Genomic DNA, 1,142,268 nt, shown 5'->3' on the forward strand with positions numbered 1-1,142,268 from the left:
TTTTCCACATAAATATCCCTCCCATTACTGTCAACGTCTTAATTATACTATAATTAGTTTTAATTAAGCCTATGTAATGTATTTTAAATGCTACGATCTGTTTAATTCTTGATTTAATCAATCATTACGAAATTTAAATTATTTGATAGCTAGCTAGGGAATAACTTTTTGACCCTCCAACTCAAATTTAGTGCTCTTCCAAAACATTAGAAGAAATTGGTTTCTAGCCTAACCATATATATATATATTGAGATGATGAGGCTGCATGTCAAATCCTATCCAATTCTATTTTTTTTATTTTTATTTTTAGTTAAATTATTTTTCTTTGGAAAATAAGTAATATTATCCTATATGTCCACTTATATTTGGATGGTATATAGTGCCCAAATCTTTCTTTCTTATCCAAAATCTCTTTTTGGCGCAAAGTTTTGCCATTGATTATCCTTTAGCATTATCATCATTATAGTTTTATTTTTAGTCTTAGTTTTTTAGGGTATCATTTTCTATAATAAAAGCTATGTGAATATATTATATAGTATTATTATTATTATTATTATTATTATTATTATTATTATTATTATTATTATTATTATTATTATTATTATTATTATTAAATTTAACCCACATATTTTTAATAAATTACATAAGTAAATAAAGAAATTTAAAGACCGTGCGACGAATGACTCGGACCCAGAACCTCAGATTTTAACCATTAACCTCCTACCGCTAGGCCAACACACGCACACATTAAACCCATATTATTATATTGTAAATGATATGTACTGGTTAAATAAAACACAAAATTGAATGTAAAATAAGCCGAGATATTTTTAAATTTTTTTTTTCTATTTAAACTTTGCAGGATGTTAGAGAAATAGAGAATGATGAGGAGGTGATTGTGAGCTTGTTGGAGAGAAGAATGAACATTGAACTTACAGACTATCCAGGGACAGGAGCAAACAATAATCATGATCCAAAACCTCCTGGCAAATTTTAATCATCACTAAATAAATATTTCATGATTATTGAATAATCAATCAAATTAATGTAATATTTCAAGCATATTAAACATGCATGGTTGCATTTCCATCTTGTCTGGTTCATGAAGCTCTTCTGATTAACCATTTCTGTTTCCTAATTTCAAGTCACTTCAACTTTGTCTCTGTAATTGTGAAGGTTATTATATAGTTTTGGGATTTATGGAATTAAGTATTTGAGTTTGTAAATGTTCGTTTGTATATTATCCAGTATTCATTTACGTGATTTTTTTAGGGTAAAGAAAAACATTTATTGATCAAGTAATATCATCGAAAAACATTTATGCGCATAATCGTGTGTTTGTGCGTGTGCGCGCGCGACTTAAAAAAAATTACGTATGTAAAAGTACAGTCACTTATTTAAAAGTTAATAAAAATATTATTAGAAATATGATTTATTCACGTAATTGAAGAACTGAAGTAAATGAAATCATGCTTGATCAATGTATAGAATTAAAGAATTACAAAAAAAGAAAAAAAAAAGAAAGAGTTAATAACAGATTGGGTCCAAATGTTAGTTTACGGTTAGTGGGCTTTAATTCAGCCCATTAACAATCCACACTGTTAGCCTGAGTTAAATCGAGTTGTGGGCTTGAGGCACTTACTTCTTTGGGCCAGTCTAGTTTTATTAGGCACAACTAGCAATTTTTTTAAGGAAGTAGCCTTCATTTTATTCTTTACATTCACTATCTAAAATAATAATTAAAAAATTATCTTATATTTTATCTTATATTTAAATATGAAGCTATAAAGAGTAAAATGTGAGCCATGAATATAATCACCTTTGATTATTAATATGTGGTTAATGCAATATGATTGTTGTTGATATATATAATTAATGTTTAATTGGATTCCATCACATGTCACAATCGTAAAATGTTACCCACCCACCATATTTCATTTTTTTAGATACAAAATACATATCATGTCATGAAATTTTATATTTTCAATTAATAACAATCAATCTAGTATAGACTAAATCAAAATTTCAAACAATTAATGAAAATGTAATCCACACGAAATTAATTAGACTTGAACATGATCTTTTACAAAAGAGAGACTTTAATGCTTCAACTTTATCATCATATATAATTCGAATTTAGAAAATAATTTAGAGTAGAATCCATCGTATACAATATTTCGTACATAAATATTATTACATGCATAAGAATTAACTCACGTAACACTACAATGTTATACTTCCTCCATCCTATAACAAATATCTCATTACGTTTAAGCATTGAGATTAAGAAATGTATAATTAGTAGATAAAGTGGATTGATGAAAATTATTTGATTATTATTTTAAAAGTAGGTATAGAGAGAGAGTCGGATGGGTGAGCCCATTAAATTCTCTTAATTATTTATAAAAAATAAATGAGACATTTGTAATGAGACATTCCATTATAAAAACTGAGATATTTGTAATGGGACAGATGGAGTAATTTAGCATTTTATAATCACGAAAACTTGGGTACAATCGGGTATACCGTACCATCAGATTGACCCGCACTCAGACACTGACCCACAGCCTGATTCGAACCCACATCCTGACCCAAATAGTGTAAATGACACTATTATGTTATATAAATCATACTATAACATTTTAAAATGTTACTAGTGTCATTTAAAATATTATAGTGTCGTTTACAATCTCATAGTGTCAATTATAAGAAGTGTCATTTATATTTCTTAATAGTATCAATAATACACAGTGTCATTTAGAATGTTATAGTGTCATATGGATAACATAATAGTGTCAATTACAGGCAATGTCATCTGTATAATCGAATAGTGTTATTTACATGATTTAGATCAGGATGCAGGTTCGAATCAGAATGTGAATTATGATTTGAGTGCAGATCAATCTGATTTCAATCTAATTATACGGTACACCCGATTGTACGCAAGACCACCTCTTTTATAATTGAGGCATTCTTGGAAGTTTGGGCGTTAAATTTTGCCATTTCTTGCTAAAGTACAAGTGGCTAAGTTCCTTGTGAAGTTGACAAAAGTGGAAACCTACCAACCCTAAATAAATTAAATACTAGTATATAATAGTAGTAGTATTAATTAATTAATTAAGTGATTATAATAGTAAATGAATGGACAGCAACCGAACATTTAGGGTTGAGCTTTTGGGACACATTACATGCCCCTCTCCCACTTTCCAATCCTACCACTTTAAACACTCACTGGCCCCACACAACGTCTGCCTTCTTCTAATCACATCATCTTAATACTCTTATAATTAATTAATTAATCACCTCACTTATTTATATTTAAACATATATTCCAACATCTTCATACTTAGCCCTTCACGTAATTAAACAAAATAATTACAAATTAAACTACATTTTTTCTTCTGATGCATTCTCATTCACTTCTGAAGATATACAACCAGCTGCTTAATTTGTCAACAAAATGAGACGTTATTAATATTTTAAAAGTATATATACTGATCATGTCTTATTTTTTTTGGACAAAATATTTTATATAAAAGTAATCAGAAAACAACAATTTCGGAAAGGTTTTTGCTCCCTGCCAAATTCAATACCTGCTGCCAGCCAAACTTTCTAGTTCTTGGGATCTAGCACCATTCTTAATTATCTCGTGTATTTAATTTGTTTCATTAGCATATATCATAACAATTAAAAAAAAAAATTGTATCATAACAAAAACTTTCAATTTCATCCACTTAAAAATAAAGAATTAAAAAAATACTATCGTAACTTTGTGCATCTTCAAGCGAGCAAAGTTAGAATTTCACCGTCGTCACCAAAAATTAAGCCCGTGATCCATATTTAATTTTTTTTTTAAATGTAATTTTATATCTCATATATATATATATATAGGGTAGGGTTAATATAGAAACCCCCCTTAAGATGAAAACTAGGAATCAATTTAAAGCCATTGATTTAAATAAAATAGAGGGCTGAGATTAAACTACAGATGCACAATTTCGATTGCATAGATGCACAGTTTCAATTGCATAGATGCACAATTTCGATTTGCTTGAGTATTTTGCATTGTTGGTTTCAATTGCATAAATTGCATATTTTTTAAGTGCACAATAAAATATAATAGATGCACAGTTTCTTTTGTTGACTAAATCCTAACCATTAGATCTAATATTTAAAAGGCCAAGATTAGGTTCCTAGATCTCATTTTAACAGAGGTTTTTATTAGAACTTCTTCCTATATATATATATATATATATATATATTGAGACCCCCTATTTTTCGTGAAACACTGAAGACAATGAATAAGACATATAATCCTAATGAACAAGACGTAAATCTAACGAACAAGATGTATATACTGATGAAAAATAAAATTTAAAAAATTGGTAATGAATAAGACATATATACTGATGAACAAGGCAATATATATATACTGATGAACAATGCAGTATATACTCATGAATAACAAAATTTAAAATATTCTGTTTCCTTCAGGATTCGAATCCTGCGAAAAAAAAATCTCCCTCCAAATACAATATCAGTCATAAAAATGATAAAATAAACGCACTAAATTATGCCCTAAATTTCACTAAAATTAGAGGGTCTCGTTGGAGCTGCCCCTGTTATATATATAAAGTGTGATATATGTAAGATAGAGCAAGCCGCCGAAGGGTGGGCTCAAATCGATCAATGCAAGCACTTAACTTAATTAATTAATTAGGACTAAAAGACAAAATAGGGAAAATCTAATCTAATAAAATATAGTGTGATTCTATGTTAAGCGACGTGGGCATTTATGTGCCCGAGTTGGTGTGTTAATTATAAATTTATAGGATTAAATTTTCATTTTAAAATTCCACAAGACAAGGGAAATCAGCATGTAGTATGGCTTTTAATTTCTTTTTATTTTCAAATGTGTGATCATAAAAATATTCTTTACATACTAATGATTGGACATGCACTCACACGTATATTGGATTTTGAAACTATGTTCTTCTTTTTAGTTCATTAATGCAGTTTTTAGCAAAATTACAAGAAATCTTTATTTTTTTCCCCGCCAGTAGTAAGTTTTCGTTTTACTACAATCAACATAAGACATGTGTCGATAATCACATTGTCAATAATCAATATGTGTGTGTGTATTTAATTAATATTTCAAATTAAACTTGAACGGATGAAATCACGTTTATATGAACAACTAAATTAATAGTGTATTATGCCTCTTTGAATAATACAGTATAATATATTTGTTGATCATGCACCAAAAGTAAATGTTTTTGAAAGATTACTATTGTAATATGTGAAAAATGTTTTATAAGTAATAATAATAATAATAATAATAATAATAATAATAATAATAATAATAATAATAATAATAATAATAATAATATCACAAATTACCAAATAATTAAATATTTTTGATATAATATATATATATATATATATATAAAATGATTTAATTTGTTAATAATAGATTAATTAGTTATGTCATCATATCAATAGCAAATTAGCAATCAATCTCCGGAATCAATAGCAAACTAGGGTGTTTGGCCAAGTTTATTTTAAAAAGCTTATAAGATGTTTGAACAGCTTATAAGATATACTATAGTTTTATAAGATATATATCTTATAAGAGTTTATAAGTTGTCAAAGTGGATTATTTAAGTTATAAGGTAGAGAGAGAACTTTTAGTTAAAGAGAGAAAATTAGAGATGAAAATAGAATGACGAAATCTTAAATAGCGTATAAGCTTAGCCGAACACTCTCTAATTTGTCTCTCGAAAGACGACGAAATCTTGAATCTTGATCAAACCAAGTAATTCAAAATTTTATTTTAATTTTAGAGAGAAGTCTCAAATTAAACTTGCAAGTTTGGTATGTTGAGGTTTCAAAACATGGAGTCATCAACCTAGTATTCACCCCATTAATACGTAGATGCATATACTATATATGGAAAAAGAAAAACTACTACTCTACTTTAATTTGTTGGTTCCGAACCCAATTATTAAACGTAATTTCCCTAACAAGCACAAAACAACAGCAAAAACAAGAAGGATAATGGGGATGTGTTGGTCTAGTTATAGAGTGATAGATTCGAATGTAAATTTTACCGTAATACTAATTTTAAATTATTTATTTCGCATGATGCATATTAATATATATAGGATTGAGTTTCAATACAAAATTATTTAATATAAACACTAAGAACCTTACACTTAACCTATAAAGTTGCTCATTGGCGGATCCATGGGCTTCTCAATTTTTGAGTCTATATATATAATACTACAAGAGAGAACATAATACATTAATTGTTTTAATAATCGTAGTATGTTAATTAGTGATTTGTTATATTAGTTTGTTAAATTTGTGTTATTGTTGTCCTTTTTTTCTTTTATTAGTTAATTTTCAATGTTGAATGTGAGTCAATCCTCAAGTTAATTAAAGTAAAGCAACGAATTACTAATTATGAAATTTAGTGTATTTTTTTAAAAAAAGATTAAATATTTAAAAAAATGCATATGTCGGTCTTTATATGATTTCAACTATTTATTATAATTTATAAGTGACTGAGTTTTAACTATAAATCCGTTAAAATTCTACTTAGACATAAAAATAAACTACACTGAATGCTCAACAAAATTTGGCTCGAGGGCGGGTAAATACTTCCGGACGCCGTACTTCAACAAATTAATTCAGCCCCCTAACGAAGTAGGTTAACTTGCAAGAGATTTGCATTTCATACATTAAAATAGATTTTCATATGATCCAATCTCTCTCTCTCTATATATATATATATATATTCTTGTTGGTTTTTAATTATCTCATAACAAAACGAAGCTTGAAAAGAGCAAAACTAGGACAGCAAAAACTGCGTCTCACGTAGGTACAAGCCGAAGTCGGTTTCACATTTGTAATAATTTGTTGTTTGCTTTCTACTATTCTCTCTCTCTCTCTCTACAAATATGTTTGGACAAAATTTAAAGTTGTTCGAAGTTTAAGCCAACCTTTGTGAGCCTCTCCATATATCTTTAATATTTAAGAATATGTGAGAAACTGAGAGTTCGTCTCTGCCTAAAGCCACAAGAATTACAACTGTTTGCGCAGATTTTTTGGAATTTTCTTTCCTTTTCCATTTATTTATTACATATAGTTTTGTATTTCCCCAGTTTCCATGCATTCCTGCTTCCTTCTTCACATGGCCCAAACCCTAGAACTTTCATATTCTTTACTTTCTTTCACATATTTCTTTCACATATTCACAGTTTTAACCTTGATTCTTATTATGTAGAAATTGGACCCTTTTTTAAGAAATTAAATGGAATTAACTCTATATTTCAATTAGTGATCTCGAGTTGGAATTTTGTGGTATATAATTCAAGATGTATATTTAAGAAATAAATATAAATTAAATATAAATGGGGGTCTGGGGATAGGGGGACAGGCGTTAATTTAAAGTTTCAAAATAACATGTCATGTGTATATATATATATATATATGTTATAAACTAGAGAGAAGCGAGAGAATATAGTAGAGAATACAAATATCGTTCTAATGAAGTTCACAATACACCCATATTTATAGGTGTTAAACCAAGTGTGAACGTCCGGTGTGAACGTTCACACACGTCCGGTGTGAACGTCCGGTGTGAACGGAGGACAGTCAACTCCGGCGGCTTGAAGATGTCAAGTGTTATTCTCCCTCTAGGTTTCTTGGTCAACACACATAAGATATATCTAGAAGATATATTTACAACACTTCCCCTTGATTGACCAATCCCTAAAATAAAAGATGTTGCCTCATTAAAACCTTGCTAGGAAAACCCAATGGGACAAAACCTAGTCGAAGGAAAAAGAGTACAACTGCTTCCCCTGAACTTGAAATCATTGAATATCTTTGAGTCGACGCATGCCGATCTCGTGTACCAACTTTCTGAATGTCGATGCTGGTAATGCCTTGGTGAATAAGTCCGCCAGATTTTCACTTGAGCAAATTTGTTGCACGTCGATATCGCCACCCTTTTGAAGGTCGTGTGTGTAGAAGAATTTGGGAGAAATATGCTTCGTCCTATCTCCTTTGATGTATCCTTCCTTGAGTTGCGCGATGCAAGCAGCATTATCTTCATATAAAACAGTTGGTTTGGCCTTTGACTCTTGGATATGACTCGTCACATTTCTCAACCATACACATTCTCGACTTGTTTCGTGGATTGCAATGATTTCAGAATGATTTGAGGATGTTGCAGTCAATGTTTGTTTCACAGACTTCCATGATATAGCAGTTCCACCATATGTGAAAATATATCCAGTTTGTGACTTAGCTTCATGTGGATCGGATAAAAATCCTGCATCCGAATACCCCACTAGAGTATTATCAGAATTTTCTTGATAATATAATCCAAGGTCAATGGTACCCTTTAGATAACGTAGAATATGCTTAACACCATTCCAATGTCTCAAAGTGGGTGCAGAGCTAAATCTTGTTAGAAGATTAACAGAAAAAGCTATATCTGGTCTAGTATTATTAGCCAGATAAGTCAATGCTCCAATTGCACTTATATATGGTACTTCAGGACCAAGTATCGTTTCACCCTCTTCAATTGGTCGAAATGGATCTTTTTTAGTATCAAGAGATCTAACGACCATTGGTGATGCTAATGGATGTGCATTATCCATATAGAAGCGTTTTAACACTTTTTCTGTATATGTGGATTGATGGATAAACGTTCCTCCACGGATACGTTCCATTTGCAAACCAAGACAAAACTTCGTCTTTCCCAAATCTTTCATCTCAAATTCTTTCTGCAAATATTCAGCAGTTTTATTGAGCTCTTCAGGAGTCCCAATTAAATTTAAATCATCAACATAAACTGCTATGATTGCAAATCCACTTTCGGTTTTCTTAATGAAAACACAAGGGCATATTTCATCATTCTTGTATCCTTCTTTCAAAAGATACTTGCTCAGTCTATTGTACCACATACGACCAGACTGTTTCAACCCATACAACGATTTTTGCAGTTTAATTGAATACATGCTTTTGGGTTTTGACTGAAATCCTTCAGGCACTTTAAATCCTTCAGGAATTTTCATATATATGTCAGTATCTAATGACCCATATAGATAAGCAGTCACTACATCCATAAGGCGCATATCAAGCCTTTGTGACACAACCAGACTAATCAAAAATCTAAAAGTAATAGCGTCCATTACTGGAGAGTATGTTTCCTCATAATCAATTCCTGGTTTTTGTGAGAAACCTTGTGCTACGAGTCTTGCTCTATATCTCGTAACTTCATTTTTCTCGTTTCTTTTTCTAACAAAAATCCATCTATATCCAACAGGGATTTTAGATTCCGGAGTTAAGGCTATAGGCCCAAATACTTTCCGGTTATCACAGGAATTTAATTCCCTTTCTATAGCTTCTTTCCACTTTGGCCAATCAAGTCTATGTTTGCATTCTGCAACAGACTTTAGTTGAGGATCCTCATTTAAAACATGAAGAGCTATATGAAAGGCAAATATATCATCAACAATGATATTTTCTCTCTCTAGTATCTGATGTAAATAATTTATTGAGATCTCATGATTTTCAGATACTTGTAATTCTTCAGGAATTACATCACTTTCATTTGATTGATTAGTCGTTTTCGTCATTGTTTGGTTTCCATCTTGCCCCTTTCTTTTTCTAGGCATAGAATCTTTGGAACCAACTGGTCGACCACGTTTTTGACGAATTTTGGACTCATTTGCTGCCAAAGCTATTTGTCCTTCAGGGACATCAATTTTAGCTGGAGTATTTGCAGCATGTATGTGAGATTGTGTCACTTTTCTTGTATCTACAAAAGCATCAGGAATTTGATTTGCAATATTTTGCAAATGAATGATTTTTTTTTTCAATTTCTTGTTCACATTGATTTGTTCTAGAATCAAAATGTGATAAGTTTTTCTCATTCCAAGAGATTTCCTTGTGCTTTTCTGGATGTAGATTTATTCCTCCTAATGTTGGAAATGTCATTTCATCAAAATGACAATCTGCAAAACGTGCAGTAAATAAATCACCTGTTAAAGGTTCTAGATACCTTATAATCGATGGTGAATCAAATCCAACATATATCCCAAGTCTTCGTTGGGGACCCATTTTTGTTCGTTGTGGGGGTTGCAATTGGGACTTGAACCGCGCAACCAAAAGTTCGTAAGTGAGAAACATCGGGTTCTCGGCCAAAGATAATTTGCATTGGGGAGTATTCATGATTAGCTGATGGCCTTAGTCGAACTAATGTTGCAGCATGTAATATGGCATGACCCCAAGCAGTAGTTGGGAGTTTTGATTTCATAAGTAATGGTCTAGCAATAATTTGAAGACGTTTAATAAATTATTCCGCTAAACCATTTTGAATATGGACATGAGCTACTGGATGTTCAATCTCAATTCCAATAGCCATACAATAGTTATCAAATGCCTGAGATGTAAACTCACCAGCATTATCAAGACGAATTCTTTTAATTGAATTGTCTGGGAATTGAGCTCTTAATTTTATGATTTGAGCAAGTAGTCTAGCAAATGTTGCATTTCTAGTAGAAAGCAAGCATACATGAGACCATCTATAAAATGCATTAATTAATACCATAAATTATTGAAAAGGTCCACAAGGTGGATGTATAGGTCCATAAATGTCTCCTTCAATTCTTTCTAAGAAATATGGAGATTCAGTATTATCCTCCGTATATGAAGGTCTAATGACTAACTTGCCTTGCGCACAAGCATCACATGAGAATTCATTTGTAGAAAGAACCTTTTGATTCTTTATGTTGTGCCCATATGAATTATTGATTATTCGGCGCATCATAGTCGCTCCAGGATGTCCAAACCTATCATGACAAAGCTTAAAGCTTTTTGTATCATTGAACTTTACGTTCATGAAATGGTTTGTCTCAACTGCTTTTATGAATGTGTAATACATTCCAGAAGGTAGTGTTGCTAATTTTTCTTTTGTCAGCTTATAGCCTGAAACAAAAGAATTTATGCAAAGATATTCATTTCTACCTTTCACATAATTGTCTCGATGTGGTATCCATTATTTCGGATATCCTTGAAACTTAGTAAGTTACTTACTAAAGTGCAGGGCATTTTCAATATCTAATTTAGTATCATTTGGCAAAATGATACAAGCTCTTTCGGAGCCTTCAATGATTTTTGATGCACCTGATATTATGTTAACATTATTCTCATCTAATGTCAACTCAAGGAAATACTTCTTCTTTTGAAGAATAATATGTGTATTTATTTTCCAAGACAAATATCACAAGATTTCATATGATATTAATGTATATATATTCATGCCTTGTTAAAAACCTCTCCGTAAAAACCCCATGGGAAAAATTTGGTAGAGGAAAATAGTACAAGACATATATATTTACTCATATATTACACTAGTTGTCTCGTTAAAAACCTTAACTAAGAAAACCTCGTAGGAAAAAACTTAGTAAGGGAAAAAGAGTACAACCATTCGACCTTTAGGGCCGTTTGACCTTCAAGGTCTAATTTTCAAGAGCATGTAATATGGATTGCTCTTGAAGAGTATGTAATATTCTTCATGGAATATTGATTGTGCTACATCGGGAGCAACAATATGAATCAAATAGATAAAGATTCAAGGATATGTTATCCAAATATTTAATTTACTTGCTCTTAGAGCATGTAATATTCTTCAGGAATATTACTTGTGCTACTTTAATAGCATCAATTTAAGATCTTGAATGTAATATTCTTCAGGAATACTACTTGTGCTATTTGAATAGCATCAATGAGTTTTTCAAGATTATTTAAAAAAAATACGTTGTATATATATAATATACAAAGTATATATCCACTATGAATTAAAAAATTTCCCAATACATGATAATATCAATAGTGATTCAAGTAGTAGAACATTGAAGTTTACTGATTATATAAAATAATACGAAACAAGAATTGCCACGTAGTAGTAAATCATATTCAAGATTTTGTAGAATAAGATCCAATCAAATATTGCACTCTTAACAAACAAAATAAATTAAAATCCAATTATATATGTTTGTCATCTCACCGAAAGGGTGCACAAAAATATTGAGATTAAATCTATTGGCATCATATCTTTTTAACATAATCGGGCGAATCTATTATGTCTCCAATTATCAAAATAGTCTTCTATTTTGCGTGAACTTTTCATATTTTTCTTTATTATTTTTCTAAAATCTACTATTTCACATTGACTTTTTATACCACATCAAATACAAGTTTACATAAAATGACATATTCCGTCTAAGTACAGATCAAAAATTTACTTTATATCCTCCAAATTCCAATCAAAATTCACTTTTGTTTGGTGGAATGATTAAGATCAATATCATTCGAAATGCATCACTAATTTAATATGATCAAACAAATGCTATTTTAATAGCATCAAAATATAACTTTTAGGATTATTTGTATTTCTTCAAAAATAACGAAAATTATATCATTCGTAATAAACAAATATAACATATTTGCATCAAACCACAAATATAAGGGGAATTTGCACAAATTTCAATAACAATCTCTTTTATGCAAAGCATATATGTTACCATGATTCCGTTTTCTGGTTATTTCCAAGCCAATTTATTGATATAAACATATTAAACAGTATAATATTCTAATACTTCAAAGTTTCTTTCGTCTGGATTTAGATGATTACTAAAATTATACGGATTGAAATTCAGATGAAAAGAAAATTAGTCGTACCTTATTGGAAAGACACAATTCTTTCCTAGGGCATACCTCCAATCCTTTTACGATCGAAGGAAGATGAGAGGACTAGAACTATCGTGCTGATAACGTGTTATAAACTAGAGAGAAGCGAGAGAATATAGTAGAGAATACAAATATCGTTCTAATGAAGTTCACAATACACCCATATTTATAGGTGTTAAACCAAGTGTGAACGTCCGGTGTGAACGTTCACACACGTCCGGTGTGAACGTCCGGTGTGAACGGAGGACAGTCAACTCCGGCGGCTTGAAGATGTCAAGTGTTATTCTCCCTCTAGGTTTCTTGGTCAACACACATAAGATATATCTAGAAGATATATTTACAACAATATATAGATAGATGTGACTATATATATCAACATTGGTATTTAATTTTTTAAATGATTGTTATTCTAATGTCTCAAAAGTTATTATTGAGATCATCATATTAATTAACGGTTAATATTAAAATAACTAAGTAAAAAGTTAATAATATAGCCACAATATATTCATTATGAATATAGTTACTAATTAAAGTGGGCTTTTATTATTTTATTTTATCAATATTAGTTTAAAATCTGAAATAACAGAATTTATTTTTATAATCTGAAAGCTTCAAAAAAAATATTAGAAAAAATTAAACACCCCTGTCCCAATTAATTGAAAGCATCGCCGGCACGGCCGACGCCACCGCATGCATCGTCAATTTTTGAAATCTCAGATAGAATTAAATAAAAAGTATATATTAAAACTACAAAATTATATACAAATCAAAGTAGAATGTATTATTTTGTTCATCTCTTTGAATATATGTCTAAATCAAGATTTGATTTTTGTGCAATTTGTATATTTGATGACCCAATAGTAATTTATGTGGTATAGATTGTAATAATAAAAAAATAATATTAAAAAAATATTTACACGGACTATATATCAATGATACTTATGACTGATGAACCAATCATGTGTACTGTGTACAACCTCCAAATTTATATGAACTTTTTCTTTAATGTTTTTTGAGAATTATAAAATGTATCTATTATATAATCAAATTAATAACGAAGACAAACACCACACAAAGGTGAGAAAAATTAATCGTATGTAGGCGAAATTAAATCAAAAATCTCTCACAAAGAAGAATCCTTGAGTGTCCCAACTTTCTCATTTGAATTAGGTCTATATATAGACTTAAATAAACCAAAGAGACTATCGAGCTTAATTTAAATATTTAAATTATCAAGAATAGAAAAACGAAGGAGAATATTATTAGCTAGCATTGCTTCATATGTTGAGACAATTGAATGCCAAATATTCTTCATGCATTAATTAATATTATAATGGATTAGTTTCCAAATTTTACTGTCCAAATGTAGGGAAATATAAGTCAAAGAAAAAAAAAAAGTTGTCGGAAAATACAAGCGTGCAACTGTCCACTAGGATGTACTAAAAGCACCGGCAGTCATCATGCTATGTTTTTTATTAATCCTCAAATTCCCTATTTCATCTCATGTTTTATTGTTTGCTCAAAAAAATAAATAAAAAAATCTCATGTTTTATTGTTATTTTTACGCAGGGCCGACCTGACATTTCGGGGGCCCTAGGCGAAAATAAAAAAAAGGGGCCCTAGTTAAATACCCCCTACGTTCCGTGAAGCTTGAGCAGTTTCTTTTCGGCATGAGTTTTAAAGTGTCAATATTTTGTGCGTTAAGTGCGGTAGGTCAAAAAATGAAAAGGTGAATATAGAGAAAAAAAATTCCTACAAAGAAAGTGCTGAAGTTTCGCGGAACAACTCAAAAAGAAATACTGCTCAAACTTCGTGGGACAAAGGAAGTATGATTTTATCAATTTTAACTTTGAAAAACTTATTTCAGCTGAAGCTACAGTAATCGATGTAGTCAACAATATCCTATATGCAATAGAATCATTAGAAAAACAATATGAAAGTTTAACAAACTCAAGAACTTCGAACTTCATTTGTGGTAAACATATTTGTAACACTTGTAATTCAGAAAATAAATCTTGAGCATCAATGTCAAATTTATCATTATGTTTCAAGGCATCTTAAAGTTAACACAACATTTATGCAACGTTTCTCATCCAATAAAATTAGTATCTTATGATTAGTAATATAAATTTATGCAATAGAGAGTCATTTTATGTTCTGTTACCATTTAAGATTAGGAATTTGGAATATAATTTTTTTTTAATCTTGTTGTTGATCGTTGACCTATAGGTAGTGAAAGATTTTTTTTTTTTTAATTAAGGTATAACATTAGTATTGGATCTATATTTTGGGGCCCCCAAAAATTTGGGGCCCTAGGCCATTGCCCCACTTGATACACACAAGGGCCGGCCCTGTTTTTACGTTAGCTATTGTTAAACCACAAAAACTCTTGTGCAACCGGTTGCACCGTACAACTGAATTTCTCGAATGACACTACTTCAATATACAAATGACACTTGAAGATTCAGTGTCGTTTGTATATTGAAGTAATGTCATTCACAAATCGGTTGCACGGGAGACCACCTCTTGTTAAAATAGTTATACTTTGGTTGCTCACAAATAAATTAGTTAGAAAAAATTAATTAATTTAATTTATGTTTTAAATAGAAAAAGAATTTAGTTATTTTATTATATTATTCACATTGTAGTTATTTTATGTAATTTTTATCTTTTTAAAAAATATATAAATAAAACCTACCAAAAAACAAGGAAAAAATAACTACATAGTAAAATAAAAAAAAATTATTTAAAAAATAAATTAAATATTTTAATATTTTTTCTATATAAATAATGTGTGAATAGTCATATAGTAGCGGCATAAAAATATGACTGTATAGATTTATTGTTAATTAAAAATACATATGCACACCTAGCTAAAAGATATGAAGTTGAAATTAGATGTGTGAGAGTGTGTTTTTAATTTGTAGCTCTGTCAATGAACCCATTAGGGCGACAAAGGATAAGCCTATCAAGAAGTGGAGAAATTCTTTAATGATTAATGGCGAATATCAACGTGCATGCACCTGAAAATGTAAAAGAATTACTTTATGTTTGGCTTTAATCTTAAAATGAGTGGCTGCAGCTTAATTAACTAAGCTTATTTTAAATAATTTACAAGTTCAATTCATACTGATAAGATGTTTCAATAATTTATGGAGTAAGTTATAATAATTGTTAAAAGTTTATAATTAAGCTGTTATAGTGTGAGCTACTAAATTATTGAGAGAATTTTGAGTTATAAAAAAATAAACTCTAGTTTAAAGACAAAATTAAGGATATATGAAATATGCTGAAAATAATAAATTATAGTAAAAAAAAATTAAAAAAAGGTTTTTTATAATTAAAATCACAAAAAGTATATATATTAAAAAATGTATTTAATAATTTATAAAGTGAACTTATTTTACCAAGCGCTTAATAATTCGTAACTTAAACATTTTTAAGTGTAATAGATACATCATGTAATTTTCAATTAAACAAATTAACTAAATTATGGTTTTATTGGATCAACTTCACATGTGTATGTATTATACTCCCTCCGTACGTTTCATTACAAATGTCTCACTTTCTAGAATGAGATATCTCATTACAAATGTCACATTCTTTTTTGGCAATATATTTTCTCTCTACACGATTACACCTAATATTTAAATAATTTTTACCAATTCACTTTATCTACTTTTTACATATTTCTCAATCTATGTGCCCAAAGGTAATGAGATATTTGTAATGAGACCGAAGAAGTAGTAAATTAACTAATATTCTTAATACTGCTTCATTAATTAATTAATTAATTAATCTCCCTAGGCATGGGAAGGCAAAAAATTCAGGACTAATAATTAAAAAGTGTTTTTTTTTTTTGGTGTTGGCTTGATTAAAAAAGGCATGGTTTAATTTTATTAGGTTGATGAAACTTCAATGTTTGCGGCTAGTCAGAACCTGCAAATGTTTCAAAAGAAGGCTTCAAAATGGTGTGTTTTCAGACAAAATTATAAAAATTTAGGCAAACAATATTGAAATCTGGACCTCTCGTGTGCACTCAAACTAAAAGCTGCCACACACGTTAGCTTAATTAATCGTTATCAATTTATATCATTCAACTCAAAATAAGTCAAATTTTGATTAAATTTAGAGTTGACTTAATTCGTGTTCACATTAGATTTATTTGAGTTCTGGAGATTATATATTGGTACGCACTACAAGAAAATCGCACATACACAACACATCATATATAACGATTTTTTTTAATTAATCGTTATGTATGAACGCCTCTTTCACTATACATAACGGTTAGAGAAATTTCCGTTATGTTTGTATTGTTATCTGTGTACATACATAAATGTATAAAGTAATGCGTAATGTATAAGTGTTATCTATTAGTCATATAGATAACGGTAACCTTGAACTGTTAGATCTGAACGATCATTCGTGTCTGAGGGCGATAAAACTCTTTATTGATCCCATAATTATATATTTAAGGAATATTTATTTAAAATTTTCTATTAGGGCTGATGATTTTAATTCTTCAGGTGAAAATCACATGAAAATGTGATTTCAATCGTGGCCATATTGCTAGAAATTCCAAAATTTTCCTTCACTGAAAAGACTAGAATAGTGAAACGGGATAAAATTAAACAGATTTAAATCACACGATTTATGAAGTTCCTAAGACAATAATCGACTTCTCCAAATTAATCACGGCACTAAAATGTTACCACTTTATATAAGTTACGAAAAATATGCGAATTATAAAATTGTTTTAGGGTATGATAGTATATGGTTTTTACATGAAGATCTAAATGATGTAATTAATAACGTCACTAATTATTTTAAATTAATTGGGAAAAAGCAAGTTGGCCTTGGTCTTATACCTCAACTGATCTTAGGACTCTAAATAATTGGTTTAATTTCTAGGCTGCTTTTCAGTATCGATATCTTTAATTTGGTGTATACTAATACAACAAATGTTTACAAATTTCATACCATTCGTGATGCGCATATGCATGAAGGATTCACACTGTTTTAAGAATGACAAATATTGTTACGGATGAAAAAAAAAATTGTAGGAATTCACTCTCCATTTTCTTATATTTGAATTTGCATTTCATAACTCTCGTAGATCTAGAACTCCTTGAACTTATATTTCACCGAATTCTGCATAAAATGATAATGTTGACGGTTGCCGCCGGAGATAAAGAGAGAGAATATCTCGCTAGAGAGAGAGAGCATCTCAACGACGTAGCGGGAGAATTAAGGCTTCAGAACTATAGAGGCGCGGTGGAGAAAGGTATGGTTTGAGAGAGAGCGTACAGGAACAAAAATAATAAAGCTCGTATTTCTTTTATACATAAAATAAAAAAAGACGATACTGATTATACCATCTTCGTCTACGAAAGAATTTTCTACCTTTTTTTTATGACGTTCATAAAAGAACTTCCTCTCTATTTTGAACTATACTCCATCATTTATAAATATATCATTTACACTTACTTTTCAGATTTTCACCACTTACAATTAATACTAACTAAAACACATTTTCACTATTTCTAATACACCCAGCAATATTTTCGCCGTTTTCAATAAACTCAATAACTTTTTTCTTAAAACTCGTGTCATTCTCTCCTAAAAAGTTCTTTCGTGAACGAAGAATGTGTATAGATACCTTAAATTATAGTTAAATTCAAATACCTCGACTCATCTCATCATGAGACGATCTCCCTAGTTTCTACCAATTTAGATTATAAAAATAGGAATTCTTACTAAGCAACTTAATGATGAAGGCAATGGCAAAACGGACATTTCACCCCCACACAATTCCTTCCTCCACCTTTAAATTCACTATGTACCACCATTGATGTCGACACTAGTGAAGCTAGCTTACTTCAAATTCAACCCCTCTCCAATTTCTCCAAATCCAAACAAAACAAAAAACCTCCACCAAAAATCATGGAGGATCCGGCCCGCGCCACCGGCGGCTCCCGGCAGCAGCACCACGGCGGCGGAGGCGGCGACGCCTCGGAGCAGCCGGTGCGGTCGCGGTGGACGCCGAAGCCGGAGCAAATCCTGATCCTCGAGACCATCTTCAACAGCGGCATGGTCAACCCCCCCAAAGACGAGACCGTCCGAATCCGGAAGCTTCTAGAGAAGTTCGGCTCCGTCGCCGACGCCAACGTCTTCTACTGGTTCCAGAACCGCCGCTCCCGCTCCCGCCGCCGCCAGCGCCAGGTCCAGGCCACCCTCGCCGCCGACCAGCCGCCGCCCAGCCGCCGCCTCCCCGCCCACCACTACGATCAACACGGCTTCGCGCCACCCGCCGCTGCTAATTTCCCGCCTAATTCCTTCTCCTACGCTATGATCAATTCCGCTTCTTCTTCTTCTTCATCTTCCTCATCCTTCGGGCTCGAGGCAGACGACGGCGGCGCCGATAACTCCGGCTGCGGCGGCTTCGGATTCTCGCCCTATCCGGGCCTTATGCATGAGCTCGAGCAAAACCCCATTTTCGGCGCAGCCGAAGCTCCCACCTCCCAAATTCAACCCCGTAAATTACTTGATCAATACTTTGCATGTCTGATTAATTAGTCGCAAGTAATCAAATACTCCTCCCTCCGCCCCACTTCTAAGTGTTTGATCGTGTAGAGTTGAAAAGGTGACGCGGGCGGCGGGTCCCAATAATTCTCACTTTTTGAAACTAATGTTTTCCGAAACAAAGGAAAACAAGACAGTTGAAGTGGGACGGAGGGAGTACTATTTTTTTTTTTTTTTCTCACATTCAAAACCCTAAAATTTTGAAGCATTCATTCTTCTTCTTCTTCTTCACATGCATAGCTGAAAAATATGCAGAGATGATGACGGTGTTCTTCAACGGAGTGGCGACGGAGGTCGGGAGAGGGCCGGTGGACATAAAGTCGATGTTCGGCGGCGACTTCGCCGTGTTTCACTCGTCGGGGATGGCGATGGAGGCGAACGAATACGGATTTCTCGTGCATGGATTGCAGCACGGCGAGAGCTACTTTCTGGTAAATAAAAATTAAAAATTTCAGTCCATCGTTTTCATCTGTCAGGGATAAAATTAGGTGACGTAATTAGCCATCTCTTTCACCAGAATTAGAAGAAGATGCAAACACGATACATACATACATATATACATATATATATAGTCGTGTGAAGATTCTGTGTGCGGCCCAAATTTATGGAATTCTTACATTGGAAATTGGTGGTCTGAAAACGTCAGCCCTCATTTTAAAATCCATATGTGCACTGAATTCCATTCTGATTTCCATCGGTTGCTCATTTTCTTGAGCCTCAGAATATATATATATATATATATATATATATATATTATATATATATATATATATATATATATTTCATTTTACAGTTTTCAACTATTTTAGATGCAACCCATCTTGATTTGATTTGGCTCGACACCAGATCATGCCTAGCTTATCCTAGTCCAGTTTTAGATAATGGATGGAAATTTTCTTGTTAAAAAGTTTTTAATTAAATCATACAGTTTACAATTGTGTGCATCTATGTGTTTAAATAAAAAAATGTATACTCCCTCCAAATTAAAAATATTTATTTTTTATTTTCAACACATCTTATATCTGGTTTCACTTTTTTGTTAATACAGTTTAGTTAATTTCTTTCCAATTAATTTGTGTGTGGCTTCACTTAATTCACTCTCATGATTAACAATGTTGTGTGTTAATTTTTGGGATTATTTTCAGGTTCCAAAGCTTCCTTGAATTTGAATGTGGAAGATTCCATCCTATATATGAAGCAAAACTGCTATGGCCTTAGAATTATATATACCTTGATATTGTACTTTCCTTTTCCCTTTTCATTACTATATTTCTCATCTTCCTTTATGAAGATAAATATTTCTTAAGCAGTACTCATCTCTCTCTGTCTCTCAATCACTACAATTTTTTTTTTTTACAAATATATGTGTGTCATAAAAATTAATGATATTCGCAGTGCACGAATATTAGCTACCAAACCCCATGTCACTAATAAAAAAAAATTGTAGTGAATATATATATATAACATGAGTTCGATTATTTCTAGTGTTTGAAATTAATTAGCAGCTAAACCCTTTAATTGTTCTATTTCTTGTAGTATTAAGTAGAGTATTTTATACCCCAAAGCCAGCAAATATTATATGAACTTTTAATGCATAATTAATATGTTATGATTGTATAATGTTTGTAAATATATATGTGAAAGTTATAACCTTAAAGAGATGCATTTCAGTTGCGTATCTACGAGTGCTTGCTGCAGTGTATCACCATTTTTTTTTGAGAATATGTATCACCAAATTAAAAGAATATACTGCAGCAGGCTTACTGTATTTTGAAGTTTATTATAATCTTGAAAATTGAAGTTCAAGCAAATTTATGCAGTAGTAGCCAGTAGAGGCATATACCATTAACTTAGTCACCTAAAAAGTACTTTCAAGCTAGATCAATAATATGATTATTTAAATATTTAAGGGTTAATTACATCAAAATTATACATGAACGTTAAGTCACTTTTTTATTTTACACACGTACGAACTTCAAAAATTATATTTTAAATCACAAACTTCGTAATTTGTTCAATTTTTTCATAAAATTCAATTTCTACGTCCTAAAATTCGATGTGTTATTTAACATGCCACATGTGTATATGCATGTGTCTTAGTAGAAACGACATCATTTGAACATTGGGTAATTAATTAAATTACATCATATTGCAGTTAAACAATGTTGTTTGACGTTTATACTTAACTTAATCTTCTAATTAGGGCATTATATTAAGGGAGAAGCAGAATTATGGAAAAATAGAACGAGATACAAAGTTCATGATTTAAAATATATTTTTGAAAGTTCGTGTACAAAATAAGCAAACTCAAATATAAAATTATAAACATGTATAATATTTATTTCATCATTACGCTAATAAGTTTCCAAACAAGTTGAATTTCTATCCAGATTTTTTTTTTCTCCCAAAAAGTAAGTGTGTCGCCATATATATTAAGCTGCACACATTATCTTAAATAATAACAATCTAATTAATTATATTCCACTAATAAGAGAAAAACAATTAAAACTACAAATTATAATTAGATGATTGTTAAGCACGAATTTGAATAAAAGAACTCACAACCATTTCTTGTTTAGGACACATGAATTTTCTTACAATAATCTTATTATAAAATCGGTTTATAATCGAAATCAGTTGCATTTTTCTTGTAATGACCTTGTATTAATCAATTAAGTTCTTAATTAAAACTGTTTAAATAATGCAAAAACGAATATTAAATACTCCAACATATATCAAATTATAATCAGGCATTTGAGGTTTAATTATTACTCTATAAATGATTAAAATCTTCAAAATTAAATTTATTACTCACGATCAGATACAATTTTTGTAAAGTGTGGCTGAGATTATTTAAAAGTTGTACGATCTATATGATTTTGTACGTGCAATATTGTTTTGTCTCTGCATAAAGTCAGAATAATTAATAAATAAAATGGTAGTAAAAAAATAAAATGATTATATATGAAGTCCAGAATTCAATGGAAAGATTCCAAACATGGCTCTCAGCACCGACAACTATAACCAATCTATAAAGCTGGCAAAATATTTTATTTTGTTCGACTCTGATTAAGGAAACATAAGTTTTGTCTGCATAATTAATCTAATATAATTACCAATGTTTTCACTTTTCACAGTCCAATTGAATATTTTGTTCGAATTTTAATTTATATATAATAGGAAAATGGCCAACAATCTTAAATTTTATCAAAATTTCTCAACTCTTGCTCTCATATTATATAAATTCTTAAACTATATGTTTTATTTTTTATTTATAGTGATCAATAATACATTCAAAACACCGTATTAATTCATATACTTAAATAACATTATCTTTATTTCTCGTTTCTATTTATCTTAAGTTCTCATTATATACATTCTTAATTTATATATTTAATTTTTTTTATTTATGAACAGAGGGTGTTAGAGACACATTGGCGTGCAAGTTTTATGAGAGTCGAATTTGATCAGTCTGAATTTAATATTGTCAATGAGGCCTAGTTCAAATATCTTAAGTGACAAAAGCATTCAATGATTTTGATCTTTCTTTATGAGAGGTGTTAATTAGTTCAATCTCGTCTGCATACGGTGATATTTTCTCACCTTTATGTGGGTAATCATTTATTTATGAGAGATATTTGGGAGGCAGACTTTTTCAATTATCTGTGTATAAATGATAGGTTTAATTTACTCTAAGAATTTACAATCAACTTATAATTGATTGCTTTTCCTTGATTATGAGACCTGAACGTAAATAAATGTTTCACACCCACCACTACAAATCATGTGAAATAACAATAATTTCTCATAAATTAAGTTTTTACAATATACAAGCTGGTGTAAATCATATTTTTCATTATACAAATCCTAACATGGTCTCTGGCCCAAATTCCTGCATTTTCAAGCAATTTGGGGCTTTTTGTTCAATATTTATTTTTATTAGTATTCAATACTTTTATTTTATTTCGTTTTCATAGCAGAGTTTATCTCTAAACTTTTAATTAAATACATTATCTTGATCACATATTATTTAAGATGTAGGCTTTGATATTATATTATAACAATAAATATTTGAATCCTCTCTCTCCCTCTCTCTCTCACACACACGTGTGTGTATAAATGTACATATATATATATATATACATATGGAGAAAATCAAACGAAAATGAACAAATGTGATGAGAAATGATAATGAATTTGTAATGTTAGATTTTTTAAGTCCTATAACTGATATTTACCTAGACGTGAACGAAAATTTACCTGGATTCGAATCCAGGATGGAGCGAAAATTTTAATTAATTAATTGAATACTGTGATTCAATCATTACAAGCAACTTATGCAACATTAATTATATACTGACTTATTCATTATTTTCATTTCTCACGAAAAATAGCATTCTCCCTATAACATATTCGGTGAATTGTGTTTGTCTTCTACATATATCGCCCCATGCTAATGATGTCATTCGAAACATATCTTTATTCGTGCCACCGACAGATACAAATAATTGCATTCACGGTTATTTTCTCCCGGAAGATGTGGCAGAAATTATTGCCGTTGCGTGCTAGAGGATATCTGCTGCTTAGTGTCTATCATATGTATCGGGAAGTTAATAGAACGACTCATCATTTAGCGCAATTTGCGCGAACGTGTTTCTACGCCGTCTGTTTGGATTGTAGATTTCCCTAACTGGATTAGGGAAGCTGCGTCCGATGATTCTGCTCGAGTTAGAATATTACGTTTCTTCGGTTACAAAAAAATACAAAAAAAAAAGAGGAAGATTAATCGAGCTTATCCTCATTTTGGTGAAAGTATATATTGTCTATAAAGAAAACCAAGAGCCACTAAACATTTTATACCAAATTAATCCTACGTTATTAAAAAGGCTGGGCTATTACAATGATGCAAGTTCCATTAATTGGGCATGTTAATTAAGATAAATTACATGTGTAATAAATATGTTACCCTAAGTTTTCGGCTTTAGTAAGCACATAATTAATTTCAGATTAAATTAATTATTGATTGAGAAATGAGGAATCTCTATAATGAGAGGTGCGGAAAGGTAAGCTATTTGCACATGCACTACTCATAATATATCTTTTTCCTAGACATAATATTAAAGTTTTTTTTTCCGACATTAATTTTTTGTTTTTGTTAACCATAGATTTTAGGAATATTTATATGCGTTTAATTAGCAAATGCCTGAAATTGTTCAAAGAATCAAGGGAGTATGTTTGTTGTTGAGATGCCATTCCTAGGTTTTATTGGCTTTTATTTAAGTCATAAAAAAATTGTGTTATTTTTTGTTATATTTTAGAATTTTATGTAATTATTTCATTCATATTTGTTGCTACGCTTTTAAATCAAGTGGGAATTTAATTTGGATGCCTTTATATTGTACTATGGCTTTTAATTTTATATTTTGTGTTATCAAGATCATGTAAAAATTGAAATATAGCGATGCAATATTATGTAATTTATCTTCTATGAAAGAAGAGGGAGTTGCAAGTTGAGAAAATCGTAATGATTTAATCATTAATATCTAGTCGTTTAATATGTCGAAAATGTTGTATAGTACTAAAGCTTTTTGAATATAATGTAGCTACGTCGTTTATTTATTTATTTATTTATTACTATTATTATTATTATGATTAAATTAGTAATTAAATATTATGTGAATGATGATCTTGTTATATTTTATACGTAGTGCAGAAAAATCATAACACGATGAAAATATTGGATTCAAAGGTTTTTTTAAATAATGGGCTCAAAGTACATAATCTTGAGATTGAGTTAAAAAGAAATAAAATATTTAATCACATTTCTTCAATAGATTGGGCTTCATTAGTTAAGAAGTCCATAAAAATTGGCTCAAACAAATTATTGGGCCTAAGATTTTAATTTTTTTTTTTTTGTTTTTGAGGAAATTCTTTTGAGTTTTTCACTAATCTTCTAAAGTTTCAATTTGCTCACTACGTAACCTCAAAAAAAAAAAAAAAATGCTCACTACGTTTGTTTTGTTGTTGCATCGTGTCATACTCCCTCCATCTACAAAAACATATTTTTAAGGAAATGAATATGCATTTAAAAAAAAATTATTGTATATTTAGTGAACAAAAAATAGTATAATAATAATATAATAAAAGACTATTAAGATAATGATTATTTGGTTCATTTCATTTCTAGACTGCTAGTAAACACTAATAGTATGAATTCTATATATTCATTTCAAATTATCATCATCATCATTTGATTCATTAATTTATCACCTAATTTTATCCATTATGGATTTAAGTGTTCAAAATCCATTTGGTTAAAAATAAAATTTGAAACTAATTGGGCCAAACCACCCATAAACACCTCTACATTATTGAACTTACATTAATGAAGTAACCACACTAGTAATAATCTTAGATTACAAATCATTTTTAAAGATTTTCTACTAATTCAAACAACGCCGCCGCATCCTCATCCGCCCGCCGCCACCAACGGCGGCGATCGGGAGCTCCCCCGCCGCAGCTTTTCAGCCGGCACGGGCCTCCCACCTACAAGCGACGGTATCGAAGCCGGTCCCTCCGCCGCAGTCGCCCCACCGTCGACACTCTTTCTCCTTCCCCGGCCGCCCCCCGCCTCCTCCTGCGTCGGCCTCGACGCGGCCGCATTTTCTTCCAATTCCCCATCGCAGCCGGCCGCGGTGGCGGCGCTCAGCCGGCTGCGGTGGACGTTGCTCGGCGGCGTGAATTTTCTCTCCGCGTGGGAATCACACAGGCAGTGGATCGGACAAGACGACAACGACGACGGCGTTTGAGCAGAGAACGTTTCAATCTCGAATAGGTCCGAGCTGGCGTCGCTGCCGGCGTCGTCCTCCCTCGCGGCGGAGCTGAGGATGGGAAAAGTGAATCCGACGGCGGCGGCGGCGCTGATGAACGGCCTCCCCGTCGCCGATATCCGCTGCTGACGTGGCGCATCCGAAGCCCTAATTTGACGGATCTCAACGACGTCGTCGGCGTCGGCGTCGGCATCCGCATCCGCATCTGCATGCGAGGCTTTCGATTTCACGGTATCCATCAACACGATCGGCCTCGCGATCACCTCCTTCACTCGAATCGATTCCCCATTGCTGCAGCAGCAGTTTCTTCTCCTCCTCCTCAAAAACCACCTCTTAGCGGCGGACCACCTCCGGCTTGCGGTGAGGAGAGCGATTTGGCTGCTCCAGCTGGCCTCCGACAGCGCCGAGGATTTCTTCCGCCCTAATTCCGCCGGAGAAGAAACCGATGGCTGAAGAAGATGATGATGATTCGTCACCTTCTTCTCATCTACTTGTCTCTTCACGTCGTTCAATCCTTCGTTGAAATACTTGGCAGCGTCAAAAATGCTGATTTCGACATCGTCAATGGCGCTCACTGTGGCATTGGACATAGATTGAAATTGATTATCGTTTGCTTTGACAGTAGATAATGAATCCATAACTCTCTCTCTCTCTGTGAAAAAGATGGATGTGAAGAAGATGTGTTGATTAAGCAGAGTATTAATTTGAAAAGAGAATATATGTTTATTTATGTGCACCAAATTAAAGTTTTCATGTACCAAAAAAGAACATCAATAATGGTATGATCTATTTCGAAAGTCATGTTAAATTGTTTTTGGGGGCCCTACTAATCTAACAAGATGTACAAGTTTGGTGCCTAATGCATGAATCTTTGTTCTCTACAAAATGGCCAATATTTTATGCAATTTTTCATGATTTCATTTTACACATTTATTCCAACAACCTGCACGTACGTTTTACAATTTTTATTTATTATATATTTTTTAATTATATATTTTAATATCTTAAAATGAAAACTATATATATATATAGGGATGAGTTATACTGAGAATGTTATCTTTGCTGAGAAATGAGAATGATTGCATTAGACGGTATATAATGTTGCATAAGCTGCAGTATAATACTGCACAAAATTTTTAACTGGTTTTATCTAATTAATTGAATTTCGTTATGCAGTCGTTACAAGCAACTTATGCAAATTACAAGCATTTTATGCAATATACATAGTGACTTATGAAATTATTCTCATTCTTATCACATTTGTTCATTCTCATTTGATCTTCTCCTTATATATATATATATATATATATATATATATATATATATATATGGTGTTTTTCTAGTGACAACTATAATTTTCGTAAGAATGTGAAAACCATTAAAATTATTGCATCTGCTGTAAAAATTAATTCTTCCACTGCTAAATTTAAAATTTCTCCTTCTTTAAAATTCGAATTAAGGTGTTGCATTCATCGTAAATTTTGATGATCAAAGTACTAACATTCTTATTTAATTTAGTGATTATTACTTGAACGGTCGAAACCCCCCCCCCCCCCCCCATCTATATATAGTCAAGATTAATTATTTCTCAATGATAGCAAAAGGCTAGCATACACTTATGAGTTCATATCCCTACATAATGGAGGACAATAATTTTGACAAAAGGGACCATATTGTTAAATCAAAAGGCTGCAGGTATGGAAAAGTGGTTGTCTGGGTTAGGATCTAATTAGGATTGAGGGATAAATTGCTATTTAAATCATAAATTTTGACCTAATTTTTCATATTAAGTAGAAAACTAAAAATACATGATGAGAGGGATGAATATTAGTTGTAGCTCATGGATCAACTTCCAATCATTGTTGACACCCACAAATTTCGCTTAGACCACTTCTCATCAATATATACACGTAAAATCTTTCATTTCCTTGAGCTCGTAATATCAATGCATTAATTTCTCAAGTTAGAGATATTTAGACTAATGTTCTTGTTTGCTAAGATTTTAAATTCGTGTTACAATTACAAATGAGACACTTCAAGTGTCATTTGTATATTGAAGTAGTGTCGTTCAAAAATGTTCAAGTGTCATTCTGAAAATCAGTTGCACGGTGCAACCGGTTGCACGGGAGTATTTGTGATTACCAAATTGTGTCATAATTTATGTATTTGAATGATAATTAGGTGTAACTAATCAAAGTAATTAGATGTGGGAGATAATACTTGAGTTTGATTCGATTGTTCAACTAACAAACATCAATCTCAATCAACTTTTCATCATCTCTTCTATGTCGTTACTTTGCACTTCATTTCATCATATACAGATCAAGCATGTGCACTTAAAACTTCTCTCTCTCTCTCTGCAGACAAATAGTTGGCTGAGCAGTGTGATAATGTTATCAGGTGGGAAAGAGAGAGATGATGAGCAAGAAAACCTAATTTAATTTTTTGTTTTATAAAGATGGGACCCATATGATATGAAGTGAGAATGTGAGTTGGAAAAGTACAGAGATTGTTTCTTGGATAATATAGGCCATTGAAGATGATTGGAATGCAATTTTATATATATATATATATATATATATATATATATATATATATATATATATATATATTTTGTGAAAAGCAAAAGGAATCACCATTCCGTACTTTAGGTTTTTGTCTCTAATTCATGTGCCGACGATGCTATTTTCCACCACCATGCATGTTCAGCTTGACCTTTTTAAGATGGAGATAATGTGATCAAATTCAATACTTTTTTAATGTTTTATTTATAAATATATTAATGGAAGCACATGTTTCAATTTATCAATTATTTTTAGTTAATTATAGAGCATTCACATCCGTTGAGTCGGTTGGAAGCTCATCCACGAATGAGTTTGTTATGAGTCAATGCCCTGTATTTGGGAGACTCATCAAACTGACTCATATCCATTAGACATTAGACTTCAAAAAAAGAAAAGAATTACACGTGTATTGCACGCCCGTGCACAAAATAACGGATGAGCTCGGCTCATCCATATGAGTCGAGCTTGAGTCGCCCCCACCCTGCATTGGTCGACTCATCCACTAAATCGACTCGAGTCGGGCGGATGAGTCAACTAATATGGGTGCTCTTAGTACTTGAGAGTTAAAAATAGGGAGGGGAAGGGGGTTTAAGTGAAATTGATATATAATATTCTCTCCATCCATAAAATATCTCTATAAGGAGAGGAGAGGAGACACGAGGTTTAAGAAAAAATTGTTATATAAAAGTATTTGATAAGTCGAGAAGAGATCCCCACAATTTTTTTTTTTTTTAAATGATGATAGTCAATTGAGTTATTTTTAAAAGTGGTAAATCTATTAATAGCATTTTGTATAATACGTGGGAATTATAAGGATAATTAATTTAATAATTAAGGATAATTAATTTAATAATTTTTAAAAATAGACTAAAAAGATATTTTATGGATGGACAAAAATAAAAAATAGAAAAAATATTTCGTGAACCAAGAGAATATGGTCCCTCTATCATCCAAAAATAGTCTATTCTCATTATCACACGTGTTAAGAAATATTGTATTAATGTGCTTAGAAAAAAATATTTCACAAAATTTCCTACCACACCCTCAATCATCCAAAATAAAAAGATTGCTTAACGTAAAAAACATTTAGTGGTTGTGGTACAGGGGGAGCAACGCAATATAAGTATACTAACAAAATTATAAATATATCAACTCAAAGAAAATCTACATAGATATTCAAAGAAATAAAACTATTTTTCAATAAAAGTAGTAAAACATATATTAAAAGTGTTTTGGGATTATAGCCACCCTTCTATATAGACACACCCAATACCCATTCTACCTCAAAAATTTCCTTCGGAATGCAACTAGAATTTGAACAAAACTCTACCTGGGAATAAGAGAATGACTGTTTGAAAGAGGTCAGGACGAGAACATCAAGCCGTCAAGGCCGACATCGTCTAAATATCATTTCCTGTCAAAAATTTCAGTTTTTCTTGAGTTATGGATTATACAAGTGTATCAGTAATACATTTTCACAGCTCAGAAACATGGAATTCTAAAGATGAAATTGCAGTAACGGCCTACAGGCAGCCTGTCCGATTCCAACAATTAAAGATAAGACGTATTTTCATGTGGGATTTGACAAATATGATCAGAGTTCAGCAATGAGAGTGACTGTGATTACAAGCTGAAGCATGTGATAACGGCTATCTTGATCTAACGACTAAATTCTATCCCATTTCTGAACATTTATAAAGGTTTTGGGATTCAAGAAATACCAGATTCAATAATCTAAACTGTAAGGAAGCAAGCATATTGGTTTTAGGAGGAAACAATGCGTACCTTCTTATGGTAAGCTCTGCTAAGATGTAATTTCCACTGTCATATGCCTTCCCATAGCTTGTGCAGGACGAACCTTAAGACCATGACATGAACTTTGTAGATCATAATGGATGTATGTGATGTAAGACCTCATCGGTCATCACAAATCTATAATAGGCATCATGGCACCATATGCGAGTAAAAACTATGGACTCAAAATAGATCCACATACTACTCCAGTTTGGAAATGAAAATTTGGGGATCTTATAAACTTCATCACAAGATAAAGAGATATTGACTGATCTAAGTATCTTGATCAACAAGCATCCGTGTAGTTATAAATGATAGTCTACCATCTCGAAAAACCAATTTTTAAAGCATTTGTTCAAAACAAAACAGGAGAAAAAATTAAGGCACAAAAACAATACTGCATAGGAGAAGTAGACCATCTTAACGCGATGAGGGTTAGAGGAAATGATACAAAATGTCGCTAGACATGAAACATAAAATGAAGGAAATATTAACAACCAATATTTAGGAGAAAAAAGAAAAATTTTACAAAATAAATCACGACAATGACCAAAGTACTTTATAAACCATTACCCACTTTCAAATATTTGAATATGAAAATGATAAAGCTGTCTCTGAGGAGATATATTTATAGGGAATTGAGTGGAAAAAATTTAAGCACTGCCAAATCTGAACTGCGTAAGCAAACGAAAATTCCCGGGTTGAATGTCAGAAAATGTGAGCGGGAAGTGCTGCCCAGGTTTGTGAAGATTGATTGAAGCAAAACTTCGTTCAGATTTCACTGCGAGAAGAGGAAACCAATTGTCAAGGAAATGGTAATGAAGCAAGAATTAGTTGAAGAGGGTAGGAAACACAACAATTAAAGTAAAAAAGTGAAATGAAAGGGGGAGGCCAAACAAATTGGGCATGAAGTGTATAATATCCAGTTTATATGTGCATTAGTAGTTACCAGATTTTTAGCATCCGATAAGACTGATAGACTGATAGCCATTTTGTTGTTGCTCTATTTAGTAGTGACAAACTGACAATATCATTTTGAGATGGAATTGTGTGGCTCTCCTAATAATATCCATATTAGATTCTTGGGGTATTCCATTCACAGACACATATTTCACTCGCAAGTATAACAAAAATAAAACACTTCCCGACAACCACAGCACTCACATCTTCGGTTTGTTATTTGAAATCAATTTTCAGACAATTAGCATCAATCAGAAATTAAATACCCGACCTAGGTTAAATTTGATATCTGTTTGACAAGACAACATAACAATAACATCTATATTATTGATAGGGAAAATAAAATTGCCAAATTCTATCAACTAACATCAGGCCTTCCCAATCATTTCCTATGTAAGAGTTCATGATGAGATAACACAACCCCGAATGATAACTTGCAAATCAAGCTCTCAAAGCTCTCACACTGACCTGAGAATTAAGATACATCACTAGCAGTTCTCTTAAGAACTTGAATACTAAAATGGGGCTAATGCATCACACATTTAAAGGAAAAACAATAAGTTAACACAATTGTGTAAAGCATTCCTAATGGAAACCTATCATGAGTTTCATTTCCAATTCAGATCACAAGGCAGGCCACCAAAAAACTAAATAAAAGACAGCATTGAAGAACAGAACAGCCAAATAAGCTCAAGTATGTCTGAAGTATACCTGTTCCACATCTACTGACCCATCCGCGGCCTCCTAGGACCATGCTTTCCTCTGCCACGACCTCGCCATCTCATCTGGTTGGCCGGGCGTCCGCGTCCCCCTTGATTCCAACCCCCTTCCATCCCATTTGATCCCATGTTCACCCCACCACCCATCCCATAGCCACCCTGCACCACCGGGCCTCCGAAACCAGGCACCACTGCAGAGTTGTTATACATCCCTGTGGCCGCTCCAAGCACCCCGAGAAGGTTCAACCCGCCTCCCTGTGCTGCTAATAGGGTCGTCAATGCCTGTCCAAATGCAGCAGGGTCCATATTCACCGGCGGGGGCTGCTGCACCATATGAGGCTGGGGCAACTGCATATAGGGAGGCACCATAGCCGAATCAACCATATTGGACGCCACATTGTCGACATATTGCAGATTCTTAGCCGCTCCCTTATGAGGCTTCGGTCCATCAATGGCATGCTGGCAATGCAATGTAACCCCTTCAAACTGCTTATGGGGCTCGCTCAACGCTAATTTCGCGCTCTCCACAGTCTTATACGTAAACAAGCAGAAGCCCTTTGGCTTGCCCGTCTCTCTATCAAGCCCCAAAGGGCCTTCCTCGATCTCCCCATACTTGGAGAAGAAATCCTTCAACTTCTCCGGATCCAGCTCCTCCCCCACATTAGTCACAAAAATCTTCCTCTGTGTATACCCCGGCATCGGCTGCTGCAGTTTCCGCGGCAACGGCGATCCCGCAGCAATAGGCCCCACGGATGCCAGCTGGGACGACGTCATTCGTCTGTCGATCAACTTCTGAGGCTCCTTCAGCGCCTGGCGAGCTGCGCGGCAGGTCTTGAAGAGAACGAATCCGTAACCCTTCGATTGACCGGTGATCTTGTCGGTGACGAGGCGACAATCCTCGATTTCGCCGTATTTCGCGAACTCCTCGAACAGCGTCTCCTCGGCGGTGTCCCAATTCAGGCTGTGCACGAATATCTTCCGATTGGAGGGGTCCGCATCCGCATCTGCCCGAACCCTAGCCGCCACGTCGGCGTGGCGATGCGCGGCCTCCGCGAGCAATTCGACCAATTTTTCTTTACTGAATGCAGCTAGGACGCTATGAATCGGCTCCTCCTCCACCTCGTCGCCGTTATTGTTGCTCTGAACTGGCGTCTTGCCGCGTCCGTCGTTGTTGCTTGGAATTGTCGACGCGTCGACACCAACATCGTTGCTCAGGATTGGCTTCTCCCCAACGCTGCTGCTGTTGTGTGGATCGTCTACTTCAGCGTCCGCTTCTTCTTCCTCTTCCTCTTCGTATTCTTCCTCCTCTTCTTCTTCTTCATACTCAACTTCTTCGTACTCAATTTCGTCTTCGTCATCGTCGCCGATGTCTTCTTCTTCGGCGACGATTTCCTCTTCCTCTTCAATTTGTGAGGGTCCCGCTTTGAGCTTCCGCTTCTTCGCCATGTGAGGTGAATTGACTGTGCAGGATTTGTGCACTGAGTTGAGAATCACTGGTTATAACGACGGCGACGAGGGTTTCTCATCAAATTATTTTCTTTTTCTGAATATATTAGTCAATGTATAAAACTATTTATTTTTATATATTACAAATAAAAATTATTCATTAATTTTTTAAAAAAATTTAACTAATTTTTAATATATATATATAAACTATTCATTTTCATATACTAAAAATAAAAAATATTTACTAAAATAAAAAAATTAAAAATTAACTAATTTTTGTGTAAAAATATAATTTTACCTCTATCATTAATTTTTCAGCACACTGTCTTTCTTTTATAGATTAATTGTATTAAATTATGAAATTTAAAAATCGCACCACATGAGACTCGAGTTCAAGGTATGTGGCCTTGGACATTAACCCCTTATCCTTGACCAACGTATGCGCACTTTTTCTTTCTTTTTTCTCTACAGAAGGTGTGTTCTGTCACTGCACAATATTCTTTGTCACAAAGCTCGAATCTACCATGATCCGCGACCATGATTTTCCAATCACTCATCGTTGCCGCGAAAAAAAAAATTCTTGATCGACAAAAATCGGCATTGATGAGAATTAGATACTGATGATAAACGAGGAATTTCATCGTCTAATCTATTACATGAGAAATGTTTTTTTTTTTTTTTTTTTTTTTTGGTGAAGTATCTCATCATAGAGAGTTGTAGGTGTGAATTTATCTCTAATACTACTATCTTTTTAAAGTTGAGATAATGTATACACCCCTCAAAAATACAAAATGAGATCCTTTATGCTTTATTTTTAATTAAATTTATTATATTTTAGTATAATTTTAAGATAATTAATTAAGATTGACTCATCTAATTAGAATTTTATATTTATTTGAATTAATTGGTTATTAGGGTTAATTAATTCAATGTTAGGGTGTATAATTTTTTAAATTTTAACTTTTAGTGAAAAATATTAAGACAATTTCTAATAGTGATTGCAATCATCTAATTAATTTTTTTATCTTTCACATCACCAATATTCTATGCAATCCAACCACATCCACTTTTAATGGTTTATCAATGATCATTTCAATCACTCAACCACAATATTTATATTACTTCCCATGTCCTCGAAAAAGAGTTCTGTTTGATGGTGGACATGATACAGGTTTTAATAAAGTTGTTAAATTTGTTGTAAGTAGAGTACAATTTGTAAGGGTAGTTTTAGTACAAAAAGGTAGAATAAAAGTACAATTTACAGTTAAATATATGAAAAAATGTATGATGTAATGGTTCAAAACGTTAAGACTCCTTTTCGTTGACAAAAAAGAGGTAAGTAGGACTCGTTTTAGTAGATGTCGGGAGTATTATTATTATTATTATTATTATTATTATTATTATTATTATTATTATTATTATTATTATTATTAAACATAAAACAAAATAATAAAAAATTGCAAAGTTTCAAAAAAGAAAAAATACAAAAATCTAAAATAAACTACATATGACTCTACAAAAAAGAAAAAGTCAAAAAACACTTGTATAACAAGACATTTTATGGAAAACGTTGAAAGTTGGGGACACAAAATATTATAAACCATTACATGTATAGAAAAGTTTTACTTGTTAGTTGTGGCTTTCAATATTTTCAAGGCAGATACAAATTCTTCAATATTTTTATCCGAAGTACCTCCCTCGTCCACAGCCGCTCTAGCTATCTCCTTCCATTTGGTCGCATTCGAACTAATGAATTTCCCCTCCATAACGCTCTCCACACACCCAATTATCTCCTCTCGTCTCACCAATCCCTTCTCGTTAGGCCGAGCCCTAACGCCGCTCCCCCAGACATCAACAACAAACTTAGCATTACAACTCTGGTCGGTCCACTGCGGCATCGCCACAATCGGCACTCCCAAGCTCAACGCCTCTAGTGTCGAGTTCCATCCACAATGTGTAACGAAGCAACCTACGGCCTCGTGCGCCAGCACCTCGAGCTGGTCGCACCACGACACCACCAATCCCATCGGCGCCAATAACTTGGCGGGAAACTTCGATTCCTCCGATTTTCGTATCACCCACAAGAAGTGCTTGCCGCATGTTGTCAGAGCACACGCCAGCTCTTCGATTTGATCTACGGTTAGCTCCGCCAAACTTCCGAACGACACGTAGACGACCGATCTAGGTTGTCGTTGATTGAGCCATTCCATGCATATATTGCTCATTGGTTTGAAGATGGTGAGGCCATATTCTTTGTCATCTTGCAAACGTTTGTCTAAGTAGATTGATGGTATGGTTGGCCCTACCGCCCTCACTCTCCCAATCCTTGTCATCCAGTATTGCAGCACCTAGCAATTGTATCATTTCTTTGATTATAGTTGATAATGAAATCCCAAACTTTACTTTTGGGAACTGTTGTAAATTCTACATAATCTTTGAATTGTTATATATTTAAGATTTTATCTTTTAATTAATTTGTAGCAAATTATACCCCGGCCCTAGCTAATATTTCGATTGTAAGTTGAATCTTAATTTCAAGAGTTCAAAAATTAAATCGAATTTGCAACAATGATAAAGTTTTTGGATTTAATTAGGAATTATCACTACAAAGTAACCACTTCAAAATCTTATTAATGTATTAGCTAAACAACTAAAGCTTTAATTATACTAAAGTAAAATTATCATCCAAAAATTCATGTATATAGGGTTTGTATAGTAAAAGAAATCGTGAACTATATAATTATTTTTCTTTGCATAATTTGTTAAAATTTCAATACGATCATAAGCACTAATTAATAAGAATAAATTATAAGAATGAGAAAGTTTGAATTGATCACCTCTTCTTCCAACTCACGGAAAGTGTTGATGAAGATCCAATCCGCCCGGCCCAGATTCCGAAACTGGTCCAGGATCATGCGAAACGGACCCGGGTACGACCCGTGGACGTAGATAAACGACGGCATCTCGTCGGGCTTCATCGCCGGCAGCCCGGGCACCTCGACCTCGCCGCCGGAGAGCGGCAGCCTCAGCTCCCCGGCATACGCCTGGTGATATATGTTGTCGACCGCGCACGACTGCGTGAAAAACGCCGCCGCCTGCAGCCCGGCCCCCTTCGCCACGTCCAGCACCCAAGGTATGAACGGGTCGTAGACGACGCAGTCCACGACCCGACCCGAACCCGAGAGCTCCCGGATCAGCTCCGAGAGCGTCTGCCGCCCGGTTTCCTGGAAGCGGGCGAAGTACTCGTCGGAGGTCTTGGCATGGGCGCGGCCTCCGTCGTCGAAGCCGTCGGAGATGGGGCGGAGAGAGACGGAGGCGGCGGAGAAGGTGGTGGTTTTGAGGAGGAATTCGGTTAGAGCTAGGGTGACCCGGACCCGTTTGTGGGATAAGCGTTTGGCGAATTGGAGCATCGGGTTTATGTGGCCAGTAATCGGGTAGGGCACGATTAGGCAGTGAGCTCCATTTTCTCGCTCCTCTTCCATGTTGGAAAACTGGAATGGAGTTTGGTTTGGATTTAGCTTTGGATTTGGATTTGGATTGTGCTACTACGACTCACGTTAATTATATACATGCTAAAGCATTTGAAATTATTAATTATTATAACTATATGATTTCACATGCAGAAAATGATACGTACTTTTTAGATTTTATTGATATATACTGATTATTTAAAGATACAACAAGTCAACAACATATGTCATATATATATATATATATATACACAGTGATATAAAGATGGATATTTAACTTGCAAATGGTTCGTGTCATGCAACTATGTACATTTTTTACCCTTATTTAACTTGGATATCTCGTCTTTTTTTGTTGTTTTTTGCAGTTGTGTTTTTCCCAAACGAAGAGGTTTTTAAATTGATGAAATTCGATTTTATTTAAGTGTATATGTATTTAAAAATGAAATTTAATTTAATATATATAATAATACTTGCGTAAATCTGTTTTCTTCTACTTTGAAGAAAATAAACGCCATCTCTTACGTCATTGTAATAAAAACAAGAGGATATGCTTTGGTCAGAAAACTACAAAATCATTAAACATAAATTGACTGGAAATTAATTTGATAAAATAAATTGATCTGTATATATACAAGAAAAGGGAAGAGAAAGAGAGAAGAGAAGAAGGAGAAGCAAATTTTATGTTGTGAAAGGAAGAAAGGAAAGTTTTCCATCACAAGGAATGGGAATGTATATATTTTTTGATGATGTGTACATTGAAAAGCTCTATTTTTCACAAGGCATGCATGCATTATTATGATATTAAATTTATTTACTTTGTTCCTTTTGTCTCTTGTTGTCTCATAATTATATGGTCTTGTAAAATCTTATAAGAGATGGAACTGACACAATAATTTAGAAAATTAAAAAGAAAATATTAAAGAAAAAGAAGGAAAAAAAAACAATAATAATATGGAATATCTTGATTTTGTGTATATTTTTTTATAAGTTACTTAAGTAAATAAGTTTAAAGACCGTGAACAACCAGGACTTCAGTTCTTCGGCATTAATCACATAGCGCTAAACCAACACACGCACACGATCTTCTGTATTAAAATTGGTGCGAATGTCAAGCGTAAAATTCAACTGCCGAGTGAATTTTTAAAAGTTGAATAACACAAACTGACAAAAACTATCGCTAAGTTATTTATAATTTTTTTTTGAAGGAAGCTATTTATAAATTTTGAATAATGTGTTATTGAAATTTAGGTTGAAACAGTAACTTAGTCATTTTATGAAGAGATGGTCTCCTGTACATCCGGGTTGTACCTGATCCGGATCTTGACCCAGTTGAACTATCCAAACCCATTTTTTCTTAAAATGACACTAACATTAACACGATTTTGGAATGGCGCTAACACTGTTTTGTTTTACAAATGACACTATTTCGAAAATAACACTAACGCTATTTTGTTTTACAAATGACACTATTTCAAAAATGACACTAACACTACGCGTAAAATGACACTAACACTATATCGAAATGACATTAACACTTGACATTCGGGTAGGATAGTCTAATTGAATTAGATTCTGGTCAGAATCTAGGTCGGGTACGACCCGGGTGTACCGGAGATTTTGTGTTTTATGAAACTAAACGAATGTATTTTTTGATAAATATACCATATATTTAAAAGAATCAAATTACTCAAATAAAATATAATTGGGCCACACACAGCTGAAGCCCATTTAGGCCCAGACTTACTTTATCTTTTTAAGGGCTAAAACCGCTAAACCCCTAAGCTCGTTTATCAGCCCAATTATCTGTATATAAACCCTTCCTTTATCCTAGGGTTTCACCTTCTGCCACATACACACACAGGCGTTCAGCTGTCTCTCTCATCACCCCTTCCTCCCTATCTCCCAGCTACAATCATGGCGGATAGAGGCGCAGGCGACCGCGGCGGCTTCGGCCGTGGATTCGGGGGCCGGGGTCGCGGCGGAGACAGAGGCGGCCGAGGGCGTGGCCGCCGTCCCCGCCGCGAGGCGGAGGAGGAGAAATGGGTCCCCGTCACCAAGCTCGGCCGGCTGGTGAGGGACGGCAAGATCAAATCCCTCGAGCAAATCTACCTCCACTCCCTCCCAATCAAGGAGTACCAAATCATCGATGCCCTAGTTGGCCCGTCGCTCAAGGACGAGGTGATGAAGATCATGCCGGTCCAGAAGCAGACCCGCGCCGGGCAGCGGACGCGGTTCAAGGCGTTCGTCGTCGTCGGCGACGGCAACGGCCACGTCGGCCTCGGCGTGAAGTGCTCGAAGGAGGTGGCGACGGCGATACGCGGCGCGATCATATTGGCGAAGTTGTCGGTGATCCCCGTGAGGAGGGGATACTGGGGTAATAAGATCGGGAAGCCGCACACCGTGCCGTGCAAGGTCACCGGAAAGTGCGGGTCCGTCTTGGTGAGGATGGTGCCGGCGCCGCGTGGTTCGGGGATTGTGGCGGCGCGTGTGCCGAAGAAGGTGCTTCAGTTTGCCGGTATCGATGATGTCTTTACCTGCTCCCGTGGATCGACTAAAACCCTCGGCAACTTCGTCAAGGTCTAATTCTTCACTTCTTCGTTTTAAATTACTTTTGAGTTAGTCATTCATGTGCTATTGGATTTAGATATACCTCTGATTTGCTGTAATGTTTGGTTTGAAGTAATTTTGTGCAATTTTGTGGTTTATGTTTCTTTTGTTTAGCTCGATACTATTTAGGATTGTGCTTTGGCAAGAACTTGTGTACATACGGATGTATGGTGCATACACCCTAATTTAACTAGGGTTCATCAATCCTCAATTAGGATTATTAATCATACTTAGCATTTAATTAAGGCGGATGCTATGTACTGGAGTGTGCCTCTCTTATTAGTTAGTATATAGTTTCTTCGTCTCCATATGGGCGATTGTTGCTGTGTTAGTTTTGAACTTATGGTGTGTAGTTATACTGTTAATGTCGATAAGATGATAAAAAAATTCTGAGCTTGATCTCACTTGGACATGAGATTATCTGTAAATGTAATATTGTTTATATCAACAATGGAATTGCATCAATATAGTGAAGATTAGGGTTTATTTGAGAGTGAAAATCTGGTGTTAATGATGTATTTAGGAATCTTGTCGAGACCTGCGTCGACTGCGGATAATTCTATGACAATCTTGAGCTTATATCTAACTGTTACAATTACAAATTAGACCATTACTAAATTCTATATAAGATTGAGTTGCTCTTTCTGTTTGCTGAAGAAGTTGTTTACTTGTTTGTGTTACATGTATTGTATTGCCGGTTTTGATATTTTATTGCTTCTATGATACAATTACTCTAAGCTTAATCATCTTTCGTGCTTTCTTGAATTGCTTTGCGGTGAATTCCCACATCGTTGTAGTCTTTTGACACAATTGTTTGGTTGGAGAAAGTTTTGTTTTCAGGGTCCTGTAATAATAGCTTGGTTTATGTTAGTGACGAGCTACACTAGTAACATCGTTTAGTTGCTTATGCCATTGAACCAAAAGAGTCTATTACAGCTGTGATCGAGTAATATGGTGACTGATTTTGAACTTGTTCTGTGCAGGCGACTTTCGATTGCTTGTTGAAGACTTATGGCTTCCTAACTCCAGACTTCTGGAGGGAGACTCGTTTTTCAAAATCGCCTTTCCAGGAATATACAGATTTGTTGGCAAAGCCGACCGGGAAGATTCTACATGTTGTGGACGAGGCCTAAGCTTAAGAAATGAGGTGTTTCTTTCTTTTGTTAGAATGTTTCATTATAGATTGAGAGTTTGAATTTTGTATTTTTTGATCGTTTTATTTTATTTAAGTCGAAAACGGGTCTCCTCCATCCAGATTTGGTTTGGGATACTTCTGTTGCCAAAGTTTTGTTTCCAATGCAGAGGATTTCAACTATATTTTTTTTCCATTATATTTCTTGATTTTGAGCTTGCAATTTTCAATTTTTGGGAGTGTAGAGTCATGTATGAAAATTGGGTTGTGCATATTATTTGTACCATATTGGTACAAATGAAAATAAAAAGAGCATACTCGTGTTAGTAAGATGAAGTTTTGTTTTTATTCTCTCTAGTACTTAATGGAATGTTATAGTAAAAGGGGAAATTGTACTTTAATTATAATTTAGATTAGATACTTCTTCCGTTTCATGAATCTTGATGCATACTTTTTTTTGGGTGTTCCATGAATTTTGATGCATGTATTTTTAAATATAGTAACAATTAGCTAAAAAATAAGAGTTCTTAATTATACTTAATTATCATTTTTCTATTTTATTATTTTTCTATTTTATTACCTATATATTTAAAGTACTAATTTATAACTCTTTAATTTTTGTGCCAAAAACAAATGCATCAAGGTTTTTGAGATAGTATTATTTTTAAAAATAAAAATGAATTAGCAATTACTCTCTTCGTTCCACGAAGCATGACACAGTTTTCTTTTTGGTCAGTTCCACGAAGCATGACACGTTTCTAAAAATGACAAAAAATTTACCCTTTATTCACATTTTCACTTTTTCACCTATCATACTTAACATACAAAATATCAATTTCTTAATTCTCGTGCCAAAAAGAAGTGTGTCATACTTCATGGATTCACATTTTCACTTTTTCACCTATCATACTTAACACACAAAATATCAATTTTTTAATTCTCGTGCCAAAAAGAAGTGTGTCATACTTCATGGGACAGAGGGAGTATAAACAACTCCATCTGTCCCATTATTTTCCTAACTAATAAATCTTACTCTAATTAAGATTATCTTACTATAATTACAATTGTCACATCAGTGGTGGGCACGTTATGCTTGCCCACCATTGATGTGACAATTTTAATTAGGAAATATAACTAATAAATCTTACTCTAATTAAAATTATCTTATTATAATTACAATTATCACATCATGGTGGGCACGTTATGCATGCCCACGGTGGGTAGGTGATCGGTTCTGTAAAAACAAAATAAATTGGGCTTAAGTTTGAAGACACTTAAATGGGCCGTACAATGTCAGACACTCACTGGGTCACTGCGGTTTGCAATTTTTCTTCAGCCCATGAAAGTTTCTCTCTCTCTCTCACACACACACACACATTCCTTTTTAGTTGTATTCCCACTTTAATCAAATATAGAAGTAGGCCAAAAAGTATTAATGTAGTATAAAGTTAAAGCTCAAGATCTGATCTTGATATATTCCACTCCCCTTGGAGTTGAGACCTTTTCCTCAATTCATTAATTCAATATTATTGTTTCACGTGTTCATCCATGAAATCATATCATATCAAACATTCTTATATTATTTGTTAAACTAATATATGTAGGAGTTGATTATTATTCTATAAATCTCCACTATAAAATACCAATTATTATATCATGATAAATTCATATTAATTCTATTCAGTGTCTCATACCCATAACCATAAGGTTAAGAGAGTTTGGTGAGATATAACATGCTGAAAAATAATAATTTTGTTGTGGAAAATGATGAATTCATACATTATCATACATCTTTACAGTATAAGAGTTAAGAATAATTCTTAATTTTATAAATTAAAATTATGTTTATTTGAACCAAACACTATATACATTAGTATAAAATTATGAATCATAGAGTATGTTACGTTATGTTATTGATATACACGTTATAACAAATAAGTTCTTTTTCTTTTTAAGAACACTCAAGGGGTGAGAGGTTAGGCAGACCCCCCAACCTGTAGATAAATCATCAACCAATGTTCCATATAAGATGATGTCCAAAAGTGACAACGCCCAATGAAAGCAACAAGGAGAAACAGAAGACAGATGGAACAAAAACATAAAGAGACGTAACTCAAAAGTGGCTACATCCACAAGATAAAAGCAACAAAATTAATCAGAAAGGAAATAAGCCAAAGCAAACTAGCCATCAACATGAAAATTAAATATGAAATTAGGGTAATCAAGCTGATTCATCCTAACCAGAGCAATAAACTATCGAAGAGCAGGAGAGCAGTCAAAAGTAATCAACATCTGAACATGATGCCCTCTCTTCGCCATAAAATCAGTAGATTGATTTCCCTCGTAGGAGATGTGAGTGAAACGGACTCGTCGAAGCTGAGTAAACAATCAGATCCAAGCAACAGTATGACAAATATTAGCATAACGTGACGCTCAACAAACATCAGCTTTATAACAAAGTAGTTTTACGAAATTCGATTTAGTTATCAAATTTCAAATCGAAATTGACAATATGCAATGAGAAGATAACGAATCAGACTCCCTATATAAGTACGTGTAAGTGACTAGTTTTCAATTAAGGGCAACCACTTATAATTATTCTCTTTTGAAATTTGAGCCAACATAAGCATCTAGCAACTGTCATCTTTGTTCACAAAAGAACTTTCTATAAGAAAATGACACGAATTTAAAAAAATATATATTTTTTTAGACGAAAGAAAAATATTGTTTAGTGTATTGAAAATAGAAAAAAAAAATTATTGAGTGTATTGAGAATGATGAAAATATATTTTAAGTAGTACTCCATTGAAAATGATGAAAAATAAGGGTAAATGGGAAATTTATAAATGATGGAATATAGTTAAAAAATAATTAAAAAATTCTTTTGTGAACGTCTCTAAAAGAAAAAATAAGAAGTTCTTTGTGGATGGAGGAAGTATTTCGCACAAGTCCACCGTTTCATTCTTTACATTTTTATAACTCATCAAAAGAAAATGAAAAAAAGAAAACTAGTACCGAAATTGAAAGAAGTTAAACCCTAATATTACTTTCAATAAACATAGGAGAAATATTAATTATTAATATTATTTATGTCAACATATATTCATTTTGCTATTATTAGTATGTTTAATATTATTTTTATTTATTATTAATATTGTAATATATTATTACTATATAGCTATCGTCACTATGTTGTATGTGTATTTTTTTATGTTGCGTATTCTTGTGGTTTCATGCATAAATATGACGTGTTTGTGGTTATTTTCCATATTTTAATGCAAATGAAACAATTTGCAGCCAAAAAATAAAATAAAAGTATTCATTTCGTCTCATTGTTCTTGTCCTATTTTTTGTTATTAAATTATCTTATTATTTTTTGTCTCATTTTCTAAAATACAGTCAAATTAATAGATAATATCTTAATCTTCGTGTTCACGCAATTTAACTTCACTAATTATAATTTTTTTTATAAATTATACAAATAAAAAAAATTAAAGATCGAATTATAATAGATTCAAATTCAGAACCTCAGGCTTTAAATATTAATTATTTAATATTTGGTTAATACACGCACACGATAATATCTTAATTTTCATGCTCAAAAGAATTGGGACAAGAATAATGGGATTGGGGCAGTATTAAAATATTCAAAACAACATAATAATTCTATTCTTATATTAATGTGAAATTCATCTTGAAACCCACAAAAAAGGCGAAAAATAAAAATAAAAAAAGAATACCAGCTTTGCAATGGCGAAGTGGAGCACAAGTACCGGTAGAAAATAACCATTTTTAATTGCTTAAAGTGACAATTTATTTATTGAATTAAATATGGTAAAATACCAAAAAATAGTCCTATGTTTTCGTATCTATACGAACCATACTTTTCAAAATTAGCAATACTCATTTAATGTAATTTCCATGTAAAAAGTTACTAATAGAAACTCTCCTCTTCATGTATTTATATTTGTCCACATGTGAATTTTGATTTCTTAGCAGTCAGATTTTGAGCTCAGGTTTTTGCAGCATGGCGTCTGGGTTTTTGGTTCTCTTCTAGAGAATGTTGGAAGCAGCTCTGGAATCATGCCACCTCGATTCTTGCTTTCGGAGCTACACTCCCTCTCTTGGATTCTGGGATCTTTTCTGGTAAGATTTCTGCTCAGTTTCTCGTTTTCTTTGATGGGATTCATGCATTTTGTTCGATTTGATTTTGGGAGACCAAAAAGATGTGATCTTTTTGTGCATTTCGACGATTGATGTGATGCTTTCTTGAATTTGATGGGCGTTTCTGTTTTCTCTTTTGGTAGATTGAGTGGTTTCAATTCTTGCAAGTCGAGGGCTTTAGGAATTTGTTTGGTACTGCTAATTAAGGGGGTTTTTAGGGCTTGTGTTTTGAGGTAGCTAAATTAAGAGAGAGAGAGAGAGAGAGAGAGAGAGGGCGATATAGACGAGGCTATTTGATGGTAGCTCAGAGAATGGGATCTCAAGGGGTTGATGGTAACAGCACTGTTGGAACCCGAATCCAAAACCCGGACCCGAAATCGAACCAATTGGCTAGGCAGGGCTCTTTGTACAGCCTTACTCTTGATGAGGTGCAGAATCATTTGGGGGATTTGGGGAAACCCCTTAGTAGCATGAATCTTGATGAGTTTCTCAAGAATGTGTTGACAGCTGAGGGGAATAATCAGACAGCAGAAGGCATTGAGTATGGGCAATCTGCGGCTTGCCAGCCTGCATCGGGGTCATCTTTGAATCGGCAGTCTAGTGTTTCAATCTCTAGGGATCTAAGCAGAAAAACTGTTGATGAGGTGTGGAAAGATATCCAGCTGGAGCAGAAAAGGAGCAGTCTTGATAGGAATGTCACTCTCGGGGAAATGACGTTGGAGGATTTCTTGGTTAAGGCCGGGGTGGTTGCTGAGCCGTCACCAGGGAAGAAGAACCCGGGGTCGGTTGTAGGAGGGGTTGATATGATGGGGTTGCCTCAGCAAGCTCAATGGATGAGTTACCCGATCTCTGCAGTTGCTCCTCAGCAGCAGCAGCAACAACAAAGTATGATGCCTGTTTACATGCCGGGCCATGCAATCCAGCAACCGATTCCTCTCGGGGGAAACTCTGTTTTGGACACTGGTTACCCGGAAGCCCAGATAGTGTCGTCTTCCCCACTGATGGGCACGTTGTCTGACACCCAAACGACGAGACGGAAGAGGGTTCCCCCGGATAATATAGCTGAGAAGGGTGTTGAAAGGCGGCAGAAGAGGATGATAAAGAACAGGGAATCTGCAGCACGTTCACGAGCAAGGAAGCAGGTGCTTTTTTGTTGCAGTCAGCTTTTGGCTGATTTTCTATTAATTGGCTTTTGGCATATTTTAACTATTTATTGATGTGCAGGCCTACACTCATGAACTCGAGAACAAGGTTTCACGCCTTGAGGAGGAGAATGAAATGCTCAAGAGACAACAGGTTGGCTTTGCCCCTCTGCACTCGACACCCTTTTTTTTGTGTAATTACTATAATCCATTACGGTTTATTTCTTGCTAATTACACAGCTTCTGAGCTCTCACTGCTATTACTATTTGTGATTAGTAAATTTCAGATGACTATGGTCATCTGAAATAATGTAGATTTTAACTATCATTTAAAATTTAATTCTATTTATGTACTTTTAGTTTTTCTGGTTTGATGGGCGAAAGACGAGCAAAACTGACATATACAGAATCTGATAAGAGAGCACTGATATTTTTGCTGTTGAACCTGAAGTGCATAGCCTGAAACGTATTATAATTAATTGCTGATAGATATATGTCACAGATCAGATGTAATTGTTTAAAAAAATTCCTTCAAATAATATAATTTACAGGTTACAAAATGATAGTATATTTTTACATTGCCTCTCCATTGATAGCTGAGCTGTTTTAGGAATAAAAGAAAATGATCGACTTTGGTAAAAGTGTTCTTTGTTCGACAGGAAGTTAGTAGTTTCGATGATTTGCCATGTTGAGTTTACTTTACTAGTGTTGCCTGCGTCAGAATGTAAATATGAATCCAGGTCCTGAAGAAAGTGCCTCTATTGTTGGTCGTGTTATATTACTTCTTATCGTATGAAAAGCCTTATTACACTTGATCAAATTGTCTAATCTTGATCTTAAAACTTCGTTTGTGCTCGGCATGAATATTCACCCTTTGAGCTAAACATTTTGAGATTATTTTGTTCCCGAGATTGAAAATAGGCGCAGAGATCAGTAATTTAGTTCCTCGATCTTTAACACGTAAAAGAAGACAACTTTCAACAGAAGTACTGGATTCAGTTTGGTAATTCTCAGTTTTTTATATCAAGTACACACTGCTGTGCAGCGATAGATAGTCGATGCACTTTTCTTTTTCGACTAGCTTCAAATACTTCTATGATAGAAAAATAATCTTCAACTGTCACATGCATTTCAGCATTTCCTCTTTGACATCCCTAATTGTATTTGCTCCGTCTCCGTGAACTGCAACGAGCTGCTAGTAGTGCAAACGTAGGGCATGACCAAATGTATTCGCGTATTCTCTCATTATACTACGTTTTTAGACTATGTGAGCACTCTACCTATCTTTCGTGCGTTCATTGCCGCCGCTACCTTGCAGGAATGGGAGAAGGTGCTGCCGAGCATACCACCACCACAGCCAAAGTTTCAACTGCGTCGAACGAGCTCAGCTCCCATGTGAGGATAATGTAGATTGGTTGTTGGCTTTTTTCCTTCTTTTTCTTATAGTTAAGATTAGCTAGCGTTAGTTTCTTTTGTCTTTTTCGACTTTACTGCTCGATCTCCCTCCTTTTCTAGATTACAGACAGCCCGAGGATACAGCCTCGACCTCGATTATCGGTGGCTTGAACATCCTCCGGCTGCCTTTCTTGTATGTACATTTTTATAGTATCAAGCAACCTGGGATTGTATGAAAACCTTGTTGTCATGATTTGAGTCATAGTTGTTCTTGATTCATGTTTTCATCAAACTTCAGTATTTTATGATTTTATCCATCATTTTCCCCTTTTCTGAAGTGTGATTCACTTATTTCTGAAGTTGTAACAATGTTTAGCTATCTTTTTTTTACATGTACATATATTTAGAAATTACTTTTGTCTTTTGGAATGGGGATTTGGAGAAGAAAATAAAACAAAATCTTCAATTTCTTCTTGTTTCCTTAATTTTACATAAACAATCAGATTGTTGAGAGGGAGATTATTCTTGGAAGTTAAAGACCTCTTTATTTATTCTATCAAACCTCAAAGAAACCTTAATTGTGTTGCTAATTAGAGCCAAAACAAACTCACCTACTGTCTAAATATAGCTTCAAAGAAACCTAAATTGTGTTGCTAATTAGAGCCAAAACAAACTCACCTACTGTCTAAATATAGCTTTCAAGTTACTTCAGCAGGAAATATGGTTGCTTTCACATAATTTAATTTCCTTACTCACAAGCAACATTTGCTCAAACACCACAAGCAACATTTTGCATAAATAGTGTCTTTATTCACTCAACATGATTCACTCACTTCCTAAAAGGCTAAAACATTCTACATTCTAAATCTTGCAACTGATCTGCAAGAACACTGCAATATGGAGAAAGGCAACAAGAGGGCTCTTCTAGTGGGGTGCAACTATCCCAACACGCCTAACGAGCTGCACGGCTGCCACAACGACGTTCTAGCCATGCATGAGGTGCTCATAACTAGGTTCGGGTTCGACCCAGATCATGTTGAGATTCTCACAGATAAGCCTGACAGCCCTGTCATGCCCACCGGTGCCAACATCAAGAAGGCACTGAACGGTATGGTTGATCGGGCTGAAGAAGGCGACATCTTGTTCTTTCACTACTCGGGCCACGGGACTTTGATCAAACAACCTCACTATTCATCCAAGAAAGAGGAAGCTATTGTACCCTGTGACTTCAATCTCATCACCAGTTAGTTTTCTCATACAAATTTGAAACACTAACATTTTTCAGATGATACTTATTACCTTAAAGATTCTTGATACTGTTTGGTAGGTATGGACTTCAGGCAGCTCGTGAATCGCATTCCAAAAGGAGCAACTTTCACCATCCTCTCCGATTCTTGCCATAGCGGCGGCCTAATCGACAAAGAGACGGAACAGATAGGCCCTTCTGCCTCCTCAGATGGCACCGTTGCATCAGAATACCACAAGCTGAAAGAGATCCCTTTCCAATCAATACTGCAGTATTTCATATCTTTAACCTGCAAAATCAGCACAGACATAGGCACACATTTGGTGGAGGTGTTTGGAGCTGATGCCAGCCTCATGTTTCACCACGAGGGCGAGCCGCCCATCAGCAAGCCACTAAAGCCGGATGAAGGGATCCTGCTCAGTGGCTGTCAAACAAACGAGACGTCTGCAGACGTGGAGATAATGGAAAATGGAAGGAAACCCTGTGGAGCATTTACAAATGCTGTTCAAATGGTGTTGAATGAGAATCCTGGCCCTTTAAGCAACAGAGAAATCGTGGTGCTAGCTAGAAGGATTCTGGTGCAGCAGCATTTCACCAAACAGCATCCATGCCTATACTGCAGCGATGAAAATGCCGATAAAATTTTCTTGAGCTCACCACAGAAACCATGTCCAAAATAAAGCACGTAAAATCATACCGTGAAGTCTTCATTCCATAGCGGAAAGATAATAAAATCCCTGCGCAAGAAGTGATTTCAAGAGCACATTCTCCTCATAAAGAATCAATTCCTAAAAGTTATATGTAATGAGTGGCATGAAACAGAGCATAAATGTGAAAAAAGAAAAAAGGGCAAAAGGAATGCTGCAACATATTATCTTATTTGAATACTCTCACCTTGATAATCGAATCTTATTTGAATGCACAAAGAAATTCAATTGTATTCTATAGTGTGAAATGAACAAGAAGTGTATTGACAAAAAACTGTGTATTCATGCAGAGAATCGTAATGTTATCTTTCTACAAGGGTGCGTTGCTCCCTGAAGGAATGACTACAGGAGGAAGCAGCGGCTCATCAAAACTAGATAAAGAAACTAACTCAGATCTTTCCAAACATGAAAATCAGTAGCTGAACCATTATAATTTACAACAACGTCCTGGCACCCCATGAAAAAGGTGCTCCGAATAGTATCTACATTCATCAAAGCATGTGCAGAGCCACTAGGACTAGCTACAACCGCAACTTCATCAGTGCCAACTGTCACCTCAGAGTATCCTATTGCCAGTTCTTTATTTTCCAGCTGCGAATCAAACATCGAAGTTATTGCTACCAACTAGTCAAGCCGAAATTAGAGAAACATCATCAAGCGACATTTCACATAATTGGAAGCAAAGCCTCTCAAAAGAAATAGTAAATGAAGCCATATTTGTAAAACATATATAACCGGAAAGAGGAACGTATGGAAATAGAATGCCATGCTAACTTACATTAATACCCTTTTCCTGGTCAAGACCATAATTTTTAACTAGTGTTTTTTCAATCCTCCCTATAAATTCATCCTAAAAATTTGGGCGACATATTAAAACTCACATTAGTTGGATTCAAGACTAATCACGACATAAAACGAACTTTTAATGAGGTTAATAGGGCACTACTCTACTACTTGAAGTTCACACCATCTACAATCTCAAAGTCTAGAACTAATATGGCCACTCAGTAAATCTTATGTAGATAGAATGTAACACGGGAATACATACCCTGAGCACCGTTTTAGCTCCCCATATCACAAACGTCTCATTACAAGTGTGGTGTCTATGGTTTCCCCTCAAAGTTCCAGGTCTGATCTCACCCACATGAACCGAAGCACAAGAAACCGCTCCACCTGCAAGTTACAGTCGACCTCATTGAGAAACTATACAATGTACAGGTGCATTAAGAAGATAGATCACAGAGCAGCATTCAAATCCCAAGTATCGATTTCAATATTTCATGACACTGATTTACAAATCATTTGAACTTTCACAAATTACATATTAAATATTTTTAACGAATGTCCAGAGCATTTACCTATTTACCTACAATATGTTGCAATGGCAAGGAAAAAAAAAATCAAAGTATCATAGCTGCTGTCCAAATTAGAGTGAGCTAGATTCAATAGCAAACACAAATCGATCTGATTTGCTTTTTCCCAAGAAAAATGCTAAACACAAATTAACATAAGTAGTGCTTCAATCAAACAGGCCCATAACAAAACTCAAGAAGAATTAACGGAAAATTACCTGAAACGCCATAATCCAGAGCAGCTGAAATGGGATCAATCAACCAGCCACGCTTATCCTTCGTCACGGGAGACGAAACCGAGGAGAATTTCACAAGATTTCCACTAGAATCCTTCGAGTAACCGCCGTTCTTGTCGTTTAAAACAGTATACGGCGATTGGCGAAACGGCTGATGACTGTGACGATGCTGCAATCTGAGCGAAACCCATGCGAGAAGACAGAAGATTGAGAGCAGAAACGGGAATGCGTGAGGCTTCTTGAGGAAAATCTTGAGCGAATTCAAAACAGTCGACGCTGCTTGTGGGGTTTGAGGCTGGAACTGCGGAATCGAGTTCGGAATCGGGTCGGATATCGGGAGCGGGTACGAGGAATAGGATGGTCTTCTAGGGTTCGCCATTGACGTCGATTCCGAGAATTTGAGGAGCTAAAATTTTCACTGGATTTTCATGATTTTTCTGCGGTAGTGTTTTGCTTAATTTTGATTTTGGTTTGTTTTGAGGGATGGGGGCGTAATGGCAGATGTTCTCCTTTTTTAGGGGCTCTAAACGAAATAGTGAAATTTACGGGGCCAAAATGCAATTATCTATTTTCAGTTCTATTCTCCATAGAACTGACTATATTCAACATTAAATAAAAATAGAGGTAATGTAGTTAATATTTGGAACCAAAAGTTTTAGCCTTTTAGGTATCGTTATATAATCTTTTAAATTATTTATTTCTCCTATAAAAAAATATTCCCTCCGTCCCACTAGACTTGACACACTTGCCTTTTTTGTTTGTCCCACTAGAATTGACACTTTCCTAAAATAGTATGTGGTCCCTACTTTCTCTACTCACATAAAATAAGTGGACCCTACCTACTTTACACTCTTAACCATTTATTCTTAATCTCCGTGCCCAATTCAAAAGTGCCAAGTCTAGTGGGACGGAGGGAGTATGATAGTTGTGCGAATAAAATAAAATAAAAACAAAAATATGTCTTAGTGTGCATGTTCTATTAACAAAATAATTGATATAAAGAGATCTTAAGTTCAATCTCGTCTGCATGCGGTGTAGTTTTCTTACTTATGCGTGGTGAGGTTTTGGATTCAATTCCGCCCGCGTACGATATAGTTTTCTCAATTATGTGTGGTGTAGTAATTTCGTCTCTGTACGATTACTTTTTCACTTTTGTGTGATGCATGCGATGTAATTTTCTCACCCATGAGTAGTGAGGTTTCGGATTCAAATCCATTCGCGTGTGGTGTAGTTTTCTCAATTATGTATGGTGTAGTAATTCCGCCTCCAAACGATTATTTTCTCATCTTCGTGTGATGTAAAAGTTTCGTTTGCGTACGGGTGATTTATTTGAATATATAATTTTGATTCAAAAATATAAAATAATTAATTTTTAAAATCAAAAGTTTCAAATCCGAGTTCTCCTCGTTTGATTGGCTAACAATTTGACAAATAGGCATTTTTTTCAACACACAATAATTGTACAATGTGACAAAATTTATTGCTTTTATATTGTTGCAAATCTGCAACAAAATAATATATGAGATTGAAACATTTCTATTGATATACCTTTTTTCTACAAAGTTGGATTATTATGAAGTACAATTGTAGAACACTATAAACTACTCCATGGAAACCATACGGTTTCCGATCAGCTCAACAGAGTTTCACGGTCACCGGCCGAACTCGAAAGCGAGTCGTCTTCGGGGACGACTAGAAACGGACGGAAGGTCATGACGAGGCCGACGAACTCGACCGCGTTTAACGTGAAGAAAACTAGGTGCACACCTGCATTGCAACAACATAATTTGCTGTCAAATGCTAAAAGTGGATGATTCCTGAGAACCCTAGATTTATTACATAAACATATGAATAAGCACGAGAATCTCATGTAAGACGATCTGACGGATCAAACATCCGATTCAAGTAGTGTTTGGAATCCGTCCGATAGATTTTGACCCGTTAGACTATCTTACACGGGACTCCCCCCGTAAGTACCTGGTAAGAAGTCTGCATCCAGACGGCCTTGAGCGTAGGAGAGTCTGGAGACGTTGAAGACGAGAGAGTGGTGTTAGAACGTGTAAATTAAAGAGGAAGCGTGCGAAAAATTATGCCCACTGTATCGAGAAAATGGCGATAAACACAAAAACAATTCGTAGGGAAGATATGAATGCGAGCGAGAAACGAAAACTGCTCGAGTGAAACTCACAGGGAGCCTCCGACTGCAGGGCCAATTGCTTTACAGAGAGACATGGCCGTCATGGATATGCCGTTTGCAGCTCCTCTTCGCTCTTTTGTCTGAAAAAAGGAGATGTCAGACAGATTCGTAACAGTCTTGATTCGTGCACGTGTCTGAAACTGAAATTTGATACGGAGGGGCCGGGACTAACCACGGCTCTATTTTGAAGAACTAAGAGGCCCGTCGTGATGGAAATCTGTTTATGTTCGTCGTGAATCAGTAGAGAAATAGAGCAAAAATCAAGTGTAGTGTGCATTGAACATAAGGAGGACTCACAGCGAGTATGTTCTTCAACATCGAAGCACAATTAAGCAGCCATAAGAGAACGAGACCCGATAAATTGGCTAAAAACGGGTAGGTTGTTAGCAACGGTATAGTAATGACCTGCAAAGAGACGGGCAGGCAAGATGTTAGGAGGCGAAAGAAATGGAGTAGAGATACGGGTTTTACAGAGACGTACGGCTCCTATACGAGAGACCATGACAGGTCCAAGTATCCTCTCGACCCAGGTATACACGGAGAGCTGAAAGACGAGCATACCAACCCCTGAATGATCAAAGAAACATCAAATGAGATACGTCACAATTCAGTGTGATTTACAGGTGGAACCACTTAAACGAGAAAAACAAGGATATTTCGCCATGATAAGCTGCATAAAATCATTTCATTTCAAGACACAGTCGTCAAAATGAAAAGCTATACGGCAGAGGGCGACAGACAAAGGAGTGACTGTATACCTGTGATGGAAAGAACTGAGCCAACATCTGCCGAGTCAAAATGCAATCCTCCGAGCCTCCTTGAGCTGACGGCCCACAACGAGAATATCTGGAGAAAGTAGAAAATATTAGTACTAAATATATGAGCAGCAATAGATGACAGTTTATAGTTAGACAAACTAATATGTTTGGTGTTTACTTTCAGATTCCAGAAACCATTAAGAAAATTAGCATAATGGGCGTTGCTTATTCTTGAGAAATTATACGTTATTGAAGTAATAGTTGTCTAGTTAACGATCTAATTAGGAGTAATATTGAAGGTAGTATATGATGTTACAAGCCATGGAACGGGACAGAACGGATCTAATACTAAGAATTTGTGCAATATCTACACGACATACATATGCAGTATTTACGAACAAAAATAAGAAATTCAGAACTGAGTGCATTAGATTATCATAAAAAAGATTCTTTGTAGAAAGGAAGAGAACACAACCAAGTAAAAAAAATTACCTCACTATAGGCCATATCGTGGAGCTGGAAAATGCAGTACACCATAATAGCAGACATCAAGGGCCAATTTCTTAAGAGGCTTTTTTGAGAGACGGGGCGTCTAAGCTCAGAAACTTCCACTTTATACGACTGAATGGACTCATAAATGTCGTCTTCCATTGCAGCTTTCTCTGCTATGTTTTCTTTGTCATGGGCATGAATAGTTTCCTGCAATTATTCATATTTGAGGGGGGTGAACTATATTCAGTTGTCAGACGCATGGCACTAATTTTAGTTTAAATGTATGGTGTAGGAGAGAAACATACGGGAAGCCAGAGGCAGAGGATAGACGCCACCAAAGCAAAGGCTGAGATCACGAGACAAGGTAAAAAGTATGGAAACCTGCCATCGACATTGATAACAGTGTAGAGTCGGTCTGCGCTTTAAAATCACGTGGGCAAAATGAAAGGAATGGGTAAAATAGGCTTACCTTCCAAATATAGATTTTTCGGAGAACATTTGTGGATATTTTTCTGCAGGCTGAAGTCATGCAAGTCAAAACAAGTGTTGCGTAAGTGATTCTTTCCCGTATATAGTCTATAGACCTTGAAGAATGTTAAGTGACAAAGCAGAAAAGAGAAATTTGGGATCTTCAGCACCCGAAACTAAGAGGATGTTTCGCTGAGCTCAAGAAAGATTTTATATTTGCTAGATATTTATGTTTGTTATTATTTACATTATGCAGCATGTGAGTCAAACTTGGACTAAAAACTCAGAAATAAGCACAAATATAATACTAGTTTTTTGTAAGTTATTTTTTTATGCACCAATCCTGTTAATCATCGGCGGTTTCTTGGAGTGTCGTGCGAGAAATTACCTGTGCAAGAAAACCTCCAACAGCAGGACCGATGACCAATCCTATGCCCCAGGATGTGCTAATCTATAATGAATCGAGTAAAACAAAACAAATCGACATTTTACATATCAGAATAAAATGATAAGATCAAGCAACGAGTTAAGGAAAAAAAGAAGATCAAAAGACTCACGACTGACATCCCCAAAGCTTGGTGCTCTTTACGACAAATTTCTGAAGCATATGCCTATGTCAATTGGAAATTCGAAAATGAACAATTACTAGTTATTAAGAATTTATTTAAATGCCAAGAAACATACTTCTGCATTGATGTGCATATAAAAAGGAACGGAAAATATAGCTAAATCACTAAGAATGTTTTGCATCGACATACCCTTAAAGGTCCGAGCGTTCCACATAAACTTCCAAGAAGAAACCTTGTAATAATGGCCATCCAAAAGTTTACACTAACACCAAAAAGTGTATTGAATATAACCCTGAAAAATTTAACCAAAATAAAGATAAAGAGAAAATGTGAAAAGAGTACTTAAGGCCAATTGACACAAATATGAATCGGTATGTAAATGAAAAATATTATATATATATATATATATATATATATTATGGACACTCACACTATAAGTGTGCCAAACATTATGACTGGTTTCCGACCATATTTATCAGCTACGAGCCCCCAGAGAAGAGAAGTCAAAGCTCTCCCAAGCATGAAAGACGATCCTTCAAGAAATATCAGCTCCATGTTAAATATCAACTATAACAATTGTCGCGTATACTAAAAAGAGAAAAAGAGACCAACCAACATATCCAGCATAGTAACTTATGTCTTCCTCCTTGTCTGCAATATGGAGATCCCTTACCTGCAGTAGGTAGGTAAAATACTATTTCATTTCCGATGCAAACCACAAAAATGAGATGACGGGAACACGTTGTATGATACCCACACTTGAATGTTGAAAAGTTACAATACAGAAATTTCAAGGTTGAGGCGTGTCATTACCATAAAATATAGGAAAGGGAAAAGAGACGATATTGGCAGAGCTGTTAATGACACCATAAGATATCATTAGAATACAGTAGATGAATGTAACATCAACAAGATAAACGCGCATAAACTGTAAAATAACAGATAAGTAAAGATCAATCTAAACAAATTGGTAAATAAGCTCCTCCTATCAGACAAGCCAAATTTAACTCATGAAAATTTAAGCTACAGGTAATGCACATATTTCTCTACTTCACATTATACCGGCCAAGGCCATCTCCACCCGATCACAATAAATTTTCTGTGATTCTTGCAGCAAAAGTCAGTGCTTTGTGAAAAATCAACTTCAACCAAAATGCAAAACCATCTCCCAATCCATTTTACACTAAATAAATATTTAGTTCCTACTTTTCCTTTGCTGATAATACTGTTCAACAATACTGTAGTAACAGCTTTCTCTAAGTATTAATCTAAATTATTTCAAATTAATACTAAAAAATAGAAATTCATACTAAAATTTTGCTAATAATGCTAGAACAGATTTGAGGTACTATTCAAGGAATTAAAAAGAGGTGGTTGGGGATAGCACTAACAACCATGTCCCCTTTTCAAACACAACTCAAAATTAGAAAACATTACACAAATTGCAGACAACAAATATCACTTTCTTGACTTCCAAAAAAGAGACAGCTTGCCTTGCATATATCATTGTTATTTATGATCAACACTTCACCCATATTAACTTAAGGAAATAAATATTAAGACCCACATCAATAAACCCAATTATTATAATGTGGAGGAATGAACACAAACTGATTAATTTAGTTCACCAAATATCTGCACGTGACTTAAATCAAACTTGAAAACAGTGGACTAGTCAAATCCCCATCCAACTTTACCAATAAGGGCTGCTAACAAAACCAGTCAATTCAATTATTCAATTTCGAGATAACCCCACAAATCAAAGATCCTAAAAATTCAATCTTTTTCTCCACACCAAACCCCAACATCAGATTAAGGCAAAGCCCAGAGAAACCCAGCAACATTCAAGAACAGCAAAAGTAGAAAAAAAAAATCCCCATTGCTACAAAATTCAAGAAAAATACGTACCTGCAGCGAGAGTGATGAGCCAGACCAAAATCAAAAGCTTGAAGGGAATCCCGGCGTCGGAATCCTTCATCTGTTCAACCTTGCACGCCGCGCAGCTCTCGTGGTACTCTTGTTTCTCGATCAGCGGCGCAGCATTCTCTGCCATTTTCTGCAACGGAGCAAAACTCAAGATTACATTTGCAATAGGAATTTGTAGAGGCTGCTTTGTTTGCTTCTTTACCCGTGTAGTGGAGTTAGACAAAATGAGGTGAAGGAGCTGGCACAGCTTACGTGGCTTTTGTCTGTGTGTGTAGATGGAATGTTTCTCCACCATAGAAAACTGAGATTTGCAGTCACTTATATTGAATTTTCGCAACCCCTATGATATGATATGAGCACATTCCTCGTTGTATTTTAGTTACCTACTTGTGTGTGCTGCTTCGTGTATTCTACCGACGTAGTAAATGCGTTTTTTGGGTACACAATGAAAGCATTGTACTCACTCCACTTCAAAAAATATACATCTTGCCATTTAATCATCAACAACAAATATTATTAGGGGCGTTTGCTTTGATGGAAAAGAGAAAAAAAAAATACATTTTTTACTTATTTTTCAGGATTTTTATATATTTATTATGATGGAAATTTTTCTTCTGACAAAGTGAAATATTTTCTCGAACATCTAAACTTATATAGGGTGTTTGGCTAAGCTTATTTTAAAGAGCTTATAAGATGTTTCAAGAGCTTCTAAGTTGTAGTTTTTTAAGAGCTTATAAGTTGTCAAAGTGTTTGGATAATTTAGCTTATAAGGTAGAGAGATAATTTTTTTGTTAGAAAGAGAAAATCGAAGAGAAATGAACTTGAGTGATTTATGATGAAAAAAATAAATTAGAGTTGAAAAATATTTGAAAAATAATTGTTGCATATAAGATTATAAAAAATTAGTTGGGGGTAGAGGAACTTATTTTTTGGGAGCTTATAAGCACTTGGAGCTTATTTTTGAAAAAAATTATCGGGAGCAAAAAATTTAATTTTTGAATTCATATATTTTCACAACAAATTCATATATAATTCATAGATTCGTAATTTGTATTTAAAAAGTGATTTGTATGTATAGTATAATGCATTTTTCATGATAATGCATTTTATATATTACAGTCAAACACCTACATATCATACAAAGATCATGATTTGTGATTACTATAGGAAGAAAGTTCTTATTTTATCAATTTAATCATCTTACGATGGGTTATAATCATATCATATCTATATCTAATAGATATAATCGTTGCGAAAATAATTTTGGAAACATGTGGTGCTCTTTAATTTTGTACAAATCGGCCACGTCGTCTCGACAGATAAGACTTTTAGAGAGAGATTATAGTATACGTATTTCTAGTTTTTAAAAAAAAACAAAAAAAAATCTTGTCATTCTTTCCTTTGTCTCTTGTTCTTTTTTCTATTATTAATTAACAAAAAGAGAAGGAAAAGTTGGTATTGTGGAGCAGTTGAAAACTACTTTCATTAATTTTTTAGTTCAAAATCCTTTATAATTTATAAACGTGACATAAGTATTGAAGGCTATTATTATATACAGAAATGCTAATTTTAATTAGAGTAAGATAATTTTAATTAGAATAAAATAAGTTAATTATCTTTTTTAATTAAAATTGTCACATGAGTGATGCACACGTTATGCTTGTCCACGGTAAATAGGTGATTGATTCTGTTACTCTATATTTGATATGAAAAAGGGTAGTCGTGAAGCTTCATTTTATTTCACTTTCATAATTGTTATTTGGATATAAATACTAAAACCCCACTAATTTTCATGCTATCTTTTGATGTATAGAGATGGGGAAACCATGTCGATGTTCTACTTTAAACTAGATAATGGTTTATTCGAATGATTACGATTTACGCGAAGTTAAATTCCTAAAGCTAACATAAGAAATATTCTAACTTGAACATTACGATGTGTTATGTTATGGGTGAAGACCAAGTCCAAAAAGTGGCTACTTCCCTTAACTATTTTCACTTATTACGAGTACATATATAAAATTATATTCAATCTCCTCCGATATACGTCCATCTCCTAATTCTCCACGGATCGGACATTCGTCGGAGACCACTTACAAACATGGTTTTCGTACTTTAATTTCATATAATTTATTGTAATTTTTCTTCATATTTGCTTGTGAATACGTATATGTGCCTTAGTGTTGAGATTTACAAAGGCTTGATGTTTGATAATAGTTTCGGTGTGATTTTAGAAAAAATCAAGGAAAATTGGAAAAATGTGAAAGCATGGGATCGAATTACTATTCGATAGGAATCCGTAAACACAAATAATGGTCAAATCGGTGCTCAGACGAGGGTAAACGAAGCCGAGCAAGTTGGTTGCGCAGAGAGCAGCAGTGTCTGCGGTCACTAATATTCATAACTCGAATATTAGTTGATTGTGAATTCGAGTTTTAAAGTTAAAGTTCACAATTATGAATAATCTTAATTGTGAGTTCGAGTTTTAAGTTTAGAATTCACAACTCAAATATACGTGGGTTGTGAATTCTAGTTTTTTGAGCTAGAACTCACAATTCGAATACATGGTTGGTTGTAAATTCGAGTTTTAAAACTAAAATTTACAACTAAAAAAATTATTGTTTATGAATTCATGTTTTAAAGTTAGAATTCACAATGAGAAATACTATTGGTTATGAATTCGAATTTTAAAACTAAAATTAACGACTCAAAAAATTAGTGAAAGAGTAATTTTTAAGTTTTTTTTATCTGAAGGGTAAAATAGTAAATGTAATTAATTTTTAATCTTTTTATCTTAATAAATTATTTTTTATTTTTACTATTTCAATTTGAATAGTTTTGAAGTCCAATCTAAATAAAATGCATTGATATTAATTTCCATTAAATTTAAATCTCGACAAAATAAACGTAATTTGAATAATTTCGACTCAAAATTGGGTAGTATAATAAGGTGCATATATTTAGTTTAAAATTCGACCCGCAAAATTTCAAATATATCAATTGTTGCACAGTTTTATAACTGCTATTTTCAGTTAAGCCCCACTTATTTTCACTCTCTCTCTCCGTCGCCCTATTTTCCCTCAGACAACCCTCGGGCTCTCATTGTTGAGGGTTTTCTCTCTCTTCACCGTCTCAAAGTAAAATCCCTACTGATTTTTCTATAATTAATTTATGTTACTTCTTTGATTTTTTGCTTTCTCCATTGTTTCTCAGGTTTTTTTGCTGGATTGAGCCCGCTGGCTGTAAGAGTTTCAAGCGTACGGGTACGAATTTCGTTATTTCAAACCTAAATTCAACAACTCTTCTCCCCCGCTTGATATAGTTTTTTGGGATTTTTTGGGTCTTGAGTTGAAATTCTTGATTTACCTGCGCGTTGATATTCATCTTGAATGTTTTTCTGGCCGGGGCTTATTCTTGAGTCGGGGTAGCAGCTCGAGGTAGTGAATTCGTGGAACTGAATGCGTTTATTGTTGAGATTTTTAGCTGGGCATTTATCAATGTATCTTGAGGTTTTAGCTGGGCATTTATCTGTTGATGTTTTTTCGTGCAGTTGTCATGATGCTTATTATGACTTATTTCTATAGTTTCTGTGCGTGTGTGTGTGTCTCCCTAGCTTGTATGAGTGAACTATTTCGATGGATAAACTGAAGCAATAGGTAATATCAAACAAAACGGAGTTTTGAAAGTGATATGTCAAATGTGGAAAATAATCTCTTCTCCATCTTGTGACAATACGAAACAGGCATGTGGATCTTCGGTCCTTCCCTTTTGCCTTACAGCGTTCCTAAGAAAAATCTCGGTCATGCCCCTGTTCCAGACCCTCAGTCATACCAAATAGACTCTAACCCTTGGTGTCACAATTTCAGCTCTGTCATTTTCCTTACGTCGAACTAAGTTTCTGCTTCAATGCACTGGTTGGACTATGTTTCTCAAAGTTTCAGCTGTTTGGCCTTTTCCTTCAGTTGTACTAAGTTTCTGCATCTATGTATAATTGGAAACAGGAGCAGTAATTGTCATAACAGGATGATGATGTCTTTCTTACCCACTAGAACTCAGTAGTATTTTGGTTTTGAATTATCATGTGCCTAACCATTGAAATTACATGACAGTTCATCGTAAAATACAGTTTTTATGTTTAAGAACCAATCATTTTAGTGTTTTAGTACTTTTAGTACCATAAACTAGTTACATATGCCAACAGACCTACATTTAAAATCGTATATTAGCCACCTCCCACCATAGAAAAAGACAGGACAGGTTACGGAGGTGTATAACTGTAGTAGCTTTAACATGGTCATATCTTTTGGCATTCAGATTCCTAATTATGGGACCTTTGCAGTAAGCTAATGAAAATTGCAACTTGACTTTTTCCATGAGCTTGATTTTTCTCAATAGACCCTGGAAAAAAAACTTGCATACTTTGCACTTTGGAGTATCTAAAAGTGCTTTTTTAGTAGTTTATAATTGATCTTTTTCTTCTTCTTCTTCTATTTCCCCAGGGTTCTCTTGGAATTACTAGGCAACTTGAACTACAATTTTATGGGAATAATCCAGTGTAAGTTTTGAAAGGGTTCTTTATTTATTCACATGCACTCAATTCCCCTTGTTTTGCAGTTACTATGGGTTCTATAAGAAATCAACGATCCCCTCTCCCCAGACTCATTACTGCCCATCACCTGCGGTTTGCCTTCTTAATATTTCCGGGATTTTAATCTGTTTAAATTTTGTTGCAGGCACTTTAGCGCATAAGTAGTTCTGGAAAAAAATGGGTGATGAAAATTTTAATGAGACGATCCTGACTGAGAAACTGTCTAAACTAAACAGTTCTCAGCAAAGCATTGAGTGTATCCTTTTCTTACCAAAATTCATAAGTTGGTTTAGTTAAGTTATTGTAGCATTACTGGATGGATGATTTACTCTCTGTTTTGGTTTGTAAACTTCCATTTCTGTGTGATTTAAGATGTTATAGTCATATGTAATGGGATGAATATATGTTCGTCCGCATGTAGCAATACTTGGCCTCTAAGGATATGTTATTTGGTTTACTTGTAGAATATCATGGGAGTTAACCGATGTACCAATTTCTTTTGCCTTATTTGAGATTTATGTTTTCAATATCCGCATGTGTGCAAGCTTGGCGTGGTTCATTTTTTATGCTTGTAACATGACAGTTGTTTCACAGTAACTGTATGTAGGCTCATCACATTTCACTCACCAGAAACCTTCATATGAGCCAGTGTTTTCGATATAGTTTTTCTTGACTGAGTTTTAATGTGCATATATTTCTTACTTAACATGTAGTTTGCCTGATGAGTTCCCTTGGAGGGCACCCGCCTGTTCAAGAAACACAATCAACTTCAATAATTTATCCACTCATAACTCGTGATAAAATCTTGTAAGATAAGTAATGGATATTCATACTTTGTTGACTTGAAGTTGAATAAAATGTCTGCTTTTTCAGAAGGAACTCAAAGATATGAAGCATCAGATGCTTGATAGTGGGACCTGTTTTTTAATTGATGAACTTGAAAAAAATAAATAAAAGAAAAGTAAAACTTACTTCAGTAATTCCTTATTCCCCTCACGCTGACAAGATCAATCCATTTACGGTTGTTTTTGTTTCTTTTTGTCTGTTTTTTTTTTGTTTGAAGGGAGGGAGGGGGTTCATCATTTTTCTTTCTATTTTGTTAGTGGATGTTTATTTGTCTTGGTTTTTGAGGAAATTGACATAGGGTTTGTTTGTTGGGATTTTAGCAATCTATGCAAGACCTGAATGCATGATTAAGCTCTTGCAATCTGGGGTTTTCATAAAAATATTGTAGAACTTAGTTGGCAGGATTTTCTTTATCCCTTACCTTATCATGTTAGAATCTCTTTCTCTTCTCTGTGCCTGAGTCGAAGATGGATGTCATAATAAGATTTATAAGGATAATAACTGATTTTGATGCTTTATTTAAGTCCATTATAGTTTGTTCTTGACTTGCAAGGACCATGCACTTACAACGAATGCATTTTTTCTGAAGTGATCCTTGTTGCAGCTTGATGTTTATAGCTATCATAATGCGTAGCTTGTTTATCTAGATCTCTTGCTATAATATCTTTGGATGTCTATTTTTTTTATTATGATAGGTTTGGCTGCAAATCCTGAGATTTTTGGATTGATAGTCTTCTAATGACGGGTGTAGCTCTACATAAGATTTCTATGATGTTCTATGTTAATTTTTTGAACCTAACTTCCTTCAGGAATTTACTTTTTTCAAGATACAACCGATGATGTTTGGCTTAAAAACTATTACTCTTGCTTATGGCTTAAGATTTTGTCTTTTATATTGTTTGGATGGGGTTCTTTGTGTGAACTTTGGTGTTACATTTGCTTGTTCAGATTTGTACTATTGAGAGGTTCTCTTTTAACATTTCATCAGCTTTGTCTCGGTGGTGCATTTCTCATCGTAAAAAAGCTAAGCAAGTTGTTGAAACGTGGGAGAAATTATTCAAAGCAGCACCAAATGAACAACGCGTTTCCTTTTTATACTTGTCCAATGACATCCTGCAAAATAGCAGGCGCAAAGGCAGTGAATTTGTCAATGAATTCTGGAAGGTTCTTCCAACAGCTCTTAAGATTGTTTATGACAGCGGCAATGAAAGTTGCAGAAAAGTTGCCTTCAGACTGGTAATTCTCCAGCCTTGTCCATTTTCTGCATTCTATCTACTTCAACATATTTACGATAAATGTATGTGGCTTGCATTGGCATAAAAATTTGCATTTTGCTCTAGCCAGCATTAATCACAATGTATAAATTTTACTTCTACATCTCTCCTTTTGCAAGCTTGGTCTTGAAAGGTTACTTTTTAATAACAAGAGTGCTTGTGAGTCATGATTCTTGTTGGTTCTTGGTTTAAATTTTTGACGAGTCATCCCTGCCACAATTCAGATTACTAGTGTTCTAATGATTATGATGGGTGCCTTTGTGCAGCCGGATGAAGAGCCTCATTGAGAACACGTCTCTAATTCTGCTCTTTTTCCATCGGAACATAATATTTGAGGGTAAAAGAAGAATAATATGTTGTAGTTCAAGCAAAGTAAACAAATGAATAAAATATGCTTGAGGTTGATTTTGATCCTTGAGTAATTAACATAGCTTCAGCTTCTATTGTAACACGAGTTCCCCAGTTTTGACCCCATTGGATAGGTATGATCTGTAGCATTTCTTAACCGTGGTTCTGTTTGTCAGCTCTTCATTCAAACATTTGATCCTCTTTTAGGTTCAAGTTTAAGCTCGGTCAAAGTCCAGTCGGATGTCCCTCTGTTCAGCGATATGACAGAGCACAGCTTCCATTAATGATATATATTCAAACAAGATTTGTCACTTTTTTTTACTTCCCATCCTTTTAAATCATTGCAGCCTTTCTTATAATACACTCATAAAAGCATAGTTATCCATCAACCATATTTCTTTACAAAAATACTATCACACTCCATTTAGAAGCTTCATAGTCTTGTTACTTTCCACATTAGAGTGTCCTTTCTTTAATATGTTCTTGTGGCCTCAGGAGTTTAAACTTTTCTCTGAAGTTTGTAGATGTTCCTTTCCGTATTGCCAATTTCTCAGTTGATCTCATCTTTTCGATTATCAGCTGATACTTCTCCTATGATCCTATCTTCTCTCTTTTTTTGTTGGATTTTGGGGTGGGGGCTGGGGTTTGGGTTGGCTCTTTTTATCAGGTTGACATCTGGGAAGAAAGAAAGGTTTTTGGATCTAGGGGACAAAATCTGAAAAATGAAATGCTGGGGAAGAATCCTTCTCCAGTCAACAATGGGAAAACCTCTATTCCTAATCCTATTAAGGTGGTGAAGAGAGATGCTACATCTGTCAGAATCGTAAGTGCAAATCCACACCTGTTGTGTGCTAGATGTTTCTGGATGATGTTTGTCATCTATTGGTAGAACAGTACTTATCTTTCAATTTTTATTTTTTATTTAAAATTCAGAAATTAGCTGTTGGAGGTTTGCCAGAAAAGATTTTAACTGCGTTGCAGTTGGTACATGATGAAGCCGTCAACGAGGAAACAACCTTAGGCAAATTTCAAAAAGCAATTTCTTCTGTACAAGAAATAGAGAAAGATGTTCTATATGCTTCATCTCAAGGTTTGACATGACTACATGAGTTGTTTTCCTCTGGATTTACTTCCTTGTGCGAGAGTGACTATCTCTTGGTTGAAGTTTTACATATAGATAGTTATCTGACATGAGCAGGCCAGCACACAATGAGAAGTTTGTAGCTTCAGAAGAGCATCATGATGGAATTACTATGTTTTGCGAGACCATAATGCCTATTCCATTTTTACATATCGATTGACTATTAAAAAGTTAATCCATCATTTGTTTTACTTCAATTGTCTGATGCCCTCTGATTTTCATCTTTCATTTTGCCTTCAGGAAACCTCAATGGTTCTGATGTTGTTGATAATTTAGAGAGACAGGAGAGTACTATTAAGCAATGCATTGACGAACTTGAAAAGTCTGAAGCAGTTAGAGTTTCCCTTGTTTCACAGCTTAGAGAAGCACTTCAGGATCAAGTATGGTTCAATTTGTGCAAATTTTCGTCCTCTATAATTTATAAGCCACTTCTAGGTAGTGTTTAGCTGATGGGAATTGGTCAAACTCAACTTCTAGTTCATGGTGGTTTTGAATGATAATCAGAAAATGTAATCAGAAAGTTTGAATTGAAAATTGTGATCTCTTTAGATAATTAATGGCTAGATGAAGTAATATATTAGATATACTTAAGTTTGTAGTTATTGCAAATATTGGGAAAGTTTTAAAGTGACAGCCTGCATGTACGGCTGAATACTCAAATTCTGACAGTTCAAAGTTTTCCAGGAAACAAAGCTGGAGCAGGTTCGAAGTGAGATATCTGTAGGTTCTCTCTCTCACTCTACATATATATATATATATATATATTATATGTGTTTGTGTTTATATGCCTGTTGTCTCTCACATGCCTCTGAAAAAAAAGAAAAAAAATTATGTGCAGACACCATTTTTGGTTTTATACAAGCTTTTACTTCTTTGACACTGGCACTAGGACATTGGTTCAACATGGTGCCTAGAGTATCCCCTTTGTTTTACTGGTGGTTATTTTGTTGTTTCTAAAGAGACCAAATCTTAAACTTCCAGCTAAGCTTGGGTAGAATTTTTCTAAGTAGATGAAATTTAAAATCTCATGTTTGGACTTAATCACAAGTTTACAGCTGAAAAATCAGCCATGTAGTCTTTGCATAAAGATGAAAGAAAAATGCGTTAATTTGGGCTAGCAAAGATTTGTTAGATTGTTTTCTGATTGTAAGAGTTTGAGGATTAGATTTGGAACCTGTGGGTGGTATGTTTAATATGGATTTGAAACCCATCAGTCATTTTGGACTAGTCATTGAATGATTCGGGTGGATCGAAACGATCCAGTTCAAAACCCTCGATCAAAACACAGTTTTTACATAAAGTTTAACTTTTTGCAAAAACCTTCCAAGCTAATGGCCTTAAAATTTCCCATTGTCCTCAGGCCCACAATTCATCCTTTCTTTTCTGTTTCAGTGCCGTTCTCAATTTGAAATACAATATCTCCTGCAGTTTTTTTCGTTACTCCTAATTACACGTTATTTTGCCTGCAGGTTGCTCGTAGCCAGATTGAGCAAGCAGCTAATATCAGACTCCAGCTAACACCGAACTCTTCCGTACCACAACCTGTAAATCAAGTGGTGATTGAACCATCTTTTCCTCCTGCGATTCCAACAACCAACGTCTCTGTGCCGCCTCCTACCAATCCTCTGACTTCATTTGTGAACTCCACCGTGGAGGAGAGTAAGAAGGCTGCAGCTGCAGCTGTTGCTGCAAAACTAGCCGCTTCAACATCTTCTGCCCAGATGCTCACATCTATTCTTTCATCTCTCGTAGCCGAAGAGGCTGCATCAATGAGCACTGGCTTGAAACGGCAGAAGCTGGAGCCACCAATGTCATTTTCTGATGGGAAGAACCCTGAAGGAGCCAACTCAACCTATTTTCCGACTTCACAGCAGGCAATGACCAGTATGCCACCTGTTCAGTCCAGCACCGCGCAGGCTGTTTCTCAGGTGAACCAACTGCAGGCATCATTTCTTCCGCCGCCTCCGCCTCCACCACCACTTGCACCACCAGGTAATTCTCCTTCGAATCAAATGATCCAGTCTAATATGATGGGGCTGCCCTATGGTTACGGTGGAAACAACCTACTCCCTCCCCCGCTCTCAAATGCACCAACGGGGTTTGTTAGGCCGAACCCTCCGCCCCAGCAGACACAGCAGCAGCCACAATCACAGCAACTGCAGCAGCTGCAGCAGCCAGCAAGTGGTGGATACTACAGGCCCGTCGGTATCGGATTCTACGGGCAAACCCACCAGCCGCCAACCCCTCCCATACATCGACAGTGAGGTTTTATTGGTAAACACCGGACCTTGTGTTATTTTTGTATATTAATAGGACAGTAAACCATGGCTAAGGACCTTTTTGACAGCTATATCATAGTGTAATATCCTCCGGTCCGTGCCCTGCCGCGTCGTTGCGATCGGGTTCCATCGGATTCTTTACGCGGCATGCGTCGTGGTACTTGTAGCTCATGTAAACTAAATGTAGAATTTAAGTAATTTAGTCACAGATAGACTATAAGTACAAGGCTCTTCACCCTTTTTGTTGGCCTAAGTCTTCAATTTTCTGCACCTCTTTGCTCATATTACTATGTATTTTATCTGTGTATGTGCAGGGAATGGTGGATTTATCATCTAGTATAGCTTTCTATTTTCTTGAAGCTATATAATAGCATTTCTACTTTCATCTAGTATGTGTCCCAATTCTATTTTTTGCCACTAGATTGTAACCATGGGTTCGATGCGAACATTGTTTCTTGTATATTGTAAACGTAGTATTCCCTCCGTCCCAAAAAATGAGACACGCAAATTAAGAAAATGTAAATAAAGTAAGAGAGATATAAAGTAAATGATGATAGATATATAGAGAGGCGAAAAAGTAAAAGACAGATAAAGTAAATGAGGAGAGATAGAAAAAATAGATAAAGTATTTTTTTTTAAGATTGAGACATTATAAATGGGATGCCTGAAAAAAAAATTGAGATGGAGAGAGTAATATTTTGCATCTGTTAATCTTTAATGGAATAAAAAGACCTAATCTTGAACCCTAGGTTAATACAAATTTTAGGGTGAGACCTATAACCAAAAAAAAAAGTGAAACCTAGTTATTTTGGCCTTTGTTATCATTTTTATTGTAAATAAATAACTTTTCCACTTTACACAAATAACTAAAATCGGACAAATTTAAAATGTACATTTTAAAATAAATTTGTCATTTTATATTAGGGAGATTCATTGTAACTGTGAAATGCACAATATATTCACCAAAATATCTCTAGTGAAAAGATTTTTGGCTTTGGCAGTGCTTCCAAACGTAGTATTGTAGAGACGAATTGAGTAACCAATTCTCGTATATCTTTTTTTACTTTTCATAATTGTTCTGCTCGTTATTTCATAACAACTTAATCAATACATATATTATAATTCCATTATTTTATATATAACTAATAATGGACCCATGAAATACAATATGATGAATACAAAATATAAGAGAGGATCGTAAATTTTTTGTGCATATCTTAGATTAAATTGACTGTCCAGCCTTTTCCCTATGTTTTATGCAAAATCTTTCATTTTTTTATTGTATTATAGTGTGTTGAATAAATTAAGTTTCACTATTTCAGCATCTAATACAATAACATGCTGCTCAAAACCGCCCGTTTGGAATCTTCGTTTTCTTTTTCTTTCTTTTTTTGAGGGGAAAGAAAACATATATTACGATAAATCTGAAAGAGCAATATCCGACAACAAAGGAGGAAACCCCGACTTCCAGATCATTACATCATTAACAAAGAAAGCAAAACGAGCCAACGCGTGCGCCGCTCTATTAGCCTCACGCCAAGCATGACAAAAATCGAGAACCACGTGCTTCCGGGCATGAGCAAAAACCTCTCACAAATCATCACAAAGGAAGACTGAACTATTGAATGAATAGCTAACAAAGAGTCCGAGTAGAAAACCACCGGACCGAGATCGTTGGCTAAGCAGAAACCGATCGTTTTCTATTTGCTCGTTTTTTGTACTGGGATTTTGGCTCTATTTACTTTTCCTTAAAATAATCAAGATCTTAATATGCAAACAAAATAATACGATCCATTTCTTTTTAAAAAAAACTATATATACAGTCAGCTATGGGATTTTTGGTAGAATATGCCGTCTGATTTTCAACCAAGGAATCATTCAATTACATTTTCATGTTACATCTACTATTTCACATTAAACAATTACATATATATATCTATACTATATTAAAAATGGAGTTTTCAATTTTAAAATTGAGTGGCAATTTTATAGTTATAGTAAAATTAAAGGTTTATATTTTTCTTTTTATTTGCATTTTCTTTAATTAACTTTTTATTTGTTGTTATATTTCTTTCCAAAATTGTGAAATCTGATTAATTATAAAATATTTAATATGCGTATCAAATTAAAAGGAAACATTATTAGAAGTAAACATAAAGGCAGAGAAAAGGACAAGAAATACCGTCGTACATCGACAAATAAAATTAATTTATATTTTCTTTATAGTGACTTTCTATTTTATTTTCTTTATTTATTTGTTTGTGCATGTATTGATAAGCTAAAAACGATTAAACAATATTGCATTATAATGATATCATGATCAAACAATATTGAATTTTTCCACAAATACTGAAAGGTACTTCACCATATATATAATTCATTAATTGATCAAAATATTTTCTATAAACTCTATATAAACCCACAGAAACTGCATGATTTTGTGTAATTAATTTCAAGAAAACACCACTCCAAAGAAAAGAGAAAACAAATTAGGGTTTTGTAGCAATTACTCAAGCATGTCTAGAGCTACCAAACTGCCAATATTGTTTGCAATATTTCTTATGGGATTTGCGCTGTGGTGCTACGTTAGTAGCCCTCATTCCGACGTCGTCGTTTCATGGGCTTCTTCCTCAAAAGATGATCTTCCTCTTCCACTTCCAGATTCTGTTATACATAGGAAGATGTATGGATGCTGCGGCTGTAATAATGCAGGAAGGGCTTGTTGGGCTTGCTGCGGAAAAAATGGGACAGCATGAATGCATGGTTCACAAAAAATCGTTTTTTTTTAAAAATCGGTTTCACAAGAGACCACCTCACGATGGTTTCCTTAATCCGATATATATGTTTTGTTGAAGTAAAGTCTGTTTGTCGTAGTTGATGGTGTGATTGTATTATCCTAAATAAACTATGTTGTCGTAGCTAGTTAATGGCGTCAATTCGATTAATCCCATGAATTAGTTGAATTAATACGTATGTAGCTAGTTGTGTTCTAGTGTGTGAAATGTATCAGTGGATGATAAGTGGATGTGTCTCATGCTTTCTGATGAAATTTACACTACAAAAAAAATTGAAATTAACTACGGAAAATTCCGTAGCTAAATCGTAGCAAAAAATGATTAACTACGGAAATTTCAAAATTTACCACGGAATGACAAGCGTCGCGATATGCTTGGTCGTACTGTTCACCTGTTACGGAATATTCCGTCGTTAAATTTAACAACGGTTTAATAACGGAATATACCGTCGTTATTTTACTTTTTCATTTTTGTAATTTTTTTACATTCCGTCATAAAACCGTAACCATAAACGCATTTTATTTTCATTTTTTTTTAATAATCCGTAGCTATATACAGGTATTTTTTCTATTTTTTTACTTTCCGTAGTAAAACCGTAGCTATATATAGATTTCTTTTTATATTTTTTTAATAATCCGTAGCAAAACCGTAGCTACATATAGGTATTTTTTTTATTTTTTTTAACTTTCCGTAGTAAAACCGTAGCTATATATAGATTTCTTTTATATTTTTTTAATAATCCGTAGCAAAACCGTAGCTACATATAGGTATTTTTTATATTTTTTTTAACCATCCGTAGTAAAACCGTAGCTATATATAGATTTCTTTTATATTTTTTTAATAATCCGTAGCAAAACCGTAGCTACATATAGGTATTTTTTTATTTTTTTTAAACTTCCGTAGTAAAACCGTAGCTATATATAGATTTCTTTTATATTTTTTTAATAATCCGTAGCAAAACCGTAGCTACATATAGGTATTTTTTTATTTTTTTTAACCTTCCGTAGTAAAATCGTAGCTATATATAGTATTTTTTTTTATTTTTTTTAATATTCCGTAGCAAAACCGTAGCTACATACCGACATTGTTTTTAGTATTCAGTAGTAAAACCGTAGCAATATATATACTTTTTATTTTTATTTTTTTAATATTTCACAGTAAAACCTGTTTCTAATAAATACAAAATCAATGCAATATTTAAATTAATAATCATCTCAAAATCAAACTAATAAAATATCATAAAGGATACCTGTTAGTGTAATAAATTCATAAACATCTAAATAAAAATCTAATAACAATATATAATAAGTACAAAACATGTATTTAGGGTGGAGACGAGGAACGGGGGAACGACCCTGAGGATGATTGGAAGAATTTCATAAGTTGAGAAATTTGTTGTTGCATTTCCAACTGCCTAGTCTCCATTTCTGCTTCTTTTCGTCGTCGCTCCTGCACCTCAGCCTCCATTTCTGCTTCTTTTCGTCGTCGCTCCTGCACCTCAGCCTGTAGAGTAGCTTGTAGAGTAGCCTCTCTCTGTTGTGTCTGCTCTAACTCTGTCTGGAGCTGTGCAATCTGAGCTGAGACTGCTGCTGAAGGAAATTGAGACGAGCACGTCGAATGAGTGCTCGTCGAACCAGTGGAACGCATCTGAGACATAATGCCCAATCCGAGTCTACGCCCCTTCGGATCTGGTGTCACCACCTCCCTATAGATCTGACTGACCTCATCTGGAGTGACATCTCGTCCAAGAGTAGAGCGTAACTCCTCGACTCGACTATGTATCTCAAGCTACATTTAGATGCATTACAAACAACTTAAAATGTGATAAAATAGAATTAAATGCTTAGAATAATTAAAATGTTCATATTACTTACACCCTGAGTCTGTGCCCGTCCATCGAACTGTCCTTTCTTAAAGTGCATCCTCATGAAAGTATCATAATGTGCATCTGCGATAGAAATGTTCTTCTCTCGAGCCTGTAATAAAGAAAGATGATTCAAAATTAAATTATTGAATTATTGAATTTTTTACAAAGATAAAAACACGTTTGCAATAACTTACCACATGCTCAGCATGACTAATAGCACTGCGAGAGCCTCCATAGTGGATAGATAATCCTGTACCTGGACCAGCAGGCTCAGATCGACGATTCTTGCTCGCCTGCTGCGACTTAACTTGGAATTCAGGTGTCGCCCAATATTCCTTCCACTTTGTAACAATGTCTTTATGAAGAAATTGAGGTCTGCTCCCTTCATCGATAATAACCTTACATCCATGGACAAAATCTTTATAAGCATGCCTAGCTTGTGAGATCCATGTCAAACTCTTATTACAAGCATATAACGATATCTACTTGCAGCAACATAAAGTTACAGAATCAAAGTTTCACTTCAACTATAACAAACATAATTTAGAGCAGATCATCTAATTGAAGTAAATTTGGTCCAAAATTAAAATCAAAACACAGATATTCCGACCAAATAAGCAAATACAACACAAACCATTCTTGTAGATAACAGTTCCCCTAGACCTCCATAGAAACTCAACAAGCAATCTATAACTAATTCAAATTGACAATTCTTTGAAGTACATATTATAATATCTATAAAGAGGAAGACATGATCACAAATACCAAAATATATTCTTAACAGTTCAATGTGTATATTTTCAACAATGATAATAACCGATAATTTCATTCACCTCTTTATTTGTAGCATTTTTTTCCTGTAAAGTTTACTACTGAAAAATTGGTCAAAGATCATGATTTGTCTGGCAATTAACCCTTATAGAAAGCTTATAAGAATGATTTATCCATTAAAGATCATCATATGTGTATATGTAATGTGCTATCTATCTATATAACCACAAGTTCCACATCATAAAATCAAAAAGACAGCAAGCCATATTCTATGGGAACTCGCTGTCTATGATTAGTTTGTCCCATGACTTGCCAGTCACAGCTGCAGCTGCAAAGTGAGAAAACAAGCGCTTAGAACTTAGAAGAACACCACATGCCGGAAATGAGAAACCATTATTGATCCTCTATTTTATAAAGAAAAAAAAAAAAGAAACTTAGAAGAAAGTTGATAGTATTCAGAAAAAGGGAGATCTGCACCAATCAGTTTAATTTCTGCATTATCATTCCAACTATACCACCAGTAACATAGATGCATTTATACCATGTTAACTTCATTTCAGTTTTCATCATTCACTTTGAAGTTGGCTACATGTCAGTATCAAACAGGGTAAAAAGAATTAGCCACAGTAAACTTACAAAGCAAACTAAGGCAATGAGAATGATGCTGCAACACTTGATCAGATTTGTACACCTCATATTTATATTTCAGATTTTTCAACTACAGTAAGTCCTAATAAGCACTAATCCCACCAAATCAAATGCTCTAAGAAAAGAGAGTTCATAACAGCAATATCCAAAAGTGACAAGACATAAAGCAACACGAATCAGCTGACCATAATAGCCTCTAGGTTTCAACCTGAAGCCGCTAAAGTAGAGAACCTGATACATGAATTAGTCAGTTGCTTATAACCTCCAAAATGGCATGACCTGAGAGTTAGACCGTAATTTTTAATTCCAGTATCATTTACATTTTTACTGTTCTTCGACTAATCTGAAATTCTTAACATTCATAATTAAGCCAAACACAAAAGCAGAAAGCTTCATGTAGCAACACTACTGCCTGTATTAGTCGCCTAATCTATATAATACAAGTCCAAAACTATGGCAGCTGCCTAACAGAAACATCATAACGAAACGAAGGACATTCAGACAAAACAAACTATGCCCACCAGTCAAGAAAATCAAATGAACCGATAGACTAAATATTCTAAAAGAGAGTTGATGTAATTTCTTTATAATATTACAGCAAATGAACCGATTAGATAATGCTATCATCTAATCTGTAGGGAAAAATAGAGACAGCAAATCCTTTATGATATGTATGCAGCTCATATATGGGGTTTACTTGAGCTATACTATCATGTACAAACTTGTACTGCAGAAGTGCAGTTTCATGGGAGAAGAACAAGGTCTTCAAATTCACAAATTTATGTCAAAGTCACAAACCTCAAAAATATATATCCTGCTGTCTCTGTAGAAGTTTTTCTGCTTTGAGCTGTAATAAAGCCAGCAGATTTGCAGTGGATATGGCAATGCTCCAAAAGGGCAGTGCTGTTGCCAAAAATGAAGTCCACACTTCCTTCAACGTAGCAATCCCTCAAATATTGCTTCCCATAGTGCAAATACAGAGTATCCTGCATAAGTTTGTACGCACCAATTTAAGCCAAGAGATTAAACTACACCTCAGGCAAGACCTCTTGTTACATAAACCAAACCACGAAGAGAAAACGCTATGCTATTTTACACGAAGAAGGCATTCGATCAAGACAAAAGCCATATATCTACTCTTACTATGTTCATCCATTGTAACTGAACTACCACCTACTTAGCTCTTGCTCTGTGTCATCAAATCTCATTCGTGGTTTGTATACGAACAATCTATCAATCTAAATTCCTCAAATTCAGAGCCAATGACACAAAATCAAACAATTCAGGAAACTTTATAACTTTCTGTTAACAGATACAGATTTCTTCTCCTATGCCTCAATCTAGATTTATAATGAATATTGGAGGGGGAGAGAGAGAAAGAATATACCTGCCAACCAAGAAATCTGCAATTATAGAATGCACAACGATCAGCCGTCACTCTAAGCGCCACAGCTTGCCCTGAACCCTAACTAATCCCCATTATGGTGAGATTCTCATTTCAGTTATAATCATTATAGAATCAATTGGAGATACAGGAGCATAAAAGTCGCACACAATTTCATAATGAAGGACTAATTTATGCTCCTGTGTTTAGAGATAGATCAGCTTGGAACTTATTGTAGGGCTAGTTGATTACAGATGAAACGACGGGGATAGACGGCGCATCTGTTTGATCAGATACAGATTGAAATGAGGAAATCCAGACCTTCAGCAGCAACTGAAGGCGACGATGGGGAGAAGATGCAGAGATAGACGGCGGATATCGGAGCGGGCGGCGGGGAAGACGGCGGAGATCGAAGCGCGCGGCGGGGAGAACGACGGCGCGGGAGCTTATTTCAGAGATAGACGGCAAAGGGGGCGTGAGAAGATGCAGAGAACTATTTAGATAAATATTAACGACTCTTTAACAACGGAAATCTAATTTAGAAAATAAAACAAAAAATTCAACATATTTTAACTACTTATTTAGCTACGGAATATTAATTTTCATAAATAAAATTAAAAATTCAGTATATTTTAACGACTATTTAGATACGAAATATAAATTTTAAAAAATAAAATGAAAAAATCAGTATATTTTAACGACTATTTAACTACGGATTATTAATTTAATAAATAAAATGAAAAAATCAGTATATTTTAACGACTATTTAACTACGGAATATTAATTTTCATAAATAAAATAAAAAATTCAGTATATTTTAACGACTATTTAACTACGGATAAGTAATTTAATAAATAAAATAAAAAATTCAATATATTTTAACGACTATTTAACTACGGAATATTAATTTTCATAAATAAAATAAAAAATTCAGTATATTTTAACGACTATTTAACTACGGATAATTAATTTAATAAATAAAATAAAAAATTCAATATATTTTAACGACTATTTAGCTACGGTTTAATAACTAAATATTTAAAATTAATTAAAAAATCAAAATTAATATGTTTCCGTTGGTAATCCGTAGTTAATTAACTACGGAATAAATTCCGTAGTTAAATTCCGTAGCTAATCTGGCGTTTTCTTGTAGTGTTACATGTACTCAATCCCTGATATATATTTTTGTATTTATTAAATTAAACTAGCATTTGCACCCCGTTTTATATAAAATTGAAACTAACTCGATTATCATATTTATAAATATATTAAAGAAATTGATTTTAACTGAATATATTTGAGCTTAATATTGAAGAAATAAGAAATAAATAAAGAAGAGTTAACAATAATAAAAATTAGTATTATGTAAATATTTCATATATTTATATGAAATATATCAATTAAAGCTCTTATCGTGATCTTTAATTTGATACGCATGTTAAACATTTTATAATTAGTCGAATTTCACGATTTTAGAAATAAACAAAACAAGAAATAAGATAAAGAAAAAGAAAAAGAATATAGTTTACAAATTTAATTCTTCAATTTTATTGTAATTACAATTACAATATCACTCAATTTTAAAATTAATTGATTTAAAAGTTGTCTTTTAATATATTATAGATGTACTATTTGATTATACTCTCTCTCTGTGTCTCACACACACAGTGACACAGACGCGCGCGCATAATTAACTTGATGGTGTTCATTGGTTGATGAGAGTTCATTTGGATTTCAAAAATTATATTTGGATAGTTAATTTGAATTTAAATTGAGATCGATTGAATATTTTGATGTTCTTATGCATTTTTCAACTATAGGAATCTAATTATATTGGAATGAGGTTTATGTCTAATATTAAGATGTTGCACTCTTGTGGAATCGATTGTATATAAAGAAGTTGAGTTTATAAACTCTTTTACTAATAGACGCATGGCAATCAAATTAAGCCGAAAAGAATGAAAAAGTAATAAAAAACAAAAAATGAAAACTATGAAATCAATTAGTGCTCTATATTTATTCTTGCTATAATTTTCTTTGGATTAACTGGTCTAGATTCATGTTTAATGTTATCAATTTAACAAAAGAAAGAAAGAAAGAAAGATCACTACTCACTAGTACTCCCTCCGTCCACGAAAAAGTGCCCCATTTGGGTGCTGACACGGGTTTTAAGAAAGCTGAAAAAGGTGGTGTAAAGGTGGTGTAAAAGACTAAAAGGGTAGTGTTAATGTATTGTGGTTACTTTTACTCTTGCACTAACTATTTGGCATTATTTTATTAGGTGAATTAAATGAAAGCATTTAAATGAGAAAACATTAAACAAAAGTGACGATTCAATAAATAAATGAACTTGAAATTCAGAAAATAAATAAATAAATAAATACATAAAAAAAATGGAAAATAAATAAATTGGAAATAAAATTTTCAGAAAATAAATAAATTGAAAATAAATAAACTGAAAATTCAAAAATAAATAAATAACTAAACTTGAAATTCAGAAAATAAATCAATAAAATGGAAATAAATAAACTGGAAATAAATTAACTGAAAATTCAGAAAAAAATAAATAAATAAACTGGAAAATAAATAAACTGAAAATTCGAAAATAAATAAATAAATAAATAAACTGAAAATTCAAAAATAAATAAACTTGAAATTCAGAAAATAAATAAATAAATAAATAAATACATAAAAAATGGAAAATAAATAAATTGGAAATAAAATTTTCAGAAAATAAATAAATTGAAAATTCGAAAATAAATAAATAAATAAACTGAAAATTGAGAAAATAAATAAATAAACTGGAAATAAATAAATAAATAAGTAAATAAACTGGAAAATAAATAAACTGAAAATTCAAAAATAAATAAATAAGTAAACTTGAAATTCAGAAAATAAATAAATAAAATGGAAATAAATAAATAAATAAATAAACTGGAAATAAATTAACTGAAAATTCAGAAAAAATAAATAAATAAATAAACAGGAAAATAAATAAACTGAAAATTCGAAAATAAATAAATAAACTGAAAATTCAAAAATAAATAAACTTGAAATTCAGAAAATAAATAAATAAATAAACTGAAAATTCAGAAAATAAATAAATAAATAAACTGGAAATAAATAAATAAATAAGTAAATAAACTGGAAATAAATAAACTGGAAAATAAATAAACTGAAAATTCAAAAATAAATAAATAAATAAATAAACTTGAAATTCAGAAAATAAATAAATAAATAAACTGAAAATTCAGAAAATAAATATATAAATAAAATGGAAAATAAATAAACTGGAAATAAATAAATAAACTGAAAATTCAGAAAATAAATAAATAAACTGGAAATAAATAAATAAATAAATAAATAAACTGGAAATAAATAAACTAAAAATTCAAAAATAAATAAATAAATAAACTTGAAATTCAGAAAATAAATAAATAAATAAACTGAAAATTAAGAAAATAAATAAATAAACTGAAAATTAAGAAAATAAATAAATAAATGGGATTGATTAGGCGTGGGGGAGTTGGTTTCGTAGTTTTAATTAGTGAGTTAATTGTGTGGGTTAATTGCATAGATTAAATAAAAGTGTGGATTTATTAATGACATAAGTTGTAAATAAATTGAAAAGTAAAGGGTATGAATGTACAAAAAGGTAAAAAGGGCACTTTTTTGAGGATATAATCAATAATGTTTGACATCTATAACTAAAATAGTAGTATAAAATATATGGTTTAAACCAAACTTTAATTACTAAGAGAAAAACAAATTAAAACGAATTGAGAAAACCATTCACAAATCACAATTCACAAATTCGAATGCCCATTGATCGGTAGCTAAGATCTTTGTCCCACCAAAGTACTTCATTAAGAAACTAATAAAACTTTTAATTTGATTTGGTCATATTAATTTATTTGATAAATGTAAAATCTTTTAGTATTATTTTAAGTGGAATCGTTGTGTCATAGAACCAATCAGTAGCCTTCAAAAGAATCATTCAATTATTGACACTTTTAAAAGATTGAACATTAATTCCTAACATTGTATCTGATCTGATCGATCAGCCCTATTTTATATAGTGAGGAAAAAGTCATATATTGGAGTAAGTGGTTTATTCGATGCATGAAAAATATTTTTATGAAAAGGCAATGTACAATGTATGAAAAAAGATGTATAATGTATTAAAAATATTTTTATATTTATATAAAATTAATATCAATTTAATTTTTGTTCACCTTCTCTTTTGCAAGTACTTCATCCGTCCACAAAAAATAGTTTCATTATGTGTTGTACACGAATTTTAATAAAGTTGTTGAAAGTGGAATAAATATATAATTTGTATGGATAATATTAGAACAAAAGGGGAATAAAAGTATATTATTAAATAAAAATTACTCCCTCTGTCCCGCTATAAGTGAGACCTTTTTTTAGTACGAGAATTAAGAAAGATGTATTTTGTGTATAGATGAAAAAGTGAAAATGTGTTTAAAGGATAAAATTTTTACCTGAAAAGAAAAGAATTTCACTTATGATGGGACACCCAAAATAGAAAGATTCTCACTTATAGTGGGACGGAGAGAATAAAATAAATGTATAATTTATAGATAAATATAGAAGATAAGATAAAATATACAGTTTAAAAAGGGAAATGAGAATTTTTTTTCATGAATTAATAAAAATGGTTAAATATAATTTTTTCTAGACGGGGAAAGTATAAAAAAAAGTCAACATTCATCCTACAAATCACCTAGTTGTGTATGCCTCAACATAGTTTTCTTATTTCTAATTCCTTTCTCATATTAAAATTTAAAGTTTAGGCAACAAATTTGTACCAAAAAGTTTGAGAATTTTTTTATTTTAGCTAAAAAAAACCCATCCAAAAAATAAATAAATAATAACTATAGAGAGATTGTATAAAAGTTGTCAACGCTCTTCGAATAAAATATTTAAGGATTTTAATTTCTTTCTTAGCTCCGAAGGTAGCAAGTAGAGTGCAATACGCAACACACCGAAAAACCCTTTACTAAAATTGGTTAAATATTGAATTAGGGTTTCAGTGAATCACTATTTATCCAAGCTTTTCCCCTAATTCGTTGATCACTCCATTTCTCCTCTGCTCCAATTCTGCTCGTACGTGTACTCAGTTTTCTTGGACTTCATGATTTTGTAGTTTCCCCCCTTTCTGTAGATATAGGGTTTTGTTCCCTTGCAAATTGATCGCAATTTCTCGAGCTTGAGCAGGGACGCCGCCGTTTTGATGAGTTCCCGTACACTGAGAAGACGGCTGCACCACGGAGATATTGATGGCGGAAGACACGATCGTTGCGAGACTTCGGCATTGGATGCGTTGAGCGAACCGTTGCTGGCAGATGGAGATTATGATTATAATAAACACAATGAGGTACTTGCCGTTAGATTTTTTTGGATTGAAGTTGAGTTTTTGAAATTGGTTTTAGTGCTGATGTTTTTCTTTGAAAATAAATTAGTTATTTTTCACTTAATTGAAGGGGACCTCGCTTGTGGATATTTTGGATGAACAGCGACGTAAAGAGGATCTGCATTGGACACTAGTATTCTCGAACGTGATTGCGCAGTGGGCTCAATGGTTAGGTCGGCATTCACTTGAAATTTCGTTGCTTGATTTTGTGATTTTGAGTGTGTTTGTGCTAGTATGATTTGAGCTATAGTTTCTTACAGAATTACGACTTAATCACTAATTCTTTGTCCTTCAGCAAATATTGTTCTTGGTTCTGGGTCTCTACTAGCACGGATCGTACCATTCATTTCGGGCAATCAAAATGGAGCTAACAACCTCCTTCCACCTGTTTTACTTAGTCCTTTGCAGGTATAAAGCAACTTTGTCGAATGAGTTGCTGTCTTATCCTTTCGTTTTATTTATTTCGGCAGGCATAATTTTTATTTACTTGATAAATGTAGTTGGGTAGGCTGCAATTTATTTACTTGGTGAAAGGATTTTTGGAAATGAAATTCTTTGCTATACTTAAAAGACCTGGGTTTTGTTGCTGCTGCTGAAGTTTATACCTCGTATAGTCGTATAACACTACATTCATGGGGCAGGTTGACATTAGTTAAATGCTCTGCTTGTGTGCCTATGAAATGGTTTTTTAAATAGGATGATGTCTTGTAATGCTCAAGTAATTCTTAGCTATGTGACGTTATTTTCTTGATTGTATTCTCATATACATGATCCTATTATTGTTTTAAAACCTTTTCTGTGTATCATTGATAATAAAGTTCAATTCCTATTATGGATTACTTTTGTGCAGTGGATTGAAATAGGCAAATGGTCTGGTGGGAAGAATGTTATCTTTGCACTTTTCATTTGCTTTTTACTACATATTTATCCATAGTGTTGAGCATATAAACAAAGGTTAGTTTCTGATTCTTGATTTGTTTCATAACAGGAAGCAAGGCTAAAATATCTAAAGCAAAGGCTTTCAGTTCCTTTTGATGGCACTTGTTCAGATCATCAAGTATGTAGTTGCCTCTTTATCTATTTTTTCCCAAAAAAATATATATGTACTTGCACCATTTAATTTGTTTGTGGTGCTATTTGATTCCCTTTAGTAAATAGAACAGGTAATGTCATTTAGAACATTGGCCATACATGAATTAAGTGAGAATTCTGATTGTTTGGTCTATGATCATGTATCAATAGCTTGATATTCTGTTTGCAGGATGCACTTAGGCAACTTTGGAGGTTAGCTTATCCTGATAGACAGCTCCCAGCTCTTAAATCAGTGCTCTGGAAAGATATGGGCTGGCAGGGATCAGACCCTTCAACAGATTTCAGGTTTGTGGTGATAGGTGAATAGTTCAATGAGATGCATTTGTATGAATTCCTATTTTGGTGGAAGCTCATGAACAATATATATTTAGGGGTGGAGGCTTCATATCGTTGGAGAATTTGATCTTCTTTGCCAAGACGTATCCGGTTTGTATTTTTCTTTGACATGAATTTTAATAGGTTATTCCTTTTTGTTTTATTTTTCCTTAACTGGTAACTATTGCCAGATCTTAAGAGAACATATTCTAGTTTAAAGAATAGATGAACAGTAGGTGGAATTTATGGTGGAATCTTGCTTTACATTTCCATCTCTGCTCTCTTTTGCCAAAAATTGAAGGGAATTAATCTTTCCATATGTTTATGCTAAGTGCTGTAAAAAGTTATGATGAAGTTGAGAGTCTTATAGACTCTCCATGTTTCGATGATGGGACAGAATGATGAGCAGCAGAAAGATATTTCCCTTCGTGTTCATGTATGGTGTATGTGGTCTGTAAGAGTCCTATGTACTGTGACTGCTGTGGGTCCCATTTTCTTTGAAATGGGTACTGGAGTTGTATGCCTTGGATAAATATTAGGGAGCTAATTTCTACATTGAAAATTATCCCAATTTTGAGATGTGAATTTGATATGGATTTCTATATTCATGTTACTACTCTTTACCATGACAGGAAGCATTTCAAAACTTGTTGCACAAGAGAGATGGAGACAGGTCAGAGTGGGAGTATCCGTTCGCTGTGGCTGGCATCAATATTTCGTTTATGCTGGTTCAAATGTTAGATCTCCAATCAGGTGCTTAAGGGTTCTGTGGTGTTTATTTTTATCTACAATCTCCATCGCCTTTGCCTGGTTTGTTTGATGTCAACTATGCAACTTGATTGAACAGAACTCATTCTAGTTATTATGTTTGCCGGACTCTCCTAATGACGGCAAGCCTTCATTCATCTGAAGATCACCATAGATAATGAGTTTAATGGACTATTGAAATTTTGTTTAAGAATCTGTCTAGAGTTGCAATTTATGATTTATCCATGTGTGGAATATTTCTGCAGGTAATCCTAGCAAGTTGGCTGGGCAACGCTTTCTGCAGATGCTCAGCTATGATGATATGGCCTTTGACAACCTCTTTTGTGTCGCTTTCAAGATGCTGGACGTGCAGTGGCTTGCCAAGCGCGCCTCATATATGGAATTCAACGTAATAACAAATCTATCTGGTGTGATTGTTTTCATACCACCTTAATCAGTGATTGATCCTACTTATTTTTGTATGCAGGAAGTTCTTAAATCTACGAGATCACAACTAGAGCGAGAGATGGCGCTGGACGATGTATCGAGCGTGAAGGATTTGCCAGCGTATAATCTACTGAGAATATAATCGCATGCGTAATAACATTTTCTTGTGAGCTGTGTTTGCAAATTTTAGACCACTTCACTGAAATCTCCTTTTATACAGAAAAAATTGTATATTTCATGTATGATTATACACTGATGTATTATTCTCTTCACCGTTGTATAGCGGAGGTGTACAGAGTGACTATTGGCTTATATCTATTTTCGTTGAATAATTTGTGTTATATTATTGTGAGCTTGATTTGACAACCATTTATTTAGCTCGTTTAGCAATTTGCAGTTGCTAGTTTTATCTGTCACATATTATTTCTATATTGTACTTTTAATTAACTTATTATAGAAACATCTAATCAGACTTATATACAGAGAAATTAAAAGTCTTGCACAAATGTATAGTACTATAATTTTGTTGAGTGAGCTTTGAATTGTAAGTTATAAAATTAAAGGCTTGAGTGAGCTTAAATATTTTATTTATTTACATGAATTAGTCTAACTCAAGCTCAACTCAATTATAACCTTTAAATAACAAAACTCAAATTAAGAAACCTCCCTAATCACTATCCATAACAAGTCAACAACAAATAAAGTAGCAAATATGAAATATTTTCTACCTCGACACATGGTTTGAAATAGAAAATGAAATAGCATCATCAACACTATAGCATCTTGCATGACAACAAGTTGTTGATAGCCTTAATTATTGCTAGTTATTTCTGCCTTGGATGCCTAAGAATGATCACAAATCTGTTGTTGATTTTCTTCCCCAGATTTTAAGTACCATCTCCTGAGACGCGCCGAAGCTATCAAAACCTGCAACAACAACAACAATAATCTAATAAATAAAAATTTAGAACGACTTTGTATAGTTTTATTGAGCTCAAATCTACACCCTTGGATCACAAAATATTTTACCTCTTGATCCCAATTTATTTTCCAGATCATGTAACTAAGTGCGACAGTTTGCGTGACGATGCCACTCATCATTCCAATCCATATCCCCTGCCATTCTCATAACACTAAGTTCAGAGTTTGTGTATTTTACGACAAATATCCCAAAGATTCAAACGGTAAAATGATTTCACCTTTGCTTGGAGATGAATGACATATCCAAGCACAGCTCCAATAGGCAATCCAATAGCATAAAAACAAACTAAATTGATAATCGCAACTCTGCCCTGCAGCCCTGCTCCAACTGCAACACCTGCACAAAAAACATTTCTTCAAAAAAAAAAAAAAGAGGAAAAAGAAAAAACTCAGGTCTTTCTCTACAAAAGTAGAAAAATGAGAAGAACCTGAAAGCACAGGATATATGCCGTTGAGCAAGATGGAGAAGGCAAGCAGAAGAGAGAGGTCGGCAACGGCCAGTGCAACCTCCTCGTCACCGGTGAACAAGTAGCCGAGTTTCCGGCCAAAAATCAAGCAGAGGATCCAGAAAACCGCCCCTATCGCCACCGATGTGGCCATCACCACCTTGATGGCGAACCTCGTTGCGGCCGCGTCGCCTCTGCCGAGCTCGTTCGCCACCCTCACACTGCATGCCCTCACAACACATGAGAAGACCAAAAAAAATTAAAGAGATGGTTGATTGCATATAAATTACTGAACTTTCAATAAATTCTCATTTTGCATACGAACTTTGAAATCTTTATTAAAATTTACTCAACTACTAATTTTTTCTCATTTTTCATATTTGCCCATTTTTCATTGTGATGACATGGCATAAATATTTGCATAGCATAAATATGATCATGTGAAAAAATAGAACTATTGTTGTAATGTATAGTTGGATGAAAACGACGTCATTTCAGACCCAAAGTTTGGCCGGAAAATGGACAAATATGCAAAATAAAAATAAATTAATAGTTGAGTAATTTTGATAAAAAATTTAAAGTTTATGTGTAAAATGAGAATTTGTTGAAAGTTCAGTAATTTATATGCAATTAACCCAAAATTTAAATACTTACATTGCAGCACCCATCATGCCCAGGCAGATCATGAACTCCCACGCGCCCACGTTCAGGCTGAAATTTGTTTTTTTTTTTTTTTTTTTTTTTTTTTTTTTTTTTTTTTTTAGCACTAAGTTAGCAACATATTTGTGTTGATTGTGCTGTAAAAATTTTGATAATTGAAAAAATAGATTTTTTTTTAATTACTAATTACCATATAGAGAAGGCAGAGATTGCAACTCTGGCGTTTTTCATGTAGCCGGCTAGCAAGACCAGAATGGCGTAGTACCATAGCTCCAAACTGTCAAAAATCATATCTAGGTTAGGCCAATACTAAATGCTTCAATTTGGATAAAAAATAAAATAAAAAATCAATTCACAAATTATTAAAAATGCAGTGCATTTCAATAAATAACCATACGACTTTTGAGACAATGCAACTATAACATCAGGCTAATGTTGTAATCCGTTAGTGTGTATTCCTAATTAATATCTTTACTTATTTAAAATTTTAAGGATAATTTAATAATTTAAATATATATATATATATATATATATATATATATATATATATATATATATAGGGAATGGATCAATAAAGAATGCTAAATGTAGAAGGAAACAACGAAGGCTGAATAACTCAATACATTTACTGAATAAATCACGCGAGCGCATGAACGAAAAATGTACGTGTTTATTCAGTAAAATAACTATTCGTGCGGTCGCGTGATTTATTCGGTAAATTTATTGACTTATTCAGAACGAAATATAGTTACTTCTTCATAGATCCCAACCCTATATATATATAGGGAGAGGTTCTATATATATATACACACACATGTATATTTAGATTTTATTTGTTTTGATATAAGACAATAAACATTTTCAATCTAAAATTCTTTTAAAAATACGGTAAAATACAATTTTGAGACATGTATTACTCCCTCCGTCAATGAAAATTGTAGTACGGTTTGAGGACACAAATTAATAGTAAATGATTTGGAGATAAGTGAAAAAACGACTCATCATAATTGAGCGGAGAAAGAGACTCACCAAAGTTGATATTAGTTAGGTCATTCGTAAAATATTAGGTGTTAATAGGTTTTAAATATAAAAGATAGTTTTTTCAGAAAAAGTAAATAAAGACTATCATTTTCGTGGACGGAGGAAATAATATTTTTAATATTCCGCCATCAATTTGTTGTTAAATATTTATTTTTATTTTACTTGTTCGTTGTTAATCCATCATTAAATATTAACGCGTTAACACTATTTTTTTAGGTCGGTTCGATTTTGGTCGATTTTTCATTTTTCACTACAAAAAAATTCGCAATTCTCGACGGAAATTCCCGTCGACAAATATAAAAAAGCCGTCGTTATTTTATTTCTCGGATTGTCGACGGAAATCGGGAGTCATTAATTTAATTGTGGGTAAATTAATCAACGACGGGAAATTCTGTCGAGAATTCTCGACGGGAAATATCCGTCGAGAAAATATATTAGGCCTTCGTAAAATTCCGCCACTGTTCACGTGATTTTTTGTAGTGTTTTTATCGATTGGTTCAGTTTCGATTTTTATAAATTGGGTCGGTTCGGTTCGGTTTTGAACCGATGCAGACCCCTACATAACTAGTAAAAAATAAAATAATTTTTAGTAAGTAAAAGACATTAGCAAACGAGGTTAATAACTTAATTAATTTATTACCAGACCATGATGCCGGATGAGATAGAGAGCTTGACGACGGGAAGAATGTCGTGAAACGCAGCCATGGTGAATCCTCTCCACGACTCCTCGCACCAGCCTCCAAACACGTAGACGAACTCCCCCGCCACCACCACCCACGCCGACACACACAGCGCACACATCGCGCCGCCCACCCCGAACCCCATCACGCTCACCAGCACCCACGACACCGGCACGTGCACCGCCAGCTGCGCCGCCGACAGCCACGCCACCACGGCGTTCCGCTGCTGCGCCTGCAGGAACATCTGGATGGTGGCGGCGAAGACGATGCTGTAGAGGAACGGGATGAACCACAGGGAGATGTACCCCGCCGAAGCCGCGATGGCGGGCTCCTCCCCCACCGCCCGGAAAATGGGCGCCGCCGAGACGAAGACGGGGAGGAGCAGGGTCAGTGTCGCGAGATCCACGAGCCACGAGCGTTGCAGGAACACGCCCATCATGTGGTGCTGCTTCGCGCCGTAGGCTTGCCCGCATAGGGTTTCCGTCGCGCTCGACATCCCGATCTTCCAGATATACGGAAAAACTTGTGTCAGACTGTTTAAAATTTATCATGAGAAAACGAGAAATAAGAAAAATTCTCTCTAATTTTCCGCTCATTTTATATAAAAGAGAATTTATTATTTCTCATTCCTCCTTTTCACTTCAAAGAAGGGTAATATTAGAGTTCTGTTTTTGGTGTGATAATATTATCACTCTTAGGTTGTTTTTCGACCAGAAAGAGCTAACTATCGAGACTTTGGACTATCCGGACATATACTTCGTGAAATGATTCGTACGTTTTCTTTGGTTGTAAATTTATCATGAAAAAATGAGGGATAATAAGAGATGGAACCTCCCTATCTTTTTTATCTCATGTTCTTTAAGATCTAAAACATAGTTTATCACATCAATATTCCAAGAAAAATATTATCAAATCAATTCCTTATGATAGTATTATCGTATATTGGAGTGAAAATGAGGAAAAATAGGCTGTTCGATTTTTTTTCCATCCTACCCGAAGAATGGAAAAGGAGTATCATTCATACAGAACATGCGAAAATGGTGCAAAAAAAAGGTGAAGGTATACGTTTTTCACCATTTTTCATCAAAGAGAACGCACTCTTAGAGTGAGAATGAGGGATGAGAACGGTGAAATTTTATGACCATTTGTAAAAAATAAGGGAAAAAGGGGCTCATTTTCTCATGATAAGTTTACAACGAAAGAAAACAAGTACCACTATTCCGTTGACGAATCGGACGGTTAGGGTTTGGACAAGAGCATAACCGGCAAGATCGGTGGAGTTGATGTGTCCGATGAAAGATTGCGTGACAACGAGGCTCCCAAATGAAGTGACTCTTGAGATAATGCTAGGCAATGCCACTCGCCATATTTTCTTCGATTCTTGAATGATTTCTTCCTTCAAATCCACGTCTGATTCTGCTCTTGGATTCAGCAGATTCTCTTGCAAGTTTCCATCCATGGCCTGCAAATGAGGAAGGAGAAATTAGCTATATATGGAGATTGAAGAGATTTTTGTTTAATTAACCCTATATTATATATGCATGTTTCTGCTATAATAATATGATCACCTCCATGAAGAAAATATGCCTCTTGTCGACTTTTGATTTTTGTTTCTGTTAATTTTGCAAAAAAATAAAAGTGATAGCAAAATTCCAACTTTGACACACTTGTAGATTTGTGTGAATCAAATGATGTGATGAGAAACAGAAGGTGAAACTGCTCCATGTGAGATTGTTTTGAGAGCAGTTGGAATAATAAAGAAAATAAAAGTGAAATTCGAGTTTTCGCAGTAAAGTTGAAATAGGATTAATTAATATAAGAATAAAGCATCAATAACTTTAAACACTAAATCAAAAGTGCATAGACTTGAGCAATTTATTCTCAATTATATTCCACTTTTGATAAATAGCCTAATTAATTAATCATGTTGGAAACACGTACATAAAAAGGGGATAGATTTTTGAGAGGAAAACATAATTCTTCTTGAAGGTTGAAGCAAGCATCTTTGCATGTGTAACAAATTTAACAAAGTTAGAGAATCTTTTTTCATAGAATATGTACCAAATTCACTCTTTCACTAACTAATATAAGCATAGGTAAATTGTTCAATGGTGGATATGATCAAGTTTGGAGTAATGCACGTCATTTTATTTTAAGGTGAAGTAGCAAAAATATCTTAATTAATGTCTGTCTGTCTAACATTATATTTTTTGGTTTTTTATGTTTATAAATTGGGACAAATAAGTCTCTTTATCTGATGTTAACTCTATCTACGTGATACAAAGGGACTTAGTTATCCAACTACGATGTGGAGTAATTAAGTTGCATAAAATATAATGTTAGGGAGTTATTTATTTTTCGTTGTAAACATTAAAGGTGTTTTTTATATTTAACCTAGGGTTGAGATGATCTGTGAGAATTACAAATGAATAAATCCAAGAACCCGACATAAATAAATCAATGTAAAACGTGAACAATCACATTAATTAGTTGAATGCATGCATTGTTTATATGTAACATTAATTTGTTCATGTCGGGTTCATGAATTTTATTGTTTTATTAATGTATTCTCGTTTCTCATGAATGATATTTTTTTATTACTGAATACATTATCTCTTTCTTTCTTTGTATATATGTCGAGGTGAAAATATATTAGAAAAACAACACGTGGCAAAACCTTCCACTAAAAAAGTGTGGAGGGGTTGTCCCTTAATTATTTGATGGTTGGAAATTTTTTGCATTTTTTAAGTTTTAATTTAATGCATTTTTAGTTTGTATAAAGTTGAACATAAATAACCACACTTTAGGGCCCTCGATCGGACTCTCATCAGACAACATTAAAAAAAATAATAACAAATAAATAAATAAATAAAACAGAACACTAGTCCTTACATTGAACATTTGAATTTTCATAAAGATAAATTCTAGCCACAAAAATTAAAATATTCACAATATAGCTGCTTTTTGTGTGATAAAACAAATTTCCCTTCAATGAAAATTCGTGTGAAATTGGAGGCTTTGGTTGTATAATACGCGGATTAAGTCGTGACGTCATCATTTGTTTGGTCTGTCGTAGAGCTCCGCTTGTTGATTCGTATCTGAGCAAGAGCTACCTGCAACAAGATACACGATACGCTCAAGCGATAGAGTGATTAATGTTTAAGTTCGAGAAATTTTGAGTTCAAGTTTACTGTGACGCGACCTGTTCATCCCAGTTAGTCGTGCAAGTCATGATAATCAGCACACAAGTTTGGAACACGATTCCTATTATCATCCCGATCCAAACACCCTTGCAAAACAAACAACCATTCATCATCATTTTCAACCAACAATCACAAAATGTACATAAAAATTTGAAAAAGTATAGACTCACTTTAACTTGCAAATCGAAGACATGACCAAGAACAACTCCTAAAGGAACTCCAATCAAGTAATACGAGCCAAGATTCACATAAGCCACCACGCCTTGTCGTCCGGCCCCGCTCGCAACGCCTAACGTCGTGAGAAAAATCGCGTAAGATTACGCGTTCAAGCAGACGACTAATTAAAGAGGCCTCACCGGAAAGGGCTGGTTGGAGTCCACCGAGGAGAATGGTGACGGCAAGGAGAGGCGAGAGGCGAGCAACGGCCTTGGCCACAGCCGGGCTCTTCGTGAACATGTAAGCCGCGCTCTCCTTGAACACGAGAAACAACGTAAACAACACCAATCCAATGACGAAAGATGTCAGCACGGACACCACAATCGCGAGCTTTGCAGCTTTCGCGTCCCTCCGGCCAAGCTCGTTAGAGACGCGAACGCTGAGAAATGCCATGAAGGGATACATGACTCATATCATATCATATCATATATGTCTAATTAAGGCAATGGCTACAATGAGAGTACCTTGCTGAAGCCAAGAAACCGAAGGAGATCATAAGAGCCCACCCACTGATGTTTAGGCTAAAATCGAAAAGAAATTAGTCAAATAATGTATATTACTCCCTCCGTCCCAGCTAGCTCAATCACATTCTTTTCGGCACAAGTTTGTTAAGGTAAAAAAGTGAAAATATGAATAAGGGGAATAACTTTTGCCATATAAGGAAAGTGATCGATCAAGTTAGTTGGGACAGCCCAAAAAGGAATACTGATAAAGTTAGTTGGGAGGGAGAAAGTATTATTACCAGATAGAAAGAGCATCAACTGTGACTTCAGCATCTCCCATGTTGCCAGTTAAGAGAATCAGCACAGTAGTGTAACAGAATTCAAGGCTGCAAATAGCAAATACAGAGTAATTAACAAGCATCATTGAAACAGAATCTTGAATCTTGAGAAATCTAGTAGACTAAGACAAGGCCTAACCAGATCATCACTCCAGAGGAGAAAGAGAGCTTGATGATGAGCCCGAGATCCTCAAAACACGCGGTTGTGAAGCCTCTCCACGTCTCCCGGCACCCTCCACACATGATGTACGCGAGCTGGCCTACATTCGGGACCAAATAGGCCAGCACAGTAGACACCATGACACCACCAACACCAAACTCGAACTTCACAGCTAGAAGCCACGAGACGAGGATGTGCTGCAAGAAGGAAAGAACTGCAAAACACGAGAGAATGAAGTTCTTGCTCTGTGCCTGCAGATACGTGTTGCAGCTATAGCAAATGGCATAGAGAAAAATCACGGGGATGAACCAGAGGGCGAGGGTCCGGGCCCCTTCAGCGATATGTTCATCCTGGCCTAAAGCTTTCAAAATAGGAGCAGCGAAGACAAACAGAGGCGATAAGAGAGCTGTGATCACGAGCAGAATAAGCCACTGCTGCTGCAGATATGTGCCTAGTTTGTGATACTGCTTGGCGCCGTATGCTTGGCCACAGAGCGTTCCCAGCCCACCATTTACGCCCATCTGCATATCCGTTGCAGACCATGAGCTCACGCGTTTTTGTATGAGCAACACATGATTTTTGCTACTATATATAATGTACCAGTGTGCCAAGGTAGAATCTGAAGAGGATAGTGAAGACGAGGGCATAGGCAGCGAGCTCTGAGGAGCTGAAATGGCCTATGAACGCTTGGCTGACGACATGAACACCAAATGTCGAGACTCGGCTCAAGATGGCTGGGCCAGAAACAATCCACATTTTCTTGTTCTCATCCCATATCTTCTTCTTCAGACTCTCCTGTTTCTCGTGGATCTCGCCTTCCATTGGATTGAGATGGAGCTCTCACCTAATTTGATCTATCTCGTGCCACAAAACGAAGAAAAATCAATGATGTTTCAATACTAGTGAAATGAAAAAATTGATGCAAAATGGAGAGAGGGGGCAGAATTCATCAAGCCATGATCACTGCACTCGCCTTTTATCAGATAAACGAAACGACTTAAGTGATGTTGAGTTCATACGAAATGCAAGCAAACTACATACAGTAGAGTTTAAATGCAAACAAACTACATAGTAGAATTCATCAAAACATGGTCTAATTTGGAACTACAAACACTATTAGGCTCTACTATGTGTATACAATGCCAAAGAAAATATGTGAATCTTCACTCAATTTTCGAGTTAAAAAACTCTGCATCACAAACTTTCTGCTTTCTGTTTCATTTTTACAATGTGGAATACAAGTCTAGTGCCAAAGACTAAATCTTTCATAGCTTTAACACCAAAATTAAGCTTCCAATGTTGGAGAAACACAACAAACAATATGATGCTTCTGCTAAACTACTAAGTTTTTTTTTTTTTTTTTTGACTAGAAACTACCAAGTTTTTTTACATAATGGATTCTTGCTGCTTCAAATCAATGTGCAATTATACAAAGTATTCAACAAATTCCAATAACTTCATAAATTTTTCATTGCTCAAAGAGTAATTAATAACAAATTTTGAATCATCAAAACACAATGTAGATTGAGGATTAAATATCTGCTATGATCCATCCCACACATCGGTTAAGTATAAGCTAGGTGATGTGGTTTACTAACCTTAAGCACCTTCTTCTCTATAGCTTGGCTTTTGATAATGAATGTTGTAACAATATCACACACACACACAGCATAAAGGCTGAAGCTTTGAGAGAGACAAAAAACTTATTACATGCATTTACAATGTACTTGAAATTCAAGATTCAGTCATTCAGACAAGATGCATTTACAATGTACTTGAAATTCAAGATTCTTGTAAAATTGAAATGGTTTCAAAGGGTTCTTACCTCCTGCTCCTCCCTCTCTCTCTCTCACTCTTGTCAACTATATATTGTAGGAGAGAGAAAAATGAAGAGTTGAAATCCCAGTTTTTATATAAACGTGATGCATATATGGAATCTCCATGTAAGATTTTAATTTGTTTTCTATTCTTAGGGGAAAAAAATAATGCATTTTCTTGCAAATTCATCGCTGACGCCTTGTTACAAAATATGGTCCAACTTGGGATCTACCATATACTGATCTTATATATATAAGAAAATTTGTATATATAATTATATAAAGTGATTTATTGTGTCTATTTACATCAAATAATATGAATCCAAAAAAATTATAATAAAAAAAATCGTTTTAGATAAAATATAGAGACCAAAATGAAAAGAAAGGGAGATGTTTGAGGGACGGGGGAGTATTATTAATTGATCTGCCTCATGATATATGGTGGTATTTTGATATTTTTATATAATTTAAAAATTATAAAATATATCTTGACCCGTGCATCGTATGGAAGGATGTACTAGTTATGATATAATAAACACTTACATTTGAATAATTGTGCTAAAAAAAATTAGGCCAAGGATGAGGTAAAATGGAAGGAGTGGTAATTTGTAAAATTAATTATGTAGGAAAGTTTGGAAAAACTCCAACACAACCGAGAAATGGATATAATAAAAGAAAAGTTTTACTTGTTTCTAGAGTTGTAAAGGAGCCAGGCTATTCGTGAGCTATTCGATACTCGATTCGATAAAAGTTCGATCGGTAATTTAATGATCAGTTCGTTTAGCTAAATAAGTCAAGGTTGAGCATGACGATACTCGACTCGTTAGCTCGTGAACAAGCTCGTTAATTAAGTGATTTATCTTAAAAATATATACTCCCTCGGTCCCTGAAATAACTTCCTCTTTTTCGTTTTTGGGACGTCCCCCAAATAACTTCATCTTTCCTTCTTTCCATTTTTGGACAACTTTACCACCCCATCACTAATAATACTTTATTTATTCTTACTTTTCACTTTTCACCACTCTTAATACTAGCTATAACATCTTTTCACAGCTTTCAATAATAATTATAACACTTTTTCTCCACTATCAATACACTTTATATAATTTTTCCTTAAAACTCGTGTCATCTCCAAAGAGGAAGTTGTTTCATTCTAAGGGGCCGTTTGATTTGCAGTTTAGGATTGATTAGGATTAAAATTATCTTGAGAAATTACTGTGGATTAGTGTGGATTTATATTATTTCATGGGTGTTTGAAATCATGGCTATTTAATCCTATATTATGTTTGATATCCATATGATTATGTTGGATTATTTTATCTAATACCAAAACTATCCTCACATAATTTTAAAATCATGTATGTCCACCATTACTTGGGCATTTGCATCGATATGCGTGAGGAAGGGTAGCAGAATTTTTATCCAACTTCTCAGTATTAAATTTATCCGAGGGGGTGGGCGGATTATTAGTATGGGTTAATCCCACAAAATAGCATGGAGTAGTAGGATTAAGTAGGAGTTGACCATATTAACTGCACATGATATCAAACATCACACTAATCTGTATTAATTTAATTTATCCTACCTATAAACTCATATCAAACAGGCCCTAAAGATAATAACACATTGTATAAAAATAAATGATACAATATAAATAATATTTTTAATACTAATAAAAAGTGATAGTCGAGGCAAGGCGAGCACGACCGCACAGTACGACCGCCCCGACATGAGAATTGTGCATTTATTTTAGTAGCACTCGGTGCGATGATATACTCATATGGCCTGTATAATAATTAATTTAAATGGGATAACTTTCCACATAAAGGTGGAAAAATAAAACTATCCGCATGTAGACGGAATTAAATTCAAAACGTCTCATAAAATAAAGTCTTTTGAATATTTTAATTTTGCTACTTGAACTAAGTCTCACGGGCGAATTGTTATTATTCCTCAATACACAGATTATGCACGCAGAATCACAAATATGATTCAGCGGGGTTTATTATTAATTGTTGTTATTATTTTAGTTGATATCAAATCTTATAAAATAATGGAGTATAAGAATTAAAAAACATGATTCTTCTCGAAGGTTGAAAGTATAGTATATCTATATCAAAGTTAGAGCATCTTTGCTACATCTTCACTCTAACCCAACAAGCCACAATCGAGTCAAACGCAATCAAACTTTGATTTTTTTTTATATAAAATAAACAAATTATTTAAATATCTTAATTCAAACCTAAAATATTTAACCTTAAACATTAATTATAAATTGATATCTATAAAAGAGGAATTTCAACTCCAAATTTTTAACCTTAAACATTAATCACAAATTATTTAAATATCTTAATTCAAACTTTGAATTTTCTCTCGTCTCAATTTTTTCCTCCAAAATTTATCTCTTCTTTACTCTTTTTCTATTTTAATTCTTTTCAAAAATATTAATTTCGATTTATGAAAAAATATATTCAATATAATATTAAATTGAAGATTACAATAAGATCTTCAATTCTATGTAAAAATTATAGAAAATAAATATGAAATGAATAAGTTGTGATCGTTTAAGTGTTAAAATTAATTTCTATTCGCTCTCATTTATCTATAATGTTGGACATCATACTTTTTTTTTCATTTTATTTTCGTTTATGGGTGAAAAATACGTGGATACCATCTTTTAAAAATCACTTTTTATTTAAGTTTGTGACAACTACGTGTATATAGATAAACTTTTTAAACATATAAGTTAAAAAAGTTCGAAGAAACACGAGGTTTAACTGATTTTTTTCTATTATATTTTTATTTTATTTCCAACACTTCTTCCATTGAACTGTCGATACTATCACACTGAAACAAAATAACTATAAGATCGAAAATATTCACAATATAGCTAATTTTGTGTGATTAATACAAATTTTCTTTTAAGGTGCATTTAGTTTGGTGGTAAAATTTTCATTAAAAAATGATGGAATAAAAAAAATAAAAAAATCTCCTTTTTTATTATATGTTTAGTAGAGATGAAAAAATAAGAAAATATTGAAATCACACCACTACCTAAAAATAATATTATCCAATATTATAGAGAAAATAAGTAAAAATGAGCTGCCTTGATAAAAATATTTTATTTTGACCAAAGAAAATTTTCAATCATAATAAAATACTATGTGAAAATGATGAAAAATTATGAAAAATATACTTTTTTTTCCCCATCAAATTAAATGCACCCTTAATGAAAATACATGTGTGAAATTGGAGGGTTTGGTTGTATAATACGAAGATTAAGTTGCAATGTCATCATTTGTTTGGTCTGTCGTAGAGCTCCGCTTGTTGATTCGTATCTGAGCAAGAGCTACCTGCAACAACACATGTTCAAACGTTAAAGTAATTAATGTTTAAGGTCAAAGGTCTTGAGTTCGAATTCACCGTGACGAAGCATTTAAATTTATTTATTTAATATTGTTAATCTATCAAAAAAATGAAAAGAAAAAAGACAAAAGCTTACCTGTTCATCCCAATTAGTCGTGCAAGTCATGATAATCAACACACAAGTTTGGAACACAATTCCTATTATCATCCCAATCCAAACACCCTTCAAAACAAACAACCATTCATCATTTTCAACTAACAATGACAAAATATAAAAATATGAAAAGTATAGATTCACCTCAACTTGAAAATCGAAGACATAACCAAGAACAACTCCTAAAGGAACTCCAATCAAGTAATACGAGCCAAGGTTCACATACGCCACAAAGCCCTGTCGTCCGGCCCCGCTCGCAACGCCTGACGTCGTGAGAAAAGTCGCGTAAGATTTACGCGCTCAAGCAGACGACTAATTAAAGAGGCCTCACCGGAAAGTGCTGGTTGGAGTCCATTGAGGAGAATGGTGAAGGCGAGGAGAGGCGAGAGACGAGCAACGGCCTTGGCCACATCCGGGCTCTGCGTGAACATGTAAGCCGAGCTCTCCTTAAACACGAGAAAGAACGTAAACAACACCAATCCAATGACGAAAGATGTCAGCACGGACACCACAATCGCGAGCTTTGCAGCTTTCGCGTCCCTCCGGCCAAGCTCGTTAGAGACGCGAACGCTGAGAAATGCCATATCATATCATATCATATCATATCATATATGGCTAATTGAGGCAATGACTATAGTGAGAGTACCTTGCTGAAGCCAAGAAACCGAAGGAGATCATAAGAGCCCAACCACTGATGTTTAGGCTAAATTCGAAAAGAAATTAGTCGAATAATGCAGCTAGCTAGCAAACTCGTTAAAAAAAGTGAAAGTGTGAATAAAGGAAAAAAACTTTTGCCATATAAGGAAAGTGATCGAGTTAGTTGGGACAGCCCAAAAAGGAATACTGATCGAGTTAGTTGGGACGGAGAAAAGTATTATTACCAGATAGAAAGAGCATCAACTGTGACTTCAGCATTTCCCATGTTGCCAGTTAAGAGAATTAGCACAGTAGTGTAACAGAATTCAAGGCTGCAAATAGCAAATACAGACTAATTAACAATATCATTTTGAAACAGAATCTTGAATCTTGAGAAATCCAGTAGACTAAAACAAGGCCTAACCAGATCATCACTCCAGAGGAAATGGAGAGCTTGACGGTGAGCCCGAGATCCTTAAAACACGCGGTTGTGAAGCCTCTCCACGTCTCCCGGCACCCTCCACACATGATGTACGCGAGCTGGCCCACATTCGGGACCAAATAGGCCAGCACAGTAGACACCATGACGCCACCAACACCAAACTCGAACCTAATAGCTAGAAGCCACGAGACGAAGATATGCTGCAAGAAGGAAAGAACTGCAAAGCACGAAAGAATGAAGTTCTTGCTCTGTGCCTGCAGATACGTGTTGCAGCTAAAGCAAACGGCATAGAGAAAAATCATGGGAATGAACCAGAGGGCGAGACTCCCGGCCCCTTCGGCAATATGTTCATCCTGGCCTAAAGCTTTTAAAATAGGAGCAGCGAAAACAAACAGAGGCGATAAGAGAGCTGTGATCACGAACAGAATAAGCCACTGCTGCTGAAGATATATGCCTAGTTTGTGATACTGCTTGGCACCGTATGCTTGGCCACAGAGCGTTCCCAGCCCGCCATTTATGCCCATCTGCATATCCGTTGCAGACCATGAGTTCACGCGTTTTTGTTTTAAGTAACACATTTTTTGCTAGTATATATAATGTACCAATATGCCAAGGTAGAATCTGAAGAGGACAGTGAAGACGAGGGCATAGGCAGCGAGCACTGAGGAGCTGAACTGGCCTATAAACGCTTGGCTGACGACATGAACACCAAATGTCGAGCATCGGATCAAGATGGCCGGGCCAGAAACAATCCACATTTGCTTGTTCTCTTCCCATATCTTCTTCATCAGAGTCTCCTTGTTTTTAGCTTCTAAAAGCAGCTTCTCGTGGATCTCGCCTTCCATTGGATTGAGATTGAGCCCTTCCCTAATTTTATCTATCTCGTGCCACAAAACGAAGAAAAGTTGATCAGGTTTCAATACTAATGAAATGAAGCTCAACAAAATATGATGCAAAATGGAGTGAGGGGACAGAATTCTTCAAGCCATGACCCCTGCACTCGCCTTTATCAGATAAACGAAACGACTTAACTGATGTTGAGTTCATACGAGACCTCATGTCACAAAACGAAGAAAAATTGATGATTTTTCAATACTAATGAAATGAACCTAAACAAAATATGATGCAAAATGGACTGAGGAGGCAGAATTCATCAAACCATGATCACTGCACTCACCCTTTTATCAGATAAATGAAACGACTTAACTGATGTTGAGTTCATACAAAATCTCATGCCACAAAAAGAAAAATTGATGATGTTTCAATACTAATGAAATGAAGCTCAACCAAATATGATGCAAAATGGAGTGAGGGGGCAGAATTACCAAACCATGATCACTGCACTCGCCTTTTATCAGATAAATGAAATGAATTAACTGATGTTGAGTTCATACGAAATCTCGTGCCACAAAACAAAGAAAAATTTGATGATGTTTCAATACTAATGAAATGAAGCTCAACCAAATATAGTGCAAAATGGACTGAGGGGGCAGAATTCATCGAACCATGACCCCTGCACTCGCCATTTATAAGATAAACGAAACGACTTAAGTGATGTTGACTTCATACGAGATCTCGTGCCACAAAACAAAGAAAAATTGATGATGTTTCAATAATGAAATGAAGCTCAACCAAATATGATGCAAAATGGACTGAGGAGGCAGAATTCATCAAGCCATCATCACTGCACTCGCCTTTTATCAGATAAACGAAACGACTTAACTGATGTTGAGTTCATACGAAATGCAAACAAACTACACAGGCATAGTCTAATTTGGAACTACAAACACTATTAGGATCTACTATATGTATGCAATGCCAAAGAAAATATTTGAATCTTCACTCAATTTTCAAGTTAAAAAACTTTGCATCACAAACTTTCTGCTTTCTGCTTCACTTTTACACAGTGGAATACAAGTCTAGTACCAAAGACTAAATCTTTCATAGCTTTAACCCCAAAATTAAGCTTCCAATGTTGGAGAAACACAACAAACAAGATGATGCTTCTGCTAAACTACTAAGTTTTTTTACATAATGGATTCTCTCTGCTTCAAATCAATGTGTAATTATACAAACTATTCAACAAATTCCAATAACTTCCCCAAAATTTTCATTGCTCAAAGACTAACTAATAACAAATTTTGAGTGTTGTAACAATATCATACACACAATTAGCATAAAGGCTGAAGCTTTGAGAGAGCACAATTAATGTTACTGAAATTCAAGAAACTTGTAAAATTGAAATGGTTTCAAAGGGTTCTTACCTCCTGCTCCTCCCTCTCTCTCACTCCTGTCAACTATATAATGTAGGAGAGAGAAAAATGAAGAGTTAGAATCCCAATTATTATATAATTAAACGTGATGCATATGGAATCTCAGTGTATGATTTTAATTTGTTTTGTTTTTTTTAGGGAAAAAAATAATGCATGTTTTGCCCATTCATTGCTGACGCCTTGTTACAATCAAATGTCAGCTTCCAACTTTACTTTAATAATGTATTTTCTTGAGAACTGAAAAAAAACATGTGATCATCATATATGGCGGCCATGACACGCTGCAAATAATTATTGGATTTGGTTGGTGTGATTGGTTTGTGTATGTATAATGTATTAAAATAGAAGTAGTAGTTTAGACAACATGGAAGAAAGGAAGAATGCATGATGATGAATAAGTTTTCTTCCATAGTTTTTATAAAAAAGAAAAGAAACTTTCTTCCATAGTTTTTGGCCACCAGCCTATTACTTCTTTCACTGAGTCATCGCTGTGAGTGAAAACGCCTGTTTTCATAGTTATGAAAGATAAAATTATATATAGATTTTTAATTATTTTTAAGGGGTACTGGCATATAAATACCCGAACTTTTTGCATTTTCTGATTTTGCACCTTAACTTTAAAATCAGCCGATAAATACTTGAATTTTTACCTTCAAATCGTTGATGAGATGACAACCAGATTGAGAGGAAAGTTTGAAGTTCATAACGAAATAGATAAGTTTGTTGTCAATGTGGAATTTAGAACATATAATTGCAGATCTGGGATGTCAATCTGGCTACCATGTTAGCAACGATTTGGGAGTTAAAATTCGTTGGGTGCAAAATCAGAAAGAATGCAAAGTTCGAGTATTTATACGTTGATTTTAAAGTTGGGGTGCAAAACCAGAAAATGGTAAAAGTTCGATTATTTACAGGCCAATACCCCTATTTTTAATGAATTAATATATTGTTATATATTTATGAGATTTAAAAAAATAAAATAAAAAGTGAAGCGAAAATGCAAATATATTTTTTAACGTAGGCATAGAAGATAGAATCATTATTTTTAGATAAATCTAATATAGTGATATATTCATGTAGATTTTTATAAAAAAATTATAAATTAATATTATTGCAATGTTCCCAAAATCATACTAAAATTGTAAAATGTATAAAAGTTCACATATTTTTAGGGATATTTGCCGTAAAACGCACAAACTTTCAATAAATTCTGATTTTTTTTCTATGAACTTTACAATTTGAAAAAAAAAATACATCATCTTTCAATTTTTCTGATTTTTCCCACAAGTATGAAATACCCTCAAATAGAAGCTGATTTTACGGTGTTTGAATTAGATTTTTTGATAGCGTGAGGGATAATAATGGTGACATAACAAAGTCGATGTATCTGTGAATTGAAAATCCCTCACGCTTGAGTATAAAAAATTCTAAGTTAAAAGCCCTAAAATCAGCTTTTATTTTGGTATTTGTTGAAATTTCATGTATTTTACAATAAATGTTCTTATTTTTTATGGTCCTGAAACGAGCATTGTCGGATGTATGAAAGAGAGGGATACACCGAACTGAAACTTGTTTAATTGGAGTCTCTATTTAATTCAGATCTTAAAGATCTTAATGATTAAAGTGAAGTTTTGGTTTTGGGTATCAAATCTATCTCCTAGTGTTGCTTGTTATAGTTTGAGTGATTAGATTTATAATCCATCTTTTAAGTTGTTGTAATTTGGCTCTTTTTATTCGTATATAACTCCGAATCTCGCTTTTAGGTTGCACTCTTCGTGCGTGAATAAAACTTTCATTTACAAAAAAAAAAAAAAAAAAAAAAAAAACAGAGGTAATGATCCTCTGTCATGAGCATGTGACTCCTAATTAAGGTTGTTTTAAAGCTTTATGCATTAGTCGCAAATCAAATGATGATGTTGGTTAGATGCATAAGCATAACTTGAGTTGAAAATAAAGTAGGAAAGAAAACTGAACATTTAACGTGGTTGGATTCACATTTGAGCATCGATTATGCAATTAGCCTTCACATTTGACCATTCCATTTTTTTTATTTTATTTATTATTTTTTTTTTTTTTTGGGAAGAATACATAACACGACTAAAAACGACATATTGTCGTGTAGGCATTGAAGACAGGTGAGTAGTCCCATCTCCCACAAAGTTGGGCCTTAAAGGATCACCTACACACAAACAAGAATACTAGTATCTCTGTCCTGCTTGAAATGATCCTAAATTTTTCGACACGGAGATTAAAAAATATGTGATAAAGGTGTAAAGTGGTGGTGAGATCATTTAAAAAATAATGTTAAATATTTCTAAATTTGGATTGAGTCATTTGAAGTGGGACAACCCAAAATAGAAATAGGATCATTTGAAGCGGAACGGAGAGAGTAGTATATAGACTCATCTAAGATCACAAATATACACAATCTTTTCAGTGGCGTTTACTTAATATAATTGATAAAATGTATGATTCAATATTTTTAACCTTAAGAATATGATTTTTTTTAATCCCACTGTTTCAATGGGATATGAATCAAGCAAAACTAGCTTGAATTAATGATAGAAATAATCCAGTCTTGGGATATTCCAAAGTTTTAATCCATCAAAGTAAACAAGGGATTAGTCTTACTTTATTTATCTGTCAAGGTTAATCCTTCAAAATAAACGCCCACTTGATCTGACCTCTTTATCCCAATCAGTGTTGCAAATCATGAAAGCTAGTATAGCTGTTTGGACAGCAATCCCCATTATCATCCCCATCCAAACACCCTACCAAACATGCTTTCATCAAACTCAAACACAGTTTAATTTGTTAAGGCCAAACAAAATAAACCTTAGCTTCATCAACCCACCTCAACTTCAACTTGGAGCTTCAACACATAACCAAGGACTCCCAAAGGTAGCATGTGCTCGAAAAGGGAGACGAGTGCATAGCATGAGAGGACGTAGTTCTTGCTCTGCGACTGCAGATACGCGATGCATCTGTACATTGCACCGTACAAGAAGGTGACAACAATGAAGAAGATAAAACTTAGAGGATTTATTCGAAAAATTGAATATAGAGTTAAACTTAAAAATTAGCCTTAATGTCTATATTATTTTTGGGGTACTTAAAAAACAAGTCTAACATCATTTTACACATTTATACTCTTTTAGCAAAATCAATGAAAAATGATTATATTTTGCGTTAATTGCTTGTAATATCACGAATTTTGCCCAAAATTCATTTTCCCCACGTTCTTTAAAATATCGAATGGACGCGGTGGATCCACATGCCGTGTCTGTGGCCAAAGGCCGTGGATCGTAAAAACTCCACTACGGTCATCCCACTGGATACATAATATCAAGTGGTACTGGCACACAAGTAACTGGCGCGCGTGTGGGAATCGAGGGATGGGAAGCACAGGTCGTGGAGGCCGTGGATGTCATGGACGTGGGCGTCGCACCATATCTTGAGGAACTGGCGAGAGGCAGGCGGCGACTGTTCCCGCAGCCGGTAGGGTTTGACCGACGGTGATCTCTTGAGGAACCGGCAAGAGGTAGGCAGCGGCTGTTCCCGCAGCCAGTAGGGTTTTGCCTTAATAAAGAGCGTTCTTGAGCTTGTAAGAACGCCTTGAAGAGCTTGAACTTGGTTTGATTCGATTTGATTTGATTTGATGAAGAACATCCTTAGAACTAGTAAGAACGACTTGAAGATCTTCGAGAACTTGATTTGATATGATGAAGAATGTCCTTATAACTTGTAAGAACGACTTGAAGATCTTTGAGAACTTGGTTTGATTTGATGAAGAACGTTCTTAGAACTTGTAAGAACGCTTTGAAATGTGGAAGATTTTCACCTTATTTTCGAATTGAATGCCATTCTTGATATAATTTTTTGAGGCTTCTTGCGGAGAATTCCTGCAACTACTTGAGCTCTTCAATTTTTGCACCCTTTTCACTTATGTCTTATCCTCATCCCAACACCCTTATTTATAGATGTAAAAAAGTGGGCTCATGGACATTGGACCACCATGTCATGGGGATCTAGGGTTTAGGTGACAATTACACTTGTCTTTCTCATTCGCTTGTATTTCTATTTAATTTTGGAATAAAATTCTATTAACAAAATAGGAAATATAATTAAATACTTGATTCATAAATTTACACATAGAGCGTGATTTGCTACAAATTTGGCTGTCTACAATATCTAAATCAAAATATTAAACGAAATCAAAGTCAAAATCGTTTGTGTTATGTCGTATTAAGGTTTCAATTTTGAGGAAACTCTAATTCATTATGAGGTAAGTGGGCGACTGATTCGTTTGTGAGCTAGGAAAATCTGCAGATGAAGATAAATAATAGGTAGGTCAAATTAAATCACCTAAGAAAAATCATATGATAAAATGAAGAGAAAAAATGAATCAGAACTATATGTTTACCTGTTCATTCCAATCAGTTGTGCAAGTCATGACGACAAGTATCCCCGTTTGGACTGTTGACCCGATTATCATCCCTATCCAGACACCCTATTAAAAATGCATTGTCTAGTCAGTACTCCTACATGGCTTAAGTGATCAAATACTCTCTCCGACCATAAAAAAAAATAGTTCTAGAAGGGAACAACATGAGTTTTAATAAAAATAGTTAGTGTATTATAAATGGAGAAGATGTCTCACTTAAAAAGAGTGTTAATAATGATAATTTTTTTTTTCATAAATTAACATTATTAAATAAAGAAATTTAGCAGAGGACTGGAATCCAAGACCTTTGACCTTAGGTATTAACCTCTTACCGCTTGGCCAACACACAAACACAATTAATAATGATAATTAATTGTGTGTGTTGGAAAAGAGGCACACCATATGATAGAAAGTTCCTAAAAATGAAAATATATTAACTTTTATCGACGTCCCAAAATGACAAAAATGGACTATTTTTTGTGGACGGATGAAGTATGTTAACGGATATTTAGCACATCTACACAACATAGGAATATCGATTGAAGTTGTTAATGAAAGAATAGGCAAAGACCATACTCACTTGAACTTGGAAATTGAGGGGAAAACCAAGTATAACTGCGAGAGGTATTCCTATCAAGTAGTAGGAAGCGAGGTTGACATACGTGACCGTGCTTTGACGTCCCGCCCCGGCCGCCACGCCGGAAAGTATAGGCTGAAGGCCATTGAGAAGCAAGCTATACGCAAGAAGAGGCGAGAGATTAGCCACGACGGCCGCCACATCCTCACTAGTGGTGAACGCGTATGCTAGTTGCTCCCTAAAGACGAGAAACAAGGCGAACACGAGTAGTGCAATGGAGAATAACGTGACGAGTATCATCGCAATCGCAAACTTTGCAGCTCTGGCGTTCCCCCTCCCGAGCTCGTTAGCCACGCGAACGCTGGAGACCAGATGAATTAATAATATTCTTTGCAAAATGTTACAACACCCGAGGTAGAACTCATTCTAAAAAATTAGGCTATTAAGGAGAAGGTGCCTAAGGTGTTATGAACCACATCAATCAACTCATACTTAACCGATGTGGGACAGATCATAACACAAAACAAATGTATACCTTGTTGTAGCCATCAAACCTGTGGATATCATCTGAGCCCACCCACTCATGTTGAGGCTGAAACAACCACATATAATCATTCAATAGAATTGATGATAAAATTAGACATATATATACATAAGAGAAACTTATTACCAGATAGAAAGAGCATCAACTGAAACCTCAGCATTTTCCATGTTTCCACTCAATACAATCAACACTGCATTGTACCATAATTCAAGGCTGCCATTGCAAGACCAAAAGATATCACCATAACCAAAACCTAGAGCAAGTTTTTGTACCAAAACAAACCAACAAAACGAACCTAAACATTAGGCACGACGACGCAGCAATCTTGATTGTGTGGCCAAGATCCTTGAACGCCAAGGCCGTAAAGCCTCCCCACGTCTCCCGGCAACCTCCACAGAAAATGTAGATGATCTGGCCTACATTGGGGATCCAATAGGCCAACGTAGTGGAAACCATGGCACCGGTCATCCCAAACTCGAACCTCACCGTGAGAAGCCATGAGATGAAGATGTGCAGTAACAGAGAAAGAGTGGATAAGCAGGAGAGCACGACGATCTTGCTCTGCGACTGCAGAAACATGTTGCTAGCGCACAAAACAGCAAAGGAAAACGTTAAGGGAATGAACCAGAGAGCTACAACCCCTGCCGTTTCTGCAACGAGTTCGTCTTGGCCTAATGCTTTCAGGATGGGAGCAGCAAAAACCAGCAGGGGACAAAGAATAGCCGCGACAGTAGGCAAAACAATCCACCCTTGCTGCAGATACATCCCGAGATTTTGATACTGCTTCGCGCCATATGCTTGCCCGTGCAACGTTCCAAATCCACTATTCATGCCGATCTGCATAACATAACATAACGTAACATAACATAACATAACATAACATAACATAACATAACGTAACATAGAAAAGTTAGGCCAAACTTTGAGCTGCACGAAGTTAGACCAGTATGCCGTTGGAGAATCTCAGCAGCACGGTGTAGACGAGCGCGTACGCAGCAAGCTCCGTGGCGCCAATGTGGCCCACAAAAGCTTGGCTCACAACATTTATCCCAAAAGTTGAGAATCTGATCAAGATGGCAGGGCCAGCAATGATCCACATTTTCTTGGTCTCATTCCATATCTTTTTCTTGAGATTTTCTTCGTTGTTTTCGGCTACCTGCAGCAGCTTCTCCTTCATCTCAGGCTCCATTTATGACCAGTGAAATCTGTTCAAGGGTAACAACTTTAATTGCAAGTATAAATCAGAACTGCAAGTAGCATTACTACTTAAAATGTATATATATAGAATTTGTGACCAAATTTCAACTATGAAAACACACACACACACTGACTCACACTGTGTGACTTAGAAACAGCAAGATTATACTAATTTCAGACAAGAACCCATGAATCCACTTACAAGAAAAAATACAACTTCTTCTTCTTCTTCTTTTGTGAAATATATATATATATAATGCCAAAAAAAGTAGAAAAAAGAAGAAGAAGAAGAAAGAAATAGAGCAGGTTTTGTAAGTTTGTAAGTGTGTATTTGCTGCATACGGCAAATTATGCACAATGCCAAACAGAGCATGTTAATGGACGGCAGTGATGTGTAGGAAATCAATATTTAATAATTCTCCAGTTCTTGGAAAATGTTTTGAAATTAATGTGCAATTAACAAATTAAGCAACAGTAATTCAACAAAAAAAAAAACAACAACAGCTCATTCAGACAAGAAACATTAATTCATGCTGTTGTTGAAAAAAAAATGTAATTGAAAATTAAATGAAGATTGAAATGGATTCACCTGTATTCTCTTCTTTTTCTTCTTTTCTGGCTTTTGCTGTTGCAAGCTAATATAGGAAATGGTTAAGGAAAAAAAAAAAAAAAAAAAAAAAAAAAAAAAAAAAAACAGATTTGTTTTAATTTTGTAAATCCCATCTGCAATGGGTGGTTTATTTTTTTATATATGAAGTGTGAGTTCGCTTTGACTTTTTATGTCCCATTTGATTGCTTTCAAAGTTATTGCCTTCTCACTTTCAAAGGAAACAACAATGTAAATCACATCATCAAACAATTTTAAAAAAGAAAAGCTGGCCAACTTTTCTAATACTCCGATGGGTGTGTTAACAATGCAAATCACATCATGAAGCAATTTAAAAAAAGAAAATGTTGCAAATTCTATCTCTATTCAATAAAATATATTTAGAAGAATATATATTTTGATTCATTAGATATACATTAAAATTCTATCTTATTTCATCACTTATACTGCTACATATTTAAAAGGGATATTTGTTGTAAAATACAAGAACTTTCAGCAATTTCTGATTTTTCCTATGACCTTTAAAATTTGAAAAAACAAATGCACCACCTTTCAATTTTTTCTGTTTTTTCCCATGTGTATGAAAAACCCCCAAATAGAAGCTGATTTTAGAGCTTTTGACTCAGATTATACATAAGTCGATGCACCACTTTATTATGTCACCTTTATTATCCGTCACGCTTAGGTATCAAAAAATCTAAGTCAACAGTCCTAAATCCAGCTTCTATTTGTGGATATTTCATATCCGTGGGAAAAATCAGAAAAAATCGAAAGGTGGTGTATTTTTTTTCAAATTTTAACGGTTAGGGGAAAAACTAGAATTTGCTGAAAGTTCGTGTATTTTACGACAAATATCCCTATTTAAAACAATATGTTAATTCATAATTTTTTTAACAAAAAATCTACATGAATATATCAATTATTAGATTTACACAAATATATATATATATATATATATATATATATATATAGGGAGAGGTTCAAGAAATAACCATAAATAAAAGAAGACCGGAGAACCATTTTCAGTCATTCGATCATCAAGATCTACGGTGGATGCATCATCTTGTTGGATGAATGCAGATCTTGGGTTCGAATCCTGAAGGGAGCATTTTTTTTTTAATTTTTTTAGTGCATTAATTTTAACAGCGAATGCATTAATTTTTACAGTGGATGCATTAGATTTGATGGTTCTCCCGTTCTCACAAATAATGTAGTTCTTTCTAGAACTACACCCTATATATATATTTGTGGTTTCGCTTCACTTTTCTACTAAAAGAATAACCAAATTAAAATACTATACCAATAACAATTCGTTAAATATACATTAAAAATTTATATGATTTTATCTTATACATCGCTACATTATTATTAATGTGAAGTTCATGAATTATATGCAACGAACACACTCTCTATTCATAAATTTAAAAATTATAGAAAAAGAACGTGTTTATGTATAGGATTTGGGTTCTTTTTTTTCTTTTTCTTTTTTTTAATAGAGTAATAGGACTTGGGTTTTTAAATAGTAATCTAACAATTTAGTATTTCATTTCTAGGTATATACATGCCACTAATTTTTGCACAATGTATCGAGTTGCTCTGACTTTTAATAAAATAAATAAAAGGAAGTAACGTAGAAGAAATTTTCATCATTATGGAGAAGAGTAACACATGTACAAAACAATACCTAAGATAAATCAGACTTCTCAATTTAATTAGCATTCGAGAGATGGATGCAATCATGCAATAGCATGTGCTCTAGCTTTTATACTTTGTATTATTTTTTTTATTATTTCAACATTCTAAAAAAATTGTGATTTAAACTCTCCTCGAACTAATTTTCTGCATCCGGCCCTGAACACATGCCCGAACAATAACGATAAACGGTGTCACCCGCCGAGATAACAATGGTGGAATTCCTCTTGCACTCATTCTCTTTCGCGAGCTGCTTGACCAGTGTATTGAAGAAGCAAACCTCCTCGTATTTTTTGCAAAATTCAATACAACATGCATCGGATATTGCATCCATCACTGAAACATCGGGGTACTCACATGACATGAATTTCGTAATTCTATTTTTGCAATCCGCGCTAAGATTTGGGGGACACGTGGCAGCACTTGATACGTGCATCAGTGCTGCCATGATTAAGAGCACTGATGAAATCTTCCTCATTGTGGAGATCATAATTTCTGTATGTTTTTTGGTTTGAGTAATTTTTGAATATATATTGTGTAGTTAATTTTGTAGTATGAGACAATAGGGTATATATACTGGTTAATTAGGTGGTGTTGTTACGAACTTTGTTTTGAGCCTTTAAGGATTATTTATTGCAGGTCAACTTTTCTTGTATTGAATTAATTAAAAAGCATCGAGATATTGCAGTTACAACTTTTGGAATATCTCAACTTTATTGAGAAAAAATATAAATATTATTTTACATTTAGAAAATCAACAGCAAAGACTTGAGATGTCCAATATGTTTCAAGTTGAAAGTATTTTTTTTTTCTTTTCCTTTTGTTGTTATTGTAAAGTGGGTTTACTCTACATAATTAATACTCCCTTCGTCGAGAATTAAGAAATTGGTATTTTGTGTGTTAAGTGTGGTAGGTGGAAAAATGAAAATGTGAATAAAAGGATTCTGCATATTATACCATTGTGTGTTTAGGCTCAATTCTGGGACATGAGCTCGTTGCAAGCAGCTCTTCCGAGTAATCAGGCACCGGCTACCTATGTTAATGATGTGAATGAATCCTGGTTTCCCCAGAATTCTGTTGCATCATACGTCCCCGGTGCCGCTGCATTTGATCCTCTAAATGGTATTTTCATTTCATTTATATGATTGTCTTTAAAACTCTCCCACTGTACATCACACCAAATCTCTGCTTTTTCAGCAGGCTCTTTCGGGTATATAGTCGGGCAAGTGCCAACCACCCAAATACAGTAAGTTGTCTTGAATTTCATATTCGGCTTTTACTAAATCAATGTTTTCGCGTAGGTAAGTTCTCTTTCATTGCTTCATCGGCTCTTATAGGACGTTTTTTTGTTTTTTCCTTTCATTTTCTTTGTCAAGAAACACTGGCTTTCAGCTCACCCTCGGTTCTAACTAATCAGTTGGTGCTTTCTTGCAGGAGCAGCCCTGCTCAAGGCCCCGTTGCATCCATCGGGGGCAATCCTTTTGCATAGCGTTCGACTCGTTCTGTTTTGTTAGTACCATGTATCAAGAGTCTCTTTTTGTCCACTGTAATTAAGTCTAGTTCCTGAGAAACGTTCTGTTTTGTTAGTACCATGTATCAAGAGTCTCTTTTTGTCCACTGTAATTAAGTCTAGTTCCTCTTTTCTCAGACACCAGCATTCCTTGTTTCCAGTTTTTCATATTTGTATTCTTTGAGGAATAAGATGTAAGAAAGTGTCTCGTTTTTTCGACACCGGACCCGCCCAGAGGCCGAGACGCCGGTGGTTGTGTAGGTATATGTATGAAGCAAGTGCCTCATCTTGGTGCTTTATGGTTGTAACTTGTAAATATCGTTGAAGCTGAAATTGGATCAAAATATGTTTTTTCTATGCAGAGTGATTCATTTTTGTGAAAAATCGCGTGCATTCACAACTAACGTTTGTTAATTTTTCTAAATAAAGTTTAATTAGGATGGATGCATTGTGTGTACTTTACAATTAGAATGATCAAATATATACAAATTCTATAAATTCAAAGCCGTAAATTGTAAATTTGATGATTTTGATCATAATTTATGAGATGAAAAAAAAGAAACGAAAGAGAAATTGATATGTTGAGGTATCTATTGGAAAAATTCATATGTTCTTTCTTTATTAGATACCAAAACCCCTAATGATGATGGTCAACTAATGTAATTTGGATTGCAATTCGTTTGTTAGAGAACTTGCTTTATTTCTAAAGAAAATCAACAAGAAAGAATCAGTAGCCAAAGATTGTGAGCCTCTCAGTTTCTATGTATGGTTTCAGCTTACAATCAAAAATTTAAAATTTACAGATTCTACAAGAAGAGAAGTCTATTAATCAACAAGCCTACTGATAGAGAAAAGCTACCTAAAATAATGGAGATTAGTTTGTGAAGAATAAACAAAGGATGTTATCAGTCAACCTCATCAGCCGAGAGAGTCAATTACCCAGATACCAGCTATAGTCAGCAAATCCAAATCGAACCCGTCGAATCCACTCGGACCGACGGGTTCTGTCCGGACCGAACCGACCCACTATGTATGTACAGTTCGGGTCGGGTCAAATTTATAGGACCGAATTTTTTTCGGGTTGGTCAGGGTCAAACCCGTTAAATCCGGACCGACCCATATATTTATAAATTAATTATTTATTTTATATATTTAATATTTGTAATAATATTAATAAAATTTAAATTCAAATTTCTACTGTTCTACATTGAGTAAATCTGGAGACTGAAATAATAACTCCATATTTTTGTAACTTATATTTATGTATGTTGTATATATGAATCTTGATTTGCTATGATTTCGAAGCTTCTTAATTAGCCACTGTTATGCAAAGAATTGATTGATTGGTGAATTAGCTAGAATTGATAGAATTGATTGTATTTCACAAACTCTAGCTCGATTATTTACGTATGTCATGTATATACGAATATGAAATTATGTGTATCAGAATATTTGTGTATCAGAAAAATTAAGAACAAAACAAAAAAAGAAAAAAAAATTACATTGTCGGTGGATCGGAATCCGAACCGAACCGGACCCGTTGCTCGAATTCGGTCCGGTCCAGTCCCGAGTCGATCCACACTCAGGATTCGGTCTGAGTCGGTCCAACATTTCAAAAAATTCGGTCCATCAAATTCGACGGATCAGTTTGGGTCCGACCCGCTGCTCATCCCTAACCAGCTGAAGTAGCCGTAAACATATTTGGACATATAGGATTTCATACGGTCACTTCAACATTTATTATTGTCGAGAAATGAGAGAGATAGCAAAATGAAAAAAAAAAAAATTAATACAGATTTAATTGGAGTGAAAAATGAGAAAAACGATTTATATGCAAATATGCAATTAATTGACCCCTTTTCAACCCCATTTATGCATTGTCGTAAAAAATTAGACTCCCAGCCTTCATATTTTAACTTATAGAAACATAATTTATTCACAATTTAAAATTGTAAAATAAAAATTATAAGAAATTCATATTTTTTTTCCTAGAAAACTTAAGTAGAAATTAAGGACACAAAACTATAGAAGTTATGTATAACAAACCCATACAGAAAAATTCAAGAAATATTTTATGAAAAAGAACTGCAAAGAAATTTGACAATAAAAAACATAAAATATATGGACTATTACTTATATAATGAATCACATTCAATACCTCCTGTTTAGTTTTTAGAAAAAATGGATGCCTCCATTTAGTTACTATATTACTAACTATCAACTGTAATTTTAAAAATATAAACCAATGAATTATTCCATTCATGGATATATAAAATTCTATATACATATTTTTACTGTTCAATCCATACGCATTCTCCTTCTTCTTCTTTGCGTTGCAATCAAGACAAAAATGTAAACAGAAAGGAATTACGTAAAGTTATCACTAGTTGTGATGATGCATGTGATTTTCTGGTTGATGTTCCATGGTGAAATCATTGGCTTGTTTACTACAAAAATGAATAATATATCTATAACATTGTAGCATCTTTCTTACTTCAAAATATAATGGATTGTATTGTGACAATACATGAATTGATTTTGAAACGTCCAACCTTGCCACCAATAGAGCAGAATAGTCCCACGAGGGCCACGACTTGCTATTTTTCACTGTGACATCATATTAAATTTGGGCGAAATGGTCAATCGTGGGACAATTCATAATTATTTTTAAATTCATATTTTTGGCAAAAAATAAAAGTCATGATATACACAAGATAATTGACAAACTTAAACGTATTTTCCAGCAATAAACCCTAACTAGTTTTGCTCCCGTGCGATGCACGGTAATAGTTATTTAACTAAATTATTTAAAAGTATAAGTAATCTATACTTTTTAATGTTGAATGTCTTTTTATATTATACTAATATTTTTATAGCTTAAAAGATAATATTGATAATTTTTTAAATTTATATAAGAGAGATCTCACTAATACTATAATTGTTTAAATAAAGGTGACTTTTTATAGTTGTATGTAAGTTAAATCAATGACCAATATCAATTAACAACATATTTTTATCAACTATCATTATTAGCTAGTTAAAATGTCCATCAAAATATTCATCTGTTTTTATTTTAGGTTTCTATTATGAAATAATTTTTTTCTAAAACTTTATTTATGCATAGTAGTAAAAAAGATTTTCTAGAATTTTTATTATTTGATGCATAATATACAACTCTGAATTTTTTCAAAATACTTCATTCGTCCCAGTTATATAGGCTGATTGAATCATGCAAAATGATTAAGAAAATCATTGTAAAAGAAAATTATACAAGTATATTCCTAACCTGTCCATATTTATTATTTGATAATACATTAATGCTAGAGTGAATCAAAGAATTAAATTAACGCGTATCAGGACAATAAAGATGAGAAGAAGTTTGATGATTGTTTTGAGCACACTAAAATTTATACTCTTTTGTCGTGTGAATTTATGATTTAAAAAATAAATAAATTTGAAGCTAAAATGAATTAATTTTTTAATGGAATATATAAATTGAATGGGAAAAAAATGACATAAGATAACATAAAAGTTTAAGATTTTTTTAAGAAAGTAAATGATTTATTTTTTAAAAAAATTCAATGAAGTGAAATCATTTTGAATTGACATTTTCACATTTTTGCTTTCTTTTTATATAAAAATAGATGCTTCATGAAAAAAATTGATCATTTTCATAAGTTTAAATTGTAATAACGAATTTGATTTTATTCTAATTTTTTTTAATCCTACTCACATCTTAGTTAGTGTTTTTCATTGAAAAATTATAAAGTTGATAACAAATGTAGCAGATCACTTGTCTTGATTAAGAGCTACTACTCTATAAAGTCCTCAAATTTTTAAAGGTGAAAATTTATTCCTTTTATGTTTGTGTATGTGAGTGACAAATTACTTTTAATGAACTACTTTGATTACATATATATAATATTGATATTATGAGTTATTTTGTTTAAACAATTATAATTTAGAATATTTGCATGTTTTTGCCCCTTCTATAGTATTATTTTATAGATATATATTAGATTAAATTAATGAACATTCATAGACTATAATATCTTATCTATTATAGATTAAAATCGATAAATATATATATATATATATACACATATATTGTATGGAATATACCATTTATATAACATAATATATTATTAATTGTGTATAAGTAAATCTTCTTAAGTTTATTACATGTCACTATAGAAATAACATTCAGTTAAAATATTAAAATTAATGTGTTGTCATGAGTTATGTCATTGTAACATTAATTATTAATTGTTGATCCAAAATTATCAATACATAAATATGATATGCCATTTAAAATTAAAAAAAATATAATTATTTCTAAAAATAGTAAAGTGATTTTTGGCGGGAAAAAATAATTTACTATTTTTGAAAATGGTTGTGTTTATATATAGATATATATATATATATATATATATAGGGTTGGGTTCCGGTGGATCCCTATGCTTATAATAGATCCGTAGATCCAAATCTAGACCACACATTTATGCATGTGGCGCATCAAGATGGTGACACGTGGCAAGGCATTTCAAGGCAAAATCTGGAGAGGGGTAAAATTGGAATGTAATTTTTGAAATTCAAAAAAAAAAAAAAAATTATATTTTCTCAAAATATGTATATTTTAGATACATAAAGTTTCATACGAGAATGCATGAACTTTCATATAAAAATGCATAAAGTTTCATATAAATATGCATAAGATTTCACCCCACCCCAACCCCACCCCCCACACCCCAGAACCCCACCCCACCCCAGAACCCCACCCCCACCCACCCCCTACCCCCCCACCCCCCACCCCACCCCCCCACCCCCAAAAAAAAAAATTTTTTTTTTATTTTTTTAAAAACTGATTTTCTGACCACTGACCCACCCCCACCCCCCACCCACCCCTCCCCCACCCAAAATTTTTTTTTTTTTAATTTTTTTATTTTCTCAAAAACTGATTTTCTGACCACTGACCCCCCCCACCCACCCACCCACCCCCCCACCCCCCCCCAAAAAAATTTTTTTTTTTTTGAAAATCAGTTTTTAAAAAAATAAAAAAATAAAATTTTTTTGGGGGGGGTGGGGGGTGGGGGGGTGGGTCGGTGGGGGGGTGGGGGGGTGGGTCGGTGGGGGGTGGGGGGTGGGGGGGGTGGGGGGTGGGTGGGGGTGGGCCAGCAATTAGAAAATCAGTTTTTGAAAAAAAAAAAAAAATTTTTTGGGGGGGGGGTGGGGGTGGGGGGGTGGGGTGGGGTGGGGGGGGCAGGGGGCAGGGGCAGGGGTGGGGTGGCGAAACTACCAGATTTATTAAAATGAAATGCATTTTTTGTATAATTTAATGCATTTTTATGTGAAAACTTTATGCATTTTTGTTTGATTTTATATGCATGTGAAACATGCATATTTTTGGGGGTGGTAATGGGGAGGGTTGGGGGGTGGTGTGGGCTGGATTGGGGGGTGGTATGGGGTGGGGTGGTGAAAATACCAAAACTGGAAAAATTAAATGCATTTTTCTGTTCAAAGTTATGCATTTCATGTGAAAACTTTATGCATCTTTGTGTGAAACTATATGCATCTAAAATATATCTATTTTGAGAAAATCTAAAAAAAAATATATTTTTTTTAATTATTAAATCCGAAAATTACATTCCAATTTTACCCCTCCAGATTTTGCCTTGGAATCCTTGCCACGTGTCACCATCTTGATGCGCCACATGTCATAAATGTGTGGTCAAGATTTGGATCTAGGGATCTATTATAAGCATTGAGATCTATATGATCCCATTCCTATATATATATATATATATAGATAGATATAGATATGAAAATACAAATATGTCATGTGTATTGCACGGGGTGCGATGATAGTTCATTTGCAGTAAAAGTGATGAATTTGGGGGGGGGGGGAGGGGGCTTATAGGGGATTGGAACACAGAACCATCCAATAAAATGATGAATTCACTGTAGATCTTTATGATCTAAATGCAAAAAATGGTTCATGGTTTATATCTTAAAGAGACTTTTGATTTATTTTAGCCAATCTATATAACTAATATATTTACCAATATGATTTGGAGTAGACGAAATGAAGATAAACTAAAAAATAAAAAATAAAAAAGAATCTAAAATTAGTAAGTTAATTTTAGTAGAAAAAATATAACTTATTATTTATGAGAATAGTTTTCTTTCACATACAATAAGAATATTAGTAGAAAAATTAACGAATAAAATAAGAAGATTAGCGTTGACATCTATTATATAATAGGATTAAGCCTTAACCTATGTGGCATATCTAGAATCTCACCATTTCAAAATTTACCATATATAATCTTCATCATTTATTAATTAATAACTATTATATTTTATCTAAAGATTCATTAATCTTAATAAATATAATTAATAATAAATGTATATATATATAATAATAATAATAATAATAATAATAATAATAATAATAATAATAATAATAATAATAATAATATTAGCTTACACATAATCTAAATTAATAAATTTTATTATTTATTTTATCTCGATAAAAATTAGATTCATATAAAGATTTACCATATATAATCTTCATCATTTATTAATTAATTAACTATTACATTCCATATAAAGATTCATTAATCTTAATAAATATAATTAATAATATATATATATATGTAATAATATTAACTTACATCTAATCTAAATTAATAAATTTTATTATTTATTTTATCTAGATAAAAATTAATCTTAATAAATATAATTAATAATAATAATAATATCTATTCTATTATACGATCAGGCCTTAGCCTACGTGACAGGCCTCAAATTCTTTCTTTTCAATCTCAATCTCCAACGTGGCATTTGAGAATCCAATCTATAGATTCTCATTCTCACTTTTAAAACAAAAGTCGCGCCTCCCTCTTCCTCACCCCATCGCCGCCGTCCCTTAATCCGATCGGCGTCGTCTCCCCCTTCACTGTCTCTCTCTTATCTCAATCATTTTCTCTCTCTAAAGTTGATTATTGCACACTCAAATCGAGCTCTAATTCCTCCCTTAAACTGTCCGCCTCTCTCTCTCTCCCTCTAAAAACTCCATGAGAGTTCTCCATTCGAAGCAATTAATACAAGAGCCCTAAGATTTCTTTTTCCTATAACCCGTTGTCGTTCCTTCTTCTAGACTCCGGCGAAATAATCGCCGCTGAGCTTGCGGTTCGTCCGCCGCCGAGTCACCGCTGAGCCCTGGAGTTCGCCCACCGTGCCGTCGACCCCCACCCCATCGACGACTTCTCTGTTTTGATACCTCCATTTTCGGATCTGCCGTGATTCTTCCTACACACCTATGGTAAGTATTAAATTAGTTTTCTAATATATTCTCATTCTTACTTTTAAAACAAAAGTCACGCCTCCCTCTTCCTCACCCCATCGCCGCCGTCCCTGAATCCGGTCAGCGTCGTCTCCCCCTTTACTGTCTCTCTCTTCTCTCAATATTTCTCTCTCTCTAAAGTTGATTGCACACTCAAATCGAGCCCTGATTCCTCCCTTAAACTGCCCGCCTCTCTCTCCCTCTAAATTCCGAAGTCGCCGCCGTCCTAAGGGCGGCGTTGCTCCACCTCATCTCTGACTCCCTCTTCCATTCCTTAATTAGTTCAATTATATTTCCACTTCTTAAACCCATGAGAATTCTCCATTTGAAGCAATTAATACAAGAGCCCTAAGATTTCTTTTTCCTATAACCCGTTGTCGTTCCTTCTTCTAGACTCCGGCGAAATAGTTGCCGCTGAGCTTGCGGTTCGTCCGCCGCCGAGTCACCGCTGAGCCCTGGAGTTCGCCCACCGTGCCGTCGACCCCCACCACACCGACGACTTCTCTGTTTTGATACCTCTATTTCCGGATCTGCCGTGATTCTTCCTACACACCTATGGTAAGTATTAAATTAGTTTCCTAATTTAATAACGTGTTTCACTATTTTAAATATAGAATGATTATTATTTTAGAAAGAACAAATTTTGGAAAGAATTTTAACAATGGAAACTTATAACCTAGATTTTTAGCTATAAATTCCTTAGTTAATAATGATTTACGCTGCATCGTGTTTTTTCAGCCAACACAAGGTACTTTTGTTCTTCTTTTGCTGTGTTTAGGGAGCAAAGCAAACCTTTTGCTGTGTAATTTTAGTGTTTCGTATTTGAATAAAATTTGTTTCTGACTTGTGAAAGATATGTTATAAGCCTTTCGACGGAATATGTAAATTACATTTGATTGGGTCCATATATTTCATAGTGATTTATTCTTCTTTTGCTGTGTTTAGGGAGCAGAGCAAACCTTGCAGAAAGAAGGTCCGAGTTTTGGCAAGTCCATTCATCATCATCATCATCACCATCACGTTCATGCTCTTAATCTTAATTAATTAAATTTGATTCATAACACATCTGATGAGGGGTGAAATATGCAAGGTCCTAAGATCACGACACGTGGCTTTGCTTGGAATACCAAAGTGGAATACCAAAGATGAGTAGCAAGGAGCAAAGAAGCTGTGAGAAATAGGCAGAGGGAAAAGTCCAGAGCAGAGCTAACCAGGGCAGAGTTGCCAGAGCAGAGCTTCCAGAGCAGAGCTTCCAGAGCAGAGCTTCCAGAGCAGAGCTGCCAGAGCCAGAGCTAACCAGAGCAGAGCTTCCAGAGCAGAGGGCCAGAGCCAAGTTGCCAGAGCAGAGATGCCAGAGCCAGAGCTAACCAGAGCAGAGTTGCCAGAGCAAAGCATTTAGAGCACAGCTGCCAGAGTAGAGCTTCCAGAGCAGAGCTGCCGGAGCCAGAGCTAAGTTATTAAAGTCAGAGCCAGAGCCAATTCGCCAGATCCAGAGTCAGAGCTAAGTCATTAGAGTCAGAGCCAGAGCCAAATCGCCAGATCCAGAGTCAGAGCTAAGCTATTGGAGCCAGAGCGCGGAGCCACACGCAAGAGACAATTCGCCAGAAGGCAGAGCTACTTAGCAGAGCGGAGCCAAAGAGTAGAAGTCTGTCCCAAGGAAGGAAATCCAGAGCTACTAGACAGAGCGGGATGATGATGACATAATCCAGCTCTGTAATTAGGGGACAACGACCTGACAAGTTATAATCTAATAATATCCTTAATTAGTTTAATGGCGAGCATGCGAAATAGATGATCAGACGAATTTACTACTTTACCCCGACTGTAATGCCTATAAATATCTACGATGATGAAATAAAGCACACGCTCTCTCTTTTACTACTTTAAGAACTCTTCTATTTCATTTCACTCTAGAGTTTGAACTAATAAAATTACATATATAAATAAAATATCTAAATTGTTAGAGTTATGTTTGTTAGATAGTTGACAATTGGAGTCATGGTTGAATATAATTTCATATTTGATGATGCTCTCTCAAACTTTAGATGAGATGATGCTCAAAACTCCAGACGAGATGATGCTCTTTCAAGTTTTAGATGAGATGATTCTCTTTCAAGTTTCAGACAAGATGATGCTCAAAAGTTAGAGGTGATCTGTCAAGTTTACGACGAGATGATGCCCACAACTTGGTTGGTCTTAAAATTCCAAATGATACGATGTTTGATAAATCAGTTATGGTCTTTTAAATATCATGCAAGATTATTTTCATAATTAGTAATGTTTTAGAAGCTCGGAATTATATGATACTCTCAATTCAATTATGATTTTTCAAACTCCATATAAAATTATGGTCAAAAGGCAAAATAAAAAAAAATTGAACAAAATTAATAAATCTTGTAACAACAAATGCAACAAATCAATCCTTCATCATACCTATGTCAAATTTATATGTATTTCTACTCTTTTTTTTTTTTTCTTACGCGTCAACTTTTATAAAATTTCATATGAAAACTAATGGGTATTTTATGATCTCAACAAAATTAATAATTTAATTGCTAAAAGTTGTTGAGATTAATATAATTTAAAATGTATTACTAATTTAATTTAATTTAATTTAATTAATTATATAAATAATTTACATAAAAACTTATTTTATATAATTATCATAAGAATAAAATAAAATATATAAATTACAAGAAAATATGTACCCGTCGAAATTCGACGGGTAATACACTAGTAAAGATAAAGAGATTAGTAGAAAAGTTATTTATTGCTTGAGAAAGAAAACTATTCTTTTAGACTCTATAGATCAAATATAATTGGTATAAATATTTCAAAAAAAAAATTAGAATTTTAATGGAATAATTGAAAATTTGAAATTATGTGAGAAATTATCATATTTCATGTTATAATGTAATTCATTATTCTTACATTATATATAATGGATATATTTGAAGGAATCATTAATTACTATACTATAATATTTGTAGGTGTGAACTAATTACCATAAACAAAATATATATATAAATCATCATAAATATACATATGTTATGTACTAATTCTAATCTATCTATATTATATGAAATAAATCACAAAAAATAAGTACATTGATATGTACATACATATGTTATGTACTATATTAGATTATATACATGTGCATACATATAACCGACTATTAATATGTGAATGAATTAGTCAATATTGACATATTTATGATATCAACTAATTATCATATTTAATGCTTTAATTAATTGTTAATTACCAAATTTAAGATAGGACTAAATAGTGATTGGTATAGAAATCACTCTAGTTTTGGATGAGCTTTTATATAGATATAGATTCAACGTTTTATTTCATACTACATATATACCTTGTAAATAGATTGGAAAAGAGCCTTAATCAACCAAATCAACAAAACAATCAACAAAATCAAAATTAGCAACAGCTTCCACGATTACTTGAGCTGTGAACCTGATGCAATGCAAACACAAACAAACAAATAATTCTATCAAGTAAAGTAGTATACTGCATATTATTCGCAAACATGAAATGTGATAACCAGCAGAAAAGTTTGAAGGAATGAATGTTTCTTACTTCAAAAATCCCACGCAAACGCGTCTTAGAAATCTCAAGGCGGCGGCGGCGCGGCGTTTTCGACGAGACTGAGACGATTTTGTGTAGCCGCCGCGATTAGATTGACCGGCATTCGACTGCTTCTGCGGTTCACGCTGACGAGGCTCACTTTCATTAGATCTGATGATCAGATCGTAGGCTGCGCGCTTACGGTCGTCGACGAGAATCTCGTAAGCATTCGTGATCCGCTTGAACTCTTCGACGGCGGCGCCTGTCGTCTGCGGATGGGATTGCACGGCGAGTTTCCGATAGGCTTGTCTGATTTCGATCTCGCTTGCGGTCTTTGCGACGCCCAATATGTTGTAAAGGCAACTCATTGGTGTTTTAGGTTTTGGAGAATGGCCATTGATGGTGATGATGCGTAGTACATAGAGATGTCCATGTCGATCGGGTCAATCCACCGGGCTTTGGGCCGGCCTATCGAGTTATCGAATTATTTGAGTGTGGATTGTAACTCTAAATATTCGGATTTCGAACTAATCCATTGAGCTAGTTGGACTCGAAAAGTTACTTTTAAGAAAATGATTAATATATTCTTATTGACAATATTATATTTATAATAAACAAATACTACATGTATAAATATATGACATATCAACAAAGACTTACACAATAATATGCAACTCTTACATATATAAAGATGCAATATTTTGTTAAATAATTATAATTTTTTAATTTGTACATCTAAAATGAATCACATTAAAACCTCCATTAATTAGTTACACTATCAATTGTAATTTTAAAATAAATCAATGAATTATTCCATTCATGCCGCATTATTCGTGTGGACACAAAATTAATTTTTTGAGGTGGTTTTGGATACAATAGGGTGTACCACACAATTGTACTACACCCATACTTAAATCCTTATTGGCATTCTGACTCGAAAACCCACATCTTAGTTCCTTATCAACATTCCTTATCAACATTCTGACCCCAACCCATATCTTGATCTGAATCGTATAAATAAAATAACACTATTATGAGTATGGATCAACCCGATCGTACAACACACTCGGTTGTAGACAAGTTTTTGTGAATTCTTTATACATATTTTGGCCGTTCAATTTCTATACTTATTCAATTTACAAATGAGATATTACAAGGAACCAAACATCAAAGAGGTGATCTTGGGTACACCCGGGTGTACCGTACAACCGGGTTATACCTTCACTAAAATTTTGACCCATACCCTGATTTGAATCCATATCCTGATTCAACCCATATAAATAATACTATTATGGATATGGGTCAACCCGATTGTACGGTACACCCAGGTGTATCCAAGATTTTGTGAACATCAAATGACTTTTATTTTTTTTACAAATTATATAAGTAAATAAAAAAAATTAACTCAAACCCAGAACCTCAATTCTCCAACACCTAAAGCATCAAATAATTTTAGTTAGTAATGGATTCATGTACACGAACAATAAAAATCTAATGTCATTCAAAACCAATTAAGGAAATTCATCCAACAGTTTATATACACTCCGTTAGCTTAAAAAACTTTTAAACGAGATTAGCACTTCATCTGAGTTCTTTCAAAGGATTACTTCTTCTTCTTCTCATCGTTGTGCTGCAGTCACAGGAAAAAATGTATACAAAAATGTATACAAAAAGGAGATTAGTTGTGATGGTGGGATTTTCCGATTGATTGTATACTAAAAAAATGAATAATTAATATATCACGTTTTATTTCATGCATAAATACCTTGGAACTAGGTTGGAAAATAGCCTTGATCAACTGTATCAAAATTTCCAGCATGAGGCGTATCAGCATTTCTACGGCGGCGCGTACAACAGTTTCCACGATTACTTGAACTGTGAATCTGATGCAAACACAAACAAGTTTAATTTGTTTTTATTTTCTAGCAAGTATTTTCAATTTAATTTCATTCATAAAGATCTGCATTACAACATTCATATACATTGGCTCCTTATCTGCCCTAATTAAGTTATTCGCAAACATGAATGTTATGTGATAACCAGAAAAAAAATTGAAGGAATGAATGTTTCTCACCTCAAAAACTCCACGCACACGCGCCTTAGATGTCTCAAGGCGGCGGCGGCGCGGAGTTTCAGATGATGTCTCTGACGAGACTGAGCGGCGTTCGGAGATTTCGCCTCGCCTCCGCCGTCCGGGGATGATTTTGTGTAGCCGCCGCGAGATTGAGCGCCCTCCGCGGATGATTTTGTGTCGCCGCCGCGATTATTCTGACGAGATTGACCGGCATTCGAGCGCTCCTGCCGGTTATGCTGACGAGACTCGCTTTGATTAGATCTGAGATCGTAGGCGGCGCGCTTGCGGTCGTCGACGAGAATCTCGTAAGCGTTGGTGATCTGCTTGAACTTTTCGACGGCGGCGGCTCTCGTTCGCGGAGGGGATTGGGTGTGTTTGTCGGGGTGGAGTTGCACGGCGAGTTTCCGATAGGCTTGCTTGATTTCGATCTTGTTTGCGGTCTTTGCGACGCCCAATATTTTGTAAAGGCAGCTCATTGGTGTGTGTGTGTGTGTTTTAGGTTTGGGAGAATTGCCATTGATGGGTAGATGCGTAGTAGTAACAGTGTTGTCTTGAAAAACAAGATAGCCGCGAAAGAGTTCATCAAAATTGGGGGACCCATTAAAAATTATTTTATTGTTTTTCTATTTTGAATAATTATAAACATACAATGATTTAATTCAAAAAAAACATACAATAATTGACATTGACATATCTATATACTTAAAACCTAAACCAATTGTCTAATATTTTTCCGTCAAAACTTTATCAATATCACCATTAATAGCTATTAATTTAATTATTAATTACATTAAAATATATCTAAATATAGATATATGTATATGCAATTAATTTGTTTAAAGAATTTTTATAATTAAATTAATTAACCAACTTAATTTAGTGTTAATCAATAAATTTTCAATTTTAATTTTAATAATCTATGTAGATATTCGCATATTTCTTTATTTAAAATTAATTAACATAGATATAAAAACTAGCACACGTCTTATAGTAATAATTATGAATTGAAAATTATAATATTAAATTTTCTCATCCATTATTAGAATTTAGAATTTGATTTTATCTATATAATAGCATAATGATAGCAAAACTATTTTCCCATCTAAACTCCAATTGTAAATTCTCTTTTTTTTTTGCAAAATCACTTATTATTTCGAATTTTCGATTGGAAAGTTGAGTTGTTTGTTGACATAGATATGTTTGCATATTAAGAGACACAAGCTTGTTGATATGAGATGAACGAGTCCTACATGAAGAAGGTGTTCATCGAGTTGCATCTATATACAGGGACGGAGCCAGGAATTAAGTTCGGGGGGACTGAACTTGTACGGGCCCCCGATAATTTTTTTTTGGGCATTATGTATATTTAAGGTATTTTTTTTATTAAAATACGAGTATAATACTAATAATAACGAACAATATTTTCATAGATTATATAGTTTCAATATATCACAAAACTTTTTTTGGACATTCCGTATATTTAAGACATTTTTTATTAAAAGGCAAGCATAATAATAATAATAACAAACAACATGTTCATAGATTATATATTTTCTATATATTACAAATTAGTTTCCATACATTATAATTTTTTTTAGCATTTCATACATATTAGGCATTTTTTATTAAAAGACAAGTATAATAGTAATAATAACAAACAATATTTCATAGATTATATAGTTTTAAATAACAAAATTATCCTTAAATTAAGTATATATGAAAGAATATAATAACCAAATACTCTTTTATAAAATAAAATTATTTTATACTATAGGTATAAATATATATATCTATATATATTTAAAAAAAAAACTCAAAATTTGGGAGGGGGCTCTAGCCCCCCCCCCCCCCCGGCTCCGTCCCTGTCTATATATGAGATGGATACGTTTGCATATCAAGAGAAGCTTCTTGTGAATGCTCTAAGTATGCTTACATGGATCACTGATTTCACTTTCCATTTTACACCAGGATATGAATCTCATACCCATACCCCTTACTATATATAATCTACATTACAATATGCACATGAAATATCAACATAAGTCGATCCAAACTCCAATTCGTTTTCTGTGTGTATGTGTGTGTGTCCTACAATGAAGTAGGATGAATTATTTCAATGATGCTCAAGGATGAATACATACAGAATGAAATTTAGTGTAACATAGTTTGCATCTGCACACCATACTCAGACTTGGCCCATGCACCGGGCTCGCTTCATCAGACCGGAGTGCATCGCCTTGAGATATCAGCATTGACGACGCTCATTCAGAGCTATCCTTGCTAGCTTTAGCTTTTTCTATGGACTCCATCGTCTCTTCGAAAGATTTCTGCAATTAAAGAATCTTCCATTGATTACTAAGCTCTGGTACATTCAGATATCTTCCATTGATGTTATTTAAGGTAGAGTGAGAACTGGAGAGAGAAGCACGAAAGCATGGGATAAAAGTCGAGAGGATACCCCCGTATTATGCATCTTCCATAGTGCCTTGCCGCTAGCATCAATGATAAACATCCCACCTAACAAGATACTGGTGCAGAGATTATGTGAGTAGAGAGAGCGCCAAATAAAGGATCGCGTCTATATTTTTAATCTTTTATTTGTCGAATACATGAGCACATGTTCATATATGAGTTTATCCAAGAAATTTGAACTGAATATGATCACAAATTTACAGCATAAAAGTGACTGAATATAACCATCTCTGAAATATTTGAACAAGAAGCACAACATAGGGCACGAAAGTAACATGCACTACTGAATTCTATACACATACCTAACGTAAGAGAGAAAATTAGGAATAATACTAAAAACGCCACTGAAATGAGACTCAAGGAACACAGTACTACCTAAGCAAAGTACTGTGGTCGTTGATTTGAGCTTTATTTAGGCGCATATTGATAAATAAATCAATCTCCAAAGTTTTACACTCGCCTTTCTTAAATTAAGGGCGTCATTGTCATCATCATCATCATTCTTGCTTCATTAATTAAGCCGAACAGGTTCTAGTTTGAGAACAGAAAATTAGTAGCTCATGACTTATTAGATGTTGAAAAGTCCTTGGAAAGTGATTTATAATCTCAAGAATTTTACAATGTAGCTTCTTTAGGTTGTTTAGGGTTCCAAAAATGCACCATTTGCAACTTCGAATGCAATTTCAAAGTCGATTCTAAGATAAACAGAATACTTATCCGTTATCAACACACCAAAAAGCACTTTGATTACATATGCATAGACAGTATACTTAATGAAACTAAGTATGAACTCTACACTGATGCTCATCCAAACCTTGAAACAGACACGAAATGCAGCAAGCAAAACCCGAGGTTTGAGATGTTTATTACTTTACTTGACCAAATGCATCACACCATACTTATTCAAGTTTAGAGTATCCTTCTTTAATCCAAAGTCAATATCTACATCAACGGTTCACGGACACTACTCAGCACTCCATAAATTTTATTCTAAACTGTCGAGTTAGGCCTCTAACACTCTCGGGTGTTTTCAATTTGCTCAATAGGACTCTCACATAAACAGAAAGGTGATGATCATTCTGATCTACCACTATAGCTCTTTCGTCGTCTCATATAGCTAAATGTGACATTTCAATCCAAAAACCAAGCATCTAGAATGTCATCTAAAGAATTAATCTGAAGAAATACATCTGTGATCCGGCTTTGAACTTGCCAAGTTTGGTCATTATTGCTTCAAAAAAACTTCTAAAGCAACCATTTTACTCCAATATATAAATACATCTATCTCCATTGGCAAACTTGGTATCAAATTTTAAACATCAATCCAAATTTCAGACTTTCAATAAGACATGCACTTCCAACAATCATCACAATCACTTCAATCATCATTGACAATGAAGCTATGAAGATATTACAAACAATTAATCCAAACTAATAAAAAATTAAAAGAAGAAAAAAACAAAAATCAAGCTTGAAAAGGAAATTTAATTTAATTACCTGATAAGAGTGGCATTGAGAAGAAAACTTTTTGTGGTGAGATACCGAAGGCCCATCTCAAATCTCACGAAACCCCCGCCGCCGCCGCCTCTTCTCGCCGATCCACTATACCTATTAGCATAAGGATCTCTATAACCATAGCCTCCGCCGCCGCCGCCGTCGCCGCCGTAGTGGTAATTATATCGATTATTTTGATTTTGATGAGGCCCGTTCCCGTATGTATTTCTTCTGAGATTGTAATCGGCGCGCTTGCGGTCATCGATGAGAGTCTCGTAGGCCTCCGACAGCTGCTTGAATTTTACGGTGGCGGAATCTTTCAAGCTTTTGGGAGATTGGGAGTGTTTATCGGGGTGAAATTCCATCGCCAATTTGCGGAAAGCTTGCTTGATCTCTTCCTTGCTCGCGCTCTTATGAATCCCCAATATCTTGTAATGATCCATTGTTGCAACAATTTTTTTCAGCTCTCTTGATTTTGTTGTTTGTGGGAGTTGAAATCCGCCGCCGTTTAATGCTGCCGGTGGAAAAGGGGCGCGGGCGGGAGCTGCCCTGCTGCTGCCGTGGCGCGAAGACAGCCGTGAGTCATAGTTTCGTTTTTAATGTTTTTTTTTTTTCTTTTCTTTTAATTTGATCTTTATAAGGTTGGAGAGATCAAATACCTCTTTTTCAGACCGAGAGATCAAATATTAATTGATAAATAATTGATTATAACTAAATTATTAGGAAAGGATATAATTAGTCCTTCCACTATTTGCACCTAAATATACAAATTCTAAAATTATCACTACAAAAAAAAAAAAAAAATTGCTAGTGACATGAGGTTGAGTAGTTATTACGTGTGTCATAAAAATTAGTGGTATTTGATGGTGTAGCTAATCACCAATACATATATACATATATATAGATGAGTTATACTGAGAAATGAAAATGTTATCTTTCGTGAGAAACGAGAATGATTGCATATGCCAGTATATAATGTTGCATAAGTTGCAGTATAATACTGCATAATTTTTTACCTGGTTTCGAATCCTGAAGGGAGCGAAAATTTTATCTAATTAATTAAAAATTGTTATGTAGTCATTACAAGCAACTTATGCAAATTACAAGCATTTTATGCAACATATATACTAGCTTATGCAATTCACCGTAAATCTTCATAATTCAAGTGTTTAGAATTACTTTCCATTCACATTTTCAAATAAAAATTATATATGTATGCGAACGCGGGTGTAAAATCTTTAATCCTCCAAATACAGTTGTAATTTTTGTTTAGTGTCATTTTTGTGAGGGACCAAATTCAAATGTCTCATTTTTTATTTTTATTTTAAAAATTATAAAATGTATCTAATATATAATTAAATAATCAAATCCGCACGCAAACAAAACCTTTACACCACATAGGGGTGGAAAAATAACCGCCTGCGTGCATAACATTCACACCACACAGAGATGGAACACTACCCACACGTTTGGGATTGAATCCAAAACTTCTCACAAAGAAGAAACTTTTGGTGCCTTAGCTTTTCCACTTGAACTAGACCGCATTGACAAAATATCTCATTTTCTTTTTAACATATTTCAGAGATAAAAGACAAATTCTTTTTGTTTAGCTCGAAGTCGCTTAAATAAAATAGATTAACGCGTTTAAAGATAATTAAAAACATCATAACAGACACTATAATACGACGATCACGGCAAAATGTCTCGAGGTTAAAACCGCGTTTTCGATTTTAATTATATCGGATTTCCACGAAAGTTTACTGGATGTGATGTTTAAGTAAATCGCCTTAATTTAATTGTATCTAACATTTTCTTGAAATCACCCAAGACAATATATGACTTGAATTTAACCAAGTGGAAATACAAGGTAAAAGACCCATGAGCCCTCCTAATAAACCTCAAATTTCTAAGCACAGCCTCACCAAAACAACCTTGGAAAATTTTTAAAAAAAATCTTGAAAAATAATACTACATCTTGAGGATGACCTAGTTTAATTTTGAACTATTATTGCCTCAAGTAATGTACGGTTGAAAGCATATTATATCATTTATTTTTAGGTATTCGCCTGTAAATTAAATATACACTTTCTGAAATTTAATATGACTTTTACTTTCTGCTCACAAATATATGAACTTAGCATATTATCTAATTTTTGACACCGACAAAGAAAAACTCTAATTTATTCATTTTTGTTTACACAGTTAATTATGCTATATTTGAGCATTGTCTAGCTCTTTCATAGTTTTTAATTGTTTCAAATTGAACTTATCTAGATTGAAATATGAATTCGGCCTCCACGTTAATAGTAAATTAGGGTTTTTCCTTGTCGATGTCAAAAATCAGAAAAATGAATCATGCATGTATTTTGTGAGCAGAAAATAAAAGTCAAGTTAAATTTCAGAAAATAATAGATTAAAGTTTATGTATATATCATGCGAATACCACCCCTTTTATCTTTTAATAAATGACTTCGTTTTAACGCTGTTAAAATTGAAAATGTTTAATTTGACAAATTAAAAGGTATTGGTATATATTACTGAATATTTGAAAAATCGTGCTGGATTTGTAAATAGGGCAGAGAATCATGCATGATACGGGTGTGTTTGATATAAAAATTGAGATAAAGGGTGATAAATAAAACTTAGATAAATAAAACCTAGATAAATAATACCAGGCGGAGGAGATATTAAATTTTTCAGTGGAACAGTGATATAAGAGCGAGCCTCTCGCTTAATGTGGGCCTTCTTGTTAATCAATATTGCTATCAAACGCTTAGATAAGACATGATTATTTATCTATTTTGCTTTATCTAGGGCTATCAAACATGCCCAAAGATAAGACATATGATGGGGTTTGGAAAAAAAACTAACTTAATTATGACTAAAAGTCCATATATGGTTATAAAGAAAGGCATCTATCTATATATACATTAGTCTATAAATATATCCAATATACACAGCTCAAATACATTAAGAGACCAAAATAATTTTTAATAGAAGCTTGGCCTGCAGTTTCACTCTAAACAAGAAAAATCTTGTTCAAGGTTGAAATGAGGTATGTTGTTTCATCTTTTCTACACATTATGACAATATAGATTACATTTTTGTAATAAAAGTTTAAAGATAAAAATTCTGCAGTTGAAGTTTTTGATTCAGTATATATGTCATGTTTCATGCAAAACAGAATAAAAAAATTAATTAGGATATATAGAAACATATAAGCTATATATAGAGACTAGAGAGGATTCAAAATTAAATTGAACAACTATCTTTGTTTTGAATTAATTAATTAATTTGATGATAAACAGCGGAGGAGGGATTGATTCAGGCGCCGCCATAGCACTCGTGATCTTTGGCGGAATTGTACTTTTGGTCGTAGCTTGCGCGATCAGCGCTTGTTGCGGCGGCGGCGGCGGCGACGCTCAGCAGCGAGGCGATAAGGACGGAAACATGGTCGTTGTGGACGGCCTACAGGTTGCTCAAACGGTGTCCGCAGTCAACCCAGGTGGCTGCTGTGGCGGCGGCGATGGTGGTGCCTGCGGAGGATGCGGCGGAGGAGATTAACAGGTTATATATATATACCGGTTTGATGCATGTGTGGTTTTTTGGCTTTTAAGGAGCACTCCTTTGTAAATATTTTCACTTGGGAAAATTATTTTTTTTATATTTATATAAAATAAGAATGAAATAATTGCCTATAGATTTATTATATTAAGTAAAGTTTGTTGCCAATTTTAATTTACTACTTGATTAAAAGATGCATATATAATATAATGAGGCAATTTTTGAGGTAGACACTAAAAATAGTGAAAATTAATAGTTGTCCACCGACGTTATTTCACTAAATTTTACTAGTTAATTTTTGGATGAGAATGGCTCCGAACCCATTTCAAAATTTAAATCTCTATTTTAAAACTCATTTATCATTTCTATCTTTATGCTTCCTCATCTCTCTCGGTCCTCTCTTTATTCTCACCGGACGTCTTTTGAAAGAAAGGCAATGTCGCCGTCATCACCTGCGGCAAGTCATCATCGAAAAAGTAAAATAAGAAGATGAGAGCTTTTAGCAAAATAAACACCTGATAATATGTACTCCTTCCGTCTCACTTCAATTGGCACACTTGCCTTTTTTGTTTGTCTCACTTCAATTGACACTTTCCTAAAATAGTACGTGGTCCATATTTTCTCTACTCACATAAAATAAGTAGACCCTACCTACTTTACACTATTAACCATTTATTCTTAATCTATGTGCCCAACTCAAAAGTGCCAATTGAAGTGGGATGGAGGGGGTATATTATTGCCTAAGAGAGAGAGAGAGAGAGAGAGAGAAGAGAGAGCGTGAGAGAGAAGAGAAAAAGAGTTGTAGTATAAAAATAAGAGTAATTTCATCTATTTAGCACAAAGTTGACTAAAATTTACTGAAATTAAGTTGATGAACAACTATTTATTTCTACTATCCAAAAAGACACTCGCACCATTTTTTTTTTTTTCGCACCATTAACTCTAATAGAATTCATAATAGAGTTTATTGCATATAAATAACTGAACTTTCAACAAATTCTCATTTTGTACAATAGCTTTAAAATCAACTATTATTATTTTCTCATTATTTGCCCATTTTTTGTCGTGATGACATAGCTTAAATATACTCACTTTGGTATGCATATCAAACGCAGGTTGTGCATCCCCTATATCTAGATCAATAATGACATTTGAACACCAGGTGTACTGAACACCTGGTAAAAAACCGATTTTTTTAGTGGATAGAGAGCGGGCCGGTTTTAGGGGTTTATTATTTTTACTGTTTTATCCCTTGATTTTTTCTATGTATATATATCCGAAATTAGTCTCTCTCCCTTGATTTTTTCGTCCATTTTCTTTCCTTTTTTTTTCGGCTAATTTGTTTCCAATTTTCACAAAATCTTTTGTTTTGTTTCCTTATTTTTCGAAGACTTTGTTTCCTTATTTTTATGTTTTTATTTCAGAAAATTTTATAAATTATATAATTCGAATATTTTTTTTTTCGGTTTTGGTTTTTGATTTATTTGTTTTTTAATTTTATTACTGATTTGTTACCAATAATTTAGTGTTTCTTGTTATAATAATTCTAGATTTGTTTCCAGCTATTTTTTTTCTAAATTAATATTATTTATTTTTTTCCCGAAAATTATTACTCCTAAATTTTGTGTTTATTTGTTTTTTATTAATTTGTTTCAACTAATTTTGTGTTTCTCCTTAAAATAATACTAGATTTGTTTTCGGATATTATTTTTAAATTTTTTCAAAAATTAGATTTTTTTTATAAGATGAAAATAAATAATATTAAATTATGTTATTATTTCGGATATTTATATTGCTAATTTTTTTTTGTTTCCACTAATTTGTGTATTCCGCTAAAACTAATCTTAAATTTGTTTCCACTAATTTAGAGATTCTAATTCTGCTATAATTAATCCTAGATTTGTTTCCACTAATTTAGGGATTCTAATTCTCCCAAAACTAATCCTAGATTTGATTACCTAATTTGGAGATTATCCTAGAAATAATCCTTTCAACATATATTTTATTTTTCGATAATTATTTTGTATTTTTTGAATTGTATGTACAAATATACATTTGTTCAGTTTGGAAACAATATAATGGGGCATCAGTCGAAAAAATAAATAACATATACTTGGATTAAATGTACTATAATAATGCAGTAAACGCGATATAATAATAGGAAATAAATTTTAATTAATTAATAGAAATAAATTAGTGAAGGTTGGAAAAAAATGTGAATACGATGTGATTTTGGTTGGAAAACTATATACATTTTAGACAATGTATTATAATATAGTATTAAACGCGATATAATAATAACAAATAATTATACTCAATGAAATAGAGTTGAATTAATTAATTGGAATAAATTAGTGAATTTGAAAAAAAAATAAAATTTAAAAATATATTACATATACTTTATTTTAATATATTATAATAAAGTATTGTAATCGATATGATGATAACAAATTGAACCACGATCGTGTGAGTAACGAAGTCGAAATAGTTATACTCAATGAAAAAAAATTAATTAATTAGTTGAAATTATATAACAATATACTTGAAGACCATATATTATAATATAATATTAAAGTCGAAATAATTAAACTCAACATTCATCAAATTTAATTATATAATTGAAATATTATTAAAGTTGGAATCAAAAATAAAGTATAGTCAATCGTATGCAAAGATTTTTATTGGAATCTATATAACATATAGTTGAATACAATGAATTATAATATAGTATTAAACGAGATAAAATAATAAGAAATAACTATAGTAAATGAAATTTTTTTGTATTAATTAATTGAAATAAATTAGTGAATTTGAAAAAATAAAAATAAAAATCAAAATGAATCATACGGTGGTATTTTGGTCGGAGAACTATATAACAAATATTTGAAGACAATGTATTATAATATAGTATTAAGCACGATATAATAATAATTTTCGCAATGTAATAAAGTTGAATAATATAATTGAAATAAAGTTTTGATTTTTTTTAAAATAAAGTATACGCAATGAAATAAAGTTTAAAGAATTAGTAATTTTGAAAGAAAAGAAAAAATAGGGAGGTTGCGCGGTAAACTTTATAACATACACTTGAAGGCAAATTAGTATGTTATAGTATTGTAATTGATACAATAACAAGAAAATTGACTACCATAGTGACAGTGTGAATAGAAAAGTCCAAATAGTTAATCTCAAAGAATCATATACTTGAATTATAATTTAGTATGAAACGCGATATAATAATAATGAATAATTATACTCAATATAATAAAGTTGAATTAATTAATTGAAATAAATTAGTTAATTTGGAAATTAAAAATTAAATAAAATCAACCATGAATCATAAAAAAATAAGCTTATATGTCTTGCTTAATCGTAAAAAAAAAGGGTTAAGTACCAAATACCCTATATCGCGTATAGGACCCTATAGTCAGGGGGGGATTTGCTTAGGTTTAGCCACGTTGAGGTAGTAAACAGCGCGGACCCTGACTATAGGGTCCTATACGCGATAGGGGCCCCAACGTTGGGGGGGTATTTGGTACTTAACCCAAAAAAAAAAAAAAAAATGAACTACGATTGTGTGAGTAACGAAGTCAAAATAATTAAACTCAATGCAAACAAGTTTAATTGATAGTTGAAATTAATTAGTGAATTTGTAATAAAAAGGAATGAATCATATGATGGGATTTTGCTCGAAAAAAGTATATATAACGTATACTTTATTAAAAGCGATATAATAATAAGAAAATGAAATACTATAGGGTGAGTAATGAGAAAAAATTAAATAAGATGAATCATATGCAGGGATTTTGGTCGTAAACCTATATAGCATATTCTTTATTTGAATATAATATAAGCAAGTATTGTAATCGATGTGGTAATAGCAAAATGAACCACAATTGTCTGAGTAACGAAGTCGAAATTATTATATTCAATGAAATCAAATTTAATTGATTAGTTGAAATTATATAACAATATAACAATATACTTAAAGACCATATATTATAATATAGTATTATAGTCGAAATAATTAAACTCAACATTCATCAAGTTTAATTATATAATTGAAATAATAAAAAATTATATTATTAATTAAACCCGATATAATAATAAGAAATAATTAAAACTCAATGAAATAAAGTTGAATTAATTAAATGAAATAATTTAGTGACTTTGAAATAAAAATTAATATTCATGAATCATACGATGGAATTTTGCTCGGAGAACTACTATAGTGTGTCTAATGAACTCGTATAACTATACTCAATGTAATCAAGTTGCATAATATAATTGAAATAAATTAGTGTGAATAGCAAAGTAGAAATACAATTACTCAGTGATTCATACATAAGGGAAATCGCGTGAAAAAACTGTATAACATATAGTATATTTTTTGAATGTGTTACATTTTTTTGTGGAGAATGAGAATATCTAAATTAGTGAAAATAAATCTATGATTATTTTTAGAAGAATCACCAAATATATTGGAAACAATATATTGAGTATATTTATCAACGGATAATTAGTGGAAACAAATAAAAATAACAAAATTTTAGCAATATAAATATCCGAAATAATAACATAATTTAATATTAGATAAAATTTTGTTTTTACCTTATAAAAAAATCTAATTTTCAAAAAATTAAAAAATAATATCCGAAAACAAATCTAGTACTACTTATTTTTTTTAAGGAGAAACACAAAATCAGTTGAAACAAATTAATAAAAAACAAATAAACACAAAATTTAGGAGTAATAATTTTCAAAAAATAAATAAATAATATTAATTTAGAAAAAAAATATTCGGAAACAAATCTAGAATTATTATAACAAGAAACACTAAATTATTGGTAACAAATCAATAATAAAATTTAAAAACAAATAAATCAATAACAAAGCCGAAAAAAAAATATATATTCGAATTATATAATTTATAAAATTTTCTGAAATAAAAACAAAAAAATAAGGAAACAAAGTCTTCAAAAATTAAGGAAACAAAATGGAAGATTTTGTGAAAATTAGAAAAAAATTAGCCGGAAACAAAATGGAAGATTTTGTGAAAATTAGAAACAAATTAGCCGGAAAAAAAAGGAAAGAAAATGGACGAAAAATAAGGAAAGAGAATGGACGAAAAAATCGAGGGAGAGAGACTAATTTCAGATATATATACATGGAAAAAATCAAGGGATAAAACAGTAAAACCAATAAACCCCTAAAACCGGCTCACTCTCTACCCACCAAAAAAACCGATTTTTTACCAGGTGTTCAGTACACCTGGTGTCCGTTTATCACTACTCTATCTAGATAACCTCACATTATTGTAGTAATCGCATTCTTGTGGAATTTTTAGATCTCATATTGTTGTAATAATCACATTCTTGTGGAATTTTTAGTTTCTGGCCCATCACAGAAAAATGCAACATAAAAAAAGCTCAATAAACGATAACTAGTTTACAACACTAAGCATCTTATGCCAAACACACACCAACAAGAAAATAAGTAATACACATAATTTTAAGAGAAAAGGCAATCAAGACTAGAAGGAGCTTTCTTTTTTGTGAAGCATTTCATCTACCATCCATTTCTTCATGAGCAGTTTGTATCATAACTAGCAAGCCCCTGCAGCTCTGGCCCTTCCAGACGAGGGTTGTTCTCAAAGCTGCAAAATTCAAACGCCGAGCCGCTTAGAGAGAGAGAGAGAGAGAGAGAGAGAGAGAGAGAGAGAGAGAGAGAGAGAGATCTAATTTGAAGCAAAAACTCATCAAGAATCTTACTTGTTTAAGGGGATGTGCTCAAACGAGCCAGTAGTAGGAATAGTGCCACACAAATTGTTATTTGAAACATCACTGTACAAATGCAAATAGATACTTAAAAAGTAAGCATTTCCCATCACATAACATGCTAGGAGGTAAGGTGCTAGTCAAACTCAGAGGCACTTACACTACTTTCAAGGTAGATATACCAGTAAGAACCCTTGGGATCGGCCCATTTAGTCGATTATCATTGAGACGCCTGCAAAATCGACCACAAGCTTACTCCATTTGTAGTTTTGCTCAAGCAATTTGCACATTTGCATCAAGTGTTTATGGAAAACCGAGAAGAAAAAAGGAGGGGTAGGCAGAAGCGCGTTGAAGGTGGAAAAAACAAAAGCAGCATACAAACAAACCAATTCACATGAAGAAACTTACAAAAAGACGAGAGACTTCAAGTTTCCAAGTGATGGAGGTATTATCCCGGATATGTTGTTGTTGTATAGATCCAAGCTAATTAGGCTCTTCAATTTACCAAGCTCAGCCGGAATCGCCCCTTGAATGTTGTTTTTGTAAAGCTCCCTGCACGATGAAGTGTCCGTTTAGTATACTCTATGCTAAGATACACTAATGATGTGTAGCGGTGGGAAACTCAAGTGTCACAAACAAGATCTCAATGGTGAGTGAAGTCATGAAGAAAGAAACTTTTCTTTAAAAACAAAACTCGTTATCAAACAATGCCAGTCTGAACAAAATCGAACATTTACATAATACTTACAGATACTGAAGATGTTCAAGTTTCCCAAGCTCAGGCACTAGATGACCAGACAAATTCGAGTTGCCAAGGTCCCTATTGAAACAACAAACAAGAAGACAAGATTATGAGTTTGAGATATACGAGCATCGCAAAGCAATCAGAAAAATTACAAATCAAATAATAATACTGAGAAAACTCCATCAGAGGAAAGTTGTTCTACATTGTGAAACATCTAATCGCCTATGAATCAACAATGCACCAGAAAAGCATCTCCAAGTATATCATTTCTCCCACAAAAGAGAAAGATTCTTTCAATCTTTAATAACATGGTAAATCTGCCAATCTATGTAGCTAACACATGTACCATTTCTAAATCAGAAAAATATACCTATTCTCATCCAAAACTGCAATTCAAATGATGATCATTTCAATACAGCATCACTAGCCCCACCAGCTTTGTGCCAAAATCGAAACAGAAAATTGGTGTTTCAAATGCATTCAAGGAACAAAACAGTACCACATCTACCTCCTCCATCCAAAGAGGGAACTTTTTTATCAACCACATCAAAATAATATGAAAAAGTAGTTAACTGGCACAATTTGATTCAAGCATCAAAAGCTCACAACTAATCATTCAAAAAATCTCTATCACAACTGTAGCAATTAACTGAAATCACTGAAGCTGGTAGAATAACCGCTACTTAGGCACTAAATCACAAAAAAAAAAAATATATGCAACTGTATACGAGAAAATCAACAGAGAATTGCGTAATTCATTAGCCACAGCATCACTAGAGATCGATAGATACAGATATATGTATATATACATACACGCGGGTGACGCGGTTATCTTGATTGCAGGTGACATGGAACCAGGTGCAAGGGCTCACGAGGTTCGGATCCCAGCTCTGGAGCACCTTCCTCGGGTCGATCAAGCTCCGGCGAAGCGCGTAGAGCGCGTCGACCTCGGAATTCCCACGCGCCGCCGGCACCGACGAAGCGACGGTTAGGGCTATGATTAGGAGCAAACCAATGGCAGCCATAAGCTCTTCGTTAGCGGAATTGATTGGTGCAATGTTGCAGAAGAAGAAGAAGAAGAAGAAGAGGAATTGGATTCTTGAAGAATCGCAAACAATCAGTAGAAATCGAATCTTTTTCCTAGTTTGATCGGTTTTTGAGGAATGGCAATCATTCCGAAAAAGTAAGGTTTTTTTTTTTCTATATTTTTTGTGTGGAAAGTAAATACTGATTTATATCTTTTTATTAAAGAAAATTAGATATTTAGTCCTTTTTACTCCGACTAGCTTATATTAGGATAAATAAATTTAATTTTACTTTTCGAATTTAGGCGTTATTGGTTAACGTGGAATATAAAGATCAAATTAAAGTGTGACGGTCAAAGTTATTTATCTTTTTTCTTTGAATTCAATACTTGGATGTCATCATTTGATCAACCAAGTCATAACTGGCGGCTGCAACTATTCCTTAACCAATTCAATAGTTATAGTAAGTATATTGGGATTTTTATTTTTAATAATAAGATTTTTTCGGTTACATTTTTCTATTGAGTATGAATTAAATAAAATTAGTTTAAATCATATAAATAATCAAAAGTATTATGATATTTTAAAGTTTTAATTCATTTAATAAATAAGAAATTAATTTTACTATTTTTCCAAAACATAAACGCCCTCGAATAGATTCTTTTCAATGATAAGGAGAAATGAGCCGACGTTAGGTAATACTCCCTCCGTCCCAATTTTTAGTATCCAACTTTTCTTTTTTGGCTGTCCCATATTTTAGTATTCATTTCTATTTTTGGTAAAAGTATGTGAGGCCCTTACTCCATTTTAATTATTTTAACTCTTACATAAAATATGTGACCTTTATTCCACTCACAACACATCAATCACTTTTTTAAACCACATGCCATTCTCAACTGGATATCAAAAGTCGAGACGGAGGGAGTATATTCAACCTCTTAACAACTAAGTTGTACGAATACGGATTTCTTTTTTGTATGTGTATTATAAAATATTTTTGTAACTATTATGAGTACGTTTTCTTTTATTGTAAAAAAAATAAGAGATATTTTTTTAAAAATCTTATTTTTATAAAAAATAATTTCACAAAATTTTCTTCATTGCCTTCAATTTAACGAGGAATAATATTATCACGCCAATACCTCATAATAATATTATCTCTTATTGAAGTAAAAAATAGGAAGATGAATGAAATATTGTCTATACAGAGTGAATGGAGAAAAAGGAATATAAACAATATATATATATATATATATATATATATATATATATATAGGGTGTGGTTCTAGAGAGAACTACATTATTTGTGAGAACGGGAGAACCATCAAATCTAATGCATCCACTGTAAAAATTAATGCATTCGCTGTTAAAATTAATGCACTAAAAAAATTAAAAAAAAATGCTCCCTTCAGGATTCGAACCCAGGATCTGCATTCATTCAACAAGATGCATTCACCGTAGATCTTGATGATCGAATGGCTGAAAATGGTTCTGCGGTCTTCTTTTATTTATGTTTCTTTCTTGAACATCTCCCTATATATATATATATATATATATATATATATATATATATATATATATATATATATATCGTTAACTCATGATGAATTTATAATAAAAAAGAACACCACAAAATGTTATTGAAAAATGTGCTTTAACATACACCATTCATATGAAAAATAACATATAACTATAAAGTGTTGTATTTTAAGTTTAAAATAACTATATAACTTATCTATTATAGATTGAGGCTATAAATTTTATGTTTTTATAAAAGTGGGCTGTAATACGATTTTTTCCATTAATTATTGGGCTGAAATTTTTATAAAAGTGGGCTGTAATACGATTTTTCCCATTAATTATTGGGCTGCATATGTAAAGCCCACTGCATATGTAAAGCCCAATACTGATGAATTGGGCCTACGTCAAAATCAGTGGGCCGATAACCCTTACATAACGTGGCATGTGAAGACGCACCGCGTAAGATACGCGTTTCTAATTATTATTATTGGATGGAGAGAGATGGAGAGAAAAAAGAGATACTAATACTTTTCCTATGCTTTTATTAAAGTCAATAATTGGACAGCGACAAAAGATATTAATCATCTTACTTAACAAATATATGCTTCCACATAATTGGAATTTTTTTGGCAGTTCAAACATTTGCTTTGTGTTTAATATTACCACTATGCCCCCAATATCTTACTAAGATATCTTCAATTTATTTGTAGTATTATATTTACTATCACTTTATCGACGAGACATATATTTCTTTTTTATTTGAGGAAGTTGGGAAGGGGAGCATTGTGGTTTGAACCCGAGACCTCACTATGGACAACACATATTTTTAAAAAGTGATAATAATACTCTCTCCATCCACGAAATATTGTCCCATTTACTGTTCATCACAAATTTTAAAAAAACTGATAAAGTGATTGCGAGTGGAGTAAAAGTTAAATTGTAGGAGTATTGTGAGTGGTGTAAAAGCTTAAATGAGTAATGGTAAATAAATGAGAGAAAAAAGGATATAATGATATAAAAATCAGAATAGTGCATTATTTTGTGGACAAGAAAAAATGAATAAATAGGGCAATATTTCATGGACGAATGGAGTAGTAATAATTAATATTATTATGAATGAAGTTTATGGACCTTATTAATATAAATGAAAGTAACAAGAATATTGTAGATGTACTAAAACGATAAAAGTGACAACGATATTATGAACGAATAAAATAGTTTTTTTTAAAGGATTTGTATTATTATAATAATTTAATGGGTTTATGATTAAAGATCACATCACTCAACTCCATCGTACGATTTTTTTGGGTACATATTTATATGGATTAATGTTAAAGAAAAACAATCCTATATCAAAATGATTAATTAGAAAAACCTAACGATTTATTAAATTAAAATTCCGCACAACAAACGAAAAGATTGGCATTTACCACATGAAAATCTATTGTCATTTATAGCTTGGTATATTTTTAAAAAAAATTATATAAATTATTACTAATATATTGAAAATAAGAGGTGAAACAGTAAGGTAGCAAGAAATTTCGACGAAGGAAAAATGAAATGAGAAAAGTCGAAGGGCAAAGCGGGAAAGGCGGGAGGAAAACGATGAAACGCAAAAGGATTAAAAGCGGAAGAGGAAGAAAATGGCGGATTTCTCAGATTAGATTATTACTAAATTTATCTCTCGCCATTGAATAAGCTGTCCTTTTCCTCTCCACGCACACACCTTTTGTTTGATAGTTTGTGTAGCTGATATATAACGCTGACTTAGTCGCAGCGCTACAAATACCCAAAAATAAACTAAGCGGAGTGCTTATCTCGTTCTTCCAGAATCATCTGCTCTCAAACACAATCCCAACCCAGAATTTCTTGATCCACAAAAAGCTTACGGAATCAGCTTTGTTGAGAAGAAATGGCGGATCAGTTGACGGACGATCAGATCTCTGAGTTCAAGGAGGCCTTCAGCCTCTTCGATAAGGATGGCGATGGTTCTCTCTCTCTCTCTCTCACTAAATATGGATCGAATTTGCATGTATCTATTATGTTTGTTTACATGCTTGTATTTCGTCATGAGTTTCTCTGTTTCTATGCAGGATCTGAACCTTTGTTTTTTTGTTGTTAAAATAATTGATTCTCGACCTTTAGATGTATCTGGGACTAGGTTTACGTTGATTGGATTTTGGGGCCAATTGAGATATTTTTGTTCCTTCTCTAAATTACAAACAAAATAAAAATCGTTTCTTGATGCAAAATAGTTTTGGGCTATCGTGAAATTTTTGCTGTGTGAAAAAAAAAAGAACTAGGAAAAACGTTTCTTGATGCTCAGGTGTAGCTGGGATTAAATTTTTATTGCTCGAATCTTCGCTCCATCGAGGTCTGTTTTTGGGGATTTTATTGTGTGTGATGCGAGGTTGTGTTAGTTCGTAGTGCCTATTTTTCTGCTTTGGTATCATAATCTGATCAAAAAGCTAAACATGAGAAGAAAATGATCTAATGTGAACAATAGCTGTGGCTTTGGTGAATGATCCCTAACTGACTGTGGCTGTAGTGTTCGTAGTAGAATTGAGTATGCTGGTGTTTGGTATTAGGCTGATGGTTCCTTCCTGAACGTGTCCGACTTCTGCAGAATGGGCGTGGTGGTGTTTGAGTCGGGTTGATGGTTCCGGTTTGAACTATTCCCTCGTTAGGAAAATGGGCGTAGTGTAGCTGTTTCGATCTGATGGTCTTGTGTCCTCCTTAGTATGGTTGCTGTGGAGCTTCTTTCATGGTGGATGGTTCCTTTTCTCGACATTTTTTATGGGAAACGAGCAGTGGTGTTTGATTTCGGGCTGGTGGTTCATTTGTGAACGTTTGGACTCTTCTTAGGTGAATGAGAGGGGTGGTGAATATAAGTAAATATGAAGATCAAATCAAATTAGTTAGCCTAAATAGGGAGGGAGAGTATGAACATATTCACTATGATTATGCTTCTTAACTCTAATAATTTTGCTGCAATTAGTAGAACCCTAATACAATCCGAGTTACAATTGGAATTTGGGGGTGAAGGGAGGAAGGTTTTCTGATATGTAAACCGTAAACGCCTCTTATATCTCGTGAAAGATAGTAAAGCTAACACATGTTGAGTATGCTTCACAACAAAGAAGGTGTAGTGAGTTTTTTGTTATGATTCTCTTATTTTATTTCTTGATTTGCATTTAGTGATGATTCTTTCTTTTTGGGAAGATCCATGGGCTTATAATATGCTTATTAAACTCTCGACTTGATGCGGTTGAACCTCGTTTTGACGAACTCGTCTCATCTCTAGGTTGCATCACGACGAAGGAGCTGGGTACTGTGATGAGATCCCTAGGTCAGAACCCGACCGAGGCTGAGCTTCAGGATATGATCAACGAGGTCGATGCTGACGGGAATGGGACCATCGACTTCCCGGAGTTCTTGAACCTCATGGCTAGGAAGATGAAGGACACCGACTCTGAGGAGGAGCTTAAAGAGGCGTTCCGTGTGTTCGACAAGGACCAGAACGGCTTCATCTCTGCTGCTGAGCTGCGCCACGTGATGACGAATCTGGGCGAGAAGCTGACCGACGAGGAGGTAGATGAGATGATCAGGGAGGCGGACGTCGACGGCGACGGCCAAATCAACTACGAAGAGTTTGTTAAGGTTATGATGGCCAAGTAATCCCCCCCTATCTGCAATAAAATCTAGAAATATATAAAATTGTCAAGAGTATATCTTCTGAAGAAGATGAATCATGTGTTGGTTGGTTGGATAGTGTAATGCGATTAGTTGGTTTAACATTACTGCATTTGTGGTTTAGAAAGATTTTGAATGGTGTTGTAATGGTGATGGATTATTCACTATTCCCTTTCTTGTGAGGCTTGTGGCTCTTATTTGCATTAATTTTTATTATTTATGTCAAATATTGAATGATTATGGTTTGCAGATTCACACTCATGTTTTGTATCTATCCATTAAGAAAATACATTCATTGTAAATTTTAGTGATCAAAAGGATGAAAATGATTTTGTTAGTGAAGTAATTAAGGCATATATAGGAAAATTACAACCTAATTATGTGTGTGACCTTGTTTGGCTTTATTCTTGAGCTAGTCGCCTTCCCATGCATTTATCTGTTCACGAAGATTGTTGTTCAGTTTGGAGGTCATGGATTTTAATAAATAATTAAAAAATACGTATAAAGTGAAAAAAAATATATAAAAATTAGTGTGTTAATCATTTTTTTTTAATAATTGTGTTCAAAAGTAAGTGATCTTATTTAGTGGGACAAAGAGAGTATTCAATTTGCTTTTTATACTAATATTAAAATTAAATTTGAGGATATGCGTGGCACAAAAATCGTGTGATAAGACTACCACAATTTCTGGGCTTTCCACCCTTGTTGAGCTGGCCCAAACAGAAATATATTAGGAGGGGATTTGACAATATACTCCTCTTATATATGATTGGTAATAGAAAAAGAAATCAAATAGTTTCGAAAAATTAGTGCAGTTTATATACAAAGAAAATATATCCATATCACACATTCACTAGTGTTCTGTCAAGTGGAACCGTCCAAAATGATAAAATTATCATATTAAATGGGATAGAGAGGGTATATTTATAAAATACTCCATTCGTCTCATCTCATATATATTTTCATTTTATTAGTTCGTCCACATTTTGATATTCATTTTTATTTTTAGTAAAAATAAGTGGGATTCTTACTCCATTTTAGTTACTCTAAGAGCATCCACAACAGATCTCTCAAAAGTAATCATAACTTTAAATTTGAGCTAAAATAATAATAAGTTAGATAAAATGATCATCCAACAGATCACCTATACTAAATTGGTCCCACAAAAAAATTTACACCACCTCAAATTTAATCCTAAATTTACACCCCCGTTAAATCTAATCCTAAATTTATAAAATAGATAATGAAAAATAGGAGCTAGTTGTTGTGTGCAATTGTAAAATATGAGTGTAAAATAATTTAGAGAAGACTTTAGGAGTATTTTTATGAGTAAAATTTTGAGAGATTTGCTGTGGATGCTCTAACATTCACATAGAGGGTGAGAACGTTATTTCAGTCACAACATACTCAACTACTTTATTAAAACTTGTGTCACTCTTAAATGAATATTAAAAATTGAGACGAATGGTGTATTTTTTTTCTTCTTTGCCTCACATGCATTCTTATGTAAACCCAAAACAATTAAGCTAGTATTGCATCATCAACAATAAAAGGAAGGATCAAAATCAATTAGAAATATAAATTTGATTTGATCTTCTCCATTAAGTTGTGAATACAAAAATCCAAATAAAAGGAGGTGCATGCATGTTTGCTTATTCATACAAATATACATATACATATAGTCTAGATAATGAAATTGGAGAAGAAGCACTACACTAGGATTTGAAATGTCGATTACACCCCTATGTGCACATACGCATTGACGGAGGCGACCTGAACGAGCCCCAGCACGGCGTTAACCGCCGTGCCGACGACGTGGAGGGTGGCGACAAGGATGCCGGTGGCGGTGGAGAGCACGGGGCAGACGGCGGCGTCGAGGGGAAGGCGGATGTTGACGTTGCATGGAAGGGGCCCGCCGAGAACGAGGGACGGTGATGGTATATGCTCCGGTGGGGTCGGTGGTGCCGACGCCCACGACGGTGGTGGCGCTCAGCCCGAGGAGGGTGCAGTTCAGGCGGACCCCGACTCCGGCGAGGCCCTGCCCGGGGCAGTTGCCGCTGCCTGTGCAGCAAAGTCGGCCGCTCACGGTCAGGCCGTTGAGGATGAATTGCCCGGCGACGTGGCCGGATGGGCTCGTGGAGGCCGAGAGGAGGAGGGCGGCGGCGAAGAGGAGGATGGAGGTGGGCTTGTAGGCCATTGATGGTGGTTTTCTAGTGATGGAGCTTTGCTGCTGATTTTTTCTGTGTATAATGTGGGAAGGAAGTCTTATTTATAGTCGTTTGTGTTTATTCAAGTTAATTATGAGCTATATATATATATTGTGTGTGTTTGTTTACGCAAATTCTCCTATGCGGTCAATCGCATACGATGCGGACGGTTTGAAAGTTTACATTTCTTCACAATAATGTTTATTATTCATAAGAACTTTTATTTTTAGTTATTTTCACTCATTAATACTTTTGTTCTTAACTATTTGATCGAATAATCATTGTCGTAATAAAAAAGCAATTATTGTTACTATGAAATGTAATATTTCTAAATTATTACATTTACTCACGATAATTGTTACATTTATTCATGAGAACTTGTACTATTACATAAGTATACATCTGTACGAATAAATGTATATCGTTATTAAAAGTAACCCACCGCATGGGATGCGGTCAACCGCACAGGAGACCAACCCGTTTGTTTATTATGAGCTATATGTTGTGTGTGTGTGTTTCTGTTAAAGGATAGTTTATGATTTCAATTTTGGAATTGGTTTTGAAAAAAAAAAATTCAACTTTTTGTTATGGTCTGGAAAGAACGAGTTTTGCAGAAAGTTTTAATTTTGGCTCACGATCGAAAATTCGATGTTAAAAAATTATAAGTAGGGATATCAACAACACCGAAACCCATGAGTTGATCCTAATAGATATAACAAAAAAAAAAATGAATTAGGATTGAATATTTCTAATTTGAATAAAATTCAATGAGAATAACCTATACCGAATAGCCTAATATATAACCATATATGATTGATATGAAAATAACTCAAACCTGACAAGGTTGCCTAAAAAATTGAGTGGATTAATCCGATATAGTAAAAAAGTTCTTATTATTTGATTTTCAAACTTCATTACCTTTGCGTTTAAAGTAATTTATTTGATATCAAAAAGTTATATATACTCATAATTTCTTTGTCTTTCTACTCTGAAGCTCAATACAAAACGAGTCAATTTGAAAGCTAAAAAGAAAAAGATAATCATTTAGGAAAAATGTGTGTTAAGTCCTTATATTTCTTGAAGAGTTATTTATTAGTTATCGTGTTTGAGGTTGACATGAAATTTATTTTTGTGTATTTATTTGTAACAAATATAGGGCCGTCAAAAAAAACATATACGAGCATATAACTTGTGCTTTTTTCTTTGTCTGGTTGGTCCAACAAATTAGCCCAAAACCTAAGAGTTTAGGGTTCGGCTTAAATATTTCTAACTCGAAAAAGGATTGATCTAATTTGTTTTCACATCATTTATTGTATATTCCACGCGAGAATCTGACAATCTAATTTAGCTTTTTCAACGCATATTCTGGACAGCGGATCAATATTGAAACTTTTCGTAAAGTTTGAGGTTTTCAAAAATAAATGAAATTTCATATCATCTTTGAAAAAACTCTAAAGTTCGAGGCACAAATTATACACAACCCTATATTTTGTATTTATTTATTATTTTGCAAATTAATATATTAAAATTATGAAAACAAAAGTCTAGAGAGGACTCTTGTAGATTATGTGAACATCCCCAACTAACAAACTCGGAATAAATCTAACCTAAAGTAGGAAAAAGGGGCAATAAAATAAAATAGAATATATTGTAAAAATTGGTTAAATATGATAATATAAAATAAAAAGGTGATGTAAGTAGATAAAGCATTGAGAAGCCCACCATATTTTATGGGCTCGGCCCGTAAATGGTTAACGGTTTTCGGCCCTTAGCAGCTCAATGTGGGCCCATAGCGCCATTCCTTTCGTCAGCATCTAACAAAATTTCATGAATCCCAATGTGCATAAATGAAAGTGAATGCAAAAAAAAGGCAATTTTCTAAGATTGCGAATTTCATAATGTTTTTTTAGATAAATAAAAAATTGGAACGTTCTGATTATTTTTCATTTAATAAATTATTTTATCTGTTTTTTCTACAACGAGTTCCTAATACGTGCAAGGCAACGTAAATGTATTTGGCCAAATGCAATTAATATTGTTTTGTTTCCATATCGTGTAAAATGTTGTAATTATCCAGTCATTGCATGTATTTATAGTATGCATATTTAATTAGGAATGTGAATAAATTATAGAAATTTAATTACAAAGTCCCATTAGTAACATCTCAATTACTATATTGATAAGACGTCCCACTAGTAATGTCTCATACCACTTTTGTTCATAGCTCGCAAAGATGACAATTCAATTATTGTCTAAACGAGTTGATCTCTTGTGCGAAAGTTCTCATTCAGTTATACTTCATCTGTCCACAAAAAATAGTCATTTTTTGTTATTTTGGAATGTTCACAAAAATTAGTCATTTTTCTTTTTAAGAAAATTAATCACAAGGTGAGTCATATTCTCTACTCACAATACAATTAATTATCATTATAAACACCACTTTTAAGTGGGACCCTTTCTCCACTAACAATACAATAACTATTTTTATTAAAACTCGTGCCGTCTCTTACTAGGACTATTTTTTGTGGACGGAGAGAGTATTATATAAATGATCCCTTTTACACACAATAAATAATACTTTTATTAAAAAATAATGTTATTTTTATAAATCAATTGCGAAGTATACATTTTTTTAAAAAGAATTAATGGTTGAAAAGAGTATACCATTTTAGTATCATTATTGATGCGTATGATTTATATTGTTATTGATAGAAATATCATTTATTGTTAGTAAAAATGTCATTTATATAGCATTTAAAATTTAGATATATATATATATATATATATAATAAATACGAGAGATATATAATATAATACATTATTTTAATAATAGTAGCATTTAAGCTAATTGATTAATATTTTACGGTGGTTTGTTAAATTTTTGTTACTTTTATTTTCTTTTCATTTCTTAGTTAATTTTCAATGTTGAATTTGAGGCAATCCTCTAATTAAGTAAAATTACGAACTATTAATAATGAAAATTAGTTTATTTTTGTAAAAAATGAAACAAAGTTTATTAAAAACCGCATAGATGTGATTGTTTTTTGTGCTTTCAATGTACTTGTTGTTGGATCAATTGAATGAGAGCCCATTAAAATTTATTTGAACACAGAAACAAACTATACAGACTGTCCAAAAAAATTTGGTTCCCAGGCTACACTTCCGAACTCTCGTACAAATATTTTCAGGCTTCATGCTTAACAAATTCGCCCCTCTAACCACTACAAGAAAACTGGTCGGACACCGACGGAATTACCGACGGAATGCGTTCCGTCTCTATTTAACGACGGAAATAACGACGGAACACCGATGGAAACTACTCTTTCGGTTTAACGTCGGTTTTAACGACGGAATCAACGACGAACCTTGGCGGGTTTATTTCGCGGTAATTTAACGACGAAAATAACGACGGATTATCGACTGAAAATAACTCCGACGGAACTGAATCCGTCGATAATTAGAAAATCTTGCAATGGATGTTGTTTGCAGTTACAATATTCTATGCTATTTAATTGATTATTTTTAACAGCATTGCAGTGAAATTCCCTTACTTGGTTCAAAAAAAGCTAAAGCCTGGCCAGGAAGTTAGACGTGTAGCACAACTTGAGTGGAAAAATATAGAGAGCGATTTAACAAAGCCATTTGTGGCATCTGGATTGCAGTTTGTTCCTCTCGCAGTTAGTTTTATCTTGTTCCTTTTTTTTGGTCCGAGTAGAATATTGTTTTATCTGAAGATATTTCTAATGCCTGACTTGTATATTCAATTGTTGTGCCCTTTCTGGTGATCAGCTATCGATCCACAGCGACTTGTGGACATGGAGCAGCAGTTGCAGGATGCCTTAGCAGAGATAGCACGTCAGAAGGAGGAGATGAGGCAGAAAGAAGAGCAGACAAATGCTCGATTTGAGGCTCAGCAGCGTATGTTCGAGGACGCTCAGCAGCGTATGCTCGACCAGATATTGGCTAGGCTTCCATCTGGATCTATGGGACCCACTCCACCCACCGGACCATCATCTTGATTATTATATTGTATTTCTGTATTTTGAATACTTGACTATTTCTATTATGTTTCTTAACACTTGAATATTTTGTTATGTATGACTATATATATGATATAGAATTTTAATATTTTATTGATTTTGTGTTTTTGGTGATTGGTGTATTGATAATATAGTAGAATAAAAGTGTATAACAGGGCGTCGATAACTGGGGTAGAGCAAATTTTTTTTTTTTTTTATTTTTTTTTTTAAATCAGCGACGGAATCGAAATCCGTCGCTAAAGTTGAACAGGCGAATACCGACGGAATTTCTGTCCGTCGCTAAATAGCGACGAAAAATTCCGTCGCTATTTCCGTCGCTAACGACTGACGACCATTTCGACGTCGTTTTTCGCCGACGGTGGAGACGTCGTTATTTCCGTCGTAGAATTACCGACGGACGATAATTTCGTCGGTATTTAGTTTAACGACCAGCTTTCCGGCGACAGACGGCATCCGTCGGCCGTCCGTCGTTGATCAAAAATAGCGACGGAAATTTTAGGATCAGCGACGGAAAATTCCGTCGCTGATCGCGCAGTTTCTTGTAGTGAACGATAAATCATAGATCCGCCCCCGCCGGCGGAGATATATTGCAATTATACGCATTAATATGCGCATGACCGGAAGATCTAGTGCAAAAGTAGAAATTGTATATATATAATAATATCTACACCAATTCAAATTGTAAATGACACACGAATAAATACTACTACTATTTGAGTTATACCAAATTAAACTCAAACATGCACAAGAGAAAATAATGCATGCATGCAATATATATAATTACACTCCCAAATGGTTAAATCCAGTGATGGTGGCGTTCTGAAGCAGCCCCAACACGCTCGTAACCACCGTGCCGACGGACTTCACGCCGGAGGAGAGGACGCCGGTGGCAGTCGAGAGCACGGGGCAGACGGCGGCCTCCAGCGGAAGCTGAACGCCCACGGTGCACGGAATAATGTTGCCAAGGATCAGCCCTAGAAGTGGAACAGTAATATTGAATGCTCCGGCTGCATTGGTGGTGGTTTGACCGGCGGCGGTGGTGCCGCCGCCGAAAAGATTGTTGCAGTTCAATAGAATTGGCGCGCCGCCGACGCCTTGGCCGGGGCAGTTTCCGGTGGATGTGCAGCAAAGTTGGCCGCTAACCGTGAGGCCGTTCAAGAAGATGCCGGCGCTGCGGGCGGGGCTCGCGGCGGCGGAGAGGAGGAGAGCGGCGAGGAAGAAGGCGGAGGCGTGCTTGGTCGCCATCTTTGGAGATTTGAATATTAGTTTTCTTTTTTTCTTTTTTGTAGAAAAAAGAGATTTGAATATTAGTTGTTGTGTGATATGTGAAGAGAGAGAGCCTATTTATACATTCTTGAAATTTATCAAAATGTTAGTAATATACTATATTTTTTGAAATTAGGGCCGGTATGGGATTTAGCTTGTGATTAATTTATGTGTGTTGTGAGTCATTATTTAAAGTGCAACTTGAGGACTAGTTTTGTTGAATATTGTAAGCTCAAAAGCAAAATATAATACTAAGATGTGCTAAAATAAAATGTTATTTTAACATATAAATTAGGAATTATATTTCGTCTTTAGAGTATGAAGATTTACACTAAATACATCACTTTGTTGGATTGATTAATGATTTTTTATTCAAATTTTATAGGGAGTGAAAATAAAATAAAATTCGTATTTTTTTAATAATGAATATATGCATATTCTACATAAAATTTATAAATTTACAATTTATATTTTAAAATAAATTTGTAGCTGGCTGAGTCCTTCCTTAATATTAAAATATTTACCGCCACAGGTGAAGTGCATTGCATGGGCCGGAATGTTTTGAACGATTATGATCTCCGTTCTCTAATATTTTGTGTTTCAAAATTAGATTCACTATCTCTACTTATTATATAAATAAAAAATACAATATAATTGACCCTAATTAAAAATATTTTTTTAAAAAACTTATGCTCTATTTGTGGAAATGTTAATTATTAGGGCTTACTTATATAGTTATATTATATTGGCAACATATGATTTATTAAACAAAATCTTGAAAAGACACAAATACCGTTCTATGTTATATACTCCCTCCGTCCACCAAAAATATGTCACTTTACTTTCGGCACGTGTTTTAATAAAATGTGAGTGAAGTTGGTAGTGGAGTAAGGGTCCCACTTTAAATGTGAGTGGAATGGTGTGGACCCTACTACTAAAAATGGATGTGGCATATTTTTTGTGGACGGACGAAAAAGGAAATTGTGGCATATCTTTGGTGGATGGAGGGAGTACATATTAATTTACAGAGAATAGATATATAGTGAGAATGGATAAATATAATGAGAATTGATAATACATGAATAAATCAATGAAATCCATGAATTCGAGACGAACAAATCCTTGAAATCCACGAACAATGCATTCGACTAATATGATCGTTCATATCGTATTAGTGAATTTCATAGATTTATTAATCGATTTCATGTAACTAATAACATAAAAATCACTTTAAATATAATTAGAAACTATTTTCAATCACTTAATTATAAAGATTCACTATAAATCCATCCCTTTACTTATAGGATGAGTATGGTATTGTGTTCGAGATCTCGTAGAAAAAGCAAAATTAAATTTACTAGTTTTTATATATATAAAACTAAATATTGCAGTTAATTAATTTCCTGCATATAGTATGATGGTACACCTATATAAAGCTAATATAGTATGATGGTACACCTATATAAAGCTATCTCTTGAATTTATACATCCTACAAAATCTAAGTTGAAGGGTAGACACGTACGGCAACAATCCTAACCAACCAATCTAACAAACCTCCAAAAGCTAGTTGACTCTGAGAAGCCATTCTTGCTCTTGAAAACACACACTCACACACACATACTCTCTTTCTCTCTCTCATTACTTCGTCAAAAATGGAAGCTGCAAACTTTGCAAAGATGAAAATTCTGTGTTTGCATGGATTCAGAACCAGTGGGAGCTACCTCAAAATGCAAATCAGCCAATGGGATCCTTCCATTTTTGCTCATTTTGACTTGGTATATATGTTGGACAATTTTTATTTATTTTTCATCAAATCTCAGTCTTTTCATAGTAGTGAATCATTCTACGCAGTTAAACTATGATATTTCAACACAGTTAGTAATTCACTACATATCTTTACTACTTACACACATATACATACTTATGTGTAGAAGTTGGTTTCATGTTTCTGCATTTTGAGCAAGTCTTGACATTAAATCTGTCTATTGATGTAATAGGCCAAAATTTTGAGCAAGTCTTGACATTAAATCTGTTGAGATTTTCCATTTCATGTGAAACTCACAAGCCAACACTTTTGTAAGACACTTGCAGCAACAAATTGTTGCATGCCTTCTCTTGTTAGCAATTGTGGCTGCAGCAAGAAAATTGCAGCTCAGCTCAAATCTCTCCATAAATTGAGCTCAATTGTGCAGAGAAAGACTGTGTAAGAGTGAAAGAAGAGCAAGAGGACAAGAGTTGTGAGGCAAAACAAGAGAGAGTTTGATTAGTGCATTTTGAGAGGAGAATTGTGTTTCCCCTATTTTATGTAGAAAGAATTTTGTAAGCCTAGTAGAAGTTTTTTAGACTATGGTCTCGTGATTTTTTTCGATTTGGATTTTTCACGTAAAAATTCTTATCTCGCACTTTCTTACACTCTACACCAAATTCGTTTTCTTGGTTTGATCCCATTTTGTAATCCAGCAAAAGGGAAAAAAAATTATCCTGTTACGATGTGCAAGTGTCATTTATTTGGATAATCTTGGATTTATCCACCATTTTCCCCAACAATAATCACTTTTCCCAACAAGTGGTATCAGTGCCACTTTGATTATGAGGCAGGTAGTTGCCAGTTGCCACCCTTCAAGTGGTATCGGTGCCACGTGGAGATGTGCTAAACCAATGGATATGAGTGATGATGAATGACTCATTATGCACAGGAAAACAGTTGGTTATGCCCGATGCTTCATTAAACACAGTTAGGTTGTAAACGGGCCGAGTCGAGCCGAATACTAGAAGCTCGAGATTGGCTCGTTTAAATATTTGGTTGTTCCAAGTTCAATTCGAGCTTTTGTCTTGTTGATCGAGCTCGACTTGTCACCCACTTAACAAGCTCGAGCTCGGCTCGTGTGATACTCGATAATGTCAAATTCTAGCTTGACTCGTTAGATGTTAGTATACATGATGTTAAAAACTTAGGAAAAACTTGATAAATGTTTAAAAATGTGCTATTGATCTTAATTCATATGTTACTCGAGCTCGAAGGCTCGTGTACTAACTCGATTGAAGGCTTGATTAAAAATTCGTGAATAGTCTTGCAAACAATTGAATCCGAACATCTTCGCGAGCTCAACGAGTCAAGGGTTCTCAGGCTCGAGCTCGATCAAGCTCGGATATTTATCCCATTCTATAATCCAACAAGAGAGAAAAGAAGTACATCATGATTCTGTTGTGTAAGTATCATTTATTTAAACACTCTTCTATATTTATCTACCATTTTTTTCAATAGAATCTTAACCATATTAAATCTAAGGGTGCATTTGCCTTTTGTCCCTCTAAATAGAAGGATAATATAATGATGTATAAATTTATCATTTAAAGTGGGGATGATATTTTTTGTATTTTGTTTGATTGGAATGATAATATATTTATCCACTCTTTATAAGGTAGTATAAAATTATACCACCTTCCTTAGGGAGTAATATTCTTTCTCCTGCGCTGCACGAAAATTTATACCATATGTCCGGATTTTTTTATTACGAGCAAAGCAAACAAAGGTATAAAGTGATAAATGGAGCTTATGCCTTCTTTATAGCTCAAAGCATAATAGTATATGAACAAATTATCCACCACTTTTTCCATTCGATTGTATGTTGTCTCAACCAATTATCCAAACCCAGTTCTACAATCTATGTAAAAACGATTGATGTTCGAATTTTGTGCAGGATTTCCCAGATGGGATTTACCCTGCAGGAGGGAAATCTGACATCGAGGGCATATTTCCACCCCCTTATTTTGAGTGGTTTCAATTCACTAAGGTGACCTCAAAAAGTTTGTACATTTTGTGGTAGAATCAAGAATTCAAGATACAATAGTGTCACTGATATTGCTAAAAACCACCTTTTTTGGTTAGGATTTTATGGGGCAGACCAACTTGGAAGCATGCATAGACTACTTGTGCAACTACATCACAACAAATGGTCCATTTCATGGCCTTTTAGGCTTTTCTCAGGTGAAAAACTCTTCTTTTTTCATGGAAAATCTCAAGGCTCATTGCATTGCATTGTTTTCCACAGGGGGCTGCATTATCAGCACTTCTACTTGGGTATCAAGCACAGGTGCTTCAGTAATGAGCAGATGAAAAATGAGAAAAATTTGATCTTTATCTGCAATGATGATCAAGATTGTGTGTGGATGCAGGGAAAGATATTGAAGGAGCATCCACCTATGAATCTGTTTGTATCCATATCCGGCTCGAAATTTAGGGATCCAGCCATATCTGCTATTGCTTACAAAGAGCTCATCAAGGTTAGGTCCATTCATTTTGTTGGTGAGAAAGATTGGCAAAAGGTGGCTTCCGAGGAGATGGCTGCGGCGTTCGAGCACCCTTTGATCATACGGCACCCTCAAGGCCACACCGTGCCTCGCCTAGGTACTCTGTCCGTTTACTCTGATGGAAAATGAGAGAATACATATGATAAAAGTGGAGAAAAAGATTATATAGTTTCTCATATTTTTTCTTATTCATCATTTTCCAATGAAAATTTTACGACGCACCACCCTCATCAACATCCTAGATTGTGCTGTGTGTTGTTCATGATGAAGAGGTGATGTGTTGTATTTGGCTTTGAAAGCAGATGAAGAGGCTGTTGAGAAAGTTTGTGGGTGGATAAGGCATGGTGTTGTGTTGCAGAGGAGCATCAATGGCGCTTATGCAGAAATCAAGCACCAAAGCAAGAAGCAGTATGGAAAAGGGACTAAGCTCAAGGAGAAACTGTGAGGTGAAAGAAAATAGTTTGGTAGAATCGGATTAGATTCCTCGTTTACTCCTTCGGTGACTTGAACGCTCGACCTATTGGTCGAAGTAAACGCTTCTCATCAATTAAGTTGCGCTTCGATATCCATCTAATTATGAATTTAATACATTGCATAGTCACTTGGACTCAATCAACATCTTATTCTTGATTACATAACAAGTCTTTATTTTCATGGATTTTATTGATTTATTCGTTATTTTCATTTCTCACAAAAGATAGTCATTTGAAATATTTAGAATTGAAATAGATAGTACTATTGTATTATTGTCTCTTGAATTTACACCAACAAAATTTCATTTGAAGGGTGGGTACCCTCGTGGCAACAATCCTAACCAACCGATCTACCAAACTCCAAAAGTTAGTTGCTTCTTAGAAGCACTTCTTGTTCTTGAAAACACTCACTCTCTCTCTCTCTCTCTCTCTCTCTCTCTCTCTCTCTCTAATCATTTTGGGTTAAAAATGGAAGCTGTGAGCGTAGCAAAGAAGAGAATCCTGTGTCTGCATGGATTCAGAACCAGTGGGAGCTTTCTCAAGAAGCAAATCAGCAAATGGGATCCTTCAATTTTTGCTCATTTTGAGTTGGTATGTGCTAAACAAGAGCTACATTTTCATCAAATGTCAAAGTTTCAATCTTTTCCAAACACTTTATGCAGTTGGACTATGATATGTCATCACAGTTAAAAACTACTTATTAATAATATAGGCAAACAATTTTGAGCAAGTTTCTTGGAAGTTATGACAATATTGAATCTTAAGCATTGATCCTAATAGTAGAATCTGTGTGTAAACTAATGATATTCGAATTTTGTGCAGGATTTCCCAGATGGGATTTACCCTGCAGGAGGGAAATCTGAGATTGAGGGCATATTTCCACCACCTTATTTTGAGTGGTTTCAATTCAACAAGGTATACATAAGTTGAACATTGTGCTAGAATCAAGATACCGTAGCAGGAACTGTTATAAAACCGCGTTTTTTGGTCAGGATTTTACGGAGTACACGAACTTGGAAGCATGTATTGACTACTTATGCAACTACATCACAACAAATGGTCCATTTCATGGCTTTTTAGGCTTCTCTCAGGTGAAAAATCATGTCTTTTTAGTATGTTTTTCCTTAAAATCATAGACAAAATCTCAAGGGTTCTTGTTGCACTGTTTTCCGCAGGGGGCTTCATTATCAGCACTTCTACTTGGATATCAAGCACAGGTGCTTCAGCAATGAGCAGGGGAAAATGAGAAAAAAGTAAAAATAAAAAAATTGATCTTTATTTGAAATCTTGATATAGAATGTGTGTTGGTGATGCAGGGAAAGATATTGAAGGAGCATCCACCTATAACTCTGTTTGTATCGATATCCGGGTCGAAATTTAGGGATCCAACCATATGTGAGGCTGCTTACAGAGATGTGATCAAGGTTAGGTCAGTTCATTTTGTTGGAGAGAAGGATTGGCTAAAGCTGCCCTCTGAGGAGCTGGCTGCAGCGTTCGAGGACCCTTTGATCATACGGCACCCTCAGGGCCACACCGTGCCTCGCCTAGGTACCACGAGCCCGCCTAGATTATGGTCTCATGTGTCGTTTCAAAGTGTTTTTTTTTTTTTTTGATCGGGCAAAGTCATGTTAGATGTTAGTAATTAGTTCCCCATCCACTCCAAGAACCACCTTATCTCTCCATTCACCAAATCCACCTTATATCTCCAATCTCCAATTCGCTCCCAAGAGGGATCGAACCCGGGTCACTTCACTTAAGTGAGGACCCGGTGGCCAGTGGGCTAAGCCCCCTGGTTGTTTCAAAGTGTTGGATCATCAAGATTTTCAACTTTTTTCTCTTGCAGATGAAGAGGCTGTTGGGAAGGTTTGCAGTTGGATTAGGCATGGTGTTGTGTTGCAGAGCGGCATCAATGGCGCTTCTGCAGAAATCGAGCACGAAAACACGAGTGAAGGAGAGACTAAGCAGAAGGAGAGTGAGGTTAAAGAAGCTGTTGCAATGGAGAAAATGGAAGCTGAAGCAGTGGCAATGCCTAGCTAGAGTTGATCAAGAATGACAAAGGGCCTTTTTAGTTATGTAATTTAATTTGGAGTTTGTTTGTGATGCAAGTGTAACCACCATTATGTTTTGAGGGGGAAGTTTTCTAAATTAAATCAAAGGCCCAATATCATTATATATATTTTCAATATATTAAAAATATATACCCCCTCCGTCCGCGATATCGTTTCCACGTTTGCTATTTCGGTCTGTCTGCGATATCGTTTCTACTTACATTTATAGTTGTAGGGTCTACACAACACTTTATTCTCTTAATCTTATATTTTCATCAAAAACTACTTTTATTGTGGAGCCCAAACTCCACTCACTACAATATCCACTATTATTTACTATATAATTAATCATTTTTTTTAAAAAACCCGCATCGTTCATAATGTGAAAACGATATTGCAGACGAAAGAGAGTAATATTAAAGAAAAGTAGTATGAGTTCAAAAGGAATGGTAATTATTATTCAAGTCAAAGAACATCAAGTGTGACATTTAAGGCATCATCATTATATATGCATGAAGATCAACCCCTTTTCATAAATAATCTCGAGTTGAAAATTCTTATTTATTGTATCAATAAAGTTCCTAAAAATACTACAGTTAATTACTTCTCAACACTAAACAAATACTCCAAAAAAATTAACACAATTTTTTAATAGAAGAGCTACAATAGTCAAACAAAATTGTTCCAATAGAAAAATTAAGAGTCAGCAAAATCATACAATACTCCTAAATAAATATTAAAAGAGGGAGAATTTCTTAATTGAATCAAAATTACTGGTGATGCATTAAATATTAGTAATTTTCTTTTGTATTCTTTAATTTATTTGAATATTGAGTAGAATCAATTAGTAGGAGTTAAAGAAGTTGCGACAAAAAAAGTAGATAAAATATTACACGCTTCTGTTTAACCGAGGCATCTTTTAGCACTCTCAGAAGCATTGTTTAGAGAGAGAGAGAGAAGCGCGTGTTGGAGTTGTAGAGAGAGAAGGAAAATGCACCTTCCTTCCGTAGAGAGAGAAAGTGAGTCAGACTCGTCTACGACTGCTGCTTACTGATGTCAACGATCTAGAGCCAAATTTCACTCCATATTTTTTTAATCGGTTTCTCGTCTCTACTTACTATGGCAGGTAAGCAAGAATTTCGATTCGTTTCTGTCAGAGCCCTAATTCTGTTTTGTTTTTTTTGGGTTTCATTTTCCCGTTTTTACTTCGGATGCTTTTTCAGTTTGCTGAATTGTGGCCTAATCCTGCCGTTTTGGGGGCTCATTTGCTCCGAGTTTCTCGAGAATTTAAGTAGTTTGTGCGTGATTGGGGGTGATCCAAATCAGCATTAATTGAAGTTTTTCATTTATGATCTGTGCCGTCATTTGAGTTTGTGCAGTTTCTGGTGCTAAAGGGCGTCCTAGTTTAGTAATTTGGGATTTTCTTGAATATTTGCGTGTTTCTGCAGGTGTTGTCGTTCTGGATAAATTACCAGCCAAATTTTTGTTGAATTTGATAGTTTTTGTTGAATTTAGGAGAGCTCTAAAGCAGCATAGTTTTTCTTGTGAATATTAATATAAATTGTATTGGTATTAGTATTAGGTGATATTGCTGCCTGTCCCTTTATTGTAATGTGGTTGAGTTATTCGCAGTTTGCAAGTAGAGGAAGAGAAATTATAATATAGTTTTAGAAATTATGTTTGGGACACTACCGCGTATTTATGTGTTATTGCTGAATGTATGTGCAATAAAAACAAAAATGTAGTTAATCGGCTCTGCTTGGTCCTCTGAACATTGAAAGATGATGCTCGTCCCTATATCCATAAAACGTACCCCAACTGGAGCGGGTCACTCTACAGGTAGTTCATTTGTAGAAGGACAAAGCTGAGAGCTTGGGAGTAATAAGTTTCTTGCACTTGAATTTTGTAGTATCTTACTTATTTCACGTATAAGTTGATCGATTGATATTTGGTAATTTCCTAAAATGACTGAGCGTGTTATGTGAATGACATTATCCTATCAGGTATATCACCGGATCAGGAATCAGTAGATTCTGCAACCAAAAAGTCCAGTATCTCCTCAGGTGGTAGGGCTCAGGATAGGAAGGAGTTTCTTCGTAGATTTGTGGACAGTGAAATCCTGAAAGCAAATCTTGAGGATTGGCTTGAGGATATAGTTGTAGATAATCCGGGATCTGCCTTTGATCTTCCTTTTGAGTTGATAGATCTTCAGAAGTTCGATTATGCCCTAGAAGGTGTTCCCTTTCAGCAGCTAATTCGGATGCCTAGTGCTATTTATGCTTCAACGTCCAGTGATGTGGAGGCGACAGCTTATCTTGCTCTTGAGGATTTTCTACATGCAAGTGTGAATGGCATGTGGGAAGCTTTCTGGGGGCCTGAAGATGAAATGATGCCTTTCTACGTTTCCTCTCTATATGAAGGAAACTTGAGATTTTACCAAGCTGAGCAGGCCATTGCTAAAGGCAAAATCGGAGGCCTTTGTGCGTCTGCTATAATGCTAAGGAACCCAAGACATCCACAAGGGAAGTGGGATGATATCATTGAGTTGGCACTGCTGAGACCTGATATTGGAAATCATGCTTCAGCAGAGAACTCTAATCCTCCAGTCTCGACTATTTGTGAAGCTTTATTTCTTGCTTTTCGTGTGTTACTTGCCAGAAGCATCAGCAGATCAAATATCCCTCTGAGTTTGAATTATGTGTTCGTACTTCTAGTTGACTCTCATTGTGGTGGCGTCGTTAAAGTTGAAGGTGATTTGAGTAAGCTGGACTGTGATCTGAATAATGTCTATGAATCTGCTGCTGCATGGATTAAAAACCATTCGAAAATTGCAATCTCACCAGTTGATAGGATCTGGAACAAGCTTGGAAATGCTAACTGGGGTGATATTGGGGCTTTACAGGTACTTTATGCTACATTTCAATCTATAACACAATACGCCGGAGTGCCTAAGAACACTATAGAAGATTTAGCTGCTGACCACAGTTCCCGTCTTCAAGCCAGGAGGATTGAGAGGCAGTTGGAGGATACAAGGGTGAATGGTAATGGTTTGTTTCGCTTCCAACATCGCAATGCTTCACCTGAGATTGTAGAGGTACAAGAAGAATCCGTTAAAGTGGATTCTGCAAAGACACTGAACCTTGAAGTAGGATCTGTATTGATGGTGGAGGATTCAAACTGGCAGAAAGGTTATCAGATAGATGAAGTTCTGAATGATGGGGAGATTCTATATTACGTTACATCTCCCGTTCAAGATTCAGGAAAGTCTCACTTTCTGTATGTTGGTTCGCATCCGTCACAGTTGGAGCCGGCCTGGGAGGATATGAAGCTATGGTATCAAGTTCAGAGGCAAAGTAAAGTACTCGGTATTATGAAACAAAAAGGATTGTCCAGTAAGTATCTTCCCGAAGTGATTGCATCGGGCCGGGTGATTCATCCTGGCCAGTGTCGGAAAACAAGCGCAGGTGGCAATTGTGATCAGCCATGGTGTGGGACTCCTGTCCTAGTGACCAGTCCAGTTGGTAGGACTGTATCCGACATGGTGAGAGCTGGCCAGTTTGGTACAGACGAGGCTATCAAGTGCTGCCATGATTGTTTGTCTGCTCTCTCTACTTCTGCTTCATCTGGGATTCGGCATGGGGATATCAGGCCAGAAAACATTATCTGTGTGAATCCTGGTCTCAGGCAGCCTTATTTCGTCCTTATCGGTTGGGGGCATGCCATTTTGGAAGAAAGGGATCGTCCGGCATTAAATCTTCATTTCTCTTCTACTTCTGCTCTTCAAGAAGGGAAGTTGTGCTCTGCTTCTGATGCGGAAAGCCTAGTATATATGCTCTACTTCTGCTCCGGTGGAGATTTACCCGTTCTGGATTCAGTCGAAGGAGCACTACAATGGAGGGAAACATCTTGGTCGAGGAGGCTGATTCAGCAGAAGCTCGGAGACATCTCTGCTGTCCTGAAAGCATTTGCAGATTACGTTGACAGTCTATGTGGTACGCCGTACCCTGTTGACTACGAAATCTGGTTAAGAAGGTTGAAAAGACAGATTAACGAAGAAGGTAGTGGAAAGGAAGTGGAAACGTCGAGCTAGGATCGAGCCATTTTGATAGTCGAGAGATATATCCCAATTCGCCTGTTCCAGTTTGAGTTCCTCGTTCCAAAGCGACTTTTGTGTGTTCTCCGAAGATAGACCATGCCCCTCGTTGTAATATTCGGGGTCGTTTATCTGGTGAAAACACGGTCTTATGGCAAGGGCGGAGCAGAGTTTCTGCCGCTTGGTTTGGTGATGGAGCTCTTCCTGTGTACAGCAAGCCGACACGAGCTGAGGAGCTCAAGATCGCTTTGAGAACCTGAGACATGAACAGGTGATCCTTTGATGAGATCGAAAAAAAATATTTGTTTCTGCTTCTTGTTAACAATTGTCGTTTCATCTGCTTTTGCTATAGAGATGTTATATCTTGTGTTATTGTGTCATTAATTCTTGTAAAAAAAATGAGGTGTTCATCTTATTTAATTGTGTGTGATAAGAGACTAGAGCATACTATTGCAACGCGATTAGCCAATTGTTGTGTATTAATTTCAAGAATAGTGTTTCCTTTTCTTTTTTGCTAATGACATGATTGTTTTTCGACGCCATATTGGTATTGTAGAAACCCCTTTCAAGTTTTGCTTTCGAACTGCACATTTCGAATCCAAACACTATAAAATACTCACTTCGTCTCGCCAAACTTAATCACTTTCTTTTTAGTACGAGTTTTAAATAACTAGTATTTCGTGTGTTAAATGTGGTAGGTGAAAAAGTGAATAAAAAAAATGATCAAGCTTCGAGGACAACCCAAAAAAAAATACTGATCAAGCTTCGCAGGAACGAAGGGAGTAATAGAGAAGACTATATAAGACATAGATTTTTTGAAACCAACATTTGACATGTCTAACAAATCCATCACACAAAGTTTTGTGTAAGATCTCTACCCAAAGTTAAATTATCATCCAAGAACAATAGCAACAATTTCAACCTCAAGTTTGCATCACTAAATTAACGAGACAATTACGAAAAATGGAAATGCAATGTAGTCTACTAAATGATCATAAAGGTTTAATACAGCCTAACAATAATGTTATATTGTTTTCGTCTTGATTTTTTTTTCATGTTTAAAAATCACAACCAGTGTAACCGGTGGGAAGCAGAAAAACATATGAGAAAAAGGCTGGATAAGGATCTCAGCAAAACCAACAACTTAATCTGCATCCATTTCTTCGAGGGCGGCTTTAGCTGCTGTCTTGGCTTCCTCTAGTAGATTGTCCGGAACCTGGTCGGTTTACGAAATATAAACGTTAAGTGGAGAGAGCGACAAAAGAAACGCGTAGAAATCAAGACAAAGATCAAAATTAGTTGGAGATACTAAATCCATTAGTTACCTTTTGATGCTGGCGGTTTGACTCATCACAGACCCAGCTCATTTCCAGTTCAAAGGCCTTGTCCTTGGCCTCGTCGTGCACCCCATAGATACTGCTCATGGAAAAGACAGGAGAATGAAAGATGAATTAACGAGACCACCCACACGTACACATAACTTGTATATATATCTAAAGTATATGCCAAACATCATTTAGAAGATATGACTCACATCTTGGCCACCTCAATGACACCTTGTCGGCAAGTCATCTCTGAAAGCTTTAATTTTTCGATCTCTCTGTCAATATAGAAAATGGTTCAGCATCAGCAGATCGGGCTTACCATTAAATAGAAAGAAAAATGCATGACAAAGATGATGACAGTTCAGCAGAAGTTGAAAAAGCTGTTCACCACACTAGAAAATGATATGAAATCAATAGCATCAACCAAGGAGGCTGAATGGCCTCAGGAGCCAAACCAGTAGCGCCCTAGCAACAGTAACGCAACATAACAAGAAAAAGTACAAAGAGAAAGTTTTGAGTATTAAATTGCAGAGATGGGAGGCTTGGAGCAGGTTTTATTTCCTTCCTTTAAGATTTCATTAATCCATCATTTACAAAAAATTGGTGAATCTAAAACTTGAAACAGAATACTTACGTTTTAGCAGCCTGCCTTCCCTTTCCAATGGCTGCACCGAAGTATCTCTGCAGCAGTAATTATACAGATCACAGATGGGCACATAAAAGAAGGAAGCTTAAATGATTATATAAGTGCAAGGAAATTCAAATGTCAGAACATAAATTAAATAATTCAAAATATACTGAAGACTGAATAGAAATTAGATGCTATAAGCATCATTTGCAAGTAACGAGAAAAAGAAAACTCACATATGATATTCCAGAAGGTTCGATCATGTACAACTGTGGCCCATCCCTATCATAACCTCCCACAATCACTCCACAACCAAAAGGCCTGCAAAAGTAGTATAAGACTTAAATTGAGAAATTAGGTCAAGGGAATCAAGTTGATAAATAGAACAAATGCAGTATCAACCTGAGCCACCAATAGAGTGTGCACAAATGCACGTAACTAGCCACTCGTTCAGCAAGTTCTTTAACAGGAATTGCTTCACCATAAACCCTAGAAATGAAAGATACAGCAATATATAAGGACATATGCCAAGCAATATACAGCAGCATAAGCAGTACAAGTTTAGTCATAGGGAAGTAGCCAAAAATACATGAAGCTAAGCTGCTTTCTGAACCATCATGCCTCAAAAAGAGAAATTTTGAGTAGATAAAATGCAGGCGACAACTTTTAGTGATATGTGACTTGTCTGCGGTAAAAGATTTTGTTGACATAACATATGCCATATGCAAGTTAAAAATGTCCAGCCTGATTTTTGTACCACTAATTCTCATTTATTTCAAGCTCATAAATTGCAGTTTCAGTTTCAGTTCATACTATTACTCATTTAGTTATCCTACCTAAAGAATGTTGTATCCCCCCCCCCCCCAAGTTGAGGAAAAATGAGCTGAATCTTGAACCAGGGATCTGAACTCATCCTCTAGACATTCACATCTCCATGAGTTCGAAAAAGGTGTACCCAGATCTTATTATTTATCAGATTTCTATTTCACCTGCCTCAGCAGCATCAACAGAAACTAAGAATACTTTGCCTTTATTTAGGAGAAAAGGATGGAGCAACAAATCAATCTAGATCTTATATCTAAAGTTTAAAAATAAGAGTGCCAGTTCTCATCAGAATTATTTCCAAGTAGGAGTATGCTTAGAAGGAATGTTGCAAGTCTTGAAAATCAGACAAGCGTCTAAGAAACAAACCTCTCATAATTAGTTGCTTCAGACTTCGCTCGTGTAACAATCTGCCTGCCATCTGCAGCTAATCCGGCAACAGCCTGATAATGGTCAAACAAAATTAGCACAGACAATAAAACCTGAAGGCCAGGAGCCTAAAAACGGCGCCCAAACCAATTTTGAATAACAAATACCTAGAGAAAACTCTACATAAACTTAAAATCTGGTCAAATACCTAGAGAAAACTCTACATAAACTTAAAATTTGGTCAAATTCTTTCTTATTTTCATTAGCTTTAGCATGAATTACAGCTTCAGCACATAACAGATCAACGCCACATGATGAAGACGACGAGATATCATGTAGGAAATTAATACTAGTTATCAAAATTCAAATCAAAACATATACATATATAGAAAGAGAGAGATTAAGGGGAAAAAAATAGAGTACCATGCCGGAGTGGCGATGAACGGCGTGGATTCTTCGATTGGAGCCCGGCAGCAGCATCTTGGAAGCAATCAGCTTCTCCACTCCCTTCAACAACGTCAAAGAATTGAGAAACCCAGCAAAAACCCTAGCAATCTAAAACTCAATCGAAAATGCTTAGCTGAAAATTTCGTTACCATGACGATGCCGTCTTTGCATCTGATAGCAACGACGGTGCCGCTGTTGTCGACGGCTTTGGCGGCATATTCGATCTGGAAAACGCGGCCGTCCGGTGAGAATGTCGTCACCGATAGATCGTACCCAGTGCCTATGCTGCTCATATTTCCCCTCTCTCTTTCTCTACTGCTGTGGTATTTTTTACTCTCTTTCTGTTGTCAATTTTCTTTTTTATATATATAATTTTAGAAACAAAAATGGAGAGGTTTCTTTGTTGGCAAGACAGTGTAGACGAAGACGAAGAGGGGCCGAATTGGGAGAAATTGAAAATACTGTAATTACGAAAAAGCCCCTGCTCTGAAAAAAAAATACTAAAGTCTTTTTCGAATACTAGCAGACTCGAGCTCGGCTCGTTTAAATATTCGGGTGTTCGAGCTCAGCTCGAGCTCGATTTGACCTTTTATCTTATTGATCGAGCTCGGTTCATCACCACTTACCAAGCTCGAGCTCGGCTCGGGTGATACTCGATAATGTCGAACTCGAGCTCGGCTTGTTAGATGTTTCGCATATATGATGTTCGAGCTCGAATTCGTTATAAACTTAGGAAAAACTTCTTAATTGATATGTTACTTGAGCTCGAGTTCGATTCCTTTAAGGCTCGTTCACTGACTCGATTGAAGGTTCGACTGAAAGTTCGTGAACAGGCTCGCAAACATGTTCGCGAGCTCAACGAATCGAGTATTGTCAGGTTTAAGCTCTGTTTGTTTACTATCGAATCGAGCTCCGAACGAACTTTTTTCGAGCCGAATCTCGAATGGTTTTCGAGTAGCTCTATTTATTTACAGCCCTAGTCTTTTATGCCTTAATTTTGCCGTTAAATTAATTTTTTTTTAAATAATAATTATTTATTAGGATGCGTTCTCTTTGATTGTAAATTTATTATGGGGATGAGAGAGAGAAAAGATGAACAATATATCATTTCATATGTATTCTAATTATAACAATAATCAATATACAATACCAAATATACATATTATTGATCTTGTCAAATGCATACAACCTACATAGCTCGAGAGGATCGTCTCACAATAGCCAAAGCAGCAACAAAATTACATTACATATTTGATGAGAAAAAACAAATCTTCAAATGCTAAATATGAAAATATACACACATCAACATACTACACCGATCTTCATCCAACACACTTCAAGAAGCTTACTTACACAAACCGGGGGCATGGAATCCGACTACGACATGGAGGCGCTCTCGCCCTGAAGGAGGCCGTTGCGGATCTGCGTCGCGATATCCTTGACGGCCCCAGGTCCGTGAGGGATGAAGACGGCGGAGGACTTGGACGAAGCGCCGATTTCCTTCATCGTGTCGAAGTACTGAGTGACGAGGACCATGTCCATGACATCCTTAGAGCTCGTCCCGGGCACGTTCTCCGAGAAGGCGAGCACGCTCTCCCTCAGTCCGTCCACGATGGCCTGACGCTGACGAGCTATACCCAACCCCGACAGGTACTTGGACTCAGCCTCTCCCTCGGCTCTCTTTATCTGCAGGATCTTCTCAGCTTCGGCTTTCTCAGTCGCAGCGAGCCTGAGTCGAGCAGCTGTTGTGACAGCGATAGGCTCTCAGATAAACGCGGTAAAATCATCCAAAAGAAGCAAATCACATAATAACACGTTCAAATCGTCCGGGAGGAGCAATCCGGAGATGCTCGCTATCTTTCTAATAAGGGTTTTCCAAACCATTGCAAACTAATACCCAAACACGCCCAACTTTTCCGGTAATCGGAGATCTCGACCGTTATTTAAATGACTATCAACCCTTATAATGAAGAATCAGAACTGAATTATAAACATTTCTCAAAGATGCAAAAGAATATGCCGTTGGCTATAATTCGTTATAGATTGAGTCTATAATGTTGGAAACTTACCTGCATTTATCTCGTTCATGGCCCTCTTGACTTGAGCATCCGGTTCGATGTCAACAATCAGAGTCTGCACTATCTCAAATCCATAAGCAGACATAGCCTGCAAAGACAAGAGATAATCAATATCCACTAATAGGGGCGATCATTTTTTAGAATTACCCTAGATAGATAAAAATAGTAAGGTTAATATCTTGTTTATTAAGATTTAAGATGGATTGGAACTTCGGGATACTCCAAGGCCCTCGATAATTTCTATCATATGAGCTAGTTTTGTTTGATTCATATCTCATTGGAAGGGTAGGATTGGAGAAACTCAGTCTCGAGGATAAAAGTATTCAATCATGTATTTTATCAATCATGCAAAATAAACCCCTTCGCATAGCAAACATACGCGACCAGCATTACACATGAACCGGCATCATCTGTCAAGAGCAAACATTACCTTTTCAAGTTCGTTTTCCACAGCTCTAGCTATATCGTCCTTCTGCTCAAAAGTGGAATCCAGATCCAGTTTTGGTACACTTGCCCTGATGACTGTCACAAAATTCAGATATCACCGCAATATTATTTCGTTTCTGGTATAAAAGGATGGGTGAAATCAATGCACTTGAGAGGTAAATTAGTCATGAGACTCCAAAAACACGATATCTAGATAAGAAACTTCTTCTCCAGTTACATAGTTCTAAAAAAGTACATGGGAAAATACAGCATTCTATAGTCAAAGGGAGGAACCTTAAAGCAAATAGAGGGAGTTTTCCTTCATCTATTACGATTTGTGTGCTCAATCGGGAAAAAACAGTGTACGATGGAAACCATAAGCAAGTCAAACGGCAATATGCTGTATTTTGATGCGTTCTGCCATACAAGAAACTGGTGACCATGCATTCATAAACGTACCATCAAAAACGTATGCTTGGATCTGCTCTTTCGTGTTAGATAGCTTATAAAACGCATCAGATGCTTTGTCAGCCAATGCTCGGTACTGGATTGAAGCAACCACATTGACGAACACATTGTCCTGGATAACAAGAAACTCATATACTTGTTAAAACCGTCGAGCTATTACTGAAAATGTAAAAGAGCATTCTTGATTTGCAAACTGACTAAGACTTCACACATCTATTTTATATCTCATGAAAACGGATACTCGAGCAGAATGGTACAAAATAAAACCAACAAACATACTAACACTGCATGTGAAAAGCCCAATTAGATAGAGAAATCAAAAGTTCAAGCAGCAAGTAAACGGCGAAGAACCTTAGTTTTTGTTTCGCAACGAACATCGAGCTGCTGTAGACGTAATGATAAGGTACCAGCCAATTGGTAGCCAAAACACCATGGCAGGCAATGGCAGCCAGGCTCAAGCACCTCTTCAAACTTGCCAAATTGTTCCTTCACAGCAACAGTAGACTGATCCACTTGAACGCAACCAAGCATTTGACCCATTTTTCAGTATAGACAACTGATCTGGAACAGTGTGAAGAAAAAGTTAAAGTCACACCAAACAAACATATACTCCCTCCGTCCACTAATTGTTGTCCTAGGTGAAGTGTAAATTTACACTTCACCTAGGACAACAATTAGTGGACGGAGGGAGTATTTAGTTACATAACATGTTATCTGTCTCTTGATGCACTAAAGTGGAAAATCGAATTGAACGAGTCCTTTAGCAGATCGGTTTTCAAAGGGAACAGCAACATTTGTTCAGCTCAACTAATTTTCTTTTAGATCAAGATCTGCCATAAAGTGGGCTTCACAATAAAGCGTGCACCAAATCACATGGAACTCAAATGTGCTAAAACTTTTAGCTATATAGATCATGTAATTTCAATAAGATCAAAAATATGACATCAATTCTAGAATCTAGCACAACATGAAATCATGCTCTGAAAAAGATTGCATCTTTACAAGAAGAACTGCAATGAAAAAAACAAAAAAATGTAGAATTCCAAGAAAATCCATCTTGGGTTTTCTAAGCTATGATAGAGATCGTCATTTTTTTTTGTTCTACAAAATTCATTTCAGAATTTTTGTGAGAAGAATTTACCTGAAAATAGTTTCATCAATTTCCAAGAGCAACCAGAATTTATCTTTATTTTGTATACTACTTTTGGAAACCATTTCCTTCTTTGCATACCAAACACACACACATAACAACAAAGCCATAGAAGAGATATCACATACACGATTCAAATTCAACACTATTCGACAAATTTCTTCCACAAATGCAAAATCCCCACAACTTTCATTCAAGTCCGAGATGGGGAAAATAACACAGTACAGCTAGGAGAGGAGACTTACCGTTGACAGAGCAAAAAGAGGTAGCTCGGGAATTTTCAACTGGGTTTTACAATTCCTGATGAAAAATAGTAGCGAGTGTTATTATGGGAAGCTATTTATAAATACTAATTATCTGTAAATATTGAGGAGAGAAACAGCGGAAGTTTGCACGACCACCATTTTGTATCTTCTCTCTGTCAACGCATAAATGTGGTTATCCCACTATGTCTCCATATAAAATTTTCAAAATTACATTTTAGTACCTATATTATTGTTATTTTTACAATTATATCCTGATTTAAAGGAGATAAGATAACAATTTTATTTTTTAGACTTACGAGAGGTGGGAGAGGTTCAAATAAGAACCACTAAATAAAATTAGAACAGAGAACTATTTTAAGCGATTCGATCATCAAGATCTACGGTGGATGCATCATCTTGGTGCATGAATGCGGATCCTGGGTTCGAATCCTGAAGGGAGCAAAAATTTTATTACTTTCGGATGCATTAAATTTAATAGCGAATGCATTAATTTATATGGTAGATGCATTGATTTTAATGGTTCTTATGTTCTCACGATAAGTGTGGTTCTCACTATAACCGCACCCTACGAGAGGTATCTAATATATAATCAAATGAGCAACTCACACGCAAACGAGACCTCTACACCACACCAAGATGAAAAAATAACTACACGCAGACGGAACTAAACTACCCACATGATAAAAGTGGGATAACTACGTTATTGCATGCAGCAAGATTGAAACCAAGATCTCTTACAAAGGAGAGTCTTTGATTGCCTCAACTTTGCTACTTAAATTAAATACTCAAATGATCACCTTCTTAGCAATTCCATATCCAAGTCAAATTTTTGGTGAAGAAAATTCTACATAGCAAGTGGGAAATTGAGCTGAATTTTAACAAAGGGTGTGCGAAATCAAACTCCAACACGTTTCATGAAAAATATTGAAAAATCGGAGGTTTTTAGGGAAAATGAAAATTTAGAATATTTTATGAAAAACATTGAAAATTTGAGACATAAACACTATTAACTCTAGTTAAAAATGCTACCATTCATTTCGTGATTAATAGTTGTAACTTACGTACTCCATCCTAAAACTATCTATCTCAAGTGTCAAATTTAGACTTTTTTTTTTGAGTTGCAAAATTAGTCATTACTTAAGGTAGTACAATTTGCAATTAGCATCCTCTCTCTCTCTCTGAATGTCAAGCATGGGTTTGTATTATTTTTTTAGATGAAGGAAGCATGGGTTTGTAATTAAGAAGAAAATATTTACATTCCTGTCAAGCATGGGTTTGTATTATTTTTTTAGATGAAGGAAGCATGGGTTTGTAATTAAGAAGAAAATATTTACATTCTTGTGGACAGGGGCGGAGCAGGCTCCTAAAAATTAGTTTTTTTTCAAAATTTTGGTGGGGCAAGAATTTTTTTTTATATATATATATAATTATATACATATATATGAATATATTAGCTATATTAAAAAAAAAATTGAGGGGGGACAATTACCCCACGTGCTTAAGCTGTAGCTCCGCCAATGCTTGTGGATGAAGACCTCCATGATAAATGCTCGTAGAAATATTGCATTTTCGCATTCACAAAGTCATTCAAAAAGCATATTTCTCTATCCACACACTCATTGACTTTTCAGAGAATATAGAGTCACTCTCGCGTGCAACCGGTTGCACCTTGCAACTGATTTCTGAATAACACTACTTCAACATACAAATGACACTTGAAGATCATCAAGTGTCATATATATATTGAAGTAGTGTCATTCGAAAATGTTCAAGTGTCATTTGTCGAATGAAGTAGTGTCATTCTGAAAACCAGTTATACGGTTAGTATTTGTGATACTTCTTTCGTCTTAAAAAAAAATAGCCTCAATTTTTATTTTGAGACTTTCGTAAAAAAATAATTTTATTTTATTTATAAACACTACCTCACGTCGTATTACAATCGGTATTATTTACCTATTCTATGAGCTAGTATTAATTTAGGTCTTCGCGTGTAAAATTCTTTATCCTTATCCGTATTAAATTTATGAGCCTATGATTCATGAATCATGCTATACTGTTTAGAGAGGTTAATTTCATCTTTTCAAATATTAATTGTTAATTCCTCTATGAACGTAACTTCATCCGTATCTCAACTTTCTTAACCTCGTAAGCCACCAAAACAAGAAGGAAAACAAGAGAAAATCTTAAAAAACATCGATCTTGAAATACAAAATTACATCTGAAGGTGATGGGATATATCGATGCTAATATCTTATACTCCTTTCGTCCCAACGAAGTTGAGTCGTATTTCTTTTTGGATCATCCCAACGAAATTGAGTCGTTTTTCTTTTTGAAATAAATTAAAGCTACTTTTCATTCACTTTCTCTTTCATTCACTTTCTCTTTCATTTCACTTTTTCACTAAAAAAGTAGTAGCTCTTTAAATCCCATGTCCAAAAGAAACGTCTCACCTTCGCTGGAGCGGAGGGAGTGGTATAAGATATTAGCAGAAGTTGTTGCTCAAAATCATAATTATATTAGCAGTCAGTGCTAAGTCGATCTAATCGAAAAATAATAAGACAACAATTAAAAATTCTACAAGCATATCATTGTCAATGAGCTGGTGTTATTACTCCAAATGTTGACAACTTGTTCTGCTCAATATATAAAACATTGAACGGCAAACAAGAAGTTGACAGCAACATAAGCCAAAATCAAGACAGTTAAACAAACAACATAAGCCAAAATCAAGACAGTTGGACACCAAGAACGCGTTTATATCTGCAGAAAAAAAAGATGGTGTGATGATCCACACAAATCAAGTACGTCTTATTTGATTGGAATTCGAACTACGGAAGCTCTCTTGTGATTCGAGAAACTATTGGTGGGAATAACAATTTGATCGAGAATTTGTTACAGAAAATATCTATTCTTCTGCAGCAACCACAGTGATTTCACCTTTATCTAGCATGTCGTAGAAAGCCCTAACCTTTCGCTGCTCATTCCAGTGGTGCATCTTCCACACACTGCCAGCAGCGATGCCAAGTGCAGTGGCAATGAGTATCTCCTTGACAACGCTTGGTCCCTTCAAAGTGGCGTGGGCAACTCTATGACCAGCCATTTTAAGTTCTTCCTTGGATGCTTAGATCCTGCATTTAACGCCCGATTCATTTAAATCATAGAAGAAAAAGATAGAATACAAGCAACTGATGGATCGTTCAACCGTGGGGGAATAAGGGTGTAAAGCTGCCTAGTCAACAAGTTGCCAATTGGAGGAAAAGTTATGCAATACTACCTCATCAAGCAAATTAAATCCACATATCTTACTTAAGCAAGACACCAAGGTGAGATGTTCTTGATGGTAAATGACAGTCAAATTGACACTAGAAAACTTGCAGGCCTATTCTAAAGATTGGAATAAAAATGAGTTTGCTGAAGATCGGAAATATAAGATTTTCCAACATGTAGCAATATAAAATATTTCTCCGGCTTCATTTCGAGATTATCTCTAGTCTACCACACAGGACCAAACCAGCTCTCAAAGATCACAGTTTCGTACATTGAAAAATTGATTCGAGCCAAGCAAACAAGTTGAAACAAAATGCCTATTAAATACTGTATTTTGTTATCTACATCTTTGTGTCCTCACTCATACTCAACATACAACCATAGACTGGAAGAGTGTAATTAATGATTGCACTGACCAAGAACTGGATATATGTAATTTCTAATTGGAGAATTAGTTCAATAAGTTACACATATTCAATCCTCATTTCATAATTCTTCAATTTCCCGCAAGTAAGATTATCTTTTTCTTTTTTGCAAAGAGCATCTAAGGAATATAACTACTACTTCTACTAACATTTTTATATTTCTCAGCATTCCCAAACAGCATAATTAGAGAATCACATCGGTAAAATGCCATGAAACGAGTCAAGAACCAAAACACCAAAAAAAATAGCATAAAATGATATTAAAAACTACATTCTCTGCCTATTCAATCGTTCCAACAATCAAGAACAAACAAACGAATTAAAAAAGGTCGTTATTTCAACGTGAACGCAGCTTTAGTTAAACACCAATCACCAATCTCCATTCGCATCGAATTCCACACAAATCCTAAACTCCAATCACCAAAAAAACGGGACATGAGAAGAGAAATCGGCACCCATAACCTATTTCAACATAACCAAATCAGAAAGTGAAAACGCAACAACGTACCACAAAATCAAACACCAGAATCGAAATCTGCGGCGCTTTCGTTCCGTAGAATCTGCACAAGACAGAATTGAAAATGAGAATCGTCAGAAGAAAATTGGAGTAGGATTGAATTGTATGAGTTTGTGGCCGAAGTGCGAGATCCTACCCTAGAATTAATTCTCCGATTGCGAGATTGGGGAATAGGTCTGAATTCTTATTTCAGAATATAGGGCTGAATAAAAGTGGAGAGAAGGTTGTATCGAGGAGCAACGGCGTCGTATCATCACTATACCTTGTACTATCAAATTAGCAATACAAATTGTTACAACAATAAATTCAAACATTTTATTAAATCAGCTAACATGATTAATAATTATCATGTTTTCAGCATATAATATATGATTGAAAAAATAAAAAATATATTGTCTATTAATGTTTCACTTTATTTCAATTACAATATGACTTTACTAAGGTTACGATTAACAGTACAAGTACAACCATTAAAACATGTACAAATAAAACTCTATTCCAAAAAAAAAATTGTGCCCCAAGAATTTTTTTTTAGCCAACTATGCTCTATGAGTTTTTTCTGAATTAATTATCAAGAGTTATCTGAATATAATTAATTATGCAACCTCGATATTACACAATAATAAAAAAATCACACTAGGAAATTACAAATTGCATACAGATGAGAATACAACATCGCACTAAGGTGAAAAAACATCATCACATCCAAATGGAATTAAGCATAAGACCTCTCACAAAACATATTCACCGCACAAATGAAAATACAAAATCACACTAAAGTGAAAAAACATCACCGCACACATGTGAAATTAAACCTAAGACCTCTCATAAAATATATTCCATTTTACTATTTAATAAATTTCAATACAAACATATTCATTGAGAACCAAATTCAGTTTTTCTTTTTTTTGTGCGTGTTGGTCAAGCGATAAAGGACTAATGTGGGTTCGAGTCTCCTATATCGCGACCTTTAAATTTTTTTATTTAATATTATTAAAGTCATATATAAAAAAAATTAAAGAAAGGAACAGACAGCACCACACAACACGACACTACACTACAGATTAATTAAAGAATCCGACAATTGCACAAAGGTTTCGACCCTCACTTCGTTGTAGATTCTCCGAAAAACACCACAAGATTCCCATTCCAACTCAACTAAACTCAACTCGTCCTTTATTGGTCAACTCTCTCTCTCTCTCTCTCTCTCGCTCGCTCTGACGTTTCTTGTAGATTAGAGAGCGAGAGAGCGTCAGCAATGGCGGGAGGGTGGCGGCTGCTAGCTGCGGATTTCGCGATGTCTTTTATGTGGGTGTGGTCGAGCGTCCTAAACAAGATTTTGGTGCACAGAATATTGGGCTATGGAGCTCACGATCTCGACGGCCAAATCGTCAGATACGCTCTCTCCATTCTCAACATGTTCTTCTTCGCTCTCATGGTCAAGCTCACCAAAGGTGGGGCCTACAACCCCCTCTCCCTCCTCTCCGCCGCCTTCACCGGCGATTTCTCCAATTTCCTCTTCACTCTTGGCGCCAGGGTCCCTGCCCAGGTGTTAACTCTCTCTCTCTCTCTCTTGAAATTTTAAGCTGAAGTTTGGGTGTGTTTTGTGCTTGGATTCTCCAATCCTTGTGATGTGGCAGAATTTGGTTCACAATTTGTGTGTGTGTGTGTGTGTGTGTTTCTTTTGTGAGTTGAGTCGACTATTCTGTTGAGAGGGGAATATTATGATGGTGCCTTTTGAGTTTTTTTGGATTAGAAATTATGAGGAATTGACATTTTCAATTTTTGAGAAGCTGAGTTGAAAATCTGGGTTTGTGCTTATTTTTGAACAAGAACTCCTCTATGTATTCAAGAATGGAACTTTGATGAGGATAGAGGTGCTAAGATGTATTTTCTATATAAAATTGAGTTCGTAAATTACTAAAGATCGAAAATTTAACTCTTCAAGAGATATGAGACGCCCTAGCTCTGCTTGCCATGATCTTGGACTGTGTTTGGCCACGAAAATCGGGCAGCATGTGCTCTTCATTTGCCTAGTTATGCTCATTAGGACTGTCTGCTCTCTTTAGGGTTCATTGAGTTTTCAAAGATTGTTATGACATTTAGTAGATTCTCTTAAATTAGATGGTGAAGGGTCGGGTGATCCAAGCGTGGTTGGTATCTTAAAGTGGCGTTAACATTAGTAACGAAGTGATGTGGAACGCGTCTAGAAACTTTCACTACGGTCAAAACTCAGACCTTAGTATAACTCATCAATGCTTATATTGTTTCTGCATTTTCGTATTTTGTGTAAATGAGCTTGTTGTTTAGCAAGGCTTTTTTTTTTCTCATTTCTCTTGGAATAGGTCGTTGGGGCAATTTATGGTGTTAGGCTCATCTTGGATACGTTTCCTGGGATAGGACGAGGGCCAGTCTTGAATGTCAGCATTGCTAAGGGTGCATTGACAGAAGGTCTGCTAACATTTTGCATCGTGTTTATCTCCATCGGGCTAGCTAGAAAGGTCAAGGATAGTTTCTTCAGGAAAACATGGATTTCCAGCTTATCTAAGCTGACTCTTCACACCCTAGGCGCTGACCTAACCGGTGGCTGCATGAATCCAGCCTCTGTAAGTATCCTCGGATTTTCTTCATCGATTATGCAACTGTTGGAACGAATGTAACTGGAAATCTATGTTTGCTCATTAGGTGATGGGGTGGGCTTTTGCTAATGGGGAGCATATCACTAAGGAGCATTTGGTCGTTTACTGGCTTGCTCCGGTTCAGGCCACTTTCGCAGCAGTTTGGGTGTTTGGCCTACTGGCTCGGGGTAAAAACAACGAGGAGAAATCCGTGGCTGCTAAGAAGGATGCCACCACAAAACTGAAGTCTGCAGATTAGAGATGATAGCATTCTTGATTCTTTTGATGTGTGTTAGAATCTAGCAAGAATCTTAGTGCTGTGTTGAACATATGAATTTGTGTTTATAAATAAATTTATTGCTAATTTTATTCATCTCATAACTTTGCAATTTGTATTTTAGCCATTTTTTATGCTTGAAACAGATGGCTGCAGACCAAACTATTCTAGCATTTCAGGCACTGGAAAGTAAGTGTTTGATTCATATTATCTTTTCTCCTATAACTGAAAGCTGTGTTTTTATGCAGCAAGATCAGTAAACGAGCTGCGGTTCGAACTCAGCCAAGTCGACAGAGCCAGAATCGACAGGTTTCATGAGGTACGCAGACTTCAGCTCAGAAGCAAGAGCTGCAATGAGAGGGATCCTCTTCAAGTTCTTCACCAACGGGGCGTGATCAGTATCTCCAACGGCGATCAGCTTCTCGTTGATTGCCATCATCCTATCCAGCTTCCTCGTGAACTCCGGGTTCTCAACGTCTAGAACGGTTGGGACACTAAAAATGGCAAAAAATTGGTGAAGATTTTTATGTAGTGGAGAAAGAGTCTCACCATTTTATGAGATGTTTGATTGAGATTGAATTTGAGATAGTTTTTTTTTTTTTTTTAAATAAGGAGTATTTGTAAGGATAAAAGTTAAGGAAAAGATATAGGGTCAGGAAAGTGTCATACTTTTGACGGACACTAAAAATGGCAAAAATGCGATATTTTTCGTGGACGGAGGTAGTATTATCAAAGAGATGCTGATATATCTAAGATCTGCATTATTCTCAACACTATCATCCTATGATCATGAACTTGTTGCTGCAAATTTTGATTCCCAGAAACGCAACAAAAATCTCGATTTTCGAAATCAAAACGCCTGTGCATAATTCCCCCAATTTAGTAATACAAGATAGATTACTACAAGATGAAAATGGTACATATCTGTTGCCACAGCTTATAAAACGGTCGACTCAGAACTGGTACGTACAGAGAGAAACACTCAGAATAACGTTTTTTTATGATCAGTCCGATGCTGTGGTGGTCTGTTGAGATTTCATGTCATCGCGTTCCTCCTCTGCCTCGGCCCCAACTTCAACTCTGGAAGTAGCCGCGGATTCCTCGACTTGTAGATCAACAGGAACGACGAAGTTGTCTGAATAGGCGGCTGTTTCTCTCTCAGTTACCTTGTGTTTAAGGTTGTCATGAATGCCACCATATTCTATGCTTAGCAGAATCTCAGGAAGTGTTATGGCCTTTTCCTCATTTCCCATTTCAATGTCGATTTTCTCCTTTGAGCTCGTGATATCTTCAGCAGGATCGTCGTCTGTGGGTTCTGCAGTCGTGATCTCTTCGTCTTCCACAAATGCTCGAAAATCAAGCATTGGAGGTGGAATTCTGGAGAAGAACACTTCTTGGAAATTTTTGATAATCCCTTTGTTGTATGGATTCTCCTTCTTGTCATAACGATACCTGAAGTTCTCATACGTCGTCTGCACCAAAACGACCAAGGAGCTAAGCGCGATCCACCAAGAAATTTTAGCTACTCGAGTTCAAAAGTTTGGATTAGGTCACCTGGTTTGTGCTGATGAGGTAGAAGTGGAAAGCTGTGAGGCCACCTACAAACCAGACAGCGACGAAGCAGTAGACTGTCAGAAACACTGACGGAACATCACCCGACATTGCTTTCAAGATACGTTCATCTGCTCGGACAATGTTCATCAATGACACCACAAACACGAGCAAGCATAGCACGGTTGATGTTGAGACGAACATGTAGAAGTACCTGTAGTTTCGCTGTTTCAAGAACACGAGTGTGGGTGAGGAGAAGTTGGGAATGTGTATGGTGAATGTGTTTAGAAACGTGCACGAATACTCACTAAGCCGATGCATTGTCCAACCCAGGGGCAGTGGTGATCGAACCTCTGGACACAGTTGTTGCAGATGGAGCAATGTGATGCACGAGGGGGGCGATACAGCAGGCACGTGTCGCAGAACTTCACCTTCACCGCGTGTCCATTGACAATGACATCCTTTGTTCGGGGAAGTTTGAGGTGAGGTGTTCTGCCATTCACCCACTCCATTGAAGGGGTGTTCATCTCGAATGAATCATCACATTCGGGTGGCCTCGTGTTCCTTGGCACAATCCCGGGATCTCTGCTGGATGTGAGCAGAAGGAAGACTACATCCTGCAAAACACATCCATGTGTTGAGACTACAAAAAAAGCTCGATTCTAACACGAGACTTGAGAGAGTTTGGATGGATTGCTCACCAAAATGGTGAGTGCAAGAGCTACTATAAGCACAGGATACCAAGATATGGCAGGTTTGTCTTCTTTAACGCGATCTCTGATGATAAATACGACCTTTACACAAAATGCAAGCGCAGGGGCAGCGATCAACAAAGCCGACAAAAGCAAAGAAGATACATCCGGGCCAAAAACCAATCTCCCTCCAAAGAAGAACCTCTGTATGATTCAAACAGCAATAACTGTCAATGCTTGATCTTAAACAAGAAAGGGGAGTTTCAAATTCCATCTTGCAAGCATGAAAAGTTCATCATATTTAAAACTCAACATCTAAGATGATCAATTTGGTGAAGATATAGTATGATTAGCTGTCTGTTTTGATCTTAGTAGATGAAATGTTAGTGCAACAGAAACAAAATTCCAATTCCACCTCAGCCAGAGAAATTCTTGGATTCAAAATCAAGAAATTTTCATTTGGACAAATCATCAAACACAATGAATACGATCAGCCAAAAACAGAACTTGTGAAAAGGGGGGCTTACATTGCTTCCTCTCCAAACTTGATAAAGCCTCTGCGGCTCGTGTTTCTCCGGTTCCATATATTCTTCAGTTCAGCGAAGTAAACAGAGAATTAATCTCAATTTTCTAAATTCTTGTTTGGATTACAAACGGTTTATGTTTCTTGCAAACGGCCAACATAGAATAAAATTTACATGAAGTATCTAAAAAATCTCATGATTTTTCAACTATCTTGATCATTTCTGCAAAACCACGGATCACAAACTTAGTGAGCTGTAAATGGTGAAATGGGGTTTGTGTAGAGAGAGAGATGAGAGTGAGATGATCGAGAAACAGCTGCCGTTTGGCTCTCTGTCGGAATTTCTTAGGAATAATGTTTTTGCTATTTTCTCTAACTAGAATTTCAGTTATTTTCCCTCTCTAGAAGAGCTCTCTCTCTCTTCTGAGCTGCTGGGGCGGTTATTCCAACTATTTGATTCTCTAATTTTCACACGGTTAGATTTTGATCAAAATATGACCAGAATTAACTGTTTTATTTTCCTCGTAACGGAAATATTTGTGTCGTGTTACATATATGTGATTTTTATTTTATTTTTATTTTTATTTTGTCTTACCAAATAAAATAAATTACTATTATTATTATTAATTGTCATTACAATTCGTGGTTGAATGGTCTTTAATCAACGTGCAGGCACAACGCTTTTTGCCTTGATATTTAGATGGATATTTTACAGATTTGAAATAAATCAAAACATGTTGCTTATTTTAATTTATATAATTTTTAGTAAGCAAAATGGTTTCTTCCGAAACGTGCTAGGATTAAATGTGACATTGCAATTCACTGCATCTTTGTTTGAAAACAAATTTTTCTTAGTTCATTTGACATTTAATTCATTTATCCTTTTCTTATTGCAAGTGTTCTTATAATTTTCATATTTATATGAAAATCTCATCAATACTTTTTTGATCGAGGTTATTGTGAAATAAATTATTTTGTAATTACGGTATATTCTTTCTCTCGAAATATTAATATTTTTTTATTTAACACTAGTACTTTTACAATTGAGTCACAATCATAGATTGAATCAATACAATCATTAAATGTTTCTAGATATTCTCATACAAAATGATAGTACGAAGATTAATTATTGTTTACTAAATCTTATAACATATGGACCATTTGCTTTTGTTTTTATTGTGTATAATCTAGATCAACCAAACAAAGACTCGCTTAATTTATTAAGATAAAGTAATTGATTATACCAAGAAAATAGAAATCGAGAATAGACTCTTGTATCGATTAAAGATTGACACGACTACGAGCATCCACAGTCGCGAACTAAGCTTGATTGAAGATTAACATGATTAAGAACATCCACAGTTGCGAGCTACGCTTTCGGACTTACAGGTGAACCCTATCCGTTCGAGCCACTGGCTCTGCAGCGGCGAGCCCCATCTTTCGTTGCCCAAAATTTTGGCGAATTTTTTTAATTGGGCCGTGAAGAGGACGCGCCTCTCTCTCTCTCTCTCGGACATTCCAACAAGGACTTGTTAGTCACTAAAAAAAGTTGTCTTCATCAAATTTTAGCTTTTTCATTCCATGCAAAAACATCATACACAAAAAAGGCAAAGTTGATGAGACTAGCTAGATAGCTAGATTGCAACCATATCTCTATTTTCATCAGCACATCATGTCTCAATCTACACAGACTAGACTTCAGTTCACAATCCACAAAATCAAAAACAAAAAAACAAAGAAAATGAAGTAAAAAAAAAAGATACATGGATTTTCTACCTCATCTTGGAGATACGGCCATTGATGAACTTCGCGAGCTGTCATCATCAGAGGCGTGAGCGTGATCATGGGTCTCGTTTCTTTGATCCTCGTCGAAGGGAAGGAAGAAAGGATCAGTGGCTGATTTACCTCCTCTGCCCTCCTTCAAACTTTCCTCAAATCTGTCATAGTCCTGCACAAATTGTGGGAGTGGTTTCCCATCCTTGCCATAAAAGTTGAGCTCCATGTCTCCCTTTCTGTTGATGTCGCCACCGTATCTCTTGGTTATGGATTCTGCAAACCTAGCTTCTTCTTCGCTCACCCATTCGCGGAAGTTCACAAGAGACGGGGCCGTCTTGGAGCAGAGGATCTCCTTGAGATTCTTCATCACTCCTAGGTTGTATGGATTCTCCCTCTTGCCATATATGCTTCTGAAATTCTCATATGTTGTCTGAAAATTACCATACATATGTATCATGATCAAATATCAGAATATAACAATGTTGATTCATCTAAGTCCTGATCATCTTGATCACAATGATCCAATAATTTGATCAAATCCCAATTGTTGAACCTTATTGCAAATTTAGGCCTAACTTTTGAGATGTTTCAACAATGGCTAACCTGATTGGTGAAGATGAGATAGTAATGGAAGACGCTGAGCCCTCCAACGAACCAGACTGCGATGAAGCTGTAGATGATGAGGGAAACCAACATCATGTCGTCCGACAGCACCCTCCACGCCCACCCGGATTCTTTGAGGAGGTTCACCAATGAGAATGTGAAGACATACACACACAAGATTGTTGAGGTTGTTATGAACAAGATGAACGTGGCGTAGTTCCTCTGCACACGAGCAACGAGTGTTAGTCCGTCCACGAGCAAGATTATACAAAGGGAGAGATATTAGCAGAAAATTATTATGATCATAAGCTTACAGCTCCAATGCACTGGTTGAGCCAGGGGCAGTGGTGGTCGAACCTCTGGATGCAGTTGTTGCAAGTCGAGCAATGTGAAGCACGTGGTGGACGGTACAGCAAACAAGTGTCGCAGTACTTGACCTTAACCACGTAGCCATTGACAACGACATCCTTTGTTCTTGGCGGTTTCACCTCCGGATTCACACCAGCGATCCACTCTATGGACGGGAAGGAGTCTAATGACACGTTATCTAAGACAGGCGGCTTCGTGTTCCTGGGAATTATCCCGGGATTCCTCATAGATGTCATGAAGAGGAAGCTCAAATCCTGCAAGTTTATGCAATGATAACACAGGTTAAGCCATCCCATCAACAACAATGGAAGAGTTGTTTTTTACACACCAAAAGTGTTAGGACAAGTCCCACAATCGAGACAGCATGACCCCAAGACACGTCTCCTGCTGTCGAAATCCTCAGATACATCTTGATACAGAATGCCAATGCAGGTCCCCCTATCATCAAGGTAGTTAGCAGGGCTGACCGCGTATCGGGGCCTAAGATCAATCTCCCACCACACAAAAAATTCTGAAAAAAAATGAGCAAAACTTAGATTGTTCAATTTTGCAGTTTTGTGGAAAGATGCAACATTTGAAATGAAAAATGCAGATATTGTTGTGGATGCTAAATTCTGCAAAAGGCCTAGTTCTGTAACCAAGTTTGAGGGTGCAGCAGAAAATATATAAGTCATAGACAATAAGAAAAGAATTAAATTCTCTATAGTTTGTGATCCTTTTTTCCCTCCAATAAGAAGACTACACTAGCTCATCTGCAAAAGGAAGAAGATATCTTGAGCTCATGTAGTAGATTTTAACAATGCAAATTATTTAAAGAGCTCAAAATGGAATTCTTTTTCCAAGTATGAACTTGCACTTGTACTAATATTACTCATCCAAATTTGGAGTTATATAAGTTTAAATGCTTCCATCAACTAGAAAACTCAAATAACTTTGCAAGATAATTTAAATAGTTAAGAACAAACTAAGCTATAACTCAATCTCAATTAGTATAATTATCTACTATAGATTACTTCTGTAATTTGAATGCTTCCATCAGCTAGAAAAGAGAAAACAAGTTATTTTAAATAATTAAGCACATACTAAGCTACAATTCAACCACAATTAACTTCATTGTGTTTCCCTAAACACATTCCTCCATCAAAGATTTCAAGAAGCTAAATTTCAGTAACCCTATTTCAACATTGACTCAAAATTGCAACAACAAATTAAAGGGTGGAAGAAAAAGGGGTTGCAAGAAAGTGTTTTTACATTTCTACCCTTCCAAACTTGATAGAGCCTCTTCTTCGTCACGGTTGGAGGATCCATCCATTTTGGGGGCGCAGCAACAAAATCTTGATTTCCCATCCCTCCCAAATCAGACAAATAACATAAAATTTTCGTATAGTTTCCTCCTTTTTCCTTTTCTGGGTTAAATTTTTTGGTGTATTTAAGGAAAAAGAAGAAAAAAAAATTGTATGCAAATCAAGATTTTGTGGAAGGGGGCTGCATGAAATGGGTAGAGGAAGAAACAATTGTGTGTTTATTCCTCTAAAAGCAGGCTCCCCAGCTGCCTTGTTCTACATTCTCTCTAACACAACATTTTTCCGACAATCTCTTGTCTTTTTTTTTTACGCGGACAGACTATTGTTGGAAGTTGGAAGTTGGAACGGTTGGTTTTTGAGGATTTCCGAATTCATGCGGATTTCGCGCTTATTTACGAATTCGAATAAATATTAAGGCAAATGGAACAAGAAAAAAAGGGTTAATTGTATAGAAATTATTGAACCTTCAATAAATTCTCATTTTGTATATGAATTTTAAAATCTTTATTAAAATTACCCAATTATTAATTTTTTCTCATTTTGCATATTTGTCATTTTTCGTCGTAGTGACATGACATATATATACTCGTTTGGCATGCATATTTTTGCGTGACATAAATATGACTGCGTTAAAATAATAGAACCAACGTCGTATTGTATACTTAGATGAAAACAACGTCGTTTTGATGCCTAAAGTTTTGCCGGAAAATGGGCAAATATACAAAATGAGAAAAAAAAATAATTGAGTAATTTTAATAAATATTTTAAAATTCATGTACAAAATGAAAATTTGTTGAAAGTTCAATAATTTATATACAATTAACCCTAGAAAAAAATATTATCATCATTTAAAATCTAACATTTTAGTATGTGAAGTTTAAATAAAGTCACAAAGATGTCACGCTGATACAAGCTATTAGTGGATGTAGGCGAGGTCTAAGGCACGATGTGGAAATAAAGAATCGCGACATCAATTTTTCAAAATTTGATTTACCAATTATAGTACTCCTATTTTTATACGCTAAAAATAGTCTTAAAAGAGAATGATACAAATTTTTAAAACATATAGTTAAGAATATTATAAGTAAACAAAAAATAAGATAATAATAATAATAATGATAATTAATTGTATTATTATGAGTGGAAAAATGAACCACTATATAGTAGAAAGGTAAATAAGTTGAAAGCTTACTTTTAAAGTTATAAATTGAATAACTCTTTGAAGTAGTGGCTTGAATAATTCTTACCATGATAGAATCACTAATAGATTATTAGAGAACATAAATATCAAATAATTTGCTTGAAATTTTCGTCACTCCAAATAAATATCAATCATAGAATTTTGAACATCTCACGTATCAAATTTATTCTTATTTCTCATCACATTTGACAATTCTCACTAAATCATTTATCTTTCTATATAAATATACAGTATATATTAATCCTTTTGCCTATAAAAGTCTTCAAAATTATACTTCTTACGTCCCACTCTAATAGTACTATTTTCTTTTCTGAACGTCCCACTATAATAATCTTGTTTCTATTTTTGATAATGATTCTACACTACAAACAATATGTCCTCACATACCTTTACACACTTTCACACTAAAAAAACAAGTTTCTTAATCTCTGTGCTGAAAAGAAACAAAACAGGAACGGAGGGAGTATTACAGTTCATCTATTTTTACATGAATATTTTATTATTTAAATTAAATACTACGTTTCTAAGAAAATCAATATTTTGTCTACACCCTCCTAGCTGCTATCCTAAATGCTGCAAACACCAAAACATACAAATATTTAAATGTCGATTAACATCCCACAAGAACACCAAAAAGTCAAAAACTAATACCGATTAATCCTTGAGAAACCTGAGGAACATAATAACAATTCTAATTTAAGGGTAGCCAGAAAAATGATGAAACAGAGCTAATGTTCAAGAACTCTGAGTTCAAACTACACAATCCTACCACAGTAGCACATAGCAAAATAGACAGATTTTACAACTACAACAACTTGAGAGGCCACCTCCTTCCTCTCATCTTCTTCCAACTACATTGCAAAATTTTGCAAGCTTACACAGTAACCTGTAAACCATCACAGCCATAAACTAGATTAGTCTAAAGAATGATTCATCATCACTGAGCAATGTGCTCAGCTCCCCAAACGAGCAAGGGAAATACGCGGTTTTGGGGCAGAAGATCTGGAAAATTGAAAGACGCGTACATGTCAAGAGATTGGAGAATACGTTGCTCGTATCTAATGGAGAAAAGACAAATCACAACCTCAAGATTTGAGAACATGTGTTATCTAGCTTGTTTAAGGCTGTGTGTATCTATGAGGCATAAGCATCGGCATTAAAGAGTCATCTGAAAGAAACTAAGGAGTGGCCCGACACCCGTTTTAAGCACACAGAGACGATGGAAAGCGCATACAGAAAAGCCACAACAGCATAGAGGTAACGAGTAACGAATTAAATGCATTAACTAAGGGTGATTACGAAGAATAGACAGCAGCTCACCTTTATTTGGAAGCATCAAGCACTGAGAAATTCATCGGTTGTCAATAGAAGTAGCCTCTGCACTTGACTGATCCACACAAGCACTTCTTCTTCCCCCTGTCTGCTTTCGCGGGTATCCCATAGTCGTACACCAGCTCCTGCATCGGAGGAATGTGTCGCATGGCGAAGAAAGCAATGTGGAGACAAACCCCATTGTTACTTTCGCGCAGAACGGGCTGCCAGAACACATTCGCAGAGCAACTATGGTTCATGAAACGGGACACGTTCCCGTTGTTCTTAGCACTTATAACAAGAGGGAACGGGGCCTTCTTGGAGCTATTGAAGTCGTGAACGCGTCCCAGCGGCTCATAGTAGCGACCAGCATCAAAGATGTAACCGTCATCATTTGCATTCTCAAAGTCGCCTGCAGTGGTCTTGACGATGTCCCCAGCATACTCGCAGATAAAACTCCCCGAACGAATAGGGTCCCACGACCTAAGCCCCCAACCCCGGTTCTTCGTCTTGAAAACCTCCAGACGGAATTTTACACCTGCCTGAGATATACGATTTCGACAGTTTGGAGGAGACTGACAAGTCTGCCCACATTCATGTATCACTGGTTTAGTAGTTAAGAGAACTCCTGTAGACGAATAGGGGAGCAAGCCGTCGTTTTTCTGGATACAGGGACAACTGCTATCGCCTGGTTGGCATCCACCTAAGCAAGGACAACCCGAAAACTGCTTGGAAGCCGGAAACGGTTGAGAGTATTTGAGACTAGCGATGTAGGAGAAATGAGCAGGTCCTTTCTCCCCATCAACATCGTTCACAAGAGCCACCGGCTGAGTCTCAGCACCCGAAGTTAGGTCTGGGATAATAAGGCCGGGTCGAGCAGAAGTCCCATCCCTCCACTGCTGAATTGATTTCCATAGTGAGAAAGCTTCCAGCTGCCCCGGTTGCCTTATCAACTTATACTTGAACACGTTGCAACCAGACTTATTCTTTTCTGCCCACGACTCGTGAATCTTGTAAACACCGTCGTACACATAAATCTTACCGGGTGCATTAGAAATATCCTTGATACCCCTTGCAACTCTTACCTCATTACCACGATGCAGACTCTTTTCTAGGGCAAGATTTCCCCTCTCAAGTTTCTGATCGAACATTTGGCCGTCTCGCCTCTGCACTCCACCCTGACCACTGTAGATCAACACATTAGTATCATCCCCATCATCATCATCGTAGCCTCCAGAGGCAACTATGCTGACGGCCACAGGCTCTTCATTTACGGTGACCTTAACGCTCATATAATCTATCCCGGCCATGCTCGGAGCATGTAAGCCCACCAAGCAGAGCTCCATTCTGAAGAAAAAGATATCTCCGACATCAACCCCGGGCACATGGCCAATCCTCTTCGAGTTGTTTGTCCGCACCCCTTTGGTCATCATAAGATTGGAAGCTTTGAGGTCTGGACGTCGGGCAACTCCGGGAGCATTATCCCTTGCTTCTTCGAGTTGAGTAAGCCTTCTCCTGATCAAATCATAGACCAAGAGCACGGTTGCAGTCGTATCCTTGTCACCACTAGATCTTCTGAAGTCATCCATCTCTTTAACCTTAAACAAGGTGAAGATGCTATCAGCGAGTGATTCAAGTTCAACAATCCCAACCCCATTCCCAGTCCCATTCCCAGCTGCTCTCCTCTTCGGCCGACCCCTTGTTCGTTTCCCTGAATTGCTAGCATCATCTGCATCAGCGGCATGCATGCTAAATCCACTCATATACTGGTCACTTTGATTATGTGAATCACTATATCCATCATCCTCTATAACTATGGATGCTGAACCACGAGTCTTGGAAGCCCTCTTAGCCCGACTACTCTCCCCATTCGCCTGTGGAGTGGGGGTCCTAAACGAGTTCAATGGAACCGGAGCTGGTATACTGCTATCAAAACCTGTCTGGTTTCGAGCAACACCACCAGTTGGGGTGGGCTGAGAATCTTTTGAAACCATAAACGGGTAAAATGGTTGGACTCCAGCCGGGAAAGGGCCAGAAGGTGGAACACACACAAAAGGAGACGGATTCGGGGTTGAAACAGAAGACATGCCCGGGGGGTTCGGGAAAACTGGGACCAGGCTTCTTAAAGGCTTCACATCATACACTCTGGACTTATCAATTGGCCCAGGAGGGGCATTTGGATCAGAGTTCAAACCTTGCTCCATCTAACCACAATGCTAAACTTTCAGCTACAACTTATAATTAACTCAAAAATCATGAACTATTCAATACCTAATGCTCTATAATTTAGCACAAGCCATTCTCCAACACACAGATTATGCCAAATCCGAAACTAACAAGAAATAAAATCAGCAAATCTATTTCCATAAATAAACCATGTCTCAGAATGGCTACCACTACAGAAATTCACTACAGCAAGGGCCGGCGTCCTGCATGCATAAGCATTTAATCAGAAATTAGACTTGAAAAAATCAAATCTTTGTCGGAATGAACAGTAAATCCCTAAATTTGCATAAACCCTTGAAAACCCATTAAACAAAATTAGCAAATTTGGAGTATCAACGCACCAATGAACATGCACAGCTGCAAAAATGTGGTCTTTATGCCTAATACAAGATTAAAAAGCTAAACTTTGACATCTGCGAATGGAACAAAAACTTACAGAAGAAAAGAAAAAGAAAAGAAAAATTGAAGTGCGAAAGAACACTTCCGATTCGAAAAAATAAAACGATTTTGATGTGTTTTAACCAAACCCTAGATCAGATTCTTCGGTTAAAAAACAAACAAGGAAGAGATCTTGAAAGGGAGAAATTACCTCAGAGATGGAGAGTAACTTTTTTTCAGTGTGTTTTTCTATTTTCCCTTTTTCTATTTAGAAAGTGATGAATGCGTTTTGCGGGTCAGTGTCTGTGTGCTCCGGCAATTTTTTTTTTTTTTTTAATACGAATTTAGAACTATTTCTAGTGATTATAGATGTTAATCGAATCAGTCTTCTACTCGATTTTGAACTAATTCACTTTATTTTGGATTTATTTGAGTTTGAGTTATTCAGAAATTTTATATCGTACTAAAAAAATTTATTTTGGATTTATTTGAGTTTGAGTTATTCAGAAATTTTATATCGTACTAAAAAAAATTAATTTAATCCTAATCATGGATTTTCGATTTTTGAGTTAGCCCATCAAATCAAAAAAAAAATTATAAAATATATATCCATCCATGAAAAGTATGGTATTTTTGTTATTTTAAGACATGACCCCATGGTCCCCATCTCTTTTTTTTCTTATCTTTTATCCTTACAAAACATATCTTATTTATAAAAAAAATATTTTTAATTCAATTTTAACTACTCATTTTGAATTTTGATGGAATTCTTTATCTACTACATAAAAATCATCACCATTTGGTGAAACAAAAATTATCATCCTAAACAAAACGATGAAAGACACGAAAATTTACATTATTCGATCATGAAGATCTACATCCACGGGTGAGTTTTTAGGGTTTTCACTATATTTGAAGAGTTTACAATTTACGTGATGAGGAAATGAAAGAGAAATCCCTAATTTAATAATGAAACTCCTATTACATTAAAGTAATTTAATAATTTAATAATGAAGTATCAAAGTAAACTTGACTCACTTGATCCTAAAGCCCATTAATTCAAGTAGTTGGGCCTAAGCCCATATTACATTAGTCTAAGCCTTTATTACATTAGTCTTTGTCTTTAAGCTGAATCATCGAGGCTGGGAACCAAGGATGGACTATCAAAGTCGAAAAAGAGTCGAGTTGTCGAGGTTGGGAGCCAAGACTGAATTTTTTCCTTTCGAAAGAATATTTGAATCCCAACGCCCTATAAGACCAGACATGTAGAAGTTAACGTTGCACGGAATGTTTATAATAATAATAATAGTAATAAATATTTCAACTTGTTATAACATAGCGCTGGTGTATATTTTACTCCTGATTACAAACTAAAAAAATAGAGAGGGTTGGTGAAAGAAAGGGCCTAACAAATTAAATAATAGTGGTTTTATGAATGACAAAAAAAAAGTTACTCCCTCCGTCCCTGAAATGACTTCCTCTTTGGGGACGACACGGGTTTTAATAAAAAGTTGTAAAGTGTATTGATAATGGAGAAAAAGTGATATAATTATTATTGGAAGTTGTGAAAAGTGTTATAATTAGTATTGGGAGTGGTGAAAAGTGAAAAGTAAGAATAAATAAAGTATTATTAGTGGTGGGGTAGGTTTCCAAAAATGGAAAGAAAGAAAGAGGAAGTTATTTGGGGGACGTCCCAAAATGGAAAAAGAGGAAGTTATTTTAGGGACGGAGGGAGTATGATATATTTTTATGAAGGGGGAAAAATATCAAATTATAATATATTTTTGTCAGCAGGGATAAAGTAATAGATACATTCATACATAGATTAAATTCATATTATCACCTTGCAATTTGAAAAAAAACATATATGTAAAATGATATTGGAAAAATTCTTGCAGATTACAAAACACATAATTTCTATCCCAGTCAGTCATACTATTATATTGATAAATACTTTAAGATCATAAACATATAATAAATGTGGATATATTGTGTGGGGCCAAGAAATAGTCATCACTGTTGGAACAAAACGATAAGTGGGCCCAGAATGAAACTTCAAAGGAATTGTTTCCAAACTACTGCTGCTTCAAGCAAAGATAACTAAGATCAAGCTGCCATTATTTATATTCTTAACAATCAAAACACACACTAGAAGACACTGAAATATCTGAGGAAACAGTTATAACCGAAATGACATTCCAACTTTGATACAGTTTTCTACTCCATGAACAGAACCCACAAATAAAGATTTAATTTTTCTGGATGATCAGGTAATTTGGAGTAATCTCATCTTACTTTGATACAGTTTTCTACTCCATGAAAATAGCCCACAAATCAAGATTTAATTTTTCTGGATGATCAGGTAAATTTGGAGTAATCTCATCTTATGAAGCAAAAAAAATCTTACGTTTTGCTTATCTTGGGCTTTTCTGTTCAGATTCTTGATTCTTGATACACATTTTTCACACTGAAAAAGTCAACGCTCATTGTTATGAACAATTGAACATGTATGATCTCTTACACGAAACTTTGGTTATGAAAATGATAAAAAAAAAAAAAGTAATAATAACAAATTATTACTGTAACTGTTTTCGACTCTTGTCTCAGTGGGGATATGATATGTTGTCTAAGACTGTCTGTTTTTGATGATGAAATGGTGTGTCCTAGGTAGTTATTCTGTTTTGATTGCTTCTGCTTTTATTCAACAGAAAAAGTCCTTGTTTTCTTGTAAATTTAGTCGATTTTTGCATAGCCTCGTGCAGGGATAAGCCACAGAATCCATCGAGCAAGAGACATGGAGCCAAAATATGCAGCTTGTGTAGTACTGGCTTTCTCTCTCATGATCATCACCATCCACTACCTCCAGCCTAATGGAGCTGTAACCGATGCAACGCAGACAGCATCGTTGTCTCTAAATGCTTCTCAGTATCCCGCGAAGAAGATTTCTCAGAGTATGTTTGGAATATCGTTTGAGGTCAGTTTTTGCACTGTATTTCAACAAAGGCTTTATTTTTGCTATCTATGCTCAGTGAAATACTCAACATGCCTTAATGGAACAGAATCGATCTTTTATGTTCATGCAAATGTGTATTAGTGCACCAAGTCATTAGAAAATGAGCTGTTGTGAATGAATGGGAAGTCTTTAGTTTTAACTGTTTGAGGATGTTGTGTAGGAGATCAACCATTCGGGGGCCGGAGGGCTGTGGGCAGAGCTTGTCAGTAACCGAGGTCAGTTGATCCTAATGAAGAAAGTGAGAGAGACAGAGAGAGAGGGCAAGATTCTATGGTGACAGAAACTGATGTGATGTACATTTGCAGGTTTTGAAGCTGGAGGTCCGAATACTCCATCAAACATTAGTCCATGGACCATCATTGGCAATGAAACGTCGATTCTAGTATCTACGGACAGATCATCCTGCTTCGACAGAAATAAGGTTGCTCTTCAAATGGAGGTGCTCTGTGACATTGATGGTGAAAATATCTGTCCAGCAGGAGGAGTCGGAGTCTACAATCCGGGATATTGGGGCATGGTATGAAAAACATTTATCTTGTTATTGAATCTTTGCATCAAAGCTATCAGCAAACTTTCTCTGATAAAAATTGTGACATGTTATACTAATGTCTGATCTCCTCTTTATGTTTTCTTGCAGAATATTGAGCAAGGAAAGAGTTATAGAGTGGTGTTCTTTATCCGTTCGTTGCAACCGGTTGAAATGTCTGTGTCATTCATTGGCTCAAAGCAGCAGAAGCTAGCCACATCTGATATAAAGTGAGAAAGACCAACTGATTTTTTTATTTTATTTTCTGCTGATTTTTAGTATCTCGAGCTCTGAGCTGCTCGTGCAGGGATGACGGCGTTGAAAATTGGAAGAAGGTGGAGATGGTGTTGGAAGCATATGGATCAGATGCTAACTCAAGATTGCAGCTGACAACATCAAAAAGGTCTACAATATGGCTTGATCAAGTCTCAGCACTACCTTTGGACACTCACAATGTGTGTGTGATTTCACATTTCTTTCTCTAACTTTTAGTTGAAGGAAATAGTGAAGTTTGTTGTGACTGAGATTGTTGTACTTGTTCCTAACTCCCATTTGCAGGGACATGGATTTCGACAAGATCTTTTCGACATGCTTGCTGCTTTGAAGCCGGGATTTATCAGATTTCCAGGTACTTGATGTGTAACAGATGTCCTATTCCCATTCTTTCATGGAATTCAGCTACAAGAGAATGTGAGTTTGGTGTGTTTTCTTGAAAGGCGGCTCGTTTGTCGAAGGAGACAGACTGATGAATGCATTTAGATGGAGAGAAACTATAGGTTCATGGGAAGAGAGACCGGGTCGATTCAACGATGTTTGGCAGTACTGGATTGATGATGGGCTTGGTTATTTTGAGTACTTACAAGTACTTCCTCTCTCTCTCTCTCTCTCATTTGATGAACTTCTGATGTAAGTGGAAAGTCTGCAGCTTGCAGAGGATTTAGGCGCGTTGCCTGTTTGGGTAGTCAACATAGGAATCAGCAGGAATGATCAAGTTGACACTTCACTCATTCTGCCCTTTGTACAAGTAAGTGTACCAAACAAACGTCGTTTCAAGTCTTCTAGGTCGACAAGTTATGCATTGCTGCTGGTGCAGGACACTCTTGACGCGATTGAGTTTGCTAGAGGAGACGCGTCTTCCACAATGGGGTCTGCCCGGGCAGCCATGGGCCATCTTGAGCCTTTTGATCTGCAGTATGTTGCTGCTGGGAATCAGGACTGTTGGAAAAAGAATTATCGCGGTGTGCCTGCTTGAACTCTAACTCGCCTTCGTGCATCATTACGTTTAGACTCTTATTACGTCGTTGCAACGTGTTAGGGAACTACATGAAGTTTTACAATGCAATAAAAGGGGCCTATCCAGATATCAAGATCATCACAAACTGTGATGCTTCAGCTGCAGTGTTGGATCATCCAGCAGATTTGTATGATTATCATGTAAGAAAAAATTCAATCGCTGCATAATAATCTTTGCACAATACAATAATCTTGATTTTTTTTCTTCTTCTTTCCTTTTGGCCATGGTGAAGGTCTACACGAATGCAAACTCCATGTTTTCAATGGCTCACAACTTTGATCACACCTCAAGAAATGGACCAAAGGTGTTTTGAGGAGTCTCTTCGCTGTCTATTTCCTCGTCTGCAGAGGTTTCTCACCCGTGTTCCCGGCCATATTTCAGGCTTTTGTGAGCGAGTACGCTGTGACAGGAGGCGAAGCTGGCAGGGGAAATCTGCTGAAAGCACTAGCTGAGGCCGGTTTCCTTATAGGCCTAGAGAGAAACAGGTAACCACGCACCTCTTCTTCGTCTGCCTCTGCTGGTCTGATTCATTTTCTTGCAGCGACGCTGTTGAGATGGCGAGCAGTGCGCCTTTGTTTGTGAATGAAAACAATCAGAGGTTCAATCCAGATGCAATAGTTTTCGACTCTTCAAAAGTGTACGGCACGCCTACCTACTGGATGCAGCTCTTGTTCAAGGACTCAAACGGCGCCACCCTTCTTGATTCCACGCTGCAATCGCCTTCCTCCTCCCTCACCGCGTCCGCCATTTCTTGGACTGATGCAGACAGCAGCAGAAGCTACATCAGAGTGAAGGTGAGACCAGTTTCCCCACACTCCAAATTGAGTAAATGATGTTTCTCATCTCGTGAGACTTTGTTGTGCAGGTTGTCAACTTTGGAGGCAACACAGTGAATCTGGATCTTTCTGTTGAAGGATTGGACATTAATTCTATAGAAGCAGCAGGGTCTACATTGACTACACTAACATCCACTAATGTCAAGGATGAAAATTCCTTCAATGAGCCCAAAAAGGTAATTTTTTTTTATTATGATTCCATTCGATAATATATACGGCTCCCTCCGTCCCAACCAAAGCGGTGCATATTTCTTTTTTGGTAATAATTTTACACCACAAACAATGTAGCCCCACACACTTTTACCCTACAATCTTATTCTCCTTAAATCTCGTGTCGAAAAGAAGCGCATCGCTTTCGTTAGAACGGAGGGAGTAGTATTTTTTAAACTGATTTTAATAATGATAGTTATTGCCAGTAACAAGTGTTCTCTTATTTTTGCAGGTTGCTCCAGTTGTAAAAGCACTAAAAAATGCTAGCAACAAAATGAGAGTTATTATACCTCCATCTTCTTTAATTTCAATTGATTTGCAGCTAAAATCAAATGTTATTCAGGTTGCAGGATCTATTGGTGCACATGCATCACTGTAACTTGTAGCATTCAATATAATAGTATCACGAATTATTTGAGAGTATAAATTACAAAGAAGTCTATGAATATCTGGAAAAAGGAATCAATTTTATTTCCTATATAGCAGTAATTTCTTACCTGATTACTGAATGTAGCAAAGCGCACAAAAGAGGAATTACAACAAATTACTAAGTTTTGTACAAATTCAGAGTGTAGATGATCTCAGTTGACAAAAACTTAGTACACTTAAAGGGAGTTTTTTTTTTTTTTCCATTAATAGTGTATCAGAAAATAAAGAAAACTGTAAATATGTTCTATCAAGTTCATAGACTGCTACATTTCAGTTCCTTGGCGACGAACTCACAAGATCGCTGCATGCAGATTATCGACAAGACTTCAAAAGACAAAAATCTCTGCATAACCTGAAATCAGAAGCCAAACTTCAGAACTTCTACAGGAAAAACTGGAGCAACAAAATCATCAATTTTGAATAGCTATACTAACCGTAATTTTGCTTGGGCACAGCCACTCAGTTCTGGTAATTTACATTTTGACTTCTCTGGTTCGTCTATACAGTTTGGATCAAAAGTTGAAGAGATTGATGAATCAGATTTCGACTTTGCAATAGCAAAAGAATTCGTACACCTACCATCTTTTCAAGAGAAGCAGAAATACTACAGCTGGAAATTAGTATAAACTCATACCTTAACTATGGTAGAATATTTGAACGGAATATGAGAGGGTAGGTGCAGCAAAATCCACTGCTCCAGCACTGCAAAATAAATATAGTGAATTGAGATGGTTTCATGTGATGGAATTAAGAAAATGTAGCTATACCGTCACCGGAATAAAAGCAACACTGTATTGTATAGGTTCAAGATCAAATTCAGCTTTAATATACACTTTCAGAACATATATCATGCAGTTTGGTTCTCCTGTAATACATTCACATAAACCTTATGCGATGCAATCTAAAAACAGCCCAATACCGTATAACACGTTACATGCAGAAAAAGATGAAGGTGAAGGCAAATGACAAACCACAGAAAGCAATGGCCCTTGTTTAAATTTGTCGTGGAATGAAAATGCTACTGGCTTCGGATTGTCAGCAGGACCTCGGATGAATCCACTGGATTAGCCAAAATACACAAAAAGAATATGTTTAGGAACAAAACACATGCATCAAGAAAGTTTGAAACAGAAAACTATTGCAGCCACCATAACATGTGTGTTCAAAATTTTGGTTTTATGAGTAATGAAGAAAATATACATAAATATATACTGAAAAGGGAACTATAAAAGAGATAAGACTGTCATCAAACCCAAAGATTTCCACTTACACCAACGATGTTGAAATTAAGGGATTTCTTTTAACATCAAATACAGCAACGAGACCTTTGTATTGCTCATCACCATCTTTATATGACACCGCCAATCTCTCTCCTGAAGCATCCCATGCTATCTTCTCAATGACCTGGCTGCAGAATAATGATATAAAGTTAGTAAACAATCAGTCAAATATAGTGACTGCATGACCTTCAGGCTTCAAGTATACATGTACAAATATAAAGCCAAATTCCTTGAAGCAATATCTCAGTACAAATATAACCAGAGAATATGCTAAGTACATCTTACAGCTAAGTTAAAAGATTTCTCTACCTGTCGGTCAACAATTTTATCTCTGGCAATTCAACTGGTATAAGATGTGCATCTGAAGATCAACATGAGGTTAAAAGTCAAACTCTCAGAAAAAAGTAATATACTCAAACAAATACCATTTCAAAAAATTTGAAGACATTCAATCAAATATGATAAAAATGTCATCTCCAAAATATATCTTGGAAAGTTAGAGAAGCTACCCAACAAGAAACCAAGAGACCACATTTGCGTGGCTGTCAGAAAAATGTCCAAAGATTTATAATATTATAAAAAAGAATCTTCAGATTGAGGAACAGAGAGCATTCTGGAAGCTCATTCATAATATCTGTTTGCATTGGTGAAACTCAAAATAATAAATTTTATGCCAAAGTTTATTATTAATTTATCTTAGAGATGGTAACATCACATAATCACAGATATGTATGAGACACCTTATCTAAAAACATTTGTTAGGTACTCAATGTTACCAATGCACAGAACCATGAACCTTTAGACAAAAAAGAAAAGAGGGAGAACGAAACACCCATTATCTGGTGCTGATATGTAATTGAAAAGCCACATACCCGTGAATTTTATTCAATCAGAATAATAGGACAAACATTAACAAAACAGAACAAAAGCAGGATATGTTACATACCTAGCGATGGAGGTTTGGATGTAAAGTGAATGGAACCTAATGATGACAACTCCGAAAAAGAAAGAAGTACCATACAGCCATCTGGATCCCATGTTGCTCCCTATCATCAACAATTAGATGAAGAATCAGACAATAATTTACAAGCCAAAATTTTCCAGCAAAAAGAAATATGAGTAATTAAGATCATAAACAAGACAAAATAATGTATATGTAGGTGCACTGCTCCATTATCTTAATTAATCACATAAAAGCATAGATGCAGAAAAGCGGCCCAAGGCAACACAGTCATTTTTATTTTTGTTTGTCAGCTGAAAACTAAAACTAAAACCAAAACACTATATTCATCTGAAATTTTCTAATCTAGAGCGTGTAAATAACTCTTTTCATGAGCCCAGACTTTGAACATAGTCACCTGAGTACAAGGCTTTCCATAAAAGAAAATGATGCTTAAGAGGAGGGCAAAGTGGAGGTGGGGGCAGACAGAAGCTGCGCAGTTTATCATTTTTACACTAAACCGTGAATTCTATGTATAGATAAAACTGATAAGTTATCACTACTTTAGAAAACAGGTTATCCACGAACCGTGACAAACCCATTCTTTGAGGACCATGGTTCCGATGTCCATGTGCTTGTCTCCCAGAGATAAAACGTTCCATCACTGCATCATAAAAGGCCACTCTAAATGGTTATTTAATGATTCCATAATGTGTATTCTCAGAAAGTAATAAGATGCAAATCAATTTAGATGGCAAATGGTAATATACAGTACAATTTTGCAGAAAAGAAATAATCTCCCGAGGGAGACCACTTTAACAATGATATGCCTCCTAGGCCCCTTCGAATAGGAGTGCCCAGCCCTGTCATTAAAAGAATAGATCCGACATAAGAAGAAGAATATAACATAGCATGCATGAAGTTTATAAGAGTGGCTATATGATGCTTTTGAATGTTTTGCATTTTGCAAATTGTTTTGTAATAGAGATTGATAAGGAGACACATACCTTGTGAAACATCCCAAATGGTGAAAGATGAACTCTCATATGAAGCTGAAGCTAAATATGTAAAACCAAGTCAAGGAAAATACAGAATGTTGGATTCACATAATCTTTTCCCTTGAGAAGATAGAATGACAGACAAAAAAGGTTCAACTAATCCTACACAAAGTCTTTGATGGGTCAAAATGAGTCACAAACTGAAATTTCAGCCAACAAATAGACTGCTAGTGGAACAACTATAAAATAAGAATATAACAGGTCTTTGAGTACAACAGAAAATATAAGTATATACAGTTCATATGGATATCTTCCATCAGGACTCCATGAAAGTGCAGTAATCTGTTCAGAATCAGAACTCTGAAGGAAATCCACCAGAGTCCATCGTGTCACAGAGCCCCTTGAAAGTGGGTTCGAAGTCACCCCAGATCTCACGGGTGGAATATTACCAGGAGAAGAAGCAGCCCAGATGCAAATGCCACCCCTATCATAAACCACAATAAGATTTTAACTAAAAACAAAGTTCAAAGAAATAAACAGATATACATTAAACAGATTCTTTTGTGGGACTAACTTGCATGCAACAGAAAGAGTTTTCCCTCCATTTGGTCTCCACTCAAGAATCTTTACATCTTTTTGGGACTCATGGGACAAGATGCAAGGAGACTTTCCATCTGATTGTCGACAAAAGTAAAGAGGAAATACATCATTTATGATAGGATCAAAGTGCATCAACAATCTTGAAGCACCAGAGGGGTAACCAAAAATCACCATCAAGAAATTTCATGGCATTTACCGGAATCATTGTAGTCACAAATCGTCACCTGATGCGGTGCAGAAACAAATGCTAAAATCTGTTTGTGGTCGTGCCAACTTACACTGTGAAGATCAATACCATTTAAAAGTTTTACCTGCAAACAATCATAGATAGCAGATACATTAATACTTCTTGCATCTAACCATTGCCCTCCTCTCAATAACTACAAAGAGCTATAGCATGCAATCTCAAAACAAACACTAAAAACATTAGAACCGGATAGCAAGCAGATGTATGCACAACAAAATGCAAGTCAAGGATGATAATTACATCGGCAGGCTGCAAAAGAGGCCTGAGGGAGCCACTCAACAGAGCCTCTAGTGCCGCAGATAGAATATCTAAACTACCCTTCCTCCGTTCAACTGATTCCTGCTCAGTCCCCGTCCCTAATAAGCTGTCTGATTCGAAAGGGATCGGACTGAATACAGTCCCCTGCAATTGTACCAATCAATGAGCCGTACACATCAAATTATTTAACAAACAAATATCACAGCCCCAAAAAACACTACTTTACGACAACAAAAAAGTAAGAACGATTAGAGTGGAGTACGAGGATTTTAGCGTAAGTATCCTTCGCTTGATCATCGCCGAGGTGGTCTGCCGTAACTGCGTGGAAATTAAGCAAAATTTAAGGACAAATGAGGAACCGAAATGAGGTAAAAAGGGGTTTCCGATGAGAAACTGTTACCTAGTTCTCTGTTGATTTCGCAAATGGTGACCGTGCCTGGCTGAGGGAAAGAAGGCATCGTGTCTGGAGGTGTGGAGTTGGCGTAACTGAGAGAGAGAGAGAGAGAGAGTAGGGTTTATAGTGATTTTTGGTTTAGTTCCCGCCAGGGTGCTCTGTGTTTTCCAGTATCTGAGGGTCTAATTTATAAATTCGGGATTTTAGAGGGGGGGGGGAAGCATAATAATACAGTATTTGAGGGTTCGAATGACTAAAAAAGAATTATCAAAATTGCCCCTCCATTTTTCTTATATATTCAGCCCTAACCACTGACACTGTATCTCCTCTTAGCTCAGTCGCAGCCTACGCGCCTCCAGTTTTCGACCTTCTCATCATCTACACACCTATACTGTATTTCCATATACGTATCGCAATGGCGGCGGAGGAAGTAGAGAAGGCGCGAGATTCGATTTTCCGAGACATCAGGAGATATTACTGTGAGTTCTGTGGAATTTGCCGATCGAAGAAAGTCCTAATCGCCGCTCACATCCGTACTCACCATGAGGTGTGTGTTTGATTATGCTCTGAATTAGGGTGGTGGCGTTGCGGATTGTGTTCTGAATTTTCTTCTTTTGTTATGCGGTTTACTGTCGAATTCTGTTAATTGACGAGGGATTTTGACCATTTTGTGAATTGCAGGAAGAAATTGAGGAGAATGAGCTGAATGAAGAAAAGGAGCATGGCGAGAAACTGAATTTGTGCGAAGAATGTGGCGCGAGCTTTCGGAAGCCTGCCCATCTGAAGCAGCATATGCAGAGCCATTCTCTCGAGGTCAGTGTTTCCGATTGAGTTATGCGTATAATTGTTTCATTCCAGTATAACTTCACCTCGTGTATTATTTATTGTGTTTTTGAATTCGTTATTGGTCGAGAATTAAGATTGAGTGTTTACTCGGAGCAACTGGTTGATTGATTGTTTACTTTATGCATGGCTTTCAGCATGTGAATTTTGCTTTCCATATTAAATATGATCTGGCATTTTGTTCGCATGGTCGCCTGAATTATGTTTTGATAAAAGAGTGTTGCAAGTTAATTAATTGCTTCGTTCGGCTTAAAGTTCAATATCGAGTATGTTACTGTATCGAGTATGTAATTCATATTAGCAGTTTTCTATTTTTTTGTTATAATTTTGAGATTGAGTTTGGGAAATGATGCGAATCGATATATCGCTATTTTCAGAGGCTCGGTGAAAATCTGTTGCTCTGCTGAACATATCATATTTGCACGTCAGTCTGATCCCATTCTCCTCTCTTTAAAAAAAAAAAAAAACTGTATCGAGTATGTTACTGGATTCAGGATTCAGGATTCAAGAATCGTCTCTATTTTTCATTTATGTGCAATCGTAAATGGTTGGTTTTGCGGAGAATGGTTTGGTTTGTATATGTGTTTCTGTGTATCTGGGCCATTAAACAAATAACCTTTTGCAGATTGAAGTATGGCTGAACAACATTGACATGATATATTGCTGGGCGTGAAGCATTGGATCCCAAATAAAAGAACTCCAAAATGCGAGAGGCAGCAAATGTTACCTTGAATGGATCAGTACCAGGCGGGGGACCGCCTGAGAAGCTCCATCAAGTGTGCCTCAGTCACGCTTGCTATTCATTGAGGTTTGGGGATTCTTTAGTTATGTGTTGGTAGGTCACGAGTAGCTCCTACGAAAGTTCTGCACTATAATCTCCTGATAATAAGTGTGTTTCATTGCAGAGGCCTTTCGTTTGTTCAGTGGATGACTGCCACTCCAGTTACAGAAGGAAAGACCACTTGACAAGACACATGCTTCAGCATCAAGGGAAATTGTTTGAATGTACTTTTGAGGGCTGCAAGGTGACGTTTACAATACAGGGTAATATGACAAGGCATGTCAAGGAGTTCCATGATGGATCTGCTTCTGCTGAAGTTAAGCAACACGTATGTTCGGAGCACGGGTGTGGGAAGGTCTTTAAATATCTCTCCAAATTGAAAAAACATGAGGATTCTCATGGTAAATTTACTTTATTTTGATTCCTGTGCAAACAAGTTATATTATAATGGAAACGCGAGTTATTCATTAGTTAAGTTTTGGTTTAATGCAGTTAAGCTGGATTCGGTGGAGGCATTCTGCGCAGACTCAGGCTGTATGAAATACTTTTCAAATGAACAGTGCCTTAAGGAGCATATTCGGTCTTGCCATCAACACATTACATGTGATCAGTGTGGCACGAGGCAGCTAAAGAAAAACATCAAGCGTCACATGTGCATGCATGAAGAAGGGCCTTCCTCGGAGAGGATCAAATGTAGTTTCAAGGGATGCACGCTAACATTTTCAAATGTAAGCCCCTTCCCTTCCAAAGCCCATTTACTCGAAATGTTACCCCTCCTCGTTAAGCTCATCTTGTACACAACAATTTTCTTCAGTATTAAGCATGTTTCACTTGGACATTTGACTTTGTAAACTGCAATTATCTATCACCGTACTTGTTGGAGAGTTTCTCAGCAGACTCCCTTCTCTTTTACAGACATCAAATCTCAATCAACATATTAATTCTGTGCATCTGGAATTAAAACCATTTGTCTGTGGCATGCCCGGTTGTCACGAGAGATTTGCATTCAAACATGTGAGGAACAGGCACGAACAAACTGGGTGCCACATCTATACTCCTGTAAGATCTCTTGCTTCTTGAGCCAATCAATAATCTTCATCACAAAGCCAATGTTAGCATTTCTGCAGCAGCATACGAAACAATACCTTATAGCTGGATTATGACCTGTCGTGTTCAGGGAAATTTCGAAGAATCTGATTTGCAATTCCGGTCAAGGCCAAGAGGTGGCAGGAAAAGGAAGTACCCGGTCATTGAGACACTGTTGCGGAAAAGGATTGTTCCGCCCAGTGAATCTGAGATTATCAGCAACGATGAATATGAGAACTCATCATGGTAATCCGTTTAGATGTATCTCCACGGTAGCTGACTCTCAATTATGATGTGTACAATCCTATAGTTCGTATGTAGGAGTATATAAAATGTCAAATAGTATAGCTTTGGGAAGAAAACACTTGTATTGCTAAAGTTTTGTCTAACTGGTGCAGTGGGTTTGTTTTTGTATATGGTTTTTGTTGGTGCAGATATAATTAGTCTTTATTTATATATCTATCTATTTTGCCCTGGAGATTATGGGCTCTTCTGCTTTATTTGTACTCTTTTTCCATTTTTACGACCCATTTCTTCAATTTTAGTATTCTGTGAAGTCTCAAAGGAACAAAAAAGAGAGAGTATTCTGGTGTAGGCCCATCAATGCCACTTTAGGGCGTATGATACAAAAAGTATCTTTTTTATTTATGATTATTTCCTCATGATCTTTAAGATAAAAAAAATTACATTTAAAAGATTTAATAACTTATCTTTATAACCATGTGAATAGTTTGGATTTTTTGTCATAAATACATGTACATCCTTCTATTATTATTATTATTATTATTATTATTATTATTATTATTATTATTATTATTATAGTAAGTCCTATTAAATCTTTTAAGAATTTATATATATTGTTCACTCCTAAAATAGTCCATCAATTCCACTCTAGTCTTTAGCAGAAATCTCAAAATTATGCTCCTATATTTCTCCCTAAAGTTTCCCTATTTAATTTTAGGATCTCGATTTTATAAATGCATACATCAGATCTCTTATTTTCTACATAAAAACAATAATTATGTGTGAGCCCTACTAATTATAAGCTTAAAATAAATTTAGGGTGGGTGTAAATTTAAGATTGAATCTAGGTAAGTGTAAAAAATTTTGTGGGCCTCATTCAATTTAGGGAATCTGCTGGATGCATTTTTTATCTCATTTTCAATTATTTTAGCCTAAATTTAGAGTTAGTGATGCATTTAGGTGATCTGCTGGGAGTGCTCTTAGGGCATATGTCCAAAAAATTTAGTTTTTCTTTATTTATATGTTTATTTTCATTATGATCCTTGAGATAAATATTTACATTTAAATCATCAAATTAAAGATCTTATCATGATCTTTAATTTAACATTCATATTGAGCATTTCTTTCATGAATCGAAATTAATGCTTTTTTGAAAAATAAAAAAATTAGAAAAGAAAAAATAAGATAAAAAATTTGGAGGGAAAAATTATGGGGAGAGAGAAAAATACAATAAAATTTTGAAATGCCTGATTTATTTATAGAATTGCGAAGTTGTCGACCCGAACCGGAAACCGTATCCGTAAACCCATACCCATATATCCGAATTGGTCACATCCATAATACTGTACAGTTTTCCCTCCAATACTGAATAGTCAAAAATGGAGCTGGAGCCCTGGGAAGCTTTAGATCTCGACGATTCCGACCTTCCTTCTCTCCTCCGCCCCTGCAAACGACGACGTTCCTCCTCTCCTGCCGCCTCCGACAACCCTCCTTTGCAGCCAGCGCTCGAGCAACTACCAGCTTCCTCCTCGCGCCGCCCCGCTATTCCCGGCCCCGCCGGAGCTGTCCACGCCGCGATGCTCCGCAAAAATCACGACCGCGAGAATCACAATGTCTCCGACCATGATAATGGTAACGACGGCCTACTTTCTACCCAAGACTACATACGGAAGGCCATGGACGATACTGCGGAATTCGATGATGACTTCTCTCGCCATCCTTGGCTTTCTGCCCTCCAGTTTCTCGGTAATTGTGACTTCGTCCACGCTAATTTCATCGATTTGTCTAGCTCTTGTTACCGCTAATTGGCCGATTGATTCTTTGTTGAGAAGTTTAGGTCCATTGTTTGCAAATGTAAATATTTCTATTCAGTTTAGCTTGTTTGGTTTTTCTAGGTGCGATGGATTCTGATGATTGTAATAGAACCGTTGTTTCTAACTTTCAGGTACTGCAGATGGTCTGATTCCGAGCACACCTATCAGCTCTATCAAGAAATGTTTCAATGGCGACAAGGTTGATCAGGTATTGAATAAGTTCTGAAGAGAGATTTTGGGGATAATAGTAAGTCTAGATGATTAATTCATGAGGCGATTCTTCTGTTAATGTAACATTTCTGGTGTGGTGATTGACCAAAATCATGGTATGTGGCTTCAAACTCAATAATCTGAGTGAAGGGAAGCAATGTCGACTCACAAATTGATCACAAAATATACTTGCTTATTTGCTTAATCTATAAAGCATCCATTTGTTTGGTTTGAGCTCGGAACACTTTTAATTTATTCTTGACATGCTTGATATTCTTGTGTCAGGTTGTAGCTGTTGTCAAGTCATGCACTCCTAATGGTCTTGGGGGTTTGTTAGTTTCATTGAAGGTATAAAAGGGGTAATAGGGATTAAGGATAAGAACAATAACAATAATAGTAACTAATAAGATCGCGTAGTTTATGTTACTGACTTGATGGTCTTCAAACTTAGGACCCAACTGGTACAATTGGTGCTAGTATTCACCACAAGGTCCTCTCCCAAACTGAGTTTGGCAAGGAGTTAACTACTGGTGCAGTTCTAATACTTCAGAAGGTATGGTCCGACTGTAGTTTCCTGTTCGTGTGAATGTTATTTATACCTTACTTGGGATATGTCAGCAGGATCATATTTTTCTTTACTGCTGGTTTTCGTTTCGTTGACTGACTAGAAGTAGTCTCAGGTTGCCATCTTTGCCCCTGTGAGGTCAGCACGTTATCTCAATGTAACAACGAGGAATTTAGTGAAGGTAATTTTCCCCCTAGTTTGAGTTCCTTTTCCATATTAACTTATATGGATTAGGATCGTTGTCTGCAACTGAAGCAGTTTCTCATTTCAACATTCAGCTTCCTTTTCTTGGATTACTAATTCATGACATTTATCTACGTTGCATTGGCCTCAGCTTAAAATAATAAAGTTCATTTAATGGATTGTTTTGGTCAAACAGAATTGTCACAGATGTGGGAAACCTGAGTGCGTGTCTGATCCTGTAATTTGGAAATTGACAATATCCTAGATGCTAATGTCATGAAGTATGCTCACTATATACTTCTTATCTGTATGATAGTTGAAGCATTTTGATATGCTTGTTTAGCATCTTTTGAGAGGACATTAACATGAACACTGTTAATAGTCTCAAGGTTACATCTATTCATATCTAGATGTATATTTGATCTGTCTGTCTTATTGCTCCCATGGCTTTCATCTGCAGGTATTCTGCCGAAACAAGGGATCCACTTCAGAACTTCATAAATCTGTTCAGCCAGTCCAGTACGCTGATCCTGATATCGGTCTGCAGGAGAAATTTAATTTTAATTTACTTGTTTTAAAGCTAACTGAAAGCTAAACATTCAAGGGGTCTTTCTTCCTTTTAATCTTTCCAACACTTGATGCACAGAATCTAGTCGAAAAGCCAGAGCTGTGGAGAAGGTGTCCTCCATGCAAAAGGTGGTACGCGAAGACACTGAGATGAGACACTGCACAAGAACTGAGGATTCCCAAAATGATAATGTAATCCAGAAGCAGAACATTTTTGCTGGAAGCAGTCAATCCAATAACAGAGACAGCTCAAACGTAACTGCAGCCGAGAGAGGAGGGTACATTAATCTAAGCCAGCACACTAGGATTGCTGAAGACGAACAGGAGACTGTTAACGGCACCAAAAGAGGCACAAAGGGAGGTAACTTGGAAGGTAGCCTCCTCAAGGACACTGATAATATGGCCAGCCCTGTTGCAGAAACTACAGGTGAGAAAGGTCGAGAGACCAATCCAGTGCAAATGCAAAGGCAGCCTCTAATGTCGACAGCCACTCTGCCACAGTGGACAGACGAACAGTTGGATGAACTTTTCGCTGGCGATGAGGATGATGGCTCTTTATTCTAACAAGGAATAAGGTTTGCAAAAGGTTTTTTTGTCGAATACTACAAGACATTACCAATCTTGACATCTTGAAGCTGCCAAGATTCAATGGAGAAAAAGAATCATAGACATCCAATGATGAATATCAGAGAAGTATCTTGATCCACATGCTTGCTTAGGCCAGTAGGATTACTGCCACTGTATAGCCTAAACATAGGAATTGAAGGAATTTAACAAATGAAACTATCATGCTTCCTTAGCACACATATATAGAAGGAAAGAAACGACAGCAATTTTTTTTGTTTACTATGTATGTTTGCTGCTTCATTCTTTAATATTAGTCGAATGTTTTAAACTGCCAACTATAAAAATGTCGTGCATTGCACGAATGGTTATACTAGTTATTATTCCCACCATCTCACTCTAATATGCTCACTTCTTTTGAGCACGAAGATTAAGAACTTATTTTTTAAGAGGAAAGTAGTGTGATCCACAATAATAAAATATATATTTTTTACTTAAAATGGAAAACGAGTCTATTCTAATGGGACGTTTCAAAAAAGAAAACAAGCCTATTAGAATGAGACGGAGAGAGTATTAATTAAAAGATCCAGCAAATATAAATTCAGCGCACAAATTGTCAGGCCCAATGGCACTTCAATTTTCATGTTTGTATACCCTGAGACTTGAATTGAAACGAGAGACATCTAAATAAAAATAATTTTAAAAATCGAATTATTGTTAATTCAAACTCAAAATCTTTGGTCTCGAGCATTAATCACCATACTTGAATTGAAACGAGAGACATCTAAATAAAAATGATTTTAAAGATCGGACTATTGTGAATTCAAACTCAGAATCTTTAGTCTCGAGCATTAATCACCATGATTTTTTACCTCAAATATTAATCACCTACCGACTACTGCTAGTCAACACACACAAGAATCACCTTGTCACTTTTTTTTTGTTTGATAATTTAGCGGTATTAAATAAAAAAATTAAAAGTCGCGTCACAGACAACTCGAACCTAAGACTTTGACCTTAGACATTAATCATTTACCGTTTTGGCCAACACACGCACGTGTCACCTTGTCACCTTATTATTGAGTTTAGTCGTCGAAGTGGTTGGGAAATGGTCTAAAGAGTAGCTACCTTGACAAGTGGAATTAATAATCAAACCTCTCCCTGTTTTCTCATAGAACTCTCCAACTCCTAATTTCTCTGTTGCAGAATCCAAATTCTTCGCAATCTCGATTGAAGAATTTGTATTCACGACAACGAGTTCCTTATCCTTAATCCTCTACACACACTCTCACCAATAGTTGAATCAATTTGACCAAAGAAATTCAAGTTTGGAATTGTTGCGATGGCAGAAGCAGTGGTGTCGACTGCTCTGGAAACCCTGCGCGATTTGTTGTTGGAAGAAGCAAGGTTTTTATCTGGCGTGGGCGACGAAGTGAAGGAGCTCGAGTGGCAGCTGAAAGAGATGAAGTGTCTTCTCAAAGACGCCGACAAAAGGCGACATGAAAGCAAAACCATTCTCAATTGGATCTCAGAGATCAGAGATCTTGTATACAAAGCCGAAGCTGCCATTGAAAGACACGCAGCTTATCAAGTGTCTTCGAGGAGAAGACGAGGCCTCCGCAGATGCAGTTGTAGTTTGGGAGAATACAAGTCGATCCACCGATTAGGCTCCGAGATTTCACCAATCAAATCCCGTCTTGAAAGGATAAACAAGGAAATGATGGAAAATGGCATAAAGAAGAGCATCATCAACAGTAGAGATGGAGGGGCCAACAACATGTCAAGGAAGACTTTCCCCGAATTCGAGATCGGAGATTGCTTCGTGGGGATGGAGGATGAGCTGAAGCAGCTTGGTAATCTCCTAAGGCGAGACAACGAGGATAGAGTTGTATCAGTGTGGGGGATGGGGGGATCAGGCAAGACCACCATTGCCAAGAAGCTCTACAACGAGACCGGCTTCGATCGTTGCGCGTGGGTTTGCATCACTCAGCAATGCCAGAGTTTTCAATCAGTTTGGGAGGATGTTCTGAAGCAGCTAGAGCCACAAGTAAGGGAGGAAGTTGTTCCAAGCCTGAGCGAGTCGGAGTTGAATGAGCGACTGTGCAAGGCGCAAAGAGGGAAACGATGCCTCGTTGTTTTGGACGATCTCTGGAAAGTTTCTGATTGGAATGAGTTGAAGCATCCCTTCCTCGTCCATGATTTGCAAAGCAAAATCTTGATCACCACGCGCGAACAGGAAGTTGCCGAGATTGGATCTCCTGTAAAACTTGGGCTTCTAAATATGGAAGATGCTTTGGAACTGCTCAAGAAGAAAGCATTTCCACATACCAACATTCCAGGTTAGTTGTGTGTGTATGCATAATATGGTGCTTTAGTTTCTTTTCTAGCTAAGTTATAAGTTGTGTAGTACTATTCAATTAATTGTCAAGTGTTATTTCAATACAGACTTTGCATTGGAAGAAAATTTTGAGAAAATTGGGAAAGAAATGGTGCAGAAATGTGGGTATTTGCCATTGGCAATTTCTCTACTTGGTGGGGTGTTGAGAATGAAAAATTCGATGAAGGAGTGGGAGTTAGTAAATGAGGATATCAAAGCATTCATATATAGAGACGAAGGTGAGATTGATGGAGTGCTAAACTTAAGCTATGAAAGTCTACCCTATTATTTGAAGCCTTGCTTTCTCTATATGGGTATATTTGAAGAGGACGAAGATATAGATGTTGACGATCTATATAGTAGATGGATAGCACAAGACATGATTTCATATGAGAATATTCGAGACAAGGACACAACTTTGTTTGAAATCGCGGAGCTCTACTTGGGTGAGTTGGACTCCAGGTCCATCGTCCAAGTTCAAATTCACGATGGTGTCACACCTGGAAGAAAATATAGGAGCTGCAAACTTCATGATGTAGTAAGAGAAGTATGTTTGAAAATGGGAAAAAGGGAGGATTTTGGTGTGCTGAGTTTGGAGTATCAAACTGGGAAACTAATTAGTACCTTACTACGACAAGCTTCTTCTGATATGAAAATACGACATTTGGTTATCCATTTTAGGAAAAAAGTCGAATTGGAACCTGACGAGCTTGGAGAAGATAGTAGCAAACGTTTAAGGACTCTTCAAATGTTCAACCACAGTAATTCTGTTGAGCTTCCCCAACAAAGTATAGTTGATTTTCAGAGATTCAAATTGCTGAGAGATCTATTTATGGTGGGATTCAAATTTGCAGGAAGAAAGTTATCGAAAGGAATCACTAATCTTGTGCACCTTAGACGTTTGCGTTTAGAAGAATGTGCATTTGATAAGCTACCATCATCCATAAGGAATTTGGTATACATGGATACCCTTGATTTAACTGACTCGATGAATGTTGAAGTTCCAAATGTTTTTAAGGAGATGCTACGTTTAAAGCACTTGCTTCTTCCGGAGTATGAGGAAAATATTGGTAGTTATCGATTAACATTGGACGAGGGAGTGGTTGAATTGGAGACCCTATGGGGGTTGGATAGTAGAGTGCATGAATTAAAATGTATGAACGGAATGAAGAATCTGCGAAATTTCTCAACAAAAATACACGACAACAAAAGCTTGTCAACCATGATCGATGCCATTGCTATCATGATCAAGTTAGTATTTTGTATGGTTGAAATCAAAGAGTGTTGCGAGTTAGGAACAAATGAGGGAGTGTTGAACAAGGCACTCACATGTCCCAATATTCATTACTTGTCGATTGAAGTTAAGTTAGGGAAGGCCCTGGCAGAGTGCGGGCGTGACTTCATCAGCTCTAAACTTACAGATTTGGAGCTACGAGAATGTGAGATTGAGGATGATCCAATGGGGATACTGGGGAAGCTTCCTTGCTTGACAGATTTGTATTTAGGGAGGAAATCATTTGTCGGGAAGGAGATGACGTGTCCATCAAACAGTTTTCCACGCCTCAAGACGCTTTTCCTATGTCAATTACCAAAGTTGAGGGAGTGGAGGGTGGAGGCGGGAGCCATGCCCCTTCTCTCTCAATTACAGATCTGGAATTGTGATAGTCTAAAGACGGTTCCAGATGGATTGAGTGGCATTTCTACTCTTCAGGAACTGAAGATCAATGGAGAATTGGGAAAGAGGGTATCGGCATCAGGAGAGGATTTCCACAAAGTCAGTCATGTCTCTTCAATTATCATCTGAAACTAGTAATAAACATATAAAGGAGTATTTACTTTGAATGATTAGTCTTGATAGATAAAAATAGTAAGGTTAATCCCTTATTTACTTTGTTGGATTGAAACTTTGGGATATCTTAAGGCCCTTAATTATTTTTAGCATTTAAGTAAGTTTTATTTGATTCTGATTCCACCAAAAAAATTGAAGTGGAGTAATCCTACTCTTAAGGCTAAAAATATTTAATTATCCATTTTATCAATCATGTAAAGTAAATACTCCTAATAGAACAAAGATTTGGAATCAACATAGACAGCGTAGTGTTAGTGTTACTCAAAAAACATGAGAGGGCGCATGCCAAAAGACAACTTATAATTATCATATGACTATTTGAAGGTGACTGATTATAATTATTACTCCCTCCATCTATGAAAGAACTTCCTAGGAGGGAGTGGCACGAATTTTAAGAAAAAATGTTGTTGAGTATATTGAGAGTAGTGAAAATGTGTTACTATAATTAATATTGAAAGTTGTGATAAAGTGAAAAGTAAGTAATTCTAAGTGGTGAGGTATAATCCAAAAATAGGTAGGAAGTTTTTTTATGGACGTCCCAAAAATAAAAGATAGGAAGTTCTTTCGTGGACGGAGGGAGTATTATCTAAAATCATATTCGCAATAAAATCAGCACATTGTATCTCTTGGAGTTTTTGTTGATGCTATGTAAAATTCACAGCTAGAAAAACGAACAAAGCAAGCATTTTGGTAGATGCTACCAACTCCATGGCTTTCATAAGACATCCAGAGCAACAATATCTATTTTGAGATAAGTGATCATATTTTAACCATATTCTCTACTTAACAAACCAGAGACATGACTTATTTTTTATTTTTATTTTTAAGAGGGAAAAGAGACATGATGCTGCTATAAAAGAATCCAAGCTTTTATTGTTGGCTGGCACAGCAAAATTTCAACCAACAGAAAAATAATATAACATGGTTTGGATTATAGCCTGAACACAGCCCATATATCTCAGATCAATAAACAAATAAATGGCGTATACTACAGCTAAAGAGTGTGGACTGTGTCCGAGTATCTCTCATCCGGTCCTCTCCTCTCGCTTGCACGACAAAAAGGCGGCTACCATCAAAGACTTTGGTTTTTCGTAGTAAATTGGTAACTGGAAGTTGCTTAGATGAAACGAACTACTGAGTGATGCGTGCCGTTTTCACAAAACATCTATGGGGAATTGAGGTATATCCGGATGCTTCATCTACTACTGAAATAACTTCCTCAGCCTGTCCAGAGATTGAGACGCTCTTTTGTTGTTTGGCTCAAGAACGAGGGCGTATCCAAAATCTGCAAGGTGAGAAAAGATTGAAGCAAAATAACAACCTAGTTTCTTCAGTTAAATGACTTCATTCTGGACGACAAGTCTGAATACATTTTGGAGTTTTTTTCAAGTAGGAAGCATTTTTTAACGTAATCGTGCAAATATTACCAGTCCCCATGCTCGAGTTCGACCATAGATATTAAGTTTTGGTTTGCCAAATAATTGAAGTAGACTCACCTTCCATTGCTTCTTTATAGTAGCCCAACATTTCCCGCGCTGTTCCTCTCCTCAAATAGGACTTCACATTCTGCAAGCACGTCGAGAATGAATTATCAGGCATATTGCAACCAAAAGGGATGTGTTTGAAAGTGGTATCGAAATTCATGACTTGTTTAGCGAACAATACAGCTATCAGTTAATCAAAATACACCATTGTGCTAATGATGTGACAAAAGGACAATCTCATCTTTAAATCATATATAGGTATAAAAAGAAGAGGCTCAATTAATAGTCGCGTCAGATTTGTTATGTAGAGAATGCAGAAACAAGTTGAGATCACAAAGGATACTGGAACATGAGAAACAATATTCCAGTTTGATACATAATAGGAAGGTCAAATTAGTTGGGCAAAAGGGTCCATTGCTGTAATAAACCACATGATGTTCAACTGAATATACTCCCTCTGTCCACGATACATCCTATTTTTCCATTTTCGTCCGTCCACGAAACATCTTCCTAGTCCATTTTTGGAAATAATTCACTAACTATCACCCTTACGATTATGGTTTTCCTGATTCGAAATATCATGGGTGCACGATAGTACATAAGAATCTAAGATGATGTCCAAAAAAAAAATTCCTTGTCCAAAAAGAGCAAATAATATTATGTTATATGCATCACCAACGACCAACTCAAGAAGGGGATTGGGAAGTTCAAAAAGGCAGACAGCTGACCTTCTTATCGAGATCAATCGCTTGGCTACAATCTGCTTCAGCTTGGATGTAACTGGAAAAAAAAAATTAACATAAACCTCTAAGAAGAATAAATAAATCAAAATGCCCAGTTCCACTCAACTACCTTCCAATCTCCAAGTAAGCTGCGGCTCTGTTACTAAAATAAGTTGCATTAGTACTATTGAGCTTGATGGCTTCTGTATAAAATCCAATAGCCCTCTGCCATTGTTTATCTTTAAATGCTTGGTTGCCCTAAGATAAGAGAAAAATAACATGATGTCAGATTGCTTTTGAAAATAAGCCAGATGTATAAGCAAGACATTTTAATTTTATTCTTTGCCAACCTACAGAAACCAAACGGAACCGGAAGAGAATAAAAGAAGACTCCCAATCCACTTTGACAAGAGAGCAAATTTATGGATGACCATTCGCCACAGTTGGGTTCCAGTTGGAACCAACACCAGCTAGGACTCATTCAGTAAACCAGAGAAACATCTGTAGTTTAAATAAATACAGAAACTGTCCCTTCAGGGACATCCAAGCGGTGTGAAGTCCCTCTGTGTTAACAGAGAGGTATAGGGTGCGAACACCACCATCCCCCCCCCCTTCCCCCAACTCCAAAAATAAAGAAATAAAGAAAAGAGAACTATCTTCTCAAGACTTTGGAAGGTCAGATAAGAAAAGTCTCATCAACTTATAAAAATACCCAAGGAGGACCTCAAATTCATAAACAATCTGTAGAGGCAGTTAACGCCAGCATCGGAAAACATATGCCTATTTAGAATCTACCTTTTCTTTGGCGACATCAGCAGACTCTTCATTTGTCATAGCTTTAGAAGATACTTTAGGCTTTGAAGCTGTATCAAGCTGTTCCTGTAAAGATGTATACATAGACTGCAGTGTATCTAGCAGAAACCTATCACCCCCATGTCTGGCAAGAAGTGACAAAGAAAACGGACACTTTTCGTGGACTCCCAGTGGTACTGCAACCTAAAATGACAACAGAAACTCAATGCGACAAGATTTATATGCATGCCAAATTTACAAGTGCCTATGCAAGAGATAGGAATATTAACCTGACAACAGCCTGACATACTAGCTAAACTTGACAGGGTAGTCGCCTGAATCAAATATTCCTTAGAAAAGTTCTCCTTGGCTTCAAGTTTTGGAGGAGGACCAGGGGCAGTAGGAATAACTAATATTCCGTCATCCTGTTTAGACAGTATTTTTTCAGGCAACAAGCACCAGTCGGACAGTGACGCAAGCAGAGATGTGATAAGTATCAATATGACAACACTTATCTTGGAAAGTTATTGACTAGCAAAAGGATCTCTAGATTGTATCATAACAGCAAGATACTTGTCATTTGAAATAAGCAAACATAGTGGCAAAAACGGTTTCGTAGTTACATTTTTATTATCCTAAAGCAAGCTCCCGAAACTTCAATCTAGTAACAGATGAACAAACTTAAGCAATGGAACAAAGTATGCCAAAACTGAAATAAATGGGATCCTAATATCATACATATATTATCTTTGGGATTAACCAAATAAAATGACCAAATCCACCAGCAGCAAAGGTTCGACGACGTACAGTTTTATAAGTAGGTGAAGCATGTGTCAGTCCTAAAGAATAACATCTTTCAACCAAATGCAATATGACATCACATATCAAAATAACTATGCATAAAAAGGTTAGCTAGCATTATAGGGCAGCGGCAAATAGAAATTTGATGGGACAAAAATTCGATATGTTCTAATAGAGAGCTAGTGCGTTTTTACAGAGTATGAAGACGTAAAAATTAGTTTTTGTGCTGACTGCTGATACATTTTTGTTTATTTGTAACAACTTAATATTGTATTATTGACTATATCTACAGACATGTGTAAGAGATTAGTTCAAATAGCCACATAAAGCAGCAAACAAAGGAAGAGAAACAAAAGAGTATTAAGGAATTGTTCTGCAGTATTCAAGTTGCAGCTAGAAATATTAACTGATGATCACCACTAAAGTTATACAATTTGAGACTAGAAATATCTTAACTCAGTACCTTTAAAAGGGCGTTTATAGCAGAACGCAATTCACTCCTGATTGTGCGACATTTTTCAATGTCTGCATCAGTTAAATCCAATGTTTCTCGTAATTGTGCTGAGATAACAGGATCTAGTGTAGGCTTTACCGAGTTGATCCATTCGTGGTGATTTTGCCTGAACTCATAACTGCATATAAACAGGAAATAAGTATTTTATTCAAGCCAAATGGAGGATTTCCAGAATTGGTCCCTGTAGTATCAAACATATGTAAACCAAATAATGCAAACTTCACGACTTCCATAATAATTAAGGAGAATATGGAGCATAGCAGCAACAAGGCCAACAAATTAAAGACTTTCTGACTTTTCAGTGATAATAAATTAAAACGCACAAAAACTACAGAAATTAGAGCACAGAAAAGGCAAAAGGTGAGAATAAAAGGACATAAAGCACAGAAAAACACACTAAAATAAAAAACCTTGATTATCTTAAAGCATTCTTTTCAATTTTAACCTGCAATCGCTACAATGGGGAAAGGCAGTAACTGTCCCTTTAATGGAAACCAAAGTCTACGTTAGTTCCCCAGTTTGACAACCTTCACTTTTCCTTTCTCATCACACAGTTGTTACCAGCTCATATTCACATAATCACTATCTCACTTTTCTTCAGTTCTCTGTGTTATCTTGCCTACACTGTCTTTGGCATTATATAGAAACTTTTGGAATGCATGATGCATCAATCAAATACCAACCTAACTGCTTCATGTACTAATAATCCCAACACCTAGAACAAGGACACCATGGAGTAAATTATAAGCATCCATTTGAAAAGAAGATCTTACAGATTATAGCATAAAAGATGTACTACATAATCTTAGCGTAGTGCACCAAGCCAGGTTGCCAAAAAATCTCTTTGTAAGTTTGACAATGTCAACACCCATCCACCTACCATACCCTGTAGAGTAACTATGTGACCAAGGCTCCACAAACTATAAACCTTGCAAATAAGATTTCTGAGAAAAGCTTAAAGCCTTAAACTAGAAAAAACATCATACAAAACTGGTACAGACAAGTCAACTCCATTTGTCCATGCATTCAAATGATGTTATCGAACCCATATCCAAAGCTAGGTAAAAATATTTAAATTTAAAGGAACTTTATTAGAAAACAAAAGCAATATATGCATCATGGACCAAAAGGTCTACGTGAAACAAAACTGAAATAAATAATCTAAAAGAAGAAATATTTTCAGTGGTAATAACTGAAACATATTAATTCAAGGTAATACTATCTCTTTGCTACCTATAACCTCACCTCTTAATTATCTGCATGGCATTTGCTAGCATTCTTAATGGAGAAGATTTCCCATCGCCATTTGCTTGAATGACACTGAATGTTTTTAAGCTTGGAACCTTCGATTTTATATAATCACTTAGCTTTTCATGCCTCAGAACTTGTCCTGAAAGGTGAGCCTAATAAGTAATCTAGGATAACCAACAAAAACTAATTACTGAAAGAATTTGAATGAAAAATCTTTACAACGATTGTTAAGAGGAAAAGAACATACTTCCATAAAGTTTCTCGATGGATTTTATCACCACCTGAGTCCGGTCTGCAGGAACCTTTGTTAACTGAAAACAGTCATCAGCAATGACAAAAGTCCTTGGATTGCGTTGTGCAGCATATGGGACCTGCAGCAGCACATGACCAACACGACGAAGTACGCTAGGATCCTTTGCAAACCATCCTACACGAAATAAATTGAGACACTTAAGAGGCTAGACAATCTCTTTCCTTATGTTCTAAATTTGCAGATACATGAGAAGAACTCTCATGTCAGAATGCAAACTCTGTCCTGAATTAAATCCCAGGCTTGCAGTCCATGTGTTTTACCATATCAACAATAATAGAAGTCAAAATTTTATAACATGAGCCCCGCAGAAGTAATGCTTTTCAAAGAAAGAAACTCTAATGCTCACAACTCAAACTCTCCGTCCTTAAGTAAGTCCTATACTTTCAACCATGTATCTTACCATATTGACAATAATAGAAGTCAAAATTTTGTATGAGATTCCAGAAGTAATGCTCTTCAATGAAAGAACCAATAATATTATCAATATATTTTATTCAGAAATCGACACTTTCCAGCAATATGAACGATAAACATTTAGCACACCACTACATTCAAAGTGCAAACAACTTCACCAGCAGGAAATAGTTCTCACAAACTTCACATCATATGCCAATGCCACTACATTAAAGTGTTGGAGAAGAATAACAAAGTGCAGTTTTACATATCATGTCAATTACACCAACCCCATAAGAGAAGTCGCTTCCAAGAATTTTGCTACCAGCCTAGCATTCAAACTAAGTCACTTAAATACTCAAAAGAGAAGGACAAGGACATCACTTCAAAGATGTATAAAAGGAAAACTTTCAAAATAGCTAAACTCTAAATGCTTGGTGTCTGGGTAAGACAATGAATACATACCTACTGTGTCAAGACTTTCTGAAACAGTAATAACCCCAGAAAGGGAGACAGTCCCATGAGATGGTCGAAAGCCAAGTACAGCACAGTTTCCAGCAGGTAACCGCACACCACCATCAGTATCTATGCCTGTTATATTTCGAAAGTTAAATATGCATATGATTCTGACAGAGACATTTTTACACAACATTCAAACAGTACGTGAGGAGTCAAGCTTACCACAAGAATAATATATGACATCGAAATCATATGTATTTGTGATAGACTATCATACACAAACAGTAATGAGCCACAACAAAACACATCTAATCTCACTGCTCGAAGAATTAGCCCATCAAAACTTTTTTACGGCATCCCGATTCCCGAGAAATGACAGCATAATTACACCTCTCACAGAAGAAAAGCAACAGTGTAGTGCTGAAATCCAAAGTTCAAATTTAAATTATCCATACATAATAACCTTTTGTGCTTAGCAAGGGATCTTAATCCCACTCACAGAACGAATTCCTGATAATTTCTTGAAAATACTCGGATTTTAATTAATTTTTATGGTACTGAATGAAGTTACTGATATATTTAATACAAATTCCATACAAGCAAAAACTTCTTATTCTATTAGCGGGGATTGTGTCAAACTTTAGATGGCCAAGGAACAAAATCCAATATCATTAATCATAAAACGAATTTCAACCTGTCTGGTTTCAAGAGAAAAACCATGCTAGCAGCATTTTAGTCTAATGAAAAATTTCATGGACACAAAAATCAAGGAAAGGTCAATTTTAATACTGGGACTACAAAAAGCACTCAAACAAGACGTGACTAAACTTTCATCTCTAAATGGTATATTTCAACAATATATATAAACAAGACTAACGTACATGTCCACCTGCATACTAAAGGGGAAGCCAAGAAAGAACTTTTAATGGAATGAACTATCATCTCACCCAATGAAAACTCAACAAGTTTAGCAGCAACAGCGACAGCAGCACCACTCGAAGCTCCACCTGGTACTCGTGCAGGTGCAGCAGGATTTGTTGGTGTATCATAATGCTTGTTTTCCCCACTTACACTATTGAACAGAAGAGGAAACAAGATATCAAAGGAAATAAAAGTAGTAATAAATTGTAGTACTATCTTAATAGAATAAGGGTGACGAACAAACCCTAACGCCATGTCATCCACGACAGTTTTCCCAACACATGTAGCACCTCCATCAACAAGGGCTGCAACCACAGGACATGTCCGAGTTGCAGGTTCATGAGCGCTGGACCAGTCTGGGTTGCCAAACCCAGTAACAAATCCTTCAATGTTAAATCTGAAAATCAAGATAAAAAATTTTAACTTCTGGGCTTACTATATCATATTCAATCCAAATAATTCTTAGGTTATCATCAGCCACCAAACTCTTCTGAAATAAGCTCACGCATTAAATAATCAAATCCCCATGCACATGTCTTACATTCAAGCTCCCACCTAAAATTTTGCAAGAGAAAGGAAACAAACCACAAACAACATTCAAACTATAATCGCGGTAATCTTCAAACGAAACGACACCCTCTTTACAATGCATTTATTTCCAAATACACACTAGTTTTGCTAGTTATAAATTCCCTATTATTTCAAGTCACTTCCCACTAACAACCTTAAACCAAATGACCAAAACAACGCCATTCAAACAGAAGCAACATAGACATATATGTTCCTATGTGTGTGAGTACTTCAGAGAGCTCACCAACACCAAAAAGGTAAGTTGCAGTATTACCCAAATCATCATCAACTAAACACCACAAATCATCCCAACTTCTGCAAATAAAAAATACAAAACAAAACCACGGTGAACTAAACTAAAGATGCTCACACATCAGAAACCGCAAAAGATAGGCCAGTGAGAGGGTGAGGAGCTTTGGGAGGGGCGGGCTGCGGCGGCGGCAACAGCTGCAACCGCTCTATAAACGCTCCGAAATCAGCCCTCACCGCCCGCTTCAGCTTCTTCGTCATAATCAATATCCCCGCAATCCCAAGCCCTAATAAAACCCACAAATTCGCTGATGAAGACGCCATTTTTGCAGGATTTTCAAGAATTCAGCCGTTCAGCTGATCAATTGCTATTGTATGTTGTGAATAAATAAATTAGATTAGATAGTTGAGCGAGGATATAGGAGAAAACCTAGGCGAGAGTGCGAATTTTGGGGTGTTTGAGACTTTGAGGTGAGAATTTTGCATTGGGGTTTATCAAGATTTTTATGTTTTTATAATTTTAGGGAAAATAACTCTTCACTCCCATTTTATCTTTTTAGCTATTCACCCCAGAATACCATATTCGCGTTATAACTTTTTAAATTCCCGGTTTATAATATACCATATCCGATAATAAAAATCCTACGATTTTAAACTTATTTATTTACCAAAAATTGTGATATCAAACTATTTGAATTATGTAGAAGTGAAAATTTATGTCAACATAATTTATTTTGGACAAATTCTATCAACATTCTTCCTCGTCGAATTCTGACACTGCTTCTATGTTCCTCAAGTGGTTGGTCAAGTGTTTTATGTAAACATGTCTTCTTCTTTTTTTTCTTTTTTTGAGAAGTTATGTAAACATGTCTAAAAACTATGGGTGTCGCTCGTTGTGATATCTATTTCATTGTTTGAGGTCATGTTTGTTAATCTTCCTTGTCTTGAGAAGTTGATCTAACAGTTGAGTTGATAAATTTATTATGAGAAAATGAGGGACAACATCAAATATGTATCTCTTTTATATATTTTCAACAAATCTTCTTATCAGGTGGATGGGATCCTTTGTTCTATAATTTATTACGTTCCACCGTGTTTCATTTCTAATTTGTTAGTTTTTACTTTTTTTTCTTCAATTTTAGTCTATTACTCCCTTCGTCCATATAGTAATGTCCCATTTTTCTTAATGGGACGTCTCAATACAAATGTCTCATTCATTTTTTGCAATATATTATCTCTCTACATCTAATATTTAAATAATTTCGATCAATTCACTTTTTCTACTTTTTACACATTTCTTAATCTCCGTGCCCAAAAGTTATGAGACACTACTATTGGGACGGAGGGAGTATATTTTTAAGATAATTTACTAAAGTTCACTCATCCAATTAGTGCTTATAATTTTTTTTTTTTTTAATTTGGTTTGATAATTGATTATTTGGGTTAACTCCCTCCGTCTCAGCGAAGGTGAGGCGTTTCCTTTAATTTATTCCAAAGGAAAACAATTCAACTTCGTTAGGACGGCTCGAAAAGGAATACGACTCAACTTCGTTGGGACCTGTCCTCATAAAAAGTATCCACTTTTAAATCGCACGAGTTTTAATAAAGTGATTAAATGTGTTGTAAGTGAAGTAAGGGGTCACACTTTATTGTGAGTGAACATTTTATAAAAAATAGGTTAGATACATTTTATGAGGACAGATGAAAATATTAAATTGAATATATTTTATGAGAACGAAAGAAATAATAATTTATGTTATTAAAAATAAAATATGATAAAATATAATAAGTTGTGGAAATTATGAGACATGTGTTACAACGGGGTACACGATCGAGTAAACTTTTACAACTCAAACTAAAACAATCGAAGCTAGAAACTGAACTAAGAAAATAAACAAATTAGAAGTAACAAGGAAGCTAGAACGGAATTACAACGAAATAAAACAAACGTGATAAAAGGCGTCGAGTCGAGGTGAAACTCTTCCCGCAAGAAGATTATCGCCCCGGTAGTGCTCACGGTGTTGGCGAATCTTCCCCAAAGGTAAAACGACGACGTCTCGTTGGATGTAGCACCACAATCCGGCGAGCTCCGGCGAACAGAATAGGATCAAGAACTGAGCAATATGAAGTGAGAGTAAGTGAGGAAGTGCAGATTTTCGTAGAGGTGCAATGTCATGCTTCTAGTCTTCTATTTATAGGCATCTCACCACTCATGAGGGAGATTAAATCCTCCATGAAGAGGATTAAAACCAAGAAACTGTTATGCATGTTACAAATTCAAAACCATTTGAATTTGTTGTTACAAATTGATTATGCATCAATGGCAAAAATCAAATCTATGCAGTTTTCGAAAATTGCTAGAAACTGTTATGCTTCACTGCAGACATAAGGCTGGAAGATTGGGCTTCGCAGGTTGGGCTGTTACAAAATACAAACGGGCCAAAAATAATAAGTACAACAAGCCCAAAGGTATTTTGTCCAAAAAATTATATAGTTTAGACCCAAACACCAATTGCCAAGATCCAAGTCCTTGGCCGTGGCCCGGACCGCGGCGACGTCATCGTCCATCCGATCGATCGTCGCCGGCGGCGCGCTTGTGCGCGCGCGAGGCCAAGGCCTTCATCCAAGCCCACTAGCAAGCCCACAAGTTATTAGCTCCATTAGCATTGCTATTCTTATACAAGAGTATTCTTCCCTTGTTTTCCAATGTGGGACAATAGCACTTCACAAGTGTTATTTCCCTTCTCAACATCCAAACTTTGATATACAATATCTCACTCACCGGAAATCGGTTTTGAGACTTCAAGTATACCACGTTCATCTACTCGAGACGTAGATTAACATCCAATAATTATTTCAATTAAATAATAAATATTTAATTAAATAATTAATTTCAAAAATAGTCTAAAAACCATATTTCCAACAACATGTGATCTCAATCCGTTCACCCGGATCACCCCGGTTACATTCTCTAACTAAACTCCATTTTGTTTTGGATGTTCATGTTAATGCCCATTAGCTCAATGTAATTAATTTGTTGCCAGTTTTCATAATATTATAATATTGCTAAAAGTTATTCATGTGGTGTGATGCATGGGTTTTTAATCAGGCTTTATTAATATTAATATGGGATCCTTGTTTAGAAAAATATTTCAATTATAATAATCTGAAAAAAGGTTCGCGAGCAATGAAAGATGAATCTAACTAACTAATATAACGTAAAAATTAACATCAATTCTTTTTCTCTTTTTCTTCATATTGGATATTGCCCCTAAACAGATATAGTAGGGAATATAATATATAGGATGACAATATACATGAATGCAGCCCACTTATTAATTAGAAATGGAAAAGAAAGAAAGGAAAACAACAACAATATCGAAGAGAAGTAGAATTACTACTCAAAGTAAGTGATATTGTTGAATTATTGGAGAAGATAAAGGATAGTCTTATTAGTTGATTGTAGGGCAAGGTCATATAGGCTGGGCTAAAGCAACCAACGGGCACTTCATCTCGCAGGAGAGCTTGAGAAGCTCGTCGAGATTGACCGGATTGGTCTTGTCCTCTGCCCACTCGAACCGCTGAACCAGCTTGGCCACCCAGAGCTCCACCGTAGCCATCCCTAAATTCTTCCCCGGGCAAACCCTTCGCCCGGCACCGAACGGCGCAAGCCTCAAATCACGGCCGCGGACGTCCACATCCTCTCCGCCCATCTCCGTAACGAACCTCTCCGGCTTAAACTCGAGCGGCTCGGCCCACACGGCCGGGTCGTGGGTGATGGCCCACATGTTGACCATAGCGGTAGTTTGGGCGGGGACCACCATCCCGTTGGTGAGAGTGACGTCAGACGTAGAGAGACGGGCCCACGACAAGAGCGGGCCCGGTGGATGCAACCTGAGCGTCTCCTTGACCACGGCCTGTAAGTAGGGCAGCCTTGCCATGTCAGCATCCGTGACGTTGCGGGTCCCAACGACGTGGTCTAGTTCTTGACGCATCTTGGATTGTACCTCGGGGTGCAACACCAGCTCAGCCATAATCCACTCAGTCAGCAACGCGGTTGTGTCCGTTCCTCTGAATATCATTTCCTGCATGCAAGTATGTACGTGAGAATAAGAAAAGATGGAATACATAAACTTTCACACTTTTTGGAATTTCTCACAAAAGTCAACTCCGATGAAATTGAATCTGACGTGGCATTGGATTCTCATGACTTGGATGATATATGTGGTGTTAAATACTCTAAAACTTGGATATAGTTCAATTATTGTGAAATAAATTGTACCAAAATAAATCTTTAAGATATTCCACGTCAGCAGAATCTGGCACCACGTCACGTCTGATTCAATTTCATCTGAGTTGACTTTAATTCCAGAAAGTATGGAAGTTTGTGTATTTAGAAAGAAAAAAAATTATTTTGGAAAAAACCAGAAATTGTGTAAAGTTTGTGGATTTAAAACAAATTAACCCTAAAATTTATAATCTACATAAACAACATACCCACAAAACCGCGATCATGTCATCCTGGTTGAGCTTCTCCTCACCGTCCAAAGAGAGCAAAACATCGACGAAATCAGCAGCATCGTCAGAAACTCCATTTTTCTGATTCTTGAGCTGGTGCTCGTGGATGATGCCAGAGACAAGCTTCCTCACTCGGGGCACGAGGGCTTGGCAGCGAGCAACGATACGAGAAGGATCGTAAAAGTATGACAACCATGGGAGATAATCAGACCAGTTGAAGGCACCCAGAAGATTGAACCCTTCTTCCACCATTTGTTTAAGCTCCCTCAACTCCTCACCCTCTTCCGTGGGGTCGTATCGTTTCCCAAATACACTGCCCATGATGTTGTTCAAAGCCGCAGCTTGCAGGTGCTTCCTCAAACTCACGGCTCCCTTAAGCTTCTGCTCTTTCTCTATGTTATGTAGCATCGTGTCGCAATCCTGCTGGCGGCCCTGTTCGTGCGCCGCAACGCGTCGAGGTGCAAACAGGTGGGATGCGGCGATGCGGCGAAGGAGGCGCCAGTAGGTGCCGTTGGGAGCGAAGCCGATGGCGCGGCTGAACATGAGGCTGCGAGCCGACTGCTTGATCGGGCGGTCCGCGAAGTTGGGAGATGTTAGGATCTCTTTAGCCACCTGAGGCAGGAACAGACCCAGGAATTTAATAATGACCGGGCGAGATTTCACCAAATGATTCTAATAAAATTTTAGTAAAGAAAACGAGTTGAATTTTGGAATAATTATTTGAAACTACACAATCATGACCAGGCGAGATTAACATATATAGATAAAAAGAAAATTATATCATATATATATATATATATATATATATATATATATATATAAATATATAGGTAATAAAAAAAATTGACCAGGCGACGGCCGAGGGTGCCTGGCCTTTAAATCTGTCCCTTACCTGAGGGTCGGACGCCACCACAACCGGTGTGGAGCCTAAGCTGAAAGCCATGAGCTGCTTGGCATTGTGGACCTTAGCCATAGCGGCTAAGGAGCGGTGAGCCAAGCCGCGACTAAGAGTGAAGAGGCTCCCGAAAATAGGGAGCCCCCGTGGGCCACGGATGGCGATGCTGCCGTTACTATTCCGGCCATTCTTCCATGCAGTTCCGCCTTGGGAGAAAAACCATGTGAAGAGAGCAATAGAGGTGAAAGATAAGAGAATTGCGACGATTGCATATTCATCAAGGAGAGTCTTGGCCCCAAGGAAAGCTGGAAGGGTGAAAACCCACCAACTTGAATCCTTGCTAGCTATGCTCATATCCATTTTATATATGGCAAAGGAGAGAGATCGAGAGAGAATTGATGATGAATAACACCACTAACTTGGGATGTTTATATAGGAGGAGGAAGAGGCAAAAACCTATAATTCCAAATATATTTTCACACAATCTTTGTTTTTTCTTTATTAACAATATTAGAGTTTGATTTATTAATATAATGTTGTTAATTGAATGAGATACATTAGTTACATATATCCAATAAAAAATACACAAAATCTTAATTTCATATTGTGTATTTCACCTTCTTTTCTTGTATTATATATTCATGTACACACATCATGTACTATGTCTATTTTAATGAATATATATGATAGCATGAAATATGAAATATAAGCTCGAGGTATAATGCATGATAGTACTCCTAATATGGTAACTAAAAAGATTTGAGTGTATCACACTTTGTGTAGTACTACAACTAAAAATTAGTAATCCAAATACATTAAGTAAGTGAAATTATATACATGGTGAGTTGTTATAACAATCTATCATAAGGTAAGTGGAATGATTCTAATAAGATTGTTGGTGCATGGGCTTTAGTTTAAATGAGAATAAAGACCAAATAATTATTTTATATAAAAATAACGAAATAATGTGTCAAGCTTAAGCTAATATTTATGCAATGAAGCCTAGCTGATACAGTAAGTGAAATTATTTAAGTTATGCCACAAATCTATATACACATGGTGAGTTGTTATAACAACCTATCATTTAATTTGCAAATTTTGGGTCTAAAATGATTATTTGATTTGCAATTAATCATTTAAAATTATAGCATATAAATATGAAATGATCCATATATTAATGATGTACAATAGTACGCAACAATATATAAATTATAAATTAAAAACATAGTGACTCTACAATATACATGCCCATAACCATTTATATTATTAATATAATATGACACTATGCTATAATTAATATATATAGGGTTGAATTTCAATAGTATATATACCTTAGTTAGTATACATAGTACCCAATTTTTCAGGGCCGCACCTATGTCTCACGAGACCCTAAGTGAGAATTTTAAAATAGGCCTCTATATATAATATAACTTTTTTCAATATAAATATAATATTTGATATTTAACAAAACATAAAAATCACCAACTTTTAAGAATTGTAAGAAACACAATATAAAACGTTGATATCATATCAAAAGAACCACTCCAAAATTGATAAATGTTTCTTACTTTTAAAACAAATGCAACACGTCTGTAATTTTAAAGGCAAAGATTTTTTACTTTTATCCAATTCATTTACCGTTTTTTTAGCTTGATCCATAGCACGATAAATTTAGGGCCAACCCTTTAGTTAGGCCCAAGGGACAATGTCCTAGGGCCCCCAAATTTTAGGGGCCTAAAAAACTGTAAAGCCCAATACTATTATCAACCCTTTCATAAAAAAATAATAATTATATACTCCCTCCGTCCCCAAAACATCTTCCCAATGGAGAGTGACACGAGTTTTAATAAAAATTAGTTGTGTATTTGATGAGTGGAGAATGAGTCCCACAAAAGTGAAGATTGTAAGAATAATAGTGAGTGCAATTATTTTCAAAAATAGGTTATGAAGATGTTGGACGGACCAAAATGGAAAGAAATGAAGATGTTTGAGAGACGGATGGAGTATCTACTTTCAGCAGCCCAACTAATGTCTATTTCTCTCTCATTTTTTTTCTTCAAAGCAAGTAACGTCTCTCTCTCAATTCCTTGTTTCCCAACGCCTTTCTCTCTCCTTATCGTCTGCTCTGCTCTCTCTCAAATCTCAAGACTCTCATCTCTCTCTCATTCTAGGGCCCTCTGAATGTTAGGGCCGGCTCAACGATGAAATATATATAAGATGAATCCTTGTAAAAATATAATACTACATATAGAATAATATATACTCCACAATAAAAAAAAAATAGGCCTCTCAAAATTTGGGCTCCTACGCAATGACTTATTATGCATATGCCTAGGTATGGCCCTGCATTGTTTGACCATTTGTGTTTATGTATGTTTAGGGGTTTGCTGGGGCCCGAGGCGGCGGAGGGCGGCAGAGCCGTTGGAGAGAGGTCAAGGCGGCGGCGGCGCTGGTCCGTAGAGGGATAGAACGAGAAGGTCTCTGGAAGAGGGCGGTAAGGCGAGGGTTTTCTGATTTGAGTAATGAAACAAAAACGTCGTTTTTTATTTTCATGACACGCGTATTGCTAGATCATTAAAAATGTCACGCGTATTGCCACCTACATTAAATAATGGGTTAAGTACCAAATACCCCCCCCCCAACGTTGGGGCCCCTATCGCGTATAGGACCCTATAGTCAGGGTAGGCGCTGTTTACTACCTCAACGTGGCTAAACCTAAGCAAACCCCCTCCCCCCTGCGTTTTAACACCGTTAAGTCACCGTTAAAAAATTAATTTTTTTAAAATTTTTAATTAAGATGGTCTCTCTTTCTCTCTCCCCCCTCCCCCCATCGAGCATCCTTTCCCGGCGAGAGAACATCGCCCCTCCGCCGTGGTCTCCACCTTCCTAGACGACGCTAACCCCGTGGAGCCCGCCGCAACCGGTCCGGCCTCCCCAACAGCACGTAGCCCCGCACCCTAACCAGGGCCAACTCCAGCGATCCACGACGGAGCTCCACCGCCAGATGGTGGGCCAGGTTCCCGCTGGAGGAATCACCCACCACGAACACTCTCCCGAAATCAATTCCCTCCCGCAGCCACTCATCACCGCTGCCGTCAGCCAGCAGAGCCTGCTGCTGCAGCCACTTGAGAGAGCTGAACACATCTTCTACGGCGGGGAGCCTGTGCTCCAGCGCTAGCCGGTAGTCAGGCGCCACCACCATGACCTGCAGGGCGGAGGCAAGGCGGAGGCAACAAGTGTGGTGGTGGGGCAACCACCCCCATGGAAGAAGTAGAGAATGGGGAGGGCGGCGGCGGGGGTGGAGCGGGGCTTGTAGAGGCGGAGGTGGAGGTTGCGTTGGTTGTCATAAGCAGTCTTTCCAGATAGCGGTGCCATCATCCTCCACTTTGGTGGGGAATTGAATATCGTGGGTGCGGGAAATGGCGCCGCCAGGGAGGCCAGACCGGCTGCGGCGGGCTCCACGGGGTTAGCGTCGTCTAGGAAGGTGGAGACCACGACGGAGGGGCGATGTTCTCTCGCCGGGAAAGGATGCTCGATGGGGGGGAGAGAGAGAGAGACCATCTTAATTAAAAATATAATTTTTTTTTTTAACGGTGTTAAAACGTAGGGGGATTTGCTTAGGTTTAGCCACGTTGAGGTAGTAAACAGCGCCTACTCTGACTATAGGGTCCTATACGCGATAGGGACCCCAACGTTTGGGGGTATTTGGTACTTAACCCTTAAATAATAGTCCACGTCGTTGCCGGTAAACTTTAATCATAAATCGAAATTCTCGTTGTGTGCAAATTTCAATTAACTCAAAAGTTTATGTATTATGAAGTTATTTTTTAAGGTTATGTAGAAAATGCAAATTTGGTGAAATTCGTGTATTTTCCTGCTACTAACCGTTGTTTTTTTTATGTATATATATTTTAATTTTTGTAATTTTTTTTTATAAATTAATTTTTGTAATGTTAAGAAGAAGCAGCTTTGTCCGCAGGAGTGCCGGTGAGAAACTGAGTGAGGGTCGAATATTCCGGCAAGAGTCATGTCAGTTGAGATCAAACTCTCTCGATTCAACCGTATCTATCGCCACGATGTCAGTCCCTCTCTCTCTCCAATATGCATATGTGTGTGTATATAAACTATTTGTCAATTCATGTATGATTTTCCTTATCAAAAAAAAAAAAAAAAATTCATGTATGATTTTTTCAATAATTTGTTTGTGAGCTGAATAACTGTTGATATATGAAGGAACTCCTTGAAGGAAAGGTAATCACGACGCTGAATTCTTCAATCTCCTACCAATCCATTCGCCTAACACTTAATGGCGCTGTCAATTTGCAGGTTTTCATTTTTCTCTTTTCCTTAATGCTATGGGTTTCAGCTCTCTACTTTTTTTGTGCTAAATTCCTTATTGTTAATAAACTAATCCTTTAGTTAGGTTTTTCCAAGGAATTACGTTGAGATTATTGGTGAATTTTAGGTACGTGGCGGATCAGCTGGAGTTATTGAGTCCCTGTACGGTGTCATTAAGCCAATTCCAATTGTGTAAGCCTCCTCTTCTTATGTCTGCAACTCAATTTAGGTGTGTAAAAGTTGATTGTTAAATTATAAATCTCGAGGTACATGGTTTGGACATTGATTACTATGCACTTCAAACAAGCACTTTCTCATTTTTTGGGTTTTACGTATATATATGTAATGACTTCTTGGGTCACTGAATTATGAAATGGAACTTTATTTCTATGACGAGAAGTAATTTCCACTAAATTGATCGGTTTATATTATTTTTCCCCCAGTGCTTTGCTTTCACTATTGATTTTGATCATGCCTGAGCAGGAAGAAGGTTGTTGATATCCGATCATCTGGAAAGATAGGATCAGGTACGACTGAGGTATGATGAGGGGTGTATCACATCATATTTGGTCTTGCATAATTTTGAAAGCTCTATCTAAATGTATACCTGGTGAGCCACTTCTAGTTGTGCCTACTGCTCCAAGTCTGTAAAAGTTTATAGAAATTTCTTGTATATGATATTTAGACAAGTAAGATATACTCTGTGCACCGTCTTGAGTCAATATTCAACTATGATGAGCCAAAAAGGAGGATGACAATAAAAAAAAGACGAAACTCGGAAGTCAGTTAAACTATAGTAAATCAATTTACAAGGGTGTCAATCCAGGACGACAGACATATCTCTAAATGGAAAGGGAATATCTTCTTGCTTTCATGTTGTTATTGGTTCTGAGAATTTAGAGGGTTAAACGTTTGCTATATTTGCAAGGTCAAGGGTATTTTTAGAATGACATTTCGAAAATAGATTGAAGGATTTGCAATGAGATCAATCTAGTAATGATGTTACAAGTACATTTCTAATCTTGTAGAAGGATGTTTTACTTCTTGCTCATGTGCTTAAATATATTATACTTCATAGCTTCAACGGTTTTTTCTTTTCTTTTCTTTTTGTAAGTATTTTGTAGACAACATGTCAGCATATATGATTTGTCACCAATGTTCACTAATACACGTAGCATTAGTTGCTGCTGATGGCCCTTTCTAAGATTATACATGCAACACATAAAAGGTGATATACTTAATAATGCTCCAGATGCCTCTGTTAAAATCTTCGAGGCAAAGAGTCCTGAAAAGTAGTGTTTCAGTACTGATGATGGATTTGTTGATCAGATCATATGAGCATAGCGCTTGTTAGGAATCTTGTTGTGATTTGGCTAGTATTTTTAAATGAATTTTTACATTACAGTTAATTTTGTAGAAGTACAATATATGCACATGGTGCTCCCAACATACTCTTGATAATGATTTGTTGATTCCCTCACATAATGTTTTGATGTTCATTTATAAAATATTTAATTTTGTTTTCATCTTCTAGATACCATTTTCTGTGATCTTGAAAGATCCTAAAGAAAAGAATCTTGGGAGGTTTTATGAAACCTTTCATGGAGGCAATATCAGCATCCAGGTAATAATACTAAATCTTTTTATGTAATTACTTTTTACTTCATGGGCTATTTTAGTTAATTTCTCTTAATGGTAAAGAGTTATTCACATGCTTATGTTTAACAAATGCCATCACAGTATCTGGTAACTGTTGACATAGTGAGAGGATACTTACACAAGCCTTTGTCAGCCACAATAGAATACATTGTTGAGAGTGCTAAAGGTTCGCATTTATCCCAATGCCCATGTGTTTTTAACCTACACTTGCCCGTACGTGAAGATGTTGATTTATCTTTTAATTCCTTGTCTCAGATAATCTTCCGCAGAAACCGATTTCCCCAGATATGGTCATCTTCTATATTACGCAGGATACACAAAGGCACACATTACTTCCTGAACTGAAATCAGGTTCCATCTTTGCATAGTTTCCCATAGTTTAAGTATTAATCAGTCAAAGTCGATAGTTCAGGATAAATATAGAAAAATAAAAAATACTGATAGTTTGGGATAGATTTGACTATTTAGCCTTTTTTTTTTTTTTTTTTTAAAAATTTGATTTTTAAATAAGGCTATCCAATGGGCCATAGAAGCAAATTACTTATAAAAGTTGGTTGTGTTAATTGATTTTGAAGAACAGCGTTTTAGCTGTGGCAGGATTAATTCATGTGAACCTCCTTTTGTGCGGTGTTTTTTCAATTCCAGTTTATTCAGTTATTCGCATGTGCTTTCACTCTTAACATTATTCAGTTATTCGTGCGTGCCTTCTTCAACATTCCTTCTTTGTGTTTAAACTAGAAAGGAAGGTGCTTGATAATGTCACTCAGATATACTTTTTCATCCTTATGATACTTAACTCTACCTTTTGCTTTGTTTGGATGAATGACCTCATCTGAAAGATATTAATCTTACATAAGAATTTCAGGTACTTACCGTAGTTGACTTGAGAAACTTTTGTGATTGTCTTCTAAGTTACCTGTTATTTTCTGTTTCGTGATTTATTGTCAAGCTTCGGATTTCTAGAGTCCTCAGTTTAATCTAAAAACTATTAAAAATTTACTTCACCAGTGATAACTTATTTTATTAAGTCAGATATGAATATGAATGGAATTTTAAAGAATTTGAGAAGGAATTTTTGAACATATAAGTTCTTGTAAAACAATGTGGTGTACTCTATACCTCAGCCTTTACAGAAACATGCATTAACTTAAATGCTGGGAACTAAAAATAGCTGGAGAAACCAGTTATAATACTTGCGTTTATGATGCTTGCCTGCCAATGAAGAAATAGCTCTAATGAGTTCTCTCTAGTTTCTACTGAAATATACACCTCTCTATGTCAATATTGAAATTGAACATCAATCCAGGGATTCCACTTTCTCCTTCTTATCTTTTTCATTAGGTAAAGCTGCATTGAAACATATGTTCTAGAAGCAGTTGACACTCACATGCGCGTGTGCGCGCACACACACACACTCACATTGTTTCTCTAAGATGTGACTGAGCAATATTATGCATCTCGGTTTTGTTAGAAGTTCCCCATATTTTGAACCCTTAATCACATACACTAATCAAAATAGGTGGTTTTCGGATTACTGGAAGAATATGCACTCAGTGCTCTTTATCAGATCCTATTGATGGAGAGCTAACTGTTGAAACTTCTGCTGTTCCTATTCGATCCATTGACATTCACTTGCTTAGAGTGGAGTCAATTTTGGTTGGAGAAAAGATAGCGACTGAGTCATCTGTGATACAAGAAACTCAGGCATTCCCGCTTTTCCTTGATTACTCAATTGTAGTTAACTGGTGACGCGCTCTTATCAATGGTCCTTTCCCTTGTTAGATAGCAGACGGGGATGTTTGTCGTGGCATGACTTTGCCCATTTACATCATTCTTCCTCGTCTTTTGACATGTCCGACCACTTTTGCTGGGTAAGCATTTGAATGCAGAAATTTCCTTTGAATTGATGTTTGATATCTTATTGCTAACTCAAGAGTGCTAATCACTTGCTGTTGATTGCTTGGGGTTTTTGAAAATTAGTTTGTTCAATATAGAATAATACTATGTTTTACTCCCTCTGTCCCACAAAAACATTGCCCAATTTGCCATTTTGGTACGTTCCTAAAAAATACACTTTCCACTTTTGGCACTACCCCACCAAAAACCCCTTATTTTTTAATCTCTATTTTCTCAACTTATTCACAAAAAAACCACTCATGACCCACCACTCCACTCACAACTCACTCATCTTAAAACCCATGCCACCAAAAGTGCTGCATGTTTTTGTGGGACGGAGGGAGTATTATACTTGAAATCTGAAAAGTGGTCATAATTTAACATCCTTATGCTGATTGCTGACACAGTCAATCAAGGCTCAGAAAGAGTTCTCAATTCATAAAACTGTGAACTTTAAGGAACGCCATTTTTCTTATGATCTGAAAGCGTGTTTGCTTATGTGTGTATATATATATATATCTTTTTTACTCCATTGTCGATTCTTCTGATGAGCAGTTGAATTCTGCAGTGCACTCTTGGCTTAGAATATATGTTGGCGTTCACTAGTTCAATCTTAAAAGTTCTAGGATTTTGCTCCTGTAAACTCCATAATAACAGGCAATATCCTGGTTTTCACGCCATAGGTTTCTCTTTTTTTTCATACTCCCTCCACCCTCTCGCAGAAGTTATAAATCAATCTTTAGGCTGTTTATAATTCAAACCATGAATAAATATGGCAATTTGTAGTTACTAATGGAAGTTCTCTTTTCAGTCCATTTTCAATAGAGTTCAAGCTGAGCATCGTGATAACTTTCGCATCAGATCTATATAAGAAGCATGCAAAAGCTGACCCGATATCTTCTAAACCATGGGTATGCACCTAATTGCTCAGTGTAATTTCCGTAACTGCATGCTTCGTTCTTACTCAGAATGTTCGTCTTTTCCGCCCTCAACTTATTTCCTTTTACATTTGTTTAAATTTAGCTGGCAATCGAAAGCGTGCCACTGGAATTGGTTCGCACAGCATGAGATTGGTTTAACAAGGTGAAGTGAACTCAAACCGATTCCCTCAACTGTTTCTTCTGTTTCTGATCAATACACTAACTTATTTATCATTTTCGTGAAAAAGATTGGGCGTGTGGAACATGGCTTCTTCAAATGTATTGAGCAACATAGGAGGTTAAGAGTTGTTAAAGCATTTGTATAGATATTTGCATTAGGCTGATCTTCCAATATTGCTCTCATGTAGATTTCACGTATGGGAAACTCGGTTGTCCCCTTTTACGATGGATGATTGATGTTTGATGGAATATGTGATTAGTATTGAGTTTATAAAAATGTTATTTAAATTAGTACTATTTCATGAAAGCATTTTTTATCTACGGTAGATAATTCTCGTATCTTTGCTTGTGAAAATGTATATATAGATGGATAATGCATTTTTTTATCTACGGTAGATAATTCTCGTATCTTTGCTTGTGAAAATGTATATATAGATGGATAATTGCCAGAAAAATCTCACCATTTTACCGTAATTATAATTTCAAAATTAGGACACGATGTGTTAATATGTAGCAATTTAAAATATCCCTAATTGTTCTGGTTATTTGTGCATGTGTCTATAACGACGTCAATTTATCAAAAAAATCTAGTATTTTTTGGCCTAAATGTGTTTTCAATATTAAGTAAGTGCTGTATAATTTATTATGAGTAGCCAATTGTAGAAAAAAAATGATGGATTAATAATAATAATTGATGGATTTTTCCCTTCAAAAAAATGATGGATTAATAATAATAATAATAATAATAATAATAATAATAATAATAATAATAATAATAATAATAATAATACTCTCAATAAGACAAAAGATTTGATAAAAAAGAAAGATAAAATAATTTATTATGAGTAGCCAATTGTAGAAAAAAGATGTTGTCCAACTTATCCAATAACCTATTTTATCAAATAGAATAATTTCACTTGTTATTTTATTATTAAAAATACAACAATAAATAATGAAAAAAGAAATATATTTAGATTATAGTGGGTCATTGATAAAGGATAAAATTTATAGAATTGAATTAAATTATAAGTTATGTACGTGAAGAATAGAGAAATTATTTTTTTTATTAAATAATTGAATTGATGAAAGTCATTGATAAACATAGTGAAAACAGCTCTAGCGGTAGAGTGAAAAACTCGTAGCTAAAGATCAGATCTTTACCTACGTCTTCTAATTTGGGCTCAACTTCTTCCTCTCTTTTCTTTTCTTTTTTGACATGGGAAACGAAACCATGGAGTTTGAACCCCGAACCTCACTATGTTAGATCATCACTGTTTGGATGTCACTGAAATGACAAATTTACTAATGTTTTGCAAGCTATACAAAAATCACCCTATATACAAAATGAATATATAAGGGGGCTTAGCAAAATCTGCAGTTCAAATGTCAAATTTGATCACTCAGTCCCAAATAAAAAGTAGAGGCCATATGTACTGATGTACTTATTTTTAGCACAATTCTGATACTGTTAAGATTAAAACAAACTGATAGTTGTTATATATGGATACACTTGAAAATACATGGCTTACCCTACTCGGTTGAGAACTCAAACAGCATGCTATGGCTGTACTTCTCTCCTGGTTGGACGACGACGGAAGGGAAGTTCGGCTGGTTGATGGCGTTCGGAAATCCCTGCGTCTCGAGACACGCAGCCGAATGCTTTCCATAAACAGCACCACCTTTACCAACAACGCCGTTCACATAATTCGCAGTGTAAAACTGCATACCAGGAGCATTGGTCCATAGATCAAGAGTCCTTGAGCTAGCAGGATCCTTCAACTTTGCAGCGTGCTTCAAGCCCGATTTTTGCTCCCCGCAGTCGAGAACATAATTGTGGTCGTAGCCTATACCAACCTCGTTGATACGGGTGCCAATCTTATTTCCAGTAGTGAAGTCAAAGGGTGTGCCCTTGACGGGCATGATCTCACCGGTTGGAACGGTGTTCTGGTCCACGGGAGTGATGTGATCCGCCCATATCTGAATAGTATGATCTAGAACTGTTCCAGATTCGTGACCGGCTAGGTTCCAATAGGTGTGCTGTGCTAAGCTGATTGGTGTTGCCTTATTCTCCGGCACACCTTCCATGTCGAGCCTCATTGTAGTCTTGGATGTGAGCGTATACGTCGCGCTGAAAGAAACATCACCTGGATAGCCTGTATTGCAGATGATAAAATAAGTGAAAATGTATGTGTGGGTAATAAGGTGAAGGGGTTTAACGCAGTCGACTCTAATGCATTCGTTACCTTCTTCCCCATCGGGACTGCGATACTTAAAGGTAATTGATGGAGTATCACCCTGCTTATATTCAGCCACTTCCCAGATGACCTTGTCAAATCCCTTGTTCCCACCTTCAAGGAAAATGACACAGAAATATAAAATCAAGTCAAAATTTGAAATTTCTAGTTGGACTAAAGCAGACCCCAGTTTTTAATTAATTTATAAAATTCCGTTCAACCAGTAAAAAATACAAACGCGACCTGTCCTCTCGTTATATATTTGAAGGGCCTATATATGAAGGAGGGAAAGGAATGGGTTTCAAGTCTTGATTTTGTTTGGACATTTATGCTATATCTTCTTGGAGATGGTGGTGTTCATGTAATCCATATAATTTGGAGGCATTTGAAACTTCTTTTCTTTTATCAAACTTCTCCTCAACTCTAAATCTTTTTGTCCAAGAACACCCTCGGAAAATAACAACATTGATATCCTACAATGCGAAAATGGCACCTGACATCAAAATTTACGACCGCCCACCCCCTCACACCCTTCTAGCAAACTTTTTTACAACCATGAAATATTACAAAGGAGCACGACAAAGATAAAGAAAACATTGAACTTTGTATTCATTGTAGAAACGGCACAAGGGTCCTGCACAGAGGAGGAACCACTGCTGTAGACCATTTACTCATGTAGGAAATTCGCAGGGAGGAATGACTTTTACCAAATTAGAGGGCCAAGGAAGAATTAAAATGATAGGTAACAACAATTCCTATGATTTTGGGAAAGAAAAGAATTTGCAGGCTATAAACTAGATCAAATAAGTGAACAATAGTATACTAAACTGATCATTTACTCCTTATTTCTGAACTCTTCTTACCCTTAGTTCGTTCTTGATCACAAGCTAAATTACGATCACTATGGTTTCTCCATTATTATTCTCACAAAACAAACTACACCAATCAATAGATGAGGTCCATAGAAATTATGTTCCATTTTTTTAAGGGATAAGTCGAGTAACCAAGAATACCAACTACGAGTTCCAAACCAACCAAACCAAACCTTGTTCATCTTTTGCACTATAACTCTTCTCACTTCCAAAACTAGTACCGATAACATATAGAAGCAAAATGATATAGAATCAAATTTCCGATTGAATTGCATAAAAGGCGAGACGCGGTAAGCAACATATATATGTGAAGAAGTGAAAATAAATGGTGAGGATACCATGGAGACTGTTGGGTGGCTTGTTAATAGGCAATGAGTACTCAACTCCATTGAGTGTAAACTTCCCATCTCTGATCCTATTCGCCACCCGACCCACGATACATCCAAAGTAAGGAGCAGCACCTTTCTGCACATAAACCAACAATAAGAAGAAGAGGCACACTCCATCCATCCTAATTAAATCCTAATTGTGATTAATAAATCCTAATTGGGATTAAAAACTCTAATTAGAGATTAATAAACCCTAACTGGATTTAAGTAGGGCAGATGCACACAAATTTTTGCCTAACAAGAATCATAATAATAACTAAATGAATAAAGCATATACAATAAAGAAAAAAGTTCAAGGAGAAGCACCTTTCAAGACAAAAGCAATTTAAAGTCAATCACAAAACTCACACACACACACACATAGATTCTCAACAGAGAACAAGGTATCTTCAAATCCATGATGACATGCAATCATTCAAAAACCCATATGACAATAGTTAAAATGGAATTTGAATAATACTATATTAACTTGAATAAAAAATTCAGTGACCTGATATGGCTCAATTGTGTCAAATCCAAGAACGACATCGGCCAATTTCCCTTCAGCAATCCAAAACCAAAACATCAATACAAAAATACTTGAAAAAGAGAAAAAAGATTGGATTTTTATTCGAACTAAATGCAGAAAATACCATCTTGGTCTGGTACAAAGACTGAGGTGATGGTGCATCCGTAATTGGAGACGATTACACGCATAGTGCCATTGTTAAGTTCAAAAAGCTTGGCCTCCGCCATTAGAATGCTGAAAAATTATTCTTTTTTGGTTGTGTTGTTTTGGCTACAGAAAATAAGAGTCGGAGAAGTAATATTCGATCAGATTCGGCAGTGAAGTAGAAGGTTGGTGGGCCAATATAATCAATTTTATATACGTTTATTCAATCATTAAATCTATAGAAATCACATGTTGATTTTTTATATATAAACTAAATTATTATTATATAAAAAAATTATAAATATTATAAAAATATATAATTTGAGTGGAATATACAAAAAGATAAAAAAGAAGAAGAAGAAGAATTCATAATATAAAAATAGATATTATGAAAAAGCAACAGAAATTAAGAAAATAAAATAAGTAATTTTTTTTGAGAAATAGAGTTATTCAATAGAAGAGGAGAGGGAAGAAATAATTTTTTTTAAGTTTTAATTTTTGAATACATATGACTTTTATATTTTACATTTAATATTTATATAAATTATATAAAATTATACCTCTTGTTGTGATCGTTAATTTGATAAGCATATCAAATATTTTATAATTAGCCAAATCTCACAATTTTAGAGGGAAAAAAAATTAATTAGGAAGATGAAGAAAGAAACAAAAAAAAAATATAATATACAAATAAACCTTCAATTTTATTAAAATAAAAAAATTATACCTCAATTATGAAATTAATTTCAAATCAAAAGTTGTTATATAAAATAGATTTAAATAATATTTTTTTTATTTTTAATTTAAATATTAATTAAAATAATATTTTATATTAATTTTTATAAAACTTAACAAAATTCAAAAAATTTAAATATAATATACAACTTGAAAATCAATTTTTGGTAAGTCTTTGACAACTCAAAATCTAAATAAAAGAATATATATAGTACAACTGTTTAAACAAATAAAATTTGAATCTCACCTTGATTTTTTATAAGACTCCATCAATTCAAAATTTAAATAAAATAATACATTCTTTTATGTTTAACTAATTTTGAACTCCACATCAATCTCAGTAGACTTTGACAACTCAGAATATAAATGAAGTAATACAATTTAAATTATACATCGATTTTTATGAGACTTCACAAATTTAAAATTTAAATTTAAATAAAATATAATTTTTATAATTATTTTTTAAACAATAATTTGGAATTAAATTAATGGGCATTTCTATATTAATAATTAACGAGTATTTACATTATTTATTATTAATGCATGAATATTTAAATACTTCCCCCGTTCCACTTACAAGAGCACACTTTTATTTTTAGTTTGTCCATTTATAATAACACTTGCTAAAAATAATATGTAATCTCTACTGACTCTACACACATTAAAGAAGTGGTTCTTATTCACTTTGCACTCTAAACACGTTATTCTTAATCTCCATGTCAATTTTTATTGTGTCATTATAAGTGGGACATATGAAATATATAAGAACGTATGTTTAATTATTTAATAAATATTTAAAACTAACTTCTTCTAGTAATGATTTTTTTAAAAAACAACTTTCCTTTTCTACTCATCATTTTGTTTTCTTCTACTTCTCTAACCAACAACACAAGAAGATGAATGAATGGTTAAAAAAAATGAATGAAGTTTCAATTGACTAAATTCAAAGTCAGCTACTATAATCCCTAGAATAAATACTTAGATAGTCATGTTCATAAGCACAAAATAACTAGAATCAAATAAAATCGTAATTGAAAGCAAGAATCCAAAGGAGGATTCTTTAATCTTGGCCTTCAATGTTGAATCTTCTCTTCATTACTCCTCCAATAGCTTTCAATTCCTCACTTTCTCTCTCTAACTCTCAAAAAACGTTTGAAATCTAGAAAAGTAACTGTGATGAGAAGGTTAGAAATGAAGTTGGGAGGGCTATTTATAATTTAGGTGGTGTATGGGTTTTAAAGTGAGATGAGATGAAGCCAAAAATAGAAGAGAAATGCCCAAAATAAAGAAAGAAAGAAGGCCACACATTTGAGAGATTGTGGGCCACATGCAAAATATGGCCCTATGACGCGGCTACATTTGACGTCGTCAAGCCCTTATTCTTAATGAAATTAGGATACAAATTTGTTCCGAGCATGTGCAAAACGAGAATTTGTTGAACATACGATAATTTATATATGCAATTAATCTTTATATAGGATTTGTCAAAACACAAATCATCATCGAAATATATGTTCTACTATGTCCCGAAAAAGTTTGATGAGCTAGCAATTTTATTAATTGAAAAAAATAATATATTGAAAACCTTTGATCTTGAAAAACATTATTGATAATTTTACTTCTCAAAATATTAAAAGATCTAAATTATTTCAATAATTATTTAATCATTATTTTTTGATTTATTACACTTTATAATTAACTAATATTGAAATTACATAACCACGCAAACATGTAAAACGATCATATACTATTGCGAATTGATACAAAATTATTGAAGTTTCATTTGTGAAGAGACCCATTTTTTCATTTTCACCTAGAGCCCTCAAAATGTAAGGAGACCCTGCCCTTAGCTCTATATATAAATTTATGAGGTAGTCTTGGATACAATCAAGTGTATTGTACAATCGGATTACATCCTCACTCAGATCCTGACCCGTACCCTGATTCGAACCCGCAACCTGACCCAAACCGTGTACTATTTTGGATGCAGTGCAACTCAGTTGTACGGTACACTTGGTTGTACCTAAGTTTTTGTGTAAATTTACATATCAATTCATATACATTAATAATTGCAATAAGTTGACACCAACAACAGAAAACAAAACATCATTGAAGTAGAATACCAACACGAAGAGAAGAGAAGGAAGCAGCTGTGGAAACTAACTAGCTAGCCTCCTAAAATACTAGAGCCAGGGATGAATAACGCAATTCAATCTTGACATTTTATTTTCTTTTCTAGGAAAAAATGAAATGTTTTGACAATCATATAGAGAAACTGGACTTTATCATCACCTAGTGCTGTCATCATACTCATACAACGTTATAGGATCCGATACATGACACAGTAAAAGATCAAGAATCTTACAAATTTCGCCTGCCTGAGGATGCAACACATCACCAGCAACAAACTCTCTCACAATTCCATCAACTTCTACGGCGCTGCAGCCCGGTTTTTTCCTCATTCGTTTCGTCTCAATCTGTCTCCTAACGCTCTTTGCTTCACGTTCCCAACCAGCTTCCCGGTACATATTATAAGCCAGCACGTGAATCCCGTGATCAGCAACTCCCTTATCAGCTAGCTTTCTCCACAGTCTATTCCCAATATCGACCTTCCCATGAATCCTACATGCCCCCAGCAGAGCTCCCCATACATTGGCATCCCCCTCGCCAATTCCATGGATGTTATCTTCAATAAATTTCTCGGCTTTCTCTATCCCACCCGATCTGGCCAAGAGGTCTACGACACAGGCATAGTGCTCGATTTTAGGCTCAACCTTGTAGACGCTACTCATACTCTCAAACAGAGAAAGGCCCTCTTGGACCATCCTAGCATGAGTACAAGCAGTGAGGACAGCAACAAATGTAGCATCAGTTGGTCGGGTCCCACTCAGAACCATGTCATTAAATAGTTCAAGTGATTTCATCGCGTCCCCATGTAGTGCCACTCCAGATATGATAGAATTCCAGGCTCGGCAATCCTTGTCCGTAATCTCTTCAAAAACTGTTAAAGCTAGTTTCACACAACCACATTTTGAGTACATGTCAACCAATGCGGTAGCTAGAATAGGATTGGAGATATACCTGCATTTCTTAGCATATGAATGTATCCATAAGCCCTGCGCTAATGCACCGAGATGAGCACATGCAGTAAGTGCACTCACAAGAACCGACTCATTAGGCTTCAAACCCGAACCTTCCATTCTTTTATACAAGCATAACACTTCTCTGAAATCACTTTTTCGTGAATATGCTGCAATTATTGCACTCCAGGAGATCACGTTCCTCTCTGGCATCTTATCAAACAATGCTCTTGCTTTCTTGATGTCTCCCGTTTTACCATAACCATCAATCATTGCAGTCCATAGCACCACATCTCTCACCGGAATTTCGCCAAACAGCTCTTCTGCTGTCCCCATGTCAAGATTTAATGCATAGAACTCAATCAAAGCGCTTGCAATAAATAGGTCAGAACCAAATCCCATTTTAAAAACATTAGCATGTACTGACAGACCTATACGACTAGACTCCTGTGAAACCATGGAACAAGCTTTGACTAGAGGTGTAAAAGTGTAGTTATTTTTAATAAGTCCATCTTTCATCATATCTTTGTAGCACAAGATGGCCTTAACAGGTTGCTTGGATTGCACATATCCTCTAATTATAGTATTGTACTGAAAGGTAGTACGTGACCGAAGGTTTTGGAAGATAACACAAGCATATGAGAACAAGGTAAGGTTAGAGGAGGTTGCAGCATCTGATAGGAGAGAAGTAAAAGAGGCCGTGTCGGCTGAGAAGGGGAGTTTCACAAGGTTGGCATGGAATATTTTGAGCTGATTCAGAACTTTGCATTGTTGAGTGAGGAATTTTGTGTCTGTTGGGAGTCTAAACTTAATTCCTTTTTCAATCATTTGAAAGTGTGTTTAACCATACTGGATGGAGGGACAACTTAACTATTTGGAAATAAGGTCAGAAGCAATTCTGCTACAGTTTTATCTTAAGAGGGATTCTAAAGTTTCTCACAGGTCTAACAGGATTTATGATCTTGCTCTTCATTATCAACTCTTGTTTCTTTCAAGATTGTTGTCGTGATTTGCTCCATTACTCCATCTACATCAACCTGAAAAATATTTATTAAGACTAGCATAAGTCAATCTGTAACAACACCGCTGACAATCTCTCTCAAAAATTTCAGAACATCACAAGGACTTGAAAAACAGTCATTATTTTGTCTAACCACTGTAAGTATTATACAACATATTAGAAGATTGTCCCATTGATAAGATAATTTGCTAATTAATTCAAAACATGAACACTACCATTTAAATGACACTAATAAATTCAAAGTTCCAAAAGAAGAAGGTGGAAAAGTTTAAATATGAATCACTCCAAGCAAATATAAACTGAAGAGTGATTTAACAGAGAAATTCACATATAAATTGTAGTTATACTCCTGAAGTATTAGCTCCAATACCCCAGAGAAAAGGGTTCAAAAGGTATGATTCAAGAAACATTGGCAAATCTCATTTGGTGACTGAGATTATAGCTTATGCAACCACCACCAACAAATGAACAAAAACAAATATATGCAAACAGAAATTTGCAAGCAAAGGTCTTAAAATTAGGTTATATATACATGCACATATATATAGCAAAAAAGAAAATTAAGCGGCAAGAAACAATATATCCATCCAATTGAGACTAATAGAAAAATCAAGACAGTATAATGCAAGACTTTTGAATTCAAGAAATAATTGGAAAATTTTAAAACACAGGAACTCAAATGAAAGATAAATTAGGAGAAAGAACAGTGAGAACTGAATTAACAGAATATTAGGATAATAAAGGGAAATTACTTTTACAGCTGAAAATATAACCTGAAAGACAAGCATATAGAAAACATGAGTTACCTTAATCGTGATGGCGGCGGCGGCGGTGACGGCCGAAGTCAGGCAGCACTGTGGCGGAGCCGCGGAGGCGGAGTATTAAATAATGCTTCCCGTCTAGAGTTTGGGTATTTAGCTACATGTATTAATTTGGGGCCCTGAACAAATGTTCGCAGATTTTGTAGTATCTTCAAGTTTGTTTAAATTTTTTTTTTAATAAATTAACAAACCAAAATTGAACTTAGTAATGTTTGGCTCGTTAAGTTTGTGAACAAGCTCGTTAAATAATTCAACTTGAAAAAGTATAAATTATTAGTATGTAGAATATATATTTATCTTTAGTCCAAAAAAAGAGAGTAAATATTTATCTACTAAAATTAATAATAATTGTATTAAATCTCTAATTAACTCTGTTTGTTATAAGAAAATAATTAATATATTTATTATTTTGAATGAAATAATTTATTTTTAAAAAAATAATTATTAATATTTTGAATATAAATATAAATTTAGAAAGTTCATATAAACTCGATTTTAACTGATCATGAACTTCAAAGTATTTGATAAATAAAATTTAGGATTCGACTCGATACTAAATAAATCAAATTTGAGCACATCATTATTCGATTCGACTTGATTTGATTATACCCTTATGTATTATTACTATATAAGTTTATGATGAGAATGAATACTAAAGTTTATTTTTAAAATAGATCCAAACATTTAATTGATATGTCTACGCGAACTATTTTTTTAATGTTTAATATCTTATGTTATTTCTTCTATTCATTATTTATATTTACTTTGTAATGGCTCCAGATTGTTATTGTGACATATATTCAATTATCTTAATAAATTATATTTATATAATTAAGTGGATTCTTGATTGAATTTTTAATCTCACATGTGACGAGTATATATATGGAATTTTAGAAGATTTACACTTTAGTTTACATTTTTGTGATTTGGAAAATGATTGTGTTGTATACAATGAATAATCAAGTTAAAAATTAAAAGTTTTATAACTTTTTAGTTCAATTATATTTATAAATTTAAACATCTTCAAGTAATTAGCAAGGTGTTTGAGACTTGATACGTGTATATAAATTTTAGTCGACTTTGGGAGGTTGAACTATACTAGTTTTATCATTTTGATTCATTGTCATGCTCCACCACAACCAACGATTCTAGAATTTTGAACTCTAACCAAGTATAAAATTATTTTTAGAATTTATATCTCTGTCGTCAAAACTCGACGAGTTACACACTTACACTATAGTATGCATAACAACAATAGTGTCCATAAACTACTATTAATCCTTATAAGACGGACATAATATTGAAATACATGGGATTAAGCAAGTCGGGTAAGTTATTTCAGCATGCATGTTTCTTAGGTTAAACATACTTATTACTTTCTTCGTCCCATTTGTATTGACCCCTTTACTCTCACTGAATGGGCCAATACAAAACGGGACGGAGGGAGTAATATAGTTTATTATGCGGGTGTAGGTAGCTAGACAGAAGGGTGGAACAAGAAGGCATCCATCTGTTGGTGTATGATAGAGTGTTGGATGCCATGCCCATCTCCATAGTGGTACATATACTGCGCCATTCTTCCCATATCCAATGCACATTTTATAAAATCTTGGGAAAATGGAGAGTCCCTCACCACCCTCTCCTTGTTCATCTCCTTCCACGTCTCCCCTATCAACCATTTCACGTGCTCACGCGCCGCTGCTTCCGATGCATTGTTGTCGTTCATGTAGCACTGGATTGATTTCGGCACGTCGCCTCTGCTCGCCTCATCCTGTCCATAGCTTCATCAATATATATAATTCATGTGGGAAGAAGCTAGAAATTAATGACAATGCTTGAATATATTCCAACCATAGAGGTTCCTAAATCATCAGCAAGCCGAGAAATCATTGATGACAAACGAACTATCTCGTGGTATCCGTAAAAACTTTGGATAGTCTCCTTTGTAAGAGAAGTTGTTCCTCCGAAAAATGCATGGGTTAGGACAATAGTGCTTCCGACCGTTATCCATGCGTTGTCTAAATACTCTTTCAGGTTTGGTTTGTATCCGCTGTGGTACCACTTCGCCTCCACCAGATACGCCTCCACCAAATCCCTCCACTGCAATTCATTCATTGGTATCAATTCATTTCCTAGTTTGTCAAATCACTAAAGGGCGTTTACTTTGCGTGATTGATAATATGCATGATTAGTATTTTCATACTCAAGAGTATGATTTCTCCAATTCCGTCATTTCCATGGGATAAGAATCAAGTAAATTAAAATAAATAAGAAGATTAGTCTTACTATTTTTATCTATCAAGACTAATCCTCCAGAACAGACGTCCCCTAAATAAATGAGTGAGTACGTACCGATTTTCGCAGATACGGAATAATGTTGATTCCTTGCTCTTTCATAACATCATAGGCCGTGTCGTTAATGAAGTTGTTCAACCCAAGAAAACATAGTTGCATGTAACTAGGCAGTTGTTCCATTGAACTCATATCCCACCTGAGATATATATTATCAGCATATAACACTCACACTTTTCGGTCCAAGATATTTTAAGAAGTGTTTTTATTTTAGCCATCTCCTATATATATATATATATATAGGAAAGAGCTAAAATAAGAGCATTTCTTAAGATATAAAATAAGAATCATTTTCAGCCCTTAGATCATCAAGATCTACGATTGATTCATAATCCTGTTGGATGGATTTATGGTCCTGAGTTCGAATCCCAAAGGTAGCAAAAATTTATTTTTCACAATTCATATCTTTATACAGAAAATTCATACGTGTTCTACATAAAATTCATACATTAAAAATTGCTCTTATTTTTTATTTTAAGATGTGCTCTCAAGGTAGCCCACCCCTATATATATATATATATATATATATATATAATCGCATTTTACAAGAAATTAAGAAACATTGAACATGTCAGTAATACAGTTGAACACACCAATAATTTTATTGAACGCTTGGGGTTTTTGCAGTTTGAAACCTGCATACGTTCAACACAATTACCGATATGTTCATCAAAAATTTGGATGCGAAATTTAATCTTAATTATCGACCGTTCGATGGATCATGATCAATGGTTGAAATTGTTTCTCTTTTCTTTGCAAACATTTATTTTCCTATTGAGCTTTCTCATATATATATATATATATATATATATATATATATATATATATGATTGATTGATTGGTTGATTACACACAATGACACAAATAGAGAGAGACGACGATGACTGATGTACTAATTAATTAACCTTCGAATGATGTCTGTGAATTGTTCGAGTTCTTCTAAGGTTCCATACACATCATAAACGTCGTCTATAACTGTTATAAAAGCGATGGATCTGTCCACAACCATCCTTGCAGTTCCATGTTGACGAGGCTGCACCACCCCAACACCCCAGAAGTAGCTTTCCACAAGCCTATCCCTCACGAAAGGGAGTTTCTCCGCAAGGCTCGTATTTCTCCACCACCTACGTACAACGGTACAGATATATATGCATCATGCAAGATTCATTAATCCAAAGATTTAATATAGATAGATAGATAGATATAATGCATGCACTTCACTGTAAGTCTTGTTTGAGTTCTTCTTGATATAGTGCTTGAACAATGTTGGAGTCCAAGATGGCAAGCTCCAACACTATTGGGTTCATGTCGTCTCTTCTCTTATATGCATCAATCCACACACTTGTATTTACCCTTTCAATGCTCCAATGAATTGGGATCTCCAAAGAATGGCGTGTCCATGTTATGAGGTTACTGTCATCAATTTCATCATTCACTAGTTTTTCCTGCAGAATCTTGGTGGCGAACTCTCTAGCTAAGTCGAGTGTGTTTTCGCCTTCCGTCGACAAGAAAGAAGCTTCGTAGAGTTGCAACAATCCTCTGGTATCGTCCCTGAGGCTTGCTTTGAACTCACCCTCCTCGTTTTTGAAACACTCAAACACCTCTGCCAATAACAAGGAAAGATGAAACCAACTTTATTGTGTCAACTGTGAACAATATAAAAAAAAAAAGGAGTACTGGTATGTAAATACTCGATCTTTTTCTATTTTCTGTTTTTTGCACTCCAACTTTAAAATCTGCCTATAAATACCTGAACTTTGTATTCTTTCTGATTTGGCACTCAACGAATTATTACTCTTAAAATCGTTGCGGACATGGCAGCCTGATTGACATCCCAAACTATACAATTACATGTTTTAGATCCCACGTTGACAATAAAATTATTTTCTTTATTATACACTTCAAACTTCCTCTCGATTCGGCTGCCATGTCAGCAACGATTTGAGGGTAAAAATTCGTCGGGTGCAAAATCAGAACGAACACAAAATTCAGGTAATTATAGACAGAAAATGGAAAAAGTTCGAGTATTTATTGGCCAATGCCCCTTAAAAAAACATTATTTATCACATATAGAAAAAAAAAAACATTTGTTAATTAGAACCTTGAGCAACTTGAAAGCCATATTGTCTGAGGAGTCTGAATGCAAGAGCTGTAGAGTACAAATCTCCATCCTCTTGCTCGATGATCTCGCCATTCTTGTAATATTTATTGTCCAAATATACAGAGCTTAAGATTTCTTTGAATTCATCGTGGAAATGTTCAGAAAGAGCCAGCCTCTGCAACTCATCAATCAACTCCAGTTGTGGAGTGGGATCCGCTTTTTTCTCCAACATCTTCTTCACTTGCATAATTAGCTCACTGGCCCTTCTCGCATGCCTTTTTTCCTGCACAATTATTAAATATATACACGCAGATGACTTAATTTGGAGTTAATAAATTTGTATTGATTAATCAGATGATGCATTTATATATGACTAGCAGAGATGACGTGCGTTTGCACGTAAAAAAGAATTATTTTAATGAATAAATTTTTATGAGTGTAAATTTATATTTTATTTTATTTTATAGCAATATTTATCATTTTAATTTATTTTTTCTCTTAAACCAATTATTGGTTAATTTTTTTAAAGTATAATGTTATAGAACTCATAAAATTAAATTTAGTATTTAAAAAAATTAATTAATTAAACATCACCTAATTTTGTCGTCATATTTATATTATAGGTTTCATCTTTACATAATTAATTCTAATTCCAAAGATTCTAGTAAAATTATACTTCTCAAAAAGTATATTACGTAATCCTTTGTATTTTAATTCTAAATTGTTAAAATTATATAATAAGAAATATTAACTTATATGATGAAAATAGTAATTGATATGATGAAGAGTCCAAATTGATACTACTACTTAAATAAGTATTAAAATATAAAAGATAAACCACAATTAATATATTTATAGATATATTATATGTATAATATATTAAATTACATAATTGACCTTAAATTAAGCATATACGAAGGATATAATAGGCAAATCAAATTTTGTAAAACAAGGCTCTTTTTTTTTTTTGAAGAGGAACATGAGCTATATTAATTCAAATCGGAAAGAGCAATATTCGAAAGCCAGATAGGAAAATCTGACTTCCAAATCATTACATCAGAAAAAGACAGAGCTAGTCTAGCAAGTTCATGAGTAGCTCTATTAGCCTCACGACGAACATGTAAAAACTCCAACACCACCGTCTCACGAGCATGAACAAAAGCCTCATGCAAATCATCACACAAAGAGTCAGAACCATGGTAAGTATCATGAAGCAAATGGATCGCCAAGAGAGAGTCCGAAAACAAGGCTCTTTTTATAATAGGTATAGATATAGATATAGATAAGTACCTTATAATCACTTTGAAGTGATTGAATATAGTCGACATCCCAACGGGAAGGACTGTAGTTTCCAGATCGACGTTCAGTTGTGAGATGATCAACATTTAGCTGAGAGGAGCAGCGCAGGGCATTACTAACTTTGCAGCTACTAGAAAGTTTTGAAGACTTGCTGCTGTGTGATTTATGGAGATGATCACTATAAGCTGGCTTGTTAGGAATTGCCATTTGCATTATAGAGAGAGACATTTTGATCGAGATCAACCTTAGTATTTCTTCTTTGGCTTACTTGAACTGCTTTGTTTGTGTTGGTTTACATATCTATTTATTTATAGACTGCATGTTTTTATGCATGCATTAATTTCCTTTTTCGTTAGGTACTTCCGACAATTTTAGACATATTGTTTGTATGCCACTAATGGAAGGGTCAATTCTAGAAAATAATATTTTTTCTTAGTGTGTAAATAGTAATATTAAAAACAACATGTAAATAGTAATCAAAACATGAAAATGTATAAATTATACTCCCTCCGTCTCACAAAAATAAGAACAAAGAGAAATGGCACGGGTCTTAAGAAATGTTAGTTGAGAGTTAAAGTAAATGAAAATGGGATTCCACTTTAAAAAGTGTTGTGAGAGTAATGAATTAATTAAGAAAAGATAGTGGTGGGCCACCAAATGGATATGTAGGATTTATAATTAAATGAATATGTTGGATTTATCTAATAGTTTTATACGATTATTTAATAGTACAGACTTTATCTAATAGTTTTATACGATTATTTAATAGTATAGAATTTATCTATAAATTTATATGATTATTTAATAGTTTTTAAATATAAAAATTGATTAGAAATGTATTAATAAATAAGAATGTATGAGAATTGAAGGAAATGAGAATGAAGTGATTATACGGCGTCACGTAGGATATGATTTATTTTGTTATAATGTAAAAATTGATTAGAAATGTATAAATAAATAAGAATGAATGAAAATTGAGGAAAATTAGAATGGAATGATTATACGGTGCCACGTAGGATAAGATTTATTTATTTTGTTATAAGGTAAAAATTGATTAGAAATGTATAAATAAATAAGAATGAATGAAAATTGAGGAAAATTAGAATGAAATGATTATACGGTGCCACATAGGATAAGATTTATTTTGCTATTATATGTAGATTTTACAGGACGAAGAGAGAATATCAGACTAAATCAAATTACTAATAGCTCATAATTAACCACCCTAAATCAATTTAATCTAGCGGTTACGGTTAATAATTGAATCTTGATTTTTCATAAATTTTAAATTAATCATGCGGAATTCTTGCATAACCGATAGATTTTTTTAAATTAAAAAAAAAACCCTAAAAAAAAATTAATCATGCGGAATTCTTACATAACCGATAGATTTCTTATTTACAGTATACTAGTACATCCATTCGTGCGATGCACGACGAACATTGAAATTAAACGACATATTTTAAATAAAAAAAATAAAAATAAATATTAAATAGAATTAAAAGATAAATAAATACAAAATATATTTTAAAAATAAAATAAACACCTAAGTGAATTGTGTAACTGAAGACGTGTGTAATTTAAATAAATTGGCTGCTTTATTTATTTATAGATACTATCTTTTTATAGATACTATCTTTTAAGATGGTCAATATTGTGGGTTAGTGGGATACATATTTGAGTTAAAACTACCATTCAATGATGTGAATTAAATTTGCCGTTAAATATTTAATAAGATTCTGTTAAAATTTAGTAGATTCTGTTAAAAATTTGACGATAAATATTTTCCGTCAAACTGCTTCTTTATATATTATATAGATATAGATGTGAAAAATATTGAGATCCTTTGTCTCACCACGTTCCATTCTTAAGTCCTCTATTATATAATTATTTATTATAAAAATAAAAAAATATATTTATTATAAAAATAAAAATATCTTTTATTATAATTATTTATTCTTAATGAACTCTAATTAATATTATTAATATTTATCAATAAAAATTAAAATTTTAAAAAATTACACTATCATAACTTTGAATTTATTAACCCAAATAATTCATTATTAACTCAAATAAATATAAATAAATAAATATAAATCTTAATGGGATGAGTGCACTCTTGTTAATTATCTTTTTATCATATATATTATAATAAATTAAGAATGAAATACGATAAAACACACTGAATTGAGAGACTGAGGATCTCATCCGAAAAAATATAATTTCTACAATATTATCAAAGGGAAGGTTTCTACTTGATGGACGCACTCAAGCTAACAATATTAACTGAGAAGATAAGATCGTGTTCCCAAAATTGAATGACTGAAAAAATGCATGATATATTTTCAAAATCTAATTATTTTTTCTCCTAATTTCGTGCCAACATAGGAAAAAAAAAGTCTATTTTGCTACATTAAAATTTAAATGTGAGATAATCAATGAAAACACTCAGGGCCCCAGGCTCTAGCTATGGTCCAAGAATGTGCTTAGAGCCTCTCTTGCTATTCCTGATTAATTAATTGATTGTGTCTAAAACCTAAAATCCTAAAATCACACGTCTAAAATGTTTTGGCAACTAACTAAAAATTTTCTTGATATAACTTTAATTAATAGGTCTGCAAGAGTGTCAATTTTGACTATAGAGATAACACTCATACATAGGATTTTGGTTAAAGTTCTTGTCCACACAAAAATGCAAAGCGCTTTATTTATGATTAAAAAATAAGGCTAATATTGAGACGACAATTATACGAGTTGGCCACATTCCATTATAAAAATTCCTTCAACTCATAGGATTTAAATTGCATGAGCTAATTTAAATATATAAATTTTGGCCACTTATATTAAATTGCATGTACTAATTTAAAATGTAAAAATAATTCATGATTCTTTTTTATGCAAAAATTGAAGGTTCATACAATTAAATTGAATGATTAGTGCAAATTGCTATCATGTAAAATCGTTCAAGTCGCACGATCACGTAAATAATTTTCGCATGATCAGGAGTTCATAGCGACATCTCCGATTCTCAACGCTAATAACGAGTTGTGCTTGCCAATAACTCATCCACAACGATGACGTAGTCACTATCGAGCATGGAGGGGATGAGTTTTATTGTTTATGTTTCATGAAAAATTATGGGCATCTAAATCTATGTTCGTGCGAAAATCAAAGGTTCACATTATGACATGATCGCAATAATATTTAATTTTTACTTATATTTGCACAATCATATGAAATCTTTCAATTTGCGTAATTAGATGAATATTTAATTTTCACATGAACATAAGAACCCGACCTAATGTGAGGACGTCATTCACGTAATTCTTTCTATTTAAAATGCATGTATACTAACAATTTAGGAGACGTTTGGTATGAGTAATAACATATGATTAATAAAATAATTGAACTTAATCGGATATTTTATTTACATAATTTGATTCATTAATTATGAATATAATTTGACTCACATTCTAACTTATCACCTTAAATTTAGGTAGATTATTTAATCATTTTTAATTCTATCAATCTAATATCTCACAATACAATTTAATTAGAAACAATAGGGCCGAATGGCCCTATTCAACATACAACATCAAATTTTGTTCACCATTTGAAAAAACATAACTTTTGGCCATTTTTTGTATGTCATGACTATTCTACCCTTCTCTCTCTCATCTCTCTTTCTCATCTCCCTCTCTCTCTCTCCAGCGGCTCCTCTCTCTTTCTCATCTCCCTCTCTCTATCTCTCTCCAGCGGCGTCGAGCTTGGAGAATTCGTCGGAGCTCTCGCGGCGGTGGTGGAGGAGATCCTCCATCTCTCTCTCTCTTTCCAGCGGCTGCCGCTCTCTCCTCTCTCTTTCTCATCTCTCTCTCTCTCTCCAGCGCGCGGCGGCGGCAGATCTGGTCTGATGAGGCGGCTGTGGTGGATCTGATCTGATCGTTGCGCCGCCTCCTCCATCAGCAGATCTGATCTCCGCCTCCTTCAATTTCAGCCATGGCAGATCTGATCTGATCTATTTGCTGCACGTATGGCACTTATGGCACTATTAGTGCCATAAGTGCACACTTCCCCCTAGGGTTTAGATATTTCATTTAGGGTTTAGATTATCCATTTGAGGTTTAGATTATCCATTTAGGGTTTAGATGTTTCATTTAGGATTTAAATGATGTTGTTTCTGTATTTGTGCTGCACGTATGGCACTTATGACACTATTAGTGCCATAAGTGCCCAAAATGATTATTTTACTTGGTTTTATTTTGGATTTCCGTTGACACTTAGTGCCATAAGTGCCAACGGAAATTCAAAATAAAACCAAAGTAAAATCTTGGCACTAATAGTGTCATAAGTGCCTAACCCGACCCTGCACGCGACCCGCGTGCTTGATCCTACCCGGTCCGCCTCATTAAGGGTAAAAACGTCCAAATCAATAAAAATGATCAAAATTTGTGTTTTTTCAATGTGTAGCCATAAATTGTGTTTTATGCTTCATTTTGGCTACTTCAAAATTTTACTCATTTAATTATATAATTATAATGATCAAATTGGTAATGGAAAATCTGTATTTCCAGTGTTTTAATGGGAAAGTGTGCAAAGAAAGCCCTCAGATATGGACCATGTAATGGTATCATTTTGCAGCAGCAGCAGGAAACACATCATTTGATTATTGCACCAAAGTTTTCTTTTTATTTTTCTTTTCCTTTTCTTGAAGGGTAAAAAAATTACAAATATTGGATTCCCCCTCCTAATTATAAACCATCTCCATCTATACCTAAAAGAGTAAAGTCTTCAACAATAAATTTCATTCACACACTTCTCGTCCAGACCAAATTTGACGCTTTTTCCACACACTTTGGCGCACACACAATTCACCCTCCAAAAACATCTCTCTCTTCTCTCTTCTTCTCTCTCACACTTACACACACTCTCTCTGTGAGTCTGTGTGATGTTAAATCCAGCAAATGATCTGGCGCCACAACCTTCCTCACCAACTAATTCTTCCCTCTCCTCTTCTGATCTCGACACTGAGGTACTAATTTTCACTGCAATTTATTATAACTTGGTGTATTTAATGGTATTTCTGCTGTTATAATCAATTGATTGTGAAAATGGAAATGGCAGTCAACAGGCTCATTCTTCCACGACAGAAGCACGACGCTAGGGACGCTGATGGGCGTGACGGTCCAAGCGATAACCTTCAGGGCGGCCTCCCAGCACCGCCAGCAGGAAAGTCCTGGATCCGCCGTCGGCGGCGGCCGGAGGAACAGGACCGCCGCGGCCAGGCAGAGGCGGCGGTGGTGGCGCCTCTGCAGGGACGAATGCGATGCCAGAAGAGCCTCTCTCGGAGAGTATCTGGAGGTGGAGCGGAGGTTCGGGGCCGCGGCGGAGCTCGAAGAAGGTGTTGTTCAGGAGCTGCCGAGAAATGGCCGGGCTCTGTTTGCCGACGGCATGGTTCTGCCCCCGGCGGAAGCTGTGGAGGATTTAGATTCATCGCCGGCGACCGCGGCGGGGATTTGTAGATTCTCCGTGGTAGAGCGGTGGTGTAATTTAGTGTAGTGCAGTACAGTTTGTTTAGTAACTTTCTATTTTTCTTTTTCTTTTTTTCCTTTGCTTTTTTTGTGGTGTTTTGCAGATTTGCTTTTTCTTTCTTCTTTTTTTTTTCAATTGTTTATTTCTAGATGTGGCACCACTAATTGAACATCATATGATTCGCTTTATAAAGTTCTTTTTAGTTGATGGACGCTTATTAATCAATGCATATTAACTAAGTCGAACAAGTTAATAATTTTGATGAATAAGTTGATAATTTTGATGAAAAAAATATTTTTGTATGAGTTTGAATTCTAAAGAGAGTATGATTTTCATCATATTTAAATAGATACGAATGTTCATCAATTTTATTGGTTTATTCAAACAATTTATTACTCCCTTCGTCCCACTGTAAGTGAGACCTTTTTTCTGGACAAGAGAATTAAAAAATATGTATTTTGTGTGTAAGTGAAAAAGTGAAAATGTGTTTAAAGGGGAAAACTTTTATCAAAAAGGAAAGAGTCTCACTTACAATGAAACGTCCAAAATAAAAAGAGTCTCAGATACAATGGCACGGATGGAGTAATTTGTTCATTACTCTCAATTCTTAACATATTTAGCATTCTCAATAGAACCACACCCTATAGTAAATTATATTTTTCGTCAAAATTATTTTATTATTTTTGGAATTTTTTGTTTTCATATATATATTTTTTTCATCACGTCTATTTCGGATTATGCGTATATTTTTTATTATAATTTTTTCTGTTTGAATCAATATTTTGCATTTCACTTCACAAAATTCTAACGAATAGAAGAAAATGCAAACTACAATGAAGAATCAAGTGGAGCATCATTTTACTTCATAGATAAAATGATGTTCAAAACAAGGTTTGAAATAGAGGATTCTAGCTTTCCCTTAACCAAGCCACTGCCTATGAGTCGCCGGCTCATTCTTCAACAGGCACGCGGTCAGAGCCCTGGCCCCTCCCACTGCTTGGGAGCTTACGGTTTCATGTTCTATTTCACTCCCCGATGGGGGTTCTTTTCACCCTTCCCTCACGGTACTACTTCGCTATCGGTCACCCAGGAGTATTTAGCCTTGCAAGGTGGTCCTTGCTGATTCACACGGGATTCCACGTGTCCCATGCTACTCGGGTCAGAGCGTAAGCTAGTGATATCACCATATGGATCATTCATGATCTGGGTAATTCTGAAAAATGATTTTAATCATGTTAGGTGATCCATAGCCCTATCAATGACACACAGATAACTAACTGAAAATAAGTGAATAAAACAATCATCAAAATACAAATAAGAAATCACCTCACCTTCCCATGAGGAATGAACACCAACATTTCCTAGCTGCATTTGATAATCCGGCATTTGCTTCAGTGCCGAGGGATAGCAGTCGACTAGCTCAACCTCTTGAACGGAGGTCAGGCGTCGCCACGGCACCTCCTCCAATCCGTAGCAGTGGCGAAGGATGACGCGGTCAAGGCAAGGGAAGCAAGGATCCTCAGCTCTCCATCGCACCAGATCACTATCCTCGAGCAGCAGAAACTTGAGCTTCAAGAACTCCCCTCGGCGCACCTCCCACTCCGGCCCTTGAAAGGCGTAGCATCGCAGTTTAAGCACTTCGAGGTTAGGCATCAGAGCAATTTCTCTCAAGCATTCCCACGGATATCCGCAGCCACTCAAGCTCAGCTTTTTGAGGCGTTTGGGGAAGCTCGGGAGAGGGGATGGGGTGGGAATCTCATACGACAGCTCCGGATTCACGACAACACATTTAAGGGAGTTCAGAGAGTAGAGATGGGAGATGTGATCAAAGCAGGAGAATGGATCAGCAGCATCAGCATCCGGCTCCAACTCAATCTGAATTCCTAACTTTCTTAGACGAGGAACGCCTTCAAGAACCTCTTTCGTGCAACTCTGAGAGCTTACGTCTGAGAGTGTCAAGAGGTTTTCCAAGACAGCACCATTGGGATTAGGTAGGTTGCCTCCCATGATCTGAAGATGCACCAGTTCTTGCATATCCCATATCTCCTCTGGTAGATAAGGCGGCTCCCCGGGTGATTTCAAGCTCAAGTGACGACGGACTATAAGGAAGCAGATGCTCCGAAGCAGGGATATTGATGCAGGGAGGTCTCCATTGCAAGTGAGGGCAAGGTACCTCAGATGAACCAATCTCAGTGCTTCAATTGGGAACTCGTAGAAACGGATTGCAAGAGCATCGAGCACCCTCAGCAGCCTCAGCTCAAAGCACACAGGAACCGGATACGGATGAGGTGGGCCAGTACATAGGAGGGAACGCGAAGCTGAGGCAGAAGCCATAGAGTCATGGACCTCTTTGATTCCGAATAAGATGCCATTGTGGATGCACAGCCGGCGCTGATCTTCTATACCTTCTGTGAAACCATGGGAGTAAGTGTTGATGATGTGGAGAAACTTGGCCTTCTCAGATTCTCTAACACACAGATGCCAAAATGCAGAATGGAGCTTGCAGGTTTTGAATTTGTAACTAGACCCCCTCTGAGGGATTATGATGATACTTCTTGAAACAAGCTCTTCCAACCATTCCACAGTTAGGATTTGGTTTATCTTTGCCTGAGATATGCTGATAAACCCCTCAGCAACCCACAGTTGGAAAAGCTTAGAAATCAAGATATGGTGATTTTCAGGGAAGACTCCCATATAAAGGAAGTACACTTTCAAATGATGAGGTAACTGCTTGTAGCTTGGATACAGCAGCTCATACATTTCACCATACGCATCCGTGAAAACTGAATTCTTTCTTTCTGCCACTTCGTTCCAATACTTCACAGTCTTCTCCCCTCTGGATAAGATGTCGGCAACCATCACAACTGCAAGAGGAAGGCCTTCACAAATGGCTGCAATCCTCCTCCCAACTCTCTCAAGTGGAGGAGGACACCACTCATCACCAAAAACCTTGTGACGAAGAAGAGACCAACTTTCTTCTTTGTTCAAGAAACGCACTCTATGAATCGAAGTCACATAGGATAGAGATCTAGATACTTCGTGCAGCCTAGTCGTTAGCAAGACACGGCTTCCATTACTCTCCTCTGGAAGAACCTTATTCACAAAATCGCGAATCTCCAAATCCCACACATCATCCAGCACAATGAGATACCTCCTACCCTTCAAACTCTCATTCAAGCACTCAATCAACTCCTCATCTCCTTCCCTAACATCTCTATCAATGCAAAGATCTATTTGAGCTAGGATGCTTAGTATGATTCTTTTTAACTGATATTTTTCGCCTACGCTAATCCACACACGTATATCAAAATATTGGCAAACAAATGGATCATCAAAAGCTTCTTTAGCAAGAGTAGTCTTACCAACGCCAGCCATTCCCTCGAGCGAGGCAACGCAGAGCTGATCCGTCATCCAAGTTGTGAGAGAGCTCCTGATTCTCCTGAGTTCATCAGCTAATCCAACCATCTCTGACTTAACTACCTCTGAAGCAGCTGCAGCATACTCATCCTCTTCGTGGGAGACGAATTCTTCACTGTAATTCTTCACAATCTTGACCATTTCAGTGAAGGATTCCATCTCCAGATGCACTGCCTCCGAGTCTAGGGAGAGCATCAAAGGGCAACCTTCATCTCCGCGGCTTTCAAATTGATCTGATGCATAGAATTCGAGTGCATCCTCTAGTTTGAACACTGCCTCTCTGATCCTTCTCTCCACATCTTCTTCATCATCACCACCATTCTCTCTCCCAATGCTGCTTCTGCTATCTAATCTTTTCACAACTCCTTCCAAGAAGCGCAATTCACGGTAGGCAGATCTTATCATTCCTAAACCAGGGGAAACAATCGAAATGGCAGAAGAATACAGCAGGCGGTTGATAGTATGTTTAAGAGAAATCAAAGCAGCATAAGCCATTTTTCTCTTTCTGATAATCCACACAACAAATCCAACAATCAACTATTTGGCATAAGCATCTCTTGATAACTTCAGAGCAAGTCAACCTCATAAATTAATGCAGAAAGTGATAATTAAATTGAAACATGTTGCAGAAATTAATTAAATGAGCGGTGAAATAGTCAAAGCAAAACGAAGAGGACAGTTCGAAGTCTTCATCATTTGCCCCTATGAATTGGTGGGAGCATAAAATAATAAAGAATCTGAGTGGAATTCCACTTGCTTAGCTGTTGGGGAAAAAGGGGGAACGATCAAATTCACTTCTGCAACATGCCAAAATCGGAACTGTAAAGAACTGATTTTTATTTCTAGAAATTGAAAATGTGGAAGAGATGGTGACAGTGTTTTGGTGGAGGGATTTGGTTGTTTGTAGCGGTTGGTGCTCTAGAAATATCCAAATGGGAGTAATAAACTTTATTTTTATAAAAACAAATATTATTAAAATAATAGATATAATTGTGAGATTAAGTGATAAATACATAAAATTTTGGAACACTAATCCCATTTAAGAAGGGAGGAGACGATTACATAAGTGGACTATTATGGACATAAAGAGTTTCAATTACATTGATTTTACGGCGTAATAGTGTCTAAATAAACGAACTTTCACATATTTATGTTTTTACACATGAATTATAAATCTTGTCTTTAAATATACGAATTTTAATTTTTTATTTTTAATTTCTCACATGTTAAATATTTTTTGCGAACGAATGCTGACATGAAAGTCATGAATTATTTACGTGGCTACGACGAAAGTCTTCGTTAACAACATGGTTGGACTAGTAATGAAATATTATCGTTTCATCATAAAATAAAAGACCTAAATTTTCAAAAAGCCGCCATTTCACTATTCATGGAAATATTTTTTCCAAAGAATTGTGAAATGTATTTTTATTCAATATTCGAAAATCATACTCATCATTTCACTTCTTTATGTTTTTAATCGAATACTTAACATAAAACATTTATATATAAAAATCTAAAAATGATAATCATTTAAGAAAAATATGTGCATCAATATCCCTCTAAGATTTGCATATTAGTTATTATGTAAGTCTATGTCAAAATATTATTTATTTACGTTTTTATTTGTTTGTTACAAGTATAAAATTGTCAAGAGAAATATATTAACTAAATTTCTTTTGTAAATTTTTCGAGCCCGATTAGTTCGATGGGTTAACCCGATAGTTTAGAATTAGAATTGAGAGTTTAGAGCTCAAAAAAATTTCAATCAGAATAACCCACAACCCGCATAGCTCGTAACTTGGTGGATTGACCCGATTGACAATCTACCTCCATTGCTTTATGTATTTATTTTAAATATTTTCTTTCTCACTTTCTAATTCTTAAGTGGTGAACATGAGTCTTTCAAATATATTTCAGGGTGTGTTTGGCTAAATTTATTTTATAGTATTTATAAATTTCAATAACTTATAAAATACAGTATAATATTTCAAAAAGTATCAAGGTGCTTGTATAATTGAGCTTATAATTAGAGAAAAAATTGTAAGCTAGAAAGATAAAATTCTAACTATAGAATTGAAGATAATCAACTAATAAAGAAATATGATATAAATAGTAAATCATAACAGATGGTTTTTTGCAAAATAATAGTTGCTTATATGATTATGAAAAAATAATTTGAAATTGAAGATCTTACTTCTTGAAAAACTGATAAATTGTCAAAATTTATTTTTACAACTTATAAATTATTAAAAAAAATATTTTATTAAACACCTTTCATAAAATTATAAACTCTTAAATTATTTATAAATTATTTGAAAGAACTTATAAACGCAGCCAAACACCCACCTTCTTACACTATTTTCAGAACCTCTATTTCAAACCTTGTTTTGACCTTATTTTTCATTTCATTAGGATTCCTAGGTACACAATTTGAACATCATTTTATCAATGAAATAAAATGATACTCCTGTTTACTATACATTGTACATTGCATTTTCTTCTATTCATTAGAATTTTCTCAAGTGAAATGCAAAATATTGATTCAAACAAAATACATAACAAAATATACCAAACAACATAGCAACAAATGTTCATTATTTGAAGGCTGAATTTCTTCCCAGCATCCCATGAGCATGCAAGTGACTTGTTTCTTGTAAGCTTCTCTTTCATTTCCTCTGCCCAATTCATAACCACAGAGTTGCACTCATCTACTTCATCCATTTAAACAGAGGATAAAGTGACAATTAGAGAAAGCTCTTCAAAATTATTCCAGTGCTCAATGATTACAAGCTCAAACAAGATCAATACCTTCAATTGAATATAGTAAGTCAAGTAGAGGAAAATATAGAATTTAATACCTTTTTTAAGCAAGGAGGTTCCCATCATCCCATGAAGAATGGACATCAGTTGTTAGCTTTTCTATTCTGTAATCCCAATCATTCTGTTTCATTTTTTCTGCCCATTTCACAACTGAAGGGCTGCAGTCAGCCACTTGAAGCATTTGAACACAACAGGGCAAATAAAGAGGGAGCTCTTCTAGCATGTAGCAGTGTTTGATTCTAAGATGCTTAACAGAGAAGAAGCTTGGGTTTCTGGTTCGCCACCGCACTAGATCAGTATCCTCGATTGACAGAAGCTTGAGTTCGCAGAAACTGACATAATCTGTTTCCCATACCGGTCCTTGAAAGGCATAGCATCGCAACTTGAGCACTTCAAGATTCGGTAGCCTGCCAATTATGTCCATGTAACTCCAAGGATATCCAAGCCCACTCAAGCTCAACTTCTTAAGACCTTGTGGGAACATGGAATGAGGAGCAGGTGGAGTGATGGCGCCGTGACATAGGTCAGGATTCACAACGACACATTTAAGTGATTCCAGTTTGCTGAGACTGGAAATGTGATTCAAGTAGTGGAAGGACTTCCCATCCTCACCCGGCTCGAGTTGGATTTGAACTCCTAACCTCTTTAGATTTGGGACACCTCTAAGAACCTCTTCACTGCAACTATCAATGCTCACATCTAATAATGTTGAGAGGTTGGGTAAAACCTCATCATCACTACCAGGGTTAGGTAGCTTGCATCCTGTAACTCGAAGATACCTCAGTTCCTTCATACTCCAAATTTCCATGGGCATAATTGAAGAATCTTCAAATGATTTGGTGCTCAGATGCCTTCTCACATTCAAGCTCTCAAGGTTGCGAAGTTTGGATATAGAAGCAGGAAGCCTCCCATCACAAGTGAGGGTGAGGTACCTTAGATGGATGAGTTCCACTACTTCACTTGGGAACTCGTATAAACGGATTGACAGAGCATCTACTATCCTGAGCAACGGCCTCGACCTAAAAGGTATTGGTACAGGATACTGATGGTGTGGACCAGTACATAAGAGAGAACGCGTGCATGAAACAGATGATGGCATTGAGTTACAATGCTCGTGTTTGATGCCTAACAAAATGTTGTTACGAATGCAGACTCTCCTCTGCTCCTTCAAACCTCCTACAGAATCACCAGTATAAGCATTGAAAAACATGCTCTTCTCAGCTTCACTGCTGCACATATGCCAAAACACAGAATGAAGTCTGCATGTTTTACTAGATTTGGGATCAGAGTCCCTCAGTTGGACCATAACTAGACTTCTATTCACAATCTCCTTCAAACATTTTAGAGCAAAATCTTCTAAAGTCTGAGAAGGATCTGGCTCAAGAAATCCCTCTGTAACCCACATATCAATGAGCTTCGACACGGGGATCTCATGATTTCGCGCGAAAACTCCCATGTAGAGAAAACAGGCTTTTAATTGTTGAGGCAAGTACTGATAGCTAGGGTATAACACCTTATGCATTTGATCATACGCATCCTTAAAGACTGTATTTTTCTCCTCTGCTACCATGCTCCAATACTCTGTGGTTTTCTCAGCTTTTAAGAGGAGATTGGCAATTGTGAGGATTAAGAGAGGAAGACCTTCACAATTGTTGGCAATTTTCTTTCCAACTTTCTCTAGCTGAGGAGGACATGACCCATCAACAAACACCTTGTGGTGAAGAAGATCCCAACTTTCTTCTTTATTTAGTAATCTCACTCTGTAAAACCTGTCATCTGGCCCAAGTGATAGTCCCACTACAAGTTGCCTAGTTGTCACAAAGATTTTAGCTCTAATGTTTGGGAATAAAATTTTCAAGTGGTGTATGGGGTCTGGCTTCCACATATCATCCAACACAATGAAGCATTTCTTTTCTGATAATTCCGCACATAAATCTGCAGCTAATTTGGCATCTTCCTTAACTTGTTGTCTATCAATGTCTGGATATATCTGAGCTAGAATATCTATCAAGATTTCTTCTGGTTTATATTTAGGGCCAAGAGCGATCCACACTCGGTGGTGATAATGATGTGAAATTGAGGAATCTTGAAAAATATTCTTGATAAAAGCAGTCTTACCAATACCTGGCATTCCAGAGAACAACATTATTGCTGATTTGGGAAAGTATGTTTGGGGAAAAAGATACTCCTTGTTTAGTTTAAGAGCATAAGACAAGTCAAGTGCAGCTGTGGCAGAAATCTCATAGTCGGCTTCATCTTCTTTGATTTTACAAACCTGGATGGAAAAAGACGAAATGCAACACAAAATTACTGTTTACTTCTATCATCATTCCGCCTCAAAAATTAAGGATTGAGGCACCTTTTTTTAATTCAATTGCTGTTATGATTAAAGACGTTTGTTTTATTCATTTTCATTTTTACCAACAACTTTTTGTCATCCTCCTGCGAAGTTTTAGCAATTTTTGTTTGACACGAGTTTTAAGGAATTACTCTCTCCGTCTCACCAAATATGATCAAGTTTTCTTTTTGGTCTGTCTTACGAATCTTGAGCAGTTTCCTTATATGGCAAAAAATTTACTCTTTATTCATTTTTTCATTTTTACGCCTACCATACTTAACACACAAAATACCAATTTCTTAAAATTCGTGCCGAAAAGAACTTTAGTCATGCTTCATGAGACATAGGAAGTAATATTTTGTGTGTTAAATATGGTAGGTGAAATATGCGCCACAGAAGACTCGAACTAAGAGCTTTGTCCTTTAATGGTCTCTACTCTTTTTATCTCATGTTTTTTTTAGTAAAAAAATATATAAAAATAATATAAAGAGAGAGAGAGTATAGAGAAAGATACAAAGATGAGTTAATTAGTTAAATTCTATCTCATATTCTCCAAGATAGAAAACTATATAAAAACATTATGATGAAGAGAGAAAGAATTAAGAAAATGGAGGAAAAGAACGATAAAGATACATATATGAGTTAAATTGTATATATACTTTGAGTGGAAAATTGAAAAATTATAAAAATATAACATATAAAAAAAATATTATTTCACCTATAACTTGTAATAATATTATTATGGATTAAAATTATGGATTGGTTTGTAAATGAGGAATAAATTTCAAATAAGAGAACATGGGGGAAAAAAAAGAAAAAAAGAGGAAAAATATAGTACTATTTGAAATAATATCTAAAAATTAAATATGTATAAATTTAGAAAACGTACGAAAAAAAAAAAAAACATGCATAATATTGGTGAAGTGTACCTCGGAAATTTCATCTTGGACGACGAATATGGAATGCTGTGGGTCCGCCGCTAGCTGGGTCCACCACTCCGCCGTCTTCCCAGTTTTGTAGAGGAAGGGGATCACTCTAGCCACTGCAATCAGACTTCCTCCGCAATTCTCTGCAATCTTCTTCCCCGCTTTCTCCATTTCTGGATCGATCTCCTTCTCGCACCCAAACATCATCAGTCGAAGATAATCCCAAACGTTCTCATTAAAAAAAGTCGGCATTTCGTGAATATAAAAACTTTTGGCAAATTGAGCTACTTCAATGAGCTGCGTAGTGAGCACGATTAGGCTCCCATTGTGTTGCTCTGGTAATGACTTCCTCAGCTCATCCCAAACCTCCACCTCGTCTACATCGTCTACCACAATCATGTATCTCCGATCCTTCAAGCTCGCGTACAGATCTTCCTTCAATTTCCCCAAATCATCGTCATCGTTGCGAGCGCGATCATCTACCTGGGCAAGGATGCTCGCGAGAATTTCTGTAAATTGGGGGTTTCTGCCTATGGTGACCCACGCGCCGCAATCGAAGGGCTCTTCTTTTGCGACGAATGTTTCGTCGAAGAGTGCTTTTGCAGCGATGCTTCTGAGAGAACCTATCTTCCCCACGTAGGAGAAAACCCCAAAATCGTACGGCCTCAATGTTTTGAGCAGATGCTCTTTGATTTCGGCTAACTCCTCGGATAATCCGACCATTTCAGCGCCGAAATCATTATTTGATGAAACGGCTGCGCCATCGTCTTCGTCTTCATCGTCATGTTTGGGGTTTTGTAATTCTGCAATGTAATCGTCCTTCATTTTCGTGATGGTTTCGAGCAAGGAATGTACCTCTCGCCTCGCTGCTTCTTCGAGATCCAGAGCTCCATCATCGGGTAGAGAGAGAGAGTACTGATGTGAGACGCTGGATTCGAGCGCATCTTCTGCTTTGTGTACGGCGTCTCTGATTTTTACGTCGAGAGCATTCCATCTGTTGCTGTTGGTGTGGTAGAATTCTTTGAGAAATTCCTGCAAGGATGTCATCTGTTTGTAAGCGAATTCGAGGATTTCTCGACTTGAAGAGGCGATGGGAGTGTGAGAAGAATTAAGAAGGCGATGTATTGTTTGCTTCAGAGAAATCACAGCTGCGTATGCCATCTCTCTCTCTCTCTAGTTGAACCTTGAAAAAATTACTTGAAGAGGCAATGGGAGTTGTGGGAAGAATTAAGAAGACGATGTTTGTTTGCTTCACAGAAATCAGCTGTGTTGTGTATGCCATATCTCTCTCTATAGTTGACCTTGAACCAATAAATTTAGATTGGATTTGGATTATTTCTAATATTTTTGGATTTGAATTTGGAATAAAAGTTTTGACTTTTGAGAACCGATCACCTATTCATCATGGGCAAGCATAATATGTCTACCACTGATGTGGCAATTTTAATTAGAAAAGAAAATTAATAAATCTTCTTCTAATTAAAATTATCTTACTATAATTACAATTGTCACATCATGGTGGACACGTTATGCATGCCCACGGTGGGTAGGCGATCGTTTCTGTCCAATTATATATGCAAGTGAACAATTTTCTTCTTTTTATCCTTAATTACCTAGGGGTGGATCGGTACGGTATGCTGAAAATTTTTCGTCATACCGTATACCATACCGTAAATTGCGGTATGAGAATTTTCATACCGTTGCCGTACCGTACTTTTCGGTATACCGATCTTCGGTATACCGAAAATTTCGGTATGAGAATTTTCATACCGTTGTCGTACCGATAGTGCGGTATACCATACCGAAAGTCGGTATACCATACCTTACGGTATTACCAAAAGTATTGTTATATCGTTTCATGTCTAAATTGCCAAACCATTAAGATATACCGTATATTTGTACATATCGAAATTTCATTAAACAAATACAAATAACTTTCTAACAATTAAACTCCACATCTTCAATATTAAAAAAAATCACTATAACTCCAAAACAAGAAAAATAAACATATATAAAATCTTCAAAGTATTTAGAAAGTAAATATGTTTAAATTCGCATGAACTCATCAGTAAATAATTGCTTAAAATGAATAGAATTGGAAATCATCAAAATACGAAAAAGAGAATATGAGAAAGAGAGAGAGTAGAAAATTGAAGAATGCGTATGATGAAAGAGAGTAGAGAGGAGAGAGGAGAGAGAAAATATATAGGATATGAGATTTGTTGATTTTTATAAATATCATTTGATTGATTATTTAATTACAATTTTGCCACAAACTATGTTTTCATATAATAAATAGATTAGAATTGACTAATACTCTAATTTCTTCAATAACCAGTAAATCTTGTAATTATTATTTGAATTTTATATTTATTCCATTTATTTACTTTTTAAAATGTACTTATTACTTATTATTATCTTTAGTTAATTTTTTATATAGATGCAACTTATTTTAGAGAAATAGTTATTCTAAAATTAGAATTATAGTATGTAGACAGTAGATACATAAATATAGCTATATATTTAGCTCATACTTGTATAGTTATATAATTTTTTGTGTTCACTTTTCAAAGTCGTTTAGTTAAATAAAAGTGAGAATTGACATTTGTAGCCTAAAGCACATAGTTTATGACTTGTTTAGCCACCTCTTTTAAAGAATGACTTTTCTAGCCAAAATCCCCTTGAAAGACAACTGCGCCCCTAGGTCAACTGTGCACGGTATAATTCAACTGTGTACAATCAATGAAAAAAGGCTTAATTATAGTGCTGATCCCCCGCTTCTCAAAATGGTATCAGAGCAGGTTTTTATAGAGGAATTATATAATTTTTAGTTTATTTTAATGATTAACCCATGTGGGAGGAGACTCCATTAAAAGTTTATGGATCCGGACGAATGTCTGAGATGTGTACACTACAGGAACTCTCTCCAAAATTTGGAGATAGAAACCAGTCACTTTTTAAGTGATCTCAGGTGGAACAATCGAGTCCTCGTTACCAATATACGACGAGGAAGAGACATCGAGTTTATTCGCGAGGTCATTGCGAGTATCCAATTTTATCATGAACATCTCATGATAATGGCCACGGCCCGAGCAAGGATTGAACGATCCATGGAGGAGGCCCATCAATCCCACGATTGATGGAACAAAAAGACTAAAGAATGGGAGGGTCTCATCGACGAATGGGCTTCATCATTAAAGGTCGTGATTGCCACAATTGATTACGACAAAAAGGAATTTGCCAGAGTCTTCGAAGCCAGTTTGGCAGGCATGGCAAAAATATACTGGGAAGGACTTAAAATTCCAACCAGGGAGGAGATGTTTAGTAGTACGTCCTTATATGACATCATTAAGGAAATTACTAAACAAATTAAAATCCATTTCTTGGGAATGGGTTTTTTCGAAGGATCCGCAGAGGAGAAGCGCAAGAAATATCAACAGGTACTTTACAATCTAAGGTTGATAGTGCTCGAGCCAAAAGCTCTCAATGAATTTCTGCGCCTGTACACCCTATATGTCCATATGGGAGAAGTCGAAGATCAGACGGCCATGGACCTTTTCTTTCCAAAGCTTCCAAGTCCATGGAGAGAAATGCTCATCAATGAGTATGTTTCACCAGGAGGATACCCACTTGACAGTGTTTCAAGGAGGATGTCTTATGTTCACAAGAAGCTGTCCGAATGGTGCCAGAAGGCGGCGGACCAGAGAAATCTCAAGAGATTGAGAAGACTCAAGAAGAAATCTCCGTTGATGTGCGACAACATTGATCTTCCAACAGAGATTGGTGCTGAGTTGCTGTATCAAAAGAGGAGGCGAAAGAAACATAGGTATCAACCCTATGAAAGAAAGTCCAGAAGGAGTTCTTGGAAGCCAAGAACTATGTGGACCAGACAAAAGGCGCGCTCCTATAAGTCAGGTCAACGGAGCGGACCATCAAGAAACCGATTTTCAAATCAAAAGAGAATCCCGGCAAGGAAAACTTTCAGGCGTACTCAGGCCAAAGCAAATGAAAGTTTCAAGGATTGCAACTGTTGGACGTGCGGTGCAAAGGGGCATATCTCTACAAATTGCCCAGACAACAAGATGAGGAAATTCGAATCCACACCGGATATCGAAGACGCCATCTACCACCAGGATTTGATACCCGTGTATCAATTCGAAAATATATCCTCTGATGAGAGTATATATGAGCAAGAGGAAATCTTTAGTTCTGAAGATTCGGAGATGACAGATGGATCAACCGGAGCCGAGTCAGACTAAAGAAGAACACGAGGTTTACCACACCCAGCAGGAGGATCAGAATGGATTTACTAGCCATTTCCTGATTCCACAAAAGGAAGTGGTAAAGCAACTCGTGAAAAAACTCAAGAAGGAAACCGATGAGGTTCAAACCTACCAAGGGTTTTCTAATGGAAGATTGAATCGGGTTTTAAATAGCTTGATTCCAACCAAGAGGAAGCATCATGTCTATTTTGGCGTCACAAGCCAAGAAACGGCGCTTCCAATTGAGATCACAAGCAACCGGGTGGAAATCCAGCTGGTTCCGGCCGAAGATATTAGGAAGGATCTCAGGAAAATGAAACCAGAAGTCGCAAGTACGATGAAATGGATTCATATTGGAGCAATTCAATTGGTGCTCAAATCTTCCCTTCTCCCAGGGACAGACCAGCCAATTGACGTCGCACTTTGCGATAAAAGGGTCAGAGATGCCAGAGAATCAGTTATTGGAGCTTTTTCAGGCAATCTCTATGCCAAGAAGATTATAACCGAGTTTTATCCACAGATCGCTTATAATCTTAGGCCGATGACTGGCCAACTTAAGGTTGATACTAATTTTATTGATATTTCTCCTTCTTGGCAGATTTATCAAAACAGATGGGAAAAACTCATCACGAGAAAGGGCATTAATCCGGGAAATTGCCGGGTTGATGTTGCAGGGAAATACCCTAGGATCTGGACAACTCCAGGAGCTAATCCAGACCACATCAAAGAATGGTATGAGTTTGGGGCTTTGGCCTCAGTTTATACCACTGCTCCAGCCTTCAACGAAATCAAGGGTCTACCCAAGTGGATCCAAAGAACGGTGTTTGAAGCCTGGGAGAACAACGAGTCCCTTAAACGGGGAGACGTTCTGGAACTGTACTTCTTCAGCGCAGCACCAGAACCTGTCGGAAAAGGAGTCTATGAAGCTTTCCATTTCATCAAGCTTCGGAGACCAGATACAGGAGCCTTGAATCGGATCAAAGTTCCTGATTTTCAAGTCCCGATCGCCTCAACATTTACGGAGGATCAAATCTCCACGAGACGAGCATGGGGACTATGGGTCTGTCTTACAGAGATGGACAAAATGAAGTCCAGATTCAAGTTCTTTCAAAGTTCTGATCTGGGAACGTTCCTGGTAAACACAATGACAGGGACAACAACCGAGTTTGCCGAAAAATCTTTCGAGAAAAAGAGGCAAACGATATGGGACAACAAGATGGCGGGGAGCAAAGAGACTCGTCGCAAATTCTGCAACATGGCTCATTTGGGCCAATGGATCGAGAAAATCTGCGATCAATGTTCGTCGCAGAAGGAGCCAGAATTCGGAAAAGGTTTCTTCCCGAAACCTGACAGAAGGAGGTTCCGGTCTGATGAACACGACAAACATCAGACTCCAAAGGGGAGGACCCCTCGGGCACCAAAAAAGTAAGGTGGCCGACAGAGCAAAGTGAATCATGTGATTCACAGCAGGGATCGCACCCACAAAAGAAACGACAAAAGTGGGTGGAAGAACAGGAGAACCACTCACCAAAAGCTTCAGGACAAAAGTGAGTGGAGGGAAAAGCAGCCGGCCCCTACCAAGCATTATCACAAGAAGATAAAGCAGGGGTCCAGCACCATGTGATGCCACTAACAAAGTGTCGGCAATCAAGGCCGACAAAAGAAGGTGGATGTCATTTTCAAGCAAGCTGGCCACAAGGATGGAATCCGAGGCCAACAACCAAGCAATGATAGAGGGTATCAGACCTCTATAAAATCACAAGTGCTGGAGAGAAGAAGAGCATCCGAAAATCACCACATTTTCACACACCACTTCCTCTCTCTAGAAATTATCTTTTGTAATTTTAAATTCTTGTTTTCAAAGTTTTTCGTTTTAGTTTTAGTTTCCTTTTTTATTTTATGTACACAAGAATCGGCTACTATGAGTAGCTGAACAAGTTGTCTCCTCCCTTGGGGGATTATTTTTGAAATAAATTAATTATTATATAAATCCTCTATAAACACTTTGTTTTTGTCCAACTATTCCGGGTTGAGTAAAAATATTTTCTTTTCATTTTTCAACAAAAATATTTGACGTCGAGACACAGTGAAGGAGGGAAACTGATTCCTGAAGGTGACCATTCGGCGAAAGCCGGAACACAGTGAAGGGAGAAGGTTGCAACCATCACTTGCGAGTGTGTGGTTGGACGAAGGCCGAGGAGGCAAGAAGTCCGTAAAACGCGATAAAAGCTCCTGAAGGTGACCAGTCGACGAAAGGTATACTGTTGATTTATGATTTGAATTATTTTGAAGTGTTACGGAAGCATGTTGGGCCTGATTAAATGTTAAACTGTTAGAATGATTTGCTAAATGAGCTTGAATGGTATATCGGCTGGAAACTTTCCTCGTGCCCGATAGATTACTTTGTGATCTGGGTCTGGACTGTGAGACAACGCCACGTACCTTTGAGCAAAACAGTTTAATAAAATTTGGTTTAATCGTGATTTGCATGTATTAATTAAGCATGATTCTTGACGAAGGGCTGTTTGGTCAATTGATTGGCTTTTGGTTACTGAAGTCTCACTTTAAACCTTGTGGCTATATAAGTCTCTAACTATGTGAGTTTGGCTAAATGTGTCTTTTCCTCTAAATAAAATAGATGCAACTTATTTTATATTTATTCTATTTATTTACATGTTTTTAGTTATTAATAAATATATATTTTATAAGTTGTCATTAATTTTTTAGTAATTACAAAAAAAAATAATTTACCACTAATATATATATATATATATATATATATATATATAATTGATTCCGACGGTATACGAGTTTTTTCGGTATATACTATCGGTATATACCGATTTTTCGGTATATACCGGTGTTTCGGTATATACCGTTGTTACGGTATATATCGGTATACCGCGGTATGAGAAAAATGATACCGTTGCCGTACCGAAAATCTTCGGTACGGTACATACCGTACCGAAATTTCGGTATTTTCGGTATTTTTTCGGTACGGTAAGTGCGGTATACCGATTTTTCGGTATTTTGCTCCACCCCTATAATTACCGTATGAAATTTTGAAAACGTAAAGAATTTGTTATTAATAAAAGAGAAAAATGAAAAATTATGCATCATTTGATCATGACTCATGACACTTATTCAAGGATACAATTTATTTTTTAATAGGACAATTTGAAAAATGGAGGGAGTAAAATAAAAAGTTGGTCTTGAGTGACGAGTTCATTTCATTCAATTAATACAACTTGGTAGAGATTAAGTCAATCCTATGTACCTTGATATTCGTGTAGTTTGACATTAATATGTGTGAGAAAACGATTCAAAATATATTAAAGCCAAAATTAAATAATTGAGACAACTAGATTTATTCTTTTGGTTAATTCCCAACTAGATATAATTTTTTCTGAGGAATTTATAATTGGGAATTAAGAAACAATTTCTTACTATGATAATTAAAACACTTTTCAAGAATGTCTAAGCCCTTAAATAATTTATAAACTATTTGAAGGAACTTATTATTGCAGCCAAAACATCCTCTTAAACTATTTCAGAAAAAAAAAAAATAGATGATGCTATTTATAGCTCCCATTTTACTCTTTATAACCTCATATTTAAATAAGAAACAATCCACCCAAATGGCCATAATGAAGAATGAAAATCAAATTTTGTCCACCATTTGAAAAAACACAAATTTTGGCCATTTTTATTGATTTGGACGCTTTTGCCCTTAATGAGGCGGACTGGGTAGGATCAGACACGCGGGTCGCGTGCCGGGTCCGGTTAGGCACTTATGGCACTATTAGTGCCATAAGTGCCAAGATGGCACTTATGGCACTAATAGTGCCATAAGTGCCATAAGTGCACACTTCCCCCTAGGGTTTAGATATTCCATTTAGGGTTTAGATTATTCATTTGGGGTTTAAATGTTCCATTTAGGGTTTAGATTATCGATTTAGGGTTTAGATGTTCCATTTAGGGTTTAAATGATGTTGTTGTTTCTGTATTTGTGCTGATGACCATTTTACTTAGTTTTATTTTGAATTTCGTTGGCACTTATGAGTTATGACACTAATAGTGCCATAAGTGCCAAAATGACTATTTTACTTGGTTTTATTTTGGATTTTCGATGGCACTTATGGCACTATTAGCCATCTTGGCACTTATGGCACTAATAGTGCCATAAGTGTCTAACCCGACCCGGCACGCGACCCGCGTGTCTGACCCTACCCAGTCCGCCCAATTAAGGGCAAAAGCGTCCCAAAGCTATAAAAATGGCCAAAATTTGTGTTTTTTCAATGTGTGGCCATAAATTGTGTTTTATGCTTCATTTTGGCTACTTCAAAATTTTACTCTTTAAATAATAATCCCTCTGTCCACCAATTCGTGACCTAGGGGAGAAAACACGAATTAAAAAAAATGTATTATTTATTAATTGAGTGAAGAAAAAATATATTGTTAGGACACGAATTGGTGAACGAGAGAGTATAAGGTAAAATATAAGATAAATTTCTAATTATTATTTTGAATAATGGCTATAAAGAGTAAATTTGGGTCATGAATAGAATCACTTTACATAAAAAAAAGTGTTTTAGCCTAACAGTCACATGGCCCAAGTTCTCGTCCACATTAAGCGTTGAAGATAAGATCCAATTTCAACTCCTTTGTGGTAATGAGCTTTATCACATTTTCGTATTAAAATTGGGCTTGGCCCATGTCTTATTATACAATACGGGTCAAGCTTAGCCCACTTGGCTCTTATATGACTTGATCCATAAAGGTTAAAAATTATACATCACTATTATTTTTGATTGATGAATAAATAAGATCTTGTATTGGTGAAAGATTTTTGATCTTAGATTTTTTGATCACTATTACTTTACCATTAGATCAACACACGCGTACAAGAATTTCACTTTTTATTTGTTGCAATTGTCACTTTTATCTATAATTGTTAATTTTATTTAAAATATTTTTTGTTTATAAAAGTCATTAATTTCTCTGAATGTACAATGAGAAAGCGCCCATACAAATTTTTGTCTTAATACAATACGTGGGATTATTCTTAATTCGGATGAGTCTCGAATTGAAAACCTTTTGTTATCTAGATAACAATTTTTAATTGCAATATCCTTCATTCCACTTGAACGTTATAATTTATTTTCAATGCAGCTCACAATTTGCAACAAAGAAAATTAATATCGTGGCCCCCTCGTAATGAGAGAAACACCGAGATTAATTACATGCACTTCATAAAGCTTTTTTTTTTTTTTTTGAGAGAACATTTCATAAAGCTTTTGATTAGTCGTTTACAACTATTTTTAATTATCACTCTTTTAGTTTTAGCTACGGACACCACTAATTAATATTACGACCCTATGGGAGTGAAAATGCATTTTTCCATCACAATTTTCTCATCTCTCTTTAATTATAGTCATCCTTAGAGCTGTAAACGAGCCGAGGCAAGTCGAATACTAACATGCTCGAGCTTGGCTCGTTTAAATATTTGAGTATTCGAGCTCGATTCGAATTTTTATCTTGTTGTTCGAACTCGACTCGTCACCCACTTATCGAGCTCGGATCCTGTGATACTCGATAATGTCTAATTCAAGTTTGAGCTCGAGCTCGGCTCGTTAAATATATATTCATATACATGATGCTCGAGCTCAAAATCATTAGAATTTTTGGATAAACTTCATAATTAATATGTTACTCGAGCTCGTCTCGTTTAAGGCTCGTGTACTAACTTAATTGAAGGTTCGTGAACATGCTCGCGAACATGTCCGCGAACAATCGAATTCGAACATGTTCGCGAGCTTAACGAGCCGAGTGCTGTCAGGCTCGAGCTCGGCTCAGTAAAATTATCGAGCTCGAACTCGGCTCGTTTACTATCGAATCGAGCTCCGAACGAGCTTTTTTCGAGCTGAATCTCGAATAACTTGCGAGCAGCTCTGTTCATTTACGGTCCTAGTCATCCTTAATCGATCCTTCCATCATCTGCTTTCATTGCCTAGATTATCAAAATTCAAATTTCATGGGATAGACAGAGATTAATTTCGAAGATTATCAGCACACAAGAAATGCTATATAATTCTGTGGGCACAAAGGAGTAGCTAGCTAGCCTTATAGAAAAAGATTGATGATTGATTAAACAATTAATTTTCGAAGTTTATCAGCACACAGGAATTGTATAATTCTGTGGACACAAGTGGCCTTACGATATTAGATAGGATTAATGCTGTCTTTCCCTTCGTATTCACAAATATATTGAAAGAGCTGCCTTGACCGACACATCATATGGAACACAGAAAAATAATTGATTATCATTTGAAAAAATCAGCAAAAGGCTGTTTTGTTGCTTCAATTTTGCTGTGATATCTAATAATTGCACTGACCATATTCAATCATAATAATGTGCATGTATATATTTATAAGTCTTGAAACCAGCAGTTAACTTGAAATATATAAAGTGAACCAAGTGGTCTAATATCATTAATTAATTTAATCAATCCAACCTGATCACTGGACCTGATTAATTATTAAAACGTAATGAGATCGATAAAATATAGTAATATTCTTCATTATCGAGATTATATACTCCCTTCGTTCCACTTATAACGATGTACTTCCTCTGTTCCGTTTCACTTAACATAGTTCTTTTCGACACATGTTATTTAAAAAAGTAAAATTATACTTAGTATAAAAGTGAAATGGTACACAACTCAAAAAGAAAAGCAGGTCAAATTAATTAAGTGGTACGAAGGGAATAATTTTTCTGGGGATGGAGTTACGAAAAAGTGTTAAAAGTAGTATAAAGTGAGTATAAGAACCACTTATTTAATGAGTGTAAAGTGAATAAGGATTATATTCTATTTTTAAAAAGTATCGATCGTCATAAATAAGATAAACTAAAGAAAAAAAATTGTGTCGTTATAAATGGGACGAAAAGAGTAATAAATTAACAAATTTCTCTCCTAAACTCCACATCCTCAATAGAGAAAATCAAGTAAAATGGTATCCTCTCATAATTAAATAAACTCTCAATTGATCAATTCCGCTATAATTACATAATTTCATCATCCTAATTAGGTAATACCCATACCAAAAGAAAAGGGCAACAAAAAAAAAGTTATTTAAATACAAAAACCCCCAAAAAAGAAAAAGAAAATATTTTTTTAGAGAGGGGAGAGAGAATCAAGAATGAGGGGGAGTTTCAACAATGGTTTCCAACGCAGGCTGCCACGATCTTTGCCTCGCAAACCTCCCAACTTGCTGCAGCGAATCAGCATCACCACCATCTTCCTCCACACCACTGGCGTCTGAGCCATTCGGAAACAGGCAATTAAACTCGGGAAAAATCTTGGAGAAATTCAAGCTCGCTGCTGCTGCTGCTGCTGCATGCTTCATCCCTTTGGCCGTCTTGTGCGTGAGGAACTTGAGCTCTTCGTCTGTGAGCACGGAGTAGAGCATCTCCATGGGCAGGAGGAAGTACACCTGCCCGCTCTCCAGCTCCTCCTCGGCGCGGACGCCGGGGACTCGCTGCCCGACCTTCAGCTGACCGGATTCGCACAGGAACTGCCCGGGAAACTCCAGCATGATCTCTGCTGCTTTCATGGCCGATGACCTCGTGTACACCAGCAATCTGCCGTCGCTGCACAGGATCTTTACTTCATTGCTCGAGATGATTGAAGGAGCACACATTGCTACATTGCCCATTTTGTTGTTTTTTTTTGGGAGTGAGGGGTTGGAGAAGAGAGGGAAGGAGGGGGAGAGGAGGAAGGGGTGTTTATATATAAGGGTTTTTGATAGTTATGATGATTTTGTATTGGATTTTACATGTATTTGCTATTTATTGTATTGGGGTTGAGTTCAATAGAGAATTATTTTTTTTATTCATTATGAACAAATCTATTCATTTTACGAACAGATCAACATAAGTAATGGACAGTCGTATTTAGTAAAAATAAAGAAAAACTCGCCACCAGCAGGATTCGAACCCTTGGCAAATTGCTGTTCATTTGGTACATTGATCTGTTCATTAAAATTATAGATATGTTCGTTTTTATTTTACGAATTCTCTGTTCTCCACAATATTTAGCTTATCTGTTGAACCCTCCTCTATTGTATTATATTGTGTATGGTGATTTTTGATCAAGTGTAGAGCATGTGTCTCAAAATATGAAGTTTAGAATATATATATCTTGAAGGATTATGATTTAGTTTGTGTGTGAAGGGAGGGAAAAGACAAAAGGATGGATTATTATTAAACTATATTGTTTGGTTATGTTTTGTATATATGTTTCAAGAGTATGTTTCATAAATTAGGATAGTATTTTGGCAAAGTTGCATTAGATGAAATCATCAATAGCTATTGACAGGGAGGTTTAGGGCATATAAAATGGAGAACATTATTAATTAGGTAGGTTTTGTACAAACTATTGGTGCAATGTATGTAGATGGTTAGGGGTAGCTAGGTATAGACAAATTAGCATTAGCTAGTGTCCTCAATTCTAGTAATTAAATTGAACTTAGAAGTCATATGCAGTACTCCATATATTCACGAAAACTTATCATAATTTGTCATTTTCGTCAATTCACAAAAACTTATCCTAATTCTTTTTAGAAAATAATCTCATTAATTATTACCCTTAAAATTTTCACAATTTATATATATTGCCTTTAATTTGTGGGGCTCTTTTCTTCATGCACTAAATACACGACTACTTTTTTTTACACTGTTGACCTCTCCTAGCTAGACAGGTTTTCGTGGACGAAGGAAGTATCTTTTTTCAATGTAAATACAAATGTGACGACTCTACTTATTTAATTTGCTAAAGATGCATGTTAGTATGTCCATATGTTTGAGTATTTTTAGCAAAATCAATGTTTTCATACTAAGGAATTGGTTGTGCTATCTGGTCCCGTTATGGCATATATGAGGCATTTCAATTTGGACCCTTTTGAAAATAATTTGTGTTTGTCCGCTTCTATTTGTATAAGTTGTGTTGTGTCACTAAATATACCGTTTGCTTTGTGAAGACTCTTCCAAGTTCCAACAATCAATTAACCATCAAAATCACGTTGCATGCTGTTACAATTAGAAGTCGGTATAAGTTGAGGCAATCAAAAATTCTCCTTTATGAGAGATCTTGGGTTCAATTCCATATATGTATGGGTAGTTTTTTCACATTTTTGTAGGTAGTGGTTCCACTTCCACTTGCGTGCGGGTAATTTTTCCACCTTTGTATGGTGCGTGTGGATTGCTTATTTGATTATATAATAGATACCTCTTATAATTTAAGAAAAAAACGGATAGAATTCGGTATGCGATGGTAATTTTGTTTTTTAAAATCTCATTTATATTGTATATTCCACGTAAGAATCTAACAAGCATATTTAACTTTTTGATGTTATATCGTGATCGCGGGTCAAATTAAATTTTTTAGGAAAATTCAAAAAAAAAGAAAGAATATCATTCTTGAAAAAAAAAAGCTCTAAAAACTATACTTAATCCTAATTGTAACAATAGTTTGAATGTGGAAAAAATAGTTCTTTTTGTGTTACTAATTATATTATTATTAATATTCTAATTAACTAGTGGATTTTAGTGTGTGAGGAGGCATATGAGATATGATCCTAAATTGAAATCACTTCTTTTGGCTTAAAGTGGTTAGATTAATTTTATATTGCTGCAAGCACATGGTAAGGCATGGAGCTACACATTTGCTCTATATCACAAGTCACATAAAGACAACACCAAACCCAATTATAGGTGATGGTATCACTTTTATTTATTTGTTACTTTTCTATTTGTCTACTCACCAAACTTGATTGCCCTAATTAACTATCACCTGCTGCATTCATAAGAAATTGAAAGGAAGTCATGATCATGAAAATATTGAAGAGAAAATTGATGAGCTGTTGAAGAGGGAATCTGAATTCTTATAATTAGGAACTTAGGTTAACTGTTAATGAATTTGTCAATTTCATACCATCCACAGGTAGGAAGTCACAATCAAGTTCAAATCTCAACAAATTCACCTGTATATCACACACACACACACACACACAGTTGAGGACATTTTTTTTTCATTATAGGAAAATGGATATTAAGTTTTCCATTATTGAGATAGCAAAATAAATATTTATAAAATTGCCTCTATAAATATACACAAGCTTGTGTGCTTATTGAACTTTTTTTTTTTAATAATTACAAGAGGTATCTATTATAAAATCAAATAAGCAACTCACACACTGACGGAACCTCTACACTGCACAAAGGTGAGATAATAATCGCGCGCGACGAAGGAATCGAATTCAGGAACTTAGGTCTTGGTCTTGGATATTAACCTCCTAGGCCAACACACACGCGTTATTCTTGTTTTCTTTAAGCTTGATCTCTTATTCATTATTCATTTTATCTAATGTTTTGTTAAAATACATAATTGAAAAAAAAAATCAATTCTATAATTTAATTGCAGTTTCCTTTCTTAGTCAAAATTGAGTATAAGTTTAACAATAGACTTCTACTTAAACTTGTTTTTACTTTGTGTATAATTTATATTTTTCTTCTTTCATTTTTTCTCTATTGCCAACCTCAAGTATTGTTTTCGTTCATTGCATTTTGGTTTAAGGTTGATTCTAGCTCTCATCAAAGAATTAAACATCTTTCGATTTTAAGTTCAATTTAATTAACTTAATTTTTGGGAGAGAAAGAATTCTTCCGGCGCTGGGTGGTGGTTGAGGATAACTAAAGTTGCACTAGCTAATTAAACTTATTATACAAATATTTATTTAATAAGATTCCTATGTGTTTCAATCAACTTTAATTAATGGAAATATGAGGTCTAATTTAAATGATTATTCATTTGGTGCCGGAAAAAACGACAAATAACAAAAAACTCAATAGAAAAGTCAAGACTCAATTGATGTTGAATGAGGTTGTTGGATAATTAATTAAGATGAAGAGGAAACTGTAAAGTGCGACATTAATGAACATATTTTATTTAATGGAAATGGCCAAATTCGAAGTTAATTATATGAGGTGTCACTAGCTACTAGTCTTCTTGACCTATACTTGATATCTCCATTCAATAATTCATTCACAAACGCAAATAATTTACAGTTTAATTTCCATCCATATACTACTTTAATCTGTGCTAAAATCCAGATGCTATTAATCTGCTAGAAATCTAATCGAGAACCTTTTATGCTGGAAATTTAAAGTAGTGCTAATGACCATCTTTGAACAAATCAATTGATTATATATGTTTCTTTTCTAAATTTAACTATTTGTTGATTAGTAATCTGTGAAGTATACATGATCAAGTGGCATGTTAACCTCTCAAAATAAAAAATAAAAAATGGGGTTATGGCAAAAAAATACACGAATTTCGAAAAAAATTTTAATTTTCACCTGAACTTTCAATCAAGTAATATATATATGACTTTCGGCGAAATCAAAGTTTAGTTGACAGTCGGAATTTCACTTGATGTTGGTCTAACTTCTGATGATGAGTATTTAGAAATTCGGAGGTCCAAGAAGGAAAAAATTAATATATACGTACTTGACTTAATTTCGACTATCAATTAAGCTCTAATTTTGCTGAAAGTCATTAAGTTAAACTTAGGTGAAAATTACAATAAAAATATAAATTCGTGTATTTTTTTGGCTTAATTGAAACTTCAAGTGAGAATTGCAACTTTTTTCAAAGTTCGTGTATTTTTTTCCACAACTCCAATAAAAATTGGTATGTTAACCTATGTTATATTTATTTATTACATCTCTCCTATTTTCTTAAATTATAAAATAATGTATATATAATATTTAATTACTCACGTCAAATAAGAAGTTGCACATGCATTGTTCGTTTCTTCAAGTTAATTACCTTAATAAAGTCGACAACTTGAACATGAATAGGAAAATGATATTTGACGTCGAAAAAATATTGTAATTGGTGAAATAGCTTTAATAGTGATTGCACACATGAAGGAATAATATTAAATGTGCTCCTATGTGGTGTAATCATGTTGTTGTCTTTGTTAGCTTTTTGGGCTAACTCAAGTAGCTACAAGGACGAAGCAAACTACCATATTTTTTTATTGGTTGATTGTAAAATATAAGATACTTAAATAAATAAGTAATTTCAATATGATTTTAAAAACATTTCAATATTGATACGACGAGAAAAATGTATTTTCTTATTATATTCGGTCTCCAAATACTATGCAATAAAACTGTAAAAGACCATATCGGTATTGAGCGAGTGTATATTGGTGTATGAGAATAATACACTAATTACAACATTTCCATTTCTTGAAGCAGGGGGAACATATAAGTGAGCATGTATCAGTTGACTTTTCATGTGACTATGTATGAACTATGATTAAGACACTAGTTGTGAGCTGATTTAGTCCAGATACAATTATATCAGAAAAAAAGATATGTATTTAGTAGAGTCGTGATTGGTTAGATATCCTATTGACACCTTGAGAGCTTATCAGTTGGATAGATAATTGATTTGGTGCAGATTGTGATGACTTCAGTTACTCATTTTTATTTTGAAAACCTTACTGAAAACTTATCGTCTCATGCAAATTAATCAGGTTAGTTTTGAGTCAGTTGAGAAATGCATTTGACTTGGTATGCAGATAGATGTAGTGTATAATTGTGCAAGTTATATGATAGTTCAATAACATGTTGTAAGATACTGAAACGTAAAGCACACATAAGAGTTTTACGTGGTTAAGAGTAAACTGCTCCTAGGTCCACGGTCCTAATTTAACAGGAGAACCCAGTTAACTTTAGAATATCTTGTGGTTGCAAGTCAGCCATTCAATTCACACCAGAACTAAACTACAGTTTTCCAATCATGAACAAAATTTAACCTTTGCTTCCATGTAGACAACTAAACACTTTGTCACTTAATAACTTGCGTTATACTTTCTAACACAAATCTAACTGTTACATATTGATAGGTGTTTGAAAAGTTTTTTCCAAATTGTTACAATGAGAACCATTGAATATGATAATTTGCTCGATGAACTAAGCTTGAGATTATAGAGATTATTGCCTATCTAAGGGAATGCGACTGAGATTTCTAGTAGGAAATAACTTGATGAACTTGGAGATCTTCTAAACATAATAAGGATTCCTTTCTTCAAAAATTCACTCCGAAGTGTTCTTGAGATAGAGAGCTTACGCTTGCTTTGACTAAGTATTTTCTTCTTAATTGGATTGATTAGCAGCTATCTTTCTTCATTGACATTATCTGATATTTGGTCTTAAGTTTTTTCTTGACTCAATATTTGATATTTAGTGTATTTTAGTGCTTATTATCTTCTTAACCATATCATGTGAAGATAATTATAGATTAATGGATTATTTTGATGGTTTTGACACATTTTGATGAATAAATGGATTTTTGAAGATATTTGAAGTAATTGGATTGCATCAAGGTGATTGGTGAATGAAACAAGTTTGATTATGAAGAATTGGGCCACGAGCTCATGCTTTAGTTTGGATTTATATCTTTATTTATTTTAGCTCAAATTTGGGGCTCAGTCCAGCTTTCGGCCTTCAGTTATTAGGATATGAATAGGATTTAAATATTTTTTTTCAGCTTAAAGGGATTTTTTTAAGGGATCAATAATGGTTCTCTATTTTCTCTCTTAGTGACTCGAACTCTCAACCTATTAATTAGAGGGGAAGCGTCTTATCAACTGAGCTGCGTTTCGTTGTCAAACTTAAAGGAATTGTTCCCTTTATTATTCTTTCAGTCACGCAGTCATCAGACGATAAATTTGGGAGAAAATCGATAACTTAGGGATGACAATAGATTTTGGACCAGTCTAAATCTATGACTTTTTTAGATACAAACCTTTTTAACCACACATAATCATTTATCTTCATTATATGTCTAGAAGTGAAAAATAAAAATTCTTCATTTTGTCTAGAAGTGAAGAGAGTAGAAAAATGAGTTGCTTAAGAGCATCTACATCAGTGTAAGTGTGTTGGTCTAACGATAGGTGGTTAATGCATAAGGCCTGAGATTCTAGGTTCGAGTTTCTTTATTTACTTATACTCCATCCGTCCACGAAAGAACTTTCTAGGAGGTCTTTAAACTAAATTTCTTTATTTAGAAGTAAAGGTAAATGAAATACTTATAAGTGGTAGAGTATAATAAAAAAATAGGTAAGAAGTTCTTTTGTGGATGTCTCAAAAACGAGAAGTATAAAGTTATTTCATGTACGTAAAAAGTATAGTTTATGGAAAAAAAAAAAAAAAAGCATCTATGACAGTAGAGCCTCTTTGAAGGACAGCATCGAGTCACCGGGCGCAGCAATGGGAGGACAGTGCGAACGCCGGGGCTCGAGGCAGCGATAGAGCCACGCTGCTCTGCTTCCAATAGATGAAGTTAAAGAGCTGTTTAACAAAGTAAACGAGGCAAGCAGTCCCACATCGAAACTGGAAGAGTGATAGAGTGAGACGGCCTAATATAAAAGGGGTAAATAGGTGATTTTCATAGAGTATGATCCTTCAGGCAAGTTTAAAGGGGATGTGATGAGTGGTAATTGCTCGCAACTAAATATGCGAGATGGGTGCCCGCTCCGCCTGCTTACGACATTGAGGCGCTCCCATTTCACTAATCTGATCCTTTATCGCTTGCTCAACTACACTACCAAATTTATTTTTCATACAGTCTTCAAATCCACACAAGATTTTGAATTAATATAGAGCTTGTTAAATGTATACTGTCACGCCTGGGCATTAATTAAAACCATATTGAGAAAGATGCAACAAATAACGGGTATTTTGATAAAATAAATATTAGGTTGTAAATAAAAATTTCAACAATTAATAAACTTATAAAAATGAGTTCTTTAACTTTTATTTATTTTCTTTTAATATTAGCAATAATTTATTTTACAAAAAATAGTTATTTTGTAGTTTGTCTTTTTCATTATATATCTTTTTTTTTAGTTCACAATTCTCTTTTTAGCTTATAAGATTAATCATTCAAATTCTTTGATAATTTCTAAATTCTTGAATACATTTTATAAATTATTAGTACTATAATTTATAAACTATAACTCTACCAAATGTAGGCAATCCAGTTACTATGCAGGCCAATTTACCTGACTCGTGATCATTGTTGTCGAGCAAAAAAAACATGAAAAATTTGAGGTCAAGACGCAACGGTATGCCACCGTAAAGAAGAGGACATCATAAGATCAAACACGAACACGACCTATTAAAAATCTATCTAGAATAAACATGATGATGATGTATGATTTATTTAAACATGGACACAAACATGTTAGCGACATAACACTAAAGAATAAATTCATACCATAACTTAAATTAGTAATAAAAACATAAATGCAGGAAAATAATAATTTTTAAATAAATATATACAAATGTGCTATACGAACACGATATGATCCTACACGAAAATAATACGAGGTTTATCACAAGGGCAACAATAGGGGAAAGTTGGTCACCTCTGTTTTGTCTAAACCAACATGTTTATCAACTACTCCAATTTTTTTAGTATGAGTAATTCGAAAATACAAGTATAATCCCACTTCATAACAAAATATACCAACTTATAGAAATTATTGTTTAGAGCAAGAGCATAAAGAGATTGATTACTCCTACTTGGCTCAAATCCCTTTCAACCAATTTAAACCACTCATTTGTTAAATAAACACTAGCAAAAATGGGTCCTAAATCTTATGATAAGACAATCCAAAAACTAAGTCACTTTTTTCAGTTTCATAAAAGCATTTACAGTTCACCGTTCATAAATAAAACTGCATTTTTTTTCTACTAAGATGCAGGATTGTTGGTTCTAGATGTTAGGATAAAACATTCCAAAAACTCAGAGAATATAATCAAATTAATCAATAGTAGATATTTCGGAATTCTTGGACATATTGATTGATTTGCCGTGATATTTCTTTTTCAGTCCCTACTTCTATGTTATATACAAGAATAGTTAAAAAAAAAACAATAAAAAAGTATTTCTATTCATGTTTGAATATTTCTATAAAATTGTATAAGAATCAATACACCATAGTCAAACTAGTATAAATTTATCTTTGGGACTATCACCAAAATAGACAATTAACCTTTCGTGTTGTTTTATTTGCAAAATTGTCATAAAACAATTCAATGCGTGTTTATGTCATCTACGTTGTTAGACACTGATCTATACTCAAGCTCCCCATACGTTAATAAATTATTATATCGAAATAAAAAAAATTATATAAATTTTTATGGGACGAATCAAAATAGTAAATAAATTAGTAGTAGTATTTTTTATGGATTGAAAGAGTGTGTAAAAAACAAATTCTTCAATATTTTTTTTTCCATACAATTAAATTGATTGAAATATAAATACTCCGTATTTAATTAACTCAATCATTAATAATATTATTAAAGAATAAATATAAATATATTAAAATATTATTTATATAATTTTTCTTTTTTCTAATAATTTTCTCAATTCTTATTCAAAATTCAATAAATTTATATTAATGGGACCAAAAAAAATACTCATAATTTTTTCTTAATTTCTAAAACCGACATGAGGTCAATTTGGCTATGGCAATAATATCAAATTTGAATAACATAAATACGCAATCAATATCAGCATCGTAATAATCTCAAATTTGAATAATCTAAGAAAATCAATCATCCATATAAATAAATTAATAGTACAATAAAACCTGGAGTTTTATCAAATGGAATTCCAAGCTGCCAGATGTGTTGTGTGAGCCACGTGTCCCTTTCATCTTCCCCATTAGTCTACTCTAACTCCAATCATTAACCCCTTACCCCCGTCTCCACCACCCCCCCACAAAATCAATCAATCATGAAACCCCCCATTTTCACACACAACACACAGTAGCCATGGCTCTCTCCTCTATTCCGTCGATCCCGCCCAAACCCCCCTTCCCGCACCCAATTTAACATTCCAAAATTCTCTAACCCTAGTTAAACGCCATGGCGATCGTTACCGGCGATAGGTATCTCGAATCACTCGTGAAATTCGTCGAAAATCAGGCGGAGAAATTGATAGAAGGCACTCTGGTGTTGAAATTGAATCCGGTGGGTTTGCGTTACGTGCAATCGAGGCTTGAGGCACTGGGGGAGCTGGAGAGCTTGTTGGCCGGAGCTCCCGTCGATTATCTGCGCGCGTATGTGTCGGATTTGGGCGACCACCGCGCGCTCGAGCAGTTGCGGAGAATTCTTCGCCTGCTTCCGTCGTTAAAGGTGGTTTCTCTGCTGCCGCCGCTCCGCAGGGATCCGACGCCTCTGTTCCTTCTTCCATTCGGCAGTTTGAAGGTTTTGGAGCTCCGTGGATGTGATTTGTCCAAGTCTGCAGCGAAAGGGTTGCTTGAGTTGAGGTTCACGCTTGAGAAATTGATATGCCATAACTCAACTGTGAGTGCTGATTTTCATATAGAGATTGCCTAATATTGTTGTGCTTGCAACACTGATCACCTTGATTTCTTGTTTGATTATCGAAGAATTTGCTTTTAGTGTTGTGTATGAGAACAACTTTAATGAATTTATTCTTTCTTCTTCTGTCGGCCATGTTTCGCTGTGGGATATGAAGTTCTTGTTTAAGAATGTCAAGAGATATATGCTGTATATCTTTTGCATTTTACAATGGGGGGAATTAGATATTTATTGATGCACGGAGACTGTGTTGACATTTAATAGCTCTTAGGTCAATTTCCAATGAAGTCATTGTTTATCATTCAACACTGTGCACACCAATCAAGTATTCATCAGTTCTGCTAGATACAATGATCGATCTTTTATCTCGTTGACCTTTTGTATTTTGTTCATGGAAATTTTCTTAGGATGCATTGCGGCACATATTTGCGAGTAGAATTGCAGACATAAAGGATTCACCCCAATGGAACCGGTTGTCTTTTGTTTCATGTGCGTGTAATGACTTGATTCTCATGGATGAGTCTTTGCAGCTTCTTCCTCTGGTTGAAACCCTTGATCTGAGTAGGAACAAGTTCACAAAGGTGGATAATCTCAGGAAGTGCAACAAATTGAAGCATGTGGATTTGGGATTTAATAACCTAAGAAGTATTGCATCATTAAGTGAGGTAATTTCTGAAATCCTCTAGATGCCTAGTAGCGGAGCCAAAGAAGATGTTTGTAGTGTTGATTTGATGAATAATTTCTTAGTGATAATAATAGTTCCTAATTCAAAGTACAAACCTACTTTCAACTATACACCTTAGATTATCTAGGTGTATAGCTTCAATTCTGGAAAAAGGGTCTATATTTTAAAAGATCCTTTGTGCTTTATACAGTAAAGTAAACAAATCCAGTATCTTATTGCAATTCCATTTTGAAGAAATATAAGAATCTTACAGAAATGGTTTCACAGTATGTTTTATAGTATTATCTACAAGTGGCTCCAAAAACTACCGTGTGTATATGATTCTAGTCCATGGGTTTCTTGAGACTGCCACACCTGCTGCTGGAGTGTGGATGTTTTGTATTTCCTTATTTTTTTACCTGAAAAGGGGGTTCTCACCTTTCTCTAGACTCAAGTTGTATTTTTCTTTTCTTTTCTTTTTTACTAGTTCATTTCTCTTTCAAATTCCCTTCTTGATTGTATTAATCATAAGCCTTGTTATGTTTAATTCTTGGGCACGAGCGTCGCGAGTTATGTAAGATTTACTAATGACATCTTAATTTCTTTTTTTCGCCACAAATTTGTGAATATGCTATTAGACACTTCAACTCTTACATTTCTTTGCTTGAACTAGAAGAAAGGAAATCTGAAAATCATAAAATGCCCTCTATTATCTGATTTATACGCTTTCCCCAGACAATTTTTAGATGCTCTAAGGCGAACCATATGCTGTATGATTTAACATATCATCCTCCAACAGTATCATTATTTTTATTTAAGGAATTGGTAGCAGAGCCACTTTAAATGCTGATTTGTGCAGGTCCGTTGTCAGATTGTTAAGCTTGTGCTGAGGAACAATGCTTTAACTTCATTGCATGGCATTGAAAATCTCAAATCACTTCAAGGGCTTGATGTTTCATACAATATTATTTCTAACTTCTCTGAGATAGAGGTTCTTGCTGGTATCCCATCTCTTCAAAGCTTATGGTTAGAAGGAAATCCTCTTTGCTATGCCCGATGGTTTCGAGCTAAAGTTTTCAGTCTTTTTTCATACCCATACCTAGTAAGTTGTTAGTTACCATTTCCAGGTTGTTATTACTCAGTAACATATTTATGAAGTTGACTTTCTTCTGACATATTGGAGCACTTATTTCAACTATTCTTGCACTTTTGTTTATTTGCATATATGATATGTTGGCATGTACTTTAGCTTAAGCTGGATGAGAAGAAAATATCTGCTTTTGAGGATTGGAAGCGCAAAATAATAATTTCGGGCAGGCAGAAGCAGCCTGCCAGCTTTGGATTTTATTCACCAATCCGTTACGATGCTGAAATAGAAGAAGGTGCACATACAAAGAAGGTAAGAAACTAGTAGATGATATCATTATTAATGTCATGAAAACATTATTTAGCAACTATTTACAGAGCTGTGAAATTTGGTAACAACAAAAATTATTTTGTTTTGATGATTTCCAGAGGCGTTCACGTCTTGCATATATTGAGAATGATGAGCGGAGCATATATATTGCTGACCGAGATTCAGTGTCGTGTGGTCATGAGATTGAAAGCAAAGGAGAAACTGTGCATTCAGAAGAAGAAACTGAAATTGAAGATTTGATCCAAAGAATTGAAAATTTGAAGAAGGATCGTTCTGCTCTATGGTTGGAGGAATTTCAAGAATGGATGAATCAAACATCAGAAACTGTTGCTGATGGTAATAGATTTAGGAGTACTATATCACATGGTAAAAAAGAGATGCGTATGAAGAGTGAGACAGAAGACATTGAGCATGCCGAGCCCTCAAGATACATCTCCGACTCTTTTCAGCTTTCTGGAGATGAGAGCAGCACAATTATTCTAGGATCCGAGACATCCTTTGCAGATACATCGGTTGTCAGTGCTCAACAATATTTTGATCGAATTGGTGAAGCATCTTCAAGGTTGTTCATGGGGCATGCTGGAGGGGACAGATCTGTTTTCAAGAATTTTAGTGAGAGTCAGGAAGAGCTGAGATACATGAACAATGAAGCGAGTATGCCTGTAGATGCTGTATACTTGCGGTTTAATTCCCTTGAAATGCCCAGAGGGGATAGTTTGAGTGCAGAAAACATGTATGTCCCTTCAACAACTGCAATACATAATATAATGGGGACCCATTCGTCTGCAGCTTGCCCGGCATCTCCACCTCATTACCAAGAGGATATTTTACATCGACGACACAACTTAGAAGAAGAGTTTCTACAGCTGTCTGCTGAATCGTTGTCAGTGGCATCATCTGATAGTACAAGTTGTAGTGACCCCGATTCTGCTCAATTTGGCCCTTCAGTGTCTCATGTTGATCATTCTGTTATCGCGAGTTCATCTGAGAGGAGTAATGAGAAGTTAATTATAGCTTCATTTGAAGATGACGCGAGTGATGCAAAGCAAAATGGGACTGATATGCCAATTTCTCGTACTCAAGGGAATTCTGCTTACACCAATGGTAGAGAGTTGGAAATTGCCCTTCCTGGCAGTGATAGATCTGTAGAAGATTTACAGGATGATGAAAATTTAGGATATATTAAGGAGAAAAGTGGTTTATTGGAGAAGAATAGACACAGAAGGAAAATCAGTAGAAGGATGATTTCCTTACCCGAGGAGGATGATATACATGGTGATACCGACTCATCAAAAAAGTCAGATGATCATGTAGAAACCTGCTGAAGTGATGGTTCATGAACCAAAAAATCTGTTGGGCTCTGAGCTGTGGAAATCCAGTCTGGCTAGAAGCAATGGGGACGGCACTACCTCCACTGTATTTGACTAGTATAACTAGGGAGCTAGATCTTGAGTTTAACGGATTAAATTAACGTAAAGATAGTTTTACTTGGATCTATATTAATCTGAATTTCGCTTCTAATGGGGGGTGAGTGAACTTCTGCACAGTACGTGCAATGTCTGATCTCTGTTCTTGCTGAACTTCTGGACAGTACGTGCAATGTAACCATCTGAACTTCTGAACCTATTTTTAACAAAAATGGTTACTTGTCACAGACTCACAGGCTTAGTGATGAGAAGAGAAATGACGATTCTCTGGAACTAGGGCTTCTAGTTCTTAATTTGTTACGTCAGATTTGCAGTCTCGTCGCTGGGTGTCCATGCAACAGTCCTGTTGTATTTCTGTCGGTCAAATGCTTGCTTTCTGACAAGGTATCTTAACTAGTTATACCCCTCTCAACTTTAACTGTTAATATAGTATGAGATTGGTGAGGCCTTTTCTTTTATTTATTTGTGGAAATGTATTGTGGGGCATACTGCAATTTTCTTGACTCCGACATGTAGGTTCAAAGATTAAATCATTGTGCTCTTCGTTAGAATCTTATAATGTGATACTAATTCAATTCGAAATTGCATGAAGTAGCCATATACGTACAAGTTACTGAAGGGTTGAGTAAGCCAAATAAGAAATAAAGTGAATTTTGAATTATCATGCTGTAGTTCCTATATTAGCCAGTTGTTTGCTGGTAGTCCTTATCCTAGGGGAGGAATGATAACATCGAAGTATTCGGTTTTTTTAAAGCTGGTCATATTGGTCTATTATTTTGGAACTCCATCAGTCTAGTATGACAGTAGATGATAAGTCGATTCTTGGAAACAACATAGCAGACCTACCACAACTGTAAAATTTCAAAGGTGGTTCATTTGGAGTAATCCAACATGGATTATTCTGATGCTTGCATTGGTGCAAGAACGATATTGCTCAGAGATATGCATTAATTAGAACTAAAGCACTTCAATGGTGAAAAATACTTTTCAACCTCAACAGTCAACACAACTAGGCTGCAAAGACAAAGAGTGGCACAGAACAATTGTATTCACTTGTGATACAGTTTACTAATACTTCAATCTAGTGCCCTATAGGATTCTGTAGAAACTTACTCATAAGATGCTATTCTGTTCAATTCTAAACTTGGTGTATCCTTGTGTGCTTTAGACGTGAACTATTTGCTAAAGTATAGATTGTCCTTGATGGTATCCTGCACCAGTAACTTAATATGTGCTTATCAAACTTGGAATGTTATCGAATTAGTTTATGCTGGGGTTTGGAGACTGACCTGCACTATGCCATACAAGATGCTTACCAAATTAGTTTAAACTTAAGTATTTCTCACCTTATGCTCTTGAATGTTTTAACATGGCTTTTACTTTGTTCATTTGCATACTACCTGTCTTTCTCATTACTTTTATTGTTGGCTGGGTGTTGATGGCAGAATGTTATGTTCACCTGCTTTGTTAGAAAATTATTGTAGAAGTTTTTAAATAATCGAAGTACCATATTTCCTTACATCTGCTGTGTAGGTGACTTCTTCTGGTCCTTCTAGTTTTCCTTCTCATCAGCCTTGTCGCTGGAGTATCCCTTCCAAGATTGCTCGTCATGCTTGAAGGGCATCCGCTTGTGTACACTGAAGATCTCATGCTATTTTTATTCCTCTGGGCAGGCATTTACCACTTACTATGTTTTGGTAGATTCATCTTTTATGCATCTGAGATGGTAAATATTTTTTTTTATTTCCCTTGCTCTTTAAACTTTCCTTAAGCTCAAAGCTTTATAGCCTAACTCTTCTTTTTTCTTTTCTTAACCTTGTGATTTCTAGTGAGTTCCCTTGAGCAAATGTCATTTTATCCCCTGTAAGATGGCGCGTATGGGAAACGTGATGTGAAGGTGAAACTTGCTTCCGATCTCAAAGCATGGAGGTATGAGCGGTTCTCCAATTTTCTGGCCTTGCTGAATACAATCCACGCCGAGTCTCAGTCTTTATAGCTTCTTCTAAGATAAGATTTTCGTTGTTGCTTGAAATTCTTTGCCCGTTTTATGATTTCGTCTATTTTCTTTTGGTGTGCGTCGTGTCATGGTATCAGCTGATCTTGCCTTGATTTTGTTGTAAATGAAACAATTTTGTGGTTTGTATTTGATTGATTCATTCATTCACTTTAAAGAGCGTTAGATTGTACAGTGTAGATAAATTGGTGTGGATATGAAACATTCTTGAATTGTACATATATATATGATGACTTTACATTGTATAATACAATTATTTTCAGTTTCAAATGCGAAAATGATACTGTGATATAATACAAATACTTTCAGAACTTCTTGAAGCTTGGATAATCGATAGAAATATGCACTCACTGAATCAACGATCTTATAATACATTATAAGACTCCATTTATCTTAAGACTCGCACTGATTAATAAATTGTTAGAGTTGAATAATTGCAAAATCGATCTTCACGTAATATATATATATATATATATTTATCAATAATACAATTGTGTAAATGACAGTCAAATTTATATTTATTTGAATTAATTCTCATAAATAGAGGATGACAAAAATGATTTCAATTAAATGATCACAACTTCACAAGCCTCCCAATTAGGGAGCTTAGTTGAAATTAGGCGCATTAATTAGCTGAAAAGTCAGACAAGTGCATTCATCCGTAAATGATATATTTAAATAAATAAATATAAATATTAAATATAATAAAAATATAAACAAATACAATATTTTAATAAAAAGTCAGACAAGTGCATTCATCGGAAGGAGGGGCACGAGTTTTAAGACGGAACTGTTTAGTGTATTAGAAGTGGTGAAAAAAAATATTATAATTAGTATTGGAATTTGGAAGTAGTGAAAAAATGTTAGTATTGGAAGTGATGAAAATGTGAAAACTAATAATAAATGAGGTATGATTAGTGGTGAGGTAATGTTTATTTTTATTATATTTTTTTATGCCATTTGTTTTCCTTTGCTATGATGCCCAATAGTCATTTTCAAGAATTATTATATTTGTAAATTTTTATTAATTTGTGTATATAAATTAGGAATATATTTACAATATTGATATATTTATAATCTAATAGTTGATATTTAACTATTGTGCAATCATGTGTAAATATCTGAACTCTATATATAATATGTCTAAATTCGTTGTGTAAATATTTGAATTTCGAAAATTAAAATTTTCGGTCCTAATGAGATTCGAACCCAGTACATTGAATTCATCCAACAAAGTAATGAATCAATCGTAAATTTTAATGATTTAAGGGCTGAAAATTGTTCATATTTTATATTCACAAATTCTCTTGTGCACTCGGGTGCACGGTGCACTCGGGTGTACAGTGTCATTTCAATAACATGATAGTGTCATTAATGTTAGTGTCATTTCGCGACAATATATTATTTATATAACATGATAGTGTCATTTGTAAAATAAAATAATGTTAGTGTCATTTCAAGATAGTCTTAGTGTTAGTGTCATTGAGCGTAAGTGTTAGTGTCATTTACACCCGGGTACACGGTGCACCCGGATGCACAGGAGACCACCTCCTTTATATTTTGAAATGAGTTTTTAGTTTAGCTAAATTCGTTTTTTTAAAAAATAAAAATAATATATATATATATATATATATATATATATATATATATATATAAAATGTAACGATAAATATGGTGTACATTTATATATTTAAATGGGCCGAACAGTAAAGCCGGTTACAAATACTCACAAATAAAAGCCCACTACAAAATTAGGTTACAAAATTTTCAATTACGCTTCAGATCTCAACCATATAAACACACCCCTCCGTATTTCATCTACGCATCTCGAATTTTCAGTCCTCACCTCACCAGCACAAGCGGAGTTGCAGATATGCTGATTTCATCGGGAAATTATGTTTGCACTTTCGTTTAATTCCTTTTCGATCGCTCTGTCTCTCGCTTTTTACCAATCCGTTTGCGTAAGTTATGCTAGAATGAAAAAGGCAACCGTATCTTTCACTGATGCGTTTAATAACGATGAATTCATCAGCTCTTACTGTTGCCGAGAAATATGGAGCATCATATGCTTGCGCGTGCCGCTCATGCTGTTCGTGCACTAATGTGCTCCTAAATCTTCAATCTCATTCCACTTTCTTAATTTTGTTGTTCTACTGTTATTTTGTTTTTTATTTATTTTCCTATACTGTGATGTCCGATGGTATATTTTCATGATATTTTTTGTATTTATTTTACTAATTTGTATACATATCAATTTGGATTTTCGTAAATGATTTTACAAGCTATATTTTTTTTCAGATCGTTGAAATGGATAATTGTAGTGCGATGAGCTAAAAAATACGTTCATGTAATTAAATTTTCTGGAAAGTTTTGAAAAGACTAATTTTTTATTTTTTAAATCACAAATGGGTTTGTTTCACCGTGCAATTTTTTGAAGCAGCAAAGTGGTCTTGACAAGTAGGTTATACAGCAAATCTTAGATATGGAATTTACCTATATTTTATCGTTTTGGATAAAAATCTCAGCCAATCTCGCAATAATTAAAAACTGTTGTGTGAGCTCAAATCAAAACTTTTAAATTTGTCTAATTTGTTTAATATTCATGAGTGCTCAAATATGAAAATATGAGTATTGATTTTGTGGACGGGGAATTACCTTTTTTTGATAGAAACACTAATTTGATACTAACATTTTGAGAACTTAATCCAAAATTGCCACTCATTTTCATTAAATTGACAATTGATTTCAATCAAAGCCCTAAGAATCGATTGCGGTTGCAACTTGCAAGCAAATTTAAACATACAAAAGATTGCCATTGCAAGCAAAAGTTTAACATTAAAAAAGAAGACAAATGAAGCAAATACAAATAGATTATCAAAGTTTAACAACATACAAAAGATTGCCAAAGTTTAAGTCTAACAACATAAATAAAAAAAAATGAGAAAAATGAAGAAAATAAAAATAGATTACCATTGCAAGAAAGAGTTTAAACAACACACCAAAACAACCAAAGAGAAAGACGAAGAAAATAAAAATCGCAGCATTTTAGTCACTCTTTGTTCTCCGCTTTTGCCTTCATTTTTTTATACCCTGCATAATATGCAGAAAACAGAATCATGAGCATATTATTTTGGCTACGAAAACGAAAATCCTAGAAACTGATAATAATAATTAAAAATACCTATTGGATTAGTTTGTGTTTGATGATGATGATGCATCCCCTGGAGAAATCTTGAGCTTAAATCCACCCCTTCTACCTCTCACATCCCCACCTTGCCTCTGTTGCTTTTCCTCCTCGATTTTCTTCGCAGATTGAACCAGCGTCGGCGACACGCGTTCAATATCCACGAGCTGAAGGCTTTTCCCCTCCCCCACCACACACGGGATCTCTTGAAGCCTCTCGCAGTTCTTGAGTATCAGATTCTTGAGCTTCGGGAACGGCTCAGCCGCAGCCGCGGTCCATATCTCCAGCTCGGTGCGCTCGATGTGCAGCGTCTCCAGCTCCGGGAAGCCGCCGCCCTGAGCCTGCCACAGCGTCCCTTTAAACGCCATCTCCTTGAGCTTCAGCACCTGCAGGTTGAGCAGCCTCCCCAGCGCCGCCATGTGCGGCCACCCCAGGTAGGTGCAGGAGAGCGTCAGCATCCTCAGATTCGGCGGGAAGCCGTGCGCGTGCGGCACGCGATGCAGCGCCTTGTCGGCGGTGGAGGGGAACACGTCGTGCACCAGCTTCAGCTTCTCGAGCCGCTCCAGTTTTCCCAGGTAGGTCGCGTCGACGAGCGCGTTGAGGTCGCCTCGGATGCCGAGGTTCTTGAGGTTCGAGGCCCGGTTGAAGAGCTCCTCCTTGCAGCACTCCGCCATCAGCCGGCTCAGCGTTTGGAGATTCTCCCCGCCGCCGCCCCTCACCTCCTTGAGCTTGATCGCCGCCTTGGTCTTCAGGTGCCGCAGCTGCATCATCTTCGAGATGTCGACCTTGATCTCGAACTCGCGCGAGGCGGTGTCGATCTTCACGGTCTGCAGGTTCCAGAGCTTCGACACCGCCTCGGGCAGGGCCTTGAATTCGTTGCCGGAGAGGGCAATGTACCTCAGATGAATCAGCTTGGTGAGCTTGGGGGGGAATTTGGTGAATTTCAGGGGCGTGGCGTCGACGACGCGGAGCAAGTCGAACGCGTCGGGGATCGACGGGGTGTGCTCCGGCGGGAGGGGGATCGCCTCCTTGGAGAAACACACGAAGGAGCGGACCCCGGGCCCCTTGGGCTTCTTGCGGAGGAACTCCGGCACGTTGGAGTGGATGCAGAGGCGGCGGCGCTTGACGATCTCGGTGATCGCCGGGTCGAACACGCCGTGCCGCGTCTTCCGCACCTCCTGGAACAGGTTCTTGTGCGCGAAGGAGGCCTCGTTCTGGCAGAACTCCCGGATCATGTCGTGGACGCGGCACGTCTTGACGTCGCCGTTGGCCCTGGCGCGCTCGACCATGACGAGGTTCCGGGCCACGAGGTCGTCGAGGTTGTCCTCGGCGACCTCCTCCAGGCTCCGGCCCCGCCTCTGCTGTATGAATCCTTCCGCGATCCACAGGCGCGTGAGCTTCCACGCGCTGATCTCTGTATCCTCGGGAAACATCCCGAGGTACAGAAAGCAGTCCCTCAGGTGATGAGGGAGTTTGTTATAACTGAGAGATATAATATTTTCGGTACGCCGATCTTCCTGGACGTAGCTGCTCACGCTATCGGAGATCTTCTCCCAGTCTCTTCTGTCGCCGCATTTCTCGACGAGAGTACCTCCGATCACAACTACCGCCAGCGGCACGCCGCCGCACTGTCTGGCGATATGCATTCCCAGCCCCTCCAACTCCTTGGGGCAGGTATTGTTCTTACCAAACACCTCCAACTGCAGGAGCTCCCAGCTCTCCTCGAAGGTCAGGAACCGCAGCTTGTGGGGCTCCCTGCTGCGGTTCGTCTGCGTCGCGACGCCGACGTGGTGGCTGGTTATCAACACCTTGCCTAGTTTGTTGTTCTTCGGCAGCGCCGCATCGATCCGCCGCCAGTCCTCGACGGTCCACACGTCGTCCATGAACAGCAGGAATCTGCCCTTGTCGAGATGGTAGCGGACGAGGCGGGTCAGCTCCCATTCCTCCCTGCCGGACATGTCGTCGCGGGTGAATTTCTTGAGGATGGTGAGGAACACCTCTCTCTCGTTCAGCTCCTGAGAGACGTAAACCCAGATCAGGGTGGGGAACTCGAATTGGATCTTGGGGTCTCTGTAAATTTTCCAAGCGAGAGTGGTCTTGCCGAGGCCGGGCATGCCCACGATGGAGATGACGTCGAGTTGCTCTGTTTTTTCGTTCAAGTATTTGATCAGAGTGGCTTCCTCGTCTGCGAAGCCCACTACATTGTCAGCCCTCAGCAATTGTGTCTGCATATGTATATATATACACAAATAACCATCACGTTACAAAGTCTCGAATAATGGATTCTAGCCAACAATTATATAATAATGAAATCAGTTGAGCATACTTTTAAGATCTCAAAAATAAGATTGGTCTCAAGCCCAATCAGTGGCATTTAGTTTCAATCGGTGGCAGAGCCACATCCACATGGAGGCTAGCCTAGGGTGGGTTTAACAACACACCAAAAAAGCTAAAGAGAAAAATTGAAGAAAATAAGCATAGAAAAACGAAGAAGATAGAAATTGCAGCATTTTAGTCATCTGTTGCAGGAGAAAGGCTTTGTTCTTCATGTTTTTTATTCCCTGCATAATTAGCAGAAAAATGAATTATGCGCATATTATTTTGGCTACGCAATGAAAATCCAAGAAACTGATAATAATAATTAAAGCTACCTCTTGGATTAGTTTGTGGTTGATGATGATGCATACGCTGGAGAAATTTTGAGCTTAAATCGACCCCTTGTAGCTCTGACTTCCCCACCTTGCATTTGTTGTTTTTCCACCTCGATTTTCTTTGCTGACCGAACTAGTGTCTGCGACACACTTTCAATATCCACGAGCTGAAGGCTCTCCCCCTTCCCCACTACATATGGGATCTGTTGAAGTTTCTCGCAGTTCTTGAGTATCAGATTCTTGAGCTTCGGGAACGGCTCAGCCGAAGCAGTCCATATCTCCAACTCGGTGCGCTCAATGTGCAATGTTTCCAGTTGCGGAAAGCCGCCGCCTTGAGCTTGCCACAACGTCCCCTTGAACGCCATCTCCTTGAGCTTCAGCACCTGCAGATTGTGCAGGTTTCCCAGCCTAGTCATATTATCCCACCCCAAGTAGGTGGAGGAGAGCGTCAGCATCCTCAGATTCGGCGGGAAGCTAGGCGGATCAGGCACGCGATGCAGCGCGTTGTCGGCCGTGGAGGGGAGCACGTCGTGCACCAGCTTCAGCTTCTCGAGATATTCCAATTTCCCCAAGTAGGTCGCGTTCACGAGCGCGTTTAGGTTCCCACGAATCCCGAGGTTCTTGAGGTTCGACGCCCTGTTGAAGAGCTCCTCTTTGCAGCACTCCGCCATTAACCTGCTCAGCGTCTGAAGATTCTCTCCGCCTCCGCCTCTCACTTCCTTGAGTTTGATAGCTGCCTTCGTCTTCAGATGCCGCAGCTGCTTCATCTTCGAGATGTCGACCTTGATCTCGAACTCGCGCAAGGCAGTGTCGATTTTCACTGTCTGGAGGTTCCAGAGCTTCGACACTGCCTCGGGCAGAGCCTTGAATTCGCTCCCCGAGAGAGCAATGTACCGCAGATGAATCAGCTTGGTGAGCTTCGGGGGGAATTTGGTGAATTTGAGAGGAGTGGCGTCGACAACGCGGAGCAAATCAAAGGTGTCGGGGATCGACAGGGTGTAGTCCGGCGGGAGGTCGATCGTTTCCTTGGAGAAACAAACAAACGAACGGACTTTGGGGCCCTTGGGCTTCTTGAGGAGGAACTCCGTCACGTTGGAATGGATGCAGAGGCGGCGGCGTTTCTCGATCTCCGTGATGGCCGGGTGGAACACGCCCTGGGTCTTCTTCACCTCCTGGAAAAGATTCTTCTTCGCGAAGGAGGCCTCGTTCAGGCAGAACTCCCGGATCATGTCATGGACGCGGCACGTCTTGATGTCGCCGTTGGCCTTGGTTCTCCCGACCATGACCAAGTTCCTGGAGACGAGGTCGTCGAGGTTGTCCTCCGCCACCTCCTCCACACTCTTCCCCTCCTTCTGCTGTATGAATCCCTCTGCAATCCACAAGTGCTTGAGCTTCAACGCGGGGATCTCTGTGTCCTCGGGAAACATCCCGAGGTACAGGAAGCAATCCCTCAGGTGATGAGGCAGTTGGTCATAGCTGAGCGAGATGATGCTTTCGGTGCGTTTATCGCCATGCACAGAGCTACTTACACTATTCGAGATCTTCTCCCAATCACTTTTCTCATGATGATCACCAGATTTTTCGACGAGAGTTCCTCCTATCACCACCACTGGAAGAGGCACTCCCCCACACTGCCGGGCTATCTGCATTCCCAGCCCCTCCAACTCCTTGGGACCAGTATTGTTCTTACCAAACACCTCCAGCTGCAGCAGCTCCCAGCTTTCCTCGAAGGTCAGGAACCGCAGCGCGTGGGGCTTTCTAGTGCTGTTTGTTTGCGCGGCTACTCCCATATGACGGCTGGTTATCAACACTTTACCTAATTTGTTATTCTTCGGCAGCGCGGCTTCGATTAGTTTCCAGTCTTCGATGGTCCACAGATCATCCACGAACAACAAGAATCTCTCCTTGTCGAGATGGGAGCGGACTAGTTCCTTTAGCACCAAATCTTCCTTGCTGGACATGTCGTCGTGAGTGAACTTCTGGAGAATGGTAAGGAACACCTCTCTCACCTTCAGCTTTTGAGAAACATACACCCAAATCAACGTGGGGAACTCCAATTGGATTTTGGGGTTGCGGTAGATTTTCCTGGCGAGAGTGGTCTTGCCGAGACCGGGCATGCCGACGATGGAGATGACATCGAGTTGATCTGTTTCTTCGTTCAAGTATTTGATGAGAGTGGCTTCCTCGTCCGCGAAGCCCACTACATTGTCTTCTCTCTGTGTCTGCATATCCATATATATATATATATATATACCAATAACCACCACGTTACAAACTCTCAAGTAATTAAATCACTTGAGCATACATTTAACGAATTTTGATGCACTAAATTTAGTGTTGAACTATTCACTTGCATTGGATTAATGTAGAATGTAGTGCACCATTGAAGTGATTTAGAGCATCTCCAATGTATGGTGTCTTAGGGGGTGTCTTAGATGGTGGTCCCCACCTAAAACACACCCCTCTCAAATGCATTGGTGTTTAGAGGGTGTCTTAGATCCTCATTTCAACAAAATTCACATTTCTACACTTTTATTTTTAAATTTCAAATTTATTAAAATTAAAATTCTACATTACAATAATTAAAATAAAATGAAAGACATAATTAAAATACGATAATAAAATAAAAATTACAATAATTTCCTAGGACTCAATCGAACCAAAATGAGACCAAATGTGCTCCTTCAAGTCCAAACGGTACAATTTTTTAAGAAAAAAAATAGAATTTTTGATTTTTTTTAATAGGGCGCATCCGGAGGACGCGCCATATATCAACTCGCTTTACCCCGATTCTCCCCTTCGTCCCGACTTCAAACCTGGCCAGGTCTCCAACGTTGCGCACACTTCGGCTACACGTTTCGCCGCGGCCTTCGAACCGTGCGTTGGAGATGCTCTTAGAGCGTCTCCGAAGTATAGCATGATTTTGCATACAAACGTGCAATTCTAGCACAATCTCTTTTTTCATAGCAACTCAAATAATTGAGTTATTAGCGTCTAAATACACCATCTTTTGGGATAATTTGGTTTTGCATACAAACGTGCAATTCTAGCCCAATATTTTTTTTATAGCAACCTAAATAATTGGGTTATTAACGCCACATATACACACATCGGTTGTATATAATATGACTTTCAATTATTCAGACATTGAACATTTTTACAGAAATTTCAATTTTTTTAGACCGACACCATTTATCTTTTCAGAAACTATCATATCTATCTATTATATGAAAACATAGTCTGTGTCAAAATGGCAATTAAAGAATCATATTAAAGGTATTTACAAAATTCAACAAATCTCATAAAATAGGGATACTCAATAAATCTCATATATTTTCTCTGTCCTCTCTCCTCTCTTCTATTTCATCGCACGGTTTCTTTCACTTTTCTATACTGTACATACTCTCTCTCTCTCTGTCATATTCTCTTTTTCATATTTTTGTGATTTTTTTTCAAAAAAATCAAATTTTATTCTAAAAAAATATTCAATATATATATATATATATATATATATATCTTAAATTAATGCCTATCTTTAATTTGGTATAAAAAATTATCAAATATGAATTTAAAATAAATAAATTATTAAATGCAAGATCTTTAATTTGGTATAAAAATTATCAAATATGAATTTAAAATAAATAAATTATTATATGAAAACATAGTCTGTGTCAAAATGGCAATTAAAGAATCATATTAATGGTATTTACAAAATTCAACAAATCTCATAAAATAGGGATACTCAACAAATCTCATAAATTATTATACTTTAAAATTTTAAGATGTTTATTTTTTCTCTCACCTCTTTTTTTTCTTTTTTATTTATTTATCAAATTTTCATATTTTTTTGTATTTTCTTATTTATATGGTTGTTTTAAGGTTGTCGTTATTATTAATATTTTTTCTCTCTCCTTCTCTACTACAAAATTTTGTTTCTACTCTCTTCTCTTTTGATAAAAAAAAAAAAATATCATTGAAACATTATATTTATATGTTGAATTATTTTATGAAGCACAATATAAAGATACCTTTGCACAAATGTTTACTTTTTTCCCTTTGGTTTACTAATGTATATAAATTTAGTGGCCTTTGCACATCAATTTTAAAATATATACTCCCTTCGTCCACGAATCTTGACCCATTTGGTTTCGGCATGTGAATTAAGGAGTTGTAGATTATTGTTTTAAGTGTGTAGGTAATAAAGTATGAAAATGATAAAGTAGTAGAGAGAAGGTAATAAAGTGATAAACTAGGAGGGAGAATGTAATTAAGACCCCTTATTTTTGGACTAATTATTACCTTATTTGGAAATGTGTCAAGATAAGTGGGACGACCCAAAAAGGAATACATGTTAAGATTCGTGGGATGAAGGGGGTATTAAAATTATCCAATTATTATATTTTTTTTATTTTGCATACTCACTTATTTTTTGGTCAAATTTTGTGCTGAAATACTATATGAAATCCTGCGCACCATATTTGTCGATTACTAATACAATGTTAATTTGGGCATATTAAAACAATGTTATTTACGTTTAAAATTAGCATCTAACTAAATAATTAAGAATCGAAGTATTAAATTGAGAGAAAGTGAGATGAATGAAACTGATGAGAGAAAATGACAAGAAGTAATCCAAGAAATCAAAGTAATAGATAGAAACTCTTTTTGCTGCAACAAATTTGATTCGATATAAGGATTAGGAGAGAACGAAAATAGGAATGAAAATAATTTTAGGGTTTTTAATTGTCTAACAACATGAAACGACGTTGTTTCCATCCAACTGACGTTATATCTATTTTATCACACGATCATATTTATGTCAAGCTGGGATTATATGAAAAATAGAATTTCAAAAGTATTTTTTTTTATGATTATGAATGAAGGTATTTAATTACTGTATAATAATAATATGTGATTTCAATTGCCATTATAAGGAATTTAAATAGTTTACAAATAATTATAAATATACGTTTATATACCATGTTCAAAATTATAATCAATAAAATTTTATAAACTTTGAAATTATACCTTTTTATAAAAAAAAATTGATTTTAAAATGTATTTAAATATGTTTGAAGGAGAAAGATAAAGCAAAATGATATATTCATTTTTATTGGAATTTGTTTTTTGGCATCAAATAATTATTCAATTCTTTTATTAGTATTCTAAAAAATTCTAATAATATAATTTATGTTCCTACTGATCAATTGAAGCTTTTATAATAAGATGACATGTACATAGGTAATGAGCTAACTTAGAAAAAATAATTTTATGCATGATTAACTCATGTTTTAAAAATATATATTGTGATGTGAATACTTTTTATTATTATTATTTCTTTGTTTCTTTTAATTTGAATGATGTGTTTATTCTATAATTTTAGGGAAGAAAACAAAGTTTTCCATCAAATAGGTGGAAAATTAAAAATGATACTTTTAAAAATTATAAAATAAAATTAAGGATCGTTATTGAGTAATTGAAGAATATTATTTTATTTTTTAAGAAAAAATAATTTATATTTACTTATATTCTAACTATATTTAATATTTATTTTTTTATTTATTTGATACATCATTTTTTTTTTATAAATTAACATGATTAAATAAAGAAATTTAAAGGCCGCGTCACAGGCGGCTCGAACCCAAGACCTTCGGTTTTAGATATTAACCCCTAATCGTTTAGCCGATACACACACTACATCGTTTAATTTTAATGCAAAGCTATATTCGCCGTGCATGGACGAGGGTACTAGTTACTATATACGAGAGTACATATGGTCAAACACACAACATCTATATGAGAGTCATATAAATCTTTTCACTCATGTAGGTTTTAACCAAGAACCCATGTGAACCGTTAATTTTTGTATGATATATACAATCATATGATCATACACAACAAATACATTATTAATATAAAGGTTGCATTTTTATATATATGAAGACGATAGTGCACATACATAACATGACATTATAATGGAAAAAGCGGAAAGCACTGGTGTCGGCAGATAGAGATATATGACAGAGACGTATAGTTACGAAGGAGGCAGTGGTGGAGCTACTCACTACTCACTGCATCTAATGACAGAGTTATGAAGGAGGCAGTTGGAAAAGGGTTATTATATATTACACCATCTTTTGGGATAGTTTGATTTTGCACATGATTGTAGCAATTTTACCATAAAAATTAATTTTTAGATATTCGAACTCTATAAAAATCCTTCGATTTTTAGGAATTTAAAGATGTTTTATATGATACTCCCCTTGTCCCATTCTAATAGGCTCGTTTTGTTTTTGGGACGTCCCACTTAGGGATGTCAATCGGGCCACTCAGTTTCGGGCTAGTCGATTTTTTTATTTTTTGGGCTAAAATTTTTCGACCCTAACCTAACCCTAACCCACTCGGTTTCAGGCTAGCCCGTTCGGGCCTGCAAGTTTTCGATTTTTTTATGTTTAATTTTTTATATACATAATCATATTCTTGTAATAAAAATATGTTGTATTTTTTAATCAAGATATTAGGCCTTGTTTTAGATATTAAAACGTAGTATTATTTTAACATAAGTTTACATAATATCTAACTTTAACTTCGTTTTCGATTAAAATTATATATAGATTTAACATACATGACTATCTTTATTTGACTTTTATATCATAGATGTTTGTTATTAACAGTTGGAAAGAATCAAAACATATTCTACAAGCATCAAAATGTTGTTATCGAATTAAAAAGTAAAGTATTAAAATTTAAAAATCAATTATTAAGAAAGTGTTCGGTTAATCGGGTCAATCCACTCGGTTTTCGGGCCAAAACCCTATCGGGCTCGGGCTAAAAATTTTCAGCTCTAACCCTCATTTTTTATCGGTCTATTCGGGTTGACCCGTCGGTTTCGGGCTTTTCTGACATCCCTAGTCCCACTAGAATAGGCTCGTTTTTCATTTTGAGTAAAAAAATATAATTATCCATAGCTAATTATCAATAAATGCAAGTCTTCAAAAATATTTTATTCACACTCCATAGCCAAATTTGGTGATTCTGAGCAAAATTCGACACATGATTGGAATGAAAAATGGTGTAAAAACTACACCAATATAGTGTTTAAATGCGGTAACGAAGTTGCTTTATTACTAAGAATATTCAATAATATAGAAAAAGACGATGGATGAAAAGTAGAAATGATTAGTACCTTTTTGAATTTATCGTCATCGGAGGTTCCGAGGGTTGCAGCAGATGGATCCGCGATGGGTGGCAGTAACTCCTCCCTAAGCCTAATGGCACGATCAAATATAGACTGGAGCTGCGGCCGGAGCTCCTTGGCCTTCTTGGCCAAGTCAAGATGCTTGAGGTTGAAAATACAGCCGCCGTATTTGGCCTTGTGGGTGAGGCAGGCGTCGAGGATGTCCTCGGCCTCGTACACGGCCTCTCTGATGTGCCTCTCGAACTGTGTGAATACCTGACCCTTCTTCCGCGTCTCTTCGTAGTCCATCAAGAAGGCTTTCAGGAGCCCCAGCTCGTCCTGCAAATCGTTCAGCTCCTTCTCCGCCCCCGATATCAGATCCGCCTGCTCCACCAGCAGCTTCTGCACGTTCTCCAGTAGGAATGTCACCGCAGCCTCCGCCATTTAGTTTCCACCCTTCTTAATTTACATCTTCACCTCAATTCATATAACCTCAAATTAAGCAAACAATTAATGACTGCACATGAATGTACTATCCTGCCTGCCCACTATTGAACCTGTGATGCTTCAACGAAATTTCTTGAAACAAGTTGCCAACTACAATTGTCTTCGTTCACATGTACTATCCCGCACATGTACTATCCTGCACATGAATATATATATTGTGTATATATATATATATATATATATATATATAGGGATGGGTGTATAAAATAGGAATAAATACACACCATAGATCTAATAAATTGGACGGTCCAGATTAGGATTTTAGTAATTAGTCCGTTCAAATTAAATCCAATACTAAATCATACATAAAAATTGCTTGAGGCTATTTTGGTAAAAAAAAAAAAAGGCTGTTGATATACACGGGGATGTCAATGCAGCCCGAAACCCGTGGGCCGACCCGAATAACCCGACAAAATTAGAGGGTTAGGGTTGAAAAATCGCAACCCGAAAAAACCTTCAGCCCGATTAGCCCGCATCCGACTAACCCGGAACCCGATAGGGCTAGCCCGAAAATCCGATGGGCTGGCCCGGTGGACTGACGAAATTGTGACTGATGCATCCAGTTACAACTTCTGCTATGTTTAGATCTATGATATTTGCTTAAATATATATATGTAGCATCATTAAAAAAAGTGAAATTAATTAGTTAGAATATATGTGTGTGTGTGTGTGCAATCTCATTAAGAAAAGTGAAATTAATTACGGATTTTTTGTAAAAATTGATTATTAGTATCTCATTAGTTAGAAATTAATTATTAGTATCTCATTTTAAAGTGATACCAATTTTTTTTTTTTTCTGTCAATGAGACGTGCATGGCAAATCCACCAATTATTCAGTAATAATCCAGATTGATTCTAGTGCATTGATACATGTTAAATTTTACTATCTCATTTTAATATAATTTTGTTTATGTAATCTTGAATATATTATATTTTTGCATTTCATGCTTTGCTATATAATTTATATCTTTAATATCTATGTATATTTTATACATTATACATTAGATCATTAGGAATAATAAAATACAAATGATAATTTTATTTTTACGCCTTTAACCTGATTAGCCCGATGGGCTAGCCCGAAACCCGAAAGTTTAGGGTTAGGGTTGAAGATTTACAACCCGAAAAAATCTCCAACCCGATTAGCCCGCACCCGACTAACCCGGAACCCGATAGGGCTAGCCCGAAAACCCGATGGGCTGGCCCGATTGACATCCCTATATACACCAACCTATCTCTGAGAATAGTGACCCATTTGTCCCATTTAATAGGAAAGTAAATTATGCTATCATTGACTTTAGAATTGAAAGGATTTGATTATATCAAACGAATCTTTGATAATTAATGCCTAACTAATCTACTGTGTGAAGAAATAATAAATTATATTTTATTAGTGTATGAATTAGAAGTTGTAGGGTTTATTTTTCCAATTATCTAACTTCATCACTTTTGGCGGAGAGACCTTATTTGTTTTTTGCAGTTCGTGCACTAATGTGCTCCTAAATTTTCAATCTCTTTCCACTTTCTTAATTTTGTTGTTCTATTGTAAATTTGTTTTTTATTTATTTTCCTGTACTCTGAAGTCCAATGGTATATTTTCATGATATTTTTTGTACATATTTTACTAATTTGTATACATCAATTCGGATTTTCGTAAATGATTTTGGAAGCTATATTTTATTCAGATCGTTAAAATGGATTATTGCAGTGTGATAAGCTAAAAAATACGTTCATTTAACGAAATTGCTTTAAAAATTAATTTCTGGATAATAAGTTTTGAAAAAACTAATTTCTTGTTTTTTTTAATCACAGACCATTTGGATTTGGGTTTGTTTCACCGTGCAATTTTTTGAAGCAGCAAAGGTTGACCACTAGGTCATCTAGCAAATCTTAGATATGGAATTTACCAGAACCGATCACCTATCCATCGTGGGCATGCATAACGTGTCCATCATGATGTGGCAATTGCAATTATAGTAAGATAACTTTAATTAGAGTAAGATTTAATAATTCTCTTTTTTCCTAATTAAAATTGTCACGTCATTGGTGGGCACGTTATACTTGCCCACGGTGGGTAGGTGATCGGTTCTGTGGAATTTACCTATATTTTATCGTTGCTTAATATACATTTGGATTAAAATTTCAGCAAATATCGCAATAATTAATATCGTTAAAAAGTTCTAGTTCGTTTAGGTTGTGTGAGCTCAAATCAAAGCTTGTAAATCATTATCTAATTGGTTTACTACCCTTTTTGATACAAACACTAGTTTGATAACATTTTGAGAAATTAACCCAAAAGTACCATTCATTTCATTTTCATTAGAATTTTAATTTTCATATTAATGTTTCTTTACTTATGTTACCTGTAATTGGACATGAAAATTAAGCGTGACTGTGAACTGGCTTATGTTACCTGTAATTGGACATGAAAATTAAGCGTGACTGTGAACTGGCTTACAGTTGAATATTTTAAGCAAAGCCATAAGATTACATTTAATATTTTAAGCAAAGCCACTGTGCCCACATCAGTCACTGTTTAACAGCACCCAAAAAACTGAAAAAAATAAACAGAGCAAGGAAGAGTTTTAACAACACGCCAAAACAAATAAGGTTGCGCTTATTTTGATGGATAAATTTATTCATGAAAAAGTATGAATGACAAAAATTTATGCTTTTAAATTTTTTCTTTTTTTCTAACATTTTACCCTTCATTTTTGGTTGTAAAAGAAATAAGACTTTTAAAAGCATAAATTTTTATGGCAGCATTTTAGTGGATAAATTTATCCATCAAAATAAACACAGCTTAAAGACAAAAACGAAGACAAGAAAATAAACATAGATTGCCACTTGCAAGGAAGAGTTTTAACAACACACCAAAACAACTGAAGAAAAAAACGAAGACAATAAAAATGGCAGCATTTTAGTCACTCTGTTCCAGGAGAGAGCTTAGCCTGTAACTCCAGGCAAATTGATTATTTGTTCTCTGCTTTTACCTTCATTTTTTATACCCTGCATAATAAGCAGAAAACAGAATTATGGGTATAGTATTATTTTGGGTACGAAAACGAAATTCCTAGAAACTGATAATAATAATAATTAAAGCTACCCATTGGATTAGTTTTTGGTTGATGATGCATCCCCTGGAGAAATTTTGAGCTTAAATCCACCCTTTCTACCTCTTACTTCCCCACCTTGCAATTGGATTTGTTGTTTCTCAACCTCGATTTTCTTTGCTGATTGAACCAGTGTCTGCGACACACGTTCAATATCCACGAGCTGAAGGCTTTCCCCCTTCCCCACTGCAGACGGGATCTCTTGAAGCGGCTCGCAGTTCTTGAGTATCAGATTCTTGAGCTTCGGGAACGGCTCAGCCGAAGCCGCCGTCCATATCTCCAACACAGTGCGCTCAATGTACAGCGTCTCCAGCTGCGGGAAGCCGCCGCCCTGAGCTTCCCACAGCGTCCCCTTGAACGCCATCTCCTTGAGCTTCAGCACCTGCAGAAAGCGCAGGTCTCCCAGCGTAGTCATCTGCGCCCAACCCAAGTAGGTGGAGGAGAGCGTCAGCATCCTCAGATTCGGCGGGAAGCTATGCGCATGAGGCACGCGATGCAGCGCGTTGTCGGCCGTGGAGGGGAACACGTCGTGCACCAGCTTCAGCTTCTCGAGACGCTCCAGTTTCCCCAAGTAGGTTGCGTCGACGAGAGCCGTTAGGTTCCCTCGAATCCCGAGGTTCTTGAGGTTCGAGGCCCTGTTGAAGAGCTCCTCTTTGCAGCACTCCGCCTTTAACCTGCTCAGCGTCTGCAGATTCTCCCCGCCGCCGCCTCTCACCTCCTTGAGCTTGATCATCGCCTTCGTCTTCAGATGCCTCAGCTGCATCATCTTCGAGATGTCCACTTTGATCTCGAACTCGCGCGAGGCAGTGTCGATTTTCACTGTCTGGAGGTTCCAGAGCTTCGACACTGCCTCGGGCAGAGCCTTGAATTCGTTCCCCGAGAGAGCGATGTACCTCAGATGAATCAGCTTGGTGAGCTTCGGGGGGAATTTGGTGAATTTGAGCGGAGTGGCGTCGACAACGCGGAGCAAATCGAAGGCGTCGGGGATCGACGGGGTGTACTCCGGCGGGAGGGCGATCGTTTCCTTGGAGAAACAGACAAACGAGCGGACACCGGGGCCCTTGGGCTTCTTGCGGAGGAACTCCGTCACGTTGGAGTGGATGCAGAGGCGGCGGCGCTTGACGATCTCCGTGATGGCCGGGTCGAACACGCCGTGGCGCGTCTTCCTCACCTCCTGGAACAGGTTCTTGTTCGCGAACGACGCCTCGTTCTGGCAGAACTCCCGGATCATGTCGTGGACGCGGCACGTCTTGACGTCGCCGTTGGCCTTGGCCCTCTCGACCATGACCAAGTTCCTGGCGACGAGGTCGTCGAGGTTGTCCTCGGCGACCTCCTCCAGGCTCCGCCCACGCTTCTGCTGTATGAATCCCTCCGCGATCCACAGGCGCGTGAGCTTCCACGCGTTGATCTCTGTATCCTCGGGAAACATCCCGAGATAGAGGAAGCAATCCCTCAGGTGATGAGGCAGTTTGTTGTAGCTGAGAGAGATGATGCTTTCGGTGCGTTTATCATCCTGCACATAGCTACTTACACTATCCGAGATGATCTCCCAATCTCTTTTAACCCCACGTTTTTCAACAAGAGTTCCTCCTATCACCACCACTGCTAGAGGCACTCCCCCACACTGCTTGGCTATCTGCATTCCCAGCCCCTCCAACTCCTTGGGACTAGCATTGTTCTTACCAAACACCTCCAACTGCAGCAGCTCCCAGCTCTCCTCGAAGGTCAAGAACCGCAGCTGGTGGGGCTCCCTGATGCAGTTCGTATGCGTCGCTACTCCCATATGACGGGTCGTTATCAACACCTTACCTAACTTGTTTTTCTTCGGCAGTGCAGCTTCGATTCGTGTCCAGTCTTCGACGGTCCACACGTCATCCATGAACAACAAGAATCTTCCCTTGTTGAGATGGTAGCGGACGAGCTGCTTCAGCTCCGAATCATCCTTGCCGGACATGTCGTCGCGGGTGAACTTCTTGAGGATGGTGAGGAACACCTCTCTCTCGTTCAGCTCCTGAGAGACGTACACCCAAATCAGGGTGGGGAACTCGAATTGGATCTTGGGGTCTCGGTAGATTTTCCAGGCGAGAGTGGTCTTGCCGAGGCCGGGCATGCCGACGATGGAGATGACGTCGAGTTGCTCTGTTTTTTCGTTCAAGTATTTGATGAGAGTGGCTTCCTCGTCTGCGAAGCCCACTACATTGTCTTCCCTCAACAACTGTGTCTGCATATGTAAATATATACACGAATAATCATCACGTTGCAAACTCTCGAGTAATGGATATTAGCCAACAATTATAATATGAAATCAATTTAGCATACTTTTAAGGTCCCAAAAATAAGATTGGTCTCAAGCCCAATCACCACATGGAGGCTAGCCTAGGGTGGGTGGGTTTACTTTGTCACCACATTTTTCAACATTTCTCATCTTTCATTTATTATATGTTTACTAGAAACGAAAAGATGAGAAAATGTTGAAAATATTATTACATCATTACTCAAAAGATAATATTACTCAACATTGAAGAGAAAATGAGTGAAAATCAATTGTCTGATAAAATATTTCACCATATTTGAAAAAACATTCTATCATAGTAAATATGTGAAAATGATGGAAAAATAGTGAAAATGTATATTTTTCTTTCATTTTCTTATCAAAGTAACCGCACCCTAAGAGTTATAAACTTTTAAAATTTACAGCAAAAAATAGAGGAGTCACATTTAAAAATACCAGCAGAAATGAGGTGCATTTGCATTCACACGTAAAAAGGAACTATTACAAAACTAGTACTACTTAAATAACTACTACTCCCTCCGTCCCAATAAAAGTGGCCACATTTTCTTTTTGGGTGTCCCATTAAAAGTGGCTACTTTCTAAAAATGGCAAAAGTTTACTTTAATTAAGTCAACAATTACTCACTAATTTGGTCAACAATTGTAGGCCACTTTCTAAAAATGTCAAAGTTACTCACTAATTTGGTCAACAATTGTAGGCTACTTTCTAAAAATTACTCACTAATTTTGGTGGGTCACACTCAATTAAAACATAACAATCCCCTTCTTAATCTCCGTGCCCAAAAAAAAGTGGCCACTTTTATTGGGACGGAGGGAGTATTAAGATATAAAACATAAATCATAATATATTTTTAGTTTCATTATACATATAATATATCAAATTACTCAATTAACCTTAAATTAAATATATATATACAAAGGACGCAGGGACGGATCTAAAGGCCAGGCACCCAGACCGTCGCCCGGTCAATTTTTTTTTTTGTTACCTATAAATGTATGATTTTTTTTTTATCTATATATGTTAATCTCGCCCGGTCATAATTATGTCATTTCAAATAATTATTCAAGATTCAACTCATTTTCTTTATTAAAACTTTATTAGAATCATCCGGTGAAATCTCGCCCGATCATTATTAAATTTCTAGATCCGTCCATGGAAGGACGTAACAAACAAATTAAATTTTATAAAACAAAGCTGTTCTATAGACCTATTAACACTATTTTCATTTACTAGAGAAAGCAGTAATAATTACTTGATGATCGATGAAAAGTAGAAAATAATACACTACCTTTTTGAATTTATTGTCGTCGAATGTTCCGAGGGTTGCAGCGGATGGATGGGCGAAGGGCAGCGCGTTCAAGCCCTTGATGGCTCGGTCGAATATGGGCTGGAGCTGCAGGCGGAGCTCCTTCACCTTCTTGGCCAAGTCAAGATGCTTGATGCTGAGGATGCCGGCGCCGGCCGCCCTGGCCTTGTGGGTGAGGCAGGCGTCGAGGGTGTCCTCGGCCTCGTACACGGCCTCCCTGATCTGGCGCTCGAACTGGATGAACACCTGCCCCTTCTCCCGCTTGTCGGCGTACTCCATCAGGAACGCGTTCATCAGCTCCAGCTCGCACTGCAGCTGCTTCAGCTCCTTCTCCGCCCCCGATATCAGATGCATCTGCTCCACCAGCAGCTTCTGCACGTTCTCCAGCAGGAACGTCACTGCCGCCTCCGCCATTTTCAAGCTTCTTAATTACCTCTTCAACCTCAAAGTTATATAACCGATCAAATTAAGTAAACGAGAAATGCGCATGAATTTACTCGATCTCCTGCGTGTTTATAGCGCGTCGACACTCTGCGTTGATGAAACTATATATGATGCTTCGACGAAATTTCTCGATCTGAAAGGCGGAGACGACGACCCTACAAGCAAAGTCTTTGTCGAGAGTAATATTGGGATTTGCGAGTTTATTCTTGGTGGGTCCACGCGGACACCATTATTGGTTCTTGGTTAAGAAATGAACAAAGTTGCCAACTACTTGAATTTGTTTTTTATTTTTTATTTTTTATTTTTTAGTCGATGTTTTAATATGAGGTGAATACAATTATAAAAGTGGACAAACATAACTAGAATAGATAAAGATAGTTAATTAAGAAGGGGAAGTTGACTTAAGATCTAATTTACTACACTTGGCTTACTATATTCAATTTTTATTTTTTATTTTTTCATATTATATATTTCTTCAATTTTAATTTTATATTATTATATTTTAATTTTATTACTATTAACCAAGGTTTATTTCATCCGGTTAGGGTGTATAATTAATTTTTATTATTTAGTTTTAGTTTGGAGTACATGATAATTCATTATCTTGGTTGATAATTCCAAAGCTAGTGTATTTTTTTATAAAAAAAAATCAATTTTTGCAAATAAAAGGTAAGTATAATTCATGATATTATAATAAAACTTATCTATACTAATATAAAAAGAGCCTTAGGCATAACATGTTGATTGCCTATTTTACTCCTATTGCACGTTTTATTTTAAGGATATTTTACATATTATATATTTATAAGAATATATTAATTCATTAGATATTACACTTAATCTATGTGATATAGATCTATAGCTATTAATAAGGCTTATAAATAAATATATCTATCCAATAAATTATATTTGGTAGAAATAATGAACTAATAGATTTTCTTAAAAAAATGTCGTAAGAGATAATCTATACCTATTATAAAAGAGCCTTGTTTTACAAAATTTGATTTGCCTAATATGTCCCTATTTCTTAATCTATTTTAAGGACAATAGTGTAATATCATATTATTATTATTATTCTAATCTTTTTTATTTAGTTGATTATTGTCATAATAATGAACATAAAAGAATTCAACTACAATCACAATTCTAAACAAGTTCGATTTTATCTATATTTATCACATATAAATCTATTATTTAAATCCAAGACTTATTAATTTTTTTAAACAAATTTACTATATAAATTCAATAAATTTATAAAGAAAAACTCAACGAAGAATCTAAATCTATATACACAAAAAGATTCGAAAAATGCATAAACAGATTGAGGAAATATTTTTTAGTTAGATAAATAATAGTATTGTTATCCTTCTACGAAAATAAAATTAGCAAAGTTAAATTACATAAATAATTTGATTGGATAAAAAGGCAAAAACATGGGTGAGACTGATCGAGTGTATGGATGAGAGGGTCGGGGAAGGGTCGGGGCGCGGGTCAGCGGGGTCTGGGCGCAGGTCGCGAGTCTCAGGCCAGTTGAAAATTACGGATAATTCAAAGTAATTATTGTTGTGATGAAAAAATATTTTTTTTTCCGCGATGATTGTCATTTTTACCCACGAGAACTTGTACTTTTCATTTATTTGGTCAAATAATTATATATATATAAAAAAAGCAAAAAAATATTGTTGCAACTAAAAATTGAACCAACGAGAGATGATAGATGAAGGAGCGTACCACTGAGCTAACAAATGTTATTTGTAGAGTAGCAGATACTTTTTATTTATTCGCTCCTGGTGAGAACCAGTCTCATGTAAGACCAACTCATATAGAAAAGTTACACATCAATATAAAGGATATTTCATTTAATTCTATTCATCTAATTAATTCGCAATTTGGATTTGAAGTTTTTATACTGACTTCTAGGGTGTTAATTTAAGTTCTATTTTTATTCCTACAAATATTCTATTATTATTACTATAGATATTATTTTAATTTAATACATTAGTATATATTAAAAGTTTTGAATATGATTACATTACTATATATTAAAAGAAAAAATAATTTAAACCCTCAAAATAAAGATTTAAAAAAATGTAAATACTTAAGGATATGATTATTAATATATAGGATAACATTTCTTCAGAATGTGCACTTAAAAAATTATCATGGATAAATAATATAACACACAACTTTATGCGATATTTCTCTAATTTTGACGTAGATGCTAATTAGTAATTACCATGGGAAGAAGATATGGAAAATAATGCATTAGTTTGACATAAAATAATGCACGACTATTATGATATATTCAAAAATTACTTTAAGCAACATTAATTTGTACATTAATTCATCAAGTAATCGTACTAATTTTTTGTTCAACTTTCAATTTTCAAATTAAATTAATTCATTAGTTTGACAATCTTTTATGTGAAGTTATGTATTCATTTATAGCCTACATACCTAATTCTTTCAAAATAATGAAGAGCTTCTATAAATCTTACTCTTAGGAGGCCCTTGCTACCTTATAGATCCATCAAATTATAAAAATATGCATGGTATAAGTTAGGAATGAGACTTTGGGAAGAAGACATATAATTTTGATAGTGTAAGGGGGCGTTTACTATTGAGGGTTAACTTAATAGGGAAAGATAGCATATACACCCTCCGTTCCAGCCAAGACGATACATTTATTTTTCGGCACGAAATTTAAGGAGTTGTAGATTAGTGTTTTAAGTGTGTAATAATAAAGTGATAAAGTAGGAGAGATAATATAATAAAGTGATAAAGTAGGAGAGAGAAGGTAATAATAGAATACCTAATTAGTGTTAATTAAGTGTTTAAAATTCCTTATGTTTGCCAAATATAGAAACGTATTATCTTCGTTGGGATGACCCGAAAAGGAATATGTAGCATCTTGGGCGGGACAAATGGAGTATATGTTAACTCATTATTTATTAAGATGAATTCAAATTTTAAGATATCTCAATACCCTTGATAATTTCTATAGTTTAAGATAACCGGCTTGAGTCTTATCCAATTGAAAAGGGATTGGAGAAATCCCATTAATAAGGATAAAAATTCTCAATTATGTATATTTTAAATCATGAAAAATAAATGCATCTTAAATTATCTACAAATATTAAAATAACCATTTTACTTAAGCAAATATTGATTCTAATAACAAAAATAAAAATATAATAATGCTAACCACTACTACCCAAAATGCTCTTTTATAAATATATATTTTTTGAACTTTTACAAGACAAATTTTGAAAATTTGATAGATTTTATAAAATTAGTTTTTACAAAGTTATATTTGTAAAAACAAATCAAAAACCTTCCATCACGTTTAATCAAGTGTTAATGGTGTGAAACGTACAAAATTTGGATAGTATGGCTACAACTTAATTTGTTCACATTTACTCTATGGACAATTTTGTCTAAAGTGTTAAGCAAAATGATTATTTAAAGGTATTGACACAAAAGAAAAATGGGACATTCCTTATTACTGATCTTCAAATTTCAAGTATGAGTATCATATAGTGAACTCTCTTTTTGTATGCCATGTAACTATAGTAATTATAGCTAGCCATAATAACAATTAGTTTTATGATTTAGAAATATTTAATTGGATTAGTGGGACTATATAAGATGATAGCAAAACAACTTTTTTTGTCTTGTAATTAGAAAAATATAATATGTGCATTTTCTTCGTCTAATCTTACTCAATTATATTACTCCCTCCGTCCCTAAAATAACTTCATCTTTTTCCATTTTGGGACGTCCCTCAAATAACTTCCTCTTTCTTTCTTTCCATTTTTGGAAACCTACCCCACCACTAATAATACTTTATTTATTCTTACTTTTCACTTTTCACCACTCCCAATACTAATTATAACACTTTTCACAACTTCCAATAATAATTATATCACTTTTTCTCCATTATCAATACACTTTACAATTTTTTATTAAAACCCGTGCCGTCCCCAAAGAGGAAGCCATTTCAGGGACGGAGGGAGTATAATATACTCCCTCCGTCCCACCCAAGATGCAACATTTTCCTTTTTGGGCCGTCCCAACCAAGATGCTACATTCTTTATTTGGCAAAAACTAACACTAATTAAATATTTTCTTATTACATTCTCTCTCCTACTTTATCAATTTTTTATTTTCTCTTTCTTACTTTATCACTAATTAAATATTTTCTTATTACATTCTCTCTCCTACTTTATCACTTTATTACTTCTTATCTCCTACTTTATCACTCCTTAATATATGACTCCTTAAATCTTGTGCCCAAAAGCAATGTTGCGTCTTGAGTGGGACGGAGGGAGTATTATCATTATAACTACAATACAATTTTGATGGTCAAAATTCTACACACGTATATGATTTTATTTTATTTTTTATTTATTTCTTTCTACCTTTTTGCAAGTATTTATTAAAGTTAATAATCAATAATTAATAGTATTATAATATTTTTATCTTTAAATATATTATTTTTTTTAATAAAGAGGTAATACGTGCAACGCACGTAAACTCTGCTAGTACATTCATAAATAGACCAAATTGTTAATTGAAAAATTAAATATAATAAATAATATATTTATATTTTTTTATTTCATCGAATAAAATAACATTAGTTATGCGTACAACGTACACTCATTCTGCTAGTTTTTATAAAAAATAACATTAATATAGTAGATATAATAGTTAAACACACTGGCACACACAAAATTGTGGAACACTGAATCTCATCCGGAAAAAATTGGTAATTTCTTTTAGAGGAAAAAGGAAACGATTTTATTGCAAACCACGACGAGCAATACCATCAAGACAAACTGAAAAATTCAATTTCTAGATCATTACATCATTATATTAAACAGACAAAATTCGCCAAACAAAGAGCTATTAGATTGACCTCATTACACAATATGCTCAAATCTAACACAATATGCTCCTTCGCCTGCATAAAGGCTTCGAATAACTCAAATCATGTAGTGATTCTGTACCTTTACAAGCATCATCGTAGATGACATAGATAGCTAGAAGAGAATCCGAGAGCACCTCGATCAGCCCGAGATCATTCTCGAGACAAAAGCCAATACCAAGCAACATAGCGTGGAGTTCTCCCATCAAAGTATATATATATATAAATGTAGTTCATTGATCATCACTCTAGTATAATCTCAAGCAGTTTGAACAAAATGAAAAAGCAACTTATGATATTCATGTTGCAAAGTCGAAACGACAAGATGAGATACTTACAAGAGCAGTTTGGGTTCGATCAACGGGTTAACGTCCATCTCCAGGAGCAATAATGAGCTTAAATGCACCTGTTTTCCCTCTTTGTTGATCTGGGATCTGTTGTTTTCTCTTCTCCATTTCCCTGGCAAATTGAACAAAGGATCTCGTGACACGTTCGATGTCCAAAATTTGGAGGCTTTTCTCCAGCTGAGGTGGGATTTCTTCAAGCTTCTCGCAGTTCCTAAGCACGAGACATTGGAGTTTAGGGAACGGAGGGGAAGGAACCTCCGAGGCAGTCCAGAACTCTAAGTCCGTGCGTGCAATGTGCAAGACTTCAAGAGAAGGAAAGTTGCCACCAACGGCACTCCAGAACTTCCCCATGAAAGCATTTTCTTTAAGTTTGAGGACCTCAAGAGAAGGGAGTGATCCCAAAGTGGCCATATGCTTCCAATCGAGGAACGTGCACGACAATTTCAAGATCTTTAGATTTGGTGGGAATCTGTCTGGAGAAGGGAGACCGCGCAATGGAAGATGAGATATCACATCAGGAAATACATCATAGACTAGCTTCAGCTTTTGAAGACGATCCAATCCCGCCAAGCACCTAGCCTGCAAGAGAGTGCTTAGTTTCCCTCGAATCCCTAAGTTCTTCAGGTTTGAGGCCTTGTTGAAAACTTCATCCCAACAACAGTCGGCCGACAACCTACTGAGCGTTTGAAGGTTCTCCCCGGCTTTACCTCTTGCTTCCTTGCTAATAACAATAGCTGCTTTTGTCTTCAGATGCCTCAGCTGCAACATCTTCCATATATCTGTTTTGATCTCAAATGTACGCGACAATGTGTCGATTCTAATAGTCTGTAGATTCCAGAGCTTCAAGATAGCATCAGGAAGACTGTTGAATTGATCACCAGACAAAGCAATGTACCTCAAATGAATTAGTTGGGTGATCTTAGAGGGAAATTTAGTGAATTTGATGGGATTCGCATCTAAAACTCTGAGCAAACTGAAGGCATCAGGGATCAACGAAGTGCAGTCTGGTTCGAAAATAATTGGTTCTTTGGAGAAGCACACGAAAGAACGTACAAGCGGACCCTTGGGCTTCTTGCGCAGGAAATCCACTACGTACGAATGAATACAAAGTCTACGATAGTTTGGCACATCAGAGATAGGAGGAAAAAAGGTTCCTTCGGCTGTTTTTTTCACCTCTTGATACAGATTCTGTTTTGCAAACGCAGCCTGACTCTTGCAGAATTCGCGGATCATGTCGTGAACACGACATGTCTTGACATCACCTTTAGCCTTAGTTTTATCAACCATGACTAAGTTTCTGGCAATGAGCTCCCCCAGATATTCCTCCGCCACTTCCTCCAAGCTCTTATCGAACTCTTGTTGTATGAATCCTTCTGCGATCCACAGATGAATCAATCTCCAAGCGGAGATCTCAGAATCTTCAGGAAACATCCCCAGATAGAGAAAGCAGTCTCTCAAGTTATAAGACAACTTGTTGTAACTCAATAGGATGATATTTTCAGTGCGCTTCTGCTTGTCCGAGTTCAGATGCGAACTCACACTAGCCGATACCTTTTCCCATTCTGCTTTCATATCACTGCTTGAAAATTTCTCAACCAGAATTCCTCCTATCACCACTATTGCCAGAGGCACTCCTCCACACTGTTTGGCTATATGTTTCCCAAGCAGTTCCACATTTTTAGGACATGCATCGAGCCGTGAAAATACTTCTAACTGGAGAAGCTCCCAGCTTTCCTTGAGCTCCAGGAAACCCAACCTGTGAGGCTCTCGTTTGCAGGCGTGCCAAGCCACTTTTTCATCACGGGTCGTTATCAAGACTCTTCCGAACTTATTAGACTTTGGCAAGGCAGCCTGAATATGATTCCAGGCTTCATCAGTCCATACATCATCCATGAATAACAAGAATTTCGGTTTCTCAAGATAGGATCGAACTTTTCTGGCCAACTCACTTTGGTCATAACAAGACATGTCTTGCTGAGTAAACTTTTTCAGAATGCTGAGGAAAACCTCTTTTATGTTGTAATCTTGAGAAACATAGACCCAAATAAGAGTAGGGAACTCGTATTGGATTTGAGGATCGCGATAAATCTTCCATGCCAGAGTCGTCTTCCCGAGGCCAGGCATGCCAATGATGGAAATAACTTCAAGTTCAGCTGATTCTTCAGTGAGTTTTTTAATTACAGTTTCGGCCTCACCATCGAAACCCACAACATTGTCTTCTCTCAACAAAGGAACCTATGCATATAGGAATCATAATGTTAGACATTTTCCCATACCCTATTTCCATTAGAGTGAAATGAAAGTGCTAACTTTGCAAACCTAAGCTAGGATAAATTTCAATATAGCTTTCTAGCATTGCATGTGTCCTTTCACATTTAAACTCCAAGATTTATCAACTACAAACTATGAATCATGTCATAATACACCCAAATTAGTGAACTTCACATCCAGAAAAATACTCTAATTAGTCAATGCAAGAAAATTAAGTACATCCAATTTACAATTTCTAATCAATCCTATAAATTTGTGTCAAACATGAAAGGGGTGTTTACTTTGAAGGATTAGCCTTGATAGATAAAAGTAGTAAGGCTAATCGGCTAATCCCTTATTTATTTTGATGGATTGAAATTTTAGAATATCTCAAGTTCTTGATTATTTTCATTATTTGAGCTAGTTTTGCTTGATTCTTATCCAATTAAAAGAGTGAGATTGAAGAAATTCGAGGATAAAAGTACTCAATCATGCAAAATAAACGACCTAAATAGTAGTAGAGGCAAATTGGAGAAATTTATGCTACCCCATTATTCTCTGCCCTAAATGAGATAGTGTGATAGGTAGCATATAAATCCCAAAATTGGAGTAGAAAAATAGAGGAATATTAATAGAAACCTTCTTATCTTCAGTCTTGGGCCTTTCAGGTCCGGCGGTGGCGGGATCGGCCATGGGCAGGGTGGCGAAGCCTAAGCGGGCGCGGTCGAAGATGGGTTGGACCTCTTGCTCGCGGAGGGCCTTGACCTTCTTGGCGAGGTCGTAGCGCTTGTGGTTGAGAGTCTTGAAGCTGAAGGACTTGGATTTCTCGGCGGCGGCCTGCGTGAGGCAGGCGTCGAGGGTGTCCTCGGCTTTGTAGACGACCTCTCTGATTTGGCGCTCGTGCTGCCGGAAAACTTCCCCTTTCTCTCTCTTGTTCGCCGATTCGATCAGGAAGGCCTTCATCAGCTCCAGCTCATTCTGCAGGTGCCGCAGCTCCGCCTCGGCGCCGGAGATCAGGTTGATGTGGTCCACCAGCAGCTTCTGCACGTTCTCCAGCAGGAATGTCACCGCCGGCTCCGCCATTTTCGCTTCTCTCTCCCTCTCCCACTGTGTGTGTGTGTGAATAATGCACTGCCGCGACGACTTTCAGCTGGACAAACAAAATGGCTGGCTGCTCGTGCTTCAGAATTTAACCAAAAGTCTTGGCTAGATATTTGGTTTAGTTTTTTTTTTTTTTTTTTTTTTTGATCGAAGATATTTGGTTAAGTTTGTAATAACATGATTGTTACCTAACTTAGATCATTTATTTTTTCATGAATTTTAAGAAATTAATGTTTAGCGTGTTAAGTATAAGAGGTAATAAAAAAAATGAAAAGTTGGTCACTTTTTTTTAACATAAATTTTAAAAAGCTAGTGTTAAGTGCAAGAAGTAAAAAAGTGAAAACTTGTTCACTTTCTTTTCAATATGAATTTTAAGAAGTTAGTGTTTAATGTATGATGTGGAGTAAAATATGCACTAGTGTTGTGCAATTAACAAGGTTGGAATATTTCTTTATATTATTATTATTATTGTTGTTGTTATTTTAGTGTAGCGCTGACTTGACAGGACTGATTGTATCAATCGGAGATTATCTTGACAGTTTAACCCTATTCTCGTCGTGACAGCTCAGCTCTATCTTGGCCCGAAAATTTCAACTATGTCAAGCGTCACCTCTTCTGACAACTTGATTCCAATTTTCAAGACGTAGATCAATGTAATAGGGCTTGGGCCTAATTATCTAAATTAAAGGGCCCAAGTGTTAGATTTACTTTGATGTAGATCTTATGGTCGTACGTAAATCTTTGTGTTCCTTATCGTTTTATTTATTGTGTTGATTTTTGTTACATCAGTGTGTTAAATGTAAATGGTGAAAAAGCGAAAATGTAAATATGATCGTACACTACTATGATTACATAAATTATAAATTCTTTAAAGTTTATGTAGTCCTTCCAACGCGTCGAAGATGCCAAGAAGCTGCTCACCCAGTAGGGCATAGGAACCTAACTTTTTTGTAAATGGAGATGAAATTTCATCTGCATCTACTAAGCAAGCAACAACTTTATCAACAACAAAGGCACAGACCAAGACTCAAGGTTCTATTTATTTATTAACTTTTTTGGATAAACTGACAAAAGCATTTATTTTAAAATAGTGATCTGAAATTTGCTATCATCGGTACAACGTTTTACAGTAACTATTGTGATTATAATTGTTGGGTTTTATACATATAATTAAACTTAATTTATCTATGAAATAAAAGAAAATGAAATTTTATGTTTGTTGGGTGTTTATACATCCGATGAGACTTGAACAAATTATAACTCACACATTGCTTATGAAACTTGAATCAATAAGCTCTCCAAAAAGAAAGTTTTTCATGTCTTGCCGCTTGGATTAGACCTCCTTGACATTACTCATTGTTAATGTGTACTATGTAGTGTGAATATAAGTGTATTTTAAAAAATTATACCAACATGTCAGATAAAAATTATAAAACCTTAATTTTAAAATATACTCTCTCTTGGTAGTTAGATGATCTGTCAGCAAAGCGTCGGAACATAATTAATGTGGAAATACAGTTTCCCTTTGGTTTATGTCTCCCAAATTATTCCTTTTCCCCTTCATTCTACATCCGGGGACAAAATTAAAGAGTTAATAGTGTTTTATGTCTTGAACTTTTAGTATTTTTCATAAAATATTTGAAACTTTCATTTTCTCCTAAAAGACCTCGAACTTTTAGTTTTTTTCATAAAATATCCCGCTATACAAAATTCGATGATGGAAAGATGATAAAAAAAACCCCGAACTTTCAATATTTTCCAACAATAGTGGTTCCTAATAGGATTTTTCAACAATGACAGTCCCCAAAATATTTCTTTCGGCGAGATAATTCATCTTTTTATCACTGAATTTTGTATAGCGGGACATTTTATGAAAAAAAACTGAAAGTTCGAGGTTTTTTAAGAGAAAATAAGAATTCAGAACATTTTCTTGAAAACGTTGAAAGTTCGAGACATAAAACACTATTAACCCCTAAATTAAATACTTGAGTTTCCAATAATATCCTTCTAACAACAAAAATTTTCAAACAACTTCCAAGTGGACAAACACAACACATGCGAACCAAAAAACTCGATTTGATTGGAATAATAGTAGCTTAATCTAGTCAGCTGGTGGAGGTGGTTACACATTAAAGTTGAGGTCAACGCCAATATAGTACTAATAAATAAATATACTACATAAATATTGCAAGTAGGTTTTGCCGTAAAACAATTAGATTGACAACCATCAACACACATGGGACAGCTATTCAGATAGTTACTATATTAATAGACTTCCTCTGTTTTGCAGAAGGCTACCACGACCTAAAAATGAAGAGCTCCAACAGAATTTCTGGTAAATTCAATTCATCAAATCTTCGAGTTCTTACCTTAATCTGGCATTGATATTACATTATATGACTGATCTATATTTATGCTGCAGCTCTACTGTGGGCAGACATATTGGTGGCTTTCGCGTTGTTTGTGATGCAGGATTATTTGACAGATGTTTGGAATCTAAGCTTCACTCATGCTGCTGCCATTCTGAATCTCTGGAATGGAATGTCTATGGTGTTACAACCTTTCTTCGTCGTCCTCGTCGACGCCCTTCTTGGAAATTTCACGATGCTGCTCATTTCCAGCACGGCCTACAGTCTCGTGTGTTATTCAAAACTTACAACAACAACAACAACAACAACAAAAAAAAAAAAAAAAAAAAACCTCTGTAGCTTAAACTCCCCCTTTAATTTTTCTGCAGGGGATTGGTTTCGTAGCGATGTCGACTCCACCGGTTCTCGGCACGTGCAACAGATACGAGCAAGAATGCATCGGTCCAACGCAGAAACCTCTCTTCTACGCAGGCATGGCGTTGATAGCTGTGGGGGTAGCCGGCAACAACGTCTCGTTGAAACCTTTTCTTCAAGAGCAGGAAGATAGAAACCTCGACGCTGCGCCAAACTTCTGCCTGAAAATTGCCGGTGCTGTTTTTGTGGCGATTGTGGCATTAGTCGGCGCCATTGCGCTTCCATACGTCAAACCGTGGAGCCTCCGGTTCGGAATCCCGGCAATCTGTACAGTTGTAGCGACCGCGCTTTTCCTCACCGGTCTCTGCTGCTACAGATACGACAGGAGAGGAGCAGAAGGGAGCCAGGTAACCACTGTCAATACACTCAACAATCTTTTTTTAAAAACTCGTGTCACTTTTCCTTAAGAATTTTTTGAATGGACAGAGAGAATATTACTCCTTCCGTCCCACGAAGTATGACACAGTTTCCTTTTTGGTCTGTCCCACGAAACATGACACGTTTCTAAAAATGACAAAAAATTTATCCTTTATTCATATTTTCACTTTTTCACCTACCACACTTAACACACAAAATACCAATTTTTTAATTCTCGTGCCGAAAATAAGTGTGTCATGCTTCATGGAACGGATGGAGTATTTAATTAATTTTATTACTTATATGCTTTTGTTTCTAATAATTATACGGACCGATTAAAAATTTGGCTCGAAAGCTACTGCTCTCGAACTTCATACAAGTTCAGCCCCCTAATGGAAATTTCTGGACTCCGCCGCTGTAGGTGAAGAGCCTATGCAGAGCGCGCATGATACCGATGCTGACGACCTTCGTATTCTGCGGCGTCGTCTCCTCGGTCGGAAACACGTACTTCGTGGAGCAAGCCAGTAATCTGAACCGCAACCTCGGCAAATGGAAGGTTCCTCCGCAGGTGCTGCTGCTGGCGCAGAAGGCGGCGGCCACCGTGGTGAGCGAGGCGCTGAAAAGCCAAGGCGTGGCGGCCGGTAAAGGGGTCGTGACGGCGATATCGTTTGCAGTTCTGTGCTGCATAACCGCCGCGAGAATGGAGCTGAGGAGGCTTCGGATCGTGCGGAGGCACGGCCTGCTGGAGAAGCCCGACGAGGAGGTGCCGATGAGCATCTTCTGGCTGATCTTCCAGTTCGTGCTGCTGGCGTGCCTCGAGAAGTTCTTGGAGAAGAGCGTGGAGAAGATGAACGAGGCGGAGTTCCCCGACGACGAGGGCGAGAGGAGGTATCCGGACAACCTGGCGAAGGGGGTGTCGGGACTGGGATTCATGTGCGGCGTGCTGTCGGTGTATGTGGTCGGAGAAGTGAGCGGGCGAGGAGGGAACGCCAGCTGGTTTCAGGACACGTTGAACACGAGCCGGTTGGATCGGTATTATTGGGTGCTGGCGGCGTTGGGCGCCGTCAATCTATTCGTCTACGCCGTCGTCGGCTTGTGCTGCAGATGCTTCAATCGGTAGCGCTTCTTTGCTGCTGTTGAATTCACCTCCTTCTGTTTGAGGGAAAATGGAAGTTGTTTTTATTGAGAAGAGAAGAGATTTTTCGGAAAATTATCTTATTGTTGATTTATGTTAGTGTAAATTTTGACACTAGTCTTCTTTATTTATTTAGATATATATAGTCTATGGACTATGATATACTCCCTCCGTTTTTTTTAAGTGTCCCATGGAAAAAAAAAGTACATATATCAAGGAAGTTGGAGTATTACTTTTGTGCTCATATTTATTATTTTCAAAGTGTAATAAATTTATTCTCAAATTTTGAAATAGGACACTTAAAAAGGGGTAAAGTAGGAACTTTGTCATTTTTTATTCTCAAATTTTCAAATAGGACACTTAAAAAGGAACAATAAATTTATCTTAATAGGACACTTAAAAAAAACGGAGGGAGTATTGTACTAGGTTTTAATGTATTTAAAGGAAAAGAAAATATTTAAGATATGGGAAGTGGTTGAAGGGCTTGGTCATAAAAGTTTACTTAAGTTATTCTCCTCACATTCCAAGTAATATAATCTTCCTCTCCAAGCAACAACTTTCACTTTTTTTTTTATAAATTACGTAAGTAAAATAAAGAAATTTAAAGATCGTGCGAGGGAGGACTCGAATTCAGGACCTCAAGTTTTAGGCATTATCTATTTATCTTATAGTTGGGCCAACACTCTAAATTATTTAAAGTATAGTAACTACTTTCACATTGTACTCAAATTTAAAGTATAGTAATAAAATCATGAAAAAATTTAAAATGTTGTTAAAATTTATATAGTTGTATCGATAATGCGAAAACGCTAAGAAGGTAGGTAGGGCATAAGAGAAGCAAACCAAACTTTATGGAAAGGGAGAGGAAGTTTCATTTACATCTACTTTGTCAGCAGCTGCAACTGCAAGTACGTTACAAACCGAGGCAAAGACCAAGACTCGAGTCTTTATTTATTTTGTTTACATTGTTCATAAAAAGACATAAGACTTCACTTTTAATTTCATCATTGATTGTTTTCTACATGCTTAGTTGGAGGTTCATTTAAATATACATCATACACTATTAAAAAAAAGCATCGTTCCGTGCATGTGTTAGTCTAACGATAAGTGATTAATACTTAAGGCCTGAGGTCCTTGGTTCGAGTCTGTCGTGACGCGATTTTTAAATTTCTTTATTTACTTGTGTAATTTATATATGTATAAAAAACGTTAAAAATATTTCATATTTCATTTTAAAGACCGCTATTAATATTACAATTGTTATTTTTTAAAAGAATAATTAAATAAATATTAGTATTAATGACCGATAATTCTTGATTGTTAATAAATCAATAAAATCAAAAATGGAGATGGCTCAAGGAGATGGATTTTACACATGGTTGGATGGAGTCCGATTGTAAGAAAGCTTGCGAGACGATCAGTTCGTGCAAGAGGAACATAATGTAGATGGGTGCTATTGCCTCCTATAGTCGAAGAGAACTGTCGTTGTTTCTGGGTATTCATCGCTCATTATTTAGCAAAAGCCGCGTGAGATATATATTTCTACACTTCATATTTAGAATGAACCCCTGTCCTTTGCAGTGGGTCGATCTCCATATTCCATGTTCGTGCGCCTAATAATACTCTCTTCTTTCCCTCAAGAAAAAAACTAGACGAACCACAAGGAAATAAAAAGTTCTAAAGTAACATAAATAAAACGTAAACAAATTATTTCTTGTGCTTCACCATAGATCGAACTTGTCTACCTTTGCCACAATCTCCATCATCTCTTTAATTTGAGATATAACCTACTCCTATATGTTTGCTAGAAGAAAATCACATTTTTCCGTTAAAGAAAAAGTATATATAATGCACTTTCTTGATTAATTGAAATTGTCAATAAATTAATTTTAAAAATGTATAATTATATATGTAAAGTTCAATTAAAGTCGAATAATTGAGAGAGAGAGAATAGGTATACATCTCTATATTTTCGTGCACTGCAGTTCCAAAACAAGCATGCCGAAAGAGAAAATATCACAACAGATATGTTCCCATCAAAGAAGCGCATTTACGAACTAACCAATTCTCCATTAATTAAATTTAAATATCTCTAAAATAGATAAACAATAATACTGAAAATGGCGGCCGCCAACACAGAGCCTCCAACATGTGACGCCTTGCTGCCCGCATTTTTCTTCGGCTCCGAACCTACACATACAATTTTACACAAATTTATGGCTTACTTTTTTTTTTTTTTTCACTTTGTACTTAATAAATTTAAGCATCTATTTTTCCATATATAGAGCTAATTATATATCGCCATCAATTTGCTATTTTGATCAGAAATATTTAATTCTTAGAAAAAACTTACTATTTGAAGAAGGAGCAGCTGGAACAGAAGGTGGTGAAGCCTCTGGCAGATGGCAATAAAAAAAATCTAATTAGTAAACTCAACTCGACAGGATAATGAGATAATCAATCATTTAATGAGATCAACAATTGTTAAAAGTTTACTATATATATGTCACATTAAATATTAATTATTCACATTTATAGGTGATTGACTGCAGTTTCATTTCCAAATTTCGCCCATTCCCCAACTGTAAAAGTATCTTTTTTTTCTAAGATAAAAAATAAACAGTATCTAAACATACCTAAGTCGTTGGTAAATCGTAAATGGATGTAATTTTTATTTGTGACGTGATAAATGACCAATCTCCCTAATATTTCGCAATAAACTCAATTTGTTTTGACACATATTTCTTATATGGAGATATATGACGAAATTGAAAGAATTGGGATGAACATAAATATTCACAAATTAAATGCCAAAAAGCTCGAGAAAAAAAAATGAAAAATAAAATAAAAATGGGAAGAAAAAAAAACCTTTTGAGCAAATGGATATATCAGCAGTGGCACCACAAGTTTTGGCAAGATTGAGAGCATCTTCCTGCGTGACGTTGAGAGTTTTCAAGAAGGCCTTATTGTTGAAGACGGCGCAGAGGCAATGGGTGTCGCCGGCCGCCATCTCTTTCAGCGGCACGCAGCACGCCGACGCCGGCGACGGCGGCGCCGATCCCTTCAGATATGCCTGGCACGGCATCAGTTTCTGAATGCATGGCAGCGGCTCCCCGGCGCCGCCGCATACTTGAGAATAGCCTAACCAACAGATCACCAAAAAGTTCAAGAATAATGATTTGGAAATTGCCATGGAAATTAAAATATATTTGGTTGATTGTTTTTTTTTTTTTTTATGATTTGAAGAGTTAAGATTTTGGGGAGTTCTCGATAATATGTGAGGGTTGAGAGAATTTGGGGTCTAGATATATATAGAGGATATAGTATAAATACTACGTTAATTAGTTAATTATATTACATGTGATTTTGTATTCGAAAAACCTACTTAATTAATTTGATCATTTGATGTCGTATTGCGGCCAAAATGATTATAACCTAATTGATTATAATTTGAGTCTTTGACAAGTAAAATACAATAAGAAAAGCAATAGAATCAATTTTTTTGATGGTTAATGGCATATAAAAACATCAATATTAGCTCAAATTCATTTTTGATGCGTACTTAGAAAAAGTTCAATAAAATGCACGAACTTTATTAGTTGTTCAATTTTGACTCTGATGAGCCACGTAGACGCCATATAGATGTCATGTAGATGCCACATAGATTCCACGTAAACACCATGTAGACGCCATATCATTTTCAATGAACTACGCTGACGTCGTGTCATTGAAAGAATTAACATTTTGAATTATTTGTGGGCAACAACAATAGTATAATAAAACAAGCATATATAGTTTAAGTTGGGTGCAGTGGATGTATTTTCCCTAACCTCAATATATTATACGTTTACACACAATTGTAATTCGTTTGTTAGCCATGTAGACGCTATGTCATTTCTAGTGAGTAAGTAGACACCATGTCATTAAAAAAATTAACATTTTGGATTATTTGTGGGCAACAACAATAGTATAATAAAACAAGCACATCTAGTTTAAGTTGGGTGGATGTATTTTCCCTACACACAATTGTAATTAATTTGTTTGCGTGTATATAAGTGTAGGGTGCATAAATGGATGGTTGTTATAATAGTGCAAATATTTGTTATGAAATTGCAGATGGGTAAACTGCAAATTAAGAGTTGAGAAGTAATGGGTGATTGATCGCACACGTAATTAGAAACCTTGTTTGAGTTAGTAGTTACGAGTCTTTTTTTGGAGGGTTTCTTCTTCACAGGAAGTGGATAAAATTAACTACTTTTCTCGTAGCCCAACTTTCTTTCTTTCCCTTCTTTTTCTCTAGGAATTTGATGTTGATTCTAAGGGTGCAGATAGGCTTAATTAGCGATAGGTTTTGTACATTTCGTTTTGATTTCATGATTTGCTTTGGGTGCGCTTACTTTGAAGGATTAGTTTTGATAAATAAAAATAGATTAATTCCTTACTTATTTTGCTAGATTAAAATTTTAGGATATCGCAATATTCTTGATTATTTTATCATTTAAGCTTATTTTGTTTGATTCTTATCCCATCAAAATAGTGAGATTTGAGTAATCCTACTATTGGGGATAAAAATACTCAATTATCCATTTTATCAATCATGCAAAATAAACGCTTAGGATGAAATGGATTAAATAGATGATTGAGTATTTTTATCCTGAAGAATATGATTACTCTAATCCCACCATTTTGATGGGATAAGAATTAAGTAAAATAAGCTTAAATGATATTGGGATATTCTAAAATTTTAATCTAGCAAAATAAGTAAGGGATTAACCTTACTATTTTTATCTATCAAGACTAATCCTTCAAAGTAAACGTCCCCTTAGAGAATAATCTAAATAAATCTCAACCCCACAAATTATATAATAATATCCTTTTCTTTAGAGGATAAATATTTATACTCTATCATTGAAATGCTTAATTTCAAATAAAATAGCAATACAATGCGTGCGAATATGCGCGAATAAATCACTGTAACACCCGAATATGCATTCTCGTTTGAGTATGAACTCTGGAGGGGATAATATTTTCACCAAATTAATTGAATGTGACTATTCATGAGTTATATTGATTTATTCGTAGTGATTTATTAGTATTCTCATTTGTCACGAAAAATAGAAATTTCACTAGATACACACCCTATATATAGAAATTGTTCCATCGAGGATGCTATATATTGGAGAATGAAGAATGCGTGCAAATAAAGGGGACAATAAATAGGTCTCTAACATTCACAAATTGGGGCAGATAAGTCTCTCCTTCTAACGAGGAGTTAACAACCCGTTAGATGAAGAGACGTACGTATTTGCCTCAATTTGTGAACATTAAATCAAATTTGCCTCGACATGTGAATGTTAGAATCTATTTACACAAATTATAATATAATAAACCTATTTATTTTTCGATTTAAACTTCAAAGATGTATTTGTTACTTTATCCGATAAATAAAAACCTTCGGTCTACTCAATCTCAATCTCAGGTTAACTCGTCGGGCTAGAGAAATTACAAATAATAATAATAATAATAATAATAATAATAATAATAATAATAATAATAATAATAATAATAATAATAATAATAATAATAGATCCAAAATCTACTTTTGGAAACTATTTTTTAGTGAATAGAATGGAAGTATGGAACACAATGAACTATGCAAATATGCAATGTAAGCTATTGTAACAGGTCCTAAAACTCTTGTTAATAAGTTTAGGGGTGTTTAGCTATTCAATCTAATTCTTTCAATAAAATATAATATATCAAGTAAAATCAATCTAAATAATTTAAATAATCAAGAATTTGAGATATTTCAAAATTTTAATTCATTTAAATAAATTAAAAATTAATTTTAATATTTTTATCTATTAAAATTAATCCTTAAAAATAAATGTCCCGTAATATTGCGAGGGCTTCTTTCCAGCTAAAGTTTGTTAATTTTTCCAAAAAATAATATTCCCTCCGTCATGAAAGAACTTCCTATGAGAGAGTGGCATGAGTTTTAAGAAAAAGTTAGTTGAGTGTATTGAGAGTAGAGAAAAAAGTTGTTGAGTGTATTGAGAGTGGTGAAAATGTGTTATAATTAATGTTCAGAGTTGTGAAAAAATGAAAAGTAAGTAATTGTAAGTGGTGGGGTATAGTCCAAAAATAGGTAGGAAGTTTTTTTGTGGACGTCCCAAAAATGAAAGATAGGAAATTCTTTCGTGGACAGATGAAGTATTTAAGTATGACTAAAGCTAATGGGCAGACTGAGTCCACACGTTCGTTGATGAAAATGCTATCCAGATAGACATACAACAATTCACTTGCGCCACAGTGATCTCAAAGCTCTCAGAATCCGGTGATGGCTGCTTACGCAGCTTTAGTTTCTCTCACTCACACCCTACACCAAATTCTGCATCCACACCCTCTCACTCAGATTATCATCCCTAGAGAACAGATAGAGTCTCTACACCACAAAGTCTGTTTCTTGTTAGACTTTCTTGAAACTCATTCGAGTCTACAAAGGGAAGAAATGGATGATTTGGAGAAGAAGATTGCAGAGGCAGCTTATGCAGCAGAAGATACTATTGAATCTCATGTGGTGAGCCAAATTCAAGACAAGTATCCTATCCATGTAGCAGAGAGTTCCGCGCTTTCACATCAAAGCTTTCGATTGAATGGAGTGAGAGGTCTTGGTGCCATGGTGAAGAAGTTGGGGAAGATCAAATACAAGAATGGGATACCAAGGGTGATAAAGAAGTTTCAATCTGTGGAGAAAGAGGTGGCCATGATCAGAAACAAGAAAGGCATTGAAGATCTGCATTCGACTATAGCTACTTCATCCCCACGCCCTCCCTTGAGCAGGGAGGATACAATGGTTGGATTCAACGAGCAGTTGCTGCAAGTCATGAGTGCACTCGCCACGAATGAATTGAATCGCCTCATCATCCCGATTGTTGGAATGGGAGGCATTGGTAAGACCACTCTGGCTACAAATGTATTCAACAATCCTACTATCAGAGAATACTTTCCTGTTCGTGCTTGGATAACAGTATCCCAGGTTTATACCGCGAGAGAGATTCTTCGAGGCCTTCTGCATCACATTAGTAGTAATATTTATGCAGATGAGCAGAAGAGTGATGAGCAGCTAGGAGAGTTGTTGTATAAGGAGCTATTTGGGAGGAAGCATTTGATAGTAATGGATGATGTGTGGGATATCGAGGCGTGGGACAGCGTAAGGAGGTTCCTCCCACCGAGCAACGATGGAAGTCGAGTCTTGATAACTACGAGGCTGTCAAACTTGGCACTAGATTTGGGAAGTTGCAGTAGCCCTTATGCAATGAAGTTTCTAGATGATGCACAGAGCTGGGATTTGCTTTGTGAGAAGGTTTTTGGAAAATATGGCTGCCCTGTTGAAATGGAGGAAGTTGGGAAAAGTATTGCTAAAAAATGTGGAGGGCTGCCTCTAGCCATTGTTGTCATTGGTGGGCTTCTTGCAAGCTCCAAAATGACTAGAGAGTATTGGGAATCTGTTGATGCAAATGTGACTTCTGCCATAAACTATGGAAATGATGACAAATGCATGAAGATATTATCATTGAGTTATAGTCACTTGCCAATACATATAAAGCCATGCTTTCTTTATTTATCTGTATTTCCAGCTGATTTCACAGTTAGAGTATCCAAGCTTGTCAAATTGTGGGTTGCTGAAGGATTCATTAAAGCTGTTAGCAATAAAACCTTAGAAGAGACTGCAGAGGAGTATTTGGAGGAGCTAATCCACAGAAATCTTGTTCTGGTTTGTCAGCAAGGAAGCAGTGGGAAGTTGAAGAGCTGCAGCATTCATCATGTGATATGGGACCTCTGCAGAAGGGAAGCTCACAGACACAACTTTCTGCACATTGAAAAGTTTGAGAACCCGAAAATCTCACCACGTGTTGAGAGAGAGCGCCGCATCAGCATTCAGCCCTGCAGAAGGAAAGAGAAGCTGAGTAACCCTTTGCTGCTGGCGCGTCGTAACAGAACCTTGTTAAGCAGCTTATATTGGGATTCCAGAAGCATTACGCGGAAGTTTAGCTTGCTACGGATACTTGATGTGGTGGACTTCTACACCGTTGAGGAGCTTCTGCACCTGATCAACACAAGATACGTTGCTTGTGCCATGGATTTGTCGTTGAGGAATTCTTCGCTCTGGAAATCTATATCCCGGCTTTGGAATCTAGAAACTTTAGTTCTTGACAGGGAAGTCTCCCTACCTCCTCAAATCTGGCAGATGCCACAGCTTAGACACCTGAAGATGGAGAGGATCATCCTCCAAGACCCTCCAAATGCCCAGAATTTGGTAGTTCTTGAGAACCTACAAACTCTTTCAACAATCCTAAACTTCAGATGCACTGACCAGATAATTCAAAGAATTCCTAATTTGAAGAAACTGAGGATTACTTATGGTTATAGTGTCAATGGCTTTGGGAAAAACTACCTGTGCAACCTTGTCCAGCTTGATAAACTCGAATCACTTGGAATCAGAGGTGATGAGAAGTTATATGGGAATATTGAATTCCCAGGTTCACTTAGGAAGTTGGCTCTGGAAAACTGCTTCATTCCATGGGAAGATATGTCCATGATTGGTTTGCTGCCTAATCTTGAAGTTCTCAAGCTGAGGACTAATGCTGCCAAGGGCCGAGAGTGGAATCCGGTCGAAGGAGAGTTTTGTCGACTGCAGTTCCTACTGATTCATGGATGTGAGTTGGAGATTTGGGAAGCAGACTATTTCCATTTTCCAGTTCTTCGGCACCTGCATCTTAGACACTTGAAGCTGAAGGAGATTCCAATGGGCTTTGCTGAGATATTAACTCTTCAAATTATTGATCTGAAATACTGCAGTAGCTCTCTGGAGAAATCAGCTGAAACAATATCAGAGGAAAGGGAGAGCCTTGGATATGATGACTTTCAACTTAGATTAAATCCTTCTGAGGTGAGACAGATGAGAACATAAATTTGAATACAGCTTTTGGCAATATCAATTACATTAGTTTCTGACATATGATTCTGCTCTCTTGCACAGATTTCGTGGAACGAAGAAAATGTAGTTGGTTTTGAAGATGAGGCAGATACTCTCATCAAATATCTGAATGAAGAATCTGATGAGCTTGAAGTTATCTCCATCACCGGCATGCCTGGCTTTGGGAAGACGACTCTCGCGTGGAAGATTTATCAGGATCCGAGAATCCAGTACAACTTCTCAACTCTGATTTGGGTTAACGTCTCCCAAGAGCTCAACATGAAGAAAGTGTTTCTTACCATCCTAGAAAGGTTCACTGAGCTAGACATGTCTGTTTTGTCTGAAGCTGAGTTAGCTCAGAAGGTTCGATTCTATCTTGAGAAGAAAAAATTCTTGCTGTTCATGGATGATGTCTGGACTTCTGAGACATGGAAAACTATTGAAGATTCCTTGCCGAAGAGTAATAGAATGGGCAAAGTCGTGATAACGAGCCGCGATGAGAGAGTAGCTCGTCAAGTAAATCACTTGAGAGAGCCACACAGGCTGCGAGTTCAAGATTCTAAAGAAAGTTGGGAGCTTCTCCAACTGAAAGTGTTTGGTAAGCTTGATGAATGCCCACCGGAGTTGGAGGAGATTGGGAGTGTTATAGCAAAGCAATGTGAAGGAATCCCACTTGCAATGGTCGTGATGGCAGGAATCCTTGTTGAAAAACACCCCAAAACTAGTGACATGAAAACTCAATGGGAAAGCATATCAGCTAGTTTGAGCATGTACATCAAGTATGACAATGTTGTGGAGAACATCATTGCATTGAGCTACGATCAGCTGCCTCGTGGCTCGAGAGATTGCTTTCTGTATCTAGGCGTGTTCCCTGAGAACGCGGAGATCCCAGCTTGGAAGCTCATTCGTCTGTGGGTTGCAGAAGGATTCATACAGAGGAACAAGGAGAAGGCCTTGGAGGAAGTTGCAGAGGACATTCTGAGGGACCTTGTGAGGAGAAACTTAGTCGTGGTGGATAAGACAACGGCCCGTGGTGATGCCAGAACGTGCCGTGTTCATGACATGATACGCGAGTTCTGCAGAAACGAGGCTGCAGTGACGAGACACAACCTGTTTCAAGAGGTTGAGAGGTCCAGTGAAGGAGTGTTCCATCCCTCTGCTTCTGGGATAAGGAGCTGTCGTCGTCTGTGCATCCATTCCAACGTGGTGGATTTCCTCCGTAGGAAGACGAAGGGGCCGTGGATCGTGTCGTTCCTGTGCTTCTCCAAGGAAGCCATGGATTTACCAGCAGAGCACACTTCATCAATTCCTGATTCCTTCAATCTGCTGAGGGTGTTGGATGTGAACCCCATCAAGTTCACCAAATTCCCCTTGAAGCTCACTCAACTCACTCATTTGAGGTACATTTCTCTATCCGGTGACAGCCTCACGTCGCTTCCTAAAGCCGCGTTCGAGCTCTGGAATCTGCAGACCATAAGAGTCGACACAGCGTCGCGTACATTTGAGATCGAGGCAGACATATGGAACATGATGCAGCTGAGGCATTTGAAGACGAAAGCAGCCATTGTTATCAACAAGGAGGTGAGAGGTGAAGCTGGCAAGAATCTGCAAACACTCAGTCTGTTATCAGCCCATTGCTGCAGCGAGGATGTCTTCAACAGGGCATTAAACCTCAGGGATTTGGGGATTCGCGGGCAACTAAGCATCGTTTTAGACACAAATCTGAGACAGTTGGTCTGTCTTCAAAAGCTGAGGCTAGTGCACGACGTTCATCCCGAGACGAGCTGCTCGAGAAAGCCGTTGCCTCGGCTTCCTCGAGCAGACAGATTCCCTCCTAATCTGAGGGTCTTGAAACTGTCGTCCACGTTTCTGGATTGGAAGCACATGTCTACTCTGGGAATGCTTCGGAATCTTGAGGTGCTCAAGCTGAAGGAGGATGCCTTCTCCGGCGAGACGTGGAACGCCGTCGGCGGCGGCTTCCCGTGTCTTGAATTCTTGCTGATTCAAGGCGCGGATTTGAGGTATTGGACGGCGTCGGGGGATCCTCTTCCGAAGCTGAAACGGCTGGTGCTTAGGAGGTGCAGGGAGCTTGAAGAATTTCCGTTTGTGTTGGGGAAAAGCCTGAAGCTGCTGGAGATTGATCGCGTTTCTGAATCTGTGGTGGCGATTGCCAGAAAAATGGAGGTGGAGAAGCAACAACGGGCCAAAAGGGATCGATTTAAGCTCGTAATTACTGCCGGTGAAGAATGATAGCTGTGGAATGTGCCTTCTGCTTTTCTTGATTTCCTTCGCTTACATGCTCGCCCCCCCCCCCCCCCCCCCATTTTTTTTAATAATAAACATATATAAGAAATACTACTACAAAAGGGAATATAATAAATTGTTTTAATAATCATAATATTCACGCTTAACGTTAAATATTTGAGTTTTTTTATATATAAATATATATAAGAAATACTACAATAGAAAATATAATATATTATATTCATATTAATTCTTAACATTTTTCAATGATTTTATATTAATTTGTTAAATTTATACTTTCTCCGTCCCTAAAAATTGTGACCTTATTATTATTTCGGGACGTCCCTGAAAATTGTGACATTTCCTTATTTAAAAATGATCCCACAAACTTTTGGGTCACAATTGTGACATTTCCTTATTTGAAAATGATCCCTCCGTCCCAAAAACTCGTGTCCTTCCCTTTGGGTCACAATTTTTTAGGAATGGATGAAGTATTAGTTTTGACTCATTTTCCTTTCTTAATTAATTTTCAATGTTAAATTTGAGTCAATTCTCAAGTAAAAGTTAAGTCGTGAACTATTACTAATGAAAATTAATTTATTTTTTTTATAAGATGAAATATTTTTTGAAAAAACACATAATTATATACTTTCATTATACTTGTTGAATAATGAAATACAAAAAACTATTTATTATATTAAGCGACAGAATTATAATCCTAAGTTGTTTAAAATTCTAATTGAACATAAAAATGAACCATTCAGAATGCTAAACTAAAGATCTTTGGACGAGTCCGAATATGTTATGCTTCGATGAGCCAATTTATTACATAAACAAGGCATCTCAATAACAATTACAGAAGAAATATGTATATGTATTTGACAAATAAAAGCACCTAGGAAAAGACATCATATTCCTCCATTACAAAATCATGTTTCATCTTAGTCTAACATCCATACAAGCCATGTGCAGTATCCCTCCTTTCCATTCCCTTGTCTGTGAAAAGGTGGAAAGACCATTAAAATTTAGAACAAGTAATTAGTTAGTTGCAAAGATAGAAACTCATGCATCTCACATACATGAAAACAACTTCACAAAACTGTGCTTTAAAAAAAGAAGCTTCACAAGAGCAACCAGAACAACATTGTGATTCACATATATTGATATTTATGACAAGAAAATTCAGAAACTTCAAAAGAAAATGTGGTCATGGCTATTATGAACTCCCCAATAAACACAATATTCAGGTGAACTCAACCATATGGTACAAGAAGTTAGATGTAAGTAACCTTAGATAGAGGGCTTCCCATTTGAAGTACTAGTTGATGGGGTTTCTGCTGAAGAACTTGACCCTTTGCTTATCATTTCATCGAAAGTCGCTGGATCTAGATAGGATTGGTATGGTGGCAACCTACACCATAGACAGTAAACTTAGCACATAATCGACGCAAATGAAGGTATTGGAATGGAATAGATGGTCTACCTGCTAGCAGTAATAGTTTGTCCATCTATATTCATCTTCACATCGAATATATTGCCTGCAAGAGTAACAAACTGATTAATTAGAAAACTAATAACCATGTCAAACTTCAAAAGGGTCCTAAAAAAAGATCAAGTCTCTAAGAGCAGACCATTGTTACAAAGAGTGCAAAATGGCATCCTCTCATGCATACTATCATTCACAATCAAGTCCTCTATCTATTATTAGTTCCATCAATATTTACCTCCAAATATAGTCTTGTCTGAGAAGTATTTTGACATCAAATATTGTTTAAATTCAGCCTCATACTTCTTGAACTTCTCAATATGCTCTCTGCTATCCATGAATCTGCAGCAAAACATGAAAAACAGTTATAAAGCATGTCAACTCCACATATGAAACTTAAGCATAAAGCATAGATAATAAATTCATAAAATAAGCAACTTAGTAAACCTTAATAAAGAAGTAGACAAAAATACAGCATAGAACTCAGTACAACTTTACAGCCTTAGGTCAGCTATATAGATTCACTGCACAAATGTAACTAAAGAATAAGTAACATAATCACTAATCAATAAACTTATAAAATAATCAACTTTGTAAAGCATGACAAAGAAGTAGAGTAAAATAAAGCATAGAACTCGTCTTAACTGCAGAATATAAGAAAATAATCTTCCTTATGCAAATCAATCAATGATAGAATGCAAAATAAAGTGTGAATTCTAGCTCCAAAATTGAATAGCAACTCAAGACGTAGTCATTTCCAAGTGTAAATTGAGTTTATCCTTGAAATTTTAAACTTTTAGCTCAAAGAAGTTAAACGACATGATAGAACTTCTTTGTATATATATCTCCGACAAAACTATTTCAGATTTTAACCAAGAAATTCTCTAAATATACTCATGGCCAAGTACCAATTTTGCATGCAGAAAAGAAACCGAATCAATTAAAAAACAACTTTCTAAACTAAAAATTACTACAATTCAATCATTTTTAGTGAAATTTCGGAATTTCCTTTTGGAGAAACCAGACATGAAACCAAATAATGACCAGCAGGCAGAGGTGAGAGGAGACCATGGTCCAGTAAAACTAGCTCCAAACACATGAAGCCAAAATAGCTAGACGTCGATCTCCCTATACGAATACGTTTAAATACGTGAGAAATACATATGCAATACGTATTTCTATTTTTATTTTAATTATTCTAGGGTTTGTAAATGCGTATTTAATACGTTTAGAAATTAGAATTCGATACTTACGCTCAAGCAATATCTTCCACTTCTTTTCTTCTAATTTCTATCCCATTCTTCCTGTTACCCTAACCGCGCCTCCACGCCGCCCCCGCCGGCGCCGCTCGCTTCCTCGCTTTCTCGCTTCTGCGCCGTAAGTGGGCAAACCCTAATTTGTGGCAGCGTGTGGGCTAAGGCTTGAATAAATTTTGGGCTTGAATATAGTTATATTATTATAAATGTGGGCTTATTTATTGGCTGCCAATTAGGATCTCTTATGAATGTGCTTATATAATTTAAACTCCATTATTAAGAAAAGGGGAAAATTGAGAGTATCATGTATATATATATATATAGGGTTAGGTTCAATGAAAAAGGCCTAAATGTAAGAAAGAAGAGAGAAGTAATCTCATCCGTTGATCTTATCTAATCTAACGGACATGATTTATTCACGCCATGTTCAACGGATTTTTTCGTTGAACATTCGTGAACATATACAATATTTTTGGGGGTTCTGGGTTTCGACCCCCCATATGTTCAACGAAAAAATCCGTTGAACATGGCGTGAATAAATCATGTCCGTTAGATTAGATAAGATCAACGGATTAGCTTACTTCTTTCTTCTTTCTTACATTTAGGCCTTCTTTATTGAACTTTAGCCTATATATATATATATATATATTACATGCATATATTATATTTTTCTAATAATTCCATTGTATATAGAATGTTGTCGACTTCGCTTCCTAATATTTTTATTGCATATAGAATATTGTTGACTAGACGATTATTGTAGCTTCGGTAGAAAGAATTTTTTCAAAATTAAAATTGATAAAATCATATTTGCGTTCTACTATGTCGTAAGAAAGGTTAAATGGGTTAACATTTTTTATGCATTGCACATGAGGTTTCTTGATGATGCTATTGATGATTTTGCTTCTCAAAATATAAGAAGATGGAGTATCATTTATTTCTATAATTATTTGATCATTGTTTTATGATTTATTGCAGTTTATAATTAAAGTTATAGTTGTCCAGCTACCTCAAGTTTACTACAAAATTCACAAAGCTTCATTTCTAGTTAGGGGAGCCTTTCTTTCTAAAAAAAAGGTTAGGGGAGATTTTTTTTTTTTTTGTCTAGGGTCTCCGAAATATCAGGACCGACCCTTGCGTTTGGTGTCGAATGGAGACTTGTTGATATGGTTGAATATGACAATGTAGACTATTTTTGCTAGGCTAACATCTTTTTTTATCTTGTCCAATTAAAATTGTACATAATATATCGCTTTCATTTTAAGCTAGTGATTGATTAGCTAGTAATGCTTCTCTAGACACATAACTCTCTACCCATGGCCAACCAAACCAAAACAAATTTACAAAACAGGATATACAAATAACCAATGGTTTCTTTCACCTTCCTCTAAAATAACAATACAAGATAATTAGATAAACGTGGAGTCCTTAATATTATTAAAAAGAAAGAATTTTTTTTAATATTATTAGAAATAGAAAAATTCTTTAAAATAATAATACAAGATAAACGTTGTACTGCCCAAAACCTGATGTCTTGGGTTCAAGCTCTCTATCGCATGGTCTTTAAATTTTTTTTATCTACTTATGTAATTTATCGAAGAAGAAGAAGAAGCACCACTAGCATGATTAGTATGTGTTTAAATGACTAAAGAAAAGCTTATCATTCCTCCAGCGTGTTGGCTTAGATGATGTTTTGTACATTGAATGATATAAAAGTACAAAACAAAAACTTCGATAATTCCATCTCTGCTACATATGTAATTTTTAAATTTTTAGTTTTTATTCACCGGTTGGTGTTTCATTGAAATCTCAAGCTTTCAAAATAATAACAGGAACATCGCTTATAAAAATAACATAAAACATAGTTTTTAAAAGCACCATTTGAAATTTAGCAATAATCCTTTAATTTCAATATACTAGGATTTGCATCCCGTGCAAATGCACGGGAAAATATTTTTTATTTTTTATATTTATATAAAAATTAATACTAATTCAATTATCATACTCATAAATATAATAAAAATTAATTTTAACTAAATATATTTCAATTGAATATTACAATTATAAAATTTGATAATATGAAAAAGATAAAAATAAAAAATAAAGAAAGATTCACAATAGTAAAAATTGATATTATGAAAAGGCAAAAAAATAAGTAACAAAGTAAAAATAAAAATAAAAATAATTGAAAATTTATTCGAAAAAAAAGATGAGTGGGGAGAAAGAATTTTTAAAATTTAATCTTTAAATACATATAATTTTTATATTTTAAATTAAATATTTATTTAAAATATATCAAATTAAAGCTCTTATCATGACCTTTAATTTGATATTCATGTTAAATATTTTATAAGTAGTCAAATTTCACAATTTTAGAATGAAATAAAATAAACGAAATAAAAGATAAAGAAAAGGGAAATAAAAGGAAAAATATAGTTTACAAATAAACCTTAAATTATATTATGACTAAAAACAATTCACTCAGTTTTAAAATCGATTTCAAATATAAATTTTAGCTTTTTTTTAATTTAATTTGGACTAAAGAAAATAAATTTAAAATCTATTAGTTTGCTGCACAAATCTATTTGCTATTTTTTTCTTCTTCTTAAATTCAATTGCAGTTTCTCAACACATTTGCACGTAAAAGCAGTTGTTAGTGCATACTCCATTTTTTTCATGTGGGATTTGTAATTTGTAATTTAAGTTTAAACTACTTTTTGTGTATATATAATAAGACCTTATCTTTGGAAGAAATCACAAAATCGCCATTGAAATCAATTTGAAATTGATTTCAAATTGGAAACTCCCTTTTTAATATAGTATAGATTTATTATTTTTAATTATTCTTATTTTAAGGAAGAGCTTATGGCAAGGGGAGGTTCACATGAGTTTTTGTCAAAAGAGAAAAAAATGTATCCGACAAACTTTGTAAATTTCACATAAACTTTGTAATAAATAACTCATAAACTTTCAGAATAATAGGAAATGTGCTTGTAAGAAATTTCTCTTAAGAAAAAAGTAAATAAAAACCTATTTTCCAAAGTATCATTCCGAAAAGTAGCTATTTGCCTATTTTAATTTGATATGATGAGAACAAAAATATGCATTTGCCAAGTTCAAAACAGTATTGATGGACCCAATCCCAAAATTGGAAGATTGCTATGGAAAGAATGCGATAAATATAAAGAGGCCTAGTCCGATTATAACTCCAACAAGAGTTCTATTCCTATTAGAATTCGTCGTTATTACTTATAAATACATGTAAAACTCTAATATAAAACCGATCGACAATCAGTGTTTACTTGTTCTCATAGCCTTACACACAAATTAATACTCCCTCCGTCCACGAAATGAGTACCCATTTGTGGACGGCACAGGTTTTAAGAAATGTATGGAGTGTAGTGTGAATAGTTTAAGGGCCCCACTTTTTGAGTGTATTAATTAAATAAATGTGTGGGGTACACTTGCCAAAAAGGGAAATGGGTACTCATTTCGTGGACGGACGAAAAAGGAAATATGAGTACTCATTTTGTGGACGGAGGGAGTACAATGTTATACATTTCAATATTATTTCTTGTGTTTTTATTGCCTTCTTCGCAAGGTGTTATTTTTGGACATAACACAATATATAGAATTAAAATAAAATAAAATAAGAGAGAGTAACAATTAATGTGTCACAAACTTTGCAAAGAACTCATAAACCTCTAATCTTCTAAATTTTAGATAAATCTAGTGTATTTTCTTATACCCAGAAACCCAGAAAAGTAAAAAGATTATTCCTCATTCACACACATATCCATAGCCTATATGTGTAGAGAGAGAAAAAAAAGTGGCAGTTTGCGTCTCTCCTCCATTCAGCTCTGTCCCCAGTCAGTAAATACTGGACTCCACACACACACTATAATTCCCTTTCACACACATTCTCACTCGGTTTTCAACCTTTTGGAGCAATACAGCAGTAAAAGTGGAGCAACAGCCATTTGATCTAGGGTTTCGTTTGGGTTTGACATGCGGACGGGCCACCATGGCTGAATCACCATCATCAACCTCTGAAAAACCCCCAATTGTGAAGGTAGGGTTAGGGTTTTTGGTCGAGGACACGCCACCGTCCGATCCGATCAAGCCTGAGCCCGAAATTGTTGAGATCCAGCAGCCCGAGGCTCCCGAAAATGCCCCTGGTGAGGGGAGTGATCCGCCGACGGCGGTGATGGAGGAGGTGGTCGGCGAAACCGCCGCCCCCGATGAAGAGGCGGAATTTCTTAATGCTATTGAGAGAGACTTGTGTGAGCTTACCATCCAGCAGGCCCACATCGAGAGATTGGTGTGCATTGATGAGGAAAAAGGGGATCATTTGGGAACACAAAAGGATGGCAAAGATTCGGAGAGCGGCGAATATGAAAATGAGATTGATGAAGGTGATGAGGATAAGGAGGGTAGTGTAGCTATTAATTTTGGTGATGGAGCGTCGAAGTTAGGGAGATTTAATCAGAACAATAGTCGAAGGAAGGTTAACTATCCCATGAGACCTGACGCAGAGGATTGCGCTTTTTACATGAAATTCGGGTCGTGTAAATTTGGGTTGAATTGCAAGTTTAATCACCCTCCTAGGAGAAAGAATCAGGTCTGTTTAAGTTGCCTAGTTGAGTTAGATTATGCCAATAATGTTTTATGTACAGTTCATCATCATATTGTTCATTGTCACTAGTTTTTAATCATAATTTTTTTTTGCTTTTTGGTTTTTGCAGAATGTTAAGGAGAGAACAAATCACAAGGAAGAGAATTCAGAGAGGGGAGGGCAGACTGAATGCAAGGTTATTACAGTTTTTCTTTTTCTTTTTCTTTTTTCTCTTTGTGGGAAACGTAGATATATTTGCTTTACAAGTGGATGCCTGGCTCCTGATAACTTCTTGCTAATTGGACACTAGATATAGTGTGATAGTCTAAGTCTTTTCATCTTGCTACCATGACAAAGCCCTCTTACGAATAAAATCCTGCATCAGGTTTTGTTGATTTATTATTGGAACATAGATTTTTCTCCTTTGTCATTCTCTATCTATTTCCTTTCCCGACGCATGAAGCATAACATTCTGCTGATATATTGTTTTTTCGTCCATTATACGTACAGGTTGAGTTTTCCTGTAAACTTCTTATCTGATGCAGCAATTTACTTGTATGTAATGCAGTATTATCTGACATCAGGGGGGTGCAAATATGGAAAGGACTGTAAATACTCTCATGGTTCAGACAGAAGCTCCTCAAGCCAAATGCCAGAGTTCAACTTCTTAGGGTTACCACTTCGAATTGTATGGCTCTTCTGCAGAATTTGAAGTTTTCTTCATGTATATTTGGATTTTGTTCCCTTGATCTAGGCTTTGGTTTGATTTATGTGTTAATCCTTTACTCCTTAATTTAACGAATTAGTGGCATTTGAACGGCTCCAAACATATATTCAGAATCAATAGGGAATGCAGCTAATTAAAGCTGCAAATGTTGAGTTTCATTAAATTAGACACTTAAAAATGTGGAATGCCTATGCAACTAGCTACTAGTTTCAAGTAGCTACACTTGGTTAAAAAAGCGATTGTCATTTCTAGCTGTGATACTATGGTGAACTATAATGAATATCCAAAGCCAAGTTTGACTAGTTTCTTTTGGCTCAACTCAATCTGTTGGTAATAATAATCTTCATCACAGGGAGAAAAAGAGTGTCCCTACTACATGCGCACTGGGTCCTGCAAATATGGATTGAATTGCAGATATCATCATCCTGAACCTGTCACTGTTGGTGGTGATTCCACTTCTGGATATGGAAATGGGGGTTCTTTTCCACCACAATTTGTTTCCTCGTCATCTCCCTCTTCATGGTCTTCACCAAGAGCATTTAATGAGACTTCTCCATTCATACCAGTTATGTTTCCACCATCCCAAGGTGCTCCTACTTCAAACCAAGATTGGAACGGCTATCAGGTATCTTTTGCTTATCATCCTACTGTATGGTTCAGTATTTTGGTATAAGTCTTCTATTTTCTTCAAACCTTGTGCAGAGGTACTGTTTTCAGATATCTACCTAGTACTACTTCTGTTTCAATTGTTTTTGGTAGTCTAAATTGCCTTTCTTGTCAAGGTTTAGGGAGTGTAAAACTCTCTGTTTTTGCATTTGTTGTGGATGTGTTCTTTAATCTCAGTAATTGATCCTTCTTTTCATCAAACAAGTGTTTCTGGGTTCTTAACTGACCTCATTGATTTCTGAAACAATCTCTTGCTTGGATAGTGGAAGTCACATATGGAATATTATTGTTCCCCTCTGGAAAATTGCTGGAAACATTTGAGGTAGGTGGGACAGATAACACCACCTCTGTTTGATCTTCCCAGATGCTGCCTAGTTCCACCAGCTAGGGGTTTAGTAAATAGTGTATTCAGTATTCTTCCTTTTCACCCAAGTTAAGTTTTATTTTTGTAACGGGGGAACAGGAATGGGGCAGATTAAGGAGTTAGGAATATTATCCGAATGTCCAAAATCTTCTGATTTTCTTTTGTAAGCTATAGACTATAGTTTATGTAAAACTTTGGATTTTATTATGTTGCCTGCATTCCTCATTGGTTATGGATATTCTGGTTGTTTTATTTTTGTATCTGTTGTCGTGTCGTAATGCTCTAGCAAATGAGAAGCTTCACTTAGCTCCTAAAAGGGCCAAGTTGCTGTATTTAGCAATGAAGAGATCATCAAGAATAAAAAGTCTGATCTATGTTATTTGTAATAATTTTTTGTTAACTTTTAAAGTCTCTGCCATGCTGGGCCATTTGTCAAATCTAGAAATTATACTAGCTAACATGGAAACGAAAAAGAGTTTCAGTTTGGCTTGATCTTGTTTATTTAGTTGGTTTCATAATTTGTCCCAATGTTTTAATTTTTAAGAATTAAGTGTATAAAAGTAACTTATTGTGCTCAAAGTCAAATTAATAAATAACCTCAATGTTTTCTGGAAAGTACACTTGGTGGAAATACTGTTCTCGTGGTGGATTAGAACTCTGAAGTTCTCATTGGTGAAGTGTCTTTCATGTTCTCAGTAAATGCTGAGCTCGTGCCTATTGTAAAGGTTAATGAATGAGTTTGAAACTTAAACAATGGTCTCAACTTTCTTTATTTTAGTTACTTTTGTGTTACCTGGATTTCGGTGAAAAATCCTTCTCAGTTAGATGTAAAAATGGTCTTAACTGAAAAGTTTACTCAACACTTACGTAAAAGATTAAAGTAGTGTGTTTTGATGTGAAACAGAGGGCCATTTGTTAGATGAAATGTGAACCATTGATTCTTTATTAAATTCTATGCATGTAGGCAAGTAATACTAATATGGTGAATCATACATTACGATTCGATGGTGATGCTATATGTTGTCTCCTAATCTCTGCTTTGAAGGCAATAGGATCATTGACCAATTGATAATTTTCATGTGTTGTCTGTGATTGTGTGTGGTGGCCGGTGGGTTTTAATTTGAAGTTTAATGGGTTATCCTTATGATGTCCTCTTTAGCTGTCTTATCTGCTTCCTTTTCATTTTTGACTTGGTTGAGGCTGCAACCTACTCTGCATCTGAGGGCCTACCAACGCCCCCAGCCTTTGCCATGAACAATCTACCAGCTGAGATAAACTTCCCCATGCGTCGTCAGCCTGATATTCTAGTCGAAGAATATCCAGAACGTCCCGGTGAACCAGAATGCAGTTTCTTCCTAAAAACTGGCGACTGCAAATACAGGTCAAATTGCAAATTTCATCATCCAAAAAGCCGTATGTTCAAGGGAAAACCAAACACATACACTCTCAGCGACAAAGGCTTGCCTCTTAGACCTGTAAGATTTTTTTGTTTTATTTCTCAATGCACGCATGCACACACACACACACACACACACACTCATATGACATGTTGCCTTTACATTGTTAGAAAACGTTCTTTCTTGAGTGGACTCTTGTATGTTCAACTGAATTTTCCATTTAATGCTCACACTAAGCAAAGCTATCTTGTGCCTTTAACAACCATCATCCAAAACGGAAAATAGAAGCTGGGTTTTGTTGGAAGCATCTTTCTCATAGTCTCCAAACGATGGACGTGCAATTGAGAAAACTTATCTTACTGATAAATCTATCTGTATCTGTTGCAATTCTTAACAATGCAGGATCAGCCCATCTGCACGCATTATCACCGCTACGGCATTTGCAAGTACGGACCAGCTTGTAAATATGATCACCCATCAAACTTTGCCATCTTGCCGACCCCCTTTGATCAGCCACCGTTTGGGAATCCAAAGACAATGGACGGGGCTGTAATGCTGGGGAAAGGAAATGAAAGCTGATTTATAAGCTTAGAAGCTTGAGCCTAACTTAGAAAATTATCCAGTCTTTTTTGCCAGGTCTCATTTATTTACTCGTTTCATGTTAAACTAGAGTTTAAACTTTGGACATGCAACTTCTGCTTGACTTTTGTTAGTACCTAAATACAGTTTTGTAGTGACCACCAACACTTTATATTTGATCTTGGCTCTGACTTTTACTATGAAATCATATAAGGGCTAAAAAAAATCATAATTATTGAAATCCTAATTACTATGATGCTCGTCATTTATTTGGCATCAAAGACACATTAGCATGATGTACTCCTCGTGTTCCAACCGGAAAAACGAAAAATAAATAAAAGGGGCGATAAAAAAAAAAAAAAGACAAGTCCTAAGGGGGAGTTTATGCTTTTGATGGTTCAAACTCATTTTTATTTTGAGTTTATTCTTGTTGAGCTAGGGTTCTGTGGCAGTCGACGTCTATATAAAGCGAAGAGAAGAACGAGTTGTGGCTGTTGCTTTTATATTCTCTTGAGTTCATAGAGTATATTTCGTGTGTTGTTTAAATCATATTTTGCGTTTCGCTTTTCGTTGAGTTTGTGAGCGATTATTCAAGTTGTGCATTTCTGAAATTGATTGTTTCACTTAGCACTTGGTGAAATTATTGTGCGTTGAGTTCACGCCTAGGGATTTAGTCGTTATCTTGCTTCCAATTATTCATTGTTAGTGAGGTTTTGAGAAGATATAGTGGCTTAGTGAGATCAAGTCTTCTTGTGTAAGTCTATTTGTATCTTAACTTCATATAGTTGATCGTTTTTCATGGACGAGATCCCTAAACGTAGGTGTTTTATTACCTAACTGATTAATCATTCATTGCGTACTGTTCTTTATAGTTTTGATATATTCCGTGATAGTGATATCATTAACATAAATTTTTTACTTGTTGCGAGTTATGTGTGACAACCTTAAGTATAAGCTTGATTAAACCTATAAAATGGGAAATTTTTTATTTAATTAGTGATTAATTCTTTGATATTTACTCAAATATTAAAGACTCGTAAAGAAAGAGATACAATAAGAACGTTGTGATTGTCGTTACTGATAAGTGATAAGGTTTTCCTACAAGTTAATAAATAAAATTCTTTCCTAAATTAACAGTATTAAAATCCTTTCATCTGACTATCTTCATGTTGAACAATTCTAGTTACCGTTTAATTGTGCTCTCATTTCCTAAATTTTTTTTTCTTAAGGAAGATGTTATTATTATAAGGTACTTGAAATCATTTATAAAATATTTAAGAAATTTATAAAATACTTTTTTGACAAAAAAAAAATTATAAGCAACTTATAATATCTAAAAATATAAGTTCCAACGACTTGTAACCACCACCCCCTTTCCTAAAAAAAAGTTCATCCATATCTTATTTTGTCACGATGATGATCATATAAGGAACAATCAATTTATAGATACAGTTCTATTTTGTTATGTTATTTTCAATATATATCCTTCTTGATTCATATTAAAGATTTTTTATTTCAATTCAAATTTCTCTTTCTAACTGATAAGCTCAATAATTCAAATATTTTAACAACTTAATTACAAATTCTTGAAACATGCATAGAATGTTGAAGCTTATAAAATATCTAAAATAAGTTTAGCCAAAATGTTACTGTAACTTTCACTTATCCAAAAACATTAAATCTCGCACACCCAGAAGTTATAACACGCAGAGAGACTGATGCAACAATCGTGCATAAAACATAAAGAACAAGAACACCAAAATTGGTTAACCAATACGGTGATAAAACACCTACATCTAGAAAGTCACGCCCAAGGTAAAGTCACGCGAAGACTCATTCTTCCTAGCCCCTATATCTTCTCAAACCTCCACCAAGATGAATAATTGAGAGCAAGACAACGACTTACCCTCTAAGTGTGAATGCTACACATTCACCATTTAAACCCAACAATATAAACAACCTTACACCAACAGGGTGGTGTAAAGGAACAAAAGAATAAACCAATTCCAACACCCAACGCTTACAAGATGAAATAAGCAAAATATAAGAACACACTCACACGTATTGTATGCTCTGAACAAAAACCACGAAACTTCTCTTAAAATACAGTAGGGTAACACCAAAAAATAGCAGCACACTCTGGTCCTTATCATCGCATATAGGAAGCATGCTTTGAATAGGACTCTCTGAACTAGTTGGAGTCTATCTGATAATATGGATCGAAATAACTCTCCTCAATCTGCAGAATCGGATCCATGTTTATCCACAAATATGTAATGAATATCTCCAAGTTTATCTCAAAAATCCGCAAGTATAGAGCTATTAGCTAGAAGTCTTCAGCGAACTTAGAACATAGGAAGCAACTCGTGAAGCAACTGTTTTAAACAGCAAAGTAGAATATTGAAAGACACTTGTGTTATCTACAAAATGACAATATTAATGAGTATAAAAATACTCTATTTATCCATCTCCTCTTTATTTATCTATTTTTTTTTTTTGTATTTGTATTTGAATGAGAGAGAGGGAGAGAGAGGGAGAGAGAGAGAGAGGTGTTAGTTGGGACAGCTCATTTCTAATTCAATTTATCCGCAGTGTACAGATTTTCATTCATTGTTTAGTTGAGCTCTACGTACGGTCTCTACCCGATATAAATATTTAATATAAATCTGTTGAAGTTGAAATTGAAAAACCGATAACATAAATATTGTGTTTTAGTCTTAAATTGATAATTAAATATGCAATCTTCATAAAACACTTAAGTGCAAGATCATGTGCACTAGTCTTTTGTAAGTTACTCGATCTATATATAGGTTCCTACTTTAATAGTTTAATATACTTCATCCGTTTCACTGTATGTAAGATCTTTTTTTTTTAACACGAAAATTAAGAAAAGTGTATTTTGTTTGTAGATGAAAAAGTGAAAATGTGTTTAAAGGGTAAAATCTTTACCAAAAAAAGAAAGAGTCTTACTTATAGTGGGACGCCTTAAATAGAAAGAGTCTCAGATACAGTGGGACGAAAGTAATATATATTTTGTCATGGAAGTAAAGTTCTTTTTTTTTATATATATGTATGAGAATATGGGAGTAGAGTTGGGCCAAATAAGTATATAAGTTGATCATAATTAATTATCTTCAACACTTTCTTGTGAGGTCTATGATCCATATAGATGATTATTTTCTTGTGAAATCTATTTCCGGTAGCTATAGGTCAGCTCCCGGTATTCTGTTGCTGTTCATTAATGTCACAAAAGAAAGTCACATTAGTATTTGCATGATGAAGATTTTAATACAACTTTTTATTAAATCGATGCACCTTCAGTAGATATAAAAGAAACAGAAGAAAAATAACAATTATTCCTTTTTGGACCGTCCCACAAATCTTGACACGTTTCTAAATATAGTAACAATTATTACCTCATCTCTCCTATTTTATCACTTTCTCTCTGTTACTTTATCACTTTATTACATTCTCTCTCCTACTTTATCACATTCTCTCTCCTAATTTATCACTTTTATACTTTATTACATACACACTTAAAACATTAATTTACAACTCCTTAATTCTCGTGCCGAAATCAAACATGTCAAGATTCGTGGGAATGAGGGAGTAGTCATTAAACAAAAATGTGTGTATGCATATCTCTAAAAAATGTGTGCATTGAGTATTTGTTTGTTACAAATATAAAATTATCTTTTTTTTTTTTTTGTAATTAGAATGAATTTTATTACCAAGTGAAGAGTGTAAGCAAAACTTTACAACCAACAAACTAACAAACTACTGAAATCTATCATCTACACTAACCTTTATGACTTCAAATACTGCATCACTTTGCCATATTGATCCCCTACTGTGGCAATGGATAATTGACATTCCCTTACCAGTTACCACTCTTTCCAATGTACTAGTCTCATCACAAAACTTCCTTCTATTTCTCTCTTTCCAAAGCCAATACACCACTGTGGACACAACCAATCTGTACAGGATCTGTTTACCAGATTTGGTTGTGCATTGGGATTTCATATATTCCAGCTCATTCTGCCAATCATATACATGAGTATGCAACCCACACCAATCAGCAACCTGCCTCCACACCATCGAAGAGAAAGAACACTTAAAAAATAAATGGTTATGGGATTCATTTTCTTGTAGGCAAAGACAACATTCTTGCTCACATTGAACCCCAAACTTCTCCATACGATCACATGTAGACAATCTTTTCTTAATTGCCAACCAAGTTATAAACAAGAACTTGGGATGAGCAATGTTTCTTGTAATCATCATGTGCCATGCCACTCTTGGAGCTTCTCCCTGCATGTCCAGATATAGTTTCCTGATGGAGAATTTAGCCTGAAACAAAGTATTAGTTCCAATAGTAGTGTTAGAGAAATGAGCTCTGGAACTAAAGATTTTTTGAATTATCCATGAAGCTTGAGTTGGAATCTGCATTGAATTGATGTTCTGGCCTTTGATATAATATTCATGGACCCATTTTATCCACATACAATCCTTCTTCTTAGCTAGGTTCCAAAGAAGCTTACTCACTGCAGCTTTATTCCATATTCTGATATCGGGGAGTAAAAATTAGTTGATTTTTTTTAGAATTTTTTTAGCCCAACTAGCTCAATGATTAGCTCGAAATAGAAAAGTTTAGGATTAGAGTTGAAAATTTATAGTCCAAAAAATATTTCAATCTGTATAATCTGCAATCCAATAAGATTGTCCTGAAATTTGATGGGTTGACCTGATTGATATCCCTATTCATAATTTTATTTAGTAAAGTCGTCCATATTATTGCTATATGGCATAATTCGTACAATAGTATGATTATGTAATCCAATTTATGTGTCTATTTAGTAAATTCGTCTAGATTAATTGCTATAATTATTCATAATTATGTTAGATGATAGTATTTTCACTAGTTTATTTCCAAAGAGGTCCATTCTAGTTTCCTCCAAGCAACAATTTTATAATAAACATGATGACACAGGGAATCACACACAAATGTGTTGTATTCTATTATTTAATTCTATCATGTATATCCTTTACCAACATCAAAAGTTTATGTTTTTGGCAATACAAAATTCAATCCCATATATACCCGTATATTTGTTCAACCCTTATCTATGTATAACATGATCGGTTAATTTACGTAGATGTAGTATCTATCTGGGTAATTCTATTCATAGCCACCGTTTTTCATAGCCCCTGTTTAAAATAATAATAATAAATGATTATAAATTTACTATTTTATCCTATAGGCCATAGCCCCAAATTAAAAACCCTCTAATTCATAAAAGATTAAAATATTTATTGATTTGAACGTCTAAGATCATCATCTTCTGCACCAAACCAAATCTGAGTGCATTTATGTATACTGTCATAATTCTTCAACATAAGCATTCAAGTCGAACAATTCTTCACGCTGTGAAACAAACCAACACAATTTCTTTTCTTCTTTTTTCCTTTAAATTTCTTGTGTCAAGGTTGAATCTTGGCCAATCGGTGCCTCCACAATCTATCGTCACCTTCAATTCCAAAACCAAGACAGCAAAAAGTAAATTAAATTTGCTTAACACACTTTTTCTTTTGTCTTTCGCGCCGCAACAATTGGAACCAATCAACCTCAAAAACAGTAAAACGACAGCAATCCTCAAACATAATCATCGTTATCTCAATGCTGATCTCCAAACGGCGTGTCAAGTGAGCCAGCTTTGGAATGGCGGCAAGATGACGGCGCCGCGGGCGGAAGCCTTTCTCCGGTGAGAGTCGGAGGTGCAAAGTTGAACAAACAACAAATAATGCACACAACAATGTAGAGCTCATTCTGAAAACTCTGACGTTGAGGAGGAAATCAAGAATGGAGAGCTCTCTGGAAGAAAGGAAAGGAAACGTGAAGTCGAGGAATGGTTGGGAAAAGTCAGATCCATTGAAAAACCAAGTTGTTGAGTTGGGGAGTCAAGTAAAATTAGGTTGATTGATGGAGGATCACCGGAAAAATTAAATGGTTGGCCAAGCATTAATTTAATGAAAATCTGGAAACAATTTTAAAACTTTTGGAAACTATACAAGTGCCGAATATTGGTGTTTATGGTATGGGGGTGTGGGCAAAACGGAATTGGCAAATCGACTCCCGCAACAATCTTAGGGAGTCTTTCTCAAGAATTTACTGTTATGAGTTGACGAGATAAAATTGCTGCACAAATTGAAAAATTTTGGTAAATTAATTTAATTTGGAGGGAGGCTATAAAGTATATAGGGTAAATTAGTAAAATTCTAATTATTTTTAATTATTATTTAAATTGGGGGCTATAAAGAGTAAAATAGAGGCTATGAATAGAATCACCCATTATTTAATGATGTGATAATAGAAGAAAAGATGGGATATATATGTGAGTAATATCACTCAACCGGCAGTAAAGCAGCAAACTCGATTGTATAATGTTGCAAACCGTAAGGCTCAAAGAATTCGGAGAAAAAGCCCTTCGTTCTTCTGGGATTAATTCCAATATGTGATCTGCAAGTGTATTAATTGATTGTCTCAATATAAATGTGTGTGTTCATTTTGTTAGGTTTTTGGCGTATAAGAAGGCGCTGTATGTGATGAATGGTCTTAATCATATGAATGCAGGTTGAGAAGACAAACATGGTGATACTGAAAGTAAGCTATAATGGATACCCTTTTCAAAAAACAAGACAGGCGGAAGAGAAGCTGAGCGCACATGATATATAGTAATAAACAAGGCAGGCAGTAGAAGATGCTGAATGTACGTACCTACCAAAAATGAAAAGCAAACTTTTAAATTAATTAGATGCCAACTTCATTCTTCAAGGCATATAATATATATCAGAGTAAAAACTAGGGGTGAACATAGGTTCGGTTCGGTGCAAAATCGAACCAAAAATTCAAAACCGAAAATCGAACCGATGGTTAAAATTGAAACCGAACCGCACCAATTGGGGGTCCGGAACCGAACCAAAACCGAACCGATAAAACCATCGGTTTCGGTTCGGTGAACGATGCAATTTTTTTTATTTTATTTTTTTCGAAAATACGAATTAAAAATTGTAAAATAATGTAAAATACACAAATTTCAAATGTCAAATCTCCACAACATGAACATGATAAATAATTATATATTATAATTGTGAATTAGGGTTTTAGTTTTAGGTTAAAAAATTAGAAAAATAATTATATACTATAAAATAATTATATATAATAAAATATTTTTATGTATCGGTTCGGTTCGGTTTAAAACTGAACCAAAAAATGAAAACCGACACCAAATCGAAAATTTTCTGTTTTTACTTTTCAAAACCGAACCGAAAATCGAACCAATAGAATTGGGACCGAACCGCACCAATCTAGTTCGGTTCGATTCGGTTTTCAGTGTCGGTTCGGTTTCTGCTCACCCCTAGTAAAAACTTCAGTACTACAAAAGTGACAAAGTAACCAACATCATCATGGCATTTTCATTCTATTTTTGTTGGGTTAAAAAATGTTTAAAAGAGGGCAAAGATTTAATAAACTCTGGGACAAGCCATTGCATTTTCTCGTTTACTTAGTTCATTGATATGTGTCAATGGGTCTACAAATCCCTTAATAATTAAGATTGTGTAAACGCATACCTTAATAACTCAAGTTCAAGTCTACAAATCCCTCTATTTATAGTAGCAAAAAGACAAATACCTTGTTGTAAGTACAAGTATTCTCTGTATTGCATCTCTAAAAAGACATAACAAACCACGACGAAAGATAGTTTTCCAACCTTTTTATATGTTCAGGTTAATCGGGGTTAGTTTTATGGGCTGAAAACTTTCGACCTTAGGGCTATTGGATTGGGATTATGTAGGAGTTTAAAGGACTTTAAAAAGTTCATGGAATTTAAAGGACTTTCGAAATTCATACGTGTGGAGTTTAGAGGAATCCATTGAAATTTCAAGTCTAAAGCTCGGATTTCATCCTTTGTATTTTTTTTTTGACAAATCCATCAGAATCCATGAATTATTAAAATCCATGAAATGTTGAATAGCATCTGATTTTAAAAGACTTTAAAAAGTTTGGTTTGAATACCTCTGGATTTTAAAAGACTTTAAAAAATTTGGATTGAATACCTCTGGATTTTAAAGGATTTTTAAAAGTCTGGATTGAATACACCCAGACTTTCAAAGTCCTTTAAAATCCTACATAATCTCAATTCAATACGCCCCTATAAAATAATTGGTTTTCAGGTCCCGCCAAATTTATATAGAAAATTTGAGATGTATATTTTCCTTGATAATTAATCATATTATTGTGACAAAAATTAATAGGTTGTTTTTAACTCTAACAAATCACCAACCTCATATTAGATGCAAAAACGAATGTGATCTCAATTTCATTTTACATAATAACCAAAAAACAACTCTATGAGAGATCAAAATGGACAACTTTTTTTGCGTGTGTGTTGGTCAAACAATAAGGGGTTAATGTCTAAGGTCAAAGGTTTTGGGTTCAAGTCCATGGCCTGACGTACGTGGCCTTTAAATTTCTTTATTTAATATAGACTCCATGCATGACTCCCATCTTGTAATTGAGAGTAGGAAATGAGGTAAAATTTCTTCTTTTAAGTCCATTCTTAATAAATACTTCATCCGTCTCAACTAACTTATTAAGTATTTATTTTTGGGCCGTCTCAATTAAGTTGATCAATTTCCTTATATGAAATCAATATAAGCAATGAAACATCTAATCACGTATTCATTTTATTACCACACATACTTAAAACACTAGCTAATTTCTTAAATTTCATGCCAAAAAGAAGTTGATCAATTTAGATGGAGCGAAGGGAGTATTGTTCTAAGCATTGCTATGCATGTACAATAAAAATTGGTTGTGAGTGTGTTGGAATATCATACTAGTATATTATATATTGGGGATGAGAGCAGGTGTAGAATTTTTTTGTACTTAAAAATTAAGAATTATATTTTTTTTATTTCTTCGGAGATATACCCTCAAATTAATTATAATAAATAATTTATATTTTGTATCCGATACACTTTCTAATTATATTAATATAGATTAATTGTATATGTGTGGTTTGGGACATTCCCAATAAAATAATTCAGGTATTAAGCCGTAAATAATTTCCTAAATGGAGATTAAATCCTAATGCTGAATGGGTCAAGACACAATATGCATGAAATATCGATGGATAGATCATAAGAATAAAGAGTACATCTACAAATACAATTAAAAGTAATAATAACTAAGTCAATGAGACCTTGCTCTAATGGTAAAGATGAGGCACTTATCTTTGATTCAATATTTCGTCTGCGTGCGGTGATATTTTCTCACTTTTAGGTGGTGTTGTATTCTTCGTATTGTATTTTCATCTGCGTGCAGTGTAGCTTTCTCACAGTTGTGTGGTATTTGAGGTCGCGCGTACTTAAATAAAAAAATAACAATAATGAATAATTATAGCTAATAATAGTAATTAATGATTATAGCTACAAACCAACAAGATCGTTATAATAACAGCAATTAATGACTATAGCTACAAACCAACAAGATCGTTATACAACTCCTACAATTCAGATAATAGCATCATGATATGTATGTGGGTAGTGATGCATGCTCAGCATGGAGCTAGAGGGGCCATGTCGAGGCATTAATTTTAGAGTTATCCTTAAATATTTTAATTCGGACTTTGATTCCATAGTCAATTTTAGATATAGTGTTAATATTTTTGATCAATTGTCAAACTAACATGTATCATTGGGAACTTTAAATCCCTCAGCCCAAAAATATTGGTAGATAGTCTCCAGTAAAATCGATTTCATGGTAAAATCAACTTCATAATGACACTACTTCAACATACAAATGACATTTTATCATGAAGTGTCATTTGTATGTTGAAGTAGTGTAATTGTGAAGTCAATTTCACAGGAGTTTTTGTGAAATATTGGTCGGTAAAAAGAGTCTCTTTTATACGTAATTTGATACTAAAATTAAATTAAATTGTATTAACATCAAAATTAAATAAAATCAAACTGTACTATAATAAAATTTTGTGCGATTTACAAATATTTTTCATTTTATAAATGGATAAGATTATTAAGATATATTCGACAAAATGTGTAGGATTCGTCCCAGCTTGGGTGATCATATATATTTCTCGAAGCCAAATGCAACCTAATAGCTACGCTAGCTTGAACTTAAAAATGCTATTTATTATATTTCTAAACAAAGGGTAAAGTTTACTACTTTAGTCAATCAAGAATATGGTACATTTACCGTATGTGTCAATATGTCATGTTATTCAAAATCATCTAATTAAGGTCTACTATAAAAATATCGAAAACTCATGAACTTCAATTCACTTTTCAATTAATGTCTTAATATACTCCCTAGCTAGTTTCGTCCGCCGAAAGTATTTTTCTTTCATATATATAAATCAAATTGTACATGAAAATATATACTTTTGACGGACGGATGGAGCATTATTTTTATTACTCTCTCCGTCCCACGAATCTTGACACGCTTGGATTTGGCACGAGAATTAAAGAGTTGTAGATTAGTGTTTTACATGTGTAGTTAATAAAATATAAAAGTGATAAAGTAAGAGAGAGAAGGTAATAAAAGTGGTAAAGTAGGAGAGAGAAAATAATAAAAGTGATAAAGTAGGTGAGAGAATGCAATAATTATTACCCAAAATAGAAACATGCCAAGATTCGTGGGACGGCACAAAAAGGAAAACGTGTCAAGATTCGTGGGACGAAGAGAATAATATTTAAAATTAATTTATATTACAATTTGCGACTTAATTTGATTTCTATTTTTAAAAAAAATCAAACTTGAACCATAAACGATATCTCTTTTTATATGTAAACGAAACTAAATATATTTTTCAAACTATCAAATCAAACTGCATACTGCATATATACGATTTGATTTAAGATGTAAATCACCTCTACTTTTATACGTACCTATAATTTTGAGCGCAGTTTTCATTTCAAAAGTATATAAAAACAATTTGAGGGTTCAAATTAAGGATTATATATCTAGGTCTATTATATTGTTCATGGAAACATAGACACAAACAATTAAATGAAAATGATAAATGCCGATCAAATAATATTTCAAAAACCTATTTATTTATTGACAACTGTATATGGGAGTCTGATAAGTCAAAAATTGAATTTAATCACAATTCACACATCAACCAATCCATGACCTAGAACTATAATTACACAACACCCTACCATGCTAAATGTCTCTACTTTAACAAACAAGAAACAATGCAACTTGCATGTAACATATATATGCATCTAATCCCATTAATTTCCTGTTTTTCTATATAAACCATACACATCATCCCATTTCTTCCACTCCAAAACAACAAAACACAAAAACCAAAAAAAAAATTATGCCTACTCCCAAAATCTTGTTCCCAATTTTGACTTCTCAAATGAGCCTCATCACCCTAATTATTTTCTTCCTCCTCCTCTCCTCCTCCCATGCCTCCTCCTCCCCTTCCCGGCCGCCTTTCAAGAGAATCTACGCCTTCGGCGACTCCTACACCGACACCGGCAACACCAAGACCTCCACCGGCCCCACCGCCTTCAACTACGTCTCGAACCCTCCCTACGGCGTCACCTTCTTCCACCACCCCACCAATAGATACTCCGACGGCCGCATCGTCCTCGACTTCGTGGCCGAAGCCCTATCCCTGCCCTTCGTGCCGCCCTATCGCAACCCTAGGGCCGACCGCTCCCACGGCGTCAACTTCGCCGTGGCCGGCGCCACCGCCATCCGGCACGGCTTCTTCTCGAAGCACAACATCACATTCAACCTCGTACCTCAATCCCTCCAAACCCAACTTGCTTGGTTCGACAAGATCTTGGAAAGTGAAGGGTGCAAGGATTCCCATACTACCCCTAGAGAGTGCGAGGCTGTTCTAGGCGATGCCTTGATTTGGGTGGGCGAAATTGGCGCCAATGATTATACCAGTAGCCTTGGATCTTCTCTCTCGAGAAAGACTATTCAAGCTCTTGCCATAAATAGCGTTGCTGGCTTCTTACAGGTGAGAACGACTTGAAATGGTTCAACATTTAATTCATTGACTTCAATCTTCCCTAGCTATTATATATTCTGTGAATAGGCAAAGTGGGTACTTTAAATTCCATCCCTTATATATTCATGCAATTTAATTATTATTTTAATAGTAATAGATACTTCCTCGATCCATGGAAAAAAAAAACTGGCTTGTATACTTTTCTTTTTCTTTTTTTTTTCCACAAAAAAGAGTCTTATTTCACCCTTTAAACTATGATCATATCTTATACTATTTTCTTTTAGGGTTGGTCTTGTATGCGGCCGGTTACTTTTAATAGCATAAGATATACATTTGTTCGCACAAATGTATACTTATGTAATAGTACAAGTTCTCATGAATAAAAGTAATACTTATCGTGAATAAATGTAATACTTTAGAAATATTACATTTCATTGTAACAATAATTACTTTTTATTATGACAATAATTACTTGACCAAATAGTTAAGAATATAAGTATTAATGAGTGAAAATAACTAAAAATATAAGTTCTTATGAATAAAAGTAAACATTATTGTGAAGTTTTTGCGTTTCTTTTATGTTTAACTATAAATTATTTACTTATACTTTTATTTCATTTTTTAACTAATGTATATTTATTCTAATTTTTTGTACAAATATTGTTCCTAGCTACAAATTGTACTTTTATTCTACTCATAATAATTTTAAAAACTTTATTAAAATTTGTATCCGGCATAATATATGACTATCTTTCGTAGACGAAGAGAATATGATTTTCATCACAAAACTACGTATATACTTGGATCATTCTGATCCGAAGCGGCCCCAAACAGTCATTCTAACTTTGAATAAGGAAGCTAAGAATGTTCTTTTACTATTAATAACAAACGCCAAAATCTACTCTTTCAAATAGCTAGCAACACTTCACAATAAATATCCTTTTTTTTAGGTTCATGAACTATTTTTATTTGCAATAGTCTACAAATCACATATGAAGATAAATTTCATTTGAAAAGTAAATATATCTGACTCATGGTAAATATATCTGACTCGGACCTATAAAGGCATTAATGTGATATTAATTTATTCCACTAAATCATTCTTTCCACCCACATGGGATGTCTTTTTTCCCGATTTTTGGTGTCCCCCTATGGCCCTATTATTAGTTTTTTTATTTATTACTTTCTTATTTCTTTTTTCAATTGCAATTTCGTATATTCTATTTTAATTTCAAAATTATTAGTTAGGGTTGATTATATCTAATTATGGTTTTTAATTTTTAGCATCTATTAGCTAACAATATGTTGATTATTAGAGTTGATTTTATGTTTTTTAAATACTCAATTTTTTAGTAATAAAAGATTCTTTACGCTATTAGTGTAATTTTTATTACAATTAATAAATTTTATAGTGGGACAAAATTAAATACCATTGGATCACAAAAGTCAAATAAACAACCACCTTGACTTGAAAGGCAAATCTACATGTTCAACTACAGCAATTTCAATTAATTTTATTTTATTTTTTTGGAGCTTTTTTTTGCAGGCAATTATGAACAAGGGAGCAAAATACATAGTCGTGCAAGGGCTTCCATCAATCGGCTGCATAACGTATTCCTTCTCACTCGCCGCCGGCGACGACGACCGAGACGCGACGGGTTGCGTGGCCACCGTGAACCGCCTCACGTGGGCCCACAACGCCGCCCTCGAGGCCCGGCTGACCGCCCTCCGGAAGCGGAACCCTAATTCCGTCATCCTCTACGCCGACTACTACAACGCGCACCTCGAGCTCCTGAGGAACGCCGCCGCGTACGGCTTCAAGGAGCGGTACAAGGCCTGCTGCGGCTACGGCGGCGGCGCCTACAACTTCGACTTCTTCAACGTCTGCGGCACGCCCTCCGCCACCTCCTGCGCCGACCCTTCGAGCTACATCAACTGGGACGGAGCACACTTCACGGAGGAGGTGTACAAGCTGATGGCTCGCTCGTTTCTCAACGGCAGCCACTGCAGCCCTCCGTTTCACTACTTGATCGCGAGGAAAGTTCAGTCGTCGGCTTGAATTGAACGCCGGCAGCTAGCTGCCATTGCATAAGCTTCATTTCGATTAGTTTGCTTTTTTATTTCTGTGAATTTATTTTGATTGTCGTGTTGTTTTTTTTTTTTTTTTTTTTCTGGTTACTGTGTTTTTAGGGTTTTTATTTAGGTGAAAGGGGCACCTGCATTAATTGCTCGTGCGCGGGAATTACTTTTATAATAGTAATTCTGTTCGTGTCTGGTCCAATTATGGAAATTTTCTTTTATTAGTGACAACAATTAAGAGGAAAATTGGGCAGCATCTTATTTTAGTCAAAATTATAATATAATAAAAGAAAATTCTAACTATATTGATGAAATTGTGACAATGACCAAAATACTATGCGTAACATCGTAAAAATACTTGTTACACGTACACTTTTTTTTTAATTTACATGAATTTGCACAATCGTGTAATAATTGTGAATTCTCTAATACGACGATAACGCTCCCCATCAAAGAACTTCTCGATCCAACTTCCTCCGCCATCCACAAGCTCTTCGACCGTCATGAGAGAGAGAGAGAGAGGCGTACAAATCTTGAGCAGCGGCAACGGTGGCGACAACAGGGCTGCAGAAAGTGGAAAGGGAGATTGTGGCGGTTATGGTTGAGCAACGACAACGGTATTTTTAACACTATTACAGCATCGTGCCTTTCCATTTTCAGGTTTTTGCTCACACCATTGCAAATAGATCACCGTATTCCCCTTTCTTACTTTCACCCTTAAGTCCTTAGCAATATCTCCCCAAATGCAAATTTTTACTGACATCATTATGGACACACTTTCAACTCATTTACTATTTATTTACATTTAATTTCATATTTATTATTTTTAAGTAATGTAAAAATAAATTAATTATTTTGTAATTGATAATATAGCAAAATTGACACCCCAATTAATAAAAGATACTCTCTCTGTCCCAACTAACTTAATTCGTATTTCTCTTTTAACAGTCTCAACTAACTTGAGATATTTCCTTTTCTTTTTCGCAAAAATCAGACATTTTAATTCTAATTAGCCCAATTAATCATTTTAATAATTTATTTTTAATCGTGGCAGGTTTTAACAATTAAAAAAAAAAGTTTAATTCTTGTAAGATGTGTAAAATATAACTAGCTTTTAAATTTTTGTACAACTAATCCATAATAAATGAACTACTAATATTTTAATCCAAATCATGGAGGATGGCCAGAGATGACAACCGCGTAGGTACATGCAGGAATATTAGATTTTTTTACTGAAAGGGGTAAGTGGGAGCATTTAAGACAATTAATTAACAACAAAACTAGCTACCTACTATTTGACATTTTTTATGAGGTGACTACAATAGTAAATATATCTTCTAGATATATCTTATGTGTGTTGATCAAGAAATTTTCCTAAACCCTAGCTCCCTACTTGTATAAATAGAGGTCTCTAGTCCTCATATTGAATACGCTCAATACATATTATCTTCTCTATTCTCTCGTTTCTCTCTAATTTATAACAATTATATAAAAATAGGCTAGAATGTATATACAAGCTAATAATTAATTCTACCCATAGCTATTTCATGACGATTATGATCAAGCTATGGAATTTTAATTCATCTAACTTTTCAACCTTTATTACATGAAGCCCAGCAAGCAAGCCTTTAATTAACATAGCATGGTCATGTCTATAGTTTTCGGAAAATATTAATAAGCAAAAATGCTCACTTTTGTAATTAATTAAGTGTATATGAAAAATATTCACTTTTATAAATAAAAGCACTCTGTGCTCAAATTAAGTGAATGAATTTAAATATTCATACATGTTAATGACTTTGCTTGGTTTTTGTGAAAATTTTTATACTATATTTTTTACATAAGCACGAATATTTTGTCAGAAATATATAAGAAAAACTTAAATTAAAATAAACAATTTGATAGCAACCAGTTAAAATCCATCTAGTTGGTAGCCTGCCATCTGACCGTCGGGCGACCAAATTATCTAGCCGTGCTATCAAGTCGTTCTCCTAGTACAGTAATAATTGAGACATTATAAATAATTTAATCTATTAGGGCATATAATACATATATTTATAAAAGTTATATCTTTCACATGAACTTAGTGAATTTGATGAGTATTTTAAAATTTCACTCATCTCAACAATAAATAATGCGTTTCCTAAAAAATAAAAAGAAAGAAAAAACATAAGAAAACAAAATACAAAAATAAAGAAAAAGAAAAAAACAAAACAAAACAACAAATGATGTGGGGTAATCCATTGATTTAAAAATTGAAAATGGGTACATTAAATCATCAAAAATAATATTTCCAACTATATTTCAGAGCCTCTTTTCTACCCAATTAAATCACAATGAATGCAAAGAGTACTGTTTGATTGTACTACTCTTGCTTCTTATTAAATTATTGTGCACAACTTGTGTTGGCCAAACTATAATAAGGGGTTAATGTCTAAATTCAAAGGTTTTGAGTTTGAATTTTTTGGGATGTTACCTTTAAATTTCTTTGTTTAATACTTTAATTTAGCAAAAAATTAAATTATTGTGCCACTTGGCTGGAAATATAATGCTCAATTAATGGGGATAAGTAAGCCATCTCCAGAGAAATATTTTTCACAATTTTGAGTGTAAGTAATATTAGTTCATCGTTGCAAATTATCAACTAAGAAAATTATTTTTAAATTTTACGAATTTTCTTTCATATTGTATAATGTTTTAGGTGATTTAATTTAGACATAGTTTGAAATTGGTGATCTTGTGCAAGGATATGATGAGGATAATCGACAAGAATATCGAAAAGTTAAATCAAATTGCTAGGCTTTCGATTCGATGAGTAAAAATATATGGAAAAATAGCTATAATATGAATAATACAATAGAATAACTAAACAATTTTTTATTTTAAAAAATTAAATAGATTAAGATTTTTTCTATTTAAGGCCATAATGTGATTGCAGCAACACTTTTAAAAAAATGGGGCCTTGTTTTAGTGGCAAAGTTGAGGCACCCAAAGACTCTCCTTTGTGAGAGGTCTTAGCTAGGTTCAATCTCGTCTACGTGCGGTGATGTTTAATTTCCCACTTTAGGTGGTGTTGTACGGTGATGTTTTCTCACTTTAGGTGTTGTATTCCCGCCTGCGTACGGTTGTATTATTTGGTGTTGAGGTCCCACCCGCAAGACATTTTTCGTCTGCGTGCGGTGATGTTTTTCTATCGTTGGATGGTGGTGAGGTCCCGCCTGCATGCGAATTGCATAATTGTTTATATTCAGATACCTCTTGTAATTTCAAATAAATATTAGAATGTCTCATACTACTAGCTAGCTAATTTCTCCTCTGTAAACGTGTTCAGATGGAGACTGTTTCAATATTCAATTTCCCATTTATGAGTTGACAAACACACAGGCTGAGTGTCAATTCATTATCCTTTCTATCGATAAAGATTGGGATATATATATCCCTTATCCCCTTATAAATAAATATCGACATTAAATATAGTTTTCTTTTCATTAATATCGCAAGCTGTCATTTTAATTTGGGTTAATTGCCACAAAAACCATATACTTTTTTTATTTTTGATTTTTTTTTTATGACAAAAAAAATCTGAACTGAAATACATCAATTAGAAAATTAATTGTAATTTTCCCCCGCGTCCATTTTCCGACGAGCTCCGGTGTAGCTCCAATTAAACGTGGCATAATTCATTCTATTTGTCAAAATAAATTGATGACTAGGCAGCCACATCGCCTGCTGACTCGAAGAAGGAACAGTTGCATGGATGAAGTTATTGGACACCTGTTGAAACTTGTCGTTGCCCGGTGAAGACACCAGAGAGATGCCGGAAGTCATAATCAAAGCTGAACATCTATACTCCCGCCATCGTCCAACAAATGTTTTTTCCCCCAAATTCAAGAAATCCAAGAAAACCAAACCAAAAATCAAGAAAAAGAGAGTGTAGGCGGAAGAACCTCTGTTAAATGTTCACAAATTTGTCCTTATCGCCGCCGCCTGAAACCCAAATTTCTGAAAGAGGCGCCGCAGATCTGGTTCTGCCTCTCTCCCTCTGCTTTGTCAAGCAATGAGCCCTAATTAATGAGAATGGAGGCGAGCGAACTGGAAGAGGAAAGGGAAGGGCGAAGGCGGTGTGTGGAAGCGGCGAGGCGAGAGGGCGGAGGTGGGAGCCGGGATCTGAATCAGTTCTCTCAAAACTAATTGTCGTGCCGATTGCCAATCACCGTCGGCATCGAGGACTCGGGGTGGAGTCACGAGGCTCGGGCAAGGCGACCGTTGACTGGTCTGCTGGCGTCGTTTAATTAAAATTAAAACGGCATCGTCTCGTTCAATTCCCGGCGATGACACGCTGGAAATTCGATTGCCACCTCGGATTCAATTTGGGGAAAAAATGGACGGGGGAAAATTGCGATTAATTTTCCAATTGATGTATTTCAGTTCAGATTTTTTTTGTCATGGGAAAAAATCAAAAATCGAAAAAGTATATGGTTTTTGCGGCAATTAACCCTTTTAATTTTTGCAAAATAGTCTGAGCTAGTGTACATAATATGAATATTTTGTACTTAGTATGCAAACTATCATTGGTGCATCGTTTTATACTAAAAATATCCGACAGTGAGTCGATATGCTCATATTGCAAAGAGTTCTAATTTGAAATAAAAGTAATAAGTATTATTTGCCTTCGGTTAACTATTGATATTGTTTATTTTTGGAAAAGTCATTCGCATTTTATGACCGAATAAAAAGTTTAATCTTACTTAGAAGGATATGTCATTCATAGTTCTAGCATTCATGATATTGGCAAACAATTTTGGCAAGTAAAACTCTGCTTTGGCACTCATGAAAAAAAAAAAGGTTATATATGTATTTAAATGTATATAGAGAGGGAAAATAAATTTTTAATTGAAATATACTATTTGGTAAAACATAGTATTTCGACAATATTTATATTTTAAAAAATTTTGGTATATCAACAGTTTCATTTGAAAATGAGATAGAAAAAACTTTCTTTATTTTGTCTTGGTGCTTCAACAATGATGACCTTTTCCTTTCCCATGCATAGTTATGACGGCCTCTTGGGCTATTTTTAAATTTGAAATGTTGTTGATAATTATGGGCTTAAAATGGCAAATTGGGCTTATAACTTGGCCCAAAATCGGCCCACTCCCCTCCTTAAAATAAGTTCTCACTCAACCCAAAACACGGGCACACACGATCACACAAAAATCTCACTTAAACGAGATCTTATGAAAATCGAAACTCTATATTATGCACATGAAATGCATAAATTCTTATTGGTTTTAATAAATAATTAACTTTTAGAAAATAAAATATAGTACTATTTTATTCTCTATCTCAATTATTTAACTCGCGCACAAGGCATCAAGGCTCTTATTGTAACATAACACCCCATATATTTTAGATTAATTATTTAGTATTTTCTTGTATAACTTATTATTTTTAGATAATTACATGATATATATAGATATGCACCATTAATTTTATCTAGACTATTATTATTATTATTATTATTATTATTATTATTATTATTATTATTATTATTATTATTATTATTATTATTATTATTATTCATTCGATTCCTATTAGAATTAGAACTATTTTCTTATCATTTTATTTCTTATTTTATTAGGAGACATACATAGAATATAATTTTTTACACGTATCAAAAATCCCTCACAAACTAGTATAAATAGAGGCACAATTATTCCACTAAGAATACACACACGTAGAAGCGGAAGCAAGCTACATCGGTTAGATTTTCAACACAAAATCTTGGGTACACCTGAGTGTACCGTACAACCGGGTTGACCCGTACCTATAATAGTATTATTTATATGAGTTGGGTCAGGATATGAATTCAAATCAGGATGCAGGTCAAAGTTTAAGTGAAGGTATGACCCGGTTATACGGTACACCGTACACCCGGGTGTATCCAAGACCACCTCATATTTCAATCTTTATTTTCTCATCCATTATATGGTTCGTTGATTTTCATTTTAGTATCGAATCTGTGGAGTTTTGGTTTTTTAGTTTGAATTCATCAAATATTTTTCAGATTTTGTTTCCCAAAAGTGGCGGATATGTTAAACTCTATAAGTTGTATTCTTTATTTATAAACGATATTTTAATTCTTTAAAAGTTTCTAGATATATGATATCGTGTTTAACTTCAAATTTTTAGTTTAAGTTATAATAGGATTTATATTGAAGCGTATTATTTAGTGATAGAAAGTTATTTAGAATGAAGTTAGCTCACATTGTCAGATGATATATATCGACTTACAAGTTCTATCTTAAATCAAAAAATGAAAAGTTGGAACTAGTGTATTCCTCCTCCTATATACTAATAGAACATATTCACTCGAGACCAACAATTTCCTATAATTTCATTTTACATTTTTTTATTAACAATAATCATATAATTTGATTCGGTCATAAATAAATTCAAGCGTCATGGAACGTTCTTATATATAATTTCAGAAAACTTATATGTTAATTACTTTTTTTAACATGTAAAGATTATCTGCATTAGTATATTAAATTAGAACAAACAATTAGAAGTCAAAAAGTATCTTAATTAATATTAAACTTTTAATTTAAATCTAGGTCTTCGTAATTATCTCAATCCATATATTAAAAAAAATGAAGTGTTAAAAATATAAAATACAATGGATTGAATACAATGGGAGTTGTTTTTTCTACTTTCTTGGTTTTGGTTAAAGATGGTGATAGGGATGACAGTTGATCTTGGACCCGGTCCAGATCCGTTTTTATGGATTTGGATCTCAATTTTTTGAATTCGACGGATCTGGATTTGAATTTTGGATCTCAGTTTTGAAAATGGATCTGGATCTTGAAATTTTAGATCCGGATCCGGCCCAAATCCGATCCGTGGATCCGTTTTATTTTATATATATATTTTTTTTTATTTTATATTTAGTTTAAAAGTAAATAATATTAACTAAATTAAAAATAATAAATAAATTATATTCAAAAGAATAAAAACTAAAAGAAATTAGATAAAAGTATTTTGTGTTATATTTTGCATGATGGAAATTAGATGTTGTTGATTTTGTGAAATTTTTTAAATTTAATTTAAAAATAGTAGATCCATGGTTCTGGACCCGCGGATTTGGATCTGGATCCAAAATTTTTAGATCCACGGATCTGTATCTGATATATAAAAATGAATCTGGATCTGATATTGACCAGACCCGATCTAGATCCGGCCCGTTGCCATCCCTATACGGTGAGGGCCCTATATAAAAGTGAGAACCTATCAGGCTGATTTTTTACAAGTATCGACTACCCCATTTACCGAGTGTGTGAGAGAGAGAGACGATGCCGTCGGCGACTTTGTCTGGAGCCCTTATAGGATTTGGAGTAGAGAAGTATATCAACACATTCCGCAAACCCCAATCAGGTATATATATATACATATATAAGAATTTACAATCTACATATCCTTAATGCTTCTTTCGTAAAGATCAAATGGAAGAGAGAGAGAGAGAGAAAAAACATTAAATTTGAATTATTACAGGTCCGGAAAGTTATGCGGCGATGATGGTGATCGGAGCGGTGACTGCGAATTGTGTGGTGAAGTGGGACGGCAACGCCCAGAGGCGCAAAGAGAGAGAGAAAATCCGTTTCCGTAGTCACTACTGCCCCTGGTAAAACTTCCTTAATTTACGAATCATGATTGTTTCATAGAATTAAATTTTGTTTTACTACTAATTATAGCTCCAATAGCTTTGTTGATGATGCACATATCAGCTCTTGGAGAGAATAATAAAAATAATTCATATCTTCATCTATCAAAATAAAATATTTTTAAAAAATCGAAACTTTTCTGTTTAGATATACATATGTACGTCCCACCATCTCATGTCTATCACTAATTAAGATGATTTAAATTAAAATAATGTAATTTTCAAAAGAAATTTCAAAAAAAAGGTAATTGCATTGAAACCCTAATTTGATTAAGTTCAAAAAAAAAAAAAAAAAACTTTAATTGAACACATTCACTTAAATAGGATTAATAATCTATGCATATAGACATATATATAAATTCAACAACTTTGTGACAAAAAAAATTCTAACATAGCATCAATTAAATTCTTAATTTGGGTTCATCCTATTTTTTGAAAACACTGAAAATTACATTTCTGTTTTAACAATCATGCATGCATGTAGCATGATCCAAACAACTCATAAATAAATAAATTATGATATTTTGATTGATTGCATTTGCAGGTGTAACGAGATGTGTGCTGGGTGCCGGAGCGGTGGTCGTGTGGGACGAGGAATTCCAACACTGCACAACCAACACAACGAAGTTGAAGATCAGGGAAGCCCAACGGTGCACGACCAGCATAACAAGATTGAAGATCAAGAAAGCCCGCCGGCGGTGCACGACAAAATTGAAGATGGTAGCCGGAGCAGTGGTTGTGAGGGACAAGCAGGAAGTCCGGCGGTGGACGACCAACACAACGAATCTTGAACAAATATGAACAGAGATGGAGCCGGGGATGGCAGGCAGTGGCGGAGCCAGTAATTTATATTAGAGGGACTGACCAGTTTTTTTTTTTTGGTATTTCGTACATTTTAGATATTTTTACTTAAAAAATAACTATAATAATAATAAACAATAATTTCATAAATTATACTATAGTTTCAATATATTACAAATAACTTAATTAAGACTATACACTTGGTGAGCTAATTGTTTTCGTTTGAAAAGGCAATGATAAATTGACTTAATTCGATATGTATTCATTGACTGAAAACATTGCAATATCTTTTCAATATACACGACCAAATTGTTATTTATCCACTCATTAATCAATTATCTATTTTTATAAAATTAAATAAAATGTACAGAATATCAACAAATTAATAGAAGAAGTGATACAAAATTAACTATCATAGCTTCTATTTAACCATCCTTTAATCATAAGCATAATTTGCAACACAAAATAGTATCAGAATAAAAAATAGCCGACAAGAATAATGCAATAAAATTAATAAGAATATATATTTTTTAAATAATAATAAAATAGCTGAATTAGTATTATTTATGAATAATAATAAAAAAATATTTATAAAGCAAAATTGGGGGTGGGCTTCAGCCCACCCTAGCCCATACATGGTTCCACAACTGATGGCAGTGGTGGCGGCCACCCCTCAAAATTCCAGGCTTTTTTATATATATTTTTACACATTATAAATTTTTATAAATTTTTGTAGTTAAAATATATACATATATAAGACTAATTAATTATTAGACCATGACATAATATTAACCAATTTCTAAACTCATTATTCAGATTCAATCTCAAATTATTAAAATCTAATTTAAATATATTGGGTTTTGCTTAAATAAATCAATAATGAATTAAATTAGTTGCATAAGTCTAAACTAGAATATTAAATTTATGTGTTTATTTCATCGTTTCTATATAATTGATCGAATTTGAAATTAATTGTTCTTAGTAATTATTATCATATAATTTATCTTTATAATTTTTTTTTAAATGTTCATGTATAAAATATGTGCAAATTGTGCGAAAAATATTATTCTCTCTGTCCACGATAAGTGTGGTTTTTTTTAGTCATTTTTGTTCGTCTACAATAAGTATGATTTTTTTTTTTTTTAGAAAATATACCTCTATATTTTTACCATCATTCATACACTATTTACAAAAAAAATCATCTGATAAATAATTTATTAATTATCTAACAAATCAAGTTGATGAGTCTATTTCTTCACTTTATACGCATCTCTCATTCACACCATGCACAAGAATTTCGAATTAATATTAAATATATATCAAGTTTTTATATTTTGGATTTTTAAAAAATTCGTCCCCCTTTATATAAAATTCCTGGCTCCGTCCCTGATTACGAATAAAAATAAGTCAGTATGTATAATGTTGAATAAGTTGCTTGTAATGATATTATTGATGCATTACAGGGCCAACTACAGATTATTATTGGCTTATTTATGTCATTTTTTTTTTGTTTGTTTGAGAAAACATGCCAATTCTCATTGTTATAATTACTCTCTTTTTTTTGAGAACATTGTTACACTTACTCGGTATACTGTACTTAGATGGAAACGGGTATTTTTGGATATATTTGTTTTATGTGATTCATGAAAATTATTTCCCTAAGGGGTCTTCGTTTTATTTTGTTTTGTCGATGTGGATATCGTGATACCATTGTGATTACTCAGTCATGATTGATCAAAGGTCAAATTGTGGGATGGATATGTATCAAACTGAATCATGCATGGAATAATTTTGGGTAAAAAAAATTGCAACCTTTTTAATGTATTGCAATCTTTTTAGACTTTAGTGACGTTCAATATAATACAACTCTTTAAACGTTGGAATAATTTTGAGATTTTATGGAAACATTGGAACATATTTTTTACTATTATGAAAACAAAATAAATCACACATGGTGCGTTTGCTTGGAGATGTAAGGAAGGAATAAATTTTAATTATTATTTTATACCTTGTTTGCTTCGATGTAATAAAAGATTCGAACAGGTTGTATAAAATACGAAGCATCACATTTTTTCTTGGACAATATAAAATTTTATACATAAGGGAGGGTGTTATAATTTTATACCACCTTATAAATAAAGGGATAAATATATCATTTAAAACAAACATGACATAAAAAATATGATCTTCAATTTTAAGGGATAAATTTATAACTCATTAATTACATTATCCCTCTATAGAGGATAAAAAAGCAAACACGTCCTTCAAATAATTACTCATTCCATTCCCAATTAATGTTTACTAGATTTAACAAGGGCGGATGAGTTTAAGCACATCAATATATATCAGCTAGATGATAATAGTATACAATACCAAATATAATGTGTAGATCATACAGAAACACAATCTTGAAATCTATGTAGAAAATATAGCATGAAAATACGGATCATCAAACTAAGACAATCACGAATTGCTTGAGAAAATGGATTTCACATCACAATCCATTGAAATCTGGTCAGCTACGTGACTTAAGGAAACGAACCTGCAATTGCTCATTGCCATAGCTTTCTTGTTCTTCTTCAATACATTTTGCAGATTCCACCATCGTTGTGTTCCTGATATCAACTTCAATCAGCTCAAGCGTCGGTATATCTCCAAAACCACATGGAATCTCCCTCAAATTATCGCATTCGTACAGAGTTAACCGCTCGAGCCTGGGAAAATGAGAGCTCTCTGTTATCCATTCAAGCAGATCAGTGCTGTCAATTAGTAGCACTTTCAGTTGACAGAATTCTCCTTCCCTCGTTTCCCATTCCGTTCCAAAGCAGGCTCGTCGTCTCAGTTTGAGCACTCGAAGATTAGGCAGCACTCCGATCATCCTCATAGCCTCCCATGGAAGTCTGCAGCCACTCAAGCTCAGCTTCCTCAGTGTTACTGGGAAAGCAATGTTCCGAGACAGATCATCCTTCAAATTTGGATACGGCTCTGCATACAAACTCAGCTTCTCAAGCCTATGAAGATGAACAAGATTGTGCAGTTCATATCCTGACCATCCCGTCTCGTACGTGCCTCTGTACGAGTAAGCGATTCCCAACTTCTTCAAGTTTGGCATCATTTCCAACATCCTCTCCGAGCACTTGAAATCCTTTACACGCGAGAGTGTATGCAGGTTTTCCATACACGGCAAGCTCCCTGCAGGCGGGTCGCGCAAGAAACCATTCAACAGCACAACGTGCCTCAACTGTGGCGTTTCCCAAATTTGAAATTCCATACACGACTTATTTAAGGATTTAACATCTAAACTTGAAAATTGGGTCTCAGCTCTACTCAGAATCCTCACAACTAAGGTCTGAAGATCGCGAAGCTCGCACAAGGAATACGATACAATCGTCAGCAGCTTCGTCTCAGGTTCACATGTAAAACCAAGGTATCTCAAATGAATTAGCTCACTGATATACACAAGAGATGATCCAAGTGTCACACTTAATGCATCGAACACCTTAAGAAGTCTAAATTCTTCCCAAGAATCCAACGCCCAATGCTTGAAAAGAAGGATGGTATGCATAGCTGAAACCATCTCAATGCTACCGGAGACATTACAAAACACACTTAGGCGGTTTGAATGCTCAATGCCTTGAGGAAAGGTGCCGGAGAACTCATCAACGGTGCACAGAAAATTCTCATCTCGACATTTCCTTAAACAGAGGCCTCTCAAGAGATCATGGATCTTCACTGTCCTGATCTTGCCATCAGATCCTTTCTTACTGATCAAGACAAGACTTTTTGCTACTAACTCTTCCAAATACTCATATCCCAACTCCTCCATCTCTCTTGCTTCATTTGATGCCAGAAACCCCTCCGCCGCCCATAACCTGATCAGTTTCGACACATTGATCTCATAATCTTCTGGGAAACACCCCATGTACAGAAAGCAAGGCCTTAGACGACCAGGCAAGTACTCATAACTCAACGACAATATCTCAATAAATTTTTCATAACTTGTGTGAACAAATTTAGATACATTTCTAGCAATCTCTTCCCAATTGGCCTCACAAGAGAGAACTCCAGCTATTACAACAACTGCAAGTGGAAGCCCTCGACAGTTCTGTGCAATAACTTGTCCAATTTCCTCAAATTCGAGAGGGCAATCTCCATTTCCAAACACCCTCCCCTTAAGCAACCTCCAGCTTTGATCCACAGCCATCAATTGCATTTGATGAGGATGTAAAGAGTCGATGTAAGAAGCTACGCTCAACTCCCTCGTAGTTACTATAATCCGACTCCCATTACGATCATCGGGAAAGATCCCCCGTAGATCATCCCACACATTCATATCCCACATATCATCCATTACAACGAGATATCTCATCCCTTTCAAGCGTTTATATACAGTTTCTTTCAATAACTCATCGTGCACACGCTCATATGCTTCCTCATCCACATTATTGAGTGAACACAGGGCACTAACAAGAATTTCCCTTAATTGAAACCTTTGAGATATTGTTAACCAAACGCATAGATCAAAGCGATGAACACTCAAAGGGTCGTGGTAAGCATACCTAGCAAGAGTGGTCTTCCCGATGCCTCCCATCCCAACAATGGGGATGACTCTAAGCTGAGATGATCCTCCACAGAGCTCACTCTTTATCTTCAGCAAGTCTTCTTCGATCCCAATAATGCAATCAGAGGGCCTTGGATTGTTCATGCTGCTTTGGATCTGCATTGCTGTTCGCTTTTGTGAATTACTTCAAAAAGATTTTTTTTTTTTTTTGAAGGAACTTCAAAAAGATTAAACCTTGCAAAATTGGATTTTTCTTTTTCTCCCAGTCCGCAGCTAACCAAACAACAATAAATTGCCGAGATAATCAACTTGTATGTGTAGACCCCACCACAAGCAATCAAAGTTGATCGACTAATTGCGTTGCGTGGTGTGTTGGACAAATGGTTAGAGTCTAATGCTTATAGTCAAATATTTTGGATTTGAGTCTCTTGTGGCATGATTTTTTTTTTTTTTTAATATTGTTAATTTATCAAAAAAAAAGTTGATCAACTGCATTCTTTTACTGGCTAACAAGATTTTTATAACAAATTATTATTATTATTATTATTATTATTATTATTATTTCTAATCATAAATTCGAGTTTTAAAGCTTAAATTAATAATCAATAGTAATATTTTTAGCCTAAAGATGAGAAAAAGTAAAGCAATTTAAAAATTAAAAAATAAAAATTAGTGACCGGTTAATTTAGGGCCTAATGGACGATACATTTAATTTTCATGTATTGATTTTAAATTTTACATAGATTATATAACGTTGATATCTACTTAATTTATAAAATTATCATTAAAATTGGTTTGAAATGATTTTCAAATTGATTTTAAATTGCAGAACTAGTATTTTCTAGCAGTATTGATTATTATGTAATGATTTCATGCACAAGTTAAATCGCCTACTCAATTTCTAATTTTTAAAATAAAGAATTACTCAATCCGTCTACGAATTAAAGTCCTATTTGACCTTAAATTTTTGTTCACTGAATAAAATCTTATTGTGCCTTTTTGTACCTTCTTACTCTTTTTCTTTTCCTATATTTATTACCTTTGTTACTAACTGACCACCTTACAACATCTTTATCACTTTTATATTTTATATAGTGTTTGTTAAATTTTATCATTAGTGAACCCACTCCACAACACTTTTATCACTTTAGTCAATTATATTTTTATTTCATTCACAATATTTTTTATTAATTTTCTTAATTTTCATGTTAAGTATGAAATGAGACTTTAATTTATTGACGGATAGAGTAATTGAGGACTTTTAAAAACCATTATTCAAAGTTTTCTGGATGAATGTGAGTCATGTGACAGCTAGTGAAACAACAATAAATTGTCGAGATAATCAACTTGCATGTATAAACCCCACCACAACCTACAAGCAATCAAAGTTGATCAAACATTTATGTAAAATGGAGATGCCTTTTGGTTTTTTGTTTTGTTTTGTTTTTTTTTTAAATGAACAATTAAACAAGATTTTATTTAAGAGTATGATTGATTTTTAAAAGACACAAAATCTCCTGTACATCCGGGTGTATCGTACACTCAAGTTGATTCATACTCAGATTTTGACTCGCATTTTCATTCAAATTCGCATCCTGACCCAAACTGTGTAAATGACACTATTCAGTTATACAAATGACACTGCTTATAATTGACACTATTCAATTATATAAATGACACTGTAACATTTTAAAATATTATAGTGTCATTTTCAATCTTATAGTGTTATTTAAAATATTATAATGTCATTTACAATCTTATAATGCCAATTATAAGAAGTGTCATTTATATTTATGAATAGTGTCAATTACACACAATGTCGTTTACAATGTTATAGTGTCATTTGTATAACACAATAGTGTCAATTACAGACAATGTTATTTATATAATCAGATAGTGTCATTTACACAATTTGAATCAGAATGCGAGTTTGAATCAGAATGCGGGTCAAGGTCAGGATCTAAGTACGAGTCAACTCGAATGTCCGATACACTCGAGTGCATCCAAGATCATCTCTGTAAAAAAAAGGATGCATATTGAAAATTGAAATAGAACGTTTGACTTTCCACCCTAAAAATAAGCCCCAAACTAAGTCTTCTTCGATCCCAACAATGCAAGCAATCAGAGAGCCTTAGATTTTTCATGCTGCTTTGGATCTGCATTGCTGTTGGCTTTTATGAACTACTACTTCAAAAAGATTCAACCTTGCAAAATTGGATTTATTTATTTATTTATTTATTTTTCTCCCAGTCCATCAAATAATTTGGGATAAGCAATGGATGAATGTGAGAGGCTGAGAGCTAACCAAAACTTCAATGAATTGTGGAGATAATTAACTTGTATGTGTAGACCCCACCACAACCACAAGCAATCAAAGTTGATCAAACTTTATACAGAAATGGGGTTGCATTTTGTATAACCGAATAATGTAATTTACACGGTTTGGATTAGGATGCTTGGATCAGGATGCGGGTTAAGGCTAGGGTGCGGATCAGGTGCAATTGATTGCACCCAAAACCAGCTCTAGATTTAATTAAGGCGGATGCATCAAAGCGTGGATCTAATGATTAACATTCCCTTATTTTTTTCATATAAAGAAATTACTCAAAATAGTTGAGAGTTTTGAGACGGCTAAAAGAGGAATACGAATCAAACTAGTTGGGACGGAGGGAGTAGTTGAGAGATGTATATAAAGTGTAGAAGAATGTTCAATATTTATTTTGTAATATCAAGTGTGAATGTAGTTTAAAATATAAGTGATAGTCTAAAAAGAAAAGCATGCAATTTGTATGGACCAACGAAAATAGTACTCCTTATGTCCATAATTTTTTTTTATCACAATATGGACTGCACATGTTTTAGTAAAATTTTGAGTTAAATTGTTAGTGGTGTAAAGATCCCATTTTAAATGAGTGAAGTTGCGTGGATCATACTACTACAAATAAAAATAACAAGTTTTTTGTGGATGGATCAAAGAAGAAATTGCAACAATTTTTCATAGAGGATGCAGTAATAAACATACAATCTTCGTGAACGGATGGAGTAATATACGATACCAAATATAAGGTGTAGATCATAATGAAACAATCTTAAAATCTATGTAGAAAAGAGCATGAAAATACAAGCACACAGATCATCGAATTGAGGAAATCACGATTTGGTTGAGAAAAAGGATTTCAACACGCACAAAAACTAAGGTACAATCGGTTTGACCCGCACCCAAAATAGTGTTATTTATATGGTTCGGATCAGGATACGAGTTCGAGTCAGAGTGCATGTCAGGGTTTAAGTGATGGTGCAAAACTATTGTACGGTACGCCCAGTTGTACCCAAAACCACCTCTTTCACACTACTATCATTGAAATCTGACCAGGACCAGCTACGCGACTTAAGGAAACGAACCTGCAATTGTTCATTGCCATAGCTCTGTTGTTCTTCTTCAATACATTTTGCAGATTCCACCATCGTTGTGTTCTTGATATCAACTTCAATCAACTCAAGCGTTGGTATATCTCCAAAACCACATGGAATCTCCCTCAGATTATCGCATTCGTACAGAGTTAGCCGCTCGAGCCGGGGAAAATGAGAGCTCTCTGTTACCCATTCAAGCAGATCAGTGCTGTCAATTAGTAGCACATTCAGTTGACAGAATTCCCCTTCCCTCGTTTCCCATTGCGTTCCAAAGCAGGCTCGTCGTCTCAGTTTGAGCACTCGAAGATTAGGCAGCACTCCGATCATCCTCATATCCTCCCATGGAAGTCTGCAGCCACTCAAGCTCAGCTTCCTCAGTGTTACTGGGAAAGCAATGTTATGAGACAGATCATCCTTCAATTTCGGATACGGCTCTGCATACAAACTCAGCTTCTCAAGCCTATGAAGATGAACAAGATTGTGCAGTTCATATCCTGACCATCCCGTCTCGTACGTGCCTTCATATGAGTAAACGATTCCCAACTTCTTCAAGTTCGACATCATTTCCAACATTCTCTCCGAGCACTTGAAATCTTGTACACGCGAGAGTGTATGCAGGTTTTCCATACACGGCAAGCTCCCTGCAGGCGGGTCGGGCAAGAAACCATTCAACAGCACAACGTGCCTCAACTGTGGCATTCTCCAAATTTCAAATACAATACACGACTTATTTAACGATTCAACATCTAAACTTGAAATCCTCACAACTAAGGTCTGAAGATCGCGAAGCCGGTACAAGAAATTCAAACAAATCATCAGCCGCTTTGTAAGAGGTAGACATTTGAAACCAAGGTATCTCAAATGAATTAGCTCACTGATATCCTCAACAGATGGTTCAAGTATCACACTTAATGCATCGAACACCTTAAGAAGTCTAAATTCTTTCCAAGAAATGAACGCCCAATGCTTGAAAAGAAGGAGGGTATGCATAGCTGAAACCATCTCAATGCTACCGGAGACATTACAAAACACACTCAGGCGGTTTGAATTCTCAACGCCTTGAGGAAAGCTGCCGGAGAACTCATCAATGGTGCACAGAAAATTCTCATCTCGACATTTCCTTAAACAGAGGCCTCTCACGAGATCATGGATCTTCACTGTCCTGATCTTGCCATCAGATCCTTTCTTACTGATCAAAACAAGACTTTTTGCTACCAACTCTTCCAAATACTCATATCCCAACTCCTCCATCTCTCTTGCTTCATTTGATGCCAGAAACCCCTCCGCCACCCATAACCTGATCAGTTTCGACACGTTGATCTCATAATCTTCTGGGAAACACCCCATGTACAGAAAGCAAGGCCTTAGACGACCAGGCAAGTACTCATAACTCAACGACAATATCTCAATAAATTTTTCATCATTTGTGTGAACAACTTTAGATACATTTCTAGCAATCTCTTCCCAATTAGCCTCACAAGAGAGAACTCCAGCTATTACAACAACTGCAAGTGGAAGCCCTCGACAGTTCTGTGCAATAACTTGTCCAATTTCCACAAATTCGAGAGGGCAATCTCCATTTCCAAACACCCTCTCCTTAAGCAACCTCCAGCTTTGATCCACAGCCATCAACTGCATTTGGTGAGGATGTAAAGAGTCGATGTAAGAAGCTACGCTTAACTCCCTCGTAGTTACTATAATCCGACTCCCATTACGATCATCGGGAAAGATCCCCCGTAGATCATCCCACACATCCGTATCCCACATATCATCCATCACAACGAGATATCTCCTCCCTTTCAAGCATTTGTATAAAGTTTCTTTCAATAACTCATCGTCTGCGTAATGATATGCTTCCTCATCCAAATTCTCGAGTGAACACAGAGCACTAACAAGAATTTCCCTTAATTGAAATCTTTGAGATATTGTTAACCAAACGCATAGATCAAAGCGATGAACACTCAGAGGGTCGTGGTAAGCATACCTAGCAAGAGTGGTTTTCCCGATGCCTCCCATCCCAACAATGGGGATTACTCTAAGCTGGGATGATCCTCCACAGAGCTCATTCTTTATCTTCAGCAAGTCTTCTTCGATCCCAATAATGCAATCAGAGGGCCTTGGATTGTTCATGCTGCTTTGGATCTGCATTGCTGTTCGCTTTTGTGAATTACTTCAAAAAGATTTTTTTTTTTTTTTGAAGGAACTTCAGAAAGATTAAACCTTGGAAAATTGGATTTTTCTTTTTCTCCCAGTCCGTCAACAGCTAACCAAACAACAATAAATTGCCGAGATAATCAACTTGTATGTGTAGACCCCACCACAAGCAATCAAAGTTGATCGACTAATTGCATTGCATTGCGTGGTGTGTTGGTTGGACAAATGGTTGAGTTTAATGCTTATAGCGGAAGAATTTGGATTTGAGTCTCTTGTGGCATGATTTTTAGTTTTTCTTTAATATTGTTAATTTATCAAATGAAAAAGTTGATCGACTGCATTCTTTTACTAGCTAACAAGATTTTTATAAGAAATTATTATTATTATTATTATTATTATTATTATTATTTCCAATCGTAAATTCGAGTTTTAAAATTTGAATTAATAACCAATAGTAATATTTTTAGCCTAAAGATGAGAAAAAGTAAAGCAATTTAAAAATTAAAAATTAAAAATTAAAAATTAGTGACTGGTTAATTTAGGGCCTAATGGACGATAAATTTAATTTTCATGTATTGATTTTAAATTTTACATAGATTATATAACATTGACATCTACTTAATTTATAAAATTATCATTAAAATTGGTTTGAAATGATTTTCAAATTGATTTTAAATTGCAGAACTAGTATTTTTTTAACAGTATAGATTATTATGTAATGATTTCATGCACAAGTTAAATCGCCTACTCAATTTCTAATTTTTAAAATAAAAAATTACTTCATCCGTCCACAAATTAAAGTTCTATTTAATTTTAAATTTTTGTTCACTGAATAAAAGCTTATTGTGCTTCTTTATACTCCCTCCGTCCCAGCTTTTTGTATCCACTTTTAGTTATATTTACAACTAAAAGTGGATACAAAAAGCTGGGACGGAGGGAGTATCTTTTTACTTTTCTTCTTTTCCTATATTTATTATTTTTGTCACTAATGGACCACCTTACAACATCTTTATCACTTTTATATTTTATATGTTTGTTAAATTTTATCATTAGTGGACCCACTCCACAATACCTTTATCACTTTAGTCAATTATTTTTTTATTTCATTCACAGTATTTTTTATCAACTTTTTTTAATTTTTGTGTTAAATAAGAAACTAGTATTAGTACCCGTGCGATGCACGGTTTATGAATATATAAAATTTTGCATGTAGAAATAATTAATACATAAATGCATATTCTTTCGTTAGGGTGGTCAGCCCGTGTGAGACACAATCTACGAATATGTAAAAAGAAATACTATATATTAATTAAAGCAAAAAATATATATAACTGAACAACAAAATATCTTATACAAATTAATTGCATGAAGTTCCATATAAACAATATTATTGAGAATCGGAATTTTTTAGTTTCAAATATCAATGATTAGTAACCATTAATGTATGAACATAAAATTGACTATAAATAATAAATATATATATTTTTTTGAAGAGGATAATAAATATATTTATTAAGTACAAAGTTAAATGTGAAAGATCCAATTATTGACTATCATGTTTGTGCGAAATAATCAATGAAACTTATGATCCTACACAACATAACAATCTACCTTAATATTTGTGGGAGCAAAAAAATTTTATTCCTAAAAGCATAAATTTTATTCCTAAAAGCATAAATTTTATTCCTACACAAAGTTAAATGTGAAAGATCCAATTATTGATTACACAAAACTATGGAATAATTTTATTCCTAAAAGCATAATATTTGTGGGAGCAAAAAAAAAACCCCCATGAATTTCTAAAATTAAAAACCCATAAATTTATATCGTATATATAAAATTTTAGGAACATATAAAATATAATTACACATATAAAAAAGAAATATCATATTAAATAATGCAGAATATATATATATATATATATATATATATATATATATATATATATATAACAAAACAACAAAATATTTTATACAAATTAATTGCACAGAGTTCCATTTACACAATATTAGTGAGAATCATAAATTTTAAGTTTCAAATATCAATGATTAGTAACCACTGATATATGATCATAAAATTAACCATAAACAAAAAGCATGTTTATTTTTTTTTTTTTTCTTTACCAATTGAGCTACATCCCCACAAAAAGCATGTTTATTAAGTACAAAATTATTTTCATGAAATTTTATGAAAGAACTTGAATATCACCATCCTCATACTATATGAAATTATAAAGAACATTATAATCTAAGAATTTAATTAAAGTTTAAAGGATGTATTTGTTCTAGGAAAAGTTTGATTATAAAATTGTTTATATATTTGAACTATGGATGCTTTTTGTATTATTAAATTGTTTATGTGACTTATGCAATGTTTATTTTAGTTTTTTTTTCCTCATCTTTTGTAAAAAGAGGTTCACCGATCGATAATTAAATGAATAATAATTTGTATTAAAATATACTTAAAAAATTAAAATTAGGTGCATATACTTTCATTAGTAAAATTCAATCTATGTATTTTATTTTCATTCATAGTTCATGATTCTAACGAATATTCTCTATATATTTAGTATCATACTATTTTTTATATTTTTAAAATTTTACATACATAATTTTTCAAATTATATATTATTCTACAAAACCTTTTAATTTTAAATGTATGGCATTATATATATCATTGTCACTTATCATTTTTATGCCTTAGCTATAATAGATAAAATTAGATATAATAAATAAGAGATAAAATTAATAAAAGTATGTTATTAATGCATAATATTAAATATTCACATTTTTTATATGAATATAGAACCAATATTTCATATATTTGGCTTTTGTTGGAGGAGTTATTGGAGACATCAAAAAATTATTTCCTTGAAATAATTGGAGGTGTTAAAATGCCGAAACAAATTAAAGCTCAATTCTTATTAAATCAACGACCCTTATCTAAGAGGTTTTTTTTTTTTTTTTTTGCAAAATAAGCTAATTTAATTTAACAAATAAAAGCTAATTTAAATTAACAATTCTTATTAAATAAACGGCCCTTTATGATTTTGCACTATTAAAATTGCAAACTATAATTAAAAGTCCATTATTAATTAGCCCAACATCAAAAGCCTTTAAAAGTCCATTCTAATTAGCCCATCAAAAATAATTAAGAGTCCATTCTAATTATCACTTATATAAAATGAAAAATTGTGCCACCAACCTAGGGATGGCAGTGGATCTTGGACTCGGTCCAGATCCGTGGATCCAGATCCATTTTTATGGATCTGGATCTCAGTTTTGAAAACGAATCTGGATCTGGATCTTGAAATTTTAGATCCGGATCCGGCACAGATCCGACCCGTGGATCCGTTTTATTTTATACTCCCTCCGTCCCACGAAGCATGACACAGTTTCTTTTTTGGGCTGTCCCACGAAGCATGACACGTTTCTAAAAATGGCAAAAAATTTACCCTTTATTCACATTTTCACTTTTTCACCTACCACACTTAACACACAAAATACTAATTTCTTAATTCCCGTGCCGAAAAGAAGTGTGTCATGCTTCATGGGACGGAGGGAGTATATATTTTTTATGTTTTATATTTAGTTTACTAATAATATTAACTAAATTAAAAATAATAAATAAATTATATTCAAAAGAATAAAAACTAAAAGTAATTAGATAAAAATATTTTGTGTTATATTTTTCATGATGAAAATTAGATGTTGTTGATTTTGTGAATTTTTTTTAATTTATTTTAAAAATAGTAGATCCATGGATCTGGACCCGTGGACCCGCGGATCTGGATTTGGATCCAAAATTTCCAAATCCACGGATCTGGATCTGGATCTGGTATATGAAAACGGATCTGGATCTGGCCAGACCCGTTCCAGATCCGGCCCGTTGCCATCCCTACACCAACCTTAATTCCTACTCCAGCGCAGCGCCGCTCTTCTTCTCCATTCTGTTTTTGCATTTTTTTTCTTTCATCTTCTTCTACCGCCTCCTGCTCCGGCGAAGGACGCCGCCCTCAGCCACCGCCACCGCCACCACCGGCATTCCCCCTTCTATCCTTCACTGCGCACGGCGAGGTTGCACATGCAGCGCTGCCTCCGTCTCCACACCGCCGCCGCAATCACCATCTCCACGCCGTCCACCATCACCAAATTTCTCGTCGCTCCGACTCGCCCGGCCTCCTCCATCCTTGGCGCATGCGTCAAAATCTGCGCCACCGATCTCGCCGACTCTCTCAGTCTATACCGTCGCTCCGATCCGCCCGGCCTCCTCCGTCCTTGACTCTGCATCAGAATCTGGCCTCTGGTCTCGCCGACCCCCGCCTTCTCCGTCCTTGGTGCCGCTGTTAGAAGCAGTAGCAGGTAACAATAGAAAGTCAAAAATAAAAGATGCTGCTTCTACTGCGATTCTTCTTCACAATAACTTCTTTTTTTCTTTTTATTTATTTCTCTTAGCTTCTTCATCAGCTCAGCCGATTCGTTGTCGTCGCCGTCGAACCGATTAGTCATATCTACCGACCACTCTTTTTCTATCTCTTCTCTTTCTTTGAAATTGTATCTTCTCTTCCATTTATGCGAATGATACAACTGTTGGCTACTATTTATACTGATTCATTTCTTGGCCCCAAAGTATTGTGCCAACTGGTATTTGTACTTCTTCATTTCTTGGAGCCAAAGTATTGTGTATTAACCATGTAGATGTGTATATGTAGATTTTACCCAATGTGTATAAAGAGACACATTGGTTAAAAGAGTTCATCAATTTCCCGCCAAAATGGCTTAAATTGGCTCAAGTTGAGCTTTTATATAGATATAGATGATACTTTAATTTGTGAACGGATGGAACAATTGAAAACTTTTAAACACCATTATTCAAAGTTTTCTGGATGAATGTGACAGCTAGCCAAACAACAATAAATTGTCGAGATAATCAACTTGTATGTGTAAACCCCACCACAATCCACAAGCAATCAAAGTTGATCAAACCTTATACAGAAATGGAGATGCATTTTTTTTTAAATGAACAATTAAACACAATTTTATTTAAGAATATTGTTGATTTTTAAAAGATACAAAATCTTTTGTACATCCGGGTGTATCGCACATTCGGATTAATCCATATCCAAATTTTGACTCGCATTTTTATTCAAATCCGCATCTTGACCCAAATTGTGTAAATGACACTATTCAGTTATACAAATGACATTGCTTATAATTGACGTTATTCAATTATATAAATGATACTGTAATATTTTAAAATGTTATAGTGTCATTTACAATCTTATAGTGTCAATTACAAGAAGTGTCATTTATATTTCTAAATAGTGTCAATTATACACAGTGTCATTTACAATGTTATAGTGTCATGTATACGCAGTGTCATTTGTATAACATAATAGTGTTAATTACAGACAATGTCATTTGTATAATCAAATAGTGTCATTTACATAATTTGAGTCAGGATGCGGGTCAAGATCATCTCTTTTTTTTAAAAAAAAAAGGTTGTAGGTTGAAAATTGAAATAGAACGTTTAACTTTCCACCCTAAAAATAAACCCCAAACTTTACTTTTAACCTTTTACCTTTTACCCCCCTAATTTAATTTCTACAGTTTGCTTCTCCCCTCCTCACCTTCTGATCCACCTGTCACCGGCGCAGGATAGCCCAGAAGCCGTCGCATCCACCGCCGGCGTTGCTTCAGCTAGCAACCGTAAAACGGTGAGTCTTTTGAGATTTATTTCACATTCCATCTCAGTTGTGTAAACTGTAAAAGCACGTTGCTGGTTTGTAGTGGTTTAGTTAAAAGTTTTGAAAGAGGTCACTTTTACAAACAAGTGAGAAAAAGATGGCTCGAAAAGGTGGTCGCACCGATGAACACGAGAGCTCTCATCGGAAGCAGAGATCGCCTATTGCCGCTCGATTCTTCAAATTCATGTTCGGCAGGAACCGCTCAAAATTTATGGTACTAAAACCTCTATCTCTCTCTCTCTCTCACTGTTAGTGTTTATTATTATATTGCTTCTTTTTTCTCTCTCATGTTTCTGGCGATTATGTTTTACTTTGTTTTTTGGTATTATGTTATGCTCTTTTGTGATATTTTATTGTGGATTTAGAGCATCTCCAATGCTCAGGTCGAAGGGAGGGGTAGATCCGGGTTGAGCGGAGACCCCGCGCTGGAGACTCGCGTGGCGTCAAAGCGAGGTCGAGTTGGAGATTCGAGACATTGGCAGAAGAAGGCTGGCGCGTGTAATACACGCGCTGGTTTAAAAAAAAATAAAAATTCGACCGTTTGAATTAAGTATCAGATTTTGGAAAGTAACGGCTAAAATCGATTTTTTTTTTATCTATATATACTTCCTCTCATTCACTCTCAAATCACTTCAAAATTTTATCTTCATCTCCTACAAATTCTCTCTACAAAATGTCTTCATCTTCATCAAGTGGCGCCGACGAGGAACATATCGAAAAATTCGACCAACTCCTTGAACAATTTTATCAAATTGTTGAAGCTATTGGTGAACCGGAGCCGGAGCAACCACACCCTCGAAGAAGGCCGACCAAGAAGGCGTACATTCGTCGAGACCGTGAAGTTGGAGCACAACGGTTGTACGAGGATTATTTTGCAGAAACTCTGGTCTACACCGATGCTATGTTCCGGCACCGATTTCGTATGCGTCGTCCATTATTTTTTGCGCATCGTCGATGCGGTGCAGTCAGATCCATACTTCCAGCAACGTGTGAACGCTCTTGGGAGACCCAGCTTTACACCGTTGCAGAAATGCACGGTTGCTATTCGTATGCTAGCAAATGGCGGCGCAGCTGACCAGTACGACGAGTACCTATGGATTGCGGAGACTACTTCGTTGGATTGCATGCGCCGATTCTATGCGGTGGTCATCCAACGCTGCGGCACGGAGTACTTGAGGAGACCGACCCCTGCCGACTGCCAAAGGCTCATAGCAAATGCATGAGGATAACACAGCTTCCCAAGAATGCTTGGAAGTCTTGATTGCATGCACTGGGCGTGGAAGAATTATCCAATGGTATGGCAAGGAGCATACACTCGAGGTGATCAAGGGGAGCCAACAATAATCCTCGACAGGAGCGGATCCAGGATTTGAGGTTAGGGGGGCTGAATTTATTGGTCTACGACGTCCGAAGATATTTACACGGGGGATCGGGGGCGGAAGCCACCGCAGCAAATTTTATTTAGCATTCCGTACACTTCATTTTCATGCATTTTTTTAACAATCACTTAATATAATAGATAATTGTTTGCAATTCAATTAATTCAATATCAAGTAGATTGAAAGCATACAAAAACATACTTTTATGCATTCTTCTATTATAGTATATAAAAAGTTAGTTTATTTGTTTAGAAAATAAAATATATTTTTTAAAAGAATGCATATATACTATAAATAATGTATTATATTTTTTCTTCTATTTCTTATTTATATACATATATATAGAGATATAAAATAAAATATATATCTATATTTAAAATTTAAAAAAAAAACTCAAAATTTGGGAGGGGGCTTCAGCCCCCCTGAATCCGCTGTTGATCCTCGAAGCTGTCGCCTCCCAAGATTTGTGGATCTGGCACGCATTCTTTGGTTCTCCTGGTGCAAACAACGACATCAACGTACTCAACTCTTCGACGTTGTTTAACGATCAACTCGAAAGAAGGGCTCCACCGGTCATGTTTCAAGTCAACAACTCTTACTATCAGAAGGGATACTACTTGACCGACGACATCTACCCCAATTGGCCTATGTTTGTGAAGAGTCCTACACATCCTACAGACGAGAAGAGCAAGAGATTCAAGGTGATGCAGGAAGCTGCTCGCAAGGATATTGAACGAGCATTCGATGTTCTTCAATCTCGGTGGGCTATCATAAAAGGACCAGCGCGTCTTTGGAGCAAGGCGGAGTTGAGTGATATCATGTTCACGTGCATCATTTTGCACAATATGATCGTCCAAGACGAAGGTGAACATGGTACAGAATGGGCAGACGAGGGCAATGACGACGCTTCGAGTAGCTATGCCGCAGCTCGTCCACGCACAGGGGCTCCGCTGGAGTTTCGCCAATATGTGGCACGACAAGCATCCATGCGAGACGCGGAGATGCATGCTCGCCTCACTTTGGACTTGAAGGAGTACATTTGGTCTCGATTTGGTCCGATTAAGCACTAGAAAATTATTGTAATTTTAATTTTTATTATTGTATTTTAATTAAGTAATTTAAATTATGTAATTTTTTTAATGTAATGTTTAATTTATTTTCAATGAAAATTAAACATTTTAATAAAATTGTATTGAAATTGGAATTTTGGTGGAAATGAGGATTTTAGATCCAAACTAAGACCTTTGCATTGGAGAGGGGTGGGTCTTAGATGGGTGCCTCCAACGGATGAATTTTTCAGTTTCCAAAACAAAAAACTAGCATTGGAGAAAGTTGAAACTAGTTTCTAAATTTTTTTTGAGAAACTGGTTTCGGCTGACACAAGAGGGCCCCATTTGTTGAATTTTTTCTTGGCAGCAGCATTTCTATGCCAATATATTTCTTTTGCCTTTCTTTATTTCCACTTTTTATTTAAGTATTTATTTTCTTTTCTTTTTTTCCTATTTCTAATTCATGTTTTAACAAAAACATAATGGAACGGCTATTTCACTTTTTAATATAATTTTAATTATAATTCTAAATAATAATTAAAATATGTAAATAATATACAAATTATAATTGAAATAAAATTAATGTATATATAAATATATAAATGGGGTATGTATTATAGTGGGACCCTTAAATATTAAGAAATTGATTTATTGTTGGAGGAGATCTAAGAGAAAAAATAGGTGGATTTATAAATCTGATGTGGTACTTTGGAAACTGAAAATTGTGTTTATGATTGGAGGCACCGTAAGACCCACCCATTGGAGATGCTCTTAGGGTTCTGTGCTCTCTGTCAGGGCATTATGTTTAAATACTGTTTTATCTATGCAGTCATTAAACTAGAAATCTTTTCTGCAGCACTTTAGTTTTATGTGAATTTTCTTCGCACAATCAACAAAGTATATTTTATGTAATCCTCTCTTTGAATGTTTACCTTTTGTCGAAATAAACAAATAAAATTTCAATTTCTTTTGCAGTACTTGCCTCCGAAGTTTGCACAAAGAGTGGAGCACTTGACTAATCAAGAAACTGGTGTGGGCAGCGATGGTCTGCAACACTGTCTCTTGTCGATGGCTCCCTTGCATTCCAAATGGGTTGGGAAAAGTTTACAGCCTTAGATACCATGACTTCCCAATTAATGTTTACTAGATTTAACAAGGGCGGATGCATCAAAGCATGCACCTTCTGAGTTTAAGCACATCAACATATTTCAGCTAGATGATAATAGTATACAATACCAAATATAAGGTGTAGATCATACAGAAACACAATCTTAAAATCTATGTAGAAAATAGCATGAAAATACGGATCACCAAACTAAGACAATCACGAATTGCTTGAGAAAATGGATTTCACATTATAATCCATTGAAATCTGGTCAGTTACGTGACTTAAGGAAACGAACCTGCAATTGTTCATTGCCATAGCTTTCTTGTTCTTCTTCAATACATTTTGCAGATTCCACCATCGTTGTGTTCCTGATGTCAACTTCAATCAGCTCAAGCGTCGGTATATCTCCAAAACCACATGGAATCTCCCTCAGATTATCGCATTCGTACAGAGTTAACCGCTCGAGCCTGGGAAAATGAGAGCTCTCTGTTATCCATTCAAGCAGATCAGTGCTGTCAATTAGTAGCACTTTCAGTTGACAGAATTCCCCTTCCCTCGTTTCCCATTGCGTTCCAAAGCAGGCTCGTCGTCTCAGTTTGAGCACTCGAAGATTAGGCAGCACTCCGATCATCCTCATAGCCTCCCATGGAAGTCTGCAGCCACTCAAGCTCAGCTTCCTCAATGTTACTGGGAAAGCAATGTTCCGAGACAGATCATCCTTCAAATTCGGATACGGCTCTGCATACAAACTCAGCTTCTCAAGCCTATGAAGATGAACAAGATTGTGCAGTTCATATCCTGACCATCCCGTCTCGTACGTGCCTCTGTACGAGTAAGCGATTCCCAACTTCTTCAAGTTTGGCATCATTTCCAACATCCTCTCCGAGCACTTGAAATCCTTTACACGCGAGAGTGTATGCAGGTTTTCCATACACGGCAAGCTCCCTGCAGGCGGGTCGCGCAAGAAACCATTCAACAGCACAACGTGCCTCAACTGTGGCGTTTCCCAAATTTGAAATTCCATACACGACTTATTTAAGGATTTAACATCTAAACTTGAAAATTGGGTCTCAGCTCTACTCAGAATCCTCACAACTAAGGTCTGAAGATCGCGAAGCTCGCACAAGGAATACGATACAATCGTCAGCAGCTTCGTCTCAGGTTCACATGTAAAACCAAGGTATCTCAAATGAATTAGCTCACTGATATACACAAGAGATGATCCAAGTGTCACACTTAATGCATCGAACACCTTAAGAAGTCTAAATTCTTCCCAAGAATCCAACGCCCAATGCTTGAAAAGAAGGACGGTATGCATAGCTGAAACCATCTCAATGCTACCGGAGACATTACAAAACACACTTAGGCGGTTTGAATGCTCAATGCCTTGAGGAAAGGTGCCGGAGAACTCATCAACGGTGCACAGAAAATTCTCATCTCGACATTTCCTTAAACAGAGGCCTCTCAAGAGATCATGGATCTTCACTGTCCTGATCTTGCCATCAGATCCTTTCTTACTGATCAAGACAAGACTTTTTGCTACTAACTCTTCCAAATACTCATATCCCAACTCCTCCATCTCTCTTGCTTCATTTGATGCCAGAAACCCCTCCGCCGCCCATAACCTGATCAGTTTCGACACATTGATCTCATAATCTTCTGGGAAACACCCCATGTACAGAAAGCAAGGCCTTAGATGACCAGGCAAGTACTCATAACTCAACGACAATATCTCAATAAATTTTTCATAACTTGTGTGAACAAATTTAGATACATTTCTAGCAATCTCTTCCCAATTGGCCTCACAAGAGAGAACTCCAGCTATTACAACAACTGCAAGTGGAAGCCCTCGACAGTTCTGTGCAATAACTTGTCCAATTTCCTCAAATTCGAGAGGGCAATCTCCATTTCCAAACACCCTCCCCTTAAGCAACCTCCAGCTTTGATCCACAGCCATCAACTGCATTTGATGAGGATGTAAAGAGTCGATGTAAGAAGCTACGCTCAACTCCCTCGTAGTTACTATAATCCGACTCCCATTCCGATCATCGGGAAAGATCCCCCGTAGATCATCCCACACATTCATATCCCACATATCATCCATTACAACGAGATATCTCATCCCTTTCAAGCGTTTATATACAGTTTCTTTCAATAACTCATCGTGCACACGCTCATATGCTTCCTCATCCACATTATTGAGTGAACACAGGGCACTAACAAGAATTTCCCTTAATTGAAACCTTTGAGATATTGTTAACCAAACGCATAGATCAAAGCGATGAACACTCAAAGGGTCGTGGTAAGCATACCTAGCAAGAGTGGTCTTCCCGATGCCTCCCATCCCAACAATGGGGATGACTCTAAGCTGAGATGATCCTCCACAGAGCTCACTCTTTATCTTCAGCAAGTCTTCTTCGATCCCAATAATGCAATCAGAGGGCCTTGGATTGTTCATGCTGCTTTGGATCTGCATTGCTGTTCGCTTTTGTGAATTACTTCAAAAAGATTTTTTTGTTTTTTTGAAGGAACTTCAAAAAGATTAAACCTTGCAAAATTGGATTTTTGTTTTTCTCCCAGTCCGCAGCTAACCAAACAACAATAAATTGCCGAGATAATCAACTTGTATGTGTAGACCCCACCACAAGCAATCAAAGTTGATCGACTAATTGCGTTGCGTGGTGTGTTGGACAAATGGTTAGAGTCTAATGCTTATATTCAAATATTTTGGATTTGAGTCTGTTGTGGCATGATTTTTTTTTTTTTTTAATATTGTTAATTTATCAAAAAAAAAAGTTGATCAACTGCATTCTTTTACTGGCTAACAAGATTTTTATAACAAATTATTATTATTATTATTATTATTATTATTATTATTATTATTATTATTATTATTATTTCTAATCATACATTCGAGTTTTAAAGTTTGAATTAATAATCAATAGTAATATTTTTAGCCTAAAGATGAGAAAAAGTAAAGCAATTTAAAAATTAAAAAATAAAAATTAGTGACCGGTTAATTTAGGGCCTAATGGACGATAAATTTAATTTTCATGTATTGATTTTAAATTTTACATAGATTATATAACATTGATATCTACTTAATTTATAAAATTGGTTTGAAATTATTTTCAAATTGATTTTAACTAGTATTTCTAACAGTATTGATCATTATGTAATGATTTCATGCACAAGTTAAATCGCCTACTCAATTTCTAATTTTTAAAATAAAAAATTACTCCAATTGTCCACGAATTAAAGTCCCATTTGACCTTAAATTTTTGTTCACTGAATAAAATCTTATTGTGCTTTTCGTACCTTTTTACTCTTTTTTCCCTATATTTATTACCTTTGTTACTAATTGACCACCTTACAACATCTTTATTACTTTTATATTTTATATAGTATTTGTTAAATTTTATCATTAGTGAACCCACTCCACAACACCTTTATCACTTTAGTCAATTATTTTTTTTATTTCATTCACAATATTTTTATTAATTTTCTTAATTTTCATGTTAAGTATGAAAATGAGACTTTAATTTGTGGATTGATAGAGTAATTGAGATGTTAAGTATGAAAATGAGACTTTAATTTGTGGATTGATAGAGTAATTGAGGACTTTTAGAAACCATTATTCAAAGTTTTCTGGATGAATGTGATAGCTAGCCAAACAACAATAAATTGTCGAGATAATCAACTTGCATGTGTAAACCCCACCACAACCCACAAGCAATCAAAGTTGATCAAACATTTTATGTAAAATGGAGATGCATTTTGTTTTTTGTTTTATTTTGTTTTTTTTTTAATGAACAATTAAACAAGATTTTATTTAAGAGTATTATTGATTTTTAAAGGACACAAAATCTCCTGTACTTCCGGGTGTATCGTAGTACACTCAGGTTGATTCATACTCAGATTTTGACCCGCATTTTCATTCAAATTTGCATCCTGACACAAATTATGTAAATGACACTATTCAGTTATACAAATGACACTGCTTATAATTGACACTATTCAATTATATAAATGACACTATGACATTTTAAAATATTATAATGTCATTTACAATCTTATAGTGCCAATTACAAGAAGTGTCATTAATATTTATGAATAGTGTCAATTACATATAATGTCATTTACAATGTTATAGTATCATTTGTATAATATAATAATGTCAATTACATTTTACATACAATGTTATTTGTATAATCGAATAGTGTCATTTACACAATTTGAATCAGAATACGAGTTTGAATCAGGATGCGGGTCAGGATCTAAGTACGGGTAAATCTAAATGTATGATACACTCGAATGCATCCAAGACCATCTTTTAAAAAAAAAGGTTGTATATTGAAAATTGAAATAGAACGTTTGACTTTCCACCCTAAAAATAAGCCCCAAAATAAGTCTTCTTCGATCCCAACAATGCAATCAGAGAGGGCCTTGGATTTTTCATGCTGCTTTGGATCTGCATTGTTGTTGGCTTTTTATGAACTACTACTTCAAAAAGATTCAACCTTGCAAAATTGGAATTTTATTTATTTATTTATTTATTTTTCTCCCAATCCATCAAATAATTTGGGACAAGCAATGGATGAATATGAGAGCTAACCACAACTTCAATGAATTGTGGAGATAATTAACTTGTATGTGTAGACCCCACCACAACCACAACCAATCAAAGTTTTTTTTTGAGAATAACACAAGCAATCAAAGTTGATCAAACCTTATACTGAAATGGAGATGCATTTTGTTTTTTGTTTTTTTTATTTAAGGGTGCGTGAACGCACCGAACAATTAAAAAAGAACAATTAAAAAAAAGGCTTTAGGTTGGAACGTTTGACTTTCCAGTTTCCACCCTCAAAATAAGCCCCAAAATTACTTTAACCTTTTAACCTTTTACCCCCCAATTTCTTTTCTACAGTTTACTTCTTTCTCCCCTCCCCAGCTTCCGATCCACCTGTCACCGTCGCATCCACCGCCGGCGTTGCTTCAGCGAGAAACCGTAAAACGGTGAGTCTTTTGAGATTTATTTCACATTCCATCTCAGTGGTGTTAAACCCACGCTGTTGATTTGTCGTGGTAAAGTTAGCAGTTTTGAAACAGATCACTTTTACAACCAAGTGAGAAGAAGATGGCTCGAAGAGGTGGTCGCACCAGCAAACACGAGAGCTCTCATCGATTCTTCAAAGTCATGTTTGGCAAGAATCACTCAAAATTTATGGTACTAAAACCTCTCTCTCTCTCTCTCTCTCTCACTGTTAGCTGTTTTTATTATATTGCTTCTTTTCTCTCTCTCATTCTTCTGGCGAATCTGTGGATTTAGGGTTCTTTGCTCTCTGTCAGGGCATTGCGTTTAAATATGTTATATCTATGCAGTGGTTAAACTAGAAATCTTTTCTGCAGCACTTCTGTTTTATGTGAATTTTCTTCGCACAATCAACTGAGTATATTTATTACGTTGGTTTCGCTCCTGCATGGATGATTGTAATCTCCTGTTTACTTGCTCTTTTATCGGCTTGTTATTTTTGCGATTAATTTGATAACATAACGCTATGAATAATTAAATCAAGTTGTGGATCTTGTGTGTGGCTATCACATTTTTTATGCTATGTAAAGACCAAAAATTACTATAGTTGGGTAGCAGGATTAGCAGGCAATTAGATGCATCATGTTAAAAGCATCTACCAAGGTCCATTTATCTTGTCAACCAGAAACCATATAAAAGCAAGGATCACAAATTCTTGTTGCTTGGTTTCAATATATTTGAGCATGGAAGAGAAAAGGCAAAGATTACAACTTGTCATTTGTCCTCAAATAGCTTATCTTCAGACTTGAACTTTTCCGTAAAATATGCTTAAAACGCCATAAACCAGTAAAGAACTCGAAAGACTTAGATTGACGGCCATTTGCATCCGTCAAATTCTTGGGTGTAATTGTGCTATTAAGTTGGGGGGGTTTTGATTTATTTTGTGCCAAGACAAACTTTAGGGGATTTGTGAATCACTTTGAACATTAAGTGCATTTATGCTCCTTATCCCAAATATTAATGATGTTAGTCCAGTCATGTGATCACATTTAAAAGTGCTGCATGTTGGACCACTTTGTCTACACAAGATACTTTTGGCATGTGAAATTCCTTTCCCACACAGATTAAACTATGAACCATTTGAAAAGTAAAAATGATTATTTTATCTCAATTCTAAGTGGGCTTAATCCTCTCTTTGAATGTTCACCTTTTGTCGAAATGAACAAATAAAATTTCAAATTCTTTTGCAGTACTTGCCTCCGCAGTTTGTGCAAAGAGTGAAGCACTTGTTGACTAATCAAAAAACTGAACTTAAGGATTCACGTGGGCAGCGATGGTCTGTAACACTGTCTCTTGTCGATGGCTCCCTTGCATTCCAAATGGGTTGGGAAGAGTTTTATCTATACCATGGTCTCAAAGAAGGACAGCTGTTACTATTTAAGTACAAGGAAGGCCAATTTACTGTTCGTATTTTTGGAACAAGTGCCTGTGAGAGAACAAACTTTAATAATGAAATGCCTGGTCGGAGAAAAAAGCGTAAGAGATGCCAAGGGACAACTTCAGAAGATGAAGCACATCAGACAGCTGGTGTAAAGTCAGATATATCCATCTCGGCCTCCGGAGATGAATCTCAAAACCGTATAACCAAGCTTGCGGTTGACTTAAGCTTTGAGATGGAAAACGGAACATTTGATGCAAAGAAAGCTGAGGGTGCTGTAATCAAACTTTTAGACGCTAGTACTGAAACTGAACAGCGTGATGTCTTTGATAATGCATCAGACAAAGGATTATCCTTATCTAGTAATTGGGTTCTAGAACCAACCAACCCAGCAGGGAGAGATGAGGATGCTCAAATGGGTGTGATCGAGACAGATCTAATCACAAGAAGGTTCAATATTTATTTTGTAAATATCGAGTGTGAATGTAGTTTAAAATATAAGTGATTGTTTTCTAAAAAAGAAAAGCATGCAATTTGTATGGACCAACGAAAATAGTACTCCTTCTGTCCATAAATTTTTTTTTTTATCACAATATGGACCACACATGTTTTAGTAAAATTTTGAGTTGAATTGTTAGTGGTGTAAAGATCCGATTTTAAATGAGTCAAGTTGCATGGATCATACTAACTTCATGGATCATACTACTGCAAATAAAAATAACAAGTTTTTTGTGGACGGATCAAAGAAGAAATTGCGACAATTTTTCATAGAGGATGGAGTAATAAACATACAATCTTCGTGAACTGGATGAGTAATATACAATACCAAATATAAGGTGTAGATCATAATGAAACAATCTTAAAATCTATGTAGAAAAGAGCATGAAAATACAAGCACACAGATCATCGAATTGAGGCAATCACGATTTGGTTGAGAAAAAGATTTCAACACGCACAAAAACTAAGGTACAACCGGTTTGACCCGCACCCAAAATAGTGTTATTTATATGGTTCCGATCAGGATACGAGTTCGAGTCAGAGTGCATGTCAGGGTTTAAGTGATGGTGCAACACCGTTGTACGGTACGTCCAGTTGTACCCAAAACCACCTCTTTCACGCTACTATCATTGAAATCTGACCAGCTACGTGACTTAAGGAAACGAACCTGCAATTGTTCATTGCCATAGCTCTGTTGTTCTTCTTCAATACATTTTGCAGATTCCACCATCGTCGTGTTCCTGCTATCAACTTCAATCAGCTCAAGCGTCGGTATATCTCCAAAACCACATGGAATCTCCCTCAGATTATTGCATTCGTACAGAGTTAACCGCTCGAGCCTGGGAAAATGAGAGCTCTCCGTAACCCATTCAAGCAGATCAGTGCTGTCAATTAGTAGCACTTTCAGTTGACAGAATTCCCCTTCCGTCGTTTCCCATTGCGTTCCAAAGCAGGCTCGTCGTCTCAGTTTGAGCACTCGAAGATTAGGCAGCGCTCCGATCATCCTCATATCCTCCCATGGAAGTCTGCAGCCACTCAAGCTCAGCTTCCTCAGTGTTACTGGGAAAGCAATGTTATGAGACAGATCATCCTTCAAATTTGGATACGGCTCTGCATACAAACTCAGCTTCTCAAGCTTATGAAGATGAACAAGATTGTGCAGTTCATATCCTGACCATCCCATCTCGTAGGTGCCTTCATACGAGTAAGCGATTCCCAACTTCTTCAAGTTCGGCATCATTTCCATCATCCTCTCCGAGCACTTGAAATCTTGTACACGCGAGAGCGTGTGCAGGTTTTCCATACATGGCAAGCTCTCTGCAGACGGGTCGGGCAAGAAACAATCCAACAGTACAACGTGCCTCAACTGCGGCATTCTCCAAATTTCGAATCTCATACACCTCGAATTTAAGTATTCATCATTTAAACTATAGAACCTCACAACTTCATCATTTAAACTAAAGGATTGCAACTCAGTTCCACTCAGAATCCTCACAACTAAGGTCTGAAGATCGCGAAGCTGGTACAAGGAATCCGATACAAGCCTCAGCACCTTTCTAATAGATTCACATCTCAAACCAAGGTATCTCAAATGGATTAGCTCACTGATACACACACCAGAGCTGGATGATTCAAGTATTACAGTTAATCCATCCAACACCTTAAGAAGCCTAAATTCTTTCCAAGAATCCAACGCCCAATGCTTGAAAAGAAGGAGGGTATGCGTAGCTGAAACCATCTCTATGCTACCGGAGACATTACAAAACACACTTAGGCGGTTTGAATGCTCAACACCTCGAGGAAAGCTGCCGGAGAACTCATCAACGGTGCACACAAAATTCTCATCTCGACATTTCCTTAAACAGAGGCCTCTCAAGAGATCATGAATCTTCACTGTCCTGATCTTGCCATCAGATCCTTTCTTACTGATCAAAACAAGACTTTTTGCTACCAACTCTTCCAAATACTCATATCCCAACTCCTCCATATCTCTTGCTTCATTTGATGCCAGAAACCCCTCCGCCACCCATAACCTGATCAGTTTCGACACGTTGATCTCATAATCTTCTGGGAAACACCCCATGTACAGAAAGCAAGGCCTTAAACAACCAGGCAAGTACTCATAACTCAATGATAATATCTCAACAAATTTTTCATCATTTGTGTGAACAACTTTAGATACATTTCTAGCAATCTCTTCCCAATTGGCCTCACAAGAGAGAACTCCAGCTATTACAACAACTGCAAGTGGAAGCCCTCGACAGTTCTGTGCAATAACTTGTCCAATTTCCTCAAATTCGAGAGGGCAATCTCCATTTCCAAACACCCTCTCCTTAAGCAACCTCCAGCTTTGATCCACAGCCATCAACTGCATATGGTGAGGATGTAGAGAGTCGATGTGATAAGCTACGCTTAACTCCCTCGTAGTTACTATAATCCGACTCCCATTACGATCATCGGGAAAGATCAACCGTAGATCATCCCACACGTTCATATCCCACATATCATCCATCACAACGAGATATCTCCTCCCTTTCAAGCATTTGTATAAAGTTTCTTTCAATAACTCCTCGTGTTTATACTCATATGCTTCCTCATCCACATTATTGAGTGAACACAGGGCACTAACAAGAATTTCCTTTAATTGAAACCTTTGAGATATTGTTAACCAAACGCATAGATCAAAGCGATGAACACTCAAAGGGTCGTGGTAAGCATACCTAGCAAGAGTGGTCTTCCCGATGCCTCCCATCCCAACTGTTGAGTATCGACCCTCGTCGTCGTTGTTGAAGGCTTCCTTCTCCGGGGCAGCAAAGCAGCGGCAACACAGCGGCGGAACAGCAGCAGGGACGGCGGCGGCAGGGGCAGCAGCAGCGGCAGCTGTCCTCCGGCAACAACGCAGCAGCAACAGCGGCGCAGCAACGAGGTAGCAGCAGCCTCGACAACCTGCAAGGAAAAACACACAAAGAGAGGAACAAGGGGCGTCGATCTTCTCGGCTCAGGTACAGCTCTCTTCCTCTCGATCACGCACACACTAAGCCACGAAGAATCACAAAGGGGACGTTGCTCTCGCCGGCACCACAATCGGCCAACAACCCTTACACCTTCACCGGTAGCACCTCCACACAAAGGAAGAACACTAAGCAATTTTCGTCTTCCCAACAGCCACAGACCAAGGGCTCTTTAAATAGCCTACCATAGAAGGATCTAGAGAAGGAAGGTGAAGAGGTTCATGGGGGAGAAGAAGCGCAGGGGTCACAGCCCCAAAAGGGCACTAATTTTCGACTGGAAGGGGGGAAATGGGAGGGCTGCCAAGGATAGGGCATGGGCTTGTTGGGCCAAATTTGGGCCAACTAACAACATCTCCACCTTTGGCCCAATCACGGTATTGTGTGCATCAAAGAGGAAGCTGTACCATAATCATCATCGCCGAGCCCCCTGTTAAATCACAAAGAAATAACAGGGAAACACAAGACCACAAAGGTCAACGGGTAAACTAACCAAGTCAATTCCTGCAAAACACAAACAAGAGAAAGACAACCACCAAGCACGAAGCACACTAACACAAAGTTAGTCTAGCACAAAGTGCCACAAAGAGCTAGCACAGATCACAAAGTACACATGATCACAAAGATAACATGCGACACAAACGGTCATCACAAAGAAAAACTCACAAAGCCACAAAGCCTAAACAATCACAAAGAACAACACTAAGGCATTAAGAAAGAGCTCCACCTTAGAACACATCACTATTGGTTTCATTACCAATTACATTAGCATGCTCTACATCTTGTTTTTTCTTAGGGTGAGGACAATCCTTAATATAGTGACCAGTTTCACCACAGTTATAGCACTTCCTAGGCTTATATCTATGATTAGACTTATCATTAAATCTCTTTTCACCCCTAACATGCATGACTTTGTCCGGTTCTTGAACACAAATATTAGAATTTAAATCTAATTCCTTATTCTTTAAAGCACTCACAACAGTGTCAAGAGTCACATTATCTCTACCATACTTAATAGCAGATTTAACATCACTGTAAGAGTCAGGAATAGCATTTAAAAGAGCATACGGAGCATACTCATCAATATGTTTATCACCCGTCAGTTTTATATCTTGAACTAACTTAGTGAATTCATCAACATTTTCATCAATTTTCTTATTCAAATCAAGTTTGAAACGGAAAAACCTTTCAATCAAAAATATCTTAGACGGCAACGAGGTTCCAGTGTACAACTCCTCTAACTTAGACCATAGTTCTTTAGCAGAAGTCATTCTCCCTACTTTTCTAAGAACACACTCAGACAAGTTGAGAACAATAGCAGACAAGGCAAGACGATTCAATTGAGTTTTCTTTTTCTCATCAACATCTTCATCATACGAATCATCAATTACTTGATAAACATTTTGTTGAATTAAAATACATTCCATTTTCTGCTGCCAAAAACCGAAGTCCGTTTTACCATTAAAAGGAGCTAAACCATAATTTGCCAAAGAAGACATCGCAACACGAAGCAAATAATCACAAAGACTCACAAAGATTGACAACCACAGAGTTTACAGCGGAAGTAAAAAATAAGAGACCAAAAACACTATTCACGAAAACACTATTCACATGAATAGTAACAGCGGAAAATTAATTAAAACAGAAAACAGAATTCGACACACGAATCCTAGATATCTACCAGCAGATAAGCACCAAGCCTAAACTGCACCAGATGGCAGCAACTAGAAATTGAAAAACAAGAGAGGTTTAAGCCGCTTTACCAGAGCGGGATCCTAAGGTCAGGACCCCGACTTACCAATGCGACGACGAGGTCAACCGTGGCTCTGATACCACTGTTGAGTATCGACCCTCGTCGTCGTTGTTGAAGGCTTCCTTCTCCGGGGCAGCAAAGCAGCGGCAACACAGCGGCGGAACAGCAGCAGGGACGGCGGCGGCAGGGGCAGCAGCAGCGGCAGCTGTCCTCCGGCAACAACGCAGCAGCAACAGCGGCGCAGCAACGAGGTAGCAGCAGCCTCGACAACCTGCAAGGAAAAACACACAAAGAGAGGAACAAGGGGCGTCGATCTTCTCGGCTCAGGTACAGCTCTCTTCCTCTCGATCACGCACACACTAAGCCACGAAGAATCACAAAGGGGACGTTGCTCTCGCCGGCACCACAATCGGCCAACAACCCTTACACCTTCACCGGTAGCACCTCCACACAAAGGAAGAACACTAAGCAATTTTCGTCTTCCCAACAGCCACAGACCAAGGGCTCTTTAAATAGCCTACCATAGAAGGATCTAGAGAAGGAAGGTGAAGAGGTTCATGGGGGAGAAGAAGCGCAGGGGTCACAGCCCCAAAAGGGCACTAATTTTCGACTGGAAGGGGGGAAATGGGAGGGCTGCCAAGGATAGGGCATGGGCTTGTTGGGCCAAATTTGGGCCAACTAACAACACCAACAATGGGGATTACTTTAAGCTGAGATGATCCTCCACAGAGCTCATTCTTTATCTTCAGCAAGTCTTCTTCGATCCCAATAATGCAATCAGAGGGCCTTGGATTGTTCATGCTGCTTTGGATCTGCATTGCTGTTGGCTTTTGTGAATTACTTCAAAAAGTTTTTTTTTTTTTTTTTTGAAGGAACTTCAAAAAGATTAAACCTTGCAAAATTGGATTTTTCTTTTTCTCAGCTAACCAAACAACAATAAATTGCCGAGATAATCAACTTGTATGTGTAGACCCCACCACAAGCAATCAAAGTTGATCGACTAATTGCGTTGCGTGGTGTGTTGGACAAATGGTTAGAGTCAAAGATTTTGGATTTGAGTTTTTGTAGCATAATTTTTTTTTATATTGTTAATTTATAAAAAAAAATTGATCGACTGCATTCTTTTACTGGCTAACAAGATTTTTATAAGAAATTATTATTATTATTATTATTATTATTATTATTATTATTATTATTATTATTATTATTATTATTATTATTATTATTTTTAATCGTAAATTCGAGTTTTAAAGCTTGAATTAATAACCAATAGTAATATTTTTAGCCTAAAGATGAGAAAAAGTAAAGCAATTTTAAAATTTAAAATTAAAAATTAGTGACCGGTTAATTTAGGGCATAATGGACGATAAATTTAATTTTCATGTATTGATATTAAATTGAGTTAATTGCCTATAAATACACGAACTATACTCAAATTTTGGTTTTTGACAAAATCTATTTTTTGGTCAAAAAATACATAAACTATTATATTTTTGGAATTTGATCGGAGTCGAAAGTTTATCAGCTAATAAATTGATTATCTGAATTCTGATGGGCAATCCGAAGGTACCGTTGGAAAGCTCTTAATGTTATCTTTCTAATGATACTTATATTGTTGAGTTTTGATAATTGAAAGTAGTAAAAAAAATGGCATAAAAGTCGAGGTCACGAAACTCAATATTTTTTTTTCCTTTTTTCAATCACTTTCGATTACCAAAACCCAACAATATAAGTATCATTAGAAAGACAACGTCAATAGCTTTCCAATTGTACCTTCAGATTGGCCATCAGAATTCAGACAATCAAGTTATTGGCCAACGAACTTTTGGGGTCATGTCAAATTCCAAAAAATTAAAAGTTTATGTATTTTTGGACCAAAAAGATAGATTTGGTTAAAAATCAAAATTTGGATATAGTTTGTGTATTTATAGGCAATTAACCCTTTTAAATTTTACATTGATTATATATAAAACATTGATATCTACTTAATTTATAATATTATCATTAAAATTGGTTTGAAATGATTTTCAAATTGATTTTAAATTGCAGAACTAGTATTTTCCAACAGTATTGATTATTATGTAATGATTTCATGCACAAGTTAAATCGCCTACTCAATTTCTAATTTTTAAAATAAAAAATTACTCTATCCGTCCACGAATTAAAGTCCTATTTGACCTTAAATTTTTGTTCACTGAATAAAATTTTATTGTGTTTTTTTGTACCTTTTTACTCTTTTTCTTTTTCTATATTTATTACTTTTGTTACTAATTGACCACCTTACAACATTTTTATCACTTTTATATTTTATATAGTATTTGTTAAATTTTATCATTAGTGAACTCACTCCACAGCACTTTTATCACTTTAGTCAATTATTTTTTTTTTCATTCACAATATTTTTATTAATTTTCTTAATTTTCATGTTAAGCATGAAATGAGACTTTAATTTATAAGCGGATAGAGTAATTGAGGACTTTTAAAAACCATTATTCAAAGTTTTCTGGATGAATGTGAGTCATGTGACAGCTAGTGAAACAACAATAAATTGTCGAGATAATCAACTTGCATGTATAAACCCCACCACAACCTACAAGCAATCAAAGTTGATCAAACATTTATGTAAAATGGAGATGCATTTTGTTTTTTGTTTTTTTTGTTTTTTTGTTTTTTTTTTCTTTTTCTAATGAACAATTAAACAAGATTTTATTTAAGAGTATTATTGATTTTTAAAAGACACAAAATCTCCTGTACATCCGGGTGTATCGTACACTCAAGTTGATTCATACTCAGATTTTGACTCACATTTTCATTCAAATTCGCATCCTGACCCAAATTGTGTAAATGACACTATTCAGTTATACAAATGACACTGCTTATAATTAGGGATGGCAATCGGGTACGACGAGTACGGATAGTGACTATCCATACCCATACCCACGAACTAAATGGATAGTGATTGCTACCCACGAAACTATCCATGGATATCAAATGGTATCCAAACCCGCTACCCGCGGATACCCGCTACCCGTCGGGTATCCGCGAAACCCGCTATCCGACGGGTATCCGTCACCCACTATCCTACGGATACCCGTTATCCGCCGGATACCCACTATCCGCCGGATACCCACTATTCGCTGGATACCCACGAAATAGAATTTAAATATAAATTTACAACAAATTTAATAGAAAAAAAAATCAACACAAATATCATAGTTCAAATCCACAAATTGTTTGGTTTAGCTGACTTATTAGAAACCCATATTGTTTGGACCTATTTTAAAATATAAAATACTAGCCCATAATCTCAAAATATGTATTCAAAGCCCATATTTTATAGAATTTTTTGTGGATATTTGACGGATAATTGACGGGTATTTTTCGCGGGTAAACGGGTTTCGCGGGTATGGATAGTAAGTATCCAAACCCATACCCACGAACTAAATGGATAGTGAATTGCACCCACGAAACTATCCGTGGATATCAAATGGTATCCAAACCCACCCTAATGGGTTCGGGTTTTCGCGGATATCCGCTACCCGCGGGTAGATTGTCATCCCTACTTATAATTGACACTATTCAATTATATAAATGACACTGTAACATTTTAAAATATTATAGTGTCATTTTCAATCTTATAGTGTTATTTAAAATATTATAATGTCATTTACAATCTTATAGTGCCAATTACAAGAAGTGTCATTTATATTTATGAATAGTGTCAATTACACATAATGTCATTTACAATATTATAGTGTCATTTGTATAACATAATAGTGTCAATTACAGACAATGTTATTTATATAATTGAATAGTGTCATTTACACAATTTGAATCAGAATGCTAATTTGAATCAGAATGCGGGTCAGGATTTAGGTACGAGTCAACCCGAATGTACGATACACCCGAGTGCATCCAAGACCGTCTCTTTAAAAAAAAGGATGCATATTGAAAATTGAAATAAAACGTTTGACTTTCCACCCTAAAAATAAGCCCCAAACTAAGTCTTCTTCGATCCCAACAATGCAATCAGAGGGCCTTGGATTTTTCATGCTGCTTTGGATCTGCATTGCTGTTGGCTTTTATGAACTACTACTTCAAAAAGATTCAACCTTGCAAAATTGGATTATTTTTTTTTTCTCCCAGTCCATCAAATAATTTGGGACAAGCAATGGATGAATGTGAGAGCTAACCAAAACTTCAATGAATTGTGGAGATAATTAACTTGTATGTGTAGACCCCACCACAACCACAAGCAATCAATGTTGATCAAACCTTATACAGAAATGGGGTTGCATTTTGTATAACCGAATCACGTCATTTACACGGTTTGGATCAGGATGCAGGTTAAGGTCAGGGTGCGGATCAGGTGCAACTGATTGCACCCAAAACCAGCTCTAGATTTAATTAAGGCGGATGCATCAAAGCGTGGATCTAATGATTAACATTCCCTTATTTTCCCTAATTTTTTTCATATAAAGAAATGACTCAAAATAGTTGAGAGTTTTGAGACGGCTAAAAGAGGAATACGATTCAAACTAGTTGGGACAGAGGGAGTAGTTGAGAGATGTATATAAAGTGTAGAAGAAGGTTCAATATTTATTTTGTAAATATCGAGTGTCAATGTAGTTTAAAATATAAGTGATAGTTTCTAAAAAAGAAAAGCATGCAATTTGTATGGACCAACGAAAATAGTACTCCTTCTGTCAATAATTTTTTTTTATCACAATATGGACTGCACATGTTTTAGTAAAATTTTGAGTTGAATTGTTAGTGGTGTAAAGATCCCATTTTAAATGAGTGAAATTGCGTGGATCATACTACTACAAATAAAAATAACAAGTTTTTTGTGGACGGATCAAAGAAGAAATTGCGACAATTTTTCATAGAGGATGGAGTAATAAACATACAATCTTCGTGAACGGATGAAGTAATATACAATACCAAATATAAGGTGTAGATAATAATGAAGCAATCTTAAAATCTATGTAGAAAAGACCATGAAAAAACAAGCACACAGATCATCGAATTGAGGCAATCACGATTTGGTTGAGAAGAAGGATTTCAACACGCACAAAAACTAAGGTACAACCGGTTTGACCCGCACCCAAATAGAGTTATTTATATGGTTCGGATCAGGATACGAGTTCGAGTCAGCGTGCATGTCAGGGTTTAAGTGATGGTGCAAAACTGTTGTACAGTACGCCCAATTGTACCCAAACCCACCTCTTTCACACTACTATCATTGAAATCTGACCAGCTACGTGACTTAAGGAAACGAACCTGCAATTGTTCATTGCCATAGCTCTGTTGTTCTTCTTCAATACATTTTGCAGATTCCACCATCGTCGTGTTCCTGCTATCAACTTCAATCAGCTCAAGCGTCGGTATATCTCCAAAACCACATGGAATCTCCCTCAGATTATCGCATTCGTACAGAGTTAACCGCTTGAGCCTGGGAAAATGAGAGCTCTCTGTTATCCATTCAAGCAGATCAGTGCTGTCAATTAGTAGCACTTTCAGTTGACAGAATTCCCCTTCCCTCGTTTCCCATTGCGTTCCAAAGCAGGCTCGTCGTCTCAGTTTGAGCACTCGAAGATTAGGCAGCACTCCGATCATCCTCATATCCTCCCATGGAAGTCTGCAGCCACTCAAGCTCAGCTTCCTCAGTGTTACTGGGAAAGCAATGTTATGAGACAGATCATCCTTCAAATTTGGATACGGTTCTGCATACAAACTCAGCTTCTCAAGCCTATGAAGATGAACAAGATTGTGCAGTTCATATCCTGACCATCCCATCTCGTACGTGCCACCATACGAGTAAACGATTCCCAACTTCTTCAAGTTCGGCATCATTTCCAACATCCTCTCCGAGCACTTGAAATCTTGTACACGCGAGAGTGTATGCAGGTTTTCCATACACGGCAAGCTCCCTGCAGGCGGGTCGGGCAAGAAACCATTCAACAGCACAACGTGCCTCAACTGTGGCGTTTCCCAAATTTGAAATTCCATACACGACTTATTTAAGGATCCTCACATCTAAACTTGAAAATTGGGTCTCAGCTCTACTCAGAATCCTCACAACTAAGGTCTGAAGATCGCGAAGCTGGCACAAGGAATACGATACAATCGTCAGCAGCTTCGTCTCAGGTTCACATGTAAAACCAAGGTATCTCAAATGAATTAGCTCACTGATATACACAAGAGATGATCCAAGTGTCACACTTAATGCATCGAACACCTTAAGAAGTCTAAATTCTACCCACGAAGCCAACGCCCAATGCTTGAAAAGAAGGACGGTATGCATAGCTGAAACCATCTCAATGCTACCGGAGACATTACAAAACACACTTAGGCGGTTTGAATGCTCAATGCCTTGAGGAAAGCTGCCGGAGAACTCATCAACGGTGCACAGAAAATTCTCATCTCGACATTTCCTTAAACAGAGGCCTCTCAAGAGATCATGGATCTTCACTGTCCTGATCTTGCCATCAGATCCTTTCTTATTGATCAAGACAAGACTTTTTGCTACTAACTCTTCCAAATACTCATATCCCAACTCCTCCATCTCTCTTGCTTCATTTGATGCCAGAAACCCCTCCGCCACCCATAACCTGATCAGTTTCGACACGTTGATCTCATAATCTTCTGGGAAACAACCCATGTACAGAAAGCAAGGCCTTAGACGACCAGGCAAGTACTCATAACTCAACGACAATATCTCAATAAATTTTTCATAACTTGTGTGAACAAATTTAGATACATTTCTAGCAATCTCTTCCCAATTGGCCTCACAAGAGAGAACTCCAGCTATTACAACAACTGCAAGTGGAAGCCCTCGACAGTTCTGTGCAATAACTTGTCCAATTTCCTCAAATTCGAGAGGGCAATCTCCATTTCCAAACACCCTCCCCTTAAGCAACCTCCAGCTTTGATCCACAGCCATCAACTGCATTTGATGAGGATGTAAAGAGTCGATGTAAGAAGCTACGCTCAACTCCCTCGTAGTTACTATAATCCGACTCCCATTCCGATCATCGGGAAAGATCCCCCGTAGATCATCCCACACATTCATATCCCACATATCATCCATTACAACGAGATATCTCATCCCTTTCAAGCGTTTATATACAGTTTCTTTCAATAACTCATCGTACACACGCTCATATGCTTCCTCATCCACATTATTGAGTGAACACAGGGCACTAACAAGAATTTCCCTTAATTGAAACCTTTGAGATATTGTTAACCAAACGCATAGATCAAAGCGATGAACACTCAAAGGGTCGTGGTAAGCATACCTAGCAAGAGTGGTTTTCCCGATGCCTCCCATCCCAACAATGGGGATGACTCTAAGCTGAGATGATCCTCCACAGAGCTCACTCTTTATCTTCAGCAAATCTTCTTCGATCCCAACAATGCAATCAGAGGGCCTTGGATTGTTCATGCTGCTTTGGATCTGCATTGCTGTTGGCTTTTATGAACTACCACTTCAAAAAGATTCAACCTTGCAAAATTGGGGGTTTTTTTTTTTCTCCCAGTCCATCAAATAATTCGGGACAAGCAATGGATGAATGTGAGAGCTAGCCAAACATCAATGAATTTTGGAGATAACCACACGCAATCAAAGTTGGTCAAACCTTATACAGAAATGGGGTTGCATTTTGTTTTTTTTGTTTTTTTTTTTTAAATGAACAATTAAAAAAAAGGCCTTATTAGGTTGGAAGTTGGAACGTTTAACTTTCCAGTTTCCACCCTAAAAATAATCCCCAAAATTACTTTAACCTTTTAACCTTTTACCCCCCAATTTATTTTCTACAGTTTACTTCTCCCCTCCCCACCTTCCGATCCACCTGTCACCGTCGCATCCACCGCCGGCGTTGCTTCAGCGAGAAACCGTGAGTCTTTCGAGATTTATTTTACATTCCATCTCAGTGGTGTTAAAACCACGCTGTTGATTTGTCGTGGTTTAGTTAACAGTTTTGAAACAGATCACTTTTACAACCAAGTGAGAAGAAGATGGTTCGAAGAGGTTGTCGCACCAGCAAACACGAGAGCTCTCATCGATTCTTCAAAGTCATGTTTGGCAAGAACCACTCAAAATTTATGGTACTAAAACCTCTCTCTCTCTCTCTCTCTCTCACTGTTAGCTGTTTTTATTACTCCATATTGCTTCTTTTCTCTCTCTCATTCTTCTGGCGAATCTGTGGATTTAGGGTTCTGTGCTCTCTGTCAGGGCATTGCGTTTAAATATGTTATATCTATGCAGTGGTTAAACTAGAAATCTTTTCTGCAGCACTTCAGTTTTATGTGAATTTTCTTCGCACAATCAACTGAGTATATTTATTACGTTGGTTTAGCTCCTGCATGGATGATTGTAATCTCCTGTTTACTTGCTCTTTTATCGGCTTGTTATTTTTGCGATTAATTTGATAACATAACGCTATGAATAATTAAATGAAGTTGTGGATCTTGTGTGTGGCTATCACATTTTTTATGCTATGTAAAGACCAAAAATTACTATAGTTGGGTAGCAGGTTTAGCAGGCAATTAGATGCATCATGTTAAAAGCATCTGCCATGGTGCATTTATCTTGTCAACCAGAAACCATATAAAAGCAAGGATCACAAATTCTTGTTGCTTGGTTTCAATATATTTGAGCAAGAAGAGAATAGCAAAGATTGCAACTTGTCATTTGTCCTCAAATAGCTTATCTTCAGACTTGAACTTTTCCGTAAAATATGCTTAAAACGCGATAAACCAGTAAAGAACTCGAAAGACTTAGATTGACGGCCATTTGCATCTGTCAAATTCTTGGGTGTAATTGTGCTATTAAGTTGGGGGGTTTTGATTTATTTTGTGCCAAGACAAACTTTAGGGGATTTGTGAATCACTTTGAACATTAAGTGCATTTATGCTCCTTATCCCAAATATTAATGATGTTAGTCCAGTCATGTGATCACATTTAAAAGTGCTGCATGTTGGACCACTTTGTCTACACAAGATACTTTTGGCATGTGAAATTCCTTTCCCACACAGATTAAACTATGAACCATTTGAAAAGTAAAAATGATTATTTTATCTCAATTCTAAGTGGGCTTAATCCTCTCTTTGAATGTTCACCTTTTGTCGAAATGAACAAATAAAAATTTCAAATTCTTTTGCAGTACTTGCCTCCGAAGTTTGCGCAAAGAGTGAAGCACTTGTTGACTAATCAAAAAACTGAACTTAAGGATTCACTTGGGCAGCGATGGTCTGTAACACTGTCTCTTGTCGATGGAGCCCTTGCATTCCAAATGGGTTGGGAAGAGTTTTATCTATACCATGGTCTCAAAGAAGGACAGCTGTTACTATTTAAGTACAAGGAAAGCCATTTTACTGTTCGTATTTTTGGAACAAGTGCCTGTGAGAGAACAAACTTTAATAATGAAATGCCTGGTCGGAGAAAAAAGCGTAAGAGATGCCAAGGGACAACTTCAGAAGATGAAGCACATCAGACAGCTGGTGTAAAGTCAGATATATCCATCTCGGCCTCCGGAGATGAATCTCAAAACCGTATAACCAAGCTTGCGGTTGACTTAAGCTTTGAGATGGAAAACGGAACATTTGATGCAAAGAAAGCTGAGGGTGCTGTAATCAAACTTTTGGACGCTAGTACTGAAACTGAACAGCGTGATGTCTTTGATAATGCATCAGACAAAGGATTATCCTTATCTAGTAATTGGGTTCTAGAACCAACCAACCCAGCAGGGAGAGATGAGGATGCTCAAATGGGTGTGATCGAGACAGATCTAATCACAAGAACTACTGGTGATGATGCTATGGAGCAGACTAAGACAACTGCAGAGGATGCTCAAATGGGTGTGATTGAGACAGATCTAATCACAAGTACTACTGGTGATGATGCTATGGAGCAGACGAAGACATCTGCAGAGGATGCTCAAATGGGTGCCATGAAGACAAATCTAATCACAAGTAATACTGGTGACATTTCTATTGACAAGTTTGTGACAGCGTCGGATGCGAAAACAGCAATTTCTCATACTGAAATCACAGACCAGATTCGGAAAAAAGTGGGTGGCACTCAAATGACTCCTCATTCACATCAGGCAGGTGGCCATTCTGGTGATGCTTTTATGAAATGGTTTTATCATGAGAAACCTTCTGATGACAATAAAATGAAGAAGATCATGCTCAAGAATGGTATGGGAACTTGCTGTGACTCAGCTCATTCTGTTTTTAAAATATCATAATAGACAGTTTTGTGTGTTATTATATTATTCATTAACCAGTGATATCTGTTGCATTTGGTAAACCAGAACCGTTTAGTCTATCTCCTTCCATAGGAGGTAGTAAAATTTCAGAAGGGGGACATGTGGCAAAAAGCAAATTTGGTGATTCCTTCTCCAGTGCAACTTTCGAAAATCCATTAGGTTTGTCCTCTGTCTCACTTTATCAAGAGATGTCTCAAGTTTCATTTGATGGTTTAATAATGATATACAGGACTACGTGCCATTAAGAAAGAAGTCAAGATGGAAGACACAGCCAATGTTTTTCATCAAGGATCTTGTGGTGGTGCGTTCTAGCCTTCTCGCATTTGAACTAAGTGATGTTGTTTTTCTATGTATTTGCATATATGCAACTATGTGGATGCTTTGAAGCAAGTTCTCAAGAACACATCTATCCGAAACCCATTAAATTCCTATACAAATGTTCATGAAATGCAGGAAAGGAGCTACCCCCGGTGTGTAACCAACCCCAGATGATTTCTCCACTAGTAGTAAAAGTTGAACCTGATCTGCCATATGAAACAGGCATATTGGATACTATCAGTTCGTCAATTCGTCCATTTTCAGCTGAAGTAGAATCCCAATCACTCCTGGTATTCAGTTTTTGTCGTCCTTTCTTTTTTATTGTTTGTGAATTGCTATTTTATCCCATCTGAACTCATCGATGACTTGGCCTTATTGCTAGAAGATAGTGAAAGATGCACAGAAATTTGCATATACATTCCTACTCAAGTGATGTAAAAATAAAGTTTTTACTGTGGAAGGGCAATATATGCACCATCCCACATATTCACCACTACCCCACCATGACTAGCACTAACATCAGTTGCAATTTAACCATGATAGTTAATATAACTGAGCCCCTTAAGTTGGGTTATTGAAAACCATGCCAACCTCTACATAGATTAGATGGCTATTCGACACTGTTGATTAACTGATCACTCTGATACCTTCCATCTTTTTTTTTAATTCTGCATATTCCGTTACCTCTCTGCCATGCTTTATGTAGGTGGTGCCACAGAGTATAGGAAGGAGATTGAGGGGTCAGACAGTGAGAGGTGCGACGGTTGTATTTCTGAGAGACTCGGTTCGAAGGCTATGGCCAGTTGTCTTCCGTGAAAATGCTGGTCGTAGAGCATTGACTATTAACTGGACTGAATTCTGCGAGCAAGACAACGTTAAGCCAGGAGATAAATGCGAGTTTCAAGTTGAAAATGATACATTGTTCGTTTACAGGGTCGATGTTGCTCGTGGATCTAGCTGATTTCCTCACTAGCAAATACAGAGTTTGTTGTGCAGCTAACTTAGCCATTCGAAGCTGAAATATTAGATGAAGCTATGCAGATTTTGTAGGTCTTTGTAACCTTTTCTTAGGCACCTGATGCCCTAAAATTTAGTAATGCTATTGTGTTAATATTTTGGCTGATCTCTAGCTATTTGTGAATGCCCTTTTTCTGCGTGGAGTTTTGGTTTTTGGCATCATTTGTAACCCTGTTTTATTTGGACGTGCATTTCTTTTAATTTCTTTTCGTATTTTTCTCATATTGTCTGGCAGGTTACATACTACTATGGATTTTGAATTTAAACTCACCTCTATTTAAAAACAAAAAACAGGAAAAATAAAACATGAAATAGCAATAAAATTACTTGAGAATGTATAATGAAAACTTTGTTTGGGAAATATAAGAAATTGGAATCATTTCTTGTATAAATCTTTAGCCGACAGAAAATCTTTCTTAAGCAAATTGGCTATTTTGTAAACGAGAGAAAAGTTTTCTTCAGTAAATTATTATATTTAAGAAAACAAATAATATTAACCTTGATAGGACACCAATTTAGAGTTTCATGTGCTCTTTTCATCTATAAAAAATAGTTTAGTTTATTGTCATTTTTGTAAAAAAAATTATCATATGATGAGATATTTTCTATATTTATAATATAATTAATTAATTATTATTAATAATACTTTTAAGTGAGATTTTTTCTCAATTTATAATATATTAATTATTTTTATTAAAATTCGTATCATTAAGAATTATTTTTTGTGAACGAAGCTTCCGCTAAAAAAAGAAGCTTCTAACTACTTCACTTTCATCTCTTACTTTATTTTCGTGGGAATCAATCGAAGAATCCCAAAATTAATGGCGGTTTCCAAGCTTAATCCCCTCTACTTGCTGCCCCCTCACAATCCAACCTCAATCCCTCAACCCCCAAATCTTCCTCTTCTCCCCTTCAAAGACCCCTCAGCTCCTCTCTCTCTCAAAACCCGTCTCAATCTCTGCAATTTGCTGCGGGAAACTCCATTCAAAACCACCATTAACCAAAATGAAGAACAAAAAGAGGGCCCATTTAATCACTACTGCGAAAAGGCTGATTCTCTCTCGGTGGCTTTCCCTGCGCTCGCATTTTCGAACACCCTTTTCTTCGCTACAAACGTTGCGCTGATCGTGGGCGAGGACGACCACGAGGAGAAGCTGATCAGCCGGTTCCGCCGCGAGGTGCTCAAGGCGGGCGTGCTTCAGGAGTGCCGGCGGCGGCGGTTCTTCGAGTGCAGCCAGGAGAAGCGGAAGCGGAAGTCGCGTGAGGCCGCGCGTCGCAACCGGAAAAGGTTGGTTGTGGTTTTGGATTGGATGTTTCAACCTTTTGTTTTCTTAATTGTTTGCTTTCCGTTGATTCTCTATTGCTGATTCCTTGTTTGATTCTGTTGATTGATTCAAGTATTAAGTTTCTTGATTTTATTGAACAGCTCTTGATTTCTGTTTACATGAATTGTTGTTTCTGAGTTTTGTCAACCATTTTGTGGCTAGAATTTGGGGGTTTGATCCTAAAATTCCTAAATTTAGACAGTAGTTATCTTCATTAGCATCACTATAGATATCTAACAAGTATGCATATGTCTTTTACAACTGTGGAAGTGTTGTGATTCGTCGTTAATTCATAACTCATGACATGAACACATGTGGGATGCTTAGCTACTGAGAATTGGCACTTCTGATTCAACAAATATCGAACAAATAAGAACGAAGTAGTAGAAGTGGCATCCGTGTTATTAATCCCTTGTTTGGTGTGTACCAAATGACGAAATGGTTTATTGATGAGCGCGTGTTTCTGGAGGGGATGATATCTTAGGATGCTTCTTGTGTTAGCATTTCTTTTATTTGACATCTATGATGATCTGTTCTCATCAGATGATAATATATATTCATAATTCTGGCTTTACATAGAGCTTATAAAAAAATGTAAGCTCTCATTAATGTCTAGTAATGCCTAATTTGGGAATGGTTGAATGAGGTGTTTTGGTTGATTTTAGGATGACCAAGAACTTCACATCAAGTTTAATCATGATTTTTTTTGTTTATCTTGGTTTTTTCACTTCCCCTCTATATATATATATATATATATATATATATATATATGTATTTGTTTAGTTTAGGGTGACAAATATAAGGAAAGAAATTTAGAATTGGCCTCAAGTATGCTTATTTAGTACACTCACTCCGTCAGCAACTCCTCTTTGTTGCCAGAAACGATACTATTCTTCGTGTTTGATATATTTACGTCTGGATATTTCTCTTTAATCAGGCGCCCACGCCCACAACCTAAAGATCAGACAAAGGACAAAGCAGAGACTTCGAAGAAGAAGACACAAGATACCGATGGTGATGATAACTGGGAGTATTATGACATAGATTTACCCTATAGCTGACGTCTACTATGCAGTAACGCAACGACAAGGGCTTGTTTTTTTTGTCGAGAAAGGCAGAGGCATCGCTTAGACTATTGTAAGTACAGCAACTGCGTTATGTCCTGACATGTTCATAACTTGTTTATGGAATCGAACATCTGACATTTTGAACTAATTCTGCTCTGAGAAAAATGTGCTTCGTTTGTGTCTTCATTTGAGAGGATTGAAATAAAGCTATCTCGTTGTGCAATGCAGATTGCTGATGTAAATTGCTTCCTTCATCACAATATGATTTTGCATGCTCTCTTAATTTTTGTTATCATGATATTTATTGGCAAATATTGCTCTGTTTTCACAGAATACGTAAACCATATTTACCTAGTTCCACTGTTAATTGTTTTAATCACTCCCTTTGATCATACTAAGGCTGCTTGGTTTGGTGGATGAGAGATAAGATTGATAGATTGGAGGGAGATTAAATAATCAAATTAACAGTATAATAATTTAATTGGATGATTGGAGTGCATGTCGAGTTATCTATCACGGGTGGTGATATACAAATTAAACATTTGATTAAGTTCGATTATTTTATCAATCATGTTGCATTAAATAAAGAAAATTTTGATAGGCTGCCAAAGATCTTGAAAATTGTTGATATCGGAAGCTTCTACAGTATGATGTTAAATTTTCCGATTTTGATTAATACTAATTTCGATCATCATTAACATTACACAATATTGTTTATTAAATAAATTTAGGTTTCTTAGGAGAGAGAATTTTAAGTAAGCTGGTTCTTGTTGGATTTAGGGATGGCATGAGATGAGAATATACCGATGCCGAATGCATAGACGAGTAAACTTTTGTCTCACAATCATCAGATAATCCATTCAGAAGAAATCAAATTTGCATTTTATTTTGATTAATTAACAACACAAACACGACTAATTCTCCATTAGTTTACTGTTAAAGAAGCTTATTTTTAGGGCCGAAATTCAAAATCTATTACCTATATATAGAAGGTTAAATGATGAAAGATATGGTTAATTATTATAGAACAAGAGATTCTACTTACCTAGTTTCAGCTTAACATCGTTTCTTTAAAATTATAATGTTGGGTAGTGAACTAAACACTAATGGACGAGCTAAGATGGGGCAAAAATTAAAATAATTAATTTGGTTAAATAAAAGTTGATAGTAACCATAAAAATAAAAATATGGAGTATTCAGTATATACGCTCTATCAAAATATTCTTTTATTATTTCAATTTAGCAAAATTTAAAAGCTAAAAACTTGAATTTTGAAAAAAAAAATGTTCAAATAAAAAAAGAAAAAGAAAATCAAAACCTGATGCAGGTAGAAGCGTGAAATATATTTGATACTGATAAATATACGAACTCTGATGATAACCATTGTATACCAGAATACGTACAATAAGGAAATCAACCGTTGATTTACTCATGAATACCGGAAGAACATCGCGAAAAGGGAACACTCACACCCTCTACATTTTTAACTCTCAAAGGAAACAAAATAACTTGACCAACAAGACAAATATTCAATAATTAAATATATAATATATTATAACGATTCTATCTCCATCAAAACCTCTCCCACTGTTTCCAATTCACGTCCCCTCCATCAAACCGTCAAGCTCTTCAAGAACAGCCCACAGTCCGCCACCGTTATGCCGTTGCTCAGCCTCTTCCTCTTCTCGGTTAGTCAGTCAGAGGCGAGAGCCGTTGTCGCTGTCTCCAAACTACCACAATCTGGCCGAATAGAAACAGCCATTGCCACTGCCTTCCTTCCACCTCCGGCCTAACTACCCAGACGGGCTCGACGACAGCTGACATCGTCGCTGCCCTCATTCGTGTTTATGTTTTGATGTTTTTATTTTTCCAATTTGTGTAATTTCTTGATTTTTTTAAAATATTATTTTATTATAATTCATTAAAAATAAAATAGTTTATCTACACAAAAAGTTATTAGAATTAAAATATTTTTAGTTTTGTGGTTACTATTAACCTTTTGTCAATTAAATATTTTCGGCAATATATTTTCTCTACTTAATATTTAAATAATTTCCATCAACTCACTTTATCTATTTTCTACACATTTCTTAATCTTCGTGCTCAAAAGTAATGAAACATTTGCAATGAGACGAAGAGAAGAGAGTATAGATTAATTAATATCTGTATCATGGACGAGCTGATGTAATTATATGATCATTGTTACCTCATATATAGCTATTAATTAATATTTGTATAAATGTAACTTTTCTTTTAACGACAGTGAGAGCTAGCTGCCACAAATAACATACTCTGATGAGTTACCACAAATATACATTTTATGAAACTAAACGGAAACTTAGGAAAATTCGCGTAACACTATATTTTAGTTTTAGGGTTTCAATTTTCACAAAATATGCGTGCATGCCTCCCACATAGGGGGATATGCGAGTGAGGTGCCCACGCACTCACTCCAAATCGCAAAAAACCAATACCTTAAAACCTTAAAATACACTAAAAAAAGGTTGAATAATTATAATTGAGCTATGCAGAATATTTGTATAAAATTCACCCTGATAGGTGACAGCTAAGCCATTGGAAATTACGAACACAAGAAAAATGGAGGGGCCCCACTCCCTTCACTCCTTCACCTATATAAGCTACTTCCTCGTTTAAGCGGTTCTTTCAAGAGCTTTGCTGCAGATCCCATGGCTTATAGCTTCCTCCCCCAAGATTCCTTCGATGACGACTTCAAGAATTTCCCCATTTTCGAGGACGTCATCGGCGCAATCTGGCTGCCGAGCTTGCACGACGGCGCCGGCGACTTCAAGAGGCAGAAGAAAACCACGAGCTTGACCGAACTCAGCGACGGCGGCGGCGGCGGCGGCTCCGTTTCCATCCCGCGCAACGGCAGCGCCGCCAGCTTGACCAGCAGCGGCCCGCAAATCCGGGACCGCATCAAGACGTACAGCCAGCTGTACCTGGAGGCGGAGGCGCTGGCGGCGGAGGACGGCGGCCGCGGCGGCGAGGGAGCCGAGGGCGGCAATGCCGACGGGACGAAGCTCGTCCAGCAGCTCATCTCCTGCGCCGAGGCCGTCGCGTGCCGCGACCGGGCCCACGCGTCGCTCCTCCTCTCGGAGCTCCGCGCCAACGCGCTGGTGTTCGGCTCGGCCTTCCAGCGCGTGGCGTCGTGCTTCGTGCAGGGGCTGGCCGACCGCCTCGCGATGGTCCAGCCCCTGGGCGCGGTCGGGTACGCCGCGCCCACGATGAACATCATGGACGCGGCGTCCGAGAAGAGGGAGGAGGCGCTCCGCCTCGTGTACGACATGTGCCCGTACATCCGGTTCGGCCACTTCGTGGCCAACGCCGCGATATTGGAAGCCTTTGAGGGAGAGAGATTAGTCCACGTGGTGGACCTGGGGATGACCCTGGGTCTTCCCCAGGGCCACCAGTGGCAAAACCTAATTCACAGCCTGGCCAAGCGGCCGGGCCCGCCCCCGCGCCTCCGCGTGACCGCGGTGGGCCTCTGCCGCGACAGGTTCCGCGAGATCGGGGGCGAGCTGGAGGCGTGCGCGGCCGCGGCCGGGGTCAAGTTCGGGTTCTCCGTGGTGCACAGCAACCTGGAGAGCCTGACCCCGGCCGACGTGAAGGTGGAGAGGGGGGAGGTGGTGGTGGTGAACACCATCCTTCAGCTGCACTGCGTGGTGAAGGAGAGCCGCGGCGCGCTCAACGCGGTGCTGCAGATCGTGCACGAGCTGTCGCCGAAGGTGATGGTGGTGGTGGAGCAGGACTCCAGCCACAACGGGCCCTTCTTCCTGGGGAGGTTCATGGAGGCGCTGCACTACTACGCGGCGATATTCGACTCGCTCGACGCGGTGCTGCCCAAGTATGACACGAGGCGGGCTAAAATGGAGCAGTTCTACTTCGCGGAGGAGATCAAGAACATCGTCAGCTGCGAGGGGCCCGCCCGGGTGGAGCGGCACGAGAGGGTGGACCAGTGGCGGAGGAGGATGAGCCGCGCCGGCTTCCAGCCGGTGCCGCTCAAGATGGCGGCGCAGGCCAAGCAGTGGCTCGGCAGCATCAACGCCGGCGAGGGCTACACCACCGTGGAGGAGAAAGGGTGCCTTGTCTTGGGCTGGAAATCTAAGCCTATCATCGCTGCTTCCTGCTGGAAATGCTGAAAATGGGCATTTCTCCATGGACTGAATAAGAGTTTAAAATTCTTTAAGGCCGTCAAATTAACGGTTTGCAAAAATAAGCCGAACTAGGCCAATTATTTTAAATTTCGTTATTCTTGGGTTATATTTGCACCAAATTCGACGTCTATATATACACCACATTTGGGGCCAAATATGAGTCCAAATGTGGTTCAAAATAGTTCGATTAAGCCAAATATGACCCACAAATACTGAAATTTAAAATAATTATTCTACTTTCTTACAAATTCTCCTAAAATAATGGCCTAAAGAATTTTTAAACTCAACTGAATAATGCAACTCATTATCATCTGCTGCACTGTCTTTCTAGCATGTATAAGACTAGTGAAAAAATAAGGCGAATTTTCCTTTTTTATATGTTGGTTTGGTGTGCATAAAATAACTGATCCACGTTGGTGGTGGATTTTAACATTTCTTTGATTCTTTCTTACTGTGACAGTGACACTTAATTAATTGGAGCTTAGGTTGTATCTGTTCTTTTCCAAGATATAATGAAGTTGACTACTTGTTTTTCTATTATTATTTGAGGTATCTAAATTTCTACTATTCCATATATTCTTTATTTCTTTATAGGTCATAAATATAACATTACCCTATCAACATAATCTCGACTTCATATACAAAAATTATATCCTCCTTTCAAGACTAGTTTACGTTTAATCAAACAAAAAAAAATTAATATGAAAAGAACAGGCGAAATTGATAATTAATTGAGAGAGAGAACAGACGAAATTGATAATTAATTGAGCGAAAAAAAACAAATTATATGAAAAGAACAGACGATCCGTCGATATCTACCGACGGAAAATAGTCCGTCGGTGATATCCGTCGGTGTTCGACCAATTTTCTTATAGTGAGAGAGAAAGAGAGATTCTCTCATCTTGCATGTTTCAATAATTAAGCACTACAAGCCATAAAATGGATTCAAGAATCCATGCATGTAACAATCATGAACCATGATATTGGAAGAAGGCCAAGCATGAATGAATATATCCCTTCTTCACACAATATTTGTGAGAACGGGAGAACCATCAAATCTAATGCATCCACTGTAAAAATTAATGCATTCGCTGTTAAAATTAATGCACTAAAAAAATAAAAAAAAATGCTCCATTCAGGATTCGAACCCAGGATCTGCATTCATCCAACAAGATGATGCATCCACCGTAGATCTTGATGATCGAATGGCTGAAAATGGTTCTCCGATCTTCTTTTATTTATGGTTCTTTCTTGAACCTCTCCCTATATATATATATATATAAGAACCACTAATAAAATAAGAACGGAGAACCATTTTAAGCCATTCGATCATCAAGATCTACGGTGGATGCATCATCTTGGTGGATGAATGCAGGTGCTGGGTTCGAATCCTGAAGGGAGCAAAAAAATTATTTTTTTCGGATGCATTAAATTTAATAGCGGATGCATTAATTTGTATAGCAGATGCAGTAATTTTATTGGTTCTTTATGTTCTCACGATAATTGTGGTTCTCACTATAACCGCACCCTATATATATATATATATATATATATATATATATATATATATATATCCAATTACTCAAACACCCTAATCATAACACAATTTTTGCAGATACAGAATTTCAAGATTAATTTTCTCTGATCATGAGTGCTTAATTCCCACTTCCTCCAAATTAATCCACACACTCTTCTGCCTCCATACAGACATATTTTGTTATGATCTCCCAATTAAATGAATTGCAAGAGAGAGAGAGAGAGAGAGAGAGATGCCGAGTGTTATATTTTGCCAAGTCTCGTCTAAAAAGGTGGAAGAATTATAAAAATAATCTCTGCAGGCCAACCAGTGTTATTTAATCTATTTTATTAGATTCGCAAGTTGGGGATTGCATGCATAGATTGGTTCTATTTTTTGTCATATTAATTGGTACAAGAAGCAATTCCAACAGGCCAAAACTTCTCATTCTACTAGGAAAACGTACAAAAGTATCTCATGCCTTCATACACATCTAAGTGAGGATGAATTTTTTTATCCTTCTTTAGTTTTTTTGTACTTTAACTTAATACTTCGAAAGAATTTCTTGAGAGACTTGTTAAAATAATTAAAAACTCATTCTTTTAATATATAAACCATGAACCATTTTCAGCTCTTAGTTCATGATGTTTATGGTGGATTTATCATTACTTTGTCAGATGAATTTATAGCCTTGGGTTCAAATCTCATAAATAATGAAAGTTTATTTTTATTTTTAATTCATATATATTCCATATATAATTCATGAGTTTATAGTTTGTACTTTGAAAGAGATTTGTAGCATAACTCTCACCTTGGACGCACAAGTTATAAATACATACCAAATCATTTTTATTTGGATAATTATATTCAGAATATGAATTTACAAATAGTAGTCATGTATTGTAAGCAAACTAATTATCTTGAATTCTGAATCCAATCATCACCAGTCAGCAACTCCATATCAACTGCCCATGTCATCAGCCTAGCTAATATTATTGAGATGACACAACACAACTTCAAAAGTTAATATTATTGTGAAGTTGATTGCACAATTATGAGAATGAAGTACATAATAATAAAAATTAGTATGGAGACTCTGCGCTTAGATATTTAATTTGGAGGCTATGGGCTATATAATAATAATAAAAAATTATAATTATTTATTATTTAGACGGAGGTTATACTGAATAAATTGGGCTTATGAATAAAATTACCCTATAGCTTTTTTTTATTATAATAATAATAAATAGAGAGCCCATTTTTATTACTTGGCCTCGGGCCGGGCTCTATTTTTGTTAAGATCGGCCCGACTCCACCGTTGGAGCATGACTAGCTTGTTCAAAACATTCCCACATCATCTTCCTCCCCAACGTTAACCCAAGCTTCAATCCCTTCACCACATGGTGTGCTCATCAAAATCACAGAATTCTTGAACGGCAACGTCGGGCACGCCCAAACCGGCTCACCCCACCCGAAATCCACCTCGTGCACCGGAAACCTACACCAGCTGCTGAAACTGCACAGCTCCACCCCACCCTTGACGAACTCATCCACCGATCTTCTCAGAAGATTCAGATACTCTCCATTCTCCACCTCTCTTATAAAATCGCCGTCGATTCTCGTTATCGCAGCCCTCAACTTCCCCACCAGCTCGCTCTCATCGCTCCCCTCCGCTTCGGACGTCACTGCGATCGCAGGTCTCCAGCAGTTTCCGAACATGTGTTGCGGAAACGGCGGGCTCCTTCTCGGCCTCAGATTCACTGCATGGGAAGCAATAAACGACGTCGTTTTAACGCCGTCTTTGGCTTTCACCGCGTCCATGAAGCGCCGCCAGATGTAGGAAGAAACAGCTTCAACTCTGGTGGGATTCTTCACTTCCGATTCACTATTCCTGAGCTTTTCCAGCTCTTCCTTGTCGAAAACGAATCTCTTCGTCGCGATTTTCTCCTCCGTCATGCCGATTTTCTGGGTGAATTCCAACTCCGAGGGGTCTTTAGGTGGAAAGACAGAAGCCAGATCGAATGAGGGTTGGAAATTTTGAGGTTCGCCGCGGGATGAAGCGGCCCATGCATTGACGAACGCCACGAGGGACGTTCCGTCGGCGATTTTATGCGACATGCATATAGCGACGGAAATCCCTCCGCAGCCGAAGAAACAGATCTTCACTTTCAACACCACCTTCTGATCTTGCCCTAATATCTCGACTGGCTGGAGTTTCTTGAGTTCTTCCATGCTTGGATCTTGTATGATTTCTGAGAGTGCTCGAGTGTGAACACGAGCTTCGATGAACTCAGCGCCCGAATCGTTGCAGTCGATCGATGAGTTTTCGTGAATCCTCCCTGCTAAGGGGTAGAATACAGTTAGGGTTTTGGATAAAGATTGTTTGAGCAGAAGAGAGATTTGGTGGTGGGTGAGGTTTTGGAGGGTTAGTTGATGATGGTTGTAGAAGAAAATGAGGGGAACATAAATGGGAGGTGCGATTTGGTCTAATAATGAGAGTTTGAGGTTTCTGAGATGGATTGGAGTTGGAGATGAAGGCTTAATCATCTCATGTGAGATAATCTCCACCTCTATCGCCATATTCCTCTTTAATTTTATTTTATTTTTGGAAAAATCTAAGATTGATAGTTGGGTACGATAATTCACAAAAAGTTATAACTATTTATAATTAGGGTAGTGCTATTCATATAAACATAAGGATAAATCTATTCATAATACATAACATAATATGTATAAACATAATTGAATATTTTAGTAACTTGTCATTAACTAGAATGAATTTTGATATTTATAGCCTTGACCGAATTTTGTATGAAAAGAAATTTAAGTATCAAATTTCAAATATCAAAATAAATCTCTTTCCTTAATAGTTAAATATTATTTCCCTATATACATTAAATTAATTATATTATGTTTGACTAATTAATTACTACCTAATATTTGTTGATTTATATTTGGATATATTGGCTTGATTTTATATAAAGATTTAGGAAACAAAATCGTTCTCCTATAAATTGACTTATTTAAAAGATTGCCATTTCAAGATTTGGTTATAATAAACAAATATTACATTATTAATTAATAATTGATATTCTTGATTAAAGAATTTTATTAATTTAATATATTTAATTTTATATATAGAAGTACAAATTGTTCGATATATTTTATTTTATAAGTTTTATATGTACTTCTCTATATAAAATAAAATATATTATTAAATTTATAAAAATCTTTAATCAAGAATATAAATTATTAATTAGTAGTATTTGTTTATTAAAACCAAATCTTGAAATGACAACATATAAAATTATAATATACAACTATAATCTATAGTGGTCCTTGCTAGTTGTTACTATTAAAATTATTCGATATTTATATGAACTATAACAAAAATAATGTAACTTGGTCTATTAATTTGGTGTTGACGGCGTCATATATTTTTAGGCATTTCATGCAACTTACACGCTAGTTTCATCACGCGGGTGTTTATTTTATCTCGTCCCATTTCCATCCTAACTAAATGAATTATATATGTACGGCTATATAAGTTTTTGAATTTTTAAAATTAGTTGTAGTCCAAATCACCCTTACATCACACATAACTATTTAAGATGGCACTCCTATTAACATAACTAAAATAAATTATATATCCTCAAGTTGTAGTTTAATTTCTTGATAATCTTAGTTTGAGTTTGACATTAATGAAATTAGTTATCATATACTCCCTCCGTCCCATTAGGCTTGTCCTATTTCTTTTGGGCACGGTCATTAAGGAGAGTATAATTAGTGTAGTAAAAATATGTAAATGCGTGGAGCCATATATTGTTTGTAGTGTAAAATCATTACCATATAGAAACATGACAAGATCGATGGAACAATGCAAAAAGAAAAACATGACAAGATCAATGGGACGGAGTGAGTGCGTGTTAAAATTTATATATATACGTGCAATTGGTATCCTCATCTAACCTTAAATGCCCCCAAAATGAAGATTGAAGTTGTGTGTAAAGAAGTGATTAGGCCTTCTTCCCCAACACCCACACATCTGAGAGACTTCAAACTCTCTTTCATTGATGAGAGAATTCCTCATTTTCACGGCCCATTAATTATTTACTACAGTTTGAACGAAAACGAAAAGATGAAGCAGCAGCAGCAGGAGATGGTTGGTCGACTAAAGAGTTCATTATCAGATGCTTTAGTAAAGTTCTACCCCTTGGCTGGGAGGATGAAAGGCCAGATTTTCGTCGACTGCAACGACGACGGAATCTTGTACGTCGAAGCTGAAGCCGACGGCAGAATCTTGGACATCATTAAATCCGATCCCCAATCAGGGCTTCTGGACAAGCTTACCCCTTTTATCACCACTGGCACTCTTTCTACTGTTGAAGAGCCATTAGCAGTTCAGGTTAGTATTTACATTTTTTGACAATCTATTTTGATGATCACTTCGTTTGAAAGTTTTGGAAAGCTATCGTTTTGATATATAATTCCATTTTTTGAGTAATTTTGGTGCAGTTCTGTTTGTGAAGTGCCTTCATTTTTAGGAGTCTAGAGAGTCGGATGGTTGTACTGGTCAAGGCATACCGATCAAATTATCGGAACACCAGTATATTATAAGGGCTCGTTTGGTACGTGATATGAAATAAAGAGTGTGATATTAATTGTGTTGTCTAATTTTATTAATATCATGTTTTGGTAGAATAATGCATTAAAATATCGATAAAACTTAGTAATATGTTCTTTGGTATAATGTATTAAAAATATATATATATATATATTTTTAATTAATTCCTAAATGTTCTTACAATTAAACTATTTAATAATGTCACTTAATTGATATTCATTAGGGCAATATTTAATTAATAATAAATTAATATATGTTATAATTAAGATTGGTACGTATACGGTCTCAGAGGTGGTATGAATATTTACACAAATTTATACATTTTCATTGGACTTTTGAATTTATAAAAGACTGTGTTTCATACTACTTTTTACGAAATAAGATATTAGGATGTCATTGAATATGGCATATGGTGGATTTTGACTTTTTCAGGTATATATCACAAGTTTTTCTTGTTGTTGTTGATTTATTTATTTATTTATTTATTTGTAAAAAGAGTATTGGTTTTTAGTGATGAATAATTTTATATTTAGGGTCATTTATCGGTCCAGAAAATGAATATTAATACGTTTGTCTGATCGCTTAACTTTTTATGCTTTTGGTGGGATTGAATTTGTGGAAAGCAAAAGATTTTTTTGATTAGTATGAAATTATAAATTGAAAGTTTCCAAATAAATGAATAATCACAGTATTATGTTTAGAACAGTAGAAAAATAAACTGGAAAAAGAGAGTCGTGAATGAGAAGAAAGATGGTGAAATTAAAATTTCTCTTTCTCAGATAACCTCATTTATCTGCGGCGGAATCGCGTTGGGGATGTGCATTTCCCACAGAATCGCCGATCACCACAGCCTCAGCTCCTTCACCAAATGCTGGGCGGCCATCGCCCGTCGCGATCACTCCCAACCGATCTCCCCCGTCTTCAACTCCGCCGCCCTCTTCCCGCCGCGCAACACGCCCGATTTCCGCCCAAACTTCACCAGTCCATCGGTGCACCCTTTAGCCCCAAAACTCGCGATGAAAGCCTTCCTCTTCGCCCCCGCCGCAGTCAACGCGCTCAAGTCTCAGATCACGAACATCGCGAACCCCAGCCGAGTCGAGGCCGTGACGGCGTTCCTGTGGAGCCGCTGCGCCGCCGCCTGCAGATCCGACCTCTCCGTCGCGTGCCACCCCGTCAACATCAGGGGGAAGGTTCCGGATCTGCGGGAGCACTCGTTCGGAAATCTGTTCCAGATGATCTTCGCGGAGAACTGCCGCCACGGCGGCGGGACGAGCTGGATCGAGCTGGCGGGGAAGCTGAGAGCCGCGTTCGGCGCGCTCGACGACGGATACGTGGCGCGGCTCCTGGGCGAGAGAGGGCACGAGCTGGCGAAGGAGAATTTCATGGAGATCAGCAAACATTTAGCGCGGGAAAATGTGGAGGTGTTTAGGTTTAGTAGCCTGTGCAGGTTTCCGGTGTACGAGGCGGATTTCGGATGGGGGAAGCCGGCTTGGGTGAGCTACGCCGGCGCGCCGAATAAGAACTGCGTGTTTCTGTTTGAGAGCGTGGATATGCGCGGAGGAGTCGAGGCGTGGGTTGTGATGACTCGTCAAGCTATGGAGAGGCTTCAAGGAGATGTGGAATTTCTGCGTTTCACTTCGGCTTTTGCTCGATGTGATCGCAGCCGTTTGTAGCCTTTTCAAGTTCATTTTGATGTTGTGTGGAATGGAATCATCGCATTTCTGTACTGCAAATTATGTGAATGATTTTTCGTTTGCAGATTTGGGTACCAAAGTTTACTTGATAATTGGAAGCGTTCGGACAAATAAATGTAAGTTGATTAATCCATGTTTCCGTTGATATAATTAGCATCTATCATTTCTCATTCAATGTACAGTTTCATTCATGCGTGCCCTTAGAATAAATCGAGAATGAAATCTATGACTTGTGGTCCCGACGAAGAAACATGACAGGAATAACAATCGATTTTAAAATAAATAAAAAATATTATAATTAATTTTTTAAAACAAAGTTAATTATATTATCGTTAAAAAAAGTTTAAGAAATTCTTATCAATTTTAAAATAAGAAAAAATAAAATATAATATAATTAAAAATAAAAAAAATAATATTAATGATCCATTTTAAAAAATATTAAAAAGTTAATATTAACAACCAAATTTTCTATCGTTAAAAAAATTTAAAAATAAAAAAAAATTATTAACGACCGAATTTTCGATTGTTGGAAATAAATATTTTTTAAAGTACTTTTAATGAGTTTGCTCACAGAGTTGACTAGCTGAGTAATGACAATATCAAATTAAACTAGAGATAAGATATGGTTTATGTGATCACATAAAATAAAATGTACTATATATATATATACTCCATCTGTCCATGAAAGAACTTCTTAGGAAAGAGTGACACGAGTTTTAAAAAAAGGATTGTTGAGTGTATTGAGAGTAGTGAAAATGTGTTATAATTAATATTGGGAGTTGTGAAAAGTGAAAAGTAAGTAATTATAAGTGGTGAGGTATAGTCCAAAAATAGGTAGGAAGTTTTTTGTGAACGTCCCAAAAAAAAAATGAAGTTCTTTCGTGACGAATGAAGTATTAATTAAGTGGGATATTTAGGCAAATGATACGATCACGATCAATAGTGGAGCAATTCGAGTAGCTCAACTCCAGAAATCAAGGGAGAAGAGAGATAGATTTGATAAACATCAACCCAAATATTCATTCCATAAGTAATAACTTAGATATTACAATATTTATATCATTGATAATGATAACCTAATGGGCTATGGGCTATGCATAAGTGGGCTAAACTAGAGCTAGGGCTTCGTGTATCATTCCCCACTCCTTCACAATCACCTTGTCCGCAAGGTGAACTGATTGGAAAGCTTGATACATTTATGCCCACAACATGCTCGACAAAAGTTCCAACAAACTAACTCAAGAACTGATCGGCTGGATACGCCTAACGGATCCGTCGGCGGTTCACCATCTAGCCGAACCTCTTGACCGGCGAAAACAGCCATGGACCGGTAAAAACTAGAGACGCCGGCGGTTAAAACTTTCGCAATAATTGGCGGAGGACTCACCGAAGTAGTTATCGATGGTGGTGTTGGTGGTATTGTGAGTGATGGCGGTACATCAGGGGGTGTCTGCAGCGGAGGTTGGACAGCTAGCGGTGGCAGCGGCGGTGGTGTTGACAGCGGCAACGGCTGCTTCAAGTGCTGTGAGAACGACCATGCGGCAAGGGTGTGCCCGACCGGGGGTGTCGGTGGCCGGTACAGCGGCGGTGGTGTTGGCAGTATTGGAAGTGAAGGCGGCACGTTTGGCGGTGGTGGCGAAGAGGATGGAGACCAACACACATCTGGAGCAGTAGCCGGAGGGAACTTGTTGGTGGCCGAAAAATTTGCCTCGAAGGAGGATTGCAGGCTGTAGATGGAGATTCGAAGCTTTTCAAGGGCGGCGAGAATTTCTGATCTGAACATTTTTTTTTATTATTATTCAAAGAGAAATTCTCTCAATGAAAGCACCAATTGATACGATCACGATCAATGGTGGAGCAATTCGAGTAGCTCAACTCTAGAAATCAAGGGAGAAGAGAGATAGATTTGATAAACATCAATCCAAATATTCATTCCATAAGTAATAACTTAGATATTACAATATTTATATCATTGATAATGATAACCTAATGGGCTATGGGTTATGCATAAGTGGGCTAAACTAGAGCTAGGGCTTCGTGTATCACAAATTAATTTTGGACCAACGGTCCGTTCATGTCACAGCCCAAAACCATTTATTTTCTTTACAAATTTTATTTGAAAATTATTGAACTATTAATTTATAAAATACTTGAAAAATATTTTAATTCTATGTATTTGTACGATTTATAGCATTTTAAATTTGAAATTATATAAATTGAATTTTTAAGTTATATAAGTTGAATCATATATATATATATATATATATATATATATATATAGATATATAGATATATACACGAAACTCACACACACACACACATATACCATTACTAAATTAATACTTTTGTTCGATTTATGCATTCATTGAATTTTAGTATCTGCATGAAAATACATATAAATGGAATTACAATATATGTAGACATAGTTATTATTTTAATCAAAATAATGATCAACTAATTTATATATAAATTTTAACAGTTGTCTTGCCTATAGCCTAACCCTCCCACGTGTCACATACATATAAGGAAATGAAATGCTCAGTAATTAAGCCTACACAGTAGACTTTTGATTCATATTAGCTACATACTATTCACTTTTCTTTCCTATATATACATGGCGTTAGTTTTGTATTTTCTCATCCTCGATCAGAAAACTTTCTACTATATATATACACATATAAATATTTAAGTTTAATTATCTTTATAAATTATTTATCTATTTTATGAAACTACGTGCGATGTGACTTTGATTTGAATTTGCTCGAGTTATTTTCTAAAGCTCAAATATCAGGTGTGGGATTTATTTCAGTACATGCTGTAGTTAATCTTTGTCCATTTTAATATTATGTGTTTACCATATGTGAGTTGCATTAAATTATATCGCTAGGGGCCCGCTGAATGGGTCCAGGATGGAAAGATCCTTGGTATGCCACAATGCGATATCATGTTAAAGTTATGGTTGCAACCAGTCGCCAGGGGCCGGCTAAATCGGTCCAGGACGGAAAGGTCCTTGGTATGCCATCGTGCGACTTTCAGTTACGAATGTATTGATCATATGTGATTCTCATTTTATTAACGTGGACAATAATTGCATGTTTCCCACACTGAGTGTACCCTGTATGCTCATCCCATACTTAACATTTTCAGGTATTAAAGGTCGGAGGCACGTGGAAGGTCAAATGGCGAATCAAATGTTTAGAATTTAGTTTTACTTAAAGATGTTATGTTGAGTAAAATATTTTTAAATAAAGTGTTTCTTTTCTTATTTTCACATTAAATATTTACTTATATTCATAGTTTTTCCGCGTGCATTTTCATTTAAAATTAAAACGGATTTGGGTGTCAGAGTTCTAAAAAAAAAATTGGACCAACGGTCATGTTATGAGAAAAATTATTGTGCAAGTAAGTCTTTTCTATGACACGCCCCATAATATTTCAATAAATAAATTAAGATAATGCTTTAAAAATAACATCAATTTATAATTTTGAACACGTGAGAGACCTATAAGCCAATCTATTTTTATTTTATATTTTTGTTTTTTTTTTTCAGTGAGAGAGGCCTATCTTAATATATTGAACTGACAGAAGAGATCTCGAGGCTTTATATTATCCTAGATTGCTACGAACTCGTGTAATTCAGATATTCCTTAAATAAAAAGAAAAAAAGAAGAAGAGACGTACGTATATATATGATGGAAATTATAAACGATGGTTGGATTAATTGGAATATAAATTAAATCCCTATTCCATAAGGTAACTTTACTAAAATATAACGCAGTCGATCCCCTGCAATCTCTTCTTCTATTTCTACTAAAACTACAGTTCGACTATACTTATGTTTCACAGTTGTTCCATATATATCTCTTACCATCTATATAAACATACATACATCAAGAAGTTCCCTTATTCAATCTTTCTTCAATTAATTTTCTCTCTCACACAAAAAAAGAAAAAAAGAAAACGAATCGAAGATGGTGTTCAGGAATATAACAATCGATGATCTGAAAGATAAGCTTGACATGAAAGGCAGTATGTTCGACGTTTTGGTGGCGACGGCGCAACGCGCGAAAGAGATACTCGACAAAGAGGAAGCAGAAGCAGCGCAAACACCACCGCGGCCGAAGAGGAGAAGAGATGAGAGACCGGCCGTGCCCAAGATCTCCGATAAGAGAAGAAAGCCGGCCGACAACGGGCCCCCCGTGGAGCAGTCGCCGCTGCCGGAGGAATTCAAGAAGGCGATTGAAGAGATGCATATGGGGAGCGTCGTGACGCCGGCGACACTGGTCATACAAAAGGGGCTGTTCGGCACCGACTTGAGCGGCGGACACAACCGGCTGTCGATCCCGATCAGTCAGATCAAGGATGATTTCTTGACGGAGGAAGAGAAGCAGCATCTCCGCACCTACAATGAGAGCAACAAGAAGAAGAACTTCATGGAGGTGAAGATCGTGCAGCCGTCGCTGGCGCCGGAGACCGTCAAATTCTGCCGGTGGGACATGCCGAAGAAAGGCGGCGGGAAGACGTCGTCGAGCTACGTGATCAATGGAAAATGGAATAGCATTGTGGAGAAGAATAAGCTGAAGCTAGGGATGGTGGTGCAGTTGTGGTGTTTCCGAGTCGATCAGGATTTGTGCTTTGCACTCGTGCGCTTGCCCAGGAATAATCACGCTTAGCTTAATTAGCTTCGATTTCTGCCTTCAAATTTTCCCCTTAATTACTAATTAGGGTTACATTAGGGTTTACTCATCAATATGTACATCATCAACTTAATTTCCTTCCATGTCGAAGCGGTCTATATGTTTATTAATCAGAGAATTTAATTTGGTTTTCTTTATTGAAGTGTGCAACGTTTATATATTTACTTTATTTAATTTTCTGATCTTCAAATTAATAGGGTGTATTATATATTAAAATTGCACTTGTGATGAGTTTTCAAATATTAATTAGTAGAAATTATCAAGGATATTTAAGATATCTCAAAAAAAAATTAATTTATCAAATTATTTCTCGTATTTTTTGCCTTTTTGTATCATATTTTATTTGTTCTCATTCTCTTTTTCTTGATTGGGAGAAACCTCGTAACCTTCTACATCACTCGCCTTTCCAAACATTATTGGTTTTAGTTAAGGTTATGTTTACTATATCTTCTCTTATAGTATCTATTAATTATTTTAATAATATTTTTTATAAAAATAAAATTTATTATAATACTACTATGAATTATATACCATAACTTTTAATTTATTAACTATTTTTAGTTAATAAAAATGAAATTAAATGATAAAAAATGGAATAAGTCCTAGTTAACAATCATATACTGTACAATCTGGTCAATCTGACGATCCCATCAGTGTAAAAAATAGAAACACATTCATATATAATAAACAATCTCGATACTAAAAGCTTCTTATTTTATTAAACAAGGTATGTCTTTTATGAATATATATATAGGGAAGGGCTACTATATATATAAACTAGGAAGCTAGGTTTAATTTAGTTTTAAGAGCCGATGGATCATGACTTCTTGTTCAAATCATTCGAACATGCATCATCTGATTCATCTTCCTCCACAATGTTAACCCATGCCTCAATTCCTTCCCCACATGGTGTGCTCATCAACATCACTAGATTCTTGAACGGCATCGCCGTGCACGCCCAAACCGGCTTACCCCACCCGAAATCCACCTCGTACACCGGAAACCTACACCAACTGCTGAAATTGCACAGCTCCACCCCGCCCTTGATGAACTCATCCACCGATCTTCTCAGAAGATTCAGATACTCTCCATTCTCCACCTCTCTTATAAAATCGCCGTCGATTCTCGTTATCGCAGCCCTCAACTTCCCCACCACCTCGCTCTCATCGCTCCCCTCCGCTTCGGACATCACTGCGATCGCAGGTCTCCAGCAGTTTCCGAACATGTGTTGCGGAAACGGCGGGCTCCTTCTCGGCCTCAGGTTCACTGCATGGGAAGCAGCGAAACGTCGTTTTGGCGTCGTCTTTGGCTTTCGCCGCGTCCATGAAGCGCCGCCAGATGTAGGAAGAGACAGCTTCAACTCTAGTGGGATTCTTCACCTGCGATGATTCACTATTCCTGAGCTTCGCCAGCTCTTCCTTGTCGAAAACCAATCTCTTCGTCGTGATTTTCTCCTCTGTCATGCCGATTTTCTGGGTGAATTCCAACTCCGAGAGGTCTCTAGGTGGAAAAACAGAAGCGAAATCGAATAAGGGTTGGAAACTTTGAGTTTCGCCGCGGGATGAAGCGGCCCATGCATTGACGAACGCCACGAGGGACGTTCCGTCGGCGATTTTATGCGACAGGCATATAGCGACGGAAATCCCTCCGCAGCTGAAGAAAAAAATCTTCACTTTTAGGACCACCTTATCATCTTGTCCTAATATCTCGACTGGCTGAAGTTTCTTGAGTTCTTCCATGCTTGGATTTTGTATGATTTCTGAGAGTGCTCGAGTGTGAACACGAGCTTCGATGAATTCAGCGCCCAAATCGTTGCAGTCGATCGATGAGTTTTCGTGAATCCTCCCTCCTAAGGGGTAGAATACAGTTAGGGTGGTTTTGGATAAAGATTGTTTGAGCAGAGGAGAGATTTGGTGGTGGGTGAGGTTTTGGAGGGTTAGTTGATGATGGTTGTAGAAGAGAATGAGGGGAACATAAATGGGAGGTGCGATTTGGTCTAAGAATGAGAGTTTGAGGTTTCTGAGATGGGTTGGAGTTGGAGATGAAGGCTTAATCATCTCATGTGAGATTATCTCCACCTCCATTGCCATATTCCTCTGTTTTTTTGTGTTTCTTGTGTTGGCAGAATCTAATATTTGATAAATTGGTATGAATAATATTATAACCTTCACAAAAAATCTATAGGTACTTATTTATAGGTAAAAGTTGCGTGTGATGTGATTAATGTAGTGTGATAGCTGTTTAGTTGTAATTGCAAATGGACTTTAATTTACTTGGATCTTTCCCGACTATTCAGGTTATATATATTGATTCATTTATAATGATTGCGAAAAGGAAACCGAGTTATAATACAATTGTAATTATAATGTTGTTATCGGTGTTACCTACATTTAGGGATGGCAACGGATCGGATCTGGACCGGGTCTGGATACACTAAATAAAATCTGATGAAGAAAGTTAGAGAGTTGATATTTTATTTAAGCAAACAATTAATATAATTCACAAAAAACAATAATATATCAACCATAAATAATCTTACTAAAATATTCATTTATTATTTCATTTCATAATAATTTAAATTTTAAATTAATTAAGTTGAAATCTAGACAATCGTCTTCGACGCCAAATAAAAATCAATTTTCAGAACCTCAAATAAAAATCAAGACAAGTTCGCGAAGTTGCTGCTGAACTAGCATTGTTGTCTCATCACTGTATTGTTGAAAATAAGAATCAATAGTCAAAAGTATTAAAATCAATTCAAAGATTAGATCTTTGAATTGAATATAAGAGTGTGTATATTTGATTTTAAGAAGATTTTGTAAGACTTTTTATTCATCCTTATACTATATAAGGATGCATTGTAATCAAGGAAATAAGCAAGCAATACAATAACAATCATTTGCTTCTCTTTACTTTTCTCTACATTATGATATGCATTATGATAATACCATATTTTAACATGGTATCAAAGCAGGTTCAGCAGGTTCAACCATAGGAACTCAGAAACGAATCATCATCGTTCATAATCCAAAACCAAAACCATTCCTAGCCAATACACCAAACCATTCCTAACCAATACACCAAACCAAAACCTCTGTTCTTCATTTCCTGAAAAAAAATGCCAGGAGAGATTGAAACCATAAACCAAACAGATTCAAATGAATCAATTCAACAAATCCACAGAATGGATCGAACTTACCCAAATCCACTCGACTGGTGTGAAGAAGGGATCAATAAGCACAGAAAACTGATCGGAAATCACCGATTATTTCAGTTCCTCTCCGGATTTGATAGGAGATATGACAGACTTCGTCGGGACATTCTCAAGGAAGTTCCCTCAGCCGAGTCGGCATTCTCAAGAGTGAGATGGGAGGCCGCCCGGCTACAGCCGGCAACCAACCCGAACCCTTCATCATCGGGAGCCATCGGGACCGGGATTGCCACCGTCCACTGCCATACGCCACGGCCGGAAGACGGCTTTCAGCCGACCACCACCGGCAGAGGTCAGCCAAACCGCTCAGGCAGCTCTTCATCGAACTCTCCGAGATATCAAATTCACCGTCAAACAGCAGCGGCAACTCCTCCGCTGCTGCAGCTGCTGCGGCGCGGATCTGATCAACGGCATCGCCACGCCACGGCCAGGCAGCAACATGTCGCTGACCGCCGACGTGTCGGTGAAGAACCCCAACTTCGCGTCATTCCGGTACCCGGAGACGACGTCGGCGCTGTTCTACCGCGGCGCGGCGGTCGGCAAGGCGCGCGGCCCCGCGGGGAGGGCGCGGGCGCGGCGCACGGCGAGGATGAACGTGACGGTGGAGATGATCGCGGATCGGGTGCTGGCGCAGCCGGATCTCGGGTCGGATATCAACTCGGGGCTCCTGACGCTGGGCAGAATGGAGTATCGGGAATTACGGCGGAGGCGGCTGTGCAAGGGGGTAGAAAAAATCGTGGAGGAGAAGGCGCCTATGAAGGAGGCGCAGGTATTGGAGGTGAAATTAAAGGGTTTGGTGGTATTTTGCAACATAAACCCCTAAATTTCAATAAAACACAAAGGCTACCCCGAGGTTTTGTTAAATTGCAGAACTTACCCCATCTTATGCAAACAGCCCCCCTAAGTTCTCGAAAATTTCAAAAAAACCCCAATCTTCTACATAATATTAAAATCACTTCCCAATTATGTAGAGAGTCCCTAAATTTTTCCGCTGCATATCAAACCTCTTGTGATAATAGGGATAGAGAGGAAGGGTGGATTTTTGATTGTGGAGCTACCGATTCGATGACCTTTGATAAAACTGATATTATTAAGTCATCAATATCCCACCGAACACATGTTCAAACTGCAAGTGGTGATTTGACTCGTGTTGAAGGAGCCGGAACTATAGAAATTTCTCCTACACTACGTCTCTCAAATTGTCTATATGTTCCATCTCTTTCCCATAAACTGTTATCTATTAGTCATATTACAAAAGAGCTCAATTGTAGCATGATAATGCATCCCCACTTTTGTTTTCTTCAGGATATCAGGACGGGGGAGATTATTGGACGTGGCACTGAGCGGGATGGATTGTACTATGTGGATGAGATAGCTCAGCAAGGCAAGGTGATGCTGGCTCACGGAACTGCTGACCGGGAAGCCTGGCTTTGGCACCGTCGGTTAGGGCATCCATCCACGGGGTATCTTAAGCTTTTATTTCCTAAATTAGTAAAAAATGAGACTCTATCCACGGGGTTTTCATCCACGGTTAGGGCATCCATCCACGGTTAGGGCATCCATCCACGGGGTTAGGGCATCCATCCACGGTTAGGGCATCCATCCACGGGGTTTTCTCCTTGAAATGACCCGTGCTATGATGCTTGAGTCTAAGGTACCCACCCACTTCTGGCCTGAAGCTGTCGCCACCTCTGCTTACCTTATAAATCGCCTTCCCACCAGAACCCTCCAACTTCAAACTCCTTTACAGAAATTATCCACTGTTTCTAATATACCCACTGCCCTTACACTGCAACCACGAATATTTGGTTGTTCCGTATTCGTTCATGTTCCCAAACATGAGCGGACAAAACTCTCTCCGTGCGCTATCAAGTGTGTGTTTGTGGGCTATGGGGTCAATCAAAAAGGGTATAGATGTTACAACCCTCAAAACCGTCAAATTGTGACCACTATGAACTGTGACTTTCTCGAAACTGAGTATTTTTACAGTAACCACCCTAACAGTCAGGGGGAGAGTGAAAGTGAGAATAAGAGTGAGATCGACTTGTTAAGTTGGTTACCAATGCCAGTCCCGGAAGCAGATCCAACAGAAAAAGTTAACCTAACCACCGAGCATGTTTCATCCACTCCAGAACAATCTAGTCCGCTGCATGAGCCTATATCTTCTCCGCCACTGATATCTGAGGTAAGATCTTCTGAACCTACTATTGTGGCTTCTGATTCTGCTGATAATATTTCTCAAGTCATTGAAGAAGAACAGGAGGATAATACAGTAGATGGAGATACTGGGAGATATGTGCTACCACCCAGGAGTAATCGGGGTGTACCTCCTAAACGGTATACCCCAGAGAAAATTGTGAGGAATTCGCGATACTCAATTGGGAATATCGCCAAGGGAAACTTGTCCAAAAATGCCACAGCCTATGAAGCAGCCTTATATGATGAGGAGATTCCACAAACAGCAGAGCAAGCCCTGAAGATCGAGCATTGGAGAAATGCTATGAAGAAAGAGATAGGAGCCCTAAACCGGAATCACACATGGGAGAAGTGTCGGTTGCCAAAAGGGAAGAAAACTGTGGGATGCAGATGGGTTTTCACAATCAAACGAAAACCCGATGGATCTATTGAGCGATACAAAGCTCGGCTGGTTGCAAAAGGCTACACACAAACATATGGGATCGACTATGCAGAAACTTTCTCGCCTGTGGCAAAGATGAACACTGTCAGGGTGCTCCTCTCCATTGCTGCAAACAAGGATTGGGATCTTCATCAGTTTGATGTTACAAATGCCTTTCTTCATGGTGAGCTTGAAGAAGAACGGGAGGTATACATGGATGCACCCCAAGGTTTTTCAGATGAGTTCGAGGAAGGGAAGGTATGCAGATTGAAAAAAACTTTATATGGACTCAAACAGTCTCCCAGAGCTTGGTTTGGAAGATTCACCACAGCTATGAAGAAGTTCGGGTACCAGCAAAGCAATTCAGACCACACCTTATTCTTGAAGAAACGAGGTGATCTTATTTCTTGCTTAGTCATTTACGTTGATGACATGATCATAACAGGGGATGACTTAGAAGAAATCCAGAAGTTGAAAGCAAATCTTTTCAAGGAGTTCGAAATGAAGGACCTTGGGAGACTAAAGTACTTCCTCGGGATCGAAGTACTCAGATCGAGGAAAGGGATTTTTATCAATCAGAAGAAGTATACTCTTGACCTTCTTGCAGAAACTGGGATGCTAGATTGCAAGCCAGCTGAGACGCCTATGGCTGTCAATCATGGGCTACAGATTGTGAAGGGAGCTGAATTGGCGGATCGAGGAAAATATCAACGTTTGGTAGGGAAACTTATATATCTTTCCCATACTCGGCCTGATATTGCATATACTGTTGGAGTTGTGAGTCAGTTTATGCACCAACCACAAGCTGACCATATGGAAGCAGCACTCAGAATTGTGAGATACTTGAAAGGAACTTTTGATTATGGAGTACTGTTCAGGAAGACTGGACATCTCGAGATACAAGCCTACACTGATGCTGACTGGGCTGGAAATCCTGTCGACCGAAAGTCAACAGCAGGATACTTCACCTTTATTGGAGGCAACCTTGTCTCATGGAGGAGTAAAAAACAGAAAGTGGTAGCACTCTCTAGTGCAGAAGCCGAGTTCAGAGGAATCAAGAGTGGGCTGACTGAAGTCCTGTGGCTAAGAAGACTTTTAACTGAATTAAGTCTTCAACCATCAAAGACGTGCCAGATGTTCTGCGACAATAAAGCTGCTATCAGTATATCAGAAAATCCTGTGCAACATGACAGGACGAAGCATGTAGAGGTTGATAGACACTTCATCAAAGAGAAGATCGAAAGTGGTGTTGTGTCTTTACCCTTTGTACGATCCGAGGACCAACTTGCAGACATTCTTACCAAAGCCGTCAATTCCAAGAGTTTTACAGAAGTTCTCGACAAGTTGAGTATCGGAAATCCCGTCACTCAACTTGAGGGGGAGTGTTGAAAATAAGAATCAATAGTCAAAAGTATTAAAATCAATTCAAAGATTAGATCTTTGAATTGAATATAAGAGTGTGTATATTTGATTTTAAGAAGATTTTGTAAGACTTTTTATTCATCCTTATACTATATAAGGATGCATTGTAATCAAGGAAATAAGCAAGCAATACAATAACAATCATTTGCTTCTCTTTACTTTTCTCTACATTATGATATGCATTATGATAATACCATATTTTAACATGTATAACGTCAACATAAAACCTTAAAAACCAATAATTTTTGGAAAGGCGGGTGATGTACAAGGGTTATGAGGTTTCTCCCAATCAAGAAAAAGAGAAGGACAACAAATAAAATATGATACAAAAAGGCAAAAAATACGAGAAATAATTTGATAAATTAATTTTTTTGAGATAATCTTAATACCCTTGATCATAATTAACTACTAATTAGTATGCAATTTTAATATATAATACACCCTATTAATTTGAAGATCAGAAAAATAAATAAAGTAAATATATAAACGTTGCACACTTCAATAAACAAAACCAAATTAAATTCTCTGATTAACAAGAAAACATAGATAAACATATATACCGCTTCGACATGGAAGGAAATTAAGTTGATGATGTACATATTAATGAGTAATTAAACCCTAATGTAACCCTAATTAAGGGGAAAATTTGAAGGCAGAAATCGACGCTAAGCTAAGCGTGATTATTCCTGGGCAAGCGCACGAGTGCAAAGCACAAATCCTGATCGACTCGAAAACACCACAACTGCACCACCATCCCTAGCTTCAGCTTATTCTTCTCCACAATGCTATTCCATTTTCCATTGATCACGTAGCTCGACGACGTCTTCCCGCCGCCTTTCTTCGGCATGTCCCAGCGGCAGAATTTGACGGTCTCCGGCGCCAGCGACGGCTGCACGATCTTCACCTCCATGAAGTTCTTCTTCTTGTTGCTCTCATTGTAGGTGCGGAGATGGTGCTTCTCTTCCTCCGTCAAGAAATCATCCTTAATCTGACTGATCGGGATCGACAGCCGGTTGTGTCCGCCGCTCAAGTCGGTGCCGAACAACCCCTTTTGTATGACCAGTGTCGCCGGCGTCACGACGCTCCCCACATGCATCTCTTCAATCGCCTTCTTGAATTCCTCCGGCAGCGGCGACTGCTCCACGGGGGGCCCGTTGTCGGCCGGCTTTCTTCTCTTGTCGGATATCTTGGGCACGCCGGGTCTCTCATCTCTTCTCCTCTTCGGCCGCGGTGGTTTTTGCGCTGCTTCTGCTTCTCCTTCTGCTTTTGCTTCTGCTTCCTCTTTGTCGAGTATCTCTTTCGCGCGTTGCGCCGTCGCCACCAAAACGTCGAACATACTGCCTTTCATGTCAAGCTTATCTTTCAGATCATCGATTGTTATATTCCTGAACACCATCTTCGATTCGTTTTTTTTTTTTCTTTTTTTGTGTGAGGAGAATTAATTGAAGAAAGATTGAATAAGGGAACTTCTTGATGTATGTATGTTTATATAGATGGTAAGAGATATACATGGAACAACTGTCAAACATAAGTATAGTCGAACTGTAGTTTTAGTAGCAATAGAAGAAGAGATTGTAGGGGATTTTATTTTAGGAAGTTTCCTTATCGAATAGGATTTAATTTCTATTCGAACCCAACCATCGTTTACAATTTCCATCATATACATACATGATCTTCTTCTTTTTATCTTTTTATATAAGGAATATCTGAATTGCACGAGTTCGTAGCAATCTAGGATAATATAAGCCTCGATCTCTTATGTCAGTTCAATTAAGATAGGCCTCTCTTACTGTAAAAAAAAAAAACAGATTGGCCTCTCTCTCACGTGTTCAAAAATTATAAATTGATTTTCTTTTTAAAGCATTATATTAATTTATTTCTTTAAAGAATACAACCCAACGTTGCTGCAAAGGTTCTAACGATGAGATTTTTTACCGTATGCAATTAGATTATACCTAATTAATGCTTAGAATTGAAGATTACATTAAGATTAAATAATTATCAATCAGTATCTATCCAGAGTTAATTGCATGAAAATACACGAACTATATATAGTCACTTTTTTATTCTGCACATGAACTTTGAAACTTATATTTTAATCATGCACTACTACAAAAATGCTCATATATGACGGCTAAAAACCGTCATCTATGCCATCAGAAAACTGTCAAGTATAGTGGTGTAGTGTATATGTCCCTATTATAGATTACGGTTATTAACCGTCATGTATACTCAGTATTTATGACGGTTTTTGACCGTCAAGTATAATATTATACTTGACGCTAGTAATGTTATTCTTGATGGTTTCTGACTGTCATTTATAGCACAAAACATGACATTTTTATAGTAATATTTGACACTTAATAATTGTCATGTATTTAGGCATTCCTGACATTTATATATATACTTGACACTTTTTTATCGTCATCTATGCATTTTTCATAATTTAAATATTATTTCTTATTTTATTTATTTTTCCCTATTTTTAAATTTATAAATATCAATAAATTGTACTCCCTCCGTCCACGAATTAAAGCCCTACTTGCACTTAAATTTTTGTTCACCAATTCTGCTTTTTGTACTTTTTTACTCTTATTCTTTTCCTATATTTACTACTCTTTGTCACTAATAGACCCACCTTACAACAGCTTTATCATTTTTATATTCTATATTTATTACACTTTATCACTAGTGGACCCACCACACAACACCTTTAACACTTGGGTTAAGTATCAAATAAGCCCCTATCATAGTGGCCATTTTCACGTTTGGCTCCCTATAGTCGAAATTGGTCCAATTAAACCCTCATACTGCCTAAAATCGAACAATTGGGCCCTCTGCCCTAACGGCGACTTAACAGTCGTTAACTGGCCGTAAAATTGGCCGAAAATTGGCTGGAAACACATCGGATGAAGCCAAAGCAATCACCACCTAGGGTTTCGCGCCGCCACTGAGCGGCGCCGCTGCCTGCACAGCCTCCGTCCGCCTATCGTCGACCACCTTCTAAACTTGCCGCCGGACAAACACGCAAGGAGGAGGAGGAAAATCACAGCCATCTCCTGGTCTGAAAAATGACAAGCCCACGTCTAAATCGCGCCGCCCACACTGCGATTCAGAACTTCGCGCCGCCTCACAGCAGCCCCAGCAACGGCAACTCTATTGGGAATTGTTCACGGCGGTTGGGCTGCCAAGATTTGCCGGAGCAAACCCAGTCCCCAATCGCCGTCGACTCCCAGACGAACGCCAAAGAGCCGCAAAATCTGCTAGGGAATGGACGAGGTGGGGGAGGTGAGAGAGGGGGATGCGGCGGCGGGTTGCGACGTTGATGAGAGAGGCGGAGGTGGGGGAGGAGGAGCGGTGGAGGAGGGAGAAGACGTAGTGCGGGATAGAGGAAGAGGGAAAGGAAATGGAGGGGCAGAGGCTGTGGAAGATTTTCCGGCGAGTTTCCGGCCAGCTTGGCGAAGCGCAGCCTACGCAGCACACCAATGAAATTAAAAAAAAAAAAAAAAGCTGAAAATAGTTAACGGCTGTTAAGTTGCCGTTAGGGCAGAGGGCCCAATTGTTCGATTTTAGGTAGTATGAGGGTTTAATTGGACCAACTTCGACTATAGGGAGCCAAACGTGAAAAGGGCCACTATGATAGGGGTTTATTTGATACTTAACCCTTAACACTTTAGTCAACTACTTTATCACTTTAGTCAACTACCCTTATATTTAACTAATAACACCTTTATCAGCTTTCTTAGTCTCCGCGCCGAACATGAAATGAGGCTTTAATTCGTGGACGGAAGGAGTATAAAATAAAAAATTTAAGAAGATGTTCATTTAAACATTGATACACTAATTAACCATCCTACATCCACAAATTAAGAAAATCTATCATTTTACATCTCCAACATCATAATGAACATCCACAACGCTACAACATTCTACAAATTACATTAATAACATCTTCAAAGTTCTGACTTCTCCAGAATAGAAGTTAGTAAATCCTCCTGACCATCATCTACCTTAACCAAAGTTCCTTGCTTCTTGTCACGTATGCATTCATCCTGTTATGTTTAACGCTCAAATTTATATAAATCAAATCAAATAAATGAAAATAAATCTACTATCATACCCAAATTCTAACATCAGGAAAAACAAAACAAATCAAAAGCACATTGATAAGTTTGATGTAAAGTGACTTGGTAAAGAATCAAAACGAAGTAGGCAGTATGGACTTAATGACTTTTAGTAGAGAGTTAGGTAACACAGCTTAGTTTGTTTGCATCTATATATACACTACTAGAAAAACGCTCATAGATAACGGATTTTATCCGTTATCTATGAGCAAAAAAACCGTTGTGTATAGTGGTGTTATCTATGATACGTATCATAGACAACGGTTAAAAAACCGTTATGTATGTGAGAATAGATAACGGTAAGAGACGCTCATACATAACGGTATGAAACCGTTATCTATAATGATTATACATAACGGTTTATACCGTTATGTATGAGGATTATTCCGTTATGTATTAGAATTTTTTTTATTTTTTTTAATCATAGTTAACAGTTTTTTGCACTTTTTATAACGGTTTTAACCGTTATCTTTGATAGAAATACATAACGATTTTTTGCACTTTTTATAACGGTTTTTTGCACTTTTTATAACGATTTTAACCGTTATCTTTGATAGAAATACATAACGATTTTTTGCACTTTTTATAACCGTTTTTTGCACCTTTTATAACTGTAATATATTTTTTAAAATTTTCCTGTTATTTGTCTCGAAAATTAAATTAATAATTCTAAAACAACAAAATGACATTGACATCGGTAACATATATTATATAACATCCAAAATATTCATACATTATCTCCAGATCACAAAATACTCGTAACTGGGCAGGAGCTTCAATATATCAGAAAACATCTTGAAACTTATTTGACAAATCTAATCTCAAAACTTGTTCCTCTTTTGACACTCGTTTGCATTCGTCCTGAAAAAAGCAAACAACAAGTAATAATTAGAAAGGCAAACAAGTTTTACTAATGCCATGTAACTTAAACTTCGAAGCAAAGAACTACTGGCTAAGCTATTTTGAACATTTTGTGCTTAGAAACATTGGGTCTAATGAGAAAGAGAATCATGGACCACTTGGCAAGAAGCATGAGCTTCAACAAGATATCAGGGCTCATACCTTGTACTTTTCTTTAATATCAGAAGCTGATACGGCTATTTCTAGCTGAAGTTTTGTCCCTTTCTCAGATGTAAGCAACTGCAGAATTTTTCCACAAATAAGCACAATAAGAATATTGGCCTCACAATTTACCTGAACAAGGCCATGAGGAGCTGCAGCAACAGCGGCATGAGGCATAGACTGGTTAGCAGTTGACATCCAACCTGCAATCGCACTAGGAGGGGGAGAAACAACAGGCTGGCAAGGCTGCAAAAAGAAAGAAAGGCTAAGGTGCCAATAAATGACAGAGAGAATTAGCAGAGCTAAAGTCCAAATTGTATGCCAAGACCGTTTTGTCACCTCTGGTTGATAGATTAGCATGTAAACTCATGTAATGTCTCAGATAGAAAAGATAGGAAGATTATATTCTTACCTCAATTTGCTCCATGCTTTTACTCTTTTCAAGCTCCCTTGCATAGTTCACGCCTAGCAAGTAGCACACTCCAGTGTTCTGTTCGTCCTACATAATGTTAAAAAATTAACTATCATTAGAAAGAAGAATAACAACTATATGCAACTAGGAGACGGAATGCTGGAGGTCACACTACTACAAAAATACACATACATAACACTGCATACATAACGGTTTTTTTGAGCGCATTTTTATAAAAGACAACGGTTTTTACAGAAATCCGTTATCTATGTAGTGTTACTCATAAGCATAGATAACGGTACGAAGTAATTCGTTATGAATAAGCGTTATCTATTAGGTGCATACATAACGGTGTTATCGAACCGTTAAGATAACCGCTATCTATGAGCGTATTTTTATAACGGTTGTTTTAACCGTTATGTATGAGCGCTTAAATACTGTTATGATTACTTTTTATATTTATTTTTAATTTTAACTTTAATAATATTATAAAAAATAAAAACCCTAATTACATAATTCACCTTCTTCTCCAAAGTTTGAAGTCTCACCCACCACTCTCTCTCTCTCTCGCCGTACTCCTATCTTCTTCTTCTCTCTTCCACCGCCTTACTCCGTTCAAACCCGGCGGCTACTGTCGCCGCCAGCCACCACTGCCACGGTATCCCCTCTGTAGGCCTCGCATCTGCCTGCCTCTCGTTCCCTCTCTAAATCATGAAAATTCCCCAAAAATCCCTAGCTTTCTTCCCTTTCAATTTCCGACGAGATTACCGCCTGAACCACCCTATTCTTCTTCAGTTGACAACAACGGTCAGCCGGACCGCCGTCATCCTCCCTCATCTCTCAAGCCTCTATCACCGTCTCCCTCTCGACTCCGATGAGCAGCCGCTATGAATCCCCGCCGCCTTCACCGCTTCCATCCATACTAATATAAAGATTCGATTTTTCCTCTTTCCCTTCCATTTCTTCACTCGAGCTCCATCCCTGCTCTCCAACAAGACTTCACTCAAAAGGGTATGTGGATATCAACTGTTCCTTTCTGAATTAATGAATCAATTGGTAGTTAGATCATTTATTGAAGAAATGGTTCGAAATCTTGATTTTGATGGGAAACCCTTGAATTGTTGCTGCCAGTTCAATTGCCCCTTTTTTAAGCTGCTGGATCTTCGTATTTGTGGCCGATTAACCCTAATCTATCTGTGTAAGAATTTAGATGGATTATTACCTGTTGTGGGAAGGAAATGATTTGGATGCCCATAAATGTGCTAATCTTACTTGTTTTTTGATCTTTTTGTGATGTTATTCGAGATGATAATGAAGTATGTTGTCAAAATAAGTTCTTACTAGTGTGTATCTAGCTGGAGAGTCAGTTTGTACTAGTTAATTGCAAATTATGTTGGTTAATGATAACTAGATATCTCTAGTAATGGTCCAATATTTAGTGAAGAACCTGTATCCTCTGTGACAATTAGTTTGAATGTTAAGATACTTTAGCATTTGACATTCTATTTTTATTGAGTTATCCTTTAAATTTGTGGGTTAGTTTAGATGAGATTCATGTCAAGATTAATGGAAAATTATTCTGATTTTGTTGTGTTATGGTGCTCCTAATTTCTTACATGTAGATTGATTGGCTCTCTGTTATAATTCCATCTTTTCCTTTATGAAATTGAAAATATATGATTGGATTGGATAGGAATCATGATTGTATTCAAAAGTAATTAATAATGCAAGTCACAACATTTTATAGTTACTGGTTAGGGTTTACAACAGTACTGGAATTCTTTTGGGCGGATCAATATGATGCTATGGCTGGCCCAAACAGGAAGTGACATTGGTTACTTGTCAGCAGATGATGGAGTGAGTAAATTACAGGAGCAATTTGAGTGAGGGCTTGGTATTCAAGAAGACGATAGTGATGATGGGCAGAATGAGTTCAGTGAAGCAGTGGAGTTTGAGAATCGTAAAGATTTTAGTGGAAGGAATGGAGTGGCCGAAGGAATGGGACCAGAGGTAAAAGATGATGACGACAATGATGATGGTGATGAGGTGAGTATCTTTGAAAATGTTGTCATTACTATTTTTGATAGATCTAATGAATATGGAAAGCTCGGTCAAAGATGCTTGAGTATGTGATTGTTGTTAAGATAATATTTGGTTGAGTGTAGGCACAAAGTGAGCTAGATGAGGATCATTGCTAGTTGACTTGTAGGCACTATGTTGTATCACAAGCTAGTAAATCTACTTTCTTATTAGCCTTGTGTCAATTAAAAGTCATTTAGCTAGAGAACATTTGAGGAGTGAGCTATCTATTCTACGACAGCATGAACTAACAAAAAAAAATGTAGAAACCAAGAACTTCTTAATTAATTAAATACTTTAGATATTTTTTGATTGTTGCCATACAAGTTTAATGATGATTGGTATGCGCGGTGCTTCTCAGGTCTATTGATTAAGAAATTTATCACTTTGATAAAGCATGCAGAGGATGGTGAACTTGATCTAAAAAAGGCGGCTGACACTTTGTAGGTGATTAAACTTGAGCTAGAAGAATTCTGTATTTGACATGATCATAAATATTGGGATCACATATACTGCGGAATTCATCTTATAGTCAATTCTTTCATTATTCTTTTTTAATGGTTGTGATTACTTAATGAATTTAGATGTTTATTTTCCACCATTGATGTTTATATGGAGATGTACGTAAGGTTTTTAGAAATGTGTTTTTATAACAGTTGCAAGAATTGCCTAATTTTATCATCTCTCATTTTTTTGTTTATTTCTGTGCAGCTGTATATTTCTAGCTTCAGGCGGTACTCTTCACTCTGCGGTCGCGAGCAGCTCAACAGTTATATAGTTGAAGGACAAGATACAAGATTATAGAGCTTATAGAGAGGTGTTGGTTTTAAAAGGCAACAAAAGCCCTATTTTTTTTTTTTTTTGAGTTGGGCTCAAAACATTATGTATGGATGTTTTGTGATGTATATAATATATGTTATTGATGGTTTTCTCATTTTGTTGTTTTAAGTTCATTTATTCATTTTTTAGATAAATAACAGAAAAATTGAGAAAAAAATATAAAAAATATGCTAAAAGCTATAGTTGGCATACATAATGGTAAAAAACTGTTATGTATTATGACAAAGATAACAGTTAAAATCGTTATGTATAATATTATAGATAACGGATATAAAACGTTACTTATATATAAACAACCGTTATTTATATGTATATACATAACGGTGAAGTTTAACTTTCTTGACGGGTTGGAACCGTTATGTATAATTATTTAGATAATGGATTATAAGCGTTATATATTTATGAAAAACCGTTATGTATAATAGAATAAATAACGCTTAAATCTCCGTTATGTATGAACTTCACATACATTACACCACTATACATTACGGATGTTTTCGCACATAGATAACGGATAAAATCCGTTATCTATAAGCGAATCTGGTGTAGTGTCATAGTAAAAAGTACCTGATTCACTTCCATCCTGTTAATCCTAGAATCCTGACAAGAAAGTGTTTAAACTTTAGTTTCTGACCCACCAATCAACCATAAAAAAGCATCACTAAATTAGAAAAATATCCAAAAAGAGACAAATTGAAGTTACGAGGAGGGGAGAGATTAGTTACCATCATCTGAATTGTACGAGTAACATCCTCGATTTCTAAACTAATCGATGTCATATCACCTCGCAGTACAGACACCTGTTCAAATTTTACAGTCAGTAACTTGACAGGCTCAGGAAAAATAAGCGACAAACATGAGCCACTAACAAGTTACTCATTTTGCCTCACCTCCTCTTTCGTTGCTGTTGTATTATCAGCAACCACATCATATTTACAATCTACTCGGTGAATTTTCAACGACATATCTCTCTCAGTAACCTGCAAAATTAAAGAAAGTTCATGCAGGCACAGAAATGATACAACACTTTATCCAGATCCAATGCATTTAAACTGCATCCCAGGTGAAAATTTGCTTAACTTTTATATCCTTTTAAAGCACGGGGAAAGACAATACAAGATAGAGAGCTGAAAAGATACTCTAGGACAAATGATCATATGCAACAAATTACCAGCCGTGAACAGTAATAATCGCATAAATATGCAATCACTCAAATGCAGTACTTGCCATGCAATACAAAAATAAGGAACATAAAGCTTATAGATTTATGCATGGGTTAACAAAATGCTGCAATTGCACCCAGTACCTGGTCTAAGTGATGTATCGATGCATAACAAGTCATGACAAGAATGAATGAATGATTCAATTATGTAAAAGATCATACTTGCAACATGCAGTCCTTCATCAAAAACCAAAGAAAACTAAGTATCACATTGCAATAACAAATAAAAATACTGAGGAACATTATGCCATCACCACAATGAAAAGTACTCAGAATTTAAAAGCTTACCGAAATGGAGGAGTAAACATTATCAAGCTGTTTAGCTACAGAAGAACATGCATCATTTAAGCCACCCCTTGTTGCAAACATCATATCAAAAATCTTCCAGCCCTTCAAGGGAGATGCGACGGCATCAAGCCAGGGCGGCGACCGGCGATTTCAGACAGAAAAGCTAGGGTTCGACTTCTTTCCTTCAATTATGCGCTTCCAGTGAGGGATTAGAGAGGGAAACCGACACAAAGAGAAAAAGAGGGATAGAACGGTGAAAATCAGTCGCCAGATTTTACAGAAGCGGCGCCGGAGTTTCAGAGAATGATTCATCAGCGGCGGCGGCTCAGACCTCTGCAGTTCGCGGAAGAGAAAGGGATAGGGGGCCTCAGCGGCGAGGATGGCGGCGAGGACAGCGGCGCGAATAGCTATGCGGCGGCGAGGACCACCGCCTAGTTTGAAGGGAGTAAGGCGGTAGAAGAGAGAAGGAAGAGGAGAGAACGGTGAGAGAGAGAGAGAGAGATTTGGGGAGGAGATGAGACGCAGCGAGGGTGGGCGGCAGCGGCGCGAGGCAGCAGCGAGGGTGGGCGGCGACGGGCCGGCGCGGGGCAGCGGCGCCGGCGGCGGAGTCGAGAGGGAAGAGAGAGAGTCGAGAGACAGACGAACAAAAACTAGGGCTTGTAGCTTTGGGGGTTAATTTCTAAATTTCCTAAATAAAATCTATTCCTTTTTTCTTTTCTTTTTTTTCACTTTTAATATTTAATTTTTGGTATTTAGATTTCTAATTTAGATTTTATATGGAGTAAGTGTTACTTAATAATAAAATAAAAAAAATGTTATGATTTTTTTATTTTTCAAAGTCTATATTTAGGAATAAATTCAGATTTTAGGATAAATAATTTATTTGTTATTTTTAATATAATATAATATAATATAATATTATTTTTAAAAAATTAATAAAAAAAATTATACATAACAGTTTTTATAGACGCTCATACATAACGGTTCAAAAACCGTTGTAAATAACTCTTATACATAACGGTTCTTTAACGTTATGAATAATCGTTATAAAAGATGGTCATAGATAACGGTGGCTTAACGGTTTTTTAATACCGTTATGTATGCAACTAATAGATAACGAAAAAACATAACGGTTTTTGAAAAACCGTTATCTATGCATATAGACAACAATACATAGATAACGGATTTTTTCAAAACCGTTATCTATTCCTAAAAGTGCACTCATACATAACGGTTTTTGAAAAAAACCGTTATCTATGCACTGTTATGTATGTAAACTTTTGTAGTAGTGATACGATCAATAACAGGAAAACCACATCACATCTATACATACGATCAATAACAGATAGTACTCTTGTCCACGCAAAAATTGAGGCTTCTAGTTTTTTAATTCGATGGCTGCCCATTGCTACTCAAAGTTGCATCCATACATTGACATGACAACTATCGGAGAGCATAAATTGAACAGCCGATATGTGCATCAGCGTTGAGCTCTCAAAAAGCTATGTTAAGCCAAATATGTGCATGATTAGTATAATGTATCTAGAAACTACATGAGAAAAGTAGATAAATTAGGGAACTTGCCTCGGAATTTAGTGAAGAGAGAATACTAAAATCACTATGATGTCCAAATGAATCTCTAGTTAGCTTTGGAACAGTTGAAAATACCTCCTACAGAGTTACAAGTTCCAAATTAAATTTCAATGATCACCACCAACAATGAGGACTGGATGGGCTTCAATAGAATTACTTAAACAACAACACTATAGTAGCTGGATTGGATTCTGAAAATCTTCCCTGATTAAAATAAAATATAGTGATGACTCATATATAAACAACGTCATGTATGCAATGTCATGTATGCTTGTTTTTGTAGTAGTGATGAACTTTGCATTTGTTCCAATTTTTCCATAAAAGTTGACGTGTCTTTAAACATGACACGCGTATGTAACACATCATTAATTAAAAATGACGTGGCACGAAAACAATATCGTTTTAATACTGGTTTGTCGCTCCTTGCTTTGCCGTCTCCATCTCCGGCGAGGGCCGCCATCGGCAGCCATGCCGCAGCGCCTCGCCTCCACCCCTCGCCACATCATTATCAAATTGGGGGTAAATTAATTTTATGGAAAAATTGGAACAAATGCAAAGTTCATGATTAAAAATGTAAGTTTCAAAGTCGGTGTACAGAATGAAAAAATGACTATAGTTCGTGTATTATCATGCAATTAACCCTTCTATCTAATTAGAAATTACATATTAACCATTAATCCCAAAAAATTTTAAAAACAGCCTTTGGCTAAATGTCAACCCAATTAATTAATTTGCCTTAAATTCGTCATTATCTCCGTACGTACAAAACTAATTATCCAAGCGAAACAGCGACGGTGTAAATGCAGCAACTTATACAGTCAGATTTTGGCAAGAGATAGACAGTCCCTTTTTCTAATAAAAGTACATGCATGTGCGTTATTTAATAAATAAAGAAAAAAATACTACAAAAAAATTAAAATGAAAAATAAAATGAAAGAAATGGAAATCAGAAAATAAGACATGGAATCTATAACGAGAATCGAGCTGGCTTGCAATTGCTAGTCGATTCACAAAATACAATCTCAATTGGCTATAATGAGAATTAGGCGACTCCTTGGTTTGTGGTCTTGAGTTTTTTCATGTTGGGCGCGAGGCCAGTAGAGAGCTAGCTCGAATATAATGATCTGAAAGTCGAGTTTTTCTACTTAGACTCTTGGATATTGCTCTTTCCAATTTGTCTTAATTAATATAAGCTACTTTTTACTCTAAAAAAAAAAAACAAAAAAAAATCAGCTGGTCAATCTAACGATTCCAATGTAAAATAGAAACACGTACCATTCATATATATATATACCATGCATATAATAAACAATCTCAATACAGTACTATACTTATTGCTTCATACTGTTAGCTACACACAATACACATTAATCTTTTTAGCTATGATATAGCCAAACGTTATTCAAGACATACATACAAGCAATAACATCTTAATTATTTATAAATAATTAAACACATCAAATGCTCAACCATCTTCCTCCACAACGTTAACCCATGCTTCAATTCCTTCCCCACATGGTGTGCTCATCAAAATCACTAGATTCTTGAACGGCAGCGCCGTCGTGCAAACCCAAACCGGCTTCCCCCACCCGAAATCCACCTCGTACACCGGAAACCTACACCAGCTGCTGAAGTTGCAGAACTCCACCCCACCCTTCATGAACAGATCCACCGATCTACTCAAAACATTCAGATACTCTCCATTCTCCACCTGCCTGATAAAATCGCCGTCGATTCTCGTTATCGCAGCCCTCAACTTACCCACCAGCTCGCCCTCATCGCTCCCCTCCGCTCCGGACATCACTGCGATCGCAGGTCTCCAGCAGTTTCCGAACATGTGCTGTGGAAACGGAGGGCTCTTCCTCGGCCTCAGATTCACTGCATGGACAGCAGCAAACGACGCCGTCTCGGTGCCGCCGCCTCTGTCTTTCGCCGCGTCCATGAAGCGCCGCCAGATGTAGGAAGAGACGGCTTCGACTCTAGTGGGATTCTTCACCTGCGATGATTCACTATTCCTGAGCTTCGCCAGCTCTTCCTTGTCGAAAACCAATCTCTTCGTCGCGATTCTCTCCTCTGTCATGCCGATTCTCTGGGTGAAATCCAACCCCGAGAGGTCTCTAGGTGGGAAAACAGAAGCGAAATCGAATGAGGGTCGGAAATTTTGAGGTTCGCCGCGGGATGAAGCGGCCCATGCATTGACGAACGCCACGAGGGACGTTCCGTCGGCGATTTTATGCGACAGGCATATAGCGACGGAAATCCCTCCGCAGTCGAAGAAACAGATCTTCACTTTCAACACCACCTTCTCATCTTGCCCTAATATCTCGACTGGCTGGAGTTTCTTGAGCTCTTCCATGCTTGGTTCTTGTAGGATTTCTGAGAGTGCTCGAGTGTGAACACGAGCTTCGATGAACTCAGCGCCCGAATCGTTGCAGTCGATCGATGAGTTTTCGTGAATCCTCCCTGCTAAGGGGTAGAATACAGTTAGGGTTTTGGATAGAGATTGTTTGAGCAGCTGAGAGATTTGGTGGTGGGTGAGGTTTTGGAGAGTTAGTTGATGATGGTTGTAGAAGAAAATGAGGGGAACATAAATGGGAGGTGCGATTTGGTCTAAGAAGGAGAGTTTGAGGTTTCTGAGATGGGTTGGAGTTGGAGATGAAGGCTTAATCATCTCATGTGAGATTATCTCCACCTTTATAGCCATATATATATATATTCCTCTTCTTTTTTTTGGCAGAATAATCTATGATTGATATTTTGGTATGATGGGCAGCTTAGACAAATTCACAAAAAATCTATAGGTATTTATAGGTAAAAGTTGTGGGTGATATTCTTGTTATGATCCTGTTTAGTTATGATTTCAAATGGACTTTTATAAATTTGGATCTTTTCCTAACTATTTAATTAGGCTGTATTGATCGCATCTATAATGATTACGGAAAAGAAAATGAGGTGATCATTTTTTTGAAAATATCGTGTACAATAATACAATTAAGTAAATAATGTTGTACGTGTTCGCTGTGAGCTAACATTCCAATCAACTTGCAATGGATAATGCTGAAATTAAATTACTATTGATGAAGAAAGTTGAGAATATTTCTTTAAAACTTTGTTTTTTAAAATACTTCCTCCGTCCCCATAACAGCACATGATTAATTAATATGGTACTTTGAATGATTAAATTTAATATAGATAAAAATTAATATATATGAATGACGAATATATATAACGAAAATTTAAGATAAATAGAAATGAAGAATGAATATGATGCCACATATACACATAAATATATGAAGATGATGTATTTTGACACACACCAAAAGGAATGCTAATATTGCTCCACTACCAATTATTGCCTCCAAAATTGATTAGATACATACCGGACATAATATTATGAATACAACTTCTTCTTCTTCTTCTCTTTTTGCTTAATTTATTGATTCCAAAAAAAAAATAAAAAAAATTGATTGAAACAATCGCACGCATCACGGAGAAGTATCTCCGTCAATGCTATTGCTTTCACACTATAGTTTCAAAACTATCTAATTTTGCCATCTAATTGATTTTTTTCTAATAATTCATAACAACAACGCCTGAAAGATATTTCCACCGTCTAACAAGACCTGGGTGGAGTTGGTACTACCCCACCAAGTATATACTTATACATAATTACACATTTTATTTTATTTCATTTATTTAAAAAAAATACTAAAAAAAAAAAAAAATCGGCTCGGCAACCACCCTCTACTCTGGATATCTTGGGAACAGGCACATTTCAATGTAGACAACATTCTACTTTGGATATAAAAATACTAAAGGGCAATATTGTCAATTTGCAATCTTTGTAACACCCAATGACCCAAAACACATGGATATGAGCCTTGGATTTTTATAAGATTGGGCTCAAAGAAAGGCTCAATATAATGGGCTCAAAGGCCCAATACGGTGAATTATTCTCGTCGTGAGATTGAGAGGAAACAATAGAGCTCAAATAGTTATTGTTTATATTGATACAAAACTCAGATAAGTCCAATTTAAATGATGAAAATGAGGAATCAAAATACTCCTCTTCTGTTTTTTTTGAGATATTAGATATGCAAGATATATGTGTATATTACACTTGAATTAATCAAATAACAATCATGCTATTACAAATTAAATCAAATATTCAAATAAATCATGTATAACCTAATATTCAAATAAAATACAATTCATACGCTGTCGGTGGAACTTGAACTAACAGACCTTAAGAGAGAAAATACTCATATAATTATTTTAAAGATATAAGCACAAGCTCAACCAAACACCCTCTTCTTCATCTAATTTTATCATTCGATCTGGCCAATTAATAGGTCTTTAATAGCTTCTTAATATCCTCTTGGCTATTTTTTTCAGAAACTAAATATATATTTACATCACGAAAGTAAGAAATAACCAAGTTAATACAAATTAAATCATATACAACCAATTACCAATCTAGTACTATTAACTAAATTATATACCCAAATAAAATGAAAAATACAACTCAAAATCGAGGCTTGCTTGATCTATAATACTACACAGATGCGAAAATGAGGAGCTAGAGTGTAATAAAATATTAATGAGTAACTTAATCAGTTCAACCACTTTTTTTCCTTAAAAGAAAATTTTGGACCATTTTAAATATAGTTTTAGCTCAAATTGTACTTCCATCGATCAATTATACATGTCAAATTTATTAGAAAATCAAATTCAAATCACAGTCAAAATTTTATGAAATTTATTTACAAGTATTTTATTAATTATCTGACATCTAAAAAGACTACTGACAGGCTACTGTTACTGGAATTTCAATTTCAAATATTTCCTCATTTTTCGATCTGTCCGCCAATCCTTCCTTCCTCCTCCCATTTACTCTCTCTCTCTCTCCCTTCTTTCTCTCTCATCATAAAACCAATTTCGCGGAGTCTTCTGAGCTATGTAGCAATGTTCAACTCTACTCCACACCTAATTCAAAATTTCAATTTCTCGTGATTGTTCACGCTAATTCAAAGCTACAGAGATACCTGACAAACATGGCGACGTCGGCTTTCAAATCAACGACCGAGAGAGCTTCAATCGGCGGCTCCACCCCGCACCGCTCTCTCCGCCGCTCCCGCAGCCTCAGCCGCTTCTCCCGCCCCATTGCGCCGGAGCCGGAGGCCGAGATGGACTACATCAAAAACGTGCCCAGGGGGAAATTCGTCAACACCACGAGGGGCTCGACGGCGCCGTTCCCGGAGATCAGCTTGGACGATCTGGCGCTCGAGTTCTTCTCTTCCTCGTCGAAGAACGAGAGCGACGGGGCAGCGGTGGAGCGGGAGGGGCGCTCGGCCTCGCGCCGCGGGGAGATTGGGCGGTGGGCGAGCGATACGGCGTCGTCCAGGAGAAGGGGGCGCTCTGTGTCGAGGGGCCGAGGTGAAGCTGTTTCGAGTGGTTCCGCCGCGTCGGGGGGGCCGAAAAACGCTGTCTCGTCTGACGCGAGTTCGCGGCGGAGGAGGTCTATATCTGTGGCGAGGAGTCGCGGGGATGCTGCTCCTGCTACGGATAAGGACGCCGTCGCGGCTGATGCGGGGACGCGGCGGCGGAGGTCGTTATCGGTGGCGAGGACTAGTGGGAATGCTGTTCCTAGTGGGGGAAAGGATGCCGTCGCGGCTGATGCGGGGACGCGGCGGAGGTCGTTGTCAGTGGCGAGGTATCAGATTAGCGACTCCGAGGTGCGGCTGCTTTCTTCTTTAATACTACGTTTTTATGCAATTAGATACTTTTTGGTATGTGAAAGTTAAAAATGTTGTCTTTCCACATAAATATATGGGATATGCGTAAGGTCATTGAATATTTCTGATCTTGTATAATATTACATCTTTAATGATAAATTTGACGAGAGGGAAAAGTGAATGGATTATTTGCATGTAGGGCTATTCATATATCTAACGGCTTGTTGGTTAATATCTAGTTCTTTTGAGATTTTAGGCATATAGTGGCAAAAAGGCTGCTTTATTTTGTAGATGTTTATGCATATGGTAAATCATACTTTCACTCGCCTTGTGTCTTTGTGTTGGAGGGTCGTCTAATAATTCAAGATTGTAGTCTATTCCTTGAGTCAAAGAAAGCCTATTGTGTTGACATGGATATAAGTTTTCATTTGTAGAACTAACAATCTAAGGGTTGTCCAGCATTGTTCATAGTATAAGTATGATAAGCCAGCTTTAGTTTAGGTTGCTTAGTTCACTTGAGATGGTTCCACTATCTGTAAATTCATGAGCATTGAAGCAAGTTTCAGTTTTTCAGTGCATTGCTTCTCTTGTTCTCCCTTCTTTGGTTGTACAAAGTTATTTTTTTAAAACTTTGCAGTACACTATGGATCAAGAATTTACGCGTTCATAAAAAATCTAGATCTTGACTTGACTATAAAGAGACATGATTATCTCCATCACCAATTTTATCATGGCTTCATAACATTGTTGAACTGCCATACTGAGCGAAGTTATTAATAAGTAGTTGAGTGTTATATATTCCTTCACTATGATAAAAGCTAAAGATTTTAGCTCAATGTTACAAACCTTATGATGACTATGTAATGAGTTCATTAACACTGATGCTGAACTATTTATTGTATCAGTGTCTATGTTCATTTGTTTCTGTGTATGTGTTCCTTATGATTCTAAATTAGCTGGTTTCAGGCCTAAAGTATCTAAGGCCAAGTTGGCTTATCAGTTGTTCTGGCTGTAAGTGATTGATAGTGGGCTGTTATAGCCCTATTGGCAATTCTTATGTGGATGTGGGAGCTTGTACAAGGGTAGATGCACCTAATAATGTAGAATCAAGATTTTCTATTCTTGTAATAGATTGTATAGGATCGAATGGAGTATGAGCGACTTGTGTGATTATTTATTCCCAAAGGCAAAGTTAACTGCCGCATACATTTAATTTACAGAGTGACATAGATCGTTCTCAGAATTCAAGCAATCGTGCTACTATGATAGCTCCTACTGGTGGGAATGCTCATTTACCGCTGGCATCAAAAGCCACAGCTTCAAGCTACCGCCGGCTAGGAAGATCTAGAAGCCAGATAGACCTCTCCCTGATACATGACGGTTACTCTGTAAGATCTGTGTTTATATATGCGGACTATGAAAAACATTGGGCTTCGATATAATAAATTCACCTATACTTTATGATGATTTACATGTGGATTTCTCAGAGCCAGTCTTCTGCCTTAACTGATGATGAATCAAAGGATACTCATTTTGGGAAAAATGGATTTGAGAAGATAATCCGAGCAGTTCATGCTCAGAAGAAGGTTAATTTACACTTTTCTTTTATTCTTGTCACTCTCTCTCTCTCTCTCTAATCCCTGCTCTTTTGTTGATATATTATGTATTTTTGTTACTGAGAAGTCAGTCTGTTGAAAGTCCTTATCCGTTTATTCACTTCTGTCATTCTGTGCAAAGGCTGACCATCCCTCTGCCGAAGTTGCAAACAGTGGATTTTATGACGCAATGCGAAAAGAACTAAGACATGCTGTTGAAGAAATCCGAACTGAACTAAATCAAGTTGATTGAAACAAATTAGTTTTCTCAAACTTTATTCTTTCTAGTTTTAATGGTCAATGTTGTTTTATCCATTGAACTATTTGTTCTCTGCACAGGCGATGGGACGAAATCAGACAGCTTTAGCTAATGACTGCTCGCTATCAGAAAATTCCAAGACTCTTCAGGATCCGTTCAGAATCAGAGAGAAATATGCACAAAAATTGGAGCAGGTTCTCTTCTGCTCTAGTCTTATCTTTGTTAGATAACTGGTTTTCTAGGCATAAGCTGTCTCTGGTTTCCATCAATCTTAATCTAGTGCATTGATTCAGTGCATTAGTAATATATTTTTCCATATGTAGTTTTATAAGATCAATCTGATAGTTGATTATACTTGCTTGTTGTAGCACGCCCCGCAAGTAGAGCTGGGATTGTTGACCTGACACAAAAATAACAATTATTAGTTAGACTTATCATGTTTATTTCGACACAATAAGAACACGAAAAATTTCATTTCTTGTCATAGTTGTGTCAACCAGTTAAACCAGAAAAAGATTAATAGGTTACATAATGACCTTTAACTCATAATATCCTGATAATGACATGATAATATATATAAAAACATTATATATTATTATTAGTAGTAGTAAAAGTTTAACCCTTAATTATTCTTATCATTGTTTCATATCCAACACGAAACACTACATGATTTCATGAATTACCAGCTCTGCCTACAAGGCACAAGTTATTCTGTTTCCTTTAGTGCAGTTGAATGTGAACACCATTATTTTTAGTCTGGTTGGTATATTAGTATATTAATGAGATATGACATGTAGTTTCATAAGATAACATAGTCAATGTACTTTGATTCACTTCTTTAGCATACCACATAACTCTTAGTCCATCATGGTATAATATCAGCTTTGACTCATTGCAGCACAGACATTTGGATTGTCTGATGGGATAAATGACAGAACAATAATACAAATACCATATTGCTTTACAATGTTAAGCCAGAAGACAAATTGTAAAGTAATTTTCAAATAGTTGAACTTCCCTTTTAAAGCGAGTTCAGCTGTACATTACGTAGGTGAAATTTGTTTCTATTTACTCCTTATTTCCCAATTATATAGGCAAAATAATTGTTTGCCATGATTAGGAATATCATAAGAAAACAAACTATATAATGAGCAGTTTCCTAATTTAACCGTATTTAATGAGCATATAATGTTTCAATGGGCCAATGACATGTATTGAAGAAGTATTAAATTAGAGCAGTATGTACTTTTTAATACAGTATGAGACCCCTTGGATATTTTCTGTCGGTCTTGTGATATGGAATCTTCTTTTGTACATTGTAGTTGGAAAAGCGGAAAAAGAATCTTCTTACTGAAATGTTGCTCGAGGAGCAATGTGGTCGAGAGGTCTCTGCTGAAACTTATGAAGAACTTCCTAATTCAAGAGCTTCAGCTGTGACAGAGAAGCCGCCACAAACAAGAAAGGTGTTTCTTGAACATGGTTACTAAATTGTTTTTGTTTAACTGTTAGTTTTAACAAAAGTTTTGGTGTCAATTAAAAGTAATTTAATACAGTATAATCTCATATTACTGACACATTTTTTTTTAAATGTTTTTGGTGTTCTTCAGAGAAGCAGTGATAGAAGTAGAATGTCAGAAAGACTGATTGAGGATGCAGAAAGGTACTTTGAGGACTTCATCTCCAATATTGAAGATACCGATTTATCTTCCTTTGATGGGGAAAGAAGCGACGAAAGCTCAACTTTAGGAGGTATGGTGAAGGGAAGAGACTTTACAATAGGAGAGGCCGAAACCTGTAGGACACCAGCAGGATCTGCTTCTCGCCCTGCTGAAATGGATGGTGTCATATTGCCCTGGTTGAAGTGGGAGACTAGCCATGATGGTTCGCCATGTGGGAAGACCATATTACAAACTCCTACAACACCGCAAGCTCTACACAGGAACTCCGAAAAGGTTAGCTTCTAAGTCTCACATCCAATATATTTGACCAATACTCTGCATCTTGTTTCCTAAGAACGTTTGAACCCGTTTTCATCTAACATTTAAACTTCAGTTCACATAAGATTATAAACCTCTGCCCCATTAGCCAACTCATTTACAGCAACTGTATGTTAAATTTGTCACTACAATGCTCTCAGATATCTGCATTTTACGTTTGTCTATCTTGTTACCAATTATAATGGACATGTCCAAACTCTGATTGATTTGAAGAGTATCTCTTCCCTATATATGGTGGTATCTTCCACGTTAACATTTCTGGAAACTATAGTAGATTCTGATGAAAAGTCGGTGTTTGATTCAGGACTCGAGTCAATTGAACGATGCAAGTAGCTATTCCATGAGCAGTCATGGAAGTTGGAGCCCAGGCCTTTTCCATAGTTCTCCAATGGATAAAAGAGAAGAGGTATGTCCAACAAAAACTGGTGTGTCCAAATTTGACATGGATGAGTACCTTAATCTTCACAATAATGAGGAAATATTGTTTGAAATGTATAGAGAAAGGAACAGAATTGGTTTGGGTGGTTTATTGCTGTGTATTGGGGCTCTTCATTGATTTCCCATGTGATGTAGGATTCATCCTCAAAATTCAAATAGTTGTGATATGATTTATATGTAGAGGTGATGCTTTTTTCAGATGTGAAAATAAACTTTGAAGTTGATAAGTTTTGCTCCCTCATTTGGAAAGTCAAATTGGCTTTGAAATATGCTGCAGAGATGAATTCCAATCCTATATAACCATCAAGATTGATTTATTTTTTCATTTTCATTTGGCTCTAATCTGCCTCGACTCAATTACTATTGGGTGTTCAACGGCAAAATTAACAATATAAAAGGACAACATAGACAATGAACTTCAAAAAGCCCTCAATCAATTCTAATTTATTACAAATCGAAATATTGAGATATTATTGCAATATTTTAAAAGTTGGATTTTATTTGAAAAAAATAAAAGGATTAAAAATTGACTTGCAATTAATCCAATAAAGTACTCCCTCCGTCCCAGCTGAAATGTCTTGTTTTTTTTCGGCACGGAGATTAAGAAATGTGTATAAAGTAGATAAAGTGGGTTGGTGAAAATTATTTAAATATTAAGTATAGAGAGAGAGTGTATTGCCAAAAAAAGAAACAGGACATTTCAAGTAGGACAACCAAAAAAAAAAAACAGGACATTTCAGCTGGGACGGAGGGAGTACCAGTTTCTAATACAATAGTAATCTAGGTTTCGCAACTTATTGTATTTGGTAATAAGAAGAATGAATATTCCGTCCAAAATATAATGCGATTTGGGATTTGATATTAGGGTAGCTGGGCACCCACATTGGTCGATCCATTCGCCTGCTCGACTCGGGTCGATTTGACGGATGAGTCGACCAATGCAGGGTGGGGGCGATTTGAGCTCAACTCATATGGATGAGCCGGACTCATTCGTTATTTTGTGCACGCGCGTGCAATGCACGCGCCACTTAAAAAAAAATAACTTAATCGATATGAGTAAGTTGGATGAGCCTCCTCAATGCTCTGCATTGACTCATAATCGATTCATCCGTGGATGAGCCTCCAGCCCAACCAACTCAACGAATGTGAATGCTCTTACATAACACAATTTATAAGCTATTTTGTATTTAAAATTTAATTTGTAAAACGCTCCATTCGCAACTCTAGTTTTTGGAAACTACTCAAACGAGGCAATGTCGACTTTGCACCATTAAGAGAAAGTTCGAATTCAAATAAATTAGAATAGCCTTTCGTGCAATAAATTTAATAAAAAATTAAAATCATCATTTATAAATATAATTCTAAATAATAAAAAATCAAAATTCAATCAACTAACCTACACAACCGTTAAAATGAAAAAAAGTTACTATAATTTCATAATTTCTCATGCTAATAGACAGGGGCGGAGCCAGACTTTTGATTCAGGGGGGTCCAAATTTTTTTTAACGTAACTTTGAAAGTATGGGAAAGTAAATCACTCATCTTTTATAATTTTTGCAATTTCATTCCCCAATTTTTTCGATTGTCGAATTGTTAACTTAAAGTTTGTGTGAATTATTTCTCCATGTAATATTCATGTTACGATGTATTTTTCAATAAAATTTCTATATATTGAAAATTATGGTGCAAATACAAGATACAGTCTCTTTCTAATTTGGAAAAAAAATTAATTGAAATTGTACGAAACGACGTCGTTTAGGCCTCACAAAAACGACGTCGTCTTTACTAATCCAAGTAAGTTGCAATTCAACACTCTGACGATCTAAAAAAAATAGGGGACGTAATTGAAAAAATTGAAAAAAAAGTGATTTAATTCGCCACAGTCAAAAGTCATGTTAAAATTACAAATTTGAAATAGTTTGTGATTTTATTTGCAAAAATCTCATAAAACTTTGTAAGATAAAGTAACTTTCAATATCAAATTAAAAAATAAATCTCTAAAATCCAATCCAATCATGATATGTATAAATTAATTATGTGTTCACTTCTTCAAAACCTCTTAACTCTAAATTTGAAATGTTTTGAAAACAACAATTTTTTTAACCTTTTACTTTTACTCTTTCTTTTCCAATATATTTTAAATAAAACATACAATATACATATTAAAAAATTATAAAAATATATTTAATCTAAAACTACATTGTCGTCTGTCATCGATTTATCCATCGTGTAATTTTTGTTTTGACAGTATAAAAATTTATACTTTGTGGAGCATGAAAGCCAATTTCGAAAGTTTTGACAGAATAAAAATTCATATTTTTTGGCATATGAAAGCCAATTTCGAAAGTTTTTACTGTCTTTTAACCTAAAGCTTTGTTCACAGACTGCTAAAATTTCTTTGCATAATGAAAAAGGATGGGATTCTGGGAATATCTAATTTTTGAAAACATCTCTCAAGGATTCTTCTAACTCTTTTCTTCCATTTGCTGATGTCAAGCATTCAAGAATGAGGGCAATCTTCATCATTAATCGAGGTAAGTTGCCATCGATATTTTGTAATTCCTTTCTCCGTTAATTATATATGAAGTACCAATTTTTATGGGATTGTGAGCTTGCCCTGAAGTTCGATTTTTTTTAGGGCTTGGCGTTAATCGAGTTGTTAAAATCATTTATTTTTAATTTTTCCCTTTCGTGCTTGTTCAGTATCAGCAAATTTTTTATTTTCATGTTTATGTTCATTAATGTTTCGGCTTCCTTCTGTTGCTGCAGTGCTGAAACTGCAGCTTGAGCAGAAACCCTTCTACTTGTGTAACACTTCTAAAAGATTATCATCTTTGAATGATGGGAGGTTTGGTGTGGATGTTAATGAAGGAGCCAACAATGAGGGGAAGTGGAGAACTCCTCATGGTAATGGGGGAGATGCTCATATGAGGAAACACGAACTTTTGAGGAGAGGGATTGAGAATGTGTGTCAGATTTTGGAAAGTGGCCCGTGGGGACCTTCATTGGAGAAAGCTCTCTCTTTGTGTGATGATAAACCTGAGGCAGACCTGGTTATTGGAGTGTTGAGGAGGCTGAAGGATATCAATCTAGCAATTAATTACTTTAGATGGGTGGAGAGGGCAACAAACCAAGTGAATCTGCCAGAAACATACCATTCGCTTCTGATATTGATGGCAAGGTGTAGGAAATTTGATAGAATTGGGCATGTTTTGGAGGAAATGAGTCTTGCTGGATTTGGACTTTCTTTCGAGACAAGCATGGAGTTAGTTTCCAGTTGTGTGAAGGCGCAAAGGTTGTGGGAGGCGTATGATCTTATTCAAACAATGAGAAACTTCAAATTCCGCCCTGCATTTTCAGCTTACACAACTCTTATAGGAGCACTGGCTGCGGTGCATAAGCCTGAGCATCCTAATCTCATGCTTTCCCTCTTTCATCAGATGCAGGAGTTAGGCTATGAAGTAAGTGTGCATCTGTTTACCACTTTAATTCGTGTATTCGCCCGTGATGGCCAGGTTGATGCTGCTCTCTCTTTGTTAGATGAGATGAAGAGCAACTCATTTCAAGCAGACATTGTTCTCTATAATGTGTGTATCGACTGCTTTGGTAAGGCTGGTAAAGTCGATATGGCTTGGAAATTCTTTCATGAGATAAAAGCCCATGGTCTCATTCCTGATGATGTGTCGTTTACCAGCATGATAGGAGTTCTTTGTAAAGCTAATAGGATGAATGAAGCTGTTGACTTGTTCGAGCAGATGGAGCTGAATAGGTCTGTTCCGTGTGCATATGCTTATAACACCATGATCATGGGCTACGGTTCTGCTGGAAAGTTTGATGAAGTGTATAGTTTGCTTGAGAGGCAAAGACTGAAGGGGTCTATTCCAAGTGTGATTGCATACAATAGTCTTCTTACATGCCTTGGGAGGCGGGGAAAAGTAGATGAGGCCTTAAAGGTTTATAGTGATATGAGAACAGATGCTATGCCGAACCTGTCTACATATAATATTCTCGTTGATATGCTTTGTAGGGCAGGAAAACTTGATGCAGCTTTAGCAATACAAAATGACATGAAGGCATCTGGCTTGACTCCTGATATAATGACCGTCAACATAATGATAGACAGATTGTGCAAGGCTAATAAACTTGATGCGGCTTGTTCTGTCTTTCATAGCATGGATCGCAAAGTTTGTACCCCGAACAAATATACATTTTGTTCACTGATAGATGGCTTGGGTAGGCATGGCAGAGTAGATGATGCATACAAATTATATGAGGAGATGCTAGATTCTAACGAGGTACCAGATGCTATTATATATACATCCCTAATCAAGAACTTCTTCAAGTCTGGCAGAAAGGAGGATGGTCATAAGATTTACAAGGAAATGGTCCGGAAAGGCACCTCACCAGACCTCACACTCCTTAACACGTATATGGATTGTGTTTTCAAAGCTGGTGAAACAGAAAAGGGCAGAGCCTTGTTTGAGGATATCAAAGTTCGGTTTACCCCTGATGCACGAAGCTATTCAATTCTAATAAATGGTCTCATAAAGGCTGGTTTTGCACGTGAGACTTACGAGATCTTCTATGCAATGAAGGAACAGGGTTGTGCTCTTGACACCCTTGCTTATAACACTGTTATTGATGGATTCTGTAAGTCAGGTAAAGTTAACAAAGCTTACCAGCTATTGGAAGAAATGAAGGCAAAAGGTCATCAACCGACTGTGGTGACATATGGTTCTGTTATTGATGGGCTTGCTAAGATTGACCGGCTTGACGAATCTTATATGCTTTTTGAAGAAGCAAAATCAGTTGGAGTGGAACTAAATGTAGTTGTCTATAGTAGTCTTGTAGACGGGTTTGGAAAGGTGGGGAGAATTGATGAAGCATATCTCATCATAGAGGAAATGATGCAAAATAATTTAACACCTAACATCCAAACATGGAATTGCTTGCTTGATGCTCTTGTTAAGGCAGAAGAGATCGATGAAGCCCTTGTCTGCTGGAATTCTATAAAGGACTTGAAATGCACACCTAATATCGTAACGTACAGCATTCTTATAAATGGTCTGTGTAAGGTTCGGAAGTTCAACAAAGCCTTTGTGTTTTGGCAGGAGATGCAGAAACAAGGGTTGAAACCTAATGCAATCACCTATCTCACTATGATATCTGGGCTTTCCAAGGCTGGAAATATATTGGAGGCCACTAAACTATATGAGAGATTCAAAGAAAATGGAGGTATACCTGATTCTGCCTGCTATAATACAATGATAGAAGGCTTGAGCTTAACGAATAAGGCAACGGAAGCATATCAACTATTTGAGGAAACAAGGTTAAAGGGCTGTAAAATACACACTAAAACCTGTGTGGTTCTTTTGGATGCGCTGCATAAAGCCGAATGTCTTGAGCAAGCAGCTATAGTGGGTGCTGTATTAAGGGAAACAGCTAAATCACAACATGCTTCTAGATCGTTGTGATGTTGGATTTTCCGGTTGCGGAGGTTGTATATCTTTTGGTGTGTATTTGGCTCTTCTATTTACGATCGTAGAAAGAATGAAAGGAAATTTACACATGTTACTTTTGGCCAACACTTGTTTAATGAGTTGGTCAATATTGAGTAAGTAATTGAGTCAATTTTAAATAAATGTAATGAGCACAACGCGTATGGGCCAATTAACTTGGATTGCATTACAAATGTGTCTTGAATATTCAGCCATATAAGAGAAGAGCTGTAACATGGCAACAAGACCTTATCTTTCTGTTTGATTGTTTGTTGATCAATCTCTATTCCCATTTCTCAGTTCTGCTTCAGGTTAGGGTAATTTTGAATGGTCTATTTTGTCCGTTTTGCAGGTATTCCATTGACGAATGCTGCAGTGCATGCCATTTGTTCATGCTGTTTTATCAACTCCCTTGAAGTGGAGGAGCTTATATTGATTGTTACAAGAAGCTCCCTGCAGGTCCTTCCTACCGATTTTCCCTTATACATGCTTGAAACAATAGGACCACCTGTTCCTTTCTGCATAGACGTGTGGACATGTGCATGCACCACATAATTTTCTTCTGATTATACTTGATAAGTCTCTTTTCATTTTCTGATAAGTCTCTTTTCATCTGGTAAGAGGAATCGTCTGTAAACTTGCTCGGGCATTGTAAACTAAATTTTGATTATAGGTGATGAGAGAAATGAGGAAATGTTTTACAGTCATGCTGACTTGCAATTCTGCTTCAGCCTTTCCAAGTAGTGTTTTCATGATTTTATTGGGAATCTAACCGATTTTGTTACCAGTTAAATTTGTTCAATCATCAGTCTTACCAGTCAGATAAAAGTTGAGCATATGTTGATAAAAATGATATTCTCCGGAAAAAAAAAAAAAAAAAAAAAAGAGATGATAGAATTGACGGCAACACAGGAGGTTCTGCAGCTGGTAGTGGATCTAACAAGTGCAAGAGCACAATGTTGGGCTCTGCAGAAGTTCAAAGTTCTGAAGTGCCTGTGAGGTAAATCTTTAAATCTTATTATGGTCCAAATATCAGTAGCCTAGGAGTTATATGGTTAACAAACTTTCAAAAAGTGAAGTTTCTCAGAAACAGCAGTGCCTTCTCACCCTTTTCATGTGTGGTATTCTTGCTAGTATGTATGCTAATCCCAGTGGCCTAGGCAAACTGGAAATACTGTTTTATCGTATGATGCATGCGTCCAGCTATGAGTTCACTCCCTATTCGGAAGATTAATGTGCATTGCTAATGGGTGCATAATATAACCAGCTACCTGTCATCTCTCGCGTATTATTGTGGCATTCTCTGTTGTACTACTCCACAGAACACTTTCTCCATACTTCATTGTTAAATTTATGTATGGTAGGTTTCGAAAGGGTATCTTGGTTGCATTCACCTGTCATCACCAAGTGTTCATCTCATCACCATCATCTTTAAATCTTCCTTGTTTCAATTTGCAGGTTGAGAAAAGTGTTGGTCAATCACAGGAAAAGCTGCTGAGCAGGTGCCTTTTGATGACTAAGAAAACAACTGGAACCATCGAAGTTCAATGTCTACACATTACTGTACAACTGGTTATTTTGCTGGAGCTTTCATTTTATCATCTTTGAATGATGGGAGGTTTGGTGTGGATGTTAATGAAGGAGCCAACAATGAGGGGAAGTGGAGAACTCCTCATAGTAATGGGGGAGATGCTCATATGAGGAAACACGAACTTTTGAGGAGAGGGATTGAGAATGTGTGTCAGATTTTGGAAAGTGGCCCGTGGGGACCTTCATTGGAGAAAGCTCTCTCTTTGTGTGATGATAAACCTGAGGCAGACCTGGTTATTGGAGTGTTGAGGAGGCTGAAGGATATCAATCTAGCAATTAATTACTTTAGATGGGTGGAGAGGGCAACAAACCAAGTGAATCTGCCAGAAACATACCACTCGCTTCTGATATTGATGGCAAGGTGTAGGAAATTTGATAGAATTGGGCATGTTTTGGAGGAAATGAGTCTTGCTGGATTTGGACTTTCTTTCGAGACAAGCATGGATTTAGTTTCCAGTTGTGTGAAGGCGCAAAGGTTGTGGGAGGCTTATGATCTTATTCAAACAATGAGAAACTTCAAATTCCGCCCAGCATTTTCAGCTTACACAACTCTTATAGGAGCACTGGCTGCGGTGCATAAGCCTGAGCATCCTAATCTCATGCTTTCCCTCTTTCATCAGATGCAGGAGTTAGGCTATGAAGTAAGTGTGCATCTGTTTACCACTTTAATTCGTGTATTCGCCCGTGATGGCCAGGTTGATGCTGCTCTCTCCTTGTTAGATGAGATGAAGAGCAACTCATTTCAAGCAGACATTGTTCTCTATAATGTGTGTATCGACTGCTTTGGTAAGGCTGGTAAAGTCGATATGGCTTGGAAATTCTTTCATGAGATAAAAGCCCATGGTCTCATTCCTGATGATGTGTCGTTTACCAGCATGATAGGAGTTCTTTGTAAAGCTAATAGGATGAATGAAGCTGTTGACTTGTTCGAGCAGATGGAGCTGAATAGGTCTGTTCCGTGTGCATATGCTTATAACACCATGATCATGGGCTACGGTTCTGCTGGAAAGTTTGATGAAGTGTATAGTTTGCTTGAGAGGCAAAGACTGAAGGGGTCTATTCCAAGTGTGATTGCATACAATAGTCTTCTTACATGCCTTGGGAGGCGGGGAAAAGTAGATGAGGCCTTAAAGGTTTATAGTGATATGAGAACAGATGCTATGCCGAACCTGTCTACATATAATATTCTCGTTGATATGCTTTGTAGGGCAGGAAAACTTGATGCAGCTTTAGCAATACAAAATGACATGAAGGCATCTGGCTTGACTCCTGATATAATGACCGTCAACATAATGATAGACAGATTGTGCAAGGCTAATAAACTTGATGCGGCTTGTTCTGTCTTTCATAGCATGGATCGCAAAGTTTGTACCCCGAACAAATATACATTTTGTTCACTGATAGATGGCTTGGGTAGGCATGGCAGAGTAGATGATGCATACAAATTATATGAGGAGATGCTAGATTCTAACGAGGTACCAGATGCTATTATATATACATCCCTAATCAAGAACTTCTTCAAGTCTGGCAGAAAGGAGGATGGTCATAAGATTTACAAGGAAATGGTCCGGAAAGGCACCTCACCAGACCTCACACTCCTTAACACGTATATGGATTGTGTTTTCAAAGCTGGTGAAACAGAAAAGGGCAGAGCCTTGTTTGAGGATATCAAAGTTCGGTTTACCCCTGATGCACGAAGCTATTCAATTCTAATAAATGGTCTCATAAAGGCTGGTTTTGCACGTGAGACTTACGAGATCTTCTATGCAATGAAGGAACAGGGTTGTGCTCTTGACACCCTTGCTTATAACACTGTTATTGATGGATTCTGTAAGTCAGGTAAAGTTAACAAAGCTTACCAGCTATTGGAAGAAATGAAGGCAAAAGGTCATCAACCGACTGTGGTGACATATGGTTCTGTTATTGATGGGCTTGCTAAGATTGACCGGCTTGACGAATCTTATATGCTTTTTGAAGAAGCAAAATCAGTTGGAGTGGAACTAAATGTAGTTGTCTATAGTAGTCTTGTAGACGGGTTTGGAAAGGTGGGGAGAATTGATGAAGCATATCTCATCATAGAGGAAATGATGCAAAATAATTTAACACCTAACATCCAAACATGGAATTGCTTGCTTGATGCTCTTGTTAAGGCAGAAGAGATCGATGAAGCCCTTGTCTGCTGGAATTCTATAAAGGACTTGAAATGCACACCTAATATCGTAACGTACAGCATTCTTATAAATGGTCTGTGTAAGGTTCGGAAGTTCAACAAAGCCTTTGTGTTTTGGCAGGAGATGCAGAAACAAGGGTTGAAACCTAATGCAATCACCTATCTCACTATGATATCTGGGCTTTCCAAGGCTGGAAATATATTGGAGGCCACTAAACTATATGAGAGATTCAAAGAAAATGGAGGTATACCTGATTCTGCCTGCTATAATACAATGATAGAAGGCTTGAGCTTAACGAATAAGGCAACGGAAGCATATCAACTATTTGAGGAAACAAGGTTAAAGGGCTGTAAAATACACACTAAAACCTGTGTGGTTCTTTTGGATGCGCTGCATAAAGCCGAATGTCTTGAGCAAGCAGCTATAGTGGGTGCTGTATTAAGGGAAACAGCTAAATCACAACATGCTTCTAGATCGTTGTGATGTTGGATTTTCCGGTTGCGGAGGTTGTATATCTTTTGGTGTGTATTTGGCTCTTCTATTTACGATCGTAGAAAGAATGAAAGGAAATTTACACATGTTACTTTTGGCCAACACTTGTTTAATGAGTTGGTCAATATTGAGTAAGTAATTGAGTCAATTTTAAATAAATGTAATGAGCACAACGCGTATGGGCCAATTAACTTGGATTGCATTACAAATGTGTCTTGAATATTCAGCCATATAAGAGAAGAGCTGTAACATGGCAACAAGACCTTATCTTTCTGTTTGATTGTTTGTTGATCAATCTCTATTCCCATTTCTCAGTTCTGCTTCAGGTTAGGGTAATTTTGAATGGTCTATTTTGTCCGTTTTGCAGGTATTCCATTGACGAATGCTGCAGTGCATGCCATTTGTTCATGCTGTTTTATCAACTCCCTTGAAGTGGAGGAGCTTATATTGATTGTTACAAGAAGCTCCCTGCAGGTCCTTCCTACCGATTTTCCCTTATACATGCTTGAAACAATAGGACCACCTGTTCCTTTCTGCATAGACGTGTGGACATGTGCATGCACCACATAATTTTCTTCTGATTATACTTGATAAGTCTCTTTTCATTTTCTGATAAGTCTCTTTTCATCTGGTAAGAGGAATCGTCTGTAAACTTGCTCGGGCATTGTAAACTAAATTTTGATTATAGGTGATGAGAGAAATGAGGAAATGTTTTACAGTCATGCTGACTTGCAATTCTGCTTCAGCCTTTCCAAGTAGTGTTTTCATGATTTTATTGGGAATCTAACCGATTTTGTTACCAGTTAAATTTGTTCAATCATCAGTCTTACCAGTCAGATAAAAGTTGAGCATATGTTGATAAAAATGATATTCTCCGGAAAAAAAAAAAAAAAAAAAAAAAAGAGATGATAGAATTGACGGCAACACAGGAGGTTCTGCAGCTGGTAGTGGATCTAACAAGTGCAAGAGCACAATGTTGGGCTCTGCAGAAGTTCAAAGTTCTGAAGTGCCTGTGAGGTAAATCTTTAAATCTTATTATGGTCCAAATATCAGTAGCCTAGGAGTTATATGGTTAACAAACTTTCAAAAAGTGAAGTTTCTCAGAAACAGCAGTGCCTTCTCACCCTTTTCATGTGTGGTATTCTTGCTAGTATGTATGCTAATCCCAGTGGCCTAGGCAAACTGGAAATACTGTTTTATCGTATGATGCATGCGTCCAGCTATGAGTTCACTCCCTATTCGGAAGATTAATGTGCATTGCTAATGGGTGCATAATATAACCAGCTACCTGTCATCTCTCGCGTATTATTGTGGCATTCTCTGTTGTACTACTCCACAGAACACTTTCTCCATACTTCATTGTTAAATTTATGTATGGTAGGTTTCGAAAGGGTATCTTGGTTGCATTCACCTGTCATCACCAAGTGTTCATCTCATCACCATCATCTTTAAATCTTCCTTGTTTCAATTTGCAGGTTGAGAAAAGTGTTGGTCAATCACAGGAAAAGCTGCTGAGCAGGTGCCTTTTGATGACTAAGAAAACAACTGGAACCATCGAAGTTCAATGTCTACACATTACTGTACAACTGGTTATTTTGCTGGAGCTTTCATTTTATCATCTTTGAATGATGGGAGGTTTGGTGTGGATGTTAATGAAGGAGCCAACAATGAGGGGAAGTGGAGAACTCCTCATAGTAATGGGGGAGATGCTCATATGAGGAAACACGAACTTTTGAGGAGAGGGATTGAGAATGTGTGTCAGATTTTGGAAAGTGGCCCGTGGGGACCTTCATTGGAGAAAGCTCTCTCTTTGTGTGATGATAAACCTGAGGCAGACCTGGTTATTGGAGTGTTGAGGAGGCTGAAGGATATCAATCTAGCAATTAATTACTTTAGATGGGTGGAGAGGGCAACAAACCAAGTGAATCTGCCAGAAACATACCACTCGCTTCTGATATTGATGGCAAGGTGTAGGAAATTTGATAGAATTGGGCATGTTTTGGAGGAAATGAGTCTTGCTGGATTTGGACTTTCTTTCGAGACAAGCATGGATTTAGTTTCCAGTTGTGTGAAGGCGCAAAGGTTGTGGGAGGCTTATGATCTTATTCAAACAATGAGAAACTTCAAATTCCGCCCAGCATTTTCAGCTTACACAACTCTTATAGGAGCACTGGCTGCGGTGCATAAGCCTGAGCATCCTAATCTCATGCTTTCCCTCTTTCATCAGATGCAGGAGTTAGGCTATGAAGTAAGTGTGCATCTGTTTACCACTTTAATTCGTGTATTCGCCCGTGATGGCCAGGTTGATGCTGCTCTCTCCTTGTTAGATGAGATGAAGAGCAACTCATTTCAAGCAGACATTGTTCTCTATAATGTGTGTATCGACTGCTTTGGTAAGGCTGGTAAAGTCGATATGGCTTGGAAATTCTTTCATGAGATAAAAGCCCATGGTCTCATTCCTGATGATGTGTCGTTTACCAGCATGATAGGAGTTCTTTGTAAAGCTAATAGGATGAATGAAGCTGTTGACTTGTTCGAGCAGATGGAGCTGAATAGGTCTGTTCCGTGTGCATATGCTTATAACACCATGATCATGGGCTACGGTTCTGCTGGAAAGTTTGATGAAGTGTATAGTTTGCTTGAGAGGCAAAGACTGAAGGGGTCTATTCCAAGTGTGATTGCATACAATAGTCTTCTTACATGCCTTGGGAGGCGGGGAAAAGTAGATGAGGCCTTAAAGGTTTATAGTGATATGAGAACAGATGCTATGCCGAACCTGTCTACATATAATATTCTCGTTGATATGCTTTGTAGGGCAGGAAAACTTGATGCAGCTTTAGCAATACAAAATGACATGAAGGCATCTGGCTTGACTCCTGATATAATGACCGTCAACATAATGATAGACAGATTGTGCAAGGCTAATAAACTTGATGCGGCTTGTTCTGTCTTTCATAGCATGGATCGCAAAGTTTGTACCCCGAACAAATATACATTTTGTTCACTGATAGATGGCTTGGGTAGGCATGGCAGAGTAGATGATGCATACAAATTATATGAGGAGATGCTAGATTCTAACGAGGTACCAGATGCTATTATATATACATCCCTAATCAAGAACTTCTTCAAGTCTGGCAGAAAGGAGGATGGTCATAAGATTTACAAGGAAATGGTCCGGAAAGGCACCTCACCAGACCTCACACTCCTTAACACGTATATGGATTGTGTTTTCAAAGCTGGTGAAACAGAAAAGGGCAGAGCCTTGTTTGAGGATATCAAAGTTCGGTTTACCCCTGATGCACGAAGCTATTCAATTCTAATAAATGGTCTCATAAAGGCTGGTTTTGCACGTGAGACTTACGAGATCTTCTATGCAATGAAGGAACAGGGTTGTGCTCTTGACACCCTTGCTTATAACACTGTTATTGATGGATTCTGTAAGTCAGGTAAAGTTAACAAAGCTTACCAGCTATTGGAAGAAATGAAGGCAAAAGGTCATCAACCGACTGTGGTGACATATGGTTCTGTTATTGATGGGCTTGCTAAGATTGACCGGCTTGACGAATCTTATATGCTTTTTGAAGAAGCAAAATCAGTTGGAGTGGAACTAAATGTAGTTGTCTATAGTAGTCTTGTAGACGGGTTTGGAAAGGTGGGGAGAATTGATGAAGCATATCTCATCATAGAGGAAATGATGCAAAATAATTTAACACCTAACATCCAAACATGGAATTGCTTGCTTGATGCTCTTGTTAAGGCAGAAGAGATCGATGAAGCCCTTGTCTGCTGGAATTCTATAAAGGACTTGAAATGCACACCTAATATCGTAACGTACAGCATTCTTATAAATGGTCTGTGTAAGGTTCGGAAGTTCAACAAAGCCTTTGTGTTTTGGCAGGAGATGCAGAAACAAGGGTTGAAACCTAATGCAATCACCTATCTCACTATGATATCTGGGCTTTCCAAGGCTGGAAATATATTGGAGGCCACTAAACTATATGAGAGATTCAAAGAAAATGGAGGTATACCTGATTCTGCCTGCTATAATACAATGATAGAAGGCTTGAGCTTAACGAATAAGGCAACGGAAGCATATCAACTATTTGAGGAAACAAGGTTAAAGGGCTGTAAAATACACACTAAAACCTGTGTGGTTCTTTTGGATGCGCTGCATAAAGCCGAATGTCTTGAGCAAGCAGCTATAGTGGGTGCTGTATTAAGGGAAACAGCTAAATCACAACATGCTTCTAGATCGTTGTGATGTTGGATTTTCCGGTTGCGGAGGTTGTATATCTTTTGGTGTGTATTTGGCTCTTCTATTTACGATCGTAGAAAGAATGAAAGGAAATTTACACATGTTACTTTTGGCCAACACTTGTTTAATGAGTTGGTCAATATTGAGTAAGTAATTGAGTCAATTTTAAATAAATGTAATGAGCACAACGCGTATGGGCCAATTAACTTGGATTGCATTACAAATGTGTCTTGAATATTCAGCCATATAAGAGAAGAGCTGTAACATGGCAACAAGACCTTATCTTTCTGTTTGATTGTTTGTTGATCAATCTCTATTCCCATTTCTCAGTTCTGCTTCAGGTTAGGGTAATTTTGAATGGTCTATTTTGTCCGTTTTGCAGGTATTCCATTGACGAATGCTGCAGTGCATGCCATTTGTTCATGCTGTTTTATCAACTCCCTTGAAGTGGAGGAGCTTATATTGATTGTTACAAGAAGCTCCCTGCAGGTCCTTCCTACCGATTTTCCCTTATACATGCTTGAAACAATAGGACCACCTGTTCCTTTCTGCATAGACGTGTGGACATGTGCATGCACCACATAATTTTCTTCTGATTATACTTGATAAGTCTCTTTTCATTTTCTGATAAGTCTCTTTTCATCTGGTAAGAGGAATCGTCTGTAAACTTGCTCGGGCATTGTAAACTAAATTTTGATTATAGGTGATGAGAGAAATGAGGAAATGTTTTACAGTCATGCTGACTTGCAATTCTGCTTCAGCCTTTCCAAGTAGTGTTTTCATGATTTTATTGGGAATCTAACCGATTTTGTTACCAGTTAAATTTGTTCAATCATCAGTCTTACCAGTCAGATAAAAGTTGAGCATATGTTGATAAAAATGATATTCTCCGGAAAAAAAAAAAAAAAAAAAAAAAGAGATGATAGAATTGACGGCAACACAGGAGGTTCTGCAGCTGGTAGTGGATCTAACAAGTGCAAGAGCACAATGTTGGGCTCTGCAGAAGTTCAAAGTTCTGAAGTGCCTGTGAGGTAAATCTTTAAATCTTATTATGGTCCAAATATCAGTAGCCTAGGAGTTATATGGTTAACAAACTTTCAAAAAGTGAAGTTTCTCAGAAACAGCAGTGCCTTCTCACCCTTTTCATGTGTGGTATTCTTGCTAGTATGTATGCTAATCCCAGTGGCCTAGGCAAACTGGAAATACTGTTTTATCGTATGATGCATGCGTCCAGCTATGAGTTCACTCCCTATTCGGAAGATTAATGTGCATTGCTAATGGGTGCATAATATAACCAGCTACCTGTCATCTCTCGCGTATTATTGTGGCATTCTCTGTTGTACTACTCCACAGAACACTTTCTCCATACTTCATTGTTAAATTTATGTATGGTAGGTTTCGAAAGGGTATCTTGGTTGCATTCACCTGTCATCACCAAGTGTTCATCTCATCACCATCATCTTTAAATCTTCCTTGTTTCAATTTGCAGGTTGAGAAAAGTGTTGGTCAATCACAGGAAAAGCTGCTGAGCAGGTGCCTTTTGATGACTAAGAAAACAACTGGAACCATCGAAGTTCAATGTCTACACATTACTGTACAACTGGTTATTTTGCTGGAGCTTTCATTTTATCATCTTTGAATGATGGGAGGTTTGGTGTGGATGTTAATGAAGGAGCCAACAATGAGGGGAAGTGGAGAACTCCTCATAGTAATGGGGGAGATGCTCATATGAGGAAACACGAACTTTTGAGGAGAGGGATTGAGAATGTGTGTCAGATTTTGGAAAGTGGCCCGTGGGGACCTTCATTGGAGAAAGCTCTCTCTTTGTGTGATGATAAACCTGAGGCAGACCTGGTTATTGGAGTGTTGAGGAGGCTGAAGGATATCAATCTAGCAATTAATTACTTTAGATGGGTGGAGAGGGCAACAAACCAAGTGAATCTGCCAGAAACATACCACTCGCTTCTGATATTGATGGCAAGGTGTAGGAAATTTGATAGAATTGGGCATGTTTTGGAGGAAATGAGTCTTGCTGGATTTGGACTTTCTTTCGAGACAAGCATGGATTTAGTTTCCAGTTGTGTGAAGGCGCAAAGGTTGTGGGAGGCTTATGATCTTATTCAAACAATGAGAAACTTCAAATTCCGCCCAGCATTTTCAGCTTACACAACTCTTATAGGAGCACTGGCTGCGGTGCATAAGCCTGAGCATCCTAATCTCATGCTTTCCCTCTTTCATCAGATGCAGGAGTTAGGCTATGAAGTAAGTGTGCATCTGTTTACCACTTTAATTCGTGTATTCGCCCGTGATGGCCAGGTTGATGCTGCTCTCTCCTTGTTAGATGAGATGAAGAGCAACTCATTTCAAGCAGACATTGTTCTCTATAATGTGTGTATCGACTGCTTTGGTAAGGCTGGTAAAGTCGATATGGCTTGGAAATTCTTTCATGAGATAAAAGCCCATGGTCTCATTCCTGATGATGTGTCGTTTACCAGCATGATAGGAGTTCTTTGTAAAGCTAATAGGATGAATGAAGCTGTTGACTTGTTCGAGCAGATGGAGCTGAATAGGTCTGTTCCGTGTGCATATGCTTATAACACCATGATCATGGGCTACGGTTCTGCTGGAAAGTTTGATGAAGTGTATAGTTTGCTTGAGAGGCAAAGACTGAAGGGGTCTATTCCAAGTGTGATTGCATACAATAGTCTTCTTACATGCCTTGGGAGGCGGGGAAAAGTAGATGAGGCCTTAAAGGTTTATAGTGATATGAGAACAGATGCTATGCCGAACCTGTCTACATATAATATTCTCGTTGATATGCTTTGTAGGGCAGGAAAACTTGATGCAGCTTTAGCAATACAAAATGACATGAAGGCATCTGGCTTGACTCCTGATATAATGACCGTCAACATAATGATAGACAGATTGTGCAAGGCTAATAAACTTGATGCGGCTTGTTCTGTCTTTCATAGCATGGATCGCAAAGTTTGTACCCCGAACAAATATACATTTTGTTCACTGATAGATGGCTTGGGTAGGCATGGCAGAGTAGATGATGCATACAAATTATATGAGGAGATGCTAGATTCTAACGAGGTACCAGATGCTATTATATATACATCCCTAATCAAGAACTTCTTCAAGTCTGGCAGAAAGGAGGATGGTCATAAGATTTACAAGGAAATGGTCCGGAAAGGCACCTCACCAGACCTCACACTCCTTAACACGTATATGGATTGTGTTTTCAAAGCTGGTGAAACAGAAAAGGGCAGAGCCTTGTTTGAGGATATCAAAGTTCGGTTTACCCCTGATGCACGAAGCTATTCAATTCTAATAAATGGTCTCATAAAGGCTGGTTTTGCACGTGAGACTTACGAGATCTTCTATGCAATGAAGGAACAGGGTTGTGCTCTTGACACCCTTGCTTATAACACTGTTATTGATGGATTCTGTAAGTCAGGTAAAGTTAACAAAGCTTACCAGCTATTGGAAGAAATGAAGGCAAAAGGTCATCAACCGACTGTGGTGACATATGGTTCTGTTATTGATGGGCTTGCTAAGATTGACCGGCTTGACGAATCTTATATGCTTTTTGAAGAAGCAAAATCAGTTGGAGTGGAACTAAATGTAGTTGTCTATAGTAGTCTTGTAGACGGGTTTGGAAAGGTGGGGAGAATTGATGAAGCATATCTCATCATAGAGGAAATGATGCAAAATAATTTAACACCTAACATCCAAACATGGAATTGCTTGCTTGATGCTCTTGTTAAGGCAGAAGAGATCGATGAAGCCCTTGTCTGCTGGAATTCTATAAAGGACTTGAAATGCACACCTAATATCGTAACGTACAGCATTCTTATAAATGGTCTGTGTAAGGTTCGGAAGTTCAACAAAGCCTTTGTGTTTTGGCAGGAGATGCAGAAACAAGGATTGAAACCTAATGCAATCACCTATCTCACTATGATATCTGGGCTTTCCAAGGCTGGAAATATATTGGAGGCCACTAAACTATATGAGAGATTCAAAGAAAATGGAGGTATACCTGATTCTGCCTGCTATAATACAATGATAGAAGGCTTGAGCTTAACGAATAAGGCAACGGAAGCATATCAACTATTTGAGGAAACAAGGTTAAAGGGCTGTAAAATACACACTAAAACCTGTGTGGTTCTTTTGGATGCGCTGCATAAAGCCGAATGTCTTGAGCAAGCAGCTATAGTGGGTGCTGTATTAAGGGAAACAGCTAAATCACAACATGCTTCTAGATCGTTGTGATGTTGGATTTTCCGGTTGAGGAGGTTGTATATCTTTTGGTGTGTATTTGGCTCTTCTATTTACGATCGTAGAAAGAATGAAAGGAAATTTACACATGTTACTTTTGGCCAACACTTGTTTAATGAGTTGGTCAATATTGAGTAAGTAATTGAGTCAATTTTAAATAAATGTAATGAGCACAACGCGTATGGGCCAATTAACTTGGATTGCATTACAAATGTGTCTTGAATATTCAGCCATATAAGAGAAGAGCTGTAACATGGCAACAAGACCTTATCTTTCTGTTTGATTGTTTGTTGATCAATCTCTATTCCCATTTCTCAGTTCTGCTTCAGGTTAGGGTAATTTTGAATGGTCTATTTTGTCCGTTTTGCAGGTATTCCATTGACGAATGCTGCAGTGCATGCCATTTGTTCATGCTGTTTTATCAACTCCCTTGAAGTGGAGGAGCTTATATTGATTGTTACAAGAAGCTCCCTGCAGGTCCTTCCTACCGATTTTCCCTTATACATGCTTGAAACAATAGGACCACCTGTTCCTTTCTGCATAGACGTGTGGACATGTGCATGCACCACATAATTTTCTTCTGATTATACTTGATAAGTCTCTTTTCATTTTCTGATAAGTCTCTTTTCATCTGGTAAGAGGAATCGTCTGTAAACTTGCTCGGGCATTGTAAACTAAATTTTGATTATAGGTGATGAGAGAAATGAGGAAATGTTTTACAGTCATGCTGACTTGCAATTCTGCTTCAGCCTTTCCAAGTAGTGTTTTCATGATTTTATTGGGAATCTAACCGATTTTGTTACCAGTTAAATTTGTTCAATCATCAGTCTTACCAGTCAGATAAAAGTTGAGCATATGTTGATAAAAATGATATTCTCCGGAAAAAAAAAAAAAAAAAAAGAGATGATAGAATTGACGGCAACACAGGAGGTTCTGCAGCTGGTAGTGGATCTAACAAGTGCAAGAGCACAATGTTGGGCTCTGCAGAAGTTCAAAGTTCTGAAGTGCCTGTGAGGTAAATCTTTAAATCTTATTATGGTCCAAATATCAGTAGCCTAGGAGTTATATGGTTAACAAACTTTCAAAAAGTGAAGTTTCTCAGAAACAGCAGTGCCTTCTCACCCTTTTCATGTGTGGTATTCTTGCTAGTATGTATGCTAATCCCAGTGGCCTAGGCAAACTGGAAATACTGTTTTATCGTATGATGCATGCGTCCAGCTATGAGTTCACTCCCTATTCGGAAGATTAATGTGCATTGCTGATGAGTGCATAATATAACCAGCTACCTGTCATCTCTCCCATATTATTCTGGCAGTCTCTGTTGCACTCCACAGAACACTTTCTCCATACTTCATTGTTAGATTTATGCGACGTATGCTGGTATGGTAGGTTTCGAAAGGGTATCTTGGTTGCATTTACGTATATTTGTGAGAGTTAACAGTATTCATCTCATCACCATTATCTTTAAATCTTCCTTGTTTCAATTTGCAGGTTGAGAAAAGTGTTGGTCAATCACAGGAAAAGCTGCTGAGCAGAGATCCTTGTGAGTGAAGGTGCCTTTTGATGACTAAGAAAACAACTGGAACTATCGAAGTTCAATGTCTACTCATTACTGTACAACTGGTTATTTTGCTTGAACTTTCATTTTATATTTTTGACTCTTTTTTTTTAACAATTATATATTTTTAACTTGAATTAATGAAGCTTTCATTAATAACAAGATTTGCTATTCAACACTTGTCTGACATGGAATGGCCAAATACAGATATTTGTTGTTGCGTTGCTTTGTTTAAAGAAAGTGAAACTCAAAAGTCCTTTTCAAATGAAATAAAGCCAATAGAGCTAAAGCAAAAAAATAAAGAAAATTGAAAAATGGTATTTACATACATTCTTTGCTCAAATCGGATGCATGACATATCACATAACTAGTCCCTAAAGCTCTATGGGTCGGGCAAAAACATCCACCCATCTGATTACCATTTTAGAGGAAAATGAAAATAAAAAGAAAAAGAAAAAGAAAAAAAATGCCTTGCATTCGACACCAGAAACAAACAGAAAATGTATGGGCATTAAATCTTGTTGAAATCTTACCATGCAACCCAATCCAGATTCCCATTCTTTCATCACAGGGAGCCTAAAGGTTATCCATGAACAAAGATGTTTTGTACCTTTCTAAAGTCCTCGCATCAACATATCAGGATAAATAATGGATGTCATCCATCAATCAATCTCTCCTTCCTCGGTGTCATTTGGTTCGTGCTCGATGCTTTGAGGTTGAACTTCTTCTTCCTCCTCATCATCGTTCTTCATGTACAACCCGAGTTTCTCTAGTGGATTACTATTTGCTGGGAATTTGAAACTTCCGAGACCATTTTGAGAATCATCCGGGCTTGCTTCGTCTATAAAGCTCTGTAAGTGCTCGTCTGGAGCGGCTCTAAACATCTCAAGGTCTTCCATGAACTGGCTATTTTCATTAATATCGACAGTCTTCTCCATCTGTCAGGAACACAAAGCTATAACAAAGTGGGGAATAGAGTAACTCAAGTATGTATATTCCGAGCCATTACAAGGGGAACCCTTATTTTACCTTCTGCAGAGCTAGACGTGCAGCTTCTCTCACGAGTTCTCTTTCCCTTCTGGCTTCTGCTGCAGCTTCTGCTTCGGCCTTTCTTCTAGCCTCTTCGGCAGCTTTAGCCTCTGCTTGGAGTCGTGCTTTCTCTGATCAAAATATGAGTCCATACCACAATCACAGAGGAGACTTTTAGAAAAATCTAAGCAACAGGGTGATGCTTGCGAGTAAACTTAAATTGCACAAATATAAAACAATTTCATTGAACTAAAACCTTCTCTTCTTCGTCTTTCAAGCTCCTCCTTCTCCAGCTTCAGTCTTTCAGAATCTGTTCCCTGCAAATTTTTAGATATCACAATCAATATTACGGCATGCATTGTCTGTCGGGATAAATAACGATCGAGCAAGATAGAATTTGACTAGCCACGTCAAAGTTGCATACTTTTTCTGTTGTATTCTCTTGCGCTTTAATTATAATATCAGCAAATCGACTCCTCAATAAAGCTGCACGGTATAGCTTTTCAGGGGAGACTTGCCTATCTGGTGGAGCACTCTCCCCTAAAATGTTACAGCTTGTTGGTGAGATTACGCTGCACATTTAATAGCTCGCACTCTTCATTAGTTATCACTGCTTACCCTCTTGACGACAATTAGGCTCATCCGATGACACTGGATATTGCTCAGCATTCGCATCCAAAATATCTGTATATACCTCAGAATATATTAAAACCTCATAATGCAAAGAGCATTAACAGAAAAATCATCTTGTAATTCTAAGAATCTGACCTCCATCATTTCGATCATGCAAGTCTTTTTCCCTGGCCTCTTCTTGATTATTTGCAGTTTCCTGATAGTGAACAAAGAAGGTAAGATAACACAAGCAGTGCTGAGTTGAAGCTGCACGGAAACTTAATTAAAAATCTAACACACAGAGAGAGAGAGAGAATATAGAGAAAAATGGATATACATTCACTCCTGTAGGGACTGAGATATTGGCACCATCAGCTTCGCAGGCTGAAGAATTTTCTGAATCTGCAAAACGGAAACGATTAATTTATAGTTAATGTATAAGCATGCACTTTTTGTCTGCATTAGGTCGCATGAGTAAAGATGATGCTGATACATAAAAGCAATGATTAATACTGTTCTTATCTCCAGCAATTATCCAAGATACAACAGCATAATGCAAGAATCTAGAACGAGACAGAAACAATATCATATAGGAGCTATTTGCTGATTTGAAGAACATATATATATATTAACCTGCTCTTACTTTATTTATTCTTTAGCATAAGTTTGCAGATGAGATTATTCTCAGTATAGTGTTTTCATAAACATGACTAATTGAAGAAAGACCCAGATTGTTGAGGAATTATTTAGAGAGACTTTGCATGGTAGATAGATCCTTTTATTTTTAGGTTTAGATTGTAACCTCGTCTTCACTCCCTCTGTACTTGGAGAGTCTTTGTACTTGTATCATACAAAGAACATCTTCTCTCCAATACATGTCTTTCTATTATTCTCTTTTATGAAGATTAATTATCAGATCATTTCCTCAGAAAGATTGAAAAGTTATAGCGAATAGTACAAGGCCTCTAGTAGTCTGGTTACATGATTGTTATGCATGTGCCTCAAATAGCAATTTAGAGTACCTATCAACACATGTTTGCTACCCAAAAGAAAACAAAGAAAACAAATGCAAAAGACAGGCCAGAGGTAGCAGATGAGGAAAAGAACTATAAAACAATCTGCTCTAAGTAACACAGTGGCAGCAATAAGCAAACAAAAAAGACATGTGAAAGAATGACAATTAGGCGTAATGGCCAGTTAAAGGGGCCATTCTGCTGCACATGCGTGCTTTTGCAAAAGTGTGTTTTCTTTTAGAGAGTTGAGTGTCCATGGTGGAGAATCTGATACACCATCTATCCTTCTGCAAGACAGATAAGGAAAACCACTAGAAGCAACTAAAGAGTGATAGCAGTCTTGGCCATCTGTATCGATGGAACTTAGCAAACTAGTATAACTTTTCTTTTTCCTCTACCTAATGTGATGAGAGAGTACCACACTGGACCACGTATTCAATCTATCTACTGTTAAAACCATTCATCTCGGGAGTGTCTAGAAGTTCCTGATGTTAAATCAGCTTTTGTACAGCTGAAGCTCATCTGATAACAAAATTCGGTGGCTCACATAAATTCATGTATCCAAATAGGCAAATAAACACTTCTGCCAACACATTCAATGGAGCATATTAAAGAATAGCAGAGAATTGTACTATAAATTAAGTCTGAAACAGCCACCAAACAGAATACTAAAACTGCACAACATAAAATGCTAATGTTCTCAGGTCCAAACTGACACTGGGCATGAAACAGTTGTGGAGATAACCTATTATGCCCTTAATTCACAGTATTATTTCAGTAAGATAGTTCTAAAATCTAAGGATAATTTTCCTAAGATCCACATCAACGAGCTCAAGATTGCAACTTGCAAATCATATAATAGTTTGATATCGCTGTGGTAACACTGAACTAGTCTCATTCTTTCAGCAATAAGCCGCATATGATAACTGACCCTTATTATATAATTAGAAAAAGAGATCAACAAATTGATCTTGTAATCAGAAAAGCTAGTAGATAACATAAGGTACAATATACAATAGTTCTTCAAATTAGTTCTTCACATCTAACACAGATAAAAGCACAGTTATGCTAATGTATACAGTGAAGCCAATATAGAATGAGAGCTCAACCCAATTGATGACTTCAAAAGAACTATTTCACCATTTCTCACAAACAACATTACATCTTTCACATTGCTGGTATTCGTAGAACCCAGTAATAAACCTTTAACTGCAATAACTTCCAAATAACTCCCAACTTCCTTCAAAGAACAACTGATTCACCATTTCACACAAACAGTGATACATCTTTGATCTGTCACATTGCGGGTATTCGTACAACCTAGTAATCAACCTTTTACTGCAATCAATTCCAAATAACTCCCTCAACTTCCTTTCAGCTCCTTGAAGATGCAATGTCTTAATTAAGTCTTCAAGGCTCCATTCAGTTTACGTATTCGATTTCAAACTTGGGTTCCAAAACATAATAACAAATAGAAAGAACTAGTTTGAATAACTTCAAGTTGTTCATATCAAGGAACAATTTTTGTGGTTCTAATTGATCTAAAACCAATGTAATAGTAATTTAAAATATTATCCTCAAATCTAAATCATTCCAATTTCCATCCAGATGCAACCAATAATTTTAGATAATTATCATATGTTTCATATATAGAATTTTTGGCAGTCATATGGTTTGGAAACTTTAAAAGTTCTTAAAAGAATCTTGAAATTAGCCTAGACTTTGCAAGGAAGTTCATGTGGTTCCACATCAATAATAGATCCAAGAGAGAACATTTTTACACACATGAAGGCATCGTAGAAGTATTCAACTCTAAGTAAATGGTGTAGAACTGAAACCAAAAGCCTAAGTTAGGGAAAAATATTAGTATGGGTGGTTTTGCAGACATAAGCAAATGACATGTAGTGATGTAGAGTCATACGTTGAACCTTCACATGATGAAGAGCGGGAAAGATAGAAAGGAAAGAAACAAGAAAACAATGCATTAAAATTAGTAACAACACAAACCAGTAGATGAGGCGCCTGATTCACTACTGGAGCTTCTTGAACCACTGCAGTTACTATTCCTTTCAGCAGCATCCTTATCAATCCGAATTGGAGGTGAACTGGAAATTGGAGGCGGATCATTTCCACCAATATCCACATCCTCATCAGCTCGCTCATGGTCTGATTAAATTTTTCAAGGGTAAGACAACAAGATGTCAAACACGTCAAGGTAAATATTAAAGTCTAGGTGCAACTTCATTGGGAAAAGAAAATACCTTCGCAAGGCAGGTAAGATGAATCTCTAAACCCGGATTCCTTCTTTATCTGTGAGAATTATTCGTACACATGTACACATTGAGAATACTTATCACAATGGAGCATAGTGCAAATACATGAAAGCACTTGCAGTTTACCTCAGTATCGCAGTTCTCTGACGTTGATTGTTTTTTCTTCCTCTCCAATAGATAATCATCCAAAAGTTTCCGTAAAGTAAACAGTGTCTCGTCACTAAGTGAATCAATGTCAATTTCAATCTCATCCTCGGTTACTTCACTACTATTCAAAGTGCTCTCTTTCAAAAAATTGATTATGTTGTCTGGCAGCTCTGAAATCAATTCCTCCAACTCGGCCCCAAGCTTTTGTTTCTCAACATCACTCATCGCAGGCTTCTCTCTTTCTTGCTTGACCCTTGCTTCCTTAGAAGCAGTTTTCTGCTTCTTAGCAGGAGGCACATAAGCAGTTTCAGGTTCTATAATGACACTCGACTTGGAAGCTGTGGAATCATCAGCTGTAGGTGGAAGTTTCTTCTCAATTGATTTCCATCTCACTTCAAAGTATTTATTCATCATCTCAGCCATTATATGAACATCATGTTTGGGTGGGTTAAATGTCATTGCATTTTTGAAGGTGAGTCTCACGTCTGCAGCAAACTCAATGGGAGTGGAATACTGATTTGACAGTAATTTACTTTTTACTGTCCCTAAATCCATTGGATGCTTGATAATATCATAATAATCTGGGACTTTATGAGCTACAACATCAACTGGCTTGTTGAAAATCCAGGCATGAGGTTGCAGCATCAAACGATTTAACAGCGTCTCACATTGTTTCATCAATATAACAAAATTAGTATTTTGTGGAAGACCCTGCTTCACTGACTCCGTTTTCCTAGCTGCCACTGGTCCACCTTTAGTGCGAGGTCCATTTCTTCCAGAAGGCCCTTTTTTCTTTCCTGGTGTCACGGCCTCATCATTAGTGGACACAAGCAAGCTTTCTGCTGTAGCAAGTCTCTTTGCTCCAGTTTGATGGTTATGGATATCAGTAGCGTGTGGATGCACCACTCTGTCCATGCTAAAAGAAGCTATCTTCCTGTGAAGCTTACGCACTTGTTCAAGCTCACTCTTCAACTTAACTTCTAAATCCCTTCTCTCTGAAGAGGACATCTTCGAAAGTGACAGTGATCGAATTGGCACAACCGACCTACCATAACCATCCACATTCAAACTAATGCATTTCCCATTCGGTGCACAATTTTCCTGCAGAGAATTGAACCCTGCATCACCGCGGCCTGAGTTCCCAAAACCTTCTGATTCAGCAACTGTCTCAACCGCATGTCTATAATCCGGCACAAAACCACTGGAGTAACCCTTAGAAACTTTTCGAGTCTTCCCCATCATATCCCCTGATCCCGCCTTCTTCGAAAACTTTTTCGACTCCTTTTGCCCCGTGTAGTCTATCGGGATGGTTGGTGCCATAAATTTAAAGCTGAAGGAGCACACATATCAAATCCTCCTCATTCAACGTGTTCTGTAGACATTAGGAATCTGAAATTTCAACTGTATGCAACACCTGAATCCCTACCACGTATAACAATATGTTGTTCAAAATGCATTCTTTCCGAATCTTTCCACCTTTACACAACTTCAATGCACAATCTCATTCCCTCTCAAAATAGCTTAAATTCGATCAAAAAAAAAAAAGATGCCACAAGCAAAAGGTGAAATCTCAAGAAAACCCAAACTTAATCGATTATGTAACACCAAACTCAAATCCCACTGAAAAGAATTTCACATTCTTCAAATAATTTGACAAATTGACGGAAAAGCAAAAAATCGAAACCTAATCTACGTAGAAAGAAAACATACAATTGCAATCGTTTGGATCCAGAAAAGAAATTAGAAAAGCATATCGAGGGTAAGAACCGGGTGACCCGACCCCTTCCGCAAGAACCCTAGAAGCAAAATAGTTGGAGATTTTTTCCTTGAAATTTTGCATTTGCATAATCCTAGAAAAAGAGATAAATGCACATGCGTGAAAAGGGAGAGAGAGAGAGAGAGAGGACTTACTAGTTTGGGAATCGCTGAGGCGCTTGGGCTGCGAGAAATCACGGCATTTTAAAGACGACAGCAGCAACAAATTTCGACCGTCGATTTCGTGCCGTTTAATCTAATGGCCAAAAATATTAATCGAGTTCAGTAATTCAGTGCAGCAGATGAGTCACTGTGCGCCGTCGTGTCAGGTACGTACACGTGTCGTTTTGAGGAGGCGAGTAGCACTATTTATATTGGTGCACTGTATCAGAATTGAAAGGGATGCACGTTGTGGGGCGGGAACGTTGACTTCTAATATGGGCTTCGGGCCTGGGCCTGGGCTTGGGCTTGGGCATGTACGCTAGCCCTTTCATTTGGGCTTCTTCGACATACTTCATTTTTTCACTACTTAAAAACAACGTCAAAAAAATCAGAGTAATATCGCTAAGATACATGAACTTTCACACATTTTTTTAATTTTAAATAAGCAAACATTTATTTATTTTGTACACGATAAATATTTTTAATAAATAAAAAATGAGGTTAAAGTTGAAATTGTCTACGTGACTTAAACAGAAGTATTCTTAAATGATGTAATTGGACATCAGGTACATTGTACTGCATGAATACAAAAATATATGATCAAATCATTCATATACAGTATTCATCACGTATTCACGTACAAAATTAGAGAAAAAAAATGTCGTGGTTTATGACGCAATCATGCTTTTTGTTTACATGTTATGTAATTTGAATGACATTATAATTGTGTTAATAATTTTTATTTCATTTGATTTAATATTTTATTTTATATATAATTAATAATTTTATTGAAAATAAATTAGCTGTTTAAACTTTTTTTAACAACACTTGCAATACTCAACTTTTTTAAATATTATTTACTCCTATTACAAATTGAATATGGGTACCGTATTTGGATTGGGCTAGTTCGGTTCTTCAATATGTCGAGTTGGGCTGGGCTTAAGTTTAGGCCGCCCAAACCATACGGGTTAAGTCAGTTCAGCTCAGCTCAAGCCCACCTATATGTTTTGTGTTGCAAATCAAGGTTTGAATCCGAAATAATTTAACTATTAATTTCTTGAAAGAAATAATTTCAAGTTCATAACAAAATTTTTGAGAAGAAATTTAAAGCTTATAACTTTAGGTCAAAGCCTAGGAGTACTATTATTTATTGGGTTACAATAACATTTCAAAAATTTACCCTATTTACACATTTCCCCCCAAAAAAATGAATGAAGAGAAATAATGGTGTAGGTGAACAAACACAAAAACAAAAACTTGGGTACAATCGGATTGACCCGCATTCACAATAGTGTTATTTATAAGGTTCGAGTCAGGGTACGGATCAAAGTTTAAGTGAAGGTACAATTCGATTGTACGGTACACTCAGTTGTACCCCAGATCACCTCGCGAACAAAATAGATTCATGGGTATTAAAGGGAACAAAATAGATTCGTGAGTATTAAGAAACCGAAAGTGGTGGCCCTAGCGTTGAGGAATATTATTGGATGAATTGAGGGATGGAATGTGGAAGCAACGAATTGGACACTGAAGCATCACATAAACAAAAGTATATATCCAAATTAAGTCAATTTATATTTATGAGAGAAGATATATAGGAGACCCCCACACCTACCAAAAAAAGAAGATATATAACAAAATAAAATAGGGGGTGAGGATGCGACAAAGAAAAGTAAAAGGAAGCATGCATGTGATATTACGATAGGCCACCTGGCCATGGTGCACGTACCTTTTATTCGCTATAATAGATAAATATCGTCTCTAGCTTTTCCCTATCTCTGTTAAATAAATGCATCATTAATTTTTACACACATGGAGCCACTGCTAACACAAAATTACATCCACATAGTATATATTTACACTATTTATTTATATTTACACTATTTATTTATACTCAATGTTACACGTCCGCCGACAAACATGCTAAATATCTTCCAACACTCAATCATACACACACACGAAGAATAAAATTTCAAAAAAAAAAAGAAAGAAAAAAAAAAGTAAACTATTGTCCAATTAAATAAATAAGATCTATTAAATTGAGACAAAGTGAATAAAGCACAGTTCATTTAGTAGGAACTTAAAATTTTCTTTCACCACCATGAAACTAAATTATTGTTTATTTTTAACAATAAAACTATGTATTCTTAGACGATTAATTAAGCTCTAAAACAAGATCTTGTGTTCAATGGATATGATGAAATGTGATATAGGTATTAGACGAATCAATATTCACTAATTTGCTACTTCGCATATTAGTGTCCGCTTATTTTCATGAAAAATAAAAAAATGCATATATTTTCACAATAAAAAAAATATATCGGACATAATGAAATATTTTATCGGACAATTTATTCACTCATTTTTTTTCAATGGAATAAATTATTACTTTTGAGTAGCGATGTGAAAATAATTTAAACATTTTAATTTTTTTAGTTTTCACTTCTACCCCAAAAAAATATAGGCGAAGATATGATATCGTCAATTTATATAACGAGGACAATATGGTAAATATAATAATTTATCCATTCATTTTCAACAAAGTAAATAAATGTATAGGATAAATGCAATATATGATAAGTTTTTTTTTTCCATATCAAATAAACATGATAATAAAGGAAGAAAAGATAATATTTTCTCATTTTCTTTTTATCTATCTTTTTTCAGAAAAAAAATACTACCAAAATAAAAACACCCTAGTTGAAAAAGGATGGATAAAAAAGGGATGGCTATTTTTCTCCCTTTTCATCATAGTATTTATTAAAGAGATGAAAAAAAAATTGAAAAATATTTTCACGACATTATCTAACATTAGAGAATAAAAAAAAATTAGTGAAAATAAGCTACCCGAAAAAATATTTCATCGTATTCGAAGAAAATTTTCGCTCATAATAAACATGTTAAAATTTTGAAAAAATGGTGCATATATATGTATTTGCTCATTCTTCATCGAAATTAATTAACGAACCATGCAAATTTTACTATCAAAGTAAACGGACCTTAGAAAATAAAAACACGCTTTCATGTCATATGATTGAGGAGACAAAAAAAAGGGTTCAAAACTGCTAAAACGAAAAAAAAGAAATAAAAACAAAGAAGTATTTACAATTTACAAGAACTCGTGGTCATAACCGAGCGGTGATACTACGATTAGAGACGACAATTAGCGATTAATCGAGATTGATTAACCTAATTACCGATCCAGAGCGAGAGCGCTGCGGCGGTATCCAGCCTCCATGCAAACCCTCCACACTCCATTCTCCACACGTCGCACGGCACCGTTTTGGACGCCTTCTCGTTCCCGCACGTGACCAGCCTCACCCTGCACGTGAAGGCCGCGCACCGCGTCGGCAGCGCCACCCCCTCCGCCACCGCCAACCACGCCGCCACCTCCCCCTCCCCCGCCGCCGCCGCCTCCCCGGCGGCCATCCGCCTGTACGCCGGGTTCGTCCACCGCACCCGGTTCAAACCGTCGGTCACGAAACCCGGACACGTGTCGGCCTCCAGGCTCCTCACCCTCTCCGCGTCCGTGTTCCCTATCCCCCCGTACGGATAGAAATCCGCCAGCCACGTGTCGGTCACGCATTCCACCTTCACCCACGACGACGCCACCACCCGCCGCCCCACCGCCTCCGCCCGCCCGCCGTTCTCGAAGCTCAGCCACAGGGGATACCTCTGCCTCGACGCCGCCGTCGCCTCCTCCCTCACGTCGGGCGCCTCCGGAAGCAGCGGCAGCGTCTTGATCGGATCCTTCTCGCCGCCGCTCACCGATCCGCCGGAGTCGGTCTTCGCCGGCGAGCACCTCCTTTTCCTCCGACCACACCTCTTACCAGCACTGCCGTCCTTCGCGGCATGCTTCCTCTTCCCGCGGCCAGTTCTCGCGCCGCTGCTCTCCGGCGAGGCGGAGCTGGAGCTTCCGCTTCCGCTTCCTCCGCCGGAAAGAGATCCGTTGGCGGAAGCCGGTTTCGGAGCGATTGGACGAAACTTCAGCATTATCCTATCCACCTTAGAGATATCGTACACACTCCCGGAGTAGCGCGCTATACAGCACCCTCCCCTTTGATCCATTTTTTTTTCCTTTTTCTTTTTTTTTTAATGTATATTTTTTCCTCTCCCAAAATGTAAACCAGCCCTAGAAATGTCGAGAGACGGTTTTACGAGGAGAGGTGGCCGGGGAGAAGGGATTTATAAAGGGGGTGGTACGTGCGAGGGGGGTGACTCGTGCGAGGGATGCGATTGGTGGAGGGAGGTACGTGGCGCTACGGCCGTGGGGGGACCCACGTGGGAGTAGGCGTGAGCAGCCAATGGGAGGGGATAGGGGTGTGGGGCCCGGGGCAGCAGCCAATGGGAAGCGGGGATGTGGCGATTACGGGCGCCAAAAGAGGGGCACCTAGGGTTCGACGCCTGGGGCACCGTGTACGCTGCTGGAAGTTCCAGAAGGGGGCACGTGGAGGCCAACGGCGGTGATCGGCCAGCCAGATTGCGACACGTGGACGGGGGTGTTTTCAGTTTTTGACATAGACCAATGCTGTTGAATGCTGGGTGAGACACTCCGAGATAGTAGATATTTTCTCAATAAATGCTTTCTTCACAGCCAGATTTCAAATGCAAATTGTTGCATGTACCAAATGTTTGAAAAATGGTCTCTCTAGCTTAAGCCGTGGTCATAACTTAATTTATTTTAATATATATATTTATAAAAGAGGTGGTCTCCTGTACATCAGGGGTACCCGACCCATATCCTGACCCAGCTGGACTATTCTGATTCATTTTTTCTTAAAATGACACTAATACTAACACTAACACGATCTTGGAATGACACTAACATTATTTTGTTTTACAAATTACACTATTTCGAAAATAGCACTAGTACTATTTTATTTTACAAATGACACTAACATTATATTGAAATGACACAAACACTACATGCAAATGGACACTAACACTATATCGAGATGACACTAACACTTGACATTCAGATAGGATAGTCCAATTGAGTTAGATTTGGATCAGGATTCGAGCTGGGTACGACCCGGGTGTACAAGAGATTTGAATCAGGATTTAAGTTTATATATTGTGTGTAAGTGCTTGGATAATAATTAAATTGATAAGTTAGAGAGAGAATCATTAATCAAGAGAATGACATGAAACATGTATATGTTGGAAATTAGTAATAAAAGAGTGAATCGTATGGATCTAAGAAATTAATTAAGTATGTGTAAGTAGAATAAGAGTTACTCCCTCCGTCCGCCAAAAGTATTCCACAATTACTATATTTGGCGTCCGCAAAAAGTATTCCACTTTCCTTTTTAAGCCATGGTCCCACCATCCACCTTTATATTTTATCCTTACAAACACTCTTTATTTACAAAAAAACTCACCCCAAATTCAATCTCAACCACACATCTCATCAAGTGGTGGGACCCTTTCTCCACTATATCAACATCATCACATATTTTATTAAACTCCGTGCCCGACCAAAGTGGAATACTTTTGGCGGACGGAGGGAGTACTTTTATTGTGAGTGAGTTGTATGCGGTATATACCGTATATTACCAAAAAAGAAAATAAGTATAAAGATTAATTGAAAATCTATGATACATTAATGTTCATTAAAATTCTCTTATGAAGATTTTGTCCAATAATTTAGGAAGACGAACACCAAATGTAAGGGCATTATTATAAATATTTGCATCCTAGGAATACTCCGGAATAAATATATTTCGATTACCAATTAAATATTACACTACTAGAAAATATGGCATTTATCGACCGAATCATTCAATCACTTGAAATGCGACGTTAGTGACCGATTATCGACTTATATGAGTTTATCTAAAGAAAAATAAAAAAAAAGTGTATTTTCCGATTGTTATTTGATTGTTAATATTAATATATTTTAATTTTTTTATTATTTAAAAAATCGATCATTATTCGGTTATTAAAATTAATATTTTTTATAAATATTTTATTATTTAAAAAATCGGTAATTATAACGCTATTTTTTAAAATTATTATTATTTTATAAATTTGTCGTTATTCAGTCGTTAATATTTTCATTTTTTTCAAAATCAATCGTTAATATTGATTTTTTTTTTATTTTTTTATTTAAAAAGTTGATCGAATAGTTAATTATTAGTATTTCTTAATTTTTTATTATTTTTAAAATTAATTATTATTCGGTTGTTAATATTATTAGTTAATTTATGAACCAGACGTTATTTGGTGTTATTATTATTATTATTATTATTATTATTATTATTATTATTATTATTATTATTATTATTTTACTTTAAATTTTCTATTTACAAGCCCTAACAACACAAAAAAAATATATATATATTAATCTTCATTAATTAACAGTGCATGTGCCTCGTTTCTCATTCTCTCTTTCTCCCTAGCTAACTATAACTATTAACTAGGTAGGTTTGATTAGGGATGGCAGTGGATCCTGGACCCGGTCCAGATCCGTGGATCCAGATCCGATTTGACGGATCTGGATCTCAATTTTTTGGATCCGCGGATCTGGATCCGGATCTGGATCTCATTTTCTAAAACGGATCTGGATCTGGATCTTGACATTTGAGATCCGGATCCGACCCAAATCCGACCCGTGGATCCGATTTAATTAAAAATATATTATTTATTTTTTATATTTATTTTTTTAATAATATTAGATATATTAAAAAATAAAAAATAATAAAATTAACTTTGAAAACCTAATTTCTAATTCATCTCTTCTCTCCCTCTCGGTCTTCTCACTCCCCGCGCCGCACCTCCATCTCTGCCATCCCTAGACTCACTCCCATCTCCCATCTCCCATCTCCCTCAGTCGGCGTGCCTCACCTCCATCGCCGGTCGTCTTCTTCGATTCGCTCGCCCGCCCGCCGCTGGAGTCACGCTCACCGCTCGATCCCTGCTTCGCTCGGCCTCTCTGCCTCGCTCCCTGCTTCTCTCCCTCCATCGCCCGTCGCTGGAGTCACGCCGCGCTCGCTCGCCCGCCAGCAGCAGCGGCAGTGCAGCACACTCCAGTTCGTGCAACTCCAGCCGCCGTCGTTCCAGTTCGGCTCGCCGCACTCCACCGCCGTCGCCGCCTCTGTCACTCCAGTCCAGCTCGCCGCACTCCACCGCCGCCGTCGTTCAGCCATGAGCTTGTCTACCACAGGATGCTCTGAATCAAAGGTTAGATTTTGATTTTGAGCATGTTTATATTCGAAAATTATACCGAGCGTTGCGTTGGATATACCGATCTGAAAGAATCGTTTCTGCCCCTGATTTTGATGCACTTGGAGTTGATTCTTGTGGGATAGGTTTAACTGGATATCTCTTGTATTGAAATGAGTTGTTGCAATTGTACTATAGCTTTACTGTATGTTGAAATGTGATTACATATTTTCATCTGGATAGCTGGATAGCTTTGTATTGAAATGAGTTCAGCTGGATACCGAGTTGTTGCAATTGTATTGAAATGAGTTTAACTGGATAGCTTTACTGTATTTTCATCTTCACGATGAATTGTATTGTACAATATTTTCATCTGGATAGCTGGATAGCTTTGTTGCAATTGCAATTGTATTGTACAATATTTTTCATGATGGATATTAAATGTTGTTGATTTTGTGAATTTAATTTGAAAACACTAGATCCATGGATCTGGACCCGCGGATCTGACGGATCTGGATCTGGATCCAAAATTTTCAGATCCGCGGATCTGGATCCGGATCTGGATCTGGTATATGCAAACGGATCTGGATCTAGTATTGGCCAGACCCGGTCCAGATCCGGCCCGTTGCCATCCCTAGGTTTGATGTCGCCCTCAACGCCTCAATTCCTAACTCCATAATGATAAGACCAATCCTTAATTAACAAAAAGAATTGTTACTTTGTTTCAAACTTCATTACTTCACTTTTAAATTTAATATTACAACTTTAATTAATTTTTCATATGTTTTAAAATGTATTTATGTTTAATATCCAAATATTGTACTATATTAAACAGGGAATCTCCAATTTCAAATCAATTTAATTAAAAATGATATTCAAATCAATTTCAATGAAATTTGGTAAATTAAGGAGAAATCTATGCAAAATTGGAAATCAATACATGAAATTCAAATCAACCGTCCATTAGCCCCCTCAATTAATCTTTTTTTCTTCTTCGATCATTTTGTAGATATATTGCTATTTTTCGTGAAAAGTGAGAATAATAAATAAGCAGTATATACTGTTGAATAAGATAGTATATAATGTTAAATATACAACAATATTAAAAAAAACTTGTAAAATTTTCACTCTTTTCAGGATTCGAACTCAAGTAATTCTCTTCGGGCAAATTATCAGCCATTGGATATACATTAAAACAGCACCTACAAATCAATCTGAGATCTCATATACTCATTGTTATTCCATTGTTTAAGGTGAATAGGAATTTTAGGATATTTCAAAGCTAATTTGGTAATTCCTATCATTTGAGCTAATTTTACTTAACTCGTATATATTCCATTGCAGAGTATAAGTTTAAAGATATACTAGTAAAACTAGCTAAAAGGTATCTTATTAATCTTTCTAACTTTTCATCTATTTATTTAATTATGATAATTTGATGTTACAACTTTCTAAAACATTCGACATGCAATTAAGTGCCTTTGACATGACCCTTCAATATTTTCCAAAATTGGAGCAAAAATGCATCTGTTTACTCAACTGGCTTTAATAACTATTGTGCATTGTGATAAAGCTACGCTTTATTTTGACTATTTTTTTTAATCGAGTTTCATTGAGTAGGGTTGTGATGAACAATGTAGAAGTGTCATGTAATTAAACTTATCCAAAGGCCCTTGACTATTTTTTTTTATGAACATTTATTTATATGGTTGTATATAATTGTTACAAAGTTAGATCAAGGTATTGGTCTAGGCCTTGGACGATGTTTGCACCCATCTTATCAAGAGAAGATTCATCGAATTATCTATCAGTATATTTTACGTGCGATTTTATTTTAAGTTTTTTGTTTTTTTTAATTGCTTTTATCTCATTTCTCTATTTATGTTTTTTGCACTATAACCCAAAGTTAAGTGTACCATGATCCACGATGATCTCATGCTATATTTGCAATTTTTATAACGATTAATTATAGTAGTTTTTTATGCATGTTATAAAAGGTCGGACAAATTTTATGCTTCGATTCAAAAATCGAACTATAAAGTATAATTAATCATTTTTTTCCTTGGTGAATATGTACAAATTTTCAGGCTACAAGTAAGATAAGAGAAGAGGCATATAGTGGCATTGTGATGTATCATGGCAGAGGAAGTGTTCCAATAATTCTCAATAATTCACGTATATGGTGGGAAAGAGTTATTTGTCTATATTAAGTCAAAGACACTTTTAGTAAAATTTCCAAAAAATATTCTATGCCACAAAAGGAGTGCAATGTTGTTCCAATAGTGTTAGAGATGCTTAGAAACCCACATAATTGGAATAAGGAAATTCATGGTGTAGGACTTTAGAAAATGACACCAAATAATTGTAAATCAAGAATAAGAATTTTAGCTTTTTCACTTTGTGTTGGTTGGATCATACTCCCCTCATCCACGAAATGAGTACCCATATTTTCTTTTTCGTCCGTCCACAAAATGAGTGCTCATTTCTCTTTTTGGCAAGTGTATCTCACACATCTCTTTAATTAATACACTAAAAAAGTGGAACCCTTAAACTATTCACACTACACTCCATACATTTCTTAAAACTCGTGTCGTCCACAAATGAATACCCATTTCATGGACGGAGGGAGTATTTAGTAGTGATCGTTCAATCATCTAGTTATTAATTTTTTAATATTTACTTAATTTTTATTTTTCATGTCATTAATATTCTTTCAATTCAATTTCATTTACTTTTTATGGTTTTCATCCACCCAATTATAATATTTTATATGTTGTCATTGTTATTTTTAATCATAATATTTTTAATTATATTAAAAATAAATTAAAACAATAGCAAAATTATGATGCCCGGGGACGAAGTGCAGAGTGATCGTCAGTGCAAAGAGGCACGGACAAAGAGCAGCTCCGACTAAGACTTCCAAACGTAGGGGCACAGGGATGACCAGAACACACCCGAACGAAACGAATTCCGAGAATATATTGGAATGGGACGACATATTCAAGGAGAACTTAAAAGATTTGATTGGGATACTCATATCAACAAGATGCATCTTCTTTTCTGGTGCCCACGTGGAAGAAACCCCAAGGTTAAGCGTGCTTGACTTTGAGCAATTCCAGGATGGGGGCGTGCTTGGCTAGGAGCAATTCCAGGATGGGTGACACATTTGAGAAGTTTCTCGGGGAGCGTGCGAGTGAGGACAAAACACGCTAGAAAATACTCGTGTTGGTCTATGGGGACAACTCGAGTCGGGCTGTTACAAAAACTTTTAAAACACTAAAAAATGATAAACTAATAAAAATTCAAGATACGACAAATTAAGAATACAAAGCTATCAGAATACACAATTCTCAATGAATATGTGCCCCTTTTTTTCACCGAGGGTGGATTGATTTCTCCAGTTCATTCAAACAAAGCTATACTGTGTTGTCCTAACACATCACCTTTTTGGTTGGCATTCACAATTGGATTTTGGTGAATTATAATTGAACGGATACAGATTTAATCGGTGATTTATTATCGGATTACGAATTATACCTAGTGTGGTTTGGAAAAGCGAGAGAGAAAAGCAAAGTTGAGAGCACGAGAATCCGATTGCTGTAGTATTGCAGGTGAAGTAAGCGTGTGTTTACAAGGTACAAGCTCATGGCTATTTATAGATTACACATTAAGGGTAAAAATGTAATTTCATTGCTGGAACATGCGCCTTGCGTGGTCGGGGGCATCATGGTAATTTTGCCCTCAAGCTGGAGATTTTCCCGCTTTTTCGGTGATTTCTCTGGCGAGAATGGCTTCTCTGGTACAGACCGTTTCTCTGATAAGGCTCATTTCTCTGACGACACCCGTTCCTCTGACAAAGTCCGTTCCTCTGGTGAGGTTCGTCCCTCTGATAAAGCTCATTCCCTTGCTCTGCATATATTACTCCTCATCAGATTTTCATTGACTATACACCATGAAGACATTAGTGTTATGTCTTATATGTCCAACCCCGTGGACTGATCAAAAGTGTTTTGTACATGTTTTTCGAATATTCTGACATGAGCTTTGAGGGATATTCTCAGAATGATGATATTCGGGGATGGGAGATTGAGCAATATTTAGCTGTTTTGAACTGCATTAATTCTTCAGAGTTTTGGATATTTTTAATACTTGGATATATCATAGCAGTTTCTGCATTAATTCTTTAGAGTTTTGGATATTTTTAAGACTTGGGTAATAATCTTGAGAGGATTATAAATTTTGAGAGTTTGAGAAAAAATCTGATTGAGGGTCCATCCTTAAATCTTGAAGATCTACGTTGAATTTATGACTTTGTTGAATTAATTAATTCATGATCTAGGTATCGAATTCTGTAGATAACAATTTTATTTTGAATTCATAATTTTTCACAGCGAATTTATAATATTTCATGGCGAATCAGTGGACTAATTTAATATGATAAGGGGCGCTTACTTTGGAGGATTAGCCTTGATAGAAAAAGATAGTAAGGCTAATCCATTGTTTACATTGATTGATTGAAGCTTTGAAATATATCCCAAGGCCCTTGACTATTTTTATCATTCAAGTTCGTTTTTCTTGATTCTTATCCCGTGGAAAGGGCGGTATTAAAAAAATCTCACTCTTGAAGATAAAAATACCCAATTGTGCATATAATCAATCATGCAAAATAAACACCCCGGCGTAATCTTTATATAACCACTCTTATATATATTTATATATAATATGCAAAAGATATTGAACACTTATCTTATTATTTAACTAAAATTTAGAAAACCAAGCACAATGTGACAAGAGTGACAAAAATATTAGATGTGATCAAAGACTGGGGTGGTCTTCTCCAACCGGACGCTACTCTATGATTTGATAAATCGTTTTCAATTGTAAGCAACCTATAAAACTTTCCAGCATATATATATCCACATTCATTACCCCCATATGGGTGCACAATATTCATTATTCATTAACCTTTACTAAAAGAAGATTTATTTAAAATAAACCCATCGAAAGTTATCTTATTAAATGTCACTTTCTAGTGGTTAATCTTACCGTAAAAAATGTCATCTTCTTGTAATCATGATTCATATGTTTTTCCCACGTTATCTCTATTTAATGTTTTTAGTAAACCTAAAATTAAAATGTGCTTATAACTACTCCCTCCGTCCTACGAATCTCGACACGTTTCTAAATATAGTAACAATTATTACCTTATCTCTCCTACTTTATCACTTTATTACATTCTCTCTCCTACTTTATCACATTCTTCCTTTTACTTTATCACTTTTATACTTTATTACCTACACACTTAAAATATTAATCTACAACTCCTTAGTTCTTGTGTCGAAATCAAACGTGTCAAGATTCGTGGGACGGATGGAGTATTAAATATATCATGCGGAATTAAACACAGCTTGACATTCGTCGCCATCGGCCCACTTATTGAGGTATTTGTTGGTGTTGAAAACTTGAAAGGCCTACAACGTTACTCACATGTCTCCTCTACATTGAAAAAGAAAAAAAAGAAAAAGAAAAAAAAAAGAAAAAAAAGGAAAAAGAAAAAAGAAAAAAGAAAGAGGAAGATACAATAAGGAAACGACATTAACGAAACATGTGTCATTCAGCTTCTGAAGTGACCCAAGTCCCAATATGTTCCACTTTTATTTGTCTTTATTTTCTCATGAGATATGATTAGTAGTTACAAATTCGAATTTTCTACAAGACGTGACTAGTGACTAGTGACTAGCATGAAAAATGCAATAATCGTTGATTTGGGTTTAATTTCGTTCATATATAAGGACGAATTTTTTTTGTTTGGATTTTTATTCCAAAAAATTAGGGCCACTATAAGAGGCCGGGATAGATATTCACGTGCGTAATTTGTTTCTAATTAAGTCGTGTTATGTTTTCGATTATCGAAAAAATTTAAGATTAAATTTGATATGTATGTGATCATTATAGACAAATTTTGAAAATTATGTTAAAATAATTACAATTTGAATCAGACTTCATGCCTGATTTGCAATGAATCCTAAATTCATATTCAAACCACATTGTTATCTTAGTTTTGTTTATCATTAAGAAAAAGTGAAAGTTTCAATTTAGATTCACTAAGTAAAACAGGATATTGACAAATATATATTCTCAAGATATATTTTTTTCCTTTAACTTCAAATAATTAATAAAAGAAACAAATCGAGTTTTTTTTTTTCTTTTTGATTTCAATAACAATTTACTGTGCTCACATAAATATGTAGCATATCATTCTCATGTATAAAATCCTATATCAATTTTTAAAGATTAAAGATTCTAAATATTTTAAAATGTCTAATTTTTATTAAGTATTCGATTCCATTTCCATCAAAAGGTTAATTTAATTTCAGATGACATATATTGGATCTCCTGATTGAGTGCACCGTAAATTATATTGCTCGTTGAAGAAAAGCTAACAAAGAAAGGAAATAAAAATTGCAGCAGCAGTTTTTATCTAATCAAATTCAGTTGCTTGATTCATTTTTCTTTTACTTCTCTGTAGCGTTTCTTATTTGATTTGCTCGTAAAACTGCCTATAAATTGCCATTAATTTGTTCGAAATAAAAAAGACATAAAATCACAATTTAAGTTCAGAGTCGACGTACAACTTAGAGGGTGTTTGGCTAAGCTTATTTTAAAGAGCTTATAAGATGGTTCAAGAGCTTATAAAATGTAATTTTTAAGAGCTTATAAGTTGTCAAAGTGTTTGAATAATCGAGCTTATATGGCAGAGGCGCAACAATAGCAGGTTCGAAGGCAAGGTTTGGGACGTCAATAACTTGATTAGGGAGGTGAAGACAAGAATGTGATAAGACATTTACATTGGTTGATATGTGAGCTTCAATTCATGGTTCTCTTCGGACATTGCTGCTCTCATTGTGTAATGCTCCTGTCTTTGTAAAATGTTTGGTATCTCTGTTACTAGAGTTTGGTTATAAATTCTCTTTTCTAAAAAAAAAAAAAAAATTGAGCTCATGAGAGAGATTTTTTTTGCTAGAGAGAGAAAATCGAAGAAAAATAAACTCGAATGATATATGATGAAAATAATAAATTATAATTAAAAAATATTTGTAAAAAAATTGTTGCATATGAGATTATAAAAAAATAAGTTGGGATAGATGAACTTATTTTTTTGGGAGCTTATAAGCTGTTTAGGAATTTATTTTGCCAAACACTTTGAAGGAGCTTATAAGCTCAGCCAAACACCCCTAATAATTAAGGGGGTGTTTGGCTGAGCTTATAAGCTCTTCAAAACAACTTATAAACTCATTTAAATTGTTTGACAAAATAAAGCTCATAAACAGCTTATAAGCTCTCTAAAAATAAGCTTTAAGGGGGTGTTTGGCTGTGCTTATAAGCTCTTCAAAACAACTTATAAACTCCTTTAAAGTGTTTGACAAAATAAAGCTCATAAATAGCTTATAAGCTCTCTAAAAATAAGCTTTAACAGCTTATAAGCTCAACAAAAAATAAGTTCCTCTATACCAACTTATTTTTTCATAATCTTATATGCAACAATCATTTTACAAATATTTTTTAACTATAATTTATTATTTTCATCATGTAGCATTTCTAGTTTATAAGCTCAATTATTCAAATATTTTAACAATTTATAAATTTTTATTGAAGCTTATAAAATAAACTCTTTAAAATAATTAAGGTTAACTCACCCAAACATCCTTTAATTGAGTTTAGATTTGGCGTAATAACATATTATTTCTCTTTAGGTAATCTTCAACGTAAAACTAATGTGATGAGTTGTTAGGGAGCATGATGGACATTTTTCAATAAAACATAAATAAAATATTAAGCTTCAATTTTGCTACGGAAACTATATTGACTTGTTCGGCTTTATGCGAAGATTTCCTGTTGATTGGTATCGGTCGCTTTCATACCAAAATTAAATACCAAAAAATATCTGACAAAAAATGAATTACACACAAAAAAAATAATAATAATAATTATGTTGAACTCATTCGTCATCTAATATCCATCTTCCACATGTCCTTCTCAAGATGAGATCACGAGATTTGGGTCACACAATCCTCTATTTATTAGTATAATATTAAAATTATTAAACAATAGATTAAGTCGCTATGCTATAGATAGCATCTGTCGCCATTATACCTACTAATACAATACTAATATAATATATACATGCATGTAATCTAGATGACTGCCATATATAATATAGTATTATAACATATACTATATACTGGTATTCATGTTTCAACATCATCCGGCAAATAAGTTAACAATACTGTTGAAATGAGCATCAATTGAAACCAGGGGCGGATATATATGATGCATAGTTGTTTTTGGTGTTTGGAGTTATGTTTTTTAAATTTAATTTATGTTTGAGTTTTCCCAAAAGATAATTTTTTGTAGGTCATTCATTTTGATGATGAGGATCTTTTGTAGATAAATTGAAATATCAATAATTTAACGAATTTATAAAAATTACTCCTTTCGTTCACGAAATGTTGTCTAAGGGTAAGGGAGGGAGACAGAAATTTTAAAAAAATTTATGTTGTTTGTTTAGTAGTGTAGAAAGGGGGACTCACAAATGAAGAAAAGCGAAAAAAGTTAATTAAGTTAGTGAGTGAAGAAATGGACCACAAATTTACTAACAATAGATTAAGACAAAAAAAAAAAAATTGAATAAATCAAAATGATAAATTAGGACAACATTTCGTGGACGGGGGAGTATATATATATAGAAAGAGAGATATAGAGAAAGTGAATCATGTTGATCTCCCCTCTTATAATAGTATATAGATTCAAATATGGACCATATATTGTGTATATTTATGTGGCACACTAAGAACGTGACACGTGGTGGAGACCTTTCAAAGCAAAATACACAGAAGGGTAAAATAGGAAATGCGAATTTTGAATGTTTAAAAAATACTAATATATCTTTTTATTTGAATTTTTTTCGCACCGTTCACGAAAATATGCAACATAAATATGCATATAATGAAATACAAATATGCATGTTATTTAGATACAAATATGCATGATGTTGTCATATGAATAATTATTAATCTATTGCATGACGGGTCACCTAGTGGAATGCATATTTGTGTGCAATATTATGCATGTATGTGTTTATATATGTACATAATATGCTCAATTATATGCATAATTAAGGCAGCGAGCTGTGAGCAGCGATCAGAGACACCTAACGGATCGCCTAGTACTATGCATATTTGTATTCAGCGATATGTATATTTGTGTTCAATTATATACCTACTTAAGGCAGCAATGTTGCGGGAAAATAAAATAGACAAAGAAAAAATTATAGATAAAGAGGAAGTGAATCGTGTCTAAATTAAACATTTTTAATATACAAACTCTGTCAAATTAAATATAACAACCAATTATTTTGGCAAATAAGCACCATGCATACTCTCACCATTCGCAATATTGGCTCTTTTTTGGTCACGTTCTCTATTTAAACAATAGAGTAACCATTTCATTAATAAAACAATAATATGAATTTAATTAATTTTACAATCAATAATATTAAAACCCTCCACGAAACAGAAATACTAGTATGATTTTAATTAATAATTTAAACGTCATCCAACTTTAAATCAAAACCCAGAACGCGACAGGATTAATTTACGTAACAATTATGTCACTTAAATTGCAAATAATTAATTTTTTATTGTTTAGTTGATTGGTATATATGAATGAAGAAATCTTTATACAGTTTCTTCTAGATGGATTTAGGTTTACGTTTCTTGACCCTTGTCGCTTGTCTTAGTTCAATTAATCAAACTCAGATTATTATATTAATCAACTATTGATTACCCTTATCGGTGTGGCAGACACAGATTACGCCCTTAATTAAATCTCCTATTATAAATTTACAATATATATATAGTATTAAGCAACATTAAAATTATATATTGAATTAATAAAGTACGATTCTATCTTGATTAGTGTGGCTTTTGCTTTCCAAATATAGACAGCAAAATCTAACTCATTATAAAAAGATCCAATTCAATTCGAACACATCATGCCTCAAACTCAATAGTCAAATTGTTTAAATCGGCCAGAATTTTTAAATTAAAAGCGAGCCAATTTAATAATCTTGATTTTCTGTCTCAATGCTTGTAATAATGCGTGGTTAGCTTAAGATGGAAACAAATAACCTGGGCTCGTGCCACGTGTCGATGTGCCAGTTGAAAGGTTGGACTAATTTTGGGTTAGCTGTTCCAATGAATCGAAAACTCCAAATTAAAGTCCTTATAATTAATAATTGCTGCTTTTGAGGGAGATTTAGAACTACCAACTTTGAATTATTTAATTGGCTGTCGCATACCTATAATTAGATTTCTTTTCATTTTTTTAATCCTAAAATAGTAACCTTAACCCTAGTTAATGAAATGGCTTTTGCCAAAAGTTGATGGAAGGAATTTCGTTTCCGTTTATACTCTCATTTGCTTCCCTTTAGGCGCACAATTAAATATAGGTTGGGAGAGAAATATATAATCAAGCCATACTAACAAGTATTCTTGTCTTCCAATTCCAAAAAAAAAAGTAATTATTGTCTTTGTTGATGTAATCTAAATTTCATAAAAACTTAGATACAATCGGTTGTATCGTACAATTGAGTTGACTCGCATCCATAATAGTGTTATTGATACAGTTCGGTTCAGGATCCTGGTTCAGGTCAGGATCTAGATGTACGTGGGTGTAACCCGGTTGTACTCAAGACCACATCTCTATATTTTAGATATATTAATCAAGTCATACATAAATAAATAAGGAAATTTAAAGATCGTGCGACGGAGGACTCGAACCCATGACCTCAAGTCTTGAGCATTAAATGGTAGAAAAATAAAGTTTATTAATAATATAGTTTCAAATAATAGTTGTAGATTTTTCTAATGACAAAAAAGTAAAAGAATAGATATATCAAAAAGAAAAACTCTTAACACTTATACCTTATGAACAATATATAATTCACGTCATCAAGGTTTAATTGCTCAACAATCCCCTCGTTTTACGTTGAATGATTAGCTAGCCTAGATAGATAAAAATAGTAAAATTAATCACTTGTTTATTTTGATAGATTAAAACTTTGAGATATCACAAGACCTTTGATTATTTATATCATTTAAGTTAGTCTTACTTGATTCTTATTCCATTGAAAGTGTAGGATTGGAGAAATCCTAATAAAATAAAAGGAAATAGATCCACATGGGGATCAATAAAAGAAAAGGAAATATTAGATGCTTTAAGATTTGATAGGTTTTTACCCTTGCCCAATGGTAGGATTCGCTGCTCTTCTTTAGAGCAAAGGACTGAAATCCTTGTGTCATGGTTCGAATTCACTTCTAAGCGGGACTATTGAGAATAAAAATACTCAATTATGCAAAGTAAACGCCCCCTAAAAAAGGGTATTGCTTGACAATTCTTGATGTTACTGCATTAGAAAAATTCACATATTATAGAACGTGTTTAGTTTGAGTGATAAGCCATGATTGATAAAATAATTCACCTTAATTACATGTTTGGTTTGCATATATAATTGAGTTGGTGATTGATAATCCGACCACATCTAACAATCCAATTGAGTGATTATTTAATTAATTACTCCTTCAATCCTATTAATCTTAACTATCTCATCCACCGGACCATGTTAATGGGAATGCCAATTCTTTGAAAATGGCGATCCCTAAACAATTAATGTACTACTCATAAAATTGGAATGAATGTAAGAATTGTATTAATTTTATTCTAGCTCATTTCATTTTCTCGTAACAACCATGCTAATTTCAACTATATATTAACATGTCATAGCCTCATAGGCAGCCAAATAATAAATGCTACAAAAATGATCACATGTCGATTCGTATATAATTGCATCAACATCAAATCTAATACTATATATTCAATGACATTGAAGAAGTAGATACATGTCGACACCATGTCACGGTGCATGGTGTCACACAATTGTTTGGGTTAGTTTCGTCCAAATTCCCATATTCTTATAATAAGATTATAAAAAAATAATTCACTCCTTAAATTATAAATAAATATTTTCCACAAACGATCTTAGTTTAGTGGTAAGTAATTAGAAATCAGAGTATGAAACATATTACTGAGTGTAGAGTTCAGTGCAGTAGCTTATAAAATTGGTATTATAACTTATAGTTTCAGAAAAAAAATTTAATAAATTTTTATAATAATAAACTATTTATATGAACCACACGCCCTATGCATATAATTTCTTTTTCTCAAATGTAACAATAGAAATAAAAAAAAAAGACCTTGAATATTTATGCTTTCCCACCAATCATTATTGAATGGGAGCCAGCAGCATATCTCACATATCAAAAAATGATAAATGAATTCACTACTAAAGTGGGAAATTAAATATACTCATTCCGCATAAATTGTGATATTCATATCTGGAATACCCAATGAGTGAAGAATGAGAACTTTTGTGCATGCATATGCATATGTATATATAGTTCAATATATTATCATGTAAATGAAATAAATGCTAAACTTAGTAAAGAAGATTTGCAAGAATAAGATCTTGTTTCATCGATGGCACATGTTAATTTCTTTGGAATCCTAACAAAATGTATGATCTCTTATTTTGAGCTAATCATTTTGGCATGAATAAGATTCTCTAAATCGATATCTTCTTTTTGCATCTTTGTGTAGTACAACTCAAAAGCTCAACTATGATATGATTAATTTTCATGGATCATAATTTTGACTTATTAAGGACTATAATGCATCCACGATTAAGTTCGTGGTTAATGATTTACGTTCAATTACCCTTTTTTTAATCTTCTAATAATTTTGATTTATTACTCGTCGAATCTTCACGGCGGATTCCAATTCGGATACTTACTAGTACTCTATCCGTCCCAATTTTAAGTATCCATCTTTCTATTTTTGGTTGTTCCACATTTTGGTATCAATTTTTATTTTTAATAAAAGTAAGTGGGTTCATTGCTCCACTTTACTTATTTTAATACTCACATAAAAAGTGAGACTCTTATTCCACTCACAACACACTCAACCACTTTGTTAAAACTCGTACCACTCTCAAATGGATACTAAAAGTTGGGACGGAAGGAGTAGTATCTATGTGTTACACTTATGTCCCACTATTAAATTATTATTTAATAATATTAATCTTAAAAAAGAATTATATATCCTATTATGAAATAATCAATTATGAATTAAATGTGTAACATAGTTTTTTTTAAAATTAAAGAAATTAAAATTGAAAAAAAAAGAAGAAAACTAAAATTTAATTTTGTAGAACATCAAAAGTCAAAACATGAGATAGAAGATCCCAAGTGAGTTCACGGTAGGCGTTGATGGAAAACCAAAATCTCTTAAACAAAGCAACTTTTTCCTGTTTATTGCAGAAAATTTATAAAAAACCTACCTTAGAGAGTAATTCAAAGATACATCTCAATATTGTGAGCTCACAAATTATGAACTAAAAATGCTTTAAAAAGGCAGAGTATCCTTGGGAACATATAAACCACCACATTTTGCTATACAAGAAACTATTAACACATTTATATTGAAGAATGGGCTTGCCTATAGATCTTTGAATAACTTATATGCATGTTGCTTGATAATGAAGAAATGTGGAGAGACTAGAGAGAACTCAAGTAATCTTTTATCGCGTTGAAAATAATGTTGACATAAGAACCTCCATCGAGCTGTTCCAACATGATCCCGTCCATGCGGGCTTGAACTCCATTGGATGATACCATGACCTGAAGCAACTCTTTGATAGCTTTGTCAGCTTCAGCTATGGAGCCTCCTAATCCGCTCAAGAGTTCAGGCAGAGACGTAGAAGGTCTTGACAGCTCCACAAGTGTGACCTAATGTTTATAATGTGTTAGAATTGCCACAACTCAAGGGGAGAAAGGGAACAATAGTAACTAAGTAAGCATGTCCATGGACATAGGAAAGAGCTACATAGTAAAGAAAGTCAACGAAACCAAAGTTTAGGAGTTTAAGAATAAGTATGTAACATGTGAAGGATGCAGATCTGCGATGCACAAGTACAAGTTATTGGAGTGAGGGCCGTGCAAATGGTTTTATGCTGATATTACTTATCCTTAGACTAGAGCAACATAGAAGTAATTTTGAAGAATTGAAAATCAAGCATTTGAAGTTAAAGGATCGATTCCATACATGTTATGGGTGTAGGTTTCTGATCATAGTCTTTAACCATGAATATCGATATTAAGAAGTTAGTATGTATGTTACTGACTTCTCCCTTGAAAGCATCTCTACTCTCAATGAAATCAAACTTAGAGAACCAATGGGCACCAACCATTCTTCGAGATTTAAAACAACAAAAAGACCACGACTGTAGGTTTTCTTGTAGCATGCACTCTTTTGTCCACCGGGCCAGTTTTGGTTTTTGTGCAAATGTTGCAGCCATGGTGCAATGGCTACACTACTTGGAAATCAAATGGGTGGATAACTGGATATACTCTAGGACATCAATAGTTGGTCCTGTTGCTACTATGGTGGTGGTAGTAGCTTTACTGCTTGAAAGAATATGAATAAAGATAAAGTGAAATGGAAAATAAATGTAAGAGATATACTCTAGCAATATTCTAAATAGTAATAATATAAATTAAATGACATACTACACAATAAAAAACTCTTTAAAATTTTAACTTCAAAACCTAATAAAAGTTAGAAAGAAAATCTTGAAGAAAATTAGTATGAACAAGGGGTCTGGGTAAATACGAACAAACTCAAGCCCAGAAGTGCTTTCAAGGAGACACATTTGAGGTGAATTATCAATTTTATGTATGAGCCCAACCACATTGGGGGGGGGGGGGGGGGGATGTAGAAGCAATTTTGGGAATTTCAGGAAGCTCAATAATATTTATTTAATCATCAGGGAAGGTTCCTAAAAAATATTCCTACAGGTGCAAGGGCAAAACTCGTTTCAGTTTTCACTAACTTATTTCTTGGGCTAAAGCAACCATTTTTCTTCTAAATTGGTCAAGATATGTCTATTTGTTCAATGACATCATCTGGATGTGATTGTCCACACTTCATGAGGTCTTACTATATTTTTATACCTACGTTTGTGTTATTCTCTCACAGGCAATCCTAAAAATCATTGTTCACGGTATCTTTTGGAATCATTTAAAAAAGATGCCTATCCAGTAGATATTTTGGACATGCTTAAATCAAAACTTCCTGGTTTGATAAAGAGTTGTAACAGTCCACATTATGAGAATCAATATGCAAATGATAATCAAAGTAACCTCTTCATCCATTGGTAAATTAGCCTTTTGTTTTGCTATTGCCACAGCTCGAGATAGTCCACCAACTGCGTCGACTAGACCTCGTGAAGCCGCGTCATTGCCAGTCCAAACTCTTCCTTGAGCAACCTCCTCCATCTTGTCTATCTAAAACAAGATAATTTGAATATCAAGGAACTAGGTACTAGATTTTTCTGTTATCCTATGATGTTATGTTTCTGTTCAGAAAATATTAGCATCATATTATAATATGTATATGCTACTGAATACCATACAGTCATTGATCTTGAAGAGGCTGCCTTGTCCCGGAAACCTCTATATGCATTTTGTGCTGACTTTGCAAAGAGTTCAGCTTCATCATTCCTGAAAATAACAAATGATAATGTTCATGAGTATTCTGCCTTACTAGTATGAACTAATTGAAACATAAACAGATCATATTCATAAATTATAGTAACAAAACAAAAGGAGCATCTAAGGTCATGATCTCCTTCTTGTTTAAAACTACATGTTTTATTTTTAAATTCAGCAGACTATAGTAGATGAAGTAGAGGCAGTGATAATAAGTAAAGCTGTGAATGAAGAAGAGCAATAAATTAAAGAGATCTGGCAAATAAACTTTGGAAAAAGGTGGCCCGTGTCTAATTCGAACAAATGGTCAAATATAAGAACTACTCTTGAGGTTATTTGTCTTTATACATGCACAAAGGAAAATGAAAAACAAAAAATAAAGGTCTGTAAGTAGCAAAAATCTCTAAATGTTTCTATTTTACCAATTGTTGTACTTTCAGGTTTCTTTAAATGTTGCAAATTGACGAGTTTATCAGCATATATGTTTCCTTGTATATATCTCTACTTATTTAAATAGACTTTGTATGGTAGGTAAATCCTTACAAGTCTCTTAAAGGTTGATACTGGTGTTGTTAAGAAAGAGAAATGAAAGGAAGTATAAGAGATTGCAAAAGAAGACAAGTTGGCTCATTTTAAAATTTGTTCTTCTTTTATAACATAGGAAACACAAATCGACATACATTAACACGAAATTCAGTATACCTGAAGGGTCTCTGGTCAGCTGCAGTAAGCTCTGCATATCTTCCCCTAGATATGATCTCCTTGTTGAATCCAATTTTTTCATAGAGACTCTCCAAATTAAACTTTCCTAGGAGAAAAGTAATGAAGTTATTAAATTTTTAAGCACTTATTGCTGAAGTTAAATGGAACCCACACACGAAGTACTTTGCACTAGTTAAACCGCATTAAGGACCTTGACTACCAGCAGCAATCTTTAGCCCCAAAATTTCTACTTCTTGCAAGAAGTTAGTCAAAAGTTACACAAGGCTAACCTGTCACAACTCCAATGGAACCAGTTAGTGTCAGATTTTCTGCAACTATAGTCTGCGCAGCCATGGCCATGTAATATCCTCCACTAGCAGCAACATCAGCCATTGATGCAATTACAGGCTTTGAGGCAGCCAAAAGTTTGATTTCTCTCCACATTCTGTTGAAACGCAAGAAAACTAATTAATGAAATGACTAATTTCATGCTTTTCTCGCCCTTCCTTTGTTTTGTAACATATATGTTCAGGGATTGTTAAGGTAATTCAAACATGGATAGGTCTTTGTCAGAAATAGTGCAAGAACCCAATAAAAGTTCGAACATGGACATTATGCGTGACTTTGTACACTCGACTTTGGTAATTACTACCTTGAATCAAGTGAAGTAAGTTACAAGATTTATTAAGATTTTCTCCATGTGGAGTCGACCAAGCCAAAGAGGAGAACGGACAAAGTGCAACATCAATGTACTGTTACTTTCAAGTTTCATCACAATTAGTTCTCTTATGAACAAGATGGTCAACTCCAAATTTTTTAATGTTGGGATCCCACACATTATTGTTGTGACTTCTGTCTAAGTTTCACTAATGTAATGCATGTATCAATATTTTAACATTGAATATCTCTCTTCTTGCAGTTGCAGCATCAATAGATTTTCTACAAGGATGGCCACTTATATTAGTTACATAGTTATATGGCTAGAGCATAAGAAACGTGAGATTACTAACTAGATGTTGCCTTTTTAAGGAAGTCTAGCCAATATCGAGCACATAGAATTGATGTCAGAACCTTGTTCAGTTTTTTTAGACATGGTTTGTTAAATGTGCATATAGGGTAATAAATAAAAGACAACTAAAAAGTAATACTTACAAATCAGATGCAAGGGCATCCCCTCCAGGACTGTCAATGCGAATGACAACTGCCTTGTACTTTTTGGAATCTGAAAAAACCTTAAGAAGATAAATTAGATGAGCAAAAAAGTATGTCATCAGATACTATCTATAGACAAATTATTCTGCATAACACAATGCCATCAATGTTTTCTACCAACAAGTTCTCTCTGTCCATGTTGTTCATCTGATCAAGCTTGAATTCCGGATATTGAAATGCTCATGATGGTTTCTCATTCATAACACTAAAGATGTGGTAAGAAATAAAAATTTCCAGTTCCATCTTCTCCATTAAAGGCAGCAACTTCTGGTAGGTCCACATAAACCAACTGGGAATCCTTATAGAGTCCTTTTTCCTTGTTTTAGATTTACATTGACAAACATACTTTCGATTTGTATCTTAAGAGTTCAAATGTTCTGGATCTGGAGAATCCTCCTGACTAACATGAGAAATAATAATTCAAGAAGATTTTCCCTCAAGCTCTCAAAGAGTTCTCTCTCACCACCAGGCACTAACTCTTTATGGAAAGAGGGGTCAACTTCAATAGGCTGGAAAGTGGAAACTTGATGAACATGAACCACAGTGTACTATGTATTTACCCCCAAAAAAGATTGGCAATACTAACAATCATATGCTTACATTCTTGCTTTCCTTAGGTTTTGAAAACTAATGACACAGCTGGAACAGGTCTTGGAATCTAAAATGACAAACTATAAAACCATCAGTACGAGAAAACACAAGCATGAAAGTTTTTTATGCCATGGAGACCCAGAAAAACTGACTGCCATTAATTCTTGAAGCTCTCTTTTTTTTCTGGACGCCAAGCTCATGTCTTTGTTATACATTTCACTTCAAGAATGTTGTTGGTGTAGAAAAATTAAGGATGTTTCTATATCCTGACAATTTCAAATCATAATGCAGTGAAAGACATGTTTTTCTTTCCTTCGCTTATGATTATTGAATGGTTGTAGGCTTCTATTCATGAATATTTTCAGTGTTGAAGGATGTTTCCGAATCAAGATTAATGGGGAGTCCTCAAAAGATCGACTAGGCCACCATCCACAACAGCCTAATTGGAACAGTCAAGAAGCTGGCAGAAGCATCTAATTTTCTCACTGCCTCAGAAGAACATCTCCAAAATGAAATCTCCAGTTTCAGCTTTACTCCTGGTAGTGGTGGACTGAAGGGTGACTAGATAGAGAAAGTGCATGCACATAAATAAGAATCAGGAATTTTAACTGGACAACTCAACGGGAAACACTAAAATCCTCAGCCCTCATGCTATGCCTGCACAGCAGCAACTTCCCAGCAGAATATGTGCCTCTAAACTCAAACAATGATATCCTAACCCTACTAATCTCAAATAAAGCATCGAAAGAAACCCTAACTCCCAGCCTAGGCAAGGGTCCGAAAACCTAATGACCTGAAAGAGTTAATAATAGTAGAAAATTTTAATAAGTATAATAATAACAATATATGAAACTAGAACCAGTTTTCAGCATTTCGAGACAATGGCACCTCTGATAAACACAAAACTGAATTTGTAGTGTATCAGATAGTTTGACCCTTTACACATGCTAATATACTAAAGGAAAATAAAGCTGATGCCTACAGTTTCTTTTAGAAATTTATACTGTACTTGAAAACACAGATTATGTAGACTACTCTACAGTGCTCATTCAGTAATACAGTAGGTGTCAGTTTTTGGTTCTCACCAACTGCTCACTTATACAAGAAAGACGATAATACAACTTATTCCGCACATGCATACCTCTTACAGTGCGAATCTTTTCAATAAATTGCTCAGCAACAATCCCTGAGTTTGACGTACTGAATGCACCCCGAACGCGGCTAATGCTTCCAGAGGCTCTGATTACGACTATCTGATTTCTATAGCCAGTCAATCCTAATGTCCATTTCTTGACACGGCAGTATTTCCTACAAGTGTCAGGAAAGTTATAAATTGTACCCACAAATGGCATCCGATCAGATTAGAAAAGAAGTTTCCTCTCATAGAAATTAATATGTTGTTTCGTCAGACATGGTAGGTTTCCAGGAACTCATTCTGCTAAACCATATTTTGGTTTCCAGGTAAACAGGTTTTAACACTGGATAACTGAACAGGAAATTTTCGTTAAATCACTTAGGTCAACTTTAGTAAATATACTGATAGGTCCTAAAGGTCCTAACTGTCCTTTCCAAGAAAGTGATTCAAGGTCATGCTCGGCTGATGATAACCAAGTATAAATAATAATAGGGTAAAATGGAAATTGAACGACAGAACTTCCAAAAAATTTAATGGAAGCCAGGAAAAAAATTTAATGGAAGCCAGGAAAGAGTACGCAAACTCCATGCATAATCAAATTAAACAATATTAAGGATTTGGCAAAAAAATAAGTGCAACGAAAGAAGTACCTATAGTCAACTGTAGGAAGTTTTTTATCACTAGGAATTTCCAGACGCTGTTTTAGCAGTGAAACAACCTGAAATGTGAGAATTTACCATAACATGTGAATACTCATTTTGAAACTATAAGATGTGAATAATCATTTTGACAAAATGAGAAAGTGTTTTGGGAGCACAAGCCTTGTATATAGTATGTGTTTATATATAGGGATTGGATAAAATTAAAATTCACTTTAAGATATAAACTAGGAACCATTTTCAGCTTTTAATTATGAAGATCTACGATAGATTCACCACTTTGTTGAATAAATTCATGGTCCTGAGTTTGAATCCCATAAGGGGGATTTTTTTTTTTTTTAAATTCATCATTTTTCATAGCGAATTGAGAATTCATCATGTTACTCATAGAACTCATCATAATTACATGGTTCGTATTCCTATTTTAAAATGGGTTTGTAGCCTAACCACTCCCTAAATATATATATATAGGAAAGAATCAGGTAAGAACGGTATATTTATGTGAAAACTGTGAGAACACAGCACAAACCCATTAAATCGATGAACATGAATTGACCCGAGTAAACAACTAGATATAATACATGAACAACCACATTAGTTGATTTTTAATCCTGTACATGTGTTATAATTAGTTGTTCATGATCTAACCATATCTTGTTTCTTCTCAAAAAAAAAAAAAAAAAAACCATATCTTGTTCATGTATTTTATTTGTTTGTGCATGTGTTCTCAGTTCTCACCAAAGATATGATTCTCACTAGATTCCATAATATATATATATATATATATATATATAGAGAGAGAGAGAGAGATGTTATGCTATATACCTTATGTGAGCACCGCTCAAGTTTAGCCCTCGTTAGTGTTATCTTTTTTGTTTTATAAATAATACTTCATAGATTATTATTGAGATCATTAATTTTATAATTTACATAATAAATTAAAGTCCGATTTGTTATTTTTATTAATTATTTGAAGTTAAAGGGAATATGAACAAAAAAGGATATGAACATAGATCTAAATGAGAAGAAGACAACCACTATGGGCGGTTGACCTAACCGTGGACTGTATATCACCAATGTTCCAATGTTTAAGTAAGACATATATAACTCATTGTACCTCATCATCGTATTTTATATCTGTTATCCAGCCATCATCCTTCAGTCTATTTATTTCATATACTCCTTCATTGATAAAGCTCACAATGTCTTCTTTTTTCTTTCCTGCATAAGGAATTAGGACATTAGATAATAAAATATCTTGAGTGTAACCAGGGCACTCATTCCAAATTACCTTTAGCAAGAGAAATTTTTTCTACCCAATTCCCATAAATATTGTCAAGCAAAGCTGTCAACATCTCACGATTCTCATCGGATATGTTTTTACGTGTAAGTTGATCTCCAGCACTCTTATATTTACCAATCCGTTGAACCTGAGGCTCGATCCCAATTTTCTCCAGGACACCTACAAAACAATTTTTTATGCCACTCCACTGCAGTTAAAATGAGACCATAAGATAGGGAAAGCAGCATTATTAACAGTATATTTATTACTGAATTCTTAAGATTTAGTTCATGGCTATTACAAATAGAATGGTGCATAAAGTACCTTTCTCAATATGAAATCATTCACTCAGATTCTTACAAAGATACATATGTACAGGGGTTGGTTAACGTAAAAACTACATTTTATCGTGAGAGTTGACACTGCATTGAACGTATAAAGTTATTGCATTCGCCGTGAAAGTAACTTCACTTGAAAAAATAAAACCCGCCCCCCATGGGATTCGAACCCGGGTGTTGCTGCATTCATCCATCAAAGTGATGCATCCATCGTAGATCTATATGGGTACAAACCCAATTTAACGTAAAAACAACGAACCTTACACTTAACCTATAGAGTAACTGCAATTAACGTATAAGGTAACTACACTTTCGTGGTCCTGTAATTGCCCCCCCCTATAGGGTTCGAACCGAAAGTGCAGATACTTTATAAATTAATTGCAAGCAGTTCGTAGTTTTTATGTTAAATGAGGTTCTTATTTGAACAACTCCATATAAATACAAAGAGAAATACTATGCTATATATCTTCGAGTTGTTTCCCCACAGAGAGTAATTATGTCATGTATTTAGATGCTTAATTTATGTTGTTTTATCTTCATCCAATAATTTGCAAGTTCCTTTTACTATGTGTTAGAGATTGTACATAATTGCTAGATTCTAGGGTTTAATCCTTGATAATAGATTAGCCTATTGTTGTATATAGACATGTACAGACTAGCTGATGAATAGATATCATTAATCAATCCACATACATGGTTGCTACACGGAATTCCCAGGATGATAAACATCCATGGATATGTCTCAAATCAACATGACTAAAAAGGAACTTTATTTATATACCAAACTGGTTTTATCTGAAAATTATAGAATTCCAGAACCAAAAATTCAGTCAAAGCTGAGAAGTGCATGCCAGTGTCACCTCTTTGGCTAAAATTTTAAGAGCAACGTATTATCAGGCCCTTTGTTTAAAAACAAAGTTTTGAGAGACTATACTTTCTTGATTTTATTTGCTAAAGGAATAAGCCTTTCCCATAGCCACCAGAAACAACTGACCTCCAAGGAATGATGCCTGAACAGTCAACCCATACAACTGAAAGTAAGCACTTGGTGGGGCATAAAGCTCTTCACAAACACTGCCTATGTAATACTCCTTCTCTCCACATACTGGAACATAGCCCACAATAAACTTGCCTGCATATTGCGTAGGGAGATCTTATCACTGGACTTGTTATGCAAGAAAATAGACCATCAGAGTAGCTTCAATATAATAAGTGAATTCAATTTTCATCCTAGAGCCTCAATTTACAATTTTTTATTTAATACCTCATGTCTCGTGAACAGCATTATCCTATATTGGAACTTTTTACAATTTCAGAACAAGTTTTATTAGGATCCTTGTACGGAAGTTTTCAGCTCTTCTGGTATAGTATGTTGAAAATTAGTACATGGCATCAAATTAAGAAGCATTCGAAGAATACAATACATCATAAGAAACTTTGGTCCTCAAACACAGCAGCATATATGATAGACTAGAATCTAAGCTTGTTATTTGTCTTTCTTAGCTAAAAGACCTTAATTAATAATGTGAAGAGCTCGGATTTCATTAATAATGTCATATTAAGTTCCTCAACTACTGGCAAGAATCAGGAAGTTTCATTTGCTCTGGTCAGCCTAGATGACAAATACAATGTCCATCAAACTTTGCATCAGTGAGACTATAGCTTCTTGATGATTCTTCCCAATAAAGGACATCATCAGAAAATTATACTTTTTGGATAAAATAAATAAACATCAGAATTCAGAACAGTACTTAGGAAAAAGAACCAAGCATGTCTTCTGGACAATGCACTGAAGTCAGAGAATTAAGAGATATCTCTGAAAAATATCTTAGTATTCTCAATGTGCTTGAACGTGATTTCTGAGAATAATTACTCATTACCAAGTTTAAACAATATTAACTCAAAAAATAAATTTGAACAATATAAGTATCTACACAAAAGAAAATCTTACTTGCTATAGTACTTAGATGAAGTCCTAATACATGTAAAACCAACTCCTATATAAAAAATTATAGCTCTTTAAACTAAAATATCAGCCTAAGAAATTCTGTAAAAGAATATCTAAGCCTAAGATATTGTGGAAAAAAAGATGACAAACATAAAAGATACTCCAGTATCTATGAATTATCTTACACTGATACTAAACATGGTAACAAAGTTAAGGCTTTGGGGGTATTAGATGAGTAGCACACACACTATAATATAAAGATCACTTACATGATTTCTGTAACCTGTTGTTACTTTTCTAAACTGTGTATCATGCTTCATTTACCTTAACAATGGCAGAAAAATGACTTTACCAAGTAAAAAGCCAATATATCTAGATGACTAGTAATCAGTTCAAGGTCCAGTTTCTGCATTCTCAATTTGATCGTGGTTTATGCATAGCATTAGATACCAGTTTTATTGGTACTGCACAAAAGTGATTTTAGAAATGGATCTACTACTATACTTCAATGACATACTAATTTGGAAAAGGCCCTCAGAAACCAGCTGAAAGCATGGCCCTGCATTAGGTTTTGCTTCAAGAAATTTGTTTCTTGGTTCTTCATGCAGCAAATTTATTTCCCCAATTTTTTATTCGAAGTCCAACACATGCTTAAAAAGAAATAAATTTCTTGCATGCCAAGAGATATATGGCAGCAAGCTGAACACTAGGTCAACCAATCTACAATTTTTCAAGCCTTTTATAAAAGGAGATTCTAGATACCATATACACTAAGTCAATTGTGCAGATGAAATGCATCTAGAAACTGATGATAAGTTTTGTGGATCTCTCAAGCCCAAACTTCTCTTGATTAGCTACACTCATATCCTACAAAATATCATGAAATCCAAATCTGTTCTCATCTCAGTGAGAAAGCTCAAGACAACACCATTCAAACAAAACTTAAACTCGTCAAATGTTTAACCGCATTACCTGATTTCTTGAAGTCTACAACATGCCGGTGAATTTCTTCGACCTTCCCCCACCCGCAATTCAACGGTTCAATGTGGAGATAAATACCCGAAATGCGAGGATCATAAGCTGCTTTTACAAAATTCTCACAAATTTGTGGTAAAGACAACCCTGAGGAGAAACGGCTTTTCAATTGATCAGATATCTGAGAAGAAAAGAGAGGCCTTTTTCAATTCTGTCACATAGAGTAATCAAATTAAGAAGAAACTAAGACGATCAAGCAAGTCTTCAGCAACAACAAACGTGATAACGAACAATGAAAAAAGAAAAAAAAGCAGACCTCGCCGCGTATCTTCATCGTGAGAACACTGCCCTTCTTGACACGCTGCCATGGCCAAGCAATCAACATTCTGGACTTGACGACCAAATCTTTCCAAAGATCGTTGTCCCTATACACAAACTCACCGGTTGGGTACTCATCATCAACGTGGGAGCTAGAACCAGCGCTTACATCACCCGCCAGCTCAGCTTCCTCTCTCCCGCCATCGGATAATTTCCCGTCGCTCTCCGTCTCCAACGACCTGATCGGGAGGCGCTGGAAACTGCGATTCCTGTGGTGCAACAACTGCGGCTTCTTCTCTAAGTGACGCGTCGAGGGAAGCATAGAAAAAGACGGCTGGCATTTCATCGAACAGGTGGTGTGCAGGTGGATTGTAGGAAGCATTTTCGCCATTGCGCCGAGCTGAGGAGAGGCGGAGAGGATAATGAATGCTACATAGGAAAAGGTATCAAAACTCAAAGGATGTGAATCACAAGGTGTAGGATTGAGCTTCGTAGCAGTTGTTAAGGCCTTGATAATTTCAGATATCACAATTTATCAAATCCCAATTTTTCAATTTCTACCTCTTTCCATAATTTTTTTTAAGGCGCGTTTATTTCGATGGAAAATGAGAGAAAATATACATTATCATTTTTTATTTTTATTTTTGCATATTTATTATAATAAAAAAATTTGAAAAAAAATTCATATCATGATAGAATATTTTTTCCATCAATTCCTTTTCACTAAATTTTCTCTTAAATATCTTTTGATAGTAGTGTGAAAATATTTTTTTAATATTTTTTTATCTTTTCATTTCTAATAACATATGCTAAAAAAGAAGAAAAATATAATATTTTCTCATCTTTTCTTATTCACTCTTTTTCAATAAAATTTTTTGATTGTACGGCCCCACATAATATATATATATATATATATATATATATATATATATCTGTATAAAGAATAAAAAAATAGAAATTGGAAAATTACACATTCAACATCTTTTCCGAAATTCGCTCATAATATTACATAATAAATGGATGTAGTTTTTTATAAATAATATATATACGTAGATATTTTACTATATCATCCTTATTTTAAAAAGAAATTATTCATTTTTCTTTTTATTTATTTTTTTGATAAAATTCATTTTTCTATTTTTAAATGGAGTAATATTTAATAATAAATTATTTGGATGAGAATAATAAGAAAGTGTACGTATATTTTGTTGTATATAATTTTAGGAATGATTTATAATGATCAATTAATTAGATATAAATTTGAGAAAGTACTTGTTCATGCAATTGTAATTTATAATTTTAAAAATAGTTTAATATTCAATTATTGTATGAGATTATTGAGTTAGTAATTCTTAAAATAGATTTTCAAATATAATATGCTATCATTTTATAAAAAATTTAAAAATTAAAATATTAGAATTAAGGTAAAAGAAAATTAAAAAAAGTTTAAATTACTATACTTAGTTTTTAGGAGAATATCACTACTTAAACATTAAATTGTCATAACTTGCTCATTTTCATTTCATTTTTACATTTCATATGCCAAGATAATTAAAAGGATAATGTGAACATCTATATCTATATATAATATAAAAAGGCAGTTTCCAACGTTAAAAAATTGCCGTCATTATTTAAAACATCAGTTATAGGAGATTAAACGAGAATTCAGCTTTCATTTCCACTCATTTAGCTCAATTCTGTTATACTTACGAGTTACGAGGCACACTTTATTTATTTATTATTTTTCCCTTTTTCTTTTACCTCTTATTTTTTAATTGTTTCTTCTATAATATATTCAATATGTATATCAATTTAAAGATAATAACAAGAGCTTTAATTTGATACATAATGTATAAAAAAATAGATTTAAAATAATAAAGTTATCACAAATTAAAAGTTTTCATAAAATATACTATATTAAAGCTTTTATCGTGATCTTTAATTTGATATGCGTATTAAATATTTTATAATTTATCGAATTTCACAATTTTGAAAAGAAATGTAACAACAAATAAGAAGTTAAATAAAATGGAAATAAAAAGAAGTTAAATTTGCAATTACCTCATAATCTATCGAAATTCCATCATACAACGCGTTAAATTAGTTGTTGTGTCTTGCATATGACCTCTTTTTTAGAGACTTTTGAGATTGTCAAGTAGAAACTTGAATTGGTCTGCCCATGAGGTCGAAGATAATTTTTTAGGGAATATAAATAGAATTAATAACATCAAAGTCCTATATATTACCTCAAAATTACAAATACTTATGTATTTTCTATTTTTCGTGGAAGGATATAAATAAAATTTTATTGATCAGTGAAATATTAGTATAATGTTTTTTTAGATATTCATTAGTTTTTAGATATATAATGATTTTTATATATTTAATAGTTTTTTGATATGAAAATTGATTAAAAATTAAAAAAATAAGAATGAATGAGAATTGAGGAAAATTAGAATGGAGTGATTATACGACACCATGTAGGATATAATTGTTTTGTTGAAATATTTATATAATGATTTTTTAGATATTTAGTTTTTAAATATATCAAGACTTTTAGATTTTTAATGGTTTTTAGATATAGAAATGGATTAAAATTTAGAAAAAAAATAAGAATGAATGAGAATTGTGGAAAATTAGAATGGAGTGATTATATGATCCAACATAGAATAGTATTTATTTTGCTTTAATATATATAGATAGATAGATTAGATTTTGTATGTATGATGTAAAATTTTGCAAATTCTGATAACGTGAATCGCATAAGTACAAAATTATAAATTTGCATTTTGAAATTTTTATAGTACATATTTTATGTAAATGCTAATAGATTTGAAGTCACATAAATATAGAACATATAAATACAATATCTGTTATCTTAATATCATATAAAATATTTATTTACTAACTATAACTATCATTACACTTTATATAAAATTGAAAATTAACGTGTTTTCATATTTAGGTTCTTTAATAAGTTATTGGTGTGGATTTTTAATACTTTTTATATTTTTTTTATCGCAAAAACTTGGGTGAGGTTAACCTCACCCTATGAGACGGGTTTGACCCGACCCGACCCGCGTCCAGATCCGCGACCCGTACCCCTTCCCACTCTAATATCCAGCTAATTTTTTCCCTCTCTTTTATCTCCCTCACTCTCCTCTCTCTAATCTTCACACAAGGCCGCATAGAAAGCGCCGCCTCTCTTCTCCGCACCGGCAGTAGCAGTCGCCGCCCCGACCACCGCCGTCATCCCACATCTTTCTCTCACTCCAGGACACACACCTACACCGAAACACAGACGGCGGCGCAGCACCCCCTGCCTCTCTCCCTCTTCTCCGACAACACGACTGTTGCCGGTTACTCTCACCCTTCCCCCTCGGTCTCTGAACTCCGGCGTGCACCAGCAACAAGCCGTCGAACGCCCGACACCTCTCAACTCTCTTCTCCCTCTGATTCTAAAACTCTGAGCCCCAACCCCAAATCATTGACCGCCCCCCTTCTCCCAATTGCGGCCAGGGAAACCAGAGCCCCATCTCCCTCTCTGTGAATCAAAGGCAGTCGCCGCCGTCGACTCACCCCCAAGAACCCAACATCTAATGTCAAACTCGAACCCCATTCTCCTATTGTTCATTCGTTTCATTAATCAATGTGTATCCAGATTTTGTATTTTCATTTGTACAAACACAATTCGTTCTTTAGTTGTGGTGTATCAATAAATGTTACATGACAAAGTGTATATAGATACTAAATGATTTGGCTCATTGGGATCACGTATGTTTTTTATATGTATATGTATGTATGTGATTTAGCTCTTTGCCATTGCGCCTTGTTTGTTCTTTTGCCTTCTCATGTCTTACCTCACTTTTCCTTATCTTGTTTGTTCTTTTGCCTTTTCATGATCTTTCTGGTTCAATTTCATATGACAAACCTATTAAAGCTTTAGTCTTTGTAAGGATTGAAGGATGACAGTGTTAATTAGTTGTGCCTCTATTCTGGCTTTCATCATCATTGTAATTTCTTAGCATGTGATACGGTTATTCTTAATCAATTGAATTGATAAGAAAAAATAATTATTGATATGAATAAAGATAGTGTTTATTTTTACTTGTAAGAACTTATATTTTTAATTATTTAATCAAATAAACATTATCGTAAGATAAAGTAAACATTGATATGATAAAATGTAATGTTTTTGAAACAATATATTTCTTCACAAGAACATTTACTTTTAGTTATTTGCTTAAGTAATTCTTTTGAAAACAAAAGTAATTATTGATATAAAGAAAAGTAAAGTTATTTTTATTGGTTAGAACTTTTATTCTTAGCTATTTGATTAGCTAATTATTGTCATAATAAAAAGTAATTATTGTTACAATGAAATGTAATGTTTATACATTATTACATTTGTTCATGATTATTGTTACTTTTATTAATGAGAACTTTTGCTTTTAGTTATTTGATCAAATAATTATTTTCGTAAACAAAAGCAATTATTGATATGTATAAAAGTAATGTTATTTTCACTCACCATAACTTTTATTCTTAGCTATATGGTCAAGTAATTATTGTCGTCATAAAAAGTAATTATTCCTATAATGAAATGTAATGTTTCTAAATTATTACATTTTTTCATGATAATTGTTACTTTTATTCATGAGAATTTTTACTTTTAGTTATTTGTTCAAAATAATTACTATTTTTATCGTTAAAACTTGTAATTTTATATATTTGGTCAAGTAATCATTTTCGTAATAAAAAGTAACTATTGATGTGATGAAAAGTAATAGTTCAGAAACATTACATTTCTTCATGTCAATAATTATTTTTTATTACATTTTCGTAAGAAAAAGTAATTATTGATATGTATAATACTTTAAATTGAATAAAGATAAATACTTATATTAACATAAGTATGTATTTGTGAGAACAAATGTATATTTTATGGTTATTAAAAATAAATATTCATATTATGATTTAGTGTTCAGGGTTTCGAATTTATAGGTAATATAGACTTTATATTGAATGAAAGTTGATATGTATATTAACATAAGTATACATTTGTTAGCACAAATGTATATCTTATGCGTATTAAAAGTAAATATTCTTATTAGAGCTTAGGATTTAGTGTTCAAGGTTTAATGTTCAGGGTTTATGGTTTAGTTTTCAGGGTTTAAGGTTTAGAAAATATAATACTTTATATTAAACGAAGATAAATATTTATATTATATATTTGTGCCAATAAATGTATATTTTGTATTTATTTAGGGTTTAGTATTCAAGGTTTAGGGTTTAGTATTCACTATTTAAGGTTTAGTATTCAATGTATAGGTAATTACAAAATATCGAATGACAGGAAATACTTATAGAAACATAAGTATACATTTGTACAAAGAAATGTATATACTAGCCTAAATAAAAGTAAATATTTCCGTTAGGGTTTAGTATTTATTATTTACGGTTTAGTATTCAAGGTTTAGAGTTTAGTATTCAGTGATCAGGTAATTACAAAATATAGAATGACAGGAAATACTTATAGAAACATAAGTATACGTTTGTACAAAGAAATGTATATGTTAGACTCATAAAAGTAAATATTTCCATTAGAGTTTAGTATTCATTATTTAGGGTATAATATTCAAGGTTTAGGGTTTAGTATTCGAGTTTATGAAATATAAGTATACATTTGTTAGCACAAATGCATATCTTATGCGTATTAAAAGTAAATATTCTTATTAGAGTTTAGGATTTAGTGTTCAAGGTTTATGGTTTAGTGTTTAGAGTTTAAGGTTTAGAAAATATAATATTTTATATTAAACGAAGATAAATATTTATATTAACATAAGTATATATTTGTGTCAATAAATATATATTTTGTATTTATTTAGGGTTTTGTATTCACTATTTAGGGTTTAATATTCAATGTTCAGGTAATTACAAAATATAGAATGACAGGAAATACTTATAGAAACATAAGTATACATTTGTACAAAGAAATGTATATACTAGTCTAAATTAAAGTAAATATTTTCGTTAGGGTTTAGCATTCAAGGGTTAGGGTTTAGTATTCATTATTTATGGTTTAGTATTCAAGGTTTAGGGTTTAGTATTCACTATTTAGGGTTTAGTATTCAGTGTTCAGGTAATTACAAAATATAGAATGACAGTAAATACTTATAGAAACATAAGTATACATTTGTACAAAGAAATGTATATGTTAGACTACATAAAAGTAAATATTTTCATTAGAGTTTAGCATTCAAGGATTATGGTTTAGTATTCATTATTTAGGGTTTAGTATTCAGTGTTCAGGTAATTACAAAATATAGAATGACATGAAATACTTATAGAAACATAAATATACATTTGTACAAAGAAATGTATATGTTAGACTACATAAAAGTAAATATTTCCATTAGAGTTTAGTATTCATTATTTAGGGTTTAGTATTCAAGGTTTAGGGTTTAGTATTCAGTATTTAGGGTTTAGTGTTCAGTGTTCAGGTAATTACAAAATATAGAATGACAGGAAATACTTATATTAACATAAGTATATTTGTGCTAAGTGCTAACAAATGTATATTTTATACTTATTAAAAGTAACTATTATCTTAATAAAAAGTAATTATAATAACATAAGTATAAATTTGTGCTAATAATTGTATATTTTATACTAGTAAAAGTAAATATTTCTATTAGAGTTTAGGATTTAGTGTTTAGGGTTTAGGGTTTAGTGTTCAAGGTTTTGGGGTTTAGTGTTCAGATTTTAGGGTTAGAAAATATAATACTTTATATTGAATGAAGGTAAATATTTAAATTAATATAAATATACATTTGTGCACAAATGTATATCTTATACTTAATAAAAGTAAATATTTCTATTAGGGTTCAAGATTTAGTGTTCAGGGTTTAGTTTTCAATGGTTAGAGTTTAGAAAATATAATACTTTATATTGAATAAAGGTAAATACTTATATTAGCATAAGTATACATTTGTGCAAACAAATGTACGTTTTATACTTATTAAAAGTAACTATAATCTTAATAAAAAAAAATATTATTCATATAAAGAAATGTAATGTTTCAAAATTATTATTTTTTCACGAAATTGTTATTTTTACTCACAAAAAATTCTAATTTTAATTATTTGGTCAAGTAATTATAATCGTATGAAAAAATAACAATTGATATAAATAAAGGTAATATTAAAAAAAGTATAAATAAATGTAAAAAATAAAACACTAAAATAATAATTACTTTAAAGTAACACCAATATAAATAAAATACAAAAATAAAATAAAATAAAAAAGTTCTAAAGAAAAAAGCAGAAACAAAACAAGATTAAACAAAATACAAATTAAGCGAAATAAGAAGAAAAAAACTACAAAATAAAAACAAAACAGAAAAGGAAAAGAAAAAAAAAACGGAAAAGGAAGCAAAAACCAAAAAGATGGAAAAACTAAAACAAAAAGCAAAACAAAATATAAAAAGCTATATGAGCCTCTACTTTGTGGGTTTCGAACCCACGTCTCTTAGATGCAGAAGTTGAGCACACGCAATTGCCAGTGCACCACAACGTTCAATTTGCTTACAAATGTCAAAGAATAATATTATCCGTCCTATTCGGGTCGGGTCAAGACGGATCCGACCCGTCTCACCCTATGAGGTTGACCTCACCCAAGACCAACTCTTTTTTTATTATATTTTTATTATATTTAATCTTTATAATTATTTAATATGTCATTTAATTTTAATGATCGCCGTGCATTGCACGGGATAGGCATACTAGTATAATATAAAAGATCAGTACAACGATAACTTTTTACCGTCAAATTTTATCTCTCCCATTATTCTCTAAATTTAACCAACTTATCTCACTTCTAACCAACTCACCGTCTCTCTCTCTCTCTCTCTATTTTTCTTTTTCTTTACAAGTTTTCAATTTTTGTTTTCTTTTCTTTAATTTTTTTTACATTTAGAATTTTTTTCCCTAAAATTTATATAGTTAAATTAATTAAAAATTTAATACGCATATCAAATTAAATATCATGACATGAGCTTTAATTTAATTTATAAAAGTATATAAAAAAACTTTAAAATAAAAAGAAGATATTCAAATTAAATTTTTTAAAATCAATCTCTTTCTCTCTCTTATTTTATAAAGGAAGTTAGTTTTTCATCTTTTTTGTTATTTGCATAAAATATTTTATGAAATCATGAAAATTATGTACATTTTATTATGCAAGACTACACTTATTTTTATTACTCTTTTATTTCAACTTTTTATTTTTTTCACTATATTCATGTTTTAAACTTGCATAGTGTAGAGAGATATGGACCATAGTGCATTTAATATTTTCATATGTTTTGTCGTATGTTTGGATTGCTTCAATAGATTATTTCGTATTGGTTATATATAAAAATATGAAATTTAATGATATAAAATTGAGTTTTACATGAGTTTTAATTTTAATATATTTTTTTTAAATCCAACTTGGTGTACGAATTTATATTGCTTTATTTTAGAATTCTTTAATCTAATAGAAAAAAAAAAGATAAATTCATATATCTGTAATTTATTTTTCATGTAAAAAAAAGTAGAATTGAACATATGATTTATATTTGTTTAATCTAACAATAATTTTTTGGTAATATATATTTTTAAATGCAATAACTTTATAAATTCAATACAACATTCTCACATTCTTACGAAAATATAATTTTCACAATAACCAATCCATATATAAACTAGGCATGTAAATAATTTTTTATATAATATTTGAATCCCCTACATTATGAGAAGAATGTGTATTAAAATATTTTTCATAAAAATTAAGGATATTTTTATTTAAAATTTACCAACCTCCTTAAATTTTATAGTTTGAATACCTCTTAATTTCGATGTGCGTCGTGCATCGCACGAATGAGCGTATACTAGTATTAGTAAAACAGAAGAACTATAAAACTTTTATACGTAATACACAATTATAAAACCTTTTATTTAGTATTGACTTACAAGGCATACAACTCATCACTTAAATAGGAACAACACACATTAATTTATCCCACAAATACAATAATCTATACACACAATTAAAATGAGAGATTCAGATGGATATGAATCAGATGGGCTTTAAGGCATTCATGTGACTTCCACTGCAGAACCAACACATGACAAAGTAGCATGACACACATTGGAATCCAGGCTTATCATAACTACCAGCATGACAAAGGTCGCAACGCTTTTTCTTGGTTATGATTTGAAATCTAAGAGGGTGGTGATGAAGAGTGGGAATCACATACTGTTGCATCCCATACTTGATGTTTCTAAACTCACCCGACCTAGCAGGAATGCATTCGGGATGAAAGGATTGATCGCAGTCTCGACAATAATACATCCTCTTCCTCGGATTCATTTTGACTTCACAGCTGCTGCAGTAGAACTCACCAGGATGGTTAACATACGCATCATATGTCAATCGCAACGGGTGCTTCTCCAATCTATGCTTATTTTGTGCTGGTAGCAACACGCATCTACTACACATGCAAAATTTGCAGCTATTGCATCTGTACAATACATTTTCTGTATATATAGAATCATAACAAACACCACAAAATTTGTACCACCGACTATCCTTGACTAGATTGAGATGCAGGTTATGTCGGGGGTGAGCAGCGTGTTTTATGGTGTTGGGAAGAGAAGCACACTTGATGTCTATATTGAAGTAGCATTGGGTACACTCATAAAAGAGCCCATTCATCAAACCCCAACAGATACTGCAGTATTCCCAATCTGTTAGCTTGCCAGCATTTCGAAGCGTAAACTTGTGATTTTGGAAGGGGTGGAGTGGAAGAGATGGGAGATGTGGTGGTAAGTTAAAGCAGGACAAATGGAGAAAGTATTTACATTCATCACAACTCATGTAACCATTCTCGTAGACATAATCATCATCTGTTTGCTTCTTTTCATGTATAGGCAATGTGCATCCATCACATGTAAATAGTACCGATCTTGGAATACTATTGTCTTCGTCATCGTCGTCATTGTCATCTTCTTCTTTTTCATGGTTGTGATTATGAGATGATGAAGAGGGCAATGCCGTTGAAAATGTAGTAAAACTTAGTAGATGATGGTGATTGTTGAACTTGTATTTGCCATCAATGTTCTGATTGTCATGATCATGAGGAATGAAAATTTGTCCTCTCTCTCTTTTAACAAAGGGTCTGATTATCTCCTCATATATGTCATCTATTGGACCTTTTGTAATACCTTTCTCATCATCAACTGCGATTTCATTATTAAATCTGAAAGAAAATTAACCAAAACAAATAATTAAATTGTATTAATCTTGGCAATACAAAATTAGTTCGTCATCGTTTATGCCAAATCTATATCTATATATATACTAATTTATACTAATAGAAAAAGTGTGTTGGGCACAAAATATAGACTATCTATTACTATATCCCTATTACATATTTTATTTTAAGTGTAATACTTTCTTTGTCCACAAAAAACAGTCATAGTAACAGATTATACAAGTTTTAATAAAAATAATTATTGTATTGTGAGTTAAGAAAGTATCCCACCTAAAAAGTAGATTATTTATAATGATAATTAATTGTATTGTGGATAGAGAATAGACTCACCATGTGATAAATAGTTTTCAAAAATGAAAATGGACTAATTTTTGTGGATATTCCAAAATTGCAAAAATGGATAATTTTTTGTGGACAGATGGAGTATTTATAAGAACATATTAATTCATTAGATATTACACTAAATCTATTTGACATATATCTATAGCTATCTGATAAGGCTTATAAATAAATATCCCAATCCAATAAGATATACTCCATTTGTCCCATAAAAATAGTCCTAGGAGAAAATGACACGGGTTTTAATAAAAATAGTTAAGTATGTTATGAGTGGAGAAAGAGTCTCATAGCAAAGGTAGTGTTAATAATGATAATTTTTTTGATAAATTTATAATATTAAATAAAGAAATTAAATGACCGCGCCACAGGGGACTCGAACCAAAAAACTTTGGCCTTGGGCATTTAACCCTAGGGGTGAGCAGTCGGTTCGGATCAGACTGAGCCGAACCGAACCGACGAAACCGAGGACCGAATTTTCAATATTTTTTGGACCGAACCGGACCAACTGAAACCCTAGGACCGAACCGAAATCGGACCGAAACCGCCATCAGTTCTTGGTCCGGTTCGGTCCAAAACTGACCATTTTTAAAATATTAAAAATTAATAAAAATATTAATAATATTATATATTTTCGGTTCGGTCCGGTTTTCGTCGGTTTTGGCCTCCCCGAGGCCGGGACCGAACCGAAATATTTTCGGTCCAAGAAAATAGGACCGGACCGGACCAATACATGGACCAAAACCGATCGGACCGAAAAAACCGATCGGTTCAGTCCAATCCGTCGGTTTTGGTCCGATTTTGCTCACCCCTAATTAACCCCTTACCGCTTGGCCAACACACGCACACTGTTAATAATGGTAATTAATTGTATTATGAGTGGAGAGAGGGTCTCATCATGTGGTAGAATATGTAAATAAGTTAATATATGGAGAACAATCTATCGTGGGGTAGTATCCATATATTGTTATATATTAAAATTCTATCTGATTTCATCTTCTAAAATATTGTTATAAAATAATTATAAATGTCTCCTTCACTTGATATTTTTGAAAAAAAAAAGATACTGAAAGCTTAGAGAGAAGGTATGAGTAAAAGATGTATGCTCAATGTCAACCGTAAAATTATTTGTTTTTCAAATAAAACAAATTATGCATTGATAAAATAAAAAATGAGGTAAGAAGTATTACGAATCAGAAGGCGAGAGGGAGGCGCAATTGATATGGACGACATAACTGCAAATCTGGCAATGATAGATCCAACATCTCATTCGCAAAGGTCCGCTGCATATAGCACACACAAAATAATATAGGATGTACTCATATGGCGTATGAAAAGCGAGGGAGAGGGAGTGGTCGGGGCGATGATGAGGGAAGTGCGCAGACTCCGGCAAGAGTGCGCAGCTCTCGTGTATCCAGTAGTCGCAAATGGTGCAGATGTAGGAGTTCCCTTTGTGAGTAGCACCACAGGCATCACAGGGGAAGGAGCACCACCTTGTTTTCTTAGAAAATTTGAGCAGGTGTTGGGGGTGGCTTGGGTGCTTAATTGTTGGATTATCATCAACTACTGCTTCATCAAAACCCCCTGCGCATCGCAAGTGGATCAAAAACTCACATCCCCCAATACATTTGTAGCACAGCTCAACCACATAATACCCTTCACAAACTGCACATCTATTTATGATATCATCATATAAAGAGTGTTGTAGTGTGAGTGAGTGTGAAGGGTGGAGAGGATGGCGGATCTCTCTCGGCATTTCCATGCATTCTTTGTGTAATAGCCCAAGAAATCCACACTTTTGGCTGCATCCATAGACTGCCTCTCCTGCTAAAAAGTATCTCCGACAACCATAACACAAATTGGCCCAAGAATAATCTGTTTCCGCGGCCGGGTTGGGGATCAGAGTCAGCGGGTGTTCATGAAACATATGAGGAATAATCTCCTCATCACCCATCTCTACTTTCTTTCTCTCTTAACAGCAAGTATTAACACACACATACAATTCCTGCATCTTATTAAAACAGAACAACAAAAACAAAGAAGAAAAAAAAAAAGGTAAGTGGCAACTTTAAAATTAATTCTACCTTCGTAACAAAGAAAAGAATGATACTTCTATTATAAATTACTTAGAAATGATACTTTGGAAATATTATACTATATTTAAGAATCTTACATATCCACGATTCCACGTACTATAAATAAAAGAACTTGATACTTTGGATCAATACATAAACTAGCTTTAGCATTAGGATTGAAAATATATTTATGTAAAAAAAAATGGAATTTGCTCGTGGATGATTGTTATGTGACAATATTAATGGTTTAAAATTTAAGATTTATGTAGAGAATATATACACCCTAACAATGAGCAATCTCAAATCCTTAGATCATGTTCGGTATAAATGAAATAAGAGGGGAATGAAATGGAGAAAAGAGGGGAAAATGATAAACCTTGGTTGTTTCTTATATTTGATATGCACAAAGAATATAAAATGAATGGAATTGCATGTGATTGTTCGATTCTATTCCTATGATTGATAGCTAAAAATAAAGTATATGAACGAAATCAAATTATTTTGTATTATTAAATTGCATGTTACATGCGCCACTTTACAAGTATAGAAGTTATAAATATAACTAAATAGATAAATATTTAATTGATGTATTTCACGAAGAACATTCGTAAAAAAATAAATTAAAGTAGTAGTTTTGTTAATGCAATATATAGTTCTAGGGGATATACATTATTTAATAAAAAAATTAAAAATCAATTGTCGATAAATAGATAGATTTAAGCATTTGTAATTCTATTTTTTAAATTTCTTTAACTTCATATAATTTAAATGCTTGAATTAATTTTAATACTTAATTATATTAATTAGACTAAATATTGTTTGACGGTCCATAAAATTTAGCATGAATTTCACGTATTATTTCTATATATAAACATCTTACTAAAACGGAACAACAACAATATAGAAAAAGAAAAGGAAGGTAACTGGCTACTTTTCTTCCATATGAGTTTTGAAATCTAATACTTCACTAGTATCTTCAAAAACTAAAGAATTCTCATCAATATCTTCAAGTATATTCGAAAATCATATTCCTATTTCGTGCAAATGTTAAAAACTATACCTTCATAACAAAGAAAAGAATGATACTTAAGAAATGATTCCTGCGGTGGAACAACTGCGGCTTCTTCTCTAAGTGAAGCGTCGAGGGAAGCATAGAGAAAGACGGCTGGCATTTCATCGAACAGGTGGTGTGCAGGTGGATTGTAGGAAGCATTTTCGCCATTGCGCCGAGCTGAGGAGAGGCGGAGAGGATAATGAATGCTACATAGGAAAAGGTATCAAAACTCAAAGGATGTGAATCACAAGGTGTAGGATTGAGCTTCGTAGCAGTTGTTAATGCCTTGATAATTTCAGATATCACAATTATCAAATTCCAATTTTTCAATTTCTACATCTTTCAATTTCTTTTTCTTTTGAATGGTTGAATATTATACTCGTTCCGTCCACCCAAAATTACGAACGATGCAAGTTTTAATAAAATACGAATGAAATAGTAGTTAATAGAGTAACAATTTTACTTTAAATGTGATTAGAATTGTGTGGGCCACTATAAATAAAAATGATACTAATGGTCCAACTTTTTATGTGGGTGTTAAAATAATTAAAGTGAAGTAAGAGTCTCACCTATTTTTGCTAAAAATATAAATAAATATAAAAATATGGGACATTTAAAAAAGAAAATATGCATGCATACTAAAAGCTATAACGGAGTGAGTACTTTTTTTTATTGACGTACCAAAAAGAATCGTGGCAAACTTTTTTATGTACTAAAGAAGTACATCCAATTATATTTAAAGAAAAAATTATATTAGTCACATTTTCAAATATTCTATTGAATTCAAATTACTAATATATTATATGCATGATGCACAAAAACTATGGTTGTATCCCACATAATAAAAAATATATATATTCTGTATAAAGAATAAAAAAAATAGAAATTGGAAAATTACACATTCAACAATAGAGGGCGGCGTGCTCTGCTCGGGCAGTGGCTACGCGTTGGGAGGAATCCGACTGAGAGGGCGACGTGCCGCGACTGGCGAGGCGACCGGCAGACGGTCGGAGGGGTGGCGTACGAGAGAGGCGACCGGCGAGTGTGCTTCAAAACTCCCGTTTAATTCCCGACTGTCTCTCTGTAGTGAATTGACTAGGGCTTAGGGAGTTATTTTCATATTTCCTAAAAATTAATTAATTAATAATCTTTTTAATTACTAATTGGTAAATGGTACATTTCACTTACACCCCTATTCAACATCATTTCCGAAAGTACATCCGCTTATATTACATAATACATGGACGTAGATATTTATAAATAAGCAGATATTTGACTATATCATTCTTATTTGAAAAAAAAATTATTATTTAATAATAAATTGTTTGGATGAAAACACTTAAGAAAGTAAGTGTATGTACATTTTGTTGTATATAGTTATATGAAGGATTTATAATGATCAATTAATGGGGTATTGAGAAAGTAGTTGTACATGCAATTGTAATTTAAAATTTTAAAAATAATTTAATATTCAATTAATTGGAATGATTCGTAAAGTAAATTGTCAAATATAATATGCTATCACCCTAGCTAGCTCCACCTGCATGGGTAAGTGAAATGTACCATTTACCAATTAGTAATTAAAAAGATTGCCGGAAAATGTTAATAATACACAATAATTATACTCCATATATACATACATACATACAACCCAATTAATTAACAAGAGAAATTCTATTCGGCGATGTGAATTTTATCAATCAAATCTTCAGCGCAGAAGTTTAAACAGATGACAAAGGTGCATGACGCACATTGAAATCCAGGCATCTGATACTTATCTTGATGACATAGGTCGCAAAGCTTTTTCTTGGTTATAATTTGAAATCTAAGAGGGTGGTGATGAAGAGTGGGAATCACATACTGCTGCATCCCATAGTTGATATTTCTATATTGACCCGACGTAGCAGGAATGCAATAAGGATGAAAGGATTGATCGCAGTCTCGACAATGATACATCCTCCTCCTCGGATTCATTTGGCCTTCGCAGCTGCTGCAGTAGAACTCACCAGGACGATTAACATACGCATCATATGTCAATCGCAACGGGTGCTTCTCCAATCTATGCTTATTTTGTGCTGGTAGCAGCACACATTCACCACACATACAAAATTTGCAGCTATTGCATCTGTACAATACATTATCTGTATATATAGAATCATAACAAACACCACAGAAGTTGTGCCAGAGATTGTCCATGACTAGATTCATGAGATGATACGGTTGTGGGTGAGCTGCGTGTTTTATGGTGTTGGGCAGAGAAGCACACTTGATGTCTATAGTGAAGTAGCATTGGGTACACTTATAAACGAGTCCATTCGTATAACCCCTACAAATACTGCATAATGCCCAACATGTTAACTTGCCAGCATTTAGAAGAGTAAGATCGTGATTTTGGATGGGGTGCAGTGGAAGAGATGAGAGGTGTGGTGGTAAGTTAAAGCAGGACAAGTGGAGAAAGTATTTGCATTCATCACAACTCATGTAACCATTCTCGTACTCATTATCATCTCTTTGCTTCTTTTCATGTATAGGCAATGTGCATCCATCACATGTTAATTCTGATCTTGAAATACTGCTGTCTTCATCATCATCATCATCATCATCATCATCATCATCATCATCTTCTTCTTCTTCTTCTTCATATTCACCTTCTTCTTTTTCATGGTTGTGATGATGAGATGATGAAGAGGACGGTGAAGATGAAAATATAGTAAAACTTAGTAGATGATGAGGGTGATTGGGGAACTTGTATTTGTCACAGGTCTTCTGAGGGATGGTAATTTGTTCTCTCTCTCTCTTAACAAATGGTATGATAATCTCCCCATATATGTCATCTATTGGACCCTTGGTAATGTCTGTTGGAATAAATGACTTTATTAGTCCATAATTACTTTGTAATTAATGGAATTAAATGGTATATTTGGAATCTACATTTTGAGTAGATTAATTTGGTATATTTATTTGTTCAAATCTATTAAGAATTGAATGAGTAATTAATGCCCAAAGATAGCCATTGAAGATGGAAATGTGGAGTGTCATCCCACATTGGAAAATTAAGGAAGTGTAAAGCTATTTATAAAGTGCTCTCCACCATAAAGGAACAATCAAGTGTGCTCCTCTATGGTGGACCTATGGTGCACCCAAGTAGGTTTTGACTTAGCCTTTTAAGGCTAAAACTCGATTCCTACGAGGAAGGTGCCGAGTCCGAGGCCGAGGCCGAGGCCGAGCACGTGCACGTCGCACTTGTCGCAATGGGCGCTTTGTAGGCGCACTTTGCACTTCGCTCGTTCGCGTCGTCGCGAGGAGCATTGAGGAGCCTTTAGTTTTGACAAATGAAACGGTGGCTCGGGTGACGTGGCACAGGCGGTTCCATGACATGGCGGATAAGGTCCGGGTGGCTCTGAACGGATGAGGCTGGGCGGCTGCTTGGGCCGAACCATTGCAATGGTTCGGTCATGGCACCCCTTGACCGAATGGCTGTGATGGTTCGGTCAAGGCCTTCTCCCAACAGACGCACCCTTCCACCGCACCCCTCTACATACTATAAATAGGCCCTCCAGGATGTGGTTCAAATCATTCCATTCACATCATCTCCTATCATACTAGTTAGTGTTCATACTCAAGTCCCGAGTATCGAGCCGTTCGACCGGATAACGATCTCCTAGTGCTAAGGAATCGTCTATCGACCCTATACCGTTGTATCTTGGGGGCAATTACTATAGATCCGCAAGCACAAGAGCGGAAGTAATTTTGCCTTACGGAGAGAGATTTTATCTCGCCTCGGTTCTGCATTAATTCTTTTATCGTCATCCTATTTTCTACACTACCCAAATAACAATCGTTAGGCAAAATTAGTGTGGAAAGATGGCGACAGGAAGCAACACCAACAACAACAATGTTCCGCCCAACAACAATGCTCCACCAGTTCCGACCAACGTTCCACATGCTCCAGCACCTGCTGCTGCCGAAAAGCCGGAAAAATTCGCAGGTTCTGAATTTAAACGTTGGCAGTCTAAGATGCTGTTTTATCTTACTACTTTGAATATGGCTCGTTTTGTGAATGAATCTCCTCCAACTGTGGGGGAAGACGAGACTGATTCGCAACTGCGGATAGCATATGATGCATGGCATCATAGCGACTTTCTGTGTCGCAACTATATTCTGAATGGGCTAGACAATACTCTCTATAATGTCTACTCTAGCGCCAAGACGTCCAAGGAACTATGGGACTCCTTGGAGACGAAGTACAAGGCAGAAGATGCCGGCTTGAAGAAGTTCATAGTCGGTCGTTTTCTAGACTTCAAAATGGTTGATAGCAAAACCGTTGTGGAGCAAGTGCAAGAATTTCAACTGATCCTGCACGACATTCTTGCCGAAGGTATGGAACTGTCTGAATCTTTTCAGGTGGCCGCGGTGATAGAGAAATTACCACCACATTGGAAGAACTTCAAGAACTATCTCAAGCACAAGCGCAAGGAGATGGGACTTGAAGACTTGATCGTTCGCTTGAGAATCGAAGAGGACAATAGAATCTCCGAAAACAAGACGAACAAAACTTCCATGGAGGCAAAATCAAATCTAGCCGAGTCTAGCAACAAGAAGAAACGCAAGTTCAAAGGCAAACACCCAGACTAAAAAGGTCAGAAGAGGATCAAAGGAGATTGCTTCAACTGCGGCAAACCCGGTCACATGGCAAAAGATTGTCGCAAACCGAAGAAAGACAAGCACAATGGTCACCATCAAGCCCACGTGACGGAGACAAAGTCTGTGCCCCTCGACTTAGGCGAACTTGACTTGTGTGCCGTCGTAGACGAGGTCAATATGGTCGGCAGTCCAAAAGGATGGTGGATCGACACCGGTGCTACCCGGCATATCTGCGCCGACAAGACAATGTTCTCCTCGTATGAAGCTCTCTCCGGCGATAGAAAGCTGTATATGGGCAATTCTACTGCATCCTCTATCATCGGAATTGGAACCATTGTGCTCAAGATGACGTCGAAACTCAAGATAACCCTACAGAAGGTGCTGCATGTTCCCGACATTCGCAAGAACTTGATCTCAGGATCCGCTTTGTGCAACGCCGGATTTAGACTAGTGTTTGAAGCAGGCAAAGTTGTAATGACCAAGAATGGTCACTATATAGGAAAAGGCTACCTAGATAATGGCCTTTTCAAGCTTAATGCTATTCCTGTACTTGTACGTGATAATGCAATAAAGGAAAAAGTTACTTACTTGGTTGAGTCTCCTAATTTATGGCATGATAGATTAGGACATGCAAATCTAAACACACTACGTCGTTTAGTAAATTTAGACTTATTGCCAAAGATGTCTTTCAATCAACACCAAAAATGTGAAATTTGTGTTGAAGCAAAAATGGCAAAATCTCCTTTTCATTCAGTGGAAAGATCAACGAAACCTCTTGAATTGATTCACACCGATCTATGTGATTTAAAACTTGTGCAAACAAGAGGTGGAAAGAATTACTTTATAACGTTTATAGATGATTGCACAAGATTTTGCTATGTGTATCTTTTGAGAAGCAAAGACGAAGCATTCGAAGCTTTCAAAACATACAAAAATGAAGTTGAGAATCAACTTAACACCAAGATCAAAATGATTCGAAGTGATCGAGGTGGCGAGTACGTTGCACCTTTTGAGGAATTTTGTCGTGAAAATGGCATTATTCATCAAACGACTGCACCTTATTCTCCACAATCAAATGGTGTTGCAGAACGAAAGAATAGAACATTGAAAGAAATGATGAATGCTATGTTGATAAGCTCAGGCCTATCACATAACATGTGGGGGGAAGCTATTCTTTCGGCTAATAAAATTTTGAATAAATTACCCCAAAAGAAACAAGAAAAAACTCCATATGAATTATGGAAAGGAAGGAAGCCGTCCTATAAATATACAAAAGTGTGGGGGTGCTTAGCAAAAGTTGAAGTACCTAAACCCAAACAAATAAAAATAGGACCAAAAACTGTTGATTGCATCTTCATTGGATATGCAAACAATAGTAGTGCGTACCGATTCTTGGTACACAAATCGGAAGTACCCGATATGAATGAGGGAATGATTATAGAATCAAGAAATGCCATATTCTTTGAAAAAACATTCCCCTAGAAAGAGAAGAATGATATAAGTTCGAAAAAGAGAACTTATGATGAAATTTCGCTTAAAGACAACGGACCAACACGTGAACTAACACCGCAACCAAGACGCGGAAAGCGAACAAAAACTGCGAAAACCTTTGGTCCGGATTTCGTAGTTTATACTTTAGAAGACGAACCAAAGACAATCAAGGAAGCATTGTCTGGTCCTGATGCCGATCTATGGCGTGAAGCTATCAATAGTGAAATCGAGTCAATCTTATCCAATCACACTTGGCTTATTGTTGATCTTCCTCCGGGAAATAAACCTTTGAGTTGCAAGTGGATTCTTAAGAAGAAATATAAAGCCGATGGATCTATTGATAAGTATAAAGCACGTTTGGTAGTTAAAGGCTACAAACAAAAGGAAGGATATGATTACTTTGATACATACTCTCCAGTCACTAGAATTACATCCATTAGAATGCTACTTGCTATAGCAGCATTATATAATCTTGAGATACACCAAATGGATGTAAAAACTGCATTTCTAAATGGAGATTTAGAAGATGAGATATATATGGAACAACCCGAAGGGTTTGTGATTCCCGGTCAAGAAAAGAAAGTTTGTAAACTTGTAAAGTCTTTGTATGGACTCAAACAAGCTCCCAAACAGTGTCATGAGAAATTTGACCAAGCAATGATGGCAAACGGATTCAAAATCAATGAATGTGATAAATGTGTATACATTAAAGGAACATCCGACAATTTTGTCATTGTTTGTCTCTACGTTGATGATATGCTAATTATGGGCAGCAACAATAAAATAATCATAGAAACCAAGGAGATGTTAAAGAGAAACTTTGACATGAAAGATATGGGATTAGCTGACGTGATTCTAGGAATTAAAATTCTTAGAACACCCGAGGGAATAGTCTTATCACAATCTCACTATGTTGAGAATGTACTTAAGAAATTCAAAGCTTTTGATCTGCCTCCGGCTAAAACACCTGTTGACTTAAGTATACACTTAGCCAAAAATCGAGGAGAACCCGTATCACAATCGGACTATGCTAGAGTTATAGGAAGCCTAATGTACTTGTCAAATTGTACAAGGCCAGATATAGCATATTCGATTAGTAAATTAAGTCGGTTTACAAGTAATCCCGGAAAAGATCATTGGACCGCATTAACAAGAGTGTTGAGATACTTAAAACACACAATATCTCATAGTATACACTATTCGAGATATCCCGCTGTTTTGGAAGGGTATTGTGATGCCAATTGGATATCCGACACTAAAGACTCTAAATCCACAAGTGGGTTTGTATTTACCATTGGTGGAGGAGCAATATCATGGAAATCTTCTAAGCAAACATGTATAGCCCGATCTACAATGGAATCGGAATTTATTGCTTTAGACAAAGCCGGCGAAGAAGCCGAATGGTTAAGAAACTTCTTAGAAGATATTCCATGTTGGGAAAAACCTTTGCCCCCTGTTATGATACATTGCGATAGCATGGCTGCCATAGGGAGAGCAAAGAATAGTTTGTATAACGGTAAATCTCGACACATTCGTCGAAGACATAATACCGTTAGACAATTGATCACTACAGGAATAATGTGCATTGACTATGTAAAGTCAAAAGACAATATTGCGGATCCGTTTACTAAAGGCATTAATCGTGATCAATTGTATAACGCAGTAAGGGGAATGGGATTAAAATCCACACGTTAAGAACTTTCATAGTGGTAACTCAACCATAATGACTGGAGATCCCAAGAACTTGGTTCAATGAGACAACTAAATTATGGAAGTTCAAGTTGAGCACTTGAAAATTTTCAAAATCCATTCTCATAGCTGCTCAAGTGCAAAGCCTGCAGTTTGTGGTAAAGGGTAAGCCGTCAAAAGCTTTTAATGATTCCTATAGCCTTATTAGGTGGAGTATGGCAGGATACTCTTTATAGGAGATCACCTATACAAGTGAAGAAGTGGGGCCGCTTCAAATTATCAATAACACTTGTGAATCCAAGAAATGGTCCAAGGCCGAAATGGACACAACGTGAGAACGAAAGATATTAGATCTATTATTGTGTGTATGTTGTTGACTAGATTTACACAAAAGTTGACCGGTTCAAGACATCATGTTCACCGAGCAACGAGTAAATCCGATGGCATTACACTAAGGAAGGTTCAAAGCTAACAACTACCTATCCTAATGCAATAATGGGTCGTCGGGACTTAGTTTTTTGCATTTGCATTAATCATCATTCATGTGGGGGATTGTTGGAATAAATGGCTTTATTAGTCCATAATTACTTTGTAATTAATGGAATTAAATGGTATATTTGGAATCTACATTTTGACTAGATTAATTTGGTATATTTATTTGTTCAAATCTATTAAGAATTGAATGAGTAATTAATGCCCAAAGATAGCCATTGAAGATGGAAATGTGGAGTGTCATCCCACATTGGAAAATTAAGGAAGTGTAAAGCTATTTATAAAGTGCTCTCCACCATAAAGGAACAATCAAGTGTGCTCCTCTATGGTGGACCTATGGTGCACCCAAGTAGGTTTTGACTTAGCCTTTTAAGGCTAAAACTCGATTCCTACGAGGAAGGTGCGAAGCACCTTCCGAGTCCGAGTCCGAGGCCGAGGCCGAGCACGTGCACGTCGCACTTGTCGCAATGGGCGCTTTGTAGGCGCACTTTGCACTTCGCTCGTTCGCGTCGTCGCGAGGAGCATTGAGGAGCCTTTAGTTTTGACAAATGAAACGGTGGCTCGGGTGACGTGGCACAGGCGGTTCCATGACATGGCGGATAAGGTCCGGGTGGCTCTGAACGGATGAGGCTGGGCGGCTGCTTGGGCCGAACCATTGCAATGGTTCGGTCATGGCACCCCTTGACCGAATGGCTGTGATGGTTCGGTCAAGGCCTTCTCCCAACAGACGCACCCTTCCACCGCACCCCTCTACATACTATAAATAGGCCCTCCAGGATGTGGTTCAAATCATTCCATTCACATCATCTCCTATCATACTAGTTAGTGTTCATACTCAAGTCCCGAGTATCGAGCCGTTCGACCGGATAACGATCTCCTAGTGCTAAGGAATCGTCTATCGACCCTATACCGTTGTATCTTGGGGGCAATTACTATAGATCCGCAAGCACAAGAGCGGAAGTAATTTTGCCTTACGGAGAGAGATTTTATCTCGCCTCGGTTCTGCATTAATTCTTTTATCGTCATCCTATTTTCTACACTACCCAAATAACAATCGTTAGGCAAAATTAGTGTGGAAAGATGGCGACAGGAAGCAACACCAACAACAACAATGTTCCGCCCAACAACAATGCTCCACCAGTTCCGACCAACGTTCCACATGCTCCAGCACCTGCTGCTGCCGAAAAGCCGGAAAAATTCGCAGGTTCTGAATTTAAACGTTGGCAGTCTAAGATGCTGTTTTATCTTACTACTTTGAATATGGCTCGTTTTGTGAATGAATCTCCTCCAACTGTGGGGGAAGACGAGACTGATTCGCAACTGCGGATAGCATATGATGCATGGCATCATAGCGACTTTCTGTGTCGCAACTATATTCTGAATGGGCTAGACAATACTCTCTATAATGTCTACTCTAGCGCCAAGACGTCCAAGGAACTATGGGACTCCTTGGAGACGAAGTACAAGGCAGAAGATGCCGGCTTGAAGAAGTTCATAGTCGGTCGTTTTCTAGACTTCAAAATGGTTGATAGCAAAACCGTTGTGGAGCAAGTGCAAGAATTTCAACTGATCCTGCACGACATTCTTGCCGAAGGTATGGAACTGTCTGAATCTTTTCAGGTGGCCGCGGTGATAGAGAAATTACCACCACATTGGAAGAACTTCAAGAACTATCTCAAGCACAAGCGCAAGGAGGTGGGACTTGAAGACTTGATCGTTCGCTTGAGAATCGAAGAGGACAATAGAATCTCCGAAAACAAGACGAACAAAACTTCCATGGAGGCAAAAGCAAATCTAGCCGAGTCTAGCAACAAGAAGAAACGCAAGTTCAAAGGCAAACACCCAGACTCAAAAGGTCAGAAGAGGATCAAAGGAGATTGCTTCAACTGCGGCAAACCCGGTCACATGGCAAAAGATTGTCGCAAACCGAAGAAAGACAAGCACAATGGTCACCATCAAGCCCACGTGACGGAGACAAAGTCTGTGCCCCTCGACTTAGGCGAACTTGACTTGTGTGCCGTCGTAGACGAGGTCAATATGGTCGGCAGTCCAAAAGGATGGTGGATCGACACCGGTGCTACCCGGCATATCTGCGCCGACAAGACAATGTTCTCCTCGTATGAAGCTCTCTCCGGCGATAGAAAGCTGTATATGGGCAATTCTACCTGCATCCTCTATCATCGGAATTGGAACCATTGTGCTCAAGATGACGTCGGAACTCAAGATAACCCTACAGAAGGTGCTGCATGTTCCCGACATTCGCAAGAACTTGATCTCAGGATCCGCTTTGTGCAACGCCGGATTTAGACTAGTGTTTGAAGCAGGCAAAGTTGTAATGACCAAGAATGGTCACTATATAGGAAAAGGCTACCTAGATAATGGCCTTTTCAAGCTTAATGCTATTCCTGTACTTGTACGTGATAATGCAATAAAGGAAAAAGTTACTTACTTGGTTGAGTCTCCTAATTTATGGCATGATAGATTAGGACATGCAAATCTAAACACACTACGTCGTTTAGTAAATTTAGACTTATTGCCAAAGATGTCTTTCAATCAACACCAAAAATGTGAAATTTATGTTGAAGCAAAAATGGCAAAATCTCCTTTTCATTCAGTGGAAAGATCAACGAAACCTCTTGAATTGATTCACACCGATCTATGTGATTTAAAACTTGTGCAAACAAGAGGTGGAAAGAATTACTTTATAACGTTTATAGATGATTGCACAAGATTTTGCTATGTGTATCTTTTGAGAAGCAAAGACGAAGCATTCGAAGCTTTCAAAACATACAAAAATGAAGTTGAGAATCAACTTAACACCAAGATCAAAATGATTCGAAGTGATCGAGGTGGCGAGTACGTTGCACCTTTTGAGGAATTTTGTCGTGAAAATGGCATTATTCATCAAACGACTGCACCTTATTCTCCACAATCAAATGGTGTTGCAGAACGAAAGAATAGAACATTGAAAGAAATGATGAATGCTATGTTGATAAGCTCAGGCCTATCACATAACATGTGGGGGGAAGCTATTCTTTCGACTAATAAAATTTTGAATAAATTACCCCAAAAGAAACAAGAAAAAACTCCATATGAATTATGGAAAGGAAGGAAGCCGTCCTATAAATATACAAAAGTGTGGGGGTGCTTAGCAAAAGTTGAAGTACCTAAACCCAAACAAATAAAAATAGGACCAAAAACTGTTGATTGCATCTTCATTGGATATGCAAACAATAGTAGTGCGTACCGATTCTTGGTACACAAATCGGAAGTACCCGATATGAATGAGGGAATGATTATAGAATCAAGAAATGCCATATTCTTTGAAAAAACATTCCCCAAGAAAGAGAAGAATGATATAAGTTCGAAAAAGAGAACTTATGATGAAATTTCGCTTAAAGACAACGGACCAACACGTGAACTAACACCGCAACCAAGACGCGGAAAGCGAACAAAAACTGCGAAAACCTTTGGTCCGGATTTCGTAGTTTATACTTTAGAAGACGAACCAAAGACAATCAAGGAAGCATTGTCTGGTCCTGATGCCGATCTATGGCGTGAAGCTATCAATAGTGAAATCGAGTCAATCTTATCCAATCACACTTGGCTTATTGTTGATCTTCCTCCGGGAAATAAACCTTTGAGTTGCAAGTGGATTCTTAAGAAGAAATATAAAGCCGATGGATCTATTGATAAGTATAAAGCACGTTTGGTAGTTAAAGGCTACAAACAAAAGGAAGGATATGATTACTTTGATACATACTCTCCAGTCACTAGAATTACATCCATTAGAATGCTACTTGCTATAGCAGCATTATATAATCTTGAGATACACCAAATGGATGTAAAAACTGCATTTCTAAATGGAGATTTAGAAGATGAGATATATATGGAACAACCCGAAGGGTTTGTGATTCCCGGTCAAGAAAAGAAAGTTTGTAAACTTGTAAAGTCTTTGTATGGACTCAAACAAGCTCTCAAACAGTGGCATGAGAAATTTGACCAAGCAATGATGGCAAACGGATTCAAAATCAATGAATGTGATAAATGTGTATACATTAAAGGAACATCCGACAATTTTGTCATTGTTTGTCTCTACGTTGATGATATGCTAATTATGGGCAGCAACAATAAAATAATCATAGAAACCAAGGAGATGTTAAAGAGAAACTTTGACATGAAAGATATGGGATTAGCTGACGTGATTCTAGGAATTAAAATTCTTAGAACACCCGAGGGAATAGTCTTATCACAATCTCACTATGTTGAGAATGTACTTAAGAAATTCAAAGCTTTTGATCTGCCTCCGGCTAAAACACCTGTTGACTTAAGTATACACTTAGCCAAAAATCGAGGAGAACCCGTATCACAATCGGACTATGCTAGAGTTATAGGAAGCCTAATGTACTTGTCAAATTGTACAAGGCCAGATATAGCATATTCGATTAGTAAATTAAGTCGGTTTACAAGTAATCCCGGAAAGGATCATTGGACCGCATTAACAAGAGTGTTGAGATACTTAAAACACACAATATCTCATAGTATACACTATTCGAGATATCCCGCTGTTTTGGAAGGGTATTGTGATGCCAATTGGATATCCGACACTAAAGACTCTAAATCCACAAGTGGGTTTGTATTTACCATTGGTGGAGGAGCAATATCATGGAAATCTTCTAAGCAAACATGTATAGCCCGATCTACAATGGAATCGGAATTTATTGCTTTAGACAAAGCCGGCGAAGAAGCCGAATGGTTAAGAAACTTCTTAGAAGATATTCCATGTTGGGAAAAACCTTTGCCCCCTGTTATGATACATTGCGATAGCATGGCTGCCATAGGGAGAGCAAAGAATAGTTTGTATAACGGTAAATCTCGACACATTCGTCGAAGACATAATACCGTTAGACAATTGATCACTACAGGAATAATGTGCATTGACTATGTAAAGTCAAAAGACAATATTGCGGATCCGTTTACTAAAGGCATTAATCGTGATCAATTGTATAACGCAGTAAGGGGAATGGGATTAAAATCCACACGTTAAGAACTTTCATAGTGGTAACTCAACCATAATGACTGGAGATCCCAAGAACTTGGTTCAATGAGACAACTAAATTATGGAAGTTCAAGTTGAGCACTTGAAAATTTTCAAAATCCATTCTCATAGCTGCTCAAGTGCAAAGCCTGCAGTTTGTGGTAAAGGGTAAGCCGTCAAAAGCTTTTAATGATTCCTATAGCCTTATTAGGTGGAGTATGGCAGGATACTCTTTATAGGAGATCACCTATACAAGTGAAGAAGTGGGGCCGCTTCAAATTATCAATAACACTTGTGAATCCAAGAAATGGTCCAAGGCCGAAATGGACACAACGTGAGAACGAAAGATATTAGATCTATTATTGTGTGTATGTTGTTGACTAGATTTACACAAAAGTTGACCGGTTCAAGACATCATGTTCACCGAGCAACGAGTAAATCCGATGGCATTACACTAAGGAAGGTTCAAAGCTAACAACTACCTATCCTAATGCAATAATGGGTCGTCGGGACTTAGTTTTTTGCATTTGCATTAATCATCATTCATGTGGGGGATTGTTGGAATAAATGGCTTTATTAGTCCATAATTACTTTGTAATTAATGGAATTAAATGGTATATTTGGAATCTACATTTTGAGTAGATTAATTTGGTATATTTATTTGTTCAAATCTATTAAGAATTGAATGAGTAATTAATGCCCAAAGATAGCCATTGAAGATGGAAATGTGGAGTGTCATCCCACATTGGAAAATTAAGGAAGTGTAAAGCTATTTATAAAGTGCTCTCCACCATAAAGGAACAATCAAGTGTGCTCCTCTATGGTGGACCTATGGTGCACCCAAGTAGGTTTTGACTTAGCCTTTTAAGGCTAAAACTCGATTCCTACGAGGAAGGTGCGAAGCACCTTCCGAGTCCGAGTTCGAGTCCGAGGCCGAGGCCGAGCACGTGCACGTCGCACTTGTCGCAATGGGTGCTTTGTAGGCGCACTTTGCACTTCGCTCGTTCGCGTCGTCGCGAGGAGCATTGAGGAGCCTTTAGTTTTGACAAATGAAACGGTGGCTCGGGTGACGTGGCACAGGCGGTTCCATGACATGGCGGATAAGGTCCGGGTGGCTCTGAACGGATGAGGCTGGGCGGCTGCTTGGGCCGAACCATTGCAATGGTTCGGTCATGGCACCCCTTGACCGAATGGCTGTGATGGTTCGGTCAAGGCCTTCTCCCAACAGACGCACCCTTCCACCGCACCCCTCTACATACTATAAATAGGCCCTCCAGGATGTGGTTCAAATCATTCCATTCACATCATCTCCTATCATACTAGTTAGTGTTCATACTCAAGTCCCGAGTATCGAGCCGTTCGACCGGATAACGATCTCCTAGTGCTAAGGAATCGTCTATCGACCCTATACCGTTGTATCTTGGGGGCAATTACTATAGATCCGCAAGCACAAGAGCGGAAGTAATTTTGCCTTACGGAGAGAGATTTTATCTCGCCTCGGTTCTGCATTAATTCTTTTATCGTCATCCTATTTTCTACACTACCCAAATAACAATCGTTAGGCAAAATTAGTGTGGAAAGATGGCGACAGGAAGCAACACCAACAACAACAATGTTCCGCCCAACAACAATGCTCCACCAGTTCCGACCAACGTTCCACATGCTCCAGCACCTGCTGCTGCCGAAAAGCCGGAAAAATTCGCAGGTTCTGAATTTAAACGTTGGCAGTCTAAGATGCTGTTTTATCTTACTACTTTGAATATGGCTCGTTTTGTGAATGAATCTCCTCCAACTGTGGGGGAAGACGAGACTGATTCGCAACTGCGGATAGCATATGATGCATGGCATCATAGCGACTTTCTGTGTCGCAACTATATTCTGAATGGGCTAGACAATACTCTCTATAATGTCTACTCTAGCGCCAAGACGTCCAAGGAACTATGGGACTCCTTGGAGACGAAGTACAAGGCAGAAGATGCCGGCTTGAAGAAGTTCATAGTCGGTCGTTTTCTAGACTTCAAAATGGTTGATAGCAAAACCGTTGTGGAGCAAGTGCAAGAATTTCAACTGATCCTGCACGACATTCTTGCCGAAGGTATGGAACTGTCTGAATCTTTTCAGGTGGCCGCGGTGATAGAGAAATTACCACCACATTGGAAGAACTTCAAGAACTATCTCAAGCACAAGCGCAAGGAGGTGGGACTTGAAGACTTGATCGTTCGCTTGAGAATCGAAGAGGACAATAGAATCTCCGAAAACAAGACGAACAAAACTTCCATGGAGGCAAAAGCAAATCTAGCCGAGTCTAGCAACAAGAAGAAACGCAAGTTCAAAGGCAAACACCCAGACTCAAAAGGTCAGAAGAGGATCAAAGGAGATTGCTTCAACTGCGGCAAACCCGGTCACATGGCAAAAGATTGTCGCAAACCGAAGAAAGACAAGCACAATGGTCACCATCAAGCCCACGTGACGGAGACAAAGTCTGTGCCCCTCGACTTAGGCGAACTTGACTTGTGTGCCGTCGTAGACGAGGTCAATATGGTCGGCAGTCCAAAAGGATGGTGGATCGACACCGGTGCTACCCGGCATATCTGCGCCGACAAGATAATGTTCTCCTCGTATGAAGCTCTCTCCGGCGATAGAAAGCTGTATATGGGCAATTCTACTGCATCCTCTATCATCGGAATTGGAACCATTGTGCTCAAGATGACGTCGGAACTCAAGATAACCCTACAGAAGGTGCTGCATGTTCCCGACATTCGCAAGAACTTGATCTCAGGATCCGCTTTGTGCAACGCCGGATTTAGACTAGTGTTTGAAGCAGGCAAAGTTGTAATGACCAAGAATGGTCACTATATAGGAAAAGGCTACCTAGATAATGGCCTTTTCAAGCTTAATGCTATTCCTGTACTTGTACGTGATAATGCAATAAAGGAAAAAGTTACTTACTTGGTTGAGTCTCCTAATTTATGGCATGATAGATTAGGACATGCAAATCTAAACACACTACGTCGTTTAGTAAATTTAGACTTATTGCCAAAGATGTCTTTCAATCAACACCAAAAATGTGAAATTTATGTTGAAGCAAAAATGGCAAAATCTCCTTTTCATTCAGTGGAAAGATCAACGAAACCTCTTGAATTGATTCACACCGATCTATGTGATTTAAAACTTGTGCAAACAAGAGGTGGAAAGAATTACTTTATAACGTTTATAGATGATTGCACAAGATTTTGCTATGTGTATCTTTTGAGAAGCAAAGACGAAGCATTCGAAGCTTTCAAAACATACAAAAATGAAGTTGAGAATCAACTTAACACCAAGATCAAAATGATTCGAAGTGATCGAGGTGGCGAGTACGTTGCACCTTTTGAGGAATTTTGTCGTGAAAATGGCATTATTCATCAAACGACTGCACCTTATTCTCCACAATCAAATGGTGTTGCAGAACGAAAGAATAGAACATTGAAAGAAATGATGAATGCTATGTTGATAAGCTCAGGCCTATCACATAACATGTGGGGGGAAGCTATTCTTTCGACTAATAAAATTTTGAATAAATTACCCCAAAAGAAACAAGAAAAAACTCCATATGAATTATGGAAAGGAAGGAAGCCGTCCTATAAATATACAAAAGTGTGGGGGTGCTTAGCAAAAGTTGAAGTACCTAAACCCAAACAAATAAAAATAGGACCAAAAACTGTTGATTGCATCTTCATTGGATATGCAAACAATAGTAGTGCGTACCGATTCTTGGTACACAAATCGGAAGTACCCGATATGAATGAGGGAATGATTATAGAATCAAGAAATGCCATATTCTTTGAAAAAACATTCCCCAAGAAAGAGAAGAATGATATAAGTTCGAAAAAGAGAACTTATGATGAAATTTCGCTTAAAGACAACGGACCAACACGTGAACTAACACCGCAACCAAGACGCGGAAAGCGAACAAAAACTGCGAAAACCTTTGGTCCGGATTTCGTAGTTTATACTTTAGAAGACGAACCAAAGACAATCAAGGAAGCATTGTCTGGTCCTGATGCCGATCTATGGCGTGAAGCTATCAATAGTGAAATCGAGTCAATCTTATCCAATCACACTTGGCTTATTGTTGATCTTCCTCCGGGAAATAAACCTTTGAGTTGCAAGTGGATTCTTAAGAAGAAATATAAAGCCGATGGATCTATTGATAAGTATAAAGCACGTTTGGTAGTTAAAGGCTACAAACAAAAGGAAGGATATGATTACTTTGATACATACTCTCCAGTCACTAGAATTACATCCATTAGAATGCTACTTGCTATAGCAGCATTATATAATCTTGAGATACACCAAATGGATGTAAAAACTGCATTTCTAAATGGAGATTTAGAAGATGAGATATATATGGAACAACCCGAAGGGTTTGTGATTCCCGGTCAAGAAAAGAAAGTTTGTAAACTTGTAAAGTCTTTGTATGGACTCAAACAAGCTCTCAAACAGTGGCATGAGAAATTTGACCAAGCAATGATGGCAAACGGATTCAAAATCAATGAATGTGATAAATGTGTATACATTAAAGGAACATCCGACAATTTTGTCATTGTTTGTCTCTACGTTGATGATATGCTAATTATGGGCAGCAACAATAAAATAATCATAGAAACCAAGGAGATGTTAAAGAGAAACTTTGACATGAAAGATATGGGATTAGCTGACGTGATTCTAGGAATTAAAATTCTTAGAACACCCGAGGGAATAGTCTTATCACAATCTCACTATGTTGAGAATGTACTTAAGAAATTCAAAGCTTTTGATCTGCCTCCGGCTAAAACACCTGTTGACTTAAGTATACACTTAGCCAAAAATCGAGGAGAACCCGTATCACAATCGGACTATGCTAGAGTTATAGGAAGCCTAATGTACTTGTCAAATTGTACAAGGCCAGATATAGCATATTCGATTAGTAAATTAAGTCGGTTTACAAGTAATCCCGGAAAGGATCATTGGACCGCATTAACAAGAGTGTTGAGATACTTAAAACACACAATATCTCATAGTATACACTATTCGAGATATCCCGCTGTTTTGGAAGGGTATTGTGATGCCAATTGGATATCCGACACTAAAGACTCTAAATCCACAAGTGGGTTTGTATTTACCATTGGTGGAGGAGCAATATCATGGAAATCTTCTAAGCAAACATGTATAGCCCGATCTACAATGGAATCGGAATTTATTGCTTTAGACAAAGCCGGCGAAGAAGCCGAATGGTTAAGAAACTTCTTAGAAGATATTCCATGTTGGGAAAAACCTTTGCCCCCTGTTATGATACATTGCGATAGCATGGCTGCCATAGGGAGAGCAAAGAATAGTTTGTATAACGGTAAATCTCGACACATTCGTCGAAGACATAATACCGTTAGACAATTGATCACTACAGGAATAATGTGCATTGACTATGTAAAGTCAAAAGACAATATTGCGGATCCGTTTACTAAAGGCATTAATCGTGATCAATTGTATAACGCAGTAAGGGGAATGGGATTAAAATCCACACGTTAAGAACTTTCATAGTGGTAACTCAACCATAATGACTGGAGATCCCAAGAACTTGGTTCAATGAGACAACTAAATTATGGAAGTTCAAGTTGAGCACTTGAAAATTTTCAAAATCCATTCTCATAGCTGCTCAAGTGCAAAGCCTGCAGTTTGTGGTAAAGGGTAAGCCGTCAAAAGCTTTTAATGATTCCTATAGCCTTATTAGGTGGAGTATGGCAGGATACTCTTTATAGGAGATCACCTATACAAGTGAAGAAGTGGGGCCGCTTCAAATTATCAATAACACTTGTGAATCCAAGAAATGGTCCAAGGCCGAAATGGACACAACGTGAGAACGAAAGATATTAGATCTATCATTGTGTGTATGTTGTTGACTAGATTTACACAAAAGTTGACCGGTTCAAGACATCATGTTCACCGAGCAACGAGTAAATTCGATGGCATTACACTAAGGAAGGTTCAAAGCTAACAACTACCTATCCTAATGCAATAATGGGTCGTCGGGACTTAGTTTTTTGCATTTGCATTAATCATCATTCATGTGGGGGATTGTTGGAATAAATGGCTTTATTAGTCCATAATTACTTTGTAATTAATGGAATTAAATGGTATATTTGGAATCTACATTTTGAGTAGATTAATTTGGTATATTTATTTGTTCAAATCTATTAAGAATTGAATGAGTAATTAATGCCCAAAGATAGCCATTGAAGATGGAAATGTGGAGTGTCATCCCACATTGGAAAATTAAGGAAGTGTAAAGCTATTTATAAAGTGCTCTCCACCATAAAGGAACAATCAAGTGTGCTCCTCTATGGTGGACCTATGGTGCACCCAAGTAGGTTTTGACTTAGCCTTTTAAGGCTAAAACTCGATTCCTACGAGGAAGGTGCGAAGCACCTTCCGAGTCCGAGTCCGAGTCCGAGGCCGAGGCCGAGCACGTGCACGTCGCACTTGTCGCAATGGGCGCTTTGTAGGCGCACTTCGCTCGTTCGCGTCGTCGCGAGGAGCATTGAGGAGCCTTTAGTTTTGACAAATGAAACGGTGGCTCGGGTGACGTGGCACAGGCGGTTCCATGACATGGCGGATAAGGTCCGGGTAGCTCTGAACGGATGAGGCTGGGCGGCTGCTTGGGCCGAACCATTGCAATGGTTCGGTCATGGCACCCCTTGACCGAATGGCTGTGATGGTTCGGTCAAGGCCTTCTCCCAACAGACGCACCCTTCCACCGCACCCCTCTACATACTATAAATAGGCCCTCCAGGATGTGGTTCAAATCATTCCATTCACATCATCTCCTATCATACTAGTTAGTGTTCATACTCAAGTCCCGAGTATCGAGCCGTTCGACCGGATAACGATCTCCTAGTGCTAAGGAATCGTCTATCGACCCTATACCGTTGTATCTTGGGGGCAATTACTATAGATCCGCAAGCACAAGAGCGGAAGTAATTTTGCCTTACGGAGAGAGATTTTATCTCGCCTCGGTTCTGCATTAATTCTTTTATCGTCATCCTATTTTCTACACTACCCAAATAACAATCGTAAGGCAAAATTAGTGTGGAAAGATGGCGACAGGAAGCAACACCAACAACAACAATGTTCCGCCCAACAACAATGCTCCACCAGTTCCGACCAACGTTCCACATGCTCCAGCACCTGCTGCTGCCGAAAAGCCGGAAAAATTCGCAGGTTCTGAATTTAAACGTTGGCAGTCTAAGATGTTGTTTTATCTTACTACTTTGAATATGGCTCGTTTTGTGAATGAATCTCCTCCAACTGTGGGGGAAGACGAGACTGATTCGCAACTGCGGATAGCATATGATGCATGGCATCATAGCGACTTTCTGTGTCGCAACTATATTCTGAATGGGCTAGACAATACTCTCTATAATGTCTACTCTAGCGCCAAGACGTCCAAGGAACTATGGGACTCCTTGGAGACGAAGTACAAGGCAGAAGATGCCGGCTTGAAGAAGTTCATAGTCGGTCGTTTTCTAGACTTCAAAATGGTTGATAGCAAAACCGTTGTGGAGCAAGTGCAAGAATTTCAACTGATCCTGCACGACATTCTTGCCGAAGGTATGGAACTGTCTGAATCTTTTCAGGTGGCCGCGGTGATAGAGAAATTACCACCACATTGGAAGAACTTCAAGAACTATCTCAAGCACAAGCGCAAGGAGATGGGACTTGAAGACTTGATCGTTCGCTTGAGAATCGAAGAGGACAATAGAATCTCCGAAAACAAGACGAACAAAACTTCCATGGAGGCAAAAGCAAATCTAGCCGAGTCTAGCAACAAGAAGAAACGCAAGTTCAAAGGCAAACACCCAGACTCAAAAGGTCAGAAGAGGATCAAAGGAGATTGCTTCAACTGCGGCAAACCCGGTCACATGGCAAAAGATTGTCGCAAACCGAAGAAAGACAAGCACAATGGTCACCATCAAGCCCACGTGACGGAGACAAAGTCTGTGCCCCTCGACTTAGGCGAACTTGACTTGTGTGCCGTCGTAGACGAGGTCAATATGGTCGGCAGTCCAAAAGGATGGTGGATCGACACCGGTGCTACCCGGCATATCTGCGCCGACAAGACAATGTTCTCCTCGTATGAAGCTCTCTCCGGCGATAGAAAGCTGTATATGGGCAATTCTACTGCATCCTCTATCATCGGAATTGGAACCATTGTGCTCAAGATGACGTCGGAACTCAAGATAACCCTACAGAAGGTGCTGCATGTTCCCGACATTCGCAAGAACTTGATCTCAGGATCCGCTTTGTGCAACGCCGGATTTAGACTAGTGTTTGAAGCAGGCAAAGTTGTAATGACCAAGAATGGTCACTATATAGGAAAAGGCTACCTAGATAATGGCCTTTTCAAGCTTAATGCTATTCCTGTACTTGTACGTGATAATGCAATAAAGGAAAAAGTTACTTACTTGGTTGAGTCTCCTAATTTATGGCATGATAGATTAGGACATGCAAATCTAAACACACTACGTCGTTTAGTAAATTTAGACTTATTGCCAAAGATGTCTTTCAATCAACACCAAAAATGTGAAATTTGTGTTGAAGCAAAAATGGCAAAATCTCCTTTTCATTCAGTGGAAAGATCAACGAAACCTCTTGAATTGATTCACACCGATCTATGTGATTTAAAACTTGTGCAAACAAGAGGTGGAAAGAATTACTTTATAACGTTTATAGATGATTGCACAAAATTTTGCTATGTGTATCTTTTGAGAAGCAAAGACGAAGCATTCGAAGCTTTCAAAACATACAAAAATGAAGTTGAGAATCAACTTAACACCAAGATCAAAATGATTCGAAGTGATCGAGGTGGCGAGTACGTTGCACATTTTGAGGAATTTTGTCGTGAAAATGGCATTATTCATCAAACGACTGCACCTTATTCTCCACAATCAAATGGTGTTGCAGAACGAAAGAATAGAACATTGAAAGAAATGATGAATGCTATGTTGATAAGCTCAGGCCTATCACATAACATGTGGGGGGAAGCTATTCTTTCGGCTAATAAAATTTTGAATAAATTACCCCAAAAGAAACAAGAAAAAACTCCATATGAATTATGGAAAGGAAGGAAGCCGTCCTATAAATATACAAAAGTGTGGGGGTGCTTAGCAAAAGTTGAAGTACCTAAACCCAAACAAATAAAAATAGGACCAAAAACTGTTGATTGCATCTTCATTGGATATGCAAACAATAGTAGTGCGTACCGATTCTTGGTACACAAATCGGAAGTACCCGATATGAATGAGGGAATGATTATAGAATCAAGAAATGCCATATTCTTTGAAAAAACATTCCCCAAGAAAGAGAAGAATGATATAAGTTCGAAAAAGAGAACTTATGATGAAATTTCGCTTAAAGACAACGGACCAACACGTGAACTAACACCGCAACCAAGACGCGGAAAGCGAACAAAAACTGCGAAAACCTTTGGTCCGGATTTCGTAGTTTATACTTTAGAAGACGAACCAAAGACAATCAAGGAAGCATTGTCTGGTCCTGATGCCGATCTATGGCGTGAAGCTATCAATAGTGAAATCGAGTCAATCTTATCCAATCACACTTGGCTTATTGTTGATCTTCCTCCGGGAAATAAACCTTTGAGTTGCAAGTGGATTCTTAAGAAGAAATATAAAGCCGATGGATCTATTGATAAGTATAAAGCACGTTTGGTAGTTAAAGGCTACAAACAAAAGGAAGGATATGATTACTTTGATACATACTCTCCAGTCACTAGAATTACATCCATTAGAATGCTACTTGCTATAGCAGCATTATATAATCTTGAGATACACCAAATGGATGTAAAAACTGCATTTCTAAATGGAGATTTAGAAGATGAGATATATATGGAACAACCCGAAGGGTTTGTGATTCCCGGTCAAGAAAAGAAAGTTTGTAAACTTGTAAAGTCTTTGTATGGACTCAAACAAGCTCCCAAACAGTGGCATGAGAAATTTGACCAAGCAATGATGGCAAACGGATTCAAAATCAATGAATGTGATAAATGTGTATACATTAAAGGAACATCCGACAATTTTGTCATTGTTTGTCTCTACGTTGATGATATGCTAATTATGGGCAGCAACAATAAAATAATCATAGAAACCAAGGAGATGTTAAAGAGAAACTTTGACATGAAAGATATGGGATTAGCTGACGTGATTCTAGGAATTAAAATTCTTAGAACACCCGAGGGAATAGTCTTATCACAATCTCACTATGTTGAGAATGTACTTAAGAAATTCAAAGCTTTTGATCTGCCTCCGGCTAAAACACCTGTTGACTTAAGTATACACTTAGCCAAAAATCGAGGAGAACCCGTATCACAATCGGACTATGCTAGAGTTATAGGAAGCCTAATGTACTTGTCAAATTGTACAAGGCCAGATATAGCATATTCGATTAGTAAATTAAGTCGGTTTACAAGTAATCCCGGAAAGGATCATTAGACCGCATTAACAAGAGTGTTGAGATACTTAAAACACACAATATCTCATAGTATACACTATTCGAGATATCCCGCTGTTTTGGAAGGGTATTGTGATGCCAATTGGATATCCGACACTAAAGACTCTAAATCCACAAGTGGGTTTGTATTTACCATTGGTGGAGGAGCAATATCATGGAAATCTTCTAAGCAAACATGTATAGCCCGATCTACAATGGAATCGGAATTTATTGCTTTAGACAAAGCCGGCGAAGAAGCCGAATGGTTAAGAAACTTCTTAGAAGATATTCCATGTTGGGAAAAACCTTTGCCCCCTGTTATGATACATTGCGATAGCATGGCTGCCATAGGGAGAGCAAAGAATAGTTTGTATAACGGTAAATCTCGACACATTCGTCGAAGACATAATACCGTTAGATAATTGATCACTACAGGAATAATGTGCATTGACTATGTAAAGTCAAAAGACAATATTGCGGATCCGTTTACTAAAGGCATTAATCGTGATCAATTGTATAACGCAGTAAGGGGAATGGGATTAAAATCCACACGTTAAGAACTTTCATAGTGGTAACTCAACCATAATGACTGGAGATCCCAAGAACTTGGTTCAATGAGACAACTAAATTATGGAAGTTCAAGTTGAGCACTTGAAAATTTTCAAAATCCATTCTCATAGCTGCTCAAGTGCAAAGCCTGCAGTTTGTGGTAAAGGGTAAGCCGTCAAAAGCTTTTAATGATTCCTATAGCCTTATTAGGTGGAGTATGGCAGGATACTCTTTATAGGAGATCACCTATACAAGTGAAGAAGTGGGGCCGCTTCAAATTATCAATAACACTTGTGAATCCAAGAAATGGTCCAAGGCCGAAATGGACACAACGTGAGAACGAAAGATATTAGATCTATCATTGTGTGTATGTTGTTGACTAGATTTACACAAAAGTTGACCGGTTCAAGACATCATGTTCACCGAGCAACGAGTAAATCCGATGGCATTACACTAAGGAAGGTTCAAAGCTAACAACTACCTATCCTAATGCAATAATGGGTCGTCGGGACTTAGTTTTTTGCATTTGCATTAATCATCATTCATGTGGGGGATTGTTGGAATAAATGGCTTTATTAGTCCATAATTACTTTGTAATTAATGGAATTAAATGGTATATTTGGAATCTACATTTTGAGTAGATTAATTTGGTATATTTATTTGTTCAAATCTATTAAGAATTGAATGAGTAATTAATGCCCAAAGATAGCCATTGAAGATGGAAATGTGGAGTGTCATCCCACATTGGAAAATTAAGGAAGTGTAAAGCTATTTATAAAGTAATCTCCACCATAAAGGAACAATCAAGTGTGCTCCTCTATGGTGGACCTATGGTGCACCCAAGTAGGTTTTGACTTAGCCTTTTAAGGCTAAAACTCGATTCCTACGAGGAAGGTGCGAAGCACCTTCCGAGTCCGAGTCCGAGGCCGAGGCCGAGCACGTGCACGTCGCACTTGTCGCAATGGGCGCTTTGTAGGCGCACTTTGCACTTCGCTCGTTCGCGTCGTCGCGATGAGCATTGAGGAGCCTTTAGTTTTGACAAATGAAACGGTGGCTCGGGTGACGTGGCAACATGGCTCGGCGGTTCGGTGACGTGGCAGGGTGGGCGGATGACAAACATGGATTTCATACCTCAATATCACACGAATTGTTGTCATTTTTCCCCATGAATTGATTGCATATATGTGTTTGTATCCCAATTTTGAGTATTTATGAAGTTTTGATTGCTTGGTATAGTTTTTGAGTATTTTCAGGGCAAATCAAGAGTTGATTGGAGAATTGTGAGAGCATAGGATTGAAGTACGTCTCGAGAGGAATCCATGAGCGTGAACGGCGCCCGAATCGGAGCTCGGACGAGGGAGAACGGGGCCGACAAAGTCAGCCGCGCACAGAGGCCGCGGCCGCGGTCACGCGTCGTGGGGAAGGTATCGCCCGCGGTCACCACCCGCGGCCGCGGGGTGGGACCGCGGGCTAAGTGCTCAAGTCCAGGGGTGTACCGCGGTCACCACCCGCGGCCGCGGGGCGGGACCGCGGGTCCCCCCCACGGTCACCACCCGCGGCCGCGGGGCGGGACCGCGGGTTCCCTGAGTTTTGCCCACGTTTGAGCACCACGGGCGCGGGCCATGACCGCGGGAAAAGAGCGGAGTCGCGTTTTTCAGCCCTTAAACCCCATTTTCCCCCTTTTTCTCTCATTATTCTTCTTCTCCATCACTCATCTTCCCCAACACTCCACACACTAAACCCTAGCCTCCTTTAACACACCCATCTACCATTGAAGACCATTGAAGAGAAGAGAAGGAAGAAGAAGCTCATAAATAGGATTTGTCAATTCTTACTCTCTCTTTCATTATGTACACCTTTAACTTTGATTTATTGTGTTTGAACATGTTAGGCTAAATTTCTCTTTGATTTGGGGATTAGGCTAGATGATTATTGTAATGGATTGATTATTTATGCTCAATATAAATCTTGTTTGTTCATTTGCACATTATCTTTTCAAACCCTTGATTTATTTCTTGTATGGATTGTTGGCCACATTCTATGCATTTCTAATTTGCACATTGAATCGGGAGAGGATAATTGCAATAGATAAGGTGTTTAAAACATATCAATTCGATAACCGGGAGGTTGAGAGTTGGGTGAGAGTATGTCGATCTTTGTGTGCTTTTGGGAGTTATAGGTTAGAAGTTGACCGGGGACGGTAACTATGACCCGTAATCTACCGTTTTAGTCGTCCGGGAGGGGGCTAAAACCAGTTGGGAGATCACTCTAGATAATTAGGTTCGTCAAGATTAGTATTGAGTTATAATTGAAGTCCTTTTCTTAATCATCGATGCCTAGTCCCTAAATCGCCTTAATCATCTTATTAATCCACTTTGCTTACTTGTTTTTATTCGTCTTTGAACTTGTTAAGTAATTAGTAGATAATCAAACCAATTACCTCATTGTTTAGTCTAAATAGCTATAGCATAATGACTTAGGATAATCACTAGATTGAACTACTAATCCTTGTGGGATACGACCTTGCTTCCATATATTACAACTACCCGTATACTTGCGGCGTGGTGAAAATATTAGCGAACAAGTTTTTGGCGCCGTTGCCGGGGATTAGTTTAGTTTCTTTGCTTGTGATATTTTGCTTCATTGTGCTAAACTACTTTAGACATTTTACTTGCTTTAACTTTTGTTTTCTATTTTAAGATTGTGATTTGACTCTTTGTTCTTGTTGGTTGATAGGTAGTGTATGAATACAAGGTCAAAAGGTGCACCTCTTATACCTATAGACCTTGAGGTTGAAGCTTTTTGCCGACACAACAAAGCAAGAACAAGAAGAGATAGAGAGTTGGAGGGAAACATGGCGGAAAATCAAGAATTGATCCTCCAACTTCAAAGGCAACTAGAGGCTATGCAAGGGCGAATCAATGAGCAAGAGGCTCAAAGGAATGCACCACCACCACCACCTATTAGCAATATGTTCCAACCCATTGTCCAACAAGGAGGAGTGCATGCCCCGAGAATCAACGCCACCAATTTTGAGCTCAAGCCGGCCCTCATAAATATGGTACAACAAAACCAATTCGCCGGTCTTTCCCAAGATGACCCGAATGGACATCTTGGAAACTTCTTGGAGATATGCGGCACCATCAAGATGAATGGAGTCCCGGAGGATGCCATTCGACTTCGACTCTTCCCCTTTTCGCTAAGGGGCATGGCCAAGACATGGTACCAATCTTTAGAGGGTGGTTCTATCACTACATGGGAGAACATGGCTAAAAAGTTTCTCAACAAGTTCTACCCTCCGGGTAGAACCATGAAGATGAAGAAGGACATAGTCCAATTTCACCAATTTGATGGAGAATCCTTCTACGAAGCTTGGGAGAGATTCAAAGAGATGCTAAGGAAGTGCCCTAACCATGGTTTAGATCAAAACACAATCATTTGTGTATTCTACACCGGGTGTAGTGGTGAGATGCAAAGAGACATGAATGCATCGGCCAATGGAGCATTGTTGGAGAAAAGCCACGCGGAGGCTGCTCACATCATAGAGAACTTGGCCACCAATTGCCATCAATTCCCAACGGAGAGGATCATCTTGAAGAAGGTGGCGGCTACAACAAGCTCGGATCCGATAGCTCTTTTGACGGCTCAATTGACCGCCATGAATAGCAAGATTGATGATATATCAATGTCAAGGGTAGAGCCCGTGGTTGAAGAACAAACTAGCTTCGAGGATGTGAACTACATCAACAACAACAACAACCGAGGCTATGCGAACTTCCGGCCCCAACAACAAGGTGGCTACCAAGGGCAAGGGCAATACACTCAAGGATTCCAACCTAACCGCCACCCTAACCTCTCCTATAGCAATCCAAACAATTTCTTGCAACCACCGCCCGGATTTGCAGTGAGCCATGGCATGATCAAGGAAGAGAAGAAGCTCAACCTTGAAGAAATATTGATGAAGTTCATGACCACGACTCAAGCTCACATGACAAGAACGGATGAGAAGTTAGAGGCTCAAGCCAAGCAATTGAAAATGCTTGAGATACAAGTGGGACAAATTGCCGAGTCTATAAACAATCAACGCCAACAAGGGCAATTCCCAAGCAACACAATCGTGAATCCCAAGGAGCATTGCAAGGCCATTGCTCTAAGGAGTGGGACAACATATGAAGAGCCCAAGATGCCCGACGAAGAAGATAGAAGTGGTGTTGTGGTTGAAGTTGGAGATGGCAACCCTTCCAAGGAACAAGGAGATAGAGGAAAGAAGAAGGAGGTGTACGTGGCTCCACCACCTTATTGCCCACCAATCCCTTTTCCTCAAAGACATCAAAAGAAGAATGTGGAGAATGAATTCTCCAAGTTTCTTGAGATTTTTCGAAAGGTGCACATCAACATTCCACTTATTGAAGCTTTGAAACAAATGCCCTCCTATGCAAAGTTCCTAAAGGAGGTCATATCAAACAAGAGGAAGATGGGAGAGAATGAGACGGTCAATCTAACCGAAGAATGTAGTGCCGTTCTCCAAAGAAAAATCCCCACCAAGATCAAGGACCCCGGGAGCTTCACAATCCCTTGTGATATTGGGAATGATCGCTTTGGGAAAGCTTTGTGTGATTTGGGAGCAAGTATAAATTTGATGCCGCTCTCAATCTTCAATAAGCTAGAGATTGGCACCATCAAGCCAACAACAATTGCCCTTCAAATGGCGGATCGTTCCGTTTCTTATCCAAAGGGGATAGTAGAAGATGTCCTCGTGAAAGTCAACAATTTCATCTTCCCGGTGGACTTTGTTGTTTTGGACATGGTGGAAGACAAAGATGTACCTTTAATTCTTGGGCGCCCTTTCTTGGCAACGGGGAGAGCCCTCATTGATGTTGCTAAGGGCGAACTCACCCTTAGAGTGAATGACGAGAGCTTCACATTTTCAATCCACAAGGCTCTCAAGTACAAGGAGGAAGAAGAAAAGAGGGTTGGTGAATGCAAGATGATGCAAGTGATAGAGTCTTGTATCAACATGGAGGAGTACCACACCTACAACAATCCAATGGACACTTGCCTCCTAAACCCTCTATTCTCTTTTGTTGATAATGATGAGTTTAATGCTTCTAACTTATTTATTGAGGCTAATGAAATGAACTTTGTGCAGAAAATTTCACAAGGAGAGGCATGTTTCTTGGACTTGAGAAATGGAGAGCCGAAAGATGAAGGAGTGGAGAAGAAGACTCCCAGCTTGGAGTTAAAACCTCTCCCCGAACACTTGAAATACGCCTTCCTTGGTGAGGATGAGGCGTATCCGGTAATTGTATCATCCTACCTTTCTCCTCATGAGCTTGATCAATTGCTAAATGTTTTGAGGAAGTATAGGTCCGCTATAGGATGGTCAATTTCCGATTTAAAAGGGATTAGCCCATCCATTTGCATGCATAGGATTTTGATGGAAGATGATTTTAAACCTAGGAGGCAAGGCCAAAGACGGTTAAACCCTATTATGCAAGAAGTAGTAAGAAAAGAAGTTCTCAAATTGCTAGATGCGGGAATTATTTTTGCTATTTCGGATAGTGAGTGGGTTAGTCCCACTCAAGTTGTTGCTAAAAAGGGGGGGATAACCGTCATAAAAGATGAGCATAATGAGCTAATTGCAACTAGGTTAGTAAATGGATGGAGGATGTGTATTGACTATAGGATGTTGAACACAGCTACTCGAAAAGATCACTTTCCTCTTCCTTTTATTGACCAAATGCTTGATAGGTTGGCGGGGTATGAATTTTATTGTTTTCTTGATGGGTACTCCGGGTATAATCAAATCATGATTGCCCCGGAGGACCAAGAAAAGACCGCTTTCACTTGTCCTTATGGCATTTTTGCTTATAGACGCATTCCATTTGGTCTTTGCAATGCCCCCGCTACTTTTCAACGATGCATGATGGCCATTTTCCATGATTTAATTGAAAATGTAATGGAAGTTTTTATGGATGACTTTTCTATCTTTGGCAATTCTTTTGATCATTGTCTCCATAATCTATCTATTGTGTTGCAAAGGTGTGAGGAAACTAACCTTGTATTGAATTGGGAAAAATGTCATTTTATGGTTAGGGATGGAATTGTGCTTGGACACAAGGTCTCCAAAGCCGGATTGGAGGTGGATCGAGCAAAGATAGTGGCCATTGAGAAGCTTCCACCACCATCCAATGAGAAAGCCGTGAGAAGCTTCCTTGGACATGCCGGGTTTTATCGAAGATTCATCCAAGATTTCTCAAAGATCACCAAACCCTTATGTCACCTTCTTGAAAAAGATGCAAAGTTCAACTTTGATGAAGATTGTTTGGTGGCCTTTGAGAAACTCAAAAAGGCTTTAGTGAGTGCTCCCATCTTGATCACACCGGATTGGTCACAACCGTTTGAGCTCATGTGTGACGCAAGCGACATCGCCGTCGGGGCCGTGTTGGGGCAAAAGAAAGACAAGCTATTTAGAGTCATCTACTACGCTAGTAGGACTCTAGATAAGGCTCAATCAAACTACACCGTCACTGAAAAGGAACTTTTGGCGGTTGTGTATGCCTTCGACAAATTCCGCTCCTACCTCATTGGCACAAAATCTATTGTTCACACCGACCATGCGGCCATCCGGTATTTATTTGAGAAGAAAGATACCAAGCCGAGGTTGATAAGGTGGATCCTCCTCCTTCAAGAGTTTAATATTGAAATCCGAGATAGGAGAGGATGTGAAAATGTTGTGGCGGATCACCTTTCAAGACTTGAGAATCCCGTGGAAGGGGAAAATGCCGATGTGCCCATCAATGAGAATTTTCCCGATGAGCAAATCTTGCAAGTCAAGACCCACACCCCATGGTATGCGGACTACGTCAACTATCTTGCATCCGGCATTCATCCACCACCCGAGTTGAATCGTTACCAAAGAAAAAAATTCTTTCATGATGTGAAATTCTTCTTATGGGATGAGCCGTTCTTGTATCGACGATGTGCCGACACCATCATCCGGCGGTGTGTACCCGAAGAGGAATGGGGAGCTATCATGAGGGAGTGTCATTCTTCCCCTAGTGGAGGGCACTTTGGCACCAACCGAACCGCTTTTAAGGTGCTTCAAAGTGGCTTCTATTGGCCAACTATTTTCAAGGATTGCCACTCATTTATTTTGAGTTGTGATCAATGCCAAAGAATGGGAGGAATATCAAAGAAGCACGAGATGCCCCTTAACAATGTGATTGAAGTTGAGCTCTTTGACGTATGGGGCATAGACTTTATGGGCCCATTCCCAATGTCTTTCGGCTTCCAATACATTTTGTTGGCCGTGGAGTATGTTTCAAGATGGGTGGAAGCAATTCCTACTCAAACCAATGACTCCAAAGTAGTGATCAAGTTCCTTCAAAAGAATATTTTGACAAGGCATGGAATTCCAAGGGCCTTGATAAGCGATGGAGGATCCCACTTTTGCAACAAGTGGATGGAAGGACTTCTCAAAAAGTACGGGGTGAAGCATAGAGTGACAACGGCTTATCATCCCCAAGCCAATGGTCAAACCGAGTTGGCAAACCGGGAGATTAAACAAGTGCTAGAGAAGACGGTGAATGGGAGCCGGAAGGATTGGTCTCTCTTGCTTGATGACGCACTTTGGGCATATCGAACGGCGTACAAGACACCGCTTGGCATGTCACCATACCAACTTGTATACGGGAAGTCATGTCATCTCCCCGTAGAGTTAGAGCACAGGGCATATTGGGCGGTCAAGAAGCTCAATTTTGATTTCAAGAAGGCCGGCCAAGCTAGAGTCTTTCAACTCAATGAGTTGGATGAATTTCGAAGTGAGGCATTTGCAAGCTCAAGCCTCTACAAAGAGAGGACCAAGAGGTTTCATGATAGGATGATCCACAAACGGGAATTTGCACCCGGGGATGAGGTCCTTCTCTTCAATTCCCGCCTTTCACTCTTTCCGGGAAAGCTCAAGTCCAAATGGTCGGGCCCATTCCTCATCAACAAGGTCTCCCCCAATGGAGCTATTGAATTGAAGGGCAACGATGGACGCACTTTTGTGGTGAATGGCCAACGCATTAAGGCATACTTTCGAGCCGAGCCACGAGAGAAAGTGTCCGTCATCATTCTCGCCGAACCAAAGACATGACACCATCATGAAGACGTCGAGCTCACGACGTTAAACTAAGCGCTAGTTGGGAGGCACCCCAACAAGGTATCTTTAATTTTTGCAAGTTCAATAAACACACATATACATAGGTATTATATATTCATCTATGTATATATTTTTATATGTGTGTGATTTCTTTTGTTTGTGAGTTTAATTCCCTTTATCTTAAAAAAAAAAAAAAAAAAAAAATTGAGAGAAAAACGCATAAAAATTGAATTTTTCAGAGATGAGGACTCCCAGGGAGCCCGCGGTCACCACCCGCGGCCGCGGGGTGGGACCGCGGGCGAAACGCGCTGATCCAGGGATGTCCCGCGGTCACCACCCGCGGCCGCGGGCGGGACCGCGGGCCTCCTGGCCCCGCGTTGACCTGCGTTGACTCGGGTTTTTAACCCTTTTTCACCCTTTTTCCTCACCTTTCACTCTCATTTCACACCACCCACGAAATTACACACTCTTCCTCCTCACTTTCACTTCCAAATCCAACTACAAGGTATGTTTTACTTGCTCTCATTCCTTCATTTTTACATTCTAAGCATGATTTAGAAGATTTTTACCGATTATTTTGTGATATTTTGCATTCTACATGTTTATATGCAATTAGGGCTCAAAATTAGGATTTTTCCTACATTGTGCTACATTGTTGAATTGATGATTTTAATTGCTTCTATGCATGTCTAGGATGATGGGTCTTTCATTTAATTGCAATTTAATCGGTGAATTTATGCTTAATTGACATTATTGCTTAAGAATTTGCTTGTGTTGGGTGTAGATAAATGTCTAAGTTTGGGGGGGAGATTTTGGTGATTGTGGGCTTGATTTTGATGCTATGTGTTGTTGTGAGATGCATTGTGATGGTGTGATAAATTTATGTGCTTTTAGAATAAGAATTCGCCCGTTTCCCGGGCTAATTTGCTTAGTTAAGTTGTTTTCTAGTATCTTGTTGTTGTCGTTTGTTGTGTCAAATAAAGACTCACACTTGGTTTTGTAGGCACATTTTGCTATGGCACCACGTGTAACAAAGGGCAAAGAAAAGGGGAAGGCCAGTACCTCCCGTGCCGATGAGGTGACTATCACTCGGCACACTCCTCAATTCTATGGGATTCGACTTCCTACTCCGGACTCCCGCGAACGTTGGGAGCAACTTTGTGCCATTCCCCACCGGCAATGCCGGTATATTTGCTCGGAAACTATCGAGGCCATGGGAATAGCCGAAGACATTTGGTCTTTGGCGGATAGAGGCGGATGGCGGCGAGTAATCACTGGGGGATGGTTAGCATACCGAGGGCTCACTCTTGAGTTCCTCTCCACATTCCAGCTCATCAAGTCCAACGGAGCTCCATCAAGAATCTCTTTCCAACTCGGGAATGAGCCCCGAGAGCTAACTATTGATGAGTTGGACGAGATTTTGGGTTGCCCCCAAGGAGGAGCATACGCCGGTGGGTTAGAGTTCAATCCCACCCGTATGTGGGAACGATGTCACTTTCGAGGCGTGGAGGAGATTGCAGGCTATGACTCCCGGCGATCAAAGGCAGCGTCATTGCGCAACCCGGTTATCCGCCTTACCCAACGGGCCTTCGGGTTCACTTTCCTTGGTCGGGAGAATGTGGGCTTTTGTCGGTCGAATGAGCTCTTACTCATTCAAGGCGCCCTCACCAACATCTCCTTATCTCTTGGGTGTCTTTTGGCCGACCAATTCGAATCTCAAGCTCACACAAGAGGGGGCAAAATATGTATTGGAGGCATGATCACCCCTATAGCGACACATCTTGGGGTGGCTATTCAAGAAGACCCCATCTCCCGTGACATCCTCCTCGACCAACGTTGCCTAGTGCAACAACACTTTCTCGCCTCCGGGAGACGGCTTTTGTGGATCCTCAAGGGCGACAACGGCAATGTGTACTTCCCATTGCCCAATCCGGCCCTTACCACCATCATGGGCCCCGGGGAGGCCGCTAACCTAGGCATGCGTCAGCCCGCCCACTTTGCCGCCACCATTGCTCACCTCCAAGACGCACATGCACAACAACACGCCCCCGAGGGCGAGGAGGAAGAGCAAGCATATGAACCAGGTGGTGAGATACCTCAACCACCCCCGGCGTATCCAGGAGGGGGTGTCGGATTTGAGGATAGGATGATGGGCCGCTTTGACTCCTTCCAAGCCGCAAACATGGCCCGCTTTGATGCAATCCAAGAAGAGCAAAGAAGGCAATATGCAGCCTTTTTGCAATACCAAGAGGATGAGCGGCGCCGCTATGAAGAGCACATGCGCCACTTCCATGCCTTCCATGGCCCCTTCCCGCCACCGTAGTCGTGCCCGTACCATTGTGAGTCCGAGCCAACTTATCCTTCTCTTTTCCTCCATCCTTATTTCCACTTTGTGTGAAATAAGTTTGGGGGGAGGGGGAAGATGGATTAGTTGTCTCGTTTATCTTGTGTTTTTGCATGTTGTGTTTTTGTTATGTTTTGAATAATTGAAAGACTTTTTGATGTTTTGATTTTTGTTGGGATAATTGTAACAAATTTTGTGAGGATGATTTGTTTGTTATTGGGCTTATGATATGATTGTGTTTTTGAAAAGAAATTGTTATGTATCACTTGTTGATTTTGCATGAAGAGTTTGAACTTGTGATGATGAGCTAAATGTTGCACCTCCAAGAACTTGAAAAAGAAATGAGCTTGTGAGAATTGAGCCTTTGATTGTCATACATTTACAATCTCATTTTGTTCTTGAGTGTAAATCATTTGAGCATGTGTGTTGATCTCTAGAACTTGCCATGAGTCCTCTCTTGAAAATAAAAGTAGATGTGTTGTTAATATTGAAGTGATTTAAGGCCATCTTTGTTAGCCACTTAACTCAAATTGTGTCCAAATTCTCATATGATCCTAGTTTACCCCTTTTGTGCCTTGTAGCCTTTCTTTGAATAACCAATAATAAAGGGGTAGAACCTAGAGTGTTGGTGGTTGCTTTGATGAAGAAAAGTTTGGGAAATGATTGAAAGTGCTTATCAAGCTTTGATTAAGTGAAAATCACTAGTCCCCTATGAGCTCAAAATGAAAAAGAAATGAAAATGAATGTGAATAAAAGAGCATAAAGGGGAGTGATTTGCCTTTTGAATCATGGCCATGATAGATATCACTAAGGATGAAATGCAGGGATTGTGGTTTATGTTTGATAAGAGAAATAGTGAAGTCGATTTGTTCATTATGATTATTTGATCGTGGGATGAGTCACTTTGCCTAAAAACTACTCACCTTACCAAAGAACCCTCATTACAACCCAAGGAAAGCCCTTTTTGATCTTTATTTATAACACATTGAAGTATAAAGAGTTAGGATAAATGGCAAGCTTATGGTAGATTGCATGCATTGTTTCAAGTTGAGTGCAAACACATCCATTCTAAACACTTGAGAGTTGAGTGCACCATTGAAACATCCACCTTGTGAGGATTCAAACTTGGAGGCTATAATGTTGAACTTACTATCACTTGTGACTTCTTGAAATGCATATCTACTTGTGATACACTAGTGAAATATTTTGAAAAAATTGAAGCCCTTGAAATGACATCAATTCATGCTTACATGTTTGTTTACTTTTATTTCTTTCTTTTTGTCGTTTGGGGACAAACAACGCTTTAAGTTTGGAGGGTTGACAAACATGGATTTCATACCTCAATATCACACGAATTGTTGTCATTTTTCCCCATGAATTGATTGCATATATGTGTTTGTATCCCAATTTTGAGTATTTATGAAGTTTTGATTGCTTGGTATAGTTTTTGAGTATTTTCAGGGCAAATCAAGAGTTGATTGGAGAATTGTGAGAGCATAGGATTGAAGTACGTCTCGAGAGGAATCCATGAGCGTGAACGGCGCCCGAATCGGAGCTCGGACGAGGGAGAACGGGGCCGACAAAGTCAGCCGCGCACAGAGGCCGCGGCCGCAGTCACGCGTCGTGGGGAAGGTATCGCCCGCGGTCACCACCCGCGGCCGCGGGGTGGGACCGCGGGCTAAGTGCTCAAGTCCAGGGGTGTACCGCGGTCACCACCCGCGGCCGCGGGCTGGGACCGCGGGTCCCCCCCACGGTCACCACCCGCGGCCGCGGGGCGGGACCGCGGGTTCCCTGAGTTTTGCCCACGTTTGAGCACCACGGGCGCGGGCCATGACCGCGGGAAAAGAGTGGAGTCGCGTTTTTCAGCCCTTAAACCCCATTTTCCCCCTTTTTCTCTCATTATTCTTCTTCTCCATCACTCATCTTCCCCAACACTCCACACACTAAACCCTAGCCTCCTTTAACACACCCATCTACCATTGAAGACCATTGAAGAGAAGAGAAGGAAGAAGAAGCTCATAAATAGGATTTGTCAATTCTTACTCTCTCTTTCATTATGTACACCTTTAACTTTGATTTATTGTGTTTGAACATGTTAGGCTAAATTTCTCTTTGATTTGGGGATTAGGCTAGATGATTATTGTAATGGATTGATTATTTATGCTCAATATAAATCTTGTTTGTTCATTTGCACATTATCTTTTCAAACCCTTGATTTATTTCTTGTATGGATTGTTGGCCACATTCTATGCATTTCTAATTTGCACATTGAATCGGGAGAGGATAATTGCAATAGATAAGGTGTTTAAAACATATCAATTCGATAACCGGGAGGTTGAGAGTTGGGTGAGAGTATGTCGATCTTTGTGTGCTTTTGGGAGTTATAGGTTAGAAGTTGACCGGGGACGGTAACTATGACCCGTAATCTACCGTTTTAGTCGTCCGGGAGGGGGCTAAAACCAGTTGGGAGATCACTCTAGATAATTAGGTTCGTCAAGATTAGTATTGAGTTATAATTGAAGTCCTTTTCTTAATCATCGATGCCTAGTCCCTAAATCGCCTTAATCATCTTATTAATCCACTTTGCTTACTTGTTTTTATTCGTCTTTGAACTTGTTAAGTAATTAGTAGATAATCAAACCAATTACCTCATTGTTTAGTCTAAATAGCTATAGCATAATGACTTAGGATAATCACTAGATTGAACTACTAATCCTTGTGGGATACGACCTTGCTTCCATATATTACAACTACCCGTATACTTGCGGCGTGGTGAAAATATTAGCGAACAGCGGACGCTGACGTGGCACAGGCGGTTCCATGACATGGCGGATAAGGTCCGGGTGGCTCTGAACGGATGAGGCTGGGCGGCTGCTTGGGCCGAACCATTGCAATGGTTCGGTCATGGCACCCCTTGACCGAATGGCTGTGATGGTTCGGTCAAGGCCTTCTCCCAACAGACGCACCCTTCCACCGCACCCCTCTACATACTATAAATAGGCCCTCCAGGATGTGGTTCAAATCATTCCATTCACATCATCTCCTATCATACTAGTTAGTGTTCATACTCAAGTCCCGAGTATCGAGCCGTTCGACCGGATAACGATCTCCTAGTGCTAAGGAATCGTCTATCGACCCTATACCGTTGTATCTTGAGGGCAATTACTATAGATCCGCAAGCACAAGAGCGGAAGTAATTTTGCCTTACGGAGAGAGATTTTATCTCGCCTCGGTTCTGCATTAATTCTTTTATCGTCATCCTATTTTCTACACTACCCAAATAACAATGTCTTTCTCATCATCAACTGCATTTTCATTATTAGATCTGCAACAAAATCAACCAAAATAATATATTATATTAATCTTGATAATACAAAATTAGTTCACCATCATTTATGCCAAATGAAGAAGATGCGTGTATCAATTTCTTCTTCTAACACAGGACCAAAATTGTAATTTCTTAGCGAATTAAAGATGTTCAACATTTATTGTAAACTATCTAGATCTCATACATCAGTCATAAAAAATAAAGGGTTAATTGCCTATAAATACACAAATTATACCCAAATTTTAGTTTTTAACCAATTACATAAACTTTTAATCTTTCGAAATTTGATAAGAGTCCAAAAATTTAGTGGTTAATAACTTGATTGCCTAGAGTCCAATGGTCAATTTGAAGTTACCCTTGGAAACCTCTTGATGATACTTATCTCATGATACTTATAGCGTTGGGTCTTGGCCACCATAAGTGGTCGGAAAAAAATACAATGTATAAAATTTCATGACATCATCAAATTTCATACCATTTTCTGACTACTTTTAGACTTTTAGTGACCAAAATCAAACAATATAAGTATCACTAGAAAGATAACATCAAGAACTTTTCAAAGGTACCTTCGAATTACCCATTAGACTGAAGACAATCAAATTATTAGCTAGCGAACTTTGGGCTCAAGTCAAATTTCAAAAAAATAGAAGTTAATGTATTTTTTGAAAAAAGAAAAGAAAAAGATTTGGTTAAAAACCAAAATTTGGGTATAGTTTGTGTATTTATAAATAATTAACTCAAAATAATAATATACATGATTTTCAAAGCAAATAAAGTAACTAGAAAATTTCGTAGAATATTACTCCATCCGTCCCCCAAAATTATGCATGGTTGACCATGAAACGGGTTTTAATAAAAATTTATTTGGAGTATTGATAGTGGAGAAAGGGTTCCACATTGAGGGTATTGTTAAGTAGATTGTGGGTAAATAGTGTAAGTTAAAAGGGTAAAAGTGTAAGAATTATGTGTGGGGTAGTGTCCCAAAATAAGGTATGCATAATTTTGGGGGACGTACCAAAAAAGAAAGGTATGCATAATTTTGGGGGACGGAGAGAGTATATACTCTCTTTATAAACTTGGATACATTCGTATTTCCACAAGTTTTTGCGCTCTTTTTATACAAATGATGGCATATACTCTTTCTGTCCCATTACTTTTGTTCACTTAGGAGCCCTTATTTTTGTTATTTTAAGAAAGGGACCAATACAACTGGGACAACCCAAAATGACAAGGGGGCCAATACAAATGAGACGGAGGGAGTACAATTGAAGACTTGTCTCAAAAAATAACTATAATGTCTCCTTCATTTGATACTTCTAAAAAAAACCAAAAAAAAAAAAAACCACGATTGAAAGCTCATTGTCAAGTGTAAAATTTTTGAGGTAAAAGAAATTATGCATTGAAAAAATAAAAAATGAGGCAAGAAGTATTACGCATTAGAAGGCGAGCGGAAGGCACAGTTGGTATGCACGACATAGTTGCAAAGGTGGCAATGATAGACCCAACGTCTCAATGGCAAAGCTCCGCTGCATATAGCACATACCAATTTATATAGGATGTACTGATATGGAATATGAAAAGCGAGGGAGAGAGAGTGGTCGGGGCGATGATGAGGAAAGTGCGCGGACACCGGCAAGAGTGCGCATCTCTCGTGTATCCAGTAGTCGCAAACGGTGCAGATGTAGGACTTCCCTTTGTGAGTGGCACCACAGGCATCACAGCACAATATTGCTTTCTTGGAAAATTTGAGGTGGTGTTGGGGGTGGCTTGTGTGCTTCATTGTTGGATTATCATCAACTACTACTTCATCAAAACCCCCTGCGCATCCCAAGTGGATCCACCAGTCACATCCCCCACTACATTCGTAGTACATCCCACGCATAACCGCTTCACAAACTGCACATGAACTTATGAAAATGTATGGAGAATCATGTTCTTGTGTGAGTGTGAATGTGAGTGTGAGTGAGTGTGAAGGATGGAGGTGATGGCGAATCTCTCTCGGCATTTCCATGCAATCTTTGTGGAATAGATCACGAAATCCACACTTTTGGCTGCATCCATAGGCTGCCTCTCCTGGTAAAAAAAATCTGAAACAACCATAACACCAATTGTTCCAAGAATAACAAGTTTCCGCGGCCAGGTTGGGGATCAGGCTCAGCGGGTGTTCATGAAACATGTGAGGAATAATCTCCTCATCATCCATCCCTGCTTTCTTTCTCTCTTAACAATAAGTATTAATGCGTACATATACAATTCTTACATCTTATTAAAACGGAACAACCATAACAAACAAAGAAAAAAAAAAGGTAACTGGCAACTTTTCTTCCACGAGTGAGTTTTGAAATCTAATAGTATCTTCAAAAACTAAAGAATTCTAATCAATATCTTGTAATCCAGACATAAGTTTAAGTAACAAAGTCATATTCCCATTTCGGGCAAATGTTAAAAATTCTACCTTCATCACAAAGTAAAGAATGATACTTTAGATACTACTATATATAAATTATTTAGAAATGATACTTTAGATGTTATAATTATTTAGAATCTTACATCAACGTACTATAGAAAAAAAGAACCTGATACTTTGGATCAATACATAAGCTAGCTTTAGCATTAGGATTGAAAATTTATTTATGTAAAAATCGATCTTGTAGTTACAACCCTACTAGCTAGAATCGTGGCCAATCCGAATAATATATTGCTTTATATAGTGTGCGTGGTTTTTTCTATTGCACTCATGGATGATTGATATGTGACAATAATAATGGTTAGAATTTAAGATTTAATTATACTCCTTTCGTCCACGAAAAATGGGGCACAATTAATATTTTCGGCGTCCACAAAAAATTGGACATTTTCCCTTTTAGTATGGCCTCATATTTTCCTTATCTATTATCCTTACAAATATCCATTATTTACAAAAAAAAAAAAAAAAATCACATCTAATTCAATCTCAATCACTCATTCTACAATGGCAGAACCCTTGTAATTATTATAACCCATTTTATTAAAACGTGTGCCCAAAAAATATGCCCCATTTTTCATGGACAGAGGGAATATATAGAATATATACACTGAAACGTTAAGCAATCATAAACCCTTAGGTCATGTTTAGTATGATGGAATGAAATAAGGGGGTCGAGAATGGAATGGAGGAATGGGGAAAAGGAATGATAAATCTTGGTTGATTCTTATATTTGGTATGTGCGTTGAAGAACCTGATCGTTGGCACCATGAACAATCGCCACACGAAAAGAATGAGACTGCTAGAGACAATCAGCAATGATAGTCTGATCCGAGGAGTGAATAACCTGAGTAGAGACCGCCAGATGTGCAACCAAATGTAGGAACAACGAGGCTGCCTACAATTCTAGTGACGCGTGGTCATGTTGATCGACATCCAGAAAGAAAGACGAACATTCTGAAATCTGATTTTGGGCTCAATCAAACCCAAAATGACATGATGGGGGGAAAATGAGGCACAATGCTCCTTCAAAAGCCGCTTAGACTCGTCCGATTACAACCCAACTATAATCCCAAATCTGATCATCTATTGCTTTATAGTGTGGCATTTTCTATCATTCTCCTGGAGGACTGATATGTGGCAATACTAATAGTTTAAGACTTAAGATTTAGAGAAAGCTTTTGAAATAGCTATTTTAAAAAAGAAAACATAATATTTGGCCACTAATTGAAAAAACACAAAATCTAACAATTTATTACGTGTAAAGACTATTTTGCCCTTAATTAGGGCGAACATGATTCAGGTCGAATTAGGGTTTGCGCGCGGGTTAGGCACATATGGCACTAATAGTGCCATATGTGTCAACTGAAAAAAAAATCTAAGTATATGACACTAATGACACTAATATGGTCATAAGTACCATTCGTGCAACACACTAAATGGAGAATCTAAACCCTAAATGAATAATCTAAACCCTTCGGGAAAGTGTTCAAAATGGTCATATAACTGTACTCATCTAAATAATATCAGCATACAGGTATATGACACTAATAACACTATTATGGTCATAAGTACCATTCATATGACACTAATATAGCCATAAGTACCATTCGTACAACACTGAGTATATGACACTAATGGTACTACTAGTGTCATGTGTGCCTAAAATTCGCGCGCAAATTCGAATCTGGTTCGTCCTTATTTAGGGTAAAACAGTCATAAAATGTAAAAATAGCCAGATTTTATATTTTTTTAATTAGTGGTCGAATATTGTGTTTCCTTCTTCAAAATGACCATGCAAGTATATTGTTTCTAAGATTTATATAAAGAATATGTACACCCTAATTAACATTAAACCATCTAAATCATTAGAATTGTACATCTTTCATCTATACTCCCTCTCGGCCTCTCCAATTCTCCTGTTACCGACGTTCCGTCAAAAACTGAAGGAGAGTAAAAAATAAATCAGCCCATAACCTATTTCATAATTAATTAGTCCAAAAACAGAAAAATTATTTTTCTTTGGAAAGAATATATGTTTAAGGCCCTAAAATAATTTCCATAGTTCAAAAATAAAGTTTCCGATCACACACACAAAAAAATAAAATAAAAAATCAAAGCAATTAGAGTTTCTTTTTGAGAAAATAATTTATTACATGTAGTTGTTTGTGCAATGTTTGGTTGCAAAGAAGAGTATAATACTCGAGTTTCATTTACTATTAGGGTGTGTTCGGTTGCAAAGAAGAGTAGAATACTTCGTTTGCTTTGATGTATACAAAAAATCGGGCAGATTGTATAATTTTTCGGGCAACCCCTTATCCCTTGAAAAATGGATAATTTTATACGTAAAAGAGGGTGGTATAATTTAATACCACCTTATAAGGAATGGATAAATCATTCAAATCAAATAAGATATAACAAATATGGTTCTCACTTTAAGTGATAAGTTTATACCTCATTATATTATCATTTCATTTAGAGGGATAAAAAGCAAACACACCCTTAAAGTTTGGCTTTAATTTAACTAGCTCATTTATTTTTCGTGCATGTGCAATTATTATTGTATGCATAAATGATAATCATCAAAAATTGAGAGAAATGGGGTGAGTTCCTAAGAAATCACAATTTTGATGAATTGAAAGAAACAGCATGAAGAACGAGCTCTCTCCGGAGGATCTTTCCCGCCGGAGATTTCGGAATCGAGTCGATAAAAGCTAGACGTCGTATTTTCTTGTAAGGAGCAACCTACAAGCCACAAAAATAATTCGTCACTAGACATAAAAAGAAAGGTTTCATCGTTTGGATGTCTTGCAAGTAAAGTTTGGGCGTACCTGCTTAGCAATGTAATCCATAATTTGAGTTGCAGTGAGAGAGCTGCCCGGTTTTCTCACAACATAGGCCATTGGAATCTCGCCGCCTTCTTCATCAGGATACCTACGTATAAAAAGGTTAATTGTTTAAATACTACTCCCTCCGTCCCATTTATATTGGCCCCTTACTTTTGGGCACGGAGATTAAGAAAGCCTTTATTTATGAGTTAAGTAGGTGGAGTGTTTTACTTTTGCCCACTTAGGAGTTCTTATTTTTGCTTTTTTAAGAAAGAGACCAATACAATTGGGACAGCCCAAAATGGCAAGGGGCCAATACAAATGGGACGGAACCGTCCCATTAAGTATGGCTCCCTACTTTTGGGCACGATAATTAAGAAGAAGAGTGATAAAAGTGATATATAATAGTGGGGCCCACAGCTTTTTGTGAGAGAGGTAGTTTCCTTTTATGGAAGGGATCATTATCAATGGGATAGACAGAAAAGAAAAGGATGCCACTATTAATGAGACGGAGGGAGTAGATCATATAAGCATAAAAAAATAATCAGACAGAAGCCAATAGCCTTTAATTTACAACAGATAATTAGTCATATATAGCAAGCAAGGCAAATCCTCCATCGCAATAACATATACTCCCTTCGTCCACAAAAAATACTCCCTCCGTCCACGAAAGAACTTCCTATCTTTCCTTTTTGGGATGTCCACAAAAGAACTTCCTACCTATTTTTGGACTATACCCCACCACTTATAATAACTCTTACTTTCACTTTTTCACAACTCCCAATAGTCAACAATTTTTTCTCCACTTTTAATACACTCAATAATATTTTTCTTAAAACGCGTGCCACTCCCTCCTAGGAAGTTTTTTCGTGGACGGAGGGAGTAGTTCTTTTTGCTATTTTGGGATGTCCACCAAAATTAGTCATTTTTCAATTTTTTGAAACTATCTATCACATGGTGAGCCCCATTCTCCACTCACAATACAATTAATTATCATTATAAATACTATTTTTTAAGTGTGATCCTTCTCTACTCATAATATATTCAACTATTTTTATTAAAATTTGTGTCGTCCCCTTCTAAAACTATTTTTTGTGGATTCAAAGAGAAAATTATTATAAAAGAAGCGGTTTGACATCATAACACACACACACACAAAACAAACAAGTATATAAACAAGGTTGTAAATGAGTCCAGATATATTAGTTGTTAAAAATTGGCTTTTAAACTTAAAATATTGGAACGGATTTGGGAACCTTATATATAAAAATTAGGGTTAATTGTCGATAAATTCACGAACTTAGTTCATTTTCTCGTTTTCCCATGACATTTAAAATTGGCAAATTAATCCACTAATCGGAAATGCATTCTTAATGTTCCCATGTGGTCCAATTATCTCAAAATTAAAGCTGAGTTGGACATTGAATTTGCAGGTGTGGCGCGATTGTTAAGGCTAGGGTTGTTTCACTCGTCAGACTTACGCGCCATGTTGGCAATTCCGATGTCCAACTTATCTTTAATTTGAGGATAATTAATAATTATACTCCGTGGAAACATTAAGAACGAATTTTTAGGGATAAATCTGTCAATTTTAAACATAGTGGAAAAAAAATCAGAAAATGATGAAAGTTCGTGAATTTATATGCTATTAATCCTAAAAATTATGGACTGAACTTAAAATGTGAGTTTAAGTCTTATAAGTTATAATTAATAAATATAAAAAACATACATATTTTGGATCCTAAGCCATATCGCCCAAGGCCGAAGCTCACTCTATTAAAAGGTCTCATTTCAAAATCAGATTAACTTCATGGAAGAATGAGAGAACACTTACGGAACCACAGCTGCATCGACAATTTCAGGAATTGATTGAAGCAAATGTTCCAACTCCGCCGGAGGAACCTGCGATACGTCTCATATTTCGTCAGGCGAAACATCATAGTACTAAATTAAAAATTAAAGCAGTCAGAAACTTGTATAAGACTGTCTGACGGGTGAAACCAATGCTCCGTTAACTTGGATCAAAATCCCGATTCTTGACTCGTCATCCGTCAGACAGTCTCACACAAGTTTCTCTAGTTAATACTCCCTCCGTCCTGGCTTTTGGTATCCAGTTGAGAACGGCACGGGTTTTAATAAAGTCATTGGTCAAAAAAGGAAAGTTGGATACTAAAAGCTGGGACGGAGGGAGTATATTTTTGTAAGGCGAAGAAGATCACTTGATAGGCCTTGTATTTGATCAATTCTTTAAGGCGATCAACAATGAAAAGAAAGCCATCTTGGTCAAAGTAGCAAAGATCTCCAGTCTTTAACCAGCCTTCTGCATCTAAGGCTGCAGCTGTTGCTGCATCATCCCCTGCATAACCTGCCATTATATATCCATCACACTATTCAAACATCAAATTAACAACTTAATTATTATTTCCATATATATAAAATGATGCAACAATTAATTAACCTTTCATAATTGAAGGTCCTCGTAGCCATAGCTCTCCACGTTGTGGCGGAGGTAAGGCCTCTCCACTCTTCGGATCAACAATCTTAGCTTCCATGTTCTCCGACAGCCGCCCTGCGGATCCGTGTCTCTTCGCCTCGTCCGGCCCCATGGTTCGCGTCGCCCCTCCCGTGCTCTCCGTCAAACCATAGCCCTGTGCAACAAACTCCATCCATCAATTCCATGTCTCGTTATAATTTGGATTGTCATCTCAATATTGTCAATTTTATCGTCGGACGTTCGCAATTACTGCTCAAACCACCAGGAAATCATGAACTTTCTTACAATTACATCGCCAACTCCTGACTCGATTACTCAGTTGTTGGACGTCTCACAAATCACAATAGTACATAAGAAGGACAATTCGGACAATAAATAGGCTTCATCATAAGCTTTCATTCGGTTTCGAGTTTCAACATTAGACCTTTAAATCCAAACTCTAAACCCACATAAAAGATTAGGAGAAAACGAATTGTACTACAATTTGAAAGATTGATACACTATTAAAATATTTAAACAATTAGATATAATTTACAACAAAGTCGAAATGATGGGATTTAATTAGCAATTAACTCTACTCTCTCTATCTCATCGTCTATCCAAGTTATTCATCGTCTCTCTTCTCTCAAAATAATCAAAGTTTCTCAAACCTCTTCAAAAAAACTCACGCACGCTAGATGCCTCGAATCCCCAATCTACTGATTGAAGGGGAAGCGCGCTTCGTTGATAACGAGACATCAAAAAGTAAAATAGAATATTTCTAGTGTAACAAAACCGACTCAACGTGTCACACATGTAACAACCAAACTTTCTCATAACAGACAAAATCTTAGTATTAGTTTATGATTAAGAAACCGGTGTCAACTAACACAACTAGTTTATAAGGTTTCCTCTTAATTGACATTTCAAACTCATTTATACGTTGATCTCATCTTCAAATATATATATATATATATATATATATATATATATATATATTAATTCCATCATCATTTTTAATTTCTACACTTTACTACATCATGAAGTGTCCCCATTCATCTAATCTAAAAGGCAAAACAAGTGAGGAATAACTCCAAATTACACTAGCAAAGGGTCAAAATTAAAGGCTTTCACGTGCTACGAGCAAAGAAGAAAGAGTACATTAAATTAAATATATACTAAAACACACAAAATGACAAGAAGACAACTCCATCTAGTAAGCCTTTAAATAATTAAACAATAAATAAGCCGTGTGGGTTTGTAGTTGTACCTAATGATTTTTGTCATTTGAGTTCAGATCTGTGTTAAATATTTATTCCATGCTTTCAATTTATACATCTATTTTCCATGAGAGCGACCGCAGTCGCTATTTATGCATGAAAGTTGAATAATTAATTCGAGAAGGAATCAAATTGAGGTGAAACTTGTGTGTACATATCCGGGTGTATGGTACATTATATTTATATCGAAGAATTCATCAATCTTTAATTAAAACTTACTATTAATCTTAATCGGATGCACCAAAATGTCTCTTAATAAGATAAATTCAATAGGAGAAGTTCCAATAGAGATTAAACAATACGCATTGTTCATGCTATATGATTTATAATAATGACTAAAATAAGTATTATATATACTATATATATATATATATATATATATATATAGGTATAGGGGTAGGTTCCAGTGAGATTGCTATTTTTTGTGAGATCGTTGGATTAATGAATTAGTAAAATTTCCACTCTCTCTAATTTCAAACCCAGATATAATTTTCCCCCACTAGATAAATATCAATCATAGAATGCATTAAATCAACACCTACAAATCAATCTAAGATCTCACATAATTATCATAAAATGCATGATTGTAAATTTGTAATATATGAAGATATTAGTTTGCATGAAACTATTGGTCAACCAATTAGATAAGAATGCTGTCTAATTGGTTATCGGGTTTTTGGATAATCCGTTAACCGAACCGAAATTTCCGGGTTTGGGTATCCAATAACCGAATTTTTTGGGTATCGGTTCGGTTTCGGGTATCATTTTTAGAAAAATTTCGGGTATCGGTTAACCCAATAACCGTAACGGGTTAACCGAAATAACCGAAAATTATTTAATAAATTATTTAATATATATATTATATATATTTTAATTATTAATTCATTAATTTATTTATTTTTTATTTAAAAATTGAGTCTTAGCTAAAATAAAATTATGATATGTTTAAAGTTTAAGAATAAGCTTTAGTATAATGGATAAGTTGCTTTGTGTATTTTCTAGAGACTAAGGTTCAAATCCTCTATCTAACAAATTATTTGAATTTTAATTTTTTAAAATGAGTATTTCGGATACCCAAATAACCGAATCGGGTAACCGAAGCGGTTATTGGGTAACCGAACACCTAAAACGGTTCGGGAACGGTTAGTGAAATATGACAATTTCGGGTTCGGGTAACCGAACCCGAACCGATCGACAACCCTAGATAAGATAATGATACTGAATGATTTTTAGTTATTAAGGGGGAAATTAGTTTCAATTTGATCCCATTCATATTTGAGGTAGTCTTGGGTGCATCCGGATCCGGCTGCATGCATGGTTCAATCAGATCCATCCCTCTACATTTAATTATTGATTTAAATAATTTGCAATTTAATAAAATAAACTCAATTCTAATTAGAGATTTATAAATCTTAATTAATATTAATATTGTATTCTAATTAAATAAAATAAACTTTAATTAAAAAGTACTCATTACTGTTAAGAAAAAAAGTGATTAAAAAATAAAAGTGATAAAAAATGTTGGAGTCCACAACTTTTTATGAGAAAATGTAGTTTCCTTTTTTAAAACAGACCATTATTGATGATACAAAATTACAAATGAAAAAGAAAAATTGGCCATTATCAATGGAAAAGATAGATTAATAAATTTTCGCATATATTTTCTTCGTCTACATAATTTTCGCATATATTTTCTTCGTAGTAATTATTTTTTGACATTTCGAAAGTGCACAAAAATTAGTTTATTTTTATTTTTAGACTACTTATTATCTTTACTACTCTTTCTACCATATAATAATCCAGTTTTCTACTCATAAAATCACAACACAATTATTATTATTATTATTATTATTATTCCACTTACAACACAACTATGTTTATTAAAATAGGGTCATTAGCCTGTAAATACACGAACTTTTTATATTTTTTGAAATTTAACATGACTTTTATTTTTAGCCCACAAATACACGAACTTAACATTTTTTTTATTTTTGACATCGACATGAAAAAACTCTATTTATTGTTGAGGTGGAGGCCGGAATACATCACGTGGACTACGGAATATGCACTTGAATAGAGTAATTTGATTCATTATTTTGATTAGAGAGTGAATGACATGGTATATCGACCTTCAGGTTAATAGTAAATTAGAATTTTTTCTTGTCAATGTCAAAAATCAGAAAAAATGCTAAATTCATGTATTTGTGGGCTAAAAATAAAAGTCATGTTAAATTTCAGAAAATATAAAAAGTTGGTGTATTTACAGCCTAATAAACCTTAAAAGTGTGTGATCTTCTCTAAAAAAAAAAGTGTGATCTCATTCTATGACTTATGTTTTGTGAATCAGAAAAGTACAATAAAATTTGAAGAAAATAATTTTGCGTACCTGTAAAATCTCCACGTGGGGAAATTTCTGCCGAAACCGCTCGGAAACTTCCTTCCCGAGCGGCGCTCCGCCGCAGCCCAACGCCTGCAGGGAGCTCAAGTCGAACCCGTCGACCAAATCCGACTTGGCCATCGCAACCACCAGCGGCGGCGTCACGGGCATGTAGGTAACCTTATACCTCTCCACCGCCTCCAGCATTCCGACGAAATCGAATCTCTCCATCAACACCACGCTCTCCCCAAGCGCCGCCGCCCTGATCAGCATGAAGAACCCGTAGACATGAAACAGCGGCACCGTCAGAATCGACACCGCAGCGCCGCCGCCATTTTCCTCCTCCCCCTCCCCCAATTTCTCATCTTCCGCCAGCTTGTTGTGATACAGCCCCGCCACCAACGCGATCAAATTCCGGTGCGTCAGCAGGACTCCCTTCACCCTCCCGGTGGTGCCGGACGAGTAGAGGATCGCCGCCGCGGAGGACTGATCCACGGCGGCGGAGGAGCTCGGGGCGGCGTCGCCGCCGCATTCGAGCATCGAGAGAAACCGCGGCGAATCGAGGATGATGACGGGGGTATCGATCCGCGGGAGCTTCGTGGAAGTTTCGGAGGTGGCGAAGGCGACGGCGGGTCGGCTGAGGCGGATTTGGTGGGCGAGGTCGGCGGGGGAGGAGAGCGGGTTGGAGGGGGAGACGGCGACGCCTAGAGAGAGGAGAGAGAAGTAGAGGACGGGGACGTGGAGGGAGGGCGGGGAGAGGATGAAGGCGACGTCGTTTTCGGAGAGGAGGGGTTTGAGGGAGGCGGAGAGGGAGGCGACTTGGCGGAGGAAGGCGGGGTAGGTGAGGTGGCGGGAGGTGGCGGCGTCGATGAGGAAGGGGGTGGTGGAGGTGGCGGTTGAGTGGAGGAGGGAGAGGGCGTATTGGGAGATGGAGAGGTGCTGCGACGGCGGCGGGAGAGGGACGGCGGGGCGGAGGCTGTGGTATGTTTTGGTTTGCGGGCAGAAGCCATTTTGGGGATTGATGGAGCTTGTTTCCGCCATGGAATGACCTTTCAGATGATGACAGTGTTGCCACAGTATTTATTGTCGCGATTCATATATTATAATGTATCCTATATTATTGTCACGAGTTTTTCTATTTTCCAGATTTGCATCTCACCTTTAAAATATACATTTAAATATTTGAACCCTAATGTTACGATCTATGATATTTTATCCATACATCGTTTGTGACATGACAATCGAATTGAAAGGAAAATTAGAAGTGCACAATGAAGTAGATAAGTGTCATGCATGTCGACCACGATTTAGGGTAAAAATTTACTTAGTGCAAAATCAAAAGGAGTATAAAATTTAAGTATTTATAGACATATTTTAAAATTGGGTGCAAAATAAAAAATGAAAAAAGTTCGAGTATTTAGCCGTTCAAGTATATATAAAGCATTATTTTATGCACAAAAAGATATAGTATTACCTAAAGATCATAACCTTGTTTGAGAATTTTTTTTATAAAGAAAATAATGATGTTTTATTTTAATTTTAAAACAGTGAACTAGCTAGATTGAACTAGCTAGATTGAATTTTAATTAACAAAATAATGATGTTTTTTAATAAAAAAAATATATAATGATGCTTTTTATTTGATCATTCTTCTAATGTATAGATGTTATATTTATCAGATTCGTTACATCATTTTAAGAATGTTACTATAAAAAAATTATTAGTGTTGCAATTGAAATGATCTTTATTGCAGATATAATCTCTAGTCTCTTATCTCGACTGATAAAACTAATAATTGGAGTTTTTTTTTTTTTTTTGCTTCAATATCATTATCACGTGTTTCCTTTTTTAGAAAAGTCTCAATTCAAAGGATTTTGCTGCCGACAAATGGTATACGTAATGACGTACTGATGTAAACTTATACTCCCTCCGTCCCACTCCAAATGTCTCATTTTCTAATTTGGGTTGTCCCACTCCAAATGTCTCATTTCCTTTTTTGGCAATACACTCTCTCTCTATACTTAATATTCAAACAATTTCCACCAACCCACTTTATCTATTTTATATCCACTTTATCTACTTTATACATATTTCTTAATCTCCGTGCCCAAAAGAAATGAGACATTTGGAGCGGGACGGAGGGAATAACTCCCATCATTCAACTGTGTGAGAAATAATTCAAGAGACATTCTCTAGTGCAATTCGGTTGCACCGTGTAATTGGTTTATGAATGACACTACTTTAGCATATAAATGACACTTGAAGATCGTGTCATTCGAAAATGTTCAAGTGTCATTTTCCGAATGAAGTAGTGTCATTCTAGAAACTAGTTGCACGGTGCAATCGGTTGCACATGAATATTTGTGATAATTCAATGAACAAGATTTGTTATATCAATTGTCAACTTAATCCACGTATTAAGAATGTAAAATATTCTCTTGGGGTCTCATAACAAGTGTAATTTTTTTTACACATGAAAATTTAAGTGGTGATGATTAAAGAGTAAAAAAATAAAAAGGGATGAAGTCCATTTTTATTTTGTAAGAAGAACATATTTAAATGGACATGATTAAAAAGTAAAAAGATAAAAAAGTGATGAAGCTCACTTTTTTTTTATAGAAATTAAACATTTGATATGAGACAATCTAAAAAGAAAATATAGACGCTTGTTATGAAACGAGAGAATACATTTTTTGAGATAGGATGTTAAAAAAATGAAGCAATGATATAATAAATATACTACCCCACTCCACAAGTGATTCTAGCCAGACATTTCAACGTCAAAATTTGTAATGTAAGACAAAATTGACTGGTTTATTTAAAAATCTAATTAAAGTTGAGATCGTAATCAAACACCGAAGTATATTAACTCACATTAATTTCCTTGTTGCAGCAACAAGTGTCTCGAAAGTGGAAAGCAGCCCATATTGTAATAACATGGTTGGATCTTTTGGAGAGGATGAGCAGTTGGAATGAAAACGATGAAGCCTATATTTTAGTAACATGGTTAACATGGCACACATCATTTGCTTGTATAAAGAGATGTCCTAGGTTCTGGGTGTGTTGGCCTAGCGGTAAGAGGTTATTGTCCTAGACTCAATCTTTTTCCTCGTCACACACACTCTTCTTGCCCAACAGCACCTTGCGGTAGCTAGACGCCACATTTATGTCCATTTTCGCCAACGGAGACTCCTCAGACAAGTACTTCCATAGCAGCTTCGACACCGGATGCTCCACAAACTCGTATGATTTCTCCAATTCATCACCATGTGGCAATGAAATTCTTCTTCGTCGAGGTCCTCCATGAGTTCCCACGTGTTGAGAATTGAGTCCGGCGACAACAGGTCCTTGAAAACCCCCAAGTCCGGTGGCGGAATCGTGAGCAAGCCGTAGGTGGTGGATGTGAGCGCCGACTGGGCATAGCTGTCGATGGGGGGGGAGAGAGAGAGATGGGTTTGAAAGAAGGGCAATCTTGTCTTCAACAATATAATCTGTGTTAATAGTCATCAACATGCAGAGCAAATGGAAATATATCTGGTTTTTGGAGGCCAAATCTTTCTGAATCCAAGCCACAACGCGATAAACCTTTTTTGGGATTTAATATAACATAGTTAGAAAGGGTAACGGCAGAAGAAAGTAAGATAAAATGATGAAGTGAAGCCACAAAACAAATGGTGTTGGTGGATTCAGAAAGCAAAGCAGTTATTGAGGCGCGGTCTCCTTCTTCGCCTTCAAATACCTAGTATAATACACAGATCAGTTGCATAGATGCAGCTTCGACTTACCTTAAGCAACTACCAATCTCAACTCAACACATCAAGCAAGGACCTGTGTAGAAAATCAATACCATTAGAAATATGACAAACTCACCCTTGAGCCTTGGCCCAACGAGAGAGCTGATAGAGCTGCACGGTCTCATTTGAAGCATGGCAGGCAAGAAGCAGGTAGTTACGGGGCTGAACCATCCAAGCAAACCTCATGAACAGCCCAGAATATACACACATCGCTGCGTTGTTCCAAAGAATTGTAAGGGACACCACAAACAAACTCACATCCTAAATTCGAATACAAACCTGCAGTCATGTTGCCAGATATCATTTCCGGAGGTTTCTTCATGTCCACCAATCCCTGTGAAGCATTTAACACAAAGTTTATCATCAATAACTGATCACATATTTGTTAGCTCAGCGCAGAAGCGTACAGCAACAACGAAACCCCAGTTAGCTATCGGGCCCCAAAAGTGAGTTGTTTTGGGACCAACGGGACTGTTCAGAAACGCCTTGAACGAAGCCATAGATGAGAGAATTGGCAAATCTGCATAAAATTACAGGAAATTCTGAGACATATTCAAAGATATATTAAATCAAAGGGTTAATTGCCGTAAAAACCACGAAGTTTGGCCCGATTTTGAAATGTCACATGACCTTTAAACTCTTCTTGACAATACATGAAGTTTCAATTTGTCTGATTTTTCCCGTGAGGTCAAAATCGAAGATGAGTTGGTAAAATAAAAAATGAGGAAGCAATCAAAAAACCGACGCCGTTCCATTGAAAACAATGTCGTTTTGATTCCCACATCATTTTAAATAAAATGAAAAAATAAAAATAATTTCCAAATCATATAGAAGTACTACCTCAATGGTCTAGATGAGTTGCAGATATACTCATATACATATACATAAGTGGCCAATTATCAGAACTACTAACATAAATAAACCCCTCAGATTACAAACATTCAAATAAAGTTCCCCCAATAAAAATCAAGCATTCACATATCTACTAGTATTATTTTATTTTATTTTTTAGAAGAAAATACTGTATTCTTCAAACAGAAAGAAATCCTCATCCAAACACGATGATGAAAACACAACAAAACAAAAAAAATCTTACAAAATTGCCAAATGTGAAGACAGAAGGCTGAAATCCCAGTTAAAGCACTAAGCTCGCACTTCAAAGACGAAAAAGCAACCAAATATCCAAATTCCTTTGCATATGTATGAAGAATCAAGATGTTAAATCCAAAACTGCACATACAAACTCCAAAAAACACAGCCTAAAAAACTTACCGGATGGAAAAGACTCCCACAAAGAAGCAGAGAAGAAACTTCCACTCACAATGAGGGAAGAAGACCACTTCCACAGAAGCGTAGAAAAAGTAAACTACTCCCACATTGGGGAGAAACAATAAAGAAACGGGCACAAAGTAAACACTCCACCTATCCAACATCAATGGAGGACCGGAAATAAGTAAAGCTTGGTGGTCGGAAGTTTGAAGTGTGGAGTAGGAGAGAGTTTCTGAGAGAAGGCAAGAAGGTGAACATGTTTACATAACAACTTCTATTCCAAATGCCTAGTAGTAGTTATATGTGAAGAGTCTACTGATCCAAACAGATTAATCAATCACCTACACACATGCCACACAAAACCCAAAAATTGTCAATCACGGATTAAAAACACTTCTTTGGACCCATCAATGCATTTCAAAAGTGATCCCTAATGACAAGAACTGTTCCAGTAAATTAGCAAACCCAGAATGAATATCCATTAAGAAAAGAATTTGGCTTTCTCCATCCGAAATAGTGCTTTCCAACATCAGTAAAAGCTAAGGGTAAATTAATCACACAATTCATATATTTGTATGCATTAACTTGTTCTAGTACGAGCTGAAATATGATGCCTTCACCTTGAGAGGTTACACATGGAAATTATCCTGAATCATAGGCATCACAATAAAATCAGACAAAATAAACATTGAGAATCATACCAAATCTTCCATGGTTCAACCTCATCCTATTACATAAACGAAATCCCTAAACCCACATATATATACCATCTGTTCATCTAAAAAGTTTAAACAGCCAAAATTTGAAGGAAAACAGCATGAAAATATCAAGCCTGAAAGCAATAAAAATCCCTAAAATCGACAATATATCTTGAATAGAAAAGGAACACACAACACAAAACTACACTTGAGTGTGTAAAGGTCGTACCTTGGCGCAGATTTTCAGTCACTGTGTTGTGCGCGAAACGGGTCAGAGAGCTGCTTCAGCTACTAAAGTGGTGGCGACATTATAAATTAGTACTACTAGATTTGTTTCTGAGGGAAGATAATAAAGATAGTAAATTACTAGATCTCGACATTGTAAATTACTAGATGGGAAGATAATGAAGATGGTTTTTTTTTTAAAATAGAGAAGATGTCGTTATGAATAGGGTTAATGCCGTGAAAAAACCATGAACTTTGGTGCGATTTCAAAACTTTCCATGAACTATTTTTTTTATCAAATTTTCCATGAACTTAAACGCTTGAACAATTTTTCCATAATTTTCAAAAATCCCCAAATTGAGTGCTGACATGGCATTTCTAAGTAGCCTGAAATATGACGTGGCACCGCCGGACGGAAATCAAAACGACGTCGTTTAGTAGGGGGTAAAACGACGTCGTTTTGAGCCCAAACCTCTCTCTCAGGGAGGTGGCGGATCTGAGGAGCCTTCCTCCGACGGCACTGAGACGACAAACGGCGATTCTGGCCAAGGAAGACGTCGAATCAGGGCGGTGGAGAGAGAGGGGACGGCAGATCTGGTGATGGTGGCAGATCTAGTGAGGGAAGGCGGTGGGCGGTGGAGAGAGATGGGGCAGCAGATCTGGTGATGGTGGTGGGAGAAGGCGGTGGGCGGTGGAGAGAGAGGGGGCGGCAGATCTGGTGATGGTGGCAGATTTGGTAGGGGAAGGCGGTGGGCGGTGGAGAGAGAGGGAGCGGCAGATCTGGTGCAACGCCGCCTTTAGGGAACCCATGGAAATGCGGCGATGGCGCCGGAGTTGGTCACTTACTCCACTTCGTTAGTCGGTAGCGACGGCGTTGCAGGTTTTGGGAGGAGGATTTTTTCGAACCTTGCTGTGTCGAGTCCTTTTGGTGTGTTTGTTGGCCGTGAGAGTCGATAGGTAGAAAGAGGTAGAGCACGGCACGGCGGCAACTCGCCGCTGCTGTCCGGCCAAGGGCAGAGAGTGAAAAGGGGGGGGAGGGGATCCGAAGCGGCGGCTTTGCTGCCGTTGCTTTGGATCTGAGAACGGAGGGAGCCTTGGTATGGTGTGTGTATTCTGTTGGTTGGGCCTAGAGCTTCAGGCGGCGGCGCCCTCGTCATCGCTGCCCTGAGTCGCCGGAGTCAGAGGAAGAGGATAGGTTGGGGGTGAGAGTGGTTGAGGGCGGCGACTGTGGAAGGAACTGCAGTCGCCGGGAATCGAGCAGGAGAGTCGGCGATTTGGGGGCTAGGGCTCAGAGCGGCAGCGGTCTCATCGTTGTTGCTAGGAAACAGAGGTAGGAGAGTCAGGCGAAGGCATCGCCGATCGAACGAGGTGTCTGCCTCGGCGGAGGTGGTGGTCCTCGACGCTGTTTTGCCGGAGGAAGGCAGCGGTCCACCAGTATTACTATTTTTTTGTTTATTTTTTTTCCAAGTAGGAGGCCACATAAGCTCGATATTACCACGTAGGCATCATGTCAGCTCGGTATTGCCACGTAGGCGCCACCTAAGACCGGACAATCACCGGAGGTAAAAATCGTGGAAAAATTGTTCAAGCGTTTAAGTTCATGGAAAATTTGATAAAAAAAATAGTTCATGGAAAGTTTTGAAATCGCACCAAAGTTCATGGTTTTTCACGGCATTAACCCTTATGAATATATGCAGTAATAAAAAAGGATGATCTATAATTCGAAACGAATTTTATGTAGTTCCTTTTCTATCAATAACAAAAAAATGTGATAAATTTATGGAGAAATTTGATCTAAGTAGTCATATTAATGCAAATTAATATATCTAACATATAATTCATTTAAATTATTTTACATAATAATTAATGAGACCTAGCTTAAGTGACAAAATTTAGACACCAAGAAACATGAGATTTTTGGATCTAATTTCACTGTAAATTTTTCACGTTTGCGTGGTGGAGTGGTCCTGCATGAGTTCAATTCCGCCTACGTGCGTTTTCTCACATTTGTGTGGAGTAGTGGTCTTGCAAGAGTTTAATTTCATCTGCATGTGTGTTTCTCAATCCCGTCTGCGTAAATTTTCTCATGATATTTTATTTGATTAGACTAACATAATTTGATATTCAATCTTGAGGCAGTGTCACGTAAAATTAATCATGTCATATAAGTTTTGATTGCTTATCACAAGATTTATCTTAAATACCCTTGAGCCAATTCTATCTTAAACTAATAATCTATAATAGTCTTAACTAATTAGATTAAACTAATTTAATCACAATAATCTAACGCCAAATAAAATAATGCTCCTTCCTTAAAGGAAACGCCTAAAGCAGCATATCTTTTCTCACTCGTTGCAGTTAGAAGAGAAGCTTGAGTTCAATGGACCCAGTGGCGATCCATCTTGTGGATTTCTTGAATGCTTCACCAACAGCTTTCCATGCAGTAGGTAATAATTTCTTCAATCATTTTCTGGTAATTCATTTATCTGTCTCCTAGTTTTGTGAATACTCTTGATTTGCATTAGTTTTCCAACTATTGGGACTTTGTTTCCTAAACCTGATGAAATAAAACAATGTTTCTGCTCCTCCTTAGCTGTGGGTTGATTTCGTTTCCTAATTATATGTGATGTATCTGAGGATTTATGGATTGAACAGTAGGATTTTTAACTATTAGAATAATTGGGATTAATTTTTCTATCAGGTGTAAATCATTTTGTTATGAATTTACTTTCTTCACGAGTTGGTGTTTTCTATTGATATTTCAGAAAAGGTAAAAACTTGCGGGCATCCGAATATACGGTGCATCCGCCCTTATTAAATACATAATAGTAATTGCCAGTACTCCCTCCGTCCCAGCCTGCACAACCGGGGTGCATGCAAGCTTCCAATCTGACCGCGAGGTAGCAGCGGCCACGACCGAATAAGCAAGAGTTGGCGAGGTGTCGTTCCAAACATCAGAGTTTCACTCTTTCCAGATTTGCCAACTACTCCCTCCGTACTAGTAGAATTGACACTTTTAAGTTGGGCACAGAGATTAAGAATAAATGATTGAGAGTGTAAAGTAGGTAGGGTCCACTTATTTTATGTGAGTAGAGAAAGTAGGGACCACATACTATTTTAGGAAAGTGTCAATTCTAGTGGAACAAACAAAAAAGACAGACGTGCTAATTCTAGTGGGATGGAGAGAGTATTTGTTATAGAACGGAGAAGTTGAAATCAGAGCTACACAAGAGGCACTAATTCAATCAGCTTGTGCATTTATTCAATTTCAGGGCGACAATCCACGAGGAATAACAAAGGGCATAAAGGTAATTTCACTCTTTAATCTAGTACTTAGCGCATGTTATCAAACAAGCGGAACTCCTAACTAGGGATGACAACGTGCTGGATCTGGATCAGATCTCATCAATACAAGATTTAGATCCGTTTTAATTTATCAGATCCAAATTCGTCCCAAATCTAACCGAACTGAAAATTTGAGATCCAAATCCAGATTCGTCAAATCCACGGGTTCATGGATCTACTGATGTTAAAATAAATAATAATAATAATAATAAAAAAATCACAAAATCAACAACATCTAGTTTCCATCATAAAAAATATTTCACAAAACACATTCATGTAATACAAAGTCTCAACATAGAAAAATAAGTCATCAAAAATTCAAAATAAACAAATCTCAATGCTCAAGTCTATGAGAACAAGTCTTCTACGGGTTTCTTAGTTTTGATTTCTAAATCACTTTTTCAAGACTCTGTGTATTGTTTTTAGTTTTTAATATATTTAATATTATTAGTAAAATAAATATAAAATATAAAAAATATATAGTAAATAAACGGATCTATTGGTCGGATCTAGGCCTAATTCGGATTTAAAATTTCAAAATCCAGATCCAAATTTATTTTATAAGTTGAGATATAAATCCGACCTAAATCCGTCGAATCTCAAAAATTGAGATTGAGACCCTAAAAAATGGATTTGAATTCATGGATATGGGCCGAGTCCAAAATCCATTGCTATGTCTACTCCTAATCTTTATCTTTATATATATAAAAAGCAAAGTAAATGTAATTTCTTTCAATTTGAAGGACATAATTGGAATTGGAGTGAAAATTACCCACTAACAAATTAAAACTGTCAAAATTGATTACCCATTAATCTCCTTAATTAAAACTGCCGAGAATTAGCATATTTATTATCTATTTAGTTTTCTTTTAATCTATTACATAATAAAGTAGTTATTCTTCTTCAAACTATATATTGAATTTCAAACTTCAATAAATTTATATTTTTGTATAATTCTAATATTTTAATTTTTTAAATTATGTATTTCTATTTATTTTATAGTATTAAAATTTATTAATAGGACATTATGTAATTATTAACGTTACAATTTATTATGAACCGATAACTCAATAATCTCATCCAACTAATTAGATATATTAATTATTTTTTAAATTATAAATTATAATTGCATGTACATGTATTTTCCCAAACTCAGTTTTGTGTTGGGAAGCCCCAATTGTAAATATTAAAAACTTAGTATTTATTTGAAAATATTTAAAACTGAGGGTGAAAGTGAAAAATAAGTATACAACTTCATGAGTTCGAAATAAGCGGACTCAATTCATAATTTATTTTGCAATTATCCTTTCTAATTGTAACCATTGAATTTCTGTTGAATTATTGTTGGTTTTTAAATAAAATATTTTTACTTTTAATGCATGCTATATTAAAAAAATTATAACAATTATTTTGGCGAATATGTAAATAAATTTATATATCTTTTGATTATTAATATTTCAAAATTATCTAGGTTTATTTCATTAATTGTTTTGAATACACACACACACACACATATATATATATATATATATATATATATATATATATATATGGTTAACGTTCTTTAAATAATGAGTGTATCTATTTTTATTGAAGTCATTAATCATTTATATAAATTAAATAATATTAAAATAATTATAGATTAAAATCTAGCAACAAATAAATAACGTGGAGTAAACTAACCAAAACAGGAAATTAGTGATTACTTATTATGTAGTTAAGTTTTCTAAATATGTAGAAAGTTTTCCCTAAAAAAAAAAATATGTTGAAAGTTAATGAAATTAAAAGTTAAATAGAAAAAAATATGCATAAGTTACAACATAAAATTTTAAAAATTCAAATTAGAATTAATTGTTCATTTTTAAGAAGGGATTATATCATTTGTTCTAAAAAAATTACAAAATAAATCATGAATTTATATTCATTTTGTAATTTCGATCTCACTTTTAAACATTTTTAAATAAAAAATCAAATCTTTCTAAATTTTGCAGTTGAGGCTTCTCCAATTTCTTTATTTTTTTGTATCTATACAATTATCTTTGATAGGTATTAAATTAAGTTCAAATATCTTTATGTGTTTATTAATATCTCAAAAATATGTGTTGAGATATAGTCTGTCAAAGACCAATATGCTTAATAGCAACAAATTTCATCCCTTAAATTATACATGAAGTTTTTTAGTGAAATTATAGTTTTGCTTAATGAATTTTTGGTCTAGAGTTTGATTTTCATAGGTTGATTTTTTTTAATTAATCATTTTCACACCAAATCCATAATGTTACATAACAAATTCATATAAAACTTATTTTATACGATAAATCTGGTTTAATTTGTATAATTATAAAATCTCCCTATATAAGTGATACAATATCTATTATATAGACGCATGTTATATTTTTGTATAAATAACATTGATTATATTAAAATATTAGATCACTCTGCAGAAAATAATTTTGGTATCATTTTATTAGTTTATATTAATATCACAAAATATACTATAGGCACATTTTACGCGAGTGTAAATTCACATTCACCGCGCATAGCGCGGGAGGTACACTAGTCTATCTAATTAACAAATCTACCAAATTCATAGACATATTAATTAACAATCATTGCGTACCATGGGCCGTCAATAGACATTAATTAACAATCATTACCCACAAGTTTCTTGACAACAGTACCAAACAGGGCTAAAAGAATCTAATCGAACACCTAAAGCAGCATATCTTTCTCACTGGTTGCACTGTTAGAAGAGCAAACTTGAGTGCAATGGACCCAGTAGCGATCGATCTTGTGGATTTCTTGAATGCTTCACCAACAGCTTTCCATGCAGTAGGTAATAATTTCTTCAATCATTTTCTGGTAATTCATTTTTCTGTCTTCTAGTTTTGTGAATACTCTTTGATTTGCATTAGTTTTCCAACTATCGGGACTTTGTAAGTTTTCTAAATCTGATGAAATAAAACAATGTTTCTGCTCCCCTCAAGACTGTTGAAACGGAGAGGCTGGATTCTGTTAGTTGTGGGTTGATTTCGTTTCCTAATTATGTGATGTATCTGAGGATTTATGGGTTCAGCAGTAGGGTTTTTAACTATTAGAATAATTGAGATTAATTATTCTATCAGGTGTAAATCATTTTGTTCTGAATTTACTTTCTTCACGAGTTGGTGTTTTCTATTGATATTTCAGAAAAGGTAAAAACTTGCGGGCATCCGAATATACGGTGCATCCGCCTTGATTAAATACAAGCAGGTGTCATTAATCCCAATTAGTAAATAACAATCACAATTAGAACTTAATTATGGCGGATGCACCATGCATCTGTATGCACTGGAGTGTGCCTCTTCAGAAAATGTTATTAATGGGTATGGTTTCTTTGGTTAGACGAAGCGAAGAAGCGTCTGAGAAGTGCAGGATATGCCCAATTGTCGGAGAGGGATGACTGGAAACTAGAAGCTGGCAAGAAATATTACTTCACCAGGAACCACTCTACTATTGTTGCATTTGCTATTGGTAAAAAGTAGGTTATTTGTAGTTTAAAGCTTCTTCCTTTTTTCCCTGTACCATTTATCTCAGTGGACGCCTGCTTCTGACTACACGTTATGTAAATAAATAAATAACCAAAATAAAAGGAGCAGCAAGAGGAATAAAATTTGAAGGTGCTATTAGGTTTCTGATGCATTTATATGGACTTTTAGATATGAATCAAGTGCCTAATTGATTATTGTTTGTAGGTATGTAGCTGGGAATGGGATTTTCATAGTTGGTGCTCATACAGATAGTCCCTGTCTAAAACTTAAACCAGTTACTAAGGTAATTACCATAGTTTAGTGTTTGCATTTGATGCCTTGTGTAGTTGGGAATTATAGAGTTCAGCAGGAAAATCTAATTTGCATGCTTCAGGTTACAAAAGGTGGGTATCTGGAAGTTGGTGTGCAACCTTATGGAGGTGGACTGTGGCACACATGGTTCGACCGTGACTTGACTATTGCAGGGAGAGTAATACTTAGAAAGAAGAAAGATGGGTCTGAATCCTATTCCCACCAGCTGATCAGGATTGAGGAACCAATTATGCGTATTCCTACTCTGGCAATACACTTAGACAGGTGCTTCTGTTGGATATCTTGCATCACTTATTAGATCTCTATTACTGTTTCATTGAATGTTTATCTTCTGCTAATTTGTTATGCTGTTGCCTTTCCTATGATAGGGAAGTGAATGATGGGTTCAAGATTAACAAACAGACTCACCTTGCTCCTGTGTTGGCTACATTAGTTAAGGTAATTTATAAATTATTTACTATGTCTATAATGTAAACTGTGTTGTCTGTCTGTTGGCAATTATGATTCTATCAAGATTCAAGAGTACTCTTAACAGATAGGCTTTACTCATCCCTCTCGCCCTCGCATATTTTTCTTGGGATAGAGGAGCATGACCGTCATCTTTTGAATCGGTTCCTCTGAAAGCATACATCTTTTGGAATGTTTCAGTAGATGTAGAACTAGTATTCAGCTCTACACAAGATGTAATTGATAAAAGTTATCCTCAGGTAGGTAGAAAGTAAGTGAGTGATACAGTAGGCACATGTTCTTGTATTTTCCTTCAGAATTTATTTCGTAAGAGTAGATATCAGCTATAGTGTTTATCAAAGTTAGCTTTCTAGGAGCAATCTCTGAGACTTCTCAGTTAATATATCACTTGTATTAATGAAACCAGTTGATGTGGAGAACATTCCCCTTACACACTTGAGCTATAATGGGCACTTTTAACTTTATAACTTGTATGATAATATAAGATATTGAGAATGTGCGGGGTATCAGAAGGAACTAAATTGAACTAGATGAACATCGAGTTTCTTTTGATATTGAGAAATACAGTTTAAAAAGAACATAATAAGATGTTTTGACTGTTAAAATGAGCTGAATACAGAGCATTGAGGGATGAGCTGTCTCCTGCTCATGTTGGATAACTACCAATTGAGGTTATACGAGGGAGCATCCAGTATAGTCAAGTAGTTAAACATCTAAGAACAAAACTTGTCCTGTGTATGTATCTCTGCTCCTTTTGGTGCTTGGCCGAGGTGTCTTGGAGGATGCATCTAGGCATTCTGTATTTACATTAATTAAGTCTCCATTTTTGTCTCTATAGCTCTTCTTTATGCAATTTATTGTCCTGCAGGCTGAGCTAGATAAGCTGACGACCGAGAATGGTTCCACTGGAACTGGATCAGGTGATGGGAAGAAGATTGATGGAAAGACAAAGACAAACGAAAAGCACCATTCCCTTCTGTTGCAGGTAAGCAGCTGCTCTTTCTTTTTGGAGCTCCTCATCTATATAATTTTACTTTTGAGTTAGCATTTCCTCATTTAGATAATCTGAGAAATAATATCATGATTATGATTTTATTCTTCCCCTCTTATTACAGCTGATTTCTGCCCAGCTTGGATGTGAACCAGATGACATATGTGATTTTGAACTGCAAGCATGCGATACTCAAAAAAGTATTGTTGCTGGTGCATTGAAGGAATTTATTTTCTCCGGAAGACTGGATAACCTGTGCATGTCATTTTGCTCTTTAAAGGTTTGTGGCAATTACTATCACTCTACAAAAGCTTCAAAGTTTCATTTAAAGAAGCCAAAGCTCTTGAAGATTTTGTTATAGGCAATAAGATGAATAGTTAAATCAACATGAGCTTATGACAAATTATGTATCTTTAATTATGAGATACCCTGTCTCTCGTCTTAAATACAGTCTTTTGCAGAAGTTGAATTCCAGTCATTCTTCATTTGTATAGCCTCGTTAAAACACTTTCTTATACCTATCAGATGAGTCACAAATCCGTAATCCGTCTGCTTATGATTTATCTGAAGAATATGAAGATGTTAGTTTTTGTTTGCTAGGTATTGATCTGATCGTTCATGTCCCTGCACTATCCTGATCTCATATGTTGTGTCACTCTTTAGATAAAAGGGCCATGCCCCGCTCGTCTAACCTTCCTACTAAATCTGTATTCACTTTCTTTTCTTCTGTTCTTTCTTTCTTCCCTAGTTGTCCTTTTATATTTTTTTTCTCTTGCAGTGTCTCGAGACATGTGGCATATGACAGAAAATTTGCAATAGTGAATAGCAACTAGTCAAATATAAGAATGTCTACAGATTCTACAACTTTTTTCTTTCACGTCTTTTTCTCTAGTTCTTTCATTCGTATCTGGAACAGAATTTCAACAAGCAAAGAGCTGTTATTTATGTTTATCTGGTGGTAATCTTCAATTCAGGCTCTGATAGATTCGACTTCCTCAGAAAGCAATCTCCAGGAGGAGATTGGCATAAGAATGGTTGCCTTGTTTGATCACGAGGAGGTTGGGTCTGATTCTGCACAAGGAGCAGGATCCCCTGTGACGTTGGATGCTTTATCACGAATCACCAGTTCCTTCAGCTCAGATACAAAGGTAAAAAACATGTCCACAGTGCATCTTGTTCTTTTCTGAATTTAATGTATCTGCACTTTACCGGTTTTCCCTCTTGTTTGGATGTTCAATATTTTGAGATCTCACATCAATTAACTGTGCAAAGTGGATTCTGCATAATGACCTTGAAATGGATATGATGGGTTTTGAAGTATTTTAACAATAAGCATACATGATATGATATCCAAATTGAGTCTTCTTTCTGTATAGAGAGAAAAACCTAGATGATAAAACAATGAAAAGTTATCTTCCAATTTTTTGAATATAATGCAGCGATCGAAAATAGTTACAAATGATGTTGGGTTATGATCAGCTGATGATTTATTATCTTCTCTATTTCTAGAAAGTTGATCTTTTGATTTTTTGCCTATAATGGTTCCTATTTTCTTATTGCTACTCAACACATGTTTGTCACACAGTTGCTACCGAAAGCAATTCAAAACAGCTATCTCGTATCAGCTGATATGGCTCACGCCTTGCATCCAAATTATATGGTACATCCTTCCTCTTTGCTCTGTACATCGAAGATGTAAATTATTGTCATCAATTATTATATAGATATATATTTCCTTTATCAGGATAGACATGAAGAAAACCATCAGCCAAAGCTGCACGGTGGACTCGTCATTAAACACAACGCAAACCAAAGATATGCAACAAATGCTGTAACGGCCTTCTTGTTCAGGGAGATAGCAACCAAGCACAACCTTCCCGTGCAGGTTCGAGACTTCAACATCTAATGATTTTTCTACACCCTTACATGAGTTTCCCTCTCGATCCATTTAATAACTCGTTATGCCAAACATTTCTTTCCAGGATTTTGTGATCCGTAGTGACATGATGTGTGGCTCAACAATCGGTCCCATTTTGGCAAGCGGAGTAGGCATTCGTACAGTTGATGTCGGAGCCCCACAACTCTCGATGCATAGCATCAGAGAAATGTGTGCAGTGGACGACGTCAAGCACTCTTACGAGCACTTCAAGGCCTTCTTTCAGGAGTTCTCACATCTTGACGCGAAACTGGTCGTCGACGTCTAGATTTGCTGCTAGTTGGTTTCCCAAACGTTTGACATGTTTGAGTTTTTAGTATTTAATAGACAGTAGGTGTTTCACTCTATGGAAATCAGAATTACTACTATTTTTTTCTGGACTTATTTCTCATACGTTATAAAGTATTGAATGTTTCATATCCTTTGTGTCTCTCATGCATGGTTTTGAATGAAATCAACATGACTATATTTGGAAGTTGAATAAGAATTATTTCCATGAAGCAAAAATCACACGAGCAAATCTCTAAAAACTGTAACTTTCAATATGTTGTAATTGTTGTTAAGTGTGTGCGATAATAGGATTAGTATTACTTTCTAATTGAGAAAGTGCTTTAATTATATTGATGACATAATTGAGAGATATTGAAAAATTTTAGTGTTAGGATGAAATTGTAAAAGGCATCAAAATAATAATAAAAAATGATATTAATCTTTTTTAGTATTTGTATTTTCTCAAAAAAAAAAAAAAAGGTGCATTTTATAGCGTGTAGAAAGGGAAAATGTTCACCTAAGAAGAAACGCGAGTAAGAAAATTATTTTCTAAATATTTGCTTGTTTTTGAAATTGTTACCAAAACCTCATTTTACTAAGAAAATCATAGATGTAGATTTGCCAAAAGATTTAATAAGCAAAAGAAAAAGAGACATTTAGCGGAGGAGAGAAGTTGAAAGAATAAAGAGGACTGATTCCCACATCGGAGAAATTAGGCTGGTGCAGCTTGCGATGCACTATAAAATGAGAGGTGGAAAGAAGGGAAAACTCACGCAGCCGCGCGTTGAGCACATAGCGAACTATTCTTTCGCCTTTTACTAAAGAATACCGTGTGCTCGTCGCAATTCAAGCGGCATACGCCTTTTTTTGGAGGGTTGTCTATACGACACCCCAACCAATTCCAGTTCAATTTTTATCTATCTTTTGTTGTGTTTTTTTATTAAAAAATATTTTTTATTTTTACAAAATGCGAAGTTTTCCATCTTCTGTCGTTTTTAGTTTAATTTTATCTTTATTGTAGGTTTTTCTATTAAATGTAGAAAAAATCAATTCTCCTCCCTATTTGTGAAAAATTGAATTGTCGTCGCGAGCCATAGGGCAAAGGGTTTAGATGTTTAGGATGATCTAGCATTTTTTTGATAGTCTTTTATTTTGATGTCTTCATACTATTTTGATTTCGAAGCTTTAAAAAATGTGTATATAAGTATATAATATTACAGCAACAAAAAAATGAGTAGCGACAAGATGGAAACTATTATAAACCTTTTTTGTAGGGGTAAGATATCAAATAATTCTCTTCATGAATGGGAGAACTACGAATCATTTGGCCTACTTTCATGATTGTCACAATCAGTTCCACATAAGAAAATAGAACAAGACCTTGAGTTTTTTTTTTTTTTTTGGTAAATTAACAAAATATCAAAATAAAAAAAATTTAAAAATTGCGTTACAGAAGACTCTAACCGAAGACCCTGAGTTTTCCCATATCAGAGGACATAATACATGCAGGACATTTACATTTATCAAAGACCATATTATTTCAGTTTTTTATTTCCCTTTTTCCTATGCAGAAACCAAATCGGTTGTTGATGTGGAGTGTACAAAACATAATATAGTTCAGATATTTACGCAAAGATATAACTTCGAAGTTCCACCCCTCACAATAGTCGCAGGGTATCGAGGTTTCATGATTAATTTTTGTAATTCTAAATACAGCAGAAGTCAATTGCATTCGAGTTACAAAGAAATATTCTAGCTTTCAAAACACCTCACATTGTTATTGCAAAACATTTAAGACATAATTGAATTGTGTGTCCACTCAGCAAAAGAAAATAGTCCTAGAGCTTCTCAATAGACTGTCAAAAAATGTATCAAAATACAGTGTGTTTATTAATTAGTGGACCAAAAAAAAAATCCCTAGCTCTTGATCAGGAGAGTGCCTTCTTGACCTCTGCCGTGACCTCTTGAGGCGATTTTTCCGCAGGGAGGTTTGCAACCATGCCCTTTTTGCTATAGTAATCAATAACCTGAAAATGCATGTAGCAAAAGCATGGGATGCTCAGTTAACAGTGTAAAATAGAACAGGTTGAAAGAAAAATGCATCATAGGAATTAGTCCAACAAAGATCGAAGTATATTCCTTGGGATGAAATAGTGTAGCTTCAGTTTTGTGCAAGCGAAGGCATCAACAATCAAGATATTTCTTATGGTAATTAATCATGTAATCTTCATATTTACCAGAATTTCTAAGGCAGGAACTATATACCTTTATAGAAAAAATAAAAAAGGAAGCGTGCAACTTTATTTCTTCATGGATCACTTGATAGGCACACCAGAGAGTTTATACATGACCAAGTAAATCAGGGTTATAGTGAAATCGCATAACTCAGGCCCAATTAGAGACTTCAGAGAAATATTAAGTGTGGAGAAAGGCTGTTTACCCGTGCCTTTTGAAGCTTTTCCAGCCACTATTGAATTACATTTCAGCTTGATGAACTTAGCAAACCCAAGCAGGGCATCTCCAAAGGGTTTTGAAGATACTAGAAAAATGGACACATTCCTCATGTTCCACTAAAAATCATCATTCTTTATTTCTGGTTGCCAAATCTAAGGGTAATGTTTGGTCCATTTCCAACTATCGCAAGGGTTGTCTTCGGATTATGGAGAATATATGTGGGCTAGGTGGATTTGGATAATGTGTAAAATGACATTCTATTTGAGTGTTTGTTGGAGAAAATTAAAAGCAATGTCTCATGTGACATGTCCCTGAAGATATCTTTGTCGATGTTTGAAGTAAAACACTTTCAACTATGCGTGTTGCAATTAAATCACGAAAGCTTTTATAAATGTGTTCCAAATAACATTAATGCCCCTAGATCTCAACAAAACGGTATCCTTTTCCTAAAAGAAGTTTGCTCAAATTTTAAATCAACATAAAATCCACACATTCTTTGCAAGTTACAAGTGAGATGCTTCTGATATAACTGGGATTACTATAAACAGGCTGTATTGTAGGCTGGTAAAGAAAGTTAATAGGCATCTTAGATGGATTATAAGACCAATTAAAAGAAGTTCATATACACGTCTTTTCCATTTAGATATGTCTAAGTGGCGTCTTTCAGAAGCAACAAGAATAACTCAAGGATATCAAATTGAACCAACATGACTACTGACTAGAGTATCAGAACAAAAAGAAGTTGGAGAGGACATAGAATTATGGAAGAACACCAAAATCTGCTGGTACTGGAGTCCTGATACAATGCCTCTCTATTCAAAACTACAATGCTTCATGCATATGATGAAACCAGATACAATTGGGCATAAATGCAAAGTAGAGAACCAGAGCAAAAGAACTTGAGAAAGTTCAAGCCTAACCAGTTAACCCAGAAAAAGATTTTCATCTTCTTAAAAGACCATTTCCAACAGTCTGCTCTAATTATTTAATCTTAATAATATATAAAACTTATTTGAATTAGTGAAGAATAAAAACTAATTCATAAATTAATACAAAACACAAGAGTTACAGAATAATAGTGTTCTTATCTAAGTTAGAATAACACTTCTTATTTGTAATCTTTACAATTTTGTGTAGTGTAGTATTTTAAATTTCATAGCACTTTTTATTTATTAGTATTAAACTAGACATCATACTAAATTTATTATTGGGCATAATTATATTAACTTCAACAATAGCTTAAAAATTAGTTCAAACATCTAAATATAACGAAAAGAAAATGAATAAAAAAGGAAAAGCATTTGGTGTAATGAATAGTGCTGTGCTAGAAATGACGCAGCACTGTTCATCACACCAAAATAGCGCAGGTTTTTGGCGCACCGTTGGAGAAGACAAACAGGCTGGATTAGCGCTGGCCACTTTAAGAGAGCTTCTATTGGCAAAGACCTTAAAATTTGAATTTATATAGGGATTACTACAAGTTTCCAGAAGCATATGGCATTCCGAAGTCTTTATCTATTGTCTTATTTTGAGTACAGAATAATCAATGATTCTGCATGTGACATTCGATTATGTGGTGCTTTTCCAATTCCTAATATCACTCATTGAGGAAATTAATCAGGTCACCCACGCCCTAAGGAAAACAACCCCAAATGTTAATTAAATAACCTACAGTATCTGTAAGAAAGATATTCGAGGCAAAAACACCAAAATGTGATGCAAGTAGCAACAGAAAGTTTAGCATACAAGAGAAGAAAATAACAGCTAATAGCTGCTTTCCAGAAATATAAAACACAGAAGACCTAGAAATAGCAGTCTAAAGAAGTCTTAGTGGGGTGGGGGTGGAGGTGGGGGTGGGGGTGGGAGAAGATAAGCGGAAGAGCAAAATATAAAAAGCCATACTGGTTCAGTTTGCTTGTGGAAAGCTTCAAGCCTTGATTTTAGAACAGCTGCAGTATCATCCTTACGTTGAATCAAAGACTCTCCAGTTACCTTCACAATAATTACACTAAATCAGCCTCTAAGCCTCAAAGAAGATTTTAATGCATGAAGCATTTATCCCAAAGAAAACATGAAGTCATTAGCACTAGAAATAAATGACTACTCAAATAGCAATCCAAACTCAAAGATCAAACCTGAGAACATGAAATCAGCAAAAAGAAAATAGAAGGTTAAAAAAGACAATCTCATTTGCAATAATAGCCAAGGAAAACATTATATTACGTCATCAACCCCGGGAACTTTCGGAGGTGCAAATTTTGTGTGGTAGGTACGACCACTAGAAGGGTGGATCCAGCGACCAGTAATTCTCTCCTCCAAGATAGCATCATCGATTGCAAAGTTCAAAACCTTGTCAACCTTAACTCCACGTTTGGCTAGCATCTCATCAAGCTGAATATAAGAAAGACCCAGTTCAGATCATAAATGTTATAACTTACGCAAATCTTTAAAAGTTTAAATAGACAGTGTCAACCTTTTCTGCTTGGACAACTGTCCTTGGGAATCCATCAAGAATAAAACCTTTGTGACAGGAAGGCTTCTTTAGTGCATCATCTATTATCCCAATAACCAAATCATCAGAAACAAGTTCTCCCTGAGAAATCACAAGTCAATAAAATCATGGTGAGTTTTTCTGTCATCTGAAGTTAAAGCAGACAGAGTGTCGCATGTACCTTTTCCATGGCCTCCTTCGCCTTGATTCCAAGGGGAGTCTTCGCAGCGACAGCAGCTCTCAACATATCCCCAGTAGCCAAATGGCATAAACAATACTCATCCTTCACTATTGGTGATTGGGTACCTTTTCCAGACCCTGGTGGACCTGCAGTATGAAATTACCCAAGAATTAGAATACTGCGTAAAGTATCTTTGGAGCACCACCATGTTTCAGAAAAACAGTTCCCCAGGAGACTGTTTCCTGAAGATGATGTACCAGAGACAACAGGACTAATTTAATTTAAGAAAAAAGTTAAGCTTTTACTATATGTCATCTCAAGTGCTGAGGAATTCTACTGCAGATACACTAGTATATCAAAATGGTCTTGCTAGTACTGGTTATGAAACTGTGATTGAAGAATATGATATTCCTGTTTGTAAAAATATAACATATCTCATCCCAAAGCTTGAATATTACAAACATCAGGATCCCTATACGTTGAGACAATTTTACACTGATTTTGTCAATTGTCCTTTCTGCTTTCATTCGTTTAGTGCCACCAGCTAACTCTTGCAAGGCCATCTCAGCTAGCTATCCCATAAGTCCAGATATTTTTTCCCAACTATTTCAGGACTATGCATTTCATATAAATTTCCAACCATTTCGGGTAATATGCATATCAGTTGTTTATTACACGCTTTAAGCTGAAAAAGTAAAGCTTAACTTTTGGGAAATTGCACCAAGCCTAAAATATAATTCACATAAAACCAAACAACTCCCAAACTAGTTAGGAAACAGCTCGAAGCTGCATTTCCGTTGTTCATGAAATGAGGCAATGCCAACGTTTTACTTGAAACAAATAGAGTTCGATTTTGGAAAGTTTGCACCAAGCCTCAAACATATTGCCAATTGAAACTTGACACATAAAGACGTTACAAATAAACAGGATCGGCAAGATAAACACTCTATGCTGTAAACATGCAGTTTAAAGAAACAAATCTTAAGGAATTGAGCCTCAGTTTGTCAACAGAGAACAAAATAAAAGCATCGCCATTCATCACGTCAGTCAACGTCCAATTCACAAGTTCCTTCCAATCCCGAAATCCATTTTCCCTTTCCGAAATTGGCAAACTTTTGTCAGCCCAGACGTTCATCTATATCAAATCTAAGCCATATAAACTCTTGCCAGCATTTCAGAAACAAAAATTCAATTACAAGGGAAAAAAAAGAAGAAAATCGAAATCATAAAAAGATATGGCAATAAAAAGCATGTATATTCGGAGAGAGAATAGTTGTTGCGAGAGAGAGAGAGAATTACCAACTAGAATGAGACGTTTGTCGGGCTTGGTTTGGCACTTGAGACGGCGAAGGAGCTCCGTCATGAGATCCACCGACGGCAAATCCTCGAGATTCGCCGAAGCAGACATTGTTGCTTACTTTCTCTCTCTTGTGTAGGAAGGAGGAGGAGGAGTGAGTCGCCTTCTTCACAAATCACAATTCACAAATTCTGTGTTTGTGTTTTTGGGAGTTGGGGCTTTTCAAGTTTTTGAAGCAGGCGCATGCTGAGGTTTTATCCATAAATGACACTTTTACCCCTCCATTTGCATATAATGCAATCTCTCTGTCCAAAATCATAATTAGGGGTAAATTACACTTTTATCCCTCTATTTGCACGTGCGTGTGTTGATCAAGCATCAAGGGGTTAATGTTTAAGGTCAAAGGTTCGAGTCTCATATGACGCGACCTTTAAATTTCTTTATGTAATTCTGTTAACTTGTGTGCGTATGTTGAGCCTAGCGGTAGGGGGTTAATGCTCAAGACCTAAGGTCCTGAGTTTGAGTCCTCGGTCGTGCGTGTTTTAAATTTCTTTATTGGCTTATATAATTTATAAAAAAAAGAAATTAGAATTAACAATTTACACTGTTTAGGCGATTTTTAAAATATAATTATATTATGAATATTCAAATAAAATCTCATAACCACTTAATTTAAATATTAACATTATATATATATATATATATATTCTAATACCTCTTTTATCAATTATTCGAAGTTACAAAGAAAATAATAAATTGAACTTCGATTTTTATGCAATTTATAAAATTATTAATTTTAATAATAGTAATTCATAAGATATTAAAATTAAAATAAATATATAAAACGATTCAAGATAGTTGGGATGGAGGAATTATTGAAGATAATCTAAAAAAATTTATGAAGAATATAAAATAGGATTCCACACTCTCAAAAAGAGAGAGATATCAAATTTAGTACTCCATAGCAAAGCAGCTAAATCCCGCCCCGACCCCATTTCCCTCGTGCGAGAAATTTATTTATTGACCCCCCAGAAACATATTTATTATCAATTCAACCCCTCAACTATTTCTCTCTCTCCCTTTCCCCCGTCTACTTTTCCTTTAAATTACACAGAGAGTCTGATATCTATATAAATAAATATTCTCTCTCTCTCTAAAAAGATAAACGCATTCCAGAAAGAGAAGAGGAAGCTGAAATGGTGTCGACGAGGCGAAGTGGATCTCTGCCGTCGAATAATAGTAAGAGATCATCTTCGCCGTCCGATGATAATCACAATAAACCTTCTTCTCCCAAGCGTCAAAAGGCACTCTCACTCTTTCTCTCTCTCTACAAACGCACAGAGATGCAGCGCTCTTGCTTTATTCTTTTTTCTGGATTACTCCAATCTATGCCGCGGATTCTGAGTGGTTTCGTTTGTTTGTTTTATCTCCTTTTGGGTGTAGGGCGAGAGTCACACCAATAATCCCAAGGCCTCCGAGTCCTCACCGGCGGAGAACCCAAAGGAAATAAGCTCGGCTGATCCGCCGGAGCTCCCCTCTACCACCGCCGCCGCCGCCGGGGACACAGCTCCTGATGCTGCCGCCTCAGTTTCTGTTGCTACACCTGTGGTTGTTCCCGAAGGTTGCTTATTCGTTATTTGTGTTTCGAATTTGTCGAAATGTTGTCAAAATTAGTTGCTATTCTCGAATGTGCATGCCTGAAAATGGTTGGAATTGGGTGAAATTTTTTAAATTTAGGTGCTGCAGCTGCTGTATTGGAGAAGCCGAGGAGCTCGTTCACTTCGTGGAAGCAGCATCAAGGTTATGAAACGACCTCACCTTGGTGTAAGCTTCTTACGGAATCTCCACAGGTGATCTAGTCTATTTTCTTTGTTCTAGTTTATTGTTTGTGGTGCAAAGTTGTGTTCTTGTCGTGTATTTATTGGATTTCTTATGTTATTTATATTTTAGTTGATTTGACCTCTCAACTTCTTCGAGTTTCGAATTTAGTGCTGTGCTAATTGAATGCTAATGTTATCTATATATTTGCAGAACCCTACTGTTTCTGTGTATACAACCAATTTTTTGGTAGGCTCAAGCAAACAAGCTAATCTTTTGATTCGGGAATCGGATCAGACTATCAGTGCGTTTTTGTGCTCCATACGACTCGACCAGGTGTTTTATATTTGAGCTTACATTCATTTTATATTACTATTTCAATTTGTATACAGTAGGAGTTGGGACAGACAAGTTATGCATCCTCGGTTGTAGATTTCAGTTTCTTATCATGCTTTTCAGTTATGAATGGTGCATAATAGGAGTTGGGATAAGTTTTGATGACTTGCTCATAGAATAGGAGAGTAGATAATATGCTAGTTAATTCAAGTGCATGCAGCCACTCTTATCGTTATGCTAAGTCTGCAACCTTTCATCAATAGATGATGAATGAGTTGTAGACACCTGTCATTTAATGTTTTGCTTGACATGCTCTACATCTTGTAAGTTCTTGCGACGTGAAATGCTAATTTTGTGTTACTCGGCATTTTTCCCTTATTGGGAATGAGCAGCGTGATGATAAACCTGTTGCGGTGCTTGAAAGCCGTGGAAGCAAAGGATGTGTGCTAGTGAATGGAAAAACAATTAAGAAAAACACAACTTGTGATCTCAATTCAGGGGATGAAGTGGTTTTTGGCTTTCTAGGAAATCATGCTTATGTATCCTTTTATTTAATGACCGTTGCTATGATCCTTGTTTCATATGTCCAGTGTTCCTTGTGGGATATCCTTAATCTATCCATCCATATAGATTTTCCAACAGCTACCTTATGATAGTGTAATCAAGACCCCTCCTCCAGATGTCCAGACTAATATAGGGAAGTTCATTCCTGTTGAAAGACGAGGAGATGCATCAGCTGTAGCAGGTGCTTCAATTTTGGCGTCACTATCTATGCGCCCTGATATATCACGTTTAAAGACTCCTTCGCAGGCCAGGGGTAAAAATTTCCGAGGGAGTGATCTACCTTCCTCGCCCCTTCTTAATGAGGATGATCTTGATGGCCAAGAAGTTAATTCAGCTACCAATTTAGGAAGTGAGGCAGCTGGTGATGTTGGGGCTACAAGCAAGAATCTCCCTCTTGATGGCAATATAGAAGAGGCAAGTAACATAGTGTTGGTGGAATAACAGAGCTTAAATTTGATCTTATGGTATTTATTTTCAAATAACTCAGGAGTGAACATTATGTAAACAGGAAGATAGAGACTGGGTTAGGGATCCGGCACCAGCATCTCAATCAGTAATGTGTTCACGGAGTTCGGCATTTAGAGAAGACTTAATTGCTGCAATTTTAGATGGGCGAGACCTAGAAGTTTCATTTGATAATTTTCCGTACTATTTGAGGTAGATCTCTCCATTGCATAGACTACAAATACCAGCAGAGGATTTAAAAAAAAAATTTTTTTAAAGAAAAACAGAATCAAATTAAGCATGCAGTCTTCCTTTACATGTTTTTTGCAGTTGATGTGGCAAACTGGTTATCATCATATATGAAGCGCACACCTTTGTCAAGGATTCTTAATACTTGTGTTTTCATGTAACTTGCAGCGAGAGCACAAAAAGTGTGCTTATTGCAGCTTCTTATATACAACTAAAGCACAAGGATCAAGTTAAATTTACATCTGAGCTTCCTACTCTGAATCCAAGAATCTTGCTTTCTGGTCCAGCAGGTCTCTGGTTTGGCCATATCTATCCAAATTCATGTTATCAAACTTGGCTCTGGTCTTTGTAGCATCTGAACTCTTACAGTGTGGTTACATTTATTTTCCAGGGTCTGATATTTATCAGGAGATGTTGGCAAAGGCACTGGCTCATTACTTTGGGGCTAAATTGCTCATATTTGACAGCCATTCATTCTTGGGAGTAAGATTAGAGACATTATTGCATCCGTGCTTGTTTGTGCATTTGACTGATGTCTTTGTATAGTTATATTTGACTGTTAGGTTTACTTGCTCAAGTACTGATGAACCTCTTTTGTACATCTAATTTTTGTGCTTTTATTGCAATTTTAAAGAAAAAATGAAGCAACATGAATGTCATACAGGACTGCCTCTTTGAAAGTCTGAAACTTCCACCATTCGTCGTTATTGTATCATAAATCAACATCGACTGTTTCATTGCAAATTATTGGTTATCCTCGTGCCTTAGGGTTCTTCAAAGGATGTTGAGCTTCCCAAAGATGGAAATAATGCAGAGAAAGTGAGTAATACCAGCAAACAAGTTCCTCCATCCTCAGAGCTTGTTAAGGACATTGGACTTTCACCTGTTGAAGCGGATACCACAAATTTGCTGAGCACTCCTCCGCTTGGCGTGGAATCGCAGACAAAAATGGAAACTGATAATGGCCCATCTTCAGCAAACACGACGAAGAATGTTTCAATCAAATTCGGTGAGTATGACTTTTTGGCGAATGTTTAGTCTGCTTAGCCAGATCGTGTGTTAACAGTCACACACAGGGCCACATTTATAACATAATGCATGTAAATTTGAAGTTCTAACCTATACCTGATTATTGAAAATCTTAGGTGATCGAGTTAAGTTTGTTGGCCCAGCTTCTGGTGCTTTGTATTCTAGTTCTGCCAGGTATTTTTTGTCATTCATTACAATTTCATTCTTGCGGAATATAGTTAGATTAAAAGAAAACTCTTTTATACAGGATAATCATTGTTGATGTTTTCAAGTGCATTTATAGCACATTGGCTTGGACCTTGTTGCGATTTTACATTAATATAAAATATAAAGTCCTAGAGAAGTGAGATCTCAACATTGTTTGGAAATTTATAGCTCAAGACTTTCAATTTGGCATAAACGGATAAACCTTATCAATAAAGATTGCTCTTCTTAAGACTTTTTTGTGTGCTTGCTTTTCTTGTGCTTAATGCTTGACTAAATAAATGTCTAGGCATCACTTACTTACTATCTTATGGTCTTTCTTTATTTTTTACAAAAGTTACCAATTTTGCTACTTATGGCGCTTCACGAATCACGGTTTTTTGATCTATGAGCACTACCTCCAGTTTATGTTATTCAATTTACTTCGGAAATGTTAGCCTTTGATTTTTCACCTCACCACTTGGAATTGATAGTATTCCATTTTTCACAGAGTGTAGTTATATTTTAGTTCTGATTCTTTGTATCTAGTAATAATTAATAATACTGATTCAAGTGGGCGTGAAGCCTTCAAAGCCAAAATGTCATTTTTGGAGGCCATTGGTCTAGGGTGTCAGATATGAACTGTTTGATTACGGAGTTCCAATGCTATTAACTTACAAAATGCTGGCTTCTGCTTAGGTATTTAAATTTTTTGTTGGGATCGTGGACCCTGTTTAAGAGTCTAAGACCTTTTAAGTGATGGTATAATTTTTAGCAAGGCAAAAGGTTCCTTGTTTCCAGGCTTCTCTATGTTTTGGACAAATATGTATTTTGCAATCATATACTGTTTCCCTGTCTCTAAACTCTAAAGATGACTGGATCTATTATTTTATGACTTTAGATGTATGTAAGTAAGAGAGACATCTTATTTGGTCTCCTTTGTATTTTTGGATTTGACCCATATTTCATATATGCATACAAATATATAAAAATACATAGGCACATATATGTACATACATTGGTGGCTTTTGTTTTGCTACAAGACATTACAACTTAACATTCTTTTAGCTGGATCTTTAGGGGTCCTACTCCTGGAATGCGAGGCAAGGTTCTCTTGCCATTTGAAGATAATCCCCTGTCGAAAATTGGTGTGAGATTCGACAAGCTTATGCAAGATGGAGTTGATTTTGGAGGTCTCTGTGACAAGGGTCAGGGATTCTTCTGCAATGGTGATGCTCACCTTCACTGCTCTCCTCTTATTTGTGTTGTGAGTTGATTGATCTCGTATCTCATACATTTCGTTTCTTTTATTACAGCCAATGAGCTTCGGTTGGATACCTCTGGTGTGGAGGATTTGGACAAATTACTCATAGATGCTATGTTTGAGGTGGGTTGCATGGTTTCAAAATAATTGAGTTAAGAATGATGATTTTGTATGCCTCATGTTTTCTAATACTAATTCTTGTATTTGCTCTTTGTTTGTAGACGGTGTTTGAAGTAAGCCGGGATTCCCCCTTTATTTTATTTATGAAAGACGCTGAAAAGTCAATGGCAGGAAATTCAGAATCATATAGTACGTATAAGAATAAGCTGGAGAAGCTTCCTAATAACATCGTAATTATTGGCTCACAGACCCTGACAGATAATCGTAAAGAAAAGGTACAAAATATCGATAATATCCAGTATACTATCAAATCATATCTGAAGTCATTCACACCTTTGGTAGTTTCTTGTGGTCTATCTGAATTATTTCAGTAATTGGTTGTTTCCTTGTGCAGTCTCATCCTGGTGGTTTGCTTTTCACAAAATTTGGTAGCAACCAGACTGCTTTGCTTGACTTGGCTTTTCCTGTAAGAATCTGTTGATACAGTTCCGCTAGTTATATTTTGTTGTTTGGTCGTGTGTTGAAGAATTTAATGATTTGTAGTGAACATTCTTGAACATGTATTGTCTGAAAAATGTGCTAGGCCCTACTATTTGACGTTTTTAGGAATGTTACCAAGTTGTAATTCTTCTATTATAGCATATGGAATGTCCATTTTCATATTGATGTATGGAAGATACGACATTAAATGATTAGCACGAAGAACCCAAACGTAGCTATTCGATCACTTTCCTAGAGAAAGATATATATTTTGTACTCCCTCCATCCCACCAAAACTATGGCATTTTTGCCATTTTTAGCATCCACAAAAAGTATGACACTTTCCTTTTTAGGACATGACCCCACATTTTATCCTTACAAATACCCCTAATTTACAAAAAAAATCACCCCTGGCCCACACTTGATTTAACCTCAACCACTCATTTCATACAATGGTGGAACCCTTCTCCACTATATAGAATTCACCAAATATTGCATTAAAACTATTGCCGAACTAAATTGCCATAGTTTTCATGGACGAAGGGAGTAGTTTTTAACTATCCCGTTACTTCAATGCAGCTTAAATGTAAGGTGACGTTTTAAGCTATTGCACATGGATCTTTTTTGTTTATTTTTGTGCTTTTCAATAAGTGGTTGGATGATGTCAATGCTCAAACCCAAATCCTTTTATTTGGCCTCATTATGGAGTTACACCAAAATTTCTGTAAGTGTTATGGTCAGCGACTAATTACTTCTATTATATAACTTTATAATTTTATTATATGGCGCCGCACAAATTAGTTAAAATTAATAAATTTGAAATAATATGTTTTACCAAAGTCATTACAAGATATATGATCCCATTATCCCATATATGTCATTAATTAATTTGCTACGATATTTAGAAAGAGTGAATTGCAGCTTCAGCTTATCGTTACATCTGGGATTGCGTAATAATAATAATCCTATTAGTTTTTTATAAAGTAAAGTCAGTATCCAATGAAACTTTCCCTCTATACCTATTATTTGATATGTCTTTTTCAAATTGACCTATACATTTTCTTGAGATTTTTTGTGATCTGTTCTTTAGCTAATCTATGAGTATCTTTAGCTAGGTTATTTCAATAACAACGAGCCAATGCATGCAACTCGTAATCAATTTAATGTATGTTTAATGGATTAAGTCAATGACTTTGATTATAAATACAACTAAATTGGAGTTGATTAGAAATGTATTTGCTAAAATATAATTATTTTTGGATCTATTTATACCTAATTGTTTTAGACGATAACATACAACTAACTTTTAATTGATCAAAAATGTGTTTGCAGTATTCTACACACTATAAATCAGTAAATTATTAAATTTATTAATTGATTAGTTACCTCTTTTAGTATATGGATTTATAAGGTCTAAGGATATCAATTGTTAAGAGGATTATGTTGAATTTGAGGGGGGATACTCTAGCATTGAAATATATCTCTTAGCATTTGAACTTAATTATTGGTTTCTCCATCCAGAATTGTTAAAGTAACTTTTAACTTTTTCTGTTCAAATGTTCACTTTTGGGCAAGGCCTACCAAGAGTCGAGCAGTCTGTTTTCATACTTCTCCTTCTCTTTTTGAGGTATCTTCTGGAGTAGTCGATATGTTCACTTCTGTCGTATTTCTGACGGACTATTTTATTTGGAAGGGCGATGTTCTTCTGGATGATTATTTTGTCTCGCTTTCGGAATTTGTTTTTCGTAGTGCACTCAGCTTATAACGCTGCTGCTGAAGTGTTTTATTGGCTAATATGATGGTATATGGCAACCTCAGGATAGTTTTGGGAGGTTGCATGATAGAACAAAGGATGTTACGAAGGCCACTAAGCTTCTGTCGAAACTTTTCCCTAATAAAGTGACAATTCACATGCCCCAGGTCTGTTCTTGATTTCCGTAACAGCCAGAGACTTGTTCTGTGCCATTCATAAATCATACTGTGTGATGATGCTTATGAATACTACAGGATGAAGCACTCCTGGTTAGCTGGAAGCAGCAATTGGAACGGGATGCTGAAACCCTAAAGCTGATAGCAAATCTGAATAACTTACGAACTGTGAGGAATTCTTTTAATTACAGTAGAACTATGTTCTTGTTTTCTTTCTTACCCTTACATGCTTATTTTGCCTAATACAGCATCACCCGATATGCTAATTCTATAATGAAATGGATCTTCAAGTATGGACAAATATGTGTCAATTATTGATATTAATGGTGGATGTTCAGATGTAATGCTATAAAATCAGCTTTCTAGTAAACCAATTGATCTAATCTCGGAAACTTGCCTCATTGAACTCAGTGGCTAACCTGAGTATACAATGACAGACCAACGTCAGTAGTTTTCGAGCTAAAAATGATGATATCTTTTTTCTAAACCTGTAATGAATCTATTAATAAGATGTGTCACCTAATGACTGTCACCAAATTATCAAAAAATGAAAAATCTCAACAAAAGACAGACAGTTTGTTTTACATCTAAGGGTTCCCTTTATTTAAAAGTAGAATAGCATGGAGAGAAAGATATTTATTATGTGAAGAAAATGAGCAGCAAAATGAGACAGAAATGTGCCAGTTATCATAATTGAGAAAATCCATTATTGGGCAGTAAAGAACACAAATGAAAGGATGAAATGGTCGATTGACAAAAAGAAAACAATTTACTAGATATGGTTTTTCACAAATAAAGTATCCCTTAGTAATAGAAAAACAAGAATTTTTGTCTTTTTGCCTCATACTGAGAAAACACTTTACTTTTTAGCCAGTACCTTTCCTCAAAATCAAAATACTTTAAATGGTACCCATTTTATTTTTATTTTTATTTTTAGTATCTCATAAAATGGGAAATTACAGTAAAAGAAAGAAAATAAAAAACTGACTGGAATATTCTATGAGATCCAGCTGCTAGTGCTTTATTAAAAATATGGCCTAATGTTCTTACATGCAGGTTCTCAATCGTAATAGCCTGGAGTGTGATGGGCTTGAGACTTTGAACATTAAAGACCAAACACTGACAAATGAGAGTGAGATTATCTTTACTTCCCTTTCACAACACACTGTATTTTTAATAGTCTTTTCCATCAATACACTATGATTCTGTAATCTGTATCAAACGAACAAAAACTTGTTGACAATAGTTGAAGAGTTTCTGAAATATTTTGAAGGTGCCGAAAAGGTGGTTGGTTGGGCTTTAAGCCACCATCTGATGACAAATCCTGGAGCTGAAGCAGAATCCACAGATTCCAAGGTTGTTTTGTCTATAGAGAGGTAATAATAAGTTGTCACTTAAAGTGTGATGGACGTCTTAATATGTGTAAACATGGAACTAAACTGTTAATGAAACCTTTGTATCAGCATCCAGTACGGAATTGGAATTCTACATGCAATCCAGAACGATTCCAAGAGTTCGAAGAAATCCCTGAAGGTCCTACTAAGCTGCTGGATATTAGATGATAGATTCAGTAAAGCTATCTTTTTTGGTTTGGTTTCTCTGAATGCTCTATTACATCTTTGTTGATTACAATGTCATATTTTTTTTGGATTGCCAGGATGTTGTGACCGAGAATGAGTTTGAGAAGAGACTTCTAGCTGATGTAATCCCTCCCAGTGATATTGGTGTGACGTTTGATGATATTGGAGCACTGGAAAATGTCAAAGATACGTTGAAAGAGTTGGTGATGCTTCCTTTACAGCGGCCAGAACTTTTTTGCAAGGGCCAACTGACCAAGGTAACATCTCTATTGATTTTGGGTTGCAAAAATTAGTTATCAGTTTCTAGTTTGATTTTGATAGCTTTGACTATAATTTCATGTCACCATTTTTTTCCTCACAACCTTTTTGTTATTGCACTGGATTTTACTTCCACTTGTAGATTCATTGTGTTATTTATACTGATTTTCTCATCTGCCTTGTCATTGCTTCTTCCCCCCAACTAATGCTCTTCTTTGTTGAATCATGAGGCCATACTTGCCAATCGTTACCCTAGTTTTTATGTTTCTGAACTATCTGTGAATGACAATATGAATATGATCTATTTCTACTGTATTCTGTATGTAACAATAGACTTACATAAAAGACAGTGAACATTTGCTCATTAACTTATGTTTGTTACAAGCATGTAATTTGCATTCTGTTTTAAATTCTCTCCATGTTTTAAACTACTGATCTTTGATCTTCTCAAATATAGTCCATGTCCCCTGTCGGACTACTTTTTGGATTACTAATAGATACATTACCATGCTTTTATTTGCATAATTATTTGATATCCTAACTTCTAAAATTTTTGCTCTGGCAGCCGTGCAAGGGTATACTTCTATTCGGGCCCCCTGGAACAGGAAAGACAATGCTTGCAAAGGCTGTTGCAACTGAAGCTGGTGCAAACTTCATTAACATATCAATGTCCAGCATAACCTCGAAGGTGTTTAGAATGACTACATTTTTATAACTGTTATAGGATTTTACTGGAGACACACACACACACACACATATATATATAGTGTTCATATAGTTTGTTTAACGTCTGCTGCTCTTTTTGTGCTCTTACAGTGGTTCGGTGAGGGTGAGAAGTATGTCAAGGCTGTCTTTTCACTGGCTAGTAAAATTGCTCCTAGTGTTATATTTGTTGATGAAGTATGGCACATCACTTTATGTTTGATCTTTCTCGTCATATTCAATGCCAGTTTTCTAATTCAGTTTTCTTGTGGCCTTTCTATCCCCCTTTTCCTTGCCAAGGTTGATAGCATGCTGGGAAGAAGAGAAAACCCCGGAGAACACGAGGCCATGCGCAAAATGAAAAATGAATTTATGGTGAACTGGGATGGGCTCCGAACAAAAGATACAGAACGTGTTTTGGTACTTGCTGCCACAAACAGGCCCTTTGACCTTGATGAGGCTGTGATTAGGCGGCTGCCACGCAGGTAAAGCACGTCCAGCTATCTTCTGAACATCTAGTATTGGACATAAATATACTAATCCTATTGTTGATGTTTTGATCTCTTACCACTTCTCTGTAGATTGATGGTGAACTTGCCAGATGCTGCTAACAGAGCAAAGATACTTAGAGTGATACTAGCAAAAGAGGACTTGTCTCCGGATGTGGATCTCGATTCAGTTGCAAGTATGACTGACGGTTATTCAGGAAGTGATCTTAAGGTTAGATTCCTCGGGTCTTTTGGGATGAATTATTTGTAGGACTGGGCTGCCTATCCATAATGTTTCTGTTTTTCCTTTCAGAATTTGTGTGTGACAGCTGCGCATCGCCCAATTAGAGAGATTTTGGAAAAGGAGAAAAAGGTACGTTTTTGTATTTGATGTTGAACAATTATGATAGATTAATCCTGAGGGATTCTGCAATATTATTGGCATATAATGTTTTAGGATAGCCAAGGGTTTACCTTCTCGATACCATGAGTTATTTGTGGGATTAAGTAAGGGAGATTTATCCGATATTGGATACGTTCTGTTTCCAAATGCAGATTTGCCCATGCTAGCCATATCTAATCTTGGTGTAACTTGACATGACAAAAATGATTGAAAATTGATATGTTGGATATTTAACCATATTCCCATTTCTGAAAATTCTACTGTCGACTTATAACGGGCGTCAATAACAGGATCGAGAAGCTGCTCTTGCTGAAGGTAAACCTCCACCAGCATTGAGTGGGAGCACCGATATACGCTCACTAAATACAGAAGACTTCAAATTTGCTCATGAGCGGGTGAGTAGAAAATATTCGAAGCCATTCTCTACTCAGTTTACATACTCGTGGTGGCTCTGGGAACTAAACTTTTAACCTTTAATCATTGTGGCAAAAATAGGTTTGTGCAAGTGTGTCATCAGAGTCGATAAACATGACGGAGCTCCTTCAGTGGAACGAGCTTTATGGTGAAGGGGGTTCCAGAAGGAAGAAATCCCTCAGCTACTTCATGTGATGGCAGACATTTGTAGAAACGACGCTTCTCTCCTCTTCGACTGTACGTTCTCTCTCAACCGAGCTCTTTTTATGTTGGATGCGGCGTGGAAGCCGCGTCGATTGTATAATGGAGTATAGATTTTGAAGTTATACCTCTGTATCTCAATAGTTTTTCTTGAGATGGTGAAAGGTTAGAATAGCGCCTTTGTTTTGTTTCCCACCATCTCTGTCGACAGCCTCATTAGTTTACAGGGTCTGAGAAGAATTAGTTGATCCTACGCATATAGTTGTTTCAATTCTTGTTGCTAACTAACAATAAGAAATTCTAATTTGCTTTTCTTTTCCTTCTTAATATTACCAACTATTCAATTCATAATCTTTCTCAAAATGGAGTCAGAATTATTCTTGTTGGATTGTGACACAAGTGCTTTGATTCCACATGATGTGGTCATCTTTGAATTGCATTTCATCTCAATTTGAGCATTCTTGATTGCACCAAAATTTAATTATGACTATCTTGTGAAAAGTAGAAAAGGATGTGCCTACCTAAATTTGAGCCCTAGCATTATAATGGGGTTCCATTTTGTGTCAAAGGGGATCAGAAGAATTGTTGATTCTGGTGTTGAAAAATAGCTTCAATAATAGATTTGAAAAGAAATGGAAAGCATCAAGGGCAAATTTTTTGATTAATTCATAAAATATAATCACATATATATGCATTTCAAACCTAAAAGTTAAATAAAAAATAAATTGTTCCCTCCGTTCACCAATTCGTGTTCTAGGGGAAGGGTTATTTATCACTTTCCCTAGGACACTTTCACTCTAATTTTCACAATTTTTAAAATTTGGATAAAAATACATAAGTTTTTGAATGGTTTTGATTTTTGCCATGGTGAACCCCTCTGACAAATTAAAACTAATGTGGCTTACTAATGATGATTGGAATACCACTGTCGCTTATGACTAGAATTACAACCCAGTCGTTTGATAATAAACGACATCGTTTTATTCATATTTTTAATAATGATCTAATTTTATTGAATATACGGGTTTTTCACAACGATAAACATAAACTTACGCTTTGGATTTTTCTCGGTGTGTGAAGTCCGAATGAGATCAGGAATGCCATGGCCACAGAGTTGCTGCATTTTAGGAGAGGGACGGGAGCTCGATGTTGAGCGTGAGGAGTTAGCCTTGACATATCGAGAATCGCAAGAAGAACCCTAGCAATCTCAGCGCTGAAGATTTTACGAACTCTGCCAATGACCAACCTTACTCTAATGAATGAAGAACCCCAATTTTTGAGCTGCAATCAATTTCTACCATAATTAGCGAAGTCCAATACTCCCTCCATCCGCTAAGAGTGTCACTTTCATATACAAATACACTATGCCACCAAATGACATTGTCTTTATATGCTCGAAACGACATTGTTGGCCTCCCCGGACGACGTTGCCATGTTTGCAATTTTAAGTGCCACCTATACTTTAAATTGAGCGAAATTGACATTCGCAAAAAAAAATAATCAAAATTAATCAAAAAGTTATATATTTTTATCTTAAGTTTTAAAAATCACGGTAAAAGTCAAAATCTTGTAAAATTCATGAATTTCGACGCTATTTGTAAAAAAAAATGATAAATAAGGCAAAATGGCATGTCACACCCTCCAAGGCTACAAGGGCTTCTATTTTACTAGGACTGTTAAGTAGCAGAAGGCTACAAACGCAAAAATATCTATCAAAATTATATTGTAATTAATTTCGAGGGCTATGAAGAAATAAAATAATTGAGCCAAATTTATTGATACCCAAAAATTTCAGAATAGCCTTACACATGCAATTGTTGAGATAATATCCAGAAATGATAATAAACATACAAATTATGCTGACTTGACTCGGAGTTGGTCGGGCCGAATTGGGCTGGGTTTCCTAAATATCCGCTTGCCCAGCCCATTACAATATGCCGGTCCAATATCAGCCCATCAGATTCAGACTAAACCGAAATCAACAGCTTATTCTAATTGAGAGGTCTGAAAATAAAAAATTAACCATTATCCATCTCTACCAATTAATTATTATTATTTTTTTCTTTCAAAAAGTCTCAAATCAAACCAAAAATTCATAAGTCATCCCAAATTCCTCGAGAAGAAAAGGGAAAAAGGTAAAACCCTTTTTTTCGCCTTTTGCCTTTTTTTTTTCTCTCATAAATAAACCAGTTTAAAAAGTGGAAACTTAACTGGCTGGCACGTGCTGACAAGATTTTGTGGGCAGACAATCTTGAATTGTATATGGTAAAAAGAAAAAAAGGAAAATAGAGCAAAAAATTGCATAATGATGGGCCTAAAGGGTGCTCCCACGTGCCAATCTGGGCTTTATGTGAAAGGTTAAGACAAGAGGGCCGACACGCTTAGGCCCACCACCACTCATTAAAGCTAAGGCCCCAAAACGCACACTGCACGTGGATTTGTAATTATTGGCTTCTTTTCTATATTACAAGCAAATCTTCATTTCAATTATTATATCTTAGGAACCATGTGATTTCCAAATAACTACTTACTTTACCAAAGTTAGGTTTCTTTGATCCAAAGTTGGTTTTTAGTATCTTTTTGTGTGTGTTAGATAAAATATCACAAAAATTTGGTTACAATCGGATTAACCCGCACTCAAAATAATGTTATTTATACGATTTGGGTCAAGATATGAGTTCGAGTCAGGGTGCAGGTAAGGGTCTAAATGAGAATGTAACTCGATTGTACGGTACACCCGATTATACTCAAAACCACCTCATAAAATATAACTTGAATGAGATTTGTTCTTGCTTCGCTTTCTTTCATAGATTAATAATTATAGGACAAAGAAATAAAAATCTTGAAATAAAAAAGAGAATTTGAATAAAAATTCATGAAAAATAAATTCAACAAATTTGATTGGTTAATACGAGCTGATTTCCAGTTACGATGATTTGATGAAACAATAGTCTGTCCAATAGATGCTTCAGCGACTACAATAATTATGATAAAATTAATCCGAAATTTATAAGATGTTTTGAAGTTTATAAGCGTCCTCAAAGTGCAGCCATCTTATAGAAATATTATTTTCTCTAAAAGTGGGATGCTAGAATGTAAACAAAAGTTCTTTTTAGAAAAATAATAATCAAGGAGATCCCAAATTTTGTTTTTTGAATTGGACATTTCTTGGAATTACATTACGTGTATTTAAATTGCAATTATACATAACTTTGTCCTTACTGTATCTTGTAAGCTTAATCATCAACATACTTCAACAATTTGTTTATAGAATAAGATGTAACAATGAAAGTGGTGAAGGGCTTGTCATTTGTCATCCATTTTGCTTCTTATTCAATCAACCAAAACTGAAAAATCTCAAAACAGTATGATTTGAAACGCAGTTTTCATGAATATGAATTGTAGTAGGTTTTTGGGAATCATTGGATTCGGGAAAAGTTGATGAAATTCAACTGAAGAATACATGTATTGATTGATTCAATTAAAGAGTTTAAATTGAATTTGAATTTAGTGGGTTATTCATGTATTTATAATTAAGGGTTAATAGACGGTAAGTCCATGAGAAATTTTCGTTTTCTGGTATATACCATGACCCTAAAATTTGACTTCAAAATACAACAATTTATAATTTAGTCGGTTTGTTTCACGGCGAGAACCTTCGGCCAAATTGAAACTGACGTGATTTTATGTTAATAATTTATTTATTTTTTTTGCGAATTTTAACATGAAACGACACCAGCTGTTTCATTGTACAGTCAGCTCTTCTCTTTCTCCTGTTCGAGTTGTGGTCGACGAATATAGGTGTTTGGTTTGGAGGGTTTGTTAGGGGAAGCCGATCGATGAGAAGGGTTTGATGGGGGTAGGCAGTGGAGATCGTGGAGGAAGAAAAAGGGTTCACCGGCTGGAGAATAGGCGGCAGAGGTCGTGGAGGAAAGAGGGGTTTGTTGGGGGTAGGCAGCGGAGATCGTGGAAGAAGGAGAAGGGTTCGCCGACTGGAGAATAGGCGGGGAGGTCGTGGAGGAAAAAGGGTTTGCTTGGGGGGAGGCGGCGGGCCCTGTTGAGAAAAGAGAAGGGTTGCGGGCTAGAGAAGAGGCGGCGGAGGCCGTGGCGACGGGGGATCCGACTCTCTCATCTCTCTCCGCATCTTGGCTTAGGAAAATTGGAGTTGGAGTTGGGGAATTGGGTGTTTGGAGAGTTTGCTGGGAAAGGCGGCGGAGGAGAAGGGATTGATGGGGGAATGAAGGCGGCGGAGGCCGTGGAGGAAGGAGAAGGGTTCGCTGGCTGGAGAACAGGCGGTGGAGGTCGTGGAGAAATGAGGGTTTGCTGGGGGAAGGCAGCAAAGGTCATGGAGGAAAGAGGAATGGCGGAGATTGTGGAGGTTTCGCTAACTGGAGAAGAGAACAGAGACTCGAACTTTGCTTCGCCGAGTGGGGGAAGGGTTTGTCAGGGTGGGGAAGGGTGTGACGCGTGAGAGAGAAAGAGAGAGGAGTGTGTGTGTGTGTGTGTGTGTGTGTGAGAGAGAGAGAGAGAGAGAGAGAGAGAGAGAGAGATGAGTGAGTGTGACTGTGTGATTTGGCGATTTCAATTGCCATGTTGACATTCCGGCTGCCAAATCAGATTTAATTTCGGCGAACTTGTAATTCGTGGGAAAGTTGAATTACAAATTCGTGTATTTAGAAGTCAAATTAGAGGGTCGTGATATAAACCCAAAAAAAAAAAAAAAACCCATGAATTTTCCGGCTATTAACCTATAATAAATTAGTGTTTGTGCAAACGAATATTTAAAACTTGGAGACAAAGTCACTAACTTGCCCAATACTAAAATCTTAGATAAAATTAATAAGATTGAAGGGTGATTTGATCACTTAATTGGATAATTAAATTAGTGTGGGCTGAGTTATTTATCACGGATCGAATCATGCAAACCGAACACTTAATTAATTAATTAAATTGATTATTCTATCAATCATATTTTATCACTCAAACCAAATCTCTATCTTTAACTATATATGATAATATGAACTACTAAATATGAGTTTTAAAATCAAAATGGTGAACATGTGACAACCCGTTATAGTAATGCAAAGTTCCAAAACGAGTGTTATGAAAAAAAATATTTATTTCACTACGGATCACGCAGACTATAATTTATTTGTTTCGTTACGCAAAAATCTAACTACTAACGTAACATTAGTCGTTCCACACCTAATTAAAAGGGGAAAAATGTGACTATATAAGGTTACTCTAGCTAGCATCTACTTGTATACATAGACAGACAAAATTAGGTGCAGTCGTCTTGTCAAAGTTTGTGCATGGCCTTCAAAAGAATATACTCTACTGAATTTACAAATTAGTTAGTGGAGGTAAATATATGTGACAAAACAAACGAAATAAATAAATAAAAATATAAATTAACAAATAGTTCTATACATACTGTTTAATTAATTATTGTTAATAGTATTTTTAACGAATTGAAGAATGGAACATACATGTTTTGGTGTTACATGCTACATACTTTCCGTGAATGCACGAGTATGTTTTTTTTCTTTTCTTCTTACATATCCATTATCACTTAAATGAACCACTAAGATATATATATACATTATATCCATTATATTATTATCATAAGGGGCGTTTATTTTGCATGATTGAATATTTTTATACTTAAGATTGGAATTTTTTCAGTCCCATCATTTCAGTTCAAATGATTGAAATAATCGAACACCTTAGAATATTTCAATCCATCAAAATAAAAGAAATTAATTTTACAGTTTTTATTTATCAAGATTAATCCTCGAAAGGAAAGGCATGAATACAAAATTTTGTATAGGATTAATTATATATGCGAACACATAATTAAAGATATGCTATAGCTATCACTTTAGCAGTGTAAATCATGAGCAAGAACCAATATTAAAAATGCCGGTACTTTTTCTACACCCAAAAGCGAATATTCACGTGATCAATACTAATCAAACTCGATCGAAAAGAAGAAAGCTCCTTTACAATGAAACAAAATCCCCAATGGTGAAATAAAAATTCTAAAGTATACATGCCTCTCATATATTATACGTAAAATCTTGAGTATACCTGAGTGTACCGTACAATCAGATTGACCCGTACCCAGAATAATATTATATATTTATATAGATTGGGTTGGAATATGGGTTGAAATCGCGGATCAAAGTTTAAATGAAGGTATAACCTGATTGTACGCACGGTACACCCGATAACCTACAATCAAACTCAAACAAAAAACACACACACTCACTCACTAACCCACTATACACATACAAATTCATGGGATCATGCAAAAAAAGTTAAAATAATTAAAAAAAAATCATGGTACTACTCATGATGATCCTAACATACATTGTTGGTCCCCAGTCCTTTTGCATGGGGAAAGAAAGTGGGGCATCTTCTATTGGCAAGTCCCTTTTTGTACAAAAATTTCTTATATATTACAACCCTCATTTCCCCCATTTTCTTTCCTAACCCTAATCCCTAACTAATATTTTCTCTCTCTCTCTCTTTCTCTCACTCTCACTCCTCATCATCATCATCATCGTTGTTGTTGTCATCATCTTCTTCTTCTTCAATGGATCAAGATCATCAAGAAATGCAACTACTCTCCTCACACCCACACCCTTCTCCGTGGGCGGGTCCGTCGCTGGACCTCCAGCTTTCCATAAGCGTGGCGGGCCCCTTCAAGCCCCCCTCCGCCGCCTCCGTGCGGAGCAGCGTGGAGGCGCTCAAGTGGGAGGCGGCGGAGCAGATTCGGCTGGCCGCCATGGAGAAGGCCTACGCCGAGCACATGATGGAGCTGACGAGGCGGGAGATGGAGGTGGCGCAGTCGGAGTTTCTGCGCGCGCGGAGCCTCTGGGAGAGGGCGAGGGAGGAGGTGGAGAGGGCGGAGAGGATGAGAGAGAGAGCCGCCGCCACCGCCACCGCCACCGCCACCTCCGCCTGCATGGAGATCACTTGTCTCTCCTGCAGGCACAAGTTTAGGCCTTGAAATCTCTTACCCCTCTAATTTTACTTCTTTCATTTTTATGAATATATATCTATCTCCATTTCCGCATGTAGTGTAATATGAGATGAAATTAAATAATTCATGGGTTCTTGATAAGAGGGAATTGAATTCAAGATTTAGAATCAGAGATGGCCTTTTTCTAAGCAATGATTAATAAGATGGGGGTTGCATCTTGAAATTCTTAAAAAGGTAAGGCCTTTTCTTTTCTTCTTTTTTTCCCTTTTTTTTGGCTTTATTTTATGTATGGAAATCTGGATTCGGATTACTTGAAATTTCACATTTCTGTAATTAAGTGTAATGTATGTATAGGCAGTGATTAATCTTGTTGATGAAGATCTTAATTGTACATTTTCATCATTCCACCACTGTTAGGCTGAATTAATTAATATTCCACAGATTGCATATATAATCAATTTTTCCACATTTTCTGTGTGAATTGTAAACTAAAATAGATTGAGCAGAGTGAATGATGTAGGTTAATCAAGTAGATCAGTACTAAAGGATTCCTCATTAATTGCAAGCTTCAATTATAGAGCTTTGTCATCACCAAGATTTAATTTAATGGTGGAAATTCAAAAGTAATTGTGTGGTTCTAGGGCCTCATCCAGGAAGAAGAAGAAGAAGTTGACTGCACTGAGTTTGAATATGAGACATATACTAGCTAAATCAATAAAACAAAAATTATCACATCATGTATTTTCTTAATTAATATATTCACAAAAGAATCTTACCCTAATGGAGGCACATGACCTACGTAGTGTTCGATTTGGTGGATTAGATATAACTTCGTCTCAAGATATATAGCTAGACTGCTCGATAGGTTAGGTGGACACAATTCGATATTTAGTTTTGGTCAGTGTCATGTAAAATTAGTCTTGCCTTATGATGAGTCTTGACCTTTCTCTCTATAACAATATTAATCTTGAATTAATTTAATCTCGAGTAATCGGTAATATCATGGGATCATGTGCTAAAGGATTGTATAATCAAATTGATCAATTTTAGTTCTTTATTAGAGGTTCGTCTCTTTCTTATAGCTTCGAAAGCTTTGATTTTGATTAGATTAATATTATATAACTTGAGCATGTGGAGCTTGAATATATAGCTTATGTTTAATGTTACATTGATCATATAGGTAAGCATTAATTTGGTTTATATAATAACATACTTAACTCAAGTGAACTAATTTTGTCTGTCACTTTATGCACCAAGAATATATATATATAGACCGATTTGATTTACTTTTGGGGGCTTTTAATTTGTTCTTAATGATCGATAATATAAATGTATGATCGAGTATTTTTATTCTTATTAGGGGTCTTGGCAAATAAAATCACGAACTATTTTGAATTTGCAATTTTAACGTGACTTTTGAAATGTGGCAAATTAAATCATTACCTTTTCAATTTTTGCAATTTCGTCCCCCAATTTTTTTTTTCGATCGTCGGATTGTTGAATTGGAGTTTACGTGGATTAGTTCGCCACATAATATTCATGTTACGACGTTGTTTTCTATAAAATTGATGAATATTGAAAATTATGGTGCAAACACATGATACAGTCTCTTTATAATTTGAAGAAAAAATTAATTGAAATTGTGCGAAAGGACGCCATTTAAGCCTCACAAAAACGGCACTATATTTACTAATCCACGTAACCTTCAATTCAACACTTTAACGACCGAAAAAAAATTGGGGAGACGAAATTGCAAAAATTAAAAAGATAGTGATTTAATTCGCCACACTTCAAAAGTCGCGTTAAAATTGCAAACTCGAAATAGTTCGTAATTTTATTTGCCAAAACTCCTTCTTATTACGATAACTTTTCCAATCCGGCGTACCTTTTCAATAAGATATGAAAAGTTAGCCCAACTTATAGCAAGGGCATGCATATTGAAATATATATGCTAAAGTTCCGATCCATCTTAGTACGTAAACAATGAATTAGTTTATAATACTATTTTTTATCTATTAGAAAAATCATCATAACTAATTAAATTAAACACCTTCTTACTTAATTAATATATAGACATTATGTAAGTTCTAGATGATGTAAAATGAATGCATATGCAACTCACCTTTTGTGAGCTATTCCACTTAGGTTTAGTCGTCTATGTTAGTATTTTTTTATTTAATATATTTATTTTAATTTCAATGCTTCAAAAATTATTACTGATGTATAAAAAAATCAAATGTGAAAACATTTATGAATATAATAGTACTCCCTCCGTTCCACGAAGCATGACCCAGTTTCCTTTCTAGTTTGTCCCACGAAACTTGACTTATTTCTAAAAATGACAAAAAATTTACTCTTTATTCACCTTTTCATTTTTTTCACTTACCACACTTAACACACAAAATACCAATTTCTTAATTCCTGTGCCGAAAAGATCTGAATCATACTTCATGGGATGGGACGGAGGGAGTATTACATAGTATACAAATCAATGTGGTATGTATAAAGTCTTAAAGTCGAAGTGATAACAACAAGGGTGATGGTCATGGTCATAACTAGTCAAAAATTTTTTTTTAGAAGTTTGTAAATATTAGAAAAGGCAAATGAATCAGAACAAAAAGTAAACACCAATTCAATTAACAAAAAGACAGCATAGCTGTACACAATTGCTATGCATTCAGCCTTTTCTAACTTTTATTTCACCCAAAAACCAAACACCCACTATTCATGTCTGCGATCCTACACTGAATAAGAAGACGACCTCTATGGATAAGATGATCAATTTTACTAAAACCATCAACTATATCTGTCTGCCTTTCTTTCCATCTATATACATCCACACGCACACACACACATAGGGTTGAGTTAAAATAATAAAAATTTATTATATTGAAAATTGTGGGAACTATTGAAGGGATGCGTCTCGTACATTGGTTTTCACAGTTGTCACGATGATAAGTTTTTATTTGAACTCCTCCCTGTGTTATGTCATATTATTTGATGACGCATAGATTATAATGTTATATATATGGGATTCAACAATTTTGGATTTTGTGGTTAATGATTCTTGAGAGATGTGAATTAACTTCAAGAATTTTGAAACCATTTGATCTTAAAACTTAATTTATTGTGTTTATGATGTATTAACATTCTGTATATAGGAAGAGATGAGTAGTTAAGAACTTGTAATGAATTAATGATTACATTGTTGTTAGTTGTTATCGGTGATGAAGCTGGATTTTTGATCGAATTGAAGAACCTAACTAATAGTAATAAAGGCCAGGTTAGATTAAAATATAAATTCAATTTTTAAGATATAATGTATCAACCATTTTCAATCCCTAGATTATGAAAATCTACGGTGAATTCGTCGTTTTCTTGAATGAATTCATGATTTTGGATTTGAGTCCATATGAATTCGTTTTTTTTAAGAAAAATCATCACTTTTCACATAGAATTTATCACACGTGACTCATATAATTCATTGTAATTTCTATTTTAAAATGGGTTTGTAGCCTAACCACTCAATAATATGTAACTATAATATATATATATATATATATATATATATGTGTGTGTGTGTGTGTGTGTGTATAATGTTTATAACTTTACCGTTAGCGGGTGATATGCTGCTCAGTGGTCACCGTATGGTTCGCATGAGATTCCTGTCGAGGGCCCGACCGTCATTTAAGTTGGTGCAGAATGACGGTGACCACTTCCCTCTGCCAAACCCGACTCTCATCCGTGTGGGCGGGCGCTTTCAGACCCAAAATTGGCTGATGAACATAGGCGCCCATGTGAGAGCTATAGCAGGTGAGCATGCAGCCGAGCAGGACCCTCAGCATGTGAATGATGAGGAAGAAGAACAAGAGGAGCCCGCAGCAGGAGCACAAGGAGGACAGGGAGCTCATTTTGATGTTACTGAGCTCACCGAGAGGATGCAGCAGTTGCAGGCCTTTGCCGAGCAACAAGAGGCGCAGCTCACTACTATGCGCACAGACGAAACAGCGGTTCGCCTGCAACAGCAAGCCATGGATGCTTATCAGCGTGAGCATTTTGCTCATTATGACGCTTTCGAGACGTATGCACGGGCGGAGTTCAATCGGTAGGCGACTTTTGAGGCCTGGCAGTGTGCAGAGATGGAGAGACAGCAGCATGTGCATGCTAGGCAGATGTTGAAAATAAAATTATGCTCCCTCTGTCCGCCAAGATTATGTCACAATTACTATATCGGGCGTCCGCCAAGATTATATCACTTTCCTTTTAAGGCAATGGTCCCACCATCCTCTTTAATATTTTATCCTTACTAACACTCTTTATTTAAAAAAAAAACCCACCCAAAATTCAATCTCAACCACACATCTCATAAAGTGGTGGGACTCTTTCTCCACTATATCAAAATCATCACCAATTTTATTAAATCTCGTGCCCAAGCAATTTGATATAATCTTGGCGGACGGAGGGAGTATATAATTTTGATATATAATTAAAGTTGTTATATATGTGTAACTTCAAAAGCTAATTATATAAACCTTTGCTTATTATAAACTTAATTTTAATTTTGACATGGAAATTAAGGAGAACAGTTAAAATTTAGATACAATATCGAATTCCACTTACTTAAATTATTGTACTACTAATTTAGATAATGAGCTAATTCAAGCTTAAGTTAGAGTATTATGCATTTATGATTGAACCTTAAAGTCAAGCTTAACTTGTACGTGGACTTAAAAAAATGAAAATAACAAGAACTAACACTAAATTCACACTAATTAAGTTTATTTTGATAACTTTGAGGAAGGAAGAAAACGGAAGTAAAATGAAAGTGGAATAAAATACACATTAATGAATTAAATACATACATATAATCCCATCTTTTTAAGTGAGTTTTTGGATATACAGAAAAATATCCTAAGATTGACGGAAATATACATGAACATTACCGACGAAATATTATGTCGGCGCCGTCCGATAAATTTGTTAGATGTTAGTGCTTGAGATGGTTTAAAGTAGAACCGTAAACAAACCAAGCCGCTCGCAAATTATTCGAGATTCGTTCGAAAAAAGTTCATACAAGTTCGTTTAGAGAAGTTCGATAAATAAACAAATCAAATTTGAGCTTGGTAGTATTCGACTCGTTAGCTAGTAAATAAGTTCGTTAAGTCATTCGACTTGAAAAATGGAGTATAAATTATTAATAGGTACTACAACTTATATTTATCAAATTAAAATTAATAATAAATGTATTAAATCTTTAATTAACTTTGTTTGTTGTAAGAAAATAATTATTATATTTATTATTTTGAATGAAATAATATTTTCAAAAGAAAATAATCAGTATTCGAAATATAAATATAAATTTTAAAAAAATTTATAGACTCGATTAAGTTCGTGAGCCTCAAAATATTCAATAAACAAAATTCAAAATTCAACTCAATATTAAACAAACTAAATTTGAGTATAACAATATACAATTCGACTCGATTCGATTACACCCTTACTTTAAAGCGCTTGAATGATTTAAATTTACTTAACCTTGTTTAATTGGGTGCAAGGTCTTTTGGATATTATCGATAGTGAATTCAAACATCTATGTTGGATGTTCAACTAATTAATTAACATATTTGAAATCCTCAAGATTATGCTTGTTGGCAGCTTCTGATTGGTCCGCATAAATTGGCAGTTAGAAGTCAAATGTGATGCTCCTAACTATACAAACTTTTTCTCTTCATCCTAGCTAGCCTAATTAATAAAGTTTAATTTGTGGAACTAATCAAAACTGACTTAATGAAATCATATCCCAACACCCAATGAAGTGGTTATGAGAGAGAAGGAGAGGGAGATGAGTGACAGAGGAACCAAATCAGAAAGAGTAATGCTAAACAGTCACATTGTGGCCACTCACAATTTACCTAAATAAAAAATAATTTAATTTATTTAATTTATTTTTAACATAAAAATAAGATTTAGTTATTTTATCATATTCTCTACATTGTACTTATTTTTTTTGCAATATTTTGGTAATATTTTTATTTTTATTATAAAATAAATAAATAAATAATAAAAAATGCATAAAAAATATAAGTACAATGTAAAGAATATAATAAAATAACTAAATCATATTTTTATTTTAAAAAATAAGTTAAATAAATCAAGATTTTCCTTAGTATACTAGTTTGTGGGTGGCCACAATGTGGCTGCATAGATTTATTGAATCAGAAAAGCCAACAATTGCAACAAATTAATGGATTAATTATATATATGTATATTTGAGACATTAATTTTATAAATGATGTTGTCATTGAAAATTGAATTATACTCTATCCGTCCCTCTAAATGTGGCTTGTATTCCATTTTAGGTTGTCTCATTATAAGTGACACATTTTCATAAATGAAGAATTTTAACCCTTAGAAAATGTGTAGGCCCTGCCACTTTCAACCTATTTATACATTCTTTTTAATTCTCATGCCGAAAATTTTTGAGCCACTTATAGTGTGACCGAAGAAGTACTAATTAAGAGGTGAGGAAAATGAATTGAATGGGTGTTTCAAAATCAACAGTATTTTATATTCTATTTTTGGGTGATTGACTTAAAGCTGCAGTTTGCTTCTGGTGGTTGCAGCAAGAGAGTATGGGAACAAAAAAAGGTAACATAATAACCCAAAAATTATCAAAGTTTTATTGAGCAAGATGAATTGGGGCAGCCCAAGTACTTGACTCAAACCGGAATAAGATAAATTTTTTATTTTAACGACAGGAATTATAATTTGACCTTTGCGAGCGATCACGTGTTTTTGTCACACACTACTAAATTACTTCTGCCAACAAAATAATTAGTACAAATCCAAACACAAAATGATGAAGCTGAAGCTGATGCTGCTGCAGCTGAATGAATTAATACCAACGCAAACCTAAAAAGCTACTTTAACCAACTTATACAAAATCTCCAAAAGATCTATATGGACTACTTTTTATCTATATATGGATTCTCATCATATATATTTCAATGGATTTTTATATATATGAGTTTAATGTTACATATATGTTTTCTATGAACAACAAAGTACTTGAATGAAAAAGAAAATGACGCCACTAACAAATTTTTGACTAATAATATACAAGCTCTAAACGATGGATTGAACTATATATGACCACAATTGATTGATTTGTTGATTTCACTATGCACTATTTATGTTATAACTGATTAAATAATAATAAAAGATGGAGTAAATTCTATGGTGAGTATTTCCTTAAATACATAAAAAGATACTACATTCTTTCACAAAAGGTTGTGGTCTTCACCACTTTATATCACTTTTACCCTTAAATCAATCTTCTTCTTAATAATCGTGCCCAAAAGTGATGAGCAATTATCAATGGAACAGAGGGAGTATTTATTTTATGTGACATGAAAGTGTAGTTGTTTTTGTGACATGTGAAAGTATAGCTATTTTTTATGATAATATAATTTGCAATTAGTTAGTTATCTGAGAAAAACTAATTTTATTAATGATTAAAAGTACTATTCATCCTTCTCATATGAAAGTGTCACTTTTTCTATTTCGTTCATTTCATAAGAAAATATCACTTCTATTTTGGGACATGACCTCACTATCTATCACATTGTCATTTTTTCTAAAAAAAAGTAATATTCCCTCCGTTTTTTTATTAAGTGTCCTATTTTAACATTTTTCTTGTTCCTTAATAAGTGTCTCATTTCAAAATTTGAGAGTATAATTATGACATTCTTCCTACTTTATCCTTATTTAATATTCATTAGAATATAGTAATTAGTTGTACACCTGCATTTATTATGATGATTAATAAGGTTACCAATGTAAATTTCTTATTTTATTGGTATGTGTATTTTGACGGCTGTAGACACTTAATAAAAAAACGGAGGGAATAGGTCTCTTTCTCTACTCAACATATTATCTACCAAACATTTTTTATAAGTCGTGTCATCCCCCGAGTGATACTCTCTTACGGGACGGGTCGGAGGGACTAATATCTGTGAGTGTGTGTGATACACACACGCAAAGAGCAAAAATATATTGTGACACCTACGTGTAACAAAAATATTTTGAGTTTTGGATGTCACAAAATTTGTTACATTTTTAAATATAATAAAATTTATTTAAATTGTTATGTGTAACTAAATTATATAGATACATGTATTGGTGTAGCTAAATTTTGTTACACTTAAAGATGTAATAAATTTTAGGGTTAATAGCCGGAAAATACACGAACTATTTTGAGATTTGCATATTGCACATCACCTTCAAAATTAGCCTCAGAATACATGACTTTTCAATTTAATCGCAATTTGCACACGGCGAAAATTCCGGCAACTCTTAAGTTTGACCGACGATGACATGGACAGCCACGTGGCTTTTTTTTACACGCTGGCAAGCCACGTGGGAAAAACGACGGCGTTTTGATATTTTCAAAAAAAAAATTAAAAATCCTTGCTTTTCCGGCGACCTTCTTCCTGGTCTAGGCGGTCCGTCACGTCGTCATCACCATTTCCAGAATCCGGCGAGCCATCACCTCCACCATAACCACCACCACCGCAAGCACTGTTTTCCCTCACCTCCACCATAACCATCAAAAACCAAAACTTACCAAATCGCGCCGCCTCACCTCCACAGGAAGAGGGGGATGGCGGCGAGATCGACGACGGCGAGGCGGGGCGAGAGGAAGAGGGGGATGGCGCCGGAGAAGTTGTCGCGCCGCCTCACCTCCACCATAACCACCGCCACAGATCTCCAGATCTCCAGATTTCCAAATAACCACCACCACCGTCCCTTTGAATCGAAGAAATGTCGCGCCGCCTCACCTCCACCATAACCACCGCCACAGATCTCCAGATCTCCAAATAACCACCACCACCGTCCCTTTGAATCGAAGAAATCAAACATCAAAATCAAAGAAATCTCCAACGCCCCTTCGAGCATCTGCCTCTCCATCGGAAGAAACCCTAACCCCTTCTCCCCCGCCTGCAACTCCGACGTCGACGCAGCAGCCTCCCTCCCTCCCCCCTGCAATTCGGATTTGGGGGTCCGATGGTGATAGTAGCAAACACAGATCTGATGTGCCCTAGCCCGAAAATCTTAAAATTGTGAAATAAGAGAGGGTGGTGAAACTCGGCGGCGCGATTGGAGGAGCGCGGTGGTCGTAGTACAGCAGCCGGAGCAGTAGTGGCGGTGGAGTTGCTCGGCGTCGGAAATTAAGGCCGCGCCTTTCAGGGTTGGCTGGGGAAGAAGGTGGCTGGCGGTTCCCCTTTCAATGGAACAAAAGGATTTTTCCATTTTTTTATTATTATTTTTTTAATTTAAAAGAGCTTGACAAAACGACGTCGTTTTACTATATCGGAAAATCGTCCACGTCAACAAAATCCGACGGCCACGTCACCACCGATCAAAGTGTTAGTCAACGCAGGTGCAAATTGCGATTAAATTGAAAAGTCATGTATTCTGAGGCTAATTTTGAAGGTCATGTGCAATATGCAAATCTCAAAATAGTTTGTGTATTTTACGGCTATTAACCCTAAATTTTATGACACGACTTCTGATGTCACTAAAATTGTATCACTATATATTAAATAATTTTTATTGTAGTCGACTATAGAAATATTAGATTATACAAAGATCAATTATTTAGATTGATTTGAACTTAATTACCACGAGATTAATATTTTTATTTAACCCTCCCATATATAACATGAAAAAAAAATAAAAAAATCCTCGAGAAAAGAAACACTAATAATATTAATAATACATGGGACAAAGTATAATTCTACAACATAAAAAATCGTGACTTGTGATGAATAATGTGGTCTAATGGAGCAAGACATAATAATAATGGCATTGGGAAATTGTGTGTCAAATGTGACAGCTTTTGTAATTCCAGACCTTGTGCCACTTATATGTATATAGGGTCAGAAGATACAGCCAATTTAAACAGCAATCAATTTTTCTTTTTTTCTTTTTTTACAAAAGCAAACACAGCAAAAAAAAGATGTACGTAGGTCCCTTTTCTTTGAGTAATCATCAACACAGTTATTATGACAAATCCTTAACATTTTTTGTCTTTTCAAATTGTCATCATTCAATTGAAATTTGCTTCAAGGATCTTAATTTAAATTCACTCTTTTATATAACTACAAAAAATAATCTTTTGAATAGATTTTGTCACAATGAATTTTGTGAAAAGTTTGATGCATGTTAAAAGAAGGGGTTATTAAGTGCCGGAAAATACATATAATTTGTCAATTTTTTTATTTATAACATGGCCTTATAATTTGACCAGAAAATACATCGATTTTCAATTTAATCGCAATTGAAACATGACATTATAGTCTGACCAGAAAATACACAAAGTTTCAATTTAATCTCAATTATAACATGACCTTATTTAGATCATTGTTCATCATAGATGTATTAATATTTATTGTAATTTCATATTACATTGTTATGTATAAAATATTGTTAATTGATTTATTTATTTTTATTAAAATTAAGTTAGATGATTAATTATTTTATATTAATTGTTTCATTATATATATATAATATATATACTATATTATATATATATATATATATATATATATATATATTTTCGACACACAAATGCATATATATAAATTTGATTTTAACATTATCTTAATATATTACATATATAATAAGTATTTATCTATTTAAATTATGAAATTATAAAAAATATTAGAACCAATAAATTAGAAATATATAATTGCGTGTAAAATATTAAAATCAAATTTATATATATGTTCTGTGTGTTGAAAATGTATGTATGTATATATATATATATATATATATATATATATATATATTATGTGTGTGTGTATTTTTAAATCATCAATGTAATATCTTGATATATATATATATACATATATATATATATATATATTATGAAATATAATTAATATAAAATAATTAATCATCTAACTTATTTTTTATAAAAATAAATCAATCAATTAACAATATTTTATAACAATTTAATATGAAATAATAAATATTAATGTATTTTCTGGTCAGACTATAAGGTCATGTTATAATTGCGATTAAATTGAAAATTGATGTATTTTTTGGTCAAATTATAAGGTCATATTATAAACCAGAAAATTGACAAACTACATGTATTTTCCGGCAATAACCCCTTAAAAGAATTGCAGTCGGATAATCAAGAAAGTTTGCTTAGAATTTTTTTTATTATTAACTACAAAACTTTGAAAATAGTTTCAACTGAACTACCATTAGGTATCTAGAACTGATGAGATCATCTATCCCACTTTTAGCGTCTCGCTCTCGATGTCCCACTATCAATTTTTAAATTTTTAATAATTTTTTCTTCAATTTCAATTATTTTTTATTTAATTTAATTTTAAAATTATTAATTAAAGTTCACTGTCCCATGATCAATTCATATTTAAATGAGATACCTAAGTGAAGAAGACGATGACATTTGTCCTAACTTGAACACAAAATGCCCAACTTAGTATTCTCCTTTTCACGAAGTTGGACCAAATAAATACAAATATATCTAAAGTTTTGTATGTTAATTTGTTTGTGCATTAATGCTCAATATATTTTTTTATATCTCAATGTACAAGAAAAAAGTTTAGAAAAAGTTGGAAAAGTTGCAGAATCAGCCAAAGTGAGACCCTTGGAGTGAAAACAGGTGCCTTGGGAATTTAACTCTTGACAAAGATTTCAGATGTTTACATATTTGGATGTATTCCTATTATTTTTACTGCCTCTGATGGAGGAATAGTTTGATCAAAGAGCATATGCACAGTGAAATTTCCACACATAAAAGAAAAAAAAATTAAATAAAAAATGTCTCTTGATTCATTAATTTGGGCCATTTTAGAAGATGTACAGAAAGCATCATGGCAGAGATCACTTTTGAAGGTGTGTATGAAAGTTTCATCTTTTTGTGGGACTCAAACACTGACAATTTGGAAATGGCTTTGCACTGGAAAAATATATATGTTATTGCATTGCAACAGTTTTGGAGTGGGTTGCTTTTATCATTGCCCACAAATAAAAGTCCAAACCATAAAGTGCTTCATTATTCACTCCAAATCTTCAATTATTAATGGCTCTTGTCTGGTTCCTCCCGGCCGCCTTCATGTGGGATGTTGCTACTACCTCCCTCAAGTCCCCATCGCCCCAATCTCCGTTGTAAGCCGCGTCTCTCGTCTCGTCTCGTCTCGGATTTTACTGAGCGAGCGCGCCTAGGTTGAGCTTCGCTCGAAAGGCCTCATCAAAACCCCTTCGGTTAGGGTTAGGGTTAAGGTAAAGGAAGGGGAGCAACCAAATTTCAAGGACCTACCTTCGAGTGTCAATAGATGAATTCGGGCAGGCAAACCTTGAGTTGAGACAACACATGAAAACAACATAGCCCAACTCAAACTTTTGTGGAGAAGTCCCAATTTGATGTAGTTCCACCTGTTTGTCTTGAAATATAATAGCTAATGTCAGTTTACTAAACATGAAGTCGACAAAAAACAAACACGAAAACACCATGTTATGAATCATAGGAAACGGGTTGGCTCTAATTGCCGTGTTATATAACATGTTATGAACCTTGAACTTATAGGGAACGTTTACTTTGGCTTATAGCTTTGATAGATGAAAGAAATATAGGCTGGCTAATCTACCACATATTCTGATGGAGTGAATATTTTTGAACTTGTTGGATCGTGTAACTCCTGAAATACTCGATCATATGTATTGTTTATCCAATCGATCACTCAAAGTAGACGCCCCCTCAGGCTTCAGTTGACGTAAAGGAGAGGTTAATCCTAGTTGATGAAATTTGGTCAATGGAAGGGCTAGCTCATGCTTCTCTTGTAATGGCTACATAACAAGTTTTTTTGTACCTCTTCCTATATAGTACTATGTTTATGCTAGCTAGGAAAAGTTCGTGGTGGTCCAATTATCCAACACTAGCTCATGAGCGAACGTGTTTGGCAGACGCGTGCATTATACAACATGACTAAGTACTATATATCGTGTTACATCTTCTTATATTCCTCACGAGATGTGATGTCTAAAAGAGAGAAAAACCAATTCAAGATAGATAATCTGTATCAGGCTAATGATATTCTTTTCATGAAAGAACAAGAATGCATAAGAGAATAATGATAATAGACAAACGACCTTATTTTTCACAAGATCTTGATGTGATGAGAGAATGTAGATCTATGCCTAATAGCACATGCAGCTGGTACCAATGCTGTGGTCACCATCCCATTGCTTTCACCCAAATGTCAATCACTTTTCCCTACTGGATAATTCTAATCAACGAAACTATAGTATAATCTTCACCAAAACACATGCTGCTCATCGAAAAGAGAAAAGTTGTGATCAAGTACTTACCCGGTGCTATCCCTTTGAACAGTTAACATCACATTTCAATCAGTGTTTTTGGTGAGAGAAAATATCAAATCGACCAGCCAACAAGAGCGACCTTTGAAACGAGACGACGCCCACCTGCACAATTGAAATAATGATCATCTATTACCTGTACTGGTAGCAGAATATCCACAGATATGACCATGATTTATAATAAAAGGAATCAGAATTGTCACTTCACGACCATGATCGTGATTCATGAAAAATGATGTATAATAAATTGAGTTGCAAATTCTTACTTCATGACCATGATGATCATGACAATGATGCATAATAAAACGACTAGCAATTCTTACTTTGTGACAAGCACGAGATCTTTATCTCCTGTAGTGGAAAGTTAAGCCTCAGCTGCTAGTCTTGAAAGGTGATCACTAGGGCAAAGTTAATGTGTGTAGAGCTACAACATACTACTTCGAACATGTGGAAGCTAACGACCATGCAGTAGGGTGTGACAAAGTCCAGATATAAATACGTCAGTCATCAATAAAGCATTGATATGTCATGTGCCTAAAAAACAATTGATACTCCTTGTTAGAAGAAAATACTGGCAGTTTTCCAGATGTAGTTCTATAAAAACACTAGTGATTAAACCGCCGTGACAGGATTACCAATATCTGGAATTTCCATCAGAACTGAAAGCCTGCAGCACCTAACAAACAGCTGCAAAAACGAGCATTATAAGAAAACTGGTCAAGTTGTAGAAATCAAGGATGTTCGTGCATATAAGAAAGGCCTCATATCTACATCAATACACGGATTCTGAGCTGGATAATAGCAAGTTATAGTATATTGGCTTTGAAAGTAACATTTAATGGTTTAGTGGCATCAGAAAGGAAATAGAAGGAACAAACCCGATTAAACACGAGATATATACCTCACAAGAATTGGTAACTAAATGTCAATGAGAATAGCAGAAAGATTATGTACTAAAATGCAGGCGATGTGATGGACTCAAGCCAGAATATAGTGCCCAAAAAGCTCCCACCTCATCTATCTCAGCGATGGCATAGTTGCTCATTTCATACATGTCAAAATCATGAAACAAGAGATACATGAACAAATCTAGAATCAGTGCAGCAATGCATGACAACGTTACGGGGCAAGACTTGATTCCTTTGCTTCAAGCCTCATTGGGGCCTCTATTTTTGATCATCAACAATCAAACTCAGAAGATTGTATAGACACATTAGTACATGAGCATTCAGGTTTCTGACCAGTTAACCACAATGAACTCCTCTATAAGTTAAAGATGCTTTACACAAGTGAAATCATCAAAATTGTTCAAACAATTAGATGCAAGAAATGTAGCCAACAGATTAGGTTCTTATCTCTGGTTACAATATAAAAAACATATAATCAAGAGAAACACTACAGTGTAACATTAAACTGTAATTGGTCTGCATGAACATTACACTCTGCTTGTAGGTTCTGTGATCTCACACAAAGAACAAGTATGCTTGCAATGATTGGACATTAATCAAAGATAGCAGCCAAACTAAAAGCAGTGAAGAGAGAGTGCCTAAATCAAATGGTATATAAAGGTAACAGATAGTTTTTAATACTTAAGATATTCAATAGTCAAGAAGTTCATGCTTGAACAAGCCTAGACAAATATAATATGTATATGAGAAAAACTTGCATACAACATATTAAGGAAGGTCTCCACTTCATCCTGAAGAAAGCCTGACAGACAAAGGCTAATAAAATGCATGATACGAAAATATGTAATTCTACTCTGCTCTTAGCTGAAGGGGTTTCAACCATGGGTAAAATGAAGATGTACTTGTCACTAAGTTGCTCGCATCATAAGTGCATAAAATATATTTTATTTGATCAAATACATAAAATAAGAGGAATGTAATGAAAGAACTCCAGGAAATTATCATCGGTCTAAAGAATCAGTCTATCTAGCTTAAAGCCAGAATAACAGTGATTGTTCTTCTCTGCCTGCTTCCCCTATGTTTCATTAATTGGTTTTGTTATATGATTATAATGATGCAACCTAATCCTGCTAGTAATGAAGTTGATTTTTCTGAAAAGGGCCAATTATCTAATTGATTCCCTGCTGATCTTCCTCTCCTAAATTTAACCCTTGCCAATTTCTCGCTCCTAAATGAATGCGCAACTCGAAGTGTAATTGAGAAAAGTAAAAAAAAAAAAAAAATCAGACTTTTGCATGACTTTCTAAAAGATGCAGGAACACATGAACCATAATATGAGGAGCCAAGAATTTCTAGATACAGACTAGGGATGAAACTGTGCTCCTAATAAGGCACAAAATGCCAGGCAATTCAATTATAACAGTTGAAATGAAACCATGCTAATGTAGCTGAGCTCTGGATTGTAAATAACTGGCATGATCAGATAGGTTTTCTGGTACATGAAAAACAACTAGTAATTTTCCTCAAAGTACCAACTTGGTTCGTCTTATATGAGGTGGACTTTAATACAATATCATAGTGTATTGTGATATGTTGCTAATCGCAAACATAGCTTGCAATATTTTATGGGAAAATGATAAATTATTGACTAGTATCATCATAAACAAGAAAATTCGGCATGCTGCATTAAATATGTTTGAAAAGAAGGAATCATTTTTAACTGAGATTAGCAAATATAGAAGCAAGCATCAGAAAGATGGAAACAATAAAAGGAAACAGAAAGTCGAATCCTTGCTAATGAAGTGCAGGATGTCTAAAAGAAATAGAAACATGTAACTCAAAGCAAAATATAGCTTTTCTGAAGCTCATATACTATATAATTTAATGTAGAAAAGTAACTCAAGAGATAGCTCGCAATATCATTCGTAGACATTTTTGGAGAGACAGAATGCAAGGTAAAGCCTACACTGTTGAATGAAAATTATTCCTAAGTTTTAGATATAAAACTACGAATGTTACCAGTAATCACCACAAGAACAACGACCTTCCTTAAAATAATGAAATCTACTACCATCTCTGAAGGCAATTTCTCGTTTGTAGACAGTGGAGATCAGTTTGATTGCATTGTGGCAGTCGTTGCATATCCTATGACTCTGGGCAAGTTGCAGAGGAGTAGAGCTAGGAGTGCTAATAAGCCCAAATGAAATAGCCAATTTCTCACTGTGATGGAGTAGCATAGATTCTTCCCGTTCATCTACATCAGGAAGCAAATTATTTCTCTGAGGTACATATCCATGTTTGGAGAGTTGCAGCTTGACATTGTCCAAATTAACATAAATCTCCTTGGTCTGAGGATGGGACTTATCTCCAGTGAAGAAAACATACTGCTGCTTCTTTATCTCTATCCAAGTACAAGCGGGTAACATTCTTAGACCTTTTCTTTTCAAGGTTTGGAGGACTGCAGCTGCTTCGTCTAATCTCCCAGAACTACTATAGATATTCAATAGCACGACATAATTAGATAATTTCTCAGGTCCCATCCCATAAAGTTGCTCAGCTGCATATTTACCTAGCTCAAAGTTTTTATGGACCCTGCAAGCTGTGAGCAATGCAGCCCACATATTTATCGTGGGCTTAACGCTTCCAATCAGAGCAAAAGCTTCATCCAGGAGCCCTTCTCGGCCTAATAGCTCAACCATACACGTATAGTGCATTGCACGAGGCTTCACCTTGTAATCTCTATGCATAGATTCAAATATTTCCCATCCACGGTCAGACAATCCTGAATGACAACAAGCAGATAGAACTGCCAAAAAAGTGACATGATTGGGCACCATTCCTTGATCAACCATTCGCTCAAACAAATCTACTGCCTCAGCTCCACGACCATGATTACCATATCCAGATATCAAGGCATTCCACGACACAACATTCTTACGGGGCATCCTATCGAAAACATTCCGAGCATCTTCTATCCTCCCCCATTTGCTATAGAAATCAACAAGTGATGTATTAGCTACTACGTCATATCCAAAACCGTTTCGGATAAGACCAGCATGAGCTTGCCTTGCGTGCTGCAATGAGGCCAGCCGTGTACAAACTCGTATAATCATTGAATAAGTGAAATGGTCCATCTTGACACCAGAATCCTGCATTTCATAATACATGCTTAATGCTTCTTCACTATAGCCATGGAGTGCATAGCCAGCAATGACGGTGTTCCACGCTACAGTAGTTTTCTCCGGCATCATATCAAAAACAAACCTCGCATCCTCAATGCTACCACATTTGCTGTACATATCAACCAAGGCGCACGACACAAAGACATCCTCAGTCGCACCCATCTTCAGAGCACAAGAATGTAGCTGCTGCCCCGGAGATATAAGTTCCAAGCCAGCTGCTGCTCGAACCATCGTGGTGAATGTCCTAGAACAAACATTTGAACTATCCTCCCACATCATCAGAAACAGTCTGAAAGCATCAAAAAAATCACCCGAGTCCACGAGCCCCCCGATTATCGTATTCCATGAAACCGAGTTCCTCTCGGACATATCCTCAAACAGGTGGCGCGCATCAATCATCATCCCGCATTTCACGTGCATCAACAACACCCTGTTCATCATATATAAATCCAACTCCACCTCGGAGTTCAGCATGTGATTGAACACCCTCTTCACTCCTCGAATCGATCTCAATGCAATGCAAGCACCCACCGCCGCATCGTAAGTATCGAAGCTAACATCAATATCGTCATTAATTTCCAAAATTTCAAACAACTCTAGAGCCTCATTATACCTTTTGCACAAAACCAATTTCTCAATCTGGGAACAGATCCCAACACCCAAATTCGGTTTCTTCAATTTCCTTTCCTCCAAATATCCATTTTCCTTCAAATTATTTTCCTCCTTTTCACGAGGTTTTGGCATCGGTCGAGGCCTTAATCCCTGGTCTAAAAGAGCACATCTAAACTTGGCAATAGGGGCTCTGCATCTTCTCCTGCCGAGTGAAAAATCGTCAGAAAGTCGGAATTTTTGTTTGAAAATAGTGGGGTTTATCAGTGAACATGCGAATTTGAAGCTGCTCTGGATTTGATCCAGTGGCAATGAGATGTCCATACGTGGTAAAGAAAATGCGAGAAGAAATTAATCGAGTCTGACAGAATTGAACAAATTGAAATGAGATTTCAAGATGCAATCTTGGTTGTAACTGAAGGACTCTGTATGAGTTTAGCTTCGAACTGTCCGCCACGCTAATTGTTTGTTGGTTAGTTCAACTAACAAACCTAAAAAAACTAGTACTAGTATTTATTTATTACTCTATTCGTCCCAATAAAAGTGATCACTTTCTTATCGACACGGAGAGAAATTAATTGTTATACTTTAATTGAGTGTGATCCATTAAAATTAATGAGTTAATTAAGACTAAGGAGCGAGAGCGAGAGGGAGAGATGTCAGGCTAAGACGGAGCAACGCCGACCTTGAGGCGACAATGACGCCAGAGGTTGCATGGCGATGGCGATGGCGATTTCGATTTCAGAGGAGAGAATTAGGACTCATTTGATGTTTCGCAAAACTGAGAACCTGATAAAGCAATTGAAAGAGGGAAACGGACGAGGAGCGACGTCCTCGATCGGACGCATCCTCACCAGCGGCTGAGACGACCAGAGAAGAAGGCGGTGGACTCCTACTTCTGAATAGAGGAGATAGGTTTAAAGTACAAGCTTAATTAAACTTATTTTAATGGGCTTAATTAAGCTCAAATCTTTACTAATTTGGAAAGGGGCCACTTGTAATGAGACAAACCAAAATAGAAAAGTGGTCACTTTATTGGGATGGATGGTGGAGGGAGTAATTTATAAAAAAATTGTTGAATTTTAGGAATTGCTTTTTTCCCCCTTTTATTTTATTAATTTTCTAATAAGTGAGATTTTTGAGATTTGCTGATTTATCACTATCTATGGATAAAGCTTATGTTTTGTCACTGTCGCAAACCTCCATTATTTCTATTGTAAATTTGCATATCTCACAAAGATCTAGTTCGAGATCTATGAAGAAGAAAATAAATATTTAATTCGGACATTTAGTTAAATTTGACTTATTTGTGGGACTTTATGTTATTTTACTTATTTGTTTCAAATTTTATTTATAATACTCTCTCCATCCACGAAATGTTGTCATAATTTGTCGTTTCGGTTCGTTCACAAAAAATTGTCATAGTCTATTTTAATAATAATTCATGGATATCTTTCTCCACTCACTAATATATGGGCCTCATTCTCCACTCACTAACTTAATTAACTTTTTTTCAATTTTCTTCGTTTGTGGGCCTCTTTCTCCACTCAATAAATAAACAACACAATTTTTTTAAAAAAATTGTGCCTCCATGCCTTAGGACAACATTTCATGGACGGAGGGAGTATATTTTAATCTTGGTTCAAACACTAAGATATGTTACTAATCTCATCTTATTTACAATGCATATCTTGAATTTTATCTTCGTTAATTTATCCCAATAGAAATATCAAACATGTCTTTAGGGGTAGGGATGACAATTTACCCACTGGTAACGAATATTCGTAAAAATCCTACCCTAATATAGTGGGTTTGAGAAGCATTTGATATCCACGGATAGTTTCGTGGTTGCAATTCACTATTCATTTAGTTTGTGGGTATGGGTTTGGATACTTACTATCCATACCCGTGAAACTCGTTTACCCGCAAAAAATATCCGCGAAAATACCCGTCAATTACCCGTGAAATACCCACAAAATATCATAAAAATATGGCCTTTGAATATATGATTTGTGGTGATTTTTTTTTTGTATTAAAATTGTTATAAATTTATACTTAAATTCTGTTTCGCGGGTATCCGATGAATAGTGGGTGGCGGATATCCGACGGGTAGCGGGTTGGCGGATACTCGACGGTTAGCGGGTATCTGCGGGTGGCGGGTTTGGATAGCATTTGATATCCACGGATAGTTTCGTGGTTAAGATCTATTATCAATTTAGTTCGTGAGTATGAGTATGGATAGTCACTATCCGTGTCTGTCGTACCCGATTGCCACCCCTACTTAGGGAGATAAAAAGAAGGTAAAGGTAGCAAATTAAACCTGTATCATGGACATGCATCCATACGACATTTAACCCTCTATACTTGACATTGGATTAATCAACCCCCGATGTCCCAATTTCGGTGCAATTAAACACTTCCCCTAACGCCCTCTAATTTTTTACTATTTTTTTATTTTATTTTGTAATATATAGTGGGATCACGACCCATTGAAAGCCTTAGAGTTTGTGTGCAATCTCCGAGGAGTTAGAGACACCGAAAATCCAACAAAGAAGGGTTCTACACCGTCGTGCTATGGCTGCACGATCGCCACCCCAAACCCCCCTCGCTGCCAATGTGGCCGCTTTCGCGGATTTCAATTACTTGAAAGATTTGTTAGAGACCATTTTCCGAATTTTAGAAGGGCCCAAAGCGCGAGAATTTGACAGAGAATAAATAAGGAGTTGGCGGAGGAGAAGAAATTTGACAAGGAGATCAAGCAGCGGGGGAATTGGTACCAGTAGAACAACACATTTGTTATGGACGAGGAAATATTTGAAGACGCAGTTGATTGAGGGTAGGAAATGTGTGGAAACGGCGCAAACCCGCAAAGAAAAGAGGTTGAAAAAGGCGAAGAGGGTTGTAAAGAGGTACATTGAGGATCCCAAATTCAAGTTCATGCATACCCGAATCTCTGATCTATTCACGCAGGGATTGAGATTGGATATGGAGATGTTAAAATTGGGGAAATTGAACAAAATCAGCCTCATCGCGAAATAATGCCCCTCTCTTAATTCATCGTTCGACAAAATAATATTTGACGTGCGAAATTGTGGTGAATAAGGTGTTTCTGAGGGTGGAATATGCAGAGTATCAAGGCGTGGAGGAAGCACATTACTAAATACTCCCTCCGTCCACTAATTCAAGGCCTTCTTTCATTTTTGGGACGTCCACCAACTCAAGGCCTATCCATTTTTAGTAAGTTTTTATTTATATTTAATTGGTGGGTCCCAAAACAATACACCTTTTCTCCACTCAACTAATAAACAATACATTAATTGTGGGTCCCTTTCTCCACTCAACTAATAAAATTACACTTTTTCTTAAAACCCGTGTTTTGCTCCTTAGGTCATGAATTAGTGGACGGAGGGAGTAAAAAAATAAAAGAGAGAGGGAGAGAGAGAGAGAAGAAAGAAAGAAAGAAACGGTGTTTAACGCATTAGGGTGAGGGTTTAATTACACCGGAATTGGAACATTGGAGACTTGATTGATCCAATATTGATTATAGGGGACTAAACGTCATAAGAGTGTCCATGTTAGAGATTAAATTGTTACTTTTCTCTAAATAAAATACACTCAAATATGCATTATTAGTATCATCTATATTTGTTATTATCATTTCTAAAAGTATTACTCACTCCGTCCACCAATTCGTATTGTAATTTGTCATTTTGGTTCATCCATCAACTTGTGTCCTATTTATTTTTAGTATTATTATATTTTACACTTATTTACACATATGCTATTTAGGGACCCACCACTTTTAATGCTCGTTTGGTTCAAGTAGAGAAATGGAAAGGATATTGAATCAAATAAATGAGTGGAATGGTAACAATAACTATTATTTTTATTGAATGTTTGGTTTAACAATGAGAAATAATCATTAATAAGGGATTCAATTTCTTTTGTTTCCCCTCTATTTTGAAGGGTAACAAATTGGATGATTGAGCTACCCTCAAGTAAAGGTAATGATTAACTCATTACTCAAACCAAACAATAAGTAATAGATTCAATTAATTGAATCCATTTCCAACCTCTAAAAACACTCAATCAAACGTGGGCTTAATCTTGAAAAATATCATTAGTCAATTATACTTACTAATTGTGAGTCCTCATTTCCACTCAACAAATAAACAATACACTTTTTTAAAAAAAAAAAACTCGTGTCCTTTCCCCTATGACACAAATTGGTGGACGGAGAGAGAGTACTATTTGAGACCATTAATTGATAAGAAATATACTGTGTAAATGTCAGAGTTTCGAAATTAAAATTTTTTATTTCTTACGAAATTCGAACTCAGGAGCCAGGATCATGAATTCATCTAACAAAGTCATGAATTCGCCGTGAACCTTTATGATTTAAAAAACTAAAAATACTTATTCTATATTTTAAAATAAATTTTTATTTTAGGCCTCTCATATAAATCACACATATAGCAAATAGAAGTTCTACCATATATACATATGAATATATCTGTATAAAATAAAATTGGTTTGACTACCTCTGGCCCTAACTATAGTTACATTGATACATTACATTTTATGGGCATCATGGATGGTGGCTGCTCCGCATCCTCGCCGTCTGAATTGAGCAATGCTCCGGCAACCTCCGATGGAGGCGGCGGCGGTGGCGGTGGCGGCGCTTCCAAGTTCCTTGCCAACCTCCCCTCTCGCGGCAACTTCTCCTCCACCGTTCTCTCCTCTAACCTGGTAAGTTTCTCATCCCCTAAAACCCTCTGATTATTCTTAATATTTTTATTGTTTCTGTTTTAATGATATAATAACTCAATCGCGTATATGCTGCTACTACTTCAATGTGAATCCAACTGTTTATTTTCCTATACAATGTCAGTGAAAATTGATAGCTTTTGTTAAGATAATTTTTCTAGGGTTCTTCATTTTTCCAGTTCGAGCAAGCCATATTTTCGATTGTGATTGAAAGTAGTTTTTCCCCCCACTTTTTCACGAATTTTAGTACATGCATGGAGATTTGGTAAGCATAGTGTTTGCAACGTTCTCGGTTTAGTCGGAATTCAAGAATGATAATGAAAGGAATTGATGGAGATCAGGCTTCCTTTTGATAATAACTAATCTACCATTAGTGAGTTAAATTAGAAAGATGACGCTTTTTGGCATCAATGCTGTAGTTTGTCCAGACTTTTATTGCTCGGGTACCATAATTTAGAGTTCCTGCATTGGTACTTAATTGATGTTTAACTCTTGCAGACTTGCACTTGTAGGGGTTTTTCTGTTTTGATTTGTATAGACGTGTTCATTTCTTCCTTCATGTACATTTTGCGTTGAGCAAGACAACTTCCTCTTGATTGATACAAGTGCAAGGTGTTTCAGGCATCTTCAAAGATTAATGCATAGGATTCTTGTGTGGTGAAGGAAACATATTGCTAAGTAAATGGTTAGTTTCCATTTGATATGAAAACATGGTCTTGAGGTTAGTTAGTACATGATTGAGGTGATGAAGCAAATATAAAGCTGAAAGTAAGGTTATTTCTAGGTTCAACATGTAGTGTAGACATTCATTGCAATACTTCTTTTTTCTAGGACGGCAATGTATATTTGGATGCTTTGTAAAGGTTGGTTTATAGGTTTCTTGTGTAATCAGCAAAATGTGATGTTGGATCTCACTTTTTTGTTCTGCTGGATGTAAGAAAAGCAAAAGGTATTGTCCTGTTTTTATTTCTTTTAATGTCTAGTTAAGTATGTTATCCAAAGAAAGAGACGATCTATATATTACGGGTCACTTTTATCTCAACAGAAGATGTACATATTTATTTCAGTTCTTCATCTGTGCTTAAGGTTTTACATGCTTGCAATTCGTGCAGGGAGGGACACGTGTTTACATTTGCCATCGCGATACATCACCTCCAGGTACTTTTATGCAGTTCCTTTTATTAGCCTTTAGAATTTAAACAAGAAAAAGTATGTGATTAAGATTGGTTTGACCTTAGTACGCACATGGAAAACATCACAGATCCTGCCTTTTAATACTGGATTCATCTATGATCCAAAGATTTTTTTGTGTGTTTGTTTCAGTGTCCTTATTTATCTTCAGTCTTAATCCACTTCAGACAATTTACGAGTATTCTTTTCTGTGATAGTCATGCTTTTGATATCTTACCATCTCTTTGAGTGTATGTAATGATGGAAAGTGAGAAAGAACACGAACGTCAGATTAAATTCCGTTACATTTTCCTTTTTTAACATTATATTGATTTTTAAGATGTTTCGTTAAATAGTGGTTAGACATTTTAGATCTAGGATTACTGGATTAAGTGATTGCACTTAGAAGGATCACATGACTTGGATAATTAATATGTCTGAAGCCCTGAAAGTGGCAGGAATGGACTATCTTGTTCTTTAATAGTAGCTGAGTATGATGAAAAATCAATGAATTGATCATGTTTTAACCAAAATGAAGAAATTTTCCGGTCAAAAGAAGATGAAAATTGTTTCCTTCACCAATTGCCAAGGTCTAATAAGGCATTGAAGTGAATCAAGTTAGAAGTGTACTCACCTCTGACTGTTTGGTAGTGATCATTATTGAAACTAAGTTCTAAGCTATCTTTGCTGCCATTCTCTTTATTCTTCAATGTGAAGCTATGTTCTTCTCCTTGAAGCTCGCATAAATCGGTACTTGCTTTTCAGTGTTATCTGTCATCTCATTTTATTTTTATCTATTTTGCTTCTTGTCACTATAAATAATGATTATCTCATCTTCTTTTTAAACAGATGACCAGGTTATAAGAACAAACCAGACGAATATACTGATCAGATCTCTTACGCTTATGAAACAAAAGGGTGATTCAGGCTCTAAAGATGGGAAAGGTGCAGGATCGAGGAAAAGGTAATGAATCCGCAGTTATATCCATCTTTTCCTAATTTGTTGGCTTCATATTCCATCCAAATGTCACTTTCCAGAGCTGCTGAGAAATCTTTGGATGGTAAAGCTGCTGGAAAGAAAGCGATGTCTAGCACTCAGCACGGTTCTTCTCAAGGTGAGATACATCTTAAATTGTTTCATGTTTTATCATTGAACAGATGAACTATAAGAACGGTAAGGACATATACTGTTGGAACAACTATCTTTAAGCTGCATGTTTGTGAAATGTTGCATGCTATCCTCCCCTTAGTGTTGTAACTATACAGAGTTGTGTTTGTCTCAATTACATAAAGGCACTTTACTCATGGATAACCTCTAGTCATCTTGATTTCTCTGAAAATTTTCTGCAAGAAACTATGAGAATATAAGATTGGTAAGAAATAAAGAGAGGTCACTTTGAAGTTCCTATGAACTGGGTTGTTTGTCATCAAGTCGTGCTTGAGAACAGAATGAAGATTCTAGTGTCTAATGTTTAGTGGTTTTGAATCTGACTTGGTTGGGTAATCTTGACAAGTTTTACTGGAGCCAACGGTGACCCTGTGTTATCTTGTTATCGAACATTCTAGGAGTCCTTTGAGCTGTCTCTTGAAGTATCTTTTATCATGTCCCAAGTGTCTGTTTGTGCTGTAAGCCAATAACTATGAAAAAAGAGTAAATAGCAATATGTTTCTCTTTAATATGCTTTCTGTGCATATGCAGTATACCTGCAAATAGGGAACAAGAGTAACTGTTTCTTATTACGTACTGTTACACTGTATCATTTTCTCATGATGAAACTCACACAAGTCAAACTATATTTGGATGAGTTCACAGAACTGCAGAGCTTGACAGTAGATAAACTTCGTGCACTCCTTAGGGATAAAGGCCTTTCAGCGACGGGGAGAAAGGCAAGTTTTCTTGATGTCGACAAACTTCCTTTCGAGGATGACCTTTCACACTATTGTCAATTTGATTCACGGATTCAATGATTTGTACTCGACATCATTTGATATACTTCATTTTAATTGCAGGACGAGTTGATTGCTCGCTTACGAGGTGCGAATGGCTAGCTCTAGTGTTATTAAGTTGAGAGGTTAATACTTTTCAACTCTGTAGAAATGTTTTGAAAAATGTGGAAGCATTGTTGTGTCAATGTTTTGGGTTTTCTGCACTGCATTAGTGCATTTTGTACTGTTGTCGCACGATTCTAAGAATCTCGTCTCCGGAGACGGGGCCGGGGATTATGTGTAGACTTCTCCAAACTTCAAGTTCTTCCATCTGTCTCTTTCAAACTTTTGTCATGTATGGTAGCCCAGTGCTTTGGATCCCTGCCATTGCACCGGGTGATGTCGACCACACATCTGCAATAGTTATACCTGCAGAACTGGAACGACATTTTCATGTTAGTTATTTGCTACTGCTTGGTGCTTTGCATCATTGCATGGTAGGGGATATCTCTTCATGTTAATCTTTTGGATCTATGGGTAGTTTGGCCTATTCTCATTAATTTTGCTAGAAGTACTATTTTATTATTATTCTTTTTATAAAAATATCGAAGTAGTTGGCAAGGTTGTTAAAAACAGAGGCGTATTTGAGGCGTTCTGTCTCTAAAAGGCAAGGCGTAAGCCTTGAGGTTGTTAGCCTCGGACGTAAAAAAAATAAAAATTCAAAATAAAATATTTAAACAATAGATAATTAACCAAACATCACAATGAGGTCATAAAAAAATATTCAAACTCAAGCACCATAGTCGTCTTAATTCTTAAGTCTTAAGTTTTAACCCTATTTAAAGTCCTAAATCCTTAAGCATCATAGTGATCCACTCATCATTGTCATCATCCTCCCAATCCTACTCCTCTTTCTCATCAAGCAAATTTATATGGCACTTACCTAAATTACAGTGTGAAGTGTGGACATAAGTAATGTTATAAATTAAATAATAAATACATGAAATTAAACATCAAAGTTTACCTTTGTTACTTATGCTCTTTTTTCTTTTGTTACTTCCACGGCCACGAGGCCTATGACTTGAAGTTCCCTCAATTTGCGGCACATTATCAAGAAGGTCTTGGAATTCTCCATCACTCATTGGGTGTGGTATTACCTGTATTGACATTGTCACTCGACTCATTGCCTCGAGTCTCATTGTTGTCTACATACCATTCATCATCAGAGGATAAATGCTCTACTTCCAAGGGGTCTACATCACCCGAAACCTGCTTTTTTCAATGTCGGTCTCTCAACTTCTTAATGTACATGACGTAGACTAAGGAATTCAGCCTCGTAGTGAGTAATTTATTCCTTCTCTATGTGTGCACCTATAAAATTATGTATACTAATATCAGTAGCTGGCGTTGGAAATTGGTGGCGCGCCGCCGGAGGAGGGTCGTGGTGGAGGTTGGTTGCAAGAGCTGAGTGACAAGTGAGGAGAGAAAGAGAGCAGAGAGGAAGCGAGCAGAATCGGCGTCAGAGCTTTTTTTTTTTTTTTGCTTTATATTTTTTAATTTTAACATCAATTAGGGTTGGATTTTTTAATTTAACATCAATTAGGGTTGGGCTTTTCTTTAATTGATATGGGCTTGGCAAAAATCCGAACAATTTAACTAAAAAAACCCCAAAACAGGCTTAATTTTAAAACTTAGATAGAGGCGCGCCTTTCACCGATCGAGGCTTAAGGCGCGCCCAGGGCGTACGCCTCACACTCAAAAGGCGTAAGCCTCAATTTAGGCACATAAGGCTTAAGCCCTGGGGTGCTTTGTTCACGCCTCACCGATGGCTTTTACAACGCTAAAAGTTGGTTATAAAGAGCTAACTAGAAGGGAATGAATTGATATTTATCTCTGTCTTGATTTTAAGATGGGAGAAGGAGAACTGTCGGGTTTGAATCTTAAATTTCACCATCACTTGAAAGAGGTTGCGCCATTTTATTTAGTGTATCGTGAGTGGGTTGTCATTTTTTTGCATTTATTTTCTCTTATTTTAAACATAGCTGCCTTTCCCAATGGATCAGAGCACTATTCTTCTTCTTCTTCTTCTTCATGTTTGATTTAGTTATTAGGGCGATGATTATTTTACTAATCATGCATATTTTGATGGTGTAGTTACAAAATATGTGCTTGTTCAAACATTTTTTTTCACTTCTGTTACGTGATAAAACATGAGCACATATCTATATATATGGTATTACTCAATAATATTTTGGAAATTCTGTTATACTTCAATTTTTTGTACTTTTTGTCAGGATATTGGTAGTATATATTAACATATTTAGGTGGCACTTATTTTGGTTGGTTAGTTTGATGATTGAATAATTTCGAAGTCGTCGGATTATACAATTCTTCAAATGTTCAGTCATGTGTGTTACTATAACTTATAACTTACATTTTTAAATTATCATTCAAAATAGGTGTTTTCTTGATAAATATATTCCATGTCGAAGACGCCAAATTAATTAATAAAATGTATTTGATGTGGCTATTCAAATATAGAAAGAACTTTAACAACAGTTATACAAGAGAGTATTAATCAATACTAAACTGCATTTATTTACATTAAAGAACACCTCATAATTAAACTGTTTTAAGGAAGTTAAAAACTCAAAAAGTAGCCTAAAATGCTTGTTGATTTGAATAATTTAATTGAGACTTTAATTGTCAATTTGAGGAATTCCAAACTTTAATTGAGACTTCTTTGTGTAGAGAGTGTAGTTTTGGATAAAAACATTGGCTTCTTCATTTTTTATATAAAAAATAATTATCGTTATTAGAAAGAAATACAAAATGATCGACACACATGACACATACTAAATTTTTTTAGGTGATTTGAATCTCCGACTTACTAATTGAGACGCACTTCGTTTCTTCTTATTTCATTGTTCCAAAGACCTGTTGTGGGAAAAAAAATCAAATTCATTCCTAAGTAAATATGATTTGTCCCTTCATCCCTAATTTCTCTAGAGACCTCGACAATATTCCATTTTTGCCCATTGGGCATGTCGACTATTGCTGCATTTAATAGTTTATTATTATTATTATTATTATTATTATTATTATTATTATTATTATTATTATTATTATTATTATTATTATTATTATTATTATTATTATTATTTTTTTGCTGCATTTAATAGGTATTTGTACATCCCTTTCGAAAAAATACGGAAAAATAATATGTCGACTATTGCTACCTCACAAGTAATGAACTTAGTTTTGTGTAGTCAATTTCCGACAAACTATGAAGGTCAACAAGTTAGACTTCACAAAAATAAAAGCTTTGATTTCGAACTCAAACTTGTGACCACTTCTACTAAAATAATTAAATAAGAAATATTTTGTCGTCGACGCATATATATGAATAAGTTATTTGTGTTTTCTTTACTTGTGATGAAAGTTGTAGTCGCACACATCTTTAGATATTATCAAACGAGAAATATATTTTAACTTTTATTTACCATATTAACGAAATCGTGCTCGAATAAAACTTCAACTATGAAATAAAAAACTTAAGTGGTCCTCATTTTCATGAGGATCAGACACTTAGCAGCACCCTTGCTACAAAAGTCATTAATATATATTCTTCTCATCAATAATAGTGATTTTGATTTTATTTGACTGAATCAATTAGACAGATCGGTCTAGTCTGGTCCACATATATATAATTAATTATTTGCTTACCATAACATCTGCTGAAATAAATAAGCTTTTACAATGGATAACAACTCACATTTTCTGAAAAATGAGGTACATTTAAATATTAAAATAGAAGAGCACAACACAGTAAGTATTAAAATGGGTGGCGTTTGGTTTAATGGATGAGATAGATAGAATTGATAAAATTGATAGGATTGGAGGAGGAGTGATTAAATAATCCTCTCAACTTTGGAGTGATAAATAATCACTCAATTGATGATTGATTAGATACGGGCCGAATTATCAATTACGGGCTCGATCATGCAAACCAAACATTTGATTAAAGTGGATTATTTTATCAGTCATGCCTTATCATTCAAACCAAATACCATAGTGATTCGTACCTCTAGTCTGTATCATATCAATTGAGATCTGATTCGTTATGCACATTGTTAAATTTAAAGCATCGAAGAAAAAAAAAATGAAATTTCTTCATGATTCAAAATGAAGTGCTGCATTCATTTATTAAGATTATGAATTCGCCATAAATCTTCATGATCGAAGGATTGAGAATAATTCTCTATTCTCATTTATTTAAAGGTTCTTATATTTGAGCCTCTCATGAGAGATGGGGAGTGGGAGGGGAGGAAAAGAGAGAGGACCCCATTTATAAGACTTAATAACCAAATTCAACCTCTAACTAAATTAGATTGGATGGACAAAATTATTTTTTAAAAATAGAATAATTTGTGATACCTTAACGATCCTTGAATAAGATAAGATAGTCATTTACGTACATATAAATACATTATACTTGTATATTTAAGTTAATCTCACATGATTGATTTGGAAATTGGAATTTTTGAAAACTTAGGATTGATTTTAATTGATGGATGATCAAGATAGATTTTCAAATTAATGCTTTTTTCTAAAAATTATATTTTTTTCAAGCCTAAAATAATGTTTCTATGTTATTATGATTTCTTGAGCATAAAATGCTTTTTATATATATTAATTTAAAGTTATGCTTTGTTCACAATTAAAAATCAGATATCATCCTTAATAATATATATAGGAGAGGTAAATCATAGTGTAAATAGTATTCAAATAAAAATAATAACATAGTGAATTAAAATAAAAACACATTTTAGAATATAAAATAGAAACCATTTTCAATCCTTGGATCATCAAGATCTACGGTTGGTTCATCACCTTGTTTGATGAATTCATAGTCCCAAGTTCGAATCTCATAGATAGCAAAAAATTATTTTTTGCAATTCATGCAGTTAAATAGCGAATTTATACGTGTTCTAAATAAAATTCATACATTTAGCTAGTTCGTATTTCATATATTAAGAAGTGTTTATACCGTAATTCTCCATATATATATATATATAGGGGAACGCTCCAATGAGACCCCCTATTTTTAATGAGATCTAAGACACAATCTCCTGCGTTTATTTTGTCAATCCTATGGCTGATATTGTACCTAGAGGGCGAAATTTTCTCTCAGGGTCAAATCTTGGAGGGAGCGAAATATTTTAAATTTCGTTATTCATTAGTATATACTGTATTGTTCATTAGTTTATACTGTCTTGTTCATCAGTATATATGTCTTATTCATTACCAATTTTTTTTAATTTCGCTATTCATCGGTATATACTGCCTTGTTCATCAGTATATATGTCTTATTCATTATACTCAGTGTCTCACGAATAATAGGGGTCTCACGGAAGCGCGCCCCTATATATATTCCTGTGCAGTGTCAATTGATCAATCCCTTCTTCAAGTAATAATAATAATAATAATAATAATAATAATAATAATAATAATAATAATAATAATAATAATAATAATAATACGTGTGTGTTGACATAATAATGGAGTGACTAATACCTAAACCTAAATCTGATAAAAAAAAATACCTAAACCTAAAAGTCTTGACTTTGAATTCATTGTGAGGTTAGCCATTAAAATTTATGTTTATCCAATTATAGAAAAACGATTCTATCCTCTTTTATTCAGATAATGATATTGGTATAGTGTAAATAAATTCAGGGTTTAAATTGTTGAAATTACATATAGTTATATGATTTGTTTGGCAGTAATGGATCGGTCAAAGCAAGTTATGATTACTCAAGAACGTGCTTAAATATGTATCACATTTGTAATACTTACTATCAAATACTCCTCCATTAAAGATAATTATTAATGATCCACTTCAAAATAATTGGACTAGGGCACTAGCTAAGCTTGAGGTTGAGGAGTAGTCGTCTATCTTCTCTCCCCTCTCTTCCTCATGTTGTCATTGCAATAGTCAGCATTAATTAATTTTCCATCAGCAACCAAACACCACATGTTTCTGATTCAATTAAATCATGATTTCATTTAGGATAAGATAAACTGTGTATTATCTAAAACAAAAATAATGTCCATGACATAATTAACACTTGCTTAGATTTTATTCCTTTTAAATTATTGTCGCAAATTTGTGGTAAAACTAAATAAAAATATAACATTTGGCCGGAGCTTTTTTTTTTTTTTAATGTCTGTATAATTTTAAAGGGGTTAGTTCAAATATTTTATATTAGAGCATTCGCAGTGGAGGGTGCAGAGCCTGGTTCGCACCGAGTGCTCACGCACACCCCCTTTCCCTCCCCCCATCACATTATTCGGTTATACAAATGACATTATTTGTAATTGACACTATTCTATTATACAAATGACACTGCTTATAATTGACACTATTCAATTATATAAATGACACTGTGTATAATTGACATTATTCATAAATATAAATGACACTTCTTGTTTTTTTTTTTTGATCGGTAAAATTAAAATTTTATTAAGATAAAAAGCAAGGCACCAGGGATGCCAATCAAAACAAAAAGGGAAGATTGAAACCCTTTGAGCACCACATGGTGAAAGGGGTTCTCAACTCCAAAACTTTATAGACCTCATTCCAACTCCAAAGTCTACCCTTGATCTGTAAAACAAGTCTCTCAATATCCCAAATCTTTCCTTGAAAACAACTCTCGTTTCTTTTTTCCCATAGTGTCCAAACCGTTCCCACCCATAACGCATTTAGCAATCTTCTTCCTTTCTTCTTTTTGGCAGCAGAGATGAAGGAAGTGTAATGATGGAGAGTACCTCTAGGATTTGCCGTTTTGATGTGTAACCATTGGAAGATTTGGTCCCACACCGCCGCAGCTTTCGAGCAATGAAGAAACAGATGTTCCGTCGTCTCCTCTCCAGCGACGCAGGCGTTGCATCCTCTCTCTTCCCAGCTAATTTGAATTTGTCGTCTTCTTAAGTTGTCACAGGTAGCCAAACGATTTCTAAGACATCTCCACGCTGTCACCTTGGCTTTGTGCGATGTTGGAGCCTCCCAAACCATAGCCATCTCAGCCGGTTGAGTTTGTTGCGCCTCACTGGAAGCCGCCACCAAATCATAAGCCGACTTTGTTGAGAATTTACCGTCCGTAGTTGCCCTCCAACTCCATCCATCAGTTAAACCTGTAGAAGGGACAAAAGCAGCAACAAGTCTCAAAAGTTCCTCCACCTGTCCATTCTCTCTTTCCCTCAAATCCCTCCTCCAATTCACCGACCACACCCACTCTTCTCCTTCCCAAAACCCACTCTCTCCGACGAGGGCTTTCTTATTCGAGCACAAGTTATACAATCTCGGGAAAGAGAACTTGAGAGGTTTGTTAACAGCCCACACGTCCTCCCAGAACATTGTATTCATCCCATCCCCGAGACTGTGTTGAAGGTGATCAATGAACCATCTATCGTCGCTTCCTCCCCCTTTCTCCACAATTTTCGCCCACCACCCCAACTGCCCACTTCTTCCCACCATCGAGCAATCCCCCTCTTCGCCCCAGACAAGTTCCCCATAAATCGATTTGATCACTCTCGCCCACAAAGCTCCCCCATCCACCAAAAATCTCCAAAGCCATTTAATTAACAGAACATGATTAAACAATTCCACATCCCGAAACCCAAGACCTCCTGTTTTCTTACTGGAACACAAGGAGCTCCATTTAAACCAGGTGATTCTTCTCGACTGAGAGTCTCCACCCCACAGAAATCTGGAGAACAAGGAATTGAGGTTCTTGAGCACAGTCTTGGGAATGAAAGCGTAGGCCAGTTGATATACCGGAATAGATTGAAGCACCGCTTTGACAAGAGTGATCCTCCCTGCCAACGAGAGAGGTCTTTTTCTCCAGCTTGCAATTTTGTTTGAGACTTTATCCACCAAGAACTTCCAGTCGCTAACACCATTGCTTCGGCCTCCAATTTTGGTTCCCAAGTAAAGACACGGGAAGTAACCAATCTTGCAATGGACAAACGAAGCCCATGTCCTCTCGACTGACACATTCACTCCCACCGTCATCAGGTTGCTCTTCGCGAAGTTGACAGCAAGACCCGAGACAAAATGAAAGAGAAGCAACAGACTTTTCAGTGATTCCACATTACGCTCATCAGCCTCTAAAATAAAGATGGTGTCATCCGCGTACTGGAGGTGTGTAATCGGCACTTCATCCTTACCAATCTTAACAGGAAACAATAACTGTCGTTCCACTGCTCTCTCAACAAGCGCATTCAACCCTTCCGCAACAATGAGGAATAAGAAGGGAGACATCGGGTCACCCTGTCTCAAGCCTCTCTCCATTTTGAAATCTCCCGTTTATGACCCGTTAACAAGGACACTTGCCGTGGCTGACTGAAGACACCCTTGAATCCATTTCCTCCAAATCCCATCGAAGTTCATTCTATCCAGCAAAGTATCCAAAAAATCCCATTGAACTGAGTCGAAAGCTTTGGCAAAGTCAATCTTAAAGAATATCCGGCTTCGTCGCTTCTTTTTTGACTCAACAACAACTTCATTCAAAATGACCGCACCATCGAGAATGAACCGCCCTTTAACGAAAGCGCTTTGATTATCAGAGATGATCGACCCCATCACCTTCGTCAGTCTCCCCGCCAAGATCTTTGCAATGATTTTATACAAGCTGGTAATGAGCGAGATTGGACGAAATTCGTTCAATGAATCAGCCCCTTCTTTCTTCGGTATTAAAACGATGAAAGAAGCATTACCTCCTTTAGGAATTTTACCGTTCGCGTGGAAGTCCTTCAAGACCTGGAGGATATCCTCCTTAACCACATGCCAAGCCGATCTCCAGAATGAAAAGTTAAAGCCATCAGGTCCTGGACTCTTATCGCCAGAGCAGCTCCAGACCGCTTCTTTAACTTCTTCGGGTTCAAAACCTCTAATCAGCCAATTTCTCTCCTCATCAGAGATTTTCCTTCTCACAAAGTCAATGGGAATAACAGGCATCTGTCTATCTTTCCGCTGGAAAAAGGTTTCAAAATGATTTCTCACCCTAGCTTTTACCTCTTCCGGTTTGGAGATCCATGAGTTATCAAAGATCAGTCCGCCTATGTCATTCTTCAACCGCCTCCCTTTAATCGCCTTATGGAAGAAGCCAGAATTCACATCTCCCTCCTTAAGCCATTTCAGTTTAGCCTTCTGTTGTAAAGTCATCTGCTTATGCTTCATCTGAAGGGAAATGAGAGCTTGGAGCTCATTTCTCCTGATAACATCCACTTCGCCTAAACAACTCTGCTCGTCAAGCTCATCTTTCTGTTGTAACTCCTTCTTTAATTCGTGAATTTTAGAATCAATCTCACCAAAGGATGTACGATTCCAAACTTTTAAAGCCTCGCGAAGTTTCTTCAATTTCTCCTTAACCACGAAAAAGCTCCATCCCTGACAGTCAGTCCCCGTCCACACTTTCTTTACAACATCTTCAAAGTCCGGGTGATTCGTCCAAGCATTTAGGAACCTAAAAGGTCTTGGTCCCCAATCCTCCGTTCTAGTAGTGAGAACAATTGGGCAGTGATCCGAGATCGAACGCTGAAGACCGCGTGCAGAACTTCCTTCCCAAGTAAGCATCCAAGTTTCGTTAACAAGGAAACGATCGATCTTGCTCTTGCATTTGCCATTGGGCTTGTACCAAGTGTACTTTCGACCTTGTGTATGAATTTCCTTCAGATCGTTCCCCCTAATAAAATCCTCGAAAAACCTCGCATCCGACGCTCGAAACGTCTCCCCGCTGCCCACCCTCTCTTCTCTTCTCCTGACTGCGTTAAAATCTCCCAAAATACACACACTTCGATCCGCATTCTGTTCAACAATAGAACCAATTGCATCCCAGAGAATCCTCTTTTCCTTTGATTCAGTTGGCGCATAAACATTGATAATGCAACACAAGAGACCGTCCTCCTTGTACCTACCGTTAACAACCAAGGCCCCCGGTAAATCCCAAGAACTAGATGCTTCGAACACCTTCCTATTCCATAAACACGCAATTCCCCCAGCTCTCCCGTCAGAGTTCCTGATTGCCTTATCTGTGTTATTAAACCCCCACCAAGAATTACAAAAAACATCACTAAAAGTCTCCATTTTTGTCTCTTGTAAACAACAAATATCAATCTTATGCCCTCTTACAAGTTCCATAACATCTCGCTGTTTCGCAATACTCCCCAAGCCCCTAATGTTGTATGACAGTAAATTCATGGACAATTCATCTGACTCCCAGCATTATTGAAGGAAAGGAAGTTACCTTGCATCTCGATTTGGCGGACAATCACCTCTTCTTCAGTCTGACTTGAAAGACCTAACTTCTTCCCAAAGTCCCAGATTTTCTGACCTGAAATTCCCCCCTCCTCTGTCAAAAGCAACCCTTTTTGTCTCTCCCCAATGTCTTCCTCCTCTGCGGCCTCCTCCTCTCTCCCATTTAGTGGTTCTATTTCAGAGATGAAACGCCCCCAATTCTCCTTCTCCCTCGCTCTATTCTTCTTTTTCCCTTTACCTTTTTTTCCTTTTGTGCATCGGTGATCAGCCCTTTTGTTATTGGAAGGCAGCCTAACTTCCCCTGCTTGGGAGCCCGAAGAATCATCCTTTTCGGTCCTAGACACTCCCTCAGAATGGTTGTTTTCTTCTACAAAAACATTCACGTCGAGACTCTCACTGTTATCTTCCAGATCATCAATACCCCCTCGTAGAAGAATGGGTTCCTTTTCTCTCTTTTCTCTCTCAGCAGGAACCGTGGGCAAGGAAATAGGTACCTCGCAAAGAGTGGCCTGCTCGGCCCTGCAAGGAGACTGGCTTAAAACTGCGGCAGCAATCGCATTCAAAAACAGTCTCGAGCCTCCCAACGTTGTCTCATCATGATTGGTAACCTCGACTGACGTATCTGCGACGGTTTGTTGCGAAGGAATCGGAGAGTTCAATTCTTGGAGAACTGAGACGTCTTGCGAAGGAATCGAAGAGTTCAATTCTTGGAGAACCGAAACGTCTCCATCTTCCACACCGATGTCATCCATCATTCCAATGGTAGCGATAGCCTGATCCATGGATTCCACTCCATCCGACCATCCTGGATCCGATTCCGATTCCGACTCGTCTAAATCCAGTTCTCCGAACAAGGACGAGAGTGGGTTATCCTGAATTTCTTCAATGCGAAGTGTGAAACTAGCTCCATCAATGCAGCACTCCACTACTTGCTCAATGGATTTGAGACCTGTAGATATTTGGATCAAAGCTTCGTCCAATTTCTCTCTTTCTTTCGTGAGTTCGTGAATTTTCAAAACCCGCCCAAATTTTGCCGTCACCAAATCAAAGAAACGAGAGTTCCATGCATGAAGCGGGATCCCAATCCATTTAGTCCAAATAGATCGCTGCTGGTGAACATCCACGAAGTTCCATTTCCTCTTCCAAAGAAACCAGAAGTCACTCCATTCATCTAACTCCGTGAGAACTTCTTGTGTTGGTAGTTCGCAAATACTTCGGATGAGCACCAAACTTCCCCCCATCGTCGAAACTTTCTGTTTCCCGGCACATTCGCTGTTGATTTCTTCTTTGATTTCATCCCAGGAGAAATCATCTTTGATGAAACCTGTGAATGTTCCTTCAAGCCACTTTGAATCCTCCTCCGAAGTTTTGAATTGTAGCTTTTCTCTTGTGCTGGGTTCTCCTTCAGAGACTCCAGTGAGAACTTCTTTAAAGGCGATAATGACTTTTACGTGGCCATATCTCCACTACTAATTTTTCAGTCGGTTTGGAATTTTCATTTGCATAGATCGCTGATTGACACTATATGATTGTAAATGATACTATAAGATTGAAAATGACGCTATAACTTATTGGAATTTTCATTTTAATTGACACTATATGATTGTAAATGACACTATAATATTTTAAATAATACTATAAGATTGAAAATGACGCTATAACATTTTTAAAATGTTACAGTGTCATTTATATAATTGAACAATGTCAATTATAAGCAGTGTCATTTGTATAACTGAATAATGTAATTTACACAATTTGGATTAGGATACGGGTTTGGATTAGCATGCGAGTTAGAATTTGGGTACGGGTCAACCCAGGTGTACGGTACACCCGCGTGTACATGAGATTTTGTGTATTGTATTTAGATATATAAGTTTATTATAATTATAATGTTCCAATTAAATTTAACTGATTCTAGCGGTAAAGCTGAGGCACCCAAAAACTCTCCTTTGTGAGAGGTCTTGGGTTCAATTCTGTCTGCGTGCAGTGATGTTTTTCCACTTTAGATGGTGTTGTATGTCTTGGGTTCAATACCACTTTAGGCGATGTTGTATTTCCGCCTGCGTGCGGTGATGTTTTTCCACCGTTTGGGTGGTGAGGTCCCTCGCCTGTGTGCGGTGATTTTTTCCCATCGTTTGGGTGGTGGTGAGGTCCCGCCTGCATGTGAATTGCATAATTGATTATATTCAGATGCATTTCGTAATTTCAAAAAATATATATATTGGGGCTATTTTTTAAAAAACTGGATAAGTTTAACTTATAAGTTCACGTTGGTTTTTAATATAAATATCACGTACCGAAGTCAAACAAATTTATAATGATTTATCTAGTTAGTTTTTTGCTAAGTTATTACTGAAAGTCAAGGTTTCTAGACGTAAATAGCTTTCGATGAAAAGATTGAAAAATTGGTGAAGATTAAATCATGCAAATGAAAATTCCAAACCGACTGAAAAATTAGTAGTGGAGATATGGCCACGTAAAAGTCATTATCGCCTTAAAGATAAACTCAAACGAGTTTAATTATATATAATTAAGCACAATTATTTCTCTCCCGTTTCCAAAAAAAATATATATTATATATACATAAGCACAATTTAAACAAATTAAAAAAAAACACACTATATTATATATTTAAATCGACTTAGTATTTATCTCTAGAGGGAAGGGCTACCGTGAAAATACTTTTTAAAATAAAAATAAAAATATTTTTCAATGTACGAATTGTATATAGAACACTATGAATTCATCCAACAGGGTTACGAATTGTGAAAAATAAATTTTTATTATTTTTGAGATTCGAACTCAGGACCACGAATTTATTCCACGGGTTACGAATTAATCGTAGATTTTAATGATCTAAGGACTAAAAATTATTTATATTTTACTATATTTTAAGAAGTGTTTTTATTTTAACCATCCCTTCTCTATTGGATATATGTAAAGACGTCGACAAAGTGTAGCCTCTCTTTTTGGGACTTTATAACATAATCATTATATATCTAAATTCTCACTTTTTAAATTGGCTAAGACTAAGAGCCAAACTGTTTGACGTTACGGCGCCGAAACTGAAAAATAAAAATAAAATGTGTAAAAGTACAAAACAAAGGGTGTTCACTTTAAATGATTGTGTGATGTTGAAGTATGATTTCTTGTTTTCTTTTTGATTTAATTTTACTTAGTATATAATTTATAAACGTGCTTCAAACTCATCTATCACTCCGTCCATCCTTAAATGTCAGTCACCAAAATGAGTAATGACTTTGGAATTTTGGATTTTAGTACTAGATTTGGAGAAAAGGTATCTTTATTTTCTTTTTCTTTTCATTATTAAGATTATTAGGTTCAACTATATGTATATTCACTTTTGCACATATGATCCATACATAATAGTTTTATGTTTGTCGTTCGGAGCGGTGGGACCGTAAGTCATGTCCATCACTTGATTTCAAATGGTATGAAGAAAAAAAAAAACAAAGGGAATTATCACATATAATGCGTGATAAAATAATAATGCATGAAATTGTTGAAAAAGGGAGAAATAATTAGGCATTATTACATTTTCGCTCAAAAGAGGGATAACAATCTAATTTTTAATATAGATATATTATAATCATTTTTATTTTTATAATAGATACTACCTCCGTCCGCCAAAAATATTCCACAATTACTATATTTGGCGTCCGCAAAAAGTATTCCACTTTCCTTTTTAAGCCATGGTCCCATCATCTACCTTTATATTTTATCCTTACAAACACTCATTATTTACAAAAAACTCACCCCAAATTCAATCTCAACTACACATCTCATAAAGTGGTGGGACTCTTTCTCCACTACATCAACATCATCTCACATTTTATTAAACTTCGTGCCCGGCCAAAGTGGAATACTTTTGACGGACGGAGGGAGTACTACTAAAATCATGTACAATAATTAAATACTCCCTCCGTCCCGCGAATCTTGAGTCAATTCTTTTCGGCACGAGAATTAAGAAAATACTCCCTCCGTCCGCCAAAAGTAGACCACTTTGATTAAGAAACTGAAAAAAAAAATGATGCTTATACATAACGTATCTCATAATGGTTCAGGATTACCGTTATGTATCTATGTTTTTAGATGACAGTTTTTGTAACGGTAGAAATATTTGTTATAATAGATGTTCATATATAACGCTTATTGTAACGCTTTGACAATCGTTATAAAAGGGACGCTCATAGATAACGCATTGCATAACGGTTCGGGAGTACTATTATGTATATGACTAATAGATAACGCTCATACATAACGCATTGCTTCATACCGTTATAAATGCATATACATATATAACACTACAGACATAACAGATTTTTATCGAACTATTATCTAATGTCAAAAAAGCGCTCATAGATAACGATTTTTGAAAAATAACCGTTATGTATGTTGTGTTATGTATGTGCGATTTTCTTGTAGTGCTGGAAGTTGATACGTACCCCTAAGCAAGAACGAAACAAAATCATTATAAATCTACAAACTTCTAGCCATTCACTAAGCTAGACGACGAATCAACAACTTCTTGGACTAAATCGACAACAAAGTTGTAAAATCAAAATAAATTAACAACTATTGTAATATCCCCTTGAGCAAGCAATTCCAAAGTAAAGAATGGAAGATTCAGAGAGATAAGTGAATGAGAGAAAGAAGAGAGAAAAACAGATTCTGTATTCTCATAACCGTATCTGCAAGTTCCATCATACATACATATATATATATATATATATATAGGGTCGCATTCAATGGAGACCAATTCTTATATAGAGAATGAAGACCAAATCAAGGCCATTCATCTCAATCCAATCAATGATCCAGATTATTTCCTGATTTGATTTTTCATGTAATTAAATAATGGTTAATTACATTTATTTAATCCAAAAAGGGCAAAAACGTCCACTCAAATCCACGAATTATGGCATCTGGTTGAACAAATCCCGAAAATTACTCTCTTCCAATTCTAGGACTTGATCCGTCAATGAACATAATAGGTGAACATTAGTATATTCATTTGTTTTCCTATGAACATATTGATGAACATTAGTATGTTCATTTGTTTTTCTACGAACATTATCATGTTCATTTATTTTTCAACGAACACAGTACAAAAAAAATCGATGAACACGGTGGCGGCGACGGCGACCGTTTCTGCCGGCCGAAAAATGAACCATGCGCCAGATCTGGTGGGGGTTGGACGGCCGCTGCTGCTGTCAGGGAGCAAGAGGGAGGTCGAGGGAGAGAGGAAGCAGGGGAGGCGGCGGCCTGCCGACTGCTGCTGCCTGTCACGGTGGCGGCGACGGCGACCGTTTCTGCCGGCCGAAAAAGGAACCATGCGCCAGATCTGGTGGGGGCTGGACGGCCGCTGCTGCTGTCAGGGAGCAAGAGGGAGGTCGAGGAAGAGAGGAAGCAGGGGAGGCGGCGGCCTGCCGACTGTTGCTGCCTGTCACGGTGGCAGCGACGGAGACCGTTTCTGCCGGCCGAAAAAGGAACCATGCGCCAGATCTGGTGGGGCTGGACGGCCGCTGCTGCTGTCAGGGAGCAAGAGGGAGGTCGAGGGAGAGAGAGAGGTTGGAGGAGTGAGATTAGGGTTAAATAGAAAATGACATGCTTAACCTTTTGATTATAAAATAAATGAAAATTAATAAATTTAATCAATTAAATTACCACCATTAGATTAAGTTAGATCAATGAACCAGATTTGGTCTTCATTCTCTATATAGGGGAGTGGTCTCCATTGAACTCTCCCCTATAGTATATATATATATATATATATATATATATGAATAAGTAATGTACAATATATAATAAATAATATTATTTACAATACTCCCCCTTGTACATTACTTGATTATGTTCATGCCTCTTTCGCTGAAAAACCCTGTGGGAAAAAACAGTCAAAGAAAAGAGTACATGTGATATGTATGACTTTGTGTTGCATTTGTTGCCTCATTAAAAACCTTAACTAAGAAAACCCAATGGGAAAAACTTAGTAAGGAAAAAAGAGTACAACAAAAATACACCTTCAAGGCATAATGAATTCGCTCCCCCTCAAACTAATAATCTACTAAGCCTACGCATTCCAATATTATGAACATGTTTTTCAAAAGTTGACGTAGGAAGGGATTTTGTGAATAAATCTGCCAGATTATCACAAGAGCGAATTTTATTTATTTTAATTTCGCCGCTCTTCTGGAGTTCATGCGGGTAAAATAATTTAGGTAATATATGTTTTGTTAAATTTCCTTTAATGTACCCGCTATCCATTTGTGCAACACAAGCAGCATTGTCCTCATATAGAACAGTGGGAGATTTATCATTCTCAATACCACAAGATCCGCGAATGTGTTGTATCAATGATCTTAACCATGCACATTCTTTAGCGGTTTCGTGTAAAGCGATAATCTCTGAGTGGTTTGAGGATGTAGTAACTAGAGTCTGTTTAACAGATCTCCAAGAAATAGCTGTACCACCACAGAGAAAAACATAACCAGTCTGAGATTTAGCATTATGGGGATCAGATAAATAACCAGCATCCGCATAGCCTACCAATGTCATGTCTTGGTTTCTTGGATAGAACAAACCAAGATCTTTTGTACCTTGGAGATAACGAAGTATGTGTTTAACACCATTCCAATGTCTTTGTGTAGGAGAAGCACTGAATCTTGCTAGCAAGTTAACCGCAAATGCTATGTCAGGCCTTTTGCAATTTGCGAGATAAAGTAGTGCTCCAATTGCACTCAAATAAGGAACTTCTGGTCCTAAAATATCCTCATCATCTTCTTTAGGTCTAAATGGGTCCTTATCTACTTCCAGTGATCGGACAACCATAGGTGTGCTAAGCGGATGTGATTTATCCATATAGAATTTCTCTAAAATCTTACTCACATAAGTTGACTGGTGTACAAGAATTCCTTCAGGGAGATGTTCGATCTGCAGGTCGAGACAAAACTTGGTTTTACCCAAGTCTTTCATTTCAAACTCCATCTTTAAGCATGAACGTGCTTCTTCAACCTCTTTGCGTGTTCCAATTATATTTATATCATCAACATAAACAGAAATTATACAAAAACCATTTTGTGATCTTTTAATGAACACACAAGGGCATATATCATTGTTCACATATTCCTTCTTCAAGAGGAATTCACTAAGTCGATTATACCACATCTTTCCCGACTGTTTTAAACCGTACAATGATTTTTCTAATTTCACACAATACATGTCACGAGTTTCATTTTCCTTCATATGAGGAATTTTGAATCCTTCAGGGATTTTCATATAGATATCAGCGTCTAGTGACCCATATAAATATGCAGTCACGACATCCATTAACTGCATTTCTAAATTCATTGATGATGCCAGAGATATCAAATAGCGGAATGTTATGCCATCTAAAACAGGAGAATATGTTTGATCAAAATCAATTCCAGGTCTCTGCGAAAACCCTTGAGCTACTAATCTCGCTATATATCTTGCCACCTCATTGTTCTCATCTCTCTTTCGTACAAATACCCATCTATATCCTAATGGTTCAACATTGTCGGGTATAAGTATTATAGTACCAAGAACTTTTCTTTTCTTTAGCGAGTTATACTCTGCCTCAATTGCTTCCTTCCATTTCAACCAATCAGAGCGCTTCCGGCACTGTGCTACTGTTTTTTGTTTGTTCGCTATTTTATTTAACACGCCGCAAGTGTACGGGTGCAATTGTGTACAGTAGCAAGCAAGGTCGTATTCCACAGAGACTGAATTAACCAATTCCTATCCTAAATTATTCTACTCTATCTGGACAAACGAAATTAAGAGTTTTGTTTTTAAAACTAAAAAAATTAATAAATACTGGTAACAAAATAAATCAAGCTGTGAAACAGAGAAACAGATAAGAGAAGATTTCCCAAGGCAAAGGTTTCAACAGATTCTCCTAACTAACATGTTCAATTCAATTAATAAGACGATTCCTAAGGCAATCTCTAAGCTAGTTCATACCCACTCCCGTGGCATACAAACCGTTGATTACATGCAAGGCTACCATCCCTGGATCGCACTTCTAACATGTAACTCCTAAAAGTTCCTAGGATTAACGCCCTCACAGTTATCAATTCCCTTTAGAATTAAAATAAATGTGTTCTATGTTCTTAGTTCATGTAATAATTATCATCTCCCGATCTCAAATTAAAACCTATGATTATGCCAAATTGGTGGCCAATCAATAAAGCAAACAATTATAACAAGAACATAAAAAGAAATAATAGTCTCAATTAATTGAATCTAACAGTCAGAAATTTAAATCATGTCTACTCCCTAAACCCTGGGAAAAGGGATTCTAGCCACACATAGACATATGAACTAGAATCAATATCTCAATAAAACAGAAAAACATTAAACAATAAAACCGTAGTGAAATCGAGAATCTTCAGTTCTTGCTCTAGCTCCGTCCTCCGTCTCTCTCAGCTCTCAGGAAAAGTAAAATATGATACAAAGTGATAAAAGGTCTTTAGAAATAAGTTCTTGGGGAGTATTTATATGCCCTAGGTCAAGTAGGACTCAAAAATATCCAAAATCGCTAAAAAAACAAATTTTGGGCGGAAATACGGCGACTCGCGCGGCCACGTCACGCGGCCGCATGGCTGGCCCGCGTGACGAAACAGAACTCCTGACAGCTTTGCGCAGCAATTTTGTTTTGGCTCGTTCTCTCTCGTCCGAACTCCGATTTATGATCCGTTTCCGGTCACGAACTCCTATCGAGACGAACTACAACTTGTATTTCAGCCAATTCTTCCAAATTCTGCTTCATTATTTCTGAAAATTCGTTCAAACACAAGCAAGTAACAAGTTCTTGACCATAAATGAATATAAGCTCAACTAGACCATCAAACACACAAAATCCTCACAACTAAGCATAAAAAATGACACACCAAGAGGTAAAAATGCATGTTTATCAACCCCCCAAACTTGAACTATTGTCCGTCCTCGGACAAAACAAAGATGAACCAAGAATGAATCAACAAGAGCGTAGAGAAAAGTGGATAACATTGTGGCTTCAGATTTGTCAACAAAAATACCAACATGCATTTGTATCTCCTATCATCAAGATATCACACTCATGACAAACTTCAAATTGTGGTCTCAATGACTTGCAATCCTCACAAAAAAGATAAAGAATTTAAGATCTCTCAACTCTCAAGTGTGTCAATCAACATGGACGTGTATACGCTCAGTTCAAGCAAAACAAGTACTCAACCATAATCTTGTCAATCGATTGTAGAGACAAATACATCGTCTATTATAATAACATTTCTGTTATAAGTTTCTCCTGTATTTATAAAGTTCATAGCAACTTCAATGTTGACATCAACCAGATTTTTATCAATTCCCATTATATTATGATCTGGTTGTTCCGCAATCCCAGTATTAGTTAGTGCACTTTTAGAAGTACTGGGATTATCATCTACAGGATGATCCTCTTCAAGAGGTTGTTGGAGTGATATTATATTCTTATTTGATTTCGTTTTGTGGGGATTTTTATCTTTAGCACCAATAGGTCTCCCACGCTTCTGGCGTTCGGGATTATCAGCTGATTTATTTTGTTCATATGGAACTTCAATCCTTTGTGGTGCATTCATAGCAGGAATATGAGATTTTGTCACTCCTTTGTGATCAGTAAATGCATCTGGCAAATTACTTGCTAAATATTGCAAGTTAATTATCCTTTGAACTTCCAGTTCAGATTCATTAGTACGTGGATCTAAATAGTGAAGATTCTTTTCATTCCATGAAATTTCTCGACATTGTGTTAAAGTTGGGCTTTTGTCTCCCCCTAATGTCGGGAAATAATCTTCATCAAAAATACAGTCAGCGTACCGGGCAGTAAATTGATCCCCAGTCATGGGTTCAAGAAATTTAATTATAGATGGAGATTCATAACCCACGTATATACCTAGCTTACGCTGAGGGCCCATTGTGGTACGTTTTGGTGGCGCTATTGGAGTATAAACTCCACAACCAAATATTCGCAGATGGGAAATATTTGGTTCTTTACCACATACTAATTGTATTGGGGAATATTCATGATATGCAGTTGGTCGGATTTGGAGCAAATTTGCAGCATGCAAAATCGCATGACCCCAACAAGTAATAGGTAAGTTTGATTTTTGTAGCAATGGTCTAGCTACTAGTTTTAAACGTTTGATCAAGGATTCAGCTAGACCATTTTGTGTGTGGACATATGGAACAGGATGCTCCACTTTAATACCCAATGACATACAATATTCATCAAAAGATTTTGATGTGAATTCACCAGCGTTGTCCATTCGAATGGACTTTATTGGGTAATCAGGAAATTGAGCTCTTAATTCAATTATTTTGGCAATAAGCTTTGCAAATGCTTTATTGCGAGTAGATAATAAGCATACATAAGTCCATCGAGTAGAAGCATCAATCAGGACCATAAAATATTGAAATGGTCCAGACGCCGGGTGAATTGGTCCACATATATCTCCTTGAATTCGTTCAAGAAAAGAAGGAGATTCTAATTTAACTTTGGTACGAGAAGGTCGTACTATAAGCTTACCTTTTGCACATGCTTCACAAACAAATTCATTTGAAGGTGATAGATCTTTTGTTTGTATATTGTGCCCAATAGCATTAGTAATAATCTGACGTATCATATTATGCCCAGGATGACCCAATCGTTCATGCCATAATATAAAAGATTTTGGGTCTTTAAATTTTATGCTTAACACAACAGGATTGTTAGATTTAATATGAGTATAATACAACCCAGAGGAGAAAGAAGAGAACTTCTCAAGAATTTGTTTCCTACATCCAACATTCTGAGTGATGAGAAGAAATTCACTATTGTTATCGGTTTCAGTTTCAATGTGAAAACCGTTTAGTCGGATGTCTTTAAAACTAAGAAGGGTACGTTTTGATTGTGGATACAAAAGTGCATCATTGATAATTAATTCTGTACCCATAGGGAGTATTAGAGAAGCTCTTCCAGAGCCGACAATAAGGATATTGTCATTTGCAATTGTAGTGACGCTCCCCCTTTTTTCAGTAAGAGTTTGAAAATATTTTCTATCAGTAAGTATAGTATGTGTTGTGGCACTATCCACTAGACACAATGTACTTTCATTCTCCATGGGTTGCAAGTTTGAGTTTGACTTCTTGCAAGAAAAATACGATTTTTTCTTATGGTCTATCTCCGTGTTCACTCAATTGGCTAGAGACTGGTGCTGATAACGTATTGTAATATCCCCTTGAGCAAGCAATTCCAAAGTAAAGAATGGAAGATTCAGAGAGATAAGTGAAGGAGAGAAAGAAGAGAGAAAAACAGATTCTGTATTCTCATAACCGTATCTGCAAGTTCTATCATACATATATATATATATATATATATATATATAGGAATTGGTTCAATTGAGATTTATATATATTTTGAGATTTTGAGATAAATGAACATATAAGTATATTTTGATGAACTTGTCAATTAATTTTTATGAACGCGCGTTGGTCTAGGGTTCAATCCCTACAAGTGGCGTGTTTTTTAAATAAATTAAATAGATTCATATGTTCATCAGTTATATTGGTTATGTTCAAAGAATTTATTGATATGTTCATTTATCTCAAAATCTCAAAATATTTAAAATCTCAATATAAGCTAACCCTATATATATATATATATATATATATATATGAATAAGTAATGTACAATATATAATAAATAATATTATTTACAATAACAAAGTTTGTAAAATTATGGATTTGTGTCGTTTTTTAACATTTAGTGTGAAACAATGTATAAAATACGGTAGATACAAAAAAGTGTTTTATTGATGAAAATTAGACAACCTCAATAGTTTGGGCCTTCCTTTAATTGATACGCTATTGATAGTTCGAAATATTTTTGTTACAAAATTAATAATTTAAGCCTTAATTTGATTGATATTATCAATAATTTAGAACATTTTTAGAATTAGAAATATAATTTGGACTCTTTATTGATATTTACTCTATTTTAAGCGCCGCAAAATTTAATTTGTAGCGAACTAACGTTTGTGGGCTTGCATCGAAGAATTTCACTGCTAAAATTACATGTTTCTCTTTCTTCTTCTTCTTATTATTATTAATAATTGAAATATGACATTTATTATGACACGAATTTTTAATAATCTTGTAGACCCTTTATTGAGGGGGGGGGGGTGTGCTTTATACTTTATAGAGAGGGTGCTCTCAAAAATATAAAATTGTCCGGGTTCATGTGGACTGGTGATACATATTTAGGTCCTATATTATAATTGTTCAGTCCAAGATTTTTTTTCCCTCAAAAAGATCGTTCAATAAAATTTTGAATTAAAAAATTAATAACGATCAGGTGCGTGTTTGTGCCCATTCATTTTTTCTCTTTTAAATAGAAGACACGTGCAAACATGCACCTGCCTTCTCATCCTTCGCTCGAGTCATAGGGCTCGGCAACGTGGCGGGGCTCATCGAGGTGAGGCTTGAACCTCGATCGAGCCCCATCGTAAATTCTCTATAATGTATATATGATATGATATTATATATATATATATATATATATATATATATATATATATTATTTTCTCAATCTCTTTTTTATCAAGGGTCAAAACTAGCATCATCTCCCTAAGCACGTAAGCTGTGACGAATAGGTCAAGAGTAACTATTTTAATTTAAAATCGCCTTTTCTAATATCACATTTTTGTTTGGCAATAGTGGGACATTGTTTGATTGGAGGGTTTGATGGCAACTTTCTCCCACTAAAATTGTAAAAGTAAATAAATAATGATAAACGGTTCCTCATCAACGCTTTAGTTTTAGAAATGTGGACATATAACAGTTTCCTAATTTATTTATTTATTTCCCCCAAAATAACACAAGAACTTTCACGTATATACATTCAAGGAAAACTTTCATTTATATTTTACTTTGTTCCACCTTTTAATTACTTAATTTAATAGATTAAAATAAGTGAATTGTTAAGAGATTCTAACTTAGAACTGAAAACAGATCTAAAGCCCTAACCAGGGTCAAGGTCCAAAACCCATGAAGCTTGTTGAATCTTTACTTAATTTCTTCACTTTTTTTCCTTTTTTTTGAACTTGACTAAGGAAAAAAAAACAAACAAAATTAGGCACCGCAACTCAAAAGCTACCTATATCATGTCGTAATACAATATTAGAATGTAACAAATTAATTAAACAAGTAGGGTCTATTCCAAACAAATAGCATTATGTATATTGTGTAAATTAAATAGCATGCATTATAGTATTAATTGGATCCCAATTTTGATTTGTGTTATATATTTTGATTGATAAACGCAAATTGAGCACGAGGATATTTGAGAAGAAAGAGGAAACAGAAACGTGAGCAAATGATAAAATCAAAGCACGTGGTTATTTACTTGAGTCTTGACCCAACCATCAAACTCAACTTCAAATTGACTACATGGTCCCGCTATATACATTCAATCATACAATCATAATTGGCTTCTTCTTTTTTCCCTACCATTCTTCAAAACTATTACTACAATTAAATCTTATTCTCTTTCTCTCAATTTAATAATAATGCCCGAGTTCAAATAATAATAATAATAATAATAATAATTTATAATAAAATTGGGGAAAAAAATAGTAAGTACTCCCTCCGTCCCGCGAATCTTGAGTCAATTCTTTTCGGCACGGGAATTAAGAAAATAGTATTTAGTGTGTTAAGTGCGGTAGGTGAAAAAGTGAAAAGGTGAATAAAAGAGAATTTTTTTGCCATATAAGGAAATTACTCCAGATTCGTGGGATGGCCGAAAAATGAAAGTGACTCAAGATTCGTGGGACGGAGGGTGTAACTTTTTTATGGTATATTTATCAAAAATATAGGAGAGATTAATAAAGTTTTTTTTTTTGGAGATAATTATTTATAGACCATAATGATATTTGATGTAAATAATGAGTTATGTAAGAGAGTTTGTTATGTATTGATTTTTCACTTTAAAAAATGACCTATTGAAATGACATATTCAAATAAGAAAATATGACTTTAACAGAGAATAGTTATTTAATAAAAATTTTATTACATTTTTCCTACTATATAAAATAGTATTCTCTTTGTCCCGCTTATAACGCTTCAAGAATTATTCTTTTTGGGACGTCTCATTTATAATGTCCTAAGACTCCTAACCCAAAAAAAAAAATACTTTATTTGCTCTCTCGATCTCTTTTTTTTTGTACTTTATCTTCATTTACTTTTCTACTAGTCTCTCTATCTCTTCTTCATTTATTTTATCTATATTTCTTCAATTTGCGTACTCCATTTTTTTTTTTTGAAACGTTATAATTTGCGGGACTGAGGGAGTAAGTGTCATGCATTACTAGCTAGGTCATGACACACATGATGGCTCAGGTGTACCATTCATAAACCTTAATTTCTGCAATTTTTCCTACTATATAAAATGAGGTGCGCTCCTTTTTGAGAAAAAAATGGTGAAAGTATATATATTTTTATCATTTTCCACCATTTTCACATGTTGTTTAGAAAGAATAGTTTTCCTCGAGTAGGATGAAAAAAAAATGGGGCAACCCCTTTTTCCTCTTTTTCACTCAATTTCATGATAATATTATCATGGGAGATTTTTTTTTTTTGATCAAGAAAAGAGAATTTTATTGAAAACACCGATGGTACCAGAGGTACCTACAATTTGATACAAGAAGAGAGCGGAAACTCGCTTGAGCACCACACTGGGAAACTAACATCCGCCTCAAGAACCCTGAACATGATACACCAGCTCCACAATCTGCCCTTAATCTCCGAGATCAAATTTTGCACCTCCCAAACTTTCCCTTCAAAACGACTTATCATGGGAGATTAATGTAATATTTTTCTTTAAGTATTGATGTGATAAATTATGTTTTTCACCTTAGAACATGGTATAAAAAATGACATAAAATTTTCACATATTTTTATCTCTCATTTTTTCATAATAAATTTTCAACCAAAAATTTAAAATTATAAGCATGTTGAAAATCGATATAATAAGTGTAATAATGGCTAACGCAAAGTAGTATTGAATCTTTTATATATGTTCTAATTCGACTATTACTTGTAAACTCAATACAGTTAAATTTAAAATCATTGAAGCTCCTTTTATAAGAACAATAATATAACAACTATGTTTAGGGTTTAAACCACACCGCTCTCCCTTCCAATCTCCGAATAAATAGAAGAAGAATAGTAATATAGCAAACACTACAACCTAATATAATCCCACTTGAAATTCACTGTAGTACTAGTAAACGTACATACAATTTCATATAAGCAAATTTATTCACGTGACATCAGTTGTTTAATTTTCTATTCCCATTAGTGGGATTAGCTAGAATGTTACACACACATTTGTTAATGTTAAGACTCCGTGCATATTTAATTTGTTGAGTTTATATATATATATTGATGTTGTTTGGTATAAGTGGCACCTAATAGATTAAGTAAACAATTATTATAAAGATGTATATATAATCCTGTTTAAAGATTCTAACTTGATAGTGAGACTCCAAATGTGTATATTGATGTTGTTTGGTATAAGTGGCACCTAATAGCATTAAGTAAACAATTATTATAAAGATGTATATATAATCATGTTTAAAGATTCTAACTTGATAGTGAGACTCCAAATGGTACACAAAATTGTGTATTACTCCCTCCGTCCCGAGAATCTTCAGTCAATTTTTTTTGGCATGGAAATTAAGAAAATGGTATTTAGTGTGTTAAGTGTGATAGGTGAAAAAGTGAAAAAGGTGAATAAAGGAGAGTTTTTTTAACAAAAAATGAAATGACTCAAGATTCGTGGGACGGCCGAAAAAATAAAGTGACTCAAGATTCGTGGAACGGAGGGAATAATTAATTGCACCTCCACTGCACGTACCGTCAGCTGTTCACAAGAACCTTTGCTTTTAAGATATTTTTTGTTTTCCATCTTAATAAGTAGGAAAAATAAATTAAGTTCACAAAGTTGAGATAAGTTGTTATAATAAGGGTCTGTTTATTTTGACATAAAAGAAAAGAGAAGATATATTTCTACTTTATTTTTTTCACAATTTTCACATATTTATTATGATAGAAATTTTTTTGAGTGAAATATTTTCTCGAACAACTCATTTTTCACTCATTTTCTTTTTGATGTTGGATAATGGAGTATTATTTTGGATAGTGGTGTACAAAATATTTTCTAACATTTCTCATGTTTTTATCTCTAATAAACATATGATAATATATATATAGGGTGCGGTTATAGTGAGAACCACACTTATCGTGAGAACATAAGAACCATTAAAATCAATGCATCTACTATATAAATTAATGCATTCGCTATTAAATTTAATGCATCCGAAAATAATAGTAAATTTTTTGCTCCCTTCAGGATTCGAACCCAGGATCTGCATTCATCCACCAAGATGATGCATCCACCGTAGATCTTGATGATCGAATGGTTTAAAATGGTTATCTGTTCTAATTTTATTTAGTGGTTCTTATTTGAACCTCTCCCTATATATATATATATATATATATATATATATATATATATATATATATATTTTTTCTTATTCTATCATTTTTCAATAATTTTTTTACAATAAAAGTTAATACACCCAAATTGTTACATAAAAGGATGTTAAGAAAATAGATAGTTTAATATAGGGACAAAAACTAGCTCATTTAGTTGTAGGTGCAGCAAGCCACCGCGCCCTAGCTTCGACCAAGTTCGTTGAAGCCGTTGTTGTTTTAATATACTCCCCCGTTTTTTATTAAGTGTTCCCAACCGTCAAAATACACATACCAATAAAATAAGATATTTACATTTGTAACCTTAGTAATTATCATAATAAATGCATATGTACAGCTAATTATTATATTCATACAAGTATTAAATAAGAATAAAATAGGAAGAATGTCATAATTATACTCTCAAATTTTGAAATGAGACACTTATTAAGAAACAAGGATAATAGTAAAATAGGACACTTAATAAAAAACGGAGGGAGTACTAATTATATATATATATATATATATATATATATATATATTATTTAAATAAGATTTTTTCTAAAAGTAAATAAAGAAATATTATAATGATGTATAAATTTATCACCTAAAGTGAGAGTTACCTAAAGTGGGAGTTACGTATTTTATACTTTATTTGTTTTAAATGATACTCCCTCCGTCCCATGAAGCGTGACCCATTTCTTTTCGGCACGGAAATTAAGAAATTGATATTTTGTGTGTTAAGTGTGGTAGGTGAAAAAATGAAAAGATGAATAAAGGGTAAATTTTTTACTATTTTTAGAAACAGGTCAAGATTCATGGGACAACCCAAAAAGGAAAGTGGGTCACGCTTCGCGGGACGGAGGGAGTATATAATATATTTATCTCATTCTTTAAAAGATGGTATAAATTTATAATATCCTGTATAAAATTATATATTGCCCAAGAAAAACAAGTATTGCCTAAAATTTTATATAACCTGCTCAAATATTTATTATATCAAAGCAAATGATAAATAAAACTTATTCTATTTTTATACCTCAAAACTACGCACTGTATTAAGCGTTGGTCGGTTTGAATAACGTCGATTGTTTTTGAAAGATGATTTACAACTACTAATCGATGTTTATGAATAACAAACAAAAGTGGGTGGTGGCTTCGTTGAAAAAATAAAAAAAGTTGACATTAAATTCTTCTATTTTTGATAAAAATATTTAGCCACTTTCCCGAAGTGGGTAGTTTGGGAGAATTAATGGAAGTGGGTACTTTGTTTTCTTTTTTCATCTTTATTTTTTTCACAAAATATTGGGTACACCTGGGTGTACCGTACAACCGGGTTAACCCGTATCCATAATAGTATTATTTATATGGGTTGGGTCAAGATATGGATTCAAATCAGGGTATGGGTCAAAATTTTAGTGAAGGTATAACCCGGTTGTACGGTACACCCGAGTGTACCTAAGATCACCTCTTATTTTTTTCCCCCTTTTTTCTGAGTTACGTAGAATGAAATCTCCTTTTCGCACAAGAAAAATCTAATCTATTACAGGTTAAAGTATAAATCTTCAGTTAAAAATTAATTTTAAATTAATTATAAAATTGCGTGACAATATTGTAACTAAAATAAAGTTAAAAGTTTAATTAAATGCTATATTCGCTCTCTTCTCTTTTTTTCTTTTCTTCTTTTCTGTAATTTTATTCTCTTACAAAATCATATTATTTCGTTAATGAAAATATATTGAATATGTATTTTAAATAAATAATCATGACAAGCTTTAGTTTTGATAAATTATATGTAAAAAATGATTTAAAATGAGTAAATTATGATCACTTAAAGTGGTGAAACAAATTATATATATAAATTCAGTGAACGTGAAAGAATTGTTAAAAGTAATCTAGTATTTATTTTAAAGAGTGATGCTAAACTGCCACATTGTGACTGTCCACAAACTAGTTACATATAAAAAAATAGTTATTTATTGTATTGTTTACCTTTAAATTTTTTTTTTTTGTGATTTTTTAAAAAATAAAATAGAAATGAATTCTTTCTAAAAAATAAAAAGTAGCTAGCTATGTGGATAATACAATAAAATAATAAAATTATTTTTTATTAAAAATAAATTAACTAAATAATTTTTTTTCATATATAACTAGAAAATCTGTGGGCAGTCAAAAAAAAAAAGTCATAATGTAATTGTATAAATTTGTTATATTTTAAAATAATTATGTATTTGTATGCACAGGCGTGTAGGTACAATAAATTCATTGAATTATTGATAGCTTTTTGTAAAAGGAGAAGTTTGAACAAGAACAAACGAGAGGAAGTTGAAGAAATCCGGAGAAAGCAAAAGCCAAAAAAAATTCAACATCTAAAGGCCAAATTGGCCATTTTTTTAAATAGGATCAATGATAGTTCCCTATTTTCTTTTTTGATTGTCAAATTAAGAATATATATTTGCAATTTAATAAAAAATTTCCTCCATAGACTTTCCCAGAACAATAATATTCTCTTTATCCACGAAAGATATCCTAAGGGAGAGTAATACGAGTTTTAAGAAGACTTATGTTATTTATTTAGTTAATAGAGAAAGGGGCCCACAAATTATTACTAAAATAAATTATGACATCTTTTTTTGGAGACGGGCCAAAATAACAAATTATGGAGTATTTTTGTGGACGGGATGAGTATTTACTTATTCATAATTATATATATATATATATATATATATATATATATATATATATATATGAGTTCACCACCTGGGTTCGAATTTTTGAAGGAGGGGAAATTTTGTTTTTAAATAAAAATAAAAATTCGAGTACAGTTAATTACATAACTAATACGGTAATTTTATACGTCACTATATAGTGTTCTCAGTTCTCATTTTAAATTTCAATTGTCACTATATATATATTTAAGAGACATGAATATCGTTCCACATTTTTTTTTATCATGAGAGTCCTCTGTTGTCACGTATCATGTTTTTATTTGTCTACATAAACACAATGTGTGGTTCATATTTGAATTAATATTTGAAAAACTTGAGCTACAATGTTCATAGTAAAAATTATTATTACAATCTTAAATTCATATAATATGCTTGAAATATAATTATATAATTTAAATAACAAGAATAAATTAAGCAATGACACATATTATTGAGTATAATCGGGCGCGACTAAAGAGCCACTTTTTTTTTTTTTTCAGTAAAAGGCCGTGGATTATATTAAATCACGTTAAGAAATGTCTGTCAGCCAGCCTGAGAAGGCAGACCTTTAGACGGTTACACCAAAAGACGAAGCAGCAAAATTAGCTAAAGCATGTGCTTAAGAGCAGCTTCATAACACCTTATTTTACGATTTTGCAATTACATCACGTCCAAATAATTTAATTGTCTGTTCAACGTAGTCATGCTAAGTAAAAATCCCTTAAAATAATAATTTTAAGACAATTAATGCAAAGAAAAACTATTAGTTCTTTTTTTTTTGAGATAAAAGCATGAAATATTATAACTCAAGAAAGGTTTAACAGAACAATACTAATGTCCGCCCCATCATTTATCCTATTTTCGTCCGTCTCATACGATGTATCACGTTTATTTTGGGACATGACATCACTTTTTTGTTTAATCATAATAATTAATTTCTATATAATCACGATCAATTTAATTACAATCACTAATTTTTTACATGATGGTACTCTTTCTTCACTCAATATATTATTTACCAAACATTTTTAAAATTTGCATCGTCCCTTAAATGATAGTACATTCTTATAGGATGAACGGAGTATTATATTCAGATAAAACAGTAAATAAATTATTTTTTCAGAACAAAAAGGAATTCACAAATATGCAAGAATTACTTATCTTAAAAAATTTTGAAGCAAAAAAAAAAAAAAACCCAATAACCACACTTAACAGTATAATATATAAACAACCGTTCAATTTAATAAGTACTATTCCTTCCGTCCCACGGAAAGTGGTGCGTATTCTTTTTTGGGCTATCCCATCAAAAGTGGTGCATTTTTTTTTTTAATAATAATTTTACACTATAAATAATCTGACCTCACACACATTTACACACCATTACATTATAATCTTATTCTCCTTAAATTCCGTGCCCAAAAGAAGTGCACCACTTTCGATAGGACGGAGGGATTATAAAATCAACTGTTTCATAGAGTCGACATATAGCCTTTCCGGGCCGCAATAACTGGTAGTATATCCAAATAAGTGAAATGACATCTAAACCCTCGCCCACATTTTCCTTTTCCCCTCGAGAAACACGTGACTCAATACAAACTGCCAAGGCGTTAAAATTGTCTCCAAACTCTCTCCCTCTCTATATATATATACACACACACACATTGTATATACACACAACACACACACCCCACGCTGTCCATACACATAAATACAGCAATATAGCTTCTCCACTCCATTCACTTTCCTCTTCACTCAAACTCATTCACTCGAATCCCATCATGATTCTCTCTCTTCTCCTCATCCCAGCCCTAGGGTTTCTCATCTTCTGCCTCCTCCTCTCCTCCTCCTCCAACAAACTCTACGTCAACATCAAGAAATTGACACCCAAGCTCAGCCCCCCCAGCCTCGGCTGCCTCATCTCCTTCTACAAAAACCGCCACCGCCTCCTCAGCTGGTACACCGAGCTCCTGTCGGAGTCGGAGAATCAGACGATCGTGGTCCACCGCCTCGGCGCGCCGCGCACCGTCGTCACCGCCAACCCCGACAACGTCGAGTACATGCTCAAGACCAACTTCGCCAACTTCCCCAAGGGCAAGCCCTTCACCGAGCTCCTCGGCGACTTCCTCGGCCTCGGGATCTTCAACGTCGACGGCGAGATGTGGAGCGTGCAGCGGAAGCTGGCCAGCCACGAGTTCAGCACCAAATCCCTGCGCGAATTCGTGGTCCAGGTGCTCCGCGACGAGGTCGCGGCGAGATTGATCCCGATCCTCGAAAATGCCGCCGAGGATAATGGGGTTTTGGACATGCAGGAGATGTTGCGGCGATTCGCCTTCGACACCATCTGTAAAGTGTCGCTGGGGATGGACCCTTCCTGCCTCGACATGTCGCGGCCGGCGCCGCCGCTGTCGTCGGCTTTCGACGCCGCGTCGGAGCTCTCGGCCATGCGCGGCGCGGCGCCGGTTTTCGCGGTGTGGAAGCTGAAGCGGGCGCTGAACGTGGGGCCGGAGAAGGACTTGAAGGACGCCGTGAGGACCGTCCGCGGCTGCGTCGACGAGATGATACGCTGCAAGAAGGAGACGATGGCCGCCGGCGGAGGCGGCGGCGGAGGAGGAGGAGATCTTCTGTCGAGGTTTTTGGGGGCGGGGATGGAGAGCGAGATGGTGAGGGACATGGTGATAAGCTTCCTGATGGCGGGGAGGGACACCACCTCCGCCGCGCTGACGTGGCTCTTCTGGCTGCTGACGTGGCACCGCGACGCCGAGCGGCGAGCGGTGGAGGAGATCGGAGACGGATATGGCGGATCATGCGGTCGTGAATTGGGATTCGATGACTTGAAGGAGATGAACTTCGTCAAGGCCTGCCTGTGCGAGACGATGCGGCTCTACCCGCCGGTGGTGTGGGACTCGAAGCATGCGGCGAGGGACGACGTCTTGCCCGACGGCACGCCGGTTTTCAGGGGGAACCGGGTCACCTACTTCCCCTACGGAATGGGGAGGATGGAGGCGCTCTGGGGCAAGGACCGGCTCCGGTTCAGGCCGGACCGCTGGCTCGACGACGCCGGGGCGGTCAAGATGGTCAGCCCCTACAAGTTTCCGGTTTTCCAGGCCGGTCCCAGGGTGTGCCTCGGGAAGGAAATGGCGTTCATTCAGATGAAATACGTCGTGGCGTCGGTTCTCGCCCGGTTCGAGCTCGTTCCGGTTCGCCCCGAGCCGCCGGTTTTCGTCCCCCAGCTCACGGCTTACATGGCCGGCGGGTTCAGCGTTAGGGTTCGCCGGAGAGGGGGAGTGATGTAGTTAGGGATTGGCTAGTATTTGTAAACGTTAAATGATTAGGATCAAAATCAAGGGAAATTAGGATAATTGCGCAGTCTGTTGGTGAGACGTTTTTCCTTCGATTAATAAATTGGAGGTTAGATTCACCTAAAATGTTAAAATATGAGTGTAATAATACTAAAGAAAAAGAAAAAATCAAGGGAAACTAGTGATATAGAGGATAGGGTAAAAGTAAAAGTTGTATATGCGTGCAATTTTTAGTACTAGTATTATGTTATCTATTGTGTTTTAATTAGTTTCGAATTGTTCTCAAATTTGGTGCAAGAGATGGAAGTTTGTGATGATAATTTTTTCGATTACTTAAATAGATGGATTTTGTAGTGGTTTGTGGTGAGAATGTTGAATCTCCAATGTCAATACGTGGCGTTGGTGTGGGAAGTCTTTGAGGCACGTGGATGGACAACGGGAGAAGATTCGGCAATGTGTGTGGATATTACAATTAATTAAATCAAATTGTTCAGGAATGTTCAATTTATTTATTTATTTATTTATTCACTTGTTTGTACAATAAAAGTGCATCATTGTGTGTTGTGTGTTGATATTATCGATTTTTTTTAAATTCGTATAGTTCACAAAATAGAAACGATATTATTAATAAAGGGAGTATCATACAATTTTTAAAATTTATTTATAATAAAAAAAGTGCATCCTTCGTATATATACAAACAACTTGTAGCAAATTATTTATTTTGGTTCATAATCGGATATTTTTGCCTTTAAACTTTTATTTTTTTATAACAAATTAAGTTACTCAAATACTTAATACAATTATTATTAATTATAATATATAAAAATAACGGGTAATTGGTGTATAAATATATAAACTTTTACTCACTTTTAAGTATTTAACATGAACTTTAAATCATAGTTATAAATACACGAACTTTAAACTTATTAAAATTTTGACTCGTTTTTCATTTTTTTCTAAATTAAAACTGACTTGGAATGCTTGAATTTTGACGAAGACAATTTCTCGCAATATAAATTAATCTTCACCGTTCAATTTTTGATCCATTTTTTATATTTCGAATTTTTTAATTTGGCTTTCTGAATGATGAAATCGGCTTTCTAAAATTCCCAAATCTTAAAGACGAAATTTACTTTCTGAATTTGTGAAATTTGTAGACAAATTTTTATCATTTATGTTAAATACCAAAAATGAGTAAAATTCATGTATTTATAACTAGAATTTAAAATTTATGTTAAATACTAAAAAGTGAGTAAAGTTAATGTATTTATACACCAATCGTCCAAAAATAAATAGCCAACGACCTTCACCAAATGAACTTTATATTGGATGAATTAAAGATCCAACTTGATTTATTTAGACTCCTATATCAATACATACAATCCAGCTTGCTATCGACCTATTTGTAACAAAAAGTAGCGAATTTAGTTGTAATTATGTCAAATATATTCTAATGTAATATTTTTTTTGGGTGTCCGTGGTTCGTAAAAATAATACTACTATTTACATACCCACTCCGTCGTTGAATATTTTAAAGAAAGTCGGATTTTATTTTTACTTAGATAGGGCTCAAATATGAGAGTTGCTTTAGCAAATTTGATGAAGTATTTTCGTTTAGTATTTCATGGTAGCAATTTTTATTTTTTAAATATTTGTGGTACAGCCGTAGCAACGTTGAAATCCGAAATGAGTAGTGAGCACGTGTCATAGGTTTGGAAGAAGTGTGAGGAACGTGTATCCACAGCACAGAGCAATGTGTCATTTATAAAATGAGATCATCCGTCTCAAAATATAGTGTGTAGCACCGTGTACCATTTTTATTATATTATAATTTTTAATTATTTTTATTTAATTTTAATTTATTATACTTTTATATAATATAAAGATAATTAACAAAGGTTCACTCATCCATTTAGGATTTATAATTATTTTTTATATTTATTGAATTAATAGTAATAGATTATTTGGATTCATTAATTCAAAGTTAGGGTATATAATTTTTATTTTTATAAAAACTAATTTATAAAACGAAGAAATGAAGAGTGGTACACGTGCTACACACTATATTATGCGATAGAGGATCTCATCTGGTCATTTATATAACCGAATAATGTCAATTATAAGCAGTGTCATTTATATAATTTAAGTTATGATGCGAGTTTGGATCCGAATGCGGATTAGAATCAGAGTACGGTGCGGGTCAACCCCGTTGTACGGTACACTCAGGTGTAAAAAGTATACATAAGAAATATATATTATTTCATTTAAAAGTAAATCATAATCATAATCATCTGTAAACTAAATTAGTTTTAACGGTGATTTTTATCCCAATATATCCTAATGGGAAAAGAAAAAAAAGGGAAATACATTTTTTTTCAATTGGATTTTTTTTGGATTTCGAAGAGATCCCAATAGATTCAGCCCAGAAACTCTTTTAGAAAAAAATTCAAATGACACAGAAAGAAATTTTGAAAAGAAAATTCTAATGAATACAATAGATTGAGCCCACGAGGAGTAAATATATTGTTTGTTTCGGAAACATTAATAAAATCACAGAAAAAATTAGGATTTAATACCTATAGGATTTTATTAATTTCAAAAATCCAAACGAATATTAAATTATATGTTCGCGATATAAAGAACTTTTTATAACTTAAATAGAAAATGTACAGTTTAGATTTTTGAAAACTAATGTTAAAAGATGAAGTGTGTAAAATACGTCTTTTAAAAAAATCAAAATATATCACAAGGTGATATTATATTACTAAATGAAATTTCCCACAAAGAACAAATATATTTGAAGTAATTATGCTTAGCTATTAAATCATATGGTTTAATTAAGTTTAGAATGATAAAGAATTATGCATACTACAAATGATGTAGTTTGTATATGGACAGATATGTGGCAAAAGATGTCCTTTGTTCCTATGTTTGGCATTAACGCGAGTGAAATATTACAGTTATTAATTTGTATAATGATGCTTATATACATAGGTGGTTAGATTACAAATTCATTTTAAAATAAAAAATTATGAATTTGAATACATGATGGATTCGCCATGAAAATAATAATTTCTTTTTAAAAAAATGTTCACTTGAAATTCGAACTCAAAACTAGAAGTTAATTCAGCAAAGCAACGAATACACTGTAAGTTTTTACAATTAAAAAAAAGGCATAATTTTATATGTTAGAACGAGTTTTTATTTACCAAATTCAAAAATTATAATAACACAAATTTTAATAAAAACGAGGACCACTTGTGAGGAATGCATCAATATTTTATCAGAACAACTCATTTTGGTGCCTGCGGAATTTATTAGCTATATTATGTCATTTTGTCCCTTCTATTTTAATAAGGTTTTTCCAATCATCCATAAATGTGCATTTGTCAACTCTGATCATTTTGCCCTCGAGCTTCAAGTCAACTTCATGTTAATTACGTAGACAAGAAGGTTAAATATTTACTCCCTTCGTCCCGTTCCACTCTACGTGGCTCAAAATTTTTCGATATAAAAATTAAAAAATTAATGAGAAGTTATAAATTAGTTAAAAGTGGTGGGACCTACACTTTTTAAAGTGTTAAATTTTTCCATTTATAAAAATAAGCCACTTATAGTGGGACGATTCAAAATAAAAATACATGCCACTTATAGTGGGACTGAGAGAGGAGTATATATTACTAATTACCCCAATATATAATTAAGTGTATTCTAAGAGATCTCCTAATATTTAAAACGTAATATTTTGGTACTTGAAATTAAGAGGTTACAAAATCTCAAACAGGCTCTCCGTTCAGAAAAAAAATTGTCACAATTTTATTTTCGGTCTGTTCACAAAAAATTTATTACTTTTATTTATAATACTAGTACGTTTCTTTTACAAAAAATTATAGGACTCGATCACTTCCTATCAATTTTATCTTTTAATTACTTTTTTTTTCGGAGTGGGATAGGAAGGGAGTATTAAATTATATATCATATTTTAGCATAATTTCCTTTATGAAACAATGCAATGAATATAAGATGGCCTCAAATTAAGAAGTACCTCACGTTAGTTCGACCAGCCATAATTTAATGCTTTAAATAAATCTTTCCCAAAACGTACCAACCTTCATATATGTATATATTAAAGTCATCTTCTTCATATGGTTCTCTTTGTTGATACGTATTTCATTTATTTAAAAATTCTGTTTTGATTTACATAGTGAGTGGTGCCAAAGATTTTGAGCCCCTCTTTTTATCTTCGTCTTCTAATTTTTTATGCTTCAAAATCTTCTCGCATTCATTTCTCTCAGATCGTGTTCATTATTTTATAACTTTTCTGTGAGTTGCATTTTTAACTGAAAATATTATAGTATTTCTTATGATCATGAGAGAGGAATTTCATAATTGCTCAAACCATATAATATGCTTTTCTCTAGTATTTTATTTAGTTGAGATGGGTCAGCCATTGCATCAAACTAATATGTATTTGCCCTTCTAGAAAAATGGTATGATTCTGAATCTGGAAAATAATTATGAATGCAGCAAAGAATATAACTGGTTTGCAAGTACAAAACTAGAATTTTGACTCTGACTTAGCATGGGGGTGGGGTGGGGTGGGTTGGGGGGGGGGGGGGGGGGGGCAAACCACCCCAACAATATTTAAACAACACAGTACAGTAGTATTAATTAGTAATTAAAAGTGTAAGTGTTTATGGTTTTTCTAGAAGTGGTGTATCTTTCTTTATTTCGTTTCGACATCACCCACAACTACACCTATTATTGCCACCAAAATAATTTAACAAATTTGGACGTGAATTAGGTGCGTTATTCAATTCAAAACCAATTAATTTGGTAAAACACATATCCACAAATCCTTGTAATTTTAACTTTTGCTTTATTAAGCCCTTTACAAATTTTTACTATTTTAATGGGGCCTCGTACTTGTTTATAGCACGTGATTTCATCAAATTCTTATTTAATGGATCCAATTTTTAACGAAGTATAATAATAGAATATGTGTCATTTAAATAACAGAATAGTTAACGAATTAATTGTATCGGTTAAATAAGAATTCGATGAAATCGAATACAAAAAGTTCGAGGATCTACTAAAATAAAAAAATGATAAAAGGGACCTAATGAAACAAAAACTAAATAGTACATGGACTTGTGGATATATATGTTGCCATTAACTTTAGCCATCCATACCAATTCTTCTTCCAATACAATATTTAATGTCATAGTAGAATAAAGTATCGAGGCTAGTGTTGGACTCTATCTCCGTATGATAATATTGTGCGAAGGCCCAATCACCGGCCCAAATTGTTGCATCGGCTCATGGCCCAAACCCGCAACCCGACCGGACGCGTTGGCTCGGTGCAGCGTGAGCCTACACACGCCAAACCGCTCCAATGTATTATGTTTGTTTAGTACAAAAGGGAGTATTATGTTTCTTTAGTACAAGTTCAGAGATGCAAAAGTCTTAATTTGTATTGCACAAAATTTGTGTTTTTTTTTGCCATTGTGGTTCATCCATAGTAAATAAGGTGTTTCACATTTTTCTTTTTTTAAATATAAATAGCTACTTTTATACTGTAGAGACAAAAAATAATGTAATTCTCACGATAACCAACCCCTCATATAAACAATCCTATCAAATAAAATTTAAATTTCAGATTGACTTGAAGAAAAATTTAATGGTCAGTAGTGTTGCCACCGGTTCAGAAACCATCGGTTCCGGGCTGAAAAGATCATGAACCTGAACCGGCCCGGGGTAAAGTAATGAAGCATGGCTCAAGTAATACAATGATCCTTGAAACATGTTTAAAGTCAGAAGCAAAATAAGTGTAGCAGAAGAAGCAATGGTGTGTCTAGAGATGGTAAAAAACATGAGAGAGAGAGAGAGGCCTACACAGAGATGGGCAAAAAATAACTAATTGATCATATGTGCATAATGACTAAGTGCCCTTCCTAGCATAACACTGCTACTAATACATGGAATGACAAGAACTCACAAGTTTTGTCTTCCATCGTTGCAAAATGCCGATGATGAGTTAAATGGAGTCGGCTATACAAACACAGCTCGCCCGTCACAACTACTCCTACTTGTTTCCAGCAGCGTCACTTCCAACAGCAGGCTTGCGATTTAAGTACCGGATAACCGCATCCTCAATCCTGCAAAATGCATAAAAGGTGGATAAGCACCAACACCAAAATCATTACATCCAATCATTATTCAGATGATGGAACAAACTGCTAGGGAATCATGAACACTAGATACTGCTCCAGCAGAACTAAAATGAACATCGACCAAGAACATACATAAAAGTACATTAATGCAATTTGCACGGTGAGTTCTAACTGCAGATTAGAGGGCACGTGATATGGAATTAAATGGAGAGGATGAAAGAATTTTACCATGGTTGATCATAGAATTCTGCCCGACGCTCTTTCTCTGCATCACGGCCAGCATCGGCAGAAGCAACTTTCAAATCCCTGGCTTGAGAAGTGATCAAGGCATTTATGAACTCTGCAGGTGACTGACTAAATCCAAGAAAGAAAGCACGCCGGCGGCAATGCTCGTGTATCTTCTTCAAAGCAGAAGAAATAGCTTCATCACAAGAATCAATCGATTGGTTCTGCTCTAAACTAGTCAAGAAAGTCGATTTACCCTCTAGTGACAATGGAACGTCAACCAGAACATCATAACAAGTATTCCCAGATGGACTAACCCCGGAAAGCTTCACCCTATGCTCCAAATGTATGGGCCCAGGTGGAGTGAGGTGCGGTGTAATCTTTTGAGGAACAGTGGAGAATTTCAATTTATCTTCACCAAAAACCTTCCTTAGAGGCGGATCACACATGAAAAAAGAAGCTTCACCGGGAATTTGCAATTTTTTCGTCTTTACATATTGCCAAAGTGCCGCCATTATTCTGGGACGTGTCTCCACCTCAATCCCAAGAACTTCCTGCAATGCTGGAGACAACTTAAACCTTTCAGGTTCATAATTCATCTCCAATCTAATAATTGCTGTGAACTCCTTGTCGCCTTTTCTCTTCACCTCAAAACCTTCATGAAGCGCTGGTGATCGAGAACTCTCCCATAAGATCACATGATTATCAGGATACAAATTCTGATCCAAGTATATAGTGATTTTCTTGAAAAAAGATGATAACTTTGGATACGAACACTTTGGTTTCTTCATCTGTCCTTCCACAATGGGATCCTTGCCATCTTCTAAAATTCGTCCAATTAGCCTAAGAGACCATGAAGGTGGCTCAGAATTTCCCTTATCTGTACTTGTATCTGTTTGGTTAGCATAAGTATTGAAGACATATATGCGAAGAAACTTTTGAACCCGGACAGGGTTTTTCAGAGATTCCGTAATGTCAGTCTTCTTTCTTACAAGTGCAGCATCTACACGAGACTCAAATTCAAGCAATTGAGTGTAAAGAGCACATTCTGGAAATAATGCTGCAACTTTTTCTGGAATTACTTTATCAGGAAGCTTTCGCTTCCCTCTACGCACAGCAGGGGCCAATTCCATAGTTTTCATAGGAGAAGCGGTGCCCTGGCCAGAGGCTCCCCCAGAAGGCCGAGAAGGAGGCTTGTGAAGGCGCTTGGCTGTTCCAGCCACACCAGAACCCGGTGTGGACACGGGAGGGGATGAGATGCTGATGTTAGCATTTCCCTGGGGTGAGGCCAAGATTTGTGAAGGAGCTTGAACTTGCCCAGACTGAGCTTGGACAAATACCTGAGGTTGAGCTTCAGATAGTTGGAAATGTCCTGTGAAATAGGGCCTTCCCGCATGCTGAAGATGAGACTGATGGGGTACCTGTTGTTGGTTATTGTTCATGGATATTTGTATCGGCATCTGCATTTGCATTTGCATCTGCGTCCCCCCTGCATTTGCAAAACTTATATTTCCTCGAATCGGATTGTTATTGCTGTTTGGATTATGCTGGTTCATTGTCGTTTCAAGCCTACAGCACGGATACATAAAGCAAAGTCATTCCAACGCAACGCTGTTTTGCATCAGTCATGGACAAACTAAGACAAAGATCAAGCGAACATCCAAAACATAGTCACTCACACTCCCAAAGAAGAAGAAAAAAGAAGTCTTTTGACACCAAGAGTCGTACATTACCTTAAAAACAACTCAACTACAACAAATATCAAGTCACCTCTTTTATTGAAATCTATAAGCTATATTAAAACACATTTGACAGCAGTTCCTCTTATTTTCTTCATCATTTAAATTTACACTATATGACCATCTATTGCAAATTTGCAAGTGACAAATCAGATTTCTAATAAGAACTCTGCCCTACTTTCACTGAGGAAAAAAAAATTGAGAAAGCATAATGGCGCGTCTACAAAAATCTCTCTCCATCTCCAAAGACAAATTATCTCAATCTCAAATGTCCCCCCCACCCCCACCCCCCCCCCCCCAAAAAAAAAAAAAAAAAAAAAAAAAAACCAGCATTGACAAAGCAAAAATCCAGAAGAAGAAAAAAAATAACCCTTATCTCCGCTTTCTTTCAGTGAATACGTTTGTTGGCTCAATTACCACAGGCGAACATGAAAAAATTTATTTATTATATATATAAAAATATATGTATGTATTCTATCAATTGATTTAACATATTTACCTCAACCCTTCCGAATCTACAACATGTGCGCAGCTCCCGTCGCCGAGTGTGCTATTTCCTCTTCGATTTGTGTCAGATATCGGTGAATTCAGGTTTTATGAGAATATATCAGGAGAATTGCTGGGACACTCGAGGGTTTTTGCAGTACATACAATGGGATTAGCAATAACAGTAAGAATTATGCAACAAGAAGAAAGCTCGAAGGTTAGGGAAATTGTACGTCGATAATCACAGATTTGAAAAATTAAATCAACAGATGATGCGAAGATTGACCACCCATTATTTTTTGGGGAGAGTAGTTTAAGAGGAGTATGGTGAAGAAGAAGAAGAAGAAGAAGAAGAAGAAGAAGACGACGACGCTGCGTTGAGAAGTTTTTTGGGGAGAGTAGTTTCTCTTAAATTGAATTTTTCCAACATTATTTTGAATTGGGTTTGAACTTTGGATTTATTTGTTGCGTTATTGGGCTATTTTGCGACTTTTTTTTAGGAATATTTTGCGACTTTATAAATAGTTTCTTATATATTCCATCTATTTCCTAAAATTATGTATTTATTTCATTTTGTGTACGTCCTCTAAATATATACTATATTTTTTATTTTTAAATACCATCCTATATATAATTTAAATAATTTCATTTCATAATTTACACTTATTTTCTCATAATCAATTTAACAATTCCCTCGATGTGAGATTATCTCCCCATTATCAATGCAAATTATGCAATCAACAATCAAAATTTGATTCCCTGCACATATTTAGTGAACGGAGGGAATATTTTGGAAGAATCACAATTTTATCATATACTAGCAATATCAAGGATGATACATGCAAGTGATGGCATGTAAATTTTCAAACTATTTTTGACATGACTCTATAATTTTTGACATGGCACACACCACACGTATCTTAAAATAGTTAAACGACGTCACTCTCAAATCTCTCTCAACATGAAAATTATCTAAAAAATGCTCAATTCGTACAATTGCCGCTCGTCGACGACAACAATAGTATCGCCGCCCCGGGTTTCACATCTGTAGAGATTGCATGCTTGCACAGTCTGAATGAATAATGACATTTCATTTTGCGAATGAAATAGTTTTGTGTTACAGAATTGGAAAGCTGAGAATCCCATGTCCAAAACTCTTGGGTTTGAAACATCATCTTCATACTAGACTACACAGAGTCACATTCTTAGCAAAAGATATAAAACAGCTGCAGATGAACTCTCCAAGCTATCGAGTTCATGGTTGTGCAGCTTCGAGAAGCTTCTCGTACACCTGTCGGGCTGTCAAATCTTCCACCTGCTTCACAAATTGTACGGTCACTGTCCAGAAAAATGCAGGCATTTCAAAAGTTCAAACTTAAAGCAGAGAGCATGAATATGAACATCCCTAGCTACCTTCTCTCTTCTTTATCCATCTACTTCTTTTTAGACTAGTTTCTACTTTACCCAACTCATGCAGAAGCATTTCTTGCATTATCGGTTCATCTCTCTTTCGATATAAACAATATTAACCTCCGCCAAAAAGTTCAGGTTTCAACGTCGCCAAACCCAAAGAATTTGGTAATTGATCGACACAACACAAGACAAACTGTTAAAAGATAAAACTCAGGATCAAATGCTAGTGTCCAACGTACCACCAGGAGCTTTGATTTGTTATTCCACCCTCGTTGAAGTGTCATCTGGCTTAATTTTAGACCCAACACCTGTATCGAAACTTACCAGATTACTCGGAATTTCAAGTTATAAACTGAAGCGATTCCAGGAAAAGATTACTTTGTGTACCTTCCCCATGAATTCCAAAAGTTCATTGTTAGCTTCTCCTCGGGCAGCAACTGCAGCTACAGTAACTCGAACGTCATCAGCGTTTACTCCTGAAAAGTTAAGGAATAGCGTTATAAGCATCAAATACATTCTTTTCTAAAGTTTCCCTATGTGAAAAGCATCATCTATGAAACAGGTAAATTAGTTATCAGACAATCAATCAGGGAAAGCTTAGCTAGGTGTTGGGGTTCATTTATTAATTGTAGATGTATACCACAGAAAACTTACCTAGTAGTAATATGATTATATTTCCAAAATGAGATCACAAAAGTACTCCTAACACAATCGTAAGACAATTTCGGAAAAAACTACTTGTAAAAGTTGTAACTTGGAAGATTGTTAAGGTGTCTATAATTAGAGCATCTAACAGCAGCACCTAATTCCATTTACCATGATAGGAGTCCTAACATCATGCCGAATATTCCTTTCTTTTCATTTCAGACTACACACATATGACAAATTTATTTATGCTGCAACTGTAAAAATTATATGAGCCTTGTACTCCAACCAAGCATAGAAGAATGAGAAGGATGGACTATCATTAGCAACAGAAGTGCATCATTGATGTAACCATTGCATTTCTTTTGATAACAGATTACTTTTTACATTCTTCCCCATTTGAATACGTACACAAGAATTGTATTTCATATACAGAGTTCATCTAATTATTAATGTAAAAAGTCCGCGGACAGACAAAATTTTGACAGCCAATACCAAATTTTCAAAACCCAATTAATGTCAAAACTCCATAAACTTATATTCTCTAACATGGAAATTTTCAAAACCAAATTAACATAAAAATTTAGTCATAAGCATATTCTGTTCTGTAAGAAGCTATCAGGTTAGTGTTGGCAAGGATTTTAAGGTTAAATACAACACAGATGTGGTCAAATGCATTATTAGGAAGCCTTACTCGTGATTGCAGAACGTTGTGCACGGTCTTCAACTTCTATGGCTACTTGCACAAGACCGCCTTCCAATTGTGATATGCAAGGTGGAACAGGAGCATCCTAGAGCATACAGTAAAGATTACATAACAACCTACCAAAACAATTATCTGATGGGAGAGAACTTCAAGGATCAACCAGAAGAGAAAAAAAATGCATGCTACTAGGAAGCAAAAAAAAAAATGAGATTAAGAATTGTCACAGAACTGCAATTCAGAAAATCTGAAACTGCATAGATCCTTCTTGCATATCTGGTATAATAAGGACATGCTTGGTATGATGAAATGAGGAGGGAATGTAATGGTGATTCCTAACTCCATTACATTCCTATGCTTGGTACATTTTTTCTTAGGAATCACCACTCCTACTTGTATGGGAATAGCCATTTCTTCCACCTGCCATGGTATTAGTCATTCCATTCCCAAGGTTTGTTATTCCTTTTCCACACTCCATTCCATCATACCAAGCATGTCCTAAGAGACTTAACAAAAAGTGACCGATTTAAGATTTCAATTCATCTTGCCTGTGGATTAGTTTCAGCAGCAATTGTACTGAGCGCACCATCAACTACATATATGTACGAAGCAGACTCCAGGTCTTCTTCTGCACGATAGCAAACAAAAAGCTCACAACCCACACAATTCATTCGATACTGCCTCTCCACTTTCCCTTCACCACTGGATTAAAAAGGCACCATCATAAATAAGATCATTGTGAATTCAGATCAATATAAACTACTAAATAGCAAAGCCGGAAAAAATGATTAACTATCTAGATTATCTTCAATTGCTAACAGAAATTGATTAAACAATCATTACCTATTTAAATGTACACGATACATTATATTAGATGAAACTACAAACAGCAATAAAAACCCAGTTAATGCACATTAAGCAGGCTAGGAAGAACGCTACTATTTAAATGTGTCCTTTTCTCTCCGTTTCAAATTTATAAATTATTGTGAAGTATTTCCCATGAAATATAGGGAAGAATCACAGCATAGTGATTATGCACCAGATAATACTAAAATAGATTTGTATGATACACCAAAGCTAACAGAAAATTACCGCTTTAAGAGGATCTTTCCTGCTTCGCTAGTATTCAGCCTTGCAAGATGCTTCTTCCTGTCCAAAACATACGCATTGTCTGTTTTTCTTTTGGGCATTTTCTGCAATTGTGTATCTAAAAATATGCTTTAGTGTATAGATACAAACCTTTAATCACATTTCAACTGACGGAAAACTAAGCAGGAAGAGAAAATGTTATATATATAACACGAAAAAGAAAACTATAAGATATCAGAATCCCAAATATGTAAGGGCAAGTTAGTCTAAGTTCGCGCCTTCAGTAAATTACTCCAGCACTTGAATGTTAAAATACAAATATACAGAGATCAAGATAACACAGACTGGCAGGTTAGGCTCAAAGATTGGAACTTATGTGCAGATGCATGAAATTTGTTTATTTATTCTTCTATGAAAAAGCAAAACCTGTGACTTTGGAAAATAATGGAAGGGTTTGAACCACTAACCTAACCTCCAATTACTAATCAGTAAGGCAAGGTACAGTCTCTTGGTTAGAGTTAGCATGATGCTTATAATACTATGTTTCTCTCACGAGGAATAATATAATATTGTGTAGAGCATAAGGAGATGAAGACCAGCACAAAAATATTATATTTCTCTCGAATGCATAAGTTTACACGATCAAGGAGCATACATGTATCTAGAAACGGCTTGTGTGAATCATATAGTGGAATTTTTTTGAAATGAATATTATTAAGTAATCCCAAACGAAAATCTGTGAGAAAGGTTTTGTTCTGCCAAAAAAATATTATACTGTTGCTACTTTGATTTTCTGCAAAATAAGCTGTTAGTTACATGCCAAAACACCAAGTAGTTATTGTGTCGCAGGAAATTAAGATTTGTGCTTAATAACCTATCAATTCAAAGATTTAAATTTCAGTAAGAGGGAACGCAAATAAGATGAACTCGGATAATACGGATTATTAGACACCCTTCACAAAATAATTTCAAATTCAGAAAAAAAGAATCTTAACATAATCAAAATAATTAGTACACAAAGAGATTAGTTGTTATACAAGTGCAATAGGGTTATCAATCCAATATTTTTAATTTATGAGCTCACATTTAAATATTATGAGTAACTTCAAGAAATTGTGCACCAAAATGATTAAACACACATACATGAAATTCAACATAGAATCAACAAAATACCCCACAACAGAAGCCAGTCAAATAATTAGCCCCAAAATAAGTAAGTAAATGGATGAAATTGCAAAACAGAGTGAGCTAGAATGATGGTTGCACGAGGTAGAAGATGAAAAGGGAGTGGAGGGAGTAACGTACCGGTGATGAGGACATGGGAGCCGCAAGGCTTGCAGTAGTAAACGAAGAGATCGGAATCAGGGCCTTCCGGCAAAGCGTCCTCGCTAGAATACGTATGCGTCGTTCGCTTCGGCATCTCTCTCTCTCGACGTACACACTATATATACCGCTGACAAATGCAAATGCAAATTCAAACTTCAAAATCTGAGATGTGTTGTTGCAGTAGAGAGAAAATTATGGTTTAGGATTTTGCGATCGAGGTCTTCAGGTTTTCGGAAGGGCTTGCTTACAGTAATTTTTGGGGATAATTTGAAATTTCATAGACTACCAAAGTAACCAAACTATTGTATAAATTGCATATTATCTTAAAAAATAGCTCTACAATACATCATCTTTTAATTTAATTGCAATATATAAAATTTATGTTTTCTTTTAAATATAATAATTAGGGTTAATTACTACTTTCAACAAATTTTAGTTTAAGGAGTAGTTTTTAACTTTCATTTTTTTTGTTTTTATAGTGTGAATTTGAGAAATTATCTAATTATAGCTAGAATCACACTAAAACTATGACAGTAGTTTTTCTTTAACAAAATTAAGCTTGAAATGATAACATTAAATTGCACCAGTGTGATCTTTATTTAGTAGTATATTATTTTACATTAAATGAGATTTGTAATGATAGATGTCTGATCTATATTGGACCACCAGCGTGGTCAAAATTGCACCTGAAAGTTAGTGCAACGATGCCAACTTCCAGGCTCGATTCCGATCATACTATTACCCACCATTAGAAAAAAAAGGAAATTAGTGTATAATATATTAGGCTTTCATTTTGTGACAAGACACTTTATCCTAATAGTTCAAAACATTATGCTCATAAGAAGGTTTTTGGCTTTGATGCATTGGATAGAATCTAGCTAGTCTCATGATGCGTTTGTCACGTATGATTAATCTCGTTTTATGAATCTTGAACTTTTTTTAACGATAAAATTAATCTTATATCAATTCAATTTCTTATATTCTCGACTTAATTTAATCTCGACTAGTTTAACACTTTAAATTTTACTACTCCCTTCGTCCCAGTCCAATAGGCTCAGTTCTTTTAGGCACGGAGATTAAGAAACTCAATTTTTGATAGATAAATAGTGTAGCCCACACAATTTTAACCTTTTAAGTATATCCCTAATTTTTGTTAATTACCTTTGGTTCCCTTATCTCATTTTAGTAAAAATAATTATTTTTCGTAAGGATTTTGTTTTAAGAAAAATTATCCACTTTTATTTTTTATTTTAAGAAAGGATTTTATTTTACAAAAAATAATTATTTTATAGTATTATCCACTTTATAATTATTTTTTGTAACTTTTTATTTTAAAAAAATAAAATTAAAATAAAAATAAATAAGAATAAAGAAGTCCCTAATTATTTCTAATTTTAGACTGAGCCTATTGGAGTGGGACATTCCAAAAAGGAAAACGAGCCTATTGGAGTGGAACGGAGGAGTACATAAATTTTTTGACCCTGTGGCCTCCTTCGGAAGGTGGGCTTGTTTGGTCATTATTTAGAATATTAAATTAGAAACGAATTAGACAAAGACACTACTTGCAAAATTAGGAAAGTTAATAAATAATAAAAATCTAGTCATCTTATAAAGCCCAAGCAAACTTAAAATTTGTGTCACAAGTCTACAACTTCCACACATAACCAATCTAGGATTCCAAACGTATCAAACCCATTCAAAAGGAAATAAACAAAACAGAGACATAACAGAGTAAGTAGGCTTCATTGCTCGTGATCCAGTGCCCGCAGAGCTATATATCATGAACCAGGCATATTCTGCAAAAGAAAATGTTCCCACTTAGATATCGAAAATTCTGTAAATGAACAATTTGCAAGATGCATAAAATTTTCAACCAACGTGAGCGGAACCTCTTTCGTATCAATGCATCACAGCACTTAAAAAACAGTATATATTGTACGAATTTCCAATCTCACGTGCGTAAAGGGGAACAGGAGTTGCAATAAGCCAGGCACAAACACTGCAAGTTCCATTCTAAACACATTTACATGGGACTTGCAATGTTTGGTAGTTAAACACGAGCGATAGTTGTAGCTCACTCAGCACACGATTTTAGGATGCAAACATATAATTGTATCTAAAGATGCAACTTAACCTAAGAATTAGGCAAAGAACATTAACAGAGAAAAGGATGCACATCTTCATAATAGAAGATACTTACAAATTTTGTTGAAGGCGACGATGTCGACACTCTGGACGTATTCATTAAGTGGTTCTGCAGTAAGATAATCCTCAATAAGGTTGTCAACGGATACCAAGTCATCCACAATGGTTATCATAATTTGCAGCTTCTTGATTCCATATCCAACAGGGACAAGCTTGGCTGTAAATCACAAAATACATCATTAATCAATTTTGAAAATGTGATCTGATACCCAACAGGAACAAGCTTAGCTATAAATCACATAAGACATGAATTGATTCCTAGGAGGTTAAAGAGCTTACATGCTCCCCAAAGGAGACCCTCCTGCTGCACTTTTCTAACTTCTTCTTCGAGTTTTTTCATGTCAGTCTCATCGTCCCATGGTTTAATATCCAACACAATTGACGACTTCCCGACTGAGGAATAATAACCAACAAAGATAAGAGTTATTTCTTAGACAAGATTAACAAATGCAGATAAAATATGCACAAAATATTGCTTCATTCTAAAATCAAATCAAATATTGAAAGCGATTTGCAGGTTTTAATGATGATATAAATACAAAAAAAAATCCAATTCCTTGTGAGGTGAGAAGGATGAACTAACCAACTTTCTTCTTTCCAGCAGCCTTTGCAGCAGCTGCACGCTCTTCAGAAGCCTTCTTCTCTTCTTCAGTCTCCTCACCAAACAAGTCCACATCATCATCATCATCGTCGTCATCAGCAGCAACGGCCTGAATCCAAATTGGTTATCAACTTCAAGATCAAACACAATAACTCTCATTTGTATAGCTAAAGAACAGTGTGATCCACAATACTCAATACCCATACAAGAAAATACTCATCATTATATTTGACATAATATAAATCGGAATCTTATCCACTATATCTTGCCTTAGTGTCTGTTGCCGGAGGAGTTGCAATAGCATCACTGACAGGAGCTGATCCCTCAACAGTTACGCCACATCCCTCACCAGAAACACCACTACAACACAATCATATAGATTAACAATCTAACAGTATAAATTTGTGAGATTCATAATTCAAGGAAAGGACATACGAAATCCTCAACAGTGCATCGATGTGGTTGAACCACCGTGACACGTTAACGTAGTCCGATGATGGAGGCTTGGCGACAGCAGCATAAACAGTCAAATCATCTTTTGAAGCTTGGTACCTGAGACAAAGCATAAGAACTTTAAAATAACAATATTCATTTTCCAACTGAATCTCAGCTTGCAACACATCTGTAGCTAAGAGACTATTGGCACACAATAACTTTCATCACCACCCACCAATTAAAATACAAATAAAAGGCCATGTACCCTAGTCCAATCCAATAATAATATCATTAGAATCCCACAATGAAAAATACTCATCAAACAAACTGAAGCTTGATTACTAACTCACCCAGCACATAGTAATCAAGTTTCACATTGAATATTAGAATCAGATCACTGTGTTAGAATGCTCAAAATTCAAAACAAAACAGCGTCGCATTTGCAATCGAATTGGAAATGCTTAAGCTAAACTTACCCAGTAATGTAACTGCGAGTAAGAAGGTACTCATCGAGCTTCTTGAGGCCGGCGGCGGAACTGAGGTCGGAGAAACTGACGGCCATTTCTTGATGAAGATGAGATTTGGGATTGAGCGGCGTGAGTGGATTCGGCAATGGGGGAGGCGTTTGCAGCTGGGGTTCTAGGGCTTTAAAAATGATTGTGGCTCATGAAAATCGGGTTATTGCTAATTGACCCCTCTAATATATCAGTATATCTGGACCCTTTTGTGTTTTGATCCAATATGGGCCTAGGGCCCATCAGGCCATCACTCATATTTTTATAGTCTAAATTATTTTTTAAAACATATTAAAATATATAATTTCATTTATTCAAATATAATTTATAATATATAATTAGTTTATTTTATTTATTTTAACATATTATCTTCACAAATATTAATTAAAATTATATTAGTAAAAGAAAATTATAATATAATCTAAATTTAAAATAGTGGGCTAGGAACTATCGCAGTGAGACAGATAAAGTATATTTTTTACAGGGAATAATTTTTTTAATACCCATAAAAATATAATAAAAAATACTTTCGGCCTTGGAGATTATATATAAAAAAGTTAAGTAGCAAATGCATTTCTAACGTTTGCATTAAAAATTAAATAGGTCATTTATATTATGTTTTTGTGCAACTAAATCCTCCATGGCAAATAAACCCTTGATATTCACAATTGATGCAAATAAGTCTCTCTGTCTCTGTTAGACCAATGGACTAATTTGCTTCCATTTGTGAATGTTAGCGATTTATTTGTTTTTTCTTTTTGTAAATATTATGTGTGCTTTTGCTACTTAACCTATATAATATAAATATATACTTATAATTATATAAATAGATTTATTATATAAATTTATACCTATTAATATAAATACTAAAACTATACAAAATTTTCCTAACATATAATTTAAATAATTTTTCTAACCAAAGCTTTGATTTGAAATGTTCAAAATATAGAGAGATCAAATTGAGATATGAGAATGTCACATGGGATATAGCATTGAATTATATTTTTGTATAGATTTTTCAGTCAACGATGGCTACTAAAAATTCGATGTGAGATTCAATATTTTAAAAATGCATAAAATGAGAATTTTAAAATAAATATGAATAGATGATGCAGGAGATGTTATATAAGACCCGCGAGTTTTTTTTTTTTTTTAAAGAAAAAAAAAGAGCTTGAATCACTTATCGTATTATGGTAATACAATAACTTACATAAACTATCTTGAATAAATGCACAAATTATGTTTAATGCAAGAAGGAACATTAAATTAGAGTTTATCAAACTTTAATTCCTCTCAATTGCGTAACCAGTTAATACAAACTAATAAAATAACTTGTTGGTAAATTTTGATTACAATATGTGGGTCAACAAAAATATTCTTTTTTGTGATAAGAAGCTTTGGAATATTATTTCACTTTTAAAATAGTAGCAAGTAGCAAGAAAGACAACAAACATATGATGAACAAACACACAACATGATCGTATCGAAATAAATAAGTCATATAATTAAGTCCAATACAAATGCCATAAAATTTTGCCAACTTGCTCATTAATAAGGCAAAAAAAGAAAATAAAATAGTTGATCACACATTATATGATGATGATCTAATTTAAGGTTCATGAAAATTGTGTTTCTACGCCTTGAGTTGCTCCAAATGCTTGCTCTTCTCATCTTCATCCATGAAGGCTGTGATAGGAAAAGATCTCCCAATCCCCATTGGAGTCTTGAAATAAATCTTATCGGCTGCAGCCTCCTCAATGCTCATCTCAACAATGGGCACCCAAAGAAGAAACTGCTTGCTCTTCACCCCACTCATCTTCTTCATCTTCCCCTTCTCTACGTACGCGGTCACCTCCCGGTCGTACCTCACGAGGGTGTTGGACCCCACGAAGAAATGCTCGTAGGGCGCCTTCTGCTTCATCCACACGAACCCCGTGTCACGGACTAGGCCACACTCCTCGAGGTCCTTGAGGGGCAGCACGCCCCGGGGGAACCCGAGCTCGTGCAGGAGTGTCAGGGAGTGGTTGTAGCACTCCTCTGCGCCCTCGATGATCTCCGCTCCTGCACGTTGCTCCTCTTCTAGTTTCTTGGTGGCCATTTTGTAGTAGCTAGGGTTGGATTCTTGGTGTATTATAAAGATATATAAGTGTGTTGGAGAATGGGGGATTGTTTGTGTGCTTAAATAAGCATTGTGGAGGCAGGGCTACTTTGTGGTTGTTGTTTGGAGGTTGAGCTAAATTGATGCCTTTGATTGATAGTTGTTTACCAAACAAAAGTCATTATTGAGAGATCTCTCTAGTGATTGGCAGGTGGTGGTTTGCCAATATTTTAATAGTTGATAATTAGGAGGGAGTTATTGGGAAACATACCTTTGTTTTGTGAAATGATTTGAATAAGGATTTGAAATGGTTTTGACTATGAAGACGAGCCTCAATCCTCTCTCATTTATCAAGGGCATTGATATGTTAAGTTTTCATAATAAGAGTTAATTGATAATTAAGTCTCAATTTTACGATTTTTATTGCAAATGATACTCAAAATATTTCAACAATATCTCAACATTTCGATTTATACTATACACAAATACTCATGTGCAACCGATTACACCGTGCAATTGGTTTCCAGAATGACACTACGGAAAATGACACTTGAACATTTACGAATGACACTACTTCAACATACAAGTCTCATTTGTATATGCAAGTTTGGAGCTGAAATTTCACACATAAGTGCGACTTTGAAACGTTAAATTAATCAGTGACTTTTCAAATCCATTATCCGAACAGTTCTCTCGTGTTGTCAATTTCATTTTCGGACGTCCAAAACCTAAATAATTAAGTCGAATTTGTCGTGATCAAGTTGGAACTTCCCAATTATTTGAGCTATAATCTTAACTTCAAACTCGTGAAAAAAATCAAGGGAGATAGGTGACATTATATAAACGTTTTTAAGAATTAGATCTGATCTGCAATAAAGTTGAAAAAATTGTGGTTTAACTTGCAATTAACTCGTTTAATAATGTCAACTACATATTGGTATCATGATGCATACATTGATGTCCAAAATACTAACCAAATAAATTACTACTACAATTCTGCAAAGTCATCAATCAAAATACTTCATTTTCAGTTTTATCTTAAAGTCAGAATCACCTAATTCCAGATCAGCCAGATGCATGTGGGAATTCTATCTACTAACAATCATCCCTGATAAAATTTCATAACTAATCAAATCGCAGATTAAGAATTCATGGTTGAATCAAATCTGCATTCAATAAGGGTCAATAAGGGCTAAGTAAGTCATCTGGATATGAATATGGACAATGTAGTCAAAATAAAGCTCAGAGATTCATAATTAGACCAAGTAAACATAACATAACTGTCAACAATTACACAGAAAAGTGCTACAAAATTTCCCAAAATGAGCCTAACTAATGAACTGCAAATCTTCCCTGGTTTCGAAAGGTTCTTGCACCAACTGGAAGTTCTGCAATTAAACACGAAAAAACAGAGTTGCAGTCAGTCCCCTCTCGTCATGAACATACACACCATTCAATCATCATCTCAATGGAAGCTTGCAACATTTATCATATGGAATGTACAGCATGCAATCAAACTTGTCAAATTGACTTGCAGTACGACACAAAGAGCGGAGCATAGAGCGACAAACTTCGCCCCAAGAAAACAATTATAACTAAAAAACACTCTGTATTCAGATCGCTTACAACATCCAAGGTTTGGCGTGTAAGCAAACGTGTGAAGCTCTATCGACCGAGCATGTGTTATACCTAGTTGCATTCATGCTTTGCACATCTAGTTTGATTAAACAAACATAACTCAGAATGCAGAGGCATTTCTCCATGAGTATCCTTGAGATTTTTGTCAACCCGAACACTGCCTAACTTGCTTCGTTAGTTTTATTTTCAAACCAGCACGAGGCACGAAATCATAAAGGCCAAGCTAGGAACTGAAGATAGTTTTATCCGATTAAGTCGAAGTAACAATAGGTTAACATGATTTCAAGAAAACCATAAACCCTCTCTATTTCAACATTAAAAGATACCAAATTGGAATGACTGGATCCCCCATAAATATAGTATACCAAACCAAATAACAAGTTCTGCACAAAATCAAATCAGTAGCCCTCAGTGACACCCACATTCTCATATAATTTCCAACTACTGATTGTTTATTGGCATCAAAAAACCTAAGCTGCTAAGCATAGTAAAATGCACATGCACCACCACCAGCAAATTGAAAAGATATGAGTAAAGTTAAGGAGGCTAATTTGTTTTTTTTTTAAACCCTTATTTATTTATTTGGGGGGCAATGTCACACAGAGAAAAACTCCACATTGATTCAAACCACAACAGACATTCCTAATTACAACCAATTAACTCATCAAATCGAAAACCTAATCAAATTTCAGATCAAAAACTCTAAAAAGGAAAACTAACACATTCGTAAATTAAACCAATCGGCTCATCAAATCGAAAATCTAAACAAATTTCAGATCGCAATTTCTGAAGAAGGAAAGCTAAAATTAAAACACTCACAATTAGGCTGCGCCGACGATGATATTGTTGATGGGAATGAAAATCAACTTGACGAAAAATCCGACGAAGCCCATCACGACGAAGCCGATCGCCGTTCGAGTCGCGACCTTAGTGAATTCTACAAAAAAGCACACAAAATCAGGCGATAATTATAAGAAAATGAGGGCAACAAGCATCGATCGGCGACACAATGCTCACGGAGGAGCTGTACCTTTTCGATCGGGCTTGTGGCAACGCTTGACGAGGCGGATGCTGTCCTTGGAGAAGTCTCTCAGCGGATCGAAAACTGAATCCAAAGCATCCATGATCTTTTCCTCTCGTTGAACAAACTCAAGCTGGGTTTTGAGATGAGAGTAATTGATGCAAGGACAAAATGGAAATGGAGCAGTTTTATAGCGTCGAAATAAAGGGGAAGAAGTCCAACTAGGACAACAAGGCAAGGGCGATGACGCTATCTGAAATACCGAAAATGCCCCTGCGAGTTTACACTATTTTACAGCTGGAAACATCGTCGTCTTCAACAGTGATCACGATTCACGCACTTGAATCATGCTCCGACCTATTTCCCTCCTCACCTTCCTCGCCACCGCGATCTCCCGGTAATGTTTGGCGGCCTCAAAATCTCCGATATCGGAGTAGAAGTAAGACGCCTGCAACCAACTGCAAGGATTCTCCGGTTGGAGGCGCATCAGCATCTCGGCAGCTCGATTCCCCAATTGTTCATCTCGATGAACTCTGCAACTCCTCAACACAGAGCTCCAGATCACGAAATCCTCCTCCCACGGAGTGCCTTCCACCACCCGCATCGCTTCGTCTAGCAAACCGGCGCGACCTAGAAGATCAACCATACACGAGTAATGCCGCCTCTCCGGTTGCAGCCCGTGACGAGTTCGCATCGAGTGGAAAACCGCTCTTCCCTCCTCCACCAGTCCGGAATGGCTGCAACCCGTTAGAACGCTCAGGAACGTCACCTCATCAGGCTCCACGCCGTTTTCAATCATCAAATCCAGCATCGCAACGCATTCCTTCCCCATTCCGTTACGCGCTAACGCGCTGATAACCGCCGTGAAACAGACTAGATTTGGGGAGGGGATTCCGGCGAAGAGGCGGCGGGAGGATCCGACTTCACCGGACCTCGAGTACGCATCAATCAGCGCGCACGCCACGGCAGCATCGGATTCGAAACCTGATTTGATCGCGCAGCAGTGCAGCAACGAGCAGCAAGCAGGAAATGAAGAAGACGCCGTAGCTTTCAAAGACGAAGAAAGACTGACCTCATCAAACCCAATCCTCTCATCAACCATCACCCCAAACAGGGCAACCACATCCTCCACGAGATCGAACTTGAGCAAAGCCGTCATGAGAGAGTTGCAGCACTCGAGAGTCCTCTCAGGAGCGCTGTCGAACACACGAACCGCGCCATCAATATCTCCGCATTTCCCGTACATGTCGATCAAGGCGGATCGCAGAAGCACAGCTTCGAACCCTGCCTTGACGACGCAGCAATGAGTTTGCCGCCCGAATACTAGATTTCTACTCGAGCTGGATAGTTTCAAGAACCCCAAGAACGAACAAGCCGACGGCTTCTTGTCAAACAAATGCATTCCTCGGAAGTTGATAATAGCTTCGTGTATGCGCGCACTTGCTGCACAGACGGACACCATAGAGTTCCAAGAAATCACGTCTGGAGGCCGTATAGCCTCGAACGACTTCCTCGTCTCCGCCAAGCACCCGCAGGCAGAGTAGAAGTCCACCAAAGCATTGGCCACGAACAAATTTGAATCGACCAATCCTCCCTTGATTACACAGCAATGCAGCTGCATTCCTTCTTCGAGACACCTCGCGTAACCACAGCCCCGAATCAGATAGCAGAAGGTGACCCCATTAGGCTCCAGCCCTTCCACCTTCATCTCATTATGCATTCTCAGCAACTCTTTTGATCGTCCCGTTTCACACAATCCGCGCAGAGCAACGTTCCACGTGGCCAAGCTTCTCTCCGGCAATGTAGCGAACAGCCTTAGAGCAATGCCGGCGCAGCCCATTCGCAGATAGAGATCAACGAGGGCGGAACCAATGTACACGTTCGTACTAAACCCGAGAACGGCCGCTCTGCAATGAACCTCGCGTCCTTCTCTGAACAACCCTGCAGAGCTGCAGATACTCAGAAGAGTTGAAAACGTCGACGAATTCTCGACGAAAGATTGGGAGACCATCTGGTTGTACAAGCTTAAGGATTCTCTCAGAAACCCACGACGATAATGCCCAGAAATCATAATGTTCCAAGTAATAACATCTCGTTCAGTCATTTCATCGAACAGCTTGGCGGCGGAATCGAGAGACCCAGATTTGAGAAGGTCACTGATGATTCTGTTACACGAGTAGATGTCGGTGTTGGTATTAGTGAGGCAACGTAGAGGGTGATGAAAACTGCGGACAAATGCGGGTTTATGTTTCCATGAAAGCGCTGCTGCTCTTGCGCAGAATAAGAGAAAGTTGTGGTTTTTCATCTACTAGTAGGCAGTCCGAATTCGTTACATGGCCGAGATATCTATGAATCAATCTGTTTCAAATGAAAGAAACCGTGGCAGCTGTATCTGTAGAAATATGCATATGAAAATTTTGTGGAGAGATTAAAATGGTGCAAAACTCAAAATGCAGCGAGCAATTTGCTCCAACAATACAGCAAAACCAAACGCATTATTTGTTTTTGTTTTTTTTATCAGGTTTTGAACAGCAAAAACGCATATATGCGTTTCTATCTTTGAAATACTGTTACGTTTAAGCTCAAATTCTTTATGGATTGAAGAAATCGAAAGGCTGGACTGAGAAATGCCGTGAGGAAGAAGGCAGCGAGTATATAATTTCCTTTCTATTTTGAAACCTATTTAATTTAATTTAATGTGGGCTTTTACATTTTGGGTTATTGATTTGATTTTATTAAACCGAACTACGAGCCCAATATATTTTATATCAATATATGCTAGAGATAATTAGGAATATTTGTCGTAAAATATTATGAATTTTCAATAATTTTTGGTGTTTTTTATGATTTTTAAAATTTCAAAAAAAAATATTCCCCTTCCATCTATAAAGAATATGACACTTTTGTCATTTTTGCCATCAAAAATGAAAAATCTTAAAATCAACTTGTATTTGGAAATATTTCATAAGAAAAATAATTTTCTATGTTAGCTCATAGATGCAACGACCGTGTCGAAGATGTCATATATGTTAGTAACCAATTCCAATCTGTTGTGATATTTGAGAATTTTTACTTTGAGGTGAATACAATAGATATGATCAGCTAGGAAATGTTGAATTATTATGAGAATTATAATAAAAAAAAATATTACTATTTCCTCTCGAATTCAATGCTTTTCAAGAAACTATTGCAAATAATCCGTTTATTCATCTATCTTATACTCCTTCTTTATCTGTCATAAATTCAAAAATCAGGTAAAGAATGAAAAAAAATTCCCCTGTTGCAGCATTTCATTTATTAATAATCAAGTGGTTGATATAAGATTTTATTTAGTATGAAATTAGTGATTGGAACATTTTGTGGGCTAATTTGTAATTTGAAAACAACATACAAAAATTATTACAAGAATTCGTATATATAAAATATATTTTTGGATATGAATTTGGTGTAAATGATTTACATTGAATTATTGTTTTATGCCACACGTATTTGAATTGAAAATGAGTTTGAGTTTGATGGTAAACGATTAGAGCAAATTCAATCCATGTACCTCACACTTGTGATTAGACTAATCCATGCATGCCGCCCATTTCAGTGTCATAATAAGAGGTTAATTATGAAATTCTTGACCTTTACTTATTTTATGGCTATATCTCAATATTTGAAACTTATCAACTTACTTCATTCTACTTGTCTCTAAATAATTTTGTATATACATATTTTTTGATAAATTAACAGTATTAAATAAAGAAATTTAAAAATCGCACCATAAGAGATTCGAACCTAAAACCTTTGGCCTTAGGCATTAACCTCTTACTGCTTGACCAACACACACACATAACTTCTTATATTTTCTTTTTGAGTCGTCCCCTAAATAATTTTGTATTCATCTTGAGATATTATTTCATCACTAATAGTACCCCATCTATTATTATTTTTTGTAGTTCTCAATTCTAATTATAACACTTTTTTTCACCACTTTGAATACTAATTATAACATATTTTCATCAATTTCAATACACTCAACAACTTTATTTTAAAATTCATGCTCCTCCCTGCTAGGAAGTTATTTGGGGGACGGAGGGAGTACTTATTAATTCGGCTTCAGATTTGACGCACACACCAACTAGAGTTCTTGGAGTTTCTTTCATGCGGTCACAAAAAAAAAAATGTGATCTCTGTTGACATGAGTATCACCTATTAAATCATTTAAGTTTTTTTTTTCTCAAATATGCAGTCTTGTACCTGTATATATTTGAAATCTCTCTCTCCTTTTTTTTTTTATGTTTTTCGATTCGTTCTTGTATCCTTTCACTTTGAAATCTATATATCTATATAAAAGCTCAACCACTTATATAAATAGTAAGTTATTTTTTCCTGCCAAAATCACCTTATTATTTTAGAAATAATTATTATTTTTAATTTTTTTTGTTTGTTGTTATTTACGTCTACTTAAGATTATATGAAATATTTTTTGTTATAAGTTTTCATATTGTCCCAATTTAAGTATTAGTGAACTTTTGATCTTTTAAATATTTTATACTCCCTCCGTCCACGAAAGAACTTCCTATTTTTCTATTTCGGGACGTCCACGAAAGAACTTCCTACTTTTTCCTATTTTGGGACAATACCTCACCAAAGACAATTTCCACCACTCAAATAATATTAATTAAAACAACACAATAAATTATTAATACTTTTTCATAATTCCCAATACACTTTACAACCTTTTCTCCACTCTCAATACACTATACAACATTTTATTAAAACCCGTGCCACTCCCTCCTAGGAAGTTCTTTCATGGACGGAGGGAGTATTTGTTAGTCATACAGATAAATGTAAATAAACTATTCAATAGCCAATATAATATTATTAAAATATTTATATTGGTAACATCTATGATTAAAATAGAAATTAAGATATTTATTTATTTATTCTTTGTTGAATATTTAATCAGCATATGTAAAATATTTGAAATTTAAGATTAATCAGTCATTATGATTATATAGGTAATTAATTATTGCATTAGTTATTTTTAATCTCTTGAATATTTTATAGGTAATAATTATATTACATAATTGTTTTTTAATAAAATATGTAATAACATATTTTTGTATAAAATGATCACACATGTTCAGTAAATGTAAATAAAAGTGTTTAGTATATGTATGTATTACAGATTTAACAACTGCGTTGGGATGGATAGAATAGGATTCGCAGGGCAAGGGGCATTTAAGAGACAAAAGGAGAGTCCTGTGTACGAGCTTGGGATGAGTAGAGTAGGATTCGCGGGTGTACGAGGTTGGGATGAGGAGAGACAAAGGGGTACCCTTCTGATTTTTTTCTATACCGGTGTATAGAATCAGAAGGGTGCTGTTGTATATTAAAGAAAAGAAAAAAAAAATTGGTGGACGTCGTATACCACCAAATAATTTCCGCAATAGCTAAGAATTAGTATAGTTTAGTAGCAAGCAGGGTCGAACTACAGAGAACATGTAATTGCAATCAATTTCCTAGGGATCTAAATTGGTGTAGCCACCACGCCTTAATTTTAAGAGAGAAATATTAATAAACTAAGGAATCAAATAAACAATTACTAAAATTCAATTAAAGAAAGGTAACTCGGCTCGAATAAATCCATACCAATTTAATAACTTTGATCATCGACGCAAAGATAAATTAATCCCTATCAACCAACCAGTTATAGGATACCGTGAACGCACTGACATACCCAATTCCTACTTATTGTGTCGATAAACAGCTGGAGACGCCAGACCTGCCTATTTCCCTTATTAAAATATAACCTAACTAGAAACGCCAGACCTACATTTAATATTCTAATAGCATTAAGATGAAGGACAAATTACCCAAGAACGCAAATAATAATTCGTCTATCAATTTATTCTTATTACGAACATTGTAGCTTTATCACTAATCAGCCATATTTCAACAATTACGAATTGACAGAAATCGATTGACTATAATCCAATTAAATCTAAGTTGATCAGGCTTAAATAAAATTAGAATTGTCGTTAAACACAAGAAATAAATCGAAATTCATAGGAATCAATTATATGAACAATTAAATCTCACCAATATCAAATCAGTACTTCATTATTCTCGCCGAATTAAAAAATTAGCTACTTATAATTAAACTAGCAACAATCAAATAAATAAAGATGAACATGAAACCAAGTAAATAAATTGGAATTGAAAATAAAAGAAGTCACCACCATTTAAGAATTAAAAGTTGTCTGCCAAGAATTGGTGATCCAAGCCGCCAACTCCAAAAGCAAAAGTAAAACAAAAATAAACTCTTAGTCTAGGGAATTAAAAACAAAACGTGTGGCTCACCAAACTAAACTAAACTAATATATTATTCCCTAATCCCTAATACCTAGCCGCCCATCTAATACCTCACGTCCCTAATTCTATGAGCCAAATAAATGACTAATTTAATTATAAGCCCAACTAATCCTATGTTTATAATAGCAAAATAAATCTTATCCTATCTGACATCGTATAATCACTCCATTCTAATTTTCCTCAATTCTCATTCATTCTTATCTATTTATATATTTCTAATCAATTTTTTTTACATTATAGCAAAATAAATTATATCCTACTTGGCATCGTATAATCACTTCATTCTAATTTTCTTCAATTCTCCTTCATTCTTATTTATTTATATATTTCTAATCAATTTTTACATTTAAAAACTATTAAATAATCATATAAATTTATAGATAAATTCTATACTATTAAATAATCGTATAAAACTATTAGATAAAGTCTGTACTATTAAATATCCTACGTATATAATAGCAAAATAAATCTTATCCTACGTGGCATCGTATAATCACTCCATTCTAATTTTCCTAAATTCTCATTCATTCTTATCTATTTATATATTTCTAATCAATTTTTACATTATAGCAAAATAAATCATATCTTACCTGGCATCGTATAATCACTTCATTCTAATTTTCTTCAATTCTCCTTCATTCTTATTTATTTATATATTTCTAATCAATTTTTACATTTAAAAACTATTAAATAATCATATAAGTTTATAGATAAATTCTATACTATTAAATAATCGTATAAAACTATTAGATAAAGTCTGTACTATTAAATAATTATATAAAACTATTAGATAAATCCAACATATCCATTTAATTATAAATCCTACATATATTATAACAAAATAAATCTTATCCTACGTGGCATCGTATAATCACTTCATTCTAATTTTCCTCAATTCTCATTCATTCTTATCTATTTATATATTTCTAATCAATTTTTACATTATAGCAAAATAAATCATATTTTACGTGGCATCGTATAATCACTTCATTCTAATTTTCCTCAATTCTTATTCATTCTTATTTATTTATACATTTCTAATCAATTTTTACATTTACAAACTATTAAATAATCATATTCCTACGTATATAATAGCAAAATAAATCTTATCTTACGTGACATCGTATAATCACTCCATTCTAATTTTCCTCAATTCTCATTCATTCTTAACTATTTATATATTTCTAATCAATTTTTACATTATAGCAAAATAAATCATATCCTACGTGGCATGTATGATAACTTCATTCTAATTTTCTTCAATTCTCCTTCATTCTTATTTATTTATATATTTCTAATCAATTTTTACATTTAAAAACTATTAAATAATCATATAAATTTATAGATAAATTCTATACTATTAAATAATCGTATAAAACTATTAGATAAAGTCTGTACTATTAAATAATTATATAAAACTATTAGATAAATCCAACATATCCATTTAATTATAAATCCTACATATATTATAACAAAATAAATCTTATCCTACGTGGCATCGTATAATCACTTCATTCTAATTTTCCTCAATTCTCATTCTGTCATTCATTCTTATCTATTTATATATTTATAATCAATTTTTACATTATAGCAAAATAAATCATATTTTACGTGGCATCGTATAATCACATCATTCTAATTTTCCTCAATTCTTATTCATTCTTATTTATTTATACATTTTTAATCAATTTTTACATTTACAAACTATTAAATAATCATATAAATTTATAGATAAATTCTATACTATTAAATAATGTATAAAACTATTAGATAAAGTCTGTACTATTAAATAATTGTATAAAACTATTAGATAAATTCAACATATCCATTTAATTATAAATCCTACATATCCATTTGATTATCGCAACCCAGCCAAATTAAAACACATTAGCACTTCGAGGGTCCATTTGCCTGTTTTTAAACGCATCTTCTTAAGAGAGGATGACACGAGTTTTAATAAAAGTTAGTTATGTATTTGATAAGTTGAGAATGGGTCCCACAAAAAGTGAAATTAATTATAAGAGTGATAGTTAGTGAAGGTGGAGAACGAGTCCCACAAAAAGTGAAATTGTAAGAATAATAATTAGTGAAATTGTTTCCAAAAATATGTTAGGAAGATTGATGTGTGTGAATTAGTTGTCTAGATTTGTGTTTATTATCGTGTGTTTTTATTTGATATTACCCAAGTCGTTGGTGTTTTGGCGCAGGAATTGCGTGGATGGAGAATGAAGATGGCAGATGCTGGGAGATGATGAAAGTCGGGAATTTTGATGAAGTTGGCATGATTTTTAAGAGATAATTAGAGCTGGGCTTGGAGTTATTTATTTTATATTTAGTTAAGCCTTAAACTCTTGTTTTTATTTATTTTTTGGGCCTTTGTGGTGTTGGCCGATTAAGCCCATTTAGTGGGCTAAGAGCACTCTCAGCAGATCACCTAAATGCATCACTAACTCTAAATTTAGGCTAAAACAATTGAAAATGAGATAAAAAATGCATCTAGCAGATCCCCTAAATTGGATGGGGCCCACAAAAAATTTTACACCTACCTAAGTTCAATCTTAAATTTACACCCACCCTAAATTTATTTTAAGCTTTTAATTAGTAGGGCCCACACATAATTATTGTTTTATGTAGAAAATAGGAGATTTGATGTATGCATTTATAAAAATGAGATCCTAAAATTAAATAGGAAAGCTTTAGGGAGGAATATATGAGCATAATTTTGGAATTTCTGCTGGGAGTGCTCTAAAGAGACGGTTATTTGAGGGATTAAATCCCTTGACCTTGTGCTCCACTCAGCCGCCAACTAGGGAGTATTATATATATTAGAGGATTAATTTAGTTTCGAGTACAGCCACATAGATTAGTTAGAGGTTAGGTTTTATTTTTAAGCACTACACGTTTTTGTCTTTAGATTAAGAATTGATATTGTTTTTTTTTGTTTTTTACTTGGAACTTGGCGGCTAGTTTCAAGTGTGCAGTAGGCGAATTTATTTGGTTCAAAAGTGGTGATTCATATTTTTAATTCCATTGCAATTTATTTTCTTAGTTTCATATTTCTTCTATTTTATTTTATTGTTTCTAATTTTATTTTAATAGTATGACTAGCTAAATTTCTTTAATTCGGTGAGAATAATGAAGCATTAATTTAATAATATGTGAGACCTAATTGAGCATAAAATTGGTTCCTATTGATTTCGATTTGTTCCTTGTGTTTAAAGATAGTTCTGATTTAATTTAAGCCTGATCAACTTAGGTTAAAGATTTGTTCATTGTGTTTAAAGATAGTTCTGATTTAATTTAAGCCCGATCAACTTAGGTTAAATTGGATTACAGTCAATTGGTTTCCCCAATCCGTAATTGTTGGAATATGGATGATTAGTGATAAAGCTATCATGTTCGTAGTAGGAATAAATTGGTGGATGGATTATTACTAGCGTATCTAGGATAATTTATCTAAACTGGGTTCCTTCATCTTAATGCTATTAGAATATTAAATCTAGGTCTGACGTCTCCAGCTAGGTTATATTTTAATAAGGGAAATAAGTAGGTCTGGCGTCTCCAGCTATTTATCGATACAGTAAGTATGAATTGGGGTACGTCCGTTGCGTTTCACGGTAAGTATGATAGGGATTAATTAACTGGTTGGTTGATAGGGATTAATTAACTGGTTGGTCGATAGGGATTAATTAATCATTGTGTCGATGATCAGAGTCATTAAATTAATATGGATTTATTCGAGCCGAGTTACCTTTTCTTTGATTTATTTCTAGTGTGATTTTCGTTGATTTATTTATTTTCTTAGTAAATTAATTTTGCTATCACTTTAAGGCGTGGTGGCTACATCAAAAATTAGATCTTTAGGAATTTGATTGCAATTACCCGTTCTCTGTGGTTCGACCCTGCTTGTTACTATACTCATTTAATTTTTGGTGAGATTGCAAGAATTATTTGGTGGAATACGACGTCCACCAAAGATGTTTTGGGGACGAACCAAAATAGAAAAAAAAAAGCGGAAAATGTTTGAGTGACGGAGAGAGTAAATATTATCGATATACGATTAACAGCAGATGCGACACATCAATCGTATATCATATCATACTTTAAATTTACATATTTTTTTCTTCTAAAATCTTCAATCCCGCATCAACTTTTATAAACTTCATCAAATGAATATTTATATAAAAATGTATTTCTATTATCGCAACCTATATTTAATTGGCGAAAGTGATTAAGATTAATATTATTTCAAATATTGTATTACTAATTTAATTTGATCATATCAAATTAATTAAAGAAATAATTTATATATAAAATATTTCATATGCTATAGTAATAAAAATAACATAAAATAATTATAAATGATGACATAAAATGATTCCCGTTGAATTTCGACGGGTTTGACGCTAGTGTTTAGTAATACTAAAACAAGCTTTAAACAATTAAATCAAAAGACTATCGGCTAAGAATTATAGAAATACATAAGCATATATCTGTCTCTAAGTGTCTTGATCTTGTATCTCTCGAAATCTTTCATAAAATTCCATCAAATTGCTTCTTCAAATTCACGTTTTTCTTACGCTCTTAGCATCCGCCACCTTCCATTTACGAACCATGCAAATCTTGCACAAAATACCAACAAACTTGTGTAATATCAAATAAAACACATGGTAAACAACTTGAATCTAGACAAATTAAAACACACACGCCTTCATATTATCTAACCTATGTTGACCGTCTTGAGACGTTAAAATAAAGTCATTTTAGATAAAAGATTGAATACATTCACTCATGAAATCTTTAGCAATATCTCCACAAATGCCTAAGCCTTATCTGTTTTTGGTTTGGTGGCTGCAGCGAGCATATAAATTGTTTTGAATATTCATATTTTGAGCCTATTTGAAGGCAATCCTTTGAAAACAATTCTAGCCCCTTTCAAGCTATTTTATCAATGCATGAGATGTTCTACTTATTTAAAATTACCATCTTGTTCATGATCATGTTATAATGTTATCAATATGAAGAGTGATCTGCAAGCGTAGCCAGTCTCAATTTTTCAGGAAACTATTGCAAATAATCTGTTTATTTTTTTTTATCAATTTTGTAGTACATAGTTTTGTTACACAGTTTAATCCACAAACAGATGGAGAGGATTCATCTATCTTATACTCCTTCCTTATCTGTCATAAATTCAAAAATCAGGTAAAGAATGAAAAAAAATTCCCCTGTTGCAGCATTTTGCCTCTCAAATATTTTACCTATCAATCTCCAACAATATGCCTTGTTATCCACAATAGTCTCACAAAGCTAGGTTTCCCTTTTCGAGTGTTCCCTCTTTTTGCTTGAACACGTATTTTATCTCCGTCTCTGTCCTATCGATGATAGCCTTGAATCGTGTATCTATATATATATATATATATATATATATATATATATATATAAAAGCTTAACCACTTACATAAATAGTAAGTTATATTTTCCCGTCAAAATCACCTTACTAATTTTAGAAATAATTATTTTTTAAACCTTTTTATGTGTTCTTATTTTCTTCTATTTATGATTATATGAAATATTTTTTTGTAATAATTTTTCATATTTCCCCAATTTAAGTATTAATGAATATTTGATCTTTTAAATATTTTATATTTGTTAGTCATACATATAAATGTAAATAAATTATTCAATAAATATTTATAATATTATTAAAATATTTATAATATTATTAAAATATTTATATTGGTAACATCTATGATTAAAATAGACTTTAAGATATTCATTTATTTATTCTTTCTTGAATATTTAATCAACATATGTAAAATATTTGAAATTTAAGATTAATCAATCTATCAAGATTATGTAAACTTCATAATTTTTAAGTAGAAAATATGAGGTGAACAATAATAAAAAAAATTTAGAATACAATTAAATTCGTTATTACAAGTTGAACTTGAAGATGTTCGATTTTTTTATGAAGCGTGAAAGAAAGGATGTGAAAATGTCAATTCAAAATAATTTCAATTTTCAATGAATTATTAGAAAAATAATTTACTTTCTTAATAAAAATCTTGAACTGTTATATTATCTTATGTCATTTTCCTCATTCAATTTATTTCATTAAAAAAATTAATTCATTTTAGTTTTAAATTTGTCTACAAAAAATTATAAATTCACACCGAAAAAAGAATATAGATTTTGGTGTGCTCAAAACAACCATCCAACTTTTTGTCATCTCTATTGTCCTCATCCGCATTGATAAAACATACTCTATTCTTCTCAATTAAATAGACTTATTTTCTTAATGAATAAAAATTATTCATCAAAAGTTCTAGAAAATCTTTTTTGCTAATATGCATAAAAAATAAGTTTTAGAAAAACTTTTTTGCTTAGTAGAAATCTTAAATAAAAAATATATGGATATTTTGGTAGATATTTTACTAGCTAATAATGATCGTTGATAAAAATATGTTGTTAATTGATGTTGGTCATTGATTTGACGCACATACAACTATAAAAGTCATCTTTATTTGAACAATTATAGTATTAGTGAGATCTATCATCTATATAAGTTATAAAAATATTACATTTTCTTCAAGAAAATATTAGTACTAATTTTATTATAGTTGTATAATATAAAAAAGTATTCAACTTCAAAATTATAAATTGCATATTTTTTTAATAACTATTTTTTTAATAAATTGCTTATAAGTTACAGAAGTAATTCACTTTCTGGAGGTCAGAATGGAAAAATCACGGTGTCTATTTTAAGATTTCACCCTAGGATTATTTCTATTTTAAGATTTCACCCTAGGATTACTTTTGTTCAATTGTGAAACTGGTTCAACAATTACTTTTGTTCAATTGTGAAACTGGTTCAACAAATCCCTAAATATATTGGTAAGTAGCTCAATTATTTATTTTATTTTTTTATAATTATATTGAATTAAAATAAATAATTTCGTTTATATTGTAGGTATGAAATTAAAATCAATAATTTCGTCTATATTGTAGGTATGGAGCTTGAATTAGACACTGAAATGCAGGTGGGCGATATATTCAACAAAATCAAGAAGAATTTTTTTGCTCCAAAGATTGTAGGAAAGGAGATCGAGGGGAAGACATATTTGAAAGAGCTTTATTTCAAGGTGACTAAAGATTTGAAGTTTATTGTCAAACCTAGTGGACCTAGGTAATTTTTTGGATCGAGTTAATGGACAGCAGAAATTGAAGCCCAGGCCAGCCCTACACGTAGGGCTTTAACAAGATAGTTGCTTCTGCAGCAACGCCCCTGGCTATCGCTAACAATGGTATGATCGATGTAGTAGGGGCTAACAATCAACCAATCGATGGTCAGATTGGTCTGATTGATGGCTTTGGGGTTATCAAGGTGCTGGAGACATTAACTTGAACGTGGATGACCTTTTAGGAAAAGGTGCTGAGACATTAACTGTGAGGTGGGTGAACTTTTTGTAGAAGGTGCTGGTGCTGGAGACATTAAATATACTAACATTATGTACATACTAAAATCTAGCCAATTTATTTTTTATGCTGTAAAATATTATGTGGGAAACTTAGCTACAGACATAAATATACTAACATTATGTACATACTAAAATCTAGCCAATTTATTTTTTATGCTGTAAAATATTATGTGGGAAACTTAGCTACACACTTTTTTCTAGATGATTTTGCAAATAAATTAGGATTTATTTTCATAAATAAAATTACTTGATTTATTAAGTTTAATTGTATAACATTGAATGATAATGTTGCATTATTTTAATTGGATTTCGACTTTTGATTTTAATAACAAAATGATCTAAACAATGATTCTATTGGTGAATCATGAGTGGATAGATGCCAAGTAGATTGGATAAATATGAAAATAGTTATTTTTATACGCATTTAAATTTAAATTTATGTTATTTTATCGACAATCACTTTTTTTCTTTTTTAAATCAATGAGTTAGTTGACAAAAAGGTTGAACATGAAACAAATGTTGTTAATTTTAAAATAAATATAGACGGTTTCTTAAAATTTAAATAAACGTGCTACCATAAAATTAAACTCTTTAATTTACCATTTCCTTTTAAAAATGAACAATAATGATTCTTGAATAAGTAATTTAATTCTTAAGTCACTCACATATATTAGAAAGAGATAATATAATTTAAGTTACATTTAATATAGATATTAATATTAAATATAACTTATAAGTAAGTCAATTATCAATAAATTTAATAAAAAAAAACATAATATCTATTTTCAAAATAACGACATAACAAATAAATAAAAAATATCTAAAAAATAATTGAATTTTTAAATTTTGATGGTAAACTAAACATGATTGTTATCATGCTCAAAACGTGTAATAAAATAATTTATATTCAATATATGCACATAATAATTAATGTTTAGTAGTATATGATATTCTTAATCACTATTCACTGAAATTGAGTTTCTGTCAGAGTCTGATGAGTAAATGGCGGTAGAGACGGCGATGTAGAATTCTCTCCTGGTGCTCGAAAACGAATCTGATCTCTCCATGCTCCTTCTCATAGTCTCATTCCATTTCCCATCAATGCTCAGATAATTTAAGTTCTTTTCGAATATGCAGTTGTATGTTTTTTGGAATTATTCTCTTTCTGATGCGTCTTGATTTATTCATTTACCCCTCTGCTCGAAAGTATTAGTAAAAATCGCTCTTTATTCGTGTTTTGTGCACCCACGATCATCGAAACTTTTCTTTAACAATTTAATAAATTTGTGGTCCGTCAAATGGATTAGCTCGTGGAGGAGGGCTGGAATTCGTAAATACAGAAAAAGACAGCACAAGTTGAAAACTAGTGTCGATGTAGGCTTAGCCACACAATCTTGGAAAGCCATCACATTTGAAAAAAAAATCAGACAAGGTCATTTCCGTCATTTCACATCGCCTCAACTGTTTATTAAGATTCGCCCTTCATCCTCCCCACATCTTATAACCCTATAAACAAATCGCCGCCGCCACCCGCCGCCTCTTTACACCGTCTGCAATGGCGGCCGCCGCTTCCACCTCCGCATCCCCAGCCATCACCAGGAACACCTCTCTCCTCACCAAGCCGAAGCTCATCTCACGATTCACCGTTCCATTCCCCCCAAGCCCCCATCACTCCGCCGCCGCCGCCGCCTCCTGCCGCCGCCCGATGCAAATCTCAAGCGTCCTATCCTCTCCTAAGCCGCAGACCGGCGAGCAGGAGGCCTTCGTCTCCCGATTCGGCCCCGACGAGCCGCGCAAGGGCAGCGACGTCCTCGTGGAGGCGCTGGAGCGCGAGGGCGTCACCGACGTCTTCGCCTACCCCGGCGGCGCGTCGATGGAGATCCACCAGGCGCTGACGCGCTCCGACATCATCCGCAACGTCCTCCCCCGCCACGAGCAGGGCGGCGTCTTCGCCGCCGAGGGCTACGCCCGCGCCTCCGGCGTCCCCGGCGTCTGCATTGCCACCTCCGGCCCCGGCGCCACCAATCTGGTCTCCGGACTCGCCGACGCCCTCCTCGACAGCGTGCCGATGGTGGCGATCACCGGCCAGGTCCCACGCCGCATGATCGGCACCGATGCGTTCCAGGAAACCCCAATCGTCGAGGTAACTAGGTCAATAACGAAGCATAATTATCTTGTATTGGATGTTGATGATATTCCTAGAATTGTGAAAGAGGCCTTCTTTATAGCCCGGTCTGGTAGGCCCGGCCCTGTTCTAATCGATGTTCCGAAAGATATTCAACAGCAAATGGTGATTCCGAATTGGAACCAGCCAATGCGATTGACTGGTTATTTGTCTAGATTGCCTAAGCCTCCTAGCGAGATGTTGTTGGAGCAGATAGGTAGGTTAGTATCCGAGTCGAAAAAACCAGTGCTTTATGTAGGAGGGGGTTGTTTGAATTCGAGTGAGGAGTTGAGGAAATTTGTCGAGCTCACTGGAATCCCCGTTGCAAGCACGTTGATGGGGCTCGGCTCTTATCCTGGTTCGGATGAGGATTTCGCCTTGCAAATGCTGGGAATGCACGGCACTGTATATGCAAACTATGCAGTAGACAAGAGTGATTTGTTGCTTGCATTTGGGGTTAGGTTTGATGATCGTGTGACTGGTAAGCTCGAGGCGTTTGCTAGTCGGGCTAAGATCGTTCACATTGATATTGACTCGGCTGAGATTGGGAAGAATAAGCAACCTCATGTGTCAATTTGTGCTGATCTCAAGTTGGCTCTTGAGGGGTTGAATTCCATACTTGAGGAGAAAGTGAGGGATGGTGATGTTAAACTCGACTTTTCAGCGTGGAGGGATGAGTTGAAGGAGCAAAGGATCAAACACCCCTTGAGTTTCAAGACATTTGGAGATGCAATTCCTCCTCAATACGCGATTCAGATGCTTGATGAGTTGACGGGTGGGAAGGCTATCATTAGTACTGGCGTCGGGCAGCATCAGATGTGGGCTGCTCAGTTCTACAAGTACAATAGGCCGAGGCAGTGGCTGACATCGGGTGGTCTTGGTGCAATGGGGTTTGGTCTGCCTGCAGCCATTGGAGCTGCTGTGGCGAGACCTGATGCTGTCGTTGTGGACATTGATGGTGACGGGAGTTTCATCATGAATGTTCAAGAGCTGGCTACAATAAGAGTGGAGAACCTTCCTATCAAGATCATGCTGTTGAATAACCAGCACTTGGGCATGGTGGTTCAATGGGAAGACCGGTTCTATAAGGCCAACCGAGCTCACACTTATCTAGGAAACCCTTCGGATGAGTCGCAGATATTCCCCAACATGCTCAAGTTCGCAGAGGCTTGCGACATACCAGCAGCCCGGGTGACTAGGAAGGAAGAACTGAGGGCGGCAATGCAGAAGATGCTGGATACCCCCGGCCCGTACTTGTTGGATGTGATTGTCCCTCATCAAGAGCATGTGCTGCCTATGATTCCCAGTGGCGGCGCTTTCAAAGATGTGATCACTGAAGGCGACGGAAGAACTAAATATTGAGCTCGAACTCGATGAGGATGCTTTCTAGCAGAGCCTATACAGTAGTACCAAGCATGAAGAGGTAACATGATAACATCTTCTATCTTGCTTATTTTCTGTTGTTAGTGTTTTTGTATCTAGGTGATTGGAGAGGTTGAAAATCATCTGCTGTTGAGTATTATGGTAGTTGTTTGATGATAATGTACTTTTGCTGTAGGGTGTAATAATGCTATCATGTATGTAAGAATTTAGTGTTACAGCAATGCATGGTTTGGTTGAATTTTGAATAATCTTATGGTGAAATGCATCAATTTTAGTATCTATGCTTTATCTACATATGTGTGTGTGTGTGTGTGTTTTACTTTCTTGAGTTGGAGAATGCTTTATCTAGAAAGTTGTTGATGCTTGTTGCTTTATAGGCACAAGATCAAAATATCCAGATCAAAATATCATTTTGGGAAATTCTAGTTAGTGCTGTTATAGTCAAGTCTCCATATCAAATTCAAACCAATGTTTTTATATTTAATTTGAAGTATTTTAATGTTTGTGGGAAGTGACAGTGGCAAATGTCTTTTCCTCTAAATTATTATTGTTCCTTGTTCATTTCTGTTTCATGTGACAAAAAAATAATACGAGTATGATAATTATGCTTTGTAATTGACTTAGTTGCTTCAACAATTGGGTTTTTTTGGAAGATAAAAACAATATAAGACTAATTAACTACATATTTTGATGGATTGAGTAATTTTAAACTTGTTCAATCATGTAATCCTTTAAATAATCAATCCTATATAATATTAATTTATTCTACCAGTTAAAAGTAAAAATCCCTTATAATGCAACATTTGTTCCTAATGAAGGTTTCTCCTATTTTGTAACACGAGCAAAATATATTTTCTTTTTGGAACATCAAACGTCATTATTTCATTTAAGGATCTTAAATACTCTAGCCTATATCTTTGTTTAGTAGTTGATTATAAATTTTAATTGAATACTACTCTCTTCGTCTCGTGAGACTTGGGCAATTTCTTTTCGACATGAGTCTTAAGGAGTTAGTAATTAATATTTTGTGTATTGGGCAATTTCTTTTCGACATGAGTCTTAAGGAGTTAGTAGTAATATTTTGTGTATTAAGTGTGACAGATGAAAAAGTGAAAAAGGTGAATAAAGAAAAAAACTTTGTCATATAAGTAAAGTGCTCAAGCTTCGCGGGACAACCTGAAAATGAATACTGTTCAAGCTTCATGAGACGGGGGAGTATAATTTATTACAATTAATAACTTTAAAATTAAATTAAAACACATGAAACTAAAATCGCAAAATATGGAAGATTAAAAAAAAATAATCATATTAGTAGTATGGTAAAGTCAGATAGAGATTTCGTATGAATTTAAAATACAGAAGATTTTGAGGTTATTCTTTTGGACCTCAAAATAAATGAAGAAATAGCATAAGCTAGTTTCTTTTAGAGGATTAAAAATAGTTTCCAATTACTCCTCCATGGAGACTTTAACATTTATAACATTAATTCGTGATTAAAAATTACTCCTTCAATTAAAATGATGGATAGCTAGATGTGGAAACTTACATTAATATAACAATCTATTAATATAACAACATGGCCTATTAGCTCAGTTGGTTAGAGCGTCGTGCTAATAACGCGAAGGTCGCAGGTTCGAAACCTGCATGGGCCAAAAATTTAAATTTTTTCATTTTAAAAGTTTACGGTTTTATTTCCATTTTATTATCCAATCTTATTTCATTTTAAATTGGTTACTTTAATCTACATAAATAAAAATAAAAAGAATTAAAAAAAGAAATTTATTTATCCAATCTTACATCATCTAGTTTTTCCATTTCTTATTTAAGCTATTGTTGATTACTTTAATGTACATAAATAAAAATAATTAAATAGAATTATGTTAAGTTTTAATCTTTAAATAAATATAAATTTCATATTTTAAATCCAATATTTACATAAAATATATTAAATTAAAACTCTTCTCGTGATCTTTAATTCAATATGCATATCAAATTTACACTTAGCCGAATTTCACAATTTTAGAAAATAAATAAAATAAAATATAAGAAGATAAAAAAAATATATAGTTTACAAATAAATTTTAAATTTTAATATAATCACAAAATTGTCACTCAAATTGAAATTGATTGTATTTTTAAATAGTATAAATTTTTTATTAGATTAATTCCATTCCTTTGTAGTTCATAAGTAGTTGAATGTGACATGAAACAAACAAGAGGATTGAAAAAGAGGATATAAATAAAATAGGTAGAGAAATAAGAATGAGGTGAGTGTATTGTTGCACTGGAAACATTCTGCACATTGTTTTTGATGGGCATCTACACAAGATCAAGTTTTATACAAATTCCTACTACAACCAACCAACAATCTTTTTTCCAAAGAATTGAAGCCCAAATTCCTTCCCTTGCTCTCTCACTTCACCATCACTTGTTTCAACTCCCATCAAACAACACCAATGTCTGCACATCATTCATGCCAATACCAACCAAACATCATATGCTCAATCCACAATTCCTAAACCAAGCAACAACAATCATGTGATGTGAGGCTGCAAACCACAAGCATCTTACTCAAAAAAATAGCACCAAATAATCTTAATCTACATAAGTATCACTTCCTGCCTATCATTATCAAATGATAGGCCTTTACTAGGCAGCGGCGGCACTTAACATTAATGTTTCTCTTCTGCACATAACAATTCATCAACTTCAGTTTCTTCACATGAATACAATAAATATAGAGGAATACACACATAAGGTGGTAAAGAGATCTCGTGAAAATAGGGGAAACCGGGAATCTGATTCCAAAGATGGTTTAGGAAAACCCCCAACAGCCATTACTGCTTTAGATGATTTCCACCAGTTCAGTCTTTTGGCACATTTAGTCAAGGAACAAACTGCAGATTTTACGTTAGTATAAACTGCTACCGAGAAAATTGAAACATAGCATGGTTGGAGAGTGAAAAAACTGAGATGAGGAATGAAGGCTTGGCTTACTAAACATGCAGTGTACCAATATTATATGCAGAAACCAGAAAGAGCTGATAGACAGCCAAAGAATGAGTTTTGTATGAAGCAATTGCTTTAATAATGCCTAACATCCCTGGAGCGAGAGAACCACACACAGCAGAAAGAAGGTTAACCACAACATAAGCTTCTAGTAAAGCCACAACAAGATATGTGTGTGCAATAATGTGCCTAGTATGTGCTTCAATGTTCAAGGAAACAGTTTCTAGTAAAACACGATAATTTCCTGCAGGTCTTTGGCTAACAGCTTCCAGTTTAAATGCATCACGTTCCTAGGCTGACTTGCTTGCCACTAATTTAGCCTGGTCAATGTAAACAGAAGCTCATGATCTATGAACCTCCGAAAACTTTCAATGACGAAATACATATTCTCTGGATAATATCAACTCCACACGATCACAGAAGTTTTACAGAGTAAGTCTGAACATACAGCAACAGGTAGAAACCCAATTACAAAATTCAAAACCAAAGAACAAACAAATCACACCAGGATTTCCTTGAAGCAAAGCACAATAGATGCTCTAGATAAAAAATCTTTCATATCTACCTCAAAAGGCATAACAATTTAGAAACCATCTCAAGCTCTTCCCTCCTACTTTGAGACTAACAGCTTTCAGAACTCAATTTCACTCAGTATCTTGAGCTCCTTTTTCCTTGTTAATCATCCTATCTATACCCAACTGTCACAATCTTTTTCATAATTTTGAAGTGCAGGGGGATGGGAGATATATACTTCAATTTTGTTCAGTGGCAAAATCATTGCATTCCCTGAAAGTTGTGTCTGGAGTTTATTGCAACGGCTTAGGACGCCTACTTAAAGGACACATTAACTCCAAGTTGCAACTACTTATCAACAAAGGATATGGAGATGGCGCAAGAGTACAGAATCCACCAAGAAATGGATGTTAAATAATTGAAATGTCAACATGTCTCATCTCCATTAGTAATGTCAACACAACTCTCAGAATAACTTTTAAAAACGAATTAAGGAAAGCAGTATCAAATCTCTATGTAAAAATGTCCAACATGTGGCATCTCTATTAGTAACAACTATCATCTTATGCATCAAACTAGAATGCTGTTTTCTGCATAACTCTTAAGATTTTTTAAAGGTGAATTAAGCAAAGCAGTAGAATAGATTAATAAAACTCAGTGGTATCAGAAGATTTAAAGACAGTAGATATTCTCTGCACAAGAATGTCATTTTACTTGTACCAAAACCAAAATACAGCACAACATTAAACCATTCACATAAAAACCTAGCTATAATTAAATGACACAAACTTACTTTTAGGAAGAGTAAACTTTGTTTTAGGGAGAGAAAGAACCAATCTTGACCTTCACACTCAAAATTGATTGAATCAGAAAACTGAAAACACTAGGCATACGCACTAAAACATAGCCCAAAATGCTAGCTTGAACATAATCCAGGGCATACAAAATACAAAATTAATAGACAAAAACCTAAAGCAGCTTTCATATTTCACCAGATCTACTTAACAACTAAAACAGAAACACTAGAAGAGTAGCATAATCGAGTTACCCTTAACCGTCAAGGTTCCCCTGACCGCTGCTGGCACCACCGCCACTCCCGTAGGAGCCATCCTCAGCCCCCGTCTGCCACACCGACTGCCAGGCCTGCGACGGCGGCGGCGGCGGCTGCACGTAAACCCCTGGATCCACGGCGGGGCGGCCCATCATCGGCTGGCCCATGGGCGGATAGTAGTAGGGCACGCCGGTGACCCCCGCGGGGGGGCCCACAATCCCCCCGAGGGCTGCCGCCTCGTCCTTAATCTCGTCCCTGGGCACAATGTCGACGAGGAAGTCGAAGATGTCGGTGCGCGTGATGGCGGCGGCGATGTCGTTCTTCTGCAGCGTGCGGCGCTTGTTCTCCTCGGCGTGGAGCCACGAGCGGATCGTGAGCTCGAGGATGAAGAGCTCGCACGCCTTCGCGAAGAGGATGGGCGCCTCCGCCGAGATCATGCGGACGTCCTCGTCGGCCTTCATGATCTTCTTGATCCGAGCCAGGGGGAGCTGGTGGTTTTTGAAATCGTTCACCTGCTCGATCTCCTGCTTCTGGTAATTCCAGAACACCTGCAATTGATGCTGCTGCTGCTGCAGGAGGTTCTGGTACGGCGGCTGCGACGGGTACCCCGCCGCCGCCGCCGCCGCCGCGCCCGGCGGGTACGGCGGCGCCGCGCTCTGCTGCGGGTTGTTTTCCATTTACTCAGGGATTTTTCTTCCTCTTGGCGATGCGAAATTGAGATTGGGGAAATTTCTGATTTTATTTTATTTTTTCAGCTTTTTGGATTTATGAGAAAGAAGATGAGATATATATAACACTACTATATTGGGAGTGGGCTTCGCTTCCTTCATCCACGCACATGTACAGTGTGGGATGCGTATGGTACAATCATTTCGCCTCAAATTGGAGTGGCGATAGTGTTTTTGGGTGTGGCAGGGGATTCATTTTAGGAGTGTGCTTAGCTTTGTCGTACAGATATTTAGGTAATTTGGTTGGAAATAAAATCTAATTTTTGTGAGATTATGTATTTTTATATTAAAAATAAATGTGCGGCGTTATATGATTAAATCTTCAACTATTGGCTTGGGGAGTTAGAAGTAATATTTTATGTTACATATTTTTGTGCAATAAAAAGGTGATATTTTGAAAGGGAAAAAGAAAAAGAGAAAAACAATGTGAACCAATGGTTAATATCTTATCTATGAAGGTGGAGTATGATTGGTGGGTATATATAGGGATGTCCTCATGGATTATGACTCGGATGATTGGACACACTTTTATTGAAAAGGGTTTTGATGCATTAACCAAAATAAAATAAGCATTCAAGAATACAAGTACATATTATTCCCTCTCCTCATAAAAAATGTGAGATGATTTCGAGTACATGAATTTTAATAAAATATTACTCCCTTCGTTCACAAAATTTATATATTTATTACTCCTTTCATGTTATTAAGCTTGTTCCATTTCTTTTGAATACGATTATTAAGGGAAGTATAATTAGTATAGTAAAAATGTATAAATAGTTGGGGTCATATTATTTGTAGTGTAAAATCATTACCAAATATAGAAATAGGAAAAGAACAATAGGACAACCCAAAAAGGAAAATATGACAAGATCAATAGGACAGAGCGTATACTATTTTCGTCCGTCCACAAATATTGTGTGTTTTCCTTTTTTTTAAAAACCCCTTTTATACTTTAAACCCCATTCACACTCAATATTTACAAAATACTCACCTTTTACTTTTACAATTTGGTGGACTCAACACTATCATTTAACACTAAAAATCACATATTTCAACTTTTGCGGTTAAGTGAATAAAAAGCTTACAAATAATATTGTATTAGGATTCCCTAAATAGTATAGGCAAACCCTAGCAGGAAGCATACTTTGAATAGGACTCTCTGAACAAGTTGGAGTCTATCTGATAATTTGTTACGAAATAACTCCCCTCAATCTGCATAAACAAATCCATGTTTATCCACAAAACATGTAAAGGATATCTCCAAATATATCCCCAAACCCGGCAAGTCTAGAGCTACTAGGAGTCTTCAACGCGAGTTAGAACATCGAAAGCTACTCATGAAGTGAATGTTCTAATCAGCCACGTAAAACATCGGAAGACACTTACGAAAACACGTACGTCTACATAAAGACAACAAATATAGAGTAGAGAAAATACTCTAACAATATATATACAATTATTATAAAAGGAACGAAATCGTGTTGTCCAAATTATTTCTTCTTTCCTCCTAATTAATTATTCTTTTTTCTTCATGCGTTGCTCTTTCTTCTCCATCACTATGCATCTCCTTCTCCGGGTGATTTCTATAAACCGTAAGGGTGAATTTCCTATTTTCAAAAAGCAATAAGTGGTTTGCGTCTATGAACAGTAGAAATGCAAAAATAGGTTTCTAATATGCAAAATGTGCATTTTGAATATGAGTTCACAACATCATTCGAGCAAATTTGATAGATTTTACAGTATCGTTGAAAAATGATCTTATAAATTTTTGGGCTTGTCCAAATTTTGTAAGACCTGCAAGATATATGGTCGAGTCTGTTTGACCAAATTTTATATCAACACTATTGATTTTTTTTATTTTTATTTTAGAATTAGATTTTTTATTTTTATCTAAATTAAATTTGACTTTATCTTTCACCCCAAACTCTATCTCGAAATCATAGTTTAAAACGACTAAATTAATAGATTTGTATTTCTCAAAAGAAGGAGTATGATTTATTTTTATTTTTTGAGGAAAAAGTAGTATGAATTTAAAATTTTTAAGATGGAATTTATCCAACTCATAATAATAATAATAATAATAATAATAATAATAATAATAATAATAAAAACTGAATTTTAATCTGTTAATTAGTAATTATATATTACCATGTTAAGGATAAGCTAAAAATGGGAGAAAGTATAAGGACAAATAAATGGATAAATAATTATAGCTACTTATTATCAATGCTTCAAAACTTAAAATAAATTGAAATATATTGCAAAAACTAATTTGGTTGGTAATAGTAACATTCAGGGTTTATTTGTACCTATAAATACTTGAGGGGCTTACGTGATCTTTTGGAAAATATTAAAATTATATTCGATCATCATTTTCCCTAACTTATATGGTTACATGCATTTTTTTAAATCAAACACATTAAAATTATTTCATATAGTCATTATATACAGTCAACCAAATTATCAGAGACTTATACCCGGTATATTAAAACTTCAAAGAATACCAAAAAGTTAATGAATGTCTTTTATTGTATGCTAAAGATAATAATGGTATATTTTAGTGTATAATTTTTCTCAACTTTTTTAAAAATAAAGTCTATAAGACTGCACAAAACATAGCCAATAAATTCTGTCGTCCACTTATATGAATGGAGTTTGATTCTTGATGGGGCATAAAAGTCCAAATAAGTATTTACTTTTCTTTCTTTTTGGGACCTTTTCATTTGATAGTTGGGATATTTACATTTCTAATTTGACCAAATAAAATCCGAAATTCCCACTTGCAAAGCCATAGATGCATGCCTTTGTACGTATCTTCACAATTGGGTTTTATTGGTCGTGCAAGAAATCAATGTCCATAAAGATAAGTCGATATTAATAATTCATAAGTCTATATATATATATATATATATATATATATATATATAAAATCCTTTTTAGGGGGAATAAAATTTTGACTAGAGTGATTAAAAAAATGGACTAAGATATTAGCAAAACAACAAATAAAAAATGGCTAGAAATACCTAGTAATTGATAGGATGCATTTGCGAATGGTGCGTTTATTGTTTTTTTTTTTTTTTTTTTGAAGTTATAAGTTACAAGAGGTATCTGAATACAATTATTAATGCAACCCGTACGCAGACGGGACCTCAACACTATACAAGGTGGAAAAACATCACTGCACGCAGGCAAGCCGCACGAAGGAGAGAACGCCCTGCGTGTGGGACCAACAAACAATCAAACAAACAATAATACATCACCATCTTAAACTGAGAAAACTTCGAAGCCAAGACCTTTTATAAAGGAGAGTCTTTGGGTGCCTCAATTTTACCACTAGAGCAAGGCCTTGTCGACTTAATTACTTATTTATTGAGTAATGTTGAACCGACCAATTTGATTCGGAGCAAAAGTAGTAAATCATCACAATCCAATTTAACATTGAAACATGAAACAACATTAAAGAGATTCTCATGTGATAAAAGCAAAGAGAAGTTGGTGGCGTATATATGTCCATTTAAAGTTCTAGGCCATCTCCATCCCAACACATTTTATTTGGTACAAAAATTATGCCAAATTTGGTTCTTCTTCTTCTTCTTTGTTGGGGTCAGCATAAATAATATGGGTGTCAATTTAGCTTAAAGTCGACGGATCGATAAAAATTGAGAATTCATTTTTTAATTTATAGAAAAAAAAATTGAATGGGCCAAACTAAAAATACCTCGAGCCTGATAAGCTAGCCCAAAAATTAAGTGGGTTGACCTGATCAACGTAGATTCTCTTATTACTTGGTTCAAACTTACTTACTTTGCTTTTGAATTTGATAATAATATTGCAATATTAGTGGAATATATTTTTGTTTTCTCTAAATGCAATAAAAAAAAAACATTTCTTCGTAAAAATTAAAAACCCAATTTTGGGTGGGTTATCTGGTTGGAGCTAGGATTCACGGTCTTATTAAAGCTACAATATTTTTTTGTTCGTCAATATATACTCCATTCGTTCCTGAAATAAGTTCATCTTTTTTCTTTTTGGGACGTCCCCAAATAACTTCATCTTTCTTTCTTTCTTTTCATTTTCGGACAACTACCCCACCACTAATAATACTTATTTATTCTTATTTTTTACTTTTTCACCACTCTCAATACTAATTATCACATTTTTACAATTTCCAATAATAATTATAACACTTTTTCTCCACTATCAATATACTTTACAAATTTTCCTTAAAATCCGTGCCGTCCCCAAAGAGGAACTTATTTCGGGGACGGAGGGAGTATTATATTTTTTTTTTGGACCCAATATTTACGATGTCCAATGTATATATAGTCCAGAATTTTCATGAAAAATTTTCTAGTATGGTAGTTGTGTTAGCTTCCAAAACGTCGATATGTCCGAGTGGTTAAGGAGACAGACTTGAAATCTGTTGGGCTTCGCCCGCGCAGGTTCGAACCCTGCTGTCGACGATTTTGTTGCATTTTTTTAAGAGAATGCTTTTGAACAAAATTTACCATGGATAAAGGATGAATTGAGATCGTCAAAAAATTTACAAGTTTAATTTTACATCCCCTATATATCGATGACTCTCATCTTCTTCTCCACAAAAACATGAAACATCATCACAACTATTGCAAACATAAGACTCAAATTAATATACTCTTCATATGCCCTTAGGAGTAGAAACTAAGTAAAAGAAGAAGTGTATATATATATATATGATCTGGTGATGAATGGATGATCTAGTAGTCAATGAAGCCTTCATGTCAACAATGGCAGACTCATCTGCACCCATCTTGATGGCCTCTTTGCTCGCCCGAAGGAACCGTGAGACGGCGCCCTTCACGTACGCCTCGCCTTCCTTCACCTTCATCTTCTTCCCCAAATCACCGCTCAGCAAATGCTCGCCGTTGAGCATTTGCTCACAACTGAAATCTGTTGGGCTTCGCCCGCGCAGGTTCGAACCCTGCTGTCGACGATTTTGTTGCATTTTTTTAGGAGAATGCTTTTGAACAAAATTGGATGAATTGAGATCGTCAATAATTTACAAGTTTAATTTTACATCCCCTATATATCGATGACACTCTCATCTAATTTCTCCACAGAAACATGAAACATATATCATCAAAACTATTGCAAACATAAGACTCAAATATACTCTTCATCATATGCCCTTATGAGTATAGAAGCTAAGTAAAAGAAGAAGTGTATGTATATATATATATATGATCTAGTGATGAATGGATGATCTAGTAGTCAATGAAGCCTTCATGTCAACAATGGCAGACTCATCTGCACCCATCTTGATGGCCTCTTTGCTCGCCCGAAGGAACCTTGAGACGACGCCCTTCACGTACGCCTCGCCTTCCTTCACATTCATCTTCTTCCCCAAATCACCGCTCAGCAAATGCTCGCCGTTGAGCACAGAGGCCAGCTGCACAACCTCCCCTCTGAAACTGAAGATCTTAAGTAAATTGGCTTAGCTGAATCGTGCCATTCTTTACAGAAGCAGTTGAGCATTTTCATGAGAGAAGAAAATATAAATGTGGCAACGCATAGTATCAATATAGTATAGGCTCGCGCGTATTCCTAAAGGAAATAACAAGTGCGGATTGATTAGGAATCTGATGTCGCATATATAATTGTATGACAAGTTGAAGAAGGCAGAACAAAGTTATCATCTCTGTTAGTATCAAAGTCAAAGACAAACAAGTGCAATAAAATCCCATAAACTAATTAACCTAAATTTACATTTGCAGAGTACTAGAGCCGGTGGAATGAGTGGAAGTCGTGTTTGCAGTCGCTGTAACGCGACGATGAAATATAGCCGCTGGCAACGGGAGAAGTGGAAATCGGGAGTAGCGAGCATGGACTCCCCGATCGATGACCCCTAGCTGGCGAGGACCTCAGAGTCGGCATGGTGGTAGCGGCCCACGACGCAGAGATCGCAGACGAGCACGGCCACCACCACGAACTGCGACTCTTTCATCTGATGGCCTTGTGATCATGGGGCCAAGTATGAAGACATTTGTGCTTCCCTGTGAATTTGTCATGTGAATATATTGACATACCAGTGTTTCTTCCCCTTATGGCCCTACTACATTCAGATTGTTTCAATCACATTTTTTTATATTTCACATTTCTTACTTTTTAATTTTCGACGAAAATGCTAGCTACAAAGAGAGATGCATTTGTTGGCATACTATTTTGTCAAAACAGGTCACTTGATTGTTATGTTCACAAAGTTTTATAGTATGCAACAAGGATGGATATGCATAACACAAGGAAAAACAGCTACAAATTCTCATCAAATGCTGCTCCTATACTTGTATTATTAGTCTTACTATAACTCACAAAAATTAAGGGAAATCTGATTTTGCTGCAAGATTCTTGTTTATTTCAAGACTTGACGCCCAATCAAACTAAATCGACTGTGGGATAAATCTATGATGAAAAGTGTGTAGTCTCAAGATTCTTGCATTTTAGAATTGGTAATAGAGGTTGTTACAATATTAAAATATGCAATAGATAAAAAGAGATGGAAATGGCGAAGCAGTGAATTCATGATCATGGATAAAATTAGTTAAAAGTCATGAAGTAGTAATTCAATTTGTGCAGGGTGAAGCACAAGTTTCATGAAATCACGAGAAAGTAAGCCCAATAAGAAGACCAATTCTACAAATTTATTTAGGGCTCATCTTTTAAATTAAGCAAGGCCCGATTGGCTTCTCTCTTCCTCATCACTCATCTCTCATCATCGAAACACGCAATCTCTCTCTCTCCCCGCAACCAAACCCTTCCCCCTTCTCTTTCTTCTCCTCCTCACGGATCGTCGGCTATCTCATCTACCCGTCCTCGTTTGCGTCCAATTGTTGATGGTGTTGTTCATTTCTCGAGCACAACATTCCCTAAACTGCTTAAAGCCAGTCAAAAAGATGAAGTTTGAAATTAATTTTTGTTATGGTTATAAATTTCTAACTCCAAAAAAAACTTCAATCCAATTAGCCCGCACTCGAATAACCCGTAACCCGATAGGGCTAACCCGAAATCCCGTGAATTGGTTCGATTGACATTCCTATTTATATTTACCTTTATACATATTCTTTTTCAACTACATGTATAGTACTATGCGACATCGTCAAGTGACTCTCGACGCTGGTCACTTGACGAATTATACTTTCACAGTGGGGTCACATAGTGATATTTATTTAAAAATAAATATTTAGACATTTTTAAATAATCAATATTAATGAATATCTATATTAATAAAGAGATATATTATAAAAAAGAAATATTAATATTAATATTAATATCTATTCAATTATAAAAAAGAGATATATATCTCTAAAGAATATTTATGTATTATAGTTAAACTATAATGTACATTTGGAAAAATTAAAATATAAGAGTAATTAATTAATAATTATAAAAATTAAGATCAATTGATAATAAAAATAATTCGTATATTTTTATAAGAGAATCTCTAATGCAAAGTTGCAAAATAGATGCATCCTCATAAAAATTCATTGGGTGTTAGAGCATCCACAATGGGGGCTCAATAGACAGTGCGAGTCCCCATTTATTGCACCCACTCCCGTTGCCGCACCGGCGGTGCTGAGGGCTGAAGCGCCCCAGCGCTCCGGGTGCAAGCCGCCGCGCGTGTTGCCACCTCCCTCTTTTATCCCTATTTTCGTGTTTTATAAAAAAAAAATAAAAAAAATTAGAGAGCCAAGGGTGGGCTCTCTCATCGTGAAAAGTGGGTGCAAATGCAATAGTAATGAGGACCATCATTTGCATCCACTTGGGGCTCACCATTATGGATGCTCTTATATGTTGAGTATGTATGATTAGAAGAAATGAGACATGGATGCAAAATCGCATCCGCTACAATTGGTAGAAAGTGGAGCCATTCAATATTTTTTACTTTAATTTATTTCCTATTGTTGTTTTATTCTTTCTATTTTTTTAATCAAGTTTTATTATTGTTTTATTCTTTCTATTATTTTACCATGTTAGTGTCTTCTCATTTTTTTCTCTGAACAACTACCGGTTTTTTTTTTTCCTATTAAATTATAATAATTATTTTTAATTATTAATTTCAACAATTGTGCAATAGATCATGCAAATTTCATGATTTTATTTGCAAAAATCCATTTTTTAAAGTTGTTTTGTATGAACGAAATGTATTTTTATAATTTAAAAGTTATTTATAATTGTGTTAATGATTATTATTTATTTCTAAGTTATTTTAATTTTTATTTATTAGTTTTTAAATTTAATAATTATTTTTATTTTAAAAAATTGGACCCCCTAGATTGAAAGTTTAGCTCCACCCAAGATGTGTCTCGAGTATTAATTTCTTCTTATGCCCAATATAAAATTTTACTTTGTCCGAAAACTGAAATATATAGAAATTAAGAAGTGCTCATTTTCTCTCTTGGTGTCATTTTTGTTAAATGTTAGTTAAACAAAAAGAAAAAGAAGTGGTAATAATCTTGTGTGATATGAAGGTGCTATAATATGTTATCTTGGAAAATTGTTTTTTTTTTCCTTTAGCCAAATTGTATGTATGTTTAGGCCTAATTTTTTAGGTATGAAATAATGTACATGATATTTGTGATTGAGATTTTTATATTTTATTAAATATTAATATTAAAACCTTTAAGATTAATTTGAAAAAACCTTTCATCTGTAACTTCTTCCACATGCGCCGCTCAGCGTGAAGCCACGGTCGGCGATGCTCTCCCTCGTCTTCTCTCTCTGCCTCACCCTCTACAGCGGCATATCCGCCGTCCAAAAGCCCTATATCCCCAAACCACCAGCTCCGCCCTCACATCTAGGCACTGACGCCGCTCCACTTGGCGTCGCCTCCCTCCTCGACGACAATAAATACGCCGCCGCCTTTCGCTGTACAGCCGCCGCCGTCCGGGTTTCAAATGACGGCGTCGCCCGATCCCTAGCTCCAGATCTCGGCCTCCTCCCTGGTCTGCATCTTTAATTACAAATTTGGTTTATTGTGATTTTTTAGCCTGCTCAGTGATGTATTTTTATTAAATCTTGCTCAGAGTTTTAAGTTTTGGGGTGCAAATTAGAACTGTTTGGGCCGCTCATGAGTGATAATTGAGGATAGATTATGAACTAGATTCGGGATGGGAAGGTTTTCATGTCCAGCTGCTCTATTTAGTATTAGCTCACCCTCAATCTTGAAGCAGTTATAGGCTGAGATGCCCTTACCAGTACATGTGAAATCTGCTCGGATAATTTCTTGGCATTGATAAACAAACAAATGATAGATATTAGAAATAAGAGACACTAGAATTGATTAAAATGAATTTCGAATGTGTTGTTGCAAGTTTGGCATCATGTGATATGCTTGTGTCCTTACATAGATAACAAATTGGAAGCGGAATAGTTGATTAAATGAGATCACGAATGTAAGCTTGCAAGTTTGGCATTGCTGTCTTGTTTTTGTGATCTAACTTTGCTTCATATTTCTACTTTTCAGGGTTCTAATTCTGAATCAACTTTAGTGATAGAAACCAGCTAGCATTCCTTATGTGATATTTGCAGAATGCCGAATGCCATTTCCCTCAATTACATCAAGCAGTTGCAAAGAAACACACGTAGCATCTCCTCATTCTTCAATGTTGCTGATATTCCAAGAGTTTCTTGTTCATACTGCTCAGCACCCGTTAATCGTGATCAAGAAGATGAACCTTCTATTTGCTCTCCAGCTCGAATCCAAAAGTTGATAGCTTCTCAAACAGATCCACTCCTGGCAAAGGAAATCTTTGACTTGGCTTCGCGTCAGCCCAACTTCCGGCATTCTTATGCTACCTATCATACCCTTATTCTCAAACTCGGCCGGTCTCGCCACTTCTCTCTCATGAATGCCATCATCTCAAGCCTCAAGTCCCTTGATTATTCCATTTCCCCTTCTCTCTTTACTCACATCATCCAGATATATGGTGATGCAAACCTACCCGAGAAAGCTCTCAAAACCTTCTATACAATTCTCGAATTCAACATTAAGCCACGTCCGAAACACCTCAATTGCATCCTTGAAATTCTTGTTGCCAACAGTGACTTCCTGCGCCCTGCATTTGACCTGCTCCGGGCTGCCCACAGATACGGAGTCTCCCCCAACACAAATTCCTACAACATAATGATGCGAGCCTTTTGTCTGAACGGCGACTTGAGCATTGCATATACTTTGTTCAATCACATGTTTAAGCGTAATGTTCTTCCTGATGTGGAATCATATCGGATTCTAATGCAAGCACTGTGCAGGAAGAGTCAGGTGAATAAAGCTGTCGATTTATTGGAGGACATGCTAAATAAAGGGTTTGTGCCCGACACTTTAAGCTACACCACTCTATTGAGTAGCTTGTGCAGGAAAAAAAAGCTCAAGGAGGCGTACAAGCTTCTCTGTCGGATGAAAGTGAAGGGATGCAATCCTGATATCGTCCATTATAATACAGTTATCTCGGGTTATTGCAAGGTAGGTTGTGCTGCTGATGCCTGTAAGGTTCTTGATGACATGTCTTCAAATGGATGCTTACCAAATCTGTTATCATATCAAAATATAGTTGGGGGCTTATGCAATCAGGGCATGTACGACGAGGCCAAGATGTATATTAAGGTAATGGTGTCCAAGGAGTTTCGTCCACATCTTTCAGTTGTACATATGCTTGTGAAAGGCTTTTGTAAACTTGGTAAACTCGAGGATGCTTGTGAAGTGCTGATTGAGTTGTTGATGCATGGGAACGTCCCACATACCGAGACTTGGGCTGAAATCGTAGCGAGGATCTGTGAGGAAGATGATGCAGAAGCAATAGGAGAAGCCATGAAAGAGGTTGTGAAGGTGGAGATAAAGTCTGATACTAGAATAGTGGATGCTGGTGTTGGATTGGAGGAGTACTTGATGAGGAAGATGAAGAGTAGGTCAAGGGTAAGTTGATTGCTCTTGCTAAGTTTGTAAGAGGCGAGTTGTCCCATAATGGATTGAACAATTTTGACTTTGCTTGATCATGTAATCCTTCAAATGTGATTATGTAATTTTGTGATTGCATGCTTATTTGAATTTACTGAAACCATCTACTACATTTTATTTGAAAATGAATGACACTAGTCTCATGTTCAATCATTATTTTTGCTATTAACCCACAAATAATAAGAAAATGTCGATAAAAAGTAACCAATTCTTTTTTTTTTTTTTTAACCCAAGACGAACTCATATATTAATAATCCATCAACAGCAAATCACGAAGCCATCGAGGAAAATCAGCAATCCAATGGACAGGTTACTGACAACAACGCACAAATTGTGCGAGACTATGAGCTACAATATTCGCCTCTCTATACATATTATTAACACTAAGGGTGCGTTCTCTTTGATTGTAAATTTATCATGGGAAAATGAAAGATAAACAAAATTTCACCCTTTAAATTCTTCATTTCTTTTCCCACATATGCTACTTGACCCTTACTCATTCCTCATTTACACTATAAAGGAGGGATAATATTATCACACTATTTTTGGAGGGATAATATTGTCCCTCCTTTGTAGTGTAAATGAGGAATGAGTAAAGGTCAAGTAGGAAATGTGAGAAACAAAATGAAGAATTTAAAGGGTGAAATTTTGTTTATCCTTCGTTTTCTCATGATAAATTTACAACCAAAGAAAACGCACCCTAATAAGCATGGACAACCGAGCAAAAACAAGAATATCTAAGATGTCATCTGGCAAAAAACGACCCTCCTCATCCGGGCAAGCCATCACCCTCGACGCCATCATAGATTCAGTAAACAACTCTATGGGAAGAATATCATATTCTAGGCACCATGTAATTCCGGCAACTATAGCCATAATCTCCATCATAGGTGATCTCTAACCACCACTCCTACACCATACTGTCGCCGATGTGGATCAAAAAGCGCGTCAACATCACACCGAAGCCTCCCCACCCGCGGCGGAAACCATTTTCGTTTACCAAGCCTCAACCCCATGAGACACTCGTGGGTTTTGCTGCCCAAAACGGCTGCAAGGCAGCTTGACTATCATCAATTGAGGTAGTAAGCGCAGCCTGAATTTTGCCGTGAACAACCTTGCAAACAAAACACCACATCCAGTGCAACATCATACACCACAAAGCATACTCATCATCATTAAAGTGCCTCCATGAATGCTCATGCTCTGAATTTGGACTAGGACCATTTGGCTTGCTCACAACTGCACCAGTAGTTAAATACAAAAAAAAGAAGAAGAGTTAATGGTTGTTTTAACCCTGTCAAATGCAAAAACTACTCACTATAAAAGAAATTATAAAAAGGGTTATTTTCTTGTAAATACACGAACTTTCAGCATTTTTTAGTTTTTTCCACGAACTTTATTTCGTGGGAAAAATCGTAAAAGTATTGAGTTTGTGAGAAAAACTAGAAAATGCTTAAAGTTCATGTTGGGCTTCGCCCACGCAGGTTCGAACCTTGCCGTCGACGATTTTGTTGCATTTTTTTTAGAGAATGCTTTATTTCATTTTTCAAAATCAAACAAAAAACACAAGGGGTATTGGCCTATAAATACCCAAACTTTTTGCATTTTCTGGTTTTGCACCTCAACTTTAAATCAGCCTATAAATACCCGAACTTTGTATTCTTTCTGATTTTGCACCCTAAGAATTTTTATCCTCAAATCGTTGATGAAATGACAGCCAGATTGAGAGGGAAGTTTGAAGTTCATAACAAAATAAATAAGTTTGTTGTTAATGTGAAATTTAAAACATGTAATTGTAGATTTGAGATGTCAATCCGGCTGTCATGTTAGCAACGATTTAAGGGTTAAAATACGTTGGGTGCAAAATCAGAAAGAACACAAAGTTCGGGTATTTATAAGTTGATTTTAAAGTTGGGGTGCAAAACCAAAAAATGAGAAAAGTTCGAGTATTTACAGGCCAATACTTCAAAACAAAATTTACGAAGAGTGGATAAAGGATGAATTGTAATTGTTTTTTATAAAAATAAAAATTATTATTATATTATGAATTCTAATAAATATTTATTATTAAAAAATTATATACCTTGACTTTGAATTAATTAACCCAAATAATCTATTATTAATTCAAATAAATATAAAAAAAATAATTATAAACCCTAATTGGATGATTTAACCCTTGTTAATTATCTTTATTTTATTTTAAAGCATAATAAATTAAAATTGAATAAAAATAATTAAAAATTATAATAAGAGTGATACACAGTGGTACACACTATATTGTGGGACAGAGGATCCCATGTGGAATTCGGATAGTCACAAGACATCGACACAACAACAAGAAGATAGGATTAAAAAGTTCCAAATGCACTAAACATAAGCCAATAATATACAACCCTACATATCCATGACTCTCATCTAATTTCTCCACAGAAACATGAAACATATATCATCACAACTATTGCAAACACAAGACTCAAATATACTCTTCATCATATGCCCTTATGAGTATAGAAACTAAGTAAAAGAAGAAGTGTGTATATATATATATATATGATCTAGTGATGAATGGATGATCTAGTAGTCAATGAAGCCTTCATGTCAACAATGGCAGACTCATCTGCACCCATCTTGATGGCCTCTTTGCTCGCCCGAAGGAACCTCGAGACGGCGCCCTTCACGTACGCCTCGCCTTCCTTCACCTTCATCTTCTTCCCCAAATCACCGCTCAACAAATGCTCGCCGTTGAGCACAGAGGCCAGCTGCACAACCTCCCCTTGGAACTCCGACAGCCCTCTGCTCTCATCGCCCTCCGCCTTCCGAAGAGGGCTCACGTCCGGCAAAACCTCTGCACCTCACAAACTCCATCCATCAATAATGTCCTAACTAAACAAGAAAGAAATTGTTGATTAATAAGAAATTGAACCTGGGCAATCTGTTCTTGGAGAGGTTAACTCGCCCACAACTTGCTCGAAGGTGGCAGCCCAAGCATCTCTGTGAGTTAAGAAGTTTGATGAGAGGTTGAACATCTTCTTTATTGTGGCAGGGATTGATGAATGCTCATACTCTGAATTTGGACTAGGACCATTTGGCTTGCTCACAACTGCACCAGTAGTCAAATACAAAAGAAGAAGAAGAAGAAGAAGAAGAAGAAGAGTTAATGGTTGTTTTAACCCTGTCAAATATAAAAACTACTCACTATAAAAGAAGTTATAAAAAGGGTTATTTTCTTGTAAATACAAGAACTTTCAGTATTTTTTAGTTTTTTCCACGAACTTTATTTCGTGGGAAAAATCGTAAAAGTATTGAGTTTGTGAGAAAAACTAGAAAATGCTTAAAGTTCATGTATCTACACGCACACAAGTAACTTAAATTTAAATATTGACACGTGTACGCCACATAGACAATAACATACTCCCTCCGTCCCACTTCAATTGACACTTTTACTTTGGGCACGGAGATTAAGAATAAAGGGTTGAGTGTGTAAAGTGGGTTGGGGTCATTTGTTTAATGTGTGTAGAGAAGGTAGGGACCACATGCTATTTTTGGAAAGTGCCAATTGAAGTGGTACAAACAAAAAAGGCAAGTGTGCCAATTGAAGTGGGACGAAGGGAGTATATGCCACGCAGCAGCCAAGTAAGTTATAATTTGATCGGAATTGCTCGTCGTGGGAAAAATCAGACGAAGATAAAATTCGTGTATTTATATTTAAAAAATAAAGTTCATGGGGAAAAATCAAAAAATGCTGAAAGTTTGCTTATTTATGCGCAAATAACCGTTCTAAAATTACCCACTTTGAACTTAAAACGACAAAGTTGTCCTTACTTTCATCGCAAATTTTGCTGGAATCGCGAACTTTACTCGACCAATGCAAGTCGGGCATGAATGATAATTAAATGCATTGATGCTCGACATGCTCGATCAGTGCGCGAGTCGAGTATATCGAGCATTAGCGTACTTGCGAATCGAGCATTAGCGATAAATACACCAATCGAGCATTAATAGTCGAACCATTCTTATGAAATGCATTAATACTCGACATACTCGACGTACCAGTTCCTTTCTTGATCCAGGGGGAGACCATAATGGTGGGGACGCGAACACCGAGTCGATCGAAGTTGAAGAAATAGGGCGACGGCCCCGTGTTCCCGTCGGGGTTGGGCACCCCGACGTAGGGCGTGGGGACATGATCGTAGAAGCCGCCGTGCTCGTCGTAGGTCACCACCAACAGCGTCTCGTTCCACTGCGGCCCCGCCCTCACCGCCTCGTACACCTCCTTCACCAGCCGCTGCCCGTTCGCCACGTCGTGCGACGGGTGGTCGTCGTTCGCCGCCCCGGCCACCCCCTTCAGGTCGAAGTACCTCGGCTCGATCACGCTCAGGCTCGGCAGCCTCCCCTCCCTCGCGTCCCTCCCGAACCTCGCCCCGTATCGGTGGTACTTGAACACATACTTGAGCTTCCTCATGTTCCGGTAGAAGAGCGTAGTCGGAATGTTCTGAAAGTATACGCCGAAGTCGAGGCCGTTCTCGTGCAGCGAGTCGAAGATGGTCTTCTGAGGGTAGCCTCTGGCGAGGAGCTTCTTGAGGTGGGAGGTGGAGCCGTGGGAGGTGGCGGAGTAGAGGAAGAGGCGGTTGGGCTGGGTGGGGCCCGGGATGGAGGAGAACCAGCGGTCGAAGACGGCGAATTCGGAGAGGAGGGCGGCGTAGATGGGGAGGCGCTGCGGGTGGAAGCCCTTCATCACGGCGGCGGAGAGGTTGGGGGAGATGGTGAGGGCTTGGGCGGCGAAGCCGGACATGGTGGGGGTGGAGGCGGAGGAGCCGAAGACCTGGCGGGAGACGGCCTCGAAGGAGTGGCCCGGATCGGCGTCGACGTAGCGGGCGTCGTCGGAGAAGCAGATTTTGGTGGATGCGGCGGTGTTGCATTCGGCGCCGGTGACGCCGTTGATTGAGGGGTTGATGGATCTCTTCATCCAGCCCAGCATGTGGTCGAATGAGCGGTTTTCCATTACTAGGATTACTATGGTTTTGATCCGCTGCTGCTGCTGCGAGTGGGATTGGGAGAAGATTGATGAGATTATTAGCAAAATCAAGAAAATGGTGTTGTTCATTGTGGAGAAGAAGAAAGAAACGGAGTGAGATTCAGCTTCGAATTTTCTTTTTAGGGGAGAAAGAAGAGAGATTTAGAGATGTGGTTTAATGGAGAAGGTTCTTGCTGTTACAGTGTTACTGCTTTGGAGTGTGATTTTCAAAATCTTGAAGAAAATTTTAGGGGAAAAGGGAGAAAAGAAAAGGAAACAAAGATGTGCCAAAATATTTTGTAAAGAATGTTGTCGGTTTGAAATGGTGGGTGGGAGCCCACGTTTGATAATTTGTATTCTCAGTTAAAAGTATAGATTTTCGATAGTGATTGGCAGTGACAATTGTTCTTGATTTTGTAATGATGGAATAGTAATAATTATTTATTTTATTAAATATTTAATTTATAATATAAATGAATTATTAATAAAAGATTATATTTCTTTTATTTTTCCTCTATGGAGTAATAAATTGAGCGATTGAATTACTCTCAAATAAGGGATAAATTGAGGCAAAATGATATACTATTCTAAAAGATAATATAACCTAAAAACTATTGGGTGGGAATTAAATCTACCCACTTCAATAAAACATCTTACAAAACTACCCACTTTGAAAGTCAAAACCGAAAAGTACACTTGATGGTGATGGATTGCTTGGTTTTTTGTAAAAGTTCTTACACTTTTCTTACACAAGTACAATTGTGTAAGAAAATGTGTAAGATAGGTAGTTAAAAATGCACAAAACCAGATAAATGTGTAATTATTGTAAGATGATTGACGTATAATGCCCTAAGTTTGAAAATAATGAAGGTAAGTTTGTGTATAATAAAACAGTAATACGAGGATGTAAAAAATTGTACTTTAAGTATATTTGGAAACAAAAAAAAATTCTAAACCTAATGTATACATTATCCGCCAGTAAACAATAGCCGCTAGAAATAGCCGCCGGGTTTTTTATACTGGCGGCTATTGCTAGCGGCTACTGTTTACTGGCGGATAATGTATACATTAGGTTCAGAATTTTTTTTTGTTTCCAAATATACTTAAAGTACAATTTTTTACATCATCCTATTACGTTTTTATTATACACAAACTTACCTTAATTTTGTATTCTTTTTTTAAAATATATTCTATGAAGTAGAAATACATAATAGGCTTGTATTTAGACAAATTTGGATCATAGTGGTGTAATAAGTCTCGAATTTTTGATTTTATTTTATTTAACATGAATTAATGTAGCCTAACACATAAAATAATAGAAAATGTTGGATAAAAAAAATATATAATCATATATTATGAAGCAGTAAAATATTAGAGAGCCTACCACATACGTATCCGCCAGTAATTCGTATCCGCTAGAATTAGCCGCGTGAAAGAAACCCTAAGCGGCTACTTCTAGCGGATACTTTTTACTGGCGGATAATAGTACCATGTCATTTATAACTGGTTTTTATATCACAATATATATAAATTTTATTTATTAGAGTTCATATTAATGATTGTTGTATTTTTTTCAATTTTGAAGAGCTAAAGCTAATTCAATTGTGATTGGACAATTCAACCGGCAACTCTAGTATGGGAATCTATAGGCTTTGCAGAAAAGTGTAATTCACGGGTATTGGAATACTTTGGGCACGGCTTTTGTGGGTTTCTTTGACCACATTGAAGATTTGATAAGGTCGAAATCTTGGGTAGGGCCCATTAGGGTAACTTTTTATGTTAAATTAGGGTAGAATTTTTTAGAAGCAGCCGCACCATCACCACATTCAAGCCGATACTGAATTTTTTCGTGTGAGAGTGAGAAGCAGCCGCTGTTTCATTTTTTCAAACGAGGAGTTCATTCGGTCTTTCTTCAAATCCATTCACGCCATGACTTCTTCTTCAAACCAAGTAAGTATACTACATTTTTAAAATAATCACGTTTTTAAAATTCACGGTTTACTGTATTATGCCATCGACGACTCCGTTGTATCTCACATATATGTATCTCACGAATTCCATCTATAAAACCACATAAAATATAGTATTAAAATACGCTTAAAACGTTCAAAACATCACAATAAGCTCGAAAAATGAAGTATCCGCCAGTAAATAATTATCCGCAATCAGTAGCCGCTGACCTTATGGGCTAGGCGGCTATTGTTGGCGGATAATGAAATTCTGGCGGATACTTTGTTTTTTTTGTTCAAAACATTCAATTATATTAGAAACAGGTTTAATATTTCTCTAAAATGCTTTTAAATGTCAGATAATAAAGAAATTCATTAAAATAATGTAAAACATGCTCTCAACGTTAAAAACAACATACGATTAAACATGCAAACTATCATTTATACAAACAATACAGGAGAATCACCTTTTCGGGCTGAAATTCAACACAAATTGCCTGCTCTCGCACAAAACCACTCAAATCTTTAGAGTATGCCTGAATTTCTGAAATTCAAGGTGAGTATTTCAATTTGTGTTTTGGTCATTCACAAATGCAGCCTTATAAGGACTAAACTTGATTCCTTACAAACGTTTCACGTGAAGTGTAGTGTTCATTCAATACGGCTTCAATCTATTATTGCATGTCACCTCACACATGCATAAAATAATATTTTCTGCCTCACATGCCCAGTATCCGCCAGAAAATCGTACAAAAGACCCAGTAGCCGCCATATATGTTTTATTAGCGGCTACTGATAAAGAAAATAATTTAATGGCGGATACTTTACTTTTTGGCTATAGAATATTATTTCATTTCCGAATATATGAATTTCAAAATAATTGGTATATAATTTCTTATTATTTTATGTGCAAGTCTATTATTTTATGTGTAGTCAAATCATGCATAAAGTGAGTGTTATTACCCCCACTATAATCCAAATTTTGGCAGATTCACTATCTCTCATATTTCTCATCCATGTATACTTCTTGTACTGTAAATATTTCACTATCTCTCATATTTTCCCTTGTAAAATTAAATAAAAATCTAAAAATAACGGTGCATATGTAACAATAAAAAATCACGAAGGATAAAAATTCACAATCATGTTAATTATGAAAAAAAAAAAAAATTTGCAGCGAATAACACAAGTATCCGCCAGTAAATAGTAGCCGCTGAATAGTAGCCGCCAGTAACAAACTTCAGCGGCTACTGCGGCCGGCTACGAATTACTGGCGGATACATGGTTCACTGGTTTCAAAAAAAAAAAATCTTAAGAATTGACATATTTGTGATTTTTTTGGCCTTCTTATCAATGTTTGTAACATACAAACGTCCCCTAATTTATTATAAATTTGCAAATCTATTTAATCTTATAATGCATGAAAGTGACGTGAGTTGACATTTTCTCACATTTTGTACCAATTTTAACTGTTTTCTTACACAACTCTTACACAATTTCCATCATCATCAACTTTTACACAAAAAACCAAGCAACCCATCACCATCAAACTTGCTTTTCGGTCTTTGACTTTGAAAGTGGGTAATTTTGCAAGACATATTATAGATGTGGGTAGATTCCCCTATTAACACAAAACTATTTATTATGTAAATTATATTAATTTAAGACCTTTTATCTTTATGTCAAATATTAATGTATTTTATATTGATTCTCGATTATTCGACTCGCAATGGTCGAATATGACAAGCATTAATACATTTTCTAAGAATGCTCGACTCGCAATGGTCAAGCATGACGAACATTAGTATATTTACCATTAATGCTCGACTAGCAGAGATCGAACATTAATCTAGTTACCACAAATACACTAATGCTCGACAAAATGTCGAGTTTTAGTGCATTTACCACTAATGCTCGATTTGCATTGGTCGAGTGTGTGGAGCAAAGTTTGCGATTTAAATAAGGATAATTTTATCATTTCAAACTCAAAATAAATAATTTTTATATTTTTTTATATTGATTTTTTTTTATTGCTTTAGAAATGGTAAAAACAATCATTTATCCAAATTAAAATTGTTTTAAGTGATGAATCGACGAAGGTGATAAACTTTTTTAATTTAATACCAAATATTTAGGGAATTCAAAATTATGAAAAGGGCTTTTAGCAAGTAAAATCACAAACTATTTTGAATTTGTAATTTTAACGTGACTTTTGAAGTGTGACAAATTAAATCACCATCTTTTCATTTTTTGCAATTTCGTCCCCCCAATTTTTTTTTTCGGTTATCGAATTATTGAGTTGGAGTTTACGTGGATTAGTTTGTCACATAATATTCATGTTACGACGTTTTCTATAAAATTGCTGAATGTTGAAAATTATGGTGCAAAACACATATATGATACAATTTCTTTATAATTTGGAAAAAAAATTAATTGAAATTGTACGAAACGACATCGTTTAGGCCTCACAAAAACGATATCATCTTTACTAATTTATGTAAGCTCCAAGTTAACACTCCGACGATCGAAAAAAATTGGAGGGACGAAATCGCAAAAAAAAAAAAAAAAAGTGTGGCTTTTAAAGAAGAAAATAAAAAACTTTTATAGATAGTGGACACCACGTGATCAAGACGATAATTGTGGAAATTCCCCATCTCCTTTCACTTTATTATCCAATCTCCAATAATGTAATAATGTAATGTTGTCTATTTTGCCTTTATAATGACGAAATTATTGTGAATCGTGATGTGTGCAGAGCATATGAAAAAGAAAAGGACAATGTATTGCCAAAGAAAAAGAAAGTAATTGCATTTGCAAAAGTTACAGCTCCACTATTTTTTTTTTTTTTTTTTGTCTTTAATCATACTCCTCTAAATTCTCGAATCGAAACAAACTAGAACAATTATTATAAAACGAAGATAGTATTTTATTGGAACTCTGACTTCCTTGTGTTCGACTATATGCCTACACATAATATGTTGATTGCACAAGTTTTACGTTACTATCATATTGTAAACTAGTTTAAGCATTACATCATAAGGAATCGTTTACTATGCATAATAAAGGTGGAATATATACTTATAGCATTTAATAATTCATATCTTTTTAATTTTATTTCATACTTGTGATGCGTGATGGTGTAACACATTTTTTTTATATATTTTATCAAACATTATATTGATATCTAATAAATAAATAAAACCAAGTTCAATCGATCTCCATCTATCACAATCAATCTAGTTAGTTAGAAAAATAATACTTATGATGAGAGACATGTTCAAAAAGTGACAAAATAGAAGCAAAGCAGTGCATAATTGCATAGATATCATGTTCCAGTTTACATTAAGGAAGCCATCCCATGATATCTCCAATTCACACATTCAAAGACAACTCCCTATTACAAAAAAGATACAATAAAATGTATCTAACTAAATCCAAATATTTCCATCACGAAATATCATATATCAATGAGGCTGCAGCATATATAACTCAGTTTAATTTTCATGCATATATAGTTCTATGCTTCCAGCAAGAATACAAAAAAAAAAAAAAAATCAAATCAATTTATCAGCTTCGAGTTCGCCTCAACACTGCGTAGACGCCTAAAGCGGCGACTAGAACCGCTCCGGCTGCAAGGCCACCGTACGATTGAGACGATGCATCACGTTGAGCGTACCGCATGCTTCCTGAGTCGGACGCCCTTTGGCGATGCCGCGGCGTTCCCGAGTAGTCTAAATGTAGCCTTAATCCCTGCCGCCGTCAATGTGGATTTCATTAGTACACATTACCAAAAAACATGCTATTTAGCAACGGAAAATTTCGTCGCTATAAACTCCATCTGACGCACTACAACAAAAATGTCCTAATAATGGCACAATTTTTATTGCGCCTAAAGATTTAGCAAAATTTATATGATGCTTCTCTCAGTGAGACTTAAAATCCTGTCACTGCTAGATAATTTTGTTGTAGAAGTTAAGTATAGCGACAGAAAATTCCGTTGCTAGTATCAACTTGCGACGGACACATCATACAACTCAAGAAAGTTGGCCGAGAAAGAATTTGCGACGGACGTAAACTCTCTTAGTGAGACTAAAATCATGCTAGCTACTGCTAGACAATTTTGGTGTGGTGGTTTAATATAGTTTTCTATAGATACTTGCAGTCGCTATACAGAATTCATTAAACGACGAGGTGTTACCTTCCAGCCGACCAGCCTTGCGTGGTGCACGGCTGCGACGAGGTCGTTGTCGGATGCGAGGACGACTTTGTCCTTGTCTTCGTCTTCGTACTGCCATAGATGAGAATGAGTTTTTGAAGTGTGAGAAAGTTAGAGAGATGTAGTGAGAGATGGAGCTTAAGTGTACCAGAATCTGTGGAAGGTTGTTGCGATCGATCTCAGCTCCTACTCTCTGAAGGATTGCTGTCATCAGCTCAGTCATGCTGTGTGTATCTGAAATTCGAACACCACAAGGAAAGAAAAATTAGGCTCTCTTTTTCTTTTGAGCTTGAAGGGACAAAGTTACTGTTACTTAAATCACAAATTTTGCCGAAATCGCGAACTTTGCTCGACGCGCTCGACCAATGCAAATTGAGCATGTCGCGAGCATTAGTGGTAAATGCATTATAGTTCGATATGCTAGTGTATTTGTGGTAAATACATTAATGCTCGACCTATGCGAGTCAAGCGTTAGTGGTAAATATACTAATGCTTGACATGCTCGACCACTGCGAGTCGAGCAATCGAGCATTAGTGGTTAAGCATTCTTAGAAAATACACTAGTACTCAACACACTCGACTATTGCGAGTTGAACAATCGAGCATCAGTGGTCGAGTATCGGAGCAAAATACACTAATGCTCGACATAAGGATAAAAAGGTCCTAAATGAGTATAATTAGTTTTTAGATTTTATCTTTCAGAATGGGTGTATACTGCTTGTTTTGTAGAGGAGTAGAAGGAAAAACGCACCGCAAATGAACCTATGCATTCTTCCTTTCTTGTCTTGAATCTTGAAAGCAAAAATGTTGGCAGTGGAAGAAGATTGCTGAAGGAAGAGAGCCGTCTCCCCTCCCTCAGATTGCATCTTCAACGAAGCCACACTTACAAAACATATGCAAAAAAAATCAGCAACACATCATCAACAAGAAAATTCTAAGAGATCTGACGGTGACGATGCACGTACCTCCGGTTCTCATCGTCGTCGTCGGGGCTTAGCGCCATTGCATTGTCCCAGAAGTTCTGAATCATGCTGCTTGCAGCTTCATTGTTAAGTCCAGCACTACCAACCTGTGAAAAACACAAGTTTTGAACATATGCAAAAGAGTTCATTAGTTCACCATTTTTTTTGGCATTAGTAAACTTCGACTTACAGTGGTTACAGCCGCATGCGTTATATTGAGCACATCGATGACAGTTACAAGCACCCCATCTGCATCATCGCGCTCGTGAGATTAGAGCGCTTGTTTAAACGAGGGGTGTATTTTACGACAATCATCCAACGATACGCAGGAAAAAGTACTTGTATAAGCTTTGATCAAAACAAGGAGGGGCGTATCTACCTTTATCGACAACTAGAAGGTGCATATACTTCCCTTCATGCATGCTATGAAGAGCCTCTACTATAGAAGAATCAATTGAAGAACATTCTGGATTTGCAGTCATCACCTATATATGCAACTCAAATTACTCGTTGATTAATTCATCCATTGCAGAAATATTAAAAGTTTAAAGCATGTATATGTGTACCTTCTCCACTAGGGTGGTTTCTGGTGGAAGATTGAGAGCTATGACTCTCCGCACGATATCTCTCGAGCTAAGAGGAAATGTCAAGTACAAAAAAAAGTGCAAGAAAGAGTGAAATTCACATAGTTTATAATGCATATATATATCTGAGTTAATCAAGCAATTTTTGGACATGTAGCTCACGTTAGAATTCCATGAGGTTTGTTATCAACTGTTACAACGGCGCAGCTTGCTCGTTGCTCGTGCATCCTTTTCGCAGCAGCTACGACAGTGTCAGTTTGATCGACTGTAGCAATCCTAATCATCATAAAATAAGAAAAGAATAAGAAACTTCTTACCTTTTAATTAAATGTCATACATAACATTGGCATAAAGAATTAGTACAAGTGAAGATATTACCTACTTTGTATTCTCAGAAATTATGGTGGACAAGGAGGGCTTAAATCGCTCTCGAAGTGTCTCAACGAAGGTGTTGGGGCCGGGGCCTGCAAATTACAGAAACAAGCATCAATCGAATCTTGAATTTGAAACGAGGTTTGGTTGTGAAATGAAGACGAAGGACTAACCAGAGGCTGAGGTGCCCCATTGCTTCTCAACACCTTCAACAGCAGCTGCAATGGCCTTTCCCTTCTCTGCTGCACGCTCCAAACGGGCGATGGCATCATACAAGCATTTGGTAATGTCAAGCAGAGCAATCACTTCACCATTTTCGACAACAGGTAGATGTCTAAACTTTCCTGTCCACAAACATCACAGTTTGGAAGAGATGACATCATGAGTTTTAGAAATATGCTAGTCGGGCCAATCCACTCGAGATATCTACCTTGGACCATCTTTTGGAGGGCTTCGACAGCAAGAGTGTCGGACAGGACAAAGACGGGGTTCCTGGTCATAACCTTGGAAGCAGGCGTTTCATCCATATTGAGCTCTCGAGCTATGACTCTTGTAGCTATATCCTTCATTAACACAAATCCAAATCGTATGATGACTATCAAATTAGGAAAGGAAAAAGAAGCAATAATAGGAGGCATTGATGATACCTTGTCTGTGAGGATTCCACAGAGCAATGCATTAGAATCAGTGAGCAATAAAGCATCAACTCTTCTTGCAGCCATCCGCTGACAAGCTTCTTTGATACTCGTTGTTTCAGGTACTGTCACGGCTCGAGACAGACGCAGTCTCTTCACCGTTCTCTCCCCTGACAATGCCCTGTTGCTAGCATCACATTAATGCTTTAGTACTTACCACACTAACTATATATGGCATGCTTTTCTTCAAACCAAAGACTAACTACCAAACATCTCGACCCCGTTAGACTGTCTGACACAACCCACAAGACTCTCCCCTCTTCGAAGTTGCATAGAACAATGCTAACAAACTGAAGCGATTTCGAGTGTTTACTTCCTAATGCATAATGTTTGGGTTTTACAATTCATATCTCTGAACATCCTAAGCTAGATAATAAGAAATGCACTCTAAAATCTTTATCTCCATTGAAAATGGTTCAAACTTTTATTCTTTTACCTTTTAGCTATAAATAATTAAGAGAAACTGAGTATATCAAAACTTACCTTAATGCTTGATATGAACATGAAAAGGAAAAAGAATCAAAATCTCAAGCACAAATACATACTAAAACTTCTCCATCTCAGATATAATACAGAGATCGAAAGCAAAGAATCGAAATTGCAGGTTAAATATGAAACGAATCTGATCTTATATTCCTCAACCACAAATTTTATCAATTGACATTTTGTGGCAAAACACACAAGCAATGCAAGTTTGGATTAGAAGAATAATCGAAAAACGCAAATAAATAAATAAAAAGAGAATTATACATGGAGCGGGGAGTGGAGAGAGACAGAGATTGCGATTTGCGGTGAGAGGGAGAGCCCAAGAAAGCTCCGCCGCCTTCGGAGGCGGCGGCGGATTTCTTCCTGCCCTGAGACGGCGAATGCATAATCAACGATGACAAGCTTCTCTTCGTCGACGATGATAATCCCCCTTGACTCGTCATCACTTACGATTAACAATAACTCACCTCCTCCTACAGATTCAACAATTGGTGAAATTCAAAACCGACGATGAAATCGGGATCGAAAGGATTGCATGCATGCAAAATGGATTGAAATTACCAGGCGTGAGCAAGGTGTATTAACCGTGAAAATGGCGATTGCTACGAGCCAAAGAGGCAGGCTTGATGATGGAAATTATTTTTCTTTTTCTTTCTTTTATTTTTATTTTTATTTTTTTGGTTTTGTTTATTGTTTCTGGGAATTAGTTTGGTTGTTTAGTTTGTTGGGAATTGTTTCATGATGATGCATGAAAGGAGAAGATTTCTTTTTCTTAAAAAAAATGTTGTTTTTTTAATATGCATTAATTTCTTTGCAAATGTTCTACTTTCTAAACTTTCTAAAAAAATAATAATTAATAATTAAATACTGTCGGTATTTTAAGTTATCGGTTATGCTAGTGTTTCTGTAGTAATGTAAGTATTTGGATTTTATGAGTATTTTGTTTAAAATTTTGATTACATTATTAATCATATAATTGTATATCAAAATAAAATGTCTTTTTCATCAACGATAAATCAATTACTACGGCCATTTTATCAATTACTATGCTGTGGAAAATTAGTTACGTATGTCACATTTATTACTTATATTGCTCTCTGATAAAATTTTAAGATGTCAATACAAGTAGATCAACTTTTGTAAGAAATTAATGCACTTTTCCTTTGTGAGTTGATTAATGCATTTTTGTAATTGTAGACTGTGTAATATATATTCTCTTGGGCTATAGTAAAAAATGTAAACCATGATTCAGCTATTACATGGGCCCTGTATAATAATTTTCTTAGTTGGGCCTTATAAAAATAATTTATATGATATTAATTGACGTGTTGTGGAGATATTACCATCCCTAGCAAACGAGTATATGACTTGGGAAACGACATAATATATGATTATAACTCTAAAGTAGATCTCAATGAGGGGTAGCTTAAGTGGTAAAGCTGTGATACTCAAAGACTCTCTTTTATAAGAGGTTTTGGATTCAATTAAAAAAAAACTATAAAATAGATAAAATATCAAAATTTATAATATATTAAAAAGACAACTTTCAGTTTGAAGTCAATTTTAAAATTGATTGGTGTTTTTTTTATTATAATAAAATTAAAAATTCATTTATAAACTAGTATTTTTTTTACTTTAATTTCCTTTTTATTCTCATTTTTTATTTTATTTATTTTCAAAAATTGTGAAATTCGACCGATTATAAAATATTTGATATGCATATCAAATTAAAAATCAAACAAAGATTTTATTGATACTATATTTTAAGGAGTTGTAGATTAATGTTTTAAGTGTGTAATAATAAAGTGATAAAGTAGGAGAGAGAAAATAATAAAGTGATAAAGTAAGAAAGAGAAGGTAATAAAGTGATAAAGTAGGAGAGATAATGTAATAAAGAAATACTTAATTAGTGTTAATTAAGTGTTTAAAATTCCTTATTTTTGTCAAATATAGAAATGTAGCATCTTCGTTGGGACGGCCCAAAAAGGAATATGTAGCATCTTGGGCGGGACGGAGGGGGTATTTTTTTCCTCATCTCTTATCTTTTTCCCTATTTAGTTTTTTCCCCTTAATCTTTTACTTTTTCATAATATCAATTTTTATTATTTTAGTATTTTTCTTATATTTAGCTGATCAAATATATTTAGTCAAAATTATTTTTTATTATATTTATAATATTTTATACGATCATTGAGTTGGTATCAATTATATATTTGAAAAAATACTCCCTCCGTCCATCAATTCATGTCATACTTTCCTTTTTGGTCTGTCCGCTAATTCATGTCCTACCCATTTTTAGTAATTATTTATATATTTTTTAATTGGTGGGTCCCAATAAACAATACACTTTTTCTCCACTCAACTAATACACAATACACTTTCTGGGTCGCTTTCTCCACTCAGTTAATAAACAATACACTTTTTCTTAAAATTCGTATTTCCTCCCCTAAGTCGTGAATTAGTGGACGGAGGGAGTATAAAAATATTTTCCAAATGCTAGTTAAGATAAAAAGGCGAAGATGTTAATTTAAAGTAGTAATCGTGAGCATCTTAGAACCCTAGATCCAAAGCAATGAAGATCCGTTCCCTCCAACCAAAGAAACAAAACCCTTTTCAAAATCTTTAAAACCGAAGCAAAGCATCGTTTTCAAAATCGTGGAGGAATTGATCCAAGGCAGAGGCAAGGATGTTGGATTGGGCTCCGATTCTAATCGGGTTGTTCCTATTCGTTCTTCTGTCTCCGGGGGTCCTGTTTCAGATACCGGGCTGTACCCGACCCGTCGAGTTCGGCAACTTCACCACCAACGGCAAGGCGATCATGATCCACACTCTCATTTTTTTTGGAATTTTTACTATTCTCATTATGGCATTGCGTCTTCACATATACATGGGCTAGCTACCTCTATTTATGTAATTATATATTTTTTTACTAATTTTTTCATCTATATATATGTTTTTGTAAGTCTGTTTAAATGGAGCAAATTGTGGCATGCATCTTCATTATCTAGCTCCTATGGGTGTTGTTATTTGAGATATTGTAATTTCAAGGACAATTTTTAGATTTGCCACAATATTTTTGCAATTTTCACGTGTTATGTGGATTGTAGTGTTGGATTTGATATTTTTCAAAAAATTCATCACGAATTAATAAATTGTCCAATATATATATCCATAACAATATGAAATAGAGTAATAATCATTGAGTTATTAGAGTGCACCTATAATATAATATAAGATGAATATACATTATTTTTGCTAAATTTAATTATCATGAACACAAAAAATATTGGAGCGCATATTAATGAAATTTAGTCTTTGATTAAAAAAAACGTTTTTAAATGATATACATGGATAATACTATCAAACCAAAAAAAAACACACATACATCATTAGAAGCTATAATTTCTAACTCATCCTTGTAATAATAAAAAAAAAATTCTACAATCTGATTAAAGATATAAAAAATAGCCGTTTAGAAAAAAAAAAAAAAGGATATGAAAAATAGTGGAATATAGCATGTAACTCAATATATAAAATCCAACTTTTGTTCCGATCCAAAAAAACAAAAATAATTTTTATTGAATCACAAAGCCGAAATATTTAAATTCCAATTTCTTAAATTGTCATAAAATATGGGCATTTGAGAAATCAAAGAAGTCAAATTTGTTTCACATTGCAGCCCTCGACTCTACATATACATTTACAATTTTTACTTTACATGGGCTTCAAAGGTTTCATGACTATTTCGTTTCTCGTAACAAAAAAAGAGAGGGAAAAAAAAAACTTAAAAATAGAAAGCAAAACACTTTGCCAAAAAGCACAATCATCCAATAAAAATTGAACATTTGAAATTAATCTTACCAAACGAGGAAACTGCTCATTTTAACTTTTCTTATCTATTTTCCTTAATAAAATTATATTTCATCGGCCTCAAAAAAGAATGGTTTCATCTCTTGGTCAGTTGTTCCATGTAACTAGATTCATAGTTTCTTTAGGATTCATTTGGTACGGGTGATTATGATGTATTATAATATATCCATGACATCTTAATATTTTGTTTGATAAAAAATAATATGAAACACACAGCCCTTTATAAATTAAAAGCTCCAAAATATTATACTGATTTGAAGGATTTTAATTATATACAACGTGGACGTGGTATATAAAATCTTAATCATAAGTATTGTTATTATACATAATATATCACACCAAACAACATATATTATTTTAATGCATCATATAAAATATGATATTGATATGATATATAGTAAAAAATATCTCAGTCAAACATATCACACCTTATCTCATGCCGCGTACCAAACGATTACTATTTAAACGGACTAAATATCAATTAATGCACGAACTTTTACCCACTTTGTAATTTTAACACTATAACTAAAACATTACAATAACACCACTTTGGTAAGGTCAACTCACCAATGATTAATTTTTTTTGGAAATGTTAATTTGAAAGGTGGCTGCGCATGCTAATTAAAGTTACAAACCCATAGAAATTCCTGCATATTAATTGAGAATTAACAAATTAATTGGTCGAATACTTGCAAAAAAGTTCTTTGTTGTCAAATAATTTTTTAAGTTTATCATCTCATATAATGTTAATAAAGCTATTGGGTGAAGTCTATGCCACAATGAAGAAATTAAGACCATATAGAAGTTGCAAAGGTGATGATATGCCAAACAAAATTGACAACCTGATGATTCCACAGAATACAAGATTGCATGAGAAGACCTAATTAACACCAGTTGTTTTCATCACCCTTTAAAGAGATTTTAGATAACATATATTTGAACGATGTCGTACATGATTTTACAAGTAAAAATGTTAGATTGCGAAGTCATTTTTTATAAGTAATGGACATTTTTTTTACTTTTCAATGTAGTACGCACAACAATATACTGAGGCTCATTTTTATAATTGAGACACTCTCACGTACAATCGATTGCACCGTGGAACTGGTTTCTGAATGACACTATTTCGACATACAAATGACACTTGAAGTATGTCGAAGTAGTGTCATTTGGAAATGTTCAAGTGTTATTTTCCGAATGAAGTAGTGTAATTCTGAAAATCAGTTGCACGGTGCAACCGATTACACATGATTATTTGTGTTTATAATTTTGAGCCGATCGAGTACCTCATTTTTGTCAGGACCAACCCTGATCCTCTTCTCCGCAATTAATGTTGAAATAGCTACTTTAACTAGTACTATAAAATAAAGGACTCTAAATTAATAAGAGTAGAAAAGGCTTTATTTCATACTTCTCCCTCTTTTAAATTTTGCAAAAACTCTTAAAAAGGATGTCTACATAACAATATAACATGAAGAAAAGTGACATTTGTTAGTATACCTTTCAAACTAGAAAGTCTTAATTATCCTAAAGAAAAGTGTCAATTATATTAAAAAAGTGACAACGTTAAATCTGTTCATAGGAGTCCACCTTATTTAACTTTGGTCGATACGCCCTAACATAAAATTAAAAAGGTCTATTAGTTTTGTTTATATCCTTAATTTTTAGAGTAGAATATTGAGAATATTGTCAACTTAATACATCTCAACTTTAGAAAAAAGTGGGATAAGGGCACAAAGTTGATTCCAACAACATTAATGGATGTGCTTGAGCAAAGCAGACTAATATGGACCACCATGTCTTTTCTTATGAACTTAAGTAAACAAACTAGGTGGAGTTGAATTCCGATCAGCAATAAAATCATCTAAATTAGACCATGATTTTGGTTAATTATTATTTTTTTCTTGACATGTTTTACCCTTTATATTCATGCCACTTAATTGCATGCGTCTGTTTCATCCAAAATTAGAATGCACCACCACAATATGCACCATTAAAATCACATCTTATCATCTTGGATCAGGCCAATTAATCTAGCTAGCTATATTAATCCTAGTATTACTATACACCTAATATATATATATATATATATATATATATATATATATATATGGAATGGTTCCAATAGTATCCCTCATATATTATGGGATCTTAAATTGATTTGCAGGTGTTGATTTAAGGGGTTACAACAACAAAAAAAGAATACACGAACTTTGAAATAATTGCAATTTTCACCTGTACTTTCAATTAAGCCAAAAAATACATGAATTTATATTTTTGTTGCAATTTTCACATAAGTTTGACTTTCAACGGATTTAAAGCTTAGTTGACAGTTGAAATTAAGTCAAATATATTAATTTTTGTCTTCTTAGACCTTCGAGCTTCTATATACTCATCATCATCAAAGTTAAACTAATATTAGGTGAAGTTCAGATTGCATGCTAACTAAGCTCTAATTTCGCCGAAAGTCAAACCCAGATGAAAAAATTGCAACAAAAATATAAATTAATGTATTTTTTGGCTTAATTGAAAATTCAGGTGAAAATTACAATATTTTTCAAAGTTCGTGTATTTTTTTACCATAACCTCTTGATTTAATGTATCATATGACTCATATTTACTTGGAGGATTTTTTTTATATCCGGATTCGAATTTTGGAGGAAGCGAAAATTTTATTAATTTTTTTAATATTGTATTTAACACTATACATTATCTTACTTAACATTGTACTGACTTATTCATTAGTTTCACTTCTCAGAAAAAAAATAGCGTTGATATGTCTTGAATCTCCCGCTTCTCAGGAAAAATTGGTGGTACAATAATCCCCAAAATCCGACCCTGTTGATATGTCTTGAATTTCCCACTTCGATCAAAATGTACGGGGTTCTCGCTGGGGGCGGAGACGCCCCCGGCCAAACGGTATGCAGTTTTGGGCTTTAGGCCCAATTTTGGTGTTTTATCTCAATACTATATATACTTGAATTCTATAATCTGTAACCCTAACCGTATAACAAAATCTGTTATCCTCTCTGTCTGTATATGTAGCCAAATTAGTGAACCACGTACATCTGTGTCTTCTTTACATTTTTTATTTGATTGTTCTCTTTAATCATATTATGTCACAACAAATAGCAATCACATTATTTGAATTGGAGAATAGAAAAAAACAAAGTAGAATCTAGTACGAGAATGGGGGAACTTTATGCATCAGATTTTGGGTGGACTGATAATGGCTATCTTGTCTGTTGGAACATATATACCAAAGGGGACCTTCGTACATACAAACGTGTCGACCTCATAGCAAAAGTTAAAGAGATAAAACGTTTCAAATTAAACAAAATTAAATAAATGCGACGGGAGGGAGATTGAAGAATCAAGCTTTTAATTCTACGAGGAATAATTTGACGAATCAAGTTACAAAAAAACTCAAGAATTTAATTTTACGATTTCGACCAACTATTTATCGAGTCCGTTAATCGATTTCGATTTTCGATAAGCCAAAAAATCGAATATTTTAAAAAATATGTTTGATATTATTATATTTAGTATAAATTCTAAAAAAATCAGTAACTAATGCAACAATAATATCATAAAAAAACGGGTTAATTGCCTATAAATACACGAATTATACATAAATTTTGTTTATTTTTAACTAAATCTATTTTTTGGGTCAAAAAATACATAATTCTTTTGAAATCTGACTTGACTCCAAAAGTTCGTTAACCAATAACTTGATTGTTTAACGTTCGATGTGCGATTCGAAGGTACCGTTGAAAACATCTTAATGATAACTTTCTAATGATAACTATATTGTTGTGTATAAAACTTGCAGTATTGTATATATAAATATAATTATGCATTTTGCGAAAATTGCATTACATGCATATATATTGTAATGTTAACTCATATATGTAGTTTTGAATACACATATATAATTGAGACAATGGTTACTCTAGCCCATTTCATCTAGCAAAGGGATTTACTATTAATGAAAATAAAAAATTGTAAATACGAACAATTTTTTGGTGTAAATGTATCAAATACCTTAAACGATGTTTAAAAAAAATCAAGAAAAAGAAGAAAAAAATTGCAAATATTATACACTTTTGCGAAAATAGTGTGCAACAATGGATTTAAAATACATTGATTCACGATTTTCACAAAATTGTATAATAATCGCGAAAATAGTATAACATTGTATTTTATACACATTTTTTTCACAAAAGTGTGTAATAACAATATAAAAAGTGTGTAATTATAAAAAAAGTATATAATAGTACAGTTTATACTGTTATACACTTTTCACGACTATTACATGATTTTACAAATTAAATGGTGCAAATTGGAGAAAGTGTGTGACGAAACCCCGTTTAGTTTTGCGCAAACAAATTTGTAGTAAAAATGCTAACATATATAAGTTGTAATTAAAAATGTTCATTTTCATAAAAACATTGATCTTATGTCTAAATTAAAGTGAATGATCTAAAAGAGCTTAACTCGACAATATGAAGAGGGTGTTTGGCTAAGCTTATTTAAAAAAGCTTATAAGTTCTTGGAGCTTATAAGATGTTTCAAGAGCTTATAAGATGTAATTATTAAGAGCTTATAATTAGTTGTCAAAGTGTTTGGATAATTGAACTTATAAGCTAGAGACAGAATTTTTTTGCTAGAGAGAGAGAAAAATTTTTAGAGAGAGAAAATCGAAGAAAAATGAACTTAAATGATATATGATGAAAATAATAAATTATAGTAGAAAAATATTTGTAAAAAGATTGTTGCATATGAGATTATAAAAAATAAGTTGGGGTAGAGGAACTTATTTTTTGGGGAGTTTATTTTTGGAGCTTATAAGTTGTTGATGAGCTTATTTTGCCAAACACTTTAAAGGAGCTTATAAGCTCTTAAACAGCTTATAAGCTGTTTTGAGGGCTTATAAGCTCAGTCAAACACCCTCGAAGTACTCCTCCCATGTCCTGTAAAAACAATCATAATTTTTCATTTTGAGATATATATCCATAAAAAATAGATCATATTCTATTTAAAGATATTATCTTACAATAAATCAATACATATTATCTTTAGTATATCAACTTCTTCTTTTTTTTTTTTTTACTTATTCTATCATACACTACAAAAAAACGCGTATTTACCGGCGAAAATTACCGGCGGCTATTTTGCCGTCGGTAGGTAACGGCGGCACGGCGGCGGCAAAAACGGCGACCCGCCTTTTGACTATTACCGGCGAATTACCGACGGCAAAACGGCCGCCGCTAATTAGCGGCGGTTACGCCGCCGCTAATTTAAATATATATTAATATAAATATATATTATTTTATTACCGACGGCAGTTGCCGTCGGTAATTACCGAGGGCAAAATGCCGCCGCTAATGACCACCGCCGGTGCCATCCGGCGATAGCACCACCGCCGTCCGGCCAAAATTACCGACGGCATTTTGCCGTCGGTAATTACCGACGGCAAATTCCAATTACCGACGGCAAATGCCCTCGGTAATTAATTTTATTTATTTTTATTTTTTTTATTTTTTTTTATTTTTTTTATTTTTTTATTTTTTTTTTATTTTTTTTCAATTATCATCTAATAAATTGATCAAAGATAATAATACAAAAACATTAAAATTAAATATATATTGAAATACAAGTGAAAATTTAAACATTGATTATTACTAAGAATTCAAGATTCTTAGTAATAATCTTATAATTATAACTTAAGAATGTTAATTACCTTAGTGATTTACTCATCAATCATCACTAATCCAAGATTATTACTGAGAATTCAAGATTCTTAGTGAGAATCTTATAATTATAACTTAAGAAGGTTAATTTGATTAGTGATTCACTCATCAATCACTAAGAATTCAACATTCTTAGTGAGAATCTTATAATTATAACTTAAGAATGTTAATTTGATTAGTGATTCACTCATCACTCATCACTAATCTATTATTATTACTAAGAATTCAAGATTCTTAGTAAGAATCTTACAATTATAACTTAAGAATGTTAATTACCTTACTGATTTTCTCATCAATCATCACTAATCCAAAATTATTACTAAGAATTCAAGATTCTTAGTGAGAATCTTATAATTATAACTTAAGAAGGTTAATTTGATTAGTGATTCACTCATCAATCACTAAGAATTCAAGATTCTTAGTGAGAATCTTATAATTATAACTTAATAATGTTAATTTGATTAGTGATTCACTCATCACTCATCACTAATCTAATATTATTACTAAGAATTCAAGATTCTTAGTAAGAATCTTATAATTATAACTTAAGAATGTTAATTACCTTAGTGATTTTCTCATCAATCATCACTAATCCAAAATTATTACTAAGAATTCAAGATTCTTAGTGAGAATCTTATAATTATAACTTAAGAAGGTTAATTTGATTAGTGATTCACTCATCAATCACTAAGAATTCAAGATTCTTAGTGAGAATCTTATAATTATAACTTAATAATGTTAATTTGATTAGTGATTCACTCATCACTCATCACTAATCTAATATTATTACTAAGAATTCAAGATTCTTAGTAAGAATCTTATAATTATAACTTAAGAATGTTAATTACCTTAGTGATTTCCTCATCAATCATCACTAATCCAAGATTATTACTAAGAATTCAAGATTCTTAGTGAGAATCTTATAATTATAACTTAAGAAGGTTAATTTGATTAGTGATTCACTCATCAATCACTAAGAATTCAAGATTCTTAGTGAGAATCTTATAATTATAACTTAATAATGTTAATTTGATTAGTGATTCACTCATCACTCATCACTAATCTAATATTATTACTAAGAATTCAAGATTCTTAGTAAGAATCTTATAATTATAACTTAAGAATGTTAATTACCTTAGTGATTTCCTCATCAATCATCACTAATCCAAGATTATTACTAAGAATTCAAGATTCTTAGTGAGAATCTTATAATTATAACTTAAGAAGGTTAATTTGATTAGTGATTCACTCATCAATCACTAAGAATTCAAGATTCTTAGTGAGAATCTTATAATTATAACTTAATAATGTTAATTTGATTAGTGATTCACTCATCACTCATCACTAATCTAATATTATTACTAAGAATTCAAGATTCTTAGTAAGAATCTTATAATTATAACTTAAGAATGTTAATTACCTTAGTGATTTCCTCATCAATCATCACTAATCCAAGATTATTACTAAGAATTCAAGATTCTTAGTGAGAATCTTATAATTATAACTTAAGAAGGTTAATTTGATTAGTGATTCACTCATCAATCACTAAGAATTCAAGATTCTTAGTAAGAATCTTACAATTATAACTTAAGAATGTTAATTACCTTAGTGATTTACTCATCAATCATCACTAATCCAAAATTATTACTAAGAATTCAAGATTCTTAGTAAGAATCTTACAATTATAACTTAAGAATGTTAATTACCTTAGTGATTTACTCATCAATCATCACTAATCCAAGATTATTACTAAGAATTCAAGATTCTTAGTAAGAATCTTATAATTATAACTTAAGAATGTTAATTACCTTAGTGATTTTCTCATCAATCATCACTAATCCAAGATTATTACTAAGAATTCAAGATTCTTAGTGAGAATCTTATAATTATAAATTAAGAATGTTAATTTGATTAGTGATTCACTCATCACTCATCACTAATATAATATTATTACTAATATTATTATTAATCTAATAATAATCTAATATTATTATTAAGAATTGAAGATTCTTAGTAAGAAACTTATAATTATAACTTAAAAATGTTAATTTGATTAGTGATTCACTCATCACTAATCTAAGATAATATTTCTAGTAAGAATTCAAGATTCTTACTAGATTGATAAAATACTTATGGTGTATAAACTAGATTGATAAAAAAAAAAAAAAAAAAATGAAAATTAATAATAAATTAATAAATAAATATTTTTCTGATATAAAAATAAGAACGGAAACGAGCCCAATCCGTAATTAACAATATTTTTTGGATATTATCTCGACATATACTAAGGTTATGAATATATATGATATTGTATATTGAAGTAGACTTTAAATGAATTAATAGATACTATATATATCAATAATACGAGTGTTCTGTACTGGTGATCATTCGAAAAGAACTTCAAGGTTAAGCGTGCTTGACTTAGAGCACAACTAAGATGGGTGACCTACTGGGAAGTTCGTATAAATTATGCAATACTGTATAAATACGAAAATAAATTGTGGATATACGATAAAATAAATAAATAAAATAAATAAATAAAAAAAATAAAAAAAATAAAAAAAAAATAAAATAAAAAAATATTACCTAGGGCAAAATGCCGTCGGTAACGGCATATTGCCGTCGGTAATTACCGACGGCATTTTGCCCTCGGTAATATCTTGACCAACTCCGGCGGTGGCGCTCCGGTGGAGATTACCGACGGCGGTGGCGCCGCCGCTAATTAGCGACGGCATTTGCCGTCGGTAATTTTCCGGCAACTCTCCCGCCGTTCAACGGCGGAAATACCGGCGGCGAAGCCGCCGTTAATTGCCGGCGGCGGCCGATCGCCGTCGGTAATGGAGTTGCCGACGAACCGTTTAGCGACGGCGAGTTGCCGCCGGTAACGCCGCCGGTAACACTATTTACCGGCGGCCGTCTTTTGTTACCGACGGCATTTCGCCGTCGGTAATCTACGATTTTTTTGTAGTGATATATGACCTATCATTTTAATTTAACATAATTTTTAGACGAGTCTCTAAATTTCTTTATTTACAATACAATAAATTGCTATTATTAAAACGAGTATCACTTCCTTCAAAAATTATATTTATCAGACTAAGAGACAGAGATCCACATATCACTTCTTTATATTAATTGGGTGCCCCTAGCTACCATAGGGGATTCCATAAATAGAGTTAAGACCACTTGCCACTTGATCACCAAAATTTTCATGTTCACACACTTGAATTTAGTTTACAGGAAAGGCGTCGCAAAAATATTGTCATACTTATATTATATGTGATAAAAATAATATTTGATCAGATCTAGCACAGTTATGTGAATAAATAAAATAAAATTTATTTAACAAAATTATTTAGTTTACAGGAAAGGCGTCGCAAAAATATTGTCATACTTATATTATACTATGTGATAAAAATAATATTTGATCAGATCTAGCACAGTTATGTTAATAAATAAAATAAAATAAAATTTAACAAAATTATTTAAATGTGTGGATGTAACTAAATTTATTTCATTAATTTAAAAACGTACACATCTTATAAGCTTCAGCCAAACACCCTCTTAATGGCGTAAATGCTGTACCAAGTTTGGTGTTTTTGACTCTGTATTTCAGCTGCTCTAGGTCATCAATAATTAATTAGCTCATATTTCATGAATATATTCGTAGACCTATTGTGTGTCTATATATATATATATATATATATATATATATATATGGGTGGGCTACCGTGAGAGCACATCTTAAAATAAGAAATAAGAGCAATTTTTAATATATGAATTTTATGTAGAATACGTATGAATTCGTTATATAAATATATGAATTGTGAAAATTAATTTTTTGCTACCTTTGGGATTCGAACTTAGGACCATAAATCCATCCAATAGGATTACGAATCAACCGTATATCTTGATGATCTAAGGGCTGAAAATGATTCTTATTTTATATCTTAAGAAATGCTCTTATTTTAGCCCTTCTATATATATATACTCAACTTGTCAAGTTAACTCACTTTGTATAAAAACCATTATTGTAAATTCTTAATTTTCATTTTTAGATAAAAAAAATTAATTAATTCTTACTGTTCTAGAACAACGAGAAAAAAAAAATCTATGTAAGTTATTGAATTGGGTTCATCAATCGTAAAGAGAGAGAGTACTCCAAACTTATATACTGAAGACAAGATCAATATAATATCAAGTTGATGTGGAACAGATTAAGTGGCTTCAACACGTCCCCACACATTCATAAGGGGAGATGATACTCCAAACTTATATATTGAAGACAAGATCAATATCGCATGCCAAGTTGATGTGGGACACAAAAGGTGGCTTCAACATGTCCTCGCACATGTAGGTCGATATGACTCATCGACTATTATAACGTGCATAATAGACAAACCACATCGAATTTGGACCAACTTTGATACCATATTAGAATTGAGTTCATCATCCCCTTAAAATGTCTTATAAGAGGAGAGAGTATTACAGATTTATATATTGAAGACATGGTCATTATCAAGTCGATGTGGAACAGAAAGGATGGCTTTAACACGTCCCTGCACGTATAGGTCGATATAACTCATCGGCTACTATAACGTGCACAACAGACAAATCACATCGAATTTGGACCTGCACTGATACCATATTAGAATTGGATCCATCATCTCCATAAAAGGCCTCATAAGAAAAGAGGGTACTCCAAATTTATATATTAAAAATGATCATTATCAAATCGACGTGGAATCAAAAGTGTCTTTAACATATGCTTAATTACTTAATTATCTTATATATAAAAATATTCGACATTAATATAAAAGCAATATATTATCTCACTTTGTCTCACCACCACATCAATCTGGTTAAAGATAAGACCAAGAATATTCAAAAGCATGCATGCAGCTCAAAGTGTTACCAAAGTATACACGATGCAATTAAAATAAATGAGATTGGTTTAATATATAGTTTGGTTTCTCATGCTCTCAATTTCTTTAAAATCGTAAATTTTAATGAATGTAAATGATAAACCAATTCTTTTTTTTCTCCAACAATTGACTATGATTCGAGAGCTTGTAGTTGAATGAATAATACTAGCAAACTAATTTACACTCCACTAAAAGGAAAGAAACAAATTAAACCACATGTCAACGAAAGGGGAGTCGATATCGTTCTAAGTTCTAACACTAGCTAGCTATAAACATGTCTATTATACTATATATTATCAATACTTTTACAATAAGATATTTTTGAGAAAACATGAAAATGATGGACAATAAGTGACATTGAACCTTTCTTTTTAAAATAATCATTACAAATATATTACTCCCTCCGTTCCATTAGTAGTGTCTCATTTCCTTTGGACACGGAAATTACAAAGTGTGTAGAAAGTAGATAAAGTGGGTTGGTGGAAATTATTTAAATATTAGGTATATATAGAGAAAGAGAGAATAGTATCATAAAGGAAATGAGACAGTACTACTAATTAATGAGACAGTCCAAAAAAGAAAGTGCGAAACTACTAATGGAACGGAGGGAATACAATTTATAATCTTGTAATGGTGAAGAATTCTTAACCTTATGTTGATCACTATAAGTCAAAATGTCGAGATAAGAATTAAAATTAGACATGATCACAAAAGTTGATTTTGTCTTCAAAATGCTCCAACCTGTTTTTCCAATAAAGAGTACAAAAATAATTTGTAAAGCCATTCAAATAACCATAATTTCACACACAAATAAGTAATTATTTATTTATGTAGTGAGTCAAATATAAGTTACGTTGGAACCCAACACGTCCAATCCTAGCTCTCATTCAATCAATCAGTCAATCGATCATGAATAGTGGAGACGTGTCGAGATCCTATCTATGGCACTTATTTTCTTAATGTGCTACGTTTCGTTCATTCATTGCTGCTGCTCAACTTATAAAACCCTAAATCAAGGTATACATATGGTTTAACTATTTCCTTTATTTTTATTTCCTATAAATATTATCCTTCTTCCACAGAAATTTGTTATTCGTCCAGGATTTAAGAATTTTAGTTTGAAACTTTTTTCTTGAATGTAGGGCTTGGCCCAAGTGGACAAAAAATATCGAAAAATTCACAAATTATACTTTCTCCGCCCATGAAAAAAAAAAGAGGAAATGACACGAGTTTTTTAAAAAAATATTGTTGAGTGTATTGAATGTGAAGAATTGTTAGTGTATTAGGAGTGGTGAAATGTTTTGTAATTATAATTCAAAAATAAGTTGGAAGTTTTTTTGTAGACGCCCCAAAAGGAAAAATAGAAAGTTATTTTAGGACAGAAGGAGTATTTCATATACCAAAAAAATATCAAAATTTTTGGTACGACATAATTTCATACCCTAATCTTCCGGTATGATAACGATATCAATTTTCAGACATCATGGTATGTTGTTACCATACAAAAAGTTGAGTCAGAGGGCTTTTTAGAACAATAACTTAGGTTGATTTAGAAATTAGGACAATACCTTTCGGACTTGTAAAAATAGGACACTAATTAATAAACGTTACACCCGCAGGACATTTGTGTGCCAATTATTGAATTTTGGGACTTTTTTGTACGGACCAAGCACATGACAACCCGCACGGAGGGGTTGATTATGTGGCAAGCACGTTATTTTTATGGCTCCAGATAGGATGTCATGTGCTTGGTCCATGCGGGAAAGTCCGAAAATTCGATAATTGGCTGAGAAAAGTCATGCGGGTGCAACACTTATTAATTAGTATCCTATTTTTACAAGTCCGAAAGTTATTGTCCTAATTTTCAAATCAACCTAAGTTACTGTCCTAAAAAACCCTCTGATTAGCATAAATTGTAATATTGGTAGTTCATGATGTTGGTTTATATCGATATTATAGTATATATATCGTACATGTTATATAAAATTATATTATATAAATATCACTCCCTCCCTTCCCATTGCAATGTCTCATTACTTTTAAGCACGAAGGTTAAGAAATGTGTAATTATTAGATAAAGTGAGTTGGTGGAAATTATTTAAATATTAGGTATAGAGAGAAAATATTGCCAAAAAATGAATGAGACATTTGTAATGATGCATCCCATTATGGAAAATGAGATATTTGTATAATGGGACAGAGGGAGTATATAATTTCGATTTAAATAGTGTATGTACTGAAAAGATGATATGATCGGAATGATATTTTTATATCGAATTTAATTTTTAATACGGTATATGGTACGGTCATTTATAAGTCAAGTGCTGCATTGATTTGATTCATCATGTTGATTCATATATTTTATTTTTTAAGTAGAGCGCGTGTAATTACATGCTCCCTACATAAAAGGCAGATGAGTCGGGCTCAATAGCACGAGTTAGGCCTCGAATCGATGAGGCTTGCATCGGTTCACTCATGACATCGGCTGACTGGAGCCAGTCCATCGAGTCAGTCGATGTGGATGCTCTAAGACGTTAATTTTTCCACAGCATGACAGATGGAAATAGCCACGTTAACTTCCAGATACCAAAAATTGATTTTTAAGATATTTTTATTAAAACGTTAATAATTTAAAATTGAAGATGTAATTTATTCATTTTGTAAAAGATTTGAGCGGTTGTATTCCATCAAAGATGATCAATCTTGATATATATCCTCAAATTTAGAGAGAGATTCATTACTTAAGTTTAAAACAAACAAGAAGGTGATTTTGTTAGGTAGTTGACATGTACGTGAAGTTTTTGTGTTGCTAGTGTTGTATTTATTGCCCAAGCCCTAGCGTACAACATAATTGCTAGAATTTGTTGTTGCGCTTATGGTCTTCATACTGTGGATCCCACCCATAAGTCTAGCATCACATGTGCATTATCCACATGTATATAGTACTACTATATGTATATATACCATTTAAATTTTGGTAAATTGCAATAGTTTTGCATGATATTTTAAAAAGAGTGTTTGACTATGCTTATTTTAAAGAGCTTATAAGTTTTGAAACTTATAGCATATTTGAAGAGCTTATAAAATATACTAATTTTTAAGCTCTTAAATTTTTTTAAAGTGTTTGGATATATAATTAAGCTTATAAGCTAAAGAGAGAATTTTCAGTTAGACAGAGAAAATCTTTATCAGACAAAGAAAATCGAAGAGAGCAACTTGAGAGGGTACATATATGATAAAAATAAAAAATTAGAGTTGAATAATATTTATAAAATAATTGTTATATATAAAATTGTGAAAAAATAAATTAGAATAAAGGAACTTATTCATTAAGGAGCTTATTTTTAAAGCTCATAAGTTATTTTATCGAACACATTGAAAAAATTTATAAACTTCTAAACAACTTATATAGTGTTGTATTTTTTTGCACGAGTGTCTATTATGGTCAAGGTTCATGACTAACTCTGGAGTCTTTTCAAAAAATATCTGATTTTTTTTTTTTTTTTTATAACTTCTAATATTGTAGAAAATTTCAATTTTAACCTGCATGCAACTAAAAATTTGGTGTCACAATGTTGAATCAGCTCGACGGATTATCATGTTGAATATACATTAAATGAGGTGAAAACTAAACTCACTAATGCACAATTACGTACACCCCATTCAATTAATATAACTGCACGTATTTAGAATTCACTTAGCTGATTCAGCAAACTGAGATTAGATCGCATGTCACAAATGATTTTTTTAAAAGTTTGAAACTTTTAAGGGCGCGTTTACTTTGATTGTAAAATTTTTATTGAAAAATGATAAATATATAAGAAAAGATGGGAAAATGTTAATTTTTCTCTCCTTTTTTATCATATATTTACTACAAATGAAAAGATAAGAAAATATTTCTATACCATCTAAAGAATTATCCAACATTAGAGAAAAAATGAGTGAAAATGAGCTGTCGGGGTAAAAATATTTCACCCTATACCAAGAAAATTTCCTATTATAGGTTCGGGTGAGAATACCGGTCAGCGTCTGAGTGCGAGTGTAATCCGATTATACGGTACATCCGATTGTACAAGACCACCTCATTAGAAAAAGCACCTTTATTTTTTTTTTCTGTATAAAATTTAACAGACATAAGATTTGAATTTCTGTTAAACTGTATCTAAAAATCCTCAACTTAATTATTGAATTCAAACGAGTAGACTGCAATTACTTACTAATATTCTGAATTAATATTAATGAAATTCCTTCAACTTTGATAGCTACGAAAGAAAACAAGCCCCCATCATCTTAGTTTAGCTGTCACGATACCAACCTTCAAAAAGGGTGCAACGACACATTCATGCACAGAATTAAGGGACAAAAACCTTTGACAACACAAACATTTAATGATTAATTACGTGATAACGAGAAAAAGAAATAGAGCTGTCGAAAACTGATAAGCTATTAAAAGCGACGTAAATATAATAAATGTAACAAAAATAGAAGAAGTAGTTTTCTATATTCCATGGCAGCTTTCACATTTTATCGTTTAAAATAACTTTGTGATATGATAGTGATTCATCGGATTCTTGTCAGCTCCAACTTATCTTCATTACTTTAAAGTGAAAATATAAAGTGTGAAAGTGAATTTCGTGACCAGACATTTACTTGGATTCTTTGTGGTGCATTATCAAGATCATCTAGTTATTTAATTTGTAGACTAAATTTGTCAATTTTTTTTTTCTTTTTTTTGTCAAGTTATTCAAATACGCATTAGGTTATGATGCATTTCCGATCTGAATTTTCGTACTATTCTTATCAGTACTCACTTAAATAAGGTCAGTTATCAGTACTACTCATTTACCATCCCAACACACACACACACACACAGGCATGATTAAGTTGTAAAGCAATCTTGAAGTATAATATATTCATAACTTAACGGTTGAGATTTAATCTTTGGACAATCACTGTGTAAATATTCAAGTTTTATGTAGAATACGTCTGAATTTGATGGGTAAACGTAAATGTCTAAAATATGAACTATTTTCAATCGTTAGATCATGAAGATCTACATTGGATTCATGAATTCATGGTCTTGAATTCGAATCTCATAGAAAGTTAGATATTTAATAAATGCAAAAAAATTAAACATGCAAAATGTCCTTGTTATAGCTAGTCATATTTTTTAAAAACAAAACTAAGACTTCTTATCAAACAAGACACTTGATCTCAAAACATATTTTAATAATAATAATAATAATAATAATAATAATAATAATAATAATAATAATAATAATAATAATAATAATAATAATAATACACAACGCAAAACACCCACTAAATAAAATTTATAATTTGCATTTTAATACAATAATACAAATAATATTGAATATAGAAGTAAATAAGAATCCTGAGAATTAGTAAAAATAATACCTAAGCAAAATTAGGGAATAAGAATTCTGTAAAGGTATACCATTTTTTTTTTTTAAATTCTTATTACTTTCATTATTTGATAAAAAATTAATCAAATACAAAAATTTACTATTTTAAAATTAATTTATTTTTTCCGAACAGAATCCGCGCCAAATAAATGAACCTGAAAATTTAGTTACACAATTTGTCGCCCTATTCCACTCTAACTTGTATGCAGGCAGGTAGTCAAAGACGTAACAACATTGGGAGCAAGTGGGGCACTAGCTTCGATTTTTTCTTTAATATTTTTTCCTTTTTTTTGAAACTGGAAACATGCCCATCAATTAAGAAAGATCGTCAGCAAGTCAAACGTGAAGCCAACGAGGAAAATCAGTAATCCAACGGACTGAATTCTGATAAGAGCGCGCAAATTGCACGAGATTATGAGCCACCAAATTCGCTTTTCTATACATATGATTAACACTAATAAGCATAGACGAACGAGCAATAGTAAGAATGTCAAGAATATCCTCCGGTAAGAACCGACCCTGTTCTTTCGGGCAAGCCATCAACCGAGCCGCCATCATAGAATCAGTAAACAACTCAATAGGAAGAATCCCAACCACTACCGCCATAATCTCCATCATCAATGGATTGGTGCTTGCATGGACCTGTTTTGCAGCTGCAAGTTTCACCTCGCCCAAATGATCTCGCAATAGACTAATAGTTCGTAAATTTACATTTAGGGTGCGTTCTTTTTTATTGTAAATTTATCATGAGAAAAGGAAGGATAAACAAAATTTAACACTTTAAATCATTCCTTTCTTTTCCCTCATTTTCTATTTGACCATTACTCATTCCTCCTTTACACTATAAAGGAGGGATAATATTATCCCTCCAAAAATAATGTGATAATATTATCCCTCATTTGTAGTAAAATTGAGGAATGAGTAAGAGTTAATTAAGTAGGAAAAGGGGGAAAAGAAAGGAAGGATTTAAAGGGTGAAATTTTGGTTATTTCTTATTTTCCCATTATAAATTTACAATCAAAGAGAACGCACCCTTAAAGAAAATTATATTAATAAAACTATTTTGTTGTTACGTTGAACTCGAAGTGCCCCATGCAATGTTGGGAGCAAGGGCTGGCCGCGGGGGCTGTCGACAAATTATTTCATTAGATTTTTATTCTTTTTTAAATTAAATTAATCAATTAATTTAATATTTTCTCTATCCCCATAAAGTATGCATATATAATTTCAACACAGAGTTTTAATGAAAAATTGTTTAGAATATTGATAGTAAAAAATAGTCATACATTAAGGATAATGTTAAGTAGATTGTACAACAGTAAAATTGTGAAAATTATGTGTAGGGTAGTGTCTAAAAATAGAGTGTGGATAAATTTGGAGGACATACCAAAAATAAAATATATGCATAAATATGGGGGACGGAGAAAGTATATCATAATTGTGAGAACTTAAAAAATTGTAAATTTTTGCTTCTTGTTAGGTAATACTCCCTTCGTCCTTCAAATAACTTTCTAGGAGGAAGGGGGACGAGTTTAAAGACGAAATTATTGAGTGAATCGAAAGTAGTGAAAAAAGTGTTATAATTATTATTGAAATTAGTGGAAAAGTGTTATTGTAATTAGTATTGAGAATTGTGAAAAGATGAAAAATAAGAGTAAATAAAGTATTATTAGTGGTGAGATAGTATTCCAAAATATATAGAGTGTTATTTGGAGGACGGAGGGGTATATTTATTTTTCATCTAGGTAGCCTATATATGAATTTAGGTCTAGGGTTTATCGTGAATTTTTAGCGGGCCGATGCGTAACATAAATATTTGAATTTTGTAAGGCAATATACACCGACACCCACTTAAGATTTTACTTTTTATGTAGAATTGATTTAATTTTTTATTAGTGTAATAAAGAAAAGGTTAATTTCATATAATATCACGAATTTTGTCCAAATTTTATTTTTATCACGATCTTTAAAAAAAAAATTATCAAATACATTGACATTTGTTCAATTTCCTTACAATTTTTTTTTTTCCGATGATTGAAAAAATGACATAACAGTGATGTGAATTTAATTTTACACCAAACATTGTCGTAGAATATATATGAATTTTAAATTACACATATAATATTAAATAATAATAAAAAGTTCTATTTCTTTTAATTGCTCCTTTTTTTTTCAGACAAAAAGAAATTAACGATTGCTTTCAGTTTGCAGAATCCAGCGTCGAAGGGTTCCTTTCCAGACCAGTGCGGAAGTCTTCGTGTGCTAGTCTTCCAAACCAGTGGTGCCGATTGTTCGCTCATATACCTCATAATTAATCTTCGTGTTTTCAGTCTTCCAAACCAGTGCACCTATTGTTGGTGCATGTGCTTCTTCACCCATTGGTGGCGCTGAGTACTGTTGGTCGGTGCTTCGCCGGACAATACGCCGATGTTTCAACCTTTGCTACTTGTATACTCTTGCAAACAATGATATTAGTGGGAGAACCAACAGAGAATGAAGAAGAAGACATCGTGTAAATTGAAAAAGAAGGAAACGAGAAAGAAGAAGAAGAGGAAAAACTAGATGGTGCGATATAATACTGCAACAATAGGAATAAGAGGGACGTTGCTTTTTAATTTAGGAACTAGGGTTTTAATGTTTAAACTTAAAAGCAACGTTTAATTTATCGGAATGGCGTGTGCCGGCGAGCCACATCAGCGCCACGTCGATTCCGATTTGAGGGGGAAAAAATCGTGGGAAAATTGAACAAATGTCAAAATATTTGATAAAAAATGAAATTTTTAAAGATCGTATGGAAAATGGATTTCGGACAAAGTTCGTGATATTACATGCAATTAATCCTAAAAAAATTATCACTTTAATCCTCAAATTATTTTCGAATTATCATTTATATCCTGAACTATCGAAAATATTTTGTTTAATCTTAAACTATCAATTTTATATCAAATAACTCTTTTTTAGCTTAAATACTTATATAATTACTAATAAAACTATTACAAAGCACATTGAAAATATGTAGAAAACAAAAGAAATTTTTGCGGGGTAATCATCATGATAAACTTTTGACATTTTTGAACAATATTAGGATTGTGTTGTGTCTACATTTTGCACTAATTAATTTCAATTAGTAAACGAAAATGAATATATCGAGTCTTGCAAAGGACAACGTGTCCCACCAAAAAGCATATACTCCATAACCCTAATTTATTTGTGTCGTAAGAGTCTGCGTCACGCTATGTACATATCATATCAAAACTATTCTCTCTCTCTCTACATCCCTGGCTATATAAGCTGCATGGGACTACAACATCATGTGTAGTTTGGAATAGTTGATGATCTTTTCTTTTGAACATGCTCTGTCTTTGCTTTGTCTTTTCTTTAGCCTCCCAACTCAATCACATTATTAATATTCTCATCACTTCTCCTCAAACATCAGCTCCCACAGTTTCAGTGAAAGAGAATTAATGGGGAGAGGGAAAGTGGAGCTGAAGAGGATAGAGAATCCGACAAACAGGCAGGTGACATTCTCGAAGAGGAGAAATGGTCTGTTGAAGAAAGCTTTCGAGCTTTCGGTGCTCTGCGATGCTGAGGTTGCTCTCATCGTCTTCTCCCCTTCGGGAAAGGCATACCAGTTTTCCAGTCATGAGTAGGTTTTTCTTCTATAATCAATTTCCTTTTTTTTTAAAAAAAAAAAAATCATTTTCATATTATATTCCCAACTTTCAAGATTGTGTGTATGGTGTTTGTTACGACACGTCTCGTTTTTTGTGGTGCAGGATAACAAGGACAATTACAAGGTACAAAATTGAATTAGGAATAGCCAAAGCAGACGACCAAGGCTTCACATCCATGGAGGTATCTTCTACCTCCATCAATAATTGAAAGGGCTTTTTACGACAGTAACTTAGATTTAATAAATAATATTGCATCGGCATGATAATTTTTGGCAATTTAATTTTCGGCCCATTTTAGTTTCGAGTAAGCCCGAAACTCTTAAAAAGGATTGAGAATTGTCCGCTATGTGCATTATACTTATTAATTAATTAATGTCCTACTTAATTTTGTAATCTTGAAAAAAAATTGTCCTGATTTCCAAACTAGTCTAATTAGTTGCTGTCCTAAAAAAAATACCTGTATTTTATGAATTTAATGGGTTAATTAATTGTTTTAAAATACCTGTATTTTACTTCGATTTTTGTTTTGCAAATGGCTTTATAATATACCCTATTATTTGCAATTTTCTCCGAATCACTGTAAAATTGAAGGTGATTTTGAAAATAATTGAATGGGTTGAAAAACGTAAGGCTATGTTGTTTGTTGCATAAAATATATAAAACTATGATGTTGTATGCAGGGTGGTGTGTCAACGTTGACAATTTTAGCTGCCAAGTCAGTTTCAATTTTATCGAAAAGTGATGAAATCACGAAAAGATTAAAATTTGTGGATTTGAGAACAAAATTTATAAGTAATTGTGTACAAAATCAAAATTTCATGTATTTTAAACAAACTGTCCCTAACATTTGTTAAAGTTTTTATTTTGAATTTTTTTTTTTATTATAATGAGAAGTGTGGTGAAAGACATGAAACTGATTCACTATGCAGGTGTGGAGAAATGAAATTGAGGATTTGAGTAGAACAATTGAGGCTTTGGAAGCAAGAGAGAGGTACGTACTCGTCCCATTTATATATGTTAACCTCTATCATTAGCTAGTGTAAGGGTTAATTGATGGACAAAAATATAATTTTGATTTAGTAAAGATTAATTAATTTTATAAATATAAAATTATTCATTTTTCAACTTTTTTTCTTGATAACTCTCTCGCATGGTGTGTGTGCGGAATTTGAATACGAAAATGCACGATTACACGAATGCAAGAACAATATATCCGCCGTGTGTGTGTACAAGTTCAAAATCAAACAAATACACGAATGCACATGTATATATATATATATATTTGTGCATTCGTGTATGGAAATAGAGCAACTTCATAAGAGTGAATAATTTTTAATTTTTTTTGTAAGAGTGTACCATTTGTCTTTACTACTAGCTAGATTTCCATTTTTGCTATTCTCGAAAATAAGATAAGAGTTATCCAAATTTACAATTCTCACTTAATTTCACAATGTTGCATGTATAATGCAAAAATCTAAATTTTTACAATTGGTAGCCTAAAATATAACTTTTTTTTAGCGAAGATTAATCCAATGTGTATCCTAAAATATCGTTATGTTTTTTTTAACCAAACAAAGTAGTTTTACATAACTGAAAACATTGGTACGTTGCTAGATGTTGTCACTGACAAAGCTACACTTAGAGGTGGGGCAATTTCTTTAAATATGGAGTACCTAATATATATAAATCATGTCCGTTAGATTAGATAAGATCAACAAATGAGATTACTTCTATCTTCTTTCTTACATTTAGGTCTTTTTCATTGAACCAAACCCTATTATATATATATATATATAAAATTAGTTTTTGCCTTACTAGAATTTTGAAAAAAATGGTGTTTTTAAAAATCGTACGAAAATAAACCTTTGCTTAGAATGATAGCCCATATTAGATGAAGAATATAATTAAAAGGTTTTATGAGGAGAAATCGAATTAATTAATTTTGTAAAGTGTGGACATATGCAAAGTAGTTGGATTCCATTTTATCTCGTGATCGTCTACGTAGGTATGGGCCCCTACACTGTGGGCATGCAGCGTGACCATTAATATATGATAATTGATACTCCATATAGCTATTAATTACAATTTCAATAATCAATTCTTATCTTATTAATTTTGTAGAAATTTTGCTGGAGAAAACCTTTCTGGATTAGGCATGAAAGAATTGAAACAATTAGAGCGCCAATTAAGAGTTGGGGTCGAACGAATCCGCTCTAAGAAGGTATATTAATTGTTGAAATTGTTTGGCCTCAAAAAAAATGTTGAAATTAATTGTTTATTAAATATACTTTCTTAATTATGTATTCGAAAATAAAAATCATCTAAAAACTCATCCCTTTTCCACTTAGATATATATAATTTCACTGCAAAATCGTGAACTTCTTCATTAATGAAATATTTTAGGAAGATTCGTAGCACATAATTACCGTTGAAAATTCACAAATTTTCATTCAACAGAGACGAATCATAATGGAACACATAAACTATCTGAAGAAAAAGGTATGGTTCTAAAAACTATTTCTAAATTTTATTTAGTTAATTAAAGATGTAATCTCACAAATACATCTGTTGTATTACATTCACCCAATTATATATAAATACTAAATTAATGAAATAAAATCATAAATAAATGTATATATATCATGTGTACGTCCCTTGCATGCAGCACAAGGACCTTCAGGAAGAAAACACTAATCTCCAAAAGAAGGTGATTATTTTAATTAAGACAGCCACTTCTTTAAAGATTTTGCTTAATTTATTTTTATAACAATTGATTATTTATCACCTTCATTAATTACTAATTAAGAGATTTTTTTTATTCTGTTTGAGGTTAAGCTTCACGAGCTTGAAGAAGCCAGCACAAGCTCAATCATTTTAGGATCAGATTCCGCCAGACTATTCCAAAGGTGAGAATAAATGGACGATATTTTTTACTATTATTTTGATAAATACTTTTTCTCCTATTTTCACATATAATACTATAGTTGCTGGTCTTATTTTTTTTTCAGATAAACGTGACAACACTGAAAGCGTTGAGTTAATTAAGAGTCTAAGTATACCTAGGGTTAATAGTGTTATATTCCAAATTTTCAACATTTTCTCCTGAAAAATTCTAAAATTTCAGCATTTTTTATAAAATATTTGGATTTTTTTTTTCTCCTAAAAATCTCAAACTTTCATTATTTTTCACAAAATGTCCAGCTACATACAAATCGGATGACCGAAATGACTCATTTCGCTAGAGAAGTACTATTAAATTATCAACTTAATGGTATAAGATTCACAACTTGACTGCAATCAATTTGAGAAGAGTCATCTTCCGATCACCGAATTTTACGTAGCACGATGTTTTATAGAAAACACAGAAAGTTCTTTTAAGAGAAAACGAAAGTTCGAGACATTTTATGGTGAAGCGCTGAAAGTTTGGGTTTTTATAAGAGAAAACAAAAGTTCGGGATATTTTAAAAAAAATTGAAAGTTCGGGACATAAAATACTATTAACCCTAAGGGTGCGTTCACTTTCATGAGTGAAAATAAGAAAGAAAAAATGATAAACTTCTCTTTTGTGTGAAATGTGATAAAAGAAATAAGTAAGACATTTAAAGGCATAAATTTTTATTATCCCTTCTTTTCTCATCCATCAAAGTGAATGCACCCTAATATTAATATATGGCAGTATGATTTTAAATTTATGACTAACATTTTGAAGATACTATATTTTAGGTTTTCAGGAGATAGGAATCAGAATCTTATGAAAAAAAATATCAATATTTTAATAAGAATGAGCAGGCGTGACTTTGACGAATGCATATACATACTGTGTTCTAAATTAAATTTCTTTTGTTGGCATATATATAGGATTGAATAGCCATGTCCTCACCAAGAAATATCACAAGCTGGTTTGCTGTTTAAGCTTTGTTCTACTAAATTTGGGAATAGGTGCTTTGTCGATGAATGGCTGCGATGGGCCAGTTATCTTGTAAATCTACTATGTTATTATCCAGCTTTATTAAATCATTTATTTTCCTACTTTAGAAGAATGTATGTATCCATCAGCAGCTTTTGTAAATAATTCCATATTATTTGTATCAGAATTTAGAAGTGTTTGTGATGCAGCCGAAAGCTAAAACCTTTGGTTTTAAGCTTTAAGTACTCTTCATCGTTTGACAACGTACACACGCCCACTAGCTTCCTTATTTTTTTTTTTTTTTGGATAAATTAACAGTATTAAATAAAGAAATTTAAAGACTGCGTCACAGGAGACTCAAACCTAAGGTCTTTGGTCTTAGACATCAACACAGGCACACCTAGCTTCCCTATTTTTAATTTAATAGAGACTTGAGTGAGATTGTTTTATAGTCAAAATTTTAAAGAAAGTTTAGATTTGACTCCAAACTTATATACATATTCAGTGGAATATCTGTAACTAAAATACCAATAAGGGTGAGTTTACTTTGATTATAAGTTTCACTGAAAAATGATGGATAAGAAAAAATAAAAAAATATTATATTTTCTTCCATTTTTATCATATATTTATTAAAAATTATGAAAAAATATTTTCACATTATTACCTAAATATAAAATTATCCAACATTGAAAAAAAAATGAGTGAAAATGAGCTCTCTTAAAAAATATTTCACCATGTTCGGAGAAAATTTTCTATCATACTCCCTCCGTCCCATAAAAGTGCGCCCTTAAATCTATTTTGGGACGTCCCAAAAGAGTGTGCATTTGTCATGTTTGGACGCTACCCCACCACTAACTCCTTATTTCTTACTCTTATTTTATAATAAAATGAATTATTTTTTCAACTCCCAATACACTCATCTAACATTTATTAAAACTCGTGTCACCAAAAGTGATGCACACTATTATGGGACGGAGGGAGTAATAAATATGTGAGAATTATGGAAAAATAGTGAAAATATATGCATTATCTCATTTTCTATAAAAGTAAAGGCACCCTAAAATTACAACTATAAATCTATCAAAAAAAATAAAAAAAACAACTATAAAATATGCCACTCCATATGAGTTTTGGATTTGAACCTTAATCAATCTTAAAAATATGATAAGTTCCAAAATGTATAAGGGTGTTATGATTTTTTATTTTTTATTTTTTATTTTAGCTGATATGTTTGATTAAATGTTGGGCTTGAATTAGAATTGCAATTTGGAAGCGAGAAGGAGCCCAAGAATTAGTATTATGTTTCGACCTTTAGTGGGCCGAGTCAAGTTGGATTTGTTTTCTCTTAACAGCGAGAAATATAATGAGAGAAGAGAAGAGGTGGGGCCGTGTGGTTTCATTTTTACATGGGCCTGGGAGTAGGCTTAAAATCTTTATCCTTTTTATACAAATAAAATTAGTTTGAAGGGGTAAATTTGTTAATTAAATTATGTAGACAAACTGAATTAAAAAATTCAAATTTTAAATTCTATTATTCAATCTATAATATTACATTAAACCACATTAATTTGAAAAATCACGCATTCTCTAGCATGCTTTTTTTTTTTTTTTTTCTCATTCTCTCCGCCAAAAATAACATGCTATTTAAAAAATAGAAAATAAAAAATAAAATGCATTTTGACTAACATGTGCTCAGCCCCAGCCTTCTTTTAATCCGTCTCATGTAAGTGTGCCTCAAAATACAATAGTTTATTTTTAAATTTAAAATTTTAGGCTGTGCAAACTTTTAATATGAGTAGTTCAGGTAAAACACATTTTTATGTCTAGTAATTTCATAACTACATCTACATTTACCCCTGAAGATCTAGATAGATTTATCCTAAAGGAAATGCAATTATCGTTGGAATCGCCACATAGTCTTGATGATTTTCTTTATTTGGAATCAATGTCTTATATATATATATATATATATATATAAGGGAGGATTACGGTATAAATATTTTCTAACATATAAAATACGAATTAATTAAAATGTATGAATTCTATGTAAAACACATAAATTCGTTGTATAAATGTATAAATTGCTAAAAATAATTTTTTTAGGATAGAATCTCTTGAAATCAACGATCGTTCATAAGTTTTCCACATCCAACGATGTGCAATCCAATATAAAATATAATGGATAAAAATATTTGGAATCACAATATTCTAACAAAAATTCTCCTGATTAATTCCAACTTGTTTTCTTCGTGGTGGCTTTATTAATTACACATTAATTTATTTAGTGTTTGTTTGTGTATGTGTGGAAAACCTATATGCAATATATACCCAACGAAGTAAGTTGGAGTATATTTTATACATCAATGTATAGGTGATCATTAATAATTATCCTTATTAGTATTAGTATATGGTTTATACCAATAACCACAACAAAACAATGACATTTTATTTCCATTAAGACAGAGAAAAATTAACACACATGCCTCTGAACAATTCATTGAATTATATATATGCTTAGTTGGGAACCTCACATTCACAATCCTTTTGCAATTTCTTCTCTCTCTCTCTCTCTCTTTTCTTTTCTTTTTTTCTCTTTCTAATCTTCTTTCCTGCAAAGTAGCTGGAATTAGAATTATGAAGAAACAAAACTAATTAAATAGTGTCCCTAATTTAGCTAGGCCATTAGTCACCCATTAAATTGAATACTTTGTGAGAAGAAACCAAAACAATTAGTAATGTAGTTTCTGGATATTGGTCGGAGCACCATATCTTTGTTCCAATAATTACCTTATCTTATCGAATATCGGGATATACTTTACATCTTAAATATATTTTATAATATCACTTTTATAACCATTATTACAAAATTATATACCAATCACCACATTCGCCTTTCCCAACTACCAAATAAGACGCTGCGGTTGGCACTTTACAAATAAATGAGTATGCTATCTAATTACATTTTTTTTGAGCTGGTCGCGCACGGTTACAATCGATTGTACTGTACAATCGAGTTGCAGCCTGACTCGTATCTTAATCTATATTCTGATCTGAACTTACATTCTGATTCGAACCATATAAATGATACTATTCGGTTATACAAATGACGCTGTCTGTAATTGATACTATTCAGTTATATAAATGACACTGCGTATAAATGATATTATAACACTGTAAATGACATTGTGTATAATTGACACTATCCGTTTATACAAATGACATTGTTTATAATTGACATTATTCGGTTATACAAATGAAACTATGACATTTTGTATAACCGAATAGTGTCATTTATGCGCAGTATCATTTATATAATCGAATAGTGTCAATTATAGAAAATGTCATTTGTATAACTTCTAAATAGTATCAATTATAGACAGTGTTATTTGTATAACATAACGGTGTCATTTATACGGTTTGGGTCAGGATGTAGGTTCGAGTCATGATGCAGGTTAGGGTGCAATCCGGTTGTACGGTACAATCGATTGTACCCAAATTTATGTATATATATATATATATATATATATATATATATATATATATATATATATATATTTACAATACTTAATCAACTTCAAATAAAATATTACTGTATGATTTAAAGTAATAGCAGCCGGCACGACCGTGGTGCTCGTGCAATTGACCCTTCCTCCAACCTTTTGCGTTTCTCAAAAGTTAATTAGGTATATTTTCCGAACTACCTAAGTCTAAACTCAATATATATGAAAAATATAATTGAAAGCGTGTGCATAGTCTCATTTATTCGATTCCACTTATTAGGATATACTTTTTTTTGTGGCAAATGGGGCAACTAAGTAATGCATATATTAGGGAATCTTTGTTTTCTTCTTGTCTTTAATGTGGATCGGCCAACCACTGAGGCATTTAAAGGAACATTTCAACCGAAAAATAATTCATCCACCCTATTAGAAATTTAGAATCTAGGTCTTTTTCTATTTAATATTATGGCTGCTTTAGGCTACAAGTTAGATATTCTGTGAAATGCATGTTTCATTTTTATATATTTTTGGTAAGCTTAAATGTTCATATTAATTCTTCTAAAAGTAGCTAGTAATGTAGTATAATGCCTCCTCTTCCAACTTGATTACATTAATGTTATTTTTTTCATATATATAATAATATTGTGTTTTATTTTGTCTTTGACGTTTCTTATATGTTACACCTAGCTCATTCTTAGGTGATTATCTCTAGCTAATTCAAGAAGTTTTTGTTTTTATTATATTTTACTTTATATAAGTTTATATGTACGTACTTTTAATTGAGTCTGAAATTAATGATTGAAAATAAATTCTTCTCATAATTAGCAAAAAGGACAATGTAGAAAATCCACACCTTAAATATTTTTTACTGAAATTAAGTCTAGAAGACAATTTAAATCTGAAAGCTAATATAGTGAAGGGATACAAATGTAATGGAAGTATTTTTAATTTTGTCTTTACTGAGAACTCCCTATAAGTTATATTTGCATTTATAGTATTTAGGTATCCCGTATGAACATGGGTTGATCGAGCCAATGTTACATAGTATTATACTATTTTATTTCAAAAAAAAATCCATTATAAAAGAATTATAAAAACTATTCATTTTGAATTTGAACGGACAAAGTTAATGTTCTTACTTAATAGATTCGAAACTTCATCTCGTAATATACTCAAATCACGACCTTTGCCTGACATGCTCGATTATTACAAGTAGAATTGGGCCAGCTTTCTGAAGATAGGGCAGTCTGCCTTGGAGGCCCATTAAACACCAGTAAGGGGCCCAGTCAAAACCAAGAAGAATCGGGCCAAGATACTGATGAATTTTTAAAGAACGGGGAGGCCCAAACATCGGCGGATCAACATACTCAGGGGACGGTGCTTTCAGAATCCCTAAAATCTCTTAATATTCTGACGCCTCAAGAAGAGATCCACCCAATCCCACACGAAAGTAGAGACAAACCAGAGGAATTCCGGCCGAGAGGTGGAGAGATGGACAGGGAGCCGACTGTGGATAGGGATAGAGGCTCTGAAAATGGAGATGTGAGTTTTCATAAAGTGAACAAGGAAGGGGGAGGAGAGCAACAATGGGGTCGAAGTTTTCTTAGAGAAAAAAGAGGCTTCTCCAAGAAGCTTTTGGGAGTTTCCAGCAAAGGTAGAGAGGTTAACCACACCCAAAAAATTAAAAGACTCGGGAAGGCACAAGGAAAAAAGGAAGAAAAGAAAAATTGGGAAAATTTTATTGCGCAGATTGATTCAGAGGGAGAACAGCAAGGAGGCGAGAAAAGACTCATGAAAGAGAAAATGAATAAAGAGAATCTGGAGAAGGGCTTGAAGATCTGGAACTTCGGCAAAGATTTGGGGTTATCGAGCAAGTTACAAGACGAACAAATGGCGGAAATTATCATTTCACAAACAAAGGAAACGATGAGGATTGCGACGTCTGGGGAGGAAAAGAAAGGTAATCCATGATTCTTCTCTCTTATAATATTCGTGGCTTGGGGAGTGCTGCAAAGCAGAAAGATGTGTGTGAGCTCATCAGAAACCTTATAATTGACTTTTGTTGCTTACAAGAAACAAAGATGGACTATTTTCCAGCAGTCATGTGTAAGTCTTGGTGGGGGAAGAGTGATGTGGATCTGGCGGTGAGAAATTCCGATGGAAGATCGGGAGGTATTCTGTGCGCTTGGAACACGCAAAAATTTGTGGCATCTAGCAGTTGGGATATCCCAGGTGCAGTGGTTGTTAACGGAACGTGGAAACAGGGGAATTTTTCATGCTGCTTCATCAAATGACAACAATGAGAAAGCTTGCTTATGGGATAAATTGAGGATTATTACAGATCAATATAGAGACAGCTGCCTCTGCATCATGGGGGACTTTAACGCCGTGCGAGAACCAGGAGAACGGGTTGGAAGAGGAGAGAATTATGGGAGTACAGAATCAAGACTCTTCGACTCTTTCATTAGAGGGAGTGACTTGACAGAGATTAGAACTCAAGGTCGGAAGTTCACTTGGTATCAACCAAATGGAGCTTGTAAGAGTAAGTTGGACAGGTTCCTCGTCAATGAGAGCTAGCTCAAGGCTTGGCCTTCTACTTTCGGCAGAGGTTTACAGAGAAGCTTATCGGACCACTGCCCGATTCTCCTAAACACAAAGGTGGTCGACTGGGGCCCAAAGCCTTTCAAGTTCATCAATGCTTGGATTACCCACCCACAGTATAAAAATCTGGTACAGAAAGTGTAGGAAGAGGCAACAGTGCAGGGATGGGGCTGCTTCATTTTTAAAGAGAAACTTAAAGCACTGAAAATGGAGTTGAAGGAGTGGAATAAGACGACGTATGGAGTCATTGATCACAAGATCAGTACTTTGAAAGAAGAACTTCAAAAGTGGGACTCCATTGATGATGTTTTCGGCCTTGAAGACAGCGAAGTAATCAGACGAAATGAAATCCGAGCTCAGATCATTCTCCAGACGAAGAACAAAGCCAGCTTATTGCAACAGAAAGCCAAGACACGGTGGCTCAAGGAGGTCGATGTAAACTCCAGCTTTTATCATAGAGTGATTGTTGGAAGGCAAAAGAAAAATGAGTTGGCAGGTTTGGTGATCGATAATGAATGGCTGGAGGATCCGGATGTCATCAAAAGAAGAGTGAAGTGCTATTTTGAAAGCTTCTATAGAAAAAGAAACAGAGTTTTGCCGATCATCCCCCAGAATTTTGCAGCAAGAAAGCTCTCAGATGAGGATAAGAGATGGATGGTTAGACCTTTCTCAGAAGCGGAAATAAAAGAAGCTATTTGGAGCTGCGATGGGAACAAAAGCCCTAGACCAGACGGGTTCAATCTGAATTTCTGGAAGAATTCCTGGGAGGTTATCAAGAAGGACTTTCTCTTGGTGATGAAGGAATTTCACACTTATGGCAGAATCCCCAGAGGCTGCAATTCATCCTTCATCGTCCTTATACCGAAAAAAGATGAGGCAAATGCATTGGAGGATTATCGACCCATCTCCCTCATTGGTAGTCTTTATAAGATCATTGCTAAGATCCTCGCTGGCAGAATGAGGACAGTTATGGACTCAATTATCTCAGACAATCAGAGTGCGTTTATTGGCGACCGATATATTCTGGATAGTGTGGTGATTCTGAACGAGGCAGTGGCTGAAGTAAAGAGAAGTTGTAAGGGAAGAATCGTCTTCAAAATTGATTTTGCAAAAGCTTACGACTCAGTGGAGTGGGATTTCTTGGATATCATGTTTGAGCGCCTCAATTTCGACTGTACTTGGAGAAAATGGATCAAGGGTTGCCTTTGTTCAGCCTCGGCAAATGTCTTGATCAACGGCTCGCCTTCGGGGGAATTCCAACTGGAAAAAGGGCTGCGACAGGGGGACCCTCTATCCCCATTTCTTTTCCTCATTGTGGCGGAAGGACTTCATTCCTTGATTCAGAGAGCAGTGGCGAAACATCTCCTGATGCCAGCTGAGATTGGCAAAGACAAAATCAAACTCTCACATTTACAGTACGCAGATGATACCATCTTCATCTTGGAGGATTGTGATACCAATGCAGCGGCGCTGAAAAACATTCTGTTGCTTTTCCAGTTTCTATCCGGACTTGGGGTTAACTTCAATAAATGCAGTTTGATCGGAATCAAAGTTGATAACTCAAAGATTGAGAGGATGTCAGAGGAGCTCAATTGTAAAGTCGGCAATTTCCCTTTCACCTATCTCGGGCAGAAAATAGGTGGAAATGGAAGTCGGGTGACAGAATGGAACTTCTTGGTCGAAAAGGTTAAAAAAAGAATTGAAGGATGGAAGAAGAATAAGCTGGCGATGGCGGGGCGCATCACCTTTGTCAAAGCGGTTCTGCAGGCTATTCCTTTATATCAACTCTCCTTCTCTTTAATACCCAAGACAACGGTGAGATCCCTTAAATCTTTGTTCTGTAATTTCCTTTGGGAAAGGGAGGAGGGTCATGGAGGGATTGCTTGGGTAAAGTGGCAAGACTTATGTGCGGATACTCGGGAAGGAGGGTTGGGCCTTAGGAACCTTGAATGGTTCAATAAAGCTCTTGTTTTGAAATGGCTGTGGAGATATCTTACTGGGAAAGGAAAGTTGTGGGCAGATATAGTGCGATCCTTATATGGGGAGATCGTGTGGGACGAGGAGGTCTGAAACTTGTTGGAACAAACAGGATTAAGGGCGGTTGGTGGCCAAAAATTGTCTCCTTAGCTGGTGGGCAGTCCGGGAAATGGTTTGTGGATAACATTGATCGCAAGGTTGGGAACGGGAGAGATACAAAATTCTGGGAGCATAGATGGGTGGGTACTAAACCTTTAAAGTTTGTGTTCCCTAGACTTTTCTATCTTAGTGACAATAAAGATTCGACCATTAGTGAATTGGGGAACTGGGAGGAAGGTGTTTGGGCGTGGGATTTGAAATGGAGAAGGGTGCTTTTCGACCAGGAAGTCACAGCTTCAAACGATCTGTTGTCTTTCATTTCTGGTACTTCTCCAATTACAGGTTGTGCAGATGGTTGGATTTGGCGAGCGACAAAGGAGGGCATGTATACAACAAAGTCTGCATATGAAGTCATCAAAGGGCTAGGAAACGAGGCTTTGGTGGAGACTTGTAATTGGGAAAGGTTGGCGAAAATCTGGAACATACAGGCTCCACAGAAGACGAGAGTAACGACGTGGAGAATCCTCAGGGACCGGCTGCCAACTTGTGAAAATTTGAAAAAGAGAAATATCCCACTTGGAGAGGAGAAGATTATGTGTAATGCTTGCTGTCAACATTTAGAAACGACAAATCATCTGTTATCTTTCATTTCTGGTACTTCTCCAATTACAGGTTGTGCAGATGGTTGGATTTGGCGAGCGACAAAGGAGGGCATGTATACAACAAAGTCTGCATATGAAGTCATCAAAGGGCTAGGAAACGAGGCTTTGGTGGAGACTTGTAATTGGGAAAGGTTGGCGAAAATCTGGAACATACAGGCTCCACAGAAGACGAGAGTAACGACGTGGAGAATCCTCAGGGACCGGCTGCCAACGTGTGAAAATTTGAAAAAGAGAAATATCCCACTTGGAGAGGAGAAGATTATGTGTAATGCTTGCTGTCAACATTTAGAAACGACAAATCATCTGTTATCTTTCATTTCTGGTACTTCTCCAATTACAGGTTGTGCAGATGGTTGGATTTGGCGAGCGACAAAGGAGGGCATGTATACAACAAAGTCTGCATATGAAGTCATCAAAGGGCTAGGAAACGAGGCTTTGGTGGAGACTTGTAATTGGGAAAGGTTGGCGAAAATCTGGAACATACAGGCTCCACAGAAGACGAGAGTAACGACGTGGAGAATCCTCAGGGACCGGCTGCCAACGTGTGAAAATTTGAAAAAGAGAAATATCCCACTTGGAGAGGAGGAGATTATGTGTAATGCTTGCTGTCAACATTTAGAAACGACAAATCATCTGCTTCTGTCGTGCCCGAAGACTGAAAAGGTTTGGATTGGAATTCATTGGTGGCTGGGAATAAAAGCAGCGTGGCCTCAATCGGTTGAGGCTCACTTCGATCTGTTCACAAATCTTGACAAAGGAAATGAAGGTCGACTTTTTCTTGCGACAGTTTGGGTTTGTACCACTTGGCTGTTGTGGAAACGGCGTAATGAAAGCAGATTTGAGGGCAAGAATTGAGAGATCAATGACGTGATCGAAGAAGTGAAAGTGAGGATGTGGAGTTGGAACAAGATCTTTGGACTACTTGATAAGGAAATTAGTTCTCAAGCTTGGTTCTCTTGTGTATTTCCTCTTGCTCTTGTGTAATTTGGTGGTACCTCTGGTACCATTATCTCTTCTAATAAATTTCTTTTTCTGATAAAAAAAAAATTACAAGTAGAACATTAGGGATAAATGCACTAATGCTCTAATGCTCGACCATTTTGATTATATGTTTGACCACTACGAGTCGAGCATATGCAGAGCATTAATTTGTGGTAAATTAATAAATTAATGCTCGGCATGCTCGACCACTGATACTCGACTAGTACTAGTGATATTTTTATCCTTTTGCAAGCATATATTAGTGCACTTTGTATTGTTGCTCGATCACTGATGCTTGACTTACAATTGTTGGATTGTTGAGACATAAAACGAATAGTTTTATAATTTTCTTTTAATTTACAGTTGGTAGTTTTTATCTTTTTGTCACCATTAACCCTAATAGGGTTAATAAAAATAGTAGTACTTGTCCAAAATGCTTGATTACGAATCCAAAATATAAACACTCAGTTCGGAGTATTTTAATTAGGTACTACTAACTATAATGTAACTTTTGGGCAGAAATTTGAAATTATTCAGAAAGTGAATACACACACACACACACACACACACACACACATATATATATATATATATATATATATATATATATATAACAAAAAATCAAACCTCTTGTAGTCTTGTTCCTAAAACAATGAGCTACAAAAGAAAAATATAGCCTTGGATTATTCTTAGACAAGCATTTTGTCCAAGAAAAATTTGTAATTCTTGAAAGAGTCGATTAATTCTATGACATAATGATGATGCTAATGATGATATATTAACTATATATGGTATCAAAATTTGGTTGTCCGAGCTGGCAAATCATCTAAAGTAGTCATTGGATTTTATTTTGAAAATTCCGGAGAAAGTGACATTAATTATTTTTGTCATTGCAAAAATGTCATCAACCACTATATATGTCCTCATTTGAAGTCCTAATGAAAACCCCCTTTTCTTTCTTTGTATATATCTTTGATCAAATCAGGCCAAAGATCAATATTTTCATCTGCCAAATTTCTCTCCTTTTCTTTTTCTAGGAAAACACACACACACACACCTAATTCATTTCTCAAGTTTCCTCTCTTTCAGTGTATAAAATTAGGGTTTCTGGGGGGGAAGAAGATAGATGCCTTCTTCAAAAATCTAATTTCTGCTGGGATATATGCAACAAGTGGAAATCCAATTTACATCGAGATGAAGTGGAGAGGTAATTATCTGTGTATTAAAAATTGCCTTTAAAATTTATTTTATTTCTTTATTTTCATTTTTGGTAATGATTAAATTTCGTTGTGCGGTGACTGGCCGGTTATGGTGTTGGAACGACTCAATCAAATCAAATCTCCCAAGAATTGGGTTCTTTAGTTTGATTGAGCCGTGCCAATATCATGTGATCGATTTCGCCATGTTACCTCCAATGACTAAATTTAGGCAAGTTTTATATATATATATGTAACAATTTGTGTTTAATAGTATATACTATTAACTGGGAAATTGAGTCGAGGAAACCCCCTTTTTCCTAAGTCCGAAAAATGAAATCTGAAATTATTACATGTATTTGTGAAACATGTTACATGTTTCATGCGCATTTAGTTTGGTTGTCCAAATTAAGAATTTTCACTTTTCACATTTTTAATTTTTAATCTTGTATGGTATGCGTCTCAATGTGCAGATTTTATTTTTAAACGGTGAGATCTAGGTCAAATCCCATTACATTTTTTTATAAAGGATTAAGTGAGGATGGCTAAATATGGTTAGATAGGAAAATGAATTTGGAGCGCGTGATAATCAAATAATATGATTGATATTTATTTGAATTAATCGTGACAAATGAGAATAACGAAACGAATAAATCAATAAAATTCATCAATAAATGAATGTAACACACAAAGTTTATTAATGTGTATTAATCATGATATTTATTCGCGCGTTACACTGATTTATTTGTTAATTTTACTGATTATTCGTTATTCTCATTTTTCAGGATTAATTTGAATAAATATCAATCATAATTTAATTACGATTAATTTAATTACGATTAATTTAAATTAATCGTAATTTAATTATCTTACATTCTTAATTCATTCTCATTAATTTCTCACCACATTTAATCATTCTTACTACCCTAAAAAAAATCATTCATTTCTCACCACAAGCAAATTGTCTCTCGATTAAGGAAGATTAATTGGTTCATCATTCATAGTGTATGAAATGTCGATGGTTTCTGTCTACATTTTATTTTACTACCTTAGTTTAATTCTGAGTATGAGATTTGTGTATATATGAAGGGGCCGGTTATATAATAGGTCCCAGATCTAACAATTCGAATATAATGTTTTAATTAAATTTTAGTTGTTATGTACATTGGAGTTTTTGTGATTAAACAAACATATACTGAATATGATTTTATTAATAGGTTGCAGCTTATCAAGACAATTATGAATTATGTTTGTGGAGGCATCTTAGTTTTTCATGATATATATACACGAAAAGATTAAATTTCTCATTTTTTGTATAATTGTATTTGCGACGAGATTCTCTGGTAATTAATGAGTATTAATTTAATCAGTTAACATGCACAATTATTGTTGGAGCGTATATAAATAAAGGCAAATTATTGGGTGCGACCGGTTTGAAAGTTTACATTTCTTCACAATAATATTTACTTTTATTCATAAATTTTTTTACTTTTAGTTATTTTCACTCATTAATACTTATATTCTTAACTATTTAGTCAAATAATCATTGTCGTACAAAAAGTAATTATTGTTACAATGAAATGTAATATTTCTAAAGTATTACATTTATTCATGATAAGTGTTACTTTTATTTATTAGAACTTGTACTATTACGAATATATATCTTATGCTTATTAAAAGTAATCGATCGCATATATAGTATGCGGCCGGTCGCATGCAAGACCAACTGATAAATAAATATTTATCGAAAACATGGTTAATGAATTGCTTTAAACGATTTAGAACTTTCTCCTGGCCAGACAGCTAAATTCTTGCTAATTAGGATGCAATGATTTTATTTAATCATCATATGTCTCTTATTGTATAGGAGAATTATCAAATAAAAATCATCGACATAATTCTATAAAATAAAAATCAATTTAATCCGTAAATTTTTATCGATAGATATTTAAGATTGATTTTGTATGTCTTTTACACACAAATTAATGCTTTTTTATGATTATAATTTTTTAAACATAAAATAATATTTTCTTTGTTATTATGCTTTTTCAAATACGAAATAATGTTTTTATTATATTAAAGTTATACCTTTATTCACAATTAACAGAATGGTTTGTGTATTCTCATTTTAAGTAAGGTTTATTATATGAACCACTTTTTCTTATATATAAGTATATTATCACTACAAAAATAATCCTGATTAATAGCGGATTTTAGTGACAGAAGGGATTATTTATATATTCTCATTGTAAAAATTGCAGCGTTAATATTTCCGTCATTAACGACGATAATTAGTGTTCGTCGTTAATCCGTCGCTAATCTGTACTTAAAGTTATGTCACGTTATGATTTTTTATTGTTTTTCAAATCATTATTAGAAGTCAGGTATATCATATTGTGTTATTCTTAATAATTGATAAACCACATTATAATGTCCAACTGTGTGTGTCTCCTTTTCTAGTTTATTTTTTCAGTGTAGATTAATTGTTTTATCTAATTAATTAATTCCTATATATCAATACGCACAAAACCGTTCGTTGCAGCATAACTTTAGCTTTTGACTTTTCCTTTAAAATAACAGGTAGTGTTTGGTAGACCTACTCCAACTTCTACATCCAAAAGCTGATGAGAAGAAAATAGAAATTCATAAAAAAGAAATTCAGAATAATCCAAATAATGAAAGCATCTGTTAGGTGCTACAACATTTGAACTTCAATAATTTTAATTATATATAGATATATATAGAGTGAGAATCATTATTTTCGTAAGAAATCTAAATAACGAATAAGTTAGTATATATGACTGAATAAACTGTTTGTAATATATGAATAGTCGTAATTAATTAATTGATGAAATTTTTGCCCCATCAAAATTTGAACTCATATTTGAATAATTATTCGTGCATTGCAAACAACTTATTCAAACTTATTCCTCCAATTGCGAAATGTTCCACCACCAACAATATATTCATGGGGTATAAGTAACTTGAGGTCATGATTGAAATTGTCAGATTTATTTTAGGTCTTAATAAATGGTTGATTTATTAATATCGTCTTGATTGTTGATACTTATTAAATAGATTATTGTTCAATTGTATAAATTATTACTACTGAAAATTAGTAATTTTTTGTGGACAAAAAGATTAGTGAAGTTTATGTAATGAAGATTGTCAAAAGCGTTCGATGAGACCTAGCTCAAGTGGCAAAACTGAGACACCTATAGACTCTCTTTTGTGAGAGGTTTTGGGTTCAATCCCGCCCGCGTGCAGATAGTTTTTCCACCGCATGGGTAGTGTTCCGTCTGCATGCGGTTGCTTTCCCACCTTTGTGTAGTGTAGAGGTTCCGTCTCCGTGCGGGGATTGCTGATTTATTTATATATATTAAATATCTCTCGTAATTCTCAAAAAAAAAAAAAAAAGATTGTCAAAAGAAATTTGCAAAATCGTATGAAAGATGAGTGAATAAATGATAGTTTTACTCATATATATTGAGAATGATATTCTCTCAATAATTGATGACGAGAAAATATTACAATGTTTTCAATTGATAAGTTGCTCTCGAAATCAATCATCATTGCTTCTCAAACAAAAGCCACTACCTCGCTGAGTATTTATTCTTTGGTTATTTATAATTTATTAGAACTATAATAATAATAATAATAATAATAATAATAATAATAATAATTATTATTATTATTATTATTATTATTATTATTATTATTATTATTATTATTATTATTATTATTATTATTATTATTATTATTACTCTGCTTGCTTTTTAAGGAAAAAAATAATAAATTGTGTGGAATGCTAAAAAAAAATTGATTCGAGGTGTACCATCCTCGTACAAATTTAGCTGAGGCAAATTTTGCTTTACCAAATTTCAGATTTCGTCCACATCAAAACTTAATAGAAATGAGGGTTGGATTTATGGAGTCCGCAACCTCTGATTTCATTTGACTTAAATCTGCAACATACGTAGTCGATTCGAATCATAGTAAGAACTTTCGAATCAAATATTCCACTCATATTGTTTAAAATGCACTTGTAAAAAATTGAAACGAAATATTTGATTCGATTTAAATATTTGTGAATTAGAGTACGAATCGAATACAAATATTAATAAGATTCGAAATATATTCGAATATCGATTTAAATATATAATTATTTTACGAATCATATTGAAATCAAATGATATTCGCTTCGATTCGATTGGTTTAAATCCTGATGCGTTCATTTGACTTAAATCAGCAACATATGTGTATACTGACATATTATTTGCTTCGAGCCCAGTTGGATTTATCAAGGTCACAATGTAGATCATACATGTCATATATTGGTGGCATATAATATTTTGCTATAGTTAATGATCTAGCCCAACTCCTATATTTATATTGGGCTTTACAATAGGGCTTTGCAGATTTGAGAGAGGGTGGTTATCTTCAGCTTTTTCACCTTCTTTTCTCCTAGTAAATTCCTCAACTAAAGTATTAATTATATCACTCTATATTTTCATAATTGGTTCTCAAAAAAAAAAAAGTCTATGGAAAGAAAACAAAAGTAAATAGAATATATGTTTGAGGAATACTCTACTACGTCTAGAATTTGGAATTCAGATGCACGGTGCATTCCTCCTAATTAAATATTTATTGTAATTAATAAATTCTAATTGAAAATTAATCATTACTTAGTATAAGAGTCTTGTTTCTTAAAATTTGATTTTGTCTATTATACCCCTATTATATATTTAAATTAAAGTACAATAGTGTAATATGATATTATTATCTATTACTATTATAAAAGTGTTCCAAATAAGAATCTCTATGTATCTAGAATTCTTCAAAGTTGTGATATGATTTATTTCATTTTACATATATATTTGTTATTTAATCCAATACTATTAGGTGTGTCCCACATATCTTCCTACTAGTAAACCCTAAATACGCATTAAAGATTGATGGTAAATCAATCGTATATGTGAATGGACATAAATTTTTATTAAAGATTGTTTTTTTTCTTATACAAAGACTTTATTATTAGGTTAAAAATGGGTAATATGGGGATGACGATTTTTGGGGTTGTTGGATTGTGTAGGTTGTGATTAGTAAGGTTAGGAATTAGGATAGAGATTTTGGATGATTCTTTCTATTTAATAAAGAAGGCTATGAAATATATATGAATGCATGTAGCTAAAATATATGAAATAATTGATAATATTTTAATCGAACTAAATTAGAATTGCTACAAAGAGAGGTGAGAAAATGGAGTCGGCAAGAGACAACTCTTGCGTTTAATTAGAAGCCCACAAAGCAATCAGTGTGACAGGTTATTGATTAAAAGGCCCAAAATCTATGTGGCCCACTAACAGGCCCAAAATCTATGTGGCCCATTAACAGGCCCAAAACCTATGTGGGCCATGTTAGACGTATTGCTCTAACTTCTTTTTTTTCTTTTTTTTCTTTATCTATATTTTCTTAACTTTTGTTTCTATTTCTTTTCCTGTTTGCGAATTACAAGTTACTTGTAAAAAGAAACTTTAATAATATTGGACGCTGCTAGATTCTATGTTATAAATTATGTGAGATTTCAATGTTCAACTGTAATAAACATCATGTGTTCTCTCCTAAAAAAAATATGGTCTAAATGTGGGATATCAACTTTCTAGACTGATCACACTTTTTAAATGTAGATCACACTTTTTTAAGTTATCATAAACTGATCTAATGAATTGATACTATTGTTTTCAATTTTAGACAAATCACATTTTTAGCCCTGAACAAGGACGTTTAGGGCTCAAACTCTACCGCACGTCTCCCTCAAAAAAAAAATATTATTGTACCAAAATTCTGACCCGATATTAGATTGGAATTGAAATAATAACTCAAAGTATTTAACTGTGTATGTAACATATAGTAACACAATTAGGGAAATATAAAATACGAGTATAATTTTCAAATTAAATAGGCAGTGTGAACTGTGAACTATTTATGGTGTCGCACATCGCAATGAATTTTAATCTGCAAAAAACCTTTGAAAAAAAGGTGGCGATATGAATTCAAATTAAAAAAACCTTTGAATTTTAATCTGCAAATTAAAAGGTGGCGATATGAATTCAAAAAACCTTTGAAAAAAAGTAATTTTCAGTCCTTTTCCGCCAGAAAACCTGAAATTTGGAGTTTCCTGGGAAAATGGTTGCGATTGTCGGCATCCATTTCGTGACTTTTTTTTTTTTTTTGAGTCATTTTCGTAACTATTCATGAAATCCTCACAAAAGAACTTAAATTTTGATAAATAATAAAGAGTGATACTAAACATGTACAATGTGGCTGCCCAAATTAGTTAAATAATTAAAAAAATAAATTATTTAATTTATTTTCAAATAAAAACAGAATTTAGTTATTTTATAGTGTTATTTACAATGTAGTTATTTTTTTATTTTTTTGTATTTTTAATTTTATTTAAATAAAATAAAAATTACCCAACAATACAGTAAAATAACTATTTTTTATTTAAAAAACTAAATTAAATAAATCATTTTTTTTCTTTTTTCTTATTTAAAAAACTAAATTAAACAATACAGTAAAATAGCCAAATGCATTAAACTTTCAATTTTCTTATCAAATACTCATATGAAATTTACAAGTTCTTTTAATCATCCATGATTTTGAAGTTCCTTGAACGAAAGAAGGACGATTTGTGAGAATTTGATGTTTTTTATGAGAATAATATACAAAAATACATTTGTTTTGAGCATGAATATTGATTTTCATTTGAGAGATGAGATTGGTTTCAAGATTTAATTAAAGTTGAAGGACAAAATAAATTCATTTATTTTAATATGTCGTCTCACTTAATATATATCTTGAGCGCAAATTTGGAAATTAACCGTCCACGTGGATGCCATGTAAATTCAAATTTGATCGGAATTGTTAATCTTATTGAAAAAAAAATACAGAACTTGCAAGTTCATACGTGTATTTTTTTATTTTTTTTTAGAAAAAGTAAAAGTTTTTGTGTTAATTAATGAAAGCCACCCTGTAATTTATGTAGTATTTTAATGCATTTAATATATCCACAAAAAGAAATGGTTTACCATTACCAATGTCAAGCTTCTTGCTGTGAGATTTTCATAAAAGGTGGTGAGAGATTTTCAACATTAACGTGCAGAATTTTTTTTACCGAAAACTCTATTAATTTTAAAATTGCATGCACACTTATTTCGAAAATCATTAACTATGTAAACCATAAATGCATTAATTAGTATAGTGTAGTCTTCTAATATAGCAACTGTTTCCGCATAATTGATGATTCTTCTATTTACTTCGAGTACCAATAATAGATGAAGAATATATAATAGTATGATTGATTATCTGATGTAATTTGGCTTAGATATTTATCTATCTTTCGGCAACTAATTATGATTTAGAGGAAAATGTTTTAAATCATGGGATCAAATCTTGTCACGAGAAATTGACACTAGTAAAAGCATCTTACAACTTGGGTAACTATATCATGGCTATAATTTGTTCGGTCCCAACAAAGTTTAGCTCTTTGTGTTTGTCTACCAACAATCCTTTGTCTTAGCAGCAATAGTGAAACCCTTTGAGGTTAATTGAGTCTTATATATAAATTAACAATTAAATAAGTGATTAAGGCCTAAAACCTTTGGCATTAGCCATTAGTCACTCTGTCGTTAGGTCAAAACACGCACATAGTAGGACTACGAGTATTATTTTATGCTAGGGTTGTTTATTAATATGTCTTATATTTGCCAGTCGGGTTTTATTAGGTTTGATTTCACATATTACTCCCTCGCGTCCCATGAAGCATGACGTAGTTCTTTTCGGCACGAGAATTAAGAAACTGATATTTTTGTGTGTTAAATGTGGTAGGTGAAAAAGTGAAAATGTGAATAAAGGGTAAATTTTTTGTCATTTTTATAAACGAGTCATGCTTCGTGGGACAGACCAAAAAGGAAACTGTTTCATGCTTCGTGGGACGGAGGAAGTATTATTAATGAAATTAATTTGTTTTTTTTTAAACCAAAAGGCTGGAATATTATTACGACGAATCCAAAATTAACAATGTCTAGAAGCCAATTAGGAAAATTGGCCTTCCGGATAACAGCATCAGGAAAAAAAAAAAAAAACTGAGCAAGCTCATGCGCTGCTCTGTTAGCGTCGCGACGTATATGAAGAAAATCTGCTACAATATACTGTCTGGCATGAGTGAACGCTTCCCATAAATCATCACATAAAGACTCCGAGCCATGGTGAGCACCCTGGAGGACATGTACAACTAAGTAATTTGTACTTAAAACTTTCAGAAATGTTGCATTTCTATAATTATATTAGTTACTAATTATGAATTTCTTTTGGCATCTTTAGTGGTTACGTTCAAACTCAAAGAGTAATCCCAAATACTCGAAAAGCATATGATTGATTTACTCATTTTTATTAGAAGAAAGCAACAAAAACGTTTTGCAATTTGCAGTGTCACGTCTGTTGTCTTTCTTATCTTGTGGTATTGTTCCATAAAGGCATAATCCAATATAAATAATTAAATTTCAGTGTACTATTTTTTTCATGCATTGCATGGGACTAAAGCATAGTTTTGCTGGCGTGTACCTTGTAGGGTCTTTTAAATATTATTTGGCTCCACAATGGTACTCTCATAAAAATAATTGTACCATGGTATGTCGGCCTATAATCCTACAATTATCACATTCATGTTAATTTGCAAAAATTGTGTAGAATTTAATGTATTTTAATTATAAATCTGGAATCATAATATATTAAAATAAGCGACGTATATATACATAATTATGAATCAATGATTCTGTAGTAATCATAATCTAGCTACCGTAATCGTATGATTATATATGCAATTCCTAAAAATAATGTGGGTGTATATATTTTCTCTCAATTTGAATTTACTCAAACATTTAAAGAAACTATAGTTTTCATTTTTGTTTGTTGAGCTGAATGAACTATCCGAATCAATGTGAATGCGCAAGCGTGGAAGCTTTAATAAAAAATGATTTATCAAAAATAATTACAGATCGAGTACGTGATACTTAATTAATTAAATCACACATCAATTTGTTAAAATAAATATCAATGTGTATTTTTTCCAACATAATAAAAAAGGCTAAGAACATAATCAAATTACTTAAACATAAGGAATTGAAAGAAACTCCCAAGAAGGCAGTTTCATCTCTACATATAACAATCTAATTAGGAATATTTGGTGGGAAATTTCCAAATATCATTCAAATTAGATGTATTCGCGCGACTGTTGAATAATATATATTACTACTACTTACAAGTTGTCAAAGTGTTTTGACGATTATTTTTAAAAATTTATGCATTTTTTCAGTTATTTCATGAGATATATATAGTTATATATATAAAGGACTGATATGTATGTTCATCATTCGTGAACTCAGTGCTCATAAATGATGAGCGACATGCAATGCTTTTCTACTTATCTAGTTTTATATTAGTTGTTCGTCGTTCGATTTCTGAAAACTTTTCTCTAAAACAATTGTTATTATATATATGACACATCAACATAAACTTTTCAAAATCAAAATAAAGTTGATGATTTTATGGTTTAAGATAATCCAGTTGTTGTGCATGGCCCCAAAAAAGATGGAAAAGAACTCATCATAGCTTCCACATTAACAAAAAACCATTAACAAATTTAATGATCATATACCTTATAGTGGTTTATGCCACCTAGACAATTCATGTAACTTCTTGATCATAATCTTTCATAAAACAAGAAATCACATGTAACAAAAAGCAAGTAGGACCTTAATAATTAAGAACAACTATTTGTGAAGGACTTATGAAGGATCTAAGCAAAAGTTAAAGAAACAAAACCAGATCGATTAGGCCATGTGTGTAGTCTCAATTCCATGCAAGTTTTGATTTAACAATTCATTCAAAAAGCTATACATAACCGCACATGCCAAAATGTTAGCACAAGTTGAAGGCTGCCCACAAACTTAGAAAACCCTACAAATTAAGCTATAGATGAGTTGCATGATATGTCATGCACTAAGTATATATATATAACCCAGTCGTGTACGTGTTAACTTAGTTATAGAGTGATTAATGTTTAAGACCAAAAATCTCGAGTTCGAGTGGAACGTGTGTTGGTTATATTTGAAAGTGTGGGAAACCTGAATCTGTTTGGATAAGTATGCAACTTTTGAAACATAAGTCGATTATATGATTTTGTATATTGTGATATTAGATTAATTTGTGTTTCTTTTGTAAAAGGTAACGAGTCATATCACATACCACCTCCACGGTACAAAAGTTTGTTTGATACCTTTTTTTTATGATTTGTTTGATACCTTTAAAAGGAATTTATAAAATTTTGGTTCACCTAATCTAGGGAGTACTATGAAACTATATACTTCTAATTTTGGTTGAAATTAAAATAGTTGTCTGTTCTTATTTTATTCAGGGAATGGTTCCAATGAAATCGCTCGTATATGGTGAGATCTTAGATTGATTTGTAGTTGTTGATTTACACGGAGAGATAAAAACTTTACCTGAGTTTGAATTTTGGAGGAAGCAAACATTTTATTAACTTTTTTTTATTATCGTTATTCAACACTATATATTGTCTTATTCAACACTGTATACTGGCTTATTCATTAGTCTCACATCTCACGAAAAATAGCAATCTCAGCCTATATATTTATAACTTGTTAACATTGATGTAATAATCTTCATTAAAGTTATATAATTGGATAGCCCCCTACCAAATGAATTATAGTCATCCATTGCTCATAAAACATGAGCCAATTGCAACCAACTCACAAAGTCTGAAGTAAAATAGATGCTGAGTTTAGAGAAGAAAAAAAAAAGTTTTTAACAGATTTAAGGATTTGTAAAATGTAATTTTAGACAGACAAAATCACATGGATATGGGAAGAGAGGATATTGTAGGTGTATAGAAGGTATGGCCCAAATGGATTATGTCTGTCCTAATTTCTGAATGTACCTCAGCATACACACTGTGGCCTTTGGAGCTATCATTAATTTTACACTATTTGGTCTGCATTTCCCATACTATTAATTTACTCACAGAATCTTAATCATATCATGCAGTTACAGGAGACAACTGACTACTTCACTCTCCCTACATACACTAACATATATGCATGTCTTTTACACAAACGTTTTAGGGATGTCAATCGAGTCAATCGATCGAGTTTTAGATCAATCCTATTGGATTATAGAGCTATTTGGGTACAGATTAATCAAGCTAAAAAGTTTTCGAGTTAAAAAATTTCAATCCTAAGCATTCGAGTTTCTGACTAACTCATCGAACTAGTCGGACTCGAAAATTTAAACATGGTTGGTAGATCGGAAGAATGTCATAGTGATAACTTAATTATTACATTCACGATTTGATTAATTTAAATTGCTCACTGAAATCGAATCTCATGACAATTTCATGGACGTTATTGGCTGGATCATGGGATAAAAATAATCTAATTGCTAAATATTTAGAGAATGGAGAATGATGAATAAATCAATAAAACTCATGAATAGACATATTTTATTTAATATGTTGATTTATTCGAAAAAAAATTATTTGAACCCAGAAATCTTGATTTATTCGAAAAAATGATGAATAGAAATATTTGAACCCAGAAATCTTGATTTATTCGAAAAAAAATTAGTATTAACTTATTCAGAAGATCACAAATTCATTCTCCATTATAGTATATCTCAATATATAGCTTTATTTATTAAACATTTCTCTCTCTATGTATAATTTCAATCCTAAAATCATATTCCCAAACAGTTTTACGTACAGTGCAACAACTTTTTTTGCCTTCGAAAATGCAAAAACTAAACACAACTTTTCTATTTTATACTCCCTCCGTCCCAGCTTAAATGTCTTGTTTCTTTTCGGCACGGAGATTAAGAAATGTGTATAAAGTAGATAAAGTGAGTTGGTGGAAATTATTTAAATATTAAGTATAGAGAGAGAGTGTATTGCCAAAAAAGGAAACAGGACATTTCAAGTGGGACAACCCAAAAAGGAAAGCAGGACATTTCAGCTGGGACAGAGGGAGTACTTTTTTGGTTAGCTAAAATCAAGCATAATACTAACAAACCTCTAGGGTAATATAGCAATAGTACTGTACCTAGTACACCTGATTAGACATTACAATAATAATTACAAAGTAATATATATAAATAATTAGAAATTAAATTAAACCTCTCACTTCATTCATTTAATTTTCTCCAACCAAACACAGCCTATTACGTACAATCCTTATCTTTACCTGATAAGAAATCAATATTGGTATTAGCCAATGATGTTGATGGAAATAAATGATGGTTTCCATGTCCAACCGCACCTTAATTTGCCTCCAAAATTACTTCTACACTCTCCAAATCTCTTCGGTGTTTGCTTTGAGGTATAAGAAAAGGATAAACTATATTTACCATCTTATATCTTATTTATTTTAATATATAAAAAGTTTGAACAGATTATATGATTTTTCGGGCAACTCCTTATCAGGAGTTTAGGCCATATTATAAAAGAGCATCCACATCCATTGAGTATGGAGCATACTCAATGGAGTAGGAAACCACTTATGAGTAAGCACCCTGTATTGGGAAGACTCATCCACTTACTCATATCCATTAATTTTGTTTTTTTTTTGTATTTTTCATTTAATTTTAATTACACCAACTTAAATAACACAGTTACTTCAAATTAAAATTGCATTATTTTAAATTACATAAAAAAAAAACATAGCCTAAATAACTATTCCGACCCTAGAGGTCCGAAACGTGCTCGATTAAATCATGTTGGAGCTTGGCATGATATCCATGATTTCTTGCATCTCCCCCGGACGAAGACGAAAAATCATCGAACCACGAAACCATTTTTTAGTTGAGAAGAGAAAAATAAAGAAGAAATGAGTGAGAGCAACAGTAAAAAGAATGAATGAAATGGAGAGAAATGAGGGGTTTATATAGGAAGAAAAAGAAAATAAAAATAAAAAAAGCTGTTACATAGCCGTTGAAAAGAAAGAAAAAAAATCGGCTGACATAGCCGTTGAAAATTCAAACTTTTTTTTTATAGGCGCGTGCATTGCACGTGTCTTTGAAAACGTCGGAATAGTCTTACTCATATTATCGAGTAAGACTCGGGTAACGCCGGATCCACATCGACGTACTCATCATCGCCTTTACTTGAGTAAGCACGATCGAGTACATGGATGCGTGGGTGCTCTAAGTAGAAAAATAAACGAAAAATCACTAACGCGTCCATATCAGAAAAGCAAATAAAAGGGAAAATTATGGCACTCGAGACCCGTTAGATGAGGCATATGTTGGTCTTTTGGGTTGTTCTAAACTAATCAAATTCCAATAAGTCATCCTCCAAAAGTTGATCATATATTTATATTGATCGAAACGCAGTATCCATAGTTGGCTTTATCTCCAAAGTTGTGTACATCCATTCCATATATAATTTTGGGTAACAATTAAAATTGCCCTAAACCTTAAGTTGTTTATGAAAAATGCCCTTTCTTATAAACTTAAGCATCCCATGCCCTAAATGTTTGCAATGGTCCATTCTACCCTTTTAGCATGAAATTCTCAATAAATCCATCATAATGCAATATCATGTTTTGAATTGGAAATAGTTAATGAAAAATTTTATCAGGCCCAACATGCTTCCGTACAACTTCAAAATAAATCTAAATTTAAACCAACATTATACCTTTGTCGACTGGTCTTCTTCAGGAGTCGGTCTTGTTGCGTTTTACGGCTCGTCTGCCCACCCGGCACGCACCAACCACGCACTCGCAAGAGATGGTTGCAACCCTTCCCCTTCACTAAGTGCCGACTAAATACTTTGTTGGAAAAATAAAGAAAATATTTTTACTAAACCGGAATAGTTGGACAAAAACAAAGCGTTTATAGAGGAATTATATAAAATTAATTTATTTCATAAAAACTCCCCAATGGAGGAGACTACTTGTTTAGCTACCCATAGTAGCTAATACTTGTGTACATAAAATTTAAAAGAACTAAAACTAAAACTGTAAAACTTTGAAAGACAGAAAATTAAAAATTACAAAGATAGATTCTGAAGAGAGAGTTTGTAGTGTGAGAAAGTTGTGAAATTTTTTCGATGATCTCTTCTCTTCAGCACTTGTGTTTTTATAGAGGTTTGAACCCCTCTATTATTGCTCGGTGGTTGGCCTTGGATTCCATCCTCGTGACCAGCTTGCTTGAATATGACATCCACCTTCTTTTGTCGGCCTTGATTGCCGACACTTGTTAGTGGCATCACATGGTGCTGGACCCCGGCTTTTATCTTCTTGTGATAATGCTGGTAGGGGCCGGCTACTTTTCCTTCCACTCACTTTTGTCCTGAAGCTTTTGGTGAGTGGTCCTCCTGTTCTTCCACCCACTTTTGTCGTTTCTTTTGTGGGTGCGATCCTCGCTGTGAATCACATGATTCACCAAGTTTTGTCGGCCACCTTACTTTTTTGGTGCCCGAGGTGTTCTTCCCTTTGGTGTCTGACGCTCGTCATGTTCATCAGACCGGAACCTTCTTCTGTCAGGTTTCGGGAGGAAACCTTTGCCGAATTCTGGCTCCTTCTGCGACGAACATTGGTCGCAGATTCTCTCGATCCAATGGCTCACATGAGCCATATTGCAGAATTTGCGACGAGTCTCTTTGCTCCCCGCGATCTTGTTTCCCCAAATAGTTTGCCTCTTATTCTCGAAAGAATTTTCAGCAAACTGAGTTGTTGTTCCTGTCATTGTGTTAACCAGGAACGTTCCCAGATCTGAGCTTTGAAAGAACTTAAATCTGGACTTCATTTTGTCCATCTCTGTGAGACAGACCCATAGACCCCATGCTCGCCTCGTGGAGATTTGATCCTCCGTAAATGTTGAGACGATTGCGGCATTAAACTCAGGAACTTTGATCCGGTTCAAGGCTCCTGTATCTGGTCTCCGAAGCTTGATGAAATGGAAGGCTTCGTAGACTCCTTTGCCAACTGGCTCTGGAGCTGCACTGAAGAAGTACAATTCCAGAACGTCTCCCCTTTTGAGGGACTCGTTGTTCTCCCATGCGTCGAACACCGTTTTCTGGATCCATTTGGGTAGACCCTTGATTTCGGTGAATGCCGGAGAAGTGGTATAAACTGAAGCTAATGCCCCAAATTCATACCATTCTTTAACATCGTTTGGATTGGCTCCTGGCGTGAACCAAACCCTTGGATACTTTCCAGCAACATCAACCCGGCAATTTCCCGGATTGATGCCCCTTCTCGTAAGAAGTTTCTCCCACCTGTCTTGATAATTCTGCCAAGAAGGAGAAGAAATAATAAGATTAGTATCAACCTTAACTTGGCCTGTCATGGGCCTAAGGCTGATCTCTCCCTCTTTTACCCCAGAGGTGGAGGGTTGACATGTTGATTCAGGGAGTGACCCCTTAACAACATCTTTTCCTCGAGCGTCCGGCTGTGAAGCCATTCTCTCAGGACTTGGGCTAGGGGTACTTGAATCCCCTGCTACAGGTAATCCGCCCTGTACGGAAAGCATTGCTTTAGCCCGATTTTCACGGACTGCGCGCAAGAGCGGCTTTTCAGTTGCTTCTTGAAGATTGAACATCTTCATGAAACAGACATCAATTTGGCTAGATACTTTGGCTTCATCAGCCGCTTGTATCTTTCCTGCTTGTTTAGTGTGTAGTACACACTTCTGCCATTCTTGTTGTAGCAGCTCTAGGCTTTCAAAGAGCTGCCCCTGTATTGCCTCGATGGCCTCCGCTTCAGGGAGCTCCATCCCTTGTGAGGAAATCTGCAAGAACATTCTGATCAGATTTCAAAATGACAATATCATAATCATAATATTGGCATTCTGCTTGCCATCTAATTAATCTAGCCTTTTCAGGTTTAGATTCAAACTTTTTTGTTAAGAAAGCTTTAACGTTAGTGTTATCAACTTTCAAAACGAATTTTTTAGCCAGTAAGAAAAGCGGCCATTTTTTAAACGCCTTCCGCACTGCAAAGAATTCTTTCTCGTTGATGTGCCATCGCACAGCCTCGTCGTCGGAGAAAAGACCGCTACAGTATCTGCAAGGTTCTTCTCCATAAGGGGTGATCTTTGTAAGCACAGCTGCCCACCAGAAATCACTCGCGTCAGTGTAGAGGACCAAGTCATCCTCGTCTTGTGGTATTGAAAGTTTCGGGAGATTTTTGCAAATCTCTTTCAACTTTTTTATACCCTCTCGATGTTCCTCCTTCCATATGAATGGAACATCTTTCTTCAGTAATGGACTGAAAACCTTTCTATGTTCCGCAAGGTTTTTGATGAACATCCCTGCGAAGTTGACAACTCCGAGAAAGCTTTGGAGCTGTTTTTTCTCCTTGAGATCCTCCGGAAATCCCTGGACTTTTTCCACAATATGATCTTGTAGAATTATCCCAGATTCATCGATCTCTATCCCCAGAAACTCCATTTTCTGAGTGGCTATGACTGCCTTCTTTTCAGACAGCACAAGTCCTTCTTGTTGACAAACATCCGCAAAGATCTCCAGATGCCTGACATGTTCATGAATGTTTTTTGATGCAATGAGGATGTCATCAATATAAACAAACATAAACGCAGAATAATCTTTGAAGAGATTATCCATTTTCCTTTGGAATATCTGAGGCGCGTTGGCTAACCCCATTGGCATGACATTCCAGACATAATGTCCTTGTGGAGTTGAGAAGGCTGTGAACTTCTTACTTCCTTCCTCCATGCGAATCTGGTAGAAACCTGACTTGCAATCGAACTTTGAGAAAACCCTTGCACTTCTGATGCAGTTAATTAGGTGTTCTCTACTTGGGATGAAATATCCGTCAAACTCAAGAATGTCATTAATCCCTTTGTAATTAATAACCAATCTTGGCTTTCCTCGCTTGATCTCCCCATGATTTCTTACCAGAAATCCAGGACTGCTGTAGGGTGATCTTCCATCTTCGATAAGTTTTAAATCAAGATGCTCCTTGATTATACTCATCATATCCTGTTGATCTTGAGGGTTCATCAGGATAGGCTTGTATCTTACGAACTCATGCTCCTTTCCAGTTTTGACTTTCAAGGTTGCTCTGAGCTGGTTCTTGTCCCACCATGCCAAAGGATCCTCGTGATAGCACTTTTGGATTCTCCTTTTGACGTCAGCTATGGACACCTGTTCGTTTTCCTTGATATCCTTGTGTGATATCAGGGATACTTTGAGGATTTGAATTTCCTCTTCAGAGAGATCTGGAAATCCCTCAGTTCTGCATTTGAGCAAAACCTCGCCGAATCTCCTTTGATCCTTCATTTGAGGTCTCCGGAGTCTGCCATCATCACCACGCTTGCTGCGAAATTTGATTGGCATTGAACGATGAAAAGCTCCTTGGAGCCTTTGCACAATGATTTTGTGGTCACAATTGGTTGTGAACACAAGCCTCCTGGCCTCATTGTCTTGTATAAATCTCTTGAAGCTTTGCAGAAAATTATTTCCCAATAATATATCTGCTCCGGTATCATGGAAATAAATTGGTGGAGTCTTGACCTTGTACCAAGGTGTCTGTCCTGCTCCGCCGATCAATATTTCCGTTTGTTTTACTCCCTTTGATAGGAGCAAAATCTTTTTGGAGAAATCCCTTCCTGCAATTCGAGGTAGATCTTCTTCCACTTCTGCTGGAAAGACTCCTCGTTTTGCTGTACAGATTCCTGCTCCCGAATCCACATAAGCAGCAAAATATTCTGCTTTGAATTTCTCGTATAACATCCCAACAGAGATGTATATTGAGAATGGACTTGTCATTAGATCATCAACCTTTGACGCCCGATTGTGATCTCCATTCTTCCTGATTTCCATGACCATGGTTTATATTTGTCAAGGAAATCCCGTCCTAAGATCAGGACATCTGCTTCTTGTCCGGCTTGGCCTTCGGTCTGGATTTCAAAACCGCCAACCTCCAGAATTCCGATGTATCGGTTGTCTCCTGGATTTGCCAAATAATACAACGAGCTACAAGGAAATTTGTTCTCCTTGTTAGTTGTATCAAATCTTATGGAAACCTGTCTCCATCCTTCGGGACATTTAAGCTTGACTTTCATGTCCAGAACTGGGGTTTCCTGAATCGCCATTCTCTCATATGAATGAGAGAAACTCCTTGTAATAGGCCCTGAAGTTAGCCTATTTCCTTGGAATGATAGCCTTGGTGCTCCTAGTCTGAGACTTTGGGTATGGCTAAGCACCGTCTTGTCTCCAATATCGATGTCGATTTCTCCGATCTGAGGAATCTCCACTCGGTTTGGTTTGACTGCCTTGGCTACCTCCTTGAATATTTCCGGAATTTCAATGAACTCTTTTCCCAGAAATAATTCTGTGTGATGGGAATTTGATAAGGCATACGAGACTTGATAAGTCAGTGAGTATGGCCTATTCCCTTCTGTCAACAGTTCCTTCTTTTTGTAGTCCTGATAGAGGGTCAGGGCTCTGCTGAAGGATGAATCCTGTAGATTATAAGCGATCTGTGGATAGAACTCGGTTATAATCGTCTTGGCATAGAGATTGCCTGAAAAGGCTCCCAGAACTGATGCTCTAGTATCTCTGATTCTTTTGTCGCAAAGTGCGACATCAATTGGTTGGTCTGTCCCTGGGGAGAGGGATGATTTGATTACCAACTGAATTGCTCCAATATGAATCCATTTCATCGTATTTGCGACTTCTGGCTTCATTTTCTTAAGATCCTGCCTAATATCTTCAGCAGGTACCAGCTGGATCTCCACCTGATTACTTGTAATCTCCATTGGAAGCGCCATTTCTCGGTTTGTGACACCAAAATAGACATGATGCTTCCTCTTGGATGGAATCAAGCTATTAAAAACTCGATTCAATCTCCCATTAGAAAACCCTTGGTATGTTTGTACCTCTCCAGTTTCCTTATTGAGTCTCCTCACGAGCTTTTTCACCATTTCTTCCTGTGGAATCAGAAAATGGCTAGTAAATCCATTCTGATCCTCCTTCTGGGTGTGGTGGACCTCGTGTTCCTCTTTAGTCTGACTCGTCTCCGGTTGATCCATCGGACATCCCCGAATCTTCAGAACTAAAGACTTCTTCTTGCTCATATATACTCTCATCAGAGGATATATCTTCAAATTGATACACGGGTATCAATTTCTGGTGGTAGATTGCGTCTTCGATATCCGGTGTGGATTCGAATCTCCTTATCTGCCTTTTCTCGTTGTCTGGGCAATTGGTTGAAATATGCCCCTGTGCACCGCACGACCAGCAGTTGCAATCCTTAAAACTTTCATTTGCTTTGGCTTGAGTGCGCCTGAAAGTTTTTCTCGCCGGGATTCTCTTTTGATTTGAGAATCGGTTTCTTGATGGTCCGCTCCGTTGGCCTGACTTGTAGGAGCGTGCCTTCTGTCTGGTCCACATAGTTCTTGGCTTCCAAGAACTCCTTCTGGTCTTTCTTTCATAGGGTTGGTACCTATGTTTCTTTCTGCTCCTTCTTTGATATAGCAACTCAGCACCGATCTCTGTTGGAAGATCAATATTGTCGCACATCAATGGAGATTTCTTGTTGAGCTTCCTCAATCTCTTGAGATTTCTCAGGTTCGCCGCCTTCTGGCACCATTCGGACAGTTTCTTGTGAACATATGACATCCTTCTTGATGCACTATCAAGTGGATATTCTCCTGGTGACACGTACTCGTTGATGAGCATTTCCCTCCATGGACTTGGAAACTTTGTGAAAAAGAGGTCCTTGGCGGTTTGAGCATCAACAACCCCCATATGAACATATAGGGTATAAAGACGTAGAAATTCATCAAGAGCTTTTGGCTCTAGCACCACTAATCTTAGATTGTAGAGTGCCTGATGATATTTCTTGCGTTTCTCCTCTGCCGATCCTTCGAAAAAACCCATTCCCAAGAAATGGATCTTGATCTGTTTAGTAGCTTCCTTAATGATGTCATAAGGTTTTGTGCTAGTAAACAGTTCTTCCCTTGCTGAGATGTCGATTTTATCCCAGTATTGTTTTGCCATTCCTGCCAGACTTGCTTCGAAGATTTTGGCAAACTCCTTTTTATCGTACTCTATAGTGGTGACTACGATATTCAATGCTGAAGCCCATTCATCGATAAGATCCTCCCAATCTTTGAAGCTGGCTTCGTCGAGGTTGAGAATCAATCCATAGGGATGGATTGGTTCAAGTGTGGCCTTCCCTACAGGAGTATCCCGCATCTGTGGCCTGCGTCTTCTAGTTCGCTGGTAATGGCTGGCATCATCTGAAGCCCCACCTTTTTTTGACGAACTTTCTTCTTGGTGCTCGGTTTTGGGCACCTCATCTCCTTGGTTCATCTTTAAATCAACCATGTTGAGGTTAGCAAAAGATTCTGCTAACTCCTGTAGATCATCTAATCCGATTCTGTCAAGGCTATTCATAATATTTGCCTTTCATTATTCGGATTATGTCCTTCGGCTGCAACTCCTTGGGTGCTGCATCAAATAGAGATGGATTCGTCGGGTCGTTGGACCATTGCTTCCGAATTTTTCCGGAACATGGTTTTCGCCTTTCGATCTCCTCCATTTTTCTCTGGATATCACGTAAGAGGGTTAATATTTCCTCTTGTTGGAGTGATATTCTGCTTAGCTCCATCGGTAGATCGTACAGCTTGACGCCATAATATTCCACCGTCTTTTGGATCTCCCGCAAGTTAACGTTGTCGGAAGAGCTTGGCTCAATCTTTTGGTAGCCTGGAAAAGCTACGCTAGCCTTGTCTTTTGGTTCCATCAGTAGTGAGACCAATGGGCATCCGCCATATTTTGTTCAATGGTCTCTCTGGCTGCGGCCATTCTCATGAGGTTCTCGTGGTAGAACTGGATACTCGCGATAATATCGCGAATAAGCTCGATATCTCCTCCTCGTCGTAGGTTGGTAACGAGGGCTCGATTGTTCCAGGTGAGATCACCTATAAAGTGACTGATTTCTATCTCCAAATTTTGGAGAGAGTTCCTGTAGTGTACACATCTCGGACACTCGTCCGGATCCATAAACTTTTAATGGAGTCTCCTCCCACATGGGTTAATAATAAAATAAATTAAAATTATATAATTCCTCTATAAAAACCCGCTCTGATACCATTTTGAGAAGCGCGGGATCACTTTGAACAATTTCCAATTTTAATCATTTTTTAATCATTTTTGCTTAACAGTACGTGGCGTTGTCTCACAGTCCAGACCCAGTTTACCGAAGTAACCTATCGGGCACGAGGAAAGTTTCCAGCCGATATACTAGTCAAGCTTAATTAGGCAAAAGATGGGAGATAAAGAGAATTTCCAATTGCTTACTTGTCCATAGCAATTTTAGATTGAAAACAGCAATTCTGGACATAGTAAGACTAAAAGTGAAAATAGCTTAGGGGTATGGATGTCAATTAGGGTATGAAATGCTTTGATTTATAAGGAAGGGTATTTTTCATCTACAACTTAAGAATTGGGGCATTTTTGCATGTTAACCTATAATTTTCAGCAAAAAGTCACAATGTCTTTTCACTTATCCTAACTTGAATCACAGCTAGCCAATGATGTTTCTACATATATTATGTATGTATAATTTCAAATAACTTAATTTTTTATAGTATAATATAAGAAGATGAGAAATGTAAAATACAAATACAATTGTTGTAAAATGTAACAAAAATCATGTTAATATGCATTAATGATTAAATTTGGTTCTCATTTCTCATAATAACTTTGATTTTTATGTTTAACTCAACTCTATAATATATATATAGGGGTGGGTTACCGTGAGAGCACATTTTAAAATAAGAAATAAGAGCAATTTTTTTTCATGTATGAATTTTATGTAGAACACGTATGAATTCGCTGTATAAAGGTATGAATTGTGAAAAATAATTTTTGGCTACCTTTGGGATTCGAACTCAGGACCATAAATCCATCCAACAGGATTATGAATCAACCGTAGATCTTGATGATCTAAGGGCTGAAAATGATTCTTATTTTAGCTCTTCCCATATATAGTGGTTCTAGAGATAACTACATTATTTGTGAGAACGTGAGAACTATCAAATCTAATGCATCCACTGTAAAAATTAATGCATTCGCGGTTAAAATTAATGCACTAACAAAATAAAAAAAAAATTGCTCCATTCAGGATTCGAACCCAGGATCTGCATTCATCCACCGTAGATCTTGATGATCGAATGGCTGAAAATGGTTCTCCGTTCTTCTTTTATTTAATGGTTCTTTCTTGAACCTCTCCCTATCCCTATATGTGTGTGTGATTAGTTTCTATTGGAAATTTATTACATTAGATTGAGAACTAATCAAGACCAGTTATATATAGATCATTTTAAACTTTACGATCATGATTTAATCTGTCTTTCCACTTTTTAGGGGGGGGGGGGGGGGGGAACCTAATCTAATCAAATCTAAATAATTACACCACCTTTCATTTTCAATGAAATCCCAATTTTATAATCAATGAAAATTCTCGTGAAGAATTACATTGTTGATCGTAATAAATACCGATTTTGGGTGAATAAATCACTTTTTTCCCATGAATAACACGATACAAATAAAATAAATTTTGCCCAAATCATTTAATTTGTGATTCTCACTATAATCGACTCGTGTGTGTGTGTGGAGAGAGATTCAAGTAATATCATTAAATAAAATAAGAATATATGGAGAACCATTTTCAATCATTCGATCATCAAAACTTATGGTAGATGTATCATCTTGCTGGATGAATGTATCACACGAGTTCGAATCCCGAAGAGAGCGAAAAAAAAAATAGTGCTTAATTTTGACAGCAAATGGATCAATTATAATGGTTCTCATGTTACCGCTGTAAAAATTAATGCATCCACTATTACAATAATGCACTCGGGAAAAAAAATTATCACTACCTCTAGTATTCGAAGCCAGGTGATGCATTCATTCAGCAAGATTATGCATTCACCGTATATCTTAATAATTGAAGAGTTGAAAATTATTCTTCATTCTTATTTTATTTAATCATTCTTATTTTATTTAATCATTTTTACTTGAACATCTTCCTATTTATTCTTAATTGATGGCCATAACAATCCTGCAAGTAAACATCGTGTGTATGTATGTATATACACCATGTTATTAATTAAGAGATTTCTTAACTCATTTCATGCACGATATTGACATATAAGTGCTCGTTTGGTTTAAGTAGCGGAATGGAAAGGGAATAGAATCAAATAAAGGAGTGGAACGGTAATAATAACAATTACTTTTATTGAGTGTTTGGTTAAACAATAGAAAGAAATCATTAATAAGTGATTCCCCTATATTTTGAGGGGTAACAAATTGAGTGATTGAGTTTTCCTCAAGTAAGGGTAATGGTTAGTTAATTAACTCATTACTCAAACCAAACAATAAGGAGGTGATTGGTACGATGGAATAGAGGTGGGAATGGAATGGTGATTCCTACCTTACTTCCATTCCTCATCCATTTGTAAAATTGAGTCAAATAAAATTGAGTTTTCAAGGCACTACCCATCAAGATTGAGTTTTGTAAAATTGAATCACAAATTTTTATTTATTAGAATTACAAGAAATATCTATTATATAATCAAATAAGCTACATGCATGACACTACACAAAGGTGGAAAAATAATCACACGTAGGCGGGATCACTATTCACGTGAAAAAACTACACCACACATAGAGGAATTGAATCCAAAATCTCTTATAAATGAGAGTCTTTAAGCGTCTTAACTTTTATCACAAAATTAACACCAAAACTAAAAAAATTGTTTAATTAACTACCAAAGATTTTGAGTACGTAGCCGTTACGAGTGAATTAGGAAAAAAGAAAAGCAAAAACAGAGAAGTCAGAGATTCATGATTAATGGCTTTGGCTGAATTCAGAAGTTTTATGTATATAATATTGGATGCTGCTTTCTTGGATGCTTTTTGTATTCCTAGTTTTAACTAACACTCCCAAACTTCAACAATTAAATAATGGATTAGTACTAGATATTACTTTATGTTTGTTGGTGAGATCTAGTGTTCTAATTAAGTATATATATAATGCTTAATTAGTACAATAATATTCTATATGCGACTGTGACTGATTTCAACCGAAACTTAGGAAATAAAGTATATAAATTTGCAGTTGATTCATTGCGGTGGTTGTATATTACACATGCATTTTATTCCTTTGGTTTCAAACTCTCCTTGCTTAACTCTCTAATCTCCATCACACATTATAAAGTGTTTGTGCTTTGACGATAAAACAATACCATAATCATTATGCCTCTTTTTTATGGTTGTGATGATTGGGCTTCGGATGAATAACTAGGCTTGCACTCTAATTATGCAATTGATCGAGTGATTGTTTATCATTTTCGAATTGGATGAATTATTTAATCACTTTCTAATTAATTCTATGAATCACATCTATCTCATTCACCAAACTAAACTCCCTACGAGAGTTTAGATTTGATAAACATCAATCTTTATTTTTTATTGATTGTGAACAAAGCATAATTTTATAATAGTCATAAAGCATTTTTTTGTGCAGAAAAAACAAAATAACATAAAAAAACATTATTTTATGCGTAAAAAACAAAGTTATGTGTGCAAAGGCATAATCCCATACGAAAATCAATCTCAAGATTCATGAATTGAACTGATTTCTAGTTAATTATTTATTAAAATGTTATTATATAAAAAACGAAAAAAAAAACCTAACCACCCTTGAAAGCACAGAGAAAGTTGACTAAAGGCCGAGCCTCATTAAAATCTCATTAAAGAAAATTCAGTGGCAAAAACTTAAGTAGGAAAAAGAGTACTCGTCTATCAAAAGAAAAACAGCAAGAGAACCAAACAAAAAGAGCAAAGAGAATGTGGAAAAACTTCAGGAGCTCCGGCCTAACCATCGTCCCTAAGTAATCTCGGCCATTCCATTGCTCGGGAACCCTCAAAGAACTCAAAACAAGAAGCCAAATAAGCAAGGTAGTAGCTAACAATCCATACATTGGCAAAAATCGCCAAACTTCCAGCACCTCAGTGACCAATCTGCCAGAAGCAAAATATAAGGCTCGATGCCGATGAAAAAGGAACTCCATCGTCGAGCACCCAGCAGAGCCCGACCACTCAGACCCCAACTGTGAGCGCACCCAACAGTTGTAAAAAAGCATGCGACGAAGGACTCGAACTCAAAACTCATATCTTGGACATTAACTTCGTACCACGAGGCCAACACACACAATCAAGACAATTTTTATATATTTGATCTGTCGCCTATATATATACACACACACATAAACCAATGGTTAATTCTGTCACCTATGTATAATAAAACTTCTCATAAAAGTAACACAAAGTAAGGCTGTAGTGCAATGGTTTAGGCGCTTTTTCTTCATTCCATTCCATTGACCGTGGGGTCGATTCTTACTAATAAACTATGTTATTTTTTGTGTATTTTGTGCTTTTTATAGTATTTTATAATTCATTTCTATTTTTTTAACATTTTTTATGTGTTTTTTGTGCTATTTTTGTGCTTTTTACAATTTTTTATAATTTATTTCTGATTTTTTTTTCAATTTTTTTTGTATTTTATTCCTCTGTATATTTCTCCTTTTTCCAGTGTTTTTTTTTAATTCTATATTTTATTTTAATTTCAATGTCTTCATATGTGCTTTTATCATCATTTTATTTATAATTTTTTTATGTTAAAAAAAGTCTTATTTGCTATTAGAAAAGGTCATATTTCCTGTTAAGTATGATTTTTGGTCATAGTACATATGAATTTTCATAATAGCAAACATATACAATTACTTAATAGAAAATATGAATTTTTCTAATAGAAAATATAAATTTTTTTAATAGCAACTATGGCTTTTCTAATAGAAAATGTGAATTTTTCTAATAGTAAATATGATATTAGTTGTATGAGATATCGCTTAATAGTAAATATGACTCTTCGAAATAAGATTTGTGTTCATATCAAATACTTCATCCGTCCACGAAAAAGAGTTATACCTACTCTTATTTTTTTCAACAAAAAAGAGTCATATTTTGACTTTTTGCACAATTGTATCTTCTATTTTTTTTTTCTTCTATATTTACTTTATTTTGCCATTCATGGATCCACCCCAAAAATCAAACCCAACCCACTTTATCCTTTAATTAAAACTAGTCTTCTCTTAATTTAAGGCGACTAAATATGTATACCCTCTCAAACCCTAGCTCACTCCCTCTTTCTTCATTGTCGCCTTTTCTCTCTTCATGGGTGTTGGGGTGCCTGACACGGTGGTGCATCGGAGCTTCTCCGATAGGGACGCGCACTCGGCAGACGCAAGGGAGCTCGAATCCGTTGCTAAGACACTCCCCGCCAATACACTCCCTTTCTTCATCTCCTCATTCTTCTCCACCGACAAGTCCCTTATTAGCTGCCAGTGCCTCCGACTAGTCTCGATCTTGTCAAAGCACCACGAAAACTCACTCTCGCCTTACCTATCAAAAATTCCCTCCTCTATCGTTCGCCGCCTCTGCGACGTCAACCCCTTCCGCCTGCGTGAGGAGTTTCAAGGCGAAGTTGGTGCATCTCGTGTTGGTGGGGAGCTCGATGGCGGTGGACAGAGTGCTTTGTGGCAGCGGGAAGAATATTTTCCCAATATTATTCACAATACTCTATTTTGGACGAATCAATACTTTTAAGATATACTACATTCGTCCACAAAAAATAGTCATAGTAAGGGACGATACGAATTTTAATAAAAATTGTTATAGTATTTATAATAATAATTAATTGTATTGTGAGTGGAGAATAGAGCTCACTATGTGATAGATAGTTTCCTAAAATGTAGATGGATTAATTTTTGTGGACATCACAAAATAGCAAAAAAAAAACTATTTTTTATGAATGAGGAGAGTAATAAATTGGGGGGGGGGGAGAGGGTCAAACTGATAAACTTTAAAGATAACAATAAATCTATGCAGTCACATTTATGACTGTAAATGAACAGAGCTACTCGCAAGCTATTCAAGATTCGGCTAAAAAAAAGCTCGTTCGGAGCTCGATTAGATAGTAAACGAGCCGAGCTCGAGCCTGATTTCGAGTTCGAGATTTTTATCGAGCCGTGCTCGAGCCTGACAGTACTCGACTCGTTGAGCTCGCGAACATGTTCGGATTCGATTGTTTGCGAGCCTTATTCACAAACCTTCAATTGAGTTAGTGCACGAGCCTTAAACGAGTCGAACCCGAGCTTGAGTAACATATAAATTAAGAAGTTTTTTCCTGATTTATAACGAATTTGAGCTCAAGCATTATATATACGAACATCTAACGAGTCGAGCTCGAGATCAAGCTCGAATTCGACATTATTGAGTATCACCCGAGCCGAGCTCGAGCACCCGAATATTTAAACGAGCCGAACTCAAGCCTGCTAGTATTGTTTACAGCCCTATAGTCACATTCTTTCCACCCACAAACTAGTTAAATAGGAAAAAATTTAATTAATTTTATTCTTTAAATAAAATAGAATTTGCTTATTTTATTGTATTATTTATATTGTACTTATTTTAAAAAAAATATAATTTTTTATTTTTATTTTATTTTTTTTAAATAAAAATTTATAAAAAAAAACAATCAAAAGAATAACGACAGTATGATTAATATAGTAAAATAACTAATTTTTTAAAAATAAATTAAATAAATCATTTTCTTTTTAATTTATCTAATGTGTAAGTGGCCACACAATGTGACTATTTAGCAACATTCATACTATAATCCATCATTAATCGTGTATTAAATGAGGTATTTAAATTTCCACCAAAATACAATAAGTGCATAATGTTATTGGAATTATTTCGAGGCCGTGTTGTCAAATCCGATTGGTGGGATTGTGAGGTGGTCCTCTTCGCAAAATCAGCACCATCCACTACTACTCAATTAACTTTTTTGCCTATAATTTCTGTATTTTTCTGCACAAATATTTATGATGGACCACCACTTATATACCTGCAATATTCAATACTTGCATTTAATATTTCCTAACCTGGCACATCATAGCCAGATTTTAGATGTTACTCTTAATGGCCCATGATTTACAAAATGGATTTAAAATTTAAAATTCTAAACATATTAAATACTCTACAATACATTGTTATTGTTCTGAATCATGTAGTATTATGTTGAAACCAAATTGGTTGTTAAAGATTGAGAGTGTATCATTTCAATATCAATTAGGGGATTTGTATTCAAGAACATTATACATTTTCAACTATTGCATAAACTATTTCATATAATTCGGCAATATTTTAAAAGCTATATTTCACATGGGCTCAAAGAGTTGTCAGAATCACATTCCATTATATTGTTCAACCTGCTAATACACTTTATGGTTTTATCTGGTATATTTCTTTGTTTTGGTTTCAATGTCATTTTCAGAAACTGGAAGTTTATAATTGAAAAGTATCTCTGAATTGGATGTAAAAAGTTAGATGTAGCAAAGCTTACTCTAGCGTCAACATTTAATTTATAGGATTTATAGAAACAATAAATCTATGCAGCTAAAATAAAATGTGCTTCGATTTAATTGTGCGCGTGTGAGTCTAGACGGTGCTGAATGGGGGGGGGGGGAGTGAAACAGAGGAGGGATGGCGACGCTTTACATTGTAGTTATTTTTTCTTTTTTGGTAATTTTTTTTAAATAAAAAATTATTAAAAAATTTAAAAATAACTCCAATATTTTGAAAAAATAATTAAATAAATTAATTTTTTTTCTTCTATTTAACTAGTTTGGGAGCGTACACTCTTATAAAAATATGATCATGTATACACCTAAATTTGCAATATTCATATAGTTTATAGAATGTTGTAATTATAACATCACCTTTTAATTTTATACGGCTACATATCACTAAATCTTTTTACCAAAAAAAAAATATAATAATAAAAAATGTCATTTTAGTGCTAGCACTAACATATCGAACAAATTTGGTGAAAGAATTGGTGATGTTATATAAAAGTAAAAACTTTAAAAAAAATGATGTTGTAGACTTGTAGTTACAACTTACAATATTTCAAAGAACGTATATACGTTACTGAAATATTATTCTAACACTTCTTCAAAAATCATGGAGTGGAAATAATTGCAACACGAATAACATATACTCCATAAATATGAAATTACAAAATAATTATTCATTATACGAAAATCTAATTTAAAAATCTTTAAATATTGCGCTCCAAAAATCCTATAAACTACATGATGTTTTTTTTTTTAATGATATAAACTACATGATTGAGAGAAGTACATTTATGTAGGTAGGTGTTTTTATATATCCATTTAAATTCATGTAAATTTAAAGCCATTTACTGGATTAAATATGTATTCACTTTAATACTTTATAGTCATGACATACTGAATGATCATTGCAATTAAATAAGTGAATGAAGTAGGAAAATGATTTGTAGTGTCAGTAAAGAAATGGTAAGTAAATTAATGACTTCCAAATGTGTAACAAATGATCTCTTCTTGTACCTTAATAATAGAGACATTTATCATGAAGGTGACTAAAAATAGGATGAATATTCAGTATTTATAGTATATTTTCCACTCAATATGTTTTGGAGTACATTAATTTATTCCAGATATTCTCATATTTTCTTAAAGAGTAAACAGTATAACATGTCGGAAGGCCGAAAAGAATTTATTAATTCTCTCATTGCACATTTTGTTACATTAGTTACCAACTTCAAACAGTTTACATTTTTGTTCGTCGATTTCTGTAATTTTAATTATTTTAATTTATCAACGGCCAATCACTTAGAACTATCGTGATTGTTGTTAGGGAGTTTGTTATTTGCATCTTTTTTAGTGATAGGTCAATGACTTCTTCCTTCTTTCTTTCTTTTTAAAATAATTAATTGGCCTAGTTCAAATGATAAAATTGAAGCACACACAAACTCATCTTTATAATAGATCTCGAATGATGACATTTAGATTGGATCGGATTCGGCTGAACTAGCCCGAAGTCAATCATTCGGGACCGAAACATTGGCCACGGGCCGAAAAACTGAAATCGCTAGAGGCCCGATTCAATTACGGGCCTAAGATGTGTGAACCGAAATCCGACGGTTAACTACCTTCCGTTCACAATATCGTTTCCATTTTTGCTATTTTGATCCGTCCACAATATCATTTTCATTTTCATTTATAGTAATTGGGTCTCACAAACTTCACTCACAACAATAGTGAGACTCAAACTCCACTGCAATTGCAAACATTAGTAGTACTTATTATTATCCACCACTTTCTTAAAACTCGTGTCATCTACAAAGTGGAACCGATATCATAGACGAATGAAATATTAGTTATTAGTGTAGTATTAAATTCTTTAGTAAGTTTAATTTACTTATTCAATTTTGTAATTTGAAAATTGTAATTTATCTGTACATGTAAATTATAATTTTTTACTTTAAATTTAATAAAAATGCGAATTTTATTACATTTTGGGTGTTAATGTGTAATAATTTTATTTCGTTTATAGTTTTTCAACAATTTTGGAAACCGGTGGTTCAAGGCCTAGAACAGGTCCTTCTCAATCTCTTCACGAGCCAATTACAATACACCTTCCCCGTGAATCGTGAACTGACGGTTCCGGGCCCGTGGACATCACTAGTTTTGGGTTCAATCCCGCCTCGGTACGGTGTAGTTTTTCCACCTTTGTGTGGGTAATAGTCCCGCATGAATTCGATTAATTTTTTTTATTTTTGTGTAGTGTAGAGGTTTCGTCTGCATACGTATGATTTATTTGATTATAATAGATACATCTTGCAAGTTTGAATAATAATAATAATAATAATAATAATAATAATAATAATAATAATAATAATAATAATAATAATAATAATAATTTCTTATTTTTCTCATTTGAATTTTAGTCAAATAAATTAGAATTTTACTTTTAAAAGTGGCATGTTTATACCATATTATAAAAAAATACATCTGCCGCTAATAATTCATCCAGTCAAAGACATATATATCTAATTCCAAACTCAATTTTGTCCCTCTTATGGCTAGAGATATGGTTAGCATATCGAGCTTCGATTCCCCCCCCCCCCCCCCCCCCCCCCCCCCGCCACACACACACACATATACTAGTTTAAACGAGCTCAAGTATTTATTTTAGGGTTAATTGCATCAAAATACCCGACCTTTTTCCAAAATTTGGTTTTTTGACAATCTTTTTAATTGTAGCAAAATTTTTAACGAGCTTTCAATTTATTGCAATATCCGTCCAGGGAAAATTTCCGGCCAAATTAAATATGAGTTGGCAGTCGGAATGCCAACGTGGCATCGGAAATGCCAAATCACACCCCCCTCCCCCTCCCACGTCACCCCCACGTCGCTCTCTCTCTCTCTTCCCCTTTCTCCTCCCACGTCACCCTCCCCCTCTTCCCCCTGCGCAGTCCTCCTCCTCCACCCCGGCGCCGCCGCATCTTTTCCAGCCGGCGAACCCTTCCCCCTCCCCCATCGCCACTTCCTCCAGCCGGCGAACAAGCGAGAAAGATCTCGAGAAGGGCATCAAAGCAGAGCACTTATGAACACAAAAACATAAACACATTTCAAATTTATTTGAAACTCAGATCTGCGAATTGCTGCAAATTGATTCCCCAACAAATCCTCCATCCTCTACTAATCCTCGCTGCTACAAATCTTCGAAGAGAGAGAAGGCGGATTGGCGGGCGCCGCTGCTGGATCTCTGGATCTCGGCGCGGTACCGCTTGCGGAGCTTCTCCATCTTGTGGCGGCACTGGACGGAGGTCTTGGGCGGGAGGGCGGGGCACCGCGACGCCACGTCGTCGGCGACCTCCTGCCAGTGGTTGCTGCGGAGGTTGCCGCGGCGAAGGGAGTACCACTTGTCCTTGTAGGCGTCGATGAGGGCGACAGTCTCCTCGGGACTCCAGCACGGCGGGCGGAGGCTAGCGTGGCGGTGGGGATGTCGTCGGGGGAGGATGGGGAGACAGCCGGCGAACATGGTGGGGGATGAGATCCGGGGGAATTAAGGGGAAACTGGGAAGGGGGATGGAGAAGAGAGAGAGAGAAGGTGACGTGGGAGGAGGAGGGGGAAGAGAGAGAGAGAGGGCGATGTGGGGGGTGACGTGGGAGGGGGAGTGGTGTGATTTGGCATTTCCGATGCCACGTTGGCATTCCGACTGCCAATTCATATTTAATTTGGCCGGAAATTTTCCCCGGACGGACATTGCAATAAATTGAAAGCTCGTTAAAAATTTTGCTACAATTAAAAAGATTGTCAAAAAACCAAATTTTGGAAAAAGGTCAGGTATTTTGATGCAATTAACCCTTTATTTTATGAAACAAGAATTATTTTTAACTCTTAAATTATGAAGCTCTATAGTCTTCGTTAAATAAATTTATAATAATCCAATGTTTGAATCCACTCTTAAATTACGAAGCTCTATAGTCTTCGTTAAATAAATTTATAATCCAATGTTTGAATCCTATAAGTGGAAGATAATATATCTTTTCAAATGCATAATTATTCATAACGAATTCATGATATTTTACAATAAATTCATAATATTTGGATAACATATCTTTTCAACAAAATTATTCATAACGAATTCATGATATTTTACAATAAATTCATAATATTAATTTAATCAAAACTTGGATTCATTTAAACCACCCTCTATATATAAGGTTTGGCCACATAGTCCTTTACATAGAGATTTCATCTATTATCCTTTTTTATCTCAATGAATACACTTTTATCTTCTGTTATTGTCGACATATCAATGAAAATAAGCAGTGTGCTTTTTTTTCTTTATTCTTTTCATAAGAGAATTTTTTTCATAATACTCTCTTAAAAATGGGGCACATTTTGTAAGCACAAGTTTAATAAAATAGGTGATATTTTTTATGGAGTGGAGAAAAAAGATCGATCTTACTATTATATGAAATGAGTAATTAAAATTGGATCAAATGTATTTTTTGGTAAAATAAGAAGGTTTTGTAAGAATAAATATAAAAAAAATACTACCTCCATCCCATGAAGTAAGACCAAGTTCTTTTCGGCACGGGAATTAAGAAATTGATATTTTGTGTGTTAAGTGTGATACGTGAGAAAATGAAAAGGTGAATAAAGAATAATTTTTTTGTTACTTTTAGAAACTGGTCTTGCTTCGTGGGACAAACCAAAAAGAAAACTTGGCCTTGCTTCATGGGACGAAGGGAGTATTTGAGTTCATGTACTAAAAAAGAAAAATATGTTGTTTATTATGAATGTTAAAAATAATAATTGTGCTTGATTTTTTCTTTAAGAGAGTAAATATAAAATTATTTAAATTTTCGAAAGAATTAGTAGAAGAATAGAAGAGCACGTGAGGAGCACGTAAGATAACGGAGGAATATGTGCAGAGTCGAAAATGCCAAAATGGGTAGGCCTTAAAATACGCATAAAACCCGTTGCCCATAACTGCATATGCCACCTATCACATAACTGCCACCTCATCCTGCATACTCATACTTTCCTAATTCTATACTGAGTATACTCCCTCCGTCCCACCGAACTTGAGTCGTATTCCGTTTAGGACTGTCCCGCTGAGCTTGAGTTATTTCTTTTTTTTGGCAAAAATTAGGCAATTTAAAGCATTAATTTACAAAACTAATTACACTCCTTATACATACAAATGACACTTTGATCAAGAAAATGTGTAAGTTTCCTTTTTTTTTATTTTTCAATTTACCATCAATTATTGAAAGAACAAAAACAAATACTAACTAACTAAAGTATTTACACTAGGAATAAGAGATAAAGAGTGACATCATTTTACAATATAGAACATGAAATAATTTATTTTCAAATAGAACACTTTTAATGGCTTATTACGTAGCAAAATTATGTCACATTTTAAAGTATCATTTGTATGTTGAAGTGGTATCATTGTGAAGGCGGTTTCACCATAAAACCGGTTTTACATGAGTTTTTGTGATTTTTTAATCTTCATATTTAACTTTTTTGAGTCATTAGAGTATTTGGGTGTAGATTTGACTAAATTAAATTTGAAATATAATGTTTAGATTTCTTAGGACACGTGTAAAATAAGACTATTTGACGACACGCCGACCACTTTAATAATCGAGTGTGAGAGTTTTGTGAGCATGGTCAAACTTTCAACTAACGGTTAAATTGAGCTCATTGCAAAACAGTCCAAATTTTTTACTTCAAAAGTCCTAAACCAATATAGAGATTTTTTTTTTTTTTTTTTTTTTTTTGATCGGTAAAACTAAACCAATATAGAGATAATCCAAACTTATCTGGTCAATTTATGTGTTTCTTTTCTTATATGGATAAATTGAAGAAAAAGGTGGAAAGCACACATAAATCTCCAACATTTCTCTTTTATTTTTTGTATCTTAGAATTACGAAATAAACTCTTAATATTTGGGGGAAAAAAAATCATTGATGTGAAAGACGCAATTTCTTTTCGGTACGAATTTTAAGAAGTTAGTATTTTATGTGTTAAATGTAATATGTAAAAAAGTGAAAATGTGAATAAAAGGAAAATTTGTCATATAAGAAAAGTGTTCAAATTTCACGAGACAATTCAAAAAGGAATACTGTTCAAACTTCGCGGGATGGAGGGAGTAAAAAGCTACGTATTAGTCATCTTTTGTTTTAAATGTATTAAATTTGCACAATTTCAGGTAATATTACACCCAAATTCAGAAATTTGGCTATAATTTTCTACCGAGAGTGTTCGTCAGTCAACTGACTGTTAATTTTTCAGCAACAATATCGGTTTGGGATTCTTATTTAAATTTGATGTTGATATGGAAGTTTACTCAACATTTGAAATTTTGAAATCGAAGGAGTAGTATTAATTAAATTTGAGAATAGTGAAATAAAACAAAACAAAATAAAGGGGCGTGTTTAGAATCTAGAAATATTAAACTAAATTTAGGATTACACATTTACACGAAATATATTAAAATATTCACAAATTAATATCTTTAAAATCCTAATATATGGAGTACTATGAAATTACAACAAAAGTTCTGCGTGTTTACTTTTAGAAAATGAATACCGCACTAAATAAAATTAATACTTCATCCATCTTATAAAAAACATAAATTTTTTACCATTTTGAACCGTCTCACAAAAACATAAACATTTTTATTTTTGCACACTGCCCCCATCACAATTCATTTACTTTTTGTCTCTGTTTTTTATTAAGTGAGATTCAATTTTTACTCACAACACATTTTTATTTAATATTTTTTAAGATTTGTGTCATTTGTAAAAGTTCATTTTTTTTGTGAGACGGTGGGAGTAAAAGTATATTTAAAGCAATAAAGTATAATAATTTAAAAAATCTAAGCATTTTCTCTACCAAATCACACTTGGAAACCCGTGAATTGTTCCAGTTTTTGGTCTTGAAATTGCTTAAAATTTAACTATGTATGCAAGTCGATGCAAAATTACTAAGAAAATTATTGTATTTTATTTTTGAGTTTTTTATTTTATTTTTGAGTTTGGAGACGAGAGAGGATTGTGATTCTTATCGTTAGGGTTATCTTTTATCTCTTTAAATCCCTAATTTTCTATAAAAGATTATTCCACATTTTCTCATTTCTCATTTCTCATTTTAAAGAGAGATAATATTATTACACCAAAGTGATTAAGTGAAAAGAAAAAATGAGAAATTGTGAAATTATATTTTATAAGAAATGAGAAAAAAAAAAGACAAAAATTTAAAGAAAAAAAAAATAATTTCATCCCTTATTTCCTCATAAAAAAAAACACTAGTACCTAAGAATACTAAGTTATTGGACCAATTTAGTACTCCCTCCGTCCCATGAAGCGTGACCCACTTTCCTTTTTAGGTTGTCCCACGAAGCTTGACCTGTTTCTAAAAATAGCAAAAAATTTACCCTTTATTCACCTTTTCACTTTTTCACCTACCACACTTAACACACAAAATACCAATTTCTTAATTCCCGTGCCGAAAAGAAATGGGTCACGCTTCATGGGACGGAGGGAGTAAGAAATACCTCACTTACCAATTTAAAACTAAGTTATAACTGATCACTACTCCATAATACTAAATATAATATTTTTAAAATTCTAATTTAGAAGGAGATATTAATTAAATACCATTATACTAAAGTAATTTGATTTACATAATAGTTATAAAAAAAATTGATAGTAAAACAAGAATCTAAAGTGTTCCCTCAAAAAAAAAAGAATCAAAAGTGTTCTCCCATACCCGCAAGGGCGTACGCGTATCATCATCTTGATATTGTAGTATTTTTTGTAATTTTTTAATATTTATACTTTAAAAATAATAAATATTAAAAAGGTTATTAAAAAATTACAATATGAAGAAAATAATAAAAGTAGTTAAAAAAAATTATTTTGAACAAAAACTTTTAAATAAATTTATTTTATAAAGTATTTAATCATATTTTATCTGGACATATTTTATCCAAATTACATTATTATTTGAAATTTTGGTGTATTTCATACACATAGTACATTATAAAACTCATTGATACTAGTATCACAAATACTTTTGTGCAACCGGTTGCACCGTGCAACTGATTTCCAAAATGACACTACTTCATTCGAAAAATGACACTTAAATATTTTCGAATGACACTACTTCAAAATACACATTCAGAAATCAGTTGCATGGAAAAGTTCCTCTAGGATTATAAGTAGAAAATAACTTTTTACATTTTAATACTCCCTCCGTCCCGCTATTCATGGCCTGTTTCTTTTCGGCACGGGAACTAAGGAGAGTTATATTAGTAGATAAGTTGTATGCCCCACATATTTAATTTATGATTAATTAGTTTTAAATATTGTTAATAAAAGAACATTTGTTCCTCCAAAATTATCTGCTGTTGCCGCCGGCGCTTTCATCACCGGCGAGGCCGGCGCCGCCACCGCCCCTTCACCCTACACCCCCAAATCCATCCACAGATCCGAACTCTAAGTACTTAGAGAATCAAAACACAGAGAAACATCCACAGATCCAAAACAAAAATCAAAATTAACAACAAAAATGCGACATTTCCAACTCCAAGTACTCAAGAGATCAACGCAGATTGAGCGAATCGAAGTCAAATCCTCCGATGAGGACGAAATTGAGAAGAGGAAGATCTGAAATCTAAATCTGGACAGGAGGTGAAGGGTGGAAGAGAGAGAGAGAGAGAGAGAGAGAGAGAGAGAGAGAGAGAGAGAGAGAGAGAGAGAGAGAGAGAGACGTGCTAGGTTAGGCGAGAACAGTGGAGGATAAGAGAGGCGGTGGAGGAGAGAAGCTAGGAGGGAGAACGAATGTGGAGCTCGGCGGCAGATCGAGACCATGGTCACGCCAGAGCTTGTGTGCGACCCAATGGATGAAAGGGGAGAGTGGAAGTGGTGGATGGAAGCAGCGAGGCGGGCGGAGGGCGAATGCTGGAGGCGACCTGAGGGCGTCGGAGGTGGGAACGCGGAGGCGGCACTAGGGCGGTGAGAGGGAGAGGCTGAAGTGGAGAGAGAGAGAGGGGGGCGTGATTTGAGATTGAGATTTAGGGTTAGATAAATTTTTTAGGTATTTATAGGTTGATTAGTGTGAATGTTAATTGAACCCTAATTATATCTAAAATTAGAAACAGGCCATCAATATTGGAACAGCCCAAAAAAGAAAACAGACTATCAATAATGAGACGGAGGGAGTATGATTCATCCCTCTAGGATTATAAGTAGAAAATAACTTTTTACATTTTAATATGATTCAAAAGGACCCCCTAGCACCCCCCCCCCCCCCCCCCCCCCCCCCCCCCCCCACCCCCACCTCACTCCCCCTACCCGGACCTCTTTTCTATTAACTGAGTGTTCACTTGGGTGATTACCCCGAGAAAAACACAAGCACCAAAGGTGCAAAACTCTGCATTTCCGCTATCCACAAAGAGAAAGAGAGAGAGAAGAAACGAAGAAGGAAAGCCAATGGGAGAGGTTTGTTTCTCTCTCCTCCCGCGCTTTCTCTTTCCTCCTCTCAATGTGTGAATGCGTCCGCCTCATTTATGTTTTCCTTTTGTTGAGCAGGAAGAGAAGAAACCGGAGGAGGCCAAGCCGGCGCCGGCACCGGAGGAGAAGAAGGACGAACCCCCGAAGGCTCCAGATGACAAGAAACCCGACGCCGCGGAGCAGCCGCCCCCGCCTCAGGAGATCATCCTCAAAGTCTACATGCATTGCGAGGGCTGCGCTCGGAAAGTCCGCCGCTGTCTCAAAGGATTTGATGGTAACCGGATTAGATCCTTCATTTTTCTCTCCGGAATCAAAAATTGCATGCGATTAATAGCTGTTTCTGTGGAAAAAAAATTGCAGGTGTGGAGGATGTGACGACGGATTGCAAGACGAGTAAAGTGGTGGTGAAAGGAGAGAAAGCAGATCCGCTCAAGGTTTTGGAGAGGGTTCAGCGGAAGAGCCACCGCCAAGTCGAGCTCATATCGCCGATTCCGCCGCCGCCTGCGCCGGAGGAGGCTAAGAAGGCTGAGGAGAAAGAGCCGCCCAAACTTGAAGAGAAGAAAGAGGAGGTCTCATTCTCTCTCTGTAATTAATTAGTTGAGAAATGAGTTTTTTGTGATTGGTAAAATCATCAATTTTGTGTGTGTTTCAGCCACCTGTGATTACAGTGGTGTTGGGAGTCTACATGCATTGTGAAGCTTGCGCTCAAGAGCTCAAAAAGCGCATCCAAAGAATGAAAGGTGAGTTTTTGTATTTCTTTTTAAAAGGCACTAATTAATTAAATTTGCTGCTTTTATCATACTACGCTTTGAAATAATTTGTGCACTTTTCAGCTGTATTTGCAGAGATGATTGCTTTCCCAATTTATCTCTTTTTGCATCTCTATGTCACTAAAGAAGTAAAGATTATTTTTTATTTTTTATCCTCAAAATTCAAGATTCCGTTTGAATTTTGATTTGAATACAAGTCAATTCAATTAGATCTCGAGAATAAAATTTAATGAATCAAAATTGAATGATGAAAGCGCAGGAGTGGAGAGTGTCGAGCCGGAGCTGAAGAGCTCACAAGTGACGGTGAGAGGAGCGTTGGATGCGGAGAAGCTAGTCGATTACGTGCACAAGAGAACCGGCAAGCACGCCACCGTCGTGAAAGTGGAGGCGCCGCCGAAGAAGGAGGAGCCGGAGAAGAAGAAGGAGGAGAAGGAGGAGAAGAAGGCGGAGGAAGCCGCCGCGGCCAAGAAGGACGAAGCCAAGAAGGACGAAGACAAGAAGGAAGAAGGCGAAGCGCCGGCAAAGGCTGCGGCTGCGGCTGCGGCGGAGGCGGAGGCGGCGGAGGAGACGAAGGTGGAGTTGAAGAAGAACGAGATGCAGCACAACTACTTCTACCCAAACTACTACCAGCATCAGCAGCAGCAGCAGCAGGTGTACCCGCAGAGATTCGTGCAGGAATACCAGCATGAATATCCATCGCCGCAGATGTTCAGCGACGAGAATCCGAATGCATGTAGTGTGATGTGATGGTGAAAGGGAGGGGCAAAATGGGGAATTCATGTGAGCCACATGGGTAACTGTCCCATGAGGCATGAGGTTTCTCAATCTTGTTGTGCTCTACATGTGGCCCTGTCTGGCCCCTCACACTATAAAATCTACAGACCCCAACCTCTGTAGAATTCTCTTTTTCTTACCTTTGTTTAATCTTTGTTACATACCATCAAATAATCAAATAATCAAATACTATATAATATACTAACGTGAGGGGGGTATGCATGTGTGTGTTAATTTGCTTAATTATGGTGCTGCACCCTTTTCATCTTTTTGAGTTTGTGAAAGTATGAGTATATAGGTAGGGAAGAGATGATGATGCCATAGTATCTTACATGATTGCATAATGTCAAATATTCCCTTCATTCCGCGGAGCTTCAACAATTTTTTTTTCGACATAGATTTTAAGAAGTTGTTATTTTTTTGTGTGTTAAGTGTGGTATGTGAAAAAGTGAATAAAGGAAAAAAAAAATTGTCATATAAGGAAAGTGCTCGAACTTTGCGGGACAATTCGAAAAGGAATACTGCTCAAGCTTCGAGGGACGGATGGAGTATTATAATGTTAAACATAAAATTATATAGGTGAACTCAAAGCAATATATGTGTATTGACATCAGTATTCTGTCCAAATTAGCTTGAAGCACTTCTTCTAGATACCGAATTTAAGAAATTAGTGTTTAGTGCTTTAAGTAATTAGATGTAAGAGAGACAAAAGTGTAGAATACATGGATCTAGCCCAATTAGTAGTAGGATTTAATGATTAACATTCCTTTATTTTTCTCTAATATTTTGTATATAAGAAATGACTCAAGATAATTGGGACGATATACAACTCAAGTTAGTTGATACGGAAGAAGCAGTTGATGCATGCAATATATATACTTTCACCGTTCCACTTATCTTGGCACGTTTACATAAAAATCATACCCCTCCGTGTAACATCCCAATTTTCATAAACTTTTCAATATAAAATCTTTGAAAAACTAGTAGATAAAATAAAATTTCTTGAATTATAAAAGTTTAAACCAATTTAAATTCAACTCAAACTTCTATAGAATTACTAAATCTCAAGTCATTCTCGACTTCCATGGCCGCCTCAACTCCAGAACTGCAAAACTGAAAAGATATAAGGGGTGATCATATTGAAAATATACTCAGTGAGGAACATAACGAAATATTCATATATGTCACATATATAATCAAATCATGTTATCATACTTGCAAACATACGTCAAGAGACCGTAGCCCCTTGACAAACATAATCATAGTCTGAGTCGATGGCTTAAGTCCCATGACCAAACACATACATAGATCAATGGCTTAGGTCCCATGATCAACTTATCAACATAGATCAATGGCTTAGGTCCCATGATCGCACATAACATCATAGATCAATGGCTTAGGTCCCATGATCGCACATAACAACATAGATCAATGGCTTAGGTCCCATGATCGCACATAACATCATAGATCAATGGCTTAGGTCTCATGATCACACATAACAACATAGTCATAAGATGCACGTAAACAAGTAATCAAATGCGATAATAAAAACATATATAACCATATAAATAAGCGTAAAATCCTTCACCTTAAAGTCGAGACTAATAAATTCAATCAAATTCGGAAAGAGGATCCTAACCGCACTGCACCTAATTAAATGAATACAATGCTTCAATAATAATAATAAAAAATCCTATAATAGCTTAATAATAGCTTAAACTAAAAATCCTATAAGCAAAACTATATAACTAAATATATATACCTAAGCAGAAAACATATAAACCATTTGGAAATAAACTAACTTTTCGAAAATCTAAGAATTAAATAATTTTTTATTTATTTATTATAATTAAAGAAATTGAATAAATTTTCAAAATAGAGACAATCCTATACTAACAGTTACCGTCAATGATCTAAATTAATAAATTAAATTATAGAAAAGCTGATTAACTTAATCAATTATTAGCTATATATATTAAATGGATTTTTCGAAAATACATGAAAGTATCAAGACTTGGTAAACTAATATAAGAGCAGCCACTTTGATGTGATTAGAAAAAAAAGAATTACTAATAGTAGTTAACACACTATTAACAGAAAACAACTTCGAACACTAAAGCAGCTTAAATAAAAATATTTTGAAAAAATTATTCTCAACTGACTATCATTAGTAATTGAAATTTTAAAGGAAGCACTTGCGTAATATTATACTTCATTGATTTGCAATAATAAATAGTATCAGACTTCTAACAAATTTTTACTCGTATATATATTATATGCATATATTGGTTAATAACTTCTTAAGGATCTAGTGGGTGTAAATACGAAAAAAAAGAATAAAAAGCTTACCCAAAAAAAATAGATGCGATCAAAGAATATCGATGAAGAACTTGAGAGATGTGTGCGTGTGTGTCTTATGGTAAATATTATGCCTTTATTTATACTAGTCTTTTAAAAGAGTTTGATAGCTGTAGAATTTGTAGTCTATGTATATCTCCTAATAGAATAAAGAATAAAGATGATAAAAGAGTTCTAATCTTAATAATAATAATAATAATAATAATAATAATAATAATAATAATAATCTAGATAAAATTAATGGTGCATATCCATATGTAATTATCTAAAAAAAAAAAAGTTATACAAGAAAATACTAATAATTTAACCTATATAATAAATCTAAATATATGGGGTGTTACACTCCGTCTCAGCAAAGATAAGTGGGACGGAGAGAGCATAATTTTTTAAAAATACATTAATTATATATAGTATATTACATTGTTTTATATATAAAAATCCATGAAACCTAAGAGAAGGATACTATATCATCCTGACTTCGGTAACTATGTTTAGGAGAGTATATTTAAACATAGAGTATATATACATTGAAGTTGTGGCCAAATCATCAATTCCATTTCCACCAACCTAGTCCTTTTAATTTGTGACTGTGTATTGGTAAAACTTTTGGCCTCGTTGGTTGTGTAGATTTTATGTTTCTAAGTAAACTTAGTTACTTGTGGGATTCAATAAAGCATCAACTTAATTTAACTTTCAAATAATTTTTTAATTCTAATTTTTAGTTTCTATTTTTTTAATTATTATAATTTTCAAATTTATATTTAATGAACGAATTCATTTTTAATTATTGTATATATGTTTAATTATTGTAATCTTAAAATTAAAACAACAGATTTTTTTTTTTAAAAAAAATTAATATATTATTTTAATCTGCAAATACATTTAAATTTAAAAAAATAGAAATAAAAATTAACGGAGGTGGTCTCCTGTGCACCCAGGTGCAAAATGACACTAACACTAACACTATCTTGAAATGACACTAACACTATTTTGTTTTACAAATGACACTATCATGTTATATAAATAACTCTGTAGCGAAATTACACTAACACTATATTGAAATGACGCTAACATTAAATGACACTATCATATTACTGGCCACCGGGTCCTCACTTAAGTGAAGTGACCCGGGTTCGATCCCTCTTGGGAGCGAATTGGAGATTGGAGATATAAGGTGGATTTGGTGAATAGAGAGATAAGGTGGTTCTTGGAGTGGATAGGGAACTAATTACTAACATCTAACATGACTTTGCCCGATCAAAAAAAAAATGACACTATCATATTATCGAAATGACACCGTACACCCGAGTGCACCGAGCATCCGGGTGCACAGAAGAATTTGTGAAATTAACGAGCCCGAGTGGGGACCACTTAATAGCTCTTTTAGGGCCTCTTGGGCGTGGATGTTTATCTTTCGTTTGAAGGGAAGGGAAAAACTAGGACAAAAGAGGATAAAATGTCATGAATGAAATTGACTGGTAGATACAATAGGTGAGTTTATGAAGGTGAATTAATGAGGGGAATCAGTAGGAATTGAATGCCTCACAATCCTAATATAGTACTTGATGGTGTTCTATTTCATTGTACCACGTCACATGTTTATTCGTAATCACATATAATGACAAAAATTAGGTAGGGAATTTTGGGTTTGTGAATATCTTGGCTCCCACTAATTACAAAGAAGATTGTTGAAATAGAAATTTTATTAAAAAGAAAGAAGAAAGAAAAGGAACTTGAAAACCCCTGAAAGCACAGACGCTAACAAAAGGCCTCACAAAGGATCCGTCAAAAGCAAAACCAAAAAACCACGAAAAAAAACCCGCAAAGGAAAGGATCACGGGTAGACACAAAATAAAAACGAAAACTATGAGGAGAAAGTTAAAAAAGAAAAATGGGGAGATTTGCAAAGAAGATTGACAAATTGAGCTCGATGAACAGGTATTCTCGGTTGAATATCTCGACACGATCAAGTATTCAGGATTGCCAAATCGTGATACTAAATTGAAAGAGGAATGCATAATCACGCATCTAAAAAATATGATCAATATAATGAGCTTTGCAATGGCATCAGGCTGATAGTAATTCAACTTGGGGAACACGTAAGTGAAGGGAAACTCATTTCAGGAAAAATTGCGCGCAAAAAAATAAAAGTCATGGACAATCTCTTTCAAGTGTAGGATTATACATGTCGAAACCTATTTTTAATTATGGACAATTCTACGTGACAATCTTAAAAGTCATTAAAAAAGAGGTCATATGCAAGACGCAACAACTAACGTGTTGTATGATGAAATTTTCGATAGATTATGAGGTAATTGCAAATTTAATAATTTATTCAAATTTTTAAAGTTTGAGTCATTAATGATATTATTTAATTGATTTTTTTCTTATTTTTTAATTATTGGTTCCAACTACAGACATCTAATATATATAGATACGTTTCAAATAATTGTTCCAATTTCTCTTTTAATATTTTTTGGATCGAAACTCTACTTACATATAAATTTTATAAGACATTTAAATTAGGTTAATTTCAAATAAATATTATAATTTTTTAACTTTAAAATAATTTTATTAAATTCTCTATTTTATGAAAAATAATTCATGAAACAAAAAATGCATTAATAATTTTATATATTTATATTTTAATAAACCCGTCGAATTTCGACGGATCACTTACTAGTATATATATATATATATAGATAGATAGGAAAATTATATGAATAATAAGGGTTTGAGGGAGATTCAGCCTACCCTAGCTCCTTAATTAAATTCGTTGTTGGTGGCACTTTATGAATTATGATAGTAAAATTTCATTTCAGTTTAGAAGCATAGCAGCTAAGTAGTTGGTGATGATGGGAAAGTCTGAAATAGGTAATGACTCTCTAAAAAATTTTGGAGTTTACTGTTCAAGTTCTGCATTTGTTACGTGTAATATGCCGCATTTACTTTGTCATTATTGAAGTTACGGAAGTGGAGAAGCAATTATGATATTTAGACCAATATATTGGCTTGACTTACACAAATAATTGTGATTTTGAAGAAAATCTCAAATATGTTCTTCACTATTTACTGAATAGTAGTAGTATTTTTCTTTTTGATTTTTGATTTTATTTTTCATTCTGATACTTTAAAAATTGTTATTAAGATCATCAAATTTACAAATTATATAAAAATTGAAGTCAATCTATCCTTTTTCTTTTTTACTTAATTTGTATGTGCTGTCTCCGCCCTGCTACAAATGTCCCAATTTCTATTATGGGATGTCTCATTACTTAATTTAGCAATATTTTTGAAAAATTGTAACTTACATAGTTCAAGCATTGGCGACTCGTCCATTTAGCGGACGTTCTCAAAACGAGTACTATGGCATCAAGTTAATTTTATAACTATAACAAAACCCCTTTAAAATAATACTCAATAAATTAATAAATTCTCCAGTCCCAACTTCGGCCAATTCAAAAAATCATCAATTTTAATAAAATAATAATTTTTTAGAGGGCCCCTTTATAAATATATCGATCTTATTAAGTATAAATTAATAATTCTTCAAATATAACAATTATGAATACTAAGGTAACTTGTTAAAATATGAACGAATCACCTTCAACTTGATCATAATTATGATCTCCAGTAATATATATCAACCACAATTAATTGATAGATACATGCATTTATTAGCTCCTAAAGTTATTAATTTATAGGGTTTTTATTGTATTTTTCACAAAAATTAGTATTTATATTAAATTTTCAAGCAGATACATTATATATATCAAAATATGATGACATTTATATAATACTCCTATATTTTATTTTCTCACTTTAACATAAACCTGCTTTTCACGTTCAAATAAAATACAAATATATTGGCCCTTTAAATTTACCCATCTTATTTTTGAGGTCATTATCAATGAACTATAAGAGATGAGATGCCATTGGCTGGGGTTGCTTCCTATGGTATACCAATTTTTTTCTGTCATACCGCATATTTTACTAAAATCTGTAGTATGAAAAATATCATACGAAGTATTAATTGGTACCGTACCATTTTTTTGGTATCGAGCATATCATATACTGCTGTTGTATCATCTTATAGAAAGAATATTTATCTTTTTTTTAAAAAAAAGTAAAAATAGTTCCAACAAAATTTAAGATGAAATAATGTAATTAATTAATATATTTTGAATTATTTTAATATCTAATAAGTTAATATACTCTTCTAAATATATAATATATTATCCACACAATTACCCTTAAAATTTAATGTACAGTAGGAATAAAATGAGTTAGAGGATTTTTTTGAACAATAATTTATGTTGATTTGGAAATTAGGACAAAAACTTTCGGACTTGTAAAAATAGGACACTAATTTTTTTTAGAGTAAAATAGGACACTAATTAATAAGCGTCGTAAAAATAGGACATTTCTCGACCGATAATTGGCCGAGAATTAGCCGAGAAATGTCCTGCGGGTGCAACACTTATTAATTAGTGTCCTATTTTACTCTAAAAAAAATTAGTGTCCTATTTTTACAAGTCCAAAAGTTTTTATCCTAATTTCCAAATCAACCTAAGTTACTGTCCTAAAAACCCTCGAACTCGGAATAAAATAGACAATCTATATTTTGTGTCCAAAATACTTTATATGTGTGTGTGTGTGTGTGTGTGTGTAAGAGAGAGAGAGAGAGAATGTGATATTTCGAATAATGAATAAACTAATAAATCTATGAATAAGCTGCTTGTATGCACGAGTAGCCGTAATTAGTTAATGTGGTAAAAAATTTACCCTCTTCAGGATTTAAACCCTTGTTTGAATGGTTATTCGTGCATTACAAACAACTTATTCGTAGATTTATATTGATTTATTTGTTATTTTTATTTCATACGATTAATTCGAATTAATATGAGCCATAAATTTTAAATACCTGACGTTCAAAATTCATTTTCATTTTTTATTACATTTAATAATGGGTTAATTGCATATAATATCACGAACTTTGTCTAAAATTCATTTTTCCCACGATCTTTAAAAATTCCATTTTTTATCAAATACTTTGACATTTGTTCAATTTTCCCACAATTTTTTCTTCCGATGACCAAAAATAACATAGCAGTGACGTGGATTAAATTTTACACATAACACTGACGTGGAATATATATAAATTTTAAATTACACATATAATATTAAATAAAAAACCTAATTTCTTTTAATTTGCTCTTTTCTGGACGATGGCGACGGCGTCTCACCGGCCATTATCTTTTTTGTTTTTCTTTATCTTGTTTCGGTTGTGACTAGTTTGAGCCGGGATTGTTTTGGGACGATGGTTAGGCCGGAGTTTCAGAAACTTTCCTTTCCGCTCTTCTGGTCGTTGTCTTTTGTCTCTAGACGAGCACTCTTTTTCCTTTTTTGGTTTTTCCCCTTGGGTTTTCCATGAAAAGATTTTAATGAGGCTCGGCCCTTAGTCTGCTTTTTTGTGCTTTCAGAGGTTTTAGGTTCTTTTTTCTTCTTTCTCTTTTTAATAAAATCGTATTTTAATAATCAGGCAAAAGAAAATTAAAGATTGCTTTTAGCGCTAGAAAAAAAAAACGATTGCTTTCCTTTCCACCACCTTTGTCGAAGGGTTCCTCTCTAGACCAGTATGGAAGTCTTCGTGTCGAGGTCAACCTTTGCTACTTGTTTACACCTACAAATAATAAAATTAGAGGGAGAACCATAAGAGAAGGAAGAAGAAGACATCTTGTAGATTAAAGAAGAAGGAAATGAGAAAGAAGAAGAAGAGGGAAAACTCGATGGTGCGATAATACTGCAACATGAGGAAGAAGAGGGGCACTGCTTTTAATTTAGAAACAAGGGTTTTAATGTTTAAACTGAAACGCATCGTTTAATTTACCGAAATGGCGTGAGCCGGCGAGCCACATCAACGCCACATCAATTCCAGTTTGAGGGTTAAAAAAAATCGTGGGAAAATTGAACAAATGTCAAAGTATTTGATAAAAATAGATTTTTTAAAGATCGTGGGAAAAATAGATTTCGGGCAAAGTTCGTGATATTATATGCAATTAACCCATGTTTGAATGGTTATTCGTGCATTACAAACAACTTATTCGTAGATTTATATTGATTTATTTGTTATTTCCATTTCATACGATTAATTCGAATTAATATGAGCCATAAATTTTAAATATCTGACGTATGTTCAAAATTTATTTTCATTTTTTATTGCATTTAATAATAGTATTATATATAGGGATATTGCTATATTTTTCATGAGACATGAGAATAATGAATAAGTCAGTATATAATGTTGAATAAAATAGTATATAATATTGAATAACGCTATTAAAAATTTTTGTAAAATTTCCGCTCCCTCCAGCATTCGTACTCAAGTAATGAATAAGTGAGACATGAGAATAATGAATAAGTTAGTATATAATGTCATGTATTGTATAATATTTGACGGTTGAAAACTGTCAAGTATATACATATATAACCGTCAAGAAAAGTAAATATACACGACGGTTAATAACCGTCATCTATATTAGAAACCATACATGACATCATTATACTTGACGGTTCTTGCAGGGCATAGATGACGGCTAAAAACCGTCAACCGTCATCTATGAGCGCATTTTTTGTAGTGCCTCCAGGTAAATATTAGCCATCGAATACACAATACCTATAAATTAATCCAAGATCTCACCATATACGAGAGATCTCATTGAAATCATTCTTTATATATATACTTCATCCGTCCTATAAGAGTATGCATGATTTTTGATCGCACGAGTTTAATTAATGTTAGGTGAGTGTGTTATTAGTGGATGAAACGAGCCACTTTTATTAATTAATGAAATAAAGAGTCTAAAAAGAAAAAATAAATACTTTTATTGGACGTACCAAAATAGCAAAAAATACCTAATTGTATTTGTGAGACGGATGAAGTATATTTCTTCGAAACAAAGATATTCTAGTTCAATGTCATATCAAAGTAGGTATAGGTGACCGCTAGGAACTCCTTTTAATCACAACCGAAAACTAGCTGCGCAGAAAATATAGGTCGACCGTTAATAGAATATCTTAATAAAATCTTCTCGTATGTATTTTTTTTTTTTTTGAAAACTTAATCATCTCGTATGTATTTGTCTTACATATGGCTGTGTTTATTGAAATCATACCTTATCTTAGTAGAGACTTGGATCGTTGATAAAATACAATAAATTAGATGGATTATTCTTTTGTGAAAAACCACTCAACATGTGAAGTATTTAAATCCCGATTAAATTTGTATTTGATGTCAAGCTAGTTTAATACTCTCTCCGTCCCGCGAAATGTGACCCACTTTCTTTTTTGGGTTGTCCCACAAAACTTGACATGTTTCTAAAAATAGCAAAAAATTTACCCTTTATTCACCTTTTCACTTTTTCACCTACCGCATTTAACACACAAAATACCAATTTCTTGATTCCCGTGCCGAAAAGAAATGGGTCACACTTCATGGGACGAAGTATTTATTGAATGAATTATATTGAAGATACAAGTAAGCGAACGTGTTGAGATGTTAAGCTAGTCTGTTCTTGACACAAATGAGGTGCCAAAGGTAGGTAAGAGGGGGATCATCAAATGTGTTATCCCCCTTCTAAGAAGAAGAATTGTTTGTTCGGTGTTGATTCTCTCGCACATTGCTACATAAGTGGTTTTGGTGAATCGAGTGTACTTGTAGTGACCTTTCAGTTCGATTCCACTGCTTTGCAGAAATTGATGGAGATGCACTACAATCGAAGAGACAGAAACACCAACAGTACAAGGAGATGATGCAAGCTCTAATAGGGGCAGAGCCGAAGCACAATAACAAATTCGAACACAGTTTCATACTCAGCTACGAGCACAACATGAGCCTCTCGACCGAGTTCTATCGAAGCTAGCGCTACCCCACCACCATCTTCCTCTTGATTGTCGTTGTCTTTGGATGTTGAATGTATTAGTAGCAGTTGGTTAACTATTTTGAACATGATTTATTGTTTGATTTCTGATGAATATTATTGTGATGTTGGATGTCGAACATGATCCGTTGTTGAATTTTTAATGAATATTATTGCGATGTTGGATTTTTTTTTTGGTTCATATATTTGTTGTTGTACAATTTATATTAGTATTGTTTTAAAATTTTAAAATAGTTCAAAAAATAAAATAAAAATATTAAAAAGGAAAAAGAAAAATTGTGACGAACTAGCAACATAAAATTGGTTCATATATTTGTTGTTGTAAAAGTTATATTACTATTGTTTTAATAGTTCAGATATGCTAGTGACCACGAACTTAAATTTAGAACAAAATCAGTCACGATTCCGTCGTTAGCCGGGGCATTAGCGACGAATATTTGCCAGGGACGGAAAATTACGTTGTTGGACGACTTATTTTTTGTGTAATGACCCACAATCAATTGATTGATTACCTCTCATTCATAAACCATTCAATATTCTTTTAGAAATTAGTGTGACACTCTAGATAATACTATCATCCATTCATTTATTCAATGATTTTGCATCGAATTATTAATGGGGTATATAATTGTTCTTGTTCTTGTACCACAGCATGTGCGTTCATATTGATCTGCCTCCCATCCAACTTGTTAGGGAATCTTACTGTACCACTTTTACTATAAGCAATAGTACATTTTAGATTATAAAATATGTTTGCCTAAATTTTATATTTAATTAGTCTTACAATTTGACCTATTGTCGTAGCATCTTGAATTTTGTTCAATTCCTAGGCTCCTAGCTAGAAGTCCTTTTAGGAAATGAATTTTTTTTCATAGGTTCAAATGTTCATTCTTTTTTTTTTGAGGCAGTTCAAATGTTCATTCTCACGTGCTAATTCTTTACCCTAACCGAGAATATGTTTGTTATACAAATATTGTTTTAAGAATATTTACATATAGTAAGTATTTCACGTTTTAATTATTTGTTACAGAAAATAGTTAGTACAATGATGAATATAAGAAAGGCTAAACCCTAAATTTGGCAAAAGAAGAAGAAGAAGAAGGGATTGAAAGATTGTGTTAAGAATGATTTTTGCCATTTTACTTAAGAAAAGAAAGAAAAAATACTCCGAATTATGTAAACAAAAGATTGGTGATTTTTTGCACCTTCGAATTGTGATAAGCATACCTTGCTAACGTTTGATTAAGTTGTGTATATATGGTTCATATGCAAAATTATACCGTCCACAATAAATGTTTTATTTCATAATATAAAAGTAAAATTATGACATTCTTCCTATTTTACATTAATTTAATTAATTTCTCTTGCAATTTGGCAATTAAGTGTATATATTACGTGTGTTATGGTAATTAATAAAATTATGAAGTTAACTTTTTCTATTCTTTTATACATGAAATTTGAAGATTATGAATAGTTAAAAAGAATGGAGGGAGTAATTAATTACACAAATTCTCCTGTGCACCTGAGTGCACGGGTGCACGGCGTCATTTCGATAACATGATAGTGTCATTTAATGTTAGTGTTATTTCAATATAGTGTTAGTGTCATTTCGCGATAGTGTTATTTATATAACATGATAGTGTCATTTGTAAAACAAAATAGTGTTAGTGTCATTTCAAGATAATGTTAGTGTTAGTATCATTTAGTGTCATTTTGCACCCAGGTGCACAGAGACCACCTCAATTCATTATTGGGATTATGGCCCAAAAATATACAAACTTCGAAAAAAAGTTGTAATTTCACATGAACTTTCAATTAGGCCAAAAATTACAAGAAATTAGATTTTTATTAGTACAATTTTTACTTGAGTTTAACTTTTGGCGACATTAGAGTTTAGTTAGTAGTCAGAAATTCACCTGATATATATTGGTCTAACTTCTGATGATGAGGAGTCGAAGACAAAAATTAATTGGACTTAATTTTCACAGTCAATTAAGCTTTAATTTCATCGAAAGTCAAACTTAATTGAAAATTACAATAAAAATATAAATTCATGTATTTTTTGACTTAATTAAAAATTCATGTGATAATTAGAATTTTTTTCAAAGTTCATGTATTTTTTGCTCATAACCCTTTAATTATTCCTTATTTAATACTCTTGAGAATCTTGGAGAAGGTCCTCCATGCAGCCTTTTTACCCCTCACATGCACTTAGAGATGGAATAAGCCCTAATTCCGGGTCCCACAGCCGGGTCTACTGATTAAAAGAATTCCAATCATTTTTTTTTTGATAAAAAATTCCAATCATTTTAGTCACACATTTTTGTAATATACATCAAAGATTTGGACCACATTTTTGGAATGATACATACCGACATTCATTACGGATTGATGTATAAATATAATGGAGGCTGCATCCGTAGCCGTTACATCTCGCGCCAACTTTAGCAACCACTTTAATTTGGACTATGCGATTTATACACACATCTCAAAGCTAAGCTCAATATATTTTTGGCTCTTCTATACTTCTACCAATAACATTATTTTTATTTTTCTATCAACAGCTTTAGTTAATTGTTTGATAAATGTGTTTGGACAAAATATATATTTAATGAGAACGACTTTTACAGCCACAGGAGTTCAACATTCACTTAGCTTTTCAACCCACGTTTTTTAACCGGTCTATTTTCGAATTTGACCATTATAATAAATTTGTACGTATATATATATATATATTTATTTATCAGAAAAAAGGAAATCTTGCTATATTGCTATATTTTTTGTACGTAAATTTGTACGTATATAGTTGCTATATTGGAATCAATTTTAGAATGCATGAAATAGCTAATATTCGTTGACCACATGCGAAAACACTCATAGGAAGACATATTATAAATATATATACATAAGGTGTAGTTCATTGAGAACAATAAATTGAGAACGTGAAAATTATTATAATTAAATATTATAGAATTATATTTTTCATGAGAATGTGCTGATTTTAAATATTTTAATTATATTAATTTTGATCGTAGATCAATTATTGAGCTTTTTAAGCCTTTTAGTTCACAATTGAACCGAGCCCATCAAGTAAAAGAACCTTTTTTTTCTTATCCCAATATGCACAAGACCATCTAATTAAATCACGTGGATTATTCAAAATCAAAGTCTGATTCTCAAATGTGATTCTCAAAAGTATGATTCTCAAATGTAAAAATCAAAGTCTGATTCTCAAATGTGATTCACAAGAGTAATAATTAGTGTAATTATTTTCAAAAATAGGTTAGAAAGATGTTTTGGGACATGCCAAAATAGAAAAAGAAGAGATATTTAAAGGACGGAGGGAGTAATATACATGAAAATACGTATTAAAGTATGATAATATATATCTATTATTCACTTGTATATTCATATATTAATAAACTATATTGTTGTTATAAGTTACATGAAAATATCTATACTGCTAGTCAATAAAAGTTTAAAATATAGACTATACAGTATCTAGATTTTGATACGGTATATCGATATATACCGATATATCGGTACATACAGAAAATTGTGGTACATGCCGGTATACCGATTTTCAGTATGTACCAGTGATGCGGTATATATCGATAAATCAGCACATACCTTGTTTTCTAGTATATACCTTTATTACAATATTTCTTGACTTTTCTTGTATATATTGTGGTATCGATATACACTGATATATTTTAATATCAAAAAAATTTATACCTTTATTTTATCGAAAATCTTTGATATATTATCATGCATACTTTATTAAAAAATTCGATATATTTTTAGTTGGATATTTTATGGTATTTTTAAATACGGTACGAACGATATATCGAGTTTTCGGTATATTTCATCAACCTCATCCTCTTTTACTAATAGGTATATGAGAGTACTCAAAGTAACAAAAAGAAAAGGAAGAAAATAATTAATGCAGCCGACGATGATATGTCACAACATCTATAGTGTTGGGGTTGATAGGGTAAGATAGAATTCTAAATGTCTTCATTGCATGCATCTAAGATTCTCACCCGACCTCTTGATACATAATATTGATGTAAATATGTGAACTTTGTATATATCTCATTAATTATATATTAATATAATGATGGATTTTGTCTTAAGATAAAATCGATCATTACAATTATCTCCAAAGAGGATTATGCGGTTGTTGTTAGTAGTAACTAGTAAGTGACAACAAATCATGTCCCCACTTTTAATTAGAGTGAATTGACACCTTAGTGGAAAAATAAAATAAAATAAAAGCTTGATTCCTTTTACATCCAATTAATTTAATTTGTCCGATTCTGAGCATACACTCATCCGATTTATGTGCCTATTTATGCTCCTGTTCTTTTTCCCATTAGTAAAGGAAACTTACTTTTTCAAATTAAACAGAATATAACTTAGATACTTTTGAAGGATAATTATTATTTTGAAACGACTCTTGCTTTGTGACAAAATTTCTTAATTATCTGCTTTGTATTGGCTAATTGTACTTGGTTTGGTCAATACATGGCTTGTAGAATCATTTGAGAAATTATTCAGCAAAGGAAATTAAATAGACATTTTAATTTCTTTATGCATTTCGTTTTCTCCCACCTCCATCTGAGGTGGATCTTGAACTTCAGCGACAGAATATTTTGTCCTATTGTATGGAAAAAGGTCTAATTAATAATTAAAATAATTGACCTATTTTTACAAGTCCGAAAAATATTGGCCTATTTTTGCAAATCGCCATGAAATAGTGACCTTAAATAATTTTAAACTCGTTAATTATTAGAAGGATTAAATAATTCAAAATAATTAAATCATAAAATATGTTGTAGATTAATCTATAGTATTATTAATCACAAATTTAGGTAAGAGTTTGGATCGGTTTTGGGAACCAGCTCATACGGATCATGAGTTGGAATTTGAGTTGGGATTTAGGTCATGTTCGAATCATATTCAAGTTAGGATCAGAGTTTGGGTTTGAGTCAATACTGTAAATAAAATAAAACGTTGGACATGGAGTTGCAAATAAAAAATAAAAAACAATTTAAAAACTAAGTAAAATTAAGAATAAATCGAGCCCTGATCTTGGCCTGAATCGATGAGTCGGTTCAGTGCGCCATTGGTCAGGCACAAAGCCAACTCTATGCCAATTGTCGCCACCTTTGCGTCATGTGACACAACTTCCACCACCTCTGCACCACATATCCGCTCTTTGCCACATCATGCGTTCGTATACACGCGCGAAGTGCAAAGTGCTCCTCAACTCACTAGGGTGACAATATCCGGCCAGAATCAACCATCTCAATGAAGATCTAATAAATTAAAATATAAATAAAAAAATTCCTAAAGATATATTTTCCCTAATTAAAACATGGGAAAAATAACACCTTAAATTAATATCAAAATAGTATTGTTTTATTAAAAATATTTTAAATTGTTTTCTTTTTTAGAGAAATATATTTTAAATTATAAGAAATTCTCTCATCGTCCCACTATAAGTGGCATGTATTCTATTTTGGGATGTCCCACTATAAGTGGCTTGTTTCCACAAATGGAAAAATTTAACCCTTAAAAAAGTATAGGCCCTACCACTTTGAACCAATTTACACTTTTTCCTTAATTCTCGTGCCGAAAAATTTTGAGCAACTTATAGTGAGACAGGAGGAGTATCAATTAAAATTATGGATATTTGGTTATTTACTAGCATAACTGAGCATCCCATATAAACTAGTATTGTACCCCGTGTTATGCACATAAAAAAAAATATACAGTGTAAAAATAAAATCATACCTGAAATAAAATCATAGTACTCAAACACAAAATAGTCTAAATAAAATTATTAATTTATTATAAATTTAATTTAATTTAGGGCTTATGAAGGATAAAACAATAAATTTTAAATTTATTTTAATTATTATTTTAGATAAAGGATTATAAAAAATAAAATAGGGGTTATGAATCGAATCACCCTTGAAATATACAGACTTTTGCAATGAGAAACATGAAAATTAAATCAACATCGTGGCTAGGCCCGTATTAGTGAAATATGGGCTGGGCCCGCTCAGATGTTATGGGCCTTTGTATGTTATAGTTTTGCATGCCATGTGCTCGATAAAAGTCCTAACTGATTGTTTGTATAGAACAACTTGATTATTTGACCACAGGTGTTAAATTTCTCAACTTTCTACTTAATCAGCCATCATGATCGTGAGAAGTCGCTGCTAATTATAATCTAGATTTTAACCAAATAAAGTATGAATTCAATCAAGAAAAATATGCAATAATAGAGACTTAAAATTTATGGTTTTGATTTTCTTTTTAACTTTCGTGCTTTGTCTTCTAAACTTTTGTTAACTTTTCTTATATATACCTCAAAAACAAATCCATTTCTTATTATTAATATGTATTTCTTCAATCGTGCATGCTTGTGTGTTTGATAGCGCAACATCTGTTTAATTAATAAAACTCATCAAGTATAACAAATTTACCAGAAAACCAGTTTATAACTAGAGTTAAAATTTATTAACTCATATCCAAAGTTTGAATATAATTAATAATTTGACTGTTTATGTAAGTATTACTATTTCTTTTGGCCTATTTCTTTTGGACACAGATATTTAAGATAATAGGATCATAGTTCTTTTGGACACAGATATTTAAGATAATAGGATCATAGTGTAAAGGTATATAAAGGTGTATGGAGTCACATTATTTATAGTGTAAAATCATTGTCAAAAATAGAAACAGACAGCTTCAAAATATTTTTGCTAAGGGCTCGAAGAAATGTATTGAAATCACCACTACCATTTGTGTATTAAACTACTCCAAAAATTGCATCAATGATTTATATATTGAGAATTTTATATGACTAAAAAGTAAACCCCAACTGAAAATAAGTGAGGTAACATTTTTTAAAAATTAAGAAAAAAATCAATAGAAACAAAGCTTCAAACTAATCTTAATGAGATAAGATATATATACATATGAGAATAGATAGATAGCTCATAGATAGATGAATATTATTGTGTGTATGTATGTGTATCATACATTATTATATAGCATAGAATTTGTAATCTTGACTACACGCGTATTATAAAACACCTAGTTTAATAGGTGGAGCTGTGTGAAGAAATTTAAAATACGTGGAGCTTTGAGTTTGGTTCTCGAATTTTAATGTAGCCACAAGTTACGATGAACTTTGGATTTCTCTCATAGTACTCGTCACCTTTTTAGATTTGAATTTTTCAAGAATTTCTCGGATTTATAAATGTAATAAATGGATAATGTCGAAATCGCCCTTCATACGCCTTCAATTTAATTCTTGCATTCGTCGAAAAAAAAAGAAGCTACTTCATCCGTCCCTCTATAAGTGAGATCTTTTTTTGGGGTACGAGAATTAAGAAAAATATTTTTTATATATAGATGAAAAAGTGAAAATATATGTATTTAAAAGGTAAAACTTTTACCCAAAAAGAAAGAGTCTCACTTATAATGGGACTAAGGGAGTATATTAGTCATGCTTATGATCCGGGCCCGGCTATAAATCGAGTTAGGTTTGATAATTAATTCTAATAGATTAGAATAATTAATAAAATTAATTTATTATTTGTTAAAATAGATTTAAATTTTTAAATATTTCAAGATTTTAATAATTTTTATCATTTGAATTAATTTTACTTAATTAATATCTTATTAAAAATATGGAATTGAAATTTTTATTGTATAATACACACTAGGTCTTACTTTATAAAGAGTCATATTTTTAAGTAAACATGCTATTAGAAATTTAGAATGTCATAGACATATTATACTGATACACCCCAACCAAACAAACACAAAACATTAATTAATTAAGTATTGGTTTAAATTGAACAAAGAGATCAAGAAAGAACAAAAGATAGCTAATCCTCGAAAATTAAGCTAGGTTTTGCATAATAAGCACATATATGATGATCATGATGAGAGATGATGCTTCTTGAAGTGCCAGAGTGATCTAGCTCGAACAATATCAGCATGGCTTCCTTCCATTCGAAGCAAAGAAGTGCACTCTAAGTCTTGTGTAAAACTGCTACTCTCTTCTTCTTCTTCATCTTCAGTTATGGGTTTCATGCTTGTTAATGACTCCAGCACGTTGCTCTGACGACATTCACGTCTGTATTCTAGAGTTATGTTCTTCATCTTATAATCTTCAAGCACATTTGTTGGCATACTCTGCATATATACAGATCATAAATACTGTGTGACGCTGGACTCGAACAATAATAATTTCATTATTTATAAACAAGTATGTCATGTAATGATCCGGCTTCTGGATTGAGTACTGTTATATCCCTACATGCCAGACTGCCAGTATGAGTCTTTTAAGTGTACAGTTGTTCGGGTCAAGCACGCTTGACCTTGAAAATTTGATAGAATAAACTCTTGATAACAAAATAGTACATTGGCTTGGAGCATGCTTATGCTAAAGTTCATTTTATTAAAATTCTAAAGTTAGGTGTGCTTGGCTTGAAACGATACAGAAATGATAATCTCGTGTTATGTTTCTTAAGAGAGAGCGTGTGAGCGAGGACATGAAAGAAAAGCATACCTCCAAAATCCATCCTATGTATTTAACGTTGTTGACGTGCTGATTGGCATCCATGTCACTCCATCGGGGCTGCATTGCATACGTCGGAATTAATGTGACAAAACATTATATATTATACTCCCTTCGTCCACGAATAAATGTTCTAATTTGTTAGCATTTCAATTTGTCCGCAAAAAAAATATGTTAATCTATTTTATGTAATAATTTGTGGGTCCTTTTTTCCATTCATCGAGCCCCTTTCTCCACACTTGCTCACTAACTTAATTAATTTTTCCACTTTTCTTAATTTGTGGGTATCTTTCTCCACTCACTAAATAAATAATCCTCTCACCGTCCAACAATTTCTCGACCCATTCCATTTTTAGTAGACTTTTTACTCACAATAATGTGGGACCCCCACTCAACTCACAATATACTCCACCATTTTCTTAAAACCGGTGCATTTATGAAACGAGTCGAGAAATGGTGGATGGAGGGAGCACAAACTTTCTTACAACCCGTATCACCCCTCCCTCAGGACATCATTTCGCGGACGAAGAGAGTAATAATTAATTGCATCACGTGGAAATTAATTAATGAACTCACAGCCAAGCCAGTCCGAATTCGGTTAGCAATTTCATCACTAAGCTTTTGGATGTTTTGGGTGTCGATATTTTCTGTGGCAATGGCAGCCCTATCAAGGTAAAACGGCTGCAGCTCCTTTCTCACTTCATCTGGGATTTTACTCAGTCTTCTTGTTTCTCTGTTCATTATGGCCCATGTGCTGCATATTGCATGCAATTAATCAAGGATTAACGTTAATTTGAAATTAATATTGAATTAATTATTTACCTGGTTGCTCTTGTAATGATTTTCTGGGATTTGTAATCTCTGATGATCCAGTCACGCCGCATTCCGTTTTTGCCGGCTGCATTTACCCACGTGTCTATCTCCACGACGTCGCCCCTGCAATCAACGTTTACATGGTATTTGGACAAAATATGGTTAAATATTTAATAAAATAAATTTATTTAAAATTTTGATTTAAAATAAAAAAAATTTAGTTAGTTTTATTGTTTTCTCTATATTATAATTTTTTTTGTAATTTTTTAAAAACTTTTAAATTTTTTATTATTTTTAAAGTACAAAAACAACAAAAAAATTAACAAAAATTAAAAATAAATTGTTCAAAAATTTAAAAAAAAAGATAAATTGATAAAATTACTCTTCTATCCCATGAGAATGTATCACTTTTTTTTTTCGTCTGTCCCATAAGAGTGTATTACGTTTATTTTGGGACACAATACACTGCACAACTCCTTACATTTTTATCCCTTAAAAACACTACATCTAAAAGAATAGTGGATCATTTTCTCCACTCAACATATTATCTACCAAATATTTCCTAAAATATGCATGTGTCATCTCTCGAGTGATACATTTTTATGGGACAGATGGAGTATAATTGAGCATTTGAAAGATGCTCAGACAAGTTTAAAATTAATTAATCAATTCATAAAAACAAATGTTAAATTAATTTGAATTATTTTTATACATTCTTCCGAATCCCTATTATTTGTTTTAAATCAATGGTGTTGGTTCAACTAATAAAGGGGGGAAAGATGAATTAATTTTTTAAAATGGGAAGTAAGAAGATGGATATATACCATGAGCTATATTTGTCGATTTGAACGTGGATGCGAGTGACGACCCAAATAAGTTTCCTAAGACTCATTTCCCGGGTCGCTCCAAACCCGCCTCCAGCCACTCCTGAGTTCGCCACATGATTCAATGCTGTTTCCTGCACCACCATATATATCAATACCAATACCAAAACTCATCAACTTTACTAATATTACTAACTCTATTTTCTTCATTTCTGGATATATTAATTGTTTAAGAAACTTTTAATTGCCGTTACTTTAATATGGGATCCTTAATTAAATGGAAGATTAATTTATAATGTGAAGTAAATATGTTCGATAGAGAATGTTATATGGTATATTTAAATAGTCATGGCAAATTTCGAAGTGCGAAATAGGCGAAATGTATAAAATAGTGAGATGAGATTGTCTATCCCACAATTTTCACAAACTTCTGCTTGTGTTCCACCTTCCAATTTAGCATTTTAAATTAATAGTCACTCCTCCTGTTTCGGAAGAGTATTCTTACTTTGTTCGACACGAATTTTAATAAATGTTATATGTTGTAAATAAGTGTTTAAGGTAAGGATGAAAAATAGGGGTTAATTTGTAGTGGGGTTATATCCAAAATAATTAAGTTATGTATATTGTTGTTGGACGGATAAAAAAGAAAAAGTAAGAATACTCTTTCGGAACAGAGAGAATATTATAAACCAAAAATCAATTTATTAAGCAATATTTGAAATTTAAAAACTATATATATCAATCCTAATTATATATGAAATAACCAACTCTAATAATAAATTATTGACTAAAAAAATTAAAAACCAAAAAAGAATCAGTTAACCTGATTGGGCATGCATAACCAATCCTAATTAATACTGGAAATCAAACTAAAACACAATAAACTAAAATTGAAGGTGTGATGATACCAAATTTGTGGCATAGATGATCTCGAGTGATAAGATGAATCGTGAAATTAAGTTCATTCCAGTACATGATTCAAGCTCCACAAAATTAAACCTTTAATTAGCATGTGAACAACATTATCTTATATAGCTTCTAGACTAGTTAGTGTTCGTTTACTGTATGGAAAATGAGAGAATACATATATTTTCATTTTTTTTTTCACTATTTTCACATGTTCATTATGACGAAATTCTTTTTGCGAGCATGGTGAAATATTTTCTCTCGCGCAACTCTTTTTTCACTCATTTTCTCTCAAATGTTAAAATATTTTCCAACATTTTAAGTTTTTTTTTTATCTCTAGTAAACATATGATAAAAAGAAAGTAAAATATAATATTTTCTCATCTTCTCATCCATCATTTTTCTATGAAAATTTTACAAAGTAAACGAGAAAAAGAAAAAGAAGAAACCTGAAGAAGATTCATGAGGGTTTCCATGGTGGCAGTTTTATCAGGTCCAATCTCATAAGACCTAATCACAAATGCCTGTCTGAACACAAATCGATCCTCCACAAATCTCCCAAACAGAAACTCATGATTCATCAAATTCGTGCTCCGCTGCACACACACTCCATTCACTTTCTTCCCGTTTATCGTGTCCGTGTTCATGTTCATGTTCGTGTTCGTGCTCGAATTTAGCAGCTGCAGATTTCTCCTCTTCAACTTCCATCCGCCGCCAAAACCAACGCGTCGTCTACGTGCATCGGAGCCATCATCTTTCTCTAAGCTGAAGGGATATTCTTGATTCAACGGCACCGCGGCGTTTTGCAGCAACGCCATAACTAATTAATTAAATTCTCACTGATTCAGTAGCTAGGGTGTAAAATTTGGATTTGAAGGTGGAGTAGTTTGCCTGTTTATTGTAGCTAATTAATTAGAATATAGTAGGTAATCTAATTATTGGAAATTAGAGCTGAAAAGAAGGAGATGGGCAGCTGAAGATTGACTTGAAAAATTCAAAAGAGGGGGTAAATAAGCAGCTCAACCACTTGTTTTAGGGTGGGAGAGAAAATGGAGGCCATCACGGAAATTGTGTAGCATACTAGCAACTTTTTGCAAAAATATTAACTTAATTGGCAAATAAAATTAAATTAGCCATCTGTTAGAAGCATAGTTAATTTCCCTACCCTGCCGCTTATATAAGCCCAATGAATTAAATTTATGAAAATCTCGCCCCTATCAGGATTCGAACCCAGACCAAAAATCTTATTCATACGATACATTAATTTATTCAACGAAACTATAGACTTATTCGAACGCATTCTCTATTCTCAAAATATTTAGCATTCTCCATGGATCTTCTCCCTATATATATATATATATATATAGAAATAGGATCATATAGTAGCGGTGCCTTAGGTAGTGACGTAGGACCTAATATCAGTCGTTGATCTCATTTTTTTAACGCTCCAGATCTGATCCGATTTTAACCCTAAGTCTTTCGTTTTTTCTTAAATTAGGAAGGGTATTTTTGTCTTTTAATTCTTAGATTATATTACGCATGCTACTTCATTTTACCTCGTCGTCTTTGCGATTGTCTTTCTCTCTTCACTGCGATTCTCTTTCTGTGTGAGATTTGTTGTTAGTTTTAGTTCGTTTTCTCGTTCATGACGATTGAGGAATCGTGTATTGTTTATTATTTATCTGGTTCTTATCTTCTGATATTATTAGTGGTTCGTGGTCATGTTACTGTGTTTTCGGTTGGCGATCAGTTAGTCTTTTTTTTTTTGTATGTTTTTGAAATCGTTGTGTTTTTATTTTGTTTAGTTTGATGATTTTTCATTTTTTTTCTTCCGTATTATGTAGAATAAATGTGAAATTGTTCTGCGTCATGTGTTTATTTGAATTTGTTATGTTTTTAATTTTATTGATTTTAATTCGTTGTGTTTTTCATGTATCAGTGAATAATGCTTGTGTTAATGACATGCATATTAGTGTTAAATTTTATGCATTGTTATTCTATATTATTTATTTGTACGGTAAATCTTTGTTTTTATGAGAAATATTTGATATTTTAATTTATTTGAAATTTTAACAATTTTTATTTTATTGTTAAATTATATGCAATTTTATAATACATATATGCATGTTAGTGGTTCAGATTATGCATATATGTATAAATAGTTTATTTTTTCTGTTGAGAATTGAATTTTTGTGTCATATTATTTTTTTTATTGCAATTTGATGTTTATTTGTTGTTTTAACTTTTTGTATTTTTTGTGCCAATATATGCATTTTTCTGTATGTGTTTATGCATGTTTGCTCTTCAGATTATGCATTTTTTAAGGAAGTAAAGCCAAAGAGAGTGATAACTAACTAACCAAGTCCAACTAAAAGAAGCCTAACTCACTATGCCTTTCTTTAAAGAAGCATTAGTTCACCGCACTACTAGAAAAACGCTCATAGATAACGGATTTTATCCGTTATCTATGAGCAAAAAAACTGTTGTGTATAGTGGTGTTATCTATGATACGTATCATAGACAACGGTTTAAAACCGTTATGTATGTGAGAATAGATAACGGTACGAGACGCTCATACATAACGGTATGAAACCGTTATCTATAATGATTATACATAACGGTTTATACCGTTATGTATGAGGATTTTTCCGTTATGTTTTGTATTTTTTTTGTTTTTTTTCCTATCATAGTTAACAGTTTTTTTTCTATACATAACGGTATGAAACCGTTATCTATAATGATTATACATAACGGTTTATACCGTTATGTATGAGGATTTTTCCGTTATGTTTTGTATTTTTTTGTTTTTTTTCTATCATAGTTAACAGTTTTTTTTCTATACATAACGGTATGAAACCGTTATCTATAATGCTTATACATAACGATTTATTACCGTTATGTATGAGGATTTTTCCGTTATGTTTTGTATTTTTTTTGTTTTTTTTCTATCATAGTTAACAGTTTTTTTTACTTTTTATAACGGTTTTTACCGTTATCTTTGATAGAAATACATAACGATTTTTTTGTACTTTTTATACTGTTATGTATTTCAACTACAACTAGCATATTTAATATTTTTTCTCGATTTTTATGTTATTTATCTCAAGAAATAAATAAATAACTTTAAAACAACAAAATGATAAAATCACCAATAACAATATTATATATCATCCAAAATATTCATACATTACCATCCAAATGAACCAAGTATCAAGTACATATGATCATTGCATATTTCGATTCAAAATTGAAAGTACCAACTATCTTATAGCTAAAACAAAAATCTATCATATTATGTGTTCTAGCACCAAGTCCTCATGAACTAATTGACCTGCTATGATGAATTTGCAGCAACTAACTTAGGAGAGAACCCGACACACAAGCTCAACCTGCCAATAGAAAAATAATCCAAATAAAATATGTGAAATAAAAGAAAACTGGACAAGAAAAAGATAACAAACAATATGTTGACTTTTGTTTCACACTACATCATGAATCACATTAGACGGTAAAGGCAAGAAAACATTTCTTTCAAAGTGTCATTCATGACTCCCCGTTCCCTGCAACTTCAAGCAGCAGCAGCAATTAGATTTCCTTTACAAGATCCAAAATTGCAACAGCAAAACCAAGGCAAAATCAGTTTCTTGCCCTGAATTTTAAAGTTTATGTTGCTAAAACAAAATGTAAAAGTTCAGGGGCTTCATAAAACTGAAAAAAACTAAGGGTCTAGTGAACAGTTCAGCCAAAATACTTCTTAATAAGCTCCTTAGAATTAACAGAGAACATCAAGCAAAAACTAGAGTATATGCAGCAAATGTTACAGAAAGCAGAAAGGCAAAGAGATCAGAGATGGGTATATCCTAACTGCGTACAGACACATAGCTCAGCTAACCAGATTGCATACAGGACAGGAGTTAGCAAAAAAATGAGAAGCAACCCTAGATATGTCTTATTCAGTACTCCCTACTATTTAAAACAAGTAGTCTCAAAGAAGTCTTGCTTTCTTTCTTTTTTTGGCAAACAAGTGTAGTTATACAATTTCTACCAAACTTTTTTTTCTTTTCTTAATTTCCCATTTATCTCCATTAAAGTAATTTGTAAACATGTAAAGTGAGATTTTTTTTGAACAGGATAGAGTATATACCAGCTAAAGGATGTCAAGAATAAAACCTTTAACCTTACCTTCACTCGAAGATAGAAGAGACGAGGCTTGATCAATCTCGAGACTCTGATTATCATATGCTGTTTCTGGTACTTCTCCCGACATAGAGCAAATGGATTTAACAGGCTTGCCATCTTTCTGGCACAATTCACAAACATAAGACCGATTTATTTCCTGCAAATATTAGTTGCAAACTTTAAATTAGATCCTCCTTAAGCAAAAGTATTTGAAAGCAACGAAATACACAGTTACAATGTGAGTGGAACATACCCGACAATGATCACAGACTAACACAAGCATCCTACAGTGAGTACACCGGCAACGTGAAGTGTAGTTATCAAATGACACGCCACAGAGGAGGCAAGTTCCCAACACAATAGGATCTAAGCTCCCAACAGAAACCCTGAAAGTAGAAATCCATAAGAGTACCTTGTAATCAAAATTGATGTCTTAACGGACAGTCATATGTTGCCTAAACCAGACTAAATCTGTTGAATCCTGCAAAAAATAGCAGTATTTGCAGATAAAACTGACATGATCTTCCCAAGCTGTGCAATGCAGAAATACGAAAGGCAACAAAAAAATCATGCTAAATGGAAGTAAATTAGATATATGAAAGCGTACCGATGGTCAAAAACAAAATTTTTTCCTTTGAAGAAGCCTCCATCTGGGAATTGTTCCATATATCTTTGGATTCCACCATATAACTGAAAAACAGTCACACCATGAGTAACATCAGCATTCTTGATCCTAACATAGTTTCATGATTTTCATCCCTCAGGGAAAATTTGATTTAGTATTCTCACAATCAGGCTTACACAGGAAGGATAACACAAACAACATAACCAACAGCAGCCATGTAAGCACTAGAAGTTCCCATTACCAAGGAAAACCAACCAAAAACTTTAAGGCAATATAATAAAATGTCTTGAAAATGTACGATATTGATATTTTATCAAACAAAATTGACTTTTCCAAAATAGCTTTGTATCTCAAATGACAAAAAACGGTAGATAATCTCGTTATATGGGTTTACAGGAAAATTCGTTTCTGGAATTGATTTTCTACTAAATGCAATGTGGGCAATGCTCCCGGCATATAAAGCTTACACATAATACTTCATCTTCCTCATGATGCCAGATAATGCAAGAGCTTCCTCAACAACAAAAAGTTGTTGCACCATGGCAAAGGACAAGAAGACTTTTCTACAAGGTAACTAGACATAGGTAATTCTGGTGCATAACTTATAAATCCAAATGGGCCATTTTCGATTTATTCAATATTGTGGAAACCAAAAGTGCCCATTTAGCTTCTCAAAAAAGGTAATTCCTGTTGTCATTCTTCTAGTGCATGAACTCAAGTGCTAGTGCCCAAGCAATTAACAGATCAGTTTAATAATGCAATGTATTATCATGATATGTATAAGAGAATAAAAAGATAAATTCACTTTATCCAATTCAAAACTGGTGGTTTCTTCAATTGGAGCTAGTACTACTTTTTCTTGCTATGATGGTAATTAAGGAAAGTCAACACAAAACAGAAAAGAACAGGCCAAATATAAGTAGCTGCATTTCCTACTCAGAGGAGCTCACCTGAAAAACATTTTCAAAACCAGCACCTTTAGATCTGATATAGGCTGATGCCATCTCACATCTAATTCCTCCAGTACAGTACCTTTAAATGCCAATAAACAAACAATCGAGATCCTCAAAAATGAGTTTGCCAATATAATCGAGGATCATGACGTAGCAAAAAATTGAAATACCCCATAATCACAGATTCACAGCAGTTCAGTGCAATTACGAGGATACACACAAGGAGATCAGGGAGTCGTACAAAAGGCTAACTAGAAGACAACAATGAATGATACTCCTGATATTCCAAACCATAGAGATTAATATGGTGGTAAAAGATCATAAAATATATTAGCCAAGTACCATCAATGAGAAGTTAATCATACTGAGGATAAGAAAGGGTGAAATTCTTTTTATAGAAAATGAGGGAAAGGAAAGGAAGGATTTAAAGGGAGAATGTTTTTTATCCCTCCTTTTCTTGTGATAAATTTACAACCCAAGTGACCGCACCCTTACTGATAGCTGCAAAACCATCTACTCAGCAACAGCAAGATGGACATGCACCATGCAGTTAGTTAGAAAAGACAAGGATACAGTGTATGTAGAGATACACTGGAAGGTAAAGCAGGCAACAATGTCAAAGAAGCTTAAAAGTAGAAACCACAACTGACATCTGCTCAACTGGAATAAAAAGAGCTAGAATCTAGTACATTACTGGTACAGCACAAGTACTCACATAAGGATATTATTCCCCCGCAATTGCTCGGAATTGTCATCAATCCATGAGGGCAAGTCACTATACTGCCTGATCGCTGGATCCAATGTTTTGATATCTAGAGCATGAAACTTGCCTATTCTCGTCTCGTACAAGTTTCTTGCATCTAACAGTATCAGTTCCTTGTTGGAGCCACTACTTAACTCTTGACATTCACCTGGGAAAATAACAAGAAATTCAATAGTAGAAGACTTGGCAACAAGAGCAGTATAATGTCAACAATAAATGAAAGCTCAAAGTACACAAACCAATAAAGAGCGAATACCAGCATTCTGAAGAACAGAGTGAAATTCAGCTGCCGAGAGATGTCTCACAGCATTTGAAATCTCCGGAGACTTCAACAAGGGATGAGAGCTTAACGTCACCAGTTCCTATGGACAGTATGATAGCCTGTTTCAGCTTGAATGTGAGGGAACGAAAGCAGATGCCTTCTGCAATCCCAATTGATTTAGATATAGTGAAACACGGAACAACCTAGGAAGTTTACTACTGTCTAGAAACAGAAAGACCCAACCAGTTCATACTTTTGCCTTTGAAGTCCCTATAGTGGGACCTGCTGCAACAACATGCTCATGACTCATCCTCATTCAAATAAATAATATCAGGCGAATTAAGTTGAGGCCAACCTTGACTATCCGGATACAATTTAATCCATAACAATGAAACAGATTACAAGAGTCTGATGATAGAAAAACAATTTATCTTATAACACAAATAAAGGTAGAAATATACATTCAGAGATAAATGATAAGTATGAAACACTGATACGTCCTGAAAATCATCCAAAATGAGAACAAGGACACAAAAATTATAAGAGATGCTACAAGCACACAGCCAACATCTATCCAGATGCCTCTCCCTTCAAAGCATCAGAATCAGCCTGTTGTAGAGCTCCCACTGTAAGGACCTAAGAGTAACTTTTCAGCTATATGAAGCTTACAATCAATGTCAAATAAAGGGGAAAGAAACAAGCATAATTGTCTTTTGATTATCAAACAGTTAGCTGTGCAAAGAGTTTCGAATAAGTAACTAGAAGTAACAACAAACACCCAATTCATTGATGAGATTAACTGAAACAAGAAAACAAAGCAACATTCACATACTTCTTTTCAGAAAGCAGTGTTCAATATTCTCAATTCAGAATAACCAAGAACAAAAAGATGAGATGAACTGAAACAAGAAAAAAAAACTAGCGAAAATTCAAGCCATAAATCCCTAAAATTCGAGTCCAAAATGCCCTAAAATTTGCTACCTTATGCACTCTTCAATTTCATTTAGTTGTTACCTGAAGAATGAGGGCAACTGTTGTCGGAGTCAGAGGCCAGGGGCAGTGGTGGTGCGATTGGAGCGGTGGTGGGCGCTGAGCCGACGACGGAGGTTGCTCTGCCCAAATTAAAAAATTACGCAAAGATAGAAATACATATAGAAAATGGAGAGAGAGAGAGAGTATACCGTGGTGGTGGAAGCGAAAGAGAGGTGATGGGGATGGGGGGCGACGCCAGGCTGGAGAAGGTGGCGGCTAGCGGCTGCTTGCCGGAGACAAAGGCGGCACAGAGAGGAGGTAGAGAGAGGGAGAAGGGCTTTAGGTAGGAGAATTATCAACCTCATCCGCTCTCGATTGCAAATCGGAGAATTAGGGCTTTCCCCCTTTCCTGCCTCGATTATGTGGAGTTGAGAAGAGAACCGGCCGTAGAACACCATCGGCTCGCCGATCCTCGGACCACCAGCAACGATGGGCGGGCTCTAGGTCGCATAGCTCGCCGGTCTCCCTGAGATGGCGACGGCTGCGTTGTACCGAACAGAGAAGAACTAGGGCTCGACCAATCGAACAGAGAAGAACTAGGGCGCGGGGCAGCAGCGAGGGTGGGCGGCGACGGGCCGGCGTGGGGCAGCGGCGCCGGCGGCGGAGTCGAGAGGGGAGAGAGAGAGAGTCGAGAGACAGGGAGGAGACAGGGAGAGAGGACGAACTAGGGCTGGTAGTTTTGGGGTTAATTTCTAAATTTTCTAAATAAAATCTATTCCTTTTTTTTCTTTTTTCTTTTTTCTTTTTTCTCTTTTTTCACTTTTAATATTCAATTTTTGGTATTTAGATTTCTAATTTAGATTTTATATAAGTGTTACTTAATGATAAAACAAAAAAAATGTTATGATTTTTTTATTTTTTAAAATCTATATCTAGGAATAAATTCAAATTTTAGGATAAACAATTTATTTGTTATTTTTAATATAATATAATATAATATAATTTTTAAAAAATTAATAAAAAAATTATACATAACAATTTTTATAGACGCTCATACATAACGGTTCAAAAACCGTTGTAAATGACTCTTATACATAACGGTTCTTTAACGTTATGAATAAACCGTTATAAAAGATGGTCATAGATAACGGTGGCACAACGGTTTTGTAATACCGTTATGTATGCAACTAATAGATAACGCAAAAACATAACGCATTTGTTCAAACCGTTATCTATGCATATAGACAACACTACATAGATAACGGATTTTTCCAAAACCGTTATCTATTCCTAAAAGTGCGCTCATACATAACGGTTTTTGAAAAAAACCGTTATCTATGCACTGTTATGTATGTAAACTTTTGTAGTAGTGCCGTTTTAGGCTAAGCACATCACATTAGGCCACATTACTTCATCGAAATTATTTTCTTAAACTTTTTTTTCAAATTTCTTGCTGATGTGGCCCGCCTCTGCGGCGCTGGCACGTGCTGATTAGCTGCTCCAAAAAGTTGGGAGAGACGACGTGGAACGCTCGATCGATCATCTGTTGACTTGACTGTAACATGATATCTTTCAGGTTAATTTGGAAAAAAGGTTTCATTTCATGGCCATATATAGCCTATCTTTGCTTCTGTTTTACTTGAGTTATAAAAAAACAGCAAATGCATGTCACGTTCACACCCTATTTATATATATATGAGTGAATCTTTTCGAAATTCTTGGTTTTTGTAAAGCTGCTTTGTTTCGGATTGTTGATGATCAGAAGATAACACTACAAGAAAAACAGGTTCTTGTGACGACATTCTGAGTGACGACAAAAATTTTGTCACTACAAACGTATGTATTGTGACACCAATTTTTGTCGTCACAAATATGTGTAACAGTGACAAATTTTTTTGTTGTCAGCAGTTATTGTCACTATATGTCAGTGACGACCATAATTTTATCACTATAAATATATATGTAGCGACAATACATGTTGTCGTCACAAAAATGTATAATAGTGACACAATTTATTTTTGTCAGTGTTTATTATCACTATATGTCAGTGACGATCGTGCCGTTTGTCACTACAAACATATATGTTGTGAGACTTTTTTTTTGTCACAAAAAACTATAATAGTGACAAGTTCTGTTGTTGCCAATATTTTTTGTCACTAAAAGTCAGTGACGATATTATTTGTGTCACTATAACCATATATGTATAGTGACGATTATTTGTCGCGTCACAATAAAATAAATTAGTGATAAAAATATATTATTGTCAATGTTTACCGTGACTATATATCAGTGACGATTATGGTGTTGTCACTAAACATATATATATATATATATATATATATATATATATATATATATAGTGACAATATTTTCGACCGACACAAAAATTATATATTAGTGACACATTTTTTTGGTTGTCAAAGTTTATCGTCACAATATGTTTGTGACAATTTTTTTTTTGTCACTCCAAACATCTCTATATTATAAGGGTTAATTGCCCATAAATACATCACCTTTCCTTGAATTCTACAATTGCACATCACCTTTAAAATCCGCCCCTAAATACACCACCTTTCCTTGAATTCTACAATTGCACATCACCTTTAAATCCGCCCCAAAATACATCACCTTTATATTTTTTCTGTTTTTGCACATGACTAAAAAATCCTCAAGAAATAAATTAAAGTGTTAATTTATAAATTTAAATATCTTTTTAGCAGCGAAAATATAATAAAATAAAATTCTTTATAAAGTTTAAAATCATATATATATATATATATATATATATAAATAAGTATTTTCGTAAAGAAATAAATTCTCTAATAAATTTTTAGAAAGAACTTGAATTAAAAAAATAAACAAGTCATGACATTAAGAAAATAAAATGAAATTTTTATTTTAATAAATTTCACACGAATTCGATATAATTTGGAATTTAGAGTTACAATAATCAGAAGTACCACATGAATAATATAATGAGTTTGAAAGAAACTTTTTTTTTTAAAAGAGGTTCGACGCGCCCATTCGACTCTCCACGCGCCTCCAATGTCATTTACTTGAAATATTAAATATGGGATAAGCATACACAGTATACTTAGTGTGGGAACATGCAATTATTGTCCACGTTAATAAAATGGTAACACATACGATCATAACATTCAAAACGACACAGTTTTGCCAATCTGGAAGCCACGTCATTTAAAGTGGTAACACCCTAATCTAATTAAAGTGTTAAATATAAATTTAAATATCTTTTTAGCAGCGGAAATATAATAAAATAAAATTCTTTATAAAAATAAATAAAGAATTTTATTTTATTATATTTTCGCTGCTAAAAAGATATTTAAATTTATAAATTAACACTTTAATTTATTTCTTGAGGATTTTTTAGTCATGTGCAAAAACAGAAAAAATATAAGGTGATGTATTTTGGGGCGGATTTAAAGGTGATGTGCAATTGTAGAATTCAAGGAAATGTGGTGTATTTAGAGGCGGATTTTAAAGGTGATGTGCAATTGTAGAATTTGCGGAAAGGTGGTGTATTTAGGGGCAATTAACCCATATTATAATAATATTTTTCATCACAAATAATAGATAACAGTGACAAATTTTATTGTCATTAATATATACGTGTCACTATATGTCTAAATTTTTCAATATGAAGATGTATATAGTTCATGTCCCCCTTTTTTTTAATAAGTAAGAGTTGGAGTATAAAATAATAGAGAAATAAAATATTTAAAATAATGTCATTCGTTGAAACGAGTTTAATTTCTAACAATATTCATGTTAAATATATTAATTTTATAATTTAATACTCATTAGTCTAACGAAAATGTTTCTGGTATTGAAGTCTTAGGCTCCGAATTGCAATGATTCTTAAAAATAAAATACTTATAATAATGCGAAAGGTTGATGCTTACATATAGTTTCATAAGTCATGTAAAGTCACCAGTCCAAGTAAAAAGAATATAAATTAAAATTTTAAAATTAATCAGTATCAAAATCATCTTCACTTTCATGTACATTATCTTCTTGAGTGTTACTAACATCATCTTCATCACCATCATCATCGTCGTCATCATTATCATCAGTCTCTTCTTCTTCTTCTTCTTCTTCTAGATGTGGTTCATCTTCTTCAGTGTGCTCTTTTCTTGGTGTAACTGTAGATGTGGCGATGGTTGATACTGGGATTTCATTTCTACACCATTGGATGGAATCATCATGATGCTGAATTAAGTCAACTGTAGACTGTGATTCATTCTGCTGATAAGACTCATTAGACGTGATACATTCATTATCCTTATTCTCAACCACATTCCATAAACTTCGAGCTTGTGCTGGTATAACGACTTTCCAATCATTGCCCAATTTGATGTCATTAACATAATACACCTGTTCTGCCTGAGTTGCCAACACATATGGTTCATTAGTCTTCCATGGCTTTGACATGTTCACACTTGTGTAATTATATTTGTCCTTCTGTACTGCTTTACCTTCAAACCAATCATAGTAAAATAATGTCACAGAATGATTCCCCAAATAGTCCACTTGAACTATATCTACCAGCACACCATAGTATTCTTGTAATCCAGAATCATCGTCACCAACTTTCACAACCACACCATAATTTTGGGTTCGCTTGTTCAAATCATGACGTTTTGTATGAAATCGCAATCCATTCACTATACATCCATCATAGTGAGTTACTCTTTCATCAGGGCCATATGATAAGTACATGAGATTCTCATGAAATCGATGACTTTCTTCAGTCGAGGCCGATGCGATCTAATAGAGAATTAGATTAGATAAGAAATCGAAATAAAGGTTGAAAAAGAAAGTTAACATGATCATTCTAAAATAGAACTCGAATTTGAAGAAGATAGAATGATCACACTAAAAATTTACTTATCTCAATAGTTGAAAAAATAATTACTAATGATGAATTTGAACAAAAACAAAAATTACTACTGATGAAACAACGTGATCACGCTTTAAATTTTCTACATCTTATAAAAGAATAGTGTTATATTAGTGTGATCACGCTTTTTCTAAATGAAGCTTCTGCCTCAATATTGCAATTGAAAATCGAGCTTCTAAACATAAACATGATCACGCTTAAAATTTTCAATGTCTTATAAAAGAATACTGTTAAATAAGTTGTTGCCTAACCTTTACAATTCGAGTTTTTAGAAATAAGCATGATCACACTTAAAAATGAAAATTTATAAAACTCACCCGATGTTCAAACCATTTCGTAAAAGATTCATCATGTGCCCTTTTCACGTTTGTGCATCCATTTTTTGCCAGTTCCTCCTTATGCTCACTATATGAATGCATTTCGTAAAACTTATAGTATTTTTAATTTAATCTAACACTTAATGATATTGAATATATATGATTTAATACCTTATAAATTCCAACACTTCATCGCAATTCTTCAAAATATAAGTGTGCACCTGCTTCAATGCAATTTTCTCAATAGACGCATATACTTCTTTTCCTAGGAAACGAACGTTCTCGGAGAAAACAAGCAAGTTGTGTTGTGCTAAATCTTTGCTCTTTTCGTAGTTACGTTTTGCTTTGTTGAATTGTGTTTCAATATCCTTCATATACATTGAGCAAAACGTCATACATTCTTCAGCAATATAGCCCTCTGCCATTGACCCTTCTGGATGTGCCTTGTTAGTAACATATTGTTTCAATCGATACAAGTACCTACAACAGCAACAGATGTTACACACATAAAATTTAAGAAAAATATATTATTATGCACCCTACACGTAGTTATCTACTAACCTCTCAATGGGATACATCCATCGGTATTGTACGGGTCCTCCCAAAATTGTTTCTCTAACAAGATGCACTGGTAGATGCATCATGATATCAAAAAACTGTGGAGGAAAAATTCTCTCCAACTTGCATAATGTAAATGCAATTTGATTTTCAAGAAGATCAAAGTCCATTCTTTTCAATGTTCTCGAACTTAACTGTCTGAAAAAATTACTTATTTCATGTATCGCTTCGTGAACATTATTATCTAACAACCCACGGATTGAGATCGGCAGTAACTGTTGCAAGATAATATGACAATCATGGGTCTTCAATCCTGTAATGTGACATGACGTAGCGTTAACACGTTTTGACAAGTTCGAAGCATATGCATCTGGATACTTCACTGATGCCAAAAATGAACATAATTTTCTTTTTTCAAGAATTGTTAACGTATAACATGCTGGAATAAGCATTGAAAGAAAGAAGAATGGAGCTTTCAAGCACTTCCAAGGAGGAAGGTTGTATGGCAGAAGTATAACAGGCCACGTGCTATGGGACAAGTTCATGTTCGAGAAAGGATTAAAACCATCACTTGCTAAACCAAGTCTAACATTGCGAGGTTCCTGCCCAAATGATTCATATTTCTTGTCAAAGTCCTTCCACTCTTGAGCATCAGCAGGATGTCTCAATACTCCATCATCTGTGCGTTGTTCCAAGTGTCATCTCATATCCTTTGCAGTCTCTTTAAACAAGAATAATTTCCGCAATCTAGACTTCAACGGAAAATAACGCAAAATCTTTTGAGGGATTCTTTTACGTTGCTTCCCATTAGTTGCATCCTTAGCCAAATCATTGAATTTATATCGTGGCGCTGAACAATTTGGGCACTCTTCTTCGTTCTCATACTTCTTCATGAATAGCACACAATCATTGACACATGCATGGACCTTCTCATAATTCAATCCAAGACCTTGAATTATTGTCTTAGCCTCATAGTAAGAGCTAGGGAGTGACTCATTATCTGGTAATGCCTTTTTTAACACTTCTAGTAACATTGAGAATGATTTGTTGCTCCATCTATTAATTATCTTGATATGCATCAGCGTCACAACAAATGATAGCTTACTGAAAGTCTGACAACCTGGATATAACTCCTTATCAGCATCTTTCAGTAATTTCATAAATGTTTTAGACTCAAACTTCGACTCGGAATTCTGATTACTTGATGACCCCTCCTTAGTTCGATTCATCCTTGTTGGAGCATAAACATCTTCAAACATACCTTGTGTATCAAAAAATTCATAACCATCTCCACCTGCAATATTATTTTCTCGGCCCTCATTTATGTCATGCCCATCAATCATTCCTTCATCCTCATCAGAATCAGGAAGTTCTTCCCCATGAAGCATCCATATGACATAATCTTTAATAAAACCATACTGTAACAAATCAGCCTCAACATCTGCTCGACTCTGGTTGTCACAGCCCACTATCCCAATGACGGGTTAACAAGGGTTATGACTTGGGGTGAACAATAAGAAATGGAAATGGACAATTACTTAACATTAAAGTATATGGAAATGTCACTCATAGATAAAATGCTAGGATCATATATGATTATTTGGATACTTATAAAACATACACATAAATGAGAACTGATTAAGGTGGTTACCCAATAACACGTATCACAACTTCATATCATAGAGCTATCCTAATCAAGTGTTTTGCAGCGGAAAACGTGTGAGATATACATATGAAGATGTATACTCAAGGTTACATTTCTTGAAATGTCACAGGAACACCCGCTCAACATCATTCCATTCCATCAACTGCTCAACCTGCACATTTAGAAATACATGCAGGGCTGAGTATAAAAAATACTCAGTGGGCATAGCCGAAAATACAACATGCATACATATATAAATTGAACTGCCATAACAGTAACACACAGGGGTTTTCTTAAATGACCTGCGCTTACTAAAATATTTCTTTCATTTTCATAAAGTCGATCGGCCGATCATTTTCCTTCATATGATCCATATCTGTTCCTTTCTGTCACGCGCCGGGAAGGAGGCCTCCTTACCACGGACGCCAAGACCGGTCGCAAGCGACTCGCGGTCTCCGTAAGTGTACACGTTAACCCTAGCTAGCGACCTTTGTCTAGCATAGGATCCCAATTGGATTTCCTTTAAAGTTGGCGAACCAACACAGATAGGATACATATAAAAACATAAACATTTTTGGCAGTCAATCATTTCATAAACATTTCATTTCATTTCATAAACATTTCATTTTTATTTCATAAGAGTCATTTATCATTTGGGCATAATAATAAACTGAAATTAACAGTTAAAATCATCTCATGCATATATTCGTATAAGAGGCCTACGACACGCAGGGGATCTCTATATACGTATAGTAAAAGTAATGCCCACCTGGTTAGGCAAAGCCTGAAGATCATAATCACTTATAAACCTGTCTTGGGAAAGCAGCGCTAATCCCCCTGGTCACAAAGCCTACAAGAAATTCTATTCTTAATAGGTCTCGTGAAGCTAATCTTAATTCATGGTGAAGTGCTTAATATTCTATGATTCACTTAGCCGGGTTTTCAAAATTTAATGAATAAATAATTGAAAACATTTTCTCTTGAGTTAAGAACACCAACAATATTCTTACTCATCTTTTAATAATTGGAATTATAAATAAAACCAATTAAATCATAAATATTCTTATTGCAAAATATAATGCAAATCTTGTCATGCTTAGCATATAATAAGTAATTTACTTAAAATATGCTTATAATAATAATTTAATATTATTATAAAATTTAATCTTTGAAAATAATTAATTAAACTTAATAAGTCTAATTAATTATAATAGTGTAGCTCCTTTAAATAAAATCTGTACAAATCCAATTAAATAAATACTTGGGCAGCCCATGATTTTAAAATAATCAAAGGCCCAGCTTAATATAGAAAATCGGCCCAAAATTAAGAAATAACCCAGCCCATTTAATTAAAAATCTCGGCCCAAGTACTTATAAAAATCGGCCCATAACTAATTAAATAAATTGAGCCCAATTCGCAAGTCCACCCTCAATTAAAATCGGCCCAAGTCAAAATTTAAAACAAAGGCCCAACACTTCAAAGCCCAAACCTAAAGCCCAACATTCCACCCCCTTTTCTTCCCTACTCTCTCTCTCGGTCACACTCACAACACAAACGCAGCACCACTCTCTTTCTCTCACGACAGCACACTCACACACTCACGCATACACAGACGCGGCTGCACCCTCTCCCCTCCTCTCGATCTTTTCCGGCGGCGGTAGTAGCGCCGCCTCCGCCGTCCCCTGACTCCCATCTCCCCATCTCTCGCCTCTATCTTCTTCAACCTTCATCTCTCGCTCCCCATCGACCTCTCTCTTTCTCTCTTCACGTCGGAAGTACGACGCCGCGGAGACTCGCCGGAGGCGCAGCAGCGACGAGCTACCGCCACCAGCTCTCTCTCTGACCTCTCTCTCTTCGGCTGGTAACAGCCGCCATACGCTGCCACCATCGCCGATTCCCAGCCCTCAAGCTTTCTCTCTCTCTCACTTACTCGGCCAGACTGACAGCAGCAGCTTCACGCCACTACAGCCGTCTGCCGGCTCACAGCCAAACGCCCCTTCCCTGACTTGACTCGGCAGCCGACGGCAGTAGCTTCGCCCCGCCGTCGCCGCTCACCCTCTGAAACTCCCTCTCTGCCCGTCCTTGGCTGGGCAGCAGCGGCACCACCGCCGCCAAACCCAGCCTCCCTCATCTCTCTCCGACGAACAGCGGCTGCCAGACCGCCGCCGCCAAGTTCTGACCCAGCCAACAGAAGACATGCACCCTCGGCTTCACTCTTCTCTCGGCTGAAACAGGCCCGACATCCCACCGCGAAGAGCGGCGCCCGAGCCCTAGCTCCCTCTCTCTCACCGTGGCTGGGCGACAGCAGCGCCGCTGCCGTGCCGTGCCTCCGTCCACCTCCCGACTCAACACAACAAGTTCGAACAGAGAAAGTTAAAGCTTCAAGACTTTTTTTTCTACTCTTCTTTTCATTTTTAAAACAAATCATGCTTTCATTGATGTATATGCACAGATTATGTATACATATCTATTTTCATTTAATCATGTTCATTCATGTATGTAAAGAAAAGTATATACATATGTAAAGTTCATTTCTTTACTCAGTTTCTTGCTTGTTAGAAAACACAAATATATGCTACGCATGTTTATCAATGAATGAGTTGCCTGCTTAAAATGATTTTCTTTTAAGTATGAAAATGGTTTGCTGAACTGAAATTTAGATGCTGTGATTGTGAGCAAACTGAAATAATCAAGGAAATTTATAAATGAAACCTTAAGGAATTTTGGATGGAGTTGAGTCGTTGTTGTCTGGATTTCTTTTGAGCTTCTCTTGAGTGGAAAATAAATATATAATGAATGTTGAAAGATTTTGGAGATTGGGAGAATGAATTTGCTGTCGGATTTGTAGGAGAAGGGGATATGGCGTAGGAGGAGGAATGACTTGGCTGCAGTGATGTTAAGTGGAATTTGAAAGTGGATGTTAAGTGTAAAGGGCTGTTATGGAGGTGGAAATGAGGTGTAAAGGAAGGTGGCATGGCTGTCATGGAGGAGGTGGAAGAGTAGGTAGATGTGGGAAATTTGGTGGAGAAATTAAATATAATAAAATAAAGTCTTCCGGGTTATACTATGAAAACTGTAATAATTCTTCAGGGTTTGCTGACTAAATGCTAGCAAAAATGCTTTGAATGCTAAATTAAATAAATATGCGACGCACATAAATTTAATAACTAAATTTACAAATGTTTTTGTAAATTATTTTTGTTGGAATTAAAAATAAATTTATTTTCTTTATATCCGGCGTGAATCATCCTGACTTCTAAGTTCAAAATAAATTCTAAATTTAGCTCGGGGAAACGGGGTATTACATCCCTCCCTCCTTAAAAAAAATTCCGTCCTCGGAATTGCATATCTGGTATTCTAGCTTGTGATACTAGTCATTCGTTTCATTCATCTTTTTTTTTTTTTTGGCCTTTTCCATCCTGTGATGGTTCCACTACATGACGAGAACAATATTATTGCCTCGTAAAACTTGAATCTTGCGATCAAGTATCTGGACTGATTTCTCATCACAACTTAGGTCCTGGCTAGGACTACTTTATCTTGCTTAATCACATGCTTTCTTAATTGCGAGGTGTTATACGTATTGTATACATCCACAATGCTTGGTGGCAGAGCCAACTTATAGGCTACAAAGGCCTAACTTATCTAGGATCTCAAAAGGTCCTATATAACGGGGTCGTAACTTGCCCCTCTTTCCGAAACGTATAACTCCCTTTGAGGGAGACTTTGAGGAAAACTCGATCCCCAACATTAATTTCTGATTCCGATCGGCGTTTATCGGCGTAAGACTTTTGTCTATCTTGAGTTTCTTTGATTCTTTGCTTGATGTGGTCGACTTTCTCAATCATCTGTTGGACCAGTTCAGGACCTAACAACATTCTTTCACCCACTTCATCTTAGTAAAGTGGTGAACTACCTTAATTGTTTCCTTCGTCCTAAGTCACCTTCTCAGATTTGACTAGGAAATTCTAACATCAAACTTTTCTCATCATCTTGGTAACTTTCACTTAAAGATTAATGGCACTCCTTCTGCCATGTAAACTCATTTTCTCATTTCCAAATGATTATTTAATGGGGTTTCTAAGTTTCCATTGTGGTGGCGTTCCAACTTTTATTCTTGCTGTAGCTTCTGGCACTTTAGCCAAAGCATTCACTCTCTTACCTTGAGCCTACTAGCCTTGGGGTTGGGTTATACCTTAAGTTTAGTTCTAGTGTTTTCCTTCCATTTCCTTTTTCTTTACCTCCATCTTGAGGTGGTGTACATATCTTGTTTGTGCGTGAACTTTTTCCTTCTCCAATTATTGTAGTGACTCGGTGGTGAGAGTCTCGTTCATTGCTTGTTCCTTCATAATATCTCCCTAGTTTACTAGGGGAATTGAAAATCTCATGCCGCAATTCATTTACGAACTCCTTTACGCATTTCTCATTATTCATTTATAAATGACTTAAATAAGCATTTTAAACTCCATTAAAAAGGAATTGATTTAAAACACTTTAATCTTTTTAAAATCCATACTCATAAAGCCTTAACTCATGCTCTATCTCATATTCTATCTCTTTACTCAACTCTATATAAACTCTCCAGTCATCTCAAATCCTTAAGTTCAAGGATAAGTTTCAAGAAAATCATGGTACTAAGTCTCGATTTATCTCTCATATAAGGCTCGTCTAATCTCATTCAACACATAGACAACACAATCACATAAGGCACATAAGAAAACACAATCAAACATTATCAAAACATGCTTTGTTTTTACACTGACTCAACTTCAAAATCTAACCTGTTCTTACTCCGACATCTCCTGGACTCGAGACTCATACCAAAAGAAAGGTCTTCGATTCTATTTTCATATAAAAAAAAGTAGAGTCAAAAACTCCAAGTATTGTAGGAGATATGACTGTTTTACTACAGTCTACCATATTCGGCAGTTTTGAGCAATCGAAAACTTGGATTTTTGAAAAAATAGTAAATGTTGTCAAACTGGGCTCAAATTTTGTGGATATCTAGATAACACAATAAGGTTAATACCATAAAATTTTGGAAAGCTAGATCACACAGGAAGCTACTGAAATGAATGACTCTTTCCCCTGCTCTCTGAAACTCTCAGTAGTAATGTGCAGTTTCGGTTTTGTATTTTATAAAAATAGTAAATGAAGTCCAAATGACTTGAAATTTTACCGATGTTCTCAAGACTCATGTAGAGACTTGGTATAAAATTTTCAAAGTTTTTTTTTTTTTTTTTTTTGACATTGAAAACCGTCGATCACAGTAGGTCAGTAGGCCTACGAAATTCACCAAAATCTCATCTCAAACTCTTAAAATACTCAACTCAACATTCCTTCAAGGAAACTCATCAAAGCTCATTTTAAACACATATAACACTCACAAACATTCAGGCACATTATAATGCTCATCATACTCAAATCTTGACTCTCTTCTTACATCATAACCTCAAATCTCTAGTAAAACGTTTCAATGAACGCATCATTAAAATTCTCTTTTCATTTTCATGCACAAAATTACTCAATTATTCAACACGATCTCATTCATCATATAAATCATTATACACATATAGATTCCCTTTTATCATGTACTAAACTCTAATGAAACTTCATGTATCATTATAAAACTCTTAAAAAAAACATGACAAACTTTCACATAATGGTCATAAAGCAATTAGACCTCATTTTATCAATCATCGACTTCTCAAAATATGAAAACTCAAAAACTCATACAAACTAAACTAAGTCAAAAATTTCTTAGCCAACAAAAGACTTACTCAAACATAATTATACACTAATATCATGCTCAAATACATATATCTTAAGCCAAAATAACTTAAATAACGTATAGGCAAAAAGTCCTAATTTTTATTAAACTAAACTCTTTTGAAAATATCACTAATCATGTATAACCTATTGATCAAATCATAGATCTAACATCCTAGGTTACCAATTAGCACAAATCAACATCATAAAACAAGATCACATATAGATACACATGTATGTCATCTTCTTCCTCAAACTAACACTTTTCATTTTTCACCTCTCAACCTCAAGCTTCAATCTCATCCATCATTAATCATCTAGATCATCTCATAAACTCAAATCCATCATCAATACATCAATTGATCCATAGGATCTCAACATCCCAATTTTAGGTAAACTAACCTAATAGAAAAATCTATATCTCATGGCTAATCATCAAGATATTCATATATATTAACTCAATAATCATCAATCATCATATAACTCAAGCCAATTCAAGAAAACAAACAACAAAATTTCGTAGGGTTTCAAGCCCCTAATTTTCGAAAATTTCATAGAAATAAGTTGGGTGATTTTCTTGCTCAATCATAATCATATACTCACATATAACATCATACAATCTAGATCTATAAAAATAAGAATCACTTACCCAAGATTAAACAAAAATCAAAGTTTTCCTTTCTCACTCTTCAAACCAAACCCCACGGTCCTCTTGAAATCTTCAAGAATTGAAAGGTGTTTATGTTGATTTGGTGGAGGAATTGATCTTGATGTGAACTTGGAAGCTTTGGTGATTCATCTATGGTGATCTTTTGGAGCAAAATCGGAAGAGAGGGAGAGAAATTGAGAGTGGCCGAATGGTGAAGAAAATGAGGAAAATGAAGTGAATTTGTCTTGCTTAGGAAGGATGATTGGAGACCAAACACTATTCACCATTTAATACTTGTCCCCTCCTATACACTAATCCCTTCCCTTCATCTTCATACCACACGTCCACTTCAAGTAAGGCTAAGGAAATTAATCACATGCTTATTAGATTAAAATAATCATGTGTGTGTAAGGTTGTGTAGTCTAGAATAAATCATGTATTAAGCTACATTAACAAAATCATAAAAGACTAATTACTAATTAATGCAATGCTACAAAACTCTTGTGACCAATATTTAAAATAAATATGGCACTAATATTAGTGCACTCACTCAATTATAATATTCCTCATCCTAGGAAAAATGATTTGAAAATATTTTGTTTGGAAAAATTTTCATAAACCGACATTCTTTGATTTCTCGGTAAAAATAAACTGCACTTGCTTTGAAAACTTAATTAAAATTCCAAGTGCTAAAGTCATCAAATAAAAATCATAATAATTTGCTCACAATGACATACGTAACAAAACTCACATAATCAATCAGTCACGTAATTTCACATAATATCACGTCAAAGCAGTCGGCAAACACAGACAAACTAGACGTCTCTCTGACCGATTTTTTTTTTTTTTTTCAAGGTTTTTCACTCTTTCTTTCTCGACGGAATCCTCTTCATCGTCATCTCCCGCTGCTGCTCCATCGACTGGTTGTAATCGGGCGCCACGAAGACTCTCCCGCCCCTCGATTTCGGGTTGAACAGCTTGCTCTGCAGCATTAGGCTGAACAGCCAATCCCTCTCCCCCAAATTGTGGCCGTCCATCAATTTCCGCATCGAGCTCACGTCGAACGAAGGCGGCCGCTCCGAGGCCTTCGGCGGCGCGTAGCTGAGGCACGGCGAGCGCGATACGGCGCCGGAGGCGGCGGCGACGCCGTGATTTTGGAGGTGCCTGGTTAGAATCTGGGCTCTGAAATTCGCCTTTTCCATGATAATGGTGGACTTGTGTTCGTCAATTTCTCGAGCTCCGCTGAATTGAATTGCAGAAGTGTGAAATAGGTGATGGTGTGTGGGGAAGAAGAAGAAGTTTAGGGGAAACACAGACAAACTAGACGTCTCTCTGACCGATTTTTTTTTTTTTTTTTTTTTCAAGGTTTTTCACTCTTTCTTTCTCGAAGGAATCCTCTTCATCGTCATCTCCCGCTGCTGCTCCATCGACTGGTTGTAATCGGGCGCCACGAAGACTCTCCCGCCCCTCGATTTCGGGTTGAACAGCTTGCTCTGCAGCATTAGGCTGAACAGCCAATCCCTCTCCCCCAAATTGTGGCCGTCCATCAATTTCCGCATCGAGCTCACGTCGAACGAAGGCGGCCGCTCCGAGGCCTCCGGCGGCGCGTAGCTGAGGCACGGCGAGCGCGATACGGCGCCGGAGGCGGCGGCGACGCCGTGATTTTGGAGGTGCCTGGTTAGAATCTGGGCTCTGAAATTCGCCTTTTCCATGATAATGGTGGACTTGTGTTCGTCAATTTCTCGAGCTCCGCTGAATTGAATTGCAGAAGTGTGAAATAGGTGATGGTGTGTGGGGAAGAAGAAGAAGTTTAGGGGAAATTCCTATTTGTGCAGGCAAGCTGCTCGACGAATTGTCCCACTAAGGTTTTGGGGCAATCTCAGTTCAGAATTATTAGTAGTTGCTAAACATTGTCTTCAAAAATTCTGTGTTAGCTTCAGCTATCTGTTCTCGTGTCAGGCCGGCCGGCTTTGGTTTTCTCCGGCCGGCGAGATGACTTCTCTTTCCATCATCGAGTTCCCCACGTTGGGAAAACCCTTGGCGGATGTTCTCCCCTTACGTGCTGTCACCAATGGGATCGTGTTCTCCAACCATGTTATCAATGCGAAAAGTACCTGCTTTCCTGCGACGGAGGTTGCCCCTCTTTCCATTGAAGCGGCTGCAATTAGGGATGGTTCCTTATTCCCGGAAGTTCAAGAAATTGCGTGCTTTCAATCAAGGGTTTCTCATTTGTGTATGTCTGATAGTTCTACGACTTCTACCACGGCGTACTTTGATAGGGATCCGTTGAATTTGCTGCATGGAGTTTCTGCCGACCAGCCGGAGACGGTTTTCGATGGGAGTTTCTCTGCGAATAACGTTGCTGCGCAATCTCAAGGTTTTTCAACTTCGACGGCGGATATCAATACTAGGGTTTCCTTGAAGGCGACGACGGCGGCTGTGGAATCTGATAAATTTTCTCAGGGTCTTCCCCCCACGGACTCTTTGATTGTTGCCTCCACAGCGGTTCAGGACTTTGCTCCTCATGGAGCTCGGTCGGATGAGCAGCAACATACACAAGAGCCCCGACCTAAAGGGAAGACGTTTGCCGAATCCCTTAGGGTTGCTTCTGGGCGACCTCCCGATGTTCCGGCGCATGACTTCGCGGTTTTGAAGCCGACTATGGTTGAAGATCGGCCTTGTCTCATTATATCCTCGGCTTTCTGAATGCGTCAAATCAAGTCCTTTCAACATGCTATCCACGGCCGGATTCTACTAAAAAAAGGTCAATCACCGAGATTCGCCGCTGACCTTCACTTGGAACTCTCGGCAATTTGGAATCCCTCATCTTACTGGGAAGTGATACCTCTCGGTAAGGGTTTTTTCACGTTAAAATTCTCGTCACAAGAAGACTTTGCTACTGCTTTTGCTAGGAATGCTTGGCGTCTGCGTGCCGGAATGCTTGTTCTACAAGCCTGGACTCCGAATTTCAACCCGTACAAGCTGGAATCCTCCATGGCTCAGGTATGGGTTCGTATTTTCAATTTACCCCATGAGATCTGGCACCCTGAGGTTTTAACTGGTATTGCTCGACATGTCGGTACTCCTCTTCTTATTGATGGGCTATCTGCTAGAGGGTCCGTAGGGCAATTTGCTAGAGTACTTGTTGATTTAAATGTTGCTATTGATAATCCTTCGTTTATTGATGTGAAATGTGACGATGACACGTTCGAAATTGAATTTAGATATGAGGATATGCCTCTTTTCTGTTGTCTTTGTTCTTCTATTGGACATTCTACAGATTACTGTCGCAAGCTCTCCTCGGAGGCTGATGACAATGCGACAGAGCCGTCTTCTCCGACTAATACTTCGAATGAGGCTACCGGCCGACGTGGTAGGGGACGCAGGAACAAGTCGGGACGTCTGCGAGCGAGAAGTCGCTCGATCTGGCGGCCTCGACCTACGGAGGATAACGACGCAAAGGTGAGGAATGCGGCGGTCCCTCAGAAATCGGTGACTATTGCTGTTGAGGCCGATCACAATTCGAGGACTGTTATTTCAGGTATTGCCACATCCAACAAGTTTGAGATGCTTGAAGATGGCATTGAGATTGATCAGGGAAAGGGGCCGAATGATATGAGCATTATCAAGGATTCTACTCAAAGGGCGGAGTTTTGTAAACAATTGGGAGATGGGCAGTGCTGCTTGATCTCGGAATTAAGAGATATTTCGGATCGAAGGAGCGACCAGAAGACTAATGAGTCCAACGATGATAGAGTGCCTGAGCAATCCAGCCTGCCTGAGCAAAGTCGGACTCCGGAGCAAAGTCGGGAATCTGAGCAGAATGAGCTAATCATGGCGTCTGAACATCAGTTTGAACAGAGAAATCGGTTGACTGAGCATAATTGGACGACGGAACAGTGCAAGATGCCGGAGCTCGACAGTTCCACAGAGCAATCCTGGAGGACCGAGCGGTGCATGGGGACAGAGCAGAGTTATGAGGATAGTCAGAGCAGATTAAACCCGGAGGATCTGAATACTGACCAGGTGCATTCTCAAGAACAGACCACAGGTTACATGGCTGACAAGAACAATGTCCCTTCTTCTCGGCCTGATCATTGTAAGATGGCGATCACACATCAATCTGGTACCCTCTCGTCGAATTCAAACCGTAGCCTCGGACCACATTCTCCTCATCCGAAGAAGGCTTCGGCTGCCAGACCGCCTCTCCCTCAAGGCCGGGGTGGACGGGGTGGGCGCTCCTCCTCACCAAGCGGTATCTCTTTAGACCCTCCCAGGAAACCTGGTGGAGGAATGAAGTCTGTGATGGTCGCCCGAAGAGGCCGATCCCCTGAGCCAAATGTTTTCCTTGACAAAGTTTCAGCAGCTCAATCTGCTGGTGCTTCTATCCAGAATTTCACCATTGATTCCTCCACTGCTGGCGCTCTCCAGTGTATGTCAAATATCTCGATTCGGGCTTCTACTAAACGGTGGGGAGATGAAGATGTGGATGATATTAGTGTTCCTCTTCAGGAGGATGGCTTCTCTTTCGGTTCTCAATGAATATCTTAGCATGGAATATTAGAGGCATCTCTTCCTCTATGGCTCTTCTTTCACACTACTGCAGCCTTTATCAACCGTGTTTTCTTGGTATTTTCGAGCCTAAGACACGGTTCTCTGGGATCCCAAGTTCTTTTTGGCGTTCTTTACATCTCGCTCCGGTGCATCAAAATTCACGGGACAGACGGCGCTCCAATATTTGGGTGTTTGCTGACCCCGCTTTAGTACCGACGGTTGTTTTTTCCTCTGCTCAGGTGGTGGTCATTCAGTGTACTATTATGGGGATTGATTGCACTCTGGCTTTCACTCATGCTTCTTCTAACTATGTTGAGCGTCGCCAGCTTTGGTTAGATATGATTCCTTTTATTGTGGGTCATTTCCTTATAATTGGGGATTTTAATGCTATCTTAGGGGCCCATGAGCGGAGGGGAAGACGTGTCCCTGCTTCTACCCCTTGTACTGAGTTCAGGGCCTTCATTGATGAACATAACTTGATCCAGCCGGACTCTTCGGGTCCGTTTTTCACATGGACTGACCGTCGGAGATTTCCTTCCCCGATTGAATCGGTCCTGGACCGTGCTCTTTTCTCTCAAGCTTTCGAAGATATGTGGTACTCTATCAATTCGATGGTTCTTCCTAGACTTGGATCCGATCACTCCCCCATTCTGTTGAAATGCCAGGACACGGCTACTCCTCCCAAGGGTCGTCGATTTCGTTTTCTTAATATGTGGTGCTTACACGAGGGATTTCTGGATCAGGTCCGTGCTTCTTGGTCCCAACCGCTGGATTGTCTCTGCCCGATGGTTCGGGTTATGAAAAAGCTGAAACGTCTTCGCCCGACTCTCAAGACATGGAATAAGGACACTTTTGGGAATTACAATGTTACCCTCGCCGATCTTCAGCAGGATCTGAGTTCACTTCAGGAGAATATTGACGAACGAGGGTATACAGATGAGCTCTTTGATCAAGAGGTTAACTTGCAAGCTCGCATAGGATCGGTCCTTCTGCGTAAGTCTGAGCATCTGCGGCAGCAAAGTAGGGTCTCTTGGCTTTCTGATGGAGATAGGAACACTCGCTTCTTCCATTCTATGGTTAAGTGGCGTCGTTCCAATCAAAATATTAAGAAGCTTAATATTGATGGGGTTATCTCGGAGGACCCGGGTGTCATGGCAGCCCATGTGATTCATTTTTATGAGGATCTCTTTTCGGAGCCGATTTCTCCGCCGGTGGATAGATCTTGGATTTCCGGTTACATTCCAGCTTCAGTCTCCCCTGCCCAGTCTGACATGCTCGTTGCTACTCCCTCTGCTGAGGATATTCGGCTGACTGTTTTCTCCATGGACATGAATAGTTCCCCTGGACCAGACGGGTTTAACGGCGCTTTCTTTAAGCATTCGTGGGAGGTGGTTGGGGAGGACCTTATTGCTGCCGTTCGTCGGTTCTTCACTCATAGCTATCTTCCCCAGGGCCTTAATTCCAACTTGCTTTGCCTTCTCCCAAAGAAGACTGATGCGGTTCTTGTCTCTGACTTCCGACCTATTGTGTTGGGAAATTTCCTTTTCAAGGTCATCACCAAGATTCTTGCCTCTAGGTTGAACGAGGTAGCTGCTGTTATTGTCTCGGCCAATCAGTTTGGGTTTATCTCTGGGCGTTCTATACAGGAATGTATTCTGCTGGCCTCTGAAGGAGTGAATTGCATGGAGCGCTCAATTCAAGGGAGGAACATGGCTCTTAAGGTAGATATTCGGAAAGCTTTCGATACCCTGAATTGGGATTTTGTGGAGGTTGTGCTGGATTGCTTTGGTTTCCTTCAAACTTTCAGACACTGGATTAGAGTTATTTTTCAATCTGCCAGAATTTCGGTTCTCTTTAATGGAGAGCAGCATGGTTACTTTGGTTGCTCTCGAGGGGTTCGTCAGGGAGACCCTTTGTCTCCGGTTCTGTTTGCTTTGGCGGAGGAGGTCCTCAGTAGTATGCTCTCGGACGCTGCTGATAGGGGATTCATTGCCCGTATGAGGATGTCCCGCTCTTTGCTTTTTCCCTCTCATCTCCTGTATGCTGATGATGTCCTTCTTTTTTGTAAAGCTACTTGGCGCAGCTGCAGGATGATTGAATCGATTCTTCATATATATGCTTTGGTTTCTGGACAGTTCTGCAATAAGGCCAAATCCAAGGTTTTCTTTGGCAAAGGTGTTTCTGTTCAGCTGAGACGTCGACTACAGCGGGATCTGGGTTTCTCAACTGGTTCCCTTCCTTTTATCTATTTGGGAGTCCCCATTTTTGCTGGTCGTGCTTCTGCTGCCCGTCTTATCAGCACTCGTGATCGCATCATCGCCCATTTTCCTAGATGGCAGGGCATGCAGTTATCTATGGCGGGCCGTCTTTGCCTCGTCACTTCAGTCATTCAGAGCGCGGCTGTTCACAGTATGTTGATATATCGTTGGCCAACTAAGCTTCTTCATGATTTGGATAGAGCTTGTCGGTCGTTTATTTGGACTGGCTGCACTACTTCTAGGCCTAAGTCATCTGTGGCTTGGAATCGAGTTTGCGCCCCCAAGACTCAGGGTGGGCTTAATGTGAAATCCTTTACACACATCAGCCAGAGTTTCATGTTGAGGTTAGGCTGGTTGCTGATTACTGCGGACTCGATGGGTTTTCAGTTGTTTCGCCAACGCTATCTGGATGCGTGCCTAAGACCTCGGTCCCCTTGGTTCTCTTCTACGATTTGGTTGGGCACCCGAGCTGCTATCCAGACTCTCGTCAGCGACACTCATTGTTCTATTGGTTCTGGTTCTACTATTCTTTTTTGGACTGATAACTGGTTAGGGTATCGTCTGGTTGATAGAATCGGCATTCCGGATACTTTTCATCATGCTCTTTTGCAGCCGATCTCGGATTACTACTTTGATTATACCTGGCACTTTACTTTGAATTTTTTGCAGATCTTTCCGGATATTGCCTTTGATATTGTCTCGGTTCCTATTAGCGAGGGAGAGGATCGAAGAGCTTGGACCCATTCTCATTTTGGTGAGGTCTCCGCGTCGCTTGCTTCGGATCATATTCGTCCCTGCTTTCCTACCGTTGATTGGGGTAAGTGGATCTGGGCTCCGTTTATCCCAATGCGGCGTTCCATTGTCACTTGGCGGGTGATTCTGGGGCGTCTTGCGACTGCTAGCTCTCTTCGTCGTTCGGGGCTGGTTGGTCCGGGCTGGTGCCCTCTCTGCCGGAATGCGAATGAGGATATTGATCATCTTTTTTGGGACTGTACTTTTGCTCGACAAATTTGGCGCTCCCTTTTCGGCTGGTTCAGGGTGGATAGTCCGTTGATTCACGACATTGGGAGTCTGCTTCTCTGGGCAATGAAGGTGCAGACTAGCAAGCAGGTTGTAAATCTTTGGCGAATGGGTGTTATGTCCACGATTTGGAGCATCTGGAATATTCGTAACAGAGTTGTATTTGATGCGGCTTCGGTCTCTGAGAGGGCACTTTCGATCCAGATCAAATCTTTTATTTTGGAAACTTCCCAATTATGTACTGGTGAGATGGCTAACTCTGTTGAGGACTTACTGATTCTTCATGGTCTTGGGGTGCCAAGCAGACCTCGTCGCCCGACCTCTTTTGTTTATGTTTTCTGGATTCCGCCTCCGACTCCTTGGCGCAAAATCAATATTGATGGCTCGGTTCATGGATCCCCTCCTCTGATTCACGCTGGTGGAGTTATCAGAGATTCTTCTAGCGTTCTGGGTTGTTTTCATTTCTCTGCTGGACGTGGTTGGGCTTTTGAGGCAGAGCTGCTTGCCCTCATCATTGCTTTGGAGCAATCTGTCAATCATGGTTGGAGACACGTTTGGATCGAGACTGACTGCGCTTATTTGGTGGATCTTTTCAGTTCTCGGTCAGACACGGTTCCTTGGAGGTTCTTCAGCCGGTGGCGTAAGGTTCTCTCTTCCCTTGCTGGTTTTCATTTTATTATCACTCACATCTACAGGGAAGGGAACCGGGTTGCGGACTGTTTGGCTTCTTCTGTAGCGGAGGAAGGCTATTGGAATTTTACGATCCCGGATATCCTACAGTTGGTGAAGGATGACAGGCGGCAACTTCCTTACATTCGGGTTGTCAATTGAGGTGTTCTTCTTTCTTGGGTGTTCCTCTCCTCTTTTCTTGCTTGCGTTTTGTTTGTTTCGTTTGTTTGTTAGTGATTCTGCCTGTCTGGTGTGATGACTTCTCCCTTTCGCACTTTCTTGCCTCTCTTACTTCTTTGGTCCAGCTTGGTCTCCTTGGGGCACTGGTTTGTGTTTGTTTGGGTTGTTAATCTGGTTCTTTTGGTCCTGCTGTCCGGGTGTTGGGAAGGTTTCCAAAGTTTGGGTAGTCACACTTGGCGGTCCTTGCTTGTCGTGATTTGTCCGGTTGATGCTAGCAGGAGTGTCTTCACTGCGATAAGCTTAATATCTTCTCTGGTTGGTATTGGAGTTTGCTACTGGTCTTTGCTCCTCTGATGGATCCCTCATTATGAGCATGGGAAATCACGCGGGAAAACTTGGGTTACCACCAATGGTTTCATCCCGTGATCTTGACCTTGAAAAGCACGTTTTGAGCATATGCTTAATAAGTTTGAGAATTGATTATAAAAGTAATTGCTTTAGGAGATTCACTGCTAGCGGAGAACTGGGTCTGATCGTCTTGTTTGGTCTTCTCGCTGTGATGTCCCTTGCTTTTGTTCTTCCCTTCATCTGTGATGGTTGGATCTTTTGCTCCTGGGTTTGGTTGGTGCTTGTTTTGAGGTTGTGCCCCTCTGGAGTTCAACCTGTTCTGAAGTTTGTTTGGTGGCCAGTTTGTCTTGTTTGGTTGGGTCTTCCCTCCATGGGCTGGGGCTCGTTTTGTGGTGTTGTCCCCTCTTTTTCCTTTTCTGTGTTTGTTTGCTCTTTTTTGCTGTTTCGGTTTCCTCTTCCGTTGGTTGTTGGTTTTTGGCAGATCTGCGCTTTTTCCCGTTTGCGCTGATGCGGCGTCTCCAGTGGTTCCGGAGGTGACCAGTGCAGGGAAGATTCATGATGCGTTCGGTGGGCATCCTGTGCTGCACGCTCGGCTTGGTCCGGCCACTGCAGATTTCTCTGGATGGCCAGTGCAGCCCCCTCGGGTTTTGTTGTTGGCTCTTTTGTGCTTCAGCTGTGTTTCTTCCGGCTTAGGGGGACGAGTCGCCGATGGGTTTTGGTTTGGCCGTAATCTGTGGCGGCGAATTTCCCGTCCCCCTGAACTGTGGTTTTGTTTTTTGGTTTTTCGTTAGGTCGTGTTGCGCCTTACATTGGTCCCTTGCTGTACTGCTTTTAGTTACACCGGTTTTGTAACAAATTTTCTTTCTTTCTTTTCAATAAAATTTTCATTTCAGCAGCACTCTTTCTTTCTCGACTCTATTTCCAACTCATTATTCCTATTTTCTTAATAGGACAGTCAATCTCTCTGACATCTCAGTATTCTCAATAGTGTTAAGACACTATCTCACAACATAGGGAAAAGTACGGGGTGTTACATGTACTATCAAATTTAGATAAAATTCATGACTTCATGCATAATTTAAAATTCATGTGGCTCATATAAATACACTTAACTCACCAATTAAAACTTATGCACCACATTTATAAAAAATTTCCTTTAACTAAGCACATTAAAACACATATATAATGATTAAATCACATCAGATAAATCAAACCAGTTTTTTATTATAAATGGATGCCGAATCCTAATTATTAATAATTAAGCCCTTAATCAGGGATTAAAAGTCGGGGTATGACATACTATCCACTTTAAAAGAAATTTCGTCACGAAATTTGTACCACAGAAAATAATTCTGGGTACTTCTCATTCATGCTAGAATCGAGTTCCCACATCGCCTTTTCTTGATCATAGTGCTTCCAAAGAACTATTACTAAGGGTATCGACTTATTCCTTAGTACTTTAACTTTCCGATCTAGAATAGATTCGGGTCTCTCCTCATATCAATTGGATTCCTAATTCCAATTTATATACACGAGATTTACTTGAGAATAAGTTCCCTCGTCCTTTTTCGGCGGTTCATTTTGCTCCTACCTCATTCCTAGGGCTCATCTACGGGGTATTCTTTTTCCAAAGACTAAAATAGTCATCAACCCATTTCTTGTTACCTATCACATGAATAACACTTTCCTATGAATTTATCTTAAAACTATCATAGATCAATTAACTTAAGTCCTCGTACTCGAACACTATATTACGGTCTTAGCTTGGACTCTGAATTTCTATCATAATGAGTGGTCGATATCATTTATAGGACAAAAACTAATCTCAACCAATCACAATGAGACACAATTATATGAAGTCATAGTTTGGGTAGTATACTACATCGGTAGACTAACATTTCTTGGTCTTATCAAACAAGGGGATCTATTATGACAACTCACGAGTTGCAAGGCTCAAACTCAACACAACATCAAAATAAGGTGTTGTAGAAATTGTTCAAGAGAATCAAAAGAATGACCAGAGGGTATGAAATGATTAACTACTAGGTCGAACAAAATGACCTCGAGTATGAACCCATCTGGCTTTTCAACCGAAAGTTGAAACACATGGGTTTTCAACCCAAAAGACGTCTACTGAGATTTGGATCATGTGGACTGGCCAGGTCCAACATCATCACCTCCCAGTCACACGAGAAACATCGTCCCGAACTTGAAGGGCCATGAACATACTATACATAACAAAACATAAGTTCATTATGACAATTAAACTTATCTTAAGGTTCCCTATCCTATTGATCTCAAACCCCAAACCTCTCTTAAGACATATACACACAGACATACGTACACAGGCAAAATACTATATTCATAAAATCTATCCTGTAGCAAAAGTCGATTTGATATTCCGTCGTACTTGAACATTTGAACGTAGAGACTATGGTTCAACCTTTGATGCAACGTTTACCTTGAATTCATCGCGTATCGTCATTCTGTGTTTTTCCTTTACCTCGTACATATCTTTCCATTCCTCTTTGTAGTTCAAAAGAATCATTGTTTTCTTGAGGGAGCTGAAATGCTCTAAGTTCTCTTTCATTCTTCTACATCATCACCTTAAGAATCTAGATTGTAGAGATATCCTACTAATCTAGTAGTCTATGTTCTTTTAAAATTGTGATCATGCAACTTATAGCAATCTATGTTCTCCGGGAAAACATATGTCAATTTTCTATCATTCGTCTGATCATAACATCATAGATTGCGAAAATATGCCATGAAAGGCAAAACATTCAACATTTCATCATAACCTGCTCTTCACATAAACATATTCATGAAGCATTTTAGAACATTAACATCTTTAAAACGTTGAAACTGCAGTTACCTTCTTTCCTTGATTGAGCACGATGCAATGGAGTGTTGAGCGGTGCCATATGAACCCGTGTAAGTCTAAAGAATCAAACTAGACTCGACTCTTTAGAATAAGGTTTCTAGGGCCAGAGCGAACGAACCGCTCTGATACCACTCTGTCACAGCCCACTATCCCAATGACGGGTTAACAAGGGTTATGACTTGGGGTGAACAATAAGAAATGGAAATGGACAATTACTTAACATTAAAGTATATGGAAATGTCACTCATAGATAAAATGCTAGGATCATATATGATTATTTGGATACTTATAAAACATACACATAAATGAGAACTGATTAAGGTGGTTACCCAATAACACGTATCACAACTTCATATCATAGAGCTATCCTAATCAAGTGTTTTGCAGCGGAAAACGTGTGAGATATACATATGAAGATGTATACTCAAGGTTACATTTCTTGAAATGTCACAGGAACACCCGCTCAACATCATTCCATTCCATCAACTGCTCAACCTGCACATTTAGAAATACATGCAGGGCTGAGTATAAAAAATACTCAGTGGGCATAGCCGAAAATACAACATGCATACATATATAAATTGAACTGCCATAACAGTAACACACAGGGGTTTTCTTAAATGACCTGCGCTTACTAAAATATTTCTTTCATTTTCATAAAGTCGATCGGCCGATCATTTTCCTTCATATGATCCATATCTGTTCCTTTCTGTCACGCGCCGGGAAGGAGGCCTCCTTACCACGGACGCCAAGACCGGTCGCAAGCGACTCGCGGTCTCCGTAAGTGTACACGTTAACCCTAGCTAGCGACCTTTGTCTAGCATAGGATCCCAATTGGATTTCCTTTAAAGTTGGCGAACCAACACAGATAGGATACATATAAAAACATAAACATTTTTGGCAGTCAATCATTTCATAAACATTTCATTTCATTTCATAAACATTTCATTTTTATTTCATAAGAGTCATTTATCATTTGGGCATAATAATAAACTGAAATTAACAGTTAAAATCATCTCATGCATATATTCGTATAAGAGGCCTACGACACGCAGGGGATCTCTATATACGTATAGTAAAAGTAATGCCCACCTGGTTAGGCAAAGCCTGAAGATCATAATCACTTATAAACCTGTCTTGGGAAAGCAGCGCTAATCCCCCTGGTCACAAAGCCTACAAGAAATTCTATTCTTAATAGGTCTCGTGAAGCTAATCTTAATTCATGGTGAAGTGCTTAATATTCTATGATTCACTTAGCCGGGTTTTCAAAATTTAATGAATAAATAATTGAAAACATTTTCTCTTGAGTTAAGAACACCAACAATATTCTTACTCATCTTTTAATAATTGGAATTATAAATAAAACCAATTAAATCATAAATATTCTTATTGCAAAATATAATGCAAATCTTGTCATGCTTAGCATATAATAAGTAATTTACTTAAAATATGCTTATAATAATAATTTAATATTATTATAAAATTTACTCTTTGAAAATAATTAATTAAACTTAATAAGTCTAATTAATTATAATAGTGTAGCTCCTTTAAATAAAATCTGTACAAATCCAATTAAATAAATACTTGGGCAGCCCATGATTTTAAAATAATCAAAGGCCCAGCTTAATATAGAAAATCGGCCCAAAATTAAGAAATAACCCAGCCCATTTAATTAAAAATCTCGGCCCAAGTACTTATAAAAATCGGCCCATAACTAATTAAATAAATTGAGCCCAATTCGCAAGTCCACCCTCAATTAAAATCGGCCCAAGTCAAAATTTAAAACAAAGGCCCAACACTTCAAAGCCCAAACCTAAAGCCCAACATTCCACCCCCTTTTCTTCCCTACTCTCTCTCTCGGTCACTTTAATAACTAAATTTACAAATGTTTTTGTAAATTATTTTTGTTGGAATTAAAAATAAATTTATTTTCTTTATATCCGGCGTGAATCATCCTGACTTCTAAGTTCAAAATAAATTCTAAATTTAGCTCGGGGAAACGGGGTATTACACTGGTATAAGACGTTATTGCATCTTTTGCAAGGACATCTAATCTTCTCTTGTACATCCTTAGTAGAATATGCAAAACTTAAGAATTGACGAACACCTTCTTCATATTGTGGGAGCCGTCTATTATTGAGATTGATCCAACTTTTATCCATAGCAAACTTCACACCTTTCATCAGTTATGCAATCAACATAAATTTAAGATTTTTGTCAATTTAATGTGATCATGCTGAAAATTAAATCCTATAAAAAAAACCTGTTCATAAAAGCTAAAAATTCGAAATTCATAAATCAAATTCACTGTTCAACAAAACATGTAAACATGTAAATTGAATCTAGTAAATACCTGGATTGAGATTGAGGTGGAAAATCTGAGTTGTAATTGTATTAAGCTGTAAGCCTGTAACTCCAAAAAATTGTTTGAGTTGTAATTGTAAACCTATACTGGCGATAACTAGGGCTAATCTTGTAAGGCAAGTTTAAAAAAAAAAACAAATTATGTAAGGCAAATTTTCGTTCAAATAATTAAAATAAATATGTATAATTATATGTATCTTGTTTTTAATTGGTAAGTTTAATTACGTAATTTTAGGTAATTTTAATATGTATATCTAAAATTATATATATAATTTTTGGTATAAAATTAGGTAATGATATATATGTTAATAAAGTATACATATATTTTGGTATAAAATTTTAAATAATCTTTTGTATTACAGATGATACACATAATTTACATCTTGTGTATTTTGTAAAACTATAATGTTTTATATGTCATCTATTTAATTACATGTCATTTTAATATTACCTATTAATTTAATGTATAAGATGAAGGAGTAGTATTAACTTTTTACACGTGTAAAATTCATCATAATGAAAGGTAGATTAATTAAATTTGTACTTGAAGCCAAAATTTTAAAATAAAAAGTTATCTTTTTAATATATTATGAAATTTAGAGTTGTGTAATAGAATTTAGTATGAATGACTTATAAATAATAATAAAATTGAAAAATATATATTTTACTTAAAATGAAAAATAAAAGCGTACATTCATCGCGATTATGCTAGGCTCTTTTCAAATTGATAGATCGAATATTGAAGAATATATTAATTTAATCAATAAACAAATTAATCTTTTCCAAGCTACGGGCACCCAAGAGAAACCTATTCATGACATCATCATATGGAATCGTAAAGGTGAATTCATTCAATAAACTCTACTAAATGATTACCTTCTAATATATATATACTTTTTTTAAATGGTATTTCGGTTACCTATTTAACCGGTAACAAAATACAGGTCAGGCTTCAGTGCGGATAACATAAATGCTTAATTTCGAGTACGGGTAATCGAATTTTGGTTACGTTATCTCGTACCCGACCTGTTCATCACCCTATCAATTGCCTAAAATAAAGCACCAAAACTTTATCAATATCACCACTAATAGCAATTTTTTTATTTATTAATTACATTAATATATATATATAATAATATATGTAGATATAAAACTAGCACACATCTTATAGTAATAATTATGTATTTGAAGATTTAATATTAAATTTTCTCGTACAATATTAATTCATAATGTTAGAATTTAGAATTTGATTTTATCTATATAGTAGAATAATGATAGCAAATTTATTTTCCCAGCTAAAGTACTGCAACTGTAAAATCAATTTTTTATTTATTTGTTAGCAAAATCAATTATTATTTCGGTTTGAAAGTTTAATTGAAGGTTGTTAGGTTTTATTTGTACTTATTATTTTTTTAAAATAAAAATGTTAATATTAAACTTTATATTCATTGAATACAAATATTAATTAGTTAGCGTATATCTATGTTAGGGGCAATACGATACGAGTACGGAGATAAAATTATATTAAGTTAATTGAGCAACAATATAACGATTCAAATATTATTAGTCCAATATATAAGTCATAATTGAAAATAAAATTATCAAAATAATCTTGTGCAGGCCTTTCGTGCACGAGATACTTGAATTTCGCCTATGGAATTTGCGAATCCGGTTTATTTTTATAAATTATTTTAAAAGATACGCCACGTGGCGAATCAGGTGCGAATCCGACGAGAATCCGAGAGAATTGCACCCTAAAAGAATCCGATTCGCCGTACATGCTAATTTTTGAAGAATCCGTGCACCATAGGCGTATATTAACACTCACAAACACACATGTTTATATATTTATATATACATATATATAAAAATATAAGTATAGTGTACGTTTTTATATAATTTTGTATAAATTATTTTAATATAATGTTAACTTTAATCATTAGTTAAAAAAATAAATTGTAATATTTGTTCATTCATATAATACGCCTACAATTATAAAATGAATTCGTCTTTATTGATTAGAGCTATTTTACATAATAAATAATTCATCAATTTTATTTTTTTAATTATAAAATTATAACCAATAAATATTCTAAATTATATTATTGAAAGTGTCATCAATTTATAATCGTGTATCACACGGAAGGATGTACTGGTTAAATTCTTAATAATATCGCCAAAAAAACACTTTAATAATATTATTAATAATATTAAAAAAAATTAAGATGATGTCATATAAAATTCATTTTATTTTTTAAATATGTATTTTAAGTTTTGGAAACTCTAATCCTGAACAAATTATAAAGTCATTATTGTAAAATATACAGCGTCTGAAAATTTTGAGAGCCAATTCCAGAAATAATTTAATTTAGCGCCAGCGAAATTTTTTAGAGGCAATCCCAAAAAAAATCAATTTGTTACCGCCAACACTCAACCTCACGTTCTGATATATATCACACACGTTCTCAACAAACCCTTATTTCATCTCCATCATTTTTTTTAGAGCCGCCAGTTTTCATCCCTTCATCTTCTTCTCTGCAGCCGCCAGATTGGTTATACCCTTCATCTTCTTCTCTACTTTATTTCTTCACCAGCGAAGCTCTTTCTTTTCTACTCGATCGGTTTCTCTTTATTTTCTACTATTCTGCCATCAACATGAGTTACTCTGCCACAGCAAGTCGTCGCATTCTCGCAATAAATAACACCGGTATGTATTACTTATGTTCTTATTTTCATGCGTGATCACGTGATATTCACATTTTTCTTTTTTCTTCAACAGATGACGAAACTTTTGAAGATCAGGAAGAAGAACAGATAATAACACCAGGAAATGATGGTTGTAATGTTTCATATATTTTTACATATTCTTTGCTTAATTTACTTACATAATTTGTCATATTTGTGTATATGTTGTAGGTTCTACCAAGTGAAAAGTTCGAGGAGTTACTAAAGGTTTGTCCGTCCAAAAAAAGAGACAGTCTTCTCAAAAATTGGATGTCGTGATCCATCCTACACGAAATCGTATTGTGGGTGACAATGCAAAGGATTTCAAGACGGAAGCATGTGTGATTGTGAAGCAATATGCACATGTTCAATACAAATGTTGAAAGGATATTCCAATGGACATTAAGAGAAAAAATGTTATCCGGAATGAAGGTATATTCTATAGATGCATATATCGTTTTCTTTTTAATTCTCTTTGATATATTTAAAATGATAAAATTGTTCATTTTATTACAGCAAAAGTTTAATTTGGCCGGCGATGTTAAAGTTACACAAGTGGTGTTCCAGCAACTCAACCGTCAATACAGAAGTTATCGGCATAAATTACACCTACACTACCTTCAGAACAAAGGCAAAAGCGACAATCCTCCAACTGAAGTTAATCTTGAGGATTGGAAGACATGTATTGAATATTTTGAGAGCGATGCGTTTAAGGTAATACATTCCCTTCATTTGTTGTATTTATATTTGGTTGGGTATGATGATAACTTTGGTAAACTGGAATAACAATTTCATTTATTGTATTTATGTTTGATTGAGTATGATGATAACTTTGGTATGAACTAGAATAACAAATATTGGTTCAATAGTTTGTACTCATAATTTGTGGTCTCATTGGTGCATGAGAAGTCTATGTTTAGGATTCTGTGGTTTTTATTTTAAGAAAATTCTTCAAGTATCGATCTAATAGAAAAAGGCATGTTCACGCTTGTGTTGCAATTTTCTAGTTTGTTTCATAGTCTGGTTGTTTTTTTCCGATAAAAAGGCGTCTTTAAGTTGGTGTTGAAATTTTCTGTAGAGAAACTAATTATGATATAAGCGTGATCAAGTCATTCTATATATGATCAAGTCATTCTGTATGTAACCGTGATTAATTCTTGATAGTCCTGTAGAAAAACTAATTATCATATAAGCATGATCACGTCTTTCTGTATATGGCCTTCAAAATACTACTAATTATCATAAAAATGTGATCACGTCGTTCTGTAAATTTTCTTCAAAATTTCAGTATGTATACAGAGAGTGATTGATTGTTGAAATGATAGTTCATAAATGAACGTAATCACGCCTTTTCATAAATTGTCTTCTTATGCTTAGTATTGTTCCTTTGTAGAAAATGAGCGATAGAAATAAAGAGAATAGGAAAAAGTTGCAGATGAATCATGCATGTGGAACAAAATCCATTGCACAATTTTGCTACGAAGAGGTACATTAATTTACATGCTTTTATATTTAAAATGCTTTGAAATGCTTGCCATATTAACTAACTTATATATTAGCGTGATAATGAAACTGGAGAGGAGCCTAGTCGCACAACTGCATGGAGATTGAGCCGTTATAGTAATGCGAAAAAGGGATGGATCGATGAAGCCTCAAAGGAAGTTTATGTGAGTGAATAGTTAATTATTGTGTGTATATATTTATGTAAGGCAAATTATACATACTAATATAAATTTAATTCATCAGGACAACCTTATGAAGTTGCAAACTGAAAACATTGAAGATGAGAAGGGTCCAATGTCAGAAGATGAAGCTTTCGTCAAGGTTCTTGGGGAGGAAAAATCGAGCCGACTTCGTGGATGTGGAGATGGATTGAAGCCACCATCCAAAAGAGGAGAGTGGATTAATCTTGATTTGCAAAAGGAGAATGAAGAGCTGAAGAAAAAGAATGAAGAGTTGGCCTCCCGATTTGAGTCTTTAGAAGCTCAAATTAACAATCAACAAGTGAATATACAATCTCAAGTAGAAGAACTTTTGAGAGCTCAACTCCCTGCTATCATCCAAGGCCTAAATCAAAGTCAAGTCCCACATTCTAAGTAGAGAAATATTAGTTGATTAAATTTATCTGTTATTCATAGAAACACCTGATTTTATGCTATTTCATATATATATATATATATATATATATATATATATATATATATATATATATATGCTTTTTCCTCAATTTTACAATTTCTTATTGACTTTTTAGAGATAAGCGTGATCATGCTTAAAAGTTCCAGCAATACTGATAAATTAACATGATCACGTATTTACTTGAATAAGCTTCCGCATCAATATTGCAATTCGATTCTGTTGTTCTTATACATAAACGTGATCACACTGTTTTTTAAATAAGCTTCTAATATAGTGACGACGACAAGAGCATTAGTGACAAATCATTTATTGTTATTACACTATTATTGTGACCACTTTTCAATATTTTTTTGTTACTAAATGATTAAGATTTTGTGACAACAATTATAGTGATAATAATATATGTCACTAAAATTAACAACTATAGTGACCAAACGAGCTAATTTTAGTGATGCAATAGATATGTCTCAACAAATCATAATTTTTGTGACAACAATTTCAATTTTTTGGTGACAATGATTATAGGTGACTATTAAATAAAATTTCAGTGACAAAAATCAATTGTAACTATATGACGAAAAATTTAGTGACGCTTATGCTTTTTCGTCTCTATAATTATATATGTATAGTGACGATTATAACATGTGACTAAATGATATGATTTTAATGACGATAAAAGCATGCGACTATATGCTGATTTATATAGTGACGATAAAAAACATGTCACTAAATGAGAAAATTATAGTGACGACAAATACATTATGACTATTGGCTGGACAATTTAGTGACGTTTGTATCATGTCACTAAATTACATAATTACAGCGACAACAATATCATGTCACTGCAAACAGAAACTATTGTGACAAACTTCAAACGTGGCTACAAATTTCAAAATATAGTGACAAAAGTAAAATCGTCACAATTTAATCATATTCAGTGGCAACATCATCCGTGACAATAAATAGATTTGCAGTGACAATATTTTGTCGTCGTCACTGTAGCTTTTAGCGACGGTTGATATAACCACGACTTACCGACGACCACAAAAGTTGCCACTAGGATGCTTTAGTGACGATTTTCACACATAGTGACAAAAATTGTCGCCACTAAAACCCTTTTTTTGTAGTGTAAAACAGACAAGGAGGAAAAAGGAGAAGAGAAGGAATCTCTTGTTTATACTAGTTTTATATTCAAAAGTTGTGAGTTTTTTTTTATTTGTGGTTTGATTCTTGTATTAGCTATGTCTTACTTTTGGCTGAATCTAGTGGTAGTTTAGTACTAATTATTTTTATGTGTGTCTGAAAACAGTTGTTGAAGTGAGCTAGTGAGATATTATGATATAGATTCCTTTGTAGCTTAGGTTCCTATCAATAAAATATTTTCAAGAATTCAGAGAGAAAAAAATGCGAAGGCTCATTTCTTTTCCATTTCTTAATTTGTATGCTTTAAAAACAGGCATGATCGATCAATGAAACTATGTGTTTGTTTGTTCTTTTGTGAAGCAAATATGTGTTTTTCTTACATAAATTTGGCTCCATTTGTTTTTACAGTTTCTCTGTTCAGTGACTCTCTCTTTTTCTTGTGTGAATGTTGAGGTCGTAAATTGAGGCCGATCATCTGCGGCAGCCTACGCGACAAGCAGCCAACGGATTGGTTGCGTTCGGGGAGTATTTTCAGCGTCTGGTCCGCCCGTTGCCCGGGCGAACCGGCATGATCGAAGCAGCATTAGGTAGATGTGCTGTAAATGAGATAAATCTTGTAGTATTTGCTCAGGTGAGTATCAATTTACAATCCAACTCTTGATTTAATTTTTTTTTGCTGCTTCTTTGATATGTGGCTGCGTACATATTGGTTAAAGTTATAGTTGTTGACGACTTATTTGAAATGTACTTGAGAAAGTAGTAAGTATTATATATGATTGAGGGCATGAATATATAAGCCCTTAGGCACGAGTATGATCTCTTTTCTATCTAAATTTATCTTGCAATTTATATTACATTGTTGAGATGGTCTCTGGTAAACCCAGTTTTTTTGTAAAATCAGATTTCACAGGATCCATATAGGATCAGGGTCATTGGATACAGATCAGGTAGAAATCGGTTTTATTGTAAAACCAGTTTTACAGTAGTATTTGTGTATAATATTTGACTACAAGGAAAGAAAATAAGATAAAATAGCGTCCCAAATAATAATAATAATAATAATAATAATAATAATCTTAATTGGTTATAGTGAATTTTTGAAGAAGAAAAAAAGTAGATAGAAAAGCTGCAGTTATTATTACAAATAATTGTAATTTTCATCCCTCATGAAATTCGAATTCAATAGAATATAGGGACTTCATACATATACTACAATATTCTCACGTTTCTCATAAAAAATAAAGGTTCTCATTTAAGCTTCTTTCAAATTATATATGTTGTATGTATAAGTAATCTATATTATGTATATAACTATTAATATTTGTGTGTTTTTTATAATATTTTTTTACATGTTGATGTATATATGTTGTATATATAAGTAATCTATATTATGTATATAACTATTAATATTTGTGTGTTTTTTATAATATTTTTTTACATACTGATGTATTCTTTTACTCGTATATACATTGATAAAAGCCAAACCCCTAACTACTCTCAAAAACTAGCTCAAGAGTATAGATTTGAACTCAACCTTATATCTAACCCAAGAGACTTAACTAGTTTATCTCCTGACATCATATTCGAATGTTATTGCACGACAACAGAAATAGCTCTCATACATATAACTGGTAACTACCTATGCAGAGAAGCCAAAATAATGTGGAAAAATAAAATATATTCTTTTCTTGTATAACAGAAGTCAGCAAAATATTATTCAGTCAATTGCCCTTCACAAGTGAGACTCATTGAGCTAATGCTGCAAAGAAAAAATCGGAGGAAAAAGTGTTTATCATTTGCTGTAGTCAGCTGTTTCTATCTCACTCTAAGCTTTTACAAGCAGCAGAATGCTCATCCACAATGAGGTTGATCAGCGGCTCCTCCACGTCAGCATCAGCCCGAGTTCTGTCTCGTTGGACCACAATATTTCCAGCCTTGGTGACGACAATGACCTCCTCTTTACGCGTTAGGAGCTCGTTAGCGATCACCATGTTCATGTTGTATTTCTCAAGGGCCGCACCGGCCTTCTTCAGAAGAATCTCCTTATCAGTCTCTAGCTGTGAAAGAGGAGAAGCATTGCATTGAATTGTGTTACTGTATTTCATAATAAGTATAAAACACAAGATACTAAATAGGAGAAATTAGTGAATATAGGATCTTACCTTGAATGATATGCAAAAGGCCTTGGGAGCCCAGTCTCTCCTCAGCACCAACAGCATCTTCGGAACCTGGGCAAGTCTCATGTCCAGAGGACCGGAGCTGGATTGAATCTTATGCACTGCCTGCAATGAGTTGAACCATATTGTATATGACAGAGATTGGTTATGAACAAAACATGGTGAAGCTCAAGGATACTGCAAACACTCTCTCACATACACTCATACACAGAGAAAATGAAAACTCAGACACCCATCATGTTATTCCCACAACATATTAATTTGTGTCTACAGTTTATGTTAAGATGATGTATCGATATTAAATCTTGACATGGCGTTTTGAGTAGAATAATACATTACCATGCTTTCCCAAGGAACATAAAAATCAGACACTGCTGCAGCAAGATAGAACAGTGCGCGTGAACCGAGACTACTCATTGATGATGCAATCAACTGCAAATTCTACGGAGCATACAAGAAAGAATTAATCATAAGTAGATGAAGGAAATCAATCTTCAAGATCAATGGAAGAAGAGAGAAACTGGTTGTAACTAATAAATATTTTGTAAAATCCACTTGGAACTGTCATTCCCCAATTAGATTAATCGTTATTCTCTCGATAACATAACTCATGCGACACTAACCTGAAGATACTCAAAAATCGTAGTGAATGAAAGTTTCAATAAGGTGCCACAACTTATTGCCTGCAAAACAGAGTCTCAATGTTGATTGATCAAGTCGAAAGACAAGCGCAAAAACTTTACGAAAAACAATGACGATCATACCACATGGCTGTTACTGATAGCTTTCTTGACTGTTTGGTCATATGGTGGGCGCACTAAAATGTAAAACAACAATCACACAGTTAATCAAAGATAATTTCTACAATAAGGGCTTGTGGTGATGAAGCCAACCTGTAATATTCGATTCTTTAGTAACTTCTAAACATTCGAGCAATGGATTATTGGGAAGAGATCTACAAAATGGCTGGTAGGTGCCTCTGCACACACATTCATTCCAACAATGTTGTCAATGCCAGTAAGTAACATGGTTTCATCACAAAAGGCGATGATCATATGCTTAAAGAAGGAATCATTACTCACTCGCGATAAAGAAACACTACTGCATATCCAGCTCTCAAGAAATATCTGTGGTTTCATTGTCCAAACTGGCTTGTGTCAAAAATAATAACAAAACATAAAATCTTCCAATAGAGACAAACAACAACGTAACTTACTCTGCAGAAGTCGCTCCTCGATGGCCTGAGCTGAAATTATCAATATAACGAACACATCGTTGCTCCAAAGGAACAGTTGTTCCTCCGGAGGTCACCAACACTATCCTCCTAGTTTTTTCTGATAATAAAATTCAAGCACAGAGTGTGAAACCTTGTAGATGTAATTTGTTTTTGGGATAATTGCGGTTAAATACACGAATTTTCACTTCATTATACACATAAACTTAAAATTTTACATCAAAATATACAAATTTAATCATTTGCTTTATTACACGGTTGTAAATTACACGCGAATTGATGCCATCGTGGCTAGCTGAAGTGTTGTAGACATCCAACTATGTTATTTAGTACATTGGTTGTTTAAGTTACATAGAATTTCAGGCATACACTTCAGCATTGATTTGGGAGCAATTGACAACCGTGTGAAAAATCAGAATAATTGAAAATTCTAGTGAGAATTTTTAGTTCGTGTGAAAAATTAGAATTGGGTGAAAATTGGTGTATTTAAGCACAATTACTCTTTTTTCGTGATAAAATAACTAACTTGCCTGAAAATGAATTCTTTTGCATGAATTCTTCAGTTTTTTTTTTTATTTCTGCAGCATCCTTTAGAGGAGGGGATGAGTCGAAGAAAGACTTGATACCAACATTAGATGTTTCTTCAAAATCCCCCAAACCGTTTGAAGCATTCATTGGAAAAGCTTCTTGCTAGCTAAACAAAAAACAAAAACAATCAACAAAAATCCTTTAGATTCATAAATGTGCAAAATGTAGAATGAAATGTCAGATAGCTCGCACGAGTAATTAGCTTTACAGAACGGAATTTTAACAAATAATTACTTTTTATTACGACAATAATTACTAGGCATATAGTTAAGAATAAAAGTGCTAACGAGTGAAAATAACATTACTTTTCTCCATATCAATAATTACTTTTACTTACAAAAATATTTACTTGAGCAAATAATTAAAAGTAAAATTTCTTACGTACAAAAAAAATATTATTGTGAAAAAACATTACCTTTCATTGTATCAATGGTTACTTTTTTTCAGGACAATTTTTACTTTGACTAAATAACTTAAAATATAAGTTCTAATGAGTAAAAATAAGCACTACTTTTATTCATACAAATAATTATTTTTTCTTACTATAATAATTACTTCACTAAATAATTAAAAATTCAAGTTCTAATAAATAAAAGTAACAAGTATCATAAACAAATGTAATAATTTTGAAACATTTGTCCACGATGATTGTTATTTGTACTCACGAGAACTTGTACTTTTAGTTATTTTCCTCAAGTAATTATTGTTATGAAGAAATATAATATTTTAAAAGTATTAATTTTGGGTAAATATCACTTTAAACCCCAAACTATTTTCGCACTATCAATTATATCCTGAATTATCGAAAATAATTTTTTAAACCTTGAACTATCAATTTTATATCAATTGTGACATTCGTTCATTTTTTAGTTCTAAAAATTTGACGTGGCTCATCGGATATTACAATGTATTTAGAAATTAGAATCATTCTTTTTTAACCTATATTATATAAAACGACGTGATTATATGCATTACTCATTAAAAATTCAAAGGATGAAAAATATGTAAAGGATACAATTGATATAAAATTGATACTTGAAGGTTTAAAAAAATATTTTCAATAGTTCAGAATATAATTGATAGTTAGTTTGGGGTTTAAAGTGATATTTACCCATTAATTTTTCACAAAAATATATAAAAAAGGCAAAAGAAAAACAATAAATTAAAAAATAATCGAAAAATAAAGAAAATACCGAAAGGAAAAAAAAACCAAAATATATAAAATAATACAAAAGAAAAACAGTAGAATTAAAAAAAATGCAATAGAAAAGCAGTAAAAAAAAAAATCAAACTAGGGCTAAGTGGCACTACGAATCTCAAATCAAACTACGGCTTCTAGAATTGCATTAGACCATCTCCAATGTTACTGCAATCCATCCCATTTTGCGTTTATTATCAAATTTTGAACAGTAGAATAGCATATTTGCGTTTCTATTGTTCCAAACGCAAACACCTTTTTCAATTTCTGAAATATTGAATTCTAAGTCCCAAATTTTTTTATTAGAATAACAGAAAAGGGAAGAGAAATACCGTAATGATGAAGAAGAAGAAGCTTCGAGGAGAAAAAGAAGAGTGGCGGCTCTGAAGACTTAGAGGAGAAATCTCGATGAGCGGCGCGGCGGTTCTGATCGAAAGTCTAGGGATTCTTTAGTATTTTATAATTTTATTTTTGATTCAACGGCACCGCGGCGTTTTGCAGCAACGCCATAACTAATTAATTAAATTCTCACCGATTCAGTAGGTAGGGTGTAAAATTTGGATTTGAAGGTGGAGTAGTTTGCCTGTTTATTGTAGCGAATTAATTAGAATACAGTAGGTAATCTAATTATTGGAAATTAGAGCTGAAAAGAAGGAGATGGGCAGCTGCAGATTGACTTGAAAAATTCAAAAGAGGAGTAAATAAGCAGCTCAACCACTTGTTTTAGGGTGGGAGAGAAAATGGAGGCCATCACGGAAATTGTGTAGCATACTAGCAACTTTTTGGAAAAATATTAACTTAATTGGCAAATAAAATTAAATTAGCCATCTGTTAGAAGCATAGTTTCCCTACCCTGCCGGCTGCCGCTTATATAAGCCCAATGAATTAAATTTATGTGAGCCCGATTATATATAGGGGAGGGATCTATGGAGAATTATATTTTTCAAGAGAATGAAGAATAACGAATAAATCTATAAATTTTACGAACAGATCAACATAACTAATGAACAGATGTATTCAGTAAATACGGTAAAAATAGTGAAAATCTCGCCCCTATTAGGATTCGAATCCAGACCAAAAATCTTATTCATACGATGCACTGATTTATTCATCGAAACTATAGACTTATTCGAACGCATTCTCTATTCTCAAAATATTTAGCATTCTCCATGGATCTTCTCCCTATATATATATATAGAAATAAGATCATGTAGTACTGGTGCCTTAGATAGTGACGTAGGACCTAATATCAGTCGTTGATCTCATTTTTTTAACGCTCCAGATCTGATCCAATTTTAACCCTAAGTCTTTCGTTTTTCTTAAATTCGGAAGGATATTTTTGTCTTTTAATTCTTAGATTATATTACGCATGCTACTTCGTTTTACCTCGTCGTCTTCGCAATTGTCTTTCTCTCTTCACTGCGATTCTCTTTCTCTGTGAGATTTGTTGTTAGTTTTAGTTCGTTTTCTCGTTCATGACGATTGAGGAATCGAGTATTGTTTATTATTTATCTGGTTCTTATCTTCTGTGATTATTCGTGGTTCGTGGTCATGTTACTGTGTTTTCGGTTGGCGATCAGTTAGTCTTTTTTTGGTATGTTTTTGAAATCATTGTGTTTTTATTTTGTTTAGTTTGATGATTTTTTCATTTTTCGCTTCCATATTATGTAGAATAAATGTGAAATTGTTTTGCGTCATGTGTTGATTTGAATTTGTTATGTTTTGTGTTTAATTTTATTGATTTTAATTCGTTGTGTTTTTCATGTATCAGTGAATAATGCTTGTGTTAATGACATGCATATTAGTGTTAAATATTCTATATTATTTATTTGTACGTTAAATCTTTGTTTTTATGAGAAATATTTGATATTTTGATTTATTTGAAACTTTAACAATTTTTATTTTATTGTTAAATTATGTGCAATTTTATAATACATATATGCATGTTAGTGGTTCAGGTTATGCATGTATGTTTAAATAGTTTATTTTTTCTGTTGAGAATTGAATTTCTGTATCATATTTTTTTTTATTGCAATTTGATGTTTATTTGTTGTTTTAACTCTTTGTATTTTTTGTGCCAATATATATGCATTTTTCTGTATGTGTTTATGCATGTTTGCTCTTCAGATTATGCATTTTTAAGGAAGTAAAGCCAAAGAGAGTGATAACTAACTAACCAAGTCCAACTAAAAGAAGCCTAACTCACTATGCCTTTCTTTAAAGAAGCATTAGTTCACCGTTTTAGGCTAAGCACATCACATTAGGCCACATTACTTTATCAAAATTATTTTCTTAAACTTTTTTTCAAATTTCTTGCTGATGTGGCCCGCCTCTGCGGCGCTGGCAAGTGCTGATTAGCTGCTCCAAAAAGTTGGGGGAGACGGTGTGGAACGCTCGATCGATCATCTGTTGACTTGACGGTCACATGATATCTTTGAAGTTAATTTGGAAAAAAGGTTTCATTTCATGGCCATATATAGCCTATCTTTGCTTCTGTTTTACTTGAGTTATAAAAAAACAGCAAATGCATGTCATATATATATATATATATATATATATATGAGTGAATCTTTTCGAAATTTTGGCCTTTGTAAAGCTGCTTTGTTTCGGATTGTTGATGATCAGAAGATAAAACAGACAAGGAAGAAAGAGGAGAAGATAAGGAATCCCTTGTTTAGACTAGTTTTATATTCAAAAGTTGTGAGTTTTTTTTATTTGTGGTTTGATTCTTGTATTAGCTGTCTTACTTTTGGCTGAATCTAGTGGTAGTTTAGTACTAATTATTTTTATGTGTGTCTGAAAACAGTTGTTAGCTAGTGAGATATTATGATATAGATTCCTTTGTAGCTTAGGTTCCTATCAATAAAATATTTTCAAGAATTCAGAGAGAAAAAAATGCGAAGGCTCATTTCTTTTCCATTTCTTAATTTGTATGCTTTAAAAACAGGCATGATCAATCAATGAAACTATGTGTTTGTTTGTTCTTTTGTGAAGCAAATATGTGTTTTTCTTACATAAATTTGGCTCCATTTGTTTTTACAGTTTCTCTGTTCAGTGACTCTCTCTTTTTCTTGTGTGAATGTTGAGGTCGTTAATGAAGTTGAATAAGTTTGTGAATTCGAAAATTTGAAAACAAACATGATGAATAAAGTGTGTATGGATGAAACTAAAAACAGATTTTACAAAAATTGGCAGATAAAATCCATTATCCTTCCGAAATCTCAATCCTCATCATCACTCTCATCGCTAAAATAACCCTTCTTCTTCTCTCTCCTCTCCTTTCTCACTCCTCCCTTCCCATCCTCCACCTTCAGCAGCCTCTCCTCCGCCGCCCCTCCTCCATCCACCACCGACGCCCAATTCTCCATCTCCAGCTCACCTTCATCTTCCCGTTCCTCCTCCTCCCCCCCTTCAAAATCCCTCCCCCTACTCTCCCCTCCACCGCTACCGCCTCGCCGCCCCTTCTTCGGCGGCGGCGGCCGCTCCCTCGGCCCCAAAAAATTCCGCGGGCACTCGTACGACAAATGCCCCTCCTCGCCGCACTCGTAGCACCTGCTCTTGTCCTTGTACACCTTCTTCTTAATGAACTCCGTCGCGCGCCCGTTGTCGGCGGCGATCGAGGCGCGTAGGGTTCGGCCGTTGAGGATCTTCCCGTCCATCTCCTTGGCCGCCCTGGCGGCGTCCTCACGGCGGACGAAGAGAACGAACGCCACGCCCTTGCTCTGGCGCGTGGCGCGGTCCTTGAGCACCGTGACCTTGGCGAGCTTGCCGAAGGTGGAGAAGATCGTGTGGAGGTCGGAGTTGGTCAGGTTGTAGTCGATGTTGCTGACGTACACCGTCGATTTCGACGGCGCCAGCCCTCCGCTTCCGCCGCCGCGCGAGGATTTGGATGCGCCGGTGGACGGCGTCGCCTCGGCGGCGGCGGAGGAGTAGCGGTAGAAGAAGGTATCGTCCTCTTCGTCGTCGCTCTGGTTTCTCTTCCGAGGCATCTTTTCTTTTACCTTATTTTTTTTTTTGGAGGAAATGATTATTTTGCCCATTACTTATTGAGCTATGAATTTCAAGCTAAAGTCGCACTTGTTTTTTTGCTATATTTTTAAGTCGCACTTGTTATGAAGAAATATAATATTTTAAAAGTATTAATTTTGGGTAAATATCACTTTAAACCCCAAATTATTTTCGCACTATCAATTATATCCTGAACTATCGAAAATAATTTTTTAAACCTTGAACTATCAATTTTATATCAATTGTGACATTCGTTCATTTTTTAGTTCTAAAAATTTGACGTGGCTCATCGGATATTACAATGTATTTAGAAATTAGAATCATTCTTTTTTAACCTATATTATATAAAACGACGTGATTATATGCATTACTCATTAAAAATTCAAAGGATGAAAAATAGATAAAGGGTACAATTGATACAAAATTGATAGTTGAAGGTTTAAAAAAATATTTTCAATAGTTCAGAATATAATTGATAGTTAGTTTGGGGTTTAAAGTGATATTTAAACATTAATTTTTCACAAAAATATATAAAAAAGGCAAAAGAAAAACAATAAATAAAAAAATAATCGAAAAATAAAGAAAATACCGAAAGGAAAAAAAAACCAAAATATATAAAATAATACAAAAGAAAAACAGTAGAATTAAAAAAAATGCAATAGAAAAACAGTAAAAAAAAAATCAAACTAGGGCTAAGTGGCACTACGAATCTCAAATTATCAAACTACGGCTTCTAGAATTGCATTAGACCATCTCCAATGTTACTGCAATCCATCCCATTTTGCGTTTATTATCAAATTTTGAACAGTAGAATAGCATATTTGCGTTTCTATTGTTCCAAACGCAAACACCTTTTTCAATTTCTGAAATATTGAATTCTAAGTCCCAAATTTTTTTATTAGAATAACAGAAAAGGGAAGAGAAATACCGTAATGATGAAGAAGAAGAAGCTTCGAGGAGAAAAAGAAGAGTGGCGGCTCTGAAGACTTAAGAGGAGAAATCTCGATGAGCGGCGCGGCGGTTCTGATCGAAAGTCTAGGGATTCTTTAGTATTTTATAATTTTATTTTTATTTTATGAATTTAATTAATTTTATTTAATGTGGGCTTATATGTATTGGGCTATTGATTTAGTTTTAGTAAACCCAATGAAGGCCTGTAATTATTCATTCAAAAACGTGGATTTTTTTTTTTGAGGGACAAAAACGTGATTATTAGTATGATTTAATCTATTTGTAGTACTATATTAAAAAGTTATGGTTCCAATTTTGAAATTAATTTCAAATTAAATTTAAAATTGAGTGTTAAGTGTGTAGGTAAAAAAGTAAAAAAGTGATAAAATAGGAAAGAGAATGTAATAAAGTGAAAAAATAGGAAATAGAAAGTGATAAAATAGGAGAGAAAAGATAATAAAGTGATAAGGTACGAGAGAGAAAGGTAATTAAGAACCCTTATTGTTTAGTTAATTGTTACAACTATATTTAGAAAAATGTCAAGATTCATGGGACGGCCCAAAAAGGGATATGTGTCAAGATTCGTTGGACGGAGGGAATATATTTTTTCTTGTGTTAATAGGCAAAATGCCCACATCCTTAAATTTGATAGTAAAAATGCCCTAAGTTATAAAACAAACCATTCTATGCCTTAATTATGTGAAGTACCAATTTTACCCTTTGATGTTGATGGATTTGCTTGGTTTTTTGTGAAAGTCTTACACATTTGACCGATTTGACAGTCATCAGTCATAAAAGTCAACGATTTGACAGCTATCAATCAACAGTACATATGACCAGTGATTTTACCGGTCGGACACATGATCTGGGTGGCTAGATCATGTGTCTGCCCGATGAAATCATGTCTCCGCCCGAACGGACACATAATTTCACTAGGCGGACACATGTATTATTGACTGATAGTTGTCAAATCGGTCAAATGTGTAAGACTTTCATAGAAAACCAAGCAAACCCATCAAATCAAAGGGTATTTAAATAATAGGGCATATAATGTTTATGTTTATAAAAGATGGCATTTTTACTATAGAACTTAACGAGTAGGGCATTTTAAATTTTCACTCTTTTTTCTTTCTATTTAATTTTTTTCTTTTCTTTCTATTTAATTTTTTTCTTATCTTCTTATTTTTTTTTGTTTTATTTCTGTCTAAATTGTGAAATTCGACTAATTATAAAATATTTAATATGCATATCAAATTAAATATTACGATAAGAGCTTTCATTTGATATATTTTATTTAATATTTTGTTTAAAATGTAAAATTTTACTAAAAGATTAAACTTTAAAAAAAAAATCTCATATTTTTTTGAATAAATCCATTTTTCAAATCTTCTTTGTTTTTGTTGTTTTGTATTTTCATAATATCAAATTTTATTATATTATTGTGAATTCTTCTTATTTTTGCAATATTTAGTTCAAATATATTCAAGGGATAAGTATCAATTTCACCTCTAACGTGGAGGCCCTTGGAACGTTTAGCACCCTATGGGTAGGGGTGTGTCAACTAAGCTCCTGAAATACCTATTTTTCTTCTATTAAGTCATCCGACTTAACGGAGAGTTAACACCGTTAACTATTTTTATTTTTTTTATTTTTTTATTTTGTTGGTGGTGGGACCCACACCTTCTTCTTCACCAAACTCGTCGGAAACCTAATCCACGGGGCTGATTAACTTGATTTTCGTAACCACTCTCTTCATCAACCCTAAATTCACAAAATTCGAATGCCTTGGGCTCACATTCTTCCCATTCACCAGAGAGAAATCTGCCATGTTCGATCGAGTATGCAGCGGCGCGGCAAACCTCGCCGGCCCTCAATGGCGACGGAGGTGGCGGGCTTGGATAGTGGAAGCTAGGGCCCAGGCAGTGACTGGTCGGGGTGGAGACCACTCCATTCGTGACCTTTCCGAGCTAGCTTGACACTTGATTTGTTGATCCACCGTCGGTCTTGGGAGGGGGATGAATTGTGGTGCCTAGTCCTAATTTCGTGAGATTCTGAGGACTCTTGTCTGCTTTGCAATAATGTACCTGCACATTTTCATTCACAACAAAAAAGGAAAATCAAAACCCCTAAATTGATGGGAACAACCATGGAAATGCATTGATATTTACGAAATTGAGAATAAAGGGTGGGTGGGAGGATTTGTCTCGGAAGCAGGTGATTTGCAGGTCTGTGGATTTGATCTCGCGGCGTATCTCTCTAATTGCTTTGGCTAAGACGACGGGCTCTGTACCGGTTGGATGAGGCGTCGGGACGCGCTTGACAAGCCGACTTCATGGATTTGCAGGAAAACGTAGAGAATCGTCTGGATTTACTAGGAGTTGTCGGAAATCGTCGGGCAACGCGAAAGATTCTCACGTGTCTCCAAATCTAGTCTACTCCTTTAGGCTTTACTCTTGCCGGAATCTAGGCTGGAGATTTCATCGTGTCACAGAGAAGGGGAAGTTGCCGAAATCGGCGAAGACAGCGATCTTAACTGGCACCTGCACTTAGGGATGTCAATCAGGCAAGCCCAACAGATTTTGGGTCAGTCCTATCGGATTTCGGGGTTAATCGGGTTGAGGATTTTGTCGGGTTATAAATTTTCAACCTGAACCCTAAACGTTTGGGTTTCGGGTTGGCCCATCGGGCTAATCAGGTTATAGGCGTAAAAATAAAATAATTATTTGTATTTTGTTATTTTTAATGATACATGTATAAAATATACATAGAAATCAAAGGTATAAATTAGGGGTTATTGCCGGAAAATACATGTAGTTTGTCAATTTTCTGGTTTATAACATGACTTTTTAATTTGACCAGAAAATACATCAATTTTCAATTTAATTGCAATTATAACATGACTTTATAGTCTGACAATAAAATACACCAAGTTTCAATTTATTCTCAATTATAACATGACCTTATTTAGATTATTTTTCATCATAGATGTATTAATATTTATTGTATTTATATTAAATTGTTAAGTATAAAATATTGTTAATTAACTGATTAATTTTTATAAAAATTAAGTTAGATGATTAATTGTTTCATAATATATATATATATATATATTGATGGTTTAAAAATACATATATATATATATATATATATATATATATATATATATATATATATAAAGTCATGTTATAAACCAGAAAATTGACAAACTACATGTATTTTCCAGCAATAACCCCTATAAATTATATAGCAAGCATGAAAAGCAAAAATATAAGATATTGAAGAACAAAAATTAATATTAACATATAAAATAAGTTGGTTACAATAAAATGTTCAACTTTGTTAAAGAAAAAAACAATAAAATATCCAACAATAATTTAAACTAATAGAATTAAAGCATCTTAAAAATACAAAAAAAATAAAATGATGGGGCTTTATAATATTTTGTCATTTTTTAATTTTATATCTAAATATCTTATGTTAAGTTTTCGGGTTTCGGGCTAGCCCATCGAGTGTCGGGTTAATTGGTTACAGGCTAGTCGGGTTGTAATTTTTATCGGATTGAAAATTTTCATCCCTAACCTCTCGAATTGATGGGTTAATCGGGTCAACCCACGGGTTTCAGACTTAATTGACATCCCTACTGAACTGTTTGCGGCGGTGGCTTGTGCTGTGATTGTCGATGAAGACAGAGAGAACAAAGCGAGGATGATGATAAAAAAAATATAAAAAATAAAAATGATTAACGGTGTTCACTCTTCGTTAAGTCGGAGGGCTTAATTGGAGGAAAATAAGTACTTCAGCAGCTTAGTTGACACACCCCTGTCCATAGGGTGCTAAACGTTCCAAGGGTCTCCACGTTAGAGGTGAAATTGATACTTAACCCTATATTCAATTAAAATTGATTTTTTTATTAATTTATAAATATGATAATTAAATCAGTATTAATTTTATACAAATATAAAAATATAATAATGTTTCTCAAGCATTGTACAGGAAACAAATGCTAGTTATATATGAAATTAGTAATTGAATTCTTTTGGAGGTGGATGTATGATATAGAAGAAATGTATAAGTATCATTGAAAACTATAAAAAAATCAAAATTAAATACAGTATTAACAGGGTTCAAAGTAAATTAAATACACAACAAATATTCAATGGTTGAAATAAGTGATAAATACAACTTTCAAATGGATCGCAATTAGGGACTATGACTACCACTACCAAGTTACCAACACAACCTGAAGTTCATGAATCGCATATTCATTACAAATCACTTTGGAGCCTCAGGTAGTTGTCCAATTTTATTATTTGTGAAAATTATCTTATGGAATCCTATATTCGTACAAACTTGAATTTAATCTCTTCTAGATTGAGATTGATTCATTTATGTTTGCCTCTATTTACCTATCTGCAACAAATTTACCGTACCTTAATCGCCCTTCTCCATTTACTGTACGTCATATTTTTTTTATAACTACATATTTTTTTTCAAAAATATTTAATTTTAGCATTTCTTTGTAGTCAATTTAATTTAACTCCAACTTTTGCGTATGTTACTCATTACCACGCTGATACTGAGACTAAAATTCATAGCTTTTAAGTATTTTACTTGTGTTAAATTACTTGAAATAAATTTATTTGCATTTGGGAACCTAAATTGAAAATTGCTTTTAAATACTACTTCTGACAATTTTAGAATTTGGGTGTTAGATCTACTTGTAACACTAATTTATATTTGATATTCTTGCAAGAATATGGATAGATCAAATTTAGTAGAGCATACACCTAAAGATTGATGGAAGATTGAATGTTTGATAATTGTTGTACTGAAATGTTATTTTGATTAGTTTGAAACTTCTCTTTATTTATAAATCTGATGGATTGTAAAGTTTTGAATGTTATGGTTTGTATTGAGAATTTAAATAGTGGAATCATCAAACAAGCATGTATTATTGTGTGTTTTTATTAGGTAGATGTATTGAAATATATCCTTATATTATTTAATTATTTTACACATTTTTTCCTTTACAATTTCGAATCCAATCGAATAGCTTGAAAAATGAACCGAATATTCAAAATTTTTTATTTAGAATAATTTCAGAAAACGAATCAAATACTCGAATCGAAGCGAATAATTTGAAAATCAATTAGAATCGAATATCGAATCACATTTAGAATTCGAAATCAAATCGAATATACGAATAATATCACGAATACGAATCGAATATTGAGATATTCGACAGTATTCGATTAGATTACAACCCTACTCCAAAGTGCTCAGCTGATTGTTATCATTACCAACATTAGTCACAATTAACATAACAAGAAACATAGTAAAAAATGACCAAATAAGGATATGCCATACCTAGCTGCCGTAGAATGTCGGATAATGTTGCCTGCATTGTAAGTTGTAAATAATTATCAAACATTAACAACTTGCAATGATATGAATACAGTTTTAGTTGGACTTACTGTATTAAAATCAACTTCCTTCAGCATATCTGCCACTACAGAATGCATTTCTTCTCTGCTAGGCTGATTTTCAATATTAAATTAAGGACAAATTAAATAACAAAACAAGGATTTGAATGTAGATTACAACATAGTTAAAAGTGACATTAGGAATATTTTCTCCATGCAGCATGACAAAAAACTAAGTTTGTTGATAAAAAATACGTACCTTGTACCTTTTCTGAAGTCTTGTGGATGCACCCTTTGTCGGGACTTCGTTGCCTTCCTCACTTTCCTTGTCATCCTTTTTCTTCTTACTCGAGGGTGTCTTAACTTTACGCTTTGATTCAGCTTCGCATTCTTTCTTTGATGTTGAACTCGAATGTTTTTTAGTAGATTTACCAGTTTTTGATGCTGCTTCGTGGCTTCCTTTACCAACAGACTTAGACTTCAATTCAGCCTTCGCTGTATCTTTCTTTCCACTTTTCTTAGAAGAACTTTTCTCAACATCCAAATGCTTTCCAGGTTCATCTTCATCGCCATCCGTTCCTTCTTCTGAGTGGTGCTCTTCCTGTTCACTTTCTGCTTTACGAACTGTGTCGTCGTCATCATGATCAGCTTCACTTTGTGAAGACTTACTTTTGTCATCATCATCATCTTCCTCTTCTTCTTCGATAGAAGGCTTTGACTTCTTCCCAGATTCAGAATCCGACTTTTGTTTCTACATGTCAGATAAGAGCAATGAACAGCAGTAACACGAGGTATATGCACAAGGATACCGTGCAAGGGACAATTACAAATCGTTACATACTTAGCAAGCCAAGCCATATTACTAATGACGCAAGACTCGAACCTCGGGATATGACAATTCTAAGTCTGAAGTATAGCACATAACCATCTTTTACCACCAATATCAATTTATCAACCCACAAGCCCCAAAAAACAATACTCCCTCTGTCCCGAAATAGTATGCACATTTTTCCCAACATGGATTTAATGTTAGTTGAGTGTGTTGTGGGTGGAGAAAGGGACCCACAGCAGGTATTTGTTGTAAAAACATTAAGATATTGAGTTTACAAAATAAGGGGTAGTGTTCAAAATTAGAAAATGCATACTTTTCTGGGATGGACAAAAATGGCAATAAATGCATACTTTTGTGGGACGGAGGGAGTATGAACTAATGCATCATGAAGAAAAGCAACAAGCTAAACATAAACTCTAGGCATCCGAAACTTACACTTGTTACTAGAAATGGCATGGCATAAAGTTTAACAAGTTGCTGTTAAATAAATGCATCTCATAAAGGATTTAAGCCTGTAAATCAAAACTAAAAGGAGAACCATTATACAGATACATCTACAAATAGTATGCATACTGAACCTGGATTCTGATACAGGTAATTAGCTGTAGAATAACGCAACAAAAATTGGCAAGATAAGAGCAACAAGTATACGAGGATCCACCAAGTCTCAGATGATATCATAGATATATTCTAAAGTTTCGGCCATATTAAAGATAAGTGATAAAACATGCAAACAATTAGAATTGTATAAATTTATGGTCCTTCTCTTTCATGATTTTTTAATTAAAAATTTTATACACAAGCCAAATGTAATAAAACATTAAGGAGTGCTTGGTTAGGGGCAGTGCTCCAAGGAAATGGGTATGAGAAGGAAAATATTTCAATTATGAAGTCCAAAATCAAATTAAGTAATGAAATTTTATTTTCCTCCCCATAGCCCACACAAACTCAAACATATTGATATTGCCATTGAGAAATTTGAACCTAGCAGTGCCTAAAAAAATAATTTGAAAAGACTGCCTTCAATGACATTGAGACTAAAATAAATTATTATGAGTTCAATCCTGAGCTTTGCATTAACAGTAACCAATCAAGATAGCTCTGCAAATTAGAAAGAGAAAGCCCCACCTTTTTTGATTTACCAGCAGTCACATTAGAAGAACTAGGACTTTTGCTTGTTGATCCCCTTCCCTTTCGCTTCTTACCCTTCAGATGATGTGTTGTCAGGTAAACAATTTCAGTTAATGGCTAAAATGTTTAATCATATGAATAATAATAGTGTAAGACGGTACAACATAAAAGACCAGAGACAGATTTACCTTATCCTTGTCAGCAAGCTAGCGATCTGTAGTAGCATGTGGAGATTCCAAGAAGTCCAACAACTTTGTAGTAAGTTCTTCCTAAATAACAGAGTTTGCAATTATACAAGGATGTTCTAGAAATTTCATAACCGGATACTGTAAGATATTACCAACGTCGTTAAGTCGTACACTACCAACATCGAAGGGAAGAAGACGAGGTAGCTCTTGACGTTCATCATTTGTCGTCTCCATCTTTTCCTGCTTCATCCCCAGAGCCGGCCTCCTCTTCATCTTCCTCATCAGACATGCTTTCTATTACTTCAGTAAGTATTTCTTTAACTTCTGCTTTCCTATGCATCAGATTTACTCCAAAGTGCTCAGCTGATTGTTACCATTACCAACATTAGTCACAATTAACAGAACAAGAAACAGAGTAGTAAGAAATGACCAATTACGGTTATATGCCATACCTAGCTGCCGAAGAATGTCGGATAACGTTGCCTGCATTGTAAGTTGTAAATAATTATCAAACATTAACAACTTGCAATGATATGAATAGGGTTTTAGTTGGACTTACTGTATTAAAATCTACTTCCTTGAGCATATCTGCCACTACAGAATGCAATTCTTCTCTGCTAGGCTGCTTTTCAGCTGATGCTGATACTCCCAATTTCCCTGCCATTTGAATGTAGGTTACAACATAGTTAAAGGTGACATTAGGAAGATTTTCTCCATGCAGCATGACTAAAAACTAAGTTTGTTGATAAAAAATACGTACCTTGGTCCTTTTCTGAAGACTTGCTTGGCTTTTTCTTGCTTGCAGATGCACCCTTTGTCGGGACTTCATTGTCTTCCTCACTTTCCTTGTCGTCCTTTTTCTTCTTACTTGAGGGTGTCTTAACTTTACGCTTTGACTCGGCTTCGGATTTTTCTTTGATGTTGAACTCGAAGGTTTTTTAGTAGATTTACCAGTTTTTGATGCTGTTTCATGGCTTCCTTTACCAACAGACTTAGACTTCAACTCAGTCTTCGCTGTATCTTTCTTTCCACTTTTCTTTAGAAGAACTTTTCTCAACATCCATATGCTTTCCAGGTTCATCTTCATCACCATCTGTTCCTTCTTCTGAGTGATGCTCTTCCTGTTCACTTTCTGCTTTAGGAACTGTGTCGTCGTCGTCATGATCAGCTTCACTTTGCGATACAAGGCTTTGACTTCTTCCCAGATTCAGAATCCGACTTTTGTTTCTACATGTCAGATAAGAGCAATGAACAGCAGCAAAACGAGGTATATGCAGAAGGATATTGTGCAAGGGACAATTACAAATTATTACATACTTAGCAAGCCAAGCCATATTACTAATGACACAAGACTCGAACCTCAGGATATGACAATTCTAAGTCTGAAGTATAGCACATAACCATCTTTTACCACCAATATCAACCCACAGGCCCCAAAAAACAATACTCCCTCTGTCCCGAAATAGTATGCACATTTTTCCCGACACGGATTTAATGTTAGTTGAGTGTGTAGTAGAGAAAGAGGCCAACATTATTTGTAGTGTTGTGAGTGGAGAAAGGGACCCACAACTGGTATTTGTTGTAAATAGGTTGAGATATTGAGTTTACAAAATAAGGGGTAGTGTTCAAAATTAGAAAATGCATACTCTTGTGGGACGGAGGGAGTATGAACTAATGCATCATGAAGAAAAGCAACAAGATAAACATAAACTCTAGGCATCCAAAACTTACACTTGTTACTAGAAATGGCATGGCATAAAGTTTAACAAGTTGCTGTTAAATAAATGCATCTCAGAAAGGATTTAAGCCTGTAAATCAAAACTGAAAGGAGAACCATTATACAGATACATCTACAAATAGTATGCATACTGAACCTGGATTCTGATACAGGAAATTGGCTGTAGAATAACGCAACAAAAATTGGCAAGATAAGAGCAACAAGTATACGAGGATCCACCAAGTCTCAGATGATATCATGGATACATTCTAAAGTTTCAGCCATATTAAAGATAAGTGATAAAAGATGAAAACAATTAGAATTGTATAAATTTATGGTGCTTCTCTTTCATGATTTTTTAATTAAAAAATTTATACACTAGCCAAATGTAATAAAACATTAAGGAGTGCTTGGTTAGGGGCAGTGCTGCAAGGAAATGGGTATGAGAAGGAAAACATTTCAATTGATAGTGCTTGTTATGAAGTCCAAAATCAAATTAAGTAATGAAATTTTATTTTCCTCCCCATAGCCCACACAAACTCAAACATATTGATATTGCCATTGAGAAATGTGAACCTAGCAGTGCCTAAAAAAATAATTTGAAAAGACTGCCTTCAATGACATTGAGACTAAATAAATTATGATGAGTTCAATCCTGAGCAATGTTGTGAAAATCGCTTGAGGCGGCCGCCTTGAGGCGCACCTCAAGGCGAGGCGTCACACAATCCGCTTCGAAATTGCGCTTTTATTGATTTTTCAATACTGAGCGCCTTTTCTTATCGAGGCGCCGCCTCAAGGCTCTGAGGCAGTAAGGTGGTTAGAGAGGCTAGTATGAGGCGGTGATGATATCTTTATTAAACTATCCTTTTTTAGATTGCAATTTGTTGTCAGCCGCAATTTTATTAAAGTCAGCCGCAATTTTGCTATCAAAATGGGCCCACTAAAACCCATTATAATATAACCTTAATCATATATTCAAGTATCAGTAAATAATAACTTTGCTTGACAAGTCAAGAGAAATGAGCAGCAGCCAACGCCCATCTCCTCATTTTGACAGCAGCTTTCTCAGCCTCTCTTGGTTCAGTTTCAAAATTTAAGACTTATAAACTTATGAACTCTTTTCAGCTTTTATTTTGATTATTTTAAAACTTATAAACTCATGATTCAGATATTTTATTATGATTTTTTTTTCTCGATGTGAGGCTTACGCCTCAACCCGCCTCAAGGCTTACTGCCTCGCCTCAACGAGGCAAAACGCCTCAATCCCGCCTTAAGCTTTTCACAACATTGATCCTGAGCTTTGCATTAACAGTAACCAATCAAGATGGCTCTGCAAATTAGAAAGAGAAAGCCCCACCTTTTTTGATTTACCAGCAGTCGCATTAGAAGAACTAGGACTTTTGCTTGTTGATCCCCTTCTCTTCCGCTTCTTAACCTTCAGATGATGTGTTGTCAGGTAAACAATTTCAGTTAATGGCTAAAATGTTTAATCATATGAATAATAATGGTGTAACATGGTACAACATAAAAGACCAGAGAGATTTACCTTATCCTTGTCAGCAAGCAAGCGATCTGTTGTAGCATGTGGAGATTCCAAGAAGTCCAACAACTTTGTAGTAAGTTCCTCCTAAATAACAGAGTTTGCAATTATACAGGGATGTTCTAGAAATTTCATAACTGGATACTGTAAGATATTATCTTCTTTGTAGACGCTTTGTTCACGGAAATATTGAGAATATCACATAAATCCAGCAATTTTTTTTAACACATTTTTCTAATTTCTCCTTGACTTTTGCGCTCTGCTTTTCCTGATGAAAACAATGGTAAAATTAATTAATTGTGATTAACCAATAGAGAATAATTGCTGAATTAAAAATTAAATTAGAGCAAAACATAAATGAAAAAGAAATTGGAAAAGATGCCCATATAAGCACAACAACCAACAGTCATCCCCATCATCCAATATTCTGAACATATACTTTTGTTACTGCAAAAAAATTGCTTTGTTTATACCATACATTTTGCCATTTTAGTTGTAAGTGATGGAATAAAATAAATATGAAGCCACAAAATGTTACCTGTTGAAATTTTGATTTACAAAACTGAAATGCAGCATATAAAAGACACTGTTATTGTTATCAAGCTTAACTTATTTGATCCCCTATAATATTACTCTTGGAAAATATGAACTCTTCATAAATTCCTAAAAACTTATAAGATGTGAAATTCCCATATATCATTACATGTTCCCAAGTGTTTTAAGATTGGGAACAAGCTCTAGAATATCACTGGTATCTAACTACCTCAAAATTCAATTTTATGCTACCAGTATGTCGTGTAATATTCAAGTCACCCAAATGCATGTAAACTGCACAAGTCTTCAAATGCACTGAGGTTAATCAGAGATTAACATAAAATTTTATTACTCTCAAGAATTCCTCTCCTAGAGGTATTTTTTTTATTTTCTTATTAAAATAACAAGGGTTACAAGAATCAAATAGTGAATAATATTGGTTTTATTAATGTTGCCCACCTGAAACTTCAAGAATTAGGACCTAGCAAAAGCTATAGAAGTGTCTTTCATCTTGTACACAAATGCTCTATGGATCAGTGAAATAGAATAGGCATTCACAACATTACTCAACAAGCAGTTGGAATCTTATACAGAAAGAAATTATGAGTCCTTACTGTAAACACTCCAAACTACTCAGCTTGTGTAAGACTTTTCTTTTGTAGGCTTTGACCAAAACTAAAATATTCAAAAAACAACCATGAGTGTTAACTCACTGAACTCATAAAAAGAAAATATGAAAAGGTTACCTCATTCTCAACCCATACAAAACCAGAAAAGAGGCCTATATTTTTCTTCAGTGTGTGCACCTAGAAATTATATATATATATATATATATATATATATATATATATATATATATATATATATATATATATATATAAAAGCATCAGGATAAAAGATACCTAAAATGCTTAGAATAAAACACTCAAAATGCTCATTTAAAAAGTTTAGGCTGAAAGAGACCTTAGATTTCTTGCCAAAAAGAACAGAGTGGAGAAGCTGTAGGTTCTCATCAGCTTTCCTCTTAGACAACGTGAATGCCACTGAAATGACATGAAAACCAAACAGACATTATCCAACTTTATTATTTGATTCACCAAAACAAAATTACAGTTCAAGTGCCAAAAAGAATAACCATACCATTAGGGATGTCCTTAAGCTGTGTGCCTTGACCCTGTCACCATAATCAACAGTCATTGGTCAGAATTTCAATAGAACCCAAGATGCAATGCACCATCATTGATCCTTTGTGTTACACAAAATTATGAGCAGGAACAGAGTCATACTTAGGGAGTCCATTCTCTTTGATAAAAACAATTCAAAATTGAAATTTCCATGCAATAACAGCATAAGTTTCTTTTGTCATGTAAGGAAGCCAACCTAAATGAATCATGACTTTTCACCCAAATACCAACAAAAGAAACACTGCCTATCTTCTTTAACTTTTTCCATCTCCACCAGCTAAATACCATTCAAACACACAGACTATAAAATTTAATCCCGTCACAAACTATCTAAAACTCATGTAACTTGTAAGTCGGTCATAAGAAAAACCTTGCATCAAGTCCATGTGAACACTCAACAAAACCATCTCACCAATCACCTTGAGCAGCTCAAATCTTCATATGTTTTCAGAGCATATATGTTCAGCTCGATAAAGCAATGAAAAAAAGAGAGTATATATTTACTACTTCTGTTTCAATCTCACTTTGCCCATAAAACATAATTAACGTTGTATACTACACATAACAAAATGAGATTCATATCAACTGACCATACAGTGAAAACAAAAATCTTCAATAAGACAATGGGAACCTTCTAATTTTTAGTTTACAAAATATTGATTTACACCCTTCAATCTTCAACCCCGCATCAGATAAAATCACATGTATTCAGACCAAATTCATTAAAAGATTCCATTCACATGCTCCTCAGCATTCCGTTGCCCACTAAACAACTTGCATGCTGCAATTCCATATCTCCAAAAAAAGAAAGAAAGAAAGAAAGAAAAACAGTAGTGACGGTACCTTTTCAACTGACGAAGTCTTGCTGGCAGAGGCCTTCGGAGACTCCCCCACCATGAATCTTTCCACCGTTTTCCTCTCCCTTGTCTGCCTCTCACTATCTGGTGTCCTCGGCGATTCCAACTCCTTATTAGCCTCAGCTTTCCTATCTTTTCTTGATCTCTTCTTCAAATTTTCATTATTCTTCTCACTCTCTTCCCCCTCCATTTTCTTTCCTTTGTCACCTTCATCTTCGCCCTTCCCCTCCACCTCTTCTTCTTCCTCATCCATCTTTCCCTCTTCACTTCCCTCGCTCTCTTCCGCTTTCACTTCCTCTTCTTTCGCCTCACTTACCTCAGCCTTTTCATCTTGGCCTTCTTCTCCTAGAACCTCCTCTTTTTTTTCCACTTTCTCTTCCTCTCCTCTGCCAGCTTCTTCCTGTAGGCCTTCCTCTTCAGCTTCATTAGGCTTCGCGTCTTTCTCTTGTTTCTCGCTCCCATCGACATCAACATCTTCCTTTTCTGTAGCCATGGAAGTCCTCAAGATTTCACAAAACACAAAAAGCCTGCAAATCTGAGTCCAAATGGGCGCTGAACTTCAATATTTTGGGAGCAGATTGATTCAGGGTAAAGAGAAGTGAGTTTGCCGCGCAGATGTTCGGAATTATAAGTGCAAAATGAGTCGAAAAGTTGAAATTTGGGAATTTAGGGCAAAAAATTTGGGTGAAAAGGCAGGTATAATGTTTTAAGTGAAATCTTTAAGCTGCCGCCTTGTGTCACTCCCGTCAGGTAACTCACTTTACTGAAAAAGGAAGGTAGCAAAGATATTGCGTTGTGTACAATTCTACCGAAAAGTTGACTCTAAGGGCATTCACGATGGAGAGTCCACCTTGGCTCTTGAAAGTGGTCCCCACCACTTAAGAATCAATACTTCACATTGGAGAGCCAACTCCTTTGCTCTTAAATTTTTGTTTTATTTTATACTCCCTCCGTCCCATTGGGCTTGTCCCATTTGGTTTCGGCACGGTTATTAAGGAGAGTATTAGTAGTGTTAAGAGTGTAGATAAAGTAGGAGAGAGAAAGAGAGAGAAGGTGATAAAGTATGAGAGAGAAAATGATAAAGTGATAAAGTAGGAGTGTTATTTATAGAAATGAGAAAAGATCAATGGGACAAACAAAAAAGAAATACGAGACAAGATCAATGGGACGGAGGGAGTATTTAATTTTAATGTTATTTTAAATTAAAATTAAAATTAACATTAACCTTCATCAAAATTAAAAATTAATCATATATTGATTGAAATTAAAAATTGCATTACAATAAAAAAAAGTCCTAAATTACTTCAAATTACATTAAAAAAACAGTAATTTAAAAAGCATTACAATAATTTTTATTGCTATTTTATCCTTATTTTAATTGTATTTGTAGATTAAATAGTGAAGTTACATTAAGTTGATATTACATTGAATCTCACGTTAAAAATGAAAGATTTTCTACAATATTTAGTACACTATAACTAGTGAAGTTATATTTAGTTAAAATTAAAATAATCCCACATTAAAAAATGAAGAATTCTCTACAATGTGTAGTACACTATAAATAATGAAGTTACATTTAGTTGACTACATAGAATCCCACATTGAAAAATGAAGGATTATCTACAATATGTAGTACACTATAAATAGTGAAGCTATATTTAGTTGATATTACATTGAATCCCACATTGAAAAATGAAGAATTCTCTTCAATTTGTAATACACTATAATAGTGAAGCCATATTTTACCAATTTTACTCTCCCGTCCACACGAAACTTGAACAATGTCTTTTCGGTACGAATTTTAAGGAGTTAGTATTTTGTATGTTAAAAGTGGTATGTAAAAAGGTGAATAAAGGGGAAAACAATATCTTTTCGGTACGAATTTTAAGGAGTTAGTATTTTGTATGTTAAAAGTAGTATGTAAAAAGGTGAATAAAGAGGAAATCAAGTTTTACAGGACAATCTGAAAAAAAATACTCCTACTACTCAAACTTCACCGGATGGATAGAGTATTAATTTTTCAATATATTATCAAAATATAGAAAAAACTTTTAAAACTCAAAATTGACTGACACATTTGAAGCTATGATACGGTACGTTGCCATTCTTATTCAATTAGTACTTTTTTCACTTGATGTTCGGTTAAAAATTAACATTACGATTAATTATTCTAGATCATGAGCTTCAAAATGCTTCAATCAAATTTTACTTATTGAACTAAAATTTGCATCAAAGTTTCGGATAAATGGTGGTATTAACCTAATATTTAATCGAGCCGGTTATTATCAAGCTTTAAATTAATGAGCTTCTTAATTTTTCATTTCTTTTATACTAAACCTTTTTATCCTTTATTAAAATAATGCATTTATTTACTAAAAAAAATCTTACAAACAAACAAGATTAGTACGTGTTTGATATAAATAGCCACTAATTATAATAATAAGATCATATCGTTAAATATAATAATAATTTAAATTTATTTAAAGATTAAAATTTTAAAAAATTCTCTTTCATCTCTCTGCTTTTGCTAAATAAACCTATTTTTCAATTTATTTTATTTTATTTTTATTTTCATTTTAACCTTTTTTGTCTTTTCATAATATCAAATATTATTATTGTAATTTTTTTTTATTTTTAATTATTTTAATATTTAATTCAAATATATTCAGTTAAAATTAATTTAGTGTTGAGGGTTTTTGATATCAACGAATAGCTTCGTGGTTAAAATTCACTATCCATTTAGTTTTGAATACTTACTATCCATACTCGCGAAACACGTTTATCCGCAAAAAATACCCACAAAATACCCATAAAATATAGGCTTTGTATATGACATATCAGATATGGGCCCAACATACCCTTTCTGAAAAGAAAAAAAAAGGCCCAAACACTACCTAAAATGTTAAACCTAATTTCACAACAATTTCGCAGCAACCTTAACTTTTGGACATGTCTTGAAGACAAAGAAAAAGAGTTCAATGAAGATTGCTCTATTTCAACTGTTGATCAAGAATAATATAACTTTGTTGGATTCTAAATTTTAGTAGATGAATTTGGATATTAAATTTGGATTTAAACTTTGTCATTTATGAATTTGAACATCAATGAAAGATGTGGATTTGAACTATGTGATTTGTGGTGAATTTTTTTGTGTTAAATTTATTATTATTAATTTAGATTTAAATCATGGTTCGCAGATATCTAACGGGTAGCGGGTTGGCGGATACTCGACGAGTGGAGGGTTTGGGTGGCATTTAATATCCACGGATAGGTTCGTGGTTAAAATTCATTATCTATTTAGTTCGCGGATACATGTATGGATAGCCACTATTTGTGTCCATCGTACCCGATTGTCATCCCTAGCAAGAAAAAAATATTTTTATATTTTTATACTTCCTTCGTCTCATAACAAGTGTCCTAGTTTGTTTTTCGACACAGAAATTTAGGTGAGTTGATTAAAGAGTAAAAAAATAAAAAGTGGTGGAGTATCATATTTATAAATGTACTAAAAAAATAATTTTAACTTAATATATTCGAGCTGAATATTTAAAAAATAAAAATAATTCACAATAATAAAAATTAATATTATGAAGAGATAATGAAAAAGTTTAAAAATAAAAATAAAAATAAATAAAAATAAAAAAAAATAAAAAAGAACTGATAAATAGATTTATCCAAAAAAGATGAAAGAGGGAGCTAATTTTTAAAAAAAATATTTTTTAAATAAATATAACTTTTACATTTTAAATCACATATCTATACTATATTAAAAAGGTAGTTCTCAATTTCAAATTGATTCCAAATCAATTTCAAAATTGAGTGGCAAATTTGTGATTAAAATAAAATTAAAGATTTATTTATAAGCTATACATCTTTTTTTCTTTCTGTTTAACTTTTTATTTTCCTATTTTAATTCTTTTCTAAAATTGTGAAATTCAACTAATTATAAAATATTTGATATGCATATCAAATTAAAGATCATGACAAGAGCTTTAATTTGATACTCCATATTATCTATAATCTATGTTGCATTAAAAAGTCAAGATTTTAAAATTGAGTGATAATTTCGTAGTTATAATAAAATTGAAGATTTATTTATAATTTACTCCATATATTATATCTCTATTCTATTTTTCTTTATCTTCTTACTTATTCGTTTTCTTTCTAAAATTGTGAAATTCAACTAATTATAAAATATTTGATATGCATATCAAATTAAAGATCATGACAAGATTATATAAACATTAGATTTTAAAAAAATAGAAATTATATTTATTTAAAAATTAAAACTTATGAAAATTCTCTCTCCTCTTTTTTTTGAATAAATCTATTTATTTTCAATTATCTTTTAACTTATATTGTTTTCTTTTTTGACAATATCAATTTTTATTAATGTGAATTATTCTTTATTTTAATATTAAACTAAAATATTTATCTTAAATTATAGTATTTTTTAATTATATTTAATTTTTTATATAATAATTAAATTAATATCAATTTTATATATAATAAAATATAAAAATATTTTTCGTGCAACGCTTGTTTATATAAAACATATCAAATGAAAGCTCTTATCATGATCTTTAATTTGATATGCGTATTGAATATTTTATAATTAGTCGAATTTCACAATTTTAGAAAGAAAACGAAAAAGTAAGAAGATAAAGAAAAATAGAATAAAAATATAATATATGTAGTAAATTATAAATAAATCTTCAATTTTATTATAACTACAAAATTATCACTCAATTTTAAAATCTTGACTTTTTAATGCAGCATAGATTATAGATAATAGGGTTAATGGTGTTTTTTACCCTATTTGAAAAACGAAACATAAAATATACCCACCCAAAATTAAATATATAAAATGTACCCATTTTGAGGTTGAAAGGACTAAGATACCCTTAAAACAAAAAGAAAATACCAAACAAATCCCCTCCAAAAAAAAAAATCAAAAATCGCTCGCCTTGCTCGTCTTGCTCGACATTGAACTATTGCTCGACAGCAATTTGAACTATTGCTCGTCTTGCTCGATATTGAACTATTGCTCGACATTGCTCGACATGCTCGACACTCGATGTTCGAGGCGTCGAGCAATAGTTCAATTTGAACTATTGCTCGACATGCTCGATGCTCGACAGTTCAATGCTCGACGCTTCAGTGTCGAGCAATGCGAGCAATGCGCGAATTACACATAGGGGTAAAAATGTCCTAAGTGGGTAGATTTTATTGTTTTAAAAAAAGTGGGTATATTTTATGTTTCATCTTTCAAAAAGGGTATATCCCATTTTGCCTCTAGATAATATCATAATAGGTATCACTACGTAGCATCTCCTTGACTGAGAGGGGTTTCGACATCCACCAAATATATATATATGAAAAAATGGTTCCCCCTCTTTTGATCAATTGTGGCCATCATCCATGGAATCTTCCTCTTGGATGATCAAAGAATCTCCTTCGACTTTAGCATCTGCCTTCTGACATGATTCATTCTCCAGAAGTGAAAATTCCTTTTTGATTGGCACCAATTTTTGCATGCAAATCGGATAAGTTCCACCTCAATATTCATTTGTCGGAAATGATTGTCCAAAATTAGAATAAGAAAAAAATGGCACTTTGTGTTTTTGGAGACAGGACTTATAGTTCATATGCAAAACCAAAAATGTATGAAAACAGTGTATTTAGGCGTTATTATCCCTAATATCATCCACATCATAGTCGTAGAATTATTATATGAGTTTAAGACATTAATACATAGTAAAATCATTTTTTAATCGAGTTTGTAACGAGTATGGGTGTGTAGATAAACTTTTTAATTATTTGTTTTCTAAAATATCTCTCAATAAATTGTTGAATACTACAATATTGAAATAAAATATTAATTTATCTTTTAAATACATACATATAATTTAGAGGCAAAATGTGATATACCCTTTTTGAAAGATGAAACATAAAATATACCCACTTTTTTTAAAACAATAAAATCTACCCACTTAGGACATTTTTACCCCTATGTGTAATTCGCGCATTGCTCGCATTGCTCGACACTGAAGCGTCGAGCATTGAACTGTCGAGCATCGAGCATGTCGAGCAATAGTTTAAATTGAACTATTGCTCGACGCCTCGAACATCGAGTGTCGAGCAAGTAAGAACTGTCGAGCATGTCGAGCAATTAAGAACTGTCGAGCATGTCGAGCAATAGTTCAATGTCGAGCAAGACGAGCAATAGTTCAAATTGAACTATTGCTCGATATTAAGTGTCGAGCATTGAGTGTCGAGCAATGTGAACCGTCGAGCACTGAACATTTTTGGCACAAATTCAAAAATCAAACTTCAGATCTTGGCACAATTTCAAAAATTAAACTTCAGATCAGAAATCGTGCGACATCAGATCGGAAATCGTGCGACATCAGATCGGAAATCGTGCAGGTGGGGGAATCGGTAGAGAGAGAGAGAGAAGAAGAAGAAGAAGAAGAAGATGCGGTGGATCTGTGGCCACGGCGACGGGATCTGTGGCTGCGGTGACGGCGCTAGGGCGGCGGAGGCGGAGGCACGCTGGAGGGCGGCGGAGGCGCGCTGAGAGAGAGATGGGAGAGAGAAGAAGAAGAAGAAGAAGAAGAAGAAGAAGAAGAAGAAGAAGAAGAAGGGAGGCTGCGGCGGAGACGCCGGAGGCGCGCCGGAAGCGCGCTGGAGAGAAAAACGGCGGCGCGCGACGGAGGCAGATCTGGGCGGCCACGACGACGGGATCTGTGGCTGCGGCGACGACGCCAGGGCGGCGGCGGCGGAGGCGGAGGCGCGCTGAGAGAAAGAGAGATGGGGAGAGGCTGCAATTTTTTTGGGGGTGGGGGGAAGAGGTTGTGATTTTTGGTGTTTTTTTTGGAGAGGGGATTTGTTTGGAATTTTCTTTTTGTTTTAAGGGTATCTTAGTCCTTTCAACCTCAAAATGGGTACATTTTATATGTTTAATTTTGGGTGGGTATATTTTATGTTTCCTTTTTCAAATAGGGTAAAAAACACCATTAACCCTATAATTTATATATATATATATATATATATATAACGTAAAATGATTCTTCGTTGAATTTCGACGGACTACTCACTCTTTTATTTATATTCTTCTCTTTGTTTTTAAATTTCATTCAGTTCCCACTTCTCAGCATTTTGGCTTAATTAAACCTACTTACTCAAAATACGAAAGATTATACGAAGAAGCAATATCGATAAGTAAACAAATGTTTCTATGGAGGCCATACATAGATTAATAAACTATAGGATCACTTGATTTAAATAAAATAGACACCATTAGTGTCGTAGGAGGCATGACATTATTTAAACTGTTTCTTAACAACACCCAACACCTCACACATAACACATGCACTTCTATAGTAGAAAGAAAACAAAAAAAAAAACATAAACGATACGACCACATAAAACACTAATCTCATCTCCAACATCCATATCACTAACATGCACACATACATGATGTGTGTAAGTGGACATAGTTGGAATCAAGAGATGAAAACAAAGGTTTTACAGTAAAAGAAGTACATGTCGACGTGCAGCAATACTAGTCGAGACAAATGCAGTACTTCCCTTTCGGACCGGTTGCGCAGGTTGCACTAACGTACTTTCCCTACACCACTTTCTTGCACGCGGCGATGCATTTCGATAGCGTGCAAGGATTCAAATCGATGCCGATTGCGCACTCCACAATTTTCGGAGCCAACGCTATGAACACAATTACTATTGCTAGCACAACAATTGAATTATTATTTTTGTAAGCCATAATGGTAGAGAAGGGAAAATATTGAAGTAAAACAATTGAACACAATTACTATTGCTAGCACTCCTCCCCACATTTTAGTTTTTGAACGGTTAACGGAAGGGGTAGCTACAGGAAAAGCACTGCTCTGGCAATATCATTTTTTCAAAACACTCATTTTCAGCTACCACAACTTTTTCCACTGCTTTTTCCTATTTATATTCGTATTGTTTTTTTTCGAATCAAAGCATTTCAACTCAATCCATCCGTAGGCACAGTACAATTACATGTTGAATTATCTGATACGCTTAGTTGTATTTTTGCTTGTATTTTTTATTTTTTAATCCGAGTATTAATTGAAGTTTCAGTGGTGATTTTGGTTTTTCATGATTGAGTTTTGTTGCGATTATCGATATCTGAATTTGTTAAAATTAAGTTGTGTAATGCGTTGGGATTCAGAAACTAATTGTTGTGATGATAGAAGCTGCATTACGAGAAAGAAATGCAATTTGGAATTTGTTGCACATTACATGTTTGACGAAAAGCCGCTTAGAATTTTACCGAAAACAATTGAAGCTTTTGGTGGAACGGGATATATTCTGTCATTTTATTTTTCAAGCTAATTACTCGCGCGAGCTATCTGACATTTCATTCTACATTTTGCATATTTATGAATCTTAAGGATTTTTGTTGGTTGTTTTTGTTTGTTGTTTAGCTAGCAAGAAGCTTTTTCAATGAATGCTTCAAACGGTTTGGGGGATTTCGAAGAAACATCTAATGATGATATCAAGTCTTTCTTCGAATCATCCCCTCCTCTAAAGGATGCAGCAGAAATCAAAAGAAAAACTGAAGAATACATGCAAAAGAATTCATTTTCAGGCAAATTAGTTATTTTATCACGAAAAATGGTAATTATGCCTAAATACACCAACTTTCACCCAAGTCTAATTTTTCACACGAACTAAAAATTCTCACTCGAATTTTCAATTATTCTGATTTTTTTCACACAGTTGTCAATTGCCTACAAATGAATGCCTGAAGTTCTATGTGACTTAAACAACCAATGTACTGAATAACATAGTTGGATTTCTACGACATTTCTATTGTCTACACCACTTCAGCTAGCCACGATGGCATCAATTCGTGTGAAATTTACAACCGTGTATTTGGATGTAGAATTTTAAGTTCATATGTACAATGAAGTGAAAATTCATGTATTTAACCACAATTATCCCAAAAACAAATTACATCTGTAAGGTTTCACACTCTATGCTTTGATTTTATTATAAGAAAAAACCAGGAGGACAGTGTTGGTGACCTCCGGAGGAACAACTGTTCCATTGGAGCAATGATGTGTTCGTTATATTGATAATTTCAGCTCAGGCCATCGAGGAGCGACTTCTGCACAGTAAGTTGTGCTGTTGTTTGTCTCTGTTGGAAGATTTTATGTTTTGGTTATTGTTTTTGACACAAGCCAGTTTGGACAATGAAACCACAGATATTTCTTGAGAGCTGGATATGCAATAGTGTTTCTTTATCGCGAGTGAGTAATGATTCCTTCTTTAAGCATATGATCATCGCCTTTTGTGATGAAACCATGTTACTTATTGGCATTGACAACATTGTTGGAATGAATGTGTGTGCAGAGGCACCTACCAACCATTTTGTAGATCTCTTCCCAATAATCCATTGCTCGAATGTTTAGAAGTTACTAAAGAATCAAATATTACAGGTTGGCTTCATCACCACAAGCCCTTATTGTAGAAATTATCTTTGATTAACCGTGTGATTGTTGTTTTATATTTCAGTGCGCCCACCATATGACAAAACTGTCAAGGAAGCTATCAATAGCAGCCATGCTGTATGATCGTCATTGTTTTTCGTAAAAAAATTGCGCTTGTGTTTCGACTTGATCAATCAACATTGAGACTATGTTTTGCAGGCAACAAGCTGTGGCACCTTACTGAAACTTCCTTCACTATGATTTTTTAGTATCTTCAGCTTGTTACTGTCGCATGAGTTAAGTTATCGATAGAATCACGGTTACTCTAATTGGGGAATGAGAGTTCCAAGTGGATTTTAGAAAACATTTATTAGTTACAGCCAGTTTCTCTCTTCTTCCATTGATCTTGGAAATTGATTTTTTTTCATCTATTTATGATTAATTCTTTCTTGTATGCTCAGTGGAATTTGCAGTTGATTGCATCATCAATGAGTAGTCTCGGTTCACGCGCATTGTTCCATCTCGCTGCAGCAGTGTCTGATTTTTATGTTCCTTGGGAAAGCATGGTAATGTATCATTCTACTCAAAACGCCATGTCAATATTTAATATCGATACTTCATTTGATCATAAACTGTAGACACAAATGAATATGTTGTGGGAATAACATGATGAGTGTCTGAGTTTTCATTTTCTCTGTGTGTGAGTGTGAGTGTATGTGAGAGAGAGTGTTTGCAGTATCCTTGAGCTTCACCATGTTTTGTTCATAACCAACCTCTGCTATATACAATATGGTTCAACTCGTTGCAAACAGTGCATAAGATTAAATCCAGCTCCGGTCCTCTGGACATGAGACTTTGCAGGTTCCGAAGATTCTGTTGGTGCTGAGAAGAGACTGGGCTCCCAAGGCCTTTTGTATATCATTCAAGGTAAGATCCTATATGCACTAATTTTTCCTATTTACCATCTTGTGTTTTCTGCTATAGGGAAAATACATTCGTTTAGCCCCATAAATGACTTAGTGACAATTTTAGTCGCAACTTCAATCTATACATTATTCAAGCCTCATAAATTATTTCCATGGCAATTTTAGCCAGTTAGTGATTTTCAGTGCCGAAAATGTAACTTTTTAAAATGGACGTGAAATATTTCATTCTCCCACATCATTAAATTTGTATTGTGGAAACGGCACTCGCAAAATTCAGTTGCCAACTGGACTTTCCAATCCTGAAAACCACCAAGCTAAAACTATCAATGGGACAATTTATGATGGGTGAATAATGTTTTAATGGAAGTTTGGACCAAAAAACTGTCACTGAGTCAGTTTAAAAGGCTAAACATGCGTATTTTATCCATATTATGAAATACAGTAACACAATGCAATGCAATACTTCTCCTCTTTCACAGCTAGAGACTGATAAGGAGATTCTTCTGAAGAAGGCCGGTGCGGCCCTTGAGAAATACAACATGGACATGGTGATCGCTAACGAGCTCCTAACGCGTAAAGAGAAGGTCATTGTCGTCACCATGGCTGGAAGCATTGTGGTCTAACAAGACAGAACTCAGGCTAATGCTGACGTGGAGGAGCCGCTGATCAAACTCAATATGGATCAACATTCCGATGCTTGTACAAGCTCAGAGTGAGATAGAAACAGCTGACTACAGCAAATGATAAACACTTTTTCCTTCGATTTTTTCTTTGCAGCATTAGCTCAATGAGTCTTTCACTTGTGAAGAGCGATTTACTGAATAATATTTTGCTAACTTTTGTTATACAAGAAAAGAATATAGATCATTTTTCCACATTATTTTGGCTTCTCTGCATAGATAGTTACCAGTTATATGTATGAGAGCTATTTTTGTTGTTGTGCAATAACATTCGAATATGATGTCAGGAGATAAACTAGTTTGATGTTGATTTATTTCTATATTAGGTATATAGAAATAAATCGAGTTCGCAACGAGTATGGGTATGTAGATAAACTTTTTAATTATTTATTTTCTAAAATTTCTTTCAATAAATTGTTGAATACTATAATATTGAAATAAAATATTAATTTGTCTTTTAAATAAATACATATAATTTAAATATATAATGTAAAATGATTCTTCGTCGTATTTCGACGGAGACTACTCACTGTTTTATTTATATTCTTCTCTTTGTTTTTAAATTTCATTTAGTTCCCACTTCTCAGCATTTTGGCTTGTTTAAACCGTTTCTTAACAACACTCAACACCTCACACATAAGACATGCACTTCTATAGTAGAAAGAAAACAAAAAAAAACACATAAAACACTAATCTCATCTCGAACATCCACGTCACTAGCATGCACACATACATGATGTGTGTAAGTGGACATAGTTGGAATCAAGAGATGAAAACAAAGGTTTTGCAGTAAAAGAAGTACATGTCTACGTGCATCAGTACGAGCTGAGACAAATGCAGTACTTCCATTTCGAACCGGTTGCGCAAGTTGCACTAACGTACTTTTCCTACACCACTTTTATTGCACGCGGCGATGCATTCTGATAGCGTGCAAGGATTCAAATCGATGTCGATTGCACACTCCACAATTTTGGGAGCCAACGCTATGAACACAATTACTATTGCTAGCACAACAATTGAATTATTATTTTTGTAAGCCATAATGGGTAGAGAGGGAAAAATATAGAAGTAAAACAATTGAACACAATTACTATTGCTAGCACTCCTCGCCTCATTTTGGTTTTTGAACGGTTAACGAAAGGGGTAGCTACAAGAAAAGCACTGCTCTGGCAATATCATTTTTTCAAAGCACTCATTTTTCCGATGTTTTTTTCTATTTATATTCGTATGTTTTTTTTCGAATCAAAGTATTTCAGCTCAATCCATCCGTAGGCACAATACAATTACGTGTTGAATTATCTTATACGGTTGGTTGTATTTTTGCATTTTTTTTGTTTTTTAATCTGAGTATTAATCGAAAGTTTCAGTGGTGATTTTGGTTTTTATGACTGAGTTTTGTTGCAATTATCGATATCTAAATTTGTTAAAATTCCGTTGTGTAATGCATTGGGATTCAGAAACTAATTGATGTGATGATAGAAGCTGCATTACGAGAAAGAAATGCAATTTGGAATTTGTTGCACATTACTTGTTTGGCGAAAAGCTGCTTAGAATTTTACCGAAAACAGTTGAAGTTTTTGGTGGAATGTGATATATTATGTCATTTTATGTTCAAAGCTAATTACTCGCGCGAGCTATCTGACATTTCATTCTACATTTTACATATTTCTGAATCTTAAGGATTTTTGTTGGTTGTTTTTGTTTGTTTGTTTAGCTAGTAATAAGCGTTTCCAGTTAATGCTTCAAACGGTTTAGGGGATTTCAAAGAAACATCTAATGATGATATCAAGTCTTTCTTCGACTCATCCCCTCCTCGTGCTGCATAAATAAATAAAAAAAACTGAACAATTCATGCAAAAGAATTCATTTTTAGGCAAGTTAGTTATTTTATCACGAAAAAGAGTAATTGTGCCTAAATACACCAACTTTCACCCAAGTCTAATTTTTCACACGAATTAAAAATTCTCACTCGAATTTTTCAATTATTCTGATTTTTCACACATTTGTCAATTGCCTACAAATGAATGCTGAAGTAGATGCCTGAAATTCTATGTGACTTAAACAACCAATGTACTAAATAACATAATTGGATGTCTACCACATTTCTATTGTCTACACCACTTCAGCTAGCCACGATGGCATCAATTCGCGTGAAATTTACAACCGTGTAATAAAGCAAATAATTAAGTTTGTATATTTGGATGTAGAATTTTAAGTTCATGTGTACAATGAAGTAAAAATTCGTGTATTTAACCGCAATTATCCCAAAAAAATTTACATCTGCAAGGTTTCACACTCTATGCTTTGATTTTATTATAAGAAAAAACCAGAAGGATAGTGTTGGTTACCTCCGGAGGAACAACTGTTCCATTGGAGCAACGATGTGTTCGTTATATTGATAATTTCAACTCAAGCCATCGAGGAGCGACTTCTGCACAGTAAGTTGCGTTGTTGTTTGTCTCTGTTGGAAGATTTTATGTTTTGGTTATTATTTTTGACACAAGCTAGTTTGGACAATGAAACCACAGATATTTCTTGAGAGCTGGATATGCAGTAGTGTTTCTTTATCGCGAGTGAGTAATGATTCCTTATTTAAGCATATGATCATCGCCTTTTGTGATGAAACCATGTTACTTATTGGCATTGACAACATTGTTGGAATGAATGTGTCTGCAGAGGAATCTACCAGCCATTTTGTAGATCTCTTCCCAATAATCCATTGCTCGAATGTTTAGAAGTTACTAAAGAATCGAATATTACAGGTTGGCTTCATCACCACAAGCCCTTATTGTAGAAATTATCTTTGATTAACCGTGTGATTGTTGTTTTACATTTCAGTGCGCCCACCATATGATAAAACTGTCAAAGAAGCTATCAATAGCAGCCATGATGTATGAACGTCATTGTTTTTCGTAAAAAATTTGCGCTTGTGTTTCGACTTGATCAATCAACACTGAGACTATGTTTTGCAGGCAACAAGCTGTGGCACCTTACTGAAACTTCCCTTCATATGATTTTTTAGTATCTTCAGATTGTTACTATCGCATGCGTTAAGTTATCGATAGAATCACGGTTACTCTAATTGGGGAATGAGAGTTCCAAGTGGATTTCACGAAATATTTATTAGTTACAGCCAATTTCTCTCTTTTTCCATTGATCTTGGAGATTGATTTCTTTCATCTATTTATGATTAATTGTTTCTTTTATGCTCAGTAGAATTTGCAGTTGATTGCATCATCAATGAGTAGTCTCGGTTCACGCGCACTGTTCTATCTCGCTGCAGCAGTGTCTGATTTTAATGTTCCTTGGGAAAGCATTGTAATGTATCATTCTACTCAAAACGCCATGTCAAGATTTAATATCGATATTTCATCTGACATAAACTGTAGACACAAATGAATATGTTGTGGGAATAACATGATGAGTGTCCGAGTTTTCATTTTCTCTGTGTGTGAGTGTGAGTGTGAGTGTGAGTGTATGTGAGAGAGAGTGTTTGCAGTATCCTTGAGCTTCACCATGTTTTGTTCATAACCAACCTCTGCTATATACAATATGGTTCAACTCGTTGCAGACAGTGCATAAGATTCAATCCAGCTCCGGTCCTCTGGACATGAGACTTGCCCAGGTTCCGAAGATGCTATTGGTGCTGAGGAGAGACTGGGCTCCCAAGGCCTTTTGCATATCATTCAAGGTAAGATCCTATATGCACTAATTTTTCCTATTTACCATCTTGTGTTTTCTGCTATAGGGAAAATACACTCATTTAGCCGCATAAATGACTTAGTGACAATTTTAGTCGCAACTTCAATCTATACATTATTCAAGCCTCATAAATTATTTCAATGGCAATTTTATCCAATTAGTGATTTTCAGTGTCCGAAAAGTCCAATTGACAGCAGGATCTTACAGTCCTTTTACGTAACTTTTTAAAATGGAAGTGATATATTTCATTCTCCTACATCATTATATTTGTATGGTGGAAACGACACTCACAAAATTCAGTTGTCCAACTGGACTTTCCTAATACTGAAAACCACCAAGCTAAAACTGAGTCAATTTATGAGGGGTGAATAATGTTTTAATGGAAGTTTGGACCAAAATATTGTCACTGAGTCAGTTTAAAAGGCTAAACGAGCGTATTTTTTCCTTATTTTGAAATACAATAACATAATGCAATGCGTTGTTTTTCCTCTTTCACAGCTAGAGACTGATAAGGAGATTCTTATGAAGAAGGCCAGTGCGGCCCTTGAGAAATACAACATGGACATGGTGATCGTTAACGAGCTCCTAACGCATAAAGATAAGGTCATTGTCGTCACCAAGGCTGGAAACATTGTGGTCCAATGAGACAGAACTCAGGCTGATGCTGACTTGGAGGAGCCGCTGATCAAACTCATTGTGGATCAACATTCAGCTGCTTGTACAAGCTCAGAGTGAGATAGACTTTTTTCCTCCGATTTTTTCTTTGCAGCATTTGCTCAATGAGTCTTTCACTTGTGAAGAGCGATTTACTATATAATATTTTGCTAACTTTTGTTATACAAGAAAAGAATATAGTTTCTTTTTCCACATTATTTTGGCTTCTCTGCATAGATAGTTACCAGTTATATATATGAGAGCTATTTCTGTTGTCGTGCAATAACATTCGAATATGATCTCAGGAGATAAACTAGTTTGATATTGATTTATTTCTATATTAGGTATATAGAAATAAATCGAGTTTGTAACGAGTATGGGTGTGTAGATAAATTTTTAATTATTTGTTTTCTAAAATTTCTTTCAATAAATTGTTGAATACTATAATATTGAAATAAAATATTAATTTATCTTTTAAATACATACATATAATTTATATATATATATATAACATAAAATGATTCTTCGTCGAATTTCGGCGGACTACTCAATCATTTATTTTTATTCTTCTATTTGTTTTTAGATTTCATTAAGTTTCCACTTTTCAGCATTTTGGCTTAATTAAGCCCCCTTGCTCAAAATACGGAAGATTATACAAAGAAGCACTATCGATAATTAAACAAATGTTTCTATGAATGCCATATATAGATTAATAAACTATATGATCACTTGATTTAAATAAAACAGACACCATTAGTGTCGTAGGAGGCTTGACAATATTTCAATTGTTTCTTAACAACACTCAACACCTCACACATAACACATTGTGACATAATTAAAAGCCCTTAAAGATCTTCCTTGAGAGACGACATTGGGTTAACTTACCATCACTAGGATGTCCTTGTTCTATTGCAAGTCAACTTAGAGGTGTTTCTAGTTGAGTCAAATTTTGGCGCCGTTGCCGGGGAAGGTTTTAGGCTTTTTAGTTGTGTCACTTTTCTTTCCGTTTTTACTTGCTTTGTTTTCCTCTTTCCTGTTCTTGTTACTCTTTTTCCGCCGGTGCGTTTGATCCGTGTGTTAAGTGCTGTGTATACAGAGCAGCCCGAATATAAGGAAGAAGAAGAGCGTTGCCAGCCCTGCGAGCGCTGCCAGCTCTGCGAGTGCTTCCAGCCCTGCAGAGCCCAGCGCTGACGAATCCAGCCCTGCAGATTCCTGCCTTGTTCAGCACAGACAAGTCCAGTTCAGCCGAGTCTGTGGAAGCACTTCTATAGTCGAAAGAAACAAAAAACACATAAACGATACGACCACACAAAACACTAATCTCATCTCCAACATCCACGTCACTAACATGCACACATACATGATGTGTGTAAGTGGACATAATTGGAATCAAGAGATGAAAATAAAGGTTTTGCAATAAAAGAAGTACATGTCGACGTGCAACAGTACTAGCCTAGACAAATGCAGTACTTCCATTTCGGACAGGTTGCGCAGGTTGCAATAACGTATTTTCCCTGCAGCACTTTCTTGCACACGGCGATGCATTCCGATAGCGTGCAAGGATTCAGATCGATGCCGATTGCGCAATCCACAATTTTGAGAGCCAACGCTATGAACACAATTACTATTGCCAGCACAACAATTGAATTATTATTTTTGTAAACCATAATGGGGTTGAAATCTAGGTTATTTTTACTTGGAGTTGAAGGCTCCGGCTTCGGTTTGTTTAAGAGAAAATCGAAGAATGCTTGCGGCGTGAGCGGCTTGGAAGATCTGGCGTAGGAAATCCATCTCTGATTTGGAGTATTGGAATTTTTGGTTGAAACGGAAGTGGAGAAACGAAGATCGGCGATCCGATTTTCGGTGGATGGGAGAGCAGAAGGTGCTTGAGCCTTGAGAGCAATGGAGTGGATGGACGACAATCAGAACGCAGAGAAGGGGGAGTACAAGGAGGACGATTTTAATTAGGGAGGGGTAGGGATTGTCATTATTAAATTTAAATGAAGGTAATACAGTAATTTTGAGTATTGTTCTTGGATTGCAGAATGAATTACCAAACAAAAATATGTTCTTAAATGTCAAATAAAATCGTTAACCAAACATATATTAAGACTAATAACCAAACCTTGTGAATAATGGGTCTTCCAGAGTTTATTAATCAAGCATAATCATGCCTAACTTAGCAAACATGGCCTAAGAATCTAATTTATATTCCCCCTAAAAAAAAATCTAATTTATATGCTTCAATTACTTTTTGGAGTGTAAGGGTCATCAAACTTCATCGCCAACGACGACCCATGGAGCCTAAGATCTTTTTTTTTTATTTGTTGTCATATTTTTTAATTATAAAATGCCAAATGACATTATTTCATCTATATTATATTAAAAAGGGAGTTCTCAATTTTAAATTGATTTCAAATCAATTTGAAAATTGAATGACAATTTTGTAGTTATGAAAAAATTGAAGATTTATTTATAAACTCTATTTATTTATTTCATTTTTTTTCTTTAACTTCTTATTTTTTGTTTTATTTATTTCTAAAATTATAAAATTCAATTAATTATAATATATTAAATATGGCTATCAAATTAAAGATCACGGTAATAGCTTTAATTTGATATAGTTTATGTAAATATGTGATTTAAAATGTAAAAATTATATTGGTTTAAATATTAAATTTTGAAAAATTATCTCTCATCTTTTTTTTTTGAATAAAACTATTCTTTAATTCATTTTTCATTACTTTTTTTTCTTTAACTTTTTTTACTATTCATAATATAAAATTTTATAATTGTAAATTATTTTTATTTTTTATTTTTTCAATATTAAATTTAAATATATCCAGATAAAATTATTATTTGTATTATATTTATAAGTATGATAATTGAATTAATATTAGTTTTATATAAATACAAAATTTAAAAATATTTTTCAGTGCATTCCACGGGGTGCAATTCCATACTATATTAAAACAACAACTTTCAATTTCAAATTGATTTGAATCATGAATCAATTTGAAATTGATATCAATGACAATTTTGAAAATATATTTAATATGAAGGTTGTGAATTAAATGATCAATTCACAACTTCAATATCTCTCACTATATAACACATTTCTCAATTTAAAATAAAAATATTAAAATATTTAAGCCCACTAACTCACACATTTCTAACAAATGTTTATTTACAATTCTAAAATCTATAAAAAAAATTATTTTTTTTTATCTTCTTATTTCTTTGTTTTATTCTTTCTAAAACTGTGAAATTCGTTTAATTATAAAATATTTAATATGCATATCAAATTAAAGATCGCGATAAGAGCTTTAATTTGATATATTTTATTTGAAATATATAATTTTATTTATTTAAGGATAATTTTTTTAAAAAATTCTCTCCACTCTCTCATCATTTTTTGAATAAATCTATTTTTTAATTATTTTATATTTTTATTTTTTTAACTTCTTTTTTTATTTACATAATATCAATTTTTATTATTGTGAATTCTTTTTTATTTTGTTCATTTTTCAATATTCAAATAAAATATATCTAATTAATTAAAGTCAATTTTTTACTTTATGTATAGATATGGTATTGAGTTCTTATCAATTTTATATAAATTTAAAAATATAAAAATATTTTTCGTGCAACACGGGATGCAAATGCTAGTTTAATGAAAAAGGTGGATGAACTCGGTTGGTCTGCAATCTAATTCATAATCGGTTGTCAATTACTTTTGATTTTAACATTTTTTTATTTTTTTTCTTTCTTTTAGTTATGACCGATTATGGTTGGTCACCGATAAAACTAGTCTAACTAGTGGATTCTAAATGAACCGATGAAATTACGGGGGGTGTATTAGTTCAAGATTTATGTAGATTTTAAAAGTCCGTGGATTTTAAAAGTCTATAGAATTCTCACGGATTCTTCATGATTTTAAATTAATTCTTGCCCAGATTTTTAATGAATTAGCAAGAATTTGACGTGATTTTTCCGGATTTGAAATCCACAAATCCAGCGAGCACTGGGATTGAACGAGCGATAGAGAGGATTGAACGAGCGATAGAGAGGAACCCAGCGCCCGCTGGGAGCCCATGAGCGCTGGATTTAAAAATGCACATTGCGTCCAACCAAATACTGGATTCAAGTATGCCGCTGTGTCCAATCTTCTGGGTTTCGCGTTAATATGGAGTAGATTGAACGGAATCCTGTGCGATTTTAGAGATTTTGAAGCTCTGTATAAAGATGCCATTTTTGGGGAAGCTAAGCCAGTTGTAAGGGTTTATATTGCTTTCTCAATTTTGGTGAGAAATCTTGGCATATTCTGTAGTCGAGCGAAAATCGCATTTCGAGGAATTGATGGGAATCGTTAGTCTGTATTTGGAGCTTCCGCTTTGTAAAAACACAAATGAGTTATTGCATTGAATTTTTAAAACAATATTATTACATTAATTGAACAACTATTACACATGTTTCCATAAACCAAAAACAAACTCAAATCAGCGACCGTGGCAGACCAGCGAGCGCTGGGTTCCACAAACTCGAGCGCCGGGTCCAGCGGCCGCTGGAACCCAGCGAGCGCGGTGATTTTGCAAGATTTGTGAATTCTCGTGGTGTGTCGTCGGATTTGTTGATGCCTATTTTTTGAACGAAATCAATGAAAGTAATTCATTCTTTAAAGTCCATAGATTAACGAATACACCCAGATTTTCATAGACTTTTAAAAGTATTGAACGAATACACCCAAATTTTAAAAGACTTTTAAAAGTCTTGAACTAATATACCCAGACTTTAAAAGTCTGCAGAAATCTATATAAATCTTGAACTAATACACCCCTCCACGTGTTTCAACTTTATGATCATCATTTATGTATTATTATTTATTTTATTATTTAAATGATACTTATCATTAAATATTTTTTATTATATAATAAATTTTAGATTAAACAATCCAGATAATCGATTTTTAACAAAAAAAAAATGCCAATTACTTATAAAAAAATAGATCATATCATAATCGAATTAATGAATCCCAATTAATAAATATAAATAAAACGAAATCACAGTATGTTGAAATTGAAGAAAATAATGATAAAAATGATAATGGGATAACACTAGCATTAGCCTTCTTATGCATGACTTAGCCCACATTTGATTGAGTGTTTTTAGAGGTTGGAAAGAGATTCAATTAATTGAATCAATTACTTGTTGTTTTGAATAATGAGTTAATCATTACCTTTACTTGAGGGTAACCCAATTACCCAATTTGTTACCCCTCAAAATAGAGGGGAAACAAAAAAAAAGGAAATATCTTACTAATGATTCATTTCTATTGTTAAACCAAACACTCAATAAAAGTAATGGTTTTGTTACCATTACATTCCTTTATTTGATTCAATTCCCTTTCAATTCCTTTACTTGAACCAAACGAGGACTAAGTCTAATTTAAAATTAATCAAACTTAAAATGATTAAGAAAATTAAAACAAATGCGTTGTGTCTGTTAAGTGTACGAGATGTGGGCAAATAAATCAGACCGTGACGTCGATACTATCGTTGATCGAAGTGTTTATTTTTCAACCGACATTATTATCAGCTTCGGAATCAACACCTGACTATATATAAGAACCCATCCTAGTTGGTCTGAGTGTTACAAATGGTATAAAGTTTATGTGTTGGATGTCAACTGGTTAGTGGCAGAATTCGACTTTTCCCTAACTAAGAGAGTGTTTGGCTGAGCTTATAAGTTCTTCAAAACAGCTTATAAGTTGTTTAGAAGCTTATAAACTCTTTCAAAGTGTTCGGCAAAATAAGCTCTTAAACAGCTTATAAGCTTCCCAAAAAATAAGTTCCTCTACCCCAACTTATTTTTTTATAATCTTATCTGCAACAATCATTTTTCAAATATTTTTCAACTATAATTTATTATTTTTATCATAAATCATTCAAGGTTATTTATCTTCGATTTTCTCTCTCTAACAAAAAAATTATCTCTCTAGCTTATAACCTTAATTATCCAAACACTTTGACACCTTATAAGCTCTTAAGAAACTACAACTTATAAATTCTTGAAACATCTTATAAGCTATTGGAGCTTATAAGCTATTTAAAATAAGCTTAGCCAAACACCCTCTAAAAGTGATACCATTTTGGCACCCCATTTGAAAGTAAATGTAAATTAACCATATGTTAAAAAAGCAAACAAGCACAAAATATCAAATATTTACTGGAAAAACGCATCGTGTAGTAGTATCACCAAGGAGCCTGTGGCGCGGGGCGTCACTAAGAGGGTGTTTGGCTGAGCTTATAAGCTCTTTAAAACAGCTTATAAGTTGTTTAAGAGCTTATAAGCTTCTAAATAGCTTATAAGATGTAAAAATAAGCTTCCCAGAAAATAAGTTCTCCTACCCCAACTTATTTTCGCATGATTTTATAAGCAACACTTATTTGACGCCAAACACCCTTATTTTCTCAACTACGATTTTTTATTTTCATCACATATCATTCTAATTTCAATTTTTTTCGATTTTTTTTCTCTAACAAAATTTTTATCTCTCTAACAAACATTTGCTCTCTAGTTTATAAGCTCAATTACCCAAACACTTTGACAACTTGTAAGCTCTTAAAAAACTACATCTTATAAACTCGTGAAATATTTTATAAGCTCTTTAAAATAAGCTTAGCCAAACACCCACTAACTCACTCTAATAAAGCAAAAATTTGTGCACATGCAATCATGCATGACTCCATTTAAGATTTATCAATTCTAATTATAATGTATTAATATTCAATTATAAAATTAATAATAACAATTATGATTAAATTAAAATGAATGCATTGGGAGTGTATCTCCTCTGATAATTGGAGGGAACAAACTTATTAATGTGTACTTAACATATTAATTTATTTACCTATCTATCTACATAGAAATAGTTATATATTCCCATGAGATACTGGAGATCTTGGCGTAGTTTAGTGCTCACAACACATATCTTAGCATCCATTCGCAGATGGAACAGAGATTATTGAACTCAAACACGTGGAAAGGCCGCCAGCAATTGTTGTTCTCTAATTCGAAAACCTTAAAAGTTTGGTGCCTACAAAATATAAACCTAAATGCTTTTATACCCAACTTCAACTTTTAAGTTTTATGAAATCTTGCTTTAATTAAAAAAAAAAAACAAATGAAAAATTAATCATGGGATGATATTGTGTTGTCCAATCAAATGCATCATCGCTACGGAAAGTGGAATCACTAGACACTGACCAATTACAAATTAGAGAAAATTAGTCATAAATTCTTCAATAATGGAGTACTATGTTAATTAATAATTATAGTAGTCTCTTAAGGGGTGTTTATAAAATAATTAATTATTGGGTAGTGATTTCCAAATATAAGTAACTCCTCTATTTATAGAACAAGATCCTTATATAAACAATTAGATTTTGTTCCTCAATTAACAAGGTTTTTTTTCTAGAGGTGTCTAAATCTAAGAGGCCAATGATTAATGAACTTAATATATACACATATTGGGCTCTCGTAAAGTAAAAATAAAGTGTATATATCAATTTATTGTGTGGCGGTTTACTGTACATAAGATTTTATTAGTTTGAACATATCAGTAACGATCACCTACTCGTTGTGGGCAAATATAATGTGCCCACCATTGATGTGGCAATCTTAATTAGAGTAAGATATATTAATTCTCTTTCCAAATTAAAATTTCCACATGGACACATTATATTTGTCTACGGTGGGTAGATGATCGGTTCTATTGAACATATGTAAAGCCAACTAAAGAGAGTTAACTTAAAATAATTATCATAGATATAGTTGATAATTAATATTCCACTCCCTCTGTCCCACGAATCTTGACACGTTTTCCTTTTTGGGCCGTCCCACGAATCTTGACACATTTTCAAATAAGGTAATAATTATTGCATTCTATCTCATACTTTATCACTTTTATTACATTCCCTCTTCTACTTTATCATTTTTATACTTTATTAACAACACACTTAAAACATAGGTTCAAAAAAAAAAAAAAACACACACACACTTAAAACACTAGTCTACAACTCCTTAATTCCCGTGTTGAAATCAAACGTATCAAAATTCGTGGGACGGAGAGAGTATTTTTAATTATTTTGTATTATTTTACTTGTATAAATTCGTTATACAAGGTCACTGGGACTGTAATCGTTAATGTGTATATATTTATTAAGTAATAATATTAAATTTAATTAGGATCCACTATAATAAAATATTAGTGACATGATTTTTTTAACATAGTGACACTTGTAAATGTTACTGAATAAAATTGTGATATATTGTAGTTGGGTAGTTATTATGCATGTCAAGATAAAGACATTTTATTAAATTTAGTAATATTTGAAGGTGAAATTATTTTTGTGACATGCAAAAATGTATAGCTATTTTTTATGACGATATATTTTAAAATCAGTTATTTGAAAATTTAATTTTATTAATAGTTGAAGTAGGTATAATGATCTTTGTATGAGAGAGAGAGAAAATTGTGATACACTGATATCTATGTGTAACAAAAATATTTTGTGATAGTTTTACTTGTCATAAAATTTGTTACATTGATATATATCACAAAATTTGTCACATTTTTATGTGTAATTAAAATATATAAATGCATGTGTTGGTGTAGCTACACTTGATTATACTAAAAAAATATAACAAATTTTATGACACATATTTTGGTATCAGCAAAATTATGTCACTACTATATAATTTTGTTGTAACACTTAATTAGACGGCCATTACTCGCGTAAGAAAGCAAAAAAAAAAGTTTAAAATAAAATAAAGTAAGCCCATGTTTCTGAGGACAAAGATGCATGTAAAAAGGAGAATCCTCACCAGATGTTCGTAAGATTGTATTTATTTATTTATTTATTGTGCAGGTTTAACTTTAATTACAATATATTTAAGACATGCATTAATGCTAGGCTGCTAGCTAGTGTTACCCCATTATCATTTTTATTATCATATATTTTCTTCAATTTCAACATAATGTGATTTAATTAGTTTAATTTTATAATTATTAATTAGGGTTCATTACTTCGATTAGGATAAATAATTGGCATTTTTTTGGTAACGATTATCTGGATTGATTATTCCAAAATTCATTATATATATATATATAGATATAATAATACATAAATGATGAAACATAAGTTGAATCGCCTGTTTTCTTTGGTGGGTTACTCCTTTGCGATGTCTGTCTTAGCAGAACCGCATGTTTTCTTCGTCCTCCTTTTTTTTTTTTTTTTTTTTTTATGTTTTCTTGTTTTTTCCCGTTTCTGTTGCTTCTATGATAGTCGGGTACTCTTTTTTCTTACAAGATGTTTTTGCCATTGGGTCTTCACTGCTAAGATTTTGATGAGGCTCGGCCTTTGTGCTCTCGACTGAGGTTTTCATTTTTTTTTTTCATCGCCGGTTCATTTTGAATTCACTAGTTAGGCTCTATGGGTCGTACTTGTCGTCGGAGTTTGATGACCATTGCACTCCAAAAAGTAATTGAAGCATATATATAAATTAGATTATAAATAAACACACACTTCTCTCTCTATTCTTTTAAATAATTACATATGTGACGGCTGACAACGTGGGGTGGAGAAATCCTCGAATTCGATTGGTGTTTGTGCACCACTTAGATTTCGAATAATGAAACATTAAAAATCCGAACCAAAATTCCCATGACTCGTCACGACTCTCCACCTCTATAAATATCCCCAACTAGGATTCAACAAATTAAGACATCTGCCCCCACCTACCCAAAATAGACCATATTTTCCCTCTCCCCATTATGGCTTACAAAAACTATAGCACTAATTTGATTGTTGTGGTAGCAATAGTAATGGTGTTCATAGCTTTGGCTCCCAAAATCGTGGAGTGCGCAATCGGCATCGATCTGAATCCGTGCACGTTGCCGGAATGCATCGCCGCGTGCAAGAAAGTGCTGCAGGGAAAGTATGCTAGCGCAACTTGCGCAACCGGCCCGAAAGGGAAGTACTGCATTTGCCTCGGCTAGTGCTCATGTCGACATGTACTTTTTTTTTTTACTGCAGACGTTGTTTTCATTTCTTAATTCCAATTATGTCCACTTACACACGTGACGTATGTGTGCATGATAGTGACGTGGATGTTCGAGATGAGATTAGTGTTTGGAGTGTGATCGTATCGTTTATGTGTGTGTGTGTGTGTTTTTTTTTCTTACTATAGTAGTGTGCATGTGTTATGTGAGAGGTGTTGAGTGTTGTTAAGAAACAATTTAAATAATGTCGTACCTCCTACGACACTAATAATAGTGTCTGTTTTATTTAAATCAAGTGATCCTATAGTTTATTCTATGTATCTTTTTTTTGAGACGATTCTATGTATCTCTTTTAATAGTGCTTCTTCGTATAATCTTTCGTATTTTGAGCTAAGAAGTGGGAAACCGAATGAAATTTAAAAACAAAGAGAATAATATAAATAAACTAGTGACTAGCGCGTTGAAACTCGATGGAGAATCACTTTAAATTATAAATTATAAATATGCACTTGAAAGATAAATTAATACTCCTTCCGTCCCGACTAATATAATATCTATGACTATGATGTGGATGATATTAAGGGCAGTCAGGGGCGGAGCCAGGGGGGCTAGAGCCCCCCCCAAATTTTGAAAAAAAAAAATTTATTTTTTTTTATTTTTTATAATATGTCTAAAAATGTTGTTATTATTATTATTATATTTGTATTTTAGTAAAAAAATGTTTAAAATGTATTGAATGCCCCCAAAAAAATTTTTAGTAAATGTTGAACTATATTATCTATGAAAATGTTGTTATTATTATTATTATAGTATTTGTATTTTAGTAAAAAATGTCTAAAATGTATTGAATGCCCCCAAAAAAATTTTTAGTAAATGTTTTGAACTATATTATCTATGAAAATGTTGTTATTATTATTATTATAGTATTTGTATTTTAGTAAAAAATGTCTAAAATGTATTGAATGCCCCCAAAAAATTTTTTAGTAAATGTTTTGAACTATATTATCTATGAAAATATTGTTATTATTATTATTATTATTATTATTATTATTATTATTATTATTATTATTATTATTATTATTATTATATTTGTATTTTAGTAAAAAATATCTAAAATGTATTGAATGCCCCCAAAAAAATTTTTAGTAAATGTTTTGAACTATAATATCTATGAAAATGTTGTTATTATTATTATTATTATTATTATTATTATTATTATTATTATATTTGTATTTTAATAAAAAATGTCTAAAATGTATTGAATGCCCCCAAAAAAAATTTTAGTAAATGTTTTGAACTATATTATCTATGAAAATGTTGTTATTATTATTATTATATTTGTATTTTAGTAAAAAATGTCTAAAATGTATTGAATGCCCCCAAAAAAAAATTCCCGGGGGCTACCACCCCCGTAACAGTTCAGCCCCCCCCCCCCCCCCAAAAAAAATCCTGGCTCCGCCACTGAGGGCAGTAGCGCCTTAATACACAAACCTTCATATATTTTTGGTTTTGCGCATGAACTATAAATCATGTCTTCAAACACACAAACTTTTCTTTTTTGAACAATCATTTCCGATGAATGAATACTGAGATGGAAGTCAGTCCTGTCTACGTGACTTAACGAAAGTTTCCTGAAGGACATAGTTGGACTAGTAATTAATGAAACATTGGTTTCATCATAAAATAAGTCTCAAAATTTTTAGGTTCTCATTCAAGACATTATTTTTTAAGACTCAAAGAGCTATGAGTTCACAACTGAAGGCGTGATTTAGGATTGTGGGTTCGTCATTCATATCAATTTAGTGGTTTGTGGGTCTGTGATTCATGAGTTGCGAGCGTTGAAAATATTCCTCACGTAAAAATCAGAAGAAAAGAAAAAAAAAATCCTTGTGCTGGAGGTAGGTTACACTGATTTTTGATTTTCTTTGTTGCAAGGAGCTGCACTAGAAGCATTCAAACTTGTTTTCAAGAACAATTAATGCTCCTATTTCCATCTTCTGGAGAATCAAGATAACTTATCCGATCTCCATGCACAAATTGCTGCAAATCAAAGAGGAATATTCACTTATAAAGGAGCAATATGATTTGGAAACTGTGCAGAATGCTCAAGTCTGTTGCCCTAATCTGCTAAAGTGGATGGAGATTCTTTGATCATCGAAGAGGAATATTCCATGGATGATGATTGATGAAAAGAGAGGGGAAGTATATTTTACTACTATGATTTTTGAGAGGATAATACTTTTCTCGGACATGATTAAAAAAAGTATGGACAACTCATTTCACTCATGTTCATGATAATGTTGTCATAAAAGATTGATGTGATAATATTTTTCGTTGATGTGATAAATTATATTTTTTTTAACCTTAAAGATTATGGGATGAAAAAATATAAAAATATTTTTTTTATATATATTTGTTCATCTCTTATTTTCTAATGATAAATTTGCAAAAAAAAAAAAAAAAACACGCGCCGAAAAATAATTGCCATGCCCTTCAATCTCATAAGTCATAACCATCTTATGTAAATTTCACTAGTTATGTAAGTACAATGTATACACACCTTTGTCTTTTTTTCTTTTTCTTACCTCTCACTTATAGTGATTAACATAAAACCAAATTCATAATTTTATATTTAACCATGTTCTTATATTATAATTAGTGGCTATTATATCAAACATGTACTAATCTTGTTTTTGTAAGAAAATAATATATTTAAGCTGCGTTTACTTTGATGAATAAATTTATCCATGGAAAAGGAAGGATAACAAAAATTTATACCTTGAAATGTCATCTTTCTTTTCCAACATTTGACACACCATCCATCCTTGAAGTGAAAATAAGGAAGAAAAAATGGTAAACATTTCTTTTGTGTCAAATGTTGAAAATGTAACATTTTACGGCATAAATTTTTGTTATCCATCATTTTTCATGGATAAATTTATTCATCAAAGTAAACGCAGCCTTAGTAAATAAATGCATTATTTTCATAAAAAGATAAAAGGGTGCAGTATAAAAGAAACGATAAAATATTTGAACTTTTAATTAAATTTGTGACAGCCCGACTCCCGGGAGAATAAGAAACGGCTACGTAATGGGATTTGCTAGACTTTGTTAGAATAAAATGAGTGATATGTTCTTAGATTCGGGTAATACGTTGTTAATAAAGGAGTGCCGCAATTGAAGGATTATAAATACAACAATTAAGATAGAAATCTTCCCAACCAGGATCAAAAGTTCGGAGGTCTGAGACAACAAGATAACACTTCATACTAGACATTCATATATGCGAGGTTCAATAGCTAGAAACGCGATTGCCAAAAGAGTTCATAATAATTAGGCTAAGAATATTTAAAGAGTCATTCTCAAAAGATATCCACCTAAGTGAATATTATGGCAGCGGAAATTATTATATGAAACTACAGCAACATCCTCCCTCAGCCTCGCACGACACCACCTGCCGCTCAACCTGCAAAAGGTTTTGAAAACAATTGCAGGGCTGAGTACTAATATACTCAGTGGGTTTAGCCATTTGAAAACACTTGAAAAGTCATTTAAAAGAATAATCCATGCTATGAACAGTATAACATAGAAATATTTGAAAGCATTCCATGCATACTTAAAATAAATTTGTGGATCCATTTCCAGTCTTCTCTCTATTGGTGCTTCACCTATAATGTGAACATGTGGGAGCAGCCCACAGAGGTCCACTACCATGCATGTTTCAGAAATGGGAGCAACCCAAGTCTGACAGTCTGAGGCAAGTGGGAGCAGCCCACAATACCCCCTTGTGTGTACACAATCCTAACCAGGGCGATCCAATCGCTACGCCGGCTAGGACCCGATCGTTAGATAACATAGGAGCACTTTAAACAATAGAGATATAAGAAACATTTTAACATGGACATTCATTTGCATTTGCGTAATACAAGTAGAGCTCAATAACTCAAAGCATACTTTGGAAAATAAAACCCACCTTGATAGGACAAGCCTGTAGATAAAATTTGCACAATTCTCTTCTTGTAAAACCAGTGCTAAAACCTTCTAACAAGTGGACCTACAAGATAATCTAATCTTAATAGGTCGCAAAATATCGTACGAGCTAACAATTCTACAAAGCTGCTAAATCTTAATATTCTACGCCCGGATTTTCAAAACTCAATTGAAAATCTAAAAAATCAAAATTATCAAAATTTTTTTATTGCATTATTTCATGTCATATCTCAAAATCACATAAGGTAAATAATTATACTTAATAAAATAAATAGTCATATTAATATATCAATTGATTAAGATCTTAACTAAATAATTTTAAGCAAAGCATGATTTAACAAAAATTAAATCAGCCCAACATCTAAAATAAAAATGCAGCCCAATACTCTTATTAAATCAAACCCATCTTGAATTATAATATAGGCCCAAATTAATAGCCCAATACTAAAAACCCTAGCCCACAATCCATCTTCTTTATTAAAAGAAACAACACACACACAACCCACACACGCACACACACACAGCACAGACGCACGCACACACACAGCACACACACACACTCAGCACACCCAACACTCTCTCTCTCACATCTCTCACGTCTGCTGCCGCCGCCGCCGCCTGACGGCGGCGCCGCCCGACGGAGGCCGACAGCCGCCCCCTCCCCCTCTTTTCTCCGACTTCTCTCTCTCTTCTCCTCTCTCTCCCTTTTCGAATCTGCAGCCGCCGCCGCCCCTTCTTCGCCGGCGTCAACAGCCGCGGTAACAGCGGCGTCGCCCCCCTCTCTTCTCCTCCTGCTCGCGGCGGGCAGCCACTCCGGAAACAACAGCGCCGCCGCGGCGACCGCAGCAGCACTGCTGCCTTCTCTTCTCCTCTATCTCTCTCGCTCTCTCGGCCGCTGGACCCAGGCGCAGCAGACACCACCACCGCGGTGCGCCGCCATCGCCGGGCCGCCGCCTGCTCCCTCATTCACGCGGCAGATCCGCCGCGACCTGAAGACCACGGCGCCGTCGCTCATCTCGCCATCTCCCTTTCTCCCTCGTTCTCACCTTCTCTCTTTCTCACTGACTCACACACATACACACGCCGACACGGCGTAAGCCGCCGCCGCGCCTGGTTCATCTTCTCCAGCCGAAGGCCGGAGGCGGCGCCGCCCGACGGAGGCCGACAGCCGCCCCCTCCCCCTCTCTTCTCCGACTTCTCTCTCTTCTCCTCTCTCTCCCTTTTCGAATCTGCAGCCGCCGCCGCCCCTTCTTCGCCGGCGTCAACAGCCGCGGTAACAGCGGCGTCGCCCCCCCTCTCTTCTCCTCCTGCTCGCGGCGGGCAGCCACTCCGGAAACAACAGCGCCGCCGCGGCGACCGCAGCAGCACTGCTGCCTTCTCTTCTCCTCTATCTCTCTCGCTCTCTCGGCCGCTGGACCCAGGCGCAGCAGACACCACCACCGCGGTGCGCCGCCATCGCCGGGCCGCCGCCTGCTCCCTCATTCACGCGGCAGATCCGCCGCGACCTGAAGACCACGGCGCCGTCGCTCATCTCGCCATCTCCCTTTCTCCCTCGTTCTCACCTTCTCTCTTTCTCACTGACTCACACACATACACACGCCGACACGGCGTAAGCCGCCGCCGCGCCTGGTTCATCTTCTCCAGCCGAAGGCCGGAGGCGGCGCCGCCCGACGGAGGCCGACAGCCGCCCCCTCCCCCTCTCTTCTCCGACTTCTCTCTCTTCTCCTCTCTCTCCCTTTTCGAATCTGTAGCCGCCGCCGCCCCTTCTTCGCCGGCGTCAACAGCCGCGGTAACAGCGGCGTCGCCCCCCTCTCTTCTCCTCCTGCTCGCGGCGGGCAGCCACTCCGGAAACAACAGCGCCGCCGCGGCGACCGCAGCAGCACTGCTGCCTTCTCTTCTCCTCTATCTCTCTCGCTCTCTCGGCCGCTGGACCCAGGCGCAGCAGACACCACCACCGCGGTGCGCCGCCATCGCCGGGCCGCCGCCTGCTCCCTCATTCTCGCGGCAGATCCGCCGCGACCTGAAGACCACGGCGCCGTTGCTCATCTCGCCATCTCCCTTTCTCCCTCGTTCTCACCTTCTCTCTTTCTCACTGACTCACACACATACACACGCCGACACGGCGTAAGCCGCCGCCGCGCCTGGTTCATCTTCTCCAGCCGAAGGCCGGAGTCACCACCGGCGCCGCTTCCATCATCAGGCAGCTTAAGGTAAGCCATTATTCCCCTATTCTCCTTTTCCTTTTCCTTTCCTCATCTTTTTTTTTTTTTCCCTTTTCTAAATTAAAAATCTGAAATACCCATCTCCTTTCCCCCCTCTTTGGCAGATCGGAAGCCACCGCGGCTCCGTCGACCGCCGGCAGACACCGCGACTGCAGTCCGCTGACCTCGACTCACACATACAAAGCAAGGGTTCAAGCTTCATACCAGTCAACACATAGCATAGGGTTTGAGCAAAAATCAAATACAGTAAAATTTCAGTTCATATGTAACCTATCTTGTAACTATAATGCTGTGAATGTTCGTCTCATTTCCCTCATTGATATGTAAACAAGGAGCTCAGTTTAGAAATAAAACCTTGATTAGGTGGATGTTTGTCTCGTAAATCTTGATGGTGAAAATGGGCTGCAGCAGTTGAAAATGGTGGTGTATGGCTGAATTTGATTTGAGAAAACAGAATGAAGAATTGTGTTTACTGTGAATGATTTGATCTTGAGTTTTGACAGATTTATTTTGAGAAGGAAAAATTGCATGTAAGCTGATTGGTTTAAGAAGTGGTGAATGGTGAAGTGATACGTGTTGAAATTTTTGATGAATGAGGACAAAATGGCTGCTGTCAAAATAACACATAAATCTCTCTACAAAAATAAAAGTCAAAAATCTATAAGATTTAATAAAAGTATGTGGGCTGTCATGAAAAAAAAGATAGTGAATAAAATGGGCTTATAGAATACACACAAATCTTAACCCAAAATTAAATAAGACCCAAACTAGATAAATAAGTACAATAGTTCTATTTGGGCTCAATTCAAATTAAAAGTAGTTAAAAAATAAAATGTAATATGAAATATATTCACATAGTCACGTACTTGCATTTAATCTCTTTTGGTAAAATTTAATAAAATCTTTCATTAAAAGAAATACCCTTTTTTTTTATCAATAAAAATTTTATCCGGGCGAGAATTCACCTAAATAATATTCTAAGTTCAAGTATTCTCGGGAAATCCTATTAGGAAAAATCGGGGTGTTACAAAATTCGTGAATTTTGAATATATTTCGTAGAAAAGTAAAATTCTGAACAATGGAGGAATTATTGGGTTAATACCAACCATTTATCCTACTTTTTTTTTTTCATTGTGCAGAAATCTATTTTATGAACAATGGAGGAATTATTGTAAAGAAATTTTGATTGAAGGATTTTGAAGCTCACAATTTAAAATATTTGATTGCAATGTTAATTTTGATTGCCAAGTGTTGAAGATTGCCCTTCCCTATTGGTACATAACCGAAGACGTTAGAGTCAACTTTCAGTAGTTGTACACAACGCAACATCTTTGGTACATTTCCTTTTTTAGCAAAGCTACTTACCTGACGCGAGTGACACCGCACAAGGCGGCAGCTAAAAATTTTCACATAAAATTTCAAAAATTCGGCTCCAAATATACCCGCCTTCTCACCCAAATTTTTTGCCCTAAATTCCCAATTTTCAACTTTTCGACTCATTTTGCACTTAAAATTCCGAAAATCTGCGCGGCAAACTGTCACTTCTCTTTACTCTGGATCAATCTGCTTCCCAAAATTCTGAAGTTCAGTGCCCATATGCACTCAGATTTGCAGGCTTTTAGTGTTTTGTGAAATCTTGGGGACTTCCATGGCTACAGAAAAGGAAGAAGTTGATGTTGATGGGAGCGAGAAGCAAGAGAAAGACGCGAAGCCTAATGAAGCTGAAGAGGAAGGCCTAAAGGAAGAAACTGGCAAAGGAGAGGAAGAGAAAGTGGAAGATCCAGGAGAAGAAGGCCAAGATGAAAAGGCTGAGGTAAGTGAGGTGAAAGAAGAGGAGGTGAAAGCGGAAGAGAGCGAGGGAAGTGAAGAGGGAAAGATGGATGAGGAAGAAGAAGAGGTGGAGGGGAAGGACGAAGGTGAAGGTGACAAAGGAAAGAAAATGGAGGGGGAAGAGAGTGAGAAGAAGAATGAAAATTCGAAGAAGAGATCAAGAAAAGATAGGAAAGCTGAGGCTAAGGAGCTGGAATCGCCGAGGACACCAGGTAGTGAGAGGCCGACAAGGGAGAGGAAAACGGTGGAAAGATTCATGGTGGGGGAGTCTCCGAAGGCCTCTGCCAGCAAGACTTTGTCAATTGAAAAGGTATCATCACTACTGTTTTTCTTTCTTTCTTTCTGTTTTTGGAGATATGGAATTGCAGCATGCAAATTGGTTAGTGGGCAACGGAATGTCGAAGAGCATGTGAAGTGAATCTTTTAATGATTTTGGTCTAATACATGTGATTTTATCTGATGCGGGGTTGAAGATTGAAGGGTGTAAATCAATATTTTGTAAACTAAAAATTAGAAGGTTCCCATTGTCTTAGTAAAGATTTGTGTTTTCACTGTATGGTCAGTTGATATGAATATCATTTTGTTAGGTGTAGTGCACAACGTTAAATATGTTTTATGGGCAAAGTGAGATTGAAACAGAAGTAGTAAATATAGACACTTTTTTTTTTCATTGCTTTATCAAGCTGAAAGTATATGCACTGAAAGGATATGAAGATTTGAGCTGCTCAAGATGATTGGTGAGATGGTTTTGTTGAGTGTTCACATGGACTTGATGTAAGTTTTTTTCTTATGGATGACTTACATCAGTTTTAGATAGTTTGTGATGGGATTAAATCTTATAGTCTGTGTGTTTGAATTGTATTTAGTGCTGGTGGAGATGGAAAAAGTTAAAGACGATATGAATTGTTTCGTTTGTTGGTATTTGGGTGAATAATCATGTTTCATTTATGTTGGCTTCCTTGTATGACAGAAGAAATTTATGCTGTTATTGCACGGAAATTTCAATTTTGAATCTTTTTTTATCGAAGAGAATGGACTCCTTAAGTATGATTCTGTTCCTGTTCATAATTTTGTGTAACACAAAGGATCAATGGCAACTGTGGTGCATTGCATATTGGGTTCTATTAAAATTCTGACCAATGACTGTTGATTATGGTGACAGGGCCAAGGCACACAGCTTAAGGACATCCCTAATGGTATGGTTATTCTTTGTGGCACTTGAACTGCAATTTTGTTTTGGTGAATCAAATAATAAAGTTGGATAATGTCTGTTTGGTTTTCATGTCATTTCAGTGGCATTCAAGTTGTCTAAGAGGAAAGCTGATGAGAACCTACAGCTTCTCCACTCTGTTCTTTTTGGCAAGAAATCTAAGGTCTCTTTCATCCTAAATTTTCAAATGAGCATTTGATTGTTTTATTCTCAGCATTTTAGGAATCTTTTATCCTGATGCTTCTTTTATTTATTTGTAATTTACAGGTGCACACACTGAAGAAAAATATAGGTCTCTTTTCTGGTTTTGTATGGGTTGAGAATGAGGTAACCTTCTTTTCATCTTTTCTTTTTATGAGTTTGGTGAGGCAACACTCATTGTTATTTTTTAAATATTTTAGTTTTGGTCAAAGCCTACAAAAGAAAAGTCTTACACAAGCCGAGTAGTTTGGAGTGTTTACCGTAAGGACTCATAATTTCTTTTGGTAAAAGATTCACTGCATGTTGAGTAATGCTGTGAATATCTATCTATTTCACTGATTGTTGAGTAATGTTGAGAATGCCATTTCTATTTCACTGATCCATAGAGCATACTCTGTAGTTTTTAAAGTGCTTCTGCCCCTGGAGTAATTAAATTGAAACAGAACATGTTTGTTCCCTACAAGCTTATTAATGAAGCCATTCCACTTTACTGGGAACTGCTTAAATTATTCTCTATTGGTTAATCACAATTAATTAATTTTACAATTTTTTTCATCAGGAAAAGCAGAGGGCAAAAGTCAAGGAGAAATTAGAAAAATGTGTTAAAGAAAAATTGCTGGATTTCTGTGATATTCTCAATATCTCCGTGAACAAAGCGTCTACAAAGAAGGTAATATCTTACAGTATCCGGTTATGAAATTTCTAGAACATCCTTGTATAATTGCAAACTCTGTTATTTAGGAGGAACTTACTACAAAGTTGTTGGACTTCTTGGAATCTCCACATGCTACTACAGATCGCTTGCTTGCTGACAAGGATAAGGTAAATCTGTCTCTGGTCTTCTATGTTGTACCGTCTTACACTATTATTATTCATATGATTAAACATTTTAGCCATTAACTGAAATTGTTTACCTGACAACACATCATCTGAAGGGTAAGAAGCGAAAGGGCAGGGGATCGACAAGCAAAAGTCCTAGTTCTTCTAATGTGACTGCTGGTAAATCAAAAAAGGTGGGGCTTTCTCTTTCTAATTTGCAGAGCTATCTTGATTGGTAACTGTTAGTGCAAAGTTAGGATTGAACTTATCATAATTTATTTTAGCCTCAATGTCATTGAAGGTAGTTTTTTCAAAATATTTTTTAAGGCAGTGCTAGGTTCAAATTTGTCAATGGCAATATCAATATGTTTGAGTTTGTGTGGGCTATGGGGAGGAAAATAACATTTCATTAACTTAATTTGATTTTGGACTTCATCACAAGCGCTATCGATTGAAATGATTTCCTTCTCATACCCATTTCTTTGCATGCCCCTAACCAAGCACACCTTAATGTTTTATTACATTTGGCTAGTGTATAAAATTTTTAATTAAAAAATCATGAAAGAGAAGCACTGTAAGTTTGTACAATGCTAATTGTTTTCATCTTTTATTACTTATCTTTAATAAGGCTGAAACTTTAGATTAGAATATGTCTATGAAACCATCTGAGACTTGGTGGATCCTCGTATACTTGTTGCTCACAGTACCTTGCCAATTTTTGTTGCGTTAATCTACAGCCAATTACCTGTATCAGAATCCAGGTTCAGTATACATACTGTTTGTGGATGTATCTGTATAATGGTTCCCCTTTTAGCATGTTGATTTACAGGCTTAAATCCATGCATTTCATTCTAGTTTTTCTTTAAACACACTACGCGCGGTCTTTTATTTCTTCTAATGTTTTGATTGTTATACTATCTCACACGTGGGTTCATATTTTTTGGGTAGGTTATTAATTTCGACAAAGGATAATGATTTTTGGACATTAGGTGTATTAGACACCTACTGAAAAAAATCGATTATTGCTTAAATATTAATTTGAGTCGGTGGTACAATTGCCGTCGGTAATTGGCCGGTATTTCACAAAATCCGGGTCGCCTGGATTGCCGCCGCCGTGCCGTCGGTGATTACCGTCGGCAGAGTCGCCGCCGCTAATGGTGGTCGGTAATTTGACGTTTTTTGTAGTGTAGGAAGTCAGCAGATCCTAGCCATCCACGCGTCACGTTTGGGACAGTGGGATTGGAGGATAATACAGTTGTAATCTGGGCATGGCGGAGCCAACTCGAAGCACAAAAGAGGTAATTTTGGATAGCATTTTACAACCAAGAGAGATTCGATGCAGCTGAGTTAAAGTTATGATTTTAAATAAAATTGCTTTGAATAAACATAATCCAAATCTACATGTCACGTTTTTGACAGTGGGATTATGTTTATTCAAAGCAATTTTATTTAAAATCATAACTTTAACTCAGCTGCATCGAATCTCTCTTGCTTGTAAAATGCTATTCGAAATTACCTCTTTTGTGCTTCGAGTTGGCTCTGCCATGCCCAGATTGCAGCTGTATTATCCTCCAATCCCACTGTCCCAAACGTGACGCGTGGATGGCTAGGATCAGCTGACTTCCTACACTACAAAAAGCGTCAAATTACCGACCACCATTAGCGGCGGCGACTCTGCCGACGGTTATCACCGACGGCACGGCGGCGGCAATCCAGGCGACCCGGATTTTGTGAAATACCGGCCAATTACCGACGGCAATTGTACCACCGACTCAAATTAATATTTAAGCAATAATCGATTTTTTTCAGCAGATGTCTAATACACCTAATGTCCAAAAATCACTATCCTTTGTCGAAATTAATAACTTATCCAAAAAATATGAACCCACGTGTGAGATGATATAAAAATCAAAACATTAGAAGAAATAAAAGACCGCGCGTAGTGTGTTTAAAGAAAAACTAGAATGGATTTAATTTTGAACACTACCCCTTATTTTGTAAACTTAATGTATTTACAACAAATACCTGTTGCGGGTCCCTTTCTCCACTCACAAAACTACATATAATGTTGGCCCCTTTCTCCACACTCAACTAACATTAAATCCATGTTGGGAAAAATGTGCATACTATTTCGGGACAGAGGGAGTATTGTTTTTTGGGGCCTGTGGGTTGATAACTTGATATTGGTGGTAAAAGATGGTTATGTGCTATACTTCAGACTTAGAATTGTCATATTCCGAGGTTCGAGTCTTGCGTCATTAGTAATATGGCTTGGCTTGCTAAGGATGCAATGATTTGTAACTGTCCCTTGCACGGTATCCTTGTGCATATACCTCGTTTTGCTGCTGTTCATTGCTCTTATCTGACATGTAGAAACAAAAGTCGGATTCTGAATCTGTGAAGAAGTCAAAGCCTTCTATCGAAGAAGAAGAGGAGGAAGATGATGATGATGACAAAAGTAAGTCTTCACAAAGTGAAGCTGATCATGATGACGACGACACAGTTCATAAAGCAGAAAGTGAACAGGAAGAGCATCACTCAGAAGAAGGAACAGATGGCGATGAAGATGAACCTGGAAAGCATATGGATGTTGAGAAAAGTTCCAAAAAAAGTGGAAAGAAAGATACTGTGAAGACTGACTTGAAGTCTAAGTCTGTTGGTAAAGGAAGCCACGAAGCAGCATCAAAAACTGGTAAATCTACTAAAAAACCTTCGAGTTCAACATCAAAGAAAGAATCCGAAGCTGAATCAAAGCGTAAAGTTAAGACACCCTCGAGTAAGAAGAAAAAGGATGACGAGGAAAGTGAGGAAGGCAATGAAGTCCCGACAAAGGGTGCATCCGCAAGCAAGAAAAAGTCAAGCAAGTCTTCAGAAAAGGAACAAGGTAGTACTTTTTTAATAACAAACTTAGTTTCTAGTCATGCTGCATGGTTTAAATCTTCCTAATCTCACCTTTAACTATGTTGTAACCTACATTCAAATCCTTGCTGTTATTTAATTTTTCCTTAATATTGAGTGTTTCCATAATGGCAGGAAAATTGGAAGTACCAACATCAGCTGAAAAGCAGCCTAGCAGAGAAGAAATGCATTCTGTAGTGGCAGATATGCTCAAGGAAGTAGATTTTAATACAGTAAGTCCAACTAAAACCCTATTCATATCATTGCAAGTTGTTAATGTTTGATAATTACTTACAACTTACAATGCAGGCAACGTTATCCGACATTCTACGGCAGCTAGGTATGGCATATAACCATATTTGGTCATTTCTTACTACTCTGTTTCTTGTTCTGTTAATTGTGACTAATGTTGGTAATGGTAACAATCAGCTGAGCACTTTGGAGTAGATCTGATGCATAGGAAAGCAGAAGTTAAAGAAATAATTACTGAAGTAATAGAAAGCATGTCTGACGAGGAAGATGAAGAGGAGGCCGAGGCCGGCTCTGGGGATGAAGCAGGAAAAGATGGAGACGACAAATGATGAGCGTCAAGAGCTACCTCGTCTTCTTCCCCTCGACGTTGGTGGTGTGACTTAACGGAGTTTGATCACCTAGTTATCGTTGGCCCTTGCGCGATAGCAGTAGAGAAGGCTAAGGTTGGATCATAACATAGGGGCTAAATGCTAATGCTGAAATAATAACATTTTGCTCTTTTTTTTTTGCTCATTTAGGTAGCTTTTGTTGTGTATTTTTAAAATCCCAGTAGCTGTACTTAATTTTGTAAAATTAGTTCAAGAAGTTTCAGAGATATATACAAAAATTTGAAAGTACTTGATTTGTAATGAATTTGCAATCCATTTGAAAGTTTGTATTTATCTCTTATTTCAATCATTGAATTTTTGTTGTCTATTTAATTTTTTCTTTGAATCCTATTAATCCTGCATTCAATTTTGTACATTTTATATTTTTAATCATATTTGTATATTTTCTCCAAATTATACATCCGCTCCAAAATAATTCCATAAAAAATTAAAACTCAAAATGAAACTAATTCAATGACCCACGTTTTCTGTAAATAATGCTTTGTATAAATAATTCGAGGCCCATTCATTGGGTTTACTAAAATTAAATCAATGGCCCAATACATATGAGCCCATATTAAATAAAATTAATTAAGTCGAAAAAATAAAATAAAAATAAAATTATAACACTAGAAAAGAATCTCAAGATTTCGATCAGAGCCGCAGCGCCGCTCTTCTTTTTCTCCTCCAAGCTTCTTCTTCTGCATCATTACGGTATTTCTCTTCCCTTTTCTGTTTTTCTAATTAAAAAATGTGGGACTTGAATTCAATATTTCAGAAATTGAAAAAGGTGTTTGCGTTTGGAACAATAGAAACGCAAATATGCTATTCTACTGTTCAAAACCTGATAAAAAAAAACGCAAAATGGGATGGATTGCAGTAACATTTGCGCAAATTGCTTACTGCATTTTGGGATTTTCAGTACGATTGGAGCTTGTCTAATCTAATGCAATTCTAGAAGCCGTAATATATTAAGAGTCTGATTTTGAGATTCGTAGTGTCACTTAGCCCTAGTTTGATTTAGAAAACAAATTGCTCTTGACAGAATGGGGAGGGTTATTCAGTAAAGATGACGCACCATGCAAGGTTAGCGGTGAAAAAAAATCGCCTAAGAAAGCTGCTGGTTAGCTTGAGTTGGACCCTGGCCAGCCAATTTTATCAATTTGTATGCGACTTTTGGATTTGAACGCGTTCTAAATTTAGAAGGTAGAAAAAAGGAATGATTTTGTAATTATACAGTGCAGTTGATTTAGGGCCTAAATTTTACTATGAATGTAGTGAATTGAGCCACATTTTCTGCTTCTTCGTTATTTTTGAAATCTGTTGTTTTTTTGTTTAATTGCTTTTGCTGTTTAGTTTGATTGTTTTTCTGTGAAAATCATATGCTTAATGATGTGTCTTTTTCAATTTGATCATATTCTTGTGTTTATAAGATTCTGATGCTCTGATTTTTTAAATGGTGAGAATCGCTTGAACATAATGACTCATTTGATCATTTTTTGCAAATTAGGGTGCTGATATAGTTTGAAAGACAAGATGCCTCTTTATGACTGCATGCTTTTGGTGAAGCCCACTGTACCAAAGGAGGCCCTTCTTGATTTGCTTGCGCGGGTGGGAAAGCATGTTTACAGAAGAAATGGAGTAGTGACTGATATGAAGTCCTTTGGAACTGTTCAATTGGGTTATGGAATTAGAAAACTCGATGGACGATATTATAAGGTAAATCCTGCTCACCTTCGGCATGGTTTCATACAAATAATTGGTTGAATTAACAAAAATATCAATTTAGTTGTAAATTCGATTCAATTTAGGCTAGAAATCAGTTTACATTTGCTGACATATCTACTAAAGCCTGTGTACCCTGTTTGATGTGTGTCATTTCATCAACCAGAATTCTTGGTGAACTGAGAAAAATTGTAAGTTTGTGAATACATTGATTATATCAAAGCTTACTTTGAACTTAAACTCTTTCCCTATGTAACTTGTACACAATTTGCTTCCACCTATGTAACTTGTGCACAATTTGCTTAAATTCATATGCTAAGTTGTTGCAAGTTGGCTACTTTTATACCTAACATTAGGTTAATGCTGTCACTGGCTCATGTTCTTCGTGCTATGTGCTATCCCTTTCTTTACATGACATAGAACATCATGGACGACTAAGTTACAAATAATATCTTGCTCGACCCTGGGTTGTATGATACTTGTTATAACAGATCTTGGTCTTTTATTGATGTGGGAAAAAGTGGCTTGTTCTATGCCTATCAACTATGGACAGCAAGGGTTCGGGTGATGAGGAATATTTACAGCATATGAGTGTTTTTAATTGGCTTCCGGTGGGCCTTTAAACGTTATGCATGTCCTAATTAAGCCTACTTATTTCCACCACTGGTTTCCCTGAGGTTAATTTCTTTTCCATTTGTCCCACCACTCCTCCTTTCTCAGTAAAGACTCGGTATAAACAATTCTCAATAGCCAAATTTTTGTATCTTGTAACATATGCTGCATATATATTGTTACATCTAACTTGTCAGTGAAATACTCCTCATTGAGAGACAAGAATCCAGACAAAATTAATTGGTTTATCGTGCAGGGCAATCTGCTACAGATGACTATGATGACACCGCCCAGCATAAACTCTGAGCTGTACTACCTGAACAAGGAAGACCGGTTGCTCCGTTGGCTTCTGATCAAACACCGTGACTTTAAATTCGGAGGGGGCTCCACAGGTGAAGTTGATATCGCGAACGAGCTCAGAGATTTCAGTACTATTTTTAAAGATGGCAAAATTATTGAAGAGGAGGAGGATGAAGATGACGACGACGATGATGATGATGAGCAATCTGAATGAGGAGAAAGCATGAATTAGAGATGTTTTCCTTGTCTTCTTGGTGTGGTTTTTATGTGATTAGGTCGACTGAAACTCGTAGTGTGATAAAATGAAATATGCAATCATTTTGTATTGAATGATGCTGCAATTTGTGATTCTGTGTCAAATCTCAAATGCAGATGTTGAAAGTGATTGGTAGAGGATTTTCTTATATCCAAAAATTTCTTCTTTTTTTGTTCCAGTATTTACTATTTAGAATATTTTTTTCTTAGTGTTAATCTGGAAAAATATACCTACCTTTGATATGGTGTATGTCAAAACTACTCACTTTGATAAAAACATATAGAACCTACCCACTTTTGAATTGGCTTCATCAATCCTATTATCTTCATTTTATATTTAATCAACATTAAGCAAACAAGTGTAATAACAACAACTAAATGATTGCATTCTACTAAAAATAAGCAATGAATACGCCCTAAACAAAGTTGAATATTCATTTTTATCAACTATCAAAATCTTATAGCACTAACTCAAAATTTGAGAAATTCTTCGGTTGGGGGAGACTTTAGCTTCGCCCTAGCTCCCCCTGCATTTGTCATGCACGCGCCAACTAGTACCAAGTTAAAACTATGTGTGAAAATATTAGTAATACACAATACTATAAAACTTATATATAGTTTTTGAATTACAAGGGTAAGTAAATACATAGCATACAACTCATCACTTAAATTAGAACAACACACATTATTAATTTAGCCCATAAATACAACAATCTATACACACCCAACTAAAAGGAGTGATTCAAGTGGATGTGAATGTTGTGAATCAGATGGGCTTAAAGGCATCCATGTGAATTTCACGGCAGGGCATACACATGACAAAGTAGCATGATGCACATTGAAATCCAGGCAAATCATAACTATTGCGACGACATAGGTCGCAACGCTTTTTCTTGGTTATGATTTGAAATCTAAGAGGGTGGTGAGGGTGATGAAGGGTGGGAATCACATACTGCTGCATCCCATACTTGATGTTTCTATACTTACCCGACCTACCAGGAATGCATTTGGGATGAAAGGATTGATCGCAGTCTCGACAATGATACATGCTCCACCTCGGATTCATTTGGCCTTCGCAGCTGCTGCAGTAGAACTCACCGGGACGATTAACATACGCATCATATGTCAACCACAATCGGTGCTTCTCCAATCTATGCTTATTTTGTGCTGGTAGCAACACACATTCACCACACATACAAAACTTGCAGCTATTGCATCGGTAAAATACACTTTTTGAAGTTATCATACCATAACAAACACCACAGAAATTGTACCAGCTGTGACTGCCCCAGACTAGATTGAGATAATCATGTTGTGGGTGAGCTGCGTGTTTTATGGTGTTGGGCAGAGAAGCACACTTGATGTCTATAGTGAAGTAGCACCCGGACTGGGTACACTTATAATAGAGCCCATTTGTGTAAGACCCACAAACCTTGCAGAATGCCCAATCTGTTAGTTTGCCAGCATTTCGAAGTGTAAGATTGTGATTTTGGATGGGGTGGAGTGGAAGAGATGGGAGGTGTGGTGGTAAGTTAAAGCAGGACAAGTGGAGAAAGTATTTGCATTCATCACAACTCATGTAACCATTCTCGTACTCATCATCATCTCTTTGCTTCTTTTCATGTATAGGCAATGTGCATCCATCACATGTAAATAGTTCCGATCTTGGAATACTATTGTCTTCGTCGTCGTCGTCATCATCTTCTTCTTGATTGTGATGATGAGATGATGAAGAGGGCGATGAAAATGTAGTAAAACTTAGAAGATGGTGGTGATTGTTGAACTTGTATTTGCCATCCATGTTCTGATTGTCATGATCATGAGGAATGAAAATTTGTCTTCTTTCTCTTTTAACAAAGAGTCTGATAATCTCCTCATATATGTCATCTATCGGACCCTTGGTAATGTATTTCTCACCATCAACAGCATTTTCATTATTAGATCTGCAACAAAATCAATCATAACACAAAATCATGTATTGGTTATTACATCTAATTACACAAGACACAAATTTTAAATTTTCAACAAATTAAAGGTGTTTAACATTTTATAATAAACTATGGAATACATTAGTAATTACGAAAATAATATCATGCAAATTCTTAAATCTGCATTTGATTTTGAAAGCATAATAGAATGTATACTCTTTTGCTAGCCAGACACACACTGGTATCATTGTGCATCCGCCTTATTTGATTTTAACCATGATTAATAAATTATATTTAAAGATTGATAATTCCTGTGATGAATCTAATTGGATTTAACTAGAGTAATAGAAGTATGTTCATTGTCAATCAACAAAAAATATATACTTATTGTTATTGAGGTAAAAGAAAGAATTAATAGTGTTTTATGTCCCGAATTTTCAGCATTTTTCATAAAATGTCCCGAATTTTCATTTTTCCCTAAAAAGCCCCGAACTTTTAGTTTTTTCGATAAAATGTCTCGCTATATAAAATTCGGGGACGGAGAGATGACTTATCTCGGTGAATGAAATATTTTGTAGGGCCGTTATGGTTGGAAAACCATATTAGAAACTACCATTGTTGAAAAATGTTGAACGATCGAGGTTTTTTTGTCATCTTTCCGTCATTGAATTTTGTACAGCAGGACATTTTATGAAGAAAAAAAATTTAAAAGTTTTGAGTTTTAAAGAAAAAATGAAAGTTCAGGATATTTTTTGGAAAACGCTGAAAGTTCCCTAAAAGAAATTATGCATTCAGAAAAAATGAATGAGGTAAGAAGTATTACGAATTCGAAAGTGAGAGGGAGGATGTGTTGGTGGCGCAGTTGATATGGACGACATATCTGCAAAGCTGGCAATGATAGACCCAACGTCTCATTGGCAAAGTTCCGCTGCATATAGCACACACAAATTCATATCTGAGGTACTCATATGGCGGATTAAAAGCGAGTGAGAGAGAGTGGTCGGGGCGATGATGAGGGAAGTGCGCAGACACCAGCAAGAGTGCGCAGCTCTCGTGTATCCAGTAGTCGCAAATGGTGCAGATGTAGGAGTTCCCTTTGTGAGAGGCACCACATGCATCACAACACGATATTGTTTTCTTGGAAAATCTGAGCTGGTGTTGGGGGTGGCTTGGGTGCTTCATTGTTGGAACATCGTCAACTACTGCTGCATCAAAATCCCCTGTGCATCTCAAGTGGATCCACCACTCACATCCCCCACTACATTTGTAGAACAACTGCCCATACCTAAGTGACACTTCACAAACTGCACATGATCTGGTGGCGACATATAAAGGTTGTTGCAGTGTGAGTGTGAGTGAGTGTGAAGGATGGAGAGGATGACGAATCTCTCTCGGCATTTCCATGCATTCTTTGTGTAATACCAGATCAAATCTACACCTTTGGCTGCATCCATAGGCTGCATCTCCTGGTAAAAAGTATCTCCAACAACCATAACACCAAGTGAACCAAGAATTATCAGTTTCTGCGGCGGGATTGGGGATCAGGCTCAGCGGGTGTTTATGAAGCACATGAGGAAAACTCTCCTTCTCCATTTCTCTTTCTTTCTCTCTCAACATTCTTTTTTCCTCCCTCTATTTATCACTAATCACTCTCCAAAAGACAATACTATATATACAGCATTCAATGTGTATTTTCCTTCAATACATATTGTTTTTATTATACAATCGTACAATATATCAACAATCCACAGGCTATATATATATATAGGAAGAGGTTCTAATAAAAACCTCTCTTAAAATGAGAACTAGGAACCTAATCTTGACCTTTTAAATATTAGATCTAATGGTTAGGATTTAGTCAACAAAAAAAACTGTGCATCCATTATATTTTACTGTACACTTAAAAAATATGCAATTTATGCAATTGAAACCAACAATGCAAAATACTCAAGCAAATCGAAATTGTGCATCTATGCAATTGAAACTGTGCATCTATGCAATCGAAATTGTGCATCTGTAGTTTAATCGCAGCCCTCTATTTTATTTAAATCAATGGTTTTAAATTGGTTCCTAGTTTTCATCTTAAGAGGGGTTTTTATATTAACCCTACCCTATATATATATATATATATATATATATATATATATATGGTTTTTAATTTTATGTTCTCAATTTTGTTATGCATGCCCTACGAAATCCATCATATATGAAGAGGGAAAAAGAAAAATTATGCAAAATCAGTATAAAAAAAAGCTTCAGAACTTTTGAGCTACTAAATAATCGAATCATGCAAAACTTGTTCGTGGGCAAAGAATAAATTAACATAAGGTATTTAAGTTATACCTAGTCTACCGAATTGAGTCATCACACATTCTTTTCTTGCATGGTTTGTGTTACCAAATATTGTATATATATGCTTATTTTAAATTTGTGTTTTAATAATTTAATTATTAACTGATTGATGTTTTTGCATATTACTAAAGCAATTACCTAAGGGATGTTTAGTTCGCATAATTGATAAAATGCATGATTATTGAGTATTTTTATCCTCAAGATTAATGGGATGTAAATCAAACAAAACTAATTCAAATGATTGAAATAATCAAGAGTCTTACAATATATATCTCAAAATTACAATTCATCAAAATAAATAAGGGATCAATCTTATTATTTTTTATCTATCAAAACTAATTCTCCAAAGTAAACTCCACGTAAGTGAATTACGGATGACATCATTATGGAATACTAGCTAGCTAGAGGTCAAGTGCCACATACATAAAAAATATGAATCTACGTATATATAAATTAAATAAATATTTTATAATTGGAAGAATTCTAATCTTACAAAAATAAATACTAATATTTATCTATTAAAAGATTGAACCTTAATGAGTGCTGGAATACAATTGGTTTAGAACATAAATAAAGTCGACGTGAGGATAGAAACAAAGTAAATTAATGTTTATTCTTCTTTGAGTTCTTTACTCTTTAGTGAGAAAATTCTATTCTAATAGTAACTTTTCGAAAATTGAAGGATTCTCATCGATATCTTGTGATCCAGACATACTAAGTTTCAGTAACAAAATTCAAATAATATTTCGAATCTGTGGAAGCTTTAATGTTCTAGCTACCTTCATAAACAAAGAAAAGAATTATACTTTGGATGTTATACATGAAAGATTGGCTAATTCCTGGAAGATACAGTGAGACGTATACCATAACATGTTTTATATTGGGGAGAAATATTCAAATATATAAACATAAATATTAAAGCAATACAAGAAAAAATAGTAATTCAGTTCGGTGAACCACCTACATCCGAGGGGCATCGCCTAAGAAAAACTTTTTACTATCTGAAGATAAGTTTAAAAAAACTTACACAATAAGATTCCCTCCTATTCTGACTATGAAACTTCTCAAACCTCCACCACCCACAGAGCAATGCTAGATGTGGATGCACACACACACAAACCTTAGAAGTGAGCCACATTCACTACCTAACCCCTCAGTAAACAATAATCTTTCAATCTACAACTTTTTTTTATAAATTACACTCAATAATGTTTAGCTCATAAACACTCTTTTACTCACTACAACAAAATGTTTGATTAGTGACATAATTTTTAAAGAATTGTGACGCTTATAATTGTTACTAAATAAAATTGTGACATCTCATAGATGAGTAGCTATTATGCGTGTCACAAAAATAAAAATGTCACTAAATTTTGTGACATTTGAAGGTGTAACTAGTTTTTGTGGCATATATAGGTGTAGTTATTTTTGTGACATGTAAGAGTGTAGTTATTTTTTTGTGACATGTAAGCAAGTAGCTATTTTTGTGACATTTATAAGTGTAACTGTGTAACTAGTTTTTGTGACATCTAAGAGTGTAGTTATTTTTTTGTGACATGTAAGCAAGTAGCTATTTTTGTGACATTTATAAGTGTAACTAGTTTTTGTGACATGTAAAATGTGTAATTATTTTTTTAGATATTTCACCTAATTTGCTAATATAAAAATGACCTTACAAAATGAAATAGAAGGTATTCAACTAATATATATTCGAGGCAATTGCAAATAGAAGAAATAGATGTTGCTATTATCCATGTCAAATAAGCTCTTGAATATTTATGCAATTAACTCAAATAACAAGGTCAACCACCAATATATATGGGGCACGGTGAAATATATGCAATTACATGTGTAAAACATGATTAAGAAAATGTTTTCATTTGGGAAAGATTATCCTCAACATCCACTCTTTTTAGCATACTATTCTTGACCTTTATTTGGTGACCCCTTATGAAGGTTCAATATATCAAGCAATTTATGCCCTTTCACTGAAATTGTTGTAGGTGCAAGGAGCCGTCATGTTGGAAGCCACGAACTTCAGCCTAAATTAAAGCATCACTTGTTAGAAGAGTGTTTAAAGGAGAAAATGAGAGGGCATAGAGAAGCAGGGGAAGTTCTTGACTCACACAAGTCTAATCTTGGTGTACATCTAAAGAAGATAAGATCAAACCAATGACATCTTAAACTAAATTCAAATGTTCAGACTGAAATAGAACTTTACTTCAGGTGAAATCTTATACTAGCCAATGATGTGAAGAACAGTACTTCTAAGTTTTCAACTTTTCTTCAGTGAGTCAACATTTCCAGCCCTACAAGTTCCTAGTGAAGTTAAGCTGAACTTTAAGAATTTTATAGTTCAATAAGCAGCAGGAACTAGAGCTACTCCCGATGAAATGAAAGCTAAAAAAGGTTAATGTTGATGGATACCTGGATGCCATTAGGTAAGCTTATTGATGAAAGCATCAGCACTGCATCCTGGCTGAAATTGATCTCCAGCCTCCAATGCTTGGGTGCAACCTTAACATGAAAGAATGGTTGCAAATTAACTTCAAACTCTTCGGGTCCAAACTCACAGCACAAATGCTAGCTGCAAAATGATAGACATGGCAAACAAGAAACATCAAATCAATCATCTAACTTCTCTCGTGTATGAATCTGGACTTTATTTCAATAAAGCATAAAGGAAAGAAAAGGTTTAACCAAAGGCAAAATTGTCAAAAGGGCCAAATCAAACAGGCATCTTAGAATAAACGTTAAATCAAACCATATACTATTATTTAAAAAAAAATGATGACACCTGGACTTTTTAAGGTTCCCACGTATATACAAATTGGAAAATCTGATAGCTCCATTGAACAACCCCTAAACAAACCAGCCTCCCGAGAAAGTTTAAGATTTCAAACAAGATTGAGACCTGCCAACAGATTCGGATACCAAAATCTGGAATTTGACTTGGATGAAACAAAGATTCATCCTGTTTCTCATACTTCTTTTTCAGTGAATCTTCCAACTAAATAACATTATTGCAGGTAAAGTCAAATAAGTGAGTGGCTGAGTCTACTAAGCAGATATATTCCCAACCTCTTCTTCTATTCATGTTCATGGTATCTCTTTTCTAAAAAGATCAAAGACTTGAATTGGTAGTTGATTCTTCCTGAATTTAAGGCATGTATATTCCCAACCTCTTCTCCTATTCATGTTCATGATGTTTCTTTTCTAAAAAGATCAAGCACATAAATAATTATGATCTCTTTCTTATCTAGTAAAACACAGACACCACCAGGGGGAAAGAAAACATAAGAGTATCTGCTTAAATGTTAAGTCAGTTACTCATGCAGATTAAGGGACACGACAGATCAAGTTTTCAAACTTTACCATTGAGAGATAGCATTTTATCTTAACTTCTTGTTCGACACACCATAGTTCTTTTTTTAGGTGGGGGGGGGGGTGAAAGAACAAATAGTTTTGAAGATCGTGCGACCGTGGACTTAAACATGAAACCTTTACCTCATTCATTAACCACTATACCACTAGACCAACATATGCACACAACACACCATAGTTCTTACTATCAGAAATGGTGATACCACAAAATTATGCTTATTTTTATTGCTCATCATGAAAAATGGCCATTTGCAAACTTGAAACAAGAAAACAAGAACAAGAACAGTCAATGCTAGCCGGACTAGATATATTATTCAAACTAGTGCATCAGGAAATGGGGAATCATTTCCACTTTTCATTCACTACCAATGTAAAACGATAAACAGTTTATGTTAAAACATGCCTACCTAATTTCACAAGTATCTCGTGTGCAGCTCAAACGCCTCAATCGGAATAGCAATCCACAAAACAACTTAGGAGCGTGCAGCTCTAGTAATCTTCTATGTGACCTGTATACATGATTAGACAAGATTTTCCAGAAAGACAACAAGTCAAATACAAAAAGGGGATCCATGTTCATGTTGTAATTTAGTATGTAAAATAGGCATGTAATTTCTAGCATTAATTATGTAGAACTATAAATCAACAAGAAATTCATATACAATTGCAGCAGAACAAAAGAAGAGGACAACCTAAGAGAAATCCCTATTCAAAATTTAGATTGAAAGTTTCATACACAATTGCAGTCAAGTTTGCTTAATTAACCAAAAATTCAAACTCAAAAACTAGAATCAAACAATTTCACCAAAATCATCGAAAGCAGTCAAGGAAGGAGATTGAGAAACTTACAAATTAGAATGGCTACTGTGAGACTGAGCTTCAATTCGAAAGTAGAGCTTCAATTAGAATGCACCAAAGCAGAGCCTCAATAAAAAAATCGGCGATAGCTAGCACATATATACAAAATCAGCAAAAAACACGAAGAAGCAGATACAAACAATCGACAAACTCGAGTAAAACACATACTACACAAATTGAGTATTGAAAATGAAAGCAGAAAAAGCTTGCCTGAGAGAAGTGTTGAGCTGATCTCGGTGCGCTGCCTCTGATTGTATTTTTGAAGAGAGAGAAATGAAGGGGGGGGGGGGGGGAGAGAGAGAGAGAGGGGTTTTAGAGAGATATTGGCGAGTAGAAATTCGGAATTAATAGTGAGAAAGAATAGTGTAGCTGGAACACAAATTCGAAGGAGCTCAAATGAGGGAAACCACAAATTCACAAATTTTTCGGTAGTGAAGAAGACAAGCTTTTCGGTAGGTGATAGTAAAGCAAAATACCCGTTGGAATTAACTTGAAGCATAATCATCACCATTAATTAATTATTTAATTAATTAATTAATTTAAATATTTTGCATGTCATCGATTTGTGTGCTCCTTACCAAACAAATTGCCTAATTAGTTATTTTGAAGTCCATCTTGAAATTGATGTTATAGAATTTATACTTTTAGAGTTTAATAGTATTAATTATAATTAATTATTAAATATTTTAATTATTAATTGATGTTCTTGAGATTGCCTAATTATTAATTATTTTAATATCAATACTTATATATTTAATAGTATAATTTATCAAGCAATGGGGCATGTTGCTATATGGAGTATTAGTTTTAAACAAATTAAGTATCGAAGCAAGTGAAGGAAGGGTGTGGGGAAGCTCTTTCGGCCTTTAGTTCACTCAATTAATATTTTTATATTATTTTTATATGTAACAAAAAAATGTTGTGACATCCATGTGTCATTAAAATATTTTGTGACACCTTGAGATGTAGCAAATTTTAGTTACATAAATAGGTGTCACACAATTTACTACTCCCTCCGTCCCGCTATTCAAGTCCCATTTTCCTTTTTGGGTTGTCCCACCGATAATGTCCCGTTTCCTAAAAAGGAAATAATAAGGGGATGCTTAACATTAAATGAGATCACTAATTGTTCAACTAATAAACTCTTAATTAATTCATTTCCCCTCTATTCTCTATCTCTCTCTCTATCTCTCTTTCTCTATCTTTCTCTCGTCTCTCTCTCTGCGCCTGAGTCTCCACCGCCGTCGTCTGCTCGTCGCCGGAGGAAGCCTTCTCCTCCACCTTCACCGCCCTAGCCGTCTTCTCCTCCACTTGCCTTTCCCCTGCTCGTCGTTGGAGGAAGCCTTTCTCCGCCCTCACCTTCTCCTCCGTCGCCTTCTCTCTGTTGGACGCCGGATCTGTCACTTCTCTCATCGGTGACCGCAACGCCTCGCCGCTCGTTTTCCGGCGACCAGGGCTCTGCCCTCTCCTGGCTTCCATCTGCAAAGAGACTCTCGGCTCTCTCTCTCTGCGCCTCCACCAGCATCTTCTCCTCCTTCGCCTTCTCTCTGCTGGATGCCGGATCTGTCACTTCTCTCCCTCGGTGACCGCAGTGCCTCGCCGCCCGTATTCGCCTCTCTCTCTTCCTTCTGCTAAACTTCGGCGCTCAGTGAAGCCACAACTGCCTCTCCCTTGGCTGAGCGACAGCAATTCTCATCACCGCCCTTTTCCTCCCTCTGATCTCCTCCGCCTCTGCCTCTCACCTCTGATCTCCCCTAACCCTCTGCAAAACCATAACCCCTAATTTGGGTTGCAGATTTGGTTGGGGGAAATCGTTTGATTTCTAAGTTCGATTTGGGTGGGTTGCAGATTTATGAGCTCGATTTGGGTGGGGTTGTGGTGATTTACCGGCGGTGGTGCGGTGGTGCAGGCGGTGGTGCGGTGGTGATTTACTGGCGGTGGTGCAGGTGGTGGTGCAGGCGGTGGTGCGGTGCTTAATTAAACTAACATTAAGTTTTTTGAAGACACAATTTAACTCTTAATTTTAGTCTCGTTAATCTCCGTGCCGAAAAGAAACGAGACATGAATAGCGGGACGGAGGGAGTACATTTTAAAGTGTAATAAAATTTACTTACACTTTTTTATGCAACAAAAGTACATAGATACATATATTGATGTAACTAAATATTGTTACACCTACAAATGTCATAAATTTTATGACACTTATCTTAGTGTGACTAAAATAATGTCACTACTGGAACTTTTTTTTGTAGTGACTAGAACAAAATACAAGAACTGATACAATGAAGAATACCACTAACAACAAGTCTTGGAGGACACCTAGCAAAAACAAAAGAATTTTCTACACTATATTATGTGAGATCAATTCTACATGAACTCCCTATCATTTTCAACGAAAGTGATTCTTCTTAAAGACTTCAAGCCCTATATCTCCTCTTGCAACCCAAAAAATAAAATAAAAAATACTTTCCTTGCATGAAGGTTAGTTATTCTTTTGAAGATATGCACAATATCATCATATCATTTATCCAGAATCATATTAAATATCTTCAATAATAAGAAGGCCAATTATGCTGTAGAAACATATGAAAATATTCTTGAAGTATATCTCCTAAAATATTGCCTATAATGATACTTTGATCTTGTCACACCCCAATTCTTGAAGGAATAAATATGATCGAGGTGTGAATAATTCATAGAAATAAACAAGGAACAACCTTGTTAAAACCCGTATAATAAGATAACGAGTCGGGCTAGGCCCCTTTGGATCACAAGTTTTGTTTCATATTTCTGACAACCGACGTTCATTGACTTAAAACTAGAAATTTTAAATTGAAGCTCGACATGAAGTCATCTTAAGTTGAGAAAACAAAAGATGTATAAGAGTTATTACAACAGCGGAAGTCTATATAGCAATTGAGCCTTAGCCTCAGCTCAGTCCCGTCAGCACCAGCCAGCCAACCTGAAAATATTTGAAAGTAATTTTGGGCTAAGTACTAATGTACTTAGTGGGCATGCATTTTCTGAAACATTTCATATTTTCGTGAAGACAGTTTATCCAATTATACTTGACATGACTTAGAAGGTTTTAAATTGAAAGAACTTCTAAGCATGTTAAAACATTTCTTTCATTTGTGCGCACATGTCACACTCCCTTTCTGTTACTCGCTGTGATCCCGGACCTCTAGCCACCGACGGATCCGTTTCTCCCATTTACTTGAACTGAGGGCGTAACCCAGACAAGTTTACTTTTGACCTCGGGACGCTACCCAGGCATGCCCTTACATTACATGCTTCGGAACACATCCAGCAAGCACCCTTATAACGCCTCTTAGTTAGTGCCCGATGGAGATCAACCCACCAGGTCAGCTAACGAGTGTACACAATTCTCAAACAACGTGTTAGGTCATAAGAGAACCTCAATTGATTCGTTGTGGCGAGCCTTAAACAGAGCAGAGTGCACATAAACAATTTTATTGGATAAACAGTTTGCATTTCATTAAATAAACATTTTGCATTTCATTGAAACATTTAGAGCTTAATAACTCAATCATACTTTATACATTTGGAAAGTAAGCCCACCTGATTAGGCAAAGCCTGAAGATCATAATCACATAACCTGTCTTGGGAAAGCAGCGCTAATCCCCTTGGTCCACAAAGCCTACAAGAAATTCTATTCTTAATAGGTCTCCTTGAATCTAATCTTAAGTCATGGTGTAGTGCTTAACATTCAATGATTCACTTAGCCGGGTTTTCAAAATTTAGTGAATAAATAATTGAAAACTAAAATTCTTGAGTTAAGGACACCAACAATATCCTTACTCGACTTCCTTAAATAATTGGAATTATAAATAAAACCAATTAAATCATAAATACTTTTATTGCAAAATAAATGCAATTTCATGTCATGCTTAGCATATAATAAGTAATTTACTTAAAATATGCACATAATAATAATATGATATTATTATGCAAATTAAAATAATTAATCAAACTTAATAAGCCTAATTAATTAAAATAGTGCAGCCCATTTAATTGGAGAAGCTGCACAACCCAATGAATAAATTAAGGGCCCAAAGAAATTAAATAAAAACATTGGCCCAACTGAAAATTTAAAACATAAATCGGCCCACCACTCAAAGCCCAACTGAAATAAATAAAAATAAGGCCCAACAGCCCAACTCCAACCTAGCCCAACACCCAACTCCTATTTCCCTTCATCCCCATCAGTCACGCACACACACTCACGCTTCAGTCACTCATCCCCCCTCACTATCAGTCACGCCTCTCTCTCTCGACTGAACTGCTCGTCTCCATCGTGCCCGGCGACGAGCGCCGCCCCGGAACACTTCTCCCTCAAAACTCCCGTCACTCCCCCCTGTTCTCTCTCCTCCTTGGCGACGACAAATCGCCGCCGCCTCCCTCGGCCTCTCTCTCTCGGCCCGTTTTCGGCGACTGCAATGACAGCCACCGCCGTCTCTCCCTCAGATCTCCGGCCGACAGCAGCAGATGAAGCAGGCTGCCGCCGATTCTTCCTCAGCTCTCTCTCAACATCGAAACCCACACCTCGCTCTGTCCGGGTCGTCTTCCTCCTTGGAAACGGCGAGATCGCCGCTCCCTCCCTCTCTACTCCGCTCTCCCTCTGTCCGTGGCCGGACGATAGCGGCAGGGCCGCCGCGCCCTGGCCTCCCTCTGTTAAGCCACCGCCCCCAACCCCTGTTCCCGATGGCCGACGACCCCCAGGCCGCCGCCGCCCTCTCCTTCCCCACTCTTCACAGTGGCTAGGCAGCAACGGCAGAGCCGCAGCGCCTAGCCTCCCTCTCGGACTTCCGCCGACAAGCAGCAGCAGGAGCCGCTCGCCGGAGCCCTAGGCTCAGCCTCCCCTGAATCGACTCAACACAGCAAGACCAGCCCACCTCTTTCTCTCCAACCGTGGCCGGGCAGCAGCGGCACAGCCGCCGTGCCCTGCCTCCCTCGACTCTCGACTCGACAGCAAACACACAAACAAGTTCAAGACTCAACCTTTCTTCCTTTTCTTTTTAAAACAATCATGCTTGTAAAATTGTATACGAACAGTGTATATGTATATTAATAAAGTTTGCATCTTTACAAATCTTACGAAAATTTATGCAAATGAGTTAAAGGTTTAACCTTTAACAGAAACTCCTGGGTTTTATGCGGCTGAAAATCTTAAAGATTTGATCGGTTGTGTTGCTTCTGTTCTTGGAGTTCTCTTTGGTGTTGGAACGAGAAAGAGAAGTGTGTGAATGAGAGAGAATGATTTTAGTGAAGCAGCGGATGAGATATTAGAGAAGAGAGGGAATAGTGAGGCGGTGGAGGTGGACAAAATATCTTGCTGTAGATGGGTTGGGCTTAGTAGGAAAGGTTTGGGCCGGTTTCTCATTCTTTTTTTTTTAAAGCAATTAAAAGCTGGAGGCCCAAACAAAATTAAATCCCAACTCATGAAATGCTTGAGTGCTTAATCAAATAAATATGCAATGCATATAAATTTAATGACTAAATTTACAAATACTTTTGTAAATCATTTTTGTTGGAATTAAAATAAATTCATTTTTTTCAATCCGGCGTGAATCATCTTAAATCTAAGTTCAAAATTATTCTAAACTTAGCTCGAGGAAACGGGGTATTACATCCCTCCCTCCTTATAAAAATTCCGTCCTCGGAATTGCATATCTGGTATTCTAGCTTGTGATACTAGTCGTTCGTTTCATTCATCTCTTTTGTGGCCTTTTCCATCCTGTGATGGTTCCACTTCATGACGAGAACAAAATTATTGTCTCGTAAAACTTGAACCTTGCGATCAAGTATCTGGACTGATTTCTCTTCATAACTTTGGTCCTCACTAGGACTACTTTATCTTGCTTAATCGCATGCTTTCTTAATTGCGAGATGCAATACGTATTGTATACATCCACAATGCTTGGTGGCAGAGCCAACTTATAGGCTACAAAGGCCTAACTTATCTAGGATCTAAAAAGGTCCTATATAACAGGGCCGTAACTTGCCCCTTTTCTCGAAACATATAACTCCCTTTGAGGGATAAACTTTGAGGAAAACTTGATCCCCAACATTGAATTCTAACTCCGATCGGCGTTTATCGGTTTAAGACTTTATCCATCTTGCTTCTTTGATTCCTTGTTTGATATGGTCGACTTTCTCGGCCATTCTTGATGCTGGTTTCAAATCTAAAAACTTTCTTTCACCCACTTCATCTCAATAAAATGGTGATTGACATTTCCTGCTACACACGACTTTAACTTGCTGACAACGAGACATCATTGAACAAATGATGCTACATCTCTTTTCATTTCTTTTCTTTCCAGAAAAATTTTTCTCAAGATTTCTGGTACATTCCAATGCTCTTTTTCATTCTTGTGTAGCATACATAATCTTTCACTAAACATTGGTGTATTTTATTTACCTTGTCAATCATTTTGTTCCACTTATTCTTGAGGCGAGATATATTTTCCCACCAATATCCATTTTCCTTTTTGTGCCTTCCCAACCATTTCTAGTAAGTCAGATTCAGTTATATGTGCAGCTACACGACTTGATAATGCCTCAATATAAATAACAATTCTTATACTGAATGGGACAGGGTCACCAATCAATTCTCCTTGTTTGTACTAAAATACTTTATCTTAGCCAGTCTTTCGACTCATGGCGTCTGTTGTCACCCTTGCTTTCTTATGTCGTGACTGATGGTGCAATCCAAAACTTTTACTAGTCCGAGTCACCTCTGTTGACTTCAGCTCAAATTCTATTACTCGAAAGATACTTCAATTTCTTGTGATCGGTAAAGATTTCACTCTTAGCTCCGTAGAGATAGTGTTTCCAATTTCTCGATGCGTACACAACAACAACGATTCCTAAGTCATAAGTCAGGTAATTTAACTCATGGTGCTTTGATCACCAAGATACTTATGTTATCATCTTTTTTTGAACTTGTATCAACTCAGTATAGTCTCAACTTTCAGTCACCTGCGCAATTCACGAATCCTTCTTTATCTGATTGGTATTCAATGGTCTTCTCATTCTTCGATTATTTCTACTTGACAGGGTCCCTCTTGTTTCCTTCAGTTAACACGATGAGTTTGTGAAACTTCACTTCTTTCAATTGGGTCAAACGTGTCATTCGTCCTTGAGAGATGATATCTATTCTTATGAGCTTGCTTCAACTTCTTATAATCAATACACATTCTTAGTGTATCATCTTTTCTTTTGACATCTCGAATTAGTGCTCCCCATAGTGACATACTATGTTGCATGAAACTAGGTCTGGTGAAAAATTTGGAAATTCCTTGGGAAAAATATCTTTGTACTCTCAAATCAGTTGAACTTCCTTAATTGTTTCCTTCATCCTAAGTTTCCTTCTCAGATTAACTAGGGAATTCTAACATCAAACTTTTCTCATAATCTTGGTAACTTTCACTTCGAGGATTAATGGCACTCATTTTGCCATGTAAACTCATTTTCCCACTTTCAAATGGTTATTTAATGGGGGTTTCTAAGTTTCCATTGTGGTGGCGTTCCAACTTTATTCTTGTTGTAGCTTCTGGCACTTTAGCCAAAGCGTTCACTCTCTTAGCTTGAGCTTGCTAGCCTTAGGGTCGGGTTATACCTTAAGTTTAGTTCCATTGCTTTCCTTCCATTTCAGAGTTTCCTCTATTTCTTTCATTCCATTTCCTTTTTCTTTACCTCCATCTTGAGGTGGTGTACATATCTTGATTGTGAGTGAACTTTTTCCTTCTCCATTTGTTGTAGTGACCCGGTGACCCAGTGGTGAAAGTCTCGCCCATTGCTTGTTCCTTCGTAATATCTCCCTGGTTTACTAGGGGAATTGAATATCTCATGACGCGATTCATTTACGAACTCCTTTACGCATTTCTCATTATTGTCCACCATGTGGACCACATATTGACAGCTGGTTGAAAACTTCATCATACTCACTACCTGCTCCAGTTCTTCGCTTGAGATTCCAAAAATCGCTTTGATTACCAAAAGACAGCTTGATACTTAGTGCATCGTTCTAATGGTTGAAAACTAATGACAAACTGAGTAATTCTAATCGCTACTATACTTATCGTGATAAAAGGATATTCTATTGTGACAACTATATAGTACGAGTCTCTATATATTGTGATGATGCTCTACCTCGAGATCAAAAATCTTAATTGACAATCACCGAGATCTTAGTCATGTGGGCTGGCCAGACCCAACAAAACAAATCACTCAGTCAAATGGGAGCTTCGCCCCCAATCATGTCAACTTCTTATTCATGTAAGGCTCTGGTCAAACTTCTAACTTAAAATACTTACTGACAAGTACTTCATCATAATTCACTGATACCATGAAAGTCCATTCTATGCCGTTCTAGCAAAGCTATCACGACTAACATCATAATCATAAGAAACATAAGTTCTTATGTGAAAAACTTAATCTCACCGCTATTGAAATAGCTCAAGTGAATCCTTAGTCTTAAGGCATTGCCTCTATGTTGTAACATATCTATGTTAAACATTTCTATCTTACCAATCTTTACTTAAATCGATCAAGCGGTGCTATCACGATTAACATTCCCAAGGTATTCTCGGGTGGTACTCAAACAGTTGTAAGAGGACCCTTCATTCTGATCGTATAGGCAGTGAACCTAAAACGATAACATAAACTCTCATTCATTCATACGTACATTCTTTTGTTTCTTTTGAAACCTTAAACATATATGGACATTTAAAGTCCCTTTCATGAAAACTTTGCTTGTGCCGGAAAGATTCAAGGAATCTAACTCGACCATACATACATTGATTCGTTAAGGGCTCGGGTAGTCCCAAACACGAAATAACATTCATTTAGTCGTTATGGGTTCGGGTAGTCCCAAACACGACACTATCGTTAAGGGTTCGGGTAGTCCCTAACACGATATTAGCTTGGTTATATGAGTCGGAGACTCAAAATAACAATATGAAAGCGATTAGCAATTCATAACTTATAGCATATGGAAAGCGGTAAGCAATTCACATAGCATCATTCATTGAAAGCGCACACTTTTTCTTTTCTTGGAAACATTCATAACATCTGAAATACATATATGTATATTTTTTAAACTATTATCGTACCTTGGTTACGGCAGTGTGACGGCGAGCTGAGGGCTACTGACATTCTTAGAAGTCTAGAGATACTATTCTAGACTCTACATCAAAAGCTTATGGTTATCAGAAACATGAAAGGAAACTCATGCTCTGATACCATTCTGTCACACCCCAATTCTTGAAGGAATAAATATGATCGAGGTGTGAATAATTCATAGAAATAAACAAGGAACAACCTTGTTAAAACCCGTATAATAAGATAACGAGTCGGGCTAGGCCCCTTTGGATCACAAGTTTTGTTTCATATTTCTGACAACCGACGTTCATTGACTTAAAACTAGAAATTTTAAATTGAAGCTCGACATGAAGTCATCTTAAGTTGAGAAAACAAAAGATGTATAAGAGTTATTACAACAGCGGAAGTCTATATAGCAATTGAACCTTAGCCTCAGCTCAGTCCCGTCAGCACCAGCCAACCAACCTGAAAACATTTGAAAGTAATTTTGGGCTAAGTACTAATGTACTTAGTGGGCATGCATTTTCTGAAACATTTCATATTTTCGTGAAGACAGTTTATCCAATTATACTTGACATGACTTAGAAGGTTTTAAATTGAAAGAACTTCTAAGCATGTTAAAACATTTCTTTCATTTGTGCGCACATGTCACACTCCCTTTCTGTTACTCGCTGTGATCCCGGACCTCTAGCCACCGACGGATCCGTTTCTCCCATTTACTTGAACTGAGGGCGTAACCCAGACAAGTTTACTTTTGACCTCGGGACGCTACCCAGGCATGCCCTTACATTACATGCTTCGGAACACATCCAGCAAGCACCCTTATAACGCCTCTTAGTTAGTGCCCGATGGAGATCAACCCACCAGGTCAGCTAACGAGTGTACACAATTCTCAAACAACGTGTTAGGTCATAAGAGAACCTCAATTGATTCGTTGTGGCGAGCCTTAAACAGAGCAGAGTGCACATAAACAATTTTATTGGATAAACAGTTTGCATTTCATTAAATAAACATTTTGCATTTCATTGAAACATTTAGAGCTTAATAACTCAATCATACTTTATACATTTGGAAAGTAAGCCCACCTGATTAGGCAAAGCCTGAAGATCATAATCACATAACCTGTCTTGGGAAAGCAGCGCTAATCCCCTTGGTCCACAAAGCCTACAAGAAATTCTATTCTTAATAGGTCTCCTTGAATCTAATCTTAAGTCATGGTGTAGTGCTTAACATTCTATGATTCACTTAGCCGGGTTTTCAAAATTTAGTGAATAAATAATTGAAAACTAAAATTCTTGAGTTAAGGACACCAACAATATCCTTACTCGACTTCCTTAAATAATTGGAATTATAAATAAAACCAATTAAATCATAAATACTTTTATTGCAAAATAAATGCAATTTCATGTCATGCTTAGCATATAATAAGTAATTTACTTAAAATATGCACATAATAATAATATGATATTATTATGCAAATTAAAATAATTAATCAAACTTAATAAGCCTAATTAATTAAAATAGTGCAGCCCATTTAATTGGAGAAGCTGCACAACCCAATGAATAAATTAAGGGCCCAAAGAAATTAAATAAAAACATTGGCCCAACTGAAAATTTAAAACATAAATCGGCCCACCACTCAAAGCCCAACTGAAATAAATAAAAATAAGGCCCAACAGCCCAACTCCAACCTAGCCCAACACCCAACTCCTATTTCCCTTCATCCCCATCAGTCACGCACACACACTCACGCTTCAGTCACTCATCCCCCCTCACTATCAGTCACGCCTCTCTCTCTCGACTGAACTGCTCGTCTCCATCGTGCCCGGCGACGAGCGCCGCGCCGGAACACTTCTCCCTCAAAACTCCCGTCACTCCCCCCTGTTCTCTCTCCTCCTTGGCGACGACGAATCGCCGCCGCCTCCCTCGGCCTCTCTCTCTCGGCCCGTTTTCGGCGACTGCAACGACAGCCACCGCCGTCTCTCCCTCAGATCTCCGGCCGACAGCAGCAGATGAAGCAGGCTGCCGCCGATTCTTCCTCAGCTCTCTCTCAACATCGAAACCCACACCTCGCTCTGTCCGGGTCGTCTTCCTCCTTGGAAACGGCGAGATCGCCGCTCCCTCCCTCTCTACTCCGCTCTCCCTCCGTCCGTGGCCGGACGATAGCGGCAGGGCCGCCGCGCCCTGGCCTCCCTCTGTTAAGCCACCGCCCCCAACCCCTGTTCCCGATGGCCGACGACCCCCAGGCCGCCGCCGCCCTCTCCTTCCCCACTCTTCACAGTGGCTAGGCAGCAACGGCAGAGCCGCAGCGCCTAGCCTCCCTCTCGGACTCCCGCCGACAAGCAGCAGCAGGAGCCGCTCGCCGGAGCCCTAGGCTCAGCCTCCCCTGAATCGACTCAACACAGCAAGACCAGCCCACCTCTTTCTCTCCAACCGTGGCCGGGCAGCAGCGGCACAGCCGCCGTGCCCTGCCTCCCTCGACTCTCGACTCGACAGCAAACACACAAACAAGTTCAAGACTCAACCTTTCTTCCTTTTCTTTTTAAAACAATCATGCTTGTAAAATTGTATACGAACAGTGTATATGTATATGAATAAAGTTTGCATCTTTACAAATCTTGCGAAAATTTATGCAAATGAGTTAAAGGTTTAACCTTTAACAGAAACTCCTCGGTTTTATGCGGCTGAAAATCTTAAAGATTTGATCGGTTGTGTTGCTGCTGTTCTTGGAGTTCTCTTTGGTGTTGGAACGAGAAAGAGAAGTGCGTGAATGAGAGAGAATGATTTTAGTGAAGCAGCGGATGAGATATTAGAGAAGAGAGGGAATAGTGAGGCGGTGGAGGTGGACAAAATATCTTGGTGTAGATGGGTTGGGCTTAGTAGGAAAGGTTTGGGCCGGTTTCTCATTCTTTTTTTTTGAAAGCAATTAAAAGCTGGAGGCCCAAACAAAATTAAATCCCAACTCATGAAATGCTTGAGTGCTTAATCAAATAAATATGCAATGCATATAAATTTAATGACTAAATTTACAAATACTTTTGTAAATCATTTTTGTTGGAATTAAAATAAATTCATTTTTTTCAATCCGGCGTGAATCATCTTAAATCTAAGTTCAAAATTATTCTAAACTTAGCTCGAGGAAACGGGGTATTACATCCCTCCCTCCTTATAAAAATTCGGTCCTCGGAATTGCATATCTGGTATTCTAGCTTGTGATACTAGTCGCTCGTTTCATTCATCTCTTTTGTGGCCTTTTCCATCCTGTGATGGTTCCACTTCATGACGAGAACAAAATTATTGTCTCGTAAAACTTGAACCTTGCGATCAAGTATCTGGACTGATTTCTCTTCATAACTTTGGTCCTGACTAGGACTACTTTATCTTGCTTACTCGCATGCTTTCTTAATTGCGAGATGCAATACGTATTGTATACATCCACAATGCTTGGTGGCAGAGCCAACTTATAGGCTACAAAGGCCTAACTTATCTAGGATCTAAAAAGGTCCTATATAACAGGGCCATAACTTGCCCCTTTTCTCGAAACATATAACTCCCTTTGAGGGATAAACTTTGAGGAAAACTTGATCCCCAACATTGAATTCTAACTCCGATCGGCGTTTATCGGTTTAAGACTTTATCCATCTTGCTTCTTTGATTCCTTGTTTGATATGGTCGACTTTCTCGGCCATTCTTGATGCTGGTTTCAAATCTAAAAACTTTCTTTCACCCACTTCATCTCAATAAAATGGTGATTGACATTTCCTGCTACACACGGCTTTAACTTGCTGACAACGAGACATCATTGAACAAATGATGCTACATCTCTTTTCATTTCTTTTCTTTCCAGAAAAATTTTTCTCAAGATTTCTGGTACATTCCAATGCTCTTTTTCATTCTTGTGTAGCATACATAATCTTTCACTAAACATTGGTGTATTTTATTTACCTTGTCAATCATTTTGTTCCACTTATTCTTGAGGCGAGATATATTTTCCCACCAATATCCATTTTCCTTTTTGTGCCTTCCCAACCATTTCTAGTAAGTCAGATTCAGTTATATGTGCAGCTACACGACTTGATAATGCCTCAATATAAATAACAATTCTTATACTGAATGGGACAGGGTCACCAATCAATTCTCCTTGTTTGTACTCAAATACTTTATCTTAGCCAGTCTTTCGACTCATGGCGTCTGTTGTCACCCTTGCTTTCTTATGTCGTGACTGATGGTGCAATCCAAAACTTTTACTAGTCCGTGTCACCTCTGTTGACTTCAGCTCAAATTCTATTACTCGAAAGATACTTCAATTTCTTGTGATCGGTAAAGATTTCACTCTTAGCTCCGTAGAGATAGTGTTTCCAATTTCTCGATGCGTACACAACAACAACGATTCCTAAGTCATAAGTCAGGTAATTTAACTCATGGTGCTTTGATCACCAAGATACTTATGTTATCATCTTTTTTTGAACTTGTATCAACTCAGTATAGTCTCAACTTTCAGTCACCTGCGCAATTCACGAATCCTTCTTTATCTGATTGGTATTCAATGGTCTTCTCATTCTTCGATTATTTCTACTTGACAGGGTCCCTCTTGTTTCCTTCAGTTAACACGATGAGTTTGTGAAACTTCACTTCTTTCAATTGGGTCAAACGTGTCATTCGTCCTTGAGAGATGATATCTATTCTTATGAGCTTGCTTCAACTTCTTATAATCAATACACATTCTTAGTGTATCATCTTTTCTTTTGACATCTCGAATTAGTGCTCCCCATAGTGACATACTATGTTGCATGAAACTAGGTCTGGTGAAAAATTTGGAAATTCCTTGGGAAAAATATCTTTGTACTCTCAAATCAGTTGAACTTCCTTAATTGTTTCCTTCATCCTAAGTTTCCTTCTCAGATTAACTAGGGAATTCTAACATCAAACTTTTCTCATAATCTTGGTAACTTTCACTTCGAGGATTAATGGCACTCATTTTGCCATGTAAACTCATTTTCCCACTTCCAAATGGTTATTTAATGGGGGTTTCTAAGTTTCCATTGTGGTGGCGTTCCAACTTTATTCTTGTTGTAGCTTCTGGCACTTTAGCCAAAGCGTTCACTCTCTTAGCTTGAGCTTGCTAGCCTTAGGGTCGGGTTATACCTTAAGTTTAGTTCCATTGCTTTCCTTCCATTTCAGAGTTTCCTCTATTTCTTTCATTCCATTTCCTTTTTCTTTACCTCCATCTTGAGGTGGTGTACATATCTTGATTGTGAGTGAACTTTTTCCTTCTCCATTTGTTGTAGTGACCCGGTGACCCAGTGGTGAAAGTCTCGCCCATTGCTTGTTCCTTCGTAATATCTCCCTGGTTTACTAGGGGAATTGAATATCTCATGACGCGATTCATTTACGAACTCCTTTACGCATTTCTCATTATTGTCCACCATGTGGACCACATATTGACAGCTGGTTGAAAACTTCATCATACTCACTACCTGCTCCAGTTCTTCGCTTGAGATTCCAAAAATCGCTTTGATTACCAAAAGACAGCTTGATACTTAGTGCATCGTTCTAATGGTTGAAAACTAATGACAAACTGAGTAATTCTAATCGCTACTATACTTATCGTGATAAAAGGATATTCTATTGTGACAACTATATAGTACGAGTCTCTATATATTGTGATGATGCTCTACCTCGAGATCAAAAATCTTAATTGACAATCACCGAGATCTTAGTCATGTGGGCTGGCCAGACCCAACAAAACAAATCACTCAGTCAAATGGGAGCTTCGCCCCCAATCATGTCAACTTCTTATTCATGTAAGGCTCTGGTCAAACTTCTAACTTAAAATACTTACTGACAAGTACTTCATCATAATTCACTGATACCATGAAAGTCCATTCTATGCCGTTCTAGCAAAGCTATCACGACTAACATCATAATCATAAGAAACATAAGTTCTTATGTGAAAAACTTAATCTCACCGCTATTGAAATAGCTCAAGTGAATCCTTAGTCTTAAGGCATTGCCTCTATGTTGTAACATATCTATGTTAAACATTTCTATCTTACCAATCTTTACTTAAATCGATCAAGCGGTGCTATCACGATTAACATTCCCAAGGTATTCTCGGGTGGTACTCAAACAGTTGTAAGAGGACCCTTCATTCTGATCGTATAGGCAGTGAACCTAAAACGATAACATAAACTCTCATTCATTCATACGTACATTCTTTTGTTTCTTTTGAAACCTTAAACATATATGGACATTTAAAGTCCCTTTCATGAAAACTTTGCTTGTGCCGGAAAGATTCAAGGAATCTAACTCGACCATACATACATTGATTCGTTAAGGGCTCGGGTAGTCCCAAACACGAAATAACATTCATTTAGTCGTTATGGGTTCGGGTAGTCCCAAACACGACACTATCGTTAAGGGTTCGGGTAGTCCCTAACACGATATTAGCTTGGTTATATGAGTCGGAGACTCAAAATAACAATATGAAAGCGATTAGCAATTCATAACTTATAGCATATGGAAAGCGGTAAGCAATTCACATAGCATCATTCATTGAAAGCGCACACTTTTTCTTTTCTTGGAAACATTCATAACATCTGAAATACATATATGTATATTTTTTAAACTATTATCGTACCTTGGTTACGGCAGTGTGACGGCGAGCTGAGGGCTACTGACATTCTTAGAAGTCTAGAGATACTATTCTAGACTCTACATCAAAAGCTTATGGTTATCAGAAACATGAAAGGAAACTCATGCTCTGATACCATTCTGTCACACCCCAATTCTTGAAGGAATAAATATGATCGAGGTGTGAATAATTCATAGAAATAAACAAGGAACAACCTTGTTAAAACCCGTATAATAAGATAACGAGTCGGGCTAGGCCCCTTTGGATCACAAGTTTTGTTTCATATTTCTGACAACCGACGTTCATTGACTTAAAACTAGAAATTTTAAATTGAAGCTCGACATGAAGTCATCTTAAGTTGAGAAAACAAAAGATGTATAAGAGTTATTACAACAGCGGAAGTCTATATAGCAATTGAACCTTAGCCTCAGCTCAGTCCCGTCAGCACCAGCCAACCAACCTGAAAACATTTGAAAGTAATTTTGGGCTAAGTACTAATGTACTTAGTGGGCATGCATTTTCTGAAACATTTCATATTTTCGTGAAGACAGTTTATCCAATTATACTTGACATGACTTAGAAGGTTTTAAATTGAAAGAACTTCTAAGCATGTTAAAACATTTCTTTCATTTGTGCGCACATGTCACACTCCCTTTCTGTTACTCGCTGTGATCCCGGACCTCTAGCCACCGACGGATCCGTTTCTCCCATTTACTTGAACTGAGGGCGTAACCCAGACAAGTTTACTTTTGACCTCGGGACGCTACCCAGGCATGCCCTTACATTACATGCTTCGGAACACATCCAGCAAGCACCCTTATAACGCCTCTTAGTTAGTGCCCGATGGAGATCAACCCACCAGGTCAGCTAACGAGTGTACACAATTCTCAAACAACGTGTTAGGTCATAAGAGAACCTCAATTGATTCGTTGTGGCGAGCCTTAAACAGAGCAGAGTGCACATAAACAATTTTATTGGATAAACAGTTTGCATTTCATTAAATAAACATTTTGCATTTCATTGAAACATTTAGAGCTTAATAACTCAATCATACTTTATACATTTGGAAAGTAAGCCCACCTGATTAGGCAAAGCCTGAAGATCATAATCACATAACCTGTCTTGGGAAAGCAGCGCTAATCCCCTTGGTCCACAAAGCCTACAAGAAATTCTATTCTTAATAGGTCTCCTTGAATCTAATCTTAAGTCATGGTGTAGTGCTTAACATTCTATGATTCACTTAGCCGGGTTTTCAAAATTTAGTGAATAAATAATTGAAAACTAAAATTCTTGAGTTAAGGACACCAACAATATCCTTACTTGACTTCCTTAAATAATTGGAATTATAAATAAAACCAATTAAATCATAAATACTTTTATTGCAAAATAAATGCAATTTCATGTCATGCTTAGCATATAATAAGTAATTTACTTAAAATATGCACATAATAATAATATGATATTATTATGCAAATTAAAATAATTAATCAAACTTAATAAGCCTAATTAATTAAAATAGTGCAGCCCATTTAATTGGAGAAGCTGCACAACCCAATGAATAAATTAAGGGCCCAAAGAAATTAAATAAAAACATTGGCCCAACTGAAAATTTAAAACATAAATCGGCCCACCACTCAAAGCCCAACTGAAATAAATAAAAATAAGGCCCAACAGCCCAACTCCAACCTAGCCCAACACCCAACTCCTATTTCCCTTCATCCCCATCAGTCACGCACACACACTCACGCTTCAGTCACTCATCCCCCCTCACTATCAGTCACGCCTCTCTCTCTCGACTGAACTGCTCGTCTCCATCGTGCCCGGCGACGAGCGCCGCGCCGGAACACTTCTCCCTCAAAACTCCCGTCACTCCCCCCTGTTCTCTCTCCTCCTTGGCGACGACGAATCGCCGCCGCCTCCCTCGGCCTCTCTCTCTCGGCCCGTTTTCGGCGACTGCAACGACAGCCACCGCCGTCTCTCCCTCAGATCTCCGGCCGACAGCAGCAGATGAAGCAGGCTGCCGCCGATTCTTCCTCAGCTCTCTCTCAACATCGAAACCCACACCTCGCTCTGTCCGGGTCGTCTTCCTCCTTGGAAACGGCGAGATCGCCGCTCCCTCCCTCTCTACTCCGCTCTCCCTCCGTCCGTGGCCGGACGATAGCGGCAGGGCCGCCGCGCCCTGGCCTCCCTCTGTTAAGCCACCGCCCCCCAACCCCTGTTCCCGATGGCCGACGACCCCCAGGCCGCCGCCGCCCTCTCCTTCCCCACTCTTCACAGTGGCTAGGCAGCAACGGCAGAGCCGCAGCGCCTAGCCTCCCTCTCGGACTCCCGCCGACAAGCAGCAGCAGGAGCCGCTCGCCGGAGCCCTAGGCTCAGCCTCCCCTGAATCGACTCAACACAGCAAGACCAGCCCACCTCTTTCTCTCCAACCGTGGCCGGGCAGCAGCGGCACAGCCGCCGTGCCCTGCCTCCCTCGACTCTCGACTCGACAGCAAACACACAAACAAGTTCAAGACTCAACCTTTCTTCCTTTTCTTTTTAAAACAATCATGCTTGTAAAATTGTATACGAACAGTGTATATGTATATGAATAAAGTTTGCATCTTTACAAATCTTGCGAAAATTTATGCAAATGAGTTAAAGGTTTAACCTTTAACAGAAACTCCTCGGTTTTATGCGGCTGAAAATCTTAAAGATTTGATCGGTTGTGTTGCTGCTGTTCTTGGAGTTCTCTTTGGTGTTGGAACGAGAAAGAGAAGTGCGTGAATGAGAGAGAATGATTTTAGTGAAGCAGCGGATGAGATATTAGAGAAGAGAGGGAATAGTGAGGCGGTGGAGGTGGACAAAATATCTTGGTGTAGATGGGTTGGGCTTAGTAGGAAAGGTTTGGGCCGGTTTCTCATTCTTTTTTTTTGAAAGCAATTAAAAGCTGGAGGCCCAAACAAAATTAAATCCCAACTCATGAAATGCTTGAGTGCTTAATCAAATAAATATGCAATGCATATAAATTTAATGACTAAATTTACAAATACTTTTGTAAATCATTTTTGTTGGAATTAAAATAAATTCATTTTTTTCAATCCGGCGTGAATCATCTTAAATCTAAGTTCAAAATTATTCTAAACTTAGCTCGAGGAAACGGGGTATTACATCCCTCCCTCCTTATAAAAATTCGGTCCTCGGAATTGCATATCTGGTATTCTAGCTTGTGATACTAGTCGCTCGTTTCATTCATCTCTTTTGTGGCCTTTTCCATCCTGTGATGGTTCCACTTCATGACGAGAACAAAATTATTGTCTCGTAAAACTTGAACCTTGCGATCAAGTATCTGGACTGATTTCTCTTCATAACTTTGGTCCTGACTAGGACTACTTTATCTTGCTTACTCGCATGCTTTCTTAATTGCGAGATGCAATACGTATTGTATACATCCACAATGCTTGGTGGCAGAGCCAACTTATAGGCTACAAAGGCCTAACTTATCTAGGATCTAAAAAGGTCCTATATAACAGGGCCATAACTTGCCCCTTTTCTCGAAACATATAACTCCCTTTGAGGGATAAACTTTGAGGAAAACTTGATCCCCAACATTGAATTCTAACTCCGATCGGCGTTTATCGGTTTAAGACTTTATCCATCTTGCTTCTTTGATTCCTTGTTTGATATGGTCGACTTTCTCGGCCATTCTTGATGCTGGTTTCAAATCTAAAAACTTTCTTTCACCCACTTCATCTCAATAAAATGGTGATTGACATTTCCTGCTACACACGGCTTTAACTTGCTGACAACGAGACATCATTGAACAAATGATGCTACATCTCTTTTCATTTCTTTTCTTTCCAGAAAAATTTTTCTCAAGATTTCTGGTACATTCCAATGCTCTTTTTCATTCTTGTGTAGCATACATAATCTTTCACTAAACATTGGTGTATTTTATTTACCTTGTCAATCATTTTGTTCCACTTATTCTTGAGGCGAGATATATTTTCCCACCAATATCCATTTTCCTTTTTGTGCCTTCCCAACCATTTCTAGTAAGTCAGATTCAGTTATATGTGCAGCTACACGACTTGATAATGCCTCAATATAAATAACAATTCTTATACTGAATGGGACAGGGTCACCAATCAATTCTCCTTGTTTGTACTCAAATACTTTATCTTAGCCAGTCTTTCGACTCATGGCGTCTGTTGTCACCCTTGCTTTCTTATGTCGTGACTGATGGTGCAATCCAAAACTTTTACTAGTCCGTGTCACCTCTGTTGACTTCAGCTCAAATTCTATTACTCGAAAGATACTTCAATTTCTTGTGATCGGTAAAGATTTCACTCTTAGCTCCGTAGAGATAGTGTTTCCAATTTCTCGATGCGTACACAACAACAACGATTCCTAAGTCATAAGTCAGGTAATTTAACTCATGGTGCTTTGATCACCAAGATACTTATGTTATCATCTTTTTTTGAACTTGTATCAACTCAGTATAGTCTCAACTTTCAGTCACCTGCGCAATTCACGAATCCTTCTTTATCTGATTGGTATTCAATGGTCTTCTCATTCTTCGATTATTTCTACTTGACAGGGTCCCTCTTGTTTCCTTCAGTTAACACGATGAGTTTGTGAAACTTCACTTCTTTCAATTGGGTCAAACGTGTCATTCGTCCTTGAGAGATGATATCTATTCTTATGAGCTTGCTTCAACTTCTTATAATCAATACACATTCTTAGTGTATCATCTTTTCTTTTGACATCTCGAATTAGTGCTCCCCATAGTGACATACTATGTTGCATGAAACTAGGTCTGGTGAAAAATTTGGAAATTCCTTGGGAAAAATATCTTTGTACTCTCAAATCAGTTGAACTTCCTTAATTGTTTCCTTCATCCTAAGTTTCCTTCTCAGATTAACTAGGGAATTCTAACATCAAACTTTTCTCATAATCTTGGTAACTTTCACTTCGAGGATTAATGGCACTCATTTTGCCATGTAAACTCATTTTCCCACTTCCAAATGGTTATTTAATGGGGGTTTCTAAGTTTCCATTGTGGTGGCGTTCCAACTTTATTCTTGTTGTAGCTTCTGGCACTTTAGCCAAAGCGTTCACTCTCTTAGCTTGAGCTTGCTAGCCTTAGGGTCGGGTTATACCTTAAGTTTAGTTCCATTGCTTTCCTTCCATTTCAGAGTTTCCTCTATTTCTTTCATTCCATTTCCTTTTTCTTTACCTCCATCTTGAGGTGGTGTACATATCTTGATTGTGAGTGAACTTTTTCCTTCTCCATTTGTTGTAGTGACCCGGTGACCCAGTGGTGAAAGTCTCGCCCATTGCTTGTTCCTTCGTAATATCTCCCTGGTTTACTAGGGGAATTGAATATCTCATGACGCGATTCATTTACGAACTCCTTTACGCATTTCTCATTATTGTCCACCATGTGGACCACATATTGACAGCTGGTTGAAAACTTCATCATACTCACTACCTGCTCCAGTTCTTCGCTTGAGATTCCAAAAATCGCTTTGATTACCAAAAGACAGCTTGATACTTAGTGCATCGTTCTAATGGTTGAAAACTAATGACAAACTGAGTAATTCTAATCGCTACTATACTTATCGTGATAAAAGGATATTCTATTGTGACAACTATATAGTACGAGTCTCTATATATTGTGATGATGCTCTACCTCGAGATCAAAAATCTTAATTGACAATCACCGAGATCTTAGTCATGTGGGCTGGCCAGACCCAACAAAACAAATCACTCAGTCAAATGGGAGCTTCGCCCCCAATCATGTCAACTTCTTATTCATGTAAGGCTCTGGTCAAACTTCTAACTTAAAATACTTACTGACAAGTACTTCATCATAATTCACTGATACCATGAAAGTCCATTCTATGCCGTTCTAGCAAAGCTATCACGACTAACATCATAATCATAAGAAACATAAGTTCTTATGTGAAAAACTTAATCTCACCGCTATTGAAATAGCTCAAGTGAATCCTTAGTCTTAAGGCATTGCCTCTATGTTGTAACATATCTATGTTAAACATTTCTATCTTACCAATCTTTACTTAAATCGATCAAGCGGTGCTATCACGATTAACATTCCCAAGGTATTCTCGGGTGGTACTCAAACAGTTGTAAGAGGACCCTTCATTCTGATCGTATAGGCAGTGAACCTAAAACGATAACATAAACTCTCATTCATTCATACGTACATTCTTTTGTTTCTTTTGAAACCTTAAACATATATGGACATTTAAAGTCCCTTTCATGAAAACTTTGCTTGTGCCGGAAAGATTCAAGGAATCTAACTCGACCATACATACATTGATTCGTTAAGGGCTCGGGTAGTCCCAAACACGAAATAACATTCATTTAGTCGTTATGGGTTCGGGTAGTCCCAAACACGACACTATCGTTAAGGGTTCGGGTAGTCCCTAACACGATATTAGCTTGGTTATATGAGTCGGAGACTCAAAATAACAATATGAAAGCGATTAGCAATTCATAACTTATAGCATATGGAAAGCGGTAAGCAATTCACATAGCATCATTCATTGAAAGCGCACACTTTTTCTTTTCTTGGAAACATTCATAACATCTGAAATACATATATGTATATTTTTTAAACTATTATCGTACCTTGGTTACGGCAGTGTGACGGCGAGCTGAGGGCTACTGACATTCTTAGAAGTCTAGAGATACTATTCTAGACTCTACATCAAAAGCTTATGGTTATCAGAAACATGAAAGGAAACTCATGCTCTGATACCATTCTGTCACACCCCAATTCTTGAAGGAATAAATATGATCGAGGTGTGAATAATTCATAGAAATAAACAAGGAACAACCTTGTTAAAACCCGTATAATAAGATAACGAGTCGGGCTAGGCCCCTTTGGATCACAAGTTTTGTTTCATATTTCTGACAACCGACGTTCATTGACTTAAAACTAGAAATTTTAAATTGAAGCTCGACATGAAGTCATCTTAAGTTGAGAAAACAAAAGATGTATAAGAGTTATTACAACAGCGGAAGTCTATATAGCAATTGAACCTTAGCCTCAGCTCAGTCCCGTCAGCACCAGCCAACCAACCTGAAAACATTTGAAAGTAATTTTGGGCTAAGTACTAATGTACTTAGTGGGCATGCATTTTCTGAAACATTTCATATTTTCGTGAAGACAGTTTATCCAATTATACTTGACATGACTTAGAAGGTTTTAAATTGAAAGAACTTCTAAGCATGTTAAAACATTTCTTTCATTTGTGCGCACATGTCACACTCCCTTTCTGTTACTCGCTGTGATCCCGGACCTCTAGCCACCGACGGATCCGTTTCTCCCATTTACTTGAACTGAGGGCGTAACCCAGACAAGTTTACTTTTGACCTCGGGACGCTACCCAGGCATGCCCTTACATTACATGCTTCGGAACACATCCAGCAAGCACCCTTATAACGCCTCTTAGTTAGTGCCCGATGGAGATCAACCCACCAGGTCAGCTAACGAGTGTACACAATTCTCAAACAACGTGTTAGGTCATAAGAGAACCTCAATTGATTCGTTGTGGCGAGCCTTAAACAGAGCAGAGTGCACATAAACAATTTTATTGGATAAACAGTTTGCATTTCATTAAATAAACATTTTGCATTTCATTGAAACATTTAGAGCTTAATAACTCAATCATACTTTATACATTTGGAAAGTAAGCCCACCTGATTAGGCAAAGCCTGAAGATCATAATCACATAACCTGTCTTGGGAAAGCAGCGCTAATCCCCTTGGTCCACAAAGCCTACAAGAAATTCTATTCTTAATAGGTCTCCTTGAATCTAATCTTAAGTCATGGTGTAGTGCTTAACATTCTATGATTCACTTAGCCGGGTTTTCAAAATTTAGTGAATAAATAATTGAAAACTAAAATTCTTGAGTTAAGGACACCAACAATATCCTTACTTGACTTCCTTAAATAATTGGAATTATAAATAAAACCAATTAAATCATAAATACTTTTATTGCAAAATAAATGCAATTTCATGTCATGCTTAGCATATAATAAGTAATTTACTTAAAATATGCACATAATAATAATATGATATTATTATGCAAATTAAAATAATTAATCAAACTTAATAAGCCTAATTAATTAAAATAGTGCAGCCCATTTAATTGGAGAAGCTGCACAACCCAATGAATAAATTAAGGGCCCAAAGAAATTAAATAAAAACATTGGCCCAACTGAAAATTTAAAACATAAATCGGCCCACCACTCAAAGCCCAACTGAAATAAATAAAAATAAGGCCCAACAGCCCAACTCCAACCTAGCCCAACACCCAACTCCTATTTCCCTTCATCCCCATCAGTCACGCACACACACTCACGCTTCAGTCACTCATCCTCCCTCACTATCAGTCACGCCTCTCTCTCTCGACTGAACTGCTCGTCTCCATCGTGCCCGGCGACGAGCGCCGCGCCGGAACACTTCTCCCTCAAAACTCCCGTCACTCCCCCCTGTTCTCTCTCCTCCTTGGCGACGACGAATCGCCGCCGCCTCCCTCGGCCTCTCTCTCTCGGCCCGTTTTCGGCGACTGCAACGACAGCCACCGCCGTCTCTCCCTCAGATCTCCGGCCGACAGCAGCAGATGAAGCAGGCTGCCGCCGATTCTTCCTCAGCTCTCTCTCAACATCGAAACCCACACCTCGCTCTGTCCGGGTCGTCTTCCTCCTTGGAAACGGCGAGATCGCCGCTCCCTCCCTCTCTACTCCGCTCTCCCTCCGTCCGTGGCCGGACGATAGCGGCAGGGCCGCCGCGCCCTGGCCTCCCTCTGTTAAGCCACCGCCCCCAACCCCTGTTCCCGATGGCCGACGACCCCCAGGCCGCCGCCGCCCTCTCCTTCCCCACTCTTCACAGTGGCTAGGCAGCAACGGCAGAGCCGCAGCGCCTAGCCTCCCTCTCGGACTCCCGCCGACAAGCAGCAGCAGGAGCCGCTCGCCGGAGCCCTAGGCTCAGCCTCCCCTGAATCGACTCAACACAGCAAGACCAGCCCACCTCTTTCTCTCCAACCGTGGCCGGGCAGCAGCGGCACAGCCGCCGTGCCCTGCCTCCCTCGACTCTCGACTCGACAGCAAACACACAAACAAGTTCAAGACTCAACCTTTCTTCCTTTTCTTTTTAAAACAATCATGCTTGTAAAATTGTATACGAACAGTGTATATGTATATGAATAAAGTTTGCATCTTTACAAATCTTGCGAAAATTTATGCAAATGAGTTAAAGGTTTAACCTTTAACAGAAACTCCTCGGTTTTATGCGGCTGAAAATCTTAAAGATTTGATCGGTTGTGTTGCTGCTGTTCTTGGAGTTCTCTTTGGTGTTGGAACGAGAAAGAGAAGTGCGTGAATGAGAGAGAATGATTTTAGTGAAGCAGCGGATGAGATATTAGAGAAGAGAGGGAATAGTGAGGCGGTGGAGGTGGACAAAATATCTTGGTGTAGATGGGTTGGGCTTAGTAGGAAAGGTTTGGGCCGGTTTCTCATTCTTTTTTTTTGAAAGCAATTAAAAGCTGGAGGCCCAAACAAAATTAAATCCCAACTCATGAAATGCTTGAGTGCTTAATCAAATAAATATGCAATGCATATAAATTTAATGACTAAATTTACAAATACTTTTGTAAATCATTTTTGTTGGAATTAAAATAAATTCATTTTTTTCAATCCGGCGTGAATCATCTTAAATCTAAGTTCAAAATTATTCTAAACTTAGCTCGAGGAAACGGGGTATTACAGATCTCATCTCTGATACTTTGGTTCAAAAAATGGAGAATAATATTATCCATCCTTGAAGTGAAAATAAGGAAGGAAAAATGATGAACTTCTCTTCTGTGTAAAATGTTAGAAAAGAAAGGAGACATTTAAATTTCAGTTAATACTTTACAAATATAACTTTATAGTATGTACTTAACTTTGTATTGGAACAAAATAGCTAGTTCAAATTTCAGTTAATATAAAAATTTTAAAAATAGATGCGATAGAGAATCATGTACTTTAATGTCATCTATTATTAGTAAAAAAAAAACAAAACAAATACTCATATATGAAGATTATTTTTAACGGATTTAAATTAAAACGTTAAACCTCCGTTTAAAAATGCCTATAAAGCACAAACATTTAGTTATAATGAACAGCAACACAGATGGTGGAATTAAGATACGTCTACAATTTTTTTGGTTAAATTAACATTAATATTAATAATTAAATAAAGAAATTATGAATATCGAGTCACCATAAACTTGAACACAAGACTTTTGAATATATCTACCACTAAGCCAACACACATGATATGTCTACAAATTTGTAAGCTTTAAGAGCTTATAAAATAGAATGTGCCAAGAATTTATAAATTATTAAAATATTTGGATATATATTGCTCAGGTCGATCTAAAGGAACAAAAATAGTTAGAACTGAATGCGAAAAGTATGGAAAAATATCTCGTAATGTATTTATCCAGAAAATCGATTATGCTCATACGAAAATATCTACTCGTTATGGAATCTTAGGTGTCAAAGTGTGGATTTCACATAGTCAAAAAAGAAAGGGACGTGCTATATTCAAAACGTACGAAATATACTAAATATAGTAAAGGCAAGTGTAGTGAATTAAAGAGATTTAGGAGTTATAAAGAGAAAATTCTACTCACCCCAAAAGTAAGACACTTCTGTCATTTTGGGTGTATGTCAAAAGTATGACACTTTTTTCTTCTAGAACATGTTCCGTATTTTTTCTTTATCTTTTATACTTACAAATACTCTTTATTTATAAAAAAAATCATCTATATCTCACATTTAATTCAATCTCAACCGCTCATTTCATATAATGGTAGAATATTTTATCAATCAATTACATAAAAATCAGCAAACATTTTATTAAAACCAGTGTCCATCAAAATTCAAAAGTGTCATATTTTTTATGGACGAAGGGAGTAATTAAAAAGATAAAAATTGAGGAGATATGTAACTGTGAAGATATATGAAGAAAATAATAAATTATTGTAGATTAAGATTATTATTAATTCAATTTCACAGTTTATAGCTAGTAAAGCTTCAGCTAAATACTAGTTGAAGATGACTGAGCTGATTCTGAACTAGCCTCGTCGGAAAAGCCGATTTATAACAGCTTCTATTGTTTATAATGATAATTAATTGTATTGTGAGTGGAGAATAGAACCCGATAATTTTAAAAAATGGAAGGAGATTTCTATTTTGGGAAGACTTATCCTTTCCACTTAGGGTTTTCACTAAAGTCCTAATTTTGCCCCCAAATTTCCCTTCAATCGGCAGCTCCTACTCATCCTCCCCTTTCAGTTGCTCCGTCGTGTCGCGTTGCGTCGCTGCTGTTGATTGTAAAGATTCATTGTGCGCGAGAAGAAAGGCGAGCTTCTCCGAGCACACTGCGTAAGTAAACATTCATTAATTATTGCACAAATAAGGATTCGACTAAATTAGATGCTCTAATCTAATCAAGTATGTCTGTTCATAATCAACAACTATGAATTAGCTAATGCTTTGTACCTTCTTTTTTAATGGAATAACTATATGTGTGTTTGTGTGTGTGTGTATGTGAAAGAAAAGGAGAGAGAGAGGAGAGGGAGAATTTAGATAAATCAGGGAAACATTTGCTGCTTCAAGTTATTGAATAACATGTTACATGGATAAATTTTGTTTATTTTGTGAATCTTCTATAGGGCTGAAGTATTAAGTTTTTCATTGGTTCCATATAAATGAAAATAGTATAGAAATATACTGAAAGAGCCATGAAATAAATGATTATATTGATTCATTCTGTATATCCACAGTCAAGTTTTTTCTTACATGAAATCTTAATTAGCATTTAACACTAATATGTGAGATAACTCAGAACCCACCCTCAATCTACTAGTTGCAGGGAAGTGCCTAAACACTAGGCGTTTACTTTTGAGGATTAGCCTTGATAGATAAAAATAGTAAGGGTGCGTTTACTTTGGTTGTAAAATTTTCATTGGAAAAGGATGGATAAGAAAAGATGAGAAAATATTATCATTTCCCCCTTTTTTGTCATATGTTTACTAGAGATGAAAAGATGAGAAAATGTTGAAAAATATTTTCACACCCGTACCTTAGATAAGATAATATTATCAAACATTGGAGAGAAAATGAGTGAAAATGGGTTGCCTCCTGAAAAAAAATTCCACCCTGCCCGGAGAAAATTTTCCATCATAGTGAACATGTGAAAATGATGGAAAATTGGTGAAAATATACATTTTCTCTCCTTTTCCCATCAAAGTAAACGCACCCTAAGGCTAATCCCTTGTTTACTTGGATGATTGAAACTTTGGAATATCTCAAGACCTTTTTTGAGTATTTTTATCATTTAAGTTGGTTTTGCTTGATTCATATCTTATTAAAAACCTACTCTTGAGGATAAAAATACTCAATCATGCATTTTATCTATCATGCAAAGTAAACGCTTCCCAGATGTTTTCCATGTTCATCAGCATAACATTTTACCAATTAAATATTTGCACTGTAATATATACATATTCTCAGTGAATACATTCTCTCTATATATATGTTATAGTTTAATTACTCTATATGTAAAAGGAATCCAAGCATATGGATGAGCATTTGGAAACCTTGACGGATGTGCCGACAATCAATCTTTCTCTACTACATCAAGATCCTCACAGCAGATTTATGGTTATCAAGAAAATTCGTGAAGCTTGCCACACATATGGACTTTTCAATGTAATTACACCATATATTCTTTCTACCTTATATGCTTTGTTGTATTATTCAAGTATATAAATATGATTTCAGACTCTCCTTTTTGAGTTTGATTAAATTTGCATTTGGTTGCATATGTTTGAGTTCAGGTTATTAATCACGGGATACATGATTCAGTGATAGAAGATGCTTTAAATGTGAATGCCAGATTCTTTGAGATGCCATTAGCAGAAAAAGAGGAGCTCATTTCAGATGATGTACAGAAACCAGTGAGATTTCAGCATGTAAATCGTGGAGATTATTCAAAGGATTTCCTCAAGCTCTATGCCCATCCACTTGAACACTTCATCTCATATTGGCCAAGTTTTCCTCCTGACTATAGGTATGATTTTTGATTGATTTGTTTCTACTTTTACCCTGTGAATTAATCAGTTCTGTAAACGAGCCAAGCCGAGCCGAACCGAATACTAGCACGCTCGAGCTCGGCTCGTTTAAATATTCGGATGTTCGAGCTCGGCTCGTCGCCCACTTACCGAGCTCGAGCTTGGCTCGGGGTGATGCTCGATAACGTCGAATTCGAGCTTAAGCTCGAGCTCGGCTCGTTAGATGTTCATATATATAATGTTCGAACTCAAATTCGTTATAAACTTAGGAAAAGCTTCTTAATTATTAATTAATATGTTACTTGAGCTTGAGTTCGACTCGTTTAAGGCTCGTGCACCAACTCGATTGAAGGTTCGTGAACAGGCTCGCGATCAATCGAATCCGAACATGTTCACGAGCTCAACGAGCCGAGTACTGTCAGGCTCGAGCTCGACTCAATAAAAATCTCGAGCTCGAAATCAGGCTCGAGCTCGGCTCGTTTACTATCGAATGAAGCTTTGAACGATTTTTTTTCGAGCCGAATCTCGAGTAGCTGAGCTACTAATTAATCGAATCAAGTGAAATATCATGCACCATAATGTTGAATCTAGTTTGAGTTGAATTGAGTGTGTGCAATTTATACTTTCAACCACCAGCATGAACTTGAGTTTGTTCTATGCCTATCAACTATGGACAGCAAGGGTTCGGGTGATGAGGAATATTTATAGCATATGAGTGTTTTTAATTGGCTTCCGGTGGGCCTTTAAACGTTATGCATGTCCTAATTAAGCCTACTTATTTCCACCACTGGTTTCCCTGAGGTTAATTTCTTTTCCATTTGTCCCACCACTCCTCCTTTCTCAGTAAAGACTCGGTATAAACAATTCTCAATAGCCAAATTTTTGTATCTTGTAACATATGCTGCATATATATTGTTACATCTAACTTGTCAGTGAAATACTCCTCATTGAGAGACGAGAATCCAGACAAAATTAATTGGTGTAACGTGCAGGGCAACCTGCTACAGATGACTATGATGACACCGCCCAGCATAAACTCTGAGCTGTACTACCTGAACAAGGAAGACCGGTTGCTCCGTTGGCTTCTGATCAAACACCGTGACTTTAAATTCGGAGGGGGCTCCACAGGTGAAGTTGATATCGCGAACGAGCTCAGAGATTTCAGTACTATTTTTAAAGATGGCAAAATTATTGAAGAGGAGGACGATGAAGATGACGACGACGATGATGATGATGAGCAATCTGAATCAGGAGAAAGCATGAATTAGAGATGTTTTCCTTGTCTTCTTGGTGTGGTTTTTATGTGATTAGGTCGACTGAAACTCGTAGTGTGATAAAATGAAATATGCAATCATTTTGTATTGAATGATGCTGCAATTTGTGATTCTGTGTCAAATGCAGATGTTGAAAGTGATTGGTAGGGGATTTTCTTATATCCAAAAAATTCTTCTTTTTTTGTTCCGGTATTTACTATTTAGAATATTTTTTTCTTAGTGTTAATCTAGAAAAATATACCTACCTTTATATACGGTGTATGTCAAAACTACTCACTTTGATAAAAACATATAGAACCTACCCACTTTTGAATTGGCTTCATCAATCCTATTATCTTCATTTTATATTTTATCAACATTAAGCAAACAAGTGTAATAACAACAACTACATGATTGCATCAACAATGTTTTCTACTAAAAATAAGCAACGAATACGGCCTAAACAAAGTTGAATATTCATTTTTATCAACTATCAAAATCTTATAGCACTAAAAATTTGAGAAATTCTTCGGTTGGGGGAGACTTTAGCTTCGCCCTAGCTCCCCCTGCATTTGTCATGCACGCGCCAACTAGTACCAAGTTAAAACTATGTGTGAAAATATTAGTAATACACAATAACTATAAAACTTATATATAGTTTTTGAACTACAAGGGTAAGTAGATACATAGCATACAACTCATCACTTAAATTAGAACAACACACATTAATTTAGCCCATAAATACAACAATCTATACACACCCAACTAAAAGGAGTGATTCAAGTGGATGTGAATGTTGTGAATCAGATGGGCTTAAAGGCATCCATGTCATGACTTCCACTGCAGGGCATACACATGACAAAGTAGCATGATGCACATTGAAATCCAGGCTCATTATAACTATCGCCACGACATAGGTCGCAACGCTTTTTCTTGGTTATGATTTGAAATCTAAGAGGGTGGTGAGGGTGATGAAGAGTGGGAATCACATACTGCTGCATCCCATAGTTGATGTTTTTATACATACCCGACCTAGCAGGAATGCATTCGGGATGAAAGGATTGATCGCAGTCTCGACAATGATACATCCTTCCCCTCGGATTCATTTGGTCTTCGCAGCTGCTGCAGTAGAACTCACCGGGACGATTAACATATGCATCATATGTCAACCACAATCGGTGCTTCTCCAATCTATGCTTATTTTGTGCTGGTAGCAACACACATTCACCACACATACAAAACGTGCAGCTATTGCATTTGTAAAATACACTTTTTGAAGGTCTAGTATCATAACAAACACCACAGAAATTGTACCAGCTGTGACTGCCCCAGACTAGATTGAGATAATCATGTTGTGGGTGAGCTGCGTGTTTTATGGTGTTGGGCAGAGAAGCACACTTGATGTCTGTAGTGAAGGAGCATTGGGTACACTTATAAAAGAGCCCATTCGTATAACTCTCACAAACCTTGCAGAATGCCCAATCTGTTAGTTTGCCAGCATTTCGAAGTGTAAGATTGTGATTTTGGATGGGGTGGAGTGGAAGAGATGGGAGGTGTGGTGGTAAGTTAAAGCAGGACAAGTGGAGAAAGTATTTGCATTCATCACAACTCATGTAACCATTCTCGTACTCATCATCATCATCTCTTTGCTTCTTTTCATGTATAGGCAATGTGCATCCATCACATGTTACTTCCGGTCTTGGAATACTACTGTCTTCGTCATCATCACCATCATCTTCCTCTTCTTCTTCTTGATTGTGATGATGAGATGATGAAGAGGGTGATGAAAATGTAGTAAAACTTAGAAAATGGTGGTGATTGTTGAACTTGTATTTGCCATCCATGTTCTGATTGTCATGATCATTAGGAATGAAAATTTGTCCTCTTTCTCTTTTAACAAAGAGTCTGATAATCTCCTCATATATGTCATCTATCGGACCCTTGGTAATGTATTTCTCACCATCAACAACATTTTCGTTATTAGATCTGCAACAAAATCAATCATAACACAAAATCATGTATTGATTATTAGATCTAATTACACAAGACACAAATTTTAAATTCTCAACAAATTAAAGGTGTTTAACATTTTATAATAAACTATGGAATACATTAGTAATTACGAAAATAATATCATGCAAATTCTTAAATCTGCATTTGATTTTGAAAGCATAATAGAATGTATACTCTTTTGCTAGCCAGCCACACACTGGTATCACTGTGCATTCGCCTTATTTGATTTTAACCATCATTAATAAATTATATTTAAAGATTAATAATTCCTGTGATAAATCTAATTGGATTTAACTAGGGTGGCTGAGTAATAGAAGTATGTTCATTGTCAATCAACAAAAAATATATGCTTATTGTTATTGAGGTAAAAGAAATGATTAATAGTGTTTTATGTCCCGAATTTTCAGCATTTTTCATAAAATGTCCCGAACTTTCACTTTCCCCTCAAAAGCCCCGAACTTTCAGTTTTTTCGATAAAATGTCTCGCTATATAAAATTCGGTGACGGAGAGATGACTTATCTCGCTGAATGAAATATTTTGTAGGACCGTTATGGTTGGAAAACCATATTAGGAACTACCATTGTTGAAAAACGTTGAACGATCGAGGTTTTTTTTTTTTGTGATCATCTTTCTGTCATTGAATTTTGTATAGCGGGACATTTTATAAAAAAAAAAATTAAAAGTTTGGAGTTTTAAAGAAAAAATGAAAGTTCAGGATATTTTTTGGAAAACGCTGAAAATTCCCTAAAAGAAATTATGCATTCAGAAAAAATGAATGAGGTAAGAAGTATTACGAATTCGAAAGTGAGAGGGAGGATGTGTTGGTGGCGCAGTTGATATGGACGACATATCTGCAAAGCTGGCAATGATAGACCCAACGTCTCATTGGCAAAGTTCCACTGCATATAGCACACACAAATGCATATTGGATGTACTCATTTGGTGGATTAAAAGCGAGTGAGAGAGAGTGGTCGGGGCGATGATGAGGGAAGTGCGCAGACACCGGCAAGAGTGCGCAGCTCTCGTGTATCCAGTAGTTGCAAAGGGTGCAGATGTAGGCGTTCCCTTTGTGAGTGGCACCACAGGCATCGCAGGGGAAGGAGCACGATCTTGTATTCTTGATGAGTTGATGTTGAGGGTGGCTTCGGTGATTCATTGTTGAATCATCAACTGCTGCTGCTTCAAAATCCCCTGTGCATCCCAAGTGGATCGACCACTCACATCCCCCACTACATTTGTAGAACAACGGCCCATGCATAAGTGAATCTTCACAAACTGCACATGTACCTATGATATCATATGAAGAATCTTGTTGTAGTGTGAGTGAGTGTGAAGGATGGAGAGGATGACGAATCTCTCTCGGCATTTCCATGCATTCTTTGTGTAATACCCGATCAAATCCACACCTTTGGCTGCATCCATAGGCTGCATCTCCTGGTAAAAAGAATCTCCAACAACCAAAACACCAAGTGTGCCAAGAATGAATAGTTTCTGCGGCGGGATTGGGGATCAGGCTCAGCGGGTGTTTATGAAGCACATGAGGAAAACTCTCCTTCTCCATTTCTCTTTCTTTCTCTCTCAACATTCTTTTTTCCTCCCTCTATTTATCACTAATTACTCTCCAAAAGACAATACTATATATACAGCATTCAATGTGTATTTTCCTTCAATACACATTGTTTTTATTATACAATCGTACAATATATCAACAATCCACAGGCTATATATATATATATATATGGTTTTTAATTTTATGTTCTCAATTTTGTTATGCATGCCCTACGAAATCCATCGTATATGAAGAGGGAAAAAGAAAAATTATGCAAAATCAGTATAAAAAAAAGCTTCAGAACTTTTGAGCTACTAATAATCGAATCATGCAAAACTTTCGAATCATGCAAAACTTGTTCGTGGGCAAAGAATAAATTAACATAAGGTATTTAAGTTATACCTAGTCTACCGAATTGAGTCATCACACATTCTTTTCTTGCATGGTTTGTGTTACCAAATATTGTATATATATGCTTATTTTAAATTTGTGTTTTAATAATTTAACTGATTGATGTTTTTGCATATTACTAAAGCAATTACCTAAGGGATGTTTACTTCGCACAATTAATAAAATGCATGATTGAGTATTTTTATCCTCGAGATTAATGGGATGTAAATCAAACAAAACTAATTCAAATGATTGAAATAATCAAGAGTCTTACAATATAAATCCCAAAATTACAATCCATCAAAATAAATAAGGGTTCAATCTTATTATTTTTTATCCATCAAAACTAATTCTCCAAAGTGAACGTCTAAGTGAATTACGGATGACATCATTATGGAATACTAGCTAGCTAGAGGTCAAGTGCCACATACATAAAAAATATGAATCTACGTATATATAAATTAAATAAATATTTTATAGTTGAAAGAATTCTAATCTTACAAAAATAATATTTATCTATTAAAAGATTGACCCTTAATGAGTGCTGGAATACAATTGGATTAGAGCATAAATAAAGTCGACGTGAGGATAGAAACAAAGTAAATTAATGTTTATTCTTCTTTGAGTTCTTTAGTGAGAAAATTCTATTCTAATAGTAACTTTTCGAAATTGAAGGATTCTTTTTTTTTGATAAGGAAAGTAAATATTATAGAACGAAAAGGCACCAGTAGTACCAAGAAGATTACAAAATCATCGGTGGTTCATCATTCGACATCCACCTACGAATCCCAACTCCATCGTTAACAAATCCAAAAATTCTACCCCAACTCCACACTCTAGCTTTGATTTCTCCAAACAAGTTTGCACTCTCCCATCTTTTGTTCTCAAATCTACTCTCATTACGCATTTTCCAAATAAGCCAAGTAGTACAACACCAAAGAGCCATCAGGAGCTTCTTATTTCTTTTCCGGCCACTCAAACTAGTAAAGAACTGAAAGTGCGAGGACACATCATATGGCTGCGCCATGCTAACTCCGAGCCATTGAAAGATTGCTTCCCATACCTTTGAGGTCTTTGGACAGTGGATCAACAAGTGGTTCGTGGATTCCTGCCGATGAAAACAGGCGTTACATCCCACCTCAACTTCACACAACATCACATTTCTTCTCGAGAGATTGTCACACGTCGGAATTCTGTTCTTCAAAATTCTCCATGCGGTAAGCTTGACTTTGTTTGGAATAGGGATCTTCCACACCTTCGTACTCATATCAGTTTCCTCCACCGTCTCCGTAGTCTCGTTTGCTTGATCTTTAATAGCTTCATAAGCGGACTTGGTTGTAAAGCCTCTCTCAATGTCGCCACTCCATGTCCATCCGTCCTTGTTACCTGCACACAGATTAGTACCAGAAACAAGGCTAAGCAACTCCGAAACTCCTTCCCTCTCTCTGTCAAATAGCTCTCTTCTCCACCTTAAATCCCAACACCATCCATTATCAGTCCATTCCCCAACTTCACAGATTGCAGCTTCTTTATTAGCACTCAACTGAAAAAGTCTAGGAAAAGTAAACTTCAACGGCTTTTGTCCAACCCACCACTGACTCCAGAATTTAAAGGTCTTCCCATCCTCCACCTTTGGCTTCAAATTTTGAACAAACCAAAAATTGCTCGCCCCACCCGCCGCCGAAACGATCTTCGGCCACCACCCATCTCTAAATCTACCTTTCCCCGCGTTTTCCAGACCTGTCTCTCCCCACTCAACCTCACCATAAATGGACCTAACAATTTTAGCCCAAAGCATGTCCCTTCCAGTAAGGTACCGCCACAACCATTTAACGACAAGTGCCTGATTAAACCACTCAATATTTTTAAGCCCCAAGCCTCCTTCATCTTTTGAAGCACAAAGCACCTTCCATTTCACCCAAGCAATCGCACTTTTACTAGAACCCCCTCCCCACAGAAAATTACCAAGTAAAGCATTTAGAGAACTCACAATTGATTTTGGTAAACAGGTAAAAGAGAGCTGGTAAATCGGTATAGATTGAAGCACAGCCTTCACCAAGGTCACTCGGCCCGCGAGAGAGAACTTCCCATTTTTCCACGAATCGATTTTCTTTCTCACCTTTTCAACCAAGTATTTCCAATCAGCAACCTTTTTGCCCTTGCTACCCACTTTAATACCGAGGTAATTGAAAGGTAAGGAGCCTACATCACAACCCAAAACAGCCGCCATCCTCTCGATCTTATCCTCCTCGACCCCAACTCCGAAGAGACAACATTTTTTGAAATTCACAGCAAGCCCTGACAGTAGCTGGAACACTCTGAGAATCCTTTTAACTGCCACTGCATTTCTTTCATCATCCTCCATCAAGAAGACCGTATCATCGGCGTATTGGAGGTGCAGAATTGAAATGAAATCATTTCCTACCTTTACCGGGTTAATCAGCTCCTTCTCAACAGCTCTCGTGATCAAAGAGTGGAGCCCCTCCGCTGCAATAAGAAAGAGAAATGGGGAAAGCGGATCCCCCTGCCGTAATCCTCTTTCTAAACACACCTCACCAGATGGAGATCCATTCACCAAAATATTCGTCGTCGCCGAGGAGATACAACCTCGGATCCATTTCCTCCATAATGGTACAAAATCCATTCTTTCAAGCATTAAATCCAAGAAATCCCACTCGACGGAGTCATATGCTTTCGCGAAATCCACCTTGAAGATAATCCTCCCTTTTCTCTTCTTAGTAGCCTCCGCGATTGCTTCATTTAGAACCACGACCCCATCAAGGATGTAACGGCCGCCAATGAAAGCACTCTGATTATCCGAAATAACTGAATCCATGACCTGTTTCATCCTATTCGCCAAAACCTTCGCAATGACTTTGTAGAGGCTACAAATAAGTGAAATAGGCCTAAACTCCTCAAGTGAGCAAGCTCCTTCTTTTTTAGGAATGAGAACGATGAATGAAGAGTTACATCCCCGAGGGATTTTGCCATTGGTGTGAAATTCAGTCATCACCTTTAAAAAATCTTTCTTGATAATCTCCCATGACGCTTTCCAGAACTTGAGGTTAAAACCATCCGGTCCTGGGCTCTTGTCACCGTCATAGCTCCAAATGGCCTCTTTAATTTCTGATTCTGAAAAATTTTTGATCAGCTCCGCATTATTCTCTGCAGAAACTCGCCGAGCAGTGAAATCTCCCGGTATCATAGGTAGGACGCGCGGCGTCTTCTTGAAGTGATTCTCGAAGAACGTTTTGACGTTCTCCTTAATGTTCTTTGGATCCTCGATCCAGTAGCCCCCAACATCAAGCCCTGCAATTTCATTCTTCTTTCTTCTCCCAACAATTGCTTTGTGATAAAAACTAGTATTCAGATCGCCCTCCTTGACCCATTTGACTTTCGCCTTTTGTTGGAGAAGACTACATTTTTCTTTGGATTTAAGGAAAATCTTTGCTCGTAATTCATTTCTCCTGATTGTCTCACTCTCCTCAAGACCAAAGGTGTCATCAAAAATGTCCAGCTCCTGAAGTTCATCCTTAAGATCTGTCAATCCGTGCTCAATGTTGCCATAAATCCTCAGATTCCACTCTTTCAACGCACTCTTCACCAATTTCAATTTCTCTTTGAACACAAAGCAGCTCCATCCTTCAATTTTAGCTTCATCCCAAGATTTCCTTACCAACGCGTAAAAATCTGGGTGGGAGAGCCAAGAATTGAGGAACCTAAAAGGTTTGGGTCCCCAGTTCTTGGTTTTTGTAGTCAGGAAGATCGGACAATGATCCGACACTGATCTCTGAAGCCCCCTTCCGACTGTGTCCGGCCATTCCTGCATCCATTTCTCGTTGACCATAAATCTGTCTAGTTTGCTCTTACATCCTCCACCAGGTTGATACCACGTAAACTTTCTCCCCTGTGTTCTGATTTCCAGCAGATTACTTTGCCTAATAAAAGTGTCAAAAGACCTTGCATCTGCTTGATTAAAGACAGCACTTTTCCCCACCCTTTCTCCTGGATCACGCACTGCGTTGAAATCGCCAAGAAAACACAGGCAAGAGTCTTTGTTTTGAAGAGCAATGAGCTGTAATGTATCCCACAAAGATTCCTTTTCGGTGGTTCCCATGGGCGCATACACATTAACAAAACAACAATGCAGGCCTCCTTGTAGCCAAATCCCATTAACAATAACAGCCCCCGTCACGTTCCATTTACTAGTTGCCACAAACTTATCCTTACTCCAGACCGATAGTATTCCACCCGACATAGTATTCTCATCGATATCTTGTGATCCAGACATACTAAGTTTTATTAACAAAATTTAAATAATATTTCGAATCTGTGGAAGCTTTAATGTTCTAGCTACCTTCATAAACAAAGAAAAGAATTATACTTTGGATGTTATACATGAAAGATTGGCTAATTCCTGGAAGATACAGTGAGACGTATACCATAACATATTTTATATTGGGAAGAAATATTCAAATAAACATAAACATTAAAGCAATACAAGAAAAAATAGTAATTCAGTTCGGTGAACCACCTACATCCGAGGGGCATCGCCTAAGAAAAACTTTTCACTATCTGAAGATAAGTTTAAAAAAACTTACACAATAAGATTCCCTCCTATTCTGACTAGGAAACTTCTCAAACCTCCACCACCCACAGAGCAATGCTAGATGTGGATGCACACACACACAAAACTTAGACGTGAACGACATTCACTACCTAACCCCTCAGTAAACAATAATCTTTCAATCTACAACTTTTTTTTACAAATTATGCTCAATAATGTTTAGCTCATAAACACTCTTTTACTAGAACAAAATACAAGAACTGATACAATGAAGAATACCACTAACAACAAGTCTTGGGGGACACCCAGCAAAAACAAAAGAATTTTCTACACTACATTATGTGAGATCAATTCTACATGAACTCCCTATCTTCTTCAACGAAAGTGATTCTTCTTAAAGACTTCAAGCCCTAGATCTCCTCTTGCAACCCAAAAAAAAAATACTTTCCTTACATGAAGGTTAGTTATTCTTTTGAAGATATGCACAATATCATCATATCATTTATCCAGAATCATATTAAATATCTTCAATAATAAGAAGGCCAATTATGCTGTAGAAACATATGAAAATATTCTTGAAGTATATCTCCTAAAATATTGCCTATAATTATACTTTGATCTCATCTCTGATACTTTGGTTCAAAAAATGGAGAATAAATATTATCCATCTTCGAAGTGAAAATAAGGAAGGAAAAATGATGAACTTCTCTTTTGTGTAAAATGTTAGAAAAGAAAAGAGACATTTAAATTTCAGTTAATACAACTTTATAGTATGTACTTAACTTTGTATTGGAACAAAATAGCTAGTTCAAATTTCAGTTAATATAAAAATTTTAAAAATAGATGCGATAGAGAATCATGTACTTTAATATCATCTATTATTAGTAAAAATAAATAAACAAATACTCATATATGAAGATTATTTTAACGGATTTAAATTAAACCGTTAAACCTCCGTTTAAAAATGCCTATAAAGCACAAACATTTAGTTATAATGAACAGCAACACAGATGGTGGAATTAAGATATGTCTACAATTTTTTTGGTTAAATTAACATTAATATTAATAATTAAATAAAGAAATTATGAATATCGAGTTACGATAAACTTGAACACAAGACTTTTGAATATATCTACCACTAAGCCAACACACATGATATGTCTACAAATTTGTAAGCTTTAAGAGTTTATAAAATAGAATGTGCCAAGAATTCATAAATTATTAAAATATTTGGATATATATTGTTCAGGTCGATCTAAAGGAACAATTAGTTAGAACTGAATGCGAAAAGTATGGAAAAATATCTCGTAATGTATTTATCCAGAAAATCGATTATGCTCATACGAAAATACCTACTCGTTATGGAATCTTAGGTGTCAAAGTGTGGATTTCACATAGTCAAAAAAGAAAGGGACGTGCTATATTCAAAACGTACGAAATATACTAAATATCGTAAAGGCAAGTGTAGTGAATTAAAGAGATTTAGGAGTTATAAAGAGAAAATTCTACTCACCCCAAAAATAGGACACTTTTGTCATTTTGGGTGTATGTCAAAAGTATGACACTTTTTTCTTCTAGAACATTTCTCGTATTTTTTCTTTATCTTTTGTACTTACAAATACTCTTTATTTGTAATAAAAATCATCTATATCTCACATTTAATTCAATCTCAACCGCTCATTTCATATAATAGTAGGATAGTTTATCAATTACATAAAATCACCAGACATTTTATTAAAACACGTGTCCATCAAAATTCAAAAGTGTCATATTTTTTATGGACGAATGGAGTAATTAAAAAGATAAAAATTGAGGAGAACTGTGAAGATATATGAAGCAAATAATAAATTATTGTAGATTAAGATTATTATTAATTCAATTTCACAGTTTATAGCTAGTAAAGCTTCAGCTTAATACTAGTTGAAGATGACTGAGCTGATTCTAAACTAGCCTCGTCGGAAAAGCCGATTTATAACAGCTTCTATTTTTTTATTACTATTCCATCCGTCCACAAAAAATAGTCATACTAAGAGACAACACGAGTTTTAATAAAAATAGTTGTATTATGAGTGGAGAAATGATCCCACTTAAAAAGTTTACAATGATAATTAATTGTATTGTGAGTGGAGAATAGAACCCCTGCGATCGATAATTTTCAAAAATGGAAAGAGATTTCTATTTTGGGAAAACCATTATCCTTTCCACTCCACCGATGACCGATCTATTTTACGGTTTTCACTAAAGTCCTAATTTTGCCCCCAAATTTGCCTTCAATCGGCAGCTCCTACTCATCCTCCCCTTTCAGTTGCTCCGTCGTGTCGCGTTGCGTCGCTGCCGTTGATTGTAAAGATTCCTTGTGTGCGAGAAGAAAGGCGAGCTTCTCCGAGCACACTGCGTAAGTAAACATTCATTAATTATTGCACAAATAAGGATTCGACTAAATTAGATGCTCTAATCTAATCAAGTATGTCTGTTCATAATCAACAACTATGAATTAGCTAATGCTTTGTACCTTCTTTTTTAATGGAATAACTATATGTGTGTTTGTGTGTGTGTGAAAGAAAAGGAGAGAGAGGAGAGGGAGAATTTAGATAAATCAGGGAAACATTTGCTGCTTCAAGTTATTGAATAACATGTTACATAGATAAATTTTGTTTATTTTGTGAATCTTCTGTAGGGCTGAAGTATTAAGTTTTTGATTGGTTCCATATAAATGAAAATAGTATAGAAATATACTGAAAGAGCCATGAAATAAATGATTGTATTGATTCATTCTGTATATCCACAGTCAAACTTTTTCTTACATGAAATCTTAATTAGCATTTAACACTAATATGTGAGATAACTCAGAACCCACCCTCAATCTACTAGTTGCAGGGAAGTGCCTAAACACTAGGCGTTTACTTTTGAGGATTAGCCTTGATAGATAAAAATAGTAAGGGTGCGTTTACTTTGGTTGTAAAATTTTCATTGGAAAATGATGGATAAGAAAAGATGAGAGAATATTATCATTTCTCCCTTTGTTGTCATATGTTTACTAGAAATGAAAAGATGAGAAAATGTTGAAAAATATTTTCACACCCCTACCTTAGGTAAGATAATATTATCAAACATTGGAGAGAAAATGAGTGAAAATGGGCTGCCTGAAAAAAAATTTCACCCTGCCCGGAGAAAATTTCCATCATAGTAAACATGTGAAAACGTTGGAAAATTGGTGAAAATATACTTTTTCTCTCCTTTTCCCATCAAAGTAAACGCACCCTAAGGCAAATCCCTTGTTTACTTGGATATTGAAACTTTGGAATATCCCAAGACCCTTGAGTATTTTTATCATTTAAGTTGGTTTTGCTTGATTCACATCCCATTAAAAACCTACTCTTGAGGATAAAAATACTCAATCATGCATCTTATCTATCATGCAAAGTAAACGATTCCTAGATGTTTTCCATGTTCATCAGCATAACATTTTACCAATTAAATATTTGCACTATAATATATACATATTCTACATTCTCTCTATATATATGTTATAGTTTAATTACTCTATATATGTAAAAGGAATCCAAGCATATGGATGAGCATTTGGAAACCTTGACGGATGTGCCGACAATCAATCTTTCTCTACTACATCAAGATCCTCAGAGCAGATTTGTGGTTATCAAGAAAATTCGTGAAGCTTGCCACACATATGGACTTTTCAATGTAATTACACCATGTATTCTTTCTACCTTATATGCTTTGTTGTATTATTCAAGTATATAAATATGATTTCAGACTCTCCTTTTTGAGTTTGATTAAATTTGCATTTGGTTGCATATGTTTGAGTTCAGGTTATTAATCACGGGATACATGATTCAGTGATAGAAGATGCTTTAAATGTGAATGCCAGATTCTTTGAGATGCCATTAGCAGAAAAAGAGGAGCTCTTTTCAGATGATGTGCGGAAACCAGTGAGATTTCAGCATGTAAATCGTGGAGATTATTCAAAGGATTTCCTCAAGCTCTATGCCCATCCACTTGAACACTTCATCTCATATTGGCCAAGTTTTCCTCCTGACTATAGGTATGATTTTTGATTGATTTGTTTCTACTTTCACCCTGTGAATTAATCAGTGCTCAGTGCTGTAAATGAGCCGAGCCGAGCCGAATACTAGCAAGCTCGAGCTCGGCTCGTTTAAATATTCGGATGTTCGAGCTCGGCTCGTCACCCACTTACCGAGCTCGAGCTTGGCTCGGGTGATGTTCGATAATGTCGAATTCGAGCTCGAGCTCGGCTCGTTAGATGTTCATATATATAATGTTCGAACTCAAATTCGTTATAAATTTAGGAAAAGCTTCCGTCCGCCAAAAGTATTCCACTTTGGCCGATGTTGATGTAGTGGAGAAAGGGTCCCACCACTTTATGAGATGTGTGGTTGAGATTGAATTTGTGGTGAGTTTTTTGTAAATAAAGAGTGTTTGTAAGGATAAAATATAAAGGTGGATGGTGGGACCATGGCTTAAAAAGGAAAGTGGAATACTTTTTGCGGACGCCAAATATAGTAATTGTGGAATACTTTTGGCGGACGGAGGGAGTATTAATTAATATGTTACTTGAGCTTGAGTTCGACTCGTTTAAGGCTCGTGCACTAACTCGATTAAAGGTTCGCGAACAGGCTCGCGATCAATCGAATTCGAACATGTTCACGAGCTCAACGAGCCGAGTACTGTCAGGCTCGAGCTCGACTCAATAAAAATCTCGAGCTCGAAATCAGGCTCGAGCTCGGCTCGTTTACCATCGAATCAAGCTTTGAACGAGCCGAATCTCGAGTAGCTGAGCTACTAATTAATCGAATCAAGTGAAATATCATGCACCATAATGTTGAATCTAGTTTGAGTTGAATTGAGTGGGTGCAATTCATACTTTCAACCACCAGCATGAACTTGAGTTTGTTTAGATCATAGAAACAGAGTATACAAAATAGTTAATTATAGGTGTAATTTGACAAAATATGCAAATGTATAGATTTATGAATCTTGAAAGTGCTATCCCCACTGAAAAATATGTCACATTGTATCAGGGAAAAAATGGGAATTTATTCTACAGAGGTGAGGAAACTATGCATTGAACTATTTGGAGCCATAATGGAGAGCCTAAGCTTGGATCAAACACATCTCAAGCAAGAATTCAAACAAGGCTTTCAAATTCTCGGCGTAAATTGCTATAACCGATGCACGGAATCCAGCACGAAGAACGGCACACCTCCACATACAGATCACAGCGTCATCACTCTCCTCCTGCAGAGTGCCCCGGGGCTCGACTTCATGGATCCCGAGGGGTCGTGGAAGAGTATTCCCAAGCTCAAAGGGTCATTGCAGGTATTTGTTGGAGATCATTTGGAGGTAATAAGCAATGGCTTCTACAAGAGTGTGTTGCATAGAGCAATCAATAGTAGTAATGGTGCTGCTAGGGTTTCGATAGCAAGTTTACATAGCCTGGGAATGGATGAGATAGTTGAGCCTGCTGCAGAGTTAGAGAGAGATGAAAATACAAGAAGGTATAGAGGGAGCAGTCTAAGGGATTATCTCGAGCATCTTGCCTCTGCAGATGCAGGGCCTTTCATTGAGAGACTGAAAATAGAATAGATGATGTAGATTCATGGTTGAGTTTGTACCCTATTCACAGTTGTTATTAATAAAAGTGACAATTATTCTGCACATAAGTAACAGTATTCTAAATAAAAGTATAATTTTTATGATTAAAAGTGATAATAATTATTAGTAAAAGCGACGGTGTTGATGAATAAAAGTGACAATTCGTATATATAAAAATAAACGGACCAAATTCAATTAGGATTTTGGATTGGGTCGGGTCGGACCCAACCTGCTCCACGAATCAAATGTGGCATCTGCAAAGCAATAGAACAAACATAGAAGTTCGTCGCTACCCCGGGAATTTTCGATGAAATGACTCTATGATCGATCGTTTTCAGACCTACTAGTGATCACTAAATTTCGAACAATAAAATATTGCAACTAAATGGTTCAATTGTAGGCTTGTGTAATAATTAGAGGTGGTCTTGATGCAACATGTTACACCATGCAACAGGGTTGACCAAACCAAAATTTAGAAATAAAATTAGGCATTTAACACTACTTTTTGGATTGTCCGACTATCACTTTACACCTTTATAACATATTTCTTAATCTCTGTGCTTAATTTTTTTTTTGTGGGTAATTTGAAGCGGGATGAAAAGAGTATATACTTGATTTTCCTCTCTAACCGGGTCGCCCGAAAATTAAACCCGACCGGGTCAGTAACCTTCACTGCGTAGCTAGCTAGCTACTATTTACTGTAGCAATATATAGATACAGGGTAATAATGTATGTACACACTCATCAAAACCCTATTTCGTTACTCTGCGTTTCAGCCTGCTACTTTTCTTATCTCCGCCCTTCAACTGTGGCGTCTCGTTTCTTATTGAGACGATTTGCTCTTCGTCGCTCCATCTCCCCCTTTTCTGTTTATTTTCCAATTTCACACTTCATTCCCAGCAAATCCAGGTTTGTCTTTTTTACAATTTCTTTGCTGGTTTTTTTTTTTGGTTAGCTGCGGGGCCTTGAATCTGATGAGAATTTCGAAGCTTACTTTTTTAGTGTGGATGCTGCTGGCATTTCCTGAGAAAAATGAATTCATTTTGTTTATCTAATCCTCTCTTACTGGCGCGTCTTGCGTGTGTTGGTTTTGGTGTTTTGATTGGAACAGTGAAATTGTTTCTGTTTTGATGTGGTTTGACTTGATTCTGTCTTGTTTGTTTTGGGGCATTCTGTATTGGTTTGTTAATATTTAGATGTGGTTTTAGCTTCCCTTCTCATTTGTCTGCTGAAATGATCAGTATTTGGGTTTTGCATTTTTGTTAATTCGTTTATGTATCTTGAACTGAACTTCTCTTTACGGCTCTTGATTTCCAGTTTTTGTGTGCTAGCCGGAAAGGATATGGCGGAAGAAACTGGAAAAAGCTTTGCTCGGAGGGACCGTCTATTGGAAATCGAATCACAGGTGCAGAAGTGGTGGTCCGAGGGTGATGTGTTTCGGGCTGATCCAAAGGACTCTCCACCCAAAACTGGTGAGAAGTTCTTTGGCAACTTTCCATTTCCTTACATGAACGGACACCTCCACTTGGGCCATGCCTTTTCCCTTTCAAAGCTTGAATTTGCTGCCGCCTATCATAGATTGAGGGGAGCAAATGTGCTTTTGCCTTTTGGTTTCCATTGTACTGGGATGCCCATTAAGGCTTCTGCCGATAAGCTCACTAGGGAGATTGAGAAGTTTGGGAACCCGCCCGTGTTTCCCGTCCTCAAAGAGGAGGAAATTAGTGTACCTGAGGCAAAGCCCGAGGGTGAGAGTGAAGGGGGCCAAAATCAAGCAGGTGGTAAATTTAAGGGTAAGAAATCAAAGACTGTTGCTAAGACTGGTGTTGTGAAGTACCAATGGGAGATTATGCAGAGCTATGGTCTGACAGATGTGGAGATAGCCAAGTTCACAAACCCATATCATTGGCTGACCTTTTTTCCCCCTATGGCTATAGATGATCTGAAGGCTTTTGGGTTGGGATGTGATTGGAGGCGCACATTTATCACTACTGATATGAATCCGTATTTTGACTCATTTGTTAGGTGGCAGATGAGGAAATTGAAAGAAAGAGGTAAGATTGTAAAGGACTTGAGATATACTATATATTCACCATTGGATGGTCAGCCCTGTGCCGATCATGATCGAGCTTCTGGGGAAGGTGTCATCCCGCAGGAGTATACTCTCATAAAAATGGAAGTTGTTGCGCCTTTCCCACCTAAGATGAGTGCCCTGGAGGGGAAAAAGGTGTACCTTGCTGCCGCAACTTTGAGACCAGAGACGATGTACGGGCAAACAAATTGTTGGGTGTTGCCGGATGGAAAGTATGGGGCCTTTGAGATTAATGACACCGACGTGTTTATTTTGACAAAAAGAGCCGCCCTGAATTTGGCTTATCAGAAACTGTCTCGTGTTCATGAGAAACCTACTTGCTTGGTTGAGTTGACTGGTCAAGATCTTATGGGTTTACCTTTGAGATCCCCGTTAGCATATAATGATGTTATATACACTCTACCCATGTTATCAGTGCTTACGGACAAGGGTACTGGAATTGTCACTAGTGTTCCAAGTGATTCTCCTGATGATTACATGGCTCTCCATGATTTGAAAGCAAAACCGGCATTCAGAGCCAAATATGGGGTGAAGGATGAGTGGGTTTTGCCATTTGAGATCATACCGATCATCCATCATCCTGATTTCGGTGACAAGTCTGCTGAGAGGATATGCATTGAGAAAAAGATTAAAAGCCAGAACGAGAGAGAGAAGCTTGATGAGGCCAAGAAAATAATTTACAAGGGAGGGTTCTATGAAGGAACCATGGTTGCCGGAGAGTATGCTGGAATGAAAGTTCAAGAGGCTAAAAGTTTGATTAGGGCTAAGCTTCTGGAGCTGGGGCAAGCTGTGGTCTACAGTGAGCCTGAAAAGAAAGTCATGTCAAGATCCGGGGATGAGTGTGTTGTTGCGTTGACTGATCAGTGGTACATCACTTATGGAGAAGAAGAGTGGAGGAAGGCTGCAGAGGAATGCTTGGCTGGGATGAATCTTTACTCAGATGAGGCACGTCACGGCTTTGAACACACCTTGAGCTGGTTGAATCAGTGGGCATGCTCACGAAATTTTGGGCTTGGAACTCGTATTCCTTGGGACGAGGATTTTCTGGTGGAATCTCTGTCCGATTCTACTCTTTATATGGCTTATTACACGGTTGCTCATATTCTTCAGGGAGGTGATATGTACGGAGGTAACCGGTCTTCAGTGAAGCCAGAGCAGCTGACTGACGAGGTGTGGGATTTCGTGTTTCTTAGCGGTCCTTATCCTAAATCCTCAGATCTGCCTTCGTCTCTTCTCAATAAGATGAAGCAAGAATTTGAGTATTGGTATCCGTTTGATCTTAGAGTTTCCGGGAAGGATCTCATTCAGAATCATTTGACCTTCTGTATTTATAATCACACTGCAATCATGCCCAAGCATCATTGGCCTCAGGGGTTCAGATGCAACGGTCACATTATGCTGAATGCTGAGAAAATGTCAAAGTCGACCGGGAATTTCAGGACAGTTCGTGAAGCTATTGAAGAGTTTTCAGCTGATGCCACGAGGTTCTCGCTTGCAGATGCAGGTGACGGGATGGATGATGCTAACTTTGTCTTTGAGACGGCAAATGCTGCAATTCTACGTCTGACAAAAGAGATTGCGTGGATGGAGGAAGTCATTGCTGCAGAATCATCTTTGCGAAGTGGCCCACCTGCTGTATATGCCGATCATGTCTTTGCTAATGAAATAAATATAGCAGCGCAGGTGACAGATAAGAACTACAACGAGTGCATGTTTCGGGAAGCTCTGAAGAGTGGCTTCTACGATCTTCAGGCTGCGAGGGACGAGTATCGGCTCTCTTGTGGGGCAGGAGGAATGAACCGTGATTTATTGTGGCGATTTATGGATGTCCAGACACGTCTTATTGCCCCAATTTGCCCGCATTATGCTGAATACGTCTGGAAGGAGCTTCTGAAGAAGGATGGGTATGTGGTAAAAGCCGGGTGGCCTAAGGCCGATTCACCCGATCTCACCCTAAAGAAAGCAAATAAATATTTGCAGGATTCGATTGTTTCCATGAGGAAGCTTTTGCAGAAGCAGGTTTCTGGTTCAAAGAAGGGTAAAGCTAGCACGACGGCTGTTCAGAATAAGCCCACAACCGGCTTGATATTTGTAAACGAGCAGTATGATGGGTGGAAAAAGGAATGCTTGAACATACTCCAGAGGAAATATGATGCTGCAACGGGCACCTTTGCGCCCGACCAAGAGATCCTCGCTGAATTACAAAAAAGCGACGTTGGCCAGGCGGGCAATTTCAAGCAAATACAGAAGCTCTGTATGCCGTTCTTGAGGTTCAAGAAGGATGAAGTCAAGGCTGTTGGTGTTCACGCATTGGATCTGAAGCTTCCCTTTGGCGAGATTGAGGTTCTGCGGGAGAATCTTGAACTGATTCAGCGACAGCTGGGGCTTGAACGCGTGGAAGTCTTGTCTGCCGCGGATGCTGATGCCGTTGCTCGTGCTGGGGGCCATGCGGCTGTTTTGAGTTCCAACCCGCCATCGCCGGGACTCCCTACTTGCATCTTTCTCAACTGAAGTTTCTCATTTCCTTCGTCTCCCAGAGGAGAGTAGAAAAGAAAAAGGTATTTTTGTAGCATGAATCTCGTTTCTTGGTTTTCAATCATCGTTTGTTTGTGTTTTTGACATTCCATTTTGTATGACACACAAGAAGAGAGGATTTGTCTCTATTTTTTTCATTTGTTTTCTATATTTTGATACAATCACAATTCGAAAGACTTTATTATCAATTCCCACATGATGAGGTTGTATATTTGGAGACATGCATAGTAGTATCTTTTTTATTGATAAGGAAATTGAAGATTATAGAGGATACCAGGACTATGATGAATATTATGTTTGAAGAAAAAAAAGCATGCACTTGTCCATAACTAAGTGATTAAATATTGAAGGATCGCAGCGGCGAGAGGAGGCTGCCGTCTCTGAGCATCTCACGTCTCCCGAAACGACGTCGCGCGGGGCTGAGGCAGCCGTCGAGGTCGTCAGCGCACTCCATCACGCAGAAGAGGTCCACGTGGCAGGGGAGGAGCAAAGGCCGTCGCTGCTGAAGCCGTATTCCAGCTCAGCTTCCTCGAGCAGCATCTTGAAGAGTGGGTGGTTCACGAACCCGGTTTTGATCACGAACCGCTGCTTCTCCGGTCCAACGTACATCGAGAAGCATCCGGTCGGCGCTGCCTTCCGCCGCTCCACGACTTGCTCTTCACCATGTGGAGCTGGCTATCTTCTTCTCGCCTTCGCCTTCCATGCCTCTCTCTCCTCTCTCCCTCTCTCTCTTTAGCTAGTAAACACGTAGACACGCACAAACAAATTAAGTATATGTGTATTAATATTAGCCTCTGTCATAAGCCAAATTAAACATGGATCTATTTCTTGGCTTTGTTGTGTTGCTCATGATGATCGGAAGCAAAACAAGAGGGATCTTTTTGAAATATGTATAACGAAATCTATGACTGTGGATGAATGATCAGGCTAGAATTGGATTTGTATATGTGTGAATTTCTATATTGAAGATAGGATAAACATTTGATGATGTTGGAAGAGTTGAAGAAAAATTGTTGAATCTTTGTATGATTTGATCATTTGAGGAAGCTAGCTAGGCAGGTGATATTGTTATATATAGCCACACAGCCATTTAATATAGGGATAATTGCATGTAATATCATCAACTATAATGAAATTCCATTTTTCCCATAAATTCTTAGAATTCCATTTTTTACCATAAAATAAAAAAGTCATCCATTTTTCCCATAACCAACTTTATGATAATATCAAAATAACCCCACAGTTATGCAAAATATTGCAGCAACCCCCACAACTTATTCTTTTCAATAAAATTACCCCAATGAGTGTTCTTATAATTAAAACAACAGTAAAACATAAAATAGGCCCAACATGCTTCCGTAACACTTCAGAATAAATCTTAAATTTAAACCAACATTATACCTTTGTCGACTGGTCTTCTTCAGGAGTCAGTCTTGTTGCGTTTTACGGCCCGTCTGCCCACCCGGCACGTACCAACCACGCACTCGCAAGAGATGGTTGCAACCCTTCTCCTTCACTAAGTGTCGACTAAATATTTTTGTTGGAAAAAATAAAGAAAATATTTTTACTCAACCCGGAATAGTTGGATAAAACTAAGCGTTTATAGAGGAATTATATAATAATTAATTTATTTCATAAAATTCTCCCCAAGGGAGGAGATAACTTGTTTAGCTACTCATAGTAGCCAATACTTGTGTACATAAAATAAAAAGAAACTAAACTAAAATGAAAAACTTTTTAAAATAAAATTACAAAGATAATTTTTTTTTTCCTAGAGAGAGGAAGTGGTGTGTGAAAATGTATTGTGATTTTCGGATGCTCTTCTTCTCTCCAGCACTTGAGGTTTTATAGAGGTCTGAAGCCCTCTATTATTGTTTGGTTGTTGGCCTCGGATGCTTTCTTCGTGGCCAGCTTGCTTGAAATTGACAGCCACCTTCTTTTGTTGGCCATTATTGCCGACACTTGTTGGTGTTGTCACATGTGCTGGACCCTTGCTTTATCTTTTTGTGATAATGCTGGTAGGGGCCGGCTGCTTTTCCTTCCACTCACTTTTGTCCTGGAGCGTTTGGTGAGTGGTCCTCCTGTTGTCATTACACCCACTTTTGTCGTTTCTTTTGTGGGTGCGATCCTTGCTGTGAATCACATGATTCACTTTGCTTTGTCGGCCACCTTACTTTTTTGGTGCCCGAGGGGTCCTCCCCTTTGGAGTCTGATGTTTGTCGTGTTCATCAGACCGGAACCTTCTTCTGTCAGGTTTCGGGAAGAAACCTTTTCCGAATTCTGGCTCCTTCTGCGACGAATATTGATCGCAGATTTTCTCGATCCATTGGCCCGAATGAGCCATGTTGCAGAATTTGCGACGAGTCTCTTTGCTCCCCGCAATCTTGTTGTCCCATATTGTTTGCCTCTTTTTCTCGAAAGATTTTTCGGCAAACTCGGTTGTTGTTCCTGTCATTGTGTTGACCAGGAACGTTCCCATATCTGAACTTTGAAAGAATTTAAATCTGGACTTCATTTTATCCATCTCTGTGAGACAGACCCATAGACCCCATGCTCGTCTCGTGGAAATTTGTTCCTCCGTAAAGGTTGAGGCGATTGGGACTTGAAAATCAGAAACTTTGATCCGGTTCAAGGCTCCTGTATCTGGTCTCCGAAGCTTAATGAAATGAAAAGCTTCATAGACTCCTTTTTCGACGGGTTCTGGTGCTGCACTGAAGAAGTATAGTTCCAGAACATCTCCCCGTTTAAGGGACTCGTTGTTCTCTCAGGCTTCAAACACCGTTCTCTGGATCCACTTTGGTAGACCCCTGATTTCGTTGAAGGCTGGAGCAGTGGTATAAACTGAGGCCAAAGCCCCAAACTCATACCATTCCTTGATGTGATTTGGATTGGCTCCCGGAGTTGTCCAAATCCTAGGGTATCTCCCTGCAACATCAACCCGGCAATTTCCCGGATTAATGCCCTTTCTTGTGATGAGTTTCTCCCACCGGTCTTGATACATCTGCCAGGAAGGAGAAATATCAATAAAATTAGTATCAACCTTAACTTGGCCTGTCATGGGCCTAAGATTGATCTCTTCCTCTTTTACCCCAGAGGTGGAGGGTTGACATGTTGATTCAGGGTGTGACCCCTTAACAACATCTTTTCCTCGAGCGTCCGGCTGTGAAGCCATTCTCTCAGGACTTGTGCTAGGGGTACTTGAATCCCCTGCTACAGGTAATCCGCCCTGTACGGAAAACATTGCTTTAGCCCGATTTTCACGGACAACGCGCAAGAACGGCTTGCTGAGTACTTCCTGAAGATTGAACATCTTCATGAAGCAATCATCGATTTGGTTGGATACTTGGGCTTCATCAGCCGCTTGTATCTTTCCAGCTTGTTTAGTGTGTAGTACACACTTCTGCCATTCTTGTTGTAGCAGCTCTAGACTTGCAAAGAGCTGCCCCTGTATTGCCTCGATGGCCTCCACTTCAGGGAGCTCCATCCCTTGTAAGGAAATCTGCAAGAACATTCTGATCAGATTTCAACATGACAATATCATAATCATAATATTGACATTCGGCTTGCCATCTAAGCAATCTAGATTTTTCAGGCTTAGATTCAATCTTTTTTGTTAAGAAAGCTTTAACGTTAGTGTTATCTACTTTCAAAACAAATTTCTTAGCAAGTAAGAAAAGCGGCCATTTTTTAAACGCCTTTCGCACTGCAAAGAATTCCTTTTCGTTGATGTGCCATCGCACAGCTTCGTCATCGGAAAAGAGACCGCTACAGTATCTGCAAGGTTCTTCTCCATAGGGGGTGATCTTTGTAAGCACTGCTGCCCACCAGAAATCACTCGCGTCTGTATAGAGGACTAGGTCATCCTCATCTTGTGGTATTGAAAGTTTTGGGAGATTTTTGCAAATCTCTTTCAACTTCTTCATACCCTCCCGATGTTCCTCCTTCCAAATGAATGGAACATCTTTCTTTAGTAATGGACTAAAGATTTTCCGGTGCTCTGCAAGATTTTTGATAAACATTCCTGCAAAGTTAACAACTCCGAGAAAGCTTTGGAGCTGCTTCTTTTCCTTGAGATCCTCCGGAAATCCCTGGACTTTTTCCAGAATATGATCTTGTAGAATTATCCCAGATTCATCGATCTCAATCCCCAGAAACTCCATCTTCTGGGTAGCTATGACTGCCTTCTTTTCTGACAGCACTAGTCCTTCTTGTTGACAAACATCCGCAAAGATCTCTAGATGCCTGACATGTTCATGAATGTTTTTTGATGCAATAAGGATGTCATCAATATAAACAAACATAAACGAAGAATAATCTTTGAAGAGATTATCCATCTTCCTTTGGAATATCTGAGGCGCGTTGGCTAACCCCATTGGCATGACATTCCAGACATAATGTCCTTGTGGAGTTGAGAAGGCTGTGAACTTCTTACTCCCTTCCTCCATGCGGATCTGGTAAAAACCCGATTTGCAATCGAACTTTGAGAATACCCTTGCACTACGGATGCAGTTAATGAGGTGTTCTCTGCTTGGGATGAAGTATCCATCAAACTCAAGAATGTCATTAATCCCTTTATAATTAATGACCAATCTTGGCTTTCCTCGCTTGATCTCCCCATGATTTCTCACCAGAAATCCAGGACTGCTGTAGGGTGATCTTCCTTCTTCGATAAGTTTCAAATCAAGGTGTTCCTTGATTATACTCATCATATCCTGTTGATCTTGAGGGTTCATCAGGATAGGTTTGTATCTTACGAACTCATGCTCATTTCCAGTTTTAACTTTCAAGGTTGCTCTGAGCTGGTTCTTGTCCCACCATGCCAAAGGATCCTCGTGGTAACACTTCTGGATTCTCCTTTTGACGTCGGCAATGGACACCTGTTCTTCTTCCTTGATATCTTTGTATGATATCAGGGAGACTTTGAGGATTTGAGTTTCTTCCTCGGAGAGATTTGGGAATCCCTCAGTTCTGCATTTGAGCAAAACTTCTCCGAATCTCCTTTGATCCTTCATTTGGGGTCTCCGGAGTCTGCCATCATCACCACGCTTGTTGCGAAAGTTGATTGGCATCGAGCGATGAAAAGCTCCCTTGAGCCTTTGCACAATGATTTTGTGGTCACAATTGGTTGTGAACACTAGCCTCCTGGCTTTATTGTCTTGAATATACCGCTTGAAGCTTTGCAGAAAATTATTTCCAAATAATATATCTGCGCCGGTATCATGGAAATAAATTGGTAGAGTTTTGACCTTATACCAAGGTGTCTGTCCTGCTCCGCCGATCAATATTTCCGTTTGTTTTACTCCCTTTGATAGGAGCAAAATCTTTTTGGAGAAATCCCTTCCTGCAATTCGAGGTAGATCTTCTTCCACTTCTATTGGAAAGACTCCTCGTTTTGCTGTACAGATTCCTGCTCCTGAATCCACATAAGCAGCAAAATATTCTGCTTTGTATTTCTCATATAACATCCCTATAGAGATGTATATAGAGAATGGACTTGTCATTGGATCATCACTTTTTGGCGTCCAATGGTGATCTCCATTCCTCCTGATTTCCATGACCATGGTTTATATTTGTCAAGGAAATTCCGTCCTAGGATCAGGACGTCTGCTTCTTGTCCGGCTTGTCCTTCGGTCTGGATTTCAAAACCTCCAACCTCCAGAGTTCCGATGTATCGGTTGTCGCCTGGATTCGCCAAGTAATACAACATACTACAAGGAAACTTGTTTTCCATGCTTGTTGTATCAAATCTCGTGGAAACCTGTCTCCATCCTTCGGGACATTTGAACTTGGTTCTCATGTCCGGAACTGGTGTTTCCTGGATTGCCCTTCTCTCGTATGATTGAGAGAAACTTCTTGTAATAGGCCCTGAAGTTAGCCTATTTCCTTGGAATGATAGCCTTGGTGCCCCCAGTCTGAGACTCTGGGTATGGCTAAGCACCGGTTTGTCTCCCACATCGATGTCGATTTCCCTGACTTGGGGAATTTCCACTCGGTTTGGAAGGGCTGCCTTGGCAACTTCTTTGAAGATTTCTGGAATTTCAATAAATTCTTTTCCCAGAAATAACTCCGTATGATGGGAATTTGATAAGGCATACGAGACTTGATACGTCAGTGAGTATGGCCTATTTCCATCTGTCATGTACTCCTTCTTTTTGTAGTCCTGATAGAGAGTCAGGGCTCGGCTGAAGGATGAATCCTGTAGATTATAAGCGATCTGTGGGTAGAACTCGGTTATAATCTTCTTGGCATAGAGATTGCCCGAAAAAGCTCCAATAACTGATTCTCTGGCATCTCTGACTCTTTTATCGCAGAGTGCGACGTCAATTGGTTGATCTGTCCCTGGGAAAAGGGAAGATTTGAGTACCAATTGAATTGCTCCAATATGAATCCATTTCATCGTACTTGCGACTTCTGGCTTCATTTTCTTGAGATCTTGCCTAATATCTTCGGCTGGAACCAGCTGGATTTCCACCTGGTTGCTTGTGATCTCGATTGGAAGCGCCGTTTCTTGGCTTGTGACGCCAAAATAGACATGATGCTTCCTCTTGGTTGGAATCAAGCTATTTAAAACTCGATTCAATCTTCCATTGGAAAACCCTTGGTAGGTTTGAACCTCCTCGGTTTCCTTCTTGAGTTTTTTCACGAGCTGCTTCACCACTTCTTTTTGTGGGATCAAAAAATGGCTAGTGAATCCATTTTGATCCTCCTGCTGGGTGTGGTGAACCTCGTGCTCTTCTTTAGTCTGACTCGGCTCCGGTTGATCCATCGGACATCTCCGAATCTTCAGAACTAAAGATTTCCTCTTGCTCATATATACTCTCATCAGAGGATATATTTTCGAACTGATACACGGGTATCAAATCCTTGTGGTAGATGGCATCTTCGATATCCGGTGTGGATTCGAATTTCCTCATCTTGTTGTCTGGGCAATTTGTAGAGATATGCCCCTTTGCACCGCACGTCCAGCAGTTACAATCCTTGAAACTTTCATTTGCTTTGGCCTGAGTGCGCCTGAAAGTTTTTCTCGCCGGGATTCTCTTTTGATTTGAGAATCGGTTTCTGGATGGTCCGCTCCGTTGGCCCGACTTGTAGGAGCGTGCCTTCTGTCTGGTCCACATGGTTCTTGGCTTCCAAGAACTCATTCTGGACTTTCTTTCATAGGGTTGATACCTATGTTTATTTCGGCTCCTCCTTTGATACAGCAACTCAGCACCAATCTCGGTTGGAAGATCAATGTTGTCGCACATCAATGGGGATTTCTTGTTGAGTCTTCTCAATTTCTTGAGATTTCTTTGGTCCGCCGCCTTCTGGCACCATTCGGACAGCTTCTTGTGGACATATGACATCCTCCTTGAAGCACTATCCAGTGGATATCCTCTTGGTGAAACATACTCGTTGATGAGCATTTCCCTCCATGGACTCGAAAACTTTGGGAAAAAGAGATCCATGGCTTTCTGATCATCAACCTCCCCCATATGGACATATAGGGTATAAAGTCGCAGAAATTCATCGAGAGCTTTTGGCTCTAGCACCATCAATCTTAGATTGTAAAGTGCCTGTTGATATTTCTTGCGTTTCTCCTCCGCGGATCCTTCGAAAAAACCCATTCCCAAGAAATGGATTTTAATCTGCTTAGTAATCTCCTTGATGATGTCATACATGGATGGACTACTAAACATTTCTTCCCTTACTGGGATCTCAAGTTTGTCCCAGTATTGTTTTGCCATGCCTGCCAAACTGGCTTCGAAGACTCTGGCAAATTCTTTCTTATCGTAATCAATTGTGGCGATTACGACTTTCAATGATGAAGCCCATTCGTCGATGAGACCCTCCCATTCTTTGAAGCTGGCTTCGTCAAGGTTGAGGATCAAACCATATGGATGGACTGGTTCCAGTGTAACCTTTCCAACAGGAGTATTCTGCATCTGAGGCCTCCGTCGTCGAGTTCGCTGGAACTGGCTTGCATCGTCTTGGGCTGACCCTTTTCCTGACGATTCTTCTTCTTGAGGCTCAATTTTGGGGCCTTCATCTCCTTGGTTCATCTTTAGATCAACCATATTGAGGTTAGTAAAAGATTCTGCTAACTCTTGTAGATCTTCCAATCCGATTCTGTCAAGGCTATTCATGATATTTGCCTTTCATGATTCGGATTATGTCCTCCGGCTGCAACTCCTTAGGTTTTGCATCGAATAGAGATGTAGACGTCGGGTCTTTGGACCATTGATTCCGAATTTTTCCGGAACATGGTTTTCGCCTTTCGATCTCTTCCATTCTTCTCTGGATATCACGCAAGAGGGTAAGTATTTCCTCTTGTTTGAGTGATATTCTGCTTATCTCCATCGGTAGTTCATACAGCTTGTTGCCGTAATATTCCACCGTTTTCTGAATCTCCCGCAAGTTGACATTGTCGGAAGAGTCTGGCTCGATCTTGTGGTAGCTCGGATAAGCTACTTCCGCCTTGTCTTTTTGTTCCATCAAGTATGATATTGTTGATGGAGGTTGTCTTTGGCTCGCCTATTTGCAGCTCTAGCCATAGCATTCCTTAATAGAGCATCAAGATGCTCCTGGATATTCGTAATGATTTCACGAACATCTTCCTCGTCGTCGTTAATGTTGAGCATGAGTGCTCTCCAAAACCATCGTAATTCGCCTAGCAGGCGACTGTTATCTCTCTCCAAAGATTGGAGAGAAATCCTGTAAACAAGACATCTCGGACACTCGTCCGGATCCATGAATTTTAATGGAGTCTCCTCCCACATAGGTTAATTATAAAATAAATTAAAAACTATATAATTCCTCTATAAAAACCCGCTCTGATACCATTTTCAACAAGGATCATATTAACTGTTTTTTGCTTAAAAGTACGTGGCGTTGTCTCACAGTCCAGACCCAGATTACAAAGTAATCTATCGGGCACGAGGAAAGTTTCCAGCCGATATACCGTTTAAGCATAATTATAAGAAAATTTTGATTTTCAATCTGGGGTTTTTGGTACCTTTTGTAAAATAGTTGGGGCTTTGCGCAATAAAATTTTTTGAAGGGGTCAATTTTGAATTTCAGCAATTTGAGATCGTGGGAAATTTGGACCAAAAATTCATTTCGTGGTAAATTTTGGAAAATTTGGAATTCGTGGGAAAATTGGAATTTCGTCATAGTTGGTGATATTATACGAAACTGTCCCTTTAATATAACCACTATTGATGTTGAGGATATATTTTTGTCAACCACCTGAGAAAATAGTAGTAGTATTAATTAATTTTCTAGTTGAGCTTATAAGCTAAAGAGAGAATTTTTAGTTAGGGAAAGAAAATCTTTGTTAGAGAGATAAAATCGAAGAAAAATAAAATTAGAATAATATATGATGAAAATAAAAAATTGTAGTTGAATTATTTTTGTAAAATGAGAGTTGCTTATATAAGATAATGAGAAAATAAATTGCAGTAGAGGAACTTATTTTTTGGGGAGCTTATAAGCTAGAGCTTATTTTTACAATTTATAAGTTCTTTAGGATCTTATTTTGCCAAACACTTTAAATAAGCTTATAAGTTGTTTTAAAGAGCTTATAAGCACAGCCAAACACCCTCTTAGTCGAGTATTATATCCACATGATCTGAAATTATGAAAACACTGCAAATAATCTAACACACGCTAAATATCTAGACTAAATTATCAAAATGATGGGATTGACTATAACTCTCTAAATAGCTGCTAAAAATCCGTAAAGGATAAGCATCAAATTATTTCAGACACCAACTAGTACACCGAATGATGTTATACTAACATAAAAAAGTACATCGACTAATACTTGCGAATTGTCCACATAATGATAATATAATAGAGTACATTATCTCACAATAACGAATGGTTCTCATTTAAATAATTTCATGTCTATATAGAGAAATAGAGATAAACTAACAGTATTAAATAAAGAAATTTTAAGGTCGCGCCACAGGGGACTCGAACATTTTACGACCACATTTTTAAGTGTACGTGACCACAACCTGAACTCCTTGATCTACTGATGGCACAACGATCACAGATCCTTCATCAACCACTGAGTTGATCCAACACGAGGCATAAACAGGCTTGTTTCCTTCACTGAAACATATGCTGTCCAATCCCAGTTCATCCCATGTTCTAGCACATCTCATTCCATTCACACTGTAACCTAGTTTCAAACACTCCAACAGCCCTTGCCTCGACCAGGCTTCAACCCTATCATCCTCATCAGAAGAAGTCACTTTCACAAGCAGAGACAAGCTTGGGGCGAGCTCTCGACCGACGTCGCGCTCGGCCTCTTGCACGCACAACGCAGCGAGATTCTTGCTGTCGGAATCGAGGACCTTTGCTGGGATCTTGAAGATGACACTCTCGGCAGCGTCTTTGGCTGTGTTGGATCCCATCAGCAGAGATGGAGAAGAGGGTGGTGTCCCATGATTGGGGAGGTAGAATGTGGGGATTTGGGGAATTTCATTTGTTGAAACTAACTTGCTGTGGAGATTGGCCCATTTCTTGATGATGGCTGTTAGGGCAAAGGGATCAGCAAGGAGGAGGCTGCAGCTTATCCCAATTGAGTATCCTCCACATCTGAAGTTTGTCACCTGGAATTACACAAAGCTGAGTTTAAAATTATTTAAGGCCATTATCTTAGGGCTATTTGCAAAAATATGCCATTATTTTTCGGACTTGCAAAAATAGACCAATTATCTTAGTTTTTGGCATTTTTAGGCAATATTTGAGCTCAAATGTGGCCTATAAATGCTGAATTGAGCTCAAATGTGGCCTAAAAATGCCAAAAAAACTAAAATAATTGGCCTATTTTTGCAAGTTCGAAAAATAGTGGCCCTAAATAATTTTAAACTCCACAAAGCTTTCACTCAAGTTATACTTGAATTATAGAGCCGGGAATTTAGGACAGTAATCTAGACTGATTTGAAAATTATAATAAAAATATTTATATTTATTGATCTTATGACAGAATAGTAATTCTGCTGCCAATGAAAAATGAAATGATTTTCTCTCTACGTCGGTATTAACAATTTAGAACTTTTTTGTGAATCGAAACAGCAATACAGCATGTCATATTTATGGCATCTTATCAATATACATTAAATGCTATGATGCCTCTATTCCCCAATAATAAATTTATGCAATCACGCCGTGGCTACTCATAAATTAATTGAATTGAATTTTTTAAATAAAAATAAGATTTAATTATTTTACTATATTATTTATATTGTAGCTTTATAACTTTTTCATTTTTTAGAAAAATAAAAAATTAAAAAAAATTACAGTGTGAACAATACAATTAAATAATTAAGTAAATCATTTTTTTCCTATTAGCTTAATATGGATATTTAGCATAGCTCATTCTCGAATATTTGTTTACTTTTCTAAAATAAAAAGTTAAGAAACTAAAATATTTGCATTGAGAACAAGATTAAAATAGTAAAGTTGACATTATTTTAGGGGGTTATTGCCATAAAATTCATCAAGTTTGCAAATTTTCTGGTTTATATCATGACTTTTTATTTTTGCCAAAAAATACATGAATTTAGTATTGATTCTTAAATATCTCATACATTTCTATTTCGCCCAAATCCAATCTTAGGTGGCAGCCGGAATTGCCTGCGTGTAATAAACGGCCGATGATAAAATGACATCACTTTGTTCTGCATTATACGATGTTGTTTGGTTATATTAAGTTGGGAAATTTTAATTGGGCATAAAATTAGGGTAAGCTACTCTTTTTTCTTTGCTAAAGAAGCAGAACACGCAGAGAAGAAGGAGTTCTGCAAATGTTGGGCTTTGGCTTGCTACAACAACAGGATTTAGGAAGCATAAGTTGGGCAATCTTTAATTGGGCATAAAAGTAGGGTAAATATCTCACTTTCATCGTTAAAGAATAAGAATGCTAAAGAGAGGTTGGGGCTTTGGCTCGCTACAACAACAACATTGATGGGTGATTATTTTCTCGTTCGTCATCGAGCGCGAGGAATATAACATAACCTACTCGATTTTTCTATTATAACATTGCTGCGGTGATTATTTTCTGTTGTTAGCCTCTCTTGTTCTTATTTTCAGTGATTGAGTTTGCTTATGATTTTGATTTTTCGCTTGTGCTTCAGTTGGGGGATGACTGTGGATTTTGGGAATGGAAGGATCAAGACGAGTTTTCTAAGGATTAGGAACGAAAGGGACAATGCGAAGATGCAAATTTCCAGTCGAGCTGTTGTTATGAATTTCCCAAGTGAAGAAGCCCATAAAGAAGATGAAGACTTGAAGTTGTTGAAAAAATCAATTGCCGATAATATGAAACGTATGGAATTGATGATTAGGATTAGGAATCAGTTTTTTGTGGAATCGGTTTGGAGCAGAAGCTTAGGAATCAGTTTTCTGTGGTGGTCTGTTGGAGCAGAACTTTCATAAATCAACCAAGCAAATAAGGCGACAAGCTCCAGCAAGTTTTCGTCCTTTTGTGTTTTGATTAGGGCTTTTGTTTAGTTATTATCTTTTGTTTGTTTATTTTAATCGATGACCACATAAATTGAAAAGGTGCTTTGTTTTGTTTAAGTTAATCGATGACATCATAAAGAATTTTCAATTTTTTACTCAATTAATTAAATCTCATCTGTGCCACATAAGCCACGTAAATGACACATAAGTTTTGATTTCGCCGAAGTTACTCATCGTGGGATATTTAAGAATCAATACTAAATTCATGTATTTTTTGACAAAAATAAAAAGTCATAATACAAACCAGAAATTTTGCAAACTTGATGAATTTTATGGCAATAACCCCTTATTTTAGTATAAATAACAATTAAGTACTTCTTCCGTCCATGAAAGAACTTTCTAGGAGGTAGTGGTATGAGTTTTAAGAAAAAAGTTGTTGAGTGTATTAAGAGTAGAGAAAAAGTTATTGAATGTATTGGAAGTGAAGAAAATGTGTTATAATTAATATTGAGAGTTGTGGAAAAGTGAAAAGTAAGTAATTATAAGTGGTGGGGTATAGTCCAAAAATAAGTAGGAAATTTTTTTATGGACATCCCAAAAAAGAAATATATGAAAATTTTTCGTGAATGGATGAAGTATTTGATAACGAATTATATTTTCAGATGGAAAAATTTATTGGGAAAAAGGAAGAGGGATACATACGCTCAATCATACTCTTTTAAAATACAAAATGGGATGCCTTGAATGTTTGTTAGTCACGATTCAAACTTAAATCCTAAATAATTACATAATTAATCTGCCGGCGAGAATTTTATTTTTCGTGAAAAATGAGAAAAAGAATAAATCAATACAATAATTCACGAATAACCATACCTAGTTAACATGGTGAAAATCACGCCCTTTTTAGAATTCAAACCCAGACAAAAATGCTTATTCGTGCGTTACATTGATTTTTATTAAAAGAAATTATTGACTTATTTGCGCGTGTTCTCACGCATTCTCAATTCTCAACACATTTAACATTCTCAACGAAACATTTCTCGTTAATCAACTAAGTCAAAAAAAGAAAGAAAGAAAGAAAGAGAACTAACCTGGACATAAAAGAGTGGAGAAAAGTGAGGGGTATGGTGAAGAAGATCCTCCCAGAAAACAAGCTGAGCTAGGGCTTCTCTCTTCTCCTCCATTGCCACAAAAGCACCCAACTCCATCTCCGCCTTGCTCTCCACCAATCGAGCGCCGGAATCATTCGACACAATCTGCAAAAAATTATCAGTCTCTTGGCACCACCGCAGCCTCCCGGCGAGCAAGGGCTGCTCCTGCATGGCTCTTCCCAGCGACTCCTTTATCCGCCCGGCCACCACCCATCCGGAGTCGTCGGAGGAGGCCTTGTTGTAGCAGAGGACCACGTGGAAGCGCCGCTGCAGCGCCGCCGTGGAGCTGATCACAGTCGCCGCGATTCTGCTTGATAGTTGCCTCGGATCAGTTGGCTTTGTTGGAACCACCGTTTGAATTCCTTCCACGCGCACTTTGCCGCCATTCACGCCGGAATTTGCCATTTCTTCTTTTCTGAAGAGGCACTAGCCTCTTAAATAAGGTCGAATTGATTTTGAGACAATCGATGCTCTAGCGAGATTATTACTCCCTCCGTTCCGGGTTTTTAGTATCAATTTGAGAGCGACACACAAGTTTTAATAAAATGGTCGAGTGTGTTGTGAGTGAATAAGGGTCCCACCTTTTATGTGCAGTGTTAAAATAATTAAAGTAGAGTAAGGGTCTCACATACTTTTATTAAAAATAGAAACAGATACTAAAATGTGGGATGAAAAAAAGAAAAATTGGATACTAAAAGTTGGGACGAATATATTATTATTATTAGTAGTAATATGTGTTGGTTTGGAATTTATGAGCCTTATTTGAGTGACAAGAGTTTCACTACAACTACTAATTATATATGGATTAATTAGTTAGTTAGTTAGGTTGTGCCACCTCAAAGAGACGACAACTCAATCAATAGTGTTTATAATTTGAGATGTTCATTAATTGAAAAAACAACAACAAGGGCTCATTTGGATTGTTGAGGTAATAAATATATATGATTTGATTGAGTAGAGCAGGTTTCATGAAATGTAAATTGTGTGATTGTATTACAAAATTTTAGTGATTTAGAATAAATTATCGACCATGCATGCATGTTTGAATTGAATGATACTCTCTTCGTCCCTCGTATTTATGCATATTTTTTCTTTTTGATATGTCTCCCAAATTTATGTACACTCTATTTTGGATACTATTCGTATACTATAATATTCACAATTTTATCCTTATAACTTATACTCCCTCCGTCCCAATTTTTAGTATCCATATTTTTTTAGATGTTCCACATTTTTATATCCATTTTTATTTTTTATTAAATTAAAGTAGATGAGACCATTACTCCACTTTATATGATTTTAACATTCACACAAAATGTAAAACCCTTATTCCACTCACAATACACTCAACCACTTTATTAAAATTCGTGCCTCTCAATTGAATACTCCCTCCGTCCACGAAATGAGTACCCATATTTCCTTTTTCGTCCGTCCACGAAATGAGTACGCATTTCCCTTTTTGGCAAGTGTACCCCACAAAACTCTTTAATTAATACACTAAAAAATGTGGGACCCTTATACTATTCACACTACACTCAATACATTTCTTAAAACCCGTGCCGTCCACAAATGAGTACTCATTTCGTGGACGGAGGGAGTATTAAAGTTGGGACGGAGAGAGTACTATTTTACTCACAATTTATTTAACAATATCTCAATGTGAGACAATTTCTCCACTATAATACTCCAAATATTTTTTTTTATTAAAATTCGTGGCATGGTTAACTATGTATATTTATAGGAGATAGAGGGAGTACAACTAAAACCAAATGTTGATCATGTCCCTTTAAAACGATATAATGGTGCAATATTTCTTAAGCCAGACGTCTTAGATTCGAAATTAATAGGTTCAAATCTATCTCATCTGATTTTTCACTAAGGAGTACATTTACTTTGATGGTAAAGTTTTTATTGTAAAAGATGGATAAGAAAAAGTAAAAAAATATACATTCTTCTCAGTTTTTATCATATACATTAGAGATGGAAAGATGAGAAAATGTGACAAAATTCACACCATTATCCAAAGATAATACTCCCTCCGTCCACGAAATGAGTACCCATATTTCCTTTTTCGTCCGTCCACGAAATGAGTACCCATTTCCCTTTTTGGCAAGTGAACCCCACACAATCCTTTAATTAATACTCAAAAAAAGTGAGACCCTTAAACTATTCACACTACACTCCATACATTTCTTAAAACCCGTGCCGTCCACAAATGGGTACTCATTTCGTGGACGGAGGGAGTATTATCTAACGTTGAAGAAAAAATGTGTAAAAAGGGGTTGCCCGAGAAAATATTCTACCATAACTGAAGAAAATTTTCTATCAAAATAAACATGTGAAAATAGTAAAAAATTGATGAAAATATTTATTATCTCTCATTTTCCATCAAAGTAAACAAACTCTATAATTTACCTATCATATATGGTTTATAAACTATTGACATCGAATTCCTATGGACGAAAGATAAATATTTTATATGTCCATGAAATTGTAGTCTTATCATCATTTTCGTCTGTTCATAAAAAATTGTAGTTTTTTTTAAGAAACTATTCTTCACACTTAAATTCTTAATATACAAAAAACAACCCAATCATTTAACACATAAATTCGGCGGGTCACTTTCTCCATTCAGTATTTGTAAATCATCTTCTACACTTTATACATATTTTCTAAACCTTTATCAAAATCATGCCCTTAAAAAGTACACACTATAATTTTTTGCAGTTGTCACACTATGACACTATCTTTTAGATTATAAAAACAAATATTGGAGGCGTTAAATTATGCACATAAGGTGGAGTCATTATTGAAATATTTCAAATATTGAATTAAAATTAAAAAATTAGTCTAGATTTATACATTAATTAATAATTAGCTCTTTATTTAATTAAAAATTAACCCACTATTTAATGCAAAACTTCAAGTGCAGTTCTAAATTTCTAAGGAAGAAAGAAGAATAGAAGTTGTAGGATATCGATCTATCTGTCCATGTAGATATTTGTTTGTACAGCTATACCACCAACTTGGTTGAGGAACTGCATTGATTCTAAATTAAATAATTTACCAAATCATTTAGTAATTGTATCATTATTACAAGGCCCCACCATCGTCCCAACTGCATAGACTTGCTTTTTTTAGGAGACTTGCAACATTACATTTATGTACACTTTCAATTTATGGAACTATAGAGTTTTTCTATAATTTGAATTGAAATTCCGGACGTTCGATTATAATTAAAATAGTGATCAATTTCAATACGAGGGAATAATTAAAATAGTGATCAATTTCAAAAGTCTTTAATTGATCTTGAGTTTTAACATCGTATGAAGGTTAAAATCTCAACTCCAAATACATGCTAAAAAGTAGAAAGGTCTAATTAATTTGCTACAAATTATAAATTTGGGTCTCTATTGCGACAATTTAAAGTTGAGCTATATATTGGAGAGTATTTTATACATGATTATTTGTTTAGAAAACATCGAATTAATTTTTCGAGTCATATGAGTCTATGAGTAGTCGCAGTTGCACGTAACACGAAATTTAGATTATTATTTTTAATATATATATATATATATATATATTATTTGTAAATCAATAAATCTATTAATGAATGTATAATAATATATATTACAAATACAATATGCGTAATGAGAACTGAGAAGTGCACAATATACAAATACGTTAGTTTAATTATTCAAGAATAGTATATCTAATATTGGCATTGGAACACCCCACTTTTATGTGCTTTAAATTATTATGTGAACTTTCGTGAATCAAATTATAAGTTCAAATTCCTATTCTTTTTACGAATATAAGGAAGAAGCTTATGGAGTGGAAATTGCATCCCCTAGTATAGAAATGTTGTTGGACTAATTATTTAAATTATTGGGCTTATTTTAAAGCTATTGAGCATAATGATAATGAATTTTGGCCGTTGGGCATCAAACATGGCATGGCGACGCAAGCTGAAAAAACTCATTTGACAAGCGATGAAATAAATATAAAAAGTGGAGATGATCGTTTGTGACTATCATGGTCGAATTATTGATTTTTTTTTTCTTTTAGACTTTTGTTAATTTTTTGACCAAAATAAAAATAAAAATTATTGAAGTGGTTTTGAGTTGACGTGGCAGAAGAAAACTGCATAATTTTTTTTTAATATTACACGCGTGTGTATTAATATAAATTGCTCTCTCCGTATTTTTTTTTAATATTACACGCGTGTGTATTAATATAAAGTTTCAAACAATGGAGGAGAAAAATCTTGTGAAAGCACGATCTTTATGGGAGTTATCTAAGGGCTCTCTCCGTATAAGAGATTGGGTGAAAGGTTTTAATCCTTATAAGGAAGTGTCCTCGCTGAGCCAAATTTGGGTTAGAATATATTGCCTCCCGGTGGAGTTTTGGCACCCGAAAGTTATCACGGCCATTGGCAACGTGATAGGCACTTCTATTAAGATTGATGGGGCGTCTGCCCATGCAGACGTTGGGCATTTTGTTAAATTGCTCGTTGAAGTTGATTTATCCCTTCCGCTTCAAGAGTCGATGCACGTTCAAGGTGACGATACTTCCTATCACGTTCACTTTTATTATGAGAAGTTGCCTCTTTATTGTACCCACTGTAGGATCACTGGGCATAGTGTTGATAAATGTAATAAGGTCAAGAAACAGCCTCGGGATGAGGCTGAGAAGCTGGAATCAAAGGATGCTACTCATCCTGGAGTTTCTGTGTCGAAAAAGCCGTCATGGGATGATGATGCTAACAGATTTCGAGTTTTGGAGGACAATGAGGTTGGGGAAATTGTGGTGGCAGGGCCTGAGATAGATGATGATTTTACTCGAGGGGCCGGTGATGTTAGGCACCGTAATTCTTCAGCGCCAAGATCTGTGGCTTGGTCAAAGGTTACCGAACAGGCGGTAACAAAACAGATTGCTGTTCCGGTTCTTGAGAAAGAGGCTGTTGAGACGCGGAACGCATTTCAGGCTCTTGACTTGGAGAATAATGCCCAGACTGTTTTGGATATGGGTGTTGATCCTATTTCTGGAACGTCTTTCGGGGTTCATTTATTTGGGCCGAATTTGTTGGAAAAAGACTTGGTTCCGATTCAGGGGGATAAAGATGTGATTATTAAAGATAGTGACTTGGTCATTAACGAGGAGGACTCGGATGTGGAGGAAACTTTGGAGATGGAGGCTCGAGATGGCGCGGGTTTGAACAGCCCGATTATTGACGACACAGTTGTTGCTCGCGAACGTGACCCAACTTTGGACAAAAGAGAGGGTGTTTCGCATGAAGGTAACAAGGATTTGTCCGCTCTTGGCCCGGACAATATTGCTAGTCGCATTAGTCAGTTAGAAGAGCAGGCTAGTCAGGGGATGAAAATGCTCTCGGACAAAACGACCAAGCGGGGACGTGGCCGCCCAAAGGGCACGGGAAAGGGCATGGGAAGGGAGCCGATGCAAGCGGTTCCGGAAGGTAGCATAAAAGGTCGTCTCAGGAATGCAGGGGAAATGGGCTACAAGCCGAGGGACTTTGTAGTTGATTGTAGCAATAGTGATAGCATGAGGGCAATGAATAATATAGTACATAGACGTTGGTCAGATGAGATAGACGACTATCCTGATTTATGGGATTGCTAGTGTCTTCAGGTTTCGTAGCTTAACGATCTCTTTTCGAGTTTCGTGCCCTTAGTCTGCGTTTTGTGCTCTCAAGGGATTTTTTTTCTTTTTCTTTTATAATAAACCTCAATTTAATAATAAAGTATTAATATAAATTGCAAATAATGAAAGTGAAAAGGATCAAGGAACTATTAAAATTTATTGGCTTACTTATGATAATTTTTTAAACTTATTTAACTAAATATCATTCTAAAAGGTATGGCTTATTATACGAATTCAAAATAATAGTAATACAATAAATATCAAATATCAGTCCTTAATTAGCATGAGGTCAATCAAATCGAATCGAATTGAATAGTGATGTGCTCAAGTTTAATTTGTTTAATATTGAGTCGAATCCCAAACTTTATTTACTGAACACTTTGAGGCTCACGAGCTTAATCAGGCCTATACGAACTTTTTAAATTTATATTTATATTCAAAATATTGATTGTTTTCTTTTGAAAATAAATTATTTCATTCTAAATAATAAACATATTAATTATTTTCTCATAACAAATAAAGTTAGATAGATTTAATACAATTATTATTAATTTTAATAGATAAATATAAATTATACCTACAAATTATTTATATGAATCTGTTCACGAGCTAATGAACTTTAATACATATTACTAAGCTCACATTTGATTTGTTTATTTATCAAACTTTTCTAAACGAACTCTTTTCGAGCCGAGCTCTGAACGTTTGCGAGTGGCTTAGTTTGTTTACAGCCATGTCGACCCAACGATCACTTGGATAATATTTTTTTAATTATTATATTTAAGTTGTATTTTATATTATTTTCAATATTTATATAGAGTTGTAATTATTTCGTCCGTCCAAACGTGCTTTTAATTACAAAAATATAAATTCTCCTATTATTTTAAAATCCTAGTTTCGCCCATGACAATAATCATATATATATCATGATCTTTAATGACACATATAATTAAAGACACAATCCAATTTTAAGTACTCTCATAATATGTATGGCAACTATGCAAACAAGTAAGAAAGATGAAATAACATCTAGCTAGCTTAGAGAGTCTTACCGAGTTAGCTAGCCATATTTGACTTGTCATATTGCTTTTTATAAAACCTTTTTACTTTATTATTCTCTGAGTTATTCCAACAAGAGTTGTTGTTTTTTAGGAAAATTAACTAGTAGTAATAAATAAAATGCAATCGGATCCAAATCCAAAAATTACAAATGAATTAAATAATTGGAGTTTTACATAATGAAACATGGGTGTTTTCTTGCTGTGATCATGAAAAAATTACCGTCTCCGTCCCAGCTAGAGCGAGACCCTTTTTTTTAGTACGAAAATTAAGAAAGATGTATTTTGTGTGTGAGTGAAAAAGTGAAAAGGTGATTAAAGGATAAAATTTTTATTAAAAAAAGAAAAGAGTTTCACTTGAGACATCCAAAATGAAAAGGGTCGTCTCACTTTAGCTAGGACGGATGGAGTAATTTAAATGTTAAATTCTTAAAACCTTATATATATATATATAGCTATCTTTTATAGGGCTGATCGACAACTGTTGGTGGAGCTAGAGAAGTGTTATATATTATTTCTCTAATGTTTCGTCATAATTAGTTGAATCGCCGCCACATATATATACTTCGATATTATTTTTGTGTGGAGAGAGTGAATTGAAAGTGTCATAATTAAGTAAAAGGATAATGTAAATACAATTGTAAAATATAGTATAATTTTAATTTATAGTCAATCTCAATGTACAAAAAGCACTTGGAGGATATATATAACGACAAATGTTTGGGCCTTTATTTTATTTCACCTATCATCAGAAAAGATGAGCTAGGATGAAGACTTTCTGCAAGAAATGGTAATCACTCAATTAATAGATCAATGCAATTAATTATCAAACAAACCAAAAGATGTCAAGTTAATTTCTTCCTTGTGTAGATTTGACATCCGTCGTTTCGGTGCTTGAAAAGTTTAATAAAGCGAAGATGTCACTTTACATTTTAAATTAATTTCATTTTGTCAAAGATATTTGAATGATTGAAATCTTAAATTACTATTCCCTCTGTCCCACTAAATATTAATATGATGGATGAAAAAATGAATAAAAAAAATTGTCATATAAAGAAACGTAACAAATTTTGTGGGATGACCTAAAAAAGAATACGACTTATATTTTCTGGGAGAGAGAAAGTATTATTTAAAAAAAAAATACTCGAACTATCCAAAATACTAATTAAAATCATGAATTATTGATAATGTATCAAAAATATCTCGAGATTCATTTTTCAGTTTTAGAACGTCGAGCTTGATCGATCATCAGAGTACAATAAATTTATAACATTTACACCCAGACGAGCACATATTTTTCATAAATGGTGCGTTCTCTTTTGGTTGTAACTTTATCATGGGAAAAAGGGGGATAAACAAAATTTTACCCTTTAAATCCTTCATTTCTTTTCCCTCATTTCCTATAAAATAGAATTTGACCCTTATTCATTTCTTATTTCCACTATAAAGGATGGTATTATTATCCCTCCATTTTTAATGTGATAATATTATTTCTCCTTTATAGTGGAAAGGAGAAATGAGTAAAGGTAAAATTCTATTTTATAGGAAATGAGGGAAAAGAAAGAAAGAATTTAAAGAGGTTAAATTTTGTGTATCTCTTATTTTTCCATGATAAATTTACGATAAAAGAAAATACACCCCCCATAGTAGTTAAATTACTATTTCATGTGAGCTAGCTAGGTCGACACTCAGAAACAAGGAAACGAACATCAATATATTCGTCATAAATTTTCCATAGTTAATTCGCGACTTTAATTGATATTTTCATCAGTAGTCAACCATTCACTTAAAACGAACATAATTTAAGATTTTAATCTAAAAACATACACAGATTCGAACAAGAAAATTTCCTAAATTTTGTACAGAGAGACTAAGTATTCATGCATCAGATTTAAAGCATAACTCATAACCAGATTTAATTACATGGCAGATTAATTATTGCTGAAGATCAAAAAAAAAAAAAAAAGCAGTTTTCTATATATATATATATATAAGTGATTAAATATTGAAGGATCGCAGCGGGGTGAGGAGGCTGTCTCTTTGCATCTCGCGCCTCCCGAAACGACGTCGCGCGGGGCTGAGGCAGCCGTCGAGGTCGTGGGCGGCGCACTCCATCTCGGCGAGGAGCTCGCAGAAGAGGTCCACGTGGCAGGGCAGGAGCAAAGGTCCGTCGCTGCTGAAGCCGTATTCCAGCTCAGCATCCTCCAGCAGCATCTTGAACAGCGGGTGGTTCACGAACCCGGTTTTGATCACGAACCGCTGCCTCTCCGGTCCAACGTACACCGAGAAGCACCCCGCCGCCGCCGCCCTCCGCCGCTCCCCGCCGCCGCTCCACGACTTGCTCTTCTCCATCTTCCGCGGATTCATCCGCACGCACCGCTCCAGCTTCTTCAGTATGGAGCTTGCCTTCTTCTTCTCGCCTTCGCCTTCCATGCCTCTCTCTCTCCTCTCTCTCTCTCTCACACGCACACACGCACACACACGCACAAATTAACTATATATTGATATGGGAATTTAATTAGCCTCTGTCATAAGCCAAATTAAACATGGATCTATTTCTTGGCTGTGTTGTGTTGCTCATGATGATCGGAAGCAAAATAAGAGGAATTAAATTTCTATGTTGAAGAGAGGATAAACATATTTGAAGGATATTTGTTGAATCTATGAATTGATTTGAGGAAGCTAGCAAGGCAGGTGACATTGTTATATATAGCCACACAGCCATTTAATAAAACCACTATTGATGTCGAGGATATATTTTTGTCAACCACCTGAGAAAATATTAATTAATTTTTCTTTAGTGCTCATTGAGGGTGGTTTTTTTTGCAGGGAATTCAACGCCTTAAAAATTTGTGAAAATATATGAATTAAGCTCAATATTTGTGGTTGTTGGAATTTTCTACATTTGAATTTTTAAAAAAAAATTATTTTTCGCTTAGGTTTCTTAAATTGGTAAAGAAATGCTACATTTATGTAGGATTTTGAAATTAATTAGATCGACATTTATGGACACTCTCAATTTTTCTTGTGTTTGCGGAGTTGGTGGAATATTGAGGCATATATAGGTGTAGGTAGATTGGGTGAATATCAAATACAAACTTTATCCGATTGTGATTAAAAGTCATTTAATTTATACTAGTATTATTTCTATATGATACTATATGATTATCACAAACAGAAACATTATTATATTTAAATATAAACGAATGGTTTATAGCTAGGTTACTAGAAGGGAAAAGTTTCTCTGCACATCCCTATCAAATAAAAATATTTTGTTCCTCCTTTAATTTAAATAAGTAATACTAGAAGGGAGTAGTATTTAATTTGTATGATTTAAAGTTGTCATAAACAATATTAATGTATAAAAAGTTCGAAACAGACTAATAAGGTTCCAAAATTGTTTAATTTAAGTGCGGGCTATTGAGTTAGTTTATACTCCATCCGTCCACGAAAAAACTTCTTATCTTTCTTTTTTGGGACGTCCACAAAAAAACTTTCTACCCATTTTTTGACTATACCCCACCACTTATAATTACACTTACTTTTCACTTTTCACAACTCTCAATATTAATTACTCTACTCAACTACCTTTTATTCACTCTCATTACACTCAACAGTTTTTTTTTCTTAAAACCCGTGCCACTCCCTCCTAAAAAGTTCTTTCATGGACGGAGGGAGTATATTACTATAATATAAGATATAAAATTCTATATGTGAATAAAATGATCAGTGTACACTACAGAAAATCGAAAATAGCTAGAAACCATAATATTGACATACACAAACCAATAATAATGACACAAACCAATAATAATGACATAAAAATTACACAACATACCCAGGGCCGGAGCCAGAAATTAAGTTCGGGGGGCTGAACCTATACGGGGTTCGGGGGCGATAGCCCCTGAGAATTTTTTTTTGGGGATTCCGTATATTTAAGGCATTTTTTTTTTACTTAAATACGAGCATAATAGTAATAATAACAAACAATATTTTCATAGTATTGAAGTGTCCCACATTGGATTGGAGATAGTGGCATGAGCCACTTTATATGGTGAGGCAACCCTCTCCCTTACAAGGCCTTTTAAGGGAGGAATGAGTTCAATATCCATTTCTAACATGGTATCAGAGCCAACTCAATCCAATGATGGGCCCCCCCTCCAATATCGTTGTCAACAGATGGCGTTTGGGATAGTCCACGCTGCGCGTGCGGGGGGTGTATTGAAGTGTCCCACATTGGATTGGAGATAGTGGCATGAGCCACGTTATATGGTGAGACAACCCTCTCCCTTACAAGGCCTTTTAAGGGAGGAATGAGCCAATATCCATTTCTAACATGGTATCAGAGCCAACCCAATCCAATGATGCCCCCCCCAATATCGTTGTCAACAGATGGCGTTTGGGATAGTCCACGCTGCGCGTGCGGGGGGTGTATTGAAGTGTCCCACATTGGATTGGAGATAGTGGCATGAGCCACTTTATATGGTGAGGCAACCCTCTCCCTTACAAGGCTTTTTAAGTGAGGAATGAGTCCAATATCCATTTCTAACACATAGATTATATAGTTTCAAAACACTACAATTTTTTTTTTGAACATTTCGTATATTTTAGGCATTTTTTATTAAAAGACAAGTATAATCTAAATAACAAACATTTTTTTTGGCATTTTATACACTTTCTATTACAAGACAAGCATAATAATAATAATAATAATAAATAATATTTTAATAGATTATATAGTTTTAAATAACACGATTAAGGAGTTAAGTATATACGGGTGAATATAACAAGCAGATCAACTTTTGTATAACAAAGTTAATACATATATCTATATATATTTTTGAAAATAAATTTATAATAATAAAAAAAAATCTTCGGCCCCCCCTAGCACCCCTGGCTCCGTCCCTGAGCATACCACAACATAAAAAAAATAATAATATATGAAATTAGTAATAAAAAAGAAAAAAGATTTCGAATACCAAAGTTTAATTTCTCAAAGTTGTGTAATTTATGAAATTAGTGATTGAAAAGTTATGTTGGCTAATGTATTATTTGAAAAATATATAGATATATATGATTAATGTAATACTCAAGCTTCTAATATCGGGATTTATTACATAATTTGATTAATTAGAATTTTTGAGTGACCTAGAAGGTTAGAGTGTGAGTGTCTTTTTCCTTTCTTTGACAAAAAAAAAAAAAGGATTTCTGCGTCTATTAATTAATTTAGGGAAGCGAGAAAAAATGTTTAAAAGTGATTAAGGGTTCTAAAAAGTTGAGAAAGTTGATATTCTATATCCGGAAAAATATATAATTGTTAATTCCCAAAGCTGAGTTATGAGTGATAGATAATTATTTCATAATTGTTTATGAACTTGAGAATGTATTATGAGTCCGTTAATACGTTTTAAACGAGCGATGAATAGTATTATTTGAATTTTTGTCTTTTTGTCGACAAAAATAAATGTTGAGTGCGCACTGTCAAATCATTTTTTTTTTATTTTTTGGTGCAAGTCCAAATATTGCGTCAAAAAATAATACTAGCTCCATTCATCAGCGATATCGTTTCCACATTGTGGACGGCAAGAGTTTTAAAAAAAATGATAGATAGTACTAATAATGGATATTGTACTAAATGAAGTTTGAGTTCTACTATTGTTGTGAATGGAAGTTTATGGACCCTACTTCTATATATAGAAGTGTAAACGATATTGCGGATGAACCAAAATGACAAATGTGAAAACGATATCGCGGATGGAGGGAGTAGTATTTATTTTTTGACGACGATTAAATAGAGATCTAGAGGTATAACTTCCAGAAGAAAAATAATCGGAAAGAAATTTTCATATATTTTTTTAAAATTAGAATTACAAGAGGTATTTAAATATAATTAATTACAAATGAAAAAGAAATTTCTGCACTAATAATGATTAATTATAAAGAAAATTAAAAAGAAACTGACTATGATTAACCATATTTTAAATAAAAGTCAAAATACTTGAAATAAAACCCCCCTAAGAAAATGATTTGAAATAAACAAAAATATATAATTTGGTTAGTGGCCAATTTTTCCAACTGACATTATTAATTAATCACGGGAGATATAGGGTCCAAATCAATTTCCTCAGCACAAATTCTTTCACAATCTAACACTAGATTATTTGAATTTGCTCATGACGTTATATTTTTTACATATTTATTTTCTTGGCAATATATATATTTATTTGACTACTGTGGTGAGGTGTCTAACACAAAGAGCGTGGTGGCCACATTCTGTGGATTCAACTTTGTTGAGCCTGCTATGGAGCCCATAACATTATAAAACCTAGCAATAATTAACCTAAAAAATATAGTGCTTACAAATTAATATATCTATATATTAGTTAAGTTTTTTGGACCAACTATGATTATAAAAAATATAGCATTTGAATCTTAATTTTGCTAGAGCCTAGAGTTCAGATGCTTGTTTAGAAATAGCGAATTGTTAAGCTGTATTAGGTCATCTCCCCTTAATATTAAATTAAACTTTATTCTACTAGCTAGAGTGAAGTTAGGATTAATAGAATTCTTTAGTGCAATTTGCAATAAGTAAAAAAAATAGTAAATAAGCTAAATAATTCTGTGGCGTGTGGTTTGAATGATAATATATTTATCAACTCCTTATAAGATTATAACACCCTTTCTTATGTATAAAATTATCCATTTTACAAGGGATAAAGAGTTGCCCAAAAAATTATATAACTTACCGGAATTTTTTTACACATCAAAGCAGACGAGGTATAAAGTGGTAAATGTGGCTTATCCGTTCCTTAGAGCATCTGCAATGGACTTAGGTTACTTGATAACTTACTTGATTTTTTTAATTTTGATTTTTATATTTTTCATTTAAATTTAATTGCTCAAATTTAAATAACACAATTTATTTCAAATTTAAATTGCATTAATTATAAAATCCTAAATATTACATAAAACTTTAATAAAATAAAAACAATTCCTAAAAATTAACTATTAGAAAAAATTTCAATTCAGCCAACTAGCCGTTCAACTTCCACAATTTAATTTTTTTTTTTTTTGAGAGCGTGCAGAGCACGCGCCTACTCGAGTGCTACCCGAGCACTCCCTCCCCCGAAACGCCTCTACTCGAATAAGTGATCGAGTAGAGCGTTGCGGATGCTCTTATACCTTAAAGCAAACACACCCTAGAAGTATTATGGAGTTGACAAAAATAAATGAACAGCCCTTGCCTTTCTAACGAAAGAACTCAGTTAAATTCGAATCAAACCAGGGAGATCTTGCAATGTCCAAGCATAAATGCACACTACACTACCATCCAAGATGGAACAGCAACAAGCATAAGGATTCTTGAAAATATCATATAATTAAAACCTAGAGATATTGATAGAAAGTAAAAAAATTGAGCAGATCCCATGGGTTTGCTTTTGTGCACGGCTCAACTTCTTCGACATTTCTTCGACACCGTTGCAAGCTTTGAGTGGCTGGAGATCGATCTACAGCATCTTTTGAACACCTTCTCGGACGAATCTTCAACATTTTGTGGACTGTGGTTTCATTGTTTAGACAAAATATTAGTTAGCCAAGTTATTGAACAAACTAAATCTCTCAGCAATCATATATGTAAATAAGAACACCATTTATATCCAAAATCTTGATATTGCGAAACTTATCTTTTACCTATTAATGCTAAAAACATAACAGCATGCAGTTAGACAATATGAATCGTATCCGTAATCACTTACTATAATTAAAAAGCACACAACTAAGTTTGAAATCAAATAGATTTGAAAACTAACTCTACAAACTCGTACTTGCAAAATCATCACAACAAGCCCGTGTACGTTTTAAAACATCAATCACACAAGAGATTTGAAGGATTGATTCACAAGCTAAAAGTTAACAGAAGGAGTCGCACTACAAAAAAATCGGTAATTACCGACGGCAAAATGCCGTCGGTAACAAAAGACGGCCGCCGGTAAATAGTGTTACCGGCGGCGATGCCGGCGGCAAGCTGCCGCCGCTAATCGACTCGTCGGTAACGACAATACCGGCGGCGACCGGCCGCCGTCGGCAATTAACGGCGGCTTTGCCGCCGGAATTTCCGTCGTTAAACGGCGGAGCAATGCCGGAGAATTGGCGGTGGCAACTAACGCCGCTAATTACCAAGGGCATTAATGCCGTCGGTAATTCCACCGGAGTCCGGCAGAGCCAAGCCGGAAAATTAGCGGCGGTGTTTGCCGCCGCTAATTGGCGGCGGCACAACGCCGTCGGTAATAAGCCACCGCCGTCCGTAGGTACATCTAAATACGCTTGATTCTTGCACTTCTTACACGGGCACCTAATGTTACCTTGTCCATTTGTGTACGCCGTTTGATTTCTCACCCACTCAAGGAAAAACTCAAGCCCCGTTTCAAATGCAGTACGATCATTGTATCTCGCGTACATCCACATACGATTATCACTCATTCTTGCAAATTCTAATTGAAAAAAACAAATAAAATATAATAAATTACTTGAAATCTAACAAAATTTCGACAGCATAACCCCACTATCCTAACTACCAAGTGCTCGACTCTACCAGCAACTATAGTGACCATAGTGGTCCTAATTTACTAAGCCTATACCAGGTCTACCCGGCCCCCCAATGTCGAAGCAATAATACAATACAAATAAAAGCAATAAAAATCAGGGTAATTAAATTAAAAACAATCATTTGTTGGGAGAAGATCCTTAAGAAATAATCAATTTCTATCCCAAAGGGAGAAGATCCTTAAGAAATTGATTAAATCTATCCCACAATATATATAATAACATAACATTTCATAAACACATAGCACATAACATTTAATTTAACAAAATTATCCAACATATATAAATTATTCTAACAAACAACTTAAATTAATTGATTAAAATTAATATAATTTAAAATTAATCATGCTTCATAATTTAAAATTAAACTAACAACATATATTAATTGATTAATATAATTTAAAATTAATCATGCTTCATATAATTTAGTTATAAACAAAGTCAATTATAAATTAATTAACTATATATAATAAATAAATCTATTTAATTAATTTATAATTAAATACATAAATAAATTCATAATTAAATAATTAAATAAATAAATAAGAGAAGCGTACGGTGGTGGTTTCCGGCGGGTGTCGTGAAGAAGGCGGTGAAACGAGGTCGTCGAACTACAATAAAGAATATAAGTGAAAATTAAATAATTATATATATATAATTAAAATTAATGAGATATATATATAGATCTAGAGAGAGAGAGAGAGAGTTACCTGGGCGGCGGCGGTCGGACCGGAAGCAGCAGCAGGGGAAGGGGGGGGGGTGGGTTCTATTCGTGCGGCGCAAAACTGAAAAAAAAAGGGAATAGCTGCCCTATATTTTAACAATTACCGACGGCAATTGCCGCCGCTAATTAGCGGCGGCATTATCGCCGTCGGTAATTGTGTAAAAAAAACATTTAATGCAAATAAATAAATTACCGGCGGCGATTTTGCCGTCGGTAATTGGACGGTGATTTCGAATTTGCGGGTCGCCTGAAATGCCGCCGTCGTGCCGCCGGTAATTACCGACGGCAAAATCGCCGCCGGTAATTTGCGCCGCTAATTTCACGTTTTTTTGTAGTGTCGTACCCGTTTATTGGCTTTGCATCCGGTAGTAGAGCTCTGTTCTCAACAACAGAAAGAATAATCTTTCTCTGCCTCATCCCCTGTTCTTCCGTAATCCAATGATAAACCAGCACAGCTCTATCCTCAAGAATAGAAAGAACAATCATATCTTGTGCACGAGAGTGGATATTCACATCTCGTGCACGAGAAAAGATATCCGGTTTTCGCCACTCATTTGTAATACAATCATAAACCAGTAACTCATCACTGCTTCTTCTTTCTCCACCACTTCTTTCGCTACCACTTCTTCCTTCTCTTGCAAGAAGGAGGAATCGGCCGTCTTTCAATCCCAAACACTGTCCATCTTTCAATCCCAACGGGTTTTCAATACCACAGAGAGCAACAGAAAACGTTTTGGTCCACAACCTTTCTTTGCATACCCAAAGCTGAAAAGGCTTGCAATGAAAAGAGTTGCAAACTGATCCAGACTCTTTTGGTTGCTCATAGCCTATTGGTCTGTCATAGGCAATAGCACCCACATAACCACGACACTCAACAATGTCAATAACATTATCCCCCATACTAAGTGGCAATGAAGGCAAGCAAGAGAAACTTTCATCAGTAAAGTTAAAAGACATAACAGCAAATGATTGACCTTCACCACCAAGGACTTGCCAATAACAACTACCCCCAACATACACACCACAAAGTTCAAGATCAACATCGCGGTTTGGAATCTCCTTCCAAGAATCGCTTGCAAGCGAATACAACTCAGTTTTTGTGCAGCCATAACAATTGTATATTGGTCTACCAAATCTTTCATCAACTTCAACCCGGCTGTACCATCGCTCATACTTTCGTATGAGCTTGTAGTCACCAGATTTAGAATCATATCCGAGGCCACTAATGCTGAAAATGTCAAGATATGGACTGGAATTCTCGGATTTCTTGGGAGGAGGAAGAAATTTGAACTCTTTATTGGTTAAGTTGCAAAGAGCAATTTTGCCTTCAAAATTATCCAAATACAACAGCCCACCACAAATTCCTCCATAAACCTCATCATCATCATAAATGGAAAGATTGATGTTTTCACATCCTTCCTTGGGAGACATGTCTTGGGGAGAAATAACAGATAAATAATGCTTATCGCCACCACCGTTCAAAACAAACTCATCCATTCTACAAAAACACAACTACTCATCATCGACGAACATAAAAATATCAAATTACTAGCAAGAAATTTGTTGTTAATTATCATCTTTCGCATATATCTATGTAATCAAAAAGTTTGTTCTAACATCAAAATAACACATAAACAAAATTCCTAGTTTAAAATTCAAATACAAAAGAATTAAATCTCCAGAAAATTATATATATGCATCATCAAATCGTAATAATTTATGGACATACCTTTCTTATACTCTAGAATCAAAGCTTAGCACGTTTCAAGACAACCAAATTCGGCGAATGCTTTCTTGTTACTCTAGAGTCGAGTCGGCTCGGCTTGTTGAACGTCTACTAGGGCTAGAGCTCCTGTGACCCTGAGAGCCGCCGATTCGAGAGAAGGCGGGAGGAGAGAGGGAGGGGAGGGCGGCGTGTTTGTTTTCGTGTTAATCAATATTGCTAACAAACGCTCAGATAAGACATAATTATTTATCTATCTTGCTTTACCTACGGGCCTACGGCTATCAAACATGCTAATACAATTCCGTAAACTAAATCAATATTTTAATAATTAATTAATTAATCAAAGGATTGTAATGGGTTATATTATACTCTCAGCCGCCGAATAAATGATTAATATATTTGGAGATGAATTTTGTTTTCAAATAAATACAAATATAAATCTTTTTTAGATATGAAAATTTAGAAAAAAAAAATAAAAATAAATAAGAATTGAAGAAAATTAGAAAGAAGACATAGGATAGAATTTATTTTATTATTATATGCTCCGTGGTGTTTGATGAATAGGAAGAAAAAAACGAAATAAATAAAAGGGATCTTGTTTGAAACCCTAGAATAAAATTTGAAATTTTTAGGCTAAGCCATGAAGAAGCATGCAGCTGTCGGTGAATTTGAAGTTTGTGAAGAAATTATACAGCACATGCATTCAATCTTTTATGGGTGAAAGGGAAGCTTCTCGAACGACTCTCGTCTCCAAGTTTTGATCAACACAAGTTACGAAACAGGTTGCTGCAATTCGCGACGAAGACGTTGCAGAGGTATGAAGATCTCGATCTAAACATCCAAACTTTCAGTCTTCGGATCTATAAAGACGTTTCTCTGGCTAGAGAATTGATTTTGAAAGCAATCAAATTGGGGGGCTATTGATCTCATGATTCATGTTCCAACCCAGTCATTTGTTTTACCATATGAGGTGCTTGAATCCCAAACCCTAACTCGATTATCTGTTTCTGGCTGCACAGTTGATCTCGAGAGGAGGAAGACTTGTTCCAGTCTTAAATCCCTTAATCTATTCCTTGTCACTGTAAATGGTGATTTCTTTAAGGATTTGAGCTGGAGATTCCCACTGATTGAGGAATTAACGTTGAAACAACCGAAGAGCTCGCTTGGAATACGTTACAACAGCTGCGCCTTCTGCCATGGAATTCTCACTAAATCTCCAACCAGAGGGGAAGACGTTTGCAGATACAGAATATCTTCACTTTCAACTCAGATGATACGTTTTTTTTTTTTTTTCTTCTGGTTTAATATTTGTCTTATTTGTTTCTTCACTTCGACTCTTTTTCTTTTATCAATTTGGAGTCATTACATTATTTTTTAACATCATTGAGATGAAATTTTGTGATGAGATTCAACTGATGAGTGAGAATGAGATGCGCATAAATACGCTAGCTTACATCAATATCGAAACGTGAATGTAACTATTTTTTTTGTCAAGAAAAGTAAAGGAGACTTAACTTAAGTGAAAATATATCTTTTGATAAACTTAAGTGAAAATATTGTGACATTAAAGTTTCTTTTCTGTAAGAGGCTACTGGTGTAGAATGTATTTTATTCGTTTGGATATTTAGTCTAATTTATACTATTAATTTAATTATTAGTTTAAATATGAACTAGTTTATTTTAATTTGATTAATTTATTATAATATATATTCAATTCATGATATGATATGTATTGTATTTTTAAAAAAATAACGAAAAATAGGATAACATGGTTGATTTGGACCAACTAGGCGGTCTAGCCCAATTTAACGTAAATAGGCCCATAATATATTATTGGACCATGCAAACTGACTTTCCATGTCTAAAAGTTTCGGCTGTAAATTAATGAACAAGAGCTAGTCTCGGACTATTTGAGATTTGATTGAATTTTTTTTTTGTTTGAAGCTCGAATTGATAATTTTATTGAACCGAGATTGAGCCAAAGAATACTCGACTCGTTAAGCTCGCGAACATTTTCGGATTCAATTGTTCGCGAATATGTTTATGAGCCTGTTCACGAACCTTTAACGGGACGAGCTCGAACTCGAGTAATATATTAATTATGAATTTTTTTTCAAAAATTTTAACGATTTCGAGCTCGAACTTTATATATACGAACATCTAACAAGCTGAGCTCGAATTCAAATTCGAATTCGACATTATCGAGTGTCATACGTGATATGTGCCATGCTCGGTAAGTGGATGACGAGTCAAACTCGAACAACAAGATAAAAGCTCGAATCGAGCTCGAGCCGAGTTTGAACACCAGAATATTTAAACGAGCTGATCTCGAACCTGCTAATATTGAGTGTAACTTGACTCGTTTACAGTCTATTTAAGCCCATAATTTGTTGGTTCGGCTCGATTTGCCTACAATCCTATCTAAGCCTGTAATTTGTTGAATCCCTCAAATCTAAGAGCGTGATTAAACTGTATTGCTTTGAAGTGATCAAAATTTATAAGTTCATGTCCCCTTGGGATGGCCTAGTAGTTGAGGTGGTTGCCTGTTGTCCAAGAGGTCACAGGTTCGAGTACTCTCGGCCACAATAACCACTAGGTAGGGTGTGTGTGATTTGTATTATTTATAATATAATTTCATCAAAAAAAATTTATAAGTTCATGTAACAAATTTGCAAGTTTAGATTAGAAAATCAATGCAGGTATATCTAAAGAGACATTTAATCGGTGCAAATTCATGTATGTAAACAGTGAATTCAACAATTTCCCAAAAGAAAGGGGAAAAAAAAAGTAATGAAGGGGTTTAGTGGGGAAAGCAAGCAGCTAAAACAACAGTAAAAAGTATGAAGGGAGGGATGAAGAGAAAGAGAAGCCAACCAGACGAAACCATGGACATTGTGTGGCAAACTCCCGCCAATCCTCCTCATCGCCAAGATTACATTTTTCGGGACGGTAATTCAATTTCGGTTATTGAAATCTTATGCCACGCCCAATTAGGGCAAAAACCCACCCCCAATTTTTTCTTCAACTGATTGCACCCATTTGCTTTGTGTAATTCTGAATATCTCGCAGGAGTAAGATACGTCAGGCCATACTATTTCGAGTTCATTTCGCATGTAAGTGAGCAAAACTGTTTGTTTCCCATTGGTTAGTTGCTTAGTTATCGAAGTAAGTGATGATTATGGGTGCAGGCAAAGAATAGATGGGCGGGGAAGACCATTGTCGATTTGTTTACGGATGAATTTAAAGGCCGACCTCGTGATTATTATGTAAGTAATTTCTATTTTTTTTGGTTTACTTTGTCTTGTGAAGTGATGGGAACTTCATTATGCTCGTATATGAGCTTTGAGCTAAAAATCTTTAATGCTTTTCCTTCTTTCCGATGAAAAATGTACTTTATTTTGACTGCATTCGAGTTCTTGGTTGCATCTCTTTAGTCATGCTGTAGTTTCTTTCTTTTTTTGAAAGAAATTTGTTATGTTAAGAAATAAACAAAAATTACAGTTTGATACCTGGTACCTTATATAAAAACGTAGCCCTTTTGATTCAGTGGAAAACTAAGCCATCATCCCCAATTTCACGAATTTTTCTTGTTCATAATCCTTATTCATCTTCTTCCACAAAAGGCTTTGCAAAGGTTCTTCGACATGTTGAATGAAAAGCCACTTGGCGTCTCGGCAGCAACGATGTGTGTGTTCCGGTATTTATAATTAACTAAAGACCAATTAGTCTGGAGTTAGCTCGCAGTGATTCTGGGATTTAAGGTGGAGCTTATTCTGAGTTATTATGAGTATTGGTTTGGCATATACTTGAAAAATCATCCCTCAGAAATTGATTTCCTTTTGCTGCTGATTGAAAGGTGCGAATGATATATCTGTAGTAGGCTTCCACCTCCCATGCCTGGACTAGGCTATTCTCCATCTGGGATATTGTTCTGCATAAAAGCGCATTTAATTTTTCTATTGGTGTGTAATGCTTTGTTATTGTCATACTTTGTCAAATACTAACTTATTATTTTGAATAACCCTGAGTTTGCAAATTGCTCTTCTTAATTCTCGAACATGAACATTAACTTGTTTGCACATGTAAGTTGTTAATGCCGTAAGTCTATGACTGACAGGTGTCTGCAGTGAAAACTGGACGTATCCAAGTTGATGGTCAGAAAGTTCCTATATCATATGTAGTCCAGCCATCCCAAAAAATAAGCCATTTTCTGCATAGGTAATAATTTTGAGCCTTTTTGTTCATAGACATTAGTTTTATGCATTTTTATGTTTGGAATCATTATTTCTCTGCAACCTCTATAATTAGCTCTACCTGTGGCTATTTGGCCTTCTTTCTCTTTAATTTCTATGGCGAAGTTGTAATCAGAGTAATTAACATACTGAAGGCTGTAGGCATGAACCCCCGGTTATGGCTATGGATATCCAGATTCTCCACACTGAACCAGATGTTGTAACTGTTTACAAGCCTGCAACGACTCCTGTAAGTAATTTCTACTGAATAAGTTTTCGTTTACTGAGTTTCAATTACTTTATACCTCTATGGCTCTATCCATGGAGACCTGCATTCCATGGCTTGGTTGGGTAGTAATATGAGTAGGTTAATGGTAGTTATATGGTCCGTTTCAGATATGTAAGTGAATATTAGTTGATAGCTGCAGGCTCTAATGATGTAATTTGCTTCTCAATCATGAAATTAATGATTAACAAGTGTCACATATGGTGTTCTGGAGGCTTGAAAACTGCAAAGAAGACTGTCATGTGCGGTCTCCTCTGGCTCACGCATTCCATGTATTTATTCTTTATTCCTTTGTCCTGCCAACACCAGTTGTGTCTGTGTAAAAAGTTGGCTACATTCATATTTTACATTCTGAATGATCCTTCGGCTTAAGTGGAACTCATTCCTATTTAGGTACATCCATGTGGACAATATAGGAAGAATACAGTTGTTGGTATTCTTGAAGCGGAGCATGACTTGGCACCACTATTTCGTATCCTACTTTTCATTGATTGGACTAATACGAAGAATTTTAGTTGTTATCTACATCCATTATATACTCCAGGAAATGCTACACCATTTGTTTTTTCATACTTCCTCCGTCCACAAAAAAATTGCCACATTGTGAACGGCACGGGGTTTAATAAAATGTGAGTGGAGTAATGGTCCCACTTTAAATATGAGTGGAGTCGTGTAGACCCTATTACTATAAATGGAAGTGACAAATTTTTCGTGGACGGACCAAAAAGGAAATTGTGGCAAATTTTTCATGGAAGGAGAAAGTATTTCTTTCTTACTTTATCTGCAAGTTTAGATTCTCTTGGCATCCTTGACATTCAAATACCAGCAATTCATCGATTAGATCGCTTGGTCTCTGGACTTCTTATCATAGCTAGAAGTGCTTCCAAGGCTGATATTTTCAGGCAACAGGTCAGTAAATTTTGGCTTATATCATGTCTATAGACTATAGCATGTTGAGAATAAATTAGTTAGTCACTGTCACACTTTACATTTTTACTGAATGATTGCATGATTTAAAAGCTTAAACATTCAGAGTGCAAAACCATTCAAATTAAACAATTATAATACCTGGCACTTCTTCCCGGTTGTGTCCTTTTATATGTTATTGAAAAACCATATTGATCCTAATCTGTCAATGAAGAGAATAATTAACTATTTTATTACACTAACAATATCTATAGCTCATGCAGCAAAGGATTTGGATGATCACATTTTGATGCATGCTGCTCTTGTGACTATTTTTCCTACAGATTGAATCAGGAGAGGTCAAGAAACAGTATATTGCAAGGGTGACAGGAGTATTTCCTGAGGATGAGGTACTTAATTTCTTGTTCTGATGACTTATATTTTTCCTTATTATATGAATCTACATCTTTCCAAAGAGTATCACGAGTTTTATTGACTCCAATGAAAATATGTCATGCGCAGCAAGTTGCTGATGTCAATGTTAACTATAATGCCCGAGAAGGAAGGAGCACGGTTGAGGTAATTATTCATTTTCCTCATTCCTTTTTGTGGTTTTGAAACTCGGTATCTGAAGTTGTGTATCCTTCTATAAATGGTTTGTCAGTAACTATTTTATACTATAATTGGAGCAGATCACATGCATATTTATCAAGTGTTAATTGAACTCTTGCTGTTCTAGTTGCTAAAAAGCTTGACTCTGAATATTGAAGAACATTGTTGCATGTATTTCATCAATTATTATTTTTTACTATAATGGTAGCAGATCACTTGCTTATTTATCAAGTATTACACTTTCTGTTCTACTTGGTAAAAAAGTTTGGTTATGCACATTGAAGCACAAATATTGGACATATTGTAAAATGTTCTCGGGCTTTCGTTTTGGACTTTTTATTTTTTGATCACGTCTCATTATCATTGATCCACCAATAGTTTATTCATTTGGGCCTGCTCTTTTTGTTTTTAAATCTTTGTTTATCTTTACATGATATTATGGACGCTACGACAGTCTGACAAATTTCAGTTCCCGAGTAATTAGAATGGCATCTAGACTGCATGATGCTGTACCATTATCCTTTTTTCTTTGTTTTTGGCATGCCCATCTTATCCCATTGTATCTGCTAGCATCTGTAAAATTGTATGTGACAAATGTTCCGACTGCTCTTGTTTCTTAGTAGTTTTAGCACCTGACAGTATCATGCATTAGAGACTTGTGCAGGTAGAAAATGGTCCGACCGAGAAGAATTCTGTAAAAGGGAAGGCTGCTTGTACCAAATTCACTAGAGTTAGTACCAATGGAACAGAAAGCATTGTTTTGTGTGAGCCAATCACTGGCAGGACACATCAGGTAATAAAACTATACCATCTACGAAACTTACCAGACCATGGTTTCTATTAACGACATGCCTTCTCAATCAATACGGCATTACTTATTCTTCTGTAGATTAGTTATAGTGACTCATTTTAACATCTCTGAGAATTTAAGGAAGTAATTCTAAACAAAAAGTACATATGCATGCTCAAGTTGTTTTAAATTAGGGTTGGAAAACATGTTCACATTAAGGTGCGCGATCTTTGGTTGCAAATTTATCATAAGAAAAGATGGGAAATTTTATCACATTTTAGTGGTCTCCACCTTTTTTTATCCTGTGTTTTCTAAGGTGGAAAAACATGGAAAATATTAGCACATCAATACCCCATGATAATATTTATATTATCATGAATTGGAATGAAAATGGGCTGCCCGGAAATTTTTTCCATCTTGCCCGAAGATCCACCCCACAGAACATGTGAAATAAAGCGGAAAATTTTTCTATCCTACCCGGGGTAAATTATCAACTTTACACAGAATATGTGAAAAGAGTGGAAAAAGGGTGAAAATATATGTTTTCCACCCTTTTCCATTTAAGAGAACGTACCATTATAGTCCTATTTGTACTGTTTTGTGATTTAACATCAAAGTTCCTCTCTTTCAGATACGTGTTCATTTGCAGTATCTGGGGCATCCCATAGCTAATGACTCTCTCTATCTATCGGAAAGTGTTCCTTCACGTTCTCTTGAAGGATTGGGTGCTGATAGAGCTGCAGCAAACTCAGGGCTTGCCCCAAAGGTCATGCATTGTGAGATTAACGAGTCTGGTTCTGCAGATGAGCCTGCTGAAGATTTCAACATCGATCCTATGTGTACCAACTGTCCAGATCTGCCACCCAAAGGGTGAGAAACCCTTCTTGGATGGTGCAACGATGTTTGTCTATATGCTCTGATATTTCACTATACTAAAGAATTTCTTGCCTCTTTAAGTGATATTGCACATGATTACATAACAAACAAGTATCCAACTTTAACAATGACCTGCCATGATGTAAATGATATAGGTTATGGTTTTTGAACTTATTGCTAAATGCTAATTAGATGTTACAGAGTTGGAAGTTGATACATGTTGGCAAGTAATTGTTTCTTGCTTTGCTCGTGTGACTAAAATATTATTAGTAATTCTAATCTGGGTTGTATATAAGAAACTTTACTGTGAGAACTCTTGCGCTGTGGGAACCCTAAATAAAAGCTTCGTATTGTGAGAACGAGAACACTTGCACTGAACCTATAAAACAACTGCACTCACCGAACTCTACATTCAGAAAATACCACAAATTACTAATAGGTTCAATTACTTTAGTTACTTTATAGGTTCGGTGTAGTTACTGTATAGGTCCAATGCAGGAGTTCTCACAGCTCTTACAATAAGAAGTTTTTATTTAAATACGATTGTTTTATTTGATCATTGATAAAGATAATTTAGAGAATCCAAATGCATTTCACGCGGATCCTGCATTTTCTTTTTCTAAAATAAAATAAAATCTGACGGGGGTATTATTGTAATAGTGCATACTCGTGAATTTACTTTATGCATTTTTCTATTCAACAATATTCATTTTTGTGCGTAACCATGTGTATTTTTGTGCCTAACATTAAGCGTGAAATATATGGATATACTCCACTGCATGGTAAAATATATGAATAGGCTTGACTGCACGATAAAATACAGTTAAAATAGGAAGAAATTTAGTTCCAGAAAACTGTTAAAATTTTAAGTTATTTATACATTTTTTCTGTTCATTAATATGCAATTTTGTGTTTTAACTATATGCATTTTTTTTGTTTATCATTAAGCGTTGAAAAACTGGATATACTTTGACTGCATGATGAAATCTCGAAGAGATAAATTCCAGAAAATTGTAAAATCATTTGTTATGAAGCTATATTGCTGTATTGACAATGGATTGACAGTTCACTTAGATGCTATATTGCTGCAGCCAATTTGTTTCTTATTATTCTTAATTGTTGCAAGTGTCTGAAAGAAGGTTACTCCTTTCCTTGCTTTTTGAATGCACTCGATGCTTTACAATTAATCGATGACTATTCTTTTTTAAATGCAGATACGATGTACATGAAGCAGCTCTATGGCTGCATTGTATTAGATACTCGGGCCCTGATTGGACGTACGAGTGTCCATATCCCAAATGGGCATCTCTTAGTTAGTTTCTTCCATTCGTTTTTCTTTACGTATTTTCAGTTCAAATTGTGATGAACTTTTAATATAATCGTTTGCTATGAAATCGTGATGAACTTTAGCAGGTTTCGGTGGTGATAAAATAGTGGATTACAGAGGGGGATGAAGATAATCGATTTGGATGATGAAGTAAAGCAAGGTATGGCCTGGAAACGCCTTGATTACGAATGCAAGTTGGTTTCCTAAGAAAAGAATATTCAACCCCAAAAGCATTGCTCTACTCATTTTATTTGTTGTTGCAGAAATAGAAGGATCTTATTTTGAATCTGGATGGATCCTGTATAGTTGAGCAATATCTTCACTTTTAACTCTTCTTTTGCAGAATTATTCTTCACCTTTGCTATTTAGATGGTGGGCCAATCTTCAGCTTCAATTACAACTACTTTCTAGTCATTCAACACCCACACAGAATCTCAGTCTATTACTCCTCTAAGATTTGTTCTAGTGGTTTTGTTGCAATGTTTATAATTTAAAATCTCAGTCATCCAATATGGATATTAAGATTTTGATTTTATTATGTTCATGTTATTTTTCCACCTTGTATTGAAATGACATTGTTTTGATATTTAATTAGGTGATTTCTCATAATTTTACAAAATAAAATCGAATAGCTACATCAAAATTTTGAGCCTGCAATTTTTTCAAAAGCTTGAGACATTTTTATAACACAGTTTAATTTAAAGCTAGGTCATAAAATGTAATTAATTAATTGATCCTCAAAAGAAAATAAAAAATGTAAGTAATCATTTTTGTAATTGGTATATTCCAAAACGAATATAACCAGTTGTCAGATCAAGTGTTATGCAGAATATTCTTTCTGTCCGGAGGTCTAAACCCCCACCCCAAAAAGAGATCAATTTAAATGAGTGTTAATTAAAACTTGAGTTTTATGGCAATTGGCAGTAGTGGACTCAATTCAATTTGACTACAATCATAATTTTAAACTATCCATGAAAAAAATATCTACCGAAAAAGATGATTATATGTTGCGGAATTTGAAAATGAAGACCATATATTATGAAATTTGAAAATGAGAACTATAGCTTCCATTTTTTACACTTACACTCTTATTTAACATATCAAAATGAGAACTATAACTTATATCATGGCCCGAAATAAGAGTGGACGGACGAAAATGATAAATTAGAACCTATTTTCACGAATGGAGGTAGGGATATCAATGGGTGGATTTTACCCAGACCGGAACCATGAAAATTATTCGGGTTCCGAATCTATAACCACCCGTTATTTATTGGATTCAGACTGTACCTGAACCATTGAATGACAAAATCAAATGATCCGGATAGATTAACTAGCCAAATAATACATATACCCAATAAAGCCCAAAATTAATTATGTTGACACACACACACACACACATATATATATATATATATACATATATATATATATATATATATATATATATATATATATATTCAATTTTTTAGCCACCCCACCCCCACAACACCCTCCCCACTCCAAGTTATTTTTTTTATAAAAAAAATTGATATCGGGGTGGGGGTGGCTGGGTCAGTGGTGAAAAAAATCAAATTTGTGGAAAGTGCAATGCATTTTTGTACAATTTAAAAATAAATAAACAAATAAATAAAATGTTAATGGGTCGGGTCGAGACAAGCAGGTCGGATCGGGTCTGAACCGATTAGGTTCTCTAGGTCTGAACGGGTCGGATCTAGAATCGAAACCAAAATCATTACTTTATATCTTAAAGGGTAATTAACGGTTCCGAATCGGTCCGAAAACCGGTCCATTGACTTGCCTAGACGGAGGAAGTAACAAGTTTGAATAACAATTAAAAAAAAATGTTAGGAATTTGAGAATCGGCAATGCCTATAATAAATGAGTCTTATGAGGAAAACTATACAAGTCGATCGAACTAATTATAAGTGGAATCCCAAATTGGAAAGCATGCTTGCACCTTTCATGTGTCAGATTTCATACGAAATTTCTCAACAATTGGACTCGACTCAATTACTACTATTATTAATAAGCAATAAAGCAAAGTAACACTTGATGCAATACATGAATAAATATGGTAATTCAATTTATTTTATTTTATGATTGTCCTATTCCGGTTCTTTGTGTATCTAGTTAGCAATAGTCCCTTCCTCTCCCATCATCGCGTGGCGGCGGCCTAACATGCGCCGCCAACCGTAGATAATTTTCAAAAATTTATAGTAATTTTTTTTGTTAAATGAAAGTTATTATTATTATTATTATTATTATTATTATTATTATTATTATTATTATTATTATTATTATTATTATTATTATTATTATTATTATTATTATTAAATACGTGATGATATTTTATTAATAAAAATAGTTGGAAAACTTGTAATTTTATGGGGTTGGCTAAAAAAAATTCTATTGTTGTGCAAAGTGAGTATTTTAAATTATTCTCCTTATTGTTTTTGTTCATTATATATAGTTCGGCTTCTTAATTATGTGTGAAAATGAATTGAACTATAATGGGACATGAGAATATATAGTAGTAAATGAAGCAAAAAAAATCCATACATATGAAAGGAAATGCAGCCTATATATATATATAGGTCGATGGAGGGAGTGCTAGCTGATTCAAATTGTAGTATTTTTTGAAAGACTCTAATAAGTTTGGAATTATATATATATACCCACAAATTAATTAATCCCCATCTCTTAGGAGGGATTTTTTTTTTTTTTTTTTTTAATCTTTTGTACTACTAACATATATGTAGGGACACTTCTCGGACTGTGTTTGGCCTTTTTTTAAATCTGTATACACAATAGAGAGAGAGAGAGAGGGGAATGCAAATAATTATAAATTAAAGCAGCAGTTGATTAATTAATTGAAGCATATATTACACTTGACCTTAACAAATGACATACACCTAAGCACAACCAAACTAATTAATTAACATGCATCAATCAAATCCCATGCAAACTCTAGAAAATGAAAGCAATTAATGTGGCACTTATGCCACTTACAAATCAAACTAATTTCAACACATGCAAATGATTCCCCCTTATCCCCATCATTTTGGGATGCAGGTTTTCTCCCCTCCAAGAATAATGCCTCCTTCCTCTGCAACCAAAGGTATAATCTCCAAAGCTATTCCTCCCAGCTTAACAACATCAATGATCTGCTCCTTCAACTCACTAATCTTCTGCTCCTCTATCTTGATCTCTATCACTTCCGACACCTGCTTCTCTTGCACGCCGCCACCGCCATTCTTCCCGTTCTTGTAGATCAAATAAAGCACCATTTGAATCACTCCGAAGCTGAACCCCAGAACATTAGGTATCTACACAAGTTTAAAAAAAAAATTAGGGTTTCAAGTTAAGTTTGTTGATAGTCTTGGTAAATTTAAATAAATTTAGACTTACCGCAATGTTGTAGTCTTTGCGTAACAACCCATAGAAGAACCACATAACCGCGCTTAGGGTTAGGAAAAACGAGAGAAGAAACGGCATGTACTCCACGCTCCTCGTTCTTATCACTTGCCTCTGTAAATTAACAAAACCCTAATTAATTAGGTCATGCATATATATATATGTATACATTCATCTAGGGTTAGCTTTCAGTGAGTGATGAGAATAAAATCCATGAATAAGCTGCTTATAATACAATGCATGAATAACGTATTCAGATAATAAGGTGAAATTTCCGCCCCTTGGTTATTCGTGCATTACAAGAAGCTTATTCATAGATTTTACTACGTATAGATAAATATATGTAGGAGCTAGCTTAGTTAATTACCACGACGCATAGAGGCGCGACGAACACGCAGAGTGAGAAGACGAGGCAAATCCATCCCACAATACTGGCGCGGTTTGATTCACTTGCAAAGAATTGAGTTAGGAACATAATCAGTCCGAATCCGACCACGTTCAACAAAAGCAGCAGCTTCACGGTTTGAATCTGAACAAGATGAAGCTCATTAACTAGAATCACTAGCTACTATATATGATTAAAATTCTAAATAAAATAAAATGAAAAATTGAAGTGGTTAAATTTAGTTAATTAGTTAATTACCCTAGTGTCTTTTGTCGCGAAGACAAGGTAGAAGCAGATGTATGCCGACTGCACGAAGCAGCCAACGGAGTTGATGGTGACGAGGAGGGTGGTGTCGGGCTTCAGAAACGCGTAGTATATCCACAGCATAGCGCTGAACAATCCCACGATGTATGGGATCGATTGGAACCCAGCGGTTGATCTCTTCTTGTAGATTTGGTAAAATGTTGGACTGCAAATCAAATGCATGCCAACAAAAAATTTATTTGTCATTCAATTTGTAGGATATGATATGATGGAAAATATTGATTGAATTTGGGATTGGAAGCTCACATTGGGGCAAGGAATACCATGAATGACACGATGTTGCCTGCATGGAAAGAAAAATATACAAGTAAATTATATTATGTATGTGACAATGGTATTTGCATGGTAGTTTACGTGTGAAGAAAATTAAATTTATGTACCTAAAAGGCCAAAAACAAAAGCCAAGTGAGCCATTTCCAAGAGATGGAGGAGTAGCTCTGTATGCTTTGTATGAGAAATGAGAAGAATTAGTTGGTGAGTGAAAATGGTTGTGGAAGGATCCATTTATATAGATGAAGTAAGGCAATGGTGGGAGGGTGAATTTCGACTTGTTTTCATCTTTACAGTTGTTCAAGACTGAAAAAAAGAAAAAAGAAAAAAGAAAAAAAAAACAAGGTATAGTGCTGGATTAATCACTATATCTAAAAATAAAATTCTTTTTATCTTTCATCCACCCACAAAAATGCTCCATTTAACCTAATTTGGGTAGTTCATGCACAAGACCACCCCTTTTCGTATGCCATTCCATTTCTTGCCATTTCGAATTATATATCTTTTTTGTCTTTACTCTTTAGTGATGAAGCCAAAATAAATACGAAAGAGGTCCCGGTTAATTTTCCTTAGCTTATTTAGCTTTCCTTACTACTACTTGAACATGTAGTATCTTCTTGCACAAGGTTTTCTATTCTAATTAATGATTTTTGTGCGAATGTAATGACATATGCATGTTTTTTTTTTGACTTGTATGCATGTATGGAGACCTAATGGTAAAAATAGGACCGTAACTTTCAGGATTTTTAGAAAAAAGACTATAAGTTACGGATTTTGAAAATAAGGACTATAATTTTTTTTTAACATTTACACTCCTGTTTCGAGCCCAAAATTAATTATTCGGACTTTTGATGCCACGTAGAGCCTGTTGCTGACGTGGACTGCCATGTCAACTTTTTTGCAAAAAAAAATTTTGTTTCTTTTTTGTGAAGATATCTAAAGATATTTAAAGATATTTTTTTTTGTGAAGAAAACCTGAAATATTTTGGCATTTTTGGAATGGCACTATAAGCCATTTTGCTGTCATGGTTCTGCGAAGCCTTATTTGAATGACACTTTTGGCCATTTTTTGTGTCATGCTACTGTAAGCCTTATTTGAATAGCACTATAATCCATTTTGCTGTCATGCGAAGCCTAATAGTGAATTTGATGTACTTTATATTCTTATTGAGTCAAAAATTGATGGCATATTTTTTTATAATTTATTCTTCTAATTAAATGTAAAAAAGATATAATACATGTCTTTTAACATTATAATGAACGTATATATGTAGCTTTCTTTTAGGATATTAAATTAATTAAGATAAAACAAATATAATTGTTAATTTTCCTAAAAAAAATATAATTGTTAATTGTTAAAACGAGAATACAAAAAAGAAACAAATTCTTTTTTGCAAAAAAGTTGACATGGCAGTCCACGTCAGCAACGGGATCTAGGTGGCATCAAAAGCCCAAACAATTAATTTTGAGCCCGAAACAGGAGTGTAAATGTTAAAAAAAAAAATTATAGTCCTTATTTTCAAAATCCGTAACTTATAGTCCTTTTTCTAAAAATCCTAAAAGTTACGGTCCTATGTTTACCATTAGGTCCATGTATGGATGTAGCACCATCACTACAAGAAAAATGTTAATGTAAACTAGTTTTTAACCGGTTTTTATCTATCTAAATCACTGGTTTCGTAGGGTGGTTTCGTAGGGGGATGAAAAAACGGTGATGAAAATCGATAAATAACTGACATATACGAAACTGATTTTTAACCGATTTTTTATTAGCGCCATTTTTAGCAGTGTCTTTTGCGTTAATAAACACTATATGGTTAGGGTCTACTAAACCTTAAATAATAGATTAATTGTTTCATATATAATAAGCTCAACAGAGAATGTCTTAGTATGAGGATGAAAAAGTTTGTGGTTTAAGTATTACGAGTTGGAATCTCACTAACATCTTCTATATATGTCAAGTCTATTGTTCAAACAAGATATGACTTTTACATGTTAGCTTTACAAGTTACTCACTTCGTTCCACTAAAAGTAATATGTATTTCATTTTAGATTGTTCCACTATAAGTACAATTGTTTATTAATGGCAAAAATTAACCCTTGAAATAGGAGAACAAAGTTTTTTTAGGACCGTAACTTTGGTCATTTTACAAATGTAGGATAAATTTTTTTGGGCTTGTAATTATAGGACAATATTTAAAAAATTAGACATTTGTAGGATAAATTGAGCCCGATCGAGCTAAATCACACACCTGACTTAATTTTTGCGGGCCGATGCCTACGTGGCTGACAAGTAAGCTCAACTTATAAAAAAATTAATAAAAAATTAAAATGAAAGGCAGTAAGGCACCAACCATTATACGCTGAGTAGACAACTTACTTGTCAGCCACGTAGGCATCGGCCCACAAAAATTAAGTCAGGTGTGTGAATTTAGCCCGATCGGGCTCAATTTATCCTACAAATGTCAAATTATTTAAATATTGTCCTATAATTGCAAGCCCGAAAAAATTTGTCCTATTTTTGCAAAACGACCAAAGTTACGCTCCTAAAAAAACATTGTTCTCTTGAAAAAGCGTAAGTCCTACAATTTTTAACCAATTTATAGTTTCTCCTTAATTCGCGTGTCCAAAACTTTTATATCTCACCTGTAGTGGAACGGAACAGATGGAGTATCACATATATAAAAATACAACTTTTGTACTCAAAGCACATCTTTACTTAAGTAGTTCCAAGTTGGGCAATATATAACAAAAGAAGCTGAAGTTCATGTTCAACAATAGAATAGCTAGAGAAAATCAAAGTATACACAAAAATAAGTGTTCCAACAATTTCCACAAACATTCACAAAAAAAAAAAAAAAAAAAAAATCCCAGACAAATGGGACCCAAATGGGATCTTTCTGATGTGTCACCCACCAATCCAATTGGGCATAAGGCTTACAACTCATACTTAGAGTTTATGGCACTGTTTGACTCCTAATTCATGCTTCACCCTTTTATTTCCTCCCCTATTCAGTAACTATCTTATGCTGTACAGCAATTCCACCAATCATTTCTTCCCACGTCATCACCACTTGTTACATATCACTTGATGCTGCGCTTACCAATCTAATATATTCTCTCTTTTTGATGACGTGGTTATATCCCTACACTCCCTAAAGCCCCCCGCTCCAGTATAATAAATGGACTATACATGTTTTTATGGGACGGAGGGAGTATAAAGATGTGATAGCGTAACACTTGTTTATATATATATAGGGTCAAGTTCAACAGAGAATTATTTTTTTCGAGAGAATGAACAAATCTATACATTTTACGAACAGATTAACATAATAATGAACAGACGTATTTAGTAAAAATAGAGAAAAACTCGCCACCATCAGGATTCGAACCCAGGGCAAAATGTTGTTCATGCGGTACATTGATTTGTTCATCAAAATTATGAATCTGTTCGTTTTTGTTTTACTAATTCTCTATTCTCTAAATATTTAACATTCTCTGTTGAACTTATCTCTCTATATATATCGGTCGAATATTCTCTCTATATATATCGGTCGAATATCAGTGTACAAATCTAAATTATCTCGTTCTCATTTTCTTAAAAAAGTTAATTAGTTTTTAATTAGATGCAACTCCTTCCTAATGATCAATATACTGTATATATACAGTGTCGCATTAATATTTAAATTTGACTTCAATGAAAAAAGAGTGAAGTGTTTAGTACATGGGGTTACGTACACTTATATTATTTGAATCTAGTGTCCCAACATTTTATGTCCCGTGTATTTTAAGATATTTTATTTTTAAAATAAATTTATGAATAATATAATGAATCATAATTATCATTTATAATAAAAAAAATAATTTTTTTTTAAATTATACACCCCAATTATGAATTTATATATCATCCTAATAATCAATCACTAATTAATAAAACTAAAATTAAATGCTAAAAATGGTTATATACCCTAATTGGGTACAATAAACCTAGTTAATAAATACAAAATTTATAAACTAAAGATAAGAAATTTAAATTAAAGAAAAAATGAAAAAATATTTTTTAAAAAAATCAATTGTAGTGTATAATGGAACACTAAAAAATGAGATACTGAATCTGAAGTTACGCTAATAAGCTAACAACAGAAAATTAACAAAAGATGTGGCCAAGAGAAAGCATGAGAGAATAAAGTAGTGGATGGGTAGGAGGTGTGACTGTGTGAGGTTGTAAAAGTGTATGTTACTAGAATTAGGAAACGTGTATAAAGTAAATTTAAATTGAGCTACAGCCACTTTACCCTAATTTAATACCCCAATATTCCCACCTTGATTTCAACTTGTCCCAACCCCATTAATAATACCATCCCTCCTACCCAAAATTAGGAAACAAATGAAATGAAAAGAAATGGTGAATAGCGAAAACATTATACTTCATCCGTGCACAAAACGAGCATTCATATTTTTTAGGGTAAATATTACTTTATATCCCAACGTATTAGCGTTTTAACGAATACGTCACATTATTCGGATAAATGCAAAAAAGTACCCAACGTGTAAAAATTTTATGATTTTTATCCCACAAAAAATTTCCGTCAACGAAACAGTGACGTGGACGGACGGAACAGTGACATGGCTTTTATGGCCCGAAAAAAAAAAAAAAAAAAAAACTACACATCATTAAGTATAAGTCCTCAATCTAACTACACATCATTTTCCAGCTTGGATAGAACAAAAACCCTCAATTTTTCCCCAAATCTGAAGTTTGAACTCTCTGCGCCCAATCCACTCTTCTCTGCCATTAACTCTTCGAAAATTCCAGCGCAACACCACACCGTCGCCAATGTTGCAAATTCGCCGCCCTCTTCTTGGCTACGACCAACGAGGACACCATATTCATTAAAACGCTAATACATGGGATGTAAAGTGATATTTATCCTAATTTTATTTTATTTTTTTATTATTTTTTGGGCCATAAAAGCCATGTCATTGTTCCATCTATCCACGTCAGTCATCCGTCGACGGTAAATTTTTTCGGGACAAAAATGATAAAATTTTCATATATTGGATACTTTTTTGCACTTATCCAAAAGATTAGACACATTCGTTAAAATGTTAATACGTTGGGATATAAAATGATATTTACCCTATTTTTTATTTTAACTATAACTGCATGTACCGCGCGTGCATCGATATTGAATAATTAAGTGTAAGATCACTCAATTAATTTCTTAATTAGATATCCTCTCAAAAAATTAATTTCTTAGATTATTGATCAGCTAAGTGATTACCACGATTACTATATATGTACAATTAAGAATATAGCGATGGAATTCATTGTTATCTCCTACATTTTTCGTCGCTAATTTTTAACTACAATGGATTTTCTATCGATAGCGGGCGACATTGGAAACAAGATCGTAAAATAGTTTTGCAACAAATATGTAACTCTGTCTCAAGCTTAATGAGAAATCATATCATATCTTAACAAAAATTATAAATATAAGGTTTTCAGCACATGAAGTCTCGATTAATCTTGACATACTATTCGATTAAAAAAAAAAAAAAAAACGAGTTCTCCTAATTGATTGAGTAAAAATGTAAATCAACACTAACTACTTTAGCCAGAAAAGATTATCGACGGGATCGCCGTCGGTACACTCCTGCGACAGGCCACCGGAAATCTCCAAGGCAACTTACCTACGGCGGCGCCGTCATTAATCACTAGCGGTGTTTTTTCGCCGTCGGTGATAACAACACCGACCGTCGGTGTTGTTATCAGTCGGTGTTGTTATCACCGACGATGAATACCGACGGCGGTAAACACCGCGTTTTTTGTAGGGTAATTTGTTTTGTGATAAAGGAAACGTCTCACCTTAATTTTCTCTCGAATTTTTTTTTTTTATAATCGTCAACAAAGCCAATCACATCATGATGAAATTGCCAAAAGACTCGAGTAAAACTTCGGCACAAACATGGGATCTCTAGCTTATATATGCTCAAAACCGTGGAATTTTCACAAAGATACTTAAAAAAATCTAATGAAAAGCAATGATACGAAGTAATTTAAATAATTGTAAGTAATGATTGGAAGAATAAGGACTAGCATGATAAAGAAGAGGCCGTCAACTTAGCCAAAATGACTGCCCCAATATATATAGAGATGCACATATGGATTGGGGCAAGTCATTCTTGGCTACTAAACGAGGACTCTTCTCTTCATGTAAGTCCTCTCTTCCTCTTGGTGATCTACTCATCTCTTTCGCTCTCTATTTATAGCCAAAAATTTGCTCAATATGCTTATTTTTCCAACATTTATTTGACCCCTATAATAAGCCCATTTCTCATTTTCTACTTTCTTCTTCTTTTGACCCTTTATCAAAGCATAAGGTTGCAGCCCATGCAGGTTTTCTAGGAATAAATTCTTTCAATCACATGTCTCTATGGAGAGGGAATGTCAAACTTGAATTGTGATGTTGACAATAATTTTCTTGCTACTAGACTACTAGTTAATACATAGAATTACATTCCATATCAATAACTTATTTCCTATATATAGATGAGATTTGATAGTACTCAAAACCTTAATTAATATACGTAACCCCTTATTGTGTTTATTTGGACGTTTCAGATTGAAGTCACATGGATCAACATTTTTTATGATTGTACAAATTAGGGGTGTTTACAATTTGGTTTAAACCGTAGACCAAATCAAATCAAATCGTATTTATGCGGTTTGGTACGGTTTGAAAAATATGTTTTGGTTTATAATTATATGGTTTACGATTTAGATTTGGTTTTTTAAAATTATAGACCAAACCAAACCATAAACCGTAATATATTTAAATATTAGTATAATATTAAACAAACCTTAATTACCTTCAGTATAATACGAAAACACATGTAATATTAACATATTTAGTTATTCACAATAAACAAACTTTATATTAGCATTGTTATTATGTATATATATAACATATTGGACTACATAACCAACCCATGCATAAATGTCCTTACAAGAATGACAAAAATAATAAAATTGTTTATCCAAAATATTAAAACCATAAAAAATTTAAAACCTAGATAATGAATTGTGTCCCCCTTCGGATAAGCTTACAAGCAGTGGCGGAGCCAGGAATTAATGTGGGAGGGGGCTGAACTTGTTACGGGGCTCCGCCCCCGAGAATTTTTTTTGGACATTCCGTATATTTAAGGTATTTTTTTATTAAAAGACGAGCATAATAGTAATAATAAAGAACAACATTTTCATAGATTATATAGTTTCAATATAACAAAAATCTGAAGAAAATTGTAAAAACACAGAAGACAACCCAACTCGTCGGCAACCAGACCCGTCGGGCACATAGTTTCTTCACAAACTCGGCGATTGCCGAGATGTTTCAAAATGGACAACTTATTTGGTGATCAGAATGACGATCGTTGTTTTTCTTCTTCGTTGCTTCATAATTTCAACGATCGAAATGACAATCATGTTCTTTTCTTCAGCCTTGGCTCGTTTCTCATTCGTTTTCTTGATTCTTAATTAAGCCCGTTTCTTTTCATTATTAATTGTCGGATATGTTTCTAGCATCATAGTTACTCCTAAACACTCAAATAGCTGCCTTATACTCAAATGTAAAATCAACGAATTATAAAGAAATCGAACCCAAAGATATGAAATAGATACACGATTTTACAAGTAAAAATAATGATAAATTATTAGTCGAAAGAGCCATTAAATTCCATGATGAATATTGAGAAACATTAATTACTTAATTTGAGGAATTTGAGGAACTTTCGACAGTAGTTGAAGGTAAAATGTACGTCTTATCAAGTGAGTTTCACTTCATCGTCAATAACTTATTGCAATTATTTATATATTTTGGAACTATATATTTAGTCCCAAAAATATCATGAATTATCAAGATTCATTACCATCCATCAAAGGCCAATATGAGTGCCCGGAAAGCCACCCACAAGAGGCGGCAAACGCCGTGGCAGCGGCGCGCACGGCGTTGATCTCTATAAGGGAAGGGCAATTTGGGCAAGTCATTCTTGGCTATTAAACAAGACTCTTCTTCCTCTTGCTCTCGCCCATAATGCTAAACATTTGCTTCCAACATATATATGTATAGCAATTGTTGCTCATGGATTTTTAATTTGGTGCTGCATTTTTTTTTTTTTTTTTTTGTGATGGATTCTTAATTATTTTCCTCTCTACTTTCACATTATACGTTTGACCCTATCCAAGTTGTATATGCCTTATCCATATGTACTTTATTGCTTGTTTTTTCCTTTTATTAAAGTTGAAGCCAATGCATGTTACGTTATGGGGGGATTTATTCTTTTATAATCCTCATGTATGTATGCAAAGAAGGAATATTGTCAAACTTCAAAATTGATGAGATATATATATATATAGAGAGAGAGACTTTGCGTTGGTTATATGAGGTCCCATGCATATATAATGGGGATATATATGATCTTAAACATGTGGTGATAAAATAAATATGAAATTCATTATATTGAAATGTGAATAACTTTGGTGCGGTGTGGATAATGAAGCGCAACTCAGTTGGTAAGATGCTTCCCCTTCGATCAATAAGTTGATGGTTTAAGTCACCACGAGGAAAAATGAGAAATTATTATTGATTTATTTATTTATTAAAAACCCTTTGGTACACGCGCAGTGCGGACGGCCACAATTTTTAACTAGTTTTTTTATTAATTATTAATTTAGTTAATTAGAGGTTCATTTGGATTTAGTAATCTTCAATTAATATTTATTGAATTCAATGAGATCCTCCATTAGAGTTTTCCTCATTAAAATATGCACATAATTATTAATTAAGTGAGTTATTTGCTACTCTATATGGGTTCATATCCAACCTCATTAATTTCGTCGCATGTGTTGTCACATGAAAATTCCAAGACACATAGCCATCCGCACGATGCAGATCATATACATATTCTATTAAAATATTTGTAAATATATATCATATTAAACATTTTAATAAAACGTTTACAACTAGTGTGTTATTAAAATATGTGAATGATTTAAACTGTGTTCACAACCATACAGAGGAGTTCGTAAAAGTTTGAGTCAAACAAGTATCAGAAAAAATTCCACTATATTAGAGTTGAAAATTCAAATTTCCAAATTCAAAGGTTAGACATTTAATTCCATGAAAGTTGACAATTCAAAGTTGACATTCCTTCACCACATGGCATGCATAATATCGGAATATATCTGCAAGAATCTTCATCTCTATAATGGGCAAAAAAATATGCAGAATATTGGATAAGGCCAATCAGGAAACCTTTTATTTGGCTCTAAAAAGTCAGCTTAGAACAAAATTTTTGCTATAAAATAGAGCTCAAAGAAGCAAGACAAAATTCAGGCTAATGGCAATATATATCATGAGGAAGAGAGGGCTTACATGTAGAGAAAAGCTCTTGTTTATTAGCCAAGAATGACTTGCCTCAAATCTTATTGAGATAATAAGAAGGCCTCACAATAAATTTGTGCTATCTATCTTTCTATCTATCTATCTATCTATCTATCTATCTATCTATCTGTGTCCATATATTATACTATCATTTTATCTATTTATTTGTTGCATGCCTCACGCTCTTGATTTTGAGGAAGTCGATCTTGGCTTAGTTGACGGGCTCTTCTCGTTCATGTTAGTCCTCTTCTTCCCTTCCACCTCCGGCACAAGAACATGGTATTTTTTTATTTTTTAACAGATGATTTATTATATATTATGTTGTGCATGGCATATGCACGAGAGGCACTCTCCCGTGCAATTTGTCATTTGTATGTTGAATTAGTTCAATATAAAAATGACATTGTCATTTGTATGTTGAAGTAGTGTCATTCAGAATCCAATTGCACGGTGCAACTGGTTGCACGGGAGAGTGCCTCTCGTGCATATGCCATGCACAAAGTGTCATTCGGAAATGTTCAAGTGTCAGTTCCCGAATGAAGTAGTGTCATTCTGGAAACCAATTGCACGGTGCAATCGGTTGCATAGGAGTATTTGTGTACGAATATTATGCAAAGAGAAAATAATGATTTTGGTTCCTAGTTATACGTATATATATCATTACAAAATAAGCATTTTGAGTTCCGCCTCGTCACAAAGGCTGATAATAAATTATGCATTCTTAATACAATGGGTACTTCTTTTAAAGTAGATTAGTGGGTGTTGGGTTGAGCTTATAAGCTCCTTAAAACAGTTTATAAACTGTTAATTAAGGAGCTTAATATAAATTAATTCATAGTGTTAATTTGACAAAATAAATTCCTAAGGCGCAACTTATAAACTGTAATAATAAGTGCATCAAAAAATAAGTTACTTTATACCCTTAATATATTTTTTCATAATGTTATATGCAACCATGCATCATTTTTACAAAAATCTTTTAACTATTGTTTGTTATTTTTTTATATACTTTTTCAAGTTTATCTATCTTCAATTTTCTATCTCTAATAAAAATTTTCTCCTAAATACAAAATTCTCTTTCAGCCTATAAACTCAATTACTAAATATTTTGATAAATTATAAGTTCTTTAAAATAAGTTCAGTCAAATTAACACTCTCTTAAGCTGAAAATTCGAGATAAAGGAAAGAGGTAAGATCCTATAATTCTTTTTTGAACATAGATAGAGAACTTTATGTTCCATAATTAATGTACCATTTGTGCGGTTTAGATCCATGGGCTCTAGCCCGATGCAAATTTCTTGTTTGTATTTTAATTTTATTTCTAATTATCTATAGGGTTATTCTAATCACTAACAAGATTTAAAAAAAAAAATCTATTCACTAACAAGTCTATTTATTTTGGATTTTGGTCGTTACACTATTTTAGATTAAAATGGAATTAGTTTGTATTTTTGAGCCAAACTACAAAGGAACATGAAACGATGTTGGCCAAAGCCCAAAAGAATCTTTTTGCTTCCTTTTAAACGGTAAATATTCTTTGGAGCAAATGATACAATTTATTTTTAAGTTTAATTATCTTCATGTTCATAAAGCTGACGTTGGGATCGACGATTGTCTTTTAAATATTGTAGTAAGAATTTATTTTTATTCCAATTGATTATTTCTTTTACTGTGATTCTTGTTCTTTCAATTATACACAGCTCCCCTAGAAAACTTATGCAGAACAAATTTTATTTTTCAAATTGAGAGAATGAAACACATGGAAATGAAATTTATTTTATAAATTGTTCTAAAAAAGTATAACATAAAATATTGAATTGAAAAATATTAGTAATAACATAACAGGCTGCCCTGAAAAACTTATGCAGAACAAATTTTATTCTTTTTCTTATTTAATTAAAAAAGAAAAAACTAAGTAGTTTAATTATTATTTTTTAAATAAAAAACAATTTAGCTATTTTATTGTATTGTTCACATTGTAACTATTTCTTTTTGCAGTTTTTTATTTTTTAAATAAAATTATAAAAATAGATACTACAATATAGACGATATAGTAAAATAACATCGTTCCACTTAAGCATCCGAGAAGGTAATTCATTATTCCATCTCCAAATTTTATATAGCTAGATATTTTTCGAAAAACACTGAAAATCAAGGATTTTTTAATAAAAACAAAAGTTGGAGACATTTATTGAAAAACGCTGAAAGTTAGGATCACAAGACATGATTAATTCAAACAAATTTTGTCGTATTAATATATCTATGTAAAAACAAGAAATACTATCACATCCAATCTAATAAAGAAGAAAACTGAACAGATTTTCATTATCGCGGGCCACTCTCGTTCTTCATATTTGTCTTGTTCTTCATAAACACTTCTATAATATTTTCGAATCCAACAAGTTCGAAGAGTACGTGATTGAGCTACCTGCAGTGTTTGTACCTATTTTGAAAGCGTTTGATTTGAATGACAAAATATATTTTGATTAATAAAATAAAATAAAATATTTTAATTATATATTTGATTTGCATAATTCGACCCACATTTTAATCATAAAAAATTAAATAATAAATCATTTATCATCTCAAACTTGAATGGATTATTTATCTCATCCACCAAATTCTACACAAAAGGCCCATGAGAGATAATACGAAATTCTATATACTCCTTTCATCTGATCAATTGTAAAGGTTAGTTTCCTTTTTTTGAGTGTCTCCTATATATAGGCTAGTTTATGCATTTTTAGTTTGTTTTTATTTAATTCTAGCATTCATGAATTATCGAAGAATAAATATAGATTTATTAGAAAATTACTTATATAATTTTCTGCGATAGATGTTCCATTATATTATTGCGGCATGACACGTTAATTTAAACTACGTGCAAGAACACGATACTTAATTAGACTTGAGATTGAGATTGTCATTATACATAATGATAAGTTAATTATTGGCACCACACTTTATTCATTTTGATGTAGTTATCGGCCACGAGTAATACGTGGAATTTTCCTCTCTTTTTCCTTGGGGTTCGGGTGGGTCAGGGTGGGTTAAAAAAAATAATAAATAAATAAATAAATCAAACGTGGCAGCCAAAAAAGGTTAATACACATATAAATGCATGTGGGTATTAACTTATATATTTGACGCAAAAATCCCGACATAAACGTTTCACGTATATTTGCTTTAAAAAAAAAAAAAAACTTTGATATAACTCCATGTTTTATGAGGTTATAAATTTATATTTTCGATAGTAGTTGACTGAAAAGACAAGGGAAAGCCCCATAATAAAAAAGATGAAAGGAGTTTAAGATAATCAACGCTTTTTACAAGAGATTAGATTACATCACTGCACTATAATTTGTAATAATAAAATATTATTAAAAGTGCCTAAACTTTATATGCAAGTTGCTTCCGAGAAAATCTAACTAAAAGTTGATATAATTTGGGATTAAGTATAAGTTGTTATCAAATATTAGTAACATGTAATAAAAGAGAACTAGTTATGATATATATTGATGTGTATTACGATTATAAATTGAATTGCAAGTAAATTATTTGTGACTATAAAACATATTTATCGGCAACTTTAATTTAAACACAACACAAATTAAGAGCTCTTTTTCTCTCTCCCTTTTACAAGTTATTAATTGGAATAATTTTTTATATAAATTAATAATATTAAATTAAAAAATTTAAAGGCTGCGTCACGTGAACTCGAACTTAAGATCTTTGGCCTTAGGCATTAAGCCATTAACTCCTTTTACAAGTTATTAATTGGAATAATCTGTGGTGCAATCTTTTTCAATTACACGTGTTTGGCTTTAGGCTTTTAAATCATCATGGTGAATATAAATCCAGAAAATCAGAGTTATATATAGAAATCTCTTATTCTTTTTTTGACTGGAATACCGTATATAGGCATGGCCGCATGGCTTGATAATAATATTTACACATTTTTTTTTTTGTGCGGTTATGCTGAAATAAAATTTTATTTTGTGCTGTTATAACGACTTTGAGATTGTGCATAATAAATTATTTCTAAACCTAACTCTTTTTTCGATAGATAATATTTACACAAACTCTCATGTGCAAACACCCGCATGGAAACAATAATTAGGGTTAATTATATATAGTTTATGGTTTGAATTTTTAAATTATTTTTTAAAATTATTTAAATTTTTAAAAATATAAAAATAGCCCGAATTTAAGAGCGAGCCATTTGAAAAAACGCCCTGAACTTTAAAAATATACAAAAATAATCTAAACTTTAATTGAAATAATTTATAAAAATAGCTCGAACTTTATGAAATACAAAAAATGGCCAAAAACCTTTCATTGAAATTATAAAAATAGCATGGATTTACACGTTCAGGCTCCTGACGCGGAAGAATCGCAACGCGAAAACTACAAGGAATTCCTAATTAAATTCACTTGAGTTTGTATTGAGTTTTGCACCCAATTATCTGATTTTTTTTATATTTTTAAAATATATTTTTATGAGTTTAGTTTACGGAAATTCAAATGATTTTTTATTGATTTTTTTATATTATAGGACGTCCTATAATAGTTTGTACTTTCCTTTAATTTTTGGACATTAGGCCACAGCGGCTACAAACCACTATTTTTTATTTCTACTTTATCAACCTATTTATAACTTTATCACACATGTGGCACACCATAATTATGTTCTTTTTTTATTCTTCTTATCTCACTATCTAGTAAAAGTTTACCATTTTCTACTCATATATAGCTCACTCAACTAACATTTATTAATTAAAACTCGTGCTACCAATTAATCATGCACATTTCTTATGGGAGTATAAAATATATTTTTAAAAATTTTAATTAATTTTTATAAATAATTTTAAAGTTCAAATTATACTACTTTTAAATTTTTATTTGCTTTTTTATAAATAACTTCAAAATTCGAACAATAAACTACAACTAACATTAATTATTAATGAACAAATGTAAATCAAAGTTTTTAAATCGGGCGGCGGACATGAAAGGAATACGTGTCTTAACATGGGACAGAAAGACACCAATTAAATGCTGAAGTCATTCTATCATATTTGTCCTAATTATAAACCCCAGCTTTTCCTTGCAAAAGTTGAAAATTTTCGATATGATCGAATCTTTGTTATCCTTCAATGGAAAGATCAAGAATTTATATCACCATGCATATATTATCTTGTGATTTTTCAATTATTATTTGAATAATCTTTTTCCCAAATAGTACACCTATTATATATAGATAGGGTTACTGCACCCAAAATGGCAACATTTAAACATAATTGACAAATTTTCGATACAATTTTTAAATCTCATCAAATTAACACCATCTTTTTTTATATAATAAATTAACACTATCTTTTGATTTGGTGCAAGTCATACATATTTAATTTTTTCAGCTATCAAATTTTGATGAAAAATTCTTAAATGCATGTGCTAATTAAATCCTACGATTCATTAATTTTGCGATACGTGACAGTTTGATTTACTATATATATTTTTAGCGAAAGTGGGAAGATTAAGTTAAGAAAATGGTGGCTCTAATTAACTACAAGCCGAATTTATAATGGATTTATATAAATAGTACATGTAATTAAATCTGTGATAGAAGTTTTCAAATTTTGATATAGAACATGAAATTTCCTTCATCCATGCATGTTTAACATTGTGGGCCACAATCAATATTGCAGCATATCATATAAACCACAAATTGTATATGAAAGTTTTGCGATTATAAGCCTATATGTATATCTCGTGAATTTTTTTCGGCATATTTTGACTGAGCACATTTTATAACAATTTATTTTTGCAAAATGAAAATAAAAATAAAAAATTGATGCTATAGCAATCTGATGTTGAATTGTATAATCGCTTAAAAGTCCGAATTTCTTGGGTTTTGATTATTACAAATGGTTGGTCAGAATCCTAGGGTTAATACTTCAATTAAAAAAGAAAAGTTAAAGGTGCGACGAGGATATATGTCACGTCTTTAGAAAGCACAATTGTACGAGTAATACATAATTAGTTCGATTAATTTTTCATCATTTTGACAAAATATTAATATACTCTCTTTGTCCCGTGAAACTTGAGCAATTTCTTTTTAACACGGGATTTAAGGAGTTAGTATTTTGTGTGGTAGGTGAAAAAAAGTGAATAAAGAAAAAAAAATCAATATAGGAAAAGTGTTCAATCTTCGCGTGACAACTGCTCAAGCTTCACGGGACGAAGGGAGTAATAGCCAATCATGTTTTGTGTCCCGAACTTTCAACAATTTTCACAAAATATCCACAATTTTTATTTTCTATTCAAACTCCCTTCCTTCCTAACCCCAACTTTTAGCGTTTTTTAAAAAAATCTTGTTATACAAAATTCGACGACAAAATGATGAGTCATCTCTTAGAATTCTTAGGTGATTTTTTTTCCAGCTCCGTCTAATAAAATTACGACGTTACACCTATATAGCTATAAATATCCGGTAAGATGACTCATTAAGCGTCACCTAATTTTGTGTAGTAGGACTTTTTTTTTTGGGGAAATGTGCATATAGGCCCTTCTAGTGGTAGCCTTTATAGCGTGTAGCCCCTCTTATTCACTGTGTGTGCAACTAAACCCCTGAACTCAAAAAAATCGTGCAATTAGGCCCCTCTGACCAAACGGCGTTAATTCTTCTGTTAGTCAATCATTTTTTAATTTTTTAATTAAATATGGGGCCCACCTTCACCATTCAGCCTCCCCCTCTTGTCGGAATCCGGCCAGCTTCTTCACTCTGAATAGCTTCTCCTGATTCGCCTCCAAAATGTTCGACGTGCCCCACGCGGAGAAGAGTGGACGGCCTGAGCGGGCCGGAGAGGGCGTTGTACGAGAGTTCAAGGAACTGGACGGTGGAGAGAGAAGGCGGGAGGTTGCCGGAGAGGGAGTTGCGGCTGAGGTTGAGGTGCTCAAGATTAGGAATAAGGGCGAGGTCGGGGGTGATGATGTCGGTGAGGTTGTTGTTGGAGAGGGAGAGTAGCTTGAAGGACTGGAGCTTTTCGAGGCCTCGGCTGATCTTGCCGGAGAGGCCGAGGTCGTCGAGGCGGAGCTCGGAGACACGGGTGTAATTGAGCCGAGCTCGGTGCTAGAGACAGCTTGGCGGCGGAGGGGTCGTGGCATCGGACCAGCGGCTTCCAGTTCAGGTAGCAGAAGCCGAAGAGAGCAGATGTCGGCGCGGTGCTTCTTCTTCAGCGGGAAATAAAATCGGTGCGTCTTCTTCTTCTCGCAGCCCAATCGATTCACGACGAGGTTGGGCCGATTAGCGCCTGAGGCGGAGGCGACGGCGAGCAATCGACCGTCGAAGAACACCAGATAATGAAGCGGTGGAGACGGGAGTTCAGATTTGGACGGCCCGATTGCCGGTGATTGGAATCGCAGATCTGGTAGAAGGCAGTAGACAGAACTTTGGACGGACGGAAAAGACGCGAGGCGAAGGGACAACCATATTTTAATTAAAAAATTAAAAAAAAGGTTGACTAACGGAAGAATTAACGCCGTTTGGTCAGAGGGGCCTTATTACACGATTTTTTTGTGTTCGGGGGTTTAGTTGCACACACAGCCCATGTTTGGTTGGGTGTTTTTAGAGATTAGAAAGGGATTCAATTAATTGAATCTATTACTTGTTGTTTGGTTTAGGTAATGGGTTAACCATTACCCTTACTTGAGGGTAACTCAATCACCCAATTTGTTACCCCTCAAAATAGAGGGGAAACAAAAGAAAGGGAATCCCTTACTAATGATTCATTTCCATTGTTAAACCAAACAATCAATAAAAGTAATGGTTATTGTTACCATTCCACTCCTTTATTTGATTCCATTCCCTTTCCATTCCTCTACTTGAACCAAACGAGCACACAGTGAGTAAGAGGGGTTATACGCTAGCCACCACTTAAAGGGTCTATATGTACCTTTTCCCCCTTTTTTTTAAAGCTCAAAGTTAGGGTTACGTTTTGAATTAAAAACAAAAATTGGGGATATTTTGTGAAATTTCTTAAAAGTTAAGGATACAAAATATTATTAATAAATACTTTAAAGTTATGATTAACCTGGCCTATTATATATATACTCTCGTAACTTTAAGCTTCCACCATATGCCAGTGAGTAAAGCTAGTGGGTAATAAATTAAATGAAAATAATAGGAAATGTTTTGTGATACGAAACCAAAAGAGCTTTAATTTAGATATGAGGGTACGTAGCAATGAATCCAGACACCTTTTAAAATAAATATCTTAATCCACAGATAGATATGATCCGGCCATAACACAACGTAAATAGACAGTAAAATATATTCCCAATATTCAACAATAATGTAAAATTATATAATAAAATTAGTATGTAAGAAGGATATGTATATATATATATATATATATGTGTGTGTGTGTGTGTAGGCATATTAATTATATCAATAAAGAACAAAAAGAAATCTCAATTATAAGTGGATTGTGGCATGTAGCTTCAGCACCCCCGTCTTATTTATATTTTCTTTTTCTAAACTTATAGTTAGTTATTTTGCCAAATAATTTTAATATATAGTTTGGATAGGCTAAAGTTGAAAATTTAAAGGCTAATTAATAGCCCATCCAAAATATACAGTCCATCTTCCTATATGCACGTGTGTATATATGAGAATGAGAATTCTTATTTAAAATAAAAATGGAAAATCAATCTCAATCCTTCGATCGTGAAAATCTACGGTGAATGCATCATTTTAATTGATGATGCAACATGAGCTTGAATCCTATAGAAATCGATAGATCGAGTGCAATTAATTTCACGGCGAATATAATAACTTTACACGTTAGTGCAATATTTGCAGTTCTCATTTTAAATTGCGGTTTTCACTATAAATCATTTTGCAATTCAACTTCAGTTTTTCAAATATTGAACAGTTCTTTTCCTTTCTTTATATATATATATATATATATATATATATATATATATATATATATATATATATAGGGAGAGGTTCAAATAAGAACCACTAATAAAATAAGAACGGAGAACCATTTTAAGCCATTCGATCATCAAGATCTACGGTGGATGCATCATCTTGGTGGATGGATGCAGATGCTGGGTTCGAATCCTGAAGGGAGCAAAAAAATTATTTTTTTCGGATGCATTAATTTGTATAGCAGATGCAGTAATTTTATTGGTTCTTATGTTCTCACGATAATTGTGGTTCTCACTATAACCGCACCCTATATATATATATATATGGAGAGGTTCAGGAAAGAACCATAAATAAAAGAAGACCGAAGAACCATTTTCAGCCATTCGATCATCAACATCTACGGTGGATGCATCATCTTGTTGGATGAATGCAGATCCTGGGTTCGAATCCTGAAGGGAGCATTTTTTTTTATTTTTTTGAGTGCATTAATTTTAACAGCGGATGCATTAATTTTTACAGTGAATGCATTAGATTTGATGGTTCTCCCGTTCTCACAAATAATGTAGTTCTCTCTAGAACCACACCCTATATATATATATATATATATATATATATATATAGGGGAAGGCTAAAATCAGAACGTTTCTTAAAATATAAATTATGAACCATTTTCAGCCCTTAGATCATCAAGATCTACGGTTGATTCATCATCTTGTTGGATAAATTCATGGTCCTGAGTTTGAATCCCAAAGGTAGCAAAAAATTAATTTTCGCAATTCATACCTTTATATAGTTTATTCATGCGTGTTATACATAAAATTCATGCATTTTTGCTGGTTCGTAATTCTTAAAATAAGGGTGGTTTATTATATATATATATATATATGTGTGTGTGTGTGTGGCTCGACTTTTTCATGCAAAAACTGTATATGATAAAGCAGCCATTTTTCTGTTCTTTTATACAGCAGAAAATAAAATGTGCGCTAAATGTATACATCCAACCACGTTACGTCTTCTACTATACACGTGCATGGCATAGTTTTTTTTTTTTTTTTTTTTTGAGGAAAGTGCATGGCATAGTTAATTAAACTCAAAAGAAATATACAAGATATTTACGATAACAACATTTGACGTGGCCTTCCCTATATATGAATAACCGATCGATCGAGAAAACAAAATTCTATAAATAATTATATATATATTAAAAAAAAGGCATCCAAATTTCTTTCCAACATATTGAGAAACAAGAGACGTGACGAGTCTCCCACGTTACATCATCTTCCAACAACAAATATATTATTAATACACATTAAAAGCCAAAGTTAATTAAAAGCATAATTAAATTAATTAGATAATCACATGCAGTTGGATGCCATGCAAATCAATAAAAATTCCGATCAAGCTTGAGTTTGCGGCGCTGCTTCGACTCCATTAATGTTCTTGTCCGAACTCAGAAGTGTGCTTAGCTTGAAAACTTCAATGACTGTGTGATTAGGGTTCTTCATCATATCTTCCTTTACAACACTGATTTGCTTTCGAGTTTCTGGAAGCTTCTGCTCCAATATGGCTTTGTCTACGCTTCTGTACCTCGCGTAGAGCGCCATTTGAAGCAAACCGAAGATGAATCCGAGTACGTTTGGGATCTACATAAACGACAAAGAAAAAAATATGAATACGTAGATATATTCTACGTATTACACGAATGCATTCTATCAAACATGAACATGTGCACCACTATTTTAGGGCAGTTAATTTGCAAAAATATGCCATTTGTTTGTTTAATTTCAACGCTGGTGAGCCATATTTGGGCCCAATCGAGGAATTTAGTGCCACATTTAGGCACCAAAATTGCTAAAATTTAAAATAATTGGCATAATTTTATAATTTTGAACAAAATTGGCCGCCCTAAGACAGTGACCTAAAAAAAATTTAAACTCGATAATGTGTGTGTGTAACAATATTGCATGGATTTACGTACCGCAATGTTAAAATCTTTTAGCAAAAGGCCATAGAAAAACCACATGACTGCACTAATTGTAAGAAAAAATGAGAGAAGAAACGGCATATGATCCACGTTCTTGGTTCGTATCACTTGCCTCTGCAAAAAAAAGGTGACATAAAATTATCTTATAAACTTCGTAATCTGATGAAATAAAATACGAGACCAGTGCATAATATTTTCATTTTCGTATAATTCATAAACTCCTACTCACCAAAATGCATAGAGGCGCGACGAACACGCACAAGGAGAAGACGAGACAAATCCATCCGACAACGACGACGCCTTGCGAAGGCTTCATTAGGAAGTGAGTGACGCAAAATATTCCCATCCCACAAACAACAATCAAGCCGAGTAGCTTCATCGTGGTTAGCTGCGTTTGCATCAACAAAATATAATTGATTAAGCAACTAATCCATGCATGCATAAACAAAATTTAATTAATTTTCAAGGGGAATAATAATAATTATTATTATTATATTACCTTGGAATTCTTTGAGGCGTAATAGAAATAGAAGATAATGTAAAATGTCTCGATGATACAGCCAACTGAATTAATGGTGATTATGAAAGTAGCGTTGCATTTGAGAAGTGCGTAATATATCCAAAGCATTGCACTGAACAAAGCAACCACGTATGGAATCGATTGAAATCCTTCACTTGATTTTTTCTTGTAAATTTGATAAAAAGTTGGTCTGCCAAAATAGAAAATTTAAATTGTAAGATATAGATATCGATAATATATATAATATATATATATATATATATATATATATATATATATGCACATGAAAAATGGAAGTATATATATGTATATTAATTAGTTGTATATATATACTTACATTGGAGCGAGAAACACCATGAACGAGACAATATTGCCTGCAGATAAAGATCGAGTTATTTTAATAATTAAAAAATTGTTATGATGCAAGAAAATATGTAAAATTAAATTCTCACCTCAATGATTAGGTTAATACTATACTAAAGTTGCTAATTACGTTGCATAAATTGACATCCATGCACGCACAATCACCTCAATCATGGATTAACTTTTATTTGTGAAAAGTGGGATGCATTTATGTATCAATATAGTATTAATACTAAAACTATGAAAAAATAGAATTATAGTATTATCCTCTAAAAAGTGCATTATGTTGCTTGTTTCAAAGCACGTACGTATGCTTGATTGAAATTCATGATTGCCATGCAGACACAATAGCTCAGATTTTTTTTTTTTTTTTTTTATTGAACACTAAATAAAATATAATTGTATAAGAATGAAAAAAGTGGAAAATTTTACCAAGTAGTCCAAATGCAAGAGCCCAATGTCCAGAGAAACCAGCCATATCGCTCTAGCAAATTTAGAGATTGAAATAATAGTCTTTATATCTCAGATTTTATGGCTAGGAATGGGTTGGTATGTGCCTATTTATTCAGAAAAGAAAGGGGCACTTGTGCAATAATGTGAATTAGGTGGGAACTTTTGCATGATAAATCATACAAAAAGAAATAAAGGTTACCTTTTTTAATTCATTAATTAATATTATATAATTTGCAGGCGATCAGGGGCATAACAGTCATTTCGTATTTTGCAATTTGCAAGTCGGCGAGCTTTGTGGAACAGTTTGAGGGGTTATATTTGGGGTGATTTTCTAATCCCACCATTTTATGTGTTATTATGTCTCATTTTTATATTTATAATTATTTTAATAGTAATAGTTTTTATAAAAATAAAATTTATTAATATAATATTATGAATTATACTTGCTTTTTATTTCAAAAATTAAAATTCTAAAAAATTATATACTATAACTTTGAATTTATCAACCTATTGTATTAGTTAATAAAAGTATAATTAAATGATAAAAATAGTTATATACCATTACCCTAATTAAATGGAATAAACCCTAGCTAATTATAATAAAAATAAACTAAAGCATAAAGACTTAAGATTGAAGAAAAAATATATATAAGAAAATAAACAAAATTAAAAGTCGGACATCAAGTGTGATACACTGAATGTCAATGTATTGATCATATTAATTTGTCCTACTAGTCTTCTAGCTAGATTTATATTCTGAATATCTAAGAATACATTGCATATTTTATTTCCATACAATTTATTTGTATTAATTAAGAGTGAAATTTATTTATTTATTTATTTACGAGAACACATTTATTTGTTAATTAAAACTAAATTAGATGCATTGAAATGGACAACTGGTATACGTTCGTGTAATAGCTATTTATATAAACGAGTTGAAATAACATTTTTTGGAGGGAAAAGTTCCAACCCTTTTTTTGGAAACTTTGCAAAGAGATACAATTAATATTATCGAATGCATGGTTTATTGGTTTTAGAGGCAAAGTGCTATAATCACATAATTGAGGGATGCAAAAAGGAATTCAAATTACCTTTATAATTTTTTATTGACATTTATCCCAATACGTACTCCAATTCAGCAATAATTCAATCTAACATGGAATATATAGCAAATTATTTAATGCCACTTGGAATCAATTATGGAATGGGGCCAATTATTTCGGCCCTATTTTTGAAGATGTGTAGAGATGAAATAAAATGAAGATATGATTTAGTAGGCTTATCTTGTCTTGGTGGTTTATGTCATGTTTGGATCAGCTTTCTTACAAAATGAAAATGCAGCTTGATTGATTTCCTATTATCTCTCTTTTTCTATTTTTTGTGGTTATTTTTAATTCTCAATTTATGATTTCTACCTGAAAATAATAAATAAAATGAATCTGTTTATGCATACAGAGAAAAGGGGTTTTCGACTTTAGATTTCCTTTCTTTTCTTTTTCCCGCTTTATATGGGCTGAATGAAAAGTTTTTGATCAAATTCAATCATGCCAAACTCTATTCCGAATTAATGTGCCTTTAAATTTGCGTGGTGGCTTAGAAAAGAATACTTGTACGATTATTATTTGCTGGCCACAATTAATAAGTGACAAGTGGAAAAACCCATTAAATTCTTATATTTCTATATATGATGTTTTACTACGAGGGATAACTTCATTCTTCAATGAGTTGATATATATAAGACAAATAATATGTAATAACTATGTGTTATATTATGTAGAGAGAGAGGGGTTAGACTGTAAAATATAAAATATATATGAACCAGCGAGAATATATGAATTCTATGTAGAATACGTTTGAATTTGTATGTAAATATCTGAATTTTAAAAATTAAAATTTTCGCTTCCTGTGGAATTCGAACTCATGACCTTGAATTAATCCAAGAAAGTGATGAATCAATCGTAAATCTTGATTATCAAATGATTGAAAATGATTCCTAGTTTATATTTTAAAATGAGTTTTTATTTTAGTATAGGGTTAAGTATCACGCACTTTCCCCCAACGTTGTCACCAGGGACGGAGCCAGGGGGGCTAGAGCCCCCTCCCAAATTTTGAGTTTTTTTTTAATTTTAAAATATATATAGATATATGTTTATACCTATTATAAAATAATTTTGTTTTATAAAAGAGTATTTGGTTATTATATTCTCTCATATATATACTTAATTTAAGGATAATTCTGTTATTTAAAATTGTATAATCTATGAAATATTGTTTGTTATTATTACTATTATACTTGTCTTTTAATAAAAAAATGCCTAATATGTATGAAATGCTAAAAAAAATTATAATGTATTGAAACTAATTTGTAATATATAGAAAATATATAATCTATGAACATGTTGTTTGTTATTATTATTATTATGCTTGTCTTTTAATAAAAAATGTCTTAAATATACGGAATGTCCAAAAAAAATTTTGTGATATATTGAAACTATATAATCTATGAAATTATTGTTCGTTATTATTAGTATTATGCTCGTATTTTAATAAAAAAAATACCTTAAATATACAGAATGCCCAAAAAAATTTCAGCCCTGGTTGTACAATTCCAACGCAACATAGAATATAACAAATAAAAACCATGCAAAATAAGTATTTATTAATACAAGCATCAAACTAAAAATAGAGGTTTGATGCACTATTCTTATTAACTTTTTTTTTGAAGGACTATTCTTATTAACCTTAACACCTAATAAATTATATATATATATATATATATATATATATATATATATATAATAGAAAAATCTAGAATCACAACAATTAATCGCATATCGATCATTTGAGTCGGACCTTATTAAAACATGTCCGATGCGAAAATTCAAAAGAAAAAAAAATACATAGCAGTTCTTAATTATGTAAAAACGACTAAAAATCAGCAAGAACATATATATAGTTCTGTAAATTATATTGATAGAATTGTTCACATGCAATTACGGATGATGAATACTCCCTATGTCCCACCTTCATAGTCCCTTAATTCTCTTTTTAGATGTCCCACAATATAGTCCACTTTCTAAATTAAATTAGTATTAAATATAATCAAACATAGAATAAATAGGGGTAAAATTGAATAATTACATATATTTTATATTTTTTAAATACTATTTATTACATTTTCTTAATATATGTGAAAAAGTAAAGTGGACTATAGAGGTGGGACGGAGGGAGTCATGTATGTTGGACTTGGGGCTTTTCTGGTAATTTATACATTTCGATTCTCAAGTCAGTGCATGATTGTGGGACAGAACCTTTTAAATGCAATCTAAAAATTAATATTGTAATGCATCATGATTCATGCATAATAAAAGAATATTTGTGAATCTTGCACACTTAAAATGATTGGGAAATTATATAGTATAAGATATTTGTTGTGAATGGCGTAGGTCTGTGTGGCCTGCATGCATGCTTAGAGCATCCGCATTGGTGTTACATGATAGTTTACTTTATGAGGGGGGATCACATGGTGTAAAGAGGTTGCATTTATATGATAGCCTACATGATTTTTTTAGTTTTGATTTTTATGGTTTTCACTTAAATTTAATTGCTCAAATTTAAATAACACATTTTACTAATAATTAAAATTTCATTAAAATAAAAAAACCTAAAAATTACATAAAAAAAGAGAAGAAAAATAAGAGAAAAAAAGGAAAAAAAAACAAGAAACGGTCAAAAAAATCACGCAAATCGATGCAGTCAAATTCAAAATTCGATTTTTTTTAAGGCGCGTGTAAAACACGCACCTATTTTCAACTTTCGATCGGGCTACATGATAGAACGTGTAGCCATCGTGTAAGTGAGGGCTGCAGTCTTACACGAGTAGGCCGCTATCGTGTAAGCGATGTGGATGCTCTTAAGTGCTCTCAAAGTTCACAACCCTAACTAATTAATGTATAAAAAGGTAGTTTTGTATCCAGTAGGTATTAAATTTTAAATTTATCGGTGTGAATATTGAAATTTTACTCCAGTATTGCTCCATTCGTCTATTAAAAATATGATAATTTTGATGGTACATATTTTAATAAAATAAAATAAATTATTTAGTAACTTTTATGCAGTGAAAAAATAATCCCATCATTAATTAAGTGGTTCAGATTAAATAAAATGTGATCATGGGTGATCTTTTTGGTAAATAATGGGTATTTGTAAGATTAAAAGATAAGGAAATGATATAAAATCATGTCCTAAAAATGAAAATGTCAAATTTTGACAATTTTGACGGACCAAATTTTTGATGGACAGAGAGAGTACTGAGTTTTTAATCCACCTATAATTGAATATTGAAATTTTACAACGATGTGTATTACTAACGGTTTCATTAATTATATAATTACACATCTAAAATATCAATAAATTTTATGACATTTTTATTCTGTGAAATGTTTTCACAATTTCATAAAAGTTTCACAATTTTTCAAAAAAATCATGTTAATATCAATAAATAATTAAATTTAAAGGTCGCGTTACGGTGGATTCGAATCCAGTTATATTTTTAACCTCAGACAGTAATATATACTATCTTATTGTAGTGTTAGTAATTAATTTCTGATCAATTTAGAAGTGAAGTGGTAATTCGGGTCCAAAATTTGTTTCGAACTATACATGATGCAACATATATAAGTAGAGTTTCAACACGTATACTATAAAGAGAAACGTTTACAATTAATTTCTGATTTCTGTATAAATTGAAATTTTGTACCAAATCTGATAAAAGTCACATACTATACGTGCATTTTTCCCTCACGTTTGTGTTGATTGCAGCAAATATGCTACTATTTTGAATGGGATCAGAACATTTTCATAAGATAAGCTCATTAGGCTACTGTGGCGCAATTAATTAAACGAAACGTCATCTTCACTATCTTTTAATTAAAGAATCGTTTATTAGCTACTTTATAATCTCTAATTGCTTTATAAATATCGGAGTAATCAAGCAATCTCGAAATACGGAACAATATTTGACGTGATCGTATATGGAGTAATAAATTGATTAATTTAAAGGGTTTTGACAAATAAAATAAAAAGCTATTTTAAAATTATAAATTTAACGTGACTTTTAAAGTGTGACAAATTAAATTATCATTTTTTGAAGTTTTGTGGTTTTGTCTACACAATGTTTTTTTAAATGAGAACCGAACCAAAGTTACTGCATGCAATAGACCTAACAATGACTTGCCAAATCTATCAAGGAAAATGCAACAACAAAATAAAATGTAAAACTGCATGTCTTTAACAGCACTTCGATAACCAAACAAAAATTAGAGGACATAATTGTAAAAGTTGAATGGTGACACTACAAAAAAAACTTACCCAAAATTGATGGAATTACCGACGTAAAATAATCCGTCGGTGATCATCGACGGAACAACGGCGAAATTTCGTTGGTAATCCGCCGTTAAATTTGGCAATTTTGCGCTTATTAAAATTTAATAATTATTTTTAAATTTTATCGACGGAAAATAATCTGTCATTAAATATTATTATTATTATTATTTTAATTTATTTTTTAATTTTAGCGACGGAATTTTAGCTACGAAAAATAATACGTCGTTTTTCAAAAAAATATTTTTATTATTTTTTAATCAATATTCTATTTATTCTTATTTTTAAATTATTAAGAATATTTTAAAATTTATTGTTATTTACAACAATAATATTTTCTTTTTTTAATTAAACATAATATTAATTTTTTTATTATTTTAAATTCGATCGTATATTTACCGTTATTCTTTCGCCAGCACCACTTAGATATCATCTCGATATATTCTAAGGTTATGAAAAATTCGATCGTATATTTACCGTCATTCTTTCGTCAGCACCACAAGTCTTAAATATCATCTCGACAAGGTTATGAATAAATGATATTGTATATTGAAATAGAGTTTAAATGAATTAATAGGTGGTAGTTATCTCAATAATACGCGTGTTCTGTACTGGTGTTCACTTGAAAGGAATTTCAAGGTTAAGCATGCTTGACTCAGAGCACAACTGAGATGAGTGACCCATTAGGAAGAGCACAACTGAGATGAGTGACCCATTAGGAAGTTCGTCTTAACGTATGCAATTAAGTTCAAAATACATTATAAATATCAAAATATTGTGGGTATATATAAAGCTAGATTAATATCGACGGCCATTTCCATTGCTATTTCCGTCGCTGATTTCAGGCGACATCGGCGTTGACGCGTGCTCATCTACGGGCGGTCTGTCGTCCTTTATGTCGATAATTTAGCGACGGAGGAGAATTTCCCTCGGTAAATCTTTTACCGATCACTTTCACGGTGATCCGTCGGTAATTCCATATACCAATCGACGGAATTTATGGCATTACCGACAGAATGTTTCGTCGGTAATCGACCAAATTCTTGTAATGTGATTTAATTCACACAGTTTAAAAATCATGTTAAAATTAATATTTAATATGGGGACTTCTAGATATTCGATGAAGATCACTAGTGGACGTCGTATACCACCAAATAATTCCTGCAAAATTATCAAAACAAATTAGTATGATGATAAGCAGGGTCGATCCCACAGAGAGCAGGTAAAATCATTCAATTCCCTAAAATCTATAATTTTTGGTGTAGCCACCACGCCTTAAATTTGAGAAGAAAATATTAATTAAACTAAGAAAACAAAATTAATCAAATAAAAGACTCTAGAAAAATATCAATAGAAAGGTAATTCGGCTCGAATAAATCCACCCTAATTCAAAGCTCTGATCATCGACGCAATAATTAATTAATCCCTATCAACCAACCAGTTATAGGATACCGTGAAACGCAACGGACGTACCCCAATTCCTACTTACTGTGTCGATAAACAGTTGGAGACGCCAGACCTGCTTAATTCCCTTATTAAAATATAACCTAGCTGGAGACGACGGACCTAGATTTAATATTCTAATAGCATTAAGAGGAAGGAACCCAGTTTATATCAATTATCCTAGATACGCTAGTAGTAATTAATATACCAATTAATTCCTACTACGAACATGGTAGTTTTCACCACCTCTTCTTTGAATGCTCCAAGTCAGATGAAATTTGGAAGGAGATTCTCCTTTGGATTGGGAAACAAGCAGCAAGCCAACAAAAAGCAAAGGAACATCTGTTAGCTTTCACCAATCTTGGTAACAAGGAGGATGTTTCTTTTCTTTCTGGAGTTTGGATTTGTACAATCTGGTGCATCTGGAAAGAGAGAAACGAATGCAAGTTTAACCAAAAGAAGTGGAGTAAAGATAAGTTGGTTGCAGAAATTAAGTCCAGAATGTGGGGATGGAGGATGGCTTTTAAATGCCCAATCTCTGCCACGGATTTCAGGCGTTGGTTTGCAATGGTTAAGCTGTCCGTTTAGTGCTCGGGCTTGTTTTGGGTTTCTTTTTTTCTTGTGGTCCTTGCTTGTTTTTCTCTTCTTCCTCTGTAATCTGCTTTCTTCTCTCTTTGGGTACTTCTGGTACCTTATCTCAATAAAACACCTTCTATTTGTCTGATAAAAAAAAAACGAACATGGTAGTTTTATCACTAATCAGCCCTATTCCAACAATTACGGATTGGAGGTGCTAATTGACTGTAATCCAATTAAACCTAAGTTGGCCAGACTTAAATAAAATCGGAATTATCTTTAAACCCTAGGAATTAATCGAAATCAATAGGAATCAATTTTAAAACTAATTAGGTCTCACAGATTATTAAATTAGAGTTTCATTATTCTCGCCGAATTAAAAGTTTAGCTACTCATACTTAAATTAAGAACAAGCAAATAAATTAAAGCAAGCATGAAACAAGAAAATAAATTAAATTGCTAATAAAATAAAATCACCACTTTTGAATTAAAAGAGAAATCGTCTTCTGCCAAAGTTCAAGAATTCGAAAATCAAACTAAAATAAAGTCTAAAGTAATTCTTAAGGAAAAGGAAAATAAAACTTCAATTCATAACTCCCCTATGCAGCCGCCACTTTCTTGATCTCTCTAAGTAAAATAATGTGTAGTGCCAACTTCAAAAACTAAAGCAAGCAATTAACCAAATCTCCAAAAAAAAAACGTGAAGTACTAAATTGAAAAGGAATCAAAGGTGTTTTTAACAAAGTCAAACTAAAATCCTCTATATGCTAAATGGCGGCTATTGTTAATAAAACAAAAAGATAACCTAATTAATTACTAAACTATGCGGCTATGCTTTAAATAAGCTAGGGGAATTAAAACCCTTAAGTTGTTGCTAATGGGCTTCGGCCCTTACAAAATAAAACATATGAAATAATTAAAATCAAGAGTTTTGGACTTAATTAATTCTAGATAATTAATTCCAAGCCCAATCTCCAAACTTCTTCTCCATAGTCCACCATCTTCATCAAAATCCATGCAAAATTCGATTTCTTCGACTTCTTTTATCCACAAGATTCATCTCCAATTTTCGCTCAATTCCTACATCCAAAATACCACAAATCATGTAAAAACATATAAAACCATAGCAAACACACACTAAACTAGGTAACTAAAATACACACATCAATCACTTAAACGATGCTCATATTTTTTAATTCAAATTTAATCAACCGTCATAAAATAGGGATGATAATGGGTCGAATTTAAATCGGATTTCGCTATATTTCAATTTAGATTTAAAAACTTTTATAGCTTGGATTCGATTTGATTCATGATAACACTTGTTTTTCCATGGTTTTTAATATTCATGTGATGTCAATTTTATTGGGAATTGAATGTTTGATAGTTGTTTTGTGCTTATATTATTTTATCTTGTAAAATATGATACTTGCTCAAATTAAATTTGATGAATTTTAAAAAAATTATTGAGTTTGAATTTGGACGAGTGCTCTTAATGAAAGTTGTAGATCATCTAGATATGAGTTCGTGGATGAAAACGGTTCGTGAATCGAAACTCGGACGATGGAGATTTGGCCGAAACAAAAAAGTCGTGGCAGTGAATAGTGTCCGACGAAAATTTTTAATTTTTCGGGATTTTTTGGAATTTAAGAATTTTATTAGGGGGCGGTTATTCAATAAACCACCCTTATTTTAAGAATTACGAACCGGCAAAAATACATGAATTTTATGTATAACACGCATGAATAAACTGTATAAATGTATGAATTGCGAAAAATAATTTTTTGCTACCTTTGGGATTCGAACTCAGGACCATGAATTTATCCAACAAGGTGATGAATCAACCGTAGATCTTGATTATCTAAGGGCTGAAAATGGTTCCTAATTTATATTTTAAGAAGCGTTCTTATTTTAGCCTTCTCCTATATATATATATATATATAAGTACTTTTATTGACCTATTAGACATCTCACTTCACCACTTTTCTCCATCTTTTTATATTTGTCAGTTTTAACTTAGAATTTTATAACTTTCATAGATTATATTTATTTTCTACAAGATTGAAGATTCCAGCTGTTCAACCTGAATTCTTTTCGGGTTTTATCTATTTTATTTATTTCAATTATTTTTTTTAATTATGTCTAATATTTATTAATTTATGTCGAGCTAGTTTCATTTCTGAACCTAGGGTTTGTACATAGTTGATTGAATATGTGTGTTTAATTTATTGATATCAATTTGCCCTCCTGATTGTAATTTATGATTCATGGTGTTTGATTTCTTGTGAATTATCGGGCCAATAGTTTGCATGTATAGCTGTTCAGTTTGAGTCTTGAATGTGATAATTGTTCAGCCGATTCGGGAATGCATGATATAGTTTTGCCTTCAGTCTTGAATGTGATTGGTGGGCTATAGGAAGCTATTCTTTGTGTGCTATTTGGAGTTAATTTATTCTCTTGAGACTTGAATGGTATGAAGAATTTATTAATCTACTTTCGTAGTTGTTCGATGGAGAAAATTATGAATAGTTTAATGATCTTTCATCGGGGCTGGATTAAAATTGGTAATTGAATCACTAGGTTGAATGCATGTGTTTGATTAATGATAGTATATCCCTAAGGTCAGAGTCTTTTATTATTTGATTTATTCTCCTATTTTTATTTGCTTTATTTTGCATATTATTGAGTTTAGTTTTATTTTATCCATATTTTTATGTTTGCATGAATATTGTTAGGGTTTTATTAAGATTACTTAGAGTGATTCCGATTATCAGTATGTGTGGATACAATATTCTGCTTGTTGTTTATTGTTACAATTACAATGTGTTAGTTGCAGTTTTTGTTGCTATTAAATTAGTGATCAATCCATCGAATCATAAAATTCAAATTCAGATCCCTAATATCTACATGATCTTGGGTTCAGATCTGAATTCATATTTTATAAATTAAATTAATCCTAAATGAAATAAAATTCATAATAAAAACATAATAATTGTATAGATTTTTTATACTTATTTAAAAATAATTTATAATCCATTAAAAATCATTACAATAATACAAAATAAGTCATAATATTATGAAAATACATAATCATCCAAATGTCAACCAACATGAATGTGTGTCAACCAGCCTAACACATTCAAGTTTGATAGTATATATTTCTAACTGTAGAAGTAAGGTTGTGAGATGAGAGAATACACATTTTTAAATGTGAAAAATCAATTAATAGACTCAATAAAATAAAATTTAAAATAGGAGTATGTATTAAAACTAAGTGGATCAAAGGATCGAATTTGAATCTCAAAAATCATAATTTATATTCAGATATTCAAAATTTAAAGTCCAAACTCAAATTTGGTTCAATTTCTATCGGATCCTATTTTTAGAAAGTTCATATTTAAAAAATAATTTCGAGCTCGTAGATTCAGATTGAGTTCAAGATCATTAATTGTTTCAACAAAGATAAGGATTTAATTCGTGCGAGTTTTAGATAACGGATTAAAATTCATCAATATAATTTGATGAGAATAAAAATATGCATTTTCGTGAAAATCAAAAGATTAAAGTAGATCCAATCGAATTCACTGATAACAATGCTGCTACCGGAATAACAGCCCTGATTTTATGAGATTTGAGTGTTATCTTGAAGACTTGAAGGCTATCTCATATTCGATAAAATAGGAGATTATTTCGAAGATATGAATAAACTTGATGAATTATAGCTATATTATAAATATAAAAGAAGTACTATTCTTACTAAAATTCTTAATGATTCTAGCCTATAAATACATGTAAAAAGTTTCTTTGTAAACGTTACCATGTACATTTGACTTTACGCATATGCAAACTTTCCAAAATTAATATAAAATTCTCAAAGTTTTATCATATATTCGCATTTTTACTATTTTCCATTTTTTCATTATTTATAATACACTCAACAATCTTTTCTCAACTCTTAATATCTTTAATAATTTTTTCTTTTTTAATTTGTGTCATTCCTTCTTCTTTTTTTTTGTGGATGGAGGAAATATTTTTTAGCACGACATAATCTAACACAAATTTTTATACGTGTTTGAATCAAATATTCAGACTTTCTTTTGGGTAGTGATATACTTTTTTTTTTTTTTTTTACAGTAGTAGTGATATACTTTCTAATTGGTTACTTGTCTAAGGTAATACTCTCTCCGTCCCTGAAAATTGTGGATCAAAAGTGATGACACGGATTTTAAAAAAAATGTGGTAATTGTGTTTAAGTAGAGATTGAGTCTCACACCTTTTTATGAATAGCGAGAGAAAAAATCTGTGAGATCATTTCTAACTAAAAAAATATCATAATTTTTATAGATATCCCGATATAATAATAAAACCATAATTTTTAGGGACGGATGTACTAGTTACTAGTACTTTTTAGTCCTACGGAATAATACCGATTTTGTTAGAGGATCCTCAGCCACATAGATTTAAATAATCATTGGAATTGCCTTTTTAGGTTTATGACATTTTCTTTGGCCAAAATTCGATTTTGTGGTAGCCTCCTATAGGATTTTATTTTTCTTTGTCGTTTTACTTGCCTCCAATAGTTTATTTGCACTGAAATAACGTGTTTTTCAAGCGCGTTGTCGAACTTTTCACCTCGACTGGTCGAACTGTATTAAAGTCCAATTTTATGTGATTTTATTTAAATTATAAATTTGTTTGTCGGTCGAACTTATATTATCTTTAGAGTTAATGGGTTCAATTAGCAGTTCTTGTATAAGAAAAGGAAAAAATGTCCACCCAAATAAAAATATGGAAAAATTAGCATTTTCTAACGTAAATGTACAATTATACCCTTAATATTGTTACACACTTTTTCGCAAAAGTGTGTAACAACATAAAGTGTGTAACTGCGAAAAGTGTGTAACAATGTATTTTACACTGTTACACACTTTTTCACAAAAGTGTGTAATAATGTAAAAGTGTGTGGTTGCGAAAAAGTGTGTAACAGTGTAAAATACACTATTACACACTTTTTTCGTTTCTAAAAAGTGTGTAATAGTATATTTTATATTGTTACACACTAAAAGGGTATTTTAGTCAGAAATGCTATTATTTTCATATTTTTATTTGTATGACTAAAATTTCCTATGACTAAAAGGTTTTGGCTAGACTAGGGTGCAGCCTCTTTAGGGTTACGCATGTGTTACGCATGCGTAACAAATTGTTTATTTTTATATATAATATCAAGTGTTACGCATGTTCCATGCAACAAATTGTTCATTAATCTTCTACCCTTTTTAGCTATCCCTCAATTCGATTGATGGGATAGAACTTATGTAGAAGTAGGATTGGAGAATATATCGTGTATATCGTCCTTATTATGTTGAAAAATATCATAAATTAAATATTGAATTTAGGATATGTATCGGGATTTTGAAATTTGGATTTAGTTAAAAAGTTCATTGGCCAATAACTTAATTGTCTGCATGCAGTCTGATAAGCAATTCGAAGGTACTGATGGAAATCTCTTAATGATAGCTATCTAATGATACATACTCATATTGTTGGAGTTTGATCATAAAAAATAATCAAAAAATAACATAAAAATTGTCACGAAAATATAAAAATACTAAATATGCGACTCAGAGTGCTACTGAGCCGAAAAAAAATACTAACAAGTATTTATAGGGAAAGTTCAGTTCCATCCTTTTACCCATGCACCAGCGAAACGTCTGCCATTTGCGGTACTCTTCGTTCTGACCATGACGTCTATTCTAGCGGTTTTGGCATATGATCGTCTCTTCATTTAAGCTTATCTATTCCTCGAATCTCCAGCTATCATGGCCTGGCTCCAGCACATCTCCAGCCCTAGAACAGTGTTCTGTTGTGCCCAGAATCACATTCTCTGTTCCCTGCCTCAACAGTATGTGTCCTTCTAGATTCAAACACAAAGAAAATACACAAATAGACTTGATCTAGACCTAAATAAGACACAAAAAGGAGCAAAAAACTATGGCTCATCATCCATCCGTCCATAAAAAGAAGTCGCGAGGGAGGTCGGCACATATTTAAAAAAAGGGAAAAGGTGCAGATTGGCCCTCGAAGTAGTAGCCCCTATAGCGTATAACCCCTCTTACTCAGTGTGTGTGCAACTAAACCCATGAACTCCGAGAAAATGGTGCAAATTCCCCCCTCTGACCTAACGCCGTTAAGTGTCCGTTAACGTTTGGGTTTAATTGCACCCTCTACTTCAGGGGTGGATCTGCACCTTAATTTTTATTTTTATTTTATTTTTAATTTTTTTTAATAATTTCAACAACCCACCTCCGGCATCAACTTAACCACCCCCGTACTCATCGATTTTGACTTGCACCTTATCAGCTCGCACGCACCCAATCTCTTGGTTGTCGACTGTCCACCGCTTACATGCAGCAACGCCACCAGCTTCTTCACCGCCCCGCACAACAACATCTCCTCCAACACCTTAACCTTTTAGGCTTATCTTATGATATTAATTGTGTATATATTTATCTATATAATATATATTTAAATTTTATTTATTTATTTTTGAATAATTATTAAAACTCTAGATAATAATTATGATTTTATTTTTGGTTAATTTAATATTTATAAATTTATTTTAAAAGAGAAAAAAGAATGGATCCGGGTCAGGACTCGAGACCCTGTGAATCTAATGGATCTGGACATGAATCTCATTTTTTGGGACCTAATGGATTTGGACCGGATCCTGACCTAAGTAAAAAAATACGGATATGGATTTGGACCAAGCAGGATTCGATCCAGATCCACATCTGGAGTTGGTGATGCTGTTGCATGTTTGCGGTAAGCAGTCGACGATCAAGAGATTGAATGTGTGCAAGTTGACAAAGTGTAAGTTGGAGCCGATGAGTACGGGGGGCGGTTAAGTTGATGCCGGATGTGGGTTGCTGAAATTATAAAAAAAATAAAATAAAAAAATAAGGTGCAGATCCACCCCTGAAGTAGAGGGTGCAATTAAACCCAAACGTTAACGGACACTTAACGGCGTTAGGTCAGAGGGGGGAATTTGCACCATTTTCTCGGAGTTCAGGGGTTTAGTTGCGCACACACTGAGTAAGAGGGATTATACGCTATAGGGGCTACTACTTCGGGGGCCAATCTTCACCTTTTCTCTTAAAAAAAAATAATGTGAGTGAAGAAAGAGTCCCACGATTTTATTTTATTTATATGGAGAAATTTAGTGAGAAAAATTGCCCCACAAATTATAAGATGTTGGGTCCACGAATGTGGATGGATCATTTGTCCCACAATTTAGTGTTTATCATCGTGTCCCACTCTTAATTTCTCTATTTTATATTTGTTTTTTATAAAAATAAAAAAATATTATTGTATAATGAACTCTAATTAATATTTATCACTAAAAAATGAAATTTAATATATATATATATATATATATATATATATGTATCCTAAATTTAAATTCATTAACCAAAATAATTCATTATTAATTCAAATAAATATATAAACAAAATTATAAACCCTAACTGGATGAGTGAAACCTTGTTAATTATATATCTTTTTATTATATTAAAATATAATGAATTAACATCGAAGAAGAATTAATTAATAATTATAACAAATTAACAGTGAGACACAGTAGTACGCACTAAATTGTGGGATAGAGGATCTCATCCACGCACCATTCATGGTAATATATATATATATATATATATATATATATATGTGTGTGTGTGTGTGTGTGTGTGTGTGTGTAAATATGTGAGAATCTTAAAGATAATTGTTAGTGAGATTATTTCCAAAAAAAAAGTTTATGACATGTTTTTTGGACAGACGAAAATTGCAAATTATAACTTTTTTTTGGATGAATGGAGTATATAAATTTATTTCAGTATAATAAATTTAATTCCAAGAAGATTATTGGCTCCGACCGATTTGAAATGGGTATTCACTATTCAAGCTTGATCTCTTCTAACTATCTCTTATGCAACAACGTCCATCAAAAGTCAAGGATAATCAATTTATTATTGGGGTTATTGCCAGAAAATACATGTAGTTTGTCAATTTTCTGGTTTATAACATAACTTTATAATTTGACCAGAAAATACATCAATTTTTAATTTAATCGCAATTATAACATGGCTTCATAGTCTGACAAGAAAATTCACCAAGTTTCAATTTATTCTCAATTATAACATGACCTTATCTATATTATTTTTCATCATAGATGTATTAATATTTAGGGCAAATTGCATGAAAATACCTCACTTTATACCAAATTCCGATTTTTTGACAAACTTTTTAATTGTAGCAAGAAATTGAACCACCTTTCAATTTATTGCAATTGACATCCCCGGTGTTTTTCCGGCCAAACTAAATCTGAGTTGGCAGCCGGAATGCCAACGTGGCATCAGAAATGCCAAATCACACCCCTCCTCCTCTCCCACGTCACCCTCACTCTCTCTCTTCCCCATCCCCCTTCCCAGTTCCCCCTCTCCCTGTCGGACGCTTTCCCTTCCCCCCATCTCCCACCGCCGCCTCCTCCCCCCCCCTCTCTCCCCTCCACTCGATTCCCAGCGTCGATTTTCAGGAGATGGCTCAAACCAAAGGGCGACGTCGAGCGGTGGGAGGTCCTAGAAAATGCCTCAGCCAAGAGAGAGAGAGAGAGAGAAAGGAATCGAGCGGCGGCGGCGAGTTCACCTCAGCCAAGAGATCCACTTCCTCCTCCCTCCCCCTCCCACGTCACCCTCTCTCTCACTTCCTCCACCGCCGCCACAACCGCCCAGATCTACCCAAAATCTCGTTTGGTGTACGTGAGTTAGAGCCGCCGATCTAAGAAAAGAATTAGGGCTCAGAGGCGGCGAGCGAGCTCCACCATTGTGGCGGCGGATCTGGGGTGGATCATCGGCGGATCTGGCTGTGCTGTCGTCGGATTGAAGAGAGATTTAAGGGCTATGTCTAGATTTAGGGCTTAGGGTTTCTGACGGCGTCGTGCTGTGGTGTTGCTGAGCGTTGTGTCTTGTTGTGTTGGCTTGTGTTGTGGTGTTGTTGAGGAAGTGTCAGCCGATGAAGAGAGGTGAGAGTCGGGAGTCAGGGCGGTGACGGCGGTGGCTATGAGTTACTGCTGGTTGTCCGGCGTTTAGACAGAAGAGAGGCGGTTGGAGTGCATCATTTTCAGAGAGCTCTGGCTGTCACCGAATCAGGGTTACGAATCAGCCGTAGATCTTGATGATCTAAGGGCTGAAAATCATTTATATTTTATACACTTAAGAGTGTTTTTATTCTAGCCTTCCCCTATATATATATATATATATATATATATATATATATATACATTATTAACACACAAATGTGCGCGCGCACACACACACACACACACACACATATATATATATATATATATATAATAAGTATTTATTTATTTAAATTATGAAATTATAAAATATTAGGACCAATAAATAATTTAGGTACATATATAATAGAAACTATGTTAAAAAGTAAATAATATTATATATTATTTACATATAGATGTATTTTTATCAAATATATATGTATATATATATATATAGTATATTGTGAGATGAAAGGAAAATTAAAAATATTTAATGTATTAAACTTTGATATTGTTATACTAAATTAATTACAAGGTCATGTTATAATTGAGGATAAATTGAAACTTGGTGTATTTTCTTGTCGGACTATAAAGTCATGTTATAATTACGATTAAATTGAAAATTGATGTATTTTCTGGTCAAATTATAAAGTCATGTTATAAACCAGAAAATTGACAAACTACATATATTTTTCGGCAATAACCCCATTATTGGTTTGGTTTGTTCTTGCTAAAGATCAATTTTCATATATCACCAATTGCATGTGTTTCGTGTTAATTCGAGCTTAATGGTTAATTATGATGCTTTAGGTGTTAAATGAAGAATGTTGATGTTAAAGCATTTGGAGATTGTGAAGAAAGCTCACAACGACGCAAAAGAGAGTGTTTAAAACATGCTAACCATGGCTCACAATTAATCGGGGATGATTAGAAGAAGATTGAGAAGAGAAGGCAGTGAGCCGCGGCGCACTAGCCAACCGGGTTGACTGCTTGAAGGAAAATGGGCAGAATGTGAAGTGAGCCGCGGCGCACTAGTCAACCGGGCTGACCCTGACAGTTTTCTGACGGGATTTCTCATAAGATTGGCGGTTTTTAGAGATTCAAATACACTTTTTTTCACTTAGAACTTCCATCCTTTTCCCTTTTTGAAGCAAGAACAATAGGAGAACTTTAGTTTTTCATTTTATTTCACTTTCTTTACGCATTGGAACGGATTTGCACTTTGAATTTCGTAATTATTTATTTATCTTTCTTCTTAGTTTTAATTCCATGGTTTACTTTTCTCCTACTTTGAATTCTACAGCATGATGTGAACTAATTTCCATAATCTAGGGTTGCAGATTCAATTGGGTTTAATTGATTTGCTTGTGATGTATTGATGCACTTTATCCGATTCAATTGTTTGATTTTCGATTTAGCAATTGATCACTGCTTGATTGTGTTTGCAACGTGTGAGATCGAGAGAATAACTCGTTGCTTGACCGTGGTTGAATTGGAATTAGACTTAATCGGAAACATATAGTCTAATAATTGATGAATTCATGTGATTTAATTAGCGTAGACTCATTCTTGAATGTGAAAACTATGGTTTGAGCACCTACATTAGGAGAATTTTGTGAGTTTATTAATTGTGCATGATCTTCACTTGTTTATTGATTTCCCGAGAAGATGATCCATCACCCTAGAATCTTTAATCCTTGAATTTCCGTTTGTTTATTACTTTGAATTTATTTCTCGTTGTTTTAGTTACTTTACTTGATCACTTGAAAACTGGTTAGAATGTTTAGGTGTTTTTATTTTTACGTGTTTAACACATAGATAATTAGCCCTGTTAAGTCTTTCTCGAGAAATACGACTTGGGTCAACTTGTCACTCTACGATTGACCTCGTTCTCTTGCGAGCAATCTAAAGAGTACACTTTAGGTTGAACAGCATGCATGTTGTTACTTTATCAAATAAGTTGCAACTAACTACGTACATATTTTAATTTTTGTTGATGATAGAAAATATTGATTGCATGTTACCGTAATAAATGAGATTACCTAATATTGTATATAAGAATTAAAAACATACCTAAATAAATATACAATATTATGTCTTTAATTTAATTTGTTACTTATAAATTATGTTTAATATTTATATTTATTTACTAAAAATATCACTTAATTTTATGATTATGGTACATCCCATGAAAAAGTGCAATAGTTCACATTTTATAAAACATCAGATGAAAAAGAAACATGAGATATTTTACATGGCATGCAGCCAGCAAATTGAAATTACCCAACACCTTGAAAGCATAATGGCCCCATTAATAGTAAACCTTGGTTTATACTTGTTAATTAAAAAAGGGCCATGACCACCTTTAATCACATGATATTAGGAATCTTAATTTTGATTAATTAGGCTGATCATGAGGATCCACAGTGGTTTGTTTGGGCTCCACAACGCCTTCACCACCATTTTCAACTAAGACTGTAACAGTAATTTCCAAATCTTGATCATTTTGAGGCACAGGGCAAACATGGTGTATCTGATCTGGATTCGTCGTCGTTTCGAGAATGATAGCAGTTGGAAGTTTCTGCTTTTCAGCATAATCTATGTTGCTGTTCTTGTAAAAATAATATAGAAATATTTGGAGTAGTCCAAATACAAATCCCACCGTGTTAGGAATCTAGTAAAAAAATCAACCAAGTTCAAAATTAGAAGTGAGACATCTAAATAAGCTAAAATATTTAGTGAGACCATCAACCATAAGTAATTAAGAAAAAAAACATACTCCCTCCATACGTCCCAACTAACTTGATCAATTTCTTTATATGAAGTAAATATAAGCAAAGAAACATCTAATCGCTAATTCACTTTTATAACCAAACACACTTAAAACACTAGTTTCTTAAATCTCGTGCCGAAAAAAAAGTTGATCAGCTTAACTAGGACGGATAGGATAATATATATAGATCTAGATAAATCAAGAAATTAATATTACCGCAATGTAGATATCCTTGAGCAGTAAACCATAGAAAAACCACATCACAGCGCTGAGTGAAAGAGCAAATGAGAGTGAGATTGGCATGAATTCTACACTCTTTGTTCGAATAACTTGTTTCTGCAAAAAATATCATGAAACGTGTTAGTTAATTTGTATTTTGTCCTATCTGTACATACGCACTGTTACATTTTTAAGAAAATATTGAGAAATATGCATAAAGTGAATAAAGGATACCCATCGGATTGATTTGTTAGGTAATTAATAAATAATTTGTGATAAGAGATTTGTGATGAAAAATCACACTTGTTATAAGCAGACGGACAAAAATAGCAAAAAAGACCACAATTATCGTGGACGGGGGGAGTACTGGCGTACCATGATGGCTAGAGGTGCGAGGTACACGACTGCAGCCAATATTACGCATATCCAGCCAAGAACCACAACTCGCTGATGTCCTTTTAGGAAAAAGAGCGTGAAAAACAGAATCGAGCCGAACCCAATAACGTCGAGAAGGATAGTTTGTTTGAGAGCCCTTAGCTGCAATATGAATAATTAACCATGATGAAATTGAAATATTAGCAATAATGTGAATTCATATTTGTAATGATTGTTGATTTGGAGAAGTATTTACCCTACGCTCTTTGGATGCATAAGTCATGTAAATGGAGATGTATATAGTTTCGACGAAACAGCCAACGGAATTGATGGTGATGAGAAGAATCTCATTTGATTTGAGATATGCATAATAGATCCATAGCATACTGCTAAATAATGCAACCACGTATGGCACACATTTAAACCCTTCTGTTGTTTTCTTCTTTATGATTCTATGGAATGTCGGCCTGTCACACAACATTAAAATATATTCAATAAAACATATATATATGCACCGACAGTATATTATATAAAATTATATAAATAGGGTTAGGTTATACTGAGAATGATTATTTACGTGAGAAGTGAGAATAATGAATAAGTCAGTATGTATAATGCATGAATACCCGCAATTCAGTTCATTGATGAAATGTTTTGCCCTCGTAGGATACGAACCCAAGATATATATACTGGCCATTATTTATATCAATTCTCATTCTCATTGGAACCAAGATATATACACCACGCACACACACACACAGATAACTTACGCTGGAGCAAGATACACCAGAAATGAAACTATGTTGCCTACAAAAGAAAGAAGATTTGATCAACATCAAATCATGTGTTACTCATCATTTTGAAGTGGCTAGATATATACACAAAGAAATTCAAATTTTGAGTTATATATATTCACCTAAGATACCGAAGACGAATATAGCTGCAGGTTGCATGGTGAAAAGAACCAAACTTCTAATTTTGTTTCTCTCTAGCTCTCTAGATTACAATTAACCAAAGGTTTAATTGGAGAGGCACCTTAGTTCTTGAATTCCAAAATTTTTATGAAGTTATGATAGCTGGAAAGGGTTATATATATAGAAGATATTTATTCGTGAGTGCAGTATTATATGCCAGTGCTTCAACTATTGACACCTTTATGGATCAAAAGAAAATAAACAAAATAATCGTAACATATAAAGACTACTCAAATTTGCCACTCGACACCTTTTACACAACTTGCCTACGAAGTCCTAGTGTTTAATTATTGGTGCCACGTTTACGGTTGGAATCCCACCGTTCTTAATTTCCTTCCTAAATTAGTAAATAAAACAAACTTTAACTCTATAGAGGTTCTTTCCTCAAAAAAATAAAAAATACTATAGAGGTTCAAATGATAATTTTTATTTAAAATGAAAACGAATAATTATTTTCAACTTTTTGATCATAGTTTATGATGAATGCATCATTTTAATAAATGAATCATGAAGCACAATGTTCAAATTCTAGAGAGAAAGAAAGTTTCATTTTTTAAGGGGTACGAATAAAAAAACAAACTATTTCGAAACTATAATTTAACGTGACTTTCGAAGTATGGCGAATTAAATCACTAACTTCCATTTTTTGCTATTCCGTTCCCCCATTTTTTTTGGGGGGAGGGGGTTGCTGGAGTGCTGTCAAGGACATGCATGATGCAATGCTTTCACTTAATGAAAAAGGGTATTTTTACAAGTGTTTATAAGAAAAGGGCATTTTTGCCTATTAACACTTAATTCTATATGTTCTTTTGTTGTGGCCTTCTCCTTGACAATTTTAGCTTGTCATTTTTAGTTCTATTTATGGTAATTTGGTTTGGCTTTCACATGAAAATAATTGAGTACACGGAATTGCAAAAATTTAAAAAGTGGTAATTTTATTCGTCACGCTTTAAAAATTATGTTAAAATTGTAATTTCAAAATAGTTTGTGATTTTGTTTGTCAAAACCTCTTTTTAAATTAATGCTTTAATTTTAACAGTAAATGCATTTATTTTCTGAAAAATATGACGTTTTAACAAAAAATATAATTTTCATGTGTCTACATAAATGAAATTTAAAAGCTCAAATTAATTAAAAATAATACGTGTACGAAGTTAATTAATGCACGCGTATGATAGTATATGGTTTCAATTTGTTGATAATCATGTTAAAGCAGTTTCTTTAATTAGTTGCACTCAAGAATCCAGTACTCAAATGATCAATCATTAGAAGAACCCTAAGTCAAAACTAATCAAAAATACTTTTTGCAATATCCAGTTTGAGCAAATTAAGTAGGTGCAGATAAATTAATTTATAATATTATATAGATTTTAATTGATGGATAGTCAATATGATTCCTGGTGATTTCTTGTGAATTATATCATCAATAATTTACATATCTAGCTATTCAATTTGAGACATGAATGTGATGATTGTTCAGTCGATTCAGGATTGCATGATATAGATTTACCTTGAGACTTGAATGTGATAGAATTGGCAATAAGAAGCTATATATTCTTTAAAGTCAATAGACAACGTGAAATAGTGACCGTCGTCTATGACTGCGTTATAGACAACATAGAGATGATATACCGTCGTCTATGAGTGAACAGACAACAAGATTTTAAACTTGCCGTCTATAATATGTTGTCTATTAGCCAAATTCTTGTAGTGTTTGTGTAGGGGTGGGAATCGGGTCGGGTTCGGGTACCCTACCCGAAAAAATCGGGTACCCGAACCCGAAAATCGGTGAAAAATAGTACCCGATCCCGAACCCGATTACTAAATCGGGTACCCTAATACCCGACTCGGGTATCCGAATCGGGTATTCGGGTACCCGAATTTACCCGAGCTTGTCCAGATCCAGAAATCAAAAATCAAAATCAAAATGAATTGGATGCCAGAAATGTAGGGGTGGGAGAAGAGGCAGAGGACGATGGTCGGAGGCTCGGAGCTCGGAGGCGGCGCGGCGCTGTTGCTGTGGGAGAAGAGGCAGATCCAGATCCAGAAGAGGCAGCTCGGAGGCGGCGCCGCGACTGGAGACTGCTGCTGCGCGGAGGCGACTCGAGACTGCTGCTGCGCGGTGGTCAGGTGGGGGAGACCGGCGACGGGGTCGCCGCTCAGGTACGGAGGCATGCGTGGCCGCGAGGAGGCTGGAGCAGTGCGGCCGCGGCGGGAGGGAATGAGCGGCGGGAGGGAGTGAATGAGAGACAGAGAGTGACGACACTGGCAGTGAACTAGGGCCCCTAAAAAATTAAAATTAAAATTTCAAATCCCCCCTTATTTTTAATCGGGTAATTCGGGTATACCCGATACCCGATTTTTTCACACCCTAAATACCCGACCCCGACCCCGATCCCGAATTTTTCGGGTATAGGGTACCCGATACCCGATTTTTTCGGGTCGGGTATCGGGTACCCGATTACTCGATCCCGAAATTCCCAGCCCTATGTTTGTGTGTTATTTGGAGTTAATTTTTTCCTTTGAGACTTGAACGATAGAGAATTTATTAATCTACTTTCATAGTTATTCGTTAGAGAAGATTATGAATAGGATTGTGATCTTTCATCAGGGCTGGATTAAAATTGGTAATTGAATCAATAGGTTTGAATGCATGTATGTAATTAACGATAACATATTCCCTATGGTCAGTGTCTTTATTATTTGCTCAGTGTTGAGTACTCTAGTTATTTTCTCCACCATATTTTTATTTGCTTGAATATTGCAGTAGTATTTATTTCGATTATTTGGAGTGTTTTCAATTATCACTTGTCTACATGGATACGATAATCGATTATTATTTATACTATGATTACACCGTGTGAATTGCGGTATTTTTTTTCTATAAAAATAGTGATCAGGGAAACAATAAGTGCTTTTTATATACTATAAGCAGGAGCTTGGAGGTGGGCAATGGGGTCACCGGACTCCCTTATGATTTAAAAAATACTTCTAAAAAAATAAAGGTATTTTCATAATTTTACAGATATATCATAACCAATTAATAAAAAGTGCAATAGTTTTGATTGATGTAATACACATTTTACAAAACATCAGATAAAAAAGAAACATGATATTTTACATGGCATGCAGCCAGCAAATTAAAATTACCCAACACCATGAAAGCATAATGGCCCCAGTAGGAAACCTTGATTTATACTTGTTAATTAAAATGGGCCATGACCACCTTTAATCACATGATATTAGAAATCTTAATTTTGATTAATTAGGCTGATCATGAGGATCCGCAGAGGTTTGTTTGGGCTCCACAACGCTTGCACCACCATTTTCGATTAAGACAGTAACCGTAATTTCCAAATCTTGATCATTCTGAGGTAGAGGGCAAACAGGGTGTATCTGATCCGGATTCGACGTCGTTTCGGGCTTGATAGCAGTTGGAAGTTTCTGCTTTTCAGCATAATCTATGCTGCTGCTCTTGTAAAAATAATATAGAATTATTTGGAGTAGTCCAAATACAAATCCCACCGTGTTAGGAATCTAGTAAAAAATCAACCAAGCTCAAAATTAGAAGTAAGAAATCTAAATAAGCTAAAATATTTATTAAGAAAAAAGCATAATATATAGCTCTAGATAAATCAAGAAAATAATTACCGCAATGTAGATATCCCTGAGCAGTAAACCATAGAAAAACCACATCACAGCGTTGAGTAGAAGTGCAAATGAGAGTGAGATTGGCATGAACTCTACACTCTTTGTTCGAATAACTTGTTTCTGCAAAATATCATAAAATATATTTATTAATTTGTCTTTTCCCTATATGTACATATGTCACAGTTAGAGGGTTTTTTAGGACAGTAACTTAGATTGATTTGGAAATTAAGACAAAAAATTCTGAGTTTGCAAAAGTACGTAAGACACTAATTAATAAGTAACGCATCAGTAGGATAATTCTCGGCTCATCTTAATTATTCGAGTATTATCCTGCTGGTGCATTACTTTATTAATCAGTCTAAATTATTGTCCTAAAAAAGCTTCTGACTTGTTATAATAATATTGATATTACTAGCGTACCATGATGGTTAGAGGTGCGATGTACACAACTGCAGACAGTGTTACGCATACCCATCCAAGAACCACAACTCGCTGAGGTCCTTTTAGGAAAAAGAGTGTTAAAAATAGAATCGAGCCGAACCCAATAACGTCGAGAAGCATAGTTAGTCTGAGAGCCGTTAGCTGCAATATGAAACAATTAACATGAAATTAAAAAATTAGCAATAATGTAAATTTAATATTTTTGTAATGATTTTTAATTTGGAGAAGTAGTTACCCTAAGCTCTTTGGATGCATAGATAATGTAAATGGAGATGTATAGAGTCTCGACGAAACAGCCAACGGAATTGATGGTGATGAGAAGAGTCTCATTTGATTTGAGACTGGCATAAAAAATCCATAGCATACTGCTAAGTAATGCAACCACGTATGGCGCGCATTTAAACCCTTCCGTTGATTTCTTCTTCACGATTCTATGGAATGTCGGCCTGTCACGATATATTAAATTATACTGAGAATGACTGTTTTCGTGAGAAATAAGAATAACGAATAAGTCAGTATGTAGTGTTCAATGAGCTGCTCATAATGCATGAATAGACGCAATTCAGTTTAATTGGTTAAATTTTCTCCCATGTAAGATTCGAACTCGGGTTTGAATGATTATTCATGCATTACTAGCAGCTTATCATTAGAACCATTCCCTAAATAAAAGGGTTAGGTTATAATGAAAATGATTATTTTCGTGAAAATGATAATAACGAATTGAGCGCGCACACACGAAAGATAACTTACACTGGAGCAAGATACACCAAAAATGAAACTATGTTGCCTACAAAAGAAAGAAGCTTTGATCAACATGAAATCATGTGTTACTCATCATTTTGAAGTGGCTAGATATATATACAAATTAAAGAAATTCAAATTTTGAGTTAGATATATATTCACCTAAGATCCCAAAGACGAATATAGCTGGAGGTTGCATGGTAACCAATCTCTCTCTCTCTCTCTCTCTCTCTCTCTCTCTCTCTCTCTCTCTCTCTCTCTCTCTCTCTCTCTCTCCCTTAGAATTAACCAAGGCTTAATTGGAGAGGGAGCTTAGTTCTTGAATTCCAAAATTTTATGAAGATACGATAGTTGGAAAGGGCTATATATAGAAGATATATATTCATGAGTGCAGTATTATAAGCCAGTGCCTCAACCATTGACACATTTACGGATCAAAAGAAAATAAAAAAATATAATCGTAACATATAAAAACTACTCAAAATTTTGCCACCTCGACAAATTTCACATAACTTTGCCTACGAAGGCCTACATGATTAACTATTGGTGCCACGTTTAAGGTTGGAATCCCACCATTCTTAATTTCCTTCCTTAATTAGTAAAGAAACATATATTACGTGAAAAAGGTTTTGATAAGAAGTTTTCATGTGTCTGCATAAATGAAATTTAAAGCTCAAACTCTAAATATTACGTGTACGAAGTTAATACGCACGTATGATATATGGTTTCAATTTGTTGGTAATCATGTTAAAGATGTTCCAATAATTAGTTGCATTCAAGAATCTAGTACCCAAATTATCAATCATTAAAAGAACCCCAAGTAAAAAATAATCAAAAAATTAAGACTTTTTACAATATCCAGTTTGAGCAAATTAAGTACGAGCATGTACACATATAGGGGCAGGGATGGTCAAATAAAATTTGTTGGTATTCTGTTAATAGAAATTAATCAATTATAGTAGATAGTCAGTATAGATTTTTAATCGGATAATATTTGTTATGCATACATTAATATTTTCCCATTATATTGAAAATAGAAAAATACTATGATTTTATCTACATCGTTAATTACCGAGTTGAGAAATTTTGCATTAACATTGACATGCAAGCTTTAGAGTTGAATCGACGTTTAGATGAAGTGAACACGAAAGACAATCTGAAAATTATTTTTTGTAATTTAAAAGATATTATAATTGTGTTAACGATTATTATTGAATTTTAATTTAACTTTTTATTTTTTATTTATTGAATTTTATTAAAAAAAATTGAACCCCCTCCGCCACTGATTAATTACAACGGTTAATAAAACAAGGTTGGTTTTCACCAAAATAATGAGATAATAAATGCTACAAAACCTAATTAAACAGATCACTACAAAACCTATAATTTTAGGATGAAAGTGAGTAATACTATATATATATAATATTCGATGGCGTTATGGAAGAAATAAACATATACTCTTCTAATCAACCAAGTCCGTTCTTTTTCATTCAAACTATTCAGTGGAGTTAGCACTTAGCTAACTTCCAATTATTTTATATAGGATTTGCAAACATTAATAAACATTCTCATTTTTTTAAAATTTTTAATCTGATTATATACATGTCGCTATAGTAGTAAATTGCATAAGACTGCCGCCTAATCATAATTAGACCTTAATCACTCGATTGACTGCCCTATCATTACACAAAATGAGGTTTTTTTGTATATATTTAAGGCTGAGATGTCATGAGCAAATGCTATTGCGCTCTATCAAATATGATCTACCTTTTTTGACTGTCATCTCTCAATAAATTGTGGGCACAAATGCATGTCCTATTTTACCGACACGTGCCACCATGAATCTTACGATTTTGTACGGCCACCTAATAGGCATATTTTTTTTTTAATTTTTTTTTTCTATTTTTTTTCTCCCTTTTACTAACATGGGACATTAATTTAGACAAAAAAGTTTTCAACGTGGTCGAGCCCCCATGTGTCGTGGTGTAGGGTGCCGCCGACTAGTGGCGGAGCCAGAAGTTCTCATTAAAGGAAGAGGTCTGGATTTTACGGCGTTCGAGGGCGGTAGCTCACGTATCATTTTTTTTTGGAAATAATAATAATATTTTTATATAGGAAATAGATCAAATACGCTACAAATAATCTAAGAATATACTCCCTCCGTCCATGAAAGAACTTCCTATGAGGGAGTGGCACGAGTTTTAATAAAATGTTGTATAGTGTATTGAGAGTGGAGAAAAAGTTGTAAAGTGTATTGGGAATTGTGAAAAAGTAATACTCCCTCCGTCCCTAAAATAACTTCCTCTTTTTCCATTTTGGGACGTCCCCCAAATAACTTCCTCTTTCTTTCTTTCCATTTTTGGAAACCTACCCCACTACTAACAATACTTTATTTATTCTTACTTTTCACTTTTCACCACTCTCAATACTAATTATAACATTTTTCACAACTTCCAATAATAATTATATCATTTTTCATCCACTATCAATACAATTTACAACTTTTTATTAAAATCCGTGCCGTCCCCAAAGAGGAAGCCATTTCAGGGACGGAGGGAGTAATAATTTATTGTGTTGTTTTAATTAATGTTATTTGAGTGGTGGGAATTGTCTTAAAAGTGGAGTATTTTTTAAGTGGTGGGGTATTGTCCCAAAATAGGAAAAAGTAGGAAGTTCTTTCGTGGACGTCCCGAAATAGAAAAATAGGAAGTTCTTTCGTGGACGGAGGGAGTATATATTTTGAGAGTTAGTTGGTTTTGTTTGAAAAAATAAAAATAATTAATTTCGATGTGTACTCAATCATCAATTAAAAAACGTTGCAAGATGTTCGTGTTATCAACTATTTAAAAAATATGATTCTCAATGTACACTACTAAACTATCATTCACTCGTTTTTCTTACGACTTCGCAAATCATTCTTGATATAATCTACATTGCATAAAATGCTCACTGACAGAAGTAATGACTACGGGTAAAATAGATCAGGGGCGTAGCCGGGGGGGGGGGGGGGGGGGGGGGGGGGGGGGGCTAGGGGGGCCTCCCAAATTTTGAGTTTTTTTTTTTTTAATATATATAGATATATGTTTATATTATAAAAGAAATGTGTTTTACAAAAGTTGATTAGCTTGTTATATTCTTCTATTTATAATTAATATAAGGATAATTGTGTTACTTAAAACTATATAATCTATAAAAATATTATACATTATTATCACTATTATGCTTGTCTTTTAATAGAAAATGCCCAAAAAAAATTTGTTGGCTATTATTACTATGCTTGTGTTTTATTGTTATTGATTCTAGCTTGTAATTTATTGAAAATATATAATTTATGAAAATATTATTTGTTATTATTGTTATTATGCTTGTCTATTAATAAAAAATGCCTAAAATGTACGAAATGACAAAAAAAAAAGTTTGTAATGTATTGAAATTAATTTGTAGTAATATATTGAAACTATATAGTATATGAAAATGTTGTTCTTTATAATTACTATTATGCTCGTCTTTTAATAAAAATGCTTTTAAAATACATAATGTCCCAAAAAGATTTTTAATGTATTGAAACTAATTTGTTATATATTTAAATTATATAATCTATGAAAATGTTGTTCTTTATTATTAGTATTATGCTTGTCTTTTAATAAAATAATGCCTTTAATATACGGAATGTCCAAAAAAAAATTCTCGGGAGCTACCGCCCCCGATCCCCCGTGTAAGTTTAGCCCTCTCCCAAATTAATTTCTGGCTCCGCCACTGAAATAGATGTCAACTTAACATCATTTCTTGAATAAGATTTTCCAAATTGCTATGTTAAGTGAGATATATGACTCCCTTAATATTTCAGAAATGGGTGAGTGACGGGTTCTGTTATATTTTCTCAATCTTAATTCAATTACATATTTTTGAAAAATGAAAAATTGGGAGCACCCTTAGCCTCCGCCACTGCCGCCAGCAATAGTTGATGATATATATTTGAAAAAACTTGATTGCATGAGGATATTTATATATGTTATAACGCAGAAAGAATAGGATAAAAATGGGCCATGTAAATATTTCATCATTATTTATGTGGATTTACAGCAAGTTGAGGGCTCCAATCATGGATATTTGCGATGTCTCACTACCACAATAATTGGTATCTCGGCCCACAATTTTTCTCTAATAGTTGCATATTCTTATTTTTAAGTATTAATTATTTACGTCCGTAAAAAAAAAAGGATTAATTTGTTTTAAATACATAAACTTTACACAGTTTTTGATTTTTCTCAAAACAAATAAAAGTTTGTTCTAAATACATGAATTTTCATAATTTTTTAAATTTCCCATAAAAGTCAATTCAAACAAAATTGAATTTGGCGTGATGCTGAATTTTGCTAACGTAGAAGATATATATGATGTTATATACTATAAAATTTGGATATTTTAATTGTTGTGAAATAAATTGTACCAAATTAAACCTTTAAGATATTACACGACAACAAAATTCGACTCTAAGATAAATTTAAATTTATCTGAATTGACTTTCGTGGGAAATTCCAAAATGTGTGAAAGTTTGTGTATTTAGAACACATTTTTATTTGTTTTGGGAAAAACCAAAAATTGTGTAAAGTTGGTGGATTTAAAACAAATTAACCCCAAAAAAAAAAGTATAATTATTTATGGATCACACTGTCGACTAACTCTCGTTTGTTACTATATCTCACTCCCTCCGTCCCACTTCAAATATCTTGTTTTTTTAGGTTGTCATTTTAAATATTCTTTTCAGCTTTATGGAAAAAAATCATTCTCAAAAAGTAAGAATTCTTGGGGCCTACATCATCTTTTCAACTCTATACCACACTACTTAATAATCTAATTAACATTTTTAAATAATCGTGCCGAAAAAAAATAGGACACTTGAAATGGAACGGAGGAAGTACTATTTATTACTATATAATATTTATTTTAATAATTTTTACACATAAAATTTAATTGTGTTTATTTTATAAAATAAATCAAAAATAATAAATTAATCAAATATGCTTGTAACTAAAATAATAAATAAAAATGAAATTATAAAAATAAATCAAGATTATTAAAAATAATAACCAATTAAAAAATAAATAAAGGATATTTAAAAAGCCAACTTAATAAAATAAAAACAAACAAAAAATAACTAAAAACAAAACAAACAAAAAGAAATAGTATCTTTTTTCACATCGTTTTTCATGTGCTTTTATTAATGTATTTTATGTATTTGTTTATGGTTCGTCATGAACATCGTTGTTCATGTGTTTTTTGTTCATGATTTTCTGTTCTCACAAAAAGATAAATTCTCACAAGATCCTAACCATATTTTCACAATTACTAAAATTATATAAAGGGTTTTTTTTGTATTAAAAAATTAATACTTCTAAATGGTCATATGAGAAAACATTGGGATGTGTTTGAACTTTTTCTCAAATAGAATATCAGTAATCTTCCTAATTAACTAGTATGCCTAGTTTATTATTCTGTTTATTTATTTTAATTTAACGATAAAATTTTAAGTTTTAACCTCATGTAAGCCTCGAAAACATTACAGAGTTTTCAAATGAAAAAGAAAAATATTCCCCCGGCCCTATTTCATTTATAATGGCACAATTTTATTTTTAATTTATTCTATTTATAATGACATCTTCTAAACAATTAAAAAAAAATTAACTCTACTTAATTCTCGTGCTCAACTTACTTTATAGTTATACAAACGGTTCTCACTTATTTTACACCATAAACTTACTTTACATAGTTCTAATTTATTTTACACTCTAAATATATTTTTCTTAATTTCCGTATTAAAAAAAATTACTTCATCCGTCCCCCAAATAATTTCTCATTACATTTTGGGACACTACCTCACCACTAATAATACTTTATTTATTCTTATTTTTCACATCTCACAATACTAATTAATTATAACATCTTTTCACAACTTTTAATTATAATTACAATATTTTTTCATCAGTTTCAATAAATTTAATAACTTTTTTCTTAAAATTCGTGTCGTTCCCAATTAGAAAATTATTTAAGGGACGGATGAAGTATATCATTATAAATAAGGCGAAGAGAATACTATAGAATAACGTGATTTTCAATCGTGCCACTTTTATCAAAGTGAGGTCGACTGGACCTCTTGTCCGGCCTAGCTAATTATAATTAGTTAATGTTTTAGTTAATCAATAATAAAATGCACAATTATTTCGCTGCCTCTAAACCCTTAATCCATTTCAGGCTTAATTCAAGAATTAAGACGCGTTTGATTTGGTGGAAGAGATGGATAAAATTGATAGGATTGGAGGGGTGATCAAATAATTCATCTAATTTTGAAGTGACAAATAATCACTTAAATAAATAATAATTAGATGCGGACCGAATTATCAATCACGGCTCAATCAAACACTCAATTAAGTCGAATTATTATTAATCATGTCTTATAAAAGTAACCGGTGGCCTCCTAACCAATTCTCCATTTTGTCTATTTATTTATAACGCGTGATGTAACTTAAGCACCAATTACTGATAAATTATATCAAAAGTTACATTTTTATGCGATTATAACATCTGGGAATCAATGTTACTGTGCCTTCTGTCGTTCAACAAAGCTATGCTCAAGAGGTAGGCCAAAAGATGGATGTATTACTTAATTAGGAGGATAAGATTTCCTTTAAGTGCAATCTCTAATCACTAAATAATCTCGTAATCTCTAATCACCAAATTATCTTTAATTACTCTTTATAGTTATAATAGTAAGTGAATTTAATGTATATTAATTGTTCGCAGTCGGTGTATCAATTGCAAATTTGCAATGGCTTAATTATGTAAAAAAGTGCCCATTATAACTATAGATCAATATATTTTTAGGTAAATAAAATATATTAAAAAAAAAACACGAGGGGTGCGACCCAACAAAAATACAATGTTCACCACAATAATACAAAAGACAAAATCACATGAGCTCGGATTGCACATCCAATCTCCTAAACTATAACAAGTCTCACTGTGAGAAAAATTTGAGAACCAAAATAAAAATCGTACTTTAATCCACTCAATTAAGTTGTTATAGCAGTTCGATACATTCTTGAACACCGTCTCTTTTCGATGATTCCATAAATTTCACTCAGCTATAGATCAATATGTTTTATTTTATTTTTAATTGGGGGATGTAAGATTGGGATTCTTACTCTAAATCACTCATTTTTATGAAGAAGATGAATATCATTAAGCTAAAATGTTTGAGATGATCAATATGCTTTAACTAATGTGACCTGGTATACGGTAGATTTATTTTTCTATTTTGAGTAAAATACAAAGTAGATTTGATGTTGATGGTTATTTTAATTTATTTTTTTCGTGATTGTTGGTCTCGGATATTTTTTAGTGGTCTTATTGAATTAATGGATTGAAAATATACTATTTTCACCCTTTTTTTTTGTCGGGAACTAATTATTTTTCAAATATTTTCCTTTGTGCTGATCAATACAGCTTTGCATTATTATGCCTTCGCGCAGATTTAATATGTTGGTGGGGCCTACTATTTTGTGGGGAAATTTGTGTGATTAAAAGGTTGTGAATTCAAATTTGGTAGATATTATTTAAAATTGCATTATATATGAGTATAACTTCTTAGAGAGGAGAATAATATGCTAGTTATTTTGATATTTTCTATGTTCGGTGAGCACTGCTTTTATTTAATTCATGTTAATATAATTTTATTTATTTATGTATTCTTTTTGTTCTAATTCCAAGTCACTCAAACATTTTCATATCTTTCTATTTTGTATCGTCCTCAAAACATCTTCATGACCTACTTTTAGAAATAATTGCATTCACTATTATTCTTACAATTTTAACTTTTTGTAAGACTCGTTCTCCACTCATCAAATACATTATACACAATTAACTTTTATTAAAATTCGTGCCACCCTCCCATAGGAAGATGTTTGGGGGACGGAGGGAGTATATCACATTTTCTTATTTGCACATCGAATTTCAATATGCTACTTTTTAAAATATAATAATATATATTCCCTCCGTCCTAACGAAGTTGATGCGTATTCATTTTTGAGTCGTCCCAACGAAGTTGCAATTATTACTCTCGCGATATCCAAACATTAATTTTATAAATCATATCATCATTACATATATGAGAGGTCACTTCAGTAATGCAATAAGAAATGAATATATATAAGAAAATACTTAAGCATATTGCTAGTGCACAGACTAACTAAAACACAAATATTTATTTGTAGCATAACATATCAAAATCCAACTCAATTGTGAAGTTAGATGTGAAATTAATTAAATAATTTTTATATTTGATGATAAAAATAAATTTATTTTAATTACTTTCAATCAGGTTCTATGGTGTAGTGGTTAGCACTCTGGACTTTGAATCCAGCGACCTGGGTTCGACTCCCGGTAGGACCTTTTTAATTTAAAACTTTTTTTTAATCTTATATTTTAAATCCATTGGGCCGCAGATTAGAGCCCAGAAAAGCCCAACTGAGTATTTTGGGCCCTTCTAACTTCCAAAAGTTTTTAAGTGATCCAGAATTCCATACATATGGTTTATTTGCATCAAAACAAATTAAATAATTTATTTCCTTAAGTTTATTGTCGAATTCCATACTTGTGTTGGTGTACAATTATATGGTTTTGAACTGATTTATAAATAATTACTTCATAGTTGTCAAATTTTATTTAAGGGGTTAATAGTTTTTAACCTAAAATTTAGCACTTGTTTATTGATTTATTACCCCGATTTCTATTTATTTTTAAAAGGGTAATTGGTGTATAAATATATGAACTTTACTCATTTTTTGGAATTTAACATGAAATTGAAATCCTAATTATAAATACATGAATTTTACTCATTTTTGGTATTTAACATAAATTTTAATACATAGTTATAAATAAATGAACTTTAAACTTATTCATTTTTTAACATGTTTTTCATCTTTATCAAATTAAAGCTGACTTGGAATGCTTGAATTTTAATGTGGACAATTCGGCGCTTAGATACGGCGTCATATTTTTTGTTAGAGAAAAATAATCCAAAACTATAATATAAAAGTGAACGATAAAAATTTGTCTACAAATTTCACAAATTCAGAAAGCAAATTTCGTCTTTAAGATTTGGGGTTTCAGAAAGCCAATTTAATAATTCAGAAAGCCAAATTCAGAAATTCGGAATATAATAAATGGATCAAAAATTGAACGGTGAAGATTAATTTTTATAGCGAGAAATTATCCTCGTCAAAATTCAAACATTCCAAGTCAGCTTTAATTTGGGAAAAAAAATAAAAAAAACGAGTCAAAAATGTAATAAGTTTAAAGTTCATGTATTTATAACTATATTTTAAAGTTCATGTTAAATAACAAAAAAAAGTAAAGTTCATGTATTTATAACTAAGATTTAAAGTTCAGGTTAAATACTAAAAAGTGAGTAAAATTCATGTATTCATGTACTTCTCTTGTATTTTAAGTCATGAAATAACGTTAGTTTTTCTTTTCTGCTATCAATAAGTTGTTAGCGTCTTTATGTTATCAATGTTAGTTTTCTTTTTCCTTTTTTTTTAATAAAATTTTAATTCAACTATTTTTTAAGTCATGATAAAATTATTTGTAAATAATTCTTTGATAGTATTGTTGAATAAACGATATCATTATCTCATTTTTTTTTTAGAAGCATCATTATCTCATATTTGAATTGGCTGTTAGTTGCGTTTATGTTTCCTAACGAAAACAACATTTTATTATTATTAAAATAGAATCTTTAAATATGAAAAACAACATTTAACTTCTATTTTTGTCGCCTCAAAAAAAAAAAAAAAAAAAAAAAACTTCTATTTTTGTAGGCAAAGGGGAAAAATGAGTAAAATAGGTGGATGATAGGCGTCGGTGATCAGAATTGAGGGTCGCCTCTTCCTTGATCGATGATTCCACCGTCACAGAATCCCAACGCTGCTCCACAATTCCACTTGTCCCTAATTTCCCAATCCATACCGCGATTCGTCGCATTGCAGTTCACGGCTGCCGCCCATCTTTTCTTCCTCATCTCCGCCGCTGCCGCTGCCGGGATATCCTACTCCGACCGTTGCGGCGACGTTGTGCGGGATCAGCCTTTGCTTCCGGGCGACAATCCCCCGCTTCTGAACCCTAGGTTCCTCGCTCTTCGCCACGCCCACGTCGATTGCAAGACAAGCGACTGCCGCAAGGATGGAATCCCTGGTTCCCTGACCTTCTCCTCCCACAAGGCGTACCGGACCGCCAACGACGCCGTGTTCAAAATTGAAGCGGTATTGAGCCTGAACAATGTCGGCCGCTCTCGCAATTACACTCGGCGCGGGTTGCGCCTTGTGCATTTCCGGCCGCCGCGGATCCCGTTGCCTCCAGGTAATTCCTGGAATTCCGTCAGTTTTTCATTGAAAGGGTTTTGGGATTCGTTTTCGGGGAAGCTCTGCATGGTCGGCTCTGGTTTTGGCAAACTGAGCTCCAATCATGTTGTTTTGAAGCTTGATTACTTGAATTCCTCCAATATTTTCAGTAGTTTAGTTAACGGCACTTTGGAGAATGTGAATGTGAGCGAAAGAGGTGGTTTTGACCTGAAATTGGTATCGATATTGGGCGTGAACTTGAGGAATTATAAGTACGAGTTGATTGATAAAGAGAATCAAAGAAATGTGTTTTCCTTGTTGGATGATATGGCAAATGTTTCTTTAGGAGTAGGGGATTTGGGGCAGAAAGTGTGTGCCTATGTTGTGTCTGCTGGATTTGTTGAGCTGGAGTATGAAAAGGATTGCAAAAGTGGGAATTGCAATTTTCTTGGTAGAGCAAATGCAGATCTCCTGCCAAGTGTGATGTACTTTAATGAAATTGAGTGTTTGGAGGATGGTAGAGTGAGGTTCTTGTTGGGGTTTGGGGATTCCGGGCATAACGGATATCGTTTGCCATTTGAACCAAATATGACCTTGGTTACCGAGGGGAGATGGGATGGAAAGGGAAAGAGGCTTAACATGGTTGGTTGCCGTATTTTTAGTGATGGAGACGAGGGCTTTGTTGGGGAATGTTTGATCAGAGTAAGTTTGAGATTTCCAGCTCGGTGGAGTTTGAGGGAGCGGAGCCCTGTTGTTGGTCAGTTGTGGAGTACTAGGAGTGCCAATGAGTCTGGTTATTTTGGGAGAGTTACCTTGTCAAGTATAAAGAATCGGCATGTTAGGGTGACGCGTCTGAGGTATGAGTACACAGAGATTGACAAGACCAGGAGATGTTGTGCGAATAAGACGATGCAGAAAGAGTTGGGGAGGAAGTACCCTAATGCATTATCATCTGATATGAGATTTGACATGGTTGCCCAGAATCGGAGAGTGAATGATCTTTGGGGTTACTCTTCGCCACTTTATGTAGCTAATACGCCCTATCAGTCATCTCCCGTGTTTGGAAAGGGATCCCGGCAAGAAAAGCAAAACATTAGTGATGCAATCATTAATATCAGCTATGTACTGACTGTTGTATCCTCTCATTATTTCAAGCTCAGCAATGAACATATGCAAATCAAATCGTTCGACATTTCTGCTGAAGGGACTTATGACGCCGAAAGAGGGCATCTCTGCATGACTGGCTGCATGCACATTGGCCCGCCTAAGGCAAGAGTAGGGCGAAATTCGTCGTTGGATTGTGAGATTTTGGTGGACATACAGTATGCTACACTTGATGCAAGAGTTGCAGGTGTTGCGAAGGGAACCATTGAAAGCATGCGAGAAAAATCTGACCAACTTTACTTTGAACCTTTTGAAATATTTTCGCATTCAGTTTACGCAGGCCAAGCGAAAGACTCCATATGGAGAATGGATCTGGAGATCACAATGGTGCTGGTTTCCAACACGCTTTCGTGCATCTTCATTGGTCTGCAGCTGTTGCATGTTAAGAGGCATGCTGATGTACTGCCCTTCATTTCTGTGGTAATGCTTATTGTGCTCACATTAGGTCATTTAATACCATTACTCTTGAATTTTGAAGCTCTCTTCACAACAAGCCACAACAATAAGAATGTTTACTTTGGTAGTGATGGGTGGGTGGAAGTTAATGAGGTATTGGTGAGGGTAATAACTATGATAGCTTTCCTACTCGAATTTCGTCTCCTCCAAATGAGCTGGGCTTCTTCAAGATCTGGTGATGGAAGCCAGAAAAACCTATGGATATCTGACAAGAAAGTTGTATATTTGTGCTTGCCTTTGTATATTGCTGGTGCTTTAGTTGCTTGGTTCGTCCACCTATCAAGACAGTCAGTTTTGAGGAGACAATCTGTATGGGGCGACCTCAAATCCTATGCTGGGTTGATGTTGGATGGCTTTCTGCTCCCTCAAATTCTATTCAATTTATTCTCCGATTCCAAGGAGAAGGCTCTTGCCCCGTCTTTCTACGTAGGTACTACATTTGTTCGCTTACTGCCACACGCGTATGACCTCTACAGGCCGCGTAGTTCTAATTGGTCGTTGAGTTACATATACGCGAATCCAAGAATGGACTACTATTCGACTGCCTGGGATATCGTTATATCGGTTGGAGGTCTTCTATTTGCTGTTCTAGTCTATTTGCAGCAGCGGTTTGGTGGCCAATGCCTTCTACCAAACAGATCCACATATCAGAAACTCCCTGTGGCTACTCCATAGATTATTAAATGCTGCTAAACACATTTCTTTCTTCTTTTTCTATGTTTCCATTTGGTATTTTAGTTTGATACTGTACAGATATTGTTATCCTATTATTTGTTGGCTGTCTTAGAATTGGATGGAGATTTTTTAGCTCATCTAAACTCATTACTCAATAGTTTCAAGTCACTTTCAACAATAGACAAAACAAGCCTTGTATTTTTTATTTTTTATTTTTAGATTATATATATGATGGAATGAAGCTCTTTCAACAACATACATCATCTTCTCTCATGAATTCATTTTCTGGATATTCTGGTATGGAACTAGAACTCTGTATAAGATTGGAAAGGTTACTGTTTTTTACTCTGCTAATGCAAATTATGGTTAAAAAGTTAAATGTGACTATTTTTCATGGACAAAAAAAAGGGGTAAGTAGGACTCTTTTTTGTGGTCGGAGGGAGTATTACATATTCGTGGTAAAAGCTATATGAGATTAAAGTATCATATAGTAATATTTTTTAATGAGGCATTTGGTTTGGTGGATGAGATAGATCACGATTGGAGGATGAAATAAATAAAATTGATATATACTCCCTCCGTCCCAATAAAAGTGGCCACTTTTTTTTGGGCACGGAGATTAAGAAGGGGATTGTTATGTTTTAATTGAGTGTGACCCACCAAAATTAGTGAGTAATTTTTAGAAAGTGGCCTACAATTGTTGACCAAATTAGTGAGTAATTTTGACATTTTTAGAAAGTGGCCTACAATTGTTGACCAAATTAGTGAGTAATTGTTGACTTAATTAAAATAAACTTTTGCCATTTTTAGAAAGTAGCCACTTTTAATGGGACACCCAAAAAGGAAATGTGACCACTTTTATTGGGACGGAGGGAGTATGATTTTTGAATTATTTTTAAATATAGACTAATATATGAAAGTGTGCTTATCAATATTTGTAGGTGATAAGTTTAAATGACTTTTTTTTTTATCAAAAAGGTTAGTGATAGATATATATTTTCAATCCATCCTTCACAAGTTCAGAAGAAGAAACCTAACGACACTTAATTCTAAATTTTCGAGTTACAAATACCCAACAAACACATGAAATTTCAATAGCTGGCCATTCTTTCATGTCCATAAACCCATTTATGATAAGTTGCATAGCAAATTGTTATTTTAGTACTCCCTCCGTCCCATTGTATCTGAGACTCTTTCTATTTTGGGCGTCTCACTGTAAGTGAGACTCTTTCCTTTTTGGGTAAAAGTTTTTCCCTTTAAACACCTTTTCACTTTTTCACCTACACACAAAATACATATTTCTGAATTCTCGTGCCCAAAAAAAAGGTCTCACTTACAGTGGGACGGAGCCGTTCCTTTATTATTGACTTATTTTTTTTGGGCACAGATATTTAGAAGAATGAGATTATAGTGTAAAAATATATAAAAGTGTGTGATGACACGTTATTTATAGTATAAAATCATTACTAAAAATAAAAACAAGTCAATATTAATGGAACACTTCAAAAAAAAAAACATGTCAACAATAATGGAATGGAGGAAGTATTATTTTTCTACAAATTGTATTTTAATGGACATTAAAAATTGCTACATATGAGATTGTGCACCACGAAATATTCTCATGTAAAAGGCATTGCTTAGTTTCCTAACTATATTTGCAATCACTATCTTGTGAAATTAATTATGTTAAGTATTAATTTAATTGCATGTTCAAATGAACCAAAGTAATTATGTTAGGTATAATTTAATTGCATGTTAAAATGAACCATTTTGTTAAAAGTGCAACTTGACCTAACATGCAATTAAATTATACCTAACATAATTAATTTTACAAGAGTGTGATTGTACGGGCTGCGGCAAAGGACTTGGATCTTGATAATTGGTGCTTTGGGTGGTGTTTGAGTCCAACTATATTCTTTTTTGACAAAATATTTTTGGCCCCCAAATTGAAACTGAAGTGTATCAGTCACGAACTGAAGTTTCAGTCGTGAACTGAAGTGTATATCAGTTTTCGCACTGAAGCCTAGTATCATTTTCTGCATCAGTGCAAACTAAAGCAGATCAGTTTCTGAAATCTGAAACAGCAGCATCTATTACAGAATTTAAAAACAGAAACGTTAGAACATGAATGCACTTGAATTCTGTAACATCAGAATTCAAAAATTGAAACATCCAGTAACTGTTCTTGAGATTAAATCTCATTAAATCCCTCCATGATTGAGAGCAGCCTATAAATAGGACTTCATAGAAAGCATGGCATACACTTACAGAAATTTTGCGTACACTCGTAGCATTCTGCACTCCAGTTTAGCTCAATCTTTGATCATGTTCAGTTCGTCGGAGCTTGCCCAAAATAACAATTTGCTATGCAACTTATCATAAATGGGTTTATGGACATGAAAGAATGGCCAGCTATTGAAATTTCATGTGTTTGTTGGGTATTTGTAACTCGAAAATTTTGAATTAAGTGTCGTTAGGTTTCTTCTTCTGAACTTGTGAAGGATGGATTGAAAATATATATCTATCAATAACTTTTTTGATAAACAAAGAAAAAAAAAAGTCATTTAAACTTATCACCTACAAATATTGATAAGTACACTTTCATATGTTTAAAAATAATTCAAAAATCATATATATCAATTTTATCTATTTCATCCTCCAATCGTGATCTATCTCATCCACCAAACTAAATGCCTCGTTAAAAAATATTATATGATACTTTCATCTCATATAGCTTTTACCACGAATATGTAATACTCCCTCCGACCACAAAAAAGAGTCCTACTTACCCCTTTTTTTTGTCCATGAAAAGTAGTCACATTTAACTTTTTAACCATAATTTGCATTAGCAGAGTGAAAAACAGTAACCTTTCCAATCTTATACAGAGTTCTAGTTCCATACCAGAATATCCAGAAAATGAATTCATGAGAGAAGATGATGTATGTTGTTGAAAGAGCTTCATTCCATCATATATATAATCTAAAAATAAAAAATACAAGGCTTGTTTTGTCTATTGTTGAAAGTGACTTGAAACTATTGAGTAATGAGTTTAGATGACCTAAAAAATCTGCATCCAATTCTAAGACAGCCAACAAATAATAGGATAATAATAGCTGTACAGTACAATATCAAACTAAAATACCAAATGGAAACATAGAAAAAGAAGAAATGTGTTTAGAAGCATTTAATTACCAAATAATCTATGAAGTAGCCACATGGAGTTTCTGATATGTGGATCTGTTTGGTAGAAAGCATTGGCCACCATACCGCTGTTGCAAATAGACTAGAACAACAAATAGAAGACATCCAACCGATATAACGATATCCCAGGCAGTCGAATAGTAGTCCATTCTTGGATTCGCGTATATGTAACTCAACGACCAATTAGAAGGTTGAGCCAGACGCGCTCAGCATCCCCATTGCGCACTCATCCACCTTGGTTGCGACCTCATGCGCTTGTGGCCCAATCTGTTTCATTAGGCTTGCCCTGCAGTCATTACTCCATCTCCTATCATAGACACAACACTGTTTTGTCTTTCCGTAATAGATCTCTTGCCACAACCATACCTAATAAAAACAGTTGCACAAATGAAAAAAACACCAAATTCAGCCCAATTAGTTGAAGAATTTGACACATACCAAGACCAGCCGAAGTGCTTGTTGAGCTATGGCCAACACCGAAGGCATCATGAACACTCTCATCCCTCATGGGAAAATCGGCCAAATCGGAGGTCTGCATTAACAGTTACCAATCAAGATAGCTCTGCAAATTAGAAAGAGAACGCCCCACCTTTTTTGATTTACCAGCAGTCACATTAGAAGAACTAGGACTATTGCTTGTTGATCCCCTTCCCTTTCGCTTCTTACCCTTCAGATGATGTGTTGTCAGGTAAACAATTTCAGTTAATGGCTAAAATGTTTAATCATATGAATAATAATAGTGTAAGACGGTACAACATAAAAGACCAGAGACAGATTTACCCTATCCTTGTAACAGAATAGATATTCACAACATTACTCAACATTATGATTTATGAGTCATTACTGTAAACACTCCAAGCTACTCAGCTTGTGTAAGACTTTTCTTTTGTAGGCTTTGACCAAAACTAAAATATTTAAAAAATAACCATGAGTGTTGCCTCACCGAACTCATAAAAAGAGAAGATGAAAAAGAAGGATACCTCATTCTCAACCCATACAAAACCAGAAAAGAGGCCTATATTTTTCTTCAGTGTGTGCTCATGGAAATTATAAATATATAAAAGAAGCATCAGGATAAAAGATTCCTAAAATGCTGAGAATAAAACAATCAAATGCTCATTTGAAAATTTAGGGTGAAAGAGACATTAGATTTCTTGCCAAGATCGAATTTTGTAAGAACATCCCTTTCAACTCACACTCATACCAAACAAACGAAATTAAACTTGTAGAATGTTGACAATTGAAAAAAAGTAAACTTTATCTCTTTATCTCTATATATCCGGTGAAATCACATAACAAGAGTGAAATCACAAATAACATCACAAATAACTATGCTATTACTATACTAAGTCAGTACATTCTCTCATCATCAGTGGGATATGCTCCTTCATCATCACTAGCTATCCTATGCTGGGAATACTCCCCCCATCCCTACTGCTGTCACTGGAACTAGTCTTTGGAGGAGACTCCTTCTTCTCCACAGGCATCATCTCAGCATCCTCCGCTTCAGTGTATGTCAGCACTCTCACTCGTGCACCAAGCACAGGATCAACCTGCTTATTCACCAACCAACCACGCAGAACCTGAGCCCACATCATCAGCATCCGTCGATTTCGCAGTTAACACCCCTCAAATAGATCCTCCACTACAACTATGTTGAGTGCAGTGAAGTCCGAAGCATCAGTGACTATAATACAGTCACCTAATGCTTTGAGAAAGGAGCCCTCTCAACCGCCGGTCTTCCCAAATTTTGCTTGTACTTTTCAAAGAGTGAGTGATTTTTTTGCAATAAACTCCATTTTTAAATATAAACATAAAAGTACTGTATCCTATATAGTACTAGTTTTGCTCCCGTGCGATGCACGGTAATATTTATTTAACTAAATTATTTAAGAGTATAAGTAACCTATACTTTTTAAAGTTGAATATCCTTTTATTTATACAACTATAATAAAAATAGTAATATTTAAAATAATTTAAACTTATATAAGATATTTTCACTAATACTATATTGTTGAAATAAATGTGACTTTTTATAGTTGTATGTAGAGCTGTCAAAATGGGCCGAAATGGGCCAAAATGGGCCCATTTCGGCCCATTTTGACAGCTCTAGACAAGTTATTTACTAATTACTACATTTTTTATCAACTGTATATTTTTTTCAATAGAAACTATGAACTAAGAGTAGGATTAAAATTTTTAGAATAAAATAAAATCCGTTATAACAATTTGAACTTATGAAAATGATTAATTTTTTTCATGAAGCATCTATTTCTATGTAAAAAGAAAGCAAGAATGTGAAAATGTCAATTCAAAATAATTTCCCTTAATTGAATTTAAAAAAATCATTTACTTTCTTATAAGAAATCTTAAATTTTTATATTATCTTATATCATTTTTCTCATTCAATTTATTCCATTGAAAGGTAATGTATTTTTAAATTATTTACAAAACATACTCATTTTTCTTTTTCAGATATCCCAAAATATAAGTCAATTTTTATAAAAGGTAGTGCATTTTTAAATTATTACAAATATGTCTCTGTTTAATTCTTTGATTATCTCCGACTTTAATGTATTGTCAAATAATAAATATAGGCATATTAGGAAGTTACTTGGATAACTTTTTTTCCAATGATTTTTTAAATCCTTGTGCATAATTCAATCAACCTATATAATTGAGACGAATGAAGTATTTTGAAAAAGTTATGAATTGTATAATATATATCAAAGAATAAAAGTTTTAAAAACTTTTATTTGCTAATATGCCTAAAAAAGTTTTAGAAAATCTTTCTTTCTTAGTAAAAACCTAAAATAAAAATAAATGGATATTTTGATGGAAATTTTAAATAGCTAATAATGATCGTTGATATAAATATGTTGTTAACTAAGATATTGATCATTGATTCGACTCACATACAACTATAAAAAGTCACATATATTTCAACAATTATAGTATTAGTAAAATCTATCTTATATAAGTTTAAATTATTTTAAATATTACTATTTTTATTATAGTTGTATAAATAAAAGGATATTCAACTTTAAAAAGTATAGGTTACTTATACTCTTAAATAATTTAGTTAAATAAATATTACCGTGCATCGCACGGGAGCAAAACTAGTACTATATAAGATATAGTACTTTTATTTTTATATTCAAAAATGGAGTTTATTGCAAAAAAATCACTCACTCTTTGAAAAGTACAAGCAAAATTTGGGAAGACCGGCGGTTGAGAGGGCTCATTTTCTCAAAGCATTAGGTGACTGTATTATAGTCACTGATGCTTCGGACTTCACTGCACTCAACATAGTTGTAGTGGAGGATCTATTTGAGGGGGTGTTGACTGCGAAATAGACGGATGCTGATGATGTGGGCTCAGGTTCTGCGTGGTTGGTTGGTGAATGAGCAGGTTGATCCTGTGCTTGGTGCACGAGTGAGAGTGCTGACATACACTGAAGCGGAGGATGCTGAGATGATGCATGTGGAGAAGAAGGAGTCTCCTCCAAAGACTAGTTCCAGTGACAGCAGTAGGGATGAGGGGAGTATTCCCAGCGTAAGATAGCTAGTGATGATGAAGGAGCGTATCCCACTGATGATGAGAGAATGTACTGACTTAGTATAGTAATAGCATAGTTATTTGTGATGTTATTTGTGATTTCACTCTTGTTATGTTATTTCACCGGATATATAGAGATAAAGAGATAAAGTTTACTTTTTTTCAATTGTCAACATTCTACAAGTTTAATTTCGTTTGTTTGGTATGAGTGTGAGTTGAAAGGGATGTTCTTACAAAATTCGATCTTGGCAAGAAATCTAATGTCTCTTTCACCCTAAATTTTCAAATGAGCATTTGATTGTTTTATTCTCAGCATTTTAGGAATCTTTTATCATGATGCTTCTTTTATATATTTATAATTTCCATGAGCACACACTGAAGAAAAATATAGGCCTCTTTTCTGGTTTTGTATGGGTTGAGAATGAGGTATCCTTCTTTTTCATCTTCTCTTTTTATGAGTTCGGTGAGGCAACACTCATGGTTATTTTTTAAATATTTTAGTTTTGGTCAAAGCCTACAAAAGAAAAGTCTTACACAAACTGAGTAGCTTGGAGTGTTTACAGTAAAGACTCATAAATCATAATGTTGAGTAATGTTGTGAATATCTATTCTGTTACAAGGATAGGGTAAATCTATCTCTGGTCTTTTATGTTGTACCGTCTTACACTATTATTATTCATATGATTAAACATTTTAGCCATTAACTGAAATTGTTTACCTGACAACACAGCATCTGAAGGGTAAGAAGCGAAAGGGAAGGGGGATCAACAAGCAAAAGTCCTAGTTCTTCTAATGTGACTGCTGGTAAATCAAAAAAGGTGGGGCGTTCTCTTTCTAATTTGCAGAGCTATCTTGATTGGTAACTGTTAATGCAGACCTCCGGTTTGGCCGGTTTTCCCAAGATGGATGAGAGTGTTCATGATGCCTTCAGTGTTGGCCATAGCTCAACAAGCACTTCTGCTGGTCTTGGTATGTGTCAAATTCTTCAACTATTTGGGCTGAATTTGGTGTTTTTTTCATTTGTGCAACTGTTTTTATTAGGTATGGCTGTGGCAAGAGATCTATTACGGAAAGACAAAATAGTGTTGTGTCTGTGATAGGAGATGGAGCAATGACTGCAGGGCAAGCCTATCGAAACAGATTGGGCCACAAGCGCATGAGGTCGCAGCCAAGGTGGATGAGTACGCAAGGGGGATGCTGAGCGCGTCTAGCTCAACCTTCTTTGATGAGCTCGGGTTGTACTACATTGGGCCGGTGGATTGGCACAACATCGATGATTTGGTCACTATTTTTCAGAAGGTTAAGTCGATGCCTGCACCGGGCCGGTCCTCATTCACATTGTGACAGAGAAGGGAAAATGATATCCACCAGCAGAAGCAACAGCTGATAGAATGCATGGTTAGATGATACAAATCTTGAAATAGAACAAGTTGATAAGGAGTTGGTCTGAATTATGTTTGTTTTTTAGGTGTTGTTAAGTTTGATCCTTGCACGGGGAAGCAAAACAAGGCGAAATCGTCTACACTTTCGTATACACAGTATTTTGCACAGTCACTGATCAGAGAAGCTGAATCAGATAGCAAGATTGTGGCGATCCATGCTGCAATGGGAGGTGGAACTAGCCTCAACTATTTCCAGAAGCGATTTCCAGACCGATGTTTTGATGTTGGGATTGCTGAGTAGCACGCCGTTACATTTACAACTGGCTTGGCCACCGAGGGCCTCAAGCCCTTCTGCGCCATCTACTCGTCCTTCCTGCAACGAGGCTACGATCAGGTGAGCAACAACGGACAAGAGGACTATGTTTTTTTTTTTGTTTCTAACAGTTTGTGTGGTAATGTGAAGGTGGTACATGATGTTGATCTACAAAAACTGCCTGTCCGGTTTGCCATGGACCGGGCTGGCCTAGTTGGCGCGGATGGGCCCACTCACTGTGGCTCGTTTGATGTGACCTACATGGCCTGCCTGCCTAACATGGTGGTGATGGCTCCATCGGATGAGGCGGAGCTCATACACATGGTTGCAACGGCTGCAGCCATAGACGACCGCCCCAGCAATAACAAATGAACACCAATTGAAGCCTATGGAAGCTCTCAAACTTCAATGAAACAATGTATACATTACCCAATAGATTAACAATCTGATAACAAATCAGATAAAGAAAGGGGCAGCTTCGTGTGTGCCTGACTCCAGAGAGATATTCAGAGAGAAAAGAGGATAATTATCATCCATGTACTCTAACTCTGATACAAGAGTCCTGCTATATAGCCAAAATGGGCGACAAGCCCGTTGCTACTGCAAGTACCAATAACAGAAAAGAGAGAGAAAACTAGGAGGGGACCAACTATTGAGATCTCTATCTCTAACTCATAACAAAATCCTTGAAACGTGTTGGCAAAGTCTTCTTGCGCGTGGGCTTCCCTTTGTCAGTTGGGCCTTCTTGTTTTGGGCTTGCTTCTCCACCATCACTCTCGTCCACAGCCCTCTCGAGCCCACCTCCATTTGGTCCAGTAGGTGTATCACAATCTCTGTCACATACATTAAGTATGCAAGATTGTGATGATCTCCTATGTGTTATTGTGTATATGAATAAGCGTATCTTCTTTCATTATTTTTCCATTATAGACACACACAAAATAGTAGTCCTGCTTAAAGACAAGAAATAAGAAATTGTTTTATTCAACAAATAATAATAATAATAATAATAATAATAATAATAATAATAATAATAATAATAATAATAATACATCCCACCAAGAAAATATTTTTGCCTGATCTGTTAGAGAATCAACGAGTTGCAGCTTTGATTATTACGATTGCTTCGTCGTTTAAGTTTATACAAATATCTTAGCGAAAGCTATACATGCGATGCGATATTATGTCAAAAATAGAAAGTAATCAACTTTTCTTTTTCCTTTTTGGCTATGTGCACCAACTACATATTCAAACAAAATAGGAGTAGTAAAATATTTATAAATTACTAATAAACTATGAAAGCCAAAGGTAAGGATAAATCCAAATTTCACATAGAGGAAGCAGACTGAAAATGCACATTTTTCTCCTTTCCCTATTAGTAGAAGAATGAAGACTGCCAATTCTCACCCACACTCAAAATATTTGGTTACAGTAATTACAGCTGCAAGTGCAACAGGTCGAAACTATGCTAGCATTACAAAGGATTTACAAAAAATCACGTTAAATATTAATCTAGCATACAAAAAACCTCAACTACAAATACAGATAGGTGTTGATGTGGAAAAAAAAAAGACACTATTTACCGCAGATGTAAATAATGTCCTAAAACATATTGAAATTATCAAACATACTGTGGAGTAAAACCAGGAAAGAATACCATGAAAGATGACATTCAAAAGTTTGTATCATATTTTCAGATGACTAACAAATTCAGCACTCCGTTTGCAGTTTTTCTACCCTTGAAAGCTCTCGCCTTCTTGTTTTTGTGGTGAATTTGCTAACCATTTTGAAAAAATAATAGAAAATGCCCAAAGATAAAAAACAATACGATAAAACTGCCAAAGGGACCTGTTCATCAATACAAGAGAGTCTTGACATTTGTGGTGATTGTGTTGAGAGTAGGACTGCTGCTAGAAATAGGTGAGAACAAACTATGTTTGCTTCCTGCTCCTTTGTATCCCATTCCAGACAAGAAATTCTCCAGCAAGTTGAAATAGGCTACTTCATCCTGTCAAATACATTTTCATAATGAACATCAACCATCCATAACTCACCATAAAATACACTACATACTAATCTAGTTTATGTTTTCAAGATTTAAATGCAGAATCAGTAGCAGTTCAAGCTCAGACCTGGACCACATTATCATCAACTCCAGCATGCAAGACTTATATCTGAAGCCAGCCTTCCATCCCCATCCACTATACTGCTAAGCTGACTCGACGCAACTACAATTCTTGCTCATACACTCTCCCCACGGCCTAAGATCAATATCAACTTCATTCAATTGACAATGTACTTGAGATTGATAGGATGTCTCTCGTGACTAGAGACAAACAGAAATGAAATGGTGGCTTTGTCATTTAATGTACAAATGTAACAGCAAGATGGGAAGAGATGATGGCAACACATTCCTTTGGAGATGCAAACTTTATAGAAGCTCCTGTTTCCTTTTCCAAAGACTTGACGATTCCAATGACACCACCAGCAATTCCACTTCAGATAACTTTCTTCAGGGAAGTTTTATCATCTACGTTATGAAATTTTTCAACGTCTGCTGACGAAGAATGATCAACCCAACAATGCTCAACAGCAGTATCAGACATACACAGACTGCAAGTACTTTTCAGACTAAATCTGAGTGTGAATTTTGTGACGCCCATGAGTGGATATATGGCCAGGAGCTCCTTCACCAAGTAATATTCAAAGTAACAAAGCCGTCTTACCGTAAATAAAAACTTCTGTTTTTCCTACTTTTTTATCTTTTTATTTTTAAAATTTGTTAACACATTCATTAATTACGTTGATATAAATGCATTAATTTCAATTGTATAAATATAAATGCATTTAGTACGTTAATTAAGTCAATTAAAAGTAATTACATTTTCTAAATATAATTAAAATGAGTTACTTAAACTCATATAGAAATGAATTGACTTTTTCCTCAAAAATAAAATAAAATGAATTGACTTAATTTATGTCTTGAAGGTGTTGATTAGAAAAAAAAATTGAGGCTAAAGATATTGAAAGTTATATTTATACTATAAACCAATTATCAATTATAAGATTAGATATAGAAATAAATTGACTTAATTTATGTTTTGAAGTTGTTGATTATAAAAAGATTGAGGCCAAAAATATTCAAAGTTATATATGTACGCCAAATCAATTATCAATTATAGAATTAGATTTGTCAATCAAGCAATTATTGATTCGCCACCTTAAATCACAATATAAATATCTTAAAATCAACAATATTATCACTCTATTTTGTATGTCTCTCAAAATCTTTGCGAAATTCTTAATCCTCTCTGCAAATTTCCCCAGCTGATGAAGGTCTTCCCCGTCGCCGATTATATTTCTTTTGAGACAACATCTTTGACGCCACGACTTATATGCGTCTACTGAAATTGAAGAAGCAAATGCAGAGACAATGAAAACGAATAAAGAGCTGCAAATTTTATGCCTAAACTGCGAAGTAATTTATGTACGTTTTCAAATGTAAAATTTTTATCAAATAATCTATTGTTCATATTTGTTTTATCTATCTGTTAATGTGGAATAAATATATCATACATTGTTGTTCTTCTTATATAATTGTAGTATTTATTGGCACAACTTCATACTTCTTCACAACATCGGCTCTGTTTTTAATGAACAACCTCTACCATATCATAATTAATAATTTTTTACAAATTTAAGATCCATTTCTTTCTCATGCATTAGATGAAATGTTGATTATGTACATAATAAATTAAGGGTATGATAATTTAACTCTTATCACTTGGTTCTGTACCCTATTACATTGTTCATTTCATCATCTCTTCTCATGCATTTTTTATTGTTAAATAAATAAATTTAAAGATTAGGTGATGTTTGACTCGAAATTGAAACTTTTTGCTTCAGGTTCATACGCTTATATTTTATATTTATGTCAGCAACTTAAAGTTTGAAGGTAACTTGGTGTTTCAAGGTAGTGCTTGATATGACTCTCCTAAAATCTATCTCTTTGTGTATTTGTGTGTGATATTTTTTAATATCTTTAAAATCTTGGAATGAAATTAAAATCTCCCATAATCAATCGTGAAATTAAAATCTGTACAAGCAATAATATTATAGTATGAATGCGATGTTGCAATTGGAGGCAATTATATTATATGGAATGAAATTGAGTGCAACAACTTTATTGCTTTTCTTGAATTTGTGTAAGAGACAATATTTTGAAATGTAAGAAATTACATATATAATACGAGAAAATGATTATTATATTGAAACAATTGAACTTACAAACTCAAATTTTGGCCACAAAATGAAAAATCTCAATATTTGGCCATCTTTTATGCGGCATTTCTAATCTACCCTTTTAACCCGGCAGATCCAGCCCAGCTTCCCGTCGGACCCAGACCCAATCTCTCTCGCTGCTCTCTCTCTCTCTCTCTCTCTCTCTCTCTCTCGCTGTGACGTGCTCTCTCTCTCTCGTTGTGACGTGGTAAATAAGATTAATAGATTGATTATGTGAATTTGATGAATGAATTTATTTCCCTAGGATTAGTTGTTTTATCAATTGATTTCTTTACTTGAATTTTATTTGTTGTGTTCTAAGATTAGTTTCAATTAAAACCTTTAATCTTTTACTTTGCCTGAATATTACTAGAGTTTTCTTAGGATTACTTAGAGTAATTCGTTATAATAGTCTATGTGGATACGATACTCTGCTTGTTGTTTTCGTGCTACAATTACACTGTTTAGTTGCAGTTTTGTCGCTAGTAAAAATAGTGATAATACCAGGATGAGATAGATACTAATCTTCCGACGAACTAAAAGACATATGTCGGGAGAAGAGACCAGGATGAGATAAATATTAATCGTCCGACGAACTAAAAGACATATGTCGATGAGTCATGTAGATGTCATTTTATTTTTTAATTGTAAAAAATGACATTAAAATTAAAATTAAACAACTAATAAAATTAATTTATGTAATTAAACTTTTCAAAGTTCAATCAAAAATGAATTTTGGCATTTTTCTATATTAACCCTAGTGTAAAAGATAAGTAAAGAATAAAGCAAGGTTGTGATTGTGAAAGATATAAATAGTAATGTTGGGAAAAAACAAATATAAAAGTGGGGCTGTCGTTTTCTCCGATTCCTCCTCGCCCCCACGCAGCGGCGGGGCCGGAATTTGTCGTCACATCCCGGCGGCTGAAGTCAACGGTTGTGGTCAAATCCCAGCCAGTGGAACTTCAACTCGCTGTCCATGGAAGACTTTCCAAGCCGTGTTCGACTATTCTATTCATAAAATTTGCGGTTCCATTCATTTCTCCCTTCTGACTTATTCGCAGCTCAATTGAATATTCGCAGCCATCATTTTGCACTCCGTTTTCCTCTTCTTAGAGGGATTATATTTGTTTGGAGAGAGAGAGAGAAGAAGAAGAAGATAGGTTGCAGTTTGGTACAACTGAAAAACGAGATTCTTTCGGGGAAGAGAGAGAGAGAGATGAATACGTTGGGCGGCGCCGCCGAGGGCGCGGCGGAGATGGTCCGGAAATACAAGGCGTGGGAGGGCAGTAATGTAAATTCGATCACTTGATGCCTTTTTCTATCTGCTTTTTTTGATTGAATCAGGGTTTTATTTATATACTTTTTGATTATCTTTTGGGTAGAGCATTTGATCTTGCCTTTGGATTAGTCTGAAATAATATGATTAGATTTGAGTTATTGAGGGGTGGAATTTTGATTTGATTTGTTTTGGAATATCTCTGAATCTTGTTTGAGGAATTGGGAAAAGAAAGTTGGAAAGGAATACTAGTTTGTTACTTTATTTTTACCTGAAATATGCTTTTCTTTAGCGATTGGAGTTAGAAATTTTGCCCTTGCTCGAAGGTTGCATGACTGGAATTTCTTCTTATGCATTATTAACTAAGCTTATGGTTTAATGAACTTCCCTTGAAGTGTATGATTATGGATGCATCAGAGTTCTTGTTGGTTCTACCTTCAACAAGTCTGCGCTTTATTTATCTCTCGATAAGGATAACGTTGTAGAGAAGTGTTGTCAATCTTTCTGAAGCTGGTTTTTCTCTTGCAGAAATTCTGTCTTGGGGGAAGGTTCATTTTTGGTCCTGATGTAAGATCGGTATTTCTGACGGTGTTTCTTATAGTTGCTCCTGCTGCTGTTTTCTGCGTATTCGTTGCAAGGAAACTGATGGATGATTTTTCTGGTGATTGGGGGATTGCAGTTTTAGTTGTATTTATTGTTTCGACTGTATATGTAAGTTCCATTTCCCACCCTAAAATCTTACATTTGTCTGGAATGATTCGATTAGTCCACCCACTAACCAGTTATATTTTTTTACACGGTTGTCTAGCGCGACTGCATTGATAAATTGGGAACTCTCTATGGCTGTTGTTTGAGAGTGCTCTAAAAATTATATTCCTCCCGTGTCTCCGGACCCATGGCATCTATCCTCGTGGCATGTCCCTCCTAAAATTTTACTCTTTTCTTGCAATGGCATTAGTAAACCAACTATTTTATCAGGGCCTCAATCCGATTCTGTATTAAGAGCTATTTTTAACATCATTGCATTTGCATGTAAGTGCTCTAATACAAGAAAGTTCATAACTTGCATTTGAGAGGACATTGGGAAATAGTGGTGAAAATTCAAAAACTGTTGAAACTCATTTTTTTCTTGAACTGTCATGTGTTGCTGTTGGAGGGATTCCAGTATAATAAACTGGTTGGAGAAGCTTCCCATGTGACTAAAGAACTGAATTTGGGTGAAGAAGGATGGAAATTATGATCCCTTGGGGAGTGTTCATGTACAGAGGAGTGATGAATTCGCTAGATATCCCATATGAAAATCTTGATACTTTGTTCTAGAAATCTTGTTGTTATGACTGCAAAGTAGGGTTTACTGAAACAGACTTTCATTCAGACGTGACACGAGGTGTGTCACATATAATGGAAAAGAAATGGTGTTTGGATTATGCATGTCATTTAGAAAGTATAAGTGCATTTTGCTTGTGAAATTATGGAAAATATTGGGAAATATGGAGAACATTGGTAAGCTTTTAGAATATTGAAAATATATTTTCTCGAAATATCAGTTCCCGGAAGAAAGTGAAAGCTTGGTTGCAATGTTGAAGTGTGTTCTGTAAGATAATAAGTAGGGTTTTGCATTGAGAGAAGCTAATTTATGTGGCAATGTTATGCGCTATTCCAGGTTTTGGTGCTGCTTCTATTGACTTCTGGAAGGGACCCTGGTATTGTTCCTCGCAATGCTCAACCTCCCGAACCAGAAACTTACGATAATAGTATGGAATTGGGCTCTGGCCAAACGCCTCGCTTGCCTCGTACAAAAGATGTTATAATTAATGGAACTACTGTGAAAGTCAAATACTGCGATACGTGTCTGCTGTACAGGCCTCCACGCTGTTCGCATTGTTCAATATGTGACAACTGTGTGGAACGATTCGACCATCATTGTCCCTGGGTTGGACAATGCATTGGACTGGTAAGTCGTGTTTTTTAATTTTCAGGCACTTTTGTTATATAACATATTCTCAACTTCAGAGGTTTCCATTATATATCTGAAATCATGTTATATAGATGTGTATTCATGGAGTAATATCTCATTTCGTGAAGATTTCTCACCGTTGCTGTTTTATCCTCGTGCACGTCATTCTATCTGAACATATGCACAGAATGGATCAAGAGATACATATTTCACACCGTGTTTAAACAATTCTTGATTTTGGTTGCAGAGGAATTATCGGTTCTTTTACATGTTTGTCTTCTCCACGACGCTTCTTTGCTTGTACGTTCATGGGTTTTGCTGGGTGTACATTAAGAAGATAATGGACAGTGAGAATTCATCCATATGGAAAGCTATGGCCAAAACACCCGCTTCCATCGCTCTCATTGTTTACACTTTCCTTGCACTCTGGTTTGTGGGTGGGCTCTCCATCTTCCATCTCTACCTCATCACTACAAACCAGGTAACTTGCTTGTCGATACTCCCCAACTATTCGTGAGTTTTAGGGGCGATCCTCGTTGATTTTTCAACATGGTTTTCGTTTTTCTTGTTCTCTACAGACGACGTATGAGAATTTCAGATACCAATATAGCAGGCGTGCCAATCCCTACAACAGAGGAATAATTGGAAACTTGATGGATATATTCTGCAGCAGTATTCCTAAATCGAAGAACGACTTCCGGGCCAAGGTGCAGAAGAAGCC

The 1,142,268-nt window shown here is 35.4% G+C and overlaps 130 protein-coding genes, 9 long non-coding RNA genes, 7 other non-coding genes and 6 pseudogenes across 219 annotated transcripts in view; 68 read left to right on the forward strand and 84 right to left on the reverse strand.

Moving 5' to 3' along the window:
- Positions 1–18,609: 18,609 nt before the first annotated feature.
- Positions 18,610–20,662, forward strand: LOC130987723 (WUSCHEL-related homeobox 11-like). 2 transcript variants are annotated; one of them, XM_057911369.1, is made up of 3 exons: positions 18,610–19,306; positions 19,594–19,784; positions 20,499–20,662. In XM_057911369.1, exons 1-3 carry the CDS (start codon positions 18,715–18,717, stop codon positions 20,514–20,516), a joined length of 801 nt encoding a protein of 266 aa, XP_057767352.1. In that variant the 5' UTR covers positions 18,610–18,714; the 3' UTR covers positions 20,517–20,662. The 2 variants fall into 2 exon arrangements, with proteins under 2 accessions (XP_057767352.1, XP_057767353.1); XM_057911370.1 differs by having other exon boundaries at positions 18,611–19,306; positions 19,609–19,784.
- A 5,000-nt stretch (positions 20,663–25,662) lies between these two features.
- Positions 25,663–28,845, reverse strand: LOC130987725 (uncharacterized). The gene is made up of 2 exons (XM_057911372.1): positions 28,830–28,845; positions 25,663–26,757 (listed from the first exon to the last, which is right to left on the reverse strand). Coding segments are annotated over exons 1-2 (936 nt in total). The 5' UTR covers positions 28,831–28,845; the 3' UTR covers positions 25,663–25,822.
- A 1,077-nt stretch (positions 28,846–29,922) lies between these two features.
- Positions 29,923–33,769, reverse strand: LOC130987724 (UBP1-associated protein 2A-like). Its single transcript, XM_057911371.1, has 3 exons — positions 32,213–33,769; positions 30,533–31,322; positions 29,923–30,161 (listed from the first exon to the last, which is right to left on the reverse strand). The coding sequence occupies exon 1, from the start codon at positions 33,664–33,666 to the stop codon at positions 32,224–32,226; it is 1,443 nt and encodes a 480-aa protein (XP_057767354.1). The 5' UTR covers positions 33,667–33,769; the 3' UTR covers positions 29,923–30,161; positions 30,533–31,322; positions 32,213–32,223.
- Positions 33,770–35,207: 1,438 nt separating this feature from the next.
- LOC130987727 (UDP-glycosyltransferase 74G1-like) lies at positions 35,208–37,217 on the reverse strand. Its single transcript, XM_057911373.1, has 2 exons — positions 36,504–37,217; positions 35,208–36,014 (listed from the first exon to the last, which is right to left on the reverse strand). Exons 1-2 carry the CDS (start codon positions 37,146–37,148, stop codon positions 35,289–35,291), a joined length of 1,371 nt encoding a protein of 456 aa, XP_057767356.1. The 5' UTR covers positions 37,149–37,217; the 3' UTR covers positions 35,208–35,288.
- A 1,704-nt stretch (positions 37,218–38,921) lies between these two features.
- Positions 38,922–41,058, forward strand: LOC130987728 (40S ribosomal protein S2-4-like). Its single transcript, XM_057911374.1, has 2 exons — positions 38,922–39,713; positions 40,727–41,058. Exons 1-2 carry the CDS (start codon positions 39,051–39,053, stop codon positions 40,874–40,876), a joined length of 813 nt encoding a protein of 270 aa, XP_057767357.1. The 5' UTR covers positions 38,922–39,050; the 3' UTR covers positions 40,877–41,058.
- A 3,520-nt stretch (positions 41,059–44,578) lies between these two features.
- LOC130987729 (ABSCISIC ACID-INSENSITIVE 5-like protein 2) lies at positions 44,579–47,855 on the forward strand. Its single transcript, XM_057911375.1, has 4 exons — positions 44,579–45,021; positions 45,183–46,181; positions 46,264–46,335; positions 47,500–47,855. Exons 2-4 carry the CDS (start codon positions 45,336–45,338, stop codon positions 47,578–47,580), a joined length of 999 nt encoding a protein of 332 aa, XP_057767358.1. The 5' UTR covers positions 44,579–45,021; positions 45,183–45,335; the 3' UTR covers positions 47,581–47,855.
- A 387-nt stretch (positions 47,856–48,242) lies between these two features.
- On the forward strand, positions 48,243–49,752 carry LOC130987730 (metacaspase-9). Its single transcript, XM_057911377.1, has 2 exons — positions 48,243–48,819; positions 48,904–49,752. The coding sequence occupies exons 1-2, from the start codon at positions 48,474–48,476 to the stop codon at positions 49,500–49,502; spliced, it is 945 nt and encodes a 314-aa protein (XP_057767360.1). The 5' UTR covers positions 48,243–48,473; the 3' UTR covers positions 49,503–49,752.
- A 38-nt stretch (positions 49,753–49,790) lies between these two features.
- LOC130987731 (uncharacterized) lies at positions 49,791–51,752 on the reverse strand. Its single transcript, XM_057911378.1, has 3 exons — positions 51,100–51,752; positions 50,578–50,702; positions 49,791–50,120 (listed from the first exon to the last, which is right to left on the reverse strand). Exons 1-3 carry the CDS (start codon positions 51,494–51,496, stop codon positions 49,914–49,916), a joined length of 729 nt encoding a protein of 242 aa, XP_057767361.1. The 5' UTR covers positions 51,497–51,752; the 3' UTR covers positions 49,791–49,913.
- Positions 51,753–52,575: 823 nt separating this feature from the next.
- Positions 52,576–58,030, reverse strand: LOC130987732 (protein ZINC INDUCED FACILITATOR-LIKE 1-like). Of its 3 annotated transcripts, none has more exons than XM_057911380.1 (18): positions 57,730–58,030; positions 57,510–57,657; positions 56,415–56,455; positions 56,214–56,274; positions 56,032–56,134; positions 55,791–55,893; positions 55,590–55,643; positions 55,421–55,483; positions 55,034–55,083; positions 54,870–54,945; positions 54,565–54,771; positions 54,073–54,160; positions 53,796–53,881; positions 53,612–53,719; positions 53,487–53,531; positions 53,306–53,394; positions 53,095–53,138; positions 52,576–52,884 (listed from the first exon to the last, which is right to left on the reverse strand). In XM_057911380.1, the coding sequence occupies exons 1-18, from the start codon at positions 57,820–57,822 to the stop codon at positions 52,748–52,750; spliced, it is 1,596 nt and encodes a 531-aa protein (XP_057767363.1). In that variant the 5' UTR covers positions 57,823–58,030; the 3' UTR covers positions 52,576–52,747. The 3 variants fall into 3 exon arrangements, with proteins under 3 accessions (XP_057767363.1, XP_057767364.1, XP_057767362.1); XM_057911381.1 differs by having other exon boundaries at positions 57,780–57,952; XM_057911379.1 differs by having other exon boundaries at positions 57,510–57,966.
- A 2,486-nt stretch (positions 58,031–60,516) lies between these two features.
- LOC130987733 (uncharacterized) lies at positions 60,517–68,273 on the forward strand. Its single transcript, XM_057911382.1, has 10 exons — positions 60,517–60,664; positions 60,741–60,790; positions 62,027–62,082; positions 62,261–62,371; positions 63,950–64,197; positions 65,251–65,406; positions 65,517–65,673; positions 65,965–66,104; positions 66,409–66,444; positions 67,194–68,273. Exons 4-10 carry the CDS (start codon positions 62,293–62,295, stop codon positions 67,986–67,988), a joined length of 1,611 nt encoding a protein of 536 aa, XP_057767365.1. The 5' UTR covers positions 60,517–60,664; positions 60,741–60,790; positions 62,027–62,082; positions 62,261–62,292; the 3' UTR covers positions 67,989–68,273.
- A 3,739-nt stretch (positions 68,274–72,012) lies between these two features.
- LOC130990032 (uncharacterized) lies at positions 72,013–75,292 on the reverse strand. Its single transcript, XM_057914235.1, has 5 exons — positions 75,255–75,292; positions 74,883–75,015; positions 72,860–73,063; positions 72,673–72,774; positions 72,013–72,586 (listed from the first exon to the last, which is right to left on the reverse strand). Exons 1-5 carry the CDS (start codon positions 75,290–75,292, stop codon positions 72,122–72,124), a joined length of 942 nt encoding a protein of 313 aa, XP_057770218.1. The 3' UTR covers positions 72,013–72,121.
- Positions 75,293–80,417: 5,125 nt separating this feature from the next.
- LOC130987734 (uncharacterized) lies at positions 80,418–83,847 on the forward strand. The gene is made up of 10 exons (XM_057911383.1): positions 80,418–80,598; positions 80,710–80,869; positions 80,976–81,078; positions 81,201–81,313; positions 81,894–81,962; positions 82,167–82,282; positions 82,369–82,423; positions 82,945–83,065; positions 83,326–83,468; positions 83,547–83,847. The coding sequence occupies exons 2-10, from the start codon at positions 80,726–80,728 to the stop codon at positions 83,646–83,648; spliced, it is 966 nt and encodes a 321-aa protein (XP_057767366.1). The 5' UTR covers positions 80,418–80,598; positions 80,710–80,725; the 3' UTR covers positions 83,649–83,847.
- A 167-nt stretch (positions 83,848–84,014) lies between these two features.
- LOC130987735 (protein DETOXIFICATION 24-like) lies at positions 84,015–89,099 on the reverse strand. The gene is made up of 9 exons (XM_057911384.1): positions 88,883–89,099; positions 88,528–88,776; positions 87,275–87,816; positions 85,784–85,870; positions 85,588–85,644; positions 84,916–85,154; positions 84,706–84,824; positions 84,536–84,622; positions 84,015–84,433 (listed from the first exon to the last, which is right to left on the reverse strand). Exons 1-9 carry the CDS (start codon positions 88,886–88,888, stop codon positions 84,350–84,352), a joined length of 1,470 nt encoding a protein of 489 aa, XP_057767367.1. The 5' UTR covers positions 88,889–89,099; the 3' UTR covers positions 84,015–84,349.
- A 1,060-nt stretch (positions 89,100–90,159) lies between these two features.
- On the reverse strand, positions 90,160–92,730 carry LOC130987738 (protein DETOXIFICATION 21-like). The gene is made up of 8 exons (XM_057911388.1): positions 92,275–92,730; positions 91,654–92,195; positions 91,476–91,562; positions 91,198–91,254; positions 90,874–91,112; positions 90,688–90,806; positions 90,517–90,603; positions 90,160–90,427 (listed from the first exon to the last, which is right to left on the reverse strand). The coding sequence occupies exons 1-8, from the start codon at positions 92,494–92,496 to the stop codon at positions 90,353–90,355; spliced, it is 1,428 nt and encodes a 475-aa protein (XP_057767371.1). The 5' UTR covers positions 92,497–92,730; the 3' UTR covers positions 90,160–90,352.
- A 3,864-nt stretch (positions 92,731–96,594) lies between these two features.
- LOC130987737 (protein DETOXIFICATION 21-like) lies at positions 96,595–100,667 on the reverse strand. Of its 3 annotated transcripts, none has more exons than XM_057911387.1 (9): positions 100,354–100,667; positions 98,692–98,966; positions 98,072–98,613; positions 97,893–97,979; positions 97,658–97,714; positions 97,343–97,581; positions 97,156–97,274; positions 96,994–97,080; positions 96,595–96,844 (listed from the first exon to the last, which is right to left on the reverse strand). In XM_057911387.1, the coding sequence occupies exons 2-9, from the start codon at positions 98,932–98,934 to the stop codon at positions 96,770–96,772; spliced, it is 1,449 nt and encodes a 482-aa protein (XP_057767370.1). In that variant the 5' UTR covers positions 98,935–98,966; positions 100,354–100,667; the 3' UTR covers positions 96,595–96,769. The 3 variants fall into 3 exon arrangements, with proteins under 3 accessions (XP_057767370.1, XP_057767368.1, XP_057767369.1); XM_057911385.1 differs by lacking the exon at positions 100,354–100,667 and adding an exon at positions 99,415–100,351; XM_057911386.1 differs by having other exon boundaries at positions 98,692–100,367.
- Positions 100,668–104,465: 3,798 nt separating this feature from the next.
- Positions 104,466–107,845, reverse strand: LOC130987740 (protein DETOXIFICATION 21-like). 3 transcript variants are annotated; one of them, XM_057911391.1, is made up of 8 exons: positions 107,714–107,845; positions 106,871–107,132; positions 106,223–106,764; positions 106,054–106,140; positions 105,919–105,975; positions 105,387–105,744; positions 104,786–104,872; positions 104,466–104,685 (listed from the first exon to the last, which is right to left on the reverse strand). In XM_057911391.1, the coding sequence occupies exons 2-8, from the start codon at positions 107,114–107,116 to the stop codon at positions 104,641–104,643; spliced, it is 1,422 nt and encodes a 473-aa protein (XP_057767374.1). In that variant the 5' UTR covers positions 107,117–107,132; positions 107,714–107,845; the 3' UTR covers positions 104,466–104,640. The 3 variants fall into 3 exon arrangements, with proteins under 3 accessions (XP_057767374.1, XP_057767372.1, XP_057767373.1); XM_057911389.1 differs by lacking the exon at positions 107,714–107,845 and adding an exon at positions 107,327–107,638; XM_057911390.1 differs by lacking the exon at positions 107,714–107,845 and adding an exon at positions 107,263–107,349.
- Positions 107,846–110,371: 2,526 nt separating this feature from the next.
- LOC130987747 (probable ADP-ribosylation factor GTPase-activating protein AGD14) lies at positions 110,372–111,317 on the forward strand. Of its 2 annotated transcripts, none has more exons than XM_057911398.1 (3): positions 110,372–110,545; positions 110,621–110,669; positions 110,858–111,317. In XM_057911398.1, the coding sequence occupies exons 1-3, from the start codon at positions 110,410–110,412 to the stop codon at positions 110,910–110,912; spliced, it is 240 nt and encodes a 79-aa protein (XP_057767381.1). In that variant the 5' UTR covers positions 110,372–110,409; the 3' UTR covers positions 110,913–111,317. The 2 variants fall into 2 exon arrangements, with proteins under 2 accessions (XP_057767381.1, XP_057767382.1); XM_057911399.1 differs by having other exon boundaries at positions 110,378–110,545; positions 110,624–110,669.
- Positions 111,318–121,304: 9,987 nt separating this feature from the next.
- Positions 121,305–122,238, reverse strand: LOC130987745 (uncharacterized). Its single transcript, XM_057911396.1, has 2 exons — positions 121,873–122,238; positions 121,305–121,749 (listed from the first exon to the last, which is right to left on the reverse strand). Exons 1-2 carry the CDS (start codon positions 122,226–122,228, stop codon positions 121,674–121,676), a joined length of 432 nt encoding a protein of 143 aa, XP_057767379.1. The 5' UTR covers positions 122,229–122,238; the 3' UTR covers positions 121,305–121,673.
- A 1,043-nt stretch (positions 122,239–123,281) lies between these two features.
- On the reverse strand, positions 123,282–124,517 carry LOC130987742 (uncharacterized). The gene is made up of 3 exons (XM_057911393.1): positions 123,935–124,517; positions 123,626–123,743; positions 123,282–123,490 (listed from the first exon to the last, which is right to left on the reverse strand). Exons 1-3 carry the CDS (start codon positions 124,408–124,410, stop codon positions 123,464–123,466), a joined length of 621 nt encoding a protein of 206 aa, XP_057767376.1. The 5' UTR covers positions 124,411–124,517; the 3' UTR covers positions 123,282–123,463.
- A 1,389-nt stretch (positions 124,518–125,906) lies between these two features.
- LOC130987743 (chaperone protein dnaJ 72-like) lies at positions 125,907–128,560 on the reverse strand. The gene is made up of 3 exons (XM_057911394.1): positions 127,904–128,560; positions 126,393–126,462; positions 125,907–126,261 (listed from the first exon to the last, which is right to left on the reverse strand). The coding sequence occupies exons 1-3, from the start codon at positions 128,341–128,343 to the stop codon at positions 126,196–126,198; spliced, it is 576 nt and encodes a 191-aa protein (XP_057767377.1). The 5' UTR covers positions 128,344–128,560; the 3' UTR covers positions 125,907–126,195.
- An 8,316-nt stretch (positions 128,561–136,876) lies between these two features.
- Positions 136,877–139,262, reverse strand: LOC130987741 (leucine-rich repeat protein 1-like). Its single transcript, XM_057911392.1, has 6 exons — positions 138,800–139,262; positions 137,990–138,061; positions 137,650–137,793; positions 137,402–137,473; positions 137,236–137,307; positions 136,877–137,120 (listed from the first exon to the last, which is right to left on the reverse strand). The coding sequence occupies exons 1-6, from the start codon at positions 139,009–139,011 to the stop codon at positions 137,048–137,050; spliced, it is 645 nt and encodes a 214-aa protein (XP_057767375.1). The 5' UTR covers positions 139,012–139,262; the 3' UTR covers positions 136,877–137,047.
- A 2,782-nt stretch (positions 139,263–142,044) lies between these two features.
- LOC130987744 (calmodulin-7) lies at positions 142,045–144,407 on the forward strand. The gene is made up of 2 exons (XM_057911395.1): positions 142,045–142,520; positions 143,837–144,407. Exons 1-2 carry the CDS (start codon positions 142,445–142,447, stop codon positions 144,208–144,210), a joined length of 450 nt encoding a protein of 149 aa, XP_057767378.1. The 5' UTR covers positions 142,045–142,444; the 3' UTR covers positions 144,211–144,407.
- A 5,482-nt stretch (positions 144,408–149,889) lies between these two features.
- Positions 149,890–150,569, forward strand: LOC130987748 (uncharacterized). Its single transcript, XR_009089844.1, has 2 exons — positions 149,890–150,109; positions 150,222–150,569. It is a non-coding gene; the product is annotated as an uncharacterized LOC130987748 (long non-coding RNA).
- A 5,850-nt stretch (positions 150,570–156,419) lies between these two features.
- Positions 156,420–158,693, forward strand: LOC130987746 (family of serine hydrolases 2-like). Its single transcript, XM_057911397.1, has 7 exons — positions 156,420–156,496; positions 156,836–157,114; positions 157,346–157,438; positions 157,516–157,614; positions 157,699–157,740; positions 157,840–158,071; positions 158,367–158,693. The coding sequence occupies exons 1-7, from the start codon at positions 156,428–156,430 to the stop codon at positions 158,558–158,560; spliced, it is 1,008 nt and encodes a 335-aa protein (XP_057767380.1). The 5' UTR covers positions 156,420–156,427; the 3' UTR covers positions 158,561–158,693.
- A 776-nt stretch (positions 158,694–159,469) lies between these two features.
- On the forward strand, positions 159,470–163,206 carry LOC130987749 (uncharacterized). The gene is made up of 2 exons (XM_057911400.1): positions 159,470–159,697; positions 160,575–163,206. The coding sequence occupies exons 1-2, from the start codon at positions 159,691–159,693 to the stop codon at positions 162,659–162,661; spliced, it is 2,094 nt and encodes a 697-aa protein (XP_057767383.1). The 5' UTR covers positions 159,470–159,690; the 3' UTR covers positions 162,662–163,206.
- Positions 163,207–163,623: 417 nt separating this feature from the next.
- On the reverse strand, positions 163,624–166,735 carry LOC130987750 (proteasome subunit alpha type-3). Its single transcript, XM_057911401.1, has 9 exons — positions 166,405–166,735; positions 166,232–166,315; positions 165,809–165,882; positions 165,020–165,106; positions 164,854–164,938; positions 164,624–164,670; positions 164,199–164,264; positions 163,990–164,080; positions 163,624–163,880 (listed from the first exon to the last, which is right to left on the reverse strand). The coding sequence occupies exons 1-9, from the start codon at positions 166,546–166,548 to the stop codon at positions 163,809–163,811; spliced, it is 750 nt and encodes a 249-aa protein (XP_057767384.1). The 5' UTR covers positions 166,549–166,735; the 3' UTR covers positions 163,624–163,808.
- A 662-nt stretch (positions 166,736–167,397) lies between these two features.
- LOC130987751 (hypersensitive-induced response protein 2) lies at positions 167,398–170,829 on the reverse strand. 2 transcript variants are annotated; one of them, XM_057911402.1, is made up of 6 exons: positions 170,623–170,829; positions 169,579–169,788; positions 169,219–169,339; positions 168,764–168,855; positions 168,325–168,421; positions 167,398–167,997 (listed from the first exon to the last, which is right to left on the reverse strand). In XM_057911402.1, exons 2-6 carry the CDS (start codon positions 169,765–169,767, stop codon positions 167,633–167,635), a joined length of 864 nt encoding a protein of 287 aa, XP_057767385.1. In that variant the 5' UTR covers positions 169,768–169,788; positions 170,623–170,829; the 3' UTR covers positions 167,398–167,632. The 2 variants fall into 2 exon arrangements, with proteins under 2 accessions (XP_057767385.1, XP_057767386.1); XM_057911403.1 differs by lacking the exon at positions 170,623–170,829 and having other exon boundaries at positions 169,579–169,803.
- A 2,549-nt stretch (positions 170,830–173,378) lies between these two features.
- On the reverse strand, positions 173,379–175,133 carry LOC130987752 (probable cytochrome c oxidase subunit 5C-1). The gene is made up of 3 exons (XM_057911404.1): positions 174,989–175,133; positions 174,844–174,895; positions 173,379–173,771 (listed from the first exon to the last, which is right to left on the reverse strand). The coding sequence occupies exon 3, from the start codon at positions 173,741–173,743 to the stop codon at positions 173,549–173,551; it is 195 nt and encodes a 64-aa protein (XP_057767387.1). The 5' UTR covers positions 173,744–173,771; positions 174,844–174,895; positions 174,989–175,133; the 3' UTR covers positions 173,379–173,548.
- A 794-nt stretch (positions 175,134–175,927) lies between these two features.
- LOC130987754 (probable aquaporin SIP2-1) lies at positions 175,928–177,843 on the forward strand. Its single transcript, XM_057911406.1, has 3 exons — positions 175,928–176,401; positions 177,198–177,458; positions 177,538–177,843. The coding sequence occupies exons 1-3, from the start codon at positions 176,111–176,113 to the stop codon at positions 177,727–177,729; spliced, it is 744 nt and encodes a 247-aa protein (XP_057767389.1). The 5' UTR covers positions 175,928–176,110; the 3' UTR covers positions 177,730–177,843.
- A 712-nt stretch (positions 177,844–178,555) lies between these two features.
- Positions 178,556–180,971, reverse strand: LOC130987753 (probable protein S-acyltransferase 4). Its single transcript, XM_057911405.1, has 5 exons — positions 180,518–180,971; positions 180,000–180,194; positions 179,607–179,915; positions 179,302–179,523; positions 178,556–179,219 (listed from the first exon to the last, which is right to left on the reverse strand). The coding sequence occupies exons 1-5, from the start codon at positions 180,572–180,574 to the stop codon at positions 178,752–178,754; spliced, it is 1,251 nt and encodes a 416-aa protein (XP_057767388.1). The 5' UTR covers positions 180,575–180,971; the 3' UTR covers positions 178,556–178,751.
- Positions 180,972–181,628: 657 nt separating this feature from the next.
- LOC130987755 (probable protein S-acyltransferase 1) lies at positions 181,629–184,878 on the reverse strand. Of its 2 annotated transcripts, XM_057911409.1 has the most exons (6): positions 184,513–184,878; positions 183,590–183,772; positions 183,207–183,515; positions 182,893–183,114; positions 182,290–182,719; positions 181,629–182,052 (listed from the first exon to the last, which is right to left on the reverse strand). In XM_057911409.1, exons 1-5 carry the CDS (start codon positions 184,606–184,608, stop codon positions 182,291–182,293), a joined length of 1,239 nt encoding a protein of 412 aa, XP_057767392.1. In that variant the 5' UTR covers positions 184,609–184,878; the 3' UTR covers positions 181,629–182,052; position 182,290. The 2 variants fall into 2 exon arrangements, with proteins under 2 accessions (XP_057767392.1, XP_057767390.1); XM_057911407.1 differs by lacking the exon at positions 181,629–182,052 and having other exon boundaries at positions 182,063–182,719; positions 184,513–184,877.
- Positions 184,879–186,441: 1,563 nt separating this feature from the next.
- On the reverse strand, positions 186,442–189,988 carry LOC130987756 (histone-lysine N-methyltransferase, H3 lysine-9 specific SUVH1-like). Of its 2 annotated transcripts, XM_057911411.1 has the most exons (4): positions 189,893–189,988; positions 189,472–189,506; positions 187,087–189,281; positions 186,442–186,652 (listed from the first exon to the last, which is right to left on the reverse strand). In XM_057911411.1, exon 3 carries the CDS (start codon positions 189,279–189,281, stop codon positions 187,128–187,130), a length of 2,154 nt encoding a protein of 717 aa, XP_057767394.1. In that variant the 5' UTR covers positions 189,472–189,506; positions 189,893–189,988; the 3' UTR covers positions 186,442–186,652; positions 187,087–187,127. The 2 variants fall into 2 exon arrangements, with proteins under 2 accessions (XP_057767394.1, XP_057767393.1); XM_057911410.1 differs by having other exon boundaries at positions 187,087–189,506; positions 189,645–189,981.
- Positions 189,989–191,747: 1,759 nt separating this feature from the next.
- On the forward strand, positions 191,748–196,038 carry LOC130987757 (alpha-L-arabinofuranosidase 1-like). 6 transcript variants are annotated; one of them, XM_057911414.1, is made up of 17 exons: positions 191,780–192,043; positions 192,119–192,188; positions 192,434–192,655; positions 192,855–192,909; positions 193,000–193,211; positions 193,332–193,450; positions 193,528–193,675; positions 193,779–193,848; positions 193,937–194,082; positions 194,146–194,244; positions 194,314–194,458; positions 194,536–194,654; positions 194,747–194,818; positions 194,896–194,999; positions 195,056–195,308; positions 195,380–195,526; positions 195,793–196,038. In XM_057911414.1, the coding sequence occupies exons 3-17, from the start codon at positions 192,476–192,478 to the stop codon at positions 195,937–195,939; spliced, it is 2,016 nt and encodes a 671-aa protein (XP_057767397.1). In that variant the 5' UTR covers positions 191,780–192,043; positions 192,119–192,188; positions 192,434–192,475; the 3' UTR covers positions 195,940–196,038. The 6 variants fall into 6 exon arrangements, with proteins under 6 accessions (XP_057767398.1, XP_057767399.1, XP_057767397.1 ...); XM_057911417.1 differs by having other exon boundaries at positions 191,780–191,951; XM_057911415.1 differs by lacking the exon at positions 192,119–192,188 and having other exon boundaries at positions 191,748–191,951.
- On the reverse strand, positions 196,007–200,869 carry LOC130987760 (aladin). The gene is made up of 15 exons (XM_057911419.1): positions 200,713–200,869; positions 200,575–200,630; positions 200,295–200,456; positions 200,004–200,118; positions 199,782–199,881; positions 199,518–199,691; positions 199,217–199,275; positions 198,985–199,072; positions 198,798–198,873; positions 198,216–198,315; positions 197,579–197,630; positions 197,260–197,397; positions 196,961–197,048; positions 196,424–196,691; positions 196,007–196,341 (listed from the first exon to the last, which is right to left on the reverse strand). The coding sequence occupies exons 1-14, from the start codon at positions 200,768–200,770 to the stop codon at positions 196,629–196,631; spliced, it is 1,329 nt and encodes a 442-aa protein (XP_057767402.1). The 5' UTR covers positions 200,771–200,869; the 3' UTR covers positions 196,007–196,341; positions 196,424–196,628.
- A 111-nt stretch (positions 200,870–200,980) lies between these two features.
- Positions 200,981–203,876, forward strand: LOC130987759 (transcription factor IIIA-like; the record flags this gene model as incomplete). The annotated part of the gene is made up of 6 exons (XM_057911418.1): positions 200,981–201,253; positions 201,388–201,519; positions 202,455–202,731; positions 202,823–203,058; positions 203,246–203,389; positions 203,508–203,876. Coding segments are annotated over 6 exons (1,221 nt in total), but the record flags the coding sequence as incomplete, so codon positions are not given.
- On the forward strand, positions 201,888–201,990 carry LOC130991069 (small nucleolar RNA Z122). The gene has a single exon (XR_009091033.1). It is a non-coding gene; the product is annotated as a small nucleolar RNA Z122 (small nucleolar RNA).
- Positions 203,877–204,901: 1,025 nt separating the features above from the next.
- On the forward strand, positions 204,902–207,900 carry LOC130987761 (uncharacterized). The gene is made up of 7 exons (XM_057911420.1): positions 204,902–205,405; positions 205,605–205,681; positions 205,969–206,031; positions 206,135–206,236; positions 206,364–206,429; positions 206,892–206,970; positions 207,078–207,900. Exons 1-7 carry the CDS (start codon positions 205,039–205,041, stop codon positions 207,560–207,562), a joined length of 1,239 nt encoding a protein of 412 aa, XP_057767403.1. The 5' UTR covers positions 204,902–205,038; the 3' UTR covers positions 207,563–207,900.
- Positions 207,901–208,665: 765 nt separating this feature from the next.
- Positions 208,666–211,898, forward strand: LOC130987762 (probable disease resistance protein At1g58602). Its single transcript, XM_057911422.1, has 2 exons — positions 208,666–209,901; positions 210,008–211,898. Exons 1-2 carry the CDS (start codon positions 208,905–208,907, stop codon positions 211,741–211,743), a joined length of 2,733 nt encoding a protein of 910 aa, XP_057767405.1. The 5' UTR covers positions 208,666–208,904; the 3' UTR covers positions 211,744–211,898.
- A 738-nt stretch (positions 211,899–212,636) lies between these two features.
- Positions 212,637–220,842, reverse strand: LOC130987763 (outer envelope protein 64, chloroplastic). Its single transcript, XM_057911423.1, has 13 exons — positions 220,379–220,842; positions 219,683–219,835; positions 219,465–219,589; positions 218,524–218,649; positions 217,600–217,779; positions 217,347–217,491; positions 216,051–216,219; positions 215,077–215,211; positions 214,790–214,990; positions 214,125–214,252; positions 214,001–214,052; positions 213,285–213,354; positions 212,637–213,073 (listed from the first exon to the last, which is right to left on the reverse strand). Exons 1-13 carry the CDS (start codon positions 220,579–220,581, stop codon positions 212,991–212,993), a joined length of 1,770 nt encoding a protein of 589 aa, XP_057767406.1. The 5' UTR covers positions 220,582–220,842; the 3' UTR covers positions 212,637–212,990.
- Positions 220,843–223,730: 2,888 nt separating this feature from the next.
- On the reverse strand, positions 223,731–226,030 carry LOC130990033 (cytochrome P450 78A7-like). Its single transcript, XM_057914236.1, has 3 exons — positions 225,668–226,030; positions 224,755–225,387; positions 223,731–224,342 (listed from the first exon to the last, which is right to left on the reverse strand). Exons 1-3 carry the CDS (start codon positions 226,028–226,030, stop codon positions 223,731–223,733), a joined length of 1,608 nt encoding a protein of 535 aa, XP_057770219.1.
- Positions 226,031–228,566: 2,536 nt separating this feature from the next.
- LOC130990034 (probable carboxylesterase 15) lies at positions 228,567–229,699 on the reverse strand (annotated as a pseudogene).
- LOC130987765 (uncharacterized) lies at positions 229,529–234,960 on the forward strand. The gene is made up of 12 exons (XM_057911427.1): positions 229,529–229,748; positions 229,904–229,996; positions 230,136–230,200; positions 230,492–230,546; positions 231,543–231,632; positions 231,749–231,833; positions 231,923–232,018; positions 233,187–233,371; positions 233,450–233,538; positions 234,375–234,474; positions 234,587–234,646; positions 234,732–234,960. The coding sequence occupies exons 1-11, from the start codon at positions 229,698–229,700 to the stop codon at positions 234,629–234,631; spliced, it is 954 nt and encodes a 317-aa protein (XP_057767410.1). The 5' UTR covers positions 229,529–229,697; the 3' UTR covers positions 234,632–234,646; positions 234,732–234,960.
- Positions 234,961–236,036: 1,076 nt separating this feature from the next.
- LOC130987764 (uncharacterized) lies at positions 236,037–239,043 on the reverse strand. Of its 2 annotated transcripts, XM_057911425.1 has the most exons (5): positions 238,791–239,043; positions 238,649–238,698; positions 238,108–238,234; positions 236,907–237,011; positions 236,037–236,816 (listed from the first exon to the last, which is right to left on the reverse strand). In XM_057911425.1, exons 1-5 carry the CDS (start codon positions 238,891–238,893, stop codon positions 236,194–236,196), a joined length of 1,008 nt encoding a protein of 335 aa, XP_057767408.1. In that variant the 5' UTR covers positions 238,894–239,043; the 3' UTR covers positions 236,037–236,193. The 2 variants fall into 2 exon arrangements, with proteins under 2 accessions (XP_057767408.1, XP_057767407.1); XM_057911424.1 differs by having other exon boundaries at positions 236,037–237,011; positions 238,791–239,009.
- Positions 239,044–241,745: 2,702 nt separating this feature from the next.
- On the reverse strand, positions 241,746–244,604 carry LOC130987766 (pentatricopeptide repeat-containing protein At5g48910-like). The gene is made up of 2 exons (XM_057911428.1): positions 244,453–244,604; positions 241,746–243,662 (listed from the first exon to the last, which is right to left on the reverse strand). Exon 2 carries the CDS (start codon positions 243,451–243,453, stop codon positions 241,834–241,836), a length of 1,620 nt encoding a protein of 539 aa, XP_057767411.1. The 5' UTR covers positions 243,454–243,662; positions 244,453–244,604; the 3' UTR covers positions 241,746–241,833.
- A 1,030-nt stretch (positions 244,605–245,634) lies between these two features.
- Positions 245,635–250,505, reverse strand: LOC130987767 (linalool synthase Tps-5042L13, chloroplastic-like). 2 transcript variants are annotated; one of them, XM_057911429.1, is made up of 7 exons: positions 250,211–250,505; positions 248,921–249,203; positions 248,041–248,422; positions 247,725–247,943; positions 246,820–246,958; positions 246,319–246,567; positions 245,635–246,238 (listed from the first exon to the last, which is right to left on the reverse strand). In XM_057911429.1, exons 1-7 carry the CDS (start codon positions 250,445–250,447, stop codon positions 245,945–245,947), a joined length of 1,803 nt encoding a protein of 600 aa, XP_057767412.1. In that variant the 5' UTR covers positions 250,448–250,505; the 3' UTR covers positions 245,635–245,944. The 2 variants fall into 2 exon arrangements, with proteins under 2 accessions (XP_057767412.1, XP_057767413.1); XM_057911430.1 differs by lacking the exon at positions 250,211–250,505 and adding an exon at positions 249,962–250,149.
- A 4,471-nt stretch (positions 250,506–254,976) lies between these two features.
- LOC130987768 (uncharacterized protein At3g17950) lies at positions 254,977–255,955 on the forward strand. The gene is made up of 2 exons (XM_057911431.1): positions 254,977–255,248; positions 255,341–255,955. The coding sequence occupies exons 1-2, from the start codon at positions 255,165–255,167 to the stop codon at positions 255,773–255,775; spliced, it is 519 nt and encodes a 172-aa protein (XP_057767414.1). The 5' UTR covers positions 254,977–255,164; the 3' UTR covers positions 255,776–255,955.
- Positions 255,956–256,582: 627 nt separating this feature from the next.
- LOC130987769 (putative late blight resistance protein homolog R1A-10) lies at positions 256,583–260,073 on the reverse strand. Its single transcript, XM_057911432.1, has 2 exons — positions 257,080–260,073; positions 256,583–256,961 (listed from the first exon to the last, which is right to left on the reverse strand). The coding sequence occupies exons 1-2, from the start codon at positions 259,658–259,660 to the stop codon at positions 256,945–256,947; spliced, it is 2,598 nt and encodes an 865-aa protein (XP_057767415.1). The 5' UTR covers positions 259,661–260,073; the 3' UTR covers positions 256,583–256,944.
- Positions 260,074–261,586: 1,513 nt separating this feature from the next.
- On the reverse strand, positions 261,587–266,634 carry LOC130987770 (putative late blight resistance protein homolog R1B-16). 2 transcript variants are annotated; one of them, XM_057911433.1, is made up of 3 exons: positions 265,256–266,634; positions 262,027–264,263; positions 261,587–261,876 (listed from the first exon to the last, which is right to left on the reverse strand). In XM_057911433.1, exons 1-2 carry the CDS (start codon positions 266,411–266,413, stop codon positions 262,032–262,034), a joined length of 3,390 nt encoding a protein of 1,129 aa, XP_057767416.1. In that variant the 5' UTR covers positions 266,414–266,634; the 3' UTR covers positions 261,587–261,876; positions 262,027–262,031. The 2 variants fall into 2 exon arrangements, with proteins under 2 accessions (XP_057767416.1, XP_057767418.1); XM_057911435.1 differs by having other exon boundaries at positions 261,587–261,879.
- A 9,882-nt stretch (positions 266,635–276,516) lies between these two features.
- Positions 276,517–827,759, reverse strand: LOC130987821 (uncharacterized). Its single transcript, XM_057911513.1, has 2 exons — positions 827,629–827,759; positions 276,517–277,359 (listed from the first exon to the last, which is right to left on the reverse strand). The coding sequence occupies exon 2, from the start codon at positions 277,228–277,230 to the stop codon at positions 276,709–276,711; it is 522 nt and encodes a 173-aa protein (XP_057767496.1). The 5' UTR covers positions 277,231–277,359; positions 827,629–827,759; the 3' UTR covers positions 276,517–276,708.
- On the forward strand, positions 284,070–284,172 carry LOC130991064 (small nucleolar RNA Z279/snoR105/snoR108). Its single transcript, XR_009091028.1, has one exon. It is a non-coding gene; the product is annotated as a small nucleolar RNA Z279/snoR105/snoR108 (small nucleolar RNA).
- LOC130987783 (uncharacterized) lies at positions 286,300–292,776 on the forward strand. 6 transcript variants are annotated; one of them, XR_009089853.1, is made up of 7 exons: positions 286,300–286,966; positions 287,392–287,649; positions 288,508–288,750; positions 288,898–289,047; positions 289,164–290,876; positions 292,026–292,218; positions 292,322–292,776. XR_009089853.1 is itself a non-coding variant. In XM_057911457.1 (5 exons), exons 1-5 carry the CDS (start codon positions 286,526–286,528, stop codon positions 290,388–290,390), a joined length of 2,319 nt encoding a protein of 772 aa, XP_057767440.1. In that variant the 5' UTR covers positions 286,362–286,525; the 3' UTR covers positions 290,391–292,776. The 6 variants fall into 6 exon arrangements, 1 of the variants encoding a protein (XP_057767440.1); XR_009089851.1 differs by having other exon boundaries at positions 286,362–286,966; positions 292,049–292,218; XR_009089852.1 differs by having other exon boundaries at positions 286,362–286,966; positions 292,166–292,218.
- On the reverse strand, positions 295,359–306,136 carry LOC130987775 (probable disease resistance protein RF45). Of its 4 annotated transcripts, none has more exons than XM_057911442.1 (3): positions 305,528–306,130; positions 295,688–297,915; positions 295,359–295,596 (listed from the first exon to the last, which is right to left on the reverse strand). In XM_057911442.1, exons 1-2 carry the CDS (start codon positions 305,960–305,962, stop codon positions 295,696–295,698), a joined length of 2,655 nt encoding a protein of 884 aa, XP_057767425.1. In that variant the 5' UTR covers positions 305,963–306,130; the 3' UTR covers positions 295,359–295,596; positions 295,688–295,695. The 4 variants fall into 4 exon arrangements, with proteins under 4 accessions (XP_057767425.1, XP_057767424.1, XP_057767427.1 ...); XM_057911444.1 differs by lacking the exons at positions 295,359–295,596; positions 305,528–306,130 and adding exons at positions 298,017–298,251; positions 298,342–300,350 and having other exon boundaries at positions 295,687–297,915; XM_057911443.1 differs by lacking the exons at positions 295,359–295,596; positions 295,688–297,915 and adding exons at positions 297,995–298,251; positions 298,342–300,563 and having other exon boundaries at positions 305,528–306,136.
- LOC130987777 (putative late blight resistance protein homolog R1A-10) lies at positions 308,846–313,479 on the reverse strand. Its single transcript, XM_057911445.1, has 3 exons — positions 312,720–313,479; positions 309,132–311,359; positions 308,846–309,034 (listed from the first exon to the last, which is right to left on the reverse strand). Exons 1-2 carry the CDS (start codon positions 313,149–313,151, stop codon positions 309,140–309,142), a joined length of 2,652 nt encoding a protein of 883 aa, XP_057767428.1. The 5' UTR covers positions 313,152–313,479; the 3' UTR covers positions 308,846–309,034; positions 309,132–309,139.
- LOC130987774 (putative late blight resistance protein homolog R1A-10) lies at positions 317,954–321,895 on the reverse strand. Its single transcript, XM_057911440.1, has 2 exons — positions 321,345–321,895; positions 317,954–320,690 (listed from the first exon to the last, which is right to left on the reverse strand). The coding sequence occupies exons 1-2, from the start codon at positions 321,786–321,788 to the stop codon at positions 318,474–318,476; spliced, it is 2,661 nt and encodes an 886-aa protein (XP_057767423.1). The 5' UTR covers positions 321,789–321,895; the 3' UTR covers positions 317,954–318,473.
- LOC130987805 (protein NRT1/ PTR FAMILY 5.5-like) lies at positions 324,022–326,208 on the forward strand. Its single transcript, XM_057911487.1, has 4 exons — positions 324,022–324,141; positions 324,229–324,443; positions 324,544–324,936; positions 325,368–326,208. The coding sequence occupies exons 1-4, from the start codon at positions 324,117–324,119 to the stop codon at positions 326,064–326,066; spliced, it is 1,332 nt and encodes a 443-aa protein (XP_057767470.1). The 5' UTR covers positions 324,022–324,116; the 3' UTR covers positions 326,067–326,208.
- On the reverse strand, positions 328,018–329,367 carry LOC130987825 (non-specific lipid transfer protein GPI-anchored 3-like). The gene is made up of 3 exons (XM_057911524.1): positions 328,950–329,367; positions 328,435–328,476; positions 328,018–328,271 (listed from the first exon to the last, which is right to left on the reverse strand). Exons 1-3 carry the CDS (start codon positions 329,272–329,274, stop codon positions 328,174–328,176), a joined length of 465 nt encoding a protein of 154 aa, XP_057767507.1. The 5' UTR covers positions 329,275–329,367; the 3' UTR covers positions 328,018–328,173.
- Positions 332,329–337,398, forward strand: LOC130987771 (putative late blight resistance protein homolog R1A-10). The gene is made up of 2 exons (XM_057911436.1): positions 332,329–335,034; positions 335,125–337,398. Exons 1-2 carry the CDS (start codon positions 332,422–332,424, stop codon positions 337,309–337,311), a joined length of 4,800 nt encoding a protein of 1,599 aa, XP_057767419.1. The 5' UTR covers positions 332,329–332,421; the 3' UTR covers positions 337,312–337,398.
- On the reverse strand, positions 338,088–340,272 carry LOC130987829 (uncharacterized). Of its 2 annotated transcripts, XM_057911529.1 has the most exons (5): positions 340,045–340,246; positions 339,239–339,315; positions 339,030–339,133; positions 338,789–338,843; positions 338,088–338,716 (listed from the first exon to the last, which is right to left on the reverse strand). In XM_057911529.1, the coding sequence occupies exons 3-5, from the start codon at positions 339,127–339,129 to the stop codon at positions 338,596–338,598; spliced, it is 276 nt and encodes a 91-aa protein (XP_057767512.1). In that variant the 5' UTR covers positions 339,130–339,133; positions 339,239–339,315; positions 340,045–340,246; the 3' UTR covers positions 338,088–338,595. The 2 variants fall into 2 exon arrangements, with proteins under 2 accessions (XP_057767512.1, XP_057767511.1); XM_057911528.1 differs by lacking the exon at positions 339,239–339,315 and having other exon boundaries at positions 340,045–340,272.
- On the forward strand, positions 343,687–348,572 carry LOC130987798 (zinc finger CCCH domain-containing protein 67-like). Of its 2 annotated transcripts, XM_057911481.1 has the most exons (6): positions 343,687–344,668; positions 344,793–344,858; positions 345,231–345,350; positions 345,742–346,014; positions 347,619–347,894; positions 348,219–348,572. In XM_057911481.1, exons 1-6 carry the CDS (start codon positions 344,072–344,074, stop codon positions 348,393–348,395), a joined length of 1,509 nt encoding a protein of 502 aa, XP_057767464.1. In that variant the 5' UTR covers positions 343,687–344,071; the 3' UTR covers positions 348,396–348,572. The 2 variants fall into 2 exon arrangements, with proteins under 2 accessions (XP_057767464.1, XP_057767463.1); XM_057911480.1 differs by having other exon boundaries at positions 347,619–348,572.
- On the forward strand, positions 346,019–346,671 carry LOC130987836 (uncharacterized). Its single transcript, XR_009089858.1, has 2 exons — positions 346,019–346,144; positions 346,178–346,671. It is a non-coding gene; the product is annotated as an uncharacterized LOC130987836 (long non-coding RNA).
- Positions 359,676–362,776, forward strand: LOC130987809 (GDSL esterase/lipase At3g48460-like). The gene is made up of 2 exons (XM_057911492.1): positions 359,676–360,460; positions 361,998–362,776. Exons 1-2 carry the CDS (start codon positions 359,804–359,806, stop codon positions 362,508–362,510), a joined length of 1,170 nt encoding a protein of 389 aa, XP_057767475.1. The 5' UTR covers positions 359,676–359,803; the 3' UTR covers positions 362,511–362,776.
- On the forward strand, positions 369,845–371,173 carry LOC130987827 (uncharacterized). The gene is made up of 3 exons (XM_057911526.1): positions 369,845–369,964; positions 370,082–370,211; positions 370,795–371,173. Exons 1-3 carry the CDS (start codon positions 369,883–369,885, stop codon positions 371,039–371,041), a joined length of 459 nt encoding a protein of 152 aa, XP_057767509.1. The 5' UTR covers positions 369,845–369,882; the 3' UTR covers positions 371,042–371,173.
- LOC130987785 (putative late blight resistance protein homolog R1B-16) lies at positions 373,373–375,974 on the reverse strand. Its single transcript, XM_057911460.1, has one exon. The coding sequence runs from the start codon at positions 375,772–375,774 to the stop codon at positions 373,567–373,569; it is 2,208 nt and encodes a 735-aa protein (XP_057767443.1). The 5' UTR covers positions 375,775–375,974; the 3' UTR covers positions 373,373–373,566.
- On the reverse strand, positions 378,579–381,289 carry LOC130987784 (putative late blight resistance protein homolog R1B-16). The gene has a single exon (XM_057911459.1). The coding sequence runs from the start codon at positions 381,169–381,171 to the stop codon at positions 378,916–378,918; it is 2,256 nt and encodes a 751-aa protein (XP_057767442.1). The 5' UTR covers positions 381,172–381,289; the 3' UTR covers positions 378,579–378,915.
- On the forward strand, positions 388,878–389,372 carry LOC130990035 (uncharacterized). The gene has a single exon (XM_057914237.1). The coding sequence runs from the start codon at positions 388,878–388,880 to the stop codon at positions 389,370–389,372; it is 495 nt and encodes a 164-aa protein (XP_057770220.1).
- Positions 390,536–393,052, reverse strand: LOC130987786 (putative late blight resistance protein homolog R1B-16). Its single transcript, XM_057911461.1, has one exon. It carries the CDS (start codon positions 392,933–392,935, stop codon positions 390,728–390,730), a length of 2,208 nt encoding a protein of 735 aa, XP_057767444.1. The 5' UTR covers positions 392,936–393,052; the 3' UTR covers positions 390,536–390,727.
- Positions 395,341–397,434, forward strand: LOC130990036 (B3 domain-containing protein Os02g0598200-like). Its single transcript, XM_057914238.1, has 3 exons — positions 395,341–395,475; positions 395,569–395,686; positions 396,742–397,434. The coding sequence occupies exons 2-3, from the start codon at positions 395,597–395,599 to the stop codon at positions 397,432–397,434; spliced, it is 783 nt and encodes a 260-aa protein (XP_057770221.1). The 5' UTR covers positions 395,341–395,475; positions 395,569–395,596.
- LOC130990037 (putative late blight resistance protein homolog R1B-16) lies at positions 397,984–401,934 on the reverse strand. Its single transcript, XM_057914239.1, has 5 exons — positions 401,200–401,934; positions 401,010–401,114; positions 400,929–400,939; positions 400,843–400,865; positions 397,984–400,373 (listed from the first exon to the last, which is right to left on the reverse strand). Exons 1-5 carry the CDS (start codon positions 401,932–401,934, stop codon positions 397,984–397,986), a joined length of 3,264 nt encoding a protein of 1,087 aa, XP_057770222.1.
- On the reverse strand, positions 407,218–409,838 carry LOC130987833 (putative late blight resistance protein homolog R1B-16; annotated as a pseudogene).
- LOC130987794 (B3 domain-containing protein Os02g0598200-like) lies at positions 410,151–413,903 on the forward strand. 2 transcript variants are annotated; one of them, XM_057911471.1, is made up of 6 exons: positions 410,151–410,297; positions 411,356–412,391; positions 412,508–412,621; positions 412,692–412,763; positions 412,916–413,070; positions 413,487–413,903. In XM_057911471.1, exons 1-6 carry the CDS (start codon positions 410,208–410,210, stop codon positions 413,739–413,741), a joined length of 1,722 nt encoding a protein of 573 aa, XP_057767454.1. In that variant the 5' UTR covers positions 410,151–410,207; the 3' UTR covers positions 413,742–413,903. The 2 variants fall into 2 exon arrangements, with proteins under 2 accessions (XP_057767454.1, XP_057767455.1); XM_057911472.1 differs by having other exon boundaries at positions 412,692–412,760.
- LOC130987820 (30S ribosomal protein S21, chloroplastic-like) lies at positions 414,555–416,416 on the forward strand. The gene is made up of 2 exons (XM_057911512.1): positions 414,555–415,085; positions 416,060–416,416. The coding sequence occupies exons 1-2, from the start codon at positions 414,619–414,621 to the stop codon at positions 416,181–416,183; spliced, it is 591 nt and encodes a 196-aa protein (XP_057767495.1). The 5' UTR covers positions 414,555–414,618; the 3' UTR covers positions 416,184–416,416.
- On the forward strand, positions 418,869–420,834 carry LOC130987800 (GRAS family protein RAD1-like). The gene has a single exon (XM_057911483.1). The coding sequence runs from the start codon at positions 418,877–418,879 to the stop codon at positions 420,347–420,349; it is 1,473 nt and encodes a 490-aa protein (XP_057767466.1). The 5' UTR covers positions 418,869–418,876; the 3' UTR covers positions 420,350–420,834.
- Positions 423,204–424,457, reverse strand: LOC130987808 (stemmadenine O-acetyltransferase-like). Its single transcript, XM_057911491.1, has one exon. The coding sequence runs from the start codon at positions 424,425–424,427 to the stop codon at positions 423,219–423,221; it is 1,209 nt and encodes a 402-aa protein (XP_057767474.1). The 5' UTR covers positions 424,428–424,457; the 3' UTR covers positions 423,204–423,218.
- On the forward strand, positions 425,866–428,327 carry LOC130987806 (stemmadenine O-acetyltransferase-like). The gene is made up of 2 exons (XM_057911488.1): positions 425,866–426,285; positions 427,284–428,327. The coding sequence occupies exons 1-2, from the start codon at positions 425,866–425,868 to the stop codon at positions 428,175–428,177; spliced, it is 1,314 nt and encodes a 437-aa protein (XP_057767471.1). The 3' UTR covers positions 428,178–428,327.
- On the forward strand, positions 431,988–433,005 carry LOC130987814 (putative B3 domain-containing protein At3g49610). Its single transcript, XM_057911496.1, has one exon. It carries the CDS (start codon positions 432,170–432,172, stop codon positions 432,869–432,871), a length of 702 nt encoding a protein of 233 aa, XP_057767479.1. The 5' UTR covers positions 431,988–432,169; the 3' UTR covers positions 432,872–433,005.
- LOC130990039 (stemmadenine O-acetyltransferase-like) lies at positions 433,713–434,981 on the reverse strand (annotated as a pseudogene).
- Positions 440,675–441,573, reverse strand: LOC130987812 (putative B3 domain-containing protein At3g49610). The gene has a single exon (XM_057911495.1). It carries the CDS (start codon positions 441,539–441,541, stop codon positions 440,816–440,818), a length of 726 nt encoding a protein of 241 aa, XP_057767478.1. The 5' UTR covers positions 441,542–441,573; the 3' UTR covers positions 440,675–440,815.
- Positions 446,789–448,751, forward strand: LOC130987835 (uncharacterized). The gene is made up of 2 exons (XR_009089857.1): positions 446,789–447,789; positions 448,534–448,751. It is a non-coding gene; the product is annotated as an uncharacterized LOC130987835 (long non-coding RNA).
- On the reverse strand, positions 449,191–450,272 carry LOC130990040 (uncharacterized). Its single transcript, XM_057914240.1, has 4 exons — positions 450,173–450,272; positions 449,553–449,642; positions 449,388–449,462; positions 449,191–449,262 (listed from the first exon to the last, which is right to left on the reverse strand). Exons 1-4 carry the CDS (start codon positions 450,254–450,256, stop codon positions 449,191–449,193), a joined length of 321 nt encoding a protein of 106 aa, XP_057770223.1. The 5' UTR covers positions 450,257–450,272.
- On the reverse strand, positions 453,023–454,558 carry LOC130987807 (stemmadenine O-acetyltransferase-like). Its single transcript, XM_057911490.1, has one exon. The coding sequence runs from the start codon at positions 454,467–454,469 to the stop codon at positions 453,231–453,233; it is 1,239 nt and encodes a 412-aa protein (XP_057767473.1). The 5' UTR covers positions 454,470–454,558; the 3' UTR covers positions 453,023–453,230.
- On the forward strand, positions 456,594–462,016 carry LOC130987793 (uncharacterized). Of its 2 annotated transcripts, XM_057911469.1 has the most exons (8): positions 456,594–457,500; positions 458,721–458,888; positions 458,988–459,086; positions 459,238–459,339; positions 459,435–459,548; positions 460,677–460,817; positions 460,962–461,306; positions 461,656–462,016. In XM_057911469.1, the coding sequence occupies exons 1-8, from the start codon at positions 456,820–456,822 to the stop codon at positions 461,905–461,907; spliced, it is 1,902 nt and encodes a 633-aa protein (XP_057767452.1). In that variant the 5' UTR covers positions 456,594–456,819; the 3' UTR covers positions 461,908–462,016. The 2 variants fall into 2 exon arrangements, with proteins under 2 accessions (XP_057767452.1, XP_057767453.1); XM_057911470.1 differs by lacking the exon at positions 459,238–459,339 and having other exon boundaries at positions 456,596–457,500.
- Positions 464,025–468,174, forward strand: LOC130987773 (pentatricopeptide repeat-containing protein At3g06920-like). 3 transcript variants are annotated; one of them, XM_057911438.1, is made up of 3 exons: positions 464,025–464,323; positions 464,559–467,301; positions 467,640–468,174. In XM_057911438.1, the coding sequence occupies exons 1-2, from the start codon at positions 464,296–464,298 to the stop codon at positions 467,261–467,263; spliced, it is 2,733 nt and encodes a 910-aa protein (XP_057767421.1). In that variant the 5' UTR covers positions 464,025–464,295; the 3' UTR covers positions 467,264–467,301; positions 467,640–468,174. The 3 variants fall into 3 exon arrangements, 2 of the variants coding, with proteins under 2 accessions (XP_057767421.1, XP_057767422.1); XR_009089848.1 differs by having other exon boundaries at positions 464,063–464,323; positions 464,559–467,403; XM_057911439.1 differs by having other exon boundaries at positions 464,063–464,323; positions 464,559–467,286.
- LOC130987778 (pentatricopeptide repeat-containing protein At3g06920-like) lies at positions 468,889–472,446 on the forward strand. Of its 2 annotated transcripts, none has more exons than XR_009089849.1 (2): positions 468,889–471,671; positions 471,908–472,446. XR_009089849.1 is itself a non-coding variant. In XM_057911447.1 (2 exons), the coding sequence occupies exon 1, from the start codon at positions 468,985–468,987 to the stop codon at positions 471,529–471,531; it is 2,547 nt and encodes an 848-aa protein (XP_057767430.1). In that variant the 5' UTR covers positions 468,889–468,984; the 3' UTR covers positions 471,532–471,569; positions 471,908–472,446. The 2 variants fall into 2 exon arrangements, 1 of the variants encoding a protein (XP_057767430.1); XM_057911447.1 differs by having other exon boundaries at positions 468,889–471,569.
- LOC130987780 (pentatricopeptide repeat-containing protein At3g06920-like) lies at positions 473,159–476,713 on the forward strand. 2 transcript variants are annotated; one of them, XR_009089850.1, is made up of 2 exons: positions 473,159–475,941; positions 476,178–476,713. XR_009089850.1 is itself a non-coding variant. In XM_057911453.1 (2 exons), the coding sequence occupies exon 1, from the start codon at positions 473,255–473,257 to the stop codon at positions 475,799–475,801; it is 2,547 nt and encodes an 848-aa protein (XP_057767436.1). In that variant the 5' UTR covers positions 473,159–473,254; the 3' UTR covers positions 475,802–475,824; positions 476,178–476,713. The 2 variants fall into 2 exon arrangements, 1 of the variants encoding a protein (XP_057767436.1); XM_057911453.1 differs by having other exon boundaries at positions 473,159–475,824.
- Positions 477,428–481,814, forward strand: LOC130987779 (pentatricopeptide repeat-containing protein At3g06920-like). Of its 5 annotated transcripts, XM_057911450.1 has the most exons (4): positions 477,428–480,108; positions 480,447–481,091; positions 481,226–481,461; positions 481,568–481,814. In XM_057911450.1, the coding sequence occupies exon 1, from the start codon at positions 477,524–477,526 to the stop codon at positions 480,068–480,070; it is 2,547 nt and encodes an 848-aa protein (XP_057767433.1). In that variant the 5' UTR covers positions 477,428–477,523; the 3' UTR covers positions 480,071–480,108; positions 480,447–481,091; positions 481,226–481,461; positions 481,568–481,814. The 5 variants fall into 5 exon arrangements, with proteins under 5 accessions (XP_057767433.1, XP_057767435.1, XP_057767432.1 ...); XM_057911452.1 differs by having other exon boundaries at positions 477,428–480,210; positions 480,447–481,456; XM_057911449.1 differs by lacking the exon at positions 481,226–481,461 and having other exon boundaries at positions 477,428–480,210.
- On the reverse strand, positions 481,920–488,764 carry LOC130987781 (transcription factor GTE10-like). 3 transcript variants are annotated; one of them, XM_057911454.1, is made up of 11 exons: positions 488,620–488,764; positions 486,688–488,130; positions 486,550–486,598; positions 486,296–486,454; positions 483,613–483,677; positions 483,432–483,492; positions 483,282–483,347; positions 483,088–483,203; positions 482,920–482,980; positions 482,664–482,794; positions 481,920–482,572 (listed from the first exon to the last, which is right to left on the reverse strand). In XM_057911454.1, the coding sequence occupies exons 2-11, from the start codon at positions 488,026–488,028 to the stop codon at positions 482,297–482,299; spliced, it is 2,325 nt and encodes a 774-aa protein (XP_057767437.1). In that variant the 5' UTR covers positions 488,029–488,130; positions 488,620–488,764; the 3' UTR covers positions 481,920–482,296. The 3 variants fall into 3 exon arrangements, with proteins under 3 accessions (XP_057767437.1, XP_057767438.1, XP_057767439.1); XM_057911455.1 differs by lacking the exon at positions 488,620–488,764 and adding an exon at positions 488,419–488,613; XM_057911456.1 differs by having other exon boundaries at positions 486,688–488,643.
- Positions 491,626–493,286, reverse strand: LOC130987810 (uncharacterized). Its single transcript, XM_057911493.1, has one exon. It carries the CDS (start codon positions 492,691–492,693, stop codon positions 491,815–491,817), a length of 879 nt encoding a protein of 292 aa, XP_057767476.1. The 5' UTR covers positions 492,694–493,286; the 3' UTR covers positions 491,626–491,814.
- Positions 509,193–521,221, reverse strand: LOC130987788 (serine protease SPPA, chloroplastic). Of its 2 annotated transcripts, XM_057911463.1 has the most exons (13): positions 520,613–521,221; positions 520,294–520,477; positions 518,368–518,505; positions 517,045–517,215; positions 516,871–516,974; positions 515,745–515,812; positions 515,101–515,267; positions 513,309–513,378; positions 512,447–512,601; positions 512,157–512,262; positions 511,379–511,466; positions 511,107–511,250; positions 509,193–509,693 (listed from the first exon to the last, which is right to left on the reverse strand). In XM_057911463.1, the coding sequence occupies exons 1-13, from the start codon at positions 521,003–521,005 to the stop codon at positions 509,463–509,465; spliced, it is 2,019 nt and encodes a 672-aa protein (XP_057767446.1). In that variant the 5' UTR covers positions 521,006–521,221; the 3' UTR covers positions 509,193–509,462. The 2 variants fall into 2 exon arrangements, with proteins under 2 accessions (XP_057767446.1, XP_057767447.1); XM_057911464.1 differs by lacking the exon at positions 509,193–509,693 and having other exon boundaries at positions 511,107–511,246; positions 520,613–521,206.
- Positions 529,588–533,338, reverse strand: LOC130987792 (uncharacterized). The gene is made up of 2 exons (XM_057911467.1): positions 532,459–533,338; positions 529,588–530,917 (listed from the first exon to the last, which is right to left on the reverse strand). The coding sequence occupies exons 1-2, from the start codon at positions 533,220–533,222 to the stop codon at positions 529,735–529,737; spliced, it is 1,947 nt and encodes a 648-aa protein (XP_057767450.1). The 5' UTR covers positions 533,223–533,338; the 3' UTR covers positions 529,588–529,734.
- On the reverse strand, positions 536,065–537,775 carry LOC130990041 (uncharacterized). The gene is made up of 2 exons (XM_057914242.1): positions 537,670–537,775; positions 536,065–537,252 (listed from the first exon to the last, which is right to left on the reverse strand). The coding sequence occupies exons 1-2, from the start codon at positions 537,773–537,775 to the stop codon at positions 536,072–536,074; spliced, it is 1,287 nt and encodes a 428-aa protein (XP_057770225.1). The 3' UTR covers positions 536,065–536,071.
- LOC130991050 (small nucleolar RNA R71) lies at positions 562,135–562,241 on the reverse strand. Its single transcript, XR_009091014.1, has one exon. It is a non-coding gene; the product is annotated as a small nucleolar RNA R71 (small nucleolar RNA).
- LOC130990042 (protein VACUOLELESS GAMETOPHYTES-like) lies at positions 572,579–575,021 on the reverse strand. Its single transcript, XM_057914243.1, has 2 exons — positions 574,073–575,021; positions 572,579–572,636 (listed from the first exon to the last, which is right to left on the reverse strand). Exons 1-2 carry the CDS (start codon positions 574,840–574,842, stop codon positions 572,579–572,581), a joined length of 828 nt encoding a protein of 275 aa, XP_057770226.1. The 5' UTR covers positions 574,843–575,021.
- Positions 577,465–585,193, reverse strand: LOC130987796 (4-coumarate--CoA ligase-like 9). Of its 2 annotated transcripts, none has more exons than XM_057911475.1 (6): positions 584,071–585,193; positions 580,390–580,579; positions 580,151–580,296; positions 579,766–579,833; positions 577,935–578,037; positions 577,465–577,848 (listed from the first exon to the last, which is right to left on the reverse strand). In XM_057911475.1, exons 1-6 carry the CDS (start codon positions 585,100–585,102, stop codon positions 577,723–577,725), a joined length of 1,665 nt encoding a protein of 554 aa, XP_057767458.1. In that variant the 5' UTR covers positions 585,103–585,193; the 3' UTR covers positions 577,465–577,722. The 2 variants fall into 2 exon arrangements, with proteins under 2 accessions (XP_057767458.1, XP_057767459.1); XM_057911476.1 differs by having other exon boundaries at positions 580,151–580,287; positions 584,071–585,157.
- Positions 587,617–590,206, reverse strand: LOC130987823 (mitochondrial pyruvate carrier 1-like). 8 transcript variants are annotated; one of them, XM_057911515.1, is made up of 6 exons: positions 590,052–590,158; positions 588,952–589,771; positions 588,263–588,375; positions 588,135–588,189; positions 587,932–588,067; positions 587,617–587,800 (listed from the first exon to the last, which is right to left on the reverse strand). In XM_057911515.1, exons 2-6 carry the CDS (start codon positions 589,091–589,093, stop codon positions 587,764–587,766), a joined length of 483 nt encoding a protein of 160 aa, XP_057767498.1. In that variant the 5' UTR covers positions 589,094–589,771; positions 590,052–590,158; the 3' UTR covers positions 587,617–587,763. The 8 variants fall into 8 exon arrangements, with proteins under 8 accessions (XP_057767498.1, XP_057767503.1, XP_057767505.1 ...); XM_057911520.1 differs by having other exon boundaries at positions 589,710–589,771; positions 590,052–590,125; XM_057911522.1 differs by lacking the exon at positions 590,052–590,158 and having other exon boundaries at positions 588,952–589,045; positions 589,710–589,765.
- LOC130987801 (probable aspartyl aminopeptidase) lies at positions 595,992–601,048 on the forward strand. Its single transcript, XM_057911484.1, has 11 exons — positions 595,992–596,228; positions 596,777–596,912; positions 597,127–597,205; positions 597,296–597,498; positions 597,603–597,672; positions 598,571–598,687; positions 598,818–598,973; positions 599,668–599,841; positions 600,279–600,353; positions 600,438–600,578; positions 600,676–601,048. Exons 1-11 carry the CDS (start codon positions 596,162–596,164, stop codon positions 600,895–600,897), a joined length of 1,440 nt encoding a protein of 479 aa, XP_057767467.1. The 5' UTR covers positions 595,992–596,161; the 3' UTR covers positions 600,898–601,048.
- On the forward strand, positions 601,675–601,789 carry LOC130991087 (U5 spliceosomal RNA). Its single transcript, XR_009091050.1, has one exon. It is a non-coding gene; the product is annotated as a U5 spliceosomal RNA (small nuclear RNA).
- Positions 602,634–607,596, reverse strand: LOC130987811 (adenylate kinase 4). The gene is made up of 6 exons (XM_057911494.1): positions 607,325–607,596; positions 606,026–606,171; positions 605,827–605,946; positions 605,577–605,744; positions 605,256–605,345; positions 602,634–602,926 (listed from the first exon to the last, which is right to left on the reverse strand). Exons 1-6 carry the CDS (start codon positions 607,431–607,433, stop codon positions 602,828–602,830), a joined length of 732 nt encoding a protein of 243 aa, XP_057767477.1. The 5' UTR covers positions 607,434–607,596; the 3' UTR covers positions 602,634–602,827.
- Positions 608,447–620,147, forward strand: LOC130987772 (uncharacterized). Its single transcript, XM_057911437.1, has 28 exons — positions 608,447–608,626; positions 608,766–608,943; positions 609,060–609,172; positions 609,354–609,476; positions 609,869–610,015; positions 610,107–610,458; positions 610,553–610,697; positions 610,902–611,023; positions 611,125–611,216; positions 611,502–611,742; positions 611,879–611,936; positions 613,014–613,174; positions 613,262–613,332; positions 613,431–613,604; positions 613,724–613,795; positions 615,628–615,729; positions 615,817–615,906; positions 616,795–616,870; positions 617,012–617,114; positions 617,202–617,271; positions 617,396–617,575; positions 618,142–618,264; positions 618,393–618,476; positions 618,579–618,763; positions 618,860–618,998; positions 619,080–619,139; positions 619,460–619,564; positions 619,665–620,147. The coding sequence occupies exons 1-28, from the start codon at positions 608,519–608,521 to the stop codon at positions 619,776–619,778; spliced, it is 3,588 nt and encodes a 1,195-aa protein (XP_057767420.1). The 5' UTR covers positions 608,447–608,518; the 3' UTR covers positions 619,779–620,147.
- LOC130987828 (zinc finger protein SHOOT GRAVITROPISM 5-like) lies at positions 626,259–627,158 on the forward strand. The gene has a single exon (XM_057911527.1). The coding sequence runs from the start codon at positions 626,383–626,385 to the stop codon at positions 626,797–626,799; it is 417 nt and encodes a 138-aa protein (XP_057767510.1). The 5' UTR covers positions 626,259–626,382; the 3' UTR covers positions 626,800–627,158.
- On the reverse strand, positions 642,951–645,380 carry LOC130987787 (pentatricopeptide repeat-containing protein At5g50390, chloroplastic). The gene has a single exon (XM_057911462.1). It carries the CDS (start codon positions 645,209–645,211, stop codon positions 643,112–643,114), a length of 2,100 nt encoding a protein of 699 aa, XP_057767445.1. The 5' UTR covers positions 645,212–645,380; the 3' UTR covers positions 642,951–643,111.
- Positions 649,378–653,310, forward strand: LOC130987822 (uncharacterized). The gene is made up of 6 exons (XM_057911514.1): positions 649,378–649,636; positions 650,767–650,812; positions 651,674–651,788; positions 651,863–651,939; positions 652,638–652,711; positions 652,835–653,310. The coding sequence occupies exons 1-6, from the start codon at positions 649,469–649,471 to the stop codon at positions 652,871–652,873; spliced, it is 519 nt and encodes a 172-aa protein (XP_057767497.1). The 5' UTR covers positions 649,378–649,468; the 3' UTR covers positions 652,874–653,310.
- LOC130987799 (cytochrome P450 94B3-like) lies at positions 684,032–685,973 on the forward strand. Its single transcript, XM_057911482.1, has one exon. It carries the CDS (start codon positions 684,133–684,135, stop codon positions 685,645–685,647), a length of 1,515 nt encoding a protein of 504 aa, XP_057767465.1. The 5' UTR covers positions 684,032–684,132; the 3' UTR covers positions 685,648–685,973.
- Positions 691,280–694,656, reverse strand: LOC130987797 (SWI/SNF complex component SNF12 homolog). 2 transcript variants are annotated; one of them, XM_057911479.1, is made up of 4 exons: positions 694,291–694,566; positions 693,474–693,621; positions 692,056–693,392; positions 691,280–691,812 (listed from the first exon to the last, which is right to left on the reverse strand). In XM_057911479.1, the coding sequence occupies exons 2-4, from the start codon at positions 693,606–693,608 to the stop codon at positions 691,740–691,742; spliced, it is 1,545 nt and encodes a 514-aa protein (XP_057767462.1). In that variant the 5' UTR covers positions 693,609–693,621; positions 694,291–694,566; the 3' UTR covers positions 691,280–691,739. The 2 variants fall into 2 exon arrangements, with proteins under 2 accessions (XP_057767462.1, XP_057767461.1); XM_057911478.1 differs by having other exon boundaries at positions 692,056–693,621; positions 694,291–694,656.
- Positions 695,354–699,752, reverse strand: LOC130987816 (UPF0235 protein At5g63440). Of its 2 annotated transcripts, none has more exons than XM_057911500.1 (7): positions 699,433–699,752; positions 698,131–698,231; positions 697,587–697,740; positions 697,030–697,126; positions 696,078–696,166; positions 695,930–695,998; positions 695,354–695,592 (listed from the first exon to the last, which is right to left on the reverse strand). In XM_057911500.1, exons 1-7 carry the CDS (start codon positions 699,445–699,447, stop codon positions 695,533–695,535), a joined length of 585 nt encoding a protein of 194 aa, XP_057767483.1. In that variant the 5' UTR covers positions 699,448–699,752; the 3' UTR covers positions 695,354–695,532. The 2 variants fall into 2 exon arrangements, with proteins under 2 accessions (XP_057767483.1, XP_057767481.1); XM_057911498.1 differs by having other exon boundaries at positions 698,131–698,245; positions 699,433–699,750.
- On the reverse strand, positions 701,037–703,364 carry LOC130987815 (elongation factor 1-delta-like). Its single transcript, XM_057911497.1, has 7 exons — positions 703,171–703,364; positions 702,695–702,811; positions 702,529–702,619; positions 702,242–702,368; positions 701,938–702,051; positions 701,654–701,815; positions 701,037–701,249 (listed from the first exon to the last, which is right to left on the reverse strand). Coding segments are annotated over exons 1-7 (699 nt in total). The 5' UTR covers positions 703,257–703,364; the 3' UTR covers positions 701,037–701,247.
- Positions 704,691–705,409, reverse strand: LOC130987826 (uncharacterized). The gene has a single exon (XM_057911525.1). The coding sequence runs from the start codon at positions 705,305–705,307 to the stop codon at positions 704,843–704,845; it is 465 nt and encodes a 154-aa protein (XP_057767508.1). The 5' UTR covers positions 705,308–705,409; the 3' UTR covers positions 704,691–704,842.
- On the reverse strand, positions 706,535–708,224 carry LOC130987831 (protein transport protein Sec61 subunit gamma-1-like). 2 transcript variants are annotated; one of them, XM_057911530.1, is made up of 3 exons: positions 707,976–708,224; positions 707,765–707,882; positions 706,535–706,695 (listed from the first exon to the last, which is right to left on the reverse strand). In XM_057911530.1, exons 1-2 carry the CDS (start codon positions 708,067–708,069, stop codon positions 707,767–707,769), a joined length of 210 nt encoding a protein of 69 aa, XP_057767513.1. In that variant the 5' UTR covers positions 708,070–708,224; the 3' UTR covers positions 706,535–706,695; positions 707,765–707,766. The 2 variants fall into 2 exon arrangements, with proteins under 2 accessions (XP_057767513.1, XP_057767514.1); XM_057911531.1 differs by having other exon boundaries at positions 706,535–707,882; positions 707,976–708,164.
- On the reverse strand, positions 708,139–710,602 carry LOC130987790 (pentatricopeptide repeat-containing protein At4g39530-like). The gene has a single exon (XM_057911465.1). It carries the CDS (start codon positions 710,269–710,271, stop codon positions 708,292–708,294), a length of 1,980 nt encoding a protein of 659 aa, XP_057767448.1. The 5' UTR covers positions 710,272–710,602; the 3' UTR covers positions 708,139–708,291.
- Positions 723,187–725,605, forward strand: LOC130987791 (acetolactate synthase 1, chloroplastic-like). The gene has a single exon (XM_057911466.1). It carries the CDS (start codon positions 723,366–723,368, stop codon positions 725,334–725,336), a length of 1,971 nt encoding a protein of 656 aa, XP_057767449.1. The 5' UTR covers positions 723,187–723,365; the 3' UTR covers positions 725,337–725,605.
- TRNAI-AAU (transfer RNA isoleucine (anticodon AAU)) lies at positions 726,936–727,009 on the forward strand. The gene has a single exon. It is a non-coding gene; the product is annotated as a tRNA-Ile (tRNA).
- On the reverse strand, positions 727,579–730,880 carry LOC130987817 (nuclear transcription factor Y subunit C-1-like). Of its 2 annotated transcripts, none has more exons than XM_057911502.1 (2): positions 729,928–730,880; positions 727,579–727,906 (listed from the first exon to the last, which is right to left on the reverse strand). In XM_057911502.1, exon 1 carries the CDS (start codon positions 730,605–730,607, stop codon positions 729,930–729,932), a length of 678 nt encoding a protein of 225 aa, XP_057767485.1. In that variant the 5' UTR covers positions 730,608–730,880; the 3' UTR covers positions 727,579–727,906; positions 729,928–729,929. The 2 variants fall into 2 exon arrangements, with proteins under 2 accessions (XP_057767485.1, XP_057767484.1); XM_057911501.1 differs by having other exon boundaries at positions 727,579–727,872; positions 729,928–730,870.
- On the forward strand, positions 735,040–735,121 carry TRNAS-UGA (transfer RNA serine (anticodon UGA)). The gene has a single exon. It is a non-coding gene; the product is annotated as a tRNA-Ser (tRNA).
- LOC130987804 (pentatricopeptide repeat-containing protein At4g01400, mitochondrial-like) lies at positions 739,316–741,770 on the forward strand. Its single transcript, XM_057911486.1, has 2 exons — positions 739,316–739,636; positions 740,158–741,770. Exon 2 carries the CDS (start codon positions 740,224–740,226, stop codon positions 741,610–741,612), a length of 1,389 nt encoding a protein of 462 aa, XP_057767469.1. The 5' UTR covers positions 739,316–739,636; positions 740,158–740,223; the 3' UTR covers positions 741,613–741,770.
- On the reverse strand, positions 743,991–746,978 carry LOC130987802 (non-specific phospholipase C6-like). The gene is made up of 3 exons (XM_057911485.1): positions 745,696–746,978; positions 744,569–744,745; positions 743,991–744,490 (listed from the first exon to the last, which is right to left on the reverse strand). The coding sequence occupies exons 1-3, from the start codon at positions 746,747–746,749 to the stop codon at positions 744,201–744,203; spliced, it is 1,521 nt and encodes a 506-aa protein (XP_057767468.1). The 5' UTR covers positions 746,750–746,978; the 3' UTR covers positions 743,991–744,200.
- On the reverse strand, positions 751,904–756,680 carry LOC130987795 (CBS domain-containing protein CBSCBSPB5-like). Of its 2 annotated transcripts, none has more exons than XM_057911474.1 (15): positions 756,485–756,680; positions 756,188–756,396; positions 755,390–755,558; positions 755,173–755,305; positions 754,916–755,086; positions 754,753–754,834; positions 754,533–754,646; positions 754,353–754,419; positions 754,166–754,271; positions 753,977–754,035; positions 753,790–753,893; positions 753,576–753,706; positions 752,973–753,058; positions 752,807–752,896; positions 751,904–752,358 (listed from the first exon to the last, which is right to left on the reverse strand). In XM_057911474.1, the coding sequence occupies exons 2-15, from the start codon at positions 756,364–756,366 to the stop codon at positions 752,176–752,178; spliced, it is 1,674 nt and encodes a 557-aa protein (XP_057767457.1). In that variant the 5' UTR covers positions 756,367–756,396; positions 756,485–756,680; the 3' UTR covers positions 751,904–752,175. The 2 variants fall into 2 exon arrangements, with proteins under 2 accessions (XP_057767457.1, XP_057767456.1); XM_057911473.1 differs by having other exon boundaries at positions 755,390–755,564.
- On the forward strand, positions 758,548–759,005 carry LOC130987832 (uncharacterized). The gene has a single exon (XM_057911532.1). The coding sequence runs from the start codon at positions 758,610–758,612 to the stop codon at positions 758,817–758,819; it is 210 nt and encodes a 69-aa protein (XP_057767515.1). The 5' UTR covers positions 758,548–758,609; the 3' UTR covers positions 758,820–759,005.
- LOC130987818 (MADS-box transcription factor 6-like) lies at positions 779,144–783,681 on the forward strand. Of its 8 annotated transcripts, none has more exons than XM_057911503.1 (8): positions 779,144–779,543; positions 779,674–779,752; positions 780,501–780,562; positions 781,693–781,792; positions 782,029–782,070; positions 782,237–782,278; positions 782,401–782,477; positions 783,430–783,681. In XM_057911503.1, exons 1-8 carry the CDS (start codon positions 779,362–779,364, stop codon positions 783,437–783,439), a joined length of 594 nt encoding a protein of 197 aa, XP_057767486.1. In that variant the 5' UTR covers positions 779,144–779,361; the 3' UTR covers positions 783,440–783,681. The 8 variants fall into 8 exon arrangements, with proteins under 8 accessions (XP_057767486.1, XP_057767493.1, XP_057767490.1 ...); XM_057911504.1 differs by having other exon boundaries at positions 779,191–779,543; positions 782,407–782,477; XM_057911507.1 differs by lacking the exon at positions 782,237–782,278 and having other exon boundaries at positions 779,165–779,543; positions 782,407–782,477.
- On the forward strand, positions 794,253–796,933 carry LOC130987834 (uncharacterized). Its single transcript, XR_009089856.1, has 2 exons — positions 794,253–794,506; positions 795,713–796,933. It is a non-coding gene; the product is annotated as an uncharacterized LOC130987834 (long non-coding RNA).
- A 4,658-nt stretch (positions 827,760–832,417) lies between the features above and the next one.
- LOC130987837 (heavy metal-associated isoprenylated plant protein 7-like) lies at positions 832,418–834,338 on the forward strand. Of its 2 annotated transcripts, none has more exons than XM_057911534.1 (5): positions 832,418–832,590; positions 832,681–832,876; positions 832,963–833,171; positions 833,255–833,342; positions 833,632–834,338. In XM_057911534.1, exons 1-5 carry the CDS (start codon positions 832,582–832,584, stop codon positions 834,117–834,119), a joined length of 990 nt encoding a protein of 329 aa, XP_057767517.1. In that variant the 5' UTR covers positions 832,418–832,581; the 3' UTR covers positions 834,120–834,338. The 2 variants fall into 2 exon arrangements, with proteins under 2 accessions (XP_057767517.1, XP_057767518.1); XM_057911535.1 differs by having other exon boundaries at positions 832,433–832,590; positions 832,963–833,166; positions 833,253–833,342.
- A 9,315-nt stretch (positions 834,339–843,653) lies between these two features.
- On the forward strand, positions 843,654–844,612 carry LOC130987838 (uncharacterized). The gene is made up of 2 exons (XR_009089859.1): positions 843,654–844,101; positions 844,257–844,612. It is a non-coding gene; the product is annotated as an uncharacterized LOC130987838 (long non-coding RNA).
- A 7,600-nt stretch (positions 844,613–852,212) lies between these two features.
- On the reverse strand, positions 852,213–856,742 carry LOC130987839 (palmitoyl-acyl carrier protein thioesterase, chloroplastic-like). Its single transcript, XM_057911536.1, has 6 exons — positions 856,042–856,742; positions 854,687–854,820; positions 853,872–853,985; positions 853,626–853,803; positions 853,041–853,109; positions 852,213–852,664 (listed from the first exon to the last, which is right to left on the reverse strand). Exons 1-6 carry the CDS (start codon positions 856,408–856,410, stop codon positions 852,407–852,409), a joined length of 1,122 nt encoding a protein of 373 aa, XP_057767519.1. The 5' UTR covers positions 856,411–856,742; the 3' UTR covers positions 852,213–852,406.
- Positions 856,743–859,739: 2,997 nt separating this feature from the next.
- Positions 859,740–862,684, reverse strand: LOC130990043 (rhodanese-like domain-containing protein 6). The gene is made up of 7 exons (XM_057914244.1): positions 862,628–862,684; positions 862,369–862,474; positions 862,065–862,260; positions 861,347–861,428; positions 860,379–860,461; positions 860,025–860,157; positions 859,740–859,928 (listed from the first exon to the last, which is right to left on the reverse strand). The coding sequence occupies exons 1-7, from the start codon at positions 862,682–862,684 to the stop codon at positions 859,740–859,742; spliced, it is 846 nt and encodes a 281-aa protein (XP_057770227.1).
- A 7,996-nt stretch (positions 862,685–870,680) lies between these two features.
- LOC130987874 (uncharacterized) lies at positions 870,681–873,719 on the reverse strand. The gene is made up of 2 exons (XR_009089869.1): positions 873,501–873,719; positions 870,681–871,637 (listed from the first exon to the last, which is right to left on the reverse strand). It is a non-coding gene; the product is annotated as an uncharacterized LOC130987874 (long non-coding RNA).
- Positions 873,720–880,802: 7,083 nt separating this feature from the next.
- On the forward strand, positions 880,803–887,130 carry LOC130987840 (uncharacterized). Its single transcript, XM_057911537.1, has 2 exons — positions 880,803–885,870; positions 886,717–887,130. The coding sequence occupies exon 1, from the start codon at positions 881,745–881,747 to the stop codon at positions 885,867–885,869; it is 4,125 nt and encodes a 1,374-aa protein (XP_057767520.1). The 5' UTR covers positions 880,803–881,744; the 3' UTR covers position 885,870; positions 886,717–887,130.
- Positions 887,131–899,147: 12,017 nt separating this feature from the next.
- LOC130987852 (phosphopantothenate--cysteine ligase 2-like) lies at positions 899,148–903,568 on the reverse strand. Of its 2 annotated transcripts, none has more exons than XM_057911555.1 (10): positions 903,019–903,568; positions 901,431–901,594; positions 900,883–901,000; positions 900,749–900,793; positions 900,560–900,645; positions 900,431–900,483; positions 900,290–900,349; positions 900,006–900,107; positions 899,652–899,771; positions 899,148–899,546 (listed from the first exon to the last, which is right to left on the reverse strand). In XM_057911555.1, exons 2-10 carry the CDS (start codon positions 901,573–901,575, stop codon positions 899,310–899,312), a joined length of 966 nt encoding a protein of 321 aa, XP_057767538.1. In that variant the 5' UTR covers positions 901,576–901,594; positions 903,019–903,568; the 3' UTR covers positions 899,148–899,309. The 2 variants fall into 2 exon arrangements, with proteins under 2 accessions (XP_057767538.1, XP_057767539.1); XM_057911556.1 differs by having other exon boundaries at positions 901,431–901,590; positions 903,019–903,560.
- Positions 903,569–905,781: 2,213 nt separating this feature from the next.
- On the reverse strand, positions 905,782–907,769 carry LOC130987859 (U11/U12 small nuclear ribonucleoprotein 31 kDa protein-like). Its single transcript, XM_057911564.1, has 2 exons — positions 907,623–907,769; positions 905,782–906,687 (listed from the first exon to the last, which is right to left on the reverse strand). Exon 2 carries the CDS (start codon positions 906,673–906,675, stop codon positions 905,908–905,910), a length of 768 nt encoding a protein of 255 aa, XP_057767547.1. The 5' UTR covers positions 906,676–906,687; positions 907,623–907,769; the 3' UTR covers positions 905,782–905,907.
- Positions 907,770–912,817: 5,048 nt separating this feature from the next.
- On the reverse strand, positions 912,818–913,476 carry LOC130987868 (uncharacterized). The gene is made up of 4 exons (XR_009089862.1): positions 913,335–913,476; positions 913,120–913,182; positions 913,013–913,043; positions 912,818–912,928 (listed from the first exon to the last, which is right to left on the reverse strand). It is a non-coding gene; the product is annotated as an uncharacterized LOC130987868 (long non-coding RNA).
- Positions 913,477–913,758: 282 nt separating this feature from the next.
- Positions 913,759–921,753, reverse strand: LOC130987866 (DEK domain-containing chromatin-associated protein 1-like). The gene is given in 18 exon segments (XM_057911572.1): positions 913,759–913,819; positions 915,029–915,106; positions 915,220–915,300; positions 915,372–915,582; positions 915,672–915,702; positions 915,779–915,876; positions 915,980–916,129; positions 916,132–916,279; positions 916,281–916,404; positions 916,406–916,446; positions 918,294–918,371; positions 918,483–918,565; positions 918,637–918,696; positions 918,699–918,744; positions 919,757–919,816; positions 919,974–920,053; positions 920,151–920,184; positions 921,038–921,753. Coding segments are annotated over 15 exon segments (1,686 nt in total). The 5' UTR covers positions 921,545–921,753; the 3' UTR covers positions 913,759–913,819; positions 915,029–915,106; positions 915,220–915,300; positions 915,372–915,436.
- Positions 921,754–929,547: 7,794 nt separating this feature from the next.
- On the forward strand, positions 929,548–932,304 carry LOC130990044 (phosphopantothenate--cysteine ligase 2-like; annotated as a pseudogene).
- A 196-nt stretch (positions 932,305–932,500) lies between these two features.
- LOC130990045 (phosphopantothenate--cysteine ligase 2-like) lies at positions 932,501–936,579 on the forward strand (annotated as a pseudogene).
- A 17,566-nt stretch (positions 936,580–954,145) lies between these two features.
- On the forward strand, positions 954,146–960,661 carry LOC130987846 (DEK domain-containing chromatin-associated protein 1-like). Its single transcript, XM_057911544.1, has 11 exons — positions 954,146–954,913; positions 955,766–955,799; positions 955,897–955,976; positions 956,081–956,140; positions 956,574–956,684; positions 956,756–956,836; positions 956,950–957,027; positions 959,207–959,717; positions 959,867–959,964; positions 960,041–960,071; positions 960,161–960,661. Exons 1-11 carry the CDS (start codon positions 954,422–954,424, stop codon positions 960,310–960,312), a joined length of 1,728 nt encoding a protein of 575 aa, XP_057767527.1. The 5' UTR covers positions 954,146–954,421; the 3' UTR covers positions 960,313–960,661.
- A 276-nt stretch (positions 960,662–960,937) lies between these two features.
- LOC130987861 (uncharacterized) lies at positions 960,938–963,412 on the forward strand. Of its 2 annotated transcripts, none has more exons than XM_057911566.1 (3): positions 960,938–961,065; positions 961,862–962,070; positions 962,945–963,412. In XM_057911566.1, the coding sequence occupies exons 2-3, from the start codon at positions 961,888–961,890 to the stop codon at positions 963,200–963,202; spliced, it is 441 nt and encodes a 146-aa protein (XP_057767549.1). In that variant the 5' UTR covers positions 960,938–961,065; positions 961,862–961,887; the 3' UTR covers positions 963,203–963,412. The 2 variants fall into 2 exon arrangements, with proteins under 2 accessions (XP_057767549.1, XP_057767550.1); XM_057911567.1 differs by lacking the exon at positions 960,938–961,065 and adding an exon at positions 961,402–961,557.
- Positions 963,413–963,850: 438 nt separating this feature from the next.
- LOC130987844 (uncharacterized) lies at positions 963,851–966,868 on the reverse strand. Its single transcript, XM_057911542.1, has 2 exons — positions 965,995–966,868; positions 963,851–965,186 (listed from the first exon to the last, which is right to left on the reverse strand). Exons 1-2 carry the CDS (start codon positions 966,786–966,788, stop codon positions 964,010–964,012), a joined length of 1,971 nt encoding a protein of 656 aa, XP_057767525.1. The 5' UTR covers positions 966,789–966,868; the 3' UTR covers positions 963,851–964,009.
- A 2,381-nt stretch (positions 966,869–969,249) lies between these two features.
- Positions 969,250–972,249, reverse strand: LOC130987867 (uncharacterized). Its single transcript, XR_009089861.1, has 4 exons — positions 971,757–972,249; positions 971,315–971,416; positions 969,951–970,110; positions 969,250–969,565 (listed from the first exon to the last, which is right to left on the reverse strand). It is a non-coding gene; the product is annotated as an uncharacterized LOC130987867 (long non-coding RNA).
- Positions 972,250–987,699: 15,450 nt separating this feature from the next.
- On the reverse strand, positions 987,700–995,400 carry LOC130987873 (uncharacterized). Its single transcript, XR_009089868.1, has 2 exons — positions 995,236–995,400; positions 987,700–988,684 (listed from the first exon to the last, which is right to left on the reverse strand). It is a non-coding gene; the product is annotated as an uncharacterized LOC130987873 (long non-coding RNA).
- A 3,376-nt stretch (positions 995,401–998,776) lies between these two features.
- On the forward strand, positions 998,777–1,002,123 carry LOC130987863 (2-oxoglutarate-dependent dioxygenase 21, chloroplastic-like). 2 transcript variants are annotated; one of them, XM_057911569.1, is made up of 4 exons: positions 998,777–998,971; positions 1,000,157–1,000,300; positions 1,000,429–1,000,661; positions 1,001,655–1,002,123. In XM_057911569.1, exons 2-4 carry the CDS (start codon positions 1,000,169–1,000,171, stop codon positions 1,001,671–1,001,673), a joined length of 384 nt encoding a protein of 127 aa, XP_057767552.1. In that variant the 5' UTR covers positions 998,777–998,971; positions 1,000,157–1,000,168; the 3' UTR covers positions 1,001,674–1,002,123. The 2 variants fall into 2 exon arrangements, with proteins under 2 accessions (XP_057767552.1, XP_057767553.1); XM_057911570.1 differs by lacking the exon at positions 998,777–998,971 and having other exon boundaries at positions 998,978–1,000,300.
- A 418-nt stretch (positions 1,002,124–1,002,541) lies between these two features.
- On the reverse strand, positions 1,002,542–1,005,717 carry LOC130987845 (uncharacterized). Its single transcript, XM_057911543.1, has 2 exons — positions 1,004,724–1,005,717; positions 1,002,542–1,003,901 (listed from the first exon to the last, which is right to left on the reverse strand). Exons 1-2 carry the CDS (start codon positions 1,005,512–1,005,514, stop codon positions 1,002,719–1,002,721), a joined length of 1,974 nt encoding a protein of 657 aa, XP_057767526.1. The 5' UTR covers positions 1,005,515–1,005,717; the 3' UTR covers positions 1,002,542–1,002,718.
- A 1,533-nt stretch (positions 1,005,718–1,007,250) lies between these two features.
- On the reverse strand, positions 1,007,251–1,010,159 carry LOC130990047 (uncharacterized). Its single transcript, XM_057914245.1, has 4 exons — positions 1,009,289–1,010,159; positions 1,008,882–1,009,177; positions 1,008,544–1,008,731; positions 1,007,251–1,007,254 (listed from the first exon to the last, which is right to left on the reverse strand). Exons 1-4 carry the CDS (start codon positions 1,010,157–1,010,159, stop codon positions 1,007,251–1,007,253), a joined length of 1,359 nt encoding a protein of 452 aa, XP_057770228.1.
- Positions 1,010,160–1,012,598: 2,439 nt separating this feature from the next.
- On the forward strand, positions 1,012,599–1,016,132 carry LOC130987853 (2-oxoglutarate-dependent dioxygenase 21, chloroplastic-like). 2 transcript variants are annotated; one of them, XM_057911557.1, is made up of 4 exons: positions 1,012,599–1,012,830; positions 1,013,994–1,014,137; positions 1,014,266–1,014,498; positions 1,015,496–1,016,132. In XM_057911557.1, exons 2-4 carry the CDS (start codon positions 1,014,006–1,014,008, stop codon positions 1,016,058–1,016,060), a joined length of 930 nt encoding a protein of 309 aa, XP_057767540.1. In that variant the 5' UTR covers positions 1,012,599–1,012,830; positions 1,013,994–1,014,005; the 3' UTR covers positions 1,016,061–1,016,132. The 2 variants fall into 2 exon arrangements, with proteins under 2 accessions (XP_057767540.1, XP_057767541.1); XM_057911558.1 differs by having other exon boundaries at positions 1,014,325–1,014,498.
- Positions 1,016,133–1,016,794: 662 nt separating this feature from the next.
- Positions 1,016,795–1,020,881, forward strand: LOC130987842 (leucine--tRNA ligase, cytoplasmic-like). Of its 2 annotated transcripts, none has more exons than XM_057911538.1 (2): positions 1,016,795–1,016,978; positions 1,017,387–1,020,881. In XM_057911538.1, the coding sequence occupies exons 1-2, from the start codon at positions 1,016,797–1,016,799 to the stop codon at positions 1,020,667–1,020,669; spliced, it is 3,465 nt and encodes a 1,154-aa protein (XP_057767521.1). In that variant the 5' UTR covers positions 1,016,795–1,016,796; the 3' UTR covers positions 1,020,670–1,020,881. The 2 variants fall into 2 exon arrangements, with proteins under 2 accessions (XP_057767521.1, XP_057767522.1); XM_057911539.1 differs by having other exon boundaries at positions 1,016,843–1,016,978; positions 1,017,401–1,020,881.
- Positions 1,020,882–1,030,450: 9,569 nt separating this feature from the next.
- LOC130987851 (shikimate O-hydroxycinnamoyltransferase) lies at positions 1,030,451–1,034,983 on the reverse strand. Its single transcript, XM_057911554.1, has 2 exons — positions 1,034,241–1,034,983; positions 1,030,451–1,031,294 (listed from the first exon to the last, which is right to left on the reverse strand). Exons 1-2 carry the CDS (start codon positions 1,034,703–1,034,705, stop codon positions 1,030,674–1,030,676), a joined length of 1,086 nt encoding a protein of 361 aa, XP_057767537.1. The 5' UTR covers positions 1,034,706–1,034,983; the 3' UTR covers positions 1,030,451–1,030,673.
- A 7,894-nt stretch (positions 1,034,984–1,042,877) lies between these two features.
- LOC130987862 (auxin-responsive protein SAUR71-like) lies at positions 1,042,878–1,043,927 on the reverse strand. The gene has a single exon (XM_057911568.1). The coding sequence runs from the start codon at positions 1,043,453–1,043,455 to the stop codon at positions 1,043,021–1,043,023; it is 435 nt and encodes a 144-aa protein (XP_057767551.1). The 5' UTR covers positions 1,043,456–1,043,927; the 3' UTR covers positions 1,042,878–1,043,020.
- Positions 1,043,928–1,048,298: 4,371 nt separating this feature from the next.
- LOC130987849 (uncharacterized) lies at positions 1,048,299–1,052,271 on the reverse strand. Its single transcript, XM_057911552.1, has 4 exons — positions 1,052,080–1,052,271; positions 1,050,337–1,051,848; positions 1,050,184–1,050,237; positions 1,048,299–1,048,581 (listed from the first exon to the last, which is right to left on the reverse strand). The coding sequence occupies exon 2, from the start codon at positions 1,051,845–1,051,847 to the stop codon at positions 1,050,627–1,050,629; it is 1,221 nt and encodes a 406-aa protein (XP_057767535.1). The 5' UTR covers position 1,051,848; positions 1,052,080–1,052,271; the 3' UTR covers positions 1,048,299–1,048,581; positions 1,050,184–1,050,237; positions 1,050,337–1,050,626.
- A 2,484-nt stretch (positions 1,052,272–1,054,755) lies between these two features.
- On the forward strand, positions 1,054,756–1,061,729 carry LOC130987848 (RNA pseudouridine synthase 7). 6 transcript variants are annotated; one of them, XM_057911551.1, is made up of 14 exons: positions 1,054,756–1,055,025; positions 1,055,146–1,055,189; positions 1,055,265–1,055,342; positions 1,056,194–1,056,294; positions 1,056,471–1,056,558; positions 1,056,988–1,057,066; positions 1,057,421–1,057,503; positions 1,057,845–1,057,910; positions 1,058,023–1,058,079; positions 1,058,765–1,058,905; positions 1,059,534–1,059,772; positions 1,060,993–1,061,090; positions 1,061,192–1,061,265; positions 1,061,449–1,061,729. In XM_057911551.1, the coding sequence occupies exons 1-13, from the start codon at positions 1,054,917–1,054,919 to the stop codon at positions 1,061,230–1,061,232; spliced, it is 1,224 nt and encodes a 407-aa protein (XP_057767534.1). In that variant the 5' UTR covers positions 1,054,756–1,054,916; the 3' UTR covers positions 1,061,233–1,061,265; positions 1,061,449–1,061,729. The 6 variants fall into 6 exon arrangements, with proteins under 6 accessions (XP_057767534.1, XP_057767531.1, XP_057767529.1 ...); XM_057911548.1 differs by having other exon boundaries at positions 1,058,777–1,058,905; positions 1,061,189–1,061,265; XM_057911546.1 differs by having other exon boundaries at positions 1,054,820–1,055,025; positions 1,061,189–1,061,265; positions 1,061,369–1,061,729.
- A 2,215-nt stretch (positions 1,061,730–1,063,944) lies between these two features.
- LOC130987857 (bidirectional sugar transporter SWEET14-like) lies at positions 1,063,945–1,065,726 on the reverse strand. Its single transcript, XM_057911561.1, has 6 exons — positions 1,065,612–1,065,726; positions 1,065,478–1,065,514; positions 1,065,166–1,065,376; positions 1,064,890–1,065,051; positions 1,064,517–1,064,636; positions 1,063,945–1,064,434 (listed from the first exon to the last, which is right to left on the reverse strand). The coding sequence occupies exons 1-6, from the start codon at positions 1,065,643–1,065,645 to the stop codon at positions 1,064,165–1,064,167; spliced, it is 834 nt and encodes a 277-aa protein (XP_057767544.1). The 5' UTR covers positions 1,065,646–1,065,726; the 3' UTR covers positions 1,063,945–1,064,164.
- A 19,331-nt stretch (positions 1,065,727–1,085,057) lies between these two features.
- LOC130987858 (bidirectional sugar transporter SWEET14-like) lies at positions 1,085,058–1,087,298 on the reverse strand. Its single transcript, XM_057911563.1, has 6 exons — positions 1,087,179–1,087,298; positions 1,086,721–1,086,757; positions 1,086,363–1,086,573; positions 1,086,093–1,086,251; positions 1,085,858–1,085,977; positions 1,085,058–1,085,522 (listed from the first exon to the last, which is right to left on the reverse strand). Exons 1-6 carry the CDS (start codon positions 1,087,222–1,087,224, stop codon positions 1,085,277–1,085,279), a joined length of 819 nt encoding a protein of 272 aa, XP_057767546.1. The 5' UTR covers positions 1,087,225–1,087,298; the 3' UTR covers positions 1,085,058–1,085,276.
- Positions 1,087,299–1,105,901: 18,603 nt separating this feature from the next.
- On the reverse strand, positions 1,105,902–1,108,200 carry LOC130987856 (bidirectional sugar transporter SWEET14-like). The gene is made up of 6 exons (XM_057911560.1): positions 1,107,996–1,108,200; positions 1,107,850–1,107,886; positions 1,107,336–1,107,546; positions 1,107,080–1,107,241; positions 1,106,702–1,106,821; positions 1,105,902–1,106,386 (listed from the first exon to the last, which is right to left on the reverse strand). The coding sequence occupies exons 1-6, from the start codon at positions 1,108,030–1,108,032 to the stop codon at positions 1,106,111–1,106,113; spliced, it is 843 nt and encodes a 280-aa protein (XP_057767543.1). The 5' UTR covers positions 1,108,033–1,108,200; the 3' UTR covers positions 1,105,902–1,106,110.
- Positions 1,108,201–1,111,093: 2,893 nt separating this feature from the next.
- On the reverse strand, positions 1,111,094–1,113,235 carry LOC130987855 (bidirectional sugar transporter SWEET14-like). The gene is made up of 6 exons (XM_057911559.1): positions 1,113,049–1,113,235; positions 1,112,896–1,112,932; positions 1,112,381–1,112,591; positions 1,112,125–1,112,286; positions 1,111,705–1,111,824; positions 1,111,094–1,111,590 (listed from the first exon to the last, which is right to left on the reverse strand). The coding sequence occupies exons 1-6, from the start codon at positions 1,113,083–1,113,085 to the stop codon at positions 1,111,315–1,111,317; spliced, it is 843 nt and encodes a 280-aa protein (XP_057767542.1). The 5' UTR covers positions 1,113,086–1,113,235; the 3' UTR covers positions 1,111,094–1,111,314.
- An 8,027-nt stretch (positions 1,113,236–1,121,262) lies between these two features.
- On the forward strand, positions 1,121,263–1,121,334 carry TRNAQ-UUG (transfer RNA glutamine (anticodon UUG)). The gene has a single exon. It is a non-coding gene; the product is annotated as a tRNA-Gln (tRNA).
- A 1,400-nt stretch (positions 1,121,335–1,122,734) lies between these two features.
- Positions 1,122,735–1,125,721, forward strand: LOC130987843 (uncharacterized). The gene has a single exon (XM_057911540.1). The coding sequence runs from the start codon at positions 1,122,843–1,122,845 to the stop codon at positions 1,125,576–1,125,578; it is 2,736 nt and encodes a 911-aa protein (XP_057767523.1). The 5' UTR covers positions 1,122,735–1,122,842; the 3' UTR covers positions 1,125,579–1,125,721.
- Positions 1,125,722–1,132,140: 6,419 nt separating this feature from the next.
- On the forward strand, positions 1,132,141–1,134,405 carry LOC130990048 (probable 1-deoxy-D-xylulose-5-phosphate synthase 2, chloroplastic; annotated as a pseudogene).
- Positions 1,134,406–1,139,091: 4,686 nt separating this feature from the next.
- The window catches only part of LOC130987850 (probable protein S-acyltransferase 7), a 3,541-nt gene continuing 364 nt past the window's right edge, over positions 1,139,092–1,142,268 (forward strand). The window contains exons 1-5 of the mRNA XM_057911553.1: positions 1,139,092–1,139,605; positions 1,140,119–1,140,301; positions 1,141,254–1,141,544; positions 1,141,795–1,142,028; positions 1,142,126–1,142,268. The exon at positions 1,142,126–1,142,268 is cut by the window's right edge and continues 364 nt beyond it. Of these exons, the coding sequence (XP_057767536.1) occupies positions 1,139,531–1,139,605; positions 1,140,119–1,140,301; positions 1,141,254–1,141,544; positions 1,141,795–1,142,028; positions 1,142,126–1,142,268 (926 nt within the window). The 5' untranslated portion in view covers positions 1,139,092–1,139,530. The remainder of the gene's footprint in view (positions 1,139,606–1,140,118; positions 1,140,302–1,141,253; positions 1,141,545–1,141,794; positions 1,142,029–1,142,125) is intronic.

Source organism: Salvia miltiorrhiza, chromosome 6 (assembly GCF_028751815.1).
Source record: "Salvia miltiorrhiza cultivar Shanhuang (shh) chromosome 6, IMPLAD_Smil_shh, whole genome shotgun sequence".
NCBI classification, from domain to species: domain Eukaryota; kingdom Viridiplantae; phylum Streptophyta; class Magnoliopsida; order Lamiales; family Lamiaceae; genus Salvia; species Salvia miltiorrhiza.

Bases quoted from the DNA above. Each gene is read 5' to 3' on its own strand.
- LOC130987731 (XM_057911378.1), bottom strand. From the start codon at position 51,496: ATGGCGAACCCTAGAAGACCATCCTATTCCTCGTACCCGCTCCCGATA. The intron at 50,703-51,099 runs GTAATTTTCCGT...TGTAACTTGCAG, and splicing joins TCTGGATTATGGCGTTTCAG to GTGGAGCGGTTTCTTGTGCT. The intron at 50,121-50,577 runs GTATGTATTCCC...TTTGATTCGCAG, and splicing joins GAGCTAAAACGGTGCTCAGG to CTGGAAAATAAAGAACTGGC.
- LOC130987793 (XM_057911469.1), top strand. From the start codon at position 456,820: ATGGCGACGTCGGCTTTCAAATCAACGACCGAGAGAGCTTCAATCGGC. The intron at 459,549-460,676 runs GTTCTCTTCTGC...TGTACATTGTAG, and splicing joins ATGCACAAAAATTGGAGCAG to TTGGAAAAGCGGAAAAAGAA. The intron at 461,307-461,655 runs GTTAGCTTCTAA...TGTTTGATTCAG, and splicing joins TACACAGGAACTCCGAAAAG to GACTCGAGTCAATTGAACGA.
- LOC130987763 (XM_057911423.1), bottom strand. From the start codon at position 220,581: ATGGCGTCTTCATCAGCGAATTTGTGGGTTTTATTAGGGCTTGGGATT. The intron at 217,780-218,523 runs GTATGTATTCAT...TATTTCGTGTAG, and splicing joins AGAAAGTCTTGACACAGTAG to GATGGTTTGCAAAGGATCCT. The intron at 213,074-213,284 runs GTGAGTCTACTT...CTCACCTTGCAG, and splicing joins CTATAAAGAAGCAATGGAAG to ATTTTGGATACGCCCTCGTT.
- LOC130987792 (XM_057911467.1), bottom strand. From the start codon at position 533,222: ATGGGTGATGAGGAGATTATTCCTCATATGTTTCATGAACACCCGCTG. The intron at 530,918-532,458 runs GTAATACTTCTT...ATTTTCTTTCAG, and splicing joins TCCCTCTCGCCTTCTGATTC to ATTTAATAATGAAATCGCAG.
- LOC130990040 (XM_057914240.1), bottom strand. From the start codon at position 450,256: ATGATGTTTGCAACAAGGGGTGGCTTAAATGATGCATGTTCTTCTGTA. The intron at 449,643-450,172 runs GTAAGCTTTTAA...TTAATTTTGCAG, and splicing joins ATGTTTACTCCTCCATTTCG to GTTACTGAGAGAGATATGTC. The intron at 449,463-449,552 runs GTGAGGCAAAAT...AAATTTGAACAG, and splicing joins CAACAGCAACGAAAGAGGAG to GTGTCTGTACTGCGAGGTGA.
- LOC130987724 (XM_057911371.1), bottom strand. From the start codon at position 33,666: ATGGCGAAGAAGCGGAAGCTCAAAGCGGGACCCTCACAAATTGAAGAG.
- LOC130987754 (XM_057911406.1), top strand. From the start codon at position 176,111: ATGGCGGGAGGGTGGCGGCTGCTAGCTGCGGATTTCGCGATGTCTTTT. The intron at 176,402-177,197 runs GTGTTAACTCTC...CTCTTGGAATAG, and splicing joins GCGCCAGGGTCCCTGCCCAG to GTCGTTGGGGCAATTTATGG. The intron at 177,459-177,537 runs GTAAGTATCCTC...TTTGCTCATTAG, and splicing joins GCTGCATGAATCCAGCCTCT to GTGATGGGGTGGGCTTTTGC.
- LOC130990041 (XM_057914242.1), bottom strand. From the start codon at position 537,775: ATGTCATGGAACCGCCTGTGCCACGTCACCCGAGCCACCGTTTCATTT. The intron at 537,253-537,669 runs GTGCGCCTACAA...TTATTCCAACAG, and splicing joins GCGAACGAGCGAAGTGCAAA to ACATTACCAAGGGTCCAATA.
- LOC130987760 (XM_057911419.1), bottom strand. From the start codon at position 200,770: ATGCCTTCTTTCCCTCAGCCAGGCACGGTCACCATTTGCGAAATCAAC. The intron at 199,882-200,003 runs GTAAATGCCATG...GTCGACAATCAG, and splicing joins TTGTGACTACAATGATTCCG to ATGGAAAGTCTCCTTGCATC. The intron at 197,049-197,259 runs GTAAGTGGAAAT...TGGCTAATCCAG, and splicing joins TTAATTTCAACATCGTTGGT to TGGATTCATCCGAGGTCCTG.
- LOC130987756 (XM_057911411.1), bottom strand. From the start codon at position 189,281: ATGGAGCAAGGTTTGAACTCTGATCCAAATGCCCCTCCTGGGCCAATT.
- LOC130990036 (XM_057914238.1), top strand. From the start codon at position 395,597: ATGGCTCGAAGAGGTGGTCGCACCAGCAAACACGAGAGCTCTCATCGA. The intron at 395,687-396,741 runs GTACTAAAACCT...ATTCTTTTGCAG, and splicing joins AGAATCACTCAAAATTTATG to TACTTGCCTCCGCAGTTTGT.
- LOC130987857 (XM_057911561.1), bottom strand. From the start codon at position 1,065,645: ATGGCTCACTTGGCTTTTGTTTTTGGCCTTTTAG. The intron at 1,064,637-1,064,889 runs GTAATTAACTAA...GTTAATTTACAG, and splicing joins TCGCGCCTCTATGCGTCGTG to AGGCAAGTGATAAGAACGAG. The intron at 1,064,435-1,064,516 runs GTAAGTCTAAAT...AAACTTGTGTAG, and splicing joins GCAAAGACTACAACATTGCG to ATACCTAATGTTCTGGGGTT.
- LOC130987767 (XM_057911429.1), bottom strand. From the start codon at position 250,447: ATGTCTCTCTCTATAATGCAAATGGCAATTCCTAACAAGCCAGCTTAT. The intron at 249,204-250,210 runs GTACTTATCTAT...ATAATTGTGCAG, and splicing joins CACTTCAAAGTGATTATAAG to GAAAAAAGGCATGCGAGAAG. The intron at 246,568-246,819 runs GTACGTACTCAC...AATGAATTGCAG, and splicing joins TTCCGTATCTGCGAAAATCG to TGGAGGGATTTGGTGGAGGC.
- LOC130987791 (XM_057911466.1), top strand. From the start codon at position 723,366: ATGGCGGCCGCCGCTTCCACCTCCGCATCCCCAGCCATCACCAGGAAC.
- LOC130987805 (XM_057911487.1), top strand. From the start codon at position 324,117: ATGAAGAGCTCCAACAGAATTTCTG. The intron at 324,444-324,543 runs GTGTGTTATTCA...ATTTTTCTGCAG, and splicing joins CCAGCACGGCCTACAGTCTC to GGGATTGGTTTCGTAGCGAT. The intron at 324,937-325,367 runs GTAACCACTGTC...CCGCCGCTGTAG, and splicing joins GAGGAGCAGAAGGGAGCCAG to GTGAAGAGCCTATGCAGAGC.
- LOC130987846 (XM_057911544.1), top strand. From the start codon at position 954,422: ATGGCTACAGAAAAGGAAGAAGTTGATGTTGATGGGAGCGAGAAGCAA. The intron at 954,914-955,765 runs GTATCATCACTA...TTATGGTGACAG, and splicing joins AGACTTTGTCAATTGAAAAG to GGCCAAGGCACACAGCTTAA. The intron at 956,141-956,573 runs GTAACCTTCTTT...TTTTTTCATCAG, and splicing joins TTGTATGGGTTGAGAATGAG to GAAAAGCAGAGGGCAAAAGT.
- LOC130987794 (XM_057911471.1), top strand. From the start codon at position 410,208: ATGGTTCGAAGAGGTTGTCGCACCAGCAAACACGAGAGCTCTCATCGA. The intron at 412,764-412,915 runs GTGCGTTCTAGC...CATGAAATGCAG, and splicing joins TCATCAAGGATCTTGTGGTG to GAAAGGAGCTACCCCCGGTG. The intron at 413,071-413,486 runs GTATTCAGTTTT...TGCTTTATGTAG, and splicing joins TAGAATCCCAATCACTCCTG to GTGGTGCCACAGAGTATAGG.
- LOC130987832 (XM_057911532.1), top strand. From the start codon at position 758,610: ATGTTGGATTGGGCTCCGATTCTAATCGGGTTGTTCCTATTCGTTCTT.
- LOC130990033 (XM_057914236.1), bottom strand. From the start codon at position 226,030: ATGGATATGAGCATAGCTAGCAAGGATTCAAGTTGGTGGGTTTTCACC. The intron at 225,388-225,667 runs GTAAGGGACAGA...TTCCTGCCTCAG, and splicing joins TGGTGGCGTCCGACCCTCAG to GTGGCTAAAGAGATCCTAAC. The intron at 224,343-224,754 runs GTATGTTGTTTA...ACTTGCATGCAG, and splicing joins ACATGATCGCGGTTTTGTGG to GAAATGATATTCAGAGGAAC.
- LOC130987732 (XM_057911379.1), bottom strand. From the start codon at position 57,822: ATGGTGGAGAAACATTCCATCTACACACACAGACAAAAGCCACGTAAG. The intron at 55,644-55,790 runs GTATGTCGATGC...CAATTGACATAG, and splicing joins GAACGCTCGGACCTTTAAGG to GCATATGCTTCAGAAATTTG. The intron at 55,084-55,420 runs GTAATTTCTCGC...GCATGACTTCAG, and splicing joins TTGGAGGTTTTCTTGCACAG to CCTGCAGAAAAATATCCACA.
- LOC130987785 (XM_057911460.1), bottom strand. From the start codon at position 375,774: ATGCAGATCCAAAGCAGCATGAACAATCCAAGGCCCTCTGATTGCATT.
- LOC130987768 (XM_057911431.1), top strand. From the start codon at position 255,165: ATGTTAAATCCAGCAAATGATCTGGCGCCACAACCTTCCTCACCAACT. The intron at 255,249-255,340 runs GTACTAATTTTC...TGGAAATGGCAG, and splicing joins CTTCTGATCTCGACACTGAG to TCAACAGGCTCATTCTTCCA.
- LOC130987755 (XM_057911409.1), bottom strand. From the start codon at position 184,608: ATGGGAAATCAAGATTTTGTTGCTGCGCCCCCAAAATGGATGGATCCT. The intron at 183,115-183,206 runs GTAAGCTTATGA...GCTCGTGTGCAG, and splicing joins TCAACCAGTGCATTGGAGCT to AGGAACTACGCCACGTTCAT. The intron at 182,720-182,892 runs GTTAGCCATTGT...GGTAATTTTCAG, and splicing joins ATCTCATCTTCACCAATCAG to ACAACATATGAGAATTTCAG.
- LOC130987741 (XM_057911392.1), bottom strand. From the start codon at position 139,011: ATGGCTGCCATTGGTTTGCTCCTAATCATAGCCCTAACCGTCGCTTCG. The intron at 138,062-138,799 runs GTATGTATATAT...TTGTTTCAATAG, and splicing joins GATAACCGCGTCACCCGCGT to GGACCTTGGCAACTCGAATT. The intron at 137,308-137,401 runs GTAAGTGCCTCT...GCATTTGTACAG, and splicing joins ATATCTACCTTGAAAGTAGT to TGATGTTTCAAATAACAATT.
- LOC130987778 (XM_057911447.1), top strand. From the start codon at position 468,985: ATGAGGAAACACGAACTTTTGAGGAGAGGGATTGAGAATGTGTGTCAG.
- LOC130987734 (XM_057911383.1), top strand. From the start codon at position 80,726: ATGAGTTCCCGTACACTGAGAAGACGGCTGCACCACGGAGATATTGAT. The intron at 82,424-82,944 runs GTTTGTATTTTT...TTACCATGACAG, and splicing joins TCTTTGCCAAGACGTATCCG to GAAGCATTTCAAAACTTGTT. The intron at 83,469-83,546 runs GTAATAACAAAT...TTTTGTATGCAG, and splicing joins CCTCATATATGGAATTCAAC to GAAGTTCTTAAATCTACGAG.
- LOC130987808 (XM_057911491.1), bottom strand. From the start codon at position 424,427: ATGATTAAGCCTTCATCTCCAACTCCAATCCATCTCAGAAACCTCAAA.
- LOC130987762 (XM_057911422.1), top strand. From the start codon at position 208,905: ATGGCAGAAGCAGTGGTGTCGACTGCTCTGGAAACCCTGCGCGATTTG. The intron at 209,902-210,007 runs GTTAGTTGTGTG...ATTTCAATACAG, and splicing joins TCCACATACCAACATTCCAG to ACTTTGCATTGGAAGAAAAT.
- LOC130987769 (XM_057911432.1), bottom strand. From the start codon at position 259,660: ATGGCTTATGCTGCTTTGATTTCTCTTAAACATACTATCAACCGCCTG.
- LOC130987801 (XM_057911484.1), top strand. From the start codon at position 596,162: ATGGACCCAGTAGCGATCGATCTTGTGGATTTCTTGAATGCTTCACCA. The intron at 598,688-598,817 runs GTAAGCAGCTGC...CTCTTATTACAG, and splicing joins ACCATTCCCTTCTGTTGCAG to CTGATTTCTGCCCAGCTTGG. The intron at 600,579-600,675 runs GTTCGAGACTTC...ATTTCTTTCCAG, and splicing joins AGCACAACCTTCCCGTGCAG to GATTTTGTGATCCGTAGTGA.
- LOC130987829 (XM_057911528.1), bottom strand. From the start codon at position 339,129: ATGGATAGCAGAGAGCATATTGAGAAGTTCAAGAAGTATGAGGCTGAA. The intron at 338,844-339,029 runs GTAAATATTGAT...TTACTCTTGCAG, and splicing joins AGACAAGACTATATTTGGAG to GCAATATATTCGATGTGAAG. The intron at 338,717-338,788 runs GTAGACCATCTA...TCTATGGTGTAG, and splicing joins CAAACTATTACTGCTAGCAG to GTTGCCACCATACCAATCCT.
- LOC130987807 (XM_057911490.1), bottom strand. From the start codon at position 454,469: ATGGCTATAAAGGTGGAGATAATCTCACATGAGATGATTAAGCCTTCA.
- LOC130987744 (XM_057911395.1), top strand. From the start codon at position 142,445: ATGGCGGATCAGTTGACGGACGATCAGATCTCTGAGTTCAAGGAGGCC. The intron at 142,521-143,836 runs GTTCTCTCTCTC...TCTCATCTCTAG, and splicing joins CTTCGATAAGGATGGCGATG to GTTGCATCACGACGAAGGAG.
- LOC130987742 (XM_057911393.1), bottom strand. From the start codon at position 124,410: ATGAGCTGCCTTTACAAAATATTGGGCGTCGCAAAGACCGCAAACAAG. The intron at 123,744-123,934 runs GTGAGAAACATT...TGTTTGCATCAG, and splicing joins GTGTGCGTGGAGTTTTTGAG to ATTCACAGTTCAAGTAATCG. The intron at 123,491-123,625 runs GTATTTATGCAT...CTGTGACTGCAG, and splicing joins TTTTCCAACCTAGTTCCAAG to CACAACGATGAGAAGAAGAA.
- LOC130987843 (XM_057911540.1), top strand. From the start codon at position 1,122,843: ATGATTCCACCGTCACAGAATCCCAACGCTGCTCCACAATTCCACTTG.
- LOC130990035 (XM_057914237.1), top strand. From the start codon at position 388,878: ATGTTTCAAGTCAACAACTCTTACTATCAGAAGGGATACTACTTGACC.
- LOC130987806 (XM_057911488.1), top strand. From the start codon at position 425,866: ATGAAGATTGAAGTTGTGTGTAAAGAAGTGATTAGGCCTTCTTCCCCA. The intron at 426,286-427,283 runs GTTAGTATTTAC...TCTCTTTCTCAG, and splicing joins AAGAGCCATTAGCAGTTCAG to ATAACCTCATTTATCTGCGG.
- LOC130987728 (XM_057911374.1), top strand. From the start codon at position 39,051: ATGGCGGATAGAGGCGCAGGCGACCGCGGCGGCTTCGGCCGTGGATTC. The intron at 39,714-40,726 runs GTCTAATTCTTC...TGTTCTGTGCAG, and splicing joins CCCTCGGCAACTTCGTCAAG to GCGACTTTCGATTGCTTGTT.
- LOC130987825 (XM_057911524.1), bottom strand. From the start codon at position 329,274: ATGGCAATTTCCAAATCATTATTCTTGAACTTTTTGGTGATCTGTTGG. The intron at 328,477-328,949 runs GTTTTTTTTTCT...GCCATCTGCCAG, and splicing joins TATATCCATTTGCTCAAAAG to AGGCTTCACCACCTTCTGTT. The intron at 328,272-328,434 runs GTAAGTTTTTTC...TTGTATGTGTAG, and splicing joins AGCTGCTCCTTCTTCAAATA to GTTCGGAGCCGAAGAAAAAT.
- LOC130987735 (XM_057911384.1), bottom strand. The intron at 84,623-84,705 runs GTGAAATCATTT...TGAGAATGGCAG, and splicing joins TCATTCATCTCCAAGCAAAG to GGGATATGGATTGGAATGAT. The intron at 84,434-84,535 runs GTAAAATATTTT...TTGTTGTTGCAG, and splicing joins AAATAAATTGGGATCAAGAG to GTTTTGATAGCTTCGGCGCG.
- LOC130987774 (XM_057911440.1), bottom strand. From the start codon at position 321,788: ATGGCGGAGCCGGCGGTGACATTCCTGCTGGAGAACGTGCAGAAGCTG. The intron at 320,691-321,344 runs GTTTCTATTAAT...CTATATGCATAG, and splicing joins CCAAGACTGAAGATAAGAAG to GTTCCTTTGTTGAGAGAAGA.
- LOC130987733 (XM_057911382.1), top strand. From the start codon at position 62,293: ATGGGTGATGAAAATTTTAATGAGACGATCCTGACTGAGAAACTGTCT. The intron at 64,198-65,250 runs GTAATTCTCCAG...TCTTTTTATCAG, and splicing joins GAAAAGTTGCCTTCAGACTG to GTTGACATCTGGGAAGAAAG. The intron at 66,445-67,193 runs GTAGGTTCTCTC...TTTTGCCTGCAG, and splicing joins AGGTTCGAAGTGAGATATCT to GTTGCTCGTAGCCAGATTGA.
- LOC130987781 (XM_057911454.1), bottom strand. From the start codon at position 488,028: ATGGCACCAACCATCCCGATAGACTACACGGGGCAAAAGGAGTCGAAA. The intron at 483,204-483,281 runs GTAAGCAGTGAT...GTAACATTTTAG, and splicing joins GCCTAATTGTCGTCAAGAGG to GGGAGAGTGCTCCACCAGAT. The intron at 482,795-482,919 runs GTTTTAGTTCAA...TATTTTGATCAG, and splicing joins TGAAAGACGAAGAAGAGAAG to AGAAAGCACGACTCCAAGCA.
- LOC130987779 (XM_057911452.1), top strand. From the start codon at position 477,524: ATGAGGAAACACGAACTTTTGAGGAGAGGGATTGAGAATGTGTGTCAG.
- LOC130987812 (XM_057911495.1), bottom strand. From the start codon at position 441,541: ATGGTGTTCAGGAATATAACAATCGATGATCTGAAAGATAAGCTTGAC.
- LOC130987820 (XM_057911512.1), top strand. From the start codon at position 414,619: ATGGCGGTTTCCAAGCTTAATCCCCTCTACTTGCTGCCCCCTCACAAT. The intron at 415,086-416,059 runs GTTGGTTGTGGT...CTCTTTAATCAG, and splicing joins GCGCGTCGCAACCGGAAAAG to GCGCCCACGCCCACAACCTA.
- LOC130987855 (XM_057911559.1), bottom strand. From the start codon at position 1,113,085: ATGCAACCTCCAGCTATATTCGTCTTTGGGATCTTAG. The intron at 1,112,592-1,112,895 runs GTAAGTTATCTT...ATATCGTGACAG, and splicing joins TTGGTGTATCTTGCTCCAGT to GCCGACATTCCATAGAATCG. The intron at 1,112,287-1,112,380 runs GTAACTACTTCT...TTCATATTGCAG, and splicing joins ATGCATCCAAAGAGCTTAGG to CTAACGGCTCTCAGACTAAC.
- LOC130987727 (XM_057911373.1), bottom strand. From the start codon at position 37,148: ATGGAAGAGGAGCGAGAAAATGGAGCTCACTGCCTAATCGTGCCCTAC. The intron at 36,015-36,503 runs GTGATCAATTCA...TACAATTGCTAG, and splicing joins TCCGTGAGTTGGAAGAAGAG to GTGCTGCAATACTGGATGAC.
- LOC130987757 (XM_057911415.1), top strand. From the start codon at position 192,476: ATGGAGCCAAAATATGCAGCTTGTGTAGTACTGGCTTTCTCTCTCATG. The intron at 193,451-193,527 runs GTGAGAAAGACC...CTGCTCGTGCAG, and splicing joins CTAGCCACATCTGATATAAA to GGATGACGGCGTTGAAAATT. The intron at 194,083-194,145 runs GTACTTCCTCTC...GAAAGTCTGCAG, and splicing joins GTTATTTTGAGTACTTACAA to CTTGCAGAGGATTTAGGCGC.
- LOC130990037 (XM_057914239.1), bottom strand. From the start codon at position 401,934: ATGTCTTCTTTGGCAAATTATGGTTTAGCTCCTTTTAATGGTAAAACG. The intron at 401,115-401,199 runs GTAATTGGTAAT...GTGATTGTTTAG, and splicing joins AAGATGTAGAGCATGCTAAT to GCTTTGTGGCTTTGTGAGTT. The intron at 400,374-400,842 runs GTACAGCTTCCT...TTTTCCTTGCAG, and splicing joins GCTCGGCGATGATGATTATG to GTTGTCGAGGCTGCTGCTAC.
- LOC130987775 (XM_057911442.1), bottom strand. From the start codon at position 305,962: ATGGCGGAGGCTGCGGTGACATTCCTACTGGAGAACGTGCAGAAGCTG. The intron at 297,916-305,527 runs GTACTAATCATT...ATACATATGCAG, and splicing joins ATGACGATAAATTCAAAAAG to ACACAATTGCTGAGGGCTGA.
- LOC130987753 (XM_057911405.1), bottom strand. From the start codon at position 180,574: ATGGAACCGGAGAAACACGAGCCGCAGAGGCTTTATCAAGTTTGGAGA. The intron at 179,524-179,606 runs GTGAGTATTCGT...TTCTTGAAACAG, and splicing joins TTGGACAATGCATCGGCTTA to CGAAACTACAGGTACTTCTA. The intron at 179,220-179,301 runs GTGACCTAATCC...GTTTTGGTGCAG, and splicing joins ACCTCATCAGCACAAACCAG to ACGACGTATGAGAACTTCAG.
- LOC130987848 (XM_057911546.1), top strand. From the start codon at position 1,054,917: ATGAAGGGAGGGATGAAGAGAAAGAGAAGCCAACCAGACGAAACCATG. The intron at 1,055,026-1,055,145 runs GTAATTCAATTT...AATATCTCGCAG, and splicing joins AGATTACATTTTTCGGGACG to GAGTAAGATACGTCAGGCCA. The intron at 1,057,911-1,058,022 runs GTACTTAATTTC...TGTCATGCGCAG, and splicing joins GAGTATTTCCTGAGGATGAG to CAAGTTGCTGATGTCAATGT.
- LOC130987815 (XM_057911497.1), bottom strand. From the start codon at position 703,256: ATGGCCGTCAGTTTCTCCGACCTCAGTTCCGCCGCCGGCCTCAAGAAG. The intron at 702,369-702,528 runs GCAAGATATAGT...ATTTGGATTCAG, and splicing joins CTCCGGCAACAGACACTAAG to GCCGTTGCTGCTGATGACGA. The intron at 701,816-701,937 runs GTAAGCTCTTTA...TGTGATTTACAG, and splicing joins GGGTCTCCTTTGGGGAGCAT to CCAAGCTTGTCCCTGTTGGA.
- LOC130987787 (XM_057911462.1), bottom strand. From the start codon at position 645,211: ATGGACATCTCATTGCCACTGGATCAAATCCAGAGCAGCTTCAAATTC.
- LOC130987851 (XM_057911554.1), bottom strand. From the start codon at position 1,034,705: ATGGCAAATTCCGGCGTGAATGGCGGCAAAGTGCGCGTGGAAGGAATT. The intron at 1,031,295-1,034,240 runs GTTAGTTCTCTT...GTGTAATTCCAG, and splicing joins CTCCACTCTTTTATGTCCAG to GTGACAAACTTCAGATGTGG.
- LOC130987837 (XM_057911534.1), top strand. The intron at 832,877-832,962 runs GTAACCGGATTA...AAAAAATTGCAG, and splicing joins CTGTCTCAAAGGATTTGATG to GTGTGGAGGATGTGACGACG. The intron at 833,343-833,631 runs GTGAGTTTTTGT...ATGAAAGCGCAG, and splicing joins GCGCATCCAAAGAATGAAAG to GAGTGGAGAGTGTCGAGCCG.
- LOC130987771 (XM_057911436.1), top strand. From the start codon at position 332,422: ATGGCTGCTTACGCAGCTTTAGTTTCTCTCACTCACACCCTACACCAA. The intron at 335,035-335,124 runs GTGAGACAGATG...TCTCTTGCACAG, and splicing joins TTAGATTAAATCCTTCTGAG to ATTTCGTGGAACGAAGAAAA.
- LOC130987856 (XM_057911560.1), bottom strand. From the start codon at position 1,108,032: ATGCAACCTGCAGCTATATTCGTCTTCGGTATCTTAG. The intron at 1,107,887-1,107,995 runs GTGAATATATAT...TTTCTTTTGTAG, and splicing joins ATTCGTCTTCGGTATCTTAG to GCAACATAGTTTCATTTCTG. The intron at 1,106,822-1,107,079 runs GTACGCCAGTAC...TATTTTTTGCAG, and splicing joins TCGCACCTCTAGCCATCATG to AAACAAGTTATTCGAACAAA.
- LOC130987751 (XM_057911402.1), bottom strand. From the start codon at position 169,767: ATGGGTCAAATGCTTGGTTGCGTTCAAGTGGATCAGTCTACTGTTGCT. The intron at 168,856-169,218 runs GTACGTTTATGA...ATTTTGTGACAG, and splicing joins CCAAGCATACGTTTTTGATG to TCATCAGGGCAAGTGTACCA. The intron at 168,422-168,763 runs GTAATGTTTGCT...TTGTCTTTGCAG, and splicing joins TGGAAAACGAACTTGAAAAG to GCTATGTCTGCTTATGGATT.
- LOC130987800 (XM_057911483.1), top strand. From the start codon at position 418,877: ATGGCTTATAGCTTCCTCCCCCAAGATTCCTTCGATGACGACTTCAAG.
- LOC130987826 (XM_057911525.1), bottom strand. From the start codon at position 705,307: ATGGCCACCAAGAAACTAGAAGAGGAGCAACGTGCAGGAGCGGAGATC.
- LOC130987765 (XM_057911427.1), top strand. From the start codon at position 229,698: ATGTCAGTTGAGATCAAACTCTCTCGATTCAACCGTATCTATCGCCAC. The intron at 231,834-231,922 runs GTTCGCATTTAT...TCCTTGTCTCAG, and splicing joins CATTGTTGAGAGTGCTAAAG to ATAATCTTCCGCAGAAACCG. The intron at 233,539-234,374 runs GTAAGCATTTGA...TTCTCTTTTCAG, and splicing joins TGTCCGACCACTTTTGCTGG to TCCATTTTCAATAGAGTTCA.
- LOC130990042 (XM_057914243.1), bottom strand. From the start codon at position 574,842: ATGGATGATGAGGAGATTATTCCTCACATGTTTCATGAACACCCGCTG. The intron at 572,637-574,072 runs GTAATACTTCTT...ATTTTGTTGCAG, and splicing joins TTCCGCTCGCCTTCTAATGC to ATCTAATAATGAAAATGCAG.
- LOC130987804 (XM_057911486.1), top strand. From the start codon at position 740,224: ATGCCGAATGCCATTTCCCTCAATTACATCAAGCAGTTGCAAAGAAAC.
- LOC130987772 (XM_057911437.1), top strand. From the start codon at position 608,519: ATGGTGTCGACGAGGCGAAGTGGATCTCTGCCGTCGAATAATAGTAAG. The intron at 613,175-613,261 runs GTGATGCTCACC...CTTTTATTACAG, and splicing joins TCAGGGATTCTTCTGCAATG to CCAATGAGCTTCGGTTGGAT. The intron at 618,999-619,079 runs GTTAGATTCCTC...TTTTCCTTTCAG, and splicing joins ATTCAGGAAGTGATCTTAAG to AATTTGTGTGTGACAGCTGC.
- LOC130987849 (XM_057911552.1), bottom strand. From the start codon at position 1,051,847: ATGGATGAGTTTGTTTTGAACGGTGGTGGCGATAAGCATTATTTATCT.
- LOC130987788 (XM_057911463.1), bottom strand. From the start codon at position 521,005: ATGGCGAAAATGCTTCCTACAATCCACCTGCACACCACCTGTTCGATG. The intron at 516,975-517,044 runs GTAATTTGGAAT...TTCCTTATGCAG, and splicing joins AAAAATTTCTCTTGCTAAAG to GAAAGAAAAAAGAAGACATT. The intron at 515,813-516,870 runs GTACAATGAGTT...CTCACATTTCAG, and splicing joins ATATAAAATACGATGATGAG to GTTGTTTCACTGCTAAAACA.
- LOC130987858 (XM_057911563.1), bottom strand. From the start codon at position 1,087,224: ATGGCTGGTTTCTCTGGACATTGGGCTCTTGCATTTGGACTACTTG. The intron at 1,086,758-1,087,178 runs GTAAAATTTTCC...CTTTATCTGCAG, and splicing joins TCTTGCATTTGGACTACTTG to GCAATATTGTCTCGTTCATG. The intron at 1,085,523-1,085,857 runs GTACGTAAATCC...TCGTTTATGTAG, and splicing joins TAAAAGATTTTAACATTGCG to ATCCCAAACGTACTCGGATT.
- LOC130987852 (XM_057911555.1), bottom strand. From the start codon at position 901,575: ATGAATGCTTCAAACGGTTTGGGGGATTTTGAAGAAACATCTAATGTT. The intron at 900,350-900,430 runs GTATGATCGTCA...TCTGTTTTGCAG, and splicing joins CTATCAGTAACAGCCATGTG to GCAATAAGTTGTGGCACCTT. The intron at 900,108-900,289 runs GTTAGTGTCGCA...TATGCTCCGTAG, and splicing joins CGATTTTTGAGTATCTTCAG to AATTTGCAGTTGATTGCATC.
- LOC130987821 (XM_057911513.1), bottom strand. From the start codon at position 277,230: ATGGGCAATGTAGCAATGTGTGCTCCTTCAATCATCTCGAGCAATGAA.
- LOC130987761 (XM_057911420.1), top strand. From the start codon at position 205,039: ATGGAGCTGGAGCCCTGGGAAGCTTTAGATCTCGACGATTCCGACCTT. The intron at 205,682-205,968 runs GTATTGAATAAG...TTCTTGTGTCAG, and splicing joins ATGGCGACAAGGTTGATCAG to GTTGTAGCTGTTGTCAAGTC. The intron at 206,430-206,891 runs GTAATTTTCCCC...TTTCATCTGCAG, and splicing joins CAACGAGGAATTTAGTGAAG to GTATTCTGCCGAAACAAGGG.
- LOC130990047 (XM_057914245.1), bottom strand. From the start codon at position 1,010,159: ATGTCTGGATCACAAGATATCGATGAGAATACTATGTCGGGTGGAATA. The intron at 1,009,178-1,009,288 runs GTAGTCTTCTCC...ATGAAATTGCAG, and splicing joins CCTTAAATCCAAAGAAAAAT to GGCTTGATGTTGGGGGCTAC. The intron at 1,008,732-1,008,881 runs GTGATGACTGAA...GTCATTGCGAAG, and splicing joins TCAAGAAAGATTTTTTAAAG to GTTTTGGCGAATAGGATGAA.
- LOC130987750 (XM_057911401.1), bottom strand. From the start codon at position 166,548: ATGAGCAGCATAGGCACTGGGTACGATCTATCGGTGACGACATTCTCA. The intron at 165,883-166,231 runs GTACTCTATTTT...GACCATTATCAG, and splicing joins TTCATCGCCACTCCGGCATG to GCTGTTGCCGGATTAGCTGC. The intron at 164,671-164,853 runs GTGAGTTTTCTT...TTACTGCTGCAG, and splicing joins AACCTTCTGGAATATCATAT to AGATACTTCGGTGCAGCCAT.
- LOC130987863 (XM_057911569.1), top strand. From the start codon at position 1,000,169: ATGGATGAGCATTTGGAAACCTTGACGGATGTGCCGACAATCAATCTT. The intron at 1,000,301-1,000,428 runs GTAATTACACCA...GTTTGAGTTCAG, and splicing joins ACACATATGGACTTTTCAAT to GTTATTAATCACGGGATACA.
- LOC130987862 (XM_057911568.1), bottom strand. From the start codon at position 1,043,455: ATGGAAGGCGAAGGCGAGAAGAAGAAGGCAAGCTCCATACTGAAGAAG.
- LOC130987853 (XM_057911557.1), top strand. From the start codon at position 1,014,006: ATGGATGAGCATTTGGAAACCTTGACGGATGTGCCGACAATCAATCTT. The intron at 1,014,138-1,014,265 runs GTAATTACACCA...GTTTGAGTTCAG, and splicing joins ACACATATGGACTTTTCAAT to GTTATTAATCACGGGATACA. The intron at 1,014,499-1,015,495 runs GTATGATTTTTG...ACATTGTATCAG, and splicing joins AGTTTTCCTCCTGACTATAG to GGAAAAAATGGGAATTTATT.
- LOC130987773 (XM_057911438.1), top strand. From the start codon at position 464,296: ATGAGGGCAATCTTCATCATTAATCGAG. The intron at 464,324-464,558 runs GTAAGTTGCCAT...CTGTTGCTGCAG, and splicing joins AATCTTCATCATTAATCGAG to TGCTGAAACTGCAGCTTGAG.
- LOC130987823 (XM_057911515.1), bottom strand. From the start codon at position 589,093: ATGTGCAGTTTTGGATTTAACATCTTGATTCTTCATACATATGCAAAG. The intron at 588,190-588,262 runs GTACGCTTCTGC...AATGCTTCACAG, and splicing joins ACTGGGGTTTCGTTGTTGCT to GGATTGGTGGACATGAAGAA. The intron at 588,068-588,134 runs GTTTGTATTCGA...GGAACAACGCAG, and splicing joins ATCTGGCAACATGACTGCAG to CGATGTGTGTATATTCTGGG.
- LOC130987738 (XM_057911388.1), bottom strand. From the start codon at position 92,496: ATGGAAGGCGAGATCCACGAGAAACAGGAGAGTCTGAAGAAGAAGATA. The intron at 90,604-90,687 runs GTGAGTCTATAC...TTGTTTTGCAAG, and splicing joins TCTTCGATTTGCAAGTTAAA to GGTGTTTGGATCGGGATGAT. The intron at 90,428-90,516 runs GTCGCGTCACAG...ATCTTGTTGCAG, and splicing joins CGACTAACTGGGATGAACAG to GTAGCTCTTGCTCAGATACG.
- LOC130987861 (XM_057911566.1), top strand. From the start codon at position 961,888: ATGCCTCTTTATGACTGCATGCTTTTGGTGAAGCCCACTGTACCAAAG. The intron at 962,071-962,944 runs GTAAATCCTGCT...TTTATCGTGCAG, and splicing joins TCGATGGACGATATTATAAG to GGCAATCTGCTACAGATGAC.
- LOC130987743 (XM_057911394.1), bottom strand. From the start codon at position 128,343: ATGGATCATTACAAGATATTGGGGATTCATAAGAGCGCGAGCAAGGAA. The intron at 126,463-127,903 runs GTAATTAAATTA...TCTCTGCACCAG, and splicing joins CTCAATGCCACTCTTATCAG to TATCTTGTTAGGTGGGATGT. The intron at 126,262-126,392 runs GTATCCTCTCGA...CTTTAATTGCAG, and splicing joins GGAAGATGCATAATACGGGG to AAATCTTTCGAAGAGACGAT.
- LOC130987840 (XM_057911537.1), top strand. From the start codon at position 881,745: ATGAATATCTTAGCATGGAATATTAGAGGCATCTCTTCCTCTATGGCT.
- LOC130987809 (XM_057911492.1), top strand. From the start codon at position 359,804: ATGCCTACTCCCAAAATCTTGTTCCCAATTTTGACTTCTCAAATGAGC. The intron at 360,461-361,997 runs GTGAGAACGACT...TTTTTTTTGCAG, and splicing joins GCGTTGCTGGCTTCTTACAG to GCAATTATGAACAAGGGAGC.
- LOC130987770 (XM_057911433.1), bottom strand. From the start codon at position 266,413: ATGGCATACGCAGCTGTGATTTCTCTGAAGCAAACAATACATCGCCTT. The intron at 264,264-265,255 runs GTACACTTCACC...TTTTCCATCCAG, and splicing joins TCCAAGATGAAATTTCCGAG to GTTTGTAAAATCAAAGAAGA.
- LOC130987814 (XM_057911496.1), top strand. From the start codon at position 432,170: ATGGTGTTCAGGAATATAACAATCGATGATCTGAAAGATAAGCTTGAC.
- LOC130990043 (XM_057914244.1), bottom strand. From the start codon at position 862,684: ATGAGTCATGAGCATGTTGTTGCAGCAGGTCCCACTATAGGGACTTCA. The intron at 862,475-862,627 runs GTATGAACTGGT...TACTGTCCATAG, and splicing joins TAGGGACTTCAAAGGCAAAA to GAACTGGTGACGTTAAGCTC. The intron at 860,462-861,346 runs GTGAGCTCCTCT...ACTGTTTTTCAG, and splicing joins GTTTTGAAAATGTTTTTCAG to TTATATGGTGGAATCCAAAG.
- LOC130987842 (XM_057911538.1), top strand. From the start codon at position 1,016,797: ATGTATGTACACACTCATCAAAACCCTATTTCGTTACTCTGCGTTTCA. The intron at 1,016,979-1,017,386 runs GTTTGTCTTTTT...CTTGATTTCCAG, and splicing joins TTCATTCCCAGCAAATCCAG to TTTTTGTGTGCTAGCCGGAA.
- LOC130987816 (XM_057911498.1), bottom strand. From the start codon at position 699,547: ATGCCGAAGCGAACGACGCATACGTATTCTAGCGAGGACGCTTTGCCG. The intron at 698,246-699,432 runs GTACGTTACTCC...GCATATTTTTAG, and splicing joins CTCCCATGTCCTCATCACCG to ATACACAATTGCAGAAAATG. The intron at 696,167-697,029 runs GTAAGGCTTCCT...TTAACTTTTCAG, and splicing joins ACAACGTTCTGCAATCACGA to GAGTAAACGCTGATGACGTT.
- LOC130987729 (XM_057911375.1), top strand. From the start codon at position 45,336: ATGGTAGCTCAGAGAATGGGATCTCAAGGGGTTGATGGTAACAGCACT. The intron at 46,182-46,263 runs GTGCTTTTTTGT...ATTGATGTGCAG, and splicing joins GTTCACGAGCAAGGAAGCAG to GCCTACACTCATGAACTCGA. The intron at 46,336-47,499 runs GTTGGCTTTGCC...GCTACCTTGCAG, and splicing joins AAATGCTCAAGAGACAACAG to GAATGGGAGAAGGTGCTGCC.
- LOC130987777 (XM_057911445.1), bottom strand. From the start codon at position 313,151: ATGGCGGAGGCGGCAGTGACGTTCCTGCTGGAGAACGTGCAGAAGCTG. The intron at 311,360-312,719 runs GTAGTGTATTAT...TTACATATGCAG, and splicing joins ACGACAATAAATTCAAAAAG to ACACAGTTGTTGAGGGAAGA.
- LOC130987730 (XM_057911377.1), top strand. From the start codon at position 48,474: ATGGAGAAAGGCAACAAGAGGGCTCTTCTAGTGGGGTGCAACTATCCC. The intron at 48,820-48,903 runs GTTAGTTTTCTC...ACTGTTTGGTAG, and splicing joins TGACTTCAATCTCATCACCA to GTATGGACTTCAGGCAGCTC.
- LOC130987752 (XM_057911404.1), bottom strand. From the start codon at position 173,743: ATGGCTGGTCATAGAGTTGCCCACGCCACTTTGAAGGGACCAAGCGTT.
- LOC130987802 (XM_057911485.1), bottom strand. From the start codon at position 746,749: ATGAACAACACCATTTTCTTGATTTTGCTAATAATCTCATCAATCTTC. The intron at 744,746-745,695 runs GTACGTCGAGTA...CTACTGGTGCAG, and splicing joins CTGGATCAAGAAAGGAACTG to TTGTGAGCAAGCCAAATGGT. The intron at 744,491-744,568 runs GTTCAATTTCTT...TGTGAGGTGCAG, and splicing joins TCCAAGAACAGATTGCCCAG to AGGTTTTGCCGGACGTGAGC.
- LOC130987766 (XM_057911428.1), bottom strand. From the start codon at position 243,453: ATGATTGAAAAAGGAATTAAGTTTAGACTCCCAACAGACACAAAATTC.
- LOC130987822 (XM_057911514.1), top strand. From the start codon at position 649,469: ATGGGCATCATGGATGGTGGCTGCTCCGCATCCTCGCCGTCTGAATTG. The intron at 649,637-650,766 runs GTAAGTTTCTCA...CAATTCGTGCAG, and splicing joins CCGTTCTCTCCTCTAACCTG to GGAGGGACACGTGTTTACAT. The intron at 651,789-651,862 runs GTAATGAATCCG...GTCACTTTCCAG, and splicing joins GGTGCAGGATCGAGGAAAAG to AGCTGCTGAGAAATCTTTGG.
- LOC130987780 (XM_057911453.1), top strand. From the start codon at position 473,255: ATGAGGAAACACGAACTTTTGAGGAGAGGGATTGAGAATGTGTGTCAG.
- LOC130987796 (XM_057911475.1), bottom strand. From the start codon at position 585,102: ATGGCGGAAACAAGCTCCATCAATCCCCAAAATGGCTTCTGCCCGCAA. The intron at 580,580-584,070 runs GTACGCAAAATT...TTTGTTGCACAG, and splicing joins CCCACGTGGAGATTTTACAG to GGCTATGGTTTGACGGAGAG. The intron at 579,834-580,150 runs GTGATCTTCTTC...GACGTATCGCAG, and splicing joins TCAAATACAAGGCCTATCAA to GTTCCTCCGGCGGAGTTGGA.
- LOC130987845 (XM_057911543.1), bottom strand. From the start codon at position 1,005,514: ATGTTGAGAGAGAAAGAAAGAGAAATGGAGAAGGAGAGTTTTCCTCAT. The intron at 1,003,902-1,004,723 runs GTAATACTTCTT...ATTTTGTTGCAG, and splicing joins TCCCTCTCACTTTCGAATTC to ATCTAATAACGAAAATGTTG.
- LOC130987740 (XM_057911391.1), bottom strand. From the start codon at position 107,116: ATGGAGCCTGAGATGAAGGAGAAGCTGCTGCAGGTAGCCGAAAACAAC. The intron at 106,141-106,222 runs GTTCGTTTTGTT...TTGCAATGGCAG, and splicing joins TCGTCGTGCCTAATGTTTAG to CCTTGAATTATGGTACAATG. The intron at 104,873-105,386 runs GTGAGTATGGTC...CATTTTTAATAG, and splicing joins CCCTCAATTTCCAAGTTCAA to GGTGTCTGGATAGGGATGAT.
- LOC130987786 (XM_057911461.1), bottom strand. From the start codon at position 392,935: ATGCAGATCCAAAGCAGCATGAACAATCCAAGGCCCTCTGATTGCATT.
- LOC130987746 (XM_057911397.1), top strand. From the start codon at position 156,428: ATGCAGAAATCAAGCACCAAAGCAAGAAGCAGTATGGAAAAGGGACTA. The intron at 157,615-157,698 runs GTGAAAAATCAT...TGTTTTCCGCAG, and splicing joins GCTTTTTAGGCTTCTCTCAG to GGGGCTTCATTATCAGCACT. The intron at 158,072-158,366 runs GTACCACGAGCC...TTTCTCTTGCAG, and splicing joins CCACACCGTGCCTCGCCTAG to ATGAAGAGGCTGTTGGGAAG.
- LOC130987810 (XM_057911493.1), bottom strand. From the start codon at position 492,693: ATGGATCAAAGGGGAGGGTGCTGTATAGCGCGCTACTCCGGGAGTGTG.
- LOC130987790 (XM_057911465.1), bottom strand. From the start codon at position 710,271: ATGAAAAACCACAACTTTCTCTTATTCTGCGCAAGAGCAGCAGCGCTT.
- LOC130987831 (XM_057911530.1), bottom strand. From the start codon at position 708,069: ATGGATGCTTTGGATTCAGTTTTCGATCCGCTGAGAGACTTCTCCAAG. The intron at 707,883-707,975 runs GTACAGCTCCTC...GCTTTTTTGTAG, and splicing joins CCACAAGCCCGATCGAAAAG to AATTCACTAAGGTCGCGACT.
- LOC130987828 (XM_057911527.1), top strand. From the start codon at position 626,383: ATGGATCAAGATCATCAAGAAATGCAACTACTCTCCTCACACCCACAC.
- LOC130987797 (XM_057911478.1), bottom strand. From the start codon at position 693,608: ATGAACCAGCATAATCCAAACAGCAATAACAATCCGATTCGAGGAAAT. The intron at 691,813-692,055 runs GTAAAATTCTTT...TGCATTTTGCAG, and splicing joins GAATTCTATGATCAACCATG to GATTGAGGATGCGGTTATCC.
- LOC130987723 (XM_057911369.1), top strand. From the start codon at position 18,715: ATGGAGGATCCGGCCCGCGCCACCGGCGGCTCCCGGCAGCAGCACCAC. The intron at 19,307-19,593 runs GTAAATTACTTG...TCACATGCATAG, and splicing joins CACCTCCCAAATTCAACCCC to CTGAAAAATATGCAGAGATG.
- LOC130987737 (XM_057911387.1), bottom strand. From the start codon at position 98,934: ATGGAAGGCGAGATCCACGAGAAGCTGCTTTTAGAAGCTAAAAACAAG. The intron at 97,081-97,155 runs GTGAATCTATAC...TTTGTTTTGAAG, and splicing joins TCTTCGATTTTCAAGTTGAG to GGTGTTTGGATTGGGATGAT. The intron at 96,845-96,993 runs GTAAGCTTTTGT...GTGTTGTTGCAG, and splicing joins CGACTAATTGGGATGAACAG to GTAGCTCTTGCTCAGATACG.
- LOC130987859 (XM_057911564.1), bottom strand. From the start codon at position 906,675: ATGCCTCGGAAGAGAAACCAGAGCGACGACGAAGAGGACGATACCTTC.
- LOC130990032 (XM_057914235.1), bottom strand. From the start codon at position 75,292: ATGAGATTTGATGACACAGAGCAAGAGCTAAGTAGGTG. The intron at 75,016-75,254 runs GTAGTTCAGTTA...GCTACGTTGAAG, and splicing joins GAGCAAGAGCTAAGTAGGTG to GAAGTGTGGACTTCATTTTT. The intron at 73,064-74,882 runs GTTTGTGACTTT...CATGGATGTAAG, and splicing joins GCAGGATATATATTTTTGAG to GTTATTATCGATGAAGGGAG.
- LOC130987764 (XM_057911424.1), bottom strand. From the start codon at position 238,893: ATGGCGGAGGCCAAGCTTTTTGAACTTAACAATGGCACTATGCGTGTA. The intron at 238,699-238,790 runs GTATTTTCTGCA...GGATTGCTGAAG, and splicing joins CTTTGTACCAGACCAAGATG to GGAAATTGGCCGATGTCGTT. The intron at 237,012-238,107 runs GTATCCTCACCA...TTTTCCTTGAAG, and splicing joins GCCACCCAACAGTCTCCATG to GTGGGAACAAGGGATTTGAC.
- LOC130987839 (XM_057911536.1), bottom strand. From the start codon at position 856,410: ATGGCGTTGCTGCAAAACGCCGCGGTGCCGTTGAATCAAGAATATCCC. The intron at 854,821-856,041 runs GTTTCTTCTTTT...ATGGTGGTGCAG, and splicing joins CCCTCATGAATCTTCTTCAG to GAAACAGCATTGAATCATGT. The intron at 853,804-853,871 runs GTAAATAATTAA...TGCAATATGCAG, and splicing joins ATCATTACAAGAGCAACCAG to CACATGGGCCATAATGAACA.
- LOC130987799 (XM_057911482.1), top strand. From the start codon at position 684,133: ATGATTCTCTCTCTTCTCCTCATCCCAGCCCTAGGGTTTCTCATCTTC.
- LOC130987798 (XM_057911480.1), top strand. From the start codon at position 344,072: ATGGCTGAATCACCATCATCAACCTCTGAAAAACCCCCAATTGTGAAG. The intron at 344,669-344,792 runs GTCTGTTTAAGT...TGGTTTTTGCAG, and splicing joins CTCCTAGGAGAAAGAATCAG to AATGTTAAGGAGAGAACAAA. The intron at 344,859-345,230 runs GTTATTACAGTT...TATGTAATGCAG, and splicing joins GAGGGCAGACTGAATGCAAG to TATTATCTGACATCAGGGGG.
- LOC130987844 (XM_057911542.1), bottom strand. From the start codon at position 966,788: ATGTTGAGAGAGAAAGAAAGAGAAATGGAGAAGGAGAGTTTTCCTCAT. The intron at 965,187-965,994 runs GTAATACTTCTT...ATTTTGTTGCAG, and splicing joins TCCCTCTCACTTTCGAATTC to ATCTAATAATGAAAATGCTG.
- LOC130987817 (XM_057911502.1), bottom strand. From the start codon at position 730,607: ATGGAAAACAACCCGCAGCAGAGCGCGGCGCCGCCGTACCCGCCGGGC.
- LOC130987747 (XM_057911398.1), top strand. From the start codon at position 110,410: ATGAGCTCGTTGCAAGCAGCTCTTCCGAGTAATCAGGCACCGGCTACC. The intron at 110,546-110,620 runs GTATTTTCATTT...CTGCTTTTTCAG, and splicing joins TGCATTTGATCCTCTAAATG to CAGGCTCTTTCGGGTATATA. The intron at 110,670-110,857 runs GTAAGTTGTCTT...GCTTTCTTGCAG, and splicing joins GTGCCAACCACCCAAATACA to GAGCAGCCCTGCTCAAGGCC.
- LOC130987745 (XM_057911396.1), bottom strand. From the start codon at position 122,228: ATGAGTTGCCTTTACAACATATTGGGCGTCGCAAAGACCGCAAGCGAG. The intron at 121,750-121,872 runs GTAAGAAACATT...GCATTGCATCAG, and splicing joins GTTTGCGTGGGATTTTTGAA to GTTCACAGCTCAAGTAATCG.
- LOC130987811 (XM_057911494.1), bottom strand. From the start codon at position 607,433: ATGTCTGCTTCGGCGAATCTCGAGGATTTGCCGTCGGTGGATCTCATG. The intron at 606,172-607,324 runs GTAATTCTCTCT...TTCATACTGCAG, and splicing joins CAAACGTCTCATTCTAGTTG to GTCCACCAGGGTCTGGAAAA. The intron at 602,927-605,255 runs GTATGGCTTTTT...ATGCATTTTCAG, and splicing joins TCCACAAGCAAACTGAACCA to GTTATTGATTACTATAGCAA.
- LOC130987784 (XM_057911459.1), bottom strand. From the start codon at position 381,171: ATGCAGATCCAAAGCAGCATGAACAATCCAAGGCCCTCTGATTGCATT.
- LOC130987827 (XM_057911526.1), top strand. From the start codon at position 369,883: ATGCCGTCGGCGACTTTGTCTGGAGCCCTTATAGGATTTGGAGTAGAG. The intron at 369,965-370,081 runs GTATATATATAT...GAATTATTACAG, and splicing joins ATTCCGCAAACCCCAATCAG to GTCCGGAAAGTTATGCGGCG. The intron at 370,212-370,794 runs GTAAAACTTCCT...TTGCATTTGCAG, and splicing joins CGTAGTCACTACTGCCCCTG to GTGTAACGAGATGTGTGCTG.
- LOC130987783 (XM_057911457.1), top strand. From the start codon at position 286,526: ATGGCGATCGTTACCGGCGATAGGTATCTCGAATCACTCGTGAAATTC. The intron at 287,650-288,507 runs GTAATTTCTGAA...TGATTTGTGCAG, and splicing joins GTATTGCATCATTAAGTGAG to GTCCGTTGTCAGATTGTTAA. The intron at 288,751-288,897 runs GTAAGTTGTTAG...CATGTACTTTAG, and splicing joins TTTTTTCATACCCATACCTA to CTTAAGCTGGATGAGAAGAA.
- LOC130987795 (XM_057911473.1), bottom strand. From the start codon at position 756,366: ATGACGAGTCAAGGGGGATTATCATCGTCGACGAAGAGAAGCTTGTCA. The intron at 755,565-756,187 runs GTATAATTCTCT...ATGTGATGCTAG, and splicing joins CTCTCCACTCCCCGCTCCAT to CAACAGGGCATTGTCAGGGG. The intron at 753,707-753,789 runs GTACGTGCATCG...ATGTTTTGTAAG, and splicing joins GACGACGATGAGAACCGGAG to TGTGGCTTCGTTGAAGATGC.
- LOC130987818 (XM_057911503.1), top strand. From the start codon at position 779,362: ATGGGGAGAGGGAAAGTGGAGCTGAAGAGGATAGAGAATCCGACAAAC. The intron at 779,544-779,673 runs GTAGGTTTTTCT...TTTGTGGTGCAG, and splicing joins TACCAGTTTTCCAGTCATGA to GATAACAAGGACAATTACAA. The intron at 779,753-780,500 runs GTATCTTCTACC...TTCACTATGCAG, and splicing joins AAGGCTTCACATCCATGGAG to GTGTGGAGAAATGAAATTGA.